Source organism: Bubalus bubalis, chromosome 10, assembly GCF_019923935.1.
Source record: "Bubalus bubalis isolate 160015118507 breed Murrah chromosome 10, NDDB_SH_1, whole genome shotgun sequence".
Taxonomy (NCBI): domain Eukaryota; kingdom Metazoa; phylum Chordata; class Mammalia; order Artiodactyla; family Bovidae; genus Bubalus; species Bubalus bubalis.
This window is the reverse complement of record NC_059166.1, coordinates 36,373,218-37,211,857: the sequence shown is the minus strand read 5'-3', so window position 1 is coordinate 37,211,857 and position 838,640 is coordinate 36,373,218. Positions and strand designations below refer to the sequence as shown.

The following is an 838,640-nucleotide window of genomic DNA, read 5'->3' as shown; positions in this document are numbered from 1 at the left end:
CTTCTCCCTTTATTTACTCACATTAATGCACCAGTGAGTACTTGTCTACATCCTAGAGGGGAACCCTCCATATTTCTCTGGAGTTCAGTCTCTGTGGAGCTCTATTTTAAGTGATACGCTTTCCTTTGACTCCTGTTTCCTTGCTTTTTCTGAATTTGCAGCTCAGTTTTGTCTGCCTAGAGACTCTAGCTTCCTCCACTGTAACTACCCTTCTGCAGTACAATGCAGGAAATTGTTTTAAGGCAGTAAGCTTGGATAGTTCAGTTCAGTCACTCAGTCATGTCCGATAGTAGTATATCTAACTCACCTCTTTGAACTTCATATCTCAGGAATTACTGTCCTTCGTGTAATATGTTGGAAATGCTGTTTTATATATTTCCTTTCCATTCTTCAGTTGCTTCAAGTAGGAAGGTAAATTCAGTCCCTGCTACACCTTCTTGGCCAGAAGGAGTAGCGCCATTCTATTTTACCTAGACATCTTTAATGTTTTCTATCTCTCCCCCTTCCTTTACTTTCACTCTCTTCTAATAAATTCCTTTTGCTGTAACCAAAGTAATTCTTCTGAAACACTTAGTTGATTAAGAACTTGGCTGAAACACTTCATGACTTCTCATAGCATTTAGCATGAAAAATAAAATCTAGTAAAAGCTTAATATTATTTAGAGGTCTTTTGTCTAAATCTGACCCAAATAATTTCAATCCAATATCTTCCATTTCTTCTTTTTATACTCTATACTGCAGCCACACTTTACCCAGAATTCTTCACATGTATGAGATAGTCTTGCATCTTTAGATGTTCACACCTCCTTATACCCTTCTCCTAGCTATACTCTGGTCATCCTCTATTTCTTCATTTGAAGTACACTTTCTCCAGGCTTAACTCAAGTACCTAGCACCTATCAGGCACATAATAAATATTTCCTTGAGCATGTTGTTTTTTGAATTTGCTGTAGGGAGGATATGTTGAAAATAGAGATTAATCCTGTATGTCTGTGACATTTTGGTTTTCAAATTAAATTAATTCTAAAAAAATTGTTACTAATATTTATATTCTCAAGATCTTTCCATTTCTACTGAATAGTTATAAGTTTGGCTGTTTTCAACACTCGAGTTTGCAATGGAGTTTATCTGCCTGCTCCCTTTCTAATCTTTCCTACTAAGTTGTCTGGCCTTTAACCAGGACTTTCTGCTTAGTGCCCTATTTCACCCAACTCTAGGTTGGCATAATCATTGAATTTTGTTCCAGGAAAGGCTCCTCTACTTTTCCTCCAGGCCAGCTGGCATCTTCTTAAATCGTTTGCAATTTTCGTGGCCTATCTCATGTTCCAGTTTCTTCTCGCCTTGGCTTTTTCTCATAACACACCAGATTCTCTAATGAGGCAAAGGCTATTTGTCTTGACTGCTGGTGGGCAGGATTCCTAGTTTTATTACAAACCATCAAGCAGAAATTATTTGACTAGTAAGAAAAGATGGGATTTAAAATTTTAAAATAATAAAGGATGAAAATAAAGTGAAAATTTTTATTTCTCTACTTTAGATAAAGATCTTCCAGATAATATTCTCATAAAAATATATTGTCAATTATTGTCATATACTTTGGAATGTATTTCAAGGTCTTTTTTTCATGTAAGTGATTTTAAAGTGTGTGTACAATGATATTTTTTGGAAAATATTTTTCCCTTTTATTTTGGGGCCTGCTTGAATATAGATTGGGTTAATATTTGAATCACATTCCACTTGTTATAAAGTATTTATTAAGTAGAGCTATGTGCAGAGCACTATGCTTGATTTTGGGGGCACATAAGGATCAACAACAAACATGTGGTCTCTTCCCTTATGTACCTAAATGTGAAAAGATCACTGGAAGGCTAATTATTGATTCCGAGATGAACTACAAAATTTTAGAACATCTGTAATGCTCAACTATACTACATACCTATTATGTTTTCTGTACTTTGTAGAAACTTATGTATTAATTAATGTTTGTCCTCCTTTGTATCCTAGTGTTTCTAAGTCTGTATTCCAGGAGGATAGACTTGCATAGACTAATATTTGTCTTTATTTTACCATTCTTTCTCTTTAGTAGCTCTTGCATCTCTTATTTGTTAGTTTTTTTTTTTTTTATTGGTTTAGTTTAAGAGAGGCAGTATTACTGATAATAATTAACCTAACACTCAGTTCAGGAAATAAAACATGTAATGATGTGGTTTTTACTATTTCTGCCCCAACCTGAGTCTCACCACCTACCAGTTGCTGTTATCTTGGATCATATATGGATATTATGTTACTTTTAAAGCCATGTCTTTGTCATTGCTAAGATATAAAGAAAGCTGAGTGCTGAAGAATTGATGCTCTTGAACTGTGGTGTCAGACAAGACTCTTGAGAGTCCCTTGGACTGCAAGGAGATCCAACCAGTCCATCCTAAAGAAAATCAGTCCTGAATATTCATTGGAAGGACTGATGCTGAAGCTCCAATACTTGGGCCACCTGATGCAAAGAACGACTCATTTGTAAAGACCCTGATGCTGGGAAAGATTGAAGGCAGGAGGAAAAGGGGATGACAAAGGATGAGATGGTTAGATGGCATCACCGACTCGATGGACATGAGTTTGAGCAAGCTCTGGGGGTTGGTGATGGACAGTGAAGCCTGGTGTGCTGCAGTCCATGGGGTTGCAAAGATTCAGACATGATTGAGCGACTGAACTGAATTGGAGACATATTCAACAGGTAGATTGTTTTGTTTTCATTTTTTAATTTTATAAAAATAAGTTATGCCCCATTTTAACTTCTTGAACTTATTTTTCCCACTTATATTTAAATTGTTTATGTTCATTTGTGTTGTTGCGTGTAACATTTATACATTACTTGACATCATTGCCTTTTGTGAATATACAATAATTTAGTCATCTATTTGATTGTTTACAAATTTGCTATTACAAACACTGCATGCTAAGTCAGTTCAGTCTGGTCCAACTCTTTGTGACCCTATGGACTGTAGCCCTCCGGGCTTCTCTGTCCGTGACATTCTCCAGGCAAGAATACTGACGTGAATTGCCATGCCCTTGTCCAGGGAATTTTCCTGATCCAGAGATCAAACCTTTGTCTCAGGCATATCCTGTATTGGCAGGTGGGTTCTTTACCACTAGGACACCTGGGAAGCCCCTCTTACAAACAAGGACATGCAACCCACTCCAAAATTCTTGCCTGGAGAATCCCATGGACAGAGGAGCCTGGTGGGCTATGGTCCATAGGGTCGCAGAGTGCTGGACACAACTGAAGCGATTTAGCATGCATGCACACACTGATATAAATATTCTGTATATTGCTTAGTTTACATTTGCATGAGATTCTTTTTAATATACAGTAATCTGAGTTAACCACAAGTCTCTTAGAAATTATCAGGAGAAATAGAAATGCTTTAGGCTATATTTTTCTATTATATAAATTTACATATCCCAGACAAATTCTTTTCATTCTGATATCCATATATGTAGAAATGCAATATAATACTTTTGTAGAAAGTTAATTTTTCAGAAATCTCAAACTTGCTGTCCAATCTGCAAATGTTTTTCTTTGTTGTCTTATTTTCAAAAGTAAATACAGTGCTCTTTTGCTTGTTTTTTTTTTTTTAAGGTAAAAACTCTGTTATATCTCACCTGGTATATCAGTCGATGTGAACAAAACATCCATTTCTGTCTAGACCAAGACATTCTTGTGTTCAGCCAAAAAAAAAAAAAAGTAGGTAAGACTTGTAACTAGATTTGACAAATTGAAAAACCTAGAAAGCATTGTCCAAACACTATTTCTCATATGACAGAACACAGAACTTGAACAAGCAGACTGTAGTAAATGAATCCACTGATACTGTTCAGTGTTGGTATTATTCAACATTATTTTCAATGGCTTTCTTACAAAGTTAGTTTGAGATAATCTTTTTGTCCTAAACTTTCTTATTCAAATCATTTATCTTGTGTTTCTTTTTCAAAAAACAAAACTTAAACTAAACCTTCATTCCCCACACCCCACTTGCCAGATAAGACAATGGCTGGTGCTTTCTGAAAGTACAAAAGAGATGACTCACAGGTGCTTCTTTTACATCTGGCTTTATGCTCTGGAATTTTTAAGACTGCATTTGTAACTCATTACTTGACCACAAGGGTGCACTAAGAAGCCCTCATAAACACAAGAATCAGCTATTTAATTTGCTGTAACTCATTTATCCAGAGCAGTAAAATGTTTCTATTGGAGTCTAGTGAAAGTCTTCCTATTCAAAGAACCTTCCTACAGTATTAGAGATTTTGTGCATAGAAGCAAAAAATGAATTCCCCTTACAAATAAAATACAACAGACAAGAACTTATTTATAAGAAATAATTATTAAGTTTAAAAAATTGTTTTATAGATTGTTTCAGGCATGAAGGTGAATTTATTCAGTTTTTTAAAATTTCTTTGACACTTAAAAAATAGTTTTACTCTCTAAAATGAATTTTAAATTATTTCCGAGAAATAGTGATGGGGTTTTAGCATATATTCTAATTGTGAACTATAAAACTTTAATACATTTTGTTAGATTATATCAATTTTTCTTCATTACTTAGATTAAATAAAACTGTATATTGGGTTTTTATGATTCTTACATAAATCAAGAAACACTTTATATGCCACTTATACCAACTTGAATTGTTGGAAATGAGTTTTGTTTCATTTCACAAAACGAAGAAGAGATTCACACTGACTATAGTGCTTCAAACCTATTTGTGTCTGTATCTCCCCTGGTGGCTCAGAGGTGAAGAATCCGCCTGCAACATGGGAGACCTGGGTTCGATCCCTGGGTTGGGAAGACCCTGTGAAGTAGGAAATGGCTATCCACTTCAATATTCTTGCCTGGAGAATTCCTGGGATAGAGGAGTCTGAAGGGCCATAGTCTGTGGGATTGCAAAGAGTCAGACACGACTGAGAACACACGCATGCCTTAGAAATATATCACATCACCTCTGTCATCTTATTGACAAAAAGTGACAATCATTTTGCTTTCAGATGAAGCTTTGCAGTTGTTGACATGTAGATCTGCCACATCCTTTATTCTCCAGTGAGCATTTATTAACTACCTGTTACAATAATATAGCAGGTATTATGATAGATCTGGGGTAATTGAGGTTAATTGATTCCAAAGCTTAATCAAGGTTGACAATATCAGATACAAAGTCTCCTTTAAAACATTCATTGTCTATTAGGGTAACAGAGGAGATGGGGTTATTAAAAAGGTGTGTGAGAAAGCTTTCTTCAGTATTCATTGGAAAGTTTATATTAGCTGCAAGCAGGATGAATTTTTTTGAAAGAGACATTATCTTATGTTTTAGAGTTTGTAGTGGAAGAAGTACTGGGTTGGGAGGCAAAAGTTCTGGGTTTTAGACTCAGCTCAGTATATTATATTTTGGGAACTTCAAAAGATCCTGTTTCCTTATTTGTAAAATACAAATAAGGAATAAAATACAAAATTTTCCAAATTTGTAAAATACAAGAGTTAGAGTAAATGATCTTTTGATTAACTTTGTTTTAAAATGCTATAATTCTACTTATGTGGTTGTATAATTAAGAGATTTATTCAATGAAGATGCAAAAGAAACTGGATTGCAAACTGAGCATTTTGTAAATAGGACAATAAATATATTGTGGGCTCTTGATTTTGAATATAAAGACATTATTCTTTTTATAGTTTGGTTCAGCATTCGGCATCTTGCCAATGCGATAGGCACAAAATGGCCCCTTACATACAAAATAATACTTTGAATACCATAACATTCCAATTCACTGCTATTCATCACTGTAAATTTCTTGGTAGGCTAATTGGCTTGGTGATGGAAAAATATGGAATATCATTCCAAGAAATTATATTTTGTAATGAAGATTCAATACTGTGGTGGTTACTGAGGACTTCCTTATTTTCTTGTCTATGAAAATAAGAGCAAGTGTTAGTTGCTCAGTCATGTATGACTCTTTGCTACCCCATGGACTATAGCCCATCAAGCTCCTCTGTCCATGGAATTCTCCAGGCAAGAATACTGGAGTGGGAATCCATTCCCTCCTCTAGGGGATCTTCCCGACCCAGGGATCGAACCCAGACAGATTCTTTACCATCTGAGCCACCAGGGAAGCCCAATTTACTTCAAAAATGTTTATTATAGGTTGGGGAGGGAGGAGGGAGGAGGGTTCAGGATGGGGAACACATGTATACCTGTGGCGGATTCATTTTGATATTTGGCAAATCTAATACAGTTATGTAAAGTTTAAAAATAAAATAAAATTAAAAAAAAATGTTTATTATAGGAAATGCCAAACATAAATAATGAGAGTGATATAATAAATTTCCACATATTCATCAGACAATTTTAAAAATTATCAATCTACAACCAGTCTTCATTACTCTATGCTATCTACTCCTGATTAGTTTCAAGGAAATTCCAGTATCGCATTATGTCATCCATAAATAGAGTGGCAAAACAATCTCAATCATTTAAACCAAGCTCAGGCTGTTTCCTGTTATTTCATTTGTTTGTATTGGATCTTCTTCCTCTCACATGACCATTAGTGTGAGTTGATGGAGCAACGCTAGTCTAAGTATGGTGGGAGATACAGGATTATGGGATGCCTGCTCTAGTGTCTTATTAATGTGCTTTAGGTTTGTTTGAGTTAGAGCCCAGATGTACCACTTCCATACTACTATGATGGCTGCTGGGTCTGTCTGACTTCATGATGAAGTGGACCTAATACCAATAGAATACAGCTCATGATAGGAGTTTCCTTAAGTGTGCCCACTTGGTGTTCTATTGTCAAGTGTTTCATCTTTACCAGGGCTCAATAGTCCACCAGGAACTGTTTTTCAAAAAGTATAGTTCTTCACTGTAGATGGCCTGACTTTGTTCCATCGTCCCAGCTGCCTACATTGTGATTCACCTGCTGGGACTTTCCATAAATCCGTCACTATCTTTAGCCACCACTGAGACTTCTACTTTAATGTAAGGTCTACTAATTTGTATAGCCTAAGCAGTAGGCTCCTTACATACACCATACCTGAACCCATCTCATATCCCCCATCTGCTCTAGCTCTAGTCAAAGTTAGCAACATGTCATGGTATCCAGTATATGAACCATATCAGTATTCCTCAGTGAGAAATGTGTTGCATCAATTTGTTTTCTAGCCTAGGGAAGCAGAAAATTCCCTCTACTCTTCTAGGTTCCTCTGGCTGGTCTAAGAATTAAATTGGCATAATATAAATTAATAGGAAAAAAACAAACAAAATTTTAATAACATGTATACATAGTACAGACCAGGAAAACTGAGTAACTCACCAAAAAGGACAAAATCCTCATCCCAAATACCATTCTCAATTGAAGACAAAAGATATTGGAGATAGTGGTTTGGGGCTACAGAGGAGAGAAGACACTTCTATGGAGATGGAAGAGCAAATATTGCTGGGCCATTCAGAGACAAGGGGACTCTAGGCCCTGCTGAGTTTCCCCCTTGACACTATAAGTATTAATGAATTTAGTGTATTTGTTTCATGGTAAGAAATTACCACAAATTTGTTTCTACTGTAACAAATTACCACAAATTTAGTGGTTTAAAACAGTAAAATTTTTATTGTCTTACCGTTCTGGAGGCCACAAGTCCAAACTCAAATTGTGAGCAAGGCCAAATCCCCTCCAGAGACTTCTAGGGAAGATTACATTCTTTGCCTTTTCAAGCTTATGGTGGTGGCTAGCATTCCTTGGCATCACATCAATGCTGCATCACAACTTGCTGTATCACACCAATGTCTGCGTCTATGGCCACATTACTTCCTTCCTCTTTCTCTATATATTCTCCTCTGTTTGTGTAGGGCACACTTGGATAATCTAAGATGATCTCATCTCAAGAGCCTCAATTACATCTGCAAAGATTCTTTTTCTCAGTAGGGTAACACTTATGGGTTCCAGGGATTTGACATGGGAATCTTTTGAATGCTATTTTTTCATTTAAAGAAAATTTATTATGAAATGTGATCTATCACCCAATCATCAATATTTTGCTCAACTTGCTCCATCTATCCTCCAGTTATTTATCCTAAAGTATTTCAATCCAAATCCCAGAATTCATGTCATTTTAACCTCTAAATACATCAGTGTGCATCTCCAAAAAGGGGAGGCATTTTCTTACATAACCTCAGTGCCATTATCACATCTTACATAATTATAATTTTTATTATGATCTAATTCCCTGGTGAATCAGAATCTGCTTGCAATGCAGGAGACCTGGTTTGATCTCTGGGTTGGGAAGATCCCCTGGAGGAGGGCATGGCAACCCTCTCCTTCTCCCCTGGAGAAGGGACAGGCTACCCCACTCCACTATTCTTTTGCTTCCCTGGTTACTCAGATGGTAAAGAATCTGCCTGCAATGTGCGAGACCTGGGTTCAATCCCTGGGTGGGAACATCCCCTGGAGAAGGGCATGGCAACCAACTCCAGTATCCTTGCCTGGAGAATTCCCATGGACAGCGGAGCCTGGCAGGCTACAATCCATGGGGTCGCAAAGAATCGGACACGGCTGAGTGATGAAGCACACACATGCATCCTTTTCATATTCAAATGTTCCCAAATTCAAAAAATATCTCTTTGCAGTTGAGTTTGAGTTAGGATCCAAGCAAAGAATACTCACTATGTTATTATGTTTTTTAGATTATTTCTAATGGGGAAATCCCATGGACAGAGGAGCCTGGTGACCACAGTCCATGAGGTCGCGAAAGAGTTGGACACAACTCTGTGACTAAACAACAGTGTTGAATGGTCCTTCTATAGTTTTTCATGCTGCTGACTTGTTGAAAAACCTGCGTCAAGTGTCCTGAGGAATTCTGAATTTGTTACGTTTCTTCCTGTGGTATCATGTAATTTGCTTCTCTATCTGCTGTACTACCTTTAGACTGGAATTTATATGCAGAAGCTTAGAATTAGGTTCAAATTATTTTGAGCTGCCATCTGTTGGACTACCTCATTTAGTCTCAGTTTTTACTCCCTAATTCAGTGTAAAATAATTATAATGTATCTATACTTTTAGAGGATATAGTTATTGTGACTATACTATTTTCTTTATAACCATCATTTAGTTTTAGTTCTTCAGATAAATATATCCTTACAACTTCTTCCAGAACATCTTGCTGATGGCTCCCAATTTACTTAGGTTGCCTGAAACTTTTATTTTAATTGATTCCTTCAGAATGCTCATGGAAGTAATTCTCTGGGTTCTTGATGCTCCTAATAGTTGGATGCTTTTCAGCTTGTGTATATAGTATACTTGTATGTATGTATGGCAATTTGCCTGAATATAAAAATTACTGGCTTACATTTCCTTTCATCGTGTTTTTCAAATCGGTTTCTTCAGTTATCTTCTGGCATAAAGTACTGTTGTCAGAAAGTCTAACCGCAATCTAATTTTCTTTGCCTAAGATATCTTGATGTTTTTGCCTAAATGTTCAAACTACCGGCCCCCCACCTCAGTTTTTCCATTTTCTTAAAAATTCCTTTGTTTTCCCAATTATGACTGAATATATCCTATTCTGGGTCATTGATCCAAATATGCAATATGCCTTGCAATATGTACTTTCAGCCTTTCTTTTTTTCTCAAAAAGTGTTTTTGAACTGTGATTTTAGTATTCTGTTTTATTGCCATAGTTTTCTTTTTTTTTTAATTTTATTTTATTTTTAAACTTTACATAACTGTATTAGTTTTGCCAAATATCAAAATGAATCCGCCACAGGTATACATGTGTTCCCCATCCTGAACCCTCCTCCCTCCTCCCTCCCCATTCCATCCCTCTGGGTCGTCCCAGTGCACCAGCCCCAAGCATCCAGTATCGTGCATCGAACCTGGACTGGCAACTCGTTTCATACATGATATTTTACGTGTTTCAATGCCATTCTCCCAAATCTTCCCACCCTCTCCCTTTCTCACAGAGTCCATAAGACTGTTCTATACATCAGTGTCTCTTTTGCTGTCTCGTACACAGGGTTATTGTTACCATCTTTCTAAATTCCATATATATGCGTTAGTATACTGTATTGGTGTTTTTCTTTCTGGCTTACTTCACTCTGTATAATAGGCTCCAGTTTCATCCACCTCATTAGAACTGATTCACATGTATTCTTTTTAATGGCTGAGTAATACTCCATTGTGTATATGTACCACTGCTTTCTTATCCATTCATCTGCTGATGGACATCTAGGTTGCTTCCATGTCCTGGCTATTATAAACAGTGCTGCGATGAACATTGGGGTACACGTGTCTCTTTCCCTTCTGGTTTCCTCAGTGTGTATGCCCAGCAGTGGGATTGCTGGATCATAAGGCAGGTCTATTTCCAGTTTTTTAAGGAATCTCCACACTGTTCTCCATAGTGGCTGTACTAGTTTGCATCCCCACCAACAGTGTAAGAGGGTTCCCTTTTCTCCACACCCTCTCCAGCATTTATTACTTGTAGACTTTTGGATCGCAGCCATTCTGACTGGTGTGACATGGTACCTCATGTTGGATCTTGCCTACCTTCCAGTGATCTTTATCATTTTCTTTTGAATTCCCTTTTGTTTCTATTTTATTTTGCTGTTTAAACGTTAACTCCTCTATATGTTTTCTTTCTCGTAAGCCATTATTCATGCTCGTGTGTGTGTGTGTGTCCCCTCTAGTTTAGTCATCATTTGGGGAGTGATTTTTTTCTTTTATTTAGAATTCTTTCTAAGTTTTTTCAACAATCTATCAAATCGTAATTTTTTCTATTCACCACATTTATGAGTTTGTGTAATTCTTAATTAAGCTATTAATATATAATTTGTAACAATTTCTTAACTTCTTTGGACTAATTTTTATTGATTAGGTAACTTTTGTGGGACTCTCCTGTGCACCTTCATTGTCTGTGGAGACATAAACTTTCTCCTTAAGTTTTGCTACAATAATTTTATCTATGATTTGACTGCGGTTCTTTTCATTGTAAATGCTCGAGGTTAGTTTTCTTAGGAGAGAAAAGTGGGTAAGATTGTACTTCCTAACTTCATGGTTCTAGACCTCCTTCTTCTGTTATTATAGTGGAGTGCTGGAAAAATATCTTCCTATTCTCTTGAGATTTTATGTTGATTTCCCCTCTCCAAGGTGAGATGACCTTTTTCTTTCTTTGCCCCGGCCCTATTTTCTATTCTACTCTCTAGCAGATTTTGGAAGGAGCTTTGATTGTTTTGTTTGTTTTTTAGGGTTCGGAGTATTCGGGCTACTCCAATAATGATCTTACCATGTTTTCCTACATTGTACACCCAAATTGGAACCTGTCAAATCCTTTCCCAAATCAGCTAATGTCCCCATATTTCCTTCCCAAGCTTTTCAGAACTTGACAATTTGTGGGTTCTCTAGGTCTTATGTCTCTAAAAAATCCCTGTGCCTTTCCTCTACTTCCTCCTGCACAATCACTGGACAAGACTATCTGGGTCTTGTTCTCAGGGTATCATCACTTAGTAGCATTTTAAGCTTTGTGGGGATAACTTGTTACTTAGTATTGATGTAGAGATTTTCCTCAGTGTTTGATTTTGCAACTCTGAGTGTTTTATCTGCTTTTATGGAAACATTAACAAAGATTCAAAAATGACATATATAAGTTTGCTAAAGTGTCCTAACAAAGCACTATAGACTGGGTGGCTTAATAATGGAATGTATTGTCTTATAGTTCTAGAAGCTAAAAGCCCTAGAAATGAGCCCCACGGCCTAGAAAGGAGAGAATGTTCATGGCTGTCCAAATTGTCCTGAGAAGATTTAGAAATTACAGTAGACCTCAAGAAGTACTTGGGAAATCATTGGGTTGGGACAATGTGAACAACTTTTGGTGACCTTGAAATTCAGATGGGGGATCTAGATTACCTTAGAAAAAATAATGGAAACTTGGTCAAGGTTTTGAGGCATATTGTGTATTAAAACAAATTTAAAGAGATTAGTCAATCTTCAATATGCTTGATGGATTCAAAACAAAATTAAAATTACTAGATTAATTTACAGTTTACAAAATATGTTTATATCATTTTCTCAGTGCCAGTGGAGGATAGGATATAAAGGCTTATTTAGACTTGATAATTTCCCAGAAGACTTGCACAACTGTTATCTCATTTACTCCTTGCAAAAACACTTTGATACAGGTGTTAATGTTCATATATTACAAATGATAAACTTAAGACCAGAGAGTTGAAGTAACTTCTTCAAAAACATGTATTTCATGGGTTGTTGATGTTAATATTTGAATCTAAGTCTTCTGCTTTCAAAGATCGTGTTCTTAATACCATAACGCTCAGCCTCACAGAAACTTGCTCCTAATATTTTAGAGGTATTATAAAATGTGTACTAGAGATTCCACAGTGAGAATAGTGAGGCAGGGATAGGCATGAGATTTGGGGAAGGGGGATGAGTTATTGAATGAACATGTATTTTATGAGGTAAATGATTACACATAGCTCATTTTTACTTTTCTTGTACTCAACATAATGTGGCAACATATTAATCTCATGAAAAATTTTTATGGGAATACAATGCTGAACCTCATTCTTGGTATTATGGCAGTCAAAATAGCATTCTGTAATTTTGTGTTTCCCCCAAATGGTGAAAAGCTAATAGTGTGAATTAATCATTTACAGATTTAATCATCCTATACATTAAAGGGAAACATTTCTTTGGTCATTTTTCTTGAGTTTGTGGTCAGTTTTTGGTCCTGTGTATTGTGGGTCTGAGATAAATCTATTTAATAGTTGAAAGTACCAATAGAAAATTGAGGGAAGGAAAAGGGGTCCAGTAGTCCAGTTAAGTCTCTCTTTGGGGGGAATAGAATTTAGCTTAATAGCAGCTTTTTTCACCTTTACCTTCTCCCAAGGCTGATTTCTAGTCTTTTATGTCTCTACATGCAGAATTATTTGGGGACCTCTCTTAACTACACCAAATTATGGCTAATGTAAGGATGTTACTGTGTTGTCTGTACAAAGCAGGGAAAGAAAACTGGCGATGCTAATGAAAATAAAAACATTGACAGACTGATGAGTTTCTTGCATATAATATTTTAAGTTATGCTTTATATGATGTTAAATTAAACAGTTATGTTAAAATTATGGAATTATGTTGAAAAATGTATATATATTTGAACCTCACTAATAGATTTGAATCTTGTTATTAGAAATGCTTTTTACTTATAACATTTAAAACTTCACAAAATCAAACTTTAAACATTAAATATGAATGAATTTATTATTATAATAAATAAAAATTAATATATATAAATCATAAAAGGACTTGCACTATGGAAATTTTTTTTAACCAAAAGAACACTGATTAGAGTTTGCATTGTCGTAAGTGAGTAATGTTTATCAGACTTTTCCTCCTGTTGATAACTGTTGTAACATTGGATTTTAAAACAAGTGTTAATGCTATTAAGACCAAGATAACTTTGGACCTAGAGAGCATGCTCAAAAAAAGCATTTATGAATATCACAATGACTCTGACTGTAGTTCTCTTCCAGAAGAACTCCATGCCATTTCTCTTGGTTAGTCTGGCTTCTAATTTGAGACACAGTTACAGTTCTATGACTTTAACATTTCAAAAAAGAAAAAAGTCAAGAAATCATATTACAAAAAAATTCTATAAAAATTTGTGAAATCAACCTTTCTTTTGCCTTAGCATTTATAGAATTCTGTCTAGGTGATGTCTGAAACTCGTCTCTTCTAGTCTTATGATTTATCTTAGATGAAAATAAAAATTAGTATATTTACTGATTTGCTAACATAGAAGACAAATTCCCTGGGCTCATTTCCCAGACCAAAAACTGACTTACTTGTATAAAAAGTGCACAATTTTATTTGCAGCCCAGCTTCTCCCCATTTAAAGTAGCAAACAACTATTTTCTTCATGATTCTTCAATATGTTTTTTGAGAGGATTGACATCCTGAAATATTTTAAAATAAAAAATTAGGAAAGTGTTCAGGTTACATTGCAGAAATAAAAGCACCAGCAATACTTGGCTGGGTAAAGGAGAGGATATGAAATTATATTTATGTCATGTAAAGGAATACTATATTTGATATTCAAAGTAAATAAATGAAGTGAAGTTACTTCAAAGTTAAAATGAAATTTAAAACTAGTGTGCAATGAAGACAACCATATGATAGTGACAAGTCAGATTGATATGCCCAAATTTTACTGGTGAAAATTACAAATGGATCTGGAATGCAAATTAGTACTTCAAATTGTTACCTAGGCTAATAATTGGAGAATTTAACCAGGACAGCTGCATTTGGACTGGCACAAGATGGTTCTAATACTAAATGTTTGATAGTTTGGATTAAATACTATAGGAGAAATTGTGAGAAACTAGAAGGTATGGTGAGATGTCTAAGCAACGAGAGGATGCTTTTTGAGAAGGAGATAAAGACTCATTTGAGACCTTGGAAAGTAAAAAGGGTATGAAGTTTCAATATGAATTTTTTGAACTTATGTTCATTAATTTTCTGGATATATATTTCTTCTCATATTATTTTCATGTAGCTTCATAAAAGTTTTAATATTTGATAGAACTGATTTTTATCAACCTGTACCCATTTTTCTTTTAAAAAAATTCCATGGATATTGGGACAATGTACACTAATGGAAATAATTTAATACTGGAGAGAAAATTATATCCAGACAAATCAATGGATATAAAGTAAATGAAAAGGATTTTCTTTTAATGATAAGTGTGGTTGGTGAAATTAGTGATGGGAAAAGGGTGTCAATAAAGTTAAACAGTTTGATAATTATTTGAAAAAAAAATCTGGAATTTCTATTTTACTCCATGCCCAAAATAGTTTAAATTAGCAAAAAATTTAAAGATTAAACTGTAAAGGTTTACAAGATAAATGAAATAAGTGTGTGGTTGAAAAGGACTTGCAGAGAAGACCACAAAACTCAAAAGCCATAAATGAAAAATATTAAAAAATTTGAAAACACTGCATGAATATTTAAACATCTCTGTGTCATAATTCAAAGTTAAAAGACAAATAAAATTGTGGAAAAAGTTGCAAAAAAAGAAAATAAAAGAGATATTACACAGAAAGTGCTTATTTTTAGTTAAGGAATTATGTCATAATCATTAACCGGAATATAAAAGATAGTAAACATATATTGCAATATAAATTTAGTAAATTGATGAGAAAGAATACAAAATGACATCAGTTGTGTTGCTCCATAAAAATAATGTCCTGCAATATATGTATTTTGCATAATATATTTGGCCCTGACCTGTGTGAGAGAAAAGATGATGAACAGAAGCTACTTTAATCTTCCCCACAGAACATTTTTGACTTGGGAGCTGAAGTGACAGCTTAAGTTACAGAAAACTGATGGAGACAGAACTCTCTAAATGCAAGTTATTTTTTTCTTTCAAAAGTTAAGAGTGTATAAGACACAGAACTTTCCAAAGCTTAGAAGAGAGGTAAACAGAAACTGTTGACTTACAATGAAAAGTAAAAAAGGTACAGAATGAACATGTTTTAGGATTAGTGAGGTTCTTTGTTCTCCCTCAGCCATTTCCCAGTTTCCAGAGAAAGAGGACAGATGTGTTAGATAGTGGGCAAAACAATGCAAAAGTAAAAAACAAACACCAGCTACTCCCCTCTGGACAAAATCTCAATGTATTTATGAAGAACACTTGAGAAGGAGGGCAGAATTGAAGTTAATCAATAAATAATAATTAAGAAATCATTTATCAAATGGTTTATGATATATACAATCCTTGAAGTATTTCCAGAGGAAATGTATCCTTTCCAAATATCTTTGATATGTGAAAAGTTTGATTTATTAAACGTGATTCCACCAACATTGACTGATGGCCATGCTTGCTTGGATGTTGAATAGCAAAACTGTGTTCTGGGTGCTTTGCTAGGCACCAGAGACCCTTAGGTAACAGTCCTGGTACTTGCTATTAAACTGCTTATAATATAATGAGAAAGAGACATGGAAACAAAAAAGTACTTTGCCATGTAGTTTGGAGAGGTGTGCTTGGTATATACATGAAGTATTGATTAAAAAGCTCTCATATCTCAAATTCTCAGAACGGATGCTCAATTTGTAAGAGCAGAGAGACCTTACCTGTTTTGTTTGACACTATATTTCCAGTTCCTGGAGTAAAGATTGGCATAAACTAGTACTCAGAACTTTTTTAAAAAATTAAAAAAATTAAATCTGCCTTGGGGAGTTAGGTTAAATTTTGCGATAGAGGTAATGATTCTTTAGAGAAGACAGGCAAACAACGTACCAATATCCCCAATGGTACAGAAGCACCTTGATTGTCTTAATGGTCTATGGTCAATAGTGGCTTCCAATCTTGTAGGAGGAGATGAAGTCACTACTGTTTGAAGAGCCTGGAATGGTAGACAGCAGTCATCACATTAGATGGATCAGAGTGTGGAGGATTTGGTACAGATATTTACTGAGATAATGAAAGCAAAATGAAGATGGAGAAAAATGGAGATAATGGATGAAAAACAAATTTCTTTCCTGAAGGAAATAAGTTTCAACACTTTGTTAAGTCTGCTTTAGACAGGGTCTGAATGGTACCTCAATCACAGCAGAGAGATTTCTGAGGCTTGGAGGTGCCAGGGGAGTTTTGAGAGAAGAACATGCAGAGGCAGACCAGGGTAAACTACTCCTAGGGCTTGGACTACTCTGTATTGCAGTATATAAGTTATTTATTGTTCAGGAATTCTCTTCTATTATCACTTAGTCTTTAGGGAGAGTCGTCCAAAATTACAACCTGATCTTGGTTGACTGTGCAATATTAAGACAATATTTAGGGATGCCATCAGGGATGTCTGGAGGATAATATAATAAAACCATTGATACCCAATTTGGTTGTAGTTTAATAAGACAATTATCACATTGTTTGGGCATAGAAGTCATGCATAAATATTGGTTGTCTTTGTCTCCTCTGCCCTATATCACAGACTACCTCCATCATCTCAAGTATTTATTTGCCTCTCACTGCTCTTTACCAGTGAACCTCTCATTTAGTGTTTGATCTTTTTCTTTTGTATAGACAATTTTTATTTCTCTTTTCCCTGTGTCCTAAAATGTTTACCCACATTCTCTCCAATAACCATGTTAATCAACTCCATTAGAAATTTGAGGATTATCTCTATTAGGATACCTAACATTAACCTAACCCTTGATCAGGGCAGATATATGTTTATTTCCAGTGCCTGGAATTGTTTTCCCTTTAGTTTTGCAACATTGTGGCTAACACTTAAGCCCCATCACAGACCCTACCTAGTCCATGAAGATAATCCCAGCCCTACTGAGTTTATTTGGATTCAGTCCACTATTTCCTTTAGACGAGTACCACTCATTAGACCTTAATGATTTTTTGTATCTTAGCTACAGCATCATAAATAGATTGTAAGCTCCTTGCAGGTCAAGCCTTGTTGTGTATTTGAATCCCACATAATGCAAACTCCAAGGTAAGAACATAGCAGATGTTCATTAAGTGCTTGTGCTTAGTGACTTAAAAAGAGGCTTCATATGGGTGGATGAAGGATTCTTGAGTCTCTGGACAATACAAACTGGAATCTTTCCTAATAGGGAATGGTTAGTAGGCAATGGCACCCCACTCCAGTACTCTTGCCTGGAAAATCCCATGAACGGAAGAGCCTGGTAGCCTGGTAGCGTCCATGGGGTCGCTCAGAGTCGAACACGACTGAGTGACATCACTTTCACTTTTCACTTTTATGCATTGGAGAAGGAAATGGCAACCCACTCCAGTATTCTTGCCTGGAGAATCCCAGGGACGGGGGAGCCTGGTGGGCTGCTGTCTATGGGGTCGCACAGAGTCGGACACAACTGAAGTGACTTAGCAGCAGTAGCAGCAGCAGTAGATTATACAGTGTTAGGAAGCACCTCTTCCACTCCTCTGCCCTGTCAGACATCTTTATGAACTTCCTTTTGTCATTCCACTATTTTCCTTCTGCCATCAAGGATTTGCTCAGCTCTGCATCTCTGGGATCTTTATGATTATAAAATGACATGAGGTAAGCATGGAAAAAATTTGTTGCATATCACTGAATAAGAGATATTGCACATCATGAGGTAAGGTGATATGGCAGTCCCCTAATCACTGGAATGTTCTGGGTATATTATTAAACACAACAAAAATGGAAGAGTTACACCATGCACACATGACTTTACAAATTTATTCTCAGAATTGGTGAAGCAATAACCATAAATAGCTGTTGTATTTTGCTCTGTTATATATAAATGAAAACTAAGTATAGACATCTCCAAGTGTCTCTGGGTTTGTCAACTGGTTATCAGATACCCATGAATTTTGCTGTTAAATAAATACAAGATGGAATAGTGTTCGGTTCAACATTTCTTCTATGCTCTACAAATATAAAAAAATAAACAAGAACACAGGGACACATGAAAAATATCAATATAGCACAAAAAATCAGTATAATAAATTTAGACTATATAAAATTTTTAACCTTCTCAATATTCTTATTACAGAGCTGTCTGAACAGTAAATTTCTAAGGTATTCTAAATAGCAAATGAGAATCATATATACAGTTAATTGGCAATTTGATTAACTGAATTATGGTAGTGTTTTCCTAATGAGTAACTGAGAAAATTAGGAAAGGCAAGATGATGTATTTTCTGCATTTCTTGTTCAGACAGTTGTGTTTTTACTTCTACTGATCATAAGGGAAGTTTTCTCCCTGAGTTGTGACAGAGAACGAAAGTCATTTTTTTTCTCTGAGAATATCTGTGATTGTTATTCCCAAGAGGAGTTGCCTAAGGGTCCTCTTCTCCAGTTATAAGCTTTCTCAAAGACGAAAAAACAGTCTCTCAAAAACCATGGAGAGCTGTGAGCAAATGAAACCTTTCCCATGGGCATTCCCACTGCGCTTCAGGTCTAATGTCTCAGCTCTGCTACCTCAATACCTTTCAACTGATTCTTATCTTGAAATTGAAGAGGGTTAGAAATTAATACTAGAAAGACCGCTTGGAAATACTTGGTGAGATCAATTTAAGAGTCACCAATGTGCAGTTATACGCTTCTTAAGTGCTATTTAAAGTTGATTAAATATGATAAAGTGAAGCAGAACTCTAAAAAGAAAAAGATCGAATATGATCAACAAATATTGTGTTTTTTTTTCATTTTTAAAATATTTATTTATTTATTTGGCTGCATTGAGTCTTTAAGGGCTTCCCTGGTAGCTCAGATGGCAAAGTCTGCCTGCAATGTGGGAGACCTGGGTTCAATCCCTGGGTTGGGAAGATTCCCTGGAGGATGGCATGGCAACCCACTCCAGTATTCCTGCCTGGAGAATCCCCATGGACAGAGGAGCCTGGCAGGCTACAGTCCATGGGGTTTGCGAAGAGTCAGACATGACTGAGCAACTAAGCACATCAAGTCTTAGTTGTGGCATGTGGAAACTTTGTTGTGTCATGCGGAATCTTTTGTTGAGGCAACAGGGACTCTCTAGTTGTGCTGCTTAGACTTAGTTGCTCAGGGACATGTGGTTCCCCAACCAGGGATCTAACCCGCATCCCCTGCATTGCAAGGTGGATTTCAAACCACTGGACCACCAGGGAAGTCCCTATAGTACTGGTTTTGATTGTTGATTTTTCACAATGACAAACATGATGATGTGAAGTTTTGCTATTGTTTTAGTTGCTAAGTTGTGTCCAACTCTTTTGCAACCCCATGACCTGTAACCCTTCAGGATTCTCTATCCATGGGACTTCCCAGGCAAGAATACTGGAGCAGGCTGCCATTTTCTTTCTTCAAGGAATCGTCTAGACCCAGGGATTGAACCCACATCTCCTGCATTGGTAGGTGTGTTCTTTACCACTGGGTCACTAGGGAAGCACAAATGTCAAGTTTATGTCTAGACTTTTTTGTGTACACTTGCACATGCTACACTTAACTCTTCAATAGTTTGGATTGATCCCTCTTGTTAATGTACAATCACATCATCTTTCCAGTAGCTGTTCAATTCAGTTTAGTCACTCAGTCGTGTCCAACTCTTCACAACCCATGGACCACAGCACGCCAGGCCTCCCTGTCTATCACCAACTCCTGGAGTCTATTCAAACTCATCTCCATTGAGTCGGTGATGCCATCCAACCATCTCATCCTCTCTCATCCCCTTCTCTTCCTGCCTTCAATCTTTCCCAGCATCAGAGTCTTTTCAAATGAGTCAGCTCTTCACATCAGGTGGCCAAATTATTGGAGTTTCAGCTTCAACATCAGTCCTTCCCATGAATATTCAGGACTGATTTCCTTTAGGATGGACCGGTTGGATCTCCTTGCAGTCCAAGGGACTCTCAAGAATCTTCTCCAACACTACAGTTTAAAAGCATCAATTCTTTGGTGCTCAGCTTTCTTTATAGTCCAACTCTTACATCCATACATGACTACTGGAAAAACCATAGCCTTGACGAGATGGACCTTTGTTGGCAAAATAATGTCTCTGCTTTTTAATATGTTGTCTAGGTTGGTCATAACTTTCCTTCCAAGGAGTAAGTGTCTTTTAATTTCATGGCTGCAGTCACCATCTGCAGTGATTTTGGAGCCCCCCAAAATAAAGTCAGCCACTGTTTCCCCATCTATTTGCCATGAAGTGATGGGACTGGATGCCATGATCTTAATTTTTTTAATGCTGAGCTTTAAGCCAACTTTTTCACTCTCCTCTTTCACTTTCATCAAGAGGCTCTTTAGTTCTTCTTCACCTTCTGCCATAAGGCTGGTGTTATCTGCGTATCTGAGGTTATTGATATTTCTCCCAGCAATAGCTGACTTCCTGCTTATGGATTCAAAGAGGCCAGTAAAGAGACTTTTTGAAAGAAAGATAACAGCCTGTGAGAAATACATTGGTGCTGAGAATTTGTTGTTACTTTCTTTGCGTTTCTTTGTCTGTCCTCAGAAATTGTATACCAGCCTCCAGGACAAGCTAAGTCTAGAGCAAGAGTAACAGAGACATCAGTCTGTTAAGTCCTCACCTAACATTGTTAGAGAGGCCCTGGCACTCTGCTGGTCCATTTACTTATGTTTTCAGTTTCCCATTCTCTGAAAGCTCTTATAATCTTTTACTGTGGTGATTGTTTCCACTACCATTGAAAAGCTCCTACAGGACTATTATAAGGAGTAACCGTTAGATCTCCTTGCCCAGTCTTTATCTTATAGCTTCCTCTTCTTTTCATAAATGTCAGATTTTCATTATTGTGATCTCAAGTCTTTCTCTGCAAGATTCTACCTCATCCAGCTTTGTCTTTTATAGGTATTTAGTTCAGCAAAGCCCTTTATTTCAGAGATGACTTCTCAGGGCACTCAATTGACAGAATATTTTAACTGGTTTGTTTAAAGCTTAGAAAATTCACCATGATTTATAACCTAATTTCCCTTTTACTCTCTTAAGTTCCCCATGAAGCAGAGCTTAAGGCAAGAACTTTGTCCAAGTAGCTTGTTTTGCTAAATCATTCTAGGGAACAGGATGGGGCAATGGACAGAGTGAAACAGATAATCCAAGGATAGTTAAGATGATCACTGCAAGCTACTAGGTCTAAGTCCCATTAAAGGAGGAGGCTGTAGAATTGTCTCCTGAAGGAATGGAAAAGGGGGTAACTTTCATCAGCCCCAGTCTCTCACTAGTCAAGGAGTGCTCTTGGGGTATCACTCTCTTACACTGTCAGGTTTGCCTGCGTCTCAGAATGGCTGAATGGATTCTTACTGACAACCCAGCTGAGGGACAGCAGAGGATCATCCTCTTAACAGTACATGAGAGAGACGAGGACCAGCTGAAGTAAGATGCAAGAGTGAACCTCTGCACACCTGGTGGCTGCAACAACAGCTACAGTAAAAGATGGGTCTAGTGGATGTGGAGTGTGGAAGGAGGTACCCCATGTATCCCCTCTAAGAACTTAATTTCCTATCAAGTTAGATTCAGTTTCTTTCATCTTAAGGGCTTCTGCCAAATTTTCAATTTTAGGCATCAATTTATTAAAAAATCCTAAAATCCACAAAATTATAATTGGTGATGTTATAGAACCCCATGGATCCAGCTTTAAAAACCACCAATATACTGCTACTCCTATTTCATCAATACCTTCTTTTTTTTCTTTGTGTCTTTTAAAGCAATGCCAAGGTAACATATAATTTTCATCCACTGTAGTTTCAGTATATATATATAAGAATTTTTAAACCTGATCACAATATCATTGTTATACTTAGCAAAATAAACTCAATCTAATACCCTGTCCATGTTCGTTTTTACTTGACAGTTTCCAAATGCATTTTATAATTGGTTTATTTGAATTACAATCTTAACTTTACATTTGTTTGAATGTCACTTAAGCTTAAAAAATCTGTTATATTTGTTTTTTTTAATTAAAAACAGAAGTAACTGAATCATATACCCTGTGGAATTTCCCACACTTTGCCTTTGACTGATGATAACTTCACGGTATTATATACTATTCCTCCACACCAGAGTTTTTGACCTATGGGTCCCACCCAGATCCATAGAATTCAAGGATTCTGTGACATGGGTTAAGAAAAAAGATGTATTTATATTCCCTAATGTTTAACAGAATTTAGCATTTCATTCACAGTGAATATAAGTATCAAGTCACAAAAGTATTAGCTCTACTGTATAGATTTTTATTTCTACTTGTCATAAATAGAAATTTTAATGTTCATATTACATGCACTTGTTAAAGGGATCTTGGAATATTATTTTCCTTCATCATTACTTTAAAATTTTACTGTAGTTACCAAATACTCCACTAGACTCCAAGTAATCATAGTCTTCTTGTTCACAAGCCTGGCTGGTTAACTAAGGGTCAAACCTGGGGCTAGTAATTACTCAGTGATAACTGAGTGACCTTAACAAGCCACATGAAAATTCTCAATTTTCACTCTATGTTACAAAAATACAGTACCCTTTTGTAACATAAATGAGTAAAAATGCTATAATTTAAGAGCAAACAAGTTTAAAACATTTTACCATTGAGGTAAATATGATATTTGCTACTTAATGTAATTTATTAGGACTACAAGCAGATTATATAGTGGATTTTTCACTGGCTCTAAGTTCTGTGAGTAAGAGAATTTTCTTCTTCAGCTCCTTTTAAACACTAGATTATGAAATGAAAACATTCTTAGTCTGAAAAATTAATAGTGAAACTTGATTACAGGGAGGCTGTTTACATATGTGAAAGATTCTTAGAAGTGTTCATGTGGAAGTGGATTTAATGTATTTCTTTTGACAAATCTAAGTTAGTTAAAAATCATTGCTCCTAATTTCTGTCATTTGGAGATGAAGAAAATAAAGAATAGTGAAAAAAACAAAACCTTTGTTACAGGTAATTCCTTTATACTATTAAATTTGAAGATTTATAAAAGTTCTTAATTTGTTGAAAACCATCCATCAAATTATAGATGACATGAAAACATTAGGGACTTATTTTTTAAATTAATTAATTAATTTAATTGGAGCATAATTGCTTTACAATATTGTGATAGTTGTTTAAGTCTCTCCTTTCATGTAATTGTTAAGTGAGTAATATTGGATGAACTAGGACTAGTACTAATGTTGACAAATGCTACTAATGGTCCACTGTTTAGGTGCAATGTATTACCTTGTGTATTTTTTGAAAGAGCATCATAAATATTTTAAATGTTACTTCAAATTTAGATGTTTAAGAACTTATAATTTATTAATATACTGTCAATATTTAATATTAATGAGTAGTTATTTACAAGATTTGGCATTCAAATAATTAATAAAACACTTTCCATTTTAATAAGCATCAATTGTTACTAAAATAATATGTAGAAGAAGTAATTCAGTTTGTTTATAAGATAAGGAATGCTTTCTCCCCACACACATTTTTCAAAATCCATTTATTGTTGAGACACTTGGATTTACGTGGTGACAAGCAGTGATTCTCAAACTTTAGTCGCATCAGAATCACCTGAAGGCTTTTAAAACTCAGATCGCAGGGTCCCAGGAGTTTCTAGACTCTCAGTAAGTCTAGAGTTAGATTCAGGATTATGCCTTTTCTAAGAAGTTCTTAGGTGACATTGAAGCTGATGGCCCAGGGACCACACTTTAAGAACTACTTCTGTGAAATATAATATGAATATCTTCAGTTATCAATTCAACCATTCTATAAAAATTTGAGTACCTACTATATGGTAAAATCTGGGAATAAAAAGTAGAGAAGCTACATTTTCTTTACTGGAGGGAATTATCCTGAGTGTTCATGGCTTACTTTATGTTGCAGAGTAATTGTCAGTGTTTAAATTCTACATGCAGTTTCATGTATCCACATGGTTTTTGCTTCACTTAAATTTTTTTCATAGGGAATGAAACAGTATTTTCTTTAACAACTGATTTAAAATAAAATTTGATGGATCCTACCTAAAGCCACCTCAGTGAATCTAAAAAGCCAGGTAGCCTTGAAAATCTTATTGCAGTGGATTAAGACACTAATTTCCTGAGGGCTGCCATAACAAAATATCAGACCTTTAACACCAGAAAATTGTTTCTCACAGTTCTGGAGGCTAGAAGTCCAAGATTAAGGTGTTTTCCAGAAAAACATCTATTTCTGCTTTATTGACTATGCCAAAGCCTTTGACTGTGTGGATCACAATAAACTGTGGAAAATTCTGAAAGAGATGGGAATACCAGACCACCTGACCTGCCTCTTGAGAAACCTATATGCAGGTCAGGAAGCAATGGTTAGAACTGGACATGGAACAACAGACTGGTTCCAAATAGGAAAAGGAGTACGTCAAGGCTGTATGTTGTCACCTTGCTTATTTAAATTATATGCAGAGTACATCATGAGAAACGCTGGGCTGGAAGAAGCACAAGCTTGAATCAAGATTGCTGGGAGAAATATCAATAACCTCAGATATGCAGATGACACCACTCTTATGGCAGAAAGTGAAGAGGAACTAAAAAGCCTCTTGATGAAGGTGAAAGAGGAGAGTGAAAAAGTTGGCTTAAAACTCAACATTCAGAAAATGAAGATCATGGCATCTGGTCCCATCTCTTCATGGGAAATAGATGGGGAAACAGTGGAACCAGTGTCAGACTTTATTTTTTGGGGGCTCCAAAATCACTGCAGATGGTGACTGCAGCCATGAAATTAAAAGACACTACTTGGAAGAAAAGTTATGGCCAACCTAGATAGCATATTCAAAAGCAGAGACATTACTTTGCCAACAAAGGTCCATCTAGTCAAGGCTATGGTTTTTCCTGTGGTCATGTATGGATGTGAGTTGGACTGTGAAGAAGGCTGAGTGCCGAAGAATTGATGCTTCTGAACTGTGGTTGTGGTGTTGGAGAAGACTCTTGAGAGTCCCTTGGACTGCAAGGAGATCCATCCAGTCTATTCTGAAGGAGATCAGCCCTGGGATTTCTTTAAAAGGAATGATGCTTAAGCTGAAACTCCAGTACTTTAGCCATCTCATGAGAAGAGTTGACTCATTGGAAAAGACTCTGATGCTGGGAGGGATTGGGGACAGGAGGAGAAGGGGACAACAGAGGATGAGATGGCTGGATGGCATCACTGACTTGATGGACTTGAGTTTGAGTGAACTCCGGGAGTTGGTGATGGACAGGGAGGCCTGGCGTGCTGTGAGTCATGGGGTCGCAAAGAGTCGGACACGACTGAGCGACTGAACTGAACTGAACTGAAGGTTGGTTGTTTTGTGGGACCTCTCCTCTTGGCTTGCAGATGGCCTTCCTGTCTCTGTGTCTTCACATGGCCTTTTCTCAGTACCTGAGCATTCCTGGTATTTTTCTCTTCTTATAAAGACATCGATCATGTTGGATAAGGGTACCACCCTGTCAACCTCATTTCAATGAAACCACTTTTTTGAATGCCTGTCACCTAATATGGTTACATTCTGAGGTACTAGGGATTGGGAATTCAAAATATGAATTTTAAGTGGAAATATTTCATTTCATAAAAGATGCTTACAGTTGTTACAAGAAAACATAACTTTGACAATACAACTTTAAAATTGTATCTAAGACATCATCTTTTGTTTTCCCTAACGTCAGCCCCTCTATAATGAAATATTAAGAGGCTATATTTCCAGGACTATGGTAGAAGCAAAAGGAATAAAGAAAGCTTATTTGTCTTCAATTTCAAAAGGTTGTTTCTACATGTTTAGTTGTAAATTTGTCTCTTTGCAAATTGTTATGCATAGTCTTTAAGAAACAATTATTTTGGCTGAGGATTAATTTCCTAGAAGAACTCAAAAAGTCTATTCAATCTATAATGAAGTTAAACTACTGTATAATTCAAACATAAACTATCTAATTCTAATTTGTACTAAATGTAATTCAGATTTTCTTCATGCAAGTGGTAAAATAAGGATAGTTTTAATCACAGAAGCAAATGTTTTATTTCTTGATCTTTTAGTTGAAACTTCCATCCATTGTTCAACAAGTATTTACTGGACTTTGTGCTCAGGTATTTTCTGAGAACTTAAAATATAGCATTGAATAAGGACAGATATGCACCTCAATGGATCTGTGGTCTAGGAGGCCATTGAAAAGTTAAAGTCCAACAGCAGAAGGAAATAAAGCTATCCATTGCAATATTTGAGGAGAACTGTTTTGGTAACCAAATGGTTGTATCAGGAAACAATTTCACCCCAAATGACTAAAAATGAGGTTCACCTAAAAAGTTCTACTTAGCCAGGGGTGGGCAAGATTGAAGAAGCAAACAAGTTATATTAAGATTATCAGAGCCTAACCATTACCATCCCTAGATCTGAAGGGTGCAAGTAAGGAATTCCTGGTACTGGAGCCTGCTGGAAGAGACATCATGAAGGAAGGGACAGGGAGGTATTGATGTTGGGGACAAGAGGGAGAGAAAGCTACTGACAGAAACAGGGTCCAAAGGAGGTAAAGAAATGGTTAGAATGCTGCTGTTTCTGCTAAGTTGCTTCAGTCGTGCCTGACTCTGTGCAACCCCATAGACGGCAGCCCACCAGGCTCCCCCGTCCCTGACATTCTCCAGGCAAGAACACTGGAGTGGGTTGCCATTTCCTTCTCCAATTCATGAACATGAAAAGTGAAAGTGAAGTCGCTCAGTTGTGTCCAACTCTTAGCGACCCCATGGACTGCAGCCCACCAGGCTCCTCCATCCATGGGATTTTCCAGGCAAGAGTACTAGAGGGGGTTGCCATTGCCTTCTCCAAAGAAGTGGTTAGAATAAAATGTCTTAATTTCTCTCCTGCTGTCTATTTTGATGGTGCTTTCCTTTGTCCAAATGCTACAAGAAGTCAAACAGTGAGGGAACTTGAGTGATGTAGTCTACTGTGTTTAGCAGAGAAAGAGAAGAAAAGATAGGAAGAGAAGAGGTCCAAGGAAAATAGCAAATCACCATCACAGAGGCTTCAGAAGGCCAAAGATTATGGTTAGTAGAGTCATTCTGACACATTATCTACAAGCAAGAATATTTGTATGTCAAGCACTGTTGTTATGAAATAGAGTTTATATTTTGCATTTAAAATCAAACTATGGAGAAGACTAAGTAACATATACAAAAAATCAGAGAGCTATAAAGAATAGTGAACAATCATGAGCTAAGTAATTTATCAAAAGTGGAGGCTCAGGCAGAGAGAAAGATCACTGGGTGTCACAAACTTACATTTTATAAAAAAATCAATTTTTATCAATTGGCCAGTTCATTTAATTGGGGCCTAGTTGTTTTTTCTAAGCTTGTATTCAGTCATGTTAATTCCATAGCTGATGTATGATATTTTTTCAATCCGTGCAGCAGATATGCCCTATTGAAATATATTTCTTTGAGAAGGCTTTGAAGCTTAGGTCTTGGCAGTATCCCTAGGATGACAAAGTCTTTCTATCTTTGGAAATAGTTGTACAATTTCAGAAACTGCCAAGGTGACTGGGTGGTACTTGGACTCAACATAATTGGATAGTATTTTTAGGACACTATGTGAGCATGAAACATATTAAGTGATAAGGTAGATGAATCTGTGAATCTTGATAGAATGATAGGAAATCACCAAGTGTTTATGAACACAAAACAGCAAAAACTATAAATAGTTTTAAGAATATAAATCATTTATCAAATCACATCATTTATCAAAATAATTAGGATACTTATAAATAATAAATCTTATATCTGATCACTTTATTCCCATCTCTGCATAGATTTTTGACTTTCTATAATGCAGTATATTATGATTAACAAGAAAATTCATCCCTTAAATAGTTTCTAAAATCTCATCCCCTCAGACAAATATTTCTAACTTCTATGTGAACATACAAACCTTGTAACTCTTTATTTCCTTATGTGTCATTTGCACAAAATACACTGCTGAAAATAATTATCTTTTAAAATTTTTAGATTTAATTCTGTTCTTTAATTGCCTATCATGTGTCTCTTATATATTTGTAGTAATTAAAAAATTATTTTCCTTTATTTTTTCTTTATATATATATATATAATTGAAGTATAGTTGACATAATTTTTCAGGTACCAGGCAAGATGATTCAATTATACACATACACATATATTATTTTTGAGATTATCTTCCATTATAGGTCATTACAAGATATTGACTATAGTTCACTGTGCTATAGAGTAAACCTTTGTTGCTTGTTGAATATCTATTTTTTTTTAAATTAGAAATCAAACATTCTATTCATACTAAGTCAAACAAGTGGAATAAAAATTTCATAAATTTTTTAGTTAGGCAGAAATTCATGTTTCTAAAATATATATATATTATACATGGTGTTAATATTGTTGTTGTTCAGTCGCTCAGTGGTGTTCGACTCTGCGACCCTATGGACAGCAGCACACCAGGCTTCCTGTCCTTTACCATCTCCCGGAATTTGCTCGAACTCATGTCCATTAGGTCGGCGATGCCATCCAACTATCTCATCCTCTGTTGTTCCCCTCTCCTCCTGCCTTCAATCTTTCCCTGCATCAGGGTCTTTTCTAATGAGTCAGCTCTTTGAATAAGGTGGCCAAAGTACTGGAGCTTCAGCTTCAGCACAGTCCTTCCAATGAATATTCAGGATTGATTTCCTTTAGGATTGACTGGTTTGATCTCCTTCTGTTCAAGGGACTCTCAAGAGTGTTCTCTGACACCATAGTTCAAAAGCATCAATTCTTTGGTGCTCAGCCTTCTTTATGGTCCAACTCTCACATCTATACATGCCTACTGGAAAAAAAGTTTTGACTAAATGGACCTTTGCTGACAAAATAATGTCTCTGCTTTTTAATATGCCATCTAGTTTGGTCATAGCTTTTCTTCCAAGGAGCAAGCGTCTTTTAATTTCATGGCTACAATCACCATCTGTAGTGATTTAGGAGCCCAAGGAAATAAAGTCTGTCACTGTTTCCATTGTTACCCATTTTTGCTATGAAGTAATGGGACCAGATGCCATGATCTTTGTTTTTTGAATGTCAAAAGGCTCTTTAGTTCTCTTCGCTTTCTGCCATAAAGATGGTTTACGTATCTGAGGTTATTGATATTTCTCCTGGGAGTCTTGATTCCAGCTTGTGCTTCATCCAGCCCGGTGTTTCACATCATGTACTCTGCATATATGTTAAATATATGTGTTTATATGTATGTATACAAAAGCTTTTCTACTCTGCTTGATAAAGGCTATAGAAAGAACATTAGAAAAAAATGAAGTGATGGAGAAGTTGGAAAACATAAACCCAATGAAATGGGAACACTGAATATGAAATAGAAAAAGTCAAGCAAACTAGATAAAAGTAAAAGATCATTGTTCAGTCTTTTTTAAACATGGCTGCTCATTAGAAACATGTCTGGAGCTTTGGGGGAAAAAAAACAATTCTTGGACATTTGTATTTTTCAAAACAATTCCAAGATAATTCTGATGTGTATCTGGATTATACAGAGTGAAGTAAGCCAGAAAGAAAAACACCAATACAGTATACTAACGCATATATATGGAATTTAGAAAGATGGTAACAATAACCCTGTGTACCTGGGACACAGCAGAACCCTGAGACAGCAAAAGAGACACTGATGTATAGATCAGTCTTATGGACTCTGTGGGAGAGGGAGAGGGTGGGGAGATTTGGGAGAATGGCATTGAAACATGTATAATATCATGTATGAAACGAGTCGCCAGTCCAGGTTCGATGCACAATACTGGATGCTTGGGGCTGGTGCACTGGGACGACCCAGAGGGAGGGTATGGGGAGGGAGGACGGAGGAGGGTTCAGGATGGGGAACACAGGTATACCTGTGGCGGATTCATTTCGATATTTGGCAAAACTAATACAATATTGTAAAGTTTAAAAATAAAATTAAAAAAAAAAACAAAAAGAAAAAAAAAAGTGATTATAGGTTTTTCTAGTAAATAGTAGTTTTGGTGATATAGAATTACATTATTTTTCTGTTGACCAGTCATGATACAAAGGTATTAAGTGAGTAATAGTTGCATAATAACAATAGTGAAAGATGTTTATCAGTTATCACAATCAATATAGCCAGGCAAAAAATAAATGATAATTACAGTTGCAAGCCATAATGGAAACATGATTAACCTACAATATAAAATAATTACATAAAATATGGGGGGTCAAGCAGAGAAAGTGGAAGTGTATACATGCACATGTTTTCCTCCACCTAGCCAGTCTGTGTCTTTTGGTTGGTACATTTAATCCATTTACATTCAAGGTAATTATTGATATGTATGATCCTATTACCATTTTCTTGTTTTGGGTTTATTTTCTGTAGTTCTTTTCCTTCTCTTGTGTTTTCTGCCTAGAGAAGTTCCTTTAGCATTTGTTGTAAAGCTTGTTTGGTGGTGCTGAATTCTCTTAACTTTTGCTTGTCTGGAAAGTTTTATTTCTCCATCAAACTGAATGAGTAGATGGGTAGAGTATTTTTGGTTTTAAGGTCTTCCTTTTCATCACTTTAAATATATCATGCCAGTCCCTTCTGACTTCTAGAGTTTCTGTTGAGAAATCAGCTGATAGCCTGATGGGAGTTCCTTTTTATGTTATTTGTTGTTTTCCCTTGTTGCTTTTTATATTTTATCTTTGTCTTTAATTTTTGTCAGTTTTATTACTATGTGTCTTGGTGTGTTCCTGCTTGGGTTTATCTTGCCTAGGACTTTATGTGCTTTCTAGACTTGGTTGACTATTTCCCTTTACCATATTAGGGAAGTTTTCAGGTATTATCTCTTCAAATATTTTTCAGATCCTTTCTCTTTCTTCTCCTCTGGGACCCCTATAATGTGAATGTTGGTGCATTTAATGTCTGCTGTCCCAGAGGTCTCTTTAGGCTCTCTTCATTTTTTTTTTTTCATTCTTTTTTCTATATCCTGTTCTGTGATTTCTAGCATTCTGTTCCCTAGGTCATTTATCTATTCTGTTCTTCTGCCTCAGTTATTCTGCTATGGATTCCTTCTAGTGTACTATTTATCTCTGTTTATTCTTTAGTTCTTCTGAGTCTTTGGTAAACACTTCTTGGATCTTCTCCATTGTTTTCCCAAGAATCTGGATCATCTTCACTATCATTATTCTGGATTCTTTTTCTGGATGGTTGCCTATCTCCACTTCATTTAGTTGTTTTACTGGTGTTTTATCTTGTCCATTCATCTGAGATATAACTTTCTGGTTTTTCATCCTGATGAACTTTCTGTAATGTGGTTTTTGTTCTAGCCACTGTGGGATTGTGGTTCTTCTAGCTTCTTCTGTCTGCCTGCTGATGGAGAAGGCTGAGAGGCTTGTGTAAGCTTCCTGATAGGAGGGACTGGTGGTGAGAAAAACTAGGTCTTGCTCTTGTGGGCAGGGCCTTGCTCAGTAAAGCTCTAATCCATCTATCTGCTGATGAGTGGGGTTATGTTCCCTTCCTGCTAACTGTTTGATCTGAGAGCATCCAGCCCTGGGGTTTACCAGGCTCTATGATAGGGTTAATGGCAAACTCCAAGAGTGCTTATGTCAAGGGGGACCTTCTGGGACTGCTGCTGCCAGTGCCTCCATCCCTCTGGTGAACCCCTGCCAATCCATGCCTCCACAGGTGACTTTCCAACACTAGCAGGTAGTATTGGTTCAGTCTGCTGTGGGCTCACTGCTCCTTTCCTCTGGGTCTTAGTGCATGCAAGATTTTGTTTGTGCCCTCAAGACTGGAGTCTCTGTTTCCCCCAGTCCTCTGAAAGTCCTATAATCAAATCCTGCTGGCCCCCAAGGTCATATTCCTACTGTATTGCTGCAGCTTCTTCTTTGTCTTTGGGGTATCTTTTTTGGTGGGTTCCATCATTCTCCTATCAGTGGTGTTCAACAGCTAGTTGTGATTTTGGTGCTCTTGCAGGAGATGAGCACACGTCCTTCTACTCTGCAACCTTGAACTGGAAGCCTCTTATTTTGCTAAATTTTAAATTGAAAAAGTTCTAATATACTGGGGAGAAACATGTGGTTATTAATCCCATAGTCTTGAAGTTGGAATCCATGGATTTGAGCTGTGGCTCTTTATTTGCTAGTCATTTACCTTAACCAAGTTATTTAACTTCTATAACCCTTAGCTTCTTAATTTGTAAATAAGGACTAATAACCTCCAAGAATTATTATAAGGAATACATGAGAATGTATTCCTGATTAATCACCTATTTAAAAATTTAAGTTATTATTGTTTTAATTTATTTATTTTTTAAAAGTTTTGTTTATGTTTTTATTACTTATGGTTTGGTATTAATGAAACTATTTTGTTATTATTGTTTTTAGTCCAAACAGTTCAAATTATAAACATTTAAAATATCTAAATGTTATAAGATTTAAGTGTATATAAGTCTCAAACCTCTTGATGTTTATATAATTTAATATTATCAATCATGATACAATATACAACATTCTCATACTTTAAAATATGACATGTTTGCCTAATTTAATGTATGATATTCCTAAGGATAAGAGTAAATTAAATATTTTAAAAATTTGATGTTTATCTCTTGTAATTACTGATCTCTTAAAATAATTTATTATTGATGAGTTTTGAGAAATAATGTTTTAATATTAAGAAGTTCATCTTTTTATCAAAGGACACAGTAAGTTAGTAATTTGGGTGAGATTTTGGAGGAAAAAAGTCCTTAGGAGTTGCCTCTAATCAAATTCTATTTTTTTTAAATTTTATTTTATTTTTAAACTTTACAATATTGTATTAGTTTTGCCAAACATCGAAATGAATCTGTTTTTAACATATTAACATCTCCATCTGCTCTCTTCATCATTAGTCAAACAGGTGGTACATGTAATCTCCAAGGTAAAGGAAAAGTCATGTGAGCTTTCAACAGCTCTACTGTAAATTTAAAAGAAATTATTACTATTTCCCTTTGCAGAAATATTAAAAAGTGGAAATAAGTAGATAAGGTAATTGATATTTTATCTTTTATCTATAAAAATGGCAGAGAAGTAAAGCTGTTTGTGCCTAATGCCATATTTTAAAAGTATAACCTCCAGGGAAAGAAATCTCTAGAGCTCAGCAATTCATTTTAATAGCTAATATATCTTGTCTTGTCTGTACTATGCTCTGTGTGTGTGTGTGTGTGTGTTAGCCGCTCAGTCATGTCCCACTCTATATGACCCCATGGACTGTAGCTCACCAGGCTTCTCTGTCCATGGAATTCTCCAGGCAAGAATACTAGAGTGGGTAGCCATTCCCTTCTCCAGGAGATCTTCTTGACCCAGGAATCAAACCCAGGTCTCCTGCAAATACAATAATGTATTTTTATCTTTCATATAACCAAAAAAAAAAAAACAAAACAAAACAAAAACCCAGTGAATGTGACATAAATATTAAAGAGGATATGTTGGCTTTCATAATTATATAAATCTGGAAACATGCTGAGTTTATTTTGATTCAGCAACTTAAAGATATATTTAAAGACCTCAATTTTTTCCCATTTTTCCCTGCATTGTCAAGTTTGTGTTCGAGTTTTCCTCATATTAATAACATAGCTCCAATGCTTCCAATCTTTGTAAACATCTGTTCTCCAGAAATAGAAATGTTTCTTTGATAGGGTTCTAAGCCAGAGTCCTAAAATTTACTTTAAAAAATTTAGTTTCTAGTTGGATTGACTAAGGTCACATAGAGCTGAACCAGTCACTGTGCAAGAGAACAGAAATCTGCTGATTGGCTTAGATAAATAAAATGCTGCCCTGTGAAATTTAACTTTCCCTAGAACACATGAGCTGCATGGTGAAATGGTAGATACTCAAACCAAAATTAATAACACTTTTAGGAAGGATAAAGGAGCCAATAGAAGCTGACTAGGTAACCAGCAAGGGGCTTCCTGTGTGGCTCAGACGTTAAAGAATCAGCCTGCAATGCAGAATACAAGTGTTCAGTCCCTGGGTTGGGAAGTATCACTGGAGAAGGGAATAGCAACCCACTCAAGTATTCTTGCCTGGAGAATTCCATGGACAGAGGAGCCTGGCAGGCTATAGTCCATAGGGTCTCAAATAGTCAGACACACCTGAGAGACTTAACACATTTAACAGTTCAGTTCAGTCACTCAGTCGTGTCTGACTGTTTGCATCTCCATTGACTGGAGCACGCAAGCCCTCTCTGACCACCACCAACTCCCAGAGTTTACTCAAACTCGTGTCCATTGAGTCGGTGATACCATCCAACCATCTCATCCTCTGTCATCCCCTTCTCCTCCTGCCTTCAATCTTTCCCAGCATCAGGGTCTTTTCAAATGAGTCAGCTCTTCACATCAGATGGCCAAAGTATTGCAGTTTCACCTTCAACATCAGTCCTTCCAATCAATATTCAGGACTGATTTCCTTTTGGGTGGACTGGTTGGATCTTCTTTCAATCCAAGGGATTCTCAAGAGTCTTCTCCAACACCACAGTTCAAAAGCATCACTTCTTCGGTGCTCAGCTTTCTTAATAGTCCAACTCTTACATCCATACATGACTTATAGGAAAAACCATAGCTTTGACTAGACGGACCTTTGTTTGCAAAGTAATGTCTCTGCTTTTTAATATGCTGTATAGGTTGATCACAACTTTTCTTCTAAGGAGTAAGCATCTTTTAATTTCATGGCTTTTTAATTTCAGTCACCATCTGCAGTGATTTTGGAGTCCAGAAAAATTAAGTCTGTCAGTGTTTCCACTGTTTCCCCATCTATTTGCCATGAAGTGATGGGACTGGATGCCATGACCTTAGTTTTCTGAATGTTGAGCTTTAAGTCAACTTTTTCACACTTCTCTTTCACTTTCATCAAGAGGCTCTTTAGTTCTTCTTCACTTTCTGCCATAAAGGTGGTGTCATCTGCATATCTGAGGTTATTGATATTTCTCCCAGCAATCTTGATTCCAGCTTGTGCTTCATCCAGCCCAGCGTTTCTCATGATGTACTCTACATATAAGTTAAATAAACAGGATGACAATATATAGCCTTGACGTACTTCTTTCCCTATTTGGAACTATTCTGTTTTTCCATGTCCAGTTTTAACTGTTGCTTCCTGACCTGCATACAGATTTCTCAAGAGGCAGATCAGATGGTCTGGTATTCCCATCTCTTTCAGAATTTTTACAGTTTATTGTGATCCACACAGTCAAAGGCTCTGGCGTACTCAATAAAGCAGAAGTAGATGTTTTTCTGGAACTCCCTTGTTTTTTTGATAATCCAACGGATGTTGGCAATTTGATCGCTGGTTCCCTTGCCTTTTCTAAAACCAGCTTGAACATCTGGAAGTTCTCAGTTCACGAACTGTTGAAGCCTGGCTTGGAGAATTTTGAGAATTACTTTACTAGTGTGTGAGATGAATGCAGTTGTGCCATAGTTTGAGCCTTCTTTGGCATTGCCTTTCTTTGGTATTGGAATGAAAATGGACCTTTTCCAGTCCTGTGCATACTGCTGAGTTTTCCAAATTTGCTAGCATATTGAGTGCAGCACTTTCACAACATCATCTTTTAGGATTTGAAATAGCTCAACTGGAATTCCATCACCTCCACTAGCATTGTTCATAGTGATGCTTTCTAAGGCCCACTTGACTTCACATTCCAGGATGTCTGGCTCTAGGTGAGTGATCATACCATAGCGATTATCTGGGTCGTGAAGATCATTTTTGTATAGTTCTTCTGTGTATTCTTGCCATCTCTTTTAACAGGTGACCAGCAAATCCACTGCAGACACTTTCATCAAAGTTAGCAAATAATGACAAAAATCATAAAAGCTATCTTGGAGATTTTGTAAATATAGCTACACATTTTAAATTACATGTAGAAATAAAAAGCACATATAAAGAAACTACAGATATTACAGTAGTTCCTTATTTTTCTTAAACAGAATCTCTATTCCCCAAAATTTTATTTATTCTTCTATGTGAATTTTGTTGAAGTTTATGGACCTGGAGATTCCAAGAACCTCATTTGGGCCTTTGGGTAATGGATAATGTGTCCCTGCCAAGAGCATTGTCAGTTATGAGAATTGAACTCTTGTTTTGAAAATACACCTCCTGGTAACTTGGTGGCATCTGGAAAATACTTGTCATGTGGTTTCATCATGTGCAGCTCAGACACTTTTTCATGTGGAAGCATGAGAAATATTGCATTTATTTGTTGTTGTTCAGTCATAGTCATTCAGTCGTATCCTACTCTGCAACTGACGCGGACTGCAGCACATCAGGCGTCCCTTCACTATGTCCTGGAGTTTGCTCAAACTCATGTCCATTGAGTCAATGATGCCATCCAGCCATCTCATCTTTTGTCCCCCATTTCTCCTCCTTAAATCTGGTTAAATAATGAATGATTTAAAAATGCTAGAGCATAGTACACACCAAAGTTGCAGATGATTTTCTCTCTGCCATTTCTCTGATGCCAACAATAACCACACTGCCTTATTTCAAATTGACTTCCAGAATTGACAACTGTGTCTGAAAATGGAAGAAAGAGTTAACGTTCTTTTTTATCTTTTTGGTTTTAGCAAATTACTCTGGGTGAGATGAGGCAAAGCTACAGTTAGACAAGCTTGAGAACACTAGGTAAATATTGCAGTACAAGTTCAGTGTGGTTTCTGTTAAAAGTTGACAGATATTTTAAGTTCTCTAGGGACTGAAAAGGCAATTCTGTTTATAGTTAAAATGAATAAGATATAAGGATTTTCTCCAGACCTTTTAGGTTTTAGAGTCAAAATTCATCATCTTTTAAAAATACATTCTAAACCACATATAACTACACAGAACAAATAAACATAGGTTTGTATATGACTGTCTTGGAGGAAAGAATTAGAAGGATTAGGGATATATGAAACACTGTTTAGCAGGGAAAAGATTTCCAGGAAGGACAGCTCCGTAGTGAACTTATCTTCAGGCCAAAGCATGCTTAACATTTTCCAGAAAATTATGGTTCTAATATTTCTTAAAATCCTTCACAAAAGCAGGCCCAACCAACAATAACCCAGTAGTCAAGATACTGTGTACCATATATTAAAAGAGTTACTGCTCAGTCAGGACATTCATGAGTTTATTTACATGAAGGAAAAAGGACTTGGTGGTTTGTACTTGGTTGGGGTGGATGTATGAAGCAGTGCAGAGATAGACCTATGGACTCTTTATGAAACATTCCCTGAACCAAGGGAGGCTCTGGCAAAGCAGTTCAGTGCTTTGGTGTACAATGTGTCAAAAGAGGCACATTCCACTTGTTCATTTTTTTTTTTTTCCCCAGAGCAAAACAGTATGAAGCAGACACAGTGAAGATGAAAGTTAATGAAGTATCATTTTGTTCTCTAGTAGCTTTGTAGCTTTGTAAGCAACAAGATAAGCTACACTTAACCTGAAATAATATTTTCATGAAGGGCAGACAGCAGAAGCAAAGTGAAGGGGACCACTCAGAGAGCCTTGGTAGATAGCAAACTTCAGAGAAATGCTGGACTAACCTGAAAATTATTTGTGAGTAAATATGTCAGATGCCATAGGAGGTTGGCAACTAGTGTGGATGTTAAGTGCTATTCCTAGATAGAAGGAATCATAATCCAGTGATATTTAAAAGTATTGCTACTGCTGTCAAGATTATTTCATACTAGTAAGGGGTGAATAGTAATTGTAGCCCATTTCTTAGCTCTGTGATCTTAGGAAACTAAACAATCAAATGAACAAAGAAAGATGATTAGTAAATCTCAAGGCAAAGAATGGCATATCGTATTTACAGGGTGTATTTCAAGAGTTGTTTCCACCCTACTTTGTTTTCGTTGTAGCTACTTCCAACTTTAGTTGTAATGATGATAGTCAGTTACTTACCTTAAGTTTAGAGATTAGTTTGGTCACTTGAAGTATGAAGAATTCAGTCCATAAAAGAATACTCGGAGGTCTTTTTTATAATGTGTGAAGCTAGCATTACATTTGGAAACCTTGAGAAAATAATTCCTCAGATTGCTTAAAGTCAATAGATTTCAGAAGTGTTTATTTATGAGAAAGACATGGAATGTCTTTGATGGGTTGGCATAAATGACTTTTCTACCATTGTCACTGTTCTGATGTTTTTGGATGATTTTAAGTAGAATATTTATGTTATATTTTAAAATTGATTTTTATTGGTCTATACATTGTAGTAATTTCTTCTGTACAGCAAAGTGAATCAGTTATCATATAAATATATTCACTCTTTTTTAGATTCTATTCCCATATAGGCCATTATAGAGTATTGACTAGAGTTCTTTGTGCAATACAGTAGGTTCTTATTAAATGTTATCTATTTTATATATAGTGTGTGTATATGTCAACCCCAGTCTCTCAATTTATGCCTCCCTTGCTTTCCCCCTTGGAAACCATGTTTGCATTTACTCCTTATTGCAAACTTCAGACTTAAATTGAAGAAAGTAGGGAAAACCATTAGACCATACAGGTATGACCTAAATTAAATCCCTAACGGTTGTATATGGAAGTGACAAATATATTCAAGGGATTAGATCTGATACACAGAGTGCCTGAAGAACTATGGATGGAGGTTTGTGACATTGTACAGAAAGCAGGGATCAAGACCATCCTCTAGAAAAAGAAATGCAAAAAGGCAAAATGGTTGTCTGAGGAGGCCTTACAAAGAACTGTGCATAGAAGAGAAGCCAAAAGCAGAGGAGAAAAGGAAAGATATACCCATTTGAATGCAGAGTTCCAAAGAATAGCAAAGAGAGATAAGAAAGCCTTCCTCAGTGATCAATGGAAAGAAATAGAGGAAAACAATAGAATGGTAAAGACTAGAGATCTCTTCAAGAAAATTAGAGATACCACAGAAACATTTCATGAAAAGATGGGCACAATAAAGGACTGAAATGGTATGGACCTAACAGAAGCAGAAGATAATAAGAACAGGTGGCAAGAATAAACAGAAGAACTATACTAAAAAGATCTTCATAATGCAGATAACCATGATGGTGTGATCACTCACCTAAATCCAGACACCATGGAGTGCAAAGTCAAGTGGGCCTTAGGAAGCATCACTACGAACAAAGCTAGTGGGGCTGATGGAATCCCTGTTGATCTATTTCAAATTCTAAAAGATGATGCTGTAAAAGTGTTGCACTCAATATGTCAGCAAATTTGGAAAACTCAGCAGTGGCCACAGGATTGGAAAAGGTCAGTTTTCATTCCAATCCCAAAGAAAGGCAACACCAAAGAATGCTCAAACTACCACACAATTGTACTCATCTCACATGCTAGTAAAGTACTGCTCAAATTTTTCCAAGCCAGGCTTCAACAGTATGTGAACCAAGAACTTCCAGGTGTTCAAGCTTGTTTTAGAAAAGGCAAGGGAACCAGAGATCAAATTGCCAACATGCATTGGATCATAGAAAAAGCAAGAGAGTTCCAGAAAAACATCTATTTCTGCTTTATTAACTATGCCAAAGCCTTTGACTGTGTGGATCACAACAAACTGTGGAAGATTCTCAAAGAGATGGGAATACCAGCCCACCTGACCTACCTCTTGAGAAATCTGTATGCAGATTAAGAAGCAACAGTTAGAACCAGACATGGAACAACAAACTGGTTCCAAATAAGAAAAGAAGTACGTTGAGGCTGTATATTGTCACTGTGCTTATTTAACTTATATGCAATGTACATCATGTTAAATGTCAGGCTGGATGAAGCACAATCTGAAATCAAGATTTCTGGGAGAAACATGAATAACCTGAGATATGCAGATGACACCACCCTTATGGCATAAAGTGAAGAAGAACGAAAGAGCCTCTTGATGAAAGTGAAAGAAGAGAGTGAAAATGTTGGCTTAAAACTCAACATTCAGAAAACTAAGATCATGGCCTCCAGTCCCATCACTTCATGGAAAATAGATGGGGAAACAATGGAAAAAGTGACAGATTTATTTTCCTTGGCTCGAAAATCACTGCAGTTGGTGACTCCAGCCATGAAATTAAAAGATGCTTGCTCCTTGGAAGAAAAGCTATGACCAACCTAGGCAGCATATTAAAAAGCAGAGACATTACTTTGTCAACAAAGGTCCGTCTAGTCAAGTCTGTGGTTTTTCCAGTAGTCATGTATGGATGTGAGAGTTGTACTATAAAGAAACCTGAGCTCTGAAGAATTGATGCTTTTGAGCTGTGGTGTTGGAGAAGACTCTTGAGAGTCCCTTGGACTGAAAGAAGATACAAACAGTCCATCCTTAAGAAAATCAGTCCTCAATATTCATTGGAAGGACTGATGCTGAAGCTGAAGCTCCCATACTCTGGCCACTCATTAGAAAAGACACTAATGCTAGGAAAGTTTGAAGGCAGGAGAAGAAGTGGACGACAGAGGATGAGATGGCTGGATGGTATCACTGACTCAATGGACATGAGTTTGAGCAAGCTCTGGGAATTGGTGTTGGTCAGGGAAGCCTGGCCGGCTGCAGCAGTCCATGGGGTTGCAAAGAGTCAGACATGACTCAGCGGCTGAAATGAACTGAACTGAGCCATGTTTGTTTTCTACATCTGTAACTCATTTCTGTTTTGTAAATATGTTCATTTGTACCATTTTTTAAGACTCCGCATGTAAGCAATATCATCTATTTGTCTTTGTCTGACTTACTTGACTCAGTATGACAGTCTCTATGGCCATCCATGTCACTGTAGGTGGCATATTTCATGCCTTTTAATTCTATTGTGGGGCTCCCCATGTGCTCAGAGGTATGCTTGACAATGCAGGAGACCTTGGGTTGGGAAGATCCCCTGGAGAAGAAAATGGCAACCAAATCCAGTATTCTTTCTGGAGAATCCCATGGACAGAGGAGCGTGGTGGGCTACAGACCATGGGGTTGGATAAGAGTTGGGAGCCTGGTGGGCTACAGACCATGGGATTGGATAAGAGTTGGGAGCCTGGTGGGCTACAGACCATGGGGTTGGATAAGAGTTGGGAGCCTGGTGGGCTACAGACCATGGGGTTGGATAAGAGTTGGGAGCCTGGTGGGCTACAGACCATGGGGTTGGATAAGAGTTGGGAGCCTGGTGGGCTACAGACCATGGGGTTGGATAAGAGTTGGGAGCCTGGTGGGCTACAGACCATGGGGTTGGATAAGAGTTGGGAGCCTGGTGGGCTACAGACCATGGGGTTGGATAAGAGTTGCAGATGATTTAGTGACTACAACAACAACAGCAAATATTCCATTGTATATGTACTGCATCTTAGGAGAAAAAATTTCATAGTATAAATTTCAAGTATATAAAAAGCTATGCAATAGCCTCCAATATATTCTTTGTTTTTCTTATAATGTTAATTTCAGGCATTGAACCAAGAACTTGTCTGGAACAACAGACATTGAAGTAAAATGGATCCTGTTTTCTATGTAACTGCTAAAAGACATATATCTTTAATGATATTATCAGAGTGTTAAACTAGATGTCAGAATTGAACTGGTCTTCAGGCTCTGCAGTTTTTCTTCTCTCACATTAAGTACCTCTTTGAACTTAGTTCCAGAACTGGTTTAAGTATAAGGGGAGTAAAAGTAATGATCACTCATTCAGTAGCTTGAAACTCAGCATCATCACCATGACCACCAATCTCTCTCTCACCTTTTTATTTTTGAATGCTGGGATTCTGATTGCCACTGTTAGTAGGATGCATGGATTAATTAAAATAACTCACTGTTTTTATATGGGTGCAAGCATATTTTTTCAAATTCAGTATCTCAGTAACATCTCTGACATGGATATCCATGTAAGAAAATTTGGAATTGTTCTTAACTCTACCCTCTACTTCATATCTTTAATTTAGTTGTTCCTGAAGTTTATATCCTTTTCATCTCAAAAGTTTGTCTCAGCTATTCATCCAAACTCTTTTTATTCTAGTCAAAGAATTGCATCATTTTGTCTGATCCTTTCATATTGCCTCTTTAGAGATCCATTGCTGTTGGGCTTCCACTTATCATTTATCTTTCAAACCATTCCCAGAAAAATTGGAGTTAACATGTGAAGTGGCAAAGATTCTTGACCCAGCTGTCAGACCACTTGAGATAAAATTCTAGTTCTACCTTGGCAGCCTGACCTTGGATAAGTTACTTATCCACTCTGTGCCTGTTTCTTATTCTATCAACTGGGGGAGAAGAAAGGAGGGAGGGGAAGGGAGAATAAGAATAAGAACAAAAATAAGAAAAAGGTGAAAATTGAAATGGAGATGAATGTTGAGAGTTCATGTTAGATGCTCTTTCTTGTTTTAATAAACTATAAGAGGAAATTAACTGTTGAGATAAAGGGACAAGAAAACTTCAAGCTTGAGTGGAATGGAAAAGAGGCTTGGAAAACCAGGTAAGACTAGTTGTGGATAGATAACCAGTGATAAGTCAAAGTATTAGCATTCTTCAATTAATAACAATTAAACCTATAATGTTTCATATCCTATATTGAGCAGGACTAAGACCATTATGACAAATAACACAAATCGATAACCTTATATCAGTCTTTTTATTCTAACCTTTTGATTAAGCTACCTCAAAATACGTATACGTATCAACCTAAAATATAAAAATACTCATAAACAAAAAAAAATTACATTGAAAAACTGTTGTGAAAGTGTTGCTTTATACCATATAGCTATTATCAATGTCAGAATCTATTGTTTTGCTATTTAGTTGTCCAGTAAATAGAAAAGTACCTCTGGCAATATCACTTTCTTTATTGTCTCTGCTGATGTTTTCCAGAAAGCAGAATATTGAGTCATTGTCCTAAAGTAGAAAAAAAATGTCTGCTGAGGTCTGCTCAGAGGTTTACAATATATTCTAAAGTAAAGTCTAATTTTGTAACTAGGGACTTCTGACCCAATTTCAGAATCCTAAGAAATTTTAGGCCCATGGCAAAAGTCTTAATCTAATGAGTTGGGTTTTAAATTCAATCACAATCTTATATTCTTCTTCTTTCATATGACATTTCTTTATCTCTTTATCAATTTTCTCCAAAAACTAAGCAATATCATATGTCAAAATTACTATATATTTTTGGACCTTGTGAGAAGTTAATCATGCAGTTTTAAACAGAGTCCATAACCAGGTAAGAGGGTGAATTTAGCATTAGATAGACCTGAAATGGATTTTTTTTCCTGTTACTTATTAGCTGTGACTTCAGAGAAGCTATTTAAACTCATTGTACTTTAATTTCCTCTCCAAAATGAAGTAAGAACAAAATAAACATATAGAAAGTTCATAACAGCATATGGCGATGATAATAACTTGCTAAATGTTAACAATTTATATTGAATGTTTGCCTTTCTGCTTGTTTGTCTATCATACAATCTTCCTATGCATAGTGAATTACCCATATAAAAACCCTTGAGAAGAGAATCTACTGTCTTATATGGCAAGTATTTATGATGCTTGCATGTCTAGCCTCCTTTGTACTTAGGCTTGGAAACCAAATGCATGTAGCCAGTATTTTAAATTATGAGATAATGATGCAAAGAAATATACGCAGAAATGAATCATTCTGTAGAAGACCAAGACAGCTGTAGCGGCAACAACCATCGTCCAGGGCAGTGGCAGGGGTCCTGACAATGACTTCAAGAATTGTCAGTGGTGTGTTTTCTGTGGCTTTGAATGTTCAGCAATGATAATAGCACCACAAGAAGTGGTCAGTTTCTGGGGTACGATTTGGCTGCTTCTCTGGATTTGTGGCCTCTGAATCTGGCTCTCCAGCCCCCTCGGCATTTCTTTCAAAACATTCTTTTATCTTGAATCAGCCAGTGTCAGTGTTTGCTGTTCTCAGTGAAGATCCATGACTAATACAAAATTAGGACCAGAAATGCTTGCAGTCAACAAGCTTAAGGGAAATAGGGGATGGGGTGGGAAAAGAGCTCCTGAACACATGCATGTTGACAAGTTTGAGATTTGTTAACTGGCCTAAAGGCAGAAAAATTTTAGCAAATATTAAAGGGTAGAACTCTGATAGCCAATGGCATAGGATACCTGAGCCACTAATTAAATTATCCCCTGGGGTCATCTGCTATAACTCAAAGCAAAGCTGTGAGGGACCAGTGGCTGTTATAGTCAAGTATGAAGGGCAATTCAGTGAGTATGAGAGATTTTTTTCCTAAATGCATGGACATCTCAAAAAAAAAAAAAAAAAAAAGAGAGTTTCAAAATTCTTGACTTAAGGCACAGACTGTAAATAAGAGAATCTTTAGGTCTGTGTTAAAAGAAAAAAGGAACTCTATCATCTTTTGTTATTGTTCAGTCACCAAGTCCTGTCTGACTCTTTGTGACCCAATGAACTGCACCACACCATGCTTCCCTGTCCTTCATTATCTCCCAAAGTTTGCTCACACTCATGCCCTTGAATTGGTGATGCCAGCCAACCATCTCAAGCTCTGGTGTCCCCTTCTCCTCCTGCCCTAAATCTTTCCCAGCATCAGGGTCTTTTTCAGTGAGTCAACTCTTCACATCAGGTGGCCAAACTATTGCAGCTTCAGCATCAGTCTTCTAATGAATATTCAGGGTTGATTTCCTTTAGGACTGACTAGTTTGATCTCCTTGCTGTCCAAGGGACTCTTAAGGGTCTTGTACAGCATCACAGTTCATAAGCATCGATTCTTTGGCACTCAGCTTTCTCTGTGGTCCAATTCTCACATCTTTGCAGAGGCAAACAGGGCTGGTTATCATATATGGAATTTAGAAAGATGGTAACAATAACCCTGTGTAAGAGACAGCAAAAGAGACACTGATGTATAGAACAGTCTTATGGACTCTGTGGGAGAGGGAGAGGGTGGGAAGATTTGGGAGAATGGCATTGAAACATATAAAATATCATGTATGAAACGAGAAAAAAAAATAAAAAATAAAAGGCAGTGGAACTAAGAAACGGATTGGTCATAAACACAGGTGTTGTGGTGGTGCTTTTGTTGATGTTTTGAGGTAGTCAACTGACCATGGAATTTCTAGCACTGAAAAAGAACAGTTCTTTAAAGCCCTACTTGATTTATATATACCAACAACTCTGGGTCTGAAGAACAGAGGCCTGATTTGAACTCATAAGACCTGAGTCTATTTACAGGTTCTCAGTCCCTGGATTAAGGGAGGTGAGATCTGCAGAAGGAGGACCTCTTAGTAATAGCACAATACACAGGATGCCATTAATCAGGATAACCATGCCCCGTGGAAAGAGAAATACAGGAATCAGGAATGGATGATAGCCTGAATGAACACTGGTTTTAGGGGACTAAGTATGCTGATGAGCCACTGGGAAGAGTTAAGACTTAAGGAAGTTAATTGATAAATAGAGTTCTGACCCATGCATACCTCCCATTAGGCTGAGATAAATCCGTCTGTATTCATTAAGATTATGTATGCCTGCAGATAATAGAAAATCCAACTAGTGTGGTTTAAATAATCAAGCATTCATGTTGCAGTTATCCTAGGAGGTGTGGAGGTGACAGATGTCAGTGAGTGGGACAGTTCCGTGATATCAGAGGCTATAGCTCTGTTTCCCTTTGACATTTCCTCACGTCAAAGGACAACCCCTGCAATTCCTGCCTCTGCATTCATGTTCAAGGCAAGGTCAGAGTAAGGGAAAAAGGCTAATATTATGCCTATTGCCCTTTTAGGAAACAATTTTCTAAGAAATAACATCAGTCTAACACACTCTGTTAAGAGATCATTTCTAGGGTTGTGTTGTATGTGTCCACCCTGACAATAAAAAAGTATAGGAAAAACAGGGAAGGTTTGTTGTGCTGCATTCCATTGGACTGAGCACTTTGCTCCCCTGAGTTAGAGTGAGGCTGTTAGCAAGGATGATGTGGGGAATGGATGTTACCAACCAATAAACTCTGCCTCATCACCCCATGTTTATTTTACCACATCTCAAGTGTATGTTTGGAAAACATATATTTCATAAGTAGTGACACTTTCTATTTACCCATCTGAACCATGAAATATAAGTTACTATGGTAGGGAGGAGAGCCAAATGAAATGCCCTGGAGCTTTCCTTTCCAAGCAAGATATTAACTTGAAACCAATATCTTCACCCTGGTGGGTATCAGTACCATTATCAAAGACTTGAAAGAACCACAGAAAGCCCAGCAAGTACCATGCTTCGTTTTTAATGTTGGGATGTCTAAGATACAATGATTTGTCCTGTCCTTTCAAAAGGATCTACCTTCATGTCCTCCAAATTTCACTAATATAGTAGAACCCTGAATTTTTATAGTTCCTTCTCCCTTTTGGGAGCTCATTTGTGTTATCATGACTTCTGATGTAGCTGCCTCCTATTGTTTATGTGGTCCTTTTAGGATGATGTCATTGATATATAGGAAAATAATATGCTATTCTGTGGTTAGTCCAGATGTTCCAGGTCCCCTCTAGCTATATTGTGACAGAATGTGTGTGAGAGAATGAACACGGACTAGGGACAAGATTGCAAATGTTTATGACAAGAATAAGATCCGTGTCCTTAAGTTTTCTTTAGATTTGAAAGCTTGACTAATCACAGTCACTGTGTGTGTGTGTGTGCTGTGCTTAGTTGCTCAGTCATGTTCTACTCTTTGCAATTGCATGGACTCTAGCCCACCAGGTTCCTCAGTCCTTGGGGATTCTCTAAGCAAGAATACTGGAGTGGGTTGCCATGCCCTCCTCCAGGGGATCTTCCCAATCCAGGGATCAAACCCAGGTCTCCAACATTGCAGGCTGATTCTTTACCGTCTGAGCCGCCAGGGAAGCCCATGTGGTGTGTGTGTGTGTGATGTACACAAAGACAACCCCAATATATAAGTTGGTTATTTGGACCTTGGATTATTCCTAAATAAAAGCATATTTTATTCTTAATCAGGTTGGTTACTAGGTCAGTCCACAAAAGCTAATTTAGTCCTATTAGGCTGTAGAGTATATATAGTACGATAGTATGATGTAGATTTTAGATCCCATGAAAAGATAGCCATGAAATGCAGTAGAAGAAAGAAGAGATTTCTCCTTTCTTTAGGTTTAAAGACAAAACTAAGACAAAGCAAAATTTCCCATCTTGATTATTGATCTTTTTGTACTTCTACTTCCTTGTCTGTACTTAGGTTGTTAACGTAGTTATTCAAGTGTAGCACTGATCCAGCCTTAATACATAATCTAAAGGGATCCATGTTTCAAAACTATCAATTTTTAAAAATTAATTTATATTAATATTTATGCCATTGTATTGGCACACAAAAGTGGGAAAGCATTCAATTCAGGTTTATGAAACACCGTGTTGGTAGGCTGTTCCATCTGTATGTCTGCTCCCAAGGTTGGTCCCACAAAGCTGTTCTGCTTTCTATAGGTCCTTCTTTTCTCCATTTCTAAATACATAGATCCCTTAAAAAAACTTAAAGTTCTTCTGGAGATTCCTTTTGTGGCAAAAGATTGGCTTCTGAGTCTGGAGACAATGAGTAAAGGTAGGTGGTTACATTTTGAGGTGATTTGTAAATTGAGTTCTAATGAAACCAAGACATAAAATAAACATTATCTTCTCATTAGGCAGACATCATCATTAGAGAGTTGTTAGTTTTATTCAGGTATGGATGATGCCCTAGATGTCCAAAAGAGGGGAAAAGAGGGACTAAGATAGAGAACTGTTGAAGGGGCAGGACTCCAAATCTCTTCCCTCTTCCCTTCAATGGTAACTTATTCTGCCCAACTCCTGATTGTATTCAGGTACTTTGATCTGGTTTTACAACATTAGATTAACTTTACTGGTTCTCACTGTTTGATTTTCATCTCATACTTTATTTAAAGAAAAGATTCCATTGCACAAAGATTTTTGGGAAGCACTAGATAAAATGATGTTTCATGTCCATTCCAAATCTGAAATTCAGTGGTTTGATACTTAAAATCTCATAACTTAAATCATCCTACAATATTTGAAATATATGAAGTATTTTGTTTGTATTTTCTGATGGATTTGAGAGGAATTAAATAGAATGTTTTTTAAGTTTGATTATAAAAACAAAATTTAAATGTTAATAGTACATTAAATTTTAGAGCAAAAAAGTTTTTTATTTCTTGCAAGGTTTGATATTTTAAAACAGCCTTGAAATTCTATTCTATCATTTCCTAGCACTGTGAACTGGACAAATGTCTTGAACTTCTTATTCTTCAATTTCCTTATCTGTAAAATCTCCTTAGTAGTTAAGACAAAATGGTAAGACATTTAAAAACTTTAGGAGGCTTACTGGAATATAGTATGACCACAATGTAAATTAGTAATTATTATTATTGCTTATGTTGAAAATCAACTCTGTGTTACTTGTTTGATCACTGAAAATTTGAGTAACTAATTTATTAAGCTATTAAAAAAGAAAGAAAGAGTGAAAGAAAGGAAAATTAGGACGTCTAGAATAGTTTGAAGTAGAAACGCAAAAAAGGAGAACAGATGGGCAATATCCAGAAAGAAAATTTTGCTCTGTACTGCCCATCTGCTGCTCTTTGCCTGCATGCTTTGCAAGTAATATAAATTTTCAAATAGCCAAGCAATATAATCCTCAATCTAGTTTAATTTGTGTTTGCACCTCATTGGCTGCTGGCAGAGGAATGGTTAGATTCAGATTTGATGATAAAGCCACATAGTCCTCATGTTTATCCCATGAGAGGCAAAGCTGTAAAAAGATTAAAATTAGTAAGAAGCAATTATTCTCCTTATTAATCAATTCTAGACACATTTGGCAGCTTTTCTCTGGCAGCAGAGATACCATTCAAATAAAGGTGGTAGAAACCTTTTTAACAGTGTTATTTTAATTGAAAGTTTCAAGCTCTCTTTAGTAGCATAACCTTCTTTGCCCAAGAAAATGTTAAGATTAGTGTTTCTCATTTGAAAATTACATAATTTTCTAAAAGCACCATTATCATTCATTCTCTTATTAATTTAAACTATACTTATTCACAGTAAGAATAAATAGATGTTTGTTTGATTCAGAAATTAGAGAATAATGCAATTTCCTCCTAATGGGAAAAAGTTGGTATTATTTTGTCTTCTTTTCACTCCAGGTCAGTTATCAGATGACAATTTTTTTAAAGGTAGTACTAAAATAAATTTCTGTATTTAGTAGGAAGTTATAAGTTTTTATAGAAATAAAGATGGTAAGGGATTAAGTCTATAGTCTAGACCAAATGACCATTTTCAGTTCAGTTCAGTCGCTCAATCGTGTCCAACTTTTTGCAACCCCATGAATCGCAGCACACCAGGCCTCCCTGTCCATCACCAACTCCCAGAGTTCACTCAGACTCACGTCCATCGAGTCAGTGATGCCATCCAGCCATCTCATCCTCTGTCATCCCCTTTTCCTCCTGCCCCCAATCCTTCCCAGCATCAGAGTCTTTTCCAGTGAGTCAACTCTTCCCATGAGGCGGCCAAAGTACTGGAGTTTCAGCTTTAGCATCATTCCTTCCAAAGAACACCCAGGGTTGATCTCCTTTAGAATGGACTGGTTGGATCTCCTTGCAGTCCAAGGGACTCTCAAGTCTTCTCCAACACCACAGTTCAAAAGCATCAATTCTTCGGCGCTCAGCTTTCTTCACAGTCCAACTCTCACATCCATACGTGACCACTGGAAAAACCGTAGCCTTGACTAGATGGACCTTTGTTGGCAAAGTAATGTCTCTGCTTTTCAATATGCTATCTAGGTTGGCCATAACTTTTCTTCCAAGGAGTAAGCATCTTTTAATTTCATGGCTACAGTCACCATCTGCAGTGATTTTGGAGCCCCCCCAAAATAAAGTTTGACACTGTTTCCACTGTTTCCCCATCTATTTCCCATGAAGTGATGGGACCAGATGCCATGATCTTCGTTTTCTGTATGTTGAGCTTTAAGCCAACTTTTTCACTCTCCTCTTTCACTTTCATCAGGAGGCTTTTTAGTTCCTCTTCACTTTCTGCTATAAGGGTGGTGTCATCTGCATTTCTGAGGTTATTGATATTTCTCCTGGCAATCTTGATTCCAGCTTATGCTTCTTCCAGCCCAGCGTTCCTCATGATGTACTCTGCATGTAAGTTAAATAAGCAGGGTGACAATATACAGCCTTGACGTACTCCTTTTCCTATTTGGAACCAGTCTGTTGTTCCATGTCTAGTTCTGTTTCTTCCTGACCTGCATATAGATTTCTGAAGAGGCAAGTCAGGTGGTCTGGTATTCCCATCTCTTTCAGAATTTTCCATAGTTTATTGTCTAGAACAAATGATCATTTTCTCATATAATCAGTCAAGCACTTAAAGATGAATTTTAAAGAGTGACTTTTATTTACTTTTAATACAGCAGAGGAAAGTATACCGAAGGCCTTTTTCCTCCCTTCTCTTGGATGATTCTTGGTACCTATAGGGATGCTGCTGCTGCTGCTAAGTCGCTTCAGTCATGTCCGACTCTGTGCAACCCCATAGACGGCAACCCACCAGGCTCCCCCGTCCCTGGGATTCTCCAGGCAAAAACACTGGAGTGGGTTGCCATTTCCTTCTCCAATGCATGAAAGTGAAAAGTGAAAGTGAAGTCGCTCAGTCATGTCCAATCCTCAGCGACCCCATGAACTGCAGCCTTCCAGGCTCCACCATCCATGGGATTTTCCAGGCAAGAGTACTGGAGTGGGGTGCCATTGCCTTCTCCGGGACCTGTAGGGATAGGTATAGTCTAATGTAGTCAACAACAATTCCAAACTTTCAGGGTCTTACAATAGTAAATATTTATGTCTTACTTGCACTGCATGTCACTCTAAAACCCAGGCTGATGTTCCTGGCTTACTTGGAGCATTGCTAGTCTTCATGACAGAGTGGAGGAGAAGGATAATGAAGCACAGAATGACAAATATCACATTTTCCCACTTCACAGGCCAAAACAAGTCTCACGGCAAGCCTGAGTTCAACACAGTGGGGAGGTGTAATCTCCTCACTGATAGGGTTGATATCTTTTCTGGTACTTGCCACAAATACAGCAAAAAGAGGTCTTGAAAAATTTATTGTAGGCCTGCATTAAAAATGTGTAAGAAGAGAAGAATTTTAATTGTAAGTTGGTCATTTCTCTAGAGTGGAAGGGGTAGAAAAGATCAAATGAGAAGTGAGAAAGTTAAAATTGATCTTTTATCGTGAATATCTCTTCTAGCCTTTCCCAAATTACTCTGAGTGTTTTGAGACTATGTGTCCTGACAAGAACAGAGTGTCAGAATTTTGTAAGGGCATTTTGCTCAGTGATTTAAAATTAAGAGAGTCTGTCAAATCATTTTCTTTCTGAATACCTCTTTTGATGTGTTCTTTTAGTGGAAAATTTCTGTAGTACTACACTAGTTATAATGAACCTATGAGTACTTTGTTATTCTTCATATGTTCCTTTTTATAATTTTTGCCTTCATGTAGATCATGGGAATATTTTGTTCTCAGTTAAACTATGATACAATGTGGGGAAAATAGGTTGGTAAGACATTGATCCTAAAGAACATTATTAGACATTAACATATAAATTTAAACCCTATTTTTTCTCCTCAGAGGAGTGCTGATTCAAGGATCATTCTGTATTCTTAAAACTCTGTAAGTCAAGTTTAATGATGCATTTTATATTTCATATAAGATTTTCAAGTTTATCTGCTAGAGAAGTTACATTAAAAAATCTGAAAGGAACAAATTTCCTCTAAAATAGTAGAAACTGTTTTATAGTATGCTTTATAATTTATATTTGTAACTGTGAGTTAATTATTCTTTGAAATATTTCATCTCTTCTCTTAAGAAGAGAGATGGTAATTACACATTTAAATCTCCGCTTTTTCTCCTAGTCTCTGTGAGAAGGCGTGGGCCTTCCTTTTACTTGCCTTGTTCTTCTCCAGCGAGAGATGTGGTTTGACATTTCTGTTCTCTGTCTCCTTATTCTCTCTTCTCCATGGGAGGTGGAGTGAACTATCTGGTTGATAAACTGGTGAGTGGGATTCAAGCATGTGAAGCTTCGGCCTTTTGCTCTTGGTGTTTGTCTGCCTGGTCTCAGGTTCTCAGCCCCATAACAAAGTTTTATTTGGGTGGGCTCCATGGAGTGCTTGTAGTTCCCCACTTGACTGTCAATAGGTGCATAAGTATCTAACTACCTCCGAGTTGGGGCTTGAGAATTTGCGGCTACACAATTAAGCTACATTCTCCAACAGTACTGTCATGTTATATGTTATACCGATTTCCCACTACCCCTCTGCCTGACTTCCTTGTATAACTTTGAATTGATTCTGAGTTTAGGTAAGGAAAAGCTTGCTGTTCTTCAAACCCTAACCATCTATGCCTCTTTTAACCACTCCCACACGTTGCTCACTTCTGTGGATTAGTGGCTCTACAACACCATGTTATTCTTTCCAACTTTTCTGTTCCTCTTTGCCAGATTGAACTGGAAGATATGAGGATGGAGCTGGCATCTATATTTTCAGAAAAACACATGTTTTTTTATGTGTTCCTAAGTTAAGGAGATACTGACTTATATCAGCTGTATCTGTTGTGTATATTTTAAAGTTTGTGCTTGTATTCTCATTTTATTTATGAATTTTGAGATAAACATGAAATTTACTAAGAAAGGTTATTTGTCCTTTTTCATCTTTTGTTCATTTCTATCCTTTTCTCTCCTAAGAGCTAAAAATTTTCTTGTAGACTTTTAGTATTTGAATTTAAAGTAGGTTATTTAAGATCACTACAAAATTATCCATGAATATATGCATATTGTTTTAAAAAAGCTTTAAATCATATAGAAACATATTTACTAAAACTTGAAAACTCTCCACTAATAAAATTTGCATCCTTATATATAACCATTGAGAATAATCTGGTACTTGTAGATAGAGTTTTATATTCCTGATTTTAATGTAAAAATACATATTGCTTAGAGAAATTGTAAACAATATATCTTGGTGAAATTTCCATGCCTCATTTTGATAATGATATGGGATTCTATAGAAAAGACAGATCATAATTTATCTAACCATTCCCAAAGGGATAGACTAGGTTTCCGATTATGTACCATTGCAATCACTCCTGCTCACTTGTGCAAGAATAGGCTTTCTTCTTAATGCTATGTATGAGAACCTAAAAAACCACATGTTCTTCAAAACAGTGCAATTAAAATACCAGAACATAACATAGAGTTGTGGCAGACTATTCAGTACCTCTGCACATTTGAAACTAGAGCACCGCAAAATCAAATTGATACTTAGGGAGATCATGTGGATGGTCTGGGCAAGAGAGCTTTTTGTGTCTGGTGGCTGCACAGTGGAGATTAAAAATGTGCAAAATCACTAAATAACAATATCGATAAGTGTAGGGCTGGTGGTGCTGAAAGCATACAGATTAACTGGAGCTGTAAACTGGGTGTATGCCACGAAGGCAGCAATACGAATTGCCAAAGATGAAAGCGACATGAGGCGGATGGTGAGCCATCAAGGGGGAGGCCTGGGCTCAGGCACTTACTTTATTTTCTAAAATAAAGCTGATTGGAGTCCTGATACTACTGCATCAGCCCAGCTAAGGGCTTTTCCCTTTTCTGCTTAAGGTTGTATTTTTCTCTTGCTTTCTCTGCTTCCTTTGTCTGGAAAAATAATGTATAAATCTACACAGCTTCTGTGTTTTGCATCTTCTCCCTTATGAATCAAATATGAGTGATTCACATTAGAGAAACAAGGGCTGAGGTAAAACAGACTGTGTTTGTGAAACATACATTTCTGCAAGTGGAATAATTGGGCCAAAGGCAATGTATGTTTCACATGTGTGGATCCTGTCAAACTGTTCCTCAAAAGAATAATAAGATTCATGAACAAAGAATATGAGAAAGTCTGTTATGCTATTATTATTTTTACCAGCACTAAATTGAATTAACCTTTAAATTTTGTGATCAATTTATTTGATTTAGAGTGGAAAATATTTTACTGTTTTCATTTAGATTTCTGAGATAACTGGTTGAACAATTTTTATATCTTTAAAAAACTGAATCTTCTTATGAGTTATTTGTTGATATTCTTCGCCTACTTTTATATTGGATTGTTTACTTTCCTGTCAGTGGTTCATAGAAACTCAAAAAAATGTACATAAACCATGTACCCATGAATGGTTTGAAAACAATTTCTCACAGTCTTTGACCTATAGTTTAACTTTGCATGTGGCTTCTTACATTTTTATGAGTTCAAGTAATTTTTCTCTTGTGGTTCTGAGCTTTGTGATTTGTTTATAGAGAACTTTCAAGCCCCATATTATCTACATAATCTCTGATATTTTCGTTTATACTTTTTTAAGTGATTTTGTTTTGTTATAATTTGAATTCCTATGGTATTTATTTTTATGTAAGCTATGCAGTCATAATTTAATTTTTTTTTCTCAACTGATAATCAGTTCTGGGTGCTATCCTTTCTTTGTTCATGTATATTTATAAATCTGAAAATAAACTTAAATTGATCTGTTTCCCTATGGCTAAAGTGTTCCATGGTTCTTTTTTCTTTCCTCCAGTTTCCAAAGGTTTTATTGGTAAACTAGCTTTACAGAAGAATGATCAATCCTACTGCATCTAAGTAAGAAGAGCTGTATCCAGGGACACATCAAGTGGTGCCCAGGAGGCTCCTGCTTTGTCCACTTCTTTTTCATGGATCCAGTCATAAGCACAAGACATGTCATCAACCAATTCTTCCGGCTTAAACCATAGGCTGGTTTGTTTTTCAGGACTTTCTACTGAATTACTAACACAAATGATGTTCCTGCCAACTTGAGTGCAGAGATCCCGAGAACGGTGCCCAACTTAGAGTCTGCCAGGTTGTCTCCCCAAACATGAGCCTTCCCTGACTTAACCATATCCAGGCCCTTCCAGACCATGGCCGCAACTGATCTTGAGTCCATGCACTTCTCTATCCCTGGGAAGAATGAGCGGTCTTTCAGAGCAACATATTGCTGCTCAAAGTGTTCATCAGAGACCTGAAGGAACATCATGGCCACAATATAGAATCCTTCTTGTTCAAAGGCCTGATGATCTTGCCCATAAGGCCTCGGTGCACATCATCTGATGGCAATGAAGGTGCTCTGGATGTCAGCTAAGTTCAGGAAGCTAGAGGGATGTGGATGACTCCTGTTCTGCTGTAGCAGAGCTGAACCTGGAGACTCTGTATCTTTAAATTAAAATTTTGTTTGACTAATTGTAAACATTTCTTTTTTCCCCTAAAAACCTTCAGAGTGACAAAGACACTCTGCTTGACCAAACTGTAGTCAGGTGTTTCTGAGGTCTTTTCTGGACTGTGCCTCAACCTTGGGCTTTAGTCACCATCCTTGTAGAGTCAAGTTTTAGCAATAATCTTCCTGAGTCAGTTTAGAAACATTTCCCCTACCTATGCTATCTGATCACCCGTGATATATGATCAAAATTCTCATCCCCCATCACTCCCCACCCTCCATATCTCATCACTCTGACTTGCCTTCTGCAAAATTAAATGCATATATAGGAAATGTAAATAAATAAACTTTCAAATGAGTTTCTTGGGGTAAGTTTGTAAAGTTTATGCATCTGAAGTTATCAAAGTTTAAAGCAGCACCAAGATATTTGGGACACGTTATCTATTGATTGAATACAATTTGTACAAGATGTCATTCAATATAAATTCTTTAAAGAAAAAGGACATTTCATTGTAAATGGAGGGGAAAAGTTTTATTTGCATTTTATCTTGAAAATAAGATAAAAATTAAAGAATAAATATTTTTCTTAATTTTATTAAAATAAGGGATATAATTTTTTTGGATCATTAATTTTATTTTGTTTTTTAAATTAATTTATTTTTTAACTGAAGGATAATCACTTTACAGAATTTGTTGTTTTCTGTCAAACCTCAAAATGAATAAGCCATAGTTTAACGCTGGACTGGAAGAAGCACAAGCTGGAATCAAGATTGCCAGGAGAAATATCAATAACCTCAGATATGCAGATGACACCACCCTTATGGCAGAAAGTGAAGAGGAACTAAAAAGCCTCTTGATGAAGGTGAAAGTGGAGAGTGAAAAAGTTGGCTTAAAGCTCAACATTCAGAAAATGAAGATCATGGCATCTGGTCCCATCACTTCATGGGAAATAGATGGGCAAACAGTGGAAACAGTGTCAGACTTTATTTTTCTGCTCCAAAATCACTACAGATGGTAACTGCAGCCATGAAATTAAAAGACGCTTACTCCTTGGAAGAAAAGTATGACCAACCTAGATAGCATATTGAAAAGCAGAGACATTAATTTGCCAACAAAGATCTGTCTAGTCAAGGCTATGGTTTTTCCAGCAGTCATGTATGGGTGTGAGAGTTGGACTGTGAAGAAGACTGAGCGCCAAAGAATTGATGCTTTTGAACTGTGGTGTTGGAGAAGACTCTTGAGAGTGCCTTGGACTGCAAGGAGATCCAACCAGTCCATTCTGAAGGAGATCAGCCCTGGGATTTCTTTGGAAGGAATGATGCTAAAGCTGAAACTCCAGTACTTTGGCCGCCTCATGGGAAGAGTTGACTCATTGGAAAAGACTCTGATGCTGGGAGGGATTGGGGGAAAGAGGAGAAGGGGACGACAGAAGATGAGATGGCTGGATGGCATCACTGACTCGATGGACGTGAGTTGGAGTGAACTCCAGGAGTTGGTGATGGACAGGGAGGCCTAGCGTGCTGCGATTCATGGGGTCGCAAAGAGTCGGACAGGACTGAGCGGCTGATCTGATCTGATCTGATCTGATACAAATATCCCCTCCCTTTTGAAGCTCCGTCCCAACTCCTTCCCCATTCCACCCCTCTAGATTGATACAGAGCCCCTTTTTGAGTTTCCTAAGCCATACAGAAAATTTCCATTGGCTGTCTATTTTACATATAGTAATGTAAATTTCCATGTTACTCTTTCCATACATCTTACCCTCTCCTCCTGTCTCCCCATGTCTGTAAGTCTATTCTCTATGTCTTTTTCACCATTGTGCTAAGTCACTTCAGTCGTGTCCAACTCTGTGCAACCCCGTAGACGGCAGCCCACCAGGCTTCCCCGTCCCTGACATTCTCCAGGCAAGAACACTGGAGTGGGTTGACATTTCCTTCTCCAATGCATGAAAGTGAAAAGTGAAAGTGAAGTTGCTCAGTCGTGTCTGACCCTCAGCGACCCCATGGACTGCAGCCTTCCAGGCTCCTCTATCCATGGGATTTTCCAGGCAAGAGTACTGGAGTGGGGTGCCATTGCCTTCTCCATTTTCACCATTGCTGCCCTGTAAATAAATTCTTCAATACCATTTTTCTAGATTCTGTATATATGTGTTAAAATACGATATTTATCTTTCTCTTTCTGACTTACTTCACTCTTTATAATAGGCTCTAGATTCATCCACTTCATTAGAACTGACTCAAATATGTTCCTTTTTATGGTTGAGTAATATTCCATTGTGTATATGTACCACAACTTCTTTATCCATTCATCTGTCGATGGACATCTAGGTTGCTTCCATGTTCTAGCTATTGTAAATAGTGCTGCAGTGAACAATAGGATACATGTGTCTTTTTCAATTTGGTTTCCTCAGGGTATATGCCTAGGAGTGGGATTGCTGGGTCATATGGAGGTTTTATTCTTAGTTTTTTAACAACTCTCCATACCATCTTCTATAGTGCCTGTATGAATTTATATTCCCATCAATGGTGCAAGAGTATTGCCTTTTCTCCACACCATCTCCAGCATTTATTGTTTGTAGACTTTTTGATGATGACCATTCTGAATGGTGTGAGGAGATATTTCATTGTAGTTTTGATTTGCATTTCTCTAATAATGAGTGATGTTGAGCATCTTTTCATGTGTTTGTTAGCCATCTGTATATCTTCTTTGGAGAAATGTCTGTTTAGGCCTTTTTCCCACTTTTTGATTGGGTTGTTTGTTTTTCTAGTATTGAGTTATATGAGCTGCTTGTGTATTTTGGAAATGAATCCTTTGTCACTTGTTTCACTTGCTATTATTTTCTCCTATTCTGAGGGTTGTCTTTTTACCTTGCTTATAGTTTCCTGTGCTGTGCAAAGCTTTTAAGTTTAATCAGGTCCCACTTGTTTACTTGTTTTTATTTCCATTACTATAGGAGGTGGGTCATTGAGGATCCTGCTTTGATTTATGTCATCGAGGATTCTGCCTATGTTTTCCTCTAAGAATTTTATACTTTCTGGTCTTACATTTAGGTCATCAATCCATTTTGAGTTTACCTTTATGTATGGTGTTAGGAAGTATTCTAATTTCATTCTTTTACATGTAGCTGTCCAGTTTTCCCAGAACCATTTATTGAAGAAGCTGTCTTTGCCCCATTGTATATTCTTGCCTCCTTTGTCAAAAATAAGGTATCCACAAGTGCATGGGTTTATTTCTGGGCTTTCTATCTTGTTTCATTGGTCTATATTTCTGTTTTTGTGCCAGTGCCATATTGTCTTGATTACTGTAGCTTTGTAGTATAATCTGAAGTCAGGAAGGTTGATTCCTCCAGCTCCATTCTTCTTTCTCAAGACTGCTTTGGCTATTTGGGATCTTTTGTCTTTCCATATGAACTGTGAAACTTTTTGTTCTAGTTCTGAGAAAAATGTCACTAATAATTTGATAGGGATCACATTGAATCTGTAGATTACATTTGTTAGTATAGTAATTTTCATGATATTGATTCTCCCTACCCAGGAACATGGACTATCTCTCCATCTGTTTATGTCATCTTTTATTTCTTTCATCAATGTCTTGTAATTTTCTGTACAGTTCTGTACAGTTCTTTTGTCTCCTTCAGTTCAGTTCAGTTCAGTTGCTCAGTCGTGTCCAACTCTTTGCGACCCCATGAATCACAGCACTCCAGGCCTCCCTGTCCATCACCAACTCCTGGAGTTCACTCAAACTCATGTTCATCGAGTCGGTGATGCCATCCAGCCATCTCATCCTCTGTCGTCCCCTTCTCCTCCTGCCCCCAATCCCTCCCAGCATCAGAGTCTTTTCCAATGAGTCAACTCTTCTCATGAGGTGGCCAAAGTACTGGAGCTTCAGCTTTAGCATCAGTCCTTCCAATGAACACCCAGGACTGATATCCTTTAGAATGGACTGGTTGGATCTCCTTGCAGTCCAAAGGACTCTCCAGAGTCTTCTCCAACACCACAGTTCAAAAGCATCAATTCTTTGGTGCTCAGCTTTCTTCACAGTCAAGCTCTCACATCCATACATGACCAATGGAAAAACCACAGCCTTGACTAGATGGACATTTGTTGGCAAATTAATGTCTCTGCTTTTGAATATGCTATCTAGATTGGTCATAACTTTCCTTCCAAGGAGTAGTGAAGTGAGGTCGCTCAGTGGTGTCCTACTCTTTGCGACCCTGTAGACTGTAGCCCACCAGGCTCCTCCGTCCATGTGATTCTCCAGACAAGAATACTGGAGTGGATTGCCATTTCCTTCTCCAGGGGATCTTCCCAACCTAGGGATCGAACCCAGGTCTCCTGCATTGGAGACAGAGGCTTTAACTTCTGAGCCACCAGGGAAGCCACAAGGAGTAAGCATCTTTTAATTTCATGGCTGCAATCACCATCTGCAGTGATTTTGGAGCCCAAAAAAATAAAGTCTGACACTGTTTCCACTGTTTCCCCATCTATTTCCCATGAAGTGATGGGGCCAAATGCCATGATATTAGTTTTCTGAATGTTGAGCTTTAAGCCAACTTTTTCACTCTCCTCTTTCACTTTCATCAAGAGGCTTTTGAGTTCCTCTTCACTTTCTGCCATAAGGGTGGTGTCATCTGCATTTCTGAGGTGATTGATATTTCTCCTGGCAATCTTGATTCCAGCTTGTGCTTCTTCCAGCCCAGCGTTTCTCATGATGTACCCTGCATGTAAGTTAAATAAGCAGGGTGACAATACACAGCCTTGGCGTACTCCTTTTCCTATTTGGAACCAGTCTGTTGTTCCACGTCCAGTTCTAACTGTTGCTTCCTGACCTGCATATAGGTTTCTTAAGAGACAGGTCAGGTTGTCTGGTATTCCCATCTCTTTCAGAATTTTCCACAGTTTATTGTGATCCACACAGTCAAAGGCTTTGGCATAGTCAATAAAGCAGAAATAGATGTTTTTCTGGAACTCTCTCACTTTTTCGATGATCCAGCAGATATTGGCAGTTTGATCTCTGATTCCTCTGCCTTTTCTAAAACCAGCTTGAACATCTGGAAGTTCACAGTTCATGTACTGCTGAAGTCTGGCTTGGAGAATTTTGAGCATTACTTTACTAGCATGTGAGATGAGATGAGTGCAATTGTGCAGTAGTTTGAGCATTCTTTGGCATTGGAATGAAAACTGACCTTTTCCAGTCCTTAGGTAAGTTTATTCTGAGATATTTAATTCTTTTTGTTGCAATGGTGAATGGGATTGATTACTTCATTTCTCTTTCTGATTTTTCATTGTTAGTATATAGAAATGCAAGTGATTTCTGTGTATTGATATTGAATCTTGCAACTTTGCTAAATTCACTGGTTAGCTCTAGTAATTTTCTGATACTATCTTTGGGGTTTTCTATGTACAGTATCATGTCATCTGCAAACGGTGAGAGTTTTACTTCTTCTTTTCCAATCTGGATTCCTTTTATTTCTTTTTCTTCTCTGACTGCTGTAGCTAGGACTTCCAGAACTGTGTTGAATAATAGTCGGGAAAGTGGACACCTTTGTCTTATTCCTGATCTTAGGGGAAATGCTTTCAGTTTTTCACCATTGTGAATAATGTTTGCTGTAGGCTTATCCTATATGGTCTTTACTATGTTGAAGTAAGTTCCTTCTATACCCATTTTTTGAAGAGTTTTATTCATAAATGGGTGCTGAATTTTGTCAAAGGCTTTTTCTGCATCTATTGAGGTTATCATATGGTTTTTATCTTTCAACTTATTAATATGGTGTATTACATTGATTGATTTGCAAATATTGAAGAATCCTTGCATCCCTGGAATAAACTCAACTTAATCATGGTGTATGAGCTTTTTGATGAGTTGCTGAACTCTGTTTCCTAAAATTTTGTTGAGGATTTTTGCATCTATGTTCATCAGTGATAACTGGCCTGTAGTTTTCTTTTTGGGTTATCTTTGTCTGGTTTGGGTACCAGGGTGATGGTGGGCTCATAGAATGAGTTTGGAAGTGTTCCTTCATCTGCAAATTTTTGAAAAAGTTTTAGAAGGATAGGCATTAGCTCTTCTCTAAATGCTTGATACAATTCTGTGAAGCTATCTGGTCCTGGGCTTTTGTTTTTTGAGAGATTTTTGATAACGGCTTCAATTTCAGTGCTTGTAATTGAGTTATTCATAATTTCTATTTCTTCCTGGTTCAGTCTTGGAAGATTGAACTTTTCTAAGAATCGGTCCATTTCTTTCATGTTATCCGTGTTATTGCCATATAGTTGTTCATAATAGACTCTTAATCCTTTGTATTTCTGCATTGTCTGTTGTAACCTCTCCTTTTTCATTTCTAATTTTGTTGATTTGATTCTTCTTTTTTTCTTGGTGAGTCTGGCTAAAGGTTTGTCAATTTTGTTTATCTTCTCAAAGAACCAGCTTTTAGTCTTATTAATCTTTACTACTGTTTATTTCATTTCTTTTCATTTATTTCTGCTCTGATCTTTATGATTTCTTTCCTTCTACTAATTATGGGGTGTTTTTGTTCTTCTTTTTCCAGTTGTTTTAGCTGTAAAGTTAGGTTGTCTATTCAATGTTTTTCTTGTTTCTTGCGGTAGGGTTGTATTCCTATAAACTTCCCTCTTAGAACTGCTTTTGCCACATCCCATAGATTTTGAGTTGTTGTGTTTTCAATTGTCAATTGTTTCTAGAAATTTTTTAATTTCCCTTTTGATTTCTTCAGTAACTTGTTGTTTATTTAGAAACATATTGTTTAATCTCCATGTGTTTGTGTTTTTTTACAGTTTTTTTCTTGTAATTTATATCTAGTCTCATAGTGTTGTGGTCAGAGAAGATGCTTGACACAATTTCAATTTTCTTAAATTTACTGAGGTTTGATTTGTGACCCAAGATATGGTCTATCCTGGAGAACGTTCCATGTGCACTTGAGAAGAATATGTATTCTCCTGCATTTGGATGGAATGTCCTGAAGATATCAATGAGATCCATCTCATCTAATGTATAATTTAAGACTTGTGTTTCCTTATTAATTTTCTCTTTTGATGATCTGTCCATTGGTGTCAGTGGGGTGTTAAAGTCTTCTATTATTATTGTGTTATTGTCAATTTCTCCTTTTATGTCTATTAGTGTTTGTCTTCTGTATTGAGGTGCTCCTATGTTGGGTGCCAAGATATTTACAATTGTTATGTCTTCCTCTTGGATTGATCCCTTGATAATTATGTAGTGTCCTTTCTTATCTCTTGTAATATTCTTTAAGGTCTATTGTATCTGATACGAGGATTGCTACTCCAGCTTTCTTTTCCTTCCCATTTGCACGGAATATATTTTTCCATTCTCTCACTTTCAGTTTATATTTGTCTTTAGGTCTGAAGTGGGTTTCTTGTAGACAGTATATATATGGGTCTTGTTTTTGTATCCATTCAGTCAGTCTGTTTTTCAGTTGGAGCATTTAATCCATTTATGGTTAAAGTATTTATTGATATATATGTTCCTATTGCCATTTTCTTAATTGTTTGGGGTTGATTTTGTAGATCTTTTTTTCTTTTCTTGTATTTCTTGACTATATAAGTCCCTTTAACATTTGTTGTATAGCTGGTTTGATGGTACTGAATTCGCTTAACTTTTGCTTGTCTGAAAAGCTTTTTATTTCTCCATCAATTTTGAATGAGATCCTTTCTGAGTACAATAATTTTGGTTGTAGATTTTTCCCTTTCAGTAGTTTAAATATATCTTGCCTTTCCCTTCTGACCTTCAGAGTTTCTGCTGAAAGATCAGCTGTTAAACGAAATGGGTTTTCCCTTGTATTTTACTTGTTGCTTTTCCCTTGCTGCTTTTAATAGTTATTCTTTGTGTTTAGTCTTTGTCAGTTTGATTAGTATGTGTCTTGGCGTGTTTCTCCTTAGCTTTATCCTGTATGGGACTCTTTGTGCCTCTTGGACCTGATTGACTATTTCCTTTTCCATGTTGGGGAAGTTTTCAACTATAATCTCTTCTAAAATTATCTCATATCCTTTCTTTTTCTCTTCTTCTTCTGGGACCCCTATAATTTGAATGTTGGTACATTTGATATGGTCCCAGAGGTCTCTGAGACTGTCCTCAGTTCTTTTCATTCTTTTTACTTTATTCTGCTCTTCAGAAGTTATTTCCATCATTTTATCTTTCAGCTCACTGATTCATTCTTATGTTTCAGATATCCTACTATTGATTCCTTCTAGAGTATTTTAATTTCAGTAATTGTGTTGTTTATCTCTGTATGTTTATTCTTTAATTCTTCTAGGTCTTTGTTAATTGATTATTATATTTTCTCCATTTTGGTTTCAAGGTTTTTGATCATCCTTACTATCATTATTCTGAATTACTTTTCAGGTAGTTTGCCTATTTCCTCTTCATTTATTTGGACTTCTGTGTTTCTAGTTTGTCCCTTCATTTGTGTAGTATTTCTCTGCCTTTTCATTTTTAAAAAGAAACTTATTGTGTTTGAGATCTTCTTTTCCCAGGCTTCAAGTTTATATTCTCTCTTTCTTTTGGTTTCTGCTCTCATAAGGTTGGTCCAGTGGTTTGTGTAAGCTTCATATAGGGTGAGGTTTGAGCTGAGTTGTTTTATTCCCCCCTCTGATGGGCAAGGCTGAGTGAGGTGGTAATCCTGCTGATGATTGGGTTTGTATTTTCGTTTTGTTTGTTGTTTAAATGAGGCATCCTGCACAGGGTGCTACTGGTGGTTGGGTGATGCCAGGTCTTGTGTTCAAGTGGTTTCCTTTGTGTGAGTTCTCACTATTTGATACTCCCTATGGTTAGTTCTCTGGTAGTCTATGGTCTTGGAGTCAGTGCTCCCACTCCAAAGGCTCAGGGCTTGATCTCTTCATCTAAGACTGATGAGATGAAAATGACCTTTTTGTTTTTCAGACCTCCTGTTGTAGTTATTTCCAAAATCTGGTCGATTACATCTTCAGTTTCTCTGTATCCAGCATGCCTCGGGAGCCACAGTTCCTCTATATTGGCAGGGATATCATTTTAATTGCTTTATTTCTTGGCATTCCCAAGGTATGAATCTAGAGTGTTTTGCTGTAATTTTTTTTCTGACAAAATTATATAAAAACACAATATGAAGTAATTTGCTTCATGTCTGACTTTTGCAACAGGGTTCTAAAGCAGGTAGTTTTTGCTAAAATATGCAAGCTCTGTTTGCTAAAATTTTGATTTTAAAACAATGTTGTTTAAAGCATTTTTCTTGTTCCCATGCTTCATTTTCTTTTCTTTAATTGCTAACTGGACTGATCAAATGGTCTGCTCTGTGACTTGTGTAGTTCCCAAAGTCACTTTTATTGATTTCATGGCATTCTATATTTTTTGTATGATTTAAATTTTTACATTATAATTGACTTGCACTGTATTTTGATTGTATTATTTGAAGTAATATCTGATAATAAGAGACTGACAAATAATGCAGTATGACATTTAGGAATATATAATTCACTTAGGAACGATTAAGCTATTCAAATAGGCTATTTTAATGCCATAATTAATAATTACTTTATTTTTCCCTATCTAACCTCACAACTGTGTGGACTCAGAAAATTTCTACTCAGATAGTCATCACATCCTTTTATCATGCAAATGTTATGTGTTTTTTAGAAATTTCCTTTTTTGGGTAAGTTATATATTGGATATTTTTCCATGTCAGGACCTATGGATATACTTTATTCTTTTACCTGGTATGTATGCCTCAGAGTTTATCTAGTCTTTGTTGGTGAAAATTTGTGAAACTTATTTTTCAATAATATGATGAGTATCTTGCATACCCTTTTTTAGTGATATGAGAATATTTCTCTAGAATAACTATTTAGTAGACTTGCTGTGTTGAGATGATAGGTATTTTACATTTTAATGTATTTTATCAGTATGTGCTTTTCAATGCATTGTCCAATTATATACTTCCCTGGACAGTATATGAACATCCCATTATCATGTTTGTCCAATCCGTGAATGTTTCAACGTTTCTTTTTTTTCAACCTGATGGATAAAAACCTACATTTCATGTTTTAATTTGTTTTTTTTTTCCCTGCTAACCAAAAAGGTTGAGTGCTTTTTTGTATATATATTGCTATTGTTTCATTTTTATGTGAATATTCTTCATGTATATTTTGCCCACTTTTCTGTTGAATTGTTTGCTTTTTCCTATTGAATTTATAAGGCTATAAAAGATGCTTACGCCTTGGAAGGAAAGTTATGACCAACCTAGATAGCATATTCAAAAGCAGAGACATTACTTTGCCAACAAAGGTTTGTCTAGTCAAGGCTATGGTTTTTCCTGTGATCATGTATGGATGTGAGAGTTGGACTGTGAAGAAGGCTGAGCACCAAAGAATTGATGCCTTTGAACTGTGGTGTTGGAGAAGACTCTTGAGAGTCCCTTGGACTGCAAGGAGATCCAACCTGTTCATTCTGAAGGAGATCAGCCCTGGGATTTCTTTGGAAGGAATGATGCTAAAGCTGAAACTCCAGTGCTTTGGCCACCTCATGTGAAGAGTTGACTCATTGGAAAAAACTCTGATGCTGGGAGGGATTGGGGGCAAGAGGAGAAGGGGACGACAGAGGATGAGATGGCTGGATGGCATCACTGACTCGATGGACGTGAGTCTGGGTGAACTCCAGGAGTTGGTGATGGACAGGGAGGCCTGGTGTGCTGCGATTCATGGGGTCGCAAAGAGTCAGACACGACTGAGCGACTGAATTGAACTGAACTGAAGTACTAAACTCTAATATCTTATATATTACACATATTTTCTACTTGACTATTGCTTGTATGTGCATTTTATTTATTTTAATGTTGATCTGTTTATGAATTTTGAATTTTAAAAAGTTATCTTCCCTATTTTTGATTGTATTTCCTTCTAATGCTTTTTTTTTTTAATTTTAGTTTTAACAGTTTTAAAAGCTAGCTTCTTAATCTATTGGAAATTTGAGTTTTTGAGAAGTGTGAAGCAAGGAAATCCTGTGGGCTCTACATTTAAAATATATCCACACCTGTCACTGCTCTCTACCAAGCTACTCCTCTGGTTCAAAACACCATCACAAGTTCTGGGTTTCTGCTTCCCTGATTGTCTTATGTATACACTTGCTTCTGAGAGGCTATTTTCAACACAACCTAGCAGAGACATCTTTTCAAAAAGCAGTATACCTATAGCTGCCCTTTTTACTAAGAGTGAAACCAGTGTTTTTAAGGTTAAAACGATCTGGCCTTATCTCCTCCTATGTGTCAAAGAGGGTAGACCTCTTTGTCTACCCGTGCTTCTGCCCCTCACCATCTTTCACTGTGCCTTAGCCTCAGTTTATACACCACCCCAGGCCTGCTCACCTGCCCTGCTTTCTACTTACAGTAGTGACTTGCTGTGTCTCACTGGCCTAGAGCCAGGTTGCTGCTGTGGCAGCTGCTTCTGCTTTAGACTGATATTCCTACTGTGCCTGCTGCTCCTAATCTCCCTTTAATACCTGGATACAACTTCCTCTTACTTCCTGTTTCTATGTTCCATGTTGTCACTGATTCTCAAGATATGGGTTGCAGCTCTCCATTTCATTAAGCACCACACATGTGCAGCTTGGAAGTGTAAGGGGCTAATTCATAAAAGATGGAACTTTGACTGAAGGGGTATGGGAGTGAGTGGATAAATTCTGTAGCTTTATGTGATCTTTCTAAAGATGTCTTACATGACCCAGGCGTCAGTTTACATAAAGCTGTATCCCAATCCATAACACTCTGCCTTATTTTGTCCTATCTCATCCTCTATTAGGGCTTCACTGGTGGTTTAGATGGTAAAGAATCTGCCTCCAGTGTGGGAGACCTGGGTTTGATCCCTGAGTTAGGAAGATCCCCTGGAGAAGGGCATCTTCTGGAGAAGGGCAACCTGCTCCAGTAGTCTTGCCTAGATAACCCCCATGGACAGAGGTGCCTGGTGGGTTATAGTCCATGGGATTGCAAAGAGTCAGAGACAACTGAGTTGTCACACACACATCTCTATTCCATTTTCCCAGTGTTCATGCTTCCCAGGGATTGTATTTCCCAATAAAATGTTAGCAAATATGTTTCCTTCAGAGTCTGTTTTCTAGTGGAACACTTAGTGCAAATATTTATTCTTAATTATTTTGTATGCTTATATTTGTTTCTAGGCTAGCTATGTCTTCTAGTTATTCCCTTCATACCCATTCCTCAATGTCATAGAGAAATCTGTTCCCTTGAATATGTGAACTGTTCATGGGAGGACTGTGAAATATGATAAAACAACTAAAAATAACCAACTGGCATCTCCAATAGCAGTTACCTCAACAGTTCTAACTCACATCTGACAGTCCTCCTGTATTTCCTATCTCAGTATTAACACTGCCAGATAGCCAGTTGCTTCAACCTGAAACTTTAGAATAATCCTTAAATCCCCATATCCGGTTGGTTAACAATCTTTTTAATGCACTTGCTCAAACATCTCCAAAATATTTTCTCTTCTCCCTAATGACCTTGCATTCATCGGAGTTCTGTGCTCTGTCAGATGTCAGCTTAAGTGTCACGTACTCAGAGCAGCTCTCCTGACACCCTATTTAAAGAGCCTTCACTTTATAGATGTTGTACCCTGTTTATTTCCTTCACAGTGTTATAACAAATTGTTAATGACTCATTTAAACCTTTTTAACTAATTTATCATTTGTTTCTACATTGGAATGTAAGTGCTATGTTTTCTGTAGTAGCCACAGTGTCTATTCTAGTCATAGCAGGGTCTCTATAAAGAATGGATGACTGAGGAATACAATACTTTCTTATTAGGGTCATTTGTTTCCACTTTCCTTACTCAGCTGTTCTAATCAACCCTCTACACTGATAGAATTGTTTATCTAAAACATAGATCTGATCATGTTACTTCCCGATTTAAAATCTTTATTTTCATAAGTACAAGATAGACATCAATTTCTTCAGCCTATAAAAAGAAGCAAAAATGGATTAAAGACATAAATGCAAGATTGGATACTATAAAACAGAGGAAAACATACACAGAATACTCTTTGACATATATCACAGCAGTTTTTATTTTTGGATCCATCTCCTAGAATAATGGAAATAAAACCAAAAAATAATCAAATGGGATTTAATTAAATTTAAAAGCTTTTGTACAGCAAAGGAAACCATCAGCAATACAAAAAGACAACATACTGAATGGGAGAAAATATTTGCAAATGCCATGACCAATCAGGTATTAATATCTAACATATATAAACAGCTTGTAAAACTCAACATCAAAAAAAAAAAAAAACCTGATTAAAAAATAAAAGAACTGACATTGTTTCCAAAGAGGAAATGCAGGTGACCAACAGGCTTGGGAAATAAAAAAGATGCTCAACAGCACTAATCATCAGGGAGATGCAAATGAAAACCAAAATGAGATATCACCACACACCTGTAAGAATGGCTATCATAAAAAAGACTACAAATTACAAATACTTATAAGTATGTGAAGAGAAGGGAACCCTTGTACCTTGTTGCAGGGAATGTAAGTTGGTACAGCCATTGTGGAAAACAGTATGGAGGCTTCTCAAAAAACTAAAACTATATTAAAAAAATTATATATTTATTTTGGCTGTGCAGGGTCTTCACAGGTACACGGGCTTTTCTCTAGTTGCAGTGAGCTGGTGCTTCTATTCACTGCAGTGAGTGGGGTTCTCATTGTGGCAGCTTCTCTTGTTGTGGTGCACAGGTTCTAGAGTGTGGGCTTCAGTATTGCATCCTGTGGGCTCAGTGGTTGCAGTTCCTCGGCTCTAGGGCACAGGTTCAGTAGTTGTGGTGCTTGGGCTTTTGCTCCAAAGCATGTGGGATCTTCCTGGACCAAGGATCAAACCCGTGTCTCCTGCATTGGCAGGCAGATTCTTTACCACTGAACCACCAGGGAAGCCCTAGAACTACTTTCAGTCTCCTTTAAATGAGGTTTTTAGTAGAATTGAATGTATAGTACTAGGTCAAAATATTATAATTCATATTCAGTCTCAAATTATTCATTGAAAAAACCCGATCCTCCATAGTTTTGGAATTTAAAAAGCCCATGAATTTGTCTAGATTATCCTTTCTCCATAGATGTTTTTGACAAGTTTTTCATAGATTTTTAAAATTTTTTTCTATTTTTAATGTTTCTTTTATTTGCTATTTTTAAATTTCTTTTTTTTCATATTTTAGAATCTTAACAATTAAACAGTATCATTTTCTAGATAGAGCTATAGAAATTACACCAAAAATAATTGTATTTTGTGATTAGTCTGTGGGGTTAATTTCTCTTATGCCATTCTTTCTTCTGCAGATTACATGTTTATGTGTGGCAATTACTAAAAATTTACATTTTAATATATTTTGCCTCAAAAATAATTTAAAAAGCATACATAATTGACATGAAGCTTTTGTATTGGCCATGTAACTGACTTAGTTTTCTGTATTGTACTGGTCCTATAATATTTTGGAAACTTTTTTATTACTACATTTATTTCCATGCAGGTTTAGAAAATTAATTTTATTTATTTATTCTTGGCTGTGTGGGGTCCTTGCTGCTGCACAGGCTTTTCTCCAGTTGCAGAGAGTGGTGGCCACTCTCTAATTGTGGTGTGTAGGCTTTTTATTACAGTGGCCTTCTCATTGCTGAGCACGGGCTCTAGGGCACCTGGGCTTCAGAAGTTGTTGCCTGTGGTCTCAGTACTTGTGGCTCCCAGGCATAATTGTGCCTCATGGGCCCAGCTGCCCCAAGGTAACTGGGATGTCTAGGATCAGGGATTGAACCCCGTGTCTCCTGTGTTGGCAGGTAGACTCATTACCACTGAGTCATCAGGGAAGTCCCTATTTCCATCCAGTTTAATGGCATGATTTAATTAATTCCTCCTAAGTAAAATATTAAAATAGTATTTTTAAGTTTTTCTGTTTTCAGAGTGTTTTAACAGTTTTGTCTTGAATTATAATTTGTTCCTTTCAGATCTATGCTGTTCTAACCTATACATTTTTCTTTTTAAGTTAGTCTTTTAAATTACATTGACCTTTGAACAATGTGGGAGTGAGGGTTTCAATCCTCTCTGTTCAGTTTAAAAAATCCATGTATACCTATAACTAACCCTCCATGTTGATGTTTTCTTTACATACATGGTTCCTCCATATCTTCAGTCTGCATTCTCAGATTCAACCAGTTGTGGGTTGTGCAGCACCAGAATATTTAGTATTTTTAAAAATCCATGTACAATCGGACCCACACCTGGGTCAGATTTGTATTGTTCAAGGATCAACTGTATACAGATAAAACATACTTTAAAAAAAAAAAAGTTTCCTACCTTTTAAATCAACTCTTTAATTTTCTGACCTTTAATACTACTTTGTAGGATAAAATGTTCCCACATTCATTGCCAATAAAATATTTAGTGATTAATGATTTAGAGAATACATTTTGAAAGTCCTTAGCTTATTAATAAGTAGTGCTTTGACTTCCTCATTATTTATAAAATGGATAAGTTCAATAAATAATCTGACATAATTTTATAGATTTGTAAGAAATGTTAACTTTCTTAGCTGAAATTATTTTCCCAATTATTTTCGTGATCTTCTCCTGTTAGAGTTTGTGAGAAGCTATTAAGTATAGTTTGAAAAAATTTTAAACCTTGTGAGCCAATTCAAAGATCATATTATCAAATACGAAGAAGTAATAGACTAGTATGAGGCTGTGATCCTCAAAATTGTTCTGCTCGTTGCATTTCTTAAGTCATTAGGATGGATTATCATTATTTGTATTAAATATCCAGTCTTTTTTTTTAAATTATTTTAAAACTGTAACTTTGAGACATTTACTCCTAGACATGAGGAACTAATAGGTACTGAATTTCCTATATATAAACAACTAGGGAAAAATATGAACAACAGGGGAAAATGGAAACATGCTATTTTAAGACACTAGATAATAGTACCTTGAGAAAAAGAATGTCTTGAGAAAGAAGAAACACACTAGTTGGTGCCAGTGATTGAACCAGCTTTCTGCTGGAGACAGTTTATGAACTGTAGGTCAGGCAGAGAAAACCCTAGCAAAGCACAGCAGTCCACTGAGTTGCAAGATAAATATCAGAGTTTGGGGAGGCAACTTAAATTTGCAAAGCAGAGTACTGGTGAAGAATGATTTTGAGGTATAAACCTCCAGGAATCTATTTGTTGGTCCACTTTTATTTTTGACTGAATATCAAGTTTTTCCAGGAAACTTGAAATTCTATGAAATCACATGAAGAATTACATGGAAGAATTCTAGTTATGGAGGAACCGTGTATGTAAATTTGAAGTTGAACATACAAAATTGGAAGACTGTCAATCTACTGGCTGGAACTGTCATTTCCAGCCAGTTACAGTGAAGAGGTATTACAGTTCTATAATCCTACACCTACCTTAGAGGAGTCATGCATTAATAGAAGAGCTAAACTAGACCTAAAGGAGAAGGCAATGGCAAGCCACTCCAGTACTCTTGCCTAGAAAATCCCATGGATTGGAGGAGCCTGGTGGGCTGTAGTCCATGGGGTTGCTACGAGTCGGACGCGACTGAGTGACTTCACTTTTACTTTTCACTTTCACACAATGGAGACGGCAATGGCAACCCACTCCAGTGTTCTTGCCTGGAGAATCCCAGGTACGGCAGAGCCTGGTGGGCTGCCGTCTGTGGGGTCGCACAGAGTCGGACACGACTGAAGCGACTTAGCAGCAGCAAACTAGACCTAAAGTGAAGGCTACTGTATTTATACCCTTAAAAAAAAATCTTAACAACTAACACTGAAAGGATTATGGTGATCCACAAAACACCTAATCTTAGCCAAAAGGCCAAGAAGTGATTAATATACAAAACAAAAAACATAATATTTGGAACGAAGAAATCAAAGTCCAGACACTCAACAACATAAAATTTTAATACTTCATCATTTTAGCAATCTGTCAGTAATTAATGGACACACAAAGAAGTAGAAATATATGATCCATGGTAGTAAAAAAAAAGTACAGTAATAGAAACAACCAGAAATAGCAGTGATGTTTGAGTAAGCAAATAAGAACTTCAAAATCTCCACTGTAAACATTTTCAAAGCATTAGAAATTAAATATGAATACAAGAACAATAGAAAAGGAAATCATAAAATTAAAACTTACAGAATCTAAAAAAAATGCAAATGCAATATAAAACATAAAAAAATGTAATGTAAAGGGGCTTGAAAACATATGTTACAAAGAAAAGATAACGCATAGTGCTAGAGACTGAATGTTTATGTCCTTCCAAAAAATCATATGATAAGACCTAATCTCTAATGTAATGGAATTTGGAGGTGGTGCCTTTGGGAGGTGACTAAGTCATGAGAATAGAGACCTCATGAGTGAAATTAGTGTTTTTCTAAGAGAGAACCCTGAGAGCTCAATTACCCATCTGTCATATGGTCTATGAACCAAGAAGTCAACTCTCATCTTACACAGAATCTGCCAACCTCTTGATCTTGAACTTTCTAGCCTCTAGAACTCTGAGAAATAAATTTCTGTTGTTTATAAGGCACTAAATGTATGATAACTTGTTACAGCAGCCCAAACAAAGACACATAGATACAACAATAGACAGTAACCAAACAAAGAGAAAAAATAATTTTATTTAAAAAATTTTTTACTTTACAATATTGTATTGGTTTTGCCATACATTGACATGAATATGCCACGGGTATACATGTGTTCCCTATCCTGAACCCCTCTCCCACCTCCCTCCCTATCCCATCCCTCTGGGTCATCCCAGTGTACCAGCCCCGAGCACTCTGTATCATGCATTGAACCTGGATTGGTGATTCATTTCACATATGATGATATACATGTTTCAATGCCATTCTCCCAAATCATCCCACCCTCTCCCTCTCCCACAGGGTCCAAAAGACTATTCTATACATCTGTGTCTCTTTTGCTGTCTTGCATACAGGGTTATCGTTACCATCTTTCTAAATTCCATATATATGCGTTATTATACTGTATTGGTGTTTTTCTTTCTGGCCTACTTCACTCTGTATAATAGGCTCCAGTTTCATCCACCTCATTAGAACTGATTCAAATGTATTCTTTTTAATGGCTGAGTAATACTCCATTGTGTATATGTTCTACAGCTTTCTTATCCATTCATCTGCTGATAGACATCTAGATTGCGTCCATGTCCTGGATATTGTAAACAGTGCTGCAATGAACATTGGGGTACACGTGTCTCTTTCATTTCTGGTTTCCTCAATGTGTATGCCCAGCAGTGGAATTGCTGGGTCATATGGCAGTTCTATTTCTAGTTTTTTAAGGAATCTTCACACTGTTCTCCATAGTGGCTGTACTAGTTTGCATTCCCACCAAGAGTGTAAGAGGGTTCCCTCTTTTCCACACCTTCTCCAGCATTTATTGCTTGTAGACTTTTGGATAGCAGCCATTCTGACTGGTGTGAAATGGTACCTCATTGTGGTTTTGATTTGCATTTCTCTGACAGTGAGTGATGTCGAGCATCTTTTCTTGTGTTTGTTAGCCATCTGTATGTCTTCTTTGGAGAAATGTCTATTTAGTTCTTTGGCCCGTTTTTTGATTGGATTGTTTATTTTTCTGGAATTGAGCTGTAGGAGTTGCTTGTATATTTTTGAGATTAATTCTTTGTCAGTTGCTTCATTTGCTATTATTTTCTCCCATTCTGAAGGCTGTCTTTTCACTTTGCTTATAGTTTCCTTTGATGTGCAGAAGCTTTTAAGTTTAATTAGGTCCCATTTGTTTATTTTTGCTCTTATTTGCAATATTGTAGGAGGTGGGTCATAGAGGATCCTGCTGTGATTTATGTTGGAGAATGTTTTGCCTATGTTTTCCTCTACGAGTTTTATAGTTTCTGGTCTTACATTTAGATCTTTAATCCATTTTGAGTTTATTTTTGTGTGTGGTGTTAGAAAGTGCTCTAGTTTCATTCTTTTACAAGTGGTTGACCAGCTTTCCCAGCACCACTATTAAAGATATTGTCTTTAATCCATTGTATATTCTTGCCTCCTTTGTCTAAGATAAGGTGTCCATAGGTGCATGGATTTATCTCTGGGCTTTCTATTTTGTTCCATTGATCTATATTTCTGTTTTTGTGCCAGTACCATACTGTCTTGATGACTGTGGCTTTGTAGTAAAGCCTGAAGTCAGGCAGGTTGATTCCTCCAGTTCCATTCTTCTTTCTCAAGATTGCTTTGGCTATTTGAGGTTTTTTGTATTTCCATGAGGCCACCATCACCCTAATACTGATGACAATAAAATCTGACAAAGATGCCACAAAAAAAGAAAACTATAGGCCAATATCACTGATGAACATAGACTAACCTCATTGAGTCGATGGCATCACTGACCCAACGGACATGAGTTTGAGTAAACTTCAGGAGTTGGCCTTGGACAGGGAGGCCTGGCATGCTGCAGTCCATGTGGTTGCAAAGACACTACTGAGTGACTGAACTGAACTGATATGAACAATAGGAAAATGGATTATAGATGAAAAATATCATTAGAGATAGAGGCATTTCATAGTAATAAAATATTAGATTTTGAAGAAGACATAATAATACTAATGTGTATACACTGATAATACTGCTTCATATACAAAGCAGAATCTTACAGGATTGTGGTCATTTTAAAACATACCCACAATTTTTTAATATTCTTCCTTCAACAGGTAGAGGTTAATTCTTTATTCCTTGAGTATGATCTTATCCTGCTTCTAATGATTAAAATTCCACAAAAGAGATGGTATGTAACTTCTGGAACTAGATAATAAATAGTACTGTAGATTCCTCCTTCCTTTCTCCCTCTCAGATCACATGCTTGAGGGGAAGTAGTTTACATCACATGAGGCAAGAGCTAAAGCCTCCTGTCAAAAACCACTTTAGAAGTGGATCCTTCAGTCCTGTTATAGCCTGCTGGTGACTATGCATGTATGCATGCTTAGTTGCTCAGTTGCAATTCCCTGGACTGTAGCCCTCCAGGTTCCTTTTGTCCATGGAATTTTCCCGACAAGAATACTGGAGCAATTTGCCATTTCCTCCTCCAGGGGATCTTCCCAACCCAGGGATCGATCCATGTCTCCTGCATTGGGAGGAGGATTCTTTACCATAGGCTATAAGGTAGGTACCATAGCCTATGGTACCATAGGCTATAGGCTATAGTCAGTCTATAGCCCTGACTAATGTCTTGACTGCAGTTCCATAAGAGACCTACCCAAGTGAAGAAAACACCCAAAAAATGGGTTCTGAATTCCTGATCCACAAAAACTTTGAGATAATAAGTGTTTATTTTTTATGCTTCTAAATGTGGGGGTAATTTGTTATGAAACAATAGATAATTTTAGACTGGAAAGGTTAAATAGAAATACCATTAATTACCATGGAGATTTAAATATTTATCTCTTAATAATTGATAGAACAAATAAACAACAAATGAATATGCATAAAAAACCACTCTATCAACCAATTTGATTTAATTAACCTTTATGCTACTGCTAAGTCGCTTCAGTCAGTGTCCGACTCTGTGCGACCCCATAGACAGCAGCCCACTAGGGTCTGCCGTCCCTGGGATTCTCCAGGCAACAACACTGGAGTGAGTTGCCATTTCCTTCTCCATTGTGTGAAAGTGAAAAGTGGAAGTGAAGTCGTTCAGTCGCGAGCGACTCGTGGCGACCCCATGGACTGTAGCCCACCGGGCTCCTCCATCCATGGGATTTTCTAGGCAAGAGTACTGGAGTGGCTTGCCATTGCCTTCTCCATTAACCTTTATAGAACTCTCCAACTCGGAACAGCAGAACGTCGTTTTCCTCAACTGAATATGGAACATTCACTTAGACTGTGTGCTAGAATAAAGAACTGCTGCTGCTGCATCGCTTCAGTCGTGTCCGACTCTGTGCGACCCCATAGACGGCAGCCAACCAGGCTTCCCCTCCCTGGGATTCTCCAGGCAAGAACACTGGAGTGGGTTGCCATTTCCTTCTCCAATGCATGAAAGTGAAAAGTGAAAGTGAAAGTGAAGTCGCTCAGTCGTGTCCGACTCTAGCGACCCCATGAACTGCAGCCTAGCAGGCTCCTCCATCCATGGGATTTTCTAGGCAAAAGTACTGGAGTGGGGTGTCATTGCCTTCTCCATTAACCTTTATAGAACTCTCCAACTCGGAACAGCAGAACGTCATTTTCCTCAACTGAATATGGAACATTCACTTAGACTGTGTGCTAGAATAAAGAACAGGTCCTAATAAATTTTAAAGTATTTAAATGTATTCTCTGACCATAAGAGACTGAAGCTAGAAATTAATGACAATAAAATATCTAAAAAGACCTCAAAAAACTGGATATTAACAACTGTCTTAATCCATTTCTAGCTGCTATAGCAAAATATCAGACTGGGTAGCTTATAAAGAATAGACGTTTATCTCTCAGTTTTGGAGACTGAAAAGCACAAGATTAAGTAATATGCCAGAAAATTTGGTATCTGGTGAGGACCTGTGTCCAAGTCTATTTGTTGTGTCCTCGTATGGTGGAAGGGAACAAGGAAACTTTCAAGTCTATTTTGAGTACTAACCCTATTCATGAATCACCATCCTCATGGCCACATCATGTCCCAAGGGCCTCACCACCTAATACCATCATTGTAGGCTTCAGAATGTCAACGTATAACACATATATCTGTATCTTGGGGAGATACAGATATTGAGACCACAGCAACAACACAGTTCAAAATAACACATATGCCAAAGAAGAAATCAGAAGAAATTTTAAATAAGATTTTGAATTGAACTTTTCAGTCAAAAAAAGATTTGGAATTAAAATTTTTTTAATTCCAAATTTGTTAGTTGTAGCTCAGGCTCTGCTTAGAAAATATGCTGAACTTTAAAGTCTTTTAATAAATATTAACATAAGGTTATAATAGTGATTCATTATATAAGAAGAAGAGGACGGCATGGCAACCCACTCCAGTATTCTTGCCTGGAGAATCCCATGGACAGAGGAGCCTGGTTGGCTACAGTTCATAGGGTCGCAAAGAGTTGGACACACTGAAGTGACTTAGGACACATGAACACATTTAAGAGGGCTTCCCAGGTGGTGCCAGTGGTAAAGAATCCACCTGCCAATGCAGGAGGTGCAAGAGATGCAGGTTCAATCCCTGGGTCAGAAAGATCCCTTGGAGTAGGAAATAACAACCTACTCCAGTATTCTTGCCTGGAAAATTGCATGGACAGAGGATCTTAGTGGGCTACAGTCCCTGGGATTGGAGAGTCAGACATGATTGAGCATGCACACACACATGTAAAAAGAAATGTCTATAATCAGTGATCTAAGCTTCTTACCAGAAGATGCTAAGAAGAACAGTGAAATAAACTAAAATAAGTAGAAGGAAGGAAAATTTAAAGATACAAGGGGAAACCAATGAAACAGAAAATTGAAAATAAATAAATAAATGAAACCAAAAGTTGATTCTTTGAAAAAATGAATGAAATTAACAATGCTCTAAAAAAGGCTGATTTTTTTAAAAAAATAGAGGATACCAAATTACTAATATTGGAGAAAAATATAATTTACTACAGATGCCATAGACATTAAAAGAATAATAAAAATATTGAGAATATTGAGAACTTTATGCCAATAAGCTTGACAACTCAGCCAAAAAGATACTTTCCTTGAAAGATACAAATTATCAAAACTGATACAATAAAGAAATTTGAGTCACACAAGAAAATTTGAATCATTCTATATCTACTTAAAACATAAAATATGTAACAAAATATTCCAAAAAAATCCCCAAACTGTGGGCCCAGATGATTTCACTAGTATGCTCAATAAAACACTAAGGGAAGAAATTGCATAAATTCTATACAAACACATTCAGGAAGGACCATAATCCAACTAATTATATAAGGCCAGCATTACTCTGATACCAAAACTAGATATAAATTCTATAAGAAAATTACAATAAACTAATAGCCCTCATGAACATAGACATAAAAATACTTAATGAAATATTTAGTAAATAAAAATTGGCAACATATAATAGGGATAATCTATAATTAGGGATAATAGAGATAATCTACCATGGAAAATTGAGATTTAATGCCAGGACTGTGAGTTTGATTAACACTGAAAACTCAGTTACTGTAATTCACCAAATAGAGAGATAACCAAATAGAGAAAATGTATATTTATTTAAATAGATGAAGAAAAAGCATTGCCCCACTTGGATACACTTTTGTCACAAAAACTTCCAGCAGGAGTGGAACTTCATCAACTTTAGAACAAGCACCTGTTGAAAACCAATAGAAAGTGAAAGTCTCTCAGTCATGTCCAGCTCTTTGCGACCCCATGGACTATACAGTCAATGGAATTCTCCAGGCCAGAATACTGGAGTTGGTAGCCTGTCCCTTCTCCAGGGGATCTTCCCAACCCAGGGATCGAACCTGGGTCTCTCGCATTGCCAACAAATTCTTTACCAGCTGAGCCACAAGGGAAAGCCTAAAAACCAGTAACCAACAATATAATGGTGAATGAGTGACTTCCCTTCTGATCAGAAATAAGGTGAAAATGTCTACTCTCACTACTTTATTCAACTTTTTCATTGGAGGTCACATATTTCCTGGAATATGGTAAGGGAAAAATATGAAAGTCATATAAATTGAAAAGGAAGAAGTCAAATACTTTTATTTGTAAATGGCATGATCTTGTACATGAGGTATACTAACACATCCTACATATAATCTACTTGAAGACATTTTAATAATTTTGCTAGATCCAATGTATATATAACCAAAATCACTGTATTACTGTTAGTATGAAAATTAAATTTTAAAATACTGTTTATGATACTATCCAATATCATGAAACATTAAGAGGTAAAGTTTACAAAGAATGTTAAAACATATAAATTAAAAACTACAAATTGCTTTGGGTAGTATAAATCCACGCACCTATGAACACCTTATCTTTGACAAAGGAGGCAAGAATATACAATGGATTAAAGACAATCTCTTTAACAAGTGGTGCATGGGAAAACTGGTCAACCACTTGTAAAAGAATGAAACTAGAACACTTTCTAACACCATACACAAAAATAAACTCAAAATGGATTAAAGATCTCAACGTAAGACCAGAAACTATAAAGCTCCTAGAGGAAAACATAGGCAAAACACTCTCCGACATACATCACAGCAGGATCCTCTATGACCCACCTCCCAGAATATTGGAAATAAAAGCAAAAATAAACAAATGGGACCTAATTAAACTTAAAAGCTTCTGCACAACAAAGGAAACTATAAGCAAGGTGAAAAGACAGCCTTCAGAATGGCAGAAAATAATAGGAAATGAAGCAACTGACAAACAACTAATCTCAAAAATATACAAGCAACTCCTACAGCTAAATTCCAGAAAAATAAATGACCCAATCAAAAAATGGGCCAAAGAACTAAATAGACATTTCTCCAAAGAAGACATACAGATGGCTAACAAACACATGAAAAGATGCTCAACATCACTCATTATCAGATAAGTGCAAATCAAAACCACTATGAGGTACCATTTCACACCAGTCAGAATGGCTGCTATCCAAAAGTCTACAAGCAATAAATGCTGGAGAGGGTGTGGAAAAGAGGGAACCCTCTTACACTGTTGGTGGGAATGCAAACTAGTACAGCCAGTATGGAGAACAGTGTGGAGATTCCTTAAAAAACTGGAAATAGAACTGCCTTATGACCCAGCAATCCCACTGCTGAGCATACACACTGAGGAAACCAGAAATGAAAGAGACACGTGTACCCCAATGTTCATCGCAGCACTGTTTATAATAGCCAGGACATGGAAGCAACCTAGATATCCATCAGCAGATGAATGGATAAGAAAGCTGTGGTACATATACACAATGGAGTATTACTCAGCCATTAAAAAGAATACATGTGAATCAGTTCTAATGAGGTGGATGAAACTGGAGCCTGTTATACAGAGTGAAGTAAGCCAGAAAGAAAAACACCAATACAGTATACTAACGCATATATATGGAATTTAGAAAGATGGTAACAATAACCTTGTATAGGAGACAGCAAAAGAGACACTGATGTATAGAACAGTCTTTTGGACTCTGTGGGAGAGGGAGAGGGTGGGATGATTTGGGAGAATGGCACTGAAACATGTATATCATATATGAAATGAGTTGCCAGTCCAGGTTCAATGCACGATACTGGATGCTTGGGGCTGGTGCACTGGGATGACCCAGAGGGATGGTACAGGGAGGGAGGTGGGAGGAGGGTTCAGGATGGGGAACACGTGTATACCTGTAGTGGATTCATGTTGATATATGGCAAAACCAATACAATATTGTAAAGTTAAAAAATAAATAAATAAAAACTCAAAAAAAAAAAAACTACAAAGGACTCCTTATAATACTTACTATATTATATACTTATAATGAAAATGTGAATAAATGGAAACATATTTTTGTGGATTAGAAGGCATGGTACTACTAAAATATCAATTTCCTCACATATTTATCTATATATTCAATCCAATTGCAATCAAACTCCCTACTACACTATTTTTGGGGGGTAGAAATTGAAAAGCTGCCGTTAATATTAGGTTGGTACAAAAGTAATTGTGGTTTTGCATTGTTGAACTTTGCTATTTGGTATTGAAATAAATTAAACGGGCTTCCCTGGTAGCTCAACTGGTAAAGAATCCACCTGCAATGCCTGAGACCCCAGTTCTATTCCTGGGTCAGCAAGTTCCCTTTCAGAAGGTTTAGGCTACCTACTCCAGTATTCTTGGGCTTCCCTGGTGGCTCAGACGGTAAAGAATCCACCTGCAAAGTGGGAGACCTGGGTTTGGTTCCTGGTTGGAAAGATCCCCTGGAGGAGGGCATGGCAACCTACTCCAGTAGTCTTGCTTGGAGAATCCCTGTGGACAGAGGAGTCTGGTGGGCTGCAGTCCACGGGGTTGCAAATGGGGTTGCAAAGAATCAGACACGACTGAGTGACTGAGAACAGTGCAAACACAAAGTGCATTTCTTGCTTAATGATTTTTTGCTAATGACTTATTACTTGTGTATTTTATATTTATTTTATACTATGGAAATGATGTTAGACAAAAAGAAAATTCAAATGATTTTCTTATTAGAGCTCAAAATGGGTTGTAAAGCAGTGGAGACAACTTGCAACATCAACAAAAGATTTGGCTCAGGAACTGCTAACAAATGTACATACAGTGCAGTGGTAGTTGAAGAAGTTTTGCAAAGGAGACAAGAGCCCTGAAAATGATTAACATAGTGGCCAGCCATCAGAAGGGGACAACAACCAATTGAGAGCAATCATTGAAGCTGATCCTCTTACAACTGCATTAGAAGAAGTTGCCGAAGAACTGAACACCGACCATTCTGTGGGGGTTAGGTATTTGGAGAAAATTGGAAAAGTGAAAAAGCTCAGTAAGTGGGTGCCTTGTGATCTGACCAAAAAAGACAAACAAACATCATTTTGAAGTATTCTCTTATTCTACACAACAATGAACCATTTCTTGATTGGACTCTGACATATGATGAAAAGTGGATTTTATGCAGCTATTGGCAATGACCAGTTCAGTGGTTGGACTGAGAAGAAGCTCCAAAGCACTTCCCAAACTTGTACCAAATAAGGTCATGATCACTGGTGGTCTTCTGCTGGTCTGATCTACTACAGCTTTGTGAATCCCGGCAAAATCATTACATCTGAGAACTATGCTCAGCAAATTGATGAAAGGCACCAAAAACTAACACCTCCAGCAAGCACTGGTCCACAGAAAGGACCCAATTCTTCTCCACAAGGACCGACTGCATGCTGTTGTACAACCAGTGTTTCAGAAGTTGACTGAATTGGGCTACAAAGTTTTGCCTCATCCACCATATTCACCTGACCTCTCGCCAACCAACCGCTACTTCTTCAAGCATCTCAACCACTTTTTGCAGGAAAAAGGCTTCCACAACCAGCAGGAGGCAGAAAATGCTTTCCCTGAGTTCACTGAATCCCAAGGCATGGATTTTTATGCTACAGAAATAAACTTATTTCTTGTTGGCAAAAATGTGTTGATTGTAATGGTTCCTACTTTGATTAATAAAGATGTGTTTCAGCCTAGTGATAGTGATTTAAAATTCAGAGTCCAAAGCCACAATTACTTTTGTACCAACCCAATAATTGTATGGAAATGCAAAGGATCTAGAATAGAAAAAAAGAGTTTCGTCTGTAAAACAAAATTGTAGGATTCACATTACTTAACTTTGAGGTTACTATAAGTCTATAGTAATACAGACTATGATATTGGCAAACTATCAAATTTATTTATATACATATGTATGTGTGTACATATATATTTGTATACATGAAAACAGAGTCCAAAAGTAGACCCACATATTTTCAACTGACTTCTGGAAAATAATCAGATGAGAAAGTAATAATTCTCTCAACAAATGGTACTAAAATGAATGGATATCTGCATTAAAGAAAAAAGAAAAAAAGCCCTTATCTAAGGCCTTTACAGCAAACACCAGTAAATCATAAACCCAAGGTTATAAAATTTCTAGGGAAAAATAGAAGAATATTCACAAATATGGGGTTAAAAAAACAATTAAGCATAAAAGAAAAGGCTTAATACATGGAATTTAGAATTAAGAATTGCTCCTAAGCAGTTATAGCATCACAAACTTGTCTTAGTACATGGGGTAACACCCACTCAGTCAAATGGGTGTTTACATTTTTAAACATATCAAGCAGATGTATTTATTTTGTGTAAATTGTATCTCAATGAGGTTTATCTGAAAAATATATAGTTCTGATAATACTTTTTTATCTTAATTTTGGTTAAATCATTTTGTATTTCTTTTATCCCTGTGTTGACAAACAAGTTGAGAGATGAGATCAGTTCTATTCTCAAGGTTTAGGCCATTTTCCATTTTGCTTCTACAATAAAGAAAAAATGATTTTAAATTTACCTAGTACTAATATTAATAAAACTTGGAAACATGGGTAACATTGAAGGATATCCATTCACTTCGGCACCATTTGGCCATTGCGTGCATAATCACTTTAGGCATGTCCGACTTTGTGCAGCATGATGGACTGTAGCCTTCCAGGTTCCTCTTCCATGGGATTCTCCAGGCAGGAATACTAGAGTGGGCCGTCATGCCCTCCTTCAGGGGATCTTCCCAAGCCAGGGATCAAACCCGTGTCTCTTATGTCTCCTGCATTGGCAGGCTGGTTCTTTACCTCTAGCGCCACCTGGGAAGCACATTTGGCCAAGGGGTCTCAATCAATCCTATTAGGAACAATATCTCCTTTATTTTATTGACAGGAAATCCATAGATATTATCACTTAACTTCATAATATTTAAAAAAATATAAAATCAAGTATAAAATAGAGAGGAAAAAGTTATCTGTATAAAACAACATGTAGTTCAATGTGTAAATGCTTGGGTAAAACTAGCAGGCAAAATGAAACAGAAGCCTGAACCTACTCGGAGTCAATGTCAACGTGACAGATAGGGTGTAGATATTGTACTGGTGTCAATACCACCAGCAGAGGTGTTTTCAGTTATGAGATTTTTCTGGAATAAACAAATCTTGATAAGGTTAAAAAACACAGATATATTCTTTCCTCGATTTACATAGTAGATACATCCAGGGGAAAAAAAATGATGCAAAAACTTTTGCTTGTGTGCAAAATAGACTTAAATTAGGCTTCAAATATGTGAGGGTTTTTATCGAAATGAATGTCCAGTGGCCCTTACAGAGCTGCGTGGGGTGGGGGGCAATTTACGGCGTGGGACTGACCCACTCATAGCACTCTAACCTCACTGTGTACTGATGCCAGTAGTCCCCCTCCTCACTGGCTCCACCAAAAAACACCCTGGATGTCTCATAAAACTCCAGTAAAGATCTGTTCCAAATCTTATGAGAGCCACAGACCATAAAACACACACACACACACAAACAAAAAACTAGTAAGGAACTGTCATCTGAACACGGGGTGGCAGAAAACCTTGCAGAAATTCTGCTGAGTTACAGGGAAGAAATGGGGACTGCAAGCAAGACATTTTGAATCTGAAGGGAAACGAAAAGACCTTTTATTCTTTTTGAATGCATGTTACCTGACTGAATGGAAAAACCTTAATTTTCACCTTCACATTCGTCATAGACATCGCAGTGGATAAAGGGGGCTTGTTTTAGTTTGCGATCCCCTCCCCCTGCCCCTCCTCTTGCTGCCTAGCCAGCAGTAAGTCTCCTGGCCTGACTGCCTCATCCGGTTCACCCTCTGCCTCCTAGTACCCTGGCAGTCATCTGGACCTTTGGGACAGTTTTGTCCCCAGCGTGGATCACCTGGATATGCAGTGCTCTAGCACAGCTTTGCCAGGCCTTTCTCACGAGGTCCATCTTCTGAGCTTCGCTAAAGATCCTAGCTGGGCTGATTTCCCACAAAATTGAATGCTTTCCACGTGGAGGGATTTTACAGGTCACAAAGTGGTCTCTTATCAATGACTTCCTTTAACTTGAAGTTCAGCTAACAGATGAAGCCAATCTTTTCTCGCAGTGAAGGACCTAGGCTGTAGGAAAAGGCCTCTTTCACCGAGAACCCTTTAAGGGCCTGGGCCGGGAAGTCTGTGGGGCGACGGCCAGGGAAAGGGGCGGGTGGGGGAGTGTCCTCTTTCTCCCCCCACCCTCCGGCTGCGAACGAGCTGGGGTGGGTGGGGGCTGGCTCCTTCCTTTAGCCAGCAGCTGCTGCACACTCAGTTTACTAGCCCGGGCCAGGAAACCGGGCGGCAGCGACTCCAGCTCCCGAAAAGTGAATCCGCTCTGGGGGCTACCGCAATGCCCCGAGCCTTCGGGGTGCTCCTGGTCCTGCTGCTCAGCGGAGGCCTCGGGGGCGGCCAGGCGCAGCGCTCGGAGCGGCAGCAGCAGCAGCAGCATCATCGGTGGCAGCCACCCGCGCATCAGCAAAGAGGTACAGTCGAGGCACGGGCTCCAGGTCACACGCTCTGCTGGGGCCCGCGGACCTTCTCTGGTCCCTTCGTCCTACACTTGCTGGAGAGGGACCGCTTTCTTGCTTTGCCTTTGGGGAGCGCGCTTTGGGGTGAGAGGGTCTAAGTTTGATGCAAGTTCACTTTTAGCTCCCCGAGTTCACCCACGGTCTGCCTACCTCCCCCCAAAGAAAACGGAGTGTTTTCATCTTCCATGCGTTTCTGTGTCTACTTGCTATCACTGAACATCCTGCAAATTAGTTTCCTAAGTTTTTCTAAGAGGCAAACTTTCAACCAATTAAAAAACTTTAAAAAGTTTCCCCAAATCCGTTTCCATCCCCGCAGAGAAAGATTTCCCAAGCTGTGGCTAGTCTTGGAGCTTTATGGAGGGCAGCTGATACATCTTTATTTTTAGAGACTTTGTTTCTAACTCTTTGAACAAGGCGTGTAAAGGCGTTTTTTGTTGTTCAGTCGGTAAGTCGTTAAGTATGTGGATTTTCTTTCTTGGCAGTGGTGCCCCCAGACTCATCTTTTATTTACCGACATCCTATTTTGGGTATGCTATTTTATTATAGTGAAATGCCTCCCCTTGCTTAAACACGGATGAAACCTCTATGTCATTTGTGTTTTAATTAAGACCACAGTGCCCAGAAAACACTTTTCGCCTGACTTTGGAAAACAGTTATACTTAATGTAACACAAATAACTCTCCTCAGAGCGCCTTAATGTTTATATGCATATGATTTCTAAAACCCTGGGGAGACTTTGCAGGGTTAGTTTATGGTCATGAATTTTAAAAGAAGTGCACGTGCAGCATTTAACACAATAATTTATAATACAACATTTGAGCAGACTTTTCTGTAAGTTGGAAAACATGTATCAAAGTAAAAAAAAAGTTTAAGAAATATTTAAGGTTTGGTTTCAAACATCAAAATGTTTACCCTAAGAGTACAAAATCTGGAGATTAGTAGCTTTTGAAAGTTTTGATGAGACCGAATCTGCCAGAATTTTAAAGAATACTTATCCCTCTTTTGGTTAACTGGAATAAGCTATGTCAACAGTTCTGATAGTTTTTCTGCTTGCAATCTAGCATTTCTAGCATTGCTACTTTATTTTAAAGGGAGGGGAAAAAAAGGAATCTAAGCTCCTAGCTATAATAATAACCCCCTGATTAAAATTCCTAGAATAAAAATGACCTTACATTCACTATATAACATTTTTTTCCCTTCTATTTTGGCTTTTGCTTTTCTGAGAAGTCAAATGGGGTCAATGTGGCTTAATTAATAGAATTTATGAGAATGATTTTGAGAATATCTTTGGCAGCTGATTTAAAAAAATACTACTTTTAAATATTAACTTTACTCAGTTATGTGATGTTTTAACAAAACATAATACTTTAATACTCTTAGGCAGCTGGGAGTAAAGATACCAAGATCACCAACCCTCTGTTCACCTGAAGCTCAAAGCATGCAGAGTAGGGATCAAGTGGGTTCCTGACAGTTTTCCATGGCATGTCCCCCCTTTTTTTCTCTTATTCTCTCTCCTGTCTCCTCCCTCTCCCCAGTTTTATTTGAGGTAAAATTAACTCTGATTTCTATGGTCCAGGCACAAGATGAAATGAATTCAGAATGGAGAAATTATACTGCCATTCTGTTGAGACATCATTTGAACATTATGCACAATAAGGAATTCTGTACAAAATATAACATAGAGTCCACTATACACTGCTATATTTTGCATTCTAGCATCAATTATTGTGTATTTTATAGATTATTTGCAATATATTTAGAGACTGGCTCATGGATAAATGGTTAAAGCTTGTTAATATTAAAGTTTACATAAAATATATTTCATAATGCCTTAAATTTGTATAGTGCTTTATATTTTTAAAATACCTTATATATGTGAGATTATTCTACCTCCAGTCGTTATGTATTGTTAGACAAATTTAAAATTTAAGGCTTGGAGTAGCTGTGACTTAAGTTCATGCAACTGATAATAACTTAATTCTTAACAACTAAGAGCACTTCTAGTATTGTTTTATGCTCAAGTTCCCATTTTATAGTACAAAAGGTTTTTTTTTTTCCATTTAATTTTTTGAAGCCATGTTTCCTTTTCAGTACTGCTCGGTTAAAGCAAGGTCTCAGTGAAGATTATTGGATATGAGTTTGACTGAAGAGGTGTTCTCTTGGCTATCATCAATTTTCTCTTTTCAATTATACTAGCGCTGACCTTCCTGGCCAAGAATTAATTTAGAATGAGTTCTGTGTTCCCTTATAGTATGGTACCAGTTTACTAAGAATGTTGACATGAGGAAACATTTTTAGATATTGTAACTAAGTTGGAAACTTAATCAGATTTTTTTTGTTTGTTTTTTTCTTTGAAATCTTGTATAGTTTCTAGAACACAGTGAATTGTGGTATCAATAGTATTGACTCAGCAGGAAAGATATTCTAAGGAAATTCCTTAACTAAATTTAAGATTGACAGAATAGGAAAATGATACAAAGTGGGTCTGTATTTCAGCAAGGCAGTAGATAAGATCTTATCCTGATATTTGTGTGAACAATGTGTGGAAATGGAAATGTAATCATAGGTAAATTGCAGCTGAGTGAAAATAATTTCCAAAGACTATTGCATAGAAGATCAAGATCAATCCAGGAAGAAGTCTTTAGGGCTGTGACAAATGAGCTTATGCTCATTTGTCTTGGTAATGGCTTGATGGAAAATATAACATCCAAGTTTATGATAACTGCCGGTGTTCCAAAATTGATTGAGATGGCTAAGCTGGTGACTATCAGATTCAGGAATCTATAAAGGTCTCTATAGGCTGATCCATGAACAGAACCTACATGAACTTGGTTTTGTTATTTGTATCCAGATGTTAAGTAGTTTCATCTTGCCCTCTTTAGACATTTGTTGTGTACTTTATATGTATAGGAATGAGTACAAAGACAGGATGAGAAAGGCAGTCTGAACTGCAGCCAATTCAATATGAACATTCAGTGCGATATGGTGACAGAATAGTTAACTCATAAAAAACTTAGAAGCAGGTTGGTTGGTTGGTTTAGTACACATTTGAATGCAGCATTGACAAATGGATGCAAATCTAGAGGAGGAGAGCAGAAAGGTTAGAAGTCTGAAAAGATTTTTAAAGGAGGATTATTCCAAGTAAAGACTGTTAATTTGGAGAAAGAAACACTTAGGAAATCATAAGAGATATCCTTGAATTTTTGGAAAGGTTGTTATTTGGAAGAGAGACTAAAATATTGTTTCTAAAGCCTGAATTTGAATGCATAGAAGAGTGTGACAAAGAGGAAGGTTTAAGTTAAATAAAATGGGAGGAAACCTCTCCTCCCTCCTCTCCCTTCCCTGTTCTGAGCTGTTCAGAAATAATTGGGTTGTGCTGGAACACCCAGCTTCTGGAAATGTCCATGCAGTGATCAAATGTGCAACATGTCAGAGATGATTTAGGAAGGAATGCCTCTGCAGAAAGGAAGTTAAGACTCAAGTCTCCAGTCCTTAACCAAGTCCAGGATTCTAGTATTACATTCTATTGTTTTGAGAATGCATACTTGTATTTGAACTTCTGATTTCTTAAAAAATGTCAAGAAAATATTCAATGAATATAAATGTGTTTTTAGATGTCTTCTGAGATTTAAAATAAAAACATCTTTGAGATGATTGTCACTCATGTTTGGCAAGAATACTTAAAAATTTAATATGTAATTTCCACATCACCATAAATTGCACAGTTCTAAAACATCCTGTGCTATAAAATGTGAGAACACTTTATAAATTACCTGAGAACTTTTCAGGGGATTTATTGTGGCTGTAAAGCTGTAATTGATTTTTTTTTTATGGTATTTCCTTTTGTTACATTTGTAACTTGTTGGCTTGTTCACTGCGTATTGGCCGACTAGTTTGGTAAAAATGATTTATAACATGTAAAGTGTATGAGTAAGAATATGAACATATTCACCATTGACTGTTATATTATGGATGTGTTAGAGTTTATTTAAATAACATACTTTATATATTCTTAAAATCTCACTTATCGGTGTATGCAAATTGCTGATATATCTTATTCCTAAATTTTTTTTTATTTTAAGATTTCCTGCAAAGTAATAAAGTAATGAACTGAATCTGTATCAAGAGTTTCTTGGGATTATGAAAACCTTGCACATGCTTTGCCAATTCTGTCTCTCTAAATTTTTTATATTTAACATTTTATTGTGTAAACAAATAGGATCTTATTCTAGGCACACTGTAATATGCACATGAGAAAGATATAGGACCTTTCTTGCAAAAGTTTGAATAAATTTTGGTTATAATTCTGGTTAATATTTATTAATACACATCATACTCTTTTTATGATGTATTAGCTGGGTCTCTTATTTTTTATTTTAATTTTTTATTTGCAGTATTATTGCTTTACAGTGTTGTGTTAATTTTTGCTGTACAGTGAAGTGAATCAGCTATATGTATACATACATCCCCCCTCCCTTGAACATCCCTCTCACGCCCCACATCCCACCCCTCTAGGTCATCTCAGAGCACCGAGCTAAGCTCCCTGTGCTATATAGCAGCTTCCTACTAGCTATCTATTTTACACATGGTAGTGTATATATCTCAGTCATACTCTCCTTGTTCATCTCACCTTCTTCCCCTTCCCACCTGTGTCCACATATTTGTTCTCTATGTCTGTGTCTCTATTCCTGGCTTGCAAACAGGCTCATCTATACCATCTTTCTATATTCCATGCATACGAGTTAATATACAATGTTTGTTTTTCTCTTTTTGACTTTTTGACAGACTCTAGGTCCATCCACATCACTAGAGATGACCCAGTTTCTTTCCTTTTCATGGATAAATAATATTTCATTGTATATATGTTTCACATCTTCTTTTTCTGTTCATCTGTTGATGGACACTTATGTTGCTTTTATGTCCTGGCTTTTGTAAATAGTGCTGCAGTGAACATTGGGGTACGTGTGTCTTTTTGAATTGTGGTTTTCTCAGAGTATATACCCCGTAGTGGGGATTGCTGGCTCATATGGTAGTTTTATTTTTAGTGATTTAAGGAACTTCCATACTGTTCTTAATAGTATTTGTATCAAATAGATGGGGAAACAGCGGAAACAGTGTCAGACTTTATTTTTTGGGGCTCCAAAATCACTGCAGATGGATTGCAGCCATGAAATTAAAAGACGCTTACTCCTTGGAAGGAAAGTTATGACCAACCTAGATAACATATTGAAAAGCAGAGACATTACTTTGTCAACAAAGGTCTATCTAGTCAAGGCTATGGTTTTTCCAGTGGTCATGTATGGATATGAGAGTTGGACTGTGAAGAAAGCTGAGTGCTGAAGAATTGATGCTTTTAAACTGTGGTGTTGGAGAAGACTCTTGAGAGTCCCTTGGACTGCAAGGAGATCCAACCAGTCCATTCTAAAGGAGATCAGCCTTGGGTGTTCTTTGGAAGGACTGATGCTGAAGCTGAAACTCCAATACTTTGGCCACCTCATGGGAAGAGTTGACTCATTGGAAAAGACCCTGATGCTGAGAGGGATTGGGGGGCAGGAGGAGAAGGGGACGACAGAGGATGAGATGGCTGGATGGCATCACGGACTCGATGGAGATGAGTTTGAGTGAACTCCAGGAGTTGGTGATGAACAGGGAGACCTGGTGTGCTGCAGTTCATGGGGTCGCAAAGAGTCGGATGCTACTGAGCAACTGAACTGACTGACATTCCCACTAACAGTGCAGGAGGGTTTCCCTTTTTCCACATCCTTTTCAGCATCTATAGTTTGTAGATGTTTTGATGATGACCAATCTGGCTGATATGAGGTGATACCTCATTGTAGTTTTGATATGCTTTTCTCTAATAATTAATTAATGATGTTGAACATTTTTTCATGGATTTGTTGGCCATCTATATGTCTTCTTTGGAGAAATGTCTATTTATGTCTTCCACTCATTTTTGGATTGGGTTTTTTTCTTTTTATATTTAGCTGCTTGTATATTTGGAGATTAATCCTTTGTCAGATGCTTGGTTTGCAAATATTTTCTCCCATTCTGAGGGTTATCTTTTTGTCTTATGTATGGTTTCCCTTTGCTGTGCAAAAGCTTTTAAGTTTAATTAGGTTGCATTTGTTTATTTTGTCCAATTGTTTCTTAATTCACTTCAGTTACTGTAGCTCCTAAAAGATGAGATTTCACCTCACTGTAATGACTACACTTTTCACCTTCTTTAGATGTAATTATTTAACAACTCAAATAGATACCCCAAGAGTTCTACCCAGATATGGTTGCTGTAAGAAAAACATGGATTTTTTTTAACTAAAACATGGTTTTAGTTAAATAAGAAGGATTTCTGAAGTAGTAGAATTTGGATTTTTTACACCTTTCAGTTATACTGTAATAGCTGCTACTCAAAAAAGTTTCCTTTTTTGGTAGATTTCCCAGTATTTTCCAGCCCCATTTATCTAAAGTAGATCATTGCCACTCTTTTTTCTATTCATATATTTAATAAATACTGATTATTCATGAAAATGACTAATGTGCTAGACTTTTCAATGTGGACTGCTGAGAATGAATCATTGTTCTTTCTTCTAGTCCAAATAGATTTAGCAGTGACCTATAAAAAGAAATTCATCTAAGCTTTATACGGGGTCTGACATCTCCTTTCATAATCTACTTCAGAATTTTGGAACTATGATGGTGGGCCACAATGGAAGAGGAGGAATCAAGGCCTCGTGGGCCCAGAACAGGGAATACTAATTTCTGTTTAGCCTGTGCATAACAAGATTAGTGGGGTGGTTATCTGTCCTTATAGAGTCCAAAGGATTTATCAAATGCACACCTGAGTCCAGCCAGCATTAGCTGTCCAGTAGGATTTTATCCTGTGGGTAGAACATGTCTGGAAGAGTTTCCAAGAGAGTACTTAAATAAAATAGGTGACTCCAGGTTATCTGTCCAATATGCTTTATGTCCTTATTTAGCACGTGGAGACCCTATGGAAAAGATGAGGAAGAAAACATTGTCAGTGGCCAAATTGTCTAGTTTCTAATCTGGAAGACTGGAGTTTAGGAGTCTTAGTCACAACTTTGAAATGGGTAGCTAAGCAGGAACTAAGGCAGAAGCCAACTGAGGTGAATGGGAAAAGAAGGTGGGGCTTAGAGAAGGACAGCATTAGATAGGCACATGATTCTCCAAGACTCATGCCAGGCTCAGTGTATACCAGGCAGCCAGAAAGAAGATGGATTCTGGGCTGAACCCATGGGTAAAACTGAATTCCAAGGCCAGAATTTCTGCAAGAAATTGGTGGGTTGGGCCTATGTGTATTGGAATGTGGTTAAAAAGAATGATTGTATTCAGTGAGCAAAAGAGAGCTCCCCCCGCCCAACAACAACAACAAACTCAACATATCCCTGCTCTTATGGAGTTTATATTCTAGTTGAGACAAATATGATGAATATATAATGAATAAGTAATATCATGAATACCTATATTGTGTAGAATGTAGCCAGTGATGGATTTCTGGACAAATACAACAAAAAGGAGTCAGGAGTTCTAAGAATGAAGGATGGTTTCTATTTTTAAATAGTGATAAAGGGATAAAGGTTGACCTCACTGAGCAGGTCACCCTTGAGTGAACACTTGCTGGGGTTTTGGGAATGATTAATACAGATATCAGCTGGAAGAGTACTCTGAGCACAGGCAACAGGCTTACAAAGGTCTAAAGCACAATTTGAAGGGCTAGAAAAGTAATGTGGACTTGATCACTGTAAAGATTTTGCTTTTTAGTCTAACTCAGGTGGATGATACTGAAGAGTTTTGAGCAGAATAAAATGAATGAATTGAATAAATTAATATTTTTCATCTCAAGCAAGCTCTAATCCATTGGGGTAGACACATAGGATAAACGTAGGATTATTTTAAATTCATCTCCTGCCCCTAACCTTTCATTTGTAGAGCATGTTTAAGAGAATCCATTTCAGAGTATTACACTTCAACAATCTTACCATCAGGAGGCTCAGAGGCATCTTTGTAAAAATTTTTTTTTTTTTGCTTTTGGCATCTCACTTCCATTCTACTATTAAAGAATATGAATAGCTCAAAACTGCCCAAGTTCAAGGAACTTCTACATATCCTTTTATTTTGTCCCAGTGTTCCTAGAAATATGCCTTAGGTTTCTTGGAGCATTTTTAGCTAATGTACTTGTTACAAAAATTCTCTATAATCCCACATGGATATGTATGTACCGTAGAGTTCTCTTTTTTTTTTTTTTATCATTCATTTCAGTATCAGAGCTAAAGTTTAGGTACTATTATTAAAAATGACACAGTGATGTATTGATCTGATGACTTCTTTTATGAAAGGAACTTTGAAATGTTATCAACCTTTTTACAGTTAGAAGCACTCGATGCTCTACTTCGATTTTTATAACTTCTTTAAGGATCTCTGTAAGTCTTGCAGTAATCTTTGGAATAAAGTAACTCAATTTTGGGCTGACCTAATTTTATCATTTAAAACAAACCATCTCTGTCTTCCTTCTTGCCTCCTCCCTCCCTTCCCTTTCTCCCTACCTCTGCTTCTTTCCTTCCCTCATCCCCTTCCTCCCTCCCTTTCTTTTTCCTTTAATATCCTGATTCTGAATACAATATGGTTTTCAAAGAGATGATTCTAACAAATTTAACTTTTTAGAAAGTATGAAAGGATAAACTTTACCTACATATTTCATCTTATTAAAAGTCACAGATAATTATCATCTAAAGATAGTTTTGAGACATAATCTAAAATTACATTGAGAGTTAAAGCTAGGGGATTGCCTTCCAAAGATGTTTAATATGAATAAAAATATAGTATTTTTCCAGTCATCTTGAATGTGGATTTTAATATGGGAGCTTTATCCTGTTTGGCACATGACATTTAGAAGAAGATTGTAGAGGCTAGTCTATTAGTGGTTTATTACTCATAATGCTGGCTTTCTGTAGCAGGCCTAATCTAGTACAAATAGCAAGTTAATCTGTGTAAATTCTGAATGATGAACACCTGAGCAGCTATTTCGTGTCTGGCTCTTGGTAGAGGCACCTTGTAGGAAGTTATCGACATCTCTCCTCTTATGGTCTTCTCAATTGACTACTGGGCTGTGCGATTTCCCAAGGCTCTTTGTTCAACTAGGTCTGCGTGCCAGATGCTTTAGATTGGTTTAATAGTATCTAGTGCCTTGTGAGTGTTAACGCATTCATTTGCACAGCAAAAGTTTCCAACAGGTTAATATAATTATCCTCATTTTAGAGAAGGAGAAATTTGTCAAGGACAAACACATGTTCCACTGTTAGTTTTAGAAATTAGAATATGTTCCTTTTCTTGGTTTTGTGGACCCTGAGTTGCCATCTCTTTTGGAGCTTTAGATCCTTTCTGATCCTTTATAAAATACCTTAAAAATCATATTATTTCTGAATTATGTTAGTAGTCTAGTTTTAAATTGAAGATTCACTAGGTCTCATGGAAGAACAAGAAAAATAAAACATATAGTCTTCGAAACTCATTTTCATTTAAACACACACACTACTTAAAAGTATGCAGAAATACACATGCATAATACTCAAAGCTATGCATAAATTTCAAAGTATCCATCAAATTTTAGTCTTTAAATTTTTAGGATTTGGATTATTGGGTACTAGACTATAACCCACTCCAGTATTCTTGCCTGGAGAATCCCAGGGACAGAGGACAGACAGCATGGGCTGCCGTCTATGGGGTCGCACAGAGTCAGACACGACTGAAGCGACTTAGCAGCAGCAGCAGACTATAACAAAAAATTAATTGATTATTTCTGTGAGTCACCTTACAGAAATTACTTCAGTAGGCTAGAAGCAATTGTCTTTATAACAGATTCTTTAAAAAATAGTTACTGTATATGTCTGTGAATGAAAAGAGCAAGAATCAAATGATATATATAAGAATAAGAGCAGAGTTAATCTCAAAATTCCTTCTGAAAAGTGCAGAACCCTGGCATCTTCATAAAAAGATTTAAAGAGTTCTGTTTGAAGTCAAACCTCTCAGTTAAGACAGAAAATTGTGCAAACATCCTAGAGTTTGAGAGGATTTGTATGTGTATCTATGTATCCTTTATAGTTTAATGCTCTCACAGTACTTAATATATTTAATATATTATTTGATTGTTTAATCATTAGATTTTCAGTTTTATAAGCAAAAATATAGAATAAACGAATCTAAAAACTTCTAGGGTTCTGAATTTTCAAAAAAACCTAGTTGCCTTGATAAATGCTTATAGACCACAGAATAAGCTGTAAATGGGATCATTTATAGTTTTCAGTCTGGTAGCTATACTGTTAAAACTCTAAAGTGTAATTCGTTTTAAGTTGCTTGTAACATATAAGGTCCTATTCTAAAGAGGAAATAAGGTTAGTCGAATTTGCCACATCAAGTATATTTTTTCAAAAGCCTGTAGTAGCTGCCCCAATTTTCTGGCTTATTGCCTGCTATGCCTTTTTCAATTACCGAATGAGGCTCAAAGTGTGAAGGAGAACACAAAGGAGTGCAATTGCCATTTCAGGTAGCTACTTCATCTCATTGGTTTATTGTGAGGAGTATATAAAACAATGAATATAAAGCATGGTGCATCTATTAGGCACTCAATAAATGTGAATTTTCAAAGTGCCTCAAGAAAAATGAATTAGGCCTAAAAGTTGTCTTGGTGTCTCTGGCTTGAAGCAGCCTTTTTTTTTCCTCCAGCCCTGTGGTGTATCAAATTCAGCTGAGGCTGTTTATGAAAGTATTTGCTCATATACTTAAAAACACAAATGTATGAATTCAATTTTAATTGGAATTTATGTTGTAGTATTTCACTATTGTGAACTTCATAGCTTGTTATAAAAAAGACTCTTATTAACATATACTTTTTTTTTTAAAGGTATAGTTGATTTACAATGTTGGGTTAATTTCTGCTGTACAGCAAAGTGGTTCAGTTATATACACATGTATACATTCTTTTTATATTCTTTTCCATTATGGTTTATCACAGGCCATTGAATATAGCTCCCTGTGTTACACACTAGGACCTTGTTGTTTATCCATTCTGTATATACTAGTTTGCATCTGCTAATCCCAAACTGCCACTCCATCCCTCTCGAACACTTCTGCCCCTTGGCAACCACAAGTCTGTTCTTTACAACATATATTTCTTTATGTCTTCAATTTCCATATATATTCCTCTGCTTTGGAGATAACTTGAATTAGCAGAAAAAGTATAGACTTGGGAGATGGAAAGAATTGGATTCATAGCCATGTTGCCATTTTTCTTACTGAGACCAAAAACCTGAGTCAACAGAGTTTAAATTTTCCATTCATAAAATAGAATTACGCTAGATAATATTTGTGAAAATTGTTGTTATTGTTCAGTCACTAATTCATGTCCAACTGTTTGTGATCCCATGGACTGCAGCATACCAGTCCTCCATGTCCCTTACCATCTCCTGGAATTCACCCAACTTTATGTCCCTTGAATCAGTGATGCCTTCCTCATCCTCATTTGTGAAAATACTTGGCAGTTAATCAGTAAATGTTAGCCAGTTTCTTCTTTCTTTTATTACCTGATCACAAAGCTCAAAATACTTTCAGTGCATATAACACCCCTTTTGCTTTGTGAAAGTCGCTTAGTTGTATCCAACTCTTTGCAACCCTATGGACTGTAGCCTGCCAGGCTTCTCTGTCCGTGGAATTCTCCAGGCGAGAATACTGGAGTGGATAGCCGTTCCCTTCTCTAGGGGATCTTCCCAACCCGAGGATCCATCCTAGTTTTCCCACACCGCAGATGGATTCTTTACCATCTGGATTCTTCACCATCTGAGCCACCAGGGAAGCCCCAAGAAACACACCTTCGCTGACCAGTGACTCGTGTTGGGGCCTCAGTGGTGAAAGGACCGAATCATAGCCACTAGACCACCAGGACATTTTGCTATAGAAGAGCAAAATATTCTACAAGTAGACCCTAAGAGATTATAGATGAGAAACTATTTATGTCACTGCAGAGCAATTGAAGAATTCTATCAAGGTCACCCAAGTCAATAATAGAGATAGGAAGGAACACAAAGTCCTATAATTAGCTAATGATTATGCTAGTAGCCCAATATGAGAACTTGTTTAAGCAGGCAACAGAATGGAAATTTTAGCAGTACTTTGTGGCTATTTATATTTTAATTATGATATAATAAACTTTTAAAAGGAATTTCTCCATACCATTCCCTCTGGGTCATCCCAGTGTACCAGCCCCAAGCTTCCTGTATCCTGCATCAAACCTGGACTGGCGATTTGTTTCTATGATATTATACATGTAGGGAGGTGGGAGGGGGGTTCAGGATGGGGAACACGTGTACACCCGTGGCGGATGCATGTTGATGTATGGCAAAACCAATACAATATTGTAAAGTAAAAAAAATAAAAAATTAAAAAATTAAAAAAAAATAAAAGGAATTTCTCCTTTTTTGAGCTGAATTTATTAGGGATTGATAAACTACTCTTTAAAGACCTCAATGTATGGCACTTGACAAGTGCTTCATAAAGATTAGTTATTATTTTCAACACATGAAGCATCTGTCTTCATTAACATCTTCTTGGGTAGAGGTGACAATTCAGCATGTTTGACACACAATGGGAATTAATTTTAGGATGGTCTTCAATGAAAAGTCTAATTGGATTGTTAAAAAGCTCTCAATATAGACTCTCTTTATTTGGACTGTCTCTATTCACTAAAGTGAAAAAACAGTCTGAATAGGGAGAAGTTTTAGTTTGTCTACCTGTGCAGTAAGTCTAGTTGTAAATTTCTGAAACAAATAAACACTACCTCAGGAAATCATGGAACCCAAACAGATCTCTAGGAAAACCTGCTTTTTTTTAGCTTGGGGACATCAGATTTTGAAGAAAGAAAAAAAATCAGACAAAACACTTCCTAGGACTTGGCCGTAAAGAACCCGCCTGCAATGCAAGAGACCCGGGTTGGATCCCTGGGTCAGGAAGATCCCTTGGAGAAAGAAATGGTAACCCGTTTTGGTATTTTTACCTGGGAAATCCCACGTACAGAGGAGCCTGGCAGTCTATGATTTAGGGGGCCGTAAAGAGTCGGACACAACTTAGCGACTAAACAACAGACTTGCTATAGTCTCCTTCCCTATTTAAAAAGTTTCAATCATGTTTAACATGTAATGTACAACTGGTTAATTTTTCACTGTGGTAAATTGGAAAAAAATCACTAGATTTGTAATTGGGACTCCAGGATACAAGTTTTGCCTCTAGTCCTTGCTAAAACTGCGACCTTAAACAATACTTTAGATTCATTTAACTATTCTGAAATTCAATTGCCATCTAATAAAGAAGATTGAGAACATAACGTTCAACTCTATCTCATGGGGTTGTTGTAAGGGTTAAATAAAATATGCCATACAAATAGTATTGTTAATAATACTACTCTGTATTATGATAAATGATAGGTTTGGTCAAAGGCATCACTGACATATAAAGTTTTTCTTCACCCCTTTCCTTGATTTTTTTCCCTAGTGACTCTTAATACACTTAGTTCTTCTGTATTGAAAACCTTGGCACATCTTCCTTTTTTTTATATTTACTTATTTATTTTTTGTCACGTACCTCCCAGTAACACAGAAAAAGTAAATTGGTATGGAAAGGAAATATTTAAAATGCACATCCTATCTTCATTGGTTTTGCAAATAGTTACTGATACACTCTGTATGTAGAAATGATATGTTGAAAAATTCTTCAAAATACTTTTATTTTCTTTATGATCTTTCTCAAGTTTTTACAAAATATTTTCCAATCAACTTTCAAGGGCAGATTTTATCCACAGGCTTCCTAGTATGTGCTACCTAAGATGTTCTGAGAAAGCAAACCTATCCTAAGTTTCCATATTTATCCAGGAGTCCATAGATTAAGGTCAAAGTTGGCTCATGTATATAATGAGTCTAACCTGTTTATGATTTTCATTTATGTAATAAGTAGAACGATGAATCCAATCTTGTACAAACTTCAAGAGCTATTGTTATTTCAAAAAGCTAGAAGGGCACATAATTAACTAGTTACTCTTTCAAGATCTTCAGCTGTGTAATGTTTAGAAATTAATATGGTAAGTTTTATAATAATAGGACTTTTAAAATTTACTGCTCTATTTCTTGTCTTTAGACTGGCATATAGTAGGCACACAATAAAAATTGTAAAATGAAGCTACTCTTTTTGGGCAGACTAAAAGAATTGCCTTTAAAAATTGCTGTACATGTACTATATTTCCTAATCTTTTTATCGTTCAGTTCAGTTCAGTCGCTCAGTCGTGTTCGACTCTTTGCAACCCCATGAATCGCAGCACTACAGGCCTCCCTGTCCATCACCAACTCCCGGAGTTCACTCAGACTCACGTCCTTCGAGTCAGTGATGCCATCCAGCCATCTCATCCTCTGTCATCCCCTTCTCCTCCTGCCCACAATCCCTCCCAGCATCAGAGTCTTTTCCAGTGAGTCAACTCTTCGCATGAGGTGGCCAAAGTACTGGAGTTTCAGCTTTAGCATCATTCCTTCCAAAGAAATCCCAGGGCTGATCTCCTTCAGAATGGACTGGTTGGATCTCCTTGCAGTCCAAGGCACTCTCAAGAGTCTTCTCCAACTGCACAGTTCAAAAGCATCAATTCTTTGGCACTCAGCCTTCTTCACAGTCCAACTCTCACATCCATACATGACCACAGGAAAAACCATAGCCTTAATTAGACGGACCTTTGTTGGCAAAGTAATGTCTCTGCTTTTGAATATGCTATCTAGGTTGGTCAGAACTTTTCTTCCAAGGAGTAAGCGTCTTTTAATTTCATGGCTGCAGTCACCATCTGCAGTGATTTTGGAGCCCAAAAAAATAGTCTGACACTTTTCCACTGTTTCCCCATCTATTTGCCATGAAGTGATGGGACCAGATGCCATGATCTTTGTTTTCTGAATGTTGGGTTTTAAGCCAACTTTTTCACTCTCCTCTTTCACCTTCATCAAGAGGCTTTTTAGTTCCTCTTCACTTTCTGCCATAAGGGTGGTGTCATCTGCATATCTGAGGTTATTGATATTTCTCCCAGCAATCTTGATTCCAGCTTGTGCTTCTTCCAGCCTAGCATTTCTCATGATGTACTCTGCATAAAAGTTAAAAAAGCAGGGTGACAGAATGAGTATTTTTATAAGATATATCTTTCAAAAAATACTGAAACACAGTATGTGCAATTATGAGGTGTTGTTATCGATACCACTAATGTGATAAATAAAATAATTTAGAATGCTTTTTATGCTTTTGAGGCATACTTTCTTTCTTAGGATATTCCAGTAAGAGCTGAGCAATTTTTAAGCTTTGGATGAGGAATGCGTATTTCTTTGTTTACTCAGGACTTTTCTGTGTGTGGGGTCTTTTTTGGATGAGGATTATAAACATAAGATTAAAATGTTTACCAGCTATCATTTAAAATATATATTAGACACTAATATTTCAGGTTCTCCACCAGTTTTGTCCCTAACCCGTCAACATTTTCTAAGCTCATCATTTGGAAAGGATTTTCCTTTTTAGCTTTTCTATATTAATCTGTTTTCACCCATTTTTTTCCAAAAAGGTAATCCTCACCCTCTATGCCTTTACTGAGCTCTTTGAGCCATCAAGAAATCTTTCCTTTTCTTCAGCATGCCCTACTTTTGAACATGCTTCTTTCTCTTTATTTTTAAGATGGAGTTAAAAGCTCATTTCCTCCAGGTCCTCAGGTGTGAATACACCTCTATCACTTCTGTAACTTTAGCCCCACTTATCATTATGTATAGTGTAAAAATATTCATCCTATTATATATGTAAAATTTTCTTAGGTTTCTTGATTGATTTCTGTGTTTATGAGCTGAGAGGGTGGGAGGGAGGAGTAGGAACTTCTGTTGCAATTAGCTATGTTTTCTTCCTTTTAATACCAGATGAAGCCCTAGTCTACAAGAACTCATTAGGCCATGGCAATATTTTCAATTGAAAATTTACTTAAAGGAAATAGAAAACTGACATGCTACTCCAATCTTTATTCTCTTGGTGTGTATTATTCATAGATGAAGAAACAGTAAAGTGATTGAAATGACAATATAAATCAGATAATAAAAATACTCTGCACTCAGCTATTTTTTTTCCCAAAACTATAGAATTATTAGCATACTGGCAAATTTCTTTCAAGTTAAATATTGCACTGTAACTGGGAATGAATATTAAACACTTCTAAAATTTCTGTTCAGCAATTAGTATAAATTTAACAGAGCAGATCCTAAAAATTAAATTTAAGTAAGGACATAACATGGTTATCATGATTTCTATAGAGAGGTATGGGTGAGTGGTGGACTGCCACAGTGGCATGGGCTCTGGGTACAGCAGACCTGGGTATGGCACAAACCCTCTTGGAGGAGGTTGCCATTAACCCCACCATAGAGTTGCCAGAACTTACACAGGACTGGGAAACAAACTCTTAGTGGGCACAAACAGAACCTTGTGTGTACCAGGACCCAGGAGAAAGGAGCAGTGATCCCACAAGAGACTGACCCAGACTTGCCCATGAGTGTTCATGAGTCTCTGGTGGAGGCATGGGTCGGGGGTGGCCTGCTGCAGGTTGGGGGCACTGAGTGCAGCAGTGCATGCTTGGGGCCTTTTGAAAGAGGTTGTCATTATCTTCATTACCTCCACCATAGTTAGATTTTGCCAAGGTAACACACTGGTCATAGCAAACACCCTGTTCCAACACCACAAGAGAAGACTCTACACATGGACATCACCAGATAATCAACACCAAAATCAGATTGATTATATTCTTTGCACCCAAATATGGAGAAGCTCTATACAGTCAGCAAAAACAAGACTGGGGGCTGACTGTGGCTCAGACTATGAACTACTTATTGCCAAATTCAGACATGAGTTGAAGAAAGTAGGGAAAACCACTAGACCATTCATGTATGACCTAAATCAAACCCCTTATGACTATACAAGTGGAAGTGAGAAATAGATTTAAGGGACTAGATCTGATAGGTAGAGTGCCTGATGAACTATGGACGGAGGTTCGTGACATTGTACAGGAGACAGGGATCAAGACCATCCCCATGGAAAAGAAATGCAAAAAAGCAAAATGGCTGTCTATGGAGGCCTTACAAATAGCTGTGAAAAGAAGAGAAGTGAAAAGCAAAGGAGAAAAGGAAAGATATAAGCATCTGAATGCAGAGTTCCAAAGAATAGCAAGGAGAGATAAGAAAGCCTTCCTCAGCAATCAATGCAAAGAAATAGAGGAAAACAACAGAATGGGAAAGACTAGAGATCTCTTCCAGAAAATTAGACATACCAAGGGAAGATTTCATGGAAAGATGGGCTCGATAAAGGACAGAAATGGTATGGACCTAACAGAGGCAGAAGATATTAAGAAGAGGTGACAAGAATACACAGAAGAACTGTATGAAAAAGAGCTCCATGACCAAGATAATCACAAAGGTGTGATCACTCACCTAGAGCAAGACATCCTGGAATGTGAAGTCAAGTGGGCCTTAGAAAGCATCACTACGAACAAAGCTAGTGGAGGTGATGGAATTCCAGTGCAGCTATTTCAAATCCTGAAAGATGATGCTATGAAAGTGCTGCACTCAATATACCAGCAAATTTGGAAAACTCAACAGTGGCTACAGGACTGGAAAAGGTCAGTTTTCATTCCAATCCCAAAGAAAGGCAATGCCAAAGAATGCTCAAACTACTGCACAATTGCACTCATCTCACATGCTAGTAAAGTAATGCTCAAAATTCTCCAAGCCAGACTTCAGCAGTACATGAACCGGGAACTTCCAGATATTCAAGCCGGTTTAGAAAAGGCAGAGGAACCAGAGATCAAATTGCCAACATCCGCTGGATCATGGAAAAAGCAAGAGAGTTCCAGAAAAACACCTATTTCTACTTTATTAACGATGTTAAAGCCTTTGACTGTGTGGATCACAATAAACTGTGGAAAATTCTTCAAGAGATGGGAATACCAGACCACCTGACCTGCCTCTTGAGAAACCTGTATGCAGGTCAGGAAGCAACAATTAGAACTGGACATGGAAAAACAAACTGGCTCCAGATAGGAAAAGGAGTACGTCAAGGCTCTATATTGTCATCCTGCTTGTTTAACTTATATGCAGAGTACATCATTAGAAATGCTGCACTGAATGAAGCACAAGCTGGAATCAAGATTGCTGGGAGAAATATCAATAACCTCAGATATGCAGATGACACCACCCTTATGGCAGAGCCAACTTTTTCATTCTCCACTTTCACTTTCATCAAGAGGCTCTTTAGTTTCTCTTCACTTTCTGCCATAAGGGTGGCATCATCTGCATATTTGAGGTTATTGATATTTCTCCCAGCAATCTTGATTCCAGCTTGTGCTTCTTCCAATCCAGCGTTTGGATTGGATCTCTGGATTGGATCTCCAATCCAGTGCATATAAGTTAAATAAGCAGGGTGACAACATACAGCCTTGACGTACTCCTTTTCCTATTTGGAACCAGTCTGTTTTTCCATGTCCAGTTCTAACTGTTGCTTCCTGACCTGCATACAGATTTCTCAAAAGGCAGGTCAGGTGGTCTGGTATTCCCATGTCTTTCAGAATCTTCCACAGTTTATTGTGACCCACACAGTCAAAGGCAACATTCAGAAAATGAAGATCATGGCATTGGTCCCATCACTTCATGGGAAATAGATGGGGAAACAGTGGAAACAGTGTCAAACTTTATTTTTTGGGGCTCCAAAATCACTGCAGATGGTGACTGCAGCCATGAAATTAAAAGATGCTTACTCCTTGCAAGGAAAGTTATGACCAACCTAGATAGCATATTCAAAAGCAGAGACATTACTTTGCCAACAAAGGTCCGTCTAGTCAAGGCTATGGTTTTTCCTGTGGTCATGTATGGGTGTGAGAGTTGGACTGTGAAGAAGGCTGAGCGCTGAAGAATTGATGCTTTTGAACTGTGGTGTTGGAGAAGACTCTTGAGAGTGCCTTGGACTGCAAGGAGATCCAACCAGTCCATTCTGAAGGAGATCAGCCCTGGGATTTCTTTGGAAGGAATGATGCTAAAGCTGAAACTCCAGTACTTTGGCCAACTCATGCGAAGAGTTGAGTCATTGGAAAAGACTCTGATGCTGGGAGGGATTGTGGGCAGGAGGAAAAGGGGATGACAGAGGATGAGATGGCTGGATGGCATCACTGACTTGATGGAAGTGAGTCTGAGTGAACTCCGGGAGTTCGTGATGGACAGGGAGGCCGGGTGTGCTGCGGTTCATGGGGTCACAAAGAGTCAGACACGACTGAGTGACTGAACTGAACTGAACTGAACTGAAAGAAAAACTAAGGAGCCTCTTGATGAAAGTGGAAGAGGGGAGTGAAAAAGGTGGCTTAAAACTCAACATTCAGTAAACTGAGATCATGGCATTTGGTCCCATCACTTCCTGGCAAATAGATGGGGAAACAGAGGAAACTCTGACAGACTCTATTTTTTTAGGCTCCAAAATCACTGCAGATGGTGACTGCAGCCAGGAAATTCAAAGATGCCTGCTCCTTGGAAGAAAAGTTTTGACCAACCTAGACAGCATATTAAAAAGCAGAGACATTACTCTGCCAACAAAGGTCAGTCTAGTCAAGACTATGGTTTTTCCAGTAATCATGTATGGATGTGAAAGTTGGAATGTAAAGAAATCTGAGTGCCAAAGAATTGATGGGTGTGAACTGTGGTGTTGGAGAAGACTCTTGAGAGTGCTGTAGACTGCAAGGAGATCCAACCAGTCCATTCTAAAGGAAATCAATCTGAATATTCATTGGAAGGACTGATGCTGAAACTATAACTCCAATACTTTGGCCACCTAATGTGAAGAACTAACTCATTTGAAAAGACTCTGATGCTGGGTAAGATTGAAGGCATGAGGAAAGGGGATGGCAGAGGATGATGATACGGTTGAATGGCATCACTGACTCAACGGACATGAGTTTGGGTAAACTTCGGGAATTGGTGATGGACAGGGAGGCCTGGCACACTGCAGTACATGGGGTTGCAAAGTATCAGACACAACTGAGGAACTGAACTGAACTGACTAGTAGAGAAAATCAAATTCTTTCTGATGGACTTAATTACAGCATCCTGTTCCACTGTGCTGCTCTCATATGCTTTACATTTGTGTAGCATCTGGTATCTAGGATGTTTTATTTTTTCACCACCATGTCTGTGCCTCCACACAAAACTTTTGAGTCTTGTTTGTAGCAGTGTATTCCTAGATTTGGAGTAACATGGGTGTCAGTACTTAAAATAAATGATTTAACTTGATAAAAGTAAGAATGAATAGAAATAGAATCCCAGACTTTCTAAATCCCAGACATGTATTTCAGTTTTATATAAATCTTCTCTCTGATATGGAAAGTAGCAATTTTTAAATGGAGAAAGCTAATATAAAAACTGAAGCTTTGTAACAGTTTAGGGACGGTAGGGTTAAACACTGACTCTATAGATAATCTATAAAAACGTTTTTTTGATTCACTCAAAAAAATGATGGTTTCTCATCTTTTCCAGAGAGAAAAATTCATCATTTTTTCTGTGTGTTTAAGATAATTTTACTTCTTCTGTCACTTAATTGTATTATTTAATTGATTTTTTAACATTCTATTCATAAGTATCAGATACAGCTTAGAATACATATGTCAAATTGTTTCATATTAATATACATGCCTTTTTATCTTTCCAATAGACTTGTGTATAGTTTCATATTATTAAGGAATTATAAACTGAGTTTATTATAATACACTGAGTAAAATATTGATTTTAAAATCTCATGTTATTTTGAATATCCCCTTTGAGAGACATTGGAGACTTATAGTGAAGTCATCATTTCACTAAGATTTCTTTCTAATAAGACATGAACATTACTGGAATTATGTTTTATGCATTACATTCCATTGACATAATTTTAAATTTCCATTCTACTTCACTATAAATGGAATTTCATTATGTGTGACTCCACAATAAGTGGGTTACAGTATTGTTGACATTTAGCAGGATTACAGATCTTAGTGTCTTTGTACACTCTGCGTTAAAATGCATTATGTGTGTTTTCAATTCTGTTTCAAAGAAACTACTCTCGATTTACATAGTTGTTGTAGAGAAGAATTCTGTTAAACTCCATTGCTTAATTTCATGTTTGTTTTTTTTTTTTCCTTTTTAAAACCAATTGAAATATTTCTTAGTGTATTTTGCAACTATCGGGTAAAAATTAGATAAAACTTATGGATTATAAATATATTTGTGGGCGGTTTCTCTAACAGTAGGTCTTTATAAAGTCTTTGCGGATCTTAAGCTGTAATTGTAGCTTTCTCTTGTTAACTGTCTTTTATTTTATATTTTATTATGAAAGTTCTTGTAGAAAATGAAGTATTTTACATAGTGCTGAGAAAGCCTTTCTTTTCTAAAGAGTGAAATTAAAATATTTCTTTTGTTTCAAGCTCAGGGGAGAGATCTTAGTGAGAATAGACTCTTTTATCTGGAGATCTGTTTCAGGGACTTGAAAGCAGAGCTACTGCTGTGGAGGCAGAAGAATGGGTGGGCTAAGGTGACAAAGAAGATGACAAAGACAATGGACTTTGGTTTTAAGAGGCCTGGTGTTGAGACCTCCTTATCTGTTACCATAGATAATAATCTCAGATGTAGGTATCCAGTTGTAGATAACCTCCCCCCCCCCTTTTTTTTTTTTTTTTGGTAAGGAGTGTTAGACTCAAAGGGGAAATTGTCCTTAGAACAGTCTAAAAGCCATTAATTCTAGAACCATTTCCTCAAGGGGACCCAGGGAATACCAAGGCCTGGGACACATCACCTCAGTCCAGTTTGAGGGGAGGAACATTTTAAATTCAACCAGGTCAAGGACGTTTTAAATTCAACTAGGACTTCCCTGGTAACTCAGCTGGTAAAGAATCTGTCTGCAATGCAGGAGAGACTAGTTTGATTCCTGGATTGGGAAGATCCCCTGGAGAAGGGATAGGCTACCCATTCCAGTATTCTTGGGTTTCCCTGGTGGCTCAGACAGTAAAGAATCTGCCTGCAATGCCGGAGACCTGGGTTCAATCTCTGGTTTGGGAAGATCCTCTGGAGGAGGGCATGGAAACCCACGCTAGTATTCTTGCCTGGAGAATCCATGAAGGAGGAGCCTGGCAGGCTACACTCCACAGGGTCGTAGAGTTGGACACAACTGAACTAAGCACATAGGTAAAGATTACCTTCTACAGCTGTTTTTAAACTTTCCCACACCTCTTCTTTATACTCTTCCTGAGGGGAGTGTTAGTAACCACCTTGAGAGAGAGATTTATATTTAATCATTATGCCACCCGTAGTCTTAGTTTTCCAGCTTTGTTTGGATGTATCCAGTTGTAACTTATGGTAACAGATTTGGAATAGAGATGCCCTTGTTGTTGTTCAGTCACTAAGTCATGTCTGACTCTTTGCTACCCAATGGACTGCAACACACCAGGCTTCCCTGCCCTTCATTACCTTCCAGAGTTTGCTCAAACTCATGTCCATTGAGTCAGAGATGCCATCCAACCATCTCATCCTCTGCACCCACATCTCCTTGTTCCCTTAATCTTTCCCAGAATCAGAGTTTTTTCCAATGGGTAGACTCTTCACATCAGGTGGCCAGATTATTGGTGCTTTAGCACCCATCCTTCAACAGAATATTCAAGGCTGATTTCCCTTAGGATTGACTGGTTTGATCTCCTTGCAGTCCAAGGGAGTCTCAAGTGTCTTCTCCAGCACCACAGTTCAAAAGCATCAATTCTTTGGTGCTCAAACCAATTCTTTATGGTTCAGCTCTCACATCTGTACATGACTACTGGAAAAACCACATCTCTGACAATGCAGACCTTCGTCAGCAAAGTGATGTTTCTGCTTTGAATACACTATCTATGTTTGTCATATCTTTCTTTCCAAGGAGCAAGTGTCTTTTAATTTCATGGCTGCAGTTGCTGTCTGCAGTGATTTTGGAGCTCAGGAAAATAAAATCTGTTCACTTTTTCCCATTTTTTCCCCACTGCTTCCACTTTTTCCCCTTCTATTTGTCATGAAGTCATGGGACCAGATGCCATGATCTTACTGTTTTGAATGTTGAGCTTGAAGCCAGCTTTTTCACTCTCCTCTTTCACCCTTATCAGGAGGCAAGATAGTTCCTCTTCACTTTCTCCCATTAGAGTGGTATCATCTGTATATCTGAGGTTGTTGATATTTCTCCTGGAAAACTTGATTCCAGCTTGTGATTCATCTAGCCTGGCATTTCACATGATATACTCTGCATGGTGGTGGTGGTGGTTTAGTCACTGAGTTGTGTCCAGCTCTTGCGACCCCATGGACTGTAGCCTGCCAGGTTCCTCTGTCCATAGGATTCTCCAGGCAAGAATGGAGTGGGTTGCCATTCCCTTCTCCAGGGGTTCTTCCCAACCCAGGAATTTAACCTGTGTCTCCTGCATTGCAGGCAGATTCTTTACCACCTGAACTAGGAGGGAAGCCCCATATAAGTTAAATAAGCAGAGTGACAGTGTACAGCCTTGTCATACTCTTTTCCCAATTTTGAACCAGTCTGTTGTTCAGGTCTGGTTCTAACTGTTGTCTCTTGATCTGCATACAGGTCTTAACAGACAGGAAAGGTAGTCTGGTATTCCCATCTCTTCAAGAATTTTCCACAGTTTGTGGTGATCCATACATTCAAAGCTTTAGCATAGTCAATGAGAGAAGTAAATGTTTTCTGTAATCCCTTTCCTTTCTCTGTGATCTAGCAAATGTTGACAATTTGATCTCTGGTTCCTCTGCCTTATCTAAACCCAGCTTGTACAACTGGAATTTCTTAGTTCATGTACTGCTGAAACCTGGCTTGAAGGATTTTGGACATATCCTTGCCAGCATGTGAAATGAGTACAACTGTACAGTATTTTGAACATTCTTTGGCATTGCCCTTCTTTAGGAGTGGAATGAAAACTGTTTTCCAATCCTGTAGTCTCTGCTAAGTTTTCCAAATTTGCTAGCGTATTGAGTGCAGCACTTTTAACAGCATCATCTTTTAGGATTTTAATAGCTCAGCTGGAATTATACCACCTCCACTAGCTTTGACCATATTAATGCTTCCTAATGCCCACTTGACTTTACACTCCAGGTTGTCTGGTTCTAGGTGAGTGACCACACCATCATGGTTATCTGGTTCATTAAGGCCTTTTTGTATCATTATTCTGTGTATTCTTGCCACCTCTTCTTAATTTCTTCTGCTTTTGTTAGGTCCTTCTTATTTCTGTCCTTTGTCATGACCAACCTTGCACGAAATGTTCCCTTGACGTCTCCAACTTTCTTGAAGCAATTTCTAATCTTTCTCGTACCATTGTTTTCCTCTATTTCTTTGCACAGAAAGAGATGCCCTTGACAACATTTTAATGAGCACTTAAAATTTCACCATAAAGTAATTCAGAGAATTGTATTCCTTTGTCTCTATCTCCCAAGATAAGAGTGTCTGGAGGCCAGAATTCTAGCTGAGTTCCTTAGCATTATTGCCAGGTCAGAAAGGAGGCCTGTTAACATGAAACATGATGTTTTGCGTCTGGAATCCAGAATATAATAAGCATTGTTAATTTAGTTAGAAAAAAACAGCTGTGTAAGTTTAGCCTTGTGTGTGTGTGAGTTAACAGAATAACATCTCTTTCCCAAGATATGCATGTTTTTCTTTTGCTTGTATGCAGATTTACTTGATGATTGAATTAATGAGCTAAATGAAATAATCAACTATTTTATAATGTTAATTGGAAATTGATCAACAGGTACTCATCTGAATGATGTTATATAGTTTTAGAAACCATATCGCTTCTAGTGGTCATGTATTCTGGTCATGGCTTCCTACAATACAACTATTAAGCCAGATAAAGAGGCTCTATTTCTAGAACCAACCTTCATCATAACCATTATTTAGAACCTTGGCCTAAATGACATCTGTCAGTTAAAACACTGCTGTTTTCTGGTGATGTATTTTGATAATTATCTACATTAAACACATTTATGTAGATGTGTGTAATGAGATTTCTTTGGAAAATATAGTTTGTATGTTGAGTTTAAACCCGTTTCCATTTAACTTTCATAAGCTTTAACTATTTTCCTGTTCTACAGAAGGGATAGTACCAGTTATATATCAGACTTTGTATTCTCTTTGTTTCTACTATTTCTGAGATCCCTGAGGACTGGTTACCATTCTAGAGAATGAGGCTGAGAAAATGAAATTCATATGACTGTAAAATATTTGCAGTATGATATACAGCCACAATCTCTTTTTTTTAACAACTTTTTTTTTTTTTTGCAGTATAATTTACATAGAAAATAAAATTCACATATAACTATACCTTTTGGGTGACAATTGACAAATGTACACACCTGTGTAACCACCATCCTAGTCAAGAAATAAAACATTCCACTTTCTCAGAAAGGTCCTGCTTGTTCTTTTGCATCTCCTCCCACTTATCTGCTTAGTTTCATCTGTTCTAGAATTTCCTTTATGTGAATCACCAACTATGTTCTTTTTTGTGTCTGCCTTCCTTTGTTCAGCCCAATGTCTATAAAAGTCATCCATATTTTTGTGTTCTTCACTATTTGATCATTTTAATTCCTAAGCATTTACAGTGTATCAGTATATATCAGTTTAAGATTTAAAACCTGTTGACAACTTTTAGATTTCAGTTTTTAGCTATTATGAGTAAATTTGCTATATACGCATGCATGCTCAGTCACTTCAGGCGTGTCCGACTCTTTGTGACCCTTTGGACTGTAGCCCACCAGGCTCCTCTGTCCATGGGATTCTCCAGGCAAAAATACTAGATTGGGTTGCCACGCTCTCCTCCAGGGGCATCTTCCCAACCCAGGGATCCCACCCGCATCTCTTATGTCTCCTACAATGGCAGGCGAGTTCTTTACCAACAATACCACCTGGGAAGCCCCTGCTATATATGAGTCACGTACAAGTCTTTCTATAGGCATATGTTTTCATTTCTCATATTTATCTAGGAGTAGAATTCCTGGGTTACATGGTCAGTATACATTTAATCTTATAAGAAGTGGGAAACTTGTTTTCCAGTGTGATTGTATTGCTTTACTTTTCCAAAACAAAGACATGGTCTTATTCTAGTGATGTTTACTTACATAAAGCAACGTAAATGTTTGTTAAGCTAAATTTTGAGATAAGGAATGACATGACAATTGATCATTTTTCTCTCTTTTCTCTTTTTTAAAGAAAATTAAAAAAACACAGGGATTAAAATCTTGCCTTATTTTCGGGGATCTTATTCTTTAAGTCTTTGTGATAAATTTAAGACTTAAAATTTTATAGGCAGATAAAGCAGAATAGTCTTTGTTTGACTTTTAAAGTAGTTTATTGTTCATCTTATCTATTTTGCATGTACTATGATCATGTGTAAAGCCATAATAATATTAATGGGAGAAGAAGAATCCGAGTTTATTCATTGAACAAGAGTGCATTGAACATGTACTGTAAGTTTCCTATACTGTAAGATGAGAGAGACATAATCTTTTCCTCTAAGAATTGTCTAAGTAGAGAAAAAAAGTAAATGTATATATACAATAATATTAATACAGGAAGTATGTATGTGGAAAGGGATTTACTAAAACTATTTAAAATGCTTAAAAATTCTTAGTGAAACAAAGATTTTCAGCTCATAGGAGTAGAGACAGCTTCAAAGAGAAGGAATTTGGCTGGCCTAACAGAAGAGAGCAGTGGCACCCCACTCCAGTACTCTTGCCTGGAGAATCCCATGGATGGAGGAGCCTGGTAGGCTGCAGTCCATGGGGTCACTGGGAGTCAGACACGACTGAGCAACTTGACTTTCACTTTTCACTTTCATGCATTGGAGAAGGAAATGGCAACCCACTCCAGTGTTCTTGCCTGGAGAATCCCAGGGATGGGGGAGCCTGGTGGGCTGCCGTCTATGGGGTTGCACAGAGTCAGACACAACTGAAGCGACTTAGCAGTAGCACCAGCAACAGAAGTGAAGAATTTTAATGGGCAGATCAGGAAAAGAGCAGTTCAGGAGAGGGAAGGGTAGGTCATGGGGTGTGACTGAGCAGAGGGGCAAGTTACAGCGTTGTGGAGCAGAGAACAAAGGATGAAGTTTAGGCATCATCTTTTAAGGAAAGAGGTTAGTTTGTGATGAGAGAAAGAGAAGCTCAAAGTGAAATTGTGAAAATGTACTCACTTGGAGAGATTATAAAAATGAACAGTGAGGTCTCCTTCTGTGTTATTGAAATGAAATGCAGAGATACCAGTTGCTGGCTTTGATAATATCTGGGAGGCGTGAGAAAGGTCACCACTATGTCAGCATTTCTAAGTGGCTGGAGACTTAAACTTTGAAATTTCACATTTTGAGTACCTTTTCAAATTTGATTACTCTAGGCAAAGAAAAAGACATGCGGTCATTGATTTAACCACATGTTACAATAGTTTATTTTACTGGTGTACTTTTTCTTTAAATGACACATTCTTATGAAGAAAAAAAAAAAAAAGATCAGTTTTACTCTACTCAGGCTTCTTTTTACACTGAATAAACAACCACAGGAACCTAAGCTGTTTCTTTATCCCAGTTGTTTAGATGCCTTTAATAATATGGTTTTTCACTTACTGGTATTAACTAGAGGTATTTTAATAGAAAATTCCTTTAAAAATTGTGTACTTGTAGTTTATTGCAGCATACGGTGTATTTGAAAGCTGCACTAATAAAGCAATCAGAGTTAAGCTCTCATAGAAGACTAGGCATGCTTATTAACAATAAAATATAGTCACAATATACCAGGTATAAACATATTTTTATGTGGTGGAATTACCTCAGCACATAGTTAATCTAAATTAAATGAGTTTATAATTGAGATCTGTGTGCAGAAAAAAGGGAAAATTGATCTGTTCTGTAGACTATATATGTTTTTAATATCACAGCCAAAGTTTTAGGTATCCTTTGAGAGTAAGTGTGGATGCTGTTAAATGCAGCTGTGCTCTTCGGCTGTTGGTATGGATATATGGCAAACTTGGAACAAAACTAGAAAAATTAAAAAGGTATTGTGGGAAAATGGGAAACAAAATTAGAAGAGGAAAACTAGCTTCCTCATCCTTTCTTTTCTCAAGGTTGCTAGCCCAAATAATTTCCAACCTTAATAGTCATGGAAAAAATAGAAAAAAATCAACCTATTTTTATTTAGAAAATGGGTCTATATACCTCGTTTTTTTTCAGTTGTTTAACTGTCACAGTTCCCAAAAGCCACATGTTTGGGGCACGTTATGTTAGATACTTCAAACCAATGGTTTATGCTCATTGCCTTCTCGGTGTAAATAGGGAAATAAATGCTATTTAAGGAGCCTTTAGGTGCTTTTGATTTTACACTTTAGAAACTATGTGTGTGTTTATTAGAAAGGTAAATGTTGAACTTATCAAATGTGAAGTGAGTGACAAAGAAGTACTACTAATGATAAGAGCTGACCTTTTAAATTTAGCTGTGTAATCCTCCATAACATAAGTCTGTAATGCTTGCTTCAATTCACCATAGCTTCTGGGCCCTGTACATCCTAGTCTGGTCTCGAGTGTGTCTAATTTTGAAATAGCTATGCTTACTTCAAAAAGAAGAACTTGCGTTGTTTTTATTTTATTTGTTTTAGCTTTAAAGATGTACCACCTAGCTAGATAACAAAGTCAGCATTCATGGACACCTCTGTTTAGAAGCATCTAGTTATTGTTTGGTTGCTAAGTCATGTCCAACTCTTCTCGACTCCGTGGAGTCATGATTGCAACCCCAAGCACACCAGGCTTCCCTGTTCTTCACTATTTTCCTGACTTTGCTCAAACTTGTGTCCATTGAATCGGTGATGCCATCCAACCATCTCATCCTCTGTTGCCCACTTCTCATCTTGCCCTCAGCCTTTCCCAGCATCAGGGTTTTTTCCAATGAAATGGCTTTTTGCATCAGGTGGCCAAATATTGGAGCTTCAGCTTTAGCATCAGTCCTTCCAGTGAATATTCAGGCCTGATTTCATTAAGGATGGACTGGTTGGGTCTCCTTGCAGTTCAAGGGACTCTCAAGAGTCCTCTCTAACACCACAGTTCAAAAGCATCAATTCTTCTGTGTTAAGCCTTCTTTATGGTCCAACTCTCACATCTATACATGACTACTGGAAAAAACCATAGCTTTGACTATATGGGCATTTGTCAGCAAAGTGATTTCTCTGCTTTTTAGTATGCTATCTAAGTTAGTTATAGCTTTCCTTCCAAGGAGCAAGCATCTTTTAATTTCATCGTTGTAGTCACTGTCTGCAGTGATTTTGAAGACCAAGAAAATGAAATCTGTCACTGTTTACACTTTTTTTCTTTCTGTTAGCCATTAAGTGATGAGACTGGATGCCATAATCTTGGTATTTTGAATGTTGAGTTTTAAGCCAGCTTTTTCTCTCTCCTCTTTCACCTTCATCAAGAGGCTGTTTAGTTCCTCTTCATTTTCTGCCATTAAAGTGGTATCATCTGCATAACTGAGGTTGTTGATATTTCTCCCAGAAATCTGGATTCCAGCTTGTGATTCATCCAGGATGGCATTTTGCATGATGTACTCTGCATGTAAGTTAAATAAGTAGGGTAACAATATACAGCCTTGACGAAGTCCTTTCCCAATTTGGAACCAGTCTGTTGTTCCATGTCTGGTTCTGACTGTTGCTTCTTGACCTGTTTTGCATCTGACTTTTTGGAACCCCATGGGCAGTAGCCCACCAGGATCCTCTGTCCATGAGAATTCTCCAAGCAAGAATACTGAATGGATAGCCATTCCCTTCTCCAGGGGATCTTCCTGACCCAGGGATTGAACCTGGTTCTCCTGCAATGCAGGCAGATTCTTTATCATCTGAGCCACCAGAGAAGCCACAAAAGAGGCTTCAGAAAATTCCTTTACCTGAGCCTTAGGGTTAAGATAGCATATTCTTTAAAACAGACTGATAATTGATCATGAGTTAGTCATTCATGAGTCCATTACTATTGAATCTAAGTATGTTTTAATTTTTAGTATCTAAAATCTGTTCTTAAATTTGGTAGGATATTCTTATAGTTTAGTATTTTACAAATTTCCAAATTCAACAGGATATTCATAATATATGGTACTTTTGAATTTGTTTCTCTTCTGCTAACAGTAATAAAAACATTTCCCCCCAAATGTTTTTATACTTCATATACATTATTGATTTTGTGTAATAGTAAAAATACTTAAGGGCTTCCCTGGTGGTTCAGTGGTAAAGAACTCACCTACCAATGCAAGAGATGTGGGTTTGATCCCTGGGTGGTGAAGATCTCCCAGAGAAGGAATTGGCAACACACTCCAGTATTCTTGCCTGGGAAATCCCATGGACAGAGGAGCCTGGCGGGCTATGGTCCACAGAGTCACAGAGTTGGACATGACTTAGCAGCCGCATGCATACAAGAACACTTAAATGGCTAGATCCATCTGTGAATAGTTCTACTTGGAGCGGTTTGTTACTTGACCCTATTAGGTGATAGAGATAAGGTTGAGATGGGAAAAAGTTGATCTAATTCAAAATACTTAGCTTCACATGGAACTTTGCCTGAGTGCCATAGCTATATATTCAATATTTGGCCAACAGCTGAAAGTCAATATATACTTTCCTCTGTCAAAACATAAGCATTCTATTTAGACACTCACATGAAAAATGAAAGAAAAGATAATGGAAAAGTGTAGTTATTTTCTTAGGAAAATGATTACACATGCATACATACTCATATAAATATTTTCCCCTTTTAATTGCTAATCTGTTTTTCAGAGTAGTCTGTGGTTGACTTTGAAGAGTTATGGGAGCACAAGGTAAGGAGCTAAGGAAGACATTTTACCGAAACCCTTTCTGTTCCCCTTACTACTTTGTGGAACAGCATGAGAGATACTTTCCAATTGTGTAGGATAAGTACAACCCACTGAATACTTCTTAACAGCAGTTTACCACAAGCCAGTTATAATGTCAAAAACATCAGAACCTTTTCTTTTCTTCTGTATTTAAATAACGATAAATGCCTTCATGCTGTGTGAGAACTATTGAAGTGTGTTTCTCAGCAGGTAAACTTGGCAGTGTCTTATATAACTCCACTCAATGGGAGTATTACTTAAACAGTGTGAAATACATTGTGTGACAAGAATTGTCTCTCAATATGGAGTGATGTTTATGCAAGCGGATAGTATGCCAGTTATTTGCAGTTTTAAAAACGGACCTCCGAGGCCACAATATAAAACCCAAGTCTTTATTTGTAGTGAAAACTATAATTGTTCCTTGTGGGTAAATATTGTAAACTCAATCATTTAGCCATAGTCCATCGAGTATGTGTGATGAGAGAGAACTTCCCTGTTCTTTACTTCTAAAATAAGGTGTATAATATAATTAATGTCACTGTTTTTTTCTGAATATAATTTTGATGAAATTGAAGCATTTAATTGCATGTGTACCTAATACCTGATTATCTACTTTTTGCTTGCTGTTATTTGTGATCTAACTGCTGTGCCATTTTTTGCTGCTGGATTGTCGCCATCCATCTCCCTGGGTGATGATAGTCCTGCTGCTTCTGGCAAATTCCAATAGTAATCTCATCACTCTAGCTGGGCAGAATAATAGCCAGGTAACTAAAAAGTGTGTTTGGCTAGTTGAGATATGAGAATGGAGACCAAAATTCTCAAAGTCCTTGGCAAATTTTTTGAAAGACTTCAATTCTGTTAATTCATGCTCTATTCATTGAGTCTGTAGGCACTCCAAAATAAATGCAATGATCAGAAAGAGTGCTAAGTGTTGATATCAATTTTAGCAACTGAATTAGTTGGTATATGAATCACTGAGTTTCTGATATACGAATAACTCAGTAGTTACATGACTACTTGTGAAACAGTGTATGCAATGCTCTTATAATTGGGCATGGCAATCGAGCAATATAATCTAAGAAGTCTCATCACTATGATCATGCTTCAGTAAAATAACCAGCACTTTAATTCTTCTTTCCTTGTGATTACTTTGTCTTTATTCAATGACTGCTTTTTATGTTAGAATCTGATTGCATACAGCTCTAAGATCCATCCCTTATAGGGTGGGGTTACTCCAATAGTGTGAACATTGAGAAGTTTAGGGGGCATCACACAACTCTGAGAAGCTGTTGTATCCTGTCAACACAGGCTGTGAGGCCAGCCCATGACTTAGGGCTGGAGGTGATGCAAAGTCTTCCCACCCAACTTCTTTCCCATCTGATCGATCAAGTAAAATTGGAAACGCGTTGGTTCTCAAGCTGGATCTTTTCTCTGTTTTAAAAGAAATGATTTGAGTAAGTCACTGTGTCGGTGATAAGTGGATCTGAAGGGGTGGAGATTTGGGAAGTAGAAAGTTTTAAGCATTAGGTTTAAGACAGGGGAGGAATGTTGACCACTCCTCCCCTTATCCCATTATCTTTACATTTATGTCTATTTCCCCGCCTTCTCCAGCTCAACCCACTTCATTCTTGTTCTCTTTCATTCCTGTGTTGGATTTCTTTCCATTTCCTCTATATCTTGATATTTCATTGCCTCTCCTTGTCCTCCCCCTTCCACAATAGAACATGAAACTGAATCTCCCTCTTAAAAATAAAAAACCTGATAATAAAAGTAATGTATGCTTATTACTTATTCACTACAGTTAGAAACTATAAGCAAAAAGGAGAAAAATTTTCATCTTTCCAAACTAGAAATTAATCAAAGCTTTGAAGCATTGTAATTTTATATACAGAAGTATAATTTACCTTGTTTTCTTAGCTATTTAAGGTCTTATTCTATGTTCACAATTTAAAACTTCATTTTGTCTTTTATTTTGCTTTCATCTTCCTCCTTTTCCATGCTGCAAAAGCTAAATTAAATTTTATTTGCTTTATATAAGGCCTGTTAACCTCAATGGTAAAAAGAAGCTCCTCTTGCTTGCTTCAGGGTTTATGATTTTGTGTTTAGTTTTGGAGGTGAGGAAAATAAGAGGTTGACATTAGCACTAGTTTTTACCCCTGGAATTTTAATTTCACTACAACCCATTTACTGAATGTGTACAATCGTGAATTTATTTCATTTTCTTACATCTATTTTTCTCTCTGTTTTAGACATCCTTAGATCTGTCTTCCTTTCATCTTAATATCCCTTATCTGTCCTCTTTATTCCCTTTCATTTAACCTCATTGTTAATAGAGTGGTATGAGTCAACCTAGTGTGACAGAAAGCTGAGTTTTGTTATTTTCTTACGAATGAAAGGTTGGGAACAAAAGTGATTTCCCAAGATGGATGATGTTTACCAAACTAGCATCATTACTGTATATTTTCTAAACTTATAATTCAGTTTAGTGAAGTAGTAATCCTGTACTTGGTTTTAGAAATATTGGAAACATACACTTTAGGATATAAAGCAGCTTACTAAAATGAAGGTACATAGATTTGCATTCCAATCTGATTGTGTTTGAAACTATAAAAAGCTACATAATGCTGAGTTATCTGAAGAGAGGTAGGAGTTAATGAAAAGAAACAGAGGAATGTTCGAAGTTGAATTGGCACACTGATCATCTTCTACTCCTCTTGCAGCTGTCCTCCACCAAGCACTAGAAAAGCACTGTCAACCAAGCTGTTGTTCAGCTGGAAACCTTGTAGTCTTCGTAATGTTCACTTTCTTCATCCTCCCCATTATACCCAGTTTTTCCTTGTAACAGGAATAATCTTCATAGTGTTGTGCAAAAAATGTATGAATACATTTCATGTTTCTAGTATAGAATTTATTTGTAACTCTGAGCTTTCAGGGTGCTTAGGCTAAGCAATTTAATTTAGGTATTTTCAGATAATTTCAATCCAAGCTAGTACTTTTGGGGGAGGGGTCACTTTTCAGTTTAAAACTGAGTCTTTACAAGAGTCAGCCTTCTGATATTTCTCCTGATATAAGATCTGGGTGACCATGTATAGCATCCAGGGTGTCAGAACAGAGAGCTGTGCATTTTGGATCCTGATTAAATGTATCAACATAGAGAGTATATTGTGATTGCCTCAACTTGTGGAGCTTGGGAATGCCTTCTCTCTCTCTCTCTTTTTTTTTTTCAAATTTATTTATTTTTTAATTGAAGGATAATTGCTTTGAGGAATTCTGTTGTTTTATGTCAAACCTCAGCATGAACCAGGCATAGGTATACATATGTCCCCTCCCTCTGGAACCTCCCTCCCGTCTCCTTCCCCATCACACCCTCTGCTGCTGCTGCTGCTGCTGTGTCGCTTCAGTCGTGTCCGATTCTGTGCTACCCCATAGATGGCAGCCCACCAGGCTTCCCTGTACCTGGGATTCTCCAGGCAAGAACGCTGGAGTGGGTTGCCATTTCCTTCTCCAGTGCATAAAAGTGAAAAGTGAAAGTGAAGTCACTCAGTTGTGCCCTCTAGGTTGATGCAAAGCCCCTGTTTGAGTTCCCTGAGACGTACATCAAATTCTCATTGGGTATCTATTTTACATATGGTAATGTAAGTTTCCATGTTACTCTCCCCGTGTCCGTAAGTCTGTTCTCTATGCATGTTTCTCCATTGCTGCTCTGCAAATTCTTCTGTACCATCTTTCTAGATTCCGTACATATGTATTAGTGTATGATATAGATCTTTCTCTTCTGACTTACTTCACTCTGTATAATAGGCTCTAGGTTCATCCACCTCATTAGAACTCATTCAAACGTGTTCCTTTTTATTGCTGAGGAATAAGGAATGCCTTCTCTTAAAGTAACTTCACTATTTGCTTCAACCACACATCTCATCTGGCACATGGTTTTCTCCTAAACTGGTCACTTTGCACTGCACTCTGGTCATCTCTAGCAAATGAACTAACTCCCCTCTGTTTCTTCAGTAATTGGCCCATGAGAGTGTTGAGAGTTTTCTTCTCCTTCCTGCTTTGAGAACCGTGGAGCACTCGGGGATTGTTGTTTAGATTGGTTCCCTGCTTGTGCCTGCGTATGCAATCAACTGTTCTCCTGTTATCTGGGTGTTGTCGGTATCATTGATCCTAATAATACTACTCATACTGCTACTATTACTATTGCAATCATCTAACAATTTGTACAGTGATTAAAATTTGCCATATACTATTGAAAGTGATGAAAGCATATTAACTCATCTAATTCTCAAAACAGTGTAATGATGTAGATAGTATTCTTTTAATTTTGTAGAAGAGAAATTTGGGGCATAAGGTTAAATAACTTATTAAGTGACAGAAGGTAATCTGACACTAGGGTCTGCCCTTTTAATTCCTAAATTTGATGTGGAACACCCATATGTTTGACTTTTTTTCTCACCTCTGCCAATTATTTTATCCTCAGTGGTTTAGGGGCTGATCTAGCCCGAGGGATGGTGGTGATGAGTTGTGGAGGAACTTGTTCAGGGAAGAGAAAATGTCATTTGCTTTCAATACTACTCCACTAATTCTCACCTGAATTCTGACCTTTTCCATGCAGAAACCAGATTTGAGCTCTTTATTTGTTCTTTTCCTCCTCTTACCGCTAGACTCTGACTCCTCCCAGTAAAAGGATGCCCTTATAGTCTAAGATTCAGCCAGTATTGGTCACATGGGAGAAAAACCAGAAGGTATTAATGTTTCAAATTGTTAATTTGTCTAGTTCACACTCACCGAAGAAGTCCAATCTATCTGATTTCCTGCAAATCTATTAGTTGAAACTTATGAAAATGCCACTTTTGTACATTAAAAATGGTGAGTGCAGCAACTTCATGTGCTTCAGCCTAATATCACTTCATCAATTTCCTTACAGGGCTCCCAGTTATTACAATGATTCAGGGCACCGTTACCTCCTAACTAGATATATCACAGCAATGTTTTAATGCATCTTCCTGCTTCTCATTTTACTCTCTCCCACTTGTTTGTTATACTTCAGCTAGAGTAAGATTTATCATATATATTGAATATTGAGCCACTTCTTTGTATATAATTCTGTAATGGCATCTGATTGACCTTAGTATAAAATCCAAGCTCAGTTAATGTGGTTTATAAGTCATGTAGCCACACATCCCAGTTAGTCTCTGACAGCCCTGGTTCATCCTCCTGCCCCAGCTTAATTATTAAAGGTGCCCCTTTTAGTCTCACACATGGTCTGGTTTGGATGATGAATTATATGATCACCTTATTTATAAGGAGCCTTATGGCCTCTGCATCTCTCTCCAGTCTCATCTCTCACTACTTTTTAGATTATAATTTGAGCTGTGGCCATCCTATACTCCACTGGATTTATAGAACAGGTCATGCCCTCTCTCAGTTCTGAATGTGGGCCCATGATGGTATTGCTGCCTACAATACCCCTCTGTTAGCCTAATTCATGGCAATGTGTCACAACTGCATTTATATACTTACCACTAGAAGCACGTCCTGATTTCTGCTGCTGCTGCTGCTGCTAAGTCGCTTCAGTCATGTCCAACTCTGTGTGACCCCCGAGGCGGCAGCCCACCAGGCTCCCCTGTCCCTGGGATTCTCCAGGCAAGAACACTGGGGTGGGTTGCCATTTCCTTCTCCAATGCATGAAAGTGAAAAATGAAAGTGAAGTTGCTCAGTCGTGTCCGACTCTTTGTGACCCCATGGACTGCAGCCTACCAGGCTCCTCTTCCCATGGTCTAGACCTGCTTGAATTCCCTGGTTTTCTGTATTCATACTTGCTCTGTACTCCCAAGTCAAATCTTTTTCCCATTAAATCAGGTTTGTATCTGATTTCTGTGCTTCCTTTCAGAGTGTTAGTTCTGGCATGACAAAGCTCTCAGTTTATTCACTACTGTATCTCCCAGGTTTCAGTTCAGTTCAGTCGCTCAGTCGTGTCCGACTCTTTGCGACCCCATGAACTGCAGCACGCCAGGCCTCCCTGTCCATCACCAACTCCTGGAGTCTACCCAAATCCATGTCCATCAAGTCGATGATGCCATCTAACCATCTCATCCTCTGTCATCCCCTTCTCCTCCTGCCCTCAATCTTTCCCAGCATCGGGATCTTTTCCAGTGAGTCAGCTCTTCGCATCAGGTGGCCAAAGTATTGGAGTTTCAGCTTCAACATCAGTCCTTCCCAGGTTTGCTGCTGCTGCTGCTGCTAAGTCACTTCAGTCGTGTCCGACTCTGTGTGACCCCATAGGTTTAATAAGTGCTTATTATATCATGGTCATGGTGTGGTGGTGGGTGATAGATGCTACTAAAAATATACTTATATGTGCTTAATGAATTTATGAGACAAAAACAATTTTAGGGAGCCTTCGTACTTTGACATTTGCTCCTGACTCTATGTTATGAGAGAGATTTGAGAGACCATCCACTATAACAAGGCAGAATAAGAGAAAGGGAGGCCAGGAGAGGGACCAAGTCTTGAATATCAAGAGAAAAACAAATGAAAAAAACTGAGAGGCTTTGAACTGACCATTTGGAGGGACACCTATATTCCATTTCTGATCATCTGATCCTGTCTTTGCCCTGCTGCTCCCACTTATCTTAGCAGGGGCACTTAAAAAGCCTGAAACCCATGATATTTTGCCTGCAGCATGCAGACTTATTAGAGTATCATATATAATAACATAATTTTCAGTAAGTGCAGGGAAGTAATTATGCTTGAATTTGAGGAAGTATGGAACTCTGATAATTTCTCCTTTTAAAAGTTGGTAACAGTTATGTCAAATAAAAACAAAACAATTTCTGAAATGGTGACTACAAGTAAGAGCTGTTTAAATCCAATTTATAGCATTCACTTCCAGAAAATGAAAATGGGAAGCTGTTTGTAAGCTATTGTTGAAAGCTATGGTTTGCAAACTATTCTTGTGGGTTCAATTGTATCTTCCAAAAAGAAATGTTGAAACTTTAACCCCCAGTCCCTGGGAATGTGACTGCATTTGGGATTAGGGGCTTTGCAGATGTAATAAACTGAGATGAGAATCATACTGGGTTAGGGTGAGCCCTAATCCTGTATGATTGGTGCCATTATCAGAGGAGGATGAGAGGCACCGAGATACCAGGAGAAGGCCATGTGAAGATGGAGATAGAGATTGGAGTTAGGCACCTACAAGACAACCAATGCCAAAGATTGTTAGCCACCACCCATAGCTAGGAAAGAGGCATGGAATAGATTCCTCTACCTTGATTTCAGATTTCTAGCCTCAAGAACCATAAGAGACACAATTTTTATTGTTTTAAGCCACCTAGTTTGTGGTAATTTGTTATGATAGCACTAGGAAACTAATACAGCTATTTTAAAAAGAAAAGTATATCCAATATATTTGACATGGAAAAGATGGAGAGAGAAATGGTAGAATGATCAGAGGTATACTTATTTAGGACTTAAATTATGTTCTATGTTTTCTTATTGCTCTCAATCCCACTGCTAATTCTTTAAATAACCAGTTGCAGCATAGTAGTCTGATTAAGGTCAGGTCATGCTATAGGAACAACCCCCAAATTGTAATAGCTGAACATGACAGAGGTTTAGTTCTCAGTCATGCAATACCCAAGAAAGGTCCATCCAATGACTCAGGGCCCCTGTGCTCCTCCTCTTGTGATGTGTCTAACTCAGGGAATGGTTCAGAGGAGAGGATGGGGGACGGGGGAACCAGAATTCTAATTCTTCAGTACTTCAGCTAAGAAGTCATACATATTTCTCTGGTCCACATTTTATTATCAATAAATAGTCATATGCTCTCATAACTGCAAGAGGCTGGAAGGTGTAGGGGTCACAAGGAATATTTGGTGAGAAAAACTATCTCTGTTTAATCATAATGGCAAAGGAAAATAGTTTTCAACATCTTTGAATATCACACTATCTTCTCAAAGATTCCAGTTACTCCTTAACTTTGGTTTCTTTTTATGCTAGTAAGAATCTTTTAAAAGCTTCTTTTCACATACATACAACTATTACACATCCTTTCATTGCCATCAGTTTTATATTTGTCTATGCTAGGACTACTGACAACATTGATAAACATTCTTTTCCATCTAAAATCATTCCTCATGTAATATTCATTAATGTTCAATTTTAATATGTTTGAAATGTTTATGATGGAAGAAGAGGAGGAAGGGAGGAGGAGGAGATGAGAAGTGAAAATAAAGAAGAAAAAGGAAAAGAAGTGAGGGGGAAGAGGAGGCATCCACTAAAAATTTTTAGGGTGAAATAAACATCCTGACGTTTTACGTGTATTATTTTGTCTATCAATTGAATGATCAGTTATCGGAATTTCAGGAAAAAATTCCCTTATATAACAAACTGAAACTTTACCCAGAACTCTTCTTAGACTCATACAAATTTTACACTCCACTGTTAGATTACTGTAAGATCTCAATGCACAGAAGTCTAGGGTTCCCTTAACTCCCCCCTAGATTTGTAGGTGCAGTGTATTCCAATGGGTTATTATCCAGCATGTAGATGTTTTATCTGACTCCACCACAAGCCAAGCCACCCTTTCATATCAAGGTGGTTGCAATTACTCTTTACAGGAATACATCTGTTTTAGGGAAGAAACTCATTTAATGAGTTAATATTAAAAAGCCTTTTACAGAATATATATGCTTATGTCTCTCAGCAAAATTAAGATATGTGCTTGCAAAAGTCAAATAGGAATATATTTTGCTTGTAAAAATTCAAATGTAACCTCACACACATTAGAATGGCTATCTTAAAGTGTTGGTGAGGATGTAGAGAAATTAGGACCTTTGTATACTGTTGATAGGACTATAAAATGGTGCAGCTAGTTTGGGAAAAAAGTATGGCAGTTTCTAAAAAAACTAAAAATAGAACAGTGAGATATTCCATATCTAATCCTTTTTTGATTCTAATATTGTCTTCATTAATAAAATATATTACAGATAACATTTTGAATATTTATGCTCCTTTTAAAAATTGATAATCTTTTTCTAAGTTTGGGAAATTTGACCTTTCTTCTGAACCTCTCACTCCTTTTGAAGTAGATAGAGACTACTCTGGCAATTAGAAATATTTAGTATAGTAGTAAATTTCAGGGTCAATAAGGTGGTTTAGTATTCAACAGAAATAATGTAGTATTATTGGTAAGATTGTGAAACAAATCCCAGTACACTTAAGCTCTGCTAACAAAGATGAAATGGAGAATGAAGTATGTATATGCTGAATCTGATTAAGGTTGACATCCAGTTTGAATACATTCATTCTCTAAGGTATAGTTTGGGTATAAATCATCAACCAAGCAGAAAATGGTGAAGTTGAAAGCTGCAGACACAAAGACCTGGTGGATTTTAAAGGACTGAGACTATTCTATGGCTGTTGAAGTGTTAGCCATAGGTGATATTTTCCTGTAACAAATAAGGTGACCAAAGCATTTTCTGATTAACATAGCAGTCTTTCTCCTTTGTCCTCACTCCAGTAGAGTAGTGGATTTTAAACTCTTTTCTGGTAAAAAAAAATTAAATTATGACCAGTTCTCTCTAACAGATGCACACATACACATGCATACACAATGAAAAGGTCATAATGTGTCTTCAAGCAATACTTAGACTTATTAAAGTCAGTGCACTCTAGTATTTTAACTCTATATTCTTCATTTTAATATTAGCTTTGGCCTACTAACTTGATTTAAATAATCCACTAACAGATCATAAAGTCAATTTGAGAAATCTTCCCCAGAGTGTTTCATTGTATATATTTGACTTCCCTATGAGAGTAATTGAATGTGTATTGACTGAGTAATGGATTGCTTCATATTTACCTGCACAGACAAGTAAAATATTGAGCTGGAAGCTGTGTTCAGGAAATTTGCTTGAAATTCTTTATAAAGGATTTACCTTGTTACTTCTCTACTAAAAGCTTATGCCTGTACATGCTAATGGAGAAGGCAATGGCAACCCACTCCAGTACTCTTGCCTGGAAAATCCCATGGATGGAGGAGCCTGGTAGGCTTCAGTCCATGGGGTCGTGAAGAGTCAGACACGACTGAGCGACTTCTCTTTCACTTTTCACTTTCATGCATTGGAGAAGGAAATGGCAACCCACTCCAGTGTTCTTGCCTGGAGAATCTCAGGGGTGGCAGAGCCTGGTGGGCTGCCGTCTATGGAGTCGCACAGAGTCAGACACGACTGAAGTGACTTAGCAGTAGCAGTACATGCTAAGGAAAAAGGAAAGGGAAGCCTAATTTTAAAAAGTGCAAAACTGTTACAGTGCCATCCAGAGGATTATCTTAAGTGTGTGCTTATTAATTATCCCAGTGGAGATTAGCAGCCTTCATTTTTATTTGCATGATGACCTTATAGGAATGAGATATAAAAGCTGTAAGATTATATTAAAGAAAGACTCCTGAAGGATTTGAAATTCCTAACTCTTACCAATTTTATTACTTAAAATAGAAGTGTATTTTCCTCCAGAACACCTACAAATTTTTCCTGTCTGCATTTTTTTTTTTTTTTTTAATCATTGGTAGTTTATTCTCTCTGGGACTATGAAGCCAGTAAAATAAGATCAACATTCTCTATTGGCTCAAGAATGTGGTAAGGTCAGTCTAACAAAGCAAAATTTATAGCCTCATCTGAGCCCATAGATTTAAACATTACACATTACTTCTATGTCATTGAATATAAATTCCTTGTTTCCACATTTGAACTCTTCTTTCAACTTCAGTTCCTAATTTTCAACTGTCCTTTGGATATCCTTATTTACATATCCCTGGCAGGGCTTATAACTTCCATGGAGTCTAAACTTAATAACTAAGCATTCTCTGTTTGCAGTTCTCCATCCTCTTCACCACTCCCCAACCCTCAGATCAACTCTTCTTACTTCCTAATTTCTGCTAAAGACACCATTAGTCTTCTAGGTTTAAGCCCTTAGAGTCATTCTAGATCCCCTTTTTTCCTCCTGTATGAGTTAGCAAGGCCTTGATTCTGGTTCTAATTTTACTCTTCTTCTTTTGATTCCCACTGCCTACATCCTTATTACCTTTTATGTGAATTGTTGCAGTCGCCTCTTGATACAGTCACTGGTACTGTTCATGGATATTTCCCATTCTCCTGGATTCATAGTAGGATTGTATTTGTCCATCCCCTGAAGGTAGGCATAGCCATATGCAATGTGAACTGAAGGGGCATGTGTTACTCCTAGACTGAGTCCTTTAAAATCCAGTGCACAGTTCACCATACTATAGAGACAAATGATCTTACAAATGGATATGTGAGTGGAGAAGATATGGATGAATGCTGCTGCTGCTAAGTCACATCAGTGGTGTCCGACTCTGTGCGAACCCATAGATGGCGGCCCACCAGGCTCCTGTCCCTGGGATTCTCTAGGCAAGAGTACTAGAGTGGGTTGCCATTTCCTTCTCCAGTGCATGAAAGTGAAAAGTGAAAGTGCTGCTGCTGCTGCTGCTGCTAAGTCACTTCAGTCGTGTCCGACTCTGTGCGATCCCATAGACGGAAGCCCACCAGGCTCCCCCGTCCCTGGGATTCTCCAGGCAAGACCACTGGAGTGGGTTGCCATTTCCTTCTCCAATGCATGAAAGTGAAAAGTGAAAGGGAAGTCACTCAATAGTGTCCAACTCTTATCGACCCCATGGACTGCAGCCCACCAGGCTCCTCCATCCATGGGATTTTCCAGGCAAGAGTACTGGAATGGGGTACTACCCACCCCCAACTCCATGGGCCCCCACATCACATGGAGCAGGAGCAAGGAATAAGTCTCTGTTAATTTAATCCACTGAAATTTGGGAATCTCTGGTTATACAATATCCTAACCTGTCCTGAGGCCCACTCCAGTGTTCTTGCCTGGAGAATCCCAGGGACAGCAGAGCCTAGTGAGCTGCCATCTCTGGGGTCGCACAGAGTCAAACACGATTGAAGCAACTTCACAGCAGCAGCAGCAGCAACCTGTCCTGAGAGAGAGGATACCCTAACTGATTTTGCAGTCTCTCTTCCCCTTCCACTTATTCTCTATCACTGACAAATTATCTTTCTAAAATATGTCTAATTATATAAATTCTTGCTAAAATCTTTCAGTATTTCTTGTCGTCTTCACATCACATATGTGTCTTAACTTCCTTTTAAACAACCCTGCTGCTTTTCTACATGCCACACTCACTGAACACTTTCTACATCATTTGCTTTTCTGTTTCTCTGATCCAGGATGCCATTCCCATCTAGTGCTGTCCAAGTGCTGCCGATTCTTAAGTAACAGTGCAAATGCCATCACTGCTGTGAGGGCTTTTCTGGACTCTTGTGCAAAAAGAATAAGCGATAACTCCCTTGTTTCCTGAAGGACTTTGAATCTCCATTATAGCTATGGCACTTTGTACTTAGTAGGTTTCTAGTTATTTTCAAGCTGGAAATTGTCTTCTATGACTTCCATATTATTGCAGATTTCTTGCATGATACCAGTAAATATCTTAAAATTGAATATATGAATAAATAGATTACCATTACATTTTAAAACTTCTACTTTGCTCTAAAGAAACTTAGTGGTATTGGCAAAAATGAGACAAGTGCTACAATGACTATTTCGTAAGTTAGAAAAATATAAATCCCATGCTAGTCATTGCCTTTGAAATGATCTTCTTAAAATATATTTTTTTCCTAAGATCTGCTTTGACATTTACTTTTTTACCTGACGTATTTGACTTTTAAGCATTTTTTTATGACTCTGGTTTTTAAACAATTAAGCATACCAATTATTGCAGAGGACTATTATTTTCAAGCTGTTACTTTCTAAATAGTACACTTGGATGGTTACTGTAAAATCTGTTATTATTCATTTTAAATCTATTACTTTGTTTTAAAAAACAGTGGTTTCTCATTATTTTTTTTCCTCAACCTGCTTTAAATACATACACATTTTTTTCTGAGTACTATAATGACCTATGCCAGTGAACAGTCTTCTATTGATACATTGCCCTAATTGTGATTATTAAAAGATAAAAATCTAAAAAATTTTATTCCATAAAATCATCCTTAAATATGCCTCTATATTAGACTGTAAAAGTAATCTTCAGAGTAATTAGACACAATAACAAGATTAAGTCATTCTTCATCACAGATTACAAGAGCTTTGCCTCTTCTCTATGAATGCTTTGGTGATATTTTCACAAGTGGAGCTCTGTGTCATTGACTGCATATTTGTTAATGTGAAATCTTTAGTATGAATGACCAGACCTTATGCAAATCTCTCTAGTTGTTTCTTCCGGAAATGATGCCTTGGAACCTGACAGTCAGTCACTCAACAAGTATTCACTGAGAGCTTACTGATACTCAGACCTAAAGCTATCAATAGAGAGAATACCAAGTATGGGATATAATCCCTGCCTTAAGGGCTTATGTTCAAGACAAGATTCACATATATTACAGAGAAATGTAGAAGTAAATGACTAAATTCTAAATTGTACTGTACAGCCTATAAGTGGAAAGAACTGAGAAAAATGAGAAATCAGTATGGAGCATGAATCATATAGGAGAGAAATCCTTCATAGAGGCCAGGTGTCTGTAGGTGAGCACGTGAGGAAAGCTTACGGGAACAAGCAAGAATCTCCTTAGAACCATGTGGGAACTTTAGTATCTCTTGGAGTTAATATTTCTGACTCCAAAGTATGTTCAAATGATGGCTTCAGCATCTGCAAACTGTGTAAGATTAATCCAGTCACTAGAACTCTGTGCCTCAATTCCTTTACCTGTTAAAATGGGGATGATTGTAATAATATTAATAGTAATATGAATACCTATCTCATTGAGTTGTTATGGGAATCAAATGAACTAGTAGAAAGAAAGTAGTTGGAACAGCACACAATATATAGTGTTCATTATTATTCCTTACAAATAATGCTTTATTAGCCCCTTACAGTGCTGGGCACTGTTTGCATGGATTATTTCACGTGATCTCCACCACATTTATATGAAGAAAGTTTTGTTGTCCTGTGTTTGTGTTGCCGAAACACTTGGAAAGTTTAGGTTAGTTAGCATATGGAGGAGCTGGTATACAAACCTCAGGTTTTTTTTATTTAGCCCAGGAATCTGAGCACTTCACCACCTCATCTGCCTCCCCAGGGAAGTATGAGTTTAATGCCTGAATTCCATGGAAATAAGAAAGGACTAAGGCACTGGGCGTTAAAATTTACAACTCAAACTTGGCAGAATATGTCATTTTCAGAAGTATTCCTCCTCCTATTTATTTGTGTTTTTTTTGCTTTTGTTTGTTTCCTTATTTGTAAACATCTGTTGGTGCTTTATAAGATACCACAAGGAAGTCCCTGGGAGTACCACAATTTGAAAGTGAGCAAGAGAAGAGCCAGCCCAAAGACTAGAATTCTGTTAGCTTGGCTCCCAAAGCTTTCCATGTCCGGTGGTCTTAGTCTCAGTTAATGACCCCTGGTGCCTGATTCAGAAACCTCAGAATGACCCTACTCTCTTCTCTCCATCTGCATAGCTTGTTACATCTTTACAGTCCAGACTTCAGTATTTTCTCCTTGTACTTTCACTACAGACTTTGAACTCATCTTGCTGCTGCGAGCCTTTTTTTTTTTTTTTTTTTCTTTTGAGCAATCCTCTACCCTACCCTAAGTCCACAGTTATTTACTTATTTTTTCTAAAAAACAAAGTTTCTGCAACTTTTAACTTCTCATTTCCCACTCAGATCTTTCACATGCTCATTACCTAGTCTAGAAAGGCCTTCCTCCACAGTTATCTTTGGGAAACTCTTTCCTCTTCTATGACTCAACAAAAGTGTTGCTTTTTCATGAAAATGGACACTCTTCTATCCTTTTGATATTTAACAGTTTTCTTTTTTGTTCCTGTCTCTATAACAGCCCTTATCACAATGTGTTACAATATATCGTCCTTATGGCAGGAAAGAAGCCCAAATCAGGTACTGTCTTATTTTACTTCTGTATCCATATGCTTGGTACATGGTAGCTATTCAATAAATAGGTATTGAGTGCAAGCATGAATCTAATTATAATACCTTCTTCACTTGACTTTGAGTTTTATAAGATTTGCAACCGCTTCTAATTCATCTAATTAGAAGAGTATCTGAGACAGTACAAAACTTAAACACATTGAATAAACAAAGGTTAAATCCCCAATTATTCTGGAGGGAGGCAGAAAAGATTTCAGTATCCAGGAAGTCTACTCAGAGATGAAAGAGCAGATGGTTATCATGGTTACCAGTAGGAAAGCAGAGTCCAAAGTGTAGTGTCATAATCCAAAGGAGAGAGGAGCAGGAAGGTCAAAAGAAAGAAATGATCTATCTGGTTGAGTAGAGACTAAAATGGAGAAGGCAATGGCAACCTACAGTACTCTTGCCTGACAAATCCCATGGATGGAGGAGCCTGGTGGGCTGCAGTCCATGGGGTCGCCAGGAGTCAGACAGGACTGAGCCACTTCACTTTCACTTTTCACTTTCATGCATTGGAGAAGGAAATGGCAACCCACTCCAGTGTTCTTGCCTAGAGAATCCCAGGGACGGAGGAGCCTGATGGGCTGCCGTCTCTGGGGTCGCACAGAGTCGGACATGACTGAAGCAACTTAGCAGCAGCAGCAGTAGCAGAGACTAAAATATGCACCCCTCCCTTATCTTAGTGACCAACTCCTACTTCTAGTAAGATAATTAACTCAAGCACACCTCATCTGAGGAACAAGTGTCTCTCCTATGCAGTTGCAGCTGTCCTTCCTGGTTTTCTCTAAAGGCTCTGAGCAAGCCCCCATCATTGTCTTCTATAAAAAGACCCCCCATTCTTGCCAACTTCAATCTGTTCTCTTCACAGTAGCCAGAGTTGTTTGTCACTCCTCTGTTTTAAACTTATAATGATCTACCTTTACTGCTGTAAGACACACCAAAAAAGTCTCCACCATTCTTGCCGTAGTGGGTTTTGACATTATTTTTCAAGTTATGCTTGTTCATACTAGACTCTTTTGATCTCTTAAATATGTTTTGTTCTCTCTGAGTTAAAAAGTCCTTATCTATGAGCCTTCTTACTGCTTCAGAAGATCACTGTCACCTAACTTACTTATTTTTCAGACTTCCTTGGAAAGGTCTCTTTAGATTGCCTCCTTCCCCCCAACTAGATTATATTCCCTTATTAGGGGTGCTGTTTTTTCCTATGATTTTCCTTCTTTGCACTTTTCATAGATTTTAACTGTTGACTTTTTTCTTTTAAAATTTATTTATTTTTAATTGGAAGAAAATTGCTTTACAATGTTGTGTTGGTTTCTGCCGTACATCAACATGAATCAGCCATGGGTATACACATGTCATTGTTCATTTTTTTGAATGAGTTTATCACTGTCCCTTCTTTCTCTATTATAAGTTACAAGAGGGAAAGAACGATTTCTGTTTTCCTTACCATGTCTCTCTCTAGTGCTTAGCACATTGTTTTGCACTGGTATCCACCCAACAAATATTTGTTGGAATGAATCAACATTGAATGAGGTAATAAACAGATAATGCATTCATGAATGCATAAAGAATGTATCACAATTTTGTGCTAAATATTTTACCTCCATGGCTAAACCTAAACGTGTGCCATATCCTTAAATATGACCTAGAAGCCATGGAAAACACAGGGAGTATGCTAGATATGCAGACTGTTATTTTAAATCTTAATGAGAGCTGTATAATATTTACCAAGATGCAGAACAATATATTCCATAGAGGAAGACGTCAAGAGCAATGGCATGGAATTAAGACCGGGGCTTTTAAGATAAGTTGCCTAAAAGAAGGTTTTCTTTGGGGATGGTGGAAAATAAGGCTTGAAGTAAAGCACGTAAGTGGAAAAATTTCAGTCAGGAAGAGAAATTTAGATGGAATGAATTTATCTTAAGCTTTCTACAAATACTGACTTAATGTCTACTCATTTCCAGCCATTTAATATTAGATGCTAGGGAAATTGAGAAAAATAGAATGAGGTGGGAGAGATTTATTATAAGCTCTTGAATAGTAAAGTACACAATCTAAATTTGTGTTAGGAGATTAATCTGAAAGCTTTTGAAAGACAGATCAGGGAGAGGGAGGAGGTTTGTTGAATGAATGAATCAGTAAATCAAATTAAGTAAATAAGTCATTCTTTTCATGAGTATTGTCTGCATCCTCATTTAGTTTAGTTCTCTTTACTGTAAAATTAGGCCTTGTATTTCACTAATTCTTTGGGTCTCTTTGTTTTAAGCAATTTTCAAAATATGATTTATAAGAAACAAAACAACAAAAAATAAATGACATTATGAACAAACAAATCAGCTCAGAACTAAATGAAAAGTAATCAAATGATAAATATATAAGTGAGAAACACGATAATGAGTTTCATCATCAAGATATACCATTAAACACAAACATATTCTCATATGTATGGTAGTCTTATGCTCTGTGCTTGGTATGCTATGATCTACTGATGGTGATTTTTCAAATACACCGTGTAGCTAGGGGTCATCACACAACCTATATATATCTCTGTCACTGAGCAATTAAGAGGTAGAAGATAAAGGGGGACATTCTTGGCCTCTGTTAATCTTAGCTTGAAGAGATCATCCCTGGAGAACACTGTCCAAACTTAGCTGTGTTTAAAGTTCTCCACCACAAAAGAGGAGAAAAAACAATCACATTAAAACAAGCTTGGAAAACAACTCCAAGATGTATGGTTAAGAGCAAGCCAAACAACTGAAACACAAATACTATGACCGTCCCTTGACTTCTACTTTCACAGCTCCACTTATTCAAGTTCCATTTTGGACATTAAGCTTTGTTCATAGCCATAACTTTTGTAGTTATTCACCCATCCCATATATAATGTTTCCCCTTTGATTTTTATAGAGTTCTTTGAGGAGAAACTTGAAAAAAAAAATTTATCAACAAAGGTTTTCACTCAAGTGCTTTTAAAATAACATGTGTCTACAGTATCATTTAAAAATGTCTAGTCTATTGTCATTTAAGTTACTGCTTATTGAAACTTCTCTGAAGTCTAAACAAATCCTTTACTTTCAGCTCAGTTTAAAAGAAAAAAGTAATAAAAGATGAACAACAGCCAGAAACATTGAATAAATTATTCTCCTTTTTATTTAATTTTTAAAGCTATGCATTGACTTATTTAAATGGGTTCTAAAAGTTTTTTTTTCCTGTGTGTGTGTCTGAACACTGTTGTCATGGAGATTAAAATATTTATCTTTCAGTTGTATATACTGAGAATGGCAGACTTCTTCTATTTTTCCACCCAGTGATGGCAGTTTTCTTCTAGTTGATGCTTCTGTGGAATTAAAAAAAATTGGTGTCTGCAGAATTCTGTAGATTAAACCATCTAGTTGATCATTTATAGAATTTTTAAAAAGCTTGGGGTTCCCAGGTGGTGCAGTGATAAAGATTCCACCTGCCAATGTAGGAGACATGGATTAGATCCTGGGTTGGAAAGATCTCCTGTAGTAAGAAATGGCTACACACTCCTGTATTCTTGCCTGGGGAATCTCATGGACAGAGGAGCCTGGCAGGCTACAGTCCATGGGGTCATCTTAGTTAATGGAGATATGTCAATGGAATTGTTAACATGTAGTATTATTTGGTAGAGAAAGCAATGGCAAATCACTCCAGTACTCTTGCCTGGAAAACCCCATGGACGGAGCAGCCTGGTAGGCTGCAATCAATGGGATTGCACAGAGTCGGACACGACTGAAGTGACTTAGCAGCAGCAGTACTATTTGGATAACATTTTTTTAAAAATGATAACCCTGTATGCGAGAGAGCAAAAGAGACACAGATGTATAGAACAGTCTTTTGGACTCTGGGAGAGGGAGAGGGTGGGATGATTTGGGAGAATGGCATTGAAACATGTATAATATCATATATGAAATGATTCGCCAATCCAGGTTCGATGCAGGATACAGGATGCTTGGGGCTGGTGCACTGGGATGACCCAGAGGGATGGTATGGGGGAGGGAGGTGGGAGTGGGGTTCAGGATGGGGAACACATGTACACCCGTGGCAGATTCATATTGATGAAAACCAATAAAATATTGTAAAGTAATTAGCCTCCAATTAAAATAAATTTATATTAAAAAAATAAAAAATCACATTTTTATACTGTGTATTATGGAGCATATTGAACAAATACCAGTTCCATTGGTAACTGCCTTGATTGCAATTAAGCCCAAATATTTTTCATAGAGGACCCACTTGAGGTGGCAGGACTGACTGCAAGGTTGGCTGAAAGACATACAGAGACCTGTGGGCAATGTCCTTACTGGCTGGATTCTACACTTGATTAGGAAGACTGCCATATGTGCATGCTCCTAGGCTGGGCTCTCATTGTCCTGAATTTCTACATACTCTAGCATTTTTTTAAAACACAAACTATTTTTAAGACATCTAGTTTTCATTTCAGGGTAATCAGAGAATGTATCTTGAGCAATTTCTATGTCCTGGAAGTAACTATGGTTTTCAATGTGGGCTTGTACAAATTACATTTTCCCTAGGACTAGGAAACAATGAGAGTTTCATTAAGTTTTTGTTTACTCACTTGCTTCTCAGAGAAAATTAGTGGAAATAACATTAAAAAGAAATCACCCAATACTTCTCATGAATAATGTAGATGAAAACAGTTCTATGGTATAAATAAGAAGAGGAGGAGAAACATACCTACCTTGTGAGAGTACCATATGTCAAATGAGAGGCTCTTTGGGTAGGAGGCCCTTGTGAAGAAAGAGCCACAATTTAATAAAGATTTAGAGGGGCCACTTATAAAATATATTTATGTGACAAGTTCATTAGGTATATATGTAATATGAAATCAAGATCTCAGAAGATCATCAAAGGTTAGAGTGAGACATCTATCATGAGGCACTTCTGTAGTACTATGTCAAAGCCTTTATGATTTGTCCCTCAAACTGATAGTTTCATATTGCCTGGTATCTCATATTTACAATCTTACGGGATTTAGTGAACAGGAAGTTCATTAGGTGTCAGTCCTCTAATAGGATTACACAGTAGCTAATGGAATCTTACATAATTTCAAGAGAGAAATTTTCTCAAATAGTGGCTTATGGCTCACCTGAGTGGTTTGAAGATGCACTTTCAAGGGACCCTATCCAGATTAAATAATCATCATCTTCAGTAATTTGCATGGTTACCAAAATCATTACGGGTACCCCCAAGTTTGGTTTAAAATAAGGAACATGATAGCTCTGATTTATCTTTGGTTTCCTGAGTTAAATCTGGAGGACATAAACTTCAGATACCATACCTCTTAGGAGGCATGTAGATGTGGAAATGAAGGGTTGTTTGAGTAATGCCAGGGAAGATGGCCAATAATTATCATATATCAGACGAGGCTCAGGAAAGGTATACTAGTTGTCTTCAAACATTCAGGAGAAAGTAGGGGTTTCCCCAGTGGATCCAATTATAAGGAATCCACCTGCAGTGGTAAAGGATCCCCGGGAGGAGGACATGACTACCCACTCAAGTATTCTTGCCTGGAGAGTCCCATGGACAGAGGAGCCTGGTGGGCTACAGTCCACGGAGTCTCAAAGAATCAGACGGGACTGAGTGATTGAGCACACATGCAGTAAGAAGAGTGTATTCATAGTTCAGTTCAGTCGCTCAGTCGTGTCCGACTCTTTGCGACTCCATGACTTGCAGCATGACAGGCCTCCCTGTCCATCACCAACTCCAAGAGTTTACCCAAACTCATGTCCATTAAGTCGGTGATGCCATCCAACCATCTCATCCTCTGTCATCCCCTTCTCCTCCTGCCCTCAATTTTTCCCAGCATCAGAGTCTTTTTTAATCAGCTGTTTGCATGAGGTGGCCAAAGTATTGGAGTTTCAGCTTTAGCATCAGTCCTTCCAATGAATACCCAGGGCTTATCTCCTTTAGGATGGACTGGTTGGATCTCCTTGCAGTCCAAGGGACTCTCAAGAGTCTTCTCCAACACCACAGTTGAAAAGCATCAATTCTTTGGCACTCAGCTTTCATTATGGTCCAACTCTCACATCCATACATGACTACTGGAAAAATCATAGTCTTGACTAGACGGACCTTTGTTGGCAAAGTAATGTCTCTGCTTTTTAATATGCTGTCTAGGTTGGTTATAACTTTCCTTCCAAGGAGTAAGTGTCTTTTAATTTCATGGCTGCAGTCACCATCTTCAGTGATTTTAGAGCCCCCCAAAATAAATTCAGCCACTGTTTTCCCATCTATTTGCCATGAAGTGACAGGACCGGATGCCATGATCTTAGTTTTCTGAAAGTTGAGCTTTAAGCCAACTTTTTCACTCTCCTCTTTCACTTTCATCAAGAGGCTCTTTAGTTCTTCCCTTTCTGTCATAAGGGTGGTGTCATCTGCATATCTGAGGTTATTGATATTTCTCCTGGCAGTCTTGATTCCAGCTTGTGCTTCTTCCAGCCCAGCGTTTCTCGTGATGTACTCTGCATATAAGTGAAATAAGCAGGGTGACAATATACAGCCTTGATGTACTCCTTTTCCTATTTGGAACCAGTCTGTTCCATGTCCAGTTCTAACTGTTGCTTCCTGACCTGCATATAGGTTTCTCAAGAGGCAGGTCAGGTGGTCTGATATTCCCATCTCTGTCAGAAATTTCCACAGTTTTTTGTGATCCACACAGTCAAAGGTTTTGGCATAATCAATAAAGCAGAAATTTATGTTTTTCTGGAACTCTCTGCTTTTTCGATGATCCAGAGGATGTTGGTATTTGATCTCTGCTTTTTCTAAAACCAGCTTGAACATCCGGAAGTTCATGGTTCGCATATTGCTGAAGCCTGGCTTGGAGAATTTTGAGCATTACTTTACTAGTGTGTGAGATTGAGTGCAATTGTGTGGTAGTTGAGCATTCTTTGGCATTGCCTTTCTTAGGGATTGGAATGAAAACTGACCTTTTCCAATCCTGTGGCCACTGCTGAGTTTTCCAAATTTGCTGGCATATTGAGTGCAGCACTTTCACAGGATCATCTTTCGGGATTTGAAATACCTCAACTGGAGTTCCATCCCCTCCACTAGCTTTGTTCGTAGTGGTGCTTCCTAAGGCCCACTTGACTTCACATTCCAGGATGTCTGGCTCTAGGTGAGTGATCACACCATCGTGATTATCTGGGTCGTGAAGATCTTTTTTGTACAGTTCTTCTGTGTATTCTTGCCACCTCTTCTTAATATCTTCTGCTTCTGTTATGTCCATACCATTTCTGTCCTTTATCGAGCCCATCTTTGCATGAAATGTTCCCTTAGTATCTCTAATTTTCTTGAAGAGATTGCTAGTCTTTCCCATTCTATTGTTTTCCTCTATTTTTGAATTGATCACTGAGGAAGGCTATCTTATCTCTCCTTGCTATTCTTTGGAACTCTGCATTCAAATGGGTATATCTTTCCTTTTCTCCTTTGCTTTTCACTTGTCTTCTTTTCACAGCTATTTGTAAGGCCTCTTCAGACAGCCATTTTGCTTTTTTGCATTTCTTTTTCTTGGGGATGGTCTTGATCCCTGTCTCCTGTGCAGTGTAACAAAGCTCTGTCCATAGTTCATCAGGCACTCTGTCTATCAGATTTAGTCCCTTAAATCTATTTCTCACTTCCACTGTATAATCATAAGGGATTTGATTTAGGTCGTATCTGAATGGTCTAGTGGTTTTCCCCACTTTCTTCAGTTGAAGTCTGAATTTGGCAATAAGGAGTTCATGATCTGAGCCACAGTCAGCTTCTGATCTTGGTTTTGCTGACTGTATAGAACTTCTCCATCTTGGCTGCAAAGAATATAATCAATCTGATTTTTGTGTTGGCCATCTGGTGATGTCCATGAGTAGAATCTTCTCGGTGTTGTTGGCAACAGGTGTTTGCTATGACCAGTGTGTTCTCTCGGCAAAACTCTATTAGCCTTTGGCCTGCTTCATTCTGTACTCCAAGGCCAAATTTGCCTGTTCTCCAGGTGTTTCTTGACTTCCTACTTTTGCATTCCAGTCCCCTATAATGAAAAGGACATCTTTTTTGAGTGTTAGTTCTAGAAGGTCTTGTAGGTCTTCATAGAACCATTCAACTTCCACTTTTTCTGTGTTACTGGTTGGGTCATGGAGTTGGATTACCATGATATCGAATAGTTTGCCTTGGAAATGAACAGAGATCATTCTGTCATTTTTGAGATTGCATCCAGTGGACCACATTCTGTCCGACCTCTCCACCATGACCTGGCCATCTTGGGTGGACCCACACATGGCATGGCTTAGTTTCATTGAGTTAGACAAGGCTGTAGTCCATGTGATCAAATTGGCTAGTAGTCTGTAATTGTGGTTTCAGTCTGTCTGCCCTCTGATGCCCTCTCTTGGCACCTACCATCTGACTTGAGTTTCTCTTACCTTGGACATGGGGTGTCTCTTCACGGCTGCTCCAGCAAAGCGCAGCTGCTGCTCCTGACCTTGGACGTGGGCATCTCCTCTCGGCCGCTCCACTCCTGCCCTGCGCAGCTGTGTGAAGCCAGGTGTGCCTCATTTACTTACAAATTTTTATTAACTGCGAGATGACTCAGCCTTAAAAAATCCTTTTCAACCTGTATCTTTTCATTGAAAACTTTAGGGAGGAGGTATGACTTTATAATGTTTACTCATTATACTGTATTTGTGGTGAAGCTAGGAATGCTCTCAACAAACACTCATGGGATAAAAACAAATTATTAAAAGTGCTTTTTAGTAGACGTAATTGTGCCTTTTCCCTCTAATGACCACCTGTTTGAATTTTAAATGCCTCAACCTACGAAAAACTTGATGTCAGTAAGATGCATTTGTTACAGCAAGCTTTTCACTTCTGAAATTTTTAATCAGCATCATTACCATCAGACTCACCAACCAGCTTGCCTGCTAATCCATTTGATCCAGGTCCCACTAATTCAGCAGCAGGTGGAGCAGAGCTGCTGTTCTAATTTCATTTCTCCTTCTATCTGTCATAGCATCCATGTGCTAATAACCAGTGATAGGCATGTCAAAAACCAAAAAGAGTTTTTACAATATCTGGAACTCAAATCCCAACTCATTTCCCATAGGAGAAAGGTAAGGTAAAATGAAAGTGAAAGTCGCTTAGTCGTCTCTTTGTGACCCCATGGACTGTATTGTTGATAGAATTCTCTAGACCATAATACTGGAGTGGGTAGCCTTTCCCTTCTACAGGTGATCTTCCCAACCTAGGGTTCGAACCCAGGTCTCCCACATTGCAGGAAGATTCTTTACCAGCTGAGCCACAAGGGAAGCCCAAGAATACTGGAGTGGGTAACCTATCCCTTTTCCAGCAGATGTTCCTGACCCAGGAATTGTACCAGGGTCTCCTGCATTGCAGGTGGATTCTTTACCAACTGATCTATGAGGGAAGCCCCAAACTTGAGTGTCAATTTCAATAGTGAAAAACAGATTTAATATTTGGAGTTGAAATTTAAATCTTTTAAATGATTGGTCTGGATGTCTGAGGATTCTGTTTGTACACAATCATATTTTGGGGCAATTAAGTTATTTGTTATGATGAGCACCTGGGGGTTACATGTGCTATATAATTACTTCCTTTTGAATGTGAGTGGCACCTGTGAATATGATGGGATATCAATTTCATAATCAAGTCCCATCTTATGACAAAGAAGAAAAGGCAATTTCAGACATAATTCAGATCTCCAATTAGGTTACTTTGAATTAATCAAAGGAGGGATTATCCTCAAAGGGCTTGACTTGATCAAATGAATACTTAAAAGAGCACCTAGAGGTCAGAAAGATTCCTGTGCTGGCCTTGAAGAAGCAAATAGCCAGGTTGTAAGAGGGTCACATGATGGAGAACTTTGGAGAGGCCTCAGGGACCTAAGAACAGTCCATGATTGATAAGCAGTAAGAAACCCCAGCTGGGTCAAGACCTGGATTGCAGGTTTGTGAGACACTGAGCAGAGGACCAAGCTAAGCAATGTCAACTTCTGTCTCACAGAAATCTTGTGATACTAGATGCGTGTTGTTTTAAGTCATGAGGCTTTTGGTAATTACTATATAGTAATAGAAACCAAATATATCAAGATTAAAAAAACAATACTACAAATCAACATTCCAATACTCAAACGCTGAATATTTTCTTTATAATATTGAATATATATAGGTTCTATTTATTTATTCTATGATTGTGGATTTAAGAGAATTCGGTGACAATAGAATGGAAAAGTTTGAATAATTATGTGTGTGTGTGTGTATATATATACACACACACACACATACATATATATATAAATAAATATATATTAAAAAATATATAAATATATATATATATTTTTTTCTTTGCTTTACAAGTTACCAAATTTTGACATTGCCTAGTTTTAATTCTCAGGTTGTAAACTGCTGAAAGTTGAGATTTTCCTATTGGTAATTCTGTTAACATTTGTACTAAAACACTGAATATTTTCTTTATAATATTGAATATATATAGGTTCTATTTATTTATTCTATGATTGTGGATTTAAGAGAATTCGGTGACAATAGAATGGAAAAGTTTGAATAATTATGTGTGTGTATATATATACACACACATATATAAATAAATATATATATAAATATTTATATATATATACATATAAATATATATATATATATATGCTATGCTATGCTAAGTCACTTCAGTCGTGTCCGACTCTGTGTGACCCCAGAGATGGCAGCACACCAGGCTCCCCCATCCCTGGGATTCTCCAGGCAAGAACACTGGAGTGGGTTGCCATTTCCTTTTCCAATGCATGAAAGTGAAAAGAGAAAGTGAAGTCGCTCAGTCGTGTCCGACTCCTAGCGACCCCATGGACTGCAGCCCACCAGGCTCCTCCATCCATGGGATTTTCCAACAAGTGTACTGGAGTGGGGTGCCATTGCCTTCTCCGATATATATATTTATATATATATATAAAAATATATATTATATATATTATTATATATTATATTAATATATATTATATATAATATAATGAAAATATATTATATTATATATTATTATATATATTATATAATAATATATAATATGTATAATATAATAAAATATATTATATTAATATATATTATAGTATATTAATATATATTATATTAATATATATTATATATATATAATTATATACATATAATTTTTCTTTGCTTTACAAGTTACCAAATTTTGACATTGCCTAGTTTTAATTCTCAGGTTGTAAACTGCTGAAAGTTGAGATTTTCCTATTGGTAATTCTGTTAACGTTTGATAAATATGTCTCATTGGGTACAAAAATTAAACTATTTAAGAAGAATGAGAGATTTGCTGTTTAACCAAGGAAAAGCAAAGTAGCTTAGTCATGTCCAACTCTTTGCGACCCCATGGACGGTAGCCTGCCAGGCTCCTCTGTCCAGGGTATTTTCCAGGCAAGAATACTGGAGTGGGTTGCCATTTCCTTCTTTAGCCAAGGAAAATAAAATTATAATTTGTATGACCCCTCTACTTCAAGAACATTGTATACTAATCTAGTGGTCTTCACCTTCTATGGCTTGTTAAATTATTTGCTATTATATTGAGCTGGAAAATAAAACATTATACCACAGATAGCTTTTCAAAATGCAAACTCATCAACTTTGTTTATTCATTTTGCTCATCAGCCCTTGGTTAGGTATCTATCCTGTGTTTGTTCAGTTCAGTTCAGTTCAGTTGCTCAGTCGTGTCCGACTCTTTGAGACCCCATGATTCACAGCATGCCAGGCCTCCCTGTCCATCACCGACTCCCGGAGTTCACTGAGACTCACATCCATCGAGTCAGTGATGCCATCCAGTCATCTCATCCTCTGTCGTCCCCTTCTCCTCATGCCCCCAAACCCTCCAAGCATCAGAGTCTTTTCCAGTGACTCAACTCTTCGCATGAGGTGGCCAAAGTACTGGAGTTTCAGCTTTAACATCATTGCCTCCAAAGAAATCCCAGGGCTGATCTCCTTCAGAATGGACTGGTTGGATCTCCTTGCAGTCCAAGGGACTCTCAAGAGTCTTCTCCAACACCACACTTCAAAAGCGTCAATTCTTTGGCGCTCAGTTTTCTTCACAGTCCAACTCTAACATCCATACATGACCACTGGAAAAACTATAGCCTTGACCAGACGGACCTTTGTTGGCAAAGTAACGTCTCGGCTTTTCAATATGCTATCTAGGTTGGTTATAACTTTTCTTCCAAGGAGTAAGCGTCTTTTAATTTCATGGCTGCAGTCACCATCTGCAGTGATTTTGGAGCCCAAATAGGTGTTGAATTTAATGCAAAGTCAGGGCACATCCTTTGTGAAAAAATTACTTTATATTAATAGTAGTAATAGTATTTAACATACTCAGATACCTTCAGTTTACTGTCTTAGATTATTCATTTCTAGACTTATATAAGATTTATAATATAGGTAGTTTCTCTGATTAATCTTCAGTTCCAGGAGACAGAAATCACAATTTGGTCTCTGTTGACAACTCTTGGTATTTTGTCCAGAGAGAGCAAAGGAGACCTGATTTAACCATGTGTTGACTAGGGTTTATAGTCACCTCACTGGGACTCGCCTTTCTCTCTTCTCAGCTTTCCTTTTTGTTGTTTTTAATTTCATTCAGGCTCTCTTCACAGGGTGCCTAAGTTACAGGGATAGGTGATCTTCAGCACTTTAAATCTTAGAAAGAGAAAGTCTTTCTGCTTCCAGGCTCTGGATGGGCTTACATAGATCCTGTGTCCAAACATCTGTTCACAAGGGCTGAGATACTTGGCCAGCTTAGGTCATATTTCCCTGAGCATCAGATAGGTGAAAGTGCCTGATATGTATTTCATAGCTGGTCAATATCAACTGGGATTGGAACTCCTTCCAAAAGATCACCCTGTTTCTTTAATTTTGTGTGAAAACCTGTTATTCTGAATTTTATGTAAAAGCAATAAAAAAGGCCCCGTAATATTTTCTTCTGACAAAGAAACTAGCTTTTACATAGGGTGAATTTCACAAGTAGAGCTTATATTTAAGGAAGAAAAACATAGTTTTTATAAAATATGAGAACACCCTTTAATATTTAATGCCTCCTGAATTCTAACATAATTGACAGCCCATATGATCCGTTTCCCAACCTCTAAATATGCCTCTTGTTAGGAAAAACACAACAGTTTGTCGGTAGTATATATGTGTATGAATGTGTATGCATATGGATGTGTGTGTGTGCGTGTGTGTGTGTGTCAGTAGATGTGTATGCACTGTGTGTGTGAGGGTCAGGGAGAAGAGGGAAAGAGAGCATGATATTAGCTTATTGAGCTACTATGATCATTTTGTTGAATATTTCTTTGTTCTCTTCCAAACTGATAAAAAGACGATTTGGAGTGCACTGTTTAAAGGAGATAAATTTGTTCCCACCCTTTTCTGAAGGCAGTTTTAAAAGAAGTTCATTTCTTAGATGTTTCTAGTCAAAATGACAAATCTACATTTTCATTATTTTGGGTATATTTTTTTGGCAATATCCTTTAAATGTTGAATCCCAGCTGATTATTCTTGATCTTTAAAAAGTTCAGGGACCAAATTATATCCTGCAGATTTTTTGTTATTATTGTGCTAAATTCCATGTTTCATCTCTTATGCTTTAGTTCTATGGAATGTTAGATCAAGATACTTTGAAGGTAGACTTCGCCCCTGAAGTTTGTCTCCTGCTGCTGCTGCTGCTGCTAAGTCGCTTCAGTCGTGTCTGACTCTGTGCGACCCCATAGACGGCAGCCCACCAGGCTTCCCATCCCTGGGATTCTCCAGGCAAGAACACTGGAGTGGGTTGCCATTTCCTTCTCCTAGACAAGTGGATTATCTCCTAATTTCTAAGAATGTAGTCTGCATGTTAAAAAAGATGCTTATTTTGAGTATAAGTGTGTTGTAATTTTTAGGAGCAGAACACATTTTTCAAAGAAGAAAATATGAACCTCATAATGATGACATAATATTACTCTTGAAGGTGGCTCTTATTTTAGCTGTTACAAACAGGAAGTAACATCATGGAACATTAAAATATAATATCTGTAGCCACAGTAGCATACCATTGAATAAAGTGAAGACATGAATATTTAAATTAGGCTGTGTTTTTTTTTATACTATATTATTTCAGGAAGAAATTGCAAGCTCTGGAAATTCTTTGTGTCTGAGTGAAAGAAGATTCTGGTTTTTATAGCTCTTTTAAAGGACTATCTGTATCAGCAAAAGATTACTAACAGTCATCATATTTGATTTTAATATTTCTTAAACACATATAGTTGTTTTTATGAAAGGGGGGTTTGTTTTCATTTTACATTACCAATTCCTTGATTTAATTTTTACTCTCAGTGCTAACCTGTCATATGAGATAAATCTACACAGCAAAGCTCTGTTGTTCTTAAGTACATTGCCAGATATAACACATTTGAATGAAGAAAATTATAAAATCATATAAGGGTATCTATTTAAGAGCTTTTTCAAACAATCCTTTGGTTTAAAGCAGAGAAGTATTCTACCATCAAACACTAGACTGCATGAGATGAGTCTGTGCATGTTCCAGCTTAATTTTCTTTATTGTTCTAAGTACTCTCCACATTAATTTAAATTTCAGCAGTATTAATAAGCATCCTTCAGTGTGTCAGAAGAAGATTATGATTTATGAGCTCGATAAGCCTGTAAGAAACAGATGGAAGCAAGGAAAGTACTAAAAGTAAGAATTTCTCTTCACAGGGAAATAATAAATGATAAAGTTATTTAGTAAAACATAAATGAGGCATAATGCTAGTGGAAGGAAACTCCTAATGAAAGTAAAGTTATGGCAAACCCTGTCAGCATATTAAAAAGCAAAGACATCACTTTGCCAACAAAGGTCCCTATAGTCAAAGCTATGGTTTATCCAGTAGTCATGTGTGAATGTGAGAGTTGGGCCATATAAAAAGGCTGAGTGCCAAAGAATTGATGCTTTCAAATTGTGCTGGAGAAGATTCTTGAGAGTCCCTTGGACAGCAGGGAAATCAAACAAGTCAATCCTAAAGAAAATCAACTCTGTATTCATTGGAAGAACTGATGCTGGTGCTGAAGCTCCAATACTTTGGCCACCTAATATGAAGAGCCAACTCATTGCAAAAGATCCTGATGCTGGGAAAGATTGAAAGCAAAAGGAGAAAAGGGCAACAGAGGAATTGAGATGGTTAGATAGCATCACCAACTCAATGGACATGAACCTGAGCAAACTTTGGGAGATAGTGAACAGGGAAGCCTGGTGTGCTGCAGTCCATGGGGTCCCAAAGAGTCAGACACAGCTTAGTGACTGAACCCAATCCTAGTGGGAAAGATTGGTAAAAGAGAACACTGAATTGGAAACAGGATCCTGAGTGCTGCTAGAGCTAAGCTCAGATTGCTGGGAAAATGAAGTGGTGGGATGACCAAGTGGGCATGGAGTTCAGAGAAAAGTCATGGTAAGGACCTTGCACAAGGTCACAGATATCATTGATGGGGTCCGTATTCTAACTCAAGTTGTGCTAGCTACAAGGCATCTGCTTTCAGTCACTAGCTGTGAATTTTAGATGGAAAAATCTTCATTCATATTATAAGATCAGAGGAGGAGCTTAATTTGGATGTGTTTATACTTCAGTAATATGTGACTATTTCATAAAAGACCTTATTGAATCCAAATGCCCCAACTGCATTGTGTTTCTAATATATATCTCAGTTCCTTTCCTGATAACAGTGCAGGAATATAGTGAAAAAAAAAGTATATATTTCTTTCAATTTTTTAGTAGAAAATTTTACTTGGACAATTGTAGATTCACATGTGATTCCTGATTCAGGAATGTCCCCTGGAGAAGGGATAGGCTACCCACTGTAGTATTCATGGGCTTCCTTGGTGGTTCAGACGGTAAAAAATCTGCCTGCAGTGCAGGAGACCTGGGTTCAGTCCCTGGGTTGGGAGATCCCCTGGAGGAGGGCATGGCAACCTATTCCAGTATTCTTGCCCGGAGAATTCCCATGGACAGAGGAGCCTGGAGGGCTACAGTCCATGAGGTCACAAAGAGCGGACACGAATGAGTGACTAAGCACAGCTCAGATTCACATGCAGTTGTAAGTAATAACATGTAGAGAGTCCACCTTAACCTGGTGTTCCACAAAGACAATTTTATAATACAGAGAATGGCACCCAACTCCAGTATTCTTGCCTGGAGAATTCTTTGGACAGAGGAGCCTGGCTGACTACAGTTCATGGGGTCACAAAGAGTTGTACACAACTGAGCGATTAATACACACAAGCACATATTATTAAAAACAAGTTGTATGTTTTAAATATATGCCATTTTTATTTGTTGATTATATCTAATAGAGCTAAAACAATTCCAACTTGATAAAGTTGTTTGAGTGTATTTTGATGTTTTATTTATTCCAAGGTTGCATTAAAAAAGCAATATACAAAGAAAAATTATTGAAAAGCTTCACACAATATTTTTTCCACACTTACAGGAATTACTGTCTTTAGAAAGATAAAAAGTTCAATCTGATTATTAATGCAATTATTCTAAGGTGGTAAATCTTGTGTTTACAGATGATTTATTAATTTTCTCACTAACTGGGATAAGGAATGTTGTTATTCCTGTTACAGATGAAGTCATAGAGATAGAGGTTAAATAACTGGAGTGAGGCCACACAGCTATTAAGTGGCAGATCCAGGATTTGGGCACATATAAAAAGGTGGTGTAATCTTGGTTACTTAACCACTAGACTATTTGACCACAGTAACTGAGTTAGAGAAATGACAAATTTTAGCTTTATCAGAACTCAAAAAAAAAAAATGTGAAAGCACTCAAAATTGGAAATACAGTAACAATAGAGTAAAATGCATAGAAAAAGCCACATTTAATAGTTGCATTATTTTTTTTTAATTTTATTTTTAAACTTTACAATATTGTATTGATTTTGCCAAATATTGAAATGAATCCGCCACAGGTATACATGTGTTCCCCATCCTGAACCCTCCTCCCTCCTCCCTCCCCATACCATCCCTCTGGGTCGTCCCAGTGCACCAGCCCCAAGCATCCAGTATCGTGCATTGAACCTGGACTGGCGACTAGTTTCATACATGATATTATACATGTTTCAATGTTATTCTCCCAAATCTTCCCACCCTCTCCTTCTCCCACAGAGTTCATAAGACTGTTCTATACATCAGTGTCTCTTTTGCTGTCTCATATACAGGGTTATTGTTACCATCTATCTAAATTCCATATAAATGCGTTAGTATACTGTATTGGCATTTTTCTTTCTGGCTTACTTCACTCTGTATTATAGGCTCCAGTTTCATCCACCTCATTAGAACTGATTCACATGTATTCTTTTTAATGGCTGAATAATACTCCATTGTGTATTAGTACCACAGCTTTCTTATCCATTCATCTGCTGATGGACATCTAGGTTGCTTCCATGTCCTGGCTATTATAAACAATGCTGCGATGAACATTGGGGTACATGTGCCTCTTTCCCTTCTGGTTTCCTCAGTGTGTATGCCCAGCAGTGGGATTGCTGGGTCATAAGGCAGTTCTATTTCCAGTTTTTTAAGGAATCTCCACACTGTTCTCCATAGTGGCTGTACTAGTTTGCATTCCCACCAACAGTGTAAGAGGGTTCTCTTTTCTCCACACCCTCTCCAGCATTTATTGCTTGTAGACTTTTGGATCACAGCCATTCTGACTGGCGTGAAATGGTACCTCATAGTGGTTTTGATTTGCACTTATCTGATAATGAGTGATGTTGAGCATCTTTTCATGCGTTTGTTAGCCATCTGTATGTCTTCTTTGGAGAAATGTCTATTTAGTTCTTTGGCCCATTTTTTTGATTGGGTCATTTATTTTTCTGGAGTTGAGCTGTAGGAGTTGCTTGTATATTTTTGAGATTAGTTGTTTGTCTGTTGCTTCATTTGCTATTATTTTCTGCCATTCTGAAGGCTGTCTTTTCACCTTGCTTATAGTTTCCTTTGTTGTGCAGAAGCTTTTAAGTTTAATTAGGTCCCATTTGTTTATTTTTGCTTTTATTTCCAATATTCTGGGAGGTGGGTCATAGAGGATCCTGCTGTGATGTATGTCAGAGAGTGTTTTGCCTATGTTCTCCTCTAGGAGTTTTATAGTTTCTGGTCTTACGTTGAGATCTTTAATCCATTTTGAGTTTATTTTTGTGTATGGTGTTAGAAAGTGTTCTAGTTTCATTCTTTTACAAGTGGTTGACCAGTTTTCCCAGAAGCACTTGTTAAAGAGATTGTCTTTAATCCATTGTATATTCTTGCCTCCTTTGTCAAAGATAAGGTGTCCATATGTGCGTGGATTTATCTCTGGGCTTTCTATTTTGTTCCATTGATCTATATTTCTGTCTTTGTGCCAGTACCATACTGTCTTGACGACTGTGGCTTTGTAGTAGAGCCTGAAGTCAGGTAGGTTGATTCCTCCAGTTCCATTCTTCTTTCTCAAGATAGCTTTGGCTATTCGAGGTTTTTTGTATTTCCATACAAATTGTGAAATTATTTGTTCTAGCTCTGTGAAGAATACCATTGGTGGCTTGATAGGGATTGCATTGAATCTATAAATTGCTTTGGGTAGTATACTCGTTTTCACTATATTGATTCTTCCAATCCGTGAACATGGTATGTTTCTCCATCTGTTAGTGTCCTCTTTGATTTCTTTCACCAGTGTTTTATAGTTTTCTATATATAGGTCTTTAGTTTCTTTAGGTAGATATATTCCTAAGTATTTTATTCTTTCTGTTGCAATGGTGAATGGAATTGTTTTCTTAATTTCTCTTTCTGTTTTCTCATTATTTCATTATGTTACTTTTGTTGTTCAGTCACTAAGGTGAGTTCAGCTTTTTGTTCCCCCATGCACTGCAGCGTGCCAGGCTACTGTGTCCTCCATCATCTCCCAGAGTTTGCTCAAATTCATGTCCATTGAATGCTACCTAACCATCTCATCCTCTGTTGCTTTCTTCTCCTTTTACCTTCAGTCTTCCCCGGAATCAGGGTCTTTTCCAATGAGTTAGCTCTTTGCATCAGGTGGCCAAAATACTGGAGCTTCAGCTTCAGTATCAATCCTTCCAATTAATATTCAGGGTTGATTTCCTTTAAGATTGACTAGTTCGATCTCCTTGCAGTCCAAGGGACTCTCAAGAGTCTTCTCTAGCACCGCAACTCAAAAGCATTATTTCTTCGCTGCTCAGACTTCTTTACTGTCCAACTCTCTCATCAGTACATGACTACTGGAGAAAGCATAGCTGTGATTAGATGGACCTTTGTTAGCAAAGTGATGTTTCCACTTTTTAATATGCTGTCTAGGTTTGTCATAGCTTTCCTTCCAAACAGCAAGTGTCTTAATGTCATGGCTGCAGTCACTGTTCTCAGTGATTTTGGAATATAAGAAAATAAAACATCACTACTTCCACTATTTCTCCTTCTGTTTGCTATGAAGTGATGGGACCAGATGCCATGATCATAGTTTTTTGAATGTTGAGTTTTAAGCGAGCTTTTCTCGCTCTCCGTTTTCACTTTCATCAGGAGGCTCTTTCGTCCCTCTTCACTTTCTGCCATTAGCGTGGTATATTCTGCATATTTGAGGTTGTTGATATTTCTCCCCACATCTTGATTCCAGCTTATGATTCATCCATCTAGCATATATGACTTTTACTATTCCAATTATGAGCATTTGTATCCAGTTTGGATTTCTATATTTGGTTTTTGTTAAAATAAAGAAATCTGTCATCTACCGATTTATCTCCTTTGGCAAGTTTTGTCTAAGGAGGGGCAAAAATAGAGCTACCCATACAAAGTTTTAACATTAAATGGAGCCATTGACTAATCATTTCAGAAACATTTAAAATGCTTATATTTCTCATATGAGAGTAGGTGGTGTGGTTGATTAGTATATCTAAATAAACTCTAGTGTGTAAAAAATTCAATAAAAAATATTTGGGGCAAAAAGGAAAAAATAAAAGCTCATCTGAATAAAATATATGAATTCATTTGAGTTAATAATTCTTATATTATCACAAATTTCACTATCACTTTTAGAGAAAAAAATTCAATTTGCAATGTGGAGAGGAATGAAAGATACCCATGACTCAGTGATATGCCTTGAGTTTATAAAGCCACAACAGTAATGTGGCACATCTTTTTGGGCCATCGATTTTTTTCAAGGGCAATTTTAAATAATATTTTTATTTAAAGAAAACACATTATATAAGAGTAGACCGGAGTTTATTTGAATTTTTGCAAGATCCAGTCAGACTCTTCCAAAAAAATTTCAGAGTTGTTACTGTCAAACTGGGGCTAAGCCACCAGACCCCAGGGTATATCCAATTTATTTTTTACCTTGAGGGAAATTTTGAAAAAAAAAGTTTGAGAAGCACTCAGATAATGCAGCTTTCCATAGTTATTCTGTTTATGGATTGCTAATAAATTTTTGATACTTATTATGAAGCTGAGAATGAAGGTGAAACATAGGGCTGAAAATTTTTATATACCTTGTATGTACTGATCTATGTTATTTGAATAGGATGGATAGATGAAAAGTTTATTTAGTGAAAGAAAATAAAGAGAAACTCATATATAGTAAACATAGGTTAAAGTTATATGATATTTTTATTACATAGAATTGAAATGTATGTATGTCTGGTAATTTTTTTCACATTATAATTATTGCTTTTTAAAATATCAATGCGTTTTTACTGTTTTTCTCTGTCTGTAAAGATATCATGGCCCATTCTGATATCATCATCTACTGGTTTCATTTTATTTGCCATGCCATACAAATTCATGTTCACTTCTCAAATATTACTGTTTTGGAAGACCACAGATAGAACTTTTTTTGAAAAGTAAAGGACACTGAAATTGAATGACGGTGTGAATGAATTTTATATATGACTGAGTGTATGTGGAGTGAAGAGAAATTCAAACTAAAGTGCTCTATAGGACACACTGCATGGAAAGAGCAAAACAGTGCAATTCTTCCATAAATGAAAGGTTATACTTTCATTCAGAAGATAACATTTTGATGGAGGCCTCTCTTCTATTTTTTATTGTGACACCAAAAGACTTTGCAGGAAGAGAAATGATTTGCCTTCATAGTGTCTGTCTCATCAAATTCGGAATGTTTTCCCAAACATTCATTCAAGTTATTGAGTAATTATTATTTTTTAATTTTATTTTTGGCCGCCATGGGTCTTCATTGCGTCCTGGCTTTCTCCAGTTGTGAAGATCAGAAGCTAGTCTGTAGTTGTGGTGTGTGGGCTTCTCACTGTGGTGGTTTCTCTTGTTGTGGAGCATGGGCGCCAGGTGTGGGGCTTTAGTATTTACTGCACTTGGCCCAGGAGTTGTTGTGCATGGGCTTCGATGTGGAATCTTCCTGGACGAGGGATAGAACCTGTGTCCCCTAAATTGGCAGGTGGATTCTTATCCACTGGACAACTGGGGAAATCCAGAAAGTGTCTGTTATGGACAATGCACCGGCTACTTGCTGGTTAGATATAAAGGTATTTGGATTCCAGTACTATTCTCGAGCACATAGTTTTTTCTTTGTTGTCATAATTTTTTTTAATTGGGGTATAATTGACAAGTAAAATTATGTCAGTTTCAGGTTTATGATTTGATATTTATGATTTGATATGTGTATACATTGTGAAATGATCACCACAAATTATATCTAGTTAACATCCTTCATATTATACAGTATAATTTTTTTTCTTGTGATAAAATCCTTAGATCTAGTCTCTTAGCAACTTTAAAATATTCCATACAGTATTGTCAACTGTAGTCATCATGCTGTACATTACATCTCTAAGACTTATTTATTTTATAACTGGAAGCTTGTACTTTTTGAGCTCTTCACCCACTTTTTGGCTTCCCAGGTGGTGCTAGTTGTAAGGAACCTGCCTGCCAGTGAAGGAGACATAGAAGACATGGGTTCCATCCCTGGGTCAGGAAGATCCCCTGGAGAAGGAAATGGCAACCCACTCCAGTGTTCTTGCCTGGAAAATCCCGTGGACAGAGGAGCCCGGTGGGCTATAGCCCATGGGATTGCAAAGAGTTGGACAAGACTGAAGCAATTTAGCCCTTAGCCCATCCATTTTTGTTACCCACTCCCCCCATTGGCAACCATTTGAGGCCATTTTTAGTTAGTGTCAATTTATAAACCACCAAATCCTAGAGATTTATGCTTAGAATTCCTTTTTTTTCTTTCGTTTACCTGCCCCACAGTTTAAGGGATTTTTCAAGTACACCTTGGACATATGGTGGGTTCGGTTCCAGACCACTTCAGTAAAGCAAACATCACAATAAAGCAAGTCACACAGTTTTCTGTTTCTCAGTGCATATAAAAGTTATGTTTATACTGTAGTCTACTAAGCGTGCAATAGCATTATGCCTAAAAAATAATCAGCATGATTTAAAATGCTTTACTGCTAAAAAATCTTAGCCATCACCTGAGCCTTAAGCGAGTTTTTTTACACTAGTAGCATGAAGGAGCCCTGATCACAATCACCATAACACATCAAGTAAGTAATAATGAAAAAGTTTGAAATATTACGAGAATTATGAAAATGTGGCACAAAAATCAAGTGAGCAAATGCTGTTGGAAAAGTGGCGCCAATAGACTTACTCGAAGCAGAGTTGCTACAAACCTTCAATTTATTTAAAAAAAAAAAAAAAAAGCAAAACAACAAAAATCAGTATCTACAAAGTGAAAAAAATTGAAGCATGCCTTTATGCAGCTGGAGTTTGATACACTGTTTCTATCTTTTGTATTTACATCATTAATTGCCTTCTAAAATCTGTTCTGTAGCAACCCCTGGATTGTAATCATTGCTTTTGTCTTTTCTTCTGAGCCTTCCATTAGGTCAGTGTCCTCTCAAATTTGTGGTTACTTACAGATGTGTGAGGGGCACTTTTTGGGGCAACAAATGTAGAATAATAGTTTCTCTTTGGTTTGTATTATCCTTCCTGAGGATTCCTGGTGTTTCATTGATCTTATTGGCTGTCTCAGTGGCTTAGATATGTTATCTTTGAGCAGCAGTTGACACTGTGTGCATGAGGTCCCTGAGAGCTCAGAGCTCAGTTTTTATTAAGTAGAGTTTGAAGTATTTTTCCTAGGGTGTACTATTTCATACCAATTTTTTGCCTATTTTATTGAGAGTTTTTCCTGAAATGTGTTTTTGTCTTTGTATTTGGCTATCAAGAAAAGCTGTGTCATCTGCAAATATAAGGTTTCACTTGAAAATCCTCTCAGCTCATACGGATGATAATTCAGTTCATCTTGAGTTGGTTCTCTTTTTCCCTTTTCTGTTTCCTATTGCTAATCTATTTATTGCTTTTAAAAATTAGCATGTTTTCCTTTTCTTGGTGACAAAATATTGCATATTTACATTAAAATTTTGAAAATTCATAAAAGCAGAAATAAGTAATCCCACCAGTCAAAAATAATGTCTCCTAGCTTTTAGCCTCAGAGAAGGCGATGGGCACCCCACTCCCGTACTCTTGCCTGAAAAATCCCATGGGCAGGAGAGCCTGGTAGGCTGTGGTCCGTGGGGTCAGGGAGAGTCGGACATGACTGAGTGACTTCACTTTCACTTTTCACTTTCATGCATTGGAGAAGGAAATGGCAACCCACTCCAGTGTTCTTGCCTGGAGAATCCCAGGGACGGGGGAGCCTGGTGGGCTGCCGTCTATGGGGTTGCACAGAGTCGGACGTGACTGAAGCGATTTAGCAGCAGCCTTTAGCATATGTTGTAATATTTCTATTTACAAATATACATTTTGCACATTTGTTATCACCTATACTTACCCTAAGGGCTTCCCTGGTATTTCAGCTGGTAAATAATCCACCTGCAATGCAGGAGATCCCAGTTTGATTCCTGGGTCAGGAAGATCCCCTGGAGAAGGGATAGGTTGCCCACTCTTGTATTCATAGGCTTCCCTGGGTGGCTCAGATGGTAAAGAATCCTCCTTCAGTGCAGACCTGGGTTCGATCCCTGGGTTGGGAAGATCCCCTGGGGGAGGGCATGGCAACCCCCTCCAGTATTCTTGCCTGGAGAATCCCCATGGACAGAGAAGCCTGGAGGGCTACAGTCCATGGGGTCACAAAGAGTGGACACGACTGAGTGACTAAGATGTACTCCTGAATACCTGGCAACATGTCTGGTGCATGTAGGAATGAAAAGGATATTTGTTGAATGAATGATTTTCTGGTTTTCTACGTTGAAGCTGAGGACTTGCCAGTTTTCCCCATTCCATATTTGTGATCATATTTTTCCTTCTGTAAGTCTTAAGATTATTTATGGATCCCATTATTATGCAATTTGATGGTGATAGGTATGAATGTTTTGACACTGGAAACTCATACCTTTTATTCTTGGATTTTAATTTTTATTATTAATTATTTAATGATGTATTATCTATCTTATGGATCTCATAGTTGGATATTGGATTGGTCCTCTAAATTTCTATCTTTTCTCTAATATTTTTATTTCTTTTTACTTTTTTTTTTTTTTTACTGCTTGAGAGACTTCCTCATCTTTTTCTTACAAGATTATTTTTTATAGCTTTTATTTTTAATAAATCAATTGTACTTTGCCCTTTTAAAAGTTAATATATCATCCTGTTCTTGTTTCATGCACAAAATGTATTTTCCTAGATTTCTGATGGTACTGAAGAGTTTTTACAGTTTTTTTTCTTTTGCTTTGTTTTCTGAGTTCCTTTTCTCTTCTCTCTTTTGTTTCTTGTCTTTGTTAGATGTAAAATGTCTGGGGAACTGTGACTGTCCAAAAATATTTGAGACACAAAATTGTTAGATCTGTGGGCATCAGAAAATCTTGTTAATTCCCTAGAGTATGATCAAGATGTAATTTAATTGGAAGGCTCCAAAATTCCCTGGGCTTCCCAGGTGGCCAAGTGGGTAAGGAATTTGCCTGTAATGCAAGAGACACAGTTTTTGATCCCTGGGTTGGGAGGGTCCCCTGGAGGAAGGCATGGAAACCCACTCCAATATTTTTGCCTGGAGAGTCCCATGGACAGACGAGCCTGGTGGGCTACAGTCCATAGGGTCGCAAGAAGTCAGGCACCACTAAAGTGACTGAAGTGACTGAACACACATAAAATTCCTCATCTGAAGGCTCTTTTGTTTTCAACCTTTTTTTTTTTTTCCACTTTTGTCTGCTAACATTCCTGTTGGGAATAGAGTAAGGACTAAGGGTTAGGATGATCACAATCATACTATTCAGTGTGTTGATTCTTCCTTTTTTTTTTTTTTTTAACATACATTCTACCTTCATCCCTATCCTCCACTATGTGGGGAATTGAGACTTTCCTGTTTTAATGTTTCTGGGGACTAAATCCCCTATATCCTGCTGGGTCAGCAGTGGGGTGGTAGCTAGACTTTATGGGGTTGGTGAGAGCACCTGGTGGCCTGGCTAGTTTTTAAAGACAGATTTGAAACCTCATTTCATACTGTTGTCTTATAAATTATTTGCTGCTTCGCATTTCAGAGACTTTCTAGGGATCAAGCTATCCTTTCTGTTTCCCTGTCCTGGCAGACATGTCCTCACCCCAGCTGTCTCTGCTCTGAGTTAGGACCATTCACTCAATCCAGTCTATTTCATTCTCTGTGAATTTCTCCTCTGCTGTTTTCTTCTGTCTAGTTATCTTAAAGTGGCTGTATATCTTTTTTTATTATTATTATTACTTTACCTCTTACTTTAGAAGGTCTTGTAGGGTGTATGTGTGTGTGTGTGTGTGTGTGTTCCTCAGCTGTGTGTGACTCTTTGAGACCCCATGGACTGTAGCCCACCAGGCTCCTCTGTCCATGGGATTTCCCAGGCAAGAATACTGGAGTGGGTAGCCATTCCCTTCTCCAGGGGATCTTCCTGACCTTGGGATCAAATGTGGGTCTCCTGCATTGCAGGCAGATTCTTTACTGTCTGAGCCACCAAGGAAGCCTCTTACTTTAGAAGGTTTTGTAGGTTATGTAGGATTTGAATGTGTTTGTGTTTGTGACCATTTTTAACTAAACTCCCAGGTATGGGTTTTTAATGTGAAGCACAGATAGAATACGTTTTTTGTTTTTTTTTTTCCCTATCCCGTTACTTGTGAGAGTCTGTGATTCTGAACCCTATATTTTCAATCAAGTTATGTACAGATAGTGTTACACTGCTTAATTCTGTGTAAATTTCATTAATACAGAGAAGTATATGATGACTTCACAGATTTTTCAGTTGTGTGACTGTGGTGAGGAAGATGTCGAGTTTTTCTTCATCTACATGGAGACAAGGGCAATGAAAATTTAGTATAACTACATTAAAGTTTTCATTAGAAGTTAGGTAATGAAAAAAAAAAGAAGTTAGGTAGTGGTTTTAAGTTGTTAAACAACAAAGTAAAATTTCTTTTTAGTCCACGTTTGTAAAGACAAAGAACCCTGAGTAACTTAGTCCAGGACTTCATCATCCATGTGATATGGACCTCTTGGTCTTAAAGAGGTCTATAAATACAAATTATATCTAGATTTAACTTAAAGAGTTCTGTATGTATATATGTATGTATGTGTGTAGCCAATGGCACAGAGAATCAGTTAACACTATGTCAAGTTTAATGCCTCCCTTTCTTTAACAACTGAATCTTCTGGAATGGCAAAAAGAAAGTTTGTCATCTACCTTCATTATTAATGAAAGAGCAACAAATACCCATAGTTTTCTTCCTACCAAATAAAGCAAACTAATGATGAGAGATTATGATAATTATTTTAGTGTTTTTATATATTTTTTAAGAAACATCATAGGGGAAAAATATTGGCCTGAGAAATAACTGGCCATTTCAGGGACAGTTCTTTCACCAGCTGATGTATTTAGTCCCTGATGTGTGACCACAGATAACTGTAGGACTAGATGATCTATAAGGTCCCTTTCTTTCCATTTTCCCTCCCTTTCTGTGTTTTTGCCTCTCTTCTCTTTTTGATATTATGATATGACTCTTGCTGTCAACTGGCTTACATTCTAGGGATAAAATTGTTGGTACATATTATTGAAAGTATACAAATAAATAATATCATATGGCCACATTATTACTATAAAAATATATGTAGAAAATTCTGGGGTGATAAGTACTATTTTTTTTTTTTTTTTTACAAAATCTTGTTTCTTACCCTGCTGCTACTGCTGCTAAGTCACTTCAGTCATGTCTGACTCTGTGCGACCCGACAGACGGCAGCCCACTAGGCTCCTCTGTCCCTGGGATTCTCCAGGCAAAAATACTGGAGTGGGTTGCCATTTCCTTCTCCAATGCATGAAAGTGAAAAAAGTGAAGTCGCTCAGTAGTGTCCGACTCCTAGAGACCTCATGGACTGCAGCCTACCAGGCTCATCCGTCCATGGGATTTTCCAGGCAAGAGTACTGGAGTGGGGTGCCATTGCCTTCTCCGAAGGCAGTTATTACTTCCAGTTATCAAAATGTAATTAAAATAGTCTCTCATATGACTGAGATCTTTCACATATGGTTATCTTTAGATCCTATGTTATGTAAAATTCACTGAGTATTTTTCACCAAGTGCTTTGTTTACTTTTAAAAGACCTTAAAATGTTACATCAAAGGAAAACTTTCATCAAAAGAACCTCAGTGAAACCTGAAAACAACCAAACACTCTATTCATCTGTTTAATGCTTTAGCAAAGACAGCCCTGTTATCCCAGCTTATAAGCTAACTAGACTCTTCACTTTAGTCCTTTCATGTATGCTTTTCCCGTTGCCAAAATTCTGCAAATTACTAATAAACACTGGCAAGGAGAGAGGTTAAAAACAGACAAACCATTTCATTTTAGCTGAGAGAATATTTATTGAAATGTTATCCATGTGAAGTACTGGGAAATTCATCATCTGAATAGTCTAAATCAAAGTCCCTGAAGAATGTAACCTACTTGATGAGAAATTTGCCTTCAACGTTCTCCTTCTAGGTTAATTTAAACCAACATGTAGATGTTTTTTTTTTATTTTATTTTATTTTTAAACTTAACATAACTGTATTAGTTTTGCCAAATATCAAAATGAATCCGCCACAGGTATACATGTGTTCCCCATCCTGAACCCTCCTCCCTCCCCATTCCATCCCTCTGGGTCGTCCCAGTGCACCAGCCCCAAGCATCCAGTATCGTGCATCGAACCTGGACTGGCAACTCGTATCATACATGATATTTTACATGTTTCAATGCCATTCTCCCAAATCTTCCCACCCTCTCCCTCTCTCACAGAGTCCAAAAGACTGTTCTATACATCAGTGTCTCTTTTGCTGTCTCGTACACAGGGTTATTGTTTCCATCTTTCTAAATTCCATATATATGCGTTAGTATACTGTATTGGTGTTTTTCTTTCTGGCTTACTTCACTCTGTATAATAGGCTCCAGTTTCATCCACCTCATTAGAACTGATTCAAATGTATTCTTTTTAATGGCTGAATAATACTCCATTGTGTATATGTACCACAGCTTTCTTATCCATTCATCTGCTGATGGACATCTAGGTTGCTTCCATGTCCTGGCTATTATAAACAGTGCTGCGATGAACATTGGGGTACATGTGTCTCTTTCCCTTCTGGTTTCCTCAGTGTGTATGCCCAGCAGTGGGATTGTTGGATCATAAGGCAGGTCTATTTCCAGTTTTTTAAGGAATCTCCACACTGTTCTCCATAGTGGCTGTACTAGTTTGCATTCCCACCAACAGTGTAAGAGGGTTCCCTTTTCTCCACACCCTCTCCAGCATTTATTACTTGTAGACTTTTGGATCGCAGCCATTCTGACTGGTGTGAAATGGTACCTCATAGTGGTTTTGATTTGCATTTCTCTGATAATGAGTGATGTTGAGCATCTTTTCATGTGTTTGTTAGCCATCTGGATGTCTTCTTTGGAGAAATGTCTATTTAGTTCTTTGGCCCATTTTTTGATTGGGTCATTTATTTTTCTGGAGTTGAGCTGTAGGAGTTGCTTGTATATTCTCGAGATTAGTTGTTTGTCAGTTGCTTCATTTGCTATTATCTTCTCCCATTCTGAAGGCTGTCTTTTCACCTTGCTAATAGTTTCCTTTGATGTGCAGAAGCTTTTAAGGTTAATTAGGTCCCATTTGTTTATTTTTGCTTTTATTTCCAATATTCTGGGAGGTGGGTCATAGAGGATCCTGCTGTGATGTATGTCAGAGAGTGTTTTGCCTATGTTCTCCTCTAGGAGTTTTATAGTTTCTGGTCTTACGTTGAGATCTTTAATCCATTTTGAGTTTATTTTTGTGTATGGTGTTAGAAAGTGTTCTAGTTTCATTCTTTTACAAGTGGTTGACCAGATTTCCCAGCACCACTTGTTAAAGAGATTGTCTTTAATCCATTGTATATTCTTGCCTCCTTTGTCAAAGATAAGGTGTCCATATGTGCGTGGATTTATCTCTGGGCTTTCTATTTTGTTCCATTGATCTATATATCTGTCTTTGTTTAAACCAACATGTAGATGTTTTATATGCGGCATGTGTGGTATCCCAGAAGGTTGTGGTTTTTCCCTTTGAGTTTTGAATATGCTGATCACCTCTTACTAACAGTGCCATTCAATGCACTTAAAAACACAGTCTATCTTTTGATGTAAGCAGTGGGAAAGAACAATCATTAAAGACTGGAGTGTAGAGTTGTTGTTGACTGAAAGTGTATCAAGTGAGTTGAATGCCCTGTGTTTCTAAAATGGGAACGATCTCGCCTGTTATTCAGAGAATCTGCATTTATGTGATGCCCAACATGGAAAAGGAATGCTTGATGAGTAGCCAATGATGTTGAACTTGCTGTATTTTCCAACTGACTTGTTTTTCCTACGAAGGCGGCATTTTGTGAAATTGTGTTTGTTTTTCTTTCTGATAGGTTCTAATTGAAGTTTGAAGGTTTATTACACAGTGCTGGGAATATGTTGTCAAATACAATTCACCTCTTCCATAGTGAATGTTGGCATAATTTTATAGGACAAGGGACTGCAGAGAACCCTGCTGTCATCGTATTTAGCTCCAGTTTTCTTCATCATGGACAGAACTTCTACAGTGTTTAGAATATCTACTTTCAAATATGAGTACACTGAAGCAAATATTAAAGAACAGATTTGAATCTGAGTAGATGAACATTGGCATTCAAACAGCACTTTGTAGGATAAATCTTATGTCTCTTTCAATTATGGTGAAAAAATACAACCTTGGGTCACAGGTGTATCACCTGAAATTCAAAAAACATGCTGCTTCATCAGAGTCATCTTCATTTAGGTTTAATAAGAAAATTAAAAACATGTTTGCTCTTATTACACATACTTCTCATGTAGCAGAACCTTTCTGATTTTATTTGGGAAATTGAATATTTGTTGAGTAGGCTTGGGTTGCTTGGTAAATGAGTCTGCTTTAGTGTGAGCACTGTTTTTATCAACAGATTTTATAAACTGGCTTGGTAGTTTCCAGTTCTGTGGCAAGAACAATCTATCATCATAAACCCGTAACATAAATGTACAAGATACATTCTTGTTTCAAGAGTCTATAAGAGGAAGTCCCCTCATGAACAATTTATATGAGAGGATCATAAAGTGAGGCTCACCAACAGCACAAGTAACTGCATTGACTAGTGCGTTGTTAAGGTCCTTTAAATCGTGGAAAAATATATATATATATACTTTCAAGGATTTATTAATCTTACTCCAAGTATATACATATATATATATTTTGTAAATAACAGTTGGAAAGAAGAGTTTATATACTTTTTTATAAGTACTGAGTGGACCATATATTAGAAAAATAAAGCAGGCAGGGCAGTGATCTCTTGTTTTGAGTGAGATACTTTGCTGTGTTTGACATTTGGGTGACATACGGCTGTGCCAGTATCATTTTATTTTTCTCTTGTGCAAATTTGATAAAATTAGTTTATCTTTTGGAAAACACAAACTCTGTTATATTTTGAGGAAAATTTACCTTGAGATATGAATCAGATTTAATAATGTGGTCATCAGCCAAACTATTCTATTTATTTAATTATTTGAAATATGAATTAATTAAATAGATAACGCTGTGAAAGAAACTTGGGATATGTCAAATATTATTTTACTCCTATCTTCATTCTTATTTATTTGAATCATTCATTTATTCTTTCAGCTCAGAGGGGCTGAGTTCTCTAAAGGAAATGAGAAGTAATTTAAAGTGTATAGGTTTCTGAGTGTACGTATTTGCATACAAACAAACAATAGCAATGGCATTATTACTTAAGGCCAGGACTTCACATTGGGTTCAACCTGGTGTCTGAAATACAAATGTTTTGATTTGCTTTTTTGCTAAATAATGATCAGAAATTGTTCATAGATTTTAGAATGTGACTGTTATATTCTCTATTAGTACAGCTGACCCTTGAACAACATGGACTTGAACTGTATGGATTCACTTGTACATGGATTTTAGTACCTCTTTAAGTGTAGTAAAAGGTTTTCAATTAGAGATCACAATATGTAGAATCCAAACAACTAGAGTTTGAGTCATGATTCTATTCAAACTGTTTCAACTTCCTGCCTCTGGGAGTCATTTATCAATTCTTTTGTTTCTGAGGCAGTGGGGGTAAGTTCCCCTTTGCTCTTTACCCCCAAATTATTCAAGGGCCAGTTGTATAAGTTTAGACATTAGACACTTGTTTAAGAGCAACTGAATATCTGAGTTAAATTCTTTTTAGAAAATACAGGTCTCCTCTGTAATTTTTACCTTTCACGGACAACTTCTGGAGGTCTCTCCTATTGTTCCTGGTTAGCACACAGGCCATTCAATTCAGATACATAAACTAAAACAATGCATGAGAACAAAGACTGAAAATAAAAGAAAACTAATTTGAACTCAAGGGATTTTCTTGGGCAAGGCCTCAGAGAATGTGCCAACTCTTTTTAAGAAAGGCATTGTATTTAAAGGCCGAGGTTAGCTGAATAGATGGAAAAATCCTTATTATTTTGATTAATGGTTCAATTGTTGTCTCAATGCTAAATATTCATAAAAAGTATCTATTCACTCACATTTTAAAAAGGAGATAAATTAAGGAAAAAGTAGGTCAATGTGCTGAGAAATGAGCTTTTCTTTATCAAATGGTTAATTCTGTGCTCTTTTGAAAGAGCAAAGATCAGTTCGGCAAATAAGGTACTTGGAATAATGAAAGTACAGTACACAGGGAAACTGTCCTTTCATTTTGAATCTAGAACTGATTAATTAAATTTCATTGTAGAAGCATTGCATGAAACACATTTCACGGGCAAAATTCTTTCTCATTACACAAGCTAGTGAAGATCCAAATTTCAATGACTAACTCAACTGTAGGTGGGAAAATGTGCTCCCAAACTTTATGCGGATTTTTAGAGAAACCTACATAAGGTCACTGGAAATAGGGACCAGGGATGTAGCTAGGAGTCAGCAGTCTCCATTCACTCTTGATGCTGCAGAGCTTTGAGGGTTAGGCTCTTTGCACTGAGATAGACAGCAGCATGAGGAAAGCTTTCCTTACCATGCGTGCCCAGTGGGATTTTTGTGAATGTTAATGAGCATAGATTGAAGCTCTCTACCATTCCCCAGAACATATATGATCAAACAGTAATAAAAAGAGAAATATTAATGAAATCAATCTTGAAAAGAATTGTTTTTAGTTATCAAAGAACAACACAAACAACAGTCAATATCTATTTTTTTATTCATTGATTGAGCCAGATATCTGTATGGGCACTATTAGATTGATCTCCGGTGCTTTGCATGAATACCCACTTGCTATAAGTCAAACTTGGAGACATACATGACTAGTTTTCATGGTACATGTGACTCCTGTCTGATACTGTGCTGAGGAGACCAGAAGAATCTATACTGAGCAATGTCTGATGAATGTATTTGCTAGGCATTTAAAAAACTTTCTCTCATGCTCAAGAATGTAGGGGAATCCCTGCCAGTCAAGAGCACAAGGTTTGCAGAAACAAGACTCGATTCTCTACCCAGGAAAGCAAACATATTACTGCTCAGTGGATGATGCAAATTTGAGTCTGAACTTTGCATCTCAGGTTGTTTCTAAGTTACTCAGTCTCCAAAGAGCATTAAGAGTCTCAGCCTCGGGTCTAGCATTGCTCAAGGATAAGATTGCAGAGCTTGTTCCTGCACTGTTTTCCTCCAGCCCAAATTGTGAAGATCAGTTTTGGTACTTAAGGATTTACATTAAAGAAATCATTCATTTTATTTTCTTTCTCCAGATAAAATGGGTTTATTCAATTAAAAAAAAAAAGCTATTAAGGAAGGGCTTTTCCTTCAGTCTGGTGAGCAGCTTCCTTGCTGACTACCCTGGGAGGTCTTTACAATAACTGAAATGAAGTTATAGCTGCCCTAATATCCCAAGCTGGAATCAAGATTGCCAGGAGAAATATCAATAACCTCAGATATGCAGATGACACCACCCTTATGGCAGAAAGTGAAGAGGAACTAAAAAGCCTCTTGATGAAAGTGAAAGAGGAGAGTGAAAAAGTTGGCTTAAAGCTCAACTTTCAGAAAACGAAGATCATGGTATGTGGTCCCATCACTTCATGGGAAATAGATGGGGAAACAGTGGAAACAGGGTCAGACTTTATTTTTTTGGGCTCCAAAATCACTGCAGATGGTGATTGCAGCCATGAAATTAAAAGACACTTACTCCTTGGAAGAAAAATTATGACCAACCTAGATAGCATATTCAAAAGCAGAGACATTACTTTGCCAACAAAGATCTGTCTAGTCTAGGCTATGGTTTTTCCAGTGGTTATGTATGGATGTGAGAGTTGGACTGTGAAGAAAGCTGAGTGCCGAAGAATTGATGCTTTTGAACAGTGGTGTTGGAGAAGACTCTTGAGAGTCCCTTGGACTGCAAGGAGATCCAACCAGTCCATTCTAAAGGAGATCAGCCCTGGGTGTTCTTTGGAAGGAATGATGCTAAAGCTGAAACTCTAGCACTTTGGCTACCTAATGCGAAGAGTTGACTCATTGGAAAAGACTCTGATGCTGGGAGGGATTGGGGGCAGGAGGAGAAGGGGATGACAGAGGGTGAGATGGCTGGATGGCATCACCAACTCTATGGATGAGAATTTGAGTGAACTCTGGTAGTTGGTGATGGACAGGGAGGCCTGGCGTGCTGTGAATCATGGGGTCGCAAAGAGTCGGACACGACTGAGCGACTGAACTGAACTGAATGTCCCAGGCTTACCTGCGTACTCTGGGTGAATATGTATGAATAAGCATATTGGGATATAAAGCATATTCATTCATTCACTAGCTCATTCATTGTTCAGTAAATACTTTTGAGCTTATATGCCAGCCACTGTTCTAAGCAGTGAGAAAAGAGGAATGGACAAGTCTTTGGTTTTGTTATGTTTTCATTTTTGAATGGATAGGGACCAGGGAACAAGTCAAAGAGCAAGGACACAGTCAATCCACAAAATAATTTTGTAGTGATAAGGAGTGGGAAGAAAATAACACAGGTGTTGTGATAGTTCATGGAGTGAGAGTCAGTTTGGGTGGTCAAGAAAGGCTTTGCTAAAAGAGGCAATAGATTAGCTGAAGCTCAATTAAAGGACTTTCCAGCTATGAGAAATCTAAGGTGAAGGTGGTTTTGCATGAACAGAAGATTCAGAGATCCTAAGATGTGAAAGAATGTCTCATGTGGGATGAACAGAAACAAAGCCATAAAAGCTATAATACTAAGAGTCAGGGCAAGGGTGGTTAAGAGGTAGACTCATAAGACGTACAGGGGTCAGATCGATATTGTAGGGTTTTTTAAATGGTGGGGCTTTGAGTCTTGTTATAAGTACATGGGAAACCAATAGAAGGTTTTGAAACTGCACTTGTTTAATACTGTGTTAAACAAGTATTCTCTGGAAATCATTTTATAGGGAGACAAAAGAATTTGAAGCAGGCAATGCTGTTGCTGATGCTGCTAAGTCACGTCAGTCGTGTTCGACTCTGTGCGACCCCACAGACGGCAGCCCACCAGGCTCCCGTCCCTGGGATTCTCCAGGCAAGAACACTGGAGTGGGTTGCCATTTCCTTCTCCAATGCATGAAAGTGAAAAGTGAAAATGAAGTCACCTAGTCATGTCCGACTCTTCGCGACCCCATGGACTGTGTAGCCTACTAGGCTCCTCTGTCCATGGGATTTCCTAGGCAAGAGTACTGGAGTGGGTTGCCATTGCCTTCTCTGAGAAGCAGGCAATATTTGTAGTCAAAGACTCCATGGGAGACTTTGCCAAGTTCAGTTTCTGTTATTCCCATTCTGAAGGAGACCACTAGGACTTCTTCCTTCATTGTTGTCATTTGTTACAGGCCAAGATAACTGAGCAGACAAAATTTGGGATCAACTACAACTGTTAGTTCTGGCTCACACCTTGGACAGTTGAACAATGCTGGGTGTGCTTAGTCGCTCAGTCGTGTCCAACTCTTGCAACCGCATAGACTGAAGCCTGCTAGGCTCCTCTGTCCATGGGATTCTCCAGGCAAGAATGCTGGAGAGGGTTGCCATTTCTTTCTCCAGGGATCTTCCCGACCCAGGGATCAAACCCAGGTCTCCTGCATTGACTCCTTTACTGACTGAGCTAGAGGGAAACCTAGTTTAACAGGGTTAATGCAACTATAAGGGAAATGACAAAGGGAGATCTTTTATTTATTAAAAAAAAAAACTTTGGTCTCTACAATATGCAATAACTTTAAAAAATAATCCTAATTGTGCAATTTAACAGAACTTTTGAAATCTTAGTTTATCACTGGTGTTCCAATTTCTAAAACCAGTTCATTGAATATATTTTAGTTATTACAGCTTACTGTGTAGTTTTGAATACTTGGGTTGCTATTTTTTATTTTAATGAAAATTAACATTCTGCTTACAGAAGCCATTGCAATAATGTTGTTATTTATATAGACAAGGAAAATCACAAGTGCTCTGTAAGTGGAAGGTATCACATTGGTGTTGCCACATAGGTGGGCTCAGGTCTAAAGCTGGATGAAGATCAACACCAAATACAATTACAACTGGTATGCAGTTATTTTGAGGTCCAGAAAGAGATAATAAACATTGAGAATCTGGATAGAGAATTACTAGAAATAATTTTTATTTCAGAATTAAATACCTTGAGTGAAATAAAGAATCTGGTTTTTTTGGGAAAAAGTATGATGCCATTTTCTTTAAAAGGTATAAGCTAACTTAACTTATACCTTTTAAAGAAAATGGCATCATACTTTTTCCCAAAAAAACCAGATTCTTTATTTCACTCAAGGTATTTAATTACACATGTATACCTGTGGTGGATTCATTTTCATATTTGGCAAAACTAATACAGTTATGTAAAGTTTAAAAATAAAATAAAATTAAAAAAAAAAGGTATAAGTTATAAGCTGCAAATCACTGGTATTATTATGATTGCAAATTACCAAGTTTAATTCTTAGGAAAACTGAAATAATCTTCTAGTCCCACATCATATTTTAGTCACAAGTCTTTTTGTCTTGTTTAATAATCAGTATTTGAAAGAATGCAAACTTTTGGTGACTTTCATTATGCTACAAGGTATTTTAAAAATGTTCCTTCTGGATAGACTATCATAGAGTTTGAATTCAGGAAGTAAAGGTGGAAATTAAAGTGTGAAGAGCCTTCAAATATACTGTCACTTTAAATAGTTCTCTTCTATATTGCATGACCTACCAGTGTTAAGAGTCTATGAGTTTTTGCAGCCGCATTTGATTTTACCAACTGCCTGTGGGTACAGTTAAGAAGATGGCTTATTTAGGGCTTATAACTGAAATTGGATAAGGTTCAAAGGTTCAACTGATATAAACACACTTTAATTAAGAAAAATATTATATTAAAAATTACTCAAACAGCTTTTCTCTAAAATTCATTCCTGAACATTAACAAATAAAATTTCATTCATGATAGAAAATTCAGAAATCATATTCTGTCTTATTGTGATAATTTATTTCTCTTTACTCATTAGGATACTTGTTCTTAAAATATGATGGATGATTAATGATAATTGTCATCACTAAGTTGATCATTCCATGTGATTTTATCTATACTAGCTAGCTATCTTTTGGCGAAATGAATTAAGTTTTAATTTAGAATGACTGTAGCCAGGTGGTTCAGTGGTAAAGAATTCACCTGCCAAAGCAGGAGACACAGGAGATTTGGGTCCGATTCCTTGGTCAGAAAGATCCCCTGGGGGAGGAAATGGCAATCCACTCATGTATTCTTTCCCGGGAAGTTCCATGGACAGAGGAGCCTGGTACACTACAGTCAGTGGGGTCACAAAGAGTCAGACGTGATTGAGCGACTGATCACACACAAGCCTACAACTATGAAAACAGGTAGCTAAAGTGTCGCTTGTGAGAGGTGCTAGCTTTCTTTTGCATGTCACTTGAAGCAGGATTCGTTTGCTGAAGGGCTGGTTTTATTAATGACTGTGTGGAAAGGTCTGAATAGGAGTCCAGATTACTCCTGTCATTTCCTAGCAGTGGTATCCTGTCTTCTAATCTTTCCATTGACTCAGGACAGTTTGGGTACCCAAGGCTTTTGTAATCAGGAGGAGCCCATCTCCTTTGCCCTCCTTCACTTGGTACTGGAAAAGCATAGTGAAGACTAAACGAAAAAAATATTTAACTTTCTTGTATGGAGAAAGCATTTTACAGCATTTTGTTTCCTGTATATAAGATTTAACATGATACTTCTATTGTTAACCTAAAATTCAACACATTATATTTTAGCAGGCACTTATTAACATATTTTATGTACTTAGAGTTGTTGTAGGTATAAATGAAGTAGGTTACCTACCCTTAAGAAAGTGTACAGTTGACTCTTGAACGACATGGATTTGAGCTGTGCTGGTCCACTTATACTCCTATTTTTTTCAATAAGTACATGCAATACTTTGGCCACCTCATGCGAAGAGTTGACTCATTAGAAAAGACTGATGCTGGGAGGGATTGGGGGCAGGAGGAGAAGGGGATGACAGAGGATGAGATGGCTGGATGGCATCACTGACTGGATGGACGTGAGTCTGGGTGAACTCCGGGAGTTGGTGATGGACAGGGAGGCCTGGCGTGCTGCGATTCATGGGGTCGCAAAGAGTCGGACACAACTGAGCAACTGAACTGAACTGACTGACATGCTATTGTTGATCCTTGAACAATGAGTTGGTGGGGTTAGGGGTACAGATCTCCAAAACAGTTGAAAATCCACATATAACTTACAGTTAGCTCTCCTTATCTGAGGGTCCTCTGCATCACTGGATTATCAACCCGTGGACTGTGTGTACTGTAGTATTTACTGCTGAAAAAGAAACTCCTCACTGCTCACACCCCTGTTTTCAAGGATCAGTCTTATCGTAGTGCATGATCCTTGGCTGGTTGAATCCACAGGTGCAGCACTGAAGATAGCTAGGAACTGTGGCTATGGAGGGACAGCTGTAAAGTTATACATGGATTTTTGGTGCCCCTAACTGTGCTGTTGTTCAAAGGTCAGCTGCATAATTATATTATGGATAGGAAAATAAATGAGTGTTCACAGGCTGAGTGACACTCAGCCTCAGCCTGTTCCACGGTGTGATCTGGGGAGAGAATTGCATCAAGGAATGGGGTGTGAGGGTTCTATACTCCATGTCAGTCAGCCACTGGGTACAAGCTAGGGGATGGGGTTAATGCAAGTGATGTACCTCTCTGGGTGTCACAGGCCAGGTGACTCTCGCCCACAGAGGGCAGGTCTTTGGAATGGGCGCAGCCTCATGCCACTAGCAGCCAACCCTGGCTGCAGCTAGGAGACGAGTTCTCAGGCCTGGCTAAGTGTTCTGGGCATGGCATCAACGGAATTTCCCATGCTGGGGAAATTCATGTTGGGAACATAGAGTATTAGGTGTAAGCGACGAGTCCAGCCTGCTGGGCAGTATCCATTAATGCAGGTTTGTCAAGGCTTCTAACTGATAATACTATAATACTATATTAAACATTAGTTACTGTTCCCTTATGCATTTTGAAGAAATGAGAGTTTTAAAAAAAATTTACTTTGTAAAAGATCCATATCATTCCCTTCCTTGTAGATCGAATGGCTTATTGATTAAGAGCATTTTACTTAAACCCTGGCTTATCTCTTGCTGTATAAATAACTTTAGGTGAGTTACTGAACTATGCTGAACCTCAGATTCCATCTGTAATGTGTGGGTTATTATGTCTGCCTCCAGTTTGTTGTATTAAAACAGTAATCCATGTGAAGCATTCAAGAGAATGCCTGCTGCTGCTGCTAAGTTGCTTCAGTTGTGTCTGACTCGGTGTGACCCCATAGACGGCAGCCCACCAGGCTCCCCTGTCCCTGGGATTCTCCAGGCAAGAGTACTGGAGTGGGTTGCCAGTGCCTTCTCTGAGAGAATGCCTGGTACATAGTAAATGTTCAGTGAATGCCATTTATTACTTAAAGTGAATAAAAACTTTATTCTTTCAATACTAGGTGTTTGGAGCCTCTGCTGATTCTTTCTGGGGCTTTATTGGCAAAGACTGTGACCAAGGTGAGGTGGATGAGATGCCTCGGGCATCTGCCTTCTTAAATTTTGTGTCATAGGGTACTTCCCTCACCTCATCATTGAAAAGTAAATCTTTATGCTGAATTAGATAAAATTACATTGACAAGAATGGTTTATTGATATGCTAGAGCATCCATAAAATTCATTGCAAAGGTAAAAATATTAATAATGAGATGATTTTAGTGATACTTTGAGAATAGCTCTGATTCCAAATGATATCTGTGCCTCTTGTCTATGTCTCTGTGTCTTTTTTAATGATCTCTTTAGTATTAATATACTTTCACTGTTGAGATACAAAATTTCAACTGAGAACAGGAGTTGAAAATACATAGAAAAATAATGGATACAATGTAATCAACTAGCTTATTAATTTAAAGGTGGTTACTAGTAAGTTACTATATGGCAGTAGAAAAAAAAATTAAGACTGGCGATTCAACAATTGCTGCCCTAATAGCTGAAGTCATTTTTATGTGGGGCAATCCTAAATCAAAGTCCTTGTAAGACATTACAGATCTCTTAATAGCTTGGCTCGTGTGCTAATGAGCCCAGGACATTAGAGCTCATTTGAGAGCAGGATTCATGATTTCTTTATTGTGCAGTGCTCCTACCTCTTCTTTGGCTCAAAGACATAGCCGTACAGAGAAGGACACTGATAATAACAGAGCTTGACATTTTTATAATTTTTCTTCTCTCAGCAGAACTTTATAATTCTTGAGTCAAAAATAACAATGAAGTTATTTAAAAAAATAGAAGCCTAATTTGAAATACAGTATTTCGTGCCTTTTTCTTTCTTTTAGAACAACTTAAAAACTATTCTGGTGACTACAAATATTGAAAGCACAACAGTATTTATGGCATGATTTAAAAATCCTCCATCTCACTATATGCTTCTGTAGCTAAATGGTTTAATATTTGCTTAATTGTTTCTAGATAATATTAATTATAAGAGTTTGCTGGGTTGCTTCTTGAGAATTAGAAGCTGAAGGAGGGAGAAAGGAGGTTTGGATGGAGGAAGAATGTAAACAGCCTTTTTGACCCTTGAAAGAAGCTTCAAATGACAAGAGCTGAAAGGGTCTCTGAGACAAAGGACCCTTTAAGTATAGGGTTGGGGCTTCCCAGGTGGCACTAGTGGGAAAGGACCCTGCCAATGCAGGAGATGTAAGAACTGTGAATTCTATCCCTGAGTGGAGAAGATCCCCTGGAGGAGGGCAGGGCAACCCACTCCAGTATTCTTGCCTGGAGAGTCCCATGGGCAGAGGAGCCTGGAGGTCTACTGTCCATAAGGTCGCAGAGTCAGACATGACTGAAGCTAATTAGCATGCATGCATGGGGTAAGAAAAATATAAAAATTTTTATATTAAGCTATGTTCAAACATATTATGGTATATAATTCTACACTCATATGCAATTTTCAGATAACCCTCCAACTTAATAAATTTTCTGAGGTACTAATTCATAGACTCTTCTGCCAGTAGCATTAATGCAGAAATGTTTGAGAAGCGTTGTTCTGGACATCATTGATTTTCAGATAAATATTTGCAGAGTAAGTCAATTAGACCTACTAGAAATAAAGCTATGGATTCACTGATTCATGTATTCATCCATTGATCCATTCCATCCATCCATCCATCTCTCTGTTCCTTCACACTATATATTTATCAAGTCACTCTATGGGCTAAATCTTTTTCTTATTAACTTAGACTATAAAAATTAATCAAATAGGAATTCTGTCTGCTCCATGATGCAATCTATTGAGAAACAATTTTTAAAGTAAACAGCATATGGTGAGCAAAGTACAGCCATAAATGAAACAAGATGTTGTAGAAACATATGACAGGAGAATAATATGTTTTTAGAAGAGTTAGAGAAGATTTCCCAGAGGAAGTACAACTAATCTGAGATTTTTAAGGATGAACAGAATTTCAAGTGAGCAGAATTTGCAGTGAGGTTGGGGATGGGAGGATGGGACAGAATGTTTCAGGCAGATCATTTAGCACTTTATCTTGTGAGGAGAGCCCTTGGTGAGAAAGTGTCTAACTTTTCCCAGAACAGAGAGTAGTTTGGAATGGTTGAAATTTAAGTGTGGGGACAATGATGGAGATGGAGGAGGAGCAGGGATCAGAGGGAAAGAAGTGGAATTATATGGAACAATCTGATCATGAACTACTTTATAAAACTCTTGATAAAGAGATTCAGGAAATCCCTCTGATGGTGGTGAGGAAAATGAGTCAGAGGGGTCAGGATGGGACAATCCATTAAGAGGTTCTTGAAGTAATTGAAGGAATTGATGATAGTGACCCAAACTATGATGGTGATGAAGGAGATGGGCAGGCATGGATGGACTGGCAAATTGTTTTTTAGTAGTTTGACTCAAAGAAACTTGGTAACTGATTAGATGTAGAATATGAGGAAGAAGGGGTTAGGCTTGACACTCAAATGTCTACTGTTGGTTTAAAAAAAAAAAAACACACAGAAAGATTTCAAGAGGAAACAGAGTTTCCACTTGGGATTTTTTTCCTTTTTATTTCCAGTGCCTGATAGATACTCACAGGCAAGTATTTAAGTGTTAGTTGAACAAAGTCAAAGCTCAGGGGAGAACTCTAACTGGTGATAATGATTTGGGAAATTTCAACATATAGTCATTGGAGCCCAGGGGAATGGGAGATGTTGCCCAGGGCAAATTCGTAGGGTGATAGAAATCGTGATAGGAGCACTGTGAAAGACATCAGCATGGAAGAGGAAGATGCTTTGCTTGAGGATATAGTCTGCATCTTGATTTTTCCCTTTGAGAGAAGCATCATAACAAAGGTAATTACTTTATTTCCATATTTCAGGCTATTTTACAGCAGTATCTCACTGATGAAAAATGTATAATGTGAATGCTGTTAGCATTCAGGAGAAATGTGTTGTGGGGCCTTCACATCTGTAAATGTCATTTTGGTACACATGAATCCCAAGAAATTCTGTTTTAGGTTCATGGTCGTATTGCAAGATATTCTTCCAATATATAACTTATGAAACTAATCCATACAGTAGCCTGTGATCCAGTGCCAATATATGGACTTAAGTTATTATTTCTATAATCCCAAACTGGGATTCCCAGTATAATAGATCAAAACTACTAGGTGCTACAAAATAGAAGACATAATTTGGTTATTTCTCCTCTTTGGATATGTTCAAAGATGTATTTTATTCTGGTGATATCTGTGATGAATGCCTTTTTTTGGCCTATAACCCTTTCCTGTATGATCAGTTTTTGTGAAAAAACTTCACAAGTCTACATGATCACGTTTCAGCCTCTCTTCTTATTTATTTTTTCTTTTTTTGAGAGAGAAAGATCCTCAAACTATGTGAACTAAATTTTATCAATACTTATAATAGTCAATGGTTCACTGGCTTCAATATTACTTTTAGCTTCTGTTGTTTCAGAGGAGTGATTACGTATACTTTACATTTCACCTGATTTAGGTTTCCGTTGGGACAATCATTTTTTGACTGTGTCCTCACTTCTCACAATTAATTTATTTTCAACCTCTCTATAGTTTTACCATTATTTAGATAAATAGTCTTATAGCAGAGGCAAACATATTGAAACAATTTCAAGACTTTAAAAAGTTTTTCTTGTTTGCCTCAGAGAATATGTTTTATTTACTCCCCCTCCAGAGTGGAAATACTGTAAAACCAATGTTTTACTTTTGCATAAATCCCACATGTATCTATTCTAGTTAAGAAGCTTTACCACTATCAGTTGACTTTCTTCTAAGGGGAACTTCTCTTTTAAAAAGAACCCATTAAAATTATTTCCGGTTTTACTCTGTGAGGGAAGATGAGTATGGAGTAGCAAGTCTGCAGTAGAAAAAGTGTCCTGGGTACCAGCAGCTTCACTGACTAGCTAATGAACTCACACATTAACCAAACAATTTTGAGATTCAGAGTAGGGCCTGAGAGGAACTTCCAGTGAATATTTGTAATAGATTATTGTAATTGCTTGTAGATAGTTGAAACTTCAAATAAGTCTGTGTATCCCAAGAATCCAAGTATTCTTTCAGCAGTTACTTTTCGGAGCACCTTCTCTGTGTCTTAAGTCCAGACATTGAACTAAAAGCAGACCTCTTCTTTCTTTAAAGACCTTTGCAGCCTGTGGGAGAAACAGGCTATACCCAAGTACTCAAACTAACAGAAGTATAATTCAACATGAGGTATGATGAGAATTGGGGTTCTCCAGAGTGTGTCACCAAAGAATATGATCTTCAGGGCAGGCAATAGTCATGAGTCACTTCTCTGAGAAAGTGACTCTTGAGTGTGAGTAGAATCTAGGGAAGCAAATTGGGACAGTGGCTTGGGGAAGAGAGAGTGTTTAGAGAGAGACGTTTTAAAGATTACATTAAGGATTTCTTTCATTATCCTAATTAAATAATGTTGACCATTTAGGTCCCAGTAGACAAGCTTACTTTGTGGAGGGTCAGATAATAAACATTGTTGCAGTTATTCAACTTTGTTCTTGTAAGGGAGAAGCAGCCATAGACAACAGGTGTGTGAGTCCTGTGGCTGTGTTTCAATAAAACTTCAAGTGTGGTATCCTGCATACTCCCCAACGGGGTAAAGTTCCTGCCTTATTTCCAAGTTTCTCCACTGGAAGTGGCCCAGGGATATTTGGGAGGACATTAATAGTGCATAGTCAGCAAGCATAAATGCACTTTATATGTGGAAAATTGGGTTAAGAAAAAAAAGCTGGACTCCTTTGATTTTCCTTTGAACTCATCTCGCAAGAAGAAAGTGGCAACCTGATTCATCTGTCAAGAGAAAGAGCATAAGAGACAAAGTGAAATGCCAGAAACTGGATTACTAGAGGGAATGAATACTAAGAAAATGTTAAAAAGTTTTCTTGAAAGGCAAAAATCAGTTGGGAGGTGAACTTGTTCAAAGCATGCATTAACTTGCCTCTCACAAGAACAAACTATGTTACCAGGCTGTGCTCCAGCTTGTCTGTTATACAGCACCCATGGTCGCCATAGATAGCAGACTCTGTACTTGAAAAATATTGAGTTTAGTGCTCATGCTGTAGAGAAGGATGTAGTGTTCAGATGAAGTCTGGTAAAACTAAAAAGACTTTTAAAAAGTGAGTTTGAGTTGCCCTTATAATTATAGTACTAACTTTTTAGAGTAATTTCACAAAACTTTTTATGCTCAAGTGTCCAGTTCATAAAATGCTTGTCAAAATCACATAGTATAATAAAGATATTTTGGAGTTATAACACTGGGTACAATGTAGAGAAGACATGTATTACTCAGCATGGCCTAGGTTATGCTGCAAAAACAAACACCCCTAAAATCTCAGTGGCTGTAAGCAAGCAACTTTTTTTTTTGTCCCTCACAATATATGTTCACTATAGTCAGCACGCGGCTCTCTCAGTCCTAGTCCCTAGTGGAGCTGTTATCGTCTCAGAGTTGCAGGTGGCCACGGCGAAAGACAGAGCTGACTCTGGAGCAATTAAATGCTTAGCCAGGAAGTGACTTATATTGCTTCTCACAATGCATTGGCCAGAGCTAGTTAAATGGCCCCTACATACCCATAGTGAACCAGGATATACAGCCTTACTATCCATATGCCCAGAATGTTTAAGGCTGGGAATATTTGGCAAACAAGACTCTAGGCCATGACACAGTTTTATAGTTGCCTGTACAACTGTTTTATTAATGCTATCTCTTTAGCTTGATAGGGAATAACATAAGAGCAGAGGCTGTAGTTGATTTTGCTCAGTTTTCTCTGTGTGGTGTATTAAAACAGTGCCTGGCACAATAAGGGGCTCAAAAAATAGCTGTTAAGTGGATGAAACTATTTATCTAGTTTAGCCCTTGATAATAGATCATGCAAGATAATGTGCCCTTTCTTGTCATCAAAGTCTTAAGAAATAGGAGTTCTGTGTAATATTATCCTCAAAGTAGATGTAAAGTCACTATTGAAAACTGTAGCCCTATAGTTTCTCTTCAAAACAGATGTTTTTTAGAAGGAATTGAGGTTAATTTTTTTAAATATCCACCTTTTTCCCATGATAACAAGGGAAACAGTTGAGATGGTGGCACGTTTGACCTTAGGGGGTTTGCTCTATTTGTTCATGCTAATCAAGATTATTCTTCTGTAATAAGCAATCCCTCAATTTTAGTTGCTGAATACAGCAAGGGTTTTATCTCTGTCTCTCTCTCTCTCATTACTGGTCCAGCTTGGATTACTAGGGAGGTAGAAAGAGGACCTCTGCCCAGTATGGCCACATTAGGACCGAAACTAATGGGTGCTCCACTTAATGGACAGTTGCTGGACCCCTTGACTGATGTAGGGACACTTGGAGGGTCCCATGCATGTCCTCCTTTCTTGGCCAGGATGATAAGTATCACTTATACCTGTAGGTCACTGGCCAGAATCCCATCACATGACCTCAGCTAATTCAAGGTATCTGAGTGACATGGAAGAGCAGATGGGATATTTGGAGAGCACCACTTTTTCTACCAAACAGATAATCTCTACAGAGATAGTTGAAAGGTCTAAATATTAACATGTAGATATGTGGAGGATTACTTTTATAACTGTGGGGGTTTTATTTTGGATATGGAATGCCCTAGAAAACAAACACATGTTCAGATCATAAGGGATAGAGAAGCTCAGTCATGGCTTGCAAAAACTATCAATGTAACTGATATGATAATAAAATGATAGGAAGAGTTTCAAAGAGGAAATGAATTGGATTTTTAGAGTCATGGCTGGTCCTAATAAATACAGGCTGTTGCTGCTGTTATGGAACAAAACAGTGAAAACTCTGTCTGCTATTAGGGGAGACGTTTTATGAATTGATATCAAAGAGTCATTTTTGATGTCATATATTAGAATAGTGCAAGGGAAAATGGTTATTTTTCTTTCCTAAATTGGTGTCGTACACAGTAACATTTGTTGTATGTTTTAAAACGTTTTGTTGTTTGACCTGTAGATCCACAGACTTCCTGCACTGTAGCCTACTTGAAATGACAATACTTCAAGTACATGAATAACATGCCAGGTTCTAGACTTTCATATTGATTAAAGAGGTTCTCTTTGGTATTGCATTTTCTTTGTAACCAAAAAAGTCCATTCACTTTTTTTTTTGAGGGACATTTCTCATGGAATAATGGGTCATATTAGGTTAAGTTTAGGAAATTTGTGTTTATCAAGCTGTCCACATATCTGTTAAAAGAATTTCACATCTATAAATAAGTAAGCTTATTTTTCCATGGTGCCAGAGAGATAATGAAACTTTTATGTAAAAATATTTCTACCAGCTGAAATATCATGATTGTTATTCTGATATTTCCTCCGCAAATAGTGAACTGTGTGTCTGTTTTAGAAAGTTGGAGTAGATACTTTTTTTTCTTGCTGCTTGAGGACTTTCAACAACAACAAAAGCAGATTTAATTTTAATGTGTATATCTTAAGATTTCTTTGGACCAGGACTAATAATGTGAAAATAAATCTGGGATACCAATCATTGAACAAATGTAGGATTGGAAAAAACATAGTATTCAGATAGTCTTAGTTCTTATTCTTCTAGTTTACAGTTGTGATCAACACTTTCCCCAAACCCCAAGCTACATACTCTTTCCCATATTCCATGTTTGGTGAAGGAAATCTCATTCATTCAGATGCCTAAGCCAGAGTCTGGCGTCTCTTTTCTTTCTTTCTGCCCCATCCAGTCGTGTGTAACTTAGTTCTGTAGTTTTCAGTTCCTAAATACGTCTTGATTCCCCTCCCTTTGCCCTGTTGTTTCTCGGCCAGTGCAAGTCATGTTCGGTCTCCCTGCAGTGATCTTTCTATCATCTATACCTAGTTTTATCTTTCCTCTGATTAAATGGCTTTGGCTGCTCTTCATTTGTCAGGATACAGTTCAGATTCCTGAGAGTTGGATATATTTCCTTTCAGGATCTCATCCTTGTTTGCTTTTCTAGCCTCAACTCTCTTTACCTGTCTACACACTATCTGAACCTAAGACATTAAAAATGACTTCTGGTTCCTCCGAAATATCCTGTTCTTTCTTGCAGCCTTTCCTTTGTAAATGCTGTTGGTACGGCCTTCAGTGCAGAAACACAACCCCCAGCTCCCCGTTCTTCAACTTCTATTCATCTTATATTTAAATACGTAGTGACTCGTCTGGAAGCTGCCCTCTCTGTTATCACAGCTCCGTCTAGCCCTCTAGCCTAGCATTAGTCACACATTTCCAGAGTTGTGCTTTTCCTTGATTGTGTTTTTCACTGCCTTGCTCTTTGAGGATATCAACTGTGTTTTCTTTGTTTATTTGTTTTTTATACTGAGAAAATTTAATAATACAGAAAAAAGAAATACATTCTTCTTAGAAATAAGAAGTCTTGACATGTCATGTTTCTTTTTTTCTTACAAAAGAATCAAAACTCAACTAACCTCTATCTCTATCCTAAATCCGACTCCTTTTCTGCCTCCCCTACAGAAAAGCCCCATCATGAGTTTGTGGAGATTTTCCATTGCACTAAAAATACCTTTACATATGTATTATATAAACATAGTAATATTGTACATTTATATTTTCACCATTTTTAAAATGATTTTGTACATTGTACAAGATACCATTTACAATTTTATTTCAATATGATGCACATATGTTGTTGTTGTTCAGTCACTCAGTCATGTCCCACTCTTTGCGACCCCACGGACTGTAGCACTCTAGGCTTCCCTGACCTTCACTATCTCCTGGAGCTTGCTCAGACTCATGGCCATTGAGCCAGTGATGCCATTTAACCATTTCAACCTCTGTCACCCCCTTCTCCTCCTGCCCTCAGTCTTTCCCAACATCAGAGTCATTTCCAGTGAGTCAGTTCTTTGCATCAGGTGGACAAAGTACTAAAGCTTCAGCTTCGGCATGAGTCCTTCCAATGAATATTCAGGGTTGATTTCCTTTTGGATTGATTGGATTGATTGTGCTGTCCACAGGACTCTCAAGAGTCTTCTCCAGCACCACAGTTCAAAAGCATTAGTTCTTTGGCACTCAGCTTTGTTTATGGTCCAACTCTCAGATCTGTACATGACTACTGGAGAAACAGTAGCTTTGACTATACAGACCTTTGTTGGCAAAGTAATGTCTGCTTTTTAATATGCTGTCTAGGTTTGTTGTAACTTTTCTGCCAAAGAGCAAGAGGCTTAATTAATGCCTGTAGTCACCATCCGCAGTGATTTTGGAGACCAAGGAAATAAAGTCTGTCACTGTTCCCATTGTCTCCCCATCTATTTGCCATGAAATGATTGGACTGGATGCTGTGATCTTAGTTTTCTGAATGTTGAGTTTTAAGCCAGCTTTTTCACTCTCCTCTTTCACTTTAATCAAGAGGCTGTTCAATTCCTCTTTGCTTTCTGCTATGAGGGTGGTGTCAACTGCGTATCTGAGATTATTGATATTTCTCCCAGAAATCTTGATTCCAGTTGCACTTCGTCCAGTTCGGCATTCACATGATATATTCTGCATATAAGTTAATTAAGCAGGGTGACAGTATACAGCCTTGACATACTCCTTTCTCAATTTTAAACTAGTCCGTTGTTCTATGTCCGGTTCTAACTGTTGCTTCTTGACCTGCATATAGATTTCTCAGGAGGCACGTAAAGTGGTTTGGTATTCCCATCTCTTTAAGAATTTTCCACAGTTTGTTGTAATCCACATGGTCAAAGGCTTTAGAGTAGTCAATGAAGCAGAAGTAAATATTTTCCTGGCATTCCCTTGTTTTTTCTGTGAGCCAGTGGATGTTGGCAATTTGATCTCTGGTTCCTCTGCATTTTCTAAATCCAGCTTGTGCCTCTAGAAGTTCTTGGTTCATGTACTGTTGAAGCCTAACTTGAAGGATTTTGAGCATGACCTTGCTAGCTTGTGGAATGAGTGCAGTTATTCAGTAGCTTGATCATGCTTTGGCATTGTCCTTCTTTGGGACTGAAATGAATACTGGCCTTTTCCAGTCCTGTGGCCACTGCTGAGTTTTCCAAATGTGCTGGCATATTAAGTGCAGCACTTTCACAGCATCATCTTTTAGTATTTTAAATAGCTCACCTGGAATCCATCACCCCACTAGCTTTGTCCATATTAATGCTTCCTAAGACCCACTTGACTTCACATTTAGGATGTCTGGCTCTAGTTGAGTGATTACACCATCATGGTTATCCAGGTCCTGAAGACCTTTTCACTTTCACTTTTCACTTTCATGCATTGGAGAAAGAAATGGCAACCCACTCCACTGTTCTTGCCTTGAGAATCCCAGGGACGGGGAGCCTGGTGGGCTGCCATCTATGGGGTCACACAGAGTCAGACACGACTGAAGTGACTTAGCAGCAGCAGCAGACCTCTTTTGTATATTCTGTGTATTCTTGCCACCTCTTCTTAATATCTTCTGCTTCTGTTATGTATCATTCTCAAAAATATAATATTGAGTGAATATGTCAAGAAGTAGAATGTTGCATACAGTTTAATTTTTGTGTTTTATCAGTGAAAATGTTATGTCATTGTGGTCTTCATTTACCTTTTGGATTAGTAATGGATTGAGCATTTTCCCATTGGTCTGTGAGATGCTGCTGACTCTGAGTTTCCTGCAAATTCATGTGCTTTTCCTAGAGAATGAAAAAGTGAATGTTTGTAGGTTTGAGGAAGTGAGAGTATTCTAATATGCATAGGCAGGCAGTGTGGTCAGTAATCACTTTATTGTGAAAGAATGATAGGAGAGGATGGTGAGGAAGATGGAAGAGCATGATGCTAAGAAGCTTGAATTTTATTATCTGGTGATGGAAATTTATTGATGGACCTAACTTGGGGAGCAACAGCTTCAGAGCTGAGTTTTTAAAAATGAGTTTTGAAGGATACTTTGAAGGTCAAGGCAATGGGGAGGCAAGAAAAGGGCTTAGGAAAATATTGCAGTGGACCAGACAAGAAATGATAATGGTGTGCAATGAGCAAAGGGAGTGGAGACAAATGGTTGCACTTGCCAATTATATAAGAAATTGAATTTCAGGGATTTGGGTTGGTTCAAGTACACAGGTAAATATTTTGTGCACATAATACAAATATTAATTGTGACATTTATTTAATATGTACCACTGACAGTTATTTTTCCTTCATTAAGCTGAAAATTAGGGTAATCAGACCCTATTAAATATTGTCCTCTGTTAATTATTTTATATCCAGCGCTAATATAGAAAAAGTGTACAATGAATTAATATAATAGACACATGCCATAACTGCTTGCATTTTGTAAATTGTGGTTATCCTTGCAAGTTGCACCTTTTCCTTTCTTCTCAGTCCTTCTCATTTCCCCATGCTCCAGATATGGTTCAACAAACACATGGTTCTGTTTTGTTTTATTTCTTTCCTGCTGTGATGCTGGGACAATTCAGAACTACTAGCAAATTCTCATATTTAGTCTGACATGATCTTTTTCTGTTTATCAGCTGCTCAGGCTCTTGCTGTGCTATAGTTATTATGTATCAGTATAAGCTGTTTGACTAATGCTTCCTCATTCCTGCCAGATGTTTAAAAACTTATCTCTCTCCTTGAGGATATATTCATATGTGTTTAAACATGAAGATCATTATAAACAGGTGTCTAGATGTGAACTCTCCTGCTTTCCTTTTCTCCAGGCTTTTCATTTTCTCTGTTTAAAACATGGCCATCTTTCAACTTTCTGGATACCTCTAAAGGAAAAATGCTGTACCTTACAAATTCTGCAGGATCAAATTACAAATTTCTCGTGGTGAAAAGCATTTTTCTATGGAAGAAACAAAGTACCTTTGTAGAGATGAAAAAGTTAATGAAGTTTTCACAATGAGAAAGACATTTCTCATGAAACTTACTGGTTTCCCTCTGAATTTCTTGGTAATTTAATCTTCATAGTCACTTTAGATGATGACAGACATGGCTTAGTTACATTTTATTCGATTCCTTAGTTTTCTGGGGGAGTGCCTGGGCTGTGTTTGTATTACAAAACAACATAAGTTGCCTATATACACCTTGGGCATCACTTGACTGAATTGAATCGGGATGGAAAATAAAAGTTCATGAATATTTCAAAACTTTACTAGAAACCATCATTTTCTTGCTCTTCTACAAATTAATTAGTAGGTCTGAAATTCATGATTTTTATTATGCATTCAAAGACTGTATCACTTTTTATTCATTTGATATAAATCATAATGTAGTGTCTTGTAAGTACAGCTTTTAAAAAACTCTTGTTCATAGCCTGCTTCATTCCTTTTAGATTTATATCCATGACGTGCATGGTCCTGAATGTGGAATGGGTCTCTCTGAAGAAAAGTGGGTCAGACAGTTGCTTGTGCAGATTGAGGAGAAACTGATAGCTTCCCGGGCTCTTTTGAAGGGCGCTGTTTTATAATATGGATTAGTCAAGACTTATAGTGCAGTTACCAGCCTGAACACTTCAAACCACTGAGCAATTTTAAACTATTCCGTGCTTATGGCAAAATTCTGGCCTTTTGATGTTGGGAAAGGGGTAGATGTTGTATTGGAAAATGAGGTGAAAATAAAGACAAAAACACTGGGTGGTTTTGGGGAAGGGGATTGACTTTAATAAGAAATTTTGACTCTTAAGATCTTGAAATATCAACAAATGGCACACGAAAGCAAAGCAAAACTTCACTTTTTGCTTTTTGTATCCCACTGGATAAGCTGATTTAATCCTCCAATATTTAAAAAATGTTTTATCATGGAAAATTTCAAACATTAAAAATAATGAATGTATATACAGAGCTCCCCAAGTATACATTATGTTAGTCACTTAGTTGTGCCCAACTCTTAGTGACCCCATGGACTGTATCCCACCAGACTCCTCTGTCTATGGAATTCTCCAGGCAAGAATATTGGAATGGGTAGCCATTCCCTTCTACAAGGAATCTTCCTGACCCTGGGATTGAACCCCAAGTCTCCTGCATTGTAGGTCGATTCATATAAGTAAATATTAGTCACTTAAATAAGTACTACTCATCAACTAGTTTTTTTTCAGTCTGAAACCTTACTGACTATCCTCTTTCCTTTCTGGATTCTCTTGAAAGAAATCCTGAATAACATATCATATATAATCTATAATCTGAAAATATGTAAGAATGTCTATAATCTGTCAGAATCCTAAAAAGAAGGGCTATTTTAAAAAATATAATCCCAATATCATTACACACTAAAAAGTAAACAATAATTATTTTGTATCATAAGTAGTCAGTGATAATCGAATGTTCCTTTTAAATGTATTTTGCTGGAATACTTATATTAAAAAAAAAACAAACTTTTCATCAATAACTATTTTTTGAAACCCAGGTGGAGTTCACACAGGAAAACTGATTAAATACTTGATATTTTCTCTTTATTTTCCAAGTTTCTGGAAAAATCAGTTAGTTGGTTCATTAATAACCTTAAATGGTGGGCAGTTTGTTTTATGTATTTTTTGAAAATTTTTATTGGATCATAGTTGATTTACAATGTTGTGTTATTTATAGTTTTAGGTGTACAGCAAAGTGATCAGTAATATATATACACATATATATTCTCTTTTTCTCACATAGACCATTACAGAGTATTGAGTGGAGTTCCCTGTGCTATACATAGGTCCTTGCATGCATGTGTGCTAAGTCGCTTCAGTTGTGTCTGACTTTTTGCCACACTATGGATGGTGACCCAGTAGGCTCCTCTGTCCATGGGATTCTCTAGGCAAGACTACTGGAGTGGGTTGCCATGCCTTCCTCCAGGGGATCTTCTCGACCCAGGGATTGAACCCGTGTCTCTGATGTCTACCTGAATTGGCATATGGGTTCTTTACTACTAAGGCCACCCTTACTGGCTATCTATTTTGTATTCGGTACTGTATATATGTCAATCCCCTGGTAACCATAAGTTTGTTTTTTGCATCTGTAACTCCATTTCTGTCTTGTAAATATGTTCATCTGTACCCCTGTTTTTAGATTCCACAAATCTTTTTGAACTCATGGATTTTGAACATATTTGATGTCTTTCAGTTTATTGTAATTATCCTTTTCAATGTTTAAGTTGCCCCTCCCTTGTCTAGTGGGACTTCCCTGGTGGCTCAGACAGTAAAGCATCTGCCTACAATGCAGGAGACCTGGCTTCAATCCCTGGGTCGGGAAGATCTCCTGGAGAAGGAAATGGCAACCCACTCCAGTATTCTTGCCTGAAAATTCCCATGGATGGAGGAGCCTGGTGGGCTGCAGTCCATGGGGTCGCAAAGAGTCGAACGTTACTGAGCACCTTCACTTCCTGTCTAGTGGGAATGTCTTTGACTTAGCTTTTTAGTCTTTTAAGCTCAATTTCCTTTGCTGTTTTCCGTGCTTTCTGGCATCTGAAAATGCTGCAGAATTGTCTTACTGATTTCCTGCCCTACTCTTGGAAACAGTCATTTCACGAATAACTCTGGTCCTTAGGGAATGATGTTTAGAGGCCGCATCTAGGCCTATGGACCTCCCCATGTGGTGCAGTGGTAAAGAATCCACCTGCCAGTGCAGGAGACACAAAAGATGGGGATTTGATCCCTGGGTCAGGAAGATCCCCTGGAGTAGGAAATGGCATCCACAACAGTATATTCTTGCCTGGAGAATGCCATGGACAGAAGAGCCTTGTGGGCTATAGTCCAAGGTGTTGCAAAGAGTTGGACACAACTGAGTGACTGGGCATGCGCACGCATACACACTGGGCCTGGAGGGCAATTCACTGTTAATATGTTGGTAGATTTTAGGTCTTGTAGTGGACCATGTGGGAAATATGTATTTTTTGATAGAGAAAATACATCATGAGTTCATGCTGGTATGTCCATTTAGGATTATGAGGCTGTGTTTAACCTTTTATATTTTATATTGTATTTATTTTCTCATCTACTGAAAATTTTCATTCCTAATAACTTATTTGCTCTGTCATGTTCTCTGTCTGTATATGTGGTTTCAGAATAATACTAATATTATCATATACAACATAGTTACTGAAATTATTTTTTTTAATTCCTAGTCATTATTTTGTATTTTTTAAATATGTAACTAGGCATTTACAGTCAAAGTAAATTTTTTAAAAAAAGATTCACTTGAAAAAATTCTTTTATAGTTAAACTGCTGCTGCTGCTAAGTCACTTCAGTCGTGTCCGACTCTGCGCGACCCCATAGACGGCAGCCCACCAGGCTCTGCCGTCCCTGGGATTCTCCAGGCAAGAACACTGGAGTGGGTTGCCATTTCCTTCTCCAATGCATGAAAGTGAAAAGTGAAAGTACCAACTCTATAATCACAGCTTCATTTATTTTATGTGATTTTTTTTTCTTTAAGGCATTACAATTTTTAAAGTTTTATTTCATAAACATTTTAATAGTTCCAAAGTCAGAGAAATCTAGACTCCATCTCTCTCCATCCATCTTGTTTGTTCCCTCCCTGATGTGTAACCATTTTCTTTAGTTTTAGATTATCTTTCCAGTTTGGGGGTTATCTCAAAATAGTTTTACAGAGTCCACTTAAGGGTATGTTTTCCAGTCTTCTGCTCCTACAAGTAGACTGGAAGCAATTGTTTAGTGTATGTCTCTCTCATCTGTTTTTCAGTATCTATTTAGGTAGATTCCTAAAAATGTGACTAGTCAAAGGATAAATGTGGATATAAATTAGATACTGTCAAATTCCTTTCTATGTGTGTTAGGACCATTTTCCAAGGTCAAGATCAGTATGTGATAGTGTACTTTCTCTTGCAGATTATCTAACAAATCATGTGTCTAAACTCTATGTTCCAAAGATTCTCAGAGTATGTCTGATGGTGAGGGAAGATAAAAAAGGGAAAACTCAATTTGAAAAGAATAACTTCAAGTTGGAAGACCCAGGTTCAATTCCTAGCCAGTCAATGATGTTTTCGACCTTAGACAGGCTAGTTATCTTTTCTCATTTGCCCCATAGATATGTGGTGAAGATTGTGCTGACTGAAGGAAAAAAAAAAAAGCACAGTGTGAGAGTTGTGAGTTAAGTTTTATTTGGGGCAAATGAGAACTGTACCCCAGGGGATAGCATTTCAGATAGCTCTGAGAAACTGCTCCAGAGAGGCAAGTGGGAAGGTCAGTATATACGTGCTTTTGGTGAATAAGAAGTACACACATTTTTGCAGAAGGCTGCTATTAGTCTCGGAGAAGGCAATGGCACCCCACTCCAGTACTCTTGCCTGGAAACTCCCATGGACGGAGGAGCCTGGTAGGCTGCAGTCCATGGGGTCGCTAAGAGTCGGACACAACTGAGTGACTTCCTTTTCACTTTTCACTTTCATGCATTGGAGAAGGAAATGGCAACCCACTCCAGTGTGCTTGCCTTGAGAATCCCAGGGATGGGGGAGCCTGGTGGGCTGCCATCTATGGGGTCATGCAGAGTCGGACATGACTGAAGCGACTTAGCAGCAGCAGCAGCTGTTAGTCTCATGAAGACTACTACTAGTCATAAAAAACAGACATCAGCATGAAGAATTTTAGTGCTTTTCTAGGTATGAGGAGATACAAGCAAGAATTGGGCTTATAACATCTTCTCCTGAAAATATCTTGATTGTCTGAAGACTTGTTCTACCAGTTTTCCTCAGAGCACAGAGGGCCTCCTTCCTGATCTCCACCCTGAACTCCTTTCAGGGGGTGTTGAAGGTCAGCAGCTGCAGCAGCTTGTAATTTAATTCTTATAGAGGTAAATGGCAAGTGCCAATTTGTATGTGACAATTGAATGGAGTGATATTATCAAATATATGATAGAATACCTTATCATAGTAGATACTCAGCATGCAGTTTTTAAAATGTAAAGCAACTGAGACTTTTTTTTTAACTATCTGGAATTTTCCAAAAGTCTTTTGATGAGAACAGATAAGGTAATGTCTATTACTGACCAGTGATTTTAGGATCACCACTGTCCTGGATGTTATGGTAATTTCTAGTGCCGCCTCAAAAGGCCAAAGTCCATGTTGAACAATAATTAAAGTAATTATTTTAAATAAATAAAGTTTAATTATTACTTGTGCATTTTAAAAGTAATACATGTTTGATTAAAATAAATATGTTACTTGTAAAACTTACACGCCAAACACTTTTCCTGAAATAAAAATTATATAATTATAATTATCACAGAACTCTTTCATATAGAGGGTGTTATTAACCCTGTTTGACAGATAGGTAAACTGGGATAAGAAAGGCTTAGTAATTTCACAGATTCATATAACTACCATGGTTGAATCAGTTTTTGAAATTGACAGTCTGCAAATGTACATACATGAGTGTGTGTGTGTGTGTTTGGGTTTAGGGGAAGAAAAAAGTTCATTTCAACAAATCAAAACCAATTTAGTGCCTTATAAGTAGTATGACTGTATGTCCTTGTTTGCCTGGGACCATGCTTGAATAAGCTTGACAACCTAACACACCTGCCAGCAGCACCAGCTCTCTTTCTTAGAAACGATCCTACTTATGAGTGAAAAGACACTATAACCCTGTAGACACTTTGTGAAGTGGTTTAATGTTATAGTTGTTCAAAGTGTTCGGTGGAAGAATCTTCTCTCCTAAATTAAAGGAAGACCTTTGGATACATCACCCTCCTGGTGGGTGGTCTGTTAACTTCTTTATAGTAGCTGGGGGTTAATTCAGCCTGTAACTGTGATAAACATCCCCTTAGAGTTTGGGTCCCTGATGGGGCTCAGTCTGAAGGAGAGAAGAAACAAAGCAGGCTGCTCTGCATGCTGGTCAATGGACTGATCACTTAATGTTTTTTGAATGAAGAATGAGACTCTTAAATTGGTCTCTTGCTGCTTTGATGGACATGGGTTTAGGTGGACTCTGGAAATTGGTGATGGACAGGGAGGCCTGGCATGATGCAGTTCATGGGGTCCCAAAGAGTTGGACACAACTGAGCGACTGAACTGAACTGAACTGCTGCTTTGATGAAGATCAAAATTTACTTAACCAGAGTACACACTTAAGTTGAATACTCACCTAAATGGGTACATTCACATCAATTCACCCTCTTCTTTCAGAGAAAAATGTCACCATTTTTACAAGTATATATCAGTTCAGTTCAGTCACTCAGTCGTGTCCAACTCTTTGGGACCCCATGGACTGCAGCATGCCAAGCCTCCCTGTCCATCAACAACTTCTGGAGTTTACTCAAACTCATGTCCATTGAGTCAGTGATGCCATCTAACCATCTCATCCTCTGTCGTCCCCTTCTCCTCCTGCCTTCAATTTTTCCCAGCATCAGGGTCTTTTCCAGTGAGTCAGTTCTTCGCATCAGGTGGCCAAAGTATTGGAGTTTCAGCTTCAGCATCAGTCCTTCCAATAAATATTCAGGACTGATTTCCTTTAGGATGGACTGCTTGGATCTCCTTGCAGTCCAAGGGACTCTTCAAGAGTCTTCTTCAATACCATAGTTCAAAAGCATCAATTCTTCAGTGCTTAGATTTCTTTATAGTCCAACTCTCACAATGATACATAATTCTCTATAGTCCAACTCTCACATCCATACATGACCACTGAAAAAACCATAGCCTTGACTAGACAGACCTTTTTTGGCAAAGTAATGTCTCTGCTTTTTAATATGCTGTCTCTATATATAACTGTATACACACACACACACACACACACACACACACACACACACATATACTCTTTTTCATATTCTTTTCCTTTATGGTTTTTCATGGTCTATTGAAAACAGCTCCCTGTGTTGTGACAGTAGGGCCTTGTTGTTTAGTCATAGCTTCATTTTCTTTGTCACTTTTAATTTGTGCAAGTTCTGCTGAACATTTGATCTGGTAATTAACACTTGAAATGTTAATCAATTTAGAGAGTGCACCATGAAAGGACACGTGAAGGAGTTTTAAGAGGGGGCATGCCCAGTGCAGATTTAGTGGGGAAAAAATAAAATGTTCACTTGTGTAACACAATAGGCTTGCTAATGCCAAACCCATGCATAGGCTATGAAACTGTGATCCTGGTCAAGTAACATTTTCTTTTCCGCATCAGATGCATTTTTCAATAAAAAATAAAACACATGAAGTAAAGATTACTCATGGACAAATGTTTTACTAAAGAAGCTTTAGTTATTAAATGAAACCTGCTAGGCCAGCCTAAGACTAAGGCAGTAGAATAACATACATGACATCTGCTGCTGTACGCACAAGAAGGGCTCGAGAGCCCTGAATACCTAAGCGTTGAATACTGAGCCTAAGCCTGAATATTGCCCAAGCATTGCCTGGACAATTAAGTAGGATTGGTATTGTCACAAGTTATCAGAATTTAAAGTCAATTAGAAATTTTTCTTTAAATTTCTGAAATCAAAAGACTAAGAGAAATTTGCTTCTCCACATTTATTTTTGATATTAATGGAGAATAAATTTCATCTGAGATGAGCCAAATAAATGAAAACTGAAGCATTTGATTTAGAAAACTCAGAGATTTCTTTAGGCTAAATTTGTCTGAATAATGTCTAAATATTTGTGGCTAAATAATGACTAAAAGTGTCTAAATATTTGGCTAAATAATGTCTATTAGATTCAGTTCAAATTAATAGGATATAGAATTAAAATTAAATTTCCTTTCCTAGACAATTAAATGAAAAAATAAGATAAAATTATTTTATAAAGTAATACATATTTAGTTTCTAGAGCAGAAAGTATTGTCTTCACACACACAAAGCATTTTATAAAGAATGGCAGTGATAGTGACGTATGGATGAAGCCTGCTGAATAACGATTATATAGAAGACATTGTGACTATGTTTGAGTCTGGCTTCTTGAATTCTGTAGTATTTAGTTAAACAGGTTTGTTGATACTTTATATGTGTTTTTATTTATTTAAATGGCTGAAATAGGGTCCATCAAAATTCTAACAATTGAATTGTTCAGTTCAGTGCAGTTGCTCAGTCATGTCCGACTCTTTGCGAACCCATGGACTGCAGTATGCATGGCTTCCCTGTCCATCAACAACTCCTGGAGCTTGCTCAAACTCAGGTCCATTGAAGGGTGATGCCATCCAACCATCTCATCCTCTGTTGTCCCCCTTCTTCTCCCACCCTCAATCTTTCGCAGCATCAGGGTCTTTTCAAATGAGTCAGTTCTTCGCATCAGGTGGCCAAAGTATTGGAGTTACAGCTTCAACATCAGTCCTTCCAATGAATATTCAGGACTGAGTTCCTTTAGGATGGACTGGTTGGATCTCCTTGCTATCCAAGGGACTCTCAAGAGTCTTCTCCAACACCACAGTTCAAAAGCATCAGTTCTTCGGCAGTCAGCTTTCTTTATAGTCCAACTCTCACATCCATACATGACTACTGGAAAAACTGAAGCTTTGACTAGACAGATGTTTGTTGGTAAAATAATGTCTCTGCTTTGTATATGCTCTCTAGGTTGGTCATAACTTTTCTTCCAAGGAGCAAGCATCTTTTAGTTTCATGGCTGCAGTCACCATCTGTAGTGATTTTTTAGCCTCCAAAAATAAAGTCTGTCACTTTGAAGTCTGTCTGTTTCCACTGTTTCCCCATCTTTTTCCCATGAAGTGATGGGACCAGATGCCATTATCTTAGTTTTCTGAATGTTGAGTTTTAAGCCAACTTTTTCACTCTCCTCTTTCACTGTCATCAAGAGGCTCTTTAGTTCTTCTTCACTTTCTGCCATAAGGGTGGTGTCATCTGCATATCTTAAGTTATTGATATTTCTCCCGGCAATCTTGATTCCAGCTTGTACTTCATCCAGCCCAGCGCTTCTCATGATAAATTCTGCATATAAGTTAAATAAGCAGGGTGACAATATACAGCCTTGACATACTCCTTTCCCAATTTGGAACCAGTCTGTTGTTCCATGTCCAGTTCTAACTGTTGCTTCCTGACCTGCATACAGATTTCTTAAGAGGCAGGTCAGGTGGTCTGGTATTCCCATCTCTTGAAGAATTTTTCAGTTTGTTGTGATCCACACAGTTAAAGGCTTTGGCATAGTGAATAAAGCAGAAGTAGATGTTTTTCTGGAACTCTCTTGCTTTTTTGATGATCCAGTGGATGTTGGCAATTTGATCTCTGGTTCCTGTGCCTTTTCTAAATCCAGCTTGAACATCTGGAAGTTCATGGTTCACTTGGAGAATTTTGAGCATTGCTTTGTCATCTGAGTTAAATTCACCCATTCCAGTCCATTTTAGTTTAGTCCAATTGAACTGTAGTTAAGAATATACATGTGAAACATTTGTTCTTAATTTAAGAATTGTAAAAATAAATATAAATTATGAGAATGGAGTAATGCAGAGAAAGATCATGTGGATTTTAGTGGGGTTTTTTTGAGTGAATGAAAATCATTATGATGCTCATATATGCTCAAATTATAAAATGTCAGTTTACAAAATAGCATTCCATTTGCCTGAATAGGTTATGTAGGCATAGACCTTTGAATCTGTGTTAAAATTTGTGATGTATCTTTCTTAGCTGGGCTACTAGAAAGCAATACACTTTCCTCTCATGCCTCAGATTCTCTTTCTATGAAATCTCTGCCTCATAGTTCTGTCCTAAGGATTACAGATAATACATATAAGGACCTGGCACATAGTAAGGGCTTACACAGTATAACTTAACTATATTTCATTTGTTTCCCTTGTGGCTCAGCTGGTAAAGAATCTGCCTGCAATGTGAGAGACCTGGGTTTGATCCCTGGGTTGGGACAATCCCCTGGAGAAGGGAAAGGCTACCCACTCCAGTATTCTTGCCTGGAGAATTCCATGGATTGTATAGTCCATGGGGTCACAAAGAGTCAGACACAACTGAGTGACTTTTATCATATATATATATATGTTTAATATATATTATATATTATATAATATTATATATAAATATATTTATATTTTAAATATATTATATAAATATATACATATATTTATATATTATATATATTTCATATATATATGTTTCACCTCACATAAACTTCATTGATATTTATAAAGCCAGCTTTCTTGATAGTTTGCTGAATAGAACTCAAAGTTCTTATAAATATTTATTATTTTAAAATGCTTTCTATCTATTATGGTTCCTGCTAAAATATTACCAAGGTCAAAGTCGTAGCACCAGCCAGGATATCTTATATAACCATGTTTCTGAGGAGTTTTTATCAGGCTTCCACAGTATAAAATATGTAGGTAGCTTTTTTTTAGTTTTCAGCTCCTCCTTAGCCTGTGCTATTTTGGAAAAAAAAAATCTCTTTTGTATTTCCTATTGGTTCCCTGAAGGGTGCAATTATTGATTATTTATGGTTTAATGGGGGAACATTTTATTGTAACTCATAGGAATGAACCAACAACAAATGAGATGCATGTGAAACATCTCAGAAATGTGTATCCAACAATGAAAACATACATCTTCAAATATGAATATGCATTTAGAGCCTGGCTGGCTGCCCAAGCTCCTAAGTTGTTCTGTGCTTCAACTTCCTATTATAATAGATTCTGCTAATGGAAGCTTTGGGTCTACAGATAGAGGTAATAACACCCGCTAGAGCTTTGTGTTTGGGAATAAGTGGGCTTCTTTGTGGTGAGGTATTAAATATTTATCAGTTTGCCTTAAGCCAAGTACATGGAAAAAGACTAGTTTGTATTTGTGTTTTGTTTTCAAGCAGGCCACTTTCACTCTTATTTATCTTGCTTAATCAGAGAGTTCATTGTTGAATGCTTTAGTCTAAAACACTTTCATTGTGTTGTATGTTTGCTACCTAAAACAAATAGCTAAAAATAGTTTTTAATTGAGCTGTAAGTGAAGGCCTGTCACTGCATAAATCACACAATATTGTATACTCCTGTATAAGCATAAAGAGGATATTTTAATTAGCATGTGTTCCAATATTTAAAGATGGAAAGAATTACTGTACAGAGCTAAGAATATAGGTGTTAAAAATGCTTTGTAATCATTATAAAAAGAACAGTTTCAATGTTGTTTCTTTATTATTGGGTAGAAGGTTGTGATTCAGTCAGTTTAAACAAGTATAAATATAGAGATGATCATTTAGGTTGAATTTTGATTCACAGAGTAAATTCTTGACATCTGGGCTGTTGTACAATCTGTCCCATACAAGGGGAAAATCTTTTTTTTTTATGAGAGCAGCATCCTGCTGGGAAGCTTATTTTATTCTCCTAGGTTTGCTTCCTTCTGCTTTCCCCCACTAATAATGATTACTGGTTTGCAAATAGAAATTTGTATTAATTGACACAGTCCTTTTTCCTTCTGCTGTCCTGAAATGTGAAACAGTATTGCTATAGTACTCCCCAAAATGTAAATGGATGAAAATGCTACAATCTTTTATGGAAGCAAAAACATCTTCCTATTTGCTGTACAATTTTTTCAAAGTCAAATACACTCATGTTTGTGTCATTACATACAATTCATTTTAGAATTGTTCACAAAAAATTGAAGAAGATAAAGCAATCTGGTTCTTATATTAGTGAAGCAAAAGGTGTGATTTTAAAAAACTCTTCTTGTGTGGTTAGGTAAAAAAGTCTGTGACAGTTGCTGACTTCTTTAAGAGGCCTTTCAGGAGAATCTTATGGTTGGCAATGAAATTTATTTTAGGACAAAATAAAATGATATTGGAATTACATTTCTAATTAAGTAGTGAAATATTTGAGCAAATTGACCATTTAAGTCTTAATTTTCATAAGTATTTCCTATATACTCTTGATATGTGTTTAATTTCCAATGAATGCAAAATCCTGGAATTAGGCTTATTTGAGTATTAACTTGAGAAATTCATTCATAGTCTGTAATATTCTTTTATGTCCATATTATTTTAATCACAGCATAAATTTGCCACTGTGTTTTATGTCCAGAGCACATTTATTTGTGAATTATTTAACCTTGTAGATAGCGTGTTCAAAAGCAGAGACATTACTTTGCCAACAAAGATTCGTCTAGTCAAGGCTATGGTTTTTCCTGTGGTCATGTATGGATGTGAGAGTTGGACTGTGAAGAAGGCTGAGCACCGAAGAATTGATGCTTTTGAACTGTGGTGTTGGAGAAGACTCTTGAGAGTCCCTTGGACTGCAAGGAGATCCAACCAGTCCATTCTGAAGGAGATCAGCCCTGGGATTTCTTTGGAAGGAATGATGCTGAAGCTGAAACTCCAGTACTTTGGCCACCTCATGCGAAGAGTTGACTCATTGGAAAAGACCCTGATGCTGGGAGGTATTGGGGGCAAGAGGAGAAGGGGACGACAGAGGATGAGATGGCTGGATGGCATCACTGACTCGATGGAAGTGAGTCTGAGTGAACTCCTGGAGTTGGTGATGGACAGGGAGGCCTGGCATGCTGCGATTCATGGGGTCCAAAGAGTCGGACACGACTGAGCGACTGATCTGATCTGATCTGATGTTATAGCTTATAGAACAATCGACATAATCAACTTAAAAAGTTTTAATACAGTGATAGAGCCTTGGCATTTATAGAATTATCCTTTACAGTTGTAAATCTTTTAGTTTCAGATATTTGTGAGAAATTGCCATAGTATGTAAAACAGTTTGAAATTTTCTAGGACAGTAATTTGTGCTCTGACTTTAGTCACTAAGAACCTGTAAGTGAGACCAGCTGACTACCCAATATCAATATCGCAGTGTGGTAGTGAAGTAATTGGCAGCTTATATTAACTTTTAAAAAGTAATAAAAGCTTTGTTTTATAGCAGGAAGTGATACTGAAAAAGTTCAACTATTAATTATTTAATGTTTTATGTGTTATGAGATTTGTGGTCTCAAGATATACCCCTCAAGAATGTTACGGTTTTACTAAAGTTAATGGTGGTGGTTTAGTCGCTAAGTTGTGTCTGAATCTGTCCATGGAATTCTCCAGGCAAGAATACTGGAGTGGGTTGCCATTTCCTTCTCTAGGGTATCTTTCCCACCCAGGAATTGAACCCTAGTCTCCTGAATTGCAGGCAGATTCTTTACCCACTGAGCTACTGGAGTTAGAGACATTTCTTATTCTGTGATCAGATTATTTTAGTAGTTGGAATGTAGCTCTCCATTAAATTAGAAAACTTGCAAGTTAGAAGTAGTTTGCAACTACAAAGCATTCAAGTACTTATCATCTTTGATAAAAATCTTAGGGTATCTGTATATGAGACCCAGGAAATGGCATTTAAGGAGAACCACACACATGCATGGGGTTTCCCCGGTGGCTCAGTAGTCAAGAAACCACCTGCAATGCAGGAGATGGCAGGTTTGTGCCCTGGGTTGGGAAGGTCCCCTGGAGAATCAAATGGCAACCTAATCCAGTATTCTTGCCTTGGAAATCCCACAGACAGAGAAGCCTGGAAGGCTACAGTCCAGGGAGTCATAAAGAGTCAGACACGACTGAGCAGCTACATGACAACAGCGATATGTGCATATACACACACATCATGCTTTCACATTTAAATGTAAATAAAATGGCTATATTTTACAGCATCCAATTACATTTATGTTTAGTGAAGAGAATGATGAATATAATTCTTGCCTGGCTAGGTTAGGGTAGGAAGAAACTAACTGTATATTTTGTACAGTAACATTTCAGCATTTCCTCATGGCCTTTGTCCTTTTTGTCTTCACTTTTAATTGGCGGTTTTGTTGTAGGTACTTCATACACATTACCTCATTGAATCTACTGCTGTGAAGAAAAAACTATAACTAAAGTTGAGACAATGTCATAGTAAGGTCCAACTCTCAGTTATATATAGAGCTATCCAAAAGGAGAATGGATATTTCATTTAGGATAGCATAATGTTTTGTCTTAAGTAAAGATAGTTTGGGTTTCATATGCCAGATACATCACTGGTACTATTTGATTTCTCTACCTGTCAATGAGAACCATCCCTGTGATACATTACAAAATCTTTCTGTGGATGAAATCACTTAACCCCAGCAGTGAGTGCCATGGATTATTTATTTTAAATGACAACAGCAACATTTTTATGCACATATATCGATCATGCCCAAAACATCTTGACTGGGAAGCTGAAAAGAAAATGAAAAAGCACTCTCTTTTCCATATGAAAACATTACTAGCAGCAGAAACCTGAAAGACTATCCGCCAAGAATTTAGATTTAATGTAGATAGTTCCTGACTTAACAATGAATGGTTACTTCTCACAAATTTCAGTAACATTGTCTTGACAGTAGTTCTGGGTGCCTACATGTTACTAGGCAACTCAAAAGAGGATGGGGAATTTGCACTCAAATTTAGTTATATATGTTAGATTTTATATATTAATATATTATATTGAGAATATATTACATCATTACAGGCTAGCTGTACATTTCTATTCTCTTTCCTGTGAGTTTCTCAGGACCTGTATCCTGAGATGCATTCTTACTTGCATCTTTGCTCCCCTCTCTTTGGTTTTGAAAATTAACATAGTCCTAATATACACATTGTTATGGTTGAGTCTCCTGGCTACATGAAAGAAAATATGTGGACTTTTTTGATGCAGAATAATAATAAAAAAAAACATAAACTTTACAATGTGTCTTTGTGTGTGTGTAATGTGTCTCTGTGCATACATGGGAGAAAGATTCTTAAACAAGAAATTTGTGAAAGAAAGGAGCTGTCTCTTTATTCTACATGCTCTTTTCGTTTATAGATTTATAGATTCAGAGGAAAAATTAATAGAATGTTTAAATCCAGTGAGATATTAAAGGTCCAAATTGTGGATATTTGAATTAAATCCAAAACTAATCAACTTGGATTTTTTGAACAATATTCTTTGGCATTTAATATACTGATAGCATAATTTCTAGCAGGAATATTATGCTTGAGAAACGTTAACAGTTTTATGAATCAGATTTTAAGGGTTAATGCTATGTCAACGCTATGAACCAGAGAATTAGATATTTATGACAGTACAGCTTTAATGAATGATGCATAATGGATTGTGATAGCTGAAACTTCTGAAAATTGATGGTCCCAATCAAAAAGATAGATTAGGAATCTTTGTGGTATGACTGCTGCTGCTGCTGCTAAGTCACTTCGGTCGTGTCCAACTCTGTGCGACCCCATAGACGGCAGCCCACCAGGCTCCCCTGTCCCTGGGATTCTCCAGGCAAGAACACTGGAGTGGGTTGCCATTTCCTTCTCCAATGCATGAAAGTGAAAAGGGAAAGTGAAGTTGCTCAGTCGTGTCCAACTCTTAGCGACCCCATGGACTGCAGCCTACCAGGCTCCACCGCCCATGGATTTTCCAGGCAAGAGTACTGGGGTGGGGTGCCATTGCCTTCTCCTACATACCTATAACTGTGAGAAATACAAGTGAGAAAAGCAAGTAATATGAAAGATTTTTCTCTGAAGAACTCCCAGGATTTGGGATACTCATTATTTAATTAGTTTAGTCAGTTTCCCACTAGTTGAATGGTCCAGATTTGTGAATGAAGATGTTTTTATTGTATCACACCAAGGTTATGGAACCATTCCAGGACCATAGGCCAGAGTTTCTAATATGAATGCTATAAAGGAATACTGAAGGGTTGAATCTGAGCTATTTAGAGTCTGCTACACTTTGAGTTCCTTATGGTAGTTTGAATCAGTGTTTAATTGAGTACTTTTTGTTTATTGATTTGTATTATTCCCATTTGATTGAACCTATGTAGTTCTATCTTTGAAACTGAAGATTAAATTGAATGTAGGTTCTACTGAATATTTTGCCAAGGTTACTTTTATCAATAACACTTATACAAATCCTGATAATGTATATAGTATAATCTTCTACCCTGTAGAAATTTAAAGATACTTAAAAATTATCATTATAGGAATAGTTTTTTGGCAGAGGAAATGAGCATGTAAATGTTTATCATATTGAATTATATAGAGAGCAAATAGAAATCATTTTGTGAGTGAAAATTCTCATAGATGTCATATGTCAGATGACATATGTATTTAACATACTTGTATTATACTTAGCATAATATTGTATTTACCTGAGTAGTTGAAGAAGACTTCTGTAGGATAAGTTTGAGAGGTGTTGGTAAGAATCTAGTATTTAATAAAGAAATCTCATGTTTTTTTATATTTGTGACTCATAAATGATATATTCAGTTACTTAATATTTGTTAATCTCAGCATTTTATGGAAATATGCTTTAGCACATCTTTGTTATTTAATAATTTAGATCTGATTCTCTTATAGGTGAATTTCTGATTTCTATTTATATATTTTTCATACTACTTTGATTTTAGTTTTCCAAAAATTAAATTTAGATATCGCTTCCTTACTATATGTTATGAAACAACCCCCATTTGACTGATGTTTCCCTTTTTTATTAGTGAAATTTTATGTCTGTTATAACCAGTTTTTGCATAAAATTACATTTATATGGCTTAATTTCTTCTTTATAGCAACCAAAATAAAAGCATAATTAGTAGACTTGGTGTGTATACTAATTTGGGGGGTATTGATGGGTAAATAAATATTGAACTCTTTTTAAACTATTTTTAGTTTTTCTTTCTAAATCAGTTTTTACTTGTTCACTTATTTTTCTTCCAGTTATATTGAGATTTAATTGATATAAAGCACTGTATAAGTTTAAGGTGTACAGCATAATAATTTGACTCACATACATCATGAAATGATTATAATAACAAGTTTAGTGAATATCCATGAGATAAAAAGTTAAATAAAAAAATTTGTATGTGAAGAGAACTAAAAACTTTTACATTTAATATACTGCCTTGTTAATTATATTTTTCATGTTGCTTACATTCCTAGTACTTAGCTTATAACTGGAAGTTTTTATTACATTTTGATTGCCTTTATCCAATTTCCTTCCCCCTCCCTTTATTTTTTTTTTTTTACTAGTTTTAGATTTTTGACAGGTCTGTAATAAAACCTTACCCTCATCTTCTCTTTTATTCATTCTGTTAATTGTATATGAATTTAATATCTGTTAAGGCTTCCCTGGTGGCTCAGAGGTTAAAGCATCTGCCTGCAATGTGGGAGACCTGGGTTCGATCCCTGGGTCGGGAAGATCCCCTGGAGAAGGAAATGGCAACCCACTCCAGTATTCTTGCCTGGAGAATCCCATGGATAGAGGAGCCTGGTGGGCTCCAGTTCACGGGGTCGCAAAGAGTCGTACACGACTGAATGAGCGACCTAAGGTTAATATATAGTATTAAAGTGAACAAAAAAAGGCCCTTGTCTTTATGGAATTTTTAAGTCAAGTGCAGGAGATAGCCAGTTAGTAGTTAAACAATATAGCTCTATATTCAGTATGTGCTATGAAGGAAATAAAGCAGAGTAATAGAAAGTCATTGTGTCAAGTTATTTTAGATGAAATGGTTGGAGAAGACTATGTGTAGAGATGACATTGCAACCGACACAAAAGAGAGTGAGAAAGAGGCTAGCAATTCAAGAGTTAGGGAGATAAGCTCATAAGACAGAATGATGAAAAAGTGGATAGGCATAATAGTAAGAAAGGGTTTGATGGGTTCCAGAAATGCCAGTGTGGCCAAAGTATTAATAAGTGAGGGGAAGAATAATATGGGTCAAGATTGGAACTGTAGACACAAGCTGGCTATTTGAGAGTCCATACCTATAAAAAGATGTTCAGAATTTTCCATGAGTTTTAAGTAAATGAATAAAGTAGATTTCTTAGAAGAGAAGTAGAAGCGTGAAGGTCTGTAATGCAGTGATTTTAATGATGGATCTTGGAATCATTAAGCCACAGGAGGGATGATGGCAAGAAGGAGGGGGTGGAGAATAGAAATGAAGGACTTGTTGTAATGGGGTACAAGAGTGAGTGAGCTGAAAGGATGAGGTGGTGTGGTGAATGCCAGGTCTAGGGAGGAGCCCTGAGAAATGGGTACCAGCGATGGATAATAGTAAAACAGTTCGAGGAAGTCAGGGACCTGAATACTGGGTAAGTCACGTGTCGATTTTGCAGCAGAGGCGGGAAGGAAGGTGAACCGAAAGCGATATCTTTGAAAGGCCTGAAAGGGTGGTTTTTTGAAAGCAAATGGGGGACGTACTAGGTGGGATAGCTTGATTATAGAAGATTCAAATAAAAGTGAGATTTGTGGAGGGAAAGAGAACATTGCTTTGGTAGTAGCAGTAAAGAGGAACAAGATGGACTTGTAAACTACTGCTAGGTCTTGAAATATCTTTTAGAAAAAGCAGTTTCCAAACCAGGGGTATGATGATGATGGTCATTTTCAGTCAAATAAACTCATGTCTCAGTACTCACTGATTTACACCCATATGTATTTCTGAACAATTTAGCATGAGGCATTTTGTGAGAGCAGGGATCATGTTTGTTCTGTGGACTGTTGAATTCTTAGAACCTGACATACTGTCTTTTCAGTAAATACAGTTTGACCTAAATTAATTGACTAAATTATAGACTGAGTTTCTTGTTTTTCTTATTTTTATTTTAATTTGAAAATTAAGAACAATGTACTTTTCCTATTTTCTAGCTTTATTTCTAAATTTTTTATATCCTGTTACAGTATATGCTCATGTTTTGACACATTCTAATTATTGTCAAATTATAAATACTATTAATATCTTTGACAGTTCATAATCTATTATTTGAAATTTAACACATTTCCCACTAAACGCGTTTTGGGACATACTCATAATTAGTGCTTATTGACATAATTTCATCTTGATTTCGATTTATGTGATCCAAATTTTCAAGTAAAACCTTAAGGGATTATAAAATTCCTCAATAACATTACAAACTTCTATAAAATATCTGCTGAATTTTCAGAAATTTATTTTGGAAAGACGAAATATAATGGAAATAAAATTCTATTTAATGTGTCTTATTTTGGATAAAAACTTCTGTAAGTTATGTATTTATTGTTTTTTTTGTGTGTGTAAAAATACTAGTTTCTTTCCCAGAGTTTATTCACAGTGTTAATGTTGGCCACTGTGTTTATGTTGACTAGATTTGTATAATGCAATGAGTTTAAATTCTCCTTCATTTTCCTCTCCCCATCCTTCTTTCTTTGTTTTCTTCCTTCTTCATTAATTTTTAAAGATATACATCTCACACATTTTTCTTGGAGGAGTAGATAGTGACTGCCTCATTCTTAGCCCACTCAAAAAGCTCAGCCTTGAAATTAAAAAAAAAAATACTAACATTATCTATTGTTTTTTACATAATAACAATATAAAGAAAACTTACTTTTTTCACATTTTAATACTGCTATTTTACCACATTTTGGGGTAATCGATACCTTGCTGATTTCTCATTACTTTAAAATATTTCCAGTAATAGTAACTATACAATTTTAATTCCAGCTCCTATGCTAAATACACAGAAACTAATAAATTGTTCTTGAAGGAATAGTTGCAATAGTTTCATTCTGGATAAGATTTCCAGTCATTCTAAAGTTTTATAGATTGACCCAAAGATGCCTCAATGAAGGGAAAGAGTATATATAAACATATGTGTGCTCAGTCGCTTAGTTGTGTTCTGACTCTTTGCAGCCCCATGGACTATAGCCCACCAGGCTCCTCTATCCATGGAATTTTCCAGGCAAGAATACTTGAGCTTGTTGCCATTTCCTACTCTATTGGAAGTTGCCGTCTTCCCAACTCAGGAATCGAACTCATGTTTCTTGTCTCCTGCATTGGCAGGCAGATTCTTTACTACTGTGCCACCTGGGTATTGTGATCTCTTATTTCTTCTTCTGTATTCCTGATCTAGGTGAATGGCCCCATTCACTCATTATCCACACCACAAGCCACACCAGGGAGCTGGTTTATACAGCTGCCACCCACTCAGCCACCAAATGCTGTGGATATTGCCTCTAACGTCTTTCTAAAATCCATCTGCTGCTTTCCAATCCTACAGTCAGTACCTTCACTCAGAATCTAAATATATTTCTTCCTTTGATTTCTGTACAGCCTCTTAAGTTAGTTACCCGCCACCCTTTCTTCCTTCTCCCATTAAAATATCTCTCTTGCTTAGTATTCTGTGGGTATCATGAGCTTCAATATAAAATTTATATTTGGACTTTTAATAAGACATGCATCTCCTTTATAATCTGGTCCTTTATTCATCAGCCCAAGCTAATCTTTGACACACCTCCCATTGACACATCGAGCTCTTGTCATGCTGAGCCCTTTGTAGTTATTGTATAGTCAACTTGCGTATACCTTCTCAAAGGCTGCCCCTTCTGCCTCCCTTCTCCTAAATTTCCTCTTATTTATGTGGGTAATGTGTCCTCACCCTTTAAAAATTTCCTGAAATTATCCCCTGACATCCTAATCCCTTACCAGTCATCACTCTGGGCTACAGTGGTCTTCGTAGTTATGTCATTTATCCCATGATATTGCCACTGAAAGTTTATGTCTGTTTCCCATCATGGGCTTAAGTGGCTCTGCAGAGGGCTTAGGGGAAGTAATCTGGTAGAAGGGGGCCAAGGAGACTTGTCTCTAAGATACATTGGCAGAACAGTGTTTTATTTAAATCATATTTACTTGAGATGGTTTTAGGGAAGCTCAGAGAGAATACTGGGGAAAGGCGAAGTATGAGGATCCTAAGCAATTCTTGGTACCATTGCTGATGTTTCCTCTACTGTAGATGATCTCCTGGAAAACAGAGACTGTGCCTGTCATCTCTGTGTCCTCTGAGCATTGCATCAGTTCAGTTCAGTTCAGTTCAGTCGCTCAGTTGTATCGGACCCTTTGCAACCCCATGAATTGCAGCATGCCAGGCCTCCCTGTCCATCACCAGCTCCCAGAGTTCACTCAAACTCAGGTCCATCAAGTCGATGATACCATCCAGCCATCTCATCCTCTGTCATCCCCTTTTCCTCCTGCCCCCAATCCCTCCCAGCATCAGAGTCTTTTCCAATGAGTCAACCCTTCGCATGAGGTGACCAAAGTACTGGAGTTTCAGCTTTAGCATCATTCCTTCCAAAGAAGACCCAGGACTGATCTCCCTTAGAATGGACTGGTTGGATCTCCTTGCAGTCCAGGGGACTCTCAAGAGTCTTCTCCAACACCACAGTTCAAAAGCATCAATTCTTCAGTGCTCAGCCTTCTTCACAGTGTTGGGCAAATAGATTGCATGCCTGGTATGCAGTAGGTTCCTAACTGTTAAGTGAACTGGGGATTCTAGATGCTATACATGAAACTTACTCAATTGCTTTCAAAACATAATTTCCCTGTAGCATTGGAATCTATTGAAAATACAGCCATTTTTCCTAATGAAATATCTGATCACCACTATTTGATTAAGATATGTGGACTCAAACAGGATTATCAAAGTGTTGCCATATATATGTAAATCACACATGAAAACTAGTCTAACATTTTGTCCACTAATGGAGATTTAGTGAAAGGAATCTCTTTGGCCAGTGCTTTTCTGATGGAGGAATACATTAAAAACATTAACAACCAGCTTTCTCCATTTTAGGCTGCCATTTTTTTCCTAAGAGCTGCTACACATTAAGTATACCTAAATTGCCTTTCTGAAATATGGGAACACGAGAGTATTGTCAGTAAAATGGTCTGTGTTGATTAGTTTGTCTTTGGGGTGCAGTTGATTCATCAGATGATGGAGATACTGCTGGCGTTTCATGCAACCTGCCATGGTGCGCTGGCTTTATTGGCTTCCCAGCAGCGTCGCTGACACAAATTGTCAGATTTTATGGGCAGTTTTAAACCTAATGAAATAGATCCTCTAGAAACTTCCCTTACTGTTTTAGTAGCTGTACTGTTTGAAAGAAAGGAACCAATGTATACAACGGACTGAAATCATGGAAGATGGTGACAACATGCTTATTTTGTTCATGCACATACTGTCATTAACTGCGCGATGGGATGCTGATGTTGCCTTAGAGGCTGGTATTAATCTTTGTGGCAGAGCTTGCAGAAACCCTGCATGCCTTCACTGACGTAAGTGTTGCTGTCCATCTTTTTGATTGTAAGATTACTCCTTTAGGATATAAGGTAATATAAGGCTGCCAACCTTTAAAAAAACATTCCAAGTTAGTAAAGGTAAAAGATGTTCTTTTTCTTCCAGTACTGAAAATTGAGTACAAAGTGACATAAGAGTTGACATCTATCATCCAATTTCATCATAACTTTGGGAGAATGGAAATAGTCCTATTATATCCATGAGAACTGTAAGTTTTGCTTGTATTTGATTCTAGGTCTATTAGAATCCTAAGATGTTGCTTTAATTCATACTGTATGGAGTCTCCTCACAAAGCATTAAATTCTTGCTTTTTGTTAAACCTAGATACAAAAATTTCTGTTTCCACAAGTAAAGGAATGCTGACAAAACATTCAAAGATAGCTAATCTTTTCATTTTTTTTTTCCCTACCTTTAAAATGTTCCCTAAATAGTGATAGAGTCAAGGTCTGTATATTGCCAGGATCTTTGTCAGGGAACGATTACATTGGGATAGAATCACTTGTAGGAATTTTCCAAATGATTCACACAGAATCAACTTAATCTTCTGGAAAACATTGTAGGGACTACAAATACACATTGTACCCAGGATGTAGAGTGCTTACTGCAGTGTGGTCTGAGAGTTTTCTTTTGGCATGTGTAACCCAAAGACCTAAACAGAAATGGCTGATTTTATCACTTCTACTGTAAAACAACTTCCTATAGGAGAATAACTTCATTCTTATTAAACATACCAGTATCTACCAACTACAATTAATTAAGAAAGACATGCCATTGAAATCTCACCTGGTGGTGTATCTTTTCCCTTGGATGTCTTTGGAGAGTATACATGTTAACTCTTTAGTAAAATAAAGACTCATTTAGTATAAAAATTGCTTATAAAATACTTGAATCAATGTAGAAATAAGTTAACTATCTTCCTACCCAGACCAAAATCTCTGAAGTATTAGGAATTATCTCTTTTTGCTTCCAAGCACTTTGGAGATAGTGAAAGTTTTTAAACACTAAAAATGGAATTTATTTTTTAAATTAGGGTATAAAAGGATTCTTCACTTGTCAGAAGGATTCATCTTGAGGTTTTTTAATATTGACTTTTTCCCCTTACTGTATTCAGAGCTTGTAATTTTATTTTTCAAATTTCAGTTCACACAAATTAAGGGGACCACAACTGCAGAAGATAAAGCATGCTGCTGTTACTTCTGTGTCATAGATAGTAAAAACTGAGTCACCAAGTCTTGCTGAGAATCACAAAAACTCAATAATAGAGTCCCCCAAATTTTGACTAATATTCCACCATTTCCTCTAATTGGGATAATTATTTTTAAAAGTCACAATGAACTTACTCCAGAAACCCAGGCTGGAGATAGACATTAAAATGAGTCTTCAGAAAAATGAAGAAATTTTTTGAAAAGCAGAGTCATTAATTAAATATTTGACCTTTAGTGGCTTCTCAAATGTCCATTTTCAAAAAGGTAGAAGCAGTTAGAAGGAAAAGATATGAATGTAGATTTGGGGCCAGAGGACAAAAATAGTTTAAATTGCTTTAATATATGTTCACAGATTGCAAATGAGCACTTCTTAAAATTTAAACCCTTGAATATGATATCTCAGGCACTGAGTTTTTTACATATACAATGTGATTCTTACTGCCTTCCAGCTGTGTTCTGATTTCAGAAAATGACCTTCCCTCTAAGTTTTATATGTAACTCATAAAATGCAAGGCTCTGGAGAACAATTATCAATGACAGGGAGTATGCTTTCTTGATTATATGGTGGGGTCCTGTTCCCCACCTCTGTTTTTAAAGGATATTAAGGTAAGATTAAAAATGCTCCAGTTGTTCTGCTTGCTTGATTGTAACAGTGAAGGAGACAAAATTGATTCTAGATTATGGCTCAGTGTTTCAATGTTATTCGGCTGCACCTGTTGGCCAGCAGCTGTTGGGGATTATTACAAGTTTCTTTGTAAGGAACGATGTGGCAACAATAATAAATCAGATTTAAACTGGTTACTGAATTGGTTTGTTTAAACGGTTTAAACATCATTTTATAATCAAAGATGTTTATTCTAAATGGTGAATGCTAATGAACCTGCATATATCTTGGGGCCAAATTATATTTTCTAAATCTGGGTAATGACCAACCATACATGTACTAAAGCCAGGACAATTTTCGCCCAGAAATATAGCAACATTGACAGTATCCCTATCAAACACTCCTGAAAAGATGGGAAAGGTACAATATTCTTTTAATTTCTTTTTTTTTTTTCTTTTTGGTTCAGGTGAAATGGAGGATACAGCTCTGATAATTAGAGTTTTTATATGGCAAATGCTCACATACATAGTGGATTTGAGGAAATCAATTTTCACTAATCTAGAAAATTCTCTCAAGAGAGAAGGGATTTAAAAACTTTCATGATCTATTTAAATTCAACATACCTTTCTCCTATTTCAAATAGGGAAAAATGACTCTAAGGTCATAATGTGGAATTGACTTCTCCCTTCCTAGTACATTATGACATTTCACATTAAGGCAAAATAGGAAAAAACATTCACGGGTGAAGTTGGAAGAGACAAATGTAGTTTCTTTATTATTTTTCATGGTGATACATATTTTATGCAATCCATCATTCCTGGTTCTCTAAATATGTGTTTTCCCTAAGGTAGAGTCTCAAAACTTTCAAAAGATGTTTTAGTAGTTCTGCTGGGAAGGTGAATGGTCTAGAGCTAAAGCAAGTGTCATATGACTTTTTATTTAATGTATTTGTTTCCTAGTCTATGACTTTATCTCTGCATACATGTATATCCATATGCCAAAAATTCGTGTTTGTTTTTTCATATTCAAATTTTATTCATGAGAAAAGCAGATTTATTCCTAATTCCATTTATCTGTGTGGACAATAGCCCACCTCATCCATTTTACTTTGCAAACCCACTCCCTTTTCTTCTTACCCCTCCTTCTCTTTCTTTTCATCCTTCACTAATAGACCCTTCAACTTCTAAGGTCAGACATCCAGGACTACTTTCCTAGGAGTAACAAATTAAACACATACATCATTTTGGTGGCAAACTTGGCAGTCACCAGTCGTTTATAAAATCAGGTCCCTGCTCTTTTGGTAACTGGTGTTAAGAAATGCTCCACTAGCTCCTCCTGTTGAGAAAAGAGATCTGATTGTTCTGTTTGGAAGCCTTAGCCCACCCCTACATCTTTGCACATTTATGAAATTACCGTGAGTTGTCTCTTATGTCTTTTCAAGTATTTATGTAATTAGGTTAGGCTCCACTTAACAGCAGAGAAGGCAATGGCACCCCACTCCAGTACTCTTGCCTGGAAAATCCATGGATGGAGGAGCCTGGTGGGCTGCAGTCCATGGGGTCGCTAAGAGTCAGACACGACTAAGCGACTTCACTTTCACTTTTCACTTTCATGCATTGGAGAAGGAAATGGCAACCCACTCCAGTATTCTTGCCTGGAGAATCCCAGGGACGGGGGAGCCTGGTGGGCTGCTGTCTCTGGGGTCGCACAGAGTCGGACATGACTGAAGCGACTTAGCAGCAGCAGCCACTTAACAGAGAGAAGGAAATGGCAACCCACTCCAGTGTTCTTGCCTGGAGAATCCCAGGGGCAGAGGAGCCTGGTGGGCTTCTGTCTATGGGGTCGCACAGAGTTGGACACAACTGATGCAACTTAGCAGCAGCAGCAGCAGCAGAGAGAAGTTGCTCTTATTCTCTGCCCAGGTGGTTCATCCATCTCTGTCTTTCTGAGCATCAGAGGCGGCAGTAATGTGCCTGGTATCAAGACTGAGCAAAGAAAAGACCTTCACGAAGATATGCTCTTGAAATCTGTTCTGAGAACACCTGTTTTTCCTACCGTTTACTTCAGGACTTTCAGGGTTAGGAGGGAAGCTTTTCAACAAATCTGGTTCATTTACAAAACTATTTTTGGTAGTTTTTTTGTTTGTTTGTTTTAAACATGTGCCTGGTAATACATTTTAAATGGTAAAGGGAAGGGGATAATGAGTAGATAGAATTCTAAATGTACTGAGGCTCTTTTATCATTCTGTGTTTTGTTTTTTTTTTTTTTCCTGTAAATTTTATCTAACATGCAAAAGTTGTAAAAGTGAGTAGGTTTAATGTTGTTGAATACAGAAAATTTATTGAACAAGGGCAAGGCAGTACTAAGCTCCTAGACTATGGCTTATGTTCTCCTTTTACTTCCTCCAACCCAGGACCCAATTATAGACTTTCAAGGTTAATTTTAGTCATTTCATGCCATACCGTACTGTACCTTGTCTTTCTGCAAAGCAAAGATAATATTGTAGTTCAAAACTCAGCCATCCACAACCCTTAGGTAATGTGGGTTTTTTATTTCTCTGTAGGCGACATTTAAAATTTCTTTACCTACATTTTGCTTTTATTTGAAATTCTCAAACACAGAATGTAGATGATAAATTTACTGATTTTTGTAACTCATTTACTATTAGTATAGTTATAGCTCTGATTTAAATACAATAACATTATGAACTGTTAATTTATTTAAAACTATCTCAGCAAATAACTCCAGTTTCCAGTACTATTGTCCCCCTTAAATTGTTTCCTTAAAACTGCTATAATTTGGAATTAAAATGCTTAAAATTGTTATAATTATTTATGAAGAAAAGAATTTATCCATTTTCCTATAGATAAAATGCATGCTTATTTTGGATATTAATAATATTTTGTTCATTTTTGGAATACTTCCTTCTTATTAGATATTCACTGGAAATAGCTATCATTTTTACATGTCTCTCAAAATTATTTCAATGTCATTAATGATAATGGGTTTTTGTCTTCGTGAAAAGATACTGTGAAAATCATGCATGCTCACTGAAGGACAAGAATAATACTGTATTTTATTTTTCCTGGTTCATCAAGGTGATGGTTCATAAAGAATAAATAATGTTCCATTAACAATGCTAGTTATGTATTTTAGTTTATTAAATTAATTAAAGCACAATGGAAAGAAGATCATTTTTAAACCTGCTGTGCTTGGCTCAAAAACTAATTATGTTTTTGTCTTTGGGAATATAGATTTTAAAGGCTTTATGTAGAGTCAGTGACAAATGCACCACTCATATGTAATAAAATATAAAATGTTTACCTTAAGTAGGAAGGTGCTGTAATGTCCCCTTCTCCTTCAACATAATCATATTACAAATTTCCATCTCTTCCTGAAGTATTATCTATAGCTATCAGACTATGGTATGAAACTCACTTTTAAAAATGAAGCCAAGTATGTCCAAATATCAGTAGTCTTTCAACCTGTTTGTATGTTCTTAGTTTTATTAAGTTTTTAAATATGTAGACTGATAGGATAACAAATGACCAAGTAGTTTTTAAGGTGATCAGGGAAGACCTAGTAAAATAATCCACAGTTGCAAATTATAGGAGCCAGTAGAAAGCTGTTATGACTGGAGCATTGAAGGTATGGGTTAGAGAAATAGAATGTTCCTATTCTAGAAAGAAATGTCCAGAGAAGTGAAGAGGGCTAGAGCACATAGGGCTTTGTAAGCCAGGAGAAACATTTGCATTTTATTCCAAATAGATTATAAGTAGAGATGTGTATTATTTCTGACATATTTTAGAAATATTTCTATTGCTACCATATGGAGAACTTATTATTAGGATGTAAAAGCTGAAGTAAGGAGACCAGCTAGGACACTGAAGGAACCCAGATGTGAGGGTGGCTTATATAGGGTGGATTTCATGGCAATGAGAAAAAACAGATGTGTATGGGATACTTTAGCAGGCAGAATAAACAGTACTTACTGCTGAATTGGATGTAGGTGAAAAGAGGAAGGTTGTATATTGTCACCCTGCTTATTTAACTTATATGCAGAGTACATCATGAGAAACACTGGGCTGGAAGAAGCACAAGCTGGAATAAAGATTGCTGGGAGAAATATCAATAACCTCAGATATGCAGATGACACCACCCTTATGGCAGAACAAGAAGAACTAAAAAGCCTCTTGATGAAAGTGAAAGAGGAGAGTGAAACAGTTGGCTTAAAGCTCAACATTCAGAAAACTAAGATCATGGCATCCGGTCCCATCACTTCATGGGAAATAGATGGGGAAACAGTGGAAACAGTGTCAGACTTTATTTTTGGGGGCTCCAAAATCACTGCAGATGGTGACTGCAGCCATGAAATTAAAAGACGCTTACTCCTTGGAAGGAAAGTTATGACCAATCTAGACAGCATATTAAAAAGCAGAGACATTACTTTGCCAACAAAGGTCCGTCTAGTCAAGGCTATGGTTTTTCCAGTGGTCATGTGTGGATGTGAAAGTTGGACTGTGAAGAAAGCTGAGTGCTGAAGAACTGATGCTTTTGAACTGTGGTGTTGGAGAAGACTCTTGAGAGTCCCTTGGACTGCAAGGAGATCCAACCTGTCCATCCTAAAGGAGACCAGTCCTGGGTGTTCATTGGAAGGACTGATGCTGAAGCTGAAACTCCAATACTTTGGCCACTTCATGCGAAGAGTTGACTCATTGGAAAAGACCCTGATGCTGGGAGGTATTGGGGGCAAGAGGAGAAGGGGACAACAGAGGATGAGATGGCTGAATGGCATCACTCACTCGATGGACATGAGTTTGGGTGAACTCCGGGAGTTGGTAATGGACAGGGAGGCCTGGCGTGCTGCGATTTATGGGGTTGCAAAGAGTAGGACATGGCTGAGCAACTGAACTGAACTGAACTGAACTGATAAGAGGAAAAGGATAAAATTTAATTAAGGTAGTTAGGGAAGGAAAATCAAGGATAGATCCTGACTTTCATCTTGAGCAATTACACAGATAAGGATGCCATTGAAAGTGCTGGCATAGATTGGGAGGAGAGTAAGATTTTATGGAGGAAAGGCTGGGGAATAAAGAGTTGAATTTGAGACATCTTTTAGACATCAAAATAGAGCAAGATTTCCTTGAGAAAGTGGGAGAGGCTGTAATACAGACTTTACAGACCACATGTGGAGAGGTTGGTCTTTGATAAGAGTATTGTTTCCTCTGTAGCAACAGTGGTATGAACATAGGGGGGCTGTCTCATTGCTTCTTATTTCTTGAAGGGATATGAGGCAAGACCAACACTGGAAACTAAGTCAGAGGAAAATGGAGTCTAGCGTGCTTGAGAAGAAAGATGATATGGATCCCTCAGCTATGCCCTTTCTGGTCCTCTTTGTAACCAGGGCTTCCCTTGTGGGTTAGCTGGTGAAGAATCAACCTGGAATGCAGGAGACTTGGGTTTGATCCCTGGGTTGGGAAGATCCCCTGGAGAAGGGAAAGGCTATCCACTCCAGTATTCTGGCCTGGAGAATTCCATGGACTGTATAGTCCTTGGGGTCTCAAAGAGTCAGACACGACTGAAGGGTTTTCAGTTTCACTTCACTTTGTATCCTGTGTACTTTGCACGTTTTCTGCACTAGCGAAATCAGGAGCGAGGTGTGTCCCATCTGCACTTTTACTACTTCAGTGGGCAGGTTTGGTTTTAGATTCTACATCTTTTGGTTCATTATTCATTCATGCACAAACGTTTATTGTTTCAACTTATTGAGTACCAGAAACCACATTTAATCATTTCAACTTCAAGTTTTTCATCATTACATCATCTAGATTTCAGCTGCATCAGAAGTCATATAAAATCTACCTTCAGATGGCTCATTAATGTTACTAAGATTCCCTGAAGTTATGTTTTCTGAGTACAAAGCAGAAGAAATACACCATTCATCCTGTGCACACTTTCTAGATATTTGGCTATGGCAGAATTATTTAACTTCCCATATTTAAAACAAGGAATATAAAATCTAGCTAATAAGCAGATAACATAAATATGAATGAGTAAGGACATAAGGATACTGTGTGTGTGTGTGTGTGTGTGTGTGTGTACTGAGTCATGTCTGACTCTTTTTGACTCCTTGGACTGTAGCCTACCAGGCTCCTTTGTCCATGGGATTCTCCAGGCAGGATACTGGAGTGGGTTTCCCATTTCTTTCTCCAGTATGAAATAATAAGCATTCAACATTGTCATTGGAGTCTAACCAATAATGAATATATCAGGTATTATGTTCTGTCAGGAAGAATTATCAAGCCTTAATGCTTTGAAATAATAACTAGGGGAACTCTTCAAATGATAAATAAAATAGAATTCACTCCAAGGTAACTGATTAATGCTTTTCAAAATAGCTGAGAACACTCTTGTCTGAGATTGAACTCAGTGTAGATCATTATTCATTAAAAATGTAAACATACTAACTAAATGATACCAATTTGGAGGTTAAAAACTGCATATAATCTTATTTGGAGACACAGGTCAAGTACAGATATTAAGGAGAAGTTATCTTAATTAAGCTTATCAAATCATCAGAGTTTCCCCCCTTTCCCTTAAAAACGCGTGTGTAAGTTTAGGCTGATCAAGATTGTCATTGTCTTTACTATGAGATCATGAATGTCATGTGTAAATCTATGAAGCATTGGTGACCAATGAGAGGCAGAAAGGGGGAGGAGGCTTGTGACCCCCTAAAGAAAAGGAAACACGCAGCGTCTCAGCCACTTTTCTTCTCCCTACAGTTTATCTTTATGATGGATTGTAAAGATACTTTTAAAAATTTATTTTGTTTAGTGTAATATTGTTCACAAGTATTTCACCATGAAAAGTACCAAACATTTTAAATGTATAATATGAAACACACCATCTTTGATAAGTATTTTTATTGACCATATTCTTGTCAACTCTAACTTTATTAAGAAATTTAATACCCTAACACTCAGAATTTTAAACTTGTTCTAGTTTTTAAAATTCTCGTATGACTATGAAAGGAAGGTATTTCTTTAAATAAATATGCTTTTCCTCATTGTTCCTAATCAAAAGATATTTTTTATGTAGTCTGCACAAGAAAATGGAAATGATGCACAAAAATATAGCTTTTTATCTAGTGAGTTATTTATGCATCTTGGGTTTGCCTATTTTTGCAATAGTATGCATTTTAAAAATCACCATTTGTATTTTGTATTCTAGCTTTTGACTGTAGTGGAAATTTGGACTGAAGACAATGGGAACTAGATGTACAATATATAAGCTTGCTTCCAACTGAGAAAAACCACCACTCTTGTCTGTACTTCAATCAGCAGGAGATTTTCTTTGTTTGTTTAGAAGAACCAGGTCCTGTCATCTGCATAGAATACAATATTTGACAGAAAAACTTTTTTTTTACCCTCTGTGACTTAAATGCTGAATTCCACAGAATCTTCTGTCTAGCTGAAGAACAGTTTAAACTATCGTCTACGATGATGGGTAACAATAAAACCAAGTAAAATTTTAAATTACTATGTATAATAGACCAAGAACCATTATCTGAATACCAAACAGAGCCAAAATTTCTCTAAGATTCAGATGAGACATAAAAACATTTTAAAAACATGTAAGCAGGTATGTAGTATAAACCATTTTGGAAAACTCACTGGCATTATTTATTGAAGGTAATAAATAATACTCTGTGAAGCTATAATTCAACATGTAGGCAAGTAATCAAGAGAAATGTGTATTCCAAACATGCATTCCAAGATGCTTATAACAGCGCTATTAATAATGTCTAATGCTAGAACTAACCAATAATGTTAATATTAGTGTGGATAAATATTTTTTGCATAATTATGTAAGGAATGCTTCCCTTGTGCCTCAGCTGGTAAAGAATCTGCCTGCAATATGGGAGACCTGGGTTTGATTCCTGGGTTTGGAAGATCCCCTGGAGAAGAAAGGCTACTCAATCCAGTTATTCTAGCTGGGAGAATTCCATGAACTATATAGTCCATGGGGTGGCAAAAAGTCAGACATAATTGAGTGACTTTCACTCACACACATGTAAGGAACCTATTCAGTTCAGTTCAGTTGCTCAGGTATGTCTGACTCTGCAACCCTATGGACTTCAGCACGCCAGGTCTCCCTGTCCATCACCAACTCCCGGAGATTACTCAAACTCATGTCCATTGAGTCAGTGATACCATCCAACCATCTCGTCCTCTGTCGTCCCCTTCTCCCCACACCTTCAATCTTTCCCAGCATCAGGGTCTTTTCAAATGAGTCTGTTCTTCATATCAGGTGGCTAAAGTATTGGAATTTCAACTTCAGTATCAGTCCTTCCAATGAATATGCAGGACTGATTTCCTTTAGGATGGACTGGTTGCATCTCGTTGCTGTCCAAGGACTCTCAAGAGTCTTCTCCAACACACAGTTCAAAAGCATCAATTCTTCAGTGCTCAGCTTTCTTTATAGTCTAACTCTCACATCCATACATGACCACTGGAAAAACCATAGCTTTGACTAGACAGGTTAGGTGGTCTGGTATTCCCATCTCTTTCAGAATTTTCCACAGTTTATTGTGATCCACACAGTCCAAGGCTTTGGCATAGTCAATAAAGCAGAAATAGATGTTTTTCTGGAACTCTCTTGCTTTTCTGATGATGCAGCAAATGTTGGCAATTTGATATCTGGTTGCTCTGCCTTGTCTAAAAGCAGCTTGAATATCTGGAAGTTCATGGATCACATATTGCTGAAGCCTGTGTTGGAGAATTTTGAGTATTACTTTACTAGCGTGTGAGATGAGGGCAATTGTGCAGTAGTTTGAGCATTCTTTGGCATTGCCTTTCTTTGGGATTGGAATGAAAACTGACCTTTTCCAGTCCTGTGGCCACTGCTGAGTTTTCCAAATTTGCTGGCATATTGAGTGCAGCACTTTCACAGCATCATCTTTCAGGATTTGAAAGAGCTCAACTGGAATTCCATCCCCTCCACTAGCTTTGTTTGTAGAGATGATTTCTAAGGCCCACTTGACTTCACATTCCAGGATGTCTGGCTCTAAGTGAGTGATCACATCATCATGATTATCTGGGTCGTGAAGATCTTTTTTGTATAGTTCTTCTGTGTATTCTTGCCACCTCTTCTTAATATCTTCTGCTTCTGTTAGGTCCATACCATTTCTGTCCTTTATCGAGCCCATCTTTGCATGAAATGTTCCCTTGGTATCTCTAATTTTCTTGAAGAGATCCCTAGTCTTTCCCATTTTGTTGTTTTCCTCTATTTCTTTGCATTGATTGCTGAGGAAGGCTATCTTATCTCTCCTTGCTATTCTTTGGAACTCTGCATTCAAATGGATATATATTTCCTTTTCTCCTTTGCTTTTCACTTCTCTTCTTTTCACAGCTATTTGTAAGGCCTCCTCAGACAGCCATTTTGCTTTTTTGCATTTCTTTTTCTTGGGCATGGTCTTGCTCCCTGTCTCCTACAATGTCACAAACCTCTGTCCATGGTCTTGTCCCTGTTAAGTGGGCCTTAGGAAGCATCACTATGAACAAAGCTAGTGGAGGTGATGGAATTTCAGCTGAACTATTTCAAATCCTAACAGATGATACTGCGAAAGTGCTGCACTCAATATGCCAGCAAATTTTGAAAACTTAGCAGTGGCCACAGGACTGGAAAAGGTCAGTTTTCATTCCAATCCCAAAGAAAGGCAATGCCAAAGAATGCTCAAACTACCGCACAATTGCACTCATCTCACACGCTAGTAAAGTAATGCTCAAAATTCTCCAAGCCAGGCTTTCGAGCTGCAGGATGGAACTGCAGGTTCCACCTGAAGGTTGATGTCCCTCCCCAAATTCATATGTTGAAATCCTACATTGTCGTTAATGGTATTAGATGGTGGGGGCTCAGAAGGTGATTAGTGTCTGAGGGCAAAGCCATCATAAATGACATCAGTTCAGTTCAGTTCAGTCGCTCAGTCGTGTCCGACTCTTTGCGACCCCATGAATTGCAGCATGCCAGACCTCCCTGTCCATCACCAACTCCCGGAGTTCACTCAGACTTACATCCATCGAGTCAGTGATGCCATCCAGCCATCTCGTCCTCTGTCGTCCCCTTCTCCTCCTGCCCCCAATCCCTCCCAGCATCAGAGTCTTTTCCAATGATCCAACTCTTCGCATGAGGTGGCCAAAGTACTGGAGTTTCAGCTTTAGCATCATTCCTTGCAAAGAAATCCCAGGGCTGATCTCCTTCAGAATGGACTGGTTGGATCTCCTTGCAGTCCAAGGGACCCTCAAGAGTCTTCTCCAACACCACAGTTCAAAAGCATCAATTCTTCGGCGCTTAGCCTTCTTCATAGTCCAACTCTCACATCCATACATGACCACAGGAAAAACCATAGCCTTGACTAGACGAACCTTTGTTGGCAAAGTAACGTCTCTGCATTTCAATATGCTATCTAGGTTGGTCATAACTTTCCTTCCAAGGAGTAAGTAAGTAAGTATGTTTTTCTTAACATAAAGTCTAAGAAAATTTTATTATTTGAATGTATAATGTATTACTAAAAATACATTCATAATCCCTTGGGGTGCATTATGTAGGAGGATGATAAAGGTGCTCAGTTCAGTTCAGTCGTTCAGTCATGTCCGACTTTTTGCAACCCCATGAATTGCAGCACGCCAGGCCTCCCTGTCCATCACCAACTCCCAGAGTTCACCCAAACCCATGTCCATCGAGTTGGTTATGCCATCCAACCATCTCATCCTCTGTCGTCCCCTTCTCCTCCTGCCCTCAATCCCTCCCAGCATCACGGTCTTTTCAAATGAGTTAGCTCTTCGCATAAGGTAGCCAAAGTATTGGAGTTTCAGCTTCAACATTAGTCCTTCCAAAGAACACCCAGGACTGATCTCCTTTAGAATGGACTGGTTGGATCTCCTTGCAGTCCAAGGGACTCTCAAGAGTCTTCTCCAACACCACAGTTCAAAAGCATCAATTCTTCTGTGCTCAGCTTTCTTTATAGTCCAACTCTCACATCCATACATGACCACTGGAAAAACCATAGCCTTGACTGGACTCACCTTTGTTGACAAAGTAATGTCTCTGCTTTTTAATATGCTGTCTAGGTTGGTCATAACTTTCCTTCCAAGGAGTAAGTGTCTTTTAATTTCATGGCTGCAGTCACCATCTGCAGTGATTTTGGAGCCCAGATAAATAGAGTCAGCCACTGTTTCCCCATCTATTTGCCATGAACTGATGGGACCGGATGCCATGATATTCGTTTTCTGAATGTTGAGCTTTAAGCCAACTTTTTCACTCTCCTCTCACTTTCATCTAGAGGCTCTTTAGTTCTTCTTCACTTTCTCCCATAAGGGTGGTATCATCTGCATATCTGAGGTTATTGATATTTCTCCCGGCAATCTTGATTCCAGCTTGTGCTTCATCCAGCCCAGTGTTTCTCATGATGTACTCTGCATATAAGATAAAGGTGGTACTAAGCTGCTATTTTCTAAGCAGTCATGTGCCAGGAACTTAGTGCTGGCACTAAGTTGATAATATACATGATACCTATATTTCCAGAGAGAGTTAATTTAAGCAAGGATTTTTTTTTTCTGTTTTCCAAATTTGTCAAGTGGTTTTCCTAAAACCATTATTTCCTTTATCGTTGAAAGAGAAAATTGACCATTTTTAAAGAAGAATGCCATCTTTGGGTAGTTATCATCCCGGATCTTTAAAACTTCATTTTAAAAGTTAGCATTAAGGGAGGAGAAAAGCAAATGCAGTTATCTTACCTTAGATCTTATAGATATAATACATGCACAGAAATACCTAATATCTTGAAACTAGCAGTTTTATTAACTGATAACATCTTTTTCCATTGCATGATTTGAAAATTTTGAGGGATGTTCCTGTCTACTTTGCATGAAAAAAAAAAAAGATTGAGAATATTTCTTTGCCAAATCTATTTGCCTTGGAGCAAGAATTAATGAGTGTGTTGGATACTGTAAAGTGTTTTTGTTATTTCAAGTTAGAGTTGATTGTGAAATAATAGTGTCACACTGAATAACACAATTTCTTTTAAGAACCAATAATTATTTTAGAAAAGGACCTACTCAAAGAAAGCACATAATGATCTTTTATGTAGCTTTAAGAAGCATAATTGTTGTTATTATTGTTCAGTAGCTAAATCATGTCCTAATCTTAAAAAATTTTCTATTATTTTGTCCTATATTTTTTATAAACTTCTATTCATATTTTTCAATTTGTCAATTTTATATCTTATCAATTGATATTCTGTTTTTATAAGTTACAACGTAGCTTTCTTACACACTATCTTTCTGACCCTTTTGTTGTTTAGTCACTAAGTTGTTGCCGACTCTGTGATCCCATGGACTGTAGCTAGCCAGGCTTCCTTGTCCTTCACTATCTCCCGGTGGTGGTTTCATTGATAAGTCATATCCAACTCTTGCGACCCCACGGGCTATAGCCCTCCAGGGTCCTCTGTCCATGGGGTTCAGCAGGCAAGAATACTGGAGTAGGTTGTCATGTCCTTCTCCAGGGAATCTTTCTGACCCAGGGATCAAACTTAGGTCTCCTGCATTGCAGGCAGATTCTTTACCCACTGAGCTACAAGGGAAGCTACTCTCTCCAAGAGTTGGCTCCAATTCATGTCCATTGAGTCAATAATACTGTTTAACCATCTCATCCTCTGCTGCCCCCTTCTTTTGCCTTCAGTCTTTCCCAGCATTAGGGTCTTTCCTAATGAGTCTTCTCTTCGCATCAGGTGGCCAAAGTATTGGAGCTTCAGCTTCAGTCTTTCCAATGAATATTCAGAGTTGATTTCCTTTAAGACTGACTGGTTTGATCTCCTTGCTCTCTGAGGGACTGTCAAGAATCTTCCCCAGCACCACAATTCAAAAGCATCAATTCTTCGGCACTCAGCCTTCTTTATGGTCCAACTCTCCCATCCATACATAGTTTTGACTTGGTTGGCAAAGTGATGACTCTCTTTTTAATACACCATGTTTGTCATAGCTTTTCTCCCAAGGAGCAAGCATCTTTTAATTTCATGGCTGCATTTACCATCCACAGTTACCTCATTATTTTATTTCATATCTTTTTATGACATATCTTAAATAGCTTTTATGATGTAAATATGGTTCAGTTTAAAAATATCTATAATTCTATTTACATACCTGATCTTGAGAGTTATTTTTTATTTGTTTGTGTTTCCTGGGTTTCTAATTCTTCTACTTCTTGTACTATTTTCAGTTATATTGTTCCATCTCTCAAAAATATGTAATACATTAGTTTGTTTCTAAATATTCCTACTTTTCTTTAGATCTGCTTGCCCAGAGTCCTCTGTATTTTGCCTGAACTGGAATTCATTACTCCCTAGTGTACTGTAATGTTTTCCTATATTGAATCCACTTTATCTAGGAATTCACACTTTCCTCTTTCTTGGTTTATTTTCTCTTTGCTGGAGTACATCTTCAAATAGTTTTTGAAGAAATGTTACATGGACACTAAACTTTCTGAGTCCTTCTAATAAAGTTTAAATCATTGTATTATATAAAATTTCAAGTTTGGGTAATTTATCTGTTTTTTCTTAATAGAATTTCTTCCATCTAGTTTCTTCATTGTATCTTTTTGATGTTTCTTTTCTTCAAACTTTACCTTTTTGTATTGATTTTCTATTTCATCTTTCTCCTATATTTAATCTATTTTTCTTTTGCTTTTCTTTTATAGGCAGTGCATTCATATCTGTCTTCAAAAGTTGTATTGAAACTTTATTTTAGAAATAATTGTAATATTCCTTTTTCACCTTATTCTTTTTCTCCTCTCAAATCTCTCCAAGAATATTAATTAGATATTTCTTTAAAAAAAATAGTATTATCAGTCCTTTGTATAATCCATCTTTCAATTTTTTTCCTGCTTAATCTTGGTTCGTCTTTTCTATGAAGTACTCTTTACTAAAAATCTGCATATCTTTATCCCTTATTAATATTTTGCTGTAAGATGATCTGCTTGAGGAGCTGATTGAGAGGGCTGAGGCCCTGGGCTATGAGGGCAGGACATCAGGGTGATTAAACAGGGTATCAGTTCTTCTGCAGGGGGCAGTGTCAAATGCAAGAATATGATTGTTTTCCTCTGGGATTGCATCATTTCCCCAGGAGGTAACCTTCATTCTTTTTCCTGGGGGAAAAGTAGCTACAGTTATTTGGAGCCACAGCTGTTCCTTGGCTGCAAGGAGAAGTGTTCACCTATAGAGAAATGTTTTCACTATTTTTGTCCAATTACACTTCTTAATAGAATCAGATCTTATGAATAACTTTTATTTCACATAACTGATTCATCGAAGAACATTTCATAACTTGAATCCCCCAGTAACTCTTTGAAGTTTCTCCCTTTTGGATTCAAACTTCAGTGTGTAGTAGGCTTAAATCTTAGTGTTTGCAAAATATCCCAGTTTTTGAACTATAATCCACTTAATGATGTGGAGCCTTGGTTGCTAAATTATAGTATCTCATGCACTGAACAAAATATTGAGTTGTTTAGCACATTATATCACTTATTCCAAAATATTTTATCTATAAGTTGACTGCTCTTTTATGTTGACTTTTCCTCATACAAAAATTAACAAAGGCAAATTATTCTGAAATTGCTAAAATTGCATTTTCATTGATTTCAAGTAAATTATAAACTGAGAATTAGATGCATGCTATATGTAACATAGCTTATTTCTTAAAATTATACAGTAGATGCACATAATTCTGGAAATAAAAATATTCAAGTGCTACTTGGTATAAAGGGGTGAAATGGGAGTCCCACTGGAACACCAGCAGCTTTTAACATGGGACCTGTGGTTCCCAGCCTTCCTGTCGCTGTCAGTGCTTATCTTCTGGCTAGCTTTCTGTGGTGTTTTCTCTTTCTTTCTTGAGTTTATAAACTGGTTATTAAAGTTGTTATAATATACTTTCAGAAAAGCACACGTGTTATAATTGTATCTTTTGCAAACTGAACACACCCATGGAGCTTGTACTTGGACAAAGAAATAGAATATAGAGCAGGGCCGCATGCCCCTTGCATCCCCTCAGAATCAATGTTCAGGTGCTAAGATACTCTCTCCTGTTGTTTTGTCATTTTTCTTCCATTTGCTACACACACAGACACACACATACATATAGTATATTTAGTTCTGTAGCCATAGAATTAGCAGCAGTTTGGGAGAGAAAAGGTGAGAGAAAGAATGCCCTGAGCATCCTTTTGAATAGCTCAGGCAAGAACGGTGTTATTATCCCAGGAGGAAGCTGGAAGTGACTTTTTTGTAATTGGAAGTGTGTCCTGCCCTGATAAGAACTTGTGGATCAGGAAACAAGAGGCTGGTAAATAGCCAAAGGGAAGAAAGCCAGAAGAGCTTGCTGTGTTCCTCCACTTAAATATATGTCATTTCTTTAGAGACTGCAGGTTTTACAAAAAGATAGGGACTAATTTGGGATGCTACTTACCTCTGTTTCCAAAAGAAAAATACTCCTCTAAAATATGATTTTAAGTAGGCCATGGACCAAAAGTAGGCCATAAGGCTTGTCAGGCAACTTTATGAACTTCAAGGTTCTAGGACATTTCCTCCATTGGAGAGTTCCCTCAGTGTTTTAAATAATATTAGAAAGAAAGGCAGCAGTGAAAACTCAGCCACTCTAGTAAAAACCTCTCCCACAGGGAATTATGGGTGATAGAATCAAAGTAGTCTCACTGCTGCTTTGCTGTTGTTTAGTTGGTTAGATGGTTTGTTCTGGATATTTGCTTAATTCTTGGCTTGTTGATTTTCCATATTTAAATAAAACTTTGCAAAGCCACCTCTTTTTAATATCTTCTGCTTCTGTTAGGTCCCTACCATTTCTGTCCTTTATTGAGCTGACTTTATCTTTCTGGGCTCCAAGATTGCTGCAGATGGTGATTGCAGACATGAAATTAAAAGACACTTACTCCTTGGAAAGAAAGGTATGACCAACCCGCTGCTGCTGCTGCTGCTAAGTCGCTTCAGTCGTGTCCGACTCTGTGCGACCCCATAGACGGCAGCCCACCAGGCCCCTCCGTCCCTGGAATTCTCCAGGCAAGAACACTGGAGTGGGTTGCCATTTCCTCCTCCAATGCATAAAAGTGAAAGTGAAGTCATTCAGTTGTGTCTGACTCCTAGTGACCCCATGGACTGCAGCCTACCAGGCTCCTCCGTCCATGGGATTTTCCAGGCAAGAGTACTGGAGTGGGGTGCCATTGCCTTCTCCCTATGACCAACTTAGACAGCATATTAAAAAGCAGAGACATTACTTTGTCAACAAAGGTCCATCTAGTCAAGGCTATGGTTTGACTTGAAATTGACTTGAAATTTCTGAGAAAAGTGCAAATATTCATATACATTTTCTTCACATTTAAAAGAATATGTAGTCAGACAATGCTACCATTTAAAAACTTAAATGCTTAAATCATGAATTTTGTTTTTTTAAAGTTTTTTTTTAAATAGTGATCTGACAGTAGTTATTCCTCTTTTATAAAGGTAGAAATATCACATTTAGCTTTAATATACCCATGGTTACTCTTATCATCAGTAGCTTTGTTAGTAGGTCAAGGAGAAATCATACTTAAGAAGAAGGGTCCATGGAGTAAAGAGATGAACCATATCAGAATTAAAATTAAATTGAAAAAATTTAAATCAAGGAAACCATTTTTGCTTCTTTCAATATGATGTGCAAATTCATGCATTTTAAATGGGAAATGGGAAATTTCATAGCCGCTGAGCAGCAGTGATGTTAGAATGTGAGCTCTGTGGTCAGGGTGGAGAGAGGGTGCCGTGTACAACTTTTGCTCATTTAACAAAATTACAGTTGAAACGTTCTGACTACTTTATGGAGTCACAAGAAAATTTGCAGTGATTTCTTTTTAGTGGAACAAAGTACTTGCTCTTTTTCATCTCAGAATCATTTTCCGATTTTGCTACTCTTAAAGGGGAGTGCGTATTCAGTCATAGATATATTTACTATATACATACCTGTATACACAGTCACGTGTCTAAGTTTACCAACTGTCTATATATTATTTGTGTGTGTCAAATTTAGCCATCAATTCAAACTTGCATTTTAGTTTGAATATTAATTTATCTCATCAGCAAAATGCTCTTCACTTTCTTTCTTTCTAGGCTGTCTTATCTAAGATGTATTTGTGATTTTTATGTAATAAAATTTGGAATAGAATGGAAGGTTGTGGGAAATTAAAATCATGGTATGGATTATCTTTCTATCATGCAGAAGGAAATAAGTATTTTGACTAGATATAAAATGTACCTATGACAATTAAATACATTCACACTATAGCAACTAAGTTTGTAGAATATTGGTTTCTCTGCTAAGTTATATAACTTTTAACTGGGCTATTTGCAACTTGATAGTGCAAGTATGTCCAGTGGCAGAATTTGTATTAAGACAGTTGCATAAATGTGCACTAAAATTGAATCTAACGGCAAAGATGAGTACAGTGTTGACAAATTTAAAAAGAAATCCAAAAATAAAGCTGTTTAGAAGCAATTAGTATTTTGTGATTTAGGTATGTAGTAATTCTTTCAGATGTAAAAATTCTGTTTCCCAAGTAACTCCATTCATGTAAGCGATACGCTTCATGTGAGACAGGTTTCAGCTTCCAGCTGTTTTCTGATATTGGAAAGGAGAGCACTAGGACTTGAAATGGTTCTGGGGACGCAGCCTTTCCTGTCAGGGATTCTGGCAGATGCTGATATAATTTAATATTCGTGGAAGACAGAGCAAATATAGAATAGCATCAAATTGATTTTGCAGTTTTCAAGCCAGATGTCCCTTGGCATTTACATGGAAAAAGTCTACAGTGTACCAAGTTGCATATTTTTGTGTGCAAGTTCTCAGCCATGTTATGTAGTCACTGGTGTTTTGACAGCCATCTGCTCAGGCCCTACTTTCTCTATTCAGGCATAGCTAAAATTGAACATTTTCAAAGTGGAAAATTCCAGGTAGTTTTCATTATAAGACAACATAAAACTAGTATTCAGTATTAAAAAATAAAAGCAATATATATCTTTTGCCTGGCACTAACCCTTATATTAAGAAGAATGTCATAAATAGCTGTGAAAAATAAACAAGCTCTTTAACAGAGCACTTATCTTCTTATTGATTGAGTTTATTTTAATTGTGAGTAAGACAATATATATCTTTTGTCTGGCACTAACCCTTATATTAAGGAGAATGTCATAAATAGCTGTGAAAAATAAACAAGCTCTTTTACAGAGCACTTATCTTCTTATTGAGTTTGTTTTAATTGTGAGTAAGGCTCTAGAGAGACACCAAGTTATAGAAATGAGTAATTCCACAATGCTTTAGGCCAAGGCCAGTCTTGTCTTGTATACAAGACCTCCATAAATATTTGCTGAGTGAATGAATGAATGAATATGTTAGAAACCATATGTAGTAACCAGTTTATTTGTAGAAACTTTTACCCAGTAACTTACAGGTTTTAATATGTGGAGATATATGCCTTCAGACTCATACACACGTGTGTGTGATAAGTATGTTTGTATACTGTAAGTGAATGAAGGAGAATTTAATAAGAACTTTTGAGCACTGTACCTATATGCTAGGCATTCTGGTGATTTAAAACAAGTATGTAAAATTTGTTGTCTGATTTTGTAAGTATATTTTGCAAAAAGTATAAAATAAAGAACATTTATTAAAATGATAAATTATATGGTAAAGATTAATTGTTTCTTTTTTAATTCGAAAGATTGAGGAAGAATTTATATATTTTTTTAATCAAGATTTTGAAGGAAATGTTAAATTTAGACCCATGGAGAATAAGTCAGGTAGGGAAATTAATACAACCTAGGCAAGTGGGTAATGAGATAGTGTTTTCAGAGTAAGATACAGAAATTACTTGAGCATGAAATTTCCATTGAGAATAATAGAAAATTTTAGAAAAATTTAGGTAGAGAAAGTGGATTAGAGCAAGATTATGGAATACTTTAAATACCTAGATGAAACAATTATATTTAATTTTAGAGTCAAGTGAGAGTTATTAGAGAATCCGAAGTTGAGCAAGAACTTGAATAAAGTGGACTTCTATGAAGGTTATTTTAACAATAATGCACAGGAATCTAACACATTATTATAGTCTCTGCTTTTAACAAAAATTGGATTTAGGTTGCATCAGCGCAGATGGAGGATAATGTAAATTTTGCTTATATTTTGAAAAATAAGTATAAGACCTGATAATTTAAAGATAAAGAGAAGACTTTGTCTTAGATCACTCTAAAACAGTGTGAATACAGACACACAGTTACAATTAAATTGTAAGCTTAATCTCTCAGATGTAAGTTTATCTAATTCATATTGGAAACCAGCCTTTTAGGTTGAATTCATACATTACTTGATTTATTTATTGACTGTTTTTTTGAATATTTTCTTGGGTCCTGCATTACATTAAGCACTTATGTTATTAAACAAATTTTCAGTTTAGTTCAGAAGGATGGAGGCAGTAAGCAACTATTATTAGAAATGTCTAGAAATCTTAAATCCCTAAATCCATCTATCAGTTTCATGAACATGATTTACAAGCCTACTTCATTCCTCACAATATTGACAAAGTATACATCTCTAAAGAATAACATTTTACTGGGCATGTTTGTTATAGCCAAGCAAATATATAGTTATTCTGAAACTGTTGTTTAAATCTCTTGTTTCTACATGTTTGGGACCAGTTAATGTTTACAGTTTTGTGAGTGAATAAATCTATATACTGAAAACATTTCATTCAATAAGTTAACCTTCTTGAGTTTTTAAATAAATCTTGAAGCCTTAAGTTTAATCTTTTATATGTGTCTGCATTTAATCTCTTTGTATTGCTAACTGTTTATCATTAATATTTTAAGTAAAATAATTACCTTTTGGAATATTTTACTCTGACCAGTGACTTCTGGCCATAAGCCAGTCTGGTGGCAATGATGAGATTCAGTATGAACAAGAAAAATTCACCAAAAATGAGCAACCCTTGGCCGTCTTGATATGACTGAATCCAGTGATACATATACATATATATGTATATGTATATATGTATGTATCACTTCTAAAATGATTCAAGACATATTATCTAGATATGGTTTTAGATGATGTGTATTATTAATCAATAGTGCAAAAATAGATTGAAAATATTAAAGATACAAGGAGAGAAGTTAGAGAAATGGGCAGACAGAAATCATAAGTTTCTTACATAAAACTGAAGAGCAATTTACTTTGGAAGCAAAAATCTCATGACACTAAAACAAGATGAAGGAGAAATTACTGTGTGTGCAAGTGTGGAGAAAAAAATAGCTTGTGATACCATAGTGATATGAGAGCTCATTATACATCAGCAATGAAGAGCTCTAACTACCATGCAATTAAAATACTAGAGAGTTTAAATAAGTGCATCATGTGTGGTGGCATATAAAAATTCAGAAGTGGATGGAACTTTAGTAGAATGATACTCTTGAAAAGCAAGACTGATTAGGAATATTTAATTAGATAACAGTTACACAGACAACTTCTGTAATATCTTTCAAGCAAGAATGTCTCATTTGGGATATCATACTTATAGTAAGAATGATAAACCAAAGATGCATCATCCCTGGATGCTGATAGCAATGTTCTTGTTCATGGCCAGTAGTGTATAGCCTAGACTCCATTAATATCTCTCGGGCACTTGACTGCCAAACAAGATTGAGAACTGAGTAAGTTTCAATGTGGATAGCCAGTAACTGCGGCAAATTATACAGAATCCTATTCCTCTCTTCTCTGTGACCCAAACTCATGGATTCTAGTGACAATAAAATACTTTTTAAAGATCTTTGAAATACATATAATGGTATTTATTTGGGGGCAGGGGCAGACTCTAAAGAGAATTAAAACATTTAAAGGTGACTGAAGTGAAGTTATTAAAGAACATAAAGTTGGTGAGGATGATGTCTTAATGTCTACTAATAATTGAAGAAACAAGACATGCTTCCACATAATTGTGAGAAAAACTGAGGAAAAGCCCACGCAAGACCAAAGGCAAGTTTTAAAAATGTTTATAACCTGCAAGACTAAGCTATTTTGGATCATATTTCGACAGTAGCTTTTCAGAAATTTTCAAATTTTGAAAAAGGTAAGTGGATTTTTAGGAATGGAATGGTTACTTTTTCCTCAGATTTCTAGAGCAACTAATTGTAGAGCTTTTTTGCCTTTACCCATTGGAAAGGCTCCCTCTAGAGCAAAAAATACAGTTTTTCCCTTTGAAAGTAGCTGGCTCAGAATCAGATGGGCTTCTCTAGGAGCCATAGCTTTAATAGCTTCATCGCCAAACTCAGATTTCAAGCCCTTGCCCACTTGGTGAAGGTTAACTGACTCTGGTTTCTCTGGGCTTGTATCCACATTTACCTTGGGACACCCTCTAGGCTTGACCTCTTGACCTCTGGCCAGACTTATTTTGAATATCTCTGAAATTCTCTCCTTGCTACCTGCTGTCACCCCCTTCTCCAGTCCTTCACTTATGGTTTCCAAGGTGAAAATGTTTCTAATATAACTTATACAAAAATTCTATTATACAATTCTCTTGTACTAGTCTGAAGCTCTGTGAAGGTGAGAGGGCTGCCGTGTAGTTCATTCTTAAATTAGCTGCCTCGTTGAGTGCCTGGACAGTTGGAGAAATTCAATGAATATGTTACATGTAGTCAAAGAGAAATCGGGATTGGTTTTGAAAAATACAAGTTCTATATTTAGGAAATGGTCTGTCATTACTGATGTTCTATTATTTTATCTGTATATTCAAGCAAATAATACCTATGCTATCTATTTTATAATTTTGTTGTGAGAGTTAAGAGAGAAAATATTTTATAAAATTCAGTGCTACACTTTTTAAAAATTTTATTTTTGTTGTTTGTGGGAATGTAAATTGATACAGCCACTATGGAGAACAGTATGGAGATTCCTTCAAAACCTAGGACTAGAACTACCATATTACTCAACAATCCAGTACTGGGCACATACGCTGAGAAAACCATAATTGAAAGAGACCCATGTACCCCAGTGTCCATTGCAGTGCTACACTTTTATTATGATCAGTGAATTGCATTATTCAAACAAACGTTAACAGTACAGTGCAACAAAGGAACGTTCATGGTTCTTAGTTTTGTTTTGGTTTTAGATCAAACTAGAACAAATATACTTCAAAATTTTAAAAAAGAAATTAGAACTGATGAAATCAATTCACAAATGTCATTCATTAATGAGATTCATTAATATTTGAATCTTAACTGAGCATTTGTTTGATGTCACTTTCACCAGTGGTCTCTGAGAATAAAAAGTTTTGTGAATTATGGTCTTGGCCCTCAAGGAACTTAGAGTTTAGTGGTCAAAGAATGCTGGTAGAAAAAGCAAAATTGAAAAAACCTCATTAGATCTGAGTTTATATATGCTTGGTAAATGAAAAGTATTATTAGCAACACTATGCTAAAAGACTGTAAAATGCTGATTTTTTTCACTTCAAGTATTTACAAGAGCAAACAGAATATTTGTGAGTTTTTTTGCATATTTATATGTGTGTTCAAACAGCTGCTGGAGAACAAAGTGTTTTGCTATAAACACTGTCAAATCTCACTTTGAAAAAAAATTGTCTATAAAACAAGTATTTCCATAGATATACTGAAACTGCCTAGAATTTGCTTTTAAAGCATAAAACTGAATTAGATGCTTGAGTCAGCTGTGAAGTGTTTTTTCATGCAACTCTCATTCTAAATCTTCACCCTATGGATCAGGCTAAGAGCCTGTATAATTTGGAAGGGAGGAGACAGCATAAAGTTCCAGCAAAGAGCATAACTTTGTACTTATTAGAACATTTATATTCTTCTAAAGGGTTTATTTTTGTAGGGAGACTTTTGGAGGAGGATGGACATGGACTGGGATATTGGGAAATACGTCATTCAATAAATCTAACTTTTGATTTATCAACCAAACCAATTGAATCCCAGAGAGAATTCACAGTGGCTCACACAAAACACAAAAGACAGTTTGTTTATTTTCCAAGACAGAAAATAAGAACCTACCCAGAGCTTAGGGACATGGATTTAAGAAGACAGTTAACTCAACGAACTTTATGAAAATGATGGTTTTAGCCCTGGATGCTAACATTATGTATCTTGTGAAGTCACTAAAACATTAAAATAGAGGTATCCATTTTTTTGTATGTTGTTTTTGTTGTGTTTTGCTTTTTCCATGTTTTATTCTTTTGTATTTTGACCAAAGGAAGTTCTCCACTTCTTCAGAATGTGACTATACCCTAAGTTCTAAGATGAGTCTCCTTCTAGAATATCTTGAGCACCTTTGTGTGTCCAGCCATGGCTGGGCTCAGAGATTGAAGTGGCACAAAGTACGCAAAGGAACTTGTTTCTTCCATCATGGAGCTTCAGTTCCAGCAAGGGAGATAGACCTTGGGTAAATAATCATTATGTAAAATTACACATGGGAAAAACACAGCATAATTAGGAATTATAAGGGGAGTTGTTTAGAAACTGTTAGGAAAGATATCAGAAACTTTAAGGTATAAGGAAGAAAGATTTGTGAAAGGTAGGAAGATATGAAGAGTGGAGGAGAATTAAGGCACAGGGATTTCTAAGGCAAAATCCTGAGGAAAGAAGAAGCAGAGCCTTGTTTTAGAAGCCGACTGAAGGCAATATTCTTTGAATATGATGAAAGAATATTACATAAAATAGGATAATTAAAAATTTTAACCTAAATGCAATGGTATTCTCATGAAAGATTTTAAGAGGAGTGACTTGATCAGATTTACATTGTAGGAAAATCCATCTCATTGAAATGGATTGAAGAAAGCCAAAGGGTAATCAAGAGCAATGGGGAACACATGTATACCTGTGGCGGATTCATTTTGATATTTGGCAAAACTAATACAATTATGTAAAGTTTAAAAATAAAATTAAAAAAAAAAAAAAAAAAGAAGCCATTTAAGAAGCTATTGCAAAAGTCCAGACGTTAAAAATGCCTGTGGCTTGGTACTGACACTAGGGAGAAACATATGGGTCTGAGATTAATTTTGGAGTTAGAATGGTGTTTGGTGATGGAATGCATCAACAATGACTCCTAGCTTTCTGTATGAGACACTGAATGAGTAAAATAAAATGTGTTGAGCTAGTGAGAACTCAGGAATAGCTAACTCAGGATGGCTATTAGGGGGATGGTGGCGGTGCTTGGACCCTGGAAATCACATGCTCTTCTTTGGGTGAATTAAGTTTAAGATGCTAGTGAGAGACATCTAAGTGGAGGTGTCAGTATGGTATTTGGAAAATTAAATCTGGAACTTTAAAACGTATCTGGCCTGGTGATATAACTTTGGTATTATTGACTATGCAGATGATATGTAAATATCTTAGAAGTAGATGAGATTACTGGGGATTATTTGGAGATTATTTGAGGATGAGAATGAAGTAAGAACAGGATTTAAGATCAAGCCCTGAGGAATTCTAATACTTACTGATAAAAACAAATGAAAAAAGAGCAAAGTAAATGAATATGACTTTTTCTTTTGGCTAGATCTTGTAAGCCAAAGGAAGCACAGTGTAGAACAATTTTTTTTTAAACTATCTGTTTCATCATTAGAAATAAGAAATTGTGTAGTAGTTCTTAAAGAGCTGAACCCATGGGGAGCAGCATCTTTCCTAGTGTCATTATGTGCATGAAAGCTTACATGAGTCTCTTCTGATATTTTTGTTTGAGGGACATAAATACAAGCTCATGCTCTTTGCATAGCAATTAATTTAGAGATTTGTTATACTTTTATACTTTGAATTGTCAACAGCAGACACAGAGGTTTTAAAATTTGTTTTCTATATTATAAACACCTCTGCTTGGGGGTAATTGCCAATTTAAGGCTCTAAATTTAATTTTCAGTGACTTAAAAGTGTTTTTTGCATTTCCTCTCCTTTACCTTTTTTACTTCTCATTTTGAATTTGCAGACAGGCCTGCCAAAGAGACATCTAGTTTATAGGGTTGGTTTTGGAAGCCAGGAAGGAGAGAAGAGAGGAGATAATGAACATATGCTCTGCTGATATTGATGAAGTGAGGTTGGAGGAAGCAGGGAAACAGTCTATTTCTCCCCAGCTGCCACCCCCTCAGTGAATATTTTGGGTACCCTTATGTTAGTATATACTAAAGAAATGCCCTAGCTATAATAATTATTTTTATCATGTGATTTTGAAAACCTCTAGGATGATTCCAGATTTTTCTACAAATGGAGCATAAAAAAAATTAAAGCAGTTTATGGATACTAATTTTAAATGGATAATGGGTGAGATTTCTATGCAGATTGAAAGGACTAGAAATTCTGTGGCCAGGGCAGTGTCCACCAGGTCGTCAAAAAATAATTGAAATGCCAATAGTGTGGACCTGTATTTTGGGGATATAAATTTAAAGTTAGATAAATTATCTATTCAATCTGGCCCTACAGATGATATTTTGCTGGGCAAAGATCATCTAGTCGAAGCTATGGTTTTTCCAGTAGTCATGTATGGATGTGAGAGTTGGACTATAAAGAAAGCTGAGCATCAAAGAATTGATGCTTTTGAGCTGTGGTGTTGGAGAAGACTCTTGAGAGTCCCTTGGATAGCAAGGAGATCCACCCAGTCCATCCTGAAGGAAATCAGTCCTGAATATTCATTGGAAGGACTGATGTTGAAGCTGGAAATCCAATATTTGGCCACCTGATGTCAAGAATGGACTCATTGGAAAAGACCCTGATGCTGGGAAAGAGTAAAGGGAGGAGAAGAAGGGGACGACAGAGGATGAAATGGGATGACATTACTGCCTCAATGGACATGCGTTTGGGTAAACTCTGGGAGTTGGTGATGGACAGGGAGGCCTGGCATGCTGCAGTACATGGGTTCGTAAAGAGTCGGACATGACTGCACAACTGAACTGAAATCACTGAATGAATTTATCCATTTCAAGAAGTCTTTATTGATCAGATGCAATGTGGTCAACTTCAATTTACTGTGCATACAGTAGTTAGAGATTTGGTTTAAAAAATATATTTGGAGGCGTTTGAGAAACTTTGAGTACAAATGCCATACTTTGACTCATTGTGGTAGAAATGTCATGTCCTCCCTGATGTATCTGTTAGTCTTAACAGAAGTTCATGTCATAGTGGCAGTTATTTTCTTATGTATATTGTTTTAGATTACTGAAAATTGATGATGTATTCCTATCTTAATAAGGTCAATGATTATCCTTTGTCTGAAATTCAATAAAATCCTATAGTGCTTGGTTGAGTTAAGAGGCTAAGATGGCACTTGAGTTCACTATGGCTAGTGGAGTCCTTATTTTAGCCAGAATATCTGTACACAGAGTTGATATTCTAAAAGCAAAACTTGATAAAGACCCATTGGAGTATGTGTGTTTGCATCTGGTTTATTTTGTTTCCTGTGATATTCAAAATACTTAAATATTCATCTTAATCTGCTTAGAATGAACAAAGTAAACAATTTTTAACATGAGCTAAGTAGAAAATGTACTTTTTCTGATTAAAAAAGTAGAAAGGAGACTAAACCGACCCTTAAGCCTCCAAGAATATCCATTTATTTTTGGAGACCCAAGCTGAAAAGTGGAGAACTAAGCAACAGTATAAGACACATTTGAAAGGCTGGGTAGGACTAGAATAAGTGCCCTTCTTTTCTTTCTTTTTTTTTTTTTTTTATTCTGAACAACTGGATTTAGCATTCTTTTTTCCTCCAGCTTACAAACATTGTTTTGTCTAGATGGCTATTAATTCAAATTGGACTGATTTTCTAGTTCTATAAAACTCTTCATCTGCATCGTGGATCAAGAGCATTAAGTTGCTTCCTGCAGTGCACAGCTGGAAATCATTCTCTTCAGCAACATTTTGTTTTGTCTCATTTTTGTTTTATACCAATCTGATCCTACACACCCACATAGCTCAGGATTTCCATCAAGTATCTTCCTTTTTTCCTTGACAAGTCTTAGAACATTTTAAATTGGCAGGTTCCCTTTTGTCTTTCAAATGCTGAATTACTTGCAAACATCTCTGTTTGCCTGCATGAAATTTTTAAAAAATGCTTCACAGACCTAGAGACTGAAATGGAAAGTGAGAAACATTCAAACAGACAGTTTTCTCTTATTCTTTGGAGAGGAGAGAGATGCTTAGCATAAGCAAGCAAGAGAAATTTGTGAACCAAGACTAGGATGACAGGGGAGGAGAGAGAAGGAGAAATGTGTATTGTGTTGTTGTAAACATTATGTGATGATTTTTTAAAAGTTATTTATAAGTTGAATATATTGGAGAGAATTCATTGATTGGATGACTTTCCCATAGCAAACCTTAGGTACTGTCTGTAATCAACTACATTAATGATGGCTGTTGTGAGCTGGACTGTAGATGTTGACAGGAAGTTTTGAAATTAAAATACATATATCAATATATAAATATGTTTCTCAATATCTCTGAATGTTAATTAAAAAATATTGTAATATCCTAGGCACAGGCAGTGAAGACAGCTACTTGACAATATTCATTTAGTTTAAACTGATGAAAACTAGAAAATGTGTTTAGGATGTCTTTTAGCCAAACTACATTAGGAAGATTTTAAGATATGTATTAGATCACTGTCTTTTTAAAATGCTGGTTTACCAAACTTCACACAAAGATAATCAAAATAAAGAGCATGTTGGAAACAAAACAACCTGGAAGGAAACTTTCACCAGGAAACTTAAAGTGACGCTGTGGCCACTCTTGGAGATGATCATTAATCAGCCTTGAGTCTTTCTGTAAAAGTTGATTGTTTTTACTACTATTGTTTCACACTTAATCCTAAGGATGTTTAGATGAAGTAACTATGTATATGTATTTATCCATGCTGCTGCTAAGTCGCTTCAGTTGTGTCCGACTCTGTGCGACCCCATAGACAGCAGCCAAGCAGGCTACCCTGTACCTGGGATTCTCCTGGCAAGAACACTGGAGTGGGTTGCCATTTCCTTCTCAAATGCATGAAAGTGAAAAGTGAAAGTGAAGTTGCTCAGTCGTGTCCGACTCCTAGTGACCCCATGGACTGCAGCCTACCAGGCTCCTCTGTCCATGGGATTCTCCAGGCAAGAGTACTGGAGTGGGGTGCAATTGCCTTCTCCGGTATTTATCCATACTGTTACTTTTAATAAAGTTGTTTTCTCCATCTTCCTATCTTCACTGTATGTGTGTGTGTGCGTGTGTGCGTGTGTGTGTGTGTGTGTGTGTGTGTGTGTGTGTAGACTTCAGTTCAGTTCAGTCACTCAGTCGTGTCCAACTCTTTGCGACCCCATGAATCGCAGCACGCCAGGCCTCCCTGTCCATCACCAACTCCCGGAGTTCACTCAAACTCACGTCCATCAAGTCGGTGATGCCATCCAGCCATCTCATCCTCTGTTGTTCCCTTCTCCTCCTGCCCCCAATCCCTCCCAGCATCAGAGTCTTTTCCAATGAGTCAACTCTTCACATGAGGTGGCCAAAATACTGGAGTTTCAGCTTCAGCATCAGTCCTTCCAAGGAACACCCAGGACTGATCTCCTTTAGAATGGACTGGTTGGATCTCCTTGCAGTCCATGGAACTCTCAAGAGTCTTCTCCAGTTCAAAAGCATCAATTCTTTTTTTTCTCCTCTTAAATTTTATTTTTTTTTATTAAAAAAATTTTTTTAAGCTTTACAAAATTGTATTAGTTATGCAAAATATCAAGAGAGAAAAAAGAGAAAAAAAAACCCAAAAAAACAAAAGCATCAATTCTGCTTTTGAAAGCACTCAGCTTTCTTCACAGTCCAACTCGCACATCCATACATGACTGCTGGAAAAACCATAGCCTTGACTAGACAGACTTTTGTTGGCAAAGTAATGTCTCTGCTTTTGAATATGCTATCTAGGTTGGTCATAACTTTCCTTCCAAGGAGTAAGCGTCTTTTAATTTCATGGCTGCAGTCACCATCTGTAGTGATTTTGGAGCCCCCAAAAATAAAGTCTGACACTGTTTCCACTCTTTCTCCATCTATTTCCCATGAAGTGATGGGACCGGATGCCATGATCTTAGTTTTCTGAAGGTTGCGCTTTAAGCCAACTTTTTCCCTCTCCTCTTTCACTTTCATCAAGAGGGTTTTTAGTTCCTCTTCACTTTCTGCCATAAGGGTGGTGTCATCTGCATATCTGAGGTTATTGATATTTCTCCCGGCAATCTTGATACCAGCTTGTGCTTCTTCCAGCCCAGCATTTCTCCCATACATCTTCTATGCAGATGTACCCTGCATAGAAGTTAAATAAGCAGGGTGACAATATACAGCCTTGACATACTCCTTTTCCTATTTGGAACCAGTCTGTTGTTCCATGTCCAGTTCTAACTGTTGCTTCCTGACCTGCGTATATGTTTCTCAAGAGGTAGGTCAGGTGGTCTGGAATTCCCATCTCTTGAAGAATTTTCCACAGTTTATTGTGATCTACACAGTCAAAGACTTTGGCATAGTCAGTATAGCAGAAATAGATGTTTTTCTGAAATCTCTTGCTTTTTCGATGATCCAGCAGATGTTGGCAATTTGTTCTCTAATATATGAAATTTATATCCCTCTGACTTTGTGATCACAAGCAACAGAAATCACCAAAACTATTTTACTTAAGCAAAAATGTATTTGAAATCTGTCACAGAACTGGCACAATTGCTGGAAGAATTTGAACACCAGGCTTCGGAGATGATGAACATCAATGTGATTCCTACTGTTCACTGCTTGAAAAGTCTAGTCAGGTCCATTTGTAGACATTCCTGTCATCACTTCCTTTCCTACTCGTACTGGTTCTATTTTCTTTGCACTATTTTGATCTTATTTTCCTTTTCTCCCCAACTCTGTGTGTCAGGTGCTCTAGAGTTGGAGCCCAAGGCCAAAATCACGTGCACAAATTGCCCAAACTGTTAGAGGGAGGGGAAAAGAAAGATCTCCTTGACTTCCATATCCTTGGCAAATGGTAGGGTACTTCATATCTTTTGTACTGAATACAATACCAGTTAGCTAAGAACAGAAATGGAGGCTGGGTGTTGGACAAATAAGCAGTGATAGAGGTCTACTGCATTTTTAAAATAGCTTGGGTTTCTTGAATTATTTAAAACAGAGTTCTGTATTTTTACTAAATCAAGGATCTGATTAGTTTATTAGTTTTATTTGCCATATTTCTCTCCAGAAAAATTGTACAAGTGTACAAGCACATGAATTTATTCTCATTCAATAAATTTGAATTTGAATGCTATTATATGCTACTAATGCTATCCCTGTACTCAATAATGTTATAGACTAGAGATCCATTGTAAAAGATATTAAAAGTTTCAGTGTGATAAGGGTTATAATAAAATATAAACTAAGTACTATGTAGATACCAGGAAGGAAATAACAAATCCTGTGTTGGAAAGTCAGGAAACACTTTCACAGAAAAGTGGATATTTGAGCAGGGTCATGCAAAATGAGCAGATGACCATGTATGCAAAAAAGGAAAACATTCTATGTAGGATGGACAACATAATGTCATGACAAAGAATTTTCAAAACATCTGATATATCTGTAAACAGTAAGATGTCAGTACTCTGGACATAACATTAAGCTGGAGACAAAATAATTCATTGGAAGCAGGAATCTTCGGAGAAGGCAGTGGCACCCCACTCCAGTACCCTTGCCTGGAAAATCCCATGGATGGAAGAGCCTGGTAGGCTGCAGTCCATGGGGTTGCTGAGAGTTGGACACGACTGAGAAACTTCACTTTCACTTTTCACTTCCATGCACTGGAGAAGGAGATGGCAACCTACTCCAGTGTTCTTGCCTGGAGAATCCCAGGGACGGGGGAGCCTGGTGGGCTGCCGTCTCTGGGGTCGCACAGACTCGGACACGACTGAAGCGACTTAGCAGCAGCAAATCTTAGAATTAAGATTAGCAGTAAGGCATATTTATGCTTAAACTACCATATTAATATTTTCTGGTTCTATGCAAAAACATTTCATTATTTTATGTTCACTTATTTAGTAAGAATGACAGATTTGGAGGATAAAGATTATTGTAAATCAGTTATCAGTGTTTTTGTTGATGGTCTTCATGAAGTCAGTCAACAGGGATGAGCACTTGGAAAAGTTGGATGATTTGACTTTTTAAAAAGTTATGAGTGACAGTGAGAGGAACAAATTTATAAGTAGCATTTAGAAGCCAGAAGGAGACTGTTTTTCCTCTCCCAGTGATTCTAGGGATCCACTGGGGAGATCTACGAAGTGTGATTGTCAGAGGAAATCAAGACTTCAATTACAATAAGAAGGTTGAAGGAGTGCTTTCTTAAAATGGAAAATTTGAAATAGATTATGGACTTGTAAAACTGTGATGGAAGTTGGCTTGTGGTGTGCATATAGAAGAGAAAAGGAGAACTAGATGATGCAAATCTCAGGAATGACATAGGAGAAAAGGATTTTCATTTAGATCAGGAAGGGGAATGAGACAGGGTGGATCTTTAATGCTGAAATTAGTTCTAACTTATTTTGGTTTGCAATAATTGTGTTTGAAAACCAGCTGTGCGACTTAGTTTCTGGGAATTATTTTCCTCATTTGTAAAATTCACATTTGAAATAGGCTTCTTTTTCCTACTGGATAACAGCATTCTAGATCATCACCTAAAGAAACATTGCCTAAATCCTAAGGAATGAATCTGAGTCGTGGCACACAATAGGTCACTTACGGATATGTTAAATGCATTTCTCTCTGACTCACTTGTAGTTCTTCAAAAGACTACACGTACATATTAAATATGATGCTAAGTCAAAGTTCTTCATTTTTATGAAATAAAAAGTGGAAGGACTGGAACACTATATAAGGAAAATAAATTAACCTGTTAATTGCCAGCCAGTAAGTGTCTTGGATCTAGAGCCAGACATCCTGGAAGTGGGCCTTAGAAAGCAGCACTACGAACAAAGCTAGTGGAGGTGATGGAATTCCAGTTGAGCTATTTCAAATCCTGAAAGATGATGCTGTGAAAGTGCTGCACTCAATATGCCAGCCAATTTGGAAAACTCAGCAGTGGCCACAGGACTGGAAAATCAGTTCTCATGCTCAAACTACCGCACAATTGCACTCATCTCACACGCTAGTAAAGTAATGCTCAAAATTCTCCAAGCCAGGCTTCAGCACATGAACCGTGAACTTCCAGATGTTCAAGCTGGTTTTAGAAAAGGCAGAGGAACCAAAGACCAAATTGCCAACATCCGCTGGATCATGGAAAAAGCAAGAGAGTTCCAGAAAAACATCTATTTCTGCTTTATTGACTATGCCAAAGCCTTTGACTGTGTGAATCACAATAAACTGTGGAAAATTCTGAAAGAGATGGGAATACCAGACCACCTGATCTGCCTCTTGAGAAATCTGTATGCAGGTCAGGAAGCAACAGTTAGAACTGGACATGGAACAACAGATTGGTTCCAAATAGGAAAAGGAGTATGTCAAGCTTGTATATTGTCACCCTGCTTATTTAACTTCTATGCAGAGTACATCATGAGAAAGTACATCATGGACTGAAGAAGCACAAGCTGGAATCAAGATTGCCAGGAGAAATATCAGTAACCTCAGATATGCAGATGACACCACCCTTATGGCAGAAATTGAAGAGGAACTAAGAAGCCTCTTGATGAAAGTGAAAGAGGAGAGTGAAACAGTTGGCTTAAAGCTCAACATTCAGAAAACTAAGATCATGGCATCCGGTCCCATCACTTCATGGGAAATAGATGGAGAAAGAGTGGAAACAGTGTCAGACTTTATTTTTGGGGGCTCCAAAATCACTACAGATGGTGACTGCAGCCATGAAATTAAAAGACGCTTACTCCTTGGAAGGAAAGTTATGACCAACCTAGATAGCATATTCAAAAGCAGAGACATTACTTTGCCAACAAAGGTCCGTCTAGTCAAGGCTATGGTTTTTCCAGTGGTCATGTATGGATGTGAGAGTTGGACTGTGAAGAAAGCTGAGTGCCGAAGAACTGATGCTTTTGAACTGTGGTGTTGGAGAAGACTCTTGAGAGTCCCTTGGACTGCAAGGAGATCCAACCAGTCCATTCTGAAGGAGATCAGCCCTGGGATTTCTTTGGAGGGAATGATGTTAAAGCTGAAACTCCAGTACTTTGGCCACCTCATGCGAAGAGCTGACTCATTGGAAAAGACTCTGATGCTGGGAGGGATTGGGGGCATGAGGAGAAGGGGACGACGGAGGATGAGATGGCTGGATGGCATCACTGACTCGATGGATGTAAGTCTGAGTGAACTCTGGGAGTTGGTGATGGACAGGGAGGCCTGGCGTGCTGTGATTCATGGGGTCGCAAAGAGTCGGACACGACTGAGCGACTCTACTGAACTGAACTGAAGTGTCTTGGAGAGATACTCTACTGTTTGGCTAAGCCAGTGCTTTCTTTCACTCAGTTTTTCTGATTCTGAGCAAAACTGAAACGACTATTTCGCTTTATACTGTCTAACCAGATTTTCCACATTTGATTTGAGTAATGTCAAATTGAAATTTTACTGTTACTGGTATTGATAATTTGTAAAACCCAAATAAATGACATAAATCTTATATACAGAAATGTATATATATATGTATATGTGTATATATGGTTATTCACAGATATATACTTATATGTGTGTGTATATATAGTATTTTTATATATTGCCAAATTTTCAGAAAAATTTTCCCCATGTAGAAAAGTAAGAATCATACAATAAATAGCCACATACTTAGCCTCTAGATTCTAAAATTAGTATCTCTCTGTATATGCTTTACCATACTTTTGTCCATTCATATGTAAGTATCCATCTTTATACTTTGATCTGTTGCATACTTTGTGCCAAGCACTTCATCATGAGTATCATAAATTAAGTTTAATATTGGTTTACTTTTTTATGGTAGAACTTACACACAGTAAAATGCACAAGTGAGTGCAACAGTCATTTATCAGTTTTAACACTGAGTTTAAAAAATATATATATATCTGTATAATACAAACTCAAGAATATTACCGTAAGCCCAGAAATTTCTTTCTTGCTTTTTCCTAGCCTATCCCCTTAAAGTCAGCCATTTTTTAAATTCTGTTTTATTTGCACAATATGTTTGCCTGTTCTAAAAGATCACATAAAGGAATAACAACATATGAACTGTTTTGTCTTTTATTTGGCATAATGCTTTTGGGATTCATCTTGTGGCATATATCAATAGTTTGATCCTTTTTAATGCTGAATAATATTCCATTGTATACCACAGTTTCTATATGAATTCTCCCATGGATGGAAACCTGAGTTGTTTCTATATTTGGCTATTATGATGAAAGCTTTTATGGGCATTCTTATATAGGGCTTTTCATGGTCATATACCATTATTTCTCCTGAGTATTTTCTTAGGAGTGGGATTTGGGGGTCATGAGGAAGATCTAGGTTTAGATTTACTTAAAAAGGCCTGTTTTCTAAACAACAATGGAGTGGAATTCCAGTTGAACCCCAAAACATTTAAACATTTGGTACTGTCAGTCATTTAAATAATGTACTGCTTAATGTAAAGCATAAGAGCCTTACTGATTTGTGTGTCCATTTATTGTGATCCCACCACCCACCATTGCTTTGCTCTAATTGTCATGTCTTACATTGTACCTCCCATAGGGTCGCAAAGAATGTGATACAACTGCACAACTGAGCATGCACATATGCAACATTACAATTTTTCTTAACATTAATATATATATTTAAACAAGTTGGGGAAAATCTGTTAAATTATATTCAAGTTTAGTTATTTGATTCTGACATTTTTTGCTGATCTCATGTAATGATTTTTTATTCTAGATATTGCATTTTTCAGTTTTAGAATGTATATTTGATATTTTTGTAGTTTCTAGTGACTTTATTTTTTATTATAAGCATTTGTGTGTGTATGTCTGTGATCATAGTTATGAAAGCTGATTAAAATTGTTTGTATACTAATTTCAACATCTGGTTGATATCAGTGTTGTTTTCCATTCACTGCTTTTCTTCTAAGTATGGGTGGCATTTTGTTTCATTTTATGTCCATCTAATATCTCTTTTACACAATTGCATTCTGAATGTTATAAATGTCCTTGGTAGAAAATTCTGGATTCTGTTATGTTCTTTTGAAGAACAGTCATCAGTCTTTTAGTTTTGTGTTATATTAGTTACTTATCTGGACTCCATCTCCAAACTTTTGGCATGCCTATGAAATGCAGCAACTATGATCACTTGTTCTATGATCACTTGATCATTTGTTCATTTATTCCCAACCAGTGAACTTGGAGCCTGCCTAAGGCATATATGTATTATCTGGTATTGATAAGAGACTTGGGAAAAATTTATATGCATATTTTGAGGTTCTTGTGGCTTTCTTTTTTCTAGTATTTCTTCCTCACTTTGTAGCAGCTCTAATTGTCCTTAGTTCTGTTTCTGGTTCTTCAAGACAGTAAAGTTAAAAAAAGACAGTGAAATGTGGTTTTGAGTTTTAGTCACCTTGCATGCACAGTCTGAGACATCCATTATCTTCCTTCTAAGCATATACATCCCTCCTGGTTTACTTATCTATTTTGCGTTGCTCTTCAGTGTCTTCAAGTATGAAATTTTAAAACGTGTATTTTGTTTAGAATTCATAGCTGTTATCTGTGAACAGTTTAATAGTAGCTACTCCTCGACTGGGCTTCCCTTGTAGCTTAGCAGTAAAGAATCCACCTGTAATGCAGGAGATGCAGATTTCATCCCTGGGTCTGGAAGATCCCCTGGAGAAGGATATGGCAACCCACTCCAGAATTCTTGCCTGGAAAACCCCATGGACAGAGGAACCTGGCAGGCTACTGTCTGAGGGGTTGCAAAAGAGTCAGACAGTGAGTAAAACAACAACAACAACTCCACATTAATAAAGTAGAATCTCCATATGCAGGTTTTAAAGATGTCTCTGCCATTTGAAACCAAAATGTGGGATTTTAAGTCAGATCATCAAGATCATACAAAATTCCATGAATATAGCACAGTGTTTGAGTGAGCAAAGATAGTCTAAAAACATTCAAATAAAAACAGTGCAAATTTGGCACATTTATAACTGTTTACCATATGATAGCAGAATTTCTATTTTTCACATTACATAAACTTAGCCTTTTTCTAGATTATTTACTGAATGTATATATTGCAGAACAGAGTATGTTTTTTATTCTCTAGAGTACATATTCTAATCTCTAATGAAATATGAAGTATAGTGAAAATAAATATTATTTGTTTTCTGTTTAGACTTGGTTTTTTAAGCTACAAATCCATCTAAATTTACTTAGTCTAGATACTATTCAGAAGAAAAATGTCAGTCATAATTGTGTGGGTAATGATGACTGGCTTTTATGTCATTAACATTACATGACCTCAATTTGAATTGATGTTGTAAGTCGATACTCTATAAAAGTTCACCATCTACTTGTAGTTCATTTACACTTGAAATGTTTATATAATCTTTAAGTAACCCATATTGCATATAGCAGTAAATATTACTCTTCTACTTTTGAATGGAAATAAATAGGTACAGTCTAACAGATTTAACTTATAATGAAGTGGGCTGCATTCTATAATACAACCTGCTGAAGATTCAATAAAAGCTCAGATATCAACTGACTCTTCAAATTGGTCATTAGCAACTAATTGGGGACTTTCCTTGACCAGTACACTTTACTGATTTTTAAAAATAAACAACAAAGTAATAAAATTTCAAAAGGCCACTGTTCCTTGACCACAAAGCAAGGCAAGTAAATTATGAAGAGGTTAATTTCAAGTACATGATCAATAAGTGTAACAGAAACAAATCAATGGAAAGAACTGAAAGATAGTAAATGTAAATTTTATTGACGTCTTTAGTTTATGATTGGAAAACTCTGAACAAAGGGGTGAAGGCTGGATAAGTTATTTCTTTTAATAAGTATGTAAATTGATAAGCTCTGCTGAGAACCAGGTTTTGGCTCTTCTTTAAGCCCCAATGAGAATTAGCCTTCTGAGTTAAAGAGCTAAATTCAAATCTTAGTTATTGGTCTTGCTAATTCATGACTTGGTGCGTATTGTTTGTCTTCTCTGAGCTGCATTTTCTTCACTTATAAAGTGGGACTAATAAAAAGTACACATGAGGTTAGCGGGGATTAAATCATATTATTTAATGAATATGAAATAGCTTCTTAATCAATGTTACCTCTATACCCATAATCCTTTCATAACCATGTAATTTTGCTCACATTTATATATTTAATATGTGAGAAATTTAGGATATAATTCAGTTCTATATTTTGAAACATAACAATATATAGAAAAATAATTTTCACCAGTCATCTTCTCCTTTTGTCTTCCTGCCATGATTCCTCAGATCTGAAAAACTCCAGGCCTAACCAACTCCAATTAAGTCCCACAGTTCGGTTCAGTCACTCAGCCGTGTCTGACTCTTTGTGACCCCATGGACTGCAGCACGCCAGGCCTCCCTGTCCATCACCAACTCCCAGAGTTTACTCAAAGTCATGTCCGTTGAGTCAGTGATGTCATCCAGCCATCTCATCATCTGTCTTCCCCTTCTCCTCCTGCCTTCAGTCTTTCCCAGCATTAGGGTCTTTTCAAATGAGTCAGGTCTTTGCATCAGGTGGCCAAAGTATTGGAGTTTCAGCTTCAGCATTAGTCCCACAGGGCTGCACCAAAGCAGGGCATGGAGAGTCTCACCCATACCTTCAAAATGAAATCCAAAGTCAGGGTCAAGGTCAGGACTAGTCAGAAGTGAGGGAGACAAATATCACAAAGTGAAACTGACAGTATCCTGGGGGAATTTTAGAGGTATTGGCTCCTGCCTGAGAAGAATTGTATGTAAATAAAGTTGTTTTGTTTGTAGAAGCTTGCTGTTCAGTTGCTCAGTCGTGTCCAACTCTTTGAGACCCCATGGACTGCAACACACCAGGCTTCCCTGTTCTTCAGTATCTCCTGGAGTTTGCTCAAACGCATGTGCATTAAGTTGGTGATGCCATCCAACCATCTTGTCGTCTGTCCTCCCCTTCTCTTCCTGCCTTCAATCTTTTCCAGCATCAGGGTCTTTTCCAATGACTCAGTTCTTTGCATCAGGTGGCCAAAGTATTGGAGCTTCAGTCTCAGCATTAAGTCCGTCCAATGAATATTCAGGATTGAGTTCCTTTAGGCTTGACTGGTTTGATCTCCTTACTGTCCATGTTACTCTTAAGAGTCTCCTCCAGCACCACAGTTTGAAAGCATCAATTCTTTTGTGCTCAGCCTTCTTTATGGTCCAGCTCTTACATCCATACACATGACTACTGGAAGAACCATAGCTTTGACTATACAGATCTCTGTTGGCAAAGTAATGTCTCTGCTTTTTAATATGCTGTCTAGGTTTGTCATAACTTATATGTGTATCTATGTCTATATATGATCACATAATCTAATAGATTAGAACAGTTACAAACTCAGTCCTCTGTCAATCACTCAGCATCCACGTAAGCTTTCAGAATAAAGTCTATACTAATATAATATTCCCTCTGCCTGGCATGTTTGTTTTTTCCCTTCATTTTCTATACCAAATACATTTCTATTTTTTCTCCAAGATACAGTTCAGGATCACTTCCCACAGTAAGCCCATATTAATGATATTTCATTCTCAAATCTTTTATGGTATCTGGTGTAGTGTGTGCTCAACATATATTTTATAAAATAATAATTGTACAGCTAGATGCAAAACTGGAGTAGGAAATGGCAACCCTCTCCGGTATTCTTGCCTAGGGAATCCCATGGACAGAGGAGCCTGGCAGGCTACAGTCCATGCAATCACAAATGAGTCCGACGTGACTGAGCGACTAAAGTAAAATAAACAGACACAAAATAGTGATGAAATACAGAAGAGAAACCTTGTTTATTTAATCACATATTATTTACTAGCATAGAGAATTTAGTGTATGAAGGTAGATAGAGTATGTTCCGGGATGAGCTAATTATTTTAAAAATTGTAACCTGACAACTTTCACAAAACAGCTGAAATGCAGGATGGAAATTTCAGTAAGACTTGTGCCAATAACATGAGCAGACTTTTTAAAAGTGTGTTTTAGAGACAGGACTTTCTAATTAAGTACTAGAGGTTAAAAATTAAGAAGATAGTTTTAGAATTCATACTTAAGACCCAGGGAAAAAAATGCTAGTTTGATAACACATGCTATTTATGTAGTATACTTAATTAAGTCAGATATTTAATTATCACTCATTATTCTATTTTCATTTAATGCTTTGGAAAGCATCCTATCTTAATTTCATTTTAAAATGCAATAAAATCATCCCACACACCTTCATTTGTTCATCTTTTTCAGGTTTATTCCCTGCTGTCCTGAATCTTGCTTCCAATGCCCTCATCACCACAAATGCAACATGTGGAGAGAAAGGACCCGAAATGTATTGCAAATTGGTAGAGCATGTCCCTGGGCAGCCAGTGAGGAACCCTCAATGTCGGATCTGCAATCAAAACAGCAGCAATCCATACCGTATGTATTTAGGATTAACTTGTATGGAATTGGGTGGAAGATATCACTGAGAATGTTGAGGCCAAAGTGTATTAAAGTCAAAGGGCTTGTCTTCTCAATTTCTAGATCCTTTCTTCTACTGTGAGCTTTACAGCCCTTCTCTGTCTCTTGACAAACATTAGAATTCCCTATGTGTAGTGGGTATGGTGCTTGTGGAGAGTTTTCTAGCTGAAGACCTGTGGCAGTCATTGACTTGACTGCCTGCAGAAAAGTATCTGAGGGTGTGGTTATTAATAAAGGCTTTAGTAGGTCAGTAGTCACTATGTCCAGGTACTGTACTAGGAATACAGCAGGAATAAGATGTGGTCTCTGGCTCAGTTGAAGAAGTGGCAAGAAGCAGATTATTGCTGTAGAGTGTGGTAGGTATCAAGGAAAGAATGAGCACAGGAGCTTCAGGGAGAAGGAGAAGAGTCATGGATTCGGTCCTGGTATAGCTGGAGGCTTGCCAGAAGGGCATCTGAGATCCAAGGGCAAATTTGAGCTGAGAATGTAAAGAGGAGACAGAGGGAAGAGGAGGAATGCCAGGAGGAGGGGCTCAGAATAAGATAGAAAACATACTTGCTGGGAGAACTACAAGTAGTTAGAAATGGCTGCAAATGAAAGTGTCAGAGGGCTGGAACCAGTCTGTATGCTTAAATACCACAGGAATAGTGTTTTAAGGAGAAGTGTCATACAAAGGCCTCTTGGTTGGCCTCTAGAAACCACACTAATATCTCAGACTCATTCATGCATTTATTCAGCAAGCGTTTGAAGACAGGCTCTTGTAATGCATTGTTCTGAAGCAGAGTGTTGAATCATACATAGCCCTTGACTTAAAGATTTAGGAAGGGAAATAGGGGAGACAGAAAAGTAAATTGAGTGCTAAGGGAACACCTAGGAACTCCTGGGGGAAAAAATGACCCATATGCTTAGAAAATAAGGGTTAGTAAGATGAAAAGGGGAAAATTAATATATATATATATATATATATATATAAGCATACAGAAATTTGAAGACAGGAAACAGCATGATATATTCAGAGAACTATAAGAAATTAGGTTCACTAAGTAAAGAATTTATATGGATAAGGGGAAAATAGTGTGACATAATTCTAGACATGGGAGTTGGTTTGTAGACATATATTGAGAAATCATCAAATATTGGAGATATTAATGCAGTGAATACTTACTATCAGTGAGGCGAATTACAATAGAGATACAGTTTCACAATTATATTATTTTAAAAATTAGTTTTTCCTCTCTTTTGGTTTAAAGTTGAGATGCTTATAAAGTGAAAAAGCTTTTTCTCAGAATTTATATTTTTTAACTTGAAAGAAAGCTGGGAGGTACCCTGCATTCTTTCTTGGAGCTGGTTAAAGGGAAGATTGCATAGTCCTGCCTCTATTATACAGTTTAGACACACTGAAACTTTAATATTGTTATGTTTGAAGAACTGGGACTTTTGTGAATATGATTGCTGGTTTTATATATCACAGAATGTTTTTAAGAAACAGTTAAGAAACCAAAGATGCCAAGCTTCAGAAACCTTTCTTACCTTTTAAATGACTCTCATTATTTTCTAAGATGTAGATTGTTATTGGTGTAGGAGGGGGAATATTAGAACACATCCTATCTATTTGCTATTCTTGTATAGAATAGTATGGGCCAAAGCTGAGGTCAGAGGAAGGGGATACATCAGGACAAGAAAATTGAGGTAAAGGCTAGAAAATAAATGAATTGATTTATTTTCTATGAGGACTACGAATTGTAGGTTCATTAGGGAAGAAGATGAAGCTTCATGGGAAGAAAATTACCTTTGGTAAAAGAATCGGTGGCCTTGATTTCATTGAATGTGAGAAAGCCTGGAGACATGAAATGATTGGCAGGGGATTCTAGGGGTGGTTGAGGGTGTTTTGTGGAGAAGGCAATGGCACCCCACTCCAGTACTCTTGCCTGGAAAATCCCATGGACGGAGGAGCCTGGTAGGCTGCAGTCCATGGGGTCGCTAAGAGTCAGACACAACTGAGCGACTTCACTTTCAGTTTTCACTTTCACGCATTGGAGAAGGAAATGGCAACCCACTCCAGTGTTCTTGCCTGGAGAATCCCAGGGACAGGGGAGCCTGGCGGGCTGCTGTCTATGGGGTCGCACAGAGTTGGACACAACTGAAGTGACTTAGCAGCAGCAGAGGGTGTTTTGAGGATGGATCGGGCAGAGAGAGAGTTAAAGTTTGTAAAATCATATATATGTGTATTTGTGTGTGTGCATATATACATGCATGTAGGACTATATATGTATGTATATAAATATAAGTATTTATAGTTCCTGTCTAAAAGTACAATGTTAGAATAAACAGCATTGGATATAAAAGGCAATTTAACAAATATTCAAGCGAGTAAACTCAGGTCTATACCTTAGGGTACATGTCATCAATGATACAGAATTTTGAAGAAAGAAAACATCAGTGGGACCTGAGGTAGCAAAAGAGTTCCAAGAAGGTTGTCAGACTCAGAAAGGGTTTAAAAACCTGAATTACTTGTGATTAGAGGGAAAGGCATTCCAGAAAAGGAGAAACTGAAGGATATGTGTTTACAGATACAGATGGAAGGAAGGTACAAAGATTCAGGTAGACCATAATTGAGTAGACGTTTTGTTAGGAAAATGAGTGAGATGTATTCACCAAGTTAAGTCCTTGAGTGAATGTCACTCTGCTCTTCAGAGTTCCATATTCAGGGTCTCTTGTTTCTCAATGGAAGACATCTATATTTTGGCAAGACAAAGAGTGAATAATTGTTTTAGCAAAGCAAGACAAATATGAGTTACATTTCCCATTTCCCATTTTATTTACTTGTGGTAAGTTTTTAAAACTTATCACAGCCTAAATTCACTTCATGTGATTAATTTTGAATGAAATGTAATGCTTCATCACATTTCAAAATAATGTTTTTGGAATCAGAAATTTAGAAAGAATAATAGCCCACAAGAATAAAAAAAAAAATAGCAGTAATCCACATGGATATAGTTTAGTAAAAGTTGGAGCAACAGATGATAAAATTCCACAAATTGACTGAACAGCTAGAATGAATCTGGAAGGTCTGTACTTAATTACCACACAAAGAAAGGGAAATTTGAACCTCCTGGCTATTAATGGATTGTGCTTTCCAATTAAAATAGCAATTTGAAAGTTTTACTTCATCAACGATTCCCTTGCCAATTTTCAGTTGCAGTTAGCCTTTGGATTGACTTGAGTAACTATGAGAATGTTATAAGTTTCTGTCTCTTTTTAAATAAGGGAAATATGCCAACAATTAATCAGTACTTGCAAATTAATTATGATTAAACTTTCATAATAGGGATTATGGTTAATTGTTGATTCATCTCCCAGTCTTCCTTTTCATGACTAATTTTCATATCAATTTAACCTGAGGTGGTAGATTTCAAAATTTCCAATTAGATAGCTCCTCTCACAATTACCTACAAGCCACAAGTGTGATTTGGAAATGTGATTGTGTGCGTATTTTTCTATCAATGTTAAACCCACAATCTGGAAAGAAGGTTCTGGAGGATGTTTAAGGAACATATGCTGTGATATTTATTTGTCTTCAGAAGCAATGCGAGTAATATTTCCTTTATGGTTCTGATTTCTAATATGCCGATTTCAGCACCCACTCATACCACCAAGGGCATTTATTTGATATTTGGTTATCTTCAGGTATTTGTTGTTATTATAAAGACCTAACACTTTCCCTGTCTTCAGCAGAATAAGTTAACTAGTGCTAAATTATTAAACTTATTCAGCAATTTTGCTCTTCATTAATTAGATAAGGTCTCTCATCTCAGTGAACTGCTATTATAATAAGACGTGGTAGAAAACAAAGTCCATCAAGCTGTTCATTTGAATTAAATAATTTACCAATATAAATAGATTATTTTTGTCTTGTCCTGTAAACTCATATTACCATAAGTAAATCAAAGATAAAAACCTTTTACTTTCAGTTAAAGAATTTATAGCAGACTATGTTAATAAAATTAATGTGTAATAAAACTGTTCACAGTCTGAAATTGGCAAAATTAATAAATATTCTGTTTTTATAAATTTTTTGAAAGATGATTTTATTTTATTTTACCCTCAGATTTCTTTTGCATTGAGGCCTGATTGGTTTTCATTTACAAATTTTTTATTAAATATAATTTATCTCCAGTAATGATTCAGAATCCTGCATATTTTGAACATATATATAATTCATTCTATGTATATGCTCCAGTATTTCCTGGAGAATTCAATGGACAAAGGAACCTGGTGGGCTACAGTCCTTGGGGTTGCAAAGAGTCAGATACAACTAAATGACTTTCACTTTTTGCATATACATAATAGTGGTTAGAATATTAATGACTATAATGTTCTTCTGGTAGCTCTGTGAGTTGAGAGTTCCCATCCAAAATATTTTTACTGGTCCATGGCAAAATTGTTGTTTTTAAACATCCTCCATTTTATGAAACAAGTGATGATATCTTAAAGAGTAGTAGTAGCAACACTAGTCTGGATGCTACTATTACTTGGAGAAATAAAGAGCTGTAACTCCGATTTGAGTTATACCACAAATTGTGATATAACTCCACAATTGGTATTTTGGAGTCATATCAATTCCACAAATCTCTTTCACATATATATATATTTTTAACTTTTTCTGAAAGTTAAGATTTTGGGAACTTGTACCATGAATAGAGTTTTATTATCCTCACTTCAATAATGACACAGAGTTTAAGTGACTTGTCCATGGGCAGTTAAATGCTAAATGATGGATCCAGGTGGACTATCCAGTTTCTCATTCTCCAGAGCTTCATGGTTCAAATCTCACGTGCTTTCATCACCAATATCTTTAAAACACCTGGCTGTATTACTGCATTATGTCCACAGATTGAGTCCATGATTGTTCCTCATAGTGATATGGTTTGTTCATTATTTGAAATATTCCTTCAATTTGCAAAAAAAGATTATGTTATAATAAAAGAATATTCTGAAGCCATTCATTTGAGACAGGCTTCAAAAGGATTAGTGTTATAAAAGTTCTCAGGACTGACATTGCAAATAATTAATCCACATTTACCAGAGAGCAGCAGGGACGCTAACTTCTTCCCTGTTTACATTTCTGCATGCAAATAGGCTGACTTCCAAGTGGGATGTTAGGGAGTTAAGAACTCTTACTGCAGCCCTGGGAATAGAAATAGGAACACCCCCAACAGCTTTTCACTCCTGCCATCCTCACCCAATCCTGAGCTGGGTCAGATTAGGAGCAGAACTTGTATTACTTGGGAAATAAGTAGCACAGATACAGACAAGAACGAATGGCTGTAAACCAAACAGGAACAAGAATTTTGGCATTCCAGAGGCAGTGGTTGCTGTTGCAAGATGCATGGAACTAAGTGGGAGAAGACAAGGAATCCGTGAGTTTTGAGGATTATAAGAAGGAAGGAACTGTAAGAAAGGACTGTCAAGGGAGGTGGTAACAGTTATCCACACCTCCTCTTTTCTGTCTCGAGTTTTGCTTTAATTCTCACAATAGGTCCTGTCCTCATCTATTTGGAGTAAAGGCAAGGGAAGACCTGTGCTTTATTGGTAGGATGGAGGTTCATGTGCCGTCCTATCCTTGTCTTTATTGTCCAGAACCCCACTGTTGGTGATTATGGGGATGAATGGGTATCATCCTGAATGGGAGATATGGAGTATCTTTCATTTTATTTTTAAATAATGGTTTACATACAAAGTTGGCAGGTTGAGGACTGACTGCAAAAAGCCTCATAGGTTGGATTTGACAGCATTTTATATTAAAACCAGATACATATTGAATTGCCCAAGTCTTGGTAATAATGTATGTGTCAGAAGGGCAAATCTTCAAGTACCTTTCAACCACAATTCAGGATTTTATGTTTCTGTTCACAAAGTTGATGGCATACTAAAGCCAGCTCAAACAGTAGAGTTTTTGCTTCTGTGAATGACTGACACATCAGTTAGATTTCAATATTATTTTTTCACACTTAATTTCTGTAGTTATCTTTAAAGTTGCCCATTTTAGTTGATAGCCAGAGTGCTGAACAGCATCTTCTCATATAGGTTAAGTATTTAACCATTTCATACTACCTTGCAGAGTGCTGTGAAAAAGTCTACATTAAGCCAGTTCTTTTAGAGATACAAATTGCTCTCTGTTTCTATTATTTTAATGTTTGACATTCATATGGTGAGGGTTTTAACTTAGTTTTGCTTTTTGCTTGTAAAAACAGCTATAAATTCTTTATATGATCTTTTCTTCTTTTATATGTTGCTGCTGATTCAATAGAGAGGCACCCGATTACAAATGCTATTGATGGCAAGAACACTTGGTGGCAGAGTCCCAGTATTAAGAATGGAATTGAATACCATTATGTTACAATTACACTGGATTTACAGCAGGTATAGTACCTCTTTTTATTTATTGATTTTATCATTTTACTATTTTGTATACTTACTAGTTCTTGGGTGAAAGGATACTCTTTTATTACCCTCCATTATTTTCTTGACACAGTGACAAAAGGACTTATTCATTTAGTATATTGTTATTTAAAAATATTTGGCATTTATTTCTAAAGCACAATTAAAATGAATTCACATGAGAAATTTAAAACTGAATTAGAAGCTGACTAATTAACCCTCTAACTAATGAGGATTAATGATAAAAATATTGATCAACATAATTTCACAAGAGATATAATGCTGTTGCTGTTGCTGTTAAGTCACTTCAGTCATTTCCAACTCTATGCGACCCCATAGATGGCAGCCTACCAGGCTCCCCCGTCCCTGGGATTCTCCAGGCAAGAACACTGGAGTGGGTTGCCATTTCCTTCTCCAATGCATGAAAGTGAAATTGAAGTCACTCCATCGTGTCTGACTCTTAGCGACCCCATGGATTGCAGCCTACCAGGCTCCTCCGTCCATGGAATTTTCCAGGCAAGAGTACTGGAGTGGGGTGCCATTGCCTTCTCCATTTTTGTTGATCACACCACATGTCTTGTAGAATCTTAGTTCCCCAACCAGAGATGAAACCTGCACCCTCAGCAATGGAAGTGTGGAGTATTAACCACTGGACCACCAGGGAATTCTCATGTTTTAACTTTTAAAATAATAGAGTGCTACTACTCTGTTCATTGGAGAAGGCAATGGCACCCCACTCTAGTACTCTTGCCTGGAAAATCCCATGGACAGAGGAGCCTGGTAGGCTACAGTCCATGGGGTCGCTAAGAGTCGGACATGACTTCACTTTCACTGTCATGCATTGGAGAGGGAAATGGCAACCCACTCCAGTGTTCTTGCCTGGAGAATCCCAGGGACTGGGGAGCCTGGTGGGCTGCCATCTATGGGTTCGCACAGAGTCGGACATGACTGAAGCGACTTAGCAGCAGCAGCAGCACTCTGTTCATGGTGTGTATACTAAAAGGTTCTGGATAACAAGGCTCTTGAGTAAATTGCTTCTCATTACTGAGAGTTAAACAAGCTGTGGCAGTTGATTCTTAAACTTGGGCCAGTAAATGAGGTAACAAGCGTTGTAGATGTGTAAAAGTTGATGTTAGAGTTTGTGTGTTTGTGGCACACAGGTCTAGGTGCCTTCTATGCTTTATTTCTTTCTCCTTTCTGTTCACCATATTCAGCTCAGGTTGAAATGTTTAGCCAAGAATAACCATCAGCCCAAATTATCTACGGTTGCAAATAGGATGGAATCTGGAAGAATGGTCCTATATTTTACTGTTATTCCAAATACAAATTTTCTTTGATTGACTGAAGGCTGAGACTGGAAAGATTGAGCCTAGATGACTTCTTTAAGTCAGACTATTCCTCCCTCACTCTCTGCAGTCAGCACAGGAAAGACTCTCAGCCAGTCCTCCCTGACCCTGTGGACGAACAGCAGCAGAGGAGTTTGGGGTTAGTGGAGAAGATGTAGTTAAAATAGCTAATGACAGACACTGTACACTGTAGAAGTTGTGTTTTCACGTGTGGTCACAGTAGAGGAACGCACCAGCCGATGGGAGTTAGTTACGTTCTCAGGAGGCCAGATGGGCACCAGGCATCTCCCTAATGGATGCTGTTTGTCATCAACAGGAGTACAAACTGGCCCCCTTAGGTTCAGGGCCTGTTATGGCTAGGGTCCTCAGATTCAAGAATTGCAAAGAGCCATTTGGTGGGCCTCAAGGCAGACACTCTTTCCACCTATCTGGAACTCATTTTGACCTGAGCAGCAGGGTAGTGGCAGGGACTCAGTACGGTAGCAATTGCCCACAGGTGTGGATTTATTTCTACCCATCATGCTAAGTCACTTCAATTGTATCCGACTCTGCAACCCCATGGACTGTAGCCCGCTAGGCTTCTCTATCTTTGGGATTCTCCAGGCAAGAATAAGGGAGTGGGTTGCCATGCCCTCCTCAAGGGGATCTTCTTGCATTGCAGGTGGGTTCTTTACCTCTAGCGCCATCTGGGAAGCCCTTACTCATTTTCTACTCATATGGGCAACTGAATAGCAGCTTCGAGTTAATAGTATTTGTCAGGAAGTCTCAGAGTACAATCAGGGAAGGCAGGCAAACTACTACACTGATGAATTATACTTTACTGAAATCTTGTACATGAATTCCCTTAAAATCCTAGCCTCAAAACGGACTTCATCCCTCTCTGGATAAAGACAGCTTCGTCCTTTGCCAGTCACAGCAGTCTTCCCCTGTCATATGGTCACTCAAAGTTGCCGTCTAACTTTCCAGTCAGGAATGAGCCTGCTGTCTATTGTCTTGGGTCATCTCCTGGGATAGAGAATCAATAAATAGTGATGTTTCATTGCTCAGGTTTACTCTCCACCTATGCTTTTAGATCACACGTGGAGCAAGACACTCAACTATTAATATAATTTGCTCAAATCATGTCTACTATTCTTTGAGCCCAACGACAGTAATGTTAACAGGCAGAGCTCATTTGATTGTGATTCATTTTATTGTGTTTCGCAGGTATTGCTTTTTTTTTTTCTTTTTTTAAAACTTGGAGGATTGTGACAACTCTGTGGCTAACAAGTCTCTTGGCACCATTTTCCCAACTGTATCTGCTCACCTCATGTCTCTGTGTCATATTTTGGTAATTCTTACAGTATTTCAAACTTTTCCATTATTATTATATTTGATATGTAATCTGTGATTGGTGAGCTTTGATGTTGCTATTACAACTTTTTTCTTTTGATGAGTAGAAAATGAGTAAGGGTTTCCCAGATGGCCCTAGTGGTAAGGAACCCACCTGCAGTGAGCTTGTTTAGATGAGGCGTCCTGCACAGGGTGGTTGGGTGATGCCAGGTCTTGTATTCAAGTGGTTTCCTTTGTGTGAGTTCTCACTGTCTGATACTCCTTAGGGTTAGTTCTCTGGTAGTCTAGGGTCTTGGAGTCAGCGCTCCCACTCCAAAGGCTCAGGGCTTGATCTCACAAAGGATTTTTTCTCACTCTTGCAACATGATTGTAAGAGTCAGCTGTGGCCTTCCTCTGCATCATCTTCATTCTGTGACCCAGGTGGAGGAAGAAATACCCTTGCACCCCTGGCTTGTGGCAAGTTAAGACTGCAGCCCAGATGATGAGACTTCTCATTTAGTGTCCTTTCCTCCATTCCATTTTCCCAAATGTGGCTGCTTGTAAAGGTGCTTACAAGGTGGCTGGCACTCTGCCCGAGTCAGACGTGGAGGCCTGGGCTCTGGTACCCTAGGGCAGAGGATATGAAGGCAAAGGAAGCTGGCAGCCTTCCTTCCGTGGGACTCACCCTAGGTAAGGTGGCAACAGCAGGGATGCTCGCTACCCCAGAGGCAGAGGGTACGACAGAGCACATGACACAGTGGCAAGGGGCCTTGTGTTCCAGGTGCCAAAGCCACAGCTCCCCAAAGATGCCAACCTGGTGCTTCAAGTAGAGGGGAGAAACCTCTTCACCCAGACCTCATGAGATGAGCCAGGTCAGGTGGGAGGGGGCGGACCAGCAAAGTCTATTACAACTTTTTGGGGTCCATGAACCATGGACGTATATAAGAAGATGAATTTAGTAACTGTTGCATGTGTTCTGACTGTTCACTAATTGGTCATTTCCTCATCTCTCTTCAGGCCTTTCTATTGCCTGAAACATGCGACATTGAAATTACTAACCCTGCAGTTAATAACCTTGCAATAGCTTCTGAGTGTTCAAATGAAAGGAACAGTTGCATATCTCTCACTTTATAATCAAAAGCTAGAATTAAATAAGCTTAATGAGAAAGGCATGTCAAAAGCCAAGATAGGCAGAAGGCTAGTCCTCTTGCAATAGTTAGTCAAGTTTTGAATGCAAAGGAAAAGTTTTTAAAAGAAACTAAAAGTGCCACTGCAGTGAATACACAAATGATTAGGAAGCAAGGTAGCATTATTGCTGACCTGTGAACATTTTATTGATCTTGACAGAAGATCAAACTAGCTATGCTGCTAAGTCACTTCAGTTGTGTCCGACTCTGTGTGACCCCATGGACTGCAGCCCACCAGGCTCCTCCGTCCATGGGATTTTCCAGGCAAGAGTTACTGGAGTGGGGCACCATTGCCTGGAACCTCAACAAATCTCAGGCACTCAGGAACACACTATCTTTACAATATTCTTACACTCACTAGCATATTCTGACACTCACTAGCATATTCCAGAACTCATACTGCTCTGATTCTCCCCGCACTGACACACATTTACATACCTCTGTCACTAAACCCACATGAACAGTCACTAGAACTTCATATATTACCCTGCCTCTTCTTTATAGGTGGCTCAGATGGTAAAGAATCTGCCTTCTATGTGGGAGACCAGCCTTCCCTTAAGCCAAAGCCTAATCCAGAGCTAGGCCCTCAGTTCAGTTCAGTCACTCAATCGTGTCTGACTCTTTGCAACCACATGAATTGCAGCACGCCAGGCCTCCCTGTCCATCACCAACTCCCGGATTTTACCCAAACTCATGTCCATCGAGTCAGTGATGCCATCCAGCCATCCCATCCTCTGTCGTCCCCTTCTCCTCATGCCCCCAAACCCTCCCAGCATCAGGGTCTTTTCCAATGAGTCAACTCTTCACATGAGGTGGCCAAAGTATTGGAGTTTCAGCTTCAGCATCATTCCCTCCAAAGAACACCCAGGACTGATCTCCTTCAGAATGGACTGGTTGGATCTCCTTGCAGTCCAAGGGACTCTCAAGAGTCTTCTCCAACACTGCCCTAGCTCTGTTCAATTGTACAGAGGCTGAGAGAAGTGAGGAAGCTGCAGAACAAAGCTGTGAAACCAGTAGAGAATGATTTATGAGGTTTAAAGAAAGAAGGCATCTCCATAACATATAAGTGTCAGGTAAAGCAGCAAATGCTGATATAGATGAGATGCAAGCTGCAGCAAGTTATGCAGAGGATAATCATGAAAATGGGGGCAACAGATTTTCAATAGTCTTCTATTGGAAGAAGATGCCATCTAGGACTTTTATAGCTAGAGACAAGAAGTCAATACATGGCTTTAAAATCTTTAAAGGACAGGCTGGCTTTCTCTTAGCCTGTAAGGGCTAATGTAGCCGGTGACTTGAAGGTAAGGCCAATGCCCATTTACCATTCCAGAAATCCCAGGGTCCATGTGAATCGTGCTTAATCTATTAATACTATGCCTGTGCTTTATAAATGGAACAACAAAGCCTAGATGATTGCAAGCTGTTTTCAAGGTGGTTTACTGAATATTTTAAACCTACTGTTGAGAACTATTGCTAGAAAAAAAAAAAGATTCTTTCATAATATTACTGCTCATTGACAACACATCTAGTCACCCAAGAGCTCTGATAGAGATGTACAGTAAGATTTATGTGGTTTTCATGCTTGCTAACACAAGATCCATTATGCAGTCCATGGATCAAGGAATCATTTCAACTTCTATGTATTATTATTTAAGAAATCTGTTTTGTAAGACTGCAGCTGTCATAGATAGTGATTCTTCTGATATATCAGGGCAAAATAAATGGAAAATTTTGGAAAGGATTCAACATGCTAGATGGCATTAAGAAATTAGTGATGCATAGGAAGAGCTCAAAATGTCAACATTGATAGGAGTTTGGAAGAAGTTGATTTTAACCCTAATGGATGACTTGGAGCAGTTCAAGACTTTACTAGAGAAAGTAACTACAGATGAGGTGGAAATAGCAAGAGAACTGGAATTAGAAATGGAGCTTCAGATGTGACTGAATTCCTGCAACCTCGTGATTAACAGATGGGGAGTTGCTTTTTATGGATGACCAAGGAAACTGGTTCCCTGACATGGAATCTACTCCTGGTGACAATGTTGTAAGGAGTGCTGACATGACAAAAGAAGGAATTAGAATATTACATATCTTAGTTGACAAAGTAGCAGCAGTGTTTGAAAGGATTGACTCCAGTTTTGAAAGCATTTGGGTGACATGCTATCAAATAACATTGCGTGCTACAGAGAAATTGTTCATGAAAGGAAGAGTAAATCAATGCAGCAATGTTGTCTTATTTTAAGAAATTGTCACAACCACCCAACCTTTAGCAACCACTACTTTGATATTCAGCAGCCATTAACTTCCAATCAAGACTCAATACCAGCAAAAAGATGGTGATTCGCTGAAGGATCAGATATATTTAGCATTTTTTTAGCAATAAAGTATTTTAAAATTGAGATATGGTATTTTGTTTGTTGTTGTTGTTGTTGTTTTAGACACAGTATTGTTGCTCACTTAATAGGCTTCAGTATAGTGTAAACTTTTATATGCACTGGGAAACCAAAAAAATTCATATGACTCACTTTATTGAAATATTCACCTTATTGCAGTGGTCTGGAATTGAACCTGCAGCATCTCCAAAGTATGCCTGTATTTGTTATTAAAAAGAGCAGCATTTTTTCCTTCGAATTCATAACTGAATGATGCAGTCACAAGTTTTTACTAAATCATTTTTATTCAACATACTGACCATTATTAATTCGACAGGTCAAAGTGTGCATCTGAAAACCCATTTTTTCAACAAAGTTATTTCGATTTTCCCATTTTCTTTCCATCTCCCCTCATACATTCCCACATGGTATCTCAAGAGGTATTGTGGACTTGTTTTCCTATTCTTTCATTTACCTCTCTCGTTTAATGGCCTTAAGTTGAGTGAATACTCAGACATCTTTTATGGTTCAGTCTTCATAACAAGTGGCAGAAATATGTTTATAAGATCGATTTACCTGTCTGAAATACACCTGGTGGAAGTGGTATGGAGATGTGTCCTTATATGGTCTCATAAGCCCAGATGGCGCCCACCCATGTCCTTATTCACTTCAGCCCTTCTTATGGCCTGTAAATCAACTCATCATGTGTTCAAGAGAAGGGGAAAGCAATTTACAAAATAAAATAAATCTTTATTTCTGCTTGTCTCAAGGTTTTAATTTAGGCAATGATTTAATGATATAAAAAGCTAAACAGGTTTTGTTACCAGATTTTATACGGGAATTCCACAGACAGGAAAGGGCTTTATACCTCTTGTTTGGCTTCAGGCTTTGGAGTAACAAACTGAATAGGTTCTTAGAACCTATTCAATTAAGGAGCAAAGCTGCAGGAAGGCATATTATAATGCATTGGCAACATAGAAAATGTGGACATCTTTATTACTTCATTTATTTCTCACAATTAGCCTATAAGGTAGCTAGGGTTATTATCCCTTTTAATAGTTGAAGAATGCTGAGACTTTAAAAAGTTAAGTGACTTGGCCTTTTAATAAAGTCTGTTACAGGTAGGACTGGAATTTCATCCTGAGTTGTCTGAATTCAGACTCCAAACTATGCCAGTATTTACTAAATTGGTATCTTAAGACCTAATTTAGGGAAATTTTTTGGTATATAGTGTCAAGGGGTCCATACATTGTTTGGGTTCAAAGAAATACCAGATTATCCTCTCACTTATATGGGAGAGTATAGCCAACATCTCTTTTGTCATAAAACAGATCTCATTTTCTACTACACATCAGCATGTCTTCAAAATAGTATAACTTCAAGTCTTTTTCACCTACAGCATGAAAGATTAAGAGGTTATTCATCATTATATGGCTATTATTCAGCTGGGAGACAAGGGCATCAGTTTTATAATGAATAGGTAAATATCACTAAATGTTTATTTGCCATTGATTTGGCAAGAGGTTTGACCATTTATTAGTTCTTTTTATTTTGAAATGCATGAATTTCAACAAGTGCCAGTTTTATTTTTTTGTCATTGATATATGGTTGGCTTATCTGTGAAATACTTTTAATAAATTGCTATTTTAAATAGAAATCACCATTACATTTCCTTGATTGCATCATTACAGATTATACTGGGGAATTTCTCTGGTATTTTAACATTCAAGGTAAGTATTAGAAAAAAAATATAATACTGAGAAGAAAGTAGGTACTTATTTTACAAATTTAGGTTTTTATTATTATGGAATTATTAATTTTTCCCAATTCTACTGTTTACTCACATCATATATTGAGCAAATAATTTAATCATGCTGGTACCCTGGGTTCTAGATTAGCAAAATAAATATTATAACATCATGGCAAGAAATTGAAATAAGGATAATAGCAATGTAACAACTAAATTCCATCTGACAATTACAGTTATTGTAAACAACCTAGTATCAGCATAAACTTGAAAAAAAAATCCCCAGTATAATGGCAAAGATTAATAAGATGTCTATCCAACCAGATTTTCACTATAATATGTGTTAGAATATCTGATCTCATTTTGTTTCTTTTTAAAATCTGGCTAGTTTCTTAGACCTGCCCTTTGGTTTGTTTAGGAAGAGAGTTGATTGGCAAGTAGGTTAAAACACAGAGGGGCAGCTTTTTAAAAGACCTTTAAAAACCAGATTCATATTCATTCCTATATAATCCAAGTATGCCACAGAATTAGTTATGTGGGAATCTCCATTATTTCAATAAGTAATTCCCTTCTCTTCCTGATTTATCCCCCAAAACTAAAAATACATTTGTCAAGAAAGATTGTCTTCCAACTGCAGAGGTCAACTCTATATCTTATTGACCTGAATATTTTATTCATTGACCTTATAGAACCTTATCTAGTGAGACTGGTTAACAGTTTAAAAAGACAGCTATGTTTTAGAGGAGATTGAATTAATATTTCTATATAAATAGTACTGTAGTTTTGAAATCTGTGTGCATAGTATGTTGTTGTTGTTTAGTCACTCAGTCATGTCTGACTCTTTTGAGACCCCATGGACTGTGGCCTACCGGGCTTCACTGTCCATGGGATTTCCCAGACGATAATACTGGAGTGGGTTGCCATTTCCTCCTCCAGGGGATCTTCCTGACTCAGGGATTGAACCCATGTCTCCTGCATTGGCATTCAGATTCTTTACCACAGAACCATCAGGGACTTTTGAGAATTACATAGAACCATTTTTTCTTGAACTGTTAATGTAATTAATCCCTTATGTAATAATAAAGCATGAAAAGCATAGGACAGGTACAGTTAACAGGTAGAAAGGGGTTGTAAATGATATTCCTGCATTTAGTATCCCATTATATAAATTAAAGGGCTTCTTAGATGGCTCAGTGGTAAAGAATCTTCCTACCAATGCAGGAGATGGAGGAGAAGCGTGTTCAATCCCTGGGCTGAGAAGATCTCCTGAAGTAGGAAATGGCAACCCACTCCAGTATTCTGGCCTGGAAAATTCCATGGACAGAGGAACCTGGCAGGCTACAGTCCATGGGATCTCAAAGAGGCAGGCGTGACTGAGCACACACACATCTATAAATAAGGAAGACACATATGTGATATATTAAAAAGTCAGGCAAGATTTACATAGTCCCGTTTAAATATGATTCTCTTCAACAAAGTCTATTTGATCTGTCTCTTGGAGACCTGCTAGATTGCACATTCTTGAAGACAGCGTTCACAGACTGTTTCTATCGCTCATGGCGCTCGGCATCTGTCAGGAATTCAGCAGATGTGATGAAAGTATGGTTCATGATTGCTCTTCAAATCACTGAATTTTTTTCTTGGTATTATTTGTGTCACTGCTAAATTGATGAATATATAACTATAGTGGAAATTATAATCTACACATTCAAAATTTCCTATATGACATGTCTTGTTTAGTATAGCAGAATATAATTAAATTCACAGTTCCTTACTTTAGTGTTTTTTTTAAGATCATTGATTCATGTCACAAGTAGGATATGTGATTAATTAGAAAGCCTATTCTCTCTCTAAATGAATTTGTGCTGACCAGTTAATCACTGCTTTGCTGTGTAGCTCAGTTGGTAAAGCATCTCCCTGTAATGTGGGAGACCTGGGTTCAATTCCTGGGTTGGGAAGTTCCCCTAGAGAGGAAATGGCAACTCACTCCAATATTCTTGCCTGGAAAATCCCATGGACAGAGGAGCCTGGCAGGCTACATTTCATGGGATTGCAGGAGTCAAACACAACTTAGTGCTGTATTTCTTTTCTTTCTTTTTAATCACTAATAAAGGTGACTACCAGCTTTAGTGTCTTGTGCAGAACATTAGTTCTGGTTGTCTCCCCTTTACTTTAGTTTCAACACTGCACTCACATTGATCTTAGCACAAAATCAGATCAGATCCTACAAAATCAGATCAGATCACTCCTTCCACAAAAGCTTTAATGGCACTTGATGGAAAAAGCACAATTACCCACATGGATTTATAGGCTCTTAACCTTACCTGCTTTCATCTCTGGTCTCAATCTCCCCTTTTCAGTTACTCCATTGACTACTTTACTGGCTCTTGAAATCCTTTGCACTTGCTGTTTCTTCTGTCTGGAATCGTTTTCCTCTATTTTCATATAGTCTGTTTCCCTATTTCCTTTGGATTTTTACTCAAATATCCTGTTCTTTGCAGGAATTTCCTTGATAATCTTATTTTAACTTGAAAACCCCTCCCTACTTCCTAACCCATTTCCCTGCTTTATTTTTCTGCATAAAATTCATTGCTATCTTGTTCATTTGTTCAGTCATGTCCAACTCTTTGTGACCCCAAGGACTGCAGCACGTCAGGCTTCCCTTGCCTTCACTATCTCCCAGAGTTTGCTCAAACTCATGTCCATTGAGTCGGTGATGCCATCCAACCATCTCATCCTCTGTTGCCCGCTTCTCTTCTTGCCTTCAGTCTTTCCCAGCATTAGGATCTTTTCCAGTTGGTCAGTTCTTCCCATCAAGTGGCCAAAGTATTGGAGCCTTGGCTTTCAATGAATATCCAGCATTGATTTCCTTTAGGATTGACTGGTTTGATCTCCTTGCTGTCCAAGGAACTCTCAAGAGTCTTCTCCAGCACCACAGTTTGTAAGCATCAATTCTTTGGTACTCAGCCTTCTTTGTGGTCTAATGCTTAATCTGTACATGACTACTAGAAAAACCATATCTTTGACTATATGTACTTTTGTTGGCAAGGTGCTGTCTCAGCTTTTTAATACACCCTCTTGTTTTGTCATAGCTTTTCTTCCAAGGAGCAAGCATCTTTTAGTTTAGTGGCTGCAGTCACCATCCACAGTGATTTTGGAGCCCAGTAAAATAAAATATGCCACTGTTTCTACTTTTTCCCCATGTATTTGCTATTGGAATAATGGCTGTCTAACTTACTAATGTGACTGCCCAACTTACTGCAAATTTTTTTTTTTTTTTTTTTTGTGTAATAAAGTTTTATTAACGTATAAAGGAGATAGAGAAAGCTTCTGACATAGGCATCAGAAGGGGGCAGAAAGAGTACCCCCCCCTGCTAGTCTTCAGCTCGATGTTATATAGTCACTAGCAGTCTGTTAATGAAAGAAAGGAATGTCTTAAAATTCAGAATGGCACCAAATGGTTTATCTTGGGCCATAAAATAATTAACTTGAATCTTAAAGAAGGGCAGACCACCATACAAATAGTTTCATTTACATAGATTAGGGGAACAATATCTGAGTATAACATACTGGTTTGTCAAGTAGGTTTTGGGCCAAGAGGCGAAACCGACTTGGAGACAGAGCTTGGGGTAAAGGCGTAGTACATTAGCATAGCTTAAGACAAACATTTCCATAAGAAAAAGGCATTGGTTATCTCTAGGCTCAAGAATAGCTAACTTCAGGCGAAACCAGGTGTCATTATGGCAACACAGTATTTTAAGAGAAACCTCCCTTTAAATTTGTATAGAGAAGGAAAAAAATATCGCTGGTTTGTTTCCTCCTGCCGCCTAAGAGAGAGAAAAATGTCTGACACTTGCAGGCTATTTCCTCCATTTGGAGACCCCTCTCTCCTTGGGGACCCCTAGATTTCCTATCAACCTGCCTAGGAAATGACTCTTTCATTCCCCCCTTTTCTTTTAGGAGAATTATGTTGCCCAAGGAAAAGGGGCGTCGTTCTCATTTCATAACTACTTCCGAGCTGACAAGGGGCGTTGTCCCTAAATTGGTGAGGCAACATATTCTCCTAATCCTCATATTGAGGATATCTGATCCAGGGGCCCCTAATAGTAGCTGGAGGAAGCTACAGCAGTAGCAGGAGTTTGAGCAACCATTTGTAACTTAAAAGCTTTCATGTGGCTAGAAACAAATCTAGTTATACAATTACAGATCCAGGGAGCAAACAGCAAGAACAAAACAACCAGAATCATAATTAAAAGTCACATTATGTCCATAGTTAAAGTGCAAAGTGTTGCACCAGTCCATTTTAGGGTTGGTAGATGTCATCAGATGAAGAAGAGGCATCGCATGTGATTGTTGTCGAAGGTATTCACAGACTTGGAGAAAGTCTTTTCCTTGAAGTGGGGATGTCCACCACGGGAAGCCTTCCACTGACGAAGAGGGGAGTGCTCCGCAGACCCAGCAGTTTATCCTTTAGATCTTTCCGAGCTTGTCCTGAAGGATCCCGGACGAGCCCCCAAGATGAAAGGTTGTTGTTGAATCACGTGAATACACCAGGATTCTTGGCCCCCGGAGGAGAAGAATTCAATCCGGGGCCAGAGACGAGGCTTGATCGCTCAGAGCCTTTGTGTAATAAAGTTTTATTAACGTATAAAGGAGATAGAGAAAGCTTCTGACATAGGCATCAGAAGGGGGCAGAAAGAGTACCCCTGCAAATTTTTTTTATAGCTTTTCCTCAACTTATGATGAGATCACATTCCAATAAACCAATAACAAATTGAAAATATTATAGGCTGAAAATGCATTTAACACACCTAACTTACCAAACATCATAGCTCAGCTGAGCCTGCCTTAAACATGCTCAGAACACACACTGAAAAAATCACCTAACACAGGCATTCCTTATAATAAAGTGTTAAATATTTCACCAGTAATTTATTGAATGCTGTACTGAAAATGAAGAACAGAATGGTTGTGTGCATACAGAGTGTGGTTATTAAGTGTATCAGTTTCTTACTCTCCTGATCCTGTGACTGACTTGTAACTTGCTGTTCATGGCCCTGTTCAGCATCATAAGAGAGCATCACTCCACTTATCTCAAGGCTGGAAAAGTTCCAAATCCAAAGTCTGAAGTGAAGCATAGTAAGTCTAGGACCATCTGTATTTATGTTGAATGTTGTTTATCTCACCTTTTAAAATTTTAATTAGAGTGGAGATACTTTTTTCTTTTTTGTTTTTGAATTGCCACATTCTAAACCCTTGGAGTAGTACTCAACATATAAAAGATATTCTATATATTTATATTATATTTTATAGATTTATATTAAATGACTAAATGATTGAATGAATAAACAGTTAAAACATCAATTCATAGTGTAAGAATTTTATTAAAGCTGATACTTGAAGAAATATTCTTACCGTGTTTCTTATGATAAAACATGCTATGCATTTTTAAATGTATGCTTTTTCCTTTAAGTCTTAGGTTAAACAGCATGAAGTAAGTTTTCTTACTAATCCTTTTACTAAACATGTTCTAAATTTTAGTCATATTTGCCATAATCTGTGTGACTTTACCACATTTATAGCTTTATTTGGGTAAAGCAGATTTTAATTTTTAATAAATTTTAAGTCTTCCTTTGTAACACAGAAGTCTAGAACTGTAATTTTTTAATTGATATTTTAAAATTTTCTAGTGGAAAAATGTATATAAGGGGGAAAATGCCATCAGAGTGCTGTTTAAACAAGATTCTAGACAAAGGATGTTTTGTGTTTTGATGTAAATAGCTAATAAATAAATTCTTGCAACATCATGAAAATGTAAATTTTTTGGAGATGCAGGTCCTCTTTCAAATAGTGTCAAGATGACTGCCCTGGGAAATGATTCTTGAAGCCAGGGCGTAAATTAGAGAATTGTTTATTTAAAAATAGAGATAATAATACATGATGAAAAGATCTGTTAAATATCTGTGGGAAACTATCTGTTAAAAAATTTAAATCATACTGATTCTGTTATGGAAAGTCTGAACAGGATTGCCTAAAATAGACTGAACGTGGGCAATATTTCACAACTGTCTGATGACTTCCACACATGAAATACAACTATTTCCTCATGTTGGTGGATTATTGTGTATTCTCCTGCTATATTCTTGGAGTCTAGTTTTCACTTACTATAATAATTATATATAGTTATACATTATATGCTGTGGTTAGTCATTCAGTCACGTCCGACCCTGCGATCTCATGGACTGTAGCCCAGCAAGCTCCTCTGTCCATGGAATTCTCCAGGCAGGAATACTGGAGTGGGTTGCCATGCCCTTCTACAGGGAATTTTCCCAAGCAAGGGATAGAACCCAGGTCTCTGCAATGCAGGTGGATTCTTTACTATCCGAGCCACCAGCGAAGCCCAGTTATACACCATCAGTCAGTCAGGTCAGTCGCTCAGTTGTGTCCGACTCTCTGAGACCCCATGAACCGCAGCACGCCAGGTCTCCCTGTCCATCACCAACTCTCGGAGTCCACCCAAACCCATGTCCACTGAGTCGGTGATGCCATCCAACCATCTCATCCTCTGTCGTCCCCTTCTCCTTCTGCCCTCAATTTTCCAAGCATCAGGGTCTTTTCCAATGAGTTAGCTCTTCGCATCAGGTGGCCACAGTATTGGAGTTTCAGCTTCAACATCAGTCCTTGCAATGAACACCCAGGACTGGTCTCCTTTAGGATGGACGTGTTGGATCTCCTTGCAGTCCAAGGGACTCTCAAGAGGCTTCTCCAACACCACAGTACAAAAGCATGAATTCTTCGGTGCTCAGCTTTCTTCACAGTCCAGCTCTCACATCCATACATGACCACTGGAAAAACCATAGCCTTGACTAGATGGACCATTGTTGACAAAGTAATGTCTCTGCTTTTGAATATGCTATCTAGGTTGGTCATAACTTTCCTTCCAAGGAGTAAGCGTCTTTTAATTTCATGGCTGCAGTCACCATCTGCAGTGATTTTGGAGCCCAGAAAAACAAAGTCAGCCACTGTTTCCACTGTTTCCCCATCTATTTCCCATGAAGTGATGGGACTGGATGCCATGATCTTAGTTTTCTGAAGTTGAGCTTTAAGCCAACTTTTTCACTCTCCTCTTTCATTCTCATCAAGAGTGAAATATACACCATTCAGTTTAGTTCAGTTCAATTCAGTCGCTCAGTCGTGTCCGACTCTTTGCGGACCCCATGGACTGCAGCACTCCAGGCCTCCCTGTCCATCACCAACTCCCAGAGTTCACTCAGACTCACGTCCATCGAGTCAGTGATGCCATCCAGCCATCTCATCCTCTGTCATCCCCTTCTGCTCCTGCCCCCAATCCCTCCCAGCATCAGAGTCTTTTCCAATGAGCCAACTCTTCGCATGAGGTGGCCAAAGTACTGGAGTTTCAGCTTTAGCATCATTCCTTCCAAAGAAATCCCAGGGCTGATCTCCTTCAGAATGGACTGGCTGGATCTCCTTGCACCGTGCTGCTGCTGCTGCTGCTGCGTTGCTTTAGTCGTGTCCGACTCTGTGCGACCCCATAGACAGCAGCCCACCAGGCTTCCCGTCCCTGGGATTCTCCAGGCAAGAACACTGGAGTGGGTTGCCATTGCCTTCTCCAATGCATGGAGGTGAAAAGTGAAAGTGAAGTCGCTCAGTCGTGTCTGACTCTAGCGACCCCATGGTCTGCAGCCTACCAGGCTCCTCTGTCCATGGGATTTTCTAGGCAAAAGTACTGGAGTGGGGTGCCATTGCCTTCTCAGTCTTTGCACCATATGCACATATAAATTAGAGTTTTTTTTCCTAGAAGTTGACTATATATTTAACTATATATTTAAGTTATGTGATAGCATGTGTGTTTTAATTTGTAGATAATACTTGTTTTCAGTATGATCCTGAGTCTTAAAAATACAAAAATGGCAAGAAGGATGAGTATGAGGCTAAGAAGGAGTAGATATAATTTTGCCCACTTCCATTTCCTGATCTATCACTTGTCAGTTCATCTTCATTTGGTAAATTGTCCTACTTTTATGCTCCTCAATTTGGTCATGTGGAAAATAGAATTAATAGCACCACTTCTTTCCGAAGAAGACTGTTATAAGAATGAAGTGATGTAATATAGGCAAGTAGCCAGTATGCTACCACACAGTAGTTGATAGTAAGTAACGCTTCCTGGCCTTCTACACTGGTAATAATTCTGAGCAGAGAACAAATAGGCTTCCCTGGTAACTCAGCTGGTAAAGAATCCACCTATAATGCAGGAGACCCTGGTTCAATTCCTGGGTCTGGAAGATCCTGTGGGAAAGGGATAGGCTACCCACTTTAGTAAACATGGGCTTCCCTGGTGGATCAGATGGTAAAGAATTCTCCTGCAATGGGGAAAACCTGGGTTTGATCCCTGGGTTGGGAAGATCCCCTGGAGAAGGGAATGGCAACACACTCCAGTATTCTAGCCTGGAGAATCCCCATGGACAGAGGAGCCTGGCGGATTAAAGTCCATGGGGTCACAAAGAGCTGGACACAACTAAGTGACTAAGAACAGCACAGAGAACAAATGGGCTAGAATTGTAATGAGTGTGACTTAAAAAAGCAAAAGGAAAGCTGGTTTAACAGTTCAAAAACAGCTTGATTGTTGGGATATTTGAAGGCTACCTATAAAGTTCACTTGGCATGCAACTTGAAGAAATTATGTCCCCTCCCTCTTGAACCTCCCTTTACCCCCACCCATTCCCATCCCTCTAGGTCGTCACAGTGCACTGGGTTGACCTCCCTGTGTTATACAGCAACCTCCCTGGATAAATAAACAATTCAACTACATACTACTCACAACATATACGCCTTCAATATAAAGACCGCAGAATAAACCAAAAAAACTATATTATGTAAACAGTAACAAAAAGGAAGCTAGTGAAGCTACAGAAGTAAATCTTCCATATGAGAGTGGAGGATTGAAACATAGACGTTACCACGTGTAAGGTTACTTTTGGAGCTTCACTAGCTTCCTTTGTTAGTGTTTACACAATATAGATTTTTTGGTTTACTCTGGGGTCTTTATATTTAAGAACTGTCTGTTGTAAGCAGTATGTAGCTGAATTGTTTATTTAACTAGTCTAGTGGTCACTGCCTTTAAATTGGATATTTAATTGTTTGCATTTAATATCAATCACTATTAATATTTGGGTTCAAAATGCCATGTTCCCATTTGTTTTCTATTTGTCTTATTTTTGTCATATTTTTCCATCTGACTTTAGTTTTTTTGGATATTGAAGATTTTTTTCCCATTTACTCTATTTTTCCTTTCATTAAATTATTATTAAAATTATTATAAATTATTAATAAAAGATCCAATGCAATCTTTTATTACTTGCATTAATTACCATAAATATTACCACATGCATTTTTTACTTCAGAACTTGCTATAAATTGGTACTTTTACCACTTCCCAGACAAGGCAAAAGACTTTATGACATTTTAACTCTATACTCTCCACTCACCCCCCATTTTCCCTCACTCCAGTTAGATTGTGACCTATAGTTCTGGTGTGTTTAATCCTATGTATATATTAAGCTCCAGAAGTAGTCATTACACTATCATAAACAGGCCATATTCATTTAATTTTAAACACATGTTTAACTTTTTCTGTTGCTCTTTGTTCATTCTTTTGTTAGTATACTTTTGTATAAGGTCATTTTCCTCTTTTTACTTTTTGATGATGTGCTGGTGACAGATTCTTTCAATTTTTTTCCCAAAAGTGTTTATTTTCCCTTTAATTTTGATTTATATATTTCATTAGGAATAAAATTATAATTTAGAAGTTTTTGTCAACACTTTTACAATTTTATATCATCATTGCCTGACTTTGATAATTTATATGGTGAAGTCAGTAGGCGTCTCATTGCTTCTTCTTTGAAAGGAAGGTGTCTTTCTTTTTTACTTTGAAGGTTTTATGTCTTTGTCTTTTGTTTTACAAGTTTTACTACAGTGTGTTTAGGAGTGATTTCATTTGTATAAATAAACTGGTTGGGATTCAAAACCTTCTAGATTCTATGGTTGATGTATTTCTCTGGTTTGTTAATCTCCCAGCCAGTATTTCCTCAATTGGTGTTCCTGTCCACTTTTTCTCTTCTATTTCTGGGACTTCAGATACACATATGTTAAATTTTTCCTAATGTGCATTATATATTTTATACTTGTCTTGATTTTCTTCTTTTCTCTCTCTCAGGCTTTCTTTATACATATTCTGGTGTCCTATTTTTTCAGTATATTAATGCTTTCTTTTGTTTGATCTCATCTTCTATGAAATGCATTTACTGAATTCTTAATTTCAGTAAATCTATTTTCCAGTTCTAGAGTTTCCATTTGACACTTTAAAAATAGATTCCAGACTACTTTTTCATTTAGTCATCTGGAACACATTAATTATAGTTATTTTTAATTACATTTCTGATTACTAACATTTGAAACATGTGTGAGTGTGTTTCTATTTCCTTTTTCTCCCTTCTTGGTTAACTGGTTCATGGAAAGCTTGGTAGTTTTTTTTAATTTTAAGTAATATATATTGTGTCTGAAATTTTCTAAAAATTCTCTTAAATGACTTTATTTTCATTCTGGCAAGAGTTGGAGTAGGATCAGATTGCCTTGATTGAATCAGCTATTTAGATTTTTGTGGCTTGATCAGGAATTCTGATGGCTATTTCTGATTTTCCCTTATTTCTATGGCTAGAACTTCCAGGGTTCATAATTGAAAGGTTTTTCTTTTTTTATTGGCAGACTCTGAGCTTTAACTTTTGTCTTCTCAGCTCTGTGAAACTTACCAAAGATCTGCTTAGCTTTTTACCTCTTGTGAGTTAGTTTTTGCATGGTGTTTATCTTCTGGCTCCTTTACCACTTAACTTGTCAAATCTCTTGAAGACAAAAGCTGAGCAGAATGTGAGGTTTATTTCTCTATGGCTCATGGCTCTTCATATGCTAGCTGACTTCATAACCTTGATCTTCGGTGTTCATCTTTTCATCCTGTGAGACTGAGGCAAGCTCTAGGATGTAACTTTGTAGAGCTTTGAAGATGTAGAGGAAAATGCCCAGCTCATCTTGATTTGTGTCTCTTTAATCAAGTCTGGCTGCTCTGTTTACTCTGTGATGCCTTAAAACAGCTGTTTTTAGTATTTTATTCAGCTCTTACAGTTTTTCTATTAGAAAGAAAATATGTATTTGTTTTGTTTATAGTTAAAAACCAGATAATATTATCTGATAATAATTTTTCAGGGTTTTTGGGTCAATTTAAGGAGCAGTTTCAATTATCGCTTCAATATTTAAATATACTAATTATTGGAATATTGTGATGGATTATGAAAAAAGCAAGAAAGCATATTTAAAACAGGGATCATCCTGAAAAATCTTAGAGGCATAAAATTATCATCTGAAGCAATCCTAATCAAAGTAGGGGTGTGATCCTAGGTAGGAAGCACCATGCCCCCATGGTATCTGCCCTAAATAATACATAAAGAAAATAATTTAACAGTAATACACTTGAAAAATATTTATTGAGTACTACATGATGGGCACTTTTAAGCCTGAAAGTCTGATTATGAAGGAGACAGAGATTCTTGTTTTCCAAGATTTTATATTCCAATTGTAGGGGTTGTTAGGAAGATGGAAGAGACATGGAAACTTAAGTAAATAGTTTACAGTAGTGAAAATGGCATGGAAAAAACAAAACAGGACAATGTGATGGTAATACAAGTGGCTGATTTATTTGTATGGTCTATCTATGCATTATTTTAAAAAGTGATATTTGAGGTAAGAATTGCATAACAGAAAGTGTCAATCATGAAAAATGCCAAGTAAAGTTTATACCATGAAGGGATAAACTTGACAGGCTGAGGAATGAAAAGAAAATCAGTGTGGCTAGAGCATGGTGATGAATAGCAGAAGTTATATGAAATGATATCTGGGAAGTATCCAGGTCTACTTACGGTAGGAGAGAGTTGTCCATCATGATAAGGAGGTAGATTTAATTCCAAGTGTAATGAGAGAAGCACAGTGGGATTTAAGAAAGAGGTACTATGATTTCATTGATTTTGTTAAAAATATTATTATGCCTGCTAAATGGAGAATGTTTATAGTGAAATAGCAGTGAAAACTCAGTGACAGGTAGGAAAGCATTGAAATGGTCTAGCCAAGAGGTGATGGTGACTTGGACTGTAGTGGTAGGATCACAGATGGACGGAAGTGGTGGGTTGGGATTTACTGTGGAGGATGATGTGACTAGATCTAATGGTGCAGTGGAGAAAGGAGTGGGGCAAAGATGTTGACTCCTAGGACATTAGCCTGAAGAAATATAACTTACTGAGACAGTTATAGACTCAAAGAGTAACAGGATAGGGATGGTAGGTAGGAAATAAGGGCTCTGTTTTAATGTGTTATGTTTGAAAAGCATATTAACCATCCAGTGGAAACATTAAAGGCATGATTTAATTTATGAACACTGTGTTTAACAGTAAGGCCCTATTTAAGATCACCTAAAAAGAAAATACAGAGTTAAAAGGAGGAACTGAAAATGAATCCTGGGCACTTCAAATTCAGTGGTGAGTGGAGTAGGGAGGAGAGAAAGTCAGAGAAGCCAAGACAGAAGTCAGAGAAGCCAAGATAAAGTCCATCAAGAAAGAGGCAATGGTCAACTGTGGCAATGTAGCTGCTAAGAGGGATGAGTTCAACCACTCAGGTATTGGAAATACCAGAATATAGGGGAAAAAGTCCCATATTAAATTTCAGTGAGTGACAGCGTTTTTTTATTAGATTTAATAAAAGTCGAATGGCTCCAAACACCAAGATTTAATTTGAAAACTTTCACCACAGCAACACCTATCAATGTTCAGTTTATTTAAACACACATGTGTTGATTGTCTAATTTTCAAATTAAGGTGATAGCTGATAAGACAGTACAGAAAAAATAGATTACAGCATCCTTTATTTATTAGCCAGCTTGTGTCTAAATATTAAAAGTAATACATGTCCTGTCAAAATATTTCAGTTTTCTTTGTTTTTACAAATATTTTAATGCGATATTTCAGCCAAGTTTGCTGTTGGAAGGTCATGGTAGATTAATCTCAAATTAGCTGAAACAATGAACTCAACTAAAAGAAAAATCAGTACCGTAATGTAGTATAACCAAGGAAATCAGTCCCAAACCTTAATGAGCAGTTGCCTCTCTGCATTGGGTCATTATGATTATATTAATTTAACAAGCCAGGTGGGGAAGCACAGATGAATAATCTTCCAAATGCACAGTAAATACTTAATTTATAGCAATCTGCCCTCATAGTATTGACTGTTTCTATAATAAAATCTTGCATTTGAGAGATGGAATATGTCATCTTCTCAGTAATAATACATAAATACAGTTTCCATGTTTGCTTCATCATCATCATCACTGCCACTTTCCTCAGTTAATTCATTTCAGATGATAAGCTTTTCCATCCATCAGTGTTAAGAATGATTTATTTAATGATTCTAGAAGTATAGCACTGTTTATAAAATAAATTAGGAAATGGAATAAGACATTAAAAAAGATATTTTTTACTGCTTTTAGAATATACTCAGGAAACTTTGTACCCATTAAATAGTAACACTGCCAGTTCCAGCCCTGGCAACCACTCTTCTACTTTCTTTCTTTATAAATTTAACTATTCATAGTCAGCATATTGAAAAGCAGAGACATTACTTTGCCAACAAACGTCCGTCTAGTCAAGGGTATGGTTTTTCCAGTGGTCATATATGGATGTGAGAGTTGGACTATAAAGAAAGCTGAGCGCAGAAGAATTGATGCTTTTGAACTGTGATATTGGAGAAGACTCTTGAGAGTCCCTTGGACTGCAAGGAGATCCAACACGTCCATCCTAAAGGAAATCAGTCTTGGGTGTTCATTGGAAGGACTGATGCTGAAGCTGAAACTCCAATACTTCGGCCACCTCATGCGAAGAGTTGACTCATTGGAAAAGACCCTGATGTTGGGAGGGATTGGGGGCAGGAGGAGAAGGGGACGACAGAAGACGAGATGGCTGGATGGCATCACCAACTCAATGGACATGAGTTTGGGTGAACTCTGGGAGTTGGTGATGGACAGGGAGGCCTGGAGTACTGTGGTTCATATGGTCGCAGAGTCGGACACGACTGAGCGACTGAACTGAACTGATTCATATAAGTGGAATTATACAGTATTTGTCTTTTGGGCTAGTTTATTTCCTGGCAACCACTGTTCTACTTTCTGTTTCAATGAATGTGACTATTCTAGGTACGTCATATAAGTAGAAATATACAATATTTGCCTTTTGGACTGGTTTATTTCATATAACATAATGTCCTCAAGGGCCATCCATGCCAGAATGTAGCATGTCAGAATTTTCATCCTTTTAAGGCTGGAAAAAATCCATTGTATGTATAGACTACAATTTGCTTGTCTGTCCATTCATCTGTTCATAAAGACTTCGGTTGCTTCCTTCTTTTGGCTATTGCTAATAAGGCTGATATAACATAGATGTACAAAAATCTTTTGGAATCCATGCTTTTGTTTCTTTCTTGAGTATATACCCAGAAGTGGAATTACTAGATCATGTGCTAATCCTGTTTTTAACTTTTTGAGGAGCCATCCTAGTTTTCCATAGCAGCTACACCAATTTATATTCCCAACAGTACATGAAGTTTCTCATTTTGCATACCCTTGCCAACCCTTGTTATTTTCTGCATTTTTCTCGAGAGTTGCCATCCCAATGATGTGAAGTGATAATGGTTCAGATTTTCTTTCACAGTTTTTAATCTTTCTTGCGATAATTCAGAGAGAGAGATAAATTTTAGACCATATGCTGTTGGAAAGAATAGCTATAAAGAGTGCCCATGTAAAATTTGAGACTCTTGAAAAATGACAGAAAAAAGACAGATAAAAGTTCATGTTGCTGAAATGTGTCATCAATAAGAGGCCTATGATAAATCTGAGTCAGTTAGGAAATGAACTGTTTTGCTTATCATAATTTATTTGTATAAATTATGCTTTTTATAATATAATATGTAGAGTTCCTGTGTTTAGAAATACAGCAGAGGCATTTTTATCTAGGGAGTTACTACTGGTACTTTTTGCAAACCTGTTTTGTCCAAGACATGGGGCAAAATGTTTTACATGGGTCATCTTCAACTTTATAAGACACTATTACAAATGAGAGATTTAGTAGCTTGATCAAAATTTCACAATTGGCAAGAATAGAGCCAGAGTCCAAACCCAGTTCTGCTTTCAGAGCCTGCCCTCTTTACTCCCAATAGACATTCATGTAACTTAATTCCTTACCTGAATCTTAGGGTAATTAAGAGCATAGAACTTCTCTGTATACCATATACATTTGCATGTATAATGGCACATGTATGGCAGTTATTGCATTATTAAATGCTATTCATTGCTCGATTTAAATATGTTTCATTAAGGAATCATGCAAAATTCATGGACCTCTATATGTACTTTGGGCAGTTAAAACTGTAATAGACTAAATGCTGTGCTAGAAGATTTGAAAAAGATTATCATTGATTCAGTTTGGTTAAAATGACTTCTAGAAGTTTAAATCCTTATTTCTTCATTTTTAGTGTTATTCATTGATTTTCCTAAGGAAGCACTTTTAAACTTCTCTCCTGTAATCACAATGAAAGCCTCTCTGAATATTTGCCCATCAGCATAGCTTTTAAAGTTCTTAGTGCTTACTTACACCAGGGCTTCCCTGGTGGCTCAGACAGTAAAATAATCTGCCTGCAATGCCTGGAGACCTGGGTGCAATCCCTAGGTTGGGAAGATCCCCTGGAGGAGGGTATGGCAACCCATTCCAGTATTCTTGCCTGGAAAACCCCCATGGATAGAGGTGCCTGATGGGCTTCAGTCCATGGGGTCGCAAAGAGTTGGACACGACTAAGTGACTAAGCACATAGCACAGTACTTACATTAAATAGAATTCCGTACTCTGCAGATGGTGACTGCAGCCATGAAATTAAAAGACGCTTACTCCTTGGAAGAAAAGTTATGACCAACCTAGATAGCATATTGAAAAGCAGAGACATTACTTTGCCAACAAAGATCCGTCTAGTCAAGGCTATGGTTTTTCCGGTGGTCATGTATGGATGTGAGAGTTGGACTGGGAAGAAAGCTGAGTGCCGAAGAATTGATGCTTTTGAGCTGTGGTGTTGGAGAAGACTCTTGAGAGTCCCTTGGACTGCAAGGAGATCCAACCAGTCCATTCTGAAGGAGATCAGCCCTGAGATTTCTTTGGAAGGAATGATGCTAAAGCTGAAACTCCAGTACTTTGGCCACCTCATGCGAAGAGTTGGATCATTGGAAAAGACTCTGATGCTGGGAGGGATTGGAGGCAGGAGGAGAAGGGGACGACAGAGGATGAGATGGCTGGATGGCATCACTGACTTGATGGACGTGAGTCTGAGTGAACTCTGGGAGTTCATGATGGACAGGGAGGCCTGGCATGCTGCGATTCATGGGGTCACAAAGAGTCGGACACAACTGAGTGACTGAACTGAACTGAACTGAAGCAACTAAGCACATAGCACAGTACTTACATTAAATAGAATTCCATACTCTGAATTTTATATAAGAAGTATCTCTGAAGGTACATAAAGTAAGTATAATTTTTTAAACAGAAAAAATGACATGCTTTGTTGTATCATTGTTAAATATAGAAAATGAAGGTTAATGTGCTAAAACAACTTGCTAGGAAAAAATGATCTATTATAAACTTTTTTGACCTGCATATAAAATAGCTAGGGTTTTGAAAAGTCATGCATATCAATCAAAATATTTCTAAAAACATGGTGATACCTTTGACAAATCCCAACAATCTGTGGAAAATGCTTAAAGAGATGGTGTTTAATACCAGACCACCTTACCTGCCTCCTGTGACACCTGTGTGCAGGTCAAGAAGCAACACTTAGAAACAGACATGGAACAACAGACCAGTTCCAAATTGGGAAAGGAGTACCTCAAGGTTGTATATTGTCACCCTGCTTATTTACTTATATGCAGAGTACATCATGAGAAGCGCTAGGCTGGATGAAGCATAAGCTGGAATCAAGATTGCTAGGAGAAATATCAATAACTTCAGATATGCAGATGAAACCACCCTTGTGGTAGAAGGCAAAGAGAAACTAAAGAGCCTCTTGATGAAGGTGAAAGATGAGAGTGAAAAAGCTGGCTTAAAACTCAACATTCAAAAAACGAAGATCATGGCATCTGTTTCCTGTCACTTCATGGCAAATAGATGGGGAAACAATGGAAACAGTGACAGACTTTATTTTCTTGGGCTCCAAAATCACTGCAGGTGGTGACTGCACCCATGAAATTAAAAGATGCTTGCTCCTTAGTAGAAAAGCTATGACAAACATAGAGAGTGTATTAAAAAGCAAAGACATTACTTTGCCAACAGAGGTCTGTCTAGTCAAAGCTATGGTTACTGCAGTAGTCATGTGTGGATGTGGGAGTTGGAGCATAAAGAAGGTTAAGTGCTGAAGAATTGATGCTTTTGAACTGTGGTGTTGGAGAAGACTCTTGAGAGTCCCATGGACTGCAAGGAGATACAACCAGTCCATCCTAAAGGAGATCAGTCCTGAATATTCATTGGAAGGACTGATGCTGAAACTCCCGTACTTTGGCCACCTGATGCAAAGAGCTGACTCATTGAAAAAACCCTCATGCTAGGAAAGATTGAGCACAGGAAGAGAAGGGAGCAAGAGAGGATGGGATAGTTGGATGGCATTATGGATTCAATGGACATGAGTTTGAGCAAGCCCCGAGAGTTGATGAAGAGCAAGGAAGCTTGGTGTGCTGCAGTCCATGGGGTTACAAAGAATTGGATATGACTGAGTGAACAACAACAACCTTTGACAAAATAATATTTTATACTTGAAATAAAATGCATACTGAATGATTGGGTTAAAAGTCATAATTGCATATGATACTATTTAAATATAGAAATATGTAAGAGTTTTTGGTAATTCCTTTACAAATTTTCATTACTCTCTAGGATCTGTGGATATTGGTGACTGACAATAATAGTTGCCTAGTAAATAGCTGATGAGTAAACTGATGGCTTTGCTGAATCCTTCTGTTTTTCTGATAACTCAGTTGCTAAAGAATCTGCCTGCAATGCAGGAGACCCCAGTTCGGTTCCTGGGTTGAGAAGCTCTGCTGGAGAAGGGATAGGCTATCCACTCCAGTATTCTCAGGCTTCCCTTGTGGCTCAGCTGGTAACGAATCTGCCTGCAATGCAGGAGACCTGGGTTCAATTTCTGGGTTGGGAAGATCCGCTGGAGAAGGGAAAGGCTACCCACTCCAGTATTCTGGCCTGGAGAATCCCATGGACTGAAGTCCATGGGTTGCAAAGAGTTGGACACGACTGAGTGACTTTCACTTTCTGTCTCTGAGCTTTCTTCTTTGTGTTGCTATGTCATTACCGTCTATCACTCCTTTATAATAAGATTATATAAATTATTCCTTGCTTGGGAATAACATAAATTGCTAATCCAGCTTGTTAGACTTAACACTGATTTTCAGTAATCTAAGTCTCTTAAATGCCCAATAAAGTTAGGATATCATGTATGACTTCTGTAGTAGGTACCTACTCTCAAGTTTCCAAAAAAAGTTCGATTTCAACAAGAAATAGTTAAACATTCATATCTATTGATTATATCATGTCAGAATTCTGTTTGGGAACACAAAGTACATGATATTTTAAATTGTAAAAAATAGGACTCATATACAATCCTTTCTAAATGAATCTCTTTTTAGTTTCCTAGGAATAGCTTTTTTTATCTGAATACTGACTGTATTGACTATCTTTAATTCTTTTGATTTTCATTAAAACTCTGCACTACAGATTAATTTTTAAACTACATGACAACATAAAAATATACTTCATCAAACATCTTTATCTCTTCAAAATCATTTCATTTTACTATTTCTAGTATGGTTTAAATGAGCAATTTAAAATTTTATTCTTGAAACATTTTCTTTTTTCCATCTCTGCTTTCCTGTTGATTGTTTCTCTCTTGTACATATTAGGATTTTTTACCTAGGTTTCATAGCAAGCTTGGCTATACTTACACATTTTTTTTCTCATGAACTAACTTCTTGATATATATATTCTACTTTATTAATAAGAAAAGTTAATAGCAATAACGTTCAGTTTTATTTTCTTTCAGTTCTCTTCTACACACATGTACATACTCACACATATACCAACACATGTGCACATATACGTAAAAGTTACGTATACATTTTAAATTGGTAGCCTACTGTAGATAAGTTTTATCTTTTTTTCAACTATTTTTTTTCAACTGGATATTACATTATGGGCATCTTCCTCAATTATATATTCTTGAAAATCTAGTTATTTAAAAATTAAATAGCAAATATATAGTCTCATAGACTACCTTTTTCCAGACTTCCTAGAAGTTGTGGACTCAGTGGAGTACAGGGGTAATAGTATTGTGACAGAACACCTAGCCAGATCACAGGAAAACAATAGACTTTATGGTACCTGCAGTATCATGGGAGCAAACAATATGGCCTTTCAAAACAGGTAATAAATCTCAAAAGTAAATCAGTTTAAAAGTGTTTTCCACCTTTGCATTATTTACAATCTCTTTTCTTCATTTTTTATTTCTTATAATAGTAAAACAAAAAGTGAAAATGTTAGTCACTCAGTTGTATCTAACTCTTTGTGATCACATGAACTGTAGCCTGCCAGGCTCCTCTGTACAGGTAAGAATAACTGGAGTGGGTAGCCATTTCCTTCTCCAGGGGATCTTTGAACCAAGGATCAAATCTGGGTCTCCTGCATTGCAGGCAGATTCTTTACCATCTGAGCCACCAGGGAAGCTCCTGAATACATGCATAGAATACATACATGTTCTATGTTTTGGCTAGGAAATGGGTGAAAGTATGGCTACCTAATACTTAACGAGTATGTACTATGATCTGGACACTGCTGGAAAACTTTATGTGTATTGGACTTTGTAATTTTCACAATTTTGTGATGGAAATGCACTATTATTTCTATTGTCCATATGAAAAAAATGAGGCACAAGAAGGATATGAAATTTTCCAGGTGGCAGTAACCCATTTAACACTACTCTGTCTTGGTCTCAACCAGTGACTCCACTTGAATCTCTAGTGGAACACCACATATTTTATAGTTCGAAACAGAGATCTTGGTAATTTACTTTCTCCAAGCATATACCTCCTCAGGAATAGCACCCATTTTAATCCTGTTTTTTCAGGCAAATAAATAAATACAAACAAAACCTTTGGAATTATTTTTGATTATCCCTTTTCCTTCATCCCCCTTATCCATGTTCTGAAAACTCAACCAGGATTATTCACAATAATCAATATATGGAAAATATTGCAAAATGTATCCTGAGTTTGGCCACTTCTCATCTGTACCACTACCACCCTAACCTAAGACACCATAATCTCTCACTTGGACTACTAGACCAGTCCCCTAACTAGTCTGCCTGCTTTCCTATTCCCTATTTATAACCTCCTCACCAAGCAGCAGTCACAATAATCTTTTAAAAATATATGTTGGATGTTATCGTCTCATTGCTCAAAATTCTACAATGATTTTCTGACTTACAGAAAACAGAATCCACACTTCTTGCCACATCCTGTAGAACCTGCAAGACCAGGCTCTGGTGTGCTTCTCCAACATCATAGCTGACAAGAATCTGTTGCTGCTATTTTAGTCTAGCCACATTGGCCTTTTTGTGATAAATCAAGTTCATTTCTGCATCAGGCTCTTTATATGTCCTATTTCCTTTGCCTTATATGCTCTTTCCTCAGATCTTGATGTGGCTTCATCTGTCATGTCCCTGGTTTCTGCTCAATTCAAAATTTTTCTCTGATCATCATCTATTTATAGAAATCCCTACCTAAAATTGCATTATTGGTTCATTTATCTTGTCTGTTGCAGTGGAGTCCTGGCAGATGTTGAACAGTTGATTCTCGGGGGGTACAAAAAAGCCTTGATTTGTAGTGTTGGCCAATGTTCATGGTGTAAATATTCACATCAGGACTGATTTCAAGCTACCAACATGATTTCACTAAACAAGGAATTAGGAAGAGAGAAACACAAATGGCTTTTTAAAAAATTGAAGTATATTTGACAGACAACATTGTGTAAATTTGATATGTACATGTTAATTTCATACATGTATATTTAATGATATGAGTGCCATTATGGCAATAATTAATATCTCTATCATACTATATAACTATCATTTATTTTGAGTGGTTGTAATAATTATGGTTTCTTTGTAAGTTTGTTGATTATAATGCTGTATTGTCTGTGTTCACTATATTGTACGTTCAATCTGTAGGACTTAATTTGCCACACGATGGAAGTTTGTACCTTAAACCACATCTGTCCTATTCCTTTACTCCCCATCCCCTAGTAACCACCATTTAACTTTCTGTTTTTACTAGTTTGGCTCTTTTAGATTCTATATATAAGTGATATCATATAGTACTTGTCTTTCTCCTTGTGACTTTTCTAACTTAGCATAATATAGTACTCAAGGTCATCCATGTTGTTGCAAATGGCAGGACGTCCTTCCTTCTCATGGAGAAATAACAGTCCATTGTGTGTTATGTGTATGTATGTATATATATATATATATAATCTCTTCTTTATGTATTTATCCATCAATGGGCACTTAGGTTGTTTCCATATTTTGATTATTGTGAATAATTCTGCAGTAAAGACAGGAGTGCATATATCTCTTTGTTACTCTGTTTTCAGTTCCTTTGGGTATATACTCAGATATGGAATTGCTAGATCATATGCTAGATGTGTTTTTAATTTTTGAGGAATCTCCATGTTGTTTATCCGATTTATATTTCCACCAACAGAGTACAAGAGTTCCCTTTGCTCCACATCTTTACCAAAATTGACTTTTGAAAGTCGGTGCAGGCTGGCTCCAGCACACTCCTGGTGTGTTGTCTGTTTTTCTGAGCCACCAGAGAATCCCCATGTAATCCCCATGAGACAACAATTTTGCTATCCTCATTGCTGTATTTCAACTCTAAGCTAAGGGCTGGCACAACAAATAATGTTTGTCTTCATGATATTTGTAGAATAAATGAATCAGTGAACTAATTTATATATCATTATATGAGCCTTTAAAATATGTATGGAAGTACAGAATTTTAGAATCCATAATAGGAATCTTGGAAAAAAAAAGTGAGAGTAACACTAGCGCAAGTGAATTTGACTCCAGGTATAACTGTCTTTCCCAACCTTCTTAATCAGGTCATCCCTGTTCTCATTTGAATATATTCTTTTAAGCCTCTAAATAGATTACTGAGAATGTGGACATTGAAATGTATTCTGTTTATATTTAAATAATTTCATTTATGTTTAGTCCGCAAAAATTTACCTTAAGTTATTCCAGTATGTTGTGTTCTTTAAGCACTTGATGTATTTTTAAAGGGTTGCCCATGTCAATAATATATACAATTCAAATCATGACCTTCGTTTGGTTTGTACTATTATATTAAAGTGACCTAGACACACAAAGGATTAGACTAAAAATTGTTAGTGCTTATACAGCTATTCTTCATTTCTTTCACTTCTTGATACTTGATAGTGTGCTATGCTGCAAAGGCAAACAATGGGAAAAGGTCTCCTTCACACACACAGTATGGTAAAATCTGCATTCAATAAGTAACTGTATTTACTTCTTGCTGTTCATGGTCACTATATGTAATACCATATTTATTCTCACTGTAGGCATGAAGCCTGGAAAAGAAAAAAGTTCCTCAGTCTTCATACCTCTTATAATGCTTTACTAATAGCTGCAGTTATTTTGCAGTAATGCATAGTAGAGTATGGAGAAGGCGATGGCACCCCACTCCAGTACTCTTGCCTGGAAAATCCCATGGACGGAGGAGCCTGGTGGGCTGCAGTCCATGGGGTCGCTAAGAGTCGGAACTGACTGAGCGACTTCACTTTCACTTTTCACTTTCATGCATTGGAGAAGGAAATGGCAACCCACTCCAGTGTTCTTGCCTGGAGAATCCCAGGGATGGGGGAGCCGTCTATGGGGTCGCACAGAGTCAGACACGACTGAAGTGACTTAGCATAGTAGAGTGTAATAGCTGCTCAGTTGTGTTTGACTCTGAGACCCCATGGACTGTAGCCTGCCAGTCTCCTCTGTCCATGGAATTCTCCAGGAAGGAATACTGAAGTGGGTTGCCATTTCCTTCTCCAAGTCCACAGTATGTTTAAGTTTAATGGAATCTTGGCTTAGTAATGAAGCACTTCATTAAAGTGCTGTTTATAGTGTTTCTATTCACAGTGTTTCTATCCCATATATGCTTATGGTAGAATTGTATGGATGTTCTGCTCTCATCCATTCTCTGCTGTTTAGACAGATTCAGTTTATAGTGTCAGATTTTACTCTTGATGATTTTGTAGCTTTATCATTTGACGTTGAATAATTGTAGTCAGTCAAACTGTATGGATTCTGTTTTATGCCTTGGGTATCATAAATGAGATAGAGTTTGATTCCATATAGATGAAATACTACTTCTGTTTCTCCAAGATATATTGTTCTTTACAATTTGTTTCTAGACATTGTGATTAAATGTTCTATTGGATAGCAATTTCAGTATCAGAGTACAATGACATTTTGCCATGCTTTAAATGGAAATGTGTGTAGGCTTTTTCTTGTGAAGGCTTTTATATAAATTAATCATGTTCAGGGCTGATAGAATGTTCACAGCAGGACATGTAGTATTACAGAAAATGTCCAAAGCCATTTGCTCTTTTTCAGGACAACTATAACCATGACTTTTTGTGACATTCATAATCTGCTTAATTGGATGAATTTCAGTGTCAGAAAATTGTTCCATGTCACTTTTTAAACTTTTTTTACCTCCCTCCTGTGCTGAGTCGTAATTTGATTAGACTTGATTTTCCTCTAGGGGGTGAGAGTTTAAAAAAAAAAAAAAAAAACTTTCTACTTTGGTGCAACCAATTAATTAGTCCTGCATGGAGAGGTTTGGAAAAATCAATGAGCAGTCAAACTTGATGACAGAGTAAAACACAGGTCTGTGAAGGCAGCATAGAGAAGACAGTGGAATTCCCGAAGTGTTAACTGGGCCCCATGGATTCTTTCGGAGCTTTGGAAATCCAGCTCAGCACTTCATAAATCATTTTTGCCTTGACACACCAAAGTTCTATGATGACTTGGTGCATATCTAACCCACTAAAAATCAAGAGCTATCTAACCAAGATTGCCAGGAGAAATATCAATAACCTCAGATATGCAGATGACACTACCCTAATGGCAGAAAGTGACAAACTAAAAAGCCTCTTGCTGAAAGTGAAAGAGGAGAGTGAAAAGGTTGGCTTAAAGCTCAACATTCGGAAAATTAAGATCATGGCATCTGGTCCCATCACTTCATAGGAAATAGATGGGGAAACAGTGGAAACAGTGTCAGACTTTATTTTTGGGGGCTCCAAAATCATTGCAGATGGTGACTGCAGGCATGAAATTAAAAGACACTTACTCCTTGGAAGGAAAGTTATGACCAACCTAGATAGCATATTCAAAAGCAGAGACATTACTTTGCCAACAAAGGTCCGTCTAGTCAAGGCTATGGTTTTTCCACTGGTCATGTATGGATGTGAGAGTTGGACCAGGAAGAAAGCTGAGTGCCAAAGAATTGATGCTTTTGAACTGTGGTGTTGGAGAAGACTCTTGAGAGTCCCTTGGACTTCAAGGAGGTTCAACCAGTCCATCCTAAAGGATATCAGTCCTGGGTGTTGATTGGAAGGACTGATGCTGAAGCTGAAACTCCAATACTTTGGCCACCTCATGTGAAGAGTTGACTCACTGGAAAAGACCCTGATGCTGGGAAGGATTGAGGGCACGAGGAGAAGGGGACGACAGAGGATGAGATGGCTGGATGGCATGACCGACTCGATGGACATGAGTTTGGGTAAACTCTGGGAGTTGGTGATGGACAGGGAGGCCTGGCATGCTGCGATTCATGGGGTCGCAAAGAGTCGGACATGACTGAGTGAGTGAATTGAACTGAACTGAGGCAGGATAAAAAGAGCAAAGAATTTGCAGGGTGGGTTTTGTAAGAACTTTGTCTGTGTCCTCTTGGAATGGTACCCTTTCATACATATTTGTCATAACTGTTGGCATTCAGTCTGTAGAAAATGTCCATACAGTTAAATGAGTGGCATCTATCCTTATTTTAAAATCTTAGGCAAAAGGATACTAGGCTCTGCAGATGTCTCATTTTTCATTTCATTTACACTTCATGCTTCACTGGCAAGTTAAGTCACCTGTTTAAAATCTGGGGTAAAGGCCGCTTGACAAACCTCAACAGAATTCTCTTTTTTGCAGATTTTCATTTCAGAGGGAAAATATGTGAGTTAGACATATATAAGACTGTTATCTTGGTAGCAGTTCCCAAGGAAATTGGGAATGATGAAGGATATGTCATCTGTACTTATGAATATTGAATGGTGCTAGATAAGTTCACTCTTCAGGTGCTTGTAGAAATCACTCTTGTGGTTCCTTAAATTATTTCAGAGGTGGCATTCCATTTTTGATCACCTATTCTGTTGAATTTTTAAAATAATTTATAATCTATTATGTGTAAGGCATTAAAAGACATCTGTAAAATTTTCTACAGTTTCTACTGTTAGCAGCCTATATCTTAGTTTTGACGTTAAAACAAGGGCAAAATTAATTTTTTACAAAGCAAAATTAAGTTGTTATCAAAGATGTTAAGTTTTTAGAAATATAAAATGGGACATGAGAATGTGGTTAGATTAGAAATTAATATATGGGAGAGGGGTTCAGGATGGGGAACGCATGTATACCCATGGCGATTCATGTTGATGTATGGCAAAACCAATACAATATTGTAAAGTAATTAGCCTCCAATTAAAATAAATAAATTTATATTTAAAAAATTGATATATGGGAAATATCTGTGTGAAGGAATTACTTGAAATAGTCATAGGCATGGAATGTATTATTGTACAAAAGCAAAATTTATTATTGTACAAAAACTAGATCTCTAAAATTCATCCATAATTTACTAGTCATGTGAAATGGAACAAGTTACCTAACGTACTGGTTTTCCATTGCTGTCATAACAGGTTGCCACAGATTTAGTGGCTTAACACAAATTTATTATCTTACATATTTATAATAGGTTAGAAGTCTGACATGAGTCTCACTGTCCTAAGGTCAAGTGTGGGCAAGGTCATATTCCCTTTTGAAGGTTCTAGAAGGAAATTCATGTCCTTGATTTTTCCAACTTCTGAAGATTGCCTGTATTCCTTGGCTTGTGTCCCCTTCCTTTGTCTTCAAAACCAAATGGGATGGAGCCATGTTCCATCACTCTGCCCACCTCTTTCACTTCCCTCATTTATTTTTAAGGATCCTTGTGATAATTTTGGGCTCACTTATACAATTCAGAATTATCATTACATCTCAAGGTCTTTAACTAAATCATATCTACAAAAGTCCCTTTGACATATAAGATAATGTATACAAAGGTTCCAAGGATTAAGATATAGACATTGTTGAGGGGTCATTATTCTTTGTACTACACAAATTAGCATTAACTCTCTCATTTCAATTTCTAATCAGTTCCTACCTGTCTGATAGAAATCTTGTTAGCAGAGACAAACTTGTGCAGGCTGAAGTGCTTGGCGAAAGCAAGGCACTAAATAAAATGCTACTTTTCCCAAGAAAAGATTATTAGGATATAGAATACTGGGATACAACTTAATGAAATAAATTCAAATGAAAATAACCCACAGCAGGCACACCCCCTACAGTGCTCTCTTCTGAATATTCATTTTGTCTTCTTACTCTCCTCTCCTATTGTTTACTTTCCATTTTGGGAAAAATGTCATCTTAGGAAAACATGTTTTTCTTTTTTTAAAAAAATCCCTGAATTACAAATAAATATCATTTTTCCAAAGATAAAGGGAATTTCAGATGGGGGAGAGCAGTATAGTCAAAGGCTATAGAGATTTCAAAGAAGATGAGGTTGGAGAAACAAAACATGTATTTTCTCACCAGGTAACTCTTTTGAAAATAATTCAAGTAGAGTGTTGAGTGGTGCATGCGCTGTAGAGGGTTAAATAGAGAAGAGGTGCTAAGGTGATAAACAGTGGAGGTTACAGACTACTCTTACGAAAGTCCCTAGAGAAGGACAAGGAAGCTGGGCAGTATATAAGCATGAAAATAGCTGATGCTATTTCATTTGTAATAGCTAAAATTGAATAAGCGTTAAGTGACTCTGATCTGTTGAAAGAATTCATGAACCAAGATCAGAAAGTTTCATCTGTCTTTGATTTGTTATTCTCTGCTGTTAACATTATATGTCCAACTCCTCTCATTACTACAAATCTTTGCTATTATTCCCCAAATGCTTTGAACTAGAGTGATTCGTTCATGTCTGCTCTGTCATAAATTGAAGAAGGCTAGGTTCTTCTTACCCTGGTAACTATAGAAGCACAAAAACAAAGGCAGTGCTGGGTATTTCTCCAGGGTGAATAATTTTTAGAAGGGAGGCTTTAAACTGTCACATTTCTGACTGTCTGTGATTCACACCAATATTGTGTTCTGTGATGGCTTCATTGAAAGGACTGTCATGTTCTATGCGGGACTCAGCCTACCTGCTCTTTTACCAGTGGCTGGTGTGAAAGCCATGCTGTGCCAATGACTTGTTCACAGGAGGCAGGTCAATCTTTTGAAACCATGGATTGTTTCAGATGAGAGAGAAATATGTGAGGAGAGAATAGATGTCAAGGGCAGTGCTGAAGAGAAGGAAAACGCTTGTCTGAGTTTTACCTGCAGCTGACATTGTTAAAAATGATAGCAACTTAATGAAGCATGGAGCGCTAAACGCAATAATAAGCCGAGGGAGGACCTTGCTCATTGCAATTTGGATTCTATTTATTCGTGTTCCTGGTTTTCTAAGACAGGACTAAAATTTGGGGCCAGCAATGCCCTTTAGACTTGATAATTAATTTGAAAGAATTAAGATACATTTCTTAAGCTCTGAATGCAGTGTGGTTGCAGTATGAATCAGAATTAATCATTTATCAAGACAGTAAACCTATTTTACTGTTACAAACAAATATTTGCTTTTTAAGAGCAAGCACTGAATTACCAATAGTGTAAAATCATTATGTAAGAGAGTCATTTGTTTATTAAAATGAAATGTATTAGTAATCTTTTTAAAAGCTCTGATTATGATAATTTCCCAACATACACAGAAGTATAGAGTAGAATACTCTAGACCCACATAACTGATACCCACCTGTAAAAATTAACTCATGGCCCTTCCTGTTTCAATTCTACGTTTATCCATACCCCATCCCACTGACCAGATTGAGTAAGTGAAGTGAAGTCACTCAGTCATGTCTGACTCTTTGTGACCCCATGGACTGTAGCCTAACAGGCTCCTCTGTCCATGGGATTTTCCAGGCAAGAGTACTGGAGTGGGTTGCCATTTCCTTCTCCAGGGGATCTTCCCGACCCAGGGATCGAACCTGGGTCTCCAGCATTGTAGGCAGTCTCTTTACCGTCCGGGCCACCTTATTTGGAAGCAAATCCCATGCATATTACATCCTCTACATCCTCTATAATTCAGTATATATCACTGAACTTTACAGATCTTTAATAAACAAAATCATTGTCATACCTAAAAATACTATTATTCTTCTTTAATACTAACAAATATTCAGTCAGTATTAAAATACATCACATTTGCCTCTCAAGCTTTAAATAGTTGATTGAATCAGGATGTACCTGAAGTCACATACTGCATTTATTTGATATCTCTCTTAAGGTCTCTTAATCTATAACCTCATTATTTTTTATTGTCTTACATTTATTTTTTGAAGAAGCCATACTGTTTGGGTAGTAAAGGTTCTCACATCCTGAATTTTGTTAATTGTATCCCTGTGGTGCTGTTTTCATGGTCCTTAGATACCTTATTTCCTGTAAACTGATAGTTAAACATAGAGACTCACTCTGATTTGGGTTCACATTCTTGGCAAATTACTTTATAGATGGTGCTGTATCCTTCCATTATATTGCAGATAATATCCAGGTGTCTCTCTTTCGGGAACGTTAGTGGCCATTTTAACAGTTAGTGGTCATCACAGATTCATCATTTCAAAAAAGGTCCTTTTAGTAAACCGCAACATCCTGTATAATTGAGTTTTCTACAGGTTGATTTTTTTTCATTTAATAATATATTCCTGCATCCATTGCTCTTTCTTCTCAGGTTCTCTTGGCTATTCTTACTTGTTAATTTTTTCAAATCAGCTTTACAATAAACTTATCCAGTTCTAGGGACTAATAATAAAAATTGTATTGATTTAGATTTGTATATTAACTTACAGCTGAAAAGTAACTCATGTTATTTTTGAGAACGAGAGGTTGAGATTTTCTTTATTACATAATGAAGTGGAACTGTCCTTCAGATACTTTCCCATGGATAGTTAGGCATTGATTAAAACTCTTCTCAAAAAACAAATTCAGCAAATGAACATTTTATCTTCAGAAGATTATCTTTAGTCATCCAGTTAGATTCTTATTTCTTAGAAATTAGATAATGATAGAGTGATTCATTTTCATATGTATAAACTTTATATGAGTGTAATGTGAGTATAAAAAAATCTGTTTTAATTGAGGGCAAAGTATTTCTGTTTCTCTGGAAACAGAGGAGCCACTTACCCTGAGGTGAAATGGCACATTTGCTTACCCGCAACTCATTAAATTCACACTCAGCAACTGTAGTGTACACTGAGGAGGGGGAAATGTAATTGCCCTGTACATTACAACTGAGTGATAATTACAAATCATTTCAGTCTTTGAAATTATTGTCAGTAAATTTGAAGGGACAGGCAGACAAGGGGGTTATCCCATATGGACTCCCCACCAATCCTAGGTTTATTGAAGTAAGTGTAAATTTGCAAGGGACATAAAACTCACCCAAAAAGTAATAATTGAAGTCATTTGCAGGTTAATTGCTTTAAGTTTTAAACTTAAAGCATCATTTAAAAGCTTCTATTGTTTAGTTCAGTTCATTCGTTCAGTCATGTCCAACTCCTTGCGACCCCATGGACTGCAGTACGCAAGGCCTCCCTGTCCATTACCAACTCCCGGAGTTTACTCAAACTCATGTCCTTTAAGTAGGTGATGCCATCCAACCATCTCATCCTCTGTCGTCCCCTTCTCCTCCTGCCTTCAATCTTTCCCAGCATCAGGGTCTTTTCAAATGATTCAGTTCTTCACATCAGGTGGCTTAAGTATTGAAGTTTCAGCTTCAGCATTCCAATGAATATTCAGGACTGATTTCCTTTAGGATGGAATGGTTGGATCCCCTTGCAGTCTAAGGGACTCTCAAGATTCTTCTCCAACACCACAGTTCAAAAGCATCAATTCTTCGGTGCTCAGCTTTCTTTATAGTCCAACTCTCACATCTATTGTTTAACCTTGATCCAATAGGTCCATAATAGTATTTTCAAAATCTGTATAGTGATCTCTTCAGGTAATTTTTAAGATTATAGTGAGCCACTTGTTTCCTGTGATTGCTTAGAAATTTTTGCTGGGAAGTGAAAATTTGGTTAAGCTTCCCAGATGGCACAATGGTAAAGGATGTGCCCACCAATGCAAAATACACAGGAGACAGGGGTTCTATCCCTGGGTTGGGAAGATCCCTTGAAGTAGGAAATAGCAACTCACTCCAATTTTCTTGCCTGGAAAATTTCATAGAAATCGGAGCCTGGTGGGGTCACAGAGAGTCAAACATGATTAAGCATGCACCACCACCTCCCCCCCCACCCCACCACACACACACAAGAATTTGGTTAGGGCTTCCCTGGTTGCTCTGCCAATGCAGGAGACACAGGTTTGATCCCTGGAGAAGGAAATGGCACCCCATTCCAGTATTCTTCCCTGGGAAACCCCATGGACAGAGGAGTCTGGCAGTCTATAGTCCATGGGGTTACAAAGAGTTGGACAGGACTTAGAAGCTAAACAACAACAAAATAATTTGGTTACATGTGTTTTGGTAGGGTGGGTCTTTGAGTGAAGCCTCTATTAAACTCGGACTTCAGATGAATTTCCTGCATTCAGCCCCACTTCTCACCCCTGCTTCTGGTCAGACCTGCTTTCGTGAGTTTCTGCTGGTCTTGACCCAGGGCAACAGCCACTCTCAGTACTTTAGGCCATGATCTCTGCTCTCCCTCCTCAGCTGACTCCCATGGACCTTCCAGAAAAAAATGATGAACCCGCCTCATCCTCTTTGTTGTTATTATTATTTTTTTAATTTACTTATCTTTATTTTAGGTCTCAGTTGAAAGATCAGCTAATTATATGAACTATCAACTCAAACACAGAGACATGTGTGTTTCTGTAAAGCTTTCCAGATTATTCTAGTGCGTACAAAGCTTGAAACTCTTGATTCCAAGGATCCTTTTTGGTTCGATATTGTATAGTTCTCATTGCTTTCTGAACACCAACATACCTGTATAAATGAATGAGTATCTGACATACATAATGCTAGAATTAATAATACACAGAAGTGTCCAAAACATTTTAGAGATGGCATCGAAGTTTGTGAAAATGTTTAAATTCATAACATTGGCAAGAGCAGGCATTAGAATATTGCAGAGCCTCTTTCACAATTAAGCAGTTTTGTTATGTGGACAGCTATTTGCTATAGGGAGTTCACAGAGAGACAACATTAGAGGGATAAAGATGGAGCTTATCAGTGGCAGAAGTTAGATGGCCATATGTTTTTCTCTTGACAAATTAGGAAACAGAAATGGAAGAGAGTAATTCAGGTTAAGTTCTGTGAGAAAGATAAAGTACCATCTTCCACAGAGAGTGAAAGTGAAAAAGTTGCTTAGTCATGTCCAACTCTGTGCGACCCCATAGATGGCAGCCCACCAGGCTTCCCCATCCCTGGGATTCTCCAGGCAAGAACACTGGAGTGGGTTGCCATTTCCTTCTCCAATGCATGAAAGTGAAAAGTGAAAGTGAAGTCGCTCAGTCGTGTCTGACTTAGCGACCCCATGGACTGCAGCCCACCAGGCTCCTCAGTCAATGGGATTTTCCAGGCAAGAGTATTGGAGTGGGGTGCCATTGCCTTCTCCCCTTAAACACTCTAGGAACATCTAATTTAATGCTATATTCATGACATATGATTGTGATTTCATGATATTTTATTATGTGATGCACAAATGGAATGTGAAATAGAAAGTTCTCTATGTTATGTAAATTGTCAAACATTTGGCCTTATTTTAAAAGTTATTTGGAATTTTTTAGCCACCAATATGTAAAAAGTACCCTCCTACAACAAAAAAATTGGATATAGTGTATTGAGATCTATGATTCATAGAAGCCTAGCCATCTTAGTATTTATATGCTTATCATAAGGTATTTGCTTGCCTTGCTGCATCTCATACAGATTTTTTTTTTCCACCTGGAAATAAGATTTTATAACTAGTGATTTTGAAGAGTCTTTATGCTGAAAACACAAGGCAGAATTAATTAAAGTAACATAGGTACACTAGAGAATTATTCTGTTAGAATCATTAAAAATTTGGCATACTTAGAAATTCAGTTAGAATTTTTACAGTCTTTTTCTGACACCTTCAAAGAATACTTCTATTCATTGTGTTTTTCAATAATGCTATCTACCACATTTTAAAAAGTTTATTCAGAATACTACATGCCAACTAATTTAATTAATTTTGCATGAAATGTGAAAGAACCCATAGAAAATAAATGAAAGAAGGATATTATTTTGCAATGAGGTGACTTTAATATTCTTGAAGGCAATGACTGCTTTTCCATGTCACTTAATGCTGGCTGTTATATTGAATTATAGAAAGAGTCTGTGCGGTTTCTAGTACAACTTCTTTTTTAGAGCCAACACAGAAGCTCTGAAGTCATAAATCCATGCTGTAGCTCCAAGACAATTTGGCCTTTTCCTATATTTGCTTGCTGAGTTGTTTCTAAACAAAGTTTTTTATCCATACATCAATGTATCTTTATTTTTCTTACTTGTACCTGCAATCTGTAATTATGCTTTGATATTTCTCTTTTGGTTTGCCACTAAAAAAAAAACTCTGTGCACTTTTTCTTTTTCTGGATGGAAATTTGCTAATTTAAAACATTTATAGAGATTCTTTTTTCCAAAGAGCTCATAGCACTTTATTATCTCTTCCATGGTTCTTATTTTGAAAAAGGTACACTATGAAACAGAGGGTAAAAGAGTTTAAGAAATTTTCTCAACTCATAGAGATATTAATTGAATGAACATGCAAGAAATGTATGTCTTAGTTCCTGCAAGTGACAAAATATGCTGGTTTACTGGAATTCAAGTTCTAACAAACAGAAAGAATAGTATTAATCTAGTAAGAAGTCATATGGAAACATGTACACTGGTTTTGATTATTCAATTAAAACTAATAAATATTAAATATACATTATTTCAAAAGAATTTTACTAAAGATTATAGCACCTCTGCCCTTTAGGAGCTCACAATTTAGTTATTTATATTCTTTACCAGTTTACAGATTTTTGTCATGAATAATTTAGAATTACCAGAAATTAGGAGCAAAGTGTATCAGATTTTCATAGAAATAACTACCTTTCTGTGTTCTATCAGATTACTCAGTAGGGTTTGTCTTTTAGTGAATTCATTTTTAAAGAGGTTCCATGTGTATGTATTGAATACAGAGTGTGTAAGAGAAATAATCCCTATTGAATAGCACCTAAAAATGCAGAAATAGCAAATACTCTAGATTATGTTTGGTTGGCTTCTGTACATCTTTTTTCTGCCCACATAAGCTGTATTGGGGGCTTCCCAGGTGGTACAGTGGCAAAGAATCCACCTGCAATGCAGGAGACAGGAGTTCCATCCCTGGGTCTGGGTTGGGAAGATTCCCTGGATGAGGAAATGACAACCTGCTTCAGTATTCTCGCCTGGGAAATCCCATGGACAGAGGAGCCTGGTGGGTTACAGTCCATGGGCTTGCAAAGAGCCAGACATGGCTGAGGGTCTGAGCATGCATGCGGGCACATGATTGATAGAGTATGTTCCATCTTACTCCCATGCTTGTCCTTCCTTTGATGCTTATTTTTAAAAATATTTCCTTACTTTAAAAATAATTTTATTAAAAACTGAGACATTTATGTTAATGCAATTAGTATAGCAGGATAGTAGAAGAATTTTAAAGCTCTTTTTCTCTCCTTGACTCCTTATCCCCAAACCCCATAGGTCACATCTTAAATATGCCCATGTCTGCCCTTCCCCAAAATGTCTAAGTGTATTCCAGTAATTACAAATTCATACATATATATACATGTCTGTCTATAGTTATCTGTATACCTTTGTAAATAAAAATTCATAATATTTCCCATATGGAGTGATAATACATAAAATAGAACGGTCAAAGCCCAGACTAATCAGAGTAGGTATCTTGGCTGTTCCTTGCAATCCCTAGGTTACCCAGATGTTCTCTGGAAAGAGAAGGCATTTGGGAGGCTTGGACAGCAGTTATTTACCAAGTACAGAAGTATTTCAGTATTTTAACTACCAGTATTTCCTTAACTGTGCCTAAGAGGCAAATGGTATCCCTACTTTTCTCATTAAATGGCTCATGATTTTCCCCTCAGTGCACACAGATAAAAATGCTCACGTTCTAGTAAGGGTCTCAAAAGACCAGCATCTGAGTCACCTCTTTCATCTTAAATACCAACTTTTCATATTTTTAAATTCAGTCCCTTAGAGTTTGTCATAGACAGTGTGCATGTATTCCTGAAATTCTCAGGTCAAAACTATGAAGCAGATAAGGTATATTTTCAGAACATTCCTTTAAGCTCCCCTCTAAACAGACCCATTAATCATCTTTTAACAGGTTTGTCCTCCATTGTATCTTTTCAGTGACCTCAATCACCCAGAATTTAGGGTTGGCAAACTCCCCCGTCTCACTGAATGTACTAAAAAGACCATATACTATTGCTTTCTTACTAGCATACTTTTAATGTATCTCATTATTGCAATTTATTATCAACTCATAGATGGTGGGACTATACCTTGAAAGCAAATTGCTCAGTTGTGTCTGACTCTTTGTGATCCCATGGAATGTAGCCTGCCAGGCTCCTCTGTCCATGGAATTCTCCAGGCAAGAATACCAGAGTGTGTTGCCATTTCCTTCTCCAGGGAATTGTCCCAACCCAGGAAAGACATATACTATTGCTTTTTTACTAGTGTACCTTTCATGTATCTCATTATTGCAATATATTATTAACTCATAGATGGTTGGGCTATATAAACTACCTTATATTTATCTTTCTACCCAGGACATCACAAAAAATGTCACTCAGTCATGTTTATGCATTGTTCTTTTGGACTTTTGGATTGGATTGGTAAAGATGCACATATGTACCATCACAAAACATCTAGAATATTTATTTTGTATGTGTTCAGATGTTATGTAGATTTGAAAGCAGAGGATTGCCATATTCCATTCACTGGTCACTCTGTTGACTTGTAGTAACTTGCTGCCTTTATTTTCCTTTTCTTTAACACATATTTACCTCTTATACAGAAGGTACAGAAACCCTTCATTTACTCTATTCCAGTTTCAAACAGCTGCTGAGTGTACTAGAATTTCATCTCCATTATTTTCTATTAGGGAATGTGGAGGAATTGTCACTTACTGAGTATTTACAGCCAAGTCCTTTGCTAGGTACTTTGCATACATTATTTCATTTAGTCTAAACTGTCTCTCAGTTGTATACTTAGTGTTCTTATTATTGACCCTAATTAACAGAAATGGGAGTGAGAGTTGACGAAGTAAGTCACATGAATGTTGGGATCACAATTTAAATACAGGACTGTGCCTTCAAAGTGCTATGTTTTGTTTTTGTTTTTTCCTGTACCACAGTAACGTTATCTAAATGGTACTTGTCTGAGGATTAGGTGATACAAGTAATTGTTTTCTAAACTATCAAGCACTATTCACACATAGAATTTCTAACTCATAATCTTCAACAGAGTAATGTGAGTAAATTGTTATGTACCAAATACTGTAAGTGATTGTGATTACAATGGAACTTCAAAAATTAGATGAAATGATGTTAATGAGTTGTTGGAGAACTAAAATCCAATTTTAACCCATTTCTTTGAAAGTGATGGGTGTCAAAATGGAACATATCATTTTAGTAAAAAGGTATTAAATATGGACATGTAACTGTAAAAATATAGAGAATACAATTTTCTTGTTGTTTAGTTGCTAAGTAGTTTCCAACTCTTTGGAACCTATGGACTACAGCATGCCAGGCTCCTCTATCTATGGGACTTCCCAGGTAAGAATACTGGAGGGGGGTGCTGTTTCCTTCTCCACGGAATCCTGACCCAGGGATCAAACTGTGTCTTCTGCATTGGCAGGTGGATTCATTACCACTGAGCCACCTGGGAAGTCCAGAGAATATAATAGGGTTATGGAATAATATCCGAAATAAAATTATTGTAGCCTTAGGCCTTATGTTTGATATGCAGTCCATGGGGTCACAAAGAGTCGGACACGACTGAGTTACTTCACTTTCACTTTTCACTTTCATGCCCTGGAGAAGGAAATGGCAACCCACTCCAGTGTTCTTGCCTGGAGAATCCCAGGGGCGGGGGAGCCTGGTGGGCTGCCGTCTGTGGGGTAGCACAGAGCCGGGCACGACTGAAGCGACTTAGCAGCAGCAGCAGCAGCATGAGAAACGTTGGAATTCAGAGTTACATGTTGTTGTCACACTTCCCCAGGTGTTCCAGATTGCGTATGTGATTGTGAAAGCAGCTAACTCCCCTCGGCCTGGAAACTGGATTTTGGAACGCTCACTGGATGATGTTGTTTACAAGCCCTGGCAGTATCATGCTGTGACGGACACAGAGTGCCTAACCCTCTACAATATTTATCCCCGTACTGGACCACCGTCATATGCCAAAGATGATGAGGTCATCTGCACTTCGTTTTATTCCAAGATACACCCCTTAGAAAATGGAGAGGTAAGATGAGAAAACTCACCCTCAATACATTTAAGATGGCAAAAGAGGCCTGTCAGAAAGACTTGAATATATCAGTCACTGATGTCAGGGAGACTTTAAAATAGGATTTAGCAGAAGTACATTTAAAATAACTTATTAAATAAAAAGAAAAAACTGAAGGGTATGAGAATTTTAACTGCCTTCATCTAGTATGTATCTTGTGTGTCCAATAAAGATCAGAGAGATGAAATGGGCTTAAGTTGGAAAGTCAGTGATTAATTTTAAAGAAACTTTTCTGACAGTGAGGCTTGCTAATTATTGAAGGATTGAGACCTTAGAAGAAACCTTAAATCTGTGTGTGCTCTAAGTCTGAAGATAGGGACAAAAGAGATAAATTGTGGAAGACATAATTCACATGAGAGACCTAAAGAGAATGAAATTTTGTTAGTTTTTATGTGTTTTTCTCCTGTTGCTGCATAGGGCTGCAGTGGGCTTTCTTTCCTTTGTTCAAGTTTTGTTTATTATATGCTTAATTCAAATCTGTTCAACTTCTCCATAGCATCTTTTTTTCCTGTGGTTAAGATTTTAAGTTGATTCATTGTTTTTCAGCCACAGATTCAAACCATGACTTCAGCTTTATCAACTGTGTGATCTTGAATCAGTGCCTTAAGTTGTCTGTGCCTCTGTTTCATCTCCCATAAACCAGAAACAATAACAGTAGTCTTATTTCTTATGATTGTCAAGATTAAATGAAAATGTTTAAAACATTATAATAGTACTGACAAACATATGTACTGTTGCTTTGTAAGCATTAACTATTTTTGTTGCTGTTATAATAACGATAACCATTGAGATTGGTGGTGGTGGTGCTGGTGGTGGTTGCTGCTGCTGCTAAGTTGCTTCAGTCGTGTCCAACTCTGTGCAACCCCATAGACGGAAGCCCACCAGGCTCCCCCGTCCCTGGGATTCTCCAGGCAAGAACACTGGAGTGGGTTGCGATTTCCTTCTCCAATGCAGGAAAGTGAAAAGTGACAGTGAAGTCGCTCAGTCATGTCCAACTCTTAGCGACCCCATGGACTGCAGCCTACCAGGCTCCTCCATCCACGGGATTTTCCAGGCAAGAGTACTGGAGTGGGGTGCCCTTGCCTTCTCCGGGTGGTGGTGGTAGCCCTCTCTCAAATACCCAAACCTAGACCTAGTGACTCTTAGATCCCTAGTTTTATTTCCCTAATCAGTCTCTCTTCAGTATATAAAGCCTAGCTCTTTTTGTTCTACTTTCTTATGTCCATTTCTTTTTATACTCATGGCTAATATTCTCTCCTCACCAGTTCACATGCTTGAAGCTAGTATCATTTTTTATATTTATATTTTCATAAAATCAATATTCATGCACTATCATGCCCACCTCAACCAATCTGAGATTATTTCTTTGAACACTTCCGGGAGTAAGTTAGATTTTTGATATATATTGATCGCACTCTCTTTTGGCACTATTATTCTATGAATGTCTCCCAGTGTCTCAGTATATTTCAATTTCATGTTCAAAAATATCAGTTTTGGGTGAAGAAAATTCCAAATGGTGCTCTCAGCAGAGATCTCAATCTGCCAAACAATGAGTCAAAAGCAGTGAGTCAGACAGCTATTCAACCTGCTTTGTGCCCAGAGGCATCCAAGTACTGGCCAGACTGGCCTGAGGATATGGGAGTAGGGAGGGAGGGCAAGGAGAATATATTTGAGTTGAATTTGTATAATTTTTTTCTTGGATCCAGTATTTACCCAGGACTAATAATTATGTAATATTTATAAAGCTATTCTTTATCTTTAAAAAATGAGCCAATTCAGAAATTTGTTTAACAATATAAAATGTAGCCAGATATGTAACACACAAGTTGCATGCAGAGCCCAAAGCATGCTAACACTACATAGATGGTGGTTCTCCATTCTTTAGACTTTGTCAGCTAACCAATGTGGAACAGATATTCTATTTGTTTGTGTTTAACTGGCTACACTGTTTTAGACACTCACTATAAACTAATCATTACTGTTGACTTTTAAGAACAACTTATTCAACTGTCTCTGTGACATGCTTTTTAAAGTCTATTTCTCTCTCATTGGAAAGTGAATGAGGTGAGGAATGGAAAATAATTCAAAGTATTTGAAGTAGATTGATAGTATTTAAAAATATAAATGAAATCCAGACCTCTCCTATAATATCTGTTTTATTTTATATCTTAGTCTGTGAAACATGGTGCTTTTTGGAATGGACAGGTTCAGCAAAGGTAGGGGATGGTCTCCCAAGACTGCCAGATCAACTGGTGACAAAGTTGAGATAAGAATCCAGATCCCCTGAGTCCTACATTAGTGTTTCTTTCATACTCTAATAAAGACTGAAAGTTGATTTTTTAAAAACCTTGGTAATTGCTAAACTCAGAAATGATTTAGAAGAAATATTAACATGCTGTATCCATTAAAGTAGAAAGATTTCTAATCCTGAGATATGGTGATATAGAAGAATGGGATTAGAAGACTGGGTTCTGCTTCTGCTACTAGTTTTTATGGGGCATTGAACAGGTCAGTTAATCTGTGAGTTTGAATTTCTTTAATATATGAATTATTTTGATATATAAATTATCCTAAGGCATCTTTCAGTTCTAAAGTAGTACAGTTTCAGATATCACCTACAATATAGCACTGGGAATATTTTACATTCTTTGGATGCTTGTCTCCAATATTTCCGACAAGTGATTGTGAAATAAATCTTAGTATCATTAATTTTTAGTTTTAAAAGCGTTCACATTTAAGTACCATCTGAAATCTAATTATTAGGTGCTTATATTCAAAACTTCCCAGAGAAGTGACATTCAAGTAAGAAAAACAAACATATAAATGAGTAAATGCAAAATGATACAATAAATGCCACAACAGAATTGTTTACAGAAAGTGGTAAAGTTCTTCTGGGTGAGTCAAAGGAAGCATGCTGGGAAGATGAATTCTCAGAGTACAGAGAAACATACAAAATTTCTTAGTATCTCCAAAGTTTTGAAGACAATTGCAAATTTATTGCCAATATGCTTTAGACATTTAACAGAATTCACTCCATTATTGAAGGGTATTTTTATTTGGTTTGAATTGTAGGCTTGTTATTATTTTAAATGTACATAAATATAAGAAGAGGACAGAGAATCCCTGTGTCCCTTTTACCTAGCTCCCACTAAGGATAATATCTTTCATAATCTACATTCATTTGTCAAACTAAGAAATTATTATTTATAAAGTATAAATTACAATTATTATTGATTCTCTATTACCTAAACCACAGATTTGTTCAGATTTCATTCAGATTATCATTAATGATTTTTCCTGGGATCCAGTTTGGAATAGAACGTTGCATTTATTGCATCATTGTGTCTCAGTCTCCTCTAATCCATGACAGTCTTAATCTTCTTTTGTTTCCCTTGACCTTGATCACTTTTTAAAATTGCTCTTTGTTGTAATGTTTTTATTTATTTGACTGCACTATGTCTTCTCTGTAGCCTGTGGAATCTTTAGGTACGGCAGGTGAACTCTAAATTGTAGACTGTGGGGTCTAGTTCCATGACTAGGGATTAAAACCAGGTTCCCTGCATTGGGGGCATGGAGTTGTAGACACTGGACCACCAGAGAGTCCTAAGCCTGATAAGTTTTAAGAGTACTGGTCAGATTTTTTGGTAGCATATTACTCATTTTTAGTTTGCCTGATGTTTTTTAATGATTAGACTGGGCTTCTGGGTTTGAGGGGAAAATACCACAGAGGTGGAATAACTTCCTCATTTCATCATTCCTATTTATTTTTATATCCACATCACCTGTTTCCTTTTTATTGGTTTATTAGTCTTACTGTTTTCTAGATAGGATTTTATTTTAGACACCGCTATCTAGATATTTACCATGATTTGAAATGTATGTTTTTGACTAAGCATCAAATGATCATTTGCTTCCAGATCTTGAAAATACTCTTGAAATATGAATTTGAGTCAGAGAATAAGAGAAATAACAGCAGAGTATTTTTAAGACTTTGGAGACCTGGGTTGGGAAGATCTCCTGAAGAAGGGAAAGGCTACCCATCCAGTATTCTGGGCTGGAGAATTCCACGAACTCTATAGTCCTTGGGGTCGCAAAGAGTCACACATGACGAGAGACTTTCACTTGACTTCACCGCACTGTGAATAAGGCATTAAGAAATAAACATACATCAATTATAGCACACTAAGCAATAATGTTTATGTTATAGGTACATAAAGTTAATAGAAAATAGTCTTCTGTGACTAACATCAGATCTGTTGAGTCTAATGTTTATTACATTGTCATTTGTCTGCAGAATTTTAGAGACATGTGCCAAAACATTTAGAACATTCCAGTATATCGTGTTTCAGGTGAAAAGGGCATCATTTTAGAGCCGAACAATACTTTGGGTGAATTCTTCATCAATATACTAAAGGATATCATAGCTTTGACTTCAGCATCTATATCCAAACTTCAATACTATCCTCTGTCCATATTATCCCTGAAGGCTATTTAGTCTTTCCTTATGGCCTCTTGAGTCTTAGCAGCAGCATCTCTACTTATTTCTTCAGTATTGTTTGTTGCTCCAGCCACCCCCACTCTCCTGCCCCCACCCTCTAGCTTGGTCCATTCTCTGCCCTCTACCTCACATTGCCTGCAAGAGATCAACAAATGTTGATCATGTGAATTCACTGGAAAGGTAGTACAGGGCACATAGCCTTCTGGATGACTGGGTTCACCTGCATCCAAGAAGAGCGTAGCCCTTCAGGTACCATCCTGGGCTTGCACCCAAAGGGAGAAAAGGAATTCACTGAGCTGTGAGATCATCACATCTCAGGGCTGGCGGAAAAAAAATAATACAAGGCAATGAAGACAATGGTAGACCCAGTATATTGTTATCCGGACTGTAAACTGAAAGAGACTTTGAGCAAAAGCCTTCTGAGAGCTTCATTTGAGAAAGCCAGTTTGGTGTCTATCAGTACCAAGAGAGGGCTCAGCAGGAACCCTGCTTGCCTTGCTTTGTGAGGATGGTCCTGAGCTCCAGAGTAGGAGTTGTGTGGTGTAAAGTAACAGATGGCAGCGGGTCTCCATCACTTTGAGGCCAGCCAAAGAGAAAAACTGTGGTGGGTACAGCTGCATGGACAGACATCACCAACAGTACCATAGGGTGTCAACTCCGTCCAGAGCTGCTATCTGCCTAAGTGCTGCCTCTGCTGAAAGCGCTTGCCCCTGGGTGCTATTAAGAACTGCTAACAAGAACTGCCACTTGAAGGCGCCACTGTGTGAAATATGATTGCACCCCTGCGTGTGTGCTAAGTTGCTTCAGTCATGTCTGTGTGTTTGCTGCCCTATGGACGGTAGCCCACCTGGCTCCTCTGTCCATGGAATTCTCCAGGCAAGAATGCTGCTGCTGCGGCGGCTGCTAAGTTGTTTAAGTCATGTCTGATGCAGTGCGACCCCATAGACGGCAGCCCACCAGGCTCCTCGGTCCCTGGGATTCTCCAGGCAAGAATACTGGGGTTGGTTGCCATTTCCTTCTCCAATGCATGCATGAATGCTAAGTCACTTCAGTCGTGTCCGACTCTGTGCAACCCAATGGACAGCAGCTCACCAGGCTCCTCTGTCCAGAGGATTCTCTAAGCAAGCATATTGGAGTGGGTTGCCATTTCCTTCTCAACCAGACAAGAATACTGGAGTGGATTGCTATGCACTCCTCTATGGGATCTCCCCGACCCAGGGATAGAACCTGTGTTTCTGATGCATCCTGAATCATTGGGACCATTTGAAAGAGCTATTTCTGGGACCAGGGTTTTTAATTCAGTAGTTTGGGAAAGGCTCAGGAAGCTCTATGTATATAGTACTTATATAAATAAGTACTCCTGGAGACTTTGATGCTCCTTGCCTTAGCTCATTGTTCAGATAGTTCTAGCTTTCCCAAATCCTGGAGATAATAGATCATTAATTATTTAGAGAAAGAGTATCGGACATGCTGCTGCTGCTAAGTCGCTTCAGTCATGTCTGACTCTGTGCAACGCCATAGACAGCAGCCCACCAGGCTCCCCCGTCCCTACCATGGACAGGCTCCTCTGTCCATGGAATTCTCAAGGCAAGAATACTGGAGTGGGTTGCCATTTCCTTCTCCAATGCATGAAAGTGAAAAGTGAAAGTGAAGTCGCTCAGTCGTGTCCAACTCTTTGCAACCCCATGGACTGTAGCCCACCAGGCTCCTCCATCCATGGGATTTTCCAGACAAGAGTACTGGAGTGGGGTGCCATTGCCTTCTCCAGACATGCTAACTCCTCCTAACTGAGGAAAGAGACTGATATTTTCTGACAGGAAACATCATTGGCTTTGGTGGACTGAATCCGTGGGTGGGTTTGAGTTGAATAAATCACCATTGAGCTGTCCCTAAGTTATAGATGATTGAAGGAGCATCTGGGAGAGGATAATCACATTGATAATACTGACAAGAATGGGGCTGAAGAGATGGCACTACTTTAGAATTAAAGAATCTAGAATTAAAATTGTAGTGAATGTGTTTCTGTTATAGGATGCTCCTTTTTCTGTGACTGGGATTATTACTTTTAATTTATTTGGATTGTCACTAGACTGATAACTAAATATTCATGGTTACCATAGTAATTTTTGCTTCAGCTTCCTCATACAGACACCTTTAAGTTATTTACATATGATTTCCTCTCATTTTTACCACAATCCTTCCCAGCTCTTAGGACTGCAACTCAATTGGAACTTAGATTCACTTTGATTCTGCTTTTGAAAGATGGCAGGCTTGTATAGAAATTCCCTAGAGAAACCATCATTAATTCTTGAAGGTACCTTTTTTCCCTGTAAACTGTGTGTAGAGCTTTGATATTATTTTGATTTCATATGTGACAGAGTTTTATATATACAGACAGAATATTTTTTCCCCTGTTTTCATCACCTGACATTATGGTGATCCTGAGAATTGCAAATACTGGAGAATTAAGAAACAAACCCAACACTGTGTAAAAAAACTTTTTGTGAGATTCTTTGATGTGATATTGTTCAAGGTACGGGATGATTGCATGGATGAGTTTTTGTGGAACTGCAGGAATAGAAATGAAGAATCAACCTTTCTCAATTACCCTTGGAGTTGTTTCCTTACGGAGAAGCAGCAGGGTGTCACTAATTTATGTTGGTTATGAATAGAGATTTGGAGAAATAATGATTGGGGGTTTCAGACTTCCTTCCTCTAAAAATAGTTCTTGCATTAACCAACATGGAATCAATTAGTACCTGGAGCAGCGATGTGAAAGTGCCTCATTACAATGGATTTACATGGCTTCCTTCAAAACCTTGCTGCATATTTCAACTCCAGTTGAAATATACAGAGCACTTGAAATGTTTTGGAATTACAAACACAACTCATTTTAGGTAACTGTACTATATTTCAAAAACATGCCTTTGACATTATGATGAAATTAAAAGATTGTATTCCTCCTTTCTATTAGTCAGTTTATAGACTCCTGCCAACAATTCGGTGCATAGAAAATATCAGTAAATCCTTGTTAAATTAATACAGTGTTGTTGAAAAATTAAAGCCCAGAGAAATCAAACAAGACTGGAATCTTGATGAGATAACACCAATTTTTAAAAAACTCTTTATTTTGTATTGGGATATATTGCCTACTAGCAATGTTGTTAGTTTCAGGTGAACAAAGGGACTCAACCATGCATATACATTTATCCATTTATCCCCCAAATCTTGAGGAGATAACACCAATTTTTAAGACCTGATTATCTCAGTGTTGTAAAATAGGATCTTCCACAATTCACTAAAATGGAACTGAATAGGCTCATGTTAGGCTGGGTAGGAAAGTTCAGGGTTATGGTAGAAGACACAAAGACACTGTCAGATATAGCTCTGCCACTGATTAACCAGGGGGCTTGGACAGATGAGTCAATAATCTAGTGTGTGCCCCAGCTAGTTCACATGACTATAAAGTGTTAGTTGCTCAGTTGTTTCTGACTCTTTGTGACTCCATGGACTGTAGCCCGCTAGGCTCCTCTGTCCATGGAATTCTCCAGGCAAGAATGCTGGAGTAGGTAGCCATTCCCTTCTTTAGGGGATCTTCCTGATCCAGGGATCGAATCTGAGTCTCCTTCATTGCAGGCAGATACTGGAGTAGGTAGCCATTCCCTTCACCAGGGGATCTTCCTGACTCAGGGATCTAACCTAGATCTCCTGCATTGCAGGCAGATTCTTGACTATGTGAGCCACCAGGGAAGCCTTCATTATGACTATCGTGAAGATGGTAATGCCTCCTTGTAATCTATATAATAGGATAGTAAATACTCCTGCTCAGTAGCTAACATTGGCTTAAGGCCCTCCCTCCCCCAATGGTGAGATGTCTGGTCAGTCAGTGCTAATATCACTGTTATATAAGGAAATCTGCAAAGGGCAAAATAAAATTTAATTCCCTGATGGGTCAGGGCTTCCCCAATGGCTCAGCGGGTAAAGAATCTGCCTGCAATGCAGAAGACAAAAGTTTGATCCCTGGGTCAAGAAGATCCTGTGGAAGAGGAAATGGCAACATGCTCCAGTATTCTTGCCTGGAAAACCCCAGGGACAGAGAAGCCTGGTGGGCTATGGTCCAAAGGGTTGCTAAGAGTTGGACACGACCAAGCACACTGGCCGGAGAAGGCAATGGCACCCCACTCCAGTACTCTTGCCTGGAAAATCCCATGGACGGAGGAGCCTGGTGGGCTACAGTCCATGGGGTTGCTAAGAGTCAGGCACAACTGAGCAACTTCACTTTCACTTTTCACTTTCATGCATTGGAGAAGGAAGTGGCAACCCACTCCAGTATTCTTGCCTGGAGAATCCCAGGGACAGAGGAGCCTAGTGGGCTGCCGTCTATGGGGTTGCACAGAGTCGCACTGAAGCTACTTAGCAACAGCAGCAAGCACACTGGCACGTTGATGCAGCTTATACATTTAATAATTTTTTCCCACATAAATATTGTAGACACATGTGCATAAGTTTTAAGTTTTGTGAGCACCTTGTAGAGGAATTTCAAGGAAGCTGGGTAACCCAAATTCCACTTGTTGTACTCAATGCAACTTGTAATAGTGAAACCTATGTTAAAGTTCTCTATACTGGAAATTATATTGTTAGTATTTTGAATTCTAATTCTAATAAAATTATGAAACACAAATTTGTTTTGTTGTGTACATAAAGAGGAAAAAGAGCTATTAAGTGTACAGGACATTATAAGAAGTATCTGAAACCATTGAAACTTATCTTGGGGCTTTTAAAATCAAGTCTGAAGTCCTGAGCAAACATTCCATAATAGAATGGCAGGTCATACTAGACTTAATGTTGTCATCATTTTTTTTTTCACTTTACCAAGGTAGGGAGTCTTTCAGTTAAAATGTAAATCCCATGGGAAGGAAGAGGATTTGTGGGTACTGTTGTTACTGTTATCAATAATGTTGGCAATGACCATTTTGGGTATGGTGCTTCATCAGTTACAAAGTGCTTGTCATACACTCTTCCATCTGAACTTTACCAAAGCCTTGAGGACACTTGAAGTCAAAATTTTATCATTTTTATTGATGGAAGTTAAATAACTTGTGTGGTCACATGATGATAAAAGTTCAACATTAATCTCTGATCTAGGTCTGGTTCAAATTTTCTCATGGCAAATCTCATAATCTTCTACTTCATAAACTGAACCCTTTGGTCCCAATCAGCCATCTTCTAAATATGTGTTTATTTACCATTTGTCACCAGGGCTGTGTGACATTGTGTGGTATTTAAATGCCATGCACCATCTCTACTGGGAAAAATCTGAAGACCTGAGTGGGTCAGTTAATTGCTTTCACATAGTAAAGATAGTATGCTGTTATCTGTATTGCAGAAGTATACTTGAAAATACAACAAAGGGTCTTGAAACTATTAAAATAAACTTCTGATCCTTAGGGAGACTATTTCAATACTAGGGCTATCATCAAAAGTCCTTGAGACAAGTAACCCAGGAGTGGAATAGTTATGATAATACTTTACAAGCAAACTTAAAAATGTATCAGGAGCTGCTTTACCAGGTTCCCTGCTATGAAATGAAACTAGAGAAAAATCTACTGCAAAGCATTTTAGCCTGAGGATGTGTACTGTTTTGCACTGTGATGGACTGATGGCAGTCAAATATTTTCATTGGAAATACCTAAATGAGTAACTGCTGAATTCTGCTACCTGTGAATCACATTAGACATACAATTTAAATCCTAATCATGGGTAGCAAAAATCTGATGATATTCATTTTGCAACGGAGAATGGCAACCCTGGCAAGATTACAAGTTAGAAAATTATATTCCTCTTGTACAAATTTGTTCTTCAGGTTCATTCAATAATAATTATTTATTTTCTTATTCAGCAGATAAGTGCCTTATAAAAGCAAGCTTACTTTTAGATTGAGCCATATGAAATTGCCAATATTTGACTGGTTTTAGACAATAAATATGCAGTTTCATATGGTTTTAACTAATGTACACTAAAGCATGAATTGAAATATTTGCAGAGATTTAAACTGTCCTCAACATAACCTCAGTTGAACACATTATTTTAGCAAAAGCATTAAAAGGAAATCACGTCCCTTCACTGAAACAATAATTTATAGTAACTTATATTAGATATTTTGTGTTTTTTAAGTGTGTTAGTTATTTGGTAAATAGCAAGCTAAAATGAAGGCAATGGCACCCCACTCCAGTACTCTTGCTGGGAAAATCCCATGGATGGAGGAGCCTGGTAGGCTACAGTCCGTGGGGTCGCTAGAGTCGGACATGACTGAGCGACTTCACTTTCACTTTTCACTTTGATGCACTGGAGGAGGAAATGGCAACCCACTCCAGTGTTCTTGCCTGGAGAATCCCAGGGACGGGGAAGCCTGGTAGGCTGCCGTCTCTGGGGTCACACAGAGTCGGACACGACTGAAGCGACTTAGCAGCAGCAGCAGCAAGCTAAAATGAACCATACTGCATTGTTTCTTGATTTTGAGTGAGGAGGAGAACAGTAAATAGCACTCTGATATGAATAATGAAGTGTTACATCAGTACCATGGGGAGCCATGTGGGAGATGAAATATATTGGTTACTAGTAATAGGTTTGGGAGCTGAGGAGCTTTGGCTCGTAGAATGTAAAGAATGGTTGTGTATATCTGTGTTTCTACACAAACACATTCCAATGCCCATATATGTGCAGCATAATCATGCGAGTCAATGTTAGTTGTGTCAGTAGTGAGAGCTACCACCTTCTCAGAGGCATTTCAGATATTTTTAAACCTGGCATCTGTCTTATAGCAGTTACCCACTATTCTCTTCAGAGCTTCCATGATGGCTCAGTTGGTAAAGAATCTGCCTGCTATTATACAGAGTGAAGTAAGCCAGAAAGAAAAACACCAATACAGTATACTAACACATATATATGGAATTTAGAAAGATGGTAACAATAACCCTGTGTACGAGACAGCAAAAGAGACACTGATGTATAGAACAGTCTTATGGACTCTGTGGGAGAGGGAGAGGGTGGGAAGATTTGGGAGAATGGCATTGAAACATGTAAAATATCATGTATGAAATGAGTTGCCAGTCCAGGTTCGATGCACGATACTGCATGCTTGGGGCTGGTGCACTGGGACGACCCAGAGGGATGGAATGGGGAGGGAGGAGGGAGGAGGGTTCAGGATGGGGAACACATGTATACCTGTGGTGGATTCATTTTGATATTTGGCAAATCTAATACAGTTATGTAAAGTTTAAAAATAAAATAAAATTAAAAAAAAAAAAAAAAGAATCTGCCTGCAGTGTAGGAGATAAGAGTTCAATCCCTGGGTCAGAAAGATAACCGAAGAAGGACATGGCAACCCACTCCAGTATTCTTGCCTGGGAAATCCCATGGACAGAGGAGCCTGGTGGGATAACAGTCCATGGGGTCACAGGAATCGGACATTACTTTGCCCCAAACAACCACTATTCCCTTCAATATGAACTACCCTTATCGTAAGATTATTGATGACAATTCTTAAAGATTATGTTGTGTGAGGGAGTCATAGCAATGATTCCATTTTGCTTTCTTATCTCTACATTTGTTCTTTTTGTCAGTGGATGAAAAAACATTTTGTTCTTCCTCCTTATGATTTGTTATGTTGCATCCATTTATCTTATAAAGATAAAATTTGGTATTGAATTAGCTGCAGTAGAGCAGGTTACACATAAATCACTACAAAGCCAATGCATTACCAAAAATGATAGGACATGAAAAATATGGCCAGGTTACAGTTTCAACCACCAAATGATTTGATATTATGAATAAATGTTGCAGGTATATATAGCTTGTGACTAGTCCTTAACATTTAGCTGTTTGTTTTTTTTTTTCCAATTAACAAATACTGATCACCAAATATGTTACAAAAAGTCTCTTAGGTTTGGGGGATAAAAGACATATTTGAGGGGTAAGAGATTCAGTAAATCAAGGTGGTAAAGGCATATGTAGCACAGAAAAAATCTTGGTTACAGAGAGGGTGGGGGAAGAAGAATGAGAATGAATGGCAGTGACCTGTCACTCTAGGGAATGAATGGTGCCACACAGAAAGTGTGGGAGGGGGTGATGGAGACAGGGTTATGCTCATAGAAGTTGCTTTGACTCACCATGATTACTTCAGCTATGGAATATCTGAATAAATTGAGTAGAGAGACTGTCTATATTGAACTGTAAAACAGTTTCAGAATGAGAAAATTCAATTTTAAAGTTATACCCAGAAAAAAAAACCCAAACACCTGCCTTGCAGAAACGTATCACAGAAACAGATTTTAGGGCAGCAGAATTCTTTCCTGTACAATAATTATGGCTAAGTGCTTGTTAAAAATAAAAAGAAAAGGATGTTTATCAGCCTAAGGAATGAAAGCATTTTACTTTTATAAAATGTATACTGTTTCATAATTCTTTTCCAATAAGACTCATGTACTATGGAGTTTACCCTTTAACATGAGGGACCTTTTACTCCAGTTGTGATATCTGAGTCCATTTTTTCTGTGTTCTGATCAGCCTTATCATCAGGAGGTAACATTTGTATAATTTCCTGAAACAAGTACAGAGTAATTAGTCTCCAAGTTACTGCCAGAAATGAAGCAGTGCACTTGGTAAAATATCCATGTACCCCTTGATAGCAGGGCTCTACACTAAGGAAAGCATCTACATTTTTCTTGAGAGAACTGAGAAAGATAGAACTAATACAACTGTAGGAAGAAAAGCCAAAATCAAAATACTACCCTTAGTGTTCCATATACACGGGGTCCAACTATCCTGTGTCATTTTATAAGGGACTTGAGTATCTGCTAAGATGCTAAGATCATGGCATCCTGTCCCCCCATCACTCTATGGCAAATAGATGGAGAAACAATGAAAACAGTGACAGACTTTATTTTCTTGGGCTCCAAAATCACTGAAGATGGTGATTTGCAGCCATGAAATTAAAAGACGCTTGCCCTTTGGAAGAAAATCTATGACCAACCTAGACAACATATTAAAAAGCAGAGACGTTACTTTGCTGACAAAGGTCCGTCTAGTCAAAGCTATGGTTTTTCCAGTAGTCATGTATGGATGTGAGAACTGGACTCTCACATAAAGAATGCTGAACGCCGAAGAACTGATGCTTTTGAATTGTGGTGTTGGAGAACACTCTTGAGAGTCCCTTGGACTGCAAGGAGATCCAACCAGTCCATCCTAAAGGAAATCAGTCCTGAGTATTCAGTGGAAGGACTAATGCTGAAGCTAAAGTTCTAATATGTTGGTCCCCTGATGCAAAGAACTGACTCACTGGAAAAAAATCTGATAATGGGAACGATTGAAGGCGGGAGGAGAAGGGGATGACAGAGGATGAGATGGTTGGATGGCATCACCGACCTGATGGACATGAGGTTGAGCAAACTCCAGGAGTTGCTGATGGACAGGGAGGCCTGGCATGCTGCAGTCCATGGGGTCACAAAGAGTCGCACACGACTGAGCGACTGAACTGAACTGACAGAGCATCTGCAGATTTTGGTAGGTAGTCCTGGAACCAGTGCCCCTCGTAGATTTCAGAGACCATTGTAACCCATTTGTCAGCACTTATATTGTGCTGTCTAGGTGCTGTGACAAAGTCTCTTCTAGTTAGTTCAGGCATCTGATGTGTACTGAAGTACTAACACAGATGATGTTAAATACAGGCAAACAGACAAATAAAACCACCTCTCTGTGACCACCTAACAAATATCTAAACTTGGACTGAGGATCATGAACAGTGTTCTCAAGAAGCCAGATCATTAGGGCAGTAGCAAAATGAGGGGAAATGGTATCCAGGGAATGCAATGCTTTATACCCATCTTCTTACCCGCAGAGCCATTCTGCTGAAATTGGCGAAGGCTCACTAGTGTCTTCATGGTCCTGAGGGGAGGGGAGCCCAGGATATCAGGCACCCTCAGCCTGGCCCTGATTAAGGCTCTACGTTAGTACTGCAGGGAGAGATGGTTCAGGGCATTTTATCTCTATCAGTGGAAAAACAGCACAGTTGGTGCCTCACTTTCATTTCTGAAAATAGCACAGGTGATTTTTCAGCCAAATGAATCTTTATCAAAAGAGGAAACAAAGGCAGAATGTGGAGAGATGCTGATATCAGCTTAAAATATACTAAGAGTTGTTTTAAAATAATAAGAGAAACAGTATCCCCAGGCACTTTAGAGTCGAAAATTGGAGGTAGATCAAATAATGACAAATAGGATATTCATCCTTTAAAAAGAGGAAATGCATAAAGCATAAGGTAAATGCAAATCAGTCAAAAAGATATAAATAATTAGGTCAAGAGCAATCAGTAAAATGTATGCCAAACCAAACAATACTTTGATATTCTGGTCTGGAATGAGGATTTGGGGTTATTTTGAAAAATAACGTCACTATGACTCTGTCCAGAACTCAACAGCTGCAGAAACAGAAGTAAACAAGTCATCCTATTAGAAGACGGGAAGGTTAAAGAACAACTGAAGACTCAAAACTCAGTGAAATTCTTCTTGGTGCTCAGTGATATGGTTACTACGTATACAATTCCCTATAGGAAAACTACAAAAGGATGTTTCTAGAGATAGGAATGAAAATACCATTTTTTCATCTGTTTGTTTTTAAATCAGATAACAAGAATGAAATGAGGTAAAAGATGTTCTGTATTTGCTTTTAAAAGGTATCTCCATATTTTATGTTCCATCATTTAACGTAAAATCTTTTCCCACTGCCATAGGTCATTAAGTAAATGATGGATACTGCTGTTGTCCAAGCATTACTAAAAGCTATTGAATTCCACGAGGTAGGGAAATATGACTTATTCCTTTTTGCATTTTCCCATTCCATAGTTTACATCATGTAGACATATGTATAAAGTCTTCCATGCAAACAGCCAAACTGATTTATTTGTGCTTGGGAGTAGAATGTGGAACTTGATTATCTAGTTTGACTATCTCGACCAATAAACCCGATAACTTTCAAATGTGTAACAGGAAAGTAACACTTTAGAATTTTTTAGTATTTACATGTGTCATTCATTTATGTGCTAAAGTGACACTGAACTCCCAGGGAAATCAAGAACAAATTCTTAATTTGAATTTAAGCATTCACATAGGAATATTAATGTTGGTCACTCAGTCATGTCCGACTCTTTGTGATCTCATGGACTATAGCCTGCCAGGCTCCTCTGTCCATGGAATTCTTCAGGCAAGAATTCTGGATTGGGTAGCCATTCCCTTCTCCAGGGGATCTTCCCAACCCAGGGATCAAACCGAGGTCTCCCACATTGCAGGCATATTCTTTACTGTGTAAGCCACCAGAATAGATAAAATATATTTGTATGACAGTTTTTATTTTGTATCTCATATCTCCTGCGGGTACCTAAGAGACCTATACTTTTTCTATCTGAAAGTAACACCTAAGCAAAATGCTACAGAGACCCCAGAATATTATCTTGAAGACTGTGCATTAATTACTCATTAGGAAACTTAATTTTTCAGCCTGATTCTATCATTTAAGAGAATAATTTCTAAAAAGCAGATAAATACCCAGTCTCCTGTAACTTAGCAAAAAATAAAATTGGTATCTTCACTTTGATTTCTCTTTTGAAATTAATTTCCACTTTGGTTTTCTTTTGCCTCTAGTGCTCTGGATGATAATTTTGTAGCATCTGGATAATTTTATGTTAACATCTGGAATTGAGAGGTTTTTTTTTTTTTTTCACTTATCTGCTGCATATAGAATACTTCTGTAAGAAATGTTATTTTCCCAGCTGCTGTTTATTCATTTCAAAAAGACATGGTTAAGTGAGTGTAACAGCCTCTAAAATTCCTGAGGAAACACAAAGCATGTTTAATACAAAGTCCTGCCAGTTGACTGTCTCTCCTACCAGCTTTTCCCATGGCAGAAATGGTTGAGAACTGTAGAGGAGGAGAGTTTTGAAAGGTAACAGGTGGTGTCCTTGAACACATGGGCTTTGAAATCAGGCTTGGTTTGGGAATTTTGGTTTGATGGCCAAGAGCTCTGTAACCTTGGGTAACTCTTTGAACTTGAGTTTCCTTATCTCACAATGGAGAAGTATAAATACATGTCTTCTAATGTTGATCATATTAAATTAGACAATTTATATAAATTATCTGGATCAAGGTGGGGACTTAATAGGTGGCAACTGTTATTAATATTACCATTTAGTTGTGTGTATTATGGAGTGCAACTTAGAATTTCTTCTTTTTCTGACCTCCTAGGGCTTTTATGTGTTTAATCAGCAGTTTGGCAATTTGTACAGGTTTTTGAGAACTGTGATGGAATCTTTTCTTTAAAAAAAAATTGCTCTTTGAATGGAAAGAAAAGGAAGGAATCAAGCTAGGTAAAGGCATTATTGAGGAAATCAGAGAACACTTCTTTCTGAGCTTCTGTAGCACAGGCTATGATGTGTGCTTGTAAAGGAAATTGAATTTGTAAGCAATCTTTAGGATTCACATACCAAAATAAAATCTATTAATTTAGTATCTATTGTACTGTGAGGTATAAAAGAGTTTTACATTCATAATCATGAGTTAAATGTTGTTTAAAATGTCTTAGAACTCTTATTGGAGTCTGTTATTTTTATATTGACTTCATTATCCACTCTTCACTCTAAATGACATTTCTTCATTCCCCTACCCCTAAATATTCACTTGCAAAGATGAAATTTTGTAATCTTGACTTAGTTAAAAGAATGTACTGATGGTTCTGAACATAGATAGCCCTGAGGAGTTAAAAAGTCTCATCAGTGCTCTTGGGATATGTGTAGAACCAAAGCAATTAATGTAAAATCTTTTTCATTCATTTCGTTGTAAGATTTTTTGATCTCTTTGTTAAAAAATTAGCAGCTTCATTTTACATTCACAGAAGGCAGTTTTCAAAGGAGCATGAGTTAACAGAGGTTCAGAGAAATGATTTTAAGAACATGGGTTTCACACATTGATCTGAAAAACCAATGCTTTTCTTCTATATTTCCTTCCTTATGTTCTGATGCTATGGGTTTACAGACTTAATTTTTCATTCTTTCCCAGATACTTAGCAGGGTTGGTACACAATAATACTAGGTAGTAAAGATGAGTAAATGAAAGAAGAGATGATGAAATAAATGAATATATTACCATTATTTTTAAAGCCATATCGCTTCTAATACCTCCGCTTATTTCCAAGAAAAGTTTGTTGTGTTATGGCCTACATAACACAACACCACTTTAAACTGACAAAAAGAGAGAAAACTTAATTAGACAACAGAAATTTCAAGGGCATGTTTACTATTCATCTGGAATTAGTTATTGCAGTTGAACTCTTAATTCAGAATTTTCAGATAATTAGGGCAAAAAAAGAGAAAAATGTTAAATTGTAGAGTTTCCTTGTCTGACAAAGGACAGCTTCCAAATTTTCAAGAAGAACATTTTCTTGGTAATGAATAACAGAGAACATTTTAATGCAATCCTTATGTAAAGACTTCAGATAGCAGAAAGTGCAAGATCTTCAAGCATAACTAGTACTATTACTTTTTTATTTCTTCCACATAAGAAAGGTAAGAAGATAGTCTTAAATTTTTCACTCAATTATCATATATGTGTCTCTGAAGAATTAATATGATTCCATTTCATAGCTTTCTGACATGTGTGCTTGTGCTCAGCTGTGTCCTACTGTTTGTGACCCCATGGACTCTAACCCACCAGGCCCCTCTGACATTTCCCTGGAGTGGGTTGACATTTCCTTCTCCAGGGGATCTTCCCAACCCAGGAATCAAGCCCACATCTCCTGTGTCTCCTCCACTGCAGACTGATTCTTTACCCACTGAGCCATTGATGAGGCCCTTATAACTTTCTGACAGTCTAACTTAACCCGGGAAGGAATTCTGGGGATTGATGGGTGCTGTGTCCATCTTGATGTCACGCTCAAATGTCAAATGCACAAGCAAAGCTTCAGGGTTGAATTACTTGACAGAGATGTAAGCATCCATGTTCTTAATGAATGCTGTTCTGGGCAGTCTTCTTGGTGGTTAACATAAAGAAGGAATTCCTAGCCAAGTGGAGAGCCAGCCTCCTACTACCCAGAAGTGCATTGTCAGGTGGCCTGTGGTTAGAACCAATATATTTCCCCAAGGATTACATTTTGAGTGAGAGTTGCTAATGTTTATTGATTACTTGGCACATGCCAGATACCATTCTAAGTGCTTTGCATCTCTTGACTCGTAAAGCTTTCTTAGTAACCTCATGCCAATGCCATGGACGTTGTTGTCATTCCCACTTTATGAATGAGGAAACTGATGGACAGCATCACCTTGTCCAAGCTTATACTGCTTATAAAGGACAGAGCCAGGATTGGAACCCAGGATGATGTGACAGCCTGGGTGCTTAACCATAGTCATGAACTTAACCTAACTATCTGTGAATCTGTATTAGCATGTAGACTGGACAAAAGAGAGACTTTAGACTCTTATAGAGTGTGGACATGATCAGTGACTGATAAAGGGAGAAATAGCTAAATTTTTCTTGCCTTAACCATTAAAGAACATCACTGTAACTCCCTGGCTAGTATCTGTTTATGAAGAGAATTGTATTATCAGTAGGTTGAAATGAAGAAAGCAAGAAATGTATCCTGAAATAGCCAAATGAATGGATCAACTTATTGCATGGCCTCAGGCTCAAAAAGAGTGCTCATCTTGTGAAAATGGTTGTGGTCTAATTGACAGTGCATTGGATTTGAAGTAGAAGCTAAATATAAAAACTGTTTAATTTCCAGTTCTACCACTCATGGTCTCTTTAATCTCCTAGTCTTTACTTTTTCTGGGGCCTTTGATGTGCCTTCTTAAAAGCTCAATTTTCTTATCCGTAAATTGGATGAAGATCCCTGCTCTTTCTACTCTCAAACTTTGTTGTGACAAAATAGTGTATATGCATACCGTTGTGGATTCTAAAGCAATCTACAAGTGCACAACATTCAAACATTCTTACAGTAGGTGAAAGGCATGCCTCCAAGTAATCTACAAGCTGTACTAGAATGGCAACCCATTCCAGTATTCTTGCTTGGAGAATTCATTGCCATGGACAGAGCAGCCTGACAAAGCTACAGTCCATGGGGTCACAAAGACACGACTGAACAACTAACACACACAAAGCAATCTAAAGTGTACAACATTCAAAATAATTACCATAGGTGAAAGGCATGCATCCAAGTAATGTACAAGCTGTACCAAGTTATTTTAGTTCAGTTAAAAAGACAAGCAGCTTATCTATAGGCCAATTTCATGGTATTTAAAGTTGGAATTTCATCATTGTAAATTTGTTCTTAACTACTCTGATTCTGTCTTTGAGGAAGCTTTAATAGACTGGAATATATGCTGAGAGAGTATAGAGTCAGAATCTCTCTAAGAATCGAAAGCTGATGAGAAACTGCAAAACTGTGGAAAGCATGTTATCATTTTGAACTACTTCCCCCAAGAATGGAAGAAGAGAAGCAGGACTAGTAGAGCTGCTGATATGCTCCTTATCGTAATGCTTAGGTGTGAGGGGTCCCGTCTAAAAATTTCTTTAAAGAGGCAAAACGTTTTATAGCATGCATCAAGTTTTGTTTTAGTGCTTTTTAAATGCCAATTAAAAAAAAAAAAAACACAGTACAAAATTATAGAACGTAATTATGTGAGGAGAACTGCACTATGATCAATAGGCCAGGACGAGGGGGACGGTCCTCCCCTCTCTCCCTGCTCTGTCCACTACTAACCACTGTGAACAGTTTGGTGTGTAGCCTCCTAGATATCACGTGCAATGCACATACGGAAATGTGTGGAAAACGTATTGCTGTGTTTAGTCGCTCGGTCGTGTCCGACTCTTTGCGACCCCATGGATTGTAGCCCACCACGCTCCTCTGTCCATGGGATTCTTCAGGCAAGAATGCTGGAGTCGGTTGCCGTGCCCTCCTCCAGGGGTCCTTCCCAACCCACGGACTGAACCCAGGTCTCTGACATTGCAGGTGGAGTCTTTACTGTCTGAACCACGTGTATTTTTTTTTCCACAAATGGAATTATCCTCTACATGTTATTTATGATTTATTTTTTCACTCACAATGCTATAGACAGTTTTGTTTTTTTTTTTTCCATTTCAGCATTGGTAAATTTACACTGTGTGTTTTAATTGTGATGCAGTACTTCATTGTAAAATAGGAGCCCTACAATTTATTTAATTATATCTTCATTAATGGTTCTTTATTTCCAACTTTTAATGATTATAAACAATGCAGTAATGGACATCTTGTACAAGTATGGTTATATTTGTCCATAAATATACTTGTAAATAAATCTGATAAGATGAATCACTAGACAAAGGATATACACATTTTTATTTTTATATGCACTGGCTGAGAATTGAGTGAATAAACAGTAAAAAGATATTTCTAGGGGAAAAAGAAGTTATAAATTATTATAAATTATCACTTATATTAGTTCTAATTATATCTATGATGCAATCAACTTAAAAAACTTTATGGCATTAGTATACAAGTACTGGAAATTGTATTTTAAAAGTGTTCTGTTTGTAACCAGAAACTTCCAGATCCACAGGAAAATCAAATATGTCAAAAGCCTGTTTAAAGTTGTCAGAGCAAATTTCAGGATGTACTAGCCTGAGTTCTTCAGATACATATTTTTGTTCATTCAAAGTAATCAAACAGATTTATTTAAATACCCAAAATTTCATTCTCTCGCTTTTCTCCTTTTTTCTCAAGAGTCTCTTTATAAGTGAGACATTATTGACATGGTAATGTAAAGCTCAAAATTAAGTTTTAATGCTTTGGGATTTCTGAACCCAATTAGCAAAAATCTGTAAATGGGCTAGCATTTTTTAAGTTTTAAAAGTTTATTTTCCAAAAAATGAAAAAAAAAGTCAAACTTAAATAAAACAATAGGTTTTGTTCTTCAAAACAGCATCACACATAAAAATTGATATTCAGATCAGATCAGTCGCTCAGTCGTGTCCAACTCTTTGTGACTCCATGAATCGCAGCATGCCAGGCCTCCCTGTCCATCACCAACTCCCGGAGTTCACCCAAACTCATGTCCATCACGTCAGTGATGCCATCCAGCCATCTCATCCTCTGTCGTCCCCTTCTCTTCCTGCCCCCAATTCCTCCCAGCATCAGAGTCTTTTCCAATGAGTCAATTCTTCGCATGAGGTGGCCAAATTACTGGAGTTACAGCTTTAGCATCATTCCTTCCAAAGAAATCCCAGGGCTGATCTCCTTCAGAATGGACTGGTTGGATCTCCTTGCAGTCCAAGGGACTCTCAAGAGCCTTCTCCAGCACCACAGTTCAGAAGCATCAATTCTTCGGCGCTCAGCCTTCTTCACAGTCCAACTCTCACATCCATACATGACCACAGGAAAAACCATAGCCTTGACTAGATGAACCTTTGTCAGCAAAGTTAATGTCTCTGCTTTTGAACATGCTATCTAGGTTGGTCATAACTTTTCTTCGAAGGAGTAAGCATCTTTTAATTTCATGGCTGCAATCACCATCTGCAGTGATTTTGGAGCCCAGAAAAATAAAGTCTGACACTGTTTTCACTGTTTCCCCATCTATTTCCCATGAAGTGGTGGGACCGGATGCCATGATCTTCGTTTTCTGAATGTTGAGCTTTAAGCCAACTTTTTCACTCTCCACTTTCACTTTCATCAAGAGGCTTTTGAGTTCCTCTTCACTTTCTGCCATAAGGGTGGTGTCATCTGCATATCTGAGGTTATTGATATTTCTCCCGGCAATCTTGATTCCAGTTTGTGATATTAGACTAATAAAATTTTGAACTGACAAGATTTTATGAGAATCATACTGACTAAAAATGTGTAATTATTTTGTAAATAATAATGTTAATGATATTTCAGATTAAATCAAGAAAAGTGAAAAAGTTTATTAAAAGATAACGATTAGTATGCATGGATTTTAGATATGAGTTATATGACATTACAAGTCAGACCTTTCTCCACAGATTACTTTTGTCTCCTAGTGTTGTTTTGTTTAAAGATTTATTATTTATCCTCCATCAAGTGGTCTTTCTAAGGCTTTTCAGCATGTCTTTTCCAACTGAGAAATCTTCTTTTAGTAAATTAGTATCCTCAGCAATCTCCATTGTCTTTGGCTATTGTATTTGTTGTGACTTAGAACAAAGGCAGAATACAGGGAAATGTGGAAGTGAACACTCTAGAAGAATCCAAATGTACCTAATGTCTTCTCATGCTGCTGCCTTATTGCCTTTAATAAAAAAATAGCTTTTGAACTGCAAGGATATTTTTAAGCCACATGAATCAGTATGCTCCTTTAGCTGGACTTTTCAAGGAGACTTTTTGAATGCTGAAATGATTAACAGTATCTGAAGTGAAATTGCGCAAACTGTGGTGTAGTAATAGTGGATGGGAATACATATGAGCCTAGAGGCCCCTGCTGAGCGCAAAACAAAACCCTCCTTCCCCCTTGTCCCTCACCGATGGTGGGCCTGGGATTTCAGAAATAATTACTTACAGAGCACTTATAAAAACAAATGACTCAGCCTCTTCATGGTGCTTGTTTTGTTTGGGGAAGTTTGTCAACTAGGCTGTTAAATTGGGAGATTTACCAATTTAATAAAAATATTTGGTATCTTTCTGAAGACCTCAGAGTCTCCTGCAAATACAATTTCAGTTTTTATTACAAACCTCCTTGATACTATTGTTTTCCAGATATTTTTACTTACTCTGGATATTTTAATTTAGCATGAGTCATTCCTGTAATGACTTTTCATCCCAGTTCTGTCTATGTGTTTTCAGCAGTGTGTCTGCTATTCTAAAGTTCTTCCTAAACTTTTCACATTAGACCTGCAGAGCCTCATGACACCTGGAGTAAAAGCTGAAAACTCTGGAAGGAGGTGCTAGCAAGTAACCTCAATTCTGGAAATAGTATGCTTTAGAAAAATGAAATCATCTTGTTAGTGAAGTTCCTGGTTGAAGTGAAGTGAAGTCGCTCAGTTGTGTCTGACTCTTTGCAACCCCCTGGACTGTAGCCTACCAGGCTCCTTTGTCCATGGGATTTTCCAGGCAATAGTACTGGAGTGGATTGCCATGATTAAACCTTCTAAAAACAAGTGTAAATCAATTTTAAGAAAATTGTATCTGGAGCCCCTAAAAACTATAGAAAAGGCTGTGGAGCAAAGAAATTAGAAGGCAGTAGCAAATTGTAAATAATATATTTTGAAATTATAATTAAAATTTACCAGGGTTAATTTTCTGAGGCATTGAGCTATTAAAGATTTATAAGTTACCTAAATCTCAAATCTTTCTGAGGTAATCGCTTCAGTTGAGATAAAGGGAAGTTATCTTATTTGCTGCTTCACTGCTTAAAGCGGTATGAAAAAAAATCAAATTTATGATTGTTACCAATTACTATGTTTATTTGAAAATTATGGTTAACTGTTAACATGAAAAAAAAGATTATTAAATGTTGTTTTAGTCTTTCGTTAAAACTTAGAAACAGAACTTAATAAGTTTCCTATACCAATTAATCTCTACTTGAATATCCTGCTCAAAATCCTATGAAAACTTTAGGTTTAACTCTGTAATACTTTTATCATACCAGATGAGAATTTTAAATGGTTAGCAGAATATTGAAGGAAATGTATATTTTTCTTTTCATCACATTTATACAGTCACCATTTATAATGTGATATTGAAAAAATCTTGTATCAGAATTGCTTCCCTATTGTCAAAAGTTCCTTCCTGAGATTGCACTGATACAGACAACGGAATTTCATTCTGGGGCACTTCACTAGGAAAATGTGCTCATTATTGGAAACACAGCCTTATTGGCCCAAAGTGATAATTCAAAGAAATGGGACTCAGAATGCCTTCATGCTATTTTTTGCTTCATGCCTTTGGAAATCTTTGAGAGGCCTAATAGCACTAGACAGAACATTGGAAAGCAGGATGACATATGAAGTTTACAACCTGATTTTTGTAAATGGTGCTTATGTGAACATTTTGCAACTTGTGTTTTTGTGGGGATTGAACAATGTATGGGTTTGTGGGACAGGAGTTGTGCAGAGGAGTTGTGTGTGGCAAGTACATTCCACTCGGGTTGCCTGCCCCAGCTTACCTGCACAGCTCCACAACACACACTCACAGTTGGACTATCCTAATTCTGTCACTTCTAGCTTGTTTACTCTTGGGAAGGTTATTTAACCACTCTGAGCCTGTTTCCTCATCAGCAAAGATGAGGAACATAGTGAAAGTGAAAATGTTAGTTGATCAGTCATGTCCAACTCTTTGTGACCCCATGGACTCTAGGCTCCCAGGCTCCTCAGTCCATAGAATTCTCCAGGCAAGAATACTGGAGTGGATTGCCATTTCCTTCTCTGGGGGATCTTCCTGACCCAGGGATCGAACCTGGGTCTCCTTCCTTGCAAGCAGATTCTTTACTCTCTGAACCACAAGGGAAGCCCTCTGAGGTAAAATTAAATGATAAAATTAGTAAATCAATACCCATTTAAAAATGATTACAACTTAAAACCTCCTAATTCTTGTGATGTTTTCTTGAAACAATAGTTACATTTTGGTTAATAGTGGAGCTTTGAAGCTTACACCTAAATTCAGATGACACACCTTGATAAATTGGTTATAAATTTTGATACCAGAAGCATTGATCTTTGTTTGGGACTGTCTTTTCAAGACTATATATAGAGTGAACATTCCTAGAAAATAGTGATAGCGTCCCCCTGTGACATCAAGGGCGGGTTTGCTTACAGCTGTGGAAGATGTAAGTGGTATCTCCCTCCAGAGTAAAAGATTTGGGTTCTTTCTGCTCAGAATTCTTCATCTGTAATAGAACCTGCTGGAGCTCCAGTATCAGCTGGTTCTCATTATATCTCTCTGTGTGGCAAAGTGAGGCTCAGGAACTGGCCTCAAATATGCTGATGCTCGTGATACCTCCTGTACTCAGAGGGATAAAGACCCTTTTCCCGTTGTTGGAGTCTGGTAGGTTCTGCCAGCATCCAGGAAGCTGTGTCAGTCTAACTTGTTATCTTACAGGTAAGGTAAAATTGGAAAATCTTACCTTAACAGTTTATTTAGATATAATTCACATACCACAGAATTCAGAAATTGAAAGTGTACGTCGGTTATATTTAGTATCTTCACCAAATTGTGCCTCCATCATCACAATCTATTTGTAGAACATTCTCAACACCTCAAAAAAGAAACCCAATACACTTCAACAGTCCTTCCCCTTTCCTGTGCTTCTCCCCCTCTCCCTGGCTGTCTTGTGTTGGTTAGCACATAGGTGGGGAGGGTAGAAGCAAGAGAGCAGTTAAGAGACATTTGCAGTACTTCAGGGGTTAATGGTAGTGATTTAGAGCATGGTGGCAGGAGCAAAAGGTGCTAAGAATTGTCTGAATAGAAGACGTATTTTTAAAGTAGTGCCAATAGGATTTCCTGACCAATTGCATCTGCCAGGAGGATTTGCAGATGAGTTTTCCATTAGGTGTCTGAGAATGAGATGAGTAAAGAATGAGTCTACAGTTTTTGGCTGGATTGACTGGAAGGATTGAGTTGCATTAAACTTGTTGGAGAGGACTGTGAGTATAGCAAGTTTTGATGGGCAAGAACAGGAGTTCAATTTTGGATATGTTAAACTTGAAATGTCTATTAGACATTATGGTGAGGTTGAATAGGTGGCATACAGTATTCTAGAATTCAGTTGATAAATACTGCTGAAATATATGAATTTGAGAATTTAAAGCTGGAAGACTGCATGAGATCACCCAGGAAGTACATGAAAACCAAGAAGAGAAATAGCCCTAGGACTGAGCCCTGAGGCATTTCCGCCTTTAGAGGTCAAAGAGATGAGGTAGAACTAGCAAAATCAAAGGGCAAACACACACAGTTTTGGACAGAGAAATTTCTCACAGGAACATTGCAAGCATTACATATTCTCTTTGTTGCAGGATGTGAAAATAATCTTTTGGGAAATGTGCACTCAGACCTTGGTGTGATTTATATAATAAGCAATGGACTATTTGATAATTTCATTTGATTCCTAAGAAAACTAAATGTTATTTGCTATTTAAAAAAATATCAGGGGAAGGGGCTCCAGGCTCATAAAGGAGAACTTGATTAGGGTTTTCCAGAAAGGTATAGAAAGCCCAAATGTTATTATATATTAAACAAAAGCAAACTAGCATATACTGATTTTATGTCCTTCAATCTCCACATTCCAAATTGTTATATCAAATCTTATATATCATATATTCAAAGCTGTATCACAATGGTACATTCTTGAAATAAGATATAAAGGGTGAACTCTGAATTTAGAGACTTGCTTTGAAAAACTGTTATGATATAAATAATTTAAGTAATTTTGATCTAGCTCTTGGCTGTATTGGTAAAACTTTGAAAGACATTTATTTTTAAGTGCAGTTTCATTTCTCTATCTTCAAAGCCTTGCCAGTCAAATTTTAAACATTAAGAAAAAAATAAAGCCCCCATCACATCATTCATATTAGTTTGTCCTCCACCATAAAGTGCCAGAATTAAAAAAAAAAAAAATTGGTAAAACTAAGTTGGTATCTTCTGTGATGCCAAACATCTGGGTGAAACAGAAACATATAGTCAGTCATCAATGTTTATTACCATCTTGATATTTTGTGTCATGGAAATGATAAATCATAATTAGCACTTCAGTTTGTCAAACAGATGTTCATTGAAATACAAACACAACCTATTCCAGAAGCTGGAAGGACATTTTAGATGACCCATAATTGTTCTTCTGCTTCTCAAAGTTAAAGAGAAAAATAATATTAACATCATTTATCCAATGATTTGTAAAGATAGGGGAAATTATTTTATAAAATGAGACTATACACTAAAATGATAATGTGTTGAAATTAATTTAACTCATTGTATTTTAATGACATTATGACTGAAAACAGCAGACAGGATTATATATTACATTTAAGATTCAAGCATAGTGTATACTTTTGTCAGGTTTTCTTCTTTTAACTCTGTTTTTAAATGAGTGACATTGACATAGTAAACCCCTTTCCATCATAAATGATTATTTGTTTTCAATGGGCTAACAAGTATTTGATTTGACAAGTGAAAAGATTTCTCAAGTAAATTCTCTTTGCTTGCCAGTTTCTTTCTTAAATGTTTAATATTTCCCTAAGGCTTTCTGTTGTTGATTCTTTAAGAATACTAAAACTGTAAGGAGTTCTGTAATTCTGGGTAGTGGAGGGAAAATGTAGGCAGGCTTTGCTAGCTGTATCTTTCTCTATTTCCAATTTGAATTTTTTATTTCTATCCTGACCTTTAATTTTTGTGATTCAGTTTTCTTTTCCCCAATAACCTTTGTTTTTGAAGTAGTCGTCCTCCTACCACTTAAAGAAAAACTTCAGGAATAGAGAAAACTGCACGGAGTGTTAAAATGATTAAGGAAAAGACACTATTGTTATAAATAGAACACTGAAAATAATTATTTTGGAAGAGGAACATTCATTTGGGTGTATAAACTCTGTAATGCTTCTTTAAAAAAAAGTTTTCACTAGTTTGTTGACCTACATACATACTGTATTTTTATTTAAAGGAGGAATGGCATTGCTGGTGGTATATGTGCACTTCTGTAGAGATTATAAACTGATGATTTATATAATTCATGATGATGTTTATAAGAGAATGTTTTCTCTTTGTCAATGCCATTTTTCCTAAATGGACTACAGGAAGGAAATAGGGATTTACAATTGTGAAGAAAGAGATTCTGGTAAATACAAGGTGGTGATTTAAAATTGAGGGTAATTTTTATTTAAAATATGACATACTTTTGAGTCCCAGTTAAAGGGACTTTAAAGAAGCTGAGGTATAGATGTGGCAGTTGAGAGGAAAGGCTACTTCTGCTATAGTGAATTACTGGAACATGGAAAGGTCATGAGATAAACCAGTGAAGAGCTCAATTATGATAGAGAAGAAAAAGAAGGGGAGAGAAGGTGAATTGTTAGGAAAGAAGGAATGAATATTGATCAGATTTTCAGAAAAATCTATAAATAAACAACAGCCCATACTAATGCCAGTCATAGGCCTGAGTTTTTTGAAAACTAGTTCTATTTCATTATGAATAAAGCTGTTCTTCGAAGCATGGCCTTTGTGTTCTCTGGGCCTGGGCTATGGAGTGTGATGACTGGATAAGAGAAGTCTAAATGTCATCTTTCCGCATTAGGTAATCAGCCTAACAGGGATGCCTATAGATAAGATTTCAGAAATTCTTCTTTGTATCTCTCAAAAGGCTGCCATAACTAGTCATGTAATAAGGAATGACATCTCCTATTAATGAGTCTATGTTTTAATAAGCATCTCATCATACTTAGAGATACTGAAGATGGCAGGGATGCTGATAGTGGTGGGACACCGAAAACCTAGAGAAAAGATAGAGAGAGGTCTGTGATGAGAGAGAAAAGGTAATTTTGGAATGGAGAGACTGAAAACATTGCATTCTGGTCTCGTGAATATTCACCAGACTTAGTGTTCTTTGATTTCAAGGAACCAAGTTCACAAAAGCAACATAACATAATAATCATGTTAGATATCATTAGGTATCTTAGGTATCATTAGGTGTCAATAGGTATCATGTTAGATATCATTAGGTATGTTAGGTATCATTATTATAAACTATCTTGAAAAAGAGATTTAATGTTAACTTTTTATTTTGGAAATATACATAATAAGAGGAAAGAATAAATGAAATAGTCTGCTTGCCATTTCTCATTGGAGCCAGTTTAGAAAGAAAACAAACCAAAAAAATTCTTAAGCCCAACAGCGACATTTATAACAATTTTCCTAATTTAACTCCTTTTCTCTTTTGCTAAGGAGGAACAGTTGTATTTTTGTCATTAATAGAAAAGGGAACAGTGCCTAAACAGCCTATTATAAATTCTTCTGGGAAAGCATATTACAAATAATTGAAAACAAACCTGATTCTGTGAACTTGGCAGCAAATGTGTAACAGAAAGCAATTCAGCCCTGGCCCCTAGATGATTGATTAAATGTTTTATTCCCTTTACCTTTCATTCATGCTGTGTTTGTCAGAGGAAAGAGAAAAGGAAGTGTTGCAAACAAAATCCACTTTAAGGAAATAACTTAGGATAATGATCAATGACCTTCAATCAAGTGTTAATGTCTCTGAATATTCGTCATTATGTGTGGGTTCCTGCAGAAACTGAGTCCCTGAATTTTAGCACCCTTCCCTCCACCCCACCACTCCCTCCACCCTCAGCTAACCAACAGCACAAGCTGTATTTGAGCTTCTTTGAGGGCAAGGCCCTGCAGCTTCCTGTGGTCAGTTATTAGTGTGAGTCCAGCAAAGGAACAAGAACACTGTGTACTCGTTAAATCTGCAGAAAACCTCCTCTTCCGGTTGTGTGGGAGGAGAGGTCCCTTGGTACCTTCTGTTTCTTTGAAGGGACTAGAGATCTGTTGGTGCTATGCAGATGTCAGGGGTGCGCAGAGCCAACATCTTACAAACCTAGTAAATAAATGATTATGATCCAGTTCTGTACAGAATAATGGTAAGAACCTGAACTTAAGCTACTGTTGACATGGATCATATTTGTTGTTCAATAAAGAGTGTAAAATTAGTATCAAACCTTGTCAATGAAACATTGCCTTAACACCTTGATATTTTCAAATGATATCTAGTCATCTGTGTACATCACAGTACTGTGTTTGCAAACCCGGTGACTCCAACACAATTTTAAGTATGATGGCACATTTATAGAGTCTCTTCCTATATCAGATCCTCTTCCTTTTCATCCTGCTCTTCTCAAAAACTACTGCTCAGATGTTGGTAATTCTGCAGCCTCCTCTTCCCATAGCCATTGTGTTGGCACTTGGTTACCTGCTCTGTCCTCAGACCCCAAAGCTGTCACATCAGAGGATGGGCATATATGCCATCCCCCAAGTGGCAGTCCCAGCACTGAGCTGGAGGGGGTAGAAACTACAAAGTCCTGTGATCATTCTTTCTCTTAATTGCTTATCTGAAATTGGTGATGAACTAGGAGGCAAAACACAGGCAGAGGTCCTGCTGTTTCTTCTTGATGCACTTGATGAACTTCCCACTGAAGTTCAATATTTTCAGCACTTCCAGAATCACCTCTCCATTGTGAGTGGGAACTTTGTCTCTACTACCTCCTTTGTCTGAAACTATTCCCAGGTGGTGCTAGTGGTAAAGAAACAGCTTGCCAATGCAGGAGACATAAGACATGCTGGTTCCATCCCTGAGTGGGGAAGATCCCCTGGAGGAGGGCATGGTAACTCACTCCAGTATTCTTGCTTGAAGAATCCATAGACAGAGGAGCCTTGTGAGCTACATACAGCCCATGGGTTTGCAAAGAGTTAGACATGATTGAAGCGACTTAGCCCGCATGCAGATTGCTGATAGGTAACTACTGCAAAGGGCGCAGCACATCCTGCTTAGCAGAGACACAACCATTTGTGTTATTTCCCTTACTCTTTTGAAAGTAACAACTAACAATAATTTTTCCTGTGTGCCAGGCATTTTCCATTCAGGTTGCATGAATTATCTTCTTTAATCTAGCAAACAACATAATAAGTAGATATTATTATTATTACATGCCTTTTACAGAGGAAATTGAGGCAGAGAGCGATTAAGTCAATTGCCTAAATTCACATAAGTAGTAAGTGACAGAGTCAGACTTTGAACCTGGCAGTCTGCCTCAACATATATGATCTTTGACTGTGATTAACTGAACACACACAACACATGTCCACACATTCATTCATACAAAGCACCAAAAATGTTATTACCCCAAAATTAAAAAAGCATGTATATATACACACACAACATCTTTGTAGTCTTATAGGCAAACTCAATGATACTCAGATTTACACTTCCACTGAAATAAAAATCCTTCTGTAATCTAAGTATAGAATTTTGCTCTGTAAGGAAAAACAACTTATTTTGTTAATTATTTTACTCTTTGTGTAATGAAAAATCTTAGGATTGGAGAGGTGAAATCTGTAGTTTCTTCTCACAAAGCTAAGGCTATAGGCCATATTTAAAATAATAGAACATGTGACTTCACTTGAAAGCATAGAAATGTGCTCAACTGTAGATGGACAGTTTCTCTGTAAAGATGAAATAAAATGAAGCAGAACAAGAATAAGCAGCATGGAAGGTGAGCGGAGAATAAGCAGAGCTATTAAGAAGACATCAAAAAATTAATGATGTGAAGGCAAAAGAAAAGAGAGAGAGAAAGGTTGCAAAAGGGAAGAACATTCAGAGAATGAGCCTGTCTTTGCACTGGTGAGAGAGTGGTGTGTGTAGGCAGTCACTCTATACTAGGAGACTAATTTGCATACACAAAGGTTAGGGGTGTTAGGAGGGGTGTTAACCTAGGAGACGTGCTCCATCTTGAAGACCTTGTGCTATGTTCAGTCCCATCCCTAAGTATTAGTATGTTTCTGTCCTTTAAAGTCTCTGACATCTTGTGGTTTGACATCGAAACTTTCTGAACATTAAATTAATTGAAATTGCCAATGACCCTCCCCACATGCTCTTCTATGTAAGCAGAAAAAAAAATGAAGTAATGTATCTTTACATACTTCATTTATATATTTGCAACATACACACACACACACGTCTTTGAGGAACCCTTGAGCCAGAGAAAGAATGAGAGGCTGCATTTCTTTTTCAAGTACACATCTAGGTTTTGTTCCAATCTGATGACGCAGGATCTGGCTTTGTATCTAGACCTCTTGCTCCAAGATTTTATTTTAATTTTAAGCAAGTGTTCCCACACAGGGACTGAAAACAAAACAGGAAAATGTTGCTTAAGTTTCCTTTGTGCTGTTATTACATGTCTTTCAAGTGTACTGATTGTTCTGTCCCACTAATGTAGGTCATCGTACTCTGAGTTGCTTTTTTTTATATTAGGAACTGTCTCTAATAGTCCTCCACAGTAAGGAATAGCATGTTAGTTTCACAGATATTTAGTTTTGATATTAACATATTATTTTCCCCTTCTCTCTATAACTTGAGATTTTAGTACTCCCTACATAGTAGAAATTGCCATGAAGTATAAATTAATTTCTTTTGCATACCAATAGGTGGTTTTTATTTACAAAGATGCTTATACTAAACCTGTCATAATCAATTTCATTTATTATGATGTTAATAAGACCTTAGGTGTTGGTTCTTTGAAGAACAATTAATACTTTAGCCTTCAGTTCTTGACAGGCTTTGATTCTGGTTTTATTAATGTAGAGCTTTGCTTCCATTTACCAGAAGATTCTCTACTGCTGTGGATCAATGCCGGGAGACCTGATCTGGACCCCAGGTCTGGGACTGTCCCTCTGTTTAGTGATCCTCTATGCTTTATTATACTTCATTCTTGCCCCTTTGCAGGAGCCTGGACATCATCTGACCTGGGGATGGGTCCTGAGTGGTGACCTGGGGTAAACCACTTACCCAAAGAACTCTAGAATGGATAAAACTAGTAGGATAAACTTGGTGCAACTTCATGAAACAAAATCAAGAGCTAGGGAAAGTGAACAAGCTAGATAATTTCAGAGGAGGAGGAGCAGGATAATAGAAAATGAAGTTAAAATAGCAGTGTCAGTCACAGACAGGTTTGGAATGGAAATGAGACAAATAAATAATGGAAGGAGTGCATGGAGAAGATTGTGTCACCAGTGGTAAGCTTAATGTTGCGGCAAGTCTTTCAATAGTGCCTGGATAACCAGCTGTTATTCATTCAACAAATGCTTATTAAACTCCTACTCTGTGAGATAGTGAAATGGTGAGCTGAGGAACTCAGCTAATGAGGTTGGACTAGAATCAGAACACATCTTGGCTATATGAGCTTAGCCATGCTTGTTAACATTTCAATGTCGCTTTTCTCTTAAAAAAAGAGAGATCATAATAACACCAATCTCATGAGATTGTTGTAAGCATTAAGTAAGTTAATACTCTATCAGTTAGTACACACAGATCACCTGAAAAACTCTCTGCATGTTTAAATCACTTCAGTTGTATCTGACTCTCTGCAACCCCATGGACTATAGCCCGCCCGGCTCCTCTGTCCATGGGATTCTCAAGGCAAGAATACTGGAGTGGGTGGCCATGCCCTCTTCCAGGGGATCTTCTGACCCAGGGATTGAACCCATGTCTTTTATCTCCTCCATTGGCAGGCAGGTTCTTTATAGCTAGCACCATCTGGGAAACCCACTAGAGTGTCTGGTATCCAGTAAATACACAATATAACCACTATTGTTTTCATATGTAAGCTCCTGGATATTCCAGAGCAATTTCTTAAATAGTTATGAGGTGGGAATAGATGCCTAATGATTTATTCTCTCAGTCTATCTTTGGTTGAGGCACACCCAGAACAAAATTTGGAGCAATGCAAATGTTTGAGGAGAGTCAAAGAATTTTTCTTCTTGTGGTTTTCCCCTCATGCCCTTCTCTGAAGCTACTCCTCTTAGATTCTTTCCATGCTGTGAATTTCAGATGATGTCTCTATCCCTGTATAGTCTTAGTTTGACAGCACAAAGTTTAGTAATGACATCTGCATTTGATACCATTTAAATGAGATATTCCCAAAACAGACTGAGGAAACTCATTTTGACAATTTTTCTTTTGTCCGTGCTAATATTGTATACTTTAACTGGAGGAAGAAAAACACAAATGATAAATGAAAAGTGTGCAATTTGGAGTACTTATATAAGTTATTATTTGAAAATATTTATTAATTTTAAAATAAATGTAAAATGAGCTCATGTGAGTCAAGGTTCTTTTAGAGGAAAAAAAAAAAGGTGATATTTACATTTAGTAATTATTTCCTTTTTTTGAAAGCTTCAGGATCTTAAGTGTCATTGTTTCTTTTATACATCATGACCAATGGGGTATTTTATTCAATTATGATGGATTACATGTCACCCATCTGGACATGTTCCAGATGTAACTAATCTAAGATCAAAGTACTTAGAATTAAATGCTTTGCTGGATTGTTTTGACTTGAACAAAGCAAGAAGACCATCAGAAGCTTTTTGAAGAAAGGACTATACCAATTTTGAAACTTTGAGAAAATTGGAACTCCTAAACTAAGAATTTGCTTCTATTTTTTATCTTTCCAAACCACTTAGCCCTTCTATATGTTAATTCCATAGGAGTTAGAAACTGCTGCTGCTGCTGCTAAGTCGCTTCATTCGTGTCCAACTCTGTGCGACCCCATAGACGGCAGCCCACCAGGCCCCCCAGTCCCTGGGATTCTCCAGGCAAGAACACTGAAGTGGGTTGCCATTTCCTTCTCCAATGCATTAAAGTGAAAAGTGAAACTGAAGTCGCTCAGTTGTGTCCGACCCTCAGCGACCCCATGGACTGCAGCCTACCAGGCTCCTCTGCCCATGGGATTTTCCAGGCAAGAGTACTGGAGTGGGGTGCCATCGCCTTCTCTGAGTTAGAAACTACTACCACATGAAATCTGGTATTGGTATAAAAACAAATAACTCTAAATAACTCTTGATACAGAGAGAGATATAGAGATATAGAGAGAGACAGAGACAGAGAGGCTGAGAGGCAGAGAGGTGCTTTTCTTTGACCAAGAGAGGAGCTATACAACCTTTAGAGCACAATGTTTTAATTAATTTCACTAGGATAGGAGAAAAATAAAAACAAGATGACCAATACATTGAAGAAAACTAATTTTCTTAATCTACTGCAGTTTGTTAACAACCATTGCTTTGGCAGTGATGAATCTGAATAAATATTTCTTGGATAGTAAGGAAAAGCTTTCATCCAGAAATAACAATTTCAAGAATTGTAATTCCAAAGAAGAGAAGGAAAGCAGTTTAAGTCTCAGGGGCAACTGGAACCAGTTCAGTTCAGTTCAGTCGCTCAGTTGTGTCCAACTCTCTGCAACCTCATGCACTGCAGCACAGCCGATTTACCTGTCCATCACCAACTCCCAGAGTTTACACAAACTCATGTCCATTGAGCTGGTGATGCCATCCAACCATCTCATCCTCTGTTGTCCCCTTCTCCTCCCACCTTCAGTTTTGCCCAGCATTAGGGTCTTTTCAAATGAGTCAGTTCTTCAAATCAGATAGCCAAAGTATTGGAGTTTCACCTTCAACATCAGTCCTACCAATGAACACTCAGGACCGATCTCCTTGAGGATGGACTGGTTGGATCTCCTTGCAGTCCAAGGGACTCTCAAGAGTCTTCTCCAACACCACAGTTCAAAAGCATCAATTCTTCAGCACTCAGCTTTCTTTGTAGTCCAACTCTCACATCCATACATGACTACTGGAAAACCATAGCCTTGATTGGATGGACCTTTGTTGGCAAAGTAATGTCTCTACTTTTTAATATGCTATCTAGGTTGGTCATAGCTTTCCTTCCAAGGAGTAAGCATCTTTTAATTTCATGGCTGCAGTCACCATCTGTAGTGATTTTGGAGCCCCCCAAAATAAAGTCAACCACTGTTTCTCCATCTATTTGCCATGAAGTGATGGGACCAGATGCCATGATCTTAGTTTTTTTAATGTTGAGCTTTAAGCCAATCTTTTCATTCTCCTCTTTCACCTTCATCAAGAGGCTCTTTAGTTCTTGGCTTTCTGTCATAAGGGTGGTGTCTTCTGCATATCTGAGGTTATTGATATTTCTCCTGGCTTCCAGCACAAGCTGGAATTGGAACCAAGTAGGTGTCAAAAAGCAAATATTTTATGGGTGAGTGAAAGACTGTTAAGACTTAGCTCAGGGTTCATTTGTCAGTGATACAGTCATATTTCTTAAATAGCTCATTAAGCTGACATTTCCTTATATTCTTGGAATAAGTTAGTTAAGGGAGTTAATATTATGCAGTCTTCAATATTTTATATATTAAACTATTACTTTTCCAACACCATAGTAGTCATCAACCTTGGAAGTTTAGTTGTTTTTGTTGGGCTTATAAACTTCTAATGATAGTGTGATATTTATTAAGGACTTTTCAAAATAATTCAGTACATTGTGCATGAAAAGGAAATCTTTCCAATTCTGATAAGTAGGAATATTGAGGTACCTAAGGATATACAGGTATATTACATTATTATACCTGATATATATATAATATAAAAAAGTCTCTATTAGTGACTTAAATAATATTTTTGGTGATTCATCCAAATGTTGGGATTACAGGAATCCATATATAATGTTTTTTAGGTACTTGAATTATTATACCCATAGTGAGATTTATTGAAGTATGGCAAATACAATATGTACGAAAATTCTTGATGTAAATCCAATAAATCCAATTTAAAAAATCAGTGAAAGGAGGAGCCAAGATGGCGGAGGAGTAGGATGGGCAGAACACTTTCTCCCCCACAAATTCATCAAAAGAGCATTTAAACGTCGAGTAAATTCTACAAAACAACTTTTGAATGCCAGCAGAGGACATCAGGCACCCAGAAAAGCAACCCAACTCTTCGAAAGGAGGTAGGAAAAAATATAAAAGACAAAAAAAAGAGACAAAAGAGGGAGGGACAGAGTTCCGTCCCAGGAAGGGAGTCTTAAAAAGAGAGAAGTTTCCAAACACCAGGAAACCTTCTCACTGCCGAATCTGTGCCAAGCTTGGGAAGCACAGAGGGCAACATAAAAGGGAGAAAAAAAATAAATAAACAATTAAAAATCGCAGATTGTGAGCCCTACGGTAACTCCCCCAGCGGAGAAGCAGCGTAGACGCCTGCACACGGCATTAGCAAGTGGGGGCTGGGCAGGGAAGCGCGGCACGGGCTGTGTCCCTTAGAGTAAGAATCGGCCCGAATGTCCTGAGCGCTATCTGAGGGAAATAATTTGGGCTAGCAAACCAGACTGTGGGATATCTACCAGGCAAAAAGCCAGCCCTAACCTAAGACACCGCCAGGCCCGCGCACAGAACAAAGGACTGAACAGAGACAGCCGGTTGCAGACCTTCCCCCTCCGGTGACAGGCAGCCAGAGCCGTAAGGGGGCAATCGCAGCCCAAGAGAGACACTATCTATAAAACTGTAAGCAGGCTTCTTTGCTAACTAAAACTCCTTGGGGGTCTGGACGGTCAACATCTGCCTGAGAAGGTGCGCCAGTTTTACACCCAGATAACCGAGTGGCGGGGAGGCGATAGGTTGCAACATTGGCGCCGGCCAAACACCTCATCACCTGAGCTGCTCGGATCTGGGAAGAGCACAAAACGCAGGCCCAACCGAGTCTGCGCCTCTGAGGACTATCCGAGTGCCTGAACCTGAGCGGCTTGGACCTGGGAGCTCAGCCCAGGGCCGGCCTCTGATTGTTCCCGGCGGAACAACCTAGAGCCCGAGCAGTGTGGGCAGGGAGGCTACACGCGCCGTGAGCGGGGGCAGACCCAGTGTGGCTGAGGCACTGCGAGCGCACTCCGGTGTTATCTGTTTGCAGCATCCCTCCCTCCCTCCCCACAGCGCCGCTGAACAAGTGAGCCTAAATAAAATAAAAAAAATAGTGTCCTCCACCGTCCCCTTTGTGTCAGGGCGGGAACCAGACACTGAAGAGACCAGCAAACAGAAGAAGCTATAACAGAGGGAAACACCTTGGTACAGACCATAGATTAAAACCCTGTGGTTACTACGGACTACATAGGAAGGGGCCTATAGATCTTGAGAAATATAAGTCAGACCAAGGAACTAGCCAAAAATGAACTGAACCCACAATACTCACAACAAAACCAGAGAAAGACCTAGATATATTTTACTATTTTTACGATCAATCTTTCTTTCTTTTTTTCTTTTTTTTTTTTAATTTTTAAAAAAAAATTTTAAGTCCTCTATTGTCCTTTAATTTTCACTTTTATAACTATTACTTTGCAAAAAAAAAAAAAGACCCTATTTTTTTTTCTTCTTCAGCAAACTTCATATATATATATTTTATAATTTTTTGACTGTGTTTTGTTTTGTTTTGTTTTTTTTCTCTTCCTTCTTTTCTTTAACATTGTATTTTTGATATTCCAAACTCTACTCTAGATTTTTAATTTTAGCCTTTTGGTATATGTTATCAATTTTGTACCTATAGTTTTTTCATAATTTCTGTGACTTTTTTTCCCTCTGTTTCTTTCTCTTCTTCTTTTGTATAACATCGTATATCTGCAATTCCAAACTCTACTCAAGATTTTTAATTTATACTTTTTGGTATTTTATATCAATTTTGTACCTGTATTTTCTTTATAATTTTTGCGACATTGTTTTTGTTGGTTTGTTTGTTTTCTCTCTTTATTTTTCTTCTTCTTTTTTTAACATTGTATTTTTGAAATTCCAAACTCTACTCTAGATTTTTAACTTTTGCTTTTTGGTATTAGTTATCAATATTATACCTGTAGTTTCTTTAAAATTTTTGCGACCTTGTTTGTTTTTCTTTGTCCGTTTTTTCTCTCTTTCTTTTCCTTCTTCTTTTCTTTAACATCGTATTTTTGAAATTCCAAACTCTACTCTAGATTTTTAATTTTAGCTTTTTGGTATATGTTATCAATTTTGTACATATAGTTTTTTTTTTATAATTTCTGTGACTTTTTTTTTTCTCTTTTCTTTTTCCCTCTGTTTCTTTCTCTTCTTCTTTTATATAACATCGTATATCTGCAATTCCAAACTCTACTCAAGATTTTTAATTTATGCTTTTTGGTATTTGATATCAATTTTGTACCTGTATTTTCTTTATAATTTTTGCGACATTTTTTTTGTTGGTTTGTTTGTTTTCTCTCTTTATTTTTCTTCTTCCTTTTTTTTTTAACATTGTATTTTTGAAATTCCAAACTCTACTCAAGATTTTTAATTTTTGCTTTTTGGTATTAGTTATCAATTTTGTACCTGTAGTTTCTTTATAATTTTCGCAACCTTGTTTGTTTTTCTTTGTTCGTTTTTTCTCTCTTTCTTTTCCTTCTTCTTTTCATTAACATCGCATTTTTGAAATTCCAAACTCTACTCTAGATTTTTAATTTTTGCTTTTATGTATTTGTTACCAATTTTGTACCTTTAAAAACCCAATCTTCAGGACCCATTTTTCACTAGGGAACGAGATTACTGGCTTGACTGCTCTCTCTCCCTTTGGACTCTCCGTTTTCTCCACCAGGTCGCCTGTATCTCCTCCCTAACCCCTCTCTACTCTACCCAACTTTGTGAATTTCTGTGTGTTCCAGACGGTGGAGAACACTTAGGGAACTGATTACTGGCTGGATCTGTCTCCCTCCTTTTCATTTCCCCCTTTTATCCTTCTGGCCACCTCTGTCTCCTGCCTCCTTCTTCTCTTCTCTGTATAACTCCGTGAACATCTCTGAGTGGTCCAGTTGTGGAGTGCACATAAGGAAGTGACTACTGGCTAGCCCACTCTCTCCACTATTGATTCCACCTCATCTCATTTGGGTCACCTCTAACTCCCTCCTCCCTCTTCTCTTCTCCATGTAACACTGTGAACCTCTCTGAGTGACCCTCACAGTAGAGAAACTTTTCATCTTTAACGTAGATGTTTTATCAGTGGTGCTGTATAGAAGGAGAAGTTTTGAAACTACTGTAAAAATAAGACCGATAACTGGAAGTAGGAGGCTTAAGTCCAAACCCTGACTCCAGGGAACTCCTGACTCCAAGGAACATTAATTGACAGGAGCTCATCAAACGCCTCCATACCGACACTGAAACCAAGCACCACACAAGGGCCAACAAGTTCCAGGGCAAGACATGCCAAGCAAATTCTCCAGCAACAAAGGAACACAGCCCTGAGCTTCAAGATACAGGCTGCCCAAAGTCACCCCAGAACCATAGACATCTCATAACTCATTACTGGACATTTCATTACACTCCAGAGAGAAGAAATACAGCTCCATCCACCAGAACATCGACACAAGCTTCCCTAACCAGGAAACCTTGACAAGCCACCTGTACAAACCCACACACAGTGAGGAAATGCCACAATAAAGAGAACTCCACAAACTGCCAGAATACAGAAAGGACACCCCAAACTCAGCAATTTAAACAAGATGAAGAGACAGAGGAATACCCAGCAGATAAAGGAACAGGATAAATGCCCACCAAACCAAACCAAAGAGGAAGAGATAGGGAATCTACCTGATAAAGAATTCCAAATAATGATAGTGAAATTGATCCAAAATCTTGAAATTAAAATGGAATCACAGATAAATAGCCTGGAGGCAAGGATTGAGAAGATGCAAGAAAGGTTTAATAAGGACTTAGAAGAAATAAAAAAGAGTCAATATATAATGAATAATGCAATAAGTGAAATTAAAAACACTCTAGAGGCAACAAATAGTAGAATAACAGAGGCAGAAGATAGGATTAGTGAATTAGAAGATAGAATGGTAGAAATAAATGAATCAGAGACGATAAAAGAAAAACGAATTAAAAGAAATGAGGACAATCTCAGAGACCTCCAGGACAATATTAAACGCTACAACATTCGAATCATAGGGGTCCCAGAAGAAGAAGACAAAAAGAAAGACCATGAGAAAATACTTGAGGAGATAATAGTTGAAAACTTCCCTAAAATGGGGAAGGAAATAATCACCCAAGTCCAAGAAACCCAGAGAGTCCCAAACAGGATAAACCCAAGGCGAAACACCCCAAGACACATATTAATCAAGTTAACAAAGATCAAACACAAAGAACAAATATTAAAAGCAGCAAGGGAAAAACAACAAATAACACACAAGGGAATACCCATAAGGATAACAGCTGATCTTTCAATAGAAACTCTTCAAGCCAGGAGGGAATGGCAAGACATACTTAAAATGATGAAAGAAAATAACCTACAGCCCAGATTATTGTACCCAGCAAGGATCTCATTCAAGTATGAAGGAGAAATCAAAAGCTTTTCAGACAAGCAAAAGCTGAGAGAATTCTGCACCACCAAACCAGCTCTCCAACAAATACTAAAGGATATTCTCTAGACAGGAAACACAAAAATGGTGTATAAATTCGAACCCAAAACAATAAAGTAAATGGCAATGGGATCATACTTATCAGTAATTACTTAAACGTAAATGGGTTGAATGCCCCAACCAAAAGACAAAGACTGGCTGAATGGATACAAAAACAAGACCCCTACATATGTTGTCTACAAGAGACCCACCTCAAACAGGGGACACATACAGACTGAAAGTGAAGGGCTGGAAAAAGATTTTCCATGCGAATAGGGACCAAAAGAAAGCAGGAGTAGCAATACTCATATCAGATAAAATAGACTTTAAAACAAAGACTGTGAAAAGAGACAAAGATGGTCACTACATAATGATCAAAGGATCAATCCAAGAAGAAGATATAACAATTATAAATATATATGCAACCAACACGGGAGCACCGCAGTATGTAAGACAAATGCTAACAAGTATGAAAGGAGAAATTAACAATAACACAATAATAGTGGGAGACTTTAATACCCCACTCACACCTATGGATAGATCAACTAAACAGAAAATTAACAAGGAAACACAAACTTTAAACGATACAATAGACCAGTTAGACCTAATTGATATCTATAGGACATTTCATCCCAAAGCAATGAATTTCACCTTTTTATCAAGCGCACATGGAAACTTCTCCAGAATAGATCACATCCTGGGCCATAAAGCTAGCCTTGGTAAATTCAAAAAAATAGAAATCATTCCAAGCATCTTTTCTGACCACAATGCAGTAAGATTAGATCTCAATTACAGGAGAAAAACTATTAAAAATTCCAACATATGGAGGCTGAACAACACGCTGCTGAATAACCAACAAATCACAGAAGAAATCAAAAAAGAAATCAAAATTTGCATAGAAACGAATGAAAATGAAAACACAACAACCCAAAACCTGTGGGACACGGTAAAAGCAGTCCTAAGGGGAAAGTTCATAGCAATACAGGCACACCTCAAGAAACAAGAAAAAACTCAAATAAATAACCTAACTCTACACCTAAAGCAACTAGAAAAGGAAGAAATGAAGAACCCCAGGGTTAGTAGAAGGAAAGAAATCTTAAAACTTAGAGCAGAAATAAATGCAAAAGAAACAAAAGAGATCATAGCAAAAATCAACAAAACCAAAAGCTGGTTTTTTGAAAGGATAAATAAAATTGACAAACCATTAGCCAGACTCATCAAGAAACAAAGGGAGAAAAATCAAATCAATAAAATCAGAAATGAAAATGGAGAGATCACGACAGACAACACAGAAATACAAAGGATCATAAGAGACTACTATCAACAATTATATGCCAATAAAATGGACAACGTGGAAGAAATGGACAAATTCTTAGAAAAGTACAACTTTCCAAAACTGGACCAGGAAGAAATAGAAAATCTTAACAGACCCATCACAAGCACGGAAATTGAAACTTTAATCAAAAATCTTCCAGCAAACAAAAGCCCAAGTCCAGATGGTTTTACAGCTGAATTCTACCAAAAATTTAGAGAAGAGCTAACACCTATCCTGCTCAAACTCTTCCAGAAAATTGCAGAGGATGGTAAACTTCCAAACTCATTCTATGAGGCCACCATCACCCTAATACCAAAACCTGACAAAGATCCCACAAAAAAAGAAAACTACAGGCCAATATCACTGATGAACATAGATGCAAAAATCCTTAACAAAATTCTAGCAATCAGAATCCAACAACACATTAAAAAGATCATACACCGTGACCAAGTGGGCTTTATCCCAGGGATGCAAGGATTCTTCAATATCCGCAAATCAATCAATGTAATACACCACATTAACAAATTTGAAAAATGAAAACCATATGATTATCTCAATAGATGTAGAGAAAGCCTTTGACAAAATTCAACATCAATTTATGATAAAAACTCTCCAGAAAGCAGGAATAGAAGGAACATAGCTCAACATAATCAAAGCTATATATGACAAACCCACAGCAAACATTATCCTCAATGGTGAAAAATTGAAAGCATTTCCTCTAAAGTCAGGAACAAGACAAGGGTGCCCACTTTCACCATGACTATTCAACATAGTTTTGGAAGTTTTGGCCACAGCATTCAGAGCAGAAAAAGAAATATAAGGAATCCAAATTGGAAAAGAAGAAGTAAAGCTCTCACTATTTGCAGATGACATGATCCTCTACATAGAAAACCCTAAAGACTCCACCAGAAAATTACTAGAACTAATCAATGACTATAGTAAAGTTGCAGGATATAAAATCAACACACAGAAATCCCTTGCATTCCTATACTCTAATAATGAGAAAACAGAAAGAGAAATTAAGGAAACAATTCCATTCACCATTGCAATGGAAAGAATAAAATACTTAGGAATATATCTACCTAAAGAAACTAAAGACCTATATATAGAAAACTATAAAACACTGGTGAAAGAAATCAAAGAGGACACTAACAGATGGAGAAATATACCATGTTCATGGATTGGAAGAATCAATATAGTGAAAATGAGTATACTACCCAAAGCAATCTATAGATTCAATGCAATCCCTATCAAGCTACCAACAGCATTCTTCACAGAGCTAGAACAAATAATTTCACAATTTGTATGGAAATACAAAAAACCTTGAATAGCCAAAGCGATCTTGAGAAAGAAGAATGGAACTGGAGGAATCAACCTGCCTGACTTCAGGCTCTACTACAAAGCCACAGTCATCAAGACAGTATGGTACTGGCACAAAGACAGAAATATAGATCAATGGAACAAAATAGAAAGCCCAGAGATAAATCCACACACATATGGACACCTTATCTTTGACAAAGGAGGCAAGAATATACAATGGATTAAAGACAATCTCTTTAACAAGTGGTGCTGGGAAATCTGGTCAACCACTTGTAAAAGAATGAAACTAGAACACTTTCTAACACCATACACAAAAATAAACTCAAAATGGATTAAAGATCTCAACGTAAGACCAGAAACTATAAAACTCCTAGAGGAGAACATAGGCAAAACACTCTCTGATATACATCACAGCAGGATCCTCTATGACCTACCTCCCAGAATATTGGAAATAAAAGCAAAAATAAACAAATGGGACCTAAATAACCTTAAAAGCTTCTGCACCACAAAGGAAACTATAAGCAAGGTGAAAAGACAGCCTTCAGAATGGGAGAAGATAATAGCAAATGAAGCAACTGACAAACAACTAATCTCGAGAATATACAAGCAACTCCTACAGCTCAACTCCAGAAAAATAAATGACCCAATCAAAAATGGGCCAAAGAACTAAATAGACATTTCTCCAAAGAAGACATCCAGATGGCTAACAAACACATGAAGAGATGCTCAACATCACTCATTATCAGAGAAATGCAAATCAAAACCACTATGAGGTACCATTTCACACCAGTCAGAATGGCTGCGATCCAAAAGTCTACAAGTAATAAATGCTGGAGAGGGTGTGGAGAAAAGGGAACCCTCTTACACTGTTGGTGGGAATGCAAACTAGTACAGCCACTATGGAGAACAGTGTGGAGATTCCTTAAAAAACTGGAAATAGAACTGCCTTATGACCCAGCAATCCCACTGCTGGGCATACACACTGAGGAAACCAGAAGGGAAAGAGACACGTGTACCCCAATGTTCATCGCAGCACTGTTTATAATAGCCAGGACATGGAAGCAACCTAGATGTCCATCAGCAGATGAATGGATAAGAAAGCAGTGGTACATATACACAATGGAGTATTACTCGGCCATTAAAAATAATACATTTGAATCAGTTCTAATGAGGTGGATGAAACTGGAGCCTATTATACAGAGTGAAGTAAGCCAGAAAGAGAAACACCAATACAGTATACTAACACATATATATGGAATTTAGAAAGATGGTAACAATAACCCTGTGTACGAGATAGCAAAAGAGACACTGATGTATAGAACAGTCTTATGGACTCTGTGGGAGAGGGAGAGGGTGGGAAGATTTGGGAGAATGGCATTGAAACATGAAAAATATCATGTATGAAACGAGTTGCCAGTCCAGGTTCGATGCACGATACTGGATGCTTGGGGCTGGTGCACTGGGACGACCCAGAGGGATGGAATGGGGAGGGAGGAGGGAGGAGGGTTCAGGATGGGGAACACATGTATACCTGTGGCGGATTCATTTTGATATTTGGCAAAACTAATACAATTATGTAAAGTTTAAACATAAAATTAAATTAAATTAAAAAAATCAGTGAAATATATACAGTCAAAATTTAAATAATATACACAATGCAACAGTTGTGAATGTTTGAAGAGTTCATTCATTGGAAATTCCATCACAATCTGTAATATTTAGGCACTGATGATTACTCATTCAAATTATTGAATCTATTATACACTATTCATTAGTTTAATCAGTAAAACTGTACTGTAAATAAGACAAAGTTCCTATTCTTGGCAGACAGAATAAAGTAAATGGGCAGTGATAATAGCGGAGCTTGGAGAATTCATAGGAAAAGTCCTAGACAGCCATGGAACTATGCCTGGAAGAAAGAGAATTGACATCTTAGCTGAGACCAGAAGGATGTGTAAAGTACATCTGTGCTAATGAGAGCAGTAGGGAGACATAAAACATGTTTGACAAAGGCTCATAAATGAGAGAGATTTATGACACAGAAGGGAAAGTGAAAATAGTTCAGTGGCCTGGAATGTATTAATAGTAAGCATCTAATAAATATTTCTGAATGAATGAGAGACTGACTGACTAAATGAATGAGTTAGAAATATTGAAGTATGAAGAGGTAGACCAGAGATAAAGTTTTGTAAGCATGTGTGTTAGGCCTTCAGAGAATTTCATTTTCTGGATATACAAATGAACAGTATTTGAGTGAATAAAAATAGCAATAAAACAACAACCATTAGTTGGAGGAAATAAAATATGGGGAAAAGAAAATGAAAAAAGGACTTCAATAAACTATGCCTGATAGAACTGGAAATAATGGCTTGAAAAATGGTCATAATACCCCATTTTCTCACTAAGATCCTAAAGATTCTTTCAAAATATTATTTATTTACTTTTGGCTGTTCTGGGCCTTTGTTGCTGCACAAGTTTTTTTCTCTAGTTGTAGTGAATAGGGGCTACTCTCCAGCTGCAACCTGCAGACTTCTCATTGGGGTGGCTTCTCTTGTTGCAGAGCATAGGCTTTAAGGCTCTTGGGCTTCAGTAATTGCAGCATGTGGGTTCAGTAATTGTGGTTTCCAGGCTCTAGAGCACAGGCTCAATAGTTGTGGTCCACAGGCTTAGTTGCTCCATAGCATGTAGGATCTTCCTTGATAAGGAATCCAACCCATGTCACTGGTATTGGCAGGTGGGTTCTTTACCACTGAGCCACCAGGGAAGCCCCAAGAACCTAATGATTCTTGATGGAGAAATATCTAGTCTGAAATGTTTAAATATTTTATTAACTGGTTTTATGCATGACATTTTGTAAATTGTATTATTTATCCAGTGTATTTTTATTACCCATGCATTAATTTTCATATATTCATATATTTTCATATTTTTAAGACTTTAAAAGTATTGCATTGATTTGGAAGAGTTTTGAAAACAAACCGCACTGAAATTTTTCTGATGAGATAAGAAAGTTTATTTTTCAATAACTATTTAGTTGTATATAGTAAACATAATGATAACCCATAAAGATAATACATTTAGTAATAAAATTTCCTTCTAAAGACAAGGAAGTATGTAACTGTTAATTAACTTTATTGATAGCTATTGCATATTCATAGGGTTTAAAGAATCTATAGTTTAAATATACTGTTGTGTTTTCATGGACTCTAGTGTAACTAACAGCATACCAATTTATAGTTTGGACTATGAAATACAATATCAATGGATAGATTTACTTTTCTTGTGCTAAAATTAAGTTGAATAGTCCTTACATTGAAATACAATACCTTAGGACATGTGTGTCTTTCTTGGCTGAAAATAGCCCGTTGAAATAAAACTTAAAGTTAACTAATGTTTAACTAATATTAGCAAATATAGTAGACCTTGATGTAAGTAAATTGTAGATCAAAGCTGTTAATTCCTAATTATCTCTAAATCAACTTAAAATGCTTTGATAGAAAATGATATAAAGGATTACTGATTTTAATTTCATACTATGGAAATACCGTACTCAAAGATTTACTCATATAAAAACAGAAAAATTGATTAATTACTCTATGAAATTGATCTTCAAGTAGGAGGCCAGTTAAATATTTAGAATTTATGTTTCTTTATCCAAATATTTTTGCTTAGCACTTATTTTTTTAAGGTGCTGTACTGTTTTCTGGGGATATATCAGTTAACAAAGTAGATTAAAAATCTTGAAATGCTTGGGACTTGTACTCTAGAGAGTGGAGAGAAATAATCAACAAAGAGGTAAATCATATTCATGGTGTGTTAAGAGGAAACGTAGTGTGGAATAAGATGAAGCAGGTAGAGGAGAATAGTAAGTGCCAGGATGAAGTTTGCGTTGGAATTAGATAGTCTTGGAAGGACTCACTGAAAAGGCCTAATCAAGGAGATCAGCCCTGGGATTTCTTTGGAAGGAATGATGCTAAAGCTGAAACTCCAGGACTTTGGCCACCTCATGAGAAGAGTTGACTCATTGGAAAAGACTCTGATGCTGGGAGGGATTGGGGGCAGGAGGAGAAGGGGATGGCAGAGGATGAGATGGCTGGATGGCATCACTGACTCGATGGACATGAGTCTGAGTGAACTCCGGGAGTTGGTGATGGACAAGGAGGCCTGGTGTACTGCGATTCATGGGGTTACAAAGAATTGGACATGACTGAGCAACTGAACTGAACTGAACTGAAGCAAGATTTGAAATGAGAAAGTGAGCATTGCAATATCTGGGAGAATAACATTCCAGGCAAGGGACCCAAGTTTAAAAGCCCTGAGGTAAGATCCTGTCTGGCATGCCCAGACAAAATTGGCAGCCTGGTGGGAGCAGTGTAGTTGAGGGATAAAGTAGGAAAAGAACTCTAGAAAATCATTGTTTTCTTCTTTGGCAGTTTTAGTGGGTAGGGATGGGGCGCTGACATTGCAGATAGTATAGAATCTCTCAGTTCATTGTAAAAATTTGGCTTTTATTGACAGTAAAATAGAGAACCACTGGAAAGTCTTACAGAAAAGCATGACATGACCAGGGTTATAGTTTATAAGGCATATTTAGAGAGCTCCCTGAAACAGATGCAGACCTCAATACAATTTGAAAGCCCATTTTTTGAGGCACCAAATGATGAGGAGAGAATAAAAGCTTTTGTTCTCATTCAGGAAATAATGACTTTTGGGCAGTTTGATGGTGATGAATGTGGTTATGGCATGAGGCTTGAGATGAGAATAGACCTCTTTTGCTATGGTTTACACCATTTTCATAAAGTTGATGACCAGCTTTTAGCTCTTGCATGAACCTATTGAAGAGGAATTTCTTTGTAGAAGTTGTTGAAGATCATCTGGCAAACAGAAGGAAAGAAATCATAGACCAACTTGCAGTGTGAGTAAGAGCTGGCTTTGTTTGGTCTACAGTATTTTAAATTATTAATGTTAAACTTGTGGTTTTTGTTTTTAAGAAATACAGAGAATAAATTGATGGAAACATTTACCAAAAACTTAGGAAAAAAAAAGCAAACAACAACAACAAAAAAACGTCTTCTCTGTTGCCAAAAAACTCCTAAGGAGCTAAGAGCAGTAGCAGGGTGACCTGTTCAGATCATTATTGTAGTACACAAGTTCAAGGTGATGAAAGCCTGGATCAAGGTGGCTTTAGGGGAGGTGGTGAGAAATGTTTGAATGCTGGATATGTTTTGAAGGTAAAGTCAACAAGATTTGCAGAAAAACTGGTTGTAGGAAGAAGGAAAACAAAAGCAGGCAGGCATGACTCCAAGTTGTGAGTCCCGGGTAGTTGAAATGATAAAATTATTTAATGAGATTGGAAACACTGGGAGATGAAGAATAGAACTCAATTTGAGATACAAGTTTGAGGTACCTATTAGACAGTCACTTAAAGGGATTAAGAAGGCAGTTGGATTCTGCATCTGGACCTCAAGAGGAGGGGTCAAGCCTGGAGATGTTACATGTGGGAGGCACCAGTATAGGTGACATTTAAATCTGCATGCTTTGGTGAGATCACTATGTGGGTATGTGTGGATCGAACAGAAGACAAGGCCAAAGACTGGGTACTGTGGTATTCCAATTTTAGAAAGTTAGGGAGGAGAAAATGTAGAAAGTCTTGAGTGGGATTGAGAAGAGTAGCTGAAGACGTAAGAGGAAAAAAAAGACAGTGTGGTGTCCTGGAAATCAGTGGAGCAATCAATTGTTTCAAATGCTGCTATTAGATCAAGTATGATGGAGGCTGAAAGTTGATCATTTGGGGGTTTCTGTTGACCACCTAGAGCCTGAGTCAGAGCCTTTGTTTGCTTTGTGCTGGAAACACAGTGACACACCGTCACCTTTTCTTAACCTTCATATCGCTCACTCCCTGTCTCCAAAGATATGCTTGCTTTCTTTTTTCCCTCCCACTGGATAAAATACAAGTGATTGAGTTCATTTTTCAGAGTTTTTATTGTGATCTTATTCTCCTTCTCTAAACTAATATATTAATTATAATTAGATCTAAGAGGTTCCTCAAGTCTTAGCCACTCATTTACATACACATTCTTTAACCATACCTATTGATAGTTGAGCTCATCTTACACATATGAAAATTACTGTTGTATCTCCTGATGTCACCTTACTCTCAAACTGTTGTACCAGTTTCTTTGGCACACCTAGAAATTGATGAATCAAAGGGGATTTAAAAATGTTCATCAAGTTGTCAGTTTCATCTACTTCCATTTCTCATTTCTAAGATTCTTACCATTATTAATGACCCTTAAGTAGTCTTCATTCTTTCACCTATCCATTTACTCAACAAACTTGTATCATTGGGAGGGGTATTAGGAGTGTAGCTCTGCCAGTAATCTAAAGCAGATGTAGTAATATAATAGAAAAATATAATAATAATAATAATATGAACATAATTACCTAGATTAAAAATTGTATTACTTGCTTCATAAATCATTTTTAGTTAAATTCTAATCATTAAGATAAAAATACCCATAGAGGCCCCCAAATCTTAGCCATCTGCAAGTAAATGTGATTTATATGGTATCCTTATACTAAAAAAAGATAATGGTTTTGATGGGTAGAGCATATTAATTTGGTCATTTGGTCATAAAAAGAGATGTTTCTTTTTATCTACAAAAACTAATTTCAGAGAAGAGTAACTTTTAAATCTAAAAACCAATTGTTTAATCAGGCTGATATTTTAGTTGGAATGAATTCCTTTGACAGCTTGAACATATATCCACCAACATGTCTGTAATGGAAATCATTTCAGAAGACACTAGACTGACACAGACTTCCCGTGGCCTCGCAGCAAGACAGCGGTAGTCTTGAGGAATGATACTTTTCATCTTTTTGAAGATAGACACTCTCCAGTTGTCACCCCACAGGAAATCAGGAAGCATGCTAAACTCCAGTGGACTTGGAATTACACAGCCAAGTGCCAGTGGAAATAGCCTATCCAATATTATGATTCATTCTGAAGGAGAGTTTAAAAAAAAACGGAAAAGGAAAAAAATGGAAGTAAGCTGCAAGCAACATGGCCAAACAGCTGTCTGGTTTTCTGTCTCAGAAACAGCTTGGAACTAACTATTCTCACAAGATCTCTTGGCAGAGTAGCCTGATGAAAATACCAAAGCTGTGAGGAGAAGTGTTCTTTTGCTGAATCCTTTCTGTAGCTATCATATGGTGTATGATATGATTTAGGTGTTCAAATTTAGGTGTTCAAAACTAAATTTGGACATGTGCACCATTTTTTAAAAGTTCCTTTATGTTTAAATGAGGCACTTATTAATTCTATGTACAGAACAAGTGCAGTTCACTGTAGCATTAACACCAAATAAACCTTAATAGTTTTTAGAAATATTAATCCTAGACATGTTCTGATTTCCTTTTTTCAAATGGCTTTTTTAGAAGCAGTCAAGGAAGAGCTTGATAAGACAAATCTAAGTGTGAATTCAAGGACACTGGTGATTTTTTGGGTGCCAAAGTAATCTCTAAGGGGAACTCATTTTAGCTGCTGTATACATCTATTTATTCATTCTTTAACATTTAATGGATACCATCTTAAGTAATAGAGACAACTTGACTTTAAACACATTTCTGGCTTACCTGCTAGATGCCAGAACTGTGAAATATACAAGATCTATGTTACTCTTCAAATGTTCGGTGTCAGAGGGAGGACATTCAGCATTTCGAGATTCATTATTTTAGGAGACCTTGAATTTTATCATCCTCAAATGTTGATTAAGTGAATTTATTTTTTATTAAGTATTCAAAGTAGAGTCAATTAGCTGGGACATTTCATATTTTTATCACGAGGCGTTTTGAGTCTATCCTTTGTGACATCAGAATTAGTTTCTCATCTCAGAATTTGCTGTGTTTATTCCTCTAGTGACTCAGTAGTTTATTGGCAGTCAGTTTGTAAAATGCTCCCGGGGATTATCTAGATGCAGAATGTTAGGAATGGAAACACATATTGCTTCTCCTGTCAAAAAAAATGTAATTAACACACATGATATATCATCTTGCAAAAGTAGATGAAAATTCCAGTGGGTGACCTCAAGTCACAGTTTCCAGTGACTTACAGACCGTCATGTTTCTGAATAGCTCCCAGCCCAGCATAGGGCTCCTTTCTTCATGTAATCCTGTCTCTTTAGCCTCCTGTATGTGCATACACAGAGTATGTGCATGTGTTCAGCCCAAAACCCACCACTCAATTTCAATTTTTTTAACAGTTTTGATTTGATTAGGTTTATTGCATAGGTAAGAATACATTTACAAAGTACAAAAAATTGAATGTACTTTTTCCTATCTGTATTTTGAGAGTTTCCTCATTCTTTTGTGTGGTACACATAATTCACTGTATAGATGTATAATTTATTTAACCCATCTCTTATTGATGGATATTAGGTTCTTTCCAGTCTTTTGCTATTATCAAAAAAATTATAGAAATTCGGTGCATTTTTACATATCATTAATTACATGTTAATTGTATACACACACACATATATTAATAAAACATCTGTGTGGTGTAATTTCCAAGAAGTGGAATTTCTAAGTAAAAAATTCTGTGCATTTGTAATTTTGGCAGTTATTGCTAAATTCACCTTTATAAGGATTTATACCGTTTTACATTCAACCTGTAAATGTGTAACAATTGCTGTACCCCCTTTAGTCTTGTCATCAGGGAGTATTATTAATATTTTAGGATTCGACAACTTGAAAAAATGGAGAAAGCTTTTAGAGTGGATTTAATTAAGAGTTCTGTTATAAATGAGGTTCACTATCTTATCATAAGTTTAATAGCCATTTCTATCTCTGTTTCTTTAAATAGTTATATCTTTTGTCTATTTTTGTGTTATGTCATCAGTATTTTTTCTTGTTGATTTATAGAAGTTCTTTAGGCATTAGAAAAATAATTCCTTTATATGTGATAGAAGTACTTCTTATTTTATGTAACCATTTACCTCCCCCCAACCCCCATTAGAATTTTCTGCTCTCGAAATCCCTGTGAGAGCATGTGGGCCTCAATTCACCTTTGAAGGATAATCATTTCTCTGATTTTTCATGGAAAATGGTATGGTTAGATTTGATTTCTTCTGGTGTCAATTTTGCAAAATTATTTTCCTAAAGAGTATTCCATTCTACTCAAGTTTTAATATATTTTCAAACAGCATATTTTTCATAGAATGTGTTATAGCCTTGGTAAATTTTGCCTTCTTAAGCTATCATTTTCTAAAAAAGAAATAACAAAAGCCACCTTTTGGAAATGTCTCACTGTGATTGGAGATTTGCATAATTTTTCTGGTAATGTGTCAATTTTAACTCTCTTTATATATTTTAAGACAATATAATTAGATACTTTCAAGCTCAGAATAAAAAGAAATTTGAGTTCCTGATGATTTCTTGGTTTTGTCTGATATTTTGTTTTCTGTTATTTTATTTTCCCACCAGAAAATATATGGGAATATATGCCAGAATCTTAAATAATTTTTGGCTGCAATAATTTTCAGAAAAAGAATGATTGATTTAAGAATTTTTGGAAATCCTAGGAAGTTCAAGTAGATGCACTGACTTGGAACATAGAAATATAATTAATTGCAGTATATAGAAAATGCCTGAAATAGAAACAAATAAATTGCAGGTACATGTACATTCATAATATTCCTCAATTACTTCACTGCATTCTAGTAAATATGAACCTGTATCTGCCTAACTGAGAGAAGGGGAACTTAACTATTTGTCTAAGAAAAGTTAAATATAACCAGATATGTAAGTCTTGGTAACCTTAATTGTTAAATTATTTCCCAAATTGTGTAGATTCATATTTCTTTGATCAATGGGAGACCGAGTGCTGATGATCCTTCTCCTGAACTGCTAGAATTTACCTCTGCTCGTTATATTCGCCTGAGGTTTCAGAGAATCCGCACCTTGAATGCCGATTTGATGATGTTCGCTCACAAAGACCCAAGAGAAATTGACCCCATTGTCACACGAAGAGTAAGTTATGAGGAATCATATTGGAATCTGTGAATAATATTGGGCCTATTGTTTTAATTGCCTGTTAAATAGTTTTATTTTTTTAATTTTTTTTAATGATTCGATTCATTTATGGTTGTGCAGGGTCTTCATGCTGCATGGGCTTTTCTCTAGTTGCCGGGAGCAGGGGCTACTCTCTAGCAGCGGGGCGTAGACTTCTCACTATGGTGGCTCCTCTTGTTCCAGATCATGGGCTCTGGTGCCCACAGACCTCAGTAGTTGCGGCTTCCAGGCTCTAGAGCACTGGCCCAGTGGCCGTGATGCATGGGCTCAGCTGCTCTGCTACGTGGGGTCTTCCCAGACTGGGGATTCTTTACCACTGAGCCGCCAGGAAAGCCATCAGGCGTAATTTAGATTCTAGTTTTCCATGCTCGTATCTGGTGAGAGAGGCCTGGGAGCTGGGAGTCCTCGGCCACAGTCCTTGCCTCTGCCATCAAAAGCTCTGGGGCCTCTGGGGAGCGCCTGCTCCTCCCTCAGTCATGTCTGACTCTTTGCGACCCTGCAGACTGTAGCCCGCCAGGCTCCTCTGTCCATGGGATTTCCCAGGCAAGAATACTGGAGTGGGGTGGCATTTTCTTCTCCATAATTGTCTGTTAAATAGTTTTAAAAAAGTAGTTTTCAGTGGAGGAATGAAAGACTTTAAAATTTCATGGATCTTCCTTTGTTTAAATCCAGCCTCTGGGCCACTTATTAGATGTGTAAAAAATATCAAACTTTTTAACATTTCTAAACTTTAGTTTCCTCTTTGTACAGTGGAGCTCATACTGCCTAGTTTATTCTCCTGATTTTAAGGACAAAGTTAGTTTTTCCACATTTTGGGTTATCTGTACAACTATTATAATTGGCCTTGTGGGCTTGTAACCCACACTAAGAAATACATTTTATATCATGACTCAGTACATATACACACACAGGCAGACTTTCACACCACATCACATCCTGATAAACTTTAATATGCATGGAATCAACTGGTGATGTTGTGGAAATGCAGATTTGAATTCAGTAGATCTAGGACAGAACTGAGAAACAGCAATTCTAACAATTTTGCAGGTGATATGGATGCCACTGGTCCATGGACCATTTTATCTAAATAAATAATTTAGCTTCATGCTTCTTTAATGAATCACAATGCATTTCTAGTTCAAAAGAATACAGATACTAGGGAAAAAACTGATTGTATACACTTTTATTTTCCTTTATGAATTGAATATCAGGAAAAATAATGGTTATAGCATCCTTTCAACATATCAGTGGAAACAGAAGCTAGTAGAGGTGTTGTTTTCAAACAGAAATTTGAGAGATTATGACATAGATGATCTGCCCAGGTTCAGGCAGTTCAGTTCAGTCGCTCAGTCATGTCCGACTCTTTGCGACCCCATGAACCACAGCACACCAGGCCTCCCCATCCATCACCAACTCCTGGAGTCCACCCAAACCCATGTCCATTGAGTCTGTGATGTCATCCAACCATCTCATCCTCTGTCGTCCCCTTCTCCTCTTGCCCTCAATCTTTTCCAGCATCAGGGTCTTTTCAAATGAGTCAACTCTCCGCATGAGGTGGCCAAAGTATCAGAGTTTCAGCCTCAGCATCAGTCCTTCCAATGAACACCCAGGACTGATCTCCTTTAGGATGGACTGGTTGGATCTCCTTGCAGTCCAAGGAACTCTCAAGAGTCTTCTCCAATACCATAGTTCAAAAGCATCAATTCTTCAGCGCTCAGCTTTCTTTATAGCTCAGGTTGCTATGAGTCATAACTATGCTTCCTCCTATCCCCATGTCCCACCAGTTTCTCTGGTTTATGTCATCTCCCTTTTATGCATGTATACAACCAAGACAGTATTAGCTAGAGACTCAGTTCAGTAGTAAATCCATAAATCAAATACATGCAAACAGAATATCTACTGTGTGACTAGAAGCAAAGGAGAAAAGAGGATTGTAGGGAGAAACTGAGATTGTGAGACAAAACATTGTTCCACAATGACCCTACTGGGGTTCAACTGTTGCCACCAGGTAGCAAAGTGCTGAGCCTACAGACTGAATATTGAAGGGCAGTGCTTTTCACAAATATGTGAGGACTCCTCATACATTTTCTCATTGCTTAACTTCCTCACACCTAACTTCTCCATCATTACAAAATAACTTTTAAAGTCTTATGTCCTCATAGAACACATGTTGGATGTTTTAGTGCCCTTTCCAAACCTGAAATAATTTTGCCTTGTATTATATTTCAGTCTATTGTAAATTGTCTTCTGCAAAAGTAATCATTATTTTACAGCAAAGTTGATTCCTCACTTATTAAAAAATCACTTTTAATTATAATTTTGGCATGACTTAAAAATACACACCAAGGAAGACTGAATAATTTTGAAGTGAAATTTAATCTTTCCTGACAGTATATCTGTCAAAGAAAAAAATCAATGGAAGTAAACGTGTTCCTTTTATCATCTTTTGCTGAAGGCAGAGAGGGTGTTGGGGTGCACATCTATTATTTATAACTTCATTGTATATGAACCTTTAAAATAGTGCAGTAAAGTTCAACATTAATTATATTTTTGGAAGTACTCAAGTTCTGTAAACCCTACATATAAATTTAAATATATAAAAATAGGATATTGAATTTTAACTCTTCTTCATGACTTAGAAATGAAGCATTACACATTTATATTTAAAGCAGCTTTAAAAACATCCACAAAACGTCTGTATCAGCATTCTGAGCAACTATGCCTGCTTTATCTGTATTATTAGGTGATGAAGTTAGTGAAAAGCAGAGTTTAACATCTAAATTAAATATAAACTTCCTTGCAAGTTACAATAGTGTGAGGTGTAAGTGTATCAAGTAAGATAAAGTAACACAAAATATTATAAAAGATACTGTATATAAACAGCAAAAACAAAAAGAAAAAATGTTTAAAAAAGAAGTAAATTAGAAAAGAGAATTTATAGTCAGGGAACTCAGATTTGTATCTATCTATTTATTCTCACTAAATGTGTGTGTGTGTGTTTAGTGTAAATAATTGGAATAATAGAACTATCTACCACTGTGATGACTATTTAGATTCCACAAGATAATATGAAGTACTTTCACAAATAACTATAACTTGTGATATACAAATTAGTTAAATTTTTTTAATTGTCCAGTTGTATAAATTATGAGTAACCTTTCAAAAATAGCTAGGTAGATGAAAATAATTTGAGGCAGTCCTATGTTAACCTAAACAGGAAGGTAATTGCATGAACATTTTAACATAATAATGAAGAAATAGTGTTCTGCACATCTAGTTTACATCTTGCATTATATTAAACCAATCTTGTAGTTAATTACTTTTCATGTGCTTCTTGATATGCTTAAGAAATGTGTCATCATGAGCACCCTTTCCCTTACATTTGTTGATTCTTTTCAAATTCATTAAGTAGAACAGTCTGCATATGATTCGTGAACACTGGCATTCCTAAAATGATAATAAAAGAGGTTTTCTGTCTTTCAACTTTTATGAAGAATTATTGTCCTTGCTTCCCCCCACCCCGTAACAATTTGCTTTCTATAATAAATGCTCCAGCATGGAGTTTCTGTACTGTGCAGCACTTTGTATTGTTGTGGGAAATAAATTTCTAAATTGCCCACCTAACATAAACTATAGAGGCATTCTGCCCCTGGGCCATGGTTTCAATGTGAGGAGTTACTGGATACTCTTGTGAGCCTTCAGTTTTTCTAGAGCTTCCAACTAAGGGTAAAAGCATAAAGCCAAGTTTTTAACTGAATGCTCCTTCCACCTTGCAGTAGTCTTAACAGGATTTCTCTCTGGATTGCTTTTTGCAGTATTACTACTCGGTCAAGGATATTTCGGTTGGAGGGATGTGCATCTGCTACGGTCATGCCAGGGCTTGTCCACTTGATCCAGTGACAAATGTATGTATATTTTTAGGCTGCTTAGGTAAAATGAAGCTCTGAACTGTAAAATGCTTCATGAGAAGCTTTGCTGACAGGGACGCTGTGAATGGGTGTCAGGTCCCCACTTAGATGGTGTAACAGAAAGCCATGCCAGGGTGAAATAGAGCTGGCAGTTAGGATGATAGACTTTGAAGGGCGCCATTACAGTATCAGAAAACAGATTAGTTTTTTCCCAAAAAGGCTCCAAACCAGTCTATCTATTTTGAAACCTCTCTAGCTATGACAGCCTGCTGTATGATTTAGCTTTAGAGAATGCCTGTCATCAATCAACCTGTTTCTTTTATGAATTTTCATCAAAAATATTAATGCAAACAAATGAAAAATGTACCTGGAAGTAAATATAAATGACCATGGAACCAGAGACCAAGGTAAGATGGGGCAGTAAGGAGTAGAGTGAAAGAGAGTATTCAAGAGAGCTTGAAATCGCCAGGTCAGAAAATGCTGGAATGGTTTTAGGTTGCATTTTTCATTAATGACAATGTATTAAGTGAACATAACCTAAGCAAAGAAGATGAATGAGCATCTGTTTTTCTCAGGCATAAACAATCTGGTGAAATACAGAATCATCTACTTTATGTATGGAAGAAATATTTTGAATAGTGAGATCAGTAAATGTAGCTACCTAGGTAAACACTTTTTCCTACTACAACTGTAATACAAATGATATTTCTTTCAAAGCTAGTTTTCTGAGTAACGCATCATAGTATTACTTCCTACGGAAGATTCAAATCCCTGGCATAGTTTTCTTCACAAGGTTGTGGTCCTGCTTTCTGCAGGGTGTGGGCACTGTCTATCAGATGTACTGATGAGCAGTATTTCCCAAGATTTGAGAACCTGCACAGCAGCCTTGGAAGGACGGTTCCATGCAGTGAAATAAGACTGTACTCAAAACACTTGCAGACAGGAGATTCAGGCTTGGAGTATTAGATTTCTCCTCTATCCCTGCCTCTCCATGCCTAGCCATCTACTCTCTCCCCTCTTCCTATGCTAAATACTAATAGTCAGTTCACTTCAGTCGTTCAGTCATGCCTGACTCTTTGCCACACCATGCACTGTAGCACATCAGGCTTCTCTGTCCATCAACAACTCCCAGAGCTTGCTCAAACTCATGTCCGTTGAGTCAGTGATGCCATCCAACCATCTTGTCCTCTGTCACCCTCTTCTCCTCCTCCCCTCAATCTTTCCCAGCATTAGGGTCTTTTCTAATGAGTCAGCTCTTCAGATCCGGTGGCCAAAGTGTTGGCGCTTCCACTTCAGCATCAGTCCTTCCAATGTTAATAGTACTTTGATGGAAACCTTAAAATGGATACATCCAACCCAGAAAACCTGTGGATCTCAGGAATTAGAGAAGTGATTCTAGTCTTCAAGACCACTCCTGATTGGGCCTTCATTCTCTGCTCATCTGAGCCCAGTGATTCCAGTACCAGCCTGAACCTCCCTCCCAAAGCTGGTGATCAAATATATTCATCGCTCCCGCTGCTGGAACCTCTTCCTTCCCAGACTGACAAGAGTTTTAGATTTTGGTTCAGAGGCTCCATGTTTTCTCTTGTCTTCATTCTACCTTTTAGGAGAAACCCTTCATTTATGGTTCCAAAGAATGCTGAAATATGCTTCCCCACCCTGCCCCCCACTTTTTTTCTTTTTTGACTAGAAATCCCGCTGTGAATGTGAGCATAACACGTGTGGCGATAGCTGTGACCAGTGCTGTCCTGGATTCCATCAGAAACCTTGGCGAGCAGGCACTTTCCTGACCAAAAGTGAATGTGAAGGTATGTTCCAGACAGTCCAACACCACGTGTAAGTCTTCTTTTCCTGGGGCACAGGTGGTGTAAACACATGCTGATTTCAGGTGAACTCATATGTCAAATTCATATGCATTTCATCCAAGACAGTAGCTGTAAGCTCTTTTACTCTCCTGTTTTAGAGTTTCCAAGATTTTATTTTTTTGACAAATATTTACAAAACACTTATGAATTTACCACTATGTGAGAATTATGAGATGTAGGTAAAAGCATAATGTACACTTACTGTTATCAGGGATGAATCTAAAGTTTATAGCATAACATATGTGAACTTCTGAAAGTGTTAGTCACTCAGTCATGTCCAACTCTTTTGTGGCCCCAGGAACTGTAGCCCACCAGACTCCTCTGTCCATGAGATTTCCCAGGTAAGAATACTGGAGTGGGTTGCCATTTTCCTTTCCTGGTGATCTTTCTAACCCAGGGATTGAACCCAGGTCTCCTGAATTGCAGGCAGATTCTTTACTGTCTAAGGCACCAGGTAAGCCCCTATATGAACTTCTGCTGAACTATAAATCCAAACAACTAACCAGAAAGCCCAATTTAACTGAATTCAAATATTACCATTTTAGCGAATCACATTTAGTGAATCACATTTAGTGAAGCACCCAATCACATTTTTTTTTCAGTTCAAAAGGTGTATATGGCCTCCATCACAGGCTTGGAAGACATTTTAAACTAATAGTAGTAAACTATTACTATTTTAGTAATAGTACACACACACACACACACATAGAAAGGGAGAGAGAAATGTAAATAAACATACAGTAAAACCTACTGGATATAGACATTACCCTTCTAAACAGGTATGTTTATAAAATGCTTATCAAACCAGTATAGCTGCAGATTCTCTGCTTGTTCCCCTTTTATATAGTTCCTCCCCTAGTAAATAGCTTTTGAATACCTGTCATCTAATAAATGGAGAAAACCAGAGGGGAGAGAGATCATACCCTAAAGCTTAGACTCATTTTATTATCTAGGAAGAATAAGGCCCCTGATTCATTAGTTATACTTATTAAAGGGTAGGGTTTGGGGACAGGAGTTATGAAGAATAGGAGAGAAGGTAACTGGGAGAGGGCAAGAAATCAAATGAGTAGAGAAAGAATATTTATTTTATTAATCCATTAATTTTTCAATGTGTCGTTTCACATTAATAATAATATAAAATGCTAATATTAGAAATGGTATCAGTGACAATCACAGAGTGCCTGACGAACTATGGACAGAGGTTCGTGACATTGTACAGGACACAGGGATCAAGACCATACCCAAGAAAAAGAAATGCACAAAAGCAAATGGCTGTCTGGGGAGGCCTTACAAATAGCTGTGAAAATAAGAGAAGCAAAAAGCAAAGGAGAAAAGGAAAGATATAAGCATCTGAATGCAGAGTTCCAAAGAATAGCAAGGAGAGATAAGAAATCCTTCCTCAGCAATCAATGCAAAGAAATAGAGGAAAACAACAGAATGGGAAAGACTAGAGATCTCTTCAAGAAAATTAGAGATACCAAGGGAACATTTCATGCAAAGATGGCTTGATAAAGGATAGAAGTGGTATAGACCTAACAGAAGCAGAAGATATTAAGAAGAGGTGGCAAGAATACACAGAAGAACTGTACAAAAAAGATCTTCACAACCCAGATAATCAGGATGGTGTGATCACTGACCTAGAGCCAGACATCCTGGAATGTGAAGTCAAGTGGGCCTTAGAAAGCATCACTACAAACAAAGCTAGTGGAGGTGATGGAATCCTAGTTGAGCTATTTCAAATCCTAAAAGATGATGCTGTGAAAGTGCTGCACTCAATATGCCAGCAAATTTGGACAACTCAGCAGTGGCCACAGGACTGGAAAAGGTCAGTTTTCATTCCAATCCCAAAGAAAGGCAATGCCAAAGAATGCTCAAACTACTGCACAATCGCACTCATCTCACATGCTAGTAAACTAATGCTCAAAATTCTCCAAGCCAGGCTTCAGCAATATGTGAACAGTGAACTTCCAGATGTTCAAGCTGGTTTTAGAAAAGGCAGAGGAACCAGAGACCAAATTGCCAACATCCGCTGGATCATCGAAAAAGCAAGAGTTCCAGAAAAACATCTATTTCTGCTTTATGGACTATGCCAAAGCCTTTGACTGTGTGCATCACAATACACTGTGGAAAATTCTTCAAGACATGGGAATACCAGACCACCTGACCTGCCTCTTGAGAAATCTGTATGCAGGTCAGGAAGCAACAGTTAGAACTGCACATGGAACAACAGACTGGTTCCAAATAGGAAAAGGAGTACATCAAGGCTGTATATGGTCACCCTGTTTATTTAACTTCTATGCAGAGTACATCATGAGAAACGCTGGACTGGAAGAAGCACAAGCTGGAATCAAGATTGCCGGGAGAAATATCAATAACCTCAGATATGCAGATGACACCACCCTTATGGCAGAGAGTGAAGAGGAACTAGAAAGCCTCTTGTTGAAAGTGAAAGAGGAGAGTGAAAAAGTTGGCTTAAAGCCCAGCATTCAGAAAACTAAGATCATGGCATCTGGTCCCATCACTTCATGGGAAATAGATGGGGAAACAGTGTCAGACTTTATTTTTCTGGGCTCCAGAATCACTGCAGATGGTGACTGCAGCCATGAAATTAAAAGACGCTTACTCCTTGGAAGGAAAGTTATGACCAACCTAGATAGCATATCTAGAAAGCAGAGACATTACTTTGCCAACAAAGGTTCGTCTAGTCAAGGCTATGGTTTTTCCTGTGGTCTCGTATGGATGTGAGAGTTGGACTGTGAAGAAGGCTGAGCGCCGAAGAATCGATGGTTTTGAACTGTGGTGTTGGAGAAGACTCTTGCGAGTCCCTTGGACTGCAAGGAGATCCAACCAGTCCATTCTGAAGGAGATCAGCCCTGGGATTTCTTTGGAAGGAATGATGCTAAAGCTGAAACTCCAGTACTTTGGCCACTTAATGCGAAAAGTTGACTCATCGGAAAAGACTCTGATGCTGGGAGGGATTGGGGGCAGGAGGAGAAAGGGACAACAGAGGATGAGATGGCTGGATGGCATCACTGACTCGATGGATGTGTGTCTGGGTAAACTCCTGGAGTTGGTGATGGACAGGGAGGCCTGGTGTGCTGCGATTCATGGGGTCGCAAAGAGTCGGACACAACTGAGCAACTGAACTGAACTGAACTGTGTGCTTGTGAAGATATTTTGGGTTAGAAATCAGTCATTGTTCTGAGAGGTATCTGGAGGAATGGGGCCCCACTACGCAGTGGTGTAAACGGGTAAACCTTAACAGCATCAGATGCCCAACCTTTCATTTTTTTTTCCTCTACTCCCAACTCCATTCCTGATGATCCCTCAGGATCTCCACAACTTCTCCCAATTGACAGCAGACTTTCATTCCTAAGGCTGAGTTTAAGTTGAATGACACCATGAATATCTCTTTTCAAATTTCCTTAAATTTAATAAATTTCTCTTCTGCTTGTGGAATATCAGCAATTACAGGTGGGAGTATCATTTGAGGGTAGGGATTCCTCTTGTTGTCTCTCACTTTCTATCACAGTTATCATAATGCAATGTTAAGTGGATCTGCAAAACCCTTTACCACTCTCCACTAATATGTATCTGTTTAAACAAAGAAATGGAAAGGATGGATCAAACTTATTAGCCATAGGGATAGACAGAGCAACACAGAAGGAAATTTCTACTTGCCGCTCTATGCATTTTTAAAAATACTGTTATTATAAAACAGTTTTATCTTTCTTTGTGGAAGAGATGGGAGGTTGGATTTCCAAACTGAAATAAAAAAATCTACAAAATAAAGATAGGGTTTTTAACCATAAAACCTTGTATACATAGTGCTTTCAGTGATATATATATTCATAAGAGTTTATATGAAAATTTTAGCTTCCAAGCTGAGTGGTGTTCCAGTTACCTCTGAAGATTTAGAAACATCTTTTTGCAACATGACAAATCCCTCTATAAAATGAATTGTTGTTTAGTCACAACCTACAATGATTGTATTAAGTTGTGTATAACTCTATGTGACCCCATGGTCTGTAGCCCACTAGGTTCTTCTAACCATGGGATTTTCCAGGCAAGAATACTGGAGTTGGTTGCCATTTCTTTCTCCAGGGGATCTTCCCAATCCAAGGATTGAACCCTTGTCTTCTGCATTGGGAGGCAAATTCTTTACCACTGAGCCACCAGGGAAGCCCAACCTCCCATCTCTCCCACAAAGAAAGATAAAATGAATAATTTCCTTCTAATTCACTTGAATTTAATTTGGATTTTATCAGTCTAGCTTATTTGAGGCAGGATGTATCTATAAAGTGCAAAGGGTATGTATTCCACTGCTAAGCCTGTACTAACAGACAGTTTTTATCATGTGTCATGAACATTCAATGAAATAACAAACTGCTGATGGCAGAGTGTAAAATGGTTGTTTGTGAGTAGGTACTCTCTGTGTCCTCTGAGGCTTTAGATGGACGATGTGCAGGTCCAGGACCTTTAAACAGCAGCCAGAGCTGTAGGCAGAGGGCCCTCATATGTGGAGTGTATGCTTCTCAAGCATCAGTCTTTACCTGCCTTAGCTCATGGTTATAAGTACAGTCAGTAATACAAGTTCTAAATAATGTGAGAATAAATTTGTATTCCTCTGTGTTTCTCTCTAATTATACTGGTAGCAGAAATCTTGACGGTTTCTTGCAATATATTTTCACAGTAAGATTTTTAAGAATTCTTGTACATTATCCTAAAGATATAAAACTGCATATCATGCCTAGTGATTTATATTTGTGATTATATACTTCCCTAGAATAAAGTTTGAAAACTCTCCATTAATACAGCAATAGTGCTATATCCTAAATCAAAAGCCAACAAACTGAAGAAGCTATTTGCAACAAACTGGACAAGGGGGAATATATCTTTACTGTATTAAGAATCCATAGCAATAAGAAAATTTTTTTAAAAAACTGTTAAAAATGAGCGAAGATTGAAACAGGCATTTCTCAGGAAAAAACTATGACATAACCATATAAGGAAATTGTCACACTTATTTATGATTAAAGAAGTATCCATTAAAACAATAAAAGTACTTTTTAAAAACTTACCAAGGTGTTCTTTCATTCACTCAACATATGTTTGAATGTTTACTATGTCTAGGAGCTGCATTAAAAGTGTTGATAATACACAGTGTAGGCGAGGCTGTGGGGGATCAGTTTTAATATGTCTGTTGGAGGGAAAGTAATCCGATATAGCATTTTTAGAGAGAAAATTTTCAAGTTAATTAAAATTAAAGTTCTAGCCCCTGACTAGAAATTGTACTTGCAGGAATTTAATCTGTAGATGTACTCGATTTCTCTGTAGGACCTCTTATAAGCCTTGTCCTTAGTTGTTTAGTCACTAAGTGGTGTCCGACTCTTTTGTGACCTGCTACTGATATTTCTGGGCTTTCCAGGTGACGTTGGTGGTAAGGAATCCATCTGCCAATGAAGGGGACATTAAGAGACCCAGGTTCACCCTCTGGGTTGGGAAGATCCCCTGGAGGAGGACACGGCCACCCACTCCAGTATTCTTGCCTGAAGAATCCCATGGACAGAGAAGCCTGGTGGGCTATGGTCCATAGGGTCACAAAGAGTTGGACATGAATGAAAAGAGGATACCCAAATCCAAGACTGGCACAAAATAGCATGATCTCATCACTGAACAAAGCTCTCCTCTTGTCCTGATTACTTTGCACTAATTGCACATCTTTTCTCTCTTATTAGATAACTTGAAGGGATTGTGATAGAGATTCACCCTAAGACTCTGGAGCCTAACTTCAGAGTCTGGCTTACAGTTCTGATCTTGTGACTTTTTACAAGTTATGGTTTAGTTGGTAAGTCGTGTCCGACTCTTGCGACCCCGTGGACTGTAGCCTGCCAGGCCTCTCTGTCCATTGGATTTTCCAGGCAAGAATACTGGAGAGGGTTGCTGTTTCCTTCTGCAGGGGATTTGCCTGACATAGGGATTGAACCCAGGTCTCCTGCATTGCAGGTAGATTCTTTACTGACTGTACTATATCTAAGCCTGCTTTACAAGTTATAGGGGTTTTTTTTCCACTAAATGCAGACAACAGAGCTGCAGTGCTACACAATCTTCAGTTGGTCGAACTGGGGGATGAGAAACCAAGGACGGGAAGGGCTGACTGCAAAGTTATACTCCAGTTTTAAATTGTGCAAAGGGTTGATACCCTTAATCCCTGTGATATTCAAAGATCAAATGTATATACACTAAACATCCTTCTTTACCCATAGGATCTAATACAGAGATTCACATATAGTAATTATTCATCACAGATTATACAAATGTTATTCAGTGTCATACTTCAATAATAATCTGTTTGTTGTAATAGGAAGCTATACGTTGAATTATATGAAATATCAGTTTTGTAAGATAAAATCAGTCAAATATTGGCAATTTCATACTATTCAGTTTAATTTATATGTTTTAAGTTCCATTAATATATATTTATTAATTTATCTAATAGATTCATGTACTTTCTAGGTATATTTGTATTGGCTTTGTATGTATATACATATAATGTAATATAATTTGCCATATGGTATAGAAATCTCTTATGTAACAAAAATTATTTTTATATATATCTGAAAGTTTATAAATTTATTTTTCCCTAATGCAGCCTGCAATTGTCATGGGAAAGCTGAAGAATGCTATTATGATGAAAATGTTGCCAGAAGAAATAGGAGTTTAAATATACATGGAAAGTACATTGGAGGGGGTGTGTGTATTAATTGTACTCGAAACACTGCTGGTATAAACTGTGAGACATGCATTGATGGTTTCTTCAGACCCAAAGGGGTAAAGTATGCTTTTTTTTTTCATGAAGTATTATTTTGGATTTTTCAGACTGAGATGTATTACAGGGAAAAATAATTGTGATTGCTTCTTTAAATAGTTGGACTTCAAATCTCAAAGGTGACTAGAAATATTTTATAATAGAAGCTGATATAAATCGTTGAGGATGTGATATAAAATATTTCCATCTCTCCAGAAAGTCCCATGGTGACTCATTCCAGTCAATCCTTACCCCCAGGAAAACTTTGTTCTGATTTTTAGAGCATAAATTAGTTTTGCCTCTTAGTGAATTTTCTAAAAATGAAATCGTAAGTTCACAAAATTTTTGGTCTTTATTTCACTCAATATAACAGGTTTAAATTTACCCATGTTGTACACACCAGTTGTATTTCTTTTTTAAAAAATGCTAAGGAGTAGCCCACTGCATGAATGTATCTTAATTTTAAATCCATTCTTCTATATATTTGGGTCATTTCCAGTTTTGGGTTAGTTCCTGCAAATCAATTTTATATGAGTCTTTTTGTGGTCATGTGTTATTAACCTTGTGTAAATGTCTAGGAGTATAATAGTTGTTTCATAGAATAGATGTATATTTGACTTTATAAGATACTGCCAATGTTTCATCAAGTTAATGATACTATTTTACATGTTCACCAGAAATATGTGTGAGTTCTACTTCTTCCATCTCTCTCTAACATATGGTCTGGACTATCTTTTTGAAGCAGTCCTCCTAGTGGATGTGGGTGTAGTGGGTCTGGCAAGTCGGTACTAGGCGATCACTAAGTCAGTCCTGTCAATGCTGAGTGCTACAGCACGTCTTTTATGAATTTACAGCAGTTTTTTTTGGACTAAATTTCTAAGTGCCTGCTGGCTATTCTGTATCCTCTCTTGTGAAGTGTTTCTTCAAAATTTTTCTTTTTAATTCTAGAAAAGTCATAATTTTGTTTTAGGGCTGTAGCCCATCTCAAGTAAATCTTTGTGTGGGATGTGAAGTAATGATTGAGATCTACATGCTTCACCTGTTCTTCCAGCACCATTTTTTGGAAAACATTTTTTTTCTCTTTCAAATTGTTTTGAGCCATTTTTTGAAAATAAGTCGATCATTTGAGTTAACATCTGGAGCCCCAGTTCTGTTCCATGGGTTTGTTTTTCCATCTTGTGCTAACAGCACGCTGTCTACACGACTAGCTGGTTCCCATGACTTCAGAAATACTTTATGCACATCATCATAATTTATTTAAAATACTTTCCTATTCACATTGTGATTTGTTCTCTATTGTTTAGTTTCTAAGTATTTGGGCTTTATTAGTAATCCAGTGGTTAGTGTTAGTCACTCAGTTGTGTCCAACTCTTTGCGAGCCCATGGACTATATCCCTCCAGGCTCCTCTGTCCATGGAATTTTCCAGGCAAGCATACTGGAGTAGGTTGCCATTCCCTTCTCCAGGGGATCTTCCCGACACAGGGATCAAAGCCAGGTCTCCCACATTGCAGGCAGATTCTTTACCATCTGAGCCACCAGGCAAGTCCCATGTATGAATATTACTTATTATTAAAATGGAAACTTTATATTTTGTTTTCATTTTTATAGATGTAATCACTAAGAAACACAGTGCAGCTAAATAAGTAGACAGAACTGGGAGGGAACCTGTTATAGCCCTGTACTCAATGTATTATGGTCTTTTTTGGATTTCATTTATTCTTTTGAGAAGGCAGCCATCATTTGTATTTTTGTTCTTCTGTATGTAAGGTGTCTATCTTCTCTAACTGATTTCAAGATATACTCTTTATATTTATATTTTAGCAAACAAACCATATATTGGTAAACTATGGCCCCTAGATAAAATTTGACCCATGGCCTATACTTGTATGGCCTGCAAACAACAAAAAAAAGTTTTTTCTTTATATTTGTAAAAACCTATTTTAAAAAGAGAGGGAAGAGGAGCAGGAGGGGAGGAGGAAATGAAGGGAAAGGGAAAGGAGATGGAGCAAGAAGAAAAAGAACAACCCAATTAAGAAAAAGAGCAAGAATAAGATAAATCAAAAGCTAGGAGGAAGAGGAGGAGGTGAGGAAGGAGAGTAAAAGAAGAAACAGACCTTAGGTGACTTACAAAACCTACAATGTTACTATCTAATTTTACAGAAAAAGTTTTCCAATCTTGGTTAGACCATGTTTGTCTAAATGTGGCTTTCTTTGTGCTTATATTCTTGGTTACTAAACTTCTTGTTATAAATTGAGATTACTGCATTTTGGAAATTTTAGGCCATTATTTCCTTACATATTTTTTTGAACTGTGCTCTCATCCTTTTGTGACTCCAGCTACATACAGTCCAGGTTGCTGAACTGTGCCTATAGGTTACTGAGGCTGTGATAATTTTTTTTTCTTTCTTTGTGCTTCAGATTAGATAATTTCTATTTATCTTTAATTAGCTATACTACTTTTCTGCATGTCATCAGTTATCTGTTGCTAAGCATATCCAGTTAATTTTTCAACTTTATAGAGTGCTTATGTTTTTTTATAGTTTCCTCCACTCTGCTGAAAAAAATTCATGTGTTCACTCATTATAAACCTTTATGCTCTTCAGCATATCTAGAGACCTATACAAGTCCTTGTCTATTAATACTTGGGGCACCTCACTGTTTTTGTTGACCTATTTTTTTCTTGAATAAGGACCATGCCTTAGTTTTTCTCCTCATGTCTAGTAATTCATGATTAACACAGGAAATTTTGGTTAATACATTGTAGTGACAAAAGATTCTGTTATCTTCTTCTGAAGATTTTTGGATTTTGTTTCATTTTGTAGTCAGCTTATTGACTAATCACTATGAAACTAGAGGCTTGCTTTTATACTTCTCTAGAGCAGATTAATAAAAAAACTAAAGGTATGTATCTAACCTTTCTTGGTTGATAAACTAGTTTCTATTTAGGTTATATCATGTAGACTAGAAAGTCTATTCAGGTCATTCGGCTTTCCTGCTGTTGCTTCCAGTGGACCCCTTGGAGTCCCCAGAATTAATGTACAATTAAGGCAATGGCACCCCACTCCAGTACTCTTGCCTGGAAAATCCCATGGACAGAGGAGCCTGGTAGGCTGCAGTCCATGGGGTCACTAAGAGTCAGACACGACTGAGCGACTTCACTTTGACTTTTCACTTTCATGCATTGGAGAAGGAAATGGCAACCCACTCCAGTATTCTTGCCTGGAGAATCCCAGGGACAGGGGAGCCTGGTGGGCTGCCGTCTGTGGGGTCGCACAGAGTCGGACACAGCAGCAGCAGCAGCAGCAGCAGCAGCAGCAAGGAATCAGTTAAGAATGGAGGGGTATTGATATGTAGATTTTGTTGTTACCCTTATAAGAACATGAATCTTATCTAGTGTGTTTTTTCTTTCAAATCTCAAATCCTTCTAATTTATGCATGCTTTTGATTATTCTTCCAAGCCCTCAAATATTTCATTTTTTATACTTGTCCAGAATTCATCATTGTCATTGTAAGATGTGTTGGACCTATTAAAGACACTCTGCCATTATTAAAACTGGAAGCGTGATCAAGTTTTTAATACAACTTATTAAGTGAATCTGAATCTAGAATTTGATATTTTAGCACATAAAAATATGTATACTATATTTTGTGCTAAAAATTCAACTATTTCAAGTGTTTAGTATTTGGGTGAAAATTCCTTATGTTTTTATGAAGATATAGAAATAAAATTTTTGTACACTGTAAATTTTATATCTTAAAAACATATATCTGCATTATTAAAAATTATTGCCCTAAAATCTAATTTTAGGTATATCTACTAAGTACATATATTTAACAATTAAAACACATATGTATATATATATGCTTGAGGCCATGTTTACTTTGAGAATTAATTAATAATCTTATTTTAGTAAAATTAAAAATAAAGTATAAAGTAGATATATTTATAGAATATCTTATGTTAGAAGGTTTCCTTTGTATCATTTCTTTTTAGATTCCACATATAAGGGATGTCATACAATGTTTCTTATTCTTCTGTCAGACTTACTTCAGTATGACACTCTTTAGGTCCGTCCATGTTGCTGCAAATGGCATTGTTTCAATATTTTTAATGATTGAGTAATATTCCATTGTATATATGTACCAAATTTTCTTCATCCGTTCCTCTGTTGATGGAAATTTAGGTTGCTTCCATGTCTTGGCTCTTGTTAGCTATCCTGCAATAAGGGATGCATGTATCCTTTCGGATCATGTTTTTCTCTGGATGTATGCCCAGGAGTGGGATTTCAGGATCATCTGGTAGCTCTAATTTTAGTTTTTTAAGGAACCTCCATACTGTTCTCCATAGTGGCTGTACCAATTTACATTCCCACCAACAGTGTAGGAGGGTTCGCTGGTAGTTCTCCTGATCAGCAATCTGATTCAAACAGATTTTCCCAATTACTGTAAGGAAGGATAATAAATTAAGAGGTTTTGATTTACTCAAGCTCATCATTGGAATCATAAATCATATTCATAAAAGCTAAGAATTTATCCTAAAGAAATTTATCGCTATATATCCCCAAAGAGGTGTTTTTTTGTTTTGGGTTTTTTTGGTGTTGCGGTTTTCTCTTGGTTAGAAAGTCTTTCTCCCAATTTTGCCCTCAAATTGCTACACACGTCAAGCTCTAGTCTAAAAGTCACTTTTTCTGTGAAGCGTTGCTTGTCTTCATTGTGTTCTTACTACTTCCTCTTTTGCTCCAGAACTCTCTTCTCTGTGTCTGTTTTATCACTTGGCACGTTCTATTTAATCAATATCTTTCAAGTCTGCTTTTCGGGTAAGCTTCTTTAACACAGAAAGCAGGCCTTACCTATCTGGGCTTTGCACGATCCTTCCTTCACAATAGAAAGTAAATGAATGGGTATTAAATAATGATTTTGAAACTGATCTATGGACTTAGAAGATTGAATTCTATCAGACATGTAAATATTTTTCTGCTTATGATACTTATTAACAATCAAGTTTTCATTATAAATTAAATCTAGACATATATATATGTAAACTATATTTGGGGACTTCCCTGGTGGATCAGTGGTTAAGACTTTGCTGCCTGCCCTGCAGCAAGGTTGCAAGTTCAAGGTTGTAAGGGGTTGCAAGTTCAATCCCTGATCAGGGAGCTAGGATTCCACATGGCTTCTGGCCAAAAACCCAAAACATGAAACAGAAGTAATACTATAACAAATTTTAAAGACTTTAAAAATGGTCCACATCAAAAAAAAAAGCAATATTTTATAGGAAATAGCTTATATACATAATTATATGTATATTCAGCAGTATTTTAGTATTTCCTAGGCAAAGAAATTTAGTTGCTTTTTTATTCTTATCCTATTGCATCTAGAAAATAAATGTTTTATGTATGGTACATTGACACAATCTAGGTTTATTTAATTAAAATATTCTAATGTTAAAAGCTACTTGTTGTATTGAGTATTTGATATATGTGAGAAATCTTATGAGATAGTTTCTGTTATTTCTCTTAATTTTAATTTAATAACATCATTATGATTGCTATTATTAATCTCATATTACCAGAAAGTAAGGTGCAGGAGACTGCATAGCCAGTAAGTGGCCACAATGGAATGTGAGCTCAAGGCTTCCTAATTATAGAATCTACATTCCTCACACCAGATTATGCTCACTCCTGAGAAAATCAAAATTTTAACATCAATATTTAAGATTACCTTTTCTCAAGCACCAAATTTAGTTAGTTATATTGTGATCAATGTGAAAAAGGTTTTGAAAATTAAAAATTTGGGGGAAAATTACTAATTTTGAACTACATTGTAATAAAACAAAACAGGAAGATTTTATCATAGAATGTGTATTTCTCTTACATTTTCTATATAAGCAAACATTGATATTTGTTCTATGATGATAATTGTGATTATAAAAGAAAGAGGTACATTTTAAAATATGTAGAGATTAAAAAACTATTTGGGATTTTCTTTAAAAGCTTTAGCAAAGAATAAAGCATGATGAAAGTTATATGGTAAAGTCCTGGTAATCATTGAATCTAGGTAACAGTTACATAGGAGTTTATTATATTATTCTCTTCTGTATGTCCACTTAGAAGAAATGGATTCTAGCAATTTTGAAAATATAGTAAAGACATTTTCTTATGTTATTATTTTCTCAATATAGTTTCTTATTGCATATCATTAAATTGTGAAAATAAAGAATTTTCTTATATTATAATTTTATCAATATAATGTCTCACTATATATCATTAAAATGATCTCTAAGGCTTACTGGATCAAAAAGTATTAGTGTTTTTATTACAGTTGACTTAAAGCAATTTAATATTTTTGTTAGGTATCTCCAAATTATCCAAGACCATGCCAGCCATGCCATTGTGATCCAGTTGGTTCCTTAAATGAAGTCTGTGTCAAGGATGAAAAACATGCTCGAAGAGGTAAGAATTTGGTAGAGGGCCATTGTTCTGATTAAAAGTGAAAAACCGTTAGTTGCTCAGTCATATCCAACTCTTACATCTCAATAATTATGTTTATGTTTAATTATACTTTAAAAGCAAGAAGAGTTGAATTGTTTTACATTAATTATACATGTATATGCATATATATTTACATATCTATGTGTATATATATACATACACCTTCTAGTCAATTATAGATCTGTAGTGTATGCACCTTTTGATGTTTTGTTATTTATTAGATTACTTTGTAGCTGGTATGGTTTCTGGGGTGAAATGACAGTGCTCCTTGAGGGATGTGTGTACTACAAACAAAGAGCGAATAGATGAGATCACAGACTGAGATGTATGTATACCTGTGGCGGATCCATTTCGATATTTGGCAAAACTAATACAATATTGTAAAGTTTAAAATAAAATAAAATTTAAAAAATAATATAGAAAACAAGAAGTGTGCATAAAGGACTATAAAAGGCAGTAGGAATGAGTTCATGAAGGAAAAGGGGCTGACATTAATTTAAGCTAATACCTGCTTTGATGATTGAAATTCATGGTGAAGTCCAAACATTAAGGAATCAAATGCCAAAATAACTCCTGGATGTAAAAATGTTTACAAGCTACTTCTAGGAAAGTTGCTTGCCAAGGTTAAGTAGAAAATTCATAGAATATATCTGGAACTGTTTCTTTATATTTAGAAGACTGGATTCTTCTCTCCTGTGCAAAGACTAAAATAAATCATGGCTATTGTATAGGCTTTTCCCCCAAAGACTTTTGAGTTAAAAGGCTGGCAACATTTCTTTGGCAGTTTAACTTACCTGCTTTCTTTACAAAGCTATATGATTATGTATTTAGGCCTTAGAGTCTTAAATCTTAAAAGATTAAAAAATGATTATTTAAAAACTCTAATGGTGAATTATTGGTATCATTTTTTATTTTATGGTTCCTTATCTCTTTATGATAATAACTAAATCACATTATTTTTAAGGTAATTTAATTTTATTCCTTGAGTTTAAACAGTAAGTATTCTGCTGTTGAAAAAGTGATTTAAAAAATGTAGAAAAGTAGAAAAATGGGCATTCAATGCAGTGGTAACTCAAATACTATTATTAACATTTGTGTGTTAACTTTAGATGGTGACTTTTTCCCTGTATCTGTTCATATTTCTCTGAAATTTGGTTTTAGCTCCTAAATAACAGTCCTCAACTCTGAAAGATATTAAGATTGTTTCCAAATTTTGTATATTTTAACCAATGTATAATGAAGATCTTTGTATATAAAATATTTTTCAATTATTTTTTCCCTCAGATCTAAATTCTTTTTTTATCAAATTGAGGTATAGTTGATATACAATATTATATATGTTACAGTTGTACAATACAGTGATTTTTCAGTTACTAGTAAAACAACACATGGTCAACTAAAATTTTAACAGTACGAACGGAATAAAATACTGTCCTCTTTAACCTATTCAACCCTAGTCTCATTTCCAAATATAATCACAACTTAAAATTTTTTATATAGTAATGTACCAAAATTCAGAAAACTCACTTTAGCTATAATAATGACATTATGTTAAAATCACTATACATATTAATTTTTTATTGAATTTCTTATGTGCCTTTATAATCTTCCCTGGAGAAGGAAATGGCAATCCACTCCAGTACTCTTGCCTGGAAAACCCCATGGACAGAGAAGCCTGGTAGACTACAGTCCATGGGATCGCAAAGAGTCGGACATGACTGAGCGACTTCACTTCACTTCACTTCAGTTTATAATCTTCAAATTCTTATCTACTCTAAGATAAGCAAATTATTTATTTCTTTAGCTCTTATTTCTTTTGATTCTTCCAGTTTTATTGCAATATAATTGACATACAGCACTGTGTAAGCTTGGGCTTCCCTTGCGGCTCAGCTGGTAAAGAATCCACCTGCAATGGGAGACCTGGGTTTGATCCCTGGGTTGGGAAGTTCCCCTGGAGAAGGGAAAGACTACCCACTCCAGTATTCTGGCCTGAAGAATTCCATGGACTGTATAGTCCATGGGGTCGCAAAGAATTGGACACAACTGAGCAACTTTCACTTTCACTGTGTAAGTTTAAAATATTCAACATGATGATTTGACTTTCATGCTTCATGAAATTATTACCACAATAAGTTTAGTGAACATCCATCGTTTCAAGGATTACTTGAACACAAGCACAGCAATACCTTGACAGTCAATCTGAGAAACAAGATGGCTTTCTAAGTGATCAGTGGGATGGGATCTACTGGAAAAAGCAATGGCTTATGTCCTGGGAAGGACCGAGTGGGATGATGCAACATTTCATCACTTACTCAGAATGCAAAAGTAATGAATTGTTTATTTCTGGAATTTTCCATTTGATATTTTTCAACTGGGGTTGATCACAGGTTAACTGAAACCATGAAAAGTGAAACTACAGGTAAGAGAGGAAATATGTATGTTTATTTTGTAATTTGTATATGTTAGTAGTACTCTCTGCTATCTATTTGATTCTGCAATTTGATTTTTTGGTAAGTGTTTATCTGGGCCTTGTTTTCTGTGTTTTTCCTAACTGTGTATATGTGTGTGTGTGAGTGTGTGTGTGTGTGTGTATGCACACATGTGTATTTCCTAGTTTGCCCTTTCAGGAGTCTTGAGTTTATATGTAAAATTCTCTGATATGTCATCCTACCTTGAGTAGTACCTAGAATTTGTCTTTTGTTCAATAAAACCACACTCTAGACTACTTAATCAGAATTAATCAACTTCAGGAAAGACACTCGGAGAAGGCAATGGCAACCCAACCAGTACTCTTGCCTGGAAAATCCCATGGGCAGAGGAGCCTGGTAGGCTGCAGTCCATGGAGTTGCGAAGAGTCGGACACGACTGAGGGACTTCACTTTCACTTTTCACTTTGATACATTGGAGAAGGAAATGGCAACCCACTCCAGTGTTCTTGCCTGGAGAATCCCAGGGACGGGGGAGCCTGGTGGGCTGCTGTCTATGGGGTCACACAGAGTCGGACACGACTGAAGCAACTTAGCAGCAGCAGCAGCAGGAAAGGCACTGGTTTAAGAAATGGCTTACTACTCTAGAAAATAATTATAGTTTCTTCTTCCAAGGGATTTCTCTGCTTCATAACAGCACAATCATATATATCTGTCTGCAAGTTTCAGCCTGCACAGTCAAGTGATCTGAACAAGACATTTAGTTTGTAGTAGTACTTTCAGAAACAAACATTGAAATAGACATTTTTTATCACATAGGTATTTCTCTGTTTAGTCTTGAGGTCTGGAGATTTTAATATCAGAAATAAATATTAATTGAGGGGAGTGTTTCTATGGCCTTTATTGAAGTGAACAGATGTCTTTTTCATTTGACTTCTACGTATGATTAAGAAAATAAATTTATTAATGTTCAACAATGCAGACATAACTCAGACATATTACAAGTTCAGTTCCAGACCACTGTAATAAAGCAAGTTCCAATAATTTTTGGTTATCCAGTGCATATTAAAGTTATGTTTACATTATATGGTAATCTATTAAGTGTGTAATAGCATTATGTCTAAAAATACAATACCTTAATTCAAAAAGACTTTCTTGCTAAAAAATGCTAACCATTATCTGATCCTGTAGTGAGTTGCAATTTTTTGCTGATGAAGGATCTTGCCTTTAGGTCAATGGCTACAGGGTGGTGGTTGCTGAAAGTTGGGATGGCTGTGGCAATTTCTTACTATAACTAAATAATGATGTTTGCTACATTGACTGACTTCCTTTCAAAAACAATTTCTCTGTAGCATGTAATGCTGTTTGATAGCATTTTATCCACGATAGGACATCTTTCAAAATTGGAGTCAGTCTTCTCAGACCCTGTGGCTGCTTTATCAGATCAATTCAGTCAGTTCAGTCACTCAGTCGTGTCCAACTCTTCGCGACTCCATGGACTGCAGTACGCAAGGCCTCCCTGCCCATCACCAGCTCCTGGAGTTTACCCAAACTCATGTCCATTGAGTCAGTGATGCCATCCAACCATCTCATCCTCTGTCATCCCCTTCTCCTCCTGCCCTCAATCTTTCCCAGCATCAGGGTCTTTTCAAATGAATCAGTTCTTCACATCAGATCAGATCAGATCAGTCGCTCAGTCATGTCCGACTCTTTGCGACCCCATGAATCGCAGCACGCCAGGCCTCCCTGTCCATCACCAACTCCCGGAGTTCACTCAGACTCACGTCCATCGAGTCAGTGATGCCATCCAGCCATCTCATCCTCTGTCGTCCCCTTCTCCTCTTGCCCCCAATCCCTCCCAGCATCAGAGTCTTTTCCAATGAGTCAACTCTTCGCATGAGGTGGCCAAAATATTGGAGTTTCAGCTTCAGCATCAGTCCTGCCAATAAACATTCAGGACCAATTTCCTTTAGGATGGACTGGTTGGATCTCCTTGCAGTCTAAGGGACTCTCAAGAGTCTTCTCCAACACCACAGTTCAGAAGCATCAATTCTTCAGTGCTCAGCTTTCTTTATAGTCCAACTCTCACATCCATACATGACTACTGGAAAAACCATAGCCTTGACTAGATGGATCTTTGTTGGCAAAGTAATGTCTCTGCTTTTTAATATGCTGTCTATGTTGGTCATAAATTTTCTTCCAGGGAGTAAGCATCTTCTTATTTCATGGCTGCAATCAGCATCTGCAGTGATTTTGGAGCCCCAAAAAATAAAGTCTGGCACTGTTTCCACTGTTTCCCCATCTATTTGCCATGAAGTGATGGGACCGGATGCCATGATCTTTGTTTTCTTAATGTTGAGCTATAAGCCAACTTTTTCACTCTCTTTTTTCACTTTCATTAAGAGGCTTTTAGTTCCTCTTCACTTTCTGCCATAAGGGTGGTGTCATCTGCATATCTGAGGTTATTGATATTTCTCCTGGCAGTCTTGATTCTAGCTTGTTCTTCATCCAGCCCAGCGTTTCTCATAATGTACTCTGCATAGAAGTTAAATAAGCAGGGTGACAATATACAGCCTCGATGTACTCCTTTTCCTATTTGTTGTTCCATGTCCAGTTCTGTTACTTCCTGACTACATACAGATTTCTCAAGAGGCAGATCAGTGGTCTGGTATTCCCATCTCTTTCAGAATTTTCCACAGTTTATTGTGATCCATACAGTCAAAGGCTTTGGCATAGTCAATCAAGCAGAAATAGATGTTTTTCTGGAACTCTCTTGCTTTTTCCATGATCCAGCAGATGTTGGCAATTTGATATCTGGTTCCTCTGCCTTTTCTAAAACCAGCTTGAACATCTGGAAGTTCACAGTTCACGTATTACTGAAGCCTGGCTTGGAGAATTTTGAGCATTAATTTGCTAGTGTGTGAGATGAGTGCAATTGTGCAGTAGTTTGAGCATTCTTTGGCATTACCTTTCTTTGGGATTGGAATGAAAACTGACCTTTTCCAGTCCTGTGGCCACTGCTGAGTTTTCCAAATTTGCTGGCATATTGAATGAAGCACTTTCACAGCATCATCTTTCAGGATTTGAAAGAGATCAACTGGAATTCCATCACCTCCACTAGCTTTGTTCATAGTGATGCTTCCTAAGGCCCACTTGACTTCACATTCCAGGATGTCTGGCTCTAGGTGAGTGATCACATCTTTGTGGTTATCTTGGTCGTGAAGATCTTTTTTGTCCAGTTCTTCTGTGCATTCTTGCCACCTTTTCTTAATATCAACTAAGTTTATCAACTAAGTTTACATAATATTTGTTGTCAGTTCAATAGTCTTCACTGCATCTTAACCAGGAGTAGAATCTATCCCAAGGAATCACTTTCTTTCCTTATCCAGGACAGGCAACTTTGCATTTGTTAAAATTTTTCATCATATTGTGGCAATTAAGTCCTATTTTCAGGCTCTACTTCTTTTGCTGTTTCCACCACATCTGCAGTGACTTTCTGCAACAGAAGTTGAATCCTCCATAGTTATCCATAAAGGCTGGAATAAACTTCTTCTCAACTTCTGTTAATGTTGATACTTTGACCTCTTCCCATTGTTGGGGGAGCCTGTAGTTTCCTCAGTTCTGTCTCGTTGCAATAAAAATTTGATGGACAGACCAGCATTACAGCCCTCAGATGGATCAGTGTACAGCTCTCGAATGGAGCACTGTTATAGCTCCAAGTTACAGCTCAGTTTTATTTAGAAAGTAAAGGAAAATACATCGTTGAGGCGTGAGGGCATGCTGACCCAAAAGACACAAAGAGAAGAGAGTCCCCCCAGCCCAATTTTGGCTCCTCTTTTTATGTTTTTTCTCCTCCCCCTGGGCCTGCCATATGTAAATGGGGCTAGCCAGGAGTGCTGTTTGTTTTACCTGAGTTCCTCACTCTGGTGCTTGGACCCTCCTTTGTGCTAATTTTTTGGGCTTTTTCCTTAGTTGTCTTTTAGCCACTGCCACTCTGGACTCCATTTTCCTATTCTAACCTAACATTACCTGCTCAAGAGATGGGAGGCCTAATTCTTTGGGAATAGAGGCATCGAGGTCTCTCTGACTACTTCCTGCTGAACTGGGATGGCAAGGGGCATTGGGCCTCCCCCTCTTGCGAGTCTCAAGTCTCAGAGTCCTTGTAGTGGTGTCCATTTAAGGGTGAGTGATATTTTCCATGGTCTGCTATTGTTTTATAATCCTTGTTGAACTGGCACTGCGTGTTGTAGCTTGTTGACCTGGGCAGAGACAAAATGGGTTAGACAATTAATAATACATGGGGCAATCATAAGCCGCATCAATATGGTGATAACAAGGTAGGGGCATTAGCCAACTCCAAATCCCTCCTCACCAGGAGAATCCCCCAAAGAAAGATTGTAGCTACCCCAAGAACTCTCCAGTTCATTCTTTGAGATCCTGTAGGGTCTGAATGTTTCTCTTGAGGACTGTGAGACTTTCTTTAACTTAGCTGGATGTATTTACCCAGAATCAAACATCTCATTCAAGATGGCTCAAGTCCCTCCTTGTTCAGGGATCAGGAGATCTATCTCCTGTCTGTTTTGCAGTGCAACCCCTGCAAAGCTGTGTTGGCTCTTTAGAGCTGCCCTGAGAAATCTTAACCCCAGAAACTTAATTTTGGGAGTGTTCATTAGAATGGCACTCATTTGTAGTTCTGAATGGGTACCTGAGATCTCCCAGGGGCTCACAGGTGTATTGAGTGTCCTCTTCCATTTTCTTCCATGGCTTGACTCATGAATAGTGAACCCAGGAGTTATGTCCTAGTACCTTAACTGCTATTGGGGTAGAAAATATTACAGGGTAGGGGCCCTTCCATGTAGCCTGGGGTTAAGCCTTTGGGGACCCATCTTTCCAGACTTTAATTAGGTCTTGAGTCCCTGGAGCATATAATGGTGACTATTGAATCTTTGGGGTTCTGGTTGACACCGCATAAGTGTATATCCTTTTGGAATTGTCCAATGGCCATGGTATAAAACCGGAGGATCTGAGCCTCTGGATCTAGGAGGAGGTCATTGACATAAACAAAAGGTCTCCCATATAGCATCTCATAAGGACTAAGACCAACCTGTTCCTTAGGGGCAATACAGGTACGGAGGAAAGCTATTGGGAAAGCCTCCTTCCATCCCAGGGAGGTCTCCTGATTTATCTTTTTTATCGCTGATTTTAAGAATTGGTTGGCTCTTTCTACTTTTTCTGAAGACTGAGGCCTCCAGGCACAATGGAGATAATGAGTAATGCCCAATGCTTTAGAGACCCCTTGGGTGACCTTAGAAGTAAATGATGTCCCATTGTCATTTTGTAATGACCTGGACAGACCAAATCTCAGAATGAATTCATGGAGCAGGTTTTTTTTTTTTTTTTTTTCACCACCCCCTCAGCCATCTCAGTCCAGGTGGGAAAGCTTTCAATCCATCCTGTGAATGTATCTATCATACTAAGAGGTATTTATACCCTTGAGAAACTGGAATCTGGGTGAAGTCCATCTACCAGTCCTCTCCTGGGTAGGTCCCACGTCGTTGGACAGGCTGGGCCAGCTGGGGTCTTTGAGCTCCTTGGGCATTAATTGGCAAATGGGACAAGAGGAAACCACTTACCTTATAGTCATTTGGAGGCCTGTTCCTTTGAAGGACTTTTCTAGTAATCTTTGGAGGGCCTTTTCCCATAAATGAGTGGTGGCAGGTAAAGAATTAACCAACTTCCATTGGAAGTTTCCAGGCAGAAAAAGGAGTCCCTCCTTTTGGAACCATCCCATGCGATCTTCTTGAAAGCCCTCACTCTTAGCTTTAAGAGTGTCACCTTCAGTATATGAAGGAGTTTCTGGAAAATTAGTTCATGGAACTAAGGTGGCAAGCCCTGTATTAGATCATGGTTCTGTAATGCTGTTCGCTTAGCTTCCTGATTGGCTGCTTTGTTACCTCGTGCCACTTCCATGCTCCCTTTTTGGTGTCCTTTACAGTGGGAGACTGAAACCTCGGCTGGCAGATGAACTGCCTCCAGGAGACTAAGGATTTGGTCACCATATTTGATTGGAGACTCTTGGGTGGTCAAGTGGCCTCTTTCTTTCCAAATAGCAGCATGTGCATGATGCACCAGAAAGGCATACTTGGAGTCACTGTAAATGGCTACTCTTTTTCCTTTTCCCAGCTCTAAAGCTTGAGTCAGGGCTATGAGCTCAGCTAATTGGGCTGAAATACCTGGTGGCAAAGGTTTAGCCTCTATGATCTCAAAATTGGAGACTACTGCATATCCAGCTCTTATTTTTCCATCCAAGACAAAGCTGCTTCCATCAGTGTACCAGATTTTCTCAGGATTGGTAAGAGGATCTTCTGACAATCCCTCTTGGCATTTTGTCCAGCAGTCCAAGGTTTCTAGGCAAGAATGAAAGAGGAGAGAGCCCTCGGGGGTAGGCAGGAAGGTGGCTGAGTTAAGAATCTCACAAGGGGATATAGTGAGGCCTAGATTTTCCATCAGCACTACTTGATATCTGAGGATTCTTTGATCAGACATTCATGAATGGCCTCTCCCATTTAGGAGTTGTTTCACTTGGTGGTGGGTAAAAACAGTTAGTTTGCCCCCCAAAAGAGAGTTATAAAGCATCTTCTATCAGGATTGCAATAGCTGTAAGATTTTGAAGGCAGGGAGGCCAGCCTCGGGTGGTTGGGTCTAGCCTCTTGGAAAATAAGCTACAGTCTGGGGCTCAGGTCCCATACTTTGAGTTAACACTCCCCAAGGCTATTCCTTCTTTTTTGTGGACATAAAGTTGGAATGCTTTTTCTGGGTCTGGCAACCTCAAGGCAGATGCTTTAGTTAAGGCTTGTTTTGGATTTCCAGTTGAGCTATTTCAAATCCTAAAAGGTGATGCTGTGAAAGTGCTGCACTCAATATGTCAGCAAATTTGGAAAACTTGGCAGTGGCCACAGGACTGGAAAAGGTCAGTTTTCATTCCAATCCCAAAGAAAGGTAATATAAAATAATGCTCAAACTACCTCACAATTGCGCTCATCTCTCACACTAATAAAGTAATGCACAAAATTCTCCAAGCCAGGCTTCAGCAACATGTGAATTGTTAACTTCCAGATGTTCAAGCTGGTTTTAAAAAAGGCAGAGGAACCAGAGATCAAATTGCCAACATCTGCTGGATCATCGAAAGAGCAAGAGAGTTCCAGAAAAACATCTATTTCTGCTTGATTGACTATGCCAAACCTTTGACTGTGTGGATCACAATAAACTGTGGAAAATTCTGAAAGAGATGGGCATACCAGACCACCTGACTTGCCTCTTGAGAAACCTGTATGCAGGTCAGGAAGCAACAGTTAGAACTGCACATGGAACAACAAACTGGTTCCAAATAGGAAGAGGAGTACTTCAAGGCTGTGTACTGTCACCCTGCTTATTTAACTTCTATGCAGAGTACATGATGAGAAACATTGGGCTGGAAGAAGCACAAGCTGGAATCAAGATTGCCGGGAGAAATATCAATAACCTCAGATATGGAGATGACACAACACTTATGGTAGAAAGTCAAGAAGAACTAAAGAGCCTTTTAATGAAAGTGAAAGAGAGTGAAAAAGTTGGCTAAAGCTCAACGTTCAGAAAACTAAGATCATGGCATCCGGTCCCATCACTTCATGGCAAGTAGATGGGAAAACAGTGGAAACAGTGGCTGATTTTATTTTTCTGGGCTCCAAAATCACTGCGGATGGTGATTGCAGCCATGAAATAAAAAGACAATTGGTCCTTGGAAGGAAAGTTATGACCAACCTAAACAGCATATTAAAAAGCAGAAACATTACTTTGCCAACAGAGGTCCATCTAGTCAAGGCTCTGGTTTTTCTAGTAGCCATATATGGATGTGAGAGTTGGACTCTAAAGAAAGCTGAGCGCCGAAGAATTGGTGCTTTTGAATTGTGGTGTTGGAGAAGACTCCTGGGAGTCTTTTGGACTTCAAGGAGATCCAGCCAGTCCATTCTAAAGGAGATCAGTCCTGGGTATTGGAGGGACTGTTGTTGAAGCTGAAACTCCAATACTTTGGCCACCTGATGCAGAGAGCTGATTCATTTGAAAGACCCTGCTGCGGGGAAAGATTGGGGGAAGGAGGAGAAGGGGACGACAGAGGATGAGATGGTTGAATGGCATCCCCGACACAATGGACATGGGTTTGGGTGGACTCTGGGAGTTGGTGATGGACGGGGAAACCTGGCATGGTGCGGTTCATGGGGTCGCAAAGAGTCAGACACGACTGAGCGACTGAACTGAACTGACTGCCTTCTTTGAGGAGTCCCCCACATCAATGGGATTGAATCATCCTATCCCTTCAAGTTTTTGTATAAGGACTGAGCAATTAGACCGTAGTTGGGTATTCAGATTCTACAATGTCCAATTAGCCTTAGAAAAGCTCGCAATTGTTTTCAAGTCGTGGGGGGAGGGCAACTGAAGGATTCCTTGTACCCGATCAGAGGATAGCCTCCTGGACCCGAGTGTAATCTCCCAGGTAAGTGACCTTTGTCTCAACCATCTGTGCCTTAGCACGGGAGACTTTGTATCCCCTCTCTGCCAAAAAATTTAGAACCTGAATTGCATGTTGTTGGGCGTTTTTCTCATCTGGAAAGCAGATTAGTAGGTCATCTATGTATTGTAACATTTTCCCGTTAGGTCCCAGGTCCAGATCTAGGAGATCATGGCTAAGAGCCTGCCCAAACAAGTGGGCACTCTCTCTGAACCCCTGAGGTAATACTGTCCAAGTCATCTGTTGGTGTTTTTCTCCTGGAGCCTCCCACTCAAAGGTAGAACGATATTGGGGTTCTTTAGCCAGTAGTATGCAAAAGAATGCATCTTTGAGATCCAAGACTGTAAACCACTTGGCACTGGATGGGATTTCTCCTAAGATTACATAGGGATTGGGTTGTGGGATGGAGGGGGACTACAGCTTCATTTATGATTTGGAGATCTTGAACTATTCGACAGGTTCCATCCTTTTTCTTTACAGGGAGGATTATGGTGTTACACAGCGAATTGGTGGGGACCAATAGCCCACAGGCAAGGAATTTATTTATTAGAAGTTGTAGTCCTTCCTGAGCTTCTCTTCTGAGGGGATATTGTTTCTGGTTAGGAAACCAAGTGGGATCTCGGAGGACAATGATGACTGGTTCAGCTTGGTGGGCTCGTTCAGGAGTCCCCTGGTCCCACACCTGGGGGTTAATTTTGTCCTCCCATAGTTTTTGGTTCCTCTCTATTGGAGAGGGTGTAATGGGTTCTTCAGTAGTAACCAGAAGCTTTAGGGCTCTAGAGGCTGAAAAGCTTCCCATCACAAGGGTGGTCCCCAGTTTAGTGAGTATATCTCTTCCCAATAAGGGAGTAGGGCTCTCAGGGACCACCAGAAACTGGTGGGAAAATATTTGTCCATCCCAGCAACAAAGAAGTGCTCAGGTGAATCTTTTAGTAATTGTTTTTCCTGTAGCACCCAAAATGGTACAGGTTTGGGAGGAGAAGGTTCCTGAGTAGGAGGTCAGGACAGAGCAGGTAGCCCCTGTGTCAACCAAGGAGTTCTTGGACCTACCTGCCACATCCAGTTGCACCCTTGGCTCCAGCCCCGTGCTGGTTATCTTTGACAGGCAGGTTGGCTGGAGTGGGCCATTTCAGTCCTGTTGAACCATTGTGAGGGAAGGCTTGGTGTTTGCCCTTGAGGCTCTTGGGTCCCAAGAGAAAGTTGCCCGCAGGGACATTGCTGCCCAGTGTTCCAATTGATGGCATTTGTAGCAAACCATTTTAGGAGACTTGTCATGGTTTGGACACTCTTTGGCCCAATGCCCCACCTGTCTACAGATTAAGCATTTGCCTCGTGCCTTGTCCTTCAGGGACTCGGGGTTTGCCATAGGGCTTCCCTGGAGGGTGGCCAGCACCTTGGCATACCTTATCCCTTTCCTTTTTTCCCTTTCCTGGGCCTTTGCCTCCCTCTCCATTGGTGGACTTCCTTAGGGGTGAGTCTTTCTGAAGCTTATTCTACCCAGTACTGTTGCAACCTGAGAGCCGGATGTCCTCGGATCAGGGTGCAGATCCTCAGGCAAGCTGAGGCATGACAGCCTCCTGGAAAACAAATCCCCAGGTAGGTTGAGGCAGGTTGGCCTCCAGAGAATTGGGTCCCTGGGCAGGTTGAGGCATGTTGACCTCCTGGGACCCCTGGACTGGCAGATCCCCGAGCAAGTTGAAGCATGACAACGTTTAGAGGACCAGATCCCTAGACAGGTCAAGGCAGGTCGACCTCCTGGGACCCCCAGACTAGAGCTGGGTGTCCCCAAAGTCTCCAGTGTGACCAGTGCTGGGTAGGATTAAGGGATTGTAGTTTTAACTCATTGCCAGTTTGTTCACGCAGATGGGAATAGATATCATGATGTAAAGCAGTCCAAGCCTGTGCCCTAAGGCTGTGAACCTGGTGAAGCAGCCATAAGCCTTATCCTCTTACTGCTCTAAGGGAATGTAAGTCACTGATTTCCTCTCCTAGTCCTCCATAAGAGTAGGTTAGGGTGTCTCCAATGGTAAACATTTCATCGTCATAGATCCACTTTAGGTAATAACAAAAGTAATGACAAAGGAATGGGTTATCTGGTCCTGTTAGAGGCATTCAGTTCAGTTCAGTTCAGTCGCTCAGTCCTCTCCGACTCTTTGCAGTCCCATGAATCGCAGCACGCTAGGCCTCCCTGTCCATCACAAACTCCGGAGTTCACTCAAACTCATGTCCATCGAGTCGGTGATGCCATCCAGCCATCTCATTCTCTGTCATCCCCTTTTCCTCCTGCCCCCAATCCCTCCCAGCATCAGAGTCCCTTCCAATGAGTCAACTCTTCGCGTGAGGTGGCCAAAGTACTGGAGATTCAGCTTTAGCATCATTCCTTCCAAAGAAATCCCAGGGCTGATCTCCTTTAGAATGGACTGGTTGGATCTCCTTGCAGTTAAGGGACTCTCAAGAGTCTTCTCCAGCACCACAGTTCAAAAGCATCAATTCTTTGGCACTCAGCTTTCTTCACAGTCCAACTCTCACATCCATACATGACCACTGGAAAAACCATAGCCTTGACTAGACGAACCTTTGTTGGCAAAGTAATGTCTCTGCTTTTCAATATGCTATCTAGGTTGGTCATAACGTTTCTTCCAAGGAGTAAGTGTCTTTTAATTTCATGGCTGCAGTCACCATCTGCAGTGATTTGGGGGCCCCAAAAAATAAAGTCTGACACTGTTTCCACTCTTTCCCCATCTATTTCCCATGAAGTGATGGGACCAGATGCCATGATCTTAGTTTTCTGAATGTTGAGCTTTAAGCCAAGTTTTTCAGTCTCCTCTTTCACTTTCATCAAGAGGCTTTTTAGTTCCTCTTCACTTTCTACCATAATGGTGGTGTCATCTGCATATCTGAGGTTATTGACATTTCTCCCAGCAATCTTTATTCCAGCTTGTGCTTCTTCCAGCCCAGCATTTCTCATGATGTACTGTGCATATAAGTTAAATAAGCAGGGTGACAATATACAGCCTTGAAGTACTCCTTTTCCTATTTGGAATCAGTCTGTTGTTCCATGTCCAGTTCTAACTGTTACTTCCTGACATTAAGAGTATTTTAATAATAAGTGAGGTTGAGCAATGTTGCCTACAAGGGGGCAGGGTCCTGGTAATTAGTAAATGGCTTAAGAACAAATTGATCATACCAGATGTTCCATAAAAATGGAGTGGAGATTTGATGAAGGCCTGAATATCTAGAAGGATTGGATACTATACAATATTTCCCTCCTAAGGGCCAGCTATTTTCTGGTTGTCCCTCCAGAAGATTATAGAGGCAACATTGTGGGCCCAGACGGGGCTCAGGAAAAGAGCATGAAACAGGAGGGAAGGGAGCAGGGCACAACTTTTGAAAGAAATGACATAGCCCAAGGGCGTATATAAACTGATTAAAATCAAAGGAGTCCAAGATGACAAGTCAAATTCAACTAAACCCTGATCCCCAATCTGCAAGCTGGACCTCACACCCAGAGGTGCCAGGACAGTTCCAAGGCACTGTCAAAAGACAGAGGAGTGAGTGGTTCCCTAATTTATAATAATAATAATAAATATAAATATATAATATATATATTTATATATATAATATATAATATATATATTTATATATATATAATATATAATATATATATTATATATATAATATATAATAAATATAATAATAATAAATCCTCCCATTTATTAGCATGTGAATTCACCCAGCTTTAGCCACACCACATTCTATGGCCACTGCATTCCCCTTTGTGGAGTGTGCTTCTCTCTGAATCCTAACAAATCCACTTCTTACCTATCCCTGTGTCTCTAACTGAATTTTTTGCAATGAGACATCAAAGCCTGAGCTTCATTAGGTCCTGAAGCCAGGCACCATGGGATTTGGCCAGGCTCAAGTCCTGGGAGAGAGGAGCTGAGGATGGTAGGAAAAGGCAGTGGGAAAAACATGCCAAGGAATCCCCTTCATAACCTGCCAGAAAACCTGCTAAATACCTGATGTGTGCTCACAGTTTTCATTGGCCTGATCCTTGGCACAAATAAAATTAAGGACAGAAGAACCTCCCCACCCGCTTGAGTAACAGCTACTAAAGTGCAGAGGTTAGTGAAGCCTTCAGGACACACTGGGGAGTAGCCTCTCCAGAGTCCCTCAGTTGTACCCACTGCTGCTCACCTGTTCTTGTGGGGTTCAAGGAAACAAGAGATTGTAAAGGAATTAAGATTTTGTTAGGCATATGTCCTTCCAGCCATAGGAGTGAGGCCCTCCTTCCTTAACCAGAGGTCTTCTGGAATCAGACTGAGCTGTGTGAGCTTTCTGCTGAGTTTGTTTTTCACTGTCCTGGTGTCCAGCATGCCAGGCTTCTTGTCACTTCCCCTGCGCTGGGTTTTCTTCTCATTCAGCTTCCACCACGGGAGCTTTCCCCGAGTTGTGCCCCTGCTGTGCTTGGTCGCCTCCTTGCAGGTTTGGGGGTGAGGGTGGCACGGCGAGGTTGTTTCAGCCAGGTTAAATCCAAGAAACGGCACCATAGATGTCAGGGGAGTTTGTAATTTCCTCTATTCTGTCTCGTTGAAACAAAAATTTGAAGCGATGGACAGACGAGCATTACAGCTCTCGGATGGACCACTGTTCAGTTCCATGTTACAGCTCAGTTTTATTTAGAAAGTTAAGGAAAATACATCCTCGAGGTGTGAGGGCATGCCGACCCAAAAGACACGAAGAGAAGAGAGGCCCCACCAGCCAAATTTTTGGCTCCTCTTTTTATGTTTTTTCTCCTCCCCTTGGGCCTGTCCTATGTAAATTGGGCTAGCCAGGAATGCTGTTTGTTTTACCTGAGGTCCTCACTCCAGTCCTCTGACCTTCCTTTGTTCTAATTTTGTGGGCTTTTCCCTTGCCTTTTAGCCACCGCCATTCTGGACTCCTTTTACCTAACACCATTAACCTGTAATGTTCTTAATTGCATTTAGAATGGTGACTCCTTCTAGAAGGTTTTCAATTGACTTTGCCCAGACCCATCAGTGGAATCACTATCTAAGGCAGCTGTAGCCTTAGATATATATTAATAATAGAACTTGAAAATCAGAATTACTTCTTGATCCATGGGCTGCAGAATAGATGTGTTAACAGGCTTGGAAACAATGTGAATCTCACTGTATATCTCCATCGGAGCTCTTGGATGACCAGGTTCATCATCAAAATGTTCAGTAATATTTTGAAACTTTTTTTTTTTTTCCCTGAGCAGTAGATCTCAACACTGGGCTTAAAATGTTCAGTAAACTGTGTTTTAAAGAGATGTACTATCAACTAGGCAGAATTGATTTAGTAGAGGGCCCTGGGATTTCTGGAATGGTAAATGAGCATCGGCTTCAACTTCAAGTCATCAGTTGCATTAACTCCTGGGAAAGTCAATGGATAGAGGAGCTATAGTTCATGGGGTTGCAAAAGAGTCAGCCATGTTTATTTTGGGTTATCTCTGTTAGATTTTGATGTCATGTATTCATGAGCTTCATAAACTGAATTACATTCCTGTCTGTTTTTTTATATGTTAAATACGAGTTTCAAACATTGAGAATACTGTAAAAATTAACCAGTACTGAAATATTTTGTGGGAATTCTTTCATCATCTGTTTTCCTTTGATATCCTTAATTAGCCTTGCTAAGTTTCCTTTTTATTTGCTTCTTTTTCATTTCTTTTTGTTTATGTTTCAAGTATCCCTTGCTTCCTATGGTATTCATTTTGTTTTACATTTTTTATAATTACATGAATTAAGTTTTCATTTGTTTACATTTTTTAATAATGGAAGTATTTAAGCCTAAAAGTTTGGCTTCAGTTTTTCTACATCCCATTGAATATAGCTCTCTGTGCTGTACAATAGGACCTTGTTGTTTATCCATTCTCTATATAAATAGTTTGCATCTGCTATTTCCAAACTCCCAATTCATCCTTCGCACAATCCTCTTGTCTTTGGCAATCACAGATCCTTTCTCTATGTCTGTGAGTCTGTTTCTGCTTGGTAGCTAAGTTCATTTGTGTCATATTTTAGAAGCTACATGTAAGTGATACCATATGGTACCTGTCTCTTGCTGACTTATTACTTTACTTAGTATGATAATCTCTAGATCCGTCCATCCATGTCGCCGCAAATGGCATTATTTCATTCTTTGTTATGGCTGAGTATTATTCCATTGTATATATATGCCATACCTTCTTTTTTTTTTTTTTTCCATTCCTTTGTTGATGGACATTTAGTTTGAATACCCTTAGTCTTTTTCTTTGTTTTACTTAGATGATTGTTATTAGGTTTTTATTTTAAAGTAGTGTATTTTTACCCCAAACCACTTTTCCATCTTGTGATAGTCTCAGAAGGTTTATGAGTTAATTTGAAGATACTGATATGTGTTTCATCTTTTATTAGGTCTGGCACCTGGTTCCTGTCATTGTAAGCCTGGCTTCAGAGGGGTGAGCTGTGATCGCTGTGCCAGAGGTTACACTGGCTACCCACACTGCACGCCCTGTAACTGCAGTGCTGCAGGGAGCACAAATGAGGACCCTTGTTTTGGACCCTGTAACTGCAAGGTACCTTGTTTACTCAACTAATGCCCCATTGCTTAGAGCAAAGGTTATTTTCCTTAGTTTCTCTCTGATGTTTGTGCACATCAAGCGATTGGAGCTTCTGTAAATATCCAGTCTCTAGTCTATGGTAGCACTCCTGTAAGTGTCTTTAGAATCAGGTTTGGTTCAGCAAGACACATGCCTTTTGTCTAAAAACTTACAAATACAGAAGTCATCTTAAGAATGTGTTATTTTATAACAGAAACACATTTGTCCCCTTACCTATCTAGTCTGTTAATTTTCAAATATACAACTCTAAAGCTAGCAACTCTTTAAAACTACTATACAGTCAAATCTACTTTAACTTCATATCTTATCTAATTCTGAAAAGAATTCTCTCAAAGGTTTCATTCTAGGTTTTTCAATAATCTTCTGAAGTTTGAACCCAGATAGGTCTGAAAATACCATGTTCAAAATCTTCTGTTTAATTACCAAAAAATATGAGAAACCCTAGTGGAATTGATTACATGCTCAGTAATCCCTCCCAAGAGTACTTTCAGAAATGCAACTTTATTTATTGTACACACTGAGATAATAGGACATCATGCTATCCCCAAGGGACACACTGTACCTGCAGCTTACACAAGGAGGAAACATAGAAGCAAGTAAAATTTGAAATTATAAAACTGGTTTGGACTCTGTGGGAGAGGGAGAGGGTGGGATGATTTGGGAGGACAGCATAGAAACATGTATAATATCATATATGAAACGAGTCACCAGCCCAGGTTTGATGCACGATACTGGATGCTTGGGGCTGGTGCACTGGGATGACCCAGAGGGATGGTACGGGAGGGAGGAGGGAGGAGGGTTCAGGATGGGGAACACGTATATACCTGTGGCGGATTCATGTTGATATATGGCAAAACCAATACAATATTGTAAAGTTAAATAATAAAATAAAATTAAAAAAAAAACTGGTTTGCATGCATGCATGCATTGCTTCAGTTGTATCTGACTCTGTGTGACCCCATGGACAGCAGCCCACCAGGCTTCCCTCTCCACGGGATTCTCCAGGCAAGAATACTGGAGTGGGTTGCCATTTCCTTCTCCATAAAACTGGTTTACCTTACAGTAATCAGTTCCAAACATTCAGATCAGACAACGTTAGCTATATTAGCTGAGAGAATAAATACTCAATTGAAAAAGTTAGAATCCAATACAAATATAAAAATAAATGTTACTTTTTTAAAGAAAAAGCATAGATGAAACTTTATTAAGAATATTTCCTTTATTAATTCATTAGTCTTATCTGCCACTGCTGCTTTTTCACTTGTGTCTGACTCTTTGTGACCCCATGGACTATAGCCCTCCAGGCTCCTCTGTCCATGGGGATTCTCCAGACAAGAATACTGGAGTGGGTTGCCATGCCTTCCTCCAGGCTCCACGGGAATCTTCCCAATCCAGGGATCGAACCCAGGTCTCTTGCATTGCAGGCGGATTCTTTACCATCTGAGCTTTTAGTGAAGCAGTCTTATCTAGACAACTATAAATTATATACTGATAGTTGTTAAGTGTGCATATGTATACAAACATTAAACCATAAAATAAGTAAACATTAGTATCCATGTTGAGAATACATTTGTTGGGACAAGAAGCTAAATATTGTAATAGTTATAGAATTAAATATGTGTTATATCCAGGGCTATTTAGATACCTATCTTGGAACACTGAAACAATAAAACTCCTGTCTACATAAAGATGCAGAAAGTCTACAGTCCATGGTAAAGAGTTGCCATGTGTTGAAAAACAGTAAATTAACTACATCTAGTACCTTTTAGTCGAATAATATCTGAGATGAAGACTTACTTGTAGATCAATACCAGAGTGATCTGTGAGTGATCACTTGCTAATGGACACCACCTCTCTTGTGGTATATATCTTTTGGAGTAATCCTAGAAGCATCTCTAATATTTACAAAATATATTTCCTGTATGTGCTTTATTCCTTTCCCAAAACTCCACAGAAATCTCTTTGCTTTATCACTTGCTCAAATAAAGGACAGGCACAGCTGAAGTTAAAATGAAAGAGAAACCTTCTGAGTCTCTGGAGTATAGGAAATAAAACTGGGGAAAAAAAAAGGAATGTTGTCATACACATACTATTCATAGAGGGAAGATGCCTGGTATTTGCAAAGAAAGAGTAACAAATGAATGAAGGAGGCAGGCCCCATTCATTTTCTTTGATAAATATATCAGAAAGGCTAGAACAGGAGAGTTGTCGTCATTAGCAGAGCTCCAAGGGAGAAGTGCTCAAGCCACTGGCTGGTCTCTGCCTGCCTCAGAGAGTGATTCCAATCCTAATAAGAAAAATGCCTCTTACAAAGTCACTTGAAGCTCTACATAGACAATTAGAATACAACAATAAACAGTCATTAAGAAATCATAAAAGTGAATGAAAAATTAAGTAAGTAGCATTATTAAAAGAGTTCCCTTCAACTATGTGATATTTTAAATAGATGACTATAAGCTCTTCTAAACTAGAATGCTTTATAGGATAAAAATGTACAGAAAGCAAATTTCATTAGATATCTAAATAATTTTAGAAGTGTTGAATTTTATGCATGTTTCACAAAAACATCATTTGACATAGGATTATCAGCTGATTACTCAAAACAACATGGACCAGAATGCTGTTTAACGCATGAAATGTTCTTTAGAAGCTAAGTAGAGACTTAAATTCAAATAAGATGCTACCTATAAAAGCATTCATCTCCAAAATGTGTATTAACCAGTAAACATTTGCACATTTATTCTTTTTTTCTGTAATATATATTAGTTTTCCAAAATTTTCATTAAAAAAAATACAATAAGTTTGTGAACATTTTAAGAAATCACCTTGTTGTAAAGTCTTGGGCCTAAATTTATTTCTAGTGTAAATTGTGAATGACTAACTTTCTATTTAAATGCAGTACTGAGAAAAGTAGACACCTTATTCCCATTTCTTCCATTTCGCAGGTATTCTGGATAAAATGGAGCAAAGAAATTTGCAATCATGTAGATTCAGGAAAGAAAGGGAATTTCCTAGATATCAGACCAAAGAAGGAAATCTGAGTTAAGCATGGTGCTGTTTAGTCACTAAGTTGTGATTGATTCTTTGTGACCCCATGGACTGTAGACCATCAGCCTCCTCTGTCAGTGGGATTTCCCATGGCAAATACTGGAGCGGATTGACATTTCCTTCACTTAAGCACGTGGAGTGAAGAGAAAGCACTTGTCACTCAGCTGTGTTTGACTCTTTGTGACTATAGCAGCCAGGCTCCTCTGTCCATGGGGAGTTCTCCAGGCAAGAATACTGAAGTGGGTAGCCATTTCCTTATCCAGGAGATCTTCCTTACCCAGCCATTGCACCCAGGTCTCTTGCATTTCAGGCAGATTCTTTACCATCTGAGCCAGCAGAGAAGCCCATAAACTCAAACAAAACTATGCAACTAAGGTCCTGGCATTGGAGATAGGAGGCTGGTCTTAATGCTGAGATAGGGGTCCAAGTTTAGAGTTTTAATGGCTTCTCTAAACGTTGACACTAAGATTTGGAGCCACTGAGGGAAACAGGAACTGAATTCATTTAAACTAGAAATGCTCCCTAGCAGTCAACAAGCAGGCACTAGAAAATTACACCCAGAGGCTAGCTAGGCATGTCAACCAGAAAACATTCTCTTTCTTTTGGGGCTCTAGGTAGGTAAAAATTAGTGCACTGTCAAAATCCCAAATCTGTGTGCCACGTGGGAATGGGGTCAGTTTTAATCTCCCTTTATGTGCTAGAATTCTTCAACATGTCAAGCAAATGATATTTCCACAGGAAGAAAGTATAGCCTAAACTGACAGTGAACTCACCATAAAGTAGTATGCTGCGCAATAGGAAAATAACTGCAAGAAGAAATTGGAAGTCAGAAAAGTCAGAATATTCATAAACTGAAAACAAGAAAGAATCAGATAACCTGAAAAAATTGTACACACATGGAGAAGGAAAGGGCAACCCACTCCAGTGTTCTTGCCTGGAGAATCCCAGGGATGGGGGAGCCTGGTGGGCTGCCGTCTATGGGGTCACACAGAGTTGGACACGACTGAAGTGACTTAGCAGTAGCAGCAGCACAATAGGAAAATAACTGCAAGAGGAAATTGTAAGTCAGAAAAATCAGAATATTCATAAACTGAAAACAAGAAATAATCAGATAACCTGAAAAAATTGTACACACATAAAAATATTTTTAAAATTTAATAATGTAAATCACAGAAATAAAATATGTAGAAAATGACTAGTCGTAAAAATATGAGTAGAAGATAAAAGCACAAAGAAAGAAAAATAGGGGGGAAAAAAACAAAAAAAATAGAGTACTATATTAGAAGAATAAGCAGGTTTGGAGAAAAGTTAATGTAATTTATTTCTAGAAATGAACAAAAAAATCAGATGTAGTCATTGAAATTTAAAATTCAGTGAATGGGTTGAACAAGAGGTTAGAAACTGTTGGATAGAGGATCAAAAATACAAAATGGAGTAAAATACTTATACATTGTCATAGGGAGGATAAATAAAAACATGAGATGCCAAGTGGCATGGTTGGTAGAATAATAAAATTCAACAGAAGTTTAGCAGAAGTGGCCAAAGAAGATATTAGATGAAACTGGGGAGAAACAATATTCAAGAAATAATGGAGTAAATTATTATAAAGAATTAAAGAAGATTATATATGCTCAGTTTGAAGAAGATAAAAAAAAGTCCACCACTAGGGTTTATAGTAGAATCCCTGCCCACCAGTCAAGGAAAAATATTAAAACCAGAGACAAATATCAGTTTATTGTGAATGTTCACCACCAGCAGTTCAACTTTACTGAAAAAGCTTCTCAGTGGCATATGTACTTTAGTCAACGAATATTGAACCCAGAAGAGTTTCAGTGGGTTGAAGACTGTAAGAATCAGTTTATGGAAACTAGTAGCATTTCTGTACACCAGCGATAGCCAAATAGGAAATGTAATAATATTTAGAATGGCAACAAAACGATGTGGTACTTAGGAATAAATATTCTCAAGTAGAGGTATTTTAAAAAGATTATTGAAGATCATAAAGTAATAGTTAAAATGGGGAGATAGCTGCTAATTTTAAGTGCTGGTAAAAATCTGGGGGAAATAAGAGTGTTCACCATTGCTCTTATTAGTATGAATTAGACTTCCCTGGTGGTCCAGTGGCTAAGACTCCGCACTCCCAATGCAGGGGGCCCAGATTTATTCTGTGAGGAGGGCATGGCAACCCACTCCAGTATTCTTGGGTGGACAATCCATATGGGCAGAGGAGCCTTGCGGCCAGGAGTCCATGGGGTCACTAGGAGTCAGACACCACTGAGCAACTAAGCGTAGCACAGCAAGGAACTAGGTCCCACATGTTGCAGTGAAGATGATGAAGATTCCACATGGCACAACTTAGACCTAGATCAGATCAGTCGCTCAGTCGTGTCCAACTCTTTGCGACCCTATGAATCGCAGCACACAAGGCCTCCCTGTCCATCACCAACTCCCTGAGTTCACTGAGACTCACATCCATCAAGTCAGTGATGCCATCCAGCCATCTCATCCTCTGTCGTCCCCTTCTCCTCCTGCCCCCAATCCCTCCCAGCATCAGAGTCTTTTCCAATGAGTCAGCTCTTCACATGCGGTAGCCAAAGTACTGGAGTTTCAGCTTTAGCATCATTCCTTCCAAAGAAATCCCAGGGCTGATTGCCTTCAGAATGGAGTGGTTGGATCTCCTTGCAGTACGGGACTCTCAAGAGTCTTCTCCAACACCACAGTTCAAAAGCATCAATTCTTCGGCACTCAGCCTTCTTCCCAATCCAACTCTCACATCCATACATGACCACTGGAAAAACCATAGCCTTGACTAGACGAACCTTTGCTGGCAAAGTAATGTCTCTGCTTTTGAATATGCTATCTAGGTTGGTCATAACTTTCCTTCCAAGAAGTAAGCGTCTTTTAATTTCATGGCTGTAGTCACTATCTGCAGTGATTTTGGAGCCCAGAAAAATAAAGTCTGACACTGTTTCCACTGTTTCCCCGTCTATTTCCCATGAAGTGATGGGACCAGATGCCATGATCTTCGTTTTCTGAATGTTGAGCTTTAAGCCAACTTTTTCACTCTTCACTTTCACCTTCATCAAGAGGCTTTTTAGTTCCTCTTCACTTTCTGCCATAAGGGTGGTGTCATCTGCATATCTGAGGTGATTGATATTACTCCCGGCAATCTTGATTCCAGCTGGTGTTTCCTCCAGTCCAGCGTTTCTCATGATGTACTCTGCATATGAGTTAAATAAACAGGGTGACAATATACAGCCTTGACATACTCCTTTTCCTATTTGGAATCAGTCTGTTGTTCCATGTCCAGTTCTAACTGTTGCTTCCTGACCTGCATACAAATTTCTCAAGAGATCAGGTGGTCTGGTATTCCCATCTCTTGAAGAATTTTCCACAGTTTATTGTGATCCACAGAGTCAAAGGCTTTGGCAGAGTCAATAAAGCAGAAGTAGATGTTTTTCTGGAACTCTCTTGCTTTTTCCATGATCCAGCAGATGTTGGCAATTTGATCTCTGGTTCCTCTGCCCTTTCTAAAACCAGCTTGAACATCAGGAATTTCATGGTTCACATATTGTTTAAGCCTGGCTTGGAGAATTTTGAGCATTACTTTACTAGTGTGTGAGATGAGTGCAATTGTGTGGTAGTTTGAGCATTCTTTGGCATTGCCTTTCTTTGGGATTGGAATGAAAAAGGAGCTTTTTCAGTCCTGTGGCCACTGCTGAGTTGTCCAAATTTGCTGGCCTATCGAGTGCAGCACTTTCACAGCATCATTTTTCAGGATTTGGAACAGCTCAACTGGAATTCTATCATCTCCACTAGCTTTGTTCGTAGTGATGCTTTCTAAGGCCCACTTGACTTCACGTTCCAGGATGTCTGGCTGTAGGTCAGTGATCACACCATCGTGATTATCTGGGTTGTGAAGATCTTTTTTGTCCAGTTCTTCTGTGTATTCTTGCCACCTCTTCTTAATATCTTCTGCTTCTGTTAGGTCCATATCATTTCTGTCCTTTATCGAGCCCATCTTTGCATGATGTGTTCCTTTGGTATCTCTGATTTTCTTGAAGAGATCCCTAGTCTTTCCCATTCTGTTGTTTTCCTCTATTTCTTTGCATTGATTGCTGAAGAAGGCTTTCTTATCTCTTCTTGCTATTCTTTGGAATTCTGCATTCAGATGTTTATATCTTTCCTTTCTCCTTGCTTTTCACTTCTCTTCTTTTCACAGCTATTTGTAAGGCCTCCCCAGACAGCTATTTTGCTTTTTTGCATTTCTTTTCCATGGGATGGTCTTGATCCCTGTCTCCTGTACAATGTCATGAACCTCATTCTATAGCTCATCAGGCACTCTATGTATCAGATCTAGGCCCTTAAATCTATTTCTCACTTCCACTGTATAATCATAAGGGATTTGATTTAGGTCATACCTGAATGGTCTAGTGGTTTTCTCTACTTTCTTCAATTTAAGTCTGAATTTGGCAATAAGGAGTTCATGGTCTGCGCTACAGTCATCTCCTGGTCTTGTTTTTGCTGACTGTATAGAGCTTCTTCATCTTTGGCTGCAAAGAATATAATCAATCTGATTTCGGTGTTGACCATCTGGTGATGTCCATGTATAGAGTCTTCTCTTGTGTTGTTATAAGAGGGTGTTTGTTATGACCAGTGCATTTTCTTGGCAAAACTCTATTAGTTTTAGACCCAGTACAGCCAAATAAATAAATAAATATTTTAAAAAATTCGGATGAAGTAGTATCAAAACTTAGGGCAATATGGCATTATCTAGTATTATCATTAAAGGTATTTAAAGCCTGTCAGCCAGCAACTCAGTATCTAGACTTTTACCCTAAAGAATCTTATGCTACATGTACAAAGAAGCATATGAAAGATATTCAGCACATTCCTGCTTGTTATTATGTAAATCAGGAAAAATCTAAATATCCATAGATAAGAAAAATAAATTGTGAGGTATTCATATAATCTGATACAAGAAACAAGTGAGTGAAATAGGTCTTACATGTAAAAACACTGATAAATTTCAGGTGAATTGAACAAAACAAATGCTGTTATCATTTATGTAAAGATGTAAAACATAAAAAAACTATGAATACATAAATAGAAATTTTAGAAATTTAAATACACTGATATGACGTGTACTAATTTCAGCAAGACAAGGCTCAAAGCTTTCCCTTCTGGCCTCTTACTGTATCCTCCTCCTCTCCTAGTGTCTTCCCCTCCCAAAATCTGCTTCATCTCTCATATCCTAGCCTGCCTCTTATTCTTTCAGAAGTATATTACTTAATTTGGGCTCTTGTTGGATTTTATTTGATGTTTTGTTGACTATATTTGCATCCACATTCCTCAGAGAAAGTGGTCTGCAATTTTCTTTTTTTGTAGTATCTTTGGTTTTGGTGTCAGGGTGATGGTGGCTTCATAGAATAAATTTGGAAGTGTTTACTCCTCTTCAACTTTTTGGAACAGTTTGAGAAGGATAAATTCTTTATTGTACATTTGGTAGGATTTCTCAATGAGGCTGTCCAATTCTGAACGCTTGTTTGGAGAGAGGTTTTTTGTTTGTTTGTTTTTACAGATTCTATTCTACTTCTAGTGATTATCTGTTCAAGTTAACTGTTTCTTCTTGACTCAGTTTTGACAAGCTATATGTTTCAAAAGCATGCCGTGTCTGAGGGTACTAAGGTTGTAACCAAGTATACCAGCTCCAAGTAAATATAATATGCCTAGCCGCTGTTAACGGAGAAGGCAATGGCACCCCACTCCAGTACTCTTGCCTGGAAAATCCCATGGACGGAGGGCCTGGTGGGCTGTAGTCCATGGTGTTGCTAAGAGTCGGATACAACTGAGTGACTTCACTTTCACATGTTTCAAAAATTTGTCCATTTCTGCAATTTGTTAGCATAAAACTGTTCAAACTGGAGAAGGAAATGACAACCCACTCCAGTATTCTTGCCTGGAGAATTCCATAGACAGGGGAACCTGGTGGGCTATAGTCCATGGAGCTGCAAACAGTCAGACATGACTGAGTGACTTAACACTTTCACAACTGTTCATAGTATTCTCTTATGATTTTTTGTTGAGCATTTTTTGTGTCTATGTTCATCAGTGATATTTGCCTGTAACTTTCTTTTTGTGGTATCTTTACCTGGTTTTGGTATTGGGGTGATTGTGGGGCTGGGGTTGGGGAATTGTAACTGCAGAAAATGAGGTAGCTGTGCTGCTGCCTAGGATCTGGGCTGCCTCTGTGGTAGACTTCTTCTGGGACCTGTCTACTCCAGATCTAGTGCTAAGCTGTGGTGTGAAGTAAGCAGAACTCATGTGTTCTTGCTGGAAAACCAGTCACTGAGTACTCCTGCCCAGAGCCTCTCTGCCCAGATTTAGCAGTTGGCCACTGTGTGTTCCTATGGCACTAGCTGGTGCATGCATTGACAATGGTCATCTCAGCTCTGCCCAGATCACACCCCAGGTGCCCTGGTCTGTCTAGACTGAATCGTTGCCTTGTTCTTGCACCAGGCTGTTGAGTGGAGCTGGGCCATTCACCCCTTCAGATTGGGAAGTGCAGCAAAGTGGCAGCCACCATTGCAAACCTCTCTCTGCTCTAACTGTTAGCAAGTCAATGCTCCTCACCAGTAGAGTCAAGGTTTCCACAGCCTATTGGTCTTAGCAGATTTTCCAGCAGTCAAGGGAGCTTGTATCCTCCATGCAGGACCCCAGGACTGAGATGCACAGAGTGAATCAATCTGCCTTCTCCCCAAGGTGAGAGCCACAAGTGTGGCCCTTCTCTTTCTTCCAGGTCTCTCCAAGGGGAGCAGGTTCTGACATGATGCCTTTTTTCCCCCACTCTATCTGAATATGTGGAGGTCTTACAGTTTTGGTTGTATAAGAGATCTTCTCCTGGTTTCCCATTAGTTTTCTTGTGAGAATTGTTCTGCGTGTAGATATATTTTTGATGAGTTTGTGGTGAGCTCCATGTCTACCTGCTCCACCACTTTGATCCCATTTCAGATATTTAACTTATCAGTTTTGATGGGGGTGGATGGGGCATTCATCTATACTTTTTTTTTTTTCTATTGTCTGATTTTCTAGTTTTCAACTATTCTAGAGTTCCTATAATAAATAGTAGCTGATCTTATGCTTGGGGGAAAAAAAAAACTTGCTCTCTTTAACTACCAATAATAGTCATTAGCTTTTAGGGGTACATGCAGTCTTGCCTGGAAAATCTCACGGACAGAGGAGCCTAGGAGGCTGTAGTCCATGTGGTCACAAAGAGTTGGACACAACTGAGCGACTGAACATAGCTGAAACACACAAGGGAAAATATTCATATTTTTAACTTGTAGGTTGTGGGTAATGGATAGTTATCATATGTACTCTTCTAATGCTTTGAAATAATTCTAGATTTAAAGTTTCTCTAATTGAAGGGAAAAAAAAGGATTTCCTAATTTAAAAAGGTATAAAAGCAATTTTTAGCTTAATACAATATCAACTACTGTAATGTCTACACATAAGATTTTCTGTTATATCCTTGTTTAGATAATGATATTACTGAACACCATCCTAATTATATTTCAAAATATGAAAGCAATGCAACTCAAGACACAAAAATATTTACTAACTTTATGTATCATTAAAATATTTAAAATGTCTCTTCTGGTAAATTACAAGAGACAAGCTAATTTCAGATATATGACAAGTCAATTAAATTTAAATGCTCTTCTGACTCTTGGCATTTATTTTAAGTACTACATGCTAAAATTTGGCTCTTTTGAAGTTTAGTATCATATTCTCCATTCAAAGTGAATTGAATTGCAGGCTCTGATAAATAATATAAATGGACCTTGATCTAGGTAGAAACGTGCTTTTATTTTTATCAAAGTCATAATAGACAAATAGTGAAGTAAAAGACTGGAAATCAAAGTCTATATTTTTATCTTGTTTTGCTTTTTTTTTTTTACTTCACTTTTCATTAACTTCTTACTGGCACACAAAATGATGTGATCTGACCATGATTAACCTCTCCAGAATATTCTTGAGTTTCAGCCTCTGTCTTCTAGCCTTGCTTAAATTTCTTGAGTCACCAAGCTCTTTTAACCCTGGAATTTTACAGATTCTATTCAGATTGCTTGGAAAACCTCACTCTGACCTTTTCCCTTTGCTTACCTAAGCAGTTCTCAAGGCTCAGTTCCATTTCTCATTAAACTATCCATTATCCACCAGTGAAAATTATTCTTCTGCCGTAGTCACTTATCATCTTTTTCCTTGATTATCTTTTCACAATTTGCAATCCATTTAACATCTATTACACCTCTGTGATGACATCAATTCTATGTATTTTCTTCATCATTAAAAAATAAGATAACACAGTAGCTCATAATAAAAAAGGAAAGGAGAAAACGAAAAAGAAGTGTGAAGCTTTGACAGTTGCTTAAACTGATTCATATTTCTTAATCCATAAAATGATATTGAATCTTTCTTGCCTAATTCTCTATAGTTGTAATTGTAACACTGAAACCCTGTACAAAATATAAAGTATAATCATAAATGCCTGCTGGTTTATCTCTTGTTTATATATTTTTATAAGTCGAGATAAGTTTCCATTCTTTTCCCCAAAGGGATTTTTGAAGTGTATGCTAGTATTTTTATTGGCCTGGATTTCCCACCTCTTTTCCATTTATGTACAGGAATGTTTATCTTACTTTCTTGTTAGGTTCAAACCCAGGGCATTTTTACAAAAGGCATTCAATTTATATATTTGATCCCAAATCTAAATTACAAATGTAAAATTTTTAGCATAAACAGTTTGTGCCATAATTTGTCTTCTGTGACAGTTACAGTTCAAAACTATTATGTTAATTGTTTTTTATATTGAAAGTTAAGGTTGTAAAAAATTGAGAACTAATTTTCATTGATTTTCATCTCTTTTTCTAACCCATCAAGTATTACTTAGCCTTGGAACAGTGTATTTAAAGAGTAAACACTCAACAAATACTGCTAATTACCTAATTATCGTTCTTTTGTTAACTTCTTTTAATACTAGGATGCATTAGAATGAAGGCCATAACAGAGGGAAAGCTTTAATTGACTACAGACACCCCAACCAACAGACATGGCTGCAAATTTTTCTGAAGAAATTATCACACACACAAAAATAATTTAAGTGTCACTGGAGATATTCCTGGTAACTTCATCAGTAGAATTCCCAGTTGGCTAACAATCACAGATAAGCATGTACTGTTGAAGTTGTCCCTAATTTGTAAGAAGGTAACTTCATGAGAAAGAATACGGGGAAACTATTATGACTCTATTTCTCTAGAGAGAAACTGTGCTGAGGAAACTATAGCAAAAAGAAAACTGATGTCAACCCAACAGTCTCTAACTTCAAGAAAAAAGGATCTAGTCATATTTTTCTAATTCGACTTTATTTTTAGGAAAAAAGAGTACTAAATAAAAAGGGACAGTTATTTCATACTTTTTGTAGGGTAGGTCACAAAATACCTAATTAGATACTCAGCTAAATATGTTCAACAGAAATATGTATGTAAAACACATATTTCTCCCTAAGGAGATGAAAATTTGTTCTTGAGGGGCAAAAATATATCCATTTTATGTATAAAGCAAACATATTCACACAGTGCATTAACACATACATTATATCTGTAGAATTAAAATTTCATTGTGGTGATGATTAGAACAAAATGACTAAGAGGTTCCTTAGGGACAAGATAATGAAAACTAGGTTGAGAACCACGGGTCTGAAGTGACACTTTTTATTATCAAAATATGTAAGAGAATAAAAATACATGCTATGTGGATTAATTTTTGACAGTGAAAAAATAATTGACTATTATTAGTTCCTGTTTAATTTTTGCTAATATAACCAACTGGAATAATGCTTTAGAAATGAAAAAGCTAGAATATTTGCTTTTAGGAAAATAAGATGATATGAGGAAATGTTAGTCTCTAGAGTGAAAGTCTGGAGCACTCTGAAAATTAAATGTGGAGCATTTTGGAAATTGCCTAGTTCATAGGCCTATGTGTAAAAAAATTACCATTAAATTTGGAAATTAGAATACTATTGAACTCTAAATAAATAAAATATTAAAATTACTGGATTGATGAGAGCTGCACATTTGAAATGCCAAGAGACTAGATTGGACCCCATTTTGTTTAGATAAACAATTTAAAAGACTTTTAACATTTTTATTAAATTGTATTCTAATAACGCTTTTTAAAGTTGATCAGTATAGAGAGCTAAAAGAGAGAAATCTCATAATGACTAAATTAGTATTTGGGCTAAAAGTCATAGACTCTTACCATCATTATCAGGTATTTAGGATCAGTTATTTTCACATCCATGCTTTAGAGACTGAGTTGGATGGTGACACATAAGAAGATAAGGTATTTGTCCTTGAATATCTCAATAATATAAGTGGTAAAAAAAGAACATAAATGATGGTTTTATTGTTTGGATTGATTGATTGACTTAAAAAAAAAACTACATAGACATTCTTACATCTGTAAACATTCTAATTAAAGAGAACAGTGCTGCAGTGGCCCATTTTAATCTGATGATGCAAACCTTAGGATATATTACATTTTTTTCTTTCAATCTTGTGGCTTTTCTGTCTTATTTTTCCTTCAGTAGGTTGGAAAACTTTGGTCATAAATCTAGTGTCAGATCCAGAGCATGTACTCAATACCCCTCTTAAGACAGTAATTCCCTTGTGCTTTGTATTATACTTACTGGTCCATGTTCTTACTTCCTTTGCTGTAATTCTCTTGAGGACATTTTTTATATTCTCTTTGGCATTTCATATAATGCCTTGTATGTAGTATGTCAGCTATGATTTGATGAATGAGTGAATAATAACAGAGAATAAAGGAACAGTGAGAAGTGATATACAGATCATTTATTAATAATTTAATATTGATAGCAAAGGAAATTAAAATGCTCAAAGAACCTACCCATAAAGCAGATAGTTCATTCTCAAGTTGAAAATGAATTAGGAATACAATCAGGGGTTCCTTCATGGATGATAGTTGTTAATTACTCCTAGAGAAATTCTGAAAAAGCAGTTATGTACTTGGGAACACATAAAAAGAATTGAGACCCAAGCTTCCAAGATCATGTGTATTAGAAAACTACTAAGAAGTGGAGAACCTCTGTCTCTGTGAGGTATAATAAAAGTCTTGGAGCACCATGCTTCTATGTCTGAATTGTGCCACTCTAAAGTATATTAAATATCAAACTGTAATGTTCTCTAGTAAGCACTGTTTTAACACTAGTATATTTTTAAAGAAAATTCTGGAGTCCTTAAATAAATTACTTAGATATGCACTCTCTTAAGGGAGATTAGAAAGCTAAAAAGGAAGTAGAATCTGATGTAATAATTAAGTCTATACATATCAGAAAGCAGAGTGCTAGTGAGAAGCTAAAAAGATGTTCTCCCTGATTCATTATTTTCTTAGCAGCATCAAGAGGCTCTTTATTTTTTTTTTTAATTTTATTTTATTTTTAAACTTTACAATATTGTATTGGTTTTGCCAAATATCAAAATGAATCCGCCACAGGTACACATGTGTTCCCCATCCTGAACCCTCCTCCCTCCTCCCTCCCCATACCATCCCTCTGGGTCATCCCAGTGCACCAGCCCCAAGCATCCAGAATCATGCATCAAACCTGGACTGGCGACTCGTTTCATACATGATAGTATACATGTTTCAATACCATTCTCCCAAATCTCCCCACCCTCTCCCTCTCCCACAGAGTCCATAAGACTGTTCTAAACATCAGTGTCTCTTTTGCTGTCTCGTATACAGGGTTGTTGTTACCATCTTTCTAAATTCCATATATATGTGTTAGTATACTGTATTGGTGTTTTTCTTTCTGGCTTACTTCACTGTGTAGAATAGGCTCCAGTTTCATCCACCTCATTAGAACTGATTCAAATGTATTCTTTTTAATGGCTGAGTAATACTCCATTGTGTATATGTACCACTGCTTTCTTATCCATTCATCTGCTGGTGGACATCTAGGTTGCTTCCATGTCCTGGCTATTATAAACAGTGCTGCGATGAACATTGGGGTGCACGTGTCTCTTTCAATTCTGGTTTCCTCAGTGTGTATGCCCAGCAGTAGGATTGCTGGGTCATAAGGCAGTTCTGTTTCCAGTTTTTTAAGGAATCTCCACACTATTCTCCATAGTGGCTGTACTAGTTTGCATTCCCACCAACAGTGTAAGAGGGTTCCCTTTTCTGCACACCCTCTCCAGCATTTATTGCTTGTAGACTTTTGGATCGCAGCCATTCTGACTGGTGTAAAATGGTACTTCGTAGTGGTTTTGATTCGCATTTCTCTGATAATGAGTGATGTTGAGCATCTTTTCATGTGTTTGTTAGCCATCTGTATGTCTTCTTTGGAGAAATGTCTATTTAGTTCTTTGGCCCACTTTTTGATTGGGTCATTTATTTTTCTGGAATTGAGGTGTAGGAGTTGCTTCTATATTTTTGAGATTAGTTGTATGTCAGTTGCTTCATTTGCTATTATTTTCTCCCATTCTGAAGGCTGTCTTTTCACCTTGCTTATAGTTTCCGTTGTTGTGCAGAAGCTTTTAAGGTTAATTAGGTCCCATTTGTTTATTTTTGCTTTTATTTCCAATATTCTGGGAGGTGAGTCATAGAGGATCCTGCTGTGATGTATGTCAGAGAGTGTTTTGCCTATGTTCTCCTCTAGGAGTTTTATAGTTTCTGGTCTTAAGTTTAGATCTTTAATCCATTTTGAGTTTATTTTTGTGTATGGTGTTAGAAAGTGTTCTAGTTTCATTCTTTTACAAGTGGTTGACCAGTTTTCCCAGAAGCACTTGTTAAAGAGATTGTCTTTAATCCATTGTATATTCTTGCCTCCTTTGTCAAAGATAAGGTGTCCATAGGTGCGTGGATTTATCTCTGGGCTTTCTATTTTGTTCCATTGATCTATATTTCTGTCTTTGTGCCAGTACCATACTGTCTTGATGACTGTGGCTTTGTAGTAGAGCCTGAGGTCAAGTAGGTTGATTCCTCCAGTTCCATTCTTCTTTCTCAAGATCGCTTTGGCTATTCGAGGTTTTTTGTATTTCCATACAAATTGTGAAATTATTTGTTCTAGCTCTGTGAAGAATACCGTTGGTAGCTTGATAGGGATTGCATTGAATCTGTAAATTGCTTTGGGTAGTATACTCATTTTCACTATATTGATTCTTCCAATCCATGAACATGGTATATTTCTCCATCTATTAGTGTCCTCTTTGATTTCTTTCACCAGTGTTTTATAGTTTTCTATATATAGGTCTTTAGTTTCTTTAGGTAGATATATTCCTAAGTATTTTATTCTTTCCGTTGCAATGGTGAATGGAATTGTTTCCTTAATTTCTCTGTTTTCTCATTATTAGTGTATAGGAATGCAAGGGATTTCTGTGTGTTGATTTTATATCCTGCAACTTTACTATAATCATTGATTAGCTCTAGTAATTTTCTGGTGGAGTCTTTAGGGTTTTCTATGTAGAGGATCATGTCATCTGCAAATAGTGAGAGTTTTGCTTCTTCTTTTCCAATTTGGATTCCTTTTATTTCTTTTTCTGCTCTGATTGCTGTGACTAAAACTTCCAAAACTATGTTGAATAGTAATGGTGAAAGTGGGCACCCTTGTCTTGTTCCTGACTTTAGAGGAAATGCTTTCAATTTTTCACCATTGAGGATAATGTTTGCTGTGGGTTTGTCATATATAGCTTTGATTATGTTGAGGTATGTTCCTTCTATTCCTGCTTTCTGGAGAGTTTTTATCATAAATGGATGTTAAATTTTGTCAAAGGCTTTCTCTGCGTCTATTGAGATAATCATATGGTTTTTATTTTTCAATTTGTTAATGTGGTGTATTACATTGATTGATTTGTGGCTATTGAAGAATCCTTGCATCCCTGGGATAAAGCCCACTTGGTCATGGTGTATGATCTTTTTAATGTGTTGTTGGATTCTGATTGCTAGAATTTTGTTAAGGATTTTTGCATCTATGTTCATCAGTGATATTGGCCTGTAGTTTTCTTTTTTTGTGGGATCTTTGTCAGGTTTTGGTATTATTAGGGTGATGGTGGCCTCATAGAATGAGTTTGGAAGTTTACCTTCCTCTGCAATTTTCTGGAAGAGTTTGAGTAGGATAGGTGTTAGCTCTTCTCTAAATTTTTGGTAGAATTCAGCTGTGAAGCCGTCTGGACCTGGGCTTTTGTTTGCTGGAAGATTTTTGATTAAAGTTTCAATTTCTGTGCTTGTGATGGGTCTGTTAAGATTTTCTATTTCTTCCTGGTCCAGTTTTGGAAAGTTGTACTTTTCTAAGAATTTGTCCATTTCTTCCACGTTGTCCATTTTATTGGCATATAATTGTTGATAGTAGTCTCTTATGATCTTTGTATTTCTGTGTTGTCTGTCGTGATCTCTCCATTTTCATTTCTAATTTTATTGATTTGATTTTTCTCCCTTTGTTTCTTGATGAGCCTGGCTAATGGTTTGTCAATTTTATTTATCCTTTCAACAAACCAGCTTTTGGCTTTGTTGATTTTTGCTATGGTCTCTTTTGTTTCTTTTCCATTTATTTCTGCCCTAATTTTAAAGATTTCTTTCCTTCTACTAACCCTGGGGTTCTTCATTTCTTCCTTTTCTAGTTGCTTTAGGTGTAGAGTTAGGTTATTTATTTGAGTTTTTTCTTGTTTCTTGAGGTGTGCCTGTATTGCTATGAACTTTCCCCTTAGGACTGCTTTTACAGTGTCCCACAGGTTATAAATTCGAACCCAAAACAATAAAGTAAATGGCAATGGGATCATACTTATCAGTAATTACCTTAAATGTAAATGGGTTGAATGCCCCAACCAAAACACAAAGACTGGCTGAATGGATACAAAAACAAGACCCCTAATATGTTGTCTACAAGAGACCCACCTCAAAACAGGGGACACATACAGACTTAAAGTGAAGGGCTGGAAAAAGATTTTCCATGCAAATAGGGACCATAAGAAAGCAGGAGTAGCAATACTCATATCAGATAAAATAGACCTTAAAACAAAGGCTGTGAAAAGAGACAAAGACGGTCACCACATAATGATCAAAGGATCAATCCAAGAAGAAGATATAACAATTCTAAATATATATGCACCCAACACGGGAGCACCGCAGTATGTAAGACAAATGCTAACAAGTATGAAAGGAGAAATTAACAATAACACAATAATAGTGGGAGACTTTAATACCCCACTCACACCTATGGATAGATCAACTAAACAAAAAATTTACAAGGAAACACAAACTTTAGATGATACAATAGACCAGTTAGACCTAATTGATATCTATAGGACATTTCATCCCAAAACAATGAATTTCACCTTTTTCTCAAGCCCACATGGACCCTTCTCCAGGATAGATCACATCCTGGGCCATAAAGCTAGCCTTGGTAAATTCAAAAAAATAGAAATCATTCCAAGCATCTTCTCTGACCACAATGCAGTAAGATTAGATCTCAATTACAGAAGAAAAACTATTAAAAATTCCAACATATGGAGGCTGAACAACACACTGCTGAATAACCAACAAATCACAGAAGAAATCAAAAAAGAAATCAAAATTTGCATAGAAATGAATGAAAATGAAAGCACAACAAATCAAGAGGCTCTTTAACCAGTCCATAAGAACGCACATATAAGAATTATTATATCCACCAATGGATCAAATTGCCAACATCCATTGGATCATAGAAAAAGCAAGAGATTTCCAGAAAAGCATTTACTTCTGCTTTATTGACTACGCCAAAGCCTTGACTGTGTGGATCACAACAAACTGTGGAAAATTCTTAAAGAGATGGGAATACCAGACCACCTGACCTGCCTCCTGAGAAATCTGTATGCAGGTCAAGAAGCAACAGTTAGAACCAGACATGGAACCATGGACTGATTTCAAATTGGGAAAGAAGCATGACAAGGCTGTACATTGTCACCCTGTTTATTTAACTTATATGCATAGTTCATCATGCGAAATGCCGGACTGGATGAAGCACAAGCTGAAATCAAGATTTCTGGGAGAAATATCAGTAACCTCAGATATGCAGATGACACCACCCTTATGGCAGAAAGTGAAGAGGAACTACAGAGCCTCTTGATGAAAGTGAAAAAGGAGAGTGAAAAAGCCGGCTTAAAACTCAACATTCAGAAAACTAAGATCATGGCATTTGGTCCCATCACTTCATGGCAAATAGATGGGGAAACAATGGCAACAGTGAAAGCTTTTATTTTTTGGGCTCCAAAATCACTGCAGATGGTGACTCCAGCCATGAAATTAAAAGATGCCTGCTCCTTGGAAGAAAAGCTATGACGAGCTTAGATAGCAATATTAAAAAGCAGAGACATTACTTTGCTGACAAAAGTCCTTCTAGTCAAAGCTGTGGTTTTTCCAGTGGTCATGTATGGATATGAGAGTTGGTCTGTGAAGAAAGCTGAGCACCGAAGAATTGATGCTTTTGAACTGTGGTGTTGGAGAAGACTCTTGAGAGTCCCTTAGACTGCAAGGAGATCCAACCAGTCCATCCTAAAGTAAATCAGTCCTGGGTATTTACTGGAAGGACTGATACTGAAGCTGAAACGCCAATACTTTGGCCATGTGATGCGGAGAACTGACTCACTGGAAAAGATCCTGATGCTAGGGAAGATTGAAGGCAGGAGGAGAAGGGGACGACAGAGAATGAGATGTTTGGATGGCATCACGGAGTCAATGGACATGATTTTTAACAATTCTGGGAGTTGGTAAAGGACAGGGAAACCTGGTGTGCTGCAGTCCATGGGGTCGCAAAGAGTCTGACATGACTGAGCGACTCAACTGAAGTGATATTTACCATATTTAGTATTGACTTAATATTCAACTGTAGTAGAGGTTGAGAAAAATCAGAACCAAGGACTTTTCTGTTGAGTGATTCTAACTCAATCGATTAGGAACTACACTCAATTAAAGAAAAGTATGGTATAGACTCAGGACTAAAAGTGAAGAAGTCTAGAAACTTAAAGTTGTGGTTTCAAGCAGGGGTACTATGCAATATTATATAAGGTACATGCAGACTTAGAGCTGATACTTGTTTTCAAGTAAGTTGAAGTGAATTGAGTGTAGGATTCACTGAAATGAATTAGTATACAGATTTAGAAACTGTAGCAGGATCTAAAGTATTTTGCCTCAAGATTTGTTGCAATAAACAAAGTAAAACTAACAGTTGGTTAACCTGTTTTTATAGGTATAGATATCCTACTATCCTTACCATGTTGTATTGGTAAAGACCACACTCATTTTGAATGATTCACTAGAAAGATTCATAACTTTGAAAAGCTGTTATAGTCATGGTTTATTAAAGTAAAAAAGGGGATTAGTGGTCCAGTTAAGACTCCACACTTTCAATTCAGGGGGCACAGGTTCAATCCCTGGTTGGGAAACTAAGATCCCAGCTGTGTACAGTGCAGACAAAAAAATGAAAAAGATAAAGTGAGAATGATACAGGTCAAAATCCTATATCCTTTTGTATGCAACAACAGGTGCATAGGAGAGAATCAAGGAGAGACCAAGCACAAACTTCCAGTTATCCTCTCCCAGTAGAATCATACAGAGAGTGGTTAATTCTCCTAACAACACTGTTTTACAACACATATGAGTTATTATCAACCAGGAAAATTCATTGAAGTCTTAGTGTTCAAGGTTTGTATTGGAGGTCAAATTAAGTAGATATGGAGTACTCATATAACTAATTTTGTCTGCTGCTTCTACTGCTGCTAAGTCGCTTCAGTCGTGTCCAACTCTGTGCGACCACAGAGACGGCAGCCCACCAGGCTCCTCCATCCCTGGGATTCTCCAGACAAGAACACTGGAGTGGGTTGCCACTTCCTTCTCCAATGCATGAAAGTGGAAAGTGAAAAGTGAAAGTGAAGTCACTCAGTTGTATCTGACTCCTAGTGACCCCATGCAGCCTTCCAGGCTCCTCCGTCCATGGGATTTGCCAAGCAAGAGTACTGGAGTGGGGTGCCATTGCATTCTCCGTGACTTTGTCTACTCAGTCTCAACTACCCCTAGGTCAAACTGATACATAATGGCAAGGACCCCACATAAACAAAACTAGGCATTTACCATAAATCATATCATTAGCATAAAATATCTCATATGACTCCTGGTTTTGGTTATACAAAGACATTCTTATCAGGCAAGAAGTTCTAAGGGTTTAGTGGTTATGTCCCAGGAGCTGGTCAAAGGACAGTTTTTTCAATTTAGAATGTGGGTTTGAATACTCTAAGATCATTGAATTAATCCTTTACTGCACCTTATGATATTGAAAAGTTTCTTTGTTCTAGTGTCTCATGTTATGGATACTTTACTTACTATTGCCAGGTTAAACACCTCAAGTATAGTTGTGTTGATTTATCTCCTACTGAAGACCTTTTAATGACTTTTCATCAATTCCTATGTGATAAGATCTGATCTCTTAAAGGTTTATTTCATGAAGTTAGGGGCCCTGGAAACCAAGCACCAAATTAAGATCCTAGCATAACGGAAATATTCAATATAGTTTTTTAAAGATTAAATACTGAATGAAACTTCTAAGCTTTGAATTATTTATTCCTATTATTTTTGCTAATGAGGTCTCTCTTCTATCCCCTCTATCAGGATGAATTTTTAAACCATGTTCGAAAGCTTAGGTCAAATTCCACTCTTGTCATAAAGCCTCCTCAAGGCTTCATAGCAGAAACCAGCCCTTTATCCTCTGTGTTTTTATAATTTATTTCTGATATCTTCTTTTCATGTTCTCCTTGCATTATGTTGATTGTAAATGTATCTTTTTACTCAACTCTAGATGTTGGCTTTTAAAGACAGAGATCTTGACTCACTCATCTTTATAGTACCTAGTATTTCTACCATAATGTGATACTTTGGTTTATTAAATTGAATATTGTAATTATTTAATCATTACTTTTCAAGGTCATATTGCTAGGCTAAAATAACTAACAAAAATGTAACTAATGTCTGAAAGTTTCTAATTGTTAGGCTCAGTATGAATCTCAGAAAAGTGGTATTACAAGCTTTCAAATTAGAGTAAATGAAAGAAAATTAGACCAAGCACATAAGAACACAGTGTACAGAACAGCTGTACTGTATCCTTAATGGAATAAGCTAAATTATCATTATTGATGTTTCATCCTTCCTGCCTGTGTCCTCTTCTGAAGATGCTCTCAGGTTCAGGATTTTGGGGATATATTTGCCATCTTAGGTCTGAAATTAGTTTGATTAGTTTTGTTGACATCTATCATCTGAAAATATCTGAAATTTACCTTAGAAATAGCAAGAATACTAGCAGGAATATCAGTGCAATAATTAAATTTATGTGCATATTGGGAGGCTGAAGTTTGACATGTGAAACATGTCTTCTGCTGCTGCTGCTGCTAAGTCGCTTCAGTCGTGTCTGACTCTGTGCGACCCCGTAGACAGCAGCCCATCAGGCTCCCCCGTCCTTGGGATTCTCCAGGCAAGAACACTGGAGTGTGTTGCAAGACAGTCTTTTGTTTAGGCTCCTGGCAGTGTAGAAATGGTTGAGGTGGTAAGTAACACATAGAAATCAAGCCCCAAACTTAATTTCAAATATATTATTCTCTTGGATATCAGGAGAATATCTTTGTTTATTTTTATAAATTTCTCTATTTTTCATGCTCTTGTTCTTCTTCTATCTTTCCCCCTATATGCTCACATTTTTATTGCCCTATCTTCTGCCCAGTCTTTATTCAAACATGTTTTTATGAAACATCTACTAGGTGCATAGCATTTCACTCTGTGTGAAAAATATGACCACCAAGAGATTTATCTAAACTTAATACAGCTTTATTAAGCTAGTATTCAGTGTTGTACCAGAAACACTTCCACTTTGGGGGTATAACAAAGGCAGGTAAGACAGGGTTCTGCGTCTGAAAAGATTATGGCATGGCTGGAGTGAATGATCTTAGAAGACACAACGGGACTTTTCTGTGGTTATAATAGAAGAATGACAGAGGCTCTGGGAACACATTTGAGAAAGAAGCTAGTTTTCTAAGGAAAAGGAAAATTTCAGAATGGAAGTAATAAGAGAATTCAAGGAAGAGGGAAAATGTGGGGCAAATTCATACGTCGGGACTACTATGAATCTATCTCCTGAAAAGCAGGGAACTTTCATATGGAAGACATTAGTCAAGATTAACCATTGTTTAGCTGAGAGATTATAGCCTTCCCAGTCTTTCGTCATATAGTCAACTTTCTCTGGCTTGAGTTCCACGTATAAACAAATAATTTTTCAGTATACTGGGTCTAGGATTAATGAAGCCAATCTAAAGAGCAGTCACCAAATGAGAATAATCTTTTCCCCATAATGTTACGCTGTGATTAACTGACTATACCAGTGTGTTAAAGGAAACACTGTGAAAATTAACTAGGGAAAACTTACTTTCTTTCCTACTGTATCTCATCAGGGAAAAAGTGTGACTATTTGCCCAGTTTCTCTACCTGTCTCATTCTTAGGCTTGCTTCAAGGATTTGTATTTTTCATATATGGTGTGAAAAATATTTTACCATCTGTATAATACCAATGTTCTATTCTACATTTATGTATCAGCTTAATATCTTTTATTTTATCATGTATCATGTGTTCTAAGGGGAAACAGTTCAACAACATAGATGGTTAAACACTGAGCCAAATGTCTAAGTTATTGCTGGATTTATCATGACAGTTACTCCACTCTGGACAAAGATGAAGATCAAATTGTAACTTGGTGCAGTAGATTAGACTACTGTTTGATAATAATCAAGCATTATTTCCTGTTAGTGTGGTTAGGACAGCATATAGTTAATAAGAAGTTTTTGAGATTTTTAAAAATATGATTATACATTAAATAAAGTTGAGAGGTAACATGAAGAATATACAGCTTATATTTTTCTTAAGCAGAAATAGGGACATTGTTTTATTTTGAAGGGCACCTGTGTTAATAACCTACTTCTCTGTTTATAGGAAAATGTTGAAGGAGGAGACTGTAGCCGCTGCAAATTTGGGTTCTTCAATTTGCAAGAGGATAATCATAAAGGTTGTGATGAGTGCTTCTGTTCAGGAGTTTCAAACAGATGTCAAAGCTCCTACTGGACCTATGGCAACGTAAGCAATAAATAGCCTTTGAATTCTGTGTGCTGCTCCACGGGGCTTCTTGCTATTGTCTTTCTGTAAGAAATTAACTTTTTTTTTCTTGTAGTGAGTTTCTACTTAAACTTATCTTGGAGAAGTGATGGAATTTTCTTTCAAATACTAGCTGTCTCTTTGACCAAAGCCTTTAAGGTTTTGTACCAGTGTGTAAACTGGAGCCTCTTATAAGAAGTCAACACTAGCCTTTTCAGTGTCCATGATTAGTATATGAAACAATGATGGAATTAATGCTGCTTTTGCCTCAAGGGCAGACAGTACAACAGAGAATACTCTGATTGCCATAGGAAGGATTATGAATTGCATTCACCAGTATTTTTGGTACACACATTAAGAGAAACTCCTTTAACAGCTATGTACATAATACCTATTACCCACCAGTCTTTAGTTGTGATTTGTTGTTACCATAGCTCTTTCTTTGTTAAAAGGAGAAACTAAATTTGAGTAATATCTTCATTCTTAATTGATTTGGAAAAGTTCAAGTTATTACATGTTTAGTGGTGGTGATGGTGGTTTACTCCAACTTTTGTTACTCCATGGACTGTTGCCTGCCAGGGTCCTCTGTCCATGGGAAGAATAGTGGAGTGGGCTGCCATTTCATTCTCCAGAGGATCTTCCCAACCAGGGATTAAGCCTAGGTCTCCTGCATTGCAGGCAGATTCTTTACCACTGAACCACCAGGGAAGCCCTGGGATTATCTTCCTCTACCATAAACATAAACATGTTTCCCTCCTACCTCCTTTGCCTATCATACACTCATTGATTTTTCATCCCTTCACAGACAGCAGTTTTCCTCCTTATGAAAGAGGACCTTCAGGGAATTTCAAATAGTTTATGTGGCAGCACTTAGTAGTACAAAATACAAGGAAACAGGCTGGAAAAGGAGGAGAAGCCTACAGAGGGAATGAGAAACTAGACATACATGGTTGAGTTTACTAAGAAGTTGAGCTCTTATCCTTGGAGAGTAAGTAACTGAAGGATTGTAGCAGGGGGTGTTGTGATTAGAGTTGGACTTTACAAAGATCACTCTTTTAATAAATCTGAATTCCAAACACTGCTGCCTTTCGGCTTTAATCAGCTAACTAATCCTTAATACAGCTATGAAAATTTTCTCTACTTGTGTTGCTTTTAAGTCTGAAATATTATGAGTAGTTTCTGATTGTACTCTTTGTACCTAAATGAACCTGTGTGTACTTTATCAAGTATTGCTTGTGGAACAGATTTTGTAGAACCAACGGCAAATGAACAGCTAGTCTAACTTCACCCTCTAGACTGTTCCATTAATGTACAAAAGTTTTATGGTTAGCAGAGGCGCAGAAGTAGCATTCAGCCTTGTACTTCAGAAACTAGGTTCACTTATATTTGCATTTCAGGAGTTTTTCTGGAAAGAACTTTCTCTGAATCTCACTGGGCTGTCCTTGGAGGTCTGATGAATGATGTTGGAAAGGGGAGAGAAGTAGTATGTATCTTGCTGCTTTTCTGTCCGATAAACTTTCACTGACTCTCTCTTGACAAAGGCAGTCCCAGCAGTTCCACAGCTTTAGAAGATACAGAATCAAATAACCTCTACATGAAAATTTTAAAAATATTTCATGCATTTGTGATCACCATTACCATTCTGCTACCCATTACCCACAACGCCAAGCAGCTCACACATGACTAGTGGGTCCCTGGTAGCTGCAAACCTCTGTATCCGGTGTAAGGTTCGGTTCAGTTGCTCAGTCGTGTCCGACTCTTTGCGACCCCATGAATTGCAGCACACCAGGCCTCCCTGTCCATCACCAACTCCCGGAGTTCACTCAAACTCATGTCCATCGAGTCAGTGATGCCATCCAGCCATCTCATCCTCTGTCGTCCCCTTCTCCTCCTGCCCCCAATCCCTCCCAGCATCAGAGTCTTTTCCAATGAGTCAATTCTTCTCATGAGGTGGCCAAAGTACTGGAGTTTCAGCTTCAGCATCAGTCTTTCCAAAGAACACCCAGTACTGATCTCCTTTAGAATGGACTGGTTGGATCTCCTTGCAGTCCAAGGGACTCTCAAGAGTCTTCTCCAACACCACAGTTCAAAAGCAATTCTTCGGCACTCAGCTTTCTTCTCAGTCCAACTCTCACATCCATACATGACCACAGGAAAAACCATAGCCTTGACTAGATGGACCTTTGTTGGCAAAGTAATGTCTCTGCTTTTGAATATGCCATCTAGGTTGGTCATAACTTTCCTTCCAAGGAGTAAGCGTCTTTTAATTTCCTGGCTGCAATCACCATCTGCAGTGATTTTGGAGCCCAGAAAAATAAAGTCTGACACTATTTCCACTGTTTCCCCATCTATTTCCCATGAAGTGATGGGACCAGATGCCATGATCTTAGTTTTCTGAATGTTGAGCTTTAAGCCAACTTTTTCACTCTGCTCTAAGTAGGATGGTTTAAATTTAGAATTGTAGCTGTGTGCCACACATAGCTGGAGAATAAACATGTCAAAGCAAGTCATCTTTTCCTAATTCCTTCTTAAATGTTCTTTCCTTTTTTGGGCAAAGGATCAAGACTAAGAGTTCTTATAGCACTTCTGACCCCATGGGAAGGAATAGGAACAGTATTGGGAGCTGGTGTTTTCAACTATCCTGGAGCCTCAAGTTGAAATTTAAATATATGAAAAGGAAGGAAGTAGTAAATGAAAATCTACCTTTTATATCTTATCTCTTTTCTTCCTCTTCTTTTCAAATGTATATATAATACCTTTTGAAATAATTGTTTCCATAATAAACAGGAAAGCACTAATGGAGTGAAAAATGCAAAATTCAAACTTCAACTATTTGATAATTTATACAAAATTATGTGTGATTTTAAATGACTTTTTAAGAAAGTAGTATTTGAAATCATAATTTTTAAAAATCACACTGGATTAATAAAAACAGATTATACTATAATATCATCCAAACTCCTAGAAACATCAAGAAAAAAAATAATGGTGAGAACATATGAGACGTTTAATGATATACACAACTTTTTTTTTTTTTTAACTTTACGTAATTGTATTAGTTTTGCCAAATATCAAAATGAATCCGCCACAGGTATACATGTGTTCCCCCTCCTGAACCCTCCTCCCTCCTTCCTCCCCATTCCATCCCTCTGGGTCGTCCCAGTGCACCAGCCCCAAGCATCCAGTATCGTGCATCGAACCTGGACTGGCAACTCGTTTCATACATGATATTTTACATGTTTCAATGCTATTCTCCCAAATCTTCCCACCCTCTCCCTCTCTCACAGAGTCCATAAGACTGTTCTATACATCAGTGTCTCTTTTGCTGTCTCGTACACAGGGTTATTGTTACCATCTTTTTAAATTCCATATATATGCATTAGTATACTGTATTGGTGTTTTTCTTTCTGGCTTACTTCACTCTGTATAATAGGCTCCAGTTTCATCCACCTCATTAGAACTGATTCAAATGTATTCTTTTTAATGGCTGAGTATATAATGGAGTAATACTCCATTGTGTATAGGTACCACTGCTTTCTTATCCATTCATCTGCTGATGGACATCTAGGTTGCTTCCATGTCCTGGCTATTATAAACAGTTATCAAGATATACACAACTTTTATATTTTCCTAAACGCTCATAGTTTTTGTGTTTTTAATTTTCAAAATATGAACACTACAGAAATAGGAAAGTGAAGTGTCTGGGTTCTTTTCCTAAGTGACAATGATTGTATGTTTTCTTTAAGATACAAGACATGAGTGGCTGGTATCTGACTGACATTTCCGGCCATATTCGAGTGGCCCCCCAGCTGGATGACTTAGACCCACCTCAGCAGATCAGCGTCAGCAGCGTGGAGGCCCGCCAAGCCCTGCCCCAGAGCTACTTCTGGAGTGCACCAGCGCCTTACCTAGGAAACAAGGTGAGTCCATACAGTGCTTGCTTCTTGCTTCAACTGATCAATAAGGAGAATGGGTTTTATATAGTCTTTCTTTAAAGGAAGATGAGATCAAATATATACTGATTGGATTGCTGCTGCTGCTAAGTTGCGTCAGTCGTGTCCGACTCTGTGCAACCCCATAGATGGCAGCCCACCAGGCTCCCCCGTCCCTGGGATTCTCCAGGCAAGAACACTGGAGTGGGTTGCCATTTCCGTCTCCAATGCACGAAAGTGAAAAGTGAAAGTGAAGTCGCTCAGTCGTGTCCGACTCTTAGCAACCCCATGGACTGCAGCCTACCAGGCTCCTCCATCCATGGGATTTTCCAAGCAAGAGTACTGGAGTGGGTTGCCAGTGCCTGGAACCAACTAAATCAGATTAAGTTGGACTTTTCCACCCTGCCCCATGGGTGGTTGCATCCCCACGTCACAGTTCTATATAGTTGCTATCCTGTGTTAACATTTTGGAAGAAAAAATAAACCAATGAAACCTTTAGATTTTTTTTTTTTTTTGCAAAACAGATTGTAGATATTGGAAGAAACGGTGTCATGTTTACTTGAAATAGCTGTTTCTCTAGAACTGTCTGTGGTGGAATACTTACTGAAGTCTTTCTCATCTGTTTCTATTTCATTTCAAAACTGGTATTCAGGAGAGCTACTTTCTCTACCTTGTCGGAATGTTAATTGGAAATGAAATTTATTACATAACTAATTTAATACTTGCCATGAAGCTTATAATAAACACCATATTTCCTGGAGCTCAGGAAGAGAACTACCATAAAAGAAGAGCCAGATTGAAAGCACATGTTTTCAAGCCCACTGACACACATATAAAAACACACACACAGATAAACAAATGTAGCACTTTCAGAGATGAGGTGCTTCTTTCTTCCCCTCTGTTGTGAATTAACTCTAATTGGATAGGTTCCTTGGCTTTTATCATTTTATTTTATTTTGCTTAACAATTCATTGGAAACAAAATTTGATATTGAAATTCTAAATGAGAATACTTGCTTGATCTGTGGAACTTAATACCTTGTCAGCTCATAATTAAATGACCTGATCACACCAGAAATTGTGACAGTCCCAGAAAAATCCTTTAGCAAATTGATGCTATATAAGACTAGTTTTCAACTATAAGAATATAGCTTACTTTGGAAAAAACTTCATGAAAAATAAAAATATTTTAATAACTAGTGGTGTGTAAGCATTAAGACAGAAAATCTTGCTAGTTCATATGAATGGAAACTAGTATTTTTATCTGATTGAAAACATTATAACTTTGGCCTGTTTCTTATTTTTACAGGCCTCTAAATACCATTATGAAAAATGTGTAAATGAGTAAAACACATTTTTAAATGAATATGTATTTTTAAAGAGACTTTTGCATAAAATTTTCCAGCTGTAATAAAACTCTAATTAAACTGTTACTTCAAAGCCCTTTCCAACAAGAGGTCATTCTATTCTATTCTATTTAGGAATTCCTGAATACCTGACAAGAATAAAATAGCACATAGGACTCAAATGTCTGTAGCTTAAAATTGCCGAAAAACAAAACAAAACAAAAAAAACCAGAAGCTGTCTTTTTTTCCAACTGTTCTGAGGAATTTAGAGAAGAACCATGGGTCAAAACTGGATGAGTTTCAGAGGTCTTACTTTTCTTACCACAGTGAAGTTTACTTATAGGTAGTTTTTTAAAATAGAATATTTGCCATATTTTCCATCATTTCTTCTTTGCCCATATGCTTTTTCTTTCTATTGGCTGAAAATCAAACTGATGGAAGGCAAGCAAATGGGATACGAAATAGCATCAGAGCAAAGCATTTGGACATCCTGTTCGTAGTGTTGGTTCCCAAAGATAACTTTCCTTATCCTGTCTGGACTGCTCCTTGTAACCACCCACAATGAAGTACTTCATATCCTGCACAGATCATGTTCACATCAAAAAGCTGTGTTTGCCTGTGCTTCGGTTTCCATTCAGTGAGCAAAATACTGGTAACAGGATGTGCAAATTGTTTGAATATGGAAGACGTTTTTTAATGTAATGTGGAAGCCCTCAGTGGTTTACTGTCAGACATCTCAGTATGAATGAAACAATTTGCTTTAATAACTGAACCATATAAATTTTTGATACTACAATAATAATGCAAGCTCTCACAAATTACCGTAGTACATCTTAACTGTCATGTCACATCATATAAATTACAGTCATGATGACATGCTTAGCTTGGTTGATATAATATCTTGCTAACGAAATGGAAAATTGTAGGACCTTATTTGTAAATCTAGTAAAGTCACTTTTCTAAATAGTTGAGGCTAAATTCTTTCCCAGTAATTGCTATTGGAATCAGAGCCATTGCCAAAATCTGACAGAAACAGTATGTCGAGAAACTAGTATATCTGCTTAGATACTGAATTTGATTTGCATCCATGACCAGGAAGCTCTCAATATATAATCCTTCCTTTGCCTTTTTAGTATTAATTTCTAAGTTGAAAAAAGTATTTATGAGATGCTATTAGCTTTTCCTAAATATTTGTATAACCAATTTTCAAACATTTTCTAAGTTCCTTGGTGATAAATTCACTTATAACAGATGGGAGATGTGTTGTACATATTTTATTTTAATGAAGGTGCCACATGCCAATCTTCCTGTGTTCTGGTAACCTAACCCCAAATAATAAAACTGCTCTCACTTGAGATACACCTTGCTAACATAGAAACCTGCCTGGTCATAATTAAATTCAAGAGCACTAGCCAGTTTAGCAAAGGAATACTTTTCATATTAAGGAACATTTTTATTGACTACAGTCCCTCTTTGGAATAATGAGGAATACATAGGTAGATATAGTTGTGTATGTAGATAGTAGATGAGGCCTGGAAAAGTTAGCATATTTTTATACTACTCATTTAAAAAATTTCCATAATCTTGTTGTCTATGGCAAGTTTGTGTGCTGAACCCACAGTGAGGCCAAATGAACTGAAACATTGGAGTTTCGAGCTGAAAAGGGGCAAGCAAAGAGAGTGAGGCAGTCCGTGATGCTCAAAAGACCCAAACTCCTCAAAGCACTTTTAGAGGCAAAGTGATGGGGGTGTGGGGGGGGGATATGTCACATGGTATGTGATCAGCTTGTGCACAGTTCTCTGATTGGTTGATGGTGAGATAACAGGGCAGTGTTACAGGGGTTAACATTATCAGTCCTCAGGTTTCAGTAGGAGACTGTGTGCTCATGGTCATCAAGTAGTTAGCTTCTTCGATTTGATGGAGGTTTTAGCATCTGTAGAACAACTCAGGGAATGTGCCTTAGTTTACTGTTGTCCAGGTGCTTTAGGGAGGAACTAAATATTCTATGGCTGTCATATTTAAGGTTTATTGTTTAAGTTCTTACCAGTTCTCCTGGACCAACTGCTATTTTTGTCACTACATGTTCAATTCCTTCAAGCATTAATTTTTTTTGTTGTTGTTGTTCTGGACTTTATTAGTAATTCTTGAGCCAGGCTTTTATGACTCAGGAGGCCTGGGAGACTACAAGTTTTCTAGGAATAAAAGACCAGCAGATGACAAGGGGAAGGACTCTGTCCGGAGAAGGTCCCATGGAGCCCCACTGGGTTACAATCTCAACTAAGAGTTAATCCCTCAACAGCAACCTGGAAAATGTTTTTTTCCCATATATGTGTGAGCATCCAGCACAGTGTTCACAGTCGAGTGTTAATTCCCTGCCCCTTCCACTGTAGACATTCAAAGAAAATTAAGTCAGGCACCCACAGGGCTCTGCTTGGCAGCATCTTATTTTCTTCAAATACTTGACAGAGGTTAATGCTTGCTTTTAGGGCATTCGTGTAAGCATGGAACCAGGCATGAATGTAAAGTGCTAGAGCACAGAGTCCTGCTGACTTGCTGCAGGCCACAGCTTTGAGAAACAGTTTGGGTATTTCAGAGTTGGAATAATTTACTGCTTTAGTAAACTAAGTGCTATTGGAACGTTGAAATAGTTATTTCTTTTCAGTTACCCTAGTGATCTGAAATAGTGCAGCCTCCAAAACCAGTTCTCTTCCTGTTTGTAAAGAGCCCTGAGAATCTGACTTGGCCTATCGACTGTTCCCCCATTACCAGTAAGGTTTGCAAATCTGTCTCTGGGTGCTATTAAATTAATCTTGTGTGATTTGGTCTTTGTAAAGCAATGCTTATTTTCTACAACATGTGTACTATCTTTTTCTGTTTCTAGCTTAGAGGAGCTTTTAAACTGTTTAGTTGTAATTGCCAAGAATACCTATAGTTTAGCATAAGCTGCATATTATGAACAGCTGACAAAATAGCATCTGGTTTTAAAAGTAATCTCTGGTATTTCTTTGCTGTGCCTGCTTGACTTACAGTTCTACCTCTAACATCCCTAATTAAAGCTGTGGATTTGAAGGAGATTGTATTTGAGATTTATATGACAGAGTAGTTCCTGTCAAATGAAAGGAACTTCACAAATATTTTGTGATCAATGCTACATTTTTAACAACAGAATAGTTTTGATTAGATTTCTCATAAATGACTCAAGTTGAGATTTAAGTTAGAATTGAAAGATGATTTCCATCTTAGTTAAAAAATTAAAACCACACTAATAAGCATGAGTTGTTCTCCTTTTAGCAACATAATGTATATTTCTAACTTCTTTTCTCTATATTCCTCAGAATTATTCAAAGTAAAGGTCAGACTCTCTCCCTCATCCTTAATGTCCTCCAAATTAAGTCTCAGATTAAATGGATTAATTAAGAATGTATTATATATGTGGAGGATGGCATGCCTATAAAGGTAAATAAGATAAACAAACTGTGATTTAATTTTTATTCCATAAATCAGATCATATTAAAATGATTTGGCAATAGAATAATACCAGAAGAATATCCGTTGTCAAGAATAGACCAGATATATTGTTAGGGGCAAATGTTTATGAAAAAACAAACAAAAATCATAAGAACTCATTTATTACATGTAGTTCTGATAATGTCTACTCTGCCAAGTTAGCCTGTCTATGAGGACTCACAATAAAATTTCTAGAATAATAAAAATTAATAAACTGAGTGAGGGGGAAAATGTTAAAAATCATATGAACATTAAAGGAATTGAATCAGTAACCAAAAAATTATTTCCATAAGGAAAACAATGGTTTTATTTATTTCTGTTTAATTTGTTAAATCAAATTTTGAACCTTAAAAACTTTTTTCAGTCTTACATAGCTTTACAGAGAACAAAATAATGACTACTCCTCAAGTAATTTTATGTTACTTAATATCAGGGAGGCATGAAAAAGGAAATTTCTGCCCAAACTCACTCATGAAAATCGATGCAAGTATCCTAACCAAACCATGAATAATCAGAATCCATAATCTATAAAAATGGTAAAATTAGCTTTTATCATAGGAGTTCAGTGTTGATTTAATAGAAAAAGACAGTGTGATTGACAGTATTGATTAAATAAAGGAGAGAAACTGTTTCAAAAGATGCAGAAAAAATAAAATTTAATGATGATTCATGATGTTTTAAAAAATGTGTAAACTAAGATTGGAAAGATGCTTATTCATTTGATGAAGAATAGCTACACAAAAACGAGTAACATATCTACTTTATTATAAAATATGGAAAGAATGCTTTAAGATCACAAACAATTTTCACTCTGACCACTTTTATTTAACATGGTACTAGCAGATTTGGACAGTGCATTAAGATTTAAGAAAAGAATTTAAAAGATACAGAAGTTAAAAGGGAAGAAATAAAACTGCATTTATAGATATGATTATCTGCTTGATATGATTATGAACTCAGAAGATAAATTATTAATAGGTGAATCAAGAAGGGAACTATATACAAAGTTAATATGTAAAAGCCTGTTGACTAAAAAGTTAGTCACAACCAGAAAGTAGAGAGTTATTTTATTTGGTGGGAATGTTAAGGATTCTGAGCCCCGGAGGCAGCATCTCAGTTGTCGTTCAGTCGATAAGTCATGTTCTGCTCTTTGCAACACTGTGAACTGCAGCATGCCAGGTTTCCCTGTTCACCATCTCTCTGAGTTAGCTCAAACTCATGTCCACTGAGCTGATGATGCCATCTAATCATCTCATCCTCTGTTGCCCTGTTTTCCTCCTACCTTCAATCTTTCCCAGCATCAGAGTTTTTTCCAATGAGTTGGCTCTTTATATCAGGTGGCAAAAGTATTGGAGCTTCAGCTTTAGCATCAGTCCTTGCAATGAATATTCAGGGTTGATCTCCTTTAGAGTTGACTGGTTTGACGTCCTTGCAGTCCAAGGGACTCTTGAGTCTTCTCCAGCACCACAGTTCAAAAGCATCAATTCTTTGGCACTCAGCCTGATTTGTGATCCATCTCTCACATCCATGCATGACTACTGGAAAAACCATAGTTTTGACTCTACAGACATTTGTTGGCAAAGTGATGCCTCTGCTTTTCAACACACTGTCTAGGTTTGTCATAGCTTTTCTTCCAAGGAGCAAGCATCTTTTAATTTCATAGCTGCAGTCATCATCTGCAGTGATTTTGGAGCCCGAGAAAGTAAAATCTGACACTATTTCCACTTTTCCCCCAACTATTTGGCATGAAGTGATAGGACTGGATGCCACAATCTTCATTTTTTAAATGTTGAATTTTAAGCCAGCTTTTTCACTCTCCTCTTTCACCTTCATCAAGAGGCTCTCTAGTCTCTCTTTACTTTCTGTCAATCATCTGGATATCTGAGGTTGTTGACAAATCTTCCTTCAGTCTTGATTCCAGCTTGTGATTCATCCAGCCTGGTATTTCACATGATGTAATCTGCACATAAATTAAGTAAGCAGGGTGACAATATACAGCCTTGTCTTACTCCTTTCACAATTTTGAACCAGTCCATTGTCCCATGTCCAATTCAAACTGTAGATTCTTGACCTGCATACAGGTTTCACAGGAGACAGGTAAGGTGGTTTGATACTCGCATCTCTTGAAGAATTTTCCACAGTTTGTTGTGATCCACACAGTCAAAGGCTTTAGCATTGTCAGTGAAGCAGAAGTTGGTATTTTTCTGGAATTCTCTTGCTTTTTCTATGATCCAATGCGTGTTTGCAATTTGATCTCTGGTTCCTCTGCCTTTTCTAAATCCAGCTTGAACATCTGGAAGTTCTCAGTTCATGTACTGTTGAAGCCTAGCTTGAAGGATTTTGAACATTACCTTGCTAACATGTGAAATGAGCACAGTTGTGCAGTAGTTTGAACATTCTTTGCCATTTTTCTTCTTTGGGATTGGAAAGAAAACTGATCTTTTCCAGTTCTTTGGTCACTGCTGAGTTTTCCAAATTTGCTGGCATATTGAATGTTGCACTTTAACAGTGTCATATCTTTTAGGATTTGAAATAGTTCAGCTGGAATTCCATGACCTCCACTAGGTTTGTTCATGGTAATGTTTCCTATGGCCCACTTGACTTCACTGGAAGTCAGACTTCCAGGATGTCTGGCTCTTGGTGAGTGACCACACCATTGTGGTTATCCAGGTCATTAAGACCTTTTTGTATAGTTCTCCTGTGTATTTTTGCCACCTCTTCTTAAACTGCTGTAGAAGGCCAGAGAGAAGGAGTCAGGCTATATACAACTTTGCAACAAAGAGGGCAGGCAGTCTGAACACCAAAGATTATTGTTAAATAAAGAAAACCAGATATTAAGCTAAGGAAGTTAGCATTCTTCTATGGGAATTTACAAGCCTCTGGGCTCACTGAATTCTTTCCTTTCATATGTGATGCTGCTATCTGGGACCACTTCCTGTTTCTTGATTGTTTACATCCGTAATTCCTTGTTCACCATGAGGCATGGCAGAGGATAGTTGCTTCTTGCATTCCTCTGAGCTCCTTTGCCATCATTGCAGGGGTGGCAGCATTTGCTGGGTCACAGCTATTGCGTTCCATTTTGGGAGCCCTCATTCACATTTGGAGGCCCAAAATCACTGATGGCTGTGACATTTCTTGCCCACTGGTATGTCAGGAAATATTTCATTTTACAAGTCAATTGTACCTCAGCAAAAACCAATTAAAACAGCCGTTTAAAAATAAGTCCTGGGCTTTCCTGGTAGTCCAGTGGTTAAGGATCCATCTCGCAATGTAGGGGACACTGGTTTCATCCCTGGTCCAGGAAGATCCCACATTCCACAGGGCAACTAAGCCCCTGAATCACAACTATTGAGTCCACGTGCAGCAGCTACTAAAGCTGGTTACCCTAGAGCCCAGTGCTACACAGCAAGACAAGCCACAGCAGTGAGAAGCCTGAGCACCACAACCAGAAAGAAGAGTGGAGAAGGCCCACTCACAGTAAGGAAGACCCAGTGCAGCTGAAAAGAAATAAAATAGAAATAAATAAATATTAAAAAATAAGTCCTTTACAATAGCAACAAGTAACAAAATACTAAGGATAGAATTCTATATAGAAAAGCCAAGAGCTTTTCAAATAATAAAAGAAAATCCTAAAGAAAGAAAGAGATGGGGTTTGAATCAAAACTTACCTGATAAAAAGACTTAGGACTCATTTTTAAAAAAGAAATAATGATTGAGACAAAGTGCTATTGGTGTGAAAAAAGATTAGAAATGATCAATGGAGTTGAAAAAATAGCCCAGAAATATCCCATGCGTATATGGATACTTGATTATTAAGAAAATAGAAATTGCAGATCAAAGACAATAGAATAGAGCATATAATAAATGCTATTGGTACCACTGAGTATCTAAAAAGAAAAAAAATGACCATACCTGCATCCCTACCTCATATTAGACATAAAAATAAACTCTAGTTGAAACAAAGGCTACAGGTTTCAAAAATTATACTATAAAGCATGGAATTTTTACTTCTGGCCATGATTGAATAAATCTTTCTCAGACAACAAGATAATTTGAGAAAAAATGTGAAACAAGTTTTTAGACACTTTACAGCAGATGTTGTAGAACTTTGATCCCTGAGAGAAAAAAAAGAACCAGAGGTATTGAGGCTTAACAGCTGTCAAGGTTGTTGCCTGGGTGTTGTTTCCAAGGTAAAGTGCATTGAGAAAGTGAAGTAGCTCAGTCGTGTAGGACTCTTTGCAACCCCGTGGACTATAGCCTACCAGGCTCCTCCCTCCATGGAATTCTCCAGGCAAGAATACTGGAGTGGGTTGCCATTTCCTTCTCCAGGGGATCTTCCTGACCCAGGGATCAAACCTGGGTCTCCTGCATTGCAGGCAGACACTTTAACCTCTGAGCCTATCATGGCCAGAGAGTGTTTTATGTACTGAGTTTTTGTATTTAATCCAGTGTATATATAGTGTTTAATTGTTGATGGTAGTGGGAGAAGCACAAGATGGTGGGAATGGATGGGACACAGATATGAATGAAGGAAGAGGGCCTTCTGTAAGCCAAGGAGAGAGGCCTGGAGCAGCTCCTTATCTCACAGTCCTCTGAGAAGACCAGTCCTACCGACATCTTGATTATGGACTAGCAAAGGAATATATTGGGCATCCCAGGTGGTGATAGTGGTAAAGAAACTGCCTGCCAATGCAAGAAATGTAAGAGACTTGGGTTCAATCCCAGAGTTGGGAAGATCAGCTGGAGGAGGGCATGGCAACCCACTCCAGTATTCTTGCCTGGAGAATTCCATGGACAGAGGAGCCTGGTGGGTTACAGTCCATAAAGTCACAAAGAGCTGGACATGACTGAAGCAACTTAGCATGCATGCAAAGGAATAGTTTATTTCTTCCTTTATTTTTCTATGCATATCTGTGTCCCATCCTTCCCCACCATTCTACTCTTTACTCAAAGCTATTATTTATGCAAGGGAAACTCTGGTCAGTTATTTCAGTGTTTTGATCCATATGCTTTTCACAGATCTGATTCAAATGCTGCATCTCTTTCTTATTATTTCTGTAATCTTGAACACATCCCATTATTTAGTTGACACTTACTTTCAATATCTGCAAATTGAGAGTTCTAGCACCTCCTCAGAGTTGTGCAAAGCCCTCAAAAATGGCTTTAGCACACAGAAGCTGTTCAATAAATGCCAATTGCTTTGAGAACTTCTGTAGTTGTATGGTGCAGCAGTTTATATGAGAGGTAAATCTTTATATCAATAAAGCACATTTGTTAGAGAACACTTTGTCCCTTGCTTATTATTTCTATCTGATTGAGCATCTGGTGGTGGTAAAGATAGATCAGATCAGTCGCTCAGTCGTGTCCAACTCTTTGCGACCCCATGAATTGCAGCATGCCAGGCCTCCCTGTCCATCACCAACTCCCGGAGTTCACTGAGACTCACGTCCATCGAGTCAGTGATGCCATCCAGCCATCTCATCCTCTGTCGTCCCCTTCTCCTCCTGCCCTCAATCCCTCCCAGCATCAGAGTCTTTTCCAATGAGTCAACCCTTCGCATGAGGTGGCCAAAGTACTGGAGTTTCAGCTTTAGCATCATTCCTTCCAAAGAAATCCCAGGGCTGATCTCCTTCAGAATGGACTGGTTGGATCTCCTTGCAGTCCAAGGGACTCTCAAGAGTCTTCTCCAACACCACAGTTCAAAAGCATCAATTCTTCAGCGCTCAGCCTTCTTCACAGCCCAAATCTCACATCCATACATGACCACAGGAAAAACCATAGCCTTGACTAGATGGACCTTTGTTGGCAAAGTAATGTCTCTGCTTTTCTAGGTTGGTCATAACTTTCCTTCCAAGGAGTAAGCGTCTTTTAATTTCCTGGCTGCAATCACCATCTGCAGTGATTTTGGAGCCCAGAAAAATAAAGTCTGACACTGTTTCCACTGTTTCCCCATCTATTTCCCATGAAGTGGTGGGACCGGATGCCATGATCTTTGTTTTCTGAATGTTGAGCTTTAAGCCAACTTTTTCACTCTCCACTTTTACTTTCATCAAGAATAAGATAGCATTAAAAATAAAAACGGACAATCACAGAGAGTTAACTTTAGAAAGTAAGTCAATTATGTGACTCTTAAACAGCAGTTTGTGAAAATGTGAAAAAATTAAGTCATCTAGCTTTTGGAGAAACCTGCAGAGTGTTTCATACTTTATCTTGAAGATACCAAAATAAAGCAAATGAGCATCATGTCACATCTTTCTAAGCAAATGATGCGATAAGTAACTATTTCTGCCTTACAGAAGTATTTAAAGGGATTTAAGATTTCTGCCCGTCAATAACTGATTAGGGAAGTAAATTTTATCGGCATTATAAGCAGCATCAATACCTTGTGGCTATAGTGTAGCAAGTTAAAATAAGGGCATTAAAGTAGACCCAAACTCAATATGACTGTTGCTTAGGTGCTAAGTCATGTACTACTCTTTTGCGACCCCATGGACTGCAGCCCCCCTGGCTCCTCTGTCCATGGGATTTCCCACTGGAATGGGTTGTCATTTCCTTCTCCAGGGGATCTTCCTGACCCAGGGATCAAACCTGTGTCCCCTGTATTGGCAAGCAGATTCTTTACCACTCAGTCACCAAGGAAGCCCCAATATAATTTATATCCTTATAAAAAATGAAAACTTGGAGACAGATAATCATACAAGGAGAATGCCATGTGAACATGAAGACAGCCATCTGCAAGCCAAAGAGAGAGATCTGAAACAGATCCTTTTCCCACAGCCTTCAGGAGGAGCCAACTCTGCTCCTTTGGTTTTGGATTTGTATCCTTTAGAGCTGTGAGACAATGATTTCTGTTTTTTGAGACATGTAGGTTATGGTTTTGTTGTAGCAGCCTTAGTAAACAAATCAAGTAAAATATCAATTATTTTAAAAATTCAAAGATTTTCATTTTGTTTTAATTTGTTGCAAACAAAAGCCTAATCTCATAGCTTAAGAAATTATAGAAATTGATAACAAAGACCAACAGTTGAACAAAAACATGGGTAACACATATGAATGAACAGTTCGTAGAAATGGAATACAAATGGCTCTTAGGTATAAGAAACAAAGTACAACCTGACTCATAATGCAACTATACTGAGAAACTGTCATTTACCTTAGAAGAGACAACAAGATGGTAAAATGGATAGCATGCTATTTTTAAAATTATTTATTTATTATTGGCTGTGCTGGGTCCTCATTGCTGCACCGGCTTCCTCTAGTGGCAAGCGCCGGCTACTCTCTAGTCGCAGTGTGCGGGCTTCTCATTGCCTTGGCTTCTCTTGTTGCAGCGAATAGACTCTATGGCATGGGGGTTCAGTAGTTGAAATTCCCGGGCTCTAGAGCACAGGCTTAACAATTGAGATGTGTGGGCTTAGCTGCTTCGTGGCATCTTTCCCAACCAGGGAGTCTCCTGCACTGGCAGGCAGATTCTTGACTGTTGAGCCACCAGGAAAGCCTGGATAGTACACTATTACTGAGATTTTAAAAGGAGAAAGATCCTTATAATACTGGTAGTGGGGATATGTATTAATGCAACCTAAGAAAACTAACTTAGAAATTTTTACCAAAGTTACAAATGCCCATGTGTTCATATATTTCTCTTCTGGAAATTTTTCCTATAGGGAGATATAAAGTGTGAAATGCAAAGTTATTCATTCACAAATGTTTGTGATAAACACAAAATTGTTACTGATAGACTGATTAAATGCATTTTGGTACATACACATAAACACTATAATAATGTGGAATGATCTGAGGTATATGGTTAAGTAGTTAAACCTAGAAATAGAACAGTGTATATGACCACTATTTACGTAAAAAAAAATAGTGGAAAAAAAAGAATCTGCATGTAATTATAAGGTAGCCTAGCTGTTTAAAGTCATAGCCAGCATTTGATTGGAGGTGAACTTGTCTCAGAGACTGCTGCCCCACTCAAGAACATAATATTGTTAAAGTAATAAAATAAGGTATTTTAAGTATATGGCAAAAACCAATCCAACATTGTGAAGCGGTTATCCTCCACTTGAAAATAAGTTTTAAAAAGATATTTTATGTAGAATAATATTTCTGTTTTGCTCTATTATAAACTATTAATTTTCTAGTCTAGACTTCACTGTGAAGATTATTGTTTTGATGAGGATCACTCAAGATATGCCTCAATTCTCTAAACTAAAATTTGGTTGTCATGCTTATTTAATCACAAGGATTCCAATAACACTCTTATCTTTCCAGATAGTTTCAGCAAATTCTGTTAATATCAGCAGGGCCTGTTGGGGAAGCATAAAGGTTACATTTCTAGGACTGTGGTCTTCCCATGACTTCCAACAGTAGTAGTTGAGTAGACACCCTCTCACCTTACTTTTTCTGAAGTTCTCCCTCTATTACTTGGGTCTGAGATTCCAAGTAGTTAAAATTCAACATTTGCCACATGGAAAAAGGAGCTATGTGATAAGACCCCGATCTGAAATGTGATGAATTATTAAACAGGTAGTTTGTTGGGTGATTGAAAATTACCTGTGAAAGAGTGCTTATCTCCTTGAGGCACGTCGAACACTGACGGAATTGAGCCAATTAGACTGACTGTCTCTTCAATGAGTTGTGACCTCTCGATGGTAATAGCTTATTATGATGATAAATGAACCCATCTCTTCAACTGAAGCCTGAGTACACACTTCAGCAGTTTCCCTGAATCATGAGGCCATTACCTCTCAACTTCAGATCGACAGCAGTGACAGCCCCGGGAGCAGACGGCATGCATGACTAGACACAGATGATTGTTTTACGCCTATGAATATATTTACAGCTATTTCCAAAGAAACGGGACCTCCTTGCGCATTGTGTGTTCCCACCTGAAATAGTTACCATATGACGTCTCCTTTAACAGGAAGAAGGCTGCATCATTTTGAGATAACTAGGTGTTTTTTGGTTTTTAGTTTTTGTTTGTTGTTTTCAGTGTTTAAATTGCCAGTCTTGGTCTCCTGATGGAGTAAAATTTCAGCAAAAAAATACATTTTTACAATAAATATGTTTGTAGTATACAGACAAGTTTTTAAATTAATTAATTTAGTCTTATTAAATCTCACAATTTGTATTTGATGTGAATTAGGGAGACTACTCAGAAACTTCTTTTATTTGTAGAGAACTTTTGTAAAGATTTCTGTTTTTCAGAATCACACACGCACAAATACTTTAGTTTTTATATTCCCACATTAAGGAAATGTCAGAAGTTCTTTTTTTAAGTAGTTACTGAAACTTCATAATCAGTTTCCTGATTCTGCTATAATAATATCTCTGGATTGAGGAGAATTAGAGGACAACAGGTTATTTGTTATGTTTATAACAAAATACAGTCTTCTAATTCCTGTTAATTATTAGACCAGATGTAAGTTGCCAACTTCTCAAATATAGGCCTGAAAAAACCCTATTAAGCAAAACTAAGTTTATGAAGTTATTGCAACAAGGGAAAACATCAATCACCTTGACAAAGTCCTAGTAGTGTCTCAGAAGAGGAAAGATCAGAGGAAAATTGTCATTGTTGTTCAGTCGCTAAGTCATGGCCAACTCTTTGTGACCCCATAAACTGTAGCATGCCAGGCTCCTCTGTCCTCTACTATCTCCCAGAGTTTGCTCAAACTCATGTCCATTGACTCAGTAATGCTATCCAACCATGTCATCCTCTGTCACCCCCTTCTCCTCCTGGTCTCAATCTTTCCCAGCATCAGGGTCTTATCCAGTAAGTTGGCTCTTTGCATCAGGTGGCCAAAGTACTGGAGCTTCAGCTTCAGCATCAGTCTTTCCAGTGAATATTCAAGGTTGATTTCCTTTGGGACTGACTGGTTAGATCTACTCACAATTCAAGGGAGGAGGATACTCATGGGTTTTAGTGGAAAGGTTGGATGATTTCAAAGCAAATCTTGCATTGCAGGTAATTGGGCAGAATTTGTACCGTAGCTTTGGATTTGTCACACGAGTCTTGAAGTGTTGAAGAGCTTGTTGATAGTATATAAGTAAGCTAGTTGAGACAGGTAAGGTTTTCTCAGAGCTTGTTTGCAGAATTTTTTAAAATAAGAATAGGAAATTATACTCATTCCAAACCTTACCATAGGAATAGGGAATTATGTTGACTTTAGTTCTTACAGACAATAGCTGTGGGATCACAGTAAAGTTACTTAGTTTTCTTTTGCCACTGTTTCCTCATGTTTAAAGTGGAGATGATACTAGTGCCCATTTCAACAGAATCATTTTGAGGATTTAATACGTATACAGCACTTAAGATACTGCTTGATAAAAAATAAGCGCTCAGTGTTAGCTATTATTTTTTAAATTTCCTTTTAATTGAAGGATGATTGCCTTACAATATTGTGTTGGTTTCTGCCATACATCAGCATGAATCAGCCATAACTATTCTTTTTAATTCCATCTGGGCCTATTTTGAGGTCAGCCATAATTCCATTGAAATTTTAGAAAGGCTACCCATGAAGAAAGGGAAGGAAGGAAGGAAGGAAAGAAAGAAGAGGGAAGAAGGAAGGAACAGGGCAGAAAAGAAGAATCTGTTCATATGTATTTCATTTTTACAGTATTTCATAGGTTAGAAAATAACTATCTATGGGGACATACTTCTTTTAGCCCAGCTCTATCAAGAAGTGGTTTGGTCTTTGAGTAAAATACCTTTTTGTTTTCCAGTTTTCTTCTGGGGCTGAGTTTGACATGATTATCAGCCTCAGTGTTCCTGAAATAAGTCCTTTATAATGAAATGGAACTGGAACTGAAAGAAGTTTTGGCAAGCCATTGAAGGTCTCCAAGACTGTTTACTGCATTAAGCTTATTTTTACTTATCATCACAGGAAAAAAAAAAAAATGAGTGGAGGTGTTTTTCTTATAGCAAAGTTTTAAATTAAGATGTGATTTTTAAAATAAAAGTCAAAATGCTTTATTTTGCTTTTTCTTTCAAAACAAGTATAGTGATAAAATTTGATTATGTTAATATCTAATCTTAATTCTGCTCTTGATAAACTTGAAACTTTACACAGGAAACAACACAGCAATTTAATGGATCTCACTGTCTAACAAATTTTTGGAGGATGAAGGATAGAATAAGTGTTTGGAAAAAGAAATAACTTTCTGTTGTGCCAAACACATGAACTTTGTGTTTGGTGAAAGATATTTAGACTAAAGAAAATATAAACTATGCTGGGAATGAACCCCATGACCACTTGATCCTGTAAGATTTAGCAGGGATTGGGTTTGTTTGCATATCCCTGACTTATGTGGTGCAATAATTTTACTTAAAAGAGACAAGCCAGGTTAAGCAGTTCAGCAAAACCATTTAGATCAGCCCTTTCTTTTAAAATCTAGTTAGATAGAGTTACAGCAGTCTCTCAAGTGTGGCACTCAGACCCACATCAGAGTCATTTGGAGTCTTTATTGAAAATGGATATTTTTGGCCTCTATCTTGGATTTAGTCAGTCAGGAGATCTGGGGGAAATATGTGGAAATCTACATTTTTAAGCAGCCTCCCCCAAGTGATTGTTTACTTATAAAATTTTGAATCACTCTTGTGTGATTATTTTTTAAAATTACCAATGATCAAATAGGTATCCTTAGATGGTTCCTGAGACTAAAACTTCCCAAAGCTTAAAAAAATTTTTAAAATTAAAAAGTCCCACAGCATGTTTTAATCTGAATTTCAAAGTTGACTTTTTTACCCGATAGTAATAGTTTTGCCTTTGCCAGGGAACCCTCAAATAATATGTTGTTAGCTACCACAAACTGTGTAAATCCAAATCTATATATCTATCTCATTACAAACAGATACACACACACACACACACATACACAACATACACAAAAACACATATGGGAAAAAGATGAATCTTGGAAAGAAGCTGTTTTTTTAACGGAAAGTCTAAAATGCACTGCCATTGCTATCTGGAATGAGGATATTCAGCAAGACGAGAATGCAACTTGGGGATTAGGGACAGTTTCAGATTCTAGCAAAGTTTCCAACTCTTCCTGAATGCGTATGAACAGTTTTGCTATTTGAGCTCACCAACTCAATGGACATGAGTTGGAGTAAACTCCAGGAGTTGCAATGGACAGGGAGTCCTGAAGTGCTGCAGTCCATGGGGTTGCAAAGAGTCGGACATGACTGAGTGACTGAACTGAACTGAACTGAAACACAAGCAAGATCCTCAATTTCATTGTGTTTAAAATTTATACTGGTGAAGTTAGGAGGAGAGTATAGTTTTAATAACAGAACCTGTTTTACAAGCAAAATCTTTTATTAGAACACACAAAATCAAGAAAAATCATTCAAGTGGGTGATAGGGCTGGTGCTGGTTACCAGGGGAGACGAGAATGGTGCTGGTTACAATAACTGGCAGGCGGGGTTCTGGTTATACTGGGTGACAAGGACAGGAGCTCTGTGTGCATTGTTTTCCATAGCCTTTGTAGTTTCCCCAAGAAATACCAAGGTTTTAGAAAAGACCTAGCATGAATACAAACAGACCAAATGAATGAGGAAAGTCTCTTACAGATTTAAAAATTTTATGATTTAACACCAAACAGAATCATACAATCAGCTGACTACTAACAATGAAATAATAACTGTGCAAAATATGATAAAGAGGCTGCTGCTGCTGCTGCTAAGTCACTGCAGTCGTGTCCGACTCTGTGTGACCCCATAGACGGCAGCCCACCAGGCCCCCTGTCCCTGGGATTCTCCAGGCAAGAACACTGGAGTGGGTTGCCATTTCCTTCTCCAATGCATGAAAGTGAAAAGTGAAAGTGAAGTCACTCAGTCATGTCTGACTCTTTGCGACCCCATGGACTGCAGCCTACCGGGCTCCTCTGTCCTTGGGATTTTCCAGGCAAGAGTACTGAAGTGGGGTGCCATTGCCTTCTCCGAAGAGGCTACTTGATACCAATTGAAAAAATAAATGTTTCTCAGCCGAGCTATTGTCCATATCCAGATACCTTGATGAAACATATGCCCAGTCATAGAAAACGTGGGACGTTATCACAGCAAAGCAACTAAAATGATTTAAGGCACTGAATAGTCAGTGTTGAGCTCACATCATTTCTTACTTAAATTACAGAAAAAGTCATTTAATGTTCTGCCTCCAGCCTCTGCATTCTAATGCTTTATTCACATACCTGATGAAAGAAGATCTTTATAAAACTCAAATTTTATTGCCTTGGCACCCCATTGAAAACCCTGTGTCTTAAGAATATGAGAGATCTCTGAGACCATTCTGGACTTGTACTCAGGACTGAACTCCGTGGACATTCAACCGTCTGTATGTATTCCATGCTCCCTCAGACTTTCACGTCTCAGTTTCCTTTTGTCTGATATTCTCTTGAACCAGTTTCCTGAGTGACTAACTTATGTTCCTCCTTCAAAATGCAGTTCAAGTATTGACTTGTATAGGAAACTTTTCTGACCCCATCTCCCAGAACAGGTTGAGTTAGGCCTTCCTCTGTGCACTTTCCCTGAGACTTCCCACCACCCAGCATTCAGAAATCTTCCCCCGTAAACTGTGAGTTCCTGGATGCAACTGGATTCTGTTCACCTTTGTACTTCTAGGACATTGCTTAAAGTTGTTTAGGAGCTTAATAATCCCCTGTCAAATAAATAAATAGATGCTCTGTGTGAATTATTATTTCTGTTTCTATAGAAGATGAACGAGAGGAAATATATGTGGAATTGTCCTAAATTAAAAAAAAATTTTTTTTTTTGAAATCATAAAAAAAAGAACTTGGTTGGAGCTTCTTTGGAAGTTCCCTCTGGATTTTATAAATATTTAAAAAAATAATTCTGGGATCATTTAAGGCCACATCCATTCAGAGCCAGACAGATGACCTAAATCATCTGCCAAATTCTTTTCTAGCCCTCAGATTTTATGAGTCTGAGCAGCATTGTTTGAGTAAAAGTCTTGTTCTCTGTGGATCAGGAGGAAGTTATGATGTTGTGAATGTTTACAGAGAAACAAAGAATTTCAGAACTGGAAATCATTTGAGCCATATTCTATCAAATGGCTTTTGCACTGTGTTCTGTGTGGTCTTCCTCTGCTGGGACAGGAGGCAGGATGAAGCAGGCAGGGAGCCCCCTTCCCTCTTTGACCAGGGTGTCTTTATCTGTTTTGCATGCTGAGAATACATGGAATGGGATGGGGAAGACAAGACTGTGAGAGTTTAAGTCACTTGAACAAAGGTATACAGCTTCTCCAGAGACCAGGCTGACATTAGAGTTATGATTCCCTGACTTTCCCTGCAGATCTCTTTCCATTTTTCTGTGCAGCACATGGTTAAATAAGAGCAGGTTATGTATATTACAGTCAAGGTGAGTTAAAATCATGACATTGTTTTGAAACATCAGTTTAGAGTTCATGCCACTAAATTGTTTGTTAACTAAGTTTAGTTTGCTTTCACTTACAAAGCAGCTGTCTTTCAAGATAAAAAAAATTAATAGATACAATAATATTTGGTCAGCTGCAGCTTTTAATGTAAATGTTTGACTCGGTACTATTTACTCTGCTGGATTCCAGAACTTTTGGAGAGAAGTGTATGCATTTAAAAGCATTTTAAATGTTTCTTGTGATGTTCTAGGTCTGTTATCTTTCTTTCTGTTCACTTAAGTAGACTTGGTGTTGCTTTGGAAGCACATATTTTACAATATACATGTTATTTTCATAGTCTATATATTTTTAGGAGATGTAGCAAATATGAAATAGGCCATTTTCTTCTTTAGTGTCTCCATAGTTTTCTCTTTCAGAGTGTTATGTAGTTGGAATCATAAGTATATAGTCTTTCCTGGTGGGTTTATTTCAATTAATAGAATGCATTTAAGATTTATTATGTCTTTTGATACATTGGTGGTTCATTGCTTTTTAGCACTGAGAAATATTCTATTTGGGGTGTATACTGCAGTTTACAGGAGACAGGGATCAAGACCATCCCCATGGAAAAGAAATGCAAAAAAGCAAAATGGATGTCTGGGGAGGCCTTACAAATAGCTGTGAAAAGAAGAGAAGCGAAAAGCAAAGGAGAAAAGGAAAGATATAAACATCTGAATGCAGAGTTCCAAAGAATAGCAAGAAGAGATAAGAAAACCTTCTTCAGCAATCAATGCAAAGAAATAGAGGAAAACAACAATATGGGAAAGACTAGAGATCTCTTCAAGAAAATCGAAGATACCAAAGGAACATTTCATGCAAAGATGGGCTCGATAAAGGACAGAAATGATATGGACCTAACAGAAGCAGAAGATATTAACAAGAGATGGCAAGAATACACAGAAGAACTGTACAAAAAAGATCTTCACAACCGAGATAATCAGGATGGTGTGATCGCTGACCTAGAGCCAGACATCCTGGAATGTGAAGTCAAGTGGGCCTTAGAAAGCATCACTACAAACAAAGCTAGTGGAGATGATGGAATTCCAGTGGAGCTATTTCAGATCCTGAAAGATGATGCTGTGAAAGTGCTGTACTCAATAGGCCAGCAAATTTGGACAACTCAGCAGTGGCCACAGGACTGGAAAAGGTCAGTTTTCATTCCAATCCCAAAGAAAGACAATGCCAAAGAATGCTCAAACTACCGCACAATTGCACTCATCTCACATGCTAGTAAAGTAATGCTTAAAATTCTCCAAGCCAAGCTTCAGCAATATGTGAACCGTGAACTTCCTGATGTTCAAGCTGGTTTTAGAAAAGGCAGAGGAACCAGAGATCAAATTGCCAATATCCGCTGGATCATGGAAAAAGCAAGAGAGTTCCAGAAAAACATCTATTTCTGCTTTATTAACTATGCCAAAGCCTTTGACTGTGTGGATCACAATAAACTGTGGAAAATTCTGAAAGAGATGGGAATACCAGACCACCTGATTTGCCTCTTGAGAAATTTGTATGCAGGTCAGGAAGCAACAGTTAGAACTGGACATGGAACAACAGACTGGTTCCAAATAGGAAAAGGAGTACGTCAAGGCTGTATATTGTCACCCTGTTTATTTAACTTATATGCAGAGTACATCATGAGAAACGCTGGACTGGAAGAACCACAAGCTGGAATCAAGATTGCCGGGAAAAATATCAATCACCTCAGATATGCAGATGACACCACCCTTATGGCAGAAAGTGAAGAGGAACTAAAAAGCCTCTTGATGAAGGTGAAAGTGGAGACTGAAAATGTTGGCTTAAAGCTCAACATTCAGAAAACGAAGATCATGGCATCTGGTCCCATCACTTCATGTGAAATAGATGGGGAAACAGTGGAAACAGTGTCAGACTTTATTTTTCTGGGCTCCAAAATCACTGCAGATGGTGACTGCAGCCATGAAATTGAAAGACGCTTACTCCTTGGAAGGAAAGTTATGACCAATCTAGATAGCATGTTCAAAAGCAGAGACATTACTTTGCCAGCAAAGGTTCGTCTAGTCAAGGCTATGGTTTTTCTTGTGGTCATGTATGGATGTGAGAGTTGGACTGTGAAGAAGGCTGAGCGCCGAAGAATTGATGCTTTTGAACTGTGGTGTTGGAGAAGACTCTTGCGAGTCCCTTGGACTGTAAGAAGATCCAACCAGTCCATTCTGAAGGAGATCAGCCCTGGGATTTCTTTGGAAGGAATGATGCTAAAGCTGAAACTCCAGTACTTTGGCCACGTCATGAGAAGAGTTGACTCATTGGAAAAGACTCTGATGCTGGGAGGGATTGAGGGCAGGAGGAGAAGGGGACGACAGAGGATGAGATGGCTGGATGGCATCACTGACTCGATGGACGTGAGTCTGAGTGAACTCTGGGAGTTGGTGATGGACAGGGAGGCCTGGTGTGCTGCGATTCATGGGGTCGCAAAGAGTCAGACACGACTGAGCGACTGATCTGATCTGACTGCAGTTTAGTTATCCATTCACCTGTATCTTTGTTGTTTCTATGCATGTTCAGTTGCTCAATTGTGGTCAACTCTTTGCTACCCCATAGACTGTGGCCCACCAGCCTCCTCTGTCCATAGAGTTTTCCAGGCAAGAGTACTAGAGTGGGTTGCTACTTCCTACTCCATGGTTGTTTCCAAGTTTAGGCAAAAATGAATAAAGCTGCTACAGACATTCATAGATAGGTCTTCTGTGGGCATAGAGTGTTTTATGGGATTAAGTTTTCAACCTCTTTAGGTTATGGTAAGAGAATGTTTAGTTTCATAAGTAACTGCCAGTGGCTTTTCAACATAGTTGTATCATTTTGCATTCCCACCAACAATAAATGAGTGTTCCTGTTACTGGACATAGTTGCCAGTATTTGGTTGTCAGGTTGTGAATATTAGGTGTCCTAACAGATGTGTTGTTATTTAGTTACTAATTTTTGTCCAGCTCTTTTGAAACCCCATGGACTGTGGCCCACTAGGCTCTGCTGTCCATGGGATTTCTCAGGCAAGAACACTGGAATGGTAATAGGTGTATAGTGGTGTCTCATTTTTTAAATTCATGATTCTCTAATGATGTATGATGCTGAGTATCATTTTATGTTTCTTTGCTATCAGTAAAATCTCTGGTGAGTAGTCTGTTTATTTTTGACCATTTTTTAAGCTGGATTGTTGATTTTTTTATTGTTAAGATTTAAATATTCTTTGTGTGTTTTGTAGAAAAGTTCTCTATTGGATTCATCTTTTGAAAATATTTTGTCTCAAACTGTGACTGTCCTCTCATTCTCTTGACAGTGTCTTTTGCAGAGCAGATCATTTTCATTTTAATAAGTCCAATTTATTAGTTTTTCTTCCATGCTTTTGATACTATATCTAAAAACTCATTACCAAGGTTTAGATTATCTAGAGTTTCTCGTATGTTATCTTCCAGGAATTAAAGACTGAATAGAGCCCCAAGGGATTATTCAAATTAGAGATTTTTATTCCCAATAGAGTCATAAAGAATTGTTTACAGTATGCTAGCAGCAAATATAACCCAATATCAAAGCTTCTGATTTAGACCACTCCCCCATAACCATAAGTCTTTTTCTTTTCATCAGTAAGAAGTAACTGGAAATACTGCTTTGCCGTTCCATGCCACAATGCTGTATTTCTGGAGAATGCTAGGATACCCAGCTTGTATATACTTCTCAAGGCTATGTAGCATTGGATTGGCTGGAGAAGTTTGCTCGGGGTTTTTTCTGTAAGATGGTATGGGAAGAGCTGAACAAACTTTTTGGCCAACCCAATATAAAATCACAAAGTATGGAGGCAAACAGAAATGATTTAGTTTTTTAAACCTAGCATTTACTAGCTGTGAGATTTTAGAAAAAATTCTTTCACTTCATGTGCTTCATTACTTTAGTTATAAAATGGAGATTGCAAATGCTGCCTCATAGAATTAAGATGATTTCATTTAATAATACATAAAACATCTGGTATGTAATATGAACTGGATTATTATTTACCCCTTTGGTTTTCCTTGATAGTCCCATAAAAAATTACTTGACTCAATATGCAAACTTATAGGATCAGTGACTACTAAAAAATTGCTTCCTACTGATTCAGTATGAACAGGGACAGTACTGGTTGCCTGTGCCCTACTGTGCAGGCAAAAATGAGCTCACTACAGGATAGAAATCATGAGTTAGAAAGCAAATTCTGTTTTACAAACAATGGTTAGCTACAAATCACCTAGGAAATGCAGTCTCTGTTTATACAACTATGGTAACCTATAGCTACAGTCTAGGAATAAACACCATTGTAGAGATGGAAACTTTATTGTTTACATTTTATGAAAATGGTTCTTCTTTGTGAATTTGAGGATAGGAAAATATCCTTTAGGGCAATACATGCCTTTCATATTTTAGGGCTGCATATTTTAGAGCACATTCTGGCACATTATATAAATATTAAATAATTCCTATAATTAAAATGATGTTCCTTGAAATGAGGAGGGAGACACATGATTACCTAAATAGCCTTGAGGTAGCTTTGCAATAAGTAGTCTTTTGCTTTTCTAGAATGTGTAATGAATAATGCTATGTTACAATTAGGTATTAATGGATGGCTGAAATACAAAAGACATTTTCTTGGGGTTATATAATTATATTACTACCACAGGTATTTATCATGATAAATGCCAGTTAGTATTGAATCATGGAGGGACATAGAAGATCCATTTTCCTTCTTAATGGAAATTATGATTGTATTTTATTAATACAATATTAATAAAAAAATTATTAAGCCTTATTGACTTAATAAATAATGAAATAACAATATAAAGTACCATTCTTAATATTATATTTATTATGCATGATTTTTGTTGCAAAATTATAAAAACTTTAAAGTTATTGAGAATACTTGAGATAAATTGTAATTATTGGAAACACATACTGTATCCTAAACATGGGTTAAGGCCTTTGTTTTGAAATTAGATTTTGGATCAGGAAAATCAGCTGTATAATTATGCTTAAAATGAAGATAAATAGAAAGAATGTGTTTTGAATACAAAATACATGTTTTTAGAATCTTAAATCAATAAGTTACTTCTTTTCATATATAAGTCCCAATATCTGGCTTTTGTACTCAGTTTATGTCTATTAGGCTTGTAATAATGTTAGTTATGTGAATGCATGTGAATAGCAAATCATTGGATCAGTTTTAGAAATCTTTTCAGCAGTCTAATCTTGGAGTTGATTTCAGCCTTCCCTTTACACGAGAGCAAAGAATGCTAACAGACTACCTTAGAGAAGACCACCGTAGTAATATGGAGAACTACACCTTAGCTTACCTCAACAATTTTCTCCTATAAATGTTTCCTTTGGATTTTCCATGAAGTTCATCAGTTACTAACTTGTAAATAAATTCAAATCTTTCCTCTTTTAAAATACTTTGTTCATATTAAAACATGAAATGTTTCTTGCTTTGAAATAAGATTGTTAAAAGATCTGGTTGATACCCTTTTGAATATTTTTCATAGAGAAAAAAATGAAGACAAGTTTAAACAAATGTCAGAGTTTCTGAAAACTCCAGGATGTAATCTATTCTAGACTGTCATTCACAAACAAAGACAGCTTCTTATTTATGGACTTTGGGCAGTTTAGCCTCTATAACTTGAAGAATAGGTTCCAAGCTCAGATATAAAGAAATCTTGTCACATTTTGCAAAATGTTTCTAAAAGTCCCTTGAGAAAAATAAACTTGGACCAATAACCAGTAGTTTGTGTTCCAGAAAATTCTGTGTAAACCTAATAAAGTCCAGAAGTATCTTTCTCTCTTCTTAGAAATGTACAGAGCAGAAGATAATTGTCACTTGTATGCCAACCACAATTCAAGAGCCAAAAGCTCTTGGGTCACGTCACCAAAATTCATAGTTTTTTCCCCTTCAATATTAGAAACATCTTTTTTTTTTTTTTTTTTTTGCCATAGAGTTCACAACATAGTCTCATGTAAGTGCAAAAACTATGAGTGATGAATCAAGGCTTAAACCACTGAAGTGTACAGTGTAAACTACATTAAGACAGATAATATCCCCAAATTCATTACTGCAGATGACATTAAAAACAGTGTTGCTATTACCACAGATGGCATGGCAATGAACCCTTAATATATCAAAAATACAAGTGCACTCATATAATCGATAGTATGATTATGACATTCCAATTGAAATGTCTTACTGTATCATGAAAATGTATCATTTGTATGATGTTTTCCCTCCTCCCAACTTTAAACTTCTTCAAGGGAGGAGCAGTATTTTATTCATCTTAAAGTGACTCACTTCAGGCTGCCTTAAAGCTAAAGCCATGTGTGTGCGTGTGTGTTCAGTCATGTCCAACTCTTTCCGACCCCATTGACTGTAGCCTGCCAGGCTTCTCTTTCCATGGGATTCTCCAGGCAAGAATGCTGGAGTGGGTTGCCATTTCCTACTCCAATTCAACACTGTTAACTGTATTCAATTGAACTGAATAAATCTGAGTTAAAGTTGCTTGATATACATTAAACAAACTAGTGCAAATTTTAAAGCATTTCTTAGAAACTAGCTAAAGGATATTTAGTTGTTAAAATTCTAGGGGAAAAAAACCTGATTAGATGTGAACTACCTTCACATTATAAAATAGCGATAGGCTGCAAGTTAAAATAATGATTTTTCAATCTTTCAGTAACATTTATTAAATGCCTATTACGATTCTGTACTTTTTGAAAATTTATCATGATGAAGAGATCCTTGCCATTATAAAATTGTCATCTAGCCACAGAAAAAATTAATGAGAGAATTACAGTGATTCAACTACAGAACCATTTAAATTGAAGAAAAGATGAATTTATATTTTTAAATATCTTAGTGTTCATTTTTGAATTTTATGTTGAATAAAATACTATGGAAATATAATTTTTTCATTTATAGATGCTTAAATTTAGATACATATTTAAAATTAATCATTTTAATTAAATAGCAGTGTCATTTATAATTAAATATTTATGTATAAGGCCTTAAACTGATATATACCTTAGTAGTGGCATAGTCATTAAAGTACTTGTGTATAGTAGAGATTTGCCAATTATTCCTTCAAGCATTTTTGGCAGTTTGCTAGTTTTCATGAGTTAGGTTAAAAAGAATGCCCTAAATGTAATGGCTTAAAGTTTGTCAAAATATATGGGTGATAAAGTCACTCTAAATCAGTAGCCTTCAAAAACTTAGGAGGTGTTCCATCTATAGATGTTTATGTGGAAGGAACTTTAGGACTTATATATTCATATTTTATTTAATAATTAAGAAAAAATAAAGACTTTTCTAATGTTCAGTGTATGAATTGACACTAGCCCATACACTTGGCTGGGTGCCATGCTCAAGGTGTTCTGAGAGAAAAATTAGCATTTAAGGTCAGAGGATTTATAGTGGTAAAGCAACTTGTTCATTAACTGACATATTGTCGTGCTGTGCTTAGTCGCTCAGTTGTGTCATCTCTGTGTCCCCATGGACTGTAGCCCACCAGGCTCCCCTGCTCATGGGGATTCTCTAGGCAAGGATACTGGAGTGAGTTGCCATGCCCTCCTCTACGGGGTCCTTCTAGCCCAGGGATCAAACCCAGGTCTCACACAGTGCAAGTGGATTCTTTACCATCTAAGCCAGAAGGGAAGCTCAAGAATACTGGAGTGGGTAGCCTATTCCTTCTCCAGGGGAAATTCCTGATCCAGGAATTGAACCGGAGTCTCCTGCATTGCAGGTAGATTCTTTACCAGCTGAGCTACCAGGGAAGCCAACTGACATGAAATATTATACTTTAATTTTGCTCAGCTAAGCTGTTTTATGAGTTATATTACCTAGCTTTTTAACTAATATAAACTCACCCAAAAAATGCATGCGTGTACTATATCCCTTAAAAGAGTTACAGTAAAGATAGTATTGACAATGCACACAGAAGAGAAGAAGAAGACAATATTAGTGTTTACTATTACTTTATGTAAGAGCTTTTGACAATCATTAAATAAAGTGGAAGTAAAGACAACATCAAACATGAAAAAAGTTGATCAATGAGTAAGAAATTGTTTTTTCAAAATCAGCTGTTATTATAGAGAAACAATTTTGAGAACAGTTGTCCAGAAATTTTGTCTTTTTCTGGCTCAAATTCATGATACCCTACAATGATAGCCTAAATACTTTAAAGTACTATTTATTTTTTTCTCATACTTTTAAATCCTTATCTTTGTTCTTATATAAATATACAATATGCCATAGCATATTATTTAAAATAAATATATGGAATGAGTATATAGATACATGTGAGCATGTATGTACACGTCTCTCTGTATATTTGTTGTTGTTCAGTCACTAAGTCATGTCTGACTATTTGTGATCCCATGGGCTGCAGCATGCCAGGCTTCCATGTCCTTCACTGTCTCCCAGAGTTTGCTCAAATTCATGTCCATTGCAGTGATGCCATCCAACCAACTCATCCACTATCATCCTGTTTTCCTTTCGCCTCAATCTTTCCCAGCATCAGGGTCTTTTCCAGTGAGTCAGCCCTTCACATCAGGTGGCCAAAGTATTGGAGCTTCACTTCACCTTCAGCATCAGTCCTTCCAATGAATATTCAGGGTTAACTTCCTTTAGGATTGACTGGTTCAGCAAACTGAACTCTTCTTTTTAATATGCTGTCTAGGTTTCTCATAGCTTTTCTTCCTAGGAGCAAGTGTCTTTTAATTTCATGATTGCAGCCACCGTCAGCAGTGATTTTGGAGCCCATGAACGGAAAATCTGTCACTGTTGACACTTTTCCCCCAGCTATTTGCCATGAAGTGATGGGACTGTAACACTTCTTGGTGATGATCACTTCTTGCCATGATCTTGGTTTTTTGAATGTTGAGTTTTAAGCCAGCTCTTTCATTCTCCTCTTTCACCTTCATCAAGTGGCTCTTTAGTTCCTCTTCGCTTTCTGCTATAAGGGTGGTGTCATCTGCATATATGAGGTTATTGATATTTCTCTGGCAATCTTGATTCCAACTTGTGCTTCATCCAGCCCAGCATTTTGCATGATGTACTCTGCATATAAGTTAAATAAGCAGGGTGACATTATAGAGCCTTGACATACTCCTTTCCCATTTTGGAACCAGTGCATTGTCCTATGTCCAGTTTTAACTGTTGCTTCTTGACCTGCATACAGATTTCTAAGGTCAGGTCAGGTGGTCTGGTATTCCCATCTCTTGAAGAATTTTCCACAGTTTGTTGTGATCCACACAAAGGCTTTATGTAGTCAGTGAAGCAGAAGTAGATGTTTTTCTGGAATTCCTTGCTTTTTCTATGATCCAACAGATATTGACAGTTTGATCTCTGTTCCTCTGCCTTTTCTAAACCTAGCATTTACATCTGGAATTTCTTAGTTCATGTACTAGTGAAGCCTAGTTTGAAGGATTTTAGCATTAGCTTGGTAGCATGTGAAATGTGCTCAATCGTACAGTAGTTTGAATATTATTTGGCATTGTCTTCCTTTGGGACTGGAATGAAAACTTTTTTCTGGTCCCATAGCCATTGTTGAGTTTTCCAAATTTGCTGGTGTTTTGAGTGCAGCACTTTAACATCATTATCTTTTAGGATTTGAAATAGCTCAGGTGGAATTCCATCACCTCCATTAACTTTGTATTAATGCTTCCTAAGGAAGGCCCACTTGACTTCACACTTGAGGATGTCTGGTTCTAGGTTAGTGACCACACCATTATCTGGGTCATTAAGACCTTTTTTGTATAGTTTTCCTATGTATACTTGCCACCTCTTCTTAATCTCTTCTGCTTCTGTTAAGTCCTTGCCCTTTTTGTCCTTTATTATGCCCATCTTTGCATGAAATGTTCCCTACATATCTCCAATTTTCTTGAAGAGATCTCTAATCTTTCCCATTCTGTTGTTTTCCTCTATTTCTTTGCATTGTTCACTTCAGAAGGTTTTCTTATCTCTCCTTGCTATTCTCTGGAACTCTGAATTCAGTTGGGTATATCGTTCCCTTTCTCCTTTGCTTTTCATGTCTCTTATTTTCTCAACTATTTGTAAGGCCTCCTCAGACAACCATTTTGCCTTCTTGCATTTCTTTTTCTTAGTGAATGTGGTTTTTGTTCTGGAGGCTATGGACAAAAACCACAACCACAGAATGCTAACCAAAATGATCACATGGATCATAGCCTTGTGTAACTCAATGAAGCTATGGACCACGTTTTGTTAGAACTCTCCACCATGACCTGTCCATCTTGGGTGTCCCTGATCATCAGAGCTGTATATATATGTGTACTCTCATATATGTGTGTATGTGTGATGTGCTCAGTTGTGTCCAACTCTTTGAGACCCTATGGACTGTAGCCTAACAGGTTCCTCTGTCCATGGAATTTTCCAGGCAAGAATATTGGAGTGAGTTGCCATTTCCTCTTCCAGGGAACTTTCCTGTTCAAGTCCGTGTCTCTTGAGTCTCCTGCATTGGCATGCAGATTCTTAACCACTATGCCTGGGAGGCCCATATATGTGTATATTAATGCTAAAAAAGCATATTTGTTGATAAAATTGTAAAACCAGTTCTGGCAACCCCCTACTGTAGGTAACTGTGTAGTGCAGTAAATCCAGCCCTAAGAAAAATCTATGGAATAGATCAAGCATATCTTCCATGTACAATTAATACCCTTCCATCTGTGGCCTTCATTCTTCAGATGATTATCTTGGATTCTTCTGTTCATCTTTCTGTTGATGGGTGGGGCTGTGTTCCCTCCCTTTTATTTGACCTGAGGCCAACTATGGTGGAGGTAATGAAGATAATGGTGACCTGCTTCAAAAGGTCCCAGGCACAAACTTCTGCACTCAGTGCCTGCAACCCTGCAGCAGGCCACTGCCATATCATGAACAAGACCCAGTTTCCCCCTCAGTCAGTCTCTCTCATCAGGAAGCTTCCATAAGCCTCTTATCCTTCTCCATCAGAAGGCAGACAGAATGAAAACCACAATCACAGAAAACTAACCAGTCTGATCACATGGACCACAGCCTTGTCTAACTCCATGAAACTATGAGCCATGCCGTGTAGGGCCACCCAAGATGAACAGGTCATGGTGGAGAGTTCTGACAAAACATGGTCCTCTTGAGAAGGGAGTGGCAGACGACTTCAGTATTCTTGCCTTGAGAACCCCATAAACAGTATGAAAAGACAAAAAGATTAGGACGCTGAAAGATGAACTCCTTAGGTCAATAGGTGCCCAGTATGCTACTGGAGATCAGTGGAGAAATAACTCCAGAAAGAATGAAGATATGGAGCAAAAGCAATAACAACACCCAGTTGTAGATGTGACATGATTGAAGTAAACTCTGATGCTGTAAAAAGCAGTATTGCATAGGAACCTGGAATGTTAGGCCCATGAATCAAGGTAAACTGGAAGTGGTCAAACGAGATGGCAAGAGTGAACATTGAGATTTTAGGAATCAGCAAACTAAAATGGACTGGAATGGGTGAATTTAACTCAGATGACCATTATATCTAATATTGTGGGCAAGAATCCCTTAGAAGAAATGCAGTAGCCCTCATAGTCAACAAAAGAGTCTGAAATGCAGTACTCGGCTGCAATCTCAAAAATGACAGAATGATCTCTGTTCATTTCCAAGGCAAACCATTCAATATCACGGTAATCCAAGTCTATGCCCCGACCAGTAATGCTGAAGAAGCTGAAGTTCAACAGTTCTATGAAGACCTACAAGACCTTCTTGAACTAACACCCAAAAAAGATGTCCTTTTCATTATAGGGGACTGGAATGCAAGGTAGGAAGTCAGAAATACCTGGAGCAACAGGCAAATTTGGCCTTAGAGTACAGAATGAAGCAGAGCAAAGGTTAATAGAATTTTGCCAAGAGAATGTACTGGTCATAGAAAACACCCTCTTCCAACAACATGAGAGAAGACTCTACACATAGACATCACCAGATGATCAATACCAAAAACAGGTTGATTATATTCTTTGCAGCCAAAGATGGAGAAGCTCTATACAGTCAGCAAAAACAAGACCAGGAGCTGACTATAGTTCAGATCAAGAACTCCTTAATGCCAAATTCAGACTTAAATTGAAGAAAGTAGGGAAAACCACTAGATCATTAAGGTATGACCTAAATCAAATCCCTTATAATTACACAGTGGAAGTGACAAATAGATTCAAGGAATTAGGTATGATAAAGTGCCTGAAGAACTACGGACGGAGGTTCCTGACATTGTATAGGAGGCAGTGATCAAGACATTCCCCCAAAAAAGAAATGCAAAAAGGAAAAATGATTGTCTGAGGAGGCCTTACAAAGAGCTGTGAAAAGAAGAGAAGTGAAAGGCTAAGGAGAAAAGGAAAGATATACCCATTTGAATGCAGAGTTCCAAAGAATAACAAGGAGCGATAAGAAAGCCTTCCTCGGTGATCAGTGCAAAGAAATAGAGGAAAACAGTAGAATGGGAAGACTAGAGATCTCTTCAAGAAAATGAGAGAAACCAAGGGAACATTTCATGCAAACATGGGCACAATGAAGGACAGAAATGGTACGGACCTAACAAAAGCAGAAGATATTAAGAAGAGGTGTCAAGAATACACAGAGGAACTGTACAAAAAAAAAAAAAAAAGATCTTCATGACCCAGATAATCATGATGGTGTGAACACTCACCTAGAGTAAGACATCCTGGAATGTGAAGTCAAGTGGGCCTTACGAAGCATCACTACAAACAAAGCTAGTGGAGGTGATGGAATTCCAGTTGAGCTGTTTCAAATCCTGAAAAATGATGCTGTGCAAGTGCTGCACTCAATATGTCAGCAAATTTGGAAAACCCAGCAGTGGCCACAGGACTGGAAAAGGTCAGTTTTCATTCCAATCCCAAAGAAAGGCAATGCCAAAAAATGCTCAAACTAATACACAATTGCACTCATCTCACGTGCTAGTAAAGTAATGTTCAAAATTCTCCAAGCCAGACTTCAACAGTACATGAACCATGAACTTCCAGATGTTCAAGCTGGATTTAGAAAGGTAGAGGAGCCAGAGATCAAAATTGCCAACACCCGTTGGATCATCAAAAAAGTGAGAGAGTTCCAGAAAAACATCTACTTCTGCTTTATTGACTATGTGACTATTATCAGAACAAACTGTGAAAAATTCTTCAAGAGAGTAGAATACAAGACCATCTGACCTACCTCTTGAGAAATCTGTGTGCAGGTCAAGAAGCAACAGTTAGAACTGGATGTGGAAAAACATACTGGTTCCAAATTGGGAAAGGAGAACGTCAATGCTGTATATTGTAACCCTGCTTATTTAACTTATGCAGGGTACATCATGAGAAATGCTAGACTGGATGAAGCACAAGCTGGAATCAAGCTTGCCGGGAGAAATATCAATAACCTCAGATATGCAGATGACACCACCCTTATGGCAGAAAGTGAAGAAGAACTAAAGAGCCTCTTGATGAAAGTGAAAGTGGAGAGTGAAAAAGTTGGCTTAAAACTCAGCATTCAGAAAACTAAGATCATGGCATCCAGTCCCATCACTTCATGACAAATAGATGGGGAAACAGTGGAAACAGTGATAGACTTTATTTTGGGGGGCCCCAAAATCACTGTAGATGGTGACTGCAACCATGAAATTTAAAAAAAATTGCTCCTTGGAAGAAAAGTTATGACCAACCCATACAGCATATTAAAAAGCAGAGACATTATTTTGCCAATAATTTCCATCTAGTCAAAGCTATGGTTTTTCCAGTAGTTATGCATGGATGTGAGAGTTGGATTATATAGATATCTGAGCACCAAAGAATTGATGGTTTTAAACTGTGGTGTTGGAGAAGACTCTGGAGAGTCCCTTGGACAGCAAGGAGATCCAACCAGTCCATCCTAAACAAAATCAGTCCTGAATATTCATTGGAAGGGCTGATACTGAAGCTGAAGCTCCAATATTTTGGCCACCTGATGTGAAGAGCTGACTCATTTAAAAAGACCCTGTTTCTGGGAAAGATTGAAGGCTGGAGGAGAAGGGGATGACAGTGGATGAGATGGTTGATTGGCATCACAGACTAAATGGACATGAGTTTGGTAAGCTCCAGGACTTGGTGATAGACAGGGAAACCTGGTGAGCTGTAGTCCATGGGGTTGAAAGAGTAGGACAGGACTGAGCGACTGAACTGCACTGAACTGATTCATCTTAATTATACTATTAAGTGTCAAGATCTAGGTGTTCAAAATAGACACTTCAGAGAATTATCATTTCAAATTACCATCTGATGACCAATGTATGTATTCATTTATCAGGAACTTTCTAATCTCTCAGCAGTGAATACAACAGATAAAACTGCCATCCTATAGCTTGAAAGTGAAAGTTGCTCAGTTGTGTCCAACTCTTTGCAACCCCATGCACCATACAGTCCATGGAATTCTCCAGGCCAGAATACTGTAGTGGGTAGCCTTTCCCTTCTCCAGGGGATCTTCCAAACCCAGGGATGGAACCTAGGTCTCCCACATTGCAGGCGGGTTCTTTACTAGAAAGCCACCCCCTCCCTAAAAAGGCAAAATTGATAAACAATATGTTGCTGCTGTGAAGTCGCTTCAGTTGTGTCCGACTCTGTGCAACCCCATAGACGGCAGCCTACCAGGCTCCCCCATCCCTGGGATTCTCCAGGCAGGAACACTGGAGTGGGTTGCCATTTCCTTCTCCAGTGCATGAAAGTGAAAAGTGAAAGTGAAGTCTCTCAGTCGTGTCCGACTCTTCGCGACCCCATGGACTGCAGCCCACCAGGCTCCTCCATCCATGGGATTTTCCAAGCAGGAGTACTGGAGTGGGGTGCCATCGCCTTCTCCGAACAATATGTTAGGAAATTATAAATGCTGAAGAGAAAAATAGAGCGAGGAAGGGGTAGGAAGAGCAATGGTAGGTATAGATGGTGGTATAATTTTAGATAGAATATTTAGTCAAAGAACTGAAGATGATACAGGAGCAAGCTATGTGGATATCTTGGGAAAGATGGTCTTAGGAAAAGAGAAAAGCAATTACAAATGCCCTAAAACATGACTAAACCTGGAATGTTAAAACATATTCAGAATGGGGTGAGTAAGAGTGAATATAAAAGTAGATGGGGATAAGGATACTATTTCAGGACTTTAGGTCATTATAATGTCTTTGAATTTTTCTCACAATGAAGTGGGAAGCCGTTGGAGTGCTTTGAACACTAAAGTGTAATTATCTGATGTATCTTTCAGTGTGATTGTTGAAGGGTCCATGTGATTGTTATATTGAAAACAGAATGAAAAGGACAAGGACAGAAATAGGGAGACCAGAGGCTTTGCAACCAGTGTGTCAGTAGATACGATGGCCTGGACCAGAGTGGTAGCAATGGAGTAATGAAGAGTGATTTGATTCATTTGATTATGGATACCTTTTGAAGGTAAAGGCAAAAAGATATGCTGGCAGTTTATTTGTGGAACATTTTAGAAAAAGGGAATCAAGAATGACTTCAAAGTTATGAGTCTGAACAGCTGAAAGAATAAAGTTACCATTTACTTCAGTGAGGAAGATTAGTATAGTAACTCAATCTAGCTGGTCCTTTTAAGTTAGAAAAGCCTTTTGAGATATCTAAGGAGAAATGTTATGGTGATCATTGTTATACATGTCATATACAGTTCAGTGTGTGTGTTTGTATGTCTGTAGGGAAGGGAGGGCATCTGGACTTAATTTTTAAAATGTTTTAATCTTCTGTATGGATGTTATTTAAGCCCGGAAACTAGATATGATAACCAAGAAGATGGGAAAGGAGAGGTAAGAGAAAAGGGCCGAGGATTGAGCGTTGGGCACCCCACAACTTAAATGTTAGTGAAGTGAAGTGTTGTTCAGTCATGTCTGACCCTTTGTGACCCCATGGACTGGGGCTTGCCAGACTCTTCTGTCCATGGGATTCTCCAAGAAAGAACGCTGGAGCGGGTTGTCATTTCTTTCTCCAGGAGATCTTCCCGACCCAGGATTGAACCCAGGTCTCCTGCATTGCAAGCAGACTCTTTACCATCTGAGCCACCAGGGAAGCTCTAGTAAAGTGAGGAGAAACCAAAAAAAAAAAAAAAAAAAAACTAACTAACAAGGACTGGCCTTAAAGATAGAAAACTAGGAGGGAGGAGTATTGAAAGCCGATTGGGTTAATTAAGAGTGCACAACTCTATCAAATACTACTGATGGGTCAAATAAGGTTCAGAGTGAAAATTAGCCATTGGATTTAGCAATGGGTGCTACTGGTGACCTTGGAAATGAACTTTATATACAGTGATAGGTATGAAAAATTGACTGGGAGGGATTTATGAGAGAATGAGGAGAAAGGATTTGGAGGCAGCAAGCATAGACTTCTCTGTCTAGGAAGAAAATGAAGACATACGTATATGCTTGGATATGAATTGAAGTGGTTCTCGAAGGATTGACGTTTTCGTCCATTGGTCTTCATATTCTTAGAAAAATGAGCATGAAGGTATGGGAGGAGGAGTTTGGATTTTTGAGAAGAAAGGAGAAAATATGAAATAGCAACCAAGGAAAATGGACCAGGCAGTACCAAAGAGTCACATGAGTTTAGTGATCATAAATTTGAGGCATGTTCAGTCAACGAGGTGGCATGTGTTTCTTCAGATAAGTCCTGCTCAACAGTTGCAGATACAAAGATGGAGAGTTGGGTTTACCTAAGGTGGAATTAGCCAAGAGAATACAGTGAAACTAGAGAAGGGCAAGGGAGTTGAGATTGTATGCAATGGAGAGATTAAAATTTTTGACCACAGAGTTCAAGATGGTGATAGAAAGGTCTCAGGCCATACACTTTCTCATTTTCCCCTCCTTCTAAAATATTGTTGGTGTTTTAGGTAAGACAAAATCTAAAATAAATAAACCTTAGTTTTACAGGACTGTATAAGGCAATATAAAATATTTAGTATCCTTGATCCCCCCAGACACTAAATATCAGTATCTTTTCACCAAAATCAAAGGACAGTAAGTGATTGTAAACAGTTTTCTAACCTCATTCACTTTTGTTCTTTTTTGAAATTTTTTTTTTTTTTCTTTCTCCTACATGTCCCCTCAAAACAAAGCTACTTTGGAGTAAGTGAAAAGGAAGTGGCAGTCACTCAGTTGTGTCTCTTTGTGACCCCATGAACTATAGCCTACCCAGGTTCCTCTATCCATGGAATTCTCCAGGCAAGAATACTGGAGTGGATAGCCATACAGAAACCAAGCCCATCATCTATTTGTTGTATCCAGTACAAAATATGGCATCGAGGAAAATGCAGGTGGATGTTTGGAAATTATATACGCAAGAATGTTTACCAAATATTTAAGCAATTGTCTTATTCAATATATATGCTAATAATAGTAGTAACTGGAATTTATTAAGTAGTCATATCTGAAATTCATTGTGTTCACATGTGTATATTGCATAGTGCCAATTGTTTTACCTACATTATCTTATTTTATCTTCACATAATCCTCTGAAGTATGTGTTATCATTATTCTTATTATATAGCAAATGATTTTAAAATGTGCTTATAACTTGGGGGATGGAGGAGTGGTTTGCAAAGTTATGCACAGTTGCTCACTTTTCATTCATATATGTTGACACTGAATAATTTCAGGCTGGTAAAGCAGCATTGGAGAGTACACTCTTTTTTCTAGGAATAAACACACTTTACCCTTTGTCTTTTTTCTCCTCAGACTGCTCATGTACTTCCTTCCTCTTTCTTTTTTTACATTGGTGATTAAAATGGAGAGTTTAAAGTTTTTTTTTTTAACAAAAAGCGAGCCAATGGGAGCCCATGCCCTCCAGAGTGTTTAGAGCATCTTAAACATAAAATGATTGAACTACTTAAAGAAAATGTTCAGCCACTGGAGTAGCATTCCATTAGATATTAGTGACATTTACTTTTAAATGAATACATGTGTTCTGCCTGCCATCACTATATCAACAGTATATATATATATAGACTTCCAAATGCATTGCAGAAAAATGGTATAAAAATAATAGTGGTCACTAAGGTGCCCTTGATTGAAACTGCATTCTACAATGTTCTTTCATTTTAAGCTGAATAACGTGAAAAATATAGCTGTCTATTTAAAAAAGACATTTCCTCGTTTGGCAGAATATTGTCGTCACACAGCTTATGTATAGTATGGTCCTAATTTGTGTCTATGTGTGCTAGGCTTAGAAAAGTCACTTTAAGTTTTACTAAATTTATTTTGGAGTTTAAGTCTTACTTTTGACATGATTTATATTCGAAGAAGATTTCAGCTTATTCCTGCTTGAAACTCAGCAAAATGTCATTAGATGCATAGGGAAAGTATATGTATCTTATTATAGCTGTGTCTGCTAGGGCTGCTGTCCCATGTTAGAAACCTGTCAGAATTTTCAGTGTAAGCCTTCCTTTTCTGGGTGTTATGATTTAATCTGTTAGCTCCTATTGCTCCTTGAAAATTGTGCAGCCATTCTGTATCTTAGAATGAAATCTATAATTGCAAGTTCCTTTTCCTTTCTCCATATCTCCCCTCCCCTATGTTTTATTTTTATTATTTCAGTATTACAGTGCTTGATTCCAAATTGGAATTCTCAGTTTGCAGAGCTGGTCACCAGTGACCCCTCAGGAATTTCTTTATATTGACTGATATGTGTAATAGGCCAAAAATGACCCCGTCAAATATGTCCTCATTCTAATCCCCGAAACCTATGAAATGTACTTCATGTGGCAAAAAGTTCTTTGCAAATGTGATTAAATTTAAGGACTTCGAGATGGGGAGATTATCCTGAATTATCTAGGTGGGCCCAGTTTAATCACATGAGGTCTTAGAAGTAGAAGAAGAAGGCAAAAAAGGAGGTCAGATTGATGTGACAATAGAGGAGGAGGAAGGAGATATTCTAAGCATGAATGAGATCCTGTCCCTTATTGCTGGCTTTGAATAAGGATGGGTGAGTGGGCCAAGGAATGTAGACAACGTCTAGAAACTGAGAATGGGTTTTATTAACCTCTAGTAAAGAAATGGGGACCTTAGTCCTATAACCGCAAGAACTGAATTCTGCCAGTACTGATGAGCAAGCATGTAGATTCTCCCCTAGAACCTCCAGAAATGAATACAGTCTGGCTGACACCATGATTTAGCCATTTTAGCTCAGCAAGGCCCATATTGGAATTCTCACCTAGAGAACTGTGAGATGATAATTTTGTGTTGCTTCCAGCTGCTAAGTTTGTTATGACAGCAATTGGAAACTAACATAATATATAAGGTTGCTTGTATTTTTAGACAGAAGGGGGTGGAAGTAATTTTGTGCAAAAAAACAGGAAGAAATAACGGGATGAAAAAAATCAGTAGCAAAGATGTCACAGTTTTTGTCCCTTTTTCTCCTCTCACCTTGGAGGGCCATGAGAAAATGGTGTTTGGATCCTCATTACAATAGAGAGAAAGGCGGAGGACTGAAAATAAGGAAGATACTTTCTTGTGAAAATGTTGTGAGACAAATTGTGAAACAGAGCAGAAGAAAAGCCCATTTTATCCAAATCTGACCAAGAGCAGGTTTGATATCCAGAGAGTTAAGAGCAGCTTTGCATGAATCTAGGTTTCTGCTATGGGCACCAGCAGCCACATAAAGAAGAGATGTCATAATAAGGGTCTAGAACAGATTTCCTTTGAAAAGAAAAGAGGCCTAAGATTATCTTTATTGAACACCAATGTCAGTGAGACCTCATTTCTATCCATAGGTTCGTGAGGCCTGTGAATATGAAGCTTATATTAAAAAGGCTATCTTTATCATTAGAAAAGCCTGAAGTAATTAAGGTCCAAATATTCAGCCATTTTAGATGATGTATACATACATATAGGTGAAAACTCAAAAGAGGAATCATTCATCATCATAATTCTACCAATGTGTTTGTTTTTATGTAAAAGCTTCTCAGAGGGCACCGCTTGCTGATTTTTGTGTTTTCACTTATATCACAGAGTAAGGATATTCAAAGTGTAGCAAAAATGGGACATAAATTGAAAAAATAATGCAGTAATGGTATTTCTGCTCTGTACACATGTTGTATTGGAGATATTTTTGTGATTAGAAATCCATTAACATGAATATAGTTTGAATTGAATAAGTATGTTTTATTAAAGTAGCAAAATGTTTATTTGAGAGGGTATGTTTATGAACAGTTGAGAAATCAAAACTGCATTTTTTAAAATTAAACCATATTGATGTGAAGAAGTCAGTTAATCTGCTCATTATTAACTATGTATATACTTTCATGCTATATAGAAAATCAGTTACATGGAATGTGTTTTAAGCATTCAAGTGTTGTCACCTAGGCATTTACTAGGAGGCATAAAACTGATCATTGACCCTGTGTCTTTATGAAATTATATAAATAAAAGAAAAACCAGTCAATGTACTCAAGTGAATTCATCTCTAAAGTTACCTACAGCAAATTGTGTCCTGTGTGTTTGAGTGAATGAAATGCAGTAAATTAAATTAATCTTAACTTGAAAAGTAAAAGTGAAAGTGAAGTCGCTCAGTTGTGTCCTACTCTTTGCGACTCTGTGGAAGGTGGCCTACCAGGCTCCACCGTCCATGGGATTTTCCAGGCAAGAATACTGGAGTGGGCTGCTATTTCCTTCTTCAGTGGATCTTCCCAACCCAGGGATCGAACCCGGGTCTCCTGCATTGTAGACAGATGCTTTACTGTCTGAGCCACCAGGGAAGCCCAAGTTAAGGGAAGCCCTTAACTTATTCTAGTTTATTTTAGATAAAATATATGATTTAAAATCTGGAAGTAAAATTTTAAACACATCTCTGAAATGATAAAAAAAATTTTCATAATTCCAGGCTTTACAAGAATGTACTGATTCAGCTGAGTATGTTTTATATTCACAATTGAATGCCCACATTGACTTGATTGACAAGCAAGAAAATTCCATTGTCTGGGAAACTTAGAACCAATTGAACTGGAAGAATATAAGCATTAGGTATTTCAGTATACCTAATATAATGAACAGAGTTTGTGGACCAAAAAGAAAAAAAGATAATGGATTCTTCTGAAATATTATGCTCCTAGAGTATCCAGAGTTAGGGGTTGTTTTGTTTTACTTTATTCAAGTCATGGTGAGGAACCAATGAGCTTTAAGAGGATGACTCAAAGACCCTGGGTGCTCTTCTGTTTTCCTTCATGTGCTGTACATAATGAGCACCCCTCCAAATGAGCAAGCTTTGCTTCACTCTACCTTTCTTATCCTTGACAAAGCTATCAGGCTTTTCTACCCTCCTACCTTGATATTAAAAAGGATTCTCATTTTATAAATCATACCAAAATAGAAATACATGATTCTTTTTTTCTATATCCTTAGAGTTTCACTAACTTTTGCATAGGACCAAGCCATATGTAAAAATAGATTTATTGAATTACCCAATAATAACTAAAATTGTAATGTAGTTTTATTTACTTCAGAAAAATGATCAGATTTTCTTGAATGTCAGATGTATAAAATAAGATAGAAAAAGTTAATGAAATGATGAATGTGCTGTCCTGATGATTATGATACACATTAACATTTCTTCAATTCTCATTAACTAAATGTAATGTAATTCTAAAAATGCCTATTATGGCATTAATTTATTTAAAAATTATGTTAATTACCTTGTATAAGAAATGCTTTGCCTGGATGTTCTTTTTCCTCTCATTTTTGAACTTAATGTGTTTAAAGTATACTGTCAGATTTGATAACATTTTTAGAAATACATTTGATTTTTAAATTTACAATTTTAAATAAATAGTTAGTATATTTTTTTATAATTACTTGATAGTTAGAAATGCTCTAAATGTTGTCTTATAGATATGAAACCATACATACTATAGTTTACCCCAGGCTTGCTTTGTTATAATTAAAAGTATGCCAATAGTTTTAGGAATTTCTTCTTGTGTTTGAGGAAGACTCACTGTATGCTCCTTGATACTTTTTAATTGATATGTAAGCCAACAATTGTAGTAATAATAGACTTTAATACATGACAGTTTTTGAAAGACAAGAAGAGAAATGTAAACATTTAGCAAATAAGTCTTATTAAAGGTTTAAAAATAAGTGATTGATCTCTGAACACCTGTGGAGACACAGAACTGAAACTAAAAGCCAGCATCGCTGCCATTATTTACACTTTGGTCTTGGGCTTCCCTGGTGGCTCAGAGGATAAAGCATCTGCCAGCAATGCAGGAGACCCGGGTTCAATCCCTGGGTTGGGAAGATCCCCTGGAAAAGGAAATGGCAACCCACTCCAGTATTCTTGCCTGGAGAATCCCATGGACAGAGGAGGCTGGCGGGCTACAGTCCACGGGGTCGCAAAGAGTCGGACACGACTGAGCGACTTCACCTTCACCTTCACCTTGGGCAGATCACATATCTTCTCTGGCCCATTTTTATGATAAAATAAGTGTTTGAGGGCTAAAAGATATATCAAGTCTTTTTGTTGGTGAGGAATAAATGAGGTCAGTAAGATTTTCCATCAACTTCTTCATATGTGATTCCTTTCAGAAATACTGCTGCAGACTTAAGTGATGGGAGTTTCTTTGTGTTATCAAACTTCTGCTTACTCATAATTGGATAAGTGAGCGCTGAAAATCAGACAGTGATGCATATAGCTTTTCTTTTTACCTACTTTTAGTAAATTTCTAAGAAACATATAATATTTTAAAATTTAACCTGTCCCTTTCAAGAATTACATGAGTGGCCTAAATGATCTGATTTAGGAGAGAAAGGTCTGCATTTTTATGTCTCAGCAGTTCAGGGATAGATTAATTCAAAGAGGTGTTTTTCTTCTTCTCCCTCAGGGGAAATAGAAGTTGCTGTTAAATGGACCAGAAAGCTTATGAAGTTTTGCTGTTGCCATTTACAAAGTATATGGGGTACTATATGTTTAATTGGAAATGTTTTATATTAGTCATTAGTAGCTGGAGATAGCCTTCTGTTTTAACTGATAATACAAGTCCCATGCGTTTCTGCATACCATGATATAAATGGTGGTTCACTGAGAAAAACTGATGAGGAGCCTAAAAATTAATGAGACATAAAAGCTTTTGACTCTGACCTTGAGATGCAGTTTGGTATTTATGATGTTAAATCACTTGCCTTCTTCAGAGTAGAGAAACAGCTGGTCTGTGTGGGAGGGATGTTCAGTTATGATTGAGAAGAAAGAACAGAGATGTTGAAACCTTTAGAAACAGTGTGTGTGTGTGTATATATATATATATATATATATATATATAAAGTAAGTATTACAAAATTCGATGCAGTGTGCTAAAGTTCAAAGACTGCATAAATGTTGCCCCTCACCCAAAAAAGTATACAGTTGCTGTGCTGATGTGAATTTGTGTGAGGAAAATGAGTGTCCAAAGCTGCATAAATATTTGCACCCCTGTGAGAGTGTGAGAAAGTGTGTGTTTCATGTTGTGATTGATGGGACTGCTTTTATGCCCCTCTTTGAACTCTGAGCAGAAATTTTGGAGTATCCTGAGGGTCTGTCTGCCTTTGTATGGCAGGAACTCTGTTTTCTTAGAAAATAGTAAGGAACACTGTTTGTACTCCCTTTGTTATAAAAGGGTACCTACAGTTTATGGGAATTGGGGAACTTGTAGAAAAATCACAAACTTTCTTCTATAGCTTACAAGGAATACTAAGCTTTATTTTGAAATTTTGGCTATTGTGTTTCCTTGTCTTCTGGAGTTTTTTTGGTTTTGTTTTGAGTTAAGGAGTCCATAGTTTGACATACTTTCCATATATGTGTGTTGAAATTTGTGGATTCAGGTGGGGGTAGTTTAATGATTTATCTATTAAAAACAAAAAGAAATGAGGGCACAGCAGATCTAAAATATTGTGTGATTATATTTACTTGAATGCAATCATTTCTGCAGATTAGAGGCTTTCACTACTGAAGCAAGAAGTCTGATATATCAGATTTCCCTGGTCATTTTAAGTCAGAATTTTAGAACTGAAAGTATCAAATAATAAAAGTGTTACATATATGAGGTCTCCAAAATATACTAATAACTATTACTTCATAGAAATCTCAAAATAATACAGTAAAATAGGAAAACCATTAACATTTGCACAGGAAAATGATTCTAAAGCTCTTTCAGATAAATATTTGTGAAGTCATACCTCTGTGAAATACTCATGAGCTGACACATTATGTCAGCTCTTCTTGCTTCCATATTCAGAATGTGGTTTTGTTCCTCAGAAACAAATGTTTTTAATTGTACATCTGGTTTGAGCAGGGCTAGCTAACACTCAAGACTCCTGACTTCTTTCCTTTGTATTTTTTCAGTGTTACACTTCCAGAAACCCCTCAAAATACATTTTCAAAGCAGTCTTAATAAAACACACTTCCTACTGGGTTACCACAACCATCTTGCAGGTACTTAAATCATGAATATTTGACCTCTATCAGGTACTCCATCTAGTGATGATAAGCCTGTTAGTTATGTCATCCAATAAATTAAGAATAAATAGTGTCAAAATAGTAACTACCGTGTATTTTGGGGTAACACTTATCTTCCCTATTTCTACATTTCTTTTTATGTATATATGTTATAAATGCATAGATACATAGTTTTTCTCATTTTATACAAGTGGTAGTATGACATACCTATTATAAAAGCACATTATAGTTTTATTTAACATAATAAAGATAATTCTATATTAATGAATAAAGATTTTTCTCCTCCATGTATATAAATATATAGGTACATACTTATATATATATAATTTTTAGTTAGTTTTATTTTTTTTAACAGATGCATGCAAATTTGTTCAGCAATCATAAGAGGTTAAATTTTCACTCTAGTGCCAGATCGTGAGATTCAAATCCTGGTTTTACCACCTACCAACTTTATAATCTTGAGGAATTTATGTAATCACTCACTGCTTCAGTTTTTCTCATCTTTAAAATAAATGTACCAATGATCACAATATGCCTATCTCATATGGCAGTATGAATGTTATTTTGAGAATTAAATTAGTTAATATATGTAAATCCACATTGCAGAGTATTTGCCATCTCCATTATTATCATTATTACTATGCCTATTAATGATCACTATTGATGGACATGAGTCCATTTTCGATATTTTTTCTAGCACAAACATTGTTGCAATGAATAATCATATGCTTAGCTATATCTTACATGTGCAAGTATAACTGTTGGATTAATTTCCAGAGGTAAAATTGCATATCAAGTTGTATATGCATTTGTACTTTTGCTGTAACAAATTGATCCCATAGATTGTAGACATACACCACCAACGCATAAAGTGCTTGTTTCCCTAAGCTCTTCACTAATAGAATATGTTATTAAACATTTGGATATTCAATCAGTGAAAAATGCTATTTTAGAAAAAGTTTTGCTTTATTTTCTTCTCATTATTAATGAAAACAATACATGTTCATCTTTAAGAAAAGTAATCTTTTCTCTCCTACACAAGCATTTAGACTCCAATGGACACAGGATCCTGGCGGGCTGCAGTCCATGGGGTCGCAAAGAGTCGGGCATGACTGAGCAACTAACACTAACAAACTTATTTTAAACTTGCTTAACTTCCAGAATAATTATTAGAGAAAATGAGACTCTGTTTGAATAAATTCAATATGCCCGATACAGAATACTAAGAATAGGATTTACATAGTTTTTGCATGAATTCTTTATAAAAACCCTTCAAGGTAGGTAGTTTCATTCTCTTTGAGACATAACACTATGTATCCTACAGAATTAATCTGTCCAAAGTCACACAGTAAATGTATGGACTAAGATTGGAGAGTGGGTCAGTCTTATTCTGGAGCAAAAGATCTTTGTATTATATATACCATGCACACTGAGTGTGTGTGTGTGTGTGTGAGAGAAGGGGGGGGGGGGCGGGGGGGGGAGAGATAGAGTCTCAAATTGAAAAAGGTAAGCGTAAATCAAGGCTGCATTTTAGTATCACTAAAGTATGACTTTGAATAGGTTAACCTCTTGGAGCCTTAATTTCCCGCTGTATATCATATAATAACAACAATGTACAGTATTTGTTTTTTCTCTTTCTGACTTCACTCTGTTGGGGCGGAGTGGGTTGAGAGACTAGGATGAATGGAGAAATGAACACTACCATGTGTAAAATAAATAGCTGGTGAGTAGTTGCTATATAACACAGGGAGCCCAGCCTGTGCTCTGTGATGATGTGAAGGAAGGGGAGCGGGAGGAGGGAGGTTCAAGCAGAAGGTTATATACGTATAATTATGGTTGTATTGTTGTACAGCAGAAACCAATGCAAATTGTAAAGCAACTTTCCTCCAATTAAAAAGTTATTTTTAAAATGAGATAAATAACGACAACAATAATACAAGATTTTTCAAGAGTAAACAGAATGGTGCCAGAGTGTTATTGAAATTCTAAAGTTTCATATAAATATTTGCTTGATTATATAAGGCTTAGTAATTGAGTCCCTTAATTTTTGAGACCTACCATAATTTTATGTTCTGTATGTCTTGCACAGGGCTTCTGAGGCAGCTGAGTGGTAAAGAATTTGCCAGCCAATACAGGAGACGTGGGTTTAGTCCCTGGGTTGGGAAGATCCTCTGGTGAAGGAAATGGCAGTCCACTCCTGTATTGTTGCCTGGGAAATCTCATGGACAGAGGAACCTAGCAAGCTATAGTCCATGGGGTCACAAAAGAGTAGTACATGACTTAGCGTCTAAATGGCAACATGGGATCTTGCTTAAAAATGTGGCAAATATTTGTTTTCAAACTTACAAATATCCAGATCATACTGATTTCTTACAGTGATGTGGTAGTCAGAGAATGTTGTTCTCAGTTCAGTTCAGTTCAGTTGCTCAGTTGTGTCTGACTTTGCAACCCGTGGACCACAGCATGCCAGGCCTCTCTGTCCATCACCAACTCCTGGAATCTACTCAGATTCATCTCCATTGAGTCGGTGATGGCATCCAACCATCTCATTCTCTGTTGTCCCCTTCTCCTCCTGCCTTCAATCTTTCCCAGCATCAGGGTCTCTTAAAATGAGTCCTTTCTTCACATCAGATGGCCAAAGTATTGGAGTTTCAGCTTCAACATCAGTCCTTCCAATGAACACCCAGGAATGATCGCCTTTAGGATGGACTGGTTGGATCTCCTTGCAGTCCAAGGGACTCTCAAGAGTCTTCTCCAACACCACAGTTCAAAAGCATCAATTCTTCAGCACTCAGCTTTCTTTAGAGTCCAGCTTTCACATCCATACATGACTACTGGAAAAACCATAGCCTTGACTAGATGGACCTTTGTTGGCAAAGTAATGTCTCTGCTTTTTAATATGCTGTCTGCTGCTGCTGCTGCTGCTAAATTGCTTCAGTCGTATCCGACTCTGTGCAACCCCATAGACGGCAGCCCACCAGGCTCCCCTGTCCCTGGGATTCTCCAGACAAGAACACTGGAGTGGGTTGCCGTTTCCTCCTCCAATTCATGAAAGTGAAAAGTGAAAGTGAAGTCACTCAGTTGTGTCCGACTCTTTGTGACCCCATGGACTGCAGCCTACCAAGCTCCTCCATCCATGGGATTTTCCAGGCAAGCCTTCCAAGGAGTAAGTGTCTTTTAATTTCATAACTGCAGTCTCATCTGCAGTGATTTTGGAGCCCAAAAAACTAAAGTCGGCCACTGTTTCCACTGTTTCCCCATCTATTTGCAATAAAGTGAAGGTACCGGATGCCATGATGTTAGTTTTCTGAATGTTGAGCTTTAAGCCACCTTCTTCACTCTCCTCTTTCACTTTCATCAAGAGGCTCTTTAGTTCTTCACTTTCTGCATAAGGGTGGTGTCATCTGTGTATATGAGGTTACTGATATTTCTCCCGGCAATCTTGAGTCCAGCTTGTGCTTCTTCCAGCCCAGCATTTCTCATGATGTACTCTGCATATAAGTTAAATAAGCATGGTGACAATATACAGCCTTGACATATTCCTTTTCCTCTTTGGAACCAGTCTGTTGTTCCATGTCTAGTTCTAACTGTTGCTTCCTGACCTGCATACAGGTTTCTCAAGAGGCAGGTCAGGTGGTCTGTTATTCCCATCTCTTTCAGAAGTTTCCATAGTTTATTGTGATCCACACAGTCAAAGGCTTTGGTGTAGTCCGTAAAGCAGAAATAGATATTTTTCTGGAACTCTCTTGCTTTTTTGATGATCCAGAGGATGTTGGCAATTTGATCTCTGGTTCCTCTGCTTTTTTTAAAACCAGCTTGAACATCTGGAAGTCATGGTTCACGTACTGTTGAAGCCTGGCTTGGAGAATTTTGAGCAGTACTTTACTAGCATATGAGATGAGTGCAACTGTATGGTAGTTTGAGCATTCTTTGGCATTGCCTTTCTTTGGGATTGGAGTGAAAACTGAGCTTTTCCAGTGTGTGGCCACTGCTGAGTTTTCCAAATTTGCTGGTATATTGAGTGCAGCACTTTCACAGCATGATCTTTTAGGATTTGAAATAGCTCAACTGGAATTCCCTCACCTCCACTAGTTTTGTTCGTAGTGATGTTTCCTAAGGCCCACTTCACTTTAATTCCAGGATGTCTGACTCTAGGTGAGTGATCACACCATCGTGATTATCTGGGATGTGAAGTCCTTTTTTGTACAGTTCTTCTGTGTATTCTTGCCACCTCTTCTTAATATCTTCTGCTTCTGTTAGATCCATACCATCTCTGTCCTTTATTGATCCCATCTTTGCAAGAAATATTCCCTTGGTATCTCTAATTTTATTGAAGAGATCTCTAATCTTTCCCATTCTATTATTTTCCTCTATTTCTTTTCACTGATCACTGAAGAAGGCTTTCTTATCTCTCCTTGCTATTCTTTGGAACTGTGCATTCAAATGGGTAAATCTTTCATTTTCCCTTTTGTGCTTTTCACGTCTCTTCTTTCCACAGCTATTTATAAGGCCTCCTCAGACAGCCATTTTGCTTTTTTGAATTTATTTTTCTTGGAGAGTGTCTTGATCACTGCCTCTTATACAATGTCTCGAACCTCCATCCATAGTTCATCAGGCACTCTATCAGATCTAGTCCCTTAAATCTATTTCTCAATTCCACTGTAAAATTGCAAGGGATTTGATTTAGGTCATACCTGAATGGTCTAGTGGTTTTCCCTACTTTCTTCAATTTAAGTCTGAATTTGGCAATAAGGAGTTCATGATCTGAGCCACAGTCAGCTCTTGGTCTTGTTTTTGATGACTGTATAGAGCTTCTCCATCTTTGGCTGCAAAGAATATAATCAATCTGATTTCGGTGTTGGCTGTCTGGTGGTGTTCATGTGTTGCTCTGGATGGTTACAAACTTTTGGGTATTGTTTACATAATAGCAACAAGAACAAGAATATCAGCTAATCTTTATTCAACACTTGTGAAATGTCATGTACTGTCCTGGACTATTCAGTGGAATTCTTACACAACTCTGTGAGGCATTTACTATTTTATCATGTCCATGTTTCAGATGAAGATTTGAGACAGAGAGATTAAGTAGTTAACTCTAGTCATACTCAGTTAACTGGAGAAGGAAATGGCAACCCACTCCAGTATCTTGCCTGGAGAATCCAATTGACAGAGGAGCCTGGTGGACTATAGTCCATGGGGTCACAAGAGTCGGATATGATTTAGCGACCAAACCACCACCACCACCATACTCAGTTAATAAGTGGCAGGGCTAGTTCTCCCTCAGAAGTCTAGCTCCAGATCTTTTCCCCTGCTATTCCTTTCTGTCTCTCCGATACTATGTATTCAAGCAGTTTTCCCTTAACAAAATATGCTGCTCTCCTATTAATTCTGTATCTCTAAAGTCACAGTGCACAAAGCAGATGCACATAAAGCTAGTAGTATTCTGGTGTTCTACATAGAAATTGCAAAGGCTTACTTACCCTGGTATTTAATCAACCCAACTATTATTAATAATAAAGTAGCTGAAAAACACCAAGCTCTTTGCTGGCTTCTATATATTCAATGAGTCCCTCTCTACTTTTCTTTCCTCTTTCTCTTCTTAAAACCCAAGTTTTCCCAAAAGTTCTAGATTTGAGAATGTAACTTCTTTTTAAAAGAATAGTGTTCTTATTAAGAAAACCCACATGAATTAGTCCCAGCTTCCCTCTTATTTATATTGCCACAACCCCAATTGGTGATGCACCATTGATCTATTATTATCAATGAGTAGTTAGCATCTCAGGGGCAGCCAACGTCTAGGCTAATCAGTGATCTGTGAGGCAGGCAGGTTTGAAGAGCTCTGCTTATAAAAAGTGATGGTAATTTGTTTAGCTAGTCAGACTGAATAGTATTTTCAGACCTAAGAGAAAACTGGCTCATAAGCAGCAACAGGAAAAGCCAATACACAAAGACAAGTAGTGTGTGAATGATTGTATGCATGGTAGAATTGCAAGTTGCCTAGTGATTTCAGATCTAAGCTAACCTTTCAGAAGTGGAGGCATTTCTCCTCCATCTTTCCCAATGGATGGACCTCTATTCACATTTCAGGGCTATGAATACCCTGTAAGGTAGATCATCCCATTTCATTAAGGTAGTTCATTTCATTTTCTAGATATTATAAGTTATTATATTATATTATAGCTATATAATATCTTATATAGATATTATAAGTTTCTAGATATTATAAGTTGATCTGTACACATAACCAAGCAGTACTCCTTCCCCTCACTTCCTTATGTAGGCTCAAGTTCCATGCTACAAACAGCAAGTTTTCTACCTATTGTACACACTAGACCTTCAACCATTTGTGAAAACAATCATGTTTTCCCTAGTATTTTCTTACAAGGTCAAACATTCCCATTACCTTTCTAAACCTTTTGCTCAGCTTTTAGAGCCATCAACATCCCAGTCATTCCTCTTTGAATGAACTCTAATTTGTCAACTACTCTCTTAAACGGTGATGTCAAGAATGTGCTCTGACTGGCTCTGATCACAGCTGGATCATTGCTTCCTTTAATCTGTATGCTAGGTATCTTCTTAATACAGAGAGTACATTGTTTGCCAATATATCAGAGCATATTGAAAATGTGTTTGTGGCTTATAAAATATGTATTTGTGGGCACTGGAAATTGCTCTATTATCCTAGCATATAGAAGCTAATGAGAAGTAATGGCATATAGTTGCTTCATGTGTGTAAATGTCTAAATGACTTAAATATTGATTTTTCCCTTCAACTGCAGATCAAAGTTCCCAACGCTAAAGGTTCCTTATTTTAAAACAAATGCATGTATAATTTGCCAGTCAGCAGTACAGTAAATTCCTGTGGTAAGCTCAAATCATTAAAAAGCTCAAATAGGCATATCTAGTTTGGTTTGTTTTTTAGGACTGATTAAGTTAATAGACCACTAAAGACCTACTTTAATAACAACTGAAAGTTATCTCATGGAGTAGTACAAATTTTCCAAGTTTTTTTTTATAACTTCTCCATCTATAAAACATTTAAATGATATATGGCATAGAATTTGATTAAAATTCACAGATATTTATGTACCATCTACTGTCTGTGAGGTACTTATGCAGAATACCAGAGGGAAACATTAGAATGTGAATAAGACCTGAATCCTGCTATCACTGTGACTCTTCCAAAAATCCTCAGATTTTAAAGTGCATGTAAAATAGTGAAATAAATATTATTAGGAAAATCCTCAAATTTTAAAGTACATGTAAAATCATGAAATAAATATTATTAGGTTTTTTAGTGTGAAGTGCATATATATTTAATTTTGAAAATATATTAAAACCATATAACATTTAGCATTTATTAATATATATTATGTGCTAAGTACCAGATGAGGAATTTAATGTGAATTTTCTCATTTCATCCTCAGAACAAAATTCTGAGGTAGGTGTAATTCAGCTCATTTAAGTGAAAATTAACTGAGACTCTGAAGGCATAAATAACTTTCCCAAAGGCCATAGAGCAATTTAAAGGCAGAACCAGAATCCAAAATAAGATATGGAAAATCTCCAGGAATGGGTTTGATCTTTTGTGTGATTCAGAACTGACTCCTGTATTAATAGACATGTCAGATAACTAACACAGCCCTTTATCTGGTCTTTCTGGAAGAAGATACTTAAAAGTTTTTTATTAGCCTGTTGATTCTTCTCTGGGGTGTGACTTAGTTTCCACTGCACATTTGGGAATCTTTTCTTCTAAAATTTATAATCAGCTTCTGCTGGTAATAAAGAATCACCTGCAGAGATTGTGAATGAAAGAAGAAAGAAAAGGAGATAGTGGTAGATCTATTTAGCCTCAGATCAAAGTAGTATTCCAAGATGTGTTCTGGCTTCTGCTTTTGGGGAAGTAAATTGACGACTATCTCAAAATAACCTCTTTTTAAATAATATAACCTAAAATTAATTGAACTTATTTAAACACACAGCACTTACAACAATAGTGTTGCTAACTATACAAAATGTTAGAATTGTCTGTGAGCAAAAGGAAGGCTCTGTTTATTACAATTGTTGCTATTTTTGCAATTAGAAGGGAAAAGATTATACATTAGTCATATACTATCCAAAGTAATGAATATAAGGCAAAATACTTAAGCAGTAAGAGAAAGATTAACTAAAATTCTCATTCACATAGGAAATAGCAATGTTGATAACTCCTTTTTACAGTGTTTTCATAAATTTTCCATGATTGTATGTTTTATTTTCATTCATTTGTCTTTTATGTGAAAAGAGTAAGTATGTTTCTCTTTAACTTAATGGAACTTGGATTAAAATGGGTTCTGTTATTTTAATCACATCAATGTTGCATATCGTGAGGAAACAGTTTTCTATTTCCTTGGCAGAGAACTTTAAAGGAAAAAATTAAGCTCTAGTCAATAAGAAACTTATGTTTATATAAAACCATAATTTATGGTTTATTTGATTAGATCAATGTTTAATTATGTATTACATGTATTTTTTGTACTGAATATTTACTCATAAATTAATCCAACCCACAGCAGGAGTACTAATAGAAGCTTCCATCCAAACATAATAAGTAAACAGAAGACAAACAGCTGTTGCAAACATCCTATTTTTGAGTCTGGGCCTGATAACAAAAAATAGTTTGGAGAATTGGCTGCTACCATACACTCACATCTGTTGAGACTGTACCATTTCAACTCAGTACTTGATCACTGCATGTCACAAGGTAGCAAGTAGTTCTCTTAAGTTAGAGAACTTAGAGAAAACACTAAATGCTGATTTATGTTTGGGAAGTTGTACTTCTAAGCTCTTCATCTTCTATGTAATGTTTAGTGAATTTATTCATGAGATGTTTATATTTTTAAGTGTACTCAATGGATCTAGGTGTTTGTCAAAATATATTAAGTAGAAAAAATTTAACCCATTTAATTGTAGTATTTAGAAATTTGACCTGGGGGACTTCCCTGGTGATGCAGTAGTTAAAACTCTGCGTTTCCACTACAGGCAGCACCAATTCTTTCCCTGGTCAGAGAACTAAGATCCTGCATGCCACACAGTGCAGCCAAAAATAAATTTTTTTTGATCCTTCAACTTTTGGTGTTCTTGTTCTAGGAAAACCACTAAGTGTCTGCTTTTCAGTTGCAACCAGAAATATTCTTACCTGATCAAACTCTTATAATTCCTTTTGCTTTGAATCATAACTGAATATAGGGAAAATATAATTGGGCCTTGTTTTGTTATACAGGAGACAGAAAGCTTATGCTGAAGGTAGGTAGGCATTATTCAAGTGAATAAATAATTAAACAAAAGTTCATATGGGAATCTCATATTGACTTCTTAATTCCTCAGGATGTATCTTTCACAATTACTTTGTCTTTCCTCTGCCAATGAGAACACTGTAAAGATTATCTCTCGGCAGTGTTAAAGGGAAACATTGTATATGAATATTGGCTAGGAGGTAGGTTGTGAGAATTTGGAAAGCATGGTGAAAGTTAGGAAGAATAAATGAGTTTAGGTAGTTCCATACAGAGTTGAAGGTCTGTGCCGCAGGGACACCGATTGGTCAATTAGTGAGTGTTACACTGAGGGACGGGCTTCCTTGGTGGCTCAGATGGTAAAGAATCTACCTGCAATGTGGGAGACCTGGGTTCGATCCCTGAGTCAGGAAGACCCCCTGGAGAAGGGATAGGCTACCCACTCCTGTATTCTTGCCTGTGAATCCTATGGGCAGAGGAGTCTAGCAGGCTGCAGTCCATGTGGTCATAAAGAGTTGGACATGACTGAGCGAATAAGCATGCACGCACACCGAGGGAGTGTCTCTTGTGGCTGCCACAGAACTTTGTCCTTGGCCCTGTCACATTCATGATTTTTGTCACTGCTTTGGATACATATGAACTTTATTTTTAAATTTATTTTATTTTTGAATTAATTTTTATTGGCATGTAGTTGGTTTATAATGCTGTGCTAGTTTCTGCTGTACAGCAAAGTGAATCCATTATACATATACATATATCTACTCTTTTTTAGATTCTGTTCCCATATAGGTCATTACAGAGTATTGAATAGAGCTCTCTGTGCTATATAGTAGGTTCTTGTTATCTGTTTTATATGTAGTAGCATGTATATGTCAATTCCAATCTCACAATTTATACCCCCTTACTCCCAGATAACCACAAGTTTGTTTTCTACATCTGTCACCCTATTTCTGTTTTGTAAATAGGTCATTTGTACCATTTTTTCTTAGATTCCACATATAAGCAATATCACATGATGTTAATCGTTCTCTGTCTTACTTCATGTATGAACTTTAGATGATACCAAGTACAAAGGAATGCAAAATTATCTTATCAGGTTGAAAGTGACCAAGTCTAAAAGGAAAAAAAAAAAATAAATCAGAAGAAAGATGAGAGGGAGATGGATAGGGGGAGATTATAAAATGAGAAAAGAGGGCAGGAAAAGCAAGCAGAGATGGGAAAAAAGAAAAAAAGAAAGGGAGAAATAAGGCAGGTAGAAAGTAAAATTCCTCAAGAATTTTTTTTTTCCTGTGTGTCTCTTGGAATACATAAAGAAGGTTCTTCCCTTCCAAAGCAATATTTCTAGAATGCATTATCTCCATCTGACACCCACCACTCCAAGTCCACTTTCTATGCTTTAAAGATGATATAACTTTATGATCTCCCATGTAAATTCTGTCTGTTTTCTAATTCAGCATCCTCTTGCATCTGTTCTATTCTAATAATTATTGTACTTTGAAAGGAGAGAATATGCTCTTATTGCAATGTTCTAAATGTATCAAGCAAGAACAGAACAAGTCCTGAAGTGGGACACTTCTGTTTTGAAAGAGATCTCTGTGAATGAATGAAGTAGTAACACTTAAATGGGAGGTCCCTTTTCCGAGTTTAAAACTCTGGGGCTTGGAATCTAGAAAGATAAATCACCTGCCCACTTTGTGATACTAAATTGAAATTGACAGGTATGTTTCATTTATCTTGCTCAATATTACAAAGCCTTTCCCTCCTTTGATTTTAGTATATCCCCCCTGAAATATTTGCTGTGGTAAGAAAAGCAAATATTGGGTTTTACACCCCACTTCGTGAAGTAAGAATGATGATGTTCTAATATCAGAGAACCAAATATTCCAGGTTTATTTTTCTGAGGAAAAATTTCCTTGCAGATAGATTGTCCTCCATAGAGCATCCATTCTTCACCCCTCAATTCATTCATATTTCCTGGATTGGGGGAAAAAGAGAACACACAAAACTTAATACTAAATGCTTTCATAAAGCTTAGCTCTATGAATTAACTTCAGCCTTTTCCACTCATGAGGGAAAACTTTCCTGCCTCATTAAATCTTTAATGCAATGTGCTGCCTGCACACTACATTATTATGTGTGACATGAGGTTATATATTGCAAAGTAGCTATAATGTTACTTGCAATCAAGCTGTTTCTTTCCCCTGAAGGTAGAATTAAGACAGGTACTCGTGGGAAACAGCTACTTGTGTTGCTCTATTCTTAATGGGGTGAAATTGAGGATCAGGAAAGTGAAGGGTTTAACACTGAACCATCCCCAGGAAGAGATGGGTGCTGCTCCTTTGTCTTGCAGTGCCTTTGCAACTTGATATCTAAATCTCCCCAAAGAGAATTTTACTTAATAGATAAGTGAAAAAGTGAAAATGTTAGTTGCTCGGTCGTGTCCAACACTCAGCGACCCCATGGACTGTTGTCCACCATACTCCTCTGTCCACAGAATTTTTCAGCTAAGTATACTGAAGTAGGTAGCCATTCCCTTCTCCAGGGGATCTTCCCCACCTAGGGAGGGATTGAACTGGGGTCTCCTGCATTGCAAACATATTCTTTACCCTCTAAGCCACCGAGAAGCATAATTAAGGGGAAAAGTAAAAGGCTAGGTCTTTGGGGACTCCTGTGGAATGAAATATCTTCATTAAATTCACTTTCTCTTTGTATTGAAAAGGGATAAAGTTTTCATCTCTGGTAAATATAGTCTAATCCATCCATTAAAGATAACAATTGCCCTAAAGCAGACTTGAATTGCACTTATTTCTACCTGTGGGAAAGCAAATATTTCTAGCCAATAGATGATGACAACTTGGTTTTTAATAGCCAGAGAAAATGAAATCTTCTATTCTCTGTACATGGAGTGCTTCATAAAATTAGAGAAATCAACGTTGTCCCCAAGATGAACTAATATGAAAATGTCAAATATAAAACTGATAATTAAGTCTACAAAGTCCAAAACTGTGGAAAGCTGAAGTTATGCACAGTAAGCATAACTTAACAATGTTGTGTGATGTATTGTTAGAATTCTTCATTGCTATGGGATGAGTTGGTTTATACAGGGTTCCGTTTTTGTGGGTTTCTTTTTTTAATCCTTTAGCTCAGTTGTAGTTGCTGCTGACTTCTCAGTAGATTTTAAGAACATCACTAAAAGAGCTTCTTTTTCCTAGTCTTCTGTCCAGTAGGGGCATCATCCAGGCAATGAAAGAAAAGCGTCATTTCAATGGTCAGAGAGCTGTAAGAATGAGAGTTTCAGCAGGAAAATTACCTTAAGCAAATATAAGTAGCAGAATGGATACAAGAAAAGGCTAGATTGGGAATTCCAAAACTTTTTCAACATGTGCTTCTCTTCAGTTCAGTCACTCAGTTGTGTCTGACTCTGTGACCCCATGGACTGTAGCACGCCAGGCCTCCCTGTCCATCACCAACTCCCAGAGCTTACTCAAACTCATGTCCATTGAGTCGGTGATGCCATCCAACCATCTCATCTTCTGTGGTCCCCTTCTCCTCTTGCCTTCAATCTTTCCCAACATCAGGGTCTTTTCTAGTGAGTCAGTTCTCTTAGCATCTCCATATTTTTTTCACATTGCCTTTTCAGTTCAGCTCAGTCACTCAGTTGTGTCTGACTCTTTACGACCCCATGAATTGCAGCATCCCAGGCCTCCCTGTCCATCACCAACTCCCGGAGTTCACTCAAACTCATGTCCATTGAGTTGGTGATGCCATCCAGCCATCTCATCCTCTGTTGGCCCCTTCTTCTCCTGCCCCCAATCCCTCCCAGGATCAGGGGCTTTTCCAATGAGTCAACTCTTTGCATGAGGTGGCCAAAATATTGGAGTTTCAGCTTTAGCATCAGTCCTTCTGAAGAACACCCAGGACTGATCTCCTTTAGAATGGACTGGTTGGATCTCCTTGCAGTCCAAGGGACTCTCAAGAGTCTTCTCCAACACCACAGTTCAAAAGCATCAATTCTTTGGTGCTCAGCTTTCTTCACAGTCCAACTCTCACATCCATACATGACCACTGGAAAAACCATAGCCTTGACTAGACGGACCTTTGTTGGCGAAGTAATGTCTCTGCTTTTGAATATGCTATCTAGGTTGGTCATGACTTTCCTTGTCAGACTTTATTTTTTGGGGCTCCAAAATCACTGTAGATGGTGATTGCAGCCATTAAATTAAAAGACACTTACTCCTTGGAAGGAAAGTCATGACCAACCTAGATAGATCAACTGAAATGTGCCACAGTAGTTAGGGCTGAACAACAAAAAAATATTTGTAATTTGGCAACTTAGCAATCATTAAAAAATAATTCACATAAATCTAAACAATATAATTTATTTTCTTCATAAATTACTGCAGTTACTTACTAATGGGATCTTGCTTGATGAGTAATATTCAAATTCTCAAAACCTAGAATCAGATAAGTCCGTGCTGCCCTTATTTTCTGTTACACGTTAATTTTTGTACAACATTTGGTGTGTTTTTTTTTTTTTAACACTTGGTTTTTAATCACAACATTCACTGAAAAAGTTCCTTAACAAACATATGACATGACTGAAAATTCAAGTAAACAAAAACGTAGCTCAAAATTTTGAGAATATCCTCTAGAGGAATATGGAATATTATCTGATAAAATTGTCAACTACCCAGAGCTAGTTGTTTGTGTGGGGTCCAATAGATACATAGTGTTTCTTTGTTTCCTTCAAACATTTACAGCATCCCACTGTGCCTTTGTGAGTTTACTGCAGTGCTCTAGGGCATCTGTGTGCAGAGCTAGTGAACAGGGAGCTAGATAGATCCTACAGAGTATTGAAACTGCACGGAAACTTGAATGACCCTATAGATCTCAGGGCCACTGCAGGTTCTTCATTAAGGAAGTGCAACAGCAGAAGTAATTGTTGATAAAACTTTCCCCAACAAGAAAACTAAAGTCAGAGAATTGAATTCGAATGCTTGATGAGGACCTAGTGAGTATGATATAGCAATGGGAACAGAAAATTATACAAGAAGCATCTCAAGGAATAGGATGGAGGCACTAATCTGATTCAAATAATAGAGTAAAAGCAATATTATGTAGTATCTATAGTTTCCACTTTACAGCAGAGAAACGAAGCAATGGCTTGACTCATGTGACTCATGGAAGTTGGCAAAATAGTTGTTTGTTTCCTGGGAAGAGCCAGATAATAAACTTTGGGTATTCTGAGTGTTTGTTATTAAACGGTCATTCAGTACAGAAATGTTACAGGCTGAACTGTCCCCCTCAAATTCACATGTTGAAGTCCTAACTCCCAGAACCTCAAAATGAGACTGAATTTGAAGAAAGGATCTTTTATTCTGACTAAGCTAAAACAGGGCACTTAATGTGGTCCCTAATACACCATGACTTTTCCTTATAAGCAGAGGAAATTAGGAGACAAACAAACACAGAAGGAAGACCATGGGAGAACACAGGAAAAAGATGGCCGTCTACAAGCCAAGGTGAGGGGCCTAAGAAGCAACCAGCCTTGCTGACATCTTTTCTTTTTTTGGATGGGCAAGAAGTAGATTTATTAATACAGAATGCTAGTGATAGATGCAATTGGGCAGGTGAGGGGGGTTCTCCCAGCTGACACCTTGATCTAAGGTTTCTGTTGTTTAGCCAGTTTCTTGACCTTTGTTATGGCACCATGACCAAATTCATCCAGGAACATGGGACAGGATAGAAGATACAGATTGAGAAACCAGGGCTGAACACAGTTCAATCCATGAGAGAAGAATGGAAAGTCAGTAAGAAAGGATAACCAAAAAAGGGTAAGAATCTTAGAAACATCCATATACTGAGTATAGAATAAAAGAAAATGTATTTATAATGGAGACGAGGTACCTCTGTCATACTCCAGTGAAAGAAGTATGAGAAAAGTTTAATGTAGTAGAAAACCAAAGAGTCAAGAATCTGAAGAATTATTATACATCACATGGAACTGGACAAAAGCCCATTCATGGTTGCTAGATAGAGCTGATAAGTGACCTTTCAAGACATACTGTTAGTGAAGTTCTAAGTGTGGAAATCAAGCTGAAGTAGATCAAATAAGTAAGGTTGGATGAGTAGAAGTACAGAAAATGAGGTGGTAATACCCCATACCTCAGAGTTTGATAGCAAAACTAACAAATGTCCAGAGATAATATCTAGTGGAGACATTAAAGTCAATTGATGACTTGCAGCTCTGTGCACATTTGATTTGAAGGAGATAGTGAAGACTGGGACATTGAAGGAATTATTGGAGAGTGGAGAAGCAAGCAGGTGAAGGAGCCAAGTCAATATAGCATTTGGACTATGGAGCACAATATAGATGGAGAAGCGACTAAGAAGCCTTCATCCAAAGCTATCTATGAAAGGACAACTTATATTCCAAGTATTTCCACAGCTTGTTCCCCAGAAAACAAATATTCCATAGAAAGAAAGTTTTTATAGCTTTATTTTATTGGGGTCCAAAATCACTGCAGATGGTGACTGAAGCCGTGAAATTAAAAGACACTTGCTCCTTGGAAGAAAAACTATGACAAGCGTAGACAGCCTATTAAGAAGCAGAGACATTACTTTGCAACAAAGATCCATCTAATCAAAGCTATGTGTTTTTTTAGTAGTTATGTATGAAATGTGAGAGTTGGACCATAAAGAAAGCTGAGCCCCAAAGAATTGATGCTTTTGAACTGTGGTGTTGGAGAAGACTCCTGAGAGTCCCAGGACTTCAAGGAGATCAAACCAGTCAATCCTAAAGGAAATCAGGCCTGAATATTCTTTGAAGGAATTGATGCTAAGCCTGAAGCACCAATACTTTGGCCACCTGATGTGAAGAGCTGACTCATTGGAAAAGACTGATTCTGTGAAAGACTGAAGGCAGGAGGAGGAGGGGACGACAGAGGATGAGATGGTTGGATGGCATCACAGACTCCATGGACATGAACTTGAGCAATACTCCAGGATATGGTGAAGGACAGGGAAGCCTTGTGTGCTGCAGTCCACTGGGTCGCAAAGAGTCAGACACGACTGAGTGACTGAACAACAAATAACTGACTTGTTACAAAGACTCTCTCCAGTGTATGTACCCTTTGGGGAAGACACATTAGCTGGAAGCAATACCAAGAAATGCTTGGTTTCATTTCTTATAAAGAGATTATTTGATGCAATTGATAGATAAATAGAAGCAAAGGAGTTTTGTTGTTGTTCAGTCACTCAGTCATGGCCAACTGTTTGCAACCCATGGACTGCAGCACGCCAGCCTTCCTTGCCCTTCATCATCTCCCAAACTCTGTCCATTCAGTCAGTGCTGCCATCCAACCATCTCATCCTCTGTCGTCCTTTTCTCCTCCTGCCTTCAATCTTTCCCAGCATCTTTCTTTTCTAATGAATCGGCTCTTCACATCAGGTGGCCAAAGTACTGGAGCTTCAGCTTCAGCAGAAAATGAATAATTAACCCTAGGAGGTGTGCTCAGTCATTCAATATGTTGGACTCTTTGCCACCCCCATGGACTGTAGCCCACCAGGCTTCTCTGTCCATGGGATTTTCCCAGCAAGAATGCTGAAGTGGGTTGCCATTTCCTCCTGCAGGGTATCTTCCTGACCCAGGGATCGATGCAAGTCTCCTATATTGCAGGAAGGTTCTTTGCCACTAAGCTATCCAGGAAGCCCTATTCCTAGGAGATGCAGTTTCTCAATTAAAGGATGATATTAAAACAACCTTTTTAAAAAATTACTTAAGTACTTAACTAAGTAATTATATAGAGATATATCATCAGTATATATCTTAGGGTGAATGAAACAGACAATGATTTTAATATTATGGAAATGAACACTTGTAGCTTGGGGAAAAAACATCTGGTAATAGTATCATGCATCTATTTAAAATTGCCTGTTATTTCACAACCTAGATGGAACCAAAAAGGATTCACTCATGAAAACTGTTCAGTTCAGTTCAGTTGCTCAGTCATGTCCGACTCTTTGCGACCCCATGAATCGCAGCACGCCAGGCCTCCCTGTCCATCACCAACTCCCAGAGTTCACTCAGACTCACGTCCATGGAGTCGGTGATACCATCCAGCCATCTCATCCTCTGTCGTCTCCTTCTCCTCCTGCCCCCAATCCCTCCCAGCATCAGAGTCTTTTCCAATGAGTCAACTCTTTGCATGAGGTGGCCAAAGTATTGGAGTTTCAGCTTCAGCATCAGTCCTTCCAAAGAACACCCAGGACTGATCTCCTTTAGATGATTCAAACATTCTTTGCTGCTGCCTTTCTGGACTCCCATCATTAAGAAAATGTCTGGTTGATTTATTAACAGTTCTAATGATGCCTACACATGAATATCAGAGGTGCATGAAAGAGTATAGAAAAAAGTTGTTTTATGAAATGTGAATGAGAAAGCAATTTCTCATCTGTATTACTACTGCTATAAGCCCTCAGGTGAACAGGTTGAATTCTGCTCCATTGTTTGTGTTGTATATACCTATAAAAGGCCCCTCTCTTTTTCTATGTAGTTATTTGTTGTTTTTCCCCCATTTCCACCTTCATTACTCTCTCGTATTATATATTACTTCATATATTATATGACTTTATTATAAGTAGGTATGGAAAATACTTTGACAAATCAAAGTATTGTAACAAATCAGACATTTTTCTCTTCATCTTGAGTCTCAATATCTGGGATGTTCAAATTACATTTTGGCTCTTTTCTTTGACAAAATGGGAGTTACCTTTAGTTCTAAGTTTCTTAAATTGATTTAAGGAAATTAAGAATTCATTTACCTTGATCTTTTTCTTTTTTTAAGGAAACCTGTTCTAGAAGGATAATAGCATATAATCTAAATTTTAATAATCAAAATACATTTAGAAGCTCAAAAGTTTGCAACATTATAGATCTATGTCCCAATGTCCTTTCCAAACTCAGTCCCTACCTCCTATTAAATATTTTTATTAATTTAGGAAATTCTGAATAATTAAGTTCTCTTTGAAATATATGAAACATCCTTTGCTGCTGCCTTTCTGGACTCCCATCATTAAGAAAATGTCTGGTTGATTTTTGAACAAGCATGTTTTGTGTAATTTTGGAAGCTTATCTTAATAGAACCAAAAACCTTTTACATAGATTCACCCCTCATTACTCACAGTAATGCCAAGTGCTATAGTCCAGACAGATATTTATTATTTTAGATATGAAAAGACATTGTAACTGGGCTATTTTTCAGTGGAGCAGAGGAATAAAAGTTTTCTGAATTTTAGTTCCATATAAAGCTCCCTGTAATGAGCTCTTAGAAGACATTGAGAAGCTGTGATTTAAAAACTTTGTTTAATCAGCCTTGGCGAACTGTGTTCCATTCCCAATGGAACAACTCTGAAAGGAATCTGGGTTCCTCCTCCTCCACCCAGAGCATCACCAGGAGTTGCTTTGTGGTCAGGGTCTGCCATGAGAGGCTGCAGAGAGCCCAGGGCTGCGAAGCTAGGTCTCTGCTTGTCATTATGGAGGAAACGGCAGAATACAAATGATCAGCTTTGTTTTATGAGTGTCTATTTACAATGCTGGGGTGGAACTTTTTAGAAAAGCACTGCAGCATTTGCATCATCTGTCTTTCAAGTTCCAATGTTGATTCCTGTCCTGTAAATGATCTTGCTTTCCTATTTTTTTTTTAATCCTTTGTACAAGGTTACTGTCAATGTCAGCAAATGTAAACCTCAAGCATACATTGTATGGGGTTCAGCACGCATGTTGGAAGGAAAGAATTTTGTTTAATGAAAAAGGATAACAGCCTTCATTCACACTAAGCATATTTGATTGCCCAAGGGAAAGTGTATCTTCTTTGGGCATTTTGATTAAATTTTTTCATGATATAAAATTTGCTGCTTTATTTCTTTTTCTTTGATCAACAGCATTCTCCAGCATAGCTTATAGTCTAGGTAAAGTGCCTATGAAATGAAGTGATGTCTTTGCTGAAAGCATTCAGACCCAGAGAAAGTGAGTGACCCTCAGTGATGAGTAGAAATCTCCCAATTTTAACAAAGATCCTTCTCTGTTTGGGAATTGTAAAGCTCAAGCTACACACTAGGAAAAATGACAGGAGGGGCTGTGTTTAGTTCCCTGGAAATTAACCTATTTCAGCAAGCCTGCAACACCAGGAAGAAGAATACATGAATTTATATGATGTGTATCAGGTTTGCCATTGATAGGTAAGGTTCGTATAAAGGTTACTCCTGAAGAAATGTCTGTCATTCTCAATCTGCATGCTCATGATTTCTGTTTCTTCCAAATCCTGCCCTCTAGAACAATAAAATAATTTAAAAATAAAAAGCACAGCACAGTTTAATAGCCCATCTCCTGTCCTGTAACGATGGCGCGTCTTCTCTCTTGTAGCTCACAGCAGCTGGAGGACAGTTGATGTTTACCGTATCATATGACCTTGAAGAAGCCAACGAAGATGCAGAACACACACTCCAGCTTATGGTTATCTTAGAGGTAGAGTATGGGAAGTGTCGTTTATGTTTAACTGCTTTACGCTCATGTAATCTGAGGTTATTCCTTACCTAACTAGTTTAACATTCATTTATATACTACTAGAGAAAAATATTGTGATTTGGGAATTTTTTCTGCCATTCACTCTGAGACATATCTAGAAGACTGAACAGAGGTCTTGGGTTCCAATAGTAAAGGGAATTTTTAGAGCAGACTTGAAATTTAAATTTAAAACCTAATGACCATGTCCCCCAGAATATAAGGATACTAAAAGTGTTTGAGCAAATGGCTGATTTATATGGTTGTAGTTTTGCCATCTCTCCTTGCTTCCAAGTAGATTTTATTGTTTATACCTTTGTTTATATTAGGTAAAAGTCAATGGAAAAAGGGAATCTTATCTATTTAGGTACAGTTGAATCTTGACTTCAAAACTCTCTTAATTTAACTAAGAAAAATATAGGAGAAACTGCTTTGAGCATTTGGAGGCACACAGGCGGTTCCCAAAGGCTAGAAGCCTAAAGTAATCACATAAAAGCTGCCTTCCTTTCTCATATTCTTCCTTTCTTCTCTGCTCACACAAAGGCACACATTTTGTGCATATTTATGGGTCCAAAGGGATCTATGTTGATTTAGCATGGGGCTCTGTTGTTGTTTTGGTCTTGAAATGTTCATGCATGAGAATCAACTTAAAAAAAGTCTTCCCCCGAAATGAATGTTTCCAGTATTAGGTGAAGTGATCTGAGTGATATATATCATTACATATGTGTGTGTGTGTATGAAAATAGAAGTATGTCATGGAATTCCTTTGAGATAAAAGGGGTTCTCTAAATGTAAAATGTTGAGAAGCTATATATTATAAATATGAATGAACTAAGGTAAAAGGTTAACCCAAATGATAATAATGCCATTATCCAATTGTAATCATGAAACTGTAGGATTTTTTCTTGTTTCTTTTTTCCCCAGATTGAAGAGTCCTTTAAAACGATAGCTTCATACACTGTTTTAACTTTTCTTCCCCATTTTCCTATATAATCCACATTCACCATAAAATAGTATATCTGAAATATTCAGTTTTGCCCACTTCTATAAAATTGATGTATTTGTAATCATATATATCTAGACTTACCAAGTATTAATTATTTCAGTAAATAGGGGAAGCAGAGTCATGCATAACCAAGGAACCTAGTGGTACATCGAGTTGAGGCTAATATTTAAATTGTTTTCTCTCTGCCTTTTATACATACTAGAAATATCCTGACAGGGAAAGCTAACCTGAAATAAAAAACCTACTGAGGATAGCCTACAAAGAGGAGAATTGCTTTTTTCACAGTTTTATCCTTTTATACTCTCTTTTTAGGGAAATAACTTGAGAATCAGCTCAGCCCAAGAGGAGGTGTATCTGCAACCATCTGAAGAACATATTAATGTGTTGTCACTTAAAGAAGAATCATTTACCACACATGGCACTAATTTCCCAGTCAGTAGAAAGGAGTTTATGACAGTGCTTGTGAATTTGCAGAGAATCCTCATACAAATCACATACAGCCTTGGGATGGATGCCATCTTCAGGTAAACTCGGGAATTGCATCTCCAGCTCTTACCCATTTGCCTTGGGGCGGACGTGCAAGTGCTAAGTGACTGAAGATCCCTGCTGCTGCTAAGTCCCTTCAGTCGTGTCCGACTCTGTGTGACCCCACAGACAGCAGCCCACCAGGCTCCCCCGTCCCTGGGATCCTCCAGGCAAGAACACTGGAGTGGGTTGCCATTTCTTTCTCCAATGCATGAAAGTGAAAAGTGAAAGTGAAGTCACTCAGTCGTGTCCGACTACTAGTGACCCCATGGACTGCAGCCCACCAGGCTCCTCTGTCCATGGGATTTGCCAGGCAAGAGTACTGGAGTGGGTTGCCATTGCCTTCTCATAAGGTTTTCCATCTTCAAATAATAGTTAATGATGGAGCACTGGTTTTCTGAAAAGTGTTTCTATTGATCTTTAAAATTTTACCTACCCAGGATAAATCTGTCTTAGTCCTTTTTCAGTATTGATGATTCTCAGTTTTGCCAGAACATGCAATAAAAATAATCCCTATACTGAGAAATGCTATACTGGAAAGCACAGTCTCCTTTATGATGACTCAAATAGTGGAAAAGTAAAGTGATATAATTCCAGGATACCCGTATTCAGAAAGTGGTTTGTAAAATATTTTCTTCCATTAATTCATTCAGTAGATTCTGACTTAATAGTATATGGTTGATAATGAGAGATATAAGCACCTTCATTTGAATAACCACAAGTTTTTTTGTGAAACACTGTAATACTATAATGGCTGCATGATATCAAGGAAAGTAAGACTAAGAATTCAATTAGCTCTATTGCTTATTATATGTGTGACCTTTGGCAAGTGGTTGGTCTTATGGCAACTGGATTTCTTCAAATGTGAGGTGGAGATAATAGTGCCTACCTTTCAGGGTCATTGTGAAAATTATATGTGATAATTATGTAAAGTGCTCATTACCTCAAACACTTTCAAGGGATTATTCCTTTCTACTCTCTGTTTTGTCTCCTTAAAGAGAGAACTCCCCAACTTGAGCTAAACATGTCCATAAGAGGCACCCTAAAGGCTTCTTTCCATTAAAAAAAAATTACTTACAAATTTCATGGCAATGTTTTCCTGCGTGTGTGCATTCTAAGTCGCTTCAGTTGTGTCTGACTCTGTGCAACCCTGTGGACTATAGCCCACCAGGCTCCTGTGTCCATGGGATTCTCAAGCAAGGATACTAGAGTGGGTTGCCATGCCCTCCCCCAGGGGATCTTCCAGACCCAGGGATCAAACCTAGCATCTCTTATGTTTCCTGCATTAGCAGGCAAGTTTTTTTACCACTAATGCCACCTGGCAAGCCCAATTTTGTCCTAAAGCAGCTTAAATTAGATGATCAAATGTGACCCCAAACCGACGCTTGGCGTACCCATCAGCACAGCAATGTCTCCAAAGCTGGTTTATCTACAAAAGGGTCTTTTAATTGCTGAAGCTCCACCGCCCCCCTTCATCTGCTTGTGCTGTCTAGTTTGTCTTTCACTTGTAGTATTTCAACTAAGCGTAATCATCATTACCATCTCCCTAAGGAGAGAATCGCAGATTCAGAAACAGAACCACTGCCAAACAATGTACCTCTTTTGCATAGTCAATGCTGCTAGAAGCTGGTTAAAATGCCGTGAAGATGAGAAGCAGCACTTCAGAATTAATTATGTTTTTTCACATTTAGTAAATAGAGACTGTCATGATGTTTAAAGAGTACAAAGAGATGAGTCCTCTGGATTTCAAAATAAATGACAAGCAAATTGACAAAAAGTGGCTGAGGGGTTTATTTTTGCCAGCCTTGCTTCTCAGACTAGTTAATCCAAAGCATTTCTCCCTGATTCATGGGAGATAATTTTAGTGTCTGCTTATCTTAAAATCCCTAGTTTCATTTGAGCCTTCTGAGCTTTTCCCATACATGAGCAACGTGTTCACAGAGCATGGCTATGGGATCCGACACAGGAACTAATCCATGTGGGTGATGCTCTCTGCAGCCTACATCACACAAGGCGCTGTAGTTTGAGAAGTTAAAGCCATGTTGTATGTGAAACTCCTACTCACTTCAGGTGAGCCACAAGCCAGCATGAATCTTGAGTCAGTAAGCTTGTTATATTTTATTTATCTCTGATCTAAGAGTAGATTGAGTCCTATTTGTAAAACATCACTTGAACTGATTTCAACTTGTCTTGCACAGTAGGCTTCCAACTTGGTATATGGCTTGTGTGTAAGCACAAGTAAATTGAAGCTATCACAACAGAAATTCAGGTTTAGAATTATTTAAGGAGGATTTACTTCTATGGTAGTTCTCTCAGCAAATGGGTTTATGTTCCTCCCGATACAGAGGAACTAGAATTGAATAGTGGAAGGAAAATGGGGCAGCAGGTTAGAATTTTGACTTCTGTTTTCAAGTTAGCTGTTTAATAGTTGTGAACATAAGTGTTGTTTTAGATCTCTTTGGATTTCAGTCACCTCATCTGTAAAATGAGGAGGACAATTGCTTGTCAATGTCAAACAGTCACTATGAGAATGGAATTAAAGCAAAAATGCTTTGCTTATGGCCAGTCAGCACACAAATCTGAAGCATTTCCATCTGACCTGCATATTCTAGGAAGTACCATTTTCTCCATTAAGTACCATTAAGACTTGAAGATATCTAGAATAAAGAATGGACTGGTGTTTCAAATTTGAGACCATTTTTGCTATCATTCTTTTCTACAGTGCTGAGGAGCCCATGTGATAAAATTAATTGATTTTCTTCTCATTGTACTCATTAATAAATGAAGATAAAAATGGAAAACTTTTCATTCTTCCTTTAAGAATATAAGAGAAATCAACTTAACTGTGAATCTTTCTCCTTTAAATTCTCCAAACCTTAGTTTCAAAAGCAATCCTTGATATTTAACTTGATATTTTTCTTATCGCCTGTGAAAGTGAAAGTGTTAGTTGCTCAGTCGTGTCCGACTCTTTGCGACCCCATGGACTGTAAACCGCCTGGTTTCTCTGTCCACGAAATTCTCCAATCAAGAATACTGGAGTGGGTAGCCATTTCCTTCTCCAGGGGATCTTCCCGACCCAGGGATTGAACTGGATCTCTTGCATTGCAGGCAGATTCTGTATCATCTGAGCCACCAGGGAAGACCTTATACCCTATAGTAGACATTAGTACAGTTCATCAAATTTTAATCTCCTTCCTTTGAAATATTGCATTTCCTTTGAGGGTAGATGTTATCATAGGTCTTGGTTTGGCCAATGAAATGTGAGCTGAAATGATGTATTATTCCTGTTCTACTATCCCCACTCCCAACCCTAGAAAAGCATTGAATTACCTGTAGGAGACTCTATGGAGCTTACACAGTTACCAGAACATAAAAACAGTCTGAAATATTGACAGCACATGGAGGTCAGCTGCCCTGAAAGGTTACCCAGAACCGTAGAGGATTTTCCATGAGTAAACTTTTGTTTTCTGATAAGCCACTGAGAATTCAGTTGTTTGTTAGCCCAGCGTAACTGAGCCCATTGTGACTTTACTGTGATATAACCCATATATCTTTATTGTTTGAAAATACATTTCTCCTAGGCTAGACATTTTCACATGACTTTTAAGAGTGTTTGTTTTTTTTTTCTGGTATCAAAAACATTACACAGAATTTATCTACTAAATTATCCAATAAATAATCTAGAAAAATCCGTATAAACAAAGGAGTGTTTTGATGATTATAGAAATAGTGCTGATAGTAAACTTCTACCTTATGAAAATAATAATCCAGGTAATCACATTTGAAGAAATTATTACAATGAGGGCTCTAACGATCTTACAAGGACTTCTATAACTTGCTCTTGGGAAGAGGTTCAGCCAGTTTTATACCAACATGTGTTTTTTTCCCCCATTGCCTTTCACTACCTCCCAAATCTAGTCTGTAATATTGGGTTTATTCAGTCTGCCAGCATTTACTCAGTTTCTTCCCATGTATTTGAATCTTAGCTTCCTCTTTTGTAAAATGGCAGAAACATACCTAACTTTCAAGATTGAATGCTCAGTGAGAAAATGATGTATCTGAGACATCTGACCTTCTGTCTAGCGTACAGTGAGAGACAATGTCAGGCAACAAGCTAACCATTGGTTTTTAATTTCAGTCTGTGGCTGCACAATATTTGCAGACAGTATTATATAGACAAGGCACTTTACTTCTCTGAGCTTTGGGTTCCTCCTTTGTAAATGTGGACAGAAACATGATTACTGCATTGGTTTCATTCATTTTTTTAAATATAATTTTATTTATTTATTTTGGCTGTGCTGGGCGTTCATTGCTGTGCTGGCTTTTGTCTAGTTGCAGAGAGCAGGGGCTACTCCCTAGTTGCAGTGCATGGGCTTCTCATTGCGGTGGCTTCTCTCGGTGTGGAGCACAGGCTCTAGGGAGCACTGATTTCAGTAGCTGCGGCATGTGAGCTCAGCAGTAGTGGTTCTTGGACTTTAGAGCACAGGCTCAATAGTTGTGTCACACGCCTAGATGCTCCACAGAGTGTGGGATCTACCCAGACTAAGAGATCGTATCTGTGTCTCCTGCATTGACAGGCATATTCTTCACCAGTAAGCTGTCAGGGAAGCCCAGTTTCATTGATACTTAAGGGAGATATGTCTCAAGTTCCCATTATAATGCACAGAAGTTTTACTTATTATAATGCACACTTCAGTTCAGTTCAGTCACTCAGTCATGTCTGACTCTTTGTGACCCCGTGAATCACAGCACGCCAGGCCTCCCTGTCCATCACCAACTCCCAGAGTTCACTCAGACTCACGTCCATCGAGTCAGTGATGCCATCCAGCTACCTCATCCTCCATTGTCCCCTTCTCCTCCTGCCCCCAATCCCTCCCAACATCAGAGTCTTTTCCAGTGAGTCAACTCTTCGAATCAGGTGGCCAAAGTACTGGAGTTTCAGCTTCAGCATCATTCCTTCCAAAGAAATCCCAGGGCTGATCTCCTTCAGAATGGACTGGTTGGATCTCCTTGCAGTCCAAGGGACTCTCAAGAGTCTTCAACACCACAGTTCAAAAGCATCAATTCTTCGGCGCTCAGCCTTCTTCACAGTCCAACTCTCACATCCATGCATGACCACAGGAAAAACCATAGCCTTGACCAGACTGACCTTTGTTGGCAAAGTCATGTCTCTGCCTTTGAATATGCTATCTAGGTTGGTCATAACTTTCCTTCCAAGGAGTAAGCGTCTTTTAATTTTATGGCTGCAGTCACCATCTAGTAATTATTATGATGTGGTAGTTCTAGGCTAAGGAAAGAGGATACAAAGATGGATAAATGATCAGTGAATTCAAACAACGTATAGTCCCTTATCCAAGTCAGACGTATGTTTGTGGTATATAATAAAGAGCGCAGTGGAAGTGAGCGCAATGCATATTGGTAGGACTAAGGAGAAAGAAATATGTATTCTCATATTAGCATTTAGTATATTTTTGATGAATGGTTTGCAACAGTAGTAGATTCTGTTCGTTATTTCCCTTAGTTGGCATAGGACTGACAGTGTTTGGGGGAAATGTCTAGCTCATGCCAAGATAGCTCACTCAGACACTCACTGAGTTTGTAAATGATTCTGTTGCCTTTTTCAGTTACGTTCAGTCGCTCAGTCATGTTTGACTCCTTCTGACCCCATGAATCGCAGCACGCCAGGCCTCCCTGTCCATCACCAACTCCCAGAGTTCATTCAGACTCAGGTCCATCGAGTCAGTGATGCCATCCAGCCATCTCATCCTCTGTCGTCCCCTTTTCCTCCTGCCCCCAATCCCTCCCAGCATCAGTCTTTTCCAATGAGTCAACTCTTCGCATCAGGTGGCCAAAGTACTGGAGTTTCAAATTTAGCATCATTCCTTTCAAAGAACACCCAGGACTGTTCTCCTTTAGGATGGACTGGTTGGATCTCCTTGCAGTCCAAAGGACTCTCAAGAGTCTTCTCCAACACCACAGTTCAAAAGCATCAATTCTTCGGTGCTCAGCCTTCTTCACAGTCCAACTCTCACATCCATACATGACCACTGGAAAAACCATAGCCTTGACTGGATGGACCTTTGTTGGCAAAGTAATATCTTTGCTTTTCAATATGCTATCCAGGTTGGTCATAACTTTTCTTCCAAGGAGTAAGCATCTTTTAATTTCATGGCTGCAGTCACCATCTGCAGTGATTTTGGAGCCCAAAAAGATTAAGTCTGACACTGTTTCCCCATCTATTTCCCATGAAGTGATGGGACCAGATGCCATGATCTTCGTTTTCTGAATGTTGAGCTTTAAGCCAACTTTTTCACTCTCCTCTTTACTTTCATCAAGAGGCTTTTTAGTTACTCTTCACTTTCTGCCACAAGGGTGGTGTCAACTGCATATCTGAGGTTATTGATATTTCTTCTGGCAATCTTGATTCCAGCTTGTGCTTCTTCCAGTCCAGCGTTTCTCATGATGTACTCTGCATAGAAGTTAAATAAGCAGGATGACAATATAGAGCCTTGAATACTCCTTTTCCTATTTGGAACCAGTCTGTTGTTCCATGTCCAGTTCTAACTGTTGCTTCCTGACCTGCATACAGATTTCTCAAGAGGCAGGTCAGGTGGTCTTGTATTCCCATCTCTTTCAGAATTTTCCACAGTTTATTATGATCCACAAAGTCAAAGGCTTTTTAGGTATGAGATAAAAAATGATTAGACTTCCTTAATTGAGTAGTACTTTGTGGAACTTTCACAAGACAGAGGCTAAAGGAAATTCTAAGTCATCGTCTTGTGTTGCATCAAAAATGAAATAGAACAAAGCCCCTAAACAACAATAAAATCTTTATCTATGCTAACAAACTGAAAGTAACATTTATTTAGTAGAATTAAATGGAGGTCTTCTATATTAAAAAAAAGTGAATTAAAAAAATTATTTAAAAGAGTTAAGATCAAATGTCCTGTTGTTTAAAGAATAATTTGGATTTTTTCCCTTTTTTGTGAAGCATGATATATCTAACTCTGGTTGAAAATATAGTAAAAAATATACAGAGTACTCTTTAAGTCAGTACCAGGGCAATGTTTCTTATATGATTCCAATATTTTCAATAATAGCTTGTATAATTATGCCTTTGCTCTTCATCCATCATCTTATCTGTATTTCCCTTTCATAATAATTAGAAAGAACCAGCTAGAACATTTGACAAATCTTTGACAGTTTGTGCATCTCCAACAATACTTTATTACTACCAGCATTATGTATTTTAATGAATACAGCCTGTATCAAGAAAAGAAAATGACCATATTGGAAGGGGAAAAAGAATAAACCGCAGACTTCTTCAAGAGTAACACTAAAAACTGTTCAACACATTAAAATCCCATTTAACAAATATCAGAACCTAATGAACATTGGGACTGCTCAGTGAATACTAATGTGGAATATTGCTAGGAAAGATGTTTGAGTGCTGAAATTTCTCATAGCTCAAAATGGTTACATAGATTAAGGAGAGGAACATCTGTTGTTTCAAAGACAAATGAAAGTTGGTAGTTCACTGAAAATATTTTTGTTTTGTTCCATTTTAAATTGTTTCTTAATGTAGTCATTTACTCTCTTTCTATTTTAAAATGTTGCTATACTACAGTCCTGGCTTAGTTGCTTCGACTGAAGTGTCCAACTCTGTGACCCCATTTACTGTAGTCTGCCAGGCTTCTCTGTCCATGAAATTTCCCAGGCAAGAATACTGGCGTGGGTTGCCTTTTCCTTCTCCTTGGATACTACAGTCCATAGGATCGCAAAGAGTCGGACATGACTGAAGCAACTTCAGTTCAGTTCATTTCAGTTGCTCAGTCGTGTCTGACTCTTTGTGACCCCATGGACTGCAGCATGCCAGGCTGACCTGTCCATCACCAATTCCCAGAGCTTACTCAAACTCATGTCCATTGAGTCAGTGATGCCATCCAACCATCTCATCCTCTGTCGTCCCCTTCTCCTCCCACATTCAATCTTTCCCAGCATCAGGGTCTTTTCAAATGAATCAGTTCTTCACATCAGGTGGTCAAAGTATTAGAGTTTCATCTTCAGCATCAGTCCTTCCACTGAATATTCAGGACTGATTTCCTTTCGGATGGACTACTTGGATCTCCTTGCTCTCCAAGGGACTCTCAAGAGTCTTTTCCAAAACCACAGTTCAAAAGCATCAATTCTTTGGCACTCAGCTTTCTTTATAGACCAACTCTCACATCCATACATGACTACTGGAAAAACCAATGCTTTGACAAGACGGATGGCACCACTTTATTGGTAAAGTGATGTCTCTGCTTCTTAGTATGCTGTCTAGGTTGGTCATAACTTTTCTTCCAAGGAGCAAGTGTCTTTGAATTTCATGGCTGCAGTCACCATCTGCAGTGAAATTAGAACCCCCCAAAATAAGGTCTCTCACTGTTTCCATTGTTTCCCCATCTATTTGCCATGAAGTGATGGGACCAGATGCCATGGTCTTCGTTTTCTGAATGCTGAGTTTTAAGTCAACATTTTCACTCTCCTCTTTCACTTTTATCAAGAGGCTCTTTAGTTCTTCTTTGCTTTCTGCCATAAGTGTGGTATCATTTGCGTATTTGAGGTTATTGATATTTCTCCCAGCAATCTTGATTCCAGCTTGTGCTTCTTCCAGCTAAGCGTTTCTCATGATGTACTCTGCATAGAAGTTAAATAAGCAGGGTGACCATATACAGCCTTGATATACTTCTTTTCCTATTTGGAATCAGTCTGTTGTTCCATGTCCAGTTCTAACTATTGCTTCCTGACCTGCATACAGGTTTCTCAGGAGGCAGGTCGGGTGGTCTGGTATTCCCATCTCTTGAAGAATTTTCCAGTGGTTGTGATCCACACAGTCAAAGGCTTTGGAATAGTTAATAAAGCAAAAGTAGATGTTTTTCTGGAATTCTCTCGCTTTTTCAATGATCCAGTGGATCTTGGCAATTTTGATCTCTGGTTCCTCTACCTTTTCTAAATCCATCTTGAACATCTGGGAGTTCATGATTCACGTACTGTTGAAGCCTGTCCTGGAGAATTTTGAGCATTATTTTGCTAGTGTGTGAGAGGAGTGCAATTGTGCAGTAGTTTGAGCATTCTTTGGCATTACCTTTCTTTGGGATTGGAATGAAAACTGACCTTTTCCAGTCCTGTGGCCACTGCTGAATTTTCCAAATTTGCTGGCATATGCAGTGGCTGACTTTATTTTTCTGGGCTCCAAAATCACTGCAGATGGTGATTGCAGCAATGAAATTAAAAGACGCTTACTCCTTAGAAGGAAAGTTAATGACCAACCTAGACAGCATATTAAAAAGCAGAGACATTACTTTGACAACAAAGGTCTGTCTAGCCAAGGCTATGGTTTTTCCAGTAGTCATGTATGGATGTGAGAGTTGGACTGTGAAGAAAGCTGAGCACCAAAGAATTGATGCTTTTGAACTATGGTGTTGGAGAAGACTCTAGAGAGTCCCTTGGACTGCAAGGAGATCCAACCAGTCCATCCTAAAGGAGGTCAGTCCTGAGTGTTTATTGGAAGGACTGATGTTGAAGCTGAAACACCACCCTTTGGCCAACTGATGCAAAGAGCTGACTCATTTGAAAAGACCCTGATGCTGGGAAAGATTGAGGGCAGGAGAAGGGGACGGCAGAGGATCAGATGGTCGTATGTCATCACTGACTCAACAGACATGGGTTTGGGTGGACTCTGGCAGTTGGTGATGGACAGGGAGGCCTGGAATGCTGTGGTTCATGGGATCATAAAGAGTCGGACACGACTGAGCAACTGAACTGAACTGAATTGAGTGCAGCACTTTCACAGCATCATCTTTTAGGATTCAAAATAGTTCAATTTAGCATGCATGAATACTCTTTCTTAATTTTTTGTTTATTAATCTTATATTGATTGTTCTGGGACTATACAGTTGACCAGGCTCCTGGTTAGTAAGCTGTGATAGTCTTTTATATGATGATCAACTAGTATGCATGCATGCTGTGTCTCTTCCATTGTGTCTTCTTTGAGATCCCATGGACTGTAGCCAAGCAGGCTCCTCTGTCCATGGGATTATCCAGGCAAGGATACTGGAGTGCTTTGGCAGGCCCTCCTCCAGGGAATCTTCTGTTTGTCTCTGGCATTGGGAGGCAGGTTCTTTTCATCACCTCGAAAGCCCAATCAACTAGTATTGTTGTTCAGCCACTAAGTCGTGTCTGACTCTGTGCCTCCATGAACTGCAGCACGAGAGGCTTCCCTGTCCTTTCACTATCAACTAGTATCAGTTCAGTTCAGTTCAGTTCAGTCGCTCAGTCGTGTCCCACTCTTTTCGACCCCATGAATCACAGCACGCCAGGCCTCCCTGTCCATCACCAACTCCCGGAGTCCACTCAAACTCATGTCCATCGAGTCAGTGATCCCATCCAGCCATCTCATCTTCTGTTGTCCCCTTTTCCACCTGCCCCCAATCCCTCCCAGCATCAGAGTCTTTTCCAATGAGTCAACTCTTCACATCAGGTGGCCAAACTACTGGAGTTTCAGCTTTAGCATCATTCCTTCCAATGAACACCCAGGACTGATCTCTTTTAGAATGGACTGGTTGGATCTCTTTGCAGTCCAAGGGACTCTCAAGAGTCTTCTCCAACACCATAGTTCAAAAGCATCAGTTCTTCGGTGCTCAGCTTTCTTCACAGTCTAAGTCTCACATCCATACATAACCACTGGAAAAACCATAGCCTTGACTAGATGGACCTTTATTGGCAAAGTAATGTCTCTGCTTTTTAATATGCTATCTAGGTTGGCCACAACTTTCCTTCCAAGGATTAAGCATCTTTTAATTTCATGGCTGTAATCACCATCTGCAGTGATTTTGGAGCCCAAGAAAATAAAGTCTGACACTGTTTCCACTCCTTCCCCATCCCCCATGAAGTGATGGGACCAGATGCCATGATCTTCGTTTTCTGAATGTTGAGCTTTAAGCCAACTTTTTCACTCTCCTCTTTCACTTTCATCAAGAGGCTTTTTAGCTCCTCTTCACTTTCTACCATAAGGGTGGTGTCATCTGCATATCTGAGGTTATTGATATTTCTCCCACCAATCTTGATTCCAGCTTGTGTTTCTTCCAGCCCAGGGTTTCTCATGATGTACTCGGCATATAAGTTAAATAAGCAGGGTGACAATATACAACCTTGACATACTCCTTTTCCTATTTGGAACCAGTCTGTTGTTCCATGTCCAGTTCTAACTGTTGCTTCCTGACCTGCATATAGTTTTCTAAAGAGGCAGCTCAGGTGGTTTGGTATTCAACTAGTATAATAATCATGAAATCATCTAATTCTGAAATTAAAGTGATCAGAAATACAAGTTTGTCATGAGACAGTCCATTAGTTGCAGGCAATTAGATGTCACAATAAATTCAGATGAGTTCTGGCCTTTGATCTCAAGTACTAATACTAACAGTTTTCAATTTATCTTTTTTATTAGATCAAAGAAGTAATTTTTCTTTCATTTCTCTTATTTTATTCATCTAAATATAGGTGTTAAACTTCAGTGTATTGGTTTGGAGTATGTTACTCACTACACGTAATATAATTTCATTCCATTCCTCTATCCATTTATTTTTTCATTTATCATGTGTTTTTAGTCTTGTATCCATCCATTTATCCATCTGTCTCTTTGTCTACCCACTCATCATCTATCCTTCTATCCATCCGTAGATTCATCCATCCAATAAAAATGTGTTGAGTGTGTACTGAGGTGATCAGGCTAGGTTTAGAGATGACACATCAGAATCTCTTTTCTTAAGAACTAGCTTATAAACTCATGTTAACATAAATAAGTAGTATCTTTATTTTAGTAACTCTTTCAAACCTTATGTTGTATTAAGAATTGCCACATTTATAAATTCTACTCCTATTTATAGACCCCAAAGAATTAAAAATGGGTACGCAAAAAGACTTAAACACAAATGTTTATAGCAGTATATTTACAATAGTCAAAGAGTAATAATAGCCAAACATCCATCAACAGATGAATGGATAAAGAAAATGTGGTATATTCATACCGCAGTAATAGAATATTGGGCTTCCATGGTGGTTCAGACAGTAAAGTGTCTGCCTGCAATGCGGGAGACACAGGTTTGACCCCTGGGTTGGGAAGATCCCCTGGAGAAGGAAATGGCAACCCACTCCAGTACTCTTGCCTGGAAAATCTCATGGACAGAGGAGCCTAGTAGGCTACAGTCCATGGCATCACAATGAGTCAGACTATATCTATAGATATAGATATAGTCCCAGGACAATCAATATAAGATTAATAAACAAAAAATTAAGAAAGTATTTATGCATGCTAAAGACTGAGCAACTTTAGAATATCACTACCATAAAAATAAATGAAATATTGATATGTGCTACAACATAGATGAACCTTGAAAACACTATGCTAACAGAAGTCAGACACAAAAAGTCGTATATTATATATGTCCATTTGTATGAAATATCCAGAATAGGTAAATCCATGGAGACAGAAGCAGATTCATGGTTGACAGGAATTGAGGAAATGGTGGAATAGAATAGAGTGTGACTGCATGATAGACACAGGGTTTTATTGTAGCGGGGGAAGGGAGAGCTAATGAAAATGTCTAGAACCAGAGATGGTGGTTGTACAACACTATAAATGTATTAAATGACACCTTAAAGATGGTGACTACAGCCATGAAATTAAAAGATGCTTACTCCTTGGAAGGAAAGTTATGACCAACCTAGATAGCATATTCAAAAGCAGAGACATTACTTTGCCAACAAAGGTCCGTCTAGTCAAGGCTATGGTTTTTCCAGTGGTCATGTATGGATGTGAGAGTTGGACTGTGAAGAAAGCTGAGCACTGAAGAATTGATGCTTTTGATCTGTGGTGTTGGAGAAGACTCTTGAGAATCCCTTGGACTGCAAGGAGATCCAACCAGTCCATTCTGAAGGAGATCAGCCCTGGGATTTCTTTGGAAGGAATGATGCTAAAGCTGAAACTCCAGTACTTTGGCCACCTCATGCGAAGAGTTGACTCATTGGAAAAGACTCTGATGCTGGGAGGGATTGGGGGCAGGAGGAGAAGGGGACGACAGAGGATGAGATGGCTGGATGGCATCACTGACTCGATGGACGTGAGTCTGAGTGAACTCTGGGAGTTGGTGATGGACAGGGAGGCCTGGTGTGCTGTGATTCATGGGGTCTCAAAGAGTTGGACATGACTGAGCAACTGAACTGAACTGAAAGTGATAATGTTATGTGAAATTCATCTCAATTAAAAAATAGTGCCAGTGACACTTTATATACAAGTTTATTTGGTGGAAGAAAAATGACTGAAAATTTATTTAAATCTCTATGTAACCCGAATGCTGTAAAACAGTGATTTTTAATGCTTGCCAGTTTAGAACCTTCTGCCAAGCTTTCTAAACTGTGCCCCCAGAGAAGAAAGCATCCAAAAAATGGTGTCGAATGAGTCAATCTGTAGGTAAATATAATTTGCTTGTCTTTAGAGAATGCCAGCTAGCACCCAGCACCTACAGCATTCCCATCCAAATGTCTGTTTTCTATGATTTCAAGATGATTTTCCTTTTCTACTTCTCAATTATGTATGAACTTAAACATGTTCCAAGGTATTATCAAGTCTTGTTGTTGTTGTTACTGGCTCAGTCATGTCCAACTCTTTATGACTCCATGGACTGTAGCCCACCAGGCTCCTCTGTCCATGGAATTCTCCAGGCAAGAATACTTGAAGTAGGTCATCATTTCCTTTTCCAGGGGATCTTCCTGTAGATTATTCATGTAGTCATTTTGATTCAACAGTCAATGTATGTTAATAAAATGCCTAGCATTTTATGACCACATACATGAGTTAGGTACTACATCAAGAATTGTGCATTCATTATTTTATTTAATCCTTTAATCAGTTCATTATGTATGGACTCTTGTATTATCTGTGTTACACGGATGACAGTATTGAGGCCTAGAGATATTAAGTCATTTCTTCCACGCTATGGGACTGGTAAGATCTCCAGAGGATCCCTTCCAGGGATCAAACCCAGGTCTCCCTCATTGCAGGCACGTTCTTTACCACCTGAACCACCAGGGAAGCCCCTATCAAGCTTCTAGGGTTAGGAAAATCAGGATGAAAGCAGAGATTTTAGAATCTTGTTGCCAGAAAACTTATAGCTTAAAGATGATCACTTTTGAAGATAGATTCAATGAGCCTATTAACTTTGTTCTCTGGCTTGATTACAACATAGATTCTCAAACTGGCAAGGTCTTTGGTAATTGTGAATCACCAATCAATAAAAATCTACCACCACTCTTATGGAAGCAACTAAAAATGCATGTCCTAGCAAGAGTCACTGTATCTTTTTTATAGTTAAATAATGGCATATTAGATATTATGGAGATCTATCAATTATTTTATAAAGCAATAATTATCTATGAATCAATATCAGTTATTTAATTTTGTGCTCTTAGAGTTGATTTAAAATTTATTTTAATACATTAAAATGACAAAAATCTAGTTTAGGTCATAGAAATTTTATTTTTTTGTATTTTGATCCTATTTCAACAGTTAATGTATATTAATAAAATACCTAGCATTTTATAACCACATACATGAGTTAGGTACTACATCAACAACTTTACATTCATTCTTTCATTTAATCCTTTAATCAATTCATTATGTATGCACTCTTGTATTATCTCTGATACATAGATGACAATTGAGACCTAGAGATGTTAAGTCATTTCTCCCAGGCTATGGGACTGCTAAATGTCAGAGACAGCATGTGGATCTTGATCTCTCTGGCTCTTGAGCTTGTGTTCTTAATAATGAAGATTTTGTATTTCCTTTAAAAAAAAAATGAAAAGCCAATAAGACACTGATGACATTTATTTAAATTGTAAATGTATATTGGTTGCATATTTTGGAAGAAATACATACATACAACGTACATATATACCATTTTATGTAATGGCAGTTTCAATTTGGCTAAATCAGCTGTTTCTCAAAATAACAAGTGATACCAAATCTCTCTGTTAAAATCACCAGATCTGTACAGAAGTACCAATAAAATTAAACTCATAAATACAGAAAGCAGTGAATTTAATTTAGGCCTAAAACAATTTAGGAAAATAGATCTAACTAATATAACAACATTTTATTAAGTTTCACTTTTACCTATTAAAATGCAGATTTATTTCTGAGAAAAGGCAACAAAAATAATTTACGTCTTTCTTTTCCTTTGCTTCCATTTTTGTTTGAATTTAAAATATTGGACTGAATATTGTGTCCCTCTGCTTTTCTAGTTTAATTATTAAAAATAAACCAGTAATATGAATATTTCCTGTTTTAAAAATTCCTTCAACTATGATTTTAAACTAACTCAAAAAAATAAAAAATAGGGAAAACATATAGCCAAAAACCAAGAAATGAGCAAGAATGGTCATATATCTTTTTAAGCATTTGATTGTGGTACTGGTTATGAGCACTTTTAACTGGGCTGACTTTGCCTAATATGATGAATGACCAGAACTTCAAGTTATATTCATTTGCCTTCTTTCTCATCATAAACATGTGCTTATATTTACATCATTGTTCCTATACTGTTCCTCAAGAGATGTAACACCTAGGAGCTTGTTTACTTATTTACCATCTCTTTTTCCTTCTGCTCAGGCTGAGCTCTGTTAACCTTGAATCTGCAGTCCCCATTTCTCCTGACGGAAGCTTTGCAACAGCTGTGGAAGTTTGTCAATGTCCACCAGGGTATACTGGCTCCTCCTGTGAAGTAAGTTTGCAAGAATATAGCTTCAGTGCATTCAAAGTTCTTTCAGCATTAACTATTAAACTGTTCTAAAATGAATTTAGTTTTTTCATCAAGGATTGCACAAATGGTAGTGTCTTATTACTTGAAGAACTTCAATGTCTGCCAAAAGTCATGACTATCAAATAGAGTGTTACTCATATGATGTCATCTTGAAATCATATTTTTCCTTATGACATAATAGCTAAAAATCTGATTCTTTTGGAAGTTTTTGGTTTCTCTTTAATCTGTTGATAAAATGGGATGAATGATGGTGAAATACTATGTTAATATATTTCTCCTTCATTTCCACCTGAGCGCTTGAGAGGAATTTAGCACTGTTTCTCTTCTTTTTCACTTTCTCCATTTTTTAATCCTATGTACCACATTCTTTCTCTACTTTATTCCTAAGAATACAACCAATTCACAATCATCTGAAGGACTCAATCTTTAAAATGTCAAGAACATAATATATGGAAGAAATACCTTGATTCGGAAAGTTTTCTACAGGTCTTTGATTTGTTTAGCACCTAAAGTTTGAGATATTTATTGTTGTCTCAGTATTGTAGATTAATGTTCCTTACTTAATATTGCAATGTGTCCTTCTAAGGTAATAATTTTTATTTACCTTTATGTATGTTTTAGGTAGTTTGAAAATTGATTTTACTTGAAATCTGCTCAAAAAATATAAGTGCCATTTCCCTGATAGAGGGCATGGCTTGCATATAAATAGGAGCTTAAATTCTTTAAAAATGGTGCCTTTGAGGAATCATCTGAGTGTACCAAGATGTTCCACTTCAGCACACTACCCCATTAAACCATTTACAGAAATACCCTAGGCCTTGCTTTTCAGTTCTCTTGTACTTTAAAATAATGCATACTTCTAGAGGATACACAGGGCTTAGAGTCATATTCATGTCAGATGTGTTTCTTTAACTGAGCTTGGATTCACCTATCTAAAAATAAAACTAAATGTAATTCTCCATCACTTTTTTTAAATTCATACAGAGAATACAGAAATAATAATGGAAATTAATTAACTCTGTCAACCCAAATTTGATTTCACATATAAAATATATGTTGTATTTGATGAAACATATTCTTTGATTAAGAACCTAGCAGTTTTTATTTCAAACGAGAAAGCTCTCTTTGAACCTCTAAGTTCTGATTTCAACTGAAATAAACTACTCTTATTATATTCTTGCTTTCATACTTATTCCCACATTGGTGATTCTCAGTACTCTTCATCATCTTCTGTACAAATTTCAAATGCCCATTGAATCTAAAATTGTCTGTATTAGAATTATTTCATTGGCTATGCATTTTGTTTCTTCTTTTCTTTCACCAAAATATTTATTGAGAATCTTTGGTGAATTCTGCCCTAGATGCTGAGGTGGATTATCAAGATTACATCACAATCCTTGTTCTTAAAGAGCTAACAGTCTGTTTAGTAAGACAGAACACATACTTATGATAAATAGGATCACAGCCCTCTAGAATTAAGGCACCAGTAAATGGTACAGAACATGAGTGCAATAATCTTTCAAAGATGTGATCAGTTCCAGTGGAGAGAGATGTCATAGAAAATGTTCTGAGGTGAAAAATCTCAACTTGAAAACTAAAGAATGGTAACAATTAGGTAGGAAGAGAGAAGCAAGTGGGTGTGGAAGAGTCAGAACAAAGAAACAGAAGAAGGATAAGAAAAGCTTCCTGTGCTTCTCACACAATAATGGATAAATATAGTTACCTTGGAATCCATAAAATAAATTAATCGAATCAGAAGGCAAGGAACTCTGAAACTCTGGAGTTTCTCTCAGGCTTCTTCATTTCTTCTACTCTCTAATAATCCTTTCTTTTCTTTATTGAAGCTTCCTGTCCCTTAGCTCACTATTATGTATCCATATCTTTTCCTGATTTCATTTGCTTTTTTTACTGAGTTTGAAAGGGCAGACATTCTAGTTTTGTTCCACTGATATTTCCAAATCCTTTAAAAGCTGAGTAAACTCCAAACACCATTGTTTTTGTTGTTCAGTCCCTAAATTAGATCTGTCTTTTTGCGACTGCAGCACGCCAGGCTTCCCCTCACTGTCTCCTGGAGTTTGCTGATTCACGTCTATTGAGTCCGTGATGCCATCCAACCATCTCAGCCTCTGTTGCCCTCTTCTCCTCTTGCCCTCAATTTTTCCCAGCATCAGGGTCTTTTCCAGTGAGTTGGCTCTTCACATCAGGTGGCCTAAGTATTAACATTTTAATTCTAGCTTGCCTAAAACAGATTATATGATTCCATGATAAATCATTCTTTTCTGTTTTCTTTGGGGCCATAAATGTTGATCCAGAATTTTTTAATCATTTATACTTTTTATAAATCCCTACACATTTTGTTTTTCAAATATTTTCATTCTTTCCTAGAATTGTCATAGTTCATTTCACTTAACAAGTGGGACAGATGAGGAAGTGAAAGCAAAATTAGGTACTAAAAAAGTGTTTTAATTAAAATCTCAGTTTCCTATTCTAAATGATGGAAATATTAACTACTTCATGTAGCTTTTGAGATGATCAAAACTCTTGATATGGATGGTAATGTGATGAACAATGCACATACAGTCTATGACCTCAAGGACATTACATTTGATGGTAGACTAGACTGTATGCCAGAAAGAAAATTTAAATAAATATGATAAATTCCATGAAGACAATAAGCAGGGGTCCTTGATAGAGGCTCTGAGAACAAGTGTAGGAAGATGAGATGGAAGGGACTATATTATGAGAGGTTGTTGGGAAGACTGTCTAAGGTGGTAGCATCTAAACTGAGCTCTAGGGTCTTCTTAGGTAAAGGGAACCAATGAGGAAGTGAAACACAGTTTGGGATCTGCAAGGACCTGAAAGAAGGCACGTGTGGCTGGAGTTTAATAAGCAAGGGGAGCATAGCACGAGACATGCCTGGAGGAGCCAAACCACTCAGAGCTTTGCATGATTAAAAATTTTTAGTATTATTCTAAATGCAATGGAAAGAAAACTTTTCTGCTCCTGCTGCCCAGTCATGTCTGACTCTCTGCAACCCCATGAACTAGGCCAACAGGCTCCTCTGTCCATGAAGTTTTCCAGGCAAGAAGACTGGAGTGGGTTGCCATTTGATATGATACCATGATCTGAGTTAATTTTTTTTTAAAGTCATTATAACTACAGTGTGTAGAACATACTGTACATGGCAGGGATGGCAGGAAGTAAAATTGTTAATATGCTATTTTGTTAGAATGTAATGATGATAGAGGTTTGTTAGGATAATGGCAGAGGATGTGAAAAGACATGTTGTTTATTTTAAATAGATTTTGGTAGTAGAACCAATCAGTATTACTGATAGACATGCCATGGGAACACTGAAAGTACTAATGATTTTGAGAATGAGTCAGATGTCAAGTTTGAGCAGTTGAATGTGGTGCTGTTTTCTTAGCTGAAGAAAACTGAGGGAAGGAACACCTGTGGTGGGGATGATAAAATCAACAATCCATCTTAGAAATATTAGGTTTGAAAGAGCTATGAAGTATATTGTCAATGTCCAGTTATAATATGTAGGTCTTGACCTCAGAATATCTGCCTGGTCTAGAGATATGTATTTGGAAGAAATCATCAACTAGACAGCTGAATAAAATTACCTGGGAGCAAGTGTGGAGGAAAAAAGAGAAAATGACTAAGCCCCCAAGAGCTCCTGACCATGAGAAGCGAGTTGAAGCAGAGGAGACAGCAGAGAGATGGGCAGCAACCTGGGACTGTGGTATCATGAAAGCTCTGAGAAGAGGGCTTTTGAGAGAGATAGGAATCAACTAAACCATAGCTTGATGAGAGATCAAATAAAATGTTAACCGTAGAATTGTTCATTTGATTTGGTTCCCTGGAATTCGGTGGCATGGACAAGAGCAGTTTTAACCCAGTGATTATGGCACAAAACAGATTAGGATGGGGTGAACCATTGAAGGGAAGTGAGAAAGAAAAGGTATTTTAGAGCAGACTTACCTAAAAGAAAAAATAGGTAGGTAACTGAAAGTTATGGGATATTAAGAGAGTATTTTTGTCTTTTTTTCTATTAGCTAATTTTTTACAGAGATACAAGTCATATTTTTGAGCCGATAGTAATGATCTAACAGAAAGGAAAGCTATTATTGATGCAGCACTGAGTGGGTATATTGGGAAAACAATTACAAGTGGGGTGATAATCCTTTGAGAGTATGAGGAATTCTGCATGCCTCATCCCCATTGTTCCAGAGGGAAATATGAATAATGGAAATATGGGCTTGTGCTTGTGTACTTGGTAGTGGAAAGATAGTTTCCACTGCCTTCAATATTCTCTGTGACTAATGAGATGAAATCACTGGCTAAGAAAGAGGTGTAAGAGTTGGGAAATTTAAAGAGGATGTAGGATAAGTAATATATTTGCAGATATATATGTGTGTATATATATATGCCTTGTTTTTATATATATATATATACACACATACCTTATATATATATATATATATACACACACCTTATACATTATATATATATACCTGTATATAATATATATCTTATTAATGACAATTCTATGATATTTTTCCTCAAAACAGTAAGTCAATTCTTTCCCTATTATCATCACCCTTAATTTCTACTCCCTTCTGAATATATAGCTTCACCAGTTTTTAGAAATATATATTACATTACAAAATCTATTCTATAATGAGTCTGCTGCTGCTGCTGCTGCTGCATCACTTCAGTCGTGTCCGACTCTGTGCGACCCCATAGACGGCAGCCTACCAGGCTTCTCTGTCCCTGGGATTCTCCAGGCAAGAACACTGGAGTGGGTTGCCATTTCCTTCTCCAATGCATGAAAGTGGAAAGGGAAAGTGAAGTCGCTCAGTCGTTCCCGACTCTTAGCGACCCCATGGACTGCAGCCTACCAGGCTCCTCCATCCATGGGATTTTCCAGGCAAGAGTACTGGAGTGGGGTGCCATTGCCTTCTCCCATAATGAGTCTAGGGTGACAACATTTTTTTTAATTTAATTTAATTTTATTTTATTTTTTAATTTTTTTAAATTTTATTTTATTTTTAAACTTTACAATATTGTATTAGTTTTGCCAAATATCGAAATGGATCCGCCACAGGTATACATGTGTTCCCCATCCTGAACCCTCCTCCCTCCTTCCTCCCCATACCATCCCTCTGGGTGGTCCCAGTGCACCAGCCCCAAGCATCCAGTATCGTGCATCGAACCTGGACTGGCGACTTGTTTCATACATGATATTATACATGTTTCAATGCCATTCTCCCAAATCTTCCCACCCTCTCCCTCTCCAACAGAGTGCATAAGACTGTTCTATACATCAGTGTCTCTATTATTAGAAAGGGTTAGAAAACTGACGCCTTCTTTTCTATACTGCCCAAATTAAGAAGAAAGTTGCTTTTGTTTTCCTTTAGGTTATGAAGTATCAGATCATCCTTTTTTTATGTCTTTGCTATTGATGTTCAAATTTAAGAATCCTCATATCCTGAGGCAGAAGGAACATTTCCAACAATACACAGCACAATTCTATATTCTTTATTACCTCAGTGGTTTCTCTCTTGTTTCCACTCTCAGCTAGGAAAAAAAGGACCTTTTCATGATATACTGTGTTGTAGTTAACCATCCAGAAATATAGTAAATAACCCACAAAATGCAGTTTTAACTTGAGGGAGATCATACACTCCTGCAGGGCAGCAGTGTTTTCCCCCTTTATTTTGTACCCTGTCCAGTTGACAGTGACCCCCGCAGAAGGGATACTTATACATGACAGTGAACTGAAAGCCAGCCCTGACACACAGATGCTCTGTGACCCAAATATCCTTTTTCTAATCAGAATTCTATTTTTGTATGAGAAAGTGTTTTACACTTTAAAAAGGAATGATGGATATAACTAGAGTTCTAGTAGAATAAAACCATAAAATAAAATATCTAAGGAATGTATGGTAAATAAATCATAAACTATTTTGTGTAAATTTGAGAAGGTAAAATAGGGTGGAGGAAGTTGAGAATGAGAACTATAAATTATATATGTGCACAAGTCAGCCATGTAGGTGATCAAATGTAAGATGAGTGCTACCTTTTTCCCAGACAATTGCAAAGATTTTCTGGAAGTGACGGAGTTAAGGGCAGTTTGCATGTGCGAAAGGGAAGACATTCCAGAGAATCTACAATCCTTGGACGGGACATTAAATGCTCTAGTAGGCTAAGGTTCTGAAGAGTCCATTTATGTCGGCTGCTTTTTTTCAATACTTTTTCTTCCGTTTTCTTGTCTGTGCTTTTTACTTTGAGACTGTAGTGATTCAATTCTTTATATCTCTGCTTTATTTTGCTATTTCAGAAGAGTCATCAAGTTAATGCTTCCTCTAATCTCATACCTGCCAATAACACTAAGGTCAGTACGAAGCCCCCATGTCAGGAGGAATAGCTCTGGTAGCCATATTTCCATAATGGCAACGCTTTGACATGCACATTTGCTGGGTTTGCTACCTAAATATGTTTATCTGCTTAAGACAAAAGTAAGCTTTAAAAAAAATCCCTGAGACTAACTTGAGACCATATTTTCCTTTCAGTCTTGTTGGCCTAGGCACAGACGAGTTAATGGCACTATTTTTGGTGGCGTCTGTGAACCCTGTCAGTGCTTTGGTCACGCGGAATCCTGTGATGATACCACCGGAGAATGCCTGGTAAGTGCTTTCTCCATTGGGGTTGCTGATTGACAGGGCTGAAATCAGCTCAATAAGCCCTGCAACTCAGTTACTACCTTTGGGACCTTAAACACTTGAGTCAAGAAGGGATTTGACGGCGATCTTTATATTGAACTGAGTTGGAAGCTGAGAAGGTTCTTTCATATGTGGTCTTCCTGACTGACAAGCATTAGAAAGTGTTTACTCACATAAGTCTAAGGATTGAATTAAGATCAGATATATCATAATAAAACGTAACTAATGACTGGGATACATATCTGCCACAAATATATATGGTTTCAATCTCTTATGTAATCCTACCCCCAAAATGACTGCATTTCTGTAACAGGAAATGATTTGTAACCCCATAATATGAAAAGTATAAAATACAAGCTCTGTAATAGGCATAATTACACTTTTTTTTCACTTTGAAAATGAGGGCATACTACGTTCTTTTTTATTGGAAAATTTCATCATTGAACTAAATTCAAAACATTGTGTGTAAATTAAAAATAATATGTGCAATACATAGTCACCAGAGCTGCTTACTCCTTCTATTAAGTCAATACTATAACCAGAAAAAAAGCTCTACAGAGGGTGAAGCACTTTCCATCCTGCTAAGAAGCTTTTGGATTGGAGATTACGCTGAATAGACCATTCTGATTAACTCAAGGGCATGTTAGTTTTATATTGTCTGACATGACATGAAGCTTGAAACAACACTTCTCATTTCATTAATCTTGCAGAAACACAATTTGAAATGGTGCCAATTTAGGAGGATATCATATTCTCATTTCCCTGTAGAATTTAAGGCAGCCTCTGTTATCTGTATTTCTTAATGGTCTCTCTCTCTCTTGCTCATTCTTCCCCCTCCCCTACCCTTTTTCTTCCATTTAAAAGCTTCTGGGAAAAATCCAAAAGGAAATTCAGGGCTTTTGTTTCAATGTGATTTGACATTTAGTTTTATTGATGCTCTTTCTGTTTTCTCTATAGCAGATTTTGTTTAATTGCATTGCGGGATAAAGCATGATAGCCTTAATTTGTGGATCAGTAGATTTTTCAAATGGCATTGTTATGAACAGAAAGACTAAGTGATTTTCATTTTAATTATACAATAAGTCTTTTAAAATGTGACTTGGGAAAAATATTGAGTTACCTTTAAACAAATATTCAGCCCAAAACAGATATAGATTTGTTTTCAGTTCAGTTCAGTTCAGTAGCTCAGTCATGTCCGACTCTTTGCGACCCCATGAATCACAGCACACCAGGCCTCCCTGTCCATCACCATCTCCCGGAGTTCACTCAAACTCATGTCCATCAAGTCGGTGATGCCATCCAGCCATCTCATCCCAATTTCCTCCTGCCCCCAATCCCTCCCAGCATCAGAGTCTTTTCCAATGAGTCAACTCTTCGCATGAGGTGGCCAAAGTACTGGACTTTCAGCTTTAGCATCAGTCCTTCCAAAGAACACCCAGGACTGATCTCCTTTAGAATGGACTAGTTGGATCTCCTTGCAGTCCAAGGGACTCTCAAGAGTCTTCTCCAACACCACAGTTCAAAAGCATCAATTCTTCAGCACTCAGTCTTCTTCACAGTCCAACTCTCACATCCGTACATGACCACTGGAAAAACCATAGCCTTGACTAGATGGACCTTTGTTGCCAAAGTAATGTCTCTGCTTTTTAATATGCTATCTAGGTTGGTCATTAAAAAGATAGCATATTAAAAACCTAGATAGCATATTAAAAAACAGAGACGTTACTTTTTATTTTTTAATATGCTATCTAGGTTGGTCATTGGAGAAGGAAATGGCAACCCACTCCAGTGTTCTTTCCTGGAGAATCCCAGGGACGGCAGAGCCTGGTGGACTGCCATCTATGGGGTCGCACAGAGTCAGACACGACTGAAGTGACTTAGCAGGTTGGTCATAACTGTTTTACTTAAACCTAAAAAGACAGAAATTAATATTTCATGATAACAGACTCATAATGCTTCCAATAGCAATATTTCATGCTGCATTCATTAAGATTAAGTCTAAAATCATGCTGTTAGTCCATTTGGTTATAGGATATTTCTAAGAATGAAAGCCCATTGTTTTAGAGTAGGATAGTTTCATCCAGCATAATTTTGGGGGGAAGAAGTGAGGGGAATCAGTGATTATCTGAGGCCTTCTACTAATGAACTCTAGTTTATTGAATTTGTTTCATGGACAAGGAGATAGGAGAATACTTCAAATAAGCAAGGGATCTTAGGGAAGCAACAGAGAACTTAATGATTGACCTTAATGACCTTAATCTGGTGTGTTTTCTGAATTTTCCACTGTAGCTGATAAATAGATAATAATGTAAGATATTTTCTGGAGACTTCCAAATGCTCTATTTGAAATGCTACTGATAACTAAATGCTGCTGTCCCATTTTGAGCATATTAATTCTAACATGATCCACAAAGATAAAAATATTTTAGTGCTGCACATCAAAAGCAATCTTACCATTCAGTTGTTCTGCATTCTAACTTCTTTTTAAAAAATTATTTATGCTTTCCCTTCTAGCATTAAACAGAAAAATTTTGAAACTTTTCCAGATAAGCTACATTTTAGTTAGTTTGACTTTGAAATCTAATTAGAAATAAATTGCAATGTTTTTTGATATCAGACCAAAATCCAGACCTCTTTTATAGTGTGGACCTATATTGAAAGATCAGTTTGACTTGCAGTACTTCTGGAGTGACTTAAGCCTGGTGGGCTGATGTCTATGGGGTCACACAGAGTCGGACATGACTGAAGTGACTTAGCAGCAAGAAACAGTCAAGTCACATGGGAAGATTGCATGCTGGCTCCTTGTCATTGTTCCTGTGATAAATGATGTGAACAGACATTTGGAGAGCACTTTGGAGCAGGATACCTATAAAAATCACCAGCCCATCAGAGTGAACCTTTCATCTTTTTTTCAGTTTGAGTTTCCATTGTATTTTTTCCTATTACTGTTTTATGGTTTCAATTACAAAAACAGTTGAGTTTTAAGATTAATTTTATTATTTCCATTCAGTGACATATGACATTAAGAAATGCAAGAAATATGTTATTTTTCTTCCAAATTAGTAAAGCAAAGCAGGGTCTCTGGGTTGTATAAGATTTTCAGTTGAGTTTTAGAAAAACCATTTTCAACATGGTTAAAACATAATCAGTTTTATTATCTTGTTTTTTAAAGCCCCTAAATCTTTGAAGATATAATTTTGATTGTATCAGTATAACAATATACAAAGAATATTGCAACAAACATTCAACTTTTTTTAGTAAGAGCCAACTTTAGTTAAACTTGAAAACTGAAAGGAACAAATATGAAGATGAAATTAAAGAGGAAAGCGTTTCATCAGATTGATCCATGTCTGGCAACTTCCTACTAGATGTGCTGTTATTTAGACAAGTGTTGATGATAAAGTTAACATCTTTGCTACTTTGATAGAAGGTTGATAAATAAATTTGAGAATTTTAAATACTTTAAGGAAAAACCTATTTTCAAGTATTAACAGATAGTAAAGTATCACCTATTCACTTGTAGTTCAAACTGTCACAGGATTTCAGAACTTGAAAGCTGCATATATTATGGGCTTCAGCTCTCACATTTTACAGAATGTAAGCAATTGATTCAGAGTTAAATTACTGGATTTTCATTTAATATCTTCTATTCAGTAATCTGTCCCTCTCCCCAAGGAATTTGACTGTTTTCTAAAATGTTATTTACGTGGTTTTAAATTAAATATATTTATTAAATATAATTTAAAAAGAACTTTTAATATGCTAGAATAACTCAGAACTTTAATTAAATCAAACTGGCTCTCCCATTGGTCATCAAGTTTAATAAATTTTTACTTTATGCTTTAAATGAATTTTGGCTGTTAGCTATTTCCTCTACATATTTGGTTATTAATGATAAAATTAAAGGTTTTATACTCCAAACTCTGATGAACTCTTTTGAAATGAGAAAAAATAGAATTTTATATGCTTGTAAGATTAAAAATATATTTCAGTCACAATAAATCTATGTTGTATGATATTTAATAGGCATTATATACATTTTATTGTATTATAGGAGTTTGAAGAAGTTATATCTACACAATGCCAAAACATCATATAAATTGATCAAATTGTGCTATTGAAAACTTTATAGACAATTTCATTCATTAATTGATTGTTCACCTTTACCAGTCTTGATGAATTTTGTGAACACTAAGTTGATAAATCTACTTTAATTTATATGAAGAAATCAAGATATAAATTATTTTATTTTGATTTTCTTTATTTTTAAAAAGTACATGGTTCCAGAAAATACTAATTGATGGAAAATGCTGTTTTATTTTAAAAACCAATGTCTGAGGGAAACTGTAATATGCCTTGTGGTTTTAGTATTTATTAGTATACATTTCGGAGAAGGCGATGGCACCCTACTCCAGTACTCTTGCCTGGAAAACCCCATGGATGGAGGAGCCTGGTAGGCTGCAGTCCATGGGGTCACTAAGAGTCTGACACAACTGAGCGACTTCACTTTCACTTTTCACTTTCATGCATTGGAGAAGGACATGGCAACCCACTCCAGTGTTCTTGCCTGGAGAATCCCAGGGACGGGGGAGCCTGGTGGGCTGCCGTCTCTGGGGTCGCACAGAGTCGGACACGACTGAAGCGACTTAGCAGCAGCAACAGTATACATTTAAAAATTTCTCAGTCTTCCCATCTTTTAATCATGAGTCAAGCAAGGCCCTCACAACTGTAACACATTAGTGCATTGTCCACATCATCAGAGCATACTGAGGTCCAGATTAATCTCAGATGTAGGAAGGCTATAGTCTCAGAGGATTTGTGTGATTAGCCACAGTTCTCATTAAATCAGCAGTTTTAAGTTGAACAATTAATTTTTACCTAAATCAGGTACAATTTCCATTAAATATATGTCATTTAGTCTCTGTAGAGTCTAAATGTATGTTACTACACATACTCACACATATTTCTTTAAGAAAAAAAATAAAAAACAACAAAAAAAAAGAAAATATGATTTACATAATGAAAAAACTTTATAGTGAATTTCAGTCATCTTTTTGTTAAGTATGCATATGCTGAACGTAGCATGTAGTTTATAAGCTAGATATTAAATTAACTTTCAATGCTATTTCGCAGCTGTAAAATTGACCATTTTATGTGGGAAATTACTCTTCCTGGCGGGGAACAAGCTAATGATTCTGTAGACCTATTTTTGGTAATGCATTGATGCTAGAGACTGGAATAATAAACTCTGATGTGCACTTCTTCCTCAGAATTGTAAGGATCACACTGATGGCCCATATTGCGATAAATGCCTTCCTGGTTTCTATGGTGATCCTACTAAAGGAACCTCTGACGACTGTCAGCCCTGTGCCTGTCCTCTCAATAGCCCATCCAATAAGTGAGTAACAAACTTACCTCTTTCCAGAGCTGGGAATCTGGTTCTGCAAGTGTATTTTTGATATAGAATTTACCCTTTCTCTTGTCACACATAAATAAATAATAAAGATGTGCATAAATTTATCAGGAAGATAATATGAATTTTTCTAAATATAAAATATTTAAAGCTATGGCTGTTTATTCCATGAAAATTTTAATATTTTTAGCTCTAGTTTTGGGGAGTTAGTATCTAAGAGATAGAACTCAAATAGAATTTCTAAACCAACTCCAAAGAACAGACGTATATTTTACAAACTTAGCCCAGCCTTCCACAAGTCGAAAGCAGCTTCTTGAAGGGGAAGCAGAGAATGCCGACCCCACGAAGAGCCTGGCTGTGTGTGCGGCTGTCTCGTGAACACTGGTGGACCAAGAAAGAAGTGTACCTTCTTGAACCTCTCTGCTGCCATTTTCTTTAAATATGTTTTGTATAGTTTGTCTTTCATTATGGGAACAGCTGCTTTTCCACAACCATTGATACACAATTCAAAATGTGATGGAACCTGGGCTTTGTGTTTCTGTGTGTTGATCAGCTCTTAGCTACATACCTTTAGTGTGTATGTATTTGATACGTGTACTTCTGGTGCTTCTACTTTGGCTGTGACTAGGCTAAAGAGTCGGGCACGACTGAGCGACTTCACTTTCACTTTTCACTTCCATGCTTTGGAGAAGGAAATGGCAACCCACTCCAATGTTTTTGCCTGGAGAATCCCATGGACAGAGGAGCCTAGTGGGCTGCCAACTATGGGGTCGCACAGAGTCGGACACGACTGAAGCGACTTAGCAGCAGCAACAGCAGCAGACACATACCCACAGATACACACACACACACCCCCCTTCATACTGTATTAAAAAATACTACTAATAAAATGCTGCTTATTTGGGTCCCAGTCACACACTGTAAATCTTAGGCAAGTCACAAATCCCTCAAAAAGGTAAAATAAGAAATAAATCTAGTTGACCTTTAAGCAACAGTTTTATCCCTTAGTTATTGCATGATTTATCATATTATCATATATCATATTGTATATATATTTTTATCTTATTGAAATAGTTTAATGGTATTATAAATTATAAAATATTGAAATATCGATGATAGCACTTTAGTTTGCATAAAACACATCATTAAAAGTTTAATACAAACTTAATACAATTTTTCTATTTATCTGGATATCTTTGTTTTTTAAAAAATTTTCTACTTGTTCATCTGAAACAATAACTTTGTATAGCAGACTTTTTAAAGTATATATTTTGTCTGATCTTCCCTTTACCTTTTAGGGGAACACATTATTTCAGATGCTGTAATTCACTTTCCCCTCAGGGGTAACCATCCCATAAGCAAATATGTAAGCAAGACCCTAAAACCAAAAATCTCTTTTTATTTTAATTAAGCATATTAATTATAATAATAATCAATACTTTTTATTAGTAAACATTGTAAGTAACTATAGTTTTAAATCAAATTTAAAAAAATTTTCTTAAAGGTTAGCTTAGTGCTTAATAAAATTCATATTTTTGTATGTAATTTTCATCTATTTCTGAATGCTGTAGTAATCCTTGAAGAGCAAAAATTTTTCATGATGATTACATGTTACAGGTTAAAAAGTTACAACTTTTTAATGTGAAGATGTTACCCAGCTGGTCATATTTTGTGGTCTTTATCTAAGATATTCCTAATAAAAATGGTCTTTTATTGCTAGGGTCCATGAATACCAGAAGTTAAAGATTTTGAGATTAATTCTGTCATTGAATTTAAAAGTTATCTTAGGAATTACGCTTCCTGCACTTCAGCCCACATGAAATCTTTTTCCTCTTCCCTGACAACATCTCTCCATCAGAATTTCCATCTTAGTCATTGGAGAGGAAAAGAAGAACTAAGATCTAATGAAAGCAGACTACTACATTCTAGGCATAGGGTCAGGCATTATACTTGGCATTATTTTACACCCACTTATTAAACTGTTTCTGAAGGTTAAATAATGCCAAATATAATACCTGACCCTATACCTAGAATGTAGTAGTCTGCTTTCATTAAATATTCAGAAAGGAGTTTTCAAGTGGGAAAAGAACATTATAGTGCCAATTTCTGGAACTGGAATTCCTTGATTTAATGCTGAATTTCATTCTTTCTAGCCGTATGACTCTGGGAAAGTAACTTACATTCTCTGTGTCTCAATTCTCTTGTCATAATTAGGACCTTCTCAGAAGGTTGTTATGAGAATTACATAAATTGAAATGCACCAAGCACCTAAAACCATGATTGAACATAGTGAGCCTAATACTGAGACTGATCATTTATTAAGTAATTTACTCAGTCATAAATTAAAGTATCAGAGTTGAAATTTTAAGTTTAAAGTCCATGTGCTTTCCATTCCCCTACAGTCTTACATTAAGGGCTTCTTTAAAAAACACTGCATTTTAAGCGTTAACATTAAGAGACTTAAATGGGGAATAGGGTAATATATATTAGTGATCAGAATATTTTCAGAATTTAGGGCATGTGCCTGGATAGTTATCAAACTGAAGATCTTTTGGCAACCAGGGATGTCAGAGAAGAGGAAGAAGGCTAAAAGGAAATCTGGAAAATAATGAGTATGTTGGACATCCCTGACACAAATCTTGCTCTCTGGTGTACTTGTGAAGGGTTAGATCAAGCGATGGAGAACCGACTCACTCACTTCAGTAGAATTCTCCAGAACCATCCAATTTACACAAAACTTTAAGAAAAACAAAGGGATGGCATCTGTTTACTCATCTGCATTGCACTCCTTCGCAACCAAAATATCAATGGCATTAGCGTAACTGTCAGTCCAGCAGAGCTGGCCATTCATAGTACCATATGAATCCTAGCCTAAAACATTTGCAGAATTATATAATCGAGTGAATATATAGACCTTATGAATTTATCCTCAAATTGTACTGGTATTATTATAAATATGGATGAGCCATTAGGGACAGAACTTTGCTTGGATAATTATAGGCATTCATGACCCATCCTCTGTTCACTGTGCTTCTACTTTAAAATGAATTCTAATTGTGCTCCTGAAAGAAAAAAGTCAGCAAGCATTAAACACCATCCATCATCTGTCAGTGATAAAAAGAATTGAGGTTCTAGTATCCAGTGATAAAATGTTCCTAAGTATGGTATTCCAGTTTGATATATTGTGCAGATCTTGACTCTTTAAGGAAAGCTCAATAATAACAGTAATGAAATATTTAAAGATCCTTTCATTTAAGGTGTTTTCATTTACATTAAACAATTGTTAAATTATTAGGTTATAATTTTATCCTTACAAGTAGAATTGGCAGTAGAGTGCAAAAACCTATTTTAAATGCCAGCTTTAAATGTAGCATTTTTAGAGGGAATTATACTCAATACTTATAATAACCTAGAGTGGAATATAATCTGCAAAAAACCTGAATCACTTTTCTGTACACCTGAAACTAAAATAAATATTGAAAATCAACTACAATAGATAGGTGGCATTTTTGTTTAAGTAAAAAGAAGGAACAGTGACAATTCACTTTGTTTAAAAATTTATGTTTAGAGGTATTAGGTTTTTTAAGTTGACCACAATTTTGAAAGTTAACATAATTCAGCTGCACAACTGTGATGAGACAAAATATAATTTTAATCTAATAACCTGAATTTGTATTCACTAAATAATGGGATATTTAATGACTTAGAGAAACTCTCCTTTTAAAAATGTTTTTGAAAAGTCATTATTCTTATAATCTGAGTTAGAAACTCTGCGGAATAAATTGACTAGTCACATATTATCCAGGAGATGTGATTTGAATGTTCGCAGGCTATTTAGGAAAAAAAAAAAAATCAACTAAAGGTTGCTGCAACCTTCATCTAGAAGTGTAAGGCTTAGTGATGGTTTTGCCTTGTGATTTATCTATTTAATCCCTGGTCATAAATCTTAGAGATCAAAAGCATTTTGGCTCCAAATTTCTTAGATAATGTTGCAAAATAAATCAAATGTGTAGGGAGATAGAGATAGATTGGTATAATTATTATGATGTATGACTACAGACAAGCATATAATATTTAAATTATACATATATATCACTTTATCAACTATTTACAGTATCCACTGTTTGCTTAGCCATCTCATCTTGGTGATGTATATATTCCAGCTATAGATTGTAACTAGGTAGGGAAATTTATCTCTAGAGAAGCAAATAAAATTGTAAACATTTCAAATGTTTATATTCTTTTAATTCTGGCATCACATAACTTATAGATTAAATACGATAAGAAACAGACACATCACAGTCCTTGAACTCTTAGGATATGTGTGTTATATAATAAAATTAGAGATATTCTTGGCACAAAGCTGAACAGAGAGTAGGCTCATTGTGAATACTACTTTTTGTGTGCATCAGAAGTACTAAACTTTAAATTTTTGAAAGAATTGACCACTTTTATAGTGGACTTTTGGGCTCAACCTAGAGGCCACATTCACTTATGGTTGTTAAGTTCAGTTCACTTCAGTCGCTTAGTCATGTCTGACTCTTTGAGACCCCATGAACCACAGCACACCAGGCCTCCCTGTCCATCAGTAACTCCTGGAGTTCACCCAAACCCATGTCCAGTGAGTTGGCGACGCCATCCAACCATCTCATCCTCTGTCGTCCCCTTCTCCTCCTGCCCTCAGTCTTTCCTAGCATCACAGTCTTTTCGAATGAGTCAGCTCTTCGCTTCAGGTGGCCAAAGTATTGGAGTTTCAGCTTCAACATCAGTCCTTCCAATGAACACCCAGGACTGATCTCCTTTAGGATGGACTGGTTGGGTCTCCTTGCATCCAGGGGAATCTCAAGAGTCTTCTCCAACACCACAGTTCAAAAGCATCAATTCTTCAGTGCTCAGCTTTCTTTATAGTCCAACTCTCACATCCATACATGACTACTGGAAAAACCATAGCCTTGACTAGATGGACCTTTGTTGGCAAAGTAATGTCTCTGCTTTTGAATATGTTGTCTAGGCTGGTCATAACTTTCCTTCCAAGGAGTAAGCCTCTTTTAATTTCATGGCTGCAGTCACCATCTGCAGTGATTTTGGAGCCCAAAAAAATAAAGTCTTGCACTGTTTCCACTGTTTCCCCATCTATTTCCCATGAAGTGATGGGACCAGATACCATGATATTAGTATTCTGAATGTTGCACTTTAAGCCAACTTTTTCACTCTCCACTTTCACTTTCTTCAAGAGACTCTTTAGTTCCTCTTCACTTTCTGCCATAAGGGTGGTGTCATCTGCATATCTGAGGTTATTGATATTTCTCCTGGCAATCTTGATTCCAGCTTGTGCTTCTTCCAGCCCAGCATTTCTCATGATGTACTCTGCATATAAGTTAAATAAGCAGGGTGACAAGATACAGCCTTGACGTACTCCTTTTCCTATTTGGAACCTGTCTGTTGTTTCATATCCAGTTCTAACTGTTGTTTCCTGACCTGCATATAGGTTTCTCAAGAGGCAGGTCAGGTGGTCTGGTATTCCCATCTCTTTCAGAATTTTCCACAGTTTACTGTGATCCACACAGTCAAAGGCTTTGGCATAGTCAATAAAGCAGAAATAGATGTTTTTCTGGAACTCTCTTGCTTTTTCCATGATCCAGCAGATGTTGGCAATTTGGTCTCTGGTTCCTCTGCCTTTTCTAACACCAGCTTGAACGTCTGGAAGTTCACTTGGAGAATTTTAAGCATTACTTTACTAGGGTGTGAGATGGGTGCGATTGTGCAATAGTTTGAGCATTCTTTCGCATTGCCTTTCTTAGGGATTGGAATGAAAACTGACTTTTTCCAGTCCTATGGCCACTGCTGAGTTTTCCACATTTGCTGGCATATTTAGTGCAGCACTTTCACAGCATCATCTTTCAGGATTTGAAATAGCTCCACTGGAATTCCATCACCTCCACCAGCTTTGTTCATAGGGATGCTTCATAAGGCCCACTTAATTTCACATTCCAGGATATCTGGCTCTAGGTGAGTGATTGCACCATTGTGATTATCTGGGTTGTGAAGATCTTTTTTGTACAGTTCTTCTGTGTATCTTGCCACCTCTTCTTAATATCTTCTGATTCTGTTAGGTCCATACCATTTCTGTCCTTTATTGAGCCCATCTTTGCATGAAATGTTCCCTTGGTATCTCTAATTTTCTTGAAGAGATCTCTAGTCTTTCCCATTCTATTGTTTTCCTCTATTTCTTTGCGTTGACTGCTGAGGAAGGCTTTCATATCTCTCCTTGCTATTCTTTGGAACTCTGCATTCAGATCCTTATATCTTTCCTTTTCTCCTTTGCTTTTCGCTTCTCTGATTTTCACGGCTATTTTTAAGGCCTCCTCAGACAACCATTTTGCTTTTTTACATTCCTTTTCTTGGGGATGGTCTTGATCCCTGTCTCCTGTACAATGTCATGAACCTCCGTCCATAGTTCATCAGGCACTCTGTCTATCAGATCTAGTCCCTTAAATCTGTTTGTCACTTCCACTGTATAATGAGAATATTACCATACCTCATGGTCATACCTCAATGGTCTAGTGGTTTTCCCCAATAGTTTTTAAAGTTAGTACTTATTCCAAGATGAAAGGAAAGTTAAGGAAATGTTCAATTCAGCAACATTATTCAGAAATTTTAGAATGTTAGGCATTTTAGACAATTTGCCACATATTGTTTTGTGTCCACATACGAGATTATCAGGTATCTTACTGGTCCCATCTATCAGAAGGAAAACAGTAAACTCCAGAGAAATTAAATGCCTTGATCATGATCATAGCTTGCTTATGGCAGAACAAATATTAGAATCCATATATTCTGATTCACCTCTCTGTGCTTCTTCCAGTGGGGCTATAGAAATAGAAACAATTATAGAGACATTGAAGAGAGGAAAAAAATTTAATAGAACTTATTCTCAGAAAAACTGTGAATGTCCATTGTAAAAAATGACTGCTGTTTGGTGATAGCTATGCTAACTCAAACTTAAGAGACTGAAGCAGGATGAAAAGCTGCAGGTTTAATTATTAATACCTAATAAGTAACTAGGGCTTCCTTTTTGGCTCAGACAGTAAAGAATCTGCCTACAATGCAGGAAACCTGGATTCTATCCCTCACTCAGAAAGATCCCCTGGAGAAGGAAATGGCAACCCACTCCAGTATTCTTGTCTGGAGAATTCCATGGACAGAGAAGCCTGGTGAAGTCCATGGTGTTGCAAAGAGCTGGACACGTCTGAGCAGCTAATACTTCCCACTGAAATGAGTAACTAAATGCCTTCAGCATTAAACAAACCAACATATGTTGGCAAAATTTTTAAACTGTTCTTAAATTATAACTATAACTTTGTGGCACTATGCTAACTATTTGCTTTCATACTTTATCAGCATGCAGACTACTCAGATCATGTTCCACTTTTGCTGAATGGGAAGCTCATGTTTAGAGAGACACAGAAAATATGCAATTCTAATTACAAAATCCAATTATGGATATTCCATCAGATTTCACACTATTTGAAGACAATTAAAGAAATATGTTTGCTTAATGAGTCTCATGAGAATAAGTAGAACAGAGGTAATTAAACTGAAATAAGGAAAAGCCTATGGACACATTTCAAAAATTCATGTGGCCCAAACCATAGTAAGTAAGATGAGTTTTCCCTTCATTCCTCTCCTCTTCTTCTCCTTCTTCCACTCCTTCAGCAGTTATGCATGGACAATCTCACCATCTTACCCTAGTTTCCTCATTCACTGACACATTGCAGCATCTTATCCCATTTTATATTTCTTCCCCTGAGCAAGAGTTCCAGATAACAATTAGTTAGAAGGAGTACTGCTCCACTATTGTACATGCAAACATAGAACAGGTCCTGATTGTCTAACCCTCAATGTTGAAAACTTTGTGCTAGTAATGAAAGAATTCATTATTTCCTATCACATCACAGGAACCAGGAGGTTTCTGGGTTCCCTCTTGCATTGGCTGTAAGAAAGTTCAAAGCCACATGTTGATCTGCCACTATGAAATGAAAATATTGTACAATATATACATATCAGATCAGATCAGTCGCTCAGTTGTGTCCGACTCTTTGCGACCCCATGAATTGCAGCACGCCAGGCCTCCTTGTCCATCACCAAGTCCCAGAGTTCACTCAGATTCACATCCATCAAGTCAGTGATGCCATCCAGTCATCTCATCCTCTGTCGTCCCCTTCTCCTCCTGCCCCCAGTCCCTCCCAGCATCGGAGTCTTTTCCAATGAGTCAACTCTTCGCATGAGGTGGCCAAAGTACTGGAGTTTCAGCTTTAGCATCATTCCTTCCAAAGAAATCCCAGGGCTGATCTCCTTCAGAATGGACTGGTTGGATCTCCTTGCAGTCCAAGGGACTCTCAAGAGTCTTCTCCAACACCACAGTTCAAAACCATCGATTCTTCGGCGCTCAGCCTTCTTCACAGTCCAACTCTCACATCCATACATGACCACAGGAAAAACCATAGCCTTGACTAGATGAACCTTTGTTGGCAAAGTAATGTCTCTGCTTTTGAATATGCTATCTAGGTTGGTCATAACTTTCCTTCCAAGGAGTAAGTGTCTTTTACTTTCATGGCTGCAGTCACCATCTGCAGTGATTTTGGAGCCCAGAAAAATAAAGTCTGACACTGTTTCCACTGTTTCCCTATCTATTTCCCATGAAGTGATGGGACCAGATGCCATGATCTTCGTTTTCTCAATGTTGAGCTTTAAGCCAACTTTTTCACTCTCCACTTTCACTTTCATCAAGAGGCTTTTTAGTTCCTCTTCACTTTCTGCCATAAGGGTGATGTCATCTGTATATCTGAGGTGATTGATATTTCTCCCAGCAATCTTGATTCCAGCTTGTGTTTCTTCCAGTCCAGCGTTTCTCATGATGTACTCTGCATATAAGTTAAATTAACAGGATGACAGTATACAGCCTTGACGAACTCCTTTTCCTATTTGGAACCAGTCTGTTGTTCCATGTCCAGTTCCAACTGTTGCTTCCTGACCTGCATACAAGTTTCTCAAGAGGCAGATCAGGTGGTCTGGTATTCCCATCTCTTTCAGAATTTTCCACAGTTTATTATGATCCACACAGTCAAAGGCTTTGGAATAGTCAATAAAGCAGAAATAGATGTTTTTCTGGAACTCTCTTGCTTTTTCCATGGTCCACTGGATGTTGGCAATTTGATCTCTGGTTCCTCTGCCTTTTCTAAAACCAGCTTGAACATCAGGAAGTTCCCGGTTCACATATTGCTGAAGCCTGGCTTGGAGAATTTTGAGCATTACTTTACTAGCATGTGAGATATACATGTACCCATCCATATAAATGCATTTTTATAACATGAATTCTGTACTCTAAATATACCCTTAATTTTTATGTTAATTTTTTCTCTTTTATTGCATCATTTTATCTTAGTGTACATATTTTGATAGTTAGAATTAAATACTTTCTGGAACAAAGTGGATTGTATCTGTGATTGTACCTTGACATATGTAAATACACACATATGTTCACATACATATTAATTTATATGTACATATATACACTTAACTTATAAATGGATCAACATAAATATAAAAATCTACATTCAGTCATTTAAAAAGACTGTTTCTTTGTGTAGATCCTTACTATTTATTTTGGCAATAGCTTCTCTTGCTCCCTGTTTGTGAAAAATGCCTGCTATTCTTGATTGCTTGTGTCTTCTGTGGAGTGACTAAGCTAGGAAGCAGAACAGTGCCTCTGCTGGTGTGAAGCTGGCCAATTACAGTTAGATGACATAATCTTGGAATTTCTTGAAGTTAGCAAAGATCTTCCAGTTCCCTCTTTCTTTCATAGAACAGTTAGCTTCACGTATTTGCCAAAATCAGTGTCAAGTTGCTGCTTTTGCCAATCCAAATTCTATAGACATTTCTTGATGTACATGTTTATTTCTTATTCTAATTTTATGTTTGTGGCTGAATACCATCTTCTCCATAGTTATAACTACAGTTGCAGCAACAAGGGAATGAACCCTGTTTACATTGTTTAAAGGGTATCGAAGCACAAATACAAACATATTTTATGAGGAGCTTTTATTTAGACTCATTTGTCAAGTAGTTACACCACTAGAAGTTTGTGTGCTAAGTCACTTCAGTCAAAGTTTAAATTTACTTAATTCTGAATTAAGAAGGTGTGAAGGACAGGGAAGCCTGGCATGCTGCTGTCCATGAGGTCACAAAGAGTCGAATGGACACGGCCTTGTCACTAAACAGCAACAGATAGGGAAAAGAGAACATCAAGTTAGAAAAAAAGTTTTGGATTCCATGCTAAATTCTCCTGGAAATTAGCATATGACTTGGGACAAGAAAAATTATGCCCACCCAACCAACTCATAGGATTTTGTGAAAATTTGATAGAATTATTCATAAAAGCTCGCTAAAAATGTAAAGAGCTAGTCAAGTCTGATATATTGTTATTGTTTAATTTTTTCTGAAAAAGCATTGTTTTTTGTCAGTGAGTGCATTTTACATTACTTCTGTCATTCTAACCAGTCTGTTGTTCCATGTCCAGTTCTAACTGTTGCTTCCTGACCTGCATACAAGTTTCTCAAGAGGCAGGTCAGGTGGTCTGCTATTCCCATCTCTTGAAGAATTTTCCACAGTTTATTGTGATCCACACAGTCAAAGGCTTTGGCATACTCAACAAAGCAGAAATAGATGTTTTTCTGGAACTCTCTTGCTTTTTCGATGATCCACTGGATGTTGGCAATTTGGTCTCTGGTTCCTCTGCCTTTTCTAAAACCAGCTTGAACATCTGGAAGTTCACGGTTCACGTCTTGCTGAAGCCTGGCTTGGAGAATTTTGAGCATTACTTTACTAGCATGTGAGATGAGTGCAATTGTGCGGTAGTTTGAGCATTCTTTGGCATTGCCTTTCTTTGGGATTGGAATGAAAACTGACCTTTTCCAGTCCTGTGGCCACTGCTGAGTTTTCCAAATTTGCTGGCATATTTAGTGCAGCACTTTCACAGCATCATCTTTCAGGATTTGAAATAGCTCAACTGGAATTCCATATATATATATGCCTTAATATACTGTATTGGTGTTTTTCTTTCTGACTTACTTCACTGTGTATAATAGGCTCCAGTTTCATCCACCTCATTAGAACTGATTCAAATGCATTCTTTTTAATAGCTGAGTAATATTTCATTGTGTGTATGTACCACAATTTTCTTACCCATTCATCTGTAAATGGACAGCTAGGTTGCTTCCATGTCCTAGCTATTGTAAACAGTGCTGCAATGAACATTGGGATACACATGTCTCTTTCATTTCTGGTTCCCTCAGTGTGTATGCCCAGCAGTGTGATTGCTGGGTTGTATGGCAGTTCTGTTTCCAGTTTTTTAAGGAATCTCTACACTGTTCACCATACTGGCTATACCAGTTTGCATTCCCACCAACAGTGTAAAAGGGTTCCCTTTTCTCCACACACTCTCCAGCATTTATTGTTTCTAGACTTTTTGATAGCAGCCATTCTGACCCATGTGAGATGGTACCTCATTGTGGTTTTGATTTGCCTTTCTCTGATAATGAGTGATGCTGAACATCTTTTCATGTGTTTGTTAGCCATCTGTATGTCTTCTTTGGAGAAATGTCTATTTAGTTTTCTGGCCCATTTTTTTGATTCAGTCATTTATTTTTCTGGTATTGAGCTGCAGGAGCTGCTTGTATATTTTTGAGATTAATTCTTTTAATTAAGCCCATTTGTTTATTTTAGCTTCTATTTCCATTACTCTGGGAGGTGGGTCATAGAGGATCATGCTGTGATTCATGTCAGAGAGTATACTGCCAATGTTTTCTCTAGGTGTTTTATAGTTTCTGGTCTTATATTTAGACTTTTAATCCATTTTGAGTTTATTTTTTGTGTATGGTTGTTAGTGTTCTAGTTTCATTCTTTTACAGGTGGTTGACCATTTTCCCAGCATCACTTGTTAAAGAGATTGTCTTTTCTCCATTGTATATTTTTGCCTCCTTTATCAAAGATAAGGTGTCCATAGGTGCATGGATTTATCTCTGGGCTTTCTATTTTGATCCATTGATCTGTATTTCTGTCTTTGTGCCAGTACCATACTGTATTGATGACTGTAGCTTTGCAGTATACTCTGAGGTCAAGCAGGTTGATTCCTCTAGTTCCATTTTTCTTTCTCAAGGTTGCTTGGCTGTTCGAGGTTTTTTTTTGTATTTCCATACAAATTGTGAAATTATCTGTTCTAGTTCTCTGAAAAATACCATTGGTAGCTTGATAGGGATTGCATTAAATCTATAAATTGCTTTCGGTAGTATACTCATTTTCACTATATTGATTCTTCCAATCTATGAACATGGTATATTTCTCCATCAATTTGTGTCATCTTTGATTTCTTTCATCAGTGTTTTATAGTTTTCTATATATAGGTCTTTTGTTTCTTTAGGTAGATTTATTCTTAGGTATATTAATCTTTTCGTTGCAATGGTGAATGGGATTGTTTCCTTCATTTCTCTTTCTGTTTTCTCATTCTTAGTGTATAGAAATGCATGGGATTTCTGTGTATTAATTTTATATCCTGCAACTTTACTATATTCATTGATGAGCTCTAGTAATTTTCTGGTGTTGTCTTTAGGGTTTTCTATGTAGAGGATCATGTCATCTGCAAACAGTGCGAGTTTTACTTCTTTTCCAACTTGGATTTCTTTTATTTCTTTATTTTCTCTGATTGCTGTGGCTAAAACTTCCAAAACTATGTGAATAGTAGTAGTGAGAGTGGGCATCCTTGTCTTGTTCCTGACTTTAGGGGAAATGCTTTCAATTTTTTGCCATTGAGAATAATGTTTGCTGTGGGTTTATCATATATGGCTTTTAATATGTTGAGGTATGTTCCTTCTATACCTGCTTTATGGAAAGTTTTTATCATAATTTTGTCAAAGGCATCTACTGAGATAATCATATGGGTTTTATCTTTCAGTTTGTTAATGTGTATCACACTGATTAATTTGCAAATATTGAAGAATCTTTGTATCCCTGGGATAAAGCCCACTTGGTCATGATGTATGATCTTTTTAATATATTGTTGGATTCTGTTTGCTAGAATTTTGTTGAGGATTTTTGCATCTATGTTCATTAGTGATATTGGCCTGTAGTTTCCATTTTTTGTGGCATCTTTGTCAGGTTTTGGTATTAAGGTGATGATGGTCTCATAGTATGAGTTTGGGAGTTTACCTTCCTCTGCAGTTTTCTGGAAGAGTTTGAGTAGGATTGGTGTTGCTACTGCTGCTGCTAAGTTGCTTCAGTGATGTCCAACTCTGTGTGACCCCATAGATGGCAGCCCACCAGGCTCCCCCATCCCTGGGATCCTCCAGGCAAGAATACTGGAGTGGGTTGCATTTCCTTCTCCAATGCATGAAAGTGAAAAGCGAAAGTGAAGTCACTCAATCATGTCCGACTCCTAGCGACCTCATGGACTGCAGCCTACCAGGCTCCTCTGTCCATGGAATTTTCCAGGCAAGAGTACTGGAGTGGGTTGCCATTGCCTTCTCCAGGATTGGTGTTAGCTCTTCTCTAAATTTTTAGTAGAATTCACCTGTGAAGCCATCTGGTTCTGGGCTTTGTTTGTTGGAAGACTTTTGTTTACAGTTTCTATTTCCATGCTTGCGATGGGTCTTTTACAATTTTAAATTCTTCCTGGTTCCATTTTGGAAGACTATACTTTTCTAAGAATTTGTCCATTTCTTCCAAGTTGTCCATTTTATTGGCATATAGTTGCTGATAGTAGTCTCTTATGATCCTTTGTATTTCTGTGTTCTTTTGTGATTTCTCCGTTTTCATTTCTAATTTTGTTGATTTGATTCTTCTCCCTTTATTGTGATGAGTCTGGCTAATGGTTTGTCTGTTTTATTTATCTTCTCAAAGAACCAGCTTTTAGTTTTCTTGATTCTTGCTATAGTCTCCTTTGTTTCCTTTTCATTTATTTCTGCTCTAATTTTCATTATTTCTTTCCTTGTACTAACCCTGGGTTTCTTTATTTCTTCTTTTTCTAGTTGCTTTAGGTGTAAAGTTAGGTCATTTATTTTATTTTTCTCTTGTTTTCTTGAGGTAAGCTTGTATTGCTATGAACCTTCCTCTTAGCACTGCTTTTACTGAATCCCATAGGTTTTTGGTTGTCGTGTTTTCATTTTCATTTATTTCTATGTATATTTTGATTTACTTTTTGATTTCTTCCATGATTTGTTGGTTATTCAGAAGCATGTTGCTTAGCCTCCGTGTTTGTATTTTTAATAGTTTTTTTTTTTCCTGTAGTTGACATCTAATCTTATTGCATTGTGATCAAAAAAATACTTGAAATGATTTCAACCTTTTTTAATTTACCAAGGCTAGATTTATGGTCAAGGATGTGATCTATCCTGGAGAATGTTCCATGTGTACTTGAGAAAAAGGTAAAATTGATGTTTTGGGATGAAATGTCCTATAGCTATCAATTAGGTCTAACTGGTCCATTTTTTCATTTAAAGCTTGTGTACCCTTGCTAATTTTCTGTTTTATTGATCTATTCATAGGTATGAGTGGGGTATTAAAGTCTCCCACTATTATTGTGTTACTGTTAATTTCCCCTTTCATACTTTTTATCATTTGCCTTACATATTGAGGTGCTCCTATGTTGGTGCATATATATTTATAATTGTTATATCTTCTTCTTGGATTAATCCTTTGAACATTATGTAATGTCCTTCTTTGTCTCTTTTCATGGTCTTTATTTCAAAGTCTATTTTATCTGATATGAGTATTGCTACCCCTGCTTTCTTTTGGTCTCCATGTGCATGAAATATCTTTTTCCAGCCCTTCACTTTCACTCTGTATGTGTCCCTAGGTTTGAGGTGGGTCTCCTGTAGACAGCATATATAGAGGTCTTGTTTTTGTATCCATTCAGCCAGTCTTTGTCTTTTGGTTGGGGCATTAAACCCATTTATATTTAAGGTAATTATTGGTAAGTATGATCACATTGCCATATGCTTTGTTGTTTTAGTTTCAAGTTTATAAACTTTTTCTGTGTTTCCTGTCTAGAGAAGATCTGTGTTGAAGAGCTGGTTTGGTGGTGCTGAATTCTCTCAACTTTTGCTTGTCTATAAAGCTTTTGATTTCTCCTTCATATCTGAATGAGATCCTTAAGTACAGTAATCTGGGTTGTAGGTTTTTCTCTTTTATCACTTTAAGTATGTCCTGCCATTCCCTTCTGGCCTGAAGAGTTTCTATTGAAAGATCACTGTTATCCTTATGGGGATCCCCTTGTGTATAATTTGTTGCTTTTCCCCTGGTGCTTTTCATATTTGCTCTTTGTGTTTGATATTTGTTAGTTTGATTAATATGTGTCTTGGGGTGTTTCAACTTGGCTTTACCCTGTTTGGGACTCTCTGGGTTTCTTGGACTTGGGTGGCTATTTCCTTCCTCATTTTAGGGAAGTATTCAATTATTATCTCCTCAAGTATTTTCTCCTGCCCTTTCTTTTTGTCTTCTTCTTCTGGGACTCCTATTATTTGAACGTTGGGGTATTTAACATTGTCCTAGCGGTCTCTGAGGTTGTTTTCATTTCTTTTAATTCTTTTTTCTTTTTCCCCCTCTGCTTCATTTGTTTCTAACATTCTATCTTCCACCTCACTTATCCTCTCTTCTGCCTCAGTTATTCTACTGTTTATTCCCTCCAGGGTGCTTTTGATCTCAGTTATTACATTATTCATTATTGATTGACCCTTCTTTATTTCTTCAACGTCCTTGTTAAACATTTCTTGCATCTTCTCAATCCCTGTCTCTAGTCTATTTATCTGTAACTCCATTTTGTTTTCAAGATTTTGGATCATCTGTACTATCATTATTTTGAATTCTTTTTCAGGAAGACTCCCTGTCTCCTCCTCTTTTGTTTGGTTTACTGGGCATTTATCATGTTCCTTCACCTGCTAAATATTTCTCTGCCTTTTCCTTTTGTTTAGATTGCTGTGTTTGGAGTGCCCTCTCTGTAGGCTGAAAGTTCTTCAGTTCAGTTCAGTTCAGTCGCTCAGTCGTGTCTGACTCTTTGCGACCCCATGAATCACAGCACGCTGAGCCTCCCTGTCCATCACCAACTCCCAGAGTTCACTCAGACTCATGTCCATCGAGTCAGTGATGCCATCCAGCCATCTCATCCTCTGTCATCCCCTTCTCCTCCCGCCCCCAATCCCTCCCAGCATCAGAGTCTTTTCCAATGAGTCAACTCTTTGCATGAGGTGGCCAAAGTACTGGAGTTTCAGCTTTAGCATCATTCCTTCCAAAGAAATCCCAGGGCTGATCTCCTTCAGAATGGACTGGTTGGATCTCCTTGCAGTCCAAGGGACTCTCAAGAGTCTTTTCCAACACCGCAGTTCAAAAGCATCAGTTCTTTGGCGCTCTGAAAGTTCTTGGTTCCTCTTTATTGTGGAGCTTGCTCCCTGTGGGTGGGGTTGGACTAGTGGTTGTCAAGGTTTCTTGGTTAGGGGAGCTTGCGTTTGTATTCTGGTGGGTGGAGCTGGATCTCTTCTTTAAGAAGTGCAATGAAGTGTCCAGTAGTGAGTTTTGGGGTGTCCATGGGTTTGGCATGGCTTTGGAAAGCCTGTCTTTTAATGCTCAGGGCTGTGTTCCTGCTTTGCCGGAGAATTAGCATGGTGGTCTTGCTCTGGATTTTGTTGGTTCTTGGGTAGAACTTGGTTTCAGTGTAGGTATGGAGGCCTTTGGTTGAGCTCATGTCTATTAATGTTACCTGGAACCAGGAGTTCTCTGATGTTCTCAAGTTCTGGAGTTAAGCCTCCTGCCTCTGGCTTTCGGTCTTATTCTTAAAGTAGCCTCAAGACTTCTCCATCCATACAGCACAGATCATAAAACATCTAGGTTAATGGTGAAACATTTCTCCACAGCGAGGGACACCCAGAGATGTTCACAGAATTACATGGAGAAGAGAAGAGTGAGGAGGGAGACAGAAGTGACCAGGAGAAGAGGGGGAGTTAAAAGGGGAGAGAGCGATCGAGCCAGTAATCGATTTCCTAAGGGCTTTCCACAGTCTGGAACACCCAGAGAGATTCACAGAGTTACATAGAAAGAGAAGAGGGAGGAGGGAGATAGAGGTGACCAGGAGGAGCAGAGTGTGAGTCAAAACAGGAGAGACTAATCTAGCCAGTAATCAGTTTCCTAAGTGTTCCCCACAGCCCAGAACACCCAGAGAGATTCACAGAGTTAAGTAGAGAAAAGGAGGAGGGAGGAGATAGAGGTGACCTGGGAGAGAAAAGGAAAAGTCAAAGGGGAGAGAGCAATCAAGCCAGTAATCACACCCCTAAATGAAAATGGATACTGAAGATTAGATTCTTAAAGGTACAAAATTGATAACAAATACCAAAAACAAAGACTAAAAATCTAGAGTAGAAGTTAGACTCTCAAAAAAAATAAAAAAACAATATTAAAAACATCTCATATTGAGGTTATATGTTTATGCTGAAAATAAATTGTTTGGGTCAGACAAGAACATGGTAATTTGAAAATTGGCTTCCTTTCTTGCAGGCTTGATTTGCCTGGTGACCAAGTTACTGGTGACTAGTTCACTAGCTAGGTCATTCAGGGGAGTCAGACCAGCACAAAAGAAACATGTCACTTTTAAATACACTTGATAGTGGTACCTGTCCACCTTTTATTTTATTTTTTTTGTGTGTGTGTGTTTTATTATTTTTTTTTAATTTTATTTTTAAACTTTACATAATTGTATTAGTTTTGCCAAATATCAAAATGAATCCACCACAGGTATACATGTGTTCCCCATCCTGAACCCTCCTCCCTCCTCCCTCCCCATTCCATCCCTCTGGGTCATCCCAGTGCACCAGCCCCAAGCATCCAGTATTGTGCATCGAACCCGGACTGGCAACTCGTTTCATACATGATATTTTACATGTTTCAGTGCCATTCTCCCAAATCTTCCCACCCTCTCCCTCTCTCTCAGAGTCCATAAGACTGTTCTATACATCAGTGTCTCTTTTGCTGTCTCGTACACAGGGTTATTGTTACCATCTTTTTAAATTCCATATATATGCGTTAGTATACTGTATTGGTGTTTTTCTTTCTGGCTTACTTCACTGTGTAGAATAGGCTCCAGTTTCATCCACCTCATTAGAACTGATTCAAATGTATTCTTTTTAATGGCCGAGTAATACTCCATTGTGTATATGTACCACTGCTTTCTTATCCATTCATCTGCTGATGGACATCTAGGTTGCTTCCATGTCCTGGCTATTATAAACAGTGCTGCGATGAACATTGGGGTACACGTGTCTCTTTCAATTCTGGTTTCCTCAGTGTGTATGCCCAGCAGTGGGATTGCTGGATCATAAGGCAGTTCTATTTCCAGTTTTTTAAGGAATCTCCACACTGTTCTCCATAGTGGCTGTACTAGTTTGCATTCCCACCAACAGTGTAAGAGGGTTCCCTTTTCTGCACACCCTCTCCAGCATTTATTGCTTGTAGACTTTGGATCGCAGCCATTCTGACTGGCGTGAAATGGTACCTCATGGTGGTTTTGATTTGCATTTCTCTGATAATGAGTGATGTTGAGCATCTTTTCATGTGTTTGTTAGCCATCTGGATGTCTTCTTTGGAGAAATGTCTATTTAGTTCTTTGGCCCATTTTTTGATTGGGTCATTTATTTTTCTGGAGTTGAGCTGTAGGAGTTGCTTGTATATTCTCGAGATTAGTTGTTTGTCAGTTGCTTCATTTGCTATTATCTTCTCCCATTCTGAAGGCTGTCTTTTCACCTTGCTAATAGTTTCCTTTGATGTGCAGAAGCTTTTAAGGTTAATTAGGTCCCATTTGTTTATTTTTGCTTTTATTTCCAATATTCTGGGAGGTGGGTCATAGAGGATCCTGCTGTGATGTATGTCAGAGAGTGTTTTGCCTATGTTCTCCTCTAGGAGTTTTATAGTTTCTGGTCTTACGTTGAGATCTTTAATCCATTTTGAGTTTATTTTTGTGTATGGTGTTAGAAAGTGTTCTAGTTTCATTCTTTTACAAGTGGTTGACCAGATTTCCCAGCACCACTTGTTAAAGAGATTGTCTTTAATCCATTGTATATTCTTGCCTCCTTTGTCAAAGATAAGGTGTCCATATGTGCGTGGATTTATCTCTGGGCTTTCTATTTTGTTCCATTGATCTATATTTCTGTCTTTGTGCCCGTACCATACTGTCTTGATAACTGTGGCTTTGTAGTAGAGCCTGAAGTCAGGTAGGTTGATTCCTCCAGTTCCATTCTTCTTTCTCAAGATGGCTTTGGCTATTCGAGGTTTTTTGTATTTCCATACAAATTGTGAAATTATTTGTTCTAGCTCTGTGAAGAATGCTGTTGGTAGCTTGATAGGGATTGCATTGAATCTATAGATTGCTTTGGGTACCTGTCCACCTTAAACTCTTCTGTTGAAATTAGTTCTAAAGAAGACAACATGCCAATCCTGAAAATGCTCCCAGTTGCTGCAGAATATCATATGCTTTTGATGTAATGTAGGAATCCTATTTACCCCAGTTAATTTAACTTTCTGACGGCCTTGTGGACTGAGTACTGTTTTAAGGGCTGGTTGGCTCTTGAGGAACCCTTTCAGAACAGTGCATGGACTACAACATTACAAACCTCCCTGGAAGTCTGTGTGTGTTTTTAAACCAAAACTAAAAAGCTGGTAACAGAGCCACTTTGAAGTAGTATTTATTTTAGAATCATATTTATAAACATGAGAGTAACTTGTGGATCCCTTTTAGCTCTTTTGTAATTGCAGAATTATATTTTGCTGCTGTTATATTAGAATAATTTTAAATTATTTTGAAACATGTATTTAAGTGCTAACGCAAAGGTAAATGAAAAACACTTTTTAAATGTGTGCAGTATGTTTATTTTCTCCAAAAGTATCATCAACTAAATAAAATCCCTATAATGGAAGTCATTGATGAGCAAGCTGGTTTGGTCAGACATTATACAAACTTTGGTATATCACAGAATGCTTTGTTGTACTTGTGAAATTCTTGTCTAAGCTGAATTTACATTCCATGGTGATAACATGGTAAATGTAGTGTTATTAAAGTAAATGAACACATCAAAAAAAAAAATAAAGCAAAATCAATCACAAAAATTATGAAAAATATATATATGAAATTTGCTTTAAAATAGGGTCTTTTTTTGCAAGGTAATAGGTTATAAAAATAAAACTTAAAGGAGTGATAATGAACTTAAATTATAAGAAAATTTTTAAAATGATAATAGTAAAAATATATCTAGGAATTTCTCTGGAGCTGTTGTGGGCAGTGTGGGGTCAATTCAGTTTCAGATAGTTACTTGTTCTCAAGGTCTGTAGGTCCCCTCCAATGCTTAGTCAATGTTAACTACAGGGTGTTAATCTGTTGCACCTGTCACTTCCAGAGCGGTTCCCTCTTTGTTTATTTTGGCTTCCTCTGTTTGCACGTCTCTTCAGTGTCTAATCTCCACCCTGACACAAGGGGGCAAATGTGGTCACTTATTTAGGCTCACTTGTTCAGTTGTGTTGTGGTGAGGGAGGCACCCTGCAAATAAATATCGCTGGTGTGTGTAGGGAGTGCTCGCAGTATATAGACCACACTGGGTTTGCCCCAGCTCAAGGTGGTGTGTTCTTCCTGGGTCTACACTGCTCAGGCTCCAGAATGTTCTGCAGGGGCACTGTCCAAAGTGAACCCTGCGTTTCATACATTACCCAGGTCTAAGATGCTCAGGTTCTCAGGTCCTCCACAAGGGCATAGACTCAGCTGGGTGTGTGTTTTATGCCCTTCCCAGGTTTGAGCAGCTCAGGTGACCAGGTGCTTGGTGAGTGCACTGTCCCAAGTGGGCTGTGCATCTTAATCACCTCCCTGGCCCCAGCTGCTCGGATTCCCAGGTGTGCCATGAAGGCACCATCTCAGGTGTGCTGTGTGTCTCCTCTGGGGAGTTGATCTCAGGCTGTGACCTTCCTGGGAAATGGCAACTGTCCAGGATCCCAGGAAGACGTGGTTAGCAACTGGGAGCCTGCTCACAGTTTGGTGGAGGATGCTGGTCTCTGGTGCCAAGATTGCCCCTTGCCTTCTGGCTCTGGCTGTCACACACCTACCTCTCTGCCTCTGGGAGAGGCCTGTACAGTGCTGGCTAGCTCTCCTTTGGTATTCACGCACTCCTTTGTTCTGTGAGCAGGCCAGGCTGCACCTTAGAGCCTTTTGCGGGAAAGATCTCTTTTTTTCCTCTCTCTGGTGATCTCACAGTTTGGGTTGCTGTCTCACATTAGCTCTCTCAGATTGTCCTCAGGGCATTCAGACCCAGTCCTTACCCTAAGCATCAATTACGCAGCCCACCCCTCCTTGTCCAGCCCCCGCTTGCTGGTGGTGGATATGAGCTTCTGAGCTACTTTGCCGGCAGTTGTGGTTAGGAGCGTATTCTGTGTGTGTTTTTTTGTTTGTTTGCTTTCTCTTGGTTATGTTGCCCTCTGAGATTCCAAACCCCCCACCTCAGACCCTCCTGTGAGAGGGTTTCCTACTGTTTGGAAACTTCTCTTCCTTCATGACTCCCTCCTGAGGACGGGTCTCAGTCTATAACTCTTTTGTCTCTCTTTTTGTCTTTATATTTTGTCCTACATCCTTTCAAACAGAATAGGCTTCCTTTCTGGTTGCCTGGTGTCCTCCACCAGCATGCAGGAGTTGTTTTGTGGAAGTTGCTCGGCATTCAAATGATCTTTTGATGAAATTGTGGGGGAGAAAGTGGTCTCCCTGTCCTATTCCTTCACCATCTTTGGACAGGAGAGCATGGTTTCCTTTCAATCATCATAGTCCCACATGGGTGGGGATCCTAGGGGTTTTTTTAGTTAAGAATTACTTTCTCTGTAGATGATAAGGCAATTAAATAATGCCAATTTTAAAAGAAGGCATACATGCATTCTAGAGGTTTGTCAAAATCCAGTCCTCCTGTTATGTCTGAAAACAATAGTAAATCACAGAGTGAGAAATTAAAAAAAAAAAAACGTTTCTTTCCATTTTTACATGTGCCTCTTCTCTTCAATGCAGTCATACTCTTGCCAAGAAAACCCCCCTTGGTGTGCTCCCACAGGCTACACTCTGAAAGATGAATCTCCTCTCATAGATCACAGGCTGAGGATGGCTTGGTCTTCTGCTTGTAGCAGCCACCTTAATGTGACATCTTTAATTTGAGTAAGATTTGTATACTCAAGATGTATCAGACCAGAATTTTCCCCACTTACCTCAACAGATTCATGTAAAATGCTTCATTGAATTGAAAAAAAATAATATTAATTTTTGTTGGGCTGTAGTTGATTTTTACTGGTGTGTTGGTTTTGGGTGTACAGCAAAGTGAATCAGTTATGCATATTAATATATCCACTCTTTTTTTAAAGATTTATTTCCCATGTAGGCCTTTACAGAGTACTGAATAGAATTCCCCATGCTATACAGTAGGTTCTTGTTCCCAGGTGGCTCTAGTGGTAAAGAATCCACCTGCTGATGCAAGGGATGCAAGAAATATGGGTTCTATCCCTGGTTCAGGAAGATCCTCTGGAGGAGGGCATGACAATCCATTCCAGCAGTCTTGCCTGGAAAATTCCATGGACAGAGGAGCCTGGCAGGCTATAGTTCTTGGGCTCACAAAGAGTCGGACATAGCTGAGCACACATAGATCCATGCTGTAGAATTTATATACAGCAGTATGTATATGTAACCCTAATGTTCCAATTTATTCCCCCTCCCTTACACCCTGGTAATCAGAAGTTTATTTTCTGCATCTGTTATGATACTTCTATGAGTTTGTTTTTTTTTTAATGATAAAACTACTTGGTTCTAATAGCTTGCTACTATCAACAGATAAGAATTATTAAATCTTTAAAAATAACCCAATCAAAAAATGGGCAGGTCTAAATAGACATTTCTCTGAAGAAGACATACAGGTGACCAGTAGGCACCTGAAAAGATGTTCATTGCTAATTATTAGAGAAATGAAAAGCAAAACCCCAGTGAGTATTGCTTCACACTGGTTGGAATGACTATCATCAAAAAGTCTACAAATAATAAATGCTGGAGAAGGTATAGAGAAAAGGGGGAATCTTCTTATACTGCTGGTGAGAATCTAAATTGGTGCATCCACTACAGAAAATAGTATGGAGGTTCCTTAAGAAACTGAAAATAGAGCTACCATGTGATCCAGCAATTCTACTCTTGAACATATATCCAGAAAAAAAACAAAAACTCTTAATCTGAAAAGATACATGTACCCCAGTGTTATAGCAGCACTATTTGCAACAGCCAAGACATAGAAATGACCCAAGTGCACATCAACAGACAATTGGTTTAAGAAGAAGGGCTTCCCAGGTGGCTCAGTGGTAAAGAATCCGCCTGACAACGCAGGAGACATGGGTTCAATCTCTGGGTTGGGAAGATCCCCTGGAGTAGGAAACAGCAACCTTTTCCAGTATTCTTGCCCAGAAAATTCCATAAACAGACAAGCCTGACAGACTGCAGTCCCTAGGTTACAAAGAGTCGAATACAACTGAGCATGCATACTCACACACATGGTGCGTGTGTGTGTGTGTGTGTGTGTGTGTGTGTGTATATATATATATATATATTCTCAGCTACAATAAGAATGAAATACTGCCATTTTCAGCACCATAGATAGACCTAGAGACTATCATACTAAATGAAGAAGTCAGAGAAAGAAAGACAAATATTATATCACTTACATGTGGAATCCAAAAAAATAATACAAGTGAATGTATATATAGAATAAAAATAGACTCACAGATGTAAAAAACAAATTTATGGTTACCAAAAGGGAAAGTGAGTAGGGGAGGGATAAGTTAGTAATATGGGATTAACAGACACAAATTACTATACACAAAATAGATGGGCAACAAGGACTTACTGTATAACACAGGGAACTCTTCAATATCTTCTTATAACCTATAATAGAGAATAATCTGAAAGATATATACATAGAACTGAGTCATTTTGCTGTATACCCAAAATTAAAACAATATTTTAAATCAAGTATAGTTCAATTAAAAATCAAGAAATTATTAAATCTTTATAGGACTACCATGAGTTAAGCCACAGGGATAATATTAAAAAAATAGTACCCGTGATCTGATCTGCACAAAAATTAAGAAAGTATTTCAAAGTCATGAAACTGTCAAGAGTAAAATGAATTCAAGACTTGCAGTTAAATTTGTTGTTCTTTCTTTAATTCATTTAACCATCAAGCAAGATTCTACTGAATTGTCCTGTCATATATAATAGAAAATAAATCTACTTAGGGAAAGCATGATGGGATAAAGATTAATTGGGGGCATATCCTCTTAAAATGGTTAAGTAGCAGAACTCACAGAATTCAAAACAGTTGATGGCTCTTCAGAGAGCCATTGTGTCACTCTTGGGGTAAGGGTCTATGCATGAAAGGTATCACAAGACGAAGAAGTATGGCCAGAGTTGAGCATGTTGGTGAAGGCTAAAGCTAGCACGTAATCACACTGCTGATTCCTGACTTGGTATTCACCTCTGTTATTTCAGACCCCAAATAGAAATACATGCAGAGAGGCAAACTTTAGAACATAGCAGAAATATGAAATGGCAACATGGTTTTGGTTTGTTTGGATTTGTTAGAAATTTAGGCAGAATATGCTTGATCTTATCTGAAAGCTTTTCCAAGAGTTCCATCTGTGTAAACAGCTGACCCATGAGTACACATGGGCAGTGGCCTGAACACACACGCACGCATGCGCCCAGCCACGCATGACGGCAGTACTGGGCAGAGGAACCCCATCACCACCACCACCACCATCACTGCTTCCAGGACCACATTCTGAGTTTTCCAAAATCTATAACAGGTTCCTTTGGGTTGCTTCAAATTCATTAGGATTTGGCTGGAGAGAAAACTTGTAAGACTATGTTTTGCCAGGCCTGAGGAATCCCTCAAGAGCAGCTGTAGGATCCCATTTGTTCCTGATGTTTGGGGACGCAGAACAGTCAAATATCAATTACTAACATGTTACAGGGACACTTTTCCACTGGACTGTATTCACATCTGCAGAAACAGGCGTATCATTTCATCCTTGACTTCCCAGACCCTAATCTCCATCTGTGAGATGAGAATGACTACCCTGTACCCTTTTGTCACAGCAATATTGAAAGAAGAGAAATGAAAATATTCTACTAATGACTTTGTGTATGTGTTTCTTCCTTGTCCCTGTTGTTCTCCAATGGCATCAACATAGCTTTAGCCCAACATGCCATTTGGACCGAAGTCTTGGCTTGATCTGTGATGAATGCCCTGTTGGGTACTCAGGACAACGCTGTGAGAGGTAAGCATGTACTCAACTGTCTTTCACTGTGATTTCCTCCTTGGGAGCTATAAAACCACAGGCATCATCATCTTTTGCACTGCCCCAGAAAAGCCACCACACTTGGTGAGTTGAAATAAAGTTTCTTACCACACTTGTCAAACAAATGCATTATATTCTTATAGTTTATTTATTCTCTAGAAATTGCTCCATAAATCTCCATTCACTCAGAGAATGTTTGATTAATGTTTTAATCTTAAAGGTTAAGCATTAACCTGCAATCTTTCTAGAAAGTATTGCTCAAGTAGAAAGTCATGCACTTTAAGATTTATCTTGCTGTCTACATTGGCAACATTTATTTTTCATAATTAGCTTTTTGTCCTTAAAATGTAGCTTAAGTGTGTAGTTCATAGTTCAGCAAGTGATCCATAATTCACCTTAAATATATTTGAAAATTGAAACCAAATGTAATTATTATCATGATTTATATGCCCATCTAATTGTTTCTAAGTCAATATTTTAATTCCTGTTGATTTTACTAGGTTGTTTTGCATTGGATCCAGGATATTATTTTATGTAACTTGAGTGATTATTTTTTCTCCTAAAATCTTTCCAAGGAAAAGGTTCTTCCGTATTTCAGGTTCACTGAAAATGGAACAAATTTCTCCCATGATATTGTTGACCAACACAACTCTCTGGTTGTAGCATTGAAAACAGTCCCTTTTGCTGCCATTACTAGAGATTAGGCAGGGGTGGAAGTAGAGGGAGGGGTAGAGGAAATGACCTGCTTTCACCCAGCATCACCAAGGTGAACACCGCAGTAGGCTGTTTCTGCCTATCCTTTCCTGTCCTCTTGGCAGCCATCAGGTCTGTTTCAACCAGACTGCATAAAGTTAATGAAGCAAGGGCCAATCACCCAGAGAGAATTCAGCCAGCAGCTAGCAGTCTGTGGACAAAGTGCCAATGACACCTCTGAGCAGCAACAAGTACTGTTTGTGAGTACGGCAGCATTTGTAAATTTGTAATGGAGGAACAGAGCTGAAATAAAGAGGATTCAATTTTAATCGAGAAACTGAAAGTCTTTGATTGTGCTTATTTTTTTTTTTAAAGGAGGGCACATGCATGGCAACCCACTCCAGTGTTCTTGCCTGGAGAATCCCAGGGACGGGGAAGCCTGGTGGGCTGCCGTCTATGGGGTCTCACAGAGTCGGACATGACTGAAGCGACTTAGCAGCAGCAGCACATGCATATTACTTATTGTAATAGCAGAGCATACCATTGCCTGGACAGCTTTACATCAAATGCCTAACCACTCTGGCTCACTACAGGCAACTTTTTTTTTTAGCAACTGGAAAATGGCAGCTGTGCTGTCATACAAGGCCATTTAATCCACCAATCTAGGTGAGCTTAGTCTCTGATGTATTTGTACTGCTCTGCTCCATAATATGTATTTTCTACGTGTTAGACAGTGGTTTCTGAGCCACCTACAATTTAAACTCCTACATTTTATTTAATAAACATTTATCAGCTATTTTGTGCTGAGCACAGGGCTAAACTAAACACAGGCTATAAGCAGATGTACCCTACCATCCTTGCCCTCAAGCAGCTCACATTTTTAATGTGAGTGAGAATAGTTGATTGTATTCTGGAGAACATTCTAGTCTGAATAATAAAATTCACCTAGGAAAGAGATGCTTGAAAGAAAGGATGATTTCCTTTCTAAAGTCTGTTAATTTGATTCAAAAGAAGGTAGAAACATGCATAGGCAGCTTATCATATGGCATATCTTGCCTCTAACTCAAGTTTTTCAAATATAATCTTAAACTATTATTATATGAAATATGTGATATTATATTTTTCTAGCCAAAATTTGGATTAGGGCTTTCCAGGAATGTTTAGTCTATCATTCCTCTGTATGAGCCAAAAAGTACATTTGTGTGCATTGCGTGCTCAGTCGTGTCCGACTCTTTCTGACCCATGGACTGTAGTGCACCAGGCTCCTCTGTCCGTGGGATTTTTCTGGCATGGATACTAGAGTGGGTTGCCAATTCCTACTCCAGGGGATCTTCCTGACCCAGGGGACTTAGGGATCAAACCTGTGTCTCCTGATTCTCCTGTATTGACAGGTGGCTTCTTTAGCTCTGAGCCATCTGGGGGATCCAAACAATTAGAAACATTTTGGCAGATGTGCCAGCTGAAGTAGATGTGAGAGAGAATAAGGGTCAGGGAAGGAAAGAGATGTGGGTTGCACTGAAAATTTTGTAATCAAAACTATTCTGGGAGTGATTAGAGTAATCAGTTATGCACATCATTTACACGAAATCAGCGTTGAAAAACTGAAGCTGTGTTTCAAAAGCTATAGATGTTCTTGGAATAGAGTTCTATGATCATGGAAGTCTGGGAAGCATCTATTAGCTTGTCAAAAGTTCTGACCAGTCCTGGAGTGAAAAACATCTCTTCAGTTAGTTTAACTCAGCATTTTCTAATCTTAGGTGACCATAAATCCCCTAGTTTCATTATATAGCTAGAATGTATCTCAGACTATAGCTCAGATAGATGGGAATTATAACTTTATATTTTTATCTCAGTTTAATTTCTACTTTGAGATCAAATTCTTTATATGTAAGAGCTGTGAGAGCTTGGACATATAATCTTAGTCAAGTATCCTTTAAACTTAAACCCAATGTTATATGTCACTTACGTTCAAATTTTAAAAATTTGTTTTAACGTTTTTTTGTCTTCTCTCCTACTTTCCACTTCTAGCTTTGGTTAGAACCAAAGTCTAACAAGCTTACTTAGTACCAAGAGGCTTGAATGCTTGAGTGTGTGTGTGTGTGTGTGTGTGTGTGAGAGAGAGAGAGAGAGAGAGAGAGAAAGAGACTGGATTTTGGGCAATGGACATATCATGGGGTCAGTCTGTCCTGAGTGATTCATCTAAGCGCATTTTTGCTGACCTCTTTCTGTTTACTGTCCACCTGATTACCTCTCCTCCCAGGTCCAGTAACTCTCTCCACTACTTTCCTATCATTTGTGGGAGCACAGGACACATACTGCTGTTTACTTTCTACACTGGGACCCACCAACATTTCTGCTCTCATCATTTCTCCTCCATTTGTCTTTCTAACTCCATCCCTTTCCTGTTCAGGCATGCATTGCAGAAAGAGTTGCCACATTCATAGAAATGGTGATTTTTAAAACCCAAGTCCAAAAGATTCCAATATTTCTGCTTTCTTTCCCGTCAGAACCCTTTACTCAGTCATGTAGCCCAGGTGGCCTTGCTGCTTGAATTGAGGGAATGGAGAAAAATCGTGACCAAGAGGATGGCAAAGCAAAATATGACAAAATGTGAACAGATAGTCTGTCACATATAAGGCACTAGTTACAGTTTTCAGAAACTTTTGCTTGGGGTCAGAGCACTCATACTTTGAGATACTACTGCCTTCCTCTGACTAGGGAATGTTTTAAACAAAAGTAAAAGAAGAGAACCAGGGGTGAAGGAACTGGGTATTCATCATGGCACTTTGCTGAGATTCTAGGCTTTTATGGTCTGGACAAGAGGAGAAAATACAGAAAATCAAGGAGACAGTGTTTTGATGGTCAAAAAAAGATGACTGTCAGAGCATCAAGAGGAATTAAAAAAATCATAGAGGAAAAAAAAAAGCTAAATGCTGATGACACTGGCTCTACTTTTTAATTTCTGTTGAAACATTTCTGTAAATCTCTTAAGAATACTATTCTATGTATAAACATGCACACACACACACACACATGCGTAATAAAATCTGAACGCTCATTTTCAGTGAAGTGGCATATGAAATGATGTATCATGTATATTCAGTAAGTCTCCTTACATGTCCTACAACAAAAAGACAGATGTTCCTCCAGTGATTCTATTAAATTGTAGTTATTTTCTTGTGGATTGAGTTGGTTTTTAAAATTATTGTTGTGGGAGAATTTCAGACTGATTAATTGGTGTCTGTTTAAAAAAATTTCTAGATCTTGTTATATAATGCCATCTCTCCTGAGGGCAGCAAGTCAGAAAAGTGAGCTGAAAATAATGGGGTTTTGTTGTCTGTGATAATGATCATTGTATATTGCTATTCTAGTGGAGCAAAGTCACTCTGTTAATGGTAAACAAAATGAGATGTGAATATACCTGGATGTGATCATGAGCTCTGAATATCAAGTAAGGCAAGAAGAATTGGGTTAAAATTTAAAAGGATTTTCTTGTTATCTTTACTGAATACCACTCCTTAAGGGATTGGGGGGGGGTGGATTTTATGCACTGAAATATTAGTTCATATTTTACAATAGAGAATTAATAAGCAATTGTGTTTGGAGGTGGCGGTATTCTTCCAAGCAATATTTATATCATGACTTTCACAATTCATAAAATGTTTTGTTAAAACTAGTAATCTTATTAAAATTATGATAAATCTTCTACAGGCTTATTATGGCACCTGTAAATTTTCTAGAACACTTTGAATTATCAATGTATCTTACTCACAAAATTAATAACTTTCTCCCACAATCATATTATTAAAGTGTCCTTATATGATATACTGGATTTAAACCATTTCTGTTTCTATAGTAGAGAGGATTTTTCTCTACACAGTGACTTTTATATCTGTAAGTGAGCATAAACACAGTGTGTTATTGAAATATATTCTCCCACTTGTTTTTATTCCTCTTCAATTTTGACCCTTGTTGTAAAGGACTTTGTTTTGCTAAGATGGCACAGATAACGGAGCTAGTAGCTTGACCATAGAAGTTCAGATGCACTGTTTCATGTCTCCTTTGGCAAGTAAAGCTTAATATGCAGCATGAGCAAATGTAACTGAAAGAGAAGACAGAGTAGATTACAAATAAGTGCTTCCTATAAAGGTGTATCTGTGCATCTGTAACATTAAGTAACATTTTAAAACAGAACACATGGTTAAAGGGAAATCTGATACAAAATTTAAAACAATCTCTCCCATGCCTCCTAAATAAATGAATTTTTATTTTTCCAATAAATATGTAAAGTAGTATTTAGTCCTTAAAAAAAAAAGAACTGGAGTTTGCTAATGAGAGATGTGGGGACAATTAAGCCTCACGTTATGGCATTTTACTGTAATATGCAGCATGCCTGCTTCTCCTTGGTAAAGACTCTTCAATGGAAATCTGTTTCTGTATGGATATGCAAATATATAAAAGCCTATGCAGAGATATAGCCCCCACACAAATAATGAGGCTCTTTTGATTTTCTACTTAATACATTCTGAATTCTTACTACTGTACTTCCTTGTGAGCCTGTTTCCTCATAACAAGCTCTTGCTGCAACAACAACAACAAAAATGTGAACCTTACATATTTGCACAGAAAACAACCAATTGGAGTAGATACATATGATGTGTTGTACTACAAAGGCTTTCCAACGTGGACCTGGATCCCTCCGGAGTGCCAACAGCAGATTTCTTATTATGCTTTGGTCTCATTTTCAGTTCCAGTGACAAGGTGTTTTTTTTTCCCCCCTCTGGCTGAAATCTAATTACTAGTGAAGCTGGCAGGATTTCATCTTGTATCTACACTGCAGTAACAGAGAAAACATTCTTTTAATCATCTTGCATTTGAAAAAAGGAGCACTTAAATGGAAAACATCCTGGGAGAGAAATAGAATAAAATAAATACATAAACATTGCCCCCAGTGGGTTTCATGGGTTCCTCCCAAATACTCACTGATGAAATTTTTCACCTTAGGTGTGCGGAAGGCTATTTTGGACAACCTTCTGTACCTGGAGGATCGTGTCAGCCATGCCAATGCAATGACAACCTTGACTTCTCCATTCCTGGCAGCTGTGACAGCTTGTCTGGCTCCTGTCTGATATGTAAGCCAGGTACAACAGGCCGGTACTGTGAGCTCTGTGCTGATGGATATTTTGGAGACGCAGTTGATGCAAAGAACTGTCAGCGTAAGTCGTGAACTATTGATGCCCCTGACAGAATTGATGCATTGCTCCTCAAAGTAGCTGATGAGTTCTTGAGTGGGGATTGGAGAGTAGGAAATTACCTGTAATCCATGTAAGATAGATATCCAGCCTATACACAGAGTCTGAATATTCTAATATATTTCCTTTGTACTAATAGATTAAATCCTCTCAAAATTGCTGTGTTGTTGAAGTATCATTGTTTTTCAAATGATACACATATTTCTGTTTACACATGGGATAAAGACTTTTAAGTAAATTTTTGTCTTTGACAGGAAAGAAGAATTTGAAAATTAGCCCCTATTTATCCTTATTGTTGATCTCAATTCTAATCACTTTCTTGAAATACATTGATCTGCCCATATTATTTCATTAGTATCTGTCAGTAGGTTTTAATCTGTTATGCTTTCATATGTAAACTTTACATTCTTGTGTTTCACAATAGGTGAAATATACTGCCAGTGTTCTTACACACCAGCATTTGTAATTGTTGAGTGATTAACCATCAGCTTAAGACTACTCATAGAACGCCATTTCTGTATTTTACTTCCACAGAATTAGCTATTGTAGGACTTTATTCATATTAGTCAGTACATTCCTACCCTTGTCTTGAATTTCTCAACTATATTATTTGGTATTGCATAGAATATTAGTGGTAACATGCGAGAGAGATCTCATTGTGGAGAGTCAAACAGACGGAGCATCCTTGTTAGACCAGCTCAGAGCTGGACACTGCCATAATCGACTTCACCTACTGTGATAATCCTCAGGAAGAGCAGGTTATGATACCAGCTTAACAATTCACTTCTGCTGACTTCATTATATAGGAAGGGATTCTTCTAGCCATTGAGTTAGGTCCCAGGACCTGTAACTTTACAGAAATCTCTGGCAATGTTGTGCCTGTTAGCATCTCTGCTATAAATACCAATGACCTGCTAGGTCCCCCCCTTCAAGAAGAAATGTGTCTCTCTCCTCACAGGTTTGGAAGATGAGGGCCAACGTTTTGTCATTTAAACATGACAATTTGTTGAATCAAAAACAAACCAGTCTCTGGAATAGTCAACAGCTATTAATATCCCCTGTAAATTGTCAAGTTTTTTCAGCAAAATTCCCAACAGGCTCAGAAGCACCTTTAAACACTGGGTTTATGGCATCTGTATAAAATCATTAGGCACTCAAGAAACTCTCCAGTTCAAGCCTATCCTCAGGATCTATACATTCTACCAGTGTGACTCTGGGCAAGACATTTGAGCTCACTGAGATTCAGTTTCCTCATTTACATAAAGCATTTTAATTTTCTATGGGAATTAAAGGATCTAACACATGAAACTGTCTAGTGAGCTGCCTAGGGTATTCTTACCTGTTGGCTCCTTTGTAGAGATGCTGACAGTAGTTGTGAATATTTATGACTCACCAGTTTAGAGCTGTGTTTCACTGAATGACCTCATTTTCTATCTTCCAATAACCTCTTCTACAGAGTTGAAGAGACAGTTCCACTCTTTATTGTGGTGAATTCAGAATCTGCAGCATGAAGTCTTAAGAACACAGAGAAGAATATAGTATAAAAGCATTTTTGAATCATCACCATTTTTTTTTTATCACTTGCCATGAAGTATAGACATGATTATGTTTTTAATGCTCTTTAGACTGAGCGACTTCCCTTTCACTTTTCACTTTCATGCATTGGAGAAGGAAATGGCAACCCACTCCAGTGTTCTTGCCTGGAGAATCCCGGGAACGGGGGGGCCTGGTGGGCTGCCATCTATGGGTCGCACAGAGTTGGACACGACTGAAGCAATTTACCAGCAGCAGCAGCATATAAAAATATAAGAAACTTATTTATTATCTATTTTATGACTTTTCATAGAAATAATAGCTCCTCTATGCATAATTAGTAAACATTTACAAAAAGAAAATTCATAATAAACCATTATTTTAGTTGCCCCTGGATCTGTTCATAAAAAATACATCTCTTCCAATTTGCCCTTTAAATTTACATATATTGTTTGTGTCATACATTTTATTTTAAAATTGCACTAAAATTCTTCATTTCTTTATTTTTTAAAATTATTTTAATTGGAAGATAATTACTTTACAGTATGTGGTGGTTTTTGCCATTCATCAACATGAATTAGCCATAGGTATACATGTGTCCCCCCAGCCTGAACCCCCCTCCCCACCCTATCCCTCTAGGTTGTCCCAGAGCACCGGCTTTATTGCTTTATTTTTTAAATGACTTTATAGTAAATTTAATCATTAAGTGTTCCCCACTCTAATAAAAAAGTGACTTTTAAATTATAAGGTATTTATTTTTTTAATTGATATATATTATATATATATATATATAAAAAAAACATGTAAAGAAATTAGAAGTATATATAATAATTCTTAGGATTACCCTGGTATCTCAGACAATAAAGAATCTTCCTGCAATTCAGGAGACCCGAGTTTGATCCCTGGGTTGGGAAGATCCCCTGGAGGAGGGTATGGCAACCCACTCCAATATTCTTGCCTAGAGAATCCCCATGGACAGAGGAGCCTGGGGGACTACAGTCCATGGAGTCGTAGAGTTGAACACAACTGAGCAACTTCATCTTTCTTTCTTTCTGTAATAATTCTAGTAGTCAAATGAAATGGATATTTAAAGAAAATATATCCTTCAGGCTCTTCTTACATGCCAGCTATACACCATGCTGTGCTTAGTTACCCAGTCATGTCCGACTCTTCATGACCCCATGGACTGTAGCCCACCTGGCTCCTCTGTCCATGGGGATTCTCCAGGCATGAATACTGGAATGTGTTGCCATGCCCTCCCACAGAGGATCTTCCAAGCCCAGGGATTGAACCGAGGTCTCCTGCATTTCAGGCCAATTCTGTACCATCTGAACCACCAGGGAAGCCCATAGACTATCCTTAGGCTACTACCTGAGGAAGATAACTGGCTGGGGACAGTTTTTTAATGACCACCCAACTAGAATCAGGTTAGCAGACACTGAAGGCCAAGCTACTGGAAGAATAATCAAGCAATTTTTAAGAAAGCAGTAAAACTAAGTAGCACCTCCAGTCAGAGGAATAGAAAAATAGCATAGGCTGATGGAGTAGCTATTTATAATGTATTTATAAGTTGTACTCAAATTGAAGTATTCAGAGATAAGAAATATTGTACAAAATTTACCAAAACTATCTATGAATAATCTATATGCCTGTGTCATCTCCCACTCACATTTTTATTCTGGTATCAGTGCAATTATATGTACTGTTAAAAATACACTTGCAGAGTACAGAGTGAACCATTAATTGCCATTCTATTTGTGAAAAAGTCTCTTAATTTTTAGACTGATTTATTATATGTTTCAGAATAATGTCAGACAGCTTCATAACAGAAAATGATAAAAGATTACTGAAATCAAATACATTTTCTATTGTTGGAGATAGTATATAAGTTGTAAAACAAATGTGATTTTTAAAAATTATAATGGTATACTGCTAATACTTTTGAAAAAATTTTGTCTTATATACATTTTATTCAATATGTTTTTGTAAATTTAAGGTGTTCAACCTTTTTGATAAATTTATGCATTGTAATGTGGTTGCCATTGTAGCAGTATTTACCCTGTTACATAATTATAGTACAATATTTTTGTCTATGTTCATTATAGCTTTGCATTATATCACTATATCTTATTTACTACTTGTTGCAAGTTTGTACCCTTAACATCAATTTTACCCCTCCAGCCCCCCATCCAATGGTAACCATCATTTCACGCTGTTTTTTATGAGTTTGACTTATTTAGATTCCACATATAAGTGATATCATGTAATACTTACCTTTCTCTTTCTGATTTATCTTACTTAGACTAATATGCCCAAGGCTTATCCAAATAGCAGGATAGCCTCCTTTTTCATGGCTGAATAATATTCCTGTGTGTCTGTGTGTGTGTGTATGCACACATGAGTGTGCATGCACATGCTTTGTCATTCAGTCACATCTGACTCTTGTGACTCTTTTTAACTATAGCCCACCAGGTTCCTGTGTCCATGAGATTTTTTCTAGGCTAGACTACTAAAGTGGATTGCCATTTCCTTCTCCAGATTATCTTCCCGATTTAGGGATTATACCTATGTCTCCTGTCTCTCCTGAATTAGCTGGTGCATTCTTTACCACTGAGCCACCTGGGAACCCCTCCATTGTGTATACACCACATCTTTTTATCCACTTACCTATTGATGAGCATTTGGGTTGTTTCCATGTCTTGGCTATTGTGAATAATGTTGCAATAAACATGAAAGGGCATATGTTCGTTCAAAATACTGTTTACATTTCCTTTATGTATATATCCTGAAATGAGATCACTGGAATGTGTATAGTAGTTCTACTTTTGGTTTTTTGAGGAACATCTGTATTATTTTCCATAGTGGTTGGACCCATTTACGTTCCCACCAGTGGTGTATAAGGGCTCCCTTTTTCACCACATTCTCACCAGCACTTACTGTCTCTTGTCTTCTTGATGGCAGCCATTTTAACAGGTGTAAGGTAGCTCATTGTGGTTTTGACTTACAATTCCCTAATGATTAGTGATGTTGAGCATCTTTTCATGGCCTGTTTGTCACTTTGATCTCCTCTTTGGAAACATGTCTACTTTAGTTCTTATGACTTACATACTTTTCTAATCTTAAATATTTTTCAGATTTATATGTTTATTTAATGTTTCATCTTAAGCTCATTTGTTTTGAAATTAACACAAAAACTGGCATATAGTAAATAATCATTTGGAAATTATAATGTTGCTTCATTAATGGTAGCATTAATATTATTCCATGGATGCTACTAATTTTTATAATTTCTCAAAATTATGTCAGCTCTAGAGTCAGTATGCTCTAGAGTCAGTATTACTTATATGGAGATGATAGTATTTTCTGGGTTACCCCAATGCATCTATGAAGAGGCAAAACAGCTGGAGGAGTGATGGAAAGAACATTTTACCTGAAATCTGCTAACTCACCTACTAATCATGTGGCCTTGTCTGACCTTGAATTTCAGTGTCTTCATTCTTACAACTGGAATAATAATGGTGACAATAATATTTTTACAACATATGATGTGCCAGGAACTGTGCTCTTGCTTTCATAATTCATCTCTACAGCTTACAGAGTTGTTGTAAAGATCAGATGATATAATGCCTAACAGAACAAGAACACTTAGCAATCAGAAAGCATTCTATTCTAAAACTTTATGACCAGTGTTCCATTATTTAATAAACCTCTGAAGCCTATTAGAATACATTTCCCAACCACAGATCTCTCCTCTCTTTGCAGCTTGTCACTGTAATGCCAACGGCTCCTTCTCTGAGGTTTGCCACGCTCAGACGGGACAGTGTGAATGCAAACCTAACGTGCAGGGACGTCGGTGTGATGAATGTAAGGTAAGAAGTTGGAGCTGACCGGTGAATTACTTCTTCCTTCAAACTTTTCACTGGCTTTCAGAAATGACCTATACCCGAGTATATTAAAAGACAAGTTCAAGAATATCTCATTCTATATATAAAATTACTGTGATCATTGAAATTAAAAAGAAAATAGAACAACATTTGCCATACACTAGCATTTGACCCTCAACCTATTGACACATTTCCTTGGTAGTGAATTTATGTAGTATTTAATTTAAGTGTTTATGAAACCACATACAAATTTAATCCCTGTCTATGGTGAGTCACATACTCTTTCCTTTGCCTTTATGTTTTTGGCAGGAGAAAAAAATGTCATACCCTTTGCTTTTGTCAAGCACTTTGTTCTAGTTCCATCATTTAAAGTTCCAGTGAGCATTCTGCTCAACAAAATTTTTCAGTATAGAAGCAAATCAAAGGATTTCTTGGATACCATTTTGCTAAAAGGAAACAAAAATCAAAATACGTTGCTCTCTTTTCCTGGATACGTTACCCTGCCTTCAGTATGCCAAGCACCTTGAGATTCCTCCATGAGAGTACATGGATTTGCACTATTTCTTTCACATAAATAGGTAATTTCTCATGATAAACACTGTTAAGCAGAACCAATCATTTCTCAGATGCCAAATTGGCCACTCTGTAGGAGGTTTAAAAATATTATTTGCCTCTATATTTTGAATAACATGTATGCTCTCTTTTTTTGTTTTTATTTTTCCATTGGCTTTTAAAGCCCACTATGTGGTGGGACCCAAAGAAGCGATTCTGTGTGTCCTGTGGATGCAGTCCCATGGGCTCTGTGACACCATGGTGTGATATTACAGGAAGATGTGTCTGTAAATCAGGCTTCGTAGGGAAACGATGCAAGCTCAGCAGACAGGTGCACCGACAGGAGGAACAGCCACAGAGAGCACAGTGGGTGCTGGGGTCTCCCCAGAAGTGGGGTGTCAGCGGCTCCAGCGGATGCCCTCGGGGAGCCTATCGGCCTGCGGCTCCGGTAATTTGAGAGGTGCTGCATGGCTCTTGCCTCAGCATGCTGTGTTCCATGTGCTGCTGCTGACCTGTGCTGGTGCCATTTTACCACATAATGATTGCTAAGTGTGTGAATTGCAAATACGAAAACTTGGCAGTTCCTGATTGAAGTCTTGCCTTTAAAAAATAGCTACTGATAACGTTTATTTAAAGCTCGTTCAAGTTCATAGGGTCACAAAAGTTTCAAGTGATCATTGATATGTAGAAAACAAAGAAAAATGTATCTGTAGCAAACTAACATCTTAAAAGGGAAAAGAACCCCAGGCATCATTTTAGAGCAAATGAAGGGAACAAACAAATGAATGAAGGGAAATCTGACAAAGAAAGTGACTTGCCTAAGAAAATTCAGCCCACTAATCTGACCTTTGACTGACCTTTCATCATAACTAGTGACTGTTACATTACCACATTATAATTTTGTCCATGTATACAACAAACACAAGACACACATTTTCACACACTGGAAATCTACAACATGCACAAAAGAAGGTAGCATGTCTTCTACTATAAAAGTTTGATCCTCCTTCTCATGGGGCAAGACAAAGCAAATGGTGGAAGGAAGGAATTTGGGAAGGGAGAGAGAGGAAGAGAGGATCAGGGAGAGAGGAATAGGACCAAGGCCAAGATGCTGAGTACCAGGACACAGGACTTGTCAGTGGAGAATCAGAGCTTAGGTGAGAACTAAGGGTAGGGAATAGAAGAAGGAGATGGAGAAGGAGTAGGAAAGGAAGAGGTAAAAGAAGGAGGAAGGGGGATGGGAAAGGGAGGAAGATGAGGGAGGAAGGCAGAAGAACAAATTTATAGTTTTATTTCTTGCCTCTTTATTGACATTTGAAAAGAACTAGTTTTGATATCAGACTGCCTGAGGTCAAATCCCAGCTGCAACACTTCTGGTCCACCGTAAAACGGTTTCTTATATCTTTGTAATTCAGCTTCTTCATCCATAGTAGGACCTACATCATAGAGTTTGTGTGTTGGCTCAGATCCTCCAAGGAGCAAATGCCAAGAGATTTACTGGAGGAAACTCCAGTGAAGGGGAATGGGGATGGAGCATCATGTGCAGGGAGACTTCTGCTGAAATGTTGGGTCTGTCTCTGTGGGAGGAGAGAGGGAAAAAAATATGGATAGAAAAGACTCACTGAATGCATTCTGCCCAAATCTCAAATTCTTGGCCAGGCCAGTTGGGAGTGCCCAAGCAAAACTTACCCATTGGAGGAGTCTTGGATGGAGCAGGAAGATTCGAGTACTTCAGTGTACCAGTAATTGACTAGCAGAAGCCTGACTTGGTATGATTCACTAGATTCAAGAGAATGGAAGCTGGGGCTTGTCAATTAGTGACTCTCCCACCGCAGGCTGTCTTGCAGGGAGGTCTTCCTAGGCACCGCTATGGCTATCTCCAGGTTGTTGTGACAGGAGTGTATAAAACACACATCTGAAGAGTTTTTAGTAATGTAGGTAGTGTTACTGTTATTATTATTGTTATTAAGTGGAGAAATCTTTAAAGAGATTATATTTTTCAGAAATAAATGCATGCATTTAGAGTAAAATAAAGGGACCATAACTGATCACTATGTCTCCAAAATGGGCTTTCCCACGTGGCTCAAGTGTTAAAGAATCCTCCTGCCAATGCAGGAGACTCAGGAGATGTGGGTTCAATCCCTGGTTCAGGAAGATTCCCTGGTGGAGGAACTCGCAATCGACTCCAATATTCTTGCCTGAAAAGTTCCATGGACAGAGGAGCCTAGTGGGCTGCAGTCCATGGGGTTGCAAAGAGTCAGATATGACTGAACATGAGCATGCAAAAATGTCTCCAAAACAAATTCAGCAGAATTATTAACCCTTATTCACACCCTCTTCCTACATATCCTACAGCCCTGATGTATGGAGTGGTGTTTTGTCCTGAGACCACTTTTCCTCTGATACAGTCTATGTGACAGCTAAGAGCACAGACTCTGAAGCCAGCCTGGCTGATTTGGAATCCTGACTCCACAACTGGCTAGCTGCTGACCAAATTATGTGACCCTTCTGTGCCTCAGTTTCACCACTCTAAAAAGTTGATGATAATAACTATCTTTCGGGATTGTCTTAAGAATTTAAATGAGTTCATATTTGTAAAGGGCTTTAGAAATGTTGCTTGGCACATGACAAGAACAATATGTAAGTGCTAGTTTTTATTATTACCCCAAATGAAAATAAATTATATGAGCTCATCAAACTTCCCACTGAGACTAGGCAGGCACTCGCTTCTCTATATGTTTTACCTCATTAATCTCAATTACTAAGAATGTTCTTTAAAATTTGTTTACTGCAGCATTTTCCCTGGACTGTGAAATAAATTTTTGAACAATTTATTAAAATTTTATTACTGAAATTTGGTAATATTTGTTTTGGTATAACTGTAGCTCAGTTGGTAAAAATCCGCCTGCAGTGCAGGAGAACCTGGTTCAATTCCTGGGTTGGGAAGATCCACTGGAGAAGGGATAGGCCACCCACTCCAGTATTCGTGGGCTTCCCTGGTGGCTCAGCTGTTAAAGAATCTACCTGCAATGCGGGAGACCTGGGTTCGATCCCTGGGTTGGGAAGATCCCTTGGAGAAGGGAACAGCTACCCACTCCAGTATCCTGGCCTGGAGAATTCCATGGGCTGTATAGTCCATGGGGTCACAAAGAATCGGACACGACTGAGCCACTTTGACTTTCAGGTTTTAAAACTACACTAGGTAAATATTAGAAAAGTATGATAGAGACATTACTTCTCATATATTTATTTACATAATAAACTTTGGAATTTTTAAAATAAGTAATAATTTGAAAGTTATTTTATTGGTCTATCCATTAAAGATATTTGTATAGATAGATATGCTAAGTAAAGCAAACTTAGTAGGTAAAGATAAAGGTAAAGTACTATCTCTACAAACCACATTCTAAGTCAAGAAAATTTAGGAAATAAAAACAAATGCAAAATATTACTTTTTTAAAAAAGTGCTCTAGTCTTTTTTTTTCTATATATATAAGTTTCTATTTGTTTGTGTCTGAGTGGTATGTGTGCCTTTGTGGGTATGTAATTAGAATCATAGTGTATATGTAATTTTGTATTCTGCTTTTTGAAATTTTACTTAATGCTATAGTCTACCCATATTCATATCATTAAAATTGCTTCAAAACAGGATTTTAATGATTTTATATATTTTATAACATGAATGCCTCATAATTTACTTTATTCAGCTTTTTCTCTAACATTGAACATTTAAGTACCTCTACAGTTGCTCATTATTATGATAAATAATACTGTAATAAGCATGCATGCATTTTCGCAGTTTCTGACTATTTCTCTAGGCCTGGTATTTAGAATTGTACACTGAATTGCTTTTTATGAATAAAAATATTACATGTTTTCTTTTTTTCCTATAATTAATTTCAAAATCAAGTAAGGTCATTTGTTACAAGTGTCACACAATTTCTTTAATTATACAGTGAATCTGAATTAGAACTAAAAATAAAGTCAAGAACTAAAATAAAATAAAGAGCTATTTATTTTATTTATTTTATAAAAACAAATGAACTAAAAATAAAAGGAAGAACAAATGTAAAGATTAAAATGATTATCAACCATAATCAACCCATTTTAGATTTAAAAAGAAAACTATTCTTAGCAACAGTCATTTTAAGAGACTAATTTTCAGTATGATTTTGTTTTATAGGACTTATTTTTAATATTGTTAACAATAAAGACAAAAATACATAATGAGGCTTAATCATTTCTATTTGGGTGGCTCACATTAAATAGCAAGATTTATTTTTACCAAGAAGTAATTATTAAGTCTAATTTTCCAAAATAAGAATTAGTTTTACAAAGAAGTAATTACTGAGACTAATTTTCCAGATTAAAATATCATAATAATGTGACAAACTTCTGCTTGAAAGACAGCCCTGACATACTTTAAGTAGGATATGTGCTTTTCACTTTTCTGCTAGGAATGATTTTTAATCCATCAGCATTTTCTAATGTAGTCATTCTAGGTCTGTTAACACGCATTTCCAGAAAGTCAGCCAAAGCTAGTGATGCTGGACCATGGAAGGTCATTTGTTACAAATAGATAAGAGATATGCATATGAATAACTCATCAGAGATGAAAGTTTCCCTTCATCTACCTAATTTGGTGCTTTGATATGTGTTTTCACAAATCAACTTTGATTGTTAGGATAAAACCCAAGAAACTAGATGTTAGTTACACCAATTATTTTGTCAGTATAGGCATAACCAAAGAGTTACATTTATCATGTGAGCCCCATAATGATGATTAGAAGTATTCATGGATATATGACAAAAATTAGACCCAATATAAGAGAAAAAAGATTTATTTTAACTTTAGGCTGCTGCCCAATAATATTGAAAGCATTTTTACCAAGTAAAAGGACTTTAAAATGTCTGAAAATAATCAATTCTGATTATTAGAAATGAAACCAAAATTTTCTTTAAATAGAATTGCCATCCTCACTTATTTCCACATTGCCATTAGAATCTTGAGACGTATAGGGAAAGCCTGGTTAAAATATCACAGGCTGAATCATAGCACCCTAATTCCACCAATAATCTCAATGAAATTTCAGAGTAATTGCACTTTTCTTTTGGACATCGTAGAAAAAGTCCACTAGATTAAATGACAGTCCAATTGTCATAACATCACATGAAGAACATCAATGAAGAACCATTATAACCCACAGGCTCCTCTGTTCCCACCTGATCTTACAGTGCATCTAGTGCCATTGTGAATTAATTGATTTAAATTGAATTTTTCTCATTCTGCTTCTATGCCAGCCTGAAACCTTTGGCCTCCAATCAGCAAGGGGGTGTATCCCCTGCAACTGCAATTCCTTTGGGTCCAAATCATTTGACTGTGAAGAGAGTGGTCAATGTTGGTGCCAGCCAGGAGTAACAGGAAAGAAATGTGATCGCTGTGCCCATGGCTATTTCAACTTCCAAGAAGGCGGATGCACAGGTCTGTAAATGAGACTAAGCTCAATGCATTTATTACCTGGTTTGGTATTTAGGCTTCTATAGCAGTTTGTTCTACAAGGTTGCCAGAGATTAAATGAAATACACCAGGACAACAGGCAAACATATAATACCAAAAAAATGCTTAACCTAATGCTTGACATATGTTTTTAATAAGTTAAAGGAAATACATTGTAATCTGAAACACTGCCCTATAAATAGCTGTGCCTGCAATAAAAATCCATCAGCAGATCCCTCCGTCTGTGACCTCTGTCCAGCCAGTCAGTCAAAGGCTACTGCAGCTGGAAAGAGATGTTCAGTTTTTCTGGTGCCAATGTTACCTTGGTTTAAACTTTACTCCCAAGCTAATATAGTTCAACTTTCCCTTTTCCTGTTGCAGAATTGGTACAAGAATCAGGGAAGTTAATATCTTTTTCTGGTACGGTAAAAAAAAAAAAAAAAGTTTTCATCCACTTTCAGGTGCCTTGAAAACTGTGATGTTCTGAGAGCAAAATAGATTGGCTGTAGATGTTGGTTAGTTCCAGAGAAAATGTAAGCCGGGGTTGCTAACCCTGGCTCCCTCGAGCAGGGTTCTCATGTGTCTAGCCACAGCCTTCCTACAGATCCTGAATTAAGAAAATAGGAATTAACAGTACAGATGAAAGTAAAGTTTGAGCATTTGCCTTGATTTTATACTACTAACTTGGAATTGACCTCTATTCCAACAATCACTTGGTTGAGTATTACTCTCATTTACTAAACTCAGTAGTACAACATTGATGATACTCGTACGCTTTCAGAACATGATAAATACATGGCAAGATTTTAAGACATGATTATTGACTACTAAAGAAAATTATGTTAGGGGTGGGAATAATAATATTAAAAGCCAATACCCTAAAGATATTCTCAACTACTTCTGATGAACAGTTTTTATCATAAATTAAGCCATTATAAATTATTCTGAATATTATTATTATAGATCTTCTAAGAATCTATGTATAATCTCTAAGACAATATCTGTATTTACTAAAAAGTATATAAGGCTGCATTTTAAAATGTACTCTATTCTTTATAAAAACAACTCTCACTAGCATTTTTACTTAATATTAATTGAAGAAAAAGTGCTACAAATTCAAATATATCCACTACCAGAAATTATAAATATCAAAAACATTATTTTAAAATGATGAAATGATGATAACATTTTAGAAATGCAAACTTAGTAGCATTCTAAGCCAAAGAAGCAGAACAGAAAAAAAAATTTTTTAAGCATAAAACAGCAGGGTAACATTATGGTTGAAAACATGACTTTCACCAAAGAGCCTGGATTTGTTTAGTGGCTCTCCCACTTTAGAGATGTGGGTTCAATCCCTGGATCAGGAAGATCCCCTGGAGGAGGGTGTGGCAACCTACTCCAGTATTCTTGCAAGAAGAATCCCATGGACAGAAGAGTCTGGTGGGCTATGGTCGGTCCATAGGGTCTCAACGAGTCAGACATGACTGAAGCAACTTATCACTGCACACCACCAACAATTAGTTATATGACCTAAACTGAGTGACCTCACCTCACTGTACCCTGCAGATTTCATCTATTAAATTAGGAAAATAATAGTATCTGCCTCACTTGGGTTTTGTAAGAATTAGGTGACTTAATGGCCATCTACTACTGTGGGCAAGAGTCCCTTAGAAGAAGTGGAGTAGCCCTCATAGTCAACAGAAGAGTTTGAAATGCAGTACTTGGATGCAATCTCAAAAAAGACAAAATGATCTCTGTTCATTTCCAAGGCAAACCATTCAATATCACAGTAATCCAAGTCTATGCCCCAACCAGTAGTGCTGAAGAAGCTGAAGCTGAACAGTTCTATGAATACCTGCAGGACCTCCTAGCACTAACACCCAAAAAAGATGTCCTTTTCATTATAGGGGAGTGGAATGAAAAAGTATGAAGTCAAGCGATACCTGGAGTAACAGGCAAATTTGGCCTTGGAATACAAAATGAAGCAGGCAAAGGCTAACGGAGTTTTGCCAAGAGAACTCATTGCTCATAACAAACACCCTCTTCCAACAACACAAGAGAAGACTCTACACATGGACATCACTCGATGGTCAATACTGAAATCGGATAGATTATATACTTTGCAGCCGAAGATGGAGAAGCTCTATACAGTCAGCAAAAACAAGACTGAGAACTGACTGTGGCTCAGATCATGAACTCCTTATTGCCAAATTCAGACTTAAATTGAAGAAAGTATGGAAAAACCACTAGACCATTCATGTATGACTAAAATCAAATCCCTTACAATTATACAGTGGAAGTGAGAAATAGATTCAAGGAATTAGATGTGAGAGTGGCTGAAGAACTATGGATTGAGGTTCATGACATTGTACATGAGGCAGGGATCAAGACCATCCCCAAGAAAAAGAAATGAAAAAAGGTAAAATAGTTGTCTGAGGATGCCTTACAAATAGCTGAGAAAAGAAGAGAAGCTAAAGGCAAAGGAGAAAAGGAAGATATACCCATTTGAATGCAGGGCTTCAAACAATAGCAAGGAGAGATAAGAAAGCCTTCCTCAGAGATCAATGCAAAGAAATAGAGGAAAACAATAGAATGGGAAAGACTAGAGATCTCTTCAAGAAAATTAGAGATACCAAGGGAATGTTTCATGCAAAGATGGGCACAATAAAGGACAGAAATGGTATGGACCTAACAGAAACAGAAGATATTAAAAAGAGGTGGCAAGAATATACAAAAAACAATACAAAAAAGATCTTCATGACCAAGATAACCACGATGATGTGATCACTCACCTAGAGCCAGACATCCTGGAATGTGAAGTCAAGTGGGCCTTAGAAAGCATCACTATGAACAAAGCTAGTGGAGGTGATGGAATTCCAGTTGAGCTATTTTAAATCCTAAAAGATGATCCTGTGAAAGTGCTGCACTCAATATGTCAGCAAATTTGGAAAACTCAGCAGTGGCCACAGGACTGGAAAAGGTCAGTTTTCATTCCAACCTCAAAGAAAGGCAATACCAAGGAATGCTCAAACTACCACACAATTGCACTCATCTCACACGCTAGCAAAGTAATGCCTAAAATTCTCTAAGTCAGTCTTCAACAGTGCTTGAACCATAAACATCCAGATGTTCAAGCTGGATTTAGAAAAGGCAGAGGAACCAGAGATCAAACTGCCAACATCCACTGGGTCATCGAAAAAGCAAGAGAGTTCCAGAAAAGCATCTACCTCTGCGTTATGACTACGTCAAAGCCTTTGACTGTGTGGATCACAACAAACTATGGAAAATTCTTAAAGAGATGGGAATGCCAGACCACCTGACCTGCTTCCTAAGAAATCTATATGCAGGTCAGGAAGCAACAGTTAGAACTGGACATGGAACAACAGACTGATTCCAAATTGGGCAAGGAGTATGTCAAGGCTGCATATTGTCACCCTGCGTATTTAACTTTTATACAGTATAACTTTTATACTTTTATACATCATGTGAAATGCTGGGCTGGATGAAGTACAAGCTGGAATCAAGCTTGCCAGGAGAAATATCAATAACCTCAGATATGCAGATGACACCACCCTATGGCAGAAAGTGAAGAAGAACTAAAGAGCCTCTTGATGAAAGTGAAAGATGAGAGTGAAAAAGTTGGCTGAAAACTCAGCATTTAGAAAACTAAGGTCATAGCATCTGGTCCCATTACTTCATGGCAAATAGATGGGGAGAGAATGGAAACAGACAGACTTAAATTTGGGGCTCCAAAATCATGGCAGATGGTGATTGCAGCCATGAATTTTAAGACGCTTATTCTTTGGAAGAAAAGCTATGTCCAACCTGGAGAGCATATTAAAAATCAGAGACATTACATTGCCAAAAAGGTCTGTCTAGTCAAAGCTATGAATTTTTCAGTAGTCACGTATGGATATGAGAGTTGGACTATAAAGAACGCTGAGCACCAAGAATTGATGCTTTTGAACTGTGGCGTTGGAGGAAACTCTTGAGAGTCTCTTGGACTGTACGGAGACCCAACCAGTCCATCCTAAAGGAAATCAGTCCTGAGTATTCATTGAAGGACTGATGTTGAAGCTGAAACTCCAATACTTTTGCCACCTGATGGGAAGAACTGACTCATTTGAAAAGACCCCGATGCTGGGGAAGATTAAAGGTGGGAGGAGAAGGGGACAACAGAGGATGAGATGGTTGGATGGCATCACCGACTCAATGGACATGAGTCTGAGTAAGCTCTGCGAGTTGGTGATGGACAAAAAAGCTTGGCATGCTGCAGTCTATGGGGTCACAGAGTCAAACGGGACTGAGAAACTGAACTGAATGGCCATAAAGTATCATTTTAAATATAGAGGTGTATACATGTCCATCTCAAACTCCCTAACTGAATGGTTGATTTCTATTTGCAAGTAATGATTCAAACTGTCCCAAGACATTGTTTAGCCCATAAATTTAAGCATATTGTGAAGCATTTTTTTCTTAGTAAGTGGTACATATAAAGTAAGTCCTTTGGCTTAAAATCAGCACAACAACAACAATAGTAATAATAATAAACAATGGCTAACATTTATGTCAAGTGTTGTGCTAAACATTTTCCACAGCTGGGGTAGGATCCTGTGAGCAATGATAAGTGTGACCCCTTGAAAAGTGAACTTAAATATCCTAAATGTATTTTTAAAGGATTTAATCCTCATGTAACTAACTAAAAGATTTCTTATAACATTAGTCTTCTATTTGAATCTGAGTATTTGATGGCATTTTTCTTTCTTTCACTTCTTTGATTTGAAATGGTGCAGTAAAAAGTACTCAGCAACTGAGTCAACTGTAGCTAAAAGTGGCCTTGGATGCCTTCCGTGTCTTGGATGGCTTTGAAGATTTGTCAAATCTTTTTGTTTTTCTTCAGATCTTATGTTTGCATTCTTTGAGAACGTGTAATGGACAAGGATGTTTTCACTCTTCACAGGAAGGAAATATTAATCTATAGATCATGAAAATTAGTTATGAACTTGGTGGTGGTTTAGTCACTAAGTTGTATCTGACTCTTGCGACTCCACGGACTCCTCTGTCCATGGAATTCTCCAGGCCAAAATACTAGAGTGGATTGCCATTTCCTTCTCCAGGGGATCTTCCTGACACAGGGATTGAATCCTGATCTCCTGCAGGCAGATTCTTTACCAACTGAGCTATGAGGGAAGCCCATAGTTATGTTTAGTTATGAACTTAAATATAAAAAAAATTAACCTTATAGTATTTAGATATAAGGGAATACAGTTAACAGGAAATCTGATACATCAGTTCCTTTTATCCTTAATCAAAAAGCTAAAAATGTTTGACATTTTTAAGCTATTAGTGAAACTCAGTATATATTTACTGAACAATCACTCTGGTGTATACTATGCTTGTGTGCATGTGTGCTCAGTCGCTTCAGTTGTGTCTGACTCCTTGCAACCCTGTAGACCATAGCCCAGGCTCTTCTGTCCATGGGATTCTCCAGGCCAAAATACTGGAGTGGGTTGCCATGCCCTCCTCCTGGGGAATTATACGGTACTATGATATGAAAAATGAATGAAGTGAGTTGTCATTTTCAAGGATCTTTAACTATAGTATGGAAAATAAAACAGCATAAATCACAGAGAAACCCACAAACAAAAAACTCAACACTTTATATCATTTTTTTTCTTTTTTAATCCTTTCACCTGTGAAGCTTGTGACTGTTCCCATCTGGGTAATAACTGTGACCCAAAGACTGGTCGATGCATTTGCCCACCCAATACCATTGGAGAGAAATGTTCTAAATGTGCACCTCATAGCTGGGGCCACAGCATCATCACTGGTTGTAAGGTGAGTGAATTGCTTTATTTCATCTCATAATGTCATTTAAGGATTTCTATTTTGGTAGAACTCTGTAGTCAGGCATTTCAAGAGTCAGTATTACAAAACGATACAGATCTATTGCTATAGGATGATTGCAGAATCGATCACTATCTTACATTTTACTTATAGGAAAGATGAGTAAAGCAAGTACACATTTATATAGCTTAATCCATGATACTTTCAAAAAAGGAAAGACAAAGAACCAAAAATTATAAAATAAAACTAGAAACATCTCTAACTTCATACCTACACACAATGAAATGTTAATATATCTCCAAAGTACGAGGAAATTAAGAATGAATTTTTTAAAAATCCACAAGAATTCCCCCAAAATTTTACCTAGATATCAGTTTTCGGAAGCTAGTTGAGAGGATTCTGAAGTCATTTAAACAACCTTTAGCTTACAAAATTCCCCATTTTTTCCATGAGTGAACCATAGTAAGTGATATGGCCAGACTCACATTTAGAGAAATTTATACAACTTCAGGGCAGAAGGTTGCTTATAAGGCTGTTGCAAAAATGTTGGTGAGAGTTGATAGGAGCTTGTATGTGTGTGCTAAGTCATTCATGTCCTACTCTTTGGGACCCCATAAACTGTAGCCTGTGAGGCCTCTCTGTCCATGGGATTCTCCAGGCAAGAACATTAGAGTGGGTTGCCATGCCCTCCTTCAGGAGATCTTCCCAACCCAGGGATCAAACCTGTGTATCCTGTGGCTCCTGCACTGCAGGCAGATACTTTACCACTGAGCTACCAGGGAAGCCCCACAGCAGCTTGGCCTCAATTATCCACTAGTGTTTAGAAGGAAGGTTGAGTTACAACTCTTATGACTGAATAAGATATGGCTGAATTCATTTATTTAAAGAATAAGAAAGCGAAGGCTAAGGGATGACTGCCAGGTTTTGCTTTGCAACAGATGATGGATGAATGCAGACCAAGTAAGGTTTTTTCAATAATTTTATTTATTTACGTTATTTTAGCTATTTTTGGCTGTGCTGGGTCTTCATTACTGTGGGCAGGCTTTCTCCAGTTGCAGCAAGGGAGGGCTGCTCACTCATTGCGGAATGCAGGTTTCTCATTGCAGTGGCTTCTCTTGTGGAACATGGGCTCTATGGTGCACAGGCTTCAGCATTTGCTGTACCTGAGCTCAGTAGTTGCCACTCAAGGGCTGTAGAATGCAGGCTCAGTAGTTTTGGTGAATAGGCTTAGTCACTCCATGGCATGTGGGGATCTTCTGGACCAGGGAATCTAACCTGCGTCCCATGCATTGCAAAGTGGACTCTTAACCACTGGACTACCAGGGAAGACCCTAGGCCAAGTTTTTTTTTAAATATTTATATGTTTTCTATCATTACATTTACTGATCATTGAGTAAATACTATGTTGATTGAAGTTGATTGAAATTTTTTAATTACTTTGAACCACTGTTACAAATCTAAATTTCTGAATAGCTAGACACTTCATCATTATGAACAATTATAAGCAATTTATAGAGCCCTCACAATTATTTATGAGGATGTATTCTACTATTTAAAATCTTTTTTGACTATAATCTAAATGAACAGTGATTTTTGAGATTTATAGCTTTCCTTGTGTCATGGATAATTTCTCTGTGCTGAGGTGTGAGCACACACATCATTTGAGCCTTTATTGAAGTAGAATATAAAGCCTGCCATCTTTCACTAGCAGGGGAACAGTGCATAAATCCTCTATTGCTAAACAAACATTACAGCTAATTATGATTTAAGTTTCATGTTGGCTGCATTGTCATCTAAACATATGGTTAATAGTCTCATTTATTCTCTACTATAACTTCCTGAATAAACTTCCCAATTTGAAAAGGTCCCAATTTTTTGACTGGTTTTTAAGAATTAATGCTTTCATTTTATATAATAAATTGAGAAATAGACATTTCATATTTTTTAAAGTCTCAAGAAAGTTATTTTAGTTAATAAAATCTAATACATTTATTTTAGTTAAATATATCATAAGACAATTTTAAAATTTATTACGTGATTATGGTTTCCATAACATATCATAGATTTATATTTCTGATTATGGTCAATTTTGGTTAAATAAGTAAGGAAAAATTACTTAAGTGGATAAGTCAGTCATCCTTATTTTGAATTCTCATTCTGCACCTGATGTTCTATAAGAACAAGTTACTTGGCGTGATGATAGTGCTTTGTTCTATGCTTTTGAAACTATGGCAATGTTTGTAGTGTAATAAATAATCACTTTTAGTCCTTTGAGGTTAACATAACTTTTAGCAGCATCCCATACTGCAGGCCTTTTTACTGGAGAACAGCGAAGACAGAAAAATACTGAATCATAAAGATACCAAAAATAAGGCCAGGTGATATTTTAACATCAGAATCTGAGAAGATATTTTACCAAACATTTGGACAGGAAAGAGATAATAGATGGGACTCTGGTGATTGTACACAACCTGGAAAGAGGTGTCCCATAACTCAGTTCTTGGCAGGAGCAGAAGCAGGAATTGCTTTAGTAGTGGTGAATGTAAGAATTGAGCTGAGCAATGAAAGTGTGAGAAATGCCAAGTGAGATCCAGCCAGACTTGGATCTGGAAATCTGGCAAGTCACTATGTGTATGAGTCTTCCATAGAGCTGTAGTTCTGAGGAGGAAGATTAATAGGAAAGCACCAAAAAGAATCAGGTCATAGACTAAGTACAAACCCTGATGGTGGTAAACTCAGACACAGAGAGAGGTGATACCCTCTAGGGAGACAGGAACCACACCAGGGAAACTTAAACAGGGAAAGAAAGAAAGAAAGTGAAGTCGTTCAGTTGTGTCCGACTCTTTGAGACCCCATGGACCGTAGCTTACCAGGCTCCTCTGTCCATGGGATTTTCCAGGCAAGAGTACTGGAGTGGGTTGCCATTTCCTTCTCCAGAGGATCTTCCCAACCAGGGATCGAACCCAGGTCTCCTGCATTGCAGGCAGACACTTTACCATCTGAGCCACCAGGGAAGTCAAATATAAACAGGGAAAGTAGAGTATAAAGAATCGTTAACTGATAAAAGTTAGTTACAAAAAGGATAAAAAACGGATATGAAAGATCCTGAAGTGGTAGGTCCAAAAGAGTAGCTACTACTTCCAGGGTGAGGGGAAAATGAAAGTGTTAGTCACTCACTTGTGTCCTACCCTTCGTGACCCCTTGGACCCGCCAGGATCATCTGTCCCTGGGATTCTCCATCCCTGGGATTCTCCAGGCAAGAATACTGGAGTGAGTAGCCATTCCCTTCAGGGGAATCTTCCTGACCCGAGGATCAAACCTGAGTCTCCTACATTGCAAGCAGGTTGTTTACCTGAGCTATCAGGGAAGCCCCAAGGGTAAGGGGGTGGACTGTAAAGGAAGCAAGGTCTTCCCCTGTTCTCCACTCCCAACAATACTTGGGTTCAGACATCTTTGAGGAGAGTGTGGCAACCACAGGGATACACAGCCTGCTGGTGGAACAATGACAGCAACAACAACAATAATAAATAACTTGCCAGAGTCTATGGGCAAGTGCTGGCCTATAGACACTGCCCATCATTACTGGAGGATGCAGACTTGCTGGAGCTACTGAGAAGCAGCCTGTCATGGTCAGTGCTTGAGTGCAGACCTAAACAGCAGAGGAGAGAGTGGCCTGATGGCACAGCTTGGAATTCTTTATGGGCTTCCGGGCTCCCATGCTAAATAAGTAAATAATAGTGATGATGGTAGTAATGGAGAACCACAACCCAGAAGAGAAATGTCTTTCCATGGCCTTATTTGGGTCTCTCCTAGACCCTCTAAAGACTAATTTTAACATTCTGTTACTGGCCAGGGGGAAACGTCCATAGAGGTCTAACTATAATGTCATAAAACAAGGCAAAGAGGAGTGAGTTTAGAGCTCAGAGACAGCAGAGAGATCCTTGGCACAGCTGATCTCTGAAAAGGATGCATTCCAAGATCTTAAATAACATTTTAGTAATTCACTTAAATTTTCATTTAAATTCAAGGAGCTTTGAGCTCTAAATCAGAAGCAGAAAGCCTTAAGGAATAGAAGACAAGACACGTGGATGAGCAGCAAATTGAAAATTGCTGCTGAGATGAAACAAAAAAATTATTGAAAAGAAGCTAAAAATGCAATACTGTAATTAAGCATTGATGTTATATACATACAATAGAATTTTCACTGTGTAGTATAGCAAGGACAAAATGGAGAACAAATTTGAGAGGCAAATAGGGAGATGACTATAGAAGACATTAGTATATTATAGATTTGACAGATAGACATGAATTATGTACTTTAAGAATTATAGGTGATCCTGAAGAAGAAAATTGATAAATTAGCACAGAAGTAAAAATAAAAAACAAAGTTGAAGAAATAGTACTGAATTAAAAAACAATTGTATTCTCAAACTGAAAGAGCTCACCATATTCCAGTAAATTAATTTTGTAAAAGACTCAAACTTGTATAAATTCTAGCAAGATATCATATTACATAAATTAAGAGAAAATCTTGTGTATATCTGGGAAGAAGAAAAAAAGGTTACCAGCAAGACACCTCAAATTGGGCTTGTCTGCAAAACTTAACTCTAAAAAAAACCCTAGTATCATTTTTCCTCTAAATTCTCCCTGGCTCCCCCACATCTGGTTTGGTACTTTTTGTATACTCTCATAGGATTTTGCACTTTGCCTATTATATCATGCTTATTCCATTGTTATATTTATATATTCTCTCCCTTGATTAAACTGTAATATATGTTTCTCAACAGTAAATGCTGTAAAAATGAAATGATAATGTAAAATGGCTTTGTCAGAAATTCACTCTTGGAAACAAGAGGTGTTTGAAGAAAATCTAGACCTAACTCCTCCTCACCACAAAGAGAGAAAATGCAGTTTCTTTCTTATTCAATAGCTTTATGGTTTCTGGACACTCATATATTTTAGTAAGTGCAGGAAGCAATTTTAGCATTATGTTCACCGATGTTTCCCAAGCGACTCAGCTAGAACAGTACAAAGCATATAACAGACACATGATTAATATGTACTTAAAGGAAGCATAGAAGTATTAGAATTAAAATTTAAAGCTATTGCCTGTGAAGTGGTATTAATTGTTGCTATTTTTATCTCCTCTGTAGGCTTGTAACTGCAGCTCAGCAGGCTCCTTGGATTTCCAGTGCGATCTAAACACAGGCCAGTGCCAGTGTCGTCCAAAATTCTCTGGTGCAAAATGTACAGAGTGCACTCGAGGTCACTGGAAGTACCCTCACTGCAGTCCCTGTGACTGCTTCCTGTCAGGCACTGATGACTCAACCTGTGATTTAGAGACTAAAAAATGCTCCTGCATCGATCAGACTGGGCAGTGTACTTGTAAGGTATGTGCTGCTGAAATTTAGGAAGGACAAAAATAAACCTTACTCAGTTCTATGTCCATTGCTGTTTTAACTTCAGTTATTTATTCCTGCATCATTAAGCCGAAAAGAAGGACATAGGAAAATTCATTGCTAGACGCAGAGACTTTTCCTGATATACAGATAAGCACTGCTTTCTAAGAACTTATTTTCAACCAGAACCCAATTTTTTTTTCCCTCGCTCAAATGAATGATATATTTTCAAAAGTAAAGTTTAGTTCCTCTTTACGTATTCACTTTTCTTAAGCAAGAATAATCTGGAAGGGAAAAGAAGTCAGTTCTCTTAAGCATCGCTAGAGAAAACCACAGCTAAATGATAAAGTTTATTTTTAAAAAAAATTACTCTTCAAATTAATCTGCAATCACTGTACACTGAAAAATAAATTTACTGCTGTGGAAGTTCAGTAAAATTTCATCAAGTATAAACACTGACATTACAAACAGTGACTATATGCAAATTTCAGCCCTCATTAATACTGCTAAATGATGTAGAAAAACAGTTGATTAAAAATGATAAGAAGGATTTTTCCCCCTAAGATATTTCTGGAAAATCAATCCCAGGATAAATGCAGTAAAGACTGGGTCAGAAGCATTAGTATATTTTCAAGAAAAGTCTATGCAAAGAGGGTCCAAGGAAACAGGAAGGTGAAATCTGTAGGGGTAGTGAAGAGTCTTGAGAATTTAGGAAAATGGAAGCTTCTGCCATTAAAAATCCTAGAGAAAACAAAAAGTATGATGGTGCATTATTATATATTACGGTTATATATTATATTTAATACATGCTATATGTGTGTATATTCAGCATTCCAAAATAACTATATGAATCTATATTTTAACATCTTTCTTGCTTTTCACAACTTTGCATCACATCACTGTCTGGGAATCAGTGGAATTTCATTTCACTTTCAAAATTCTAATGACTCTTTCATAATCCTCACAGTGGAATAGTAGGAAATGTGCTGCTTAAATGTAAAAGAAAATAATATACAATGTTCTTAATAATGTATGTAGTTATAAATAAAGTGTTTTTTTAGACCAATGACATGCTAACAAAGAGATTACCTACTCTGCTATTTGAGATGTGAATTTAATATTCAGTGTTCTTTTATTTATTTTTTGTTTCATTTTCTTTAAAACATTCTCCTGTTATTTATTCTTGAGTTTATTTCTCTCACAACTTCCCCATATGGACTCTGAAGAACTCTCCTCTTTCTTCAGGTGAATGTGGAAGGGATCCACTGTGACAGGTGCCGGCCTGGCAAATTCGGACTTGAGGCCAAGAACCCACTTGGCTGCAGCAGCTGCTATTGCTTTGGTGCCACTACTCAGTGCTCTGAAGCAAAAGGACTGATCCGTACGTGGGTGAGTAAGGACCTGCTGAGCCATGTAATGGTATAACGTTAGTTCCTGCTGGTGTCTTTTAGCCAGGCACCAAGGGGCAGGAGGAAATGGCAAAACATTTAAGTAACATTTTCCCCTGTGCATATTTAGAACTGGTAGAGGGGCCATGTGCCATTAGATGATTGGAGTAGACATCTTTTTTATTCTTTCTTTAAAAGTATTCATTTACTGTGGATAAGGAAATAGATGCCAAGTGAGCAAGGAAAACATTATAAGGGAAATGTTATGTCTGGGAATGGGAAGAAGCTGCCTTCTGCAGAGTGAGAGCATTAGAGCAAGAAAGTAGATGTGTGCTCATGCAGTAATCAAAATCTGAACTGGTTGCTCATTTATTCCAACCAGCCTTAGAGAATTGTCACTCCTTAGGGTGGAAAAATGTTCATTTTTAACCTTAATTTTCCTTTAACCCTTCCTACTTTTCAATTCTACTTTTTGTTAGTATGAAAGACCAGTTGCACAGATGTTGTAGATTTCACTAGGCAAACAAGTCCGAAGGGTTTATCGCCTCTCCTGTCTTTCATTGCCCATGAGTTATGTTTCTCATGAGAATACTTCATCATAAGGGGACAGGGCCACAGATAGACACACAGTCCTTTTAGAAGAGGCCTCCAAAGACTTACACTTAACACCCTGCTGTGTTCTGATCCCACACAGGTAACGCTGAAGCCCGAGCAGACCATCTTGCCACTGGTGGATGAGGCCCTGCAGCACACAACTACAAAAGGCATCATTTTTCAACATCCGGAGATCGTTGCACACATGGATCTGGTGAGACAAGAGCTCCATTTGGAACCTTTTTATTGGAAACTTCCAGAACAATTTGAAGGAAAGAAGGTAAGGACAAGAATGTTGAAGTCACATGAGAGCAAAATAAAACATGTTTTTAGAATAATGCTATTCGGAGATTTATCTAACTCATCATTTCTCATTTTGTCAGTTGATGGCCTATGGTGGTAAACTCAGGTACACCATCTATTTTGAGGCTAGGGAAGAGACAGGTTTCTCTACATACAACCCACAAGTTATCATTCGAGGTGGAACTCCTGCTCATGCAAGGATTATCATCAGGCATATGGCTGCTCCTCTGATTGGCCAATTGACTAGGCATGAAATTGAAATGACAGAGGTAAGGTGGTTAAGTGTTGGGTGCCATGTTGCCAATGGATTTGCACTGAGTTTCTTCACAGTGGTTTCTTTTCTCGTTAACAGAAAGAATGGAAATATTATGGTGATGATCCTCGAATCAGCAGAACTGTGACCCGTGAAGACTTCCTGGATGTACTATATGATATCCATTATATTCTTATCAAGGCTACATATGGAAATATCATGAGACAAAGCAGGTAAACTATAATAAATATCCAAGTTAGTTTCTTCTTCTCGAGTCTATAAGAAAGATCACTGAGATGTCAGACAAGAAAGATTTAGAAGTTGGGTTGCTAGTGTGATGATAGAAGACTAGTCAAGAATGACATCCAGGTCACCTGGTGTGAGTTATCACCACCATTTCCCCAACAAGAGACACAGAACCAGAAGCAAGATTAAGGGGGCAGATATTGAACTGATCCTCAACATGGTGAATTTCAGATGCCTAGCAGAAATTCAGGAGAAGATGTCCTGCAAGGTAGAGAGAGTTTCCTGCTGGGCTATAAATACGTTGCGGGATTGCTGAGAAAGTGTCCTCCTTCAACCCTCAGGGGAACTGGACAGGGCCAAGTTGGTCCTGTCTCTTCCAACCATATGCATTCACACCTGTTGACTCCAGTGTGTAATACAATATAGCCATCTTCCCTCTGCCATTCGCACCTGTTCACTCCAATGTGTAATATGATATAGCCATCTTCCCTCTGCCTTATGATGTGAAAAGATTGGGGATCACATTGAATAAGAAAGTGCACAGAAGAAGAGCAAAAATAACTGTCATGAAAGCCAAAGGATGAGAATACTATAAAGGTGTGAGTATGGTCTTTTAATGACCCAAAGAGGACAATTAAAATGAAGCTCTTTGAAAGTTAGAATCACCAGTAACAATTACAATACCAGTTTTAGTGAAGTTCTAGGGCAAAAAGAGCCTCAAAGTTTTGAGGAATGAATGGGACACAATGAATCTAATATTATGAGTGGAGACTATTGTTTTCTGTGAATAAAATTGTAAAAGGGAAGAGAGAGGTAATGTCAAAGGTCAAGGGCTGATTGTTTAATCTGAGAGACAAGCAAGCATGTTTATATACCATGGGACCGGGGAGGGGGAAGAATTAGCAGCAAGATATACATAAAAATGATAGAATAAAGAGAAAATAAATAATGGAGAAGTTGTGGTACTTCAACATCGTGAGTACACGTTTACTTGAGGTCATGTGCCTCAAGTATAACGAAAACTTATCTAATGAGATACAATGAGGAACTGTACAGATGTAGCTAAATGTTTACTGTGGAGCCAGAAAGTTGAGATTATACACATAGTCTCAGTTTCTCTGGCGTGTTAGTGTCTCTATTATAAGAATATGAAATCAATAGATGTTTAAAAATAATCTTATGTAACAAAATAGTAGATCAGTGCAGGAAAGCAAGAGAAAATTATGAACCCTCTCATTGACAAATCAATGAATCTAAAAATACCATGTTTCAAATGTTTCCATTATTAAGCATGTGGCAGAAAATCCTTTCTTTATTGCAGAAGATCCATATTGCTCTTCTGATTATACCAGAAGTAGAGACCAAATCAAGGACCAAAATTCACTTTCAAGTCTGTATTGCTTTGATTTCTTTTTCATATTTCTTATTTCTGACAGGAGATTCTTTTTTTTTAATCATAGGTCCTTGTTGGTTATCTATTGATATTTTAAATATAAAAATGTGTATATGTCAATCCCAAGCAGGAGATTCTTTCCATGAAATAATTTTAAAAAGCATGAACCAAAACATCTTGTCAATTATATTGTTAATTATTTTAGAATGTCAAATATAAATTAGGTGACAGAAGCCAAACAGGTTCACATGTTGTAGAAGAAAGCAAGTAAACTTGTGAGTGTGCAAATATGTTATTTTGAAAATTGTTCCCTGCTTTAGTAAAAAAAGTTTGCTAGCACACAGAATATTTTGTTAGTAGATCTGTTAGAAATGATGTTGTCTTGCATTTTTCATCATGCTTTCTTCATCTCTAACACTGATCGCACCTTTCTGCACCTTATGGCTGCTTTTTCCCATAAGTCCCTTTGTCTTATCACCTTATTTCATATACCTCACTAAATAATATCCTTTGGCTTAGGATTTCCTTTTTAAAAAACACTAAAATAAGTAAATACTTCACTTTTTCTAGAGTCAATAAAAACTAGAGTGAACACCTAGTAACGATAAAAACAAACAGTGGATCAGCACTTGATTTTGTAAGACAAGGAATTTTGACAAAGATCAGAAATATGTTTGAGTCTTCCTCTCAACATAGTTAAGACAGAACCCCACTTCTTTATTCAGTTACAAATTTAGACAGTCTCAGAAGCAGAGTTTTTTATACATGTGGTTTGAGATTCCAACTTCGTACATGTTGACGCTGAAATTTCCTTTTTTCTTGGCTTTTGTACTCTCCTACAAAAATTTATTTGAAGATCTTAACAACTTTGTTTTTTAGTATTCATTTACATAGAAGTCTGAAATTGGCTAAATCCCTGATTCAGGCAAAACAGTCAGTCTCTCATTCCCCAGGGGGAAAAAAAGATAATGTGTTACAGAAATGTCTATTGCTAACACCATTCAGGTTCCATTTGATTTTTAAATACTCACTAGTCTGTTGTGCGTGTGTATGTGCCAGAGAAGGGAAGACGATGCTAGTAACTCCTCAGGTTATAGAATACCGTGAGGTAACAGCAGAGATGATTTCTCAACAAACACCAGGTTACCTTCTTACTCCAGAGAATGCAGAGTCCTCCTTAAAGGAGGGGAGTGGTTTATTTACATATCACAAATGCTGTGCATCTACAAGAAGAGGAGAATGAAATCTGAATTTTAACTGAACATGTGTTTCATAAAGGCTGGCTGGTCTTCAGATTGCAGATTACAATAGGAACCAAATCAGAACGTGCATTCATAATTCAGTACCAATAAAACCTACCTATGCTTGTTATAAAGTTTATGATTCAAGCTCCTTAAGCTTTTAGAGGTGCCTTTTATTGAAGCAAAACTATTCATTGTCTCATTTAAAAGTTTATTTGCAGAACATTTCATGTTACCAGTTAGTCAGTCATGAAATAGTCTGAGTTTATGGACTGCATATATATTTAATGTATAATTTCAAATTACTGCAAAAGGTATCAGTATTTTCACTGTGAATAATTTTTTTCAATTACAAGGACCTTTCCACCAATAGGAAATGTGGATTAAGTTAGTTGAAGGAAAGACTAATTTGAGAGGTTCTTTATCTTCAGAAAGAGATCAATATTACTGTATTATGCTCAAGCATTGTTTTCTAGGTGGTTTTCTAAAGTTCTTGAAAGAATGTTCAGAGATTCAAGAGCAAGAAATTGGGACCAGTTGCAAAGTAAAAGCAATTTCACTAGTAATGACAGGAGATTTGCCAACAGAGAATGACCTTGAGTTGTCTATTTGAAAGAATGAAAATATCTAATTAATTGGCCATGTCTACCTGAAGCCACTCACATTTTTAGAAGCGGAGGGAAAACTCTTTATAATAACTTCTCAACAGGACATCAGACATCTAATTTCCCAAATACTTTATTATTTATGTGAATATTTTGCTAATGTGGAATCTCACCCTTTGAGGAAGCAAAAATGCAGGAGTAAGATGTGGAACATGGAGCCCCTAAAATTTAGCAGCTCCAAAACAATAGAATGAGTTTGTGGTTGTTAACAAAACCTTGGGAAGACCCCTCTTGCAGGATTGAGTATTTGCTAGGTAAGCTTAATTTACTGGTACTGCCATCTAAGTATTTGCTCACTGTTTCCAGGATTTCTGAAATCTCAATGGAGGTAGCTGAACCAGGACGCATCACAGCAGTGACTCCTCCAGCTCACTTGATAGAAAAATGTGATTGTCCCCCTGGCTATTCTGGCTTGTCCTGTGAGGTAAGCTGGCTCCAACTAACCTGCTTAAGCCCGACTTACTTAACCAGCTGAATGGAAATACTCCCAGGACCACCTTTAGGGCAATCGGTATACTTTCAGGCATACCCTCAACCTACTTTATTTGACCTTCCACTCATAGTATATGATTGCAGTAAGAAGAAGATGATGTTATTGCTAGAAGTAGGACTCATGACTCAAGGGAAATATTTAATAAAAATTAAAAGATTTGTAAAAATATGAAACAGGAAGTAATGCTCTCTTAAGGCCCATTTACTGCATCTGATCTGTTTTCTTGGCACTTTTTTATGAACAGTTAGAGACATTGAAACTTCAGTGATTATGAGATAAGATTATATTGGGATTTGAGAGGACTTGAAAGATTGTTTTAAAATACAATATGTCAGAACTTAGGCAATAAATATCAGACTTTTCCCTTTAATATAGGCTTCTCAGAAGGACGTATAACTGGCACTGTTTCAACAGTGCCACTCTCCTTCAGTCATTATATTTTTAAAACTGCGTTTGTTACTTTCTGAGGTATTCCTTTGACTATCTTCGGAACCGGTGAATTTTCTAGATCTTTACTTTGTGGTGGTGGTTTAGCTGCTAAGTCGTGTTCAACTCTGCCAGTGGACTATAGCCCACCAGGCTCCTCTGTCCATGAGATTTCCCAGGCAAGAATACTGGAATGGGCTGCCATGTCCTCTCCAGAGGGTCTTCCTGACTCAGAGATGGAACCTGGCTCTCCTGCATTGTAGGCCAATTCTTTACCAACTGAACTAATTTAACTGTTATAAATATTAAATCTTAATAGTGCTGTACTAAGTCACTTCCATGAAATTAAAAGACTCTTGCTCCTTGGAAGAAAAGCTATGACCAACCTAGACGGCATTTTAAAAAGCAGAGACATTACTTTGCCAACAAAGGTCCATCTAGTCAAAGCTAGTTTTTCCAGTAGTCGTGTATGGATGAGACAGTTGGACTACAAAGAAAGCTGAGTGCTGAAGAATTGATGCTTTTGAACTGTGGTGCTGGAGAAGACTCTTGAGAGTCCCTTGGACTGCAAGGAGATGCAACCAGTCAATCCTAAAGGAAATCAGTTCTGAATATTCATTGCAAGGACTGATGCTGAAGCTGAAACTCCAGTACTTTGGCCACCTGATGCAAAGAACTGACTCCTTGGAAAAGACTCTGATGCTGGGAAACATCGAAGGCAGGAGAAGGGGATGACAGAGGATGAGATGGTTGGATGGTATCACCAACTTGATGGACATGAGTTTGAGGAAGCTCTTGGAGTTGGTGAAGGACAGGGAAGTCTGGCACACTGTGACTGAACTGAAGTCACTTCAGTCATGTCCAACTCTTTACAACCCTATAAACCAATCTAAGAAGGAAGAATTTGTGCTGTAGAGCTGGAGCAAGCCGTAGAGGCCCCTCCCAGGCCAGCCAGTTGCTGCACTGAGGGGTCTGACAGAGAGGGACTGAGTGTGGAGGCAGTTACTAGGGACTTGGGGATTTACCAGCTGAAGCCAAAGCAGGTTTATAAGCTGCACAAGGCTAAACTGTAGCCTGCCAGGCTCCTCTGTTCATGGAATTCTCCAGGCAAGAACACTGTAGTGGGTTGCCATCTCCTTCTCCAGGGGGATCTTCCCAACCAAGGAATCAAACCCGGGTCTCCTGGGTACTCCTGCATTGCAGGCAGATTCAGGGTATGATCTAGGGAACGGTGGAATTGCTGACAACCTGGCCTGGGTTTGAATCTCTACTTCATTGTATACTAAGACTGAGACCTTGTGCAGCTTATAAACCTGCTTTGGCTTCAGCTGGTAAATCCCCAAGACCCTGAGGAACTGCCACCACACCTGGTCCCTCTCCTTCAGACCCCTTAGTGCAGCAACTGGCTGGCCCAGGAAGGGCCTCCACAGCTTGCTCCAGCTCTACAGCACAAAGTCTTTCCTCTTAGATTGGTTGATGGTCCCCCCACACACCAGTCAGATATTTTTAACATCTCTCCCATCTACTGCCCAAGAATCACAGAAAGACTAAGTGAACTAGAACTTAGGCACTTATCACAGTGCCTGGTGGAGTCATTATTATAAGTTAATGTGGTTAATAGTATTATGACTGGAATAAATAGTTATACATCTGTGTATTTATTTATAAATATAGTGGACCCTTGAACAACTTAGAACTGCCTGGATCCACTTATGTATGAATTTTTTCAGTAAATATACAATGGGCCCCCTACCAGTTTCCATTCCATGGATCCAACCAACTGCAATCAAAAATTCCATCCGTGGTTGCTTAAATCCACTAATGCTGAATCCATGGATATGAGAGAGCTGAGTCGGATGTCAGGATCAATGGAGACTCCTGGAACTCATCTCCTGGCAGATAATGAGGAAGGACTATAATTTTGTATAGCTTTTGTAAATAGGATTTGAGAAGTTCTATTAAGTATGGTTTGCAAGGCAGGTGAAATACAACTTTAAAACAATGAACATGACTCTCCTGAGAGGTGGCATGGTATGATGAAAATAGAAAGGCATTTGGTTTGGGTGAATCCTGCCTAACTCCTCCAGATGAACAGGGCATTTGCTTTTTGTTACTGGACTTTGGGTTTTTTTTTTTTTTTAACTTGTACAATCATCATGTGGATTAATGTTAATGAAAATATAAATATAAAATCTCCATTGTAAATTGAAATGCCATTCAACTTAGCTATCATCATATGAATTTCACATAGTCATAAAACCATTTCATAAGAATAACTGTAAATATCTGTGAAATATTTTTGGAATAAATTTTTAGCTCTGTGGCTGCTCTGAACAGCAATATTTATTTGAATGAACAAATAATCCATCTCCTTATTGTCATAACTCCTTCATACACATGTATACTTTTGCACATACACCAATAACTATATCCCTGGGATAGGAAATGGCAACCTGCTCCAGTATTCTTTCCTGGAAAATTCCATAGACAGAGGAGCCTGCTGGGCTACAGACCATAGGGACACAAATAGTTAGACGCAACTGAATGACTTAGCACAATAAGTATGTATATTGTACTTAAAATCACAACCCAATATGTGTGAAATATACATATGTACACACAGTGGAGATGTGAAAAAAAAGAGAGAGTGAAAAAGGCACATACAGAATATGCTGCCTTTACAATGAGCAGGAAAAAAGATAAAAGATAGAAAGAATTTGAGATTTTTCTAGACAAAAGGTGGAATTTTATTTATCCCAAGGAATGTTGGCTGCACTGCTGTCTCACTGTGTGACCTTGGTCAATCCCTTAATTGCTATCAGCCTTAGTTATTATATAGTTATCCAATCTATAAAATTACAGGTTGGGTTTTGTAGTTCCAACATTCTCTGGTTCTACGATATTATTTTTCTATACAAGATATTGAGTAAGTAATCAAGATTGACCTTTAGATATCTCGAAAAGAAACTCACTACAGCTATATTTTCTGCATTTATTTAAAAGAATACTCTTCCCTTGTAAAGAAAAATATTATTAAAGAAGCAAATTATTTTAATGCAATCTACTTTCACACACACACACACACACACATGCACACACCTTCCATTCCAGATTTTAAATGTTAAAACTCATCTTATTGTAATCAACAAGCTTTTAAATAGTATATTCTAAAATGTACTTTCCTATTAATTGTAGTAAATTTCCATCATTATATGAAAATATAAATTAGCACAAATAAAGCAAATATTATATGAAAAAAATCAAGAAAAACTAGACATACATACAAACTATGATCTGCATTGATGGCTTCACCTATGTCCTGTGAATTTCACTTAAACTCCTATGGACAGACAATAATTACAGTAATATCTTTAGTGGCAAGATTAGAGAATAAAGACCAATCTCTTATAATAAGGTACCTGAGGTTTTCTCCACAACCCATTGCCTCTAAGCCATTATGCATCTTGTTTATAATTCATCTTGATTCTAAAGTGTAATTACTCAGGCATAAAATCTCATCATCAAAGCAAGAACTAAGGACAGGTTTAAAATAATACATCCCATTCTAGTAACATATGCTTTGGGTCGTGAATACACAAAGCAATTCCTTTACAATATTTTCACCAAATGTAAGGTATTCTAGAGACATATGTATTTACAAGCTACTCATTTCATGTTTTTATACAGAAATGTGGTTGCAAATAAACAAAATTAAGTGTTAGTTACCATACAGACAGTTGTGAGGACCTAGCATTATCTATTACCTGTAGGATTATAATACTATAGCCCTGGTCATTGAAAATGTCAGTTCTAGAAATGATTACTTTTTATAATTTATCGTTAGAAGTAGAGACTGGGTTACCTTTAGATAGATATCAAATAAAAAACACAATTTCCTTATCACTTTTGCTGTTGTGGGAGCCATTTAGATTACCATACTTTACCTAAGCTGCTCCTCACTATTACCTCAGTTAACATTGTTTTCTCAACTGACCTAATCTCAGGTTAGGGTGTATGCAGAAACTGAAACTATTCGTCATTGAATATGTGGTTCTCTGCAATAAGATCATGGAAATCAGATATTCACAGATAATCTCTTGGTGATGTTTTGTTCAGTTAATCATCTTTCCCCTGCCATCATGTTTTAATAGTGCTTCTGACTCATGGCTAAATGGTTAGTATATACTGGATCACCTCTCACAAACTGTCAGGTGACTGCCAAAAATAAGTTTTTTAAATACTCAATGTATACCTATTACCAGCTCATAAAACTCAAAAGACAGAATAGTAAGACTAGACTTTTTTTTTCTTATACTGCATACTTCTGGGGATGTCCTTTACCACTTTCATTGTACATGGAAGACCCAAAGACTCTTCATATTCATTAAATATTAAGGAACATGGTAGGGGTAAGTGGCATACGTTGTAAGTGTGTTTCTCAATGCAGTAAAGAACAATCACCATTGGCTTTTTTTTTTAGTATATTCTCAATGACCAAAAAGTTATCTGGAATAGAAACAACCCATTGATTTATTAAATTTCAAGCACTGCACACACACATCATCTCATTTAATCCTCACAGCAACCCTGTTAAAAACACACACACAACTGACCATTTATTGAGTCCTTACTGTATCCTTTACAATGTTACGTGCATTCCCTAATATACTTACACCAACATTGAGTGTATTGTGATTCTCATTTTATGGGTGAGGAAATGAAAGCCCAGGCAGGTTAGGAAACCTGCCCTTTATCACACAGTTAGAAGACAGTGAACAGCTATTTGAACCTGGCTCACAAAACCTAGATACATGAATGTGTGCATGCATGCTAAGTCACTTCAGTCATGTCCAACTTTTTGTGACTCTATGGACTCTAGCCTGCTAGGCTTCTCTGTCCATTGGATTCTCCAGACAAGAATACTGGAGTAGGTTTTCAGGTCCTTCTCCAGGGGATCTTCCCAACCCAAGGATCGAACCAACATCTCTTATGTCTGCTGCATTGGCAGGCAGGTTCTTTACCATTAGTGCCACCTGGGAAGCCCCAGATACGTTAATAGTCAGCCACTAAGTTCTGCAACATCCTTACATTCCAGGTGAGGAAACTTCAGTCCATAGTATTTAAAATCTGTACAAGTCATCTGTAGTAAGTGGTAGAACAGGAAATAAACCCAGGATTGTCTGATTGTAAAACCCATGTAAAGATACAAGAGAGTGTTTTTTACTAGCAACAGCACAAGTGTCTATTTTTATTAAACTCTGAGGAGGATAGAGGGGTGTTGTGTAACCTCACACCTGGAGCATGTTGGCTTTCTACTCCCTTTGTCTCACATTCCCTTTTCTCCTCCCTCCCACATTTTTGTACAGTTCAGTCCTAACATTTTGATGGAATACCATATTATGAAGACAAACATGGAAGAAAAGCAGAAGAAAATTGAGCTCTGAATAATTTCTTCACAAAAGAAGAAGAGAACTTGGGAAAAGTTTGAGTTAAGAAAAAAAGGGATAAGATTAGGACCATGTTTATTTACTTGCCTTTCAATAATTTTTTATTTTGTTCCAGAATGGATTTTTAAACAGGACTTTAAAAAGTAGCTATTATCTTTCCTCTTTTGTTCCCAACTCAAACATAATGATTCTCATGAATTTTGCCCTAGTTGACTGAGAAGAAAAACATCTGATTTTAAAAAGCGTCCTCAGCAATGTGAAAAACAGATAAAATAAGTACAAATAAGATCCACAAGAGTAGGAGATTAAAGAGGAATAAATGCATTTACATTCCTTTACAAAGTGTTTTAAATTTCTCTTGTATTGTGGAGTAGTCTTTTTTTTTTTTTTTTTTTTTTTTGGCTAACTCTTAGAAATTTGATCTATAAAGACACACAATTAATCTGGAGTGTTAGAACTGTAGAAACTTCAGAAAACAACTGAGTTAATACATATGCTCATTTGTGGGATGAGGAAACCACATCTCAATGACACCAAGTGATTTGCCTGTATCCCTCAGGCAAAACAAACTTGGAAAATCAAGGTTTCTATATTCATTGATGTCACAGTGCCAGAGTCTGTATGCCCTTCAAAGACACACATTTCCAGCAGAGAGCGAGGAGCGTGCCAGTAATTCTCAATCCTGGCTGCTTGTTAGACCCTCCTGTGAGTTTTACAACCAACACTGGCCCAGCTTTCCACCAATTATATGAGAATCTCTGGGGGCAGAGCCAGGTATCAGTATTTAAAGCTCCTCAGACGATTCTGTGTGCAGCCAGGGTTGAGAATCACAGAGACAGGCCTAGAAGCTTCCACACAGAGCTTGAGTTGAAGCCCAGACTTGTACTCCCCCTGGAGTGCTTTTCTACTTTGTCCTGCTCTTTCCAGAGAAGAGCCATAGCGATAAGAGAAATTGGGTATATTACAGTAAATTTCACCTGCCAGGGCTCCTTTAGATTTCAGTCTATAACATTGAATTGCATATGACTCCTCAATGAAAATGACCATCTCTTAATGTTATTCTTCTTGTAAGACTTGTTTTAAACTTCTGTTTGATTTAAAAAATAGAGCTAGGAACTCTCAGTTTGTGTGATCTTTAAAGACACCCCCCCAAGAAAATATACCAGTAAAATAACAATAAGTATATGGGTATCCAAGGATGAAATCTATACAAAAAAATCCAATTTTATGCTACAGTCAGCATGCACCAGAGTTGGAACAACCTACGCTGTGTCACATTTTTAAATACACCTTAGATTGTTGCCTCAATTATGCTTAAATGAATTCCTGAGCCATAATTTCCAGACCTTACTTGGTAACAATAGCAAAAATGCACCTTGATTTTGAATAATATGAATAAACTTATTCAAGTATCTGATTCTTCCACTATAAGATAAATAGGACTCCAAATATTTTGAATACTATTCCTGGTTCTATCAGCTTGCTCAAATCCAGGACATTATTATATCTCATTAGAATTTCCTACAGGCCAAGATAAAAGCAGAGAGAATCTTAAGTGCTTAATTGAAGTACTCTCACATTATCCACATCAAAACAAACAAGAGAGTGCAGATTATTGCTCGTTTTCTTTTTCTAAGGAACCTCTACCTACTCCACCCTGGTTTGGTTCTTTTGGTCCAGAACCAAAACAATGCAAAGGCATAAAGAAGTTCTTAATTTAATATTTTCCCCTGCTTATCCAGCAGTCACTTCTCTCATCAGTGGGAGCAAGATATCCTATGGAAAAAAGTTGACATAGATAACATCCCTTCATAATCTTTAGTGGAATCTGAAAAACTAGCTCCTACCTCTTACTCATAAATCAACAATGGCTGATAAATGCAGCAGCTTTGCATTCTAAGAGATCTGAGCCCAGAACACAGAACTGTTCTCATTTCCTCTTCAGAGCGATGGGCTTTCTTCCAAAGAGCCAGTGATGTTTCTTGATAAATTTACATAATACACCCGAATGAAGATGGAAGCCTTGATTTTGCGTATGTCAGCTTTGTTAGCAGTTTCCTGTTTGCCCTCAGATTTTTATTGCAAGATGAAAAAAACTACATCAAGAAAAGATACATTTTATTGGTGGCCTGATATTCCCAAGACATGTAAAGCTCTTATTATTTTGAATTTCTTACTTTTATAGTCTTTAAATTATACCTATATAAATAATGCAACTGCAATACTTTTTATTATTTAATTTTTTGCTGAGTCTCATTGGACGTTTGCTAGCTACCCATCAAGCACAATAGAGACAGCTTTTAGGTTGTCAAGGACACTGGGATTCTCTCTTTAGGCCATATGACAATTTTATTTAAAAACAAACTTCTTCCTCAAGAAAAAAGACTGTGTGAAGTTTGCTCAGGCTGAGTGGTATTTGCAAATGACAACTTTCCTTTGCTAACATCTGATAACACAGATGCTGCCTGTATACTTGATGGACCAGGCAGAAATACACATTAGAAATCAAAAGTGACATTCACTGTTTGTAAGTGGTGTTGCCTTTCCCACTGATGGGACGAGAAATATCTTTCTTTTTAACTACTGAAGAACCCAAGTTTTGCTAAAGAAAGCTTTCCAAGTTGGCTCTCCTAATTGGCTCCTTTTTCTTTCAGACATGCATGCCAGGATTTTATCGACTGCGCTCTGAGCCAGGTGGCCGTACCCCTGGACCAACCCTGGGAACCTGTGTTCCTTGTCAGTGTCATGGACATAGCAACCTGTGTGACTCTGAAACCTCCATATGCCAGGTATTCACCTGAGCCTTTCTTGAATAAAGCCCATGTTCTCGTTTCTCCTTACACATATTCATAAACTGAGTGCAGAGATTAGCTAATCTGCAGGGAACTTAATTGTATACATATGTGTGTGAGTGTGTGTGTGTAAGAAACATTTGAAGAAAAGACATCATGCTGCTGCTGCTAAGTCACTTCAGTCGTGTCCGACTCTGTGCGACCCCATAGATGGCAGCCCACGAGGCTCTCCCGTCCCTGAGATTCTCCAGGCAAGAATACTGGAGTGGGTTGCCATTTCCTTCCCCAATGCATGAAAGTGAAAAGTAAAGTGAAGTCACTCAGTCGTGTCCGACTCTTAGCAACCCCATGGACTGCTATGCATTTTAAAAAATAATTTAAAAATTATAACTGGAAAAATCACTGCTCATATCAAGAAATAGTATATTAATACCAACAGCATCTTAGACAAGTACCAGAATCGGAGAAGGCAATGGCACCCCACTCCAGTACTCCTGTCTGGAAAATCCCATGGATGGAGGAGCCTGGTAGGCTGTAGTCCATGGCGTCGTGAAGAGTCAGACACGACTGAACGACTTCACTTTCACTTTTCACTTTCATGCATTGGAAAAGGAAATGGCAACCCACTCCAGTGTTCTTGCCTGGAGAATCCCAGGGATGGGGGAGCCTGGTGGGCTGCTGTCTATGGGGTCGCACAGAGTTGGACACGACTGAAGCGACTTAGCAGCAGCAGAATCACAAGGGGTTTTTTTCTGATTATAATTAAAAATAAACTCTTTGTAAGAAATTCATAAATTATAGAAAAGTATTAAGGAAAAAAGTTATCAAAAATTCAAGATAGACATTTAATATTTTATGTGTTTCCCACCAATTTTATGTATTTGCTTATAAAGATTTATATGATACCATAGGTGTAGTTTTATGTCCTGAATTTTTAAAAAAATGTACATATCATGATCATATTATGTTGCTAGTCTTTACAATCTTTACACTCTTTGAGTTGATATCCCATAATTTAACTTTTTAAAGAATTTTAATTGCTCTTTTTTTTTTTATTGTTGTGATATTCCTGCTAAAATCCCATTTTCTCATCCCTGGAGCAATCAGGACTGTGGAGAAATTCAAGTTTTACATGTCACCACTTGGGGCCCCCAAAATCTAATCCCACACAGCTCTGGGTATCTCTGCTGAACTCCTTCACCACCTCTTCTAGTCTTCTGAAACCCCTGTGGAGCCTTGTGGAACTCATGACCAGAAATCAGCAAAATCCCTACATAATCTCCCTCTTCCCTTGATTTCCTCTTCATTTGCTCAAAGTGGAACGTGGTTTCCCAACACATTGCTCCCCAGCCATGCTCTCAAGTGAAAGCCATTGTTTTTTCTCACACTCTTCATTCCCCTGACCCTGAAGGTGGGGCCACTTTCATATCACCCTTTTCTCCTCTGTAACAACCCCCAGCTTTGAATCTCACGTCTCCATTCATTTGCCCACTGTACCTGCTTGTTGAAGCCAAATTCTTTTTTTTTTTTTTAAATTTTATTTTATTTTTAAACTTTACATAACTGTATTAGTTTTGCCAAATATCAAAATGAATCCGCCACAGGTATACATGTGTTCCCCATCCTGAACCCTCCTCCCTCCTCCCTCCCCATTCCACCCTCAGGTCACCTACCACATTCCTGGAAGATGTTTCATTTGCATCATTGCCATTCACTGTGGCACCACTTCTGTCATGATTCCTACTGATTCTGATGCCCATAAAATGAAGTCCTCCACACCCTTAACTTTAGTGTCTTGTCCTCACTCCACGAGCCTTTCCGAGAACTTGTCATTATCAGGAACTGAGAGCATCTATAGTCTCAAGGTAAACAACCATCCTCTCCTTTGACTGGAAATGGCTACCCATTCCATTATTCTGCCCTGGAAAATTCCGTGGACTATGTAGTTCATGGAGTTGCAAAGAGTTGAACATGACTGAGCGACTTCACTTTTCATTTCTTAATACTTCAGTGTCAACATTTTTAGTCTCATCATTGACATTCACATCTTTTATCGTTCCTTGTGACTCCCATGCCCTCACTTTCTAACCAGCTTAATATCCATGTGGAGAAGGCGATGGCACCCCACTCCAGTACTCTTGCCTGGAAAATCCCATGGATGGAGGAGCCTCGTAGGCTGCAGTCCATGGGGTCGCTGGGAGTCGGACACGACTGAGCGACTTCACTTTCACCTTTCACTTTCCTGCATTGGAGAAGGAAATGGCAACCCACTCCAGTGTTCTTGCCTGGAGAATTCCAGGGACGGGGGAGCCTGGTGGGCTGCCGTCTATGGGGTCACACAGAGTCGGACACGACTGAAGTGACTTAGCATAATATCCATGAGCCTTCTTTATTATCACTGCTTTGTAATGTTCATTTTTCTTATTACTACTCATTTACTGACCTGAACAATTAGTGTTCAGGTCTTCATTGTATTTGATTTATCAGCAGCGTTTGCTACTCTGAGTCACCCATTCCTCTTGAAGCTTTTGTTCAGTTTAATTTTCTGGACATGGTATTCTCGGGATTTTCTTGGTAAAGTCTGCTCTTTGATAGTTTTCTTTTCTGTTTTCTCCTCATTACCTGAAATCAATACATTGATATTCCTAGGACTGAATCCTTGGAGCAATTTGCTTCTCTAACAATATTCATTCTCATGGTGATCTCCCCCAGGCAATGACTTTCAATATCTATACTGAGATTGCATAGTATTTACCATTATTTCTATGATTACATTTTAGATCCAACTTTTTAATCTTTCCAGAATTTATTTTAATGTGGGGAGATAATTTTTGTTCAAATATGTTACTTTAAAGAAATATTTACTTAATAATATTTCCTTTTCTCCTTGACACATCATGGTGTCTGAATATATACTTATTTCTTTTACTCGTGTTAAGATGTGTTTTAAAGAGCATCTATTCTTTTCTCCTTACATTTTAGTTCCTATTATAATGCCCTGATTACCTTTATTTTATGGTAAATTATAAATTCTAGTAAAGCAAGGCCGTTTGCTACACTTCTTTTTCTAATTTTCTTAGCTTATTGTACTTATATATTCTTTCAAATGACATTTTGATTCACTATTTCCTCTCTTCCCCAAAAAATAGCACTAGAATTTTTATTTGAAGTGTATTAAGCGGTTCATAAACAATCATCATCTTTACACTATTGAATTATCCTCCCTAAACCTTAAGAATATGATACTCTTCACTTTCAAATATTTTATGTTTCATAGTTTTTTTAGTATTACCTATATGGGCTATGCATTTCTTATGTTAAAATTATTGCCACGTATCTTACATTTTCTTATTAATGGTAAGCATTAGATTTTTTTGTTTCAATGTATTTATTAACTGGTCATTACTGGTAAATATTGACAAAATAGATTTTTTACATGTTTTTTAACATTCAACCACTTTCTTTCTAGCTCTCGACATTTCTTAGTTGATTCAGTTATTTTTATATTTACAATATTTTCAAAAAACTATATATGTGTCTTCCTTGCCAGTGCTCTCTCTCATATAATACTTTCATAGTTTTGCTTTAAGTCTCAAAAAATGTTATATAGAAGGGTGGTCAGCTTCTTATCTTATTAAGGATTTTAATAAGAATGACTCAGATCTTTTATCACAAAGTACAATTCTGGCGATTAGTTTAACATAAATAATTTTCATCCTATTAAGACAACTTTTTATTCCTGACTTCTTAAAGACTATCTTCTTTCAATCAAGACAGAATATGGAAATTTATAATATGCTTATTTGTGAGGACTGGAGTGGAGGTGTAGATATTAACCATCCTTGAATTCTTGAAATAATTGTCATTTGGTTTAAGGGTAATGTTTTTTTCCAACCTTCTGGCTAGTAAAATTCAATAGATAATTTCAGAGGTGGTTAACATACATTCTTAAGTGAGAATTAAATGCATTTTTCTTTCTTATGCTATCTTCACTGTAAATTATAATAGTAATGTCACTCCATATGATGCTGGGAAAAATTGAGGGCAGGAGAAGAAGGTGGGCGACAGAGGATAAGGTAGTTGGCTAGCTTCACTGACTCAATGGACATGAGTTTGAGCAAACTCCAGAAGATGGTCCAAGGACAAGGAAGCCTGATGTCCTGCAGTTCACAGGGTCGCAAAGAATCAGACACAACTTAGCAACTGAACAACAATGAATAATTTATAAGTCCTCATAAAAGATACAGTTTAATTTCATTTTTATTTCAGATAAAAGTTGTTGTATTTATACTGTCTGTACTCTTTTGACCAACTGATTATTATAACCACTTTTGGGCCAACAATTCTTACTGTAAGCTCTATTTTCTGAGATATACCTATGTGAAATAAAAATAAATACATAAATGCGTCAGACATACATAGCTAATATAAAGTATTGTGGTCTGAATTTTTATATTTTCCTTCAGGGAGCTTACAACTTTTGAAGTTAGGCAACTTTGCTCATCTTTGAAATGCTTCATGAGACAAATAGGAAATAACTATGATTACTTCAATGCTATATCTGAAGCAACTGAAGCATACGGATTTCTTTACTATTTTTACTGTTTCCCAGTTAAATATCATATCCACTACACAGTGCAATGCCCTCTATGTTGGCATGATGGTTATAAACATGACTCTGTGGTCAGACTGCCTTGATTCAAATTCTGGCTTAATCCATTATGGGCTGTGTAAGCTTAGTGTTCTCACCTGGAGAATCCCAGGGACAGGGGAGCCTGGTGGGCTGCCGTCTATGGGGTCACACAGAGTCAGACACGACTGAAGTGACTTAGCAACAAAGCAAGCTTAGTCAACTTAGTTAACCTCAATGGTGTCTTAATTTCCTCATTTATAAAATGAAGATAATAATAGTACTGAATCATAGAGTTTTTCTATGGATTCAATGAAATGCTAGATAAAAGGCTTAGAACATTACTTGGCACATGATAAGCTCTATAGTAGGCATGATAGCTATGGTGATTAATGATAATAAAGATAATTACCATACATATTATCCACCATGTATAGTCTAAGAACCAGATGATAATTAATCAAAAATTATTGTAAAAAGCATTGCTATATCTAATGCTATGCCAGATTTTCTCTTATCTTGTTTTTTCTTTTCCTTTATTCCTTTCTTCAAAAATAGAGTAGAAAAACACTGTAGAAAATTTCACAAGCTAAACATTTCACCTGTAAAATAAAACTCACATTACTTTGTAACTACCCTCTTAATAATTCCTAATGACACTTACAGGAGAGCTGTTGCTTCTTCGTAGATGCTAATAAATCCTACACATAGGCATATTATTACCAATATCTAAGTTACCATTGCCTCTTAAGGAAAATTTTCTTCAAAATGAAATAGTAAAACCTACAAGATATTGAACCTCATGCCAGAAGTGGGAGAAGAGGTAGGTGAATTAATACTGATCCATACACACACACACACACACAAAATCATAAAAATAGATAAGATAGAGTTTTAAGAGTTTATATAACACATCTATAGCTTTGTCTTTTTATACACATATATATCCTCATTTAATTTTCACCAAACCTATAGTCAGTATTGGGTTTCCCAGGTGCCAGTAGTGGTAAAGAACCCACCTACCGGTGCAGGAAACATAAGAAACACTGGTTTGATCCCTGGGTTGGAAAGATCCCCTGGAGAAGGAAATGGCAACCCACTCCAGTATTCTTGCCTGGGAAATCCCACAAACAAGAGAGCCTGGCAGGCTATAGTCCATAAGGTCACAAAGAGTAGGACATGACTGAGTGACTTACATAGTCAATATTATTTCTCCAACATTTTACATGGGAATATTGAAATCTCAGGTGGCACAAATAACTTTCTCAAGACTAAAAAAGTTGTGAAAATATTATTTTTACTCTATCACAATTCTTATTTTAAAATGAAAGGATAAAGTAAATCTCTATCATTGATCTGCTCTGTTGTCTGTAACACTGTCAGTCTCCATGGTTAAGCAATTAGTTCCATCTTCAGTAAACTCATAACTAGAATCTACTATGTTTAAGGTCTTTTTTAAATAAACCTTATCTTATTTAATCTATCTTACCAAGGTAGAAATTATTAGTATTTTATTACAACTCTGAAAATTAATCCTAAAAAATATTAAGTAACTTATAGAGCCTTTGGTAAAAAGTATTAGAATCAGGTTTCAAATCTAGTACAAAATAATACTTGCTGATTATGGGTGAGAGTAATCATACTTTTAGCTGATGGAATGAGTGTGATTTTAAAGGTCCAGGTGAATTTTACCCCAGTGTATTAATAGAATCTGCAATGTGATTAAGAGCTATATATGAAAAAAATTTGCAAAATCATGAAAATATGAAATTTGTCTCAAAATGGATAACAATAAAGTGTCATACCAGGTTTTAAAAAGGAAAGTAGAACGTAAGAGACGGATTGAGTTTGATCTCCAGTGAAACATAATGTTTGTTAGCAATCAGAATAGGTTCCCTTAAAATAAGACGTATCAGGCTAATTGCTTGAGTTACGATATATATAACATCTGAGACCATAGTTCCATGATTCTCAGTATAATTTCAAATTCATCAGAGAATGTAATAAATGATGTGTCAAATTTAGTAAAAAAGATTAACAGCTACTATGTGTCCAACTTTATGTATGTACCAGAACCAGGACTTGCCACTGTAGATAATCTTTTCTCATTTATTCTTACAATAAATTGATGAGAAAGGATTAGTCCTTCTAATACAGCTGATTAAATGATACTGAGAGAAATTAAATAATTTGCTTAAGTCATAAGCCTAAGAGTCAGATGTATGGTTCAAACTTTGGTTTGTTCAGACAGGCATTTGATAGAACATTTCATTATATGCTCACAAACAGGGCTGAAAATATAGGCCAAATAGTGATCAGTTAACAGGTTCAGTGGGTGTAGAAGCTGCTAAACAGCATAACCTAGAATAAGCTCTAGAGATGTCTCCATTGATGAGGCATAGGATTTGTGTTTGACCCCATCATGTTCAAAATCTTTATCAGTGATTTGAATGAAATCTATCAAATATTCACATGATGTAAAGTGTTAGATGCTGTCAATAATCAAAAAGAGCCTGGCAGGTAGAATTATGAGCCACAATTAACAAGGTTAAATTAATAGAGTAGGTTTCAAACTTAGGCTTACTTGTTTATTCATTCTTGAGGCATTTTTTAATAAGTATTACCATGTTCAGGCATAGTGGTGGGTTCTGAGAATATAAAGATAAGGAATGTGTGGGTATTGCCCTCTAGGAATTTATATACTAGTGTTTAAGGTAAAAAAACAGAGGGAATGACACATAATAGCAACTTCTATGAAATAGGAGTTCTTACTTTACTATACAGATTCACTTGTATAAGATCAAGATCAAGGATGGAAGTATGTTAAATATATTTGTGAGATTTAGAATCTCTATTTTAAGAGAAATTCTGACTAATCAGGGTTGTTAACTGTTTAGCTTGAAAAAAACATTTAGGAAGTAATAATGTTCTTAAGATATTTGAAGACTTTCCCCGGGAAATGGAAATTAGACTTAATCTGCATAGCTTCAGGAGGCAGAGCTTGGGTCGCTAATTGAAATTAGAGTGAAACATTTTCAATCAGCATAAGGAAAAGCTTTGTGAAAGTAAAAGTGTTAGTCACTCAGTCCTATCCGACTCTGTGACCCCATGGACTGTAGCCCATCAGGCTCCTCTGTCCATGGAATTCTTCAGGCAAGAGTACTGGAATGGGTAGCCATTGCCTTCTCCAGGGAATCTTCCCAACCTAGGGATCAAACCCAGGTCTCTTGCACCTCAGGCAGTCTTTACCTTCTGAGCCACCAGGGAGGATTTAATCTGCATAGCTTCAGAAGGCAGAACTTGGGTTACTAACTGAAAATTAGAGTGAAACAAGTTTTCATTCAGCATAAGGAAAAACTATGTAGCTTATGGTTATACAAGATGAAAAGGGCTGCCTTTTGAGAATCCATGCATTTAATAATATGTCAAGGAGTGTGAAGAGGCATCCCTATAAAGAAAAATAGTAACTTCTCACCTTAGTTCAAAGATACCAAATATTAATACAATATTCCTTTGATTTAGTGGAAGGAATGAATACCCCCAGTTTTCCCATGTACAAAAAACAAAAACGAATGCTATATATTGTAATCTACTATTGAAATGATACTGGCATATATTAATCTCCAGATTATTAAACTTCTCTTTAGGCATCTAACACATAAAATTTTTTTCTAAAGATTAATTTCTGTATAAGAGAAATATTATGTCCTCTATTTCAAAGGAAACAGGAAAGTCATATGAAAGATTGATGTCAAAAGTTTCAAAAATAGCATCATGATTTGTGTGCTGTGTTTGTGGGGCTAAGTGGGGCATTTAATTCAGTTAACCAAGTTTAGTATGTCAGCAACCCTCTGAAAGATTGACTGTCCAGAGAAAGTTCAAATATTTGCTTTCTCTGTGTAGAAATTATACAGAGTTGTAGGTATAAAAGAAGCAAACCATATTTTTAAATATCTGTATTTTTAGTAATGATCAGCATTATTTATTGTGTTGACTCACTTATCAGTGTTACAGTAGGTTACATAAATAATTTATTATGCAGGTTGTTTTTTTTTTTATTTTTTACAAAGGCAAATGCTAACAATTATTGTTTAAGATACCATGTATTTTGGGGCATCTGCTCATTTCTATAACTATAAAGTATGTTCTTAAAGCACTCCCCAGTTAACACTCTTTCATCATTTGGCAACTTTCTGAACGATTTGAGACTGAAATTCACAGATAATTATTTTATCTTGGAACCATTATCTCTCACTATGCTACTGTTAAATACGAAATGGCTATTTTCTTGCTAAAATACAGTGATTCCTTTGGATGATTGAAAAAGAGAGGATTATGGTACTTAAATCAGTATCCAAATACGACAAATCCTCTTTCCCTGCTAGGCACCTTACTGTAAATTCTTTAGACTTGACTTTTTCATCTTAAGAAGCCTAACCGGTTTTCATCTATAATACCTAGAAAGTACATTCATTTATGCAGTCATTTCATTCAAAATAGTCATTGAATGTCAACATATTTCAGCCACTGTGTTGAGCAAGGAGAATTTAGCCCAGACTTCAGGCATCAGGGAATGTTTATCAGAGAAAGAGACAGTGAAAATGAGAGCTGAATGAATATGTGTTAGCCAAGTAAGAGGAGGAAAAACATCCCAGAACAAGATATTTGCATATGAAAATTCCCAGAGGTAAGAGGAAGCACTGCATAATTTGAGAATTTCAGATAGTCCTATATAGCTTTAGCATACAGTGTGACGGTTACAGCGGCTAGACGGAAGACTGGAGGAGTAAGCAGGGGCTGAATTATAAAGGTCTTTCTTGCTATGCCAGAGAGATGATAGTGACCCCAAATTAAGTGGGAAATACAGGAGTATTAGGAGATTTTGAAAGAGATGAGCTTAATTTTTGAGGTTTCTCATTCAAATACTTTTGTGTTATACAAGAAGATCTATCTAAGAAGCAATTAGAAACTTAAGTATGGAACTCATTAGAGATCGATATTAGGCAGAATATATAAAATTTAGACTTTGGGAAAGATAGATGATAGCTGCTGCTATGCTATGTGCTGCCACATGAGTCATGCCTGACTGTTTGTGACCCCATGGACTGTAGCCCACCAGGCTCCTCTGTCCATGAGATTCTCCAGCAAGAGTACTGGAGCAGGTTGCCATTTCTCTTCCAGGGGATCTTCCCGACTCAGGGATTGAACTTGCTTCTCTAATGTCTCTTGAATTGGCGGGCGGGTTCTTTACCACTGGCACCACCTGGGAAGCTCTGATAGCTAAAGTTCTAGTAATGGTTGAAATGACCAAGGTAGAAAATGTGGGAAAGAGAAAGAAAAGAAATGAGAGCCAAAGTGAGAAAGGACCAATCTTACTCAACAGAAAGAAGAAAAAAAATCCATGAAGGAAGATAAAAAAGAGTAGCCATAGAGGGAGGAAATCACTCAGTACACTGTACTATTAGAGAAACCATTTTGTTGTTCAGTCGCTAAGTCATGTCCAAATCTGTAACCCCATGCACAGAAGCACACCAGGCTTCCTGTCCTTCACTATTTCCCAGAGCTTGCTCAAACTCATGTCCATTGAGTCGGTGATGCCATCCAACCATCTCATCCTCTAATCATCCCTTTTTTCTCTTGCCCTTAATCTTTCCCAGCATTAGAGCCTTTTTCAATGAGTGAGCTCTTTGCATCAATTGGCCAAGTATTGGAGCTTCAGCATCAGTCCTTCCAATGAATATTCAGGGTTGATTTCCTTTAAGATTGACTGGTTTGATCTCTTTGCAGTCCAGGGGACTCTCAAGAGTCCTCTCCAAAACCACAGTTCGAAAGCATCAATTCTTTGGCATTCAGCCTTCTTTATGGTTCACCTCTCACAGCTGTACATGACTACTGGAAAAACCATAGCTTTGACAATGTGGACCTTTGTCAGCAAAGTGATATCTCTACTTTTTTAATATGCTGTCAAGGTTTGTCATAGCTGTTTTCCCAGGAGCAAGCATCTTTTAATTTCATTGCTACAGGCACCATTCACAGTGATTTTGGAGCCCAAGAAAATAAAGTCTGTCACTATCTTCACTTTCCCCCCCATCTATTTGCCATGAGGTGATGGGACTAGATGCCATGATCTTAGTTTTTTGAATGTTGAGTTTTAAGCCAGCTTTTTCATTCTCCTCTTTCACCTTCATCAAGAGACTCTTTAGTTCCTCTTCACTGGTTCCTCTGCCTCTTCTAAATCCAGCTTGTACATTTGGAAGTTCTTGGTTCGTGTACTGTTGTAGAAAGAGAAAATGTCAACCTAATGATGGCAAGGAATATCAGCTGCTGTAGATGGTTCATATATCATGAAGACAGATTATTGTCAGTAAATTTTGATTTAGCAAGAAAGATCATATTTATGAGCCTGGACGTATGTTCCACTGGTGAAATCAAAAGCCTGTTTGGGGTCAGAGGGGAAGTAAATTAGGAGTTTAGGGTTAATATATACATGCTACTATATATAAAATAAAATAAACAACATGGACCACTGTATAGCACAGGAAACTATACTCAATATCTTGTAATATCCTATAATGGAAAAGAATCTGAAAAAGAATATGTGTGTGTTTAAAGCCTTCATTAAAAAAATGAAGAGGTGAAAAAGAGATGAGGAAGTAGAGACTAGCAATGTGAATAGTGTTTTTAATAAACCTATCAAAGATAAGATGGAAGTTGTCCAGAAACATGAGATCTCAGAGATTTTTTTTTTTTTTTAATATGAAAGGCTTAACCAATCTCAACTGTCAGTGGAAGTAAGCCATCAAAGAAGGAGAAAATGCAGATGCTGGAGGTAATAGAAGACAAAGAAGGCCTTTTTTCTAAATGAGAGTTTAGGAGGAGAGCAGCTTTAGACAAAGAACAATGCACCACTTCTTGTGGACAGAACTAAACATTGACAGGAAGGAAAGTGAGGCAGAAAAGATGGTCTGTTGTTTGGCAGGAAGATGAGGCAACACCAAATGAGGACTTCCTTTTCCCTGAAAATAAGAAGCTAACATCTGCTGAGAGAGAGGTGGAGAATTAAAAGATTTGATATTTGTATCCTGTTAGAAAAGTAGATCAATTTAACAGTGAATTATAAAATCTTATTTGTAACACAATGTATTTTCAACATAACACCAAAAAATGAAACAATAGACAGGGTTCCAAAATTCATTATGATAATGCCATGGTTTCACGCCAGAGAATAGCATAAGTCTATTCCCCAGAGTAGAATAAGAGGAAAACTAATTCAGAGAGACTGATGTAAGGGAAAGAGAACAGAAACTCTTGCCGTTATTGCTACAACAGCCCAGTATTAACTTCTCAAATGAAAGAGCTTCTTTAAAAAATATGTACATATACACAATGAAATATTACTCAGCCATAAAAAGGAATGCATTTGAGTCAGTCTAATGAGGTGGATGAATGTAGAGCCTATTATACAGCGTGAAGTAAGTCAGAGAGAGAAAGATAAATATCGAATACTAACACATATATGTGAAATCTAAAAAACTGCTTCTGATGAATTTGTTTGCAGGGCAGCAGTGGACAAACAGACATACAGAACAGACTTATGGACATAGGGAGAGGGGAAGGGAGGGTGAGATGTGTAGAGAGAGTAACATGGAAACTTACATTACCATATGTAAAAATAGATAGCCAATGGGAATTTGCTGTATGTCTCAGGGAATGCAAACAGGGGCTCTGTAACAATCTAGAGGGGAAGGAGATGGGAGGGAAGTTCAAGAGGGAGGGGACATATGTACACCTATGACTGACTCATGTTGAGGTTTGACGGAAGCAACAGAATTCTGTAAAGCAATTATCCTTCAATTAAAAAATAAATAAATTTTAAAATATATGTAGGGTTAATAACTGAGTTCTGTCAATGGGGAGTGTGTGTGTGTGTGTTCACAGGAACACACAAACTCATAGGTGGAGAGCTCTATGATAAATTACATTCTGTCATTACTTTCAAAACAAACTCCTCTTCCTTTACAGAATTGTCAACATCACACTGCTGGTGACTTCTGTGAACGATGTGCTCTTGGTTATTATGGCATTGTCAAGGGGTTGCCAAATGACTGTCAGCAATGTGCTTGTCCTCTAATTTCTTCCAGCAACAAGTAAGACTGAGAAATATTACCATATTTCCCAATCAGTAACACCATCTGTGTAGCACATGGACTTTTCTGTGATTTAGCTATTTTTTTCATGTAGACAAAAATCTCAATTTAAGATAGATTTTTTTAAACAATATAAAAACATGACAAAAGTGAACACTTGATACTCTATGGTTCCTTTTTCCTTTAAAACTCTGTCCCAAGTAAATAATGCTTATTAATTAAAATGTAAATACCAATGTTAACATATATTTATGAAATAAATGATTTATGTACAAATGTGTATAATCTTATAAGTTTTTAGAAAGACCTGGTGTTTTCATATAATTCTGCAATAACTTCAGCTATGAGGGATTGTTTGATGCATAGTATATAAATTTTATAGCTGTTTCCATTTATTTTCTGTGTTTAGTTCATGACTGATAAGAATTATCAGGCAGATAATTGAAAAATAATGTGGTTCCAGCAAGATGACTTATTGTTATGCTCCACAAGAAGTCAGTATCTCCCAGAATCACAGCCCCCTTTCTGTTGAGATAATGCAAGCTTGGTACCATGGAAACACAGCCATAAGGGGCAGCAAATGTGGCATATTTTACTTCAGTGCTGTCAGAACATTTTGCATTGGTTTATGTATTGATGAAAACCCCTAGGTGTTTTCACTTACCTTTTTGCTAAGACAATCTGCACTTTCTTTTAAATGATTTATAGAATTCAATCTCTACACAGTGGGGTAATTTTTTCTCTAAGAATTTGCTTTTGAAGGAATGTAGGGCACTTTGTTCAGAATTAGAATCCTAGACACCTTACCTTTAGTATATAAGAACCATAAAGCAACTCAGATGAAGAGATAGTTCTACCTATTCTGTTTTTTTTTTTTTTCCCCATCTTTGGCTTTGTTTACATTTTGAAAACATTTTCATGTGATTATCTCCCTTTCCTCTACAAGCATCTGTTTTTGGTTGAACAGAACATATGTCTTGCATAGGATATCAAATGTGAATTTTTAGATAAATGGGATATTGATGAGGATAAAATGCATGGTCTTATAATTCATTGAGCAAAAGTGGTTGGTGTGTGAAATATATTATTTTCATCCTCCTTTCCCTAATCTACCTCTGATGAACTGGACTGAACAAGAGAAAGGTATTTATTTTATGGTTTATTAAAATGGGAATTAATAATTAATTGATAATTTACTGTAGAGTGAACTATAACAAAAGCTACAGGATATACAAAAAAGAGCAGAACATCTCTTGGAGAGGCTCACAGTTAAATGGGTGTCTTCAGAGAGATCAACTTAGATTTACAGGAAATTCGAAGGCACAAAGTACCACACTTCATTTTGGAAACTTAAAGAATATATTAAAAAATTAATAATAATTTTTTGGCTTCCTAGGTGGCTCAGTGATAAAGAATCCACCTGCCAATGAAGGAGCCACAGGAGGTACAGGTTCAGGGAAGATTCCCTGGAGGAGTAAATGGCAACCCACTCCATGGGTTGGTTCTCCATGGAGAATCCCATGGTCAGAGGAGCCTGGCAGGCTACAGTTCATGAGGTCACAAAAAGACACAACTGAGCACGCATAATAAATTTTAAATTTATTTAAATTATTAAATTTACAACAGATTGAAGAGTTTTTACTGGCAGAGATAGTAGAAAATTTACAGAGTGAAAACTTAGAAGCAGGAAGCACAAATCACGTTTAAGAACCAGTAAGAGTTTGGAGCATGGGTTCAAATAGAATTTTATAATTACAGATGAATGAATAAGAAAATGGAGGCCATACTGTAGAAATCCTTGAATACCAGTCTAAGAAATTGCTATTTAATTTTCTATGTAATGAGGAAACACTACAAATTTTTATTTAAAAGATTAATGTGATCAGAGCCACAATTTAGGAAGACTATAATGATGGAATTGAGTATAATGAACTGAAACAGGAAAATAAGAAAAGCAAAGAGACTAATTAAAAAGTTATTGCACTAGCTTAGGCAAAAGAAAATTAGAACCTGAAAAAAGGTAATAGCAACAAAAATAGAGACAAAAGGATGGATGTAAGGAAAACACAAGAAGATAGATTGTTGAATGTGACTCTATAGAACTGATAATTAATTAGATATGACAGGTTTAAGCAAGGCAGGAGTTGAAGCCAGGGCTTTGTAGCCAAATTGAGCTCCGATGGTAGTCATTAACAGAAATAGGGAAACCAGAAATTGTTAGAAATTGTTAGAACATCTTACTAATTTTCATACAGAAAGATTTCCTGTCTTATTTCCTTACACTAGATCACATTATTTTGTATTTAAAGTAAAATGTAGTTTGAAATCCATATGTAAATTACAAAAGACAGTCTTTATTTTAAGTGAAACATCTATTCACACTTAATGCATTGAAATGCCAATGGCAATTTGGGATAAGTTATAAAAAAATTAAATTGCTTTTGTGTCCCCATTTTTTTTTAACCTGAAAGATATTCAATAATACTTATTCTACTGTCTGACAAATATGCAGGAATTCTCATCATGTTTTTATTTTAATTCATGAAAAATAGCACCCTTTTTCTGGATGTTTGATATTTTCATGACTGTCATATAATTATTAAAACGTCACAGTTTTAACATGGTCAGTGTCATGCATTGTTAATTCATCAAGAAACAACCTTCTTTATTTGTTAACTATTATTAGTAATATTTAGTTGTGATATCCTACCCTTGAATGTTGTTGTTCCATCATTAAGTCATGTCTGACTCATTGCAACCCCATGGACTATAGCCTGCCAAGCCCCTCTGTTCAAGGGATTTTTCCAGATAATAATACTGGAGTGAGTTGCCATTTCCTTCTCTAGAGGATCTTCCTGACCCAGGGATCAAACTCACATTTTTTTGCAGGCAGAATCTTTACCACAGAGGCACCAGGGAAACCCATTACCCTTGAATAGGAACTTATAGTTACAAATATGACATTTGTAACCATCAAAAAACAGTTCCAATCATCTAGATATTAGATAGAATTGCTTAAATTTATAAAAATAAATAAGTCAAATGGTTTTTTCAATCTTTATTTTTTTTCTGATTCAGTTTCAGCCCATCTTGTATCATGGAAGGCCTGGATGATTACCGCTGCACAGCTTGCCCACGGGGATATGAGGGAAAGTACTGCGAAAGGTACGAACAGTTACGAGACATAGAGGGCAATGATGCATAGAGATCGTATAACAAAGGATCATAGTAGAAAAGTATTCATTATTTTTACAATGTCATTTTCATGTTCTCTCATAGTTTATAAGCTTTCAAAAGTATTTTTCTGTCTTTAGAGTTTACCCAAAGGAAGTTTCTATTTTAGCACATATATATATACATATACACCCTAATATAGATTGGAAGGGAGAAAAAGAGCATCTTACAAGAACAAATAAATCAATTTCAAAATGTTATGTGTAGTTAATGATAACAAAAGGCTAGTGATAAATAATTCTAATTTTAGTTCATTGGGAAATATTGGTGGGCACTTACTGCATGCACGTTACTATTCTGAGAACTCTGGCACTACATCACCAAATATATACATAATTCACAATATAAATTGTATCAAGCATTCTTAGTTAGCACAGTCCAAATATTAAAATGTTAATTGGTTCTCCTTTTCAACATACATACAAAAAATATTATTTAAAGGCTTCTTCTCGCCATATTTTTTCCAAATTCTAATAATGCATGTATGTAGTTATCAGCTGAGCTATTTCAAATCCTAAAGATTGACGCTGTGAAAGTGCTGCACTCAATATGCCAGCAAATTTGGAAAACTCAGCAGTGGCAACAAGACTGGAAAAGGTCAGTTTTCATTCCAATTGCAAAGAAAGGCAATGCCAAAGAATGCTCAAACTACCGCACAATTGCACTCATCTCACACACTAGTAAAGTAATGCTCAAAATTCTCCAAGCCAGGCTTCAACAATACATGAACTGTGAACTTCCTGATGTTCAAGCTGGTTTTAGAAAAGGCAGAGGAACCAGAGATCAAATTGCCAACATCCGCTGGATCATGGAAAAAGCAAGAGAGTTCCAGAAAAAACATCTATCTCTGCTTTATTGACTATGCCAAAGCCTTTGACTGTGTGGATCACAATAAACTGTGGAAAATTCTGAAAGAGATGGAAGTACCAGACCACCTGACCTGCCTCTTGAGAAACCTATATGCAGGTCAGGAAGCAACAGTTAGAACTGGGCATGGAACAACAGACTGGTTCCAAATATGAAAAGGAGTAGATCAAGGCTGTATACTGTCACCCTGCTTATTTAACTTCTATGCAGGGTATATCATGAGAAACACTGGGCTGGAGGAACCACAAGCTGGAATCAAGATTGCTGGGAGAAATGTCAATAACCTCAGATATGCAGATGATACCACCCTTATGGCAGAAAGTGAAGAAGAACTAAAGAGCCTCTTGATGAAAGTGAAAGAGGAGAGTGGAAAAGTTTGTTTAAAGTGCAACATTCAGAAAACAAAGATCATGGCCTCTGATCCCATCACTTCATGGCAAATAGATGGGGAAACAGTGGAAACAGTGGCAGACTTTATATTTTTTGGCTCCAAATCACTCCAGATGATGATTGCAGCCATGAAATTAAAAGATGTTTACTCCTTGGAAGAAAAATTATGATCAATCTAGACAGCATATTAAAAAGCAGAGACATTATTTTACCAACAAAGGTCCATCTAGTCAAAGCTGTGGTTTTTCCAGTAGTCATGTATGGATGTGAGAGTTGGACTATAAACAAAACTGAACTCTGAAGAATTGATTATTTTGAACTGTGTTGTTGGAGTAGACCTTTGAGAGTCTCTTGGACTGCAAGGAGATCCAATCAATCCATCCTAAAGGAGATCAGTCCTGAGTGTTCATTGGAAGGACTGATGTTGAATCTGAAACTCCAGTACTTTGGCCACCTGATGCAAAGAGCTGGCTCATTGGAAAAGAAAGACTCCAATGCTGGGAGAGATTGAAGGCAGGAAGAGAAGAGGACAACAGAGAATGAGATGGCTGGATGGTATCACCGAGTCAATGGGCATGAGTTTGAGTAAATTCTGGGAGTTGATGATGGACAGGGAGGCCTGGCGTGCTGCAATCCATGGGAAAGAGTTGGCCACGACTGAGTGACTGAACTGAACTGTAATTATTAAAGGGAATGCTAACTGTAATACAAATGGCAAGTTAAGAAACACAGTTCTACATCAAAGAACTCCTGATTCCAGGTTCTAATTAATAGAAAAGAGCTCACCCAAAAATCTCGATACCTACACTGAAACCAAGCTCCACCCAAGAGCCAACAAGTTCCAGTGCAAGACATAATGACAATAATTCTCCAGCAAAGCAGGAACACAGCCCTGAGCATTAAAAGACAGGCTTCCCAAAGCCATGCCAAACCCATAGACACCCAACCCACTACTGGATACTTCATTGTACTCCAGAGAGAAGGGCTCCACCCACCAGAACAAAGACTTAAGATCCCCTGACCAGGAAACCTTGACAAGCCCCTAGTCCAACCCCACCCACAGGGATCAGGCTCCATAATAAAGAGGAACCACAAACTTCCAGGCTACAAAAGGGCACCCCAAACACAGCAATCTAAACAAAATGAAAAGCTAGAGAAATATTCAGCAGGTAAAGGAATATGATAAATGCCCACCAAACCAAGCAAAAGAAGAGGATATAGGGAGTTTTCCTGAAAAAGAATTCAGAATAATGATAGTACAGATGATCCAAAATATTGAAAACAAAATGGAGTTACAGATAAATAGACTAGAGACAAGGATTGAGAAGATGCAAGAAATGTTTAGCAAGGACCTAGAAGAAATAAAGAAGGGTCAATCAATAATGAATAATGTAATACTGATATCAAAAGCACTCTGGAGGGAGCCAACATTTATTCTAATAAATGAGGCAGAAAAAAGGATAAATGAGGTGAAATATATAATGGTGGAAATAAATGAAGCAGAGACTAAAAAAGAAAAAACATTAAAAGAAATGAGAACAACCTCAGAGACCTTTGGGACAATGTTAAACACCCCAACAAATGAATCATAGGTGTTCCAGAAGAAGACAAAAAGAAAGAGCATGAGAAAATACTTGAGGAGATAATAGTTGAATCCTTCCCTAAAATGGGGTAGGAAATAGCCACCCAAGTCCAAGAAACCAGAGAGTCCCAAACAGGATAAACCCAAGGCAAAACACCCCAAGACACTCTTAATCAAAATAACAAATATCAAACACAAAGAGCAAATATTAAAAGCAGCATGGGAAAGGCAACAAATTATACACAAGGGGATCCCCATTAGGATAACGGCTGATCTTTCAATAGAAACTCTTCAGGCCATAAGGGAATGACAGGACATACTTAAAGTGATGAAAGAAAATAGCCTACAGCCCAGATTACTGTACTTAGTAAGGATCTCATTCAGATATGAAGGAGAAATCAAAAGCTTTATAGACAAGCAGAAGCTGAGAGAATTCAGCACCACCAAATCAGCTCTTCAACACATGCTAAAGTATCTTCTCTAGACAGGAAGCACAGAAAAGATTTATAAACTGGAACCCAAAACAACAAAGTAAATGGCAATGGAATCATACTTACCAATAATTACCTTAAATGTAAATGGGTTGAATGCCCCAACCAAAAGACAAAGACTGGCTGAATGGGTACAAAAACAAGACCCCTATACAATAGACCACCTCAAACCACGGGACACATACAGACTGAAAGTGAAGGGCTGGAAATTGATAGTTCATGCAAGTAGAGACCAAAAGAAAGCAGGAGTAGAAATACTCATTTCAGATAAAATTGACTTTGAAATAAAGGCTGTGAAAAGAGACAAAGAAGGACACTACATAATGATCAAAGGATCAATCCAAGAAGAAGATATAAAAATTATAAATATATATACACCCAACATAGGAGTACCTCGATGCTATGCTATGCTATGCTAAGTCACTTCAGTCGTGTCCGACTCTGTGTGACCCCATAGACAGCAGCCTACCAGGCTCCCCTGTCCCTGGGATTCTCCAGGCAAGAACACTGGAGTGGGTTGCCATTTCCTTCTCCAATGCATGAAAGTGAAAAGTGAAAGTGAAGTCGCTCAGTCGTGTCCGACTCTTAGCGGACCCCATGGACTGCAGCCTACCAGGCTCCTCCATCCATGGGATTTTCTAGGCAAGAGTACTGGAGTGGGGTGCCATTGCCTTCTCCGGGAGTACCTCGATACGTAAGGCAAATGTTAACAAATGTGAAAGGGGAAATTAACAGTAACACAATTATAGTGGCAAACTTTAATACCCTACTCACACCTATGGATAGGTCAACCAAACAGAAAATTAGCAAGGAAACACAAGCTTTAAATGATACCAGTTAGACCTAATTGATATCTATAGGACATTTCACCCAAAAACAAAGAATTTCACATTTTTCTCAAGTGCACACAGAACACTCTCCAGGATAAATCACATCCTAGTACATAAATCTAGCCTTGGTAAATTCAAAAAAATTGAAATCATTTCAAGTATCATTTCTGATCACAATGCAGTAAGATTAGATGTCAACTACAGGAAAAAATACTATTAAAAATACAAACAGATGGAGGCTAAACAACACACTTCTGAATAACTCACAAATCACAAAAAGAAATCAAAATATGCATAGAAACAAATGAAAATGAAAACATGACAACCCAAAACCTATGGGATTCAGTAAAAGCAGTGCTAAGAGGAAGGTTCATAGCAATACAAGCTTACCTCAATAAGCAAGGGAAAAATCAAATAAATAACCTAACTTTACACCTAAAGCAACTAGAAAAAAGAGAAATGAAGAAACCCAGGGTTAGTAGAAGGAAAGAAATCATAAAAATCACAGCAGAAATACATGAAAAAGAAACAAAGGAGACTATAGCAAGAATCAAGAAAACTAAAAACTGGTTCTTTGAGAAGATATATAAAATAGACAAACCATTAGCCAGATTCATCAAGAGAAAAAGGGAGAAGAATCAAATCAACAAAATTAGAAATGAAAATGGAGAAATCACAGAAGACAACACAGAAATACAAAGGATCTTGAGACTACTGTCAGCAACGATGTGCCAATAAAATGGACAACTTGGAAGAAATGGATGAATTCTTAGAAAAGTATAACCTTCCAAAACTGAACCAGGAAGAAACAGAAAATCTTAACAGATTCATCATAAGCATGGAAATTGAAACTGTAATCAAAAAACTTCCAACAAACAAAAGCCCAGGACCAGATGACTTCACAGGTGAATTCTACCAAAAATTCAGAGAAGAGCTAACACCAATCCTACTCAAACTCTTCCAGAAAATTGCAGAGGAGGGTAAACTCCCAAACTCATTTTATGAGGCCATCATCACCCTAATACCAAAACCAGACAAAGGTGCCACAGAAAAAGAAAACTACAGGCCAATATCACTGATGAACATAGATGCAAAAATCCTCAACAAATCTCTAGCAAACAGAATCCAACAACATATTAAAAAGATCATACATCATGACCAAGTGGGCTTAATCCCAGAGATGCAAGGATTCTTCTTTACAAATCAATGTATACACCACATTGACAAATTGAAAGATAAAAACTATATGATTATCTCAATAGATGCAGAGAAAGCCTTTGACAAAATTCAACATCCATTTATGATAAAAACTCTCCAGAAAGCAAGCATAGAAGCAACATACCTCAACATAATAAAAGCTATACATGATAAATGCACAGCAAACATTATCCTTAATGGCAAAAAATTGAAAACATTTCCCCTAAAGTCAGGAACAAGAAAAGGATGCCCACTTTCACCACTACTATTCAACATAGCTTTGGAAGTTTTAGCCACAGCAATCAGAGCAGAAAAAGAAATAAAAGGAATCCAGATTGGAAAAGAAGTAAAACTCTCACTGTTTGCAGATGACATGATCCTCTACATAGAAAACCCTAAATACACCACCAGAAAATTACTAGAGCTAATCAATGAATATAGTAAACTTGCAGGATATAAAATGAATACACAGAAGTCCCATACATTCCTATACACTAATAATGAGAAAGCAGAAAGAGAATTTAAGGAAACAATCTCATTCACCATTGCAATGAAAAGAATAAAATACTTAGGAATAAATTTACCTAAAGAAACAAAATACCTATATATAGAAAGCTATAAAACACTGATGAAAAAAATCAGAAATGACACAAATAGATGGAGAAATATACCATGTTCATGGATCAGAAGAATTGATATAGTGAAAATGAGCATACTACCTAAAGCAATCTGTAGATTCAGTGGAATCCCTATTAAGCTACCAATGGTATTTTTCATAGAACTAGAACAAATAATTTCACAATTTGTATGGAAATACAAAAAAAACCTCGAATCACCAAAGCAATCTTGAGAAAGAAGAATGGAACTAGAGGAATCAACCTGCCTGACTTCAGACTATACTACAAAGCTGCAGTCTTCCAAACAGTATGGTACTGGCACAAAGATAGAAATATAGGCCAATGGAACAAACTAGAAAGCCCAGAGATAAATTCACACACCTAGGTGTCAAAGACACCTTGTCTTTGACAAAGGAGGCAAAAATATACAATGGAGGAAAGACAATCCATTTAACAAGTAGTGCTGGAAAAACTGGTCAACCACCTGTAAACAAATGAATCTAGAATATTTTCTGACCCTGCACACAAAAATAAACTCAAAATGGATTAAAAATCTAAATGTAAGACTAGAAACTATAAAACTCCTAGGGGAAAATATAGGCAGAACACTCTGACATAAATTACAGCAAGATCCTCTATGACCCACCTTCCAGAGTAATGGAAATAAAAACAAAAATAAACAAATGGCACCTTATTAAACTTAAAAACTTTTGCACAGTGAAGGAAACTATAAGCAAGGTGAAAAGACAGCTTCCAGAATGGGAGAAAATAGTAGCAAATGAAGCAACTGATAAAGAATTAATCTCAAAAATATACAAGCAGCTCATGCAGCTCAATACCAGAAAAATAAATAACCCAATCAAAAACTGGGCCAAAGGACTAAAGAGACATTTCTCCATAGATGACATACAGTTGGCTAACAAACATATGACAAGATGCTCAACATCACTCATTATCAGAGAAATTCAAATCAAAACCACAATGAGGTACCACCCCACACCAGTCAGACTGGCTGCTATCCAAAAGTCTACAAACAATAAATGCTGGAGTGGGTGTGGAGAAAAGGGAACCCTCTTACACTGTTGGTGGGAATGTAAACTAAGACAGCCAATATGGAGAACAGTGTGGAGATTCCTTAAAAAACTAGAAATAGAACTGCTATATGACCCAGCCGTCCCACTGCTGGGCATACACACTGAGGAAACCAGAATTGAAAGAGACACATGTACCCCAATGTTCATCGCAGCACTGTTTACAATAGCTAGGACATGCAAGCAGCCTAGATGTCCATCTGCAGACGAATTGATAAGAAAGTTGTGGTACATATACACAATGTAATATTACTCAGCTATTAAGAAGAACTCATTTGAGTCAGTTCTAATGAGGTGGATGAAACTGGAGCCTATATACACAGTGAAGTAAATCATAGAGAAAAACACCAATACAGGATATTAATGCATTTATGTGGAATTTGGAAAGATGTTATCAATGACCCTATATACAAGACAGCAGAAAAGACACAGATATAAAGAACAAACTTTTGGACTCTGTGGGAGAAGGCGAGGGTGGGATGATTTGAGAGAATAGCATTGAAGCATGTATATTACCATATGTGAAATAGATCACCAGTCCAAGTTTGATGCATGAAACAGGGCATTCGAAGCCAGTGCGCTGGGACAACCCAGAGGGATGGGATGGGGAGGGAGGTGGGGGGGAGGTTCGGGACGAGGGGATACATGTATACCTGTGGCTGATTCATATTAATGTATGGTAAAAACCACCACAATATTATGAAATAATTAGCCTCCATTTAAAATAAATTAATTTTTAAAAAAGAAAAGAAATAAAAGTTAAGTGGGGAAAAAAAAGAAACAGTTCTAGACTGTTTAGGAAGAGTGTAATTTATATTTTCTGGATTCATTATTTTCTATAAGGTCAGTACTATCTTGGATACTCAAATTTATCACCACCATTTTAGTAGGCTTTATTATTCATAAAGTAACAGAGGGCAACTAATATTAGCTATTAACTTTAAACACATGACAATTGTAGCATAATTGATAGCAATATAAAGTTTTATAAAGAATTGTGGACATAACTGAGCTCCACAGACTTTTCTGGGTCCCACTTTTGTCGTGTATAATATCAGAATAGTTCTTTTTTTTTTTTTTTTCATGTTGTACCTACTTTACAATGACATTGTGAAGATCAGGTATGTAGAGGATACCCTATTTGAGAACCTACATAGTCTCCTCTCCCATAGGAGAGGCAAAAAGGCCTGAGATTTACCCCAACCCCTTTCTCTAGTGGTCCAGTAACTCATTAGTGTGTGAGTACAAAAGTCCAGCTCCTTTTCCCCAAAGCTGAACAAATCTTGAGATGTTATTTATGCTCCAGACCTTTCCCTGGATTGGGCTAAGACTGGAACTTACCTGGAATCACGCCATTGCTTGAATCCTTTCTTCTCCATTTCTTGCTTTACCCACTCCTTGGCTGAATTCTTCTATGAGCTTTCTTAAATTATGAATCTCTTTGAAAATATAAACCAATATTAATTTTATCATCACCCATTTAAGAATCTTCTTTTACTATAACCAGAAATGATATGTTAATAATGGAAATAAATGTGCTTAGTAGCTCAGTTGTGTCTGACTCTTTACCACCCCATGAACTGTGGCCCGCCAGCCTCCTCTGTCCATGAGAATTCTCCAGGCAAGAATACTGGAGAGGGTTGCTGTGCCCTCGTTTAGGGCGTCTTCCCAACCCAGGGATCGAATCCAGGTCTCCCACATTGCAGGTGGTTTCTTTACCATCTGAGACACCGGGGAAGCCCAAGAATATTGGAGTGTGTAGCCTATCCCTTCTCTAGGGGAACTTCCCAACCCAGGAATCGAAGCGGGGTCTCCTGCATTGAAGGAGAATTCTTTACCAGCTGAGCTACCTGGGAAGCCCATGGAAATAAATAGATAACTATATAGTTAAACATATGTTTATAAAGTCCAGTGCAGTTTCTATAAGTTTGTAAAATATATTTCTCAATAATTCTGTAACTCTAAACACAAAAAATATTCACTACTTGCATATATATATATATAGTATGTATATAAAACATTCACAGTTTTCATGCCAACAGAAATTAGTAGCAATGAAATAACTAAAAGCAGGCAAAATCCAAAATATTGCTATTTGTTGTGGAGATATATACATCATTTGAATATATATATATTTTTTCATGTCCACCAATGTGCTGTAGGATTCATGCTTAAGGCCTATAATCCATTTAATGCCCCAGTAAACACCAGTAGGAGGACAACTAAAAACATCCCTGGACACCAAGAGGATTATCTGGCATAATTTATGAAAAAAGTTTGATACTATAGCTACATTTATAAATTGGAGTTTCCACTATCTATAAAAGCATGTATATAGAAGAGATTGAAAGGGTATGCTGAAGTGACAATTATTGTCCTTAGCTAGAGTGATTATAGAAAATTTATATGTTTATTATCCATAAATGTTTAATCAATAAGAGTTAACAGTTTGTATAGCACAGAGATGAGCAGGGTTATATGCTATCAGATGGGAATGGCTTGAATAGTTTTTGCACTTCTCAAATGTTGTTACAGCTCCACATTCATCATTTCTAACATATAAATGATCAGGCTGTATTTCCCTGAAAAATTACTTTCATTCAGCTAAATTAAACTAAAGGTCTTGCTTAAATTTTTATTGTAACCTTCCAAATAAATTTGTTTCACTTCTGAGAGCATCTTAAATGATTTAAATCACCTTATGACCTGCCCAAACTCATCAGGTCTAAAGCTGCTTAAATGTCTTGAGTGTCCCTATATCATAGAAACCACTACCCATGCTTTATCTCTGTTACTCTTATAATAAACTCTTTGAACATTTAATCAATCTGAACCTGTTTGGAATTGAATTCTTTCACCAGCAAATGTTAAGAAACAATTTAAGTGAACTTATTTAATGATACTTTATTGGGCATTTGTAATAGTACATTGGAAATAAAATATTAAAATGATAAATGCATAAAAACCTAACGTTACAGATAATTTTCTTCTCACTTTACTTTTTCTAACCAGCACAAGGAAGAATTAACATTCACAGTCAGCTGTGCAAATTTCTACACTAAAGATGGTCCAGGATTATTTGGCTAGCGTTTACAACTTTTGGATTAAATCTCCTACTGTCTCTCGTCTTCCTTCTCTGTTTGCCTCTTGAACAAACATCCTTCAGTTCAGTTCAGTCGCTCAGTTGTGTCCAACTCTTTGTAACCCCGTAGACTGCAGCAAGCCAGGCCTCCCTGTCCAACACCAACTCCCAGAGTTTACACAAACTCATACCCATTTAGTCGGTGATGCCATCCAGCCATCTCATCCTCTGTTGTCCCTTTCTCCTCCTGCCTTCAATCTTTCCCAGCATCGGGGTCTTTTCCAATGAGTCTTTGCATCAGGTGGCCAAAGTATTGGAGTTTCAGCTGCAGCATCAGTCCTTCCAGTGAATATTCAGGACCGATTTCCTTTAGGATGAACTAGTTAGATCTCCTTGCAGTCCAAGGGACTCTCAAGAGTCTTCTCCAACACCACAGTTCAAAAGCATCAATTCTTCAGCACTCAGCTTTCTTTATAGGCCAACTCTCACATCCATACATGACCACTGGAAAAACCATAGCTTTGACTAGACAGACCTTTTTTGGTAAAGTAATGTCTCTACTTTTTAATATGCTGTCTAGGTTGGTCATAACTTTTCTTCCAAGGAGCAAGCATCTTTTAATTTCATGGCTGCAGTCACCATCTGCAGTGATTTTGGAGCCAAAAAATTAAAGTCTGTCACTGTTTCTACTATTCCCTCATCTATTTTCCACGAAGGGATGGGACCAGATGCCATGATCTAAACTTTCTGAATGTTCAGTTTTCAGCCAACTGTTTCATTCTCCTCTTTCACTTTCATCAAGAAGCTCTTTAGTTCTTCTTTACTTTCTGCCATAAGGGAGGTGTCATCTTCATATCTGAGGTTATTGACATTTCTCCCAGCAATCCTGATTCCAGCTTGTGATTCATCCAGTCCAGCATTTCCCATGATTTACTCTTCATATAAGTTAAATAAGCAGGGTAACAATATATAGCCTTGACATACTCCCTTCCCGATTTGGAACCAGTCTGTTGTTCCATGTCCAGTTCTAACTGTTGCTTCTTGACCTGCATACAGATTTCTCAAGAGGCAGGTCAGGTGGTCTGGTATTCCCATCTCTTGAAGAATTTTTCACAGTTTGTTGTGATCCACACAGTCAAAGGCCTTGGCATAGTCAATAAAGCAGAAGTAGATGCTTTTCTGGAACTCTCTTGCTTTCTCGATGATCCAACAGATGACAATTTGATCTCTGGTTCCTCTGCCTTTTCTAAATCCGGCTTGAACATCTGGAAGTTCACAGTTCATGTACTGTTGATTGGAGTATTGTTGCCTGGAGTACAAGCCAGGTATGTTGCAACAGTACATGTTGCCTGGCTTGGAGAATTTTGAGCATTACTTTGCTAGCTGTTGATTATATTCAGGCTGAACTACATATATATAATTTATTGTGTTATCCAGGAAACTGAGAGACTCTGTTTTTAACACTTAAGCCAGGACAACAGGCAATCTGGGACCATCCTTGGTAAATCAGAGCATATAGTCTTTTGTCAGCATCTCTTAAAAGTTACCCAACTTACTTGGGCTTCCCAGGTGGTGCTAGTGGTAAAGACCCTGCCTGCCAGGGCAGGAGCCTTAAGAGATGTGGGTTTGATTGCTGGGTCAGGAAGATCCCCTGGAGAAGGGCATGGCAACCCACTCCAGTATTCTTGCCTGGAGAATCCCATGGACAGAGGAATCTGGTGGGCTACAGTCCATGGGGTCTCAAATAGTCGGAAACAACTGAAGCAACTTAGCACACAAACTTACAGTAACATAACCAACATATACTTAAGTGAATTGTTTCACTGAAGGGTAGAAGATTGACGAACAGTTGGCATTTGGGGTTCATTCAGTTGGATTTCCTGTAGAATTTCTGAAGTTGGTGTTACATATTTTATTTATATCAAATAATCCACTTCCAGAGGGACACAATAAAAAATCTATCTTGAGAAAGATGTGATCAAAAGGAAAGAATTAAATAGAAAATGAAGCCATTTATTGCCATTTGCTTCCTTTTTCTCATTAGTAAAATTAATAATTTGAATTATTTGGTCATTTTGACCCCTAAAATGAATGCATCTAGGTAAGCCCAGAAATCAATGTAAATTTTTATTCATTTCTAATTTAAAAATGAAGACTTCAAAAATTTTTTTTGTTACTTAGAGTAGTAGTGGGCCCATTGCCTATTTCTGTATGGCACCCAAGCTGCAAATGCTTGTTACAGGCAGACTTAGCTAATAGAGAATACTAAATATTTAGCCCCAGTTATGTAAATTTGTGGAGAAGGAAACAACAACCCCCTCCAGTATTCTTGCCTGAAGAATTCCATGGACAGAGGAGCCTGGTGGTCTACAGTCCATGGGGTCACACAGAGTTGGACATGACTGAAGTGACTTTGTACCCATGCATGTAAATTTGATACCTTGACAAGAATTCCATTAGTAGATTATTATAAAACAATTTATACTTGATTAATATTCTGATGTGAATTCCTTCAGCCAAAAATGTTTGAAAATTTCTTTCTCTTTCACTGCATGAGTTTGATTTTGCCTCTTGACCTACAAAGCCTGCAGTGTTTACTATCTAGCTCTTTGCAGGAAAGTTTTTTAACCCCTGATCTATTGACTTTTGCTATCAATTTTGTTTCATTCACAACAACACACACACAACAACAACAATTTCGAGACATGACTTACTATTAATCTCCTTTGCATTGTCATTGTTTAAATTCAGGTGTGCCCCTGGCTATACCGGCAGCCCAAGCAGCCCTGGAGGCTCCTGCCAAGAATGTGAGTGTGACCCCCATGGCTCACTGCCTGTCCCCTGTGACCCTGTCATGGGGATCTGCACGTGCCGACCTGGAGCCACGGGGCCGAAGTGTGACGGCTGTGAACAGGGGCATGCGCGCGAGGGCATGGAGTGTGTGTGTACGTATACTAACTTGATTATTGGTTCTGGGGGCTTGGTTCCATTTCTATCTCATTTCCAGTGAGAAAGATTGATTTTTTTTTTCTTATTTTTCAATAGCTAGTGTTTCCCTTGTTTTTCAATAGCTACTGCTACTCTTCATTCTCCCTGACACTTTCTGTCCACCTTCTGCTGTTTGCCTGCTGTTTTGTCTCCATCCTGCTGAGCCAAGAACAGCTGAGAAAATCCTCAGCATGCTTAGTCAGTTCATTGAAGACCTACAGCAAAGTTCCCGGAGGCAGATTCTATTTTGTTTTGCCCATCTAAGAGTTTGCAGTTTTACCTAAAGCTGACATTGCCTTTGTGACGGATTAAAGGTCTGGGTTTGTTAAATTTTTTTTAGAATCCTCTTGAATTTGTAATCAAATGGACAGGCACTGTAACCCTTGAAGTGCAACTGGCTTTTCTGAGTTTACATAAATCCATGGGCATCCTTCTTCTTAACTTTCCCTTGCACTACAGAACCTGGAAGCAGTGCAATGACCTTAAGGGTTTCTACTCGCATGTTTCCCTTTGTTTTAATAACTGCTTCTGGATTCAATAATGCCATCCTGAGTGTACATTGACTATCAGTATTAAATATAATTCTTAGATCTTATATAATCTAAAAAGGTTATTCATAAATATAGGGAGGACCATTATACTATGGTATATTCTTTTCCTTGAGGAAATTTATAATATTGGTCTTAATTCTTTCTAACAAATATAAGTAGAAATTATTTAAGTGCTTTTTATTTCAATATTTACGTATTTTAGTGTATTTACATATGCTTGTATTTCTGGTTTTAACATCTTGTGTGTGTCTGAAGCTTAATAACATTTTCACTAGAATTTTTGTTTGTGCTCTAATTTTATGAGTTACCTCAAAACTAAGCCTGGCTTTTTAGATCTGCCAAAAGGTAAAGACTGGGTATATTTAGGAATATAATTTTTAAACTTCTTCTTTTCTGTGTATTTCATATTGCATTTAAAATAAAAATAAATGTCAAGTTTGATGGGAGGAGATAAAGTGTAATATGTAATACACATTAACATTATCATATTCAGTTATTGGTATATACATATTCACTCTTCTTAAGTAAAATGGCATATTTTAATGATAATTGCATGGACTTCCAGTATAATACAACGGGGTTTAATATTGTTATTAAAGTTAAGTATTAACATGGAGATATTCAACTAAATAATACATATTCATAACCTAAATGTTAATCTAACAGACCTTGAATTTTAAATTAATTAATTTTCTAGGGGTGAGATCAGAAAAATCTGATCTCTTTTTCTATGAGTTCATGGTTTGTTTGCTTTCTATCTTGTTGTATTGATGTCTATGTATGTTTTTGTACCAGTACCATATTCTTTTGATAAATGTAGCTCTGTAGTATAGTCTAAAGTCAGGGAGCATGATCCCTCCAGCTCTGGTCTTTCACAAAATTATATTGGCCCTTTAGAGTCTTTTGTTTTTCCATACAAATTTTATAATTATTTTTTCTAATTCTGTGGAAAATGTCATTGTATTTTGATAGGGATTGCACTGAATCTGTAGATTGCCTTGCCTAGTATGGTCATTTAAGCAATATTTATCCTTCCAATCCATAAGCACAGTATATCTTTCCATTTTTTGTGCTGTCTTCAATTTTTTTTAATCAATGTCATATATTTTTACAAGTAGAAGCCTTTTATCTCTTTAGATTTATTCTTTTTGATGCATTTGTAAATGGGATTGTTTTCTTAATTTCTCTTCTCATAGTTTGTAGTTAGGGTACAGAAACACAACAGATTTCTGGATATTAATTTTGTATCCTGCCACTTGACTGAATTCATTAATGAGTTCAAATAGTTTTTTGCCAGTGTCTTTAGGATTTTCTATATAAAGCATCATGTCATCTGCGAATAGTGATAGTTTTACTTCTTCCTTTCCTTCTTTCTAAATCCTTAAGCTAACTTAGAGCAAGAAACCAAAGAATGGATTCACCTAGTACATTGATCTGCTGGTCCTGTTTTGTCACATATGACTATAGTAGAATTTTATAATGCTCATGAGTGAGAGTGGATGAAGTAGCTTGATTCTGGCAAGAGAATATTTATGTAGTAAGAAAAGTGTCCTCTGATACAAATAAAACCTTCTTCAGAGCCTGGAGACCATGTTACTTCAATGAAGAAAAGAGATAAAATAGTGCTGTTAATCTGTGCTGACTATAAAAATAAGATGTTTGTCACATTTGATAGAAATAAGTTAAAACTCAAATCATTAGTAGCATGTATTGTATAGTTAGTTTTTCTCTCTTTGGCTGATTCTTTAGAAAATACAGTTTAATTTGGCCCACATCCTGGATGTGTATATTTTTTTAAAAAATGCACCAGGAAATGATCATTGCAGTATCTCAGGTGAGCCACATATGGGTAGAAAGAATTTATGCACTCTCTGTAGAGTTTATGCTCTTCAGTCAGTCAGTGAGTTCAGTCGCTCAGTCATGTCTGACTCTGTGTCCCCATGGACTGCAGCATGCCAGGATTCCCTGTCCTTCACCAACTCCAAGAGCTTCCTGAAACTCATGTCCATTGAGTCAGTGAGGCCATCAAGCCATCTCATCCTGTGTCATCCCCTTCTCCTCCCACCTTCAGTCTTCCCCAGCATCAGAATCTTTCCAGTGAGTCAGATCTTCACATCAGGTGGCCAAAGTATTGGAGTTTCAGCTTCAGCATCAGTCCTTCCAATGAATATTCAGGACTGATTTCCCTTAGGATTGACTGGTTGGATCTCCTTGCAGTCCAAGGGACTCTCAGGAGTCTTCTCCAACACCATATTTGAGAAGCATCAATTCTTTGGTGCTCAGCTTTCTTTATGATCCAACTCTCACATCCATACATGACTACTGGAAAAACCATAGCTTTGACTAGACGGACCTTTGTCAGCATAATAATGTCTCTGCTTTTGAATACACTGTCTAGGTTTGTCACAGCTTTGCTTCCAAGGAGTAAGCATCTTCTCATTTCATGGCTACAGTCACCATCTGCAGTGATTTTGGAGGCCAAGAAAAGAAAGTCTGTCACTATTTCCATTGTTTCCCCATCTATTTGCCATGAAGTGATGGCAAGATTATATGTCATAATCTTAGTTTTTTGATGTTGAGTTTTAAACCAACTTTTTCACTGTCCTCTTTCACTTTCGAGAGGCTCTTTAGTTCTTCTTTGCTTTCTGCCATAAGTGTGGTGTCATATGCATATCTGACGTTATTGACATTTCTCCCAGCAATCTTGATTCCAGCTTGTGCTTCATCCAGCCTGGCATTTCACCAGATGTACTCTGCATGTAAGTTAAATTTAAGCAGGGTGACAACATACAGACTTGATGTACTCCTTTCCCAATTTGGAATCAGTCTGTTGTTCCATGTCTGGTTCTAACTATTGCTTATGCTCTTAATTTATTTAACAAATAAATTACCTAGGCATGACCTACACATGATCATTGTAGTATCTCAGGTGAACTGCATATTGTTGGAAATAATTTATATATTCCCTGTATAGTTTATGCTCTTAATTTATTTAGCGAATAATTTTAAATTATGCTGTAAAGAAGACAGAGAAAATGCAGAAATCATGAAAGAGCTTTCCTTGACTACCTACTTTTCAAAAAAAAAAAAAAAATTTGTAGCTGGCACAGATAATTGCCAGTGAGCAAGCTAGGGTTTCAGAATTTTCTGATAACTCAGTGGTAAAGAATCCACCTGCCAATGTAGAAGTCATAGGTTCGATTCCTGGGTCAGAAAGAGTCCCTGGAGAAGGAAATGGCAATCCACTCCAGTATTCCTACCTGGGAAATCCAACAGAGGAGCCTGGCAGGCTACAGTCCATGGGGTCACAAAAGAGTCAGACATGACTTACCAACTAAACAACTACAAGAAAGGTAGGGTTTTATTGGATCCAAAATATAGTAGTGAATTTCTTGTAGGACACAGCTATTTTATATAGGGACATTCCATTACTATCATGAAGAATTTACACAAATAATCTGTGCCCTTATTAGGAGATACCAGAATTTATCATAATTATCCAGATTCAATCTACCAACATTATCAACCCCACAAGCCAACTAATACTCAGGCATACCTAACCATTGTGTCTGTCTTCAATCTCAGGCATCCCCTAAAGCCCCTTTCACCCAACATGGTTCAATTCTTTAGCAATTCACCCATATTGAAAGACTACCATTTGTCAGAAATGACAGTAAGCACTTAATTTTTGCAACATCCCCACATGTTATTTTTTAACATCAGTGTGATTTTTTAAAACCTGAATTTAGATGATTTAAGTCACTTCTCCAAGGTTCACCCTGACTATTCAACAGAGTTGTGGTTTGAACGTAGGTCTGTCTTGCAAATATTACTTTCTTAACCTCTCCGCTGATTGTTAATCTGAGACACAAAGAGCAAACATGGTTTTCCCAATATAGTCAACATTAGTTAATTCAATTCATTATTCATTTACTTCTTCTGGGCTTAAAGCCCATGTTCCCTCAAGAAAGAATAAAGATAAGATGGGCTAAAAAAATAAAATGAAAAAAAATTTAATATATGTAAAGTCAATAGGTACATCGGAGAAGGCAATGGCACCCTACTCCAGTACTCTTGCCTGGAAAATCCCATGGATGGAGGAGGAGCCTGGTGGGCTGCAGTCCACGGGGTCGCTAAGAGTCGGACACGACTGAGCAACTTCATTTTCACTTTTCACTTTCATGCATTGGAGAAGGAAATGGCAACCCACTCCAGTGTTCTTGCCTGGAGATTCCCAGGGATGGCAGAGCCTGGTGGGCTGCCGTCTATGGGGTTGCACAGAGTCGGACACGATCGAAGCGACACAGCAGTAGCTGCAGCAGCAGCAGCAGCAGCAGTAGGTACATACATTTTTTTTCCTCTGCTAACCATTGAGACTCTCTAAGATTTAAAACATTGTGGTAGTTATGGTAGATTCTTATTCATCAGAGATTGCCAAGTGAAGTCCTTGCAGTCCCTCCATGCAGGTGAAAAGACACAATAACTGGCACTCAGATTTCTTTAAGGCCTTTGTATTTTTTTCCTAATGAGACTAACTGGAGACAGCTCTGTAGTGTGTTCTTCCTTTTAGACACTGATGAGTCCTGAATAGATCTTATTGGAGTTCCCAAATGAGAGCCTCTCCTTAGTGAGTTGCTGCTGCTGCTGCTGCATCACTTCAGTCATGTCCGACTCTGTGCAACCCCATAGACGGCAGCTCACCAGGCTCCCCTGTCCCTGGGATTCTCCAGGCAAGAACACTGGAGTGGGTTGCCATTTCCTTCTCCAATGTGTGAAAGTGAAAAGTCAAAGTGAAGTCGCTCAGTTGTGTATGACTCCTAGTGACCCCATGGACTGCAGCCTACCAGCCTCCTCTGTCCTTGGGATTTTCCAGGCAAGAGTATTGGAGTGGGGTGCCATTGCCTTCTCCACCTTAGTGAGTTAGGTTAATACAAATCCAACCTCTTTTTTCAGCCTCATTTGTAATTTATATGTCATTTTATAAAATGAGACCAACCACCTGCCTTTCTGAAACTTGAGACTGAGCAAGAAAACCATTGTTTATTTAATAGTAAAGTTTTATATTGGAAAACACAAAATTTGGATCTGTTTATGTCCTATTTGGGGCTCCCCTGGTGGCTGAAGTGGTAAAGAATCTGTAATGCAGGAGACCAGGTTCGGTCCCTGGGATGGGAAGATCCCCTGGAGAAGGGAATGGCAACCCACTCCAGCATTCTTGCCTAGGGAATTCCATGGACAGAGAAGCCTGGTGGACTACAGTCCATGGGGTCACAAGAGTCTAGACTAGTAGTTAACACTGAGCAACTCATGTGATGTTGAAAATAGATTATGAGTGGTGTAGTAAAATACATTACTCTCTTAAAGAACAGAAATCAAAATTAGTAGCTATTGGCAAGATGTCATTCCATAAAGAGTGCCTGAAATATTTTATAAATATCAAATTGATGCTTTCTATTTATATTCAATATGTATGAAATATTAGGAGTATATCAGCACTTATTTATAGTTACAAATTATCTAAAATATAAAATTTAAGATGATGCTTAAGCAAAGCACTGTGACTGTAGCTATTTTTCTCATCTTTAAAATTAGGGCATTAAGAGTACTCACTTCATAGAATTTCTGTGAACATTGGATGAGATAATGAAGTCAAGACACAACATATTGTCTGCCATATAATGGATGTTGTGTAGATAAAAGCTATTGTCCCATTATTACATGTAGTAGTTTCAAAGCTTCCCTTTGTTTTTTGAAGAGATACACCATACTTGAACCATATTGAAAGTGAAAGTTAAGCAAAGCTAACATTGCAAAAGCAATCATGAACTGTTTTTACCTCATAAGGTAAGCCTAGCTAAATATTATAACACACTAACTCTGTAAAATACGCACTTTCCAGACACTTGGTAAAACCCAAGGTTTGAAGTCTTTTCCTACCTTAGTCTCGTTGTTGTTGCTCAGTGATTCAGTTGTGTCAGACTCTTTGCGACCCCATGGACAGCAGCACACCAGACTTCCCTGTCCTTCACCAACTCTCAGAGCTTGCTCAACTCCTGTCTGTTGAGTCGGTGATGCCATCCAACCGTCTGGTCATCTGTCTTCCCCCTCTCCTCCTGCCTTCAATCTGGACCGACATCAGGGTCTTTTCCAATGAATCGGCTCTTCGCATCAGGTGGCCAAAGTATTGGAACTTCAGCTTCAGCATCAGTACTTCCAAAGAATATTCAGGGTTGATCTCCTTTAGGACTGACTGGTTGTATCTCCTGGCAGTCCAAGGGACTCTCAGGGGTCTTCTCCAACATCACAGTTTGAAAGAATCAATTCTTTGGCACTCAGTCTTCTTTATGGTCCAGCTCTCACATCCATACATGACTACTGGAAAAACCATAGCTTTGACTAGACAGACCTTTGTTGGCAAAGTGATGTCTTTATATAGATTATTGTCTTTATTTTATTGAAATGTTGTTGGTTTACAATGGCAAGTCAGTTTCAGGTGTACAGCACAGTGCTTCAGTTTATTGTTGTTGTTTAGACACTAAGCCATATCCAGCTCTTTTGAGACCCCACAGACTGCAGTCCACCAGGCTCCTCTGTCCATGGGATTTCCCAGGCAAGAATACTAGAGTGGGTTGCCATTTCCTTCTCCAGGGGATCTTCCCAACCCAGGGATTAAACCTATATCTCCTGCTTTGCAGGCAGATTCTTTACTACTGAGCCACCATGGAAGCCCATGATTCAGTTTATATATATATGTATAAAATACATATAAAATATGAATCTTTTTTATCTTTTCCCTTACAGGTTATTGTTGAGTATAATTCCCTGTGCTATATAGTAGGTCTTTGTTTTAGTTATTTTATTTGGACTATTACTTTTAATAGCCAGCTGTTAGCAAGAATCTATCACAGTAATGCAGAGGCCTTCATATATTATCACTAGAGCACTGCAGTACTCTTATACTCAAAGATGATTAGTAATACCAGTTAGTATATATGTTCCATATATATGAGAGCAGGGACAAAATAGTGGAAGTGGTTGATCACTGTAAAGAAAATGAGACTTTCTATAATGAAAGATGATGAAAAACCATCAGTTGACCTTCATTTGCTATTTAATGAATGAGGTTTTGTTTGTTAGACTTGTGATCACCCTCCATCCTAGCCTTTTAAATACCATCCTCCATCTGTCTCTATTTAATCCCCAAGTCCTAATTCCTATTCAAAGACCAGTATGGCACAGTGGCAAAGAATCTGCCTGCCAATGCAGGAAAAACAAGAGACATGGGTTTGATCCCTGGGTTGGGAAGGTCCCCTAGAGTAGGAAATGGCAACCCACTCTATTATTCTTGTCTGTGAAATGCCATGGACAGAGGAGCCTGGTGGGCTACAGGCCATGGGGTTGCAAAGAGTGGAACATGACTAATCACACACATACATGTCTACTATAGTTTTCTGTAATTAAACCAGGGCATGTTATTCAAATCCAGGCATCAGAGTAGCTATAAAAGTAATTGCTGTTCACCTTCCTTTCACCTTTATTGCACCTGTTTTGTTTGAGAAACATGTTTTGAGTTTCTTGTTGCCAGTGTCCTTGACCTACGTTCAGGCTAAAAATGTAGAACAGCAACTATCACTGATTCCAGATGATTTTCTTACTGGCTGTCAAGTCTCAGTAGTTTGTGTATCATGTTGCAAAAGCCATTCCATTAATAGATTGAGGAGTTGTGTTGTTGATCTGTCATACAGAAGAGGTGGATCACTATTTAATTTTCAGTCAGGCTTTGTGAGTAAATGCTATTTGATTACAATTTTCACTCTGCAAGATCCAGGAAGTTGATTAACCTTGAAGAAAAATTGATCACACTACATTAAAGTTAGAAGTCTTATAAATGAGATAGTCTAGTCACCTTCTCCTATTTTATGGTATCTCTGAAACACACCATCTCCTAACGCAAGGAAGCATGCTATTATGAAGTGTTTATAGAGGCTTTGAATTCTGGCTGGCCACATTAAAGTTGTGTAACATTTGATTTGTTAACTTTTCTATGTCTCATTTCATTATCCATAAAATCCTTGTGCATTAGGTGACAAGTCTAAGCATAATAGATGTTCAGTAAATTCTAGCCATTCTTATCATCGTGGTTATCATTTGACTATTTTTTTCAAAAGCATGATGTTTTGTGCAGCTCCTCCATTTCTGATGAGATATGCTAAATTCTGGGGTTTTTAATAATTAATTCTAGGCTCTTCAAGTCACAGAAAACCCCTTTTATAATCACCTTATATTTTCTCTTCTCTTTAAGTCCTTCAAATACATTATTTATGGATTTGTAAACACTGTGACTGTAGCTATTTTCCTCATCTTTAAAATTAGGGCATTAAGAGTACTCCATAGAATTTCTGTGAACGTTGGATGAGATAATAAAGTCAAAACACAACATATTGTCTGCCATATAATGAATGTTGTGTAGATAAAAGCTATTGTCCCAGTATTACGTGTAGTAGTTTCAAAGCTTCCCTTTGTGTTTTTGAAGAGATAACACCATACTTGAACCATATTGAAAGTGAAAGTCACTCAGTCATGTCTGACTCTTTGTGACCCCATGAACTATACAGACCATGGAATTCTCCAAGCCAGAATACTGGAGTGGGTAGCTATTCCCTTCTCCAGGGGATCTTCCCAACCCAGGGATCGAACCCAGGTCTTCTGCATTGCAGGTGGATTCTTTACCAGCTGAGCCACAAAGGAAGCCCAAGAATACTGGAGTGGGCAGCCTATCCCTTCTCCAGCAGATCTTACCAACCCAGGAATTGAACTGGGGTCTCCTGCATTGCAGGTGGATTCTTTGCCAACTGAACTATCAGGGAAGCCCAAGAACCATATTGAACTTATTTTAAATATATATTTATGTACATAATTTTATTTAATATTTATATACCTCACAACTTGTCACATGAATAAATTATCAGCCTCATCCAAAATCTACAGAAAATCTTTCCCTCTATTCAGAGAACTAACAGGCAAAAGAAAAGGCCTTGAAGCCACATTCTTATTTTAGAAGATATTTATCTGTAAATAATATAGAATAACTGAATTCATTTAAAGTCTCAAATAAATGCTAATATAAAACTTTCTTCTTGAAGAGGAAAGAGAGAAACATAAAATCCATAACCAGAAACTTTCCTGGTGGTCCAGTGTCTAAGACTCCTTGCTCCCAAGTCAGGGGGCCTGAGTTCAGTCCCTGGTCAGGGAACTAGCTCCCACGTGCACAAAGCTACATGCTGCAACTGAAAGATCCCATGTGCTGCAACTGAGACCCAGCACAGCCAAATAAATAAATTAAAAAAATTTTTTAATCCATATATAACAGACAAGCAATGGCCTTAATGTAGAAGAACTAAATTAAAACACACATTAACACACAGCTTTTTTCTTTTGTTAGAAATGTGTATTTACTCATTTTATCCCTATTTGCTTAGAGTGGACAGTTTGTGTATCTTTACCTAAAATTGGTTAATAGGTTTGGCCTTTTTAAAAATATGCAGTGCTCTCATTTCAGCTTCAGATTATTTGGTTTGGATGTGGTGGGTGAATTTTTTGTGACAGTAAGCCAGTGCTTATTATGCATGGGGGACTCTAGTAGAAATGCAATATTTTGTACTAATTGCTAACGGAACGATCTGTAATTTCAGCTGCATGATTTGCCCCTTACATGTGCCCAGCTATAACAATCTGAATTTAGTACTGCATTTGTTAATATTAGACACAAATTTATCCTGACACTTTCATAAGCAAAGCCTCAGAAACATTTAGTCATGTAAAATATAATCATAGTCTTAAAATATTTGCTTTTTGCTCCCATGCATTTCAGGCAGAGTCTCATTTTATAACTTATCTCTATTGCTTAACAGGAGAATGGTTTGGAGAGGTTCCCTGGGGATCTTGATTATATGATAGGTGTTATGAGTAGTTACTGGACCCTTATCAAAGAACAATGTTTATGTAATGTGAATATTCCTTGTCTCTATATACACTTCAGATCTTCCCTATCGTACTGAATTAAATGTGGTTTTAATTTGCATCCCATTTCCAGTGTTTGTTGCCAGACATTTCAGACTTTTTGAGGACAAATGAAAGTAGCTTGTGGTGTAAGTTAAATATTTTGTGAAAGGATAAAATTAGCAAACCATTATGTAAAGGGCACGTTTCCCCATGCGTTTGTCTTATAACTGCATGAACTAGACTTGTACAGAAGCTTTGGAAAAACCCCATAGCTGTCGTATTCATAAGTCTTTCTGACCCATTTGGATATGTGTTAGTATATTACTTGAAGCATACTATAAAACTTAGCCTTCACTTATGGAAATGTGCTTGTACTTTGTTCCCCCAAAAGCAAATACAGAGAGCATAAGACATAGTGTAATAATAGACCTTTGGACACAGAGACATAAAATGGAATTATGAGTCCTTGAAAGAGCAATTAAATACATTTTCATTTCAACAACGGAAGATGAGGAACCAAAACAGATGGACAGGGGGTAGAATAAATGAGAGAAAAATCCGTATTCATCATGCCTCTTGGCATTCTAGCTCACCAATTTAGTCTGCAGTGTTTTACAGTAAATCAGATCTAGTTCTGCATTCCAGCCCCTGATTTATGCTTGTATGAAGTAAAAACTGAAATTACTGAGAAAACTTTTCCCTGGAAGTTTCTGGAACCATCAGTGAGGAGCCTCAAGCCATACCATTATCAATGAGCTGACTCAATTCCTCTTAGCAATGGGTAGGTTATAAATTCTAAATAAGTTAGAGAAAGAACTAGCAATGTATTCTGAAGAACACCCTACCCTAAAAAGCATAGTGAAATGTCATATTATCAAGTATCTTTCAAGATCTTGAAAGTGAAAAAGAGCACACTGCTTGCTTCTATCCTGAGAACATCTGCCCAAAATACATGTTCACTAGAGGTTGAATGGGACTTTTAAAATGGTGATAACTCTGTGATCTTCTCCAAAATATTTTTTCCCTCCTTTCACAAAGATAGTAGTAAACAAATATTTGTTGATTGCTTACTATGTGCAAGACACTTTCTTAGGCACTGTGACCAAAGCTGATTAAGGTCCCTTCTCTGGTGATAGAGAAACAATATAAAAATGCCTAAAATGAAAAGATAGCTTATACGTGCATGAGTGTTAAGATAATAAGACAAAGGGAATACAATAGTGATGTATGAGGACAGTAATTTCAGAGTCATCAGGGCTGACTCCTCCAAGGAAGTAACACTTGAGCCCTGGCCCTGATTCTCCAGGAGTCACATAGGTGAAGATGAAGAAAGAAGTGTTCTCGACAGAGGAGACAGCAAGTAAAATGACCTCTTTCTTCTAAACCCTATCTCCCTTTAGGATAGAGAATCTGTAGTTTGTCATCTGGCCCAGTGATTCTAAACTCTGCTATATGATAGAATCATCTGGTATCTTTTAAATGTACTGATGCCTGGGCCTTACCACAAACCCATCAAATCAGAGTCTCTGGAGGTGGCTAGGGGAAACGCTAGACATCTATATTTTTGTAAATGGCCACGATTCGAATATGCAGCAAGATCGAGAGCCACTGACCCACAGCAATGCATCTCAAACATTAACATGCAGAGATCACATGGGAATCTTTCTGAAATGTAGATTCTGATTCACTGGATCTGGGATAGGGCCCAAGATCCTAATAAGCTCCCAGGTGATGTGATACAGTAGTTATCCAACGTGTGGTGCCCAGGACCAGAGAATTAATATTCACCTGGAAGCTTGTTAGAAAAGCACATGCTTAGTCAGAGAATCAGAAACCAGACCATTCAGTCACCTCTCAAATCAGAAATGCTAGGGGTATGGCCCAGCCTTCTGTAATTTAAGAAAGCCCTTCAGATGCCTCTGAAACCCATTCAAGTTTGAGGACTAAACTGGGTCTTGGTGTTCAGACAGAGTCAATTTGGTACCTAACTGTGTTCTGGGCTGTGTGTTCCATGATTGTTTCACATTAACAGGCCTGTTGAAACTTCTCAAGCACTTACCATTGAGCTGAGAGTTTGAGGCCACAGCCTTCTCTTCCTTTTACTTAGTTTCCATTTAAAGCAAATCCTCTCTCTTTCTGGGTTGAAGAGAAAGAGATCCAGCTCTAGTTTGTCAGACCTCACTTCTTGCTTCCAAAGCCTCTGTGTTCACTCAGCTTGCCAGGCACCAGGAGCTTAGAGCACCCCTGCAGGTGACGCTCCCCATTTACCGGTGTCACCTGCAAAGAGCTGATACATTATAGCCCTGCTAGGGCAGTATAGTCCCTGTGAAGGGATATTGTGACTCATGTCTAACTGCCATCCTATCAAAAAATCACTCTCTGTACTACTTCTTTGTTTACAAGCATCAGTTAATGGTTTTATCTCCATTGGGCAGCTCAAGGGAGTTTAGTTTAGAGAACTAATTGAATCCTTGCCAGTTTGGGGCATGAGGCAAAACAGCTCCAGATCTCAGTATTTTTCATGGTATGTATTTTCCTCTCTTTTAACATGTGTGTAGTTTTGATACCTCCATATGCAGAATGTAAGCTAGAAATTGTATCTATATGCTGATCACTTATGGTGAACAATGTCAGATTCGTGATCTCCAAAGAAGATCTAGCTTCAGGATCAGGGACCAGGCTTGATCACTCAAGATCTTTTGTATAGACAGAGTTTTATTAAAGTATAAAAAGGGACAGAGAAAGCTTCTGACATAGACATCAGAAGGGGTATGGAGAGTGCCCCACTTGCTAGTCTTAGCAAGAGAGCTATATACTTTTTCAATTGGTTATTACAGTAAATCAAAAGAATGTCTCAGGATTGTAAGGGTCTTACCAGACCCACTCCAACAATATACATTTTAAGATGACAGGATTAGTCAGAAGGTTCTCAAGAAGGAAAAACATGTCCTCAAGCAGGCTACATTGTTGTTATATAATCACTGGTACAAAGTTTAAGGAAAAACGTCCTTGAGCAAGATGAGTTGTTTTGTTATATAATCATCAGCTCTGGGCTTAAAGAAAAAAACATTTGTCATTTTCTCCTCCTCAAGATCCCCAGACCCCTTTCTCCTCAGGGACCCTGGACTTCTTATCAACCTACCTAAGAAATGACTCTCTCAATACATGGATACATATCATAAATATGGTAGCACATGCTTCTTGGCATGGAGAAGCTACACCTCACTTCTCTGATGGGCAAAGAGTGAAAAAAAAATTGAACTAAAAATCCAAACTGAATAGGTACATTTTATAGTCTCCAAAAGAATCAACATATTTTAATTTTAGAAATTGTACTATTTATGAGTTAGTATGATAGTGGTGAAGAAACCTTTTTTTTTCTCTCTACTACCATCCAGACCTCTTCCACCCCTACCAACTTTGAATAGTCCCTCTTTCTAATCATTGACAAAATATATAGGTAGAACACTAGCACTCTTTGCTACTTCAAGAATAACGTTTTCCTGACTTTCGGCAGTTATTTATCCACAGGACAGGGTTAGGTTAATCATAAAGTAGAAATCTGTGGGACTGCATCTAATCGTGAGTGATAACACACTGGGTGACTAAAGAGGAGTAGTTGGCAAATATGTAAGTAAGTAAGTGAATAAATAAGTAAATAAATAGATTTCATCAGGAGGGGAAATAAAACCACAAATTTTAAAGAGAAGAGTTCTTTTGACTTGTTAAAAAAAACTCCTTATCAATAGAAGTTAAGCTAAAGAGTCATACAGTTTTTGCATATTTAACACATGAAGCATGTGGAGACCCAATTGCTACAGATTCTCCACAGCTCTATCTAAGGGACCAATCTATACATTTTTAGATTCCAAAGCATATTTTATTCCCAATTATGGATTTTCTGTACACTGATCAGGTGGCATTTCTGGGGTATTTATAAATGCTGTATTCCAGGTCTTACATCTTCTTTAATACTTAGGCAATGCACTCATTTCCTCTCAAAATCCATTGGCTCCTCTTCTCTGGTTCCTCAGTTTATATCATCATCCACATCTCAGATTCTGGGTGACACGCATGTCTGCTCTTTTGTTGTTGTTTTCATCTTTTAAAAGTGTTAATTATTTGAGATGAGAAACATCATCTTTCTCAGAAGGATACTTAGCCCATAAAATATTTCATAGCTGAAATCTTTGCACATCTGTCTGGGATGCTTAGCAGAAGTCATTATTCTTTGCCATTTCCCTCTCACAGTTTGTGGAGATGAATGCACCGGCCTTCTTCTCGGTGACTTGGCTCGCCTGGAGCAGATGGCCACAAGCATCAACCTCACTGGCCCTCTGCCCGCTCCATATAAAGTTCTGTATGGTCTTGAAAATATGACTCAGGAACTCAAGGTAGGTTGGAGTGGTAACAGCAAAAGTTGGGATAAAAGATGACAGAAGTTTCCCCAGGGGGGAATTGCCCTAATTGGTAAATGCACTTCCCATTGTCCCAAATTAAGGCAGGCTGCTGTTAGGGAAATTCAGAGGCTTTCTAAACCAATGTTTTTCAAACTTGAGAACTACAATTTACTGATTGCTCTTAAGGGAAAAGAGGCTCATGTACCCCCAGTGTTTGGCCTAAATCAATTTTATTACATTCGTTAAGTATGTGCAAACATAAAATCAGATATGAACTCCTTATACTTAATAGCTCTATAAAATCAAAACAAATTAATTCTTTCAAAAGTCTTAAAAACCAATAAAATTCAAATTAAAAACATTAATATAAAGTAACATGATTTTTGCTGAATGCAAATTGCTACTTACAACAAGAGTATGTTACTGACTACTTCCACGCAGGTTCTTTCATCAGCATGTGACATGTGGTAATTCAGTTCTACCTTTCCATAATTTGAACTAGAGAATCCCTTGTGAGAGGACCTGAAATGACATTTGGCATCATTTGACAAGTTTGCATGATTTATATGCTCAGTCTGCCCTGTGATCAAACAGGCATGCAAATGTAGGCGCTGAGATCTGGTGGTTGTGTGAATCTCTCAGGTTCCCAGCCGAGGTTCCAGAAATGCTTGCATTAACATTTAAGTTTACTATCAAAATGAAAACACAAGGTGAACATTTTGTACTGGAGAATGAGGAGACATTTGAAAGTACTTCAACAGGAACTATTTTTGTTGCAGAGGAAACCCCATTCTAAGACATTGTTACAGCTTTCAGTAGTTAATAAGATAAGGCAGAAATGTTAAGGAAATTGAGGTTGTTTCATCTGATTTAAAAAAAAAAGATGAAAGGTGACAACTTATACCCTATTAGTCAGTTACCAAATATTTATTGAGAAAGTCTGGAATGCCCAGTATTGTACTTGGTTCTCTGAGGGTTTCACAACCCCTAATGCATGCAGTCACTACCTTTAGGAAGGTTAGGGTCTATATGGTTTAAAAAGATAATTAAACAATTAGCAAACTATTACCATGAGCTTTATAGGCATTTGACATACAGTAGTGTTCAAGATCGGAGAAATGGATAAGATCCAGAGTAAGCAAGGAAAGTATATCATTAATGAAAGTGTAATTGGTTTTAGAACTTGAAAGATAGAAACAATTTCAACAGGCAGAGAATTATTGGTAAAACTGGAGGAAAAAGTCTAAGATTTATTCATTAGGCACTAGCAGACACTCTTCTAGGAAATACATTCTTTAATTCAGACCACAGCTTTTAAAGTAAGTATTATTATCCCTATTTACTAGAAGAAGAAACTGATCATAATGATAACAAGAATAGGTAGCATGTATTGATGAGGATATCTGTGCTAGGCAATTGACTAAAGTCTTACATGAATTATCACACATAGACTGCCAAAAATCCAAGAAGTAGAAAAGGAGTAATATATTATCTACATCTTTCTCACATAGTCGAGCAGGGACACTGAGTCATAGAGAAGTTTCAAGTGCAAGAAAAGGTCACATGGTTGCTAGGTACAGAGCTGAGATTTGAAAAGAGTCAATGTAACTGTAGGGCCTGAGACAATGACACCCCCTTCACACAGCTCAGAGGGGAAACAGCTCAGTCCACCATTGGCGAGATCTCTCTGACCCCCAGCCCATCCATACATACTCTTGCCACTGAATCTATGAGAGCCATGTGCACAGAGGCAGAAGTGTGAATGAGCAAGATCTGTCTTGGAGACATTAGAAGTCAGGTCTGCTAGTGAAAGATAAGACTGGAGGCTTTAGTGGGCCTGGGTGGTATGAAGGACAACCTTGAAAGCCAGGCAGAGGAATCTGAGTTTACTTTAGAGGCCTAGCATTCAGGAATGCAAAGAGTTCTAATAAAGAAACTGCTGACCAGTTATTATATATGGAAAGAACACAAAGACAGAAAATTGAGCTAGAGAAGCAAATGCTTCAGTGGGACATAAAAAAATTGTAAGTAATAACTTATGCAATGAATGAATTTCTGAAGGGCCCTCTGAAAGACATTTCAATCTGTGGACCTCAACCAAGCCAGAGGGTTCAATTACCTGTTTTCTTATGACTGGGTGTTGGTTAGAATGATTTGATTTTCCTTAAATTCCAGTCTTTCTTGATTCTGTCTGTGTTCCTCTTCCATTGTTTAATATCTGGAATCCCATTTTAATGTTATAAATCATTAAGCAAGTTAGGTATACCCTTTGTTTGGTTCCTTTAACTGTGTCAGTGCTCCCTGGGTTCCAGTCACAGATGACCTGGCACACACATGTGATAGAACAAAGCAGGATTCACTAACTTGATGCCACAAAGGACACTGCACAGCATGTGGGGTTTGGGTGTGTCTCAGTAACAGGGCATTAAGAATCACTCAGAGTATTGGGGATTATGCTAAGGAATTGGGGAGCAGTTTCAAGGAAACAGAGGTTTGTGTTGGATTGGGTGCTCATAGGAAGTGGAAATAATTCTGTAATTAAGTATTCTAATGAATCTTATCTAGAAGGAAGGAAGAAAAAGAGAAGTTAAAGCTACAGTTAGTGAGGAAGCAGTGGTCACTCATATTAGCCAGAAAATGGGATTCAGGGTATTTTTGTGATCTGCACAGAGACCATGATTTTATCTGCGTTTAGACAAGATTATGGAGTGGTCTCATTTTTGTTTCATTCATCACTGTCACAGAGTGATCCCATCTACTGTTAGTGTTGTGAGATTGATAATGTTCAGTAGGAGGGGAAAATGTACCAGCTGTGAGCACCAGGCCAGCTCCTACAACACTGACACCGTCAGTTAGTTAGCGCCCAGCCAGGTCCTCTGTCAGGGCTCCTGTCCGCAAAGAAAGAAGTGATAAGCCTATAAACTGTATCTCGGTGACTAATGTAGAGGCCTTAAAAATTCAGACACGGTTCATCTTGACTCTGCTTCTTACTGGCTATGCGATCTTGTATATGCTTTTAGGTCTCTTTAAGCCACAGTTTTCTGCCTACAAAATGAAGTAACATTTTTATCTCATAGAGCTGTTGTAAGAACTAAATGAAACAACGCAAAACAAAAAGACCTGGCACGTAGTAATGTCTTAAACTGCAGCAGTTTGTGTTATTTGCCAGGTTATTCTGCACAGTGCTTTGTGTGTAAGTACCCAGTTGAAATAGTTCCTCTCTTCTTTGAAGGTGAGAAGGCTAAGTTCTTTGTATATAAAGGAAAAATGTGTTCTGTTAAATGTTCAACCTATGATCACTGCAAGACCATTTACTCAAAATCATATGGAATGAAATCTCTTTCAGAATTTGCTCTCACCTCAGCGGGCCCCAGAGAGGCTCATTCAGTTGGCAGAAGGCAATCTGAGCACGCTGGTGACAGAAATGAATGAACTTCTGACCAGGGTAAGTTGGCAAAATCATGCTTCTTCTTGAAGCAGACAGATTATATATAATTAAGGGAAATTACTTCAAATTTCTGAAATGCAAATCTTGTTCTTCCTAAAGCCAAATTTGGTGCATGAAATCGATGTATTTTTGACTTGCTACTTCTGCCTCAGATAAAATCTGAGAACCCAGTACCACAAGAAAAGACTGGGATACTTTAGACTTGGGAAGTATCAAGGCCAATGTTTAGAAATACCAGAATGACAGTGTATTTTGCGAACTCTATCCACTAGCTTCCATAGATTCTGGATTCCCAAATCCCTGTCTCTGACTACATAAGAAAAAAGATAAGCAAATGAAAATACTTGTTGTCTCTTTGATTTTATCATGGGATATTTGTATTTGTGCATTAATAGAAATACAGTCTAAATCTGTATTGCCCCACAAAAGAGGAAATCTTTATCAAGAAAATCCAAAGCACTTAAGACACTTTTTAAAGTCAGAATGCAAATCCATGTTGTGTTTATCAGATTTTTTAAGATATTGAGAGTTTTAAATTTTCAAAACTGCAAGAGGGTTAAGGTTCTTTTCCCTTGTAGAGAATGAAGAAAACAGCATAAAGTTCGCCATCTTGTGGCCAGAAAAATGCATGAACTGGAAAACTGGCCTGGAATTTAGGGGTCCAGTTTGATTCTCAAAGAACTTTAAATGACAAAAAATATTGGAGCTAGAAGGTTCTTGCAGATTATCTAGTCCGTTTTTTAAAGAAGAAATCCCTCAGGCCATAACACCAAAATGACTTAGGAACGGCTATATTCGAGGATCTCAGGAGGACCGAGTTCACGGATTCCAACAGTTGCAATACCATTTCCACCTAACCTGCTGCTGGCTTATTAGAATTTCCACAGGGAAATCAAATGGAATTCTCAGCACATGATGCTGATCAATGGCACTCAGGTTACAAATAGCCTACTAAACACTTTTTCAGGATTTCTTCCCAGTGATGTGGAATGTACAAATACAAAATTTCTTGCCAAATGTAGTTAGATATTAGATTAGTGAGTCCATTTATCTCATATCAATTTAATATTTTGCAATTTTATGTTTGTTCTGTGAATACATTAATAAGAACTTTTAAGCGGATCATGCGAAAGTAATCTCAGTCAACAGGCACACACGAATGTTCCCCACATACAAAGCCCAAGCTAAGTGTTGGCAGGTGACAGATAAAAATGAGGCCTAGTCTGTCTTCAAGGAGTTTGTAGTCTCGTGTGTGTGTGTGTGTGTGTGTACATAAGCATTTAAGTGTGGAGACAAGCGCAAGTAAGTATATAATACAGCATGAAATAAAAGAATGTAACAGAAGTACACATAAATGGATTAATTTAATCTTGTTAAGGGTTATTAGGGGAAAATTCCATGGAACGGTGGCATTTCATTCACTGATTCATTTAATTAATTCTTCCTAAGGATTGAATATGTTCTAGATACTATAACAGAATGACAGACACTGGGAAAAGAGGGGTAAGCAAATGTTGTTGCTGTCATTGAGCTGATTACAGCCAAATGATCTGAGCCTTTATTATTACTATTCCTTTGTTATTTCTTAACCTACATCCTTTCATCTTCTCAGAAGCCTCTCCCATACTAAATTTCTTAAAATGGACTTAGTATTTTTGAGTAGTGTAAAGCAAAATTGACTGGAAAATACTGAGATTTCCCATATGCTCCCCTGCCCCAAGACACAAATAGCCTCCCACATTATCAACTTCCCCCCACAGAGTGATACATTTGTTACAACAGATAAATCTACACTGACAAATCATTATCACTCAAAAGCATAGCTTAATTTAGGGTTCACTCTTGGTGTTGTACAATCTATAGATTTTGACAAATGTTTAATGACATGTCTCCACCTTTATAGTGTCATTTAGAGTACTTTTACGGCTCTAAAAGTCCCCCATGCTCTGCCTTTTCACCTCTCCCTCCTCCTTAACCCCTGGCAACCACTGCTCTTTTTACTGTCTCTGTATATCATATAGTTAGAATTATACAGTATGTAACCTTTCCAGATTGATTTCTTTCACTTAGTAATATACATTGAAGTTTCATTCATGTCTTTTGGTGTCTTGATAGCTCATTTCTTTTCAGTGGTGAGTAGTGTTCCATTTTCTGGATGTACAGGTTTATTTATCCATTCACTTACTGAAGGACACTTTGGTTGCTTCTAAGCTTTGGCAATATTTGAGTAAAGCTGCTATTAGCATCCAAATATATGTTTTCAATTTATTTGTGTAAAAACCAAAGAATGCAATTGCTCTATCATATGGTAAGAGTATGTTTAGTTCTGCAAGAAATCACCAAACTGTCTTCCAGGATAGCTGTACCATTTTGCATTTCCCAGCAGCAATGAGTAAGAGTTCCTATTGCTCCACATCCTCACCAGCATTTGGTGGTGTCAGTGTTTTGAATTTTGGCCATTCTAATAGGTGTATGCTGGGGAAGTCTGAGGGCAGGAGAGAGGGGTTGACAAAGGAAGGTTGGATAGCATCTCCAATGCAATGGACATGAGTTAGAGAATATTCCCAAAAACAGTGAAAGACAGGGAAGCCTGGCGAGCCACAGTCTGCCCAACAGTCAGACACTACTTCGCAACTAAACAACAACAGTAGGTGTATAGTAGTATCTCAACTTATATTAATTTACAATTCCTTAGGGAAGTGTAACATCCACACGATATTGAGCACTTTTACATGCTTACTTGCCATCTGTATAGCTTCTTTGGTGTGATGTCTATTCAGGTCTTGCTGTAAGTTGAATGCATGTATCCTCTCCAAAATTCCTATGTTGAAATCCTAAACCTCCCCCGCCTCAAGGTAATGATACTAGGAAGTGAGGCTGTCAGAAGGAAATAGGTCATTAAGGCAGAGCCTTCATGAATGGAATTCAGTTCAGTTCAGTCGCTCAGTCGTGTCCAGCTCTTTGCGACCCCATGAATCGCAGCTCACCAGGCCTCCCTGTCCATCACAAACTCCTGGAGTTCACACAAACCCATGTGCATCGAGTCAGTGATGCCGTCCAGCCATCTCATCCTCTGTCATCCCCTTCTCCTCCTGCCCCCAACCCCTCCCAGCATCAGAGTCTTTTCCAACGACTCAACTCTTCACATGAGGTGGCCAAAGTATTGGAGTTTCAGCCTCAGCATCAGTCCTTCCAATGAACACCCAGGACTGATCTCCTTTAGAATGGACTGGTTAGATCTCCTTGTAGTCCAAGGGACTCTCAAGAGTCTTCTCCAGCACCACAGTTCAAAAGCATCAATTCTTTGGTGCTCAGCTTTCTTCACAGTCCAACTCTCACATCCATACATGACCACTGGAAAAACCATAGCCTTGACTAGACAGACCTTTGTTGGCAAAGTAGTATCTCTGCTTTTTAATATGCTATCTAGGTTGGTCATAACTTTCCTTCCAAGGAGTAAGCATCTTTTAATTTCCTGGCTGCAATCACCATCTGCAGTGATTTTGGAGCCCAGAAAAATAAAGTGTGACACTGTTTCCACTGTTTCCCCATCTATTTCCCATGAAGTGATGGGACCAGATGCCATGATCTTCATTTTCTGAATGTTGAGCTTTAAGCCAACTTTTTCACTCTCCACTTTCACTTTCATCAAGAGGCTTTTTAGTTCCTCTTCACTTTCTGCCATAAGGGTGGTGTCATCTGCATATCTGAGGTTATTGAAATTTCTCCCGGCAATCTTGATTCCAGCTTGTGCTTCTTCCAGCCCAACATTTCTCATGATGTACTCTGCATAGAAGTTAAATAAGCAGGGTGACAATATACAGCCTTGACGTACCCCTTTTCCTATTTGGAAACAGTTTGTTGTTCCATGTCCAGTTCTAACTGTTGCTTCTTGACCTGCATATAGGTTTCTCAAGAGGCAGGTCAGGTGGTCTGGTATTCCCATCTCTTTCAGAATTTTCCACAGTTCACTGTGACCCACACAGTCAAAGGGTTTGGCATAGTCAATAAAGCAGAAATAGATGTTTTTCTGGAACTCTCTTGCTTTTTTGATGATCCAGTGGATGTTGACAATTTGATCTCTGGTTCCTCTGCCTTTTCTAAAACCAGCTTAAACATCTGGAAGTTCACGGTTCACATATTGCTGAAGCCTGGCTTGGAGAATTTTGTGCATTACTTTACTAGCATGTGAAATGAGTGCAACTGTGCAGTAGTTTGAACATTCCTTGGCATTGCCTTGCTTTGGGATTGGAATTAAAACTGACCTTTTCCAGTCCTGTGGCCACTGCTGACTTTTCCATATTTGCTGGCATATTGAGTGCAGCACTTTCACAGCATCATCTTTCAGGATTTGAAATAGCTCAACTGGAATTCCATCGCCTCCACTAACTTTGTTCATAGTGATGCTTTCTAAGACCCACTTGACCTCACATGTCTGGCTCTAGGTGAGTGATCACACCATCGTGATTATCGGGGTCGTGAAGATCTTTTTTGTATAGTTCTTCTATGTATTCTTGCCACCTCTTCTTAATATCTTCTGTTAGGTCCATATCATTTCTGTCCTTTATCGAGCCCATCTTTGCATGAAATGTTCCCTTGGTATCTCTAATTTTCTTGAAGAGATCTCTAGTCTTTCCCATCTGTTGTTTTCCTCTATTTCTTTGCATTGATTGCTGAGGAAAGCTTTCTATCTCTCCTTGCTATTCTTTGGAACTCTGCATTCAAATGGGAATATATTTCCTTTTCTCCTTTGCTTTTCACTTTTCTTCTTTTCACAGCCTTTTGTAAGGCCTTCTCAGACAGCCATTTTGCTTTTTTGCATTTCTTTTCCATGGGGATGGTCTTGATCCCTGTCTCCTGTACAATGTCATGAACCTCCATCCATAGTTCTTCAGGCACTCTATCAGATCTAGTCCCTTAAATCTATTTCTCACTTCCACTGTGTTATCATAAGGGATTTGATTTAGGTCATACCTGAATGGTCTAGTGGTTTTCCCTACTTTCTTCAATTTAAGTCTGAATTTGGCAATAAGGAGTTCATGATCTGAGCCACAGTCAGCTCCTGGTCTTATTTTTGCTGACTGTATAGAGCTTCTCCATCTCTGGCTGCAATTAGTCCCATATAAAAGGGGCCCCAATAAGATCCTTTGCCCTTTCCTGACCATGTAAGCACAAAGTGAAAAGACACTACCTATGAGATGTTATTTTGTACTTCTTGATCTCTAGAACTGTGAGAAAAAAACTTCTGTCATTTACAAGCCACCTAATGTGAGGTATTTTGTTATAGCAGCAGACTCTACCATCTGGGCTTCCCTGGTGGTTCAGTTGGTAAACAGTCTGCTTGCAATGTGGGAAACCCAGGTTCAATCCCTGCGTTGGGAAAATCCCCTAGAGAAGGGAATAGATAACCCTCCAGTATTCCTGCCTGGAGAATTCCATGGACAGGGAAGCCTGGTGGGCTACAGTCCATGGAGTCACAAAGAGTTGGACACGACTAAGCAACTAACACTTCACTTAAATGACTAAGACATAATTTTTCTAATTTTTTTAATCAAGGTTTTTCATCATTAAGTGTTTCTTGTGTATTTTGGACAACAGTCTTTTATAAGATAACAGTCTGTGATTTGCCTCATCATTCTCTGGACGATATTCATCACAGTGAAAAGTTTTTAATTTTAATGAACCCCAGGTTATCAGTTACTTCTTTGATTGTTTTGGTAATATCTAAAATGTCATCACCATACCTAAAGTTATCTAAATTTTATACTGTGTTATCTGGGAGTTTTATAATTTGCATTTTATATTTAGATCTATTATCCAATTTGAGTTAATTCTAATACTATTTTAAAACAAACTTTTTATTTTAAAACAGTTTTAGATTTGCAGAAAAGTTATTGCAAAGATAGTACAGAGATTTCCCGTATTCCATACCAAGTTTCCTCTACTGTTAATATCTTAGTATGATGCATCTTTCACAACCAATGAACTAATATTGATTGATTATTATTATTAACTAAAGAGTCTACTTTATTCAGATTTCTTCACTTTTGCTTAATGTCTTTGTATATTTCAGGATCCTATCCAGGACACTACATTACATTTAATCATCCTGTCATCTTAGACTGTGTCCTCTAGACTGTGACAGCTTCTTAGACTTTTCTGGTTTGTTGATAATTTTGACAGTTTTGACAAGTTCATGTATTTTTTATGATGTCCCTCCACTGGGGTGTTTGCCTTACATTTTTCTCATGATTAGAATAGAGATATGGGTCTGTGTGGGAAAGACCACAGAGATAATGTATCATTTTATCATGTCATATTAAGAACCCATGTAATCAGTATGTCTTATTACTATTGGTGTTTATCTTGATCACCTGGCTGAGGTCATGTTTGCCAGGTTTCTCCACTGGAAAGTATTCTTTTTCCCCATTTCCACACTTCAATACCATTTTTATCCACCCATTCTTCACATTTTGTAACTTGAAAAGCCTAAAAATAAGACTTCTGTAAGTAAATATCTCTGTGATGAAGTGAGGATGGGGAAGAAATAAAAAGGAAATCCTCACTTATTAATTAACCTTGTCCCCACCAGAAAATCATGGAGACCTTCAATATTCAAGTCAAAATGATCAATTCTTTCCTGTGCTCAAGCTGCACGATAATTAAAAGTTGTATTGATACCCGTGGAATCATAACTAGAAGACTAAATGATGTAAATTTCCAATGTGTATGCCTGTGTTGTGCTTAACTGCTTAGTCGTGTCCAACTCTTTGTGACCCTATGGACACTGTAGCCCACCAGGCTCCTCTATCCATGGGGATTCTCCAGGCAAAAATACTGGAGGGGGTTGCCATGCCCTCCTGCAGGGGATCTTCCCAATGGCTGAATCCACCAATACCTTTATCTCACAGCCATGAATGGTTCAGCAGTTGAGATCAAAATATGAGAAGTACAGGGGCCATGACTTCCTAGTATCTGTGGCTGTGTTAGAGGAGACAGTGCCTTAAACTAGAACTGCATCTTGGAATTACCTGGTGCCCAGTCTCACCCCCAAATGTGATGTAATCAGTCTGATGCACAATATAAAGGGGCTCAGCAGTAAAAGGATCCACCTGCAATACAGGAGATGCATGTTCGATTCCTGGGTTGGGAAGATCCCCTGGAGAAGGAAAGGGCAACCCGCTCTAGTATTCTTGCCTGGGAAATCCCATAGAATGAGGAGCCTGGTGGGTTACTGTCCATGTGATTTCAAAGAGTCAGATATGACTTAGTGACTAAACAACAATAGTATGAACACTGGGACTTTCATGAGCTTCCAGATGATTCTGATGCCAGTCAAGATAGAAAACTATTGTCAGCCTAGAGTCATGTGGTGCTTACAGCTCCCTGTCCTATGGAAAGTGCTTTCACTGGTATAGTCAATCTTTTTGACAGTCCTTCTCTCTGCTTTGTTATCTGACCAGTCGCTTTATGATTAATACACTTTAATTGTTAAAATATCTGGCGAGTCTGATCCTGCATAGCTGGTATAAGCTGCCCTCTCTCCCTCAGGTGCTTATATATTTTTTGCTTATCTTTTTCATGATGCAATCAAGTTCTCTAATGGCGCGTGGGGGGTTTAGTCACTAAGTCATGTCCGACTCTTGTGACCTCCCATGGACTATAGCCTGCCCGGTTCCTCTGTCCATGGGATTCTTCAGGCAAGAATACTGGAGTGGGTTGCCATTTCCTTCTCCAGGGGATCTTCCTGACCCAGGAATTGAACCCAGGTCTCCTGCCTTTCAAGCAGATTCTTTACCCACTGAGCTACGAGGGAAGCCATTGCTAAAGAAAATAATGTTCCTCCCCAAAATTAATATGTTAAACACTTATGGTATATAATGTGCAAATATTATATAAGTAAATATTGTATAGTTATATATCTTTTAAACATATTTTAATTTATTATCATTTTATTTCCCACTTGGAATGTAAGTTGCTTGAATATGGGAATCACATGTAACATATTCATAACGTCAGACACTATGATCAGCATGGAATATTGAGATGCTTTTTGATGATAACTCTGTATGTACCTCTATTGCTACTGTCCTGACCTCCATCTTTCATTTCACAGCCAATTTGTTTGAAAGACTTGGAGACAGCTCTGCTTTATCTCCTCACTTCCTGTAGTCTAGGGTTCCACTCCCAGCTTGCTCCCAAAACTGTTTTGACAAGGTAATCAATGGCAAGCTGGGCACTAAATCCAGTGGAAGCTTTATTTTACTTGAACTTCCTACTGTAGTTGCCACTTTTGACCCTATACTCCTTAACACACTCTCCTCTCTCTGCCTTTATCTTGATTCTCAGACATTTCATTCTACCACAGAGCTTTTCTACATGGGTTTTCTTTTGTTTTGTTTAGTCTTTAAGTCATGTCCAACTCTGACACCCCATGGACTGTAGCCTGCCAGGCTCCTCTGTCCATGTGATTTCCCAGGCAAGAATATTTGGAGTGGGTTGCCATTTCCTTCTCCAGAGGATCTACCCAACCCAAGAATCGAACCTGCTTCTCCTGCTTTGGCAGGCAGGTTCTTTACCTCTAAGCCACCAGGGAAGCTATGTTTTCTTTAACCTTGAACTAAACCTCAGCTCATCAAAGTCTACAGTGAGCCTTCTGTGATATTCCAGGTGTGATGGGATTCCTCTTATAATTGTGTTATACCACTGTGCTTTTTCTTCAGTTTGTGATTATAAATTTATTTTCATGATCATTAAACAAATAACTCTCTACCCCACCAGATCCAAAAGGTTTAAGTTGCCAACGTTTTTTCATTTCTACTATTATATTTAAGAGAGAGAGGGAGAGAACATATAACAAATCATACTTATTTGGAACTTTCAAAACTGACACCTGAAATATTTAAGGAGAAATTTCACATAGAACTGACTTATTTTTCCCCAGGGTCAGTTGACTGTCTCTGTCCTTGGGCACTGTCTCTCCTAGTAGCTTGTCCTGGCACTTCACTGACCCTTGGATATACAGAACCAGTAGTATCTGAAGGTGACCCTTGAGAATATCATGTAAATGATTAGATCTGAAATTTAATTTTAGCAGGAAACTGTGTAAGTCTGGAAATGCAAAGGAGGACGGCAACTAAGCAATGTTGTCTGTTCAGTAGTTAGATTTGCTCCATTAGATTCTAGTTTTAACATAAAGAAGGCAGAAAATGAAAGACACTAGTAATATCCAACCAAGAAAATTATGTGCAGGTTTCAAGAGGCACAGTGAGAACTGCTTCAGCTAAAGCAAGAAAGTAACAGCTACATTGTTCAGAAGTAAATGAATGTGTGTCTAATGGTAATGCGTGCTGCCTGGATATAAATACTCTAAAAAAAACGCACACGAAACAACCATAAAGAAAATAGAAGAAAAATAAAAGGAAAAAAACACCTAGTTGAGTGAACTTGAATGTAAAAAGATAATCAAAGGAAAGAGAAATACTTGCAAAGTAGTGTATAAGGCATCATTTACAAAGGAACACTGGAAAAATTGTAGAACAGAGGTAAGAGAATGTAAAAATAAGAAAGTCTAATGTAGAGAATGAAAGGAAGATTGTACATATTAGGGGAAATGAGAAGACATTTGTCAGATACTCAGGGACAAGATAATAGTGAGTAAGGAGGAAGCTGACTAAGGGATGGGGATGATAATTTAATAAAATGCAAGAAGAGCCAAACGGAATCAGGCAGATAGCTCCTATCATGTGGTAGTTAGCATTCATCTGTCACATTATCAATGGCCTGTCCTGGGGGAAACTGATTTTTGTGAATTTCACTTTTACAGTCTAGCACCACTACCCATAGATGGTAATATATTTGTCATTGGCTCCCTTTATGGAGTCTCTCCTGGGTGGGTTTTGACAAGGTGACTCTTCAACTTAATTACTGGGTAATGAAACATGATTTTTTAAAGTGTATCTACATGGTGTTCTGATATGGATTTTTCAAATGTGTTAATTTACTAAAGCCTAAAGCCTTCCAGGTGGCACTAGTAGTAAAGAACATGCCAGCCAATGCAGGAGACGTAAGAGACACAGGTTTGATTCCTGGGTCGGGAAGATCCCCTGGAGTAGGACATTGCAACCCATTCCAGTACTCTTGTCTAGAGAATCCCGACAGAGGAGCCTGGTGGGCTACAGTCCATGGCGTTGCAGAGTCGGACACAGCTGAGTGACTAAACATACACAAAGCTTATGCACTTAAAGTATTGCAAAAGCTGGAGCCATGTCCCTTCTCCCACCTAGAATACTTAACTGTTTCATGTGTCTTCTCTGTCCTCCTGGATGTTAGCCAAACAGAAGTCAATGTTTGATACTGACAGAATACACAGCTATGAGACAGAAAATGTATGTCTCATCCCCAGTTCCCTGCGTATGTGTGAGTTCAGATAAGTCACTTAACCTCTTCATAACCTTCCTCCTCAGCAGTGTGAAAATAGGGATCATGCCCTCTAGTGGGCGGCTTCCCAGGGGGCACTAGTGGTAAAGAACCTGCCTGCCAATGCAGGAGACATGAGAGATGTGGGTTCCGATACCTGGGTCAGGAAGATCCCCTGAAGGAGGGCATGGCAACCCACTCCAGTATTCTTGCCTGGAGAATCCCATGGACAGAGGAGCCTTTTGGGCTATAGTCCATAGGGTCGCACAGAGTTAGATACGACTAAAGCAACCTAGCACATACGCCCTCTATGGCTCTCTAAAGGCAGGAAGAGTAAACGACATGCAAAAGAGTACTGTCAGCCCTTCTGAACATGCGTATCAACATGGGTATAGCTGAAGCAGGCTGTGGAACCCACCTCTTAGATGCCATAAGTCAGTGCCTTTTGGTGCCAGGAATCTCAAATCCCCTCCTCTCCTGGAATACAGCCAAGAGGGAAGCCTGTCTTCTTCCTTATAAGTACTGTGCTGGCCATAAAGATTTCTGCCCACCTCCAAGCTTTACCTCCACAAGCATGGTATTTGGTGTGCAGTCACCTAATTGCAGTAGTTTTGAATTACCAGGAGGCCAGTGACTAGAATGTAGTGTCGTTGTGACCACAGGCTCTCAGGCTTGGCTCTCCTCCTAAGTACTCAGCAGTAGCTCTTCAGCAGCAGCATCCTATGAGGCGCTGAAAAATGTCCAGAAAAAAGCACCCAGCCATCCATATTCACTGGCAAGCATGACACCAGGCATATGGCCAGTTTGAATGGTATCGGGAAGGCATATGGAAAGATTTTTTTCCCCCTCCAACAGGCTTTAGAACTTCAAAGGGATCCTTTGTTTGATTATCATTACATCAGTCAATCACCCAACATCTTTGACCCCTTACAATTTGCCAGGCACTGTGCCTGGCTCTCAGAGGAATAAAAGTTAATAAGACATAGCCCTCATCTCCAAGGATTGAAATTCTATAGATATAACAAAATACCTAACAAAATAATTACCCATGGCAGTCATGAATAGTGGTAATGATGGCTGTTTTTGAAAATCTAAGAAAGGAGAGTATAGGTCAAAATCATCAAGGATGTCTTCACAGGGAAGATGAGGTTGGAGCAGAATGATCTTGGGGTCTGGATTTATTTTGAGATGGGAATTAGGGAGCAATTGTATGAACAAAGCTTTTTCTGGGAACGTTCCTAGAAATGTGGGCAATAAGAATGCCAATAAGATTGGTAAGATTAGTTAGGAAATCATTGCTTAGTCATATATTTGACAGCATTCATTTATACTTGCTATTAGTGAGGCATCATACTAGAAGCTGGATATCAAGCAATGAACAGACAGACCAAGTTTTTGTCCCTGTAGAGCTTACCCTTTAGAGAGGAAGCCAGTGCATAGAGATGTCAATGCATAAGCAGTAATTCTAAAACACATGGTGCTATGAAGGCAATATTCTTCTACAGGAAGTGGAGGAACCTAACCTAGGTGCCCTGGGGATGACCACACCAAGAAGAGATACTTATTACACTGAAAGCTGATGGATGACAAGGATCCAGCCACTAAAAGTGTTGAGCAGAAGTTCATTCCAAGTAAAGACAGTAGAATACAAGAAGGCCAGAGGAAGGCAAGAGTATGGCCTATTACACATAAGAGAAAGCCAGTGAAGCTGATTGCTTGGAGTCTTAGTGATAACATTTTTCACTTACTTCTGATCATGGGTTATGTAGAATTCTTGACATCTTAATATTGGAGTGTTCATGTCATTGGTAATTAGTTTGTCAATGTTGATTCTTACATATTTTTATAAATTAATTTGATAAGAAGTCAAGGCAATGAAAACTGTCTTGATCATCCAGAATTTTAAAAAGTGTTATCAGTATACATTTATTTTCAAAAAATTAGATGCTTTGCACATAGAAGAGTTGAAAACTTTATGGTATCAATATTTACTAGAATTATTACCTTTGGGTAATATAAATAAGATATTGGTGAAGCAAAAAATAAGTTTCAGTTCAAATTATAATGTACACTTTCTGTGTAATAAGAGATACGAGTGCTAGCGATATATTAATTCTTAAGATATTGAAAAATGATCATAATGTAGATCAAATCTGTTATTATAATAGTGTTCTGTGATATGTGAAAATAGTAGTGATATTACAGAATACAGTAAAATCCAGACTAGGCAAACATCTAAAGCAGTTTAGACGGCCAACATCTTAAGTAGCTGACCTTAGGAATACCAAAGCAACTTTTTTTTTTTCAAAAGCAACATTTTAAAAATTGTGTGAGTGTACATTTGTGTGGTGTGTATGTGTAAAGAGTTTCTTGACTCAACCTCAGATCTAAAAGTTAAAATAATGTCAATATTAATGTTTTGGAAGAATTAATCCAGAGCATTCTAATATATTAACACCCTCCAAATTATTTTGTATATATACTAAAACTATTAATATAAAGAGAAATTTTTAAAACTTTCATTGGATTCTTACCCTTTCGTTCTTTTATTTGTCATGATAATACTTGGAGGTTAAGAAATTAGATGACAAGAGTTGGTCTTTACAGTCTATCTTTTATTTAAAATGTTGAAAACTTTCATGAATTAAACCTCTTACTGCCCTGGGAAATCAAAAAATGCACTCTAATTCCTGCAGCGCCTCCTGCCACATTCTATGCTGGCCAGACATTTAGTTCTATTTTAAGTCCTATTTAAAATCCATTTATGTATAAAACAATTTAGATTCTCTGGGCATGTCTAAAATGCAAGCACTCTGGTACAAGATTGTGGAGTATTAATACCCTGCCAACTTGGGTCTTATTCAAATTATATTGAATCAGTTTGTGATTCTTTGATTTATTATCTATAGTTAGATTATCCCTATTTTTTTAAAATAGGAAGTCACACTTATTAGCATATGTGCATACACATAGAAAAATGAAGTGTAAAACTATGACAAGGTGCTCTAAATCTTCTAGCATCTGAAACTTTTAATATTATACTTGCCATTTTTATTTTACTCCATGTGGTTTATCTTAACCATGAACACATTAAATGGATTCCATTGTGTTAAATGGTATTTTCAGTGTGGATAAGGGTTGAACTGTATGAGGACATTCTTTGGGAGGTGGGGCTGTTGTAGGGTTCTATTTTATTTTGTTGACAGTAATATATGGTCCTGTGATTACCAGAATCTTTTTTGGTGATGTCATATGGGAAAGTTAGCATTTATTCTTCTTTAACATTTTACTAGATCTTTAGAGTGTTATAAAACAAGCATTCACTACTTAGTAGTTCAGCATTCCCTCTCTTTGTTTGTTTAATTAATGTATTGATCAGAACCAAATCTATAGGATCAAGCTTATTGAGACAGACTATCTGTGCCTCTTTCAAGAGATCGTTGCTACATTCCACACTTTTCCGTAAATAAAATATGGACAAAACTGAAACATGTGGAGACTGAAGCATCCATTAAAGACTTTTGGCAATAGCACCTTAAAGATATTTCAAAAATAATTCCACTTTATTACTTCTTCTGGGCCATTGCGTATAACGAGGGTTTTAAAAAGACCAAATACAGCTCTCTGATTTCCATTTAATGGAAGAAGTAATAAAGTTTAATTGTATACTTGAGCATGGGGCATCATTTCCAGTACATCTGATCAATAATTCATCGATTGCCTTTGGCTCAAAGTAATATTTGAAAGAAACTGCAGCCAGTGGGAGCTTATCTAGCTGTAGCTTCATCATCTCTATTAATTATGCTTTTCCCGGATTTGATCATTAGGCTACCAAGGTGACAGCAGATGGCGAGCAAACTGGGCAGGATGCTGAGAGGACCAACGTGAGAGCAGACTCCGTGGGAGAATTCATTAAGGCCTTGGCCCAGGACGCAGAAGGTATCAGAACAGTCATGATTGAATCATTGTTTCTCCCAACAGGAAAATAGAAAAGGAAGGATCAAGGAAGACTGGAATTTCTCTAATAAGAGCTGGCCTTTCTAAATTTGAGGGTAGGGTTTCTCAAAAGTATTTTAATCAAGATATTCTAGGGCATTATCAGTTAAGAATCTATGGCTTTCAGTGTTCGATTTGTAGCAACAGTCAGTGAATTAGGAATTATGAGTGCATACCAGCAATACATTGAATGCATTCCTTTGGGAATGCTCTGATTCTTGAGGAATATTATGATCAAATATGATTAAATCAGTTAATGGGCAACTTCTCCTCTGCTATGGTGGTGTTTTTGTATTCAAAACTATTTAAAAGATTCTTGATTTTTTTTAAAAATTAATCATTCTGCTCAGTACCTTACAGCAGTACTTTAATTTCTCAAAATGACTTTTAAATACTTGGTTCTGGTTTTTAATGAACATCTGTTGCTTGGGATTTGGATGTACTGCCTTACCAGAAGCTGTACTGCATTTAGTCCACAATTCTCTAGGAGTTAGCTGTTGGCATCCACCAGTCTGACTTGAGAATCAAAGTGGAAGCCATTTTGGGGCAAAAACTCAAATTAAGAAACTCAAAGGAAAGAGATAATACCAAAAAAAAAAAAAAAAAGCCCTCAAAAAAAACAAAACAACAGTAGTTCTTAAATATCTATTAATACATCATAAACATCCATACATGTTGAGAAAAATAGGAAAAAATGCTTTTTTCTTTAAGAAATAATTTAATTCCTCCACAATGTTATACATTTTAGACATTTTGCTTTCTAATATAGCCAAATAAATCAGGACATGAGAACCTTCAAGGCTTTCAAGATCCTGACAAGTCATTCTTAGGAATCACAAGCTAAGAAGAGGCAGGAACTTCCAATGATCCCCCACAGCAAGAAACTGCAGAGTTTTAATCTGAGGTGCCATCTCAGGGCAAACATGTCCAGATCTGGAACAGAAATTACTCCTACCAAAACGAGTTAACTCGTTAACGTGGTTTCTCCTCAACTAGATGAAGTTGTTGTGATTTCCTGGATTTCATTTTCCATTAACATTTTTATTTGCATGTGTTCCCACCCCCCACCCCCCGCCAAAAGAAAAAGAAAAAAATCCCATTGCAGACAGAGCGGGTTCACTCTATCTGAATACCTGAAGATGTTAGTACTCTAGGAGCTTTCCTTTTGCTTCCATCTTATCTCAAACATTAAGCAGCCTATTCTGGGATCTCATCTTCATTGTTTCAATCGAACACTGCTACGTAAGAATAAATCCTAATAATACATGTTTTCGATAGACTCCAGTATCAGCACTGCCTACCTCTCTAGGCTGCGCCCTCTATCTCCCAGTTTGTGCATACCACAGATACACCAGCAGGGGGCAGAGTGGAGACAGTATTTAACCCCGGCTTGGCTCACCATCCAGTCTATCAAAGAAAAGGGTTATGTGTCATGGAAGATGTCTTCCACTCCCTAAATTTGTCCATCAGTCAGGGGATCTTATTGTGTCTGTCCAAATGGGACACCTTTTCATTATTCCTGTAACATGCCATGTGGATGGCTGTGATCCTGTACCTGAAGACAATTAGACAAATAACCGTTACTCTCTTCTTCCAGCAGGTCCTAATAAAGATGATAACAAAAATGATAATCACAGCTCTTTATAAAACAGAATCCAGCTGTTAAAATTTCGTGAAAATTCAAATTTGTGTATGTCAGAGTTAAGCTAAATCATTTCTGTTATATATATATATATTTATATATATTTATGTATATTTATAAATATGTATTTATATTTATATAAAATAAATATTTATAATATTTTATATTTATGAAAATATTTGTATATAAATTTATATAAATATATAAATTTATATATATATAACTATATATATATATATAAAACAAGCTTGGACATTTAGGGGATTTAAAAAGAAAACGCACTAAAAGCTTTAAGTGTGTTATATACAACATACCTATACCTTTTTTCCCTCTAGAAACCATAATAACAGTGGATAATCATCAGTATTTTCAGTTTTTATTAGTGGTAATAAATTGCTGTGGGAAAAGTGAATACTTCATCATGGCATTTGTTTATTTCAGTTTTCTTTTTAGATAGATGAAATACTTTACTCATCCTGTATTCCATTATAAGTCTATATAGAAACCAACTTCTATTAATCTAAGGCATTCTTATATCACTACAATTTTATAAAGTCTACTTTGTGCTGACTTCTGACTCAATCAATAAAATGAATAAACTACATTTTATTCCACACACCATTAGAATTAATGAGTGAAGGTGTATAAAACCAGTAGCATATGTTCTGATATGTAATAGGACTTAAGAAATGCTGGACAGCTTTCTTTCCTGTTCCTCAGGTCACAATAGTATTAGTCATTCATGATAAACTTACCCATTACAGGTTATTTTTCTCAGGTTCAGCATGAAAAATAGCTTTGTTTCTCCTGAGGAACTAATTTATTTGGCTTGTATGTTACAGGTACTGTATACCTCTTAAATATTCCTTTTGATCCTGATGATTTAGCCACTAAGAGGCTTAACACTAGCTTTAGGATCTACTGGACATTACAGCATGCCTTTCTGTCTAGTCAATCTTTGCCTGAAATACATTAACATTTTTATCTTTACCACATCTCCTTTTATCTTTATCTTGTTTTAAAGATATTTTAACCTAAATTCCCTTTGTAATAAGGTAGAAAAGATAATGAAATTAAAAGATGTGTTTATATTGCAAGTATTTTTAATACCGTTGAAAATATACTGAAGTGATAGTGAATATCTTGGAATAATTGACACTACATAACACATTTATCTTAAACGTAAAAGTACTCGTAAAAGTTCCAAATTCCATATATAGGAGTAATGGAGCAATGAGACATCTATAAAAATAATATTTGCTTTCTTAATATAGCATCATTTTGCTAAAGCAGTATTTGTGTACCCTAATGATTTCTTCTGGTTGCTTGCACATTGCTTTAATTTACAAGAAATTATATAATCCATATTTTCCTTCTCTCCATCATTCTTTTTGCACCACATTCTTCTCTAGAAATTTAACTTTGGGGTTAGACTTCAAGAGAAACAGTGTGATTGTATCTCACATTCTGTGCTTCCTTGATAACACCTAGGACCAGGACCTAAATTCAAATTTCCAAAAACATCTTTAAGCAAAACTCATTTATATGTTCATTTAATAATGAGAAAAACATACAGCCTTATAAGGTTTAGAAAGGGGGAATTTTCCATTTCACTTAAGGAAATAATGTGAATGCAAAGGATATCAGTGGTTACTTACATGCTACAAGTGATTAAAATCAATTGTACATATTGATGTGCACTCAGACCATACGATGGGGCTGTATTATTGGTAGAGTGACGTCTACTACCATCTTTCTTGAAGTCTAAAAATAGGAACGTTCTTACATTTAATCACCCAACATTTTGGCATGACTCCCACATAGTCTGTTGGACCAAGGTGCGTTCTAATCAATAGTCCGTGGTCAAAATGATTCCTTAAAAATTACATGTCCACGGTGATGTCTTACTAATCACAGTGGTAGAATCTCGAGAAGGTTCTTTGTCATACATCAAGGGATGACTATGAAGCAGACAGCCAGAAAGAGGCGCCCTCATTAACTTCTAGGAATAGCTCATGAGCAATGATTTCTACCGCAGGGCTAAGACTTTGTTCTTTAAAACACCTGATTCAGATTGTTCTATAGATTTTAAACTATGACTATCAGAAATAACAGGTTAATTGCAGCAACGTTTTAATCAAAGACATTTATCATTAAAAAAGAATTAGAAAGATGCATTTTGGAAAGGGTAGAAGTAGAGACTGAAACTCAGTTTCTTCCACTAACCTAAGATACTCAAACTCTAGGTGCATCAAAAATTCCTAGAGGGCTTGTTAAAACACAAATTGTTGGACCACACCCTAGAATTTTTGACCCAATAGATCAGTGATGGGACCTGAGAATCTGCATTTCCAATGATCCCAGGTGATGGATCTGATGTTGTTCATTTGAGGACCACATTTCAGAACCACAGTGCTAACCCAGCACTCCTGCCGCTGGTCTGCTTGGTCTAACTATGTGTACTTGTTTCAGAAGGTCTGTTCATACCATCTTTGACAAACTTTGACCAGTGTTAATCAGAAAAGTTTCTCCAAGAATAGAAAAGAGATTTGAAAATTCTTTAGATCTTAAAGAGGTCTTAGGATACAGTCTTGAATGATAGAAAATGGTCTCTTGGTCAGCCCATAGCCTTTATTCTGGGGATTGTCTTTGGGACTATTATAGGCATAAGGGCTCAGCAGACCAAAGAGTTTAAAAAAAAACAAAAACTGTCTTCAATTTGCTAAATTAATGCTCCATAGAACACACTTAGAACACACTTCAGGAAAAGTTGGTCTAAAACTAAGGTAGTACTGTGTACATGTTTCAATGCACCAATTTTTCAAACTTTTATTTGACAGAAAATTCTTTTTTCAAATGAAATCTTGCCCAGAACATCAACCTATAAAATAGATTCTTGGCAGAATAGACATCATTTGTAGAATACCTGAAGTGCCTGGAGAATCCTAAGATTCCAAAGAGCACACTTTGAAACCCCATTTAGTGCATAATAAACACAGATTCACAGGATGGCTGTTATTGCTGAAAGGTATCTTTGAGCCCTAATGTATAATACCTGTCCCTAGGCTGGGGCCCCTTTCCTCATTCCTTTGCACGAATCGACACAGAGCTGTGTGGAAGTGCAAGGGCAGTTTCATGCAGAGATCTCATCACAGATAGTGTTTCTCTACTCCGGGTTTTAAAATTGCAACTGGTTATGCCTTATCAGCAATGCAGACTTTGTATTTCCAGTTTCCAAGTATTAATGCTACATGTCACATTTTTTACTGTCTTACCTGAAGAGAGTTTGAGCCACTTAAAAAGTAGAAACACTGTGTTTTAATTACTGTGTCCCCCTAAAAGCAACAAAATATGGAGAAATATGCCACATTTCCTTGTTTCTTATGGGTTGGTGTAGCAACTGCTTCTCTTTCTCAGCAGGAACACCCATGACAAACAGCGTTTCTCTTGGAGATGGTTGAGAAGAGCAGATGCTGGCTGCCACTTTTACATGCGGCATTTTGTTTGCTAATTTGCAAAATTTGTTTTACCCCCTGCAGCTGTAAATGAAAAAGCTGTAAAACTAAATGAAACTCTAGGAACTAAAGACAAGGCCTTTGAGAGAAATTTGCAAGAGCTTCAGAATGAGATTGATCAGATGATGACAGAACTGAGGAGGAAAAATCTAGACACACAAAAGGAAGTTGCTGAAGATGAGTTGGTGTGAGTAGAAGCTCTATTATTTTTTCATTTGATAAACTGAACTTTCTAAATTGTTGGTTTGAGTTTTCTAAATTTTCCATCACACGTATCAGTAGGAGATACTTTTTTTATGCTCTCTATTTTTCATCTACTTAGTTATAATTTATCTTGCTCTGAAGTGGATCAAAGGCGTGTTTACTCCTATATATAAATAATCAAGTAAATTATCTTTTTTCTTTTGGTGCTGTCCCTTCTGCAGTTGGGCTTTCCAGGTGGCACTAGTGGTAAAGAACCCGCCTGCCAATGCAGGAGACATAAGAAATGTGGGTTTGATCCCTATGTCGAAAAGGTCCATGGACAAGGGAATGGCAACGCACTCCAGTATTTTACCTGGAGATCCCATGAACATGTAGCCTGGTGGGCTACAGTAGCCTATGCTGCTGCTGCTGCTGCTGCTAAGTTGCTTCAGTCGTGTCCGACTCTGTGCGACCCCATAGACGGCAGCCCACCAGGCCCCACCGTCCCTGGGATTCTCCAGGCAAGAACGCTGGGGTGGGTTGCCATTTCCTCCTCCAATGCATGAAAGTGAAAAGTGAAAGTGAAGTTGCTCAGTCATGTCCGACTCTTAGCGACCCCATGGACTGCAGCCTACCAGGATCCTCCGTCCATGGGATTTTCCAGGCAAGAGTACTGGAGTAGGGTGCCATTGCTTTCTCCCACAGTAGCCCATAGGGTCACAGAATTGGACACCACTGCAGTGACTTAGAAGGCACACTTCTTCAATTAGGCTAGTGGGCTTGCTTTATTAATTTCCTGTATTAGGGGCTTTCAAACTGTTGATTTTGTTTTAATGAAAATATTTTTGGATAAATAAAGTTTTGAATTTAGCAAGTCATCCTGTACATTTTGTCATCTTGGGAAATATTGAATAGAACTGTCAAATAATACATACTAATACTATGAAATAATGGTTGAGGATTTGAGGTTATGAATAATGATAGTGATTTTACTAATGCCAATGAATGCCAATGGTTGTATACTCAATAAAAAGTACATTTTTACATTTACAGTCAACTACAAAGTGATGGTGTTATTAATAATCAAATAAAATCTACTAAACTAGCAACATTAGCAACACCTGAAAACTTGTTAGAAAAGCAAATTATCCAACCCCATCCTAGACCTACTCAATTAGAAACTTTTGGGATGGGGCCCAGCAATCCGTTTGACAAGTGCTTCAGGGGATTATCATGCCTGCTAGTTTGAGAACTACTGTTTTTCAAGTATTTAGCCTTTCTTAAAGGGCTCAAACAGTATCACTTTAGAAAAACCATTAAGTTGAATCCAGGAAACTCCTAGAACTCAGTTCAAAGGAAAATAAAAGTAGATCAAAATTATACTAGCATGTCAACAGCATGGCATTATATTGTTTCTAACCAAACATATCAATATTCACATCTTGTATTCAAAGAAACAGAAAAAATATCTCATGGTTAATCATATTTTATTTTTGGTATATAATATACATGATAAAACTGATTTCATCAGCCAGATTTTGAGAATAGCATGAGTTCCTTTCCAAATGATAATGTTATGTTATTAATAAAAGTACAATGTGTGATTTTTTGTGCTTTAATTTTAAATGTTCTTGCCACTTTTCAGCTATCAGTTTTCAACTTGGTTTAGCACACAGTCTGCTTTGAATATTGTCATGTTTTTCCATACTTCTAATGTTAGTATCTCTTTGTAACACTGCTTAATACCCATCAACTCTGAGGCAGTGACAGGGGCTTATTGTCTCTTGTTGGGATGGGGTGTTTACAGAGCTGCAGAAGGCCTTCTGAAGAAAGTGAAGAAGTTGTTTGGAGAGTCCCGGGGGAAAAACGAGGAGATGGAGAAGGATCTCCGGGAGAAACTGGCAGACTATAAAAGCAAGGTTGATGATGCTTGGGACCTACTGAGAGAAGCCACAGATAAAATCAGAGAAGCTAATCTCTTATCTGCAGAAAACCAGAAAAATATGACGGCTTTGGAGGTGAGTCCTAGAGTTCTTTCATCTGAATCTGGGAGTGTGGTGTAGGGGTCTGACCATGGCCAGGTAAGTCAAGTGGATGCAAGTTGATGCGTGTTTATGAGATCAAGTTTGACGACTCTGAAAGAAGACTTGTAAGAAGCAGGACAGAGAATGATCCTTCCTTTGTTTTTTAAATTAATCATCACTGCCCGTATAATCAAGTAAAATTTAGATAACTTAAACTATTTAAAAATTTTAAGAACAGTGTGATACAGTGGAATGAGATTTTTGTTGGAAGTCAGGGGTCCTTGGTCTTAATGATAACTGTGCCACTAACTAGAATACAAGCCTGAGCAAGTCAAAGTCCCAAAGCACCAGCACGACTGGACAGTGTGTGCATTATACTAGAGTATGTCTAGGGTTTCTTCAAATACCACTACCTTGATTTTACAATCTATCCAACATAACCCATGAGCCATGGTTTAGACATGGGCTGCCATAAGTCACAAAAGTGTCAAGAATTTTCTAATGGAAAGTGTAGTGAAAGTAAAAGTATTAGTCACTCAGTTGTGTCTGACTCTTTGCAACCCCCATGGACTGTAGCCCACCAGGCTCCTCTGTCCAAGGAATTCTCCAGGCAAGAATACTGGAGTGGGTAGCCATTCCTTTCTCCAGGGGATCTTCCTGACCCACAGATCAAACCCAGGTCTCCTTCATTGCAGGAACATTCTTTATCTTCTGAGCCACAAGGAAATGTGAGCATAAAAGAGACAGCTAAGAGACCAGAACTTGGGAACATTTAGGGTCTCTTCTTCTTTGCAACACGGTCTATGAAAACAATACTTTACAATCAGTTCAAGTCTGAGTTCTTTTCTGTCCTCTTCCTCAGCCAAGAGATAGTTCTCTCCTCATGTCAATGTATGGCAAGAATCATCACAATATCGTCCAATTAAAATAAATTAATTTTAAAAAAAGAAATGATAGGCAGTTTCTGCCTTTTTTAGAGCACTAATGAAGCTGGAACTAAAACAGATCCTTCCAGTCATTCCTTCCTCTCTCCCTCCCTCCCTTCTTTCTTCCCTTCCTTCTCTCTTCCCTTCTTTCCTTCGCTCATTCCTCTCTCTCTTTCTCTCTCATTTATTTCTTAATATTTAACACAAACTGATCACTTCCCAGGAGTGAATTTAGTACTTATGCTGGCACAAACCTGTGTGTGTGTGTGTGTGTGTGAAGTCACTTCAGTTGTGTCCTACTCTGTGTGATCCTATGGACTGTAGCCCGCCAGGCTCCTCTGTCCATGGGATTCTCCAGGTAAGAATACTGGGGTGGGTTCCCATTTCCTATTCCAGGGGATCTTCCTGACCCAGGGGTCAAACCCACATCTCTTATGTCTCCTGCATTGGCAGGAGGGTTCTTACCACTAGCACCATCTGGGAAGCACAGATCTGTACTTTGCATTTAAAAAAATAACTTCCTTGCCAGAAACAAACTTACCATTGTTCTTTTCAAAATATTTGACCCCAATAGATCTGAAGACAGTTGCAGACCTTTTTCTCTTCTAACATAAAATTTTACCTTCAGCTCTGAGTACTCTGTGGCATTTGTTATGCTCTCAAAACTGTTTGTGGAATGACAGTTGAATAAAGAAAAAGTCTGCATGTTTTGTCTATTCATTTTTCTCCATTTTCCTTTGGATTAAGAAGTAACAGGATGAATTAATTTTTAAAAGAATTTTTTTTTTCTGGGTCCCTCTCCTGAGACTTAGCCTTGTCATTTTGATGGAGGATTGAGAAGACTCACTGATGTATCTAATCTTAACCAATTTGGAGTCTACTGACATGCTGGCAGTATTAAAGAAAAAGCAGCGTCTTGTTAAGCAGGTTGCTGGACCGCCTTTCTATCACAGGCTCCTGCATGATTCATCTTCCTCAGTGACACCCAGTGATGTAACTTACCCGGAGGTACACCGCTCCATTTTATGGCATCAGTTTAAGAAATTAAAATTACCTATGTGGAAAGTATAATAAGCATTTGGGAAGTATTTCAAGAAGAGTTATAGTGGCACACTAAATGGTGCTTTTAGCTATTCCTTCATTTTAGTGATGTTTAAAACCAAGAGCCATCATTCTTGGGTACCTCTGGAGATGCCTGGAGCTTATGTAGTCAGTATTTAAGTGTAAGTGGTCCTTTTTGTATTTTCATTTTATATGCCATGCTTAACGAAAGGCTTGTTTAAAACTTACTAGAGTAAATAGATAAAGTGACTAAATTAATATGAGTAAGACACAGCTTATTTAAAGCTGCTTGTCAAGGCTGATTAAGGTTGATTGCCAAGGTTGATACTAGACTGGCCAATAAAGAATCACCTGGATATTTTACTAAAGAGATGGGTACCCTGAGCATCCACCCAGAGACCGAGTTACCTGGTCTGGGGTTTGGTCCAGAATCCATATTCTAGAACATTCCCTGTGTTAATGCAATTTGCGATAGGTTTAAGAAGAGTTGATAGGTTGTATCCATTAGATTGAGTAATTAGTTGTAATTTAAATAAATGACTTCATTGAGACTGTGCCCACAAAAAGGTGATGCAATTAAGACCCAAGGCATTTTTTATAAGAAAATAAGCATTTAATTTTTACTATGTAAAAACATTTATCAAGCCCCTACTAAGTTCAAGGAATGTACTAAACAAAAACTGAGTATATCAAACACTGATATGCTCATGGTGTGATGCTTGGAACAGCAGCATTAGCATCACCTAGGCACTTGTTAATAATATAGGTTCTCAGGTCCCCCCAAATCTATCAACTCAGAAACTTGGAGTTGGAGCCCAGCACCTGTGTTTTTTAAATCCCACCAATGATACAGATGAGGCTTCCCTGGTGGCTCAGAAATTAAAGTGTCTGCCTGCAATGCGGGAGACCTGGGTTCGATCCCTGGGTCAGGAAGATTCCCCTGGAGAAGGAAATGGCAACCCACTCCAGTATTCTTGCCTGGAGAATCCCATGGACGGAGGAGCCTGGTGGGCTACATAGTCCACTGGGTTCGAAAAGAGTCAGACACGACTGAGCGACTTCTCTTTCACTTTCACTTTCTAATGATACAGATGCAGCCTTAAGCTTGAAAGTCACTGATGTTTATATGATGAATAAAACACCATCTCTGATGACTTCCAGTGACTTGTACTTAGTGCGAGATCCACTCAATTTAACTAGTCTGTGCCCTACAGAAGTTCTGTTGGAGGTTTGTGAAGGAAGGGCATCAAAATCACACCTGGATTTAGGAAGGGCTTGGAGCCTGATAGGCTACAGTCCATGGGGTCCCAAAGAGTTGGACACGACTGAGCAACTTCACTTTTACTTTCATGGACCAGACACATGTGCTAAGTTGTGAAGCATAAGCTCTAATTGGTCAAAGTAGAAGAGGAAGAACATTCCAGAAATAGGACAATAAATGCAAACACACAGAGGGGAAAAAGGGAAGACCCTTGAAGAAATGTCAGTGATGTGATAGGACTAGAAAGACTGCCTGTGAACTAGTGAGTGGACGGAAAGCCAACAAAGGCAGGGGGTCCAGAGCTTGAGTTATAAGAGAACTGCATTCTGAGACTGAGCTAAAGAATTTGGTTTTGTCCTGTATCAGAAGCAATTGAAATATTGGAGTCATGGGTTAAAATTTTATTTTGGGGACTTTCTGAGTGGTTCATATAAACTCAAATATTGGTTTTGTATTGAAAATATTATGATATAAGGCTAGAAAAGCAGGCAGGGATAATATACAATTAGATGCCTACCATTATCAAGGTGCTGTTGGTAACCAGGGTGTTTGAGACTAAATAGAAATGATTCCTGGCCTCAGAGAACTTACAAATTCCTAAAAAATCAGGCATTCTAACCTTTCACTGGGCTTCCCTGTAGCTCAGATGGTAAAGAATCTGCCTGCAGTGCCAGAGACTTGGGTTCGATCCCTGGGTCAGGAAGATCTACTGGGGAAGGGAATGGCAGCCTACTCCAGTATTCTTGCCTGGAGAATCCCATGGACAGTGGAACCTGGGTCACAGTCCATGGGGTCTCAAAGAGTCAGACATGATGCACTGTGATTAGTATGAGCTGAGAGAATCAAACACTAAAATTAGGGCATCACAGAAGCTGATAGAAATGATGGGACAGCATGAGCAGAAACACAGAGCTCCCAAAGTATGATCTCAGGAAGTGTCAAATGGAGCAATAACAGTCATTTGTAAGCTTCATAAAAGTCTGTAGCAGAAGATGGCTCTGGAAATGGCCCAGTTCATAGAAGACTTTGAATGCAACCTTCTAGAACAGCACAGGGCTAGAAGGCCATTTCCAGCGATGGAAAAAAGGTGAAGGAGACTGTGGGCTGAGGGGCAAAAAGATGAGCAATTCAATTCAGCAAAGTAACATGTATTGAGCATTCTGTCCCCAAAGGTACCATTATAACCTGGAACAGGAAGGATTTTGCGAGAAGTAAAGAATGAGTTGCTAGATAAAAATAGAGGGGGAGATAGCTTTTGTAGCTTCTTAATCCACCCCTCAAAAAACCCCAGCAAAAACAAAAAGTTTTAAACTTACAAAGCTCTGGAATGAATTAAGATCTAAATAGAAGTTAAAAGTAAAAATATAACAACTTTGTTGTCTAATGAGAGTCACTTAACAATATACTTGTGGTATATACTGGGAGAATTTGCTTGTGAAGTTGCTCTGCTGTGTCCAACTCTTTGCAACCCCATAGACTGTAGACTGCCAGGCTCCTCCGGCCATGGGATTCTCTAGGCAAGAATCCTGGAGTGGGTTGCCATTTCCTTCTCCAGGGGATTTTCCTAACCCAGGGATCAAACCCAGGTCTCCCACACTGCCGGCAGACTCTACCATCTGAGCCACCAGGGAAGCCTGGGAGAAAAATTCTCTCTAATCACAAACCCTGTTTTTGCTCCTCAAATGCTCAAAGCTTCCTATCTCAAGTATTTTATATCCTACATCCTTTTCTATCTATTCCCTCTCTTTATTTATTTTTATAGCACTCATCGTTAAAAATATATTATACATTAACTTATTCATTTTTGCCCTCCAGCCAAGCCATGAACAACGTGTTTTCTGGCCTGCTGTATCTCCAGGACTGAGAACAGTGTTGGGCACAAAGACAGAATAGAAATGGTCTCTCTCAGTGAATAAAGTATCATAAAGCAAACACAAATAAATGTTATATCAATACTTTGATCAATATTTAGGCACTCCAGATAGATCCATCTTTCCTTGATATAAAACTAGATTTCATTAGTGTCTAATCTGAAATTAGCCACCACTGAAATTGCCTTAATCCCTAGATCATTCCTGCTTCAGTGTGATTAAAAACACATTGTGATCTTTGCAGAACAATGGGTTCCCTAAAGTAACTCAAATAGAGCTTTTATAATGGATTCTTTACCAGCTGAGCTACCAGGGAAGCCCAGAAAGATTCTAACTCACTGCTTAATTGAAAGCAAGATGAATGGAGCTCTTCACCTCACATATGGGTGGAAATAGTCTCCCTTCTATCGATACAGCATTTTAAGTTACCTTGATTCATAAATACAAACAAACCATGCTGAAGAAAGATTCCTGAGTGTCTGTCTGCCCGTGGTCAACTTTAAATCAATTTATATAAAAGCTAAGGGCTAGAATTCATAGTTGTGGAAAAGAATGTCAGAACTTGAAAAATAAGATATGACATAACCAGGAGCATCAGCACTACCTCTCTATTTGTTCTTCATGAAGGGAGATTAAAATTTCTCTGATTTAGCCAGGGTGGGGAGTAGCTGAATGAAACAGGAGTCACAAGTGCAAACAGAACTATTTATTGAGGAAACTCTTCTAGGTACTGGAGATAGAGTGATACAAAGATTGTTTAAAGAAATTTATGTTTTATTAAGACAGTCACTAAACCAATAAATAAGTATATAATATGATCATAAACTGGAACATGGGCTAATATACATAATAAGTAACATGTTCTCAGCATATTGCTTGATGAATTCAGTGTTACCCTTCGTCCACTAGGTACGAGAGAGACTAGGCCACTAGGCTCAAGAGACTATACATTTCATCCCATACTTATGCATGCACGTTGTGATGAATTGGTATTAATCATTGTCATTAAATAACTTGTACTTTTAGCAGCTCTTAAAAGAAGCAATCAAGATGATTCAAGCTATATAAAAAATAAAATATGATTATTTATGTTTCTATCATTTATGGCCATTCTATAAATATAATTCAGATAAATGAGTGCTAGGAAAAAGAAAATAAGATGATTATAATAGTTAACAGTTCTGTAGTGTTTACTGTGTGTTAGGCTGTATTCCAAGCCAATTTCTCTCAAATTTTATTGTGTATATCAGCCACCTGGGGTTCTTGTTAAATACAGATGCCAAGTTGGTAGTTCCCAAAAAGGCACTAAGATTGTGCATTTCTAAGAAGCTTCCAGGTGATGCCGATTCTGCTGGTCGGTGGGCCATATTCTGAGTACTGAGGGAATATACGTTTTACATGAGGCTAAATGAAGGAGGTTTCCTCCAAGGCAGGGAACTGGGGAAGGGCAAATGGTGAAGGAAAGGCTCAGAGGCAGAAACAAGATGTGTGTACCGGCAGCAAATTGAAGTGATTGGTGAAGAGGCAGAGAAAGCAAGGTGTGAAATTAGCACTGTCCCAGTGCAAATAAACGTGGTTTCCACACGGGAAAGCCAGTGCTGTGAGCTGAAGACCAGACTCTCCCCTTAGGTAGCCGTGTTGTTGTTTAGTTGCTACATCCTGTCTGACTCTTTTGCCACCCCATGGACCGTAGCCTGCCGGGTCCCTCTGTCAATGGGATTTCCCAGGCAAGAATACTGGAGTAAACCGTTTCCTACTCCAGGGCATCTTACCCCACCAGGGATCGAACCCATGTCCCCTGAGTTGGCAGGCAGATTCTTTACCACTGAGCCACCGGGGAAGCCCATCCTTAGGTAGACTGGGATTCACATCTTAACTATACTATGTGACCTTGGTAAATCACTTCACTTGTAGAATTTTCTATTCAGCTAAAAGACGATAAACACAGGACCTATAGAGCTAATGTAGAATTAAGTGAGAAAAGCTTATAAACTACCTGGCCCATATTGAAATTTAAATGAATATATAAACTAGCATTATTATTTATCTCAAAAGGCATAGATGGCAAGGCTTAAATTTATAATCGATGCAGTTAAATCCACAGGTAGAAAAAGGTGATTGAAAGAATGAGTCAGAAACAGAAAGAAAAAGAAGGCAAAAGTATACTCCAAATGGAGAAATAGCACCATTTCTTTCCCGTTGATTTTACTCTTCTACACTAGGAATGAGTTTCATGTGGTTTCAAGACAAGCTATCAGTTTCAAAGAAAAGTTAGAGTCTGCTCCCTTTTTATGGAACAGTCCATTAAGTTTATTCTTCCATGTGAGAGTTTCTCCTTTTTTTTTTTTTTGAAAAGTACATCCCCTCAGTTCCTTTTAAAATCTCACTTCTTCCAGTTTTTATAGAACTCCCATAGAATAAATCTGCTCACATTTGTGCTCACAAAATATTCATTTGGACACAGATTCTGGAATTTAATGTCTAGTTCCAATGTAATTCAGCATACTTCCACATGCTCGGTAATACATATTCAGCACTTACATTTCAGTTAAAATGGATGTCCATCTTGCTTTACAAATCTTTTTTCATTCCTCAGCTACCATCACATCAGCCACCATTCTCTTGTATGACTTTCTCACAATAGGAGAAAGAAAGCACCTGTACAGATATTTAAAATAAAGTAAGGCTTGAAGGGTTGGCTGGGTAGTTTTTATCATTCTCATGTAATCTCATAGTCAACATGACGTATCTTGATTGCAAAGCCTTGATCAGACAGCTCAGGAAAGCCAGGAATACAGGGCTAGATAAGGTTTTCCCAAAAGGACATTTTGATGTTTTGTTTATGCTGTCTTACAGAAAAAGAAGGAGGCTATAGAAAGTGGCAAACGACAAACTGAGAACACTTTAAAAGAAGGCAATGACATACTCGATGAAGCCAGTCGTCTTGCAGATGAAATCAACTCAGTTATAGTCGTGAGTATTTTATGAAACCCAAAGTTAAACGATGATAATGATGCAAGTGCTCTTGAATAGGAACCAGTGAGAAATTTAGTAGTATAAGCAAATATTGTTACTTTCTTTTGAGTGTAAAGTTGTTTTTGTCTCATTCTATTGTGACCATGCCCACCCATTGGTAACAATTAGAAATTCACATTATTCTCTCAGTAATGAGGGTACTCGCACACTCACACCAACCTGTATTTTTTTTTCACAGTGATGAAAGGCATTTGACGTTCCTAGTACAGAACTTACAATCTGCTTTAGTATTCATATAACATTAGTTAAACGAGAAATGTAAAGCTACAAACAGACTTTCAACATGCTGTCTCATTCAGTAGATGCTAATATATGATGACATATGGTAATAGAAGTGCAAATAGTCTAAAAGATCCTAATGACTATTATTTATGCATTTAGACCTATGAAGTAGCATTTTTTTATAAAAAGATTGTTAGATTCTTCTTGGTATAAATTCCCTGCACATACTTTCTAATCTCTTTCATTGAATAATAGCTTTTATTCTCTATTCTTTTTTTTTTTTTGCTAGGTTAGTAAATTTTAAGTGTTCTAAAAACCTAAGCATGTGTAATTATATCTCTAAGAGACATTAATAAACTAGAGGAAGCTGGATTCGCTTATTTAAAATGCCTTCTTTTCTCTACATATCAGTACGTTGAAGACATTCAAACTAAATTGCCTCCCATGTCCAAGGATCTGAAAGATAAAATCGATGACCTCTCCCAAGAAATAAAGGACAGGAAGCTGGCTGAGAAGGTGTCCCAGGCTGAGAGCCATGCAGCTCAGTTAAATGATTCATCTGCTGTCCTTGATGGGTATGTCATTTATGGTTGGAAATGTCTATGTATCTTGACACTTGTCCAAAAGTTTTGACTAACAGAAATGGTTGAGAGTTGCTTTCAAATCTTGATTTTTGTAATTATTAACATACAAACTGCATGGCCTTTCTGCGGAAAAGCCTAATTAGAAGGGTGTGGACAAAACTCTACTGGAGCAGCATCAGAAGTCTGAGTTAAAAGTGAATTCAAATATTGCATGGTGAGGAGCGAACACTGCCTTAGGCTACACTTAGAAAAAATATTTTGTTCTTTATTAGAGAGCACAGCAGTTGCCTTATTAGCATTTTAAATAGTAATATATAAACACACATTCTGCTCCAAATTTCAGTTTTATAATTTTAATGAAATCAAAACTATTTATTGTTAAAGGGCTGGCTTTTGAAAATGTGGTTGCATTGGTTCAGTTCAGTTCAGTTGCTCAGTCTTGTCCGACTCTCTGCGACTCCATGGACTGCAACACGCCAGGCTTCCCTGTCCATTACCAACTCCTGGAGTTTACTCAAATTCCTGTCCATTGACTCAATGATGCCATCCAACCATCTCATCCTCTGTTGTACCTGTCTCCTCCCTCCTTCAATCTTTCCCAGAATCAGGGTCTTTTCAAATGAGTCAGTTCTTCACATCAGGTGGCCAAAGTATTGGAGTTTCACTTTCAGCATCAGTCCTTCCAATGAATATTCAGGACTGATTGCCTTTAGGATGGACTGGTTGGATCTCCTTGCAGTCCAAGGGACTCTCAAGAGTCTTCTCCAACACCACAGTTCAAAAGCATCAATTCTTCAGTGCTCAGCCTTCTTTATAGTCCAACTCTCACATCCATACATGACTACTGGAAAAACCATAGATGGACGTTTGTTGGCAAAGTAATGTCTCTGCTTTTTAATATGCTGTCTAGGTTGGTCATAGCTTTTCTTCCAAGGAGCAAGCATCTTTTAATTTCATGGCTGCAGTCACCATCTGCATTGATTTTGAAGCCCCCCAAAATAAAGTCTCTCACTGTTTCCACTGTTTCCCCCATCTATTTGCCATGAAGTGATGGGACCAAATGTCATGACCTTAGTTTTCTGAATGTTGAATTTTAAGCCAACTTTTTTACTCTCCTCTTTCTCTTTCATCAAGAGGCTCTTTAGTTCTTTGCTTTCTGCCATAAGTGTGATATCATCTGCATATCTGAGGTTATTGATATTTCTCCTGGCAATCTTGATTCCAGCTTGTGCTTCATCCACCCCAGCATTTCTCATTAAGTACCCTGCATATAAGTTAAATAAGCAGGATGACAGTATACAGCCTTGATGCTCTCCTTCCTGATTTGGAACTAGTCTGTTGTTCCATGTCCAGTTCTAACTGTTGCTTCTTGACCTGCATACAAATTTCTCAGGAGGCAGGTCAGGTGGTCTGGTTTCCCATCTCTTTCAAGAATTTTCCACATTTTGTTGTGATCCACACAGTCAAAGGCTTTGGCATAGTCAATAAAGCAAAAGTAGATGTTTTTCTGGAATTCTCTTGCTTTTTCAATGATCCAACGGTTGTTGGCAATTTGATCTCTGGTTCCTCTGCCTTTTCTAAATCCAGCTTGAACATCTGGAAGTTCACAGTTCACATACTGCTGAAGCCTGGCTTGGAGAATTTGAGCATTACTTTGCTAGTGTGTGAGATGAGTGCAGTTGTGCAGTAGTTTGAACATTCTTTGGCATTGCCTTCTTTCGGATTGGAATGAAAACTGGTGATTCCATACATAGCCTTTAAGTCTTTTTTTTTCCCCTTTCAAACTCCATGAAGGCACTACTATTTAAGTACTGCCCTGTGAAATAATAGCTTATTATAACTGTTATTCTTATATGTTTCCATGGGGGGATGGGCCACCAGTGAGGTGTGTTTGACTAGTAAACAGCCTTCTCAATATAAGTGGTTTGCTTCCCCTACAATTTGGGGATTGGCATAATAAAATAGGTGTATTAACCCCAAGAATAATTTTCATAAGTAAATCTGGATTTAATATACTCCATGTGAAAGGTTCTGTTTCAAAACTTAATATTCTTGATACAAAGGAAAATATTAATGTTTGAAGACCCTGGGGAAAATTCATATATAATTCATTTTATTATAACAGTTCTAGCTTGGTTATTTAGGAATATGAGTTTAAACTGAAAGCTACAATATAATACAATTAGTAGATACCTCACTATGATTTGGGATTATCATTATTATATTGGCTATGATCATTTGGAAGCCTTATTTGTTATAAGTAAGTTCTTCAAATATTCTTCATTTGAGTACCAATTACTCTGATATTCTCTTTTTGGATAATCCCTTCAGAATCCTTGATGAGGCTAAAAACATCTCCTTCAATGCCACTGCGGCCTTCAACGCTTACAGCAACATTAAGGACTATATTGACGAAGCTGAGAAAATTGCCAAAGAAGCCAAAGTTCTTGCACATGAAGCCACAGAACTGGTAAGAAACAAATAGTGCTATGTACTGAAGTGAACCTTTTCAAGTAAGTTTCTAAACTAAATTTCTCAAATTTAAATAAGCTCTGGAAAATCCTGGCAAATTAGAATATTAGTTTTAAATTATTTTCAAAGGCTCCTTTTAAATTTTATCCAAAATAAATTCTCAATGTGCTGTAATCATAGCAGAACTCTTCTCAGTTACATACTACTTTCCACCACTAATAAGAGTTGTATTATTATCCCAGATGACAAATAGGTTTGTGCCACCAACTCATAAGGAGAAGGCAATGGCACCCCACTCCAGTACTCTTTCCTGGAAAATCCCATGGACGGAGGGCCTGGTGGGCTGTAGTCCATGGGGTCGCTAAGAGTTGGACACAACTGAGCGACTTCACTTTCACTTTCACTTTCATGCATTGGAGAAGGAAACGGCAGCCCACTCCAGTGTTCTTGCCTGGAGAATCCCAGGGACGGGGGGCCTGGTGGGCTGCCATCTATGGGGTCGCACAGAGTCAGACATGACTGAAGCAACTTAGCAGCGCAGGAACCAACTCATAAAGGAAAATGGCCAAACATAAGACTCTGAAGAGGAAAATTTATCACAATTATTCCATATGTCTTCAATAAGAAAGTGCTTTGGATATTAGCACCATTGCATATAGTCACATATAAGTTAATTCTATATAAAGTTTAATAATAAGGTGCACATTTTACAAAACATGCCAAATCATATACTTCTAAACTATTATACTATTTTTATCAGTAGAAATATTTACCTTCAAAGCTACTTTTGGCTTCTGTCATTGTTCAAAATAAATTTTCAATTAATATTTCACAGTTTGGGGGTTCTAGGTATAGCACATTATCTGAGTATCTTCAACAGTGACAAATTTTTTTCCTTTACATGTAGAGCAACATTTTGTAAACAGGTCATGTTTGGTAAACCTTGGCAATACTTTTTAGGTCAGCTTTCATTTCATAGGAATCACACAGTTAGTTAAAACGTTCAGAACCATCACTTATTCCTTTGGCTTCACACAAAATCCTCCAAATACATCAGAATTTCAGGAGAAAAGACCCTGCCTGGACATTTGACTGTGAATGACATATGCAGAAATAATGGGTGTTGAAGAAACAGATCAGTATTTGCTTTGGTATTTAGCACAAATGCTTTCTTCGATTTCAGAGATAGTAGAGGTATTTGCCACATACTTAGATGGTTATTTTATGGTCATAGTGAAAACATCATATTCCATCAGCAATTATTGCTGTTTGGTTTCTCTGGGATGACTTTACTAATACTATGTGTTTTGTTTATTTCTTATTCAAAGTCATGACATAATTATTACAAAAACTTACCTATGTTCAGTTATCCTTTCAAAATGAACCATTTTTCATATCTATTTGAAGATCCTAATCTTCAATTTCACCATTTTCATCTGACCTAAGTCTTATTGGATGGCCATTTTCAGCATCTAGGACAGTGCCTGACAAATCATAGGCCTGTGTGAGTGAATGCACGTCACTCTAATTGACATTTTTCATGCCTGTTTACAACATTTTGTAAAAATCTCAATATTATCATTGCTTTATTTTTATAAACTTTGTGCATTTTATGGCAAAGAGCTGTTTATTTTCACCCAAATTTACTACCATCACTTCTGATAGCTTATGGTGAAAGGTGTTGGATTCTTGATCTCTGAAGAAGATTCAGCTTCCAGGGACCAGGGACCAGGCTTGATCACTCAAGAGCTTTTGTGTAGCAGAGTTTTATTAAAGTGAAAAAGGGCCAGAGAAAGCTTCTGACATAGACATCAGAAGGGGACAGAGAGTGCGCCCCTCACTAGTGTTAGCAAGGGAGTTATATACTTTTTTAATTAGTTATTACAATAAATCAGAAGAATGCCTCAAGGTTGTAACAATTTTACCAAACCCACTCCCACAATTTACATTTTAGGATAGCATGATTAGAACTTAACAATAGAAAGATCCTACCAGACCTGATCCCATAATATACATTCTAAAGATATCAGGATTAGTCAGAAGGTTTTTCAGGAAGGAGAAACTGTCCTCAAGGAGGATACATTGTTGTTATATAATCCTTGGTACAGAGTTTAAACTGAGTTGTTTGTTGTGTAATCATCAGTTCCAAGCTTAAAGAAAAAACTTTATGTGACTAAGACTAAGGAATGTAGAGGGAAAAAAAGGTGTTTGTCCTTTCCTCCTCCTTGAGAGTTCCAGACCCCGGTCTTGGCTTCCAGAGCCCCAGATCCCTTTCTCATCCTCAGGGACCCCGGACTTCTTATCAACCTGCCTAGGCATTGACTCTCTCATCCCCCCACCCCTTTTCTTTTAGGAAAATTATGTTGCCAAGGGAAAGGGGCATTGTTTTTATTCCATAATCACTTCCTGCTATTGAGGGGTGTGGTCCCTAAATTGTTGAAGCAACGTATTCTCCTAACCCTCATTTTGAGGGTCTCTGATCCAAGGACCCCGAGTAATAGTTGGAGGAGGTTGTGGGGCTCCTAGGAGCCTGGACAACCATTTGTAACTTAAAAGCTTTAAAACGGTTAGAAACAAATCCAGTTACACAGTTACAGATGAAGGGATCAAACAGTAAAAACAGAACAATTAGAATTATTATGTTTAAGATAGTTTTCTACCTTGGGGAGCTAGTTAACATTTCCCAAAGTGAGGTGACTGAGGCTTCAGGGGAACCCATAGCCTGAATCATCTTGTTCATGTGTTTAGTAAAGTGAGTAACATTAGTACTCATATCTGGTATATATGTACAACATTGGGTATGAATAAGGGCACAAGTTCCTCCTTGTGCAGCTGTTAGAATATCTAAGGCCAATCTGTTTTGTAAAACCACCTTTCTAATTTGTATTTATTTGTTCAGCATTAATGGCTGAAAGTTAGTCAGAGCACCAACTCATAGCATAACATCTAATCTGTAGTTCCCAGAGAGGGCATCTAATCTGTAGTTCCCAGAGAGGAAACGAATATTGTAGCCAGACAATCATACCAGTGAAATACAGATCTTGCCCAACGAGTTTTAAGGTGTGGCAGATTAGGCTTCTCTGGAAGCTCTGAAAATATGAAGCCATGAGTAAAAGTTAGATCTAGGGTGCATCTTCCTATCCAGCCAGGGGGAAGCCATGCCCGTAAGTATGAGCCACATATCTAGTAGGTCCCATTTGGAGTAAACCAGCATGACTAAGGGATCCAGTCCCAATCTGTTCCTGGCCAGGCAAAAGGAGGACCTAAACTGGGATTGGAAAACACAGGAATGATTGTATTTTATATTTCTTAAGGCAAAAATCCAAGTTGTTTCCAATCATTATAACTAAGTTGTAGGCTAATTTCTGGGGATGGCTCTATTTTTTCCCAGCATATGGGAGCGTTAGATAGTAGGCATCCCTTTTTAGGAGTTAGCCATATGACCTCATCTCATATTTGATAAACATCAGGTAGAAAACTACCAGATCTAGACCCAATTACCTTCTTATGTGCAGCAAAATAGTCATTAAACCAAGTTAAAACATAATCAAAATTAAAAGTTACATTATGTCTATAATTACATCACTCCATCTTTAGATTGTTAGATGTCATCAGATCAAGAAGAAGTGTCACATATGATTGTAGTTGGTGAAAGTATTCTCAGAGTTGAAGAAAGTCCTTTCCATGAAGTGGAGAAGCTCACTGTGGGATGTCTTCACTTGATGAGGAGGGGAGTGCTCTGCAGACCCAGCAATTAGACCGATTGTGGAATGCAGCATAAGAATGAGTCCAGGACAGGAAGGCGCCGTCTTGAGGGTCAAATGGTCAAACTCAGGACTTTTGGAGTCAACAGAAGCAAGCCCACCTGGATTCTCAGTCCCATCTTGGTTCCTGGCTCAAACAGCAGCTAGTTTGACTCAAAGTCTGGGTCAGGAGTTAACCTCCTGGTAATGTCTGTTGAAAAGCAAAAAGCTGAGTCACATAGTTAATTTTAAGGCTCTATGGCAATATCTATGTACAAAAACAGTCCATCATAGAGACAGTCCCTTCTTCTTAGGGGTGGTTTGAGCCCTCATTAAAGCTATGAATAGAACTTTAAACCAACTGTCTTGTATTTCCTGAGTTAGCTTACACAGGTGTCTTTTAATAATGTCATTAGCCTTTTCAACTTTTTCTGAAGATTGGGGTCTCCAGGAAGAGTGTAAGTGATACTCTATTCCTAGAGCTTTTGACTCCCCTTGAGTTACAGCAGCTTTAAAGACAGAGCATTGTTGTTCTGAACTTTAGAGTTTAAGATCCCACTCGCATCAAGAGAAGTCAGTACAGTAAGATTTTGTCCATTCATTAACCTCGGGCTTTAGTTAATACTGCTTTTGATATGAAAATAGGTGAGGTCATTGAGCTTGATAATGACAGCCACAGCATTTTGTGCTCAACCCACAGTTTTTCCATCAGTCCACACTCTGCTGCTAAGTCACTTCAGTTGTGTCCTACTCTGTGTGACCCCATGGACGGCAGCCCACCAGGCTCCCCCATCCCTGGGATTCTCCAGGCAAGAACACTGGAGTGGGTTGCCATTTCCTTCTCCAGTGCATAAAAGTGAAAAGTAAAAGTGAAGTCGCTCAGTCATGTCCGACTCTTAGCGACCCCATGGACTGCAGCCCACCAGGCTCCTCTGTCCATGGGATTTTCCAGGCAAGAGTACTGGAGTGGGGTGCCATTGCCTTCTCCGGCCCACACTCTAGGATTTACATTTTGTTCCATTAAAAAGAGCTGGTTCCATATTCATGAAAACAGAGGCCTGGACCTTGTTCAGTATATCCTTCTTCAGAAGGGGTTAGGGAGACTCTGGCACAATTAGAAACTCATGAGAAAACAGCACAGAGTCCCAGTCTCCACTTAAAGGATGACTTCCCTGGTGGCTCTGATGGTAAAGCATCTGCCTACAATGTGAGAGATCCGGGTTCAATCCCTGGGTTGGGAAGATCTCCTGGAGAAGGAAATGGCAACCCACTCCAGTACTCCTGCCTGGAAAATCCCATGGATGGAGGAACCTGGTAGGCTACAGTCCATGGGGTCACAAAGAATCGGACATGACTGAGGGACTTCACTCACTCATCCAGACAGTCCATTTTGGTAGTGGATTGGGAGGAAAGTGAGCCAGGGGCTTCAGTGAGCACAGAGAAAGTTGCCCCAGTGTCCAAAAGAAATTGACTGATTGGCCTTCCACAGTTATTAATACCCAGGGCTCCTCAGATGTAATTAGGATGGGAGCTTGTGTGGGGACCCCCGGACACCTTCAGTCCATATTGTCTTGAGAGTTTGACCCTGGGGCCTACACCTTGGAGGGCAGTCTCTTCTCCACTATGGTCCTTTGGAGACTGGACATGGAGCCGGGGATGGCTTAGAAGTCTGAGAGCAATCCTGCTTGAGATGCCCCTCCTTTCCACAGTAACAGCAAGCCCATCCCTTTTTACCTGGGTCCCTCTGGGCATTTTTCTCAAACTGTTTCAGAGCAGGTCTAACAACCATTGTTGGGGCATCAGTCTTTTGCCTGGTTCTTTTTTTGCCTCTTATTTTCCTCCTCATATTCTCTGCCATAATATACCATCTGAGCCAGCTGCAAAAGTTTTTTAAAGACTGAATTGGTCCAAATGCCTGTTTTCATAACTTATAACAGATATCTGGAGCTGACTTAGTGAGAAATCTATCTTTTAAGATCATTTCTCCCTCTGTCATTTCAAGATCAATGTCGGTAAACTTGTGGAGAGCCTCCCATAATCTATCTAGGAATTTATCAGGAGTTTCCTTCTCTCCCTATTCTATGTCAGCCAGCTTAGCATAATTTAAAGTCTTAGTTTATGCATGCTTAAGTCCTTCAAGAATACATCTGGCAAAGAGGCTGTGTTATGGAAACCATTTGACTCCCAGTAGTAAGGAGGGCTATTTCGTGTTCCCTCTTTTCCCTTGTCTCACGTTCAAGCCATTCATCTCCAGAAGTAGTAGCTTCCCCCAAAACTCAAGCTCTCAAGTCAGGAGTTAGCATCTGTCCCAAGACATGCATTACATCTCTCCAAGTAAGGTCATAAAGTAAAGTTAGTCCGGTAAAGGATTCTGTGTACCTTTTGGATCCTCTGCTGCTGCTGCTGCTGCTACTTCTGCTAAGTTGCTTCAGTCGTGTCTGACTCTGTGCGACCCCATAGACAGCAGCCCACCAGGCTCCCCCATCCCTGGGATTCTCCAGGCAAGAACACTGGAGTGGGTTGCCATTTCCTTCTCCAACGCATGAAAGTGAAAAGTGAAAGTGAAGTCACTCAGTCATGTCCAACTCGTAGCAACCCCATGGACTGCAGCCCACCAGGCTCCTCCATCCATGGGATCTGCCAGGCAAGAGTACTGGAGTGGGGTGCCATTGCCTTCTCCATTGGATCCTCTAGATAGTCTCAACTACAATTACTGTTTGAATTTCTACCGACACTGAGGCAGCCCCTCCTGGAAGGGTACCCTAACTCTCAGCCTGTTCAGATGGGAGCCCCAGATAAAGGGATAAAGGGGCAAAATAAGAGAACAGGAAGCAACTGAAGCTTCATACACAAATCTGCACCATTAGGACATAAGTCTGGCATGTCTCACAGAGAGATGAACACCACATAAGGCACTTCTACTCATTTCCCTTATTTTCTATGGAACTGGTCTAGTTGTAAAACAGTATCATAATTGAGAGACCCTTTAACATGCCAGTATTTCTCATCTTCCAAAGGATACCGTGGCCATTCAGTGTCACAGAAGAAGATCAGGTATGTCTTTTTAAATTCTGGGGATCAAGCTTGTCCCACCTTTTTTTAAAATACATTTTAAAGAAGTGGTTCTGGAACTGCTAGCTCCCATCTATAAGAGAGAAAGAAACGGCATCCACAGCCTTGGCTTTTTTCCATCAGAAGCATCCTTCCCTGCTTTAGATGGGAGTGCAGCAGACTCTCCACCAAAGCTTTCTTTCCCTGGTCAGACTTAGTCGGTCCCTTACCAACGCAGGCGTCTTACTCATCCCTCCCAGTTCTACCACCAAGGCGGGCTGGAGATGTACCAGGGGTAGACCTGATGGCATCCCAGATTGATTTAGTTCCATACCACCGAGACCTTTGTTTGATTTGCCAGAGTAATTTCCCAGAATGTTTCCCAAGCTAGGACTACTAGGGGAAGCATCCATCTTACGTGTGCCTGTGCACATTCCTGAGTATAGTCCTGCCTGCATTAGAGTGGGTGAGTCATAAAGAGACAAATAACAACCAAGATGTCCCTCCTGAGTGTCACCACACCAGTATATGTGATAGCAAAAGAGGTGGTGGAGGGTTGGCCAGTGAGGAAAAAGTGATTTTTGTTCTCGAGCTATTAGGGTCAATCCTTCCAGCTCATTTCTACAGATTCCACAAAAGGAATATCTCAACAGTTGAGACAAAAGCCATCAGAGAGCCTCTTCTGGTCCACTAAGAGCTAGCGCTACCAGAGGAAGAAGCCCATTGCATTTCCAATCTAACCAGATTCTGCAATTCCTGATCTGTGTCCTCAAAAACCTCATGGCCAGCAGCAGTGCTTCTACCCATATAGAGAGGAGGCACAGCCATGACAAAGACTCACTTTCAGGTTTCTGGTCCCTGAGACAGGCAGCCAAGAGAGTAACTTCTAGCCTGAGAGATGTTCCTAGGGTTCCACCTCACTCCATATGTACTTATAGTAACTTTCGGCTCCTAGCAAGGCTAGGCGCTTCCTTACTTGGGGTCTAAGTAAAAGTATGTAGTAACAGCATGGATCACTAGTCCCTTGAAAGTCTATGACCCAAAAGATTAGGTTAGTAGTTCTAATTTCCCATGCAATTATGAAATGGTCAAAGAGACCAGGAAAAGCTGACCAAGAAAGGAAAGTTCGGTCCATGCACTTTGCCCATTTCTGGTCGCTCCCCTCGCAGGGACCTTGGGTGTCTCTTGGCATTGGCAGAGACAAGGCTCCCCTTTTGGGGGCTGCCTTCAGTCATTATGAGGTACCGCCAAACCACAGAGCAGGGCTCAATGCTTGCATCGTGCAGGACATGTCATTCATTCACACAGCACACCGTAGAGTTAGTAAAGTAAAGCAGAAAATGTGAGTACTGAGAAAGCAGAGAGGCTAGAGCTCTGAGTGTTCTTACCTTGTCCTCAAGATCCCAGAAAGCCCCCAAGATGATAGCTTATGGTGAACAGTGTCTGATTCTTGATCTCCGAAGAAGATTTAGCTTCGAGACCAGGGACCAGGCTTGATCACTCAAGAGCTTTTGTGTAGCAGAGTTTTATTAAAGTGAAAAAGGGCCAGAGAAAGCTTCTGACATAGACATCAGAAGGGGACAGAGAGTGCGCCCCTCACTAGTGTTAGCAAGGGAGTTATATACTTTTTTAATTAGTTATTACAGTAAGTCAGAAGAATGTCTCAAGGTTGTAAAAATTTTACCAGACCCACTCCCACAATTTAAATTTTAGGATAACAGGATTTGAAGAAGGAAATGGCAACCCACTCCAGTATTCTTGCCTGGAAAATACCATGGACAGAGGAGCCTGGTAGGCTACAGTCCATGGGGTCGCAAAGAGTCGGATACGACTGAGCGACTTTACTTTTCTTTCAGGAAGGAGAAACTGTCCTCAAGGAGGATACACTGTTGTTATATAATCCTTAGTACAGAGTTTAAACTGAGTTGTTTGTTGTGGGGTCATCAGTTCCAGGCTTAAAGAAAAAAACATTTTATGTGACTAAGACTAAGGAATGTAGAGGGAAAAAAAGGTGTTTGTCCTTTCCTCCTCCTTGAGAATTCCAGACCTCTATCTCCAATTTGAGAGCCCCAGGCCCCTTTTGCCGCCTTAGGGACCCCAGCCTTCTTATCAACCTGCCTAGGAATTTATTCTCTCACTTCACACTTAGGAGACTCATTTTCATGCCAACATGAAATATTCACTTTTCCTCAGCACTGATGCTTATACCTGATAGGCTAGCCAAACTCAAACACAGAGCTAGGAGAAGTTTTAATGCATACAGCATGTCCACTTGTTCTTGTTATTCCGTTCCCATAAGCTGTGTAAAAATAATTAAATGTCTGGAAAGTTTCTAAGTAAAGGCTAAAGAGGATCATTGATTTATTAAATGGCTATCAGCAAACACACAGAAGACTGATTTGGTCAGAAAGATTGTTAGACTGTGTTTCGGGAACAGAATAAATAAAGTTTTAATTTTAATAATTCATTATAATGTAGTTCCTATTGTACTAGAAAGGAAATATATTTGCCATTAAATTGAGCAATTACCTAGATAGAACTAGCATTTCATAAATGTAAGAGCTGGTATTATTGCTACAGCTATAGATAAACATAGAAGAGTAAGATTAAGTTTATTATTTATGTATGAGTCATTTGAACCTAAGCCTACAAAGGAGGAAGAATGTCTTTAATGAATTAGAAACAAAGTACAAAGAAGCAAAGGACGAATTTATACAAGGAGGAAAAAAGACCTGTTAGACAAGCAATAAAACAACCAATTATTACTGTGAAGAAAATGGATGTGAGATAATATGAGAAGGAAAAAAAGCATTGAAAATAACATAGGGAAAAAAAAAACCCAAATGAATGGTGGAATAATCTTAAAGCATAATTGACAACATTTTTAAAGCCACTTCACTTTTAAAAATCTGCTTAAGTCTACCTATTTGTAATGCACACATAATCAACAATGTAATTGAAAGGAAAATATGAGTGAGAAGAAAGGTGATCCTTTATTTTAATTAAACAGTGAGCAGGTGGAGTCTATAAACAACTAAATATTATAGTATAGTTGCTATGTAAACAGCAACAACCTCTTATCTTGCATATTTAATTTATTTAAATCTCAAAATGAAATGTTATTTTAGGAACATGTTGTTGTTCAGTCGCCCAGTCATGTCTGACTCTTTGCAACCCCATGGACTGCAGGATGCCAGGCCTCCCTGTCCCTCACCATCTCCCGAATTTTGCCCAAGTTCATGTTCATTACATTGGTGTTGCCATCCAGCCATCTCATCCTCTGATGCCCTCTTCTTCTGCCTTCAATCTTTCCCAGCATCAGGAACTTTCCTAGTGAGTCAGGTGTTCACATCAGGTGACCAAAATACTGGAACTTCAGCTTCAGCATCTATCCTTCCAATGAGTATTAAGGGTTGATTTCCCTTAAGGTTGACTGGTTGATCTCCTGGCTGTCCAGGGACCTCTCAGGAGTCTTCTCCACCACCACAGTTTGAAGGCATCAATTCTTTAACACTCTGCCTTCTTTACAGTCAGCCTCTCACAACCATACTGGGAAAACCATAGCCTTGACAATACAGACCTTTTAGACAGAGTGATGTCTCTGCTTTTCAACACACTGTCTAGCTTGGTCATAGGAACATAAACTTTATGAAAAAATAAACACTACTACTTTTCTAATGGGCTTCCCTTATGACTCAGATGGTAAAGAATCTGCATACAGTCAAGAGATCCAGATCCATCCCTGGGACAGGAAGATCCCCTGGAGAAGGGAATGGCAACTCACAGAATCCCATGAACAGGAATTCCATGAATCAGGAGCCTGATTGGCTACAGTCTATGGGATCGCAGAGTCAGACACAACTGAGTGACTAACACTTTCACACTTCCAATTTTCTATTAGTGTTAGGTGGGAAAATTACTATTATTGTATTATTGGTATAAAATTATTGTTTTCCCTACACACAGTCTCAAAGATAACATCTCATTTTGTACTTCTCATTGGTGGGCACAAGGAAAAAGATAAGGGAAATATATCACTCTTTCAAAAATAGAATATGAAGATCCAGTCATTTTTTTCTAATCTCAATTGCTTTGATGCTATAAAAAGTCCTCAGACTCTAAAACAACAGAGAATTAAATCTTTAAAAACATTTCCAGATCATAGGAAAACTTAAAACCTGTATTATCAACCAGATCCAATTTTAGAAGTAGATGAAGAATAGATTTTATATGCTGCTGGAGCCTTGGGATGACAATAGTCATGGTTTTAGTGGCCCTGGGAGATGAGACCCTCTGCCCTTTACCACTGGGGAGTTCTTAGAGGATGCACACTTGAATCTGGTATATCCAAACAGCAAGCAACAACGACAAAACAGAAGGCTAATGTAGAATGGATTCTAGTGTTCTTGTTCATTAAGATTATGAAGAGTCATCACATAATAACCACACAATCTCTATCAACCCTGAAATGTTGCCCTCCTTCCTTTCTTAACTTCCTTCCTCCCTTTCTCTTTTTCTCAGAGTAAATGGAATGTGTTCTGTGATATACACTTCAGTGTAGAAAACGTTGGCAGTCCACACCTTAAGATTTCTTTTTTTTTTCCTTCTGTACCCTCTTCTTTACACTGCAATCACTATCATCGTCTAAAGCTCTCTCCCTCTCTCTCACATACAACTCTCTAATCCAGAATCCTCTTTCTCAGTTATTAATAGTCTCAGTCTCTGTGTTTAGTCTGATCTTCTCTAAGAATCAGCGTTAGAAATCGAGAATTTATACTGTCTTTCAACTCCAGTGCACAATGTGGTCTTCCTCTTTATTCTCCAAATCCATGTTCTGTCAGTCAATGCAATTATGCATCATTCCTGGGAGCCATGAGTCTAAATATCTGCAGCATGATATTTCCCAAACATATCTAGGAGAAAATAATGTAAAATACAGAAGAAGGTAGGGGTAATTCTTTTTTTCATAAAAAAATAATAGTGGGACAGTTAGTAAAGAACCAACTGGTGATTGCAGCCATGAAATTAAAAGACGCTTACTCCTTGGAAGGAAAGTTATGACCAACCTAGACAGCATATTGAAAAGCAGAGACATTACTTTGTCAACAAAGGTCCATCTAGTCAAGGCTATGGTTTTTCCAGTGGTCATGTATGGTTGTAAGAGTTGGACTAAAAGAAAGCTGAGTGCCGAAGAATTGATGCTTTTGAACTGTGGTATTAGAGAAGACTCTTGAGAGTCCCTTGGACTGCAAGGAGATCTAACCAGTGGATCCTAAAGGAAATCAGTCCTGAATATTCATTGGAAGGACTGATGCTGAAGTTGAAACTCCAATACTTTGGCCACCTGATGTGAAGAACTAACTCATTTGAAAAGACCCTGATGCTGGGAAAGATTGAGAGTAGGAAGATAAGGGGACGACAGAGGATGAGATGGTTGGATGGCATCACCGACTCAATGGACATGGGTTTGGGTCAACTCCGGGAGTTGATGATGGACAGGGAGGCCTGGCATACTGCAGTTCATGGGGTCGCAAAGAATCAGACCCGACTGAGGGACTGAACTGACCTCCTAAAGAACAGTGCTGTGTAAGTGTTATGAAGACTTTATAAGAATTAAAAAGTGGGGGCAAGATCTGGAAAAATTATCCAAGAGAAAAATATACCTAAAATTAAGTAGGTTTAAAGCCTGAGACACCTGTTCCAAATCAATATGCAAACTGCTGTTGTAAAGTGACTTCCCACTATTAATTCCTTAATATAAGGAGAGTAAAAATCCATAGAAACTTCACAAGGAGTTTTTTCTTCCTTTTGGGTCAAGAGTCTAGAGAGTAAATTGGATTTTTGTAAATTTGCTCTTATGTAGCATGTCAATGGAGAGAAAAACCCTGTTAGAAAATAAGGATACAACTCCTAAAGGAGAACATAGGCAAAACACTCTCCAACATACATCACAGCAGGATCCTCTATGACCCACCTCCCAGAATATTGGAAATAAAAGCAAAAACAAACAAATGGGACCTAATTAAACTTAAAAGCTTCTGCACAACAAAGGAAACTATAAGCAAGGTGAAAAGACAGCCTTCAGAATGGGAGAAAATAATAGCAAATGAAGCAACTGACAAACAACTAATCTCAAAAATATACAAGCAACTCCTAGAGCTCAATTCCAGAAAAATAAATGACCCAATCAAAAAAATGGGCCAAAGAACTAAATAGACATTTCTCCATAGAAGACATACAGATGGCTAACAAACACATGAAAAGATGCTCAACATCACTCATTATCAGAGAAATGCAAATCAAAACCACTATGAGGCACCATTTCACGCCAGTCAGAATGGCTGCGATCCAAAAGTCTACAAGCAATAAATGCTGGAAAGGGTGTGGAGAAAAGGGAACCCTCTTACACTGTTGGTGGGAATGCAAACTAGTACAGCCACTATGGAGAACAGTGTGGAGATTCCTTAAAAAACTGTATTAGAACTGCCTTATGACCCAGCAATCCCACTGCTGGGCATACACACTGAGGAAACCAGAAGGGAAAGGGACACGTGTACCCCAATGTTCATCGCAGCACTGTTTATAATAGCCAGGACATGGAAGCAACCTAGATGCCCCTCAGCAGATGAATGGATAAGAAAGCAGTGGTACATATACACAATGGAGTATTACTCAGCCATTAAAAAGAATTCATCTGAATCAGTTCTAATGAGATGGATGAAACTGGAGCCTATTCTACAGAGTGAAGTAAGCCAGAAAGAAAAACACCAATACAGTATACTAACGCATATATATGGAATTTAGAAAGATGGTAACAATAACCCTGTATACGAGACAGCAAGAGAGACACTGATGTATAGAACAGTCTTTTGGGCTCTGTGGGAGAGGGAGAGGGTAGGATGATTTGGGAGAATGGCATTGAAACATGTATAATATCATATACGAAACGAGTCACCAGTCCAGATTCGATGCACGATACTGGATGCTTGGGGCTGGTGCACTGGGACGACCCAGAGGGATGGTACGGGGAGGGAGGAGGGAGGAGGGTTCAGGATGGGAAACACGTGTATACCTGTGGCAGATTCATGTTGATATATGGCAAAACCAATAAAATATTGTAAAGTTAAAAAATAAAATTTAAAAAAAAAAGAAAATAAAGATATTAGAAAGGAATGTCAGGGAGCTCTGATAACATAGCAGCCTGAGTTAATTCAGATCCCTCCTAATGTGAGAAATTCACAAAAATGTTAGATAAACTCTAACTCCCCAAATTTAACACACACTTTATTTTGGAAAGAGGAAACAAAAGGGTAATCTGAAAATAAAAACAAGAGAAACATAATAGCACATCCTAAAGCTGGCACCTTATTGACTCAGTGAATTTGGAACATAAATATAGATCATATGTCTAGAGACTGGATTTTAAAAGCCCAAGCAGGGAGAGAAAGCATCACAAACATCATCCTAAACCTATAAACGAAGGAGTCTCTTTTGACTAATTGAAAGTATGCAAAATTGTGAGACTTCCAAACAGTTTTCTCATCAATGAACACTCCCTCCAGACCAGAACATGCCAAGGAATCTTGTTTCTTTTCATGCCCCAGTTGTGAAAAATGTCTCTCATAAGCTGTTAAAACCACAAGCCTATGGGTTGGAGTCCAAATTATACCATATACTTTTATATATGGATTGATGTTTGCATGGTACAAGACTTTTCAAGCTAAAATTTTAACAGAGGAGGGGAGAGGAATTGGTTCTTTCAACCCTTAGAATATCTAGAAGGACACAGAGGAGTGATCTGTTTAGGTACACTGTAAATAATCAACTAGGAAAGAGGGTAGGCAGGCAAAGTATGTAACATGATCCTGAAGTTATTAAAAAATCTGAAAGAGGATATACAATAAAAGTGTTTAAAATTATTGCAATGTTATAAAAGAATAGAAAAGTGTGATAAAAAGAAAAACTACAGAAGATTATGGAAATGTATAATAGAAGCAAATAAAATTTCTAAAAATAAAAAAATGTATAGTAAGTATAACTAAAAATTGAATGGGAAAGCTAAACAAAGGAGAAAGAGAATGAATTAATTGAAAGAGTTGAATACATTACCCAGAATGCAACAAGCATGGTAAAATATAAAGGAAGTGTAAAAGACAAGAAATATACCTTGTAAAAATGCAATGTAAATCTATTAGGGGTTCAGAAATTGATAAGAGTGAAAAGAGGGAAGTAGTAACAGTAAAAGAGATACTGAAAATTTTCAAGGCCTGGTGAGAGAGAATTTCTCAAAGAAAGCCCTTCACGATAAAAGAGCTTCCCTGGTGGCTCAGACAGTAAAGAATCTGCCTGCAATGCCGGAAACCTGGGTTTGATCCCTGGGTTGGGAAGATCCTCTGGAGAAGAGCATGGCATCCCACTCCAGTATTCTTGCCTGGAGAATCCCCATGGACAGAGGATCCTGATGGGCTACAGACTATGGGGTCACAAAGAGTCAGACACGACTGAGAGACTAAGCACACAAACTTCACGATAAATAAAATTAAATCTATACCTGGACAGATCATTGTTAGACTGTGGAAGTCAAAGAGAAAGAAAACAATATCTTAAAGTAATCTAGAGAAAAAAGACTTTGGGTCAGACACTGAGTGCACAGCTACAGTCAGCTTTAAAAGATGCTGAATCTCTGCTTGCTTTCTGCTCTGTGCCTTCAGTTCTTGGTGACCAGGGCGTTCTGTTTAACTCTACTTTCTTTTTCCAGAGAAGACTGTCTCCAGAATTAAAAGTTAAGCTAAAAATAGCCCTCATGAGGACAGAAACACTAATAACTCTGTGAGAATTTCACTTTCACTAGATTCTGTGATTTTCATGTAGGTAATACTTGGTATTCAGTAGCTGATCACTAAATGTCAGTTGTTTCCTCCCATCTCCAAACACTGATGCTAGGCATCTAGAAAGGCTAGGATGCTCCAGATTTTCAGAATAGATGAGGTATTTATACTGCCACAAGGAACAGGAAAGTTGAATAGAGAAGAAAATTTCAAAGGAAATATGTATTTCCCTACTTAGATTGAAATCATCTGTGAATGTTTATTTGAATGTAGCTGTCTTGTAAGATAGTTTTTTTTTTTTAGTGATTAGAATTAAGTTCAAGGGGTGTGCTGAAGTTTCCTAATCAGGATGTAGGAAGAAGATAGAAGGTCACAATTTGAGAATTAGAAGATCTGTCTCTAAGTTGGATGCATATTGTCCATGTACTGAGCTGTGTCAGCTGAAGTATAGCTTTTTAAGAAACTGCACATTTTCTTCTGATCTCTGTCTTGGCTTAATGCCAGTCGTTAATAATCCCCAAAACTTAAAATTTATTTTTTAACCTCATTTAATATTAAGTCTCCAATTATCCATCTTTGATACAATTGAGGTGCTTGTAATAGGTAACTTCTGAACTGTTTATTAACATGAGGTATTAAGCATGTCCACATTTTCAATTTTCTCTTTGTTTTTAAACCTTTTTTTAAGCTACATATTTATTGTACTTAATATATAGAGGCATTATGAAACACATAGGAATAAATAAATAGAATTCTGGCCTGTCCTCAAACCATAAATTATCATTTAAGTTTTTATTATTTGTGATGTTAGTAAAAATAATACTTTCCAACTTTTACTACATTATTCTTTTCCTTTATTATATTTTTTGATTTTATTTTTATTTTTATTATTCTTCCTTTTAATATTAGTATTATTCCTAATAATCTCTTCTTTTTTATTAGTTTTTAAATCCTTATGTAGCTAGATTCTTTTGATACCACTGCTACTGGTCAATAAATGATATAATCAAATACTGTGAATTTTGTAATAGTATGATTAAACAGTAAGGTATTTCTAATGAGTATTTGTTTAGAAATGTGGTCATATCTTCTCTTCAATCTGTCTTATTTAATATTTGCTTTGTGTAATTGGATGAACCAAAATATATAAAGAATACTTGCAAGGTCATTTTTGAGTTTTTATTTCCTACATAAAGAACTGCAAATATTAGCAGAATACACATTGCAATCAAAAGGCCTGATAAAATATAGTGTCAGTCAAGTTTTAAACTTTAACTCACATATACCTTGTATTTTATTCTGTCAGCCATTACTTAGACGTTATTCAAACAGTAATTTTGACTTCTTATTAATATCTATAATCATTGGAATTTAAATTCTATACCAGTATAGTGTTAACGGAAAAAATATTATAATCCATAATAGGTTTGACAATTGAATCTGTCAATAAAGCTGGTGAGCATTTTTTCTCCATAAGCAATTCAGCAACTTATCTAAGACTTGACTGATTCGTGCAAGAGCAAATATGAAAAAGTCAGTGAGGGTCTAAGTTACACAGAAAAATATTGAATCTGTGTGTGAAAATGGTATTCCTTAAGCCAGCTAACATGATATACTCATTTGAGTAAATAACTTTAAAAAATCTATTGGAAGCAGAGAAACAAGCTTCTGTTTTATTACCCAGAATTTGACATATTTGAAAATTTAGGGCATAAATTGTTAGAAATGAAATCAAAGAGTTTAATTAGTCAGCAACACAGAAATTCTTTGGGGTGATGCTATAATGCAATGTAAATTTAAACTAATTTTTATTCAAGACAACAGTGCTCTCAGACCTGCTACTTGAGAGTTCCACCAACAGGAATAAATATAAGAATAAATATAGGACTAATCAAGAAGTGAAATTGCCATGTTGAGTTTGATTCTGGACATTAAATGGAAAGAAAGGCATAACCCCTCTAAGGATGTTCTCTAAATCAATAGACACTTCTCCATTGTCTTTGCTCAGAATCAAGACTCCTTGTGGTGCCCACCAATGCTACCCTCAGTAGTTTGTCTGGTCCCTACCTCATGGCAACAAGTCAGTGGCACCCAGAGGTGCTGGAGCAATGGTTCTCATGCTGTGATTGGTGAAAACCTGTTTTCACTTAGTTACTATACATGTTGTTGTTTTTTAGTCTCTAAGTCATGTCTGACTCTTGGCAACCCCATGAACTGTAGTATGCCAGGCTTCCCTGTTCTTCACTATTCCCCAGAATTTGCTCAAACTCATATCCATTGAATTGGTGATGCCATCCAGCCATCTCATCCTCTGTCACCCCCTTCTCCTCCTGCCCTCAATCTTTCCCAGCATCAGGGTCTTTTCCATTGAGTTGGCTCTTTGCATCAGCTGGCAAAAGTATTGGAGCTTCAGATTCAGCATTAGTCCTTGCAGTGAATATTCAAGGTTGAATTCCTTTAGGATTGACTGGTTTGAACTCCTTGCAGTCCAAGGGACTCTCAAGAGTCTTCTCCAACACCATCGTTCAAAAGCATCATTTCTTCAGTGCTCAGCCTTCTTTATGGTAACTCTCACATCCACACATGACTACTGGAAAAACCATACCCTTGACTATATGGATCTTTGTAGGCAAAGTCATGTGTCTGCCTTTTCATGCTCTGTCTAGGTTGGTCATAGCTTTTTTCAAAGGAGTAAGCGTCTTTTAATTTTATTGCTGCAATCACTCACTGTCTGCAGTGATTTTTGGAGCTCAGGAAAATAAAATCTGTCACTGTTTCCACTTTTTTCCCCATTTCTTTACTGTGAAGTGATGGGACCGGATGCCATGATCTTAGTTTTTTGAATGTTGAGTTTTAAGCCAGGTTTACTCTATATACTGTTTTGTTTTGTTTTGTTTTTTATGATTTATTTAGTTGGTTTTGATCATGCTGGGTCTTCATTGCTGCAGCCTTTCTCTAGTTGCTGAGAACAGGGGGCTACTCTTCACTCTTGCAGAGCAAGGGCTCTAGGCATGCTCTAGGCATATGGGCTTCAGTAGTTGTGGCCCACAGGCTTAATTGCCCCCCTGCATGTGGGATCTTCCCAGACAAGGGATCTAACTCGTGTCCCCTGCATTGGCAGGTGAATTCTTAACCACTAGATGACCAGAGAAGCCTGAATATACTTTTAAATCCTCTCTTGATTGTCTTTCTCGGTATTATCGAGCTGCAAATTCGCAGTCATGAATTCTAAATTCTTATGAGTAAGTTTTGGAGATTTTTGCTATTCCATCATTTGGTCTCCTTTCTCAGTTGCTTTCAGTCCTCCAGAGGCTCATCTAACCCCTGTCCCATCTTAGGATATTATGCGATGCCAGGATCTACAGCCTTTCACCAGATTTCTGACCAGAGTCATTCCTTTGGGTTGTTTCCAAACTCATTTTTGATTTAGTGTTCATTTTAGTATCCTAGAGATTTTTGAAATATAGGTTATTTTAAAACACATTTAAAATCAGCACACAGTGATTTCTTATTTTAAAATTGAAAGTGATCTTTTATGACAAAAGCAGTTCATATCCATTATACAAAAATAGGAAATACAGACAAGCAAAAGGAAGAAAATCTAAAATGTGTATAATCTCACTAACCACAAATAATCACTTTTATAATATTGTTCATCTGTCCATATTGTTTCCTGTACAATTGGTTTTTGTACAAATGGTTTTGCATAACTGTTTTTATAGCTTAATATATCTAATTAACATCACATACATTTTTTTCAATATTCTCAAAAGTTATACCTTTTAAAATGTATACAGGACTAGACCACCATTTTTTCTAAGAACTTATTTTATTGTAGTAAGAAATTTCTCCCCAATTTTTAGCAACAGTCTAACATGCCCAAATATAAATTTCTTGACATATATTTTACATAAACACATTGTGGCTAATTACCGGTCCTTACATATACCTCTGCACATTTTGGACAGCTTTCTTTATTAAAAAGATTTTAAGTTTATAATCATCTAAGTCACATATTATCTTGACAAATTATCCCCTTTGGAAATGTGCAAGACTTGTCTTCTAAAATAAATTATTTCATAACAAAATAAGTTATAAACCATGCTTATGAATTTTCAGCTAGTACTTTCTTTAGAAAACAAAGACAAACAATGATTATACATCTCTCCTTAGTGCCAACTTTTTTAATGAATTCAGAAAACTTATCTCTAATGAAGTTATTTGAAGGCCACTTATAAAAATAATAATATAGAAAGAAATATAAACAATAACTTTTAAATTTGCTGATTTAAATAATAAATCAGTCATGTGTAGGTTTACCATCCCAATAAACTTAACTGCAGGTCTCACCTTCACATCTTCTTCCCCTAAGTGAGCCTCCTCTGACAACAAACACCTAGATATTTCCATGCTCCAGTGTGGCAGTAATCATTTTCTGTGTAAGGAATTTTTCCACTGCACTGCGACACTTCACTGCACTTCTGTTAGAGAAGACAGAGTCATTCCGTCTTTGAATATCAGAGATTACTCCAGTGCTTGAAAGAGCTGGGGCTGTTGCTGCTAAGTTGCTTCAGTCATATCTAACTCTGTGTGACCCCAGAGATAGCAGCCCACTAGGCTCCTCTGTCCCTGGGATTCTCCAGGCAAGAATACTGGAGTGAGTTACCCTTTCCTTCTCCAATGCATTAAAGTGAAAAGTGAAAGTGAAGTCGTTCAGTTGTCCGACTCTTCGCGACCCCATGTTCTGCAGCCTACCAGCCTCCTCCATCCATGAGATTTTCCAGGCAAGACTACTGGAGTGGGTTGTTATTTCCTTCTCCTTGAATGAGCTATAAACTTTTATTGGGTAAATCAGTCGATTCATTCATCTATTAATCAATGACATGGTGCCTTAACAAGTCACTATGAATATTTAACAAATAGCAAAAAGAAGAAAGCTAACATGTATTAAAAGCCAATTAAATACCAAGCCTCTGTTAAATCTTTGTAGACTTTATCATTTTATTTTTTCTTGTATTTTTCCTTCTCTAATGATTTAAATTATCTCACATTTTCCATAAATGATTTATTAGCTAACAAAACATGTAGCAACCTACATATACTATTAGATCCTATTTTGTGTGATACAATAAAAGATTTTAGATAATTAATATATACACATATGTATATATACACAGACAGAGAAGAACTTATTTATAAAAATACAATCTCTAAAAAGCAGGAAACAAAATATCTTGCAACACTAAGAACCTCATTTATACTTCACATATGCTGTAGACAACGGCTCAGAAACTCAGATGTGGTGCTTATAAATATGTATGAAGTATAATTAGCTTGGAAAATGCTGCTTCATCAACAGTCCTGATATTGTTGATGTGCTTCAGTGACTTACTAAGCAGTGTTGGAAAAGGAACTCTCCAGATTCCAACATATTGAAACAGTTCTCTTCATCCATACCATGTTAGTGTCTTCCATTCTGTCATCCTATGACAGACTTGTCTTTTAAACCTGGACTGTTGGTATGTTGCTGTATGCCATCAGCTCTTTACTGTTTTGGAGTGCTTCTTTGCCCTATACTTATTAAAGAATTAAATTTGTGTTTTAAAATGCTTACATACATGTGCAGATGCACGTGCGCACACACACACACACACAAACACCACACACAATTCAGTTGCAAATGATTTCACTGATGAATCTACCAAACATTTAAGAAAGAAGTAATAAATTCTTCATACTGTTCATGGGGTTCTCAAGGCAAGAATACTGAAGTGGTTTGCCATTCCCTTCTCCAGTGGACCACATTCTGTCAGACCTCTCCACCATGACCCACCTGTCTTGGGTAGCCCCACAGGGCATGGCTTAGTTTCAGTGAGTTAGACAAGGCTGTGGTCCTAGTGTGATTAGATTGACTAGTTTTCTGTGATTATGGTTTCAGTGTGTCTGCCTTCTGATGCCCTCTCACAACACCTACCATCTTACTTGGGTTTCTCTTACCTTTGACGTGGGGGTATATCTTCATGGCTGCTCCAGCAAAGCGCAGCCGCTACTCCTTACCTTGGACAGGGGGTATCTCCTCACTGCCGCCCCTCCTGACCTTGGACATGGGGTAGCTCCTCTCGGCCCTCCTGCGCCTGTGCAGGCACCGCTCCTTGGACGTGGGGTAGCTCCTCTTGGCCGCCGTCCCTGACCTCGGACATGGGGTAGGTCCTCAGCTGCGCTTGTGCACCGTCGCAGGCTGGCACTGTCGGGACCGCCATTCCCTTCTCCAGTGGACCACATTCTGTCAGACCTCTCCACCATGACCCGCCCGTCTTGGGTGGCCCCACAGGGCATGGCTTAGTTTCAGTGAGTTAGACAAGGCTGTGGTCCTAGTGTGATTAGATTGACCCTGACCTCGGACATGTGGTAGCTTCTCTCCGCTGCGCTTGTGCTCCATTGCAGCCGCCTGCGCTTATCATGAACAGTATGAAAAGGCAAAATGATAGGATACTAAAAGAGAAACTCCCCAGGTCAGTAGGTGCCCAATATGCTACTGGAGATCAGTGGAGAAATAACTCCAGAAAGAATGAAGGGATGGAGCCAAAGCAAAAACAATACCCAATTGTGGATGTGATTGGTGATAGAAGCAAGGTCTGATGCTATAAAGAGCAAATTTGCATAGGAACCTGGAATGTCAGGTCCATGGATCAAGGCAAATTGGAAGTGGTCAAACAGGAGATGGCAAAAGTGAATGTCTACATTCTAGGAATCAGCGAACTAAAATAGATTGAAATGGGTGAATTTAACTCAGATGACCATTATATCTACTACTGCGGGTAGGAATCCCTTAGAAGAAATGGAGTAGCCATCATGGTCAACAAAAGAGTCCAAAATGCAGTACTTGGATGCAATCTCAAAAACAACAAAATGATCTCTGTTTGCTTCCGAGGCAAACCATTCAGTATCACAGCAATCCAAGTCTATGCCCCAACCAGTAACGCTGAAGAAGCTGAAGTTGAACGGTTCTATGAAGACCTACAAGACCTTTTAGAACTAACACCCAAAAAAGACATCCTTTTCATTATAGGGGCCTGGATGCAAAAGTAGGAAGTCAAGAAACACCTGGAGTAACAGGCAAATTTGGCCTTGGAATACGGAATGAAGCAGGGCAAAGGCTAAAAGAGTTTTGCCAAGAGAACACACTGGTCATAGCAAACACCCTCTTCCAACAACACAAGAGAAGACTCTACACATGGACATCACCAGATGGTCAACACCGAAATCAGATTGATTATATTCTTTGCAGCCAAAGATGGAGAAGCTCTATACAGTCAGCAAAAATAAGACTAGGAGCTGACTATGGCTCAGATCATGAACTCCTTATTGCCAAATTCAGACTTAAATTGAAGAAAGTAGGGAAAACCACTAGACCATTCAGGTATGACCTAAATCAAATCCCTTATGATTATATAGTGGAAGTAAGAAATAGATTTAAGGGACTAGATCTGATAGATAGAGTGCCTGAAGATCTATGGAATGAGGTTCATGACATTGTACAGGAGACAGGGATCAAGACCATCCCCATGGAAAAGGAATGCAAAAAGGCTGTCTGGGGAGGCCTTACAAATAGCCGTGAAAAGAAGAGAAGCAAATAGAAAAGGAGAAAAGGAAAGATATAAGTGTCCAAATTCCAAAGAATAGCAAGAGTTCCAAAGAATAGCAAGAAGAGATAAGAAAGCCTTCCTCAGCAATCAATGCAAAGAAATAGAGGAAAACAACAGAATGGGAAAGACTAGAGATCTCTTCAAGAAAATTTGAGATACCAAGGGAATATTTCATGCAAAGATGGGCTCGATAAAGGACAGAAATGGTATGGACCTAACTGAAGCAAAAGATATTAAGAAGAGATGGCAAGAATACACAGAAGAACTGTACCAAAAAGATCCTCACAACCAAGATAATCACGATGGTGTGATCACTGACCTAGAGCCAGACATCCTGGAATGTGAAGTCAAGTTGGCCTTAGAAAGCATCACTACGAACAAAGCTAGTGGAGGTGATGGAATTCCAGTGGAGCTCTTTCAAATCCTGAAAGGTGATGCTGTGAAAGTGCTGCATTCAATATGCCAGCAAATTTGGAAAACTCAGCAGTGGCCACAGGACTGGAAAAGGTCAGTTTTCATTCCAATCCCAAAGAAAGGCAATGCCAAAGAATGTTCAAACTACCGCACAATTGCACTCATCTCACACACTAGTAAAGTAATGCTCAAAATTCTCCAAGCCAGGCTTCAGCAATACATGAACTGTGAACTTCCACGCGTTCAAGCTGGTTTTAGAAAAGGCAGAGGAACCAGAGACCAAATTGCCAACATCCGTTGGATCATTGAAAAAGCAAGAGAATTCCAGAAAAACATCTTATTTCTGCTTTATTGACTATGCCAAAGCCTTCGACTGTGTGGATCACAATAAACTGTGGACAATTCTGAAAGAGATGGGAATACCAGACCACCTGACCTGCCTCTTGAGAAATTTGTATGTAGGTCAGGAAGCAACAGTTAGAACTGGACATGGAACAACAGACTGGTTCCAAATAGGAAAAGGAGTACGTCAAGGCTGTATATTGTCACCCTGCTTATTTAACTTATATGCAGAGTACATCATGAGAAACGCTGGACTGGAAGAAGCACAAGCTGGAATCAAAATTGCCAGGAGAAATATCAATAACCTTAGATATACAGATGACACTATCCTTATGGCAGAAAGTGAAGAGAAACTAAAAAGCCTCTTGATGAAGGTGAAAGAGGAGAGTGAAAAATTTGGCTTAAAACCCTACATTCAGAAGACGAAGATCATGGCATCTGGTCCCATCACTTCATGGGAAATAGATGGGGAAACAGTGGAAACAGTGTCAGACTTATTTTTCTGGACTCCAAAATCACTGCAGATGGTGATTGCAGCCCTGAAATTAAAAGACGCTTACTCCTTGGAAAGAAAGTTATGACCAATCTAAATAGCATTTTCAAAAGCAGAGACATTACTTTGCCAACAAAGGTCCTTCTAGTCAAGGCTCTGGTTTTTCCAGTGGTCATGTATGGATGTGAGAGTTGAACTGTGAAGAAGGCTGAGCGCCGAAGAATTGATGCTTTTGAACTGTGGTGTTGGAGAAGACTCTTGAGAGTCCCTTGGACTGCAAGGAGATCCAACCGGTCCATTCTGAAGGAGATCCGCCCTGGGATTTCTTTGGAAGGAATGATGCTAAAGCTGAAACTCCAGTACTTTGGCCACCTCATGTGAAGAGTTGACTCATTGGAAAAGACTCTGATGCTGGGAAGGATCGGGGGCAGGAGGAGAAGGGGACGACAGAGGATGAGATGGCTGGATGGCATCACTGACTCAATGGACGTGAGTCTCAGTGGACTCCGGGAGTTCGTGATGGACAGGGAGGCCTGGCATGCTGTGATTCATGGGGTCGCAAAGAGTTGGACACGACTGAGTGACTGAACTGAACTGAATAAATTCTTCAGAGAATTGAAGAGGAGGAAATATGTCCCAGTTATTCCATGATGCCAGTATTACTATGATACAAACCAAAGACAGTATGAAAAAAAAGAAAATTATAGACCAATATCCCTCATAAACCTAGATGGAAAAATTCTGACAATGTTAAAACATAGAATCAACATCTACAAATTAGAAGAATGTATTTGCAAATTACATGTCTGATGAAGGATTTGTATCCATATTATACATAAATATCTTTCAAAACTCACTAAGAACAAGTAACCCAATAAAAACTTGTACAAAAAATTTTAACAGACACAGCCAAAGAAGATGGTGAAAAGCACATGAAAAAACACTTAGCATAATTAGTTGCAAGGAAAATGCAAATTAAAATCCAAATGTTGTACACACCATTAGAATGTCTCAAATCTTAAAAGGCCGACTATATCAAGTAGTGACAAGGATATAGTTACATTTGTAGCTCTTACCCATTGCTAGTGAGAATTTAAAGTACTACAAGTAATCTGGAAAACATGTTGATTGTTTCTTAAAAGCGTAAACACATATCCACCAGATAGTCTAGCCACGCCACTTAGAAGTCTTTCATTCCAAGAGAAATCATCATATGTTCATACAAAGATTTGTATACAAATGTTAATAGCGACTTTATTTAGAATAGCCAAAGCTGATATAATCCAAATGTCCATCAGGAAGTGAATGAATAAATAGATTGGGGCATGTCCATGTGGGACTTCCCAGGTGGCACAGTGGTAAAAAATCCACCCGCCAATGTGGGAAATGCAAGATATGCCAGCTCGAACCCTGGGTCGGGAAGAGCCCCTAGAGTGGGAGATGGCAACCAACTCCAGTATTCTTGCCTGGAAAAAATTCCATGGACAGAGGAGCCTGGCAGGCTACAGGCCATGGGGTCACAAAGAGTTGGACATGACTGAGCAACTGAACACACACACTTATCTATGTAAATAAAAAAGAGATCACATTTTTATACACAACATGGATAAATGTCAAAATAATTACACTGAATGAAAGAAGCCAAACAAGAAAAAAAAGAGTACTACATACTGAATGATTCTATTATATAAAAGTCCATAAAATACAGACTAAAAGTGTTGGAAACCAGAGTAGTGCTTATGTGGAGATAAGGAAGGACAAGGAGTGGAAGGGAGGGTATGAAAAGAAATGATGGGTATGTTCTCTACCTCAATTGTTTGACGGTTTAATGGGTGTATAAATATCAAAGCTTATCAAATTGTAAAATTTAAATATGGTAAGTTTATTTATACCTCACTAAAACCGTTGGAAAGTGTAAGAAAGTACAAAAAAATGAACATTGCCCATCACTTTTCCTAGTCCCTCCGAATTTCCACAGCTCAGACTTTAGCTTTTTTCCATGTTGTCTGGCCCTTCTTTTTTCTCTCACCTCATTTCATTAATTTTCTTATGCACAGCAAGTCAACTCTCTCTCCTTCCTTTACCCCCTTGCCTCCTTTGCATATCCAAGATCAGCTGTAAAATGTTGGTTGTTAGATTCTCACCAGACCATGTTCCTGTAGAAAGGAATTCATACCTTAAGACTCTGGGGAAAGCTTGCTCCCTTGCTTGCTTGCTTTGTCTAGCTTGATCTAGTATTATGAATGAGCCGTGTTATCCTGATGGCTCAGGATCATCATTGTCAATATTGGCATCTACAGAAACCTGTTTCATCCTTATCCAAATAGATTTGGATTGCTGAGATTTAAAAATTCTCCAAGTTGGTTTTCTTTCCTTATTGTCAATTTGTCAGCTGTCATTTTGGCTGCTTTCATGGGCTTATTTAGAGAATCCTCATTCTTCTTTCTTTGTAATTTCCTTTCTCTAATCTGTTTTGATTCAGGAAACCTGTAACCAGGGAGTAAGAATGGCATATAAATTTGGAACAAGTATAGAAGCTGAGTGGGTATTAGAGCCTTATTTTTTTGAGTAAGGTTCATTGGATTTGTGCCATTGATATTGACACTTTTACCTTTTTTTCAAAATAAATGACACTTCAGTGACATTACTGTATCTAATTCCCCACAGACACCATAGGACCAAGCATTTCTGTATTCTCAATTGAAGAAAGTGTCCATTTCCCACAGCATAATTTGTCAGAGTTGTCAAGCAGCTCTTTTTGCAAAGGCTAGATATAAATGCACAGATTCTTTTTATTTATGTAGATGTTTCCAATATGTCCTTTTGTAGATATCATAGTATTATTTAATCAATCTGTTTTATAAGCAATAGATTATTTAAGTGAAAGCTGTTGGAATAACACCTTAAAGTAAATTTTACCACAACAGTAGCAATCTGTAATCTCTCCTAGTTTAGTGTTCAAATGGTATGATAAAAAATGCTATTAAAGCACTGGAAATGTAGTTGAATAGTATTATGTCTAGGCTAACCTGAGTTCAGATTTATAACTTCAACAGTAAGTATTTAGCATTTTCTAGCTTTTCTTGCACTCTGAAATACTCTTCCAATGTAGAATTCACAAGATCTAAATTTGTAAGATCCTATTTGATTTATCTTTTGGTACGTAATGATTCTTGAAGTGCAAACATTATTAAAATGGATAACTAAACATTTATTTTAAGCAATCCCTTTCCCGTATCACTCTATTGTCTTTGTGTCACCTCTCTTAGTTCAAGCCTCAACAAATCCATCTTTGCTAGGAGATGATTGTGGCTCAGAGACTGTCATTTAGAAGGTCTTATTTTGCCCTAAGACTTGGAGATGCCTTCAGAAAAGGAACACTGTTCTTCCTCATTTCAATATCTAAGGGACAGGAAATGCTTCCTCTGCTTACCCCACAGCTTGAATGAAATGTGCCTAGGGATAAAGTCAAGGATGTGCTTAGTTCTTAATTTGCTTGACCATTTGACAGCACTTGATAATACTGACTAGTTACAACGTTGCAACACTGCCAGTCATCATACTCTGAGCCACTTCTGTAACTCTTGATTTCCATGATATGGTGCTCTCCTAGGTTCTCTTTGTCCTTTCTAGACCCTCAATCACCTTGCTAGCCCCACTTTCTGTACCTGCCTTTAAATAAATGTTGGGATTCCCAAGGGTTCTCTTCTAGACTTTCTTCCCATCTCCTCACTTTAATCACAAATATGTGCTGATAATGTAATATTCTGCATACGTAGTTCAGAATGCTTTCCTAAAGGTAAACAGTGTACCAACTGCCTGCAAGAAAGCTCTACTTCTTTGTTCTTTGATTTTAGAAATGTGACACTTCTTTGTCCGCCCACAGGCAGCAGGTCCTCAGGGTTCATTAAAGGAAGGTGCCAAAGGTTCTCTTCAGAAAAGCTTTGGGATTCTTAATGAAGCCAAGAAGTTAGCAAATGATGTAAAAGGTTAGTGCGATCTCTTTTTATTATTATTTTCAGTGCAATTGTAGTTGTAATTAGTAGGATATTTTATCAGATTATTGGAAAAATGTAATTGTTGTGCCATGGTTGTTATGATTATTTTTACTATCTAGATTTAGTGCAAATAAACTATCTTATCAGTTTTACTGGATTTTGCCTTCACATGTCATTTTGTACTGAGCATTACTTCAGAATTTTTAAATCTAATTTCTGTAACATCGTTTCATCAGTATCTTAAGTATAGGAACTTTTAATTTTTAAAGTATGGTAAATTTTAAAGAGCATCAAATGCCACCTTTTTTGACTTTAGAAATTATGGTCATGAATGAATAAGGCAGATGCAGTATAAATGTCTTTGTGCAGCTTTTGATTTAGTGGGCCACATGTCTCAAAAAGTTTTTGCCTCTTAAATACATTTTTGTGTATTTTATTCCTAATTCAAAGATCAAAGTGCATAAAATACCTGCCTTGATATCATATGGGTTTTGCATTAAAAATTCAATACAGCCCACATTCTAGATAAGTTATTATATTTATTATTTCATTCAAATATCTCCTGTTCTCATGTAATTGCCTCCTATTTCTGTCTTTGGTCTCATTCCTTCCCCTTTGCTGGCTTGCATCCAGCTCCCCAACCTTACTGAGATATTCATGTTCTCTGAAAACTTGCTGCCATTTCAAACCTCCATGTTCTGCAGTGTTCATTCTTTTCTTTGGAACTCCTCATCATCCCTTTTTTCCAACCAACTACCTTCTACCAGACCCTCAAGATTTAGTCCAAATGTATCATCTCCAGGAGGCCTGGCACCCCATCTGAATTACATGCCTCCTCTCTGTGCACCCCTTTCTCATAGACTTGTCAAATCATCACAGCCATGGACTTAGCATCCATGTTCTAGAGGACAGTAGCAGGATCTTCTTTTTAGCTTTGTATTTTGGTGTATAGTATCACAATTCAGGAAATAAGCATATTTTTAAAATAAAGGAATAATGTTGGTCTTTACTAACTTTAGAAAGAAAAGAGATTTTTATCATTTATATTTGCCAGTGCTCTCAATGAATAGTCTTTTATTTCCAGTAGAGGCTGGTATGGAATTACATGTTTTGTCTCCATTATAGATAGTACTCTGACAGTAAATGCTTTGGGATTGTGTATCATAAGTAAAATATGACCCCTTATATGTATAATCCTATGCAGGAAACTGTATTACAACCTGAAAAATAGCTGTAGAGTCAATCCTGTTTTCCTAATTTGGCAAGTTGGCTTATCTCATTACTTGGTCATCACGCCTTTCTCTCCAGTGCGCTTGCCCAGAGCTGACATCAGGGTGAGGTGAGAGAGGTTCAGCCACACAAGTGCAGAGATAGATTCTGTTTCTATTTAAAATTTGTAATATTTTGCTCATATTGATATTTTTTGAATTAAATATGATTTAAAAAAAATACTGCATGAAAATGTTTTATCTTGAGCACTGAGTTTTGGGGGGCCCCTTTGGATTTCACACCTGAGGTGAATGCCTGAGTCTCCTCACCCTGCTCCCAGCCCTGTCCTTGACTCTGTTTCCCCACAAACACTGGTGTTATGAAAATGAAAAAAAAGTCTCATGTTTTAAGAGTTTTTTCTCCAAGGGAAAAAGAAACCTAAGGACAGGTATGGTAGCCAGGGTTAGGTGACAGAAAGTTTCATTAGTTTAAATGCCCTTTTTTGTACTTCAGGTAGTACATTATTTAAAGTAATGAAAACCCACAAACTACTCAGGTAATAATTCCTCCAGAAATCCAAGCCAAGGCTCTGACGGAGATGGGAATGTTTTCCTGCTACATTATGACATTCCCCTGATTTGTGGCCAATTACGCAAGTTATAAAACGGCTCTTAATCAGGGAAATGCCATATATTACCACCAGGAACTGCTGAAATAGGCCCTACAGAGCAAAATACTTGACAGCAGCTATTAAAATAGAGATTTAGTCATTTCTGTCTCTATGGTGCCTGGAGTTAGAAGGAATAAAAATGGTGAGGCAGTGTACCCTCCATATTTCTAATGTGTTACTTGGTTCTCGTCAGTACAATACAGTTAGTCCATGAGCTTTAGTCATGAATAACTTAGAGCTGCTCCCTGCCATCTTTATGCTGTCCTTGCCTTCAGAGAACCGGAACTTGCCAGCAGCAGTTTGTTTTGCCTTTTAGGTTTTGAGTATACATTTATTAAAAGTAAATTTGCCCTTCTGCACATTTGCCATTTGAGACCAGTCTGTATCAAATTGATTGAATGTCCATGGAGATAAAAATTGTTTTGTTGATGGATATGGGGCTTGATACAAATTGATGACCAAAAAAGCTAGAAGATAAATTGATGCCACTGGGTGAATTAATACTACTTTGCAGATTGACAAAGGATTTTGTCAAAAAAAAAAAAAAAAAAAAAAAATAGCCAGGTGAGGCTCTCATGGAATGTGTACAGGGCAAGGATTGAAGTTGAGGATGATATATTAGAAGTGTGGAAATACTAAAATTCTACAATTATATACCTTATCTTATATAGAGTAACTTTTAAATTTTATTTGCCTCTTCATTTAACCCTACTTTTCAACTTTCCTCAAAATAAGTGAAATTATTTAATTACTTAGGAACAAATAGATAACATCTCTATAAAATGAATGACATGCACATTGAATAAAAAGATCTATTCTCAAGCCCAAGAATATGGAATCAATGAACTGTATGACATATAATGTTGTCCAAAACACAGAACGATGCCAGAATTACCCCCAAAATTAATTTTAATCAAATTAATCCATATTTTCCTTCTGTACCATCAGCCTCCAGATGCTGAGTCATTAAGACCAGACAAGTATATCAAAATGGCTTTGCGATCATGAATATAACACACTTGCAATTACTAACCTGTTAAGAGTCTGTGTTGTTATTTCAGATTAGATACAAACAGAATAAACAGGAATATTGTAGTGATATTAAACTGAAGTATGATTTAGGAATTAAAATTTGCAGGACACTAATCTTCTCAGTCTGCTGGCTTTCTGAATAAAGTAGCTATTCCTCTCTCCCAATAATAAATAAATAAAAGTATTTTTATATTATTAAAAATAGACTCCTGTTGGGAATTCCCTGGCGGTCCAGTGGTAAGGACTCCATACTTTCATTGCCAAGGGTGGGGATTCAATACCTGGTCAGGCCACCAAACCCACAAGCCACATAGGACAGCCAAAATATTATACATATATATATATATATATAGTGGTTTAGTCACTAAGTCGTATACGACTCTTGCAACCCATTGACTGTAGCCCGCCAGGCTCTTCTGACCATTAGATTCTCCAGGCAAGAATACTAGAGTGGACTGCCATTTCCTTCTCCAAGGGATCTTCCCAACCTAGGGATCAAACTGGGGTCTCCTGCACTGCAGACAGATTCTTTACTGACTGAGCTACCAGAGAAGTCCCAGTATGTATGTGTGTGTATATATATATGTATATATATATAATATATATTTGGAGAAAGAAATGGCAACCCACTCCAGTAGTCTTACCTGGAGAATCCCATGGACAAAGGAGCCTGGCGGGCTACAGTTCATGGGGTCACAAAGAGTCAGACATGACTGAGTGATAACACACACACACACATAATATATAGTATAATATTTATATTATATTGTATGTATTTTTTGCATAATTTGCATACTACCATTTGCCAGAATCCCAGAAGTATGCAAGTGAAAGACAAACCATTCCATTGACAAAAAAATAATTTTGGATTAAATGGATAAAGCCAACCCTGGATCTCCTAGGCTATTGTAGTCTGAGAACAAGCTAATATTTTCCTGTATGAATTGCTGATTCCTCATGCAGAGTTTTAGTTCCTCCTTCGGTATGTGAATAGAGAAAACTGAGAAATTAAAATAGAGTTGGACTCGGTTTCAGAGTTTAAATAAGAAGTGGCAAAATAAGGGCCGAACATGAAAGGACAGAATCTATTAGAACCAGAGAGTACTTGTCTCACTTAAAGGTATTTAAATTACATTTTTTTAAGAATACCTTGCTGGCCAAAACAAAAGGAGCCTGTAAACCCATACTAAGGCTTTGGAGCTTGTCCTAGAGGAACCACATGGAGTTTTTGATGTCTGGTTATTTTGGTTTCTCACTGGCTGAAGAGAGGACTGTCCTCTATCCTGATATCTTAAGACTTTGGAGATGATAGTGAAAGCGAAGTCACTCAGTGGTGTCTGACTCTTTGCAACCCCATGGACTGTAGTCTACCAGGCTCCTCCGTCCATGGGATTTTCGAGGCAAGAGTACTGGAGTGGCCTGCCATTTCCTTCTCCAGGGGATCTTCCCGACCCAGGGACTGAACCCAGGTCTTCCACATTTCAGGCAGACACTTAAAGGTCTGAGGCACCAGGGAAGCCCGGTAGACATGCCACCAGACAAATCCCCCTTCTCTCCTCTCCTCAGGCTTCAGCTATAATCTGGTAGTGGGAGGAAGAACATGTTCAGTTGCAGCAAATGGCTATTGAGGGCCTAGCAAGCACTGTGCCCAAGGCAAACAAGAACTGATTTGGCACTTTTTAATCAGGACAAAGTTTCCCAGTAACATGCCTTCCTATAAACACAGGCCCTATTTACTGATCTTAGAGGTTCCCTTGCATGGTACATGTAAGGGATATGTCTGGGCAAAAGAGGAAATCAGAGACAGGACACATCCCAAACTTGTGACAGCAACTGGGAAAAGGTAAGCAAAGGAAAAATGTAATGGAAGAGGGCTAGGTGTGCCCCAGCGTGGAAAGACTGGGTGGAGCAATGTCATCAAATCAATTGAAAGGAGGCCAGCAACAAGAATGGGATTCTGGATTTCACCCAACTTTCTTCCTTACTTAGCTGCTCTTCCTTCAGTACGAGTGTTGGGACCCTGCACTCAATGGTGGGGTTGACTTGGGGGCAGGTTCATGTAAGTAGATGAAAAATTACAGTAAAGTGACTTGAGATCAATTTTACCTCTTATGTTCTTAAAACATTCAAAGGTAAAAACATAATATAATATAATAAAATTAATAAATTGTATAGAGTAATCAAGAGCTTTCCAGGTGACTCAGTGGTAAAGACTCCAACTGCCAATGCAGGAGACATAGGAGACGCAGGTTTGATCCCTGGGTCAGGAAGGAAATGGCAACCCACTCCAGTAGTCTTGCCTGGGAAATTCTATGAACAGAGGACCCTGGTGGGCTATAGTCCATGTAGTCACAAAGAGTTGAACATGTCTAAGCGACTGAGCCCGCATCCGTAGAGTAATCACATATTATAAAATGTGGTAAAGTTAACCATTTTTGTATGTAAGTGAAAGTGTTAGTTGCTCAGTCATGTCTGACTCTGCAACCCATGGACTGTACCCCGCCAGGCTCCTCTGTCCATGGGACTATCTAGACAAGAATACTGGAGTGGGTAGCCATTCCTTTCTCCAGGGGAATCTTCTTGACCCAGATATCAAACCCAGGTCTCCTGCACTGCAGGCATATTCTTTACATCTGATTCTGCAACAGAATCATTTAAGTCAAAGAAATTCTGTTTGAATACACTGCATACATATAGTAGCGCCAACACTTTAACTAGCCCAAGTTAATGTGGTTCCAAAGATGATGTTTCTAAGCACTGCTGGATAAAAACACTGGCTTTTTGCCATGGTGTAGAGGTAACACATTAACATTCATGGCCCTAACAAATGTTTGATAAATGAGTGAATGGATGAGCATTGCAGGAATCTCTCATTACCAGAAAGGTCAAAATCAAGGTTTTCACCTCATACAGATCCCTTACCTCTTCCAAACTCTCTGCTTCAGAACTGTGGATAAAGCGCTGCATAAGTTAACCTGCTTTCTAATTCAGAAGGGATGCTGGGCTGAATGAGTTATAAGCTGGAATCAAGATAAACAGGAGAAACATCAACAACTTCAGATATGCAGATGATACCACTCTAATGGCAGAAAGCAAAGAGGAACTAAAGAGTCTCTCAATGAGGGTGAAGGAGGAGAGTTAAAGAGCCAGCTAAAAACTAAATATGAAAAAAATAAAAATCATGACATCTGGCCCCATTACTACATGGCAAATAGAGGGGGAAAGATGGAAGTAGTGACAAATTCCCTCTTCTTGGGCTCTAAAATCACTGTGGATGGTGACTGCAACCATGAAATCAGAAGACATTTGCTTCTTGGCAGGAAAGTTATGACAAACCTAGACAGTGTGTTGAAAAGCAGAGACATTGCCTACAAAGGTCCATATAGTCAAGGTTATGGTCTTCCTAGTGGTCACTTAGTGTTGTGAGAGCCATACCGTAAAGAAGGCAGAGTGCCAAAGAACTGATGCCTTTGAATTGTGGTGTTGGAGAAGATTCCTGAGAGTCCCTTGTACAGCAAGGAGATCAAATCAGTCAGTCTTAAGGGTAATCAACCCTGAATAATCATTGGAAGAACTGATGCTGAAGCTGAAACGCCTGTATTTTGGTCATCTGATGTGAACAGCTGATTGGAAAAGTCTCTGATGCTGGGAAAGATTGAAGGCAGAAGGAGAAGAGGGCCTCAGAGGATGAGATGGCTGGATGGCATCACCAACGCAATGGACATGAATTTGGACAAACTGCAGGAGATGGTAAGGGACAGAGAGGCCTGGTGTGCTACAGTCCATGGAGTTGCAAAGGGTCAGACAAAACCGGGTGACTAAACACCAACAATTCAGAAGGAGCCTCGACAACAAAAGATGAAACATGGTTGTTACTTTGTAAAATACTTGTATAAAAAATCTTAAAAGAGAAGCCATTCCTCCATTTTTTGATAAAGAAACAAATCATAAGTGATACTGAGTTTAAGTAGTAGCTCATAAGACAAATTTCATGATAATGAAAATTTTGTTTGCAAAATGTTATCTATATGGTAATTTGCAGTAGTTCCATTTAACTAGACCCCTTCAATATTAAAAACAATTCTACAAACTTCACCCTTATGAATGAAAGAGTCTCTCAAGGTATTTATTTGTGCTTTGTTATCCACTCCAGCATTCTGGCCTGGAGAATCCCATGGACTGTATAGTCCATGGGGTCACAAAGAGTCAGACGCAACTGAGTGACTTTCACTTTCATGTGAGTAAGTTAAAAATTGCATTTGAGGAACTTAATTAGATATGTTTGAATAGTCAAAAGAGAACATTCCCGTTAAAATATATAAAATCATTCTTATATTTAGTTGATAATGGGGGCCATATATTAAGAACATATAAAAGGAAAATAAACAACTTTAGATTCTAGATGATTCACTTTAAACACAGAAGAAAGTAAATCATAAATAACATTACTGAAAACTGGCAAAAATACCAAAGCAGTTCTCAACCCAATGTGAATTACCAAACCAATGTGAATTATTTTGTTACCTTTTAATAACTGCATAATAAATCCAGTACTTTCTCATACATCCTTCAACTGATTTCTCGTATCAGTCATATGAAGTTATCTTCATTTTACACATGTAAAAATGGATAGAAATGACAGTTGAACCCACATCTTCCAACCGTAGTCCTATAATTATTTCATTGCACTATACTACTTTCTCTAATGGCTAAAATATGTAAAAGAATGCATCATCAATGATCAAAGAAATACTTGTAATAGCTTTATTTTGAATTATTACATAGTTCAATATTACCAGTTCCAAGTAAGCTAAGCGCTAATACATTTAGCACAGTAACAGGAACATGGTCAACATGAGTAAATTAGTACTGTTATTAATGGAAGTGACTTGCAACTGTGTCTAGCGATTTTCATTCTGAATATATCTCCCTCACTCAGTGTTACACAACAAAGGGAACTGATATTGTCAGGGGTGTTCACAGTCCAGCCTGGCTGCTCTGCTTCTTTTCCCTCAGTTTATGAGCTCTGTCTCTGCCAAACTCATTCCTGAACATTTGTCTTCTAATATGTGGGGAGTGCATGAGAAAGGGAGAGCTAAAATTAGAGCATGTATATGTAGCCTTTGAGGTTCAGTGGGTGTGGTATCTGGAGAGAGCATAAGTGACTTAGCTATAGCTAATGGGTATGAAAAGTGAGGAAATAAGGAGAGAAAGGTGTGCAAGGTAGCACTGTGGATTATAATTTGGCTCCTTTTCTTGTTTGTCAAAAATTATGAGTTGGAATCGATTTATCTTAACTACCAATAATTCTCTCTTTGTCCATGTTACCATTCAAACTGAACCACATGGGTTCTTTCTTTCATTTTAATTATAGAAACCTCTGCCTCAGGTATCTTCATTTAAAGGCAGCCTTGGATCATTTATTTTCCTAGGTTTGCTTAGCTAACATTTTATAAGTTTTCCATTTTAAAATCTGCAATTATTTTCTGCACACAACTTCTGTTTATCTGAAGAATTAGACTGACAAAGTGATAAAGTGTTTAGACTTGGTTTGAGAAATTCCAAAAGTTACTTCAGAGAAAAATGATCAGTGTATAAGAAAGGATAAACTAAGAAGAAAATAGAGTCAAATCCTGAAACAAAGAAATCAGAATAGGCTCAGAATATTCCCATTTTGAATTTCTAGTACAGAAAGCAGAGGAACAAAATTACTGCTTTGAAACTTGAGGAATGACAGTAACAATGTTCCTCAAATCAGTCTTTGTTCTGAATAATTGGCATGATTGTTCAGCCAGTATTTGTTATCAGAATTCATAGAATAGTATAAACCAAATGATGCCCTTTAAATTAATGGTTTTCTCAGTTATACATGAATATCTTGCTTGCCAGCACATTTTAAGTATTTCATTGTTTAAAAAGTCAAATCCAATCAAGAAACTAAGAAATGAAATTTGTACTGTTCCATTTCCTTAATTGATTAAGACTTCTAAATTAATATCAAAAGAACAGCCTTTAACTATTCTCAGGGAATTTGTATAGATATCACAGTCATAGTGAGATAGTCTTTATTTCAAAAAGTATTCTTTCCATAATCTATTCAAAGATTTTATTTTAGTACAGTGAAAATAACAGAAGGATTAAAAGAAAGATAAATTGTGATTGACAGAGGAGAAAATCTAATTACTTGGAAAGTATATTTTGAAGGACTAGCATTGAAAATAATATCTTAGTGACTGAAATGGACATATTGATGTTTTAGAGCCATGTTTTTCTGGAATATTTTATGCTTTACTTTTCTATGATGTTAGGTCTTTGGCTTGGAATCTAAAAGCAGATGCCTCCAACAATATTATGTGCTTATATTACTGTGGTATAACAGTGGTGTAATTCATCTGCCTATAAAACCCTGATATGAAATGGAATGGATCATTAATTAATATGTTCAGTACTCTTTATCACATCCAGAACGCTGATAGTTAAGAATCTTCCATCTATCTTCCCTTCCCTTTGCTAGTCTTCCCAGATGAAGCCAATAAAAACAAAGATTGTTCCCTAAGCTGCCAGTGGCTGTTTCGTTCCTCCAAGAAGCCAGATGCACTACCTCTACAACGGGTGGACACACAATCCAATCAAAACCGCTCTGCTCTGTTCAGTAAGAGGTAGTCTCTCCTGGTCTGCCCACTCTGGGTACCAGGAAAGTGATGAGAGAGACAGTCGGTGTTGGTAGATAATGGCAACTTACTCCAGTATTCTTGCTGGAGAATTCCATGGACAGAGAAGTCTGGCAGGCTACAGTCCATCAGGTTGCAAAGAGTCAGACACAACTGAGCAATCACTTCCACTTCCACAGTAAATGGTATATTTTAATGTTAAAGAAAGCATGCTAAAGTAGCAAGAAAAAACCTATATAAAGCCTACATAGAGTAATTTGTAAAATTTTATTTTCTCTATAAAAAAACAAAAATGTGCCAGAGGCTATTTTTTCATGCCTTTGATTTTTATTTTTTTCTGTGATGTTTAGTAAAGTTGGGAGATTCTACTTAACAGTCATATCTATTTGAGATTTTTAAAAACTAATTCAGTGTCCATTTTGATAATAAAGTTTTAAAAATAATGACATTAATTTGAGTGATATCAAGAGGGTATCATTATAAATGCAATAAAAGACCAAATCTTTCAGTTTTTCTCCATAGAAAACCATCAAATTAAGTCAAATAAAGGTTAAATACCAGAGAAAATATAATTGTTGAATATATTTGTGTGTCACATGGACATATAAATATATATTTTATAATCTGATCTGAAATATATTTGTATACAGATGCCAATAAGTTAAATCAATTTTCTTATTAAATAATTTTATATTAAAATAACCTGAAATTGTATAATATTGTTTTTATGTGGAATCTAGAAAAATGATGCACTCATTTTTGATGAATGCATGAAATGAACTCATTTGCAAGGCAAAAATAGAGACACAGACGTGGGATGAATTGGGAGATTGGGATTGACATATATACACTACTATGTCTAAATTAGGTAACTAGTGAGAATCTACTGTATAGCACAATGAACTCTACTTAACACTCTGCAGTGACCTAAATGGGAAAGAAATCCAAAAAATAGGGGATATATATGAACACATAACTGATTCACTTTGCCATACTACAGAAACTAATACAACATTGTAAAGAAACTATGCTCCAATAAAGATTAATTTTATAAAATAAAATAACCTGAAATTTTATATCCATCTGTAAGTTCACAGATGACTAAAATTGTTTCATCCTTTTTTGTTTTCTGTTCACAGAAAATGATGACCGACTGAATGGCTTGACAGCCAGATTAGACAATGCCAATATCAGAAACGGGGATCTCCTGAGAGCTTTGAATGATACTTTGGACAAGCTAGCAGCCATTCCAAATGGTAAGAATTCCAGACAATGCAAACTATCCTAATAGAAATGCACTGTTTAAAAATGTTCCAACTTCTGCCTGTATTTCCTAGCACTATATTTGTACCATTGTCAGGCTATTAGATAATGGTTTTCTTACTTATGAATTCTTTGTAAGAATGAGAAACTAAGAAACAATTTTCACCATGATGTTTATCATTTGTTAACTGACATTTGTAGGAATAAATTACAAAAAAGAAAATAATAGACATCTTGTTGTTGTATTGTTCTTCCACATTTCAGCCCAGGAAATCCTACATTGGTGGGAAAGAATAAAATCATACAGACACTATCCTCTAAAATGTTGATTTATTACCACAAAATTGAAGTTTATTACAGTATCTACAGGGCTTCCCAGGTAGCCTAGTGGTAAAGAACCCACTGCCAATGCAGGAGACATAAAAAATTCAGGTTTGATTCCTGGGTCAGGAAGATCCCCTTGAGGACGACATGGCAACCCACTCCAGTATTCTTGCCTGGAGAATCCCATGGACAGAGGAGACTGACGGGCTATAGTCCATGGGGCCAGAAAGACTTGGGCACAACTGAAGCAATTTAGCACATACACAGTATCTATAGTAATAGGTGAGAACCAGCTGCCTTTCAGCACATTTTTCTTGGCAAAAACATTAAGATATTAAGATTGAACCATGTCTATAATATCTTTTTATGCATTACCTGTTATTTGGAGTTAATGTTTGTTATTAGTTACTGAAAGCACTATTGTTTTGGGGATACTATTTTTATATTTTAATAGCATGATACAACAGTAGCAAGAGTTGCTACCATTTATTAAGCAAGGCTTATTCAGCATGTTTATGTCAAGTGTATGTTACCCTCATACTAATCCTACAAGGTGAACAGCATTATTATCTCCACTTTACAACAGACAAACTTAGATGGGACACTGAGGGCCATTGTTAAAAGAGACATAAGACTCCAACCTCACAGTTTAACTTCAAGGGCTGTGATCTTAACCACTAATCCACAACATATTAGTAGGCACATAAATATATGTACAGTGTACATTTTTTATAAAAATTATGGTGAAGGAAACACATCTATACCTAACAGGAACTATTAAAACCTTAATGATTTTTTTTAATTTTTTGACATTAAAAAGCCTAAGTAACTTTACTGATTTTCATGTCACTTCTTCAGTAGTAAATATATTCATAGAAAATATCCATTGCTGATAACAAATATAAATTGTTTACACAAACACATGGTCTAATATATCCGAAAAAGTCTCTCTCTACCAAAACTGAAATACATTCGTTCCCTGCCCCCAACCCTGGAAGTGCAGATTAAATGTTAAAACTACTTTCGATGAAGCTATATGATTCAGATGGATAAACTTCTCTCTTTAATATGTTCAGCAGCAAATCACAATATCGCCTTCCACAATGAACTTTTAGAATAATCACGTTGCTATTTTAAGGGCTAATCAGGTAATCATAATGAAGGTCCCTGAGAAAATTCAATTTCACTGAAGATGTACTTCATTTGCTATAGCTGAGTGAGACAAAGTTCAGCCTTTCCCTCGTGCCTGAGTCCCTGAGGTCACAGGTGCAGCCTCTCTCTGACAAGCATGGATTAAGCCACTAACTCCAGACCCTTTGTTGTGTTTCTCATACCGCCTTCTGCTTACAGACACAGCTGCGAAACTGCAAGCTGTTAAAGACAAAGCAAGACAAGCCAACGACACAGCTAAAGATGTCCTGGCGCAGATTAAAGATCTTCACCAGAACCTTGATGGCCTGAAGAAAAATTACAATCAACTAGCGGACAGCGTAGCCAAAACAAATGCTGTGGTAAAAGATCCTTCGAGGAACAGTAAGATCTCCTTTATCACTTTGATTATTGCATTTATTTCTTCACACTCGAAAAGTATCCTAGACTCATAGCTGCTAGAGCAGGAAGGGGCCCTCACAGTGATGCAGTCTGCCCTCCTCCCTTCGTAGACTGGCCCCAGGAATTGAATGCCTATGGCTCCAGAACTGGAATACAAGACTCCCAGCTCCTCACTTGAGCTTATCTTATTCAAATTTCATCCGTTAAGAGGAAATTAAGAATTCTCAAAGCCTGCATGGTATTTGGCATAGGGATGCCACGTACTTTTTAATCCTTTAGTATAATTGAAAATGCAGTTATTCTTGGGAAATTATATCCTCAGAGTTGTTGAAATTCCATGGAACCTAGAGGTTAAGGAGCACTCTAATTAGCAGACCTGTTAGAAGAGAATACTAAATGGGATCATCTTGAATGCATTCAAATTTGGAAAATACTGGTCTTTTATTACTTAAGATTCTAGTTAAACATTACCAGGAAATTAAAATATTTACCTAGTTTATCAAGAATATTTCTTCGTGTCTTTTGTATATTGCATTAAACTATATTGAGTTAAATATGGATTTACTGAGAAAATGTGGGAGAACTAAATATAGTAATTTAAATTATTAAGTAATAAGCATTATAATTTTTAATATTGTTTTACTCTTTCAAGTGATAAAATGCTATCTTCATATGTGCTTGTACCAAAGGAGATGCTTGATTCTTTGTACTTTGCAGTCTCAAGTGATTAGCCTTCTTTATATAGAACCAGTGTATTTACTGGGAATTAAAACATTTGTAGAGTGTAATAACAAAAACACAGTTATTGATGTTATACACTGTATAATCCAGATTACAAATACTGTTTGGGGAGTGGAGCCTGATTTTTCAGCATCTTTGCCTCAGATCAAAGGCTAATGATACTTTGAAATAATAGATACTACTAACCTAACTCCTTCCTGGGCAAGGAGGAGTGCAAACATAGCTAAGTGCACTTCAGAGTTAGGGAAAAGGATTTCACTCCTCATTATTTGTTCAGGAAAGGAAAAAAGAAGACATATAGTTTTTCAGTTTTTATTGTGTAAACCCAGAGTTAGGTTCCCCCGGTGATTCAGATTCCATCTGAATAACTGGTTCACAGGCATGCCAAATCACAATATCTAACCCCCCCCCCCCAAAAAAAAAAGAATGAAAAGTTTTAAAGTAAATATCACTCTTGTATGTTATCATTTCATTCATTTTCAGACTGATTCTCAAATGAGAGTGGCCTTATGTAATATTTATCTCCCTTTTGTGATTCTATCATCTATGAAAAGAAATAGTTAATATCTATAAACACTCATTACACGGGGTCTGTTTCTATCTTATTAGAACATGATAATAAAACTCCTTTTAATATAAACAGTGGCCTGCTAAGTGATATGCTTTGTGGATTTTTATTTGATAACTCTTGTTTGATTTAAAATGGAGTGAATTTGTAATTAGCACTTGTTGTGAAAAGTACTATTTTTCTTGACAGTCACTACTTTATAATATCTATAAAAAATATTTTCTCACGAATTTTCTATTTTTTATGTTTTACTTCCATATGAAATTACCTGCAGAAATCAGTATGTATATATTTCGTTGCATACCTTTTAGTAATTTTTATGCTTGATTGCTTATTGCAAAAAGCTTCAGCTTTGCATGTTTCCATGTTTTAGTATGGCTTTAAACATTGGATAGCTCTTCTTTCCAGTGTCACAGTAAGAATGCTAGATATGGAAAAGGAATTAGTGTGTGAATGTGTGTTTGAAAAATTAGTGAAATATTTTATCCATATTAAAGTAGAACATTGAATTCTTCCATAGATTTAACTGAATTATGATGCTTCTGATAATACAAATGCAGTCACTGAAGTCCAAATGACTTCTTTCTAGCAGAATTAAAGTACATCAAATCTACACTGTTGTTGTTGCTTTTCCCCCAAAACTCATTCCCCACTCCTTACAAGCGATTATTCTCAACTTCAAGAGAATTATACTTGGAGAAGCATAAAATAGAATTAATAAAATTAGATCTTACCAAATGAGCAATCACTGAGATATAAAAATTTTCTGTCTTAAACACCTCATAGTTTAAATTCCAAGTCAAAAACAAAAGTACAGAGTAGAAAATAATAAAAATAAAATTGAACATATCTAAACCTGAGAAATATGACCAAGTCTATCCTCAGTGGAAAATGAGTGCAATTATATTACTAAAAAGCTTTGAAATAAACAAGTTAGGCAATCAACTCTAAGGACCAGACAGAATAACTAACTAAAAGAAAGAAGATGAAAAAGAGTTAATAAATTAGAAGACAGAAAATAATAGATGTGATAAATTCAAGAGATGTATCTTTAGAAATATAAAGATAAAATATTTTAGATGTTTGACCTGCTTAAATAAAGGAAAATGAAGGACAAATAGGCAAAATTCTGCAGGAGATATAACTAGATAAGGAAAGAAATTTAGCACATAAGAGAGGACTTTGCAAAACTCTAGGCTAATAAACGGAGAAGGTAATGGCAACCCACTCCAGTATTCTTGCTTGGAGAATCCCATGGACAGAGGAGCCTGGTAGGCTGCAGTCCATGGGGTCGCTAGGAGTCGGACACAACTGAGCGACTTCACTTTCACTCTTCACTATCATGCATTGGAGAAGGAAATGGCAACCCACTCCAGTGTTCTTGCCTGGAGAATCCCAGGGACGGGGGATCCTGGTGGGCTGCCGTCTATGGGGTCGCACAGAGTCAGACACGACTAAAGCGACTTAGCAGCAGCAGCAGCAGGTTAATAAAGTTTAAACTGTAAAGTAGTTTTATAATAAAACATTGTTATCAAAATCTATCTTCAGAAATAATTTTAAAATCTACACAAATAATCATAGGAAAAAGTGAGAAGTTTCCAAATACTACAGCATAAGAGAACATCAGACTCAAAATCACAGGTGATTTATTTTTAAAAACCTTCAAGAAGATAATTTCTATATTACTTTAACTGTTCCAGAAGACAGAGAGGCAAAAATAGCAAGGGATAAGGGGACTTCCAGGTTCCATTCTGAAACATTTGGTAAAAACTTCTGGGAGCTTTAAAAGAAAGGGATCTATTACTTGTCTAAGCCTAAGTAGTCCCTGCATAACAATTTTTTCATTTCCATGAATCTAAGTCTAAATCCCTTTTTCTCACTTCTAGAAAGATTTGAAGAATATCAGAGTAATATTGGGGAATTAAAGGAAGGGAGAAATGGACAAATGGTTTATTTAAAGTGTAAAACTGAAGGGCTAACTATCTTTATGCTGACTCCCTATACAATTATGTAACAAGAGCTTTGAACTCAATAACCCTCATTTCAGGAGAAAATAGTTCTTGATCTAGCAACTCTGTTAGTTAAGGTTAATAATAGACCTATGTTCTTTTTAAACATCACTAACAATGTAACTCATATTTGTGAGCATGAGTTCAAAATACTTCAAAATATTACTTACTTCCTTTTGCTCTAACTTGATTTATTCCTAAAGATTCCACCAGGGCTTCCCTGGTGGCTCAGAGGTTAAAGCATCTGCCTGCAATGCGAGAGACCCGGGTTCAATCCCTGGGTCGGGAAGATCCCCTGGAGAAGGAAATAGCAACCTACTCCAGTATTCTTGCCTGGAAAATCCCATGGATGGAGGAGCCTGGTGGGCTACAGTCCACGGAGTCGCAAAGAGTCAGACATGACTGAGCGACTTAACTTTAACTAACTTTGCCCTCATTTGATTTATTCCAAAAGATTTAGTTTCAGATCACTCCTAGTTCATCAGGGCCAATAACCTTGGACCTTAAGCAGTTTCACTTTTTCATCAGAGTCACAATGACAGAAAACAGAACAGTACATGCTCGGTCAGATAATAAATGGCATAGTTTGGATAAGACTGCCAGCATCCTAGGGACAGAATAATTGATTTTCCATGTGTCATGTACCTCCCCCCCCCATGAAAAGTACAAGCTGGAAGTCTAAGGATCAGTAATAACCTTCAACTGTTTTAGGGTTAAACCCCTTTCTAATTTATCAATATTCAACCTCCTTTAAATTTTAGCTACAAAAGTGACAGTTTAATGTGATTCAACCAATGTAAAAAGCAGGAGAATCAACTATTTTTCAAAACAAAAATGAACTGCAGCATGAGAGATTTAAAGTATAACGTAGGCCTTCAGTCTGAGGGTTGCTCAACTTTGAAATGTTTTTCAGAAGACATTTTAATAGCTTTTCTCTTTAAGATGTACAAAGAAAGACAATGAGAAAAAGAAAAAAAAATAATTTTGTGTGGAAACCCTGATTTAAGTACAGTTCTGGCTTGGACAGAGTCGGTGACATTTTAAAGATGCTTCCAATTCTTTGATTCTTTGACTAAATTTCTGTGCTATAAAGTTTAGTTTGGGGACTGAAGCTAAAAATTAAGCATTGAATTAAGCTAATCATATTCTCCATCTTTAATGCTGACTTGCATATTAATCCCAAAGCCAAAGGTGTCCGCCTTCTTTCTCTAACATCATCTCCTCTGGCCTGCTTGGGTCCCAACTAAAATATTTCCATTTGCTACCACAAACTGCTTCAACCGCCATGGCCTTGGCTTTGCCTTGTGGATAAGATGAAATCCTTTCAATTATTTAGTTAAGCATATTGTTATGTTCATTTCTGTGTGAGTGTGTCTGTGTGTGCAGCATGTGTGTGTGTTTGTACATGTGCACGTGTCTGGGTGTGTGTATATGTATGCATGTTTGTGCATATGTGTGTGTCTGGGTGTGTGTATATGTGTGTGTGTGCATGTGTGTGTGTCTGGGTATGTATATGTGTGTGTGTGTTTGTGCGTCTGTCTGCATATGTGTGTGCCTGGGTGTGTATATACATGTGTTTGTGCATGTATCTGGGTATGTGTGTACATGTGTGCGTGTGTGAGATATGCACTCATCTTGTTCTGTGCAGTTGCAGATGCAGATGCCACTGTGAAAAATCTAGAACAAGAAGCTGATCGACTGATAGACAAACTTAAACCCATCAAGGAGCTTGAGGATAACCTAAAGAAAAATATCTCTGAGATAAAAGAACTGATAAACCAAGCCAGAAAACAAGCTAATTCCGTAAGTTCCTTCTGTTTTCAGTATTAATAAATGATTGTAATGTTTGTATTATTCCCAGAAAGAATACTTTCCCCAGTGTATCTTATTGAATGAGCTTTGGTGCTTTTCCTTTAATTTGAAGCTATTTGTTGGGGAGGTGGGGAATGGAAGATTAGATTTTTTCCCATATATTTCAAAAGACATTTCTTGAGAAGAATAATCACCACTTACTGTTTTGGAAATGAAAGTTCTGATATATTTTATTATAATTTGAATAGAGTTAATACAGATTGCAAGAATGGAAGCCTTATTTTTGTATACTAAAAAGGCATGGATGATAACTCCTTACTCTTGATGAAAGCAAAAAAAGCCAACCAATGGGGTTGAAGAAAAAATGAACAGACAAGGTTATAAGGAATAATAGTAAAGATGAACCATTGTTTTCTATATATTTTTTGGTTTGAGTCCAAGCAACCAAATATTAATTTGGTTACAATTTCTATAGGAAGCACTTTACTTGTCTCAAAATTTTGCTCTTTATTAACCCAGTTATAAGACTATAAGGATAGAGGCAAAACTTTCTGGAAGATAACAGCTTAATGAACCAGACAGAATTGTAAATGCCAATCGGAAACTTTAGTGAAGTCATCTTATGATTCTTCTAGAAGTAGAATGAATATCAGTTTTCATGTTACCATGCTTAAACTGAAATCTGAAATCATTGTAGATAACCAAACCTTCCATCTCCAAATTAAACTTCCTCTAGGATTAGTTTGATCTCCTTTCAGTCAAGGTACTCTCAAGAGTCTTCTCCATCACTGCAGTTCAAAAACATCAATTCTTCAGGTGCTGAGTCTTCTTTGTGCAACTCTTAGTCTATATGTGTCTACTGGAAAAGCCATGGCTTTGACTATATGGATCTTTGTCGGTGAAGTGATGTCTCTGTTTTTTAATATTCTGTCTAGGTGTATCATAGCTTTCCTTCCAAGGAGCAAGAGTCTTTTAATTGTATGGCTGCAATCACTATCCACAGTGATTTTGGAGCCCACAAAGTAAAATATGTCACTGCTTCCACTTTTTCCCCTTCTATTTGCCATGAAGTGATGGGACTGGATGCCATAATCTTATGTTTGAATGTTGAATTTTAAGCCAGTTTTTAAACTCTCTTCTTTCACCCTTATCAGGAAGCTATTTTGTTCTTCTTCACTTTCTTCCATAAGAGTGGTATCTTATGGAAGATAGAGATCTGCATATAAGATCCATAAGATCTGCATATCTGAGGTTGTTGGTATTTCTCCAGACAATCTTGATTCCAGCTTGTGAATCACACTTTTAGCCAGTTTTTTATTTAGTTACCAAGTGGAAAGATATGGACATTTTTATTATTTCTTCATTGTAAAGGAATTTTTAAATATGCCCATATATTCATCAGTTGTGTGTGCTTCCTCATCCCATCCCCACCCACTGGGAAGAAAGATAAATTCTGGCATATAAATATATAAAACCTGTCCCAAAATACAAAATTACTTACTTCACTTAGTATGATATCTCCAGGTCCATCCATATTGCTTCAAATGACATAATTTCATTCTTTTTAATGGCTGAGTAATATTCCATTGTATATGTGTACCACTTCTTGTTATCCATTCCTGGGTCAGTGGACATTTAGGTTGCTTCCATGTCTCGGCTGTTGTAAATAATGCTGCAGTGAACTTTGGGTGCATGTGTCCTCTTTAACCATGTTTTTCTCTGGATATATGCCCAAGAGTGAGATTGCTGGATCATATGGTAGTTCTATTTTTAGGTTTTTTTTTTTTTTTAATTGGAGGATAATTGCTTTCCAATATTGTGTTGGTTTCTGCCATACATCTACATGATTCATTCATAGGCATACCTATGTCCCCTCCCTCTTGAACCTCTCTCCATCCTCCCACCCCTTTAGGTGGTCCATTCCACCCCTCTGTAGTCACAGAGCACCAGATTTGGGCTCCCTGCATCATTAATGGAATATCACTCAGCCATACAAAGGACCACATTTGAGTTTGTTCTAATGAAGTAGATGAACCTATTTTTAGTTTTTTAAGGAACCTCTCTACTGTTCTCCAAAGTGGCAGTACCACTTTACATTCCCAACAGTGTAGGAGGATTCCCTTCAGTTCAGTTAAGTTCAGTTCAGTCACTCAGTCGTGTCCGACTCTTTGCAACCCCATGAATCGCAGCACGCCAGGCCTCCCTGTCCATCACCAACTCCCGGAGTTCACTCAGACTCACGTCCATCGAGTCAGTGATGCCATCCAGCCATCTCATCCTCTGTCGTTCCCTTCTCTTCCTGCCCCTAATCCCTCCCAGCATTAGAATCTTTTCCAATGAGTCAACTCTTCGCATCAGGTGGCCAAACTACTGGAGTTTCAGCTTTAGCATCATTCCTTCTAAAGAAATCCCAGGGCTGATCTCCTTCAGAATGGACTGGTTGGATCTCCTTGCAGTCCAAGGGACTCTCAAGAGTCTTCTCCATCACCACAGTTCAAAAGGATCAATTCTTCAGCGCTCAGCCTTCTTCACAGTCCAACTCTCACATCCATACACGACCACAGGAAAAACCATAGCCTTGACTAGATGGACCTTTGTTGACAAAGTAATGTCTCTGCTTTTGAATATGTTATCTAGGTTGGTCATAACTTTCCTTCCAAGGAGTAAGCGTCTTTTAATTTCATGGCTGCAATCACCATCTGCAGTGATTTTGGAGCCCCCCCCCCCAAAAAAAAATCTGATACTGTTTCCACTGTTTCCCCATCTATTTTCCATGAAGTGATGGGACCGGATGCCATGATCTTCGTTTTCTGAATGTTGAGCTTTAAGCCAACTTTTTCACTCTCCTCTTTCACTTTCATAAAGAGGCTTTTGAGTTCCTCTTCACTTTCTGCCATAAGGGTGGTGTCATCTGCATATCTGAGGTTATTGATATTTCTCCCGGCAGTCTTGATTCCAGCTTGTGTTTCTTCCAATCCAGATTTCTCATGCTGTACTCTGCATATAAGTTAAATAAGCAGTGTGACAATATACAGCCTTGACGTACTCCTTTTCCTATTTGGAAGCAGTCTGTTGTTCCATGTCCAGTTCTAACTGTTGCTTCCTGACCTGCATACAGATTTCTCAAGAGGCAGGTCAGGTGGTCTGGTATTCCCATCTCTTGAAGTATTTTCCACAGTTTATTGTGATCCACTCCACATTAAAAAAATGAAAGAAAGGTATAAAAGTATGCTTGAAAAAATCCATTTTCCATGCCTTTTAAGGAAATTTTCAACTACTTTTTTAAACTGAAGTTAACAACAAAGAGCCTTATTTTTTTAAGATGTTAGAAATTTGTAAGCAACCAAATTTTTTTCCAGTGGGTTTTGTACTCATTGAATATTACACTTTCCTAGTTTAGAAATATATTTGTAATCTGGTATGAGTGTCTGGATGTGGCCCTAACACATACTCAGTATGACCAAGAAATTGAAGGTGTTTATTTTTAAGTAGATTTCTTTTGGTTTGTTGGCTCTGAAACTGAGCGACTGACATTCTTTTTAAATGAATGGCCTTGTTAACTGGATGAAAGAATGCAGTGAAAATCCAATAGATATAATAATGGAATTCTCAATAATGTTTAATTGAGTTCATGATGGTGAATTGGTAAACAAGTTGTATGAGAAATGCCTTAGAGATACCTACTTCTTACTGATTTTTGTTTAGAAGTCTTATTAAGGGTCAACTTTAGAAATAATAATTAATACAGGACTTCCCTGGCAGTCCAGTGGTTAAGACTGCACTTCCAATACAGGGTACTTGGGTTCAATCCCTGGTCAGGAAACTAAGATCCCATATGCTCCCTGATTCAGCCAAAAAAAAAAAAAAAAAGAAATAATAATTGATAGAAAAAAGTAACTTGAGGATATTTGTGTTTCAAAAGTCTCTCCCCTCTTATGAGAGGGATTATATGTCAGAGATTTCTTCTAGAGAAAGAAATAGATACTGCCCTTTGACTTACTTGTTTTAAGATAGATAAAAGAAACATTTATAATTGGAAAACAAAACACAAGGTATTTAAATGGAGAAATCAGTAGCTATCAATGGGTTACCAACATTTTTGAGCACACACTGAGGGTATATTCAAAATTGTAAGCCAGAGAACAGAAAGTCCAGAAAGTTTCTGTAAATATGTATAAGAGTTGAGCAATAAATAACTTTAGAAGATTAGTTCCTGGTACATTGGGTATGCTGCTGCTGCTGCTAAGTTGCTTAAGTCATGTCTGACTCTGTGCGACCCCATAGACAGCAGCCCACCATGCTCCCCCGTCCCTGGGATTCTCCAGGCAAGAACACTGGAGTGGATTGCCATCTCCTCCTCCAATGCATGAAAGTGAAAAGTGAAAGTGAAGTCGCTCAGTTGTGTCTGACTCTTAGCGACCCCATGGACTGCAGCCTACCAGGCTCCTCCATCCATGGGATTTTCCAGGCAAGAGTACTGGAGAGGGTTGCCATTGCCTTTTGTTCAGAGAACCATGTATTTTCGATAAGTGAAGTTGCCATAAAGCAGATGAATTGTAACTCCTAGAGATGTTAAACACCCTTAGTTCTAAAATGGCTGCTCTCTCAGACTTTCAGTCCTCAGATGAAGTTTCATCAGTTGAATTAGGCTTCTGTACTGGGCTCTGTCTAATACACTTTGAGAACCCCCTTTCAACATTCCAGTCATGTAATACCCCTGTCATTTTTACCAAGTATACCCTAGCAAGGACAGAAACTCATCGTAAGAAGTCATGCATTTCACCCATATCCAGTCATTTCTTCTCTGAACAGTAACTGAGGAATATTACTATTAATATGTTGTGTTCTTTATAACACATATGCATGCATTCTTGTGTGCCCAGTCCCTCAGTCGTGTCCAACTCTTCACAACCCTGTGCACTGCCAGGCTCCTCTGTCCATGGGATTTTTCAGGCAAGAATACTGGAGTGGGTTGCCATTTCCTCCTTCATGGGACCTTCCTGACCCAGGGATTGAACCTGTGTCTATGTCTCCTGCATTGCAGGCAGATTCTCTACCTGCTGAGCCACTGGGGAAGCCCTATAACACATATTAGTTATTTGAAATAACAAAAGAAATAACCAAAATAACTTTAATCCAAATAATAAAAGTGAGTTATCTGTGATTATACTAGCCATAGTATACCTCTACTCTCATTGTTTAGTCACTAAGTCATATGCACCTTAGCTTTTGTGACCCCATGGACTGTAACCCACCAGGTTCCTCTGTCTATGGGATTTCTGAGAGTGGGTTGGTTGGATACTCCAAGAATACTGGAGTGGGTTGCCATTTCCTTCTCCCAGGGGATCTTCCCAACCCAGGGATCGAACCTGCCTGCATCTCCTGCATTGCAGGTGGATTCTTTATCACTGAACCACCAGGGAAGCCCTGTATAAGCTCTATGGCCAACCCTATAAGTCATTATGAAATAGAGATAAAACAAATTACACACATAGTTACTTTTGATACCTTATCCAGCCCCATCAGAAATTTGGATATGATTTCCTGCCAGAGATAGTTCAATCTGTTACTCAGTTTGAATCATGAGTTCCCGTCAGACCTTGATTCCTTCCCTTTGATCTTTTTCTGATGTCAGTGGCACTTACAGCCCGCTTCAGATATTAAATTTGCTCAGTGACAAGATCTTCTCTGCTGATGGTTTTGGTTCAGTTGCTGCAAATTCCTAAAAACTCACTGTATCTTATACCTCTTCATGAACATCAAAAACATCTGAGAACTGCATTTTCCCTACCTGCCCTTCACTCGATTACCTTTCTCTTGCTTCCCTTTATCCTTTTTTTTAGTCTCTAAGCCCCTGGATAACCCTTTGTATAGCTGCTACTTATCATGTAACACCCTTTGCCAACCTCTACTGCACATCTGCTTTATAGTATTAACTTCAGAGTAAAAGTTATCCGTTTTCTGGTTCTATTTCTCTGTAACTTATTTTGATTCATACTCTTAGCATTTTATGTAGAAGGGAAATCCTGTCATTTGTGAAACAAAGAACTAACCTTTTAACTGAAAACCATATAAGCAGGAAGACAAAATCTCCAGCACTTTAAGGCAAATATGGCGACCAGAGTGGACCTCAGTACTGGCCTCCTCCGTTAGCAGTCTGGGTCCCATCCTTAAGGGACAGGTAAGGGCAGGCAGAGCCATCTAAGCAGCAGGCTTCCTAGATGATTCCAGCCCAGGCCTCGCAAAGAGCTCCACTAGGGTGAGCCCCTGTTTCTTCTCAGCACACTCTTTCCTTTACTTGGGGGTACAGTTTGGAAAGCAGATTAGGTGAAGAAACAGTACAAATATATGACTTACACTGGATCTGTAGGAGATTCAAGAGATCTGCTATATCCCCAAGAGTTCTCATATTTTTTGGAACCAAAAATCTCTCCTTAGCTTTCTCTTTTGAACCTAACCAATTTTGAATCCAGCGCATCCTCTGTGTGGTCTGCGTCACCCTTGGGAGGGGTCCTGTGCTGTCTTACACCATCCCTTCTTAGACTCTTTAAGGCACCTCCTTGTCTCACCAGAAGAAGGAGACTGGTTTGGTGTCCCAGGCTATCTCCCTTTGAGTCTGCACAGCCCTTTTATGGAGGTAACAGTGATACATACCCCTTGGCTTCTCCCAAATGTGAAAGTGCTATAAAGAATGAAAAAATGAAAATTCACCCCCAGTGAGGACTAAGAGGCTTCTTGAAGCCAAGAATTTAAATCAGTGGTGTAGAGACGTATTATATGTGTCTCTACCTCCTACTTTGAGCACTGACACTAACAAAGTAACAGAATCTCTCTCTGAGTCCAAGCAACTACATTTCTGTCCTGAAAGCACCCCTTTCATGGTACACAGAAATGAAAGAAAATTAAATGGAATAATCAACTAGTGTTATTTGTGATTGAAGAAAGGCTCCCTAAATGTAAGTAAAAACTGGTATGAACAGTGTCAGCTCTATTCATATAGGAATTTCTTTCTTAGCAATTTATAGTAATTTTTGAAGTACCAGTCAAAAGAAAAAAGAGCTTTTAAATACATTAGTGATGATAGCCACTGGAAATTGTTTCCATCCCATTTCCTGGAAGCTTAATAAAAAGGTATAATTTATTCTGAAATATATGTTCAGAGTGAAATGATTAGATTCTTCTTATTGTTAGAACATCTAGAACAAAATCTAGTTGGGCTCTTTCAACTATAAGAATATGAGAAGGTTGGTAATTTCCTCTCAAAAATTAAAAGAAAAATGATTTCCTATTTTAAGTGGTACCACAATCACTGAAATTTGAATTGTAAAATTTCATTAAACAACCTGCTTCATGTAAAATCATCTTTTGAGAATGTTCTGCTATTCATAAAGGAGTAAGGTATGAAGGTAAGAATTTGTTAGTTGTATGCTTCCAAAAATAGTGATGTGTTAGCAAGCCATGGGACTGTGAACAGCTCATTGTCAAGATGCTGGTGGAAAGGTGCTTCTCTGGGCTCTCATTAATGAGTATAATGGTGTCTGCATATGGGCATTTAGTGATAGTACTCAATGATGGAAAATAACTTCAAAGAAGAGATGATGACGGCTCTGTGGTTGTTTGGAACTACTTCAAACTTTCTGAGAGATTTAGTCTTGGTTCTTTGTACATTGTTTTTCTTGAAGATCAAAGTATCTGTGTCTTCGGGAGGTGACTGCATTCGAACATACAAGCCAGAAATCAAGAAAGGAAGCTACAATAATATCATTGTCAATGTAAAGACGGCTGTTGCAGACAACCTCCTTTTCTATCTTGGAAGTGCCAAATTTGTAAGTCTAACATTCAACTTTTCTTTGGCCCACTGTGTATGTGTACAGTCAGGTTAATTCTGGTAGTGTGGAAAATGTATAGAATCTAATGACATTGTCCCAAAATTAAATAAGGTAGCCTTTCATATTTGGAAACCTCAGAATCCTACCTCACAAAGTTCTGACATGTCAAGTTAGAAAGCAATTGAAATGAAAACTTTTTACAGTGCTTAGGCATATCTGCTTTCATGTGTAAGTACACCAACATTTATTTTTCAACTATATTTTCAGATCCAACTATTCAAGAAGAAAGATTAACAGGGATAAAGCTTTTTTTAAAAAAAAAAAAACTTTTCTCTAAGAAATTACAATGAACGTTCATGTGAAATGAAATGGAAAATTGTGTACTAATTTCTTATCAGTGAAAACTCTTCTGATTTGTGTTGAATTTATGACTCAAATTGAAATAACAGAAATTGTATCTAGACAAGCTCACCCCAAACTTCTAGTTCCTTTCAGTTGACCCATGTGACTTTATATGCATGGAGACCTTCCGAAATGAATGACTTTTCAACAGAGCACTTACTGCATAAATTAATACTTGGAATTTAGGTGAGAAATTCTGGATCACCTTGGGTGAAAAATCATATCTGGCTCCTCAAAAATATCAGCACCCGTGGTGCAAATGATGAATTCTGAACCCAAATATTTGCTTTTATCTCCAGGATCAGTGTGAGAAAAGGCATTTGTCTCAAGGTTAGACCTAACTGGAAGTGGTTGAATTAACACATTTGCCTCAGCACTGTATCATACATGTTTATGGATATTGCATTATTAAGATACAGTAATAAAGTTATTTATTGTTTAATAAATAATAGTAAACCATATTATTTGGGGATTTTTATTGTGATGCTTCTAATTATTTCACAGATCTGTAAATGGCACCCATTGAAAAGACTCTGCTGGCCTCCTTGTTCATGGTGCCTTGTATCTGATGTCTATTGTTCTGTTTCTGTGCACTAGATTGACTTTCTGGCTATAGAAATGCGTAAAGGCAAAGTAAGCTTCCTCTGGGATGTTGGATCTGGAGTTGGGCGTGTCGAGTACCCAGATTTAACTATTGATGACTCATACTGGTACCGTATTGAGGCATCGAGGTAACTATCTCAATAGAGATTAAGATCATTGACAGAATTTTGAAGTAGTTTCCTAGATTATAAGAAAATTTTTATTTCTGTTTCAAGAGGTTAGTTGTGTAGGTATGTAACAGATATTTTACATTGCATACAGATATTTTATATTGTATACATGTGTAAGTGTCTGTGATGGTATCTTTGTAGAACATGTTAGGAGCTAACAAACTTTCAAGATACTGAACAGAATTTCCAGTCTTTTCCAGTCTTTTCTGGCCCCCTCATTTGATTGTTCCATAGAAACATTCAGGTTAAGTTGTTTTCTGTCATCTGAAGAAGTACTCAGACTTGCCCTCATTCAATACAATCCAGAGCATAAAAGCTGTCTTTTTTATTTTGAGCTGTATGGGCTATTTGTGTACTTGGGAGAGCAATCCCTTGTCTGATGTTTTAACATATATACTCTATGTATAAAATAGGTAATTAATGAGAACCTACTGGACAGCACAGGAAGCTCTACTCAGTGCTTTGTGGTGACCTAAATGGGAAGGAAATCTAAAAAAGAGGGGATATATGTATATGCATAACTGATTAACTTAGCTGTACAGCAGAAACTAACATGACATTGTAAAGCAACAGTGCTCTAATAAAAATTTTTTTATAAAATAAAAAGAGGAGCTACTATTGGTGCCTATCTTTGATGCAAAGTTCCTCTTCTAGTCTACATAGCAGCCTTGGCTTACTGTGTAGTTATCTAAATGCTGGCACGAATATATAATATCAGGTCCACACTATTTAAAATGGAAGGAATAGGAAATTGATTAATTCTATCTTTGATGCTTTAGTTAATTAACTTCTAACAGTGTGCAGATCACTTGTAGAATCCATTCTTGTCCTTGATACTTGCTCTTCATTTCTCATCTTCTTTTTCTAATTTTCAACTGTCTGCTAAATACAAAACAGCTGAGAGGTTTTGTTAAACACCACGGGAAGTTGATCAGACTTAGGTAAAGAGGACTTAAAGATCTGGTGATTGTTGAATCTAGGTTATGGATACATAGAATTTCATTCTTTGTGTGTATATGTTTGATTTTCACAATTAAAAGTTTCTTGAAGAAACTTAAGAAGAAGAAATATCTTTAATTCCTTTTAAGATCTTAAATGAAACTGTGTGTGTGAGAGAGAGAGAGACAAAGAAAGGGAGGAGACAGCAATAGATAAAATGCTTGCATTTGTGATGGTGGGGGGGATTAAGTACTTTACAGGATTTAAGAGTGCTTATGTTTGCAAAGTACAGTTCTTCTATTAGAAGATATGTATTCTGTTAAACAAGAACTCTTTTTGATAAATTCATTCTATTTTTCCATGTATTTCAGTTAATGCTGCATCCTCAAAGATAAGCTTACCAAAATGAGACGGCAGGGAGAGAAAAAAGACAAAGTTTTGTTATAACTGCTCGTCTCATAAAAGAGTTCAGATTTTCATGTTTAACAACACATGGGAACCAAACAGTTTAAAAAAAGAATGAATTACAATAATAATAGCTTCTGAAATTCTGTTAATTGAATCTAAATGTGAAGTTCTTCTATGCAATTCATATGCATGACTCTGAAGCCTGGATGTTACAGTATACACATTAAGATGGTTTGCCAAACAGTAAATGATGCACGATTCCAGGAACAACTACAGCAAATTTGAATCCAAGATATAGTCAGGGATTTTTAGGAGAAATTATGCAGTTTATAATGCAGATGGGTGGCTTATTCAGAGTTCACTTGCTGAATTAAATTAGGCAAAATGCTAAATGAAGTAATATAGCATTATTTAAACAGTCTATGTAGGTAAATAGCACATTGTTTTGTAAAGTAAAAGGGAAAAGACTCTCCATCTAACCAACAGCCATTCCATCGGCTAGTTGCTGCTATGTCATTTCCTATCAATGGACACAGTCAGAATCAGGGTATATTGCTCAGTGGTCCTGGTTGAATTTGATGGTAAACATACAGCAGAGATCAGACTCTGGATTTTGATTTGCAGTTTAATGAATCTGGAATATTTGAAGCTAAATTCCAAAACAAGTCTCTACATTTTATATGTTTTAAATCTGAAGTGATCAGAAATGTGACACAAACTTCATTTTTCTCTATTTTCTTTCATTTCATTCCAACACGTACCCTGGAAGAACTGGGAGAAATGGAACTATTTCTGTGAGAGCTCTGGATGGACCCAAAGCCAGCATTATGCCCAGTACATACCATTCAGCATCACCTCCTGGGTACACTATTCTAGATGTGGATGCAAATGCAATGCTGTTTGTTGGTGGCTTGACTGGGAAATTGAAGGTAATATTTTTCTCCCCATCCGTCTCTGTAGACAATTCCTGGCATGATGACTTTGAGCAAAGACAGGACACAAAACTGCAAAAACTTGACAGCTTTTTACTTAATTTGTTTTTATGAAAACATGGATATATTTTGAGTAAGAATTTTCTTCCTCAAATATCCAATCTGAAAACATAATCTTTTTAAACCTATGTGTATTTACTTACACAGTTATTGTTTTGCCCTAATCTGTGGCATCAATTTTTTGATATTATTTTAGTTACTTCAAGAGCAAAGTGTTTTTTAATGATACCTCATTTTCTGAATCAATTTATGATTTATTGATATGAAGTGCTATAAAGTTCAAACTCACATCTAATTAAAAGATTTATGAATACCTTGGGAAATATCACAGGAGCCATAAGCCTTCAAATCATGATCCGATTTTTAAAGTTTTCAAGTTGCTCTTCTCGTTCTTATCAAGTAATGCACTTAATATTCATAATTGCTTCATGACACGTCCTTGTGCATTGCAAATTGTAAAGTGCCTGCATTTTAGAGAAGCTCGTGTTGATTAGATGGAATTAGGTGCTGGAAAACGACCTGTGGGTGAGACGTAAGAGCACAACCAAATATTATGGGTAATCCTGGGCTTGTCAGAATCATCCTGGGATAAGATTAGTCAGAAAATGTGAAAAGCCAGGGTGACCCCAAATTTATGAGAAGTCAACCTTCATATAGAGTGAGGTTGTTTTGTTTGCTTTTGTGTATGAGATGTGATTCGAAAGTATTGGAATGGATTCCATAACTACACACTAAAATCACCCTCTTTTCTTAGAGCAGCATATAAATGTACATGGTACATAGTAATATACAGTCATACACCCCACTCCAGTACTCTTGCCTAGAAAATCCCATGGATGGAGGAGCCTGGTAGCCTGCAGTCCATGGGATCGCTGAGTCAGACTCGACTGAGCGACTTCATTTTCACTTTTCACTTTCATGCATTGGAGAAGGAAATGGCAACCCACTCCAGTGTTCTTGCCTGGAGAATCCCAGGGACGGGGGAGCCTGGTAGGCTACGGTCACACAGAGTCGGACACGACTGAAGTGACTTAGCATAGCATAGCGTAGCATAGCATCAGAAAGATAAATACAGGGGTAGCACAGAGTTATATTCGCCTGCAATGTAGGAAACACAGGAGATATGCATTCCTTCCCTGGGTTGGAAAGATCCCCTGAAGGAGGAACTGGCAACCCACTCCAGTATTCTTGCCAGGAAAAGCCCACGGATAGAGGAGCCTGGTAGGCTACAGTCCATGGGGTCGCAAGGAGTCAGATACAACTTAGCAACTGAGCATGCGCACACACGCACACGCGCGCGCACACACACACACACACACACACACACACAAAACCAGAAAGAAAAAAAGAAAGAAACTTTGAAATTAAATCCAGGCTGAATTCCCTGCTCTATCACTTGCTAAAATATGACCTTAGGCAAGTCACTTAACCCCTTGGGCTTCAGTTTCCTCAACTAGAAAAGTAAGATAAAAATATCTACACTGCTTGCATACTGTAGGATAATATGTAATAATAAACTCTTATAACATTTATATAATCCTTACTATGTGCTAAGTAATGTTCTAAGTAATTTTACATGAATTAACAATTTTCATAACAACCCCAAAATGTAGATAGAAGCCTCATTTTATACTTAAGAAATCTATATAAGAAATAAATTAAATGATTCACCCAAGATCACATGGCAGTGAGTGGTGGAACTGCAATCTGAACACTTGTTACCAGGCATAAGAATCTCTATTATTAACTACCATCCCTTACTACCACAATGAATAGTGAGATTATATGCATAAAATTTATAACAAATGCCTAGGATATGGTGCTATGTGCTGTCACTTCAGTAATATCTGACTCTTTGCAACCCTATGGGCTGTAGCCTACCAGACTCCTCTGTCCATGCGATTCTCCAAGCAAGAATACTGGAGTGGGTTGCCATGCCCTCCTCCAGAGGATCTTCTCAACCCAGGGATCAAGCCCTGGTGTCCCACATTGTAGGAGGATTCTTTACCATCTGGTAGTCACACCTTAAATTGCACCTTAAATAATTCTTATTATTCAGATGTCACTAGGCATAAAGAAACTGATTTATGCCAGTATGAGGGGCAAAAAGTAAAGGCAAATGCAATCTATAGAAAATCTTAGTCATTTTGACCAAGAGTTTCAAGGTTCCTGCCATACCATTACATGAACCAAAAACTGAAACAAGTAACTATATCGACATGTTAATGAAAATTCACAGGAGCAGGAAATATCCCAGGTGTAATTTTTATAATACAAGAGGAAAAACAAAAAGCAAGTAGAAGTCACAAGTAGGATAATCAGCCTTTGGAAAATTAAGGGAATATTCCACAGATAATCCCAAGGACTGTCCTTGACTTGTAAATGTCAGTGTCTGACCAACATTTCTTCTCCATGGCAATGCCCCACTTGATCATAGCAGTAGCAAGATGTACATGTTCATGACTTTAACCTAAATTATAACTACAAATGTTTAACTGCTCTATGACTATCTTCTTATATTTGTTCTAAAACCCAAACATGTCAATTCACTTTTTCCTTTCAGGTTACTCAGATAAATATGGATTCACTTTGGCAGAGTATTGTAGAATTGTAACATTATCAATGCCAAAATGAACAGTTATTTAAATTACAGCAAATTTCTCTAGAGAAAATTGGACCATTCTCCTCCTTCTTGACTGTTATATACCAAGAATTGACATAGACACACTGCTGTATTTAAAACAGATAACCAACAAGGACCTACTGTGTAGCACAGGGAACTCAGCTGAATATTCTGCAATTACCTAAATGGGATAAGAATTTGAAAAGGGAGAGATGTATATATATAACTGAATCACCTTGTTGTACATCTGAAACTAACACAACATGGTTAATCAACTATAGTGTATGTGCTCAGTCATGTCTGACTCTTTGTGATCCATGGACTGTAGTCTGCCAGGCTCCTCTCTCCATGAAATTCTCCAGGCGATAATACTGGGGTGGGTTGCCATTCCCTTCTCCAGAGGATGTTCCCAACCCAGGAATCGAACCCACATCTCTTGCTTTTCCTGCTTTGGCAGACGGGTATGCTCCAATATAAAATAAAAATTTAAAAAAGACCTTTCCCTGTAAGAATGACACTAAGGTTGTCATTCAACAACTGTTTATTCTGCCCTTATTAGATGTCAGGCTCTGTGCTGTGTATGCCCCCAAGCAACAACCACAGGGTCCCTTCTCTGACAAATTGACTCTGTCCCTTCATTCTCCTGCACTGGAAACCTACTTGAATGTAAAAGGAAATGAAAAACTGGGGACAGCAGTATCACAGGTAATCTATATGCAAGCATTTGTTTCCCTTTGTCAGTATCTACCATTTCTCATATGGAGAAGGAAGTGGCAACCCACTCTAGCATGCTTGCCTAAGATATCCCATGGACGAAAGAGTCAGACACAAGTTAGCAACTCAGCAACAACAACCCTTTCTCGTAATCTCTGGAAAGAAATCATCTTAGTGGTGTAGGAGCACTAGCATTTATTAAACACCATCTCTGTGCCAGGCATTGACTGTGGAACCATAAATTAATTCTCTTATATAATTGTCCTAATAATGTTGCAGACCAAGAAGAAAACAGAATCTCAAAGAGAATAAGCAGTTCATTTAAAGTCAGAAGCATGGAGAGTTTATTTACTAATGGTGATAAACTGGTATAGCACAGAATAACCAGTTTCTGAGGATATATTATTATATGGTTAAAAAATGAATATGTACACAACCAAGATTTTTACAAAGAGTGGATAATAACTACTCAAGATTCTTCTGCTCAGATAACAACTCTTATGAATACTGTAGGACTTTCCTGGTACTTCAGTGGTAAAGAACCCACCTGCCAACGCAGGAGATGCAAATTCAATCCCTGGGTTGGGAACCTCCCCTGGAGAAGAAAATGGCAACCCACTCCAGTATTCTTGCCTGGGAAATCTCATAGAGAAGCTTGGTAGGCTACAGTCCATGGGACCTCAAAGAGTTGCATGCAACTAAATGACTAAACCCCAGGTTCAATCCTTGGGTCGGAAAGGTCCCCTGGAGAAGGGAATGGCAACCCACTCCAGTATTCTTGCCTGGAGCATCCCATGAACAGAGGGGCCTGGCAGGCTACAGTCCATGGGGTCACAAAGGGTCGGACAGGACTGAGCAACTAACACTTACTTACTTAAGCAACTAAACAAAACCAGCATGGATTCTCTAAGGGTTTTTTTGTGAAATTCTAACAAATATGTTTCTCTCTGCAGAAGGCTGATGCTGTACGTGTTATCACATTCACTGGCTGTATGGGAGAAGCATACTTTGACAGCAAACCTATAGGATTGTGGAATTTCCGAGAAATAGAAGGTGACTGCAAAGGATGTACCGTCAGGTTAGTTAAGAGGAGGGCTCTCCTAACGTCTGTCTGGCCTGTGCATCACAAAAGCTTTAATTTTATTGTGCAGTGTTTCATTATCATGTGGATGATAAGCAAGAAGTTTGAAGTGATTGTGTTCAAAGGTAGATTTACTAGGAAGCGAAGTAACCTCAAGTCCTCCCCCAGTTTGCGTAGGCACTTTCCAAGGCCTTGGGAACTACCCTAGTACTTTGACATGGTCATAGTTTTTGTAAATTTGCAAAGGTGAGATATTTCAGGGCTTCCCAGGTGGCTCAGTGGTAAAGAATCCACCTGCCAAGCATGAGATGAGGATTTGATCCCTGGGTTGGGAATATTACCTGGAAAAGGGAATGGCAACCCATACCATTATTCTTGTCTGGGAAATCCCATGTACAGGGGAGCCTGGCAGGCTACAGTCCATGAAGTCACAAAGAGTTGGATGTGACTTAGTGACTAAATAACAATAGCAAGGTATTTTAGCCTCAGTCAGTTAAGACTACTGTCTCTTTCCACTCCAACTTACCTTTGTGTTCAGGAAGTGTTGGGTCTTTGTGGTTCTTTTATAGTCATATTTCAGTTTTACTTAAAGAAAGCTCTCCCTAACTGATTAAACTGCAGGCCCCTCAGAGCCTGGATTCACTTTGTTTATGTTTACAAGAAAATATAGAACCATACTGCAGGTTTTATCTCCTCCAGGATTTATGAAATGACACATAGCATCCTGTAAGTGTTTCAGGTGGAAACCCATCGGACTTGAAGATTTTAAGTGGGAAAGGAAAAACAGAGGTCAAGATAGGCCAGGAGAAATTTTCATAATAACCATCATTAATTATAAGATAGAGGTTAGAATGTTGAAATTCAAAAATATTTATCAAGCATATAAAGCATATATAAATATTCTTATATAAACCTGAATAGAGTACGTAAAAAATTAAGTAGAAGTAGAGGATTTCTTTCCATGGACGGAGGAGCCTGGTAGACTGCAGTCCATGGGGTCCCTAAGAGTCAGACACGACTAAGTGACTCCACTTTCACTTTTCACTTTCATGCATTGGAGAAGGAAATGGCAACCCACTCCAGTGTTCTTGCCTGGGGAATCCCAGGGACGGGGGAGCCTCGTGGGCTGCCGTCTGTGGGGTCGCACAGAGTCGGATATGACTGAAACAACTTAGCAGCAGCAGCAGCAGCAGCAGAGGATTTCTCTGTATAAAAACTTAAAGGCCACTGATCAACTGAGACTACAATTTAAATTATATTTAGTTAAAGCTATAAAATGTAAATTAAAACCTGGAAGCTTAATCAACACACATAGTAACTCTAAAATAATTAGGTGCTAAGGAGTTTATATTTTTTATTTCTAATATAAAGAGAACATGTACATTGCTAGAACCTAAATTCTCCATTAATGTAGCACAGAGTACTTCATGTCTCTAGAGTTTTATAGAAGAAAGTAGCCTCAAAATATTCTCTCCCCAAAAGTTTTAACTTTCATCTATTTTCTTTTTTTTTTTTTTTTTGTCATCATGAACTTTTCAACTTGGCATTGAAGACAATTTGAAAGTCTGATCCATTCATGGTTTATAGTGGTTTTGTTCATAATCTTTGATAAAATCTAATATAGAATGTTGTCTGTAAAATTATTTCAAAACAAGGACAATGAAGTTTACATTATCATTCCGCTACTCACAAATCAACACCAACTTTTCCCTAAACATTTCTTCGGTAAATTTATAAGTAGAATTTTCAAAAGTGTATTGTCAACCAAACATCTAAAGCATTTAAATGTCCTTTCAGCCATGCATATTATGTAAGACTATAGCATTGCTAATTAGCAATTCTGCAAAGATCTCAGGCCTTCATGTCCTCCTTTCCCAATTTTAAACCAGTCTTGTTCCATGTTCAGTTCTAACTATAGCTTCTTGATCTGCATACAGGTTTCTCAAGAGGTAGATAAAGTGGTCTGTATTCCTATCTCTTTAAGAATTTTCTACAGTTTATTGTAATCCACACAGTCAAAGGCTTTGGTGTAGTCAATAAAGCAGAATGAGATGTTCTTCTGGAATTCTCTTGCTTTTTCTATGATCCAACAGATTTGATCTCTGGTTCATCTGCCCTTTCTAAATCTAGCTTGAACATCTGGAAGTTCTCAGTTCAAGTACTGTTGAAGCCTAGCTTGAAAGGTTTTGAGAATTACCTTGCTAGCATGTGAAATCAGTGCAGCTGTGTGATAGTTTGAACATTCTCTGGTGCTGCCTTTTTTGGGGTTGGAAGGAAAACTGACCTTTTCCAATCCTATGGCCACTGCTGAGTTTTCCAATTTGCTGACGTACTGAGTGCAGCACTTTAACAGCATCATTTTTAGGATTTAAGTGGCTCAGCTGGAATTACATCACCTCTAGTAGCTTTGTTCATAGTAATTCTTCCCATGGCCCACTTGACTTCACACTTCAGGATGTCTGGTTCTAGGTGAGTGATCACACCATCATGGTTATCTGATTCATGAAGATCTTTTCTGTATGGTTCTTCTGTGTATTCTAGCCACCTCTTCTTAATATCTTATGCTTCTGTTAATTCCACACCATTTCTGTCCTTTATTGTGCCCATCTTTGTATGAAATGCTCCCTTGGTATGTCTTGAAGAGATCTTATCTTTACCATTCTATTGTTTTCCTCTGTTTCCTTGCATTGCTCATTGAGGAAGGCTTTCTTATCTCTCTTTGCTATTCTTGGAACTCTGAATTCAAATGAGTATATCTTTCCTTTTCTCCTTTGCCTATAGCTTCTCTTCTTTTCTCAGCTGTTTGTAAGGCCTCCTCAGACCACAATTTAGCCTTTTTGCATTTCTTTTTCTTGGGGATGGTCTTGATCCCTGCTTGCCATACAGTGTTACAAACCTCTGTCCATTCTGTCTACCAAATCTAATCCCTTGAATCTATTGTCAATTCCACTGTATAATCATAAGGAATTTGACTTAGGTCATACATGAATAACTTAAGGGTTTTCCCTACTTTCTTCAGTTTAAGCCTGAATTTTGTCATAAGGAGCTGATGATCTGCGCCACAGTCAGCTCCAGGCCTTTTTACTGACTGTATAAAGCTTCTCCATCTTTGGCTGCAAAAAATATAATCAGTCTGATTTTGGTATTGACTATTGGGGATGTCCATGTAGAGAGTCGTCTCTTGGGTTGTTGGAAGAGGGTATTTGCTATGACCAGTGTGTTCTTTTGGCAAAACTGTTAGCCTTTGCCCTGTGTCATTTTGTAACCCAAGGCCAAACATTCCTGTTACTCCAGGTATTTCTTGACTTCATACTTTTGCATTTCAATCCCCTATGATGAATAGGACATTTTTTTCTTTTTTCTTTTTTTTTTTTGGTGTTAGTTCTAGAAGGTCTTATAGGTCTTCATAGAACCACCCAGCTTCAACTTCTTTGACATTAGTGGTTGGGGCTTAGACTTGGATTACTGTGATGTTGAATGGTTTTCCTTGGAAATGAACTGAGATCATTCTCTCCTACTTGATATTGTACCTGAGTACTGTATTTCCAACTCTTTTGTTGACTATGAGGGCTACTCCATTACTTCTAAGGGATTCTTGCCAACAGTAGTAATGTGAAGTAAATTCTCCCATTCCTGTCCATTTTAGTTCACTGATACCTAAAATGCCAGTGTTCACTCTTGCCATCTCCTGTTTGACCGCTTCCAACTTACCTTGATTCATGGACCTAACATTCCAGGTTCCTATGCAATATTGTTCTTAAAACATTGGACCCTACTTTCACCACCAGATACATCCACAAACTGGACATTATTTCTGCTTTGGCTCAGCCTCTTCATTCATCCTAAAGCTATTTCTCTGCTCTTCCCCAGTAGCATATTGGATACCTACCAACCCGGGAGGCTCATCTTCCAGTTTCATATCTCTTTGCCTTTTCATACTGTTCATGGAGTTCTCAAGGCAAAAATCCTGAAGTGATTCGCCATTCCTGTCTCCAGTAGACCATGTTTTTCAGAACTCTCCACCATGACCTGTCCATTTTGGGTGGCCCTGCACAGCATGGCTCTAGCTTCACTGAGTTGTACAAGGCTGTGATCCATGTGATAATTTGGTTAGCTTTCTGTGGTTGTGGTTTTCTTTCTGGAGGCTGTGAGATTATCATTTATTAATTATAAAAGAATAGTCACTCTTCCTAGTAAATATATTGAAAATGAATAGGAAAACTCTAGTATAATGTTAGCTGTTGAAATTTTATGGACTATGATTGGAAAGATTCATTTTTCCCCAACCTCAAAGTCACCAATTTGAAGCCAGGTTTACCTGGTTTTTGGTTAATGAATTAAACAAAATAGCCTGATCTACAACTGTATGTTTTGCTGCTCTTATACAAAACTCCTGCTTGCAGATTTGCCTGTTGCTTGAACAGAAGAATCTGTTACAGGGTTGAAGTGAGAATAGGCTTTAGAAATCATTCACTGATCTAAACCTCAGAGTGGAGACACTGAGAAATGAGGTGTTACATGACTTCTGAGATTCCGCATCAGACTCCAGATTACCTGCCATCTACTCTGCTGTTTTTTCCATTATGTGTTGAGGAAATTAATATATTAAGTCCATAATAACATCATTATACAAATGTGACATTTTTTTATTCCAGTGCTTATTCTGACATTATGTAGTGAAATTTTATGTTTTTTTCTTTTCGAGTTGTAACAATGCTTTGGGCCAAAGCATTTGGGAAACTGTCAGTGGTGATCTCCACACCCTTTCTGGAGTTTTTGTTAATAGCATGGTGGTACATAATGCAAAATCCAAGTATTTGAGACCCTCACGGACCTTCTACTTAGTAGAGTCTACATTACATTTTCTTATCTCTAACATCATGATATTCCAGATTCTAATGGATTTTTAATAATGATGAAAGAAGACCAAGCTCATCATTTATTCACTAAATTTATTCACTAAATTATATTGTTAATAAGCTGATTTAGTCCCGCAAACCTTTCAGTTAACACTTTTCATGAATATTGAAAAAGCATCTTTTAAGCTTTAAGCTACAGTATACAAAAATATATCAATCTGATTTTATACCTATTTAGATATAACTTACGATTACATGATTGTGACGAATACAGAGAAGACTCTTCCCTTCCTTTTGTCTTCAGAGTTTTATATTTCTCTCTTTTCCAGAAACAGAGAGGAAGCCAACTTGTCTAAAATGCAAAACAGTTATTCTTCCACAAGCCCATTAATGTTGTACACTATTATTTTTCTCATTATCCAAGATTTCATACAAATAATAGTCTCAGTTATTGTTATTTTACATTACTGTATTTCTCAATAGCTCTTCTCTACTCTTAAGTTAATACAACAGTCCAGTTTCACAGATTCAAATATAAACCAAAATGCAGATATTTAAGGTTTAAAAATATCTCCACAGTCAAGACTTATGCTGTTAACATCAGTTAGGTAAGATAGATAGATGATAACTTTTCTTTTGAAAAAGAAATATTTTTAAACGTTATATTTACAAGATGTATCTTAATATTCATTAATTATTCAACCAGTATTGATTGAACATGTATTCTCTGTGAGGCAATTTGCTTTACTAATATCCCCCTCATTCCACAAATATTTACCAGCTTCTACTATGAGCCAAGCATTGCGCTGGATGCTGAGCTTGTGCCTGAAATGGAGCCTGACCCATAAGCTCTACTCGGCTTCATAGAGCTTACATACTGGGGAAGACAGATCAACAAATACACACAGTTAGAGAAGCCCTTCATTGTCTGAATCTAATATGTCCCAGAAAATCCAACTGAATAGCCAGAGTTCAGAGAATAGGAGTCTATTTTCCATCATGGCTTTTCCTCTTACAACTTTTAAGTTAGCACCTTTCGACCACCTTCACCCTTTTCATCCAACCCCTACTCCCTGTTACGTTATGCATTTGGTAAATGTAACAATGCATTCTCAGCATGTTCCAAAATCCCACTAGTTCACACCACTAAGATACACTTAAACACCCACACAACTATCCATTAGGCTCCTCAGCAAAAGGATTTAAAACATCATTGACCTAGTTATTGAACACCTAATGAAGTCCAGGTGAGAGATGGTGGTTACCTGGCCTGATGGTGGCCCTGGAGAGAAGGGGAAGGATGGAAGATGTATCTGGGATTGTTCCTGCCCTACAACAGCCTAGTTCCTGGTGGCTCAGATGGTAAAGTGTCTGCCTGCAATGCGGGAGACCCGGGTTCAATCCCTGGGTTGGGAAGATCTCCTGGAGAAGGAAATGGCAACCCACTCCAGTATTCTTGCCTGGATAATCCCACGGACGGAGGAGCATGGTAGGCTACAGCCCATGGGGTCGCAAAAAGTCGGACATGACTGAGCAAGCTTCACTTCACAACAGCCTACAACCCAGACTCACAAGATAGAGTGTGATGTATTGAAAATGGATGGATCATGTAGACATCGTCTGATTCATGTGAAATGTCTCTCTTCAGTCCACAGGTGGAAGATAGTGAGGGGACCATTCAGTTTGATGGAGAAGGCTATGCGTTGGTCAGTCGCCCCATTCGTTGGTACCCCAACATCTCCACTGTCATGTTCAAGTTCAGGACATTTTCTTCAAGTGCTCTCCTGATGTACCTTGCCACACGAGACCTGGTAAAGATTTGCACGGTTGATCTTTCACAATTGAAGATATTGTTTGCTTCTTTTTTTGTGGGGTTCCAATGCAGTTATCAGTTATTGTTCAGAGGAGTCTGGGATGAGTGTGCATACCCAAGAGTGGTGCATAGTATTTATGTATTTCCATCAATAACTTTAATTACATATATAATTTAATTATCATTTATTTTCAGAATAACTGCCTTATAATTCTTTAAAAGAAACACCCAGTAAAGATTCCTTCTATATAGAAACATGCAGCAGAAAAACACACTTCCTTAGCCTTCTTCTAAAGACCTTAGTGAAAAGGTGGTTCTAAACATCCTTATTATTTTTTCCAGGTCAGTGTTTCTTCGTAACTTCTTTCTGGGAACATCCTATTTAGTTTGCTTAATACATTTTCAAAGGAACCCACTTTTTACTCCTGTCATAAAAGGATACATCCTAGTAATTCGGCTTTGACCGTTTGCACCATAACAACACACCCACAAACATTCATAAAATACTAACACCAATTCTATTTCCAAAAATGGATTTCACTTACAGATCAACACATTCAGTAATTTAACCATAAAGCCCTATTACAAACCCCACAAAGTGAACACCCATATTTTTCTATGTGTATCTAATCACTGGTGTATTTTTCCTCTATTAATAGAAGGATTTCATGAGTGTAGAGCTCACTGATGGGCACATAAAAGTCAGCTATGATCTGGGTTCAGGAATGGCTTCCGTTGTCAGCAATCAAAACCATAATGACGGGAAATGGAAATCATTCACCTTGTCAAGAATTCAAAAACAAGGTGAGTTTTTATAGTAATAATGCACTCTGAGCCTTAATCATGCTATCCAAAGCTCCCACGTATCTAATCATGAAGACCCTGTCTGTCACTTTAGGTACTCACAAATTCTGTGAAAAATTGATACAGTCATTTCTTTGGCTTAGATTACAGGTGGTTTGGGTTAGACATGACTGATTGAAGAGCCAAATGATTCTCTGTCATTTTCTTTTGAAAGTGAGAGCTTAATTTGAAAGCATAAACCTATCTTACAACTTGTAAAATTATATCCTGTAGTAGATTTGAAAAGCTTGTATGCTTTCCTTTTCTTCCCGTTTTGCCAAGATGTTTCCTTTAGAATGGCCCACAGATAGAATTTGTACAGGCAATAGAGCACAGCTACCAATCCTTAGCTTTTTGAAAGTGCCAAAAATGTGTATGTGGACAAGCTAATAATTGATTAATAATGATGTAACATTTTTATGTTCTAGGACATTTTCAAAACACTTCCCAAACATTATTTCATTTGTTCATGTATTTTGTTCTGGTGGAGAAGGCAATGGCACCCCACTCCAGTACTGTTGCCTGGAAAAATCCCATGGATGGAGGAGCCTGGTGGGCTGCAGTCCATGGGGTCGCTAAGAGTCGGACATGACTGAGAGACTTCACTTTCACTTTCCACTTTCATGCATTGGAGAAGGAAATGGCAACCCACTCCAGTGTTCTTGCCTGGAGAATCCCAGGGACGGGGGAGCCTGGTAGGCTGCAGTCCATGGGGTCGCACAGAGTCGGACACGACTGAAGCAACTTAGCAGCAGCAGAGAAAAGAAAATGTAGACTCAAGCTTACATGTGGTCCCAAACATTTATACCTAAAATCTTACAACCAGGACAGAAATCCAAGACTATCAGGTGTCAGTGTGCAGCTATTGTTGTCTTAGTATAATTCCCCTAATTCTGGGCACTATGGCATTGCTTGTATCTGCAAATTAAACTTTGATTCTTCTGTTTATATTACTAGACTTAATTCATTTTGAATATGCCACTGTGACATTTCACAAAAATTTAGATATAACCTTGTACCGTCTTTCATTCCTATATTTAACACATATCTGCCAAACACCTAGTTAAGTACTGTGCTGTGCTTACTAGGTGTTTGGCAGATACAACCACAGTCATGTCATGGACTGTAGCCTGTCAGGCTACTCTGTCCATAAGGATTCTCCAGGCAAGAATACTGAAGTGGATAGCCATTCCCTTGTCCAGGGTATCTTCCCAACCCTGGTCACCCTCATTGAAGGCAGATTCTTTCCCATCTGAGCCACCAGGGAAGACCAAACATATTGGAGTGGGTAGCCTATTCCCTTCTCCAGGGGAACTTCCCAACCCAGGAATCGAACCAGGGACTCCTGCATTTCAAGGGGGATTCTCTACCAGCTGAGCTACTAGGGAAGCCCAGTAATTATTAGGCAAGAACAAAGTGAAGTCTGTGATAAGCCCCTGTCTTTAAGGAACTTGCAGTCTAAAGGGGAAGACAGACAAGTCAATCAGCAGTTAGAGTAGAAAGCTAATTACCATATGGAGATATGTACGCAGGCTGGAAATCTCAGAAGAGAGAAACACTCAAGTCAGATCCAGAGGTCAGCCCTCAGGGGAGTGCCCTGATGCACGGGCAGGAGCTGAGGAGTTCTGTGGGTGAAAAACTCCTTTGAACAATTCAGAAAATTGAACGTTGTGTGAAATCCTGGAGGTCTCGGGGAGCATAATATTAATACAACATCATATATCATTCTCCAACTGCTTTTCCTTGGAACAGGAAACCCTGGAGAAACTCCTCAGTTTGGACAAAAACTGGTTTTGCATTTGTTTAATTAATTGGAATAGCTGTCTGTATACATTTTTCCCAAGCAAGAGAGGCACAAGGCACATTTATAGACTCTGGACAGTAGCTCAGAAAAAAGTTTAACTCTAATCTGACATTTCTGCAACTTCTCTGATCACCAAAATCCTTCCATACCTTATCAGCATTTGGCTGAACACACTTTGGGAAATGCTTTGGGAACTATAAGTAAGTCCATAGGCTAAGAGGATGAATGGTGGCAGAGAATGATCAGATAAGGCTGGAGATAACAAAGCCAGTTTATAAAAGGCCTTATGAGCTAAACTGGGCTTCCCAGGTGGCACTAGTGGAAAGAACCTGCCTGCCAATGCAGGAGACATTAAGACACATGAGTTCCATCCCTGGGTCGGGAAGATCCCCTGGAGGAGGGCATGGCAATTCACTCTAGTATTCTTTTTTTTTTTTTTATTGAAGGATAATTGCTTTACAGAATTTTGTTGTTTTCTGTCAAATCTCAACATGAATCAGCTGTAGATATACATATATCCCCTCCCTTTTGAACCTCCCTCCCATCTCCCTCCCCATCCCATCCCTCTAGGTTGATATAGAGTGCCTGTTTGAGTTTCCTGAGCCATACAGCAAATTCCCATTGGCTATCTACTTTACATATGGTAATATAGGTTTCCATGTTACTCTTTCCATATGTCTCACCCTCTTCTCCCCTCTCCCCATGTCCATAAGTCTATTCTCTATGTCTGTTTCTTCATTGCTGCCCTATAAATAAGTTCTTTAGTACCATTCTTCTAGATTCCGTATGTATGTATTAGAATACAGTATTTCTCTTTCTCTTTCTGACTCACTTCACTCTGTGTAATAGTTTCTAGCTTCATCCACTTCATCAGAACTGACTCAAATGCATTCCCTTTTATGGCTGAGTATTCCACTGTGTATATGTACCACAACTTCTTTATCCATTCATCTGTCGATGGACATCTAGGTTGCTTCCATGTTCTAGCTATTGTAAATAGTGCTGCAGTGAACAATGGGATACATGTGTTTTTTTCAATTTTGGTTTCCTCAGGGTATATGCCTAGGAGTGAGATTTCTGGGTCATATGGTAGTTTTATTCTTATTTTTTTAAGGAATCGCCATACCATTTTGCCGGGGTCCAGCCCCGGCTGATCCAGGGTCTTCGAAGGAGAGACGGCTAGGCGACCTATTCAAATGTTAATTAGATATAATAAAGAGGAATAGAATGAGGATAGCTCAGTAGGAAAATTCAGTGGAGAAAAGAAGCTGAGTGGCTTGGTTTATGCGGAAAATCAATATAACCCGTGACACCAGGTTAGCTCTGACCACGGAGGCCGCAGGCGCCCTCTCGAATAGCGGAAGGTGCCCCACCTTAGACACCTTCTCGAGTGGGTCTTAGAAGCCCAGGCAAATAAATGGTCGCAGAGGACATCCACGCTCCAGATGGACAGTCAGCTGGAAGTTAAAGGGAAGAATGACATGGGGAGACCAAGCGTTGGTGAGCAAGGCCCATAGCTTTATTTTCAACAGGGGCTTTTATACCCTAAGTTACACATAGAGGACAATAGGGGATGCAAAATCAGCAGTCTTTGATGCTTATCAAAAACCAGGGTTTCTTTCCTGCAGATTTATCGTATACAAATGGTTTAGGTGATTTACATCATCTTCTGGCCAGAGGCCTATTAACATTTTATGACTCTTGACAAGGACTTATCAACAAAGACTTATTTTCTCTAAGAGTAATTATTCTAAGGTTTGGCGCCATCTTCCGAAGATAAGATTACGTTCCTATAGGGTGGATGTGTAATGGGTTTACAAAAGAAAGAATTTACTACCTTAAGGGTCTAAAGTTACTAACACTAAGGCCACTACTTATTTTTTCTACATACCAACTATATTAATTAATGCACATTCAAGGATACAATTTAAGGGATGTGAAAACTTGGCAACAAACATTGGCTCATCAATGAAATCTTTTACTAGTTTTATTCTGACAGCTTCTAATTCTCTGAGAGGCTCTAAGCTATTTGAATATCTTAAGCTTCCCGTGCCTCTGGAGGCTGGGAGACTGTAAACAATCGTATGCATAGCTGTAGGTGTCCGGGTAAACTTGTCAGGCGAGTTAGAGAGCCATCTGAGGGGTTTGGATTTAAACACTCCTAATTGCCCAGGAACTTTATTAATTGGAGCTGTAAGTTAACTCTTTGACAGAGAGAGTGAGATGGTGGTGGGGGACAGCCCCCAGTAAAGTCAGAGGTGAGAGCACAAAGCAATAAAGTAGGCAGACTCTGGTTTTTTGGGGGGTAGATGCTCGAGAATATCCGGGGGCACTCCCGAGGCTCGATCCCGCCTTTGCGTATGCCGAGCCCCCTTCCTCATGACCTTTGTCACGAGTGGAATGTCTCTCGCCGGCTCCCGGCACCATTTTCCATAGTGGCTGTCTCAGTTTACATTCCTACCAACAGTGCAAGAGTGTTCCCTTTTCTCCACACCCTCTCCAGCATTTATTGTTTGTAGACTTTTTGATGATGGCCACAGTGGCTGACTTTATTTTTGGGGGCTCCCAAATCACTGCAGGTGGTGATTGCAGCCATGAAATTAAAAAATGCTTACTCCTTGGAAGGAAAGTTATGACCAACCTAGACAGCATATTAAAAAGCACAGACATTACTTTGTCAAAGGTCCATCTAGTCAAGGCTATGTTTTTTCCAGTAGTCATGTATGAATGTGAGAGTTGGACTATAAAGAAAGCTGAGCACCGAAGAATTGATGCTTTTGAACTGTGGTGTTGGAGAAGACTCTTGAGAATCCCTTGGATGGCAAGGAGATCCAACCAGTCCATCCTAAAGGAGATCAGTCCTGGGTGTTCATTGGAAGGACTGATGCTGAAGCTGAAACTCCAATACTTTGACCACCTGATGTGAAGAGCTGACTGCTTTGAAAAGACCCTGATGAAAGATTGAGGGCAGAAGAAGGGGATGACAGAGGATGAGATGGTTGGATGGCATCACTGACTCGATGGACATGGGTTTGGGTAGACTCTGGCAGTTGGCGTTGGACAAGGAGGCCTGGCGTGTTGCGATTCATGGAGTCGCAAAGAGTCGGACATGACTGAGCGACTGAACTGAACTGATTCTGACCGGTGTGAAGTGATATCTCATTTTAGTTTTGATTTTCATTTCTCTAACAATGAGTGATGTTGAGCAACTTTTCATGTGTCTGTTAGCCATCTGTATGTCTTCTTTGGAGAAATATCTGTTTAGGTCTTTTTCCCACTTTTTGATTGGATTGTTTGTTTTTCTGGTATGAGCGGCTTGTATATTTTGGAAATGAATCCTTTGTCAGTTGTTTCACTTACTATTATTTTCTCCCATTCTGAGGGCTGTCTTTTCATCTTGCTTATAGTTTCCTTTGCTGTGCAAAGTTTTTAAGTTTAATCAGGTCCCACTTGTTTACTTTTGTTTTTATTTCCATTACTCTAGGAGGTGGGTCATAGAGGATATTGCTTTGGTTTATGTCATCGAGTGTTCTACCTGTGTTTTCCTCTAAGAGCTTTATAGTTTCTGGTCTTAAATTTAGGTCTTTAATCCATTTTGAGTTTATCTTTGTGTGTGGTGTTAGGAAGTGTTCTAATGTCATTCTTTTACATGTAGATGTCCAGTTTTCCCAGCACCATTTATTGAAGAGGTGTCTTTGCCCCCTTGTATATTCTTGCCTCCTTTGTCAAAAATAAGGTACCCATAGGTGCATGGGTTTATTTCTGGACTTTCTATCTTGTTCCACTGGTCTCTCTTTCTGTTTTTGTGCCAGTACCATACTGTCTTGATTACTGTAGCTTTGTAGTGTAATCTGAAGTCAGGAAGGTTGATTTCTCCAGCTCCCTTCTTCTTTCTCAAGACTGCTTTGGCTCTTTTGGGTCTTCTGTGTTTCCATATGAATTGTGAAATTTTTGTTCTAGTTCTGTGAAAAATGCCATTGGTGATTTGATAGAGGTCACGTTGAACCTGTAGATTGCATTTGGTAGTATAGTCATTTTCACAATATTGATTCTTCCTACTCAGGAACATGGAATATCTCACCATCTGTTTATGTCATCTTTGATTTCTCTCATTAGTGCCTTATACTTTTTTGTGTACAGTTCTTTTGTTTTCTTAGGTAAGTTTATTCCTAGATATTTAATTCTTTTTGTTTCAGTGGTGAATGATAATGATTTCTTAATTTTTCTTTCTGATTTTTCATTGTTAGTATATAGAAATGCAAGTGATATCTGTAATTGATATTGTATCCTGCAACTTTGCTAAATTCACTGATTAGCTCTAGTAATTTTCTGGTACTATCTTTAGAGTTTTCTATGTACAGTATCATGTCATCTGCAAACAGTGAGAGCTTTATTTCTTTTCTGATCTGGATTCTTTTACTTCTTTTTCTTCTTTGATTGCTATAGCCAGGCCTTCCAAAACTATGTTGAATAATAGTGGTAAAAGTGGACACCCTGGTCTTGTTCCTGATCTTAGGGGGAATGCTGTGTTTTCACCATTGAGAATAATGTTTGCTATAGGCTTATCATATATGGCCTTTACTATGTTGAGGTAGGTTCCTTCTATGCCCATTTTTTTTTTGAAGAGTTTTAATCGTAAATGGGTGCTGAATTTTGTCAAAGGCTTTTCTACATCTATTGAGATGATCATATGATTTTTATCTTTCAATTTGTTAATATGGTATATCATAGATTGATTTGTGTATATTGAAGAATCCTTGCATTCCTGGAATAAACCCGACTTGATCATGGTGAATGAGCTTTTTGATGTGTTGCTGAATTCTGTTTGCTAAAATTTTGTTGAGGATTTTTGCATCTATGATCATCAGAGATATTGGCCTCTAGTTTTCTTTTTTTCTGTTCTCTTTTCCTGGTTTTGGTATCAGGGTGATGGTGGCATCGTAGAATGAGTTTGGGAATGTTCCTTCCTCTGCAGTTTTTTTAGGCATTAGCTCTTCTCTAAATGTTTGATAGAATTCTCCTATGAAGCCATCTGGTCCTGGGCTCATGGTTTTTGGGAGATTTTTGATCACAGCTTCAATTTCAGTGCTTGTGATTGGGTTGTTCATAATTTCTATTTCTTCCTGGTTAAGTCTTGAAAGATTGAACTTTTCTAAGAATCTGTCCATTTCTTCCAGGTTATCCATTTTATTGCCTTATAGTTGTTCATAATAGTCTCTTATAATCCTTTGCATTTCTGCATTGTCTGTGGTAACCTCTCCTTTTTCATTTCTGATTTTGTTGATTTGATTCTTCTCTCTTTTTTTCTTGATGAGTCTGGCTAATGGTTTGTCAATTTGTTTATCTTCTCAAGGAACCAGCTTTTAGTTTATTAATCTTTACTATTGTTTCCTTAATTTCTTTTTCATTTATTTCTGCTCAGATATTTATGATTTCTTTCTAGTAATTTTGGGGTGTTTTTGTTCTTCTTTTTCCAGTTGTTTTAGGTGTGAAATTAGGCTGTCTATATGATGTTTTTCTTGTTTCTTGAAGTAGGATTGTATTGCTATAAACTTCCCTCTTAGAACTGCTTTTGCTGCATTCCACAGGTTTTGAGTTGTCATGTTTTCATTGTCCTTTGTTTCTAGGAGTTTTTTGATTTCTTCAGTAACCTGTTGGTTATCTAGAAATGTGTTGTTTAATCTCCATGTATTTGTGTTTCTTACAATTTTTTTCTTGTAATTGACATCTAGTCTCATAGTGTTGTGGTTGGAGAATATGCTTGATGTGAATTCAATTTTTTTTAATTTACTGAGGTTTGATTTGTGACCCAAGATGTGGTCTATCCTAGAGAACATTCCATGTGCACTTGAGAAGAAGGTGTATTCTTCTGCATTTGGATGGAATGTCCTGAAGATATCAATGAGATCCATCTCATCTAATGTATCATTTAATACTTGTGTTTCCTCATTAATTTTCTGTTTTGATGATCTGTCCTTTGGTGCGGTGGGGTGTTAAAGTCTCCTACCATTGTTGTGTTACTATCAGTTTCTCTTTTTATGTCTGTTAGTGTTTGTCTTATGTATTGAAATGCTTCTATGTTGGGTGCATAGGTATTTACAATTGTTATGTCTTCCTCTTGGATTGATCCCTTGATCATTATGTAGTGTCCTTCCTTATCTCTTGTGATTAAAAGAGATATTTTATTCAATTTTATTTTAAGGTCTATTTTGATATGAGGACTGCTACTCCAGCTTTCTTTTGCTTCCCATTTGCATGCAATATATTTTTCCATCCTCTCACTTTCAGTCCATATGTGTCTTTAGGTCTGAAGTGGGTTTCTTATAGACAGCATATATATGGGTCTTGTTTTTTTATCCATTCAGCCAGTCTGTGTATTTTGGTTGAAGCATTTAATCCATTTACATGTGAAATAATTATTGATATATATGTTTCTATTGCCATTTTCTTTATTGTTTTGGGTTGATTTTGTAGATCTTTTTCCTTCTCTTGTATGTCTTGACTATATGAGTCCCTTTAACATTTGTTGTAAAGCTGGTTTGGTGGTACTGAATTCTCTTGACTTTTGCTTTTCTGAATAGCTTTTTATTTTTCCATCAATTTTGAATGAGATCCTTGCCGGGTACAATAATATTGGTTGTAGATTTTTCTCTTTCAGTACTTTAAATATATACTGCCATTCACTTCTTGCCTGCAGAGTTTCTGCTGAAAGATCAGCTGTTAAGCATATGGGGTTTCCCTTGTATATTACTTGTTTCTTCTCCCTTGCTGCTTTTAATATTCTTTATTTGTGTTTAGTCTTTGTTAGTTTGATTAGTATGTGTATTGGTGTATTTCTCCTTGGGTTTATCCTGTATGGAACTCTTTGTGCCTCTTGGACTTGATTGACTATTTCCTTTTCCATGTTGAGAAAATTTTCAACTATAATCTCTTTAAAAATGTTCTCATATCCTTTCTTTTTCTCTTCTTCTGGGACCCCTATAATCCGAATGTTGGTGCATTTGATATTGTCCCAGAGGTCTCTGAGACTATCCTCAGTTCTTTTCATTCTTTTTACTTTATTCTGCTCATCAGAAGTTATTTCCACCATTTTATCTTTCAGCTTACTGATTCATTCTTCTGTTTCAGCTTTTCTTCTATTAATTCCTTCTAGACTATTTTTAATTTAAGTAATTGTGTTGTTTGTCTCTGTATGTTAATTATTTAATTCTTCTAGGTCTTTGTTAATTGATTCTTGCATTTTCTCCATTTTGTTTTCAAGGTTTTTTTTTTTTTTTATCATCTTTACTATTATTATTCTGATTTCTTTTTTAAGTAGTTTGCCTATTTCCTCTTCATTTATTTGGACATCTGTGTTTCTAGTTTGTTTCTTCATTTGTGTAGTATCTCTCTGCCTTTTCATTACTTTTTTTTAACTTATTGTGTTTGAGGTCTCCTTTTCCCAGACTTCAAGGTTGAATTCTTTCTTCCTTTTGGTTTCTGCCCTCCTAAGGTCGGTCCACTGGTTTGTGTAAGCTTTGTATAGGGTGAGATTTGTGCTGAGTTTTTGTTTGTTTGTTTTTCCTCTGATACGCAAGGCTGAGTGAGTTGGTAATCCTGTCTAATGATTACTGGGTTTGTATTTTTGTTTTGTTTGTGGTTTAGATGAGGCATCCTTCACAGGGTGCTATTGGTGGTTGGGTGATACCAGGTCTTGTATTCAAGTGTTTTCCTTTGTGTGATTTCTCACAATTTGATACTCTCTAGGATTAGTTCTCTGGTAGTCTAGGGTCTTGGAGTCAGTGCTCCCACTCCAAAGGCTCAGGGCTTGATCTCAGGTTTTGCATGATTTAATATATTCTTTTCCCCTGGTCAGGTACTCTTGTCCACTCTCAGCTAGAGAGTGTATTGTGTCTGAAGGTGTATTCCTGGTGTATCCTTGGAGAGAGATGTACTCCATGTCCACCTACTCCTCTGCCATCTTGTTCTCTCCACTCTAGTATTCTTGCCTGGGGAATCCCATGGACAGAGACAGCTGGCATATTATGATCCATAGCATCGCAAAGAGTAGGACATGACTGAAGTGACCTAGCACTGGCCTGAGCTGAACTATAGTAATTCTCCTACATACAAACAAGTTCTCTTCCAAGAGCACATTTGTAAGTCCAATTTGTTTGTAAGTACAAAAAAGTTAGCCTAGATACCCAGCCAACAGAGTTGGCTATGTAGTGCTGTACTGTAATTAGTTTATGTTACTTTTCACACAAATAGTACATTAAAAACACACACACAAAAATAAAATATTTTTAATCTTACAGTACAAAACCTTGAAAAGTACAGTGGTACAGTACAACAGCTGGCATACAGGGGCTGGCATCAAGTGAACAGGCACAAAGATTTACTGACTGGGGGAAAAAGAGGTGGGAGATGGTAGAGCTGAAGTGTTGTCAACAATCGGAGACGGAGGAGAGGCAAGCTGCAATTTCATTCACACCTGACCCTGATGGCACATGTTCAGAGCTTGAAATAAAGATAATATTGTACTGCTGTACTCTATACAGTACTGTACAGTAAAGTACACAAGACCACAACTGCTGGTGGTGGATGCACACACATGACGTACAGTATACACAGGAATTAACTACGTGATTGGACACGCATACACACGTTTGCATCTTTGAAAGTTCACAACTTGAAGGTTTGTATGTAGGGGACTTACTGTAAGGAGTTTCAACTCTTCCTGAAAGCTATAGGGAAAGAACTACTAAGAGTTTTAATCAAGAGTGTGATACTACCAGATTTGTGTTTTAGTGAAGTTTCTCTAGCAGCAACTTGGAGGGTAGATTGGTGACAATTTCAGATCCCATTGCAATCTGTAGGAAAACCAGTGGAAGAGCAAGGAGAATGAAACTATGAGAATGAATAGGAAAGAATGGAGTTGAAAGATATTAAGCATTTTTAAATTGAGAAGCTTTATGAAATACTTAATGTGGAGAGTGAGGTTTTTTTAAATAATTGCTTTATTTTTCTTAAAATAACAACAACAAAAAAAAATCAGTGCCATTTACCAAGGAATTGGATGCAAGAAGAAACATAGATTTTAGAAAAGAACTTTAGAAAAGCTTTATTAGAGCTTTATTAGCTTTTTTAAAGCTTAGAAAAGCTTTATTTTAGACATGTTGTATTAAAGGAACTCTTAGTATCTTTAGCAACCTAAGGAAGCCATGTAATTGACAGGCAATTCATTATGTGTATCTGAGGATTAACAGAGTTCTAGGGGAAAGATGGATGGCTGCGAAGCATTATGTTTTAAATAGTTGTAGCTTAATAGAGATGAGAAAAACCAGTTATCCAAAGCCCTGGAGCAAACAGCAATATCGAAGCAGTATAGTAAAGGAAGGCCCCACAAAGGGAGCTATAAGGAAATAATCAGAGAGAGGAGAAATAAGAAAAGTAAATTTTCAGAAGATTAAACTGGAGGCAGAGTGACCAATTAAGAACAATAATAGTTCAGACAGGAGATAAATGATGGCTTGAAATAAGAGTTGCAGTGGGATTTGACAGCAGAGAAATGCAAAATGAATCCACAGTGTGATACCACTATACGGTTACTAGAATGTCTATAATTAAAAAGACTGAACATACCCAGGGCTGGCAAGGATGTCAAGCAAGTGGAATTCTTATGCACTGCTGACAAGGATGTAAAAATGGTACAGCCACATTGGAAAACAGGTTGGCACTTTCTTTAAAGGTTTAATATAGACGTGTCATATGAAACAACCATTCCACTCCTAAATATTCACCCAAGATTTGTGAAAGTATATATCCACAGAGAGACTTGTACCAGGAAATTTATAGCACCTTTATTTGTGATACTCAAAAAAACAAAAAACAATGCAAACATTCATCAGCAGTTGAATGGATATACACATTGGTGTATATCCATACAATGGAATATTGTTTAGTGGTAAAAGAAAATAATGAACTATTAATATCCACACAAAATAGATTAATAGCAAAATAATTTTTCTGAGTAAAAGAAGTCAGACAAAAAAGTACATTTATGTAAAAATTATATAGAAAACACAGACTAACATATAGTCACAGTAAGCAGCTAGAGAATATTTGTGGATAGGGTTTCATAGGGAGGGACAGTGGAAGGAAGGATGATAAAGAGACTTAGGGAAACTACTGGAGTGATTGACATGCTCAATTTTTTGACTGTGATCATTTCATGGATGGAGAAGGCAATGGCAACCCACTCCAGTATTCTTGCCTGGAAAATCCCATGGACAGAGGAGCCTGGTAGGCTGCAGTCCATGGGATCGAAAAGAGTCAGACACGACTAAGCAACTTCACTTTCACTTTTCCCTTTCATGCATTGGAGAAGGAAATGGCAACCCACTCCAGTGTTCTTGCCTGGAGAATCCCAGGGACGGGGAGCCTGGTGGGCTGCCGTCTACAGGGTCGCACAGAGTCGGACACGACTGAGGCGACTTAGCAGCAGCAGCAGCAGCAGCATTTCATGGATGTATAGAGATCTCAAAACTTGTAAAATTGTATATTTTAAACATGGACAAATTATACCATGTCAGTTTTACGTTGATAAAAGTGTTTTAAAATAAAACAGAGTGAGTTCCCTAGGGGCCTAATAGTTAGGATTCCAGGCTTTCACTGCTATGGCTGGGTTCAGTCCCACATCAGGGAACTGAGTTCCTATAGGCATGCGTGCGTGTGTGCTCAGTCACTCAGTCGTGTTTGACTTTTTGCCACCCCCAGACTATAGCCCCCAGGCTCCTCTGTCCTTGGGATTTTCTAGGCAAGAATAGTAGAGTGGGTTTCTATTTCCTTCTCCAGGGGATCTTCCTGACCCAGGGATCAAATCCTGGCAGGTGGATTCTTTACTACTGAGCCACCAGGGAAGCTCATAAAGCCATGCAACACATTGAAAAATAAAATAAATAATTGTTTAAAGAGAACAGATAATAGAGTTATTTAGATGAAATTAGTAGGGCTGTTGATTGGTAAGATATAGAATGGTGAGGAGAAAAGATGACTGTCTAATTAAGAGATTGGGTAGGGGTCTTAGTGCTACCAGATAAAATAAATAATACAGATCTGGGAGTAAAAAGATAACAATTTTAATTTTAATTTTAATTAATATTCATCAGCTGGGGAGGTATATAATGAATCACCTGCTGAATGTGGATTTTTAGGCAAAAATCAGGTCCAGGTATGTATATTTCTGAGTGATCAACATATAGTAAGTAAATATAAACTTGAGGCTACCCAGATAGCTGAAACCTGACAAATAGCCAATTGAAAGCACTCTGGTGACTGTCAACATTTCAGAAGTGTTCAGAAAAATAGGGTTTCAGGGAAGGAGACTGAGAATGAGGTTGGAAAGGCAAGAGAAGCTAGAGAAGTTGGTATCATGGAAGTCAAAGGAGGAAAATTCTAGAAGGATGGAAATATTAACCTCACATACTGCACAGATTTGGATTAAGGTAAGGACCAAAGGACCCCATAGGGTTTGGATGTAGGGAGGACACTGTGGGTTTTAGCAAGGTCAGAATCCATGGAGTAGTGAGATAGGAATTCAAGTAAGGCTATTGCTCCTTTTCAGATACCTGATTATTTGTTTTACACAAGTTATTCTCAGCTAGTTTGTAAAACCACTGTCCCTTGAAGTTCAAACTGTCTTTTTCAGGAAGCACTCCCACCTTCTGAGTCAGTGCATTGATAGGGACGCAAAATTGATCATTTAGATTTTCAGTGGACTAAAAGAAGAAAAGAACTGCCAAAGTGAAAACAACTCCTTTATAACAACTCAGTATTGATTATAAAATACTTGTTAAGTTCCTACTCTGTGTCTAGTATTGAATAAAACCCTTAATTCCCTGTTTATCCATAAATGATGTCTGAACTCATCAACTCTAAACTTTTATGTTAATTGTTATTCTGTAAGGGAAAGAAATAGGGCAAGGAATAAAAGCAAGTGTTAGCATTCCATAGCAGAACCCACTCCATAGCTGTCACTCATGAAGGACAGAGTAGAACCCTTTAAATCAGTAAATATGCCATCCTATGTCTCAATACCGAAGCTAATACTTCAGTGGACCAGTGAGTTTCACTTCAATTGTGTTTCTGCTTTTTAATCAGTTTTCTTAGAATGATTTCTAAAAATGTATATATTCACTCAGGGATAAGGAGGAAAACTACCTCCAATCACTGACTTACCTATGATAAAGAGACAACATCTCATTTTCACAGACATTATTAAAATGTATACCAGGTCTATAGAAAAAAGGCTATTTTCACATTCCAGTCAACAGCCCTATGTGAAAACTTCTTTGCTGATCTGGATTAAAAAAAAAAAAAAAAAAGAATATGTATGGAAAAAGTTTTGAAAACATTTTTATAAATCTTTTTTATCTTAGCCACCAGTCTGGTCAAAAAGATATGTGAGTATGAAATTGATATGTGCTAGAAAGTAATTAACTTTTTAAAATCTTAACTTGCTTAATAATTTTTAATTAGGCACTTATTTTTCAAGTAATTTTTTTTGTTTATCTTTATAAAATTCTTCGAGGATCTGAGGTGTTAATAGGTTTGGGTATTTTATTTTAGATATTTTTTAAGGTAGTTATGTTTGGTTTTACTGAGGATACTTCCTTTTGAAATGCAAGGGCTACAGATTACAATGGAATTTCAGAGTTTGATATTTCTCTTTATTTTTCAAAGAACACTCTTCTAAAAAATGGTGAGTTGGGAGAAAATAATAATATTTCAAGGTCAAACAAACTTGAGAAATACTTCTTGTTCTGTGTCCCTTTTTTGGAGCATTACTTTTCATATTAGCATGTTGCAAGATCTGAGCAGCCATTAAATTAAGATCTGTGTTTAAATTTGCTTAACTTAGTGTTTGTCATATTTATTTGAAACTAATGCTCCAAAGAATAAACACTTCGAAATGCCCTTAAAACCCATTGGTTCAAGTGGCCATTTTTAGACCCTTGCTAATTCAGATGTTATATCGGGCAAAGATTTAGAGGCCAAATTTGTCTTGTTAATGAACCAATGCCTCAGTATGCATCAAGGATCCAAAATATATGAAGCAGTTAAATGTTGGGCCTAGGCAAATATTATGGTGAGATACCACATAATTCAGAGAGAACCTAGCCTGACTCTTAAGAATGAAGAGGGTAAAAATCAGTGAGATAAAGTGTTCACATCTGCTCTCTGAACAAAGCAGTTTAAACAGAGAAGAGTCTCTCTTTTTTTCCTTTTTCCTTTCTATTTCTAAATTCTTATCCTCATCATATTGGAAGTACATTTAGAGACCTGAGAGAAAAGCAATAAGCAATGAAAACTGTACCTCTCTTGAAACACTCAGCATCCTCCATCTAAAATGTAGTTTACAATGGATGTGGATCCTGTCATCTTGCAAAATCAAACATTCCCATCTCTCCACTTCCAGGCACAACCACCTCATCCTCATTCCTCTAGGGATGATCCTCAGCCAAAGTACTTCTGTGGATACTGAAATGTACAGACAGAATCACAAATTGTGTTTATTTCTAATTCACAGTCTGATTTCTAGTTAAATATTTATCTTATCATTCAGTTCAGTTTAGTTGCTCAGTCGTGTCCGACTCTTTGCGACCCCATGAACCGCAGCACGCCAGGCCTCCACCATCTCCTGGAGCTCACTCAAACTCACGGCCATCCAGTCAGTGATGCCATCCAGCCATCTCATCCTCTGCCGTCCCATCTTCCTCCTGCCCCCAATCCCTCCCAGCATCAGAGTCTTTTCCAGTGAGTCAACTCTTCACATGAGGTGGCCAAAGTACTGGAGCTTCAGCTTTAGCATCATTCCTTCCAAAGAAATCCCAGGGCCGATCTCCTTTAGAATGGACTGATTGGATCTCCTTGCAGTCCAAGGGACTCTCAGGAGTCTTCTCCAACACTACAGTTCAAAAGCATCAATTCTTCAGTGCTCAGCTTTCTTCACAGTCCAACTCTCGCATCCATAGATGACCACTGGAAAAACCATAGCCTTGACTAGATGGAACTTTGTTGGCAAAGTAATGTCTCTGCTTTTCAATATGCTGTCTAGGTTGATCATAACTTTTCTTCCAAGCAGTAGCGTCTTTTAATTTCATGGCTGCAGTCACCATCTGTAGTGATTTTTGAGCCCCAAAAAATAAAGTCTGACACTGTTTCCACTGTTTCCCCATCTATTTCCCATGAAGTGATAGGACCAGATGCCATGATCTTCATTTTCTGAATGTTGAGCTTTAAGCCAACTTTTTCACTCTCCTCTTTCACTTTCATCAAGAGGCTTTTTAGTTCCTCTTCACTTTCTGCCATAAGGGTGGTGTCATCTGCATATCTGAGGTTATTGATAGTTCTCCCGGCAATCTTGATTCCAGCTTGTGCTTCTTCCAGCCCAGCGTTTCTCATGATGTACTCTGCATAGAAGTTAAATAAGCAGGGTGACAATATACAGCCTTGACATACTCCTCTTCCTATTTGGAACCAATCTGTTGTTCCATGTCCAGTTCGAACTATTGCTTCCTGACCTGCATATAGGTTTCTCAAGAGGCAGGTCAGGTGGTCTGGTATTCCTATCTCTTTCAGAATTTTCCACAGTTTATTGTGATCCACACAGTCAAAGGCTTTGGCATAGTCAATAAAGCAGAAATAGATGTTTTTCTGGAACTCTCTTGCTTTTTCGATGATCCAACGGATGTTGGCAATTTGCTTATCATTAATTACATATTAATTTTATTTTCTAACTACTTTTATTATGGAAAACTGTGTCAATGAGTTCTCTGTTGTCCCTGTAAACATTTTTATTTTATCTTGACTGGTTTGTGTTCAGGCTACTATTTTCATGCTTTCTTTGTGGATCGTATAACAATGTATTTTATTGATGTTGTAGTTTCTGCAATTATTAAAAAGCTGTATATAGTTATAGTGTTAATTTGAGAATTAAAGTAAAAGTATCTTGAAGAAACAGAAATAATATAGATGTGGTTGGTATTGCTCAAAAAAACGTGAAACTTTATCCTTCCTTTGCAGCCAACATATCAATTGTAGATATTGATACTAACCAGGAGGAGAACATAGCAACTTCATCTCCTGGGAACAACTTCGGTCTTGACTTGAAAGCAGATGACAAAATATATTTTGGTGGTCTGCCAACACTGAGGAACTTGAGGTAATTTGATGTATATTTAGGGCTAAGGATTACATTTTAATTAAATGGTCACTATGCTCAATAGAGTTCTGAAGTTTAATTATAACAGGAATATCGTATAACCTTTAGTTGCAGAAAATGCCTAATCTAAAAAATTGTGCTACATGTTAATACCAGGATTTAAAAAACAGAGATTAATTTGATATCTTTATTGAAGAGGTGGATGGGAATCACTGTTACCTTTAGCGTCAGTCACGAGATAAAAAGAAGTATAAAAGTTATTAAAGGTGGAAACTGGAGTTGAATGTAATTGCCTTTCTGCTGTACATTCACCAGAGATAAGGGTGCACTGACTTTGCTGAGTGTTCTGAAAATTAGTCAGTGTTCCGGGATACTGTGAGTGTAACCTACTTTATGGCTAAGCACGAGCATAATAGTGTAATGGAACTTTCCCATGTACTTGATGCTAAAGCAGTATTAGTTGTTCTTGCCCACGTCAATATTTTTCAAAACTTCACATATATTTTTTAGATAGCCGGATGGGGAGATGTATTTAGTTTAATAGTTTAATTAACTCCAAAATAAATAGAAGTAATTAAAAAGTGTCAGAAAATATTTCATGTGATATTTCATTAATCTCCTGCTTGTTACAAAACAGCCTATAAGAAATAAAAGTTATAGAGTACTTGGTGCTCAATAAAAGTTAATTGAATCTACTTTGGATAGGATGAATTGATTTGGCCAAACCATAAGAATTTACTATAAATATAGACCACCATATTTTTACATTTTATTTTGTTTAGTTTGCTAGTACAAAAGTCCTGCCTAAGTGTTTCTACACTAAAAAGACACATTACAATTGGAATGGTTTCAGAATAACTGAGAAGTATGATGGTCAGTTCTTTTCGTATTTCTCAAACGAGCAGTAGAACTTCAGTCTCATTCATGATATTGAGCATGCAAACTGAGGTTTGTGTTTCTTTCTGTATCTAAATTCATAAACCAGACACCAGTTCAGTTTATCAAGTGTATAATTTGATAAGCTTAATGCAGATAAACTGGCTCTGCGTTCATCCACATGATATTGTATTTGTGTTAGGAATTTAGATTTTAAATGTCTGGCAGAAAAATTATTGCAGATTCAATGTATTTGAATAGTGACATAGTTATTACTCCAAAATCCGTTTATTCATTCAACAGGTGTTTGATAAGCATCTACTATGTTCCAGATACTATTTAAATACTGGGGATCTAGCAAATTGTTCAAGTCTAAGATTTGCTTTGCCAGATTACTAACTAAATTCTCTATGAGTGAATTAAATGTAGCCAAAATCAGGCTATCCAAAGATGGCATCATCTATTCTGGCGGTAATGTAGTTTTAATTACCATAAAGTGATTTTTAGGAATTATCCACAAAAGTGTATATGTTAATTTAACTGAGATGGGTTTATGTATTATTAAATAGTTTGCAGACTACATACCTAGTAAGTCTTTATTACCACAATGTGTTTTTTTTTTACTTCCACAGTATAGCATTTCATAATTATAATATTTCTATGGTATGACACATTATTTCAAAACAATCTTTAGACATTTATTTGTGAGACATATATTTGTGACTGCTCAAGGAGCCATGCATTCGTAGCTGTAATTTGGCCACAGGCAAGATCTTCTTATGATAAAGTGCGAAAGATGTGATGGACATGAATTATTTTATATATATTAAGTTCAAGTTAAGTTCAAAAAGGCAATAAGCTCTCCTTATAAGCTATTCATGAATATTACTGCACAGGAACATTTGTTCATTTTCCATTAATAAAAATGATAAACATGAGTGCTTTAAATTCAATTCCAAAATAAAAATTTTCTAGGAGCATAGTGTGGGAGACGGTCACCATTGGGTTCTGTTTTCGTTACAGTCAAGGGTATATGCCTGGTTCCCTTTCTTGTGGTATTTTACTTTCCTTTGTAGATCTCTGTGAAATGCTGTTTTAAAAGATTTATGATTATAGTTTATTGTTTTACTAAATGAAAATGCAATTATAAGTAAATCATTTTTTTCTCTTCCCTTTGACCTAGTATGAAAGCAAGGTAAAATTTAAATTTATGCATGCCTTCTTCTAGTGCATGGGTTGGGTCAATGTGGCTTCTTAGATAAAGCGGTGACGCAGAAGCAGAGTGACACCTATCCAGCTTTATTCATAGGACATTTCACCAGCAAGTAATGCATTCTGAGATGATTCTCATGCTGCCCTTTGCTTACAAAAATGCTGCTGCTTACCCACCATCACAGAGCTGCAGTTTGACTTGTTTCGCCCACGCACAGTGCCCTCTAGTGCACACTTGCAGCAGCACAGGCCAAGGGCAGCTGGTCAGGTTTATGGGCACAAATCTAGTTCTGGGGACCAAAGTGATCTTCTGGGTTGAACATCAGACTCTGGTCTCCCGGGTACTGTACTACCTGCTGAACAAGAAACTGTGCTCCCAAATGCTTACTACTGCCTGATTGCTTTTTGCAAGCCTGCAAAGATGCACATGTTTACATGGCCCTTGCACCTCTTGGCAAAGCTGCTTCTTTATTGCCTTGTTTATTTAGAATTTAGGTATGGAGTCAGATAAAAGGAGCCTCTAGAAATACTGTATGTAAAACAAGTGTTTGCATTAACGATGAGAAAGTTTGCAGTCATTCTAGCTTCTCAGGAGCATTTCAATTCCGATTTGCAGGTGGGCAGTATTAGCCTGGAAGTTTTAAGCATCAGGCCCTTGTACGTGGCTGATCAAACCCCAGAGATGTGTGCAAGGCTGGCGCCGTCTGGCTAGAGTTACAGCTGAATGTTTTGGTATTTGAAAACCTAACAGTGCCAAATTTCCCAAAAGGATATAATGAAGCTGAGCTGATCAAAGAAATTTGTAAAGCGAAGGCTAGATTTTTAATACCAGAAACTAGACTATATAGAACTAAAAATGTGGGGAAAAATAAGTTGTTTCATCATGGACCAGTCAAGTGCTGTTTGCTGATATGGCTAAAAGGCAAAGGCTGGCTTTCAATGAAAGTATATGCTAATAAGGCTCTGGAATGACACTGTGTAGCTTTGTAATTTTGCCTCTGAGGCAAACAGAGGAAACAGAGGCCTGTGGTTACCATTAGGAGTTTGATCACCATATGTGATTACTTATCCCCTGTGATTTTCATAATGTTGAGCTTGCTGAATCATTGTGTTTTGAAATGGTTCTTTGTATTTCCCTGAAACAATGAAGTGTGTAACTTATAGGAGTGATTTATTTTATTGATAAGACCTCTGAGAAACTTGTGATAAATCAGACCTCCTCTCAACAAACAAGGAAGCAAATGAATGCTGAGAATGAAGTTCACTGGCTTCCTTCACTTTATACAGGAAGTATATAAGCAAGATTCTCACTGTCCAGCTGGCATGTTTTTGTAATAACCAGCTGACCGAACAGAAGGGGAAGACCTTGGGAACAAGTGGGAAATGATCAAAGAAAATAAAAGTCCCAGAGAGAAAGAAACAGAACAAATACCCAGCATGAGATAAATCACCGGATACACACTGCCAGGGGTCTGATATGCTGGCCTCCCTGTTTGTCCCCATGTCATATGTTTTTTATTAAGGCAAAAAAAGGAATCCTGCCACCATGGGACACTGAGGAGAGTTCATCATTATCCTACTAAGAATAATATCTGGTATTGATTGGACACTTTTTAGAGTTGCTTGCTTGAGTGCATGCTAAGTCACTTCAGTCATGTCCAATTCTTTGTGACCCTATGGACTGTAGTCCACCAGGCTCCTTGTCCATGGGATTCTCCAGGCAAGAATACTGGAGTGGGTTGCCATGCCCTCCTCCAGGGGATCTCCCCCACCCAGGGATCAAACCTGCGTCTCCTGCAGCTTCTGCATTGCAGGTGGATTCTTTACCACTGAGCCACCAGGGAAGCCCCTAGAGTTGCTTATTAACATTAAAAAAAAGTATTACTTTTTCTATTTCTGTTGACCTGCACTGTTCAATATGGTAGCCACTAGCCACGGTGGCTATTTAGCTTTAAGTTAAAGAAAAAAAAATTTTTTTTAATGGTATTTCGCTGGCTGTCCAGTGTTTAAGATTATGCATTCCCACTTCAGGGAGCATGAGTTTGATCCCTAGTTGGGGAACTAAGATCCTATATGCCATGCAGTGTCACCAAAAAAAGAAAAAGAAAGAAAATTAAATAGCAATAAAAATCCAGGTTCTCATTGGCATGAGCTACTTTTCAAGTGTCAGCAGACATATATGGCTACTCATTACTGATTTGGACAGTGCAGGAAAGAATATTTCTATCATCACAGAAAGTTCTACTGGACAGTGCTGTTATAGATGAAAAAAGTGTCACTGTTAACATCTTGTTAACTTGTGTTTATCAAGCACTTACAGCATGCTAGCATGTTTATCCTTTTTTAAGAAGTAGTAAGCAAAAAGTAAATATTCAAGTGTCTTTTGGGTGTTGAAGCCATTTTCAACTTTATTGGAAAAATTAAATGTATGTTTTGTCCTTTGGTTGCTTTATTTTGTTACTGCTCCAATACAGAATAAGTACTTTAGGGTCAATTTGTAAACTTAAAGTATCTTTTTTGAAACTGTAATCCAAAAGAATGTTTCTCAGGTTTTATTTGACTTAAAATTTTTAGAGAAATATTACATTATCTTATTCTCAGCTAAACCTTCAAAAAAAAAGTCTCAATGGAAGAAATATTATCTTTTCAAAATAAATGTTTCCAGATTTTTAAATTTTGAGCAAGATTTTATTTAATGTTTTTCATTGTATAGTATGATTATGCTGTCCTGTACAAGTGTCTGCTCTTAGGTGGAAAAAAACAAACACATTTCATTATGCATAAGAAGCACTTCAAAAGAAGTCAGTTAATTTCTATACCTTGTATTTAAATGCAATAGTTGAGATTATTTTTTAAAAGGAGAGAATGAAGAGCTACCTAAAGACTCCTTATGCAAGTTGGTGCTGATATCCACTTATCCAACCAGTAGCTAATGGAAGCATAGTTTTCTGGGTCCATGTGTGCACCTGTGCACAGTTTGAGAGACATACGCCTGCCTGTGCATCAGTTTGCTCCATATGGCTTGCATCCAGTGGTCACAAACACTATATTGCCATTGTCCTAATGATATTGCTTTTATTTTCCATTTAACTTTTCAACAGGCCAGAAGTAAATGTGAAGAAATATTCTGGTTGCCTCAAAGATATTGAAATTTCAAGAACTCCGTACAATATACTTAGCAGCCCTGATTATGTTGGTGTTACCAAAGGATGTTCATTGGAGGTTGGTCTCTTCCTAATGGCTTCCTAAATACCTTCATATCAGATTTCACTTACTTAGTTTGGGTCTATTACAGGAACCAGTTCTTGTTAATCTGTTTTGAATTCCTACTGACCCTAGTCTTGTTGTTCTTTAGTTGCTAAGTCGTGTCCAACTTTGCGACCCCTTGAACTGTAGCCCAACAGTGTCCTCTGTCCATGGAATTTCCCAGGCAAGAATACTGGAGTGGGCTGCCATTTCTTACTCCAGGGGATTTTCCTGACCCAAGAATTGAACCCATATCTCCTGCATTGACAAGCAGATTCTTTTTTTTTTTTTAATTGGAAGCTAATTACTTTACAATATTGTGGTGGTTTTTTGCCATACATTGACATGAATCAGCCATGGGTGTACATGTGTTCCCCATCCTGAACCCCCCTCCTCCCTCCCTCCCCATCCCATCCCTCAGGGTCATCCCAGTGCACTAGCCCTGAGCACCCTGTCTCAAGCATCGAACCTGGACTGGTGATCTATTTAACATATGATAATATACATGTTTCAATGCTAATCTCTCAAATCATCCCACCCTCGCCTTCTCCCACAGAGTCCAAAAGTCTGTTCTTTACATCTCTGTCTCTTTTGCTATCTCGCATATAGGGTCATCGTTGCCATCTTTCTGAATTCCATATATATGCATTAATATACTGTATTGGTGGAGAAGGCAATGGCATCCCACTCCAGTACTCTTGCCTGGAAAATCCCATGAATGGAGGAGCCTGGGACGCTGCAGTCCATGGAGTTGCGAAGAGTCAGACACGACTGAGCGACTTCACTTTCACTTTTCACTTTGATGCACTGGAGAAGGAAATGGCAACCCACTCCAGTGTTCTTGCCTGGAGAATCCCAGGGATGGGGGAGCCTAGTGGGCTGCTGTCTATGGGGTCACACAGAGTCGGACACAACTGAAGCAACTTAGCAGCAGCAGCATAATGTATTAGTGTTTTTCTTTCTGATTTACTTCACTCTGTATAATAGGCTCCAGTTTCATCCACCTCATTAGAACTGATTCAAATGCATTCTTTTTAATAACTGAGTAATATTCCATTGTGTATAGGTACCACAGCTTTCTTATCCATTTGTCTGCCGATGGACATCTAGGTTCCTTCCATGTCCTGGCTATTGTAAACAGTACTGGCAGGCAGATTCTTTACCACCAAGCCACCAGGAAGCTCCAACCCTAGCCTTAGCTCTGCATAAATGATAAAGCAAGATTGAAGTACTTCTAAAAATTCTCATGATCAACTAAACTTAGGAAAACAGTATTATAAAAGATTCCAAACTATCTTTCCACATGTACACCACTTCATAGTATGTACTTTTTAATATTAATCTCTTTTCTGGTTCTTTCTTCTTTCCAACACTACTTTTTTCTTTTCCTCATTATCATGTCATCTGTATTAGATTTAGTTTACCTTCCTGTCTTTTATATAGCTTTATTATCAACCTTAATTTTTTTCTGGAATGTGTTAGGAGTTTACTCAAATAACAAGTAATAGTTTCTACCATGATCGTTAGTATTTAGCATCTTGTCCACAGCTTAGAAGTCAAGCCTCCTTTTCTTTGAAAATGGCACATAGTGGGAACCATCTGCAAAGACTTGGCTTAGATGGGACTGCAAAGTCCCCTGTTATCAAGTATCTTCAGTATCTTTTCTTTATCGCTGCAGCAGCCTAGCAGCCCCTGATTCCACTTGACTATTCTGCACCGACTCTTCAATAGGCACTAACCCGTAAGAGAGAGAAACGCAAGTCACAGCTCTTCTCTCTTATATTGATTGGCCAGATATTTTGTTTAGATTTTTCCATAAAATGTTACAAAAAACCTGAGCAAACTTACTGATCAACCCAATAAAATCTGATAATAATCATCGAATATTAGTACATTTTTCAATTCAGTTCAGTCGCTCAGTCATGTCTGACTCTTTGCAACCCCATGGACTCCAGCATACCTGGCTTTCCTGTCCATCACCAACTCCCGGAGCTTGCTCAAACTCATGTCCATCGAGTTAGTGATGCCATCCAACTATCTCATCATCTGTCATCCCCTTCTCCTCCTTCCTTCAATCTTTCCCAGCACCAGGGTCTTTTCACATGAGTCAGTTCTTCACATCAGATGGCCAAAGTGTTAGCGTTTCAGCTTCAGCATCAGTCCTTACAATGAATATTCAGGACTGATTTCCTTTAGGATGGGCTGGTTAGATCTCCCTTCAGTCCAAGTGACTCTCAAGAGTCTTCCCCAACACCACAGTTCAAAAGCATCAATTCTTCTGTGCTCAGCTTTCTTTATAGTCCAACTCTCACATCCCTACATGACTACTGGAAAAACCATAGCTTTGACTAGATGGACCTTTGTTGGCAAAGTAATGTCTCTGCTTCTTAATATGCTGTGTAGGTTGGTCATAGCTTTTCTTCCAAGGAGCAAACGTCTTTTAATTTCATCACTGCAGTCACCATCTGGAATTCTAAAAGTAATGAGTTTGTTTTTAAAAAGAAAATGCCAGACTTCCATGGTGGTCCAGTGGTTAAGAATCTGCCTGCCAATGCAGGGGACACAGGTTCCATCCCTGGGCCAGGAAGGTCCCACATGCTTCAGAGCATAAACCCATGCGCCACAACTACTGAACCTGTGCCCTAGAGCACATGCTCCACAACAAGAGAAGCCACCACAATGAGAAGCCCACACACAGCAACTCGAGAGTAGCCCCAACTCACTGCAACTAGAGAGAGTGTGCATGCAGCAACAAAGACCCAGAGCAGCCAAAAATAAATAACTAAATAAATAAGTAATTTTTTAAACATAAATAAAAATAAAATGGTAAATATATCATAGGTAAGGTAAGGTGAAGTCGCTCAGCCGTGTCTGACTCTTTGCAACCCCACGGACTGTAGCCTCCAGGCTCTTCCATCCATGTGATTTTCCAGGCAAGAGTACTGGAGTGGGTTGTCATTTCCTTCTCCAGAGGATCTTCCCAACCCAGGGATCAAACCCAGGTCTCCCACATTGTAGGCAGATGCTTTACCATCTGAGCCACCAGGGAAGTCTATAAATATATCCTACTTACAAATTTTTAATTATCCTGATATGACCAAACTATTCATTTTAGCTGCTTCCTCCAGTTAAAATTATTTTAAAGCATTGTGATGGGAGACGAAGGGATTTGGGAAAAGAGAGAAAATCACCACTGAGCTATGAGGTTTAAAGACTGGAACAGAACTTATGGGGTCTTCACTGTGCCTAGTTACAGTCTCTGACTCGCAAGTAGCCATAGATACCCACCCTGAGAAGCTTGGGAATAGGAAAAAGGAAAGTATATACAGAATTTAATCTCTAAGAATCCATATTGACCTCTTTTTGCTCAGAGTTTTAATCTTCCAAAGCCTGACTCTCATCCACATGCAAAAGATATATACATGAGAATGGAAAACTGTCCAGAAAATGAATAGCCTGTATACGAGGAAATGATGGTTCTGTAAAGGTACTTTTCAGTAACCAGGAATTATTTGCAACTAAAATATGAAGCAGAAATTGAAATATTTGATAAATATTAAAAAGTCTGCACAGTAGTTTTATTTGAACTATCCAAGACTCTATGATTTGAAAATTGGAATCGAAAACAGATTATACATTTTACAACATTTATGTCACTTAACTTGGCCTGGAACACTGCAGGGGAAAATATCCTGCATTAAAAGATTCCTTGTTTTCACTCCAGCAAAATCCAGGACTTTTCAAATGAACATTTTAAGCGCTATAAATGCCCAACTACAGGGGGTTGCTTAAATAAATCCTTGCACATTCCTACAATGGAATGACCTGCTACTAAAAGTGAGATTGAAATCTAAATTTACTGACAGAGATACCCCCACATATAAAGTGAGAAAAAAGTTACAAATGAAAGTACCTGTCATGATTCAGTATGAATACAGAGAGGAGAGGAGAGGAAAGGAGCAAGGTTGTAAAAGATAAAACAAGTGAATGACTGCATGGCTGCAGGAATCCATGAATGAATGGATTATATCGATAGAAAGTTATATGCTTCTACACAGCTTTGGGATGGGATTGATTTTTACACTCTTACTTTTTGTACTTTGTTACTGTCTACAATGTTACTGTTTCAATTTTATCAGCAAAGACTGATACTGTTTTCATTTTAAGAAAATTAAACTATGAAATATTTGATTTATTTTTAAAATTTAAATTGTATCTGATTTTTTAAACATTCCTCCAGAGTGTCTTTATACATTTAGTAACAATGAACATCTTTACCCTCAACTCATCACTGAGAAAGAATGCAGACAGAGACCATGGTCAGACTTAGGTATAAAACATAAGCAATTAGTTGGTAAAAGGATTCAAGGGATCAATGAGAGTGTTTTCAAGGAAGATTTAGCAAGATAGATTTAAATCAGAAGAAAATGTTACCTATTAATGATAATCAGTAATGGGCTTTTATATTTCAAATCAAAAGTTCTAAAATAAAAGAAGAACCCCAAAGTTTTATTTTAACTTAATGTTACAGTTTGGAATAATATTTCTTCAGTTGCTCTTAAGCATAACAGAGTTTTCATGCATTCTGAGTTGTCATGCATGACAATATATTTCATAGTAACTTTGAGTGCATTGCGAAGGGTGAGTGAGATGGAGAAACTAAGGGTTCATTCATTTCTAATGCTTTCTTCCCTTCTTTCCTTTTACCTGAAGAATGTTTACACAGTTAGCTTCCCCAAGCCTGGTTTTGTAGAGCTGTCTCCTGTGCCTATTGATGTTGGAACAGAAATCAATCTGTCCTTCAGCACCAAGAATGAGTCTGGGATCATTCTCTTGGGAAGTGGAGGGACACCCATTCTGCCTAGGAGAAAACGACGGCAAACTGGACAGGTAATTACAACACCTAATTAATATAATAAAAATAAAATAATAATTAAAAATACAACACCTAATTAATAATGCATTTTCCCTAATACTTATGTAAAACAATTATTTTACAAAGAGACTCAGGAGAGGCATTTAGGATTTATAAATTGTCTGTATTTTTTAAATTTGTATCATTTATTTCTATTATCATCTTTTTAGGACAATTATCTCCCTGAGGATTTTTCTGTTGGTCAATTCTAGGTGTGGGTGCACTTGTGTTTACATCCATGTATCATATGAGTTTGAACATATAAAGAGAGAATGCTTAAAATGTATTCAAATTGTATTAATATTCTCTTCTAAGTCCAGTTTCCTGCCAACTCTAGATATCCAGATGGGGGACCCTTAAATTTAAATTCCCTTTGGATCGGTTTAACTAGCTGACATGATGCAGTCTGTTGGCGCCTAACTGTTCCACCTTCTCTGGACACCAAGAAAGTGAAGAATAAACCTGGATAGAAGACAAAGAAAACACAACCAACACAGTGTCACAATAGTGACATCAAAATAAAGCCTACACAGAGTCTGCTGTGTGAACTTTTGTTTTCCTACCGTCTAACCATTCAGTTCGGAGAAGGCAATGAAACCGCACTCCAGTACTCTTGCCTGGAAAATCCCATGGATGGAGGACCCTGGTAGGCTGCAGTCCGTGGGGTCGCTGAGGGTCGGACACGACTGAACGACTTCACTTTCACTTTTCACTTTCATGCATTGGAGAAGGAAATGGCAACCCACTCCAGTGTTCTTGCCTGGAGAATCCTAGGGACAGGGGAGCCTGGTGGACTGCCTTCTATGGGGTCACACAGAGTCGGACACAACTGAAGTGACTTAGCAGCAGCAGCACCCATTCAATTCTGTTAAAAGCTAGCTCTTAGTTGTCCACATCTAGGCACCATAAGTCTTTACTGCATTGATATTCCTCCAATACTTTCAACCATACTTTTTTTTTTCTTTTTTTTTTAATTTAATTTTATTTTTAAACTTTACATAATTGTATTAGTTTTGCCAAATATCAAAATGAATCCACCACAGGTATACATGTGTTCCCCGCCCTGAACCCTCCTCCCTCCTCCCTCCCCATACCATCCCTCTGGGTCGTCCCAGTGCACTAGCCCCAAGCATCCAGTATCGTGCATCAAACCTGGACTGAAGATAACACATTTTTTCCTTTTAATCTAGTTTTTCTCAGTGAAAGGATTCTTAGGAATTACCTAATCTGCCATGGCCAAAGCATAGAGTGCTTTGTAAACATGTCCTTTATAAACATGCATGCATCCCTGTAAATCAGGTTGTATTGTTTGTGATTATAGGATTATTAAAATCACTTTTATCATGTAAAGTTTAATAATTTAAACCACTATTTAATAATAGTTTGTAATAATAAGAAAGCCTTCTTCAGCGATCAATGCAAAGAAATAGAGGAAAACAACAGAATGGGAAAGACTAGAGATCTCTTTAAGAAAATCAGAGATACCAAAGGAACATTTCATGCAAAGATGGGCTCGATAAAGGACAGAAATGGTATGGACCTAACAGAAGCAGAAGATATTAAGAAGAGATGGCAAGAATACACAGAAGAACTGTACAAAAAAGATTTTCATGACCCAGATAATCACGATGGTGTGATCACTGACCTAGAGCCAGACATCCTGGAATGTGAAGTCAAGTGGTCTTTAGGAAGCATCACTATGAACAAAGCTAGTGGAGGTGATGGAATTCCAGTTGAGCTATTTCACATCCTAAAAGATGATGCTGTGAAGGTGCTGCACTCAATAGGCCAGCAAATTTGGAAAACTCAGCAGTGGCCACAGGACTGGAAAAGGTCAGTTTTCATTCCAATCCCAAAGAAAGGCAATGCCAAAGAATGCTCAAACTACCGCACAATTGTACTCATCTCACACGCTAGGAAAGTAATGCCCAAAATTCTCCAAGCCAGGCTTCAGCAATATGTGAACCATGAACTTCCTGATGTTCAAGCTGGTTTTAGAAAAGGCAGAGGGACCAGAGATCAAATTGCCAACATCCGCTGGATCATGGAAAAAGCAAGAGAGTTCCAGAAAAATATCTATTTCTGCTTTATTGACTATGCCAAAGCCTTTGACTGTGTGGATCACAATAAACTGTGGAAAATTCTGAAAGAGATGGGAATGCCAGACCACCTGACCTGCCTCTTGAGAAATCTGTATGCAGGTCAGGAAGCAACAGTTAGAACTGGACATGGAACAACAGACTGGTTCCAGATAGGAAAAGGAGTACATCAAGGCTGTATATTATCACCCTGTTTATTTAACTTATATGCAGAGTACATCATGAGAAACACTGGAATGGAAGAAACACAAGCTGGAATCGAGATTGTGGGGAGAAATATCAATCACCTCAGATATGCAGATGACACCACCCTTATGGCAGAAAGTGAAGAGGAACTCAAAAGCCTCTTTATGAAAGTGAAAAAGGAGAGTGAAAAAGTTGGCTTAAAGCTCAACATTAAGAAAACAAAGATCATGGCATCCAGTCCCATCAGTTCATGGCAAATAGATGGGGAAACAGTGGAAACAGTGTCAGACTTTATTTTTCTGGGCTCCAAAATCACTGCAGATGGTGATTGCAGCCATGAAATTAAAAGACGCGTACTCCTTGGAAGGAAAGTTATGACCAACCTAGATAGCATATTCAGAAGCAGAGACATTACTTGGCCAACAAAGGTTCGTCTAGTCAAGGCTATGGTTTTTCCTATGGTCATGTATGGATGTGAGAGTTGGACTGTGAAGAAGGCTGAGCGCTGAAGAATTGATGCTTTTGAACTGTGGTGTTGGAGAAGACTCTTAAGAGTCCCTTGGACTGCAAAGAGATCCAACCAGTCCATTCTGAAGGAGATCAGCCCTGGGATTTCTTTGGAAGGAATGATGCTAAAGCTGAAACTCCAGTACTTTGGCCACCTCATGCGAAGAGTTGACTCATTGGAAAAGACTCTGATGCTGGGAGGGATTGGGGGCAGGAGGAGAAGGGGGCAACAGAGGATGAGATGGCTGGATGGCATCACTGACTCGATGGATGTGGGTCTCAGTGAACTCCGGGAGTTGGTGATGGACAGGGAGGTCTGGCGTGCTACGATTCATGGGGTCGCAAAGAGTCAGACATGACTGAGCGACTGATCTGATCTGATCTGATCTGATGTAATAATATTCTTTTCTCCCCACCACCAAAAAAAGAAAATAACAAAATACAGTTGACACTTGAAAATATGAGTTTGATCACACAGGTCCACTTGTATGTGAATTTTTTCTTCAGTGGTAAATACAATGGTATTACATGGTCCAAGGTTGATTGAAACTGAGGATGCAGAATATCTGATATGGAGGAACTGAATAAAGGGAGGGCCAACTATAAGTTATGCTCTGATTTTTGACTGTGTGGAGGGTCATTACCTCATGTCATTCACCTGTACTGACAAATAAAATCCAAAAATGTACAACCATGAGTAACTTGCATTATCTACAGAACATAAAAGTGGTTTGATACTAGAAAGTCTGAAAATCATGTAATCCTCTTGATAGACATAGAGAACACTTGTAACTAAACACCCATTCCTGATCAAAAATAACAATAACAAAAGACTTAGTAAATTAAAAAGAGAATGATAGGAAAACATAAACATTTCCTATAAAATCAAGCCCAAGAAAAGATAAATATTATTGCTATCTGAACTTCCCTGGTGGCTCAGACAGTAAAGCGTCTGTCTACAATGTGGGAGACCTGGGTTCGAGTCCTGGGTCGGGAAGATCCCCTGGAGAAGGAAATGGCAATCCACTCCAGTACTATTGCCTGGAAAATCCCATGGACAGAGGAGCCTGGTAGGCTACAGTCTACAGGGTCGCAAAGAGTCAGACACGACTGAAAGACTTCACTTTCACTTTTCTTTCATACTGGTCTTAGCCGATGCAATAAGAAAAGAATAAATAAATATAGTACAAGAAAAAATATATAATTTAACAAGAAATAAAACAAACATAAGACCTATACTGGAAAAATTATAAAATTTATTGAAAATGTATAGCAGACTACTTAATAAAGTCATTATGTTAATGGAAAGACTCAGTGTTAAAAATATTTCAGTTCTCCATAAAATGATATGTAGGTTTGCCTTCAATGAAAATATCACCTTATCTTTTTGTAAATCAGAACAAATTCTAAAATTAATATCAAAAGTCCAAGAAAGTTATGAAATAGAATAAGTTGGAAGACTGTTCTAGCAGTTTTGAATCATGGTTGTGTAGCATTAATACATGGATAACTCTGTGTCAGTGGAACATAAGAGAGAGAGAGCCAAGTATAGATGGAAATGACATTTGGCAGTAGGTAGCATTGCACATCATCAGCGAAAAAAGTGAACCTTTCAGTGAATGATTCTGGGGCAATTCATTATCCATTTAGACAAAAAAATGAAGTAATTTCTATTTCATGTTAAACAGAAAATTAATTCCCAGTGAATTGAAGTCTTAAATATGAAAGGAAAAAACTTTAAAATGTTTAGAAGAAAATGTAAAAGGATAACCTATGACCTTAAGGAAGAAAAGAATTTCTTTGGGAAGGAAAAAACAAAACATTTTTTTTAAATTAGAGGGAGAAGAAGTAATGTTTTATCTCATTTTATATTGTGCATAACAAGTATGGAATAAGTATAATAAAAATAAATGTTCTCCTAAGTCTTTGCCTTTTAATCCAAAATACAAAAAATTTATTAAATAAATTTAAATAATAAGCCAGTTATTATAATAAAAGGACCAGATCAAACATTCTGAGATAGATTTTCACTAAAGGATATCTGTGCCCTGGATCACAGTCAAGTAACTAAATACCATCTCTCAGTTTCAGATTTCTCCTCATCAGAACCAAATGAATAGGCTTGAATCATCAGTTGTCAGGATAGTTCTTAGAATAAAACTTTTTCATTAAAACAAGTAAAATGAGAAAATATTAAGTGCTATAGTACAAATTAGAAATAACATGTTAATGCTTCAACATTTTAATGAATATCTGTTTTTTTTAATATCTGTTTTAAAATCTCACTGTTATTGCTGTCTGAAAGAGGAAACAATATTAAATAATTCATTTCTGATCGGAGAATCAAACTGGTTAAATGACATACTTTTTTTTTCAAAGCTACCAGTTTTTCAAAGCTACCAGTTTTGATAGTCATTTGTGATTATGTTCTGCTAACGGGGTTTGAGACCTCAATCAGCTTAAAAAACAACTTTAATTGAGTGCTTCGATGGCAGTTGCCCCTTTCTGATGGATGGCGACACTGATACCGGTCCTCTGGCCCTTTTGCCTGGGACACGCAGCAACACAGCTGATTTTGCAAACTGTTGGAAACGTTGTGGTGTTTGACTGAAACCATCTCCACCGCCTTGTGGTGACTCGTGGAGGACCGAGTGATCGTGTGTGGCAGGGGGCCCCGTGCTCCACTTGAAAAGGAGCACACGGTGGTGTCAGCTTTGGGAATGAGGACTGCATTCAGGCTCCCTGGGGTTCACAAACTGATCTCAAAAACCACACTGTTGCTATAGTAACAGTGGCAAGAAGAAAGCAGTCGTGTTTGTGGATGAAAAATTGTCTGCCTTCTTTCTAAATGTGGGAGACAAGTTAGGTGTTGGTGATAGCAATCCATTCCACCAGCCTAGAGAAGGAATTGAAATCTAAACACTCAAAATGCCCTGGGGTGGGAGTGAGACCTGATTTCCAGAAGCTAGCTGTCCATCTGTGAATGCAAGGGAGAGCGGTTTTATTAACCCCCTTTGTTTCCTGATGGATTTTGTGAATTAGAAGCCCAATGCGAGCACAGCTGTTCCTTTCAGCATCGCAAATCTGCTTTGCAGAGATGGCTCTCTTACTATCTCCCTTTACACATCACCTAACAAGCAGAAATGGTAAGTGATTGTAAAGCTATTTCCAGCTGCTTTAAATACTCTAAGAAATATTGAGTCTTAACTTCTCAGGTAAGCTCTCAGAGCAGATGAATCTGCCGTTCTTTCAGGTAACTAAGCTAAGTCGTAGATGAGACTCCTTTTGTCTTCAATAACCATTTGCTGTTGCAGGTCTATTATGCGATCTTCCTGAACAAGGGCCGTCTGGAAGTGCATCTCTCCACAGGGGCGCGCACAATGAGGAAAATTGTCATCAAACCGGAGCCCAGTCTGTTTCACGACGGGAGAGAGCATTCTGTTCATGTAGAGAGAACTAGAGGGTAACAACAGTTCTGGCGACTGACTGTACTGTCGTAACTAACACGAACTTTTGCTCGCCTTAGTCTTTAACTGGACCTTTGTGTGTATGGACAGACGACACATTGCTGAAGTGTCAAGTAGCTTAATTTTATCTTCTTTATATTTCATACTTTGGGAACTTCATTTACCTTGACCCTTAGGAGTTTTATTCTTAACATTTTTTCTGCTGAGCAGCTCTCCTCTTCACCTCTGGAAAACCAAATTCATCTTCTGAAGCCATAGCTAAGAAAAATCTCTCCCTCTGCACCTCTCAAATACTCTCTTCTCAAATAAGGCATATGTGGGTGGTGAAACGGCACAGAGCAGCTCAGCTGGGGCCCGCAGCCTTTGGCAGCTGCAATTTCATTTGGGTTCCAAGGCAGTTATGACAGCTGCTTAGAAATCTGTCACAAATATAGAGCAGGGCAGCAGCTGCAGGACCCACGGAGCCCTGCTCTGTGCGGGCCTCACGCCTGGCCCCTGCCAAGGTGTGAGGGGCGAGAGTTGAGAGAGGGCAGAGGCTGCTGTCTTGCCATCAGGGCACAGAGGCTGCCTCTCTGCTGATCCACCAGAGCACTTGCTTCCCAGCCCTGAGTCAGGGAATTGGCTGTTAGTGTTATGAGCTGATGTCTTATTTTTTCAGAATGCTGAAGTACTTTATACTTACTTTATTGAGGAAGTCATTTGTTATTTGATTTTTTTTTTTTTCCATCAAAGTGTATGACAGCTCGGATAAGGGGATTCCCTGATGGTTCAGCAGGTAAAGAATCCACCTGCAAAGCAGGAGACACAGGAGATGCACATTCTATCACTGGGAGGGTAAGATCCCCTGGAGAAGAAAATGGCAACCCACTCCTGTATTCTTGCCTGAAAAATCCCATGGACAGAGGAGCCTGGTGGGCTATAGTTCGTGGGTCACAAAGAATCAGACACGACTGAGCAACCAAGCACACAAGCACAGTGAGTTTAGAAAGACAATTAGAGAAAACCAGAAGCCCAGAGACTTCAGACCTCCAAGCCCACGATCCATTTAGACTGAAAACATAGAAAAGAACTGGAAATCAAACTTGATGAAACCTCAAAACATAGACAATACTTTTAAATATAACAGTATGAAGGCGTAGCAAAAGTTCAAGCAAGTAAATGTTATTCTGTACTTAAAGTCGACCATTTTCTAATCATGCTCTTGTGTGGACAGTAGTTTAAATAAGTAATAACAATGTCTTGTAAGTAAAGAAACTTTCCTTGCTTTGCATTTTTCTGTGATTTAGAGCATTATCTTTAGGGCTGAATTAATGCTCAGTCAATTACGGAGTATCTACTAACTGAAATGTTTAGAAACCATGATTAAGACAAATGAGGGATCAATATTTGGACAAACTAAGAACATTTACTAATCTTCTAGGCACATATTGCAGTCAGGGTCTCTGAAGAGAAATGCAAACTGAATGTTCTCATTTGAACCTTAAGGAATGCTCTAGAATACTGATTTTGCAAGTCTTCTGGACTTTACTTCAGGTCCTTTGCCAAATGTTAGTCCTTCTCGTTGTAGGAAAAACTTTTTAAGGTTTTTAAATAATTTCAAGAAGCAAATGCAGATCTGAGAAATATAGTTGGGCAAAAAATCATTCAAAATATGTTATTTTGTAGGGAAAGGATTCCGACATTCCCAAGTGCATTTTGATGTTATTCTAAGGTGTCCTTTTCACAGGTGTCTCTTCAAGAAGGGTATTTTAGTATGGCAGCTTCACAGCTGTTGGCCATCAATCCAACCTGTATTTGATTAAGCTCGGTATAGTACATCCCTGAAAACTGGTCATTCAGTTAATTGGCCATATAAACAAACTGTTGTGCCATTCTCTGTTAATTAAAGGATAATGTATTAGACATATTAGTGTGTTGTCACTACACACTGTGGCAAAGCCAGAGCTCATTTGCCACCATAATGTCTCATTCAGCACCCTGAGGTCAAATAACAATTATCACCTATCCCTTAAACAAGTGCTTCAATTAACTGATTAACCGGAGATCACTAATGACCCTAAGAACATCACCTAGAAACATATTTTAATGTTTCATATCAATTTTATGGCATGCCCTGTGTCAAATACTACAAAAATTATGTCCTTTAGTTATTCTAAATATATATGAGATATGTACTCATATCCTTTCATCACAGATGAGGAAATATTAACTAATTTACCCCAAATCACATAGCTAGTAAATAACAGGCAGGATTTAAGCCCAGATATACTTGACTTTAACACCTCATCCGTGCTTGCTAGGTATTCTTACCTCTGTGACCTCAGAGGTTTGTATTACTTGATGTTGATGATGATACTCTTGTTAACTTGGAAATACTTGCTTTCTTCCAACACTATTTAGACTGTAGATGTCAATTGTTTCCTTTCCTCAAACAATACCGCCTCATAAAATTAGTAGATTTTCATCAAATTGAGAGGCAAGCTTTTCAGTATTTACTCTCTTTACGCTTCCTTTCTCGTTTTCTTTCCTTCTCTACTCCTCCCTCTGCAAAAATTTCACCTCCTTTACTTTGGTGTCTAATTCCCTAGTACTCCAGTGATCCTCTGCCTTTTATAACTGCTTGGCCCTCTGATCTTCCTCCTGAAGTCCACCTAAATGGCCAGTAGTTCTAACTGGATAAAAACAGTAAACCCTAAGAGCCTGGAGTAGAAGCTTAGGCATTCTCCACAGGTATTCTCCATGAAAGCATTCTTCACACAGGTACAGAATTAGGCTAAAGACCACAAAATTGGAGCAAATATTTCAGGAGTAATTTGAGGTTTCCAGAATGGGACCAAGATTTGAATACTGCAACCCAATTATTTCTTTCTAACCATCCAAAATATGTTCAATTTAAAAATGTCAGGTTTTGCTTCTCATGTAAATTGTAAATTTCAGGGCACTTCTCTTAATATCTTTTACCATGTATGCAGTTCATTTGATAGTGATTTGAAAAAAAAATCTTAGATCAATATTTCATACAAATAAATTGAATATAAGTAATAAAATATTATAAAACTTCAAGATTCAGCTATTGAAATTTTAAGGAAAAACAGCTGACATATCACAATATTAATAGTATTGTAATGATTCTTATAATGCTTTTTGGGTATAGTGGGTCCACAGTAAAGAATTTTTGAATAAATCCTTTTTAAAAAACACACCAGAATCATAAAGGACATGTAATATCCCTCTTTGAAGTGAAGTGAAGTCGCTCAGTCGTGTCCGACTCTTTTCGACCCCATGGACTGTAGCCTACCAGGCTCCTCCATCCATGGGATTTTCCAGGTAAGAGTACTGGAGTGGGTTGCCATTTCCTTCTCCAGGGGATCTTCCTGACCCAGGGATGGAACCCAGGTCTCCCGCATTGTAGGCAGACGCTTTACCGTCTGAGCCACCAGGTAAGCCCAGTAGCTTCCCTCTTTACAAAGTGCTAAATAAATGACCTAGATTTGATGCTCCTAGGTTGTAAAATACAAACTGGATTCAACTGTAGTCCTTTAACAGTGTTCTTATTAAGGAATACAACCTCAGTGAAATGCCTTAGTTAATGGTTTCCGTGGTTCAGAGTAGGGGTTCTTATCCTCCTTTTATAAAAGAATCAAATGAGACTGAGCAAGATTAAATAACTAACGCAGGGTCACATAGCTAGTAAGCTTTCATTCATGCTAAGTCGCTTCAGTTGTGTCCGACTCTGTGACTCTATGGACTGTCGCCTGCCAGGCTCCTCTGTTCATGAGGATTCTCTAGGCAAGAATACTGGAGTGGGTTGCATTTCCTCCTCCAGATCTTCCCAGGGACGGAACCTGTGTCTCTTATGTCTCCTGCATTGGCAGGCAGTTCATACTAGTGCTTAAGTCCAGTCTGTTTCTTCTGAAAGTTCACGATCACTCTACATCTCCACCCTGTGATCCAGTAAGAAAGGGCCATTGTGGTCTTTAGGGGCAGAACCAGACTAGAGAGAGTCCACATGAGAAAGAGGAGAGCCTCTGGATCTTTAAAAATTCTAATCAAAAGCAGAGATTTGCTCTCCTTGGGCAGTATTTAATAGTGGCTTAAACCCTTCATTCAAACCCTGAGGAACACTGGCATATAGGAGATTACTTTTAGCAAATGGAAAAAAAAAGGGGGGGGAGTATGAGGGGTACTTCTCAATGAGTCCCACATATCCAGAAGTGAGTGGTTTTCTAAAAGTCTCATAAAACCACCCACATTCTTAGCAATAAGGTTGAACTCTTGAATTTTGCCAACACAATCTTCCGGAGTCTGGCAAAACATCAATATATCGTTCCCCGTATTTTGCCTTTGAAACTAAATCCAATCTGCTCCCTCCATACCACCTGAGCAATAAAGAGACATAAAAAAATGCTTCATAGAATGGAAGGTAGTAAGTATATCCTTGATAAGAGCATGGGTCCACAGTCAGACTGCCTGGGTTCAAATCCCAGCACATCTGTATGAATTGGGAAAGCTACTTAGCCAATCTGTTCCCCTCAGTTAACTCATCTGTACAGTGAATATAGAGTTTTTTACAAGATGTTTGTTAGATGTTTCTGATATTTTAAGCCACAACAATATGTGGTCTTTGTTCTGTTCTCTTATATTTGGATTGTCCCAGCGTGGGCCAGTTGTTCAGTGCCATTTCAGAGCATCTTTGCCCTGATTTATTGTTTCTAACTCTACGTGTGGTTTTTCTTCTTTATAAAATCAAGTAACATAACATTTTAGAACTGAGTTTGCTGACTAAATATTTCAGATTTTCTCTCCAGATGTGAATTAGTTTGTAGTAATCCCCATTCATGATCCTCGGGCTATTGACTAACACTTAAGACTAAGAGCCCCATGCTGACTATTGGGACTGAAGTTTTAAAACCTGCTTCTAGAACAAAAGAGAAAATGCCTTTGGTCATTTTCATCAGCAGAATTCTTTGCCTCCTGATTCTCTTCCCCAGGATCCACAGAGTGAATAAATAGCATGAGGTTCTCAATTAGTAATGTGTAAGTTATCTCTCATAGGCAAATTAGGGACGTTAATGAAACAGCCACTAAAGAAAATCATTGCAGAGAACAATTAGCCTGGCGTTCTAGCCTGCCTCTTCCATTCAAAAGCCAGCAGCTACATTCTTTATAAAACATCCTGTAAGCGTTTGCTGTTGATTCCTACAATCTAAGCTCTCAGGAGTACAGTTTGTCCCCTAGCAAGAAGATAATAGCTGGCACAAACCAAGAAATAAAGAGCCAAACAAAACGTGACCCCATGCTGTGCTAAACCACTGTGCTAAACCGACTGAGCCTCATAGGATTAGACACCACAACCCCATACAGAAGCCTCCACTCCACCGGCTCATACGTAGGACCGCTGTAGTCAACACCACCAGAGGCTAATGCTGTAGCTACACCACTGCCTTGTTTCAAGAAACTCTAGGAGAGCTAACAAGGGAGGCAGAGGGGCAAGATGCTGAGAAACAATATCATTTGCTAAGTGACAAGTTCCTAGTCATCAGATTTGGCTCTCTTAAAAGCAGGGGTGTGTGGTGGCGGGAGAGACTTTGCTTTCTGGTTGTATAGGACACTGTGTGTTTTACACTTGTTTATTTTCAATATTTTATCAGCATGTTTACTGTTCAAGTGGATGAAGACAGAAAGCATATGCAAAATCTGACCGTGGAACAGGCAATAGAAGTTAAAAAGCTTTTCATTGGGGGCGCTCCACCTGAATTTCAACCCTCGCCACTCAGAAATATTCCTCCCTTTGAAGGCTGTATATGGAACCTTGTTATAAACTCTGTGTAAGTGAATCTCCCTGTTACTCTTTTTTTTTCATAGGCGGATCGCTATTGCATCTACATTATCCAAAACCATGGGGTGGGGGAGAGGGGAAACAATGAAGATCTTCAAGTCAAATTTTTGTTTAATTGCACTGAGACCTTTAAAAGGGGAAAGGGAAAATGTGATGTAACGGTAGGGAAGCAGGACAATGAAAATTAAGAGAAGGTATTGAATTTTTATTATGTTCCCTTAGCCCTATGGATTTTGCACAGCCTGTATCCTTCAAAAACGCAGACATTGGTCGCTGTGCCCATCAGAAACCCCCTGAGGAGGAAGATGGAGCAGTTACAGCTGAAACAGTTATCCAGCCAGAGCCGGTTCCCACCCCAGCGGTTCCTGCACCCACCCCGTTTCTGACACACGTAGGTGTTTACGTCCCATTGCTTTCTCATTGTACCCCTGTGTTGGTAGTCACTTTCTGAAAGAAGGTTACTCAGGGTATCTAGTATACTCTACTGCTAGAATTAGAGGAAGGGCCACCTGTCTATGAAAGCCTATTCTCCTTATGTCTTCCTTGAATTACTTTCATTTATATTTATGGTCTCCTTTAATCTTCTTGTTTATAAAGTGGCACATGTTTTCAGTTGGAAAGTTAGCACAAAAATGTCTGCAGAATCAAGAATAAAATCCACCTATACTAGCACCACCCAGAGGTAATCATATCAATTTTCAGCCCCTTTTATTTGCATTTTACACAGTAGATCTCATATCATGTATACAACTTGGTATTCTGTTTTTAAAAACCAGTTATACATAGGTAAAACTGTTTCTAAACATCTTGCCAATGTGTGTGTCTAATATGATGTATATGTATGTGTATGTTTGTGTGAGAGAGACATAAAAAAATACTTCATAGAATGGAAGGTAGTAAGTATATCCTTGATTAGAGCGTGGGTCCAGAGTCAGACTGCCTGGGTTCAAATCCCAGCACATCTGTATGAACTGGGAAAGCTACTTAGCCAATCTGTTCCCCTCAGTTAACTCATCTGTACAGTGAGTATAGACTTTTTTAAAAGATGTTTGTTGAACACCTAGCATTATACTCAACATTTAATAAATGGCATAATTACCATATAGTAATGATCATAGTGACAGCTTTTAAACAATTTCTATCCAATATTATAAGTAATTTTTCTAACAGCTGTCTAAAATATATATATATATATACACATCATCACCCCATTTTTAGCTGAGTTAATTAAGAATTAGTTAGCCTAAATAATAAACCCAAACACAGTCAGTAAGTGGCAGGATAGGAATTTTAATCCGGTGGGTCTGATTGTACAATCTGATTCCTTATCACGGCGACACTTTGCCTTTACAGCTTGTTCTATGTCTTGCTCACTGAGCGGTTACCATTTAGAGCATTTCTAGGTTTTCACTACTAGAAACTGTATTCTAATCAGCACTTCTGTACCTCAGACTTTCTCATTGTTTCTAATGATGTTCTAAAAACAGATTCTTCGATGGGTAATTATGAGGCCAAGTGAAGAATATAGCCAAGATTCTCAACACGTATACAGGAATTGCTTTTTCCAAAGGTTATACAGATTTTCATTCTCACCACCAAAGAGCTCACACTGCTCTTGACAGCGCACGCACCGTACTTACAATATTTGCCAGTTGACAGGTGGAAATGTTACCTTGAGTGCCAATTTTGAAACTCTCCAACATTTTGTTCTTTTTGTTAGTTTTCATGATGGAATTGTTCTGCAGAGTGGTGTGCTCATTGTCACTAGAAATATTTATTAAATGAGAAGCCAAACTGGCCATTAATTCCAATCGTCATTTCCTCCTCTGTAAAATGTGGGTATTATACCTACATTGCCTAATGATGGGATTATTATAAGAATCAAATGAGATAATATATGTGGAAGTTCTTTGAAAAGTGGGAAAGGTATGCACGCATAGATACTGTAGGAAGATTTTTTCTTGTGGGCTTTTCTCTAGCTGCAGTGAAAGGGGGCTACTCCCTAGTTGCAGTACATGAGTTTCTTACTGCGGTGGCTTCTCTCATTGTGGAGCATGGGCTCCAGAGCGTTTGGGCTTCAGTTGTTGCAGCACGTGGGCTCAGTAGTTGTGTTCCCGGGCTCTGGAGCACAGGCTCAGTACTTGTGACTCACAGGCTTAATTGTCCTGCAGCATGTGGGATCTTACCAGACCAGGGATTGAGCCCTTGTCTCCTGCATTGACAGGTGGGTCCTTTACCTCTGAGCCACCAGGGAAGCCCCAGACACTGTGAGAATTCTCTGCATTTACTAAGTAACTAGTATGTGTCCAGTACTCTGCCAGGCATAGTATATCCATTATTTCATTTGATTTCCACAAGTTGTTAATCATTTATTGTTTATTTATATTGTTGGAAGTATTATTAGCCCCCTTTCACAGAAGAAAATACCTCTGATCACACAGCACAGCTAGCAAGTGAAAGGCTATCAGTCATTTGGGGATTAGTTCAGGGAGTTGCTTTTCTCCTAAGACATACTGAGATCTGCCACATGGATTTTAGAATGTTTCCTTAGTGCTTCCATAATATGGCTTTATGCTAGACTTCTCCCAGCAAAGGGAAGGTGAATGATCCCCACCCCTTTTCCCTCATACACCGCTCTCTGAACTGTTATCCTTCATATCTGTTCCTTGGTCTCAAGTCAATTAAGGAATTAAAAACGCTGTGGGTAAAATGAGCTTTTTAGACATTGGATACAGATATCCATTTGGATTCTATAGGAAAGTGGATCCTAAATTCTGAACAACTAACTTAGAATTATAAAAAGCAGAAGCCCTAGAGACCAGCTGGTCCAATTGCCATCTTAATACATGAATCTTTTTATATACTTGATGTGGACTTAAAAACTTTGCTTGAACATTCCATTGACAAGGCTCTTCCAGTGTAATAGGGCAGGCTCTAGCTGTAGGAAAACCATTGGTTATAATGAAGTAAAACCACATCCCTATAACCTCCATGTAATGATTGTGTTTCTGTAGCCAAACACATTAAGTTTTTATCTCTCTAACAGCCCTTCAAGCATTTGAAAACAGCTGTGCTCTCCCTTCCCAGGCTAAATATTCCATTATCTCAAGCATTTTTCTTAATTTCTAATTTTGTTATTCCCACCAATAATATTCTTATATTTGAAATATCTCTTTCAAAATATGGCACCTAGAATAGACCATACTACTCAAACTGGAGTACGCAGTTCAGAGGACAGCAGAGTTCCTCCTTCCACTGGTCTGTCGTCATATTCTACTAATACACCTGAGAACGTTTTAATGTTTTAAGCAGATGTGTCATGCCATCAGTTCCTCGTTAGGTACTGTATTTGGTCAACCAAAACTTTGAGGGCCTTTGAAATTCTCTTGAGTTGGGTCCCTCAGCCAGTAAACGTTGAATTGGTCTGGTTTATTGGTGAATAACTCTGCTGGACCTACCAGTCGCCCTTCTTTTTCTCTTTTTAGTGATCACCTTTCTTAGTTGTGTTTTAAAACACAGCCTTTTAGGAGATCTCAAGCATATCCTTCTGTGGTTTCTAGAGATCATATTTGCCTCCTTTTTCTGAAAACAAAGATCCTTTCACATCTGGACTGGAGATTTTAACTCATTTAAGTTTTCTTATAACCTTCTGTTCTAATTCCAGTTTTCTCTCAGCAGTGTATTTAACTTCTACAAAAAAGAGTGATCCACTTAACAGAGAAGACAAAAGCAGAAGAGAGGTTGAGTAACAGTCCTGTGGGTTGGTGTAGAAAGACTCACAGAACATCAGACTTGCACATTGTAATACTTATGACCATGTGGTCAAATTTGTGTATTTTAGAATCTTTCATCACTGTTGGGTTGTACTATATTTTCAGAGTTTCAGATCATGGAACCATACGTATTTCCTCTTTTTAATTTGATTTATTTCATTTTCATTCATTATTTGTGTGTGTGGAGAGAAGTATCTACTTTTTAAAGGCTATGTTTTATGACAAATATTTACTAAGAGTCTACAAAATGCAAAGATTGGTAAGATATCATCATTTATTTTATGACATTTATTTCAATATGTATTAAGAGCCTACTAAAGAAACAGAAACTGAAAGACATATTTGAGAAAGTAGACATTACCATAAATAGCACAGTAACCAAATATGCAAGGAGGTCAGTCAGGATAAATGCCAAGTATGGACTGCAAACGCAACTGGCTAGCTTCCAAGATGAAAATTAGAAGCATGGCAGGGGGCACCGTTAACCTCCATCCAGGTTAGTGGTACCTAGAGGTGTGAAAACAGATCCATAAAATGCAAGTTTTAATATGTCACCATACTCTTGTACTTAAAATCTTTCAATCGAAACAATATAAAATGACATACTTATGACATTATGTTAAGTGGGGAAAACAGGATATAAGACTCTGTATTCTGCATCATCATATCTATATCAATAGTTAGAAAAACACATAAGAAAAATCTTTTCAAAAAATGCATCAGATGCTAACAGCAGATGATGGATATGGTCCAGAGATGATTTTCATCATTTCAAAAAATATTCTTAAGTGTGTTTTGTTTTCATAAATGTTTTAAAAGATGAATTGGAAAGAAATGTTTTTTCTGCATTTATTTCTCCACAACCACCAGTTATATAGCTGATTTCCTCACTGGGGAAGAGAAACATGCTGCGTGAGCCCCTCTCAGCTCAACCACATTGAGAGTCACTGAGGAAACAAACCAGGTCGTCAATCCAAGTGATCCATGACAGAGGTCTGCCTCTCCATCTGCTGTAGCCCACCTGCCTTTACTCAGTGAACTCAGGGGGCTCACTGAATAACTGCCTTGTCCTCTCTAAATGGAGGAAATCCTACTGAAAAAGAGGATAATGTTTACTCTGAGGATTGTTGTTATTGTTGTTCAGTTGCCAAGTTATGTCCGACTCTTCATGACCCCATGTACTGCAGCACACCAGCTTTCCCTATCTGTCAGCATCTCCCGGAGTTTGCCCAAGTTCATGTCCATTGAATCGGTGATGCCATCCAACTATCTCATCCTCTGTTGCCTGCTTCTCCTTCTGTCTTCAGTCTTTCCCAGCATCAGGGCATTTTCCAATGAGTCTTTGCATCAAGTGGCCAAGGTATTGGAGCTTCAGCTTCAGCATCAGCCCTTCCAATGAGTATTCAGGGTTGATTTCCTTTAAGATGGACTGGTTTGATCTCCTTGCAGTCCAAGGGACTCTCAGGAGTCTTCTCCAACTCCACAGTTCAAAAGCATCAGTCTTCAGCGCTCAGCTTTCCTTATGGTCCAACTCTCGCATCCATACATGACTACTGGAAAAACCATAGCTTTGACTGGACAGACCTTTGTCAGTAATGTCTCTGCTTTTTAATATGCTGTCTAGGTTTGTCATAACTTTTCTTCCAAGGAGCAAATGTCTTTTGATTTCATGGCTGCAGTCACCATCTGCAGTGATTTTAGCCCAAGAAGAGGAAATCTGTCACTGTTTCCAACTTTCCCCTTTCTATTTGCCATAAAGTGATGTGACCGGATGCCATGATCTTAGTTTCTTTAATATTTAGTTTTAATCTGGATTTTTCACTCTCTTCCTTTACCCTCATCAAGAGGTTCTTTAGTTCCTCTTCACTTTCTGCCATTAGAGTGATATCATCCACATATCTGGGGTTGTTGATATTTCTCCAGGCAATCTTGATTCCAGCTTGTAACTCATCGAACCCTGCATTTCTCAGGACATGCTCTGCATATAAGTTAAATAAATCAGTGACAATAAACAGCCATACGAGGTTCTAACCATCGCTTCTTGATAGGCATACAGGTTTCTCAGGAGACAGGTAAGATGGTCTGATATTCCCATCTCATTAAGAGTTTTCCACAGTTTGTTTATCCACAAGGTCAAAAGCTTTAGTGTAGTCAGTGAATCAAAGGTAGATGTTTTCCTGGAATTCCCTTGCTTTGTCTATGATCAAGCAAATGTTGGCAATTTGATCTCTGGTTCCTCTGCCTTTTCTAAACCCAGATTAGACATATGGAAGTTCTTGGTTCATGTAATACTGAAGCCTAGCATGCAGGATTTTGAGCATAACCTTGCTGGCATGGGAGATGAGTGCAATTGTCCAGTAGTTTGAACATTCTTTAGTACTGCCCTTCTTGGGAACTGGGATAAGGATTGACCTTTTCCAGTCCTGTGGCCACTGCTGGATTTTCCAAATTTGCTGATATAATTGACATAAGTGCAGCACTTTGATAGCATCGTCTTTTAGGATTTTAAATAGTTCTGCTGGAGTTCCGTCACCTCCATTAGCTTTATTGACAGCAGAGCTTCCTAAGGCCCACTTGCCTTCCACTCCAGAATTCCTGGCTCAGGGTGAGTGACCACACCATCGTGGTTATCCAGGTCATTAAGATCTTTTTTGTTCAGTTCTTCTGTGTATTCTTTCCATCTCTCCTTGATCTCTTCTACTTCTGTTAGGTTTTTTACAGTTTCTGTCCTATATTGTGCCCATCTTGGGATGAAAGTTTCCTTTGATAGTTCTAATTTTCTTGAAGAGATCTCCAATCTTTTCCCCTTCTGTTTTCCTCTATATCTTTGCATTGTTCACACAGAAAGGCCTTCTTGTCTTTCCTTGCTGTCCTCTGGAGCTCTGTGTTTAGTTGGGTATACCTTTCCCTTTCTCCTTTGCTTTTTGCTTCTCTTCTTTCTTAAGCTACTTGTGAAACCTCCTCAGACAATCCCTTTGCCTTCTTGCTTTTCTTTTTATTTGGGATGGTTTTGTTCACTGCCTCCTGTACAATATTACAGACCCCTGTCCATAGTTCTTCAGGGACTCTGTTTACTAGATCTAATCCCTTTAATCTATTCGTCACCTCCACTGTGTATCCATAGGGATTTTAATTATACCTGGCCAGCCTAGTGGTTTTTCCCCACTTTCTTTAATGTAAGCCTGAATTTTTCTATAAGAAGCTGATGGTCTGACCCACATTCAGCTCCTGGTCTTGTTTTTGCTGACTGTATACAGCTTCTCCAACTTCAGCTACAAAGAATGTAGTCAATCTGATTTCAGTATTGACCATTTGATGATTGATGTCCATGTGTAAAGTTGTCTGTTGTGTTGTTGAAAAAGAGTATTTGCTATGACCAGTGGATTCTTTTGGCATAACAAGGATTATTATGGCCTAGATTATACACTGTGTGCAAAGTACCTGCTCACAGTAACACTCCAACCTTCTTCTAAGAAAATTAGTTACTTTAACCTTTCGCACTTCTAAGGTGAGAGCAAGGGTTAGGGAAAGGGGGTGAGCAATCTGTTTTTAAACAAACTCCAACACGATATGGTTATTATCTCTCAAGTCTCCTATCAGTTTCAATTCTCACCATTTTCTCTTTTTAAATCAAAATTCAGAATTTTAGGAATTTATTTAAGAATTAAGACTTACGCGTTAATTCCAGAAGTGGCAACTACCCGTCTACGTGTCCCTTATTTGTTCCAGCACAATTGACAGCATCCTCTCCTATTCTGTCGCCTTCATTTCCTTCTTTACAACGTCACACCTGTCCCAACCAGCAACTTACAGCAGGAGGACAATGTTCACTCTCCTCCAGGGCAATTTAAGAGTATGTTGAGAAAGCCCTGCCCTGTGAAATGGATTATGTCAATCCTATTATTAATACATGCCAGAACATCATAGATCAGAGCGCATGTTTTTTTTCCACATATTATCTCATTGGATAGTGTGGTAGCTATCGTCTCTTCATGCTGCTGCTGCTGCTAAGTCACTTCAGTCGTGTCCGACTCTGTGCGACCCCATAGACGGCAGCGCACCAGGCTCCCCCGTCCCTGGGGTTCTCCAGGCAAGAACACTGGAGTGGGTTGCCATTTCCTTCTCCAATGCAGGAAAGTGAAAAGTGAAAGTGAAGTCGCTCAGTCGTGTCCCACTCTTCGCGACCCCATGGACTGCAGCCTATCAGGCTCCTCCGTCCATGGGATTTTCCAGGCAAGAGTACTGGAGTGGGGTGCCATTGCCTTCTCCGATCTTCTCTTCATACTGCTCTCTTATTCTTTAACCTGTTTAGCGCTGGATAAAAAAAGAAAAAAAAAAACATTTCTGCATCTTCTATTTGTGGATGTTTCTCATGCAGCACAGCCAAGGATAAGAGTAGATAAGAGTGTGGACTTCTAGTACTACAGAAAATTATCAAAATGTGACAAGTTCTCTGCAGGTATATATGCCGTTTATACCAAGTCTTTCCAACCAATGTGGCCTGTGTGGATTTATATACAATGCGCTGGCTGCATGGTTGTTCTTTTTTGTTTGTTTAAACTAGAAGTTTATTGGAATGTTGAACTTTGAATTTCAAAGTCTAAAATGTGAATACTAAGAGGAGTGGATAAATAGCCATGAGGAGTCCCTGCAGTTCAGGGCTCTTGGGGGAGATGTGAAAAAGAGGTAGAAAAGAATAGAGCAAAAGAAAGATATTCCTCCTGCAGATTTAATGCTACGACTTTAAAAGCTTAGTACAGTCCTGGCCAATAAATCGAGTGGATACTGATATGTATTTAAAGGGGAAACATACATTTTTCCATACCACAAAGAATTACTCTTCAGACATTAGTGTGTAAATGTAACTACCAATGGCCACTGTTTACCAAAAGAGCTTATATTCAGAGAGTTAACATAACTCAGTTTCTCAGTAAAAAACTTGAACAGGGGTTTTGTATTTCAGAATATTAAAGTCTGTACCATAAAAATTATCTTCTGCTTAGTATTCATGCCAAAAGAAGAGCATCACAAAGATGCATCCAACTTTGAAGAAGTCATTTTAGCCCTCATTTGTTTAGAATTTTTGACTCATGAAAGAAGAAAATGGTGCTACTTTTTGAATTAATTTTTATTAAAGTATAGTTGATTTACAATATTACATCATTTTCAGGTACACAGCATAGTGAATCAGTATTTTTGCAGACTATACTTCAATTATGCAATTTTTAAATCATTCATCATTTGGTGCTTTGAAGAACAGAGATGCCAATTTTGGTCAATAAAATTAAAGTCTCTACTCTGCACCAATCTAAAGTCAAGCAATGTTTATCCACCAATCATATGTCGTTCTGAATCCAATAACACATTTCTAAATTAAACCCAAAAGTCAGCAGTTGGAAGTGACCCCTGCTTTATTCTGATCTGAAATTAATTGAGTAACAGGATGAAGGTGAAAATGTTAAGCTCCATTGCCAATCCGAGGCTCTATCCACTTGCCTAAACATGGCTATGGGAAGCACAGCTTCCTTCAGAGTCCTCTCCAACCGCATTGCTGCTCCCAACAGGTGCATGGCCATGTTTAGACTCCCCCCCAAGTCCTGTCTGCATACATCTTGTCAGCTGCCAAGCAGAGATGTACATGGAGCAAGCACATCCTATCCCTTCATATTTTCCCCATGTGTACTTTAAAGAGTCACCACAAGGTGGCAGGATTGTAACATGCTGAGATTGATGATCCCCTGATATTTGTATCATTGTTTTAACACATTTCAGAGATCAGTTTTTCCAAAATAACACAAGTCACGTCCATAAAGATGATGCCTCCCCTCGAGTTCACACTGGCTTGAAGGAAGACAATTCATCTTGCAACAACTATTCTTTAAAGGTTACTTAAAATTATGTCACTAGAAGACCCTTAGCTTCAATTTCTTTGGGAAGCAGGGTTGAAAATGTCTTTAATGACAAAATCATTTTAGTCTTGTGCAAACCTTGGGGCATTTTCTATCCCATCTCACATGGTGCCTCTTCAAAATGTGGTTAGAAGGAAAAGAGCCACTTGAGTGGCCAGGTGAGCACTCTGCCCTCCGAGGGGTTTGAGGGAGGAGAAAGAAGAGATACAACAGGTAACCTTCTGGGAATGTCAGGCCTGGGTTCAGATTTGCCCACAGGAAAGCAGTTTAGACACAGTCCATCCCATCTCCCTTTAACCAAGTGAGAGGAGGCATTGAGGCTTGCAGCAGAAACATTACCAGACTAGAGACTGTTGGAGAATTGTCTTCGCGTTTAAATCCTAAAGTAGATACACAGAAAATTCTCTTACACTGGTACTTCTCTGTCTTCTTTCAATTGCCAATTTTATAAAAGAAGGTGATACTGGAGTGGGTAGCCTATCCCTTCTCTAGGGGATCTTCACGACCCAGGGATTGAACCGGGGTCTCCTGCATTGCAGGTGGATTCTTTACCAACTGAGCTATGAGGGAAGCCCTTAGGGCTACACATTATCGTTCCCTAATTCCTCCACATAAAGTGACCTTTTCAAGACCTCAGTTTTCAGAGTTGAGGGTTTAGAGATGCTTTAGCTAAATCCTTCCCCTTGATGGATTCCCAGCAGGTCAGATTCTCTTCAAGATTTCTGAGGAGGACTGCAGGCTACTTACGTACGTTGTGATAGTCGTCTCTACGGAAAATATTGAGAGGCTGATAAATGATCCAGTTCTATTAAGAGCATCACTGAAGGCTGAGACATTAAGCTACCAAGATCTTTCCATTGTGGGCTCTTTTTTGCACGCAGTGTAATAAGAAAGGTGCCATGTGCTGATTCCAAGAGAGGCCCAGTCAGCTGCATGAATAGATAGCATTTTTCTGTTCTGCCCGCTGAGTTTTTGCATATCTGTGTGAATTTGAGCCACAGTCTGTTCTTTGTAACTGACCATCTCCTGGGAAGCTAGGTCAGGGAAATACTTCCATAAAGGCCAATTTTACAGCATTTTAAGACACTTAAAGCCTTTTACCTGCTGTGGCAGAGTGCTCCATTTGACTAAGCTCAAGAGAAAAGAGGGCAAGGCTTTTCCTCATCAAGGAAAAATTTCCTGTGCGCTGATGACTCATCTCCAAGGTACAGTCTCTGGGAAGAGCTTTCTGTATCCAGAGCCCACCTTGGGCTCTTTGAGGATCTCTGCTGACTCAGCATGCACTGGGGCAGTGGCCCGTCCAGTGCTATTAAAGTGCAGATCTTTAAAAACAGATGTGCTGTTGAGAGCATGCGGGTTATTTATTTTCTTGTGTACGTCGTGTTCTAAAAGACTTCTTAAGCAGCTTGTACTTGGAATTATTTTGTGAAAATAGAGACCAGGGAAAGGTGGCTTTGGTAACTTGAGAAGCCTTGATTATCTATTGAGCTGAGGGTTACTGTAGCCAAGTAAGGTCCACCCAGCCAGGTCCGGCTTTATAATTGACAGAGCCCAGAGCCAAGTGAAAATGCTAGGCACCTTGTTCAAAAATTATTAAGAATTTCAAAATGATGCCAGCAGGGCAGTAAGCTCAGTGACTGCACAGGAAGCCTGCCTCTGATAGCCCTGCAGCGAGATCTCCCTTGTAAGCACCCTAGGAAGCTGATCTTTGAAAGGTGGCAGTTGAAATGGTATATGGTGGGTTACATTAAAAACTGTGCTGGGTTGCCTAGCAACAAGCTAAGGGACTGAATGGCTGACTTGCAAGTTGAGAAACACCAACTTGAAAGTCTAAATTCACAGAAATCTTCTAGCACTGATAGTTTTCAAGAAAAAGTAAGACAGTGGGAGACAGAAACAGGGAGGGGAAGAAAGAACGTATTTTTCCACTCATAACCCGGCAGCGGCTAGCTTGTCACTTTCCCTGTTCAATCTTCTAAGCGGATAACTCTTCATAAGTGAAGTAGAAGTGAGAAGGAAATTCCAGTTTTCTCGGAAGTATAAATAATAGTTTTCCTTAAAGGAGAAAGAAATGGCAACCCACTCCAATATTCTTGCCTGGATAATTCCATGAATTCCATGGACAGATTAGCCTGGCAGGCTACAATCCATGGGGTCACAAAGAGTTGGACACAACTGAGCAACTAACACTTTAAAGGATGGTGGAAACATGAATTAATCAATGCATATTTTTGAGCACATGCCTTTGGCAACTCAAGGGTACAGTATAAGAAAACGGTTTCACATTTATGGAACATTTAGTAGTCAGTACCTCCTATGCAGTAGATTACAGAGATGAATCAGAGACTGCTTTTATTTCTCAGAAACTTAAGCGAGATTATGTGAGAACATGAAACTGAAATATAAGAAACCATTAGACAGCAGCATTACATTTTAAAGAGTGGAGTCCATAATCTCTGCTTCTTCTCTCCTTGATATTTTACAGGGTCCTTGTGCAGCAGAATCAGAACCAGCTCTCCTGATAGGGAGCAAACAGTTTGGGCTTTCGAGAAATAGTCACATTGCGATTGCATTCGACGACACCAAAGTTAAAAACCGGTATGATTTATTCTGAGATATTAGATAAGAACTGATAAATGGAAGTACTAAATGTTCATTTACTCAAGTTTAATTAACTAGATTTATTAATATATGAGGTGAGATTTTTTTAATTCACTAAGTACAGTAAAGAATAGAAATATATTTATCTGAGCCCGAGAAGCCCAGTTTAGAAACTCAGCAGACCTGGAAAGTCCTCACCTCTGAAAAGGTTTTGCTATGTTTTATGAAATGGCTTCCCTGGTGGCTCAGCTGGTAAAGAATCTGCCTGCAATGCAGGAGACTAGGGTTTGAGCCCTGAAGTGGAAAAATCCCATGGAGAAGGGAATGGCTACCCACTCCAGTATTCTTGCCTGGAGAATCCCATGGACAGGGAAGCCTGGTGGATTACAGTCCATGGAGTTGCAAAGAGTTGGACAGGACTGAGTGACTAAGCATGTGTGCATCCTTTATGAAAAGGCACCGTGACCCGATACCACCCTATGCTAGGGTAAGAACGCTCTTCTTCCTGTTTTATTTTGCATACTTTTATTTCACAGTCTCACCATTGAATTTGAAGTGCGAACTGAAGCTGAATCAGGCTTGCTCTTCTACATGGCACGGATCAACCACGCTGATTTTGCTACAGTTCAGCTGAAAAATGGATTGCCCTACTTCAGTTATGACTTGGGAAGTGGTGACACCAGCACTATGATCCCCACCAAAATCAATGATGGCCAGTGGCACAAGGTAATAGTCCCAGGATGTCAGCAGTGCCCTACACGGGGTTACTGGGGGGCAACCATCAGCGTGCCCCTGGTCCCAGGACTGTTTTGCAGTGCAGACACTGACTCTGGGGCTACTGAAATGTGGCAGGGGCTAAAAATACAGCAAGCGCCATATACAACTGCCCAACCTAGGAAAATGGGGTCAGACCTGGATAGGTTTATAGTTGAACACTTGTGTGCCTCATCATGGTACCACAAGATTCCATCATTGCTGTACAGCTGTGGTTCCCAAATATCTGTCCACAAACTAGGGCCAGGCAATTGAAGACATTCCCAATACGCTAAGTATTACCTTCTCTAAGAAGGAAATGGCAACCCAATCCAGTATTCTTGCCTGGAAAATTCCATGGACAGAGGAGCCTGGTGGGCTATAGTCTGTGGGGTCACAAAGAGTCAGACAGGACTGAGCAGGCATGCATGCAAGTATTATTATGGGACAATGGAATGTGTTGATCATGAAGCTCTATGTATTCAATGTAAAGGAATAATATTTATTCTGAAATTCTATTCTCCCATTTTTAAGGGGCCAAAATGGCCTCTCTTTTATGACATAATATTTGACCAACTCAAAAGCTGGCAACACTAAAATGGGCCTTAAAGCTCCCTTCTCCTGCTCTCCCACCCCCTACAGGTCTGAGCACACTAAGAGTCTGAGAATCTGCTACACTGTGTTTCAAGTCCTCTAGGGTATCATTTCCACCAACAGTCATTTGGAACAACTTTTTAAATGTTGGCCTTACACCCAGAAGCTGGTACTGTTATGGGCACAGAAGGCTCATTTGCCAGCTTACTGTCCTCTTTGGCATGACTGCAAGTAGATAATATACTGCCTGATTAAAACAAAACTCACTCAGAATTTGTCTCTGCACCTGTTGTAGCCTATTAAGTAAAGCTTCCCTAGGTGGACCAATTAAATTTTTAGAGTAAGATATTATTAGCTATTGGAATTTACATATTAACATACTTGAACTTGTCATATATAGAAAGCCAAGGAACCTGGAAAAAAATGATATAAACTCAAAGTCAACTAATTTGTTATCTAGAAATAAGAAATTTTCTAGGGAGCTTATGACTAGCAAATATTTTATGCAGGAGCTCTATTACAGTTTATTCTAATCTCCGGCTAATAGAATAATAAATATGATACTTGAGAAAGAGACATATTGTCAGGCCACAGTGAGGCTGGGATTAAGAAAGATAGTTTAAATACTCTAAGTAGCCAAATGAAGGAGGGGTTTTATCCTTGAGGGTTTTTTAAAAATCATTTCCAAAGCCAGCATAGATAAGTATAAAATAAGGTCTTCAATTACTCTAATCCTGATGTAGATTTGTTTTTAAACCATTGTTGTCCTCCAGCGTTTCACAAGGTTACATACTCCTTTTCCTAAATTCAGACTCAGGGATTTTATGCTCAAGCTAGTCTTCACACCATTTGCTTCACTCTGCCCCAGAAGATAAGTCACTCCACTGCTATAATTTCAGCCCCAGTCAGCTTTCCATCTTTCTCCTGATTCTACTAATCAGCTGCTGCAGAAACATCAGTGCAACTTGGACACACTGCCCTTCCTCCAATTCTACACGAGAAGTGCCTATTAAGCAGAGGGATGTAGCGTATCTGAAATTGTGCTGGGGAGACCAGACTTTGCTCAATCAAACTAATGCACTTTTGAAATTGGACATGAATTTTGCAGCCCACTTAATTCTTGACAGGGCTCTCCACTGGCAGGTTTCCTTACAGCAAGCATACCTCTTGATGCATATGCTCACCTGGCAACTGTGGAAGAGTCTTCAATCTAAAACTTGCCCAGAAAGACTATGTACTCTTTTGGAGATGGTATTAATGGAAAACACAAACTTTGAGATATTCTTAATTTCACGGATTATTATGGGTTTAGCACATATTAGGCATTCAGTAAATTACTTCATTTTTTCCTAAGAAATATCCTGAAAGTTCTTATGTCTTATACTCTGCATATCTGAAATTATCTGTGATTGAAATGAATGACTCCTCTTCTTTTGGTAGATTAAGATTATGCGAGTTAAGCAAGAAGGAACTATTTATGTAGATGATGCCTCCAACAGAACCATCAGTCCTAAGAAAGCTGATATTCTGGATGTTGTGGGAATGCTGTATGTTGGTGGGCTACCCATTAACTACACTACTCGAAGAATCGGTCCAGTAAGTGTCTGATTTGTTTCCTTTGTTGCCAAAATAGATGCCTGAGTCATGAATGTATTTTGAATTATTAGGTCACATTGACCCAATTATAGATGAATACAAAGTCATCTTTCCTGAGAAGTGACAATTTTTCTAGGTAGATCTATGAGAGACAATATTAAAAAACAGTGTGGACCCTGGAGCCAAACTCCCTCGGTTTGATTATGTGCTTAACTGTTTAAGTAGCTGTGTGCTCTTGAGCAAGTTACTTAATTTTTCTTTGACAAAGTCCCCTTTTATGTAAAATAGTATACTAATAATACCAAACAAACAAGGTCACTGGAAAGATTAAATGAGGTAGTATATTAAAAGTGCTCAGAAGAATACCAAGTATCTAGAAGGTACTAAGACAACAAAAAAGATGATAATAATAATATTGATGGTACTCTTTCAGGAATAGAGATTTAGCAAATACTGGGAGATGCTGTATCTATCTTGTTCAATACTGGGTTCAGAATTTAAAGTTCTCAGTTTTGTAAATCAATATTCACAATAAATTTTTCTCAGACCATGTATCCTGGTTTGCTTTGGAAAGCATTTTTTCTTTAAAAAAGGGATTAGTGTTTTTAAAAAATGCACTACACACACGTGTGGTTCATTTCTTTGCTCAGATTAGAACATGTGATGATGTGGTTGTTCTTCATCAAAGACAGTTGTTCATGATGGTTACAATTCTCAGCATTTAACCCCTCTTGTGGATGATGATCAGTATTCCTTTCCTTTCATAGCTACTGGCTATGATACCCAGGCTAATCAAAATGAGATTTTCTGAACACTCTCTTCTGAATGAGAGTGGCAAGAGTGGTTAACTTGCCTCCCTTAACCCAGATGAAATATAATGAAGCAGAGTATGACTGATTTATTTCTAGAGTCCCTAAACTTTGAATGCTTCATGCAAGCTTTCAAGTTTCATGTATATGCGCATTTTCTTAGGAAAGTGTCGACTGCTTTCATTAGATTTTCATAAGGAAGAAGCACTGATCCAAACCTAATTATATTTTCAAGTAGAACTTGAACACAGACTATGAAAAAAAATGTATATATAGTAAGGTTAATAAACTGTCACTCGAAACATGAAATAGAAAGATACTAATTACAAGTTACAATATCCAGAGGGGGCCCAGACCTTTATCAAACCAGGGGTCCCACTAGGGATATAGTGTGCAGTATTTTAGAATATCAAAACAGTCATACCCCCAGCTAGATGCAGGTTAGTTGAGAAGCAGGACGCAGGATTCTCTGCAGCCATGCCCTGAAGCCTTGGGTGACAGGGTTGATCTGGGGAGTCTGGGGGATGCCTCAGGTCAATCAGCTGATGATTTCTAACACAGAGCACCCTACCAGTGATTATACTCCACATATGGGCAAACTTCTGCTAAAATCTGGTATGTGTTTCTTCTGACCTGAACATTTAGGTGACCTATAGCGTTGATGGCTGCATTAGAAATCTTCACATGGTGGAAGCGCCTGCTGATCTTGAACAGCCAACCTCCAGCTACCAAGTTGGGACGTGTTTCGCAAATGCTCAGAAAGGGACATATTTTGATGGAACAGGTTTTGCCAAAGCAGGTGAGGTGCTTCCATCTCCTTCCTGTTGAATATTAACTAGGTGCAAATATTGACTTCTGGTTTGTGTGGGAAGATAAAAGTCCCTGGGTTCCTAAACTAGCATCCTTTATTTAAACCAGAAATAAAAACTTGTAGGAGTAATTTTTAAAAATGCCTCTTAAAGATTAATGCATCGGATTCTAACAAAAACTAACAGAAGAAATAAAAGGCTATTTGGAGAGTTTATTCTATCTCCTTCCCTGGAAATCAATAACAAAAAAAATGTAATTTTACAAAAAGGGTCATATGTTTCTATTGTATAATGTATTTACTTTTCAGTTTCCCCCATCTGCCTTTCTTTCTGGAGATGAGATAGTATTTTTCTCTCTTTCTCTCTTCAATTCCTTGCATGGTTCCATTTCTTGTTCTCCCCTTACACACAAGGAAAGAAACCTTTCCTTTTCTTTTAGTATCTCCCTCTTTCCAGTGAGCATTTCTAGTCCAGATTTGGATCCCTGTCAGTGAATATACAATTTGGAAAGAAAAATATGAAATAACTTGTACATAATAACAAAAAAATCTGATATTAACATACTTTGAGATGCATTCAGTCCTATAGTTACCATAGGAACATGCATTTGTTTGTTAGGAAAAAAAAAAAAAGAGTACGTAACGTGTAGCAGTTAACATGGGAACAGAAGTAATTAAGATGTCATTTCTTCTTTCAAGAATATATGATTAAGATTCTTCATGCTCAGAAATCATAAGAAAACAAGTTAAAAAAAAAAAACAAAATAACTAGAAACTGTAGAACACATACAAGCAAGGTTCTGGGGATATTTTAAAAAATGATTCAGTTGTGTTGGGAAAATCAGGAAAGGTTTTATGGAGGAATTGACATTTGAGGGTGGGTTTAAAAGATGAGTTGAAGATACATGCAAAGGTTGAAGATAGACGAGCAGAGCTCTCCAATAAGTGGGAAACTTCCCCTCTACAGAGCAGAAAACAGAGAAACACAGGATGAGTTATTTATTGAAATGTTGGAGGTTATGTTAAACCCCAAGTTCCATGTTCTGTGAAAGCCCAAAGCTTTTCTCAAGTTTTCTGCAAATTCAGATATCTGGCATTAGCTTGGTCAAATTAGATTCAGCTTCAGACTCTGCAGTTAACATCCACAGATTGACTTGCCATCTTGTGTGGGCTCTTTGGATTCCAGATCAGACTGGACTGGAAAATTTGCCACATCCCTAGTTTCTAATAACTCCTGCCATCACCTCAACACATAGTGTAATACAAGCTGTATAAGACTTGGGTGGTCAGAGGAGGTTACATCACTGGAAAACATACAAGTTCAATTTAAAGCCTTGACATCTTTGTCCTTAAAAGCTCTCCAGTTGCCAGTATCTGGGGGTTTTATGGCTTCTTCACTCCCCCTGCCTCTGCTGAACTGCTTTAAGTCACTCTTCTCTTTTCCTTATTTCTTCTTTTCTAGAACAGAAACAAAATTATTCTGTTTTTCAGGACAATTCAGCTTCTTCTACCTTTTATTCTCAAAATTTGTTCTAAATCCACTTTTATTCATCCAAATCCATCAAATTTCTCAGTAGGAAAAAAAAGTATTTCATATAACAGGTGCCTCCCTTCACTGAAGATAGCTGTGGTTACACATAGCCTTTATTTTTTGCTTAATAAATATGAGACCTGGAAAAAAATTTCATGAGTTTTTCCCTAATATTTCATGCAGGTGATATAGTCTAGCCTGATCTTAATGAATCACTTTGTTTCTAAGAAGCATGTCTTAAATACGTGCTAAAAGATGAAATAAACCAATGAATCAAATATGGAAAATTATAGAGAAATGGCTTAACTTGATAAACTAGAAAAGCCTATTTATGTCCCAGAATCTTCTCCTTCAAAATTGCAGTTGCTTTCTTTATAAATAAAATGTTTGGGGATATTTGAGCCTTTTCAGATCGTTGTGGAACCATTTAGAGTGCTGTAGTAAAACTTTACTGAAAAACTATTGAAATGCATGATTTCATCCAATAGCAAGACTTCTATCAGTCACACCTGGCTCTGAGATTTTCTGAGTCAATCTGAGTGCATATTCATTCACTGATTCAACAAATACATATTAAACCTCCACTCTGTGCCAGATACTTTAAGCATAGGAATAAAATGGTGAGCATTATAGACCAAGTCCTTGCCCTCACAGAATTTATAGTCTAGGAAGGAAGGCAGCCAAGAAAAAAAGTATGAGGTGTCTGCCATGTGAAAATCTAGAACTTATAGTTGTCTAACACATGAATTGAAAGCTAGTAAGACCAATGCACTATATGAATTTGAATTAACAATTCCTAAGGGAGGCCTGGCATGCTTCATTTTCATGGGGTTGCAAAGAGTCAGACACGACTGAGCGACTGAACTGAACTGAAACTTGAATACACAACATTTTTTTTTAACCTTCATTTTACAGTTGATGGATTCAAAGTGGGATTGGATCTTCTTGTAGAATTTGAATTCCGCACAACTAGAACCACTGGAGTTCTTCTGGGAATCAGCAGCCAAAAAATGGATGGAATGGGTATTGAAATGATTGATGAAAAGGTGAGCATCACATCTGCATATTTCTGCCTCTTCATGGTATTGTTGTTTACAAGTAGAAATCTCTGTTTTGAAGCACTGTTCTGTTCTTTGTTGAGAGAAGGCTAATTTTATTCTTTTCATCCTTCTGGATTACCTCAAGTGTTCTATGTTTTCAACATACTTATTCTGTGTTGTGGTTGTTCAGTCACAAAGTTGTGTCTTCACGACCCCATGGACTGCAGCACACCAGGATTCCCCGTCCCTCAGGGTCTCTCAGAGTTTGCTCAAGTTCATGTCCATTGCATTGGTGATGCTGTCACAGCCATCTCATCCTCTGTCACCCTCCTCTCCTTCTGCTTGTAGTCTTTCCCAGCATCAGGGTCTTTTCCTTTTGCATCAGGTGGCCAAAGTATTGGAGCTTCAGCATCAGTCCTTCCAATGAATATTCAGAGTTGATTTCCTGTAAGATTGACTGGTTTGATCTCCTTGCTGTCCAAGGGACTCTCAGGAGTCTTCTCCAACACCACAATTCAAAAGCATCCATTCTTTGGTGCTCCGCCTTCTTTTTGGTCCAGCTCTCACATTCATAGATGACTACTGGAAAGACCATAGCCTTGACTGTACAGACCTTTGTCAGCAAAGTGATGTCTTGGCTTTTTAACCCACTGTCTAGGTTTGTCATAGCTTTCCTGCCAAGTAGCAGGAAAGTAATGCCATGAAGTAATGGGACCAGATGCCATGATCTTAGTTGATTTTTTTTTTTTTAATACTTAGTTTTAAGCCAGCTTTTCCACTCTTCTTCACCATCAAGAGGCTCTTTGAGTCCTCTTCCCTTTCTGCCATTAGCATAGTATCATCTGCATATCTGGGGTTGTTGAAATTTCTCCTGGCAATCTTGATTCCAGCATGTAACTCACTCAGCCTGACATTTCTCATGATGTGTTCTGCGTGTAAGTTAAATAGAGTGACAATAAACAGCCTTGTCATACTCCTTTCTCAATCTAGAACCAGTCAGTTGTTCCATACAAGTTTCTAACTGATTCTTGACCCGCATACAGGTTTCTCTGGAGACAGGTAAGATGGTCTGGTATTCCCATCTCTTTAACAGTTTTCCACAATTTCTTATGATCCACATAGTCAAAGGTTTTAGCTTAGTCAGTGAAACACTCAGGAGGCAGGTCAGATGGTATGGTATTCCTGTCTTTTAGGAGTTTTCCACAGTTTGTGTCAGTTTGCTCACCATGGATAATCTAATTGTAAATTCCTTTCTTTCCCTGCCTGCCTGTGACCAGCAACCTGCAGTGATATGGTCAGTTTACATGTCCTTTGTGCTGCAGCGCTTAGGTGAAAAGAGGAAGGCAAAGTGAGAAATTTCACAAGTTTCCTATTTGATTCCTCAACAGGAATCATACTTCATCCATGTTCACATTTCACTTCCCAAGAGGAAAAAAACACATATTTATCTAAAATATGCTTTTCTTTGCTTCTTCCCTCCTTCCTCTCAGTCTTCAAACCATCCTCAAAGGCAGTAAAGCAAAAAGATGCAGGAGCACAGAGACAAAACGGGGGAAAAATAAGCAACATGTAATAGTTTTGCCAGATTTTCAAAACACAGTTTCACTGCATCTTGTTGGAGTAAGCCTTACTTCTTCACCTGCTTATTATAGAACCATGGTTCCCTTCAGCTCGTCAGGGTATCAGGTTCCATCATGATCCACATGGATTTCTCACCAAGCTCTTTTTGTATGCAGAATTCCATTATTACACATTCCACTGAATATAGTAAAATCTTAACTGATATCTACATCACTGTATAGTTGACAAACTTTTTACCTATTTACTTGCACTTTTAATCTTGTTTTTAAAGCCCTTGTTTCTTTTCTTTTACCTTGTCAAATGTTTTGCCAAATTGACTGTTTTTAATGTTTCCGTTATGTTTGTTTTCTACATCAGCTTCAAAAGAATTCTGTCCTCTCAAGTTTCAGGGACCATTCCATGTTACTAAAAACACATTTTTCTCATTTAGACAAGAACTCCAGTCTAAGTTCTTAATTGTTAGGAATTTAACTGGCCTTCTGGCTCAAAGTCTTTGGTACCTACAACATGGATCTTGCTCCAAAATGTAATTTACGTAAGTCTCAATCCTGTATATAAAATAGATTCTGTGAAGGAAAAAAATATACAATTAAAATATGAAAATCTTAAAAAAAAATCCTTTCAAATTAATTTATAAATCATCTTCCTAAGAACACCCACCCTCTAAAGAGATCTGCAGTGGGATTTTCCCCTATGTATACCCTATCTTTTTTGTTACCTGGCCTCAAATTGTATTTCACATTTTCAGAAAGCTGAGTTATTGTCTGCTTCACACATCTTGCCTATTGCTCCCAACAATATCCACAAGCAAACAGCATAATTTGTGACTCCTGGTCATTAAATTTGTATTTTAAGTTAATATGCCTGAGTTACATTGATGTCAAACTATTGCAGCTGATGACTTTCCTAGAGATCATTTTTACTTTTGAATCACCATGCTACCCTTCTAATAACACCATCTGTGACCGTTCAATGTCCTGCTTTCTAGCTCATGTTTCATGTGGACAATGGCGCTGGTCGATTCACAGCCATCTATGATGCTGGGGTCCCAGGGCACTTGTGTGATGGGCAGTGGCATAAAGTCACAGCCAAAAAGATCAAACACCGCCTCGAGCTGACAGTCGATGGGAACCAGGTGGAAGCCCAGAGCCCAAACCAAGCATCTACATCTGCTGATACAAATGACCCTGTGTTTGTTGGCGGGTTCCCCGGTAAGTGTTGCCTACCCTCGCAAGAATTTCTTTGCTCTATTTCGTTAGTGGTTTTGAACACATTTATATTCTATAAGTATGCCCAAGAATGTGTACTTAAGTCTACTTGCATCCCAACTTTAGAATCTTCTCCAATAAATAACACCTTATCTGACATTTCTAGCATGTAAAATGAGCATTTTCCTTATATAAACCACATGGGACTGGACTTCTCATGATAGCCTCCAAACTTTCATTTGTGGGAAGTGGAGGCTAGCGGAAATGAATTTGGCTTATGAACAGTATGAGACATTTAACAGCAATCAGGGCCAGAAACGGTGTTCTGATTTTTTAAAAATTAATATACCAGAGGAATCATAAAATATTATGGAACTTATTTCCTTAAGTTCTGGAAATCATTGGGTTAAACATAGCTAATTTCCCCCTTAGGCTATTATAGAGTTTATATTACAAAGAAACCCAAGCAATAAATCTGCATTCAAAACTACCTCTCCAGTACATTAAATATAACATTTGAACCAGAGTTACCTAAAGTGCCCATAAACAAGAGTGCTCAACTTGATGAGAAATAAGCCAAGAGCCTCTTAATAAAATACTGTAATAACACAGACTCCTGGAATGGTCTTTCAGTATTTTGGCAAGAGGAAACTTTGTCCCGTTATATAGAGCTCCTCTCCATAACAAACCAGCCAAAATGTTTATTCAGCACCAGTTGATGAAGGAAAGCTATAGAAGTCATGGGGACCAATTCTGAGCTCCTCTTTCCAAAGTTGCTCCTGGCTTTTTGAAGATATCACCTTCTGGGACTTCTCTGGCAGCTCAGTGGTTAGGACTCCACACTTGCATTACAGAAGACACAGACTTGACCCCTGCCCAGTTGGGGAACTAAGATCCCATATATCATGTGGTGCCACCAAAAATAATAATTTTTTTTTGGAGGGGAAGAAAGGAAATATCTCCTTCTGATTCAGTAAAGATAAACTCCACAGTATTATGAAAGAGATAACATACTTCTTCATTTACAGTCTATGAAATGGGATTTTAGTTAGCACCTAGAAGGCCTGCTAAAAGAAGGGACTGTCTCCTTAATAAGAGGAAGATTTTGTGTGCACTCATAACCAACTTAACCTTTGGGGATTTATTTTTATAATAGAAATAATAAAGTCACTATTAAAAGTCCACATCCTAATTCAATATTTAAACTATTTCATCAGTTACTTTAGTTCATTAAATAAAATTTAATAATTTTAAGTCACTCCTGTAAACTTGTTCCTTCAAAACCAAATTTTTTGTTTGATGTCTTCAAATGCATCATTAATTGTAGATGTCCCCATATTTCAAGGGCTTCCCAGGTGGCGCTAGTGGTAAAGAACCCTCCTGCCATGAGTTCTATCCCTAGATTGGGAATATCCCCTAGAGGAGGAAACGGCAACTCACTCTAGTGTTCTGGAGAAATTCCACAGACAGAGGAGCCTGACAGGCTACAGTCCATGGGGTCTCAAAGAGTTGGACAAGACTGAGCAAACACACTGTATTTCATAATACATAGCTGTTTAAAAAAAGTTAATGTTTCACTACCAGTTTAACTGTTAGCGAAGCTAAGAACAAAACCACATAACATTCTCATTGAACCTTAAGCTAACAGCTGACTTATATATGCTCTTAATATGTGCTAAGTCGCTTTAGTTATGTCCTACTCTTTGTGACCCCGTGGACTGTAGCCTACCAGGCTCCTCTGTCCATGGACTTCTCCAGATAAGAATACTGGAGTGGGTTGTCATGCCGTCTTCCAGGGGATCTTCCTGACCCAGGGATTGAACCCGAGTCTTTTATGTCTCCTGCATTGGCAGGGAGGTTCTTTACCACTAGTGCCACCTGGGAAACTCCACTCTTATCATAGTAGCTGCATTTCAAAATTGAGCTCTCTCTGCTTCATTTTTCAGATGGCCTCAACCAGTTTGGCCTGACAACGAACATTCCTTTCCGAGGTTGCATCCGATCCCTGAAGCTTACCAAAGGCACAGGAAAGCCACTGGAGGTGAATTTTGCCAAGGCCCTGGAATTAAGGGGCGTTCAACCTGTATCATGCCCAGCCAACTAATACAGATAAGTTCAACTCCAAGAAGGGTCCTCCAAAACAACCATTATCAAGTAAAGCAAATACATTTTACTTACATATGCTATCAAAACTAATTTGTGCATGCATGTTGAATGCTTTCTATATTCCAGCGGTGCTAATTCAGATCCCAGACTGAATTTTAATTCAAGTTCTTTCTCAAGTCCATAACTATTAAACCATTTATTGCATTCTAAATAATTGCTTGTTTTATGTGATTTTGAGGATAAAAGGCAACTGATCATAACTTGCTGTATTTGCAACATGCCCTGGAGTCATCTTGAGAAGAGCTCAGATGTAATTTGTGAAGGCAACGATTTTTTTTTTAAATTCTATTTTGAATGTCCCTGGTGGCTCAGTGGTAAAGAATCCACCTGCCAATGCAGGAGACCTGGGTTCAATCCTTATGTTGGGAAGATCCCCTGGAGAAAGAAATGGCAACCCACTCCAGTATTCTTGCCTGGGAAATCCATGGACAGAGGAGCCTGGTGGGCTACAGTCCACGGGGTTACAAAGAGCTGGACACAACTTAGCAACTGACCAACAACAACAAGTTAAAACCTTTATCATCCTTTTCCCACATATGTCAGCTTTAGCTTTCTGTAGAAGTCACTAAAAACAGCAGTGGATTTGGCGTGTGTGATTGGGAGGGGATCAGCTCCCTACTACCTATGTTTGTAAAAGCATTAGCAAATAATTTCCCTGATCCAGGTTCATTTTTAGAGAGTTTAACTAGCCATGTGAATGAATACCTTTTTATGCGACGGTAGAAAGTATAGATCAGATTCAGGCCAAAGAGCTTAATTACTTGATTTTCTTGTTTGATGATTTATAGGCTTTAGGGAGACACCAGAACCAAGCTCCAGAATGACAATTAAGCACACATTTGATCCTACAGTATTGAGGCTCTCAGCTCTTTAGGTTTCCAGTGATTATCACCATCTATACAATTACAGAGGAATAATGGGAAAATGCATTTTATTTATGAGGAAACAATAAACCAGACACTTAAAAGGCATACATCATTGAGTCTTTTTTGAGGTACAATTTAACCTCACAAATTAATTTCCTACAAAAATTTCTGTGTTCTGTCTTTTTCTTACTATTTCAATCATCTTCAAAGGGATCTATGAGAAGACAGGCCTAGATTTTACTCCTCAACTTAAGGAAATATTTCATTTGCCATCTTCAATAGAAACAGAGATGAAATTGCTCAGTTGTGTCTAACTCTTTGCAACCGCATGGACTGTAGTCTGCCAGGCTCCTCCATCCATGGGATTTTCCAGGCAAGAATACTGGAGTGGGTTGCCATTTCCTTCTCCAGGGTATCTTCCTGACCCAGGGATCGAACTCAGGTCTCCGGCATTGTAGGCAGACTCTTTACCCTCTGAGCCACCAGGGAAAATAGTTGTAGTTTAATAATGCTGAACATTTAAAAGAATAGGTTTTCCACACAGTGGTAATTTTAGCAAAGGAAGAATAATCCTCTTTGACAATGTTATCCACGGGGGAATAGGAGGTGCTGTTTCTAATCAAGGAGATGACTAACACACTCTTAGCATTTCATCACTTGCTGGTTGCTTGACACAATTTGCCCACACAACTTCATTCTAGAGCAATTCTCAGCCCTAGCTCTATTTTGGAATTATCAGTCAAGCTTTCAGAGAATTGGTACCTGGTCTAGCGATTCTGATAGCCTTGAGCATGAGGATTTTTCAGAAGCTTCTCAGGCAATTCTGAAGTGCCATCAGGATTGAAAACCACTGTTCTAAAGAGAAAAGTTATCGACTATTCCAACAAAGAGTTGTGGAGTCATTTGAGAAACCTGCTATTAACTTTGTGTTGGCCATTTTCACACACACATGCTGCTAAGTCACTTTAGTCGTGTCCGACTCTGTGCGACCCCATAGATGGCAGCCCACCAGGCTCCCCCGTCCCTGGGATTCTCCAGGCAAAAACACTGGAGTGGGTTGCCATTTCCTTCTCCAATGCATGAAAGTGAAAAGTGAAAGTGAAGTCGCTCAGTTGTGTCTGACTCTTAGCAACCCCATGGATTGCAGCCCACCAGGCTCCTCCGTCCATGGGATTTGCCAGGCAAGAGTACTGGAGTGGGGTGCCATTGCCTTCTCCGTCACACACACACACACAAAAATATAATACTGAATGTAGAGACTGCTCTGGTGGGCCAATGGTTGAGAATCCACCTGCCAATTCAGGGGAGATGGGTTTGATTCCTGGTTCAGAAACTAAGATCCCACATGCCCCAGGGCAACCAAGCCTGAGCATCTAGAGCCCACGCTCTGCAACAGGACAAGCCACCACAATGAGAAGCCTGAGCACCACGACTAGAGAGTAGTCCCCTCTGCTGCAAGTAGGGAAAGCCTGCACGTGGCAACAAAGAACCTGTACACCACATCAAAGACCCAGCACAGCCATGAATAAACCATTTTTAAAAACACCAACTCTAGTTAATGCCTTTGATCAACCTCTAAGCAATAAAATTATTTGAAAACCAATGTGCTTTGAAAGTGGAGATATTACTTCTTTACTGAACACTGACATGATTTTAGGCTGATTCTGGATTATCAGTGGATAGCAGGAATAAAGATGCTAGGCTACTGTATTAACAGCTAATGCCTTTCTTGAATCTTGAAACAAAAGATACATAAATTTGAAAGCAAAGTGAAAAAGTGAAAATGTTAGTCACTTGGTTGTGTTCTACTCTTTGTGACCCCATGGACTGTGGGCCTCCAGCTCTTCTGTCCATGGAATTCTTCAGGCAAGAATACTGGAGTGGGCAGCCACTCCCTTCTCCAGGAAATCTTCCCCACCCAGGGATTGAACCTGGGTCTCCTGCAACACCACGGATCAGGTATTGGATAAATCTGTCCACACAAATCCACATTCCAAAGTGGCTCATGAATTGGTGTGTACAAAGCTAGTCCAAATACTAAGATGAGAAATAAGGAAATGTTAAGAAAGGGACAAGTTTCTCTACCATATTTTAAACTAATTTTCTACCTCAAAATACAATTTTTATTCCAAAACAAGATAAAATATATTTTTCACCCAACTTTATACCCTTAAAAATTTCCTCACCTCCTGCCACCTATAGCAATCATGAAGAAAGCAGAATACTTTTCATTTGATTTCTTTTCCAAACACCCATTCCTACCGGGTTGTCAGACTTCTTTAAAAAGGTGCTTTGCACTTTAGAAGAAAAACATTTGTGAGGGGAGTTTTATTGAAGTTGCCATGGTGAACACCACTGACAAAGGAAAGCAAGGAACAGAGCAGATTTCAGCCCCAAATCACCAGAACCCTGGAAGACACTTAAAGCTTCAATTAGTGGTTTTAAAAATCATAACTATTTTCTTTTTTGATTTCGCCTATTGTCTCCAACTACACAACTCTTCTAGATTTTCCTCTTAACAACAGAGAAAAAGACTACTTTCACAAATTGAAAAGTCTCTGGATTTTATGTGTGTTGTTTACTGAATTATTTTGTATAGAAAATTGGTATCTACAATTAATGTGAAAACAAAACACAATAGTCAGCCTTAGCAAGTACGGAGTGCTGTCTTCTTTTCCACCCCCACTTACAAAGGACAGGACTTGTTACTGAAGCAACTTTTTTATCTGATTTTCAATCTTTTCATCTGTGTTGAGTCAAGAGAGAAAGATACAGACCTAGGTACTGTACTCATTTGCTGGACTGGCATTGGTAGGTGCCTCAGACCCAAGGGCGCATGAAGGTAAGGGGTGCCCCGGGCTGGGCCCTAAATTCCATTATTTTGGAATTTTTGACACACAAGGTGGTGACTCATCACTATTTGGCGCTCGTGCCCATTTTCTAAGTGAACATGACATTTGTGCCCATTACTGAAGTGAAAGTGTGGCAAGAATGATCTCCCTTCAAAATTCGTATGTTGAAGTTCTAACCCCCAGCTCCTCTGAATATGACTGTATTTGGAAATAGGTTCTTTTAAGAGGGAATTAAGGTAAAATGAAGTCAAATGGGTGGGCCATGATCTATCATGACTGACATCTTGAAGAAGAAGAAAATAGGACCCAGATTGGAATAGAGGAAAGACCCTGTGAAGACACAGAGAGAAGCCAAGGAGAGAGACCTCTAGGGAGAAAACAGCTTTGCTGACATCTTCAACTCAGACTTCCAGGTTCTAGGATTGTGAGAAAATTAATATCTGTTGTTTAAGCCACCCAGTCTGTGGTACTTTGCTATGGTAGTCCTAGCAAGATATCATAGAGCCTTTCTATATACACATATAGATACATGCACAGCTAAAGCATCAGTACATTTCAGGTTCCCTGAAGAATGACATGTGCATCAGAAAAATCAATTATTTTGAACAGTGACTATTATCAACAGAAAAAAAATTAAGACTGAAAAAAATAAAAGAATATTCACAGATTTCTCTGGTGGTACAGTGGATAAGAATTTGCCTGCCAATGCAGGGGACACGGGTTTGATCCCTGGTCTTGGAAGATTCCACATGCCACGGAGGAGCTAAGCCCATGCACCACAGTTACTGAAGCCTGCACACTCTAGGGCCCATGAGCTACAACTAAGGGTCCCCACACCACAACGACTGAAGCCCATGCACCTGGAGCCTGTGCTCCACAACTAAAGAAGCCATCGCAATGAGAAGCCCTGTGCCACAAACAGGAAGTAGCCCCTGCTCGCCACAGCTAGAGAGAGCCCGTGCACAGCAACGAAGACCCAGCACAGCCAAAAATAAAATAAATTTTGAAAACTCGTATCTAAAAGACAGAATATCCACAACATACTTCAATAGAGGCAGTTGGGTTATACATTCTTGGGGAATATTAGGATTAGCTACATAGTAATTGTATAGCTATGTAGCTAATTTATAATTATATAAATCAAAGAAATAATATTCTACTCAATAAATTACTGAACTTTTCAGGATAATAGGTTTTCTGGAGAGCCAGTTTGTCTATTCAGATTTAGAGAACTATTCCTTTACCCTTGAACAAATCAAAGCTCTGCTTTATTTGGGAAAGTTCTCTTCCTAAAGCTCACTCCTTCTGCACTGACATACCTAATGATGAAAGGTGGTGGCAGTGGAGACGATAAGAAGGAGATTCTGATATGTAGAAGTCATCAAAATGTTTATATAATTTATAACTGCAAGACCAACTAAAATCACTAAGGAGTAAGTACAGAGGATTATGGACAGTACAACATTAAAAATACTAATATATGTCAGAAAAATTATTCAGAACTTGAAAATAGGCAAAAGAAATTGTAAAATGTTCTTTCAGTGTAAAACTGGGGTTGGTTTTCTTTTGACTGGGCTATTTTACAGCTTTATCGGATCAAAGTTTTTTGTAAATTTTGGTCTAGTAGAGACATAAATAATTTCTTTTGGTGGAAGAGCTAACCCCAAAGGTAACAATTTTGTATCTAACTGAAAAATCTTACCCTTATATTGTTTTGTGTATGTGGGTGTTTGTAGATTCTCAAATGTTCTGTAGACCAGTTTTAGTATTTTACTGGTGTTCTCATTAATTAATGAGTTAAATGAAATCTTTGACATGGGTTCACATTATATTTGCCCGAGGGTCATAAACATTAACCTTTTGAAAACTATACTGCAGCAGGGGAGAATGAGGAACCAGCTAAACTGCCCAGCTTAATTAAAAAATAAAATCCAGGTTACACAATTTGTTCATGTATGATTGAATTTTCTTAATTCTGTAACCCCATCTCCATTGCTACATTTCTTGTGAAGTAACAAATGGTGGCAGGGATGTGGAGAAAAGGAAACCCTTGCACACTATTGGTAGGAATAGCGCAGCCACTGTGGAAAACAGCATGGAATTTTCTCAAAAAAACCAAAAACAGAACTATCATATGACCCAGTAATTCCACTCCTGGGTATATATGTGGAAAAAAAAAAAAAAAACACTAATTCAAAAAGGTACAATTGCCCCAACATTCATAGCAGCTTTATTTATGGTTGCCAAGATATGGAAGCAACCTGAATGTCCATCAATAGATGAATGGATAAAGAAGATGTAGTACCTGTGTGTTCACACACATACGATGGAATACTGCTCAGCCACAAAAAAGAATGAAGTTTTGTGATTTGTAACAACATGGATGGACTTGGATGGTATTTTGCTAAGTGAAATAAGTCAGACAGAGGAAGACAAATACTATATGATATATATGTAGACTCTAAAAAAATATAACCCAGTGAACAGAAAATAAATATATAAGTAACAGAAAATCTGTTGATAAGTACCTTCTGTTTGGTCTCAGTATACAGAATGTACATTAAAACTTTGAGATTTTAGTAGTGTGGTATAGCATCAAAAATGGGTCAAAACTGTGATCTGATATCTGCAGTTCTTATATTTTTGTGGCTTAAAATATCACTTGGTTCAGTTTGATAGTTTTTATTATTTCTTAATGACAATTCAAAAGAGGAATTTTTACACTACTACACATAGGCACTTCTCAAAAATAACTCATTGCTCCTGTACATAGGTTAGTCCCAGTAAATAAAAAGTAAATGATATAATTTAACAATTTATTTTCTCTTATAAATTGGTTTCTATAGGTGTTAGAGATAATTATGTATCATATAAAAATTTTTATCAGATGAATTAAATTATACATCTCATGATGCAGATTTGCAGAAATTAATTGCATAACAGTCAAAACATCAAGGTACCCAGAATTGCTCTGTTGGGTAGTAAACCAACTGAACAGCTGAATCGTGATAATATTTATCTGGTTTTTATTTACTGTCGTGTACTGTCCCTTGATGTGCTCTAGTGGGCTTTCAACTATGTAGTTAAGGGAAATGTTTTAATAATCATTTTATTTTGTATAATGTCCTTTTAAGTGGAAACAGAAATATTTGCTATTTTGCTTTAGCAAAGACAAAACTCTTGAGTTCAATCATAAAACCCTGGGGCTAAAAAACTCCTAGTGTGGAAGTACCACTTTAGCAATAATTTTCAAGTTATATTATTGAGACACATCAGTGGATCATGAGGTCAAATTACAGGATTATAAAGGAGCAACTTACATAATAAAGTTGAATGGAATAGAACAAAACAGAACTGACAACATCCAGTTGAATTGTACAGGTAAGTGTTTTGTAAAACTTGTTTTATATATGTGTGTATGTATATATGCTGGGTCATAATGTAAAGTATATTGTATTGTGCTTAGTTGCTCAGTCATGTCCAACTCTTTGTGATCCCATGAACTGTAGAGCCCACCAGGCTCCTCTGTCCATGGGGATTCTCCAGGCAAGAATATTGGAGTGGGTTGCCATGCCCTCCTCCAGGGCATCTTCCCGACCTAGGGATGGAACCCAGGTCTCCCGTTTTGCAGGCGGATTCTTTACCATCTGAGCCACCAGGAAAGCCTGTATATGGTATTAACATATGTAAAATGTAGCTATTTCTGTAGGTTACAAGTTTAAATTTTTTAAGTAGTGATTATTGGAAATAATAAAATGAGAGAATAAAATGGGGAAAGAGGAATGGGGATAATTAAGGAATTGTTTTCAGGAAGATTAGAATAGCAAATTTGTAAAAATTGCTAATCTAAAAATACTGGTATAAGCCAATGTAATGTACACTATTAAACTGAATTCTTAAACTGCATTAGAACATATTTAAACGTGAGGCTTAATAAATAGCTTCCCAGATGTGATTCTCTGCTTCTACCAGATGCCAAGAGGTTTGATTGTATCCATAAGTTCATCTCTGAAAAGATGTGGTAACAAAAAGTAAGGTTCATGGGAGAACAAAGCTCTTGAAGGAATAATTGAACAGGAAAATTTTACAGGGACCAAAGACATTAGGATCCATTACATTAAGATGCAGAGTTATTTTTTTGAATTAAAACATTGCAAAAGTCCCATTTCCTTAGAAGATCTGAAAAGTAAAAACCTATTGAAATTTTTAAAAGGGCCAAATAATAAGTTGTTCAGATCAACCTTCAATTAAGAATATTTCTTAGTATCCCTTTCTAAAAAACCATATTGAGGTACAAACTAATGAAAGTTATACAACGGTGAGAGCTCATATGTAATAAAATATTGGGGAAGATAATATAGTCTATTGTATAGGCTTTTTAAATTCTTCTGAAGGTGCAATTGCTGAATTTATTGGGTTGAAGAAGACATCTGTATCAAATCTATCCCCTTCATTTCTGGGGACCTATCCTTCCCATGATCCCTGCTGAAGAAATGGGTGCTGGTTTGGGGCAATTCATCAGTTAATCCCATCCCATTCTCCTCCCTATGTTGACTGGGGTAATAAGGAAATCCAGCGGGAATGAACTGGCCCATTCGAAAACATACACCTCTCTGCTGAGCTGAGGCATAAGGCTGAGACAGCTGGGACTCTTGCATCCAATTTGCTACCACGTAGGGAGAACCCAGATCTGCCGAGAGACCACAGGGCAGAATTTAAGGATGAGACTGATATTGCAAAAAGCAGAATGGAGAAACCGTATTATCAGTGAGTAAAACCTCATCTGAAGGCTGTCATAACTCTGGTCTTTTCAACTACATATCAGATCAGATCAGATCAGATCAGTCGCTCAGTCGTGTCCGACTCTTTGCAACCCCATGAATCGCAGCACGCCAGGCCTCCCTGTCCATCACCAACTCCCAGAGTTCACTCAGACTCACGTCCATCGAGTCAGTGATGCCATCCAGCCATCTCATCCTCTGTCGTCCCCTTCTCCTGTCCTCAATCCCTCCCAGCATCAGAGTCTTTTCCAACGAGTCAACTCTTCTCATGAGGTGGCCAAAGTACTGGAGTTTCAGCTTTAGCATCATTCCTTCCAAAGATATCCCAGGGCTGATCTCCTTTAGAATGGACTGGTTGGATCTCCTTGCAGTCCAAGGGACTCTCAAGTCTTCTCCAACATCACAGTTCAAAAGCATCAATTCTTCAGCGCTCAGCCTTCTTCACAGTCCAACTCTCACATCCATACATGACCACAGGAAAAACCATAGCCTTGACTAGACGGACCTTTGTTGGCAAAGTAATGTCTCTGCTTTTGAATATGCTATCTAGGTTGGTCATAACTTTCCTTCCAAGGAGTAAGCGTCTTTTAATTTCATGGCTGCAGTCACCATCTGCAGTGATTTGGGAGCCCAGAAAAATAAAGTCTGACACTGTTTCCACTGTTTCCCCATCTATTTCCCATGAAGGGATGGGACCAGATGCCATGATCTTTGTTTTCTGAATGTTGAGCTTTAAGCCAACTTTTTCACTCTCCACTTTCACCTTCATCAAGAGGCTTTTTAGTTTCTCTTCACTTTCTGCCATAAGGATGGTGTCATCTGCATATCTGAGGTTATTGAGATTTCTCCCGGCAATCTTGATTCCAGCTTGTGTTTCTTCCAGTCCAGTGTTTCTCATGATGTACTCTGTATATAAGTTAAATAAACAGGGTGACAATATACAGCCTTGACGTACTCCTTTTCCTATTTGGAACCAGTCTGTTGTTCCATGTCCAGTTCGAACTGTTGCTTCCTGACCTGCATATAGGTTTCTCAAGAGGCAGGTCAGGTGGTCTGGTATTCCCATCTCTCAGAATTTTCCACAATATTGTGATCCACACAGTCAAAGGCTTTGGCATAGTCAATAAAGCAGAAATAGATGTTTTTCTGGAACGCTCTTGCTTTTTCCATGATCCAGCGGATGTTGGCAATTTGATCTCTGGTTCCTCTGCCTTTTCTAAAACCAGCTTGAACATCAGGAAGTTCACGGTTCACATATTGCTGAAGCCTGGCTTGGAGAATTTTAAGCATTACTTTACTAGCGTGTGAGATGAGTGCAATTGTGCATATAGCAGGATAGTTTTCTGTTGTTTAGCCAACTATCAGAGTTTTCTCTCACTTGCAACAATCAGTTCTAATAGACATGCCAACTACGTGCTGGGCACAACACAGTCTCCAAATTAATTTTCTCAACAGCCCCTCATGGCAGGGCGGTCATCATCCCCATTTTAGGTATTAAAAAAAAAAAAAGAGGCTTAAAATAATTAAGTGACTTGTCCGAAGTCACCCAGCCAGGAAGTCTTGGAGCTATCAATTTTAAATGGAAAATATTCACATTAGGTTTAATACTTTTTGAGCTAAGTCCTAGATTATTATTTTTCTTATATTACTTAAAAAAATAGAACTTGCAGAATTAAATTTGAGTTGAAATGTAGTTATTGTGAGCCTGGGGGTGTTCTCACTGAGAAGAGAGAATAAAAGCTATCATTCCTGATCTTTCCACAAATATTTTCAACGCCTAAAATATGCAGACACTGTTGAGATGAGAAGCATATATCTTATCCAAGTTTCTTCAGTGCGTAAGTATATCCATCAAACCAGCCAAATCAACACAAGGGTGTATGTTATCAGAATATAAGTGGGTTTCATTGAACCCAGGAAAGGAACAGAAATCTGACCCCTCATAAGTATGTGCAGTCATGGACTAAAAACCCTCAGGTTCTTCATCAGCTATTCTGCGCTCTTCTCTACTCCCCACTATGTGGTTGCTTCGTTCTTACCTCTCTCCAGATGGGATACCTTGCAGTGGCTGCCTGTAAACAGACAACTTCTGATTACAGAAGTCATTTTCAAGGACTCCCACAGGAAGGACTAGCTGCTCTTGATCCAAATTTTAAATTTCCTAAACAGAAAGTATGATTGGCTGAGCATGAATCTAGTGTTGAATACTTACGATCAAATCAGTGTGGTTGTGGGAAGAATCAGATAGAACAAATATACCTGTATAACCCTCCCCAGTGGCAGAGAGGTGGGGGTGGTCCTAGGGAAGAGGAATGTTGACTCATAGAAACTCAAAAGACTGGCCAGAGCATAGCAGCGAGACAAAACAAGCCAAAGTCAGTGCTCACTTTAGAGTACATAGAACTTCAGGGGAGAAGGGGCGCTGTGGGGCCACTATGAGAGGTTTTGAGACCCTGGTGAAATTCTGACTCTGATCCAACTTCTGATCACCAACTCAGCACCCAATTCCAGGGTGTGGGGTTTTCCTCCATATCACCAGCTGGGTGTCCTACAACTGAATCAATTCTAACACTATCTACCTGGAAATAATGTCAGATCCCACAGGTTAAAGGCTCAGCCATACAAGACTACTCCTGCCCCCGTAAAATGCCAGTCGCAAATCCAGGCCCTAACCTATGACTCAGACGTTCCAACCACCTCTTCCTTGGGTTCAATTAATTTGCTAAAGCAACTCACAGAACTCAGACAAATATTTTACTTACTAGATTATCAGTTTATTATAAGAAGATATAATTCAGGAACAGACAAATGGAAGAGATGCATAGGACAATGGGTGGAAAAAGAGTTATGAAGCCTCCATGCTCTCTGAACATGCCACACTCCCCAAATCTCCTAGGCTTCACCAACTTGGAAGCTCTGAATCCCCATGAACCCCATCATTTTACATTTTTAATAGAGGCTTCATTACATAGTCATGACTGATTAAGTCGCTGGCCATTGGCTAGTGACTCAGTCTCCGGCAAGAATGGTGGATATGAGACTGAAGTTTCATCTACGGTCATACCACCCTGAACATGCCCTATCTCATCTGATCTCAGAAGCTACGCAGGGTTGGACGGTTATACTTAGATGGGAGACTGGAGTTTCTCCAGGAACCTGCCCCAATCTCTATCCCAAGCTGCTCCCCATCCTCAACCCCATCCAAAGTCATCTCATTAACAAAAGACCCTTTTTTATTGCTCTCACAACTGAGAGATTCCAAGGGATTTAGAATCTCTGTGCCAGAATTGGACAAAGACCAAATATGTATTATATTTCTTACCATAAATCACTGTATCCCAGACTTGAATTTGGCCTTAAGGGACTTCCAGTAAAGAAAAGCTAATCCAAACAGGGAGATCTGAAACCTGGACTCCTATAGAAAGTGATCTGATGAATGACAGTATCATATTTTCATAAAATATGTAACAACAGACATTGAAAAAAAAATGAATTGGCATGTTGAAACTACAGCATTTTTTATATTCCCAAAGAGAATTTTACACTGTCTCTTAGAATCCATCAAAAAATCAGATGATAAATGAATTTCTAAACCAAGTACTTGCTTTGAAAGTTTTATCGCCACAACCAAAAACTATTTAGTCATTGATTAAATGTTTTTAAAATTCTTATTTTTCTCCCTGCCTTTAAAGAACTTCACCTGCCTAATAAATCTAAATGACTCTGTAATTTAAAGGTTTACTCAAAATGTTTGGCTTATGTTTATTGCCGTCTACATAGTGCAAATATGAAAAAAAATCTAATTATCTTAATGGAAGATCTATAATTGATTCATTGTAATGTATTTCTGAAAGATTAATAAAGTACTTTTCTCATGGCAATAAGTTCAGTGTCTGACTCTTTGTGACCCCATGGACAGCAGCACGCCAGGCTTCCCTGTCCATCACCAACTCCCAGAGCATAAGACAGATATTAAAAACCTGTCTCAAGGGTAAATAGTAATCCCGTGACCTCTTTCTCATTATGAGCAAATGCTTGGTGAACACATACAAGTGGATATGGTCACTGGACCCACAGCCATCTCTACTGAATTAAAGTAGATTGTTTTCCCAGTCAAATGGAATAAAAATGGTCAAACTTGTATATTGACCTTCATTTATGATTTCTAGATCAAACATTCTAAAAATGAGGTAGTTAGATTCATAGTATGACAAATTATTAAATGGCTCTTCCACCCTTTCTCTTTTCTCTTACTTGGATTGCTTTCCATTTCCCTGCCTTTCCACTATGTCACCCTTTTAAAAAAAAAAAAATCTAATCTTGATGAATGCCAGTTTAAGATCAATAGACATAGCTATTAAAAATAAGAAGAAGAAAAGCTTATCACTCCTCTCATCCAGAACCTGTTACTGAGTGCCTCCTCTGTGGAACACATTGGCTAGGCACTGGAGACCCTATGTTGAATAAAATGGATGGAATCCCCCATCTCTTCCAATCTTTCTATAAACCTGAAGTTGCTCTAAAAATTGTCCATTAAAATAAAATTTGGGTTCTGCCAGTAAGAAACATGAGATAGAGATGTATAAGTGGCTAATAGTATCTTTAATTAGTGAGGGACATAACTATGTTCCTTTTTGAACAAACTGAATTTGAGATACGAAACAGCACATGAATATGTCAGGTTGGCAGTTAGAGGTGTGAATCTGACACTTAAAAAAAAAAAAAAAAGTAAAATCTCCTAAGGAGAAAGAAGAGAAAGAAAGAGAAACAGAGAGACTCAGGCCCAGGCCTGAACCACCACATTTATATGTTGGACATGGAGGAGGTGATGTCAACAAAGCAGAATGAGAAGGAGCAGAGAAAGATTTCAGGAAAACGTGATGTCAGAGGAAACTCCCCAGCAGTCCAGTGGTTAGGATACCGTGTTCTCATTGCTGAGGGCCTGGGTTCAACTCCAGGTTGGGGAACTAAAATCCCACAAGTTGCATGGAGCAGCACCCAATTTTTTTTTTTTAGTTAAAAAAATGTGATGTCAAAGAGACAAAAGAATGTTTCAAGATGCAGCTACTGTTGAATGTGTTTTTCAAAAGACAGAAGATAGTCTTTAGGTAGACAACGTGGGCTTCCCTGGTGGCTCAGATGGTAAAGAGTCTGCCTGCAGTGCGGGAGAACCGGGTTCAATCCCTAGGTCGGGAGGATCCCCTGGAAAAAGAAATGGCAACCCGCTCCAGTATCCTTGCCTGGAAAATCCCATGGACGGAGGAGCCTGGCAGGCTACAGTCCATGGGGTTACAAAGAGTTGGACATGACTGAGCAACTTCACTTTTACTTTTAGATAACGTGATGACCTCAACAAGAGCTGTTTCTGAAGACTGGTGAAGGAAGAAGTGGTTTGAACAGTGAATGGAAAAAAGGAATTAAAGAGAGCTTTTATGGACATTAAATATTTCTTATTTTTCTGTAAAGTGAGTATTTTGTGTCAGCCCAATGATTTGCATATAATTTTGCCTCACACCAAAGAAGTGAAAGAACATTAAACTATTTGAACACATGTGTGCCAACACAATTCTGATAAAAGATACCAGTTCATTAAACAAGCTTTTATGACTCCAAAAAAGGCACTGTATCTCAGAGAGATAGGCTTCCCAGGTGGCACAGTGGTAAAGAATCTGCCTGTCAATGCAGAAGACTCAGATTGGATCCCTGGGTTGGGAAGATCCCCTGGAGAAGGAAATGGTAAACCCACTCCAGTATTTTTGCTGGGAAAATCCTATGGACAGAGGAGCCTGGTGGGCTACAGTCCACGGAATTGCAAAGAGTCAGACACGACTCAGCACACACACACAGAATGCTTCCAAGTTTCTAGAGCTTAAGTAATTCAGTTAAATCACTCTCCAGCCACTCTCTTATATACATAACTGAGTAGAATAAAAGCAAACAAGATAAAACATCAAAATACAAGATAAAAATGTAGGTAATGTAATAGAATCTAGCAGACACAAGGATCGAGTTGAATAAACTGCAAGCACAGCCAACCGCAACCTCCTTGCCATCTCTCCCCTCTCCCCCACACACCACACACACACAAAGCTGAGCAGGGCCATTTAAGATAAGGCTGCTGCAAAAAGCAGAAAGGCCACTGACACCATTTTCCAAGCTGAGCTTCTACAGGAAAGAACACTTGGCAGTTAACTTCTAAACTCTAAGAGGACCACAAAATCCAACAAAAATTTCTTTGGATAAATCCAGAAACCATAAATAAAATGGACTTTATAAGTAAAGGCCTTACCTGACATCATTTCAATTCCTTCTTGTTTCACGTCAATAGTACGGTAATTTCCTAAGGTCAGGAGATGAGAGTGGATGCAGGGGGCAGGTTAGGATACAGGGACAATTGGCGAAGTTCCTGCTTCGTGGGCAGCATTCGGAAGGCTGTGTCAACCAAAACCAGCAAGTGTGAGATGAGATGACAGAGTGGAAAGGAAATATTTGACGGCAACATTTACCCTGAAGGCAATTTTGGAAGTATTCAAATATAACTAATATGTGTCAGATATTACAGACTCAGAAGCGAAGGAGAGACATTAAAACTTAGAACCATAATCTACCTAAAGGGCAGAAGATGAGAGTTTGGTTCCTACCACTTAGGAGTCTGATTTTAGATAAATCATTTAAACAATTTGAGCCTCATTTGTCTCAATTGTAAATAAAAATAATAATACTTACCAGACCCTCAGGCTTTGGCTTTGTGTCTCTCCTTTTGTCCTGCATTATGTTGAATAAATAATTCTCTTATTTCCTCCTGGTTATGCAGTTATACATTTTAATTTATCTTCTTAATTTTTAAAATGTAAGGTTAACTCTTTAACCTTAAAATATTCAACTCAAGGTCTAAAGTTGATTTAGAAAAAAAGAATAGTCTGGAAGAACTTGGACTGTTCAATCTTCATCCTTTCCACTTTTTCAGTTACTTTTGTATAGTGTTTTATTTCCACCTTGCTTTTAAAATCACCAAAATAGGTTGCTGCTGTTTTTCCGCTGTTGTTTTGATTTGTTTTCTTAAATAGATACTTCAGTTTAAAAACTTTTCTTTGTTTACACTTCTTCGTGGCTTTCACCTCTGGATTCTTCTGGATTGTTTTGTCTGGTTTTCTTGCTGAGGAATATTATTTAAGTACTTCAGTGAAAGTAGACTTCTTAATTTTTAATATCTGGAAATGTTTTTGTTTCTTAATACTGAATGACAGTTTGGGGTATAGAATTCTATGTTAACATTTTCCCTCAGCACTTTGAGGACACAATTTCATTGTCCTCCTTTATCAGTTATCACTGATGGGAAGTCTATTTTTATTCTTATTGACATCTTTCTTTCTGTTTTCTCTACAAGTTTTTAAGATATTCTGTAGTTTCGCTGTAATGTACTTAGGTAAAGATTTTGTTTTTTTGTGCTGTTCAGAACTTAATGTACTTTTAAATCTAAAACTAGTTTTCTTGCAATTCAAGCAAATTCTCTAACATATCTCTTTAAATACTGCCTATTCCAAATTCTCCTATTCTCTCCACTTGAATCCTACTTAAATTGGAATTTCTCTTTTTATCCTCCACAGCTCAACCCATCTTTCATACTTCCAGGTTTGGGGAACCTGAAATTTGCACAATCTGGGAGTCTTTAAGAAAAAAAAAATACAAAGTATGAATAGAAAATTAAACACAAATTGAATATTTATAATAAAAAAACACAAATCAAAACAAATATTAAATATCCAATAAGCTCTAGAAAAATATAATTTGTACGTGAACTGCTAGAATATCTCTGTAATAATTATCCCTCATTTTTGGTTGCACATTGTTTTATGACAATAATTATGTAATATCTTTTTCAGGTGAAGGAATAGAAGGATATTTTGGTTTGTTTTTCTCTAGTTTGTTTCTTCTTTGCTTTTAAAAAGTTTCCTTTTAGGGCTACAACTCATCATTAGTAATATCTGTGTTCAGGATTGTTGTCATATATGGGGAACACAGCTAACACATTTCCTTCATATGTGAACTGGAAGACCACCTCCTGACTCTACATATAGCAAGTCTGTTTCTTCTTCATCATCCTTACTGTTTTAGTGCCACGGGCTAGAGGATATTTTCCTATCATAAGATCATCTCTGTTCTGTTTTTCAGGGACACGATGCTAGATATTTTGTCACATTGGTGGTAGAAGTAATCCTGAAATGAGGGATGCCTGCAGTAACTCAGCTACAAAGAGAGGTTACTGCAAACTACACAAGTGTATCCCATCAAACACAAACCAAATATTCCCAAGTCAACTTTCCCAAAAATGTACGTAACTACCCAATATGAGGAAAGTGTGACAGAGGTCTGATTGGAATGGAAAGACATAGCAGTATTAACCAACTGCAGTTTAAAATCAGACTTTTTCGGACTTCCCCAGTGATACAGTGGATAAGAATCTGCCTGCCAATGCAAGGGCCATGCCAGGACAATTCCACATGCTATGGAGCATGAAGTCTGAGCACCACATCTACTGAGCCACCACACCTCAACTACAGAAGCCTGAGCCCCAAGAGCCTTTGCTCTGTAACAAGACAATCCTGCACAATGAGAAGCCCACATGCTGCAACGAAGAGCAGCCCCCACTCACCATGACTAGAGAAAGACCCTGGGCAGCAATGAAGACCCAGCACAACCTAAATACATTTTTTTTTTTTCAAATCCCACTTTTTCAAATTTTACTGAAACTTATAATAAAATGAACACATTACTGAGGAGAGGCATATTGCTCGAAGGGGCAAGAGAAGGGCCTAGACATAAGTATCATTTCATTTACAATGAATTTTCATTTCATTGTAAATCCAGTAAATCTGTCTCTATACCTTCCCCATTTCTTTATCTCTTTCCCACTGTATTCTGTTTCCTTCAGGTTCTATTTTGCATTTCACGAATTTCCTTTTCAATGAAGTTAGTCTACCATGTATCCCATCTGCTCATTTTTCATTTCAATGACTTATTTCTGAAATTTTTATTTTGTTGTTCATTTCACCTTCGTGTAATTAAAAATAATTTCCAATTCTGGTCTTATGTATTCAACTTCTTCTCAATCTGTAAGCATGTTAAAGATACTTATATTTTTATTCTAAATATATATAATTCCTTGAGAGGAACACTCCAAATTTATGTTCCAGGGAGCATTGGGAATGCTCCCAATTTATGATTAATGCTCCCAATAATCTCAGGGTGGTAGAGCGCCTTGTGTGTTTTTTAGTTTCTGATTGATTGCTTATCATGATGAGAGTCTTAGGTGCCCTGGTTTAGGAAGTCATCCCTATGGAGCAGTTTCCCATTTACCTTTATGACTAGACCAGACCAGGTCTGGCACTCTGCCATGGAGGAGGCCTACCACCTCAACACCGTATCTGCTACTGGTATTAAAACCCCATCCCGTTGTTGCAAAAAGATGTGGGTCAATTTGCTCATTCAGCAAATGGCAGATTTGGGAGGTAAATGCTATCTTCCTGTAGCTTGAAGTAGGTAGCAGCTGATACAAACATATATATGCCACACAGGTATAACCTCGATAACAGACAGTGTATCACAAAGCAAGCAAGTCATGAGCCAAATGCTACTCACCAGGCTCCTGAAAAAGAGAAGGCACACATTTATCAGCACCAAGTACAAAAATAATTACATGCTGTGGTCTTTGCCTTACAGCACCTTGCATGAGAACCTTGCTCCAATATAAAAATAATATTCTCATGGAAGAACTACCTAGACTTATAGTCAGTTCAGGAGTGGATCCCCCACGAACTGCAGGATCATAGGGCCAATGATGCTATAGACCTCAAGCACTACAGTAACTGTAGAAGTCTTCTGAGATACCTGGATTTTTACACCTTGAACTTATACAATGTTTCTAACCAAACATCTATCTTGAACAGGACTCATTTCACCAAGAAATGCTTCTAATGTCCCTTAAACTAATAACAATCTCTCTGATGAAGATTTTGAGAATAATTGAAATGCTAAGCAACCAGCTTTAACAGCGTGGATTCCTGGTGAATGTACTTTGAAAACTAACCATATCTATCTCTGTATTTATCAGCTTCAGTCTTTCATGTTGCAGAAAAATATCTTCATAAACTGGAAAGATAGCTACCAGCAACTCCCAGTATCACATCCCAACAAATTTCTGACTGATTTCAGTTTGAGAATTCCAGTGTACAGTGCCCCTCTTAAATATGATTTTCAGAACCAAATAACCTAATGTAAATCAAACATCATCAGGGAAAACACGACTCCAACCACTTTCCAGGTGGCATTAGTGGTAAAAAATCAGCTTGCCAAAGGAGGAGAAGAAAGACACAGGTTCGATTCCTGACTGGTTTGATCTCCTTTCAGTCCAAGGAACTCTCAAGAGTCTTCTCCAGCACCACAATTGAAAAGCATCAGTTCTTCAGTGCTCAGTCTTTTTTATGACCCAACTCTCACATCTGTACATTACTACTGGCAAAAACATAGCTTTGACTATATAGACCTTTGTTGGTGAAGTGATGTCTTTACTTTTTAATATGCTTTGCACATTTTTCATAGCTTCCTTCCAAGGAGAATTTTCCAGGCAAGACTACTAAAGTGGGTAGCCATTCCCTTCTCTGTGGGATCTTCCCCACCCAGGGATCAAACACAGGTCTCCTGCATTGTAGGTAGGCAGATTCTTCACTATCTGAGCCACCACAGAAGCGCTCTCGCGCGCGCGCGCGCTCTCTCTCTCTCTATATATGTGTGTGTGTGTGTGTGTGTGTGTATCCCTTTTTACATTTAATCTTACAACTTTCCCTCCACAATGTCCAAGGTTTTTTTTAGACTATTTATTCTGCCATCTGGGTGAACAGATGGATGGATGGATAAAAGATCCAACATTACTCCACTCAGTAGACCATATTTTACAGTCAGCAAACTATGGTGTCCTAAAACTATTTCAAGCTCTGGATCCTGCTTCTATTATTTCCCTATCATTGCCCCACTTTCTCTCTTTTTTGGATACTGCAGGCAGTCACCACTAGCAGCCCCGGAAATTGCAACCGAAAGAAAAGCTTACCATGAAGAAATAGTAATTTATGAAGTAGTACCCTGGTGGCCTGGATTATTACAGGTTCCCAATGAGTCTAACTCCCTTTGGGGGAGCAGTTTATGCAGTAGTGGAAGCTGATTCAACACATTTCTGATTCTGCCTCCTCTCCTGGTACTGAGCATGCTATAACCAACTCTGCTAAGTGATCAAGTTTCATGGCACATGTAATGATAGCACAGCAGGACTCGAGCAAAACAACAAAAATGAGAGGTAGCTAGGGAAAGCAACAATTATGGAAAAGTTAAGGATCAGAGAGAGGCACTTCCTAAGGCGGAAAATTCTTCCTGTTTCAGGCTGGAGTCTAGGGGAACAAAACATGATGGTCTATTGTACAAATGTCCAATTTTGTTTTTTATTTTAAACTTATTTGTTTAACTTTTTATTTTGTATTGCAGTATAGTCAGCTAACAATGTTGTGATCAGTTGTGTAATAGCAATGGGTTTTGGTCAATATCAGCCTGGGAATGTTGTACCAGGCAACTAATTAGTTATTAATCTTTCAGTAGTCCTGTCATTCTCTGCCAAATGATCATAGCAATAATAATATTATAAAAGTCTTATAGCAATGAGCTTTTAAGTATCAGCACACTTTAATTCCTAGCAAAATAATACATGATAAGAGACATAATAACAGATTACTTATCTCTCAAAAGTTCTTGAAGGATACTGTTATCCAGTTGGATATCTGAGATGATAGTATCTATTAAATGAATTCTCTCCCTAGAGATGAGTTTAATGGATGCTTAAGACTTGATTCTTTCATTCAACTTTTTTCTCCAAATGATACACACAGGTTTCCTGTGTGTATATTTAAATTCTAGAATTTGTTATATTCCCCTTTATATAATTGCCCCAAATCAAAAATGGATGTAAAACCTACCAAACTTCTCTTTTGATTGTCTTCACTCTTGTTTATGTCCCTTCAATGTCTCCAAAACCTCTGTCATTCCAAACTTTCATTTTATATTCATTTATTTGTAAAAGGGAGATCTGTCTCTTAGTTTCCTGGTGGTGTTTAATCCATACTTTCTTTTAATAAAGTGAATATTTAGAATAAGAAATCATTGCAGAGTGAAAAATGCTGACAAGACCACAAACATCACAAAGTCCAGAAAAGTTGCCATTATGAACTGCCTGGAAATCATCACGATCCTTTTTTCTTTTTTTAGCTGCCTACATTTTGATTGCTTTCTTGGTAAAATATATATAGCATCTAATTTACCATGTTGTTAGATGCAAAAGACTACCATTTGTCCAATGCCATGCGCTGATAATTTTGAACAGCTCCCTTATGGGTCCAATTTCATGTTTGAAAGGTGCTAGCCAAATGGTTCAATAAACAAAGAAGAAAGTGCTTCTTCTGCTTTCATTGTGGATTATCTTCTTCATGACTGTCCAGGAGTCATGAAAGTAAGGAGGGTGGACGAGTCAATCATTGTGGGTAGATCAGAGAATCCCAGTTCACGTGGAACTACCATCTCCAGCTCTGATTGCCTCCTTGTTATCCTTTCTGAGCCTGAACTATGCAGTCTGCTTGTGCAAATGTCTTATTGGGGTAGTTACTACTCGGGGCTTCCCTGATAGCTCAGTTGGAAAAGAATCTGCCTGCAATGCAGGAGACCCCAGTTCGATTCCTGGATTGGGAAGACCCACTGGAGAAGGGATAGGCTCTAGCTGTACTGCTTTGTGAGCACGTGAGTATGTTGGAGCAGGATGCATAGAGGGGGAAGCTTTAGCTCAGAAAATGACAAACCAGCAAATCTACTCAAATCTGCTGAAGTAGTAATCTCTTCCCCAAGTAGGTGAAGAAGTGTAGGTTCTGATTTGATCTCAGTTGCTGAGAATCCTATTAAAAAGACTAGATTTCAGCTTTTCTGTGTTCAGACAAAGTGCCTTTTCTTTTGTGTTAAGAAATATACACAGAAAATAAATACAAAAACTATGTTGACCTAAATAACTTATTTGCCTTGTGGTCTATAGATGTGATTTGAAGGAGCTGATAAAGAAACTAGAGCTCCTTAGAGACTTCCATGTAATTACAAAGGAAACAGTCCAGAAAACTAAAATGGCAAATATATTTAAGGTAATTCCCTGTAAATAGACTTCGGCCGCCACCATCCATTTTATTATTGCTTTTCTAAATTGCTTTCTTGCTGTTCTCTACCAGAGCCTCAGATCAATCTCTAGGTATTGTTGTGAAGACTTGTCCAAAGTAATGACACTTGGCACAGAGCTGGAATTGTTTTATGTGCAAGGCATGTTATGCTGTGTACTAAGTCTTTTTCTTCCTTGAGAGACTTTGAATCTCATACTATAGGCTTTAAGCACAAAAGAGGGCACCTCGCAGCAGGTGTTTTAGTTTAAATAGAATTCCCCCAGAAAGCAAAGAGCATAGGGTCACCCTCATTCAGGGAATGAGAGGTGGTGGGGAGACATCTAGAGCGAGGTATATTATCGATTTATTACCTCTTGGCTCCAAAGTCACTTTTCTTTCCATTCTGCAATAGTGGAGCTGAATTCTATGCACCCCTCTCCACTGATAGCTGTCCCAGTGTTCAACACTATCAGGGGAGGGATGCTGGAGGAAGAAGAGGTTTCTCAGCCTGGTCCACTATGTTCAGCTTTGTTAAGCTCCTGCAGAGTGAGTAATTTTTTTTCAGCAAGGCCTAGCAGCCAGCAGCATGTGGCCTCTATCTACAGCAGTTCCCCAGCATACTCTGGCCAGGAAATATCACAGCCAAGGGTCCAAGATGGTGCATCTCAGCCATCATCTCAGAGACTGGCTTCTCAGCACACTAAGCCCTGACCTCCAGGAGTTTCCTAGGGGAGGGCCACTTTCCAGCACCTTTCTGTGAACTGTTGATGGGCCTGGCATCTCCCTTTAACAGCATCCCCAGCCCCCCACAGCCTGCAGAGTTCTGAGGCTCTGCATCTCCTGAGGAGGCCCATCTCAGCACCTGGGCTGACGGCTTCTTCTATATTCACTGTTCTTGAGTTTGTTAGCATTCTCGTGGCTTGAATTAGCCAATGGCTCATTCCCGAAATGGTTCATTCCTGGTAATTCTTTATGTTGCTAAGTCACTTCAGTCATGTCTGACTCTGTGTGACCCCACAGACTCCAACAGGCTCCCCCGTCCCTGGGATCCTCCAGGCAAGAACACTGGAGTGGGTTGCCATTTCCTTCTCCAATGCATGAAAGAGAAAAGTGGCTCAGTCATGTCCAATTTGGTGACCCCATGGACTGCAGCCTACCAGGCTCCTCCATCCATAGGATTTTCCAGGCAAGAATACTGGAGTGGGTTGCCATTGCCTTCTCCAAATTCTTTATGTTAAGCTTCCTCAATTTTTTGGTGTGCTTTCTGTCTCCTGTTGGATGAACACCTGACACAGCTTCTCAGTGGGAAGAAAGAGAGTTTGTCAGTGTTGCACATCCAGAAGAGTTGCTTCATCCCTGACTTTTCTCCCATCTTCCTAACAACATCCTCACCCCCAATGGCTGCTCTCTGCATATGGTGATATTGGCTTAAGTCTACCAAACATTGGCCCTCTAAAGGCTCCCCCTCCCTCATTCCCAGTTTCCCCAAATCCCTGCCCATCTTAGACACCTCTAAGGGATGTGAATAAGAAGCATCACTTTAATTTGTACGCAAATTGTACTGTGGTAATAGCCATAACCTGACCTTTAAAAAAAAATTCACAAGTTGATATTTTGCAGCAAATAGTTGAATACAACTCTGACTTGATCAATACTGTCAACTGCCAAGTTAGTGAAAGTCTTGGAAAATCATGATGAGAAACAGCAAGAATTTGTTCATCATGTGAAGGTCAATCAGGAATTCCTGAATGCACTGGACAGAATCACAACCACAGTGGCTTGGTTTTGACACTATAATCCGTCTCCACATGGCACACAGAAAATCAGTGTTCATTAAATAATTTCCCAGTGCATGACCAGAGCAGTGACAAATTGACTTCCCATGAAGACTGTAAATAAAAGAAACGTACTCTAAGACTCTAGTCTAGATCTATAGGCAAGTTAGACATTAGAGGATCTGAAATAAGCACTAGCTATTTTGTGATCTGATTTTTCTACTGACCTTTAATCTCTTGGCCCCAATAGAAACAGGCTCCAGGTATCCCTCTAGTTGTAGGTTACTTTAATCTCAGCAAGTGATTCATCTGAAAAATTAAAATCTGAGCATAAAATATGAAAAAAATAATGTATTCATGGCCAGATTCTATTCCACAAGTATTCTGCAAAAGGTGCAAAGTCACATTTGTATATTTGAGATGCTGTCACTTCATAAGAGCATGGTAGAAAAATCCAGTTCCTGAAGTCAGTACTGATATTATACTGAGGTTCAGTTTTGACAGCGCACAGGCCCAAAGTACAGGGTCCAACTTGACATAATTGCCAAATACACCATTTACAGAGGACACACACAAGAGCCTGTGGAGTTGCAGAAGGACTATGATAGTCTCACAGAGGGGATGATCGTACCTGAAGCAAAAGGCACAGGCTAGGACTGAGAGGGAGGAGGTGCTGTGGCCTGATACAGGGGCACAGAACAGGAGGAAGCAGCTGCAGCTGAGAAAGGTAAGGATAGAGGAGGTTCTGCCTTGGTTCCTCATGTCAATTCACTTAAAAAATGAAGACTGGTTATTCCCCAATTTTTTGGCCCTCTGAATAATCTCATTCATGCTCAGATTTCCAGTGGGCGGGTATATGGTCCTCTTGCCGTGAATCATTGAGTTTCCTATCCTCAAGACTCCATTTCCACAAGAGCCTCTGGACAGATTTGTTCAGTTAGCTTGTCTAATCCCACCCCCTTCCTGGGAGAGTTGCACAAAGCAGCCACTCAATGTCCTCTCAACAAATGACCTTTCTCCAGCATGGAGAATGGAATGTGGTAGGAACAGATATAGCAGCTCACCAGAATCACAGCCTCTGATCAAAGAGGCATTTCTTCCTGAGGTCTGGTTGATTCTTGCCCATCTTCTCAAAAATCTACTCTCTCCTATCACAACTTCACAGTCTTTGGTTCAGCTGACCTAATATCTGTTCCCATTAAATAATAATTCCCCATTTCCCCCTTTTCCCCAGCCCCTGGCAATCCCCATTCTACTTTCTGATCATACTGTATTTCCCAGTCCATTCACTCTCTACTCCCCTGAATGACTGTTTTTACACCTACTCACCTCTTAAACCCCCAATACATCCTCATTCTCAACTGATAATCTTGATTTCTACTCTCCACTGGGAAAATGGAAGCATCCAGGAAAGAACTTCTCAGGGTCCTACCGCCACCACCTACGGTTGCCAGTGTCAGCACTCAACATCCTTTGAGGTCTCTCCTAGTACTGCAAGGGACCCCACGTGCACAGCCATATACCTCTCAAAAGCCAGTCCCTTGTTTCCTTCTATAAAAAGAAAAGAAAAACAACCTTCCCTTGACCCCACATCTCCTATCAGCCATTAACCCATGTCTCTGCTCTTCTTTATAAGCAAAACTCTCTGAAAGTGTTTTCATATTTTTTTTCCCAATTCTCTTCCCCATCTCTCTCAAACCTTCTTCAACCCTACCTTTTCCCTGCCATCCTATCAAATCCATTCCCCCCTCCCCGATCACCAAGGATAGCCATGTTGCTAAATTCAATGATCAACTGTCAGTGGTCCTCTTCCTTGTTAACATTTGCTAGGTTCCACCTGAAACTCAACATTCAAAAAACGAAGACCATGGCATCTGGTCCTATCACCCCATGGCAAATAGATGAGGAAAACGTGGAAACAGTGTTACATTTATTTCATTCTCTTGGGTTCCAAAAATCAATACAGATGGTGACTTTAGCCATGAAATTAAAAGACGCTTGTTCCTTGGAAGAATACCTATGACAAACCTAGACAATGTATTAAAAAGCAGAGACATCACTTTGCTAGCAAAGGTTCATATAGTCAAAAGTATGGTTTTTCCAGTAGTCATGTATGGATGTAAGAGTTAGACCATAAAGAAGGCTGAGTGCTAAAGAACTGATGCTTTTGAACTGTGGTGCTGGAGAAGACTCTTGAGAGTCCCTTGGACTGCAAGGAGATCAAACTAGTCAATCCTAAAGGAGATCTACCCTGAATATTCATTGGAAGGGCTGGTGCTGAAGCTGAAGCTCCCATAATTTGGCCACCTATGCAAAGAACTGACTCATTTGAAAAGATCCTGACACTGGGAAAAATTGAGGGCAAAAGGAGGAGTGGGCAACAAATGACAAGATTGTTGGATGGCATCACTGACTCCATGGACATGAGTTTGAGCAAACTGAAGGCGATAGTGAAGGACAGGGAAGCCTGGTGTGCTGCAGTTCATGGGGTTGCAAAGAGTCACACATGACTTAGCAACTGAACAACAATAAAATCTGATACAGTGATATAACTGGTTATTCCCTCCTACCTGATACAATTTTTTCACTTAGCTGGTTTGTTTTTATTTTTATTTTTTTTTCACTTCGCTTTTAGATGCCACACTTTCTGTGTTTCCCTGCTATCTCCTGGCTCCATTTTCCTTGACTTATTGAAAGCTGAGGTGCATGGGCTGTGTTTCTGGCTCTCATCTTTTTTAAATACAAATTTTATGCTCATACTTTCTATGATCACATGCAGTCTCTTGCCTCTAAAGGTGGTGATGACTCTCAAGTTTACCCTCCAACCCAGACCTCTCTCCTGAACTTCAGATGCACTTTTCTTAACTGCCTAACTAATATCTCCTCTCGGAAGCCAATAGATATCTCAAACATAACCCAGAGTAAAATATATGATATCTACTACTCTCTATACCCAGCCTTCTCTTCCTGAAGGCTTCCCCATCTTAAATGATGGCAAACATATTCTTCTGCATTCTCAAGCCAAAATCTTTGGAACCATCCATCAGTGAATCTTGTAATTCCCTCATACTTCACAGCCAACCCATCAGAAAATCCTATTTGTTCTACCTTCAAAATAAACTCAGAGTTGCATTTTGTCTGTGAATTTCTGCTACTGTGTATGTGACAGCCGCGATGCTTGCCTAGAGCTTCCTCCTGACAGTTTCTCTCCTTCAACCTTGGTATTTTCAAAATAATAGAAAAATTGAGAGAGCTAATGAATAAAAGGGCATGGTGTGGGTGTGAAACTGTAATTGCTTTTTAGAAAGTCTTTGTTTTCAAGGAAGTCATGCTTAGAAACACAAACATTTAAGAAGAGAAATTAGAAACAAAGATCTCGTATAAAGGTTGAACATTATGTTCTAAACATGATCTATCACATTCAGTGCTTAATGAAGGCTCATTGACACAAATACTACTATCTTATAATACTAAAATAGTAATACTACTATTTACTCTTTACAGCAATCCTATCATTTAGTCCATCTTAACGTCCTTGTAGGCAGAGACTGCTCTGCCTCCCCAAAGGCTAGCACACACTGCTTGCCCAGGAGATGTTTGTTGAACTGATTGACTCACTGACATAGGCTTATTATCCTCATTTTATAGATAACAAAAGTAAGACTCAATGATTTGGTCAATATGGTCAAATTAATAACTGTGATTAGGCTGTTTTCTAATGTCTAAGTTAGTGTTCTCCCAAATATTAGATCTAATAAGATTAGGTTTCCTGTTTCTTACAATAAAACAAATTTTTATGGAAATTTTGATTGCTACTGTTAGGTAGTTAGAATAGGAAACAGGAGTCCAGAATTGCGGTGGCGAAAAGACAAGGAAGGGAAAAGCCCACAGAAATAGAGCAAAGGAAGGTCCAAGGACCGGAGTGAGGACCTCAAGTAGAACAAACAGTACTCCTGGCTAGCCCAATTTACATAGGGCAGGCCCAAGGGGAAGGAAAAAGCATGTAAAAACAGGAGCCAAAGGGCCAGGGCTCTCTCTTCTCTTCACATCTTTGGGTTGGCGTGCCCTCACGCCTCGAGGATGTATTTTCCTGCTATTTTCTAAATAAAACGGAGTTGTAACATGCAGCTGCAACACTGATCTAAGAGCTATAACACGGTCTGTTTGAGACCCGAGAGCTATAACATGGTCTGTCCAAAAGCTGTGACGCTCCGAGGGCTTTAATGTCTATCGCTTCAAATTTTTGTTGAGACAAGACAGAACTGAGAAGATGACACTCACCTGACACTACCCTTATCTTCTTCCACTGTCTTTCAACTTAACCTAAGAAACATTAGTTTTCCATTATTTTCAGTTGGAGATAAACCTAGGAAATACAGTAACATAGGTGTAGACTTCTTGGTGACTGTAAGTGCCATGAAATGCCCACTTCATTATTTTAGGAATATTCTACTTTAAGTAGAATAAGTAGTAGCTTGCTACTGAGCCTTAGTTTCTTCTCTGTAACATGAAGCTCATTATTATCAGCCTCTTCTGGCTATTGCATTGAATCAATGAGAATACACACAAACTACTGTATAAACTGCGCTGGCTACTGGCATTGTAACTCTGAATTGGATTTTAACTATCCAGTGCCAACACAAAATTACAAAATGCTTCTTAAAAGGAAATAAGGTTTCGATTACATCTAACACAAGGTGTTTAAAAACCAATAAAACATTGACATAAATATTGACATAATCACACTGGGACAATGACCTGGCCCTCTGCACTGTCAGATTAGGTAAAGAAAACATCTCTGTAAATACCTCCTGGTAAAGGAAGTAAGAGATGACCATGAGCTCAGAGAGAACTTGGATCTCAGATTTCAATAATAGCAAAACAAGGAGAAACAAGATCACCACTGGGAATTTTGGCTTCCAAAGACTAAATATTATGAAAATGAACAATGTTGAGGGTTCTCAGAAATGCTTTCTTTGTGTCACCAAGCAATGAGTTTTAATAGTATTGTGTATAGAAGCACGGACTTAGGCAAGACTAGTGGGTTCAAGTCCTGGCTCTGTCACTTACTAGGTTTACAATTGGGAAAGTTATTTTAACTCTGAGTCTAGGCTACTGTTTATGAAAGTCGAAATAATTATAGAAATATCTCACACACGGGTCTCAAGAATTTAATGAGAAAAGGTTTACAAAGTGCTAACACAGTGCATGGCACAAATTAAGTGCCCAAATGTTTGTTATTGTTATTATTAACTGTTGTAGCCTTTTTTTTTTCTTATATGTTTATCAGTCAAATATCTTTCAAGGAATTGCAAATAGCATCCTGAAAGGTGAGGGAAACAAACAGGGAAGAGGCCAGCAAGGAAACAGCACAGGGAATGTGAGGGTCAATACCAAGTCATCTTTACCAAAGACATATTCGCCTATGACTCAAGCAAGGATTGACCTGGGTGAGCAATGAGCAGGCCAAGAGCAGGCCAAGGAAGAGTAGGCAGGAGCCAAGGGGAGAGAGAATGACAGTGTTGCTGCACCAGGAGAAGCCCATCTGGAATGCCAAGCTCACTATCTGCAGGAATTAATGAGAACACTGCTCTCTGGGCTGCAGCTGCCCTCGAAGCAAAAGCACAGGCACATTAACCCCCTTTACACGAAAGTTGGTAAAAAGCTGTTTGCAGCCTTCTCCAGAAGGCATTGTCAGAGTATGAAAAAAAAAAAAAAAAAAACACTTAAAAATAACAAGACTGCTCTTGTCAATAAATACAACTCTGAAGACAATCTCAGATATTCCCAAGATAGCCCATGTTGCTGAGCCCTCCAGTGGATTTGGATGGCCAGAGTTTGTAAGTTACATATGATCAATGAAAAAAAAATAGAAAGATAATACAATTTTCCAAAACCAAAGTGTAAGCTCAGATCCAGGATAGGCAAATGAAGAGGTATGGGGTGGCACTGAAAGTTCCCAATCACTAATTACCATTGCTTCCCCTGGCAACCAGCCCCATCCCCTGCTGAGTTCCAAATCACCTCATTAACATAACAAAAGATACATTTATTCCTCTCATTATTAGGGAATTTCAAGGTTTTTAGGAGCTCTGTGCCAGAAATGGAAATGAAGACAAAATTCATATTTTCTTACCATAAATCACAATATCACAACTATATTGCTGAATTAACAGTTGACAAAGCAATTAAGCCTCATGCACATTGTCACAGAAAGGCAAGTAGTCATGAGTGATCATTTGCTTGTGATCAGGGCCTGCAGGTACTAAGCATGACAGGCTTTGCATGGCCGCCTGTTGACCCCACTCAGGGCCATCTCACGAGATCTCCTTTAAGATACCACCAACCAGAAGCATTTAGGAAAGGTCAAAGGGAGACACCACCTGTCTGACCACCTCCCAGGATCCTTCTTGCTGGCATCCATCTTGGCTGAGCAATGTGTGCACTACCAGGAAGGACCTTGAGTCAGAATGATTGGCCAAAGACAACCCGGAAACTATTCCCATCACTAAAACCAACGACTGCAAGCCACAAGACAGAGTAGCCCTCCTGGTTTCCCTTACCCCGCTGCTCTCCACCCAGGCACCCCTTCCAATGAAGTCTCTTGCTTTGCCAGCACATGTCTCCTTAGACAATTCTTTTCCGACTATTAGACAAGAGCCCACTCCTAGGGCCCTGGAAGGGGTCCTCCTTCCTACAACATTCTTGCCTGGAGAATCCCATGGACAGAGGAGCCTGGCAGGCTACAGTCCACAAGGTCACAAAGAGTTGGAACATGACTGAAGTGACATGGCTCGCACACATGCTAGGCGACCAGAAGGGGAGCTCTCACACCTGAGGGCAATAGCAGAGCCCAACAAGAAGACTTCTTGTTCTTGCTGGCAAGAGCTCAGCTAATGAGAAACTGTCAAAACGTAGCCAAAAAATAAGCCACTGTACCTCCAAATCTCAGTTCCTCAATGGACTCGTTGCTGTAACCCTCTCAACTTATTCTTTCCCCTCTTTAAAAGAGTTCTCCTCTCCATTTTCACAGGGAACTTGTTTGGGGTTCACCAGGATTGAAAATCCTGAATTACATTTTTTTTTAATATTCATTTATTTATTTGGCTATGACCGGTTTTAGATACCTTACGTGGAATCTTTGATTTTTTATCTTTGTTGCAGCACACAGGAGCTTTAGTTGCGGCATATGGGATCTGAATTACAATGCTATGTTGATCCCAAATAAAACCCATTTTTGCTGGAGAAACAACTGGCAGTCTATTGGGTTTTTTTAGGTCAACAATAACCAACATTCAATGGGCACCTACCATATGTGAATTACAATATCAAACACTGCAGATACCAGATGAAAAAAGACTCTCTCTATTCTCAAGGTACAGACAATCTCATTCTTAGACACATTACTTACTGGAACAGTTTGATGCTCACTCATGTTCCGATCTATGACTTCTGATTTCACCTCTCAGTCTTCACATTCACATTGAAGAATCATAATCTTTTCCAGCTGACAGCATCCCACAGGCCATCATGGCAAATCTTACTCTGGACTTGCTCTGGTTCCATTAAAACAGCATTATCACCCCTGCCATCATCATAACTAATGTTCATAAAATGATGGGTACACTTTAAAGAGTGTATTCACGTAACTTACCTCACTTACTTGTATGCAGACTTCTCATGTGGGTTGTTTACCAACACTCCACAGGGTGTTGTCTCTTGTTTTTTAATATCTCTTTCGGTAAGTCTAAATGCTTAGTACCTTTTTAGTCACAACAGGTCACAGGGTCTTTGTCTCCATTGAATAACCTACAAAACGTCTAACCAAGCTTCTAATATAGGTTCATCTTTAGTAATATATTTTATGTCTTCAATTTGAATTTAATGCTTCCTTCAAATCCTTGACTTTGTACTTATCATCCTTTAAAAGTACCTGCTACCTTTGCACCCATTCAGAGATTTGCAAGTTTGTCTTACAGTCTGAGGTCAGATGCCAAAAGATCCTTCTAGGCTGAGTGTATGTTGTCCTGGGACTGAAAGGTGCTTTTTTTTTCTTTAATTTTTATTCACCAACCATAAGATCTCCAGAATCTTAGTCACTGAATTCCTCTACCTATATAGGTTTATTTTTCTTACTCTTTATTATTGCCTTCACGAGCAGTTTCCTAGCCAAATGACTAACAGTTACATCAAAATTACACTTACAAATATCTTGTACTTACATACATTTGGGATAAAAGTTTGAGAAACCACTTTTACGTCTCAAATACATATATAAGTTTACCTCTACCCAAATGCCTCTTCATCTTAACTTTGACAATATGTCCAATGAAAGCTTTAAATATTCTTACACCCTTTGAGTCAGTAATAATTTTTCTGGGATACATCTTAGAAACTGACAAAATGAATTACCAAAACAGTTGGGTGACAAATCCATATATAAGTCAGATTGTTTCAAATTATTTGCTTTCAGTAAATGTAAAGAAGGACCTATTAGTTGGTAGATCATTACAAATAATCTGTTAATAGACCATTATGATTTTTGGCATGAGATACTCCTGGGAAAGGGAGTGGCTACCCACTCCAGTATTCTTGCCTAGAGAATTCCACGGACAGGGGAATCTGCGGGGTTATAGTCTATAGTGTGGCAAAGAGTTGGACTAAGCAACTAACACTTTTCAACAAACTTTTAAAGAAGTTAAAAAACTATCACTATTACAACTAATTTTTAAATTCCAATTTATATTTGTATGTAAACAAGCTTCTCAGTGCATATATATATATATATATATACTTGAAAAATAGAAGATGCTAAATTTATTAGGAATAAGCAATACCTATACATAGATAATTAAGCTGAGAAAAAGCTAAAACTCCTTTTCTTATTAAGAGCCCCACTTTCAATAAAAGAAACTTTGTATTTATTATCAAATTTTATGATATATTTTTGTTGTTGGATCAGCTATAACTTCAGTATATATAATTTTATGTTTCAGAGAAATGGATTTATCTGTATCATTGACTAGATTACTTTAGGATAAATTTGTAAGGAGAAAGTACAATGGAAATAGAGGTTCAAAGAAAAAACAGAACACTTTAAAGTATCTTACATTAATGTAGACTTTTTAAGCAGTTCTTAAAATAGATAACAGGGTATCAAGTCACTATGGTATCAAAATTCCTCTTGAAACATTTTAAAGTATTATAATGTCTTTTGTAATTATTTATACTTATGAAAAATTTTGCATTTTAATTAAAATATGCAAGATATTTTAAATTTCATAGTATTTCAAACAAATACAGTTTGTAAAAATTATTTTAGAAGGTATGTGAATAAAAAAACTTGGAGAATTACAAGCACTTCAGTACATGCTGTTTACCTCTCCATAATCAAAATTTAGAAACAAATCTTATAACACCTGCCCTAAATCTTGTCTTACATAGCATTGTATTTTCCACTTTATCTAATATATATTCCCCAGCTTTTGCTAGATACATTATAGTGGGGCGAGCAATGACTCTTATTATACATTGCAATGCAGAAAGGCAGGAAGAGACTCCGAACCAAGAGTATTTTTGACAGAGCTGCTAATGCGGAACAAGCTTTACTGTATCAGTGTTATCAGCCTCTTTTACACGATATTCCACACACACTTACTTTAACACCATATGATTTTAAACTTGGGAAAGAATCTTAAATTTAAAAATCATCAAAATTAAACACAATTAATAATCTCTCTCAAGGACAGGCAAAGTCCTTGGGGAATTTTTCATCATTCATTCAGTTTTCTTTTTTCTTTTTATTTAACTTTTTGAACATATAGTGTTCTAAAGTTTTAAACTACTAATTCCATTCATCTGTAGTATTTCTTTTTCTTTTTAAAATTTCTTTATTGAAGGATAATTGCGTTACAGAATTTTGTTGTTTTCTGTCAAACTTCAACATGAATAGGTATACATATATCCCTTTCCTTTTGAACCTCCGTCGCATTTCCTGCCCATCACACCCGTCTAGATTGATAGAACCCATTCGAGTTTCCTGAGCCATATAGCAAATTCCCATTGGCTATCTATTTTACATATGGTAATGTAAGTTTCCATGTTACTCTTTCTATACATCTCACCCTCTCCTTCCCTCTCCCCATGTCCACAAGTCTATTCTCTATGTCTGTTTCTCCATTGCTGCCCTGTAAAGAAGTTCTTCAGTACCATTCTTCTAGATTCCATATATACATGTTAGAATACAATATTTATCTTTCTCTTTCTGACTCACTTCACTCTATATAATAGGTTCTAGGTTCATCCACCATATCAGAACTGACTCAAATATGTTCCATTTTATGGCTCCATATGGCATATTATTGAGTAATATTCCATTATGTATATGTACAACTTCTTTATCCATTCATCTGTTGATGGACATCTAGGTTGCTTCCATGTTCTAGCTATTGTAAATAGTGCTGCAATGAACAATGGGATACATGTGTCTTTTTCAATTTTGGTTTCCTCAGGGTATATGCCTAGGAGTGGGATTGCTGGGTCATATGGCAGTTTTATTCCTTGTTTTTTAAGGAATCTCCATACCGTCTTCCATAGTGGCTGTATCAATTTACATTCCCACCCAACAGTGCAAGAGCGTTCCCTTTTTTCCACACCCTCTCCAACATTTATTTTTGTAGACTTTTTGATGATGGCCATTCTGACCAGTGTGAGGTGATATATCTCATTGTAGTTTTGATTTGCATTTCTCTAATAATGAGTGATGTTGAGCATCTTTTCATGTGTTTGCTACCCATCTGTATATCTTTGGAGAAATGTCTTTTTAGGTCTTTTTCCCACTTTTTGATTGCATTGTTTTTCTGGCATTGAGTTGTATGAGCTGCTTGTATATTTTGGAAATGAATCCTTTGTCAGTTGTTCCATTTGCTATTATTTTCTCCCATTCTGAGGGCTGTCTTTTCACCTTGCTTAGTTTCCTTTGCTGTGCAAAAGCTTTTAAATTTAATCAGGTCCCACTTGTTTACTTTTGTTTTTATTTCCATTACTCTAGGAGGTGGGTCATAGAGGATCTTTCTTTGGTTTATGTCATCAAATGTTCTGCCTATGTTTTCCTTTAAGAGTTTTATAGTTTCTGGTCTTACATTTAGGTCTTTAATCCATTTTGAGTTTATCTTGGTGTGTGGTGTTAGAACTGTTCTAATTTCATTCTTTTACTTGTAGATGTCCAGTTTTCCCAGCACCATTTATTGAAGAGGCTGTCTTTGCCCTATTGTATATTTTTGCCTCCTTTGTCAAAATAAGGTACCCATAGGTGCATGGGTTTATTTCTGAACTTTCTATCTTGTTCCACTGGTCTATATTTCTGTTTTTGTGTCAGTACCACGCTGTCTTGATGACTGTAGCTTTGTAGTATAATCTGAAGTCAGGAAGGTTGATTTCTCCAGCTCCATTCTTCTTTCTCAAGACTGCTTTGGCTATTTGGGGTCCTTTGTGCTTCAATATGAATTTAAGTTTTTTGTTCTAGTTCTGTGAAAAATACAATTGGTAATTTGATGGGGGTCACATTGAATCTGTACATTGAATTTGGTAGTATAGTCATTTTCACAATGTTGATTCTTCCTACCTAGGAATATGGAATATCTCACCATCTGTTTATGTCATCTTTGATTTCTTTCATCAGTGTAATTTTCTGTGTACAGTTCTTTAGTCTCGTTCAGTTCAGTTCAGTTGCTCAGTCATGTCCGACTCTTTGCAACCCCATGAACCGCAGCATGCCAGGCCTCCCTGTCCATCACTGACTCCCGGAGTCCACTCAAACCCATGTCCATTGAGTCGGTGATGCCATCCAACCATCTCATCCTCTGTTGTCCCCTTCTCCTCCTGCCTTAAATCTTTCCCAGCATCAGGGTCTTTTCAAATGAGTCAACTCTTTGCATGAGGTGGCCAAAGTACTGCCGTTTCAGCTTTAGCATCATTCTTTCCAAAGAACACCCAGGACTGATCTCCTTTAGAATGGACTGGTTGGATCTCCTTGCAGATCCCTGAAGACTCTCAAGAGTCTTCTCCAACACCACATTTCAAAAGCATCAATTCTTTGGTGCTCAGCTTTCTTTATAGTCCAACTCTCACATCCATACATGAACACTGAAAAAACCATAGCCTTGACTAAATGGGCCTTTGTTGACAATGTCTCTGCTTTTTAATATACTGTCTAGGTTGGTCATAACTTTCCTTCCAAGGAGTAAGCATCTTTTAATTTCATGGCTGCAATCACCATCTGCAGTGATTGGAGCCCAGAAAAATAAAGTCTGACACTGTTTCCACTGTTTCCCCATCTACTTGCCATGAAGTGATGGGACTGGATGCCATAATCTTCGTTTTCTGAATGTTGAGCTTTAAGCCAACTTTTTCACTCTCCTCTTTCATTTAGTCTCTTTTAGTTTTCTTAAAAAGTCATTCAGTTATTTTTGAGTAATATTTTAGATAACAAGAATCAAGAAGCTCTTGAACTAAGTATAGAAATATAGATAATATCAGATATTGGAAAATTTTATGTGAAAACTATTTTACGATCAAGTTTTCTCTGTAAAATATGAAAGAAAAAGAAAACTTTGATAAAACGTCTTCCTTTTCCCCCGTGCCTCAACTGTCCCAACTAAATTCAGCAGCTTCCAAGTGCTGGTGGTAGTGATGATTTATTTGTTAAGTCATGTCTGACTCTTGTGACCCCAAAGACTATAGCCCGCCAGGCTCCTCTGGCCATGGGATTCCCCAGGCAAGAACACTGGAGTGGGTTGCCATTTCCTTCTCCATGGGATCTTTCCTGACCCATTGATTGAACTGGTGTCTCCTGCATTGCAGGTGGTTTCTTTACTGACTGAGCTTCCAGGGAAGCCAGCTTCCAAGTCCTATTTACATCCAGTCTTGGTCTCAGGGTTTCCCTGGTGGCTCAGTGGTAAAGAATCTACCACCTGCAATGTGGAAGGTGCCAGTTCAATCCCTTGGTTCAGGGAAGACCCCCTGGAGAAGGAAATGGCAACACACTCCAGTATTCTTGCCTGGGAAATCCCATGGAGAGAGGAGCCTGGTGGGCTATAGTCCATGGGGTCACAAAAGAATCAGACAGGACTTAGCAATTAAACAACAATTGGTCTCTATGAATCCATCTGGTTTACTTCTCTCAATTATTCGACATAGTTGACCATTCCCTCCTTACTAGACTAGCTGCATTCCCTGATGTCAATGACTCTCCCCCTCTGACACTACTACTATGGTTTGAATGCTCTTCCTTCAAGATCCTTTAAGTGGGAGACATACCCCAAAGCAGCCTTCTCTTGTCCCTCAGGGACTGTATATTCCTATGGTTTTACTCTCACCTTCGTGCACACTTTCTAAATGTACACCTTTTAAATGTGTTTAGACTCTTTACACACCTTAGCATTTCCTCATTTTCTCTCCCTTCCACACCCATAATACACACCTCTTTCTTGTCCCAACACCTTCATCCCAAATCAGTACTTACCTTGTTCTAGGACTCAATATAAAGCACCACCGTCTGCTCCTACGGATCTTTTGGAGACCTCTCTCTTCCCCATCCAATGGAATCAGCAAGTCCTCTTGACCCCAACTCTGAACATCAATATAACCTATTCTCATCCACTGTCATTGCCATAGGGCTAACTCTGAATCTTATCCCTTCAAGCCTGGATCAATCTGTGGTATCCTAACTGAGCTTTCAGCTTAGATACCCTTTTCTCTATGCCCCCCAGTATATGTTATCTACAAATAAAGTATTTAGTAGCATCCATTTCTGCCTCCCTCAAATCAGAGAGTCATTTTCTGAGACTACCTCCCCTAACACCAGCCTGTATTCTCGCTACCCACAAATCTAATCTCCTGTGGAAATGTATCATATCCTATGATTAGTTTTTCAGTTCAGTTCAGTCTCTCAGTCGTGTCCAACTCTTTGCGACCCCATGAATCGCAGCACGCCAGGCCTCCCTGTCCATCACCACTGTCCATCACCAACTCCCGGAGTTCACTTAGACTCACGTCCATCGAGTCAGTGATGCCATCCAGCCATCTCATCCTCTGTCGTCCCCTTCTCATCCTGCCCCCAATCCCTCCCAGCATCAGAGTCTTTTCCAATGAGTCAACTTTTCGCATCAGGTGGCCAAAGTACTGGAGTTCCAGGTTTAGCATCATTCCTTCCAAAGAAATCCCAGGGCTGATCTCCTTCAGAATGGACTGGTTGGATCTCCTTGCAGTCCAAGGGACTCTCAAGAGTCTTCTCCAACACCACAGTTTAAAAGCATCAATTCTTCAGCTCTCCACCTTCTTCACAGTCCAACTCTCACATCCATACATGACCACTGGAAAAACCATAGCCTTGACTAGATGGACCTTTGTTGGCAAAGTAATGTCTCTGCTTTTGAATATGCTATCTAGGTTGGTCATAACTTTCCTTCCAAGGAGTAAGTGTCTTCTAATTTCATGGCTGCAGTCACCATCTGCAGTGATTTTGGAGCCCCCAAAAATAGAGTCTGACACTGTTTCCCCATCTATTTCCCATGAAGTGGTGGGACCGGATGCCATGATCTTCGTTTTCTGAATGTTGAGCTTTAAGCCAACTTTTTCACTCTCCACTTTCACTTTCATCAAGAGGCTTTTGAGTTCCTCTTCACTTTCTCATAAGGGTGGTGTCATCTGCATATCTGAGGTTATTGATATTTCTCCCGGCAATCTCGATTCCAGCTTGTGTTTCTTCCAGTCCAGCGTTTCTCCTGATGTACTCTGCATAGAAGTTAAATAAGCAGGGTGACAATATACGCCTTGATGTACTCCTTTTCCTATTTGGAACCAGTCTGTTGTTCCATGTCCAGTTCTAAATGTTGCTTCCTGACCTGCATACAGATTTCTCAAGAGGCAGGTCAGGTGGTCTGGTATTCCCATCTCTTTCAGAATTTTCCACAGTTTATTGTGATCCACACAGTCAAAGTCACCACAATAAAAACCATGGTGTGGTAAGAGCAAACACTAAAATGCTTGGAAAGCAAAGGAAAGAAGAAGAAAGAGAAACATAGTTACATTTCCTTATGAAGCTTTAAAGTATTCCTTATCATAATAACATCTTCATTGAATTCATAGTATGCTTTAAGGCATTATCTACTATGTCTAATTTCTTAATGATGAAGGGTGTGAATTCCTTCCCTCTCAATATGAAGACAAGAATGAGGATGAATGAAGCATGTTCATTCTTGAGAATGTGTCTCAAGATTCCTGGACAAAAGTGATACACAATCTCTCAATAGTTAATACTTCTCTTTCTCAGTAGAGTTCTTAGAAGAATTGCTGAATACAAACTGTGTGACACAAGCAATCAAAAGCAAGATGCACTGAGACTTCTCCCACAGAAATGAGTATTTTAAAGCCACAAGTAATGATGAAATCACTTCCCTTAAAAAAAAAAAAAAAAAAAAAACTTGTAACAAGGCTGCTGTCAGGTGAAAAACAACATTTTAACTGATTGTTCAGAATTGTGCCATTCTTCATAACTCTCCTTACGAAAGTCCCTTCCTGGGAAATTCCTTGTTCACTTTGGCCCTGGCTGGAGGAGATCATGACTTAGGCAGAGATGACATGAAAACTGTCATTTTGTAAAGGAGATGCAAAGAAGACAGAACTGAGCTGCCTCAGGGCAATGAGGGGTGAACATCAAGAGCAGTAAGGACAGCAGAGTGGGACTGCTTGTTTGAAAGCTTACCTGAGCTCCTTTGGTTAGGAAATCAAGACGTAAAATCTCAAGGTAAAAAGCTAGCTTGTGACAAAGCCAGAGTGTCTTGGCTTTAGCGGGAAAGACCATAGAAGAAGCTTTTCTCGCAAACAACCTGGTTCTCTTACACAGTATGCAGGTAATGTGTAAAAAAGTCAATGGAACCTCTCAAAGACGTCTTAAGTCTTAAGGAGTTTAAAAAAAAAAATTACATGGAGGGAAGTGGGTTCTAGTGTTTCACATGAAACCCTTTCTAGCAGATCCAAGTTATCCCATGCAATACTTTAGGCCAGAAGTGGAGAAAAACAGAAAAACAAAAAACAAGCAATAACAACAAAAGCACCCCCCCCCCAAAAAAAAAGCCTAAATGCCAAATCCAGATTTTAAGATATGAGACTAACTGGAATGGAAAGAAAATTCTTATTGCTCTATTTATTAAATATGAAATTTGAGAAATCAAAGACTAGAAAAGTAAAGAGAACGTAGTGGGATCTCCATCTGCTAGACCAGTGATCGCCAACTGAAGATGCCAAGACCATCCTAGAGGTGAAAAAGGAACCAAGCATGGAAAATAATCAAATAAGAGTTTGCTTTCTTCCTGGGCCTCCTGGCCTGAGATGCAGGGAGAGAACTCTGTCCCTTACATCAGTTTGTTTTTAAAGTTAAGCTGACCTCACCTGAAGTAAGGAAAAGATGTTCTGGAATTATTTCTGTGCTCTTTACAGTGCTCCATATGTCCTGAGGAAGAGTTACTGCTACTGATTTTTTTTTTTGCCACACCACACCGCTGGCGAAGATCTTAGTTCCCAGACCAGAGATTGAAAGCATTGAGTCCTGTGCTTAGTTGCTCAGTCGTGTCTGACTGTTTGTAAGTCCCTGGGCTGTAGCCTGCCAGGCTCCCCTCTCCATGGGGATTCTACAGGCAAGAATACTGGAATGGGTTGCCATGCCCTCCTCCAGGGGATCTTCCCAAACCAGGAAGACCAACCACTAGGAATTCCCTAACCACTGAGAACCATCAGGGAATTCCCTCCTGCTCTCTTTTCAGTTTTCATTTCAGAGCTCAGTCATGTCTGACTCTTTGAGACCCCATGGACTGCAGCACGCCAGGCTTCCCTGTCCATCATCAACTCCCAGAGCTTACTCAAACTCATGTCCATCAAGTCAGTGATAACATCCAACCATCTCATCCTCTGTTGTCCTCTTCTTTTCCCACCTTCAATCTTTCCCAGCATCAGGGTGTTTTCAAATGAGTCCGTTCTTCACATCAGGTGGCCAAAGTATTGGGAGTTTCAGCTTCAGCATCAGTCCTTCCAAAGAACATTCAGGACTGCTTTCCTTTAGGATGGACTGGTTGGATCTCCTTGCAGTCCAAGGGACTCTCAAGAGTCTTCTCCAACACCACAGTTCAAAAGCACCAATTTTTCAGTGCTCAGCTTTCTTCATAGTCCAACTCTCACATCCATACATGACTACTGGAAAAACCATCGCTTTGACTAAATGGACTTTGTTGGCAAAGCTGTCTCTGTTTTTTAATATGCTGTCTAGGTGGGTCATCACTTTTCTTCCAATGAGCAAGTGTCTTTTAATTTCATGGCTGAAGTCACCAACTACAGTGATTTTGGAGCCCCCCAAAAAAGAAAGCCTCTGTTTCCATTGTTTCCCCATCTATTTGCCATGAAATGATGGGACCAGAGGCCATGATCTTAGTTTTCTGAATGTTGAGTTTTAAGCCAACTTTTTCACTCTCCTCTTTCATCAACAGGCTCTTTAGTTCTTCTTTGCTTTCTGCCATAAGGGAGGTGTCATCTGCATATCTGAGGTTATTGGAATTTCTCCTGGCAATCTTGATTCCAGCTTGTGCTTCATCCAGCCCAGCATTTGCATGCTGTACTCTGCATATAAGTTAAATAAGCAGGGTGAAAATATACAGCCTTGATATACTCCTTTCCTGATTTGAAACCAGTCTGTTGTTCTAACTGTTGATTCTTGACCTGCAAACAGATTTCTCAAGAGGAAGGTCAGGTGGTCTGGTGTTCCCATATCTTTCAGAATTTTCCAGTTTGTTGTGGTCCACATAGTCAAAGGCTTTGGCATAGCCAATAAAGCAGATATTTTTCTGGGACTCTTGTGCTTTTTCGATGATCCAACAGATGTTGGCAATTTGATCTCTGGTTCCTCTGCCTTTTCCAAATCCAGCTTGAACATCTGGAAGTTCATGCTTCACATACTGTTGAAGCCTCGCTTGGAGAATTTTGAGCATTACTTCGCTAGTGTGTGAAATGAGTGCAATTGTATGGTAGTTTGAACATCTTCGGCATTGCCTTTCTTTAGGATTGGAATGAAAACTGACCTTTTCCAGTCCTGTGGCCACTGCTGGCATATTGAGTGCACCACTTTCACAGCATCATCTTTCAGGATATGAAATAGCTCAACTGGAATCCCATCACCTCCACTAGCTTCTGTTGTTTGCTCTTGCCATCTCCTATTTGACCACTTCCAATTTGCCTTGATTGATGGACCTAACATTCCAGGTTCCTATGCAATATTGCTCTTTACAGCATCAGACCTTGCTTCTATCACCAGTCACATCCACAACTAGCTGGTGTTTTTGCTTTGGCTCCATCCCTTCATTCTTTCCGGAGTTATTTCTCCACTGATCTCCAGTAGCATATTGGGCACCTACTGACCTGGGGAGTTCATCTTTCAGTGTCCTATCTTTTTGCTTTTTCATACTGTTCATGGGGTTCTCAAGGCAAGAATACTGAAGTGGTTTGCCATTCCCTTCTCTAGTGTACCACATTTTGTCAGAAGTCTCCACTATGACCCGTCCGTCTTGGGTGGCTCTACACAGCATGGCTTATATATTGAGTTCGACAAGGCTATGGTCCATGTGATCAGGCATGTCATAATCTCTTGATAATTCAATGGTTCCTTCTTTTCAGTCTTTTTCCTGGTTCCTTCTCCTTTTTCTCACCTCTAATGTTGGGTAGCTCCAAGGCTTACCTCTTGGTGATTTTGTCTACTATATGCACACTCATTCCCTTGGCAATCTCATGCAAGTTCATGGTTCAATCCCATTTACAAGCCAGTAACTCCAACCCAGACCTGTCTCCTGAACTTCAGCACAGGTAACTGCCTACTTGACATTGCCACTTGGATGTCCAAAAGGCACCTCACATTCAACACATCCACAATGGACTCCTGAATCCTTCTCCCTCCAAATGCCTGACTTCACCTTCCCTATTGATGCTGTTGGAAACTGCATTCTTCCTGCTGCTCACATCAAAAATACTGTGCTTATTCTTGACTGAAAATGCACTCTCTCATACTAGAAACACTTTAGGCTCTACCTACAAAAATACATACAGAATCTGATCACTTCTCACTCCACAGCTACTGCCCTCACTAACAGTGCCCTGATTCACTCTCAAAAATATTTTGATTTGAATGAATTATGGTCACCCTAATATAAGGCCCTCCAAGGTCTCACTCCCCAGCCTACCCCAGTGCTCTCTTCATTATTTTCAGGGGCTCTCATTACATTCCAGCCATGATGGCATCCTTGCTAATCTTTGGTGAATTAGGGACATTTCTGCCTTTGGACCTTTGTCCTGGTTATTCCCTGTCTGGAATGCTTTCTGCCAGATATCCGTGTGGCAAGTTCTTCACGTCTTTTAAGTCTTTGCTCAGTTTTTAAACTTTCAGTGAGACCCCCTGTTTACTATTGGAATGAGCCTATTCTTCCATTAACTGTCATATTTACCCTGTTCTTCATTTTTCTGTCTCTATTATACTTACAACCTTTCAACATACTATATAATTTTATTTATAATCACCCCTTTGATCAGCAGAGGACAGGTTCCAGGACTCTGGAAGATAGCAAAATTCATAAATGCTCAAGTATTATACATTATATAAAACAGTGCAGTATTTGCATACAACCTATGTATAGTCTCCCATATATTGAGTTGTCTCTACAACACATAATACCTTCTACAATGTAAATGCTATGTAAATATCAATAGCTGCCAGAGCATGGCAAATTTTCAAGTTTTGCTTTTTGAAACTTTCTAGATTCTTTTTTTTCCCAAATATTTTTGACCCACAGAACCTCTGGATTTGGAGGGCTGACTGTATTTATTAATTCATTTGTCTCCTTTCATTAGAATGGAAGCACCTCGAGAGGAGAGCTCTTCTCCCCACTGATGTACGTTAAGGGTAGACCCTGCCTGGCACATATATGTAGGTACTCAGTAAATACCTGAGGATTGTTGAATGAAGAAACAAGCACATATATACTAAAGACAGAGGTCATTATGTCCCTCTTTAGAATTTCCCGGTTCATTGTCTTCCTCTTATTACGATCCTTCCGCTTGAAACGACATTGACAAAACATTTAACTGTGGCTCAGAAACCACCCCACCCCTCCACTCAACAAGGATAAAAGCAGACTAACAGACTGAACATAAAAACCCTGGCACTAATCACTATTTACACTTTTCACAGTGATCCAAGAGATCTATGCTGTTCTTACCTAATTGTCTTGCACATACCTGGCACTGAGTCTTAACCTCTTACCATGAACTCAGGTTCACTTTCAAAACTTCACGTAGCTGAGGTGCAAAGGAATTCCTGACCAAGAGTGCCATCTACTGATCAATAGGTGAGAAATCAGGACAACGAGGTAAAAAGTACAATCCAGTCTAATTTGAAAAGTAGGAAAAGATAGGAATGAAAAATCCCATCAAGTCAGTAAAATAAATTGTTTTTCCTAAAGAGTGCTAGCCAGGAGTTTAGTCTGAATTCTATAGCAGGAGTAAGTAAATATTGTTCAATTGTAAAGAATCATAATAACCCTCTTCAGAGAAGAGGAAACATCTCCAAAATATTAACAGGGCAACTAGTTTTCTACAAATAACAGCAAATTTTCACCAGTAAATTAAGAGTTATATTTGAAATGCAAAGTAAATACATCTGTTGTTTTAATTTCCCCTCACATACAAATAAAAGCTAACCTAAGGAATTTTCTGTGGCGCAGTAGTTAAGAGTCTGCCTTCCAATGCAGGGGGTGTGGGTTCAACCCCTGGTTGGGCAGCTAACATCCCACATGGCTTGGGGCCAAAAAACCAACACAT

General features: G+C 37.8%; 1 protein-coding gene, 2 long non-coding RNA genes and 1 pseudogene across 6 annotated transcripts; 1 reads left to right on the top strand and 3 right to left on the bottom strand.

The window, feature by feature from the left end:
• Window positions 1–55,012: 55,012 nt before the first annotated feature.
• LOC123464636 lies at window positions 55,013–55,790 on the bottom strand (annotated as a pseudogene).
• A 29,586-nt stretch (window positions 55,791–85,376) lies between these two features.
• On the top strand, window positions 85,377–794,375 carry LAMA2 (laminin subunit alpha 2). 3 transcript variants are annotated; one of them, XM_025294564.3, is made up of 65 exons: window positions 85,377–85,669; window positions 246,653–246,823; window positions 253,176–253,288; window positions 298,207–298,449; window positions 352,474–352,653; window positions 356,511–356,600; window positions 358,294–358,411; window positions 365,121–365,299; window positions 371,630–371,729; window positions 389,177–389,337; window positions 413,507–413,647; window positions 417,412–417,585; window positions 481,082–481,183; window positions 482,538–482,749; window positions 498,460–498,571; window positions 505,192–505,305; window positions 510,612–510,739; window positions 536,093–536,179; window positions 541,898–542,109; window positions 547,441–547,547; window positions 553,416–553,596; window positions 559,313–559,449; window positions 564,612–564,848; window positions 566,103–566,246; window positions 566,940–567,119; window positions 567,223–567,411; window positions 567,495–567,628; window positions 571,247–571,364; window positions 579,961–580,095; window positions 592,751–592,875; window positions 595,954–596,040; window positions 609,008–609,201; window positions 624,049–624,191; window positions 627,544–627,642; window positions 641,892–642,003; window positions 647,242–647,404; window positions 649,208–649,418; window positions 657,401–657,517; window positions 658,214–658,377; window positions 660,718–660,856; window positions 689,262–689,364; window positions 700,095–700,211; window positions 701,893–702,075; window positions 703,677–703,682; window positions 707,060–707,214; window positions 714,906–715,049; window positions 716,052–716,185; window positions 718,344–718,503; window positions 722,857–722,981; window positions 729,492–729,654; window positions 730,316–730,460; window positions 747,370–747,508; window positions 749,568–749,579; window positions 752,698–752,818; window positions 757,556–757,732; window positions 763,864–764,012; window positions 769,668–769,844; window positions 770,078–770,246; window positions 782,023–782,135; window positions 782,675–782,864; window positions 784,926–785,081; window positions 786,536–786,689; window positions 789,145–789,275; window positions 791,839–792,061; window positions 794,005–794,375. In XM_025294564.3, exons 1-65 carry the CDS (start codon window positions 85,537–85,539, stop codon window positions 794,160–794,162), a joined length of 9,390 nt encoding a protein of 3,129 aa, XP_025150349.3. In that variant the 5' UTR covers window positions 85,377–85,536; the 3' UTR covers window positions 794,163–794,375. The 3 variants fall into 3 exon arrangements, with proteins under 3 accessions (XP_025150349.3, XP_025150350.3, XP_044780181.2); XM_025294565.3 differs by lacking the exon at window positions 749,568–749,579; XM_044924246.2 differs by lacking the exons at window positions 85,377–85,669; window positions 246,653–246,823; window positions 253,176–253,288; window positions 298,207–298,449 and adding exons at window positions 352,118–352,297; window positions 504,960–505,013; window positions 548,299–548,562.
• On the bottom strand, window positions 764,741–766,462 carry LOC123327690. The gene is made up of 2 exons (XR_006542351.1): window positions 766,327–766,462; window positions 764,741–764,804 (listed from the first exon to the last, which is right to left on the bottom strand). It is a non-coding gene; the product is annotated as an uncharacterized LOC123327690 (long non-coding RNA).
• Window positions 774,001–810,381, bottom strand: LOC123327689. Of its 2 annotated transcripts, none has more exons than XR_006542350.1 (3): window positions 809,450–810,381; window positions 809,013–809,155; window positions 774,001–774,135 (listed from the first exon to the last, which is right to left on the bottom strand). It is a non-coding gene; the product is annotated as an uncharacterized LOC123327689 (long non-coding RNA). The 2 variants fall into 2 exon arrangements; XR_006542349.1 differs by lacking the exon at window positions 774,001–774,135 and adding an exon at window positions 787,954–788,156.
• Between the last annotated feature and the right edge of the window lie 28,259 nt (window positions 810,382–838,640).

What these genes read in the sequence shown, in the direction of transcription:
- LAMA2 (XM_025294564.3), top strand. Translation starts at nt 85,537, where the DNA reads ATGCCCCGAGCCTTCGGGGTGCTCCTGGTCCTGCTGCTCAGCGGAGGC. An exon ending in GACCAAAAGTGAATGTGAAG is followed by an intron (nt 358,412 to 365,120) that starts GTATGTTCCAGA and finishes TCCCTAATGCAG; the next exon opens with CCTGCAATTGTCATGGGAAA. An exon ending in TTGGACCCTGTAACTGCAAG is followed by an intron (nt 389,338 to 413,506) that starts GTACCTTGTTTA and finishes CTCTGTTTATAG; the next exon opens with GAAAATGTTGAAGGAGGAGA.